This window comes from Hippopotamus amphibius, chromosome 2 (assembly GCF_030028045.1).
Source record: "Hippopotamus amphibius kiboko isolate mHipAmp2 chromosome 2, mHipAmp2.hap2, whole genome shotgun sequence".
NCBI lineage: Eukaryota > Metazoa > Chordata > Mammalia > Artiodactyla > Hippopotamidae > Hippopotamus > Hippopotamus amphibius.
The window spans coordinates 159571471-160724903 of record NC_080187.1 but is presented as its reverse complement, the minus strand read 5'-3'; the positions used below and the strand labels follow the sequence as shown (position 1 = coordinate 160724903).

General features: G+C 38.4%; 6 protein-coding genes and 2 pseudogenes across 16 annotated transcripts; 4 read left to right on the top strand and 4 right to left on the bottom strand.

Moving 5' to 3' along the window:
* The first annotated feature begins 122359 nt into the window (after positions 1 to 122359).
* LOC130846177 (ferritin light chain-like) lies at positions 122360 to 122888 on the top strand (annotated as a pseudogene).
* Positions 122889 to 168600: 45712 nt separating this feature from the next.
* On the bottom strand, positions 168601 to 172423 carry NKX2-1 (NK2 homeobox 1). The gene is made up of 3 exons (XM_057724450.1): positions 172251 to 172423; positions 171161 to 171546; positions 168601 to 170214 (listed from the first exon to the last, which is right to left on the bottom strand). The coding sequence occupies exons 1-3, from the start codon at positions 172325 to 172327 to the stop codon at positions 169475 to 169477; spliced, it is 1203 nt and encodes a 400-aa protein (XP_057580433.1). The 5' UTR covers positions 172328 to 172423; the 3' UTR covers positions 168601 to 169474.
* A 55655-nt stretch (positions 172424 to 228078) lies between these two features.
* NKX2-8 (NK2 homeobox 8) lies at positions 228079 to 229617 on the bottom strand. Its single transcript, XM_057725183.1, has 2 exons — positions 229247 to 229617; positions 228079 to 228632 (listed from the first exon to the last, which is right to left on the bottom strand). Exons 1-2 carry the CDS (start codon positions 229401 to 229403, stop codon positions 228079 to 228081), a joined length of 711 nt encoding a protein of 236 aa, XP_057581166.1. The 5' UTR covers positions 229404 to 229617.
* Positions 229618 to 303752: 74135 nt separating this feature from the next.
* PAX9 (paired box 9) lies at positions 303753 to 318794 on the top strand. The gene is made up of 4 exons (XM_057720562.1): positions 303753 to 303945; positions 304703 to 305329; positions 308317 to 308459; positions 317444 to 318794. The coding sequence occupies exons 1-4, from the start codon at positions 303942 to 303944 to the stop codon at positions 317696 to 317698; spliced, it is 1029 nt and encodes a 342-aa protein (XP_057576545.1). The 5' UTR covers positions 303753 to 303941; the 3' UTR covers positions 317699 to 318794.
* Positions 318795 to 318897: 103 nt separating this feature from the next.
* On the bottom strand, positions 318898 to 797591 carry SLC25A21 (solute carrier family 25 member 21). Of its 6 annotated transcripts, XM_057720565.1 has the most exons (13): positions 709224 to 709243; positions 610231 to 610373; positions 560380 to 560421; positions 510024 to 510072; positions 453166 to 453249; positions 373007 to 373073; positions 366238 to 366297; positions 362563 to 362670; positions 348515 to 348679; positions 325942 to 326123; positions 324995 to 325047; positions 321890 to 321947; positions 318898 to 320420 (listed from the first exon to the last, which is right to left on the bottom strand). In XM_057720565.1, exons 4-13 carry the CDS (start codon positions 510050 to 510052, stop codon positions 320318 to 320320), a joined length of 909 nt encoding a protein of 302 aa, XP_057576548.1. In that variant the 5' UTR covers positions 510053 to 510072; positions 560380 to 560421; positions 610231 to 610373; positions 709224 to 709243; the 3' UTR covers positions 318898 to 320317. The 6 variants fall into 6 exon arrangements, with proteins under 6 accessions (XP_057576548.1, XP_057576546.1, XP_057576547.1 ...); XM_057720563.1 differs by lacking the exons at positions 560380 to 560421; positions 610231 to 610373; positions 709224 to 709243 and adding exons at positions 776482 to 776809; positions 797482 to 797591; XM_057720564.1 differs by lacking the exons at positions 560380 to 560421; positions 610231 to 610373; positions 709224 to 709243 and adding exons at positions 618081 to 618194; positions 776196 to 776405.
* On the top strand, positions 330337 to 330431 carry LOC130847289 (U6 spliceosomal RNA; annotated as a pseudogene).
* An 813-nt stretch (positions 797592 to 798404) lies between the features above and the next one.
* Positions 798405 to 1101772, top strand: MIPOL1 (mirror-image polydactyly 1). 6 transcript variants are annotated; one of them, XR_009051220.1, is made up of 15 exons: positions 798405 to 798567; positions 813668 to 813787; positions 858650 to 858787; positions 859348 to 859426; positions 877225 to 877456; positions 878971 to 879121; positions 880429 to 880534; positions 896135 to 896264; positions 907132 to 907165; positions 907425 to 907595; positions 954567 to 954674; positions 1011220 to 1011314; positions 1059579 to 1059809; positions 1099816 to 1100308; positions 1101012 to 1101090. XR_009051220.1 is itself a non-coding variant. In XM_057720558.1 (14 exons), the coding sequence occupies exons 4-14, from the start codon at positions 859408 to 859410 to the stop codon at positions 1101076 to 1101078; spliced, it is 1329 nt and encodes a 442-aa protein (XP_057576541.1). In that variant the 5' UTR covers positions 798405 to 798567; positions 813668 to 813787; positions 858650 to 858787; positions 859348 to 859407; the 3' UTR covers positions 1101079 to 1101772. The 6 variants fall into 6 exon arrangements, 5 of the variants coding, with proteins under 5 accessions (XP_057576541.1, XP_057576539.1, XP_057576543.1 ...); XM_057720558.1 differs by lacking the exon at positions 1099816 to 1100308 and having other exon boundaries at positions 878986 to 879121; positions 1101012 to 1101772; XM_057720556.1 differs by lacking the exon at positions 1099816 to 1100308 and having other exon boundaries at positions 1101012 to 1101772.
* A 37749-nt stretch (positions 1101773 to 1139521) lies between these two features.
* Positions 1139522 to 1144838, bottom strand: FOXA1 (forkhead box A1). The gene is made up of 2 exons (XM_057723095.1): positions 1144495 to 1144838; positions 1139522 to 1142133 (listed from the first exon to the last, which is right to left on the bottom strand). The coding sequence occupies exons 1-2, from the start codon at positions 1144564 to 1144566 to the stop codon at positions 1140796 to 1140798; spliced, it is 1410 nt and encodes a 469-aa protein (XP_057579078.1). The 5' UTR covers positions 1144567 to 1144838; the 3' UTR covers positions 1139522 to 1140795.
* Positions 1144839 to 1153433: the final 8595 nt, after the last annotated feature.

Below are 1153433 nucleotides of genomic sequence, written 5' to 3'. Positions count from 1 at the left end.
AAACTTGGAGAAACTACTCTCCAGATTGGGAATGAATCTCTCTGTATTCTTACTGACCCTGGAGCTATACTTTTGGTGCTCAATCCCACTGTTATTAAACAGCTCCTGCTTTGAGTATTAAAACTGTTCAAATATTGGGGGTCTCAAATATCCTTCAACAGATTCCTGTTTTTAAACCTATCTCCTTTTGCTTAGGCCCTCTAAGAGATACCCACCTTTTTCTCCTTAGTTCTTCTCCTACTCATTTATTGGGCCAAGATTTCTTAGAAAAATATCATGCTGGAATTTCTTTCTCCAAAAAGGGGGAAATAACTCTAGAATTTGATAGCAGCAACCAGAATGGACAACTAGGCAAAACCTATGATCCTTCAACATCTTTTATTTGTTCCACCTCTGATGCCACTAGAGCTAATACTAAGGACACCAGTTATTTGTCTCTATTGATCAGCTACCACCCTCCTTAAGGGCAACATCCTTTACTGACATTGGCACAATCCACAGTGCACCTTCTATTAAGATCCAAATCGATTCCTCAAAGCCTCTCCCCAGAATTAACAAATACTCTATAAATATGGAGGCCCTCCAGGCCATTAAGCCAATAATAGATTACTAGTAGGCCCTGGGCCTCATTTCCCCCTGCACTCATCCCTGCAATACTCCTATTTTACCTGTCAAGGAACCCAATGGCTAAGGATGGAGATTTGTCCAAGACCTCTGAGCCATAAACAATACTGTTACCCCTCATCACCTTGTTGTTCTCAATCCCTACACATTACTAGCCTTCATCCCCACTGAAAACAAATTTTTCATGTGATTGACTTATGTAGTGCCTTCTTTAGCATCCCAGTGGATAAAGATAGTCAAAATCTCTTTGCCTTTAATTGGGAATGACAACAATATACCTACCTGGACAGTAATGCCCCAGGGTTTTACCAAAAGTCCTTCTTGCTTCTTACAAACCTTAAAAGCTGATTTAGATTATACAAAATTTCCTGGAGACTCTATTACAATGTGTAGACAATTTGCTTCCCTACCCTGCTTCCCAGGTCTCCCCATAGGAAGACAGCATTCACCTGTTAAAACTTTTAGCCTCAAAGGAACATAAAGTTTCTAAGGACAAACTGCAGTTTGTTCAGACCCAAGTTTGTTTTTTGGGGTCCAATCTCAGAACAAGGGCTGAACCTAGATCCAGATAGGCTTCATGGCATCCTGAACTTCCCCAAACCCAAAATTAAACCCCAGCTACAAGTTTTATCAGATTGGCTGCCTACCGGCAGAACCAAATTCTGAACTTCTCTCTCAGGCCCAGCCTTTATATGCATTACTAAAGAACACCAAACCTGACCCTATTGCTTGAAAAGATCAGGATGACCGAGCTTTTAATACCAGAAAGGAAAACTTGATAAATTCCCCTGCCCTTGGACACCTTAGTTATCAACTTCCCCCTTTCCTCTTCATATACGAGAAGGATAGAAGCACTCTTGGAGTACTTACCCCAAAACCTGGGGATCACCATTGCCCCATAGAGTACTACAGTCAGCAGTTAAGTACTGCTATTAAGTACACTGTTAAGTACTACAGTGTAGCATTGGTTCAGGAGTAACCCCCTCGCTTCAGAGACATTCCTGCCACTGTCCTTTTAGTTAAGGCCACTGGAGGAATAGCCATGGGATCCCCTCTAACCATCTTTGTACTCCATGCAGAAGGCCTCCTGAATTCTCAACACAGTCAACACCTTTCAGCCAGTTCTCACCTCTTGCTAACCATTGCTCATATAACTCTTTCTCACTGTAATAACCTTAACCTGCCATCCTTATTCCCTCCTCTAAAAATGATACTCCTCATGACTGTTAGACTACGACAGATCACTTTTTGACCCCTCACAATGATTTACAGGAAACTTGGCTAACTGATGCTGAGTTCTCATGGTTTACCAATGCTTCTTATTTGAAGGGTGAAAATGCTAAACTCTGTGCTGGATATACAATTGCATGGAGGCCGCATCTTTGCCTTTAGCAACCTTGGCCCAACAGGCTGAATTATATGCTCTTGCTTGAGCTTATACTCTAGTCCAGGGCAAAGCCACATTAATACCAATAGTCAGCATGCCTTTGGAGTAGCCCATGACTTCAGAATGCTATGGAAACAAAGAGGTTTCCTTATCTCTTTTTTTAAGTGTTTTAAAATAACATTTATTTATTAAAAGGTAACATGTGCATAATAGGAAACCAAAGAGCACAAGAAGCAAAAAACAAAGTCATCCATCATCACAAGCAGTTTACCATTCGATGTGTCCTTCTAGGTCTCATTTGTGTATTTACACACTAAGCACCCATTTTTATGTAATTGAGATCACACAGTTATGCGTCATGCTTTTTCACACATCATTAATATTTACCATTTCAAAGTCCCAAAGCTATGAGTATTCTGATAACCAGGAGTACACTACACCACCTCAATCTGGAAGGAAACAAATGTAAATCTGCCTTTCTGGGAGACAGAAATTTCAGAAAAGACAAAAATGGCAACAGGCCTCTAGATAAAGATATTGGCAGAGTTATGATTAAAATACTACATTCCCTTAAATACTCAATTAAAAATGAGACATAGGGCTTCCTAGGTGGCACAGTGGTTGAGAATCCACCTGCCAATGCAGGGGACACAGGTTCGATCCCTGCTCCAGGAAGATCCCACATGCCGCGGAGCAACTAAGCCCATGTGCCTCAACTATTGAGCCTGCGCTTTAGAGCCCATGAGCCACAACTACTGAGCCCATGTGCTGCAACTACTGAAGCCCACATGCCTAGAGCCCATGCTCTGCAACAAGAGAAGCCACGGCAATGAGGAGCCTGCGCACCACAACGAAGAGTAGTCCCCACTCACCGCAACTAAAAGAAAGCCCGTGCACAGCAAAAAAGATCCAACACAGCCAATAAAATAAATAAATAAATTTATTTTAAAAAATGAGACATAAAGCAACAGAGTACACAAAATATAATGCTTTTAAGAGGATTCATTATCCAATCTAAACTATTAAAATATTAGCAAGGAGGTATGTTTCCATTGAATTACTTCACAAGGTATTCCTACAGCACAGCCAAGAGATGCACACACATCCATGGTTATCATCGAAATATAAATATGAACACATCCTCATACATCCCTCCCTTTATACTTCCTTCTGCCCCTCTGCTGCCAACCTAATGAACAAGCCCTGACGCACATTTCTCAGAGATGGTTTAACAATTCCATGTCTGAGATGCTTTTTTTTTTAATCAATTATAACAAAGATATTTACAAAGTGGTTAATTCACTAGCTCTACTTTTTATCATACATTGTCACCTCAGGACATCTAAAAAGCCTAGATGTTGCAAAATAATGAACCTTGTCCATAATAAACATTGGTACTTTACAAAAATGCACATACAGACCTGTGGTTATAACCTAAAACTCTCTTCTAGATATGGAGATATTAGCCAAAAGCCCTTCCCTTCACCCTTCCTCTTACCCCTCCTCCAGCATTTCAGCGACTAAGCACAAGACTACATCTAGCTCTGAGAGGTGGATTAATATACACACTGCCAGAAGACACAGCCCTTCCTAAAAACCAAGAAAAGGGCATTCATTAAGGGATTATTTTACTACCTCTACTTTTAATATACTTGGGCATTGCTTATTGTTTAATACGCAGCAATATCAACTAAAACACACAAACAGAACAATGGTTAGACAATCTAAACTTGTCTAAATACTTATGGGCACGGAACCCTTCTCTTTGCACTTCCTTACCTGTCCCTTCTCCCACCACCCAGTGAACAGTCAGCTTACTCTCAAGTTTAACAATTCCACTCCCCAAATACAACCATTCCTATGAATTAACAGGAAAAAAAAAAGGTGTTATTTTAACTTTCTACTTTCAACATATGCTGTGCACTTTTACATATCTAGAAAGACTAGATGTTTCAAATAAGGATTTAAGTTTGTCCCCTACATATACATGTAGTAGCATTGAATAAGCTGCATGCAAAGGCTATAATCTCAGAGCATCTCCTAAACATGAACACTCTGGCCTAGAACCCTTCCCCTTCTCATCATTACCAACCCAGTGCACAAGGGTAATAAGCATCTGTAGCGCTTAGAGGGGATTTTAACAATTTTTCTTCCTCCAATTGTTTTCTTTTTTTTTTTAATTTTATTTATTTATTATTTTTGGGGGGGTACACCAAGCTCAATCATCTGTTTTCATACACATATCCCCATATTCCCTCCCTTTCTTGACTCCCCCCCACCCTCCCCGCCCCAGTCCTCCAAGGCATCTTCCATCCTCAAGTTGGACTCCCTTTGTTATACAACAACTTCCCACTGACTATCTATTTTACACTTAGTAGTATATATATGTCTGTGCTACTCTCTTGCTTCATCTCAGCTTCCCCTTCACCCCCGGCCCCCTCCCAAACCTCGAGTTCTCCAGTCCATTCTCTGTATCTACGTCCTTGTTCTTGTCACTGAGTTCATCAGTACCATTTTTAGATTCCGTATATGTGAGTTAGCATACAATATTTGTCTTTCTCTTTCTGACTTACTTCACTCTGTATGACAGACTGTAGTTCTATCCACCTCATTACATATAGCTCCATCTCATCCCTTTTTATAGCTGAGTAATATTCCATTGTATATATATGCCACATCTTCTGTATCCATTCAGTTGTTGATGGGCATTTAGGTTGCTTCCATGTCCTGGCTATTGTAAATAGTGCTGCAATAAACATTATGGTACAAGTTTCTTTTGGGATTATGGTTTTCTTTGGGTATATGCCCAGGAGTGGGATTACTGGATCATATGGAGGTTCTATTTGTAGTTTTTTAAGGAACCTCCAAATTGTTTTCCATAGTGGCTGTACCAACTTACAGTCCCACCAACAGTGCAGGAGAGTTCCCTTTTCTCCACACCCTCTCCAACATTTGTGGTTTCCAGATTTTGTGATGATGGCCATTCTGATCGGTGTGAGGTGATACCTCACTGTGGCTTTGACTTGCATTTCTCTGATGATTAGTGATGTTGAGCATCTTTTCATGTGTTTGTTGGCCATCTGTATGTCTTCTTTGGAGAATTGTCTATTTAGGTCTTCCGCCCATTTGTGGATTGGGTTATTTGCTTTTTTGGTATTAAGCTGCATGAGCTGCTTGTATATTTTGGAGGTTAATCCTTTGTCCGTTGTTTCATACGCAACTATTTTTTCCCATTCTGAGGGTTGCCTTTTAGTCTTGTTTACGGTTTCTTTTGCTGTGCAAAAGCTTTTAAGTTTCATGAGGTCCCATTTGTTTATTCTTGATTTTATTTCCATGATTCTAGGAGGTGGGTCAAAAAGGATCTTGCTTTGATGGATGTCATAGAGTGTTCTGCCTATGTTTTCCTCTAGGAGTTTTATAGTGTCTGGCCTTACATGTAGGTCTTTAATCCATTTGGAGTTTATTTTTGTGGATGGTGTTAGGAAGTGTTCTAATTTCATTCTTTTACATGTTGCTGTCCAATTTTCCCAGCACCACTTATTGAAGAGGCTGTCTTTTTTCCATTGTATACTCGTGCCTCCTTTGTCAAAGATAAGGTGCCCATATGTGTTTGGGCTTACTTCTGAGTTCTCTATTCTATTCCATTGATCTTCCTTTCTATTTTTGTGCCAGTACCATACTGTCTTGATCACTATGGCCTTGTAGTATAGTTTGAAGACAGGAAGCCTGATTCCACTAACTCCATTTTTCCTTCTCAAGATTGCTTTGGCTATTCGGGGTCTTTTACGTTTCCATACAAATCGTAAGATTTCTTGCTCTAGTTCTGTGAAAAATGCCATTGGTAATTTGATCAGGATTGCACTGAATCTGTAAATTGCTTTGGGTAGTACAGTCATTTTCATGATGTTGATTCTTCCAATCCAGGAACATGGTATGTCCCTCCATCTGTTTGTGTCGTCTTTGATTTCTTTCAGCAATGTCTTAAAGTTTTCTGCATACAGATCTTTTGCCTCCTTAGGCAGGTTTATTCCTAGGTATTTTATTCTTTTGGTTGCAATGGTGAATGAGAGAGTTTCCTTAATTTCTCTTTCTGCTCTTCCGTTGTTAGTGTATAGGAATGCAAGAGATTTCTGTGCATTAATTTTGTATCCTGCTACTTTACTAAACTCATCAATTAGTGCTAGCAGTTTTCTGGTGGAGTCTTTCAGGTTTTCTATATATAATACCATGTCATCTGCAAAGAGTGTCAATTTTACTTATTTTCCAATTTGGATTCCTTTTATTTCTTTTTCTTCTCTGATTGCTGTGGCTAAAACTTCCAAAACTATGTTGAATAATAATGGTGAGAATGGACACCCTTGTCTTGTTCCTGTTCTTAGAGGGAATTCTTCCAGTTTTTCCCCATTGAGAACGATGTTGGCTTTTGGTTTGTCATATATGGCTTTTATTATGTTGAGGTAATTTCCTTCTATGCCCATTTTCTGGAGAGCTTTTATCATAAATGGATGTTGAATTTTGTCAAAAGCTTTTTCTGCATCTATTGAGATGATCATATGGTTTTTATCCTTCAATTTGTTGATATGATGTATCACATTGATTGATTTGCATATATTGAAAAATCCTTGCATCCCAGGGATAACCCCCACTTGATCATGGTGGATGATTTTTTTAATGTGCTGTTGGAGTCTGTTAGCTAGTATTTTGTTGAGGATTTTTGCATCTATACTCATCAGTGATATTGGTCTGTAGTTTTCTTTTTTTGTGACAACTTTGCCTGGTTTTGGTATCAGGGTGATGGTAGCCTCATAGAATGAGTTTGGGAGTGTTCTGCCTTCTGCAATTATTGGAAGAGTTTGAGAAGGATAGGTGTTAGCTCTTCTCGAAATGTTTGATACAATTCGCCTGTGAACCCATCTGGTCCTGGGCTTTTGTGTGTTGGGAGATTTTTAACCACTGCCTTAATTTCCGTACTTGTGATTGGTCTGTTCATGGTTTCTATTTCTTCCTGGTTCAGTCTTGGAAGATTGTATTTTTCTAAGAATGTATCCATTTCTTCCAGGTTATCCAATTTGTTGGCATATCGTTGCTTGTAGTAGTCTCTCATGATGTTTTGTATTTCTGAGGTGTCCGTTGTTACTTCTCCTTTTTCATTTCTAATTCTGTTGATTTGCATCTTCTCCTTTTTCTTGATGAGTCTGGCTAATGGTTTATCAATTTTGTTAATGTTCTCAAAGAACCAGCTTTTAGTTTTATTAATTTTTGCTATTGCTTCCTTCCTTTCTTTTTCATTTATTTCTGCTCTGATCTTTATGATTTCTTTCCTTCTGCTCACTTTGGGGTTTCTTTGTTCTTCTTTCTCTAGTTGTTTTAGGTGTAAGGTTAGGTTGTTTATTTGATAATTTTCCTCTTTCTTAAGGTAGGACTGTATTGCTATAAACTTCCCTCTTAGAGCTGCTTTTGCTGCATCCCATAGGTTTTGGGTTGTTGTGTTTTCATTGTCGTTTGTTTCTAGATATTTTTTGATTTCCTCTTTGATTTCTTTAGTGATTTCTTGGTTGTTTAACAATGAATTGTTTAGCCTCCATGTGTTTGTATTTTTTGCAGTTCTTTTTCCTGTAATTGATATCTAGTCTCATGGCATTGTGGTCAGAGAAGATGCTTGATATGATTTCACTTTTCTTGAATTTGCCGAGGTTTGATTTGTGACCCAAGATGTGATCTATCCTGGAAAATGTTCCGTGTGCACTTGAGAAGAAAGTGTAGTCTGTCGTTTTTGGATGGAATGTCCTATAAATATCAATTAAGTCGAGATGGTCTAATGTGTCATTTAAAGCTTGTGTGTCTTTATTTATTTTCTGTTTGGATGATCCGTCCATTGATGTAAGTGGGGTGTTCAAGTCTCCCACTATTATTGTGTTCCTGTCGATGTCCCCTTTTGTAGCTGTTAGCATTTGCCTTATGTATTGAGGTGCTCCTATATTGGGGGCATAGATATTTACCATTGTGATATGTTCTTCTTGAATGGATCCCTTGATCATTATGTAGTGTCCTTCCTTGTCTCTTGTAATAGTCTTTACTTTCAAGTCTAATGTGTCTGATATGAGCATTGCTACTCCAGCTTTCTTTTGACTTCCATTTGCATGGAATATCTTTTTCCATCCCTTTCCTTTCAGTCTATATGTATCCCTTGGTCTGAAGTGGGTTTCTTGTAGGCAGCATATAGAAGGGTCTTGTTTTTGTATCCATTCAGCCAGTCAATGTCTTTTGGTTGGAGCATTTAATCCATTTACATTTAAAGTGATTATTGACATGTGTGTTCCAATTCCCATTTTCTTAATTGTTTTGGGTTTGTATTTGTAGGTGTTTTCCTTTTCTTGTGTGTCCTACTTAGAGAAGTTCCTTTAGCACTTGTTGTAAGGCTGGTTTGGTGGTGCTGAATTCTCTTAACTTTTGCTTGTCTGGAAAGCTTTTGATTTCTCCTTCAAATCTGAATGAGATTCTTGCTGGGTAGAGTATTCTTGGCTGTAGGTTTCTCTCTTTCAGGACTTTCAGTATATCCTGCCATTCCCTTCTGGCCTGCAGAGTTTCTGTAGAGAGGTCAGCTGTTATCCTTATGGGTTTTCCCTTATATGTTGTTTGTTGCTTTTCTCTTGCTGCTTTTAATGTTTTTTCTTTGTGTTTAATTGTCATTAGTTTGATTAATATGTGCCTTGGTGTATTTCTCCTTGGGTTTATTCTGTATGGGACTCTCTGTGCTTCTTGGACTTGGTTAATTATTTCCTTTCCCATGTTGGGGAAGTTTTCCACTATAACCTCTTCAAATATTTTCTCAGACCCTTTCTTGTTTTCTTCTTCTTCTGGGATGCCTATAATTCGAATGTTGGTACACTTAATGTTATCACTGAGGTCTCTGAGACTGTCTTCTATTCTTTTTATTCTTTTTTCTCTTTCCTGCTCTGTGGCAGTTATTTCCCCCATTCTATCTTCCAACTCACTTATTCGTTCTTCTGCCTCAGTCATTCTGCTGGTTATAGCATCTAGAGTATTTTTAATTTCAGTTATTTTGTTATCCATTGCTGTTTGTTTTTCTGAGTTCTTATGAACTGTTTCTTGTACGTTCTCTATTTTGTTATCGAGATTTTGGATCATTTTTACTATCATTACTCTGAATTCTTTTTCAGGCATTTTTCCTATTTCCTCTTCATTTATTTGGTCTTGTGGGTTTTTTTCCTGCTCCTTTGCCTGCATGGTGTTTCTTTGTTTCCTCATGGTTGTCCAAACTTTTGGGGTTGCTTGTCCTGGTGATAGAAGGGTTTATAGAAGACTGTCCAAGCCCCAGACTAATGTCCGAGTGTTGGGTTAAACAAATCCTACATTGGTTATGTCAGGATCCTTGCGGTTCTTTCTGGTGTCCGAGGTCATCTGCTGGTGTTCAGTTGGTTCTCTGTGGGAATTATTGCGTCTTTTGGTGCATTCCCAATGCATCTGTGGAGAAGGATGCATTCCATGTCCCTCTACTTCGCCACCATCTTTTCTCTCTCTGAGCTGATCTTTTGATCAGGATCTTTTGATCAAGATTTTTACTCTAAAGCATCACTCGCCAAGAGTCAAGTTTTCCATATTTAGTGGTTTTATCCCTTTGATGCCAGGAAGAACCTTTCCTAGTTGTCATGTCCCACGTTGGAGGGAAAGTATACAGATTGCAAACTGTTGAAGCCACACTTGAGTAACAAGCAAGGGTAGGAGAGAGAACTATCAGGCATTTCTCATCTGAAGTCTATATCTTATCAAGGTTATAAGTATTGGAGATCATCTTGAAGCACTGAGCTAGCATCACTTTATTAGCACGTTGTTTCTACAAGAGCTTGACAGGCAATAGGTACAAAACTTAAAAATAATTAGGCAAAGCAAAATTAAAAGTTATATGACAAATCCAGATTGTATGATGGTTCTAAAGACTCTAGACTTGAAGGTAGCCAACTGAAAAAATCAAAGGACCATGGACAGTCAGGTTATACTTGTTGTAACCAGTACACTGTTTCCTGATCTTATGTAATTGAGTTTCTGCCTCTTCAGGGGCATCTATCCATGTGTGACAGGTGGTATTTATTATTGCACAAATGCTTCCTTGTTCACAAAGCAGGTAATCAAGAGCTGTGTGACTGTCTAAAAATACATTAGCCAACAAGTCAAGTAATTTTTGTTTAGTCACCACTGTTTTGGCTGGGGAATTGAATAGCCCTCCTAATGTTAGGAAAAGATTTCTGATAATGTATTCACTGGCACTTACTCCAACCCAAGGGAGAAAGGCTCTCCCTATGGAGGCAAACCTGAAGTCATGTATGCCTCCTAGAAGTTTCCATTTAAGGCAGCCACAGAGGCTTAATGGGGTGCCCCAATGAGAGACTTCTGGTTTGTATGCTAACAGGGACAATTGAATGCCCCAATAAGCATTGACTTCCAATTCACCAGCTATCTAAACATCTATATCCTCATGGGAAATGCTGTTCACTGAAGACAAAAATGGAACCAGGTGGAGTGCAGAGAACTCTAGCTAAGATCTAGTTATTGATAGATCCATTAGCTGGAATTTCCTGACTGACCTTTTTAAGCCAAAGATCAGAGGAGTTGGGATCACATTCTGTATGGTGCCATTCCATCCTAAAAGGGTCCTTTCTAAAAGCCTTGCAAAGAGGAGTTAACCTGGTTGTATTTCCCCTGGATGCAGGGGACACATGTTTAGATAAGGAAAAGAATGTCGGGGAGCGGCAGTCATATGATTAACGAGGGTGAAGGTGTTTAGTTGAGCTATTATGGTTATGACTGGGGAACGATTACAACAAGGTATGGTCATGACAATCTAACCCAACAGCTAACATTCATAGGCTCACAGCAGTGGTATTTGAGACTAAAGAGAAATTGGCTACAGGTAAGACCAAGCAGTCTATGACATAGTGAACAGATTAGAGTTTCTGGTGACAGATCTAACATTCAGAAAGGTTTCCCCATTTTGCAATATATTGGGAAATGCAGATAAGAGCATTGTCTTTCCAAGAAAGAAAGGGAGAAAATAAGCTAAGAAGCAACAGCAAGAGAAAGGTATACAGGTCTGTTCCAGTCATCTTGAAATAGCTGTCTCCTTCAGCTGCTGTCTGCTTCAATTCCTAGAGATCTTTATTTTTAGGTCAACAGTTGGTGTACAGGGTGAGTCAGGGTTTGGTGCTTTCTTTAGATGTGACACATGAATCCAAGAGTCTACTCCTAGGAGTATGGCAGCACAAGGATTGCTTAATAGTACCCAATAGGGGTCTTTTCCAGTGCGGTTGAAGAGAGTCTTTCTGGAGATGTCTTTTCCAACAGATGAAATCTCTAGGCTACAAAGTGTGGTGTTTAACGTCTTCATCTCTTGGGAGACACTGTGAAAAGATTGTACTACTAAAGTATGGTTATTTTCAGTGGATGTAATTAGACCTTTGCGATATTGAAAGAGATATTGAAGTCTATTTCTTTTTATTAGTTGTGGACCAAAAGAGGCAGGAGCTAGATGCATGGGGCACCCAGCAATTATCTCAAAGAGTGGAAGTTTATGAGTTCCAGAGAGGGTGGATTTGAGATTTAAGAGGACCGATAGCAATGCCTTTGGCCAAAGTATTTGGAGGGTTTCCACAAATTTTGCTGGTTGGGTTTTGATGACATCATTAGTTCTTTCAACTAGTCCTAAAGACTAATTTGAGGATAATGCTAAGCACAGTGAAAATGCTATAGGGCTGGCCAAACAGCACAGACTTGACATATTATTTGACCAGTAAAATGGGTTCCCTAGTTGCTATGGAGCTCAAGAGGGGTTCCCCAGGTAGGGATAATTTGTTATTGTAGTATTTCAGCCACTGAAATAGCAGCAACTTATCTACGTGGAAAGGTTTAGACCAAGTGGAAAAACAAACCATGACTAAAATATATGTTTATATCCCTGAGACAGAGAAGCTGAATGAAGTCCATTTACCAAACTTCAAATTGTCCATTTGGCAATTTAAAGTGTCCAGGAGCAGTGTGGACAGGTTTCCCTGGATTATACTTGGGGCAGCTAGGACAAGCAAAGTAGGCACTTCTTGCAGCCTTATTAATATTTCCCCACCAGTATTGTTTCATAAACATTATCACTTTATCCACAGACTAATGGTTTAATGCATGTGCAGTGGTCAGTAATGGGAATTTTAGAGTCTCTGGAAGGACTGGATTAGTATTTGCCTCAAACCAGAGTTCTCTTTTTATTAGATTTCTGATATTGTTTTTCTGTTTCTGGGGCCGATTTGGGGGCATATCTAGTCAAATTTTCTAGATTATCTAGAAACATCCCTTTGGACCATGACAGAGTTTGGTTGTTGGTTCTTTTGAGAACAGTATTCTTGTTGAAAATATCAGTAAGGTGATTTCCTTTAGCTTCCAGGGAGTCAAGTTTGGAATGCCCAGGGACCTTAATAATAGCCAAAATGGCTAGTAGGAATATGGCATCGAATAGATTTTGGACATAAGAGCATTTTTACGTTTTATCCCCATCAGTGTGTACTAGAACATTTCAACTTATCCGTTACTCTATATGTTACATGCATTTTGTTTAACTTTACTGTGTATATTATGTATATACTGGACAAATGGGTCCCGACTTTATAATATCTAGTCTCTATATATTAAAGAGATTGCCAACATATGACAAACGTAGAGTTAGTAAACTAACACATTTTGTACACTTTGTGTTAAAATTCATTGAAAGGCCATCTTCTGTAAAGGACCTTTAAAAATGGAATTGTAAATCACATCTAAGTGGCACATGTGCCTGTATTCACCCACTGTTGGATGGATGGTGAAAAGGAGGTATTGGGAGAAATGAAGGGTTCTAGACTAGAATGTTCATATGTAGAAGACACTTTCAGATATAGCCATTGTTACATGTGTGTAGTTTATTCAACACTACTGTGTATATAGTGGACAAACTTATTTGAAACATCTAGTCTTTCTAGATGTTTAGAAGTGCACAAAATATGTTAAAAGTAGAAGTAGTGAGATAACATATTTTGTAGATATACCATTTTGTTAAAATTCGTATGAAGTACTGTCTTAGAAATGGAATGATCAAAAGGATCAAACCACCTCTCTGAGCAGTACACGTTATTTTATTTGTGCTGGTTCAGAGAGAAAGACGAAAGTACAAAGGGCTTTATACCAAGGCTAACCATTGTCCCATATGTCTCTGCATTTTATTTTACTTAGCTGTGTATATAGTTTACAGAAAGGACAAACATCCAAATTTACAACATCTAGTCTTCCTAGATGTTAAAGAGGTTGCCAGCATATGACAAAAATAGCAAATAAATACATCGTGTACTTTGTGTTGAAATTCACAGGAAATTGAAAACAATTGGAGGATATAGATGTTTGTAACAAAGGGCAGGTAGTCGGGAAAATCAAAAGCTTATTGTAACTTAGGGGGGATAAAGATGGCAGCGACGTAGAGGGACGTGGAATGCATCCCTCTCCACAGATGCATTGGGAATGCACCGAAGGACGCAGTCATTCCCACAGAGAACCAGCTGAACACCAGCAGACTGCCTCAGACACCAGAAAGGACCGCAAGGAGCCCGACATGACCGGTAGGGAGGCATCTACGAGGGCTCAAAGAGGGTGAAGCGGCAGAGCTGTGGCAGACGGGAGGGAGTGAGAAACACACAGAGGGTCCGCACCGCAGCTCAGCGTTCCTGGACGGAGACGTCGATCCACAGCTGAACAGAGGGTCCGGGAGCGGGAGCATGGGAACTGGGGAGCTGGTTCAGGGTGAGAAACATTGTTGCCAGTAAGGTGACGGACCAAGAGGACAGGAGGGAAGAGGTCCGTGGCGAGGAGTGCCTGCCCCTGAGAGCTGCCCGGCCATGATGGAGGCTGGAGGCTGCAGGCTCACGGGTGGTGGGGAGGAGCCGCGCGCATAACCTCTCTCTCTCTCTTTCAGCGCCTCTGCAACAGGCAGTGCAGAGACGCCCTGTGGGCCACCTAAGGTGCTCAGGGGTAACAAGGACCCTCAAGCACTCGGGCGGGGCTGGATTAAAACCCCTTGGAACCCCGGCAGCAGGGAGACTGCCAAGAAGAAAAAAAAATAACAACAACAACAACAACAAAAAAAAAACCCCGAGAGAGGCCCAACTCTAAGACTTTCTGTTTACGCCTGAGCCACCGGCGTCCCTCTGCAACAGGCACCTCCAAGCCCGACTGAAACAACAGTGTGCCACTGCTCACTCACTCCCAGGGGAGGGAGCCACTAATGTACCCTCTCCCTCCCCACACACCGACGCTTACAGACGAACAATAAAGGAACCTCTGCTGGTCACAGAATAATGCAAAAAAACCCAAGGCGAGGAGAAGGACACTTATAGCTGAGACTCTAAGGAAACAGAAATATTAGTATCAATTCCTATTGAACTGGTCCATTCTGGGATCAGTTCTGGATTTTTTTTTCCTTTTTTTTTTTCTTTTTCTCTCTCTCTCTTTTTTTTTTCTTTATTAAATACGATCTTAGCCCTAAGGGAGCTACAAGTTTTATAACATAATTTTTTAATGATATTTTTTATTCTTTTTTTTTTTTTTTTTGCCTTTTTATATACTTCTATATCTAGCTAAGTTTTTGGTAGTATGGACAATATATCTCTCATACTTTCCTTTCATCCCTATCTTTTATACATTTCTATTCCTTTCTTTTTATTTGCATATTTCCAACCACACTACACTCTTCTGTTTCCCCTTTCTTTCAGCCATTTTAAGTTTATTTTACCTTAACATACTTATAAGCAACACTATCGATCTGCTCAAACTCCTTGCTCTATTCTCCAGATGACGCACTGCCTTGGTATTTAATATTAGGTTTTTGTCTTTATCTTAGTTCTTAGTACAGTTGTCTAATTGCATTCTGAGAATCTCCATTCTCTCTGGTGGTACTCTGGCTCTTTTCTATATTTGATCCTAGCTTACAAAATCTCCCTGGATTAATGTTTGTATGTGTAAGGTGTTATTTGTTTGTTTGTTTGCTTTTGCTTTTGTCTCTGATTTGTTCTGTTTCAGTTGTCAATTTCTGTTGGGTTTCTCTTTGAATATCTGATAGCACACTGGGGTTCTGTCAGGTCTTTCTAGAGCCTTATGTCCTAATGGATTCAGTAATTGTGTGTCTTATACATGTATGTGTTTCCTAGACTTAATATTCATTTAATCCAATACTTGGACATTAGTGTGAGGCTTCGACAGTCTTCTATAAACATGTCTATCACCAGGACAAGCAACCCCAAAAGTTTGGACAACCATGAGGAAACAAAGAAACACCATGCAGGCAAAGGAGCAGGAAAAAAACCCACAAGACCAAATAAATGAAGAGGAAATAGGAAAAATGCCTGAAAAAGAATTCAGAGTAATGATAGTAAAAATGATCCAAAATCTCGATAACAAAATAGAGAACGTACAAGAAACAGTTCATAAGAACTCAGAAAAACAAACAGCAATGGATAACAAAATAACTGAAATTAAAAATACTCTAGATGCTATAACCAGCAGAATGACTGAGGCAGAAGAACGAATAAGTGAGTTGGAAGATAGAATGGGGGAAATAACTGCCACAGAGCAGGAAAGAGAAAAAAGAATAAAAAGAATAGAAGACAGTCTCAGAGACCTCAGTGATAACATTAAGCGTACCAACATTCGAATTATAGGCATCCCAGAAGAAGAAGAAAACAAGAAAGGGTCTGAGAAAATATTTGAAGAGGTTATAGTGGAAAACTTCCCCAACATGGGAAAGGAAATAATTAACCAAGTCCAAGAAGCACAGAGAGTCCCATACAGAATAAACCCAAGGAGAAATACACCAAGGCACATATTAATCAAACTAATGACAATTAAACACAAAGAAAAAACATTAAAAGCAGCAAGAGAAAAGCAACAAACAACATATAAGGGAAAACCCATAAGGATAACAGCTGACCTCTCTACAGAAACTCTGCAGGCCAGAAGGGAATGGCAGGATATACTGAAAGTCCTGAAAGAGAGAAACCTACAGCCAAGAATACTCTACCCAGCAAGAATCTCATTCAGATTTGAAGGAGAAATCAAAAGCTTTCCAGACAAGCAAAAGTTAAGAGAATTCAGCACCACCAAACCAGCCTTACAACAAGTGCTAAAGGAACTTCTCTAAGTAGGACACACAAGAAAAGGAAAACACCTACAAATACAAACCCAAAACAATTAAGAAAATGGGAATTGGAACACACATGTCAATAATCACTTTAAATGTAAATGGATTAAATGCTCCAACCAAAAGACATTGACTGGCTGAATGGATACAAAAACAAGACCCTTCTATATGCTGCCTACAAGAAACCCACTTCAGACCAAGGGATACATATAGACTGAAAGGAAAGGGATGGAAAAAGATATTCCATGCAAATGGAAGTCAAAAGAAAGCTGGAGTAGCAATGCTCATATCAGACACATTAGACTTGAAAGTAAAGACTATTACAAGAGACAAGGAAGGACACTACATAATGATCAAGGGATCCATTCAAGAAGAACATATCACAATGGTAAATATCTATGCCCCCAATATAGGAGCACCTCAATACATAAGGCAAATGCTAACAGCTACAAAAGGGGACATCGACAGGAACACAATAATAGTGGGAGACTTGAACACCCCACTTACATCAATGGACGGATCATCCAAACAGAAAATAAATAAAGACACACAAGCTTTAAATGACACATTAGACCATCTCGACTTAATTGATATTTATAGGACATTCCATCCAAAAACGACAGACTACACTTTCTTCTCAAGTGCACACGGAACATTTTCCAGGATAGATCACATCTTGGGTCACAAATCAAACCTCGGCAAATTCAAGAAAAGTGAAATCATATCAAGCATCTTCTCTGACCACAATGCCATGAGACTAGATATCAATTACAGGAAAAAAAACTGCAAAAAATAGAAACACATGGAGGCTAAACAATTCATTGTTAAACAACCAAGAAATCACTAAAGAAATCAAAGAGGAAATCAAAAAGTATCTAGAAACAAACGACAATGAAAACACAACAACCCAAAACCTATGGGATGCAGCAAAAGCAGCTCTAAGAGGGAAGTTTATAGCAATACAGTCCTACCTTAAGAAACAGGAAAATTATCAAATAAACAACCTAAGCTTACACCTAAAACAACTAGAGAAAGAAGAACAAAGAAACCCCAAAGTGAGCAGAAGGAAAGAAATCATAAAGATCAGAGCAGAAATAAGTGAAAAAGAAAGGAAGGAAGCAATAGCAAAAATTAATAAAACTAAAAGCTGGTTCTTTGAGAACATTAACAAAATTGATAAACCATTAGCCAGACTCATCAAGAAAAAACTGGGAGTTTTCCTCAGTTCCATCTTGCAGTTCATTACTTTGCATTTCATCTCTATTTTGTCTGCTATTTAGCCCATCTGCTGAGGTTATTAAATTTTAAATATAGTGTTTATTTCTAAGATGCCTAATTGGTTATTTTTCTTAACTACTAGGTTAATGTGTGTGTTACATCACCTATTTTTGTTTTTGTTGATTTTCTCCTTTTTCTCTTTGAAAATATTAAATGTACTTATTTAATATTTCTAACCCAGACTTCTATACTCTGTCAAGCATTTGCTGGCCAGTTTCTCCCTTGGATTGTGTGGGAGTAATTTCACCTTCTTTATAGAGTTGTGAGCATAAAATTAGGTAATATAAAAATTTTCTCAGACCAGTGGCTAGCACATACAATCAGCTTACTATGTTCTTTTAAACACTTTTCTCAAGTTATTTGACTATATTCCTTTCTTTGGTTCTCAAAGAAATGAAAAGTACACATGCCACTCCTTCCTTCTCCCAATTATTTTCCTCTCCCATTTTTAATGGCCTCTGAGAGATTCTACAACATTCTTCAAGATGAGAAAGTGTCTACTGGTATACCTCCTGGCTGACTAGCAGCAGTGTTTCTTATACTCTACATTTATTTAAGGGAAAGCTAACCCTATTTCCCGTGTTGATACCCTGGCTCAGCATGCCTAGTTGTTGAGGTGAATCACTCATCTTTTTTCTCAATCATGCAACTATCTTTATCGAGTTAAGGCATGTAAAATGCTACAACACTGTGCCGTGCACATAGTGGGTTCTAAGTAAAGTTGGCTACTATCATCATTAACATTTTTATCTTTTAAAAGAGAATGTTAATTAAAATTAATATTCTTTAAATATCTTATTCTACTAAGTTAACAACTAGATGTTTTCCTTCTTTACCACAGAACGTAATAAGATGAGTGATTTGAGGGTATCTGTCTCTAACACTTAAAAGAGAGGCAAAGAAAACTTTCTATAGATTTTTAAGGATTATAAAAATAAATAGAAATATTCTCAAAGGCAATAAGATTAACTACATAGAATCAAATCCCTTCTGATCCTATGGCTGCTTCTAGTATTTGTTAAATATAATCTTGTAACCTACGCTGAGAAAGTATTCTGAAACACACAAAAAATGTTTTGAGCATAAAGATATCCAAAATATCTTTCCATTTATACATGTTTAAAAATTAGAATTATCTTATGCAGTTATTCAAATACTATTTAAAGACTCAAAGAAAATGAGAAAATGCCTGTTACTTTGTCAAAAGAAAAAGATGGGGTGATAAACTGTATAGAGTGTTAGCTTAAATACTGGAATAGTACATAGAAAAGAGGAGTGAAAGGAAATTCACCAAAATATTGACCGTGATTAGTTTAGAGTGATCTTTTTCTATGTATTTTCCTGTATTTACTCGTAAATTCTCTGCAATGACTATGAATTGCTTGAATAACCAAGAAAATAGAAAAAAATCAATGGGCTAGTACTAGCTGCATGACAACTTACAAGTTGTTCAGATCAATTGGGATAGAGTATGTGAAAGCATGTTGTAAACTGTAAAGTAAAGTAGTAAGGTAAATTATCATTATTATCAATAACTGAAGGGTAATATAATTCATCTTTTGAACTCTCATATAGAGAGCTCTCTTTTCAGTCAATTTCATCTAATTTCTTTTTATCAGTACACATGGGGTTCCAAAACACTTGGAAAATCTCCCTGAAGATAATAAAAACAGTATTATCTGTTTAGTTATTGCTTTGAACTATTATAGTGATAATAATAAACGAAACCATTTAACCTTATTCTACCTCCTGTTCTTACACCTAGGCGGCAGCAGCAGCATCCCTCTAAAAAGGAAAGCTAAAACTACTGAGATTTAAAATATAGTTTCACAACAGCTTCCTCTAAAAGGTGAGTTAGTGAAATCATGGGCAAAGAAAACACCAAAATTTACAGGGAGAAATATATGCCTATTAAGCAACACATTAACTGCAAGTGATTTCATATGTAGATTACCTATAATTTGAATGCAATTTTCTAAATTTTTTTTAATGTGAGTAGTTCCAAAAGTTCTCTGGTGTTTAATAACATCTGCTATTATTAAGACAGTTATTAAAGTACAGATGTTTTGTTCAGTGCCTGCTCCATTAAGTTACTGCCTAAGAGAATGCTGTTACTTACAACTGAAGGTAACTGTTTCCAGATCTACTGGCTTCATTCCTTCTCAGCACCAATTATATGTCTGCTACTTTGGTAGGTAATGGAGACGCAGCTGTGAACAAGCCGGATACAGACCATCCTTGGGCTGCATGGAATCTAGGCACACAAGGATTTGTGTGCCTGGTATGAATCCAGTCCTATCCTGAGAATTTGAGGGTTCCCAATGGAAAAGATACTCCATCTACTTGAAGAGTTCTTGAGTTCTTATCCTCCTGAATGTTATTTTCTTGACCACTACATAACAATTGGCATTGACCACCTATTTGGCTTCCTAAAGAGAGGAATTAAGAACAACCTGAGTCAGTCAGCTTCTTTCCATCTAAGACTAGGAACCCATCTAAACTGAGGAAAATCCAAGTGTCAGAAAATCAGTTTAAAATAAAAGATACTAATTCTGCCATGGAGTTGAGAACAGTGATGTATTCAATTATATCATTTCTGAATAAGCTAATGCCATTTTGCCATATTTTCTTATAGTCATTTCAAATATGCAGACACATGGGATATGTAAGTTTGACTAGATGACACGCAGCATAAATGAGCATTATAGTAGCTAAATCAGTAGGGGCTGTTCTTTAATTTGTGCAAAATTAATGTCCCCTAAAAGGGTCTCCCATTTATTCAAAAAAAAGATTATATAGGATTTATAGTATGGGATATTCAAAATCTCACAATGGAAAAGTAAATATTTATTTAATATTAATTATATAACATCTTGCATTCAACCTTTGTATAGTTTTTTGAAACTTTAAGATAGGAGTCCATCATAAGAGGACACTTCTGTGGGCATTCTGATACAAATAAAACAATTCTGAAACAGGTTTATTGATGGTATAACTATTTCAGAAGTCATGTTGGAGTGCGATTTCAGAATAGTCAGTTTAGAATAAAGTAATTAAATTTTTATAGGTTAAGAACATAAGGGAAATATCACGTAACACCAAATCAGGTTGTTGTGGGGAGAGAGAGGGCTTGCCTTTAGCGAAATGAGAAACTCTACTTTGCATTCATTACACCCCTATCTTTCTGCCACACCAATCCTCACCTTCAGTCACCACCCTACCCTTATATGTTTCCCTGATCCTTTTTCTGTACTATAGAAAGTCCTACCACTATGTGTAGCCCTGGACCACTGCAAAATCAATCTGTCCTATCCAACTGGGTTCTCACTGCTGCTTGACAGTCTTGATATTGATCTCCCATTTATTCCCCAGCACACTTCCCTTAGCAGGTGCTTCAGATCTCTCTGCTCACACATCTCACTCGCTACTTACCCTTTCCATTATCACCAGATAATAACCATCCTACTTTACAGAGAAATTCACAGATAACTGGTTGTGCCTTCTCATTCTTCCTCATTTCCACCTTACAGCAGCAAAATTTTATTGAGTATCAACCTTGTGCCAGGCACTGTGCGTGGGCAATGGTATGCCAAAAATGATGTAGCTGCCTGATCTTTGTATGCACCACGCCCAGCACAGTTCCTGGCATGCAGTAGGTGCTCAATAAATGTTGAAATGAATGTATGTATTGACGAAAAGATAGGTCTAAAGGCTGATACTTTAGGAGGTGTTTCCTAAAGAAAACACCATTCAAGAAGAGTGAAAAAATATGGAATAGATATTACAACCTCAGATATTTTTTCTTAGTAAAGAAGGATGATTCCTATCTCAAAGGAAGAGGTATTTTTTATTTCCAAGTCTAAATTCTTCATACCATTCCTTTCTGCTTCATCTGTGAACTTGATTCGACTCTCTCAAAGGAGGACAACTTCACTATACCTAACCTTCATCACCATCAATAATAAAAACTAAAATTCTGACTCTGCTGACTACAAACATCCTATTTTCATACTTAAGTGGTCTGCAATTACTACAGTACACTCATTTTCTTGCCATACATATTGCTCCCTTGCATTCATTTTGTCTGTTTTTCTACTCTTATCTATACCAACTGAAATCTCACCTATTTTTCAAGACTCAGCTTAAGACTCATGTCTCCCATCAAGCCTTCTCTGGCCCCTGTAACTGGTAGCTTCCTTGAGCAAGCCAGCATTGTCTGTGCTGACCCTATGACATATATCCTTACCTGCCCCCCACTTCTGTGCAGTGCCATGGGTTTCATTTCTCTAACAGTCTTGGTTCAATAAATATTGGTTGAATGAGCATTAATAAATAGAATACCTTAAAATGGAGAAGGCAAAAGAAAAAAAATGGTTAAAGTTATCTTTGTACAAAATAAACCTTTTTCTATAATTATTTTAGTAAACAATTCATTTTAAATGCTATTTCTATTCATGTCCTGCTACTCAAGTGAATGAAGTGATCAGCAATTTGGCTAGCTTCAATCTTTAGCTAGCAGGATATTGTTAGAAATGGTGATGGTGATATAGCCTTGGTTCCCTCCCTCTACTATGGGAAGAAACTAATGCCTTCATATGTGTTACTAAAGTCTCAGTCTCTCCAATGAAACATCAAGGGACTTGCAACACACCTCTGAAAGACTGGTTTCTGAGCCAATTCCAAGGCAGATTACTTAGACTACAAATGTGGATTTCTGGTTTGCTTTTAAATGGTTCTGATATTTTTCATTTTGCATGTTTTTCAGCTGGTACTGGTTATCACTGTACTTGATCAAATAGCATCCCCATTTCAACTGAGAATGAAGAGGTTCTTGGATAAAGAATTTGTAAAAATCAGGTATATAATAAAGTCATGGCTGGTTCTTGGAACTTGCTAAAATGAAATGCTGCATCTAAGTGCAATAGAAGTGCAACATCTTAGCCACATAAGATCATTATCATAAAGTAATCATCATGATTAAAAAAACTCTAATTGAATCATTATTCTTTCCAAAAGATCGGAATTCTAAGAATACTTCTCAGAAGCTCTCAAACTTAATATGGAGCAGGAAATATTGCAAGGAGTCCTCAAGAGTGAGAAATAAAAAAACAGTTGTGCTGTTCTTTCATTATACTTTTTAATCATTTCATTATTCATAACTATATAGTACTTATGTGTGGTGAAGAATGTATTCATAGGGGAATGTATCTGTCAGCATATTGGCATATAAAAAAGAATAAAAGTAAAAACAAAATAAGCAGACACAGTAGGTTCTCATATTTCATATTTGAAATTTTAGATATATATTCCTTTTTTGAAACAAATATAAGGAAACAATAAATATTTTAAAATGTGTATTTATGCCATAGCTAGGTGAAAGCAACTCTTTAGATTAGTAAAGTCAGACCTGTGATTTCTTATTTTGACTCCCTGGACAATACCAACAGCAAAATAATACCAAAATATACATATCATTTTGCAACTGGACCTACAAGGACACAAATGATATTTTAATATTCAACCAGAAATATTACATATAAAAAAGTTACAGAAATCTACCACTAAATTTTGTGGTGATTAAGATTTTAGTGGCATCTGTAATCACTATAAAATTTCAAAATTTCAAAATAATGTACAGAGTTTGAACGTAAAATGGATACCAAAGAGGAGAAAGGAAAGAAATTGTAAACAACTCAACAACAAGATGTGTGAAGGATCTATTGAGGTTGATTCTTCACCCAACAGTTTAAGAAATAACTAATCTTATATACTTCTGGTTCCTATTTGAAGATGCTTTAATTTAGCCACTCATTCTGTTCTTTCAGTCTTCTTCTCAAAACTTGACATTCTGAGCCCCATCTTGACCTTAGTAAGCTACTATATCAGGCAGCATAGGATGGGCTATGCTGCAGTAATAAAACTTAGTTGTTTAAAACAAGACAAGTGTGTTCATTTCTCTTATTACATGTACAGCATGAGTTGGCTGGGGACTCTGCTGTATATTATCCTCAATTAGGGACCCTGGCTGAGGAAAGGGCTCCACCTCCATTCTTCCACAATTACTGCAGAAAAGAAAAAGTAAAATGGCAAATAGCACAAACTATTAAAGCTTCTCCTTAGAAGTGATATTTGTCACTTCTGATCACAGTCATTGACTAAAGCAAATCATATGGCCATGCTAACTTCAAATGGGGCCACGGGTAATCCTCTCATGTGCTCAGCAGGAGAAAAGCCAAAAATATTTAGTGCACTAATGAGTTCCACAGCTACCTAGGAAAGAATGGAGTTGTTAACTCTTCTAACTTATTCTCTGTTCAAGCCAGACTGGAGTGTGGATTCCTTTTCTAGTTGTAGAACTAGAAAGATATCAATGGATGATAACTTTCTTCCAGGACTAAATATGAGAGGATATTATATGAAGCATTAGGATAAACTGTTTTACTCTTCATTTGCCTGTGGATTCATGGTCTTCTTTTGCCCTCAAGGAGGCTATCATTTGGTGAAAAAAGGAACAAATTATAGGTTTAGGCCCATGGAACAACTGGAGGATGAGGCAGTCATATCATTCAAGTGAATGGTGACAGGTCACATAATAATGTAATAGGGGCAGATGAAATTAACTTAAAGATCAGTGTTGAGCACAGTGAGTTAAGAAAATTTCTTTTGAGAATGTCTAACATTAGATGGACATGAATGTCAGGTTTAGATCGACAGAAAGAAGGAAAGAGACTATGTCTAGTAAGAAACAAAGCGACCAAGAGGCCAGATATGGGAATGAGCAAGGAAGAGAGATGAGATTTGCTCAGCTGGAGTGAAGGGTGAGATTAGGGGATGAAGTAGCATGTTAGGATCAGTTTTCTATGAACTTGAACAATAAGCTAAAACATTTATATTTAACTCGATGGGCAGCAGTGAGAAACTGTGGCTTCAACCAAAGAATAAAAGAGTGTTTTAAGTTTTAAAGATACACCTAAAGAAGAAATTCCTAAGAGGTTATGTTTTGTCACAAAAAAATCTTGAGAAAGCTGATAACTGACAGAGTTCCTCTTAAACCTTAAGGAATTTCTGTCTGGTTGGGGAGATAGACTGTGCCTATGAGGTAAAAGTAGTCTTTGGTTAAATTTTTCAAGTATAAATTTGTCACTGGTGGAAACTCTTCCCTAAGTAAAATAATAAATAAAACTCTAATTCAACTATCCAAAAAAGTTTTGGTGATTCTACCTGAAGACAAGAGGTTAACTTACATTACAATGATTAAACACATACATACATATATATAAAATAAAAATATGTATTGGGTTGGCCAAAACATTTGTTCAGTTTTAAATAAAAATAGAAGACACATTTTTCATTTTCACCAAGAACTTGAATAAAACAATGTATTCATTAACCAAACGAACTTTTTGGCCAAACCAATATATATACTACCTAATAAAAGAGCATATTGTGTTTTCAAATCATGAATAAATAAAAAATATTGTGTTCTACTAGTTAAAACACGAACCAGGGTTTCATAGGAAAAGCACAGTCTTTAGAAAGAGACAGATCTGTGTTCAAATTCAAGCTCTACAACTTCGTAGAGAAGTACAGAAGGTTAAATTATTGTATCTTGCAGTCTCAGTTTCCTCACCTGTAAAATGGTGAAAATTATTGTATCTGCCTCAGAGAGTTGTTATGAAAATTAAACAATAAAACATATATAGCATTCCTAGTACATAATAGGCATGATAGCAATAATGCCAATGATTGCATATAAGCAATTACTAAATGCTGAAATTTAAGGAAAGTTTCCTGTCTTCACATTTGTAAGGATTATAAAATTAGTAAATCAATGCAGTAACTATTAACTAAAGTCCACCTCATTTTATTTTTATTCTAGAAATAAATAAAAACAAGAAATAAAAACAATTTTAATTCCGAGAATGCAGTGTTATATGTCTAAAGTGTTCACCATCCTTCGTTGGGTTATTCTACTCAGCAGATGTTCTCTCTTTCTAACTCAAGGGCAGCAGCTTTCAACATTGACTACTTCCCCAAACTGTGGTGAGCTATGCACTCTATTTTACAGATGAGGAAGCTATACAAAATGAAGTAGCACTCAAGAAGCTAGTTGAAAAATTAGTACTTTAACTCGAGGCATTTTCTTTATAGATTTTGTTCTTTCTCAGTAGTTTTATAGTACCTGGCCTTTTAGCTGAAAAGTTATGGTTATGTGTGTGTCAATCTTCAAATTGCATTCCAAGGACCATATTTAGTCAATCTTAAGATCCCTGAGGTTTTAATCACTCTGTCAAATAGTATTCCTGGTTCTTTCCTCATATCTGCTCCATACTTTGAGTATAGGAGATCTGAAAGTATGGAAATAAGTAAAATGAAAATGAGAAAATAAAATATAAATTCACATTTAACAAACTTAAGGTGGTAATCATAAAATTTTAATTTGAAAATGTCTTACTAAACTTTAATTTGAAAATGTCCTACATATATGCTAATGGGGCCATTGGAGTACCGAGGTCTGATACTTCCTTTGACTGGGTAGATCAGCACAGTGTGGAATTAATGTTCTTAGTCTAAGCAATTATGAAGAAATGAACAATGGTAATCATCCTTCTGAAGTATTTATCTTAGTGGTTTCTCAGGAGACAGTCTCGAGTTTCTACTTTACTGGAGAATCATCCTCCCGGTGACCACTTTCATATTATTAACCACAGATCTTGAAATGGAATGTGTGTGTGTAGAAAAAAATTGCTTACAGCGACAAAGTGAATTCTTTGTGACTCAGTTGTACCAGGTATTTCAGTATTAATGTATGAAGGGGCTTTAGCACAAATATATTTGATATGCCACTGATGAAAAAAGACCTTTGTAATTAGACATGAGTGCTGCTATGTCATACAAACAAACAAAAATTCTATCCCTTCCAGAAAAAAAAAAACATCAAGAGAAAAGGAAAGGGAAAAAACACCACAGCTTAAATGATAGGTTTTGTAAATGTTCTGCTGTTTTATATTTTTCAGTTGAAACTACAGTTTCCTTTTTATCCTTTCTACTTTTATATACAGAGCCCAGAAGATGGACATTTGGCAAGCCATAATAGACTGCTCCTTTCCCAGGTATCTCCTGCTTGTTTCCTTTATCTATGAATAGGAAATGGCTTAAAGGCACCTGTGTGATGAAGGTCCCAGGGGCAGCTGCCTGACTAGTGAATGCCTGATTATGTGTTAACATGCTTTGTCAGATATTGGCAGAATCTGTTCTCTTCTTTTGCCTTTTCAGCCAGGGTACCATTGACAGGCTGGCTACCCATTTATAGAAATGTTGTCCATCAAACTGTGAGGAAGGACAATAGTGTTTTTCTGTGGCCAGTGACTGTGGGAAACTTTTCTTTGGCTATTCAGGCAATTTTTGTAGCTTGCTCTGAAGAGGAGAGACTGATGAGTGCAAAAAGTACAATTAAGCAAAGCCAGACTTCAATTGAAGGCTCTAGTGTAGTCTGCTGTTCTCATTTTTTTTTTTTTTTTTATTTAGAGGGGGAAAAAACCCTATGGGTTTTCACGTTGCTGTGTGGCATTCAGCAGGGGGCTATTACAATCCTAAATTTTTTTTTCTAGACCACCTAATTCTAAGTTAAAATTAAATGTAATGAGAGCCACTTGGAGTTCTGAATATTTTAAAGCATAATTCCCACAGAAGGGATTCGACCTAAACTGCAGTGAGCATCAGTTGGCTAATTATAGCTGCATTTTATATTACAGCAGGTGTCAGATGCAGGCATCTCAATAAAGTCCACATAATACTCTGGGAAATAACAAAGACTTTTCTTTGAATGTGGGTACTAATTTCTGCTAGGTGTCATATGAGCCTTGATACTTCTTATTGGCATTAACAAGAGCACTGCAGCACTCAGAAATGCTCTTTGCTTGGGATGAATTGATACTGTAAAGCACTTACCAGTCAGACTTGGCAGATGTCAGTAGTTAATACTAATGTTGCAGAGGTCGGAATATAATGCAAAGAGTCTTATGTAAATACTCTTAGATGATGGGCTGGTTTTGAGAAGGCGCCAGAGCACTGCACCAACTCACTTAATGAAAGTTAAATAGATAGCAGTGGGGTATCTGCATTTACTTTGGCTCCTGCTTTATTGCAAGTCCTCCAGAAGTGAAGGGCAGATGGTAAGGCAGTAAACTAGGTGAACAAAATACACTGGACTTGGATAAGGACTTGTTATGTTCGCAGTAATTTCCTTGAATTTGTGATTCAAATTACTGAAGTGATAGAAAGGGCAAAAGCATGCCTGAGGATAAGGACTCTTGCATATATCCAACAGATAAAACATAAGTTTAATTTAGAAGATATGTGTACAGTTGAAATACAATTGGACGATAGGCTAGGCATAAGGGATGTCACTTTAAAATCGTGACAATTGTCCTGCACTGTTCCATTCTTCTAGGAGATTTACAGTTTATCCACTCTTTTGTTGCATTGGATCATAGCAAATGAGATCAAAATAGAGGACCTAGTAAAATCTTATTACGAAATACCAAGTAAGATATGAAAAATGTGAACTCTTTACATGCATTCCACTCCGGAATCAACACTGTTTACTTTAAATCTAATTCAGAGCTAACAAAGCAAAGGCAGTGTTCTTAATTATAATCCCCCAAATCAGCTCTAGATTGTCATTTTGGCAGTTTACAGTTTATGTACATCTCATAGCAAACCCTGTAGGGTGCTGTCGGCAAATAGGCAGGACTTCAAGGAATTTAACGTTCATTCAACATTGATTCAATCAATAATTGAACACTGGTTGAGCAAAGCACTTAAGCCCAGCAGTGAAATCTACAATGGGAAAGAGGACACAGGGTCTGTCCCCAGAGTGCTGACCATCTACTTACAGAAACAACATCCCTCGAGGCTCTTCTGAAGATTTCTGCTAATTTTCTTTTAGATCAGATATGACCATGGATTTCGATACAGCCCAGGACAAAATTGTGAAATAGTGTGAAAAGTCACACAGAAATCACTACAAGGAGCACAAGTAATCTGCTAACGACAATTATTTTGTTATAGTACTCAATAAAGCCTCAATTAATTTCTTTTTTCTTACATAAATGTAGTATTTCTTTATTACAGAAAATTTAGGAAACACATAAGGTACAAAAAAGAAAATAATCATAATTATACTACCTAGACTTAGACAACATTATTAATATTTTGGTATATATGTTTATTCTTCATTCTTCATTTATATACATGTAAAATGTATATGTTCATATTAAATAATGGGATTATACTATTTTGTAAATATCTTTTAAAGCAAACCTTATGATATATTTAAAATATATTTTTATATTATAATATATTCTTCTACAACATAATTTTTACTGATTACATAATGTCTAGTTCATGGATATTCCATACTTTATTTTTAAATTTACTGCTATTGTACCTTTAGCTCATTTCCAATTTTTTGCAGGTAAAACTACACTGTAATGAACACTCTTGTAGCTAAATATTTTTCTAAGTCCATGATAATTTGCTTATTCCTGGCAGTGGAAATGCTGGATCAAGTGCAGTTTTAATTAAAGATACAGATTTTAAGATACTTGTCATAAAAAAATATATTTCATATAAAATTCTTTATTGCTCTCCATCTAGGTATGAGATTTGGATTGTTGAGAGAATTTAAAGTTAAAAAAAAGAGTTTAGTTTAAAATACTAAATTGTGAATAAAACAAGATATTTCCATCTAACTAGGAAATTGATCAGCTATTATCTGATTAAGAAACAGGTAGCTTCTGTAAGCCATGGGATTTTCAGTAGAAACAGGATACACACAATGAACCATAAGCACACAGTGCCTGGCAGCACAGTGTGAATATCCAAGGTACTGGGGCCATCGTTTAAACTTTTATGTGGAAAGAGTTCTGGTATATATTTAAACATTATACATACATAGAAGGAGAGTTCTGGTGCACATTGAAATATTGTGTATATATACATTAGTTGGTACTGTGGCTATAACATCATGAATTTAAATAAGGAGTTAAAAGGCCACTAACTCTTGCACTGCTTTCAATTACGGCCATCCGATTTCAACTGGCCTTCGCCGCGGCTTAGAAATCTTTTGGTACATCAGCGTTTACCGTGCTTCACATGATTCTTCCAAGCCTTCGTTCTCCCCCAGGCTAATCCGAGAAGACTCAGAAGAACCCGAGAAAGACTAAAGGCACTAACTTCTATGTTTTGCATTGATAGCAAAATAATGTATATTTTACTTTAATAGAAAAGTAGGGATAGTAAGTGATCTTGGAAACACTGTTGGGCTTTAACTGTTTTCCAAGTAGAGTACTGTAACTGTAATCACTGAACCTAAAGAAGTGGGAGAAGGTAGGTGATCATATGAATCCTTCATCTAATCCTCACTAGGAGCTGAGAGTATTTCTGCTTTGGAATACTTTGTTAAATGTCTATATCCTACCTTAGTGGTGCATTCCATAATTTAATAGAGTCTCTTCAGTGTTTTCACGTAGTAGACACAAATTGGGATAATTGCCTGATACTTGGCATTGCTATAGCAGCCTGTCTGGGCTATCTGTCTACCTGGTTTTGGGGGACCAGTTCTCTTCCACCCCTAGACATTAGTGGATTTTAAAAGCTGGGTGTAATCATGGAATGAGCAACTGTGGGCACACCCTGAGATATCCTCCCTAAGGAGCAACATCAGAGGCTTAATATGTCGGGGAATGTAAAATTTACTCAAATAATCCAGTCAGTCCAAATAAACAAGCAAATAACAATAACAAACCCCAGAAGGGGAGACCAGGACCTGTATCATGTGATCCTCCTTCCTAGACATGATTCAGGGAAAAATACCCAAGCAGGACCCCAGAAAGCTGTCCCTGGTATGTTTTATAATGGGAGATATTGGATAAGATTTCTCTCCTCTCTGAGAAGATTTGAAGATGTGACCCTAGGGCTGCTGGCAGCCACGTCCCCTACGCTACACAGAAACTGCTGCAATGGGAGAGAACAAAGCGAACACGGAAGAGAGAAAGAGAACAAGAGGCAGAGAATAGGGGGTAAGATCAAAAAGAGAGAATGCATGTGAGAAACAGCTGGGCAGACAGACGGACCCGTCTGATTCTAGGCATCCTGAAGACCAGCTTTAGTGCTTCTCTTCTTGTGTTATAGTTATATAAGCACTTGTGTCTCCTTTTTTTCTTTTACATGAACTAATTAGAATTGGGTTCCTATTACTTTTGTAACAGAGCAGGACCCCATGGGGCCTTCCCTGGACAGAACTGCCCCCTGCCCCCACCATGTCTTCTGCCTGCCTCCTGTCTGTAGAAACACTTTAGCTAAAGAATAAATTTAATCACAGAAGTGAGAAAACGTAGAAGCAAAGAAAAGCAGTCAAACAAGACAAAATAATAATAATTTAGCCATTAAACAAAATCAAGCACCTAAAGTTCCTCCTCAAGGGCTACAGATGGTATTCTGCGGCCTATCTTTTGAGCTGTTTTGCAGATACTGAAACTCCCACCAGGTGGAAGGATTTAACTACATGATGACCAGACCAGGCTGTTGCCATGACATAAGCTGCTCCATCTTACGCTATCTTACACAAGAACTGGCCTCAAAGAAATAGGAACAAACCAACCCTGGAAATGAAGATTAACTGTACGAAAAAAATCAAGATGACACTCATCAGTCCACTGCACAACCAGTTTCAAGATGACTGTCGGAGCGGACGGCGACGTCCTGCATGTAGCCCCCTCCGTCCGCCTATACATCCTGCAAAGCTCTGGGCCCCTGCCTGGTAGTGGGGAGCTGGCTTTTGGACATGAGTCTGCCTTCTCCCCAGGTTCCCAGCCTCCTGAATAAAATAAGCTTTCCTCGTCTACCAACACTCTTCTCTCAAGTATTGGCTTTCTAGCGGCAAGCAGCCTAACCTAAGTTCGATAACGCTTTCACACAGAGTCCTCACTAACACACAGTCTAAACTTGTTTCTTACTTGTGTACCCTCGGTAACATCTCTAGTTTACAGTAAAAAATTAGAAATGGATTCATCTCCCCAGAGCTCTTAGCAGGGAACTAGAGAGAAATATTGACAGAAAGTTTACACTTGACAGTCCGCACACCTTCCAATTTTCAGTCACTATGTAGTTCTTGTTTAAGTTTTAGTTCTCAGATTAACTAACCCTGTTATTCATTCTATAATCATTTATTGATGTTCTTCTCGGTGCATGAGGTAGCAGTCAGTACTGTAGCTCCCCTATCTTAAAGAGGTTTCCAACTTGGTAATAATCATGATAGCAAGTACTTACATAACTAGGCATTGTTCTAAGGGCTTGACACATTTAATCCACACCACAACCCTATGAAACAGGAGTTATCATCGCCTCCATTCTGTGGGTAAGGAGGCTGAACCACAGAGGCTATGCATAGCTGGTCCACGGTCTCACAGCTACTAAGTGATAGAGCTGGGATTTGAACCAGAGCTGTGCGGCCAGAGCCCAAGCTCTTAATCTCTGCTCTGCCATCTCTTCTAGTAGTAAAGACTAAAACTTTCTAACAAGAAGTCTTTACATAAGAAAGTAAGGTAGAGTCATCCAGTCATATTGAGTACTCTATATAGTAAGTTTCAGATGTAACAGATCTTAAATATGCTGGTATAAAATGAATAAGTTGTTAAAGGATTTACATATGCAGAAACATCTACAACATGGAGACAAACAGCTTTATTTACACGTTTAGCAATTAAAGCTTCTCCTTATGAATACAAGCTTTTCTAGCGCTTTCTAACATTTAACCACTTTTCTTCTGATTCCAAAAAGGATGCACTTATTGTAAATATATAGAAGATACAGAAAATCTTAAAAATCATCCAGAATTTCACCACCAGTATATACCCAGTGATAATATTTATTATTTAGTTCATGGTATAATCTTATAATTTTTATTTCTGTTAGGTAGGACAGTAATACCAGTAAGTACTATTTCTCTATTTCACCAAGTATGAGAACGTTTGTTCTAACACATATCATGAAGTTTCTATTCCAATTTAGCTTTAAAGGGATGCTTTCCAGTATACGCTTTTTTGATAATTTGCATTGAGATTGGCTGATGTAACACCCAGCTGCATTAACATAATTCCTAGAAATTAAGAGTGTGCACTAATTGTACATTTCACAGCTATTATACCTCATTTAATTCAGTGCATGTTGCCCATAAGTAAGGCAAATAGGCCACCACTCCTTATTTGAGAAGCACCAAATTTCTTTAAGAAATAATTCTCTCTACCTCTTGTTAGTAATACCACTTTTTAAAAAACCTGAAGGCACTTGATTTTTAAGATTTCATTATTAAAATGTGAATATTAGAGAATCTTAATAATCCTAACTAGTGTCAACAAATGTCCTTGTAACATGTTAACTGGAATGAGTTAAGTTAGTGCTCTAGAAAGGAAACAAGTATCTGGGAGTGAGAAGAATAGAAATTTAATCTAACAGTTAAGTGGCTTGGGTTCAAATTTGGGCTCTACTACCCTGATTGCATTCAACTTCTCTGTGCCTCAGTTTCCATGTCTAGAGAGTAGGAAGCATGGTTATTAGTTATTAATTATTACTATTTTTGATCATAGATCTACATTAGATGATTTAACACATGTAAGGTGCCAAGAATATTATTTTAACAAAATTTTTTAGTGCAGGACACTTAAGGTGCTAAGGATCCAGCAGTGAACAAAAGAGATGTTTTTTTAAAAGTCCCTGAACAAAAAAAACAATGCAAAAGGTGGATGAGTTTGGGGGTGGAGAAGTCAATGTTAAATATGGTGGTAAAAGAAAGCCTTGCTGAAAAGATGATTCTTGAGCAATCATCTGAAGGAGGAGAGGGAATAAACCATTGAAACATCTGGGGAAAGGCAGAGGGAACAGATAGTACGGAGGTCCTGGGGAAAGTTGCAATTATGAATAATGTAAAAGAACTCTGATATGTGGAAACTCTGAAATGTATATGGGCTATGGGTCATGTCTATACAAAAACAACGCAGCTAGTTAAGAAGTTAAAATTTTAGTTTAAAATTTTAAAGTTTTGTGAGATTAAATTCTGCCATGACAGCATGAGAAGCTCTGTTGAATTGCTCCCCAATGAAATGGTCAAAAGTGGTCAAAATTTTTATTTAAAATTACACATAGCAAAGAAACAAACAAAAATAGACCATTCAAAACCTCTGGAAATGGTCTCAAGGGCAAACAGCAAATGAAAAAAAAAATCTATTCAAGAAAATCTAGGTTAAAAAAAATTAGACAGGAAAGACAAGTCTGCAGTATTTGAACAAGACCACACCCTTCCTCTCTCCTCCCAAATCAGTGAGGCAGAGACTCCATTTCAGCCCAGAAGACAGGGCTTCCTCTGCCCCCAGCTCCCAGCTGGAGGACTTTTCTTCCTGGGACTAACAGGACTTCAGCATTTTCACTCTGCCCCTAACTGCCTGTTGCTGAGGCTAAGTCCTGAGTCAGTGCTATCAAAGGGGAGGGATATCTTCTGCCCAACCCCCAGTTGTGGAAAAGAGGCTCTACTTCCAGAGCGGCATGCTGGAAATACTAGGGCCCTAATAACTCTCCCCCCAATTCCTGAGGTGGTGGTTCTATACCAGAAGAAGCAAGTTAAGGGGACCTCACTGTCCCTATGCCCAGCTCCAGAGCCCTGACTCAGAAAGTTTGCCTGGGGTGAGAGGCAGGCCATGAACCAGAGAGCCCCTAATCTCTTCCCAAAGGAAGAGAATTCATTTGCCACAGAAAGTGGAAAAGTTAAGCCTAAGGGTGCTCTTAGGAATAGCAGAGGGGTAATGAAAGGCAATTGGGAGGAGATCTGATTTATGAATCTAATGAAGATACAGCCAAGACTGAGACTGGCCAGCGTGCAGGAGAGGAAGCAGAATAAAAGAGCTGGAAGGAGCCCTCCTGGAGTCAGAACAAGTATCAAACACTGACTTCAGAAACTATTCCTTCAAAGGAGCCACAATTTGATTGGATTCATTTGTACAGAAATTAATTCCTTAGGGCATTATTGAAAACAATAGAGTAATCAGCCAGCGATTAGTGGAGTTTAACAGTTGGGTGTGCTCAGAGAAAGAGGGACTGTGAGCATCCCCAAAGTTGTACCTCCTTGAAGAGCAACAACAGCAGCTTAACACTGCAGGATAAAAACAGACTAAACTAATCCAGCCTATCAATAAACAAGCAAATAACAAGCACTAACAAGCCCACTGGGTGGGGGAAGGGGGGGACTAACAGTACCCAGAATTGCTGCAATATATTATTTAAAATTTCCAGTTTCCAACAAAAAGTTCTGAGGCATGCAGAGATACATGAAAATATAACTCATACACCAGGAAAACAAAAGTCATAAACTATCTGTAAAAGTGACTAGGTGTCAGATTTAAGAGAAAAATATTCCAAAGTAGCCATTACATACATGTTCACAGAACTAAAGGAAAGAATGACTAAAGAAGTAAAGGAAGGTATGATGACAGTGCATATCAAATATGAAATAGCAATAAGAGAAATTATAAAAATAAGAACAAAATGGAAATTCTCAAGTTGAAAACTAAAATAACTGAAATGAAATATTCACTAAAGGGGCTCAAAAGATTTGAATTGGCAGAAGAAAGGATTAGTGACCTTGAGGATAGACTGATAGAGATTATGGAAGCTGAAGAACAGAGAGAAAAAAGAATGAAGAAAAATGAACTGAACTTCCAAGGTGTGGGATACCATTAGGTGCACCAACATACAAGTAATGGGAGTATCAGAATGAGAGGAGAGTAGAGAGAAGAAAAAAATACAAAAAATAATGACTGAAAACTTCCCAAATGTATTGAAAAACAATAATCTACACATCCAGGAAGCTCAACAAACTCCAAGTAGGATAAATTCAAAGAGACCCACAGATACAGCACAGTAAAAACGCTTAAAGTCAGAGACAAGGAGAAAATCTTGAAAGCAGCAAGATAAAATAGATGAGTCAGTTATAAGGGAAACTCAATAACATTATCAGCTAACTTCTCAGCAGAAACAAAGAAGGCTAGAAGGCAGTGGGATAAATAGGTACGGTACTAAAAGATTAAAAAAAAAAAAATCGACCAAGAAGCCTATATGCAGCAATGCTACCTTTCAAAAATAAAGGTAAAATAAAGACTTTCTCAGATAAACAAAAACTGAGAGAATTTGTTGCCGGCAGACCCACCTTACAAGAAATACTACAGGAAGTTCTTCAGGTTCAGAGCAAGTGACCCCAGATAGTTTATTTGAATCCACACAAAGAGCACTGGTAAAGGGCTCTTTGGAGTAATGTGCCAAGGAAAGTACATGAATCTTGATATCTTATTGTGTCAGAAAGGAAGAAAGTGCTCAAAGAATGATGGAGACGTTAAAAGAACACACAAGCCAACTTGAAGGAAATTACACTGGATAAACCTGGGGCAATTTGAGTACCAGAATATATACTTTTAGCAGTTATTTATAATATATTGAATTAAATAGTAAACCATAAGTCCATAGTGATTAAATAACTAAATTATTAAATTTAGTTATTAAATAACTTGATTGATTGAAACTGAGATGAGGAATGGGATATATACATAGTTTTAAAGCATCTCCCCACAAAATACTTATTAATTCCATAAGGGAAAAGAGTAACTTTACAGTGAAGAAGCCCAGGCAGAAATTACTTAATTCAAATGATCAATGTGAATATCAATAATAGGGCCAACTGAAATCATGAGACACCAAGCAATGTGAAGAGTTCAACATCTCATTGTGTTATTCTGGAGGAAGATTCTTTACCTGATCATGATTGAATCATAAGGAAACACTGGACAAATTCAAACTGAGGAACATTTTATAAAAACCCAACATGAGGAATATTCTATGAAGTGATTTTCAAAAGTGTCAAGGTCACTGTAATGGACAGAACCTAAGGTGACCGCCCCCCCCCCCATGACCCCCCTCCTTTGGTGTTCACACCTTTGTGTAATCTCCTCCCTTTCAGCGTGAGCAGGGCTGTGACTTGCTTTTAACCAATAGGATATGGCAAAGGTGATGGATGTCACTCCACAATTACATATGATGTATACAAGATTCCAGTTTATTAGCAGAGGTGCTAGAGACACTTCCTCTTATTGTCCCTGAAGTAAGTTGCTGTGAAGTAAGTGGCCATGTTGCAGAACTCACATGGCAAGGAACTGTGGACAGCCTCTAGGAGCTAAGAGTGGCTTCCAGAAAAAAACTAAAGCCTCAGTCCTGAAGCAGCAAGGAATTCTGCTAACAACCTGAGGGAACTTGGAAGCAGATATGTCTCTAGTATAGCCTCTGATGGGACCATAGCACTGGCTGATGCATAGAATCCAGCCTGGTGAGACCTTCAAGCATAGAATTCAGTTAAACTGGACTCCTGATCCACATAAACTTTGAGATTATAAATGTGTAGAGTTTCAAGCTGCTAAACTTGGGGCAATTGTTACACAGTGTAGAAAACTAATACAGTTACGAAAGTTAATTAAAGACTGAGAAACTGTTCCAGATTAACGGGGACTAAGGTGATAGACAACTAGAAGCATTGCATGATTCTACCTCGATTCTTCAGACAATTGGGAAAATTTTAAAAGGGTCTGAGAATTAGACAGTAGTGGTATACCAATGTTATTTTCCTGATTTTGATAGTTATTTTGCAGTTAAGTATGAGGAAACGTGGTAGGAAATAAACATTAAAATATTGAAGTGTGAAAAAAAATTAGTTAACAAAGGTGTTTTTCTTCACTTTGCCTAACAAGATTGACCATTTTTTCTCCTTAATTAAAAAAAGGAAGCATTGTTTCCTTCTATCTTTCTCCCAATGGTTAGGGAAGGGGATAAAATAGAGGGCATTAATATTTGGTGATCAATTACTATGTACCACAACTGTAATATTCACTTCACATGAATTATCTAATTTAATCCTTGCAACATTAAATATCAGTAAATAGCACTATCTCTACTTTATATAACAGGTAGATTGGATTATCATTCTTAATTCTTCACTGCCTCCCTCTGCCATATGACTTTTCAACACCTCTTACAAGAGTAGGCAGGGTATATTTCCTTAGACCATTCACATTGAGATTAGTCAACGCAACTTACTTTGACCAAGGATATGTGGGTAGAAGTGAACCAAGGATTAAATGTGCTTTGTGTGATTTGGTTTCTTTCTTGTACTTCTACTACTCACCATGAAAAAAATCTGCTACTATTCCAAGGAAAATAAGGAAGAACGTACAGTAGACCTGAACCTAATTTGAAGTTTGAAGCCAAGCCAAGCCAAGCCTCACTGAGCCCAGTAGAGTCATAATCTGTTCAAAGACTTGGTGAACAAGAAATATATGTGTAAGCCATTGAAATTTTGGGGTTATTTGTTATATAACACTATTGCATCAATAGCTGACTGATACATTGGCTCAAACTCAAACTCTCAGTTAATGAGTTTGTCTGATTCTCAAACCTATCCTCTTTATTACTTACTATATTACTACAACTCAACTAAGAATATATTCATGAGGAAAAAAAACCCAACCTACTAGTGTTAATTGAAATATTTTCAAAGTGTTTTCATAAACTTATTTTTGCTTCCTACATAACAAATGTACACTTTTTAACCTTCATCTTTTAATAGTGTCCGTGGGCATTTGTCATAAAGTCGAACAAACGATATATATAAAGTGGTAACTTTAGGACTGAGCTATCTTGGTATAGACTATGTTGGTCACAGTTTTTAAATGGGAAGTTTTTAAATGATTAGAATCTATATTGTTGAAGGTATATGATGATTAGGATATATATTTAGATTAGTTAAGATATTTTAGGATAGTGTCAAAGAGTTATGATCCAAGGAATTAACTCCCCAGGTGGTCTGTGGGGATTTAAAAATTCTTGAGGTAAATTTCAATAGGTTTAAGAGAAGCTTCCGGTGCCCTGTGTGGCACACCCTCAGCCTACCTCTGGTTATAACCATGGCTATGGCAGACAGGAGATGCAAGTTCAGACTCATATTTCCCACTTCAAGCACGCACTGCATGTTTCATTTTTCTGCCCCAATATCTTCTCCGAAAATACAAGAGCTTCCTGGACTGATTTGCAAAGGCAGTCCAGAAGTGGGGGGAGCTAATTCCTCCAGGGCACTCTCAACCAATGGGGGCAAGGGCAGTGGATAAATGCTCTAGCCTTCTGCCTTTGGGTGGGCAATTCTGGAAGGCTTTCTGTATATTTCTCAAAGATCCAAGTGTAACGGAGCCCCCTTTGCCCAGCAACCATTTTGACAACACACCTTTTATTGCCATCTTCCCCTTTCCAGGCCCACTCTCACCATTCATTTACTCCTTCCTAGAATCATCTCCCAAGTAAACTACCTGCACTCAAATTCTTATCTGGGGGGAACCCAAACTAAGACAAAGGCATTTCCCAGAAACTGAGGATCAAATACTCCTCCCCAAACCAATATGAGTTTGCATATGGCAGGGGAGATTAGAAAGGCAAGATTAAAGCTCAATGGGTGTGACTCCCCTATTTTGTTAACTTGGGTCACATTGTCAGATGGCTGGTTGGCACCAAGAATGCACTAGTTTCACACACTGATCTTGAAAATCTCCCTGGCTACATTTCCACTTATTGGCACCTACTTGCCTTTGTTTTTATTGTGTGGATATATGGCTGTGACTCCTTACAGTACCAAGGAGGAATGACATCTAGTGCTCAAATCCTCACTCTGTGACTCAGTAGATAACTTTGGACCTGCCATGAAGCCTCAGTTTCCATATCTGGAAAGAGAGGATAATAATTCCAACCTCAATTTATTGTAAAGACAAAATAAACATCATGTAAGTAAAACTGTTTTACAGATTGTAAAAGTTTTAAAAAATACATTGGAGCTGACATAGTATATTCATTAAGAGTACTAGGAGTAAAACTACCTGAATCCAATTCACTAGTTGCATAAGTTTGTGCAAATGACTCTTTGTGCCTCAGATTCCTCATCTCTTAATGGGGATAATAATAATGCCTGCTCCAGAGGGTTCTTGAGAAGATAAAATGAGGTGATGCATGTGAAGAATTAAAACAGAACCTGAATCACAGTAGTTAATAAATGTTAAATGTTACTATTGTTATTACTAGATATTTGTATAATTAAACAAGTTATTACATGTCTAAAATAAGCAAAGCTCTGCACAGGAAACAAGATTGTGTTATTGTATTATATTATAAGCAGCTAATGTTACATACCCTGATGAATACAGCCATGTACTCAGATATGCACGATACCAAACAGTATGTATAGAATGTTGGTGGAGGGTTGGAGTTGAGATGGGCAGGCATCGAGGCGTGGTTACTATCTTGGTATATGAGATAGGGGGTTGTTTTAGTCAGTGAGAGATGCATAAGCCAAGCCACAGATGTGGAAGGGTCGTGGTATTTAAGGCTAGACTAATGTGTTGGGTTCAGGTTGTGAAGAGTCCAGAAGGCCCTAGGGTCTGGATTCTCTCTAGAGAGAGCTACTGAAGGACTTCTGAGCAAAGTGATGTGAACGGAGCACCACATTGGGAAATTAATTTGATGGTGGTTTGTGTAAAAGAACGACAGTGAGCAGGCTTAGATTCCGAGACATTATTGGGAAGAAAAGTGCGGTACGTCAGTGGTGAAGTGATAAGGGCCTGAATCAAAGCAGAGCAGTGGGACCAGAAAAGTCAAGACAGATGTGAGAGGTATTTTGTTGAACATGTCAAGAGGGTGAGGTGTCCTTTACCTTCTACTCATAGAAAAGAGCTTACCTACCTGGTCCACCTCAACACACAGCAACCAATATACAAATAACCAGGCATTTGTACACAGCTATGCAGTACATTCATCCTTATGGTACAATTTGTGGGGTTTACAGAAGGTCACTTTTCCACTATAAGGCTAATGCTTTATCATTCTGAAGTGCTTTGAAAGGTGATCTGGAAACAATGAGTTAATAATAGATAGTGGCAAGTGTACATATTCCTTGAGAAGTAACTAGTACTTCTGAACTATCCATGAAGTTAGGTTGACCGTGTAATCATTACTGCAGAATAGCCTGTGAGAAGTATTATTATCCCTGTTTTACAGAGGGGAACATAAAGGCACAAAATGAGAATTTTACAAGTTCTCTTTACAAATCCTGTCCATCCTTCCAGTCTTAGCTTGAATGTCATCTCTCCCTGAGGACTTTTCAGAGCCAAGAAGCAATCTGAACTCCTGAACACTTGTTCAGAGTCTTTCATGATATTGAGAGTTTGTGTTAGATTCATTTGTGTACATGTTTGATCTCATTTATCGGCTCATAAGTTTCTTTAAGATAGAGCCTACTGTGTTCATCTCTGTATTCCCCATAGAGCATAGTCCTAGTGCCTGACACACAGTAGGGGGCTCAACAGATGTTTGTTGAATTGATTGTAGTATGAACACTAATAAGCCCTTGTCTGCTATGGGTATGTTTATTTGAATGTGTAATTGGTAGCTTCCCCATGGATCCCTTGAAGAGTGTGTTGATACCTTAGCAGCTCTTTGAAGTTCTGGTGCATTTAATTAAATGTGTAATCTTTTCAGAGTTCTTATACCAGGAGGATAGATTGCATATTATAATGTATTCATTGTTCATTCCAAAAAAGACCTATGCATTTCTTTAAGTATTCAGTTAACAGAGACACTAAAGATGAGAAACAACTGTGGTTCAAAGTATTAACCAATTCCAGTCTCCCTAAAATTAGATATTTTAAGATTTTCTCTGATCTATTTCATATTTCCCTTTTCCCCCCATTTTGGTCAGAAAGGATCCCTTCCTAGATAATTCCACGTGATTCTATTTTTCTTGTTGTTTTTACTTTGTGTAAGAATTTTTTTTTTTTTTAAAGGCTTGAGTCTGGTTCTCCGAACCATGGTTTATCAAGAGGACCCGTTTTAAGCCAAGGAGAGTTTGCTTATGTGGGATGGAGCCAGGAGGGGGAGTGTGTCTTGCAGACACTAGTGCAGTTGCAGCCTCATGGACTGGTGTTGCTGTTGGGGCTCTAGGCTCCAAGCCTTCTTTAAGGGTAGATCTTCTGTACCTTCCATCATTCGGCCTTCCAGTTGCCAGAATTTTCTAGGCTTTGGGAAAACAGTAAAACTGGTTTCCTAAAAGCATTGTGGTATTAGGGTACTGTTTCTGAAACAAGGCTAATCATAAGACTGACTTAGGGTGCTTGTGAAAAACTGTATTCTCAGGCCCCATCCTCAATCTACTCCCTAGAAGCTTCAGAGGAGGGGCCTGAAACATCTGCCTTTTTAACCAAACACCTCAGATTTAATCTTGTGACCAGGCAAATGGGACACTTTTATGCAGCGACTGAAAATAACTGGCTCTGGTAGCTTTCACTTACTGGCTACGTGAATCTTAAGGAAGATACTTTCCCTCTCTGATTTGGTTTCCTCAACTGTAAAATGGGGATAATTGTAGTATTTACCTATTATTAGGGTTTTAGAGAGGATTAAAATAAATGATAATGTATGTTAAAGACTTAGCATAGTGTCTGGGACATAGTAAGTACTCAATAAATGTCATCTAGGTAGTAAACTCTTCTCCCTTTTTATTACAGGCAATTTTGCTTTCGAGAGGATGTTGTACATCCCTAGGTCACATTTATCCAGGAAATCTTTCCTGGCTAGTTAGCAGAGACTTTCTCAAGTCCCATCTGTATTAAACCTGCAATGTCTCTCCTAGGAGACCATAGTATTTTAGACTTGGGAAGGACTTAGAGATGTATTACCTAATACCCTCATGTCATTGCTTATTTCTCGTCCATGCCTTATTCATTTTCAGGTAACACCCTATTTATGTGTAGCTGTAAATTACCCTTCTAGGGCCATCTCCCTCCTACCTTCCACTAACCTGGAGACCTGGGTGACCTCCACACCCAGAAAATGCCCCGATCTGCTTGCTCCTTTGATGGTTACAAGGTTTGCCCCTCCACGAACATCTTTCCATGGCCGCTTTGCCTCCTCTGCCCAAATAGACACTCTATGAACGTATGACCTGAATTTTAAACCAACGTGTTTTCCTCATTACTAGTGATGTGAGTCAACCTTAATAAATTTTTGTTATATGTTTGCCTAGTTTTATGTCTACTCATCTAAATCAATGTTGCCTCTATTAGACTGTATATTCCTGAAAGTGAGGGATTTTCATTTTTTCACATTGTCTTATGCAAAAATGCTGCACAACTGCATATTAAATGCACAAAAAATATGATCTGGTGGTGGTGGTAAATACAAAGGCGTTGACTTGGACTATGGCATTGTTTTTGTTTCAGTAAAATTCTCTTGATCCTAAAGTACATCTGCCTGATTCCTTTTCATTTTAAAAACAATTTAATGCACAATCAATCTTTGTCTCTTCATTTCTCTGATTTTAAGAACTTTGTGTGTGCTAATTTGCCAAGCAAAACTTTAACAAACGTCTCCTGGAAATTTAGAACACAGAATTTTGAGGCATTCATTTGTTTTTCTTGGCATTTACTTCCTTAAAGAAGTCAAGAAATTATTGAAGCATGACTTTTTCATTCCAGAGACTGCACTGGCTATCCTTAATCAAGCTGTGCTTTTCTCAGTGTTCCTCATTTAATCTCCTAAAATACTTCCTAAGACTTTGCCCCCCACAATGGAATCAAAACTAAATGGTCTGTAATTTCCTCAAGTGTTCCCAGATCCTGTTGTAAATAATGACATTGTGCTGGCCACTTTCCAGTCTGAATGAAGTGACCTTGTGAAAATGTCTGCTCCCTCTTCTATAATGTCTTTTTCTACTTTCTGTAGGGCTCTTGGATGCAGCTTGGCAAACAATACCTATTCCAAGAAACACCATTCTTTACCTCAGTCATGTTATTTCCTTCATATAGGCAGTACTGTATCCAGAGCTAAAGGACTTATGTTTAAAAGTTAATTAATATTTTAAAATAAGGAATTATAGGTGCACTGTGGCAGAAGGCCAGACAGGATGACCTATGAATATCTGAATTGACAGAAAGAAAATTTTTTGTTTCATAAACTCTAAGAAAATGTTGAACTTCCATTCAGTCAGATAGTTTTTATTGTAGTCATGTTCAATGCCTCTTTTTTTTTTCTTAAGGAAGGAAACCATTTCCTGCTTTATACTACAAAAACATTTAAAATTACTTATTTCAGGCTGAAAGAAAAGGAGTATTTCACCTTATTGGTAAAGATAGATCTTTCTGAGCAATTCTGTCACATTCAAAAGAGAAATGCATGATGTTCTGGTTGTCCCAATGCTTCCCCTCTGCAGCCCGCCACAGGTCAAAAAAAAGAACGAAGACTTAGGACATCTGGCAAGGCCCAGGGAAAAGCAGTTAAACTCACTGAAGGGACAGGGTACTTCTCACATGAAGACAGGCTAAAAATACAAAACCCTATTCGTGTGAAATAACAAAAGCTGAAAGGGGAGAAGTCACTGGGACCTCTGCTGAATTCCCAGCTATGCGGGACCACCAGCTTGACGAGCTCATTAAAATCAGAAACCTCATTTTTGTTTATGGCCTGCATGTGGATACAAGTTTTATAAATTAGATACAAGTACGGCAACTAAGAGTAGTTTAATAGATGGAAATATTGGGATTTTTCAACCAGATGGCAGTGATTTTATTCTTTTCTTTAAGAAAAACCAAGGGGTAATAAACTTGGGAGAGTGTTTGGAACTTCAGAAATCAAATCAAAATTTAAAGACATTTTTAGGGGAGTTTGTAAAGCTAGCAAACAAGCTGGCAACATGTTTTCCTGATAAAATAGGAGCAAAATAACAATTTAAAAAAAAAAATTTGGTTGTTTCAGAGTTTGAGTAAAGCAATTGCTTCTGCTGTGCTTTCATAACTATAAACATCACATGCATTGGTGGGGGGTCAATGTGTACTCATTTACCTTCCCTCCGCATCGCTCAGCTCTAGCAGACACCTACAACACAGTACGCTCCATTGTAGCAGATCGGCAGCAAGGTCTTATTTAATTAACTAATTAGATGACTCCACCTAAATTAGCATTATTAGGTCTTTTATAATGATGGCTGAAGCATTGTAAATTAATTTTCTTACTTGCTCTGACCCTCATTTGCTGCTATCACAATATTAAGAGAGAATGCCATGCACAGTGGGAAATCTCTATCGGCAGAAAATGAACATGGTCATCCTTGGATCACCAATTAGGAAACCTATTGTGTAGCAAAAACATCATTTCTAGGCTGTAATATGATCAAATAACCATTAATTACCTTCACTAGTGAGAATTACCTTCTTTGTTGGAGAAGTATTGCATTCCATATTATAGTTCAAAAATGTCAGGAGAAACCAGCAACAAAAACATCAATTTCTAAAAATGATACGTGTAATCCAAATCATATTAACCTAACATGCTGCATGTCAGGTTAAATTAACATAAGCTTTGTTACTGAGCCAGAATAATATAGCTTACCTCTTATCCTTTAGATGTATTGATTAAATAGGTCATCCTCACCTGCCTACAAATATAAATATAATCAAACTGTACTGTTCTCTAGGGAACCGAATGGCAAAAAACCCTGATAAATACCCAATCCAGATGCATAACTGAGAGCCTGTTTCCTTGACTAATACAGAGATGACAGAATGAAGATAAGCAAGCCCCTGGACCGTGAGTGTGTGTGTGCATGCGCGCGTGTGTGTGTCCATGTATGTGAATATGCATGCTTCCTATGACCAGGGTCCAGGAACTTTCCTGAGATTCTCAAGGCCGTCTGTGACAGAACCCCCACCCCCTCCAACGTGCACGGTGTTGGAAGGCTCACATGCAAGCAGTCACCGTGGAGCCGACCACTGGTGCACGACCGCATCGCAGAGCAGCCATGAACCAACCTGAGTGCCGACGTGAGGCCTCAGTCTTGCCCAGCATGGCTGCTACAGGCGCACTGGGCGGGGTGTGCTGTAATGGTTAGGAGGGGGAGCCCCGGATGCGGTGGCCAGGGTTTGGCCCCAAGTCCTACCCTTTACAAGCTGCATCCCCTTAGGTAAAGCACCTGAACTTCTCTGTGGCTCAGTTTTGTTCATCTTTAAAATATTACTCACCTCAAAAGTGTGCTGTGACTATACATATTCTCAGGGAGTTTCTGGTGATCTCCACAACAGAAACCATAAAATGAAAGACTAATAAATGTGCCTGTGCAAAAACTAAAGTCACTGCAGGACTAAATTATCAAAACCCCAAATAAAAAAATGATATATTTATTTGAAAATAATCCAGCAGGGCGGAGGGATAGAAGTGATGTGGGAGGGGTGACAGTAAATGAATTGTTTGTCTATATATTGATAATGCTGGGTATTTGGCCCACAAAAATTTGTTAATCTATTCTATTTTTGTATATGTTTGAAATTTTCTGAGATAAAAACGTTAAAAAAAATAAAAACATAAAAATATCATAGACAATATTAGAAAAATGACAAATTAAGGGGAAAATGTTTGTAAGATATATAATACTAAAGGGCTAATTCTCCTAATATATAAAGAGGTCAAACAAATTGATTTAAAAAGGCAAAAACACCAACATAGAAATAGAACCAAAATAGAAAATAAGCACACTTATAGAAAAGAGGAAAACTATATATAACAATAATATATAAACTATATTATTTTACCTTTATAAAACATTTTTATATTATTTATTTTAAACTATATTGAAACTTTAAATTATATTTTAATTAATTTAAATATTATAAATTTTTAGTTATATTTTATGAAGTAAAATTTGATTATATTTAAAATATATCAAGGACTTCCCTAGTGGAGTAATGGTTAAGAATCTGCCTGCCAGTGCAGGGAACAAGGGTTCAATCCCTGGTCCAGGAAGATCTCGCATACTGCGGAGCAACTAAGCACATGTGCCACAACTACTGAGCCTGCACTCTAGAGCCTGTGAGCCACAACTAATGAGCCCACATGCCACAACTACTAAAGTCTATGCACCTAGAGCCCATGCTCCGCAACAAGAGAAGCCACCATACTGAGAAGCCTGTGCACCTCAACGAAGAGTAGCCCCTGCTCGCTGCAACTAGAGAAAGCCCATGCAGCAATGAAGACCCCACACAGCCAAAAATTAAAAAATAAATAAAATATATCAAGTAATGCTCATTTTACTCATAACAGGAAAACTACAAATTAAAACAACAGTGGAAATCCATTTTCGACCTATCAAATTGGCAAAGGTCAGAAAGTTTGATAATACATTGCAGGTAAAAGTATAAAGTAGAATAACTTCTTTGGCGAGCAATTGTACAAAATCTGTGAAAAGTTAAAATGCACATTCCATTTAATCCACCCAATATACTTCTAGGAATTAGCTTACAGATATACTCACACATGAATTGAAAGCAAAACATGTAAGGATATTAAATATAGGCGACTATAATGGCACAAGATTTGCAACACCATAAATATCTATTGGGAAGGAACTGCTTAAATAGATTATAGCACATCCATAAAATGGAATACTAAAGAATTTAGTATGTAAATACTAAGAATTTAAAAGAATGAGGCAGTTCCAGAATATGAGTTGATCTCTAATACATTGAAAATGAAAAAAAAAAAAAAAAAACAGGAGTAGAATTAGTATGTGACCATTGGTGTAAAAAATACATACGTTAAAATATATATATATATACTTCCATATACGTAGCACAGGACTCTCTAGAAGGATATACAAAAAACCGTAGCAGTGGTTGCTTCAGGAGAAGGAAACCAGGTAGAGGGAAATACAGGCGGGGAAGGAGTCCTACTTTTCACTGTATACCCTTCCGTTACTTTCAACTTTGTTACCACGGGCATGTATTAGCTATTTATAAATGTATCTTTCCCATTTAAGTGTTTAGAATTGTGTTGGCATGTCCTAAATGCTCAATAAATGTTATCTACTCTTATTATTACTTCACTGTCACTCCAGTCCCCATCTCAGGCCTTAGCGTCCACCCCTGCACATACCTTCTTACAATACCAAAGCCGACAATAACCAGCCCCCAAATATGCTCTGCGCTTTGCTGTTTCCATATGTATATTCATGTGCTTACCTCCTCTTCGAAGTTCCCTTTTCCAGCTTGTTGAAATTCTAACTCACCCTTCAAGGCCCAATTCCAATACCGCCTCCTCCTGAGTTATATAATAGCTGTGTAATCTTGAGAAATTTATGTAACTGCTTAAGCCTCAGTTTTCACATCTGTTAAACGGAAGGTAACAACAGAAATTGTAAGGGTTAAATGTGATAAGACACGTAAATCTACTCATGCATTTATCCAACATCTAGTTCTCGATCACCTATTTAGTGCAGGTGCTGTGATATGCATTAGGGCTAGAACCATGAAAAAACTGACAATCTGTCTGCCCTTATGAAGCTCACAGTCTAGAAGGGAAATTTCCACCCTTAATAGAGGCTATGGCACAGGGTGTGAAAGTACAGAGGAGGGGCACCTACCCAAAAAAGGCAAATCCTCCAGGGAGAAAGAGTTGGAAGGAAAGTCAGAAACAAAACCTGCTTTTAACTTTGAGTGACCCCAAAGAGGTTACAAGCAGGGAGCAGCAGAGAAGTTAGAAAGATTAGTCTTGGCACCACGCCTGTTTGTGACCATCTTGGGTCATTGGTCTCTATGCTTCTGACAGTCAAAAACAATTCACAGAAAGGAGACAGCATTCCTTCTGCCCTTAGCCCTGAACTCTCAAGGACGTAGTCCTCCTACTGCCCCAAGCCTACCAGCCTCCGTGAAACCAGGCCATCCAGACCACAGCACAGAAAAGCTAAGTTCTGAACTGAAGAATCAGGCAGCTCTCCAAATGGTGTTGCAGGAGGAAATAAAAGCTTAATTATATGTTCCCTTGTCCCAACCAAGGGACACTGCCTTCCAGAGTACCAAAGGTAGTGCCTTCCAACCCTCCCACCTGCCCACTCCTGCCAGACATGCACTCCCCACCTGAGTTCTCTCTCCTTCCTCTGGTCCCCCACCACACCCCCGTCTCCAGCCTCTCTTCAAGTCTCTCAACTGGGTGATCCCCACTGCTCTCTCTGGGGCCAATCCTCCCTTACCTTTCAGGAGGAAGCTTCTTCCTCTGGCTCCTTACGGCACTTGAAACTCATCAAGCAAGGCCTCAGGTGTGACCCAGGTATGAGCTGAAGTTCTCCACTCAGTCCATAGCATTTAGAGGAGTATTTTTGTTTCCAGAAGAAAATGGAATGGGAGTATAATCTCCCCACTGGTGTGAGATGTTCATCAGTGAAGTAAGGTGCAGCTCCAGTCACTCACTTTATTAGACTAATTCTCCATAAAGGAAAGAATTTAGCCAGGTTTTGACTTTAAGGACCAGCACTACGGTCAACCCTGCTATCATTATGCTGAGAAACATATTCTTACAACTGAGGCCTGACAGCTGTACGAAAGCAACCACTCGAACTAGGGGAAGAATGGCTGCGAGTTCCTATAAGAGCCAATAAGATCCTTTTGACTCTAGGTATCCTTCTGGTGGAGGTAAAGAGAAAGGTTTGCCAGTTCACACAGCCACAAGTTGAATGATTTCTCTTTCAAGTTTTAATTTTGGTTTGCCTTTCTTTTTTGCTTTTGTTTTTGTTTTGAGGAAAAGTCAAACACACACACACACCGAAAATAACAAGTACAGAAATAAACAAAAAACTCACCTCTGAGCCAAAAATGAAACTCTGTTTCTCCAGAGTCCTGGAGTAAGCCAAGGGGTCTCCACCTGACGTCTATAACCATGCCCAGCTGAAGCAGTAGGCAAGCGAGACTTTCACTCGTTTTGATCAAGTAGCGTGAACTGGAGATATGATCAGTTTTCACAAAAGCACACAGATTCACGTGTTATCCCAGTGACACCTGCCTGGGTAGGTGGGGAGACCCACACCCAGAAGCCCCCGTGTGCCTTTAGAGAAGGCGGTCGCCCAAAGCCTCTCTGAGCATGTGCAAGGCAACAGATTTATGCTGCCCTCTACTGGTGAGAAGCTCTACTGCAAAGTTTTTACAAGGGGAACAGGGCCTGGGTAGGTTGGCTACGGCCCCATTCCCAGCCTCATTTCCCAGCAGCCTCAAAGAGAAATAACCTGCTAACCTTAGAAGCTGAGGAGGGTGGGGTTGAGGTGGGAGTGGAGTGGGGGACGATGTGGGCCAGGAGAAGCAGAAAGACCACACATCAGGGATATGTCATTATTAGACTCCAATATAGCCCACAGGGTTTGCTTTGTGGAGAGAAATTTCCATTCGGACTCTCTTGTGACATTCGAGTTACTTAGTACGGAATGCATTCTGTGATGTATTCAGAAAATGCATTTCACTAATGCTTCCCTAATTCATGGAGGCTGCTGTTTTACCAGTCACTATGATCCTTAATCAGTGAAGTTGTATAGCATGTAGATAGTTTGTAAAGTGCTTAATAAAAATCATTTAATTCTAAATTACATGAGTGCACTTAACCCTAAAGATATTAAAACTGATTGTTTGATGTATTGCCATGAGTAGGTAGAAATTCAAAAATAAAAGCTTCCTGCACTTAAATCAAAGAGCACCAAGCTCATAGCCACTCGGTACAAGCACATGCATCAGTGTCATGAAGCTGGGCTATGATAAACTAACCCATTTCAGGCTTTTAAACTGTAAATATGAAGCACTTGAATTTGATCAGTGATGAGATACATAAGTGAGTTTTTCCAAGCAAAGCACTGTGTGTGACCTGATCGCCTGTTAGAACCCTGTGGAGATCACCTGTCGCTTATTTGCAGACTTGGTGGGGGTGGCGGTAGGGCCAGCCACTGGTGTTTGGCAGGGCTAATATGAGATGCTTGTCCAGACTCTAGCCTAGAGGCAGGTCAGGTCTGAGCCAATAGAAAGGCAGGTATTTTCACCAACTGCATTTTTCCCCTTGGGATTTCGCCCTAACTATATTCACACTTGCTTGACGCCATTAGTACAGCCCACAGCACAAGACCATGCCCGTGAGGAAACTTAATTATGGGCTTGATTATGGATCACAATAAATTTTGGAGGGATATGCCTGTCAAATTTGCATTCGTCTTAACTAATCCTCCAACAATTTGCTACTTTTTTTCTCAAATTGCCTGGTTAATATGATGCCATCAATACAGTGAACTCATATGATGTTCTGTGGAATATGCTCATTTTCTAGGTACCTTCAGATTATATTGTGACAGAGGGTGGGAGAGTTAGCATAAGTCTTGGCCAAGAAGGGAAATGTACACCATTATCTGTCCTACACAAATGCATATCACTTGGATCCCTCTCTCCAGATCAATGGCTTCATACCACGTACAAGGCTGTGCTAATCTCCTCTAGCAAGGATACTACATCAGACACAGCAGCTGCAGTTGATACTACTATTTGATTGTTTGTCATAGTCCACTGTCATCTTCTAGAATTCACCTACTTTTTGTATTGAGCCAGACTTGGGAATTAAATGGAGATATGATGAGGGTCACTTTCCCTGCATCCTTTACATCTCTAAGGGTCACATTCATCTCTGCCATTCTTCCCAGGATGTGATGATACTATTGATTAATAGCTTGGTAGGGGAGGAAGCAGGTTCAGAGGCTTCCACTTAGCCTTTCCAACTATGATATATCTTATTCCACAGAATAATGAACCAAAGAGAAGGTTCTTTCAACTCTCAAAAATGTTATTACAAATAACATTCAATGACTAGCAAAATTACCACTGGTTGGATCTCAGTTCTTGGTCAAGACCCGATTCTTTGTCTGGTTTTTACACATTCCCCGCTAATAAGAGGGTTATTCAAACATTTCAGGTCTCCAGGTGTTGGTATCAATTGAAACCCTGTGTCCAACTGTCATCAAAATGTCTGGGTGTTCTGCATTATCCACCCTACAATTACCTTCATAAATGGCCATAGGTCCCACTGGGAAAGGACCAGGGGAATCATTACTCTATCTACCAGTCATGATGATACAGGGTCACAGCCTCTCATTCAGTGAATGGATTCAGGATCTGAGAACTGGCTCAGGTCCAGAAACTAGGCAGAGGAGCACCGTTTTTTGGTTTTTATTGGGGTGCCTGCTCTTAGCTTCTTATTTACTCTCGATTTCTTTTGAGTGCATAAATTAAGAACCATCTTATCAGCGGCCCATCCATCCTGCCGCTAGGAACACCACATTCTATGAACCATCTCTATCGCTCTCTGAACGTCAGACCATGCTGCTGCCACTCCAACCTGATTGCTCATTACAAGAACTGTGCCCATCTTGCCTTTGAAAATGCCATCATCTTGCCTCTATATTTGCAAGATACTATCAGCCCCATTCTACTATGACCAGTTTTGTAATAAATTTTCTACTGGGAACCGTGGCCTACAGAGGACAGCCATCCCCGAGCTTCTCAGTAATGCTGGTGGCCTCCCCCCCCAGCACATTCCTTATCACTTTGGTAAACAGAGTGTCCTCCAGACCCCACCAGTGCTTATTTCCAGTCTTATGTAGCATAATCTGTTCTGGCATGTAAATTTCTCTGTGTGTTTTGATTCCATCTGTCACGGGCTTATTTAAATGTGGGCTCTTGCTTTTTCTGAGCTTCCTAGGGCGCACTAGCACTGTCTCCTGGGGTCCTTGCCAGGAATAAAAATCTGTGTCCTTGTACCGACAAGCTCGTCTTTATCCAACTTTACATTCCACCCCCTCCTTTTATGCAGAATCTTTAGGCTCCAATCTCATAATACCGTACTGGCTTCTGTCAGTACATTTTGGCGAGATCCCAAAGATCCTTCTGCATCTAATCCCTTTCCTCCCTTACAGGCCCAGCACTTCCCCAGATGGTTATGTTGTAACCTGATCCTAGTGATTGATCTGATGGCCAGGAGAGAAGGTGAGTGTAGATCCTGAGCAGCACTTGTGTGACCTAGTGAGAGGAGACCTCTGAACCATCGTTGGGGGGTTGGAGGGGACACGAGTCTTTAGCAGGGAGGAGTGGCTCCCTTCTGCCGGCCTAGAGGGTTCAAACGTGTCTGCGTTCTGAAAGTTCTTGAGTGCAGTGACCCAGGTGTCCCCGTCTCAAGTCCCAGGATCCCAGTCATTCTTAATCAGGGCCCCGATCTTGCAGGAGACTTTCTGGGGTTAAGAAATTAACCTTCGTCTTCTCCACTTAAAATTAAGTCCTGGTTCTGATCCTCAGCACTTTCTGCCCTCCAGCTGTAGCAACAGCCAAGGAGGCCCTCTGACTTTCACATTTTGCCTTTAATTGGTGATTAATTATCCTTCTGCCTTTCATCATCTTCCTCAAAAATAGTAATAATAGCCAGCAATAGTCAACAGATTCCATAGTCCTTATAAGGAGTACTTTTCCTGTTCCTTGCAAACACCTAAGATTTTGTACCTATCAGTACACTCCCTTCTACTGAAACCTCCTCCAGTTCACTACCTGTAAAAGTTCTAACAATAGCATTGATATAGCATGCCGGGCCTATCGGTCCTTCACTTACCACCAATGATGGGGTCCTAATTACCAGCTTGACAGTGCATAAACCAGACTCAAAATCCTATCGTACAATCAGCTTCCTAGGACCATACCTGGTGTCAACTGTCTTAGGTTCCTGAGAAATAAACCCTGAGATAGAGATTTGCTTGCAGGATGTTTATTGGGGAATTTATTGAAACAACACCAGTAAGAAAGTGAGGGAAGCAGGATTGGGCAGAAGAAAAAAGGAACTGCAATGTAGGTGCCACAGAGACTTCAGTCAATCCCGTAAGATGCGCTGGTCCTGGCAAAGCCCTTCTGAGTTACCTCAAATTGAGGCAAAGGGGCCAAGGTTTTGTAGCACTGCACTGGATGTGGACTGGCCCTGGGGAGGGGTATAACTGGGCAAGACAGCTTCCTTTGGCTAGGTCAGGATTTCTCCACAGTGGCACTATTGGCATTCTGGACCAGATAATTCCTTATTGGGGGAAAGAGCTGTCCTGTGCATTACAAGATGGTTGGCAACATTCCTGCCCTTTACTTACGAAATGCCAGGAGCACTCACCTCCTCACCACCAGCCAATCAAAATGCCTCCAGATATTGCCAAAGTCTCCTGGGGGCATAACTGCCCCCAGCTGAGAGCCACTGAGCCGAGGGCATGTCACACAAGGAACACAGGTGTGAGCCATTAGCAGTCAGCACCCCCAGAACCTGGGGAGACAGTGCCTGGACCCTGAAGGAGGCAACATCCACTACATGCCCCACGCTAAATCAAGCCGTCAATAAATGTAGGAGGAAAATACGTACTTCAGATAATGTAAGGTTTCAATACTTTAATACTTAAATCTTTAATCTATTCGGAATTGATTTGGGGTGTGATGTGAGGTAGGACACTAATCTCATTTTTTTTTCAAAAATTACAATTAATTATGTAATATCTTTAACTGGATATTGTTTCCTTGCTAATTTTTTAAAGAACTTTTATTGAGATACAGTTAACATACAACAAACTGCATATATTTAGAGCGTACTATTTAGTATCCCAATCTCCCAATTCATTCCCCCCCAACCCTCCCCGCTTTCCCCACTTGGTGTCCATATGTTTGTTCTCTACAACTGTGTCTCTATTTCTGCCTTGCAAACCGGTTGATTTGTACCATTTTTCTATAGTCCACATATATGTGTTAATATACGATATTTGTTTTTCTGACTCACTTCACTCTGTATGACAGTCTCTAGGTCCATCCATGTCTCTACAAATGTCCCAGTTTCATTGCTTTTTATAGCTGAGTAATATTCCGTTATATATATATACCACATCTTCTTTACCCATTCATCTGTTGATGGACATTTAGGTTACTTCTGTGTCCTAGCTATTGTAAATAGTGCTGCAGTGAACATTGGAGTACGTGTCTTTTTGAATTATGGTGTTCTCTGGGTATATGCCCAGCAGTGGGATTGCTGGGTCATATGGTAACTCTATTTTTAGTTTTTCAATGTTTCCTTGCTAATTTGAAATGCCTTTCATCATACTGTAATTTCCAATATACTCATGGGTCTATTTTTGGACTTCTCATTCAGTCCTGAAGATCCATGTATCTATGAGGGGGAGTCAGAAATTATCTGCACACTGGTTATATTAAAAGTTCTGTTGGCTACACTGTCTTATCAGTGCTTTCCTTCCAAGGCTACTGTCTCCCCAGTCACTGCTGTGCAGGTATGAACATGTTACATCAGTTCATTTGTAACTTCGGTGTGAGCAAAAACGGATGTCCCACTTGTGATTTGCACGAAAGAAGAGCAGCGTGCAGGGATTCCTTTTTTGTGGTCTGAGGGTGTGCACATGCACACACTTCTGCCCACACTGTTGACACTCTACCAAAACTTTGTTTTGAGGTGTTAAAGCATGCTTCCTATAGTCCAAATCTTGCCTCATTGGACTTTCACCTGTTTGGTCCCCTGAAAGCAGCCCTCCGAGAACAAAGGATCACTTTTTTTTTTAAAGCTCTTTATTGGAATAGAATTACTTTACACTGTTGTGCCAGTTTTTTCTGTACACCAAAGTGAATCAGCTGTATTTATACATATATCCCCATATCCCCTCCCTCCCACAACTCCCTCCCACCCTCCCTATCCCAGCCCTCTAAGTGATCACCCATCATCCAGTTGATCTCCCTGTGTTACTCAGCAGCTTCCCACTAGCTATCTATTTTACATTTGGTAGTGTATATATGTCAATGCTCCTCTCTCACTTCTTCCCAGCTTCCCCTTTGCCCTCCCCCACCCCTGTGTCCTCAAGTCCGTTCTCTACATCTGCATCTTTATTCTTGCCCTGTCCCTGGGTTCATCAGTACCATTTTTTTAGATTCCATATATATGAGTTAGCATACGGTATTTGTTTTTCTCTTTCTGGCTTACTTCGCTCTGTATGATAGTCTCTAGGTCCATCCACCTCTCTACAAATAACTCAATTTCATTCCTTTTTATGGCTGAGTAATATTCCATTGCATATATGTGCCACACGAAGATTCACTTCTGATGAAGCAGTGAAGACAGCAGTGTGTTCATGGCTTACAGCTCAGCCTAAAACATTTTTTAATGAGGGAATATGAAAACTTATTGACAGATGGACAAAGTGTATTGAAAAGCAAGGAGATTATGTTAAAAAATGATGTATTTGTTTTTTCTAAACGTTAATTAAAATAAATTCTATATCCAACGTGTGGATAATTTTTGACTCATCCTTGTATTTAGGTCCCAATACCCTTCTGAAATTATGAAGTTATTTTTCTTTTCAGTGTAAGTATTGTTCTTCCTCAGAATTTCTTGACCATTATTATCCATTTATTCTTCCAGATAAAACTTAACATTAATTTATAAATTCCCTAATCTCCAAAAACAATGATTTGGATGTTTATTAAAATTGTATTACATTTACAGGCTATTTCAGAGAGTGTTGATATAGTTACAATATGAAGTTTTTCCCTCTAGGAACCTGGTATTTCTCTCCAATTATTCAATTTTTATTTTATGTACTTCAGTAAAGTTCTATAGTTTTCTTCAATACAGATTTTGCTGTCCATTTTTGCATGTGTGTGGGGGGCTGTTGTGTGTGAGTTTTTCTCTCCTGTACAACAGCCCCCATGTATTTTTTGACATTTTGACACTTTTTATGTTTTACCAGAAAACGACTGATTTTTATGTTTTTACTGTTTAACTGTTCCTCTTACTGAATTTATTAGTCTAATTGCTTTTAGGTGATTCTTTTACACTAAATAAAAATGTCATCCTTCCCTTTGCAAACTTTATGCATCTTCTTTTTTTTTCTTGTGTGTTGCCTGGACCCTCCAGAAAAGTGCCGCCCTTATTTCCTTCCTGACTTTAAAAGGACGGCCTCTAATGTTTTTTATCATTAAGTTTGATGTTTGTATTCCCTTTCTGATAAATACACTATGGCATTTTATCAACATTTTCTTCTCTTTCTGATTTATTAGGGGTTTTAGAATACATATTAAATTTGATTAGTTGCTATTGGGATATTAATATATTCATTATTGACCTAGAAGGTGGCTGGCAGAATACCACTCATCTAGGGAAAGAAGTATACTGAGCATTACGTTGGGAAAGTAATTACCTTTCTGTCTTTCTCAAATGCCTACCAGATATAAATCCCCAAATATGAAAGGACATGTACTCTAACCTGAACACCAGTGGGAACAAACTTGTAAGCAACACACTTGGGAAGGATGGAGAAAATCCACTGTGCAACCACAGCCCTATTTGATGGCAAAGAACCCCAAGAGGTACAGGCAGCAATGGCAGTAGCCAAAGATGAAGAAAAAAGCTCAAGTTATAAGAATATTCTTTTCTGAGTACACTGGGTGCCTGGCCAGAGAAAGGGCTGTGAGACTAGTGGGGGAGAGAATCTTCATGGATTTATCATGGCATTAGATGATATCATGGCAGCCACTTACAGTGCAAGTCCCCAAATAACTGGTAAGTTTCAAAACTCCAGTTCCCCTCCTTAGTCTTAGAGTCCATTGCCTGGAGAAAATGAACTTAGAAGTTGAAACTAAAGACAGCTCTCTCAAGGAAATAGCAAATAAAAAGTGAACTCTCAAGAAAACAAAGTAAGTAAAATATATGTGGGTATCACTAAAGCATCCTTGGTTGAAGTTCATTTGAAACAGGTCTTTATTATCTTGCTAACATTTCCATTTACTGTTTATATCATTGTGTCAGTACTTAATAAGCTTGTATCTTTCTATGACTAAGTCATGCAGTCATGAGTTTCCACCAAAAAAAAAAAAAAAAGTAAAAGCTGTTATGTTTGCAGGATGAGCAAATATCTTTATTTCTTCTTCTATTAAAAACATAAACCCTATACTACCCAAAGCAACCTACAGATTCAGTGCAATCCCTCTCAAATTACCAATGGCATTTTTTACAAAATTAGAACCAAAAAAATTTACAATTTTTGTGGAAACACAAAAGACCCTGAATAGCCAAAGCAATCTTGAGAAAGAAAAGCGGAGCTGGAGGAATTAGGCCCCCTGACTTCAGACTGTACTACAAAGCTACAGTAATCAAAACGGTATGGTACTTGCACAAAAACAGAAATATAGATCAATGGAATAGGATAGAAAGTCCAGAGATAAACCCACACACCAATGGTCAACTAATCTATGACAAAGAAAGCAAGAATATACAATGGAGAAAAAGTCTTTTCAATAAGTGATGCTGAGAAAACTGGACAGCTACATGTAAAAGAATGAAATTAGAACACTCCCTAACACCAATTAAAATGGATTAAACAGCTATATGTAAGGCAAGATACTATAAAACTCTTAGAAGAAAACATATGCAAAACATTCTGACATAAATCGCAGCAATATCTTTTTTGATCCACCTCCTAAAGTAATAAAAATGAAAACAAAAATAAACAAATAGGGGATTTCCTGGGTGATGCAGTGGTTAAGAATCCACCTGCCAATGCAGGGAACATGGGTTCGATCCCTGGTCCAGGAAGATCCCACACGTCGAGGAGCAACTAAGCCCATGTGCCACAACTGCTGAACCCATGTGCTGCAACTACTGAAGCCCATGTGCCTAGAGCCCTTGCTCCACAAGAGGAGCCACTGCACTGAGAAGCCCGTGCACCTCAACGAAGAGTAGCCCCAGCTGGCCACAACTAGAGAAAAGCCTGTGTGCAGCAACAAAGACCCAAAGCAACCAATAAATAAATATTTGAAAAAAAATAGAAATAAACAAAGGAAACCATAAATAAAATGAAAAAGCCCACAAAATGGGAGGAAATATTTGCAAATGAAAACAAACAGCCCAATCAAAAAAATGAGCAGAAGATCTAAATAGACATTTATCCAAAGAAGACATACAGCTAGCCAATAGGAACATGAAAAGATTCTCAATATCACTAATTATTAGAGAAATGCAAATCAAAACTATACTGAGGTATCACCTCATACCAGTGAGAATGGCCATCATTAAAAAGTCTACAAATAACAAATGCTGGAGATGGTATGGAGAAAAGGGAACCCTCCTACACTGTTGGTAGGAATAAATTGCTACAACTATTATGGAGAACAATATGGAGGTTCCTTAAAAAACTAAAAATAGAACTATCATGTGACCCAGCAATCCCACTCCTGGGCACATATCTAGAGAAAACCATAATTTGAAAAGATACATGTAACCCAATGTTCATTGCAGCACTGTTTACAATAGCCAAGACATGGAAGCAACCTAAATGGCCATCAACAGATGAATGGATAAAGAAGATGTGGTACATATATACAATGGAATATTACTCAGCCATTAAAAAGAACGAAATAATGCCATTTGCAGCAACATGGATGGACCTAGAGTTTATCATACTAAGTGAAGTAAGTCAGACAGAGAAAGACAAGTATCATATGATATTGTTTATATGTGGAATCTCAAAAAAAAATGGTACAAATGAACTTGTCTACAAAACAGAAATCAAGTCACAGTTGTAGAAAACAAATTTATGGTTACCAAAGGTCAAAGTGGGGCAGGGAGTGAGGGATTAATTAGGAGATTGGGATTAACATATACACACTACTATATATAAAATAGATAACTAATAAGGACCTACTGTATAGCACAGGCAACTCTACTCAATATTCTGTAATAACCTATATGGGAAATGAATCTAAAAAAAAATGGATATATGAATATAGTAAGTCCCCTACATACGAATAAGTTCCGTTCTGAGAGTACATTCATAAGTTCAATTTGTTTGTAATTTCAACTTAGTTAGCCTAGGTACCCAACTAACACAATTGGCTATATAGTACTGTAGTGTAATAGGTTTATAATAATTTTCACACAAATAATACATAAAAACCAAACACACACACAAAAGAAAACATTTTAAATCTACAGTACAGTACCTTGAAAAGCACAGTAGTGCAGTACAACAGCTGGCATACAGGGGCTGGCATCGAGTGAACAGGCAAGAAGAGTTACTGCCTGGAGGAGGGAGAGGAGGTGGGAGATGGTAGAGCTGAAGGATCGTCAGCAAGAGGAGACGGAGGGCAAGCTGCAATTTCACTCACGCCTGACGTTGATGGCACAGCTTCTGGTTTCTTGCTGGATTCAATTCTATCTGCCCTCTTGAAAATACGATGTCTGGGTAGTAGCTCTTTTTTTCTCAACGTAAATGACATGGTAGTGTCAGATTGCATTCCAAACAGCTGCTGCAACCTTCATGTACCGTTCCATGTTCAGGTCGTGTGCCTCAGAAACTGAGAGTGCCTCCTCAAATAAAGAAAATCCCCTTGCCATTTCCTGCATCATGAATCTCTTTGGTTCTTCAGTTACTTCTTCCTCTTGTCCCTCTATCGTCCTTTCTCTGGACCTCCAATTCCTGGCGCTTCTTAGCAGTACCAGCCACATCACCGCTGTTTTTACACTTGCTTCCGGACATCCTTGGCTTGAAATAAAGATACTGTACTACTGTACACTATGCAATACTGCACAGTAAAGGACACAAAAGCACAACCACTTGTAGAGGATGCACGCACGTGACAATATACACCAGACACGTGAACTAATGTGATTGGACATGTGAACACACGTTCGCATCTTTGAAAGTTTGCAACTTGAAGGTTCATATGTAGGGGACTTACTGTATGTATAACTGATTTACTTTGCTGTACACCTGAAACTAACACAACATTGTAAATCAACTATACTCCAATTTTTTAAAATAATGTAAGCCAGACTGGTTTTTTCTTCACTTGTGAGGAGTCAAGGCTACCAGGAAGCTCTGGGAAGCCTGGGACACCTCCACTCTGGTTCTGTTCACTTTATGCAGCTGTGGTCAGGAGTACAAGAGGGAACTTAGAAAAGGAGTTAGAGGAAGGTTTGCTTTAGATCCCCTAAAAAAGCCTTTAAAATGGGAAACTGAAGCCTCTCAGAAACTGAACCCACTGTCAACTCCTTTTCGGAAGTTCTCACTAAGGAGATGTCTCTGTACTGAAGTGGGGGATAATAAACAAACAACAAAACCAGTGCTCAGATGTGATACCGGGGCAAGAAACAAGGGCACATGGAAGGACCAAGTCAGTCAGCAAGGCCTGATACTCTGACTCTCTAAACATCTCTGGCAATCATTTCCCCTTCCCGTTTGAATTTCCATCACCTCCCTCAGACCCTCCTCACTTCTCACCTTGAGAATGGAACAGCCAACACTCTTCAGGTTCAGGAGACCTTTCCCTGTTCACCTGCTTTGTGTTCTCTGAGTATCTTCCTTAAATGCAGGCATGATCACGTCACTGCTTAACTAACCCCTCCCCCCTTACCTGCAGTAGTATTTTCCTTACCTGCCTCAGCCATCCGGGGTGCTGATTTTAAAATGCTGATTCCAAGGCCTAGCACATCAGGATCAAAGTCTCTGGGTGTGTGACATGTTCAAAAGCTCCCCAAGTGATTCTTCAGCACATCACAATGACAGAAATCCTGAGCCACATTCTAAGCGCAGACTCCTCATGGCAGGAGGGACCCTTCAGACCCTGGAAGCTTGGCCCATCTTCACAGCCTCATTTCTTCCACTCACGCCCCATTTTTCCTTACAGCTACATGCAGCTGAATGACATGTGCTGTGCTGAAAAGACCAGGCATGTCCCACATCTACGGCTCTTCACAATCTTTGCCTTCCTTTCCTCCGACTGCTAAAGCCCCTGTGCTTCCCACTGTCTCCTCCTTGAAGCCCTCCTGATGATGCTCTCCGCCCGCGTGTCTTTCTTTCCTTGGTGCCCCCACAGCACTGTGCACACTCTTCTCTTCCAGCATTCGCCCTGGGCTATCGCTCTATAAATACCCGCCTCTCCCCTAGGCTGGGAGTGTCAAAGAGCAGAGTCTGGGTCTTACCTATTTCCGCACGTTTGCTCTCACTGAGTTTGATGGTACTCACTACAGACCAGTGCTGTCCGATTGAAATATACATGCAGGCACGTATATAATTTTTAATTTTCTAGTAGCCATAGTAAAAAGATCAAAAAGAAACAAATGAAATTAATTCTAATGATATTTTTATTTAACTAAATCTAAAATATTACCATGTTAACATATCATCCATAAAAAAAACTACTGAGATAGTTCACATTTTTTTCTCTTACTACGTTTTCGAAAGTTCACTGTGTATTTTTCACTTACACATCTCAAACCAGACTAGCCACATTTCAAGCATCCAACAGGCACATGTGGCCAGTGGTTACCATATCAGACAGCACAATTCTAGACAAGAGAGAATGCTTATCCAGGTCTATGTGGGAACTTTTGCTCATAAAGAAAGCTACAGTCTACTCCAGGGTCCATCCTTGGTGGTTACATGGTACTGGAATGGTTTTTACCAAGACCTTGTTCCTTTTAGTGTCCTTGGGCACTGAGCAGAGCTGTGAGGCCAGGTCTGGCTGTGAGGGTCCTGCATGCAAGCTGTGCCCAGCCAGCAAGGAGACTTCAGGACTGTCAGCAGCTAACAAACCTTTGATGCCAGGCGTCTGGCGCTGAAATGCACAGATCTGCTGCTACCTCTCTAGGGAACAGTAAAGGCCTTACGTGAGAATGCTGTATTCTTTGGTGTGCAAAGCCACACCCCTCTACACCATCATCACAGAGGCTGAGGTCACCAAAAGAAAAAGCCACAGAAGAGTAAATACAGCTCATCTGTATATGCTTCGGTAGAGGTAAGCTCCAGATATCCACGCCCTCTAGGGACATCATTCCATCTGAGGGAGGAGATTAAAAACAAACGTCTCAACCAGGAAACTTAGAATACTTCCAAGGCATGAGCTGTTTGTCTTGCTCAGGCCTGTCTGCTGGTTCCCTCTAACTCAGACCGCAGTGAGGGTTTGCTGGGTCCAACCTCCACTCTCTTGGGGTCAGAAATAAGAAAAGAAAATGAGTCTCTGTCTCCCGGCCCCATACTCTGATGACCTCAATTGAGAAGCCGGGTGCCAGCTGGCACCAAGTGTAGGGTAGAGCCAAGTCGACTTGGCATCCCAGCCTGGCACCCTCTTGGTGGGCAGTAACCCAAAACAGTCTTTCCCTCTGCTCCCCCTCCCCTAGGCCCCATTTTCAATTAAAACAGTCAGGTACACAAATTAGCATCAGAACCAAAATGGTTTCCTGGGAAACGAATGACAAAAATCCCAGTTTTAAAACATTTTCTTTGCAACCTAGAGAGCAAAGCCATGCCTTTCACAGGGACAAAAGCCCTGAGCCAAAGGACTCCATCTCATATAAAGAAGTGTCATTGACCAAAGACTCTGGAATAGATGAAAAGTGCTATTTGAGGCTTTCAGGACCTGCTTTATGTAATTTCCTATACCTTGCTCCCATGTAATCCTTGCCCACCATTCACTCCTGCCTGTTTTCACCAAACTGAAACACTTCCTTGTTAATTTCTTTTCCCAGCAGTCCTTCTTGCAAGAAGTTGAACTCTTTAGAATGCAAGCAGACAGAGGATGGGTCACACATTTTTGCCACTGTCAGGTAGAGAAGACTCAATATCACACCTCCACCCATTAAAATATACCCCTCGAAAATTACCTGAGAAAAAAATTTGCCAATAATAATAATGTGCATTTGTGTAGTGATTTATAGTTTACAAAATGCCTTCACATATATTTCCTCAATTCAATTTCACAATAGTTGCAGTAGAAATAACAGGTTCAGCCTTTATGTAATGTCTTTCCTAGGCGCATTCATTCAATTGATGAACGTACTGAGAGATTTCTGTGTGCAGACTTGTGGAATGCACTGGGGAACAGAGCTGTCAAGACATGGTTCCCTCTGGGAGCAGCTGAGTCTTGTGGGGCAAATGGAAAATAGACAATTAAAATCCATATAAACCCTCTGGGCTTCCCTGGTGGTGCAGTGGTTAAGAATCCACCTGCTAATGTAGGGGACACGGATTTGAGCCCTGGGCTGGGAAGATCCCACATGCCGAGGAGCAACTAAGTCTGTGCACCACGACTACTGAGCCCACATGCCACAACTACTGAAGACCACACGCCTAGAGCCTGTGCTCCAAAACAAGAGAAGCCACTGCAATAAGAAGCCTGAGCACTGCAATGAAGAGTAGCCCCCGCTCACCACAACTAGAGAGAAAGCCCGTGCACAGCAATGAAGACTCAACGCAGCCAAAATAAATAAAATAAAAATAAATAATTTTTTAAATAATAAAAATAAATAAAATCCATATAAGCCCCCTGACAGAGGTATACAGCATGCTGTGGAGACACATAAGAAGGGCCCTCAGATAATCTCTTAATTTAAGAAATTAAACTACTTAATAATGGAATTTCTGGCATCCTAACAAGCTAGTAAGGGAGGTATTGGCACAGAGGCCTACCCAAGGACCCCCAAATTGCACAGCACTGGCTGTGTCTTACCTAGAAGGTATAATATAATATGTGTGTAATATGTACATATTGTATATGTAGTGATAGTATGAAACTATAGTAATGTGGTAGTCATAACACCAGGTGTGGCTTGAAATGGACAGGCTTGATATACCTTATACAATATACCACGATGCATATGCAATCCAAACAAGCGTTAGACTCCCAAAGCCAAGCAGTAACTTCTGAATGTAGCCATTGCTTAAAATATTTTATAATTTCCCTTCACTGGCCTTTTCTTCAGAACCTGGAGGTAATACTCCCCCTGCCTTTTTCTCTTGTTTTCTAATTACAAAAGTAATACCCGCACGTGCTCATGGTAAAGAATTCAATGTTACACAAATATGCAATTTAAAAATGAAAGTCTCCCACAGACAGCCACCCCCCAAATACTGCTAATACTTTGGGGCATATCCTTCCAAGCTTTTTAAATGTATGTGTTTACATATATATCTTAACAGGAATGGGGCCGTATTCTACATAGTATTCAACAACTTGCTTGAGAAGAAGCTCTCTTAGATATCTTTCCATGGCTATGCAGTCATTCATGTGGCACTGGTTTATGACTGCATTGCCATTCACTGTATAGATGCTCCATAATTTATTTAAGCTACCTTCTACTGACAAACACTGGGCTGTGGTTTTATAATTTTTCAGTCTTATGAATAATGCTGTAATTGATATCCTTACAAATATTCATTCATATATTGGTTTGAGTATTTCTAGAGAATGAATTTCTAGAAGTGGAATTGATAGCATGTTCTTTACAGATCCTCGAAAAGGGCAAAGATTAAACATTTAAGAATAATAAGTAAGCTGCCCGAAAATATTTTTGGGCAAAATAAAACTTTCCAATAAGTGAGGAGGAGAGGGAAGATTTATTGAGCTAATTATGTTCCAATCGCAGTACTAAAAACTTACATTGTCTCATGATATCCAGAAATTCTGACTCTTTTGACATCATTATTCCCATTTTACAGATGGAGAAGGTGCAATAGAGAGGTTCAGCATTTCCACAGTTACACAGGCAGCAAATGGCACAGCCAGGATCCTTTCCACTGTACCACTGCCTCTAAGTAGTGTGAGATCGCATTGCTGGTTTCCAGACTTAAACTGCAACTGACCCTAAAGAAAACCTCAACATTTTGAGCAGTTTCAGAAATGTTGAAATAAATATATATCTTCTCAAACCTCTATATCAAAAACACTACTCATCTGAAATGTACAAATTTCACTGTTAATTTTAAAATGTCTCATTAATTCAGTCTTCTCTGCTCCCTTTTCTTACTGAATAACAGTGCTCTATATAAAAATAACACATCCAAAATACATACATTTCTTTGTTCTTAAATCCTTCAGCTCTGGATTTATGCAAATTCTATTATTTAAAATAATAGTAAGGAAGCAAGCTCATTATGAAGGCAATTAGGCTACATGCTTCATTTTACTTGAATAGAACTAACCTGTCCCCTAAAGAGTCTATTCTTTGCTTATTAATTAACCACCTCTTTCCCTTTAACCTGCTTTTGAAAATCCACCAATTCTATTAAGGTTTTTTTGCTGGGGTAGTTTCCTCTAGAAACAAAACACAGAAACCATGAGACAAGATATGTGGGGGGAAAAGTGAAACCAGGAGGCTAAGAGAATAATGTTCAGATACTTTTACCTCTTCTCTGAGTGTTTGTGTCTCAATTGCTTCATTTGCGATGGTCAACTCACAAGGCAATACTTATATTTTTCCAACGTAATGTTTTACTCGTAAATGATCTGCTCATCACACCTGGATTTGCCCTTTGTTCTAGAGTCTTTTCTGGCCCCATTCTTCTGTACTCCCATAGCACATTCTGCATACTCCCATCACATCGCTTGCCGTGCTGTTTCTCATTCTTCTTTATGATTAGACTGAGAGTTTTTTGATAACGAAGACCAGATCTCTGTTATCACTGTGCTCTTGGTTCCTGGCATAGCACCCAGCACATGTAAGGGCTCAGTAAATATCTGTTGCTTGAATGAACAGCCTCGAAAGCACTGCTTCCCCTAAACCCCCTACCTGATGCACCTTCATTCAAAGAAGCAGACTCTCAAGGTAGCCTGGTTTAAGGCATGGGTGTTTAAGGCGTACAGTCACAACAGAGAATCTCAGGAAACTCAATGGCAATCTTCATTTTCACCTTTCACCAGTATTAACGCAGAGCTCAACATTTAACATTCCCCCAGAAGAGATTCAGTCACACCACAAGCATTAGTGGTCAATGTTGACTTCATTGAAGATTTTGTAGTGATATTAGCGAAGGGAAGACTACTTAACAGTCCTGATCAGACACATTTTTTTCCCTGAGGTTCTTTCTTCCCCAGTGTGCTTCAACCACACAAGCTTCCTCCTTGTATCACACAGAACAATTTAGCCATTCTCCAGCTTCTTTCTCCAAACTTCCACGCTCACACCTATCAGAGCCCACAGTAGACACAAATCTTTCAAAGGCAGCGGGTAAGTGTGTGTGCTAAAGTAACATTTTTGGGCTTCTTGGGTGGCGTGGTGGTTAGGAATCCGCCTACAAATGCAGGGGACACGAGTTCGAGTCCTGGTCTGGGAAGATCCCATATGCCTGCAGAGCAACCAACCTGTGTGCCACAACTACTGAGCCCACATGCCGCAACTACTGAAGCACGCACACCTAGAGCCTGTGCTCTGCAACAAGAGAAGCCACCGCAATGAGAAGCCTTCGGACTGCAACGAAGAGTAGCCCCCACTCACTGCAACTACAGAAGGCCTGTGTGCAGCAACGAAGACCCAACGCAGCCAATAAATTTAAAAAATAAATTAAATAAATTAGTAAAAAAAACCCCAAAACCAGAAAACAAACAAAATAACATTTTCCTCTTACATCAGCATTTGCCATTGTTAGTATTTAAATTCAATTTTCAAACAGTTTTAAGCAAACTAACATAAGCAGAAGTCATGCCTCTTCCAAACAAACCATTTTGAAAGTTGTCCTCTACCTTGTCACTCCATGGAAGAACTAGTTATTTCTTGTTGGTGACTTCCATCTCATGGGTCAAGTAAGGTCCTTCCTGCTTGGTCATCAGGCTCTACTCACCCCATCATCTCTTGGTGTTTCACGGTTCCTAGTCCTTGGAGAAGGGGCCTCCTCACCCAAGGCCCTCAAGTCACCACTCCAGCTGAGGCAGACACTTTTTCTCATCCGACAGCTGGTGTCTCCCCATTCTGTGGTCTCTAGGAAATCTTCTTCTTCCTTATTAACCTTAATAATTATCATACAACTGCAAATTTATTCATCCACTACTGTGTGGCAGGAACTGTAGTAAGCACTTTTTGTATGTTACTTCATTTAATCTCTAGGACTACCCTGCAAATGGCTATTATAGTATTTTCATTTCACAGATTAAAAAAAAACTTAGGTTAAGGGAAATTAGGTAATTTGTCTAAAGGTGCTGAATCACATGGGGTTTGAGTGCAACTTTGATTTAAAGCCTGTATGTCAGCTTTGTTCCCATGCTCTCTAACTATGGATCCAGTGTTACCTCCTTGCAATTGGGGCAATCCCAACATCCCCTTCTTCCCTGCTCTTGTGTTGATCTTGGGCTATGCAGAGGCCTTAATCTTACTCTTGTCCTACAGGCCACCTATGTCCTGGTCTACTGTCTTACTCTTAACTCAGGCTGTGTGGTTTCCACCCTAGCCATTGGAACAGTTGGCTCTGGATCCTTCTTTTTCCCAGAAGGGCTGTGGCCTTGGTTGATTTGCTCCTATCTTTCTTTTCTTCCTCTTCAGTACGTTTACCAGTTACTAAATCTCTTCTAAGAAAGATAAAGTACCTAACTTCATCTACACAGCCCAATCCCAAGAAAACTTCCTATTTTCCTTATTATGCCCCCTTTGAAAGTTCCCAGCAATTCATGAAGATCCCCCAGTACATTTTGTTATCCTTAAAAATCAATAATTTTTATTGAATATTAAGTTACTAAGAAAAGATCTCTAAATCATATTATTAGATGAAAAATGCAAAGTGCAGAGAAGTGTCTACGATATACTGCTATGTAAAAAGGATAAAAAAGAACTACCTGCTTTTTTCATTTTGGAGTCAAATGAAGATTTTTACTGGCAGGTGAGGAATAGGGGTGAGAGAAGATTACACTATATATCTTTTGTAATTTTTGATGTTTAAACCATGTGAATATATTACCTATTTTAAAAATAGATGAGTACTCCAAAGACATACAGACAGCCAAAAAACACACGAAAAGATGCTCAGCATCACTAATTATTAGAGAAATGCAAATCAAAACCACAATGAGGGGCTTCCCTCGTGGCGCAGTGGTTAAGAATCTGCCTGCCAGTGCAGAGACACGGGTTCGATCCCTGGGACAGGAAGATCCCACATACTGTTGAGCAACTAAGCCCGTGAGCCACAACTATTGAGCCCACATGCCACAACTACTGAAGCCTGTGTACCTAGAGCCTGTGCTCTGCAGCAAGAGAAGCCACTGCAATGAGAAGCCCGCGCACCACAATGAAGAGTAGCCCCTGCTCTCTGCAACTAGAGAAAGCCCAGGTGCAGCAACAAAGACCCAATGCAGCCAATAAATAAATAAATTTATTTTTAAAAAAAACACAATGAGGTATAACCTCACACCGATCAGAATGGCCATCACAGAAAAATCTAGAAACAATAAATGCTGGAGAGGGTGTGGAGAAAAGGGAACACGCCTGCACTGTCGGGGGGAATGTAAATTGACACAGCCACTGTGGAAAACAGTGTGGAGGTTCCTTAAAAAACTAAAAATAGAACTACCATATGATCCAGCAATCCCACTACTGGGCATATACCTTAAGAAAACCATAATTCAAAAAGATACATGTACTACAATGTTCATTGCAGTACTATTTACAATAGCCAGGACATGGAAACATCCTAAATGTCCATTGACAGATGAATTGGTAAAGAAGATGTGGTACATATATACAATGGAATGTTACTCAGCCATAAAATGGAACAAAATTGAGTTATTTGTAGTGAGATGGATAGACCTAGAGTCTGTCATACAGAGTGAAGTAAATCAGAAAGAGAAAAACAAATACTGTATGTTAATGCATATTTATGGAATCTAAAAAAACAGTACTGATGAACCTAGTGGTAGGGCAAGAATGAAGATGCAGATGTAGAGAACGGACCTGAGGACACAGAGGGGTTGGGGAGGGGAAGCTGAGATGAAGTGAGAGAGTAGCATTGACATATAGATGACTAGTGGGAAGCTGCTGCGTAGCACAGGGAGATCGACTCGATGCTTGGTGACGACCTAGAGGGGTGGGATAGGGAGGGTGGGAGGGAGGCTCAAGGGAGAGGAGATATGGGGATATATGTATACATATAGCTGATTCACTTTGTTGTACAGGAAACTGGCACGACATTGTACAGCAATTATACTCCAATAAAGATCTGAAGGAAAAAAATTGATGAGTGTTTTAAAAAAAGAAAGAGAAAAAGAAAGAAAGAAATGCAAGCAGCCTTCCTGATGGGCAGAGAGGGATTTTGCTACAATAGTTGGTAAACAACAATAAAATGTAATAAATGAATAAAATAGTTTTGAGAAAGGACACAAAGACAAAGAACCTGTTCTAGAAGAATGTTCATATCAGTGTGTATTTCAAGTAAATCTGGTAATCCAAAATACCCAGCATTATGGGCAATTTGTGCAACACTCTGAAAGCAATCAGTTGGTAAAACGGAAAGTACTGATACAGCTGTATGTGTCCTGTTTCTCGCACTGCACATGCCTATGGGTCAGGGCTTTTTCTCTCATACGGAAGGAGCTCAATAAAGTTTAGCAGTAATAGGTAAAGATTGCCACACAGAATCCCTTTAACTCTAAGAGGAGCAAGAAGCCATTTCAGCGTGATTTGTTGAGTCCTAAAAATATAACAGAACCTTTTGGGGCATAGGCAAGTTTCAACTCAATCTCTACTTAATAGCATAAGATAGAAGGCAGTCAAGTAAGCAACTGTGCTCATCCACATTCCTAACCCTAGTCTTGGAGAACAGATAACCTGCCCCAGCCCAGCCCCACATAGCTCCCAGCACAAGTGACTTGAGGAAGCTAGGACCAGTTCTCAGGAAATCTGAGGACTAAGCTAGCTTAATTCCTTGAGCATATCCTAGGGTAGAATAAATCCCGAAGGCCATCCCTAGGAGTGGCCGGCCTTCTCAGTTTTCTTTGGCTTGGAGATGACCAAGGGTTGACACCCCCTGACCCCCACCCTGAGATCAGGATGAATTGGACATGACTTCAGGCCTTCTCGACATTCAGATCCATTTCCCTGGCATCCTGGGAGCAGGATAAATGGCAGCTCTTATAGCAGATGGGATTTCATCTAGATAGTATTTTAAGCATGATTTTAGAAATCTTAACATGACTGAAAACAATGGGACCAACGTGAAACTAACTTTCTGCTTTCACCAATTCTAAGATTGTAGGCAAAGTCCAATGGATTTGGTGAGTCCCAAGTTATTCCAGACTAGGATCACATGGGGGCTGGCAACGGATACCTGGGCCCTTTCATTCCAGGAGCCTAAATCTGAGATAGTCCTTACAATGTCTGACCAGTAATCTGAACTTTTATGTCTTTCTTTTAAGAAAGACTTTAAACATTAAAAAAAAAAAATCTTCTAAATCTATCTTAGGTTGCATGCAGGTAGCTTATTTGGAGAATGCGATCAGTAACCAAACCTGTAAGGGAATGAGGGATGCAGGATAGGGCAAAAGGAGAGCTTGAACTGAATTCAGTTACAACAGACTTCAGCTGATTCCCTGGGGAGCTTTGAACCTGGGATGGCTCTTCAGAGCTTTCCAGAGCTAAGAGGGTGGGCTTCTTCTATCCCTGCATAGACCAATCACCCCATAGGGAGGGGGTGCGACCTGTCCCTTAGGCTGACAGCAACTCCTGGGGAGAGACTCAGCTATGGCTCTTTAGCAGGGAACAATCTTGGCAGCTGAGAGAATAACCACCTTGGACCTCAAAGGGAACCTGAGCCGTGCACAGTAACATCTACTACATAATCAAACACCAAAATGAATACCAAACGAATGCATCCCAGCTCTGAAAGTGGCATGCAGTTAGTCCCAGGGAATAGGGTAGTAGGAAATTTAATGGAGCTGTGTCCTGGCTGAATACGTTAGGAAAGTTCTTGAAGCCATAATTGTCTGTGTATGATTACCTTCTGACTCTGAAATTGCCAGTTCAGTAAGCAAAAGGAGGCTGATTAAAAGGCATATGTATTCTAAAACCCTCAGAGGCAGGGCCTCTCAGGGCCAATTCAGACAGAGAATTCTTACTACAGATTCTTCCACATTTTTTCCATTTCTGTGTATTCCCTGAGCAGGTGGCCACGACCTGCAGCTGATAATCACAGGCTTTATGTATGCTGCACTATGAAAGGTGCCAGGGCTGACGGGGAGCTATGCAGCATAGGCTTGACTCTGTAAAAGGGGGAAAATATCCTTTTGTTATGGGCTATAGGGTTTTCAAGGCTGCTATCCATGGCAAATGTTCACCGTGCGTAAAGGCTAAGGGCCAAGCATATAACCTTTTAAGAGCTTGTCAGCAGAAAGTCCATTCATTGAAAGCCTCTGCTGTCCCCACGCAATCGGCGGGTAATCAGAGCCATAGTGTGTTCCTCCTTTTGTAAAGAGGTAAAAGTTCTATAGCTTCCACCACTGAAAATATTTAATATTGCACCTTTAATTTTCAATGATAATAATAATATTAATAATCATAGAGAAAATGTTGCTGTGGACTTTGTAGATTAAAATTGATATTTTGATCTTTGATGAAACATTTTTTCTCTTCTGGGATGCAGCAAGACAGCCATTTTGGCAATACCCAGGAAAATGACACAGCAGTTCTGGGCAGGAATATTGCAAAATCTCCACTGAAATTACAAGAACAATTGAAACAAGGGATTGACCCCAACCTGGGTAATTATACCCTCTCCTCTCACTCCACTCCCAATTCACATCCACTGACAGCTGCCAAACAGATGTTTATTTGATGATTGTGGGTATTGAACCATATTGCATCATTATGTTTTCATTATTATTTTTATTCACTATTGATCGTCACAGATAACACAAGATGCTCATAATCTAAATTAGGTCACAAAATAATAGGAAAAAGTGGAGTGAATGTTTTCCATTGTGATAGCAATAAGTTTGTCCTTTCTGATTTCAAAAATGATTACTTGAGCCTACATGTGAATATTTTGGTATTAGGGACAAAATTGTAGAATTAGAAGTTACCCCTGAGATTATTGGGTACAAGTCCAGCTTTTACAAATGAGGAAAGAGGCCCAGAGAGCTGGAATCACACAGGGTCTTACCTTCGGAACGAAGATCCAGGCCTCCTGAATCCCTAGCAGTCTTCTTTCCACTAGAAGACACACATGTTCTGGTTATTATTATATGTACATGGTAGTGTAAAATTTTTATTGACTGAAAGAAAAGGAAGGCCTAGATGCCCCTTGACTAGACCAGGTCTGGGATTGTTTCCTTCGTCCCAGAGAAAACTGGATTCGACGCTGTGAAGCCCAACTTTTTTGTGCGTGTGTGAACCCCAACTTGATTTGAGCTGATTACTTATCAGCTTATGAAGCTTATTGACATATAACCACCCAGGCTGGGAGTTTCAGCATTTTGGACTTTAATATCACTGTGCACAGAACCCATGTAGACCATACAGGGTGGTATGACAGCAGTACCCAGTGAGATCTCTAAAACCCTTAATAGATACCAATACACTTGTGGATTCCAATGTCCCATTTTGTTCAGATTCCCACGTAATGGCACACATTCACAAATCGATGGCTTGGGGACATTCTCCTACAGAGAAGGGCTGAATCATTGTGTTCTGCTAAGACTAACCCTACATACTCCAAGGTCCTAGAAGAGTGGAAAAAGCAACGATAGAGGTCAGAAGGCAAGTCAGTTGTGTGAAAAAGCTCCAATCTTTATAAATGTAGCCTTGCAAGTGATACAGAGATCTTCAAAATAAAGCACCAACCTTTCTTATTTTCATTTCACAGGGCTTTTCCCTGTGACTGCTAATTCCTGGGGATGGACATCTATTTTCCAATTCTCTATGCCTTAAAAATTTCAGTTTGGGAGACAGAGGTGTGCCTGAAGATCAGACATCTCCTCTAGAATGACACGTAGCGCATGCTAACTAGTCCGAGGCAAGATATTGCACGTGTGCTGATTTGTAAGCAATGTGTTTATTTCTTTAAATGAGAGTGTTGCAGATCTTTGCTGCTGGGGACAGATGCCAGACCTACCAGCTGATGGCTGGCACAATACCAGGTGAGTTCATGTTAAGCCTGAAAATACTGCCTTCACACGCACCTCCTTTCTGAAAGCCTGTAGACCCTCACAAACATCCTTTCTTTTCCCTTCCCTTCTTGCTTCTTCATGTTGGGTCTCCATCATGGAAAATAGGGATCCCTGAGAGAGTTTTATGACATGTAAGTGTGATCCACAGCCCCAGACCTTTCAGCCATACCTGAGTTGGGGATGGAGTTGGGATCTTGGCATTAGGTTTTATATTGTTACCTAAGCCTATTGTCACACAGTACCACATGCCAGGTGGCTTAAACAAGAGAAATTTATTATTTCACAGTTCTTGAGGATAGACGTCTAATATTAAGATGTCAGCAGGATTGGTTCCTTCTGAGGGCTGTGAGGGAGAAACCGTTCCATGGTTCTCTCCCAGCTTCTGCTGGGTTGCTGGCCATCTTTGGCTTTCCTCGGTTTGTAGGTACATCCCCTCAATCTCTGCTTTCATCTTCACGTGGAGTTCTTGTAAGTGTGTCTTGTTTCTGGGTCTACATTTCCCCTTTTTAAAGCACCAAGTCATATTGGATCAGGGCCTACTCTAATAACCTCATCCTAACTTGATCATATGCAAAGACCCTATTTTCAAATAAGGTCATATTCACAGGTACTGGGGGCTAGGACTTCAACATCTTTGGGGAGGAACACAATTCAACTCATAATAGGGCTTCTACTGTAGATCCAAGCATTGGGCTGGGCAGATATGGCACAAATCTCTTCCTCTACTTTTCCTACCCCACTGCATGCTTCTTCCTTCTCCAGCCCTGCCTAACTGTCCCCCGGATGGGCTCTCTTTTGGAAAGCCTAGCACTATTGGCCTAGGATGGAGTGGAGCTTCCCTCTGTCTACTGAGGTCTTAGGCCTGTTGCTCAGATTTTGGCCTGGATTTCAGTGCTTCTAATACCTAGCATCTGCTTGGGCTTCTGATCCCTAGGAGCATAGACAAATTGTCTGTGCTCCTGGTCCTTTGCTTTTTTTAAAAAACAATTAATTTATTTATTTAATTTATTTTTGGCTGTGCTGGGTCTTCGTTTCTACACGTGGGCTTTCTCTAGTTGCAGCAAGCAAGGTCTACTCTTCGTTGCAGTGCACGGGCTTCTCGTTGCCGTGGCTTCTCTTGTTGCAGAGCATGGGCTCTAGGCATGTGGGCTTCAGTAGTTGTGACACACGGGCTCAGTAGTTGTGGCTCACAGGCTCTAGAGCACAGGCTCAGCAGTTGTGGCCCATGGGCTTAGTTGCTCCGTGGCATGCGGAATCTTCCCAGACCAGGGATCGAACCCATGTCTCTACATCAGCAGGCGGATTCTTAAGCACTGCACCACCAGGGAAGTCTCTCCTCATCCTTTTCATCTAAATTTGTAGATGAGGCAATATTATATAAGGGTTAAGAACATAGATGCTCAGGCCTGACTCTCAGCTCTGAAACAGGTGTGTCTCCTGGACAAATTGCTTAAACTGTGCCTATTTCTTCATCTAAAAACCCATCACTCAAAGAATTGTTAAGATGGTATCATGAAATAATTCATGCAAGGCACTTAGAACCGTATGTGGCACACAGTAAATGCTCACAAAAGTTAGCTGCCATTATTCCTAGCATTTCCCTGGCACAATGAGCTAATCCTGATTCTCAGAGAGGCAGGCAGGGTGAAGCGGCAGATTGGGAACTGGGCTCCAAGGACAAGCAACGGAGGAAATAAGCCCCTGTAGGGCAAACATCTACAGTGGAGCTGGGAGGAAGGCAGGACTCATCAATAAAGAGGTAGATGAGAGAGCACCAAGGAGTCAGGAATTATTTGGTCAGCAGACCCTTAGAGGCAGTCAAGCAAAGAACCTGGAGAAATATTTCAGGGCCTCTTGTCTGCATCCTCCTTGGAAGCAGAATGACCTGAAAATGTGGGCAAGCTTGAGCCTCAGCAGGCACATAGGGAGGTAGACCAGTAGTACAGGTGTGTGTGTGTCTCTGTGTGTGTGTGTAGAAGTCACTAGGAAGTTCTTGGCTCCATTGCACTGTTACCTAAACTACTGAACTATATTCTAAACAGTCTAAGAAGATTTTGAGGACCATCCTCACCCTCACCCTTCAAGCCTCCCCTTTGGTTTCTCAGTATCAAGTCCATGCCTTTCATCCAGAACAGCTGCCACCCTGGGCTGTTGCTGCCAGCAGAGGTGCTCCGCTTGCAAAATTCTCTGTTTGGTTCTCACTGTTTGGCTATTACCCCACTGCAAAGGAACAACTCAACAAATGAGTTTAAACTATTCGCTTTTCAAATATTAGGTTAAGGCTATCTGAAGTTTGATCAAGATATGGTGGATAAGAAATCACTGCCCCTCCTAAAAATTTAGGTTATGATTCAAGTGCTCTTTCAAGAAGCATTTCAGAATGTTGACTGTATGCATTATTCCAGTGCCCAGCAACCGTGGCAAAACTACATTTCATCAGTCTTTAGTGATGAAAGATGTTTATGGGTGAAGCATTTGGTCATTCAAAAAAAGCACCAACCTTCTCCTGACCCTGCTATTCCTCTAAGAAACCACCCTACCTCTCAGTTTCCCTCTGCTCCCCAAGTTGTTAAGGAGCTAGCCCATACTTGTTTCCACAGCTTCACCACCCAAATCACATTGGATTGTATAATCCTGAGCTCTTTGCATCCTCACCAGCTAAAATTGCTCTTTGGAGGTTGTCATTACCTTTCGCATCACCAAATCCAATGGCTGCATAACAACTTTTAACCTTCCTGAATTCTCTGTAGCATTGGATACATTTGAGAGTGTTCTCCTCCCAAGGCTTCCATGATTCTGAGCCACTCCGGATATCTGTCTCTGTGACAGCTACTCCTCTGGATCCTTCTTTAGCAAATCCTTTCCCCCCCTAATTGCAGGTATGACCAAAATGTGTGTCTTCTTGCTCTTCTCTTCCCTCTTTGGACCCTCTCTTTGGCTACGTCTAGATCATTGGATATGGAAGGGCCCCCAGACAGCAGAATCTCCTACCAGGAAATGAGAACAGGCATTAGTCCAAGCACCAAAACAGGAGGAACCAGCTTAGCAATGAAGCACTGGGGTGCCACACTTGTATGCAAGGTAGGATAGGAGATGGGCCCCACGGTGTTTGACTACAGGATAAAGGAGGGGTTCAAAGCAGTTTGTAGGCCAGCATGCTTGAAGAAGCTTATTTCTGGTGGTTGTAGGTAGTAGCTTTAATGGAGTTTCTGATCCCTCCATGGGGGTTAGATATCCCTCTTATACTTCCCCACCAAGTCCTTATCACACTGGATATGGTGTATTGTATACTTACTAGTCTATATCCACCTGTAGACTGTAAGATTTGAAGAGCAAAGACCAGAGAACATTTTTACCATTGTGTTTCTAACACCCAGACCAGAGCTTGTCCCATAAAAGGGGCTAAATAAATATTTATTGAAAAAGTGAATTTTTAAATTTGGAAATTAAATAAATGGAAATTATGGGGAAGAAATCATATGTAAACCAAGATAAAATCTCTACAAAGTACATACCATAGAGTCATGTAGCACTGCTAGAGGTGGGCTGCAAATTTCACTCAGAACTTCCTGCAGTGAGAGCAAAGAAGAAAACTCAGTTACAAAATTTATAGTGCCTACAGGATTCAAAAAGAAAAGTGGCTCAGAGGAAGCACAACTATCCCTGTGTTGGCTTAAAAGAAATGTCTGTGACGTCTCACAAAGAGTTCCTGGCTGGGCTACAGACAACGTGTTCCAGGATATTCCTATATTAAGTGTAACAGTAGATACTGTAGGTCTATTTTTTATAATGTCTTTAAATATAGGCTAATCACATACATTAAATTTACAGTAATTCTGTGACAGGGAGACCAGAATAAGTTAGCGAAGTACCCAGAATTCTGATGAACTGGTTTGATCCAAGGATAAAATTTAGAATATCTAGAATAAGGTGTGTTCTGAGGAACACGACTTCTCCCTGTGATAGGATCTAAAACATAGATCTCTGTGATCAAGTACATTTGGGAAATGTTGCATACCCATATTAGACCTATCTTTTTTTAGATATTTATACATTAACATACTAAGTGCTCTAAAAAGTCCTTCAGTAAAGAAACTACAACCCAGAGTTTTACCAAAATAATAATTTGATCCTTTCATCATATAATACATGTTTACATTTAAGGGAAATTTAAAGATGACACTTTGGGAAAAAATAATCTAGAGAAACTATGTACTGTACACCCTCAGGCAATTCTATGTAAATATTGTTTTCCATTAAAATTTTTTAAAATTTATTTTATTGAAGTATAGTTGCTTTACAGTGTTGTGTTAATTTTTTGCTGTACAGCAAAATGATTCAGTTATACATATATATATATATTCTGTTTCATATTCTTTTCCATTATGGTTTATCACAGGATATTGAATATAGTTCCCTGTGCTCTACAGTAGGACCTTGTGAATCCATTCTGTATATAATAGTTTGCATCTGCTAATCCCAAACTCCCAGTCCATCCCTCCCCCAATGCCCCCCTGCCCCTGGCAACCACAAGTCTTTCTCTGTGTCTGTGAATCTGTTTCATAAATAAGTTCATTTTTGTCATATTTTGGAGTCCACATATGATATCATATTTGTCTTTCTCTTTCCAACTTACTTCACTTAATATGATAATCTCTAGGTCCATCCATGTTGCTGCAAATGGCATTATTTCATTCTTTTTTATCGCTGAGTAGTAATCAATTGTGTGTGTGTGTGTGTGTATATCTTCTTTATCCCTTCATCTTTTGATGAACATTTAAGTTGTTTCCATGTCTTGACTATTGTGAATAGCACTGCTATGAACATAGGGGTGTGTATATCTTTTTGAATTAGAGTTTTCTCTGGACATGTGCCCAGTAGTGGGATTGCTGGGTCATGTGATAGTTCTATTTTTAGTTTTTTAAGGAACCTCCATACTGTTCTCCATAGTGGCTGCACCAGTTTACATTTCCACCAACAGTGTAGGAGGGTTCCCTTTTCTCCACAGCATCTCTAGCATTTGTTGTTTGTAGACTTTTAATGACAGCCATTCTGATCGATGTGAGGTGGTACCTCATTATAGATTTGATTTGCATTTCTCTAATAATTAGCGATGTTGAGCATCTTTTCATGTGCCTGTTGGCCATCTGTATGTCTTCTTTGAAGAAATGTCTATTTAGGTCTTCTGCCCATTTTTCAATTGTGCTGTTTGGTTTTTGGAAACAGCTGTCTTTGGAAACAGCCATGACGCCAGTCTATTTAAACCCAGTGATATAATCTGAATCAACCCAGTGTAAAGCAATCTGAAAATCAAAGTTAGCGTGAACTGTCATAATGGGATTCTTCCCAAGAACTTCTTGGTGATTCTAGAAGCGGTGAGGAACACACTGCTATTGTTATTGAAAATAGCATCTATAGATTATCTTCCCAATGACTCTACTCTCTGTAGGTTAATGTGCCAATAATTCCGGCTGCTTGATTTCCTCCAGTGAGACTTCAGATATAGAACACTAGATCATAAACAATCATACAATGCATCTTCTATCTGGGCAAGCATGCTTCAGCCTAACAATAGTGGGTAAATGTAATTTCTGTGCCAAGAGGAAGCAGAAATGGAGTTTGTATCCTGGTATATTCCTTCTATCCAAATGAAGATTTCCCTTTGTAGTACGTCAGAAAAACGTTAACTACACAAGGGACTAGAGATGCTCAGAGTCCAAACCACCCAGGCTAAATGAGAGAGAGTCCTAAGAAGGAAGAAGTAGACATAACCTTCGGTTTTTGTTTTTCTGTTACTAATCTCCTTGAAACCTCTAAAATATTTCCCACCCTAACTTACCAGGTTTTGTAGAATCAAGAAAGAAAAAGCACCATATAAACATATCAGATGAGTGAGCTAAAATCAATTTCACATTTCATTCTGGAGTTCATTATATATTTGGCAGCAAGTTTGTCTTCCTAATTATACTTTACTTAGGTTGAAATTAATTTTAATTGGTGTTTCCTGTGAACACACTGAATAGGAAGCAGGAAAAGCTTCCTGATATTAAAAACTGACCTTGAACAATCCAAAATTCACACTCACGAGGGATGACCTTGTTCATGTCCATGACTTTACTTGTCTCTGATGCTTTGAGGGCTTCCAAATCAACGTGTCTCCTCCAACCTCTCTCCTGAGCTGTGCAGTGCATCCCACTCACTCCTGGGCAACTTCATCTCTCCTACCATCTGTCACCTCTGCTCCCTCCTCCCCATTTTCCCAAACCTAGTGATCGGAACTACCTCCCATCTAACTGCCCAACCCAAAGCCTGGAAGCCACTCCAGACTCCTGATTCTCAAACCATCTTTCTTGTGACTAAAATCCAAATTCCTTGGCATGACTTTGAAGGGCCTTCACAGTCCAGCCTAGTGTTTCTCAACGAAGGCCTTATTGGCATTGGGACAAAACAATTTTCTTCTTTGCGCACAATGTCCTTCTTATTCCTAGTCCCACTTATTAAATGCCAATAACAATCCCTAATCACTATGGTAACCAAAAAAAAAAAAAAAGAAAAGAAAAGATTTCCCAGTGCTCCTTGTGGGGTAACACCGCCTTGAGCCGAAAATCACAAGTCTCACCCTCCCTAACTTTGCAGCCTCATCTCTCTCTATGCTTCTCCACAGACTTGGCATTTCGGCCACACAGGACAGTTTGCGCTTCCCAAGAATGCTGTGCTCTCTCAAGCCAAGTTTCTGTGCCTTTGCATGTGCTATTTCCTCTGTCTCTAACACCCTCCTTTCAGCCTTCTCCTTTCTAGGCCAGCCAAAATCTATACCTTAAGATCCAATCCAAACTCCTTTGTCCTTATGAAGTCTCCCAGCCCCATCTCAATCACAATGACCCCTCATCCTGGGAACTCAGGTGGTATTACCAAAAGTCTTTTCCTTTTGTACAGGTCTTGACAGACCACATCTCAAAATACCCACCATGTCCACATCCCACTTTGAAAGAAACTGCCCTCCCAATAGCCCCGCCCTATGTAGATTAGCTCTCTGTAGACTCTATGATTAGCTCACAACTGGTGGACCAGGTGTGGCACCTGGTGCAATGGCAGCCCCAGTCCACTCATGCCAGTAATCCATGATATGTCCCCATTAAAAAAGACAAACTAGGGACTTCCCTGGTGGCGCAGTGGTTAAGAATCCACCTGCCAATGCAGGGGACACGGGTTTGATCCCTGGTCCAGGAAGATCCCACATGCCATGGAGCAACTAAGTCCATGTGTCACAACTACTGAAGCCCGCAGGTCTAGAGCCTGAGAGCCACAACTACTGAGCCCATGCACCACAACTACTGAAGCCCTTGTGCCTAGAGCCTGTGCTCTGCAACAAGAGAATCCACTGCACTGAGAAGCCGGCACACTGCAATGAAGAGTAGCCCCCACTTGCCACAACTAGAGAAAGCCTGCATGCAGCAACAAAGACCCAACACAGCCAAAAATAAATAAATAAATAAATCTTTAAAAAAAAAAAGACAAACTACATAGCAGCACTATCTACAACAGCTAAGACATGGTCCAATAAATGTCCCATAAACAGAAGAATGAATAAAGGACATGTGGTGTCTCTCTGTGTGTACATATACAATGGAATATTACTCAGCCATAAAAAAGAAGTGAAGCCATTTGCAGCAACGTGGATGGACCTAGAGATTATCATACTAAGTGAAGTAAGTCAGACAGAGAAAGACAAATATCATATGATATCACTTATATGTGGAATCTTAAAAAAATGATACACAAGAACTTATTTACAAAACAGACACACAGACAGAAAACAAACTTATGGTTACCAAAGGGGAAAGAGTTGGGGGAGGGGAGAATAAATTAGGAGTTTGGGATTAACAGATATATGCTACTATATGTAAAATAGATAAACAACAAGGTCCTACTACAGAGCACAGGGAACTATATTCGATATCTTACAATAACCTATAATAGAAAAGAATCTGAAAATATAATATATATAAATGTATAACTGAACCACTTTGCTGTACGGCAGAAATTAACACAACATTGTAAATCAACTATACTTTTAAAAAAAGGTGAACTAGGCTCATTAGATTCTCTCTCTCTCTCAAATTTATAGTAAGAAATACAATTAGAATGAACCATTTTGTATTGTCAAGAGTTGCTATCACTGAAAAGTTATAGGGGAGAGAGGACCTGAGGAAAAGGTCAGGGTCAAAGTCTCTGTGGACCATGAGAGGGATGCGAAGAGCAGCAGGGTCACACAGGTGGCATACAACCTGAGCTCCCCTCCACCATCGACCCACCAGCCTGGCAGCATCAGAGTAGCATTGCGGACCCCTGAGAAGAAGCACAGAGGGAAAGCAGGGCACCAGGCGAGCTGACCAACAAAGGGACCCATGTGGCGGGAGCAACTCGTATCTCTGATCTGCCTCCAAAGAGCATCCCTAACCCAAATGTGATAGGTCTTGTTTGTGTTTTTGTTTTGTGTTGTTTTGTTTTGTCTTGCCCCTCACTGACCAAAAGGGAAAAGAAGGCCAAAAAGAAAGGCTGTTTCCTAGTGCTGCCTCCGTTGATCACAATCCCCACAGCCTCAGGCAAGGGTTTCTGGAGCACTTTTTCTCATCTGTGTGATGGATATTTTAATATCTGCCCTGCCTTAGATCCTGCTAAATGATTAACTGTATGACCTTGGGCAAGTCATTTAGCCTCTATGAGCCCAGTTTTCCCGATTTTAAGATAAAGTCAATAAAACCTATTTTACAAAGAGGACACAATAATCAAAATGGATAGTATGTGCAGAAAGTGTCTCGTAAACTGATAACTGCCACGTATACACGGTTATTATTATTTCCTTTTTCCTAGCCTTGTAAGTATCACAGAAGACGTTTTTATTGGTATTTATAGTTATACATATAGATATAAGATATTCATTGGCATTATTCTAAACTCTTGCTCAATTCTACTCACTTGGTGTTACTTAAATCTTAAACCCCCCCTTTACACTATTTTGTCACTGAAGCTTATCATTTAAGTTCAGCAATCTCAGTCCAATAAGGGATTGCTGTCCTTCTGAAAACTATTTATCACTTGCTTTTTATCACCACACTTTTTAGTGTGTGTTCTCTAGGAATTTATTCAGAATTTAAGTACAGTAAGCATTCGGGGAACTACAGAATCTGCCGGATGCATTTGGTAAACCATTTCAGAATAAAATGCATCACCACGCTTTGGATTCAGATTCCTTGGAATCAAACCTTAAAATAATAACAAATGTTTATCATTCTGAGCAGAAATGCCATGAAGCGATGTGAATGCAAAGTAATGATTTATTGTCAACAAGTACTTCACACCTGACATTTTGTGTATAGTGTATGACGACAAAAACAAGAGCATGATATAGCAGCTGTTTTAGGTTATTCACATGATCTGAGAAACCTGCTTCCCTCCACTCTGGTAGGAAACCACTTCAGTGGTAAATTCCAGAGGTGACTTGTAAGGGATATCCCTACTGAAATGTCAAGTTTCTCACATTAGTTCTGAAGTCATCAGTGGCATGAGCCCTATTCATTTTATGTACACCTTACTTGTTCTAAGAAAGAATTTGCGGTGACAGACATATATGCATGCCACGAGGTCAGAAGTAAAATAAATAAGGAAGCACTGATAGAAGCAAAGGGACAACCAGGGCAGAAAACAAGATCAAGCTGAGAGTGACTGATCACATTGTTCCCAGTGTCTTCAGTGGCCCTGCTATTGTGCAGAATGCAATTTTTATACGTGTCTTAGGGAGATTTGTTATTATTTCCACACTATGCATACCCTCATTAAAAAAAAAAGACTAGAATTTATCCATATTTTCCCCTTAATTTTGTTTCCAATTTCCTAAAAGTAGACCCTAGCTGATTCTGCTATCAGCATTCTGCTGTCAACAAATGGAGTAAATATTCTTTTAAATTCTTCTGTATTTAATAAATATGGTTACTGAATTTAACACTGATAATATTCTCAGTCACCTGAATGACAGTCCCTGGTAAGGGTAAAAGAAACATAACCCTGTCAGTCAAATAGCTTGATTCTCCTGACAAAACTCCACAGCTCCCAGTTCCGGACGTGTGGGTGTAGCCCGCTGCAGAGCACACGCCTCTGTGGTGCCCACAGTGCAGCTTTCCAGGCTGCCGTTCCTAACCCACCATGGCTCAAAATCGTGGCCAGACTTAAGGCACCATGATGGCAATATCCCAGGAAGCCACTAGGTGGGAGGGACTTTTTTCTTATTTCACGAAAACTTTGTTTTCTCAACCAAAGCCATCCCCATAATAGACGAGCATTTTACATTAAGTATTTGTCTTCATTTTTTGTCACTGCATCTTCCAGGAGAGTTTGTTGCTGTTGCTGTTTTCTCTTACAAAGAGACTCATTCTAAAAGGCACACCATCACATTCTCCCCAGTTATGTGCAAGTGCAAACATTATATTTGAAATGAGAAGGGGTAATTATTCAGATCTGTTTCTCATGTGCTGGAGCTGTGGTCAGGATGGTCTGTTGGGTTAAAGACAAGCAGGCATGTGTATGTGTGTATGTGTGTATGTGTGTGGTGTGTGTGTGTATGTGTGTGTGGTGTGTGTATGTGTGTGGTGCGTGTGTAGGGTGTGTGTGTGTGTGGTGTGTGTGTATGTGTGTGGTGTGTGTGTGTGTGTGTGTGGTGTGTGTGGGGTGTGTGTGTGTGTGTGTGGTGTGTGTGTATGTGGTGTGTGTGTATGTGTGTGTGGTGTGTGTGTGTATGGTGTGTGTGTATGTGTGTGTGGTGTGTGTGTGTATGTGTGTGTGGTGTGTGTGTATGTGTGGGTGTGTGTGTGGTGTGTGTGTATGTGTGGTGTGTGTGGTGTGTGTGTATGTGTGTGGTGTGTGTGTGTGTGGTGTGTGTATGTGTGTGTGGTGTGTGTATGTGTGGTGTGTGTGTATGTGTGTGTATGTGTGTGTGGTGTGTGTGTATGTGTGTGTGTGGTGTGTATGTGTGTGTATGTGTGGTGTGTGTGGTATGTGTGTATGTGTGTGGTGTGTGTGTGTGTGGTGTGTGTATGTGTGTGTGGTGTGTGTATGTGTGGTGTGTGTGTATGTGTGTGTGGTGTGTGTGTATGTGTGTGTGTGGTGTGTATGTGTGTGTATGTGTGGGTGTGTGGTGTGTGTGTATGTGTGGTGTGTGTGTATGTGTGGGTGTGTGTGGTGTGTGTGTATGTGTGTGGTGCGTGTGTGTGTGGTGTGTGTATGTGTGTGGTGTGTGTGTGTGGTGTGTGTGTATGTGTGTGGTGTGTGTGTGGTGTGTGTGTATGTGTGTGGTGTGTGTGTATGTGTGTGTGGTGTGTGTGTGTGGTGTGTGTGTATGTGTGTGGTGTGTGTGTGGTGTGTGTGTATGTGTGTGGTGTGTGTGTATGTGTGTGTGGTGTGTGTGTATGTGTGGGTGTGTGTGTGGTGTGTGTGTATGTGTGGGTGTGTGTGGTGTGTGTGTATGTGTGTGGTGTGTGTATATGTGGGTGTGTGTGTGTGTGTGGGTGTGTGTGTGGTATGTGTGTATGTGTGTGGTGTGTGTGGTATGTGTGTGTGTGTGTGGTGTGTGTGTATGTGTGGGTGTGTGTGGTGTATGTGTATGTGTGTGTGTGTGTATGTGTGTGGTGTGTGTATATGTGGGTGTGTGTGGTGTGTGTGTGGGTGTGGGTGTGGTATGTGTGTATGTGTGTGGTGTGTGTGTATGTGTGTGGTGTGTGTGTATGTGTGTGTGTGGTGTGTGTATGTGTGTGTGGTGTGTGTATGTGTGGTGTGTGTATGTGTGTGTGTGTGTGGTGTGTGTGTGGTGTGTGTGTATGTGTGTATGTGTGTGTGTATGTGTGGGTGTGTGTGGTGTGTGTTTATGTGTGTACGTGTGTGGTGTGTGTGTATGTGTGGGTGTGTGTGGTGTGTGTGTATGTGTGTACGTGTGTGGTGTGTGTGTATGTGTGGGTGTGTGTGGTGTGTGTGTATGTGTGTGGTGTGTGTATATGTGGGTGTGTGTGGTGTGTGTATGGTTGGGGGGCGCCTGGAGACGGCGGCATCCTCATGGCCATGGAACCGGGAAGCAGTGTCCTAGAAGCAGAGGAAGAACTGCTTCAGGGTATTCACTACCAGTGTGTTCAAGAGCAGTGACCGACGTGAATAGTATTAAACAGCACTATGAGGACAAAGCAAGAGCAAGTAAGGAAAGCAGTCATTCTTCGGGGCAGGGAAGGAGCAGAGAAAGCTGTTGGCTGTCTCTCATGCCCCCTTCCCCACCCACATTAAGAGCCCTGAGGCAGCAGCTAGGCCTCAGGGTAACTGTCTTGGGTTGTACGATTTGGTTCAGTGGGGGTGTTTAACCAATCTAAGGAAGCCTTGTGTAACTGGTTAAGAATACAGGCGTTTTCCCCAAAGTCCTGCTTACTTTTTACATTAATGGTGGTCAACATACACCTTTAAAAAGGGGGATGAGGAAGGGGAGTTAGTGGAGAGTTAATGGAGAAAGAATGGCAAGGCTGAGAAATGTTCAGATCAGATTTTCTGCAACCTGTTGAGAGCTATTGACACTTTCCTTAAAAATTCACAGTCTCCCAGTTTATCTGATGGAATCAGAAATGGCTGAGTAGCAGACTTTTTTATTAAAAAAATTTTTTATAAAAATAGAGAACATATTCTTCTTATTTTTAAAATTTGACAAGTTGAGTGCATCTAGTGGGGTATTTGAAGATCATTTTGAGATGATTTCATAGAATAATTTGGTTTTAAAATTAAGACAAAGATGTAGAAGATATGAGAGACAAAAGACATATTATTATTCACCCTTCTGGTCCCCAAAAGTGTCCTGATGGCTACTTCCTGCCTCCCTTCCCCTGTAAAATAAGGGAACCATGTGCCTACCTCACATAGTACTGTGAAGGTTTATTGACTTTGGAACACTAGTAAGTAGCAGCCTGAGCTTGTTCCTTGGAGAAAGGTGGTATTATCATCACTAAGACCCCAAAGTCCTGCAAGACCAACGTGAAAGGCTGGGGTGGGAAACAGTCTACTTCTTTCTTCAGGGAACTTGTGCAACAAGTTCAAGGCAGAAGGGGGAAGGGTACCAAGGTCTAGGCAGAGTGAGTATCCTCCCGCATTAAGCGCAAATAAGAGTTGTATAGCTCTTCCTGGCCTGGTGAGGAGGGAGAGAGATCTTCATTGAGGAGCAATGAAAGATGACAGACACTGTAGGGCTGGCCTGTCTAGTTGAATTTAGATTTTAAATGATTGACAGCAGGAAGCCCCCAGAAGTTCCTGAGAGAGAAGTAACATGATGCAAGGGGGTTTAAAGAAGCCAATTCTGAAGACTGTGTCCAGTGAGTTGCAGAGGACAGACTATGTGTGTGGGGGGCTGGGTTGAGGCAGGCACCAGTTCACAGGCTGTGTCTCTCTGATCCTAAAGCAAGTTGGCTGATCTGGGACTAAACCGCAGGGTTAAGCTTCCTGGTCAATTATAGTAGACATCAACTTTTCAAGTTTAAAAAGAAAAAAAGAAAAGATTGATGCAGTTTATTTAACTCTTGTCTCAAGAAATAGTTCACAACAAAACAAACAATAACAGAAAAAAAATCACTGAAATTGTGGCCTCTCAGTGTTATTCATTATGTCAAATGAAATGTTTTTATGGGACCTGAGTTATCCAGAGGGGATAAATGATGTCACAAAGTGATTAAATGCATTCATTAAGACAGAGTTCTACCTTGCTGGTGTTAGCAGTATTTTGGTCACAAGTAGTATGTTTTTAGGAATAAACCCTGAGCAGAGAATTTACAGACCCAAGAAAGCAATGACTATATTCTATATACGCAATCAACCTGTCCAATACCTTGTCACTACTGTGTGGCACATGGCTGATTGACACTCAGCAGGGCACAAAAACCACAAAAGTGAGAGATGTTATGAGGAGGGCCTCCAGTGCCTATTTTTGCTTAGACTAGTGATTCGCAGCCTGGCTGGGCATCCTAACCTCCTGGGGAGATTTTCAAAGAGGAAGGATGCAGGGCTCTCACCAGAATCTGAATCTCAAAGGATGGAGCCTACATTTATCTATGTCATTTTTTTTCTTAGGTTCCCAGGATACTCCAGATACGCCAGTTGTGAGCCACTGGTTTAGATCTTGAAGCCAAAATGGTCTCACACAAAACACATACACACACACACACACAACTTCTGTGAAAGCCAGTCAAGCGTGCCCACTTTTTCTTACACACAGAGATGTAAGAATATTCACAGATATTCTTAGCTTATCGCGGTCTCAGAATCTCTAAATTCTTCAGTCAGTCTCCAGGGTTTTCTTAACTCTGGTACTACTGCATTACAGTACTTTCCCAACTCTCATGGCATTCTTAAAAAGTAGTTTTCATAAGCGAAGATGAGCCTCCCTCACCACCCTGTGGGATAGCTGGAAACTCTTTTCCTTGCGATCTTCATTTTAAAGCCAACCCTTCATTTTCATTCCGTCCTCTGCCCAGAAGTATTCACTGAGATCTACATTCCTCACTGATCCCTCTTCCAAGAAATAAGAAGCGGGGAAGAATATCATTTCTGGAGCCCATGGTGAAGAATTAGCCTCCCTGGAACAAAGTCACAGAAGAGCCCCTGAATTCCCTGAGGTAATCTCCATTGAATCAAAACACAAAGAGGGAGGCTAATTCAATTAGCAAGTGATGCCTTGTCCTGGAATAAACTCCTTGGACTAGAAAGGGCGGGGGACCTTTAAGGACTGGTGCCCAGACTGCCAGCAGGGAAAATATTGGCAATGCTTGGAGTCTGCCACCCAAAGGGCAGTGGCTGTTCACTTGAGCATTACTTATTGAAAGAGCAGCAAAGTGTTAGGCTCTTTAGGACACAGAGTTGTGTTCACAAGATAAAGTACACTGATAAAACATGGAGAAAGGGAAGAGATAAAAATATTCTTCAGGGAAATGGGGGCTTAAAGTACAAAGGTTAAGAGCTTTAGGGGAACATTGCACGTTCTGACTTCTAAGTGAATTGAAAACACAATTCTTGAAAGTAATGCATCTTGAGAGTGCACTCAGCATAGAGCAGGCAGTTCTTATAAGACAATTTTTGGGGGGAAAGGGAGGTTACTTATTCAACCTCCAATGTGGTGTTTCGAATGTAATAGAACCAGAGAAATGTTTACTGAATAGAACATTATTTCAGTATAGATTGGGGTTATATTTTCACTCTCTTGGATTTAAAGAAAATACTCGGAATATTAAAGCTGATGCTTTGATCTTGATATTGTCAAACATCTTATCCAGAGTCCCAGTATTAGTCTATTTAGATGGGATGAGCAGCTTATGGTGGGGTGGGGGGGAGGGGGGGTCTGGGCCCTTCCTCTGTAGTGGCCCCTGAGCAATCGTGAAGAAACCCAAGGGCTTGGGGGGCACGGTTTGGAAGCCTCCAGTCCAGCACCTCTGTTTTTACAGGTGCGGAAACTCAAATTCGAAGAGTGTGGGAGCTGGAGCCAAATGCTCTTTCCACCACACCAAGGGGAAGTCCTACTAGGAGGTGTTCCTGTCCATTTCTTTTCCATGCCTGTGAATGTTCTGTCCTGGGCCCATGATGCACAGTGAAAGAACATGGGACTGGGGGTCAGACAACCCTGGGTTTGAATGCTGGCTCTACACTCATTTGCCCTACATTCTTGGCAGATTACTTAATTTCACTGAGCTTCCACTTCACTTACCAAGTGGGGATAAAACGCACACTTTAGATCTTAGCAATGTATGGAAAGTGCCTGGTGTGCGACTTGGGCTCAGTGTATGTTAGCGCCCTCTTTCAGGCAAGAAATTGAATATGTGAATGTAGAGACAAGAGATGGAGAGGGCACTGTCGTCACCATCATCATAATGGTACACAGCACTTACTATTTGCCACATTCTGTACGTGGCACATCACATATGTTAACTCACTCAATCTTCAGAACAACGCCATGCAGGAGGTACTATTTTTAGCCCCATTTTACAGGGAAGGCATCTGAGGCACAGATGGGTGAAATAAGTTGTTCAGTCACAAAGCTAACAGGTAGGGAAGTCAGGATGTAAATCCCAATGACATGATTCAGAATCCTACTCTTAATCCACATACAATTACTGCACAGGATAGGAGGCAAGGGAGGACCAGAGTCGGGGGATATGGCAGGGGCTTTGTTGGTTTGGGTAAGAGGACCAGGAAGATCTGGCATTAAGGGGTGTATTTACATGGACAGAGATATCTAGGAGCAGGTATCTCAAGGTTCTAGAGCGAGAAACTGAGGTCTCTCTCTCTTTATATATACATATATATATACACACACACACTTTCATGAATAATCTTATTTAATCTCCACAATAGTATCTTATGAGACAGGGCTATTATCCAGAAGGTAAAATAATTTGCTCACAGCCATACGCTTTTTAAGTCATGGTGCTAGTAAGTGAAACGGCTGGTGGGCCTTTACCACTGCATGGGTCCCCAAGTGTCTTTTTCCTGCACCAGTTATAAAACTACTTTTCATAACCCTTCTCTACCTTCAAAGGATTTTTACCCACCAGCACTGAAGTCATCTATAGATGTCAATGGTTATGTAATTCCTCACTTGTGGCCTTTCAGGCCTCTTTTCTAAGTTCACAAATGACATCTTAGTATTTTCCTCTGCAGGGAGAGCCTCTCCTGGGGGCCACAGCAACAACCGTCTTTAAACATGTGACCTCTGCCCTATCGTCACTCTTTCGTATAGCACCACAGTGGTTCAAATCATCTCCCCTGTCCATAAACAACTGCACTTGTGAAGCAGAAACGACTACTAAAAAGAGTGGTAGAGACCCCCTATCGAGCGCTCTAATAGGCTCGGCCAGGGACCAGGGAACATTCCTATCACATCCATGTGTGTCCTCTTACAGGGTCAGCCTCATGGAAACAGGCACAATAACAGCTTCAGACAAAAGCTGGGGATGATACTGAACTCACTTTCCCAAGAGAAGCCTTTCTCAGAAGGCCACCTCATTCTTGATTAGGGATAGCAAGCTGAAAGGGAGGAATGGATTTGAGATTTTTTTTTTTCATTTTTAAAACTAGTGAAATTAATTTCTATACACTCCCCCAGGGCTCTTTTTTTTTTTTTAAACTGGACCTTTAAGACTCAAAGTGAGGGGATCATTATACACAAAGCCTGTTCCTTTCCCTGCAAAGATTGTAGCAGAAAGTGTCCTTGCTATGTAGGGTATGAACCAGGCAAGCAAGCTGAAAGCTCTGCTACACCAGCCGCGGGACCCAACTTCACTCTCATCATATTTTTACGACTGCATGTTTTTGACTTGAGTGATCAGATGCCAGTTTCCAAAAAGTTTTTGAAAGATAAAGCAAATTTTTTGTACCCTGGTTAAAAAGAGTATTTGTTTTACGCTCGGGATGTTAAATGGTAGTGACAAGATAGAAACCCCGGTGACATCTCTATTTCTATGGAAAACATGAAGCAATTCCACCAGGGCATTTTCTATGTGGATCCAGTTTTCTTTTCTGTTGCCAATGAGTGTAATTTTAGTTGTCGTGTGTCAAAGTTTATACTCTTGCTTTAAAGCATCTCTTCAACCTGAACGGCATAAGTGAAATCACCCAAGTGTATGGCCTCACTGGTAATATGGCTTTTAAAATATAAGCCCTTCTCCTTTATACCCCATGTCATTAACTGGTAAATTACTAATTTATTTCCTATTAGAATTTATATAGTTTTCAGCAATTAAGAAGAAAGGCATAATTGCTGACAAACCCAGGGCACTATTTAAATCACTTCCTTGTTGACAACATATTTCTCTTTCCTCAAACTGAATGTCACTGAAATCTGATTTGTGCAGAACCCTTATGGACGAGCGCTCTGCACCTGTCACCTGGGCGCTAGCATTCTGCTGAGGATCAATTTACATAACCTCATTTAATGGTTCATAAATCATACCCATTAAGCCCAGCTAACAGGAACCGAGGGTTCTAATTTATGCTGCCTTTCATAGCAGAAAATTGGGAGGCTGGAGCCTGTGGATAAAGAACCCAGGTCTTGCCTTTGATTGTTGATTGTGATGGTAAATGTATGGATGATGAGAACAGATTTTCACTTTATTGATTTCCTGCCAAAGCACAGCATGCTTTATTGTGAAAAGGCGCCTTTTGGCAGCAATGCTAAAAGTGGCAGTTGTTTAGGAGCCCTTTGCCAAGATGAGGTCTAAGACAATACAGAGTGGTAAATACTAAAATAATATCAAGCTGAAATGTTATTCTTTGAAAGCAAAAAAGAAACTCTAACCTTTTGGAAATCAGTGACCTTTTCTCCTCAGAAGCACCTCCTCTCATCACTCCCTGCTACCCCCCCCCAACCCCAAAGCATGTGAAGCCATGAATCAATCGGGACAAGATGTTTTTAAGAAATGAAAAAAACAATGCTTTTCCTCCCCTCTCTAAGTCACTTGCTGATGGAGGCTCATGCAAAATAATGCAGATGTCTAGAATCCTTCAGATAATGACATTTCAGCCAGCACGCTCCACTGGGCCAAGTTTGCAGCCTCTGCCCTCTCTCTTCTGCCATGTACTGCTTTTTTGGTTGAAAACCTGGAAATACCATTTTTCTCTCCATTTCATTTTTCCCCTTTGGGTCAAGATATTGTATCCAACTATATATAGTTATCTGCAAAATGCAATATATAAAAGGTCATCTTCTCACAAGTGCTTGGGCTGGATTTCAAATAGCAAAAGTGGTCCTAAGATCATTTTCCAGATGAAAAACATCTCTTAAGTGTTGCTGAGGCATATTGATTCCCATCTCTCATCTTGGCTCTGCCCTGTAATGGACATTGTATATTCTCATTTTACCTTGTTCTCAAAATCTTTGTTAAACATGGTGATTTTTTCCTGATAAAATGTAGTCTCTCCCCTGCCCCCTCCCCAACTCTCTCCTCAAGGCAGGGTTTTCTGAAACACTCCACTTTCATTTCAGGTTGTGGATGTGGCTGTGGAGGCTTATTTAACATGAATTATAAACACTGTAGACCCCCCCCCCCAACTCTAATCTTTATATTCTAAAGCTGCCACGTAGAAAATCAGTTGGAGCTAGGCAAGTGAATCAAAAAGCTTGGCAATCATTCTGTCTGCTTTTCCATCCAACATGAAATGTCTTTTTTGTTCCTGTCTTCATAAGGGATAAATCAATAGTATCTGTGTCTTTTCTACTACCTGGGAGGGTTTGTCCACGGTTAGATATACAGTAAGTGGACATGTCAGGTGTAAGCCTATCTGGAACACATTACCTCCGCTTTCCCAGTAAAAGAACTCTCCTTTCCCAGGGGAACCCATCCTGTATGATGATGGGGTTGACCCTGCTCCCAACTCTATACAATGGGATAGGCCCACAATGCTGGCCTTGCAAGGAGGATAACCGTGTCCCTAGTCAATTGGAATTGATTGCTCTGTTCTCTGGAGATATTAATCTGATGGTGGATAGAGTGTCCAAGAAACGGAGAAAGAGTGACAGAGCTTTAAAGATGTCATTTGAGCCCCTGGATCCAGCCATGTCTGAAGTTAGATGTACCTCTGGGCTTCCACCACTTGATTGTGGTGTCACAGGATGGTGACGTACCACAATCTTGACCATATTTTTCGATCTGTTATAGTTAGGGTGGCCAGAGAAGTCTCCATTGAAAAGATGACATTCATGTGAAGACCTGAGGGCCTGAGGGAACAAACCATGTGTGTATCTGGGGGAAGAACATTCCAAACAGAGGGAATAAGTGTAAAGACCCTGAAGTGGCAGAAGGAGGAAAATCAGGGAGCAGGAGAAAGGGGGCCTGTGTGGCTGAAGTGGAACAAGTGGGTGGAGAGCAGGAGCAGCTGAGCTCAAAGCCATCACGGGGAGCTGGGCCTTGGACAGGGTTTTAAGGCCTCTGGCTTTTACTCTGAGTCAAAGGAGGGGCCACTTGAGGTGGGGTGGCTTGAGCAGAGGAGTGACATAATTTCACTTACGGACTAGATCAGGATCACTCTAACTGCTGAGTTTTGAATAGACTAAAGTGTTTGGAGAGAAGGGAAGAGAGTAAGAATGAGCTCAGAAGACAGTTTGTGAAAGATGCCAAACAGTGGGTTGGGGTAGTAGTGGGTTCCTCCAAATGGGGACCCAGGATTTCTTATCATCCACAGAGAAAGTAAAGAAGGAAAGGAAATGGGGACTAGTTTCAGCCTGTGAACTATATTCACTGTTTCAGAAAGGTTAACTAAAACATTAAGCTTCTTCGCTTTTGCCTAGGACTACATACCCTCTTTTTCAGGGAAACCTTGTTTAGACCAAACTGATAAGAGACTTGGCTTGACTCTCGATGGCATCATAGGCATTTCTGGGATGTGGTTGGAATACATGGCTCTGTTATCAGACCTATAGGCCAGGCAGGCACTACACACAGGCCATTTCACAAAGACATGTGATTGTGTGGCAACCACAATTATGGGATACCTATGAACAACAGTACTAAACTATACTTTCTTTACTCCATTGCTTTTTCACACTATAAGTGATTAATCTCATATTATTGTGCGACCCTTATAACCATTGATTACTGATGAAAACGTAACAATATTGAAGTGGAAATTATGCTAACACTTACAAAATGCTATTTGTTTGGTATTGTAGGTGCTTTCAAAACATGCTATCTATAGGCAGGGTGTATGTTGATTGCTTTTAGTTTCAAAGTAATAATGAAAGATACAGGTCTCTTATCGTAACTCTTTTTGGACTTGAATGGGGCATAAGTTGTAAATAATAATGTCCTATATTTTGATTTTTTTTTTAGTTGATATACACTTTTGGTATCATAGGACCCAAAAAAGAGGGAGAAAAAAGTTTTCCTGATTTCTAATTTTGAACTTTTCTATAACTTATTTCTTAGAGTAATTAATCAGGAATTATTTTTCAAGCAACTGCAACTTTCAAAGGTCATAATTATTCAACAGAGATTAGTTGATATATTATGGAACATCTGTAAATGGAATATCATATAGCCATTAAAAAGATATAAACCATTTATTGAGTGAACAAATTTAAATTGTAAAACCATGGACCTGACATGATTACATTTTTAAAAATATGTATTTATATGTGTATATACACATATGTGCTTAGCAAAATACAAGACGAACATAGATAAAAATCTTTTAAGTTGCTTCAGTATGGTTGAAATATCAGGTCTGCCAGTGACAGGGCAAGAATAAGGATGCAGAGAATGGACTGGAGGACACAGGGTGGGGTAGGGGGGCGAAGGGGAAGCTGGGATGAAGTGAGAGAGTAGCATAGACATATTTACACTACCAACTGTAAAATAGATAGCTAGTGGGAAGTTGCTGTATAACAAAGGGAGATCAACTCGATGATGGGTGATGCCTTAGAGGGCCAGGACAGGGAAGGTGGGAGGGAGTCGTGGGTGGGAGGGGATATGGGGATATATGTATAAATCATCTGATTCACTTTGGTGTACCTCAAAAGCTGGTACAAGAGTGTAAAGCAATTATATTCCAATAAAGAGCTTAAAAAAAAAAAAAGAAATATCAGGTCTGTATTCTAAAAGTGTATCTATATTTTATATTTTATATAATTAGTATGTGTTGTTTGTATGACTTTTACTGCTTGACACAAGAATTAAAGGATACATAAATATGGTAAAGTTTATTTTTATACCAGGTATCCTAAATTTCATTCATCAGACAAGATGGGTTTTTGCAAGAGGCAGTCTGAGACCCTTCCAAGAGTTTCCTTGAACTATTCTTTCTGTCTGGGGTTCGAGGGCTGTCTTTTGGTCATACTGGGTCTCACATTGAACCCTTTTTCGTGGAATGCTAATTAACATCATCAAGGACTGGGATTATAAGAAATTCAATTTGTGAAACCTGATCTAGACATTTTCAAAACTACAAATCATGGCCATCACTAAGAGACTTCTAGAAAGTGTCTTTTTCACAGCAACTAATTCAAAACATTGGAGTGGGCAGGGAAAGACTGACAGAGGTGAAGGAGAAGAGGAATTGTTAATGGAAGTTATAAATGAGCAACTTGGGAAATAGAAACCATTTTCTTTTTTCTTCTGATCTTATATAATATCTTGTAAACCAATGTAATAACATCTATAAAAAAGATTTGTTGCATCTGTTAGAGATTGAGCTCTTCAAAACTTTTATTTGGGAGGAATTCTAATGAGATGAATTCACTTACATCCCATGTTTTTGGATTGGAAGAATTAATATAGTTAAAATGGCCATACAATCTACAATCTACAGACTTAATGCAATCTCTATTAAATTACCCATGATATTTTTCACAGAACTAGAACAAATACTCCTAAAAGTTATATGGCACCACAAAAGACCCAGAATTGCCAAAGCAGTCCTGAGGAAAAAGAACAAAGCTAGAGGCATAACTCTTTCAGACTTCAGAAAATACTACAAAGCTACAGTAACCAAAACAGCATGGTATTGGGACAAAATCAGACAAATAGATCAATAGAACAGGATAAAGTAGCAGAAATAAACCCACACACCTATGCTCAATTAATCTTTGACAAAGGAGGCAAGAATATATAATGGAGAAAAGACAATCTCTTCAGCAAGTGGTGTTGGGAAAGCTAGAGAGCTGCATGTAAATCAAAGAAGTTAGAACACCCCTTCATATGGTATACCAAAATAAACTCAAAATGGCTTAGACTTAAATATAAGAAATGATACCATAAAACTCCTAGAAGAGATCATAGGCAAAACATTTTCTGACATAAATTGTACTGATTTTCTTAGGTCAGTCTCCCAAGGCAATAGAAATAAAAGCAAAAATAAACAAATGGGACCTAATCAAACATAAGCTTTTGCACAACAAAGGAAACCATCAACAAAACTGAAAGGATGACCTATGGACTGGGAGAAAATATTTGCAAATGATGTGACTGACAAGAGATTAATTTCCAAAACACACAAATAGCTCCCACAACTCAATAACAAAAAAACAAACAATCCAATCAAAAAATGAACATAAGACCTAAATAGATATTTCTGCAAAGAAGACATTCAGATGGCCATTAGGCACAGGAAAAGATGCTCAGCATCGCTAGTTATTAGAGAAATGTAAATCAAAACTAAAATGAGGTACCACCTCACACTGGTCAGAGTGGCTATCATTAAAAAGTCTACAAATTATAGATGCGGGAGAGGGTGTGAAGAAAAGGGAACACTTCTATGCTGTTGGTGAGAATGTAAATTGGTGCAGTCACTGTGGAAAACAGTATGGAGAGTCCTTTAAAAACTTAAAATAGAGTTACCATATGATTCAGTAATCCCATTCCTGGGCATACATCTGGCGAAAACTCTAATTCTAAAAGATATGTGCACAGCAATGTTCATAGCAGCACTAATTACAATAGCCAAGACATGGAAACACTCTAAGCATCCAACAACAGAGGAATGGGTAAAGATGCAGTACACACACACACACACAAAGTGGAATACTACTCAGCCATAAAAAATAATGAAATAATGCTATTTGCAGCTACATGGATGGACCTAGAGATTATCATTCTAAGTGAAGTAAGTCAAAGAAAGACAAATATTATCTGATACCACTTACACGTAGAATCTAAAAAATCGTACAAATGAACTTATTTACAAAACAGAAACAAACTCACAGATATAGAAAACAAACTTACAGACCAAAGGGGATGGGGGAGGTGTAAATTAGAAGTATGGGATTAACAGATACACTCTACCTTATATACAATAGATTAACAACAAGGATTTACTGCATAGCACAGCGAACTACAGTCAATATCTTGTAATAAACTACAATGGAAAAGAATTTTTAAAAGAATATATATATATATATGTATAACCAGATCACTTTGCTGTATACCTGAAACTAACACAATATTGTAAATCAACTACACTTCAATAAAAATAAAATAAGAATTTACTTCCCTCTCACTTTGCAATAGAAGCATGTTCTTAGATTTAGACTTACTGATGGCCCTCTTTATTCATGACCCTGTTCTCTTGCTATCAGCCAAATCTGGAGAGTATAGTTATGGGTTCCTCTGAGTCAAGGAACTGAGGAGTTGTCGCATTTCAGGAATGATGCAGAAATAAGTTTCATTCTTACTCTTGTGGCTTTCACTTAGAGCATTAGCACTATGAGCAGATATTATCAAATAAATAACATTCTATATCAGTACAGATGTTACTTCATTAATGTTGATTTTCCTTGATCATGGAAAATGCATTCTTTCTCTTTAGGGAGGGATTTTTGGTCAGCTGATCTGGTGAGAATGTAGAGGTTTGAGAACAGTCAGTTGTCTGTATTATTTCTTTTAAATCAAAGTAGCCCTGATATCATTTAGCAGTTGGATTATATGAAAAATCCCAACACAGCATAGCTCTTCTATTGAAATTGGATTGATTTCTTTAGAGACAATCTGATCTCGAAAGCAGTCTATAAAAAATCCTCTGGACCTTGAAAGAAACTAAAATTAATGGATTTTTTAAAAATCTAAGCTCTTAGTTTTTTGAGCGTGAGGATTCCTTCTCCCAGTAATTTGCATCTAAAAACAAAAATGAAAATGTGTGTGTCTGCACATATTAAAAAAAAAACCCAGTACTCCATTCTTGTGCTGAACTTTCTGATTTCTCTATTTACTAAAGAGAATTACCGTATTTTCAAACATGCTAAAATTTTCTTTGAAGTATCTCATCAACCCATAAACCCAAAGTTCTCCAAACTGCATGCAATGTTTTAAAGTATGCATAGTTTTTAAAAAGGAATTGTAATGTGCTTCCCACTTTTATGTGCAGAAACTCATTAGCTATCTCTCCAATACTGTATTAGGGTTCTCAACTGGAATACATTATGTCTTTCTTTTAAAGCAACTTGAAGCCAAAACATGAAATTTTGAGACCTTTACAGTAAAGAATGATTATGTTATGGTGATGATTCAAGTCATGAAAAGATTCATTTTAAGGATTTTTAATTAGTGACTTTTCTCTAAAAGTTTTAAAGCAATTTAATTTGAAAATATTTTGTACTTTTTAGAAATACATATATTGTATGGAGCAACATTTCCCAAATCTTGGTCTTCTGTATACCGTACCTTTTGCCATATCTGAACATCAGTTGTTCATTATTTACTATATGGTTCTCTTTAAAAGGACTTTAAACCAAATTATATTAGTTATTGTTTTTTATCTTAAGACTCATCCTAAGAAACAATATTCATGTTTTTAATACATCGGTCATTAATTTTTCTGATACAAAATAAAGTTATAGCCATTGAAATAAATATCTTAATGCATATACCCTCAAAGTTCAGTGGTAAACATACTCCAGTTTGGGAATATTGGCATCAAGAAGTTATTACAATATCTCTTTGATAGTTAATTGTATGTGTCAACTTGACTAGGCTAAGGGATACCCAGATTACTAGTAAAACACTATTTCTGAGTATTAGGTAAAGTAAAGAAGATCTCCTTTACCAATGCAAGTGGGCATCATCCAATCCACTGGGGACCCAAACAGAACAAAAAGGCAGAGGAAAGGCAAATTCTCTCTCTTTTCTGGAGCTGGGACAACCTTCTTCTGCTCTCAGATGTTAGACATCAGAGCTCCTGGCTCTGAGGCTTTCAGGCTAGGACTTACACTAATAGTCCCCTGCTTCTCAGGTCTTTGGCCATGGACTGAATTATACCACCAGCTTTCCTGCTTCTACAGGGTGGACAGAGATAAAGCTATGAGCGACTCTTCTCAAGGAATATATTTTTATGTAATTTTGATTTTTGAATTTTGTGACTATATTATCTACTCAAAATGAATAAAATCTAGCCAGAGATTAAGGGAAAAATAAGATTGTCTCTTTGAGGGGGATGGGGGACAGGAGGCAGGAGGACTTGCAGGTGGCACAGTATCAGTCATTTCATCACAAGGTGAGGGAATTATCAGATAGCTATTTTTATGGGCAGGATGTGGCCACTTAGGGTCTGGAGGTCAACCTCAAAGTTTGATGAGACCCTATTTGGTATCTTACCAGATGCTGACCCTCGTTCCCAGCCAGGTACTTGAGACAAGAGAAGACATTTAGCCCCTGGGATACAGGTTCTGATCTGCAGCTCTGGAATGCATAGAACCTGGGCCTGGCTATAGCAGAACATCTGTAGCTGGGCCCAGGGAACAGTTCTATTTTAAGTGGCCATGAGCTGTGGCTTTCCCTGCTAATTCAACAGAGGACCTACTACTAGTAATGTGCCTTATGTACTAATGCATTTATAGGCATAAAAGGATTGGAAAATGTGACTCATATATCTGTAGGTATATGTGTTACAGATACATTCAGTTCTTGATTACCCACAAGCGGAATTGTCCAGCTGGCAAGGACGGGGTCAGTCAGAAGGTTGGGGCTGGGTACAGAAAATGTGGATACATGCACACAAAGGACAAAAAAGGTGAGTACATAGAGGAAGAGGGCTAAAAACAATAGGAAGCATTCTGCCTCTCTTTTCACTAACGTGGATATGAAGAGGTCACTCAGAGGCCATGAAATTTTAGGGCTCAGAATGACATTAGAAATACATCAGTGGAGAGTCCCTCCCATCAGGAAGCACCCACGAGCCTCCTAGATAGCTTCCTCCACAAGAGGGCAGACAGCAGTATCCAGCAGTATCAGCAGTATTTCGTCTTGTGGAACTGAAAACCACAGCCACAGAAAGATAGAGAAATGAAAAAGCAGAGGACTTTGTACCAGATGAAGGGATAGGATAAAACCCCAGAAAAACAACTAAATGAAGAGGAGATAGGCACCCTTCCGGAAAAAGAATTCAGAATAATGATGGTGAAGATGATCCAGGACTTTGAAAAAAGACTGGATGCAAAGATCGAAAAGTTTACCAAAGACCAAGAAGAATTAAAGAGCAAACAAACAGAGATATGCAACACAATAACGGAAATGAAAAATACACTAGAAGGAACCAATAGCAGATTCACTGAGGCAGAAGGGTGAATAAGTGACCTGGAAGACAGAATGGTGATCATCACTGATGCAGAAGAGAATAAAGAAAAAAGAATGAAAAGAACTGAAGACAGCCTAAGAGACCTCTGGGACAATGTTAAACGCACCAACATTCGCATTATAGGGGTCCCAGAAGGAGAATAGAGAGCAAAATGACCTGAGAAAATATTGGAAGAGATTATAGTTAAAAACTTCCCTAACATGGAAAAGGAAATAGCTACCCAAGTCCAGGAAGTGCAGAGAGTCCCAGGCAGGATAAACCCAAGGAGACACATGCCAAGACATATAGTAGTCAAATTGATAAAAATTAAAGCCAGAGAAATGTTATTAAAAGCAACAAGAGAAAAACGACAAATAACATACAAGGGAACTCCCATAAGGTTAACAGCTGAAACTCTGCAAGCCAGAAGGGAGTGGCATGATATATTTCAAGTGATGAAAGGGAAGAACCTACAGCAAAGAATATTCTATCCAGTAAGGATCTCATTCAGATTCAACAGAGAAATCAAAAGCTTTACAGAAAAGCAACAACTAAGAGAATTCAGCACCACCAAACCAGCCCTACAACAAATGCTAAAGGAACTTCTGTAAGTGGGAAACATAAGAGAAGAAAAGGACCTACAAAAACAAAAACAAAACGATTAAGAAAATGGTCATAGGAACATACATATCGACAATTACCTTGAATGTAAAGGGACTAAATGCACCAACCAAAATACACAGACTGGCTGAATGGATACAATCACAAGACCCATATATATGCTGTCTTGAAAAGACCCACTGCAGACCTAGGGACACATACAGACTGAAAGTGAGGGGATGGAAAAAGATATTCCATGCAAATGAAAATCAAAAGAAAGCTGGAGTAGCAATACTCATATCAGATAAAATAGACTTTAAAATAAAAAATGTTACAAGGGACAAGAAAGGACATTACATAAAGATCAAGGGATCCATCCAAGAAGAGGAGATAACAATTATAAATATATATGCACCCAATATAGGACCACCTCAATACATAAGGCAAATGCTAACAACTATGAAAGAGGAAATGCAAGGGAGAAATAGAGACACAGATGTGGAGAACAAACACATGGACACCAAGTGGGGAAAGCGGGGAGGGTTGGGGGGGAATAAGTTGGGAGATTGGGTTACCAAATTGTACACTCTAAATATATGCTGTTTATTGTCTGTTAATTGTATCTCAATAAAAGTTCTTAAAAAAAAAAAGAATCCACCTGCCAATGCAGGGGACACGGGTTTGATCCCTGCCCCAGGAAAATCCCACATGCCGCAGAGCAACTAAGCCAGTTTGCAAAAAAAAAAAAAAAGAAAAAGAAAAAGAAATACATTAGTGGAACTACTGCAATTTACAAACAAGAAAACTGAATATAAAGCCTTGGGTGGTAGAATGAAGGAGGTACACATATGCACACAGACGTAACATGTATGTGTTATCTGTTCACACAAAGATACACCTTGGAATGCTTTTCTACTTCTCAGGCTTAGTTTATATTCAGTTTCCTTTAAAATATTATTATTAGCTCATTCTCATTGCTAAAAGGACCATGAACATTAGGCCTCTGTGCCCATTTATTATTTTGAAGTAACCATTGTGAAAACGGTTTCGTTTACCTCCAGAATTTGCCCCTCCCAAAAAAAAATCCAATGATGACTGAAACCAGTAATGACTATTTTCTGTTTTCTTTTCCCAAAGTAATTGACCATTAATTATAATATCAATAGGCAGTGGGTAAGGAAAGCAGACCCACGTTAGGACTATATTTCATTTGTAGCTGTTTTGTATATATCATAAATCTCTAATATTGGGCTATTGTCACCCATGATGAATTATTGTAAGCATGTCAGCACATGGTGGAAGTCAAGTACATTCAAATACTACTCAGTCAGAATTGAATTTGGCATGATAGTCTCATAAAAGGGGGCTCAATTGAGAGTTTCCACTTGCCTGCTCTAAACTTGTCACTTGTAGGTGCTAAAGAGCTTGTTGTGTTGGTTTAATTAGTCAACAAATCGGTCCTTACTTGATTGCGTGGTCGTATCACATATGTTAACACTTCAGTGTTTGATGGAGATATTAACAAGTGACAAGAGTCTCTTGGTCTGTGGACTTTAAAGAAGAGAAGCTCTTCTATATTATTTCATTTGGCCCTGCCAATATTTATTAGATCATGCAGCCCGCAGGCTGCCAGTTAAAGAAAGACAACACAAACATTTTTCAGGGTTATGTTCATCTGGATCCCAAAGAAGGGTCACTGAACAATCGATGGGAGAAGAGCATAAGTAAGATAAGTGTTTTCTTCCACCGCTTACAAATTCATTATTTGATACAGTTTGCTGCAGACCTCCTTTGAGCTTTTTTCACTTAAAGATAATTTATGACAAGAACAGAGAGGTTCTTGAAAATGCTATAGCAACTGAAGCTGAATGATGCCACGCCAGTGCAAGACGCCCAGTCACCGGAGGCGGGTAAAGAGGAAGTTTGCATTTGTATGAAAAACTGTATTACTTAACATTCACCCATGGTGGATACAATTTTCATATTAATGGTCAATAAGAGATTCAAGGAAAAAGATTCAATAACCAAAATGATTATTCCAAGGAGTGGGGGAAGGAGGTAAAAAGTTGGTACCCTGAAAGTTTGCAAAAGACCCTTCTATTCACTTTTTCTATAGCAGAACAAACAAAGGGCTGTACTTGCTTTGAAGGACAGGCTTCATTTGTTCTGTCACCATTCCGTTATGGCTTTTATCTGTGCACTAGCAAGAATCAGGTCTCCACGCCATGTGCAGGAATGATGTAAAGCCTATGAACCAGAGCCATCAGTTCATTTTGGTTGGACATCGCTTTGCAAAAAACATTTAAATAACTGTTATCAATTCAAAAACTGCCAGCAGTGACTTAACAGTGAATATGGCAGGAGATAAAATTATGAGCGACGGGTTTTCTGTCAAGACTCTCTAGTGGGAACTTTTATAATCGAATTTATTTTCATCTTTCTTAGGAAACTGCCTGAAAACCCAAAAAATCCTTGTCTCTTTGCCTCACAAAGGATAAAAGTGGCCATTTCTCTCCTTAGAAGAGCTCACATTGGTTTATTCAGTATCTAATAATGTGGTGGTCACCATCTTGTTGGTCAGAGACCAAGCCTTGTCTCTTCCTTAACTACCCCCAGCTGAAGCCCTGCGGGCCTGGCCTAAGGGTTCACCTACTGGTCAGCTGACAATTGTCTTGCAGTTACGGCAAAGCACGGCAGGAGGTGGGGTGCACGTGAAAAGCTGCAAATTTGGAGAGCATAAACAGCCGAGGGTTAAGGAAGATTTCATCTACATAATTAAAAATACTCTTCAGATAGTTATAGCATCTTCCTTTCCAAGGCCACTCCATTTTCAGTCAAGCCCTGGGACTGGAGCTGCTACAGTGTCTACGACAAAGCCTTCTCCTCTCTAAGGTCAGCACAGAGTCAAAAAGAAGGGATGTACTCTTCCTTGCTTGCTGTCACCTCAGCTTTTGCTTAGCCTAAGCGCCAAACAAAATCACCTTTAGATGACGACACACTCCATAACGTCCTCATCCCATCCCCCACCATCACAAACGCTTTTCACTAGAGTTACAAATCCACTCCCAGAACCAGCCAATCAGGTTTTGCTGGGAAGCAGGCCTTCAATGAATGCTCCTTGATTAATTGATTGATTGACTAGGGTATATTATGAGTGTTAGCCTACCCAATAGAAACAAAAAATAATTTGACTGAGTGACAGGGTTAATAGTAAAAGGTTAAAGGGGGCACGTTGGGGTGCACTGTGGGGTAGCACAAATTTACATTCAGAATGTGAAAGCTTTGACAGACTATTTTCTTTTGAGGAGTAGGAGATGGGAAATGGGTTGGTTCGCTTGCAAAAGATATGGGTGCTCTCAGGGCAAGAATTTTCCTGCCTGAACTCTGAAGAAAAAAAAAAAAAAAGAAGAAAGGCACAGGGTGCAGAGAATGAAAAGCCATTTGATGTGAGGTGAAGAGGGAGGATTAGGAGGAGGGGAGGGGGAGTAAGAGCTGTTATAAGGGAAGCAAAGGAAGGATGAAGGGAAGCAGGAACATGTGTGACTTAATTTAAGGCTCAAACTCCCAGAGCTTCCAAGTTTTTGCTATTTCTCCAATGCTATAAAGAACATCCTTTTGAAAATTATTGGAAGGAATGGAAATACAAGGAGCTTCCTTCCTACTTTTTGTGATTCTGTAATGTTGGAATTTCCTATAATCAAAATGGATTGATGTTATAGTCAGAAAAAAATAATTCAGAAACATAAAATTAAAAAACAATTCTTGGAGCTGTGACTCTTTTCAAAGAGAAAAAAATATCAGCCTATGAGGTTTAGTGGTTTAATAACAACTTGTGACTATTAAGTTTTTTTCAGTTCACTTAGGAATACTTACCTAAGCTTCCAGAAATGGTTTGATCTCCTTAAGAATATCTACTTTCCAAAAACTTGTAATCTTATTCTTCAGTTCTCAGAGATTGTTACTTGCCATCCCAGTTGTATAAAACCATTTTTCCCGACAGTGGTAGAAAAACCTTATTTCAATTATTTTTCTAGTCCCACACCTCCACAGGATGGGAAACTGTTTCTAAAAGTGAAATGGGCTGACAGAAAACAGATCCTTGTTGCCTGGGGCCAGGGATGAAGGGCGGGGACCACCTGCAAAAGGGAACGTGGGAACTTATTGGGATGATAGAAATGTTCTATATCTTGATTGAGATGGTGGTTACATGACTGTATACATTTGTCAAAATTCATCAAGCGTACATTTTAAATGGGTGAATTTTATTGTATGTAAATCATACCTCAATAAAACTGGTTTTAAAGTAACGTTACAAATAAAGTGAATTAGTGCTTTTTTGTGTGATCATTTACAAGAGTATTCCAAATTCTTGGAAGGTTTCGGGAGGTTTCTGTTTTCAAAAGTCCTGAAACCTGTATCAAGAGATGTGTTAGGTTGAAAAGCTAAAGAGACCTTACATACTTAAATGTCATTTTTATCTACTTGAGGCTAGCATAAAAAGAAGAAATACATTTTTTTAATCACAGATTCTTATTCAGTAATTCTTGTAGTTCTTTTCTCTTTTACTTTCCCTGGGGGGGAGATATTGTCATTTTGGTATTGATATTTTGATTTGAGACAAATATCCACCCATTCATTAAAAGTTTCTCTCATATAAAGGAATTCAATTTTTTTTGATTGGTGCTAGACTCACAGACAGACAGAAATAAGCTGCCATTCTTCCATTTGATAGCCAGACGCTGCCAGTTGTAGCCAGGGCAGTCATGCTGTTAAATTAGGTCTAATGAAGGAGTAATTGCTTTAGATATAGTGAACCATTTCAAAGAAAACAAGGATTCTAATTGATTTGCAATTTGTTTGGCACATTGCATTGTCTGCGGCTATTGATTAGTCTTCTGGATTTCACACTGCATGTGTTTCCCTTTATTAAGGGAATAACAGGTTACTGATTACTTTCTTTCTGGGTTTAATGTAGCGGTTAATGTCTACTTTGTTCTTGTGTCATGTCACAGGCAAGGAAGGAATAATAGGCAAGTGGGTGGCCCTTTGCTAAGCAACTTCCCTGCTGCTCTGAGCTGTGTGCTCTGAGACAGGCTGAAAAGCAGATCAAGAGAAAGGGTTAGAATAGCAGGACTCACAAGTTAGGGCCTGAGTCAGCCTAGACCCAGCTCGAAACTTGGCTTTCCCCTCCCAGTCAAAGCAGAGCATGGGACGAAGCAGCTGGTGGTAGATCTGTTCTTGTATCATTCTCTTATTTGTAGACAGGATATGAATCTATGCCCATTGTTTTCTTTAATAGGTATGCATACTAAATGCACAGAAGAAGAATATTTGAGGTTGAATCTGTTGGGTTCATTTAACCCTTTGGAGAGTGACATTTAGTTGGCACCTGGGAAGCACTTGTTGCCGAGGTGTCGATATGATCATCAAAATGGCTCTTATGTTTATACCAACTGCAGGGGAGGGAGAAAAAGTTCTCAGGGCTGCAGTCATTTCATTGCCCTCAAAGCACAGCGGGAATTATTAGCTTACCCTGGCGTGCCCCTTTGTTTTCCTAGGGCTTTGCTCCTCCAGCAGATACTCATTTAAGGCGAATCCACTGCTTTCTGAAATGTGTTTAGCAATGGTGCACAGAACAGGCTCTCACTTAGCGGATCTAATCCTTTCAGGGCTCAGCTTGTTAATGTAGCAAACTGCTGAAAATGGGAAATGGATTCTTTAATGAGACTGGTTCCTTCATGGCTTTATTCTCCCAGTTCAACCCTCAGGCATTCATTCAAGTCCCCCCCCCCACCCCACCGCCCCTCTGCCCCTCCAAGCCAGGATCAGGCACCCCCACTTCCCACCCAGCAAGCCACCCATTTTCCAGCACACAGTGCCCCATCTCTAGGCCCCTTGCTTCCTCACAACCTTCCCAGAGCCCTTGGAAGCTCACAAATAACAAAGGGGTGTGGGCAGTAAAAGGTTCATTTTTCTCTGCCTTGGTTACCTCCTTCCTAAGCCAGAGCCCATCTTTTCCTGCGCTCCCAAGCTCACCAACAAGGTGGTAGAGAGGAGTTGCATTCAAAGGAGCAAATGCCCAGGGACTGCACCTAAACATATCAAATCAGCACAATGTTGCTTTCCTACCCAATTCAATTATGTATTTAATATTTTTATCTAATATAGTTTTTGTGCCAGATTGGCTTCTACAGTGATCCTAACTACAAAGGGCTTGAAAATAGAGCCAAGAAGAGAAGGTAAACGTGGGCTCTGGTCTTAATGCTTTTTCTTTTGCCATTTATAATTCCCTGGGTCTTCCTAAAGACTTTGTTCTTCTCCTCCAGAGATCATAGTCCCTTGAAAAAAATTCTAAGCAGGTAAAATTCAGGTTAGGAGGAATATTTAAAAAAAACTTGGAATTCATAACAGGGCAGTCTTCAGTTGGAAGTATGCATTTAGAAAAGAAAATGAGGAGAGTTCTGCCAATTTTGCTTTGGAGATAGTCGATTTGGGGAAGCAAATTGTATCTACATGAGCTCAGATCTTCCTTTAGTCCAAATTCTTAACTTTTTCTTTTGTGTATGCCATGGAATCCTCTGGCAATCTGAGGAAGTCTGTGGACCTCTTCTCAGGATGTTTTTAAATGCATAAAATAAAATACCCAGGATTACAAAGAAAACCAATTATACTGAAATAAAGTTATCAAAACATTTACAAAGCAAATTTAATACAGCAACTTTATGATGATTTATGGTTAATGAATTTATTGCTTTAAATAATAAGATCTATGGCCAAATCTAGCAACTCCTGCAATTTTGAAGTCATAATGAGTAATTAAATTTTGAATATCTGTACTGACTTTAATGTGTTATTTAAAAAAAATCCTGTGATTTCCCTTGGTGACACAATCACAGGTAGATAGTTATGATTTTTGTTGCCTGAACCTATCACTGAAAGAGATTATAAAAATAAAGATGCATTTTTTCAATCCAAATTCATGGACCCCCATATTCTATCCAGAAACCCACAGGACCCCTGCCTCCTGCAGGAATGGCCTCTTCCAATGCTCCATCGGGTGCCCAGCAGCCTGGCACTGCAGCTGTAGCGATGGGAAAGAGAGGACAAATGGGCCCAATTGGTGGTGCCCAGATCTGACCCCACCACACATATGACTATGTTGAATTTCATGGAGCACAGATGTCCTCCATGCCTTCTCGATTTTGGCTCCTTCCCCGTATTCCCCATCTACAAAACTCACGTCTATACAGGTCAAGGCCATATGCCAGGGACACACGGAAAGAGGAGAGCCTGGCAAAAGTAAAACAGAACAAGCACACAAATAGTGCCTCTCTGCATTATACCAGTCTGATTATAGACATACAAATTTATAAGATATACAATTTGAAAAATAAAATCTGGGGATTGGTAAAATGTGAAAGTAACAAAGTCAAGATATTATCAAGGAGAACTTAGCTCACATTTAGTTAACTAGGGTTGCCAGATTTAGCAAATGAAAATACAAATATTGCATAGAACATACTTAGACAAAAAAAAATTATTTCTTATTTATCCAAAATTCAGATTTAGCTGGTTGCTCTGTATTTTAGCTGGAGATCCTGAATTAAGGTCTTGCTGAAGGCAAATAAATCCAAGTGTAGATTATCATTAAGTGATAAGAAAGAATTTTTGCTTTTGCTGGTCAAAGAATTTGAATTAAACTCAGAAGTGGCAAGTTTTGGGTGATTTGTTTTCAAATCAAAGTGGATTTTCAGATTGAAAGGGGAGTAAAGAGAAGAGAAGGAGTTCCCTGGCAGTCCAGCGGTTGGGACTTGGTGCTTTCACTGCCAGGGCCTGGGTTCAATCCCTGGTGGGGGAATTAAGATCCTGCAAGCCACGTGGCGTGGCCAAAAAATAAATTAAAAAAAAAGAGAGAAGGGAAGAAGTTAAGAGGTGAGGAGGAGGAGTGAGATGAGTCGGAAGGCAGGAGGCAGCGCAGAGCTATCCTGGCTGAGAATCCAGGGCCAGTCGGCTTCTAGCAGGACCTTAACTCAGTGACTTCCTCCCTTCTCTGTCCTGACCCTTTGCAATGAATGAAGCCAACGCTGCTTGGGCTCGTGCGTCATCCTCAAAAGGCATAAAGGAACCAGAGCTCAGGGATGTTAAGCAACTTGCTGACAGCTGTGGAGCTGAGATTCAAATCCAGGGCTGACACACCAAAGACCTCATGCTTGCCACCAGGCCCACCACGCCTAGCAATGAATACCCCAGGATCCACTTCTCCCTGCTCCTAACAACAGCAACGGCAGCGACAACAAGCAGAGCCCCATCATGACAGCATATGCCAGCCTTTCCTTTACTCCCTGGCCACGGGAATTTAGACTTGGAGTTTTTAAATCGAGGAGGGCACATTCAGACTCCGATAGCTGCCGGGGGACCCAAGTGCTCATCTCTCCCAGGCTGGTCCTACCTCCCAGAAATGTCTGGGGTGCCATGTCCTAGAGGCCCCGAGATAAAGAGTCTTTACACGAGAAGGTGTTATTCATTCTTCTTATGCCGCAGAGCACAGGGGAAAAGGCAGCCACAGGCAAACTTCAGACACTCGTAAGTCTGGAAATTCAACCTTGCTATAAGTCGTCTAAGCTGGTAATGCCCTGTCAGCCCAGCCAGGGCCCTGCCGCCCTCACCAGGGAGCACGCCTGTGTTTCAAGCTGCCCCACTGCCCTGAGTGGCGTCTCAACCTTCAGCCCCTCAAAAACCAGCATCCCATCATCCCATGTTGGTATTCAGATAGCTCCCCCCTTGCAAAGGCATTTCCTCTTGCTTTAGCAAAGGGCTATCAATAGGTTATTTACATTTTGAACTCCCCTGAAAAGAGGATTATACCAGGACATTTAATTTTAGTTAAGAAAATATAGAAATTACTCCCATGTATGAAAAGCAGTGCTTTAAAATGAAAGAAAGTAGTTCCCCTCTCGCTGTCACAGCAGTAGCCCTGGTAAGCACTTCTAAATTGCCCCACTTTGCCGTGGTCTGAGGTCCTTGATAAGCATTCTGCATTTTAAGCTTTATCTATTTCTCATCATTAAAAAGCTCATTAGTTAGTCAGCATAGTGGTACTTTCTTTACAGTTCATAAATTCAGATTATAACCTTGTGGCCTGTAAATGGTGCCACTCATGAGATCATCCAAAACACTAGTGTGGAGACATTTAATGGGTAAGATTTAAAATTAGATTTCTATGTTTAGAAGTCTCAATAAAATAGCCGGACGGCCTGAAGTTTTTAACGAGAGACATAAAATCAATAGGAATTTTATTGTATGACAGGATCTGTTTCTCACTGAGCTATTGCAATGATCAGGTTAGAGAACCTGCCATCAATGCTGCCCATATAATACTTGCATTAGGACACATGGAGTTAGTGCACCCAAGCCGAAATTTTTGACGCCAAGTTGTTTCCTTGATCGAATATAAGTAGTGTTTCTTGTTTCCACAGTGGTAAAGTTTTGCAGTGATGTCCCTTCTAACATGGCTTTATTGCGAAGGGAGTGTAGCTTCATTTGAACCCAGGATTCCTGAACACGATCTGGACAGTCTATATACTAAAAGCAGCCCACTAGTCACGGACTGACAAGCCATGGGTCAGATAAGAAACCAATGACCTGCACACCCAGGTAATCTCAAGATGCAGAGACCTGTCCTAAGGATGTGGCACAATGCTGGATATCTCGATCCGAGAGCGATAATTGGGAGGGAGAGAAGAAACTGGTAAAGAGTGTGTTGGAAAAATGGAATCCACAGACAAGACATTGTTCTGCCATCTTGGCTTCAACACAGGAGCAAACGCAACCTCACCAAACTATGTTCTAAACAGAAGCAGAGGAAACTAAGCTCCAAAAAAAACTGGGAATGACACCAAATGAAAAAGAACCAAGAGCAAGCATTTTTGAGGGTCCCTAGAAAACAGAGAAACACACACACCCCTACCTCCTCCTCCATGTTATTTTTCTTTCTACTTGATATTTTGCCCTGGGCTGAATACTGTTCATCTGAATGGACCCATAACACGTTCATATTGCCATCTTTCCCTAAGGTGACCTACCCAACTGCCAGTGCCTCTCTGGGTGTTGTAGCAGTGAAGCATCTCCTAGTGTAGAGGGGAAGAGAATGAGGCTGAAGGATGGTAGCAGAGCAGCCTGGAGGTGGGGGGCAAAGTTGGGGGTGGTTCTGGCTGCATATCTGTGAGGCATGGCATTCCCCAAATAATGCTCTAGGCCGGGTCTGAAGTTTCTTATGCTGGAGAACTTTAGGAATTATGCTTCCTGCCCTGTCCTGCACTTGACAAGTAGGCATGTTAAGTAACTTTAGCAAAAACAAGCTTGACTCTTTGCTCCACTTACAAAAACTATCTAGACTGAGTAGAGTGGTCTCTTTCCTGGCTACTTAGCCCCCTGTTCTTCCACTTCTTTTATAGTGACTTTTAACAGTTTCCCTTTCCTCAACCATCCCTGACCACAAGGTAGCATCTGATTCAATAATTTTTATTCACTGAAGCCTGTCTTTGAGAACCTTCCGTGATGCCCAAGACCTGGGGTTACATGGGCCCTTGCCCCTTAAGAAGCATATATGACTCCTCGTTTTCTAAATACCAGGCTCTCCCTCTTTCTTGCCATCCGCACCTGTCTACCCCACCACCTTCCCTGTCCACACCCCCCTACCCTCCGCACTCCACCCCTTCCCCAACACTGTGCACACACAGCCCAAAGACACCAGCGTCAGAGTACGATTCAGGAATTTCAGGTTCTATTCCCAACTCTACCAGGCCTGCCTCTAGCAACTTAAACTATTTTCTAACACAATGTGTCTTGGCATCTGTAAGTCAAAAAAATGATGACCTAAATACTAAATACTGTTAAGAAGCCAGAAGTAAAGAAGGAGAGCAGGTCATGGAGGAATGAAGGCGGTACGCACGCTCTAAGTCAGTGTCGTTCCCCCATGGAAGCTACAGTTGTGCTTAAGTGATATAAGGACAATCCTCTGGTGAGATGCCTCCTTCTTAGAACACGTTTTTCTCCAAACACATTCGCCAGCTTTATTGCTATCTTCCTGATGACCTTGCCGTACCACTGAAAACTTCATCCCCACATCCTGACCAGCCTCTTCAGTTCAGGCAAACACCTTGAAATTTTTCGCAAAGCATTTTAAACTTTGGCTCCAAATTTCCCTTGATCCACGGCTTTTCAAGAGCCTTAGCTTGTGTGCTTGGCCCACTTTATACAACAGATATGCTGTTGGGGGTGGATAGTACATTTTTCGTGGCTAGAATTCTGCTTTAGGGACATGTGAGGAGCTCACTATATCAACAACCGATTGGATGAATTATTTTGTAAAGCTAAAAATCCAACGCATTTCTATTTTAAAGAGTAGATTTTCGTGGGACAAGGCACACCTCAATATGCCCATCTCTTTTGCTGCCTGACCAGGAACATCTGCGACTGTGTGAGGTCTCACCTTAGTTCCTCGGAAGCAATTCGTTCTCTGGATGTTTGACTCCTGCCTGCTCAACTCTTCTGGGCAGACTCTGCTCATTCCAGTTTCCTCCCACTTAAGCAAACAATACGTTGCTATGTTTCACCACCTCAAGTCTGGCCCCAGCTTCTGCCACGGCTCACCTCCCTGACCTCTCCTGCTAAGCCAGGCCCGGCTCAGCCTCTGCAGCCCTCAGCCTGTCGGAAGGCCCAGCTCCCCAGGATTCTCCTCATGTCTGCAGAAGCCCTTCCGAGCCCTGACAATCAGCTCACAGCCTACACACACAAGGTCTCAGCACTTCTCTGGAATCCAGCTGTTGGACCGCACTCCTCAGGCCTACAAGGCCTGTACTTGTCCATCTCCAAGACCAAAGAAACAGCCTGGAGCCAGTGACAGAGACATCAGTGGTTTAACGGGCACGGGGAGCTTACCTGTCGGAAGCAGGTCCCGGAGCAACACCCCACTGTTTGCAGCAGGCTGCGGGCCACCCACGGCAGCCGTCCTTGCTCCCCAGGGCAGGGGGAGGTTACCAGTCAGGGGGAATTGACATCAGGTTGTCTCATTGGTTACCAGGGAAACCAGCGGAGAGGCACGCCCCTCACCACGCCTTTCCTAAGCCTAGTGGAGAGCTCTGATCTAAAGCTAGAACAGCCACCAGCTGGGGCAGGGGCAAGTAGGTAGGAAGCTCAACCAGGTGAGTACGGGCAGGTGAAGCAGGCATTAGGCGAGCGAGGGATGTACAGAGAGCGAGCGAACAGCCATCTTGGGTGGCCTGCCCATACCCAGCACTTTGCCGCTCCCATCGCTGCATTTTAGAAGCCAGGGCTGCCGTGGGTGGTGCTTCGTCGTGTAACTCAGAGTTTCTGTGGACAGCGATCCGTTTCACTCGTTCACACAGTAAACCAGCACGCTGCTGCCCAACACCATAATAAAGCACAGGACACACAGGATGGTAGCTCTCAGCCAGGCCAAGCCCGCACTCTAAGAGGCAGCCCTGCAAACTCAGGAGCCTGGGAGGGAGGGACCGGACAAAGCCTGGCCCACACCGGCTCTGTGGCACGGAAGGGCCATACAGAGTTACTGTCTATGGAAGCCACGGAAACCCACTGTCCTCGGCCCCCAACCCCCATCATTCCTGCATAATCCAATTCCTGACGTTAAGTGTGCAATGACTCACAACTGCAGAGAAACACAAACTTACCGTATGTACATTTTTCATCACTGTGCGTGATAACCAGAACAATGGCCCTCCAAAGACGTCCACTTCCTAACCCCTGGAACCTGTGGATGTGGTACCTTACGTGGCAAAAGACACGTTATGATTAAGGATGTGCGCCAGGGAGAGTAGCCTGCATTATCCAGGTGGCCCTAATGTAATCACACAGGTCCTTAAAATGGGAGAATCTTTCCTGGTTGTGGTCAGAGGGAAACGTGGCTACAGAAGAGCAGTGAGAGGAGGAAATGTTGCTGGCTCTGAAGGGCCGCAAGGCAAGGAGCATGGGCAGCCTCTGGGAGCTGGAAAAAGTCAAGGGAAGGAATGCGGCCCTGGTGACACCTCGACTTTAGCCCAGTGAGACCCGTTTCAGACTTCTCACCTCCAGAACCATATGACAATAAAACTGTGTTGTTTATATCACTATGTCTGTGGTGATGTGCTGGCCAGGATAGGAAGCCTGGAGCTGCAGTTTGCTAAAGCTGCTGCCACAATGTATCTTACTTAAATGCTAGAAGAGATTTCATCACCTCTCTCCCTCCCAGAGGTCTTCTGGAAACAAATTACTCCCTCGTCATTTAACTTTTCTTCTTTCTCTCACTTGTAGGCTGTGGCTTTGTCAGGCTTATTCCATTGGAAGGCTCTAGGAATATTATCTCAGCATATAGTCCCCGACAAGAAGAGTCCACACACGATGCTACATTTTCTTCCTCAGTAAGGGGGGTGGAGGGTGTTGTGTGGGGCAGTGAATGCATTAACCAAAGACACGCTCCAGGGAAGAAAAATGAAAAGATGTTCTGACCAGCTTGCCTGTGGCACTTCATCCCTGGAGTCGTTCCCTGTTGTCTAGCCTAAGTTGCCGCTGACGGGGCAGTTTTCCCTCTAAAAGGTCACACTTCGCGATGAGGTGGCCCGGTGGGCTGCTGTGGGGGAAGGCCCGAGGGGCAAAGACAATAGCCGTGGAAGACTCAGAGACTTCACCCCTAACGACTGCCCTCCCCAACCATGAAAAGTGAAGAAAACCACCAAACGTGGCCTCAGAAAAATGCCTCGTCAAGCAGTTGTTCCGCCCCTGCCTGTTGAACATTTGGGTCGCCCGATGCAAATGTTAAAGCTGTGTTCAAACCAGAAAAAATAAAAATAATAAGCTGTCAGAATAATTACTAAGAACATGCAAGGATTATACAAAGTAAACTGCAGCCTGCAAAAAAGAGAATTGCATGTTAGCTAATTGTTAATTTTAGCAGTCGCAGTGGCTAATTACCACGGCTCACATTGACTATTAGCTTGATGCCCCAGCACCTGCTTTCTCCAATGAACAGATTTCTTCATCGCTAGCACAGGAGCAAGATGTGTAATTATTGGCCATCATTGGGGCGATTTTTCAGTCATTCCTTTGTGCGATGTGAATAAAGCATAATGACATATTTTATTAGAGGGCAAATAGCTGTTTGTTAATGGAAATGATTTGAAATCCAAAAAACTAGAAGCTAGGAGCATGTTTTCGGTATCAGCGTGAATTCAAATGTATTTTCTTTTAACTCTTTATAAAAGGAGCATAGAAATCAAATCTAAACTGAGTATAATATATTTAATGATATGTACAAACACAGCATTGATTAATTACCTCAAATACTTTCACTGCTACACCATTGATTTTGTTTCAGTCATGTGTTAAATTTTAGTATTTCGTATTTAAATTCTTATTTCTTGGTCCGAGAGTCCGAGTGAAGCTGGCCTGCGTCACACCTCATTTCCTGGAGAACTCTCTTTCTATTGTTATACGTGGCACTTGTGGAGAGCACTCTCAAAATCCAGGCTCGTTGCTCTGAGAGCTGGGCACACCGGCGTCTCACTGAAGAGACAGGCATGAATTAGGCTATCAACACCCAACTGTCAGCCACTGGGTGGATTGTACGTTGTAAATAAGGTGGCCTGAGGACAAGACTGGAACTCTCTCAGGCTTGGAAATGACCTGCTTTTCTCTTTCATGACAAAATTAATGGATCTAGTACAGGAACCTATCAAAGAATAAAAGCAATGTCCATCTTCATCCAAGGGATGTAAATGATCATATGAGTGAGTGAGTGAATGTGTGTGTGTGTGTGTGTGTGTGTGTGTGTGTTTCTACTGGAAAACAGTACTTCCATTGGTAATGATGCAACATAGCAAATAGGGCCTTTTCCTTCAGCTTCGTCCCTGACAAGGTTCTCAAACCTCCATCTAATTTCTCCCCCCCACCCCCACCCCCAATCTTTGTATTCTTATAATGGGATAATAGTTCTAAATATGGTGCTATGGTGTCTGAGTGTAAAACCCTCTGGAACTCCCAAATGCAAAAAAATCCATTTAAGAATGGATTAATGAAGAATTAATACTAACATGATCAACATCTTGTTTTGATCCAGCTCAGGGGTAAAAAGCTGGTTTGAAGAGAGTGTTTAATTCCATCACATATTTATCCCTTATTTGTGTGTCTAACTCTGAACACTCTGTGCTGAATTCTTCGTAAACCATGACACAAGAAAAGGCGCCTCTTGTTCTCCACAGAAAAGATTAAAGGGCTGTGCTTGAGACGTGTGTTTGCTGAGCTTTCGTCACTCCATTCCACTCGGGCTGGGTTATGAAAGTTGTGTATTTTCAAAGGTCACTGGAAGGCAAGCCACCTCTGTTTTCTGAGTGTGGAGAACTGGCTCCTAATTGCCAGGCTTATTGTTTTATTACCACTGTTTACAAACAGGGAGAAACTCCCTGGAACGGGCACGTCCCTTTCTTACCACAGGCCTCCCCACTAGTTTAAGATGCAGATAAGTTCAGTATTCAGGTTCACTGTTTGACCCATTAAACTGGTATTGAGGTATAATTTGTGTGTTTTCCCAGTACCATTGCACATAGAATGGGGTTCATTTCCACACGTTTGAATAAATTTATCCAGTTCAGTGAACCTGTTGTGAAGCTCAGCAAAACTCAGTAGGTGGCTTTAAAGTCCTGTAATTAGCCCATTACAGAAAATCTGTACTTTAGATTTTTGCACATTGGTTAATAAGCATAACATGCTTCATATATAAATAACATTACATTAAATGATGCAATATAAAGGAATTAAAGGCCAATGGAGTTAAACAAAATACTTGAAAGAGACCTCAAATTAGCATGTTTAATTCCAACTCACTGCACAGGAAAAGCCCCTGGCTCTTACTGTACCAGCTCCCCACAAGCTCAGGATAACGCGGGCTGTGTGCGCAAGGGGACAGGCTCTCCGTGTGCACGTCTTACCTGTCATCTGTCGACTCTGAAGCTTGGGATGGGTTTACCTTTACCTCATTTCCTTTCATTTCTGATCATGGACAAGGAGATGAGTTGAAGGGGTAGAAGAAAAAAGAAGAAGCAGCAAGACTTCAGCCCAGCTGAGACTTCCTGGGATTGGACGTGTGTGAGCGCTTCCTCCACGATGAACAGGGGAAGAGAGGGCCGGCCGGCTCTTCCTTCCTCTCTGCTTGCCTCTCTCTCTCTCATCTGTTTGACAATCACTTCAGAATGAAGTGCTGTGTGACTGTCACATAGACAGAACTTACCTTTAGAGTTTCAATCATTTTATCAGAGATTTTACCACCACACAAGCCTGGGTAACATTGCCTCACTCTGGCCTATCTGAAAAAGTTTTTCACCTCACTATGGAACGAAGCTCTATTTCCATTTAAATGCCAAATACAGTGTAACAGTAGAGTAAACCTGCTCCTGTGAATCAAGAACCAGTACAACAAGAAGATGAAGTCGCTCTATAGTTATACAAACAGTAACAGAAAAGAGCTTAACCAGCACTCAGTAGAAAATGTAAGCTTCTTGAAGCCAAGAACCCTGGCGGTCTTGTTTGCCCTTACGTTCCCCTCCCCCAGCACAGTTCATTCATTCATTTATCCATCCACTGTTTATCAAGCACCTGCAGCACACCAGGCACCGCAACAGGTTTTGGAGATGGTAAATAGAAACTCTGAAGAAAAGAAACTGGCTAATGGGTCAAAAATCAACCCTGCAAAATTAATTCAAACGATCAATTACTGAATCACTAATTTGTCAGATTTACCAAATGTAATTATCTATCAGAAACAAGTTTAACTATTTACACAATTTACAACAATTTTTATAGGGATGGTCTTGGTCAGTTTTTGTTTGCTTTTTATAGGATAACTCTAATTTGTCAAAAGTATGGGTCGTTTACTTTTCTTATGGATAAGTTTTATACTTATAAAATATTTCACATTTTACCAACATTGTAGTTATTTTTCTTAGAAATATTCAGTCTGAAACAGATTTTTCTTAAGTCATTTACAGTTTTGTCAAATCTTTAGTACTTAAAGGATTATTTTTGCCATTTTTCTAAGAGGAATACTGGCCTCAGTATATGATGTTGTTGCTTCATTATTTCCTTATAATAATTATTATATTTCCTTCATTTTTTATTTTTCCTATCTTTTTTAGCATTTCTAGAATTTTTAACCAATCTTTTAAATTCTTTTTTGTAAATTTTAGTTGTATGGTAATATGTAAGTAAAATTTAAACTTCTGTCACATTTAATCATGCCAAGCCCTTGTGAGCCTCCTTACTTCCTTTATGTATCTTTGAACACATTTGCCCTTTTATTTCAAATTTTTTGGTGTACTCCAACCATATGAAAGTACCTCAATTTCTCCTTACTAGAAAATAAAATTTGAATCTTTGGCTATTTCTAATTTCTGTAATGGTCTAATTTTTTCAAATTATAACCATGATTAGTTAATATTCTTTTTACAATTGCTTGGTGGCATGGTGGACTTAACTTTTGTTTCTGGCAATTAAATTTTTGAATTTCAGTATTACACATGGGATGAGATTATTTCAGTTGACTTAGTTTCCCCATCTTTCTGAATGCCATTTAGGATTTCTCTTTAAGCATTTTTATATTCTTTCACCAATGCCTCAAATGGCATATCAGCCTTGATTTTATACGACTAGCGATTAGTGTCTAAAATCCTTGCATTCCATGTTAATTTAGTTACTCTGAATCCCTCCTTAGCAATTTCATACCTAAGGGAATGCCAGATTTGGGGTTCTAATCTTTAAGTTTTGGCTACTGGTTATTAAACACCCGTTCCTGAATATTTAATATATACTCTAACAGGCTAAACCATTCTATGATCCTTAGCTGTTAACAAGCAAACATTCCTTAAAATGCTATTATGAGGCCAAAATTAAAACCAATGAACTAAATCGTCACAGAAATCATCAAAAGCTGTTAAAACAGTCTCTCCAACACAATTTGCTGTATAATTTATGACAGAAAAATAATCCACTCTGTTAGACTGGTACAGTGCTAAATGCAGCAGTCACTCTGAAAACTGGATTTCAGCAAGTTATTTTTATAAGTGGCTCAGAGCTAAAAATATTTTTAAAATAAATAAAACAACATGGCCCCTGCCCTCATGGAGCTTACAAATGAGAGAGACAGGAATGAATCAAGGAATCCCATTTCCCAGGTTAAAGGTGCCATCAGGGCATATTCAGGGGGAAATTGACCTCATTAGGGAGGCCAGGTCTGGAAGGGAAAATTATCTAGGTGAAGCTGGGTGATGGCGGCCTTCCAGGAAGAGAGAAAGCATGTGCAAGGCCCAGGCCTCCCGCGTGGACACATGAGGCCCCTGCAACTGTCGAATGAATGAATGATCTGCTCTTGCTGAGCCCTCCCTCAGAAGATGATCCTCCTTGAAGCTCAGGGGTCATCCGACCTGCCTCCTGCAGACCGCGCCTGAGAGGCCTGTCCAGCTAAGAGCAGCAGGGGCACAGGCGAACCCTCTCACCCACCCACACAGGGACAGCGTCTCTGCCCTCACCCCACCCTCGGTTCTGTCTCAAAGCTTTCCTCGAACACGTTTCCCTTATTGAAGGAGAACAAGAAACTTTCTGGCAGTAGCTGAAGGCATGGTCAGCTATCACCAGCTCTCCAAAGACAAGCCTTCCTGGAGAATGTTATTAATAAGCTTCATCCTAAATAAACCCACAGAACGTCAGCTCTCAGAGCACTTGCCTAGTTTTCGGGCTTGTTTTCTTAGAATTTACTTCTCTGATGAGGAACACAAGAATCTCTTTGGATGTGGCCTAAAATTCAGAGCCCGGGAACTCACCCCAAACCCCCAGAATTAGAGTTTTAGGGAAAAGGATCTGGGCCTATTCATTTTAACAACCCCCCAGGTAACTTTACATCCTAAGATTTGAGAACCACGAGTATAAATGCTGAATAAATAAATCTTGAAGAAAATATTGTGGCAGTGTTTATCCAGACGGGTTTCTACCTTTTTCTTTGAGTAAATGTTTGGTTTTTCTCTCACCTTCATGTTGGAAAGTTCACGTTGGGTGAAGGGCATTGCTCCTAACACCACATGGAAGGTTTCCCTGGGAGCTCCGTTCTGGGCTCCATGTAGCAGCGTGGGTTTGCCTTGCACACAGTGGGGCTTGGGGTGCCTGGACCTTGGCGTATCCCAGGCAGAGAGCCTCAGCTCCCAGGCAGGCTAGAGGATCATCTCTTTCACACCAGAGCGCATCTCCCTGGTGTAAACCCATTTCCATGCTCAGCTGTGTGACAGCCCCTTCCCCGCAAGTGAAAAGAAATGGTTGTGTCTTCACTCAGCCTCCTTTCATTTCCTAACTGACCCCCAAACCACCCAAACCATAGAGAATTGGGTAGAAATGGGGTTTTCAGTAAATTATTTTTGGTTGAAAGGGGTGTTTTGGCTGGACATCCATAGCATCAGTGTCCCACCAGAGCCCCTAGAGTTTGGTTTGCTCTGGGTAAGCAGTTCCCATAAAAGTGTACAAACACCCCCTGAGTTCAGCTGTGCCATGGGGAGTTCACTGAGGAGAGGGGGTGAAGACAACTGTGAAGCTGGAAAAAAGGAAGAAGGATTATGAGCTCAGATTACGCATTTAAACAGACCTGGTCCTGCTTCTGCTCTTTCCCAGAATCGTGGTATAACTGGGAAAGCCATCCAATCGCTCAGCTCAGCTGCCTCCCAGTGATGTGGGGGTAATAATAATAGCTTCTCTTTCATGTCATGTGGTGAGGATCAAATGAGACAATGTTTCTAAAGTCCTCAGTACATCTCCTGGCACACAACCCTCAAAAACTGTCAGTTGGCTTTTATAATTTTTTAAAATTAACTATTTCTGACTGACAAACTGAATGGCAAATAGACATCCAGGAAAAAGGCCAGGGTTGATTAAATTTTATCTATCTTTAACCAGACAAGGGGACAAAGTGAGAAATCCTGTGATGTCACCCATACTGCACACAACTTTTTTGCCAGGGGAGGAGGGGCACTGTTGGAATCTGGTCATTTCTCAAGGAACGCAGCACAACAGAAGCACAATGGGCTTTCTGTGTGTGTACCTGAAAGTTTTTGGACTCTGTTTGGAACTCTTTGCCATCATAATGATGGATCAATAACCAGAATCTTGTCGGTAAAATTTATTCACTCAAGAGCTATTTATAGTATACTCACCATATGTAAGGCACTAGAATTGGTTCAGACTGGATCCTACTCCCAAGATGTCTACAGTTAAGCAAGGGAGATGAAATGTATATAAACAACTGCAAGGCAGAGAGACAAACTGCTCTCATAGCTCAGCAGAGTGAGAGATGCCTTCTTAGTAGGATGCAGAGAAAGCTTCATGGAGGAGAGACACATTTGCCTTAGGCCTTGAACGAGGAAAAGGGATTGGACAACCAGATGTGGGAGTGAGGAGATACCCAACGAGAAGGTCCACCCCCAGTAAAAGCAGGATGTAGAAGAACAGATACTGAAAACGGGGAGTCCTCTAGTTTGAGTGAACTACAGAGAGGCCCTCTTCATTGAAGTTTCCCAAAGAAACTCTAGGAGTTTACTTGGGAGTTTCCTTGGGAAACAGGAAAAGAAAGTTTGTTTCTTAATGCAGACACAAAACAGGAAGCATCCCCTACACAGGTATTCTACTCAACTTCTGAAAGAGAAAGGTTATTTCTTGGTAAATATTCCAGGTGAAAATGTTGTCATTAGGTTTTTACGGCAATGATATAAAACCTCCAATGATGCAGAGACTAACAGCTCAACATACAACAGATTTTCACTATTTGTGCCATCCTTTTTTTTTTCCTTTCCTTTTAAAATTAACCATAAAGCCTCCTGCTTACCTCTCAGGATGTGGTGAAGATTTGTTAGTTGATCACAATGACATGAAATATCTCATGAAAAGAATTATCCAGCAGTGCATTCCACGGTCCCCTGGGTCTATCCCTTGATTCAACGGTGTTTGGACAGAACAGACCCAAAGATGCCCCTTGGTCCAGACTCTCACCAACCTCCAGCCATTTTTCCAGTTGCAACCTTTAGAATTAGCCATCAGTTATCCTCAGGCACCGGGACCAGCCAACACAGGTTTTTCAGCTTAGCTCCTTATTACTGATCAATCATGAGCTCCCAGATCCTCAGAATTATTCCACCTGTGTGGAGGCTGACGTCAACCCCCTGGTCAACATGCATCTACGGCATCCCTCACCTCTCTCTCTCTGGGCTTCTAATTTGACCAGGAGGATGGGGCTCTGGAGGGCGTGGGCCACCTTTTCCATGAATTGGCCAAGGAGAAGCAGCGCAAGGGAGCTCAGAGTGTCTTGAAAATGGAAAACCAGTGCTGCAGCTGTGCCCTCTTCCAAGACTTGCAGGAACCACCTCAAGATGAGTGGGGTAAAACCTAGGATGCCATGGAAGCCAGCATTCTTAGGGAGAAGAACCTGAACCAGGCCCTTTTGGATCTGTGTGCCCTGGGTTCTGCACACACAGACCCCCATCTCTATGACTTCCTGGAGAGCCACGTCCTGGAACAGCAAGTGAAACTCATCAAGAAGATGGGCAGCCACGTGATCGACCTCAGCAGGCTGGCTGGTCTCCAGGCTGGACTAGGCGAGTATCTCTTGGAAAGGCTCGCCCTCAAGCACGACTAGGAGCCTCCGAAGCCCAGCGGCCTTTGAGAAGCTCCTGTGGCGTCAGGGCTTCTGCCTGAAATCTCTCTCTCTCTGCAGCCACCAGGCAGCTTTTTAACCACCCCCAGGGCCCTCGCCCAAGTCTTGGACCAAATGGAAACAATTAAGCTTTTGAAGAAAAAAAAAATTATCCAGGTGATCACCATGGCCAGAGCATTTTTAATAACAGTTAATGTGAAAACAGTTGACATTTCTCTCTCTTCTAACATACTAGTATCTTCACTTACACCACTATTTATGTAACACTTGCATATACCCTACAGAGATAGCAATGAAACTTTACCCTTCATCTACCACATTCTTCTTTGGAAAGTGTCAGGAGGAGCATTTCAGGAAGGAAAATTAGAAAGAAAAATGTTATAACTCATATTCTTTTATTTTATATATACAGTTTTAAAAATAAATTTATTCTTGCAGTCAGCTACCTGGGTTAACTATAAATCATTTCAAATGGCAAAACTCTAATTGCGACTTACTATTTGTTTCATTGGTAAAAAAATATATGTTATGAGGAGTTAACATAGGACAGAGATCATGTACAATTCTTTCTGGGCAGTAGCTATGCAGTTTGCTAAAGTTCTTAAGCAGGACCATTGGGCAAAGGCAGTAATACAGTGACTCAGCACCCTCCCTGGGGCCTGTTGTGAGGAGTGAAGCAAACAAGCCTTGTTTATAGAGTGATAGAGGGCTGGTATCTGCTTGCTATGTGAGACCATCACTTACCCAGATTAGATTAACAATAACTAATTGGGGCTATTTCCAATTTTGTAGTATCACAGGTTGGATTTAACAGATGAGCTATGTCACTTGCTAATGAGTTGTCTTCATTACAGCATTTGGCAGCGGCATTTTTGGCATCATTGCATGGTTTGAATGAAACGTTGCATGTGCTTAGGTCTTAGGTAAAATAAAAATTAGGATAGACTGTTCTTTCATTTAACTAAAAAATAATCCCCAAACATAATTTTAAAGACTAAAAAAAGTTCTTGGGCTAGCAAAGCTGCCTAGGAAAAAATAAAACAAAATTCTTGAAACCTAAGGTGTTGCATAGAATACATATTTTTAGAATACGCAAGTAAAATGGGTAAAGGATGGTAATAAGAAGAAAGGACTTAAAAAGTGTGGAAAAAGAACATGTAAGAGACCTGCTAAAGTAGTTACTTCTGGTTAGAGAACTTGGGACGGTCGTCAGTGGTGAAAGGAAATTACTTCTTTGTTTGAATAATTAGCCTTTAAATGACTATACGTTATCTTAAATTTTTTTCAAAAAAAACTTTTGATACATTAGTCGTGTTCTTAGTATTTGTAGTGTTCACTTTATTGTTATTATTCACTATGAACTTACCTCAAATCAATTTTTGCAAGTTGTTGGATTCCAAATAAGTGAAAAAATAAATACATAAAACCCTGTGAGAAAGCAGCTGGGGTGGGCTGGGCTGAGGGGGATTAAAACAAAGTATTTCAGTGCTCTGACTTTTACTCATTCCCTTTTTATATTCTACATTCTAAACCTCATAGAATTTCTCTGCAGATTTCCTAATTTCAGTTTTACCCAACTCATCCACCTTGTAATTATGAATATACGGACATAATTAACTGAATCACTTTGAGAGAAGAAAAAAAAATACCCTAGTTAAGGCTAATTAGATGAATCATGAATGCCTGGAAGAATGCATTTCAATAAGGTGAAAAACTTTGGATAAAAATTTAATGAAGTTTCCAATTGCATTTGACCACAGAGAATATTGATAAACATGCATTCCATGCAGATTATTAAATTGTATTGATTCAGAAACTCAAAGTCTCAACACTGCCATTACCTCCAGAGGAGACCTGATTGCACTTACATGTCACATTCATAAAAAACATGGTGCACTAATTGGGAGTCTCCCGCCATCTGCACACTTGCTTCCAGGCGCCCATGAAATGATCAATGGGAAAGCAGGGTCAGTCCAGGCAGACTGTGAGTGAAATTAAAATAATAAAATGTCCAAACATTTAACTGCAAATAGGAAATCTTTATACCCACCCACACCCTATTCTGAAGCATAAAGCTAAGGCACAATTATTCATATACCTCAAGTAATTTGCAGGCTCCATACAAAATCTCATTTAAAATAAGAAATTGCTATTTCTGCACATTTATTCTACCAAATGCCAGCTAATTGCTGCAATGGCCATTATAAAGAATAATTTTCGCTTAGTGAAAAAAAAAAGGAATGAAGAGAACATTTTCTGGTTTTGTTCCACAGCGAAGGCTCTATTCAGTGAATACTGAATGCACAGCGTTTCACTGCTACATTTATTATGCTGAGAGGTCAAGTATTACACAGCATCTTGTATTACGCTTTGCATGCTAAGTATTTCACTTCACAAATTGACCCTCCGGTGTACTTACTACATAATGCTTTAAAAACCCAGCTAAAACGCAGGACAATTAGCAATACTTTCACTCCCAGTTAACAATGGGAACACCAATGTAGGTGATTGCATTTACAGTGTAGCTTTCTTCACAAAACATTTTTGACACATTAAGGTACTTTGGAATTGTGCAGTACCAGTCCTCTCTTGTGAATGGCTTTCCAGCATTTGCAGAGAGAAACAGTTACTGTATGTTAGCGCTTAATTGAAAAGAATTCAGCCACGGCCTATGAAGCACCAATTAGGGTGATATTATATCATAAAAAGCTGTAATATCCATTTTCAGACTTGTGCATCAGCCAATACAAAGTAGGACACAATTAAAAACGTATACAGTTTAAACTCTTGAAACTGTTACATTTAATTAGGAGTTCAGTATGGGAAAAAAAGTGGGGGTGGTGTACAGAGAAAAGGAAGTTGATGCAGCGCTGGAGGACCCTCAGGCACTAGACGCCCAGGAGGACCACAGAAGATGGTCCTTCCTGTTTAAAACACCTTTAGTTAATGCACGTATAAGGTATTTGCTTTGCCCCAGCGACCCGTTTCTGAGGTCAGACGAATATTCACGCGTGTCGTCAGGAAGTGCTGCCTTCCAGTAATTCTGGTGTCTGCTGGTGCCTGCCAGGGAGAGAAGGCAGAACCTGCTCTGGGCCAGGAAAGTGGGAACACAGTATTGATGTTCTCTTGCCCACACAGATCAAACACAATTAAAAGGGAGTTAACGTCATTGCTTTTCACGAAGAAAGTCACAGATAATTGTGAAATAAAATGGACATGGCCAGATTGGTATAAGTGTCTTTGCAGGCTTGGCTCGAATGTAATGTTTAAATACAGGAACCGGCATGAAATCCCACTTTGAGGTGACAGCCGGCAGGTAATTATCAGTAAAACAACATTATCAAAGTTCTCAGGCATAGCATGTTTGACTGACTGGAGTGCTTCTCCTTACAAATCCCACTAATATCCATTTCAATCTGCTTTAATATGTTCACAAGTTGGGGCTTATTTTGAATTCCACTGGGTAAATGAGGACAGCACACTGAATTTGCATCCTATGCACATTTTCTTCATTTATAGAGGGTTTCCAGAGTATTTTTTAAAGGAAACGGCTAACATCCAGAATCCATAAAAATTCCTCTCCTGTAATTACAATGAAAATAGAAAGCAGCTTATTTATCTATTGTATTTATTCCATTTGAAGCTATACAACAGGCCGATGAAAATGGTCTTTATTGTGTTTGAAGAAGAAAAAAGTTATTTTAAACAATTTATCAGTGATAATGCAATTTTCTAAGGTTTCAAGGTGTTGACATGAGAAGTTAATTTATTATTTTTTTAAGTGTGTTTGAAAAATGCGGGGGAAAAAGTCCTCATCTCTGATTTCAGAAGATCTCCCTTCAATCCACGAGGTTACTCCAGGCCTTTTTAAATTTCCACCTATTTCCCATCCAACAAATCATTTTATTGATGAGATAAGTTTGGGATGATCTAAAACTAGATATTCCATGTTCCCTTCTTTCTCAACCAACTCCTCATGACCTTTAAAAAAACCCAGCAAACAGAAAAGAGGTATCACATTAAAAATCCAAGGATGCCCCCCAAACCCACTGTCAGTCCCAGATAATTCAGAAGATGCAGTATTGGATATTGGAGCAATAGCTGATACTCACCTTGGTTTCTAATGCTTTGAATTAAATGAAGACATTCATAAAATAGTGAAAGGTATTATGGAAGTCTGCAGTAAGGTTACATGAAATTGTACAAGCTGGTTTTGTTTTATTGGTTGTACATGTAACAAGAGATATTTTTACTAGGAGATTCTGCCTTTGATTTTTTTTTTTTTTTTTTTTTTTTTGGCGCTTGGGCTTAGCTGCTCCGCGGCATGTGGGATCTTCCTGGAGCAGGTATTGAACTCATGTCCTCTGTATTGGCAGGCGGATTCCCAACCACTGAGCCACCTAGGAAGCCCAATTCTGCCTTTGAAAATGGGGTCAGTCAGCAGATGCTAAGGTAGTATGGATAGGAAGATGTTTTCTCTTTCAGTGAAAATGGAACCAAAATGATGACTGTGATTAACATAAGAGGAATTTTTTTAAGGGGTATGAAAATGCTGAATCACATAGGAATTACACACTGGACAACCTAGATTCTAGACTCTGCTATCCAACCCACTGTCTGTGTTAGATCCCCCTTCCTAAATGAGCAAGATGGGGAGGTTCGGTTTATATGTTGTAATGACAGTTCGGCAGCTTGTTGTATTAGGATTCTTCTGAGATGATGAGGGATTTTACCAATGTTTTCCTAAGTTCATTTTCTAATGGTATTTCTTGAAATTTTCACCCTCTGAGGAGGCAGAAAGAAGTATTTATCCCATGTGGTCTGGAACTGATTTGATAATGAAAATTGCTGCTGAGGTATTGAAGATCTAGTTTTACTTTTTCTTCAGGAAGAGAATGTCTCTTCCTCCACTAATCAGTTCTATCAAAAAGATACCAAATGGTTTAGGCATCTGTACCTCATTTTTCCTTTCATTGTAGTGTTTTATCTTCTTTGTACCCAGAGCTCACGCTACCCTACTGCTCAAGAAATAATCAAATTTTCATTCACTATAAGTGCCCATCTATATTATAGAAGTAGAAAAAGTAGAACTATACCAGTTGAGTTGGAGGCATCTTCCTGAGGCATTTCTCAGTGAAAAGGGGTATATATTATGATCCTATTTCTCAAAAAAAAAAAAAAAATGCCCCCCCAAAACCCATTCATGGGAATTTATATATATTATTTTGTACATATATATGCTTACACAGGATTATGTGAACACAGATTAAAAATATACAAAGATAGAAGCGAGTTTGATAACAAGTATTGTGGTACAGGTGGGGATAGCAGGAAAAGAGATGAGGAGGGAGGAGGTTTGCAAAAGGAGAAAGAAAAAAAAATGGTCTGCACAAAAACCCCCAACATTTGTGCTATAATCCCATTCATTCATTAATGCAAAGATTTATATATAGTTATATGTACACGTAATTCCTAATTATAATAAAAATGCAAATATGATCATATAAAAACAAATGAAACATTCCAACCTAATGGCACTGACTATGATTTAGACTTTTAGATTGAGGGAAGTCAATCAGAAAAGACCTCACCTGGCTCAGGCTCCAAACGGGAGAATGAGTTCATTATAGTTGCTGTTAGCTAATAGTTTTAATAATGATGGTTCAATTTGAGTTTTCTTCTAACCGATAGGTCTGGCACACCTATTTAGGCAAAGGTTTGTAATGGAAATTGATGTACATGTGGACTGGACTTTCCATGGAAACAAAACCACTTGTTTCACAGCAAAATATACTCAAGGAAACTGTTGGATCTGGTTGCAGCCTAGAGATTTTAATAATACAGGAGTCTTGCTATAGCTACTACGTGACTGCTTTTCTTTAATTGCAGACCTTGTCACGTCTGCAAACCATTTCAGCCTTCTTGTCAACCAGACTGCAAACAGCGATACCTTAAAACAATCATTTTTAAAAATTGTTAAAAAAAAATTCTCAAAAATTTGAAGCTTCCATTCTTAGTGCAGATATTTAGGTGTCTCTCAAGGTTCCCCAACATTTCAAAGTAGTGGAGATGCCAGGAAAGGAACTCACAGATTTCTGATTTCCATCACTTAGCCCTTACTATTGGCCTAAACTTCCACAGCTGAACTGGTGAGACAGAGAGAACACATGACTGAGACTATTGCCAGCTCCTCAGTGCACAGCTTAGTGACTTAAGACCACTTTCTCTCCCTGAAGACTGGGGTTCTCATGTATTCTCTAACATATGACCTCTGAGAAGCATGTTCTTGTACATAATAGCGCTTCTAAAAATTTGTAGCTATATTCTTATGTGTTTGATTATTTGTTTAATTGACTGTCTCCTCCACTAAAACATAATCTCTATACAGATAGGGACAATGTGTATTACCCCAACACCCAGCATAGTAGCTGACACATTTAATAAAAATTTACTGACTTAATTGACGAGTGAACATATAAAATGAGGAAAGTGATCTCAAGGTATCCCCCCAACTATCATAGTATATGATCCCCTAAATGCAAGAGACTTTGATTTTTAAAATTGGGCCATAATTCCATCATTCTGCCCAAACATCATCTAGTAGATTAAGTGCTTAAGTGAGCTTGGTTCTGTTCTGCATAGTTGCTCTGAAAAAGGAAAAAAAAGACCTATTCATCATAATTCCACATTTCTGTAGGGGTCTGCAAGATGCCGTTTCATCTGCAGCTTTGCATTTTAGCAGAACTACAATTCATGCAAGATAGATATTTGTTGTGTGTCCTAAAAAATTTTCAACCTCCCTTGCTATTTTGTCTCTGGATCTTAAAATCCTAACAGTAATCAAAGAATTACTGGAAGGAAGGAATTCATAAAAGGAAGAGGACTTAGAATTTTCTAGTTTGGTGATTTTCAAACTATATTTTAGCAGTGGAACACTATTTTTCCAAAAGAAATGGTCTACAGAACCTCAGTACTTCTATCTGTTAATATATATCCATATAAATAGATAAAAATTTTGGAAGGAAGGAAGAGAGAGGGAGAGAGAAAAAGAGAGAGAGAGAAGAAGGAAGGAAGGAAGAAAGGGAAAAAAAAAAAGAAACGCTCTGTCCTGGTTGAAGTGAGAAGGGGAACTGCAGAGCCCTGTCCCTTAAGCTTTGCCTCCACCTCCACAGTGGGCTCCCGCTCCACCACCCTCTCTGCCCTTTCCACCTGCCCTGCTGGTCCACACAATGCCCATTTTAAGGTACCTTATTAAGACCAGTCATTACAAATAGTTTAAAAGCCACCAGTTCTAACGAATATCTCCTTTTAACAAACAAGGAAACTAAGACTTGACCGTGTCACATTCCTCCTTAGTATTTCAAATCCTTCCTTCCAAAAGTAAACCCATTTTCTTTTTGTTTCGTTAGTAGATTTCTCTACACAGTTTTCTCCAAAATAATTTTATATGACTCCAGGTCATCATTGCTCAGCATACTCTTCCTATAGTTAAACCACCATAATTTTTTAATTAATTAATTAATTTTTTATTGGCTGTGTTGGGTCTTCATTGCTGCGCACAGGCTTCCTCTAGTTGCAGAGAGTGGGGGTACGCTGTTGCGGTGCGCAGGCTTCTCATTGCCGTGGCTTTTCTTGTTGTGGAGCACAGGCTCTAGGTGCATAGGGTTCAGTAGCTGTGGCACATGGGCTCAGTAGTTGTGGCTCACAGGCTCTAGAGTGCAGGCTCAGTAGCTGTGGCCCACGGCTTAGTTGCTCTGTGGCATGTAGGATCTTCCTGGACCAGGGCTTGAACCCGTGTCCCCTACATGGCAGGTGGATTCTTAATCACTGTACCACCAAGGAAGTCCCAAACCACTATAATTTAATTTTACTCATATAATTTTATTTCAATGAAACAATTTTTGAGAATATAAAAACCTCATAAGCACTGCTTTCCTGTTACAAAAATACAAAATTTGTTTTAAAATAAAAAACAATATTGACCATGATAATCACAAGTCTAAATTTTGCTCATGTTTATTATGAAGATACAGAGGAGAATTACAAGAATTAACATTGTCAGATGAAACAAAGATCTCCTTATCCAAATGGAGAGGATGTAGATGTGGTTACTTAACATAAAGCAAAAGCAACGTCTACTAAAGCACAGATGTGAAGTTATTGATCTAGAATTGGCACAATGACAAACTACTCTCAAATCTTTCTCTTCCCAATTAAGGTGTCTCTCTTGAACTGATTGAAAGCTGTTTGATAAGTATACTTTTTTCAAGATGGTGTACTCAGTTGGGGGTCTTTTTATTAAACTGAAATTCCATCATTAGCTTTGACTAGCACCAGCTGCTGTATAAATTCTGTGTTGATGTAGACCTCCACTGGTATTCCAAATATTGCAGGTGAATCTCTGACTCCAAAATCCTCAATCATGCAGTATGAATAATTAGCATCTGATAAATGCAGAATAGAAAGAGCTCTCATTAGAAGACACAGTAGTAGGGTCATAATCCCATCTTAGCTCCTCAGAACACTGAACCAAGTAGGACTTTAGTTGTGGGGGGAAAAAGGCATTTCTAAACCTCTCCACTTCCTAATTTTTCCCTATACCTGATCAGAAGTGGAAAAGTTAGGACACAAGATGAAATGTTTTAGTTTTGCAGCAAAGTTAAAGATAGAATCCAAGATTTAGCATGGTCCAACTAATGTTTACTTGAGCATTCTAATTCCTGACCAATTCCCAAGGATTTGGGGTTCATACCAGCCATAATTGTTCACCCTTCTAAATGGTTTACAGTTCATCATCACTTTAACACGAAAGAGAAACTTTCATATTCATGAATCTAATATTATATCTATGAGATAAATGGTAATAATGCAGCATAAAAGAGTTTTAGGAAAGTTCCTTGTAATGTTGAATTTATAAAAAATATCTACTTTATACACTAGGTGTGCCTAGTAAGACTTTTCCTAAATATAGTTGGTATGCTCAGGAGATAAGTTTTAAATCATGATAAACTTGAATCCATGAAATCAAAAAAATATATTTAAATGGAACATGCCATCATAGTACAGTAGTTGAGAGCAGAACGTTCTGGAGTTCAATTTCTGAGCCTCAGTTTCCTCATCAATAAAATGGGAATAATATTAGCATCAGGCTCACAGGGTTACTTCGACCACTAAGTGAGAGAGTACACGCAAGCATAGCACAGTGTATTCATGATATGTGATTCATGCACAGGAAATATAATTAGTAAAATAGAGTGGAAAAAAGTTTAAATCTAATATGGATGGAGAGAAGCCTCACAAACAAAAAGTTTTTAAGTACCAATCCACAATTTGTGTTTTACTAGCTAATCATTCTGAGAGAGTAAACAGAAAAATAAATTGCATGAGTATTATTCACCAAACACCTGCCATAACTGGTAACTCCCCCTCAGCGGATGAATATTTGGTGATAATTACCTCTTAGTCAGTGGTAAGGATGACTGCATACCCAGATAATCAAAAAACTTATTTTCAGACCATAGGTTCCATATCAGCATGAAGCCAATATGGGGGAGGGGAAGCTTTTTATATTTCTTTCTAATTTACTTCTATGATACTCACAGCTGAAACACAGTAAAAGCAGATACAGATTAGACTCAGGCAGAACAACACCTTGGCTTCTAACGACCCCTTCCACTGTGACTGGTCACTGGAAGCAGCAGGCGGGCACCATTCCTGGACTTGGCACAGAAGCAGTGAGACAGGTAGGGGTTTTACTTTTCCTTCTCCCTCGGGCCTGTTCTGGGTAGACAGGGGTATTAGCTTTGATGCCAGTGATACTGTGCTGATACGTCTGTCCACATGTCATCAGATCCCTTCCGGAGTAAGTTACAGCATGTCTCGTGTCATGACCCGGAATGGGAGGGCCAAAACAATTGAAGGAATAAGAGGAAGCACTCACTAAATGTATTTTGCTGCTGTTAGTGTTATTTTTATCTTTGGTGGGCATGAGGCAGACAAGGAAGGATTTGCTCCTAGAATCTAGAAGGGGCTCTCTCGTGTCAGGGAGGCGGGCACCCGTAGGACACCTGCAGCAGAGGGCGGTAGGAGGAGGCCAAGCCACACGAGCACAGTACCTGAAGCTGGTGATGACAGACAGCGGCAGATGGTCTGGGAGGGCCACAGCCACGGTCGGGGCCTGTGCTTTCCAAACACAACTCCAGGCGGACAGGAGATCCGGTAAGCTCTTCAAACCAGTGCCACCCATCACCCCTGCTGATAAAGGGCAGGATTAGTCTGGGACCTGAGACTGGGAGACAGGAAGGTGATGTGGGAAAGGCAGGTCAAGAGGGAAACGGGGGAGGAAGGTAAAGGACCAAGCGGGTGGTGGTTGCAGTACATTTCTGAGAGCAGTCTTGTGGTATTATGCACTGGAGGCAAGGAGGAAGTAGGTTACAAGAGAGACTTTTAGAGGGAATGAGCAGGCTACACATTTGGTCCTGGTGAACACTTGGTATCCCAGCCGGTCCCCACTGATCTCTTCCCGCTCAGTCTATGTAATAAATGTCCTTCGTTCCTGATCCTTTAAATGTGATTGCCCTAGACTCACCTGGAGGTCCATCCATGATGTTGTTTTAACAGCTTCTGTCTGCTTCTGGTGAATCTTAAGAAGGAGGCATGCCTGCATCGGTATTTCTCTCCTAGACTGTAAACTTTTAGAATGTAGGGAGCAGATCTATACAGTTCCCTCTGACCCGTGTGTAACACTATGAACAAATAGATGATTAATATTTTTAAGATGAAGAAGATGATGCTACTAACAAAATATAAAAGAGGAATAAGATTCATAAAGCCCTTTTTTTGGTGATAATATCAACAGGACTTGAAAAGATAGTACTGTGCTGGTGAGAAAACAGCAGTATCACTGCTTAATATGAAACTAGCTTTCATATTCTCCTTAAAATGTTTACTGTTATAATCCCACTTCTAGTGTAGAGACATAGTCAGCAATGTGAACAAAGATTTGTTTGTAAACACATGAGTACTTAGATGCTAACTACAGAAAAATGGCCAAGTGAAGCTTGGTACATCTATAAGATAGGAATATCTAGCAGTCATCAAAAATCATAGTTAATAATAACAGAAAGATGCTCACATTAAAATAGCAAGTGAAAAGTATACATACAGTATGTCTTCAAGTGTATTTTTCTAAAGCATAGAAATATTGGAGAGAAATACAAAACACTAAAAAAAAAAAGAAAAGTAGGGAATTCCCTGGCAGTGCAGTGGTTAGGACACAGCACTTTCACTGCCTGGATCCGGGTTCAATCCCTGGTCGTGCAACTAAGATCCCACAAGCCACCCAATGCAGCTCAAAAAAAAAAGAGACAGAGAGGAGAGGAGGTGACAACATAAAAATGGCTTGAGGGCGAGCAATGGTACTAGGTAAAAGGATACTAAGTTTGTTAACACCTACTGTGTGCTGATTTGGCTTTAGAGTCACATGTCTAGCTGCTCAATGGACATCCCACAGCTTCTTTGAACCACAAATTCAACATGTTCCAAGATGTGCTCATCTTCCCCCCAAAACTACTCTAGGTCCACGTGCTCTGTGTCAGTAAACGGCACCACCACCAAAGTCAGCAACATGAGAGTTTAAGCAGGTCTTTCCTCTCTCCCTCACTCCCATGCACTCTCCCTTGCCCCCTGTAGCACTACATTCAGTTGAGATCCTACCGTCACTCACCCGTATCCCCATCCCTCCGTTGCCCCACCACCGTCTCTAACCTATCCTTTGGAATGCAGTCCAAGGACTCTAACATGCAAGTCTAATTACGTCACTCCCTCCTTAAGACTTTTCCATGGGTTTCTCCTGTCCCTGAAATAAAGTCTAAACTTCTTAATGTGGCTTGCAAGACCCTCTCCAAGCTTCATTTTTCACACATCCCCTTCTGCACACGACAGCCCAGCCATACTTCCTGCTCTTCCTCCACTGTAGGTGCTCTCTTCTCTCTCTGGCTGTTTGCAGTGCTTAAAACACCATCTCCTAGCTTTCTGTTTAGATCATTCCAAACCTTTAGATCTCAGCTTATAATCATTTGCCCAAGTTCAGTTAATATTCTTCTTATGGGCATCCAAGTATTGTAAACGCTCTTAAAACTGACCTCCACTTAACCAACTCACTTGATACACATCATTTCCTCTGTAAAACATAGTGACTATAGCCCTGGCCTCACTAGTGATCAAACATGGTAAACTACTCTCTGGTACACCCGTCTAACTTCTGGTCCCACTAGCTGAATTGAATTGTGTGTCTAACAAGAGTCAGGTGTGTTTGTTCCAAACTTATACCAGTTTTACTTATTATAATTATATTATTTAGCAAAATATTATGTAAATTCATAAAATATGAGTACAGAAGAAAAGTTGTTGCTTCTATGAAAAGTAATGTAGAAAGACACAAATGTGAGCTGCTAAAAAACGCTGTCAAATTATATGTGGATGTAAAAGCTGTAAACAAGAAAGATCATAAATCTAAACAGACTGTCAGATTTTCAGGTATTTAAGTTCTTGCCCCAATTTAAAGAAACTAAAGCTGGAAACCAAAATATATATGTTATGGGAGTAATTTATGTCAGAAAGATGACCTGGGATTTCAGTTATTGGACACATACCTAAAGAAAAGTCCTTAGCTCTATATCAAAAGATTGGCAAAATAAGGTACATTTATATGATTTTTTTAATTGAAGTGAAATTCACATAACATACAATTAACCATTTTAAAGTGTGCTATTCAGTGGCATATAGCGCAATCACAAGGTTGTACAACCACCACCTCTTTCTCGTTTTAAAACTTGGTCATGGGGGGACGTCCTAGGTGGCGCAGTTGTTGAGAATCTGCCTGCCAATGCAGAGGACACGGGTTTGATCCCTGCTTGGGAGGATCCCACGTGCCACAGAACAGCTAAGCCCTTGTGCCATAGCTATTGAGCCTGAGCTTTGGAGCCAGTGAACCACAACTATTGAGCCCACGTGCCATAACTACTGAAGCCCACATGCCTAGAGCCCATGCTCTGCAACAAGAAGCCACCACACTAAGAAGCCCATGCACCTCAACGAAGAGTAGCCCCGCTCACCACAACCTGCACGCAGCAACGAAGACCCACGCAGCCAATCAATCAATTTATTTTAAAATATTAAAAAAAAAAAAAACTTTCTCATCACCCCAGAAGAACCCTGTACCCTTTCAGTAATCACTCCCTGTTCCCTCTCTCCTGTCCCCTGGCAATCCCTAATTTGCTTAAGTTGAAATAGAACATTTGATGCACATAGACAACATTTTTTATAATTCTATACTAACTTGTTGGATTTATCTATTAGCTATTGATTGAACTCAAGTTGGACAAGTGTGCTTTCCTTACAGGTCTGTATGATTATTGGTTATTTAGTTGCCTGTCTGCCCCACCCCAGGCATCACGTGTTTGGCAGGCAGGGTCCTCCGTGGGTCTGCAACACCTGGCGCAATGTCTGGCACACGAGGTACTCCACATTCGTGGGGCTAAGTCACATTACCAGGAAGTTAATCAGTTTGTTCAAGGACATATAGCTAGTAAATGGTGAGTCACAATTTAAGCCTAAGTCTCTCACGGCACACCAAGCAGAAAATAGGGTCTGCCTGGGAGGTGAATTTAGACAGCAATCATGCTAGAGTGGATACTGAGGAGGGCTTACCATGTGCCCAGTGCTGGTCTAAGCCCTTTTCAAGTATTACATTGTTGAATCCTCCAAAAGCCCTATGAGATAAATTGTAATATCAGCCCAGAAATTCTGGAGTGGGAGACAGAGATGCCTAAGCCCAAACCGAGAATCACAGAAAACCAGAGGAAGGTTGTGAGTCCAGGAGGAGTTTAGTTAAATGCCAGGAAAGGACCATCATTTTATCACTTTAGTAACAAGTTTTAGGACTGGTTTTAGGGAAGAGGAAGTTAGGTAAGATGGCTGAAATGGAGCCTTCTCTAGAGTTTGCCCTCCTACGCACATATGCACTGACACACACACATATACATGCACAGGTCTTCGGTTGTGTCTCACATGTGCTTGGCTATAATTCTTGCAGAAGATGCCACTTTTATGCGTTTTCCTCTGTTGAGTACCACTGCATCTTGCAGGTACAACCACATCTACTATACATTAGAGGGTGGAGTTAGAGATGATTGTCTCCTTTTTGCTTATCCATATTCTCTAGTTTTCTGTAACACATAAATATTCGTTGTATAATTAAAATGAAGTAAAATTAAACAAGGATAAATATTCTTCAATCAGAGTTGGTACCCAGTGCCCTGATGGCTCAGCCCTCCTGAAACCTTCACCCTTCTTCTTGAGCATAGGATGGAAGTGCTAAAAGGGAACCGAGGACCTCTGGTCCAATCTCTTCTTTTGCTCCCTCTGCTTTATCTCTGAGCAAATGGATACACTCGATACCTCATGAAAGCTTTCTCTGTGCATCAAAAACTCCAGCCTGTAGTGTTAAATAGTAATAATAGTAACAACAACAACTATAATAATGTATCTGAGGCTTGTACAAAATAAATAGGTTGGTTGTTGAATGAGTACTGACACAAAATAGAAGGCTTTAAACAAAATGTTTCTCGGAATGTCACTCTGTTATCCATTTTTCATTGTGACCTTAAATAAATTAGGCTCTAAAAATTCCATGTTGCACTATATACAAAAATAAACTAAAAATTGATTAAATAATTAAATGTAAGTCCTGAAACCATAAAACTCCTAGAAAAGAACATAAGTGGAACACTTTGACATAAATTGTAGCAATATTTTTTTCACTATGTCTCCTCAGTCAAGGGAAACAAAAGCAAAAATAAACAAATCGGACCTAATTAAACTTAACAGCTTTTGCACAGCAAAGGGAACCATTGACAGAACAAAAAAGACAGCCTACAGAATGGGAGAAAACATTTGCAAATGATATGATTGACAAGGGGTTAATATCCAAAATGTACAAACAACTCATATAACACAATATCAAAAAAACAACCCAATTCAAAAATGGGCAGAAGACTTGAATAGACATTTTTCCAAAGAAGACATGCAGATGGCCAATAGGCACATGAAAAGATCATCAACATTGCTAATTATTAGAGAAATGCAAATCAGAACAAAAATAAGATATCACCTCACACCTGTGAGAACGGCCATCATCAAAAAATCTACCAATAACAAATGTTAGAAAGGATGTGGGGAAAAGGGAACCCTCCTACACTGTTGGTGGGGATGTCAATTGGTGCAGCCACTATGGAAAACAGTATGGAGGTTCCTCAAAAAACAGAGCTATCATGTGATCCAGCAATTCCAAAAAATGAAAACTCTAATTTGAAAAGATACATGCACCCCAATATTCACAGCAGCACTATTTACAATAGCCAAGATATGGAAGCAACCCAAATGCCCATCAACAGATGAATGGATAAAGCAGATGTGGTATATATATTTGCAATAGAATATTACTCAGCCATAAAAAAAAAATGAAATTCTGCCATTTGCAACAACATACATTGACCTAGAGAATATTATGCTTAGTGAAATAAGTTAGATAAAGACAAATATTGTATGATCACTTATAGGTGGAATCTAAAAAGTAATACTAATGAATGTATATGCAAAACAGAAATAGACTCACAGATATAGAAAACAAACTAACAGTTACCAGAGAGGAGAGGGGTGGGGAGGGGCAAATTAGAGCTATGGGATTAAGATATACAAACTACTATGTATAAAATATATAATCAACAAGGATATATTATATAGCACAGGGAATTACAGCTATTATCTTGTAATAACTTTTAATGGAGTATCATTTGTAAAATATTGAATCATACTATACATCTAAAACTAATATAGTATTTTAAATCAACTATACTTCAGTTTTTTAAAATCCCATTTTTAGACACAAAAGCTTTTAGTAAGCTTTATTCTAAGAGCATATGGAATTGGGTTATTTTTGTTTCTTTTTTTTCCTTTCCCAGCCCATATAAGAACAATACTCTCGTGTATATAAATCCTGTGAACCGAGCAGTTATTAAAATTTTTAGGGTCTGAATTAAAATATCTCTTTAATAAATGACTTCCTGTAATGTCTCTTTATGCCTTGGCTATCATCTTCATCATCATCACTACAGACATCTAGAACGGACTTGAAGTTTACAAATCATTTCTATACACAGTATCTCTCTCCATAGTTGCCCTGCTGTCCCCATTTCACCGAGAAGCAAACTGAGGTTCATGGAGGTTGAAGAACTTGCTTAGGATCTCACAGCTGGTCCAGGTACAGAGCCAAGCCTCAATCTCAAATCTGACACCTCTACATTTGTTGTTCTTTATTCTATCACACTACTGTTCATTTCCTAAGTTGCTGGATTTTAACAGTGGTGGCATTTGGCTTGATCTAGAAATTTTAAAATTAAACTTTTGAGTAGCTATCTTTACTACAACCCCTAGAAATCAACCCAGGGGTACAAACTTAGCCTGAAAGGAACCCTCCTATCTTATTCCATATCTTCCCACCCTTTTAAATTTAGCACTAGACTTTAAGGACATGCCTTTGAAAATCAAAATTGGCAGAGAGAGAGAGAGAGAAAAAAGAAAGTAGGTTTTAGAGCTTTCTCTGTATTATAACTGGTGGGAAGGCAACTATGTCTCTCTAATCACTAATGTTCAAAAAATTCTTTGAAAAGATGCAGTGTGAACAAAATGCTCTATTAGGAAGAGGTAAGCTTAGGCAATAGAGGTTGAGGCAGTACACAATAAGAGAAGCAGACTACAGTGCTAGATTGAAATTCGGGATTGGGGGATTTCAAACCTGTGAAGCATCTTGCCTCAGAGAGTAAGCACGTAAGAGCTACAGCTTGTGTCTGCTGAAGCATGAAGCATGCAATGTTTGAGATGTATTTATATTAAAAATGGTTAATTGTTTACCTGAAATTAAATGTCACTGGGCATCCTGTATTTATCTCACCACCCTACCCAGGGGCTGATCCCTAGGGCAGCCTTGGGCCAGGTGCAGACAATGCTTGTTTGGAGACATTCCTGATAAGCCAAGAGCTAGAGCTGAGCTGATATGAGAAATCTGAATTAAGTCCTCGGTTGTATATATACATCTATTTTGTGTGTTTCATCATCCGCTTGGACCTTTTGTCTTTGATTGAAAGTCTCTGTAAACTGCGCCTGAATACCAAGGCGTTAATCACAAGCCTCCTGAAGTATTTTCATATTGTGTGTAATAAATGCCAATATACTTAGGATTGAAAGTAAGAAATACTCACCACAATATTTAGCTAAAACTACAAAGGGAGTACAAATTAAGCCATCGTTTTGTGAAAGTGTATATTGTAAGTCATATTTAATTTCCCCATGTTCTTATGTGTGTTTGTATAACTGTTGTGTCAAGACTTTCACTGATAAAGTATTTCAATTAGCTGCTAAAAGAAATGCATTTAAGGAGTTACAACGGATGTACATTTGGGCTAAATACCTATAATCAGGGTTGTTTCTCACCTGAGTCCCTCTTACTGATGCTATGTAACAAGTGGCCCTGATTGCTGGCAATCGCTCGCTTAACATGTTCACACTTGCATGGTAATCGCATAAGAATAGTTACTCACTAGTACTTTGAAAAAGAACCTGACGCTTAGGCTGAATAAGTTACACGGTCACTTTATCATATCTGAAAGCCTTATTCCCCTGTCACCAGGACGTTTCAGATCCTTTACCGTGGGACTGATTTGAGACCGAGAGACTAAATGATTCGGGCAGGGGGAGGGAGGCAGTTGAATACGCTGGTGAGTGGAAGGTGCTGAGTCACCTGCCTTCATGCTCACCCACCCCCATGTTTCCAGCCACTTGCCACTGGCTCCCTGGGTGACCAGGGCGTATCCCTTGGGGTGTAGTCTTTATGGACAAAACCAGCTAAAATGAGCCAAAGCACAAGGAGCAGGAGCAGCAGCAGCAGCTGTAGTAGTTTAGTAGTAGTAGTAACTAGTAGCAGCACGAGTAGTAGTTTAGTAGTAGTAATAGCAGGAACTCGTAGCAGCACTAGCAGTAGTAGTGAGGAGAGTCAGTGCAGAAATGCACAGGGAAGTAAAATCCCCCTCATCCACCAGCAGTTCTTCTGTCCCTGTGTGGTTTGTGTATGGATTACATCACTCTTCAACAATCTCCTAACACTGTCTTTCATAATCATGAAATTATCAGCAACATTTTTTTTCTCACAAGCTATTTATTCTTTACCTCCTTTTTTTTAATAACCTCATAATCTCAGTTCCTGGAAGTGACCAAAGAATTCTCAAGATCTAATTCTATCCCACTATTTTTCCCCAAATCACCTTAATGTGGTGCTCTGGGAAATTGAGGGAGCACATCCTTGTCAAAGAAGAGTAGCATCTCTGCATACATTCTTTATTTAAAAGTTAAAGAAGAAAATGTTCACGTTGCTCAATTTCACAACTGAAGCAGGTCAACTCAAGGTATGGGCAAATCATGCCTTTCCTACTAAGCCATCACAGGAAACCTGAGGTGGCCACTCTGAACAGTCTGGCCTATAGGAAGCGTAAAGAATAAAATCTACTCCATGTCTTACATATGTCCTGTTTACAAGAAGCTTCATCTCTGAGAACTTTGTGGGGAACAGTATTCTTCCTCCTAGCTCTGCTGAAAATAACTTCCCTGAGATAGTAGGTCTAAGAATATGGTACGAAAAACTCAGTGGTCTCTAAAAAGCCTTCCTTCTCTTGCTCAGTCTCTCTGTCCAGTCCCACGTGATGATCTTTATCCTGAATCAGTGTAGCTAAGCGCTCCCAAATGCCCCAGAGAAGGCAGAGCTTTGCGAGGTGGAATTTTATCTTATAAAGTTACTTAATATAATTTTTGAATAGACAATACATTCACACGGTTCAAAAATTAAAATGACATAAGGCATGCATTGAGAAGCTGTGCTTCAACCCCTTTTGCCATCCACCCCACTAATCCCTGATGCCTCCTAGAGGTGAGCACTTGCATTAGTTTCTTTTGGGGTCTCACAATGTTTTTGTGCATATACAAGCAAACATTGAGAACTGACACAAAATAGAAGGCTTTAAACAAGATGTTTCTCCGAATGTCTCTCTGTTATCCATTTTTCAATGTGATCCTAAATAAATTATACTCTAAAAAATCCCATTTTTCACTATATACAAAACTAAACTAAAAATGGATTAAATACCTAAATGGAAGACCTGAAACCCTAAAACTCCTAGAAGAGAATATAAGTGAAACACTTATGCTTCCTATATTTTCCTATATTTCCTATCTCATTTTCCTATATTACTTTTTTTTTACATTTCCTATATTTCATATACAAAAGGCAACATATGCTAAACATTGCTACACATATTCTGCAGCTTGCTTCTTTCATAGAGAAATATATCCTGGAGATCACTTCCTATCAGTACATAGAGAGTGTTTATTAAAACCACATAAAGTGTCCTTGTCAACAGATACTCAAAACATTCCTTAACTCTTACCATCACAAACAACAGTGCAGCGAACAACTGGTCTATGTGTCCTTTTGTACATATACAGGTATATCTGTAGGATACATTTCCAGAAGTGGGACTTCACAGAACTTTTCTTAAATACCTCTGTCTTAACACTTATCAAAGAGTAGCCTGTACTTTAGTTTGTGCTGTCTTTTCACTATTTTATGAGCTTCTGGAAGGCATGAACTCTGTTTCTTTCATCGTTGCACCCACAGCCCCCACATAGCACCTAGCATGTTAATGCTGAATACAAACTAAACTTCCTCGTATAACTATAACCTTGAGAAGATTAAAGTAACCCTCAACTTAAAAGGCTGAAATCTAGGGTATAAATTAAGAGGCACTTCCAAGTTTCTATTTAAGGGTAAAAATGGGACTCATAAGATGCCAGGCCAAATGAAAATATTGAATAAGGAGTAGAAGTTGCAAGGATGAGGACATCTCTTCAAATCCAGTGACTGGGATGTATCTTGTAAATGTTCTGGATTATCTGAACACAGAGAAGCTAAATAGTAAGATGGAGACGAAGCCTGGAGGACTCCTGCCTGACGAAGATCAGTCACGAGTGACTGAGAACAGCACTTCCTTGGAAGCCCAGCCCAAGTGGGAAAAAAAGGTTAAGTACACACCAGGATGAGAATCTGAGCAAATAAAGAAAGTATACGCCAATAAAAATTAATTTAAAAAATCTGAGCAGAGAGGTTGTGCGAGAGTTAATTATCAATTAATTATCAATAATTTTAATATCATTCTTGACCACCCCCAAACTTACACTTGACACTTACCTGCACACATCTTTTAAGGGATGCATTTTAGTTTTTATATTGTATTTACAGCAAGATTTCCCATGAAGTAGACTTTAAAAATTATGAAAAATATTTTATCACATTTGACAAGATCAGGGAGAAGTGAAGAAGAAAAGATGCTTCCACATTAAGCAAGTGTCCTGTTGCTAAAGAAGAGATTGCTCAGGGCAGACATACACCAAGTGGTAGATTCTGATATTAGGTTTTCAAATCCTGATCAGCGGAGTCATTCAATCAGTTTCTGTGTCTGATCCTAAAGAAAGAAAACCTGAGACAAGGAGCAAGAAAAAGAGAAAATGTCAAAGCAAGAAAAAAAAATTGGCAATACAACTGGCAATAGACCCAAATAAATATAGGTTCTCTTGGAGCAAGGTTTTAATCAAGAAGCTTGAAGGTAGCAAAATTTCATTTGGAGCATCAATTTCCGGGGCACCTACCTTTTCCAACATTTCCTGTTGCTAAGATGATGATATCTTCAGTTACTAATCTAACCAAGTTTTCCAGAGTCAAAAGTTTTAGCAATTAGCCTTTCTCTCTGTAATACAGAAAAAAAAAAGTTGTGGGGTGTACAACATTAATTTAAATGCCTTATGTGATTCCTCTTCTCTCTGGAAGAGTATTTTGTGTTTGCAAATGTAGAGAACTCTACACTCTCTTGGTACTAAGATGGTAGATCTATACTAGAAGCTAACAGACAAACATACCAAGCAAACAGACAATTTATCTTGCTGTAATTATAACTGGGTCTAGTTTATAGAAGTAATCCAAGCCTGAAATTCATAAACAATCTTAAGAGATCTTCAGAACCAAAGCATACTTTTGAGGTTAGCCCCAAAACTTTTGAGAACTTCCATTTTACAACTGAATGCTAAAGCACAATAACCACTGAGACAAGGAAAAGAGAGGTTAAAAGATCAGCAATTGAGGAAGAAATAACAGAAATTAAGAGGAAAATAAAGAAAGCAGTAAATATATCAATAACTGTACCTTTGTTTGCCTAATTCACTTATTACCAAGCAATTAATCTTCAATTATAAAAATGAGTGTAACTGTTTAAGGAATGTTTGCTTCCACAAAGTAAAGAGGTTCTAAGCATGTTTGGTAATTTAATTTTAAATATATGTTGCTGTATTTTGGGGTTTTAAGGCACTGGCCTCCAATATTTAGATCCAGGAATATAGAAATAAATTATCTTAACAAATATTAAGCCCAAATTATTGGAATGGTATGGGTGAAGGTATATTTTTAAACTCAGTTATCCAGACAACTTGCACATAAATATCCAACCAAAGTTCACAGAGTTGGGATACCTCTCCAAATTTGTTTTGGTATACAATGTTTTCTCCTCTGAACCACTAATCAAGTTTATTATGTGCAGTTTCTACAATACAAGTCTATTTGCCCCAAAGTCTTAGTGTCACAGAACCCTCTCATCAGAATATTGGTTAGATTCCCTAGTGTGAATCACTTATCCAGTTGCTTGCCTGATTATTCATATGTTTTTGAGATTTGTGAAATGTGGCAGATAAACAGGTTTACGCTGTGTGCAGCTTGGAGGGCAGCCAACGTCTGTCTGACTATGCAGTGTATTGACTCCCCTGCCTCAAATCTCTCTCCCATACAGAGAAGCTGTATTTTAAGACTAAAATCAGTGTAGAATGCAATCCAGTAATGTCACTGCAGAAAACAGCAGGTGCTCATCCACTCATTTGTGGTGATTCTCGCAGTGAAGAAAGTGAATCAATGATTCACCCAATGGACAAAGAAACGTTACAGTGAATATTTCGAAAAGTCAAAGGTGAGAAAGGAACATTCTCATCTAAAAATGTGCTCTTATTTTAGAAAGGAAAACCTCCCACAAGAAAATCAGGAATTTTGTTGAAGTGCTCTGATTGTACCTGCAGTAAGCAATAGAATGTTCCCTTCTCCCTGCTTCTCCTGTATTATTGCTTTTGTGTTGTACTTCTAAAATAAATATCAATAAATCATTGCAGTTAGATACTCTAATATAGACAGAAATGTACTTGACTCCCTACAGTCAGTACAATTGGAGGGGACTCTGATTAGGATGCTTTACTTAATTAAGTGATATCGTCTAAAGAGAGTTCTTCCCTCCATTTTCTGCTTAACAGTCTCATAAAACACCAACAGAGGAAATTCATTCTGTTGTTTGCTTTCCTTATTGTAAATGGTTTCTTCCCATTCATAGTTTACAGAAGATGTCGTGTTAATGAAATGGCTAATAAGCCGAAGACTGTGGTTCAGCTACACACAGAGCCTTGTTCAAATCAGCCCAAGTCACACTAGACTTGAGAACATTTTCTCTCTCAGCCCTAGAAATGGATTTTAAAATTTATTTTTACAACATCTGTAACCTAAAATTAAGATGATGCAAAGAAAATTTTTTTCTGAGGAATAGTGCTTCATCTGGTTTATGTATGGTTCAGCAGAGACCTTAAAAATCTCTTTCTTTGGAAAAATAGAAAAAAATGGGCAGAGAATAAGCAATCCTTATGCATAAGATGCTATTTGTGAGGCACTTTAATTTTACTGAAAGAAGTCATTAAATTTGGATTGCCAATACAAATATGATTATATATGTTTTCTAAATAAAATGTTATTATGTTGCAACTGAACTCATCCATTTATTGTTTGTTTACCTAATGCTCAAACACATGTTTTATTCATAGATGTCTGGGAGAAAAAAATTTTGCTTGATAATCACACCAAGCATAGTTAACAAAAGCGATTCTCCTTTTATTAGCGAACAAGTTTAAACAGAATGATTTCATTTTTTTTTCCATTTGGTTAATTCAGACTTGCAGAATCCTCGGTATACAGCTTTTGTTTCTCCCCCTGCTGCCTTTTATGCCTTTAATGTATGCATGCCTATCCACTGATGGGAAAATATCATTTCCTGCAAGTCTTCCTTTTTCCTTCTTGACTACTCTCTCAGTTGATTTCTGGTTTTGGTTAGTTAGTTTTCACTAGTTAGTTCTGTCAGATCATGTACAAGACAGACAAACTGAAGCCAAGTAAATAGTTCACTATCCTTTTGGAGATTTTAAGTTCTTTCATTAAAATGAATTCGAATTCTAAATATGTTTACTCTTTCCTTTGAAAATAAATATTTTTATTTTAAAATAAACTAAAAATTGAAAGTCAAGAAAGTGAAGGTTTATTAACATCTATGAAATGGTTTTCATTAACAAATAAAACATTTTAACAAATGTTTTTACACTTAGCAGCTTTCTATTAAAAAGCAACAGAAATGTAAACATTCTTAAATGAGCTCAGTTTACAACAGATTTTTTTTGCCTTAACACAACATGCAGCTGAAGTCATATAATGACCTTAAATTTTTAAACTCCTTTGAGTCTCAAAATATAAATATGAATATTAATGAATCACATGTAAGGGGCTTTTAATTAACTGCTAACCTATTAAAAGAACTTTAAACCATTGCTGGGAACCTGGAAGCCCTGGCATGTATAGCTTGGTCATTTTTCAAACAAAATAATAATAGCAGTAATAATAATCCATTATTGATAAGTGAGTTAATTACTGTTTTATGACTAAGGCTTTGGTTTTGGTTTTGAACTGCATAAAACCAGTCCTGCATAAAACCACTACCTGAAAACATTCTGAAGTTACCTAACTCCCAAGTTAAATCAGCCCTACCATAGAAAACCACAGAAAAACAGTAAAATAATGTGCCCCCTGGACATGTTACCCAAAATGAATTCCAGTAGTTGCTTGTAATTCCTTTAATTTTTTTAAGGATGCCCTTGATTAAAGATTAACTTTAGATTAGTTCTAAAGTTCATTAGATATTAGTTATTTTCTAATTTGTAATGTAGATAATTTTTATAACCAAAAGCTTAGCTAGCCTACTTTCTATTAAACAAACTTCTTGATAGATTTTCTTTAAGCTCTTCATTTAAAAAGGTGGCTTTGTCCTGAAACTAAACATATGACATTCCTGTCCCCTAGAAAAATGTTTAAAGAATTGAATAACAGCAAGTAGATTCTGTTAGAGATTTTATTCCATTCTCCTGCATTTGTTTACTTCTTTAAAAATAATTTTTAAAAACAAAGAACGTGGTTTTTTTCTTAAGACTTCAAGATGAATAAGAATTGCATCTAATGAAGTACCACTGAAGTTAGAGTAGCTGCTGAATCATTATCTGGCAGAAGAATGTGAGTCCCATTTTGCGCGAACCAATTATTTTTATCAAATGACTTTTCTATCTAAATTGTTTGCTTTAAGAAATGATGTTAGAGATAAGCAGAGTAATTTTAATACGCATTTTTACAGCATTATTATTCTAATTCCTATAAGTAAAATTAACTACAACACAGGCTGTTATTTATTGAAACTGTTCTTCGTGGAGCAGTGAACATTTGTAGCGAATGCTCCAATTCTGACAGGCAAATAGATCAGATTTTTAAAATGTAAATACAAATATTACCATGTATTTCTATAGTCAGAGAAAAAAATTTACATCCTAACATAGTCTTTTCCTGTACTTGTAAGATGAGCGTTCTAAAGTATTTGTCATTAAAGCTAGTTGTCTCCGTAAAGCAGTAGAAAGAGTAAATTTCCTAGAGAGAACCTAGCTAAGAGACACCCTCCTGCAATGAAGTAGATCAAATCTGTGCCAAGAAGAGTACAAAGAAAAAAGTTTGGTTCTAAAGAGAAGATAGTTCTTTGAAACTATCATTTTTTTCTTTCTACAGAAATATATAATAAGTGCTCAAGAAAGAAAATATTCCACAAAAAAGCATTTTGGGGGAGCGGAGAGAGAAAAAAAACATTTTGTGTGATGTGATAGGAGAAAACATAGAAACTAAAACAAAACAAACAAAAACCAAAAGCAAACTGTATTTGTCTTCTTCTGAAGCACATCTCCTTTCGGTAGAGATGACTGCAGTCTGAAGAGTAAATTACTGCCGTCAGCGAGTTGTACTTTATAAACATAGGAGACCGGATGATTCACTCCTTTGGAAGACAATTCTCTTATTAACAGCACCAGTTTCAGAGCTATTTTTGCCTCTAAAAAGGGCACCTGCTAGACATTCACAAATTAACTTTTATAAGGGAGAAAAACTTATAAACTATTGTCAAGATGTGTATATTTCTGATTCAAGTTAAACACTTTAACAAGCCATCTTATGAATCTGTTCTGAGGCACCTCAGTGGCCCAGAGGGAGATCTACCTTTAATGTGAGAAGACAACAAAGAATCTGTCACACACACACACGCACAAAATAAAACTATAAAAGAAAATCAAATATAGGATGCAGGGGGCAAAGAAAAGGAAAACAAATGTTTATAGTGAACAAACTATGAACTTCATAAAAATATGGCAAAAGCCATATTTTTGCCCTAGTAGAACAATTCCTGATGTATAATAAATGAAACTAAAGTAAAACTTCTGAGCAGAAACAAGCATTGAATAAACTGTAGAAATATAACGTTAAGTATTGCATATTCTTTTAAGACACATATGATATAAATGTTAATGCAGTTAACTTTGTTCAGTATCCTGTTAATACAAAAATAACCATAATGCAGTACTTCATTATCTGTGATTAATCATTCATAATATAATGGCTCAACAGCCCAGGAAAAGCCCAGTTATCTTTCACAAGTACAGTAATCATACAAAAATCATATAAAAACTCAAACTCATGCTTTAAATTTTATTTTCAAAAACTGATGTTTTTTTCTCATACTCAAACACATATAAAATGAAAACCAAAAAAATGTAACTAAGATTATCCCCCTAAAACAAATATAGACCAGCAATTGGGGATTTTCAAAATCTTATTTTCATAACAATGACCTAAAAATAATTATCGAAAAGAGAAACTGAAATACATCATATATTTTAAAGACTCAAATATTTATTTCTAGTCCTTTTTGCATCAAGGCTGTGGGAAATTTGTATTATGAAGATCAGATGGTGCGCTGATGTGAGAAATGTTGCAAAGCATCCTGTTGATTGGTTCTAATTAACTGCAATGCTCTTGTGTTCTCAGTTTTAGCCGGCACACACTACACAATGCCTTTTATTTTGCTTTGAATGGATTTTTACTTAAAAACAGCTGATCTCAATATCCAAAGCATTTTGGCTTTTTTTAATCTCTTAAAATTTTCTTGCAATATTTTCTTTTCAATTTTAAAAGATAAATTTGAAAATATTTCTAAAGCATAAAGTATAATCAGTTAAATTAACAGCACTCATGTGGTCTTTCACATGTATTTTGCATGTTCTATAGTACGTGATTACATTCTCAAACCACATTTCAATTCCTCTTTAAAAGTTATACATCTGAGTGATGGTTTAAGCAGGAAATTCTGAAAAGCAATTTAGAGCATGCTGCTAATTTTTGTTTTATTTTTGTAATCAGTCTACTAAATAGAACAGAACTAAAACGTGGGAGCACAAGCAAGGAATGGAAAGGATTCCAGAATTAAAAGTATTAAATAAAATTCTTTGCACTCACCTTTCTCTAATGATTTAAGCTCAAGCAGCCCTGACAGAGAGAAGTCATGAATTTTCATCAACTTCACACATGTCATACATTTAAAAACATTTTGATTTGCCCTGGGACCCCTGCACGTCTCTGAAGCACAGTAACAGTGCTGTGCTGTTTTGTAGGCACAAACCCTGTGAACTCCCAGAGCTCTGGAAGATATATTACTAATGTAAACAGGCCCTTAAGTGGAAAAAAAAAAAAAAAAAGGAGTATTAAATAACAGGAAGTTTCCAAGGAAATGCAGAATTTAAAATAAGAAAAGTATTATTAGAAACAGTACATTTTCTACCATTTTACGGGCCACAATTTTACCCATTCGTTAGCTTTCTGAGAATATACAATTATCTGATCTGAGAAACAATCATTTTGGAAAAGAAAATCCACCACCTAAAAGTAAGAGCTAAATTATTAACTTAACCTAGTAGACACTGAAAGTGACTGAATAGTCATCTTTGTGTTCATATGAGGATAAACTGTGACTCATCTGAGTCACAGTTTATCCTCAGTTTCAAAACGGCTACCAACACCCTGCTATTTCCAGGAGGAAGGCTAAGTGTGTTAAATGTACTGCAATAAAAACAGAATTTTGCCCTAAATAACACATCCAGGATTATCTTCCAAACATATCTGTCCTTCTTAAAGCTGTGAAAAATCATTCAGATGAAGTAAGAAATAAACGTTAGGAGAGGTTAGTAAAGGCAAACAAAGTCACATGTCATAGAACAATACAAAGAAAGTGGCATACGGATAACCTATGCTGTGCCCCTCACTTTATGACTGAGAAAACTGCAGCCAAAGAGGTAAAGTGACACCCCCAAGTTCTCACAAAGGCTAGGAGGTAAAGCTGAACTAGAGACACAATTGGCAGCACAATTTCTACACCACCGCATAGTTGTTCAGCATAGTAACAGAAATGGCAGCTCAGGTGGATGTCAATCACACAACTAAGTAAAACAAGGAGCAACACATCCTTGACCCTAAAAGGTATACTCAGGGCATACGGAATTAACCAGCGCTCTTTACGCAGTGTCAATAGTCAGTTTTCTTTAAAAGATGCCTCTTTGGAAGCTATCTTTATGCCTTTATTCTTGTCAGGGTTTGAGGATTTGTGTCTATTTAATGAAAGGTTTAGCACTCTTTAGCACGCTTAAACCAAGCAGGCAGGTAGAAACAACCACCATATAGTCTCACTGTCACTAACTTGTCTCCACTTCCAATCCATCGTCCAGTCTGCTGACAACATGCACTTTCTAAAATGTACATCTGATTATGTTTGAATTTTTCTGTGGCTTTCCATGTGCTGCAAGATAAATCTACAGTTCTTAGTTTGGCATTCAAGGGTCTTCAAAATGTTTAGGCGGTACCACCCCTTCAGTCTTACTCCTAACACTCTCCTTATACTTTCTGCTTCAAGAATACAAACTAGTTATGACTCCCTAAACACAAAATGCTCTTCATTGCCTCCAGACCTTTGCACATGCTGTTTCCTCCTCCTGCAATGCCTGATAAACTCTGCTCTTCCTTCAAGAGGGAGCACAAGCATTACTTTTTCTCTTCCTGCCAAACGTAGATGCTTCTTCCCATGAGATTCCACTGCATTTTTGCACAAACCTCACATTACTCCACTCATTGCATTAAACTCTGCCTACATACATTACTGTTTCCCCAAACACATTGTTTTTGAGGTCAGAGACATAGCTTTTTCTCCATGCCTAGTACTTTGCCTGACGTAAGCACTCAGTGACTGTTTACTGACTGAATGAAAAAAATCAATAAATAGACCACCATATTTTTTTCTTATCACAAAATCTTTAAGCCGTAGGGTGATATCCCCTAGTTCTTCTGTATAATGTCTAAACTGGATGTACATTGACAACAGGATATTTGTGTCAACCTCTGTTTTTGGTTTCTACCAACTTTTTTCTCTAAGCACAATTTTATAATCACCCTCTCACCATAGGAAGCTGACTTTGGCATGAAGGTGGTGACAAAATTCCAACTCCTATCTAACTGTGAATCAAGAGGTGAACTCATGGGTAAACAGTAGGTCACCACTATTCCAGACCTGGTATAGAACAGTCGGTAAAGAACAGTTCCTTTTGTGACTCCATTTCTTACAAGAAACACAAGTTGAAGGATTACCTGTAAACCACTAAAAATATAAATGCTTACTTAGATATAAACTGGAAGTGATATTGGTATCTTGATGCCACGCGAGTGCTTTAAAAGAGGATTTTTAGTCTAAAACAAATAGAGTTTAGATTTAAGAGTCAGCTTATTCAGGGTTCTATTACTGTTTAACGTCTCCCAGTCTTCCTCATCTTACTGAGAAAATGCTGCCCACGTGCAAATGTCTTCTAGGAACCTGCTCAGCTGAAGCGTGGGACGTCTTTGGCACATAAACACACATTGTCCACTTGAAATAATACCCTCATACTCATTGATAAAAGGCTTCATATTCAAAATAGAGAAGAATTTGCAAGTACAGTCTTTCCTTAATGTGTATATCATCTTGAGTAGGCCCCAAATCAATGAAGAGAGGCTCTAGTAGCTGTTTCCGCCAATAAAAGGCACAGGGCATCCCAACTCTGAAGCTACTTCCCATCTTTTGATCATCCCCCCCCCCCCCACTGACTTCACTCCAGGGTTCCATTTTGCCCCAAAGCTACAGTCTCTACTCACACGTGAGGGGTACTCACTAAGAGGAAGAAGTTGGGAACACAGTTAATAGGAACCACTGCACCTGCATAATGGATGGCTCTTGGCCATCAACCACCTTCTACAGAGCAGCCCTATGTGGCATTATTATTAACAATCAACGTGAGTTTTTACGTTGTTTTCTAGTAGGTGAGACCACACTGGCCAGTTCCCACCCAACCCTTTAACAAATGATAGGATTTGTGACCTGGTGCCCTCACCACTTCAGAAGATGGCTACTCTTTAGAATTTTAAAGGTCTTGAATGGTGGGTGTGCCGTAGAAAGTTTAAGTCTGGGATGTAAAAAAGAGGTTAACTCTGTGGATTTTCCAAGTCATTAATTTTTAGGGTTCATTTTGTGTTACACCTAAGCTTTGGGGGGGGTTTGTTTGTTTTACACATTATGGCATTACCTAAAACAGTTTTCATTTGAATAGGCAGAGAAATGTGAGTCAGAGATTTCTCTCTTGCTAACTGACATAGAATGGGGACACTTTTCTGTCATTCTGAGCCAAAAACACATAGAGTTTTAACAAATTTTTGTTCACATTTTAAAAATGAAAAGAAAAACGTTAATAATACTCCTTTGTCTTTACATTTTTGCATATCACAAAAAATTACAACCAGAGAAATAGTGAGTTTCATAAATTATTCATTCAGCAAACTTACTGAACAACTGTTATGTGCCAGTCACTACACAGGCAATGACTAACAGCAGATATACAAAAGGAAAAAAGAGAATATGGTTGTCTGCAGCTCTAAATTTAAGAATGTGAAATGTGACTACTATCAAATCACAGAGGCTTGAAATTTCCTTTTGTCCACTTGCTATCTATTCTCTTGAGAGAAAAACTTCTCTGGCAAGAAGTCTTAGTCAAAATGGACAATGTTCATTTGGAATACTTTTTCATTGTTTTATGATTTAATATAGTAGACCATAGTCCAAATAAAGGACTCATCAAGCATTGAAAAAAAAAAGATGGAAAATGTTCATCAGCATAAATTCCAACTTTCAACTTAAAAAGCAAGAAAAAAATGTATCTCTGTCTCCAACTGGGGTGGGACCAGTTGAAAGTTCCTCATAAACTTATAAAAAGACATAGGCTTTGGTTTTCTTGAGGGTCTGAAATGAATCCATTACATTAAAATGGCTCGAAGTAGCAAGAGCAAGTAATGATTTGCATTATAAGCTAATAAAATGGGGGATTGGGCATATCTGTACAATAAGATCTTTTTTATTCACTTTTATAGAGATTCTCTCCCTATTCCTGCTTAAATGAACTTGGAAGATTGTTCACCACTCAGTATTGTTGAAATTATAAGGCACTAGTCCGTCATCTGGTTTTTAAATATTTTTCCCTTTGGTAATGTGGATGAGTAATGTCTATCTCCATTCTTTAAGAATACGCTAATAAAATGACAGTCCAATTTTGAAAAAAATTAGTTTTTTTATCTCACATCTAGAGACCTCCTGACATTAGAAATATAATATTCTTCCAAAAATACACTTTCCTAGCCATCCTGAACACTCATACTTTAGTGAACTGTACTTTTCTTTCCTGTTCGAAAAGCGTTACAAGTCCTCTCACACAAACAAATCCCCTGGAGAAGACGTCATTAATGAAGTTGGTTTACTTCTCATTGTACACACTAGTAAAAGTGATGGCTTTATCGTCAGTCATGATAGTTCATTCCGGATCCCAGAGTCACTTCCAATGTAAGAGTATGAGAAAAGGGCCTATCCTGCCAACAAAGGGAACCTAGAAAGTCTTGTTTCACCCTTATGACTCTTTCATGTTATACTTCTAGATTTTACCTCTTCAAGGAAAGAATGCAAATACCAGTGAGAGATGTTATTTTGCTTTTGCAACGTGCCTGTATGCCAAATACCTGCTTGTTTCAATTTAAGATAGAAAAAAATTATTTTTATGTATTTCACCTGTGCCTGAAAATTGAGTACCTAAATCTTACCAAATTAGCACCAATGTCTCTATTAAAGCAAATATGAAAAGCCAGAGGTTTGTTCTACAGACGGGAAGTGATAATCCTCCAAATTTCATCAAAAGCTCTTGATTTTTTTCCCTACTACTATCTGATAAGGAATATTTTTCCTGATTGTTGCTCCCTGTTAGTAATGAAAATCCTATTTCTGTTTGTGGCAGTTTTCAAAGCTGGAGCTATCAAGTAATGCACTTACGACTTACTTTTCAAGGAAACTGCTTAAGAGTTCCTGTACCTAAGTCACTTCTTAACATCCCCCTCCCTGACCTCCCTACGAGTGAATTCCTCAGAGTATATGAAGTGAAGAATTTAGAAACTGGGCTGATTGATGGACCCCCCCCCCCCCACCCTGCTGCCACTAAAGTTTTCCCAGTACCTTCTAGCTACTGCAGGATTACAGGACTGAGTCACTCCTCTCCTTGTCTCCTGGCAGCTAAATGGGAACATTGGAGAGCTGCCAGAAGGGTAGGTAGCCAACCTGCTTGCCCTTGATTGCGCCTGCCAGCTTTTTAATAACAGAAGTAGGGTCAAGTAAGTGAAATCACAAACTGAGGAGAGTATTCTGAGCATGCAAAGGCAGTTCATGTCCTTCCTAAGCCTCAGATGGCTGGCAACCCTTGGCAGAGTAATCTATGATTTGTGGCACCTGACCCTTCCACTGTGACTGTTATCTGTGTATTCACTAGAAACATATTTACAGAATCTCTCCATTAGCAAAGATGCCTCATGTGTGATTACCCAATTGTCATGGTCACACTAGGATTTTGATACAGTCCCTATTCACAAATGAAAAACTGCACTGAACTGCACCCAGGACTCATTTAAAGCAGGGATCCTCAATCAATAGATCAAGACTTCTCCTGGTAGATCTCAAAGAGATTATCACAGTCTTGCTCCCCCTTCCTCCCCACCCCCAAGACCACATTCCCACCTCCCCCCACCCAAGGGCAAGACAGAATCTCCTTTACTCGTTTGAACCCTTAAGAATTCTTAATAAAGTTAAGAATAATTAACTATAAGAATTATCCGAGGAGATGAGCCTCTTTAAAATAGACTCCACCTCAGACAATATTAGAAGACAACATCGCTTGCTTAAACCAGCTACCGCTGCTCACATTTATATAAATCAGCAAAAGTGCTTTCTCCTCATTTAAAATGTTTTAGTTAGAGGCGAAATTAGGCTGGCTTTCCTTCATTCCTATAGAATCAAATACAAAGAACATTAAAAACAAATTTTTTTTGGCCTCAGACAAGTGACAGTGAAAGCACTTGGTATTAAAAAGTTTATTGGGAAGTTTCAAAAGTGGTATCTTCCTCCCTCCCCCCCCCACCCCGTCCCGCAAATACATGGCATTGAGGTCCTCCCTGCTAGAAAATTCCTCATGTTTACATCCTATGTTGGCTCGCTGGATAGTACTGAGAAAGATGAAGCAGTCAGGGAACCGAGTCAAACTCACTGGGGGCAAATAAGTGGTCGTGAGTCAAAACAGAAAAATCCCGATAACCCGGAGTCATTGTCCTGTGTCTCCCAAATGAAATGTTTTGAGGATATAAAGTGACAAAATCGCATCGGATACATAAGTGAAGGCGATGAACTCACCACAGATCAAGAAACACTACTAAGGTGACCTGATTTGACAGTTAGTAACCGCAGGCGACCCTTGGGAACCGCAGCGGGGTGAAATGCCCTGAGAATCGCCGACATCCTGGCGGCCCGGCAGGGGGACTCCCGGGGGCCCGCGCTCCGGGCCGGGGCGCGGCGAGGAGAGGCTGGAGGCCGCCCCGGGCGCTCGGGGCTGGACGCTGGCCGGAGCCAGGCCGCCAGGCCCCACGCCGGCCGCGCCGTGCGGGCGCAGAAGAGGCGGGCGCGCGGAGACCACCCTCCCTCCCCCACGTCCTGGCGCCGCCAGGCCGCATGGGTCCCGGGGCAGCTTCGGACCCACGCGGCGGTCGCAGTAAGCGCGCCGCCTCGCCGACTCCGCGCGGCCGGGCGGGCGCCGGGCACCTTAGAAGCGTCTGCTCCGCCGCGAGAAGCCGGACGCGCGACCCGACCCGAGCCCGCTTCCCTGGAGCTCACGCGGGGACCAGCCCGCCAGCCCGCGAGGGTGAGAAAGCTCCGCGCTCCAGCCGGACCGAGGAGCCCAGTCGGGGACTTAGGGACGCCCGGAGTTTGGGCGCCCCTGGAAGCAGGGTGTCATCTCCAATCTTCTCAGGCGACCTGAATGCAGCCCCTGAGAAGATGCTCCGGGCATTAGCGTGGCCGCAGACGAAGAAAGAAGAGTTATTTAAATGGGGGAGGGGCGGGCGGGAGGACTAGGAGGAAACCGTACAGAAAAGAAATCCCCAGCACCACCAAAACCGTTTCTAAGAAGTCCTGAGGTTTTACGCCTGTAGATTTCACTTTAAAAGCTGAAGAAAAAAAAATATTCCACTGCTTTTAATTGAAGTAAACAATGTGCAACAAATCCTAACTCAAATATGATTGCAGTGAGATTAGGGTCTAATTGCTTAGGGTTCAGGTGGAATCTGCAGGCTAAATCCTACAGGGCCAATCTGAATTTCACAATCATTCTGTCAAAAGGAGAGCGATGAGAGCCCACACGCTTCCTAACAAGTCATTTTTAACAGTTACAAGCTTCGCACAAAGACCACACAGGGCGTCTAAGAGATGCAAATCTAATCCCTGGTCATTCTACAGGCCTTCAACAAAGATGTGCTAAACCCTAATAGAAAAGAAATCAGTTCTCTGTCACCAGCCCCTGGTAAAATCTATTAGAGAATGGACAGAACCGCATCTACAGCAGTTGCTGCAAAGGTTAAGGACAAGTACAAATAAGAGGGACCCAGTTTTGTTTTCCGTGTGAAATATCGGGAGAAGCTAACCCCAAATGAGTAACGGGATTCGATCCGTGGCTTCGCATTCATTTGAATGCTAGAAAAAAATAAACACACACATTAAGACTTTTCTTTTTCCACAGAGGAGAAAGTCCTTTATTTAGATGAATAAATTGAATAAATGTAGAAATGGAAGGAAGGAATCCCAGACGGTGTCTAGAATGTGCAAAGGCACAAAGACACACAATTTAATCGCACACACATTAAGACTTTTGAAGACTCCGTTTCTGAATTTAGGAGAGATGAAGCAAATTCCCCCCCAAAGTTGGACATCTTTGCCTCCGAAATGACCGAAGAATATTAACGGGGGAGGAAGGGCGAGCGCGCGAGTCCAGGAGGGAGGACCTTGAGTCTCAAGCCGGCTGGCCTGCCTTTGCTCTGCTTGTGCCTCGTCCTCCCCGGAAAAAGCCCCGACGGCGGAGTGGCCGCGGAGCCGGCGCCCGGGATGCGGAGCGCCTCTGACCGCTGGGGCCGAGCGGCGGCCGCCCTCCACCCCGACGGGCCGCTGCTCGGCCTGGGTCCCTCTCCTCGGCCTCCCGGATTAGGAGGGGACCTGTGCCTCAAGGGCCGGGAAGCGTCTCAAATGTGCTCTTCTGCCGTCACCAACCACATGAGGTCCTCACTCACAGTGTCATGCTGGGGTATTAAAAGGGTTCATATGTTGCCCCTAAAATATATCACAGCGTGCGTGAGACCCTTAAAGAAAGGACGGGCCCCGGGGATTCGGGCCCCTGGGAGCAACCTGCAAGCAGGCTGGGCGAGGGTAGGAGGGGATGACCCGTCGGTCGCTGAAGGTTGGGGCGGATTCCCTCCTCCTCCCCGAGGGGCAGAGACCCCGGCGGCCGGGCAAGCCCTGGGCTCCTCCCGGGCCGCGGCTCAGAGGCTGCGAGCCGAGCGGGGCCCGGGGGGAGGGCGTGGGGAGCGCGCCCGACTCTGGGCCGGGACCTCCAGCATAGACGCGGTTCTGCCCGCAGCGCGTCCTCCGGGGTCGCGGGGAAGCAGTCGGCCCCTGGGGACCCGCCTTCCACCAGGGGAAGTGGCTCCGAACCCGGAGGCGAGGGCTGCGGGGCGGGCCTGGCTCTGAGTCCCCGCGGAATCTCCCCGCAGTTTTCCCAGGCGGCTGGGCCTCCCTCCACGTGGCGCCTCCTTCGAGGCCGCGCCGACAGAGACGAGAGGGGGCGCTGTCCGGCAGTCGGGGGTCGGCAAAGACCAGTTTTTCTAAGGTCCCTTCTCCCATTGCAGGGAGGAGGGCGAGGACACTTGTGTGAAGGAAAGAAATTTTGTATGTTTCCACAGAAGTTTCCAGAAGCCACTTCTTCCTCACCGGGTGGTTCCGTCCTCAGCCACCATCCTCAACCCCCCCCCCCCCGCCCCCGCCATCAGGTTTCCCGCAATTTGCTCCTTCCCGGGGTACAGCGCCGAGAGCAGGCCAGGTTGGAATTTGGGGGGTGAACGCCAGTCCCTGGCCCCTCAGCTCCGTAGCCCTTTCACTGGCTCTGGCAGAAAGTCCCTCTTCTTAAGGTCTGGCAAGGAGGGAAGGAAAGGGTTGCTAGATTCGCTCCGCAGCTCAAAGATGGAGCACCATACGCGGACATGTTTCCTCCTCAGCCTAAGGTTGCTAGATTTCCTCCTCAGCCAGGCGTATGCCTTAGGTCGGGGCTGTATTCCTTCCTTCCCATCTGCTGACATTAATTGAATTTGTCTGTGCTGCTGCTTCTCTTTGCTTTCCTCATTTTTCTCTCTAGTTCTCTGATAGGCTGACCTTGGCGGGTTCTCTGGTCTTCTTATCCCTCAACTGGCCTCCCATATGGGCCTTGCTGGTTTTCATTCTTTATGGCTTAGCACATCCACTTTATCTGCTTTTCCTTTTAGTACTGACATTAGGAAAATGATACCGAATTGCCTACGAAGTAATACTGCAGCTATGAGACTGGAACTGGACAGGTAAGCAAGTAAAATGTAGGCATTGAAATGAAAAAATAGAAAATAAGGAGGATGAGGAAACAAATGAAAAGTAGATAATGAAGTCACTTCAGGCTATAAATACAAGAAATATGATGCTTCTGCAGTGATCTTTGGGTCCTAATGAGGGTTTCCCACATCAGCCTTGGGAGTCAGGGACAGAACTTCCTGAGTAAGGCAGGCTGAAGTTTCTTCCCCCAGACTGGGATTGCTGCTTGAAGAGGGGCCAGCAATCCTAAGCCTGTGTATCCTTGGCCCCCAGGGAGGTCCAGGAGGGTGGGAAGGAATCAGTACAAATCAACCAGTACTCCTAGAAATGGTTATGTATTCACCATATCTATATGGGGCTGTCAGGTGCCTGAAACTTCCTGCCCAGGAGCCTGCTCTGGCTCTCTGCTTCTTTGCGGGGCACATTCCTGTGCACCCCCTCTGACTACCCAGCCAAGCCTAGGCTGAGACCCTGCCCTCAGGTGGATGAGCTAGCTCCCCTACACCCTGGCAGATTGGGTCCTACTGGTCCAGCCTCACCCTCACTTCCGGTCAGTTGTAGGACTTCTGTCCTCCTGGTTTGCAGAAATAGGGAGTGTGGAGGCTCCCTGTTGTAGGAGGCCTGACCTGCCCCCATCCCTTGGCTCAGGGTGGACCTGTGCCTCATGACCACTCCTGCTTATCCACAGCATGGGTTCTAGAGAGAAGAAAAAAACAGAACTAGAGAGTTTACAGCTGGTGTGTGTATGTGTAAAGGATGTCTTTAGCTCTTTGTGATCCCTATAATTTGACATCTGTTAAAGAGAACACAGGGGCTTTTAGGACAAGTTTTGCAGAAAATTGAGCAAGCCAACAGGAGCTGTGCAGAATCTCCCCCCTACACACACCCCCGCCCTCCATCTATTGGTTCTCCTGAGATATTTCTTCCCAGAGGTGAAAATGCTTTGCAAGGATGGCTAAAAACACAACGCCTGCCTAAGAGGCACCAACTTGAGGAGGTTAATAAATTATCCCCTTTCGAAATAAAAATGGAATCGACCTTAAGCACATGCTATTATTAGATTGAGTTTCAGCCTGCTAGAAAGTTCGTTAGATGTTGATGTCTGGGCAGACACGGAATCTCTCTTTTCCTTAGGAACACTCAGGGAAATAGCAGCAGTTCCATGGCTTTGTTTGATTTTATTTGTTCAAAGAAAGGTTGTCTTTTAAGATCGTTTTAAAAAATCCCTTCAGTTTAGGGTTTGGGTGATCGTCGTGATCGCCCAGTGAACTAATATATTCACTATATAATCTGGGACCAAAATTCACGGGAAATTTCTACTCAGCCGCACACCAGACTTCTTGGGGAGGTCTCAGAAAGGGCTGGGGGTTGGGTGGGCAGGCAGCGCGGAGCGGAGGTTGCTCCCGTCCCCAGCTAGGAGCCGGGTGGAGAGTCACAGCTGGCTTTGGGGTGAGGGTATGGGTGGGGTGGGGTGGGGGAAGAGGCTGGGTGGAAGGAGAAATGGAGGCCCCGAGCTGGGCGTTGGGGGTGGGGGAAGATTGCAGGTGGGCGGAGTGAGGCCTTGGACCCGGTTGGAGCGGAGACCGAGGGGATGGGGAGAGCTGAGGCCGCCGGCGGGAAGGGGGGAGGTCGAGGACAACTGCTTCCCTCGATCCTGGAAACCAAAACTTTCTACAACGAGAGACCGTGGAATAGCTCTAGATTGTAACTGCCCGCTCTTCTAGCCGAGACCCCTGACAACCAGCATGAAACCGCGGGGCGGGGAGGGAGGGGTGGGTCTCAGGTCTCTGGCGGTGAAGCTGGGGGGCCGCGGAGCCGCCCTCTGGGCTTTGGGGGCAGCTCACTGTCCCCGCCACACCCGGCAAGGGCTTCGCAGCTCCAACTCGCGAATTTTAGCCCCAGACAACCTCTTCGGGAGGCCCTTCCTTTAAAAACAAGTTTGAATTTTTTATCAAATCTTTTACCCGTGTTCCCTTCGAAATGACTGTTAACCAGCACCTAGGAAAAGCCCTAACATGGTTTCTCTCACCTTTCTTGCCGGCTTTTTCCCCCTCCAATCATGAAGCCTCGATTTTCTAAACAATTAAGTTATATATTCAATAGGAATATTCGATTTAAAATACATCGGGACTAAAGGCTGATGCATAAGGTCTGAGGCTAGAAGAAAATATTTAGTGCTTGCCTGCAGATTCTGTCACCCATCATCTGCTCAGAAAGCCTCTGAATCTTTCAGCGTGTCCGGCTCTTATGATTGCAAATGGCCCTGTTTTCAAATGGAAATAAGACTTGCAAACTGATTATGTGTATTGAATTGGAATCACTCACTAGATCCTCTTGTTTAAAATGTATTGAAAAAAGGATGATGGCTGCAGACCTCTGTAACCAGCTCCCCCTCTTCTCAGGGAGGTCGATCTATTTTGCAACTTTTTGCCATTTGAGCATGTTTAAGCTGGATAATTACGTTGCCATTGTGTTACTGGCCCAACGCAAAGGGAGGGTACACACGCTGCCTCCCATTCTGCTCCCCGGCCCTACTTACTAGGATCGCCCCTAAACACCAGACATACCACACACCCATCCACCCTGCCCCAACACTTCCACCTAAAGACCAGCTGTAACTAGCGTGACTCAGCTGTCACGAACACCAACAGAACCTCACACACTTTCACGGGGACAGTTGATCCTCTCCCTCCTCCTCCCCTTTTCAAGTCTCCTCTCCTTTCCTCTCTTGTCTTACCTATGAACAGAACCACAAACACACAAACCTCCAGCTTCCACAGACACCCAACCAACAGAGTCTAAGTACTTAACCGTGGCAAGAATTTTCAGCAACTAATTTTGGGTTGGCATGGCATTGTAGTTGTTAGAAAACAGTTCACACAGGAAGGCTAATGTCAGCTGTTAGGGGTGCATGACGGTCATTGTGTGGCACCATCTATGTCAAAGAGTTTCTCTTTACCCACCACCCTATGCTAGACTATGGCTGTGGGTGAGTTGGCTTTTGTTAAATATTTCCAAAGGTTCTCCCATTTGATTTCAACATGAAGCCAAAGTGACATGCAGACAGATATCTGAGTTTTACCTGCTTTGTGAGTTGTAGGTATGATACATTGCAGCACTTGCAAAATTTACTACACCCTGGCCTCTCCTCTGAAAAAGTCCTGCCAGGGAGCAGTAATCAACATTTCAGTGACTATTGCAGGTTGGTGAGTAGAAATGAACTGGCTACAACTTCTGTTTGCCCTGGCCAGAGGCCGGGATGTATGCTCTGTGCACACCTGTGGTGCAAGAATTGCAATTCTTTCTGTAGCATACTCACAAGGAAAAGAAGCCACCACTGCGCAGAAACACCCCCCTCCCTTAGACTCCACCCAGAAAACAGTGCCTTGCAGACCTCAAAGCACCATTGAGAGAGGCCAAGAAGGGGGAGAGATTTAATCCTCTAGGGTTCAGAGTCTCTTCTGAAAAAGCCTGCCTGAAAAAATCTGTTTAGAAACCTGGTGCTCTGGGGGCACCAGAGAGGACCCTCACTTGTGGGGTTCCCTCGATACACAGGTATGGTAAGATTTGTTAAACCACTGACCTGTTCTCCTACGTTAGAGGAACCAGCTCAGAGCAACCAGCTCTTAGTCTTCTTCATGTCATTACGGTAATTCCAAGGTTTATATCTGCACGTGCACTCAGCCTTGTGTGTGCCCAGGAGATCAGGTAAATCAGTAGTGCTCAGACCAAATAAACTCTTGTTTTCCTAGAGCTTTGGACACCTTCACACAGCAGCACTGGGAGGGAGGATGCTAGGTAAGGTGGGGGCTGCGCTGTTCTGTGTGATTTTTCCGCAAAATGGCTCCAGGACGTAGCACCTGGAAAAGGGTATTCAAGGACACTTTTCAAGCCCTGATATCTTTTGTAGAAATGACATTATTAAAAATCACCAAAACCCTCAGAAATGCAATATTTAACACTCCACCAACACCCTGGTGTTACTGACAATTTCACGTAGCAGTCAAAGACAGGATTCCAGGAAATATACAAAATGTATAAAATGGGGGGGAAGAAGGAAGGAAAGTTTGTCTTTTTCTTGTTGTCACACTACACTCAGAGCTGCCCTCTTATTGCCACTACTCTGTGAAGGCCAGAATAGGGGGGACATTTGCTACAAACAAGGGGCAGCAACACTCATTTGTTTTTGTTAGCTGGTAACGGTGTTCATACTAACGATTTCTATTAGTGGATAACGTAGGTGCAGCACATGACAACAATTTTTGTGGTAAATTGCTTCAAGAAGTCTCATCTACAGCTGTGTGTCTCAGGCAACACGTTCATTTTCTTTAAGGACGAATTTTAATATTTTCCCCAAACATAATTAGTTCTCTAGAGTTTCATATGAAAATAAATTAATATTCTAATTTAAAGTGGGAAAAACTAAAGAAGGTTTTTCTTTACTTGATTTTTTTAAGGGAAACTCAGTTTTATGTGACATCTTACTTGAGGTAGTAAATGCATTCAACTTTCTTGTATCTAGCAGGCTCTGTAAGATCTCCTACTAAGAGAATCCTATTTAAATTTTTTCTTTTTGAATATCTTATAAAATAGATATATAAGACAAATACATATGCATATCTATTTCTATAATATATCCACAGACAGGTGTCTTCTGTAACCACTCACACCTGCATATAGAGTGGGCAGAGTCATATGTGAATACTGTGTTGGAGAAAAGAGCCCTCCTTAGCAAAGCCTGTTATTGCCTGTGATTTTTTTTATGTTTGTTTCCATTTCAAGCAGAACACTAACAGTGATCAATTTATATTGCTGTGTCCTGCAAATAACTAAAAAAGAAATAAAACAGGAAAGTCAGTTTAAATCTCACTCTTTCCAAAACTTTGTTACCACTCAACTAATAACAAAGACAATACATGTTTAGGTAGCAGAGGCTAAATGGGAAACATTATCAAATGAGAAGCCTGGGGCTATGCCTAGATGCCGTCCAAGTAGGGCATTAGGTCACTATCAGAGAGAAATGCAGCCAGCCACTTCAGCTGTGGCTTCAGATGAGGCAGAAGCTGTGCTGTCAAGTTGCTGAGGCCGATGCTCCTCCTCCGTTTCTTTGAGAAGCATCAAGGAAAGTTTAGAAATACAGCTACGTGGAGGGGAGGTGATCTTCAGACCCTGGCCCTCCCCTTCAACAAAAACAGTCTTTCCTCTGTTCCCATCCACACCGGATTCCTTCAGCCACTGAGATGGACAAGCTTGCCACAGAGGGTAATTGGGGGACAGGACGCTTTTTCCTGAAGCTACTGGCCAAAGAGGCACCAGAAAACTTTCTGTGATCCAAGTTGAAGCAGAAGCCCACACTGGGCCCCACAGAGGGTGGTCTGAAGTCACACAACACAATTGCACAACCAGAAGTACACCAGTCAGGAAGGCAGGGAGGGCCAGAGAAAGGTGGTATCCAGCATCTCCTAACAGGGCACTGATCAAGCAAAACATTCATTCTCATCCCTCCCAATACTCAAGTCTGTTGCTTTCCATCCATTCTGAAAGACAGCAGCATCAAACAAGCTTTTTGTTTGTTTGTTTGTTGGAAACAAACAACCCAGCAAACCATGCCTAAGAGCCGTATCAACTCAGATTCACATTTCCCAACAGGCTTTCTAGTTCTCCACAAATAATATCCTTGATCACTTGGCTCCCACACCCAACACACACTCACACCCACACACACACAAACACACACCAATAATTGGGGGGAGGGGAGGACGATGTCTAGAGAGACTGGGGACATTAGATCAGAATTCAAGGCAGCTTCTCACAACTCTCTTGTTTATAGAAAAAGAACGTCTGCCTGGCTTGCTTTTAGTTCAGGAAAGGGGTCAGTCTTTATCAGCATCGGTTCACACAGATCCTGGATTTTTCCCCCCTTATCTTAAATTGAACCGCTTTTAAGATAAAGCCATAATAGAAAAAGCATTGACCTTACCTGGTCCCTAATGAGTTGGAAGTCAGAAAACCCCGCTCTCCTTTCCTCTTATCTTGGGTCGCCTGAGAAGAGACTCGCGCTACCTTTTGTGCACTCGCGCCTGCAGAAAGCCCCTCACCGGCGCCCATATGCCCGCCAGCGCGCTCGGAGAGTTGTGCGGCCTCTAAAGTACTAGAATTCTTCCCTGAGGTCTCAAAATCGGAGACCTCAATGCCATACCTAGGCCCACCCCTGTCCCTGCAGGATTTTAAATCCCTTGGAAGGCTCCCGAGCCAGTCTTGCCCTCAGAAAGGCCAAGCTCTAAGCAGTGGGAAGAAGAGCTGCCTCCTGCGAGGCCCTTGGACTGGAGCGCGCCGGGCCTCCCCCGCCTCCAGGAGTAGGTGCCCGGAGCTTTTCTCGCGGAGTCGCCTTCGGCCTGGTTCTGATTTCACTCGTGGGCCCCGAGCTACTCCCACCGTGCCGGCCTCCGGCCCAGAGCCGGTGCCCGGGCTGCTGACGCATTCCCTGCTCCCACCCGCCTCCTGGGCTTAAGGACTCCAGCTGTACCCGCTTGTGTTCTTGTTGGGGGCGGCGGCAGCCCGGGCTCCCTTCTTTCCTGCGCTGAGCGTCTCTGCCCCGATCTTCTCGCCTCCCCTAAGCCCGGCCCAGTCCCTGGCCCGGCCAGCTAAGAGAGCTGCTTTCTTGCCTCTCCGACCCGCAGCCCCGGGTTCCCAGGCTGGGGCGGGGGAGGGAGCCGCTTTGGGATGCTAAACATCAAACAAGCCAAGCCTGGGGTTTCAGGCCCTGAAGCCACTAGAGCCGCTCTCCAAGGCTCTCGAGAAAGTCCTCGTGTTTACATGGCGGGGATGGGGGTGGGGGAGGGGGGGAACGCTGTCTGCAAAATCTCCCCCACTTCCCGGAGCCGTCGAGGCCTAGGGATGGATGGGGTGCTTAGGTGGTGGCGCTCAGCTTCTCCGGAATCTCAGGGCGAACTGCGCTGCCCCCACGTGTGGGGAAGCTTCTGGCTCTTCCAGGCACTTCAGCGCAGGGACATCCCCAGAGGCTGATTTCTCCTCAGAGGAGACAAGAACCTTCCAGGGCCAGAGATGCTGGAGACTTAGGGGAGGTCCACTACTGGAGAGGACAAAGATCGCAGAGGCTGACCGGGATGTGGGGGTGAAGTGTGTCTCCAGTCTTTGGTCTTTCACTGCACCCAGCACGCACGCGTTTCCCTACCAAGACGCTTCAGATTGCCTTCCAGGGCCGCTTCCTGCAGCTACAGCAATCTCGCGGTCAGGGAGGGGAGCTGTTGGACCCTGTGTAATGGATGGAGAGACGCGGCCAAGGCCCTTTTTGTCTCGGTTCCATCTGCACACTCGGCTGACTTCACCTTTTCCCGGGACCAGTAAACAGACTTCAAAATTAAGCCAGCTGTAGACGGCGGGGAGAAGAATGTATTTGGTAGAAACGCCATCCAGTGCAAGGGTGATAAGGCTGAGAGGACCACAGCTCACTAAGATTGTGACTCTCGGGGGCTGCGCCAAGCGAGATGGGTTGGGGGGGCAGCCCCCCCCATTGTCAGACACTGCCAGCCCCGCCCCTCCCAGGCTTGCGCTGGGCCTGGGGGCAGGTCCAGCAGAAGCTTCCACCCCACAGAACCCGCACCTGAGCATTAACATCGTCCCTGCCAAGCCAGGCCTGAGCTGGGTGACTTGACCACCTACACACTCTGCTCATTCCAATACAAGTGTTCAAAGTTTCTGGATTTTTCCTTGTTTTCCAAAACGTGAGGCCGGCTGAGACTTCCCCCAGTAAGCACACTCTCTAGATGCAACCAACCACCCTCTCAAAGTCTCCTAAGTCTCTTCTAGATATTGAAAACAGTATCTCAGTGAGACCCGAGGGAGGAAGCCCATCCTGGTCCCCAGTCAGGGCGCCACTGGAGGAGAGCCCCCAGGAAGTCAACAGAGAGGACTGCTGGTGCCAGCGAGTCTCCCTTGGCCCCCCCCCCTCATTTTCATTACAAGGGTGAGGGTGGAGGTCTGGGAAGAGAGAGGTGGAGACAGAATGAGCTGAAAAGAAGAGAAAGAAAAGATGGAGGCAAGAAAGGAGGCAAGAAAGGAAAAAAGTTGAAATTCTAGGTAATAAATGAGTACAGGCCAAGTATGAATCAATCCCCTACAATCAAACACTTTCAGGCCTAGAGAAACGTGCTGGGAGGGACATCTGTCCACAGCCCACTCGGCCACTTTCCCTGCAGGTTTATCAGAGGTGACACAGAAGGGGCAACAGCCCGACTATGATTTCCCTCAGTCCACAACCACTCCTTCTTCCTCCCCTCCCCAGAGCAACTAAGACTTCCCCAACAGCTATATCTGGGTACCAAAGAGACCAAAAAAGTAGAGGTAAGATGAGAGGTCGAAGTTTTTTTTTTTGGTTGTTGTTTGTTTGTTTTGGTTTGGTTTTTGCTGGGGTGGGATGGGGGGCACGGGAAGAGGTGGAGAGTTGGAGACAGAAAGGTTCCTTACTATAAAGATTTAGGAGCCCAGAGATGGAAACCTTGGAACAAAGAGCAGAAAGCCCAGCTCCCAAGTCCTGCCAGGGGTGTCCCCAAGGCCAGCAGCCCAGTCGGACACCTTCAGAGGCCGGAGAAGTCGTAAGAAGCCGTCAGCCAGCCTGTGCGGGGATAACTGTTTTAGAGCAGAAACGAAACCCGTAAGGACCGACTTCCCCACTTTCGAAAACAGCCTCCCACTGAATTCTAGTCCAGAGGAGGCTCCACCGAGGACTAGAAATAAAGAATTAACGTTGAAATCTACAGGGACGATCCATCTAGTAAAAATAATTGTTCATTCAGAGTTACGGGAAACGAATTTCCAAGGCCGACCGTTTTAAAGCATTGGCTCAGCTGTATAAGACCACAGTAGATACTTCTGAGGTTTTAAGAAACAGAAGCCTAGCTTTGAAACCTAGTCCTTCGGTCTCTTTCTCTTCCTTTCTCCCTTTTCCTCCTGGTGGAAGTAGTTTAGCTTTTCTACTTTGTATTGCCCAGTCCCAGGACTGCCCAAGGTTTGGTTCTTCTTAATTCAGAGGCAGAACAAAACTCCCTCTTTCCCGTCAGGCAAAGACTCTGGGCCTGGCCTCCTTAGCTGGTTCAGGATCCTTTGAGCCCCCAAACAATTTGAATCCCTTCAGGCCAATTTGAGCCACTCTCCCCAACCACCAAAAAATGCCGTTTAAAGCCAAATTAAAACCAAACAAAAGATGGGTTTTTTTAATCAGAAAAAGAATCATTTTAATTTGTATAATTTATTAGAAGCTTCTTAGGAACTATATTTAAGCCAGATATCTACATAAGTTACAACAGAAAAAGACTGACGCTGCAAATACCAAACTGCCAAATAATATACATGGATTTGTCAAGGCCCATAAAAAATATGATGGGCTGGGGACGGGGACTGGTTTTTTTGTTTTTGTTTTTTACAACAAAATGTACAGATTACTAAAAACTAAGCGTTTAGTCCAACTTTTGACAGTGTTTCACAGCTACAAGTTCACATCAAACATAAAACAATTTTAACCAGGGCCTGTCTCAGCTGAGCCTGGGTGGCCAGAGGGGGCCAGGAGGGGGCATTTCCTTTGTGTCAGTGGCAAGTGGGTTCTGTCGAAGAGTCTTTTCCTCTCCCCAGCCCCTGGTCGCCCCTTCAAAGAAATCCTGGTATTTACAAGCGAGTCCACTTTGCTGGCATCGTGTACCCAGAGTGAAGTTTCCATCTTTAGAGTCCAGAGCCATGTCGGTGTAGAGCCCTCTCCAAACTGCACCCCGCCCGAGCGTGGGAAACCCATTTTCATCACCCCAAAAACACCCCCAAAGCGGTGCTTGTCATGTCCTTCTCTGTTTAAAGACTCCTGAAAGAACTGGATTCGCTTGGTTGTTTTCTTTTCTTTTTAAAAAATCCTGCACATTTTAGAAAAAAAGAAAAGAAAGACGTCCAGCAGTTTGGTCTTTGTGTTTTTCCCCTTGGTCTAAACAGGTTCTTAAGAAAAGTCGAAGCGCATGGTGTAGCGGGTGGTTGGTGGTATGTGGCGGGCAGGAGGGGAAGCGATGAGGCAGAGCGCTGGGCTAGGCCCGGCCCGGCGTCCTCTCACCAGGTCCGACCATATAGCAAGGTGGAGCAGGACATGGTGCCGTAGTCCGAGCCCGAGGAGTTCAGGTGGGACAGGCTGGAGACCTGGCCCTGCAGCGTCGCGGGGCTGGCTGCGTGGTGCGCCAGGTCCGGAGACTGGCCCGCGCTGCCCGGCTGGTGGCCCGGGTGCGCGCCCAGGCCGGGGCCACCGCTGCCCACTGAAATAGCTGCCGCTGCCGCCTGAGCGGCCTGCGCCTGCTGCTGCGCCTGCTGCTGCGCGTGGCCCTGCAGGCTGGCGGCGCCCGGCGCAGGGGCGCCCGCCTGGCAGGGTTTGCCGTCTTTCACCAGGACCGGCACAGCCACGCGGCGCGGTGACTGCTGCTGCGCTTGCTGCTGCTGCTGCTGGCACCCGGCGCCCCCGCCGCCGCCGCCGCTGTCCTGCTGCAGTTGCTGCTGCGCCGCCTTGTCCTTGGCTTGGCGCTTCATCTTGTAGCGGTGGTTCTGGAACCAGATCTTGACCTGCGTGGGAGTCAGGTGGATCATGCTGGCCAGGTGCTCCCGCTCGGGCGCGGACAGGTACTTCTGTTGCTTGAAGCGTCGCTCCAGCTCATACACCTGCGCCTGGGAGAAGAGCACCCGGCGCTTCCGGCGCGGTGCGCTTGGGAGCGGGGCCATGTTCTTGCTCACGTCCCCCAGAGAGCCCAGGCTGCCCATGCCGCTCATGTTCATGCCGCTTGCCGGGCCCATGAAGCGGGAGACTGTAAGCGACAAACGCATACCGTCGGCAGGGGCCGGGCCGGGCCAGACCGCCTCTGCTTTCTGCGCCCTTGGCCAGCCCGGCCCGCCCGACGGCGCCCCCCTCACCTAGGCCGCTTCCACCCTGAGAAGCCCAGCCGTGGAGATCTCCAGCGCCTGCCTCAGGCCGTGCCGTCGAGGGGTTTACTGAGAGCTCCCCGCCTCAACCTCGGCCACCTCCCTCTGTCTCAGTGCTTCTCCCAAAAAGCAGACTGGAGAAAGGCCGCTCCTGTGCCTTTCGTGCCCAACCCACCGGATACGTGGAGTTAGCGGGCCACAGACAGCAAACTGGGCCCAGGCCAGGAGCTGGGGTCCAACGGTAGACCCCAGCTTTGGGAGCTTAGGAAAGGGAGGTGTTCACTTTCGAAAGCTAGAGACCCCAGACTCTGCTTTTTGGCCGCTCTCTCCTGTCAGCCCCAGTGAGGGCACTTGCTCGGCCCATTCAGAACCTCCTCTGGAGCCGTGCGCCCTCTCACCTGCCTAGACTGGAGAGCGGGCCAGGCCAGGGGCCTGAGCGCATCCCAGCAGGGCAACCTCCCTCCTGGCCAGGACGCGCCTCTCCGCGCCTCTCCGCGCCCTGCTCATCCCGGCTTTCTTAGTTGGGGGGCCGCCTCCCTCTGCACCCTGAGGTCTCCCGCGCGGAGCAGAGCGGCCAGTTGGCCGCATCTGGCAGACGCCAAATACCAGCTCCTGTCCTCAGGACCCCAGAGCTACCAAGTGCCAATTCTTGGACCCCTCAGCTCAACAAGGGAAGGTTCCCCAGCTCCTGCCCCCGTCTCCTTGGCGCCACTGCCCGGCCGCCCACCCTGATGCCCAGCGCGCAGCCGGCAGGCGCCGCGCCTCCCCGGCGGCTCTCCCCGCGCCTCCCGCGCTCAATCCGCGGCCCCGCAGTGGGGCGGCCTCACTTACTGGCGGGGAAGCGCGGGTCTGGGTTGGCGCCGTACCATCCGGGGCCCGAGGCGCTGTTCCGCATGGTGTCCTGGTACGGCGGCAGCTCGCTCATGTTGCCCAGGTTGCCGTTGCAGTAGCCCCCCACGGCGGAGTGCGAGAGCTGGGGCACCCCCGCCGCCGTCATGTGGTAGGCGGCGGTGACGGCGCCGTGGTGCCCCACGGCGTGTTGCTGCATGGCCGCGGCCGGCGGTGCCGCCTGGCCCTGCCTGTAAGCCGCCAGCGGAGCCCCGAGGCCGCCGCCCTCCATGCCCACTTTCTTGTAGCTTTCCTCCAGGGGACTCAAGATGTCAGACACTGAGAACGGAGTCGTGTGCTTTGGACTCATCGACATGATTCGGCGGCGGCTGGAGGAGGAAGGAAGAGGAGGAAAAAAAAGGGAGAGGGGGAAGGCGAAGCCTCGCTGCTTTTTTTTTTTTCTCCCTTTGCCAAATATTCTGGTGTTACCTTAACGCCGATCTTGTTGGATGTACACGTAACCGAGTGGACCGAGTCCGCCTTAATTGGCTTGAGTGGAGGCTCGGGGGCTGCCTCGCGTTTGTTTTAGCCCGGCGCCAGGTTTTAGGCAGCCACCAGAGGCGGGGCGTAAGCGCTAAAGCAACAAGACAATAGAAGCCTACATCTTGCCCGAGATAATTAGCTTACATGCTGATGACAAGGTAAACACCTTTAAGTTTCACTTGTCAGGATTTTTAGGTCTCAGAGAGGGAGAGAGAGAGACAGAGAGAGAGAGAGGCAGAGACGCGACCCAAAGCATTTCTTTCCCCCTCCCCCGGACCCCCTATCCCCATTTTTGTGGGGTGCGGTGGTGCGCGCGGGGGGGGGGGGCGGGGAGGCGGGGGGGGGGAGGGAAAGGAGGAGGGAACCGAGAGAGGGGAGGGCAAGAGGTGGGATGGGGAGTAGCCGAGGAGGAGGGATGGTGGGGAGGAAGGAAGGTGAATGCTGCTTTGCAACCAACTTGCGGAGTTACAAAGTGAACCACTTTCCAATTCGGTCGGGGTTCCCCGGGCGGGGACAGGGAGTGGGCCGAGGGACGGGGTAGGGGTTTCACCTGAGCCTGCTGGGGCTGCTCCTCCCTCCCGCCGCGGCCTCCCAGCCCCGCGCCTTCCCACTGCCTCCGGACCACATCTGGCTTCGCGGCGCCGAGCCTCAGTCGCCACCAAAGGAGCTCGGGAGTCAGGGGACGAACCCTGGGGCCGCACTGTTGGTCTGCGTGTCTGTCAGTCTGTCTGCCTCTTCTGCCGCCGTCAGAAGGACACCACTGCTCCCCGCCCCCTTTCCCCCTACCCGAGAGAGAATCCCAGCGGGCGGAGGGGGCGCTGAGCAGGGGATCGGCTGCCGCCGAGAGGCTGTCCCAGGTCCCCGCGCCCCCTCCCCCCAGCTCGGGGTCTTCTCAGAGGGCCAGGGCCCCCTGCTTCAAGCCCCCCCTACCCCCCACTCGGCTGCCCTTCCCCACCCCCACCTCCTGCGAAGGCAAGGACACCACTGGCCGCCCGAGCTGGGAAGCTGGGGACATTAACGCGAAGGGCCATCGCTGAAGTTGCTCCACCTCGAACAAACCTGGTGTCCCCGACCCTCGCCCATCGCCCGGACACGCGGGGTTCTGGGACTGGAGCTGACTTTCCGAGGACATCACAGCCCCAGCACCCGAGCCCAGGGTTACGCTGTTTTCCCCTCTGATGCTTCAGGGAGGGCTCGGGCAGGGAGCGTCGTGAGTGCCCGCCCGCCTGTTGCCGGGTGGAACTGAGCCTGAACCCCGGCGGGACGAGCTGGCCGGGAGGGGGCGAATCCCCAGGCGTGAGCAGCCGAGCGGGCGGGAGGCTGGGCTGAGGCTTGCCTCCACCCGGAGCTCAGCCATGCAAAAGTGCACTTGCTTCCCCGGGAATAACCAAATATCTTTGTTTAAAGTGGCGGCGTAAATGGCCAGTCGCTTTGTGGCCACGCTGGATATTAGCGATGAGGATCATTCTGCTTCAATTGGGCGCCTCTCATCCGGCTAGCAAGAAACTGCTTAGAAGGAAGTGGGTTTCCTGTCTGCGCGTTCCCAGGCTTCAAGTGTGAGCCCCGCGCCTTGAGGGTCCTTGGGCGCCTGGAGAGGAGGAGCTGTGGGCTGTGTTCACCAGCCCGGCCGGAGGCAAGCGCCGCGCCGCTCCGGCCAGGCCCGGGCCTCCAGCAGAGCGGACTACAGAGCCGAGCCCTGCGCCGTGCAGATCCTGAGACCCACTCCGACTTTTGCCCTCGGATTTTAAACGTTTTGTTGTTGTTTTGTTTTCTCTTTGGCTGTTTTAGCCTCCTCTCGGCTGTAGGGGCTGGAAGGGCGGAGCGCTCTTTGGTCAGGCAGGGGCCTCCAAGACACCGCGGGGGCCGCCGGTTAAGGAGGCTTCTCGATTTTGATTTTTGTTTTCACATTTCCTTTCCCCACCTTATATAGGAGCGCCCGATGATGAACAGGCACTTTTGAACGATTTACTTCAGCAGCTTCGATGCCTTTTCCATTAATAGCAATTGTAGTAGGGAAAGTTGTTTTGTTTATTGGCTTTTTATTTCAAAATTTCAATCCTCTCCTTGAGGAGCGCTCTGCACTCCCTCAATACAAAGCCAACTTACATACTAACACTCAGTTTCCTCACCACCTATGTCCCTTAAGAGGGGAGAGAAAGCTCAGGGTACCCCCATCTCCTGCCTACTGCAAGGGCCCATGTTTCTGGGCCCACTTGGCTGCTTTGAAGCAGGCAAACCTATGTTTGAGCTCCAAGCCGCACTCATCGGTTGTGCTTAGAAAGGCAGGCACCAGGTCCGCTCATTGCCCTTCCTCCCAAGGGACTTCTCTGGGGGGCTCTCTCAGGAAGGACTCAGACCCCCATTAACTGCGCTTTGGTCAATGGGATACCTAAGTCCTGGCAGCAAGGAGGGAAGAGGATGACGCTGGGCTCAAGTGAATGGACAAAGGACAAAACTGAATACAGACCTTGTTTGCAGACGGGCCCCCAGCCCTGGGCCTGCATCTCAGCGTGGGTCTTAATGCCAAGGCGGGATGGGTCTCCCAGTCTCCTGTCTTCGTTCTCTCTCTCCCTCTCTATTATTTTATATTGTTAGTAAATGTAAGAAACCCTAAATGTAGAACGTTGTGCTTCTCTCCCGGTCTCAATGCCACTTAGAAATGGAGGTAATTCTTCACAAGGTTTTTGTAAGATTCAAATAAGATCGGGCACATAAAAGTGCTTTGAAAGCTTTGGAAATATTTAAAGTTCGGTGCCAGCGCTCGAGATTTCTGTACTGTTATTATTAGCATACCCCTCTTCCTCCCTTTAAGGCCCTGAATCTGAGTGAGGGGAAGAGTTGGATGAATCTTCCACAGTCCTTGAGCCGTGCCTCCTTGGCCTTCCTCCCTCCGCAGCTTTCAGCTCTGAAGCAGGCACGTGGCTGGCAGCTCCCCGCCCCCACCCCAGGCTCGCAGAAAGGACCAGGACCCAGAGCCACGTAGGTAGCTGGCAGGCATTGGGTCGGGGCACTGAGCAAGAGCAGGAGCTCAAGGGAGGCAGGTGGAGGGCAAGGGCTCCTGCTCCACGCTCCCCTTCCCTCCTCAACTGAGACTGTGCTCCAGCCACCTCCTGCAGGCGCGCCAGCGTCAGCTCTGAACCTCATCTGGGCCACTGCAGCACGGTGAGGCACCTGCCCCTTCGCGCACACACACTGCTCCACACCTTTCCCCAGATGCACTGTGCTGCCAAGAAAAAACCCGAAGACCAAGGTGTCTTGTGGGGAAAAGGTGGACAGCCATATCTCCCGGCTGGTCCAAGCAAAGGCCTTGAGAGTCCCTCTCCTGGCCCCAACACCTCTTCCTGACCAGAATGTCCTTTTAGCCCTCTCCCCACCCACCGGCTCATCTTACATAGGATGAACCCCAGTTAAACCAGTAGTTTCTTCATGACTGCAGGGGATACTTGGGAGCCTTGAGTTCACCTGGTAGGGCTCGTGCATCTTCCCTTATCCTTCAGCCAACTCGCTGCCCGGCAAGGTGGCATGGTGGGGCAGGAGCAGAGCAAGGCCCAGCTCTGGCCTCTCAAGGAGTTTTCCCTCCCACACCCGCCTCAATCTCGGCCATGCTCTGCTTTGCTAGCTGCGGCTCAGCCTGGAATCTCAGAGCCCAGGCCGGGTCAGGGACAGGTGGAATTGCCATCAGCCTTTGCTCACCACCCATCTGGCCAAAGGGAAATGCCCTTTTTCCCTGCTAGACCACTTCTTTGAGAACTTAAAACAGAGGGCTCATACAGAAGGCTCGTTCAAGGTCTATAGCTCAGAGCAGGTGGGGGATGATGAGATGGGAAAGCCTATCTTCTCTCCTCCCCCATTTTTCTAATTCCCTTCATGGTCCTTCACCACTTCCCCTAGGGCAGGGAGTGGCCGGTGTTTCCTGGTGGCGTGATTTTGCTCTGAGTTATTGCACTTTGTGATTCATTCAACAAATATTTATTGAGTGTGGGATCTGCCAGGCTCCATGCTAGGTTTGAAAATTCAGCCTTAAATAAACTAGATGAGGCTCCTACCTACATGGAGCTTACAAATTAACAATAATCCCTCAAATAATATGTAGTTTGTGACAAATGTTAGTTCAGGCTTCAACCAAGATAGAGAGGGTTGTAATGAAGGTTTGTGTGTGTATTTCTGCACCATTTCCCAATATTCAAACAGTCAGGGGTCACGGGCGAGGCTCTTGAATATAAGTCAGAAGTCCTGGTTACAGCCCCAGTTTTGCCACTTTTCAGCCACGCGGTATAGCTCTTGTGGACTCCTGTCACAGTCTGGAGCCACTACCCTCACGGCCAGAGTAAACTAGGGTGTTGTTTTCACCCCTCTCCCCAAGGGCTAGTCCTTGTTTTATTTATCCTTGAATCCTCCAGTGCCTCAAGAAATGTTGAAATAAGGAAGCAGAGCCTCTTAGCATCTGTTTCCTGAGCTGCAAAAATGATCATAATCTGTTCGGTGTGCCTCCCAGGTTGTGCAGGGATGCACGTGAGTTTGTAAATCATAAAACTCGCTAGCACACGGAAGGGGTTATTACTTCTGGTTCTGTATCTTGAGTTTATAGAAACTGTGAATCCAGGCCCCTTACTCTGCTTGAAACTGTCGGCCCCCTAGGCTGCTCCCTAGCCCAGGCCAGAGGCAGGCGAGTCTACCTCAGCCAGGCTCAGACTCCAGAGCCAGGCTGACCTGGGTTCCCCAGTGCCGCCATCAAGGCAACTCCACCCAGGAAGCAGAAAGCAGGAATGCAGCCGGTAGCTGGGGTTGCTGGTCTCCAATCCCGAGATGCAAGGAACTGAGAGAGGATCCGGAGCCCCCTCTGGAGGGCATCTTCCTCTTCCTTGAAGGATCTCACAGGACCCCTCTGCGCCCTTTTCCCAGACACCAGAATTGAGAAACTCTCGAGAATCTGTGCAAAGCCCCAGGGCCTGCAGTCTGGCGGCTTTCCGGAGGAGGATTTCCCACATGCGGGGCGAAGAAGAAATTTGGAGGTTCCTCTAACTGCTCTTCATCTCACCTTAACCATCTAGAGTCTTTGAGTGTGGCCTTCCTTTTGGGGACGCTCTCCTCAAACCATGGCCTCTGGACAGGTCCTAACAGCAGGAGCGAGGAGGGGGATGACACTAGGATGTCCCAGCGTGGCTCCTGTGCAGCCTTCTCCCTGCACTCTGGGGTTGGAATGGGAGGTGAGGTTGTGCATGTGAAGGTCAGCATCCTCCAGGAGAAGTGGAGACTCCCACCCTCAGGTCTTTGGTGTCAAAGAAACACAGGTCAAGCCCTCCAGAAGTTGACATCTGTGATCTTGAAACTCTCCTATTTAGTGTTCACACAATTCAAGCCTAGATTCAACTTATCCCAAGTTATAGTCAGAGCCCTTACCCTCTCCACTAACTCCAGGGGTGTCCCCTGGCGGGAAGGGGTTTGGGGTAAGGAAAGAATTTGGGGACTGCGTTGCAAAGCAGAGAAAAGGGGGACTCAGTGCTAGCAGCACCCTTTGAAATGCCGAAAACCTGAAATGCGGTTGGTGGGAAGTAGGGTACACGGGCCTGCAGCTGCTTGGAGACTCAGCAAGGCCGATGGGTACACGGGCCTGCAGCTGCTTGGAGACTCAGCAAGGCCGATGTGGGGCGCCGCAGGAGACGGATGCCGGAGCCGAGCCTGAGCTCCACAGCGAATCGGCTTCTGTTTCTTCCCAGTTCTGCGTTACTGTTTAAATTAAGAGCCTCTCAACAAGGGAGAGAGTGGATAGTGGTGATTCCACCATATTCTGGACAGACACTGGAAGTCCCCCTGCTAAGGAGCGGGGACACCCGCGGAGGCGCTCCGGGACGCGTGCAGCTCGAAGGAAAGTTTTGCAGCTGCTGCTGAGACCTGAGACCGAAAGGACAGATTTCAGGAAGGATCGCGTAGCGGCACCGCTATTTCGCCCCAGGGCCCGTATGCAGCCGCATTCAGCCTTAGTTGGCTGAAGCCCGCAGCCCTTTCTACCTCCTATCTCGCATCAAACCACAGCCCCAGCAGTGTGCTCCCAGGGGCTTTGAGCGTTTGCGTTTCCCACGGAGTCACCAACAGCGCTGGGGTTTCTTCCTCTGCTCCTTTCTCTTCTCCAACCTCCCACCATTCCCCGCCCCCAACACTTGGCCGGGGCAGTTTCAGGTAGCCGCAGGACCAACCCCATGCGCTCTCTGGGAGATGTCTGCAGCTCTGGTTTTTCCAGGACGCGACCACGGCTGGCTTCCCCTTCGCGGCCCAGGACTCCAGGTCTGTCGCTGACAGTTGCAGACCGAGACGATCCGCAGCGCCATCTTCCGGCCACCAGGAGAACTGCATCCTCGGGGAGGTCCTGGGGAAGCTTTGTTACGAGTTCCCCGCGCAAAACTGACTGGTCGTGTACAGAAACTGGTAGTGGTTCGTCCGCCACGGATGTGTGCATCTTACTATTCACCGTATTATCCATCCGGCTGCATATCTAGTTGCCAAACCCATTGCCACAATTTGAAAGGGCCACAGAAGGTGCTGTGACACCTAAAACCCTCTTCTAATTATGCTTTGCCTTGGAATCTCGTTATGAAAATTCTCCCTCCATGCATGACGGCGATTGGACACGCATTTGGTAGCCAGTGAAGCAGCTTGGACTTTCTGCATGTCTGAAACCTGCAGAAAGCAGTGACCCTACTTGCTCCATATGAAAAAGTTCCACCTGCAGTTGTAGCACTAGGGGCTTAGTACCTAGAAAATACTGCAGCAAGAATACTTCTGAGACTGGCTATACTAGGGTGGGCACCCCACAGTCTTCTAATCTCTGGCACCAAATCACCCATCCAGGTTTTCTCCGCCGTTAGTCTCCCCTCCTTGGACTCTTGTCAAGACTGGATCCTCTCCATCCTGCCCCATATACCTCAATTACTCTGCTTTTTTTCTTTCCCACTTCACCAGAATAGCATTACCCGCACCCCTGTAATTCAGTCATACCATTCTTTTTAAAAAACCTCATCCAACAACTAAACAACAGACACACAGTAGGAGCACAACACATTTGTAGAATAAATGGATGAATCTTTATTGCAGTTCTCTGTTACACTATATAAGAATTTATGCTAGTTGAATGATTTCTTAATTGTTTCATATGCACTTGTGTTCTCTTTTCAGCTAGACTGTAGGGTCCTTGATTTTAAGGGTCATGCCAAACACTTAACATGTCCCCAGAAATGTGTCCCGCGTGCTGCAGCATTTGATACTGTTAATCAACTCTTCAAAATTCTCTCATCGGCTTCTGAGTCACCGCTTAGTCATGGTTCTTGTCCTCTGTCTCTGGCCATTTCTTCTCCCTTGTTGGACTTTCCTCCCCAACTATATACCCATCTCCATGGTTTTAACTGCCACCACTTGCTGATGGTTCCCAAACATGTGCCTCCAGCCAATCTCTCTCCAGAGCTTCAGACCTATGTTTTCAATTGCTTACGTCCTCATGTGAATGTCCACCAAACATAACATATCCCAGTCGGAACTCATAACTGCTTCAACTTGCTTCACCTGAGTTCTTGATCTAGGTGAGTGGCATGAACATATCCACACACCCCTCCAACCCCACTACTCCCCAAAAGCTTGTATTAGTCTTCTTGGGCTGCCATAACAAATACCATAGACTGAGTGGCTCAAACAACAGAAATTAATTTTCTAACAGTTCTGGAAGCTGGAAGGTCCAAATCAAGGTCCTGTGGGGTTCAGTTTCAGGGGAAGACTTTCTGGCTTGCGTATAGTTCCATCTTACCATGTCTTCACATGATGGAGAGACTTCTAGTTCTTGCACATAAGGCTACAGTCCTATTGGGTTAGGGCCCACTTACACAACTTAACATATTTAACATTACGTTAAATTTAACTCATTTAACATATTTAACGTTAATTACCTCTTAAATACCCTATCTCCAGATAGAGTCACATTGAAGGTTAGGGCGACAATATATGAATTTGGGGGAACAAAATTCAGCCTAAAACAGCTTCCAAGCCAGATATCTGAATATCAACATTTTCCTCTTCCTTATCCAACTGGTCATAAAGCCATATCAATTCCACATCTTAGATATCTCCCAGATTCAGCCCCACTTCTTCATAACCAGTTCTCTCCTTTCACTGCCTTCGTCAATGCAGTTCATCATCTATTGCCTAATCATTTAGCTCTTGTTTCTATCATTAGGCTCTTTCTAGTCTAGTCCATGATTCTGTCCACAGGACAGACTCCATCGTATCTCTTCAAACTAATTTCTCCCTGCCTTCCTACCTCCCCCTGCACACCCTACTCTCCCTAAACTTCTCACAATTTTATTCATTTTATATAGCTTTATGAGGTAAAACGGACATACAATAAACTGCACATGTATACAGTGTTAAAGTATATGTTTTGATGTATGTATACACCCATGAAACCATGACCACAATCAAGATAATAAACATGTATAACACCCCAAAATTTTCTCATGACCCTTAGAGTAAATCCTCTCTCTTATTCCTCTCTGTACTCATCCTGATTACTAGGCAATCAGGCTAGCAGCTCTCAGTCCCTATAGATTAGTTATCATTCTCTAGAATTATACATAAATGGAATCAAACAGTATGCACTGTTTTATCTGGCTTTTTGCAATTCACATAATTATTCTGAGATTCATCAATGTTTTTACGTGCATCTATAGGTTGGTTTATTATTATTATTGTTGTTGTTGTTTTCATTGCTGAGTAGTACTCAATCATATGGATGTACCAAATGTGCTTTATCCATTCACCTCTGGATGAACATTTGGGTTGTTTCCAATTTGGGGCTATTACAAACAAAGATGCTATAAACACTTATGTAATACATAATGCTTTCATTTGTCTTGGGTAAATACCTAGGGGCAGAACAGCTGGGTGAGATGTTATGGCTGTCAAAGCATTCAATCTTTTGCCTTAAGCATGATGTTAGCTATAGGCTTTATGTATATGGCCATTTAACAGTTGAGGGAGTTTCCTTCTATTCCTGTTTCCTGGTGAGTTTATGTCAGGAATGGATGCTGGATTTTGTCCAGTGCTTTCACTGCATCTCTTGAGATATGACCACTTGAGTTTTCATTTTTGGTCTGTTAATTTGTTGAATTATGTTAATAGATTTTTTAAGCTCTTTATTGGAATGTAATTGCTTTACACTCTTGTACCAGTTTATGAGGTACACCAAAGTGAATCAGCTGTATTTATACACATATCCCCATACCACCTCCCTCCTGCGGCTCCCCCCCCACCCTCCCCATCCTGGCCCTCTAAGGCATCACCCATCATCGAGTTGATCTCCCTTTGTTATACAGCAACTTCCCACTAGCTATCTATTTTACAGTTGGTAGTATAAATATGTCTATGCTACTTTCTCACTTCGTCTCAGCTTCCCCTTCGCCCCCCGCCCCTCCAACCCCATGTCCTGCATGTGCATCCTTATTCTTGTCCTGTCACTGGGTTCATCAGTAGCATTTTCTTTTTTCTTTTTTTAGATTCCGTATATATGAGTTAGCATACAATATTTGTTTTTCTCTTTCTGGCTTGCTTCACTCTGTATGACAGACTCTAGGTCTATCCACCTCATTACATATAACTCCATTTCATTCCTTTTTATAGCTGAGTAATATTACATTGTATATATATGCCACATCTTCTTTATCCATTCATTTGTTGATGGGCATTTAGGTTGCTTCCATGTCCTGGCTATTGTAAATAGTGCTGCAATGAACATTACAGTACATGTTTCTTTTTGGATTATGGTTTTCTCTGGGTATATGCCCAGGAATGGGATGACTGGATCATATGGTAGTTCTGTTTTTAGTTTTTTAAGGAACTTCCAAACTGTTTTCCATAGTGGCTGTACCAACTTACATTCCCACCAACAGTGCAGGAGTGTTCCCTTTTCTCCACACCCTCTCCAACATTTGTTGTTTCTAGATGTTTTGATGATGGCCATTCTGACCGGTATGAGGTGATACCTCATTGTGGCTTTGACTTGCATTTCTCTAATGATTAGTGATGTTGAGCATCTATTCATGTATTTGTTGGCTATCTGTATGTCTTCTTTGGAGAAATGTCTATTTAGGTCTTCTGCCCATTTGCGGATTGGGTTATGTGCTTTTTTGGTATTAAGCTTCATGAGCTGCTTGTATATTTCGGAGATTAATCCTTTGTCACTTGCTTCATTGGCAAGTATTTTCTCCCATTCTGAGGGTTGCCTTCTTGTCTTGTTTATGGTTTCTTTCGCTGTGCAAAAGCTTTTAAGTTTCATTAGGTCCCATTTGTTTATTCTTGATTTTATTTCCATTATTCTAGGAGGTGGGCCAAAAAGGATCTTGCTTTGATGTATACATTAATAGATTTTTGAATGTTAAATCAATCTTGCCTTTCTGAAAGAAACTCTACTTGGTCATCATTTATTACCCATTTTATACATTGTTACTTAAGAACTTTTGTATCTATGTTCATAAGCATGTTGATCTGTAATTTTATTTTCTTGTAATGGCTTTGCCTATTTTTAGTATCAGAGGCTGGCTATACAGAATGAGTTGAGAAATATTCCTATCTCTTCAGTTTTCTGGAAGAGTTTGTAAAGAATTTGTATGTCTTCCCTACATACTTGAATGTTTGGTAGACTTCGCCAGTGAAGCCATCTGGCTTGGAGTCTCCTTTGTGGAAAGATTATATATGTATATTATGAAAATAGACATGAAAATATTCAGATTATCTATTTCTTCCTGAGTGAGCTTTGGTAGTTTGTGTCTTTCGATGAATTTGTCCATATTATCTAAGTTCTTTAAATAAAATTATTCATAGAAGCTAAAAATTTCCTTATTATCCTTTTAATACCTGTAGGGTCTATAGTTATGTCATCACCTGTTTTACTGTTGATATCAGTAACTTGTGTCTTCCCTCTGTCTCTCTTTTTTGAGATGTCTAGCTAGAGATTTATCAATTTTATTGATCTCCTCAAAGACTCCACTTTTCATTTCATTAATTTTCTTGTATTGATTTTGTTTTCCATTTCAATGATTTCTGTTCTCAACTTTATTATTTATTTTATTCTGCAAACAGTGTGCTTAATTTGCACTTCTTTTTCTAGTTTCTTAATATGGAAAATGAGGTCACTGATTTGAGGCTATATTAGTTTCACGTGGTTGCTATAAAAAATTACCACAAACTTGGAGGCTTAAAACAGAAATTTATACTTTCACAGTTCTGAAGGCCAGAAGTCTGAAATCAAGGTGTCAGCAGGTTTGCATTCTTTTCAGCGTCTCTAGGGGAGATTCTGTTCCTTGCCTCTTCCAGCTTCTGGTGGCTGTTGGCATTTCTTGGCTTGTGAATACATTAATATCTGTCTCCGTTTCACATGGTCTTTTCCTCTGTGTCTGTTTCTCTTTGCCACTCTCATAAAGATGCTTGTGATGGCATTTAGAGCCTACCTGGATAATCTCAAGATCCTTAATTATATTTGCAAAGACTCTTTTTCCAAATAAGGTAACATTCACAGATTCTCGGAACTGGGATACGGACATATTTTTTGGAAGTTACAGTTCAGCCCACTATAGAGAACTTCTTTCCTAAACAGGCATTTAGTGCTACAAATTTCTCTTATAAGCACTGCTTTAGCTGTATCCTATACATTTTGATAGTTGTGTTTTCACTTTCATTTTCAAATCAGTTGAAATATTTTCTACTTTGTTTTGAATTCTTCTTTGACTCTTGGGTTACATAGATTTATGTTCTTTAATTTCCAAAAGTTTGGGGATTTCCCAGAGATCTTGCTATCATTGATTTCTCTTGTGATCTATTGTGATTCCATTGTACTCTTGATTCTACTGTGATCAGAGTACTGTACTTACTTTGTGCGATTCAAATCCTTTTTTTTTTTCTTTTTTCTTTTTTAATTTATTATTTTTTGGGGGGTACACCAAGTTCAATCATCTGTTTTTATACACATATCCCCGTATTCCCTCCCTTCCTTGACTCCCCCCGCCTCGAGTTCCCCCCACCTTCCCCGCCCCAGTCCTCTAAGGCATCTTCCATCCTCGAGTTGGACTCCCTTTGTTATACAACAACTTCCCACTGACTATCTATTTTACAGTTGGTAGTATATATATGTCTGTGCTAAATGCCCATCAACAAATGAATGGATAAAGAAGATGTGGCATATATACACAATGGAATATTATTCAGCTATAAAAAGGGATGAGATGGAGCTATATGTAATGAGGTGGATAGAACTACAATCTGTCATACAGAGTGAAGTAAGTCAGAAAGAGAAGAACAAATATTGTATGCTAACTCATATACGGAATCTAAAAATGGTACTGATGAACTCAGTGACAAGAACAAGGACGCAGATACAGAGAATGGACTGGAGAACTCAAATCCTTTTTATTGAGACTTGTTGAATGGCTCAGAATATGGTTTCTCTTGGTAAATCTTTGAGTACATTTGAAAAGAATGTTTACTCTGCTAAAGCTGAGTGGAGTGTTCTATAAATGTTAATTAGGGCAACTTTCTTCATAATGTTATTCAAGTCTTCTGTGCACTTAGTGTTATTCTGTCTACTTATTTTATCAGTTACTAAGAGGGAGGTATTGAAATCTTCAACTACAATTGTGGGTTTCTCTATTTCTCCTTACAGGTCTATCAGCTTTTGCTTTGTGTATTTTGAAGCTCAGTTACTAGGTTCATAAACATTTTAGATTGCTCCTCTTGAATTCAACACTTTACCCTTATGAAATGAATCTTTTTATCTCTGGTATTATTCCATGTTCTGATTTCTTCTTTTTCTGATATTAATATGGTTTTACTTTGATTAGTATTAGCATCATATATCCATTTTCCTTCTTTTACTTTTAGTCTATTTGTGTCTTTATAGTTAATGTGGTTTCTTATAAGCAGCATATAGTTGGGTCTTGCTTTTAGTCCAACTCAACAATTTTTGCCTTTAATTGGGATATTTAGAGAAGTTGCATTTAATGTGATTATTGCTATTACTTGAGCTAAATTGACCATCTTATTTGTATTCTATTTGAGACTGTTCCTTTGTTCCCCTTTCCCTCCTTTTTTGGTCTTTTGTATTAAATGAGTATTGTCTATGATTCCATTTTATCTCCTTCTTTTGGCTTATTAGCTATAGTTTTTGTTGTGATATTTCAGTAGCTGCTTTAAGATTTAACTTATTGCAGTTTGCCTTCAAATGATACACCACTTTATGTGTAGTATAAGAACCTCACAAGTGCATCTTTTCAACTCTTTGCCTTCTGGCCTTTGTGCTATCATTGTCAAGCATTTTACTTCTAAATATATTGGAACCTCCACAATCAATGTTTATTATCTTTGTTTTACACAGTCAGTTACCTTTTAATGAGATTTAAATACTAAAGGAAAAAGACTTTTCTATTTCACACATAGTTACTATTTCTGGTGCTCTTCAGTAGATCCATGTTTCTACCTGGTATTACTTTCCAGTATTTTTTTCTGCCTGAAGAATTTATTTTAAACATTTTTTGTAGTGCAGGTCTGCTGGTGATATCTGAAAATGTCTTTTGCATGTCTGAAAATGTCTTTATTTTAATCTGCATTTTCTGAAGATATTTTCATTGGGTATAGAATTATAGGTGTGCAGTATTTTTTTTCTGCAGTATTTTAAAGATGTTGCTGTGTCTTGTGGCTTACGTTGTTTCCAGGGACAGCGCAAAGTGAGAAGCATTGGGAGGGCTTCACCTCTTCCCCAAATCTCTAAAATTTCCCTCCAGCCTCTGATATGGAAAGTTTATTTTTATTACCTTGTGTAAGTACAGTTTTATGGCTCTGTCTCCCAACTGTCTGAAGGCACACAAGATTGTTACCTCTCACTGTATCCTATATGGAAATTATAGAACTGCCACTGATTGCTTCCAGAATAGCAGGCGGTATATTTATACATGGAGATATCAGAGTTAGACATTCTGTAATCATTATTTTAAGCCCTTTCCAGGATGTAATTGTTATTATCATGGTTATTCTTCTCTTGCCTAAGTCTCTTATAAATTACCCATCAAGTTGCATTCTTTTGGGAAAATGAGCAGGAAACTATAAGTTTTCAAAAGGTTCCCTTGTGTTTAAGTTGAAGTTGTTCATTGAAACCTTGCCCCCTTTAAAAACAAAATATTGGGAAAATATAGATTGAATCTAAATCAGTCATCAGAAATGAATTTGCCTGGATCTTTTGAGAACAAAGCTTGAGGAATACTCTTAGATAAAGGGCAAGTCCTGGACTCTCCCTTCTGACATGTCCTAGCAAATGTCCCAGGCATTCTGGCATTCGTATTACAAAAGAAGGGTTCCCAGTTTTTATAGTTGAGGAAACCAAGGCTCAGAAAGGTTAAGTGAATTGCTGAAGATTACATAGCTAGTAAGTAGTAGAGCTAAGTTTTGATTGTTAGCATGTCACATTCCAAAACACAAGTCACAGCCTAGACAAACATGGAATTTTAAGAATTTTCTACCTGCCCCCCATTCACGTCTTCCAATTTTGTAGTTACTTTGATAGCAGGATAGTTTGAACATCCACTCAATGCTTAGAGAATTTCTTTGTATTACCCTTTTTGTCTTGCTCAGTAGTTCTCAAACTTTAATGAATATAAAAATTACTGTATCAAATTATATACACAAATTTTTGTTACCATTTTATAGGATCTTCTAGGGTAATTTTGATATTGTTGGATCTCTAGGCATTATCACATTTAAAACCTAACAACCGATTACCACACTGCATTCTTTCCACTCTACTACAATGTTCTCTGAGTTTTAACAAACAGGTTCCAGTCCCTTTAGGAAACTGTAGTAACAAGGAACAAATTGTGGGGAAGAGTATAGTTATCATGTTTGTAGGACTTTACTTTCACCATTAAAAGGAGTGTGACTAATGTACCTAAAGAGTTTAAATTCTTTTTTGCAGTGAAGATGACTTTTTAAAGGATAAAGTTAAGCACAAAAGTTTATTTAAGATAGCAGCTCCCAAACTTTAGAGTATAAAAGAATCACCTTAAAAGCTTGTTTAAGTGTATTCTTGAATGGGAGTTCCAATTCTGGTAATGGAAAGTAGCTTATATCAGACTAAGTCTTTCTCAGACAACAATAAACTCTGGACAATGCGCACACACACACACACAGACACACACATACACAATTATTTGAAGGCTTTGGAAAGTGATCCAAAGCAGGCGAAACTAAAGGGGGTTCTAGTCTTTAATGGAACCACTCACTGGATGAGAATCAAGTTTACCAGGCTATTTCACTGATGGCACTACTCAGACCACACAAAGGGCAGATATAAGGTAAGCAGAAAAGACTAGTGTTTTCAGCTCGAGGTATCAGAGGATGAAGTTAGAGGCTGCAAAATATCTGAAAAATTACATTAGGGAAAACCCAGAACAGAGGAACCTTGTAAAGGATTTGGGGTGGAGAGAGGGAAGACCCCAAATTTGCACTTAAATGCTATTCAAATCATAATCCAACTCTCAAAAAGCTTATGCACAGGAGAGATTCCAAGGAGCTCAGCAGAAAACAGAACCTGGAAGAATGTAGAAGCAGGAGAGTTTGGAGTTTTGATTCTCATCAAGTTAAATGGATTCAGTGAACACTTCTGGCTTTCCAACAAAAGAAAGCTTGCCCTGGGAAAAAAGGCAATGTCACAGGACTAAAAGATTGGCCTCCAAGGTAAAGGGCAAATATTTCAATAAATATGCTTAGCACTGTGTAAAACCAATGTTCTGCAAGTTCAAGGGGGATCAGCTAGTAACTTAACTTCCTGATAGAAGTTAAGAATCAATACTCTTCAAAGAAGATTAGCAGAAGATAAAGGAATCCAGAATCCAAAGACTCTAAAATGCATTATTCATAATGGCCAGATTATAAAAAATTGTTAGGCATGTGAAGACATAGGATATAGTTCCCAAGGTCAAAAGAGAAAGCAGTTAATAGAAACAGAACTCTACATGACCAAGATGTTGAAATTAGCAGAAAAGTACATTTAAAGAGGTAAATATATAATGATATATATGTATATATTCAAGGACAAATTAAAATATATTGATAATAACTAAACAAAATGGGAAACTTTAGGAAAATGGAAGCTATTTTATAAATCAAATGGAAATTCTGAAACAAAAGAGCTACAACATATGAAATGGGAAAAACAATCACTGGATGAGCTGAAGAGAAGATTGGAGACAGAAGAGAAACGGTACAAAGAACTTGCACACAGATCAATAGAAATTATCCAATCTGAAAAGTAGAGGAAAAAAGATGTTTTTAAAAAAGCAGAGCCTCAGTGACCTGTGAGACAATATCAAGTGATCAAAAAACATAAAGCAAAGATTCATTTTCCTGCTCTATTAGATCATTAAACAAGCAGAGGTCAACTTTCCATTTTAAAAGTATTGTCATTCAGTGAAGATTATTATTGCTATTGGCATGATCATCAAATTTTCTACTCTTGAATAAAGATGTTTCTTACTATTAGATTGGTTTTAGCATTCAAGAGGTACAATAACTCCACCAACAGTGTGGCAAACACCTCACCAGCATAATCAGTCCGTTAATTTAAGGATGCCTTCATTAAGCTTCAACAAAACAACACACTTCTGGACAAAGTGTCTCAACAGAGTTTCTTCTACCTGCCTCACTAGCTAACCAAACACAGGTCATTATTGCTTGGCTTGACTTCTTCCTCCAGCAGAATATTCATCAGAGCCTTTGTTCAATAGTTGCATGTTCCTCTTTTTTCCAGAGGACTAGGGAGAGTGTTGTTAAAAGAAAACCATATCATCTTTTTCTTCAATTTCCTCTAGTTGAATCTCATATTTTTGAAATTAATGAAATGCTTCTTTTACTAATTTGTCTAGATCTATTTTTTGTCTTGAAAGTCTGGCTGAAGATTTCTTTTGAGTACAGTGGGTATAGCCATTAATAACTCCATGATGATCTCTCTGTTCTTCAGCTAGTTGCTATTTTCCAATATGTTCTTCAAGAAGGAGAAAGAGGGGCTTCCCTGGTGACACAGTGGTTAAGAATCCACCTACCAATACAGGGGACATGGGTTCAATCCCTGGTCTGGGAAGATCCCACATGTTCCAGAGCAACTAAGCCCATGCACCACAATTACTGAGCCTGTGCTCTAGAGCCTGTGAGCCACAACTATTGAGCCCATGCACCGCAATTACTGAAGCCTGCGTGCCTAGAGCCCATCCCCCACAATAAGAGAAGCCACTGCAATAATAAGCCCATGCACTGTAACAAAGAGTAGCCCCTGCTCTCTACAACTACAGAAAGCCCGCGCGCAGCAACAAAGGCCCAATGCAGCCAATAAATAAAAAATAAAATAAATTAATTAGTTAATTTAAAAAAAGGGAGAAAGAAATTCTTCTCACACATGATCATATCTGACAGATTAGTTGCTATGGTAAATGCCTCTCAGGTACAATCACACCATTCAGTGTTTTCTGCAGGATCTGCAATGTTTGGTCAGAGAACCTAGTGGAAGTTCTATTCGATGACTCACTGATTTGATGCCCGCTTAGTCAACATCTTCCATGCTGTTGAGGCTGCAAAATATCCAACAGAAGTTGCTTAACTTCACCAGGTATGGATTAGGGTCTGTTTAAACTGCTGAACTTTATCATCATGGTGCATGTAGCAGTAGAAAATACATCTCATACATTTCATAGTCAAGCTCATAGATCCTTCTTTTGTCACAATCAATATGACTACATGCAAGAGTTAAAGGCCCAAGCTTCAGAAGCTCAGTATAGGCTCTACTGGATCTTGGTATTCTAGCCATCATCACATCTTTCAGCGAAAAAAGAGACCCATCATTGGACCCTGAAACAGCAGCAACATTAATCTGACATTTCTGTAATAATGACTTAATTTATCCCACAGGGTTTAATTATCAGATCTTAGAATATTAATGCTTTTAAGAGGTTCATAAACTGAGACGAACCTTAAAAAATTGGATTGGGAGGACTGGGCTGCATCAGGTGAATTTGCAATTGCAAATTATTGATTCTAATTATAAGCATCACAAGCTAAACTTAACACCTAGACTGGACTCTCTCTGCTCCAGGGCTTTCCAGCTCACTTTGTCCATGAGCCCCACAACCTTACCATATGTTCAAGCTGCTGCCTTGACATTTGGCTCTTATTTATAGTTTCTATTTGTTCATTTATTACAAGCATATTCATTTATTACAAGCATGTGTCCTTGAGCATAGTTATAATAGTTGCTTTAAAATCCTTGTCTGCTAATTTCAACATTTGGGTCATCCTAGGGTTGGTATCCACTGATTATCTTTTGTGATGAGTCTCATTTTCTTTTTTCTTCATAGTAATGTTGGATTTCATCCACTGTGAATGATTCATTATAGAGGCTCTGTGGGCTTCTGAGTGTTATTTTCCACTGCGTCCTCTCTTTAAGAAAAAAGCCATAAAAGTCTGCGGCTCCTCCTTCTCTTCATCCAAATGTTGACTCCTTTCTAGATTCTGCCTGCTTTTGCTTCTCTCTGGGAGTTTTAGGGAGTTGTTTTTATATTTTGTCTAGAATTTATAGTTATCTGTGGAAGATTTGGTTAAATAGAAGCTACCTTGCCATTACAAGAAAGAGTCCAATTTTTTTTTTTTAACTTTTGATCTATATGTGGCTTTGTATAATTCTCTTTCTTGTAGACAGCATATAGTTGGATCTTGCTTTTTTACTCAGACTGATAATTTTTGTCTTTTTATTGGGATGTTTAGACCATATCTATTTGAAGTAATTTTTCATATGTTTGGTTTAATTTTACCACATACTGCTATTAGTCTAATATTTGTTCTCTCTATTCTTTGTTCTTTCCCACCCTTTTTTCAGTCTTCTTTTGATAGTTGAGTATGTTTTAGTATTTCATTTTAAAATCACCATTGTTTTATCTATTTTAATTATTTAAAAAATGGTTTCCCTAGAGTTCATAACTTATAAGTTATAATGCATCTTTAACTTACCATAGTTTACTTTCAAATATTATAATACTTCTTACATAATGTAAAAGTCTTACAATATAATTCAATTTTTTCTTTGTTATTTCTGCTATTGTCATACATTTTATTTCTATATATTATAAACAGTCTATTATCTAAGAATAAAATTTAAAACTGGGGAAATTATCTTTTATATATATTCATATAATTACCATTTCTGGCACTCTATTTTTTTGTGTAGGTCTTATTTTCCATCTGGTATTATTTTCCTTCAATATGAAGAACTTCCTTTAACATTTTTTGTAGTGCAAATCTGCTAGCAATGGAGTCTGTCATTGTTTTATTGGTCTGAAAATGTTTTATTTTACTTTCTTTTTTGAAGAATTTTTAAAAAATTTTTATAGGTTGATAATCTCTTTCTTTTTAAACCACTTTGAGTTATAATTGTCATTACAAAAAAACTGTACATATTGAATGTATACAATTTAATGAGACAAGTTCTTTCCTTTCAGCATTTAAAAGATGTTATTCCATTGTCTTCTGCCTTGCATTAATTTTAATAAGAAGTCTACTACTTGAGTGAGTATATCTGATAGTCTTTTTTTTTCTTTGTTTAAAAAAGGTGACCACAATTCCATCATCACATTTAATAAGACTAATACCTCCTTAGTACATCTAATACCCAGACCATATTCAGATTTCCTCAATTGTCTAAACAATTATTTCTTCAAGTACTTGGCTTGTCTAATTAGAGTCTAAACCAGATCCACACATTGCCTTTAAGTAATATGTCCATAATGAATTGAATTGACACCAAAGGAAACCAAATTAGTAATATGGAGAAAATATTTGAGAAGCTTGCTAAAACTAATAAGAAAAGGATTTAGAGGTGAAAATGACAAGCAAAAAGATAGTAATAATGGAAGACAGAGTAGAGAGAGCCTACATATGGATGGCGCACTTGGAACAGAGGCAATAATCAAAGCTATAACAATGAAAAATAATTTTAATAAGCTAAATAAAGAACTGTATCTGCAGATGGAGAGGGTAAACTGAAAGTTAATGAAAATATACCAATACTCAAGCCAGGGATTCTTAACTTGATGTTCTCCATGGATGAGTTTCTGGTTGTTAATGAAATTTTTAAATTAGAGCAAAAAAAAGTATGATCATATTTAATCTACCACATCTTGACACTAAAAATTTTATTGAGATATATTAAGATCGGGGTTCTTAATCTTTTTTGTAGGCTTTATATGCTTTTAAGGATTTAATTAAAGTTATTGATCCTCTCCTCAAGAAACTGTACATATATTTACTATTTACCAAATGCTGCATGATTTTGTTACAACAGCACCCCACTTCCAGGTACCAATTTTTCTTTTAGTTAAATATCAGTGTATAAGAACTGGATCAAAAATTTTTAAGATTTATATGGAAACATAAAAGACCCTGAATAGCTGAAACAATCTTAAGAATGAAGAATGGAGATGGAGGAATCACATGCCCTGATCTCAGACTATACTACAAAGCTACAGGAATCAAAACAGTATGGTACTGGCAAAAAACCAGACACATGGATCAATGGAATAGGATAGAAAGTCCAGAAATAAACCCATGCACTGATGGTCAATTAAACTACAACAAAGTAGGCAAGAATACACAATGGAGAAAAGACAGTTTCTTCAGTAAGTGGTACTGGGAAAGAATGAAATTAGAACATTCTCTAACACCATATACAAAAATAATCTCAAAATTGATTAAAGACCTAAATAGTAAAACTGGATAGTAGAGGAAAACCTAGGCAGAACACTCATTGACATAAATCGCAGCAATATTTTCTTGGATCTGTCTCCTAGAGTAATGAAAACAAAAGCAAAAGTAAACGAATGGGACCTAATTAAACTTAAAAGCTTTTGCACAGTAAAGGATACCATAAACAAAACAAAAAGACAACCTACAAAACGGGAGAAAATATTTGCAAATGATGCAACCAACAAGTGCTTAATTTCCCAAAATATTCAAACAGCTTATACAGCTCAATATCAAAAAAACAAACAACCCAATCAACAAATGGGCAGAAGACCTAAATAGACATTTCTCCAAGGAAGACACACAGATGGAGAATGGGCAATGAAAAGATGCTCAACATTGCTAATTAGTAGAGAAATGCAAATGGAACTACAAGGAAGTATTGCTTCACACCAATCAGAATGGCCATCATCAAAATATCTAAAAAATAACAAATGCTGGAGAGGAGGTGGAGAAAAAGGAAGCTTCTTACACTGCTGGTGGGAATGTAAATTGGTGCAGCCACGATGGAGACAGTATGGAGGTTCCTTATAAAACGAAAAATAGAACTACCATATGACCCTGCATCTCACTCCTGGGCATATATCTAGAAGACACAAAAACTATAATTCAAAAGGATACATGTACCCCAATATTCATAGCAGCATTATGTACAATAGCCAAGATATGGAAGCAACCCAGATGCTTATAAAGAAGATGTTACATATATTTGTGTGTGACTATTACTCAGCCAAAAAAAGAATGAAATAATGCCATTTGCAGCAACATGAATGGACCTAGAGATGATCAAACTAAGTGAAGTCAGAAAGAGAAAAAAAAATCATATGATATCATTTATATGTGGAATCTAAAAAAAATTATACAAAGGAACTTATTTACAAAACAGAAATAGACTCACAGACACAGAAAACAAACTTATGGTTACCAAAGGGAAAAGGAGGGGGAGGGATAAATTAGGGATTTGGAATAAACAGATACACAGTACTATATATAAAATAAACAACAAGGACCTACTGTATAGCACAGGGAACAATATTCAATATCTTGTAACAACCTATACCGGAAAAGAATCTGAAAAAGTACATATATATATATATATACACACACACACACACACACACCAGTTTTATATATATTCCAGTTTTATTGGAATGTAAAAAATATATATTGCTGTGTAATGAAATGCCCAAAACTTAGTGGATTAAAAAAATAGCAGTTAATTATTTATCATGATTTTGTGGGTTGGCTGGGAAGTTCCTCACTGGTTTCACATGGGCTAAGTCAGTAAGAGAGCTGGCTGGACTGAAAGAGCACAAATCATCTCACTCTTATGTCAGACAGTTGGTTTAGACTGTTGGCCGAGGTACCTCAATTTTCCTCTTTGGGGCATCTCATCCTCTAATTCAGGGGTGGGCAAACTGTGACCCACAGGCCAAAGCTATTCCATAGCCTGTTTTGGTAAATACCACACTTACTGGAATACAGCCACACTCATCTGTGTACATGTTATCTATGGCTGCTTTCTCACTACAATGACAGAATTGAATAGTTACAACAGAGGCTGAATGGCCCACAAAGCCAAAAATATTTAGTGTGGAGGTCTTTACAGAAATCTTTTTTGGATTCCTGTTTTAGTTCACTGATCTTTAGATCATGGGTCGCCATATGGAAGAGCCTTATCTGAACGAGATGCAGATAATGAAATATTGCATCTGATGCTATAGTTCTATCAAATTTTTGGAGGTCTTAGGAGGATATGAGTGTCTTATGCATGGGGAAGGAATGTAAATAATTATGTGGCTACAGGGAAAATATAGCCATAAATTCTTGGAAGCATCTCCCATCAAGAAGTGTAGTCTATTTCCCTACCCCTTCAACCTGGGTGTGTCTTATAATGACCAATAGAACATGATGGAAGTGATGCTCTGTGAGTTCTGGAGCCTAGGCCTTAAGAGGGAACACTGCCATGAAAAGAATCCGGTCTAGTCTAATGGGGAATGAGAGGCCCCACGAAGGAATACTGAGACTCCACTGCTGACAGCCAGGACCAAATGCCAGACATGCAAGTAAGGTCATTGTGCATCTTTCAGTCCAGCTGACCATCCAGCTGAATACAGTTGTGGAACGGTACCACATGAAACCAGAAGAGAAACTGCCTAGCTCCCCCATAGAATCATGACAAATAATAATAATTCATTGCATCTTTAAGCTATTATATTTTGGGGTGTTTTGCTAAATATAAAATATTTGCTAAATATAAAACAAATAAAAATTCTAGAAGCATCTAGATAGAATAATTAAGTTATCTTTAAAGAAATAAAAATCATGTTATTCCCAGATATAAAGCATTAAATATCAGGGTGATAGCTCCACAATTTAGTGGAAAATAGTAAATGTCAAAATATAAAATGTAAAAAAATTTAAAAATGTATCTTAGAATCAATGAAATACAGCAAGTCTGTGAAAAGGAGGATCCATGCAGCTCTGAGAATATAAGAAGTAAATGTTTAAGGACTTTCTCCCTGGGGTCTTGTATATCAAGATATTCTTGTTGTCTAAGAGAAACAAACATGCCCCTGTTAACTTAGGGACAAATAAAATAAAAAATTAAAAAAATATATTCTTCAAGGATGATGAACAGCTTCAAAGTAGTACAGTGCATGCTGGCAAGATTTAAAGTTAAAGAAAATAAAAAAGGAAATTTCATTGTGAATATATTCTTCCTACATGCTCTATACAGTATTTAATATTCTAAAAGCTAGTGATATTTTTAAAAGATGGCAATGAAATCTTACAGTTCTAATGGTTTTAATATTTTGCTTGTCTTTTGTGGACATTTAAGAATCCTTTTCATTTTTAAAATACCTCCAGGGACTTCCCTGGTGGTACAGCGGTTAAGAATCCGCCTGCCAATGCAGGGAACACAGGTTAGATCCCTAATCTGGGAAGATCCCACATGCTATGGAGCAACTAAGTCCGTGCGCCACAACTACTGAGCCTGTGCTCTTGAGCCCTCGAGCCACAACTACTAAGCCCATGTGCCACAACTACTGAAGTCCCCGTGCCTAGAGTCTGTGCTTTGCAACAAGAGAAGCCACCACAGTGAGAAGCCCGTGCACCTCAACAAAGAGTAGCCCCCGCTCACCATAACTAGAGAAAGCCCTGGCACAGCAACAAAGACTCAGCACAGCCAATTAATTAATTAATTAAACAATAAAATAAAATGCCTCCAACACATCAAATAGATTATGTGATAAAGTAATAGTTAATATCAAGATTAATAAAGTTAGGGAAACTTGTTCTAGTCAATATAAAAGGTTTATTTGTAAACCCACTGAGTTTTTCTTAAAGGAACATTATATGAGAGACATATGATAAAAGCTTCATTAACCTGATGGTTTTGAGATAAACAATTTTATCACCTTCCTACTTTAATAGCATTTTATTACTGTAATTCTTGACAGTTTATGTTTAGACAGTCTCAAACACGGTGCCATATTTTTGTTCTGAGAAATTCTATATCATACTGGCACATAGCTCTGTGAGAATATTCCTTGTTTAACCAGAAATATAGACCATCAATTATTAATTCTTAGCCTGCAAAAGTGTAACAAATTGAAAATATTATACAAACCATAAAGGCATTGTATCAGTCAAAATAGATCACGCAGTGGTCACAGGCAACCCCCCCATCTCCGTGGCTTAAAACAACATGCCTCTCATGACCAGCAGGGGGCTCTGCTCCTCGTCGCCACGCAGGGATCCAGGCTCTGTCCCTGACACAGCCCATCTCCATACCAGAGGACAATTAAGTACTGGCCGGAGAAGTGCCACAATTCACTTCAGCTCACGTTTCACAGGCCAGAGCTAGACACATGACCACACCAAACCAGAAAGGGGCCAAGATGGATATTCCTAACATATTTCAAGAAATGTGGGAATATTTGATGAACAGCATTAACAACTACAAGAGACATTATTTCCTGTAAGCTTTGGGATAGAACTTCAACTTAAACATAGCTCTTATTTCATTCAGGTCCAGTTCTCCTCCATCAGGGGCAGGTGAATAGTAGAGACTGGTGGAACTCCAACAGAGTTGCCTGGAAGATTGTAGTGAAAAGCAACTCAGATCTGCACATGGCAGACAAAACATTCAGTCACAAAGCTTACTCATCAATTGACTCCTACTTTTCTCCTGGAATAAAAATGGGGATAAAACTGAAGGCTATAGAGGATGAGTCTTTAGACTCTGGCCTGGATGTTAATTCACCAGATTGATTAACCAGAGACCTAGCTGTTGGATGGTAAGCAAACTCTGAAAGCTTAACACAATGAATGCATAAGGTAAAGCAATGAGAGTTTCCTGGTGGTTCATTGTTTTATTTCATTGCCCTTAACATTCTCACTTCCTTAAAACTTTTTATCCTTTGCTTCTGCCCTCCTGGCCTATTCATCCTGCCTCCCCAGACTCCAGAGAATTTCTCCCACCCCCAGATATACCAGCTAAAACTCTCATCCGTGAAGCCAGAAGGAAAGTAGGCTACAGGGGATGAGGGTGGTCTGTAGAGAGAGGCACCATGATTACTTACGTGGGCGGGCCATCAGGGCCAATAAAAGTTCCAGGTCCACGATTTGCCCATATAGCACTTTTGCACAAATTAGAAAAAGACACTTAGTTCCTCCTTCTTCCAGAATATATGTAACTTCATATTTGAGGTATAGAAAATTCTTGCGACTCTGCAATGGGAAAGAAAGAGTTAATAACAAGTCTATAAGTCAACTTTTTGTATTTAAATAAGGTGGGATCTAGTTAAGCACAAAGTTGTCTGAGTTCACTCTCAGTGGATTACTTAATCACTTTGAGCCTCAGTTTCCATATGTGTAAAATGGGAATAATAATATCTTGGTTTGGAAAGCTGCTGTGATGATAAAATGAGATATGTGTAAAACTTCTTATCTTCATATTCTTCAGGCACCATGGTAAGAATCCAATAAAATGTTAGTTTTCTTTTTCTTCTTTTCCCAAAGGAGAAGAGCTAAGGCTAAGGCTGCTGCAGCTGGGCTCATTGTCTTTAGGAATGCGAGAGATTCTTCAGAGGGAGGAGACACCACTTAAATGACCTCCAAACCAATTCCTCCCTACACTCGAAACCCACTAAAGTGGTTGTTTTTCAGGGTCATTCTTATGGGAACCATGACTCAACAAAATGTATCCAATTGGTTTGCTGATACCTGAAATATCTTTAATTAGAGCTATTTCTGCTTTATGAATAGCAGGGTGAAGGTTGAAAGATGTAGACATAGAACTACTCAGTATTGGAAACAATGCTAGACTAGTCTGATGACCTTTGGCAAGTCACTTAATCTTTTCTTTTATGTAGAGTAAAACCCACTTTTTTTGGCACACAGTTCTATAAGTTTTGACAATGTATGTATAGCCATGTAACCACCACTAGAACCAAGATGCAGTAGAGTGTCATCCTCTCAAAAATTCCCTTGTGCTGCTCTTTTGCAGTCAACCGTTGTCACCACTGGCCCCTGGCAACCAAGGATCTGTTTGTTTTCTGTCCCTATAACTTTACATTTTCCAGAACTCCACATAAATGGAATCATAATATATAGCCTTTTGAGTGTGGCTTCATTTACTTAGCATAGTGTGTTTGAAATTCATCAGTTTTGTTGCACGTATCAGTAGTTCCTTTCTGTTGCTGAGGAGTATTACACTGTATGGATGAACCATAATTTGTTTATCCATTCACCAGTTAAAAGTCATGTTGTTCCATGTTTAGGGGCTTTTGTTCTTGGTTTTGCAATTAGGAATAAATCTACTAAATGCATGCAAACAGATTTTTGTGTATGAACATGTGTTCATTTCTCTTAGGTAAATCTCTAGGCATGAGATTGCATGCTGAGCCATATGATAAGTTTATGTTTAACTCTGTAAGAAAATGCCAAGTTGTTTTGCAGAGTGGCTGTACCATCTTGGATTCCCACCATCAGCATGTGAGAGTTCCACTTGCTCTGTAACCTTGCCAGCAACTCTTCAAACCTCAGTTTCTAATCTTTGCAATGGGAAGAATAAATAAAAGAATATAGTGACAATAAAATTGAATAGTGGTAAAATGTTTTGAAATTTATAAAAGCACTATATAAATATGTATAGATGTATGGTGATATTTTTGAGGTAAGTAATTGGGTGAAATATATATAGATAAATCAGTTCCTACATAAGTTTTTAATTTTAAAAATTACAATCCAAAAAAAGGTTAAAAGTAGTCAATAGAAGATAAAAATCATCTATAATTTCATCACTCGAATTCAATTATTGATAGCACTTGGGAGTAAATTTTTTAGTTTTTTATAAATATTTTTACTTGATAGTAACTATAATTTACAAAGAATTTTATATCTTTAGCTTTCCAATTTACATTAAATCATAAGCATTTCACAATGTTATTCCATGATATTAAAAACAATGACTGTATAATATTCTGTAAAGTAAATAAACCTCTATTTAACCATTCCTTTCTGGATATTATTTTACCATTCCCGTCAATTTTTTACTATTATAAAAATGTTGTAATAATCACATCCATGCCTATAGATTTTGGGTTTTGTTTTTTATAATTTTTTTTTCTTAGGATACATTCTTAGAAGCAGGATTACTGGCTTTAAAGGATTTTGATATTTTACTGATCCTAATGCATATTTATAGCTTGCCTTCCAAAACACTATCAATTTATGTTTGCTCCCAATAAAGCATGTTTCATCATACCTTGGCAATTGCTGGATATTATAATTTTAAAACTTTAATAATATAAACAATTTAAATGGTACTTTGTTATTTTAACTTGTGTTTCTTTGATTATTAGTGAGGTTGGATATTGTGGTAGGCAGCCTGTAAGGTGGTCCCCAAGGATCTCCGCCTTCTAATAGTATTCATTCCCTTGTATAATCTCCTCCTCATGAGTATTGGCTGGACTTATTGACTTACTTAGTCTAATGAGAGAATATGGCAGATATGATGTGGCAGACATCTACCATAGAACAGCCTTCTTTCAGCTGAGAAAAATTCAAATCAGCTCTTTTATTAAAAAAAATATATATACAAATTAAAATTTTTTACCAAATTTTCTTAAACAAAACTGTGAATTTTTTAAAAGTCTGACTGCAGAAGCTGCCTACCTTTGGTGGATTGTTCCCTTGACAAGTTGGAGAATTACTTTCTTGTGTTCTACGTAAAAATTTAGAATAGCCTAACTCATAATTCAAATTATTGGAGGCCTGGTTTTAGCTACGGAAGCCTGACTACACAGTATTCGGCAGACCACGAAGTCTGATTCAGGTTCAAGGATGGGTAAGAACAATAACTTAGACTTCAAGTTTGCTTCTACTTTAATTTACTCCTAAAGCAATCACTAAGCATATGAAGTTTACGCATGTGACAGAGATGCAAGTAGATAGATGTGGCTTCCCATTGTGTCCCTCACATCTCAGGGAGGCACCCAAAAACTGAATGCCTCTTGTCAGCCTGCCCAGCATCAGGTATTCTACCCAACTGGAGGAGCGAAGGCCTTTATACCTCTAGTCACACGAACACACTATGTTCTGCCACAGAGTAATAGCTCAGCTACATCATCCATACCTAATGTCTAGGTTCCACACCTTGAAGTTCTTTCTATGAGTGCACTGGGGGAAGTCCCCTTATTAATCCCTGTTCTACTGTCCATCAAGTCTGCTGGGCAAATCTAGCCCTAGGGCACCCCATTCCTCCTGTGCCACCCTGTTTGTCTCCCCCAGCTGACAGTGAGCAGCTTAAAGTGACCACAAATCAAAAGTCTTTTTCTGGACTCTTTTGAGATACTTGTACCAATTTAGTGCATATGAGAGTACTTTTTAATAAAAAAAGATTCAGCAAGCATGTAGTGCTGATGTTGTTGTTATACACAGTTATTTTAATTTACCCTAGTTCTGATACTGATTTGAATAAATCTCTTCTTTGTACCTCAGGCTCTTCTGAAGGATGGGGAAAATCCCACTAGATTTTAATATTATGTGTAATTCTTAATCATTTGGAAAATAAATTGAAACTGGTCTACAAACATTACTTGTTTTGAATTTCCTGTACATGAGGGTTTACTGCAGTCGTTTCCTTTATAATCTAGTCCAATGGTTCAGGTTTTAATGGCCTCATCACATCCTAGATTCAGCAGAGTTAAATGTTACTGAGTTTATTTTTGCAGCCACAAACCCCGCTCGTTTGAATGACAGTCTTTCCTCAAATCATATCCCTAAGTTCAGAAGCTCATTTCATTCACTGATCTTTTTATTTTTTTGTAACATTATTTAAATGTAACAAATTGCTGCATGTGATTTATTTTGAATTTAATTACAGAGCCAAACTGCCACATATAATTATGGATGTAAGTAGCAGTCAATTCTTTACGCTGATGGCTTGAGAAAGGCTGAAAAGTGTAGCATAGTCTTTCTACATAATCTCCGATGAGCCTTCTCTCCCTGCCATTGAATCAGTGCTGACAAATAAACTATCAGAATAGCAACTAATAAGAGGTCATGCTTTTGTGCCAAGCCCACCCCTCGCTCCTCACTCATGATGATGCTAATGGGATGCTATTTAACACAGTTCAGGAAAATTCATAAAATCAGACAGCTTGGGAAGAACCTTTGATCCAACATGGACAAATCTCAGCACTCCAGGGGTTAGTTGAAACTAAGTAGTAATATGACACATTTCCCTTTGTTACCGGTTAAAGCTCTAACGGGCATTTTTATACTCTGAGGGAAGAGACTCAGCAATTTGAAACAGAACAGGCAAATACGAAGAAAACAACTACTCCATTGATGATAATACCAGTCTTGATTCTATACCACGCAACTAGCAGATTCCAAAACGGACAAGTAATTTTCTGAGTTCTTTACTCAACGAAAGGTCTGATATCGCCTTAACGTTACATATATGGAGATTAGTTTATAGCTCTGAGAACCGGGGCAGGTTATTTAACTTCTCTGAGTCTCAGTTTCTCTATTTGCATTTTAGAAATAGGACCGTTGTGTGGATCAACTGAATGCGTGTAAAGCACTTAGCACAGTGCCTGGTGCATAGTGATGGCCAATAATGGCAGTTATTATTAATTTACATTTGGCTTCCCTCTACTGCTTCTTTTTCACTTCAGTTCCTGCTTCCAGACAAGTCATATATGTTTAGGGACTGCTTATGTAGCCAAAATTTTGATATTGGCAGCAACGTTGTCCCAGGGGCTGTGAACCCTGGGGGACTCCCACTCAGCAGCTGTCTTAGCTGAGGCTGCTATAACCAACACACCAGAGGCTGGGTGGCTTAAACAACAAGCATTTGTTTCTCAGCCTCAGTTCTGGAGGCTGCAGTGTTCAACAGCGAAGTGCTGACAGATCTGGTGTCTGGTGAGGTCTGCTTCCTGGTCTGCAGATGGCCATCGTATCATCATATCCTCACATGGCAAAGAGAGAGGAACAAGCTCTCTTGTGACTCATCTTACAAGGGCACGAATCCCATTCATCGGGGCTCTGCCTTCATGACCTAACTACCTCCCAAAGGCCCCACTTCTTAATGCCATCACATTAGGCATTAGGGCTCAACATACGATTTTGGGGAGGACACATTCACTCCATGGCAGCAGCCCTATTTGGGGACATCTCCGTCTCTAACCCTTCCTGGACATTTTTCACCAAACACGTGAACGTTCATCAGAGTTTAAATACCTTTCATACATTTAGGCATTTTAAACTTTATTAGGTAAATTTGCCAATTTAGAGAAACTAGGGAAGATTTCATAAAACAAATCAAAATTTTGTACCTTAGTAGTTGTCTCTGCTCAGATTTTTTATGTATTTAATGCATTTCTTTTAAAAGAAAATTTGAGATGTTCTTGGTTCTAAAGTGACAGGATATGTTTTAGAAGGCTACTCTAGAAGGAATTAAAAAAAAGAAAGTGACAAATAGAGGAGATGTGAAAAAGACAGGAAAGTGGAATTACATGTACACGTTCAACAGAGGCTCATGTTCATTGATTTCATTTTTAAAAACCACTTAATTGAGGTATAATTTCCATACCATAAATTTCTCATTGTAAATTATAACTCGATAACTTTAGAATATTTACAGAATTGTGCAGCCATCACAGCAATGCACTTTAGAACATTTTCATCAGCTTGAAAAGAAACTTCCTGTCCATGAGTAGCAACACCCCACTCCTCACCCTCATCTCTAATCAATCATTAATCTACTTTCTGTCTCTATAGATTTGTCTATTCTGGACGTTTCATATGCATTGAATCATACAATATGTGATCTTTTATGTCTAGCTTCTTTCACTTAGCCTAATGTTTTTGACCTTTTTTCATGTGGGATCCTATATCATTGATTTTTTAAAAGAACAGATTATAATTTTATTTCCTTTTCAGGTGAAACTTCTGATTTTAGTCTCTGCTGAGAAATGTAAGACATGAGATATAGTTACTTATAAAAGAATAACATAAAATCTGCACACTAGTGCATTTCAATCAAGCCCTAGTGACTTGTATATAAAAAAAAAAAGAAATAGTTTCAAAGAGACAGTAGAATTGACCATTAAAGGGTAAATAGGGCTGTCTGGCACTAACATTAGTTGAGGAAAAAAATACCCTGGATAGAGGAACTAGAAAAGGTAGAGGACAGAGAATCTTTCATTGGACAATTAAAACAGAGCTTAGGCAAGTGAAGTCCCCTTTGGGGGTGCTAGCTAGTGAAATCAATGCTAAAATTTTCCAAGGACCCCTGAAAGAAATGTGATGAATCAATAACTAATATAAGATGTAGCCACAATCTATCCAAGGAAGGATGATGGGCAAATTTGTCAAGGGAACAACCCCATGTTTCTTTAAAAAAATAAACTTCACCTTTTCGAGCAGTTTTAGATTCACAGCCAAATTGAGGGGAAGATCCAGAGATTTCCCATACGTACACTGCCTCTGCGCTCAGGGCTTAGCCTTCCCCGTTATCAACACCCCCCACGAGTGGTACACTTGTCACCACGGACAAGCCTCCACTGACACACCATTGTCACCCGCAGTCCATAGTTTACATTAGCGTTCACACTTGGTGCCTGCACATTCTGTGTGTTTAAACAAATTTTATGATGACATATCTACCACTATATTATCATACAAAGCATTTTCATTGCCCCCAAATTCATCTGTACTCTGCCTATTCTTCCTCACCTTCCCCCCAACATCTGGTAACCACTAATCTTTTTACTATCTCCACAGTTTTACCTTTTCCAGAATGTCATATAGTTGGAATCATACTGTAGGTAGCCTTCTCAGATTGGCTTCTTTCACTTTGTAATATGCATTTACGTTTTCTCCATGTCTTTTCATGGCTTGATAGCTCATTTCTTTTTAGCACTGAATTTTATTCCATTGTGTGGACGTACCAGTTTATCCACTGACCTACTGAAGGACATCTTGATTGCTTCCAAGTTTGGCAATTATGAATAAAGCTGCTATAAACACCTACATGCAGGTTTTGTGTGAATATAAGTTTTCAACTCCTTTGGGTAAACACCAAGAAGCTCGATTGCTAAATCATATGGTAAAATGATTTAGTTTTGTAATGTTTTATATTTAGTACCTTTAGTGGCACTATTTTCCTGCTTTTGAAACAAAGTGTCCAGCATTTTTGCACTGGGCCCTGCAGATTACGTAGCTATCCTGCCAGGAACTCACTTAAGGGGTAAGGAACTAGGCTGGTGGCTAGGAGCCATATCTTGGTTGGGAGGGAACAAAAAGCTAAATAAAGACCAAGCTTGGAGGCCATGATGCCTAAATGATGGGTGTAGGAAGCAAAACTTGTGGGAGCTGAGCTGATGTGTGGACATGAACCTACAGGAGGGCTAATATTGCCAGGAACCCAGCATCACATGGGTGGGGAGTCCTTTCTTTACTTTGAGGGTGTGTTTTACTTCATTTTACTTTTTGCAACTAAAAGACAAAGAAAAAAGTTAAGAAAGGTACACAAGGATAAATTATTCCCATTTTACAGATGAGGAAACAAAGCCAGAGTAATTAGGTGTATATTTCAAGGTCCAAGTTAGCAAGTGACAAGTTTGGTCTTAATCCAAATATTGATGCCTGATTCAGTGGTATTTCTAATGGCCTCTTAGCACCATCCATTTTGTTTGCCACTGTTAATCATGGCAAGTAACATTACTAGTTCCTGATAATCTTCCACTTGCCAGGTGGTTTGTGTACAATGTCATTTGATTCTCACACAATTCCTTCAGATGATTGGTGTTATACACATTTTATAAGGGAAGAAACTAGAATCAGAAAAGCTAAATAATTTACCCAAGATCACACAACCAGTAAATCTGTCTGACTCCAAAGTGCAAACTCCTTTTTCCTCCACTATAGCTGGGCTTCAACACTGAGCTGGCTTAAAATTTGATGGTTCAAAGGGAGAAGGAATCTGTTTTTTTTTTAATTAATTAATTAATTTAATTTATTTATTGGCTGCTTTGGGTTCTCGTTGCTGCACACGGGCTTTCTCCAGTTGCTGCGAGCCTGGGCTACTCTTCATTGTGGTGCGCAGGCTCCTCATTGTAGTGGCTTCTCTTGTTGTGAAGCACGGGTCCTAGGCACGTGGGCTTCAATAGTTGCAGCACATGGGCTCAACAGCTGTGGCTCACGGGCTCTAGAGCACAGGCTCAGTAGTTGTGGCGCATGGGCTTAGTTACTCCGTGGCATGTGGAATCTTCCCAGAGCAGGGCTCGAACCCGTGTCCCCTGCATTGGCAGGCAGATTCTTTACCACTGCGCCACCTAGGAAGCCCAGGAATCTGTTTTAAAGTCTATGATAATGTATATGAATTTTTCAGATTTTTAAGAATCAAACCTTCTCCTAATTTTTACTTACATGAATACTATTTAATATAGGCTATCAAAAATTAAGCAGATAAAAACAATAGAGAAAGAAAATGGAATTTTTTTTAACTCAATGTAAAGATCTGGCATAGATTGATCTATCACTCAACTACCTAGTTAGCTAGTTAGCTTCTAGCAAGTTGCACAGAGAAAAAAACAATGAACAAATCCACTAAACTCGATTATTTATCAGATAATTATCATTTGTTTTATATCTTCACTTGTCACATATCCCTGTCAGTTAAGATGGCAATTTCATGTATATACTTTACTGATTTTCTCTATAGGGATTCAGACTCAATATTTCACATAGTGCTGCTGATAACTAAAAGTATTAGAAATTCCTCAAGATGATAATGCTTCTTCACATTAAAAGCCTCTTCAAAGTTATAGCTCAACAATTTCACCTTTTTTAGCTTACAAAAGAGAAGATCTTTTGTAGGATGACCAGCTGTCCAGTTGCCTAGGACTAAGGGTCTCCCTGACATGCAGGGCTTTTAGTGCTAAAACCAAAACAGCAGGAAATTTCAAAACAATAAAATGTTGCATAATTGATATTGGAATTTTTTAAATCTGGGGCTCTAATCTCATTTTTGTCCCCAATTATCCATGTATTTAGAATAACATAACATTTCATCTAAAAAGTGAGAATATTAGTGTCCATCTTTTATAACTTTTTAATAAGATATAAATATCTATTTTTTCAAGGAAAGAGAGGTTTCAACTAGCAACCTTATACAGAGGATTCTCCTAGCCCTGACCTCTCTTAATTGATACAATCGACACATTAAAAAGTGAAACACTGAAATTGGGGATCCCCTGTGATTATTGAGAATAAAAATAACCCTAGACAAATTTGAAAAAAATTTTGCAGGGTGTGTGGTAAAGCCCTAACTTCACTGCCTTGTACATGGGAGACAGTTTTTGCTGGGACTGTATATTAAACTAGTCTTTTCTCACTGAATTGAAATGACACCTTTATCATATGAACTTGGATCCATGGTTAACATTCTAAGTTCTTTGCCTGTTCTAGCTATGCACCCTTATCATACTGTTTTCATTCAAGAAAGCAGGAGTCTTAGGATTGAAGCCAAGCAAAGATGGAACGTGAGAAGAGGTAAGAATGGCCAGAAGAAGGAAAGGGAGCCCTCAGTTCCCTGCAGAGTGAACAGATAAGGACTGTGGTTTGGGTAATTATGGCTTTTGATGGCTAAAGAGGAAAACAAGCAGTATAAGGGGAGTGGGATCAGAAAGCGACAAAATATATCAGGAAACTACATTTTAGGGAGCACCATGTAAGAGAGGTTAAAAAGGCCAACATCTCTCCTTTTGAACCTAATCTAAGGACACGAGGGTACCTAAACTTTATGGAGGCAGCTGTGTGGGTTTGTGTGTCAGCAAAGCGGTGGAGAGAGCATCAGCATTTCTTTTCTAGTCAAGTGATCAGACAGCCATTGTCTTGACTTTAGTGCAGATTTCGGCCAAACTGTATCATCTCTTAATTGATATAATACAACTTGAGACCATCATCCTTCCTGAAGAATGCTTCTTGGCCTGCCCAGGGACCTAGGATATTCCATTACTCATGCCAGACAACAAAAGTGTTTTAAACCACTTTCACCATCCTGCCAGTGTGCTGTTAATAACCTAATAACAGACTTTGTATCCGTGAACTGTGAACATCAATCAGTATAATAAGTTGTCCCTGAATTCTACATTATTCCATCCTGTAACACCTAGAGAAGTTTTTTCTTCAAGAACTTTTACTGAGATACAATTGACATACAATAAATTGCATATATTTACAGTGTACAATTTGATATTTTTTCTTATTAGTAATGTATATATGGCAATCCCATTCTCCCAATTCATCCCACCCCAACCCCTCCCACTTTCCCCACCACCTAGAGAATTTTCATGTTACTTTAAGTGGTCATGTTAGCATCAAAATATGTGCAGAATCCTGAAATAGCTGCACCTTAGGGGGGAAAGAAAGCACCCACCTTACTAGTAAGTTCTGCTCTGTGTCCTGCAGATAACAGTCCCCTCCACCAGGGGTCTCTAGCTCACTGACATTATCCAAATCTAACTCTTCTATGGGATATGCAATACTAAATCTGTGCTGTCCAATACTATAGCCAAGAAGAAATAATGAATAAAAATAAAACTTTAAATTCAAATACAATTTTAAAATGCAGTTCTTCAGCTGCACTAACCACATTTTTCGTGCCCAATATCCACACGTGGCTAGTGATTTCCACATGGGACGATACAGATAGCAAACGCTGCAGAAAGTTCTAGCGGACAGTACTGTACGCAATCCTGTATGTATACCTCATCAATGTAGAAATACAAGTTCAGGATCACACTGTTAAAAGGTCAAAGAGGCAGCACCTCTCCTGACGGCCCCAGCTAAGTCTTCACTGTGGTGTTTGAATCCTCCCTTCATCCAAGGAGTGTCCCAGGTGGATGATGCAAACTTCTCGATGATCACATTGAACTTACTCTCCCAGCACACCCAGCATGTTCTATCTTTTTAATAATTCATAGATATCACTTCATTTTTTCCTCTTATGGAGAAAATCAGGGCCAGCAAATTGTGCGAAACAGATGTGGTTTAAAAAAAAAAACAAAGTCCCCACCTCTGCCCCTAACAGCTGAGGAAAGAGTTGCTAAACTTCTCTGGGCCTGCATACACTCCTGGACACAATGAGTGGGGTGACCAGATGTTCTCTAAGACCTAAGACTCTCAAGTGCAGCAGGACTATAATGTGCACTCCTTATAAGTAAAACTAATCTCTGGCCCATACAAGAGATTCCAATGTGCTTAGACTGTGTGAGCAGCTTCTGCCTCATGTCACAGATGAGTTTTAAAGTCACAGAATGGTGTGACTTCAGAACAGTTTTGGTAAATAGCATTAGCTAAATGTTCAGACCGTATTAGAAGATAATTGCTATTTTTAGTACAAATATCACTTTTCCTTTTATTTAAGAGGAGATTGTGACCTTCAGATAATTGTGACCTCAAGAGATAATGCTTATTCCATTCTTTATTGTGAATGTATCACAACAGTACATAGCTAGTCAGTGAGGATACAGTATTTCAAAATAATGATATACTTTATTCCAAGGACCTCAATGATAGACTTAATCTAACATTGTGGTCATTAAAGAAAAATTCCTTCCTAGGTGGCTCCCTGAATTATTCCTCTCTGTAAGATGCCACTCTTTTAATAGATAAAAGAGATATCATTCTTTTACTAGAAACATAGACATGGGCTCTATGCTTTCTTCTGTACACTCACATTTTGAACAAGTGGTTTAAAATTTTTTTCTTTTAAAGAAAAACATGACCTTTTCAGGTTTAATATTGCTACTTCTGCCAAACTCGAGTCAAAAATATGTTTGTACCTGGGGTTTCTCTTGCAGGTAGCATTCATCCTGCAGTGCGTGGGCCAAACCCTTGCCCGTCTGCATGTAGTTCATTTCTTAGCATGTCTATAATTCATAGTGGGTTGAATATGGGGAAAATCAGTGATCAAATGGAGTTTAAGGAGAGAAAATTGTGGGTAGAAGGAAGCAGTGATTAAAATGGAAATGGTGGTCAGGAGCGTCAGTTGTTTTCTCCAGGTGCTTTGTTGCCAGAAATTAAAAAAAAAAAAAAAAAACCAACTTTCTATCAAACTCCACCTGAATTCCTTCAACTACAATGATGCAAAGAAAAGACACGCTAATTATGAGCAGGAACAGTATCTATTAATATGTTAATGAAGCAGGTTTGCTAATGGTGAAAGACCTGAATTTTAATAAAATTTTAAGAGCTTCTTGATTACGTGTTTGTTAGTCGATATGATCATTTAAAATTATCTCTAGGTGGCTTTACATGGAATAAAACCTACATTAGAACTGTATTCTAAACAGGCCTTAATGAAGCAGGTGAGGATACCATCTGTGACATAAACACTGTCAGCCAGAAATTCACTTCAAAAGAAATGTAAACTAGTTAACAAGAAACATGTTATCATATCTGCCAGTAACAGCTTTCAATGTAGGTAATTTATTTATGCATTTACGTGCTAATTTTTTCAAACATATTTGCTTATGAAAATAACATTCGATTGAATTAATGGATACTGCCTTTTAATATTGGAAGGGTTATTTTTCACTAAAAAAAAACACAACTCTAGTGTCCTGTTTTGACAACATCCCATACATAGATGAAAACTGTTTTATCCACCCAAACCCAGACACTGTTGGAGAAAAAAACAGAAATAGTCACCCAAAACCCAAAGTCAATCCAGAATCAGTATAGAAACCTCACTGATGTGTCTTTATGAATAGGAGAAATTGCATTACCTGTTATCCAAGATGACTTTGGCATCCAAGTGACTGGTAATCCCCATCCGCCTCTCCAGAATGCGGCTGAAGGCGCTTGGTGTCATTCTTCGCTCTGCACATTAGAAGCCTGAGGCCCTGATTAGAGGTGGAGGCTGGATTACAAGGCAGGGCTCCTGAAGAGGGCAGACCCGAGGAGACCTCGTGGCCCCAGCTGCAGAGCCTCAGTGCGACGAGCCCGGGCGGAGCCGCGGGGGTCTCTGAAGGGTGTGGGCTGTGGGCCTGGTTGTATCACTGGGGGGTTGTGGTCTGGGTGTGGGAGGGGCCTGCGTCTTCCCACTATGTCTGAGGCAGTGATGAAGGTGTTAGGGAAAGAGAAGGTTAATCCTAGAATCCTAGGAAGGGCGCCTAAGAACCGCATCTCAAGTGCGTGAAGCACCCTGAAGCTTAACGGGCCAAGAATGAAGGAAAGCAAAGGAGGTAGGTGGGTGGGAGGAGGAAGAGCAGAGACCCCGTACTCTCCCCTTGCCCCTCTGAGACACTTTGAAGAGAGGGTGCAGAGGAGAGGGTATGACAGGAAATCACTTTCAAAGAAACGACCCCACTTAGAAACCTGAGGTGCTTCCTCCCGAGCCGTGTTCCTTCAGTAAATATGGCAGGGATTCAACCGTGTCTTAATTTCCCAGGGTTTGTAATGCTTTTTATTGCGATGGTGTCAATGGAACAGATTTCTGTGGTAGTTATTAGAAACTGATAATACTCTCCTAAGTTCTTGATAAGGTTTCTAATGAGATTTTCGAAGGTCTTTTTTAAGGTTGATAAGAAACAATTCAAGAAGGCAACTGGCCATTTCAAGAGCTTCTAATTGGGCCCTGGGTGCGTTTCCTTGAGGGCATGCTGCCCTCCAGGGATTGAAGCACTTGGCACAGAGGAGGATTTCAGAGTTTTAAGAGCCTTGTTTGTTTGAGGGAATGAAGTGCTTTCCTAGAATTTTCATTAAAATGTTGCACTCCTTTCACCCAATTGTATTTAAGCTCTAGAAATATTTTATTTCACAGAAAGTATTATCGCCTATTCTAAAGGCTATTCTACATAAAGCAATATTAGATTCAATGTAGTACTTTCTCTCTCCCTCTTCCTCTCTCTCTTTCTCTTCCAGAGTCTGTATTTGCCATGATGTGGGAAAGGTAGGGAAAAAGAGAAAAATGTAGAGGCATTTTAAAACCGTAATACTCCAATTCCTGATTATTCACTGCAAAAGTCTCTTAGCCTTTATTGGTGGCCCCTCTCAGTAGGACCTTTCACATGCAGCCACATTAAACTCAGACTTCAATTTTACTGAGTTGTTGATGGCCAGAAGTCAAGAAACAGCAGAACCTCTATTGGAACCCAGGTTTTCTTATTCCAAAATCAGTGCATTTCTCATTTTGCCACCAGAAAAATACAACTGGCTCTCTTAACTTTTAAACAATGTGTAATTTGACACTTTTCTTTTTATGCTTCTCTGATCTTGTACAATAATCATGGCTTTCATTTTAAATGAAAGAATTTACAGATAGATAAGTAAATATGTGACAATCATACATTTTATTATTTGGCAATACATTCACCCAAAACCTCAATGTTGCTAACAGAGCTTACAAAGAAAATCAAACATGAAAATTAGTATTGTGTATAGGCCAGGGGCCAGAGAGAAAGGCATGTCCTAAAGACTTAGGGAGTGGGCCAGAAAAACTTAAAATAACAATAGAAAACAAAACTAGAGGCACAGGGTAAATGATAAGAAAAATGGCATAAAATAAACAGCAGAATTCTGACCTCCTACAGCTGGGGTGCTTCATATACCCAGGACCACTCAGAGAATGACGGGCCCTTCTAGGTAGGATATGTGCTCTGTCCCTGGAGGTTGCTCCCAGCAGGACAACTTTCCCCTGCCTTCCCACTCCTCCCACACGAAACATCAGCGACAAAAAGGTCAGGGCAGGCTGTAAAACTGTTCTTGCTGCTACAGATGCTGTGTTAGCAGAGAGGGAGTTTGTGGAGTGGAAAGCCACAGCACAGAGGAGGGTAATTCTCAGAGTTATAAACAGCTGCAGATGGCACTTTACACAAAGTGTGCCTTGTACACACACACACACACACACACACACACGCACACACAGCATAAATTTGAAAAGGACTTTACCAATTGGTTTTCTAACCCAATTGGCTAAAATGCACAAATCCTCATCTGAGCTTCCCTACTAATCCTCTAATTTTTAGCAGGTCCTTGTCTAAATTACATTCATTTAAATCTCCCTTTATTTGGAAATCCTAGCTCTGGTGGTGCTGATGGATTTGATAGCAAATACTTACAGTCAGATACATCTTTCCAAAGTTCTGGCTCATTATACATAATAACAAGGAAGAACCCCACCCCACCCCCACTCTTGGTGACCACACGCTGCCCCATTCCCACCGCCTATTCCTTATTGTACAGAGTGTATTCATACCAGTATCGTTGTTTTTCTAATGATGGTGTTGATGTTATTAGTGATGTTTCACTCTTTTCATAACTCCTGAAAATGACTCCTTGAAGTGGAAAAAAACAATGCTGACAAAGCTCTAAACAAAAGAAATCAAACTGTGGAGGGTCTTCTTCTCTCACAAAACAAACTACTATAGAGTAAGGGGGAAAAAGCTGTTATTTAATGCTTGAAGTTGGCTCAGAAAGTGGTCTGGCTGCTTTTAAACAAACTAGGTATAAATTGATCTGCTAGTGTGTGTGTGTGTGTGTGTATGTGGGGGGGGGGGGGGGGAGAGGCTTTCAACTGCTCACTTTCCCTGCTGTCTAACTTAACACATCCTGCTCCAACTGCAGCCAGTTCCTCTAGTCCAGACCTCAATCAACTGGACTATAGCTATTCAGTACCTCCCCACCCTCCTCCTCATCTCTTCTTCCTTTGTAGGCATCTGAGTAACTTCTTTTCCTGTAGAAAGTTTTCTTTAGCCTTTGGGGATTTCTTTCACAAATCTTTTATAAGCTTAATTATCTTTCTCTGGGAAATACAGCTTGGAACCTATAGGTTCAGAAAAATGGAGATGTAATATTCATCCTCTCTCTCTAATGCTGAAATTAAAGAGGACTATCACAAAGCTTAAAATTTGTTTTGTTTCTTAACAATACTGGATTTCTTATGACTCACCTTCTTCTGTCAAGTACAGTCACCCTGTCCTCATTTCAAACCAGCTTAAGATCACTGCACTCACTATTACTGATGGATGGATTAACTTGTTTGGGCATAAAGAACTAAACGACCCAGAGTAAACTTACTGAGGAGAAATTTCCCAAGAAAATGCTGTACTTCCTCTTCCCTCTTCCCCTGGAGACCAATTTGGTTAATTCAGGGTCAGGAATGAAGGCTTCTGATCTTCCCAACCCAGGCCCAACCAATCATCCCAACAGAAAAAGTGTTAGAAGCCTGAGGCACTTCTCAAATCACTGTCTCAGCTCAGACCTGTCTGGGAATACTTAGGTCTCCTGCATGCCCCACCCAGGCCTGGTCCTAGAGCACTGCTGCTTCATTCTTCCACATGCATTTTACATGTATTTCCTGAAAGGCTATCATGTGCCAAGCACCGTACCAGGTGCTGGTACTACAGAGGTGAACACAATGTATACGGTCCCTGTCCTCATGCCAAGTGAAGAAGCAAGTAGGTGGTTATGGAAGTGTGGTTAGGGCTGCGATGGGGAAGCAGAGAGTGCCGCGTGAAGACGAGCATGTCCCTGAAGCTGACCTGTATTGGAGGACAGGCAGGAAAAACCGCACCGAGGAGGATATGTTTGAATCAAGGCTGGAAGGGTCGGTCCTCTGATGATAGAACAAGAAGGAATAAGTGTGAAGAACAAGAAAGAAGAGCTTGATGTCTTTAAAGAACTGGATGAATTAAGTATAATTGCCTATACTGTGCATGGGGTGGGGTGGGGTGGGGGGATTGGGTGAGTGAATATAGGGCATTCAAAGGTAGGGGTGGCTCACAGCAAGGAATGAGACTAAATAATAGCTATATCCCACGTTAAGAAGTTTGGGCTTGATTCCACAAGTAGTGGGTAGCCACTGCAGGGTGTTAAGTGAGATGCAAAGAGGAGACTGCAGGAACACAGCTGAGAGGAGGCAGTGGTCCATACATTGCAATGGCTCTGGTGCCTGCCCTCTGGACCCAGGACTGGACCAGAATCTCCATGAATCACTAAATCTCCCCTTTCTCATTCCCTGATGAAGAAAAATCTCTATGCAGCGGGTTGGTTTGTTGTTGTTGTGTATTAATAATGTCTTTTATGATTTGTATTTTATGATGCTTTGATATCTCGGAGCCTTGTGGACAGAGGAGGGACAGCCCCTCCCAGAGGTAGCTAATTCAGAGAGAGCAAACAACTTGCCTATGAGCACACCTTCCATATGCAGACTAACCAATCCAGTGCCCATACTCCAAATCACCTCCCTTATCTGACTTTTACACTCTAGAAGGCAATATTCTTCTACTCTAATCACCCCACAGCCCGGTACTGGATGACCAGGGACCACCCCTGTAGCCCAGAGCCCACTGTACTTATTCAAACTACGCAGCCCTATGATCAGCAGCCTATCCTGCCTTGCTCATTTCTTCCCACAAAAAAACATAAGGCCTTTGCTCATGCTTTCCCCTCACTCCTTCTGTCTCCCAACTGACCCTGGTGCTTTCCCATGTGGCCCCGTGTGGTGTGGCATGCCCCCCCTTCTTGGAAACAGTAATTAACAAACTATCTTTTCAATAGCAATTGTGTCCTGATCTGTGGTCCTCACCACACTTGAGTAAAAACAAAATCCCAGAAACATTTTAAAACAAGTTGCATTTCACCTAGGTGAACCCATGTTAAGAAAGTCTTAGGAAAATCTATGACTACTTTTCTTCAGACCTAAAGTGCTATATTTAGTTTTACTTAGTGTTCTTACATGTCACCCTACTTATGTCATCTACACTAGTTTTGTAAGTTCTAGAGGAGAGTTAACAGTCTTTCGTGAATCTTAAATACAAGTAACATTAGATTTAGCAACCTGGAAATCATTGGAGGCCTTAATGCAAAGAGTTTCAGCAGCATGGTGGAGCAAAGGCTTACTAGATTAAGTTTACAGGAGACTGGGGGATTTCTCCTTTAGCCATGAAGAATTAGCAGCAATAGGAATTACCTTTCAACTGTAAACAACTATAAATGTGATAAAATAGGTGAAACAATAGTTTTCAGACATTGGACAGTAGGCAGCATAGGACTGTGATTACTGCCAGAAGGGAAACAAATGAGATTAGCTTTAGGATTTCCTAGGTTACTGTTCAGAGCCAGTTTCAGGCCACACTGCAAGGGAAGGAAGCCCAAAGGACCTCACACTCCTACTTCACTGAAGAGAATAAAATCGATGTTTGAGGATACCGAGATGGCTAGATTTTTATAAGGCAGAGTACTGAAAAGCAGAGTGCTTCACAAAGAAATAGCTCTGAAGATCATTAGAGTCCTCTTGAGTCTTTGGCTGAGGACACATAAATGAGATTTGCACATAAATGAGAAAAATTCCCCAAGCTGAGAAGAACAGCCAGAACAATTCCCAGAGATCACACAATGCTAGGAATTCATGTCCTGAACCAAAATGGAAAGATCCCATAACACATTGGTCAGAGTTCTCAGAAGGATCATGCCTTAGTGATGGAACTAAATTAGACCCCCTCCCCCACCCCCCCACAAAAGGCTGTTCTGGACTCAACCTAACAAAGCTTAAAATCAAGCCTCAAAAGGATCAAAATGATCCACAAGTACCTTAACTGGATGGCAGGGGAAAAAAATCAACAATCTTTAAAGGAATACAACAAAATCCAGTAGGAAATAAATCAAATTCACAATTCTGAATCCAATTAAAATCACCAGGACTTCAAAGAAGCAAATAAATGTGACCCATAACCATAATAAAAAGAAATTAATAGATATGGAACTGAAAATGACAGAGACCATGCAATTCATAAAAAAGAATCTTAAAATAAGTGTTACAAATCTTATAAATATACTCAAGGATTTCAAGGGAAATGTAAACTTGATGAGGAAAGAAGGAATATATATATTTTTTAAAGGCCCAAATAAAACTTCTAGAGATTAAAAAATATGATACTAGAAAAGATAAGTGAATTTGAAGACACTGCCAAAGAAACAAGCCAACATGAAGCACAGAGAAGAAAAACATACACACACAAAAAGAGAAACACAATCTTAATGAGCTGTGGGACTAATCAAAGTATCTAATATATCTGTAACTGGAGACCCAGAAGGAGAGGAGATTTAGGGAAGAGAAAGGGACATAAAATATAACTGAAGAAATAAGAACCAAAAAAATCCAAATTTGTTGAAAATTATAAACTCATATATCCAAAAAAGATCACGAAACCCCCAAAGAATAAACACATTTAAACCACTTTAAGGCATGTCATAATCAAACTGTTGAAATCCAGTGATAAGGAGAAAAATCTTTAAAGCAGCCAAGGGAAAGAGACATTACCTAAAGAAGAATAAAGAAAAGAATGACAGCAGACACTATCAGAAACCACACAGGCCAGAAAACAACATAACATCTTTAAAATGCTGAAAGAAAAAACCCTCCAACCCAGAATCCTTACCTGGTGAAAATATCTTCCAAACATAAAAGTGATCTATAAGTTCAAAGTAATCCCACCAAAATCCTAGCAAGCTTTAAAAAAAAAAAAATTGGTGAGCTGATTCTAAAATGTATTTGGAAATGAAAATTTCCTAGAATAGCCAAAACAATTTTGAGAAAACAAAAACAAAAGCAAAGTTTTAGGATTCACACTACCAGACTTCATGACCTGCTATAAAACTACAGTAATCAAAAGGGTGTGGTATTGATATAAGTATAGATATAAATCAACTGATGTTTAACAAAGGTGTCAAGGTAATTAAAAAGGAAAGGATAGTCTTTAATAATGGTGCTGGGACCATTCATCTACACTAACAGTTGGGAATACAGAGTATAACGAAACACTTATACTGGTAAAGCAACTAGACATCTAGCTGGAAAAAAAATGAACCTCGACCCTTACCTCTCAACAAAAATAAACTTTAAATGAATGACAGACTTAAACCTAAGAGCTAAAACTACAAAGCTTCTACAAGAAAAGCTTCTAGAAAAAAAAATCTTCGTGACCTTGGGTTAAGAAAGATTTCTTAAAGCAAATAAGCTTGAATCAAAAAAGAAAAGAGTCAGTAGATTGGACTTCTTCAAATCTAAAACTTTCACTCTTCAAAAAATATTATTAAAAAATAAAAGTGCAAGTCACTGAAAGAGAGAAAATATTTGCAAAACCCACATCTGATAGAATAGAGACTTCTGTCCAGAATAAAGAACTCTTATAATACAATAACAAGAAGACAATCTGGTTTATTTTTTTAAATGGGCAAAGGATTTGAAGAGGCACTTCACCAAAGAAGATATTTATGATGGCAAATAAGCACATGAAAAGATGTTCAACACCATGAGTCATTAAGTGAATGCAAATAAAAGCATCATGAAGATACCTCGACAACTCACTAGAATGACTAAAATGTAAAAACACGGACAAGCCCAGTGCTGTTGAATACGTGGAGCAATTAGAACCCTCATTCTAGTTGTTACTGAGAATGCAAAGTGCTACAGCCCATTTGGAAAACAGTTTGGCAGTTTCTTTTACAGTTCAATGTATACTTTTATATGACAACAATTGCATTTGTAAGTATTTACCCAAGGGCAATGAAGACATATGTAAACTCAGACTTGTTCATGAAACAACAAGGTCCTACTACGTAGTGCAGCGAACTGCATTCAATATCCTGTGATAAACCATAATGGAAAAGAATATGAAAGACAATATATATATGTATAACTGAATCACTTTTCTGTACAGCAGAAATTAACACAACATTGTAAATCAACTATTTCAATAAAATATATATATAAAAGAAGCCATTTTTTAAATAAATGGAGCATTAAAAAGACTTGTTCATGAATGGTCATAGCAGTTTTATTCATAATAGTAAAAAAATGGTAGCAAATCATATGCCCATCAACTGGTAAACTGGTAAACAAATAGTGTGGTATATCAATATAGTGGAATAATACTCAGCAATTAAAAGAAACAAAAGAACTACATAGATGAACCACAAAGTATTATGATAAGTGAATGAAGTCTTACAAAAAGGCTACATACTTTAGGATTACATTTATATAAAATTATAGAAAAGCATTAGAGAAAGCTGATCAGTGGTTCCCAGAGGTTGGAGGTGGGTGAGGGCGGGTGGAATTGACTACAGAGGCAGTGGGAACACTTTTGGCATCATGGAAATGTTCTCTATCTTAATTGTGGTGGTTGTTACATGTCTGTTTGCATTTGCCAGAACTTGGTGTCAAACTGATGAAGGTTATTGTATGCAAATTCTGTCTCGATGATTATAACAAGAGAAAATGGAAGGAGAGACACTGAAGACTGTGAGTCTAGGTAAGTATCTTAAGAGTTTTGCGAAAAGGGATGATAGTTGGCAAGAGAAAGGGGGTCAAGAGAAAATACTTTCATTTTTAACATGGGAGAGATAGCAGCATGTTTGTATGCTGATGGGAAAGATGCAGGGGAGAGAAAAAAACTGATAAAGTACAAGCAAGAGAGCAAAATCACTGGAGTGATATTCTTGAGATCAAAGTGGAGGCCATTCATCTATGGTAACAGAAGGGAAGACAAAGCACAAGCGAGCACTTGCTTTCAAGATGATGTTGTGGGAGACAGCTACGGATGATCTCTCTTCTGGTTACTTCAGTTTTCACAGTGCAGTAGGATCCTGAGTGCAAGGATGATGGAGGAGGTGGGAAATTGAAGAGAAACAAAATGGTATGAAACAGTCAAGGAAGATAATGGGAGAATGAATGGTCTAGAGACATCTAGCATGATGGCCTGGCAACATTAAGGGCTCATTTGAAGTTAATGGTCATAAATTTACAGTCAGGCCAGTCAATGTGGTTGTGAGTTTTTCTACAGACATACTGTGCTGCCTGGGTGTAGGTGCAGAGGAGAAGGAGAGTTGGATTTAATAAGAGCTATAGTTTTGCCTCGTGTACAATGAAATGAGAGGGGGTCAAGGGGTTGAGGGTGTGTTCAAAGGAATGATTGTAATGACTGGTCATGGAATTGAAGTTGGGTAAGGAGGGAAGTGAGGGCGTCAAGGAACTGGGGGATAGGGAAGGGTGGTAGGACAAAAGGATTGGAATAAAGGAAGTACATACCACTTCGGTCAATGATCCATATTTAGGAATTCACCCTTGAGAAATACTGAGGCAGATGCACAATACCTGTAAGAATGCTCATTTCAGTATTTTACATAACAGTGAAGATTATATTATATATAATACAATCATAAATATTAAGTAAGAATTAGTTAAGTTAAAAACAGGTTTTGTGTGATGGCGTGTTTATCTGTCAGGTTTATCTGAGGCTATGCTGTGGATTTATCTAAAAGTTGGACTGAGAAACTTATATTCTGACACTTCAAGTAACTGTTGTTTGTCCTTCCATTATTCTGATATCCATATAAGTGGACTTCCTGGAATAATAAGTAATAAAGTAAATGAGAACGCAGTTAGTCCTTGCAGAGGTTTTTATCACCTACAGATGAGTCACGGCAGAAGAGTCTCCACAGGAATAACCTCGCACTAAGCAGTTAACCACTGTGTCCTCATGAGCATTGCTCATGGTGTCTTCAGAGGCCCTCCTACTCGCCTGTAAAGTTGGATGTTGACCATTCTCCCAAATGTCACCAAGAGCACGTGGCATAGGAGCTGTTCAAAGTACTGGGAACAGGCATAGTTCCTACTCTTCTGAAGTCTACGATGTAAAATATACTTTAGAGTATCAAATATCACGTTGTGATATTTCTTCTTCTAGAAGTTTAAAGGAATAATTAACATTGTAAGCATGTATAATATGTGGTCAGAAATTAAACATTTAAGAAGAACACAAGGGGCTTCCTAGGTGGCGCAGTGGTTAAGAATCTGCCTGCCAATGCAGGGGACACAGGTTTGATCCCTGTTCCAGGAAGATCCCACATGCCGCGGAGCAACTAAGCCCGTGTGCCCAAAAAAAAAAAAAAAAACAAAAAAAAAACAAAAAATAAGAAGAACACAAATGTAGTAGATTGTATTACTATTAAAAATATCCACTTTCCCTCCTGCCGGGTTGGTATTAAGCTTGATCATGGGACTTTGCTTTAGTTAATTAAATGCAAGAAGTAATATAGATCCTTTTCAACCAGAAGCTTTAATAGCCATGGTATGTTCTCATTCTCCTCTGAAGTGTCCTGTATAGGGGATTCTTCCTTCTGCCTAAGTATCAGGATGAAAATGAAATGGTGCAGGCTGCAGGGACATGTCACATAAATAAGAAACAAACCTTTGTAGCTAAGACACTGAGATGCTGGGGTTGTGTGTTTTGTAAAGCTTAGTCCTAGCTGACCGCTATGATAAACTAAACAAATTGAACATGACACTGGATGTATGTCTGTAGAATGGAGCAGAGACTACATTTATGCACTGCCAACTAACAGATGTTATTCATGCATTTAATACATTAATCAAGTATGGTAGGTGGTATTATCTCTAGATGATGGTCTAAGGGACTGAGGCAAAAAGGAATTTTACACAATTAATGTGACAACCAACATTCTGTTCTCTCTTTCCAATTCAAGGATTGCTCAATTCTCAAGTCCATGTTCTTCCCACTCTATCCTACTGCCCTTAGAATGAGGAGTTCTGAGTTTGTTGCAGCTTTACATAGGATGGACTTAGGTGACTTATGTTTCAATCAGTTAGGGAAAGCTTTACAGACAAGGGAGGAGTTTTGCAACTGTAACCATGTGCAGAAAGAAAAAGAGGTAGTGACTTGTAGCCTAGGGCATTTCCCAGCAAAACATTAGTCTAAAAAAGTTCTAAGGCAGGAGGACCATGTCTGGATGAGGAAGCACAGTGGACTTCCCGGAGATAAGACGGCTCAAAGCCTTAGTGTGTAAAGAGATGTGGGAAGTGAGGTGGTCTTGGTGAAGACCTCCTAGAAAGGAGGATGAAGGAAAGTCTTCAATAAGACTCATGAGGTTATGGGAAAGAAGGGCCTTGTTAAAGCAACCATACACAGCTATGTTCATAGGGGTGAGGGTCAATTTAAAGAGAATTAATTTGGATTTTTGGCAGATATTTTGGTGTTTGTCTTCCTTATATGTAATGATGTGCTATTATCACATCTGTGCAGAATTGGGCCCCAGTGTCCCCACAGAGTCCTTACTTGGCGAGAAGTTAGAGTTCTCACCATACTGGGAATCCCTGCACCTAGATTCCTAAGATTAGACAAGTTTCTCAGCCTCCCTCTGTTGTCTGAAAATTAGCCGGCTTAGGCACCATACACTGGCAATGATAGAAGAAAGCTAATGTTAAACTGCAAAAGTGCCTTTTCGGGGGGTTGGAGGCAACCAAAAATCCAAAAATCAATTGAGAATTCCTCTACCTTCTAAGGTTCCACAGACATGAGTTTTGGGCAGTGGAGTTTTTAGAAGTCCGTGATTTACCAGAAGCTCGTGAATTACAGCTGCCCTGGAAACCGTACTGCCCTGTTTGAATTCATACCAAGTAAGAATCTAATAGCCAGCTCTTTCTGTCTATGTCTTTTTGAATCACTTCACAGTCTGGTTTATACCTTGTTAAAGGCAGAAATGGTGTGGTTCCCAATGCCTGACTCTTGATGGAGGGAACAATCTGAGGCTGCAGGGGAGAGAAAACTAAAGGGTAGAGAACTGTTCTTTTCAAACCGACGTGATCTCAATCATTTCTCTTTGTGGTTGTAATTTACAGTGATACAAATGAGATGTACCTTTGCACTTTCAATAGCTCACCTGAATCTCCTGTTCATCACACCACTATTATATTCATGAGAAGCCACATGTCATATGAAAATAAGTATCCTTAAGAGCATAGCTTATTTATACATTTTGGTATTTTCCATATTATCTTAGAAAGAAAATATTTTTAGAATGAGAATAACAAACTATCCATCCTATATTGGTCTGACAAGTGAGACTATAAATTAGAGGTTTTCTTTCTCATTAAAAGAACTGAACATTTCCAAAATCTGCTTCTTACCCACTTATATGTGTATTATATGCATGTATAAAATACTTACATATTTAAAGTTAAAAAGGCTGTTGTGGAATCAGGTTGCTCAGCTGTTAGGCATACCTGAAGAATCTGAGCACATGTTCACTTTCCTCTCAATGAGTGACAAGTTAGGTGAAGAAAAGATTCTTGTAATATTTTCTGGAAAACAAAATTCTGGGAGCTCCATTTCATTCTGTTAGTTGCCTCTGCTCCCACACACCCCCAAACTGGTAAAATGATTAACCTTATCTAAGATAATACTTCGTCCACAAATATGGAAAGTAAGAAAATCCTAGTCTATCTCTATGTTTTGACTTGAGTTAAATATGAAACGTTCTCCACAGTGAATTAGAAGCTCAGTTGCACACTTGGCCAGACAGATGACTGAATCCATCAGTGTGATTAGGCACGAAAAACAGTTTCTCAGAAAAGCAGTTACTTCTTTACTCCCTATACCAGGTTTCTTTTGTCTTTTCCTGGTGTTTTGTGTCTCTTGCTCTGAATTTCAATTTTGTTGTTAAAAAAAAAGAAAGAAAGAAAAAGGCTTCTTGTCATTTCACTGATGCTTGTTGGACTGTCAGACCCTGGTATGTTTTGATCACTCAGGGTTGCCTCTGGTTGAGAATTTACCTCCCAAGAGGTAACTTAAACCTAAACAGATAACTTCTTTAGGAGGAAGCATGCTTAAAACACTATCCTTCAGCAAAGCTGGAGGAGAAAGGAATAATAGACATCCCCGGTGAGAGATTCAAGGGCCCTTTTAGTGGATTGTTGGGCACTTTCGTCTCTGGTTTAATTTGCAAACAGCCTTCACGCCTCTTCCTAGTGAATTCTGCCAAGTATCTTATCCAGCCCCTAGGAAGGGGGGGGGGGTGGGCGGGGGGAGATGGTATTGCAAGGAGAGAAAAGGGACAGTCCAATTCAGAGCTTTCAGCTGGGGAAATGCATTTAAAAACCTGTTGACTCATAAAGGACCACCCAGTCAGAATGCAGGGGGAAATTAAGCATGACTAAGGTCCCCTTAGATGTACTTTCCATAACACCCCACTCACAGAAACTATACTGAACCTATAGCAGATTTTGAAATTACATGACCTAAATAAAGACCTAGAGATTTTTACTGGTCCATAGGGCAGGGTATTGAAGAGAGTGTGATCTTCCGCCTCTAAAATCTGACGTTACTTTGTGGATAAGCAAGAACTCTCTGCTGGACGTAGTTGGGGAAAATGAGAATCCCTATCCTTAAAAATTTGGGGAGGATGTGTGGCTGTTTAATAGCCTAACTGATTCTTCCTGGTTTGGATTAGCATTGAAGGGAATACTGTTCACGTCTTTGGTTAGCTTACAGACTAACACGAATGGTGGGAACACAGGAGAAAGGGGAATGTCATATAGCTTTGGTTATTAGTCTGGCCAGGGGCATTGGTGAGGAGTTAGGTGCAGTATTGGACTTCTGCAAATAATTAAGGTACCATTTAGTAAATCCACTCCCACATCATGGCTTGGAGAAATGATGAGTGACCTGGAGGGATACAATTTCTCAGGCAAATTGTGAATACTAAGTGATGCAATCATATCCATAGACATGATCATGCCCTGCGGTAGGCACAGCATCCTCTTAGCATTCCAAGAGCTCTTCCGACTGTATGTTATTCATTGTACAGATAACCTGGCTACACTGGTTAACTGAAACAACCAGAACAAATGAACATGGTTAACAAACAATTTAACCATGCCAAGCCCACAGTTATCCTGCCTCGGCATTTTACTTCTGAATTTTATTTATTCCTAAAACATTTTAAAGGTAGTGAAGTGTGTGTGGGTTGAAGAGGCAACAATTAATTGTGTTAATGCAAGAGAATAATAAACAACTAAACACCATTGTTAGAAGGGAAAGTATAGGTTAACCTGAGCTCAAATAACTTCCTTCTAACCCATGGGTAGCACATTATCTAAGATTCTAAAGTGCTAAATTGGTCAGATAAGAGACGTGCTAAGATGTAAGATCTTCTGAACAATGAGGAAAGAAAACTGAAGTGAAAATTGCAATCTCCACCCACTGGAGACTTAAGTGAGATGAAGTGAAAATGTTTACGATGGAAGAAGAGAGAGAAAATGTGAAGAGGATGATAGTTAATGATAAAGATAACACTGGAGACCTAGGAAGGAAAAGGATGACTGGGGAAAGCAGCTAGGGAAGCCGAAGTCACAAAGCTCCCCAGGAATCTGGGCCTGGGGGTTCGGAAAGCTTAGAGGAGCTTATCAGAGTCAGCAGCAACCAAACGCTGATTGGACAATTGGTGTCAAGGCAGCGACAGCAGATGTTTTTCTGGAAGAAGAATAGTGGAATGATAGTCACACGAAAATATTGTGACCTGCAGACAAGAGCCGTGTTTCACTGACAGCTGGACAAGAATGCACACAAACAGACATGGGGGAAACACAGAGGCTGGGTCCAAGAACTGGAGGTTTGGTAGATGGGGGGTGGGGGAGAGAGACTGAGAGACACAAAGATGCTAAAAACACGTCTCTTACAGAAGTGTCTATAAGGAAACCAAGACTGTCAACTGGGAGAAATAAAACATAACCAAAAAAAGGGAAATAATTCCTCCCATGCGGTTAAAGGCATGAGATCTAGAGCTGGACTGCTTGGGTTCAGATCTTCTCTGTTACTTACTGGCTGTGGGACCCTGCACAAGTTACCTATATTCTCTCTGGCCTCATCTGGGCTCTCTCTCCTCATCTGTAAAGTGGGAACAGTAGTACCATTTTATGGGGTTGTTGTGAAGATTGAATGAGTTAATATGATTAAAAAGCTTAGAATATTGTCTCATACAAAGGAACATCAATAAATGTTAGCAACTACTGTGATATCCCACGATCAGTTCCTACGAGTGGCCTTAAGCCACGTACAGTACTTTTGGCATGTCTTCCCATCCTTCCAGACCATCCATGAGACATGTTTACAATGGCTGGGTAGCACACATGTTGCCGCCCCATCAAGATTCCAACTGTCCACTTTAAGGGCAGTTTACAGGGTGGCTTTAATGTGGGCTAAGCTGAGGACAATGATAATATTCTGTGAAGCTTACAACTGCTTTGGAAAAGTCACTTACTCCTACACATTGAGCCTCGGTTTCTTATCTGCAAAATGGGTATATTATACATGCAGTGCATTAGGTTTCTGTGAGATCAGCTGTGAAAGTGCCTAGAACAATGCCTGGAACACAGTTTAAGTTTCAATAAAAGTTTGCTGAGTGTGAATCTGCCTTGTGACGTTGGGGATGGCAGACAAGTAAGAAATACTCTCATCTGGGGAGGGAGATTCTGACAGTTCTCACAGCTGCTGGGAGAGGCCTTGGGTTTAGCTTCTCTTGTCAGAGCCTGGAGGAACTGATCTTGTAGGTCAGAAAGGAAACTGACATTTATCATTTCCAGCTTATCAAAGGTGTGAACAGAAGAAAAATGACAGCCCGAGTCTCTAAAATGGTGGGTGGTGATGGGAGTACATTAATAACTCTCCCCTATAGCTTTTCCTCTCTAAAGGAAGGGGCCTAAAGGAAAAAGAGCAAAAGGAAGGGGGTAACAGTGCAGACATGAGAGATCCTGATACTAGTGCCATAAGAAATGTCTGCTCTTCTCCTGCCCAGCACACAGGCTGGATTGCTATGGCTGTAACCACCTCTGAGGAAAGCAAATAAATGGTCTTTCCTATTAGTTAGACCTCTGGGTGAATCTGGTTGAGGACATGCTCTCCCAAAGAGCCTCCTGGGAAGACAGTCTCTCCATCATCCAGATCCCTTAGCCGTATGGGCCTCATATTTAATAGACTCTCCCCACTCTGCACACCCCAAGTGCTACTTTCTCTGGAGCTCCAGGAAAGAAAAGGCCAGAAACTGAACAGGTGGTGATTTTGTACTTTATCTCCAATAATATTCAGGTCTTTGTCACCACCAACAGCAGAAAACGAGCTGCGAATCTTTACCCCCGTTCTTGGAGAAAACACCCCTTTAGGAGGAAGAGCATGGGCGAGCCAAGCACCCAGCCAGCTGACAGCAGGGACATGTTCTAAGCCAGGCCTTCTCCAGAAATCCTTCCCTCCTTTTCTTTCCCATCTGCTCTGCCAGGGCTAACTGGGAAGTCCCCAGGGCAGTTTCCAATATATGTCTTACAACATCCAGGCTCCCACCTCAGCAATCATTTATTAGAAAGAGGTTTTATGATACAAATTTGATAATCTCCCATGCACACTGGCACTGTTCTAACTGAAGTTGTAAGCCCATGAAATTCAAGCCCTTTGTCTTCCTGAAGGCCACAAGGTTTAAAAAGATACTATTGTCTTCCCTAACACCCACTACATTGTCACCAGGGACTGATTAAACAGAGTCCTGAATCAAAACAGTGCGGATTTTGTCTAGGTCCTTTTCAGGCCTGACAATGCCCTTTTCAGTTCCCAAGACAAAAGGAGGTTTAAGGATCGAGATTCTTCTAAGATAACCGCATCCATATGGAAGACAAGGTGGCCAGCAGCTGAGACCCAAACACCCCTCTCCCTTCCCCCCTGCCCTCCTTTCTCTCTCCACCCCCTAAAATCCCAGGTGATAACACAGCCTCAGCTACCCACCCCCCCACCTCTTCCTCCTTTTCCTCCTAGAACCAGAAAGCTAAAGCCCCCCAAAAGGCCCAATGCCTACTCCTCACAGACCTCATGGAGCCCTTGCTCCTTCCCCGGGATCTGATCTTTTCACTCAAATCTCCCTTTAGTGGGTGCCACAGAGAAAGGTCCTCACTTCTTCTCTGAGAGAGTGCCAACTGCACTGCATGGGAGGCCCTGCGCTATGGATACTGAGGGAATACTCAGGCGAAGAGGAGTTAACCCCAGGAGTAGAACACTAGATCCCCCACCTGGGTGTTCACTGGGACCGTGGGTGAAATTAGACCGACGAAACCCACCAGGGGATCTCACACTTATGTCAGGCCACCAGGGCTCTCCAGAGCTGTCCTCCCTCAGCTGGCAGCCCTGAGCTGGGTCATTCCCCACCACCCTTTAATTTCTTCACCACACCATCCACTCCCCCAACCCTATCCTGGCCAGCTGTTACACAAAGAAGAGGCAGAAAATCACAGCTGCCAAGTGAGGCACTCGCAGGCTTAACGGGAGGTTACAAGATGCCCGCGTGCTCCTCGGGTCCCTGAGACCTAACTGCCGCACTCCGGAAACGAATGCCTAGCAGCCAGGCCTGGGATGCTCCTGGCGCAGCACGCTCAGCCCGGACCCCACTGGCACTTCTCCGGAGAATCCTTTTGGAGAAGCTCACTATGTCCTCTCGTTATGCGCTGTCGTGGCCGACTCGGTTGACTTTCGGTGTTAGAAGCTCCAGCAGCTCCGGGAGCCCAAAGGGGCCTCCGTCTCAGTTCGGGGACAGAGCCACCCCCCGCTAAGAGGAACCCCAGAGGTGCCTCCGCTTCCCCCCCCCCATTCCTCCCTCCCCCCAGTATCTTCTTAGAGCCGTGTGGGGACTGAGATCTGCCCTTCCACCCAGCTCGGGATGGGCCTTAACTTGGCGGGTCAAGGCGTGGACCAGCGCCCCAAACTCCGGTCGCGAAGGCACAGTTTCCACCTACGATCCCGGCAGGCACGCAAGGGGACCCAACCCTACATATTTTATTCTCGCACCACAAAAAGGAAAAATATTCTATTTCTTTTAAAATAAGTTGCTTCCCATACAAATAGCTATTTTAAAAACGTACAAATAAGGTTCAAGCAATAAAATCTAGCTCTGGGTCTGGCGGCCGAGGGAAGAAGGGAGGGGGTATCTTGGCGAGAGTTCCCGGTGCGCTGGCTGGTGAGGGCGGGGCAGGGACCCCCGCGCCGAAGAAGGTGGGGCCCGGGACGCGCTCCAGGTCTGCGGCTCTAGCCCTGCTCCGGCCGCAGAGCGCACCCCAAGTCCGGCGCAGCCCCAGGTGCCCGCGCCCCACAGCTGCCTCACCAGTTCCAGGAGACCAGGGCGGGGGGCGCTAAGTGCTGGTAGGCGGGGAAGAGGCCGAACGCCGAGCCGGGCCCGAAGGCGGTGTAGCCTGGCAGAGGGCAGGCGGCCGGGGGCGCGCCGCTCTTGTCCCGGGCGGCGGCCGTGCCCACCTCGCCGCTGCTGCCGCACGGCTGCCCATCGCGCACCAGCACCGGCACCACCACGCGGCGCAGCAGGCCGGGCGCGGCGCGCACCTCTGCTGCCGCTGCTAGGTCGGGCGACTCCGCGGCTCCCGGCGCGCGCGCGCGCTTCAGCTTGTAGCGATGGTTCTGGAACCAGATTTTGACCTGCGTGGGCGTGAGGCGCAGCAGGCGCGCCAGCTGCTCGCGCTCAGGAGCTGATAGGTAGCGCTGCTGCCGGAAGCGCCGTTCCAACTCCAGGGTCTGCGCTTTGGAGAACAGCACCCGCCGCTTCTTCCTCTTCTCGGCGTCCGAGCCCGGAGACGCAGGCCGAGCGGACGGCCGCTGCGACGGGTCCCGCGGGCTGGCCTCTGGGCTGCTCTCGTCCGAGGCTAGGGATGCAAAGGAGACACGGCCTGGTGAGACGCTGGCCCCTAAGCGCGCCGGCAGCTTTTGGGATGAGGCCATTTCCTTCCCTGGGCCCATATCTGGACACCCACCTCTCCGAATTCCATAACCTTTTAACCCACAACCTGCGACCGCGTCCCCAAAGAAACCCACCCGGGGGCCTGCTAAAACAAATCCGCCCCGGTTGCCGCGCTGGCATATGAATTCACTGCAAGCTGCCTCACCAAAACGGGCCACGTCCAAGTCGAGGTTTGCAAAGCCCTAAATTCAGGCTCGCCAATGCTGCGTATCCCATACCGAAGCCGGGAGAACATGGCCACTTTTTCAGGCATTTAAGGGCGGTGTCTGAAATATTTAAATATTCTGACCTCTAGAAACAGAAACCCAAATCCCGGGTGTTAGGGCCAGGCGCAGGGATCTGCTCTCAAGATGTGCCAAGCGGCACAGAGGTTTGATGAGGACAGAGCCTCCTGGGCCAACCCTGAGGAAATCCAGACTCTGGGCTGGGGTTTCCGCTTCCCAGCCCCGCAAGGGCCGGGGGCTTGGTTCTGCGCCCCCCACTTCCCCCGTCTCCACCCCCGTCGCCGTCCTCACTCACAGGGGTAGTGGCCGCGCTCCGATTCCAGCCAGGTGGCGCAGGGGCCGGGCCCGGGGGCGCGGAGCTCGGGCTCCCGCCTCCGCAGGTGCTGCGCGTCCTGCTCGGGTAAATCCAGGAGCCTGCGCACGGTGAAGCTGAGGCATCCAGAGGTGGCCATGGCCGAGGAGGAGAAGGAGGCGGGGGCAGGGCAGGCTGGGAACTGAGGGGCGACCGGGGACGCCGCTCCTATGGGTGGGCGTGAGAGGCGCACGCCATGCACTGGCTGCTGAGATATAAGCGCCTTTACTGTGGAATCCCTGTTTATATAAACAGCTCTTCCCACCCGGGATGCTTTGAAAGCCGAGGTCCGGGTCTCCCGGGTGTTAAGTACCTGAATGAGTGCTGGACCAAAGCCCCAGCGAGCCCGGAAGGTGCCACCTCCGCCCCCGCCCCGCCCCTCCCCGTCCCCCGCCCCTCGGGCGCCCCGTTACCTCCCAGAGGCGGCAGGAAGCAGCCCTCCGCATTAGCGATTCTGTCTGATTAGCCCAAAGTGGGGACAGATAATGGGGATTGTTACTAAAGAATAACATCTTGGGTGGCGAGCGGTGGCCACCGCCCGGCGGTCCCAGCTTCCTCCTCGTCTAGGGCTGATTTCGGGCCTGGCCCCGCGGGAGCGCTGGAAAGGGTGGGGACGGCATGGATGGGTTTATGAGCACCCAGGAATTTATTCCCTGTTTGCTTTATTCCTCGAGCTTGTTTGCTGGAGTGTTCATTTCCCGCAATTATCCGGAAAGTGATTTACAAGGCGGCGTTAAACTCTGGCGCTCTTTCTCTTTTTGGTTGGGCACCTCTGAGGAGTCAGAGGAGAGAAGTTTCAGGCGGGCACAGAGGAGTGGCCTGGCTCCACCGGCATCTGTGCCCAGAGTTTCGAAGGCCGCTGGGAACCTCCCACACCCCCAAACTTCCCCCACCACCTCGGGGGTGCTGGGGAAGGGCTGGCAGCGTCCGGGGGCCCCCAGCTCTGCAATAGTTGCCCCACACCAGCAAAATGGAGGGGGAATCAGACCAAACTATTCTCCGAAGTGCTCGCCTCGTTTTCCCACTCCCGCCCGGTGGCTGGCCGTCGCGGGCCCAGGCCCACTCTGCGCCCCCTGGTTGGCGGCACTTCGAAAGGCAGGGCGGCCTACGCGGGTGTTGCTGCCCCCTTGGCGTCGCCAAGCCCCCTGGCGCCGCGTGTGCGCCTGGGCTCTGTCGCCTCGGCATCAGGCCGGGGGCTGGAGATGCGGCCTCTGCCCAACAGCAGGCCTCGGGTGGTCTGAGCTCTCGGCTCCGCCAAAGCTGCCCGGCCTGGTCTGGTAAGGGACCGATTGCGGGAATCTGCGCCCCACGGGCAGAAAAGACGGCTTGCCCGGGGTTTCCCGACATCTTCTAGTTCCCCACCCGAGGAAATGATCCGTGTAGAAGGTGCAAGGGGTCGGTCGGGGTACGGATATATTTTGTTGGCCCGTGACTTCGTGGTGTCCGCGCTTCAGGCTAGGGCTGAGCGAGGGAGCCTTCAGAGGCCTTTCTTCCTGCAGCCAGCGCTTAGGGTAGTTGGTTATTAAATTTCGGCGAGGGCCGCGACACTTGGGTGGCCGCCCCTGAAATCCTGGCTCCACCTGAGCTGAACTCGGGCCTTGCTCGCGGGCAGTTGCTGCTGCTCCGCCCGACCCAGCAGCCTCCCTGTCAAGCGTGCCCGCGACGCCTGGGGCTGTGCAGCGCTCTGGGTGGTCGGGCGGAGGCAACCCCAGTACAGGCCCACCGCCAGGCCGCGGACAAAGGGGAAATGGAGCTCGACGTCCCGGACCTGTTGGAAGCATTTGTTCCAGTCAAGATTTTGCATTTGTTCAGCGCGAAATAATGCGTGATTGACGCCTGCTCACAATGCGCTTTCGCGCGCGGGGATAAATAGGAGCTTGTCCTGTGTTGTCATGGTTTTCAATAAGGTTCAATGGGATTGGGGGTACGATCGACTCTGCTGGCTGTCTCTCCGCGGTTTCGGCAATAGATTTATTAGTTATGTCTTTTTAAAGAAGATTACATTGAAATGACTTGGCTGTCCTCTCCGACATGGGGCGAAGGCGGGAGTCCGGGGCGGGGGCGTAGAGAGGGGGTGGCAGAAGCCGGAAACCGGCGCCCACAGTGCCCAGCACCTAAGCTCCAGCGTCTTACAGGTTGGGAAGGTCACAGACTGGCCCAGGGCCTCGTGGACTTCTCTCTGGCTGGAGCCCGATGACTGGCAACCTCTGGCAGCCCGTCACCTGAGAGAGGTGGAAGGAGGGCACCGACAAAGACTGTCCGAGGCAAGTATAGGACAGACTCCCAAATTCCAATCTGAACTTCGACGCTGTGTCAGGTAGAAGGAGCTCTGGCCTGGGAGGCAGTTGGCATCCCAGCTCAGTCCCTAACTGGCAACTGGCTCTAATCACCTCATCACGCTGAGGCTCTTTTTTCATCAAACAGAAAAGAATAGATTTAGTAACCTCCAAGGACCCTACCAGTTTTATGATTAGGTAGCTCTGGAATTTTTCTAAAACCATCTTCACTGCATTAACCAGCAGACTCAGGTTTTCCTCTTCCCTTCCCTTCTAGACCTCTCGTCCCCAGGACTCTAGCTCCGCATTCTACAGAATGTTCTAGAAGAGGATGTGACATCTTTTGAGTTTCCAAAGGACCCACCACAAGAGTGGGGAGGGGTAGATAACTTTGGAAAGAGAACCAAGTCAGGAGAAGCAAAAGAAGTGTCTTTCCTGGAGTGACTGACCTCTCTTAGCCTTTTAATCTATTTAACATCCTAAGCCCACACTGACGTGTAGAAATAAGTAAATGGCACTCTTCAGTTCTTAAGAGCTCTTCAGCATCAAATATTTGCTTTTACTCTTAGTATCTGGCTCCCAAAGAGGAGATACATACCCCATCTAGCAGTTGTGCTCTAGGAAGAACCTAGCTCTAGGATTAGCTCCAAATATTACTTCTAGCCTCACCTTCCTTGATCTGTGAACAGTGTTCCTGTGCCCCAGTCTGTGCTTTGAATGTCCCAGGGAAACTCTGTACCTCGTGGTTCTAGGAAGCACTGCAACTTCCCTGCTTCATCGTGGATTCCACACCAGTTCAGTCTTCTTCTCAACTCTGCTCTGGGACTGCATCTAAATTATCTCCAAGAGCAGAGCTTGGGGGCTCCAGGAAATGGTTCGATTTGAACTGTGCCTTTTGAAGAAATGCAGGAAAGAAGGGGGAGAGCCAGAATTGTTAGACAAAGGCTTTTTTTAAATTGCCTCTTCACATCGAAAAAGCTCAAAGACATGGGAGGATAAAATTATTTTGATATTGGGTCCATAGAAAAAAGGTAGTCAAGATATTAAATTTTATACATATCGGAAATATCCCTATGAATTGCCTCCAATTCATAGGAGATTCCTAGCATCACAGGTAAACATCTGACTGGATATTCTTTCCAGGTTTTAAAATATTGTTTGGTTCTCTGGACACTTGAACTTATTTTGAAACTCAACATAGCTTGTGAATATTATCATTTAATTACATAAGTATTTGTTTCCCTGTAATTGGATGTAGTGTAGCTCAGTCCTAGTAAGAGTTTTTAATCTTAAGGCATCTTTGCTATACTGAATATATTTAAGCAGTCTGCACTAATCACCCTTTCAAAAGTATTATCCAAGATGATCACCACTGCAGCGTGCTTGAGAATTTAAGACTAGAAAATTCTGAAATAAAACTAAAGTATCTTGATTTTTTTTAAATGATTGCATCTATATCTTGCATTCCGCTTTTAAATCCTTCCATTTTGGTTAAGTGTTTCACAAAATCCTGCAAATCTATACAGTCTTGAAGAGAGGCAACATTGCAAATTCCCCTTGATAGATGGAGGGCCCTCAACTGCCAGGACATTTTTCTTTGCCTCATAGCAACTGCTCTCCCCCTTTTTTTTTTTTTAATCAGTATTCTGGTTAAAATAGCAAAAGGAAAATAAAAATGGGCTTTTGACATTTCCAAGAAGAAGTGAATGATCTTCATCAGCCTTAGGATGGAAAGAAAAGGCAGCATTTAAAATCAGAACTCTTTGCCTTTCCTTCTGAAAACTACTTGCCATGAATAAGTAAACATTTCCCTTTTAATGGCTAATAATCAATTGCTTGGCGGTGGTCCAGGCCTGGCTGCAATTCTTTCTTAGTTGTACTGATGATATATACACATGGGACAGGGAACAGCAATTACATTCAGACTGGGAATTTAGCACATCTTTGAAATGGGCTTTAGATTTTATTGTTTAATGTCAAATGACAAGACTTGAAAGAGTCCACCTCAAATTCCTTAAAATATTGACTTTACATGGACTTTTTTGTTGTTGTGCTTGATCTCTAGGATAAAAGATTTTCTCTCCAAATGTTTATCTAGTTGTTTAGTTATATACATGAAAAAAAAATGTAGGGGGTAAAATGGGTTGATGAATTGAAAAACTAAATGTATTTGATTAAATATCTATAGTCTCCATTTCCTAAAGAGCCAGCAAATAACTTTATTTTTCAACTAGTTTATTAGTTTATTAAATATTAGTTTATTAAATGTGGTCTTTCCCATGCCTTTCTATGGTAGAAGAGTAGCTGTGTGTCAATTGGAATGTAAACTGTCAGAATAAAAATAGTAATACACTTTGGGGAGGGTGCCAAATCGTATCTGTACAGAGCTGAACTTCTCATTTTTATCTAGTCTTTTCTTTTTAAAAAGATAGCAACTTATACTCCTTTGCTTGACTGATATAATTATAATTTATATGGCCCTAAGTCACACGTAATGTCACACGCAGACACTGACAAAGTAGACTGACCCAAGAACACATTTTATGATACTTGCCCCAGTAGCTCACAGAGGCCTGCCTGCAGGGCATGCTTATGACCACCAGCACGTCACTTCACGCCGGTGGTTATTATTGTCCCTTAAATTACCCAAGCATTATAATGAGGCCTCTTTTTAAATACACCTTTACTTTGAGGTTAGCCCTGGGACTTTAAAAGGGTTGCATTATTATTTTTTTAAGCTCTTTATTGGAATCTGATTGCTTTACACTGTGGTGCCAGTTTTTGCTGTGCAACAAAGTGAATCGGCTGTATTTATACATATATCCCCATATCCCCTCCCTCCCGCGACTTCTTCCCACTCTCCCTATCCCACCCCTCTAAGTCCTCACCCATCCTCCAGTTGATCTCCCTGTTTTATGCAGCAGCTTCCTACTAGCTAGCTATTTTACATTTGATAGTGTATATATGTCAATGCCACTCTCTCACTTTGTCTGAAAGGGTTGCATTATTAAGATGAGATACTATTTGTCTTATTTGACAGTAATTTGAACACTAAACTAGTTATTATTCTGGAGGAGTACTTGTTAATATTTGCTGAAAACAAGGACCACAGTCTCTCAGAGGGCTAAAGAATCAAATATTCCATTTTCTTATCCGTGATGATGATAGCATTAGTAATCAGATATCACTTTATGTTTTATACATTTGAGAATGTTTGCAATGTGCACTCACCCTTGTTATCACATTCTGAGTCAGGACAGATTACCTAGAAGAAGCAAAGCTTAAGGAGAAACTTGAAGGCAGATAGACTGTGATATCCCTAGAATTGAAGAAATTAGGGAGGAGAATGAAGAGGACTTAAAGAGGAGAAAGAGAGTCTATTGTAATAGAAGGTATTAGGAAAGAATGATTAAAAGGTGAAAGAGGAAGAGAGCCTGTGCTAGCTTAGAGCTAGGGGTTCATTTTGATCTCATCAGCTCAAACAGAAAAAATGCCTGAACCAGAAAGTTCCAGTCAATAGTGGCTTCTATATTCTTCCCCAAGATCTTTATATTTCTAAAAATTAATGACAATAGCTTCCAGTTGTTAGATACATGAATCCTGAGGATGTAAGGTACAATGTGGAGACTGTAGTTAACGGTACTGTTTTGTATATTTGAGAGTTGCTAAGAGAATCGCTCTTATAAGTTCTTATCTCAAGAAAAAGAAATCTGTAACTAAGTGCGGTGATGTTTGTTAACTAGACTTATTCTGATAGTCATTTTGCAATATATACACATATCAAAGTATTATACACTGAAAACTAATACAATGTATATCAATTATATATTTTTAAAAATGACAATAGATAAATGTCAGCTTTTAAAGCATTTCAAATTTTTCCAGATTCATTTTAGTTTGCTCTGAAATGTTCTTTTGGAAAAATCTTTTTCCATCTTCTAAGAAGAGGCAAAAGTGCACAACCTCACAGGAATTTCCTCACAAAAAAAGGGAAAAGAGCTATATATGTTTTCTGCAGTCTCTGGAAATCCCTTAGCCAGCAAAGGTGGCTGTCTTTGTATTCTTGATTAAATGGGTATTTGCACTGAAGTCACATACCACACAAAGGAAACAAAACAAAATAAAAATGTCCTTCGTGTTCTGTTTTTCAATCATTTGTGTGAAGGAGGTTCTTGGCCTTTATCACTGTCAGTGAAAAGTTCTTCATTGGAAGGAGACATTCCACTCACCCTGCTTCTTGTGCACAGGGAGCTTACCATGGAAACTACCTCTGGAGCCATCAGACAAATATATAAATGACAAAGCTCAACACTGGGCATTTTAGGTTTGGCTTTATCTCAACAGCAGGATATGAGGAAGGGTGCTTAGAATTTCTTGAGAAATTTATTGTTCTATTTGTCTTGCTCTGAATTGAAAACCCGTAAATTGGACTTATTCAAGTTAGGAAACAACTAAGAAATTACTTTATCTAAGAGATTCTGATACTAAAATATGTATGCTGTGTATTTAACATAACTATGTATAGTAAAGCTGCACTTTTTTCGACGATTTTTTGATGACAGCTTGAGTATCCCCAAGATAGGAACTTTATCTTTAATATATGTTTATATTTTTTAATTGCTTATGACCTTTAATTAACTGAAAGAAAAAAAATTTCTCCTACTGAAGAAGTTTTCTGTTTGGTCGTTTAACAAGATCTATCCTAAGCTGTTGTTGACTTATCCTTAAAATATAACATTTTGCTTTATAACATAAACCTGAAGAAATTTAAAAGAGTGCTTCACAAAACTTCTATTGTATTCTTTTATTCCATCTGCTTGTCAAGTTCTTATTTGATTTATAACCAATCCCAGGTCATTCCCCTACAGTTTCCATAAAGTCTGTTTCCAGCTTCCTTCAGTCCATGAGGGAACCAACTATAAAGACCATCTGTGGCTGACAGTGTGTTTCTGTTGCTTATTTTCCTTACCAGCTCATCACATCAAGGCAGTTCGCAAAAACTAGATAGATGTATGTTCCTGGATGATTACGGCATCAGGACCTCCACATTTTTTTGGATATGGAATTGGAACTCAGTTCTTTCCTTAGGCAATGGAGCAGGTGTGTGTTTGGGTGGTTTGTGGTGTGAGAAAGAAATGGATGTATAGCACAGGGAACTCTGCTCGATATTATGTAACAACCTATTTGGCAAAATAATATGGAAAAGAATGGATACATGTATATGTATAACTGAATTACTTGATTGTACAACTGAAACTAACACGACATTGTTAATCGACAATACTCCAATGTAAAATACGAAGTTTAAAAAAATGAAGTTAACTTAGAGGGAAAAAAAGCCTGGATAGGACTATGGGGGGGAGGGGGGAGGAGAAATGGATGGCTACACATTGGATTTTAGTTGCTTCTTTGGCTTTGGCTACTTTTTTAGAAAGAAAGAAAAACATACCTTTTTTGCTTAAGCAAAAGGATTGGGCTGTAAAACAAATTTAGAGGGGGAAATCAAAGAAATAACACATATGCCTAAAGTTAGACATTCTATTTCTTACATATTTATTAAAATGACTATTAAAAGTGATGAACTTCGTGAAAGCTCAGATGCCAGAATGCAGTGGGTTATGCAATACAACTGGCAGGTCACCTCTGGTGAATTTAGTCCTCTGGTTTCTTTTATAATAAAAATAAAATAAAAGCCACCCAGGTTTCAGGAATTATCCTCTTAATCATTTCTTTTATAGGACCACTAGGAAAAGTACATGAATATCTCTTTTTATCGTGTACATTCATTTTTCCATTATTGAGATTTTCTATTATGCAAATGCTAGAGAAGCCAAATCCTAGAGATTTTCTGTTATTCCAGTCCTAGTAGGTTCCTGATTCCCCCATCAGCTGATTGGTCACAAGAACATTCCCAAAGGGCAGGCAGCATAGAGGGAAACTGCTAGTGTCCCAAAGTGAATGGAGATGTTTGCCCAGAATGGAGGTGGAAGCAACTGGGTGAAAGGAGGAGAAAGTGAGAGAGTGAGTGCCTGTGTCAGCTTGGTGATCACCCATCTCCATCCAGCCCTGGCTTCTACCAGCTGGAGGTTGGTAGAGGGCAGGCCAATGGCAGGGAGTGGGTTTTATCACCTCAGGAGCAGCACACCAGCACCTGCAGAGGAGAAAGGATGGTTTTGTTCAGATGCCAATTAAAGGACCCAAAGGCCTGCAGCATTTCAAAAGTCCTTGTAGGGAACAGAGACTAATTTCTAGGAATCCTTTGTGATTTGTTTTTTAGCAGCATCTCAGTGACTCGCAGAGTGTGATTGCATCTTGTCCAAGTTGTATCTGTTTCCAAACTGCTTAGCAATGCTAATTGGGGGCACAGACACTCTTTGCAAGTTGCATTTTTTGAAAAAGATAACTCACCCTAGCAATGAACATAGATTGAAAACCAGTTAAAAGCCAGTGAGAACAAATGGGTCTTAAATCGAGGATGGAACAAAGGGAAGGTGGGGGCACATCCCCTAACGTCAACAGGCAGAAAGCCGCACGTGCATAGTGGCCACGGGAGCGACCACCCAAGGGGATCCGCGTCACTTCCGGAGACAGACAGAGACCTGGAGCCAGGGGCCAGGCCAGCCAGCCGGAGTCCTGCTCTGGAGGGAGCAGAGGTGGTGGGAATTGTCTTATTCCTGTTCCATGCCCCGTGTTTATCCACAGCCAGGTTTCTTCCTCCAAATATAACCCGAAGGCAGGAGGTGGGCGCTCTGGCATTGTGGTCAGCAGCCCTGCTCCTCGTGGCCCAGAGGCCCTTAACGAGAGTCTGAGCACTGGAGTCAGCTGAATCGCACACATGTATAACCCCTCCCACTCCCCATCAGAAGGCTGCCCACCCGGTCAGCTTTATTATCATGCAGAGCCCTCAGGAGGCAAAAATTTTGTGAAAGTTGTAATCCACAAATGTACAGTGATCAATATCATGAGCATCCGGCACTGAGCTAGGGCTGAGGCCGGTCCGGTCAGGCATAAGGCCTCGAGCCGAAGACGCAAGCTGATTCTTCTTTCCAGCATGCACCAGAGTTGGGGATCAGAGAGACAGAAGCAGACCTGGGCTTGACGTCTGGCTCTCCCGGTAACACCTGAGTGACCTGGGTCACGTTTTACAATTTCTTGGAGCTTCCGTTTCCTCATCTGTAAAAGGGAAGTGACAGTTTCTATGGGTGTTGTGGTGATCGGGATATTTTTTGTGAAGCTCCTGGCACAGTGCTTATGCACAGTTAGTAGGTGCTCAGTTAACAGAGGCAGTTGTTGCTGTGATAGTGACGTATCTTGGGGAGGTGGGATACCTGTGGAGAGGCTGAGTTTTACTCTCATCTAGCCAATGGGGAGCAGTCCTATAAGTTGAGGGCCATTAGTCACAGAGCTGAAGTAAACTTTATCTAGTTCACAGAAGAAGAAACTGAGGCACAGAGAGAGAGTGGGTGACTTGCCCTGTATCTCACAGAGTCTGGAGTCTGGCTTGGAGCCCAGGTTTTCCTCATCTCGGGTTCTTTCTACTTCAGCACATCCTGCATTACTAGTCCCTGAAGTAGCTTTTCATCTCCTAACAGGAAGAAGCTGCCTATGGAAGAGGTTTCCTTAAACTCGGCAGCATTACCCAGACCCTCCAGTTTCAGATTTTTGGCCTCAGGCCTACTTGCTGCTGTGGCTCTCAAATCTCTGCTCGAGATGCAAAGGCTCTCATCGTGCTTAATGGAAGGAGAGAGGCTCGGCTTCCCAAGTCCTAATGTTTTCATTGCTGGGTCCTTCTGTAGCTGCCTCTGGTGTTTTTCCCCCCAGTCTCTATGCTTCATTCTTCCCAGTGTGTGAATCCCTGAAGTAGCATTTGAGTCCTCTCAATTCAGCCAGAGCATCTCGTAGTAAAAGTTCTCCCTCTTCAGCACGTGTGAGACACCATGTAAGAACAGAATCAGATGAATCAGAAACAAATGCATTTGCCAGGAGAGGACCAGAGACAGGGCAAATGTTGACTGCTTTAAGAAAGCAAAGGGAAATGCATTAAGATTTTTTAAAAAGGGGGTGGGGTAGAATTCTTCTCCTGCTGGGAAAAATGGAGGAGAGAATGGTGCTTCATGACATGGCTGTGTCTCTCACATCAGGCCCTCGGATTTCCCTGCGGGGCTGTGAGTGAACGTGGTGGGAAGAAAATTGTGCATTGGACTCTGCAGGTCCTGCCTTCCTCATCTCTGGCTGCCTTGCAGAGGTGGGACAGTCGTCATTCACTCTGCAGGGAAGAGTGAGCTAGCTCCCAGAGTCCTCAAAACCCACACCACCCCACCCAGGCTGTATGTCCTCCTGCCTTCTTTTCTTTTCTAAGCTCCTTTAGCTCTTACAGCCAACACCATCTGCTTTTCCTCTTAATTGCTTTTCCGCACATTTCAAATGTGCTCATTTCATCTTCCTAATTTGATTGTCAGCCTCCTCAGGACAGGCACTGTGCTCTGTAGTTCTTCTGTATTTTCAAAGGAAATACTTGATTTTTTTTGATTGACATAAGAATACATTGCTAACTATAAGACAACTGAGCTGTTTAGGTTTAAAAACATTTCATTAGAAGGAACGTGTTTCTTCTTTGCCAAAAGTGTATCTAATCAGATAAGAATATGAATCAGGATTAATTTCCCACCCAGCCAAAGTGATATAAAGTCATTTCCTGCTTCAGGTATCGTGGAATGCCACAGGCCAGGGGTTTGTTGAGAGAGGTCACCTTTATTTGAGAGAACGGGTAATGCTTCTGATCTCAGAACAAATTAAAAGGCATTTTACTGTTTGTATGAAAAGTTCTCTTTCCTTGGTCTGTATAAGACACAATAGATGATAACAGCTGATTCAAAACAGTTATACTCTAGTGTATAAATATGTAAACATGGGTAAGTATGTATTTAGACAATTTAAAAGTGTGTCTCATTTACCCAATTATAAACAGCTGTCTGAGAGCAATTACGATTTATCATGTAAATGCTTATTTGCATAATTCAAAATATGAATATTATTTGCTCCATAAAGACTGTAAATAAAAGGCAACCTGAACTTTCTCATGCTTAGAGTTTTATGCTAAGTTTTTACCTTACAGGAGAAAAAAGCATTTTGTTCAAAATGGTATTTAACTTTGTTAATTCTAGCAGTCCAGAATAATAGCTAATTTAATAAGAAAAGAGCAAGAGTTTTAAAGTAAAGGTGAGTGGCTAAGAAATAATGAAAGAGGTCACACTACTCTGCTGTTTTTATTCCTGAAAATTTAGTATGTGGGGATGATGAATTGCCTTATAACTGTTTTCACTGAACATGAATGTTTAATGGTGAATTCTTTCAGGGTATTTAGCATATTATTTTATGTACTACAATTTGATATATACATAATTTTTCAATAATACATCATGTTTTTAAGTGTGGGATTATTTAAAGTGTATGCTTCCAAGTGGACTAAAATTCATTTCTCCTTAAAATAAAACTTCTACTTTTGTAAGAACAAGTAATAAAATGTGGACATCAAAACTTCCACTTAGGTATTGCCTGATATATTAGTTTTCTAGGGCTGCCATAACCAATTACCACAAACTCAGTGGTTTATAACAACAAAATTTATTGTCTCCCCACTACACTCAAAGAGAACTAATATGCAAAGTAATGCCTCTCAGTGCTGAAGGATCCTGGTATATTATCTGAATTATCCTTCCTTTAAGAGTGATCTGTATGTTGCATGGCTTTGACATTATAGACAGAGTATTACATTATTTGAAAAACTGGGAATTCATATGCATATACTACCTTATTATATAGTATAGTGAAGGGATATTTATTGAGTTTACATTATGTGAAGAACAATGTAATGAGAACTCTCTCTTAACCAGATTACTCAGTTAACCAGAACATCACATTCTTCTACTGTTTTTTTTTTTTTCTCTTCTACTGTTTTTGACAAGGAAAAATCTCATAATCTTTCCTTGCTATTAAGCTTATTTTCAAGGATCTTATTGCTATTATTGTACCACTAATTGTGGACAAGTCTCCCCAGATGGATTAAATCTCTCTCTGCAGCTCTCCTTCAAATTGAGGGGTCAATTGCTGCCTCTTTTATGCAATTCTTTTCATGCTTCCAGAAAAGAAGTGTGGCAAGCATAGTGCTAAACATTTTATAAAAGGTAGCTCATTCAGATCTCATAATCCTGGGAGTTATGTTTCATGACATTCCCGTATTACAGATATAAATACTGATACTCCAACAGGGTCCAAAATCAAATAGCTGTTAAGTGACAGAACCAGGATATGAATCCAAATGTTCCTATCTTCTAATGCTTGTACCTTTGCCATAGATGTTTGGAGGTATCACAGTGTGCCTGGTTGCATGCGGTCACTTCCTTGGCTCTTTCATATTTCCAGACGTGTCCAGGAGTGTTTTTTGTGCTGCTTCAGCTCTTCTGGTTCTGCCATGTTTCTACAACGCTAATAAGGTAACTTCTCATTCCTAGGAGGATGCATAGCCCATATGGCTGGGTTAAGAACTTGGAAACTTACGTTGATCAGGAGAGGGAAAAATAGATCATCTCTTAAAAGGCCCTTATCAATGGCCCCCCTGAGAAAACCAAAGCAAGAGAAATCAGGGTACCACAGCAGTTCAGTTGTGAGAAAACAACCCCTAGAGTCCAAACCACAGGCACAGGAGTTGGTTATAGACTTCTGTGAGCAAGACCAAAAATTTGAATGAGATAATCAGAACTGAGATGAAGTGGCAGCTGAGGAGCCTGTCCTGTCACAGGGGGTGTCTAATGATACTCATCTGGTAGGAAAGGAGTACTGAAAATATTTCATGCTTAAATTTGCAAATGTCATGGCCCCAAAGCATTACGTCTTCTCTCGCTTGTTTGGGTAAGGTGTTGCTTCTCTCTCTTTACTATGTCGTGTCTCTGCTCCTCACTAGATTCCCAGAGCAATCTCCACCTTATGTCACTACCTGTCTTCTTATGTCTATGTCCTGTCAGCCCAACTAGACAGCAAGCTTACTGAAGAGTCTTCCTCTCTTGCTATCCTTGTGTTACCAACAGTAACCTCATCCAATCTCCAGTTCTTGACATTCAGAGAAGACCACGTCTGTTAAGCATATATAAATGCAAAATCCAGTTATTGACAAGCTGGGTGAGTTTTAATTCTTCCAAGTTAAAAATTTTGCTTCTAAAAGAAAAGGCATGTTTTTCTCACACCCAACATCCCATCACTCAATGAAAGATCCCACAGCCTCCATAATTTATGTGATGCCTCGGCTGCCACAAAATGCTAAATGACTGGTTCAGGGCCAATTCCATTGTTAGGAGAAATATGCAGAATCATTATTTAGTGCTCTTTATTTGAGATTCCTGCCCTTTTGTCAGGACCTACTTTTTTTTTTCTTTTTAGTTCTAGCAACTGAAAATCAAACCTGATACGGAAGTCAGACCTCTGTGCTTCCAAATCATGCTTACACACACAGGCTGAAAACAAGTGCAGTTCAATGCTTTGTTTTCTAATTGTACTTTCGATTCCCAATCAGAAAAAAAGATCAATCCACATTTCATGGTGCCTATTAGTGGTGAAAAAGTCAGGTCATAAAAGTGCACCCAGGCAGAGGAATTTCCACACTGGCATAAGCAATGACCTTCCTTTGGTCCTAAACTGCTCCTAAGTTAAGGAAAAATCAAGAAATCCAATTTGAATCACCAGCCTGGCTCAGGACTGTGTCAAGGTTATAACCTTTACCAGAAAACCAGGTATAGTAAGTCCTGCCCCTCGCTAGTCACTGGTCAGTCCTGAAGTTACATAAAGGGCCAACTTATAGGGACCTGCCTCCTTCAGCCACGCTGCAGTCTCATTTACCACTTGCCCTAATATGTTTCAATTGTTTATTTCCTTGCTAGTTCTCATAGCAAGCCTATGTAAGATGTTCATTTTGCTATCTTATCTATAGATCACCTTCAGGGTAGGATTATAAATCAGTTTTGAATGCTAAGATAGCATTCCAACTTAAAAATAATCCTTTCCCCACTGAGGTTTGCTAATTTATTACCACCGTTCATTCATTCTATTCCTTCAACTAACAAGCATCTATGAAATGCTTACCATGTGACAAAAGCTGTGTTACATTGTAGAAAATGACACTTGCATAATGTTTTACAATATCCAGAATGTAAAAATCACAATTCCCTTTTATTTGTTTGCAGTTCTAGAAGGTAAGTAGTGTTATCGCCACTTTACAGATCATTAAAAAACTGAGATTCAGATTCCAGAGCCTTTATGAGGGCAGGACAGTCATCCAAGGTTAAACTATGGAGAGTACAGAAGACTATCAGATACCTATCCTTGGCACTGTGCTGGAGAGTTAATAATAAAATGTGACCCAGTCCCTGGCTTTGAGAGGCTAAATGTTTAATATACAAGTGACCACAGAATTTGCATATAACTTATCATCCAAATAGGACATTTTTGAGAGGAAAAAGGGGCACTGTGATAATTATGCCAGGACAACTGATGCAAACTGGGAGGGATGGTTATCCCTTTCTGTCCAAGGAGAAAACAGTGCACCTCTGGAGAAGCTGGCATAGCTGAAGAGTGTGAAGAGGGGACAGACCGGAATGAGGTGGGCAGGGAACAGTACCTAGGCTGACTTCATGTACCAACCAGGTAGTCAGAGATGAACCCAGCTTGGGAGGCAGGGCTGCAAATGGGGCAGGCAGCTGAACCATGGCTGTCTCCCTGCTGCTTTATTTTTAGCTGCAAGAGAAAAGAGGGGAAGTGAGCAGAGAGTCTCTATTCTCTGGACAAAATTAGTCCATCTTGTTTCACATTCCCTTCCAGTGAAACCAAGCCACATAGTGGGTGAAAATGCCCAAGATCTTTTTCAGAAAAAAAAATTTTGGCTTGTTTTTTTTTTTTTTAATACACTCCCACTCCCAGGAATTTATTCTCTAAATAGTTCGATGTTAGAAAAAGAATTGTTCTGACTGGGTGGATGTTTTTGTTTTTGTTTTAAATTTTATTTATTTATTTTTTTTGGGGGGGTACACCAAGTTCAATCATCTGTTTTTATACACATATCCCCGTATTCCCTCCCTCCCTCGAGTCCCGCCTGACTGGGTGGATGTTAATCATTAAAAGTCCAGGAGGCAGGGAAGATACCTTCCTCTGGTTACTGACATGAAGCTAAGTGGAAGTTAGTGATGTTGTTTGAGATTGTGTGTGAGGACTGGGACTGAATTTGTTCATTCTCAGGTGGGAATCACGACTCAGAGCTAGAAGGAACCCGAGGAGATGATCCGTTCAGCCTCCTGCTTCCAGACAGTTCACTCCAAACACCTGCAAGGGAATTATGGCTGTCAGGGTAAAGTATGTCCTATTCAGAATGTTGTAAAGGGCTTTCACACACTGACCCTCTGCCAATCCCACATCTCCCCCCACTTCCTCATCTGGACTCAGTGCTTCTGCTGTAACGGTGATGGTGGTAATGGCATCTGACATCTCTGGAGCTCTAATGATGCACTGAGCAGTTTTCTAAGCACCTCACCTGTGTTATCTCAGTTGTTCTTTGCAGCCCTTTGAAATAGTTTCTATCAGTAGTATTTTTATAGATGAAGAATCTGAGGTACAGAGAAGTTAAGTAACTGTACCAAGGTCACAAATCTCTGAAGGTGACTCTACAGTGTGCAGTTCACTTCAGGACATCCCAGGTCTTCCGTCTGTGTAGACTGTTGGCATCTCAGGTCTTCCGTCTGGCACCGTCTTCGCCCTTGAAGATACAGTCTAAGTGCTGTATTTTCTTAAGAGCTGCCAGTGCCTGCAGAGGCTGAGTTGCATGCATCTGGGTTGGGCAGCCCACAGCTGGCACAGACATCCATGGCAGCAGCATCCGTCCCTCCATCCTCCCTGCTGGCTTCCACCACTGTCTCCGCCTCTACACTGAGGACAACTCGAGACTAGAAACTTGGTCTTTTACCTCTACTCTAGAGCACATGGCCCTCTGTCTGTCACTTGGTAGGCTTTCAAATACATTTTTTAAAATAAATTTATTTATTTATTTATTTATTTATTTATTGGCTGTGTTGGGTCTCCATTGCTGTGCGTGGGCTTTCTCTAGTTGCAGTGAATGGGGGCTATTCTTTGTTGCGGTGCGTGGGGCTTCTCGTTGCAGTGGCTCCTCTTATTGTGGATCACGGGCTCTAGGTGCACGGCCTTCAGTAGTTGTGGCATGCGGGCTCAGTAGTTGTGGTGCACGGGCTTAGTTGCTCCACGGCATGTGGGATCTTCCCAGCCCAGGGCTCGAACCCATGTTGCCTGCATTGGCAGGCGGATTCTTAACCACTGTGCCACCAAGGAAACCCTCAAATAACATTTAACGCAGTAAAATGTACATAGTTAGAAAGCAGCTGACTTCCCTCTGCAGTGCCAGGGCGGCGATGCGGCTGACCAACAAGCTAAGGAAATACAGTCACCAAGGGCGCTGGGAGTCCAGTTTGCAATTTTAATTTAAAACTGGTGTTTGGCAGCAACTACTTTAGACGTGGACTAGTCAAGACTGAATTGATGATACAAATGATATACATTTTTGGAAAAATACCCTAAAAAGTACTATGAAGCCTGTTGGTAGGTGTGTCGGTTGGCATAACCTACCTGAAAAGCAATCGGATAAAATGTCTCAAGGCCTTAAAAATGTAAATAGGTTTTGACCCACTTCTAGGAATTTTTCCCAAGGAAAGATCAGAAATACATATATTATTGCAATATTGCCTTTAAAAATGGAAAGTTGGGATGCAACCTACATGCCCAGGGTTAGGGACATGGTTAAGAGTACTGTGTTACCATGAAAGATGGACGACATGGAGCTACTTATATCGTATGTACAAAGAATTTATAATGACAAGGTAAAGGCTTACGATATGTTAAACAAGCAAACAAACAAAAAATCTTGGAATACGCAATCCTATAAACAGCATGATTTCAACAATGTAAGAAGTATATGAAAACTAGAAGGAAATATACTAAAACATTTGCAATGATTTATCTCTGGTGAAGTTGTGTATTTTTTTTTCTTTATAGGTTCCTTTACTTCCCAAGTTTTACACATTGAGCATGTATTATTTTAATATTTAGGGGGGATTATTAAGTTTTTTAAAACACTGTGTGGGACTTCCTAGGTGGCACAGTGGTTAAGAATCCGCCTGCCAATGCAGGGGACATGGGTTTGATCCCTGCCCCAGAAAGATACCACGTGCCATGGAGCAACTAAGCCCGTGTGCCACAACTATTGAGCCTGTGCTCTAGAGCTGATGAGCCACAACTATTGAGCCTGTGTGCCGCAACTACTGAAGCCCATGCACCTAGAGCCTGTGCTCCACAACAAGAGAAGCCACTGCAATGAGAAGCCCGTGCACCACAGTGAAGAGAAGCCCCCGCTCACCACTAGAGAAAGCCTGTGTGCAGCAATGAAGACCCAATGCAGCCAATAAATAAATAAATAAATTAATTAATTTCTAAAAAAGTTTGTGAGACATAACACATTTTATACATAAAGTTGAGAGATAATATGTAATTTCTTAAATAAAAATATGACTATCTCTAAAATTTAAAATATGATTGGAACTAGACAAAGATCATTAAAATGGAGCTGTAATAAGTAGAAGCAGGATGGTTTCATGGTGGAAAAAAGGATGTCAGAAGTTCTGGTTAATAGTATTTGTATCAGTAATTGTACAACCCAGGAGAGTCATTTAACCTCTTTTTAAGCTTCTTCATTTGTAAAAATGAATTGTTTGAATCAGATGATCTCCACATTCCCTCCTGGCTCTAAAAAGCCTATGGCCTTTGTCCATTGATTGATCCACTGTTTATCTCATATGCACAAAAATCCACATTTATGGGTGATTTGACTGCACTGGATGAGGTGCTGAGTGCAAATCCATGGAAACCTCCCCTCGTCAGCAGAAAGTTGGTGACTAATGCCTGAGATTAGAGTCAGTGCAGCTGTAAGGACCAAGGAATAAAAAGGAGCAAAACACGGTAAAGAATGGTGGGAAAGCCATGGAGGTGCTGGGAGAGGCCAGATGGGTTGCGGAGGAAGATTCCTGTTTTGACAGAGTCAGCGAGGGCTGCATGGTAGGCAGTCTGCCGTCGGGGTTGATTGATCAATGGTTGAGAGGCTGCCTGACAACTCACCAAAGGAAGAACAGGGACTGGAGAAGGGGATGACCTTTCACCCTCAGGTTCCCAGCACAAATTCCCCCGGAGACCCAGTGTCTTATCACCCTGTGGAGTTAGAAGTGAATGACTGAAAACTAAGTTCCACCCAGGAGATGGCCAGAGGGTAGTTTTTGACTTGTGGTTAAAAACTAGTGAAAGAAATGCTTTTAACCAGAAAGAAAGCAAGCATTTGGCCCAAAATGTAAAAGAGGGGTAAAGAGAAAGGAGGACTAGCGTGGAATTCAAAAGGCTTGTGTCCTAATCCTGGCTTTGCTGCGGTCTTGCTGGGTGGCCAGTGAGCCATTCACCCTTTCCTGCCTCACTTTCTCTCAGAAACTGGAGCTGGCAAGCCCTGTTCCCGGCATCAGGGAAGGCATTAGGAGAATCACAGATGCCAAGAGTGATGGTGCTGTATAAATCCAGAGTGTCCAAAGTCTTGTTTTTCTTTTTCCTTGGACCAAGTGTATCTGTCATGGGGTAGCGGGGAAGAGACAGAGACAAAGAAACAGAAAAGAGAGGATCAGTCTCCTCTCAGCCTCTGGGACCATCCCTCTAATCACACTTTTAAAAAACAGCAGATGTTAAATAATGGAAATCCTACAACCTAAATGGTGCCCCAAATTATCTAAGTTCTGAGTCAAAGAGCATTGAAATTCTAGGAGAAACAATGACTACTTGGAATATTCACATGACTTGTACGTGTGGCAAATCGTAATGCTATTTATGTCCTTCTAATGTTATTTTAATCTGCAACTGCCATTAGTCATTGTTGCATTTTGTTTTGCCTATAAAGCCTTCTAGTTTAGTGCTTTAAATGTTGTTGTAGTGCAGTAATATTTGATTAACATGTCCTCAAGAGTAGAGGCTATGTCTTCTGCTCCCCTTGTATTTTTAGAAGGGTAAAACAGATACTCAAGTTCATGTTTCACCTAAAACCCAGTGCATCCCTTCCCAGGCCCGTTATTCCCAGCATTTGCATTTAGCTGTGCCCCTTCCAGTGCAGCAAGCCTGTCTGTAACTCCTGCATGACACAGGAGTGGGCCAGGTGAAGGTGTTGGGGTATCATTTTAGGGATAATAATGGCAGCTCATTTCTATTTATGGATTTAATTGATTCTAATCCAGAAGCTCTGAAATCACATCGATCCTGTGCCAAGTACCTCCCATGAAGGATGATGGTTTGAGACCTCTGTCAATCACCCAGCACAGGAGACGAGTACCCAAGTATTTCTGATTCTAAGGAGCCCCTTTAATCCAATCAATTTCAGAGAGTCTTTCTTCCTCTGAGCCATGCGTGGATTAATTCTATAAGAGCACATTTTCCATTAAAGAAAGTGATTGCAAACTTTCCTTCTAATTGTGATAATGCTCACCTGCTCAAAGTAAACAGTTCTGGAAAGATACCTTCATTTTGCTTCAGTAATTGGGCTGAGGAGAGTGGAGTTTCAACAGAAATTTAAGAAGTTATAATTCAATATCCATCCTCACTCATAGAGAAATGCGTGCCTAAGGTGAGTGCAGAAACTACAAAATGACCTTGATCCCATCAGCCACTTTTCAAGGACCTCAATTATTTGGTAATGAGCAAAAAAAAAAAAAAAAAAAAAAATCCCTAAGTGAGGGAGCAGTGGGAATGATGAGATGGGCCATTGAGATGATCATTAAAAAGGAACAATTATCAAAAACTGAAAACAATCTAAATATCCAACAATTGGAAGATTATTAATTTTAGTATATTTAATGCTGGAATACTATGAAATGATTAGAAGCATGTTTTCTGAAGAACGTGTAATGAGACAGAAAAATATTCACCACACATGAGATGGAAAAAGCAGTATGCAAAATTGTATGTACAATTTTTTGAGAATCTCCAGTCCTAGAGAAAAGACAGTGCCCTGCAGCAGTTCAAAGGGACAAAATGGATCTAAATGTACTAATATGGACAGATTCCTAAAAGCTGACATCACGTCATTAAAGCACATTTTGAAATAATGTAGAGCACAGTCCTACTTGGCAGGGATTTTGGATTGGGAAGGTTGGACTTTAATCTCATCTGTATCATTTTGAATATCTGTAATGAGAATATATTTGTTTATTATGAAATTTAAAGTCATATTTTAAGAATTTAAAGCAGGGGAAGAAAATGAGAAAAAATACTGGAAAAAAATATTCCTTAAATGTTAATAGTTGGCTCTCTCCGAATAGTGTGATTGTGGTTAATTGATTCAACTGAAGCCCTTGCAGGGTAAATCACTTGTACAATTGATCCAAGATTCAATCCTGTTTCTCTGTGACTCCAAAGTTTATGTTCTTTTCATGCTGTCACCTTTCCAGTTATGTGTCCTTAGGTGCTAGGGAGTCAGGTGACTGTTAGGGGAAAAGACGGGACAAGCAGGCACTGGGCAATGGGGGGCTATCTTTATTCTTGAACTTTAAAGCTCCAAGTTCAGCCGTGCAAATCAGGCACCAGGCCAGTAACCCAGAGGCAGCAAAAGAGATGGAAATGGCGCCACCAGCTGCTCAAAAAAACCCACAAAACCCCCAAAAAACTGCAGCGTCCTTGCAGCTGTGGTTCACAGCACAGTCTACTTAGGAGCTCACAGACAGGTCCTAGGATCCATCCCCAGAGACTGTGACCTACCAGGTCCCGAGTGTGGCCAGGAATTCTGCATTTTCCCAAGTATCCCAAGTGGTTCTTAGACCATTTTTGGAAAAATACTGCTCCAGAAAACAAATACATGAAATCAGAAAAACCCTGATCCAGAAAAGAATTGCATGAAGTGCCACTCTCTCCATTCCGAACTTAGATCATCCTCTGAATCATTTTTTCTTTCAGAACAGTCCCTTATGGCCATTTAAAGCTGATTCCACTGAGTTAAAATATTGGGTATGGCACCAGGGTGAGGGGAGGACATAGGGTTTGCTCGGTGAAGAGGAGGCGCAGCCAGCCACATGAATGCTATGAAACTTAAAAAATCAATAAAAAGCTCTAACCTCGAGATATGACCCTGCCAAACAGATGACATAATAGAGTGTGACCTGTTAAGTAAGTCATCGTCAGAGGATTATAATGAAAATACGAGGGTGAGTCAAAAATTATCTGCACTCTGGCTGTAGAATTTAATTAACTTTTAGAAAAAACAAATACATCACTTTTCGACATAATCTCCTTGCTTTTCAATACACTTTGTCCATCTGTCAACAAGCTTTCGTATTCCCTCATTAAAAAATGTCTTAGGCTGAGCTGTGAGCCACGAATGTACCAAGATCAGGACTATAGGGAGTGTGCTTTAACACCTCAAAATGAAGTAATCCACGACAGACTTAGGTTTCGAAAAGTGTGCGAGATGGGTATCGAAACAATTCATGCAAGAGCATAAATGCCAGCATTTGGATATCTGCAAAGAAAATTTGGACCTATACTCTAAGGAAGGTGAAGTTTTCTTAAAGAGAATCATTACTGGTGACAAGACATGGATTCATCCCTGCGAGCCTGAGAGTAAACGGCAGAGTATGGAATGGAAACATCCTCAATCGCCAGCTAAGAAAAAGTTCAAAAGTCAACCATCAGCTGGAAAATTAATGCTCACAGTTTTCTGGGATTCTCAAGGGCCAGCATTGGAACATTATCAGGAAAAATGTTCAACAATCAACAGGGCTCATTACAGTGAGATGCTTATTGAAGAGCTGAAGCCTACACTTCGGATTAAACGCAGAGACTGCTCTCCAAGGGCGTTGTGATCTTGCATGACAGTGCACGTCCACACACTTCTGCTCACACTTTTGACACTCTGCAAAAACTTTGTTTTGAGGTGTTAAAGCCTCTTCCCTATAGTCCTGATCTTGCTGCATCGGACTTTCACCTGTTTGGTCCCCTGAAAGCAGCCCTACGAGGATGAAGATTCACTTCTGATGAAGAAGTGAAGACAGCGGTGCATTCGTGGCTCGCAGCTCAGCATAAAACATTTTTTAATGAGAGAATACAAAAGCTTGTTGACAGATGGACAAAGCATATTGAAAGGCAAGGAGATTATGTCAAAAAATGATATATTTGTCTTTTCTAAAAGTTAATTAAAATAAATTCTGCAGCCAGAGTGTGGATAATTTTTTACTCACCCTCGTAATTATAGCATCTAAGAAGTGAGCATCCAGGGACTTCCCTGGTAGCATGGTGGTTGAGAATCTGCCTGTCAATCCAGGGGACATGGGTTTGATCCCTGGTCTAGGAAGATCCCACATGCCATGGGGCGACTAAGCCCAGGCACCACAACTACTGAAGCCTGCGCACCTAGAGTTTGTGCTCCGCAACAAGAAAAGCCACCGCAATGAGAAGCCCGCTTACTGCAGCGAAGAGTAGCCCCCTCTTGCTGCAACTAGAGAAAGCCCACGCAGCAGCAATGAAGACCCAATGCAGCCAATAAATAAATAAGTAAATAAATAAATAAAATTTAAAAAACAAAAAAAGAAGTGAGCATCCGAGCCCTAAACATCAGCTTAGCCAAGAGAAAATGCCATTCGTCCACCAGGGCCAAGAAGAGCTGGGTCAATAATCAGGTTTCTTCCTCAAAGATTTGTCCAGATTGCTGCTGCTCCTAGAAAGCAAAACAAAGGTCCTATGTTGCCACCTAGAGTCCAAAGCCTGGAAGTATGGGCTGAAGAAATTTGAATTGATCTGGCTCTGGAGAAATCTCTCTGTCCAAGTTTAATTACAGCACTTAAAAACCACCAGCTTCAGACTTAGGAATGCCCGTCAGTCCTTTTTTTTTTTTTTTTTAACAGGACATGAATATGTGTTTGAACTCAAAGCTCCAAATGACCGAAAGATTTTGGAATGGAAAAATCCTTTCTAGAATCTTGATTAAATGTTAGAGAGAGCATGTCTGTAAGTGTGAGAGGGTGGGAGAACAGTCTTAACTGCCACTATCTAACTAGATGACCTGGGGAAAAATCACTTAACCCCTAGGGCCAAGTTCCTCCTAGGTAAAATAAGAGGACTGAACTAACTTGACAATACTGCAAGCCTTCTAAGGCCTAAATTTCCATATTTCTTTAATAGTCTAGACTCTATTTAAACCCAGACATCAGTCAAAAACAAAAATTGGCACTATATGCAATAAATGTCCATACCTTGCATTTTTGAACGTGACCTTCTTCAAGGAAACCATATCTCTGCTGCCCTCTAGAGCTCGGCCTGAAATCTGCATGAATTTAATGCAAAAATTCCACCAAATGAGGGCTGGGCCTGTTGAGATTTACAGCCTGGCAGATCCCTGCAATCCCAAGCACTTTTTTTTTTTCTTTTTTGCAGCATATTATTCATTCTTTCCATTCTTGTCTCATACATCTTCTTAAACAATTCAGTTCAGTTCAACCATTTATTCCAGAATTCTTTCCCAACTCTTCCTATTTATGGCTTTTGGCTGTTGAAAGTTAAGCGCACATTATTTGTTTGGAAGAAGGGGCCAATTTTTCTAAAAGATTCTCTATTCCATAAATGTGTCTCCTTTGAGTAAGTTGTACAGTGGCACCAGGGAGGATTGTCTGTTCTAATTTCTGGAGCCAATCATTATAAAAATAATCCCAGGCTCTTTTCTTGTGTCACTTCCAAGAAACCTGTGCACCAAGACCTCCACTGAGCTGACAACATGAGAATCCTGCTACCAAATTGCCAAAGAAACACAGGGTCACTGAGTGGACATTATCCAGCCGAGTCAGCAGAGGAGACCCATTTTCAGTCTTGTTTTGGAACTATGATTCAGTTCTGAATCTTTCCAGAACTATAGCCAATCTTTGATCCGTGCAATCTGCTAGTTGGTGGGCTGTGCGTAAAGGACAGCTTAGAGAAAAGTGGAAACAAGGTCTCTTACCAGTTGTATCTTTCTTAACACTGGTAAAATCTCCATTAAAGGCAAGAACATTCCAGTTCAGTTGAGATTGTTAGCCTGAGTGGGACTCCCGCTGTTGATAGAACAGGAGTGATGTATTTCAAAATGTATGCCGGAAATTGAAGTGTTGATGGTAACCCAGTTTAAACTCAAATACTCCATGAAGCTAGTTCTAGGATACCTAGACGTTATGCAATGGCCCTTTCAGGATTACTGCTGCAGAGGAGACCCAAGACCCCTCCTCACTTGATCTACAGCCTTGTTCAAAATCTAATCCACTCCAGAGTCCAGCCCTCTGCAGGGTGTGCAGTCAGGCACAGTGGGGACCCCCCAAAGCTTTTTAGACACTGCTGTATCAAGAAGTAGATGAAGCATTGGAGAGAGATTTGCAGAGTTGCAAATGTTCTTCACTGTTCATAGTCATAAAGAATATCCCAGTGGTTAATCTTAAGGGATTATTAGTATTTGTTATAACTATAAATGGACGGCCCATAAATTTGGTTTTTCTAGTTACCCATAATGCAGCTACTGGGACAGCCTAGCAACACAGCAGCTTCCATTGTTTAGCCAAGACACAGCATTCTCAAATCCCCAGGGGACAGAGAATAAATAGTAAATAACCTAGTCTGCTCCAACGAAACTGCTCTCTGTTGCTGGCCATGTGTTCTGCTTTTAAGCTCTCAGAGTCCCTCCCTGCTCCCACACAAGACCTGCCCCCTTTGCCCTGGCTTGGTCCATGAGACATCCTTCATTCTACCCACACAGACCATGATGACTAGGGAGGACCAAGTGAAGGAGTGAGCAGACCACAGAGGCTCTGGAAGAGTTTCCATCCACTCAGAAGTAAAGGGTCCAATGAGAATCTCTGTTTGCTATATCTTCTTATTGCACATTACCTTAAAAGTTGTCCCAAGTGTCAGGAAATGTAGGTCTGCAGCAGAACTGAGAAAGGAGGTAGAGATACCTTATGATGGGCATTAATGTTGCTCACTGATATTTCTAAGCCCCTCTTCTTCCACGTGCTCAGAAGGACTGCCGCTTCCGACTCCTTCAAAGGAAGGGACCCCTTGACTTGCTTTGGCCAGTGAAATGTGAGAAGTGAAGATTACCATCACTTCCATGTGGAAACAGTTAAGAGTCATGTGAGAATCGCCATGTCCCTCATCTCCTGCATGGAAGCACATGTCAGTGTCACAATGCCACAAGACCAAAGTCACCTGACATGTTGAGCCAACTTTCAGAGGGCAGCTGCCTAGGGAATCAACTGAACCTATAAAGGACTTTACACAAGAAAGAATTAAACCTTTGTTACAGTTTCAGCCACTGATGTTCTGGCATTGTTTGTTACTGCAGCATATCTAGGCTCTCCTGCTGGTACATGCCTCTGTGCTACTGTAAGTTCAGTCTTTTCAGTCTGAACGTCCTTCTCCTTGATGAGGGTGACGGGAGAAATCAGAAGTTCATATGTCTCTCTGATCCCCATAAACATGACAACAACAAGCTGTATATTTGGCTTACCCCATCTTACTTTCTTTCTCTAAAACTAATTTTCTTACTCTATACATTAGTTTTCCTTTTAGCTATCTTTAGTACTTTTTCCAAGACTTGCCTCACTTGGAACACACACACTTTCTGTCATTGGTGCATGTTGTTTTTAAGTCTGGACTTAGTAGGGTTTTTTTGTGAACTTCCCTTTATCCTTCTACACCAAGATCATGTACAATTGCATTTTTGAAAGTTCTCAGCAGTCTTAAGTGGCCTTCCCTTCTAGAGTGTCTTGTGATGGAACTATGTCTCTTTTGCCTTGTGCTTTAAAATCAGTTTTCCACAAGTATAAGACCATGGTTCCCCAACTGTGTGTTGGGGTGCCCTGGACACTACAGCAAACTCACAGGCTTGCTGCAAAATACTTTCAACTTCTAAAAAAAACACAAGGATAGGCAACATCTATCAGACGTATAAACTACTAGCTCAAGATTGTTTATAATTTCACCATTATGTTGCATTACATTCTTTTGTGGACATATTTTTGCAAAGTTGGATTTTCAGTGGATACTGTAATAAAAAACAAGTACTATGAAAAAAATCAATACAGAACAGTAAAGGAAGGGGGCAGTGTCCTATGTGATTCCAGAGTTTGAAGAGTTGTGCAGTGCCAAATAGGAATCCACATTTAGTATTTGTCAGTTATTTAAGAATGAAATAAAAATATTGTCTTTCCTTTCCATTAATGTGTAATATGTTTTCACACAGTTACTAAGTTGTTAGAACAAAGGTTTTGTCCCTAACTATGTATATAATACATTAAATTGTTTGTATTTCTTTTGGTCTAAGAGCATCATGAAAAAAATTACTGAGACATCGAGGGCATCATGAATTGAGAAAATGTGGGCACCTCTGGTCTAGGAATATACACAACCGTACTCAAAATCTTGTTACAGCCTCAAAAAGACATGGTCCCTTTTCTTCAGCAAATAGTGCTGGGAGAACTGCATATTCATGTGAAAAAGAATGATGCTGAACCCTTACCTTACAAACATTAACTCAAAATGGATCAAAGACCTAAAAATAAGAGCTAAAACTATAAAACTCTTAGAAAAAAATTCATGACCTCGGACTTAGCAATGGTTTATTAGATATGACACCAAAAGCAGAACTCCCCCCCGCCAAAAAAAAAGATAATTTGGACTTTATCAAAATTTTGTGCATTAAAGGACACTATCAAGAGAGTGAAAAGACAACCCACAGAATGAGAGAAAATATTTGCAAACCATATATCTGTTAAGAGTCTGGTATCCAGAATATATAAAGAGTTCCTACTGCTCAGCAACAAAGAGACAACCCAACTTAAAAATGGGCAGAGGACTTAATTAGTCATTTCCCCCTAAAGATACAAGTAGCCCACAAGCACATGAAAAGATGTTCAATATCATTAGTCACTAGGAAAATTCAAATCAAAACCCAGTGAAATACCACTCCACACCCACAGATTGGCCATAATGAAAAACAGAAAATAGCAAGTTTTGGCAAAGATATGGAGAAATTGGAACCCTCGTTCATTGCTGGTTGGAATTTAAAATGGTGCAGCCATGGCAGACGACAGTTTAGCAGTTCCTCAACAAGTTAAACATTGAGTTACCAAGTGATCCAATAATTCTACTTCTAGATTTATACCCAGAAGAAAACAAGTATTCAAACAAATACCTGTACACAAATATTCACAGTAGTACTATTCACATAATATCCACAAAATCCATAAACAATGTAAATGTCCATCAACTGATGACAAATGTGGATGGATAAACAAATGTGGTATATCCATACAGTGGAATATTATTCAGACATAGAAAGAAATGAAGTACTGATACATGACACAAAGTATATGAATCTTGGAAAACCGTGTTATGTGAAATAAGCCAGACACAAAAAGTTACATATTGTATGACTCCATTTATAGGGAATACCCAGAATAGCTATGTCTCTAAAGACAGAAAGCAGTGCCAGGGGCTGAGAAAGAAGGACTAGGGAGTGACTGCTTAATGGATACAGGGTTTACTTTCGGGGTAATAAAAATTCCTTGTAGCTAGGTAGAGGTGATGGTTACACAATATCATGAGTGTATTAATTGCCACTGAATTGTACACTTTGAAAGGGCTTATGGTTAATTTTATGTTATGTGAATTTTATCTTGATTATATATCTCAATTACATACATATATGTATATGTGTACATTCATACATACATATATATATACACATACATGCATACATACATATGGTCATGCAAGGTCATCTTCCGCCAAGGTTTCTGTAACTTCTGCTCTGCTGGTAATTCCCACTTGCGGGCAGAATTAGTCAGGGTCATTTTATCTTAGTCATCCTTCTACCTTGTAGGACAGAGGTTCTTAACCTTTAGATTACCTTCAGGAGGTCAAAGGACCCCTCAAAACTCTATATGAAATTTTGTGTCCGTGTGTAAAGGGAGAAGATGAACTGCAATGCAGTTGCCACAGAGGTCTCAGCCTGTCCCACTGGGAGTTGTGAAGCTGAGACGGTCTTCATGTTTACCACAGGGTCCAGCAATGCTTCTAAAGGCCCAGGCTGCTTCCAGGGAGAGAACAAAATCTCCTGCCAAGAGTAATTGCGGGGGAAGGACTCACCTGCGAGCTGGGGAATGGGTGCCTTGGTCCTGAAAGAGGGATCTGAGAGGGCACAACAGCATTCATGACAACTGATACAGTTACAACAGGACATTAGTGTCATTTGGGTGTGGGGGATTCTAAATGCTATTTGCCTCTCTTGCCTGGGGCTTCTTGGTTCTCTGTTATCACTGGAAATCTTGACTCGGATGATACTTCCTCCAGCTAAAGTTGCCTGACAACCTTCCTTTCAGCTCCCAGTTTCAGGTGCACTTCTCTGTTGGGGTCTCCTCAAGTCCCCAGGGAGCCTTCTTGGGTTGCACCCCTCTGAATTGACCCAGTCCAGCTCTGTTGCAGAGACTTTTCTAGCATATACTAGAAGTGGTCTCAAAAAATTTTTTTTGACCTTGCTATCTAAATGTTACCAGAAAGAAAGATCAGCTTTTCCAAACCAGATTCATTATCCTTGGCAGATGTGCTCTGTGTTTCGTGTGGCTTATATCCAACAATTCCCTACCACTGGTCAAATCATTTCACTACCTAAGACTATGATTTGCAACTAATTCATCTTGAAGTGTTTGACCACAGCCTACACACTGCTTAAAATTAGAAATGCTACGTGTGTTTTATTGAGGTTTTTTTCAGTGCCCATGGTGGGTGATTGCTAACATCTGCTTTGAAATTTTTCCAGACTAAAACCATTATGGCCTTACACTATAGCTTAGAACTTTGGGGTCTCATTGCCTGTTCCTCAGCGCATCAGAGCAGGCCCCGGGACTCTTTCTTCGGAGCATGTTTTACCCTGTGCATAGTTTGCCCCTGATCCCACTGCCGTGCAGAGGTGGATTTCGGTGAGACTCTTTAATTTTCAAAGGATCTTAACTCTACGCTTAGCCGGCGACTGTCCTTTCCTTTAACTAGCAATTCAAAATATTCACCCTTCAAATTCTTGCCAGAAATTACAGTTTTGAACTCTCTGCTCTCCAACACTTATCAAAAATTTCAAGAACTATTTATAGGGGCTGGCTTGAAAAGACACGCAAACATTTCTTTAGATAGTTTAAATTCTTACCTTAGCGTTACACCAAACCATGTGAGTCTCATGCTTTTTGTAGAGGTATAGATCTGTGCTTTGGCCTACAATGAGGGATTTTATAAGAAACTCACTTCTGAATTTATGGGGGCTGTGGTTGAGAAACCATCCACTTCATGACTGTGCTTCCTCTGTATGAGGTCTCTTGGGTATAAGAAAAATATGTCTTTCTCCTCATGACCTAGCCTGTTGGTAGCTAGTGGAAAGTCTGAATCTTGAAGCTCAGCATGTCTTCCTTTTTACATTGAATTATCAAAAATTTCAAAGCCAAATTTGTGACTCATCCCTAGCAACTACCAGCACCTTAGGATATACATTTTCCTCACAATCTAGCTTGTTTGTAGCTGATGGAAAGTATGAATCTTGAAACTCAGCATATCTTCCTCTTTACATTGAATTAGCAAAAAATTTCAAAGCCAGATTGTGTGACTCACCCACAGCAATTATCAAGATCTTCGCTTATGCATCTCTTGGTATTAATATAACTCTTTTTCTGCCATTTCCTTGTCATAGGCTCCTTCGATTATTTTTATCATTTTGTTTTTATGTAATTGGCCTTAAATCCTTCATAGAACAAGGCTTGGTTATAAATAAAATGAAATAGCCATCCCAACTTCAGTTTGACCTCTTCCTTGCCTAACCACATATTTCATTTGATTTTTTTTAGAGTACTCTTTATGAAGCCTAATTAAATAATTAATAATGATAATAACAACTGTTGGTTGAAAAATTCTATCTGCTAGAATATTGACATGTTCATACAGGTCCCATTTAATGTTTACAGCCACCTCTCAAGTATTACAGAAAAGCTCAGATCAATAAGTGACAGATCCAGGACTAGAATACTCCGAAGCCCCTATTCTTTTCTCTGTGCCAGTCTGCCCTCTCTGTGGGATGATGCTTTGCTTTCTATAAGAGTCGTCATTCTTTGGGTTTGAGCTGATACAATGACAGGTACCCAAAAAACCCCAAAAACAAACAAAGAAAAAAAAAACCCAAAACCAACAACAACAACAAAAAACCCCAAGCAAAAAAAAACTCCAATGGTTCATTTCCCCAATGGGGATGAGAATGTGGGAGTGGGTGGGATCTCTTAGCCACTTAACTTTATTGTTCTGCCTAGCTAAGTCAGTGAGCAGAGCTCCACCATCATTTTCTCTACCCTTTTAAGGAGGCGGAGGCTATAGCTTAGACCAGAGGTGGAGATGGAAGTGGAAGAAGGAAGCAGACAAGAGCTAAAGAGAAATGTTTTACTGGATTTCCAACATGGGGCTAAAGAAGGAGAAAGGAACTGGGGGTTGTGTTTTCATTAGCTTTTAAGACTAGCCAATTTGGCTAGATTTTAGTCGAGTAACAAGCAGAAACCTGTATTTTATTATTTTTATAAAGTTAGGTTTATTAAGGAGTAGTTTATATACAATAAAATGTACCTTTTAAGTATATAGTTGGATGAGTTTTGATAAATGTGTACAGTTTTGCAGCCACCATCATGATCAAGATGCAGAATATTTCCATCACCCCCAAAAGTTTTTCTCCTGCTCCTTTGCAGTCAGTCTATTCCTTCTGACCCCCTAACTGATGGCAACTATGTAGTATTGCCTTTTCTAGAATATCATATAAATGGAATTGTTCAGTATGTAGTCTTTTGTGTCATCTTCTTTTACTTAGCACAACGCTTTTGGAATTCATCTATGTTGTTGCATGTATCAATAGCTCATCCTTCTTCTTGTTGAGTAGTATTCCATTGTGAATGGAAGTCACGTAAGTGGGTGATGTACCAAAACTCATTCACCCACTCACCAGTTTATGAACATTTGGTTTGTGGCCGTTATGAATAAAGCTGCTATGAACATTTGCCTGCAAGTGTTTGTGGGAAAATACCCAGGAATGGGATTGTTGGATTGTATGGTAAGTAGAAGTTTGACTGTATAAGAAACTACCAAACTGTTTCTCAAAGTGGTTATACCATTTTGTATTTACTCCAGCAATGGATGAGATTTTTAATTGTACCACATTCTGTGTACATTTGCCACTGTCAGTCGTTTAAATTTTAGGCATTCTAGTGGGTGTGTAGTATCTTATTGTGATTTTAATTTGTTTCCCTAAACACTAGTGATGTTGAGCACCTCTTCATGTACTTATTTGCTATTCATCTCTCTTCCTTTGGTGAAGTGTTTAAAATCTTTTGCATTTTTTATGAGTAGTTCATCTTTTTATTATTGACTTGTAAGTGCTCTGTATATTTGGGATACAAGTCCTTCAACAGATAAGTGTTTGGAAAATATTTCCTCCTGGTTTGTAGTTTTCCTTTTCTTTAGTGATGTCTTTTAAAGGGGGGGGTTTAATTTTAATGAAGTCTTATAGTTTTCGCTCTTAAATTTAGGGCTATCATCCATTTCAAGTATATGCTCCAAGGTAAGGGTTGAGATTCATTTGTGTTTTTTGCACGTGAACATCCGGTTTTTCCAATTGTCCAGCACCATTTTCTAAAAAGTCAGTCCTTTTTTTCATTCAGTTATCTTAGCATCTTTGTCAAAATTCAATTGACTACATATACGTGGATCTATTTCTAACTCTTTAGTGATCTACATCTCCCTTCTTACATGAACACCATATTGTCTTTATTACCATAACTTTATATTGTCTTGAAATTAGATATAATGAACCTCACATCTTTGTTCCTCTTTTTCAAAGTTATTTTGACTAGTCTAGAGCTTTTGCATTTCCATATAAATTTTAGAATTTGCTTTTCAATTTCTAAAAAAAGAGCAGCTTCCTGGGGTTTTCATTGGGATTTGTTGAATCCATTTGGGAAGAACTGATATCTTAATATTGAGAATTCCAATCCAAAACACAGTGTATGGATCTATTTATATAGATCTTCTCTGATTTTTCTCAGCAAAGTACAGGTATTGTACATAGTTTGTTAAATTTATCTCTGAGCATTTCATTTTCATGCTATCATAAATTGTATTTTTTTTACTTCAATTCCCAATTGCTCATTGATAGTACAGAAATCTAATTTATCTTTTACATTGACTTTGTGTTGTCTCAACTCACTAAACTCACATAGCAGTTCAGTAATTGTTACGGTTCCTTGGGATTTTTTATATACGAGGGTGAGTCAAAAATTATCTGCACTCTGGCTGTAGAATTTATAGAAGTTTTAATATAAGCAGAGTATGGATAATTTTTGACTCACCCTCATAGATAATCACGTTATTTGCTAATAAAGGTAGTTTTACTTTTTCCTTTCCAATATATATGACTCATTTACTTTTCTTGCCTTATTACTGGCTAGGACCTCTAGAATGACTTTGACTAGAAGTGGAGAGAGGAGACATCCCGGCTGTGTTCCCAGCCTTCAGGATGCAGTCTTTTTTTTTTTTTTTTTGCAGGATGCAGTCTTTCACCATTAAGTGTCCCATTAACTGCAGGCTTTTGTTGATTCCCTTTTTCAGGTTTGGATGTTTCCTTCTATTGCTGGTTTATATTATGAATAGATTTTGGACTTTATAAAAGGCTTCCTTCCCCCGCATTGTTTGAAGTGATAATATGATTTTTCTTTTTGTGCTCACTGACGTGGTAAATTACATTGAATGATTTTCAAATGCTGAAGCAATCTTGGACTTCTGTGATAAATCTCCCTTTATTGGTGGTCCTGATGTATTATTTTTATATATGACTGAATTTGATTTACCAGTATTTTGTTAAGGATTTTACATATATGTTTTTGAGGATTATTGTTCAGTAGTTTTCTTGTAATGTTCTTGTCTAGTTTAGGAATCAGGGTAATACTGGCTGAATAAAATGGGTTGGAAAGTATTTGTTCTTCTCCTATTTTCTGGAAGAGTTTGTGAAACCTGCATTTTTAAACTCATCTGTTTCTATTCATTTTACTCCTGACCCTCTATCCTCACCTCAGGGCCTCTGTACATGATTCTTTACGTACTTTAAAGTTGTCTGTATTGAACTAAGAAGGCAAGGATTTTCTACACAAAGGCCCTGAAAAGGCCATGTATGTATGTTTTTCTGTGCTTTTTCCCAAGAATTATTGTACAACATGAGAGAAAAATAGGGAAGAGTGTTTTAAACCTTGGAGGAAACTAACATAAGGCCCATGTGTCACAGCCTCACATGAACAATGGCCACTTATCAGAGGGGAAGGACATTATATCAAAATCCACTCCTTCAAGCAAGCAAGGGTGAACAAAGCCAAAGCAAAACCTTGTCTCTAAGTATGGTTCCATCTACTCATATTACCCTCCAGAGCCTTCTGCCTTGAAATCCAAAACCTTCCAGTGAGCCCAAACCTTTCAGGCCTGGAACAAACTTACATTTGAACATGGGCTAAACACACAGGCCAGCTTTTTGAGAATCCACATGTTTTTGCTATTGTCTCATAATTTGCCAGAAGCTAGACAAGTGACAGAAAGCCATCGAAGAGGATGGAAGAAGAAAGGGCCTCGTGCAAGCCTGTGATTTTACTCTCTTTCACCTTCCAGCCTTTCTCTCCTGGTGGAGAAGGAACTCCTGGAGGATCTGGGCTCATCCCTTCCCTCTGGCACGGGGAGTGTGGCTCCTCTCTACACACAGCCGTCGAGGCCCCAATCCTGGCTGATTCCCTCATGGCTCCCGAGGAAAGGCAGCCCTGTTCTTGAAGATCAGGTTAGGGGAGGATAGCTGTATCAATGAAGGTTCTTGCAGGAAACAGCTGGCACACTCAAATAAGGATAATTGAGAGTTTAATAAGCAAAATCTTTGCAAAGGTGTGGGCAGTAGTGGGTGAGAAATGGTGAGGGCTTCATTATTGCCCCAAGTCTGAAGGAAGAGAGGAGGACCTGGCTTACAGAATCTAAGTGGGGCAAGCTGGAAGAGGGTCTCCTGACAAGAGCTGCAACCCCAGGGGATGCGGGCCAGGGAATGATACCCCCACCTCCGTTTCCTGCTGGTGTTCCGCACCGGCCAAACCGCAAGGGAAAGCAGAGAACCAGGGAGCAGGCTGCGGTGGTCCACACAGTTGAGCCTCGTCAGGTCCAGAGCAGGGGGGAAGAGGGTAAGGAGTGATTCCGGGTAGACAATGAGGAGACGTCCGGGGAGCATCTGCGTACCTCAGAGCCGTTCCTGTGTTCTCAGCCCCTCGTCACAGGGCCAGTACACTTCTCCAAGCCCTCAGCCCTGAGAGGAAAAGCTGTGAGGTGAACCACCTCTGGAGTGCAAGCAGGGACCTCTCCCTGGGATCTGGCTCTCGCCACAGCAGGCGGGCCGCCAGGTGGGGCAGCCTGGAAGGAGCCAGAGCCGTGCTCATTCCCTCCCCCACAGAGAAAAATCAGGCCCCTGGAAAAGGCTAACTGGCTGTGAGCAACGTTCAACCCTACTCCTTCCTGTTAACCTGCACTGGCTGCCGGGGCACTGAAAGGAAGCAGAAGTCAGGAAAATTCCAAGAAGCTTTTACTAAAAATAAAGTAAATAGCCGTTTCTTACAAGATGCCCAGCCACTAATTAGCCGCAGCACTTCTGTATGAGGAGAGGCCCTTTGGCTACAGAATATGAATTTTAAAACTAAGCTTCATCCAAAGTGGCAATTAAGGGCTTTACCCAATCATAATAAACCTTGGTCTTCCTTTTCTAAGCAAGCTCCGCATCTTGCTGCCAGAGCAAACCCGTCAGCTCATTCCTGGTTTCCTTCTTAAAACACAGCAGGGCCATGACACTCCACAGCGCAGATGCTCTCGGACTGCTCTCTCCAGACTCCCCGTGTCACTGCAGCAGCTGCCAGGGCCCCTTGACGGTGTCGACGTGGGTGCAGCAGACCCCAAGTGTCCTTCAGCCCTTGGCCTCAGCCCAGGCCCGCAGGACCCCTTCCACGGAGGCCATGCCGCCTGGTGGTTAAGGCCATGGGCTTCGCAGTCAAGGTCATGGTATTGGCAGGAACTGAGCAAGAACCTATACGTTTCCCTTCGCGGCATTTATCAAAGTTTGTAATAACAGTGACAAACATTTTTATCCTGTGTGTATTCTCTGCCTCTTTCCCTCCCTCCACGCTGCCCCCTAAAGAAAATCATGGCCTTGTCCCCTTGGCATGCTCCTTTCTCTTCCATCCTGGGATCAGTGCGGGGAGCTGGGTGTGAAGCTAGAACAGGAGACACAGAGTGAAACGCTGGCAGGGCAGGGACGCGGCGGGTGACAGGGGCCGTGCAGAAGCAGCAGAACTGGGGCCTGTGACGCAAAAGCAGGTGAGGCGCTGGCAGGTGCCGGCCAGCTGCTGCCAGGCCAGAGGAGAGTCCCCTTGTGGTCAGATCTAACCCTGGCTCAAGTCAGGTTTGGATTTCCGTGTAAGATTTCTTGAGTGTTGCAGCAGCCAAACGAAACACCCCACAGGCAGTGTGGCCCTATGCGCCTGCCAGCGTGTGACTCCTGGACAAGGCGACATCCATCAGAAAGGAACAGGAGTGAGGGGAGGGGCGGGCAGAAAGCTGGTTTTGAAGAGTCCTAAATTGGGGATTAGGAGGAGCAGCTGCCAGTAGTGAGGAGGCGTTTGAGAGTGGCTGAAATTGAGAGAGCTGATTTCAAAGGTGTTTTGCTATCAATGGACTCCTGCAGCCACTGTGGAAAACAGCATGGAGGGTCCTCAAAAAACTAAATGTTGAATTGACATATGACCCAACAGTCCAACCACTGGGCATATATCTGGAAAAAACTATGATTCAAAAAGATGCATGCGCTCCAGTGTTCATAGCAGCACTACTTACAACAAACGACATGGAAGCAACCTAAATGTCCATCAACCGATGAATGGATAAAGAAGATGTGTATACAATGGAATATTACTCAGCTATAAAAAGAATGAAATAATGCCATTTGCAGCAACATGGATGGACTTAGAGATTATCATACGAAGTAAAGTAAGCCAGAAAGAGAAAGACAAATACCGTATGATATCACTTATACGTGGAATTTTAAATATGGCACAAATGAACTTATCTGCAAAACAGAAACAGACTCACAGACATAGAGGACACACTTGTGGTTGCCAAGGGGGTGGGATGGATTGGGAGTTTGGGATTAGCAGATGCAGACTATTATATATGTGTATAACAGAATCACTTTGCTCTACACCAGAAACTAATACACATTGAAAATCCACTATACCTCAAAGTACATTTAAAAAAAAAATGAAATCTTGGGCTAGTCACCTAGATAACCGTAAGTTGCCAATAAAATGGGACTCATAATAATACCTGCTTTAAATACCTTGGAGTTGTGAATTTCAAATATGATAAAATTATTTGAATCCTTTAAAAGAAAAGAATGGACTCCCCATTTGGATGTTACCTCGAGAGACTGAACAAAGATTTTAATTCTTTGGGTTACTGTTTGGTTGGCAGACTGTGTTGTTTTGAGCTGACACTACATCGTGCAGGGTCACGTGGCTGTAGGCCTCCTCTAAGGATGATTCCCACCTGCATAGTAGGGACTGTGACCGCCAGCACGCTGTAAGCCACCTGAGGGCAGGATGAGGGTCTGTTAAGCGTCTCACAATTTGCTGAGTGAACTCCTGTGCCTTAGACCTGGTTCTTTTTTTCCAGAGGTACAAAGTTAGTTCAAATTCACTTTCACTTTCCCCTGGGCCAATCAGCATGATGAAATCCTGATATGATAAGCCGGCTGGGAGAAAGCTGCATCATCACCCCATTGGCAGAGATAGAGTGGACTGCTCCTGAAGCTGCTTCCTGGCTTCAGCTGGCCGGGGGTTCCAGCGAGAGGCAATGGCCTGAAGAAAACATTTGATGCCCCAGTCCTTGGACCAGAGTTCTCGGTCAGCTCTCCCAGAGGTTACTCACAGAGGGCAGGCTCTGTTCTCCTCCTTTCACTCTTAGGAAGTGTATTAGTTATCTGTGCTATGTCAAAAACGACTCCAAACCTTAGTGATCTAAAGCAAGAAACAGTTATTACCTGAGTTTCTAATTGTCAGGTATCCGGGAGCAGCTTAGCTGGGTGCCTCTGACCTGAGGTCTCTCTCAAGGCTGTAGTCAAGGTGTCAACGGGGGCTGCAGCTGTCTCAATGCTCAACTGGGGGAGGATCCACTTCCGAACTGGCTTTCCTGGCTGTTGGCCAGAAACATCACTTTCTGGCCAAGTGGGTCTCTCCGTAGCCCAGCTCACAGCATGGCCGTGGGCTTCCTTCAGAGCCAACCTGCAAGAGAGAGTCTTTTGTGACCTAACCTCAGTAGTGACAGCCCATCAATTTTGCTCTATTCTATTTATTAGAAGCAGTCACTATGTCCATCCCACACTCAAGGGGAAGGGAATCCACAGGGCTTGAATGCCAGAAAGTAGGTATCCTTGGAAGTTTTTTTTTTAATTAATTAATTTTTAGCTGCGTTGGGTCTTTTTGTTGCTGTGTGTGGGCTTCCTCTAGTTGCTGCTAGCAGGGCAACACTTCATTGTGTTGCTCCGGCTTTTCATGGCGGTGGCTTCTCTTGTTGCAGAGCACAGGTTCTAGGCACACGGGCTTCAGTAGTTGTGGCTCTCAGGCTCTAGAGCGCAGGCTCAGTAGTTGTGGCGCACAGGCTTAGTTGCTCCTCGGAATGTGGGATCTTCTTAAACCAGGGATCGAACCTGTGTCACCTGGATTGGCAGGCGTATTCTTAACCACTGTGCCACCAGGGAAGTCCCTGTCCTTGGAAGTTTTAATACAGCTTGTTATTCAAGGTCCTCAAGGGATACAAGCAGTGATATCCTCTGGACGTATCCATATCCCTCTGGACGTAACTCTGCTCATTTCTTTGAATAAGCTGGGAAATACACATAATTGTCCATATCAACCAATCTTCCTATGAAAGTCAAGCACTGATGTAGTTACACACATGCACCAGGGACACAAACCATATACAGATTCTGGGGAGAGTTGAGTTCTACCGCAGTTTGTTGAGGAGAGTGAGCCTGAAACATAAATGCAGCTTATTTTTTCCACATTCTCCTGTGACCCCTGGGTTTGAGTTCTGGTTCTACATTTTACTAGCTGTGTAACTCTGGGTAAGAAACTTCTCTGACGCTCCATTTCCTCATCCATGAACTGCGGGGTAATAAAAGAATTCATGCCACTGGGTTTGGGGTGGGATTAAACAAAACTGATTACATACATAAAGACCTAGCATTGTGCCTGGCAGATTGTAGGTACTAAAGAAATCACGGGGCTCATCATCACCATTATTATTCCATTACTATTCTTTAATCTAGTGTATTTTGTTTCAAACTTTCTGCTCTTAAAGCCTGGCTTTCCTCTCCTTGGGACTAATAAAACTTGGGCTTCCCTGGTGGCACAGTGGTTAAGAATCTGCCTGCCAATGCAGGGGACACGGGTTTGATCCCTGGACCTGGAAGATCTCACATGCCATGGAGCAGCTAAGCCCATGCACCACAACTACTGCTCCTGTGCTCTAGTGCTTGCGAGCCACAACTATTGAGCTCGTGTGCCACAATTACCGAGCCTGTGCTCTACAGCCCACGAGCCACAACTACTGAAGACCACGTGCCTAGAGCCCGTGCTCCCCAACAAGAGAAGCCACCACAATGAGAAGCCTGCACACCACAACAAAGAGTAGCCCCTGCTCACCCCAACTAGAGAAAGCCCATGCACAGCAACGAAGACTCAATGCAGCCAATAAATAAATATTTTTTTAAAAAAAGGATTAATAAAACTAGTCAATACAAAAACCTCACAGACAGGTTTTTATGACACCAATATGTGTAAGTTATAATCACAGTCTGGATATCTGATGCTGACTGTTGGTATCAAAATAAAGCATCTCAATATTGGAACAGATTATTGTAGAAGTTTGCAGGAAACAAAACATTATAGATTGGGAGAAGCAGAGTTGAATTTTTACAAATCACCTTTTTATCTTTGCGCACATTTTGAATGGGTGATTTCTGAGTGAATCCCCACAGAGAAGGGAAATATGGTCTCATATCTTGTGGCTGGGGTCAAAGGCCCCAAGTGTTTCAGTGGGAAGATGGCCCGCAGACACCCTGCTTGCTGAAGTTATATTCTGGAGTTGAGCAGAGTCAAGTGTCATTTACTGCTTGCCTGAGGCAAGTGTGAGTGTGAGTTGCATTCCAAAAGTTTAGAAATACATGGGTGGACACATGATCTATGAAATAATTGTTGACTTTTCCATGTGCTTTGGGAAGGGGCTAAGGAGGACAAAGGCGCTTTTCCCCCTTTCTCTCTCTATTTTTTTTCTCTGAGAAGCCACAGAATTTTGACCCACTTCACATCTGCCTCCTGCCTCTGGTTTTGAAATCTGCAGCCTGATGGCTTGTTTGCTTGTTAGCATGAAAGGCTTGTTCTGGGTCTGTGCTTGCTTGTTAGTAAAGAACCAACAAGCATCGCAGTCCAAAGGTAATCACAGACTGAAATCACTTCCAGATGCCAAACCCCACTCCTGATGGTGAAAGCAGACTTTACAATTGCAGCGGACCAGGTACTCAATGGCTCTCACCCAGTCCTGTTAGGGTTTTGAACATGCACATGTGTTCTCCTCCTCCTTTTCTTTCTCTCCCCTCGCTCTCTCTTTTCTCCTTCTCTATCATTCCTTGCTTTCCTCAACATGGATCAATTTTAATCTGAAGAGCAAAGTCAAAGCTGGATGTAACCCAGCCTTACTTCTGTCGTGAGCATCTGAACCACTGTTACCCTGGGATCTGTTAGGTGATGATAGCTCCCTGTTAGAGCTGCAGCCACCAGGGAGAGGAGTGGCTCTTTCTTCTGGCCCCGTCCTCCCAGGCTTCTAGAAAGTTTATTCCAGGCAGAGTGCAAATATGGAGATTACTGTTCCTTGGGCAGTTGGTAAAGTTGGGACCAGAGCGATTATCCTACCTCCAGAGAAAGGATCACTGCCTGTACTCAACTCAGAATTGGCACAGAAATGAGACTGGCTGGGAGAGTGGTTGAACTCACACTGGTAGAATACAAGGGACTCAGCGGTGGCTTGGGAGACTGTGATTTCGATCCCTACATGAGATATATGAGAGCTTCCTACAGAGAGTTTGAGAAAAGAAAGAAGGTAGAGAAGGAGAAAGGGAGAAAGCAAGGCTAAAGGAGGAAAAGGACTTAGCACTAATACAACATTTTTAGAATTATGTAATTAAAGTACTCAAGTCTGAGAAAGAATAGAATCAAGAAGACTTTCAAAAGAGGAACTCATATAGATATACAGTAAGTCCCTTAGATACAAATGAGTTCTGTCCTAAGAGCACATTCGTTAAGTCCAATTTGTTCCTAAGTCCAGCAAAGTTAGCCTAGGTACCCAGCTAACACAATTTGGGTCCTATGCCTCAAAAACTAACAGTGCCTCCTTAAATAAAGAAAATCCCCTTGCCATTTCCTGCATCGTGAATCTCTTCTGTTTTTCAGTTACTTCTTCCTCTTGTCTCTCTTCGTCCTTTCTCTGGGCCTCCAGTTCCATCAGATCTTCATTGCTAAGCTCTATGATCGCATCTTTGAAAGTTCACAAGTTGAAGGTTCATATGTAGGGGACCTACTGTATCGATTTTCTTCCCTCAAAAAGCGAGTACCGTGAAATCCAATTTCAAGTTCCATCTCAGTCTACCCACCGAAAGGACTTAAGTGGCAGAATCTTTCCTTCATTCACTAATTAGTCCCCTTCTCCAAGGCTCCAGGTAGACCTGGCCATTTATGAAGACAAGAATCTGTATGATTTGATTATATGCATGTATATAAAACACAAATGATACATTTGTATCCAGCCAGTAGAAGAGTTTTTTTTTTTTCATCTCTTATTTTGGCTTATGTATAGTTAGTATACCTAAGCTATTACTTCCCTTGTGAATAATTCATTAAATTTTAAATGTAACACAAATGTATTTCTTCCCAGGCACAATAGCATATACCTTGCACTCAACCACTTATTCCCAGATGTTTATACCAACAGGGTCCAAGAACTCCATAAAACTAGGATAATAGCACATTGAAAATATCTGGCCACAACCCATAAAAGAATGTGCATAATAAAACTGCTCTCACCACCCCCATCCTCCCCCCAACGCAAAATTTCCAAATGTTTCAAAGTAATTTTCCAAAGGTGTAGTGGGAGTGGATCCCCCAAATCCTGTGTTCTCATATTACTGAGACCTGAGTTCAAGATCAAATTGAAGAAGAACATGTATCCAACCCCCGTAAAAAGAATCTCTTGAAAATGAATCCTGAAAAAATAATTTTAAATGGCTGGTGAGCAGGTTGTTTCATTGCAAGGAAAAATGAAAGGGGTGTACGTGTGTATATGCCCAAAGTGATGAATGTATTCTTCAAATGGCCGGGTTTTCACCATCTTGTTAACATCTATGCAACCGAAAGGTTAATTATGTAGCAAAAGAAAACCATTTGCTAATGCTATTTTTTCCTTTATTTTGTTTTGGGAATATTAATTACTTTATATCAGTCTCTCAAGCATAGTTTATGCCAGGCAAATAGCAAAATACCCTAGTTCATTCATTTCTGGATTTTTGTTAGAAATAAGGGGCATTCAAAAACTGACAGTTGACATCATCTGTTGGGCTTCATCTACTTAAGAGGATAGAATTAGGTATATAAAGGAGAAAACTCTGCTCATTCATCAAGGGAGGTAATAGGGCAATGATAGGAAACTAGTTGGGATGATCTAAACGGGAAGAAGCTATAATATATGAACAAGTCTATAACATACCATGGCCACTCAGAAATGTATAAGTAGTAATGTACACAGGCAGGTAAGAAATATGGACTTGTGTCTGACAATGGAATAAGGCAGCGGACAGACAGGGGAGGTGTATAATCCGCTGTGAAGTGGAAACCAAACTGTATTTGATGTCACAAAATCTGGGATCGAGTTAGGCTTTTCCTCTTAGTAGTCATGTGGCTTAGGCTTAGTTTTCTCATCTATAATTCTTGAGATGGCTGCTGAAGAGAGCAAGCGAGCTAAGAGGCTTTGCGAGTTGTAAGGTATCCTGCATGTCAGCCTTACTAGAGTGGGTGACGTTGTATAGAGAGGCAGCTGACGAAATAAAAACACCCTAGAACCGAGTCTTACTTTTATTTATACCTAACATATATCTAGCAAGATGCTGTCCATCTAACTTCTTTATCTGTTGATGGGGATTGCAATATTTGTCTTATACGGTTGTTGCATGGTTAAGTGAGAGCCACTGGAGATTTATAGAAGGTGAGGTGCTACTGAAACTCAAGGCTTTGTTGCACTTTGGTGAAACACAACACATGCTCATTCATTCATTCATTTATCCAGCAGGCAATCTTGAGCATTAAACTACACCAGGTTCTGCCACACTCTGTGAATACTATGGTGAATTAGACAGACCTGACCTTGTCCTCACAAGACTTACAGTCAACTTTGTTAAGCAAATGACTTGCAAAGTGAAATAGGTAAGCCCATTTTTTGAAACCACAAATATTTACAACACTCCACTATACATACCCTTTAACACAAAAACACAGAGTCAAGAATGTATAGTAGAGGGCTTCCCTGGTGGCACAGTGGTTAAGAATCTGCCTGCCAGTGCAGGGGACACAGGTCGAGCCCTGGTCTGGGAAGATCCCACACGCCGTGCAGCAACTAAGCCTATGCGCCACAACTACTGAGCCTGCACTCTAGAGTCTGTGAGCTGCAACTACTGAAGCCCACTCGCCTACAGCCCGTGCTCTGCAAGAAAAGAAGCCACGGCAATAAGAAGCCCACACACCACAATGAAGAGTAGCTCCTGCTCTCTGCAACTACAGAAAGCCAGTGGGCAGCAATGAAGATCCAACGCAGCCAATAAAATAAATAAGTAAGTAAGTAAGTAAGTAAGTAAATATATAGAGAGAGAATGCTTAAAATAACTAGATAAGAAATTAGGTGATGAGGAATTGGTTTCAGATATTCAAAGGTACATCACTCAAAGTCTTTGTATCTCTGTTTTCCCATCGTAGGACTGGGCTAGTACAGGTTCTATTCACTTCAAAGGCATTCTCTTAAATGGGTAGGTGCTCTAATTTAACCTGATAGATTAAAAAACTATTGGGAAAAAAAAGCTTAAAAAAAAACCCAATTATTGCAAGATAGACTACTGGGCGATTTATCTGATTTCTTTAACAAGTCAATGGCATGAAGAAAAAAGAAAAAGAAGGGGTATTAAAAGATACTTGAGAGATATAACAACTAAATAATGTGTAAACTTTAAACAACCACCTGTGACAGACATTTTTGAAATAATCGTGGAAATTTGAACACTGCCTGAGTTTTGGATGATACAACAGAAATATCAGTAATTTTTGTTAGCAGTTTGAATTTATAAGAACTGTCCCATGATTTTTAGCAAATGTAAGAATAAAATGGCTTAACATCTGGACTGCTATAAAATACTAAATAATCAAAAGGTTAATTATATAACAAAAGAAAAGAAATTAAAGCCTTCCACAAATGTGTGCCTATAGAGGCACATCTTACAGCTATGTCTTAAAGCCAGCATTACTTTGTTTATCCTCTCATCTGATACACAAAATATATTACAAAGCTCATTGAGGTGGAAACATTTTCCTAGTTACTTGAGGTAATTTTGGAGTGGAGAAAGAACATAGGAAAGAAAGTTTCCAAACTTATTTCTCTGTGATAAGATTTCATTAAATTCGTGGATGCTAGACTCGAGCTCGATAATTGTGGAAACGTGGGTGCTTCTAGCACTGCACCTGGCTTCACTACGGTTGCAAAGTTGTAGGAGGGAGAATAAGTGTGTGGAGAGGGAAAGGGTAGTCAAATTCTTCCACAAATGTCCTTCTGACTCAGTAGATCTAAATCAGTAAGGCATTTTTTTTTTTGAGTTTGTATATATTAAAACTAGGTGTTTGTATGTCTTTGCTTATCTAGGGCAGACTGGCTGCTGAAATAGAGTAATTCGCATTGTCTTAGACTCTCACTACTCAATGTATAGTCCTCTCACCAGCAGTACTGGCATCACCTCGGAGCTTGTTAGAACTGCAGTAGGTCTGACTCCACTCCAGACTTACTGAATCAGAATCTGAATTTTATATTTAAAAAACTCAATTAAAAATATTTAAAACATAAAAATTTAAAAAGTGACAAATATAGTATCCAGTAAGTGTCTGTAATTCTCCCTTGATAATCTCTCATGCCAAGTTCTATTTTGCTAATTCAGCAAGTTTTTACTGACTACCTACTAAATACCAGGCACTATTTTAGAAACTATGGACACAGTAGTGAAGAAAAAGGACAAAATCTTTAGCTCTGTGGAGCTTATATTCTGGTATAGAGAAAATAAGATGAACAAATGAAATATTTAGTACAAGAAAATGCACATCAACAGATGAATGGTTAAAGAAGATGTAGCAAATATATACAATGGAATATTACTCAGCCATAAAAAGGAATGAAATTGAATTATTTGTAGTGAAGTGGATGGACCTAGAGTCTGTCATACAGAGTGAAGTAAGTCAGAAAGAGAAATATAAATACCATATGCTAACACATATATATGGAATCTAAAGAAATGGTACTGATGAACACAGTGACAGGGCAAGAATAAAGATGCAAATGTAGAGAACGGACTTGAGGACACGGGATGGGGGGTGAAGGGGAAGCTGGGACAAAATAAGAGGGTAGCATAGACAAATATACACTACCAAATGTAAAATAGATAGCTAGTGGGAAGCTGCTGCATAGCACAGGGAGATCAACTCAAGGATGGGTGAGGACTTAGAGGGCTGGGATATGGAGGGTGGGAGGAAGTCGTGGGAGGGAGGGGATGTGGGGATATATGTATAAATACAGCTGATTCACTTTGTTGTACAGCAAAAATTGGCACAACCGTGTAAAGCAATTATAGTCCAATAAAGAGCTTAAAAAAAATGGGCAGAAGACCTGAATAGACAGTTTTCCAAAAGACATACAGATGGCCAACAGGTACACGAAATGATGCTCAACATCGCTAATCATCAGAGAAATGCAAATCAAAACCACAAGGAGATATCACCTCACACCTGTCAGAAAGGCTATCTTCAAAAAGACTACAAATAACAAATGTTGACAAGGCTGTGGAGAAAAGGGAAGCCTCCTATACTGTTGGTGGGAATGTTAATTGGTGTAGTCACCGTGGAAAACAGTACGGAGGTTCCTCAAAAAACTAAAAAATTGAATTGACGTATGATCCAGCAATTCCATTCCTGGGCATATATCTCAAGAAAGCAAAAACACTAATTTGAAAAGATACATGCACCCCAATGTTCATAGCAGCATTATTTATAGTAGCCAAGATATGGAAGCAACCTAATGTCCACCAACAGATAAATGGATAAAGAAGATGTGGTACATATACAAAGGAATACTCCTCAGCCATTAAAAAGAATGGAATTTTGCCATTTTCAGCAACATGGATGCATCTGGAGGGCACTATGCTTAGTGGAATAAGTCAAGCAAAGAAAGACAAATAGTGTACGTTATCACTTATACGTGGAATCTAAAAAATAAAACGAATGAATATAACAAAACAGAAACAGACTCACAGATACAGGGAACAAACCACTGGTTACCCATGGGGAGAAGGAAAGGGGAAGGGGCAAGATAGGGGTAGAAGTTTAATACGTGCAAACGGCTACGTGTAAAATAAGTAAGTCACAGTGATATATTATACAGCACGGCGAATACAGCCAATATTTTATAAATTTAAATGGAGTATAATCTTTAAAATTTTTGAATCATTATGTTGTATATAATGTTACAAATCAACTATACGTCAATTTAAAAAAAAAAGAATTTACATTTTGACAAGATCTCCAGCTGAGTTACATGGTCATTAAAGTTTGAGAAGCTCTGTCTTAGAATCTAAGGTTTAGAAAATTATCAAAAAGAATACAAAGAACAATGTCATTATTGTTATGTGTGTGAAAGTAAGGAGAAATGAAACAGCCTGCAACAGAATCATTTCCAAATAGCATTTGGTTTTGAAATAGTGACACGGTGAAGGAGTTTACCTTACGTGCACCGTTTCCCCAAAGCATCCACCTATATTTGTGGACGTCGCGGCGGCCTGTGGCCTCCCGGCAGACAAATATCAAATCACCTCAGCGTGCGCGACTCCCACCCCAGGCGTCTTTCTTTCTATGTAATGTCTGAAATCACTGATGCCTCTGAGAATTTAAAGGCACAAGCACCAGTCGTTTCTCAAAGCCTTATCTCTTTGTCAACTTAGAATTTCCCCAGAAGTGTTCTTAAAATATCCTGATCTTGATTTATTAAACTGGTTCAGTGATCAAAATTCTGTTCCTTATGGATTCTTCGCTGCGCTATGGCAGCCTGAGAGCCTGTGAGTGAGAAGGGGCTGCTGTTGTCATGCACTCAGCAGTGATCCCCCCACCTCAGCGCTGTCACCACTTTCTCCCCCACCCACCACCTCTGGGCATTTTGTATATGGCTCTCCTCGGCAGTACAGCCCCTCTCGGACCTTTTGCCAAAGAGTGTGGCTGTGATGATCCCCCAGACTTGATGTTCTGAAGGCAGGGCCCTCTCTGCACCACACTAGCGTATCAGATTTCATCTATCCAGCTACGCGCCATTGTGCAAGCTCTACATGTTATTCTTTTTCTGGTGACATTTATTAAATGAACCATATAGCTACCAGCTCTCTACTCCACTTAAGGCTGCTTGAAGGCCTTTTCCAGTTCTGTCTCTCCATATTAACATGGGTGGAGCGTACTATAAGCAGACGTAATGCCCAGAGTTCAAAACTGACTGACAACAATGCAAACCTGATCCTTTGTGTTATAGAGAAAAGCTCACCCTCCTTTAAAATGCCTCAAGTCTTTTTTTTTTTTTCCCCTGTGGTTCCGGAAATCTGGAGGTTTGAATGGTGAGTATAATAGGAACATCCTAGGCGCCATAACGGCCCCATAAATATGTCCTCAGCAGAGCTGTGCATCTCCCCCTGGACTCCAAGAGCTTTCTTTGAAGTCACAGGGCAGAAGCTGTACACGTGGGAGAAGTATGCAACTTATTATCATTATTCACCATTGCTTTAGAAGCTTTTAAGTAACACTAGATTTATCACATTTTTCTTACAGCAAATTTTAGTTTCATCTAGTGTTTCTTCTGAGGCTTGAACCAATAAACTGGTTTGTCTTTGTAGTTGATCTGCCACAGTAGTTCCCATATTTTTCTGCCAAGAAGCCCTTTTGGAATCCTATTAAATGGGTAACATGACATTTATAGTTTCAGAAATTAGAACACCTGGAAGGAGGCCCAGAACTTACCCGGTCTCTTGGGGGACCCTCTAGTACAAAGCAGACTGGACCTTATTGGATGGCTTTAACTCAGAGTAGGCCGTTTGCTACTGTCTCCCCTTGAGGTCCACCCTCGTCTGGAGTAGCCCCTTTAGGTTGCATTGCCTGGCATTGTGCAGAGCAAGTGTGCAGTAAATGTTTCATATTCTTGATTTGATTTTGCTGAGGGGCTGACATACAGTTAGTGTGCATGTAAATAGCTTGCACCGCATTGTAGGGGAGAAGGACAATTATATACCAGCTGCAAAACTCCATTCCTGTGTAGGTTTATACCCTTGCTCTCTATGTGTATATAACAAAGCCATCATTTCCTTCTTTAACACACACACGCGCACACACACACACCTTGTTTTCTTTATCATTACAAAAATAAATCATACTCGTAAAAAAATTTAATAAAAACAAATAAGCATTTACCTACTACTGAATAACCACTGTTAAGTTTTAGCCACACTGTTATTCCAATATTTCTCTGTATGTGTATACGTATATGTACACATTCTTCTGTACTTTTCGGTTAACAATGTGTCTTGCATTTTTGCACACATCTACCCACTCTGTCCCCAAAGTTCCCATTGAAATAATAAAAAGGGTATTTTTAAAATTCAAACCATTACAGCAATGAAAAACAAGAAAACAAGACCAAGAGTCTTCAATTAGTTAAAAAGTTTGAAGGATTCTAATCAATAGAAAAGAAAAGCCAAACGGTAAGTGGAAGAGTTTCAGTAGAGGCAACAAAAGCCCAAACTCCAGAGACAAAAACTGACTTTTGTAGGGGAGTCCCTCAGGTGATTCTAGCTCTAGCTCTGAATTGACAAGTTAGTCTGGGATGTTAAAGAATTGCATTTGGGGACTTCCTAGGTGGCACTGTGGTAAAGAATCCACCTGCCAATGCAGGGGACATGGGTTCGATCCCTACCCCAGGAAGATACCACATGCCATGGAGCAACTAAGCCCGTGTGCCACAACTATTGAGGCTGCACTCTAGAGCCTGTGAGCCATAACTATTGAGCCCCTGTGCCACAACTGTGGAAGCCTGTGAGCCTAGAGCTGGTACTCCGCAACGAGAGAAGCCACCACAATGAGGAGCCAGCACACCACAATGAAGAGTAGCCCTTGCTCGTCACAACTAGAGAAAGCCCGTGTGCAGCAATGAAGACCCAAGGAAGCCAATAAATAAATAAATAAATAAATTTATTAAAAAAAAATTGCATTTGGGACAGCAGGGATGTGAAGGGCTTGCTTTCTCCCCCTCTCTAAACAGAATGGCTAATGACACAGCTTTTGTCTTCCAGAGGACTAGGGACTAGGTCTGGAAGGGCTACTGGTGAATGAGTTGGGGACTAAGAAAAGCAATGCCGATTGGGGATAAACCTGTACTCCCACAACAGCTCAGTAAAAGAGGCAGAGCCACCCAGGAGTGGATAACTTTGAAGTCCTTCGCCCTGGAGAAAAGCCCACCTGCCTTTGGCAATTGTCAGGGAAGTGCAGCCCAATAGCAGACTTGCACTGGCATCATGGAGCCCCAGACAGTGATGGAGCAGTGTCTCCGACGTTCTCAGGGGAAACTACTTTGAACCTAGTTTTCTACACTCACCAAATTTCAAGTGTGAGGGCTAAAGAGAGGCACTTGCAGGTATGTAAGAATTCAGTACATTTGGTAATCACACAGCCAGGAAGAAAAAATTACTTCTGAAGTAACCCAGCAAAATCTAAAAATAAGCCAAGAAAGACGAAAACATGAGATATAAGAAGCCGCAGCTACCTGATATGACCCAAGAAGATTTACAGATGTGAGAAAGAAAATTAAAGGCAATCCTTTAGGCAAGGGTGTGTATAAGATTCTTGTTGGAGTGACAAGTGTTCAAAACTGAGGATTACATTTTCTTCTCTAGAGAGATTTGTATTCATGTACTAATTTTACAGTTTTCACATCGGTTTTTAATTATTAAAATCAACCTTTAGACAAAGGACAGAAGACTAAGTTATGGTTTAAGAATCTTGCAATCACTATAAATACTAATGCAATTTAAAAATAGGAGTTAAATAGAAGAAGTGAGAAGACATTCAAGCTCCAAATTCCTCACATTTTGTACCTAAAGGCCAGTGTGTAATGCCTGAATTTGATAAAAATCAGCAATAGAAGGATAATTATATATTTTTAAATTACAGTGATAAGCGTTAGAAGCAGAAACAGAAATTGTTAGCAGGCTGGGAGGACACTGGGGATTAAGGAATGGGAGATTTGACTTTTTATTTTAAATATGCCTACATGGTGCGATTAAAAAAAAAAACATGTGCATGCATTATCTTTATGGTTATATATCCTGAACATCTTTCCAGGTGCAACTCAAATGTCACCAGCCTGTGGCTATAATTGAGATCATATATATATTTATGCTCAAATTATAATGGTCCTGAGTCTTCATTGGCCTGTTTGGGAAGTTAGCTCCTACTTAGTATCTCCCTCTTATTTATGGGAACTTCCAAAAGGATCCCTCTCACATGACCAGAGTAAAATCTTTCAGCTCCAGTCACCACTATCCCTTTATTGTGTCCTTTCTCCCCTGTTTCTTGGCACTTGGTATATTCTTGCATCTCATTCTTAATGACAGTGTTTTCTTGATCTTCACAAAATCTAAGGTATCGTTGTCTCCCACTCCAAACCTGAAAATCAAAAGTCAAACTTGCAACTTAGAGGAGACAGAAGTAGAGGGCTACACTAAACAACTTCATGAGGAAACAGCCAAACACAACCAGAAAGTATGACAGTTTGCAGGTCAACTGGCTTAGTCTCTGTAATCAGTCTGTATTGTAGCTATGCTGCATTCTGATGGAGACTTAAGGGACACAGCCAGATGCTGGAGGGGTACTGGGGTAGCTCCTGTAAAGGACATTTGGGAGTCACTGGGAAATTTGAATTAGATATAGTTATCTTATGAGAGGAAAACTGAAAACATCCTAACATGGAAAGGGAGAGATTGTCGACTAAAAAAGCAAGTAAAGTGTGACCTCATTTAGCAAATACACACACACACACACACACACACACCCCCTGTAAAAAGATCTGGAAGAATATACACTGAAAATTGACAGTGGTTGTCTCTGGTTGAAAGGAATATGTTTTAATTTTTGTTAATTGCAGTATAGTTGATTTACAATATTGTGTTACTTTCAAGTGTACAGCAAAGTGATTCAGTTTGAAATATATATATATTTCAGATTATTTTCATTATAGGTTATTACAAGATATTGTATATAATTCCCTGTGCTATACAGTAAATCCTTGCTAGTTATCTATTTTATATATAGTGTTTTAATTTTTTAAATGTACGTTTGTTTTCATTTTCTAATTTGCTACCATATGCACCGCTTTCATATTGTAATAAAGAGACTTGGTTTTAGAAAGTCTAGTATCTATTTCCTCTGCCTGGATCTTGGATCCCTTCCTCCTCTATCAACATCTAACCCATGAACAACAGAATGGCTCCTCCCCTCCATCAATATTTTCCCTTCTCTCCATCAACAATTTACTCTTGGAAATACAGAGGCTGTATAGATAAGTAATGAGGGTAATTAAGGCTGGTGAGTCACACCCCTGGGAATCCTGAAATTCACCCTGGTCTGGGTAGACTCAGACGCCATGCGCACACCTTGTGTTTTTAATTTCTCAACCTCACCAGGGGAGATGAACGAATATCTGAGGGTCAAGACACAGCACAGTCATTCCTTGGGTTATAACAATGCACTCAAGTTAAGATGGACTTTAAAATCTCTGTGCTATTGCTGACAAACAGTTGATCGAAACCTTAAGGCTTCCTCTGTTGGAGAAAATAACACTAGTTCTGAACGGCACACGAGGCTTAGCAAGAAGCCCTTCTTGTCTCACAATGTGAGCTGCACATGTGCACCCACACTTGACTCTGACCCCTAAGCATTTCCAACACCGTGGATGTTAAGGGTATGCTTTTTTGAAACAGCTCTTTCCCAGGTATTCACGAAAGACAGAAAGAACAATGGTGTGTTTATAACTCTTTGAAACCAATGAGAGTTCCACATGGGGAGAAAAAGGGGTGAAATCATAGAACTAATCGGAAACCTTTCGTACTATCCACACAAATGTTTGGTTTTCTGGGAATGTGTGTAAGTGAAGTCCCACAGCTGAAAGCAGCAACACACAATAAGTCCTGGAGGATGTGTGCTGGATGGTGGGGAGGCTGGAGGGACAGAAAGGGTAAAATGAATAAAGAATTTTAAGAAAATTTAGGTCTAAGTGAAAATAGGCATTCCACATGAGAAAAATGATAGCAAGAGAAAAGCACTTCATCAACAGGTTTCCCAAATCCTCACATTTAAAGAACAACTCCTATACCACAGCCCTCCTCTGCAAAGGTAATGTACAGTTCCCAAGAATAAAGACCTACTTGAAATACAGTTAACTATGGGATTCTTTTGTAGCATTCCTTGTCTTATCATGATGCAGGTACATCCTGATACAGGCTATTACAACTAGAGCCAAAAAAGGTTTTTGATAGGACAGCTAAGCAAAAGCATGGACAGCATGGTCTCCAACATCTCCACATTTCCCTCCATTCTCAACATGAGTAGTCAGATCTAGGGAACTTACAAGATAAAAATGTCTCTCAAGGCAAAACTTCTTTTTTCAACATCTTTCTCTCAAGATAATCTCAGGGCATTGGAGCTTAGAGGATCCTTCTGGATCATTTATTTAAGCCTCAGATTTTATAGATGATCCAAAGAGGGAAAATGGCTTCCCAAAGTAACCCGTGACAAAACTCAGACCTGTATCCAGCTCTCTTAAATCCCAAGTCCAGAGCTATTTACAATGAACCCCACATACTTCATGACCACTTACAGATAGGACATCTTACATCATGCTTAATTTAGTCCTCTTTTCAGTAAAGCAATGCAAAACAAAACAAAAATGAACAACAAAAAAATCCCAAGGACAGCTCCCCCAAACTCTTCCCTTAAGAACAGCCCTAAAACTTTGCCACAATTTCTGTAACCAACAAATACTTAAACCTGAGAAAATCCTTAGATTTATGTACAGATTCCTTTGATTTTAGCCTGTCAGAATCAATCATGTCTTCCTATGCCCTCTCATGTAAACATTTAGCATATTGTTTGTCTCTTCAAGATAATCACTGCATTCTATATTATTCCAAAAGTTTGCACTCATCATTGCGTTATTTGTAATTAGTTGTTTGCATGGCTATTCTTTCCATGTGTTGTAAGACCTTGAATAACAGGCATCTGTCAAATTCATCTCTTTGCCCTCTTACACCCTGCACATAGGAGAAAAGAATGAACAAATTAGATCAATGAGTAAACTGGCACAGCCATATCTTTGGGGTGGCTCTTCTTTCCCTTTCAAGAAGACAATCTATTGTAGTCATCCAGAAATTATGTTATAGAAAACTCTAATTTAGAACCTTAAGTTTCTGCCACTAAATATTTCTAAAATAGGTAAGATTTAGTAGAGATTTTGCAACTACTGGCGTTAAAAAATAGACGGTGTAATTAATTGTCAACTGCAAGTCTCTTCTATCCTGTGGGTTGTAAAATGTTTTTTAAACCACCTGAATTTAACTTTTACTCTGCCTGGCTTCTAGCAAAGAGTATAAGTTCAAAATGCTGAGGCAATGCACTAGTTTGTTTGTTTTTTTTAATAGCTAATAAGTGATCAAGCCATGATTCAAATCAGGTAGTCTTTTGCCAGAAACCACACTTCTAAAATATTTTTTCACTTCATCTCTCCTTAGGTTCCACAGGTTGAGCCCTTGTAGCATTAGGCCTAGAGGTCTACGCAGTGGTGTGCTGGTCAATGTTAACAACTGGCTCTCTGGGGGAAAACGCCCTATTTAGAGCAACTGCTGGTTTCTACAGTATAAATACTCCACCATAGCAAATTTAAAGCTACCAATGTCACTGAACATAGAGTTGGAAAGAGATAAATAGTAGCACACTATTATATTAATATAAGTTATTTTATGGTATTTCTACCATATGCACATAGGAGACACAAATAACTGCCCAAACAGTGATGATAATAAAATGTAGAAATACAATTAGGAAGTAATGAATTTTAAATATTTATTACCTTGTTTTAAAACAATTTACTTAATTTTAAATTTAAATAATTTGGTTGTAAATAACGGCTGATTTAACAACTGCCTCATTAGATTCCTAAAAATGTAATAACTATCTCTCCTAAGCACGCAACTGGGTCTACTCGCAACGTGCCAGAACCTGTGTGAACTTGGACAAGCTATTTGATCTTTCTTGCCTCTGTTTCTTCACTTGTAAAATGGGACTAATAATAATAACCTGCTTTGTAGGGGTTTTGTGAGGATTAAATACACAAAGTGCTCAGAATTGTGCCTGGCGTAAGGTAAGTGCTGCATAAATGCTATTTGTTATTGCTGTTATTCTTTTTATCGATAAGCCAAACGTACAGTTTTTAGGATTTGGAATGGCTGTCTTAAGACCACTGACACTCTGTGATGATGGCCCAGACAGAAAACAGATACAAAACGTGATGAGCCTGGATATTACTTCACCACATCCAACACTTTCTGACCAGAATTACATATTATGGAATGTGTCTTCTCAAAGAAGCTGGATCACCAAGAAGTCTGAGTAACTGGAACCAATTGAAATAAAATATGAACTCTACTATGCAAAAATATCTTTTAACAATAATACATTTTTAAATAAAAATAAAATGATGGCTAAAAAACAAATTGCACTCCTTTGGTTTGCATCTCTCTGTGATTCCAGCATTAGCAAAGAATAAGAAACAAGGTATCTTCACCTGGTAATGAAGGCACTTTGAATTATTGGTCCAGCACATAACACCTATATGACCTCAAACGAGTTACTTAGCTTTGCTGCATCTGAGTTTCCTCATCTATAGAATGAGGATCATAATAGCCTGTCCCTCATGGCTTTGTTGTAAGGATTAAATAATAAATGTTATGTGCTTAGCATAATACCTGGCACAGAGGATATCCTAATTATATTAGCTTTTATTACTATTATCACCTGTGTGTCTTCCCACTGAGATAGTTACACGGCATTTAAGCAATTGTTCTGATAACTAATTCTGTGCATTGGGGGAGATGGGAGGGAGAGGAAAATAACATTTTATTCTCAGCAAAGTGGGGCTAATGATGTCTTTTCCTACTCTCTCTCAATTCTAGTGTTAATCCACAAGTATTTTAAGATGCTCCATAAGAACAAAATGTTACTGCTTTAAAGGACAGACAATGGAGGAGCTGATGTCTGACACATTTCTTGACCTTGATAGGACGGAGAAATTAAGTAAGCATTCCAAGTCTGAGATTTGGCATCCCTGAGAAACATTCCTCATCACCTCTCCTCTGACTCTGTGTGCATAAGAACTAGCAAGCCTCCAAGATCTGCTGGCCAACTGCAATGTATCTAGTTTAAGGGAGATGCTATTTGCTAAAACTCTGAATAAAGACCAGTAGAGAGAAAGCAGCAACACATAGCTGATGAATAAAAAATCAACAGTTTGGGGTTTGACAAGATCTAGAAGTTCATTCCACCCAAACTAAATTTCATACTGTGGTTTGGTCAGGGCACATGGCCATTACATCTGGGGTAAAGTAGTCCTGTGGTTGAGAGACTAAATTCTCCAGAAACCTAGGGCTACTTAGTTATTCTCTGGTTCCACAACCAGCGTTTATTGCTATCTTTTTTTATACAATATGCAAGTGGTCCCTTTGAAAACAGTTTAACCCACTGAACTAACAGACAACAAAGCCAGCCTAAATGACCTTTTCCCTAAATGATCTGTATACTCTTGGGACCACCACTTACAGGTCAAAATTACAGCTGAAATCAAACAAAAGTTTATCTAGGTCTTCCCTATGCTCCTCCCAGTCTCAAGAAGAACCTACATAATGGTGTGTCTTCTAGTTATCAAGGAGCTAGAATGCCAACCAAGGGCCATTAGGGACCATTTACCTCTTCTCTAACATTCCTTATGAAGAAAAAAGTTAACAACAATAAAATTTCCTTTCCAAACAGGTGAATGCTGGTTGAAATTAAAAATCTGAATCATGCATCTTTACTTACATTGATGATCCTAATTAATAGCCAAATAAGTTGACTTCATTTGTTACCCAACTTTACACTTTTGCCCTTGAATCTCAGGTCTGTCCTTTGGAGCCACATGGAATGATTAATTTATTTCTTCCTACACAATTTCCTTGGCTGCCCTCCAGAGCAAGGGACTGGAACTACCAAGGAAACAAGATAGGCATGGTCCCTATTCATGGAGTATCCATGAGGAAAGGACTGTCAAGCTCATAAAGGATGGTTTGCTCCATCAAATTCTGGATTACCAACTGTGAAAACCTTGACTGCACTCCTTTGACAGAATGAGTTCAACATCTTTTCTGTATGAGAGACTTTCAGTTATTTGAGGACAGCTATGCTGTCCTTCCTGAGTCTTCTGGTCTCTATCAACAATCCCAGTTGCATCAGCCATTGCTAGACTTGGCTTAGGGTCTTTCCTCACTCCAGTGGCATCCCCTGCACATACACTCCCATTGTTAACTTCCCTCTTAAATATGTGGAGTCCAGAACTGAGACATGTCCCAACCCCACTGGGGCAGAATAATCACCCTTATGCTGGATACTCTACTTCTTCAGCACAAACATTAACATTGTAGGCTCATGTCAAGCTTGTCACTAACAATTAATATAGGCCTTGAGTTTAACTATGCTACCATCCATGACAGTCCCTTCCTACATTCATGCAATTATTTTGTATCTGAACATAGAATCTTACACTCACCTTACATTTATTAGTCTTAGTTATGGTCAATTATTCCTGTCTATGTAAAGTATTTTTGTATACCTTACATATTTTGTATACCTATGTAAGGTATACAAAAATACACCTATGTATCCTTTCAAATTTCTTATCCTTCCTAAATGTCATATATTTCGCAAATATGAGAGCATGCCAACAGGCCTGAAGATCGCCTTGGTGCCTTCTTGCACCGTAGCATTTTGTGTCTAACTCCACTACAACATTATATTATTGCCTATTATATTTTGACATGTCTCTTTCCACACTTAACTGTGAGCTCCCTAAGGACAGTATCTTCTCTGTCTTTGTATTTCGAGTACTGAGTCTGGCTCCTGACATATAGATCCAGCTCTTGACATATAGAATATACTTAAAAAGAAAACTCTTTGTTTTGAAGAATGAATGAGTGAATGATACATTCAACCAATTATATCACCAAGGTCACATTTCTCTATCTTGGCCCCAGGGCTGCCATAAAGAACTCTGGCCTGGAGTCAAATGTACCACAACCTTCTGGCTCCCTGTGGAGGAGGGCTCTGAGGGAAAGCCGATGCCTCTTGTCCAGAGCCTTTACTCTTGGCTGGCCTTGGGGGTTTTTCCAAATTCCATGTTGAAGGATCCAGAGAAGGTCTCCTGCAGATCTTTGTTTGGGTGAGCCTGTGAAAAATGTTTAGTAAGCTATCAAAGTTTACATCATATGAATGGGGGAACTGTCCTTTGCTCTAGCAAAGAAGGAAGGGAGAAAAGCCGGGAGGAACAAGCCATGTGCCACTGTTCTGGGGTATCTCTTTTTCTGTCTGGGCATTTCAATGCCTTTGATATTATTGTCTTATCTAAGCTATAAAGAAGACCACAATAAGGGGTAGGTCCTCAGCCACCTGGGTTCAGGAATTTGGAAGCTAGGTTTCAGGTTGGCTGGAGAATCCACTTGTCTTGTGGCCTCCCTCTCCTTGACTTACAAAGAGGACAATTGTATCGGAGGATACTTGAAGATGGGGAAGAAAAATTGGCTTTGCCAGGAGAAAAGAGCCAACCCTACAGAGAATCCCAAGCTGAGAGCAGTATTTTATCAGCCAAATGGTCGAGCTATGAGGCCTTGCCTAGCAGGCACTCAATAAATATGTGTTGAATATGTGTGCCATTCTACATTAATGAGGATAGGTACCTGTGGCCCCTTGGCCAGAGCTTTAAAAGGGCAGCAACACTTCCCCAGGCCAACGTTGAGATGGCAAGATCATTACAGCAGAACATGACCCAGAGCAATTCACCAGAGTGAACCTGGACAGGATTCAGTTCCTGGATTCCATCTTGAGATTCTCTCTTCACAGCCATCCTGGATTGATTTTTAATAAGGTGGGTGTACAGTAGCTAATTGCTAATGTGTAAAGAGAAATTACCACTGCCCTGGTGTGGTTCTGCTCAAGTGACCAATGCTCACTAACAGAGAAGCCCATGTTTTTAAAATGAGGCAAGGATGAAGCCAGAGAAAGGAACTCAGGAATAGTGTGCCCCTGAAAGGCGAGAGGGCGGGGGACTGGACCTGACGTCAGAAACCTAACTCTGAAAACTGTTTTCTCTATTTCTCAATGTTTTGTTCCCACCTGCTGACTTAATTTCTTTTTTTTAAAGTTACTTTCAAAAATTTCTAACTTAGTTGGTAGAAATGGAAAGGAGACGCCTTCTCTCTTCCCGTGGTGGTGCCGAGAGGCTGGGTACAACTCCAGGGAGGGTATGGAAGTGACCGCAGACAGGCTGGCTCTGCTCAAGTCTGCTGAGCAGAGCTGAATGCCTTCCAGACGGCTGGACCCCACTGCAAACTGGGGCTTGCCTTGGGGGGCCACAAACACCCCCACCTCGAGTCATCCCCTCCTACATCTTCTCGCTGGAGTCTTGAGGACCTGGCTCTCGTGGACGTGAGGAGGGTCCTATATCCCTTGGTGGCTGATACAAGGCCGTGGCGTCCCGGACCTTCTGTGTCTTCCCCTGGCAGGGGCACAGGAGCTGGGACGCCTGCGTGGTTGTGTGCAGATCATCCCGGAGAGCTAGGACCTTCCTTTCATCACTTGCGCAAAACACCGACCAACGGCTTAGTGATTGTTACCACAGGCGTTTCTGGAGACATTTCAGGGAGTTACTAAGGGAAATCTCCCGGGCCGGGAGCCGGGGGCCGGGGACACTCGCGCTGCAGCCGGGAGCCCGGGCTCCGGCCGCCCGGGGAGCGGCACTGCCTGAGAGGTTTCCTCGGGAGGTGGCGCCCCAGCCCGTCGCTGCGCTGCAGCTGCCCGCCTCTCCCCAGCGGGGCTCTGGCAGCGCGCACACCGGATGCAGCGAGGCGCTGGCCCCCGCCTAAGCCGCGGCAGGACCCCGGCAGCGCGGCCGCTCCGGTTCTCTGAGCTTCGGCGTGCGGCGCTCCCAGCACCGCCCCGCGGCTCTCCAGCTCAGAGAGGGCGCGCGAGGGCCGGGACCTGCGAGCCCTCGACGTGGGCCAGCTCCCGCCGTGGAGACCCAGGAGCCATTTGTTAGGCCACGGCTGCTCTTGGTGCCGTAGAGGGAGCACTCAGGGGAGGACCTCGGCTGGTGACTAGGAACGAATTCCTCCAAGGCATCCATCCCTCTGCCGTGGCGAGTCTCAAGTCCGTTCGCAGTGGCCACCGAGCACCATAGAGAAAGCCTTATCTTTAGAGACTCGGAGCAGGCAGTTCTTAAGTCCTAGAAGGTCTACGGAGCGTCCCGCTTGCGGCGCACTTAGCAGCCTGGCTGGGCCGCGGCGGCCGTGCTCGAGAAGCCGAGCAGGGTTCGGGGCGCATTGCCCAGAGAGGAAAGCCGCACGTGGGCGCGATCTCTCCGCCGCCAAGCAGTGGGTTTCAGCAGGGCCTCGGGCCCTCTGAGCCTTTGCAGATCGGGCTCAGGGCCCGAGTCCGGGATCCGAGGCTCTGGAGTCCTCGGCCCGCAGGAAGAGGACTCGCAGCCGGCGCGCTCGGATTGGACTGGAGGTCCCCCGCCGGGGCGCCTGCCGGACGCCCAGCCTGAGAAGGAGCCGACGCAGCGCGCTGGAGAAAGTTCCGGAGATCCGGGAGAGGGCGATATTCACCAATCCCCTTCCCCCCAGAGCAACCATTTAAACTGGGGACGGCTCGGGGTGGAGGATCTGCACGTGTCGGGAACGAAGAAGCTGGGAGCCAAGGGCCTTTCCACCGGGCTAGACACAGGTCCCGAAATGGAAAAAGTCTGTGCGGCCGCTTTTCCAGGCTTCGTCTTGCCTCACCTTCTCCTGTCACCATTCTGACAAAATTCCTGCCACTTTCTCCCAGGGTCACAACCCTCACCCTCCTCTAAAGGAGAATAGCTGTCTGAAGAGCTCATTACAGCAGAGACTTCGTTTCGTTCAGCTTTTCGTTACAGCTCTCTTCATCCAAATCGCATGCCCTTTTCTCGGCTTCATTTCCACCTAATGGTTGACAGCAGACAAGGAAGCATTGGTGTAGGTGGACTTGGACTTGAGAGCTGACTCTGTGAATTAGACGTTTGGAGTTCTTGGTTTGACCCTAGGGAGCGTTTCTGGGAATGTATTTGGGGACAATCCCACAAGCAAAAGTCCCTGTTCAACCCTCTTACCCTGCTTTGGGACAACTCAGGGTAGGACGAAATGCGAGGTCTCCTAAATCATGAAGATCCTCTGGTCTGCTAGAGGAGTCTTAAGTAACTTGTTACTTTGTCTTTGAGAACCTTTATCCATCCCTAAGCACCTATTTAATGTCTGCTCTCTGGGGTATGCAGACATCCATAGCCTAGCATTCAAAGAGGTGATTCTGGAGTAAACTATTGTCAGGACCCCCCACCACCACATACACACACCCCACTGTCATTTATTTTGTTGAGTCCAGTTTAAAATCTAATTTTAGAAGTCATTAGATATTCTTGCAAGTTTAATCATCTTATACATCATTTAATCATGAATAAATAATTTCCATGGAGTCCTTGAATTGCCAACTGATGGGGGAGAACAGACTCGAGGACTTTTTAACCTTCAATAAAAAGAGGAGGACTTTATGACTGGGGTGAAAAGGGGCTGGGGAGCTGAGCAAGGCAGCCCGCCTTTACTGTGTGCAAAGCATTCAGACACATGGCGACCCTTTCGCAATAAAACTTTATTGATGATTGTTTGAAAGTTATGGCAACTCCAAGGTTATAAAACTTGTCATAAAATACCAAGCAGTCATTAGTTTACCTGACCTCATTTCAATATAAACTTCCACAAAACATTTTATTTTGTTCTTTCCTATAAGTGGGGAAAAGAAGTTGAGGCAAGACACAGTAGCCCATTATTGAGGACCCAAGATCTGCAGTTTGACACTCTGACCTTCATCCCTGCAAATAAAGCAGTGAAATTCACACTCTGTTCTTTTCTGTAAATATTATTGTAGAAAAGATGATGATAATAGCAATGTTTTTGTTCACTCATCCATTTTTAGCACACATCCAGGTTCAAGTTAGGATGGAAAACTGTTCCTCTTTGGAAGATCTTGTGAGATATTTAACAGTCGTTAAAGTGTCTTTGCTCCCTAACCTATGCATAAGAAGCCTAAAAAGGGCAGCCACTATGGAAAACAATATGGAAGTTCTTCAGAAAAATTAAAAATAGAACTACCATACTTTCCAGCTGGTCTATGTCTGGCTAGCCCCGCCCCCTACTCCCCAAAACCCAAAACCGCTATTTGAAAAGATATATGTGTCACTGTGTTCATTACAGCACTATTTACAATAGCCAAGATATGGAAGCAACCTAAATGTCCACTGATAGATAAACAAGATGTGAGATATATATCTCTCTCACGTATAGTTTATATAAACTATTCCATTATATATACATATATAATGGACTACTACTCAGCCATAAAAAATAAGGAAATCTTGCCATTTGCAACAACATGGACAGACCTAGAGGGTATTACGCTAAGTCACACAGAGAAAGGCAAATACTGTATGACCTGACTTATATGTGGATCCAAAAAAACCAAAAAATCCAAATGAACAAACAAAACACAGAAGCAGACTCTTTGATACAGAGAACAAATTGGTGGTTGCCAGAGGATAGAGCGGTAGGGGAATAGGCAAAACTGGTGAAGGAGGTTAAGATGTACAAAATTCCAGTCATAAAGTAAATAAGTCAGTGGGGTGTAATGCACAGCATGGGGAACATAGTCAATAATATTGTAATACCTTTCCATGGTGACAGAAGGTAACTCTACTTATCATGGTGATGACCTGGTAATGTATAAAATATCGAATCACTGTGTTGTATACCTGAAACCAATATAACATTGTAAGTTAATTAAAATTAAATTAAAAAAAAAAACAATTTGTGTCTTCCCCCAAATAGTTCCAAATCCACATTGAGGGCACAGATTAGGCTGCTGTTGCTGTTTCACAAATAGCATTCTAGAGACACAAGGAGGCGGAGCTGAAAAAGAAGAAGGGGGAGTGGGCAGGGCAGGAGGAAAGAGAAGAAGTAAACAGCCACATATTATTTGGCATGCGACCTGAGGAGTGAATTATGTGAAATCATCAATTTGTATTTAGAGTTATTGAGAGGTCACATGAACACTTAATCCCCCCACCACAAAATCATGAGTTTATTAGAATGCAGCTGCCCTGATTGAGATCAGCACTTAGACTTGTACTGGAGGAAAGAACACAAACTGGTATTCCAAGAAAGCTCCAGGACATAACTAGCCTGAATTCTGTCATCATTGTTTCTGGTACAACTGTATATGTGGACTCACACCACTGATCAGAGAAAGAACCAGCCACAAAACACTGATAGTTTTGAATAGCTTCTCACCTGCCCAAACTCCACTTTGGATTGACTGAAGCCCATATTCTCCTAATGCTGTATAACTAAGGTCAATCTACCTGCTTTGAGGGCAAAGAGATTTGTGAGCAAGTACAGATGGCAAAGGTTGGCCTTGTGTTAGCTATGTGCTAATTTTCCCCAAACATGTAAAAGTCTGGATATACTTTTCACGGATTGTTTAAAATATAAGCTTCAAGATAGATCCAGGCATATATGCATTTACGGTGGTTTAGGAATCTAATATGAAGAATGCTAACTGCTTTATGACCTCACTGGAACTCATCTTGGTAATGTTATGCTTAGTTTCCTGGTGTGCCTTAAAATATTTCAGGGATTTCATGGAATTTTAACTAGAAAAGAACATTTTAAAAATCAAAATCTTATGTAAAATGCTGCTTTCTTCTAGAGAGTGAGAGAGAGAGAGTGTGTGTGTGTATCTGAGAGAGAGAAAAGTAGTATATCAGAGAAAGGGAAAGAGATGGAGCTAAAGGGAGAGAGAAGTATAGAATGCAGTACTAATTAAAGGGCAAACTCTCCTGGTGTCCATAGCTTTCCTTAGTTGGTGGGTACAAGTTCCAGGAATTTGAGTTATCATTTCATACTCCCAGGCACAGTGATGCCAGGCATCAAAAGAAAGATTCTGCTTCCCCAGTTTAGCACTGACTTCCAGGAAGGATAGGAGAAAATGAGGTTGTGAACCTACAAAGCAGCCAATTGACTGAAAACGATGTCTTTACTGCACTTTAGAAGCAAATAAGAGATCTAAATCCAGATCTTTGAGCTTAGGACATTTTCAAAGAGCTCATGCAGTTATAAGAGATAACTTAGCGATAAGTTAGCAAATTGTTCTCATAATTGCGTTCATTAAATTTATTTGTTGAGATACACACATATACACATAGGCATTATCAACATGTGTTGTAGCAACAACAGTAATGGATTTAATCTATAATGTTTGTACCCCTCTGCTATTGTATTAATCTCATTATTCATCTTGCTTTCCCTAGATACCTTAAAAGGGTGATATAAAGGAGAAGAGTATTTCAATCAGCTATAAAAAAATTTCACTCATTCTATCTTCCTTCTCAAAATAACTATTCTTCATCCAAAAAAGGTCATTTAGACTTTCTATAGTGATGTTTACTATCGTCACATTCACATGAGTGATCTCCACTCAGCTCTATTTAAGCATATTTACCAGGAAGGCTTGGTTACCAAGGAAGCATCCATTTGGATTCACCTTTCTGAGCTCTCCCTTATACCATATTCTGGGAAAGGCATGGAAATTACCCAAGTGGATTTTTAAATAGTCTTCATGTCAAAAAAAAATGTAAAAGGACAGCACATCATGCACACACTTCTTTTTCTTACATTCCCCTCTGTTTAGAGATGTGCAGGTCATTAGAAAATGTTCCCAAGACGCTAGGTGCTCCTTCAAATTTCACCCACACTTGTTTTCCTAGGTGATCTGGTTCATTAAGGCTTAACTACATAATGAGAAGTATGTTTTCAATGGCGAGGAGAAGGGCTTATAAATATGTTTGTTTGAAGTTTTTTTGGACAGCTGGGTGATAGGATTGCGAAATCCCAAATTATGCCTTGGGTTCTGCACAGATGACATGTACAGACTGCATAGCTTTGCCCTCCTCATATCCATTGACACAAGAAACTTTCCCTTACGAGGAAAAAAAATGCAGCTTTTATGTAGCATCATCCAAATGTATGTTATTCATTCCTCTTATATAATTCAATATATACCTTACCCCAAGGGTATATTTTCCCCAATGAGACTAATTTGCTCTAATAGGAATAATAATGCCTCCATGTACCTAATACCTTTATCCCCCAAAACCCTCATGTGACTTAGCAGTTCCATGATGAAACACAGATCATGTGCACGTGTGGCCAGAAGCTGTGGTTCATCTTACACACAACTCTACAAAGTTAACCCTCTAGTTTCTGTTTGCCTTTTTTTTTTTTTGTCCTCTTTGACATAGGAAGCCCTTGAGAAACAGAAAGTCTTTTTTTTGTTTCATGGCTAAAATATAAAAAGTCTGATTCCAAAGGAAAACTCATGCACACTTTTTGTTTACCTTTCATTGAAAGAGGACAGTTTGGAGGAGACTCTGGAAGTCCATAATTCATACATAACTTAGCAATGTCTGAAATTCCAGCACAGAACTTAAATAATATATCTTTCTACTGTATATTCTCTTGGAGAAAAGTTTAGATGGAGACACACATTTAGTTATAAAATAAAAATTGAGGAAATGATGAGGAAGATACAACATACTCATATCAATTACCATTTGAGGACTTCATTTTATGTCAGAGTTGGAGAAGAAATGTAGAGCTGCTTTTGAATGATAAAACTCTCTAGATTTAGTCTCTGGGAGATCTGAGAGGTATGTAAACATTTAAAGCCTGTCTCTCTCTTGTTTTGAGTTGGCTTTTTGTAAACTACAAGTTGATTTGCTTTCTTTAATCTTTAAACCCGTTTACCAATACATGCACCAATACTTCCACTGGAATCTACTGGCATGAAACATTCAAATTGCAAATGGAAAATCTACCCAGTCAAGTACAGCACTCTCCCTTTAAACACAGCAGTGGCAGTGCCTGGTTGACCTTGCTGCGGAGGCTTGTAAAAGTACCTGTATTATACAGCCTGTCCAGCAAGACTGATTTAATCTAACTAAAAGAATTTTAACTTTTCTATTTCCTGACTTTCAGGGGTTTAAATTTTTAACCATAAACTGTCATTTTTAAAGGATTTTTATATCGAGTAATGGGATCGTTATTCCTCCCCCCACTGAAATGGATGTCTCCAAGAACACAACCATGCGGCTGGGCAGAATGCAATCCCAAAGGGAACTGTACAGGAATCACGCAGGCAATAAAAACTGCTAAGGGAATTTGTGCTGTCAGTTCATCAGAACATCAGATTCACACCTCTGTTCCTGCAGGATGGTGGTAGGGTGCTTTTTAAAGGTCCCCTATTGCCATGACCTTGGTTTTCTATCCTTCTAAGAAGTGGCTTCCAGGACAGCCACTGTCATGGGCTCACATCTTGATCCTGAAGAAAATCGAACCAGCCTGTTTTCTCAATTCTGTATACCCTGGGAGTCCATCATGAATGGCAGCTGCACTGCTGTAGCCTCCGCATTATACATAAGACCCTGGTCCAGCATTTCTGGTGCTAATCTCTGGTTGGTGCGATCCTCTCCCCTGCCCCCACCCCCAACCCCTGTAGCCGTTAAACCTAGAGGCTGGATGTGATTCAGCAACAGAACCAAAATTGCAATGCCTTTATATATAAGAACAGAAATAAAACAAAATCATAGGAAATGGGATAAAATAAAATGGGCTGGTATTGTCTAAAAACCCTTTTTTATTTTCCTGAATTCTCCCCGAAGAAGTTTCTTTCGCCTTTGTTTTTCCTATGCCCATCCTTACTAATTATAATGATTTTTGTTAGAAGCTCTACCAAAAAAAAAAGTGATTTTTATTAAGTACACTACCAAAATAAATCTACATAATTAAGATATGTGCTTAAACGTCGTTGCACATATTTTAAAATGTGTGAGAAGCTTTTAAATGTGCAACTTTCTTACAGCATAAAAAACCCTTATTTTTTTTTCACATTTGCACAAAGGATATACATGTACAACAAGCACTTACTTGGGTTTTCCTGAAAAAGAATTGGACTAATTTATATGAATTTTAAAACGTTTCATTTGAATGAAAAAGAAAGTCAATCATACAAAGGCAGTAATTTCCTCCCCACCCCCTTCTCTTCTCAGAAAAGAAAAAACAAGAAATTCATTTACTCTGCAAAGATGTACCATGTTTTATCTCTCTTGGCTTAGAAAAGAGATGCTTCTGAGAGGTTAGGATTATTTCTTTACATTTATCTTCCTTAGCCTCTATGTACTTGCTGAAAACCACATCGTTAGGTCCAGCCTCAATTTCCCCAGAACTACTCTCCATTCGTGTCTGCGGAGAGGTGGTTACCCTCTGTGTTCCCACTGGCTCTGCACAAAACTTGTCTCAAATGCCACTGCCACTGCCACTGCGGAGGAGGTGGGAGGCCAGCTCTTTCGCAGGTCCTAGTGAAGCTAGAGTTTTTAGACTGACGGGATGCTGTGCTGGCAGAGGGAAGAAGAGAGAGTGCTCCCTTGACGCTGCAAGTGGGCCTCTTGGAGCCGACAGCCTTCAAGCCTAGGAGCCTACCTGAGCCTATCCAGTGGGGAGGACCCAGCACAGCCACGAAGATTTGTGGCGTAGGAACTTCGTGCCCCACGCTGAAGATTGCTGGAATACCGGCTCTTGCTGCAAAAATAGAGTCAGGCTACTCCTGGCCTGCAGAGCTCTGGTGACCCTAGCAAGACAGATCCTGGTGTGGACTGAAGTTTCTTTGCAAAACCTGAAAGCGCCAGCCTGCACTTCTGCAGTCCAGGTCCTTGACTGGGAGGCATCCCCCTAGCACACCCTTGGCGTCTGCCCCACCGCTCCCAATCCTCACTCAAGGGACAAAGACAGAGAGAATTCTATGCGGGCCACAGCTAGAGAGCATTTCCCCATGCTAGTAAAAACGACCCCTGCCCATAACAACCTGGCGGCTTTCTCATCCGGTTACCACCTCTCCCAGGGTGCGCTGAAATCCCTTATCATTAAGTTTTTGTTGTTTTTTAAATGAAATGACATTTCTCCGCTGTATCTAACGACGAAAAGTGTTGAGCTGCACTCCAAGATGCACTCCAAAGCACGGAAAACCTAATTGTAATCCGGACTCTGGCGAGAGAGCGAGTCTAGCTACCAAGTGCATTTCTGAAGCACTTGGGCCCAAGTAGCCGTGTTAATTACGGAGTTCTAATTTTATTGCATCTCGGCTCCTCCCGGTTTGTCCCCACTATAGTGGTCTTAAAAAGAAACACCCACAGTCATACACCAGAATGAATTCCCAAGAAAGACAAACGTGGATTTCTCTGCCCGTAGACTTATTTGAGAGCGCAGGGGGAGCCAGATGGGCACGTCCTGGCAGCCAGGGAACAAATCTCAGCGAAGAGCAGCTCGTTTCCCATTCTTCCTGGTCCTCACGGTGCCCCTCTCCCTGCGGTTCAGCCTAGGAGTTCCCGCGGGACGCCGCGGATCCCCGCGGTCGCTGCAGCTCCCAACCCCATACCCTGGGGTAGCCTGGGGCGGGGATGGGGTTTAGGGGGGAACGGTGCATTCTCCCGCCCTCGCCCGTCAGTCCCAACCTCCTTGGCGGGCGTGGAGTCTGTGCCCACAGTGAGGAGGCATCAGGTGCGGGTCCTCTTTGCCGCAGGCTCTCAGTGCGGCCTTAGGTGGGTGTGTTTCCTCTAGGTAGTTAAGGGGTAAAGGGAATGTCCACTATCCGCCCAGACACCTAAGGTATAGGGGCTTCTCTGGGGGCTTCAACATGAGCTGTCCTTGCAGCATAGGAAATTCGGAGAGCTACGACACCGGTTCATACACCGTGTGATCTCACTTAGTCTAAGTGTCTTGTGTGCTCTTATTTAATCTAAGTCTCTGATTTATCTGTTGTTTGAAATGGGAAAGACAATAATACTTCCTTTGTAAGTTTATTGTGATTGTTTGGACGTTGGGAGCCCTCAGCAAACGGTACGATGAGCTGGAGAAGGATGGGCCCATCACTCCCCTTCCAGCCGCGGAGCCTTTTGCAGTTTCAGGCTTTCCCCCGAGCGCAGGGACTGCTCATAGCCCAGGGTCCTGAGTACTTCCTGAGGACCGCGAGAGGATTCAGCCTGGCATCCCGTGGAAGATGGGCTTTCGGTGAATCAAGAAAAACCTGATGCTCAGGTTTGCCTTGGAACATGGTGGGAAAAGGTACGGAGGTTTGGAACCCAGTAGAGAGATGAGGGTGGAGGAGGAATTGGAAGGGGGAACTAAAATTTTCGGGTTCTGCGGATTTTCAACATTCCCCAATCTTGCTAAAAAATTACTCTGGGAGCGCGGTCAACTCTGCACCTGTAGGTGGCGCTATGACGAGATGACTGCAGGGAGCGAGGCAGCCAGGGACTCAAAGACCGGGGAAAATTTTCCGTGAATCCGACCCTAAATTTCTGCTCCCTAACCCGGATTCCTGTTTTCGGAGAGACAGCGTCTCCTGGTTGGTGGAATTAGGCCAGAGAAGGCGACAGGTTGGAATATCCTCTCCTCGACCGCACCGCGCCAGGCGGTTCCGCCACCATGTCCGTAGCCCGGGTGCGAGGACTCACGGGGCTGCGCAGGACCCGAGGTGATTCGTGGGGACACTGTGCCAGCTGCAATCCGAGGGGACTGCGAAGTGAGCGAGCCCCGGTTCTGTGCATCACTGAAAACGAGAGGAACACCGATGCTTAGCACCAAGGCTCCGGCCGGACGTTGATTCCGGCCCCTTGAAGCCTGCAGGCGACCCCAGTCACGCTGCGTTCAACAGAACTTGGACCATGGTGGGGGACCCGAAGGGTTTGTATTTGCTTGAGACCCGAAACCTGGGCTTTCGTGCAAGGCCTGGTTCTCGTTTATCTTTTCTAGGAGGCTTTAGGCCAATCCGGTCTTCAGCAGGAGGCAGCCCCACTGCCCTCACACGGACCCTGAGGGTAGGGTCTTTAAGAACTCCCAAGCCTGCTTTTCCCACATGCAGCAGCAATTCTCTTGAGCCACCACAGCTCAAGACTGTAGAGGGACCGCGGACAGTGTCCACCTCTCGTCACCGAGTCGTGTGGCTTCTACAGACGCTTCGAACCAGGCAGGTCGAAGTCCCCCCTCCCTCTGCCTGGACGCTCAGCCGGGCGTCCCTGCAGGGCTCCTCCCTGCCCGGATCCTCCCTGCCCCAGCCCCCAGCCGGGATCCGATCCTTGATCGCACTTGCCGTTCTGTAGCCAGGAGTTTTGCCCCTTGCCCCCCAAATGTGTTCCCTTTCCCTTGTGGATTTAATAAACAAATATAACCATATCACATGGGGCACCGCGCCGTCCTTCTGAAAGCAATTCCGCTGTTGAAAACTGAAAAATGGGCGTAACTTGCGTTCAGAAAGTGATGTTAGGGTCACAGCAATTTCCCGGGCCGTTATTTATTTTTCCTTTAAAGTCTTTAGGGAAGATTTGCTTATATACTCGGGAAACTTCCAATACGAGGGTACTGCAATCCTGCTTGCCTTCAAAGGGGGGGAGGGGTGGAGAACAATTACTGAGTGACGCTAATATGGGGAAACTGAAAAGAAATGTCGATTGTTTTTATTGTAACAGAAGGAGTGTGCAAACAGAAAAACCAACCCCGGGTGATCGGAAACAGGCAGGCGGAGAATTAAAAGCGGGTTTCAGGCGGCAACAAGCCCCTCCCCTGCCCTCGGAAGGAGAAAGCGGGTGAGGAGCGCTGGCAGCCCCAGGGTGGATCCCACGGCCAGCAGCGGGATTTCCGCACTCAGGCAGGACCCCGCGGGCTGCTGCCCTCTGGGGAAAGGGTCTTGAATCGTGAGCACCGTCAGCCGCAGGGCAGAGAGGACGAGGGGAGGCCTTAGAGACTTTCGGAGAATTTTCCAGGCTCCTTTTGGGGGCCCCAGCGGCCTCTACTTGGGCTAGTGCGTCCCGCTGCGTCCGCAGCCCAGCGAAGCACAGGCTGGCAGGTCAGTGTCTGGACAACCCCTCCCCCCATCACCACCACCACCACCCCGTCCTGGCTGAGGCTGAGGGCCCTTGTGGGCTCTCTCTCCCACACCCCCCGGCTCTTCCCTCTAGCCGCCACCCCGACCCCGCCCGCGGCTCCACACGCAGACAGGGTCCAGCCTGCAGCTCAGGGTGGACCCTCCCTCTCTTTAGGCACCGGGTGCGCCTCGGGCTGCCATGTGCGGCAACAGACGCTGGGAGGTCCAGTGGGCGGAGGGGCGGCCGCGTACCCTACGAGCCCCGGACATAGCATTGGGCCGATCCGGGTTGGAACCCGCGGCCCGGGCGTTGGCAGCGCAGTTTGGCGAGGGCTGGAGAAGTCCGGCCTCTTTTTTCTCTACGCGCGCGCGATCCTTCACTTACCCTGGAAGAGGAGCTCCCGTGGGGGAGCCGAATCGGGTGCTTCTACCATATTCTCCCTTAGAAGACTGGAAGAAGTAACCGTGCTCTGAAAACCCGTCCCGGAGCTCAGACGCTGGCTGCTTTTGATCCCAGGAATTCCCCCGGGCAGGGCGAGAGGCGGCCGTCGCCGGGGTCTCGCCCTCGGTCCTGTCTTTTCCCGACAGGGGGGCCAGTTGGAGGAATCTGCTCCTTAACATTCTCCTCGGCCAACTCTAGTCTTCCTAAAAGCGACTGGGAAGAGCAGGACCCCTCTCCCGCGCAACGTACTCCCCTCTCTCGCTCTACAACCCACCCCCTCCCCGTCCCATCTGCAGGCGTCGCTGACCTGCGGGACGCGGGAAGCAGGCGCCCGGCGGAGCAGCCCAGGACGTCGGTCCCGGTGGGAGAGTGGAGAGCTCCCCACTCCCTGCACAGCCTTTGCGCCCGGGTCCGACCTCGACAGCCCCTGGGCGCCGTCTCCCAGGCCGCACCCGGGCGGCCTCGGAAGGAGCTAGATTCCTGTTCCTTCTCCACTTCTTTCCTCAGCCCCCGCTGGTGCCGGGAGGGGGGCGCCGCAGGTGACCGCCCGCAGCACTGGGTCCGCTGACAGATTTATGAAGACTTTACAGCACCTGGCCTGGGCCTGTAGGGGCAGCGAAGGAGTCCAGCCAAAGAGGCTCACTTCGGCTACAGTTCCCCAGCCGCGTGCCCGAACCGGGCCGCTTCTGGAGTCCCCCTTGGGCCGGTGCACACGTCTGTCCCCGCGGGTGTCGAGCGTACGGATTCTCTCCACCTCGTGTAGCCCCCTCCTTCACACCCTCCCGCCCTGCCAGCTTCCAGTCTCCCACTGAGTAAATATTTACCCGGAGAGCGGGTCGCTCCTCAGCGGAGGCCTAGACAGCGCCCTGGGAAGGGCTTTTGGCTTCTCCCCGGCCTGTGTCAGATGCAGGCCTTACTGGTTGTGTTTTGGTTTTGGTCTTAAATTTCTTTAGTCGAAATTCTTCCGATCTCTGTGTGATCTCCCGGCTCAGAGCTGGCAGCAACCAGGGGGCTCTGACCTCAACTGACCCTTGCTTTTTCTCTGCATCCCAACGCCCACCGCCGGTCCGAGGCTTACTGTTTTTCTCTCTGTGTGTCTCTCTGTCTCTCTCTCCCTCCCCTCCTCTACCAACCCCTCTTTCCCCTCTTCGGGTCACTTGTCTCTTCGGGTTGCCAGTTCATCGCGTCTTGGGTCTTAGCACAGCACTCAGTGTGCATCCTGGGAGGGTTCTGCATCAGCCCCTTCCTCTAGGGTTGGGCGCCTCTGTCTGTCCTCTGAAGCTTTGACTCCTCTTGCCCCCGGAGCCCGGGCCTCAGGTTGTCGCGGATACTTAGTGCCCCCAAACGAGATCCTACGCGTGCTCTAGGGAATGTGCTGAGCTGAGAGTGCCGAACATCCGCACTCGCAGCGCAGCTGTAAAGAGGGCCTGCTGGGCCCTGAGAGAAGCGGAGCAGGGGATCCACCGCAGCCAAGACCGCGTGCGACCACAGGTGGAAATGAAGACGGAGCAGCAAACCTGCTCGAAAATGCGGGAAATATGAGGCAACTGAAGGAGTTGGGGGCAAAGGAGAGGGAGTTGTGTGTTAGGTCCTCCTAGCCACAGCTCCAAACAATACAAGTCTCTGGATCACTCCAGACTGGTGCTGTAGAACTGCTAAAGCCCTCACAGAGCACATAGACGCACATCGGGGCACTGGGTCTTGCCAGTCAGAAGGCAAACAGCCTTTTACCAACATCGCAGCCTTGCAGAGTCCGAGAAGTGCTCACTGGACATCCAACAGCTGGACACAGAGTCAGCGCAGGGGTCGCTACTCAGTGTGTGTCAGTGAGGGGGAAGAGGGGTCAGAGGGACTCTTGATCAAGATGCCCAGCACCTTCATTCCTTTGCACAAGCCTAAGGCAAAATGGTATGCCCCCTCAGATATCCAATACTCAACTAAATTGCCCCAAGAAAGAGCTGCTGCTTTTACAATCTGGGGTCCACAAAGGACCTCCAAGGTGTAGAGCACCAGGGGGTGTCACACAACAGGTATTGGGGGTCAGACCCCCGTGAAATCGCTGTCAAGTCAAACTTCAAGATTTTAAACAATTGAAACAGCAGCAATAACCAAAAAAGCAGACAAGTTCAAGTATTTCTAGTTGTGGGACTTCCCACAAGAACTTGATTGTAAAGAATTAAGAATGTTTGACTTCATAACTCCTTTATCTTTCACATACTTCATACTTGTAAATTTCAACTTAGAGTGCACCCCCACCATAGACGTGTGAAGATCTCTCAAAAAGCACTGCTGATCACTTACTGGCCCAGATCAGGGCCCACTCAGCTTCCCTATGTGTAAACCAGAGCCCATCCCTCGGGACTGTGGGACAATCAGCCCAAAACCTGTGTGCACAAGAAGAAGCTAACGTTATGACTGTCGAGTAGCAGAATCAGTATCCTCCACAGGAAGCAGTACAAACTCCCAAATTCATTAAAAATGTTCCCTATCTTGCTTTTAATTTTGATTAGCATTCTCCATAACCGGCGCTCAACATGTGAGTAACTTTGACCGCCAAAAAGAATACTATACACTTTAGATTAGACTTAGTGTGAATGAAAGTGAAAATTCAGAAGGTAGGCTGAACTGCAGGGCCTCTCGCAGCTAGGCAGAAGATGTGGAAATCACATACACGTGCAGGCTCAGTGTTCACCTTCTTGTGACCAAGTCTCTTTCATATTTAAATAAAAGCCCTTTGCAGTGGATCACTGATGGGGGAAAACCGGCGAATGTCGGCACCAAGGGCCAGTGGACCAGCAACCGGTTGAGCGCTACGCCGCGCTGGCTTCCGCAGAGTGCCCGGTGCGCTGGCAATTGGTCGACGTTGGCTGTGCGCTTGCTTTAGCTGCGCGTGTGGCTACGTTCCTGCTCAGAGCCTAGGCTAAGGTTTGACCCTGCGCTCCTGGATGAACTCCCTAGAGACTGTTGTGGGGAGTTAGTTACGAGGACGAGGGGAGGGGTCTCCACCTGGAGATAACAGTGGTCGCCATCTCTGGCTCGGTCTCCCCTAATTCTCTTCTCTCGGACGGGCCTACTTTCTCACACCTGCGTTCTGGCCACCTGCCGTAGGGTTGGAGTGCGGTAGGATCCGCCGGTAATAGCCACCCTCTCCTGACAGCCCCTCGAGGCTTGCATGACAGGCTATTCTAAGAACCCTTACCATCACCACCACCAAAGACAGTGGCGCTCACCTCCCGCCTAGAGTTTTAAGTTAAATTCTGAGATGTCCGTCTTTCCCCCAAAGAAGTCTTCGCAGCCCCTTCTCCCTTCGAGTATCTCATATTCAGACCAAACGCTCTCATTTGCTTATTCAGCATTTTTAACAGCCTGATTTTGCTGTCTGTTTGCGCTGCCCCGGGAAGGTGTCAAACACCTCTTTTCATTGTATTTAGTCACCCAGGTGCAGAGCAAGATTGAAAGAGACAGCGGAAGGACTTTCCCGGACTGTGCTGTCGATCAACGGACCAAACCAATCATCACGCAGCTTGTCCTCGGGCCCTCCTCTTTGGGGGCGTGTCCCTAGTGAGTGATAGACGGAGCCGCCCGGCCCCGCTCAGCCCAGCCCACGTTGCTGCTTAGATTGAAATGCAGAACTCAAGCCTCTTTCATCGGGGCACAGACTTCCTTTTACTCCTTCCTTCTGCACTCTCGCCGCCTCCTCCCCGGGAGAAGCAGAGGCACCGGCGGTCCGGGGCAGCGACACGCCGGCCCACTGAGGTCACGCGAAAAGTTTCTTTCTGGGAGTGCGGAACTGGAGCCCGGTTGGTGTACTGTTCGGAGCAATGGGTGAGTGGCGGCGGGGGACGCTGTCAGAGCCGGGAAGGGAGGGAGGGAGCGAGCGGGCGAGGGAGGGAGGGAGGGCGCGCGAGGGCGCGCACCACTGAGCGCTCACACTCTCCTTATTGACTTTGCTCGTGTTCCTACAAGTTGTAGGAACACGCCAAGGGTCAGCGGCGCACAGCAGTTCAGTCTGAACGCTGGCTACTGGGTTGCTGCTGTTGATGCCCTTTTCTAATTTCAAGACTAGGGAGCGGTGGCATTAGCAAGCCCCACGGCCCCAGTTGCGGACCAAATTTTGTTTCAATACACGCAGACACGGGGGGAAAGCCAACCAGAAAAAAAAAAAAGACTAGAGTTTGTCTAATTGCGCAGGTCCCAAGGCGGGGCGCTGGGAATGAAGGGGGAGCGGCCCAAGAACTTTAGCGCCGAGTAGGCGAGAAGGAGCCGCTTGCAGGCTTCAAGACCGATTTCCCCGCCTGCTTCGGAGACTTTTGAGCACTCGGAGAGGCCCTGAATCTCACCACTTTATTTGCTTGTAGCGGCCGCTGGCACTACCGGAATGAGGGAGGAGGGTCTGACTCGACCGCGGTGATTTGCGGCCGTTCCTCAAGGCTCGGGGACCGTGTGGTTTGGTGAAAGCCCGGGTCCTTAGTCCGAGGCGAGTGCATCCGCCTGGCCCCCTGACGCGCGCGGAGGCCGAGTGGCAAGCGGTTGTCCCAAACTGCGGGTGCGCGTCCCCGCGCGCCGTGTGTTCGTTTTGCAGAGCCAGCCTTCGGGGAGGTGAACCAGCTGGGAGGAGTATTCGTGAACGGGAGGCCGCTGCCCAACGCCATCCGGCTTCGCATAGTGGAGCTGGCCCAACTGGGCATCCGACCGTGTGACATCAGCCGCCAGCTACGGGTCTCGCACGGCTGTGTCAGTAAGATCCTGGCGCGCTACAATGAGACAGGCTCGATCTTGCCAGGAGCTATTGGGGGCAGCAAGCCTCGGGTCACCACCCCCACCGTGGTGAAGCACATCCGGACCTACAAGCAGAGGGACCCCGGCATCTTCGCCTGGGAGATACGGGACCGCCTGCTGGCGGACGGCGTGTGTGACAAGTACAACGTGCCCTCGGTGAGCTCTATCAGCCGCATCCTGCGCAACAAGATCGGCAACTTGGCCCAACAGGGCCATTACGACTCATACAAGCAGCACCAGCCGGCGCCGCAGCCAGCGCTGCCCTATAACCACATCTACTCGTACCCCAGCCCCATCACGGCAGCCGCTGCTAAAGTGCCCACGCCGCCCGGGGTGCCCGCCATCCCCGGCTCAGTGGCCATGCCGCGCACCTGGCCCTCCTCCCACTCCGTCACCGACATCCTGGGCATTCGCTCCATCACGGACCAAGGTAAGGGCTCGGGGGGCCGGATGTGTGGATATGCAGAGGTTCCCTCCGCACCCTCTCTGGGGTTTCTGTATCTGCGGCCTCCGGGGGCCCGCGTCTATCCCACCACCTGAGGCTTTTTCCTTTGGAAACGTAAGGAGTCCTCCCAGGGGGTGTCCTGATCTCATTAATGTGAAATTCATGCCCTTCGCTTCCTCGCCACACACAGTCTACTGCCTCATCTCAAACTACCAGACCCATAACATCCCCCCATCCCCAACACATGGTTCGCATTTTCCACCCTCCCCCGCCTCTCGCGCCGCGGCAGCCTCAGACCAGCTCGCTCACTTGGAGAGCGCAGCCGGGGCCGGACTTGGGGCGCAGTCGGAGAGGCCCGAGCCGGCATAAGGCTGCCGGCTGCAGACTCTGCTGCGGGCAGCTTGTTTGGGGATCAGATGCGGCCGCGAGGAGTCGGGCACCCTGTGGAAACTGCAGTATTCTTCTTGCATTCTGGCAATCAGGCCAAATTTGCTCAGGCAGGAAGTTCAAATGTCACCTAATTGGTTTCATTCTTATGCTTCACTTCATTTTCCTCGGAAACTGAGGTCCCGAAGTTACTACTAGTAACTTGCATGTTACAGCATGGCTCATTCTGGGACCAATTTTCTGCTTTATTTCTCGCTTTCTCCCCTCCTACCCCCACCCCGACACTTTTATCTTAACAGATTTCACTACATATATATCTCAGAAAGTGGCACCAACCACCGCTGTGATGAAGAGAAAATGCACGGCGATTCCGTGCTGTCCTCTTTTCTGTTCTTTCCCGTTTTCCCCGCGCCTGCCGCTTCCCTTTAGGGTCCCCCAGTCCCCGGGAATGCGAGTGGACATCTAGTCCCTGCACGTTTTCAGTGGTGCCACCCCACTGTTCCTTTCCTTTCTCACCCTTGACCTTGCGTGTGGTGAGTGTCTTTTCTGCTTGCTAAGAACGATTCCCCGAGCTCTTAAGCTCAGTCGGGCTTCCGCAGGAGACCCGAGGTTGTTTTCTTTTACTGCGTTGTTAAAACAGAGCAAAACAAAACAAAAACAGTGTTCATTTCTTTCTCGATAGGGAGACAAGAAAGTAAAAACTACCCTGGATGCAGAATTTAAATAATGCAGAGATACAAAGGCTACCTTCTTAATTTCTCAGCCAAAAGTTTAAAAAGAGCAGAGGAAAAATTAAATAGGAAAAAGGGGAAATAGTTCTTTTAATTATTTCCTGGCTTTCTCAGTTGCCACCGCATTGGCAAAATTATCTTTTTAAGAAATTAAAGCATGGCCCTGATTTCTCATCATCTTGTTTTCTGACTGACTTTACAAGATCCTTCTTATAGCCCAGCTTTGTGTTATTCGGAGCTGGCTGGAGCTTTAGTTGGAGAGAGTTTGCCCTTGATTTATAGGATAAACTGACCTCACTGACATTTAAAGGAAGCCCCTGTTCATGGGAAAGTGTGAGATCAGCAGAAATGGGGGCGCGCAGGGGGATCTCAATTTCTTAAGATAACTTCAGGCTTGTGCCCACCGATTGCCTTTTGTCTGGGAAGGCAAGGAGAGACTGGCAGTCCTGGGCCAAAATACGTTTTCTTGGTGCAGATTGGAACACAGTCTAATTCTTTGGAGGGGGGGAGGCATAGTGAGAAAAAGACTGACAGAGTTGAAAAGAAAACTTTTCTTCCCTAGGGAGCCTACAATCAGACCAAATGTCAGTTGGAAAAGTATTAGATTATGAAGAGGAGCAACTCTTCATTCTACGTGTTGTTGATTCTGGATGCCAGCTTTAAACAACCTGTTTTTTGACAAATCTGTGAATATAAAATGATTATTTCTTCAAATGATCATTTTTACAAAATGATTGCCCCTTTGAAGCACTGCATCAGATGGAAGTATTTAAAATCAAGTGGTAGTAGCTTTGTCAAACTTAGTCTTCCACCCATGGGTCCCAAAGACAAACTGCTCATAGTTTTCAAATATCTTCTCTTTAAAGTTGTACTTGCTCACTTAAAGATGTCAATGATTCAATAAGGCAAACCTCTAGGTATTGTGGTAATCAGTTTACACCATATAATTTTCTTTGCATCTCTATTAAGAACACAAAGGATAGCTGATGGCTTTACCTCTTTTCCAAAATAATTCTACTTTAATTTTCCTAACCTTTTGTCTCATTGAAAAAGACAGCCTATAACCTTACCTCTGACACTGGTGGCATTTACAGTGGTGACTGTAGTATTTATTTTCTGAGTCATATGCACATAACCTCATGTATTTAATGTGTAGAGAGAGAGCACCAAGGGTAGTCACACACAAGGTAGGCACACATGGGAGGCAGAAACCCATGCACCTATGTTTTGCATGTGTATTGTGGGCATCCTTTAGTTATTTGTTTGCAAAGGACTTTGCAGGTCTTTTGTTCCATCTGTTGACATAACTACTAGACCTCCACAGCACAGTGAACACTTTTCTGGATGTCTCTGAGCACCAGCATAGGCGCGGTTAGGCCTGGGTGACCCTCGCTCCTTTTTCAGTGGGCACCAGTCTCAGATTTTCATCGAACCCCGCTCGACCCTGGGCTAGGATTGGGACCCTGGGTTAGGAATGGGGAGAACGGCGCATCCAGTTTCACGGGTTCTTTCCTCGATTTGGGAAAATCTGGGGAAAACTCTCAGATTCCTTCCACTCGTTTCCCAGGGGGAGCGAGGACGAGAGGAGGTAATCAAAGGCCGGCTGAAACAGAAAAAAGTATCTTCCCGAAGGCGTGGGGAAGAGGGCGGGAAGAGGCCTACTCCGAGGAGAGTCAGCTCCGCCAGGCCTTGGGCTGCGGTCCGGAGAGGCCCGGCCCTGCGCCCCTGGGAGGCGGAGGACAGGGGGCCGACCGAGGTCGCCGCCCTCGCACGCGCGGGTCGCGGGTTCGGAGCCGGTCTCAGGAGGGGGCGCGCGGTTGGCCCTCCAGCCTGACGCCCTCTCCTCCTCCCCAGGAGTGAGCGACAGCTCCCCCTACCACAGCCCCAAGGTGGAGGAGTGGAGCAGCCTGGGCCGCAGCAACTTCCCCGCCGCCGGCCCGCACGCGGTGAACGGGCTGGAGAAGGGGGCCTTGGAGCAGGAAGCCAAGTACGCTCAGGTGAGGAGGCGAGGGCCCGGCCGGGTGGGCCGCGGGGTTGGGGCGACGGAGGCCCCGGGCCGCTCTCGGAGCCTCGACCGAGGAGAAGCCGAGGTCGACTCCCCGTGGCGGCCACGCGTCCCACACCGGAGCGACGGGGGCGGGACGGTGGCCCGGCCCTGCGAGGGCCTAGGGAGGCCTCGACTCCCCGGCCGGGGGTCCGGGGCGGCGGCTGCCCGAGGCGCGGGCCTGGAAACGCCTCTGGGCCCGTCTGGCCCCTGGAGGAGCGGGGAGGTCGCGCCGGAAGCCCTTTCCGCGGCTCGCGTCGGGGCTACACTTACCGGGGAAGGCGCCTCCGAGGGGCCGGGCGAGCGGCCGTGGGTTCTCAACTGCGCGCCGGGCCGAGGGCCTGCACGCCCGAGGGCGCGGCGCTGCGGCTCCTCCCGCGCGGACGGTCCGTGGCTCCCTGAGAACAGGCGCGTGTGGCTGGTCCTGCGACGGCGAGGCGAGGCGAGGCGAGGGCAAGCCGATAAACGTCATAAAGTTACCGCTTCCCGATTAAAGGTCACCTCGTAATCTCCCCCGGGAGGTTAGTGAGAAAACCTCAAATTATATGGACTGGCTGTGGACCGTTTAATTTTTCTTTCCCTCTCTCCCTCCCCCGACTCTCCAAAAGAAAAATTAAAACACCCGTGTTTTTTCTTTTCTTTTTTTTTCCCTTGGGAAAAACTAAGCAACCACAACAACAAAAGCGCAAGAGTTTGAGTCTAAATTCATCACCCCGATGGAGTCAGGAGTTCAAAGCTCTCAAAAAACCAAACAACAACAACAAAAACAAACCCAGACCTTAAAGCAGAATAAGGTTTCTCTGAGCAGACCTGTGTAGGTTTGCAAACTTATTCATTACAAAACTTCAATTCAAAGCCTCAAAATACCCAGTCTTCATTGTAGTCTTCTGAAATCTTAAAACTTTTAATGCTTTCTTATCTGTAAAAATCAGCTTTTTAACTGCAATGGAACTTGTAATTTTTATTCACTTGGGAAAAAAAATCCTAGCCTTTATTTTCTCTAACAAACCCCACTTCCACTTCTTCCCTCCCTTATTTTGTTTCAATAGAATTCCATATATATTAGTAGCTCTCCCATGACAAATAACACAGAAAATAGCAGCAAGGAAGGAGGGGCCTTTTCCTGAATCTCTTTCTACTGTAAAGAATTCCAATGAGAAATTATAAGAAAGTTTGTCACTGCCTTCTACAAAACAGAAGGTAATTTGTAAAGAAGAGGCATTATGTACAATGGCACCATTGCCACTTAAGCAAGTTATTTAGCCTTTTAGAGCCTCCATTTGTTTCATCTATGAAACAGGGAAATAATAGGCCCAACCTCAAGAGCTGTGAAGTTTCAATGAGATAATGCAACTAGAGGGTACATAGTAAGCATTCATTAAATATTACCTGTGATAGAACTGGCAGTTAGAGATTGACTTAAAAACAAGCATTTTATTCTTTTGTCAGAATATGCTTTGATCAGCTAGCTCATAGTCAAAACGTGTCAAGGTATGTTGTTACAAACAATAGTGTGTCTATAAAGCACCTAGCATACAGAGTAGCAAGCTTTTCATAGGTGCTCAGTAACATTTATTAGGTCATCATTTCCTGGAATAACATTGTGAAGTATAGAGCTGAAAAAAAGTCTCTAATTCCCACATATAGTTGATGAACCTAGTTTATATATAAAGCAGTGTCATAATCCAAAAATCTTTATGATTACTTTTTTTACTTCCTTGAATTATAGACCTAGTGTTTAATCTTGTTTAGAAATGGTTAGTTAATACGTACACTTCAAAATGAAACTAATCAATTTAAAATAAAAATAGAACACTGTGTCAAATAATCTACCCTGTATATTCTGAACATTAAAAATCCATTACATTTTATACAGTGAATATAAATTCACTTAACTATCAGATTTATAAAAGTACCTTAAATAACGTGGCAAAATAAGTATTGTTCTAAATGCTTGAGGACAAGTTAAAAAGTTTTTGCAGAAGAAAAAGACATTTGTATCAAACTTTCATTTGGAAAGTTCTTAATGGCAATATGCTAATCTTCTGCATTGCCATGTAGTAAGATAACACAAATGATGTAAAATATCAAAACTTGAAAAATTTCTATGCATAATTAAATCAGTAGCTACTCTATTATAATTATCAAAATAGTGCTTAATGCTGAAGGTGTGCTAAGTAGACACATACACTTGGACTGTGTCATTTTGTGAGCAGTTTTGAATTTAGACATTGATTTCCTTGAGGGTAAAATTATACACTAAAACTTGCTCATAAACAAACATGCAAATATAAGGTGTGTTGTGTGTGTGTATTCCATATATTTGAATTTCTCCTACAGATATTTAAAGGGTAGCTTTATTTTTTAAAAGTTATTTTTCAAAATGTTATCAGCATATGTAATTTCCACAACCCTAGTGTAAACTTAGGTAACACTTTTCTCTATTTGTATTATGGGCAAAAATTGAAAGCCTTTGGCAAAAAAAAAAAATCTCAAAATATTTGCACATTATACTTTTAGGGCATTTATGGTTGTTATTAAATAGTGCAATGTTATATAATCTCAGTTTCATTTTAGTATATAAAGGAAGAAATCAAGGGTTCAGGATTGTAGGACTTAGAGCATAAGCCTTTGCCAGAATATACCTGTAAAATTACCAGAGGGGCTGAATTGACAACTGATCATAGGTTCTATTGATTACTGTAATCTAGAGTTTCTATTTTCAGCTTAAACTGCAAAGAAAGAAGCTCCATTGCTAGTAATTAGAACCTTATGCACACATCTATCTTGTCTTTTTAAAACAGTTTAGAATATTCAGACTTGTACACATTAATATTACACTGCAATTGACATTTTATAGTGCCATTCAGAAATCCTTATTGTTTATCTTTGAAGATAGAAGAAAAAGGATATTTATTTTGGGTTTTTTTTTTTTTCACCCACATTTAATATTGGGCTAGAACTCTCTAATCTTATCTAACTCTGGATGCCAATAATGTTCTCTGGTTCCTAATGGCTGATCCTTTTCTGTTAAAAGCATAGAATCTCTCTTGAATGCAACTGCATGGCAAAACAAACAAAGAAACAAACAAACAAATATAGAGAAACATGAGGTTGGAATATATCTACTCTTTTACATGGTACTTAGTGAATCAATGCCTCATTCTATTTAAACAGTTTATAAACAGCTGTATAGTTCTTGAAATTTTCTTTGTATAATTGGGCATGCTTTCTCAGAAAAAAATGAATATCTGGTACTCTAGTTAAAGTAATCTGAATGGTAGACCTATAATCTTTGAGTATCTTCATTTTGGGGCAGTGTACATCAACTCAGACAGCAAGCAAGTTTAATATAAAATTAGCTACCGACTGAGATCTCAGGAATGGAGAATAGTCAGTAAGCACTTGAACTTAAGAAAAGTTCAGAGTTAAACGAGATGTGAAAAGAGTTTGGAGACATAAGTTGATCTGAAATTCTTGTGAAACATTCATTTGTACATTGTATTTGAAATAAAGATAGTATTTCAGCATCCTGAATATAATTTTCTAGTGCATTATTTAACAGACTGGCTGTCCTTGTAGACACACTGTTCTTGTGAAAATATAAATGAAGTTGCCCTGGATTTTTCTTCATATCAAATAAAGTTAACTTTGTGTTAAATAATTTATAATTTTGTAGAGAAAGCAATTTTAGGCAAATGCCAATAGTCTTTGAAATTTGTTATCTATTATGAAAAATATTCTTTGACCTGGTTAGCTTTTAATTGTATTTTAAAACAAAATTAATGATTAGGTATTGCTAAAATGTGTCATACAAAATACCAAAAGAAGCAATTTAAATTTTTTTCAAGGCTACATCAATTTTAATAACATTTTGGAAGCATAAAATTTAGGAAAACATTTTAAATAGCAGCTTTCCATTACTAGAGACATTCAGATCTGCAATTATGCATAATTAAGATCCTTTTGTATGAATGTTGAAACCATATTTACAACCATCATTTCATTTTGTCAGATTTATTATACTAGGTTATTGCATAATAAATAAAGAAGGGTAGAACAGCAGTCAGAAAGAATGATTTTACCAAAAAAGAGAATCTTGTTTATTTTCAGATCTGCAGCTTTTTCTTGCTTATGATATTGAGGTTGAAATTCTAGGTGAAGTACATCTCTATTTGTGGCTGAACCTACTTTATTATAAAGCCAAGGTAAACTCATGTTATCATAAGGGAAAGACCAGGTAGAACTGATGAGTGGATGAAAGGTTGTGGATAGAAGACTTGGCACTGCTATTTGCATTTTCCTCAAGAGAAAATGCTGAGTAGACAACTACCAGAATCTGAAGAATAGTCTATAACATCTAACTGCCAGACAGTTGTCATACCAGTTTTTTTCTTGGTCACAAGTGTTTGGATACTAATGCATTTCCATTTTCTCTGGAGGTGGGAGGGGGGGAAATAAATGGAATGACCATAAATCAAATAATGAAATAGCTAGGTTACAACTTTTATTTACCTTTTCAACAGCGTTATTCATTTTGCTTACTTAAAGTTAATACTTGTTCTGTGATAAAGGGTGCCCAGGTTTTTTTGTTTTGTTTTTTTCTTGTTGTTGTTTTTTAAAAGCAAGAGCATCACATCTTTTGCTTTCAAAAGGCTGCACTAACTTAAGTATACAAATGATAATGAAACGTCTATGATGTGTCCCATTTTGTGGAGATATGAGATGATTAAAGGCAAGTCCCTGTCCTCAAACTGTTTACAGTCTAGCTCTCTTCCAATATAGCTTCTCAACAAACTTATTTAAAAATATTTTTTAAAACTGGCAAGTCTGTATAAATACAGTGAAAACTCATGCTTTCATTCACTCTTGTGATAACCTTAACTAGACTACATTGCATCTTAAGTATTTTTTCTGGAGTCTTTCGTTTAATGTCAATGGGATAAAATCTACCTTTTTCTCAAAACATTCAACAAAGCAAGTCACTTACTTTTTGTAGGGTATACGGTGTGGTCTATTTTACTTTGTATTAGTAAATCTCGTTCTCAAAATTAGGTAGAAGATAGTTTGCCTTAGTGAGGACCCTTATACAGTTCTTTAGAGGAAAGGATTTCTCATGGCTTTCATGGAAGATCCACATGAAAAAGGGGTTGATGGATTGAGGTTTTATTTATGGAATCTTTAGGTAAAGTCATTTTCAAAAATGAGATTTCCATTACATGCCCATTGCTGGGGTTTCATTTGGAAAATTTGTTTACTCTTCCCTGGGGATTCCATATGTTGGTCGATTTATAAATCATATTTACAATCCAATTAAATAGAGTAATTTAGCATGTTTGCTCCCACTGTATTTATGGCGTACATTTGGTAGTCTCCACTCAGCCTAACTAGCTTTTCAGATTAATTACATGCCCTTCACTGAAAACATTAAACAGATTTGGGAAGTTTAAGTCATGTACTCTTTTATTGGAAAGAGTAAACAAACATCAATGCTACCTGTAGTTGTTTTCCTTTGCGGTGGAAAATTTTACTCTTTCCGTTATTGCTTCATAAATAACAATTACTTTACCTGGTAGAGATTTATATCTTTTACTAATGTCATGTTTCAAAATTAATAGTGAGAAAATTGATGTATTTATTGAGTTACTAGAATGAATGAATAGCAAATGTGGCAGGTACATTTTTTTTTAAAGCATGTTTGTTCTCTCATCTTGCTTATGCCATTTTAAGCAATTTCTAAACCTGAACTTTAAAGGTAAAAAGGGAACTTAAGACAGAACTTTTCTACCCCAAATTTAGGTCATAATTTAACCGGAGGGAAAGCTAAGAGCTATTTTTATACTGTTTAAGTTTAAGGATTTCATCTTTTTTTTTTTTTTTAAGCAAACGCTTCAGCCTCTGCTTGCCTTTTTCTACAAGATGAGGAGGTTGAACCTCTCTGAGCTTCCCTTCCCAGCCTTCCTTTCTGCAGTACAGAGGGGCCTGCATCACTAAAATGACTCTAAACATATTGCAGATTTCAGAGAACTTTGAAATATTTAATACTAATAGGACTAATAACATAAAAAAACAAATGTGGTGCCATAATAGAAAATGGACAAATGAAAGAATTATGAGTGTTTTTACACTTGACAAACAAATGTAGTTATGGAGTAAGTAAGGCACCTGAAGGTAACATGGGCCTAAATCCAATGTTTTGCCTGCCCCCAAATCCTAGGAGCATTATCTAAAATGAGAGTCCAGTCCAGCCTGGCTTCTTAGGGAGAACATCTCTGGGCAAAAAGAAGTGGACCCATATAAGGGATTGTAGAGATTACATCAGAACAGCTGAAGAGCCCCAAATAAATAAAGGGGAGACATCAGGGAGCAACGGATCCAAGGGCAAGGGTGTAAGGGGAGGAAAGGGAATATGACAAAGCAGGTATTTCAGAGAGAACTGTAATGCTGAATGACAGAAAAAATATAAAGAAAGAAGAATGAGTAGTAGGAAAAATTTAGCTGTGATGAAAAATAGAACTCACCAATACATTTTTTTCTGCTAATGTATTGCTAAACAATACATTTTTCCTGTATTATACTAGTCTAGCCTATGTACTTGTAAAATGTTGAACAAAGGTTTTCATTATTTTCAAAGTAATTTTAACCTTAACATTTTAATCTTAACATCCTTATTTTATGATTCTTGGTGCACACTGGCACAAATAGTATAAAATATTAATTAATGCTAGAGTGGAAGAGGCCAAACATAGATGCAAACACCTTTCCATAACTGAATTGGAACAATTCCTTTCCAAATTAATTTCTCTTACATTACTGGGAAAATTCTAGATAATAATGATCAGAACTATAATCTCTATGCAATGCTAAATTTCTTCTGCAGTTGACGGTTCTCTATCTTCATACTCATCTTCTGAGAGCCTTAAAGTGTGTCTCCTTTGAGCCATTTTCTAATGAGCCATTCTCAGAAAGCGGGAAAAAGTGTTTTTTTGGAAGTTAAGAAACAGAATTAGGATCAAAGAATGAGAATCAGGTTCTAGAAGAGGAAAGAATCTTTTACCAGGAAAGATGCTCTAGTTTGAAATTAAATTGTATCTATCTTTTAATTGTCAGGGAGAAGTAGCATGATTTGCTACAGAGGATCCTGCATCAGACAGGGGTGATAAATTCCTTTAACACATGGCCATGAACTTGCTGATTGGCCTAGGATAGATGGCTAAACTCCTTAATCTATAGTCTTTTGTATAAAAAGGGGATAAGATTTCATTTATATTCAACAGTGATGTGCAATGGCTTCTTTGTTAAAAAACAGAGCATCATCCTTTGTAACACATTTTAATTTCAACTGAACATCATATTGTACTCATTATAAGTTATCTTGTAATTATTATAAACTCAATAGGTTAAAATGAGATACAATTTGTCATTTCTAATTATTTGATAAAATATGTTGGATATTTCTTAGTGCCTGGGACATAGGACAGATTCAGGAAACCTCAGTTTCCTCTTCCCTGTTTTCAAAGAACAAGCACTCTGACAAAAAGAACATGAGGTGTGTGTTCTTATAGAACCAACTCACAATGTTAACCCTTCTACTTTTATTCCTCTTTTGTCAAAAATCCACAAGCAGTGTTAAATCACATCCATGTATATATTCTTCACGCATTACTCTAAATTGAGAAAATCATTTTTGAGACCGCACTGTTGCATTCTCATAGACGTGGAAGTGAAAATAATAACCAAATGAATTAAATTAGAAAATTTCTATGTTGCAGTTGAACTGGAGGAAGTATCCAACATATGTCTGCTTTTCTCACCTCTAAGGATTAAATTGGTTTTATGAATAATATTTCTATTATTTACATTATATTTTCATTAGGAAACCTGGTGATATGTTTATTTATTCACATCACTACCAGGAAACAGGGTTTTCTTTATTACTAAACAATGTCGAAATTGAAGGGGAAAAATTAAGTTACTTGAAGAAGGATGCCGACTGTTCATGCCAGAATCAGGATTAGAAATCAGGGTGTTTTTGGTGTTGTTAATAGTAACGATACCAACAATAATTTATTGGATGCCAAGAGAGGACTGGTTCCTAGGCAGACTTGCCTGACAGAGTTGCTGCATTTTGTTTGCAAACTAACATTTTACATTTAAATTCATTTCAGGAGATTTATCCATGTGGCTTCTGAAAATTCTGATCACAGGGCCCTAAAACTTTGCAAGCAAGTTTTCCAATTTCAAAACCATGCATATGCGATTCTTTAATATTCTGACAGTTTCCTTTTTGATAAAATAGCTCTGGACAAAATACCCCCAATCATCATTAAAAACTCCTTATAGACAAACTACCTGATTTTACATGTCCTTTGTCCAACAGACATTTTCAACATGATATTTTAAAATACGCCCCATGTTTTATTTAACAAAGGTCATGCTCATTTTGAGTTTCTAAAGTGACAGCCCACACTCTGCCCTTCTTTACTGGAAACGAAAGCTACACCAACCAGGCCCTTCACAAATGCCTCAACAAAAGAGCCAAACAAAACTGACGTATGGGGAAGGTTGACAAAGGCAGATAGAGAGCTGAATGGATTCTAAGAGTACTTAATCACAATTAATTCTTTCCTCACCCTGCGTTTCCTTTCTGTAATTCCAAGTAGCAAAAGCAAATACTGTGAATTTTCTGGTTGTAGCCTCCTCAGAATCTTCGTGGAAAGAATATGTTTAAGTAGCATGACTGTGAGTGCATGTAGAGTATAAAGAGTCAAATCTAAAAAAAAAAAAAAAAAAAAAAAAAAAAACCTCAGAAAGTAGAGTCAGAATATTGTTCATTACTACTCAGAACTTACATTCTGCTTCTTTCTAAGAACTCGTGAAGTGTCAGCCACTCTAATGTGATTCTTTTCACCCCTTCTCTCTTCCTACTCCTCTTAGGCACCAAATGGTCTCCCAGCTGTAAGCAGTTTTGTGTCAGCATCCAGCATGGCTGCTTATCCTCCCCCAGCCCAGGTGTCGCCTTACATGACCTACAGCGCTGCTCCTTCTGGTTATGTTGCTGGACATGCGTGGCAACATGCCAGTGGCACCCCACTTTCCCCCCACAACTGTGACATTCCCGCGTCGCTGGCGTTCAAGGGAATGCAGGCAGCCCGAGAAGGTAGCCACTCTGTCACGGCTTCCGCACTCTGATGGGAGATTCCGTCTGCCGCAGCCTCACCCGAGTCCCCCCTCTCGGCGGCACACCCTCCCCCTGCTCCCTGGTCTCGGATCCCGCCCCTCTGCCCTCCAGCCCTCCTGCCTCGAGAGCTGGCTTTACGGACTCACATCCTTTGTGCTGATGACACTTAAATATTTCTTGCCATAACTTCTCTCTCACAGAAAACCTGAGATGACTTTAGGATGTAAAAACAAAAGCGATGTTAAGGATTGAACGAGACGTTTGTGTTGCCCACACACTGTTTTAACGTAGTGAAGAAACCTGCACCCCTCAAAGGGCTTAAGGAACTTTTAAAACTAGTCTTTGGTAAAACCACATGTGTATATTTATTCTGAATCAACCTGAACTTCTGAAACGTGCAATTGTTGAGATTTTGCAAAATCAATAAAAGAAAATACATATAGAAAAATTTATGCTACACCCTCTAATCAAATAAGGTAACAAAATAATCCTAAATTCATCAACTAGGAAACCAATCAATAATTGACTTGAGTGATCTGTTGTTTGTTTTGAACAGATGGCCTATTTTGTTGGAAAAAATATGTATAACAAGCAGTATCTGAATTTAGCTCCTCCTGGTGTTTTGACTTGGTTCCAAATACAATAATGTTTATATTTTCTGTTAGCTTGTAAATATGGACTCTGGATGGTGCATTTGTGTTTTCATTCCATGGAATATACGCCCCCCCCCCCCGCCCTGCCCCCACCCCTCTCCATTTTTTTTCCTTTCTTTTTGCAAAGGTGACTTTCCGGCAACGTCTTTGTCTCTGTTTGGTGGTGGGCTGCTCAGGCTTCTGGACCTCGACTTGCCCCAAATTTTGTGTGTGCAGTGAAGGCTTCAACATCTCATGAAGGACATTTTCTTTCTACAACTGAGGACTCAAAACACAGATAAAACAAGCCAGTCTCCCATTTTGTATCCCAATCAAACAACACACAGGCCAAGCATATAAAGACAAGAGGGTGGAAAATATCTGAACAAGGCTCTAAAGGAAGTCACTTAGAAATGTGAAATGCTTTGCAAAGACACTTAAAATGAACTTTATGTTAAGAAAACCACTGTGAAACTAAATTGTACTGTTATTGTTGGCTTACCTGTGTTCAGCAATCTCAGCCCAAAATTATGTTGTAATTTAAAGCAAACAGAAAATTCTGCTCTAATGAATGTAAAAATGGCTTGCTGTGAAGTTTACATTGTTGTACAGAAGCATGTTTCACATGTAGGTAAACTGGTGGTGGTATTAGAAATACAAATTCTATTTAATTTTTAAAAATTCCCTTTATTCATTTCTGGAGTTACAGGACACAGTTTGACGGATCTTTCTAAACCAATTTGTTTTTCACTTTAATGTTAATAATAGAGCTGAGGGTGTGTGTGTGTCTATGTGTGTGTGAGCACGCGATTATGTGATGTATTTTAAAACAATTGATTTTCTTGGGCAAAATTCTACAGTTTTAACCTCTTCTGTTTAGAAAGTTCTTCCTGCTTGGCAATATAGGCTCAAAAATACGTTTTTTAAAACATTGGTACAATTGATCTATTGGAAAATTAATATATTGCGGGGTTTTTGGTGTTAATTCTGTGCAATAACTAACAGGGCACATCACTAGATATGGATGTTAAAGATGCGTTCGTTAGGTGATTTTGATTTCTTCCTGTCTGTGCTGTGCACAGCCCACATGGCAGTCCAGTTCTGTCACATCGGTTTCATGGCCTCATTTAAAACTCAGATGGCTAGGTTAGCTAGGTTTTCAAATCACTAGGATATAAACAGTAAGCAGATTTCTGACACACAAGCTATGTTCGAGGAACTGCTTTTTTCAAGCTGCAGATATCTCATAGAGAGCTTTGAACTGCATTTATTTCTAAAGCAACCGAAATTCAGTGCTACAAACAGAGGATTATAACTTCAGGAGAAGAATAAGCAGAAGCAGCAGATGAACTCTCAGGGCCATAGTCTTCCTTTGATCTTGTAAAACTCCTATTGACATCTGGAGTTCCCAGTCTGGTGAGAAAATAGACTATAAACCAAATGGAACAAAATACCAGTCCAATATTTTGGTGGAGACTTTAAAACCATACTGTATAGGGACTCTCCTGCCATGCAGAAAAACTGACATAAGGTGCAGAATTATTCCTTATCAGATGTTTTTAGGTGGCTATTAGGAGTCTTTAAAAAATATCAATCATTTGTATGGAAACACAACTATTTTCTTTATCTAAATTAAGAAATCTCTTGTTATTATGCTATTTATAATTTTTTCCCAGTTCTTGTATCTTTGACAACCTAATATTAATAGTATCAAAGTTTGCTTTTTTTCTTTTCTTTTTTCCCCTAGGTCTTTTCTTAGCAACAGTGAATGTACATGGAGTAAATTTTAAAAAGATAAGAGAAAGCCCAAATACAATTTGCTATTCAAAGCACAGTATGATTTAAAGCTACTTTTAAAAATGAGAGAAGGAAAGTGGGATGGGATATGGGGTTGGGATTGTTTGATTTTTAAACATTATTATTATTGGTTCATGTTGACATATTTCCTCTGTTTCTTAGGGGGTAAAATTATTGTTTTTAACCTGGCAAATGAACTCTTCAGAGATCCTCTTCCACCCCATCTGCATGAAGAGGTGAAAGGTTCAATTTCATGGCCTCTGTGGAGGCAGTGCTCTCTCTCACAGGATGCAAGAGTATTATCCTGCAAGGATAGAATGCAGTTGGACAACAGACACATTCTTACTTCTCTTGTTTTGTCCTACTTTTCATGACCCTCTTAGTAAATATTGGGCTGAAATATAAATTAAAAAACACGTTGGAAAGGATGTACAACTGAAGGCTGTGTATGTATATACAGTATGTCAAAAGCCTTTATTTTTATACTTCAAATGCTCTAAATTAATAAAAAGTAATAATTACCTTGTTATCTTTCATTTTTTATTTTCAAAATGTTTTAGTGACACAGCTTCATGGTAGAAATATCTCACAGTAGTAGCTGAGAACAGGTGTCATCTAGAACTTGCAGATATTTTTGTTGACTCTAGCTACTGAAGTAGCATCACTTCAGGATGCAGATATAAAATTAAGTTTGGTTGTATCAACACCAAGGAGGTTTTTTGTTTTTTTTTTTTTTTTGGAGTGCATGTTAGTACAGGAATCTTTGGAAATGTTAAGAATGTACTTCTCTTTTGAAACATTTTCCCCTTCATATTACATATTGGAACACTGTCGCTAGTAGACTTCACACCTGAAACTGTGTCATTTAAAACTAATAACTTAGAAATGTAGTTTTATTCTAAATATCCTTTTTAAGAATGGCATAGGTAAGAGTTCTGAACAAATGTATTTGATGCAAATACAGACAGCACAAACGGACCCAAGGGGTGGTTTGAATTTGTGATTTAACATGAAAATACTTCAGCATTAAAACTTGTTTTCAAAGGGAACTATGTGAACGTAAGTAGTTTAATATAATTTCATTTTTACATTTGTCACAAAAGACTTCAAATATCATGATTTTAAAATATGACCTGCTTTACCCAACAGTGCAAAATATAAAGTAGATGTAGGAAAATATAGCTGAGATATGTATTATTGCTAAAGGAAACCAAGAGATTCACATTTTAACATAAAATTTTAAAACATTTTAGAAATTTTAGTACATTTTAGAAATATTTTCCTTGTATATGATTAAATACTATTTATGGAAGAATTTACTTCTTTGTAAAAACTTTAAATTTTGGCTTAATTTTTTTTTCACTTTTAAGCACTTCTTGACCTTTTGGGAAAAAATAATCGTCAATACAATGAATTTTCATTGTGAAGCCATGTAAGAGGAACATTGGTCATAAAATTTATACTGCTTTTATGAAATATATCTGATTTCCATGCTATTTTTCTGTATTCAGTTTATATACCTTATTGCTTCATAGTATTATTTTTCTTAGTTTTATGGATATGACCAAAATGACAGTTTCAAACTGTCTAAAGATAATTTTTGAAGTATCAAAATAGGTTTTGTTCTTGAACAAACTGCTTTACCCTTTATAATTATATAATTGTGTAATTATAATTTATCATTGTATCGCCTTAGCTGATCAATATTAAACATGATGCTGTATAATGAATATCCATTATCACAAGAGGGAAAAATACTCCGTAGGCAATCACCAGTTCTCCTGAAGCCACGAATAGGTGTATTCATAAATCAGCAGCATCACTGCACCACCTGGAAAAGAAAAGAGCTGGTTTTTGTCCCACGTCCTGTGAAATTGTGTTGTGTTTCCCACTGGGTTTCTGAATCCCTGGAGCCCCACGCAGGAGCTGCTGAGAATCATCAGTTCTCAAGCTCCAATACATAGATAGAAAACTACTGTGGAAAATTCTCAGAGCAAAATCAACACCATCTTGAGTCTCCAAATACATTTTTTCCCCATGAGTTTCTGTAACTTTCATCATTTCTCATCAGATTCTTTTTCGGGCACTTTTAATTTTTAAAAGTAAATAAATACAGACACATTTAGTCATGTAAGGGCATGTGGCTTTCCTGCAAACAGAAACCTTCAGACTCGTCATATGTAGGCAAAAGATTTATCTTTTTCAGTTTATAATTAGCCTTGTCGTAGCTGCATTCAGGAAGGAAATCCCTAAGACGGTGCTTGGTGGACGAGCCTGGTTTTCTCTTACATCTTCAAACAGGATTGCAGTGTGAAAGCTTCTGAGTACTTTTAAAATCTGTATTTTAAAACTTAGCTAGCCTTCAACCTCCTTTTGTTGCCTCTGCTTTTTGTTGCCTTCATTCTGCCTCAGATGTATACGGATTGCACTTGAAAATTTGCTATTCAGGGATGGGTGTCATAAGACCATCACTTATCTTGGAAGAGAAGAGTTATATAACTGGCTGCAAAAAGGCTTGCTACGTAATCTGGCAACAGAAATATGATATAGGAAAACGGGCACTGAGGCTGCTGAATACCTAGACATTGGGAGAAGCATTTGTATGTAGATGATTTTGTGTTCTGTCTGATGCAGTAAATAGCACATGTCCTGTGCCCTTTAAGATATTAGCTATCCTTTCATGTCTATGTGAACAATATTACAAAATCAAAATGTGGACAGATATCCAGAGCACAACTTAGAGAAGACTTGGCTGCATGAACAGAAGATTGACTTCTGACAGAAAGAAACAGAACTTGATTTTCATCTTATTTTGTATATACTGCCATATGCTTTTTTTTTTTAATCTACAGGCCGCACATGTTTGTGTAACCTTATACCAAAGATAATTATCTGCCTGTGATTTTCATTTTTAACCCATGAAGATACTCTTTTAGCCCCCTCTCAGCTGCTGTAGCCCTCTTGGTGCTCTGGCAGACAAAAAGGGACTCACTACAGAGGGTCGTTAATGTGTATGTAATTGCTGTGTTTACTCTTATTAACTGTTCACAATGTAAGACGAGAACATGCAGAATTGGGTTAGTTTTCAGCCTAGTGATATCTGGAGTTTAAACCACAGTCTTCAAGATTCTCCTTTTATGGGAGGTCCTGATCATTCATCACATAGAGCTGCTAAGGCTGTTATAAAAAATAAGATGGGATGCTTCTCCAGAATAAAATTCCAGGTTCACCTTTCTTTTCTTTTTTACTGTCTCTCTCTCTTTCCCACTGTCACTCAAAAAATCTTCTACTTAACTCAAAAGTCTGACCTTTCTCTCTACACCTTTCTTTCCTTTGAGGTTGCTAGGACCTGCCTGTTTGGGATGAGAGTGGAGGCCAGGTCCTTGAATGAGATTTCCAGTTATTCACAGTTTTGTTTAGCCTGGACAGTACGTTCACAACAACCCTTTTCATTGGATTTAACACCACAGCAACTCAGGACACCTCATGCAAAAACATTTAAAAAGCCAACCAAACATTTGCAAGCCTCTAACAAAACTTGGGGTCAGATTATTTAAGAGTTTTGGATTAAGGTTCCAGTCAATTACCATTTTAGCTAAACTCTCCCTGATCACTCTCCTTTTTCAGGCCCATCCCCTTCGGAGAAAGCTGGATCAGGGCCAGTCCTATGATTTTCTCTAATACTAGGTCTACTAGCAGGTTTTCACTGTGCGGTGAAAGGAAAGCACCACATTCTTGCAGAGAGAGTTGCACAAAATCACCAATATTCTTTATCATTGGGTTCGTTTTTACACATGGGCCAATAACAAATGGAAGTCAGGCCTGAATCTCAAATGTGAAGCAAAAATCCACGCTTAAGTGTCCAGAAAGGCTGGGATACGTGGATTGGGAACTGCGAAAGTGTTTTCTAAACATACAAAAGTATGAACTGTTCACCAGCTTCAGTTTACAGACTGCTGTTCTATATCTCAGGGTGGCAGAAATGCTGGTTCACCAGGCTGAGATTTAAAGGTAAATGTGCACGTGTGTGAGTGTGGTGGGGAGGGGGAGGAGGCAGACATCGGTGTCCAAAGGGAGGACTGGCAGAGAGGGAGAGGGTAGGAACGTTCTGGGGAAGATTACCAGGATGTCTAAGTAGGTGAATGCGGCCTGGTAAAAAAAATACGTGTGGTCTAGTGCATACTTCTGTACTTATTCACAAGGTCGCTTATAATCCAAGACTATTTGCCCAGGTGGTTGAGTCTGCAGCAGTTGCTTTCTTATCTATTTACATAGAGGCAGCTGACTCTCCCTGTGGGAATGGCAGCCGGCTTTCTGTGGGCTGGCATCCTGAGGTAAGGCCCCAAGCCAGAGGCCTCCACCAACATGCTGGCAGGAGCCAGGAAGGGGAGCGCCAGCCTGCAGCCTCCCCCACTCCTGCTCCCCAGAGGCGACTGTGAGGAGAGTGGCTCTGGCGCTTCAAGGAGACAAGCTGTCCTCCTTTTTTCTTTCTGAAGCAAAGCTGAGGCAGGAGCAAGAATGAACTAGGAGCACCAGGGAAAGTTTTATTGGACTGGTCCCTCACTCAGTGAAAATCCTCCCCTTCAGCCAGAAGCGACTCAAACTCCAACTGGCTGTGCCTCCCTTCCTATTGACCTACGCTGGGGTTTGGTTTCTATCAGCCTCCAGCGAGGCCATGTATAGCACCTTATAAACAAAGGTAGAATATTTTTAATGGAAGCCTTCAGTGTCTTGAATACTCCTAGACAACTTTTCATCCTTAAGGTTTCCATGTTTCACAGTGTGACAAACTCTTCTTGTGTTATAGACACAAATAAGAAAAAAAGAGATACTAGAACAATAAAGAAGGAAGGATATAAGTAATGAAAACATTATTACCTGGTCCAAGCCTCATAATCTTGGGAAGCAGGCCTTTATACAATGCTAAAATGCTAGAATCGGAAGGCAAAGAGCAACATTCTTATTCTGAAAATAAAATGGAGTTGTACCTAAGGTTTATTAAGATGCTGACCCAGCATATACCCAAAAAAATCATTTGAAAAAAATTTTCAAATCCCCAAACAGACAGTATCTGGCTAGCAAATTGGATGAGAGGAAAGAGTTAATTAATTCTTTATTACCCAAGTTATGCTGATCTTGTCCTATCGGAAATAGGACTTTCATCAGCGAGATGGTTTTTGCTTTCAAGACAGGCCTTACTTTCAAGACAGCTGTGTATATGGACAAAATGACTCTTGTAATTGAGTTTAAAAGACCAGAAATTTAGTCTTCACAGAAGGAAATATGATGCAGTTTAGATCAAAATAATAAAATATTACTTGCTTACTTGAGAATAAGACCTGGTGAGGAGAGATGAAGAGACAAAAATTAGACTTGAAAAAAAAAAAAAAAAAAGACCAGCAGAAAAAGGCACATACTTTAAAATTTTAAAAGAAACCTACTTTCACAGAACTCTCATGTTTAATTCTCCCACTATAATTAGGTGACATTTTGAATAGATTTATAATCAGAAGACAATTATTCTCCTGCCCATGTGGGAACAGGGCATATTATATGCAAACTCACAAGCAAAATGTTCACCTTGGCATTCTAGGACAAACATACAGTGTATTGAATGACCGTAGCTCATGTTTCTTGATGGTGTAAGAAGGTTTTGCCAATATCGCATTACTATATTATCTCACAAAGTTTCTCATCTATTCCCTAGGGCTTCTTAGACACATACCCAATTCAGGAGGGCTCAACGGTTCTCATCAAAGTGGAAGTACAGTATGGTTTTAGCAATGCTTTAGTCTTGCACATTTATTAAAATACGAATGTGTTACCCTTCTTCCTGACAGACCGTGGCCATTGTTTTAAAACAGGTTCTGTACTTGATCTCTCCAGGAACTGGCTGAGGCCCTTGAATCCTACTTTTGGCAACATCAAAAGGGATGTTAATGACGGAGGCTATTGTGCCAGAGAGAAGACCAATCCCAAATTTTCTCAAAAACTCCAAGGTTGGATCCTAAAAGAAAAGAAGAATAAAATAACAGCAAGGGAAGCGGAAGCCCCTAAATCGGTTAAACACTATAAAGCAATATGTATTTAAGCAGAGCACTGCACTCCCCGGCACCCTCCTGTTATTCCAGCGGAACACATTAGGATTTCCTAGGCTGGAACTTGTTTTCTTGACAATCCCATTGGCTATGTTTTTACACATGGTCTAAATTGCTGAAGTACACATTTCCTCACACAGGATTTATAAACACAGTTCATAAAGAAAGACTGGTATGGCATATGGGGATGATTTGTATAATTGGGCTTCACAATGTACTTAGTATTACTGTATCAAAACAGGAGAAATCCAAGCACACTATTAGCTAATTGGCCAGAATATTTTACAAATGACAGCAACTTCCACCATGAAGCCTACTAAAATGCTCATTTGTGTGTGGACCCCCAAATGTTAAATTAAATCAAGGCTACTCTCGGTCTGCTGCTATTCCCCTCCAGGTTTTTTGCATTTATTTTCACGTGTAGCTGATCCACTGTACTGAGAAGTGCTAGCTTCCTGTTATTAACAAACCAACTTGGGGAGGCTGCAAAACAGCCTGTGACATTCTGTGCATTATAAACAGTAGTAAAGTCACTGGACTAATTGGGTGAAGAATTTACAACCCATTGTTCCAGAATCTTATTCTTCTTTCATGGCAAAGGAAGAACAGGAGAGAGACAGAGAGAGACAGACACACACACACACACACACACATGCACGCACGCACACACACAGAAAAGGAGGGAGAAAGAGAGAGAAAAATATTGCTTCTTTCCATTTGAATTTAGGTCCTTCACTTTGGTCTGATTTGATTTTCCGCCCCTCCTGCTCTGCTTTCTGACATCAAAGTATTTAATTAGCTCTTATGTGGAAGTCACTTTCCTTCAGCCTATTTTTGTGCCTAGTGAGCTCACATTATGCTTTGTTATAATGAATCTACTGGAAAGTTCTCATTTTGCTGTCAGCCTCAGTTCTTGCCCTGAAGAGAGGTCACCTCACAAACCGTGAGCTGCTGACCGAGACCTCCGCCATCCTTCCCCTGCCCTCTCTTTTGGTCAAAACTTCAGATGGATCTTCACAGAGGAACAATACAGGGTAGTGCCTTGGTGCTATTTTAACCAGCAGGATAACAAAACGAGGGAAACATTCTCTTTTTAATTAAAAAAAAAAATCAGGTCTGAGCATCGCATGCTTACAGCTTTGATGGAAGAAGAAAAATTCTGGAAGCTCTGAAATTTTCAACTGAACCAAGAGCCAGATACCATCACAGAAACTCCTATGTGGTTAAATATAAAAAGTGAGGGGTTTGGTAATAATTCTTGGATCTGGGCCATACAGGTGCCGGGGAGGTTTAAAGGGATTTAAAAACCAACAGGGTGTTTCAACAGGAAAAACAATGCAGTGATTGCAGTATGAGTGAGGTGTGTTTAAATAATTCCCCCTCCCCCCATTTTTTTCTCTTTTACAAGGAGAGAAAAATGCCTTTATGTTACCCTTGTCCATTCTGGCACAGAAGCAGAACTGGAGCTCGGGAGGATGGCGGATTCAGGGCCGGCTCTGGTTGTCTGACCTTGCACCAGTCACTGAATCCCATGGAGCCCCGTGTATAGAAGGGACGTTTTTAATATCCACCTTATCTTTGTACTGTATGGTTTTTCTGAGAAATAAAAACAATAATGGCAGTAAAAGTGCTATGAATATTGCATGAGCCTGGCAGAAAATGGATAGTATTTTTATGTAGCCTGTTTTCTAAAGTCTCAAAACACCTGTAATGAGAACCTCTCACGGTGCTCCTGCGACACAGCCGAGGACAAGGGTGAAAGTGATGACTTGTATGCATACTGACCTTTTGGGAAGTTCAGAGGACCCAGTTAACCATACAGCTTCTCCCACCTCCTGACATGTTTGCTGAGAACTGGATTTGGGAAGGGAGGGGCAGCTAAGACACTCAGTGAAGCTTATTATGTTTGAGACGTTGTTGGGGACCAAATCCTAAGGTCTTCAAGCTGTCATAGCATTCACCAGCACAAGCATACATTCAACCTATGTTTTCTATATGTTTCAATGTATGGTACTAGTAAGGTCCCACAGTAGTTTCCAAATCCAGCTGTGCATCAGTCCCCTGGGAGCTTTACAAAATGTGGATGCGCCGCCCCACCTCACACCCACCTTAGATTCCCAGATCACAACCACCTGGGAAAGTGCCTGAAAGTTGTTTCAAAAGAACTTCAGGACTTCTGACGTGGCCAGGCTGAGGGCCCATGTCTGAGAACCATTGATTTTGATTCATATTCCACGCAGGCAAAGCAGATGGTCAATTCCTACTCCTCTGGGCATCCGAGGGAGGAGAAAAGTCTTTTGGGGATGGCCAAGAGGTATTCCTCACCACCCAGGCTCTGGGCCCCTCTCCAGCCTCTTCCTCTGAGCCCATGGTCTACGCTAGACAGCAACCTGGCCTGGGATCGGACGCACCAAGGAGAGCCCTGCCAGCTCCCCTCTGCTCTCTTTGCTGCATGTCATCAACCATCCTCTGATGAATGCAGCCCCTCAAATGCCCCTCCCCTTCATCCCCTCCAGCTACTCTCACTTCTCTGGTTTTAGCTCACGTTCCCATTACTTTGACCAGGTCTTGCTTTCTTCTTGCCTCTATCATCTGTTCTTCACAGTGGAACCAGGGTTCTCTTTCTATAAAAACAGATCTGCTTCTGGTGCCTCCCTACTCAAGGACCCTCAAACCCTTCCCCAGAGAGTAAAGCCAAAGCTCATGTTCAGCCTTTGGTTTCCCTCCCACGATAAGCTTCCAACTTACCTTTCTAGCCTCAGATTCTACACCTTATCCCCAACCCACTACAGTCACGCTGGTTAACTCATAATCATGCAACTTTCTACCATTTTCCTAACTCCATGTTTTTCTTTAAACAACTCCCATAGCCTAGAATGCCATTCTCCATCATATTCACAAATAGCAGCTCCACTCTTTAAGGTCCAGCTTAAATCCCACTTTTCCCAGGAGACTTCTATAGATCCCCATCAAAGCCGATTTCTCCATCCCCTGTACTCCTGAAACACTCTCTGAACCACAACTGTTGTCCTTGCTATGGCTCTCTTTGTGTCTGGTGTATTTTTGAGTGTATCCATCTTCACTCCTAGACCACGAGCCAGGACAGCACAGGAGTATGTGCTACTCCTCTCTGTGTTACCTGCCGTGCAGTGCGCACAGTCAGTACATGCTAAGTAAATGTCTGCGGATTAGCCCATCACTGTACTTGTTTGTTTATTCTTGTAGAAACAATGAGAATCGGGCTTTACCCTTAATCACTATTTCTCAAAACTCAGTATCTTTACCCTGCAAGTGAACCCCTATTAGAACTTTATGTTTCTGTCTTTCTGCCAGCAGGCATTAACAGGGGGGCATGACAAGACACTGGACATTTGCAAAGTAGAGTATTTTCAGGCAAATGAATTGAGACTCTCAGGTCACAGAGCCAGGCCTGGGCTTGCCAGACCCCATTGCTCAGTGACTCACAGACAGAACTGTGATATGGCAGCCTGTGACCAGCTTTTAGTAAAAGAATGCAATGGGCAAAGAGTAAAGTCTTGAAATATTACTCTTTGGGCTCTTCTTTCTTACACTTCCTCATCTTTCCCCTAGTAGGGAGAGGCATCCACTTGCCTCAAGAATGAAGAGTGTTGTAGCAGGACTATAAGGAGAGAGCAAAAGGTAATAGTGTTTATGGTTTTCAAATTAGGCTCTTCAGTGTATTATATTAGTTAATCTTCACAATCTTTGAGGTAAGAACTGTTATTTTTATTCCTGTTTTACAAATGACTTTGCCTTAGGGGACAGTTTTTCTACTGCAACTCTTAAGGGTTGGTGGGTGGGCTGCTAGGGAAGGAGCCTGAGAACTTCCTGAAATTGTAAGCAATGGTTCTGGGTATATGTATATGGGCTATTCTGGAGAAAGTGTCTATAGATTTTATCAGGCTCACAAACGCTTAAAAACAACTTCATCAAATCATTTCTCCTACCAATAAATGTATAAAGTAGGAAAAGGATAGTGCAATTTTTTTCATATGTAAATGTTTCTAAAATTACAATGCATCTGATAATCAATGGACAAGAATAATCAATTAAAATAGTGCCAATTCCTCCTTCCAAGAAGTTATGATTAAATTGATGACAGTGCTCACGTCAGCAGCACATGTGTTAAAATTGGAACGATGCAGAGAAGATTAGCATGGCCCCTGCGCAAGGATGACGTACAAATTCATGTTTTTAGAGTACAGACTAGTGGTTGCCAAGGGGCAGGAGGATGGGGAAGGGTTGGATTGGGAGTTTGGGGTTATCAGATGCAAACTATTATATAGAGAATAGATAAACAACAAGGTCCTACTGTATAGCACAGGGAACTATATTCAGTATCCTGTGATACACCATAATGGAAAAGAATATGAAAAAGAATATACATATATATGTATAACTGAATCATTTTACTGTATACCAGAAACTAATGCAACGTTATAAATCAACTACACGTCAATAAAATAAATTTTAAAAAATGGGAACATGAGGAAAAAAAGGACAGGGCAGTGTTGAAAACATTGGGACTGAAATCAGGAAGCCCTCATTTTTATGGGTGTTATCAGGCAATTCAGCTTAGTGGAAAGATGTCTGCAAATATCCCCACTCTGGAGTCAGGTCACTCATACCTCAACCACATCTATGGACTCAGTGGCTCTCAAAGTGCGGTCCTTGAATCATCATCATCAGTACCATGTGGGAACTTTCTAGAAATGAAAAGTGGGGTTTTACCCCAGGCTTAGGGAACCCAAAACTCTAGGGATGGAGCACAACAATCTGTTTAAACAAGTTTCCCAAATTACTCTCTTGGATGCTTACGTCTGAGAACCACTGCTTACCTGAAGCTTATGGTTCATCTTTTTGGATCCTTGGGCTGGATAAGTGATGCTCTAAAAGGATCTGGATGTGCTGGGAAGCATTTTAAAGCCTTCTTTGGTGGAAGCAGAGCTTTGTTTCTTTAAGGCTGCGTAACTGAACGTAATACTGTTAACTCTGTTCACCTTTTCCTACCTCTGCTCCATCCAAAGCAAGAATGCATATCTGTGAGGTTGTTGGGTCTATGTGAAAACTATCACATAGTTTGAATGGGTCATTCTGTACTGGTAATCAGTGAATCATTCCAGCATTTCTTTCAATAGCCACCAACAGCAAATAACAATAAAATTAATAGTAAAAGTAAATAGAAGTAACAAAATAATATACATGTTATGATATTTGTGCTATTTTTCATAACTTTCATTAAGAGAACTAATGGTACTGTTAATAATAGTTATTTCTAGACAATTTTATATGCAAAAAACATGTACAAAACATACATATTATATAAGAATCCTATAACATCCTTTTACAGATGAGGACATGAAACTTAAAGAGTTAAGTCAGTTGATCAAGATTGCACTGCTTATACGTGGTCGAGCATGGATTTGAACTCAAATTCCTCAGACTCCCAACCATCAGGTTATATTACATCCCATCCATTATGTTATATTGCCTCTCATTCACCATTCATTTGTTGTATATTCACCCAACATACATTTATTGTACATCTATATATGCCTGGTCCTACACTGGGTGCTAGAATTGAGTATGAAGGTAAATGGTCCAGAGAGGGGATGGGGTGGCTTAATAAAGAAGTATCACAGTACAATATGGTGAGCACTGAAATGGGGTGTGAATAAAGTGCAGGGGTAAACATTCAATAAAGAGAAGAGAGTTATTTCTGAGCTTTCACTATCAAAGTTCTATGAGATAGTATCTAATTTCTGCCTCTTAAAAACTTAGTCACACTGGTTGGGTGTTTAGGAAGTCAACAGAAGACATCTCATTATTACAAGTCACCATGCATTAGCTGAATGGCTCTGGCTTGATTATCATATTACTTGGAATGTCATTTTGCCCTTTCCATTAGTTTATTTTAAAAATTGGAAAAAGATGATGATGATGATGATAAGACACTATGTGCTAGGCACTGTGTTAAGCACTTTCTGTATATTTAAGCCTCGCAACATTGCTGTGCAGATGAGGTATCTGAAGCTTACAGGAATTTTCTACCTTACAAAGGAATATAATTTTGAATTAGCCAAAAGAGAGCCAAGATTCTATTATTTGGAAGTGAAGAAGCCAAAATACTTAGAAACTCTGAGACTATGAGGTATCAACCAGCAGAATTAGAGATATACACTTGCCTCTCAGAACTGTACTCCAATTCAACATTCAAGGAGATCACCTTTCAGTCCAAGGAAAGACTTAAGTGGTAGAGAGTAAAATCCTAGAATCACAAGACTGTAAGTGAACTCAGAATGTCCCCTATCCTAAAGAGTGACATGAGCAAGGTGGCAGAGTAGGAAACCTTTGATCCTCTTTACTCCCACAAACACAACAATCCATGGGCATATTTTCTGCATGAGAAATCTAGAAATTAGTTGTAAGTCTCCTGCACCCTGGGTGAACATGAACATATTTACAGAATTCAGTAGGGAAATTCAGCACACCCTCCCATCAGAGTCTCTGCCCACAGTTATCACCACAGGAAAACTCCTAGGTTCCAGCTTCTCTCGGGGGGTGGGGGTGGGGGGAGGGATTGGTCTGCATGTCCAACTTCTCTGGGGCTGTCCAAAGAACTGGTATATTCCTTGCCAGTCTTGGAGTTCTGATGGGTCCAGCAGAGTCTAGACACCTGGCGGAGAACTAAGATGGAGATTTGGGCTGGTAGAGGCCATATCTCTCCTCTTGCTCAATACAGAGTGGGCAGACAAAAATGATAGCTGCCTACTTCTCTTTGAGGAGGGAAAGACTTGGTACAGGTCCCCAGAATCTCTAGTCAGACTGAATCATGAGGGTCTTCTGCATGAGGCCAGTCCATGAAGACTGCCTTGTCTAATGTACAGACACCAACGCAGAGAGCCAAGGAAAATGAAGAATCAGGCAAAGATGTTCCAAACAAAAAACAAGATACAGCTCCAGAAACTGACCATAATGAAAGAGAATTACATGATTTACCTGATACAGAATTCAGAATAACTATCATAAAGACGCTCACCAAGGTCAAGGGAACAATGCATGATCAAAGTGAGAATTTCAAAGATAATTTTAATGAAGAGACAGAAAATATAAAAAGTTAGTAGAGAGAAATCATGGAGCTGAAGAACACAATAATTGAACTAAAAAATTCACTAGAGGAATTCAGCAGCAGACTAGATCAAACAGAAGGGATCAGCAAACTCAAAGACAGATCGTTGGAAATAATTCAGTCAGAGAAGCAAAAAGAAAAAGGAAGGAAAAAGAGTGAAGCTAGTCAAAGAGATTATGGGATACTACAAAGCCCAAAATAAGCATTATGGGAGTCCCATAAGGAGAAGAGAGAGAGAAAGGACCAAAAAGCTTATTCAAAGAAATGATGGCTAATAACTTCCTAGATCTTGGGAAGAAAATGGACATTCAGCTCCAAGAAGCCCAAAAGAAACCATATAAGATGGACTCAAAGAAATCCACACTGAGACACATTACAATTAAACTGTCTAAAGTCAAAAAGAGGATTTTGAAAACATCAAGAGAAAACTGACTTGTCAAATACAAGGGAAACTGAAAACTATCAGCAAAATTTTCAGCAGAAACCTTTCAGGCTGGTAGGAAATGGGATAATATATTTAAAGTGCTGAAAGAAAAAAGAAGCTAACCAATAATACTATCCCTAGCAAAATGTTCCTTCAAAAATGAAGGTGAGATAAAGGCTTCCTAGACAAACAAAAGCTGAGGGAGTTCATCACCATTGGACCTGTCTTACAAGAAATGCTGAAGGGAGTTCTTCAACTTAAAACAAAAAGATGTATGTTGACAGCAACATGATAGCATAAGAAAGTATGAAATTAATTGGTAAAGGTAAATATATAGACAAATCAGAATGCTGTATTACTGCAATGTGGTGGGTAAATCACTTTTAAATCTAGGATAAAACTTAAAAAACAAAAATAATAAAATTAACTATAACTAAAAAAGAGGTTACAAGATATACAATATGAATAGATGTAAACTGTAACAATAATAATATAAAGTATGGGAGGGGGAGAGAAGTTAAAGTGTATAGTTTTTGTATGCAATTAAACTTAAGTTTTTACCAGCTTAAAATAGACTGTTAAAAGATATTTTAGGTAAGCCCCCTCCAATAAAAATATCTATAGAAGTTATACAAAAGAAAAAATTAAAAGAATCAAAGTACATCAATTCAAAAAAAACCAACAAAATACAAAGGAAAAGTGCAAGAGAGGAAAAGACAGACAAAAGATCTTCGAGCCTAACAAAGAACAATTAACAAAATGGCAATAGTAAATTCTTCCCTAATCAATTACTTTAAGTATAAATTGACTAAATTTGCCAATCAAAAGACATAGAGTGGCTGAATGAATAATAATAAAAAAAAGACCCAACTATACATTGTCTATAAGAAACTCATTAGATTTAAGGACACAACAATATAGAACAATTATATATGCATTCAACATCAGAGCACCAAAATATATATTGCAGAGATTGACAGAACTAAAGGGAGGAATACAATCATAGTAGGAGACTTTAATACCCTACTTTCAATAATGAATAGAACATCCAGACAGAAGGTCAATAGGGATAAAGAGGACTTGAACAATGCTAGAGACCAAATGAACCTAAAAGACATATAAAGAACAGTCCACCCAAAAGTATCAGATTACACATTCTTCTCAAGCACATATTGATTTTTTCTCTAGGATAGATCACATGTTAGGTCACAAAACAAGTGTTAAGTTTAAGATGACTGAAATCATTCTAAGTATCTTTCCTAACCACAATGGAATTAAACCAGAAATTAATAGCAGAAGGGAAATGGAAAAATTCACAAATATGTGGAAATTAAACAACACACTTGAATTACCATTAAGTCAAAGAAGAAATAAAAAAGGAAATTAGAAAATACCTCAAGCCAAGTGAAAATGAAAACACAACATACCCAAACTTACGGGATGCAGCAAAAGGAGTACTAAGAGGGAGGTTCATAGTGATAAACACCTATATTAAAAAAGGAAGATCTCAAATAAACAATCTAATTTTACAGCTCAAGGACCTAGAAAAAGAAGAGCAAACTAAGCCCACAGTTAGCAGGAGGAAGGAAATATTAAGACTAGAACAGAAATAAACAAAATAGAGGCTAGAAAAACAATAGAAAAAAAAAAGAAATGAAACTGAGTTGGGTTTTTAAAAGGATAAAATTGACAAACCCTTAGCAAGACTAATTAAGAAAAAAAGAGAGAAGATTTAAATAAAATCAGAAATGAAAGAAGAGACATTATAATTGACATCATAAATGATGTCACAGAACTAAAAAGTATCATAAGAGGCTATTATGAACAATTATATACAAACACACTGGATAATCTAGAAGAAATAGATAAATTCCTAGAAATAAACAAACTACCAAGACTAAATCACAAAGAAATAGAAAGTCTGAACACACCATAACTAGTATGAAGATTAAATCAACAATCAAAAACCTCTAACAAAGGAAAGTGCAGGACCAGATAATTTCACTGATGAATTCCACCAAACATTTAAAGAATTAATACCAATGCTTTTTAAATTCTTACAAAAAACTGAAGAGGAGGGAACACATTCCACTCATTTTATGAGGCCAGCATTACCTTGATACCAATGCCAGACAAAGACACCACAAGAAAAGAAAACTACAGGACAAGATCCCTGATGAATATAGATGTAAAATTTCTCAAAAAAATAATACTAGGAAATCATAACCAATAGCAATGTTAAAAAGGATCATACATTATGACAAAGTAGAATTTATCCCTGGGATAAAAGGATGATTTAACATATAACACTCAATTACTGTGATAGAGCACAATAAGAGAATGAAGGATTAAAAAATCACATGATTTCTCTCAATATATGTAGAAAATGCATTTAACAAAATTTAACGTTTTCATGATAAACGCTCTCAACAAAATAGGAACAGAAAGAAAGTACCTCAACATAATAAAGTCCATATAAGAAAAGCCCACAGCTAACATCATACTCACTGGTGAAAAACTGAAAGTTTTTTCTCTAAGTAACAAGGTAAAGATGCTTGTTCTCACCATACTAACATAGTAACAGGAGTCCTAGTCAGAGCAATTATGCAAGAAAAAAAAAAAAGCATCAAAGTCAAAAGAAATAAAATTGTTCCTGTTACATATGACATGGTCTTATATGTAAAAAAAAAACCTAAAGACTCTGTAACAAAACATCTAGAATTAATAAATTAACTTAGTAAAGCTGCAGGATACAAAATCATCATATGATAATCACTTGTGTTTCTACACACTAACAGTGAACTACCTGAAAAGGAAGTTAGGAAAATATTCCCATTTACAATAGCAGCAATGAAAATAAAATACTTAGTAATAACTTAGCTAAGGAGGTGAAAGACTTCTATACTGAAAACTACACAATATTGGTGAAAAAATTTGAAAAGACAAACAAACACAAAGGTATTCCACATTCATGTATTGGAAGACTTAGTATTATTAAAATTTCCATACTACCTCAAATGATCTTCAGATTCAATGCAATCCTTGTAAAAATTTCAGTAATGCTTTTCACAGAAATAGAAAAAAAATACAATTCATATGGAATCACAAAAGACCACAAGTAGCCAAATCAACCCTGAGAAAGACAAATAAAGTAAGAGGCAATACACTTACTAATTTCAAAATATATTATAGGGACTTCCCTGGTGCAATGGGTAAGAATCCACCTGCCAATGCAGAGGACACTGGTTCAATCCCTGGTCCCGGAAGATCCCACATACTGTGTGGAGCAACTTAGCCCATGCTCCACAACTACTGAAGCCTGCAAGCTCTAGGGTCTGCATGCCACAACTACTGAAGCCTGTGCATCTAGAGCCTGTGCTCCACAACAAGAGAAGCCACTGCACTGAGAAGCTCAAGCGCTACAACAAAGAGTAGCCCCCGCTTGCCACACTACTAAAGAAAAGCCCACACAAAGAAAAGAAGCACCAATGCAGCCAAAAAACTAAACAAAAACCAAAATATATTACAAAGCTACAGTAATTAAAACAGTATGGTACTGACATAAAGACAGACATATAGACCAATGGAACAGAATAGTAAGCCCAGAAATAAATCCAAGCATATATGGTCAACTACACTTCAACAAAGGTGCCAAAAACACACAATAGAGAAAGGACAGTTTTCAACAAATGGTGTTGGGAAAACTAGATACCCACAACCAAAAGAATGAAAATGAACTCTTATACCATACACAAAAATGGATTAAAGACTTAATATAATACCTAAAACCATAAAACTACTAGAAGAAAACATATGGGAAAAGTTTTATGACATTGGTCTTGGCAATGATTTCATGGATATGACACCAAAAGCACAGGCAATGAAAACAAAAATAGACACATGGGACTATGTCAAACTGAAAAAGTTCTGAACAGTGAAGGGAACAAAAGAGTAAAAAGGAAACTTACAGAGTGAGAGAAAATATTTGCAAACCATATATCTGATGTAGGGTTAATAGTAAAATATATTATGATCTCCTATAATTCAATACCAAGAAAACTAATAACCTGATTTACAAATGGACAAAGGACCTGAATAGACATTCTCCAAAGGAGACTTATGAACGGCCAACAGGTATATGAAAAAATGCTTGATATCACTAATAACTTGGGAAATGTAAATCAAAACCACAGTGAAATGTCACTTCATATCTGTGAGGATGGCTATTATAAAGAAACAAAAGACAAGTGTTGGCGAGGATGTGGAGAAATTAGAACCCTCACACACTGTTGATAGGAATGCAAAATGGTGTAGGCTTTATGGAAAACAGAATAGAGGTTTCTCAAAAATTAAAAATAGAACTATTATATAATCCAGCAATCCCACATCTTAGTATTTCTCCAAAAGAAATGAAATCAGAATCTGAAAGTGATATTAGCACTCCTATATTCATCACAGCACTATTCGCAACTGCCAAGATATGGAAAAAACCAAAATGTTGTTAAATAATTGACAGATAAATGGATAAAAGCATGGTATATACATACAATGGATTACTATTTATCTTTATGAAGAAGGAAATTCTGTAATATATAACAACATGGATGAACCTTGAGGACACCAGCAAAGTGAAATAAGTCAGTCACAGAAAGGTAAATGCTGCATGATTCCACTTACATGAGGTATCTAAAATAGTCAAATTCATAGAATCAGAGAATGGAACAGTAGTTGCCAGGGGTTGGGGGAGGGGGAAATGAGTTACTAATCAACAGGCATAAAGTTTCAGCTAAGCAAGATGAATGAGCTCTAGAGATCTGCTGTACAACACTGTATCCACAGACAGTAATGTATTGTGCACTTAAAAATTTGCTGTGTGTAGATCTCGTTAGGTTTTTTTACCAAGATAAAATAAAAATTTTCTAAATTGATGTTAGATAAAGAAGGTCACCTAGCCTAAGTAAAATATGCATATTTTTGATGGATCACACCTTAATTTTGTAAATGGTATTAATGTTTATAAAAAATTTATTCTGTTATTAAACACTTCTATCTTCCATAATTTGCCCCAACTGTCATCAATCAGGAAATTTCTTTTGTTCCTGACCCACATTCCTCAAGCATATGCCTAAACTATTTTACTCCAATTTTTTGCTCACTTGCAAGGGCAATCAACTGTCACCATTCATCATGATTTAAAAACCATTATTGCAATAATCTTTTCTTCCTCATGCTTAAAAAAAAACAGTTCCTTTTAAATATTTATTTTGAGTAGCAGTATGTATTATTTCCCTATCAACGATGAGTTTTGTTCTTTTCTCTTAAATATTTTCTATTTTTTCTCATAAAATATGGAACATAACTAAATTGGAGCTGAGTGGCCTTAAGTGTTAGAGGCTATTACATCCATTGACCTTATTTTGCGATAGCAATACAAAGTCCAATATTCATAATTTTAACAATTACTTAATAACTCTCCAAACATTTTAAGGATGATGTTAACATTTCATTTCACAAATGAGAAAACTGAGACAGAGAGACAGGTATAATTTGTCAAAGAGACATGGCTAACTAGTAAGTAACAGAATTGGGAATTAACATCAGGTCTCTTACTAGAACTCTCTGGCTGTTTCCACCACATTGCAATCTTTGTGTGATTGCAGAGCTAAAGAGATGTGTTTTCCAGCCCCTCTTTGGGAAGATCAATGAATTTCCCTGACAGGACATATTGTTTATAGACTCCACAGCTTAAACAAGAGACACTAATAAGTGATCCCAAAACATTGGTGGCAGTGATGTTCCACAACCTCTAAAAATTCAACAAAAGGCATCAAGTCCTCAGAAGTGGGAACATATGACTCAAAAAAGTTACAAATCAACACACTACATATTTGCAACTAATTTAACCATCTAACCCAAACATTATATAGCAGCTAAAGACTGCACCAATAATTTAAAGCAATGGCCCTTAAGGAGTTAATATGCAGAGAGGCAAAATATCTTCATGCTTCATCAAAAGAAGCATATGCCTCCCTTTTTACCTTCCCTGGCATGGACTCTGATGCCTTGGTTAGTGACTGGCCAGCTGGATGCTAGCTTGATAAATAGAGAACTTTTGCCCATCTCACAGGCCTTTGTGATTAGGGTCTGGCATCTTTAGGAAGACATTCCACACAGAGGTATGCCAGAAGGAGGGGGTTAAGGACGATGGGAAAACCAGGATTTGTTAGCTAGTGAGAGCTACGGGGTGGTGAGGGAGACAGGCCAGGAAGCCTACTTGTCCACACAAGGTGAGGCCGAGCAAACTGTAGCGATGGGCTTCTCATTTAAGGGAGCTCAGCATGAATATATACATTCAGGTCTACTCTTAGAATCTTCCTACCTTATGTCAATCCAAATCACATTTCCTTTGCTGCAATTCACTCACCCTTTAATTCCTCTTGGTACCACACCAAATCTGAGATCCTCTCTGATTTTAGCTTTGAGTCATTTTAACAGAGTTCCTAATGACCCGACTTGAAGTCAGTATATCCTGCTTCCTCAGACAACCTTAAAATGAGCACACTGAGAGGAATGTTCCCTGCTCCGGACTGGCCTTGGAATATCTTAGAGTGGATTTCATGTTGCTTGTCAAAAATTGCTAAAATAAGTTTGCCATTCAAAGAACTAAGATTATTGTTTAGAAGTGACTAAAACAGACTGCCATAAAATGCTTCAGATAAGCAAATTAAAGACAATATGGTGGCCCTACGAGGAGTCACATGATTTTCAGGGTATCACAAAGTATCTCTTTGCAGAACTCTTTTATTCAGCTCCCTCCTCCCCCAGCAGGTAAGTAAATTCTTTGATGATGAGAATGTTACGATCATCACAAGCGTGATTAAAAAAGGACTGAACATTTTAACAAATCAATTAACTAGTAATTAGATTATATATAAACATGTGGTCAAAACCAATTTTAATAGGCTCTATCATAGTTATTTCCATAATTTTACAAATGGTGAGTCTGGGCTATCAGCGCACATCAGTGAAATACTTAATGCATTCCTTCCTTTCAGTAGCACAACATCGTCAATAGTGGAAGGGGCAATCGTGATGCAGTTCTTCATCTCTCAAGGCCGCAAGTAAGAGGTGGTACAAACATCAAGTTCACGATGTATCCCCGCATGATGAAACTGCAGAAAACCCAGTCTAGGAATAAATTTCACTCCAAAGCCCAGGGCCTCTTAAAGGAAGGGGTTGTGCCATGTCACATGCATCTTTGTAGGTATACCGGTCCTGACACATCACAGGTGTTTAATAAACTCTGTATCTCTCCTTTATAAAGGCATAATACACAAAGAATCAAGGTCTCAGAAGCAAATTGCAAAGGAGGTACATACACACACTGGTTAAGCACCTGGTGGCAACCGCAAGGCAAATAACAGCAGCTTACCATTGCCTTCCCCACAGCTGGCCCTGGTTGTCATGAAAATGATGTGGTGTGTTGAAATCATAGTTGCCTCCTGGTAACTGAACAAGGAGGCAGCTTGAGTGAGAGTGAATTGCCTTTTTATTTTTTTTTAAAGAAGAAATTTGCATTTTAGATAGTTTTAGTGGATCCAAGTCAACTAGGAGTAAAGTCAGCTCTCAGTATATACCTTTCATTTTCTCTAATCTTGGTCTCTTTTGTTGTTTTGTTCATAAACTCTGACAAAAACATTTTTTCCCCTGATGTTATGGTATCATGCTGTCTTGTTCCCCAATGAAAATACTTGCTATTGGAGCTTAATTAAAAGTTAAGTTGTTTCCACTTCACAGCTATCAGAAGAATCTATTATAATGTTTGTTTTTTCTTCATGTGAGATAATTTGGGGAAATGCTAGCTCCTCACTCCACAGAAGGTCACTAACTAAAATGAGATGGTTTAATTGATAAGCATTCTTTAAGGAATGTGGAGTAGTCTCAAGATCCTATCCTTGTAGAGCTCTGGGCTTTGGAATGAAATCAAAGTCTTGTTAAAAGCTCAGCATCTAAATGTAGCCATTCAGAAAATAGCCATGAAAATTCCTTTCCCCTCTAAGATATTTGTTCTTTAAAGGGTTGTGAAACGTAAAATAATTTTAAAGGTATTATGCACTTAGCTCAAACTATAAAATACATACCATGTCAAAATGGGTTAGGGTTTAACCATAACAGTTATCACTTGATTATTTCAAATATATACATACACACACACCTTTGTATATCTATTATTTATAAGTCTCTCTCTATAAATAAATATAGATAGATAAATAATACCTTCTGAGAGCCAATTATATCACTGAGTATTATCATACAAAATGCAGGAAAGTATTAATATATTTCCTTGGGAACCCAGTAGGATTTTTCTGTTTTTGTGTACTCTATTCCTTGCCTTAATAAAGGCACTGACCCCAAGGGAAACTAACAAACCAGCAACCCAAAACAAAATTCTAAATGTTGGGAAGTCAGGACAAGGACACACTGAGATGCTTTGATGTGGAGGTAGGCAGATGATCAAGAAGAAGTCTTTGAATCAAGTTATTTCATGACATTCTACATCTGGACTTCTATAAATGAAACTTTCCCATGCCTGTTTAGTTCACTTATGTGATGTGTTTGTTAGACATGACCCTCAGTTAAATCATTTAAGGGGCGTCAACTGCCTTACCACTACATGCCTAAAACAGTCTGGCCCAGCTACCCTCTGCAGCCTCCACTGACCCCTGTCCCCCCAGTTCACCATATACCAGCTACCCTCATTCTTTATCTTCTCCGAGGTTCCCTAAGCCTCTTTCTGCTTCTGCGCACTCATACATCCTGTTCTCTCTGGTGTCTGCTCATCCGCTTCATCTTGGCCTGGCTAAGCCTCATCCTTGAGCTCCAGCCTAAACATCTTTTTTAAGGGAAAGCCTTTCCTGTATCCTCACCATGCCCTGCCGTGGGTCTAATTAGGGTCTTTGGTTAAAAATTCCCACAGCTTCATCGTTGTCTTTCATGGCACTTATCACAGTTGCCACGATTCAGTTCCCTGTGTAATGACTTGTTTATTGTCTGTCTCCTCGACTAGACTGTAAACCCCATTAAGGCAGGAGCAGTGCTGACACTTAGCGAGATGGTGCCTGGCCTATGATAGATGTGCCATGAACACTTGTGGAATGAATAAATAGAAGGCACCCACTGAGAATCTAAAGCCACTTGCACCTCATTTCCATCCACTTGGGTGGTACCTGACTGGAAACTTTTGGCCTGAAGTTTATTTAAGAAAGTGCCTGAACCCCTGCCCCGCTTCCCTCTGCCCTCCCCCATGCCCTTCTCCCCTGAAACACACACACACACACCCCAGGGAGTCTGTGAAAACTGCCAATGAAAGATACCACTTTTTACTGCAGAATCTTGTCACATGTCCTGGAATTTTATAGATAATATATACTTGTGGTTTTACCCCAGTGGTTACCAGAAAGGAGAGTTGTTCTTAATGAAACTTTAATGCTCTTGCCCTTCCCATTACCGGATGATTGGGAAGACTAATGATCAAGTAAGAGAGAATCAGAAAAATAAATGGTCATAAATTAAACCCTACTATGATCTAATTCTACTGAGATTCTTCTTTTCAAAATATAAACAACTCTGTCTAAGTTCTCCACTGGAACCCAAAGGTGCATTTTTCATTCAGCCCAGGGCACACCTTAGGGAAGGATAGAGCTCTAAATCATGAAACTAACACATTTCCACATTTCTTCTGACAAACTGAAGTGCATCTGGCACCACCCTCAGACTTTCTACAGAATTTACAAAACAAAGAAAATATTAAAAAATCGAAAGAAAAAGAAAAACATTTGTGTTTCTAAAAGGCAATCTTTTATGAACATTACCTTAAGAGAAAATAAAATGTTTGACTTAATACTGTCTTTAGTCAAATGACCACAGGGACAGGTCTAAATGGTTTATTAAGTAAGAAGGATTGAACCTATGAAAAATTGTTCTCTCCTAGAATATTTCTAACCCACACATGTGATTTATATCATGGCAGAATTCAGCACAAAAGGTCTATTGTTTTTGGCAAAATAACTTGCAAACATGCTTAATTAGGATGCAAACTGAAAGCACAGTTTAATACTGTTGATGGCCATGAGATTTAGACATCAATTTCTACTATTATTATTATTTTACTTACAGAAATATAGGAAAAGCAGTAAATATGGAACTAGAAGACAAAGTTATCAGAGACGTAACATTTAAATCTTGTGATTCTCATTTGTGTGTCAACATCACAAAATGCTCTGAACACCCTACCTTGGAATGGAGATGAAAGAAATCAGTTTTGCAATGAAAGCTTACCTTCATTGATATTTGAAAAAGATGTCAGCATTTAAGGTAATCAATATCTATTTCTAGAGGGCTTTACTGTGAGAAGTGATGGCTTCTTTCTGGGGAGAGGGATAACTATACTGACATTCCATTCCATTTACTGCAAGATGAAAATGAATGCCTCCATTAAATGAATTCCATGGTCAGTTAATATTCAAACCAAACTCTTCTATTGTAACCACTTATTCACCATTCTACAGGAACATCTAGATTCTAAAAATAAGTCTGCAAGAATATAACACAGACTATTTTCAAGCTGGTAATGACCAGCTCTTCCAGGGTCATATCTTATAATTCTTTGTTTCTATGGATCAGAGACTAAAGATGCGAAAAGGGAGGACCAGGTACCAGGTCTGAAGGAGGCAAAAGCGGAATCTGGTTACATTGCCTGGATATTCTAGCCAGTTCACTTATTTACATTTTAGTAACCATTTTAAAGTAACAATTTATGTGTGACAAAAGACAAGGCAAGAGGTAGAATTAAAGCATTACATGGGATAGCAGAAAGAGTTCTGGCCTCCGGTTCTTCCTTCCCCCTGCTATATACCTCCAGATAAATTATGTCAGTAACTTTCAGCTCTGGGCCTTTACTTCCTGTTTTTATTTCCTTGTGACAGTTATTGTCACAAGGATCAGGCAAAATCATGGAGTCTACTAAGATGGTTTTAGTAGCACAAAATAGGGGAAAAAATAGTACAAAATGGCACAGAAGGTCAGGCTATTTCTGTTAAACTTGAAAAATGTATTTACCAGAGATCACCAACCTGAAGAGTTAAAGTTAAAAGCTTCAGGGTGGGTATCTGAACTGAGTTATCTGAACTTACTGTGTCAAGTTCTTATTTTACCTCTGTAGACACAGAGTTAAGTAAAATGTGCAAAAGTTAATTAGGTACTCTATAAGATTCTATTAAAATTTTCACTGATTTATTTCCTATTATAAAATTAATACATGCTTCTTGTAGAAGCTTCCAACAGCTCAGAATGCCATGCAGAAAAAGTACTTTCCCTCCACTGCTGCCTGCTTTTTCCTGCTCTCCTCCCCCCACCCCTCCTTCACACACACACAAACATACACAAACACACACGCACATGACTCTCCATTTCCACTCCCCAGATATGATCATTATGGACAGTTTCTTATAAAATTAAATACTTTGAAAATGGAAAACACTGGTAGGCAATTGATAAATTAAAGAAAAATCTAGAATTATCCCGTGCCAGTCAGAGTTGGTGAAATCTCAAATTCCCTTGGGACAACAGAATGATCAATTGCTGGGTGAAGGAACTGAAACAATAACCCTGTAAACAAACTGTCCAGAGTGTATGGCTAGAGCCAGGCTAGAGCAAAAATGGGAAAAAGCCTTCAAGGAACACCACCTCCTCCTCGTGGTAACAGCTTGATGACGTTCTTCAACATGTTTTAATGATTATCATACCTTCCCCTTCACAAAGGATTGATTTATTATGGTTTAAATTTAAAGAACACTGGTTTCCCAGTTTTGAATCAGGCTTAGATTACAGAACACATAAAATCAATGACTTTGTTCTAGACAAAAAAACGCAGAAAACAAAACCCACAACTAACCCCACAGTGTTCATTTAAGTGCAAAAGGAACAGTCCTGGGGAAAAGTTCTTTATGTAGTTCTACATGCTAACTGTGTCCACCACCCTCCTTGCCACCTCTACTCCTCCCCCCATCCCTGTCATCAGCACCCCCACACGTAACACTTCCACGGCACCTTAAATTCACAAACGACTTCACATATTATTTATTCTAATCCTCAAAACCATTTTGTCAGGTAGAAAGGACAATCTTAGCTTTTCAATTTACAAATTAAAAATACTGAATTTCAGAGCAGTAAAGTGATTGGCCCATGATCATTCCCCAGTAAAATTATGTTCGCCAGGGTATCCTACTGATGTCTAGACGTCTATCTCCATCTCAGAGCTCTCCTCTCCAGATCCCACATGCAATCACTGACTCAACACAGTCTGTACTTCAGAGTCCAAATGTGGTTAAACTCAGTTTTCCAGGTTCAGCCCATAACATTCTCCCCCAAACTTGCTCTTTTTCAGTGGTTTTCTTTCTCAATGAATGACACCATTATCCTTTCAGCTGTTCAAGCCCCAAACCTAGGCATCATCCTACCTACCAACCCTTTTATCAACATGCACTCCATCACCACATCCTACAGATTTTGCCTTCTAAGCATTTCTCAAATCTTCCGTCCACTTCTCCTTGTCTTCACCACAAACACTGTAGTCCAAGACCCCAGCATCTCACATAGCAATCATTTCCATGTTACACTCTGTCTTCCGTTCACCACTCCCACTCCACCCATTCTCCATGCTGCATCCAGAGTGATCAGGTAACTCCTCTGCTTAAAATCTTTTGTTTGCTTCCCAGTGCTCTTCAGATAAATAGAAGACTCCTTAGTGTGACCTACAAGGGCCCATATAATCTGACCCCTGTAAACTGGCAAGATAAATGAGCTCTTTCCATAATTACAGAATACTATGATGTCTTTTAAGTAATAAATAAATATTTAAGCTTCTGGGTTTTTTCATAATGCATAACATTTAATAACTTCTGTATTAATTAATCATAGAATGAAGTTTTCATTTGTGGATTTTTTTAAAGCATTAGGGACATATGATCATATACACATCTTACTGATCTTTCTGAAATTCTTCCTTAAATGTAACCAAATTCATATTATTGTAATAACATATTTTAATTTGTGCATTAAAATACATGCACAGATATATATAAGAAAATATGTTATTTACATAATATTTGTAAATTATATCATTCACTTCATTGTGTGTAATTTCTATCTGCTACAAGCCTTTGGATAGCTGGAGAAATAGAGGGATGGACATTTCTCCCACGTTGTATGAATCACTATCTCAGAGTTTAAAAAAACATCAGCTTCATGGGTGTGTGACTTGTGCAGTTGCCCAGAGCCTGCACTTAGAGGAGCCCCATGCTTGGTTTATTGCTCTGCAGTTGCTATCTTGAAATTCTTAATACTTGAACATTTTCATTTCACCCTGGGCTCCACAGATTGTTAATCTGTTCCTGCTAAAAACATTTTTTAAAATGTATTTAGAGTTGAACTCTCTCATGTCATCCAGGGCCAGTGTTTATTGCACACTACTTCTGTATTCAAGAACTCAACAGGAGAAGAGCTCTGAGGACCAGCAGAGTCAGAATTGTCAGTCAGTGGGGGATCTATATATTCTGTGGCCATTCATAGACCACGGACCAACAAAACATGAGCTTATACACAATAAGTGAGATTTCTAAATATAGTGAAACCTGGTTAACAGTTTTGGCTAGTGAGTGAGGCAATGTCAACAGATGGTTAATGGGGAACGTGTCTTGGATTTAGCTGTTGCTTGAGATGAATGCTGGCCTAGATTACAGGGGATAGCTGGAGAAAGGCAAGTATAACCAACATTACTTTATAGGATCAGGGTATAGCCATATCAGAAATATTTTTATACTTTATTAACAGTTCTTCAATACTTTTGTACTAAGAAAAATGAAAAACTTAACCCCTGTGGGAAACTACCTGCATGTGAAAAATGTTTCCCCAGGTAGTGCTTTCAGAATTGCAATTTTGATTGTAGGCAAGCAATATGATGGTGGGAGAAAAGTCTATGATGCTCTAGTAAAAGATGCTCATTTGAAAACACATCGTGTTACTTTTATCTTGCCAAAGTTGAAAAGCTGCTGACATCTGCAAGTTACCATTAAAGTTTATTATTATTATTTTACATCAAAAGTGAATGATCCTAGAAGAGCTGATTTACTACTTACACTAATTAGGTGAATTTAAAAATTACTATCTAGGTAAAATTTAAATTTTAGGCTGATAATTTTCCCTCATGAACTCAAAATTTATTTAGACTGAAAATTTCAACTTTCTTGAGAAAGTTATGCTTCTGAGATAGAAATTAAGTAATAACAGTTTCTAGAAATTCTTATTCCTACAAAAGTGAAGCACTCAGGTATAATGGTGCATTCTTCAAGAAGATGAGTTTTGGCGTCAGACTTGGGCTCAAGGCTCTGCTTTGCTCTCTATTATGTGACTCGTCTACGGCCATACCACCCTGAAGGCGCCCGATCTTGTCTATTATGTGACTCTGGGCAATTTCCTTGATCTGAGCCTTAGCTTCTGAATTCAAAACAAAGATAACAATACTCAATGAACAAGGCAGATGTGAGGATCAAATTAGATAACAGATGTAAGAGTTCAGCACAGTGACTTGGAAGGATAAATACTTTACAAATGTAGCTATCATATTGATAGGATTTTTCTTCCAGGATTTTAATCTATTAAATAGTTACCTTATTGACAGGAATAATGTTTTTGACATTGTAGTAGAAGCCAAAATAAACCATGTTGAAAACTCCATGACGTCCCAAAGTTGCTGTAAATCCTTTGTTGAGGCCCTGGAGTCCCAAGCCTTCCTTCTTAATGATGTGTCTTGCATAACTCATGGTGGATGGTTGCTGCAGGAGAGAGGAGCAAAGCCAGAAAGGTCATCTTTGGGACTGTGCAGCAGAATAAATTACCATTTTAGCTTCCCTTCAAGCCCAGAATTATTAGGAACATTTTCCCCCCCAAACATGAATAATCATGCCTAGATTCATGCTTTTTAAAATTAGGAACACCCCAAAGTAAACAAAATTGCATGCATAACAACAGGCCGTAAAGGGGAGACTGTAGGCAAAGAAAAAATATCTTTGGCAGAATTAGTGAAACTACTGTCATGTAATAACTATCATCATTTTCAACATGTCAATAGTTGCATCCAATTTTGGATCATCCACACTAATGGAGGGGATTAACCATATAGATAAACTAGTAATCCATTCTGGTAATCAATAACTGTGTATAATCCAAAAGGAATGTATATTTGGCTCCTAAATCCAGCATATTTACCTTTCTAATTATGGTTTTCTAAAGCGAATGTTATAATTAGCCTTGATTCCATTGCCTCAATAGTTTAAACTGGGGTTAGGTTAGAAATCGGCCATGGATAAATAGCAGTTGATTGTAGACTTCCTCAAGAAAGGGGGCAATCAGTGTGTGTAACACTTGCTGTGATAAATGATAAATCAATGGTGTTGAGTGTACTGGGTTACCTTTAATTTACTTCTTTCCAGCCCTTTGATTGATTACCCAAGGTTGAAATACCTTGACTGCTGGAATCCAGTCTGTGCTACTTTTGCAACTTGCTAAAGAAATCACTGTAGTTTGCCTTGAGGTTTATAATTCATTACAATACAATTACAACAATTCATGTGGGTTTTTAAATAAGGTTGAGTGACTGTTTCCTTTTTGGAGGTACAGCACGAAGGATATCTCTCCCTCTTAAGTTTTGAATACTGAATAGTAAATAAGGGGAAATGTTCAGCATTTAATTTTTTTTCCCATAAGGCAAGCACTGACATGACATTTGTTTGAAATTTCACTGGAGCAGGTTGCTGGAGTGGTCATGGCAGTCTGATGCACTTACTGACTAAAAGTGTTTTCTTATCATGTGCAGTTAAGGCTGTGTCAGCAGAACAGAACAGAACAAATCCAATCAAGGCTTTTCATCCAACTTGTATTTGTAGCTATGTAATTAACCTGGTACATTTAAATGAGCTTGTTTATAGAGTAAATCCTATAGCTTTTACTGATATATGTTTTAACAACTCTAGCTCTAATTCTACACTCAACTTCATCTTTTCATCTAAGAGGATTAATTACAATAAATTATATGAATCCCAAGAAAACCCTTTTTTTGTGACATGAAAAAAACACATGGGAATGTATCTTAAAACAATAAAAGACATTTCATATAGGAAAACCAAAAATTCTCAGGAGGTTAAAGTTCACTTTCTCTGCTACAAAATGGGATTTTTGTTTGTTTGTTTGTGTTCTGGCACATTGACTATCAACCCAAAGTATTTATTTTGGTTTCCAAAAGAGTCTTGAGGACAAGCTGAGCAGCAGTTCATTTCTGTTGGAAAGACTCTGAAAGTGCTGGACAAACTCCCAGGCACTGTTCTCTTGTTCTGAGGAAGGAAGCCTAGAGGGCAGAAGCAAGGAAAGGAGGCAGCTCCCCTGGGGATGAAAGAAACAGGGTAGAGGTGAGGCTGCCTGGGTCCAGAATGACTAACAGAACTTTGCCCTATGTAAGCATTTACTATACATTAGCTGTTAATAATAATGGCAATTATGATGATAAAACTAGTTATAATAGTAAAATAACAGTGTTATGTCTTTGGTAGTTGAAGGCAATGACAATCAAAGGGTGGCGCTGATTTGAGGGGGAGGAAGGACATGCACAACTAGCCCCTTCCTGCTCATTCCTTCTGGCTGTCGTTTCCTTTTCCCAGAGCCCTAGACCCTTGTGACAAAGTCCTACAGAAATGCATCCAGGGTGCAAGATCATCAGTCTGCTTCCTCTGAGACCCAACCATATCCAACTCCTGCGCTAGAGATCTCCTTCCAGGGATAGGTCCTCACTCCAGGGCTTTCCCCTCGAAGGAGCTGATCCTATAAATTGGTCTCTTTCCTATCGCTTGGTAAGTATCCTCAGTAAGAACTCTCCACTTGACAGGTCTATGGACTGTAGGAGCAAGGCCACCACACAGGAGCAAAGGTTGGGAAAGGAAAAGCACACTAACCAGGCCTCCACCTGACACAGTTTATTTACACCCTGCAGAGCATATACATGCATGTTACCAGGTACCTGGGACACAGGAAGTGCTCATCAATGTTAGCCATTATCATAGATGCTTGGTACTTTACATATATTATTTAATGCTCTCAATGAGTGTATGGGATGGGTATTATCATCAACCCCACCTGACAGATGAGGAAACTAAAGTTAAATTACTTGCTCAAGATCACATAGTAGAAGGTCCAGAGCTCAAACTGAGGCCCCTCAGACTCTAAGTTCATACTGCTACACTCCGCATGGTTCTGCATCCTAACTTATCTGATGCCTCTCCCAACAACCTGTAAGATGGGTAGCAGGTGTATTTTCCTCATTTTACAGGTGAGGAAAAGGATTACATAATATCCCTAAGGGGAAAGTACTGGTTAATGGCTAAAGCAGAGTTCTACTTCTCATCCAGTGGTGCTCTCACCCTTGTCAACTCATTCTTCTTATACATATGCTGTAAGATTTTCAGAGTTTGATAATCCAACTGATATAGGTAACAGATAAATACAAATATATATTTCTGGCAACTTGCAGTCTTGTGATAAAGAGAAACCTAAACTCTAATTCCCATAAGTATGAGAAGTGTCCTTTTTGCTTCATTCAGTGACATTGTATCACACACATGTAAGCAAATATTTCATTAGAAAGGCAAAACATGACTTCCACTAGGATGCTTAAATAGGAAAATACAGAAGCATTTTGACTAGATCTCTGTAAACACAAGGGATTTTACTAAACTTATTTGATTACTGGGCTTCTGTTTCAAAACAAAAGGGCGACGGATTAGCATCATCAGCCAAATGATTCCAATACTATCCAACCCAGCAGGTCGCCCACCAGCTCAGTTCCCTTCCAATATTCAGATTCACTCCAGTTTTCATATTCAGTTACCAGCTGTGGGCCAAACTGCACGCTAACTTTCCTAGATACACCTCTCACTGGCTGCACCAGAGCCGCACGCACGGAAGAAGAGGTGGGTCAGATGGTAGCTAACGTTGCACTATCACACTGCTCTCCACATTAGTTGAGAAAAATCTTCCGTTCGCTGGTGCCTGCCAGAAGTGTTTCCATTCGAAGGAGCTCAAAGTCTGCTTTAACTCTGATGTCAGCTATTGCCAGCTGCTAATTCTGGGAACTCTGTGTTCTTTCATGCATCCATTTAGTCAACAAACACCTGTTGAGCCCTACTAGGTGCACTGTGTTAACTATCTAGGACAGTACTTTGCTTGTATTTGAGAAACATAAAAATATTTTTGCTTTGCTTTTTATTTGGAGAGATATAATACTGAAAAATTTTATACCCACGCATGAGAATATCTACAATGATCATGAAACATGAAATTGAATTTCTGTAATTGGTGCCGCCACTCTGGAAAACAGTATGGAGGTTCCTCAAAAAACTAAAAATAGAACTACCATATGACCCAGCAATTCCATTCCTGGGCATATATCTGAAAAAAAAAAAAAAAAAAAACTGAAAAGTTACACGTACTCCAGTGTTCACAGATAGCAGCACTATTTATAATAGCCAAGATATGGAAACAACCCGTATCCATCAACAGACTAATGGATAAAGAAGATGTGGTATACAATGAGAAATCACCTCACACCTGTCAGAATGGCTAATATTAGAAAGAACACAGCTAACAAATGTTGGAGAGGATGTGGAAAAAAGGAACCCTCATACACTGTTGGGGGAATGTAAATTGGCGTAGCCACTATGGAAAACAGTATGGATGTTTCTCAAAAAACTAAAAATTGAACTACCATATGACCCAGCAATTCCACTCCTGGGTATATATCTGAGAAAAACGAAAACATACATTTGAAGAGATACATGCACCCCATGTACATAGCAGCATTACTTACAATTGCCAAGATAGAAGCAACCTAAGTGTCCATCCACAGATGAACGCATAAAGAAGATGTTTTTTATATACACAATGGAATAATACCCAGCCAAAAAAACAAAAATTGATATCACTGATATGTGGACTCTAAAAAATAGAGCAAAATAGTGAATATAGCAGAAATGAAACAGACTCATACGGAGAACAATCTAGTGGTTACCAGTGGGGAGAGGGAAAGGGAGAGGGGCAAGATAGAGGGGCAAGAAGATTAAGACGTACAAACTATTATGTATAAAGTAAATAAGCTACAAGGATATATTGTACAGCACGGGGAATACAGTCAATATTTAACAACTATAAATGCAGTATAACCTTTAAAAATTGTGAATCACTATGTTGTATACCTATAATTTATATTGTGCATCAACTATACCTCAATTAAAAAAAAAAGATGTGCTATATATACACAATGGACTATTACTCAACCATGAAAAAGAATGAAATTCTGCCATTTGCAGCAACGTAGATGGACCTAGAAATTATCATGCTTAGTGAAATAAGTCAGAGAAAGAAAAATACGGTAGGATATTACTTGCATGTAGAATTTAAAAAATAATACAAATGGATGTATATAACAAAACAGAAACAGACTCACAGATATAGGAAACAAACCAGTGGGTACCAGTGGGGAGAGGGAAGCAGGAGGGGCGCATTAGGGGTATGGGATTAAGAGACATAAACTACTACATATAAAACACACAAGCAACAAGGATATATTGTATAGCAGCTGTCCCCAACCTTTTTGGCACCAGGGACTGGCTTCGTGGAAGACAGTTTTTCCACAAGTGGGGGTGGGGAGTGCGAAGGATGGTTCAGGCAATAACGCGAGCCACGCGGAGAGATGAGGCAGGCAGATGAAACTCTGCTCACTCGCCTGCCGCTCACCTCCTGCTGTGTGGCCTGGCTCCTAACGGGCCACAGGCTGCTACCAGTCCGCGGCCTGCAGGCTGGGGAGCCCTGTTGTACAGCACAGGGAATTATCTTGTAATAACTTTTAATGGAATATAAACTGTAAAAATACTAAATCACCATGCTGCCTATCTGAAATATATATAATATTACAAATCAATATACCTCAATAAAAAATTCTTTAAAAAATTAAAAGTCCTTAAGAGGCTTAAGTAAAAGAGAAGATCGTTGCCTCCACCATGCTCCCAGGCACCTTACTCTCTGAGAGCCCAGAATTACCAACAAATCACTGAGATGACTTATGGCAGCCTGAGCTATTTCTTCTGGAGTTCTTCCATCCAACTACTGACCATAGCTGGCTCTGATTACCTTGTGAGATCACGGACAGAGGTTTTAGGCATTGTTCCTTGGGTAAATAGCTATCAGAGCATGGCCAGTAGGCACCGGCGCAGTGTGTGTGTCCGTGGATTTCCTCCCTCTCTAAAGCAAGAGAAGAGCTTCAGGCACACCATGTCCAAAGAGGGCACGCACCACATGTGCCCCTTTACTTGCGTCCCATGGCAAGGGGAACTTGGGTGCATTTTATTTTATTTTTATCTATTTATTTATTTTCCTCAGATCGTTATTGGAGTATAATTGTTTTACAAGTTGTGCAGTTTCTGCTGTACAACAAAGTGAACTGGCAGTATTTACACATATATCCCCATGTCCCCTCCCTGTGGGGTCTCCCTCCCCACCTCCCTGTCCCATCCCTCTAGGTCACCACCAAGCATCAAGTTGATCTCCCTGTGTTATGCAGCTGCTTCCCACTAGCCATCTATTTTGCATTTGGTAGTGTAGATATGTCTGTGCTACTCTCTCACTTCGTCCCAGCTTCCCCCACCTGCCATGTCCTCAAGAGTCGGGTGCATTTTAGAACCAATGGAATAAGGGTGTTGTGCCGGATTTTATCACATGACTGGAAAGCAAACCGGGTGAGACTTTTGTACAATGAAGTGAGTGTCCATATCTGGGCCTTAACAAAAATACTACTTTGTTAAAAAAGAGGAGATCCAGTTGCTATACCGAGTTAGGAAAATATCCTTGCTCATTAGGAGATAGAAGATCACTTAAAGCTCTTCTTTCCTCGAAGTCTTGAAGCATTTTCATAAATGTGAAAAAAAGTAAAGAAAAGAAAAAAACTCTTCCTTTTATTTGAGAACAAAATGTAAGTGAAAGAGGAGGAGTCAGGCTCAAAATCCCACAGTTACACATCTCTTAGCTTAGACAGGTATTTCATGAATTCGTCATTGCAGTTTACTTTACTAAAGCATGATTAGGGACAAAAAGACATCCAAACTATAATTATATTCTTTCTAGAATTTACATTTGATGAGCAGGCCTATTTTTAAACAATCTTTGAGTGGAAAATAATTTGCTTTAAACAAACTCTTCCAGATGCGGAGCCACAAAGCTACGTCAACACCAAGTTGCTGCCCAACCACTGTCTGGAGGAACACGGGGCCTCCGGGTGACGAGACGCTGACCCTGTGCTTTGCCCTGGCACTGCTGGCAGAGCAGGGGGGCAGGTGAACACACTGTGGACACGGGGTGACTGCTCAGAGGGGACCGGCCACACGGAAGGAGCCTTTGCTCCTTCGCGGTCCCAGAAACGCTTATGAATTTTCCCTTAAGTGTCTTCATTACCCACATTTCTTTATCCCAATGAAAACAGTGTGGTTTCTAGAAACAGACCTCTATGTTAATGCTCAGTTCCTTAGAGCTAACAGTTGCATTCGGCTTTATTTCCCCTATCCATAACATAGAGATAAAGCCACCAACCTTATAGGGATAACGGGACACGAGATACCAGGCGCTGGGAAAGGCGGAACGAGCACAGCGGTTACCAGAGCGATGGGATTGCAGGGCGGTGGTGGCCTCAATCACCGATTATTTTTTTCTTTACATAGCTCTGTATTACTTGATTGGTAATATCAAGATTACTTGTGTAATTTTCAAAATGATATAAAGCTAAAAAAATCAAATAAAGAAAAAAACATGTAAGGCATCTTGCACAGTATCTGGCATATAGTGGATGTTCTGTAAATGGTAGCTATTATCATTACTTCAAAGTCTCAATTTTGAAATCAAACATCTAGGGTTCCTGGCACAGCTGAGTGGAAGACTGAAGTCTATTTTCTGTAAATGATAATGGAGGGGCAACTTGGCTGCTGCCTTAGGTATTGTTGAGAGATAACTATAGGAATGGATTCATATACATAATTCACTTTTCTGCCCACAAGAATCATTGACTGGAAAGAAATAATTTATGTACTGAACAGCTTCCAGGCAGTTTCACACAGTAATGCAGGAAAAATCTGAACTTAATACATCATCATGAATGTTGACATACCCTTGAAGCTGGCTTCTCACACCATCTGAAATCAGAGCCACACATTCACTCTCTATATAACTCAACTTCTGTCTTTCTTGAGAGGGATGCTTAGTTGCCCCGCGGCATGTGGGATCTTCCTGGAGCAGGATCGAACTCATGTCCCCTGCATTGGCAGGCAGATCCTTAACCACTGCACCACCTAGAATGTCCCTAATCCCTGTCTTTAAAGATGACACATTTGCTATCAGTTCATTGATTCTTAAATTTGTAATCATAAAGCAGAGGTGGAAGACTATTCCTTTCTTGGGCTGAACATCTTTAAAGACTAAATAGAGGTGAAACAGGATTTTGCAATTTCCTAAAGGTTTAGTTTCATATTTAGGGGTGAGAATGATTATGTTCATGACAGAGTAGAAAGAAAACCTGTGCCCCATCCACACATCAGAGGCAAATCCTATAGACCTCAAGGGAAGGAAAACATAACCCGTTAGCCAAATAATAACTTTGAAGTAGATTTCAAAGTGGAGAGAAAAACTGGGAAACAATTCATACAAGATTTTGCTCCTAGGGAGAAATTCACATTTTCCAGGCTAGCAGAGCATGCCAGCCAAACACCACTTGGCTTAGGATAACTGACAGGGGACTTCTCATTCTTATAAGTGTACAGAAAAAAATGATGCACCCAGTTAGAAGGCAGCAGGGTCTTATAAGGACAACAAGCTACAAAGTCACACTTCTGGCAAGACTGGGTATACAAACCATCTCCAATAGAGAAATCCTCAGGCAAGCCTAGTCCTAAGCCAAAAAAGACTACAAACCAGAACAACACTTTGCTTGGGTTTAGTTTGAAGGATGGGGGGAAATGTGGGTCTATCCCGATTTTATCTGAACATGTTTTTACACCCACGGAACCAAACCAGAGCATGGCAAAGCAGTGATTACTTTGTTCCCCACAGACGGTCAAGCATATTTAAATTAGAGACCGGTTTTCCCTATTCACTGTGAATTTTAAGATGCTGGCCAAGATTCTGGTATTGAAATTGAAGGAAGTGTGGCAGGGATTATAGTCTTTGACTGATATGGTGGTCATTTTAAAAGTGGAGGCAAGACAAATACACCTATTGAAATACTTTATACAGAAGCTGGAAGGATATGAGCGAAGTATCAGGAACCAAATTAACCACAATTTCCTTTAAATTTCTAGCATAGTTTAGGGCTAACTGGGTGGGAAGGCATATTTTATGGATAACATACCTCTGACTGGCTAGAAAATCAGCCCTAGACCACAGAGGGGAGAACACAGGCAGCTGGAGCCAGCAGGGTACCTGCCGTTCCTGGGAAATCCTGTCAGGAATTTCACTGAGGGCTCCAAGAACACAGCACACTCAGCCTCTGCTCTCAGCCAGTACTGCCCTTGGGCCCCAGCTACAGGGGTGCCTTTCCTGGACCCCATGCTTCAGATGGCCTCATTCTGGCCCTTTGCCAGCCATGCCCTCCCCACAGGGCCAAGTGGACATCTACCTACGTCCCACAACCGCCTTCTAGACCATGCTCTGTGCACCTGGGACCACCTTGTTCTTTTGCTCCGTCTTTATCACTCTACCATTGCCTACAAGACTTTAAGTACAACATTAAGAGTAATAGTGACTACCGTTACCCTAGGCTGTCTTCCACTACAGACAACTTCTTGGGAAGTTTTCATGATTAAAGGACCATGTGAACTCACCTCCTCAGACTGACGAAATAGGAAAATTCACAATTACTGTGTCCAAATCCATGGTGGTTCAAATCTAAGGCAGGAAGGTAGAAAGGCTGAGCTGCAGACCTTCGGCCTGAGAAGCTCACACTGTTGGTGGAACAGCGAGTAATCTCCCTGCAAAATGAGCCTCCGGGGAAACTGCTCTGCTTTTCGTAAAGGTGTTGTCAAGCCATCTGGCCATTCTGTGTGCAGCCCATCCATTTAGTGTTTCACCACAGCTGGTAGCTGTAATTGACTGAAAAGGCTGAAAATGAGCTTAGCTCACAACCTTCAGGTGAAGTGACCACGCAAGGCTTGATCAAGAATCCATGTTCATCTTATATGACTCTTCTGGAGAGAGAACATCTTGATTGTGGTAGAACTCTTTCCAAAGTGGCTTCAAACGTTTTTAGTTTCCTCTTGAACTGCTGCTGCTATATGCAAGTTATTTACAGCAAACGGATTTCCAATTACTACTGTTTTAGATAATAGACCTGCATCTGAGTTTAAAGACCGTGTCAATAGGTACTGTAACTAGGCTGCCAGCCCACAAGCCCCGATAAAGAACTCAGGCTGAATGGATTGCACTGGCAGTTGGGAATGACCTAAGGTGACCCATCGTTCGGTAAGCTGTTTTTGAGCCCACAAGTGGATTCAGCTGTGACTGTTTGGTATTCATTGAGGCAATATCTCAAGATAGATGTCTCTAGTTAACGTTAGGGAGTTATAAGATAAGTTTGCGTCTAGAAATAGTTATCATTGGTGGAGTGCCTACCATGTACCAGGCTCTGTGTTAAGACCTTTGTGTATATTATCACATTTAAATTCTCATAAAAAGCAGGTTATAACAATAACTACTAACACATCAAACCATCACTACATGACAGGCTGTACTGACAGCTTTATATGCAGGTCTCAGCTAACCCTATTACACCATTCGATGTGGCCATCACTATTCTTTTTCCCTAACAAAAGAGGAAACTGGGCTGTGGTCAGAGTAGGAAGCAGGAGGCTGCCACACAGTCAATAACTTAGATGGCCCTGCAGGGCTTGTGTTTCTACCTACTTACAGAAATACCCTGTTGTAATGTAGTTGGACTGATCACCATCATTTCACCACAGAGGGAAATGCAAGTGACTTGTTCAAGGTCATCCTGTTAGGAAATGTAAAGAGCTTGATGGGTACATGTCTCCTCAAACCCTTATGGGTTTTCTCTCCCCAAACCAATTGCCTTTCTGTTCTAGACAGCTTTGTCTATATATGTTCTTTGAAAAGTTGCACATAAGGTTTAAATGTTTTAAGAAATTATAGAGCTGGAAAAAATAGGGGTTTCTGCTACTATAAATGAAGTACTGGAACCTGAATTATGCAAGGCTGAGTCCTAAGATGGGCCAGCAAGTCATTCCCACATGAATTGGCTGAAAAGATTCTCCCTGAAGTGGGTTTGACCCAGCAGAGCCATTAGAACATTTCTTTTGGATTACTTGCTTTTCTTTATACGATTCTGTATTTTCTAAATTTTCTACAATGAGCAAGTGTTACTTTCTAAAGTAGATGTACGCAGATGACACTGAATGCATTCTCAAACACGCCAAGCTCTGCCCTTAAACTCTTATCTTCCTCTCACCGCTTCCAGTCTCCTTTCCAGAGGCAGGCACAGTGAGAACTTTGTATGAATTCCTCCAGCCCTGCACGGTCCTATAAGGACATCCCCATCTACACACAGCTACCGAGTGCTCAAAATGTCCTAGTTCAAACTGGAATGTGCTTGTAAGCATAAAATACACACTAGTCTTAAATATTCAGTATGAAAAAAGAGTGTAAAATATCTCATATAATTTGTATATTGATTACATTTTGAAATGATAATATTTTGGATATACTGGGTTAAATAATATATAATATTAATTTCGTTTCTTTTTACCTTTTTACATATAGGTACTAGAAAAAACTGTGGCACACATTATATTTCTGTTGGACGGCACTGCTTGAGAGTTTAGCCCATTTTTAATACATTTGTACCCTTACGTGTATATACAAATATATGGGTTTTTGGGTATTTTCTATCATAAATATGCATTACTTTTATACCTGAATTCAAACCTTTTTCTTAGAAAAGGAAGCATAATCTTTAAATGCACCAGGCACTAAATTAATTCCTTTTTTCCTCCCTTTCTCTTCCTCCTCCTCTCCTCCCCTCACCACTCCCGCCCCCCTCCCCCCATACTTCTTGACAACCTACAAAGCCTCAGAGTGAAGAAAGCAATCATTACTCTTGGCCTTACACATGTTGAAGTGAGCACACCTAATATTTGGATTAATTCAACACAGGTACAGGTTAACAACAGGGTATCCCTTGTTGGATAAGAGGAGGTGCTAGTCAATGGACGAAGGCTTTAGAGTTAATGGGTCCTCGACAAAAGACAGAGGAAACAGCTACCCTTGCCCATGATGACTGGCAGTTATTTTTAAAAGTCTAGATCCGAAATTTGCTGTTCTTATCATGTCATTTCTTTCATTCATATTTTTATTGTAATAGACATAGTCCCATTACTTTATGTTTGGTGACTGACTGTGCACTAACTCATTTTCAATTTGATCAATAGTGCCTCTAAAGTGCCACCTCCGATCAGCTACTGAATCCTGATAGTTGCTGGAAATAAATGCTGACAGGTGTGACCTATGTGATCCCTCTTTTACTAAGTTGTGACCAGTTGAGGTACTATGACAAATATTTTATAAGGTACATAATAGATTTTATTTTGTCTAAGTAAATATCTGACAAAGAATCCAGTTCAGTGGATTCTGTAGCAAATGACCCCAGACAAGTTCCCCTTTCTCCCCCACTTAAGAAAAGGGCTGTATATACATAAACAATTTACACAGACCACACTCGTGTCAATGAACTAGGAACACGTGCACATGCGGCATTCTTATGTTGGGCTGGAAGGGTGTTTACCACAGTCTAGCAAAGCCTCCGCACATGCAAAACATTAGCAGCGCTTCCATGGCCTCAGCGTAGACCCTCCTTGAGGGCAGAGGAGAGAAAAAGAACATCAGGCGTGAGCGGGAGTGCTGTGATCACTCGTTATTTTCATTCCTGTGAGTGCTTCGTGGTGCTCTGTCCCATCTGTGTGCCTTTGCTTACATGCTGTCTTGATAAAGGACTGCCGTTTGAGGGCCTGTGTATGCTTTTGCTCACTCCTTGCTGCCCCGAGACAAGCTTCCCAACGGGTAGCATGGGACATTGAATGGGGAGCTCCACGTTGTCTTCTAGCTGGTAATTCTCCCAGTCTAACAAATCAGATTTTCCTTGAGCAGATTCCATGGGAGCTGTCTTTTTTTTTTTTTTCTTTAGGAACTTTTACTGAGATACAATTGACATACAGTAAATTGCATGTATTTAAAATGTACACTTTGATATTTTTTTTCTTATTAGTAATGTATGTATGGCAATCCCCATCTCTCAATTCATCCCACCCCAACGCTCCATGGGGGCTGTCTTAAATGCTTCATATGGATAGGATATTTGGAAAGTGTTTCTTTTTATTTCCTCCTGGTCCTTGTCATATTTTCCTGTCATTCAAGGAAGAACAGAGAAAAAACAAAACAGACACAGAGACTAGGGTAATACAGGAATTCTCAACCTTTTCTGAAGTGCTATATATCTCTGCAATTAAGACAACCTTTCAAAACTTAAAACAATCTCCCTTAATTAGGACTGACTTCACCTGAGTAGATACCATCTGCTGGAGCCGCCCAACCCTGTCCTCTGTGGGTCTTGGCAGCTGCAGGTGCGCAGGGCCCCCCTCTCTTTTCCCACCCCTCTGCCCAAAAAGCTGCCAGGGCGCTCTCAGGCAGTATCAGCAGGCAGGAAGTGGGGTGGGAGTCAGGGGGGGTCTGCACCTACTAGCAGCTGCCTAAGTCGTAGGCAGGGGAACCTTTCTGCAGAGAAATTCAGGTCAGCAGATACTCAGAACCAATTTATACCACATGCTACCCAGCTGTGGACGTAAATTCAAATGCTTAGAAAGGACCTGGACTGCCAGTCGCCTTATTTTTTTCCCTATCTTGGGCTTGGCACCCAAAAGAATAAAATGAGAGCAGTTGGACTTCGTGGTTTAAAGGGAATTATTAGGCAACTGGAAGGAAGTGAAGGCAGCACAGACCAAGGCAAGCTGTCTTCATGGAACATCATGTACCAGTGATGAAATGTCAAGACCCATCGTTGTCCCAGGGGTGACGTCTACACAGGCTTAGCAACCTGCTCGCTCAGATTTAACCGAAAGACACGCTTGACAGATTATCAGAATCTTTGGGAGAGGGCAATGGGTGGAGTGGGGAAAGGAGTGAGGTAATTTTAAAAAATGACTTCATAATTTTTAAAAAATAAAGCACAATATTATCACCTCAGTGATTTTTGCTACAGTCTCTTCTAGTAAGATGTGAAATAGAAGTTTTGCCAAAAGTAGAGAAAACATTTCCAAATAAGTCATTATCGATTACATTACAGCTCTAAAATAAAAATGTCTAAACATGTGTTTGTCCTGAATCAGACTTTAGTGCTTTTTTGTTAGAGCTTTACTGTGGAAGAAATTCGACTTTTTCTCATGCTACTTCCTTAACAAGACATTACTATGGCTTTAACAAGTGGCTAAGAGCTGGGTTCATAATTTTATATTACATACTGAAAAATAATTTTTTACATTCCCTCATCAATAGGAGAACATTAAATGATTACCTCTGCAAATTTGTTCCGATTGGCTTGCAAGCCAACTTTAACTACCTCAAAAGGGTTGACCACAATGGCTTCTGTTAGTCCAGATCCCAGTCCAGCAATGGCAAATGTCTAGAAAAATTAAGTCAATCAATACTTTAAAACAAGTTATCATGTGTATGGGATTAAACATCCTACTCATTACACTCTGCAGCTGAATGTTATAATGAGAATGGAGAAACTCACATAAATGCACCATATACCATTACTAAACAGCTTTAGATCTTGATTAGATGCTGACAATTCATGAAGAAGAAATTACAGAAGCCGCAAACCACATCCTAACAATTCAAAATAAAATGTCAAAGCCCCATCAACAATGACTTTGTCCTTTAATGAAAAGAAAGGTTGTTTTACTTAAGGTGGATACTGAAACATCTGCACATGTAACAGCTAAAGGAGAGTCTGACTTGTAAAAGGAGGGCTTCATTTTTAAACATCTACTTAAATACATTTATCGAGCATACCAAAATATTCAAGGAGCAGAACCACAAATAAAATGTTTATAAAAAGTTAAATTTCAGTAACCAAACAGTATACCCGAAAATATTTGTGTATAGCCATATTCTTAGAGTCACTGTTTTAGGAAATTAAGAAACAAAAAAATTATTTTAAAATTCATTATTTTTCTGTCTTTTAAAACTGAGCCCTATTCTTCTAGACCTAGAAGCTGAGGAATAAATGTTGAGGTCAGAAATAGCTAGGTTGTCTTGAAGGGCTCAACTAAAATCTAGAACATTTATCAAAAGGTGGCTGTGTATCATGTTATTTGCTATTAAGAATTTCTGCACTAGGAAAGAACAACTTTCTAGAATTTTCCTCTGAGTAGAATGCTTAAGGGATGTTCAGAAACTACGTATCGAAAATAACCACGAAAATGCCATGTGTGTTAGCTGCAGCTCTGTGTTTAAATCACTGAATCTTCTAAAGAATACGTGGTACATGTATACAATGGACTATTACTCAGCTGTTAAAAAGAATAAAATAATGCCATTAGCAGCAACATGGATGGACCGGGAAATCATCATAGTAGGTGAAGTAAGTCAGACAGAGAAAGACAAATATCATATGATATCACTGATATGGGGAATCTTTAAAAAATGATACAAATGGTAGGTTAACTCACATATACAGAATCTAAAAATGGTACTGATGAACTCAGTGACAAAAACAAGGATGCAGACGCAGAGAATGGTCTGGAGAACTCGAGGTTTGGTGGGGGCGGGGGGTGAAGGGGAAGCTGAGACGAAGCGAGAGAGTAGCACAGACATATATATACTACCAACTGTAAAATAGATAGCCAGTGGGAAGTTGCTGTATAACAAAGGGAGTCCAACTCGAGGATGGAAGATGCCTTAGAGGACTGGGACGGGGAGGGTGAGGGGGACGCGAGGGAGGGTGGGGGGGGAGTCGAGGGAGGGAGGGAATACAGGGATATGTGTATAAAAACAGATGATTGAACTTGGTGTACCCCCCCCAAAAAATAATAAATAAATAAATAAAATTAATAAAAAACCCCGATACAAATGAACTTATTTACAGAACAGAAACAGACTCACAGAGAACGACTTATGGTTACTGGGGGTGGGGGGAAGGGTGTGGAAGGGTGTGAGGAAGGGATAGATCGGGAGTTTGGGATTGACATGTACACACTGCTTTTTTTAAAATAAAATGCCTTTCCAAGAAAAAAAAAAAATCACTGAATCTTTTACAAGCCACAGTTTTCTCATCTGTAAAAGGGAGGCAATAATATCTAATCTTTGTATTTAATAATGTTATTATAAGGGTCAAAATAATGTGTGAAAGCCCTTTGTAAAGTGCTGTACAAAAGCACTGTTACTGTTGCACAAAGAGGAAGAGTGGGATTGTATACAGATTCTAGGAGAGAGGGAATAACTAACAATGTTTTCCTTTCATGCCCCTTCATTACAATTTTAAACACATTTGTATAGGGTAACAGACCAAATATTTTATTCATTTATCTCAGACTTCCATCAAGGAAGCCAAAAGCAGAGAAAAAAAATGCTAGTCCCAAACTCTTCTGACTGAAAAAGCTAAAATCCAGATGTTCAGGTTTTTATTACCACACGCAATCTTCCAAGTAATTCACTTTTTTGTTCTTCTATAAAACTCAGCTACATTTGCTGTCAGAACTAGTGTTCAGCAGTCCCTTGTCAAAAGAATTGATCAGCTATCAGCAGGTCATGTTACTCAGATTGTACCAGAGACTAGCGGTAACCGTTGAGTTCCCAGCCTCCCCGGCTTTTCATGTGAGAGCACCAGGGGACATTTGACGGCTGTTTAAGCATCTAGCTGTATCAAAAAGAAACTGGAATAAATGAGTTCAAGAAAAGGGAAAAACTGTATACAGTTTGCATGAATTCGGTGAGAGGAGCTGGAGTGGCCAAATGCTTTTCTGTTTGAATTCTCAAGAAAGAAATGCAGTCTCTCACGTGGTACCAGTGCTCGACACGGAACAGCCAGCTGGCCCCCTGGAAACCATATTTTATTGTCCTTTGCTCAGAAGTTTATAATCCTCTTTTTAGCAAGATGTTTTCAAAGTGAAGGAAGATATTCAGGGAAGACACTGAGGAATTAAAGAAAAACCTCAGCTAATTTTAGGACTCATGGTACCACTTCTCCTGACATGAGAGACTGCTTTACAGCCCCCTTGTTGAGCAGGAGGCTGGACCCGAAGTTTCTTTGTTATCACACAAAGTGACACTATTAGATTTCTTAATTGCATCCTTCCTAGAAAGGGACCACGTATGGTTTTTTAAATAACAGCTACTTCTTCTTAATGAATCTTTGCAAGTAAAGTCATGAAGGAGTGGAAGCTCAGAATGCTGCCCCTCTGGCTGAGTTCTGAGGTGCATTCCAGCAGGTACACCGGGGGGGCTTTCCTAGAGGTGGGAAGGCACATCGCCAACTGGAAGGCCAATGCAGATTTAGTTTAGTTCTGTCTTGTCTTGCAAGTTTGGGGGAGAAATTAGTGCATCGGTTCTCTCTGGGGCTCTCACTGGACACATGTGGATGGAACCTCTTGGTCAGTATGACCTGTTTTGTGAAAAGCAGCGAAGTCACTAAGAAGGAAAGGAGTGGTATGGGCAAATGTTTAAATCACCAAATGACTTTCATGTAACAGCTGAGATGTGTCATTGTAAGATCACTATCCTCCCCGACTATAAGAGGCCCCTCAGGCTGCATCTGACCACAGAGTGACCTGCAGTCCTGTACGTACTACAGCTTGAGCAAAAGCTGGAAAAGTGACCGGTTAGGAGATAACTTTAGGTACATTGACTTTCACATAAATAGATATGTGCAGTATGTACGTAAACATAGGCATGTTTTGGCTTTCAAAGGGTCTTTGACAAGTGTACTCTTTATTTTATATTCCTGACCATATCTCATATGGGCCTTTCCACACATATCATTATTATCATAAATTCATCACTGGGAGCTATAAAATAGCCAAATTGTGAGTTATTAGGAAGATGGCTTTCAACAAGTAGCTGAACATCGAATAACTCAAATTCATATTTTAGTAGCCGAGCTTGGGGAATCAAAAGGGTTTTTGTTTCCAGGTTTTGCTTGATGAAATAACCCACACACTTAAGTATAATAAATACTCTCACTTACCAATGCTGGTGACAGTGACACATATCCCAGCAATTTCTTGTACTGCTCAAAGGTGAAAAACTGTGAAACGAAACCAAGCCCAGAGATTTATAACAATTTCCTGCAACAAACCTTTTAATTGACTCAAATTTCTTTAGTCAATCATTATATTCACCAACATTTTAAAAAATGATAAACCACTGAACACAGTTTTTAATCCAGTCTCGGGTGGCTGCTATAGAATCTTACTCGAACATTCACGTTTTCAAATGCAGCTATAATAACCTACAGAAGAGCTGATGGAATCCTTTACAGCAGTAAATGAACCATACAGCTTCCATTTACCATGACCATTTTCAGTTTCCCCAGACATCAATAGACTTCTCTTTTATGGCAGTGATTCAAAATTATAGGTATAGAGACCTGAAAGCTTTGGTCTCCTACATTTTCTCTATGACCTGCTTTCCCAGTGAATGCCCAATTTTCTAACCCACATGTAAAAGGCAGCCACTTCTCAGCTTTAACTCGCATTTACATTGCTGTGTGTTTTCTACTGTTCCATGGGATTTCTAAACACTCAATGATGATGAGGATGCCACGATAAACTAGCGAAGGACCCAACAAGCACATCTAGTCCATCCTCCGCCTGAAGGTAAGACTGTCCTCAACCTGAATGAAGAAAGAGAGCTGATTATTCCTCCATTTAAAATCGGATGATGATTATTTTGGTTCCTTCAGTAGATGATATTTAATATAATTTTTTCTGTAAATGGATTTCTATGGAGGCAAATCTAACCAATCACTTTGTATAATATGCCCCAAATAAATTTTTCTCCCCTCTTTCTATATTATACATTTTGGACAACAGTCTGCTTGTCCAGAGCATGATGTTTTGCTCCTGGGTACTCTGCTGGGTAGCTACCAACATCACTGATAAAACACACTCTTAGGTCCTGCTAGGGTCTGATTCGCAAGACCTCAGAAATGGCCTGGGTGTTTTATTGTCTTAAATGTCTCCTACTCCATTACTTTATAACCCAGTACTATGGGGCAAGACATAAATGTAGATTTGAGAGCCAAATAGTATTCTGTTGTTAGAAAGAGGTAGTTCCATGTAAACATGGCTCTCATGAGTCTTTCGGAAGTTCCAGAGGCATTACATCACCAGATAGATTGATTCTCTTAAAGACTCAGGAACGGTTTTTGTGCTATGTTCCTTTAGATCAACTATGGATGTAGATTTCTGTAGAACAGAAATTCATTCATTCACTCATTCAATAAATATTTATTGGTTCTACACACTGGGGATGCAGCGGTAAACCTTGCCATCTGGCTCTTACAACCTAGTGGATGGTGATAACCCTGAAACTATCCTGGTGTTCAAATACTACCACTAGGAGCCACCACAGTTTTGATGAGAGATGCACCAGAAATGAGTAAAAGGAAAAGGATTATGGTCTTGGGTTTAAAAAATAATTTATTTTTTCTTCCTTTTCATGGTCATCATCATAACTATTCTTTGATAATCACCTTATGTGGATTTTGACATGAGCAGTCCTAGGTCTGAATCTTGGCTATGCTACTTAGGTATGAAAGCATAGCTTGACCTTTCTAACCCTCAAGAACACGAAACTTAGCTTCTAGAGTAGTCCTTAAATAAGAGAACTTGAGTAAGGTTTCCTGACATGCCTGGCATGTAGGAGACTTTCAGAAAATCTGTTTCCATTTCCTTTCTCCACTTTGGTTACTAAAGAAACCATGGATCTCTTAGTTTTACGTATTACTCATGAGAGCCGGCTTGTGGTCCAGAAAACGTGCTAAGGCCTTTGCGTGTGCTACTGCATTTAATCCGTACATCATCAGGTATTGTTATAGTACAACCACGATTCCCACCTGTAGATATCTGTCCTGTAGCTGGTGAGTGGAAAGACTGAGATTTCTCCCTAAGTTTCACCCCAAAGCCTGGGTTATGTTCTTAACCATTATACGATACTGCTCACTGCTGAGCCATGACTGTTAGTGCTTTGGGAAGAGAGTCTCTGTGATAGAGTTTTCCTGCTGCTGAGGTCTTCTTGTCTTCCCTGACCCCGGAAGCCAAGTCTGTTAAAGCAGAAGATTTCAAACTTTTCTGGCCACAGTCTACGTAAAAAATATTTACCCAACACAGGTGCACGTGTGTGTGCACTACACACTCATATTTATAACTGAAACAAAACAACACCATAAAGCAAGGCTTACTCATTTCTATGTGTAATGCATCCTGTTTCTATTCTATTTCATTGAAACATTTTCTGGTGACCCACTACATCTAGTGACCCACTCTGTTGACTTCAGGACTCACAGGTCATGACCCACAATTTGGAAACACTGCTCTAAGGGGTCCATGTGGGTTCAGGAAAGTTCTGGGAGATGATGGATCTCACAGAAGGCCTAGTGAGGCCTTCTTATTCCCTTCCATGGTAAGGACGTATTTTTTTTCTTTCTGACTTTTGTCACGAGAAGGAATTAAGGACCAGACTGTGACCTCGAAGAAGAAGTGTGGGGACATGGACTTGACCTGTCACTCTAAGCAATTCTCACAGGGAATTCCAAGTCTACACTTTGGGGTAATTCTAGGCTTTTCATTTCCCCATCTCTAAAACTGTTAAAAAACCAAACTACTACTAGCTGGTTGGTACTCATCAACAGTCTGGTTGGAAGACTCTGGTGAATGGCTAAGATGAAATCATTCAGCTTCCTGGGAATAAAGGAACTCTACACATCAGTTGTAAATTGCTAATGTACTAAATTAAAAAGTAATGAACAATATATATCACTAATAAGCAAATAGCACTTCAAACTAAAAATAAATCTTGTTTTAATTTCTACTTTTGCAACCAAAGTCTAATTTACTGAATATAAAATAAAACAATAACAATATCTCAAGAAAGGAAAAGGTAAAATCTTTTAAAATGGATATTCAACAAGAGTAAAATAATGTAATGTCACTATAGTTTGAAACCAATATTAACTAAGAATATTCATTCAACAAATATTTACTGGATATCTCCCATGTGCAAAACTTAGAAGACATTATACTAGAATTATATTCTTAAGAACTAGCAGTTTAGTTGTTACTTTAATTCTTTTCTACATAGCACTACTCCTTTACTTCCTTTATGATATTTTTCAAGAATTTCACATCTGCAATATGTTAGTGCAGCGATGTGATAAAGGTACCCTATCATATAAGATGTGCTAAAGGTACCCTAACACAACCCTACCATAGAGGTTATACTCTAAAGATGAAATTAGGAGGGTCAACATGTAATAATGTTACCAACCCAAAGTCATGCAAATGTGTGACTAAAGAGTTTTGAAAACATTCATAGTCAATCAAGGTTTTGGAAAGCTTGAGTATAAAATCTGGAATCCAAATTAATGTGGTATATATAACCTATATACTGGAATCTCAAAATTGGTAGTCTGGCTGGATTTATCCCAGGGAGAGGGGGTGGACCTGGAGGACAGGTCCCATGGTCCTTCAAGAAGTGTCATGTTGTGGTTGGGCAGGGGAGGTGGGTACAGTTTGCCAGGGTGACCCAACCATCTGGACGGCACTTTCCCCTTTGTTTTCATCCACCCTCACTAAGCAGCCTGATGACTAAGCTGAGCTCCCAGATCCTCTGTCTGGGAGGCAGTTAAATTACATGGAAACACTTTGATCCATTTGAGTCTTACTTTTAACAAGTGGGACCTGAGCAGTGCTCAGACTAGGGCTAACGATTCCCCACTATAGAGGCAAAACCCTTCGGGGTACCTCTCTCAATGCCCCATGCATTTTAAGGCCTCCCAGTTTGGCTGGTGGGAACAGGCACTATTCCCAGCCCTGTGTGACTGCCCAGCGCTGATCCCTTGAACCCTTCAGACAGCTGTCTTCAGGCCTTGCTAATTTCCTCATGTGGGCATTGGTCAGCCGGATACTGGAAGTACCCCTCTGCAGATCCTCAGCACCTTTTGTGCGCAGCTCTCTCTGGTGCTCTGTCCTGTGAACTCTAGCTGCCTTGCTCTCCCCGGCCTCTCAGTTCCTTCTCAACCCAGGGAGTCCACAGGTCAAGGGAGTCAACTGGATGTCTCCTGCGTGTCCCTGGGCTGGAAACTCTCTCAAGGCAGTGAGCTGGGGCAACCCATAGGGCTCATCTGATTTGCTTTCCATCTCAGGTATGACTCTCCCTCCTTGTCTCATGTCCAGTGTCTTAAAAATTGTGGTTTCATATATTTGGTTCATTTTCTGTTTTTGCTGTTTCAGGCAGGAGAGTAAATCTGGTCCTTGTGACTTCATCTTGGCCAGATATGGAAGTCTCGTCTTTTCAGAAACTCTGGATAGTAGATGCGGGAATTTGGGGGAACAGGACAAGAATTCTCCTGTTATAAAGTAATAAATTTTCTTTCTGTTTCTCTTTATATATGGTTCATTTATTCATCTAAAAGCCACTGAACATCTATTTGTAGTCACTGTGATAAGTGTAAATGATACAGTGGTGAACAACGAATAGACTTCACAATATATCAATATAATCTTTCGTGAGCTGGGTTAGCATTAAGCAGTCCTTGAGAGTCTGACCATAGAATAATGGTGTTTCTGGACCTGTGAAGCAATACTAGATCCTGGAACCTGGCATGTGGTGCCTGCCATCTCTTAGCAACCAGCTGGTCTCTTTCTGAGGTCTTCATTTCCTTTTGCTAACTGCAATACTAATTCTGTCCTCATTTGTGAAAGGGGAAGTTTCATTTATTTAGCATCAATGAATCTTATTATTTTAATGATGAATCTCATTTCAAAGAATCAAGTACAGAAAAAACAACATTATCTGTTTCTAGACATTGTTTCTATACAAACACACACACATATATACATAATATTCAGAGAGCATATATACATGTGTATGTGTGTGAATATATCTATGGTCTCCAAATATTTTTTCAAAGTAAACTTTGATGACATACAATGAAGCAGTTTATGATGTATGAAATTGTTGCAATCAGATGATCATTTTCTTCACAAATCCTAAGATAAATATCTATACAATGAATGTTTTCATATATTGTGTTGAAAAACTAGTGCTATCCATCTGGCAAAGATATACTTAACTCGAAGTTTTACTTAAAAAGCCAGCGTACTTACCATATGTCTCAATACTTTTAAGGTAAAGCCTACTTGAAACAAGATGTCTGGGACACATACACCATATTCAGTTGCCCAAAAGTTCATCTGGTAACCATTGTTCTGGCAGGGAGCATTGCTTTTTTAAAGTAGAGACTACCTCTTGTAAAGCTTAACTTTTTTCTTCTTCCATAAAAGACTGTTCAACATTGATAAACCTTAATCCTCTTAAAGTTTAAATTGTCTCCAACATGTAGTATTAAGAAAAAATATTCCAAGAAAAACTGTAATTATAGTTTTCTTTATTTATACATGTAAAACTCTGAACAAATGGATATATTATTCCATGGAGACAAAGTGACTTTCCTTTTGAACAGGAACTATGCTCTGTTTGTTTACTTGGGCAATCTTTTATCAAGTGAAGCCATTTCATAATTCAATTCAGCCTTCTTGTGTACTTTGGTGAACTTTTTCCAGATTCTCTACTGCGATTCTGATCCTTACAATGAAATTTGTATTGAAGTAATAATATAAAAATCACAAAAACTATGGCAACGAAGAGGATGAATTTATAGTGAAAGTATGCTTTAAAGTTTTGCTTTCTGAATCCTAGACGTGAATTAAATCCTATTAAATCACCATTTTCACATGATATAAAAGTTTGATGTCTGTGTATATATGTTGGGTTTTTTTTCATAATTTTTAACTCAGTCACCCTCTAAATTAACTGATATAAGTAAATAAGCTGCTTTTTCTTACCTTTCAGGAATGTTGGGAATACAAATTGAGTAATGCATGTGAAAAAAGCTTTATGTCATTAGCTGGAAAGGAAGTCTTTCAGTCTAAGTTTATGTTATCCTTATTATGGAAAGACAAAGCCGTATTTGGTGACATCAGTGGTGTGGGGGAGGTCAGAGTTACTGTGATCAGGACTTTTGTCTGAGAGAACTTATACAAGCGTGATCAGATTTAGCTCTTTCTCCCCTGGAGGTCCTGCTAGATCTCCATGTTCCTATCCAGAGACTGAACAAGCAAGTAGTACATAAATATCCATAGTTATGTGGTCAAAGAATGCAAATGTAGTGGAAGTTATAATTTTGTGAAAACCAGAATAGAGAATTTTAACAGAGGACACCAGGGGGGAAAATGAAGTTAGCACACCAAATAAATGTGTTGTATGAGAATGATACACAAAGAAATATAATGGATTAGTTTGCTCTGTTCATAAAATGAGAATGACTTAGGGAGAAAGGTTTTTCTACCTCACCTCTCCCCTCTCCACTCCTTCACTCTTTCTTTAATAACTATTGCTCCAAAAGCAAGTTTATGAATTGCTTTGAGAAAAAGTCCAAGCTCTTTTGTGGCTGCTGTGGTTTGATTACATGAATTTCATTCACCACTGTGCTTTCTGTATAATTTCCCCAATAGAAGGGAATGCCTTTACCTGGGAAAAAAATCCACAAATCAATACAGCAATATTTGAGAGACTAAGTCTAATTATGATAAAAAATTATAATTTCTGCATTAAAATTTTAGTGTTTTATGTTTAATTCCCATTAATGTTCCACAGTTTGTTGTGGGATGTGCTGATGCTAAAGCTCTTACTACAGTCTATTTTCACTTGGTTGGAAGGCATATGATGTTTACCTTCACTGCTCTTTTTGGTGTTTCAGCCAAGATGGGTGGCAGAATTCCCTTGTAAAAACCGAACAACCTATTGGAGAAATAAAAATATTCATGTAAGTAAGGGAATTAGGAAACAGGTGATTTTGCCATTGTTTACGGATAAAACAACTAATCTTAAAGTATTCCCAGTTATTCAATGTAGCACATCAGTCATGAAATCTTCCTATGTTTTAATTCTAAAGAAGACAGATTATGAACTCTACATTTATGAATTCTACATCTATATCTACTATGACATTCAGAAGAGGAATGAATGATACTGAGACTGGAATCCCTTAGATAGGCTGTTAAACATAATCATGAGTTGTATTTTAAAGACAAGGTCAAAAACCTCCTTAATCTAAGGAATCTTGAACTTATTTTCTCAGTTGTGTCTTGTATGTCCTCCCTGTGGTCATCAAATGAGGTTAGGACCACACCTGAGCCCACTAGACTGAAACTTCTGAGACTAACCAGGTGATGAAACCCTCAATGTTAGGTTTACTAACACAGGGGAACTAACAAACTCTATGGCTGTGGAACTAGGGCTCCCAGCCCTGTCCTGAATTAGTCATAATTTTCTTAACTTCCTTGATGGAGATGGAAGAAGGCTGGGGAAGGCTAATTACAGGGACGTATGTTGTTGACAGAAGCAACGTCAAACTCCCCTGCTGATATGCAATCTCACAGGGCATGGGACAGCTATTGTTCCCAATATTGAGGGACTTGTGGTCACATATTCAGACATTTTTAGGAAAAAGAAAAACAAGTCCCATATGCTTATGATAAATTTTATAAAAAGTCACCACTTATTAAAATTTAAGATTCAAAAGTTTAAATTTGTCTGCCCCAGAATCTTTACATATATGTGTGTGTGTGTGTGTGTGTGTGTGTGTGTGCTATACCCTCATTTAAACCTGAAAATATTTCAATAGAAGAGAATATTCTGCATCACTTTCTGAGATAATCAGTTTCCTTGGTGAACCTGTAAGTGGCTACAGATAAAGGCAGGACTCAACGTGTCCCTATTTTAGGATATACATTTAATATCCTAGATAAAGCAGGAGCTTCTCTGATTGACCCATCAAACTTCACTCCAGCTCCCTTAGTTGGGTTCTGCTTCTAGCTGTGCTTCTGGAACAAGAAAGTTAAGAGTTTATTCAGACTAACCCACTGTGCCACCCAATCCAATATGGTGACCTCTTGGTCTTCCTCGATTTCACTGGCTTACACAGCACCCTTCAGTGAGGGGAGCAAAAGGCTTGTCCTACAGCTTCTAATTGTTAGTTCCTTGAGGGCCAGGTGTGCACTACTTAATGAATAGGACTAGCATTTGTATATAGGAAGTAAAGCAGACAGAACTATGCTTCGAAGAACTATGGGAATTCATGAACTCCCCCCACCTCCTTTCCATCCCAACTACTGATGCCTGAAAGTCACTTGTAAGGTTTAAATACTCTTTATCATTTGAATTTAATTATAAATTAACTATTGTATAATTTTCAGCATGAGAGTGACTAAGCATGGGTTTGGTCTTTCTAAACGATAAACGTGATTTTCCTGACTAGAAGTTGTATATCTATAATAAAAGATACTATTAGTTCTGTTCTTCTTGTGCTGAATTTTTTTTACATGTGGAAGATTATGCCTGGTTTTGGGGGGAAAACAAAGAAGAACATTTAAGTTAGCAAAGCTTTTAGAACAGTGTCCCGGTTAATGGAGGTACTTGAAATCCCTTACAACAGAGAACAGATATAGGACGAACAGTTGCTCAGCCTGGAGAAGGAAGATCTTAGGGACAAACGATGAACATGATGGATTTTTTGAAAAGTGAGCATGTAAGAAAGAGATTAGACTTTTCTGTTTGTTTCAAGGTGGCAGAACTAGGACCAACAGGTGGAAGCAACAAGGAAAAGACACATTTTTGGCTCAGTAGGAATGCAAAACAAGGAAGTACTTCTAACAGTCAGAACTATCTAAAGATAGAATGGATTCTCCTGAAAAGTGTGAGTTCCTTTTGGTATGTGGTCCAACGGTCTGGATGGCCTCTCATCATGGACGCCAGAGATGGATGTCCACAGCAATGGAAGGATCTGATGGCCCTCAAGGTTGGTTTACTTCAATCCTCAGATTTTGTTATTCTAAGAAAAAGAACACGAAGACACGAGAAAACACTTTTCTGAAGAGATACACTCTGATTTACTTTAAACTTTTGCCTTAAAGTGAAGCACTGCTTCTCTGGAGGAGGACAGAACTCTTATAAGCAACACAGAAGGTCTTCATTTTAAAAATGATGAGAGAAAATATTAAAAGGAGGTGTAAGGCAGGAGGGAAGAAAGGCAGCTGCGAGAACCATAAGGATTTAATCTGAAAAGAGCTGGGAGGTCCAGAGCCCTCTGCTTCACGTTGGCGATGCTTCCTTGATGCGCCCTCTTTCCCATCTCTCTGCTCTGCTCCTTTCATGTGCAATCATCTCCACCGCCCCCACCAGCTCCAGCCATTCCACCATCCTGAACTCTCTAATGGTGAATGAACAGCTTTAAAGGGAAATTCTCAAGGACCATAGGCAGTGGTTGCTGACAAATAGGAAGCTAGAACTATGTACTTCCTTGCATTATTTTCACAGTATATCCATGCTATAGTGGGCATCTATGGAGTAGCCAGGCTGGCACCTCTTCTACTGAGAATTGCTCCCACCCAATTTTGTTAAACCACTGGAACCAACATATTAGTACAATATGATACTGCTTGTAGGCAGTGGTTGACTGGGCATCTCGCCGAATGGATCCAAGTGGTATTCTGCAGTTAATCTGATCCAAGCAGAGTTTTTCTCCTAGATTTTGGAATTGGAATTGGAATTGAAAAGGTCAGCCTTGCTCTGTGTGGTTGAAGCTCTAAGATATAAAGCTAGAATATCAACAGCAGTAATGTTTTCTGTTAATCTGCAGCGATGAGAAAGAAGGAAGCCATCATTCAGGGAAAAAAAGAAGCAAGACGGAGAAGTTCTGGTACTGTGAGTGTTACCCTGATGCCAAGATTTCTTTAAGCCTAGTTACACCTTTTTTTTATATAAATTAATTTTATATAAATTTATTTATTTTTGGCTGTGTTGGGTCTTTGTTGCTGTGTGAAGTCTTTCTCTAGTTGTGGCGCACAGGGGCTACTCTTCATTGCAATACACGGACTTATTGCGGTGGCTTCTCTTGTTGCAGAGCACAGGCTCTAGGCACACGGGCTTTAGTAGTTGTGGTGCGTGGGCTCAGTAGTTGTGGCTCTCGGGCTCTAGAGTCCAGGCTTAGTAGTTGTGGTGCATGAGCTTAGTTGCTCTGCGACATGTGGGATCCTCCTGGATCAGGGCTCAAACCCGTGTCCCCTGCATTGGCAAGCAGACTCTCAACCACTGCACCACCAGGGAAGTCCCTAAGCCTAGTTACATCTTGGCCCTCTTGATTACTGACATTTCCCTTTGCTTTTGATTCTTTGAGATACCCAGTAACATTTATAACAAATTCCTTTATTTACTTACAACCCAAAGTCCTGGATCCATAAATTGGCCCCTACAGCCAAAGTGACTGCTGCTGTAACCTCCGTACCATGCCCTCTCCCATGAAGAGCATTTGGTCAGGTAAGAGCGGCACTTGGGTGAACCCAAAGAGTCACACCCAAAATGTGAGCAAGAATGCAAACCAAAACTACAATGAGGTACCGCCTCACACCAGTCAGAATGGTCATCATTAAAAAGCCTACAAATAATAAATGTTGGAGAGAGTGTGAAGAAAAGGGAACCGTCTTACACTGTTGGTGGGAATGTAAATTGGTGCAACTATTATGGAAAACAGTATGGAGGTTCCTCAAAAAACTAAAAATAGAGTTGCTGTATGATCCAGCAATCCCACTCCTGGGCATATACCCAGACAAAACTATAATTTGAAAAGATACATACACCCTTATATTCTTAGCAGCACTATTTATAAGGCATGGAAACAACCTAAACGTCCATCGACAGATGAATGGGTAAAGAAGATGTAGTGTATGTGTACAATGGAATACTATCAGGCATAAAAAGAATGAAATAATGCCATTTATAGCTACATGGATGGACCTAGAGATTATCATACTAAACAAAGTAAGTCAGAAGGAGAAAGACAAACACCATATATTACTTACACGTGGAATCTAAAATATGACACAAATGAACCTATCTGTGAAACAGAAACAGACTCATAGACAGAGAACAGACTTGTGGTTGCCAAGAGGGAATGGGAGTGAGGGAGGGAAGGATTGAGAGCTTGATATTAGCAGATGCAAACTAGTATCTATAGGATGGATAAACAACAAAGTGCTACTGTATAGCACAGGAACAGGGAATATAGATTCAATATCCTGTGATAAAGCAGAGTGGAAAAGAATACGAAAACAAATATATATTGATACATGCATAACTGAGTCACTGTGCTGTACAGTAGAAATTAATACAACATTGTAAGTGTAAATCAACTATACTTCAACAAATTTTTTTTAAAAATGTGGGCAAGATGGGACTTCCTAGGTTGCGCAGTGGTTAAGAATCCACCTGCCAATGCAGGGGACATGGGTTCAATCCCTGACCCAGGAAGATACCGCATGCCACGGAGCAACTAAGCTCCCGCTCTCAGCAACTAGAGAAAGCCCCTGTGTAGCAACGAAAACCCAACACAGCCAATAAAATAAATAAATAAATAAATAAATAAATAAATAAATAAATAAATAAAAATGTGGGCAAGAGAATGTGGACAAGTCCTCAAGCTGATGACATATTTTTCTGACTTGATTAGATGACTACTGGAAGTTTTCCTAATGTAAAGTATGATGTACAGATTCTGAAAAACAAAAAGGACTTGTAATGTTTTATGAAGAAGATACTGTTTTTTGGCTGATGAGAACTGATGTTTGTACCCACACGCACTCTTCATTCTGCCAAGTTTTTCTGTGTTCATGTAGTTTTGGCTTGAAATACAGAGCATGCAGCTTACCAGGACAATAAGCAGGGAAGTTAACAGATTTGTGACACTCATATCAACAAGCTTTATCCTGTTTATTTCTCAAGACATTCAGTCTACTCCCTGAGTGAATGGAAAGTGAGATTCTAACGTCTACTGAAAAGACAGTAAAACCACCACTGTGGTGTTAAGTTTTGACCCACATCAAGCCAACTGGAGAACTCTTGGGAAGAGACACAAGAACCGGTGCAAGACCTTCCATAAAACTGCCGTATGAACTGTATGGAAGTCCTCATATGTCCTTTCTCAGAGTTGTTTCTTCTAAAAGTTGTGAGTTCGATTTTAACGCTCTTGTGTAGGAAAATGTTAACCTGGATGTGTGTAGAATTCTGTTGATATTGTTGTAAGTAAAAATAGTCAAATTTTTTGAATGCTTAATATGCACTAGCCACTCTAAGAATAAATATATGAAGGCATATGGACATATTTGATCTCATCCAACTCTCACAACAATCCTTTGAAGTTGGAATGATTATTTTCTTCATTTTGCAGGTGAAGCCTATGAGCATATCACTATTGAACAGGGGACGGTGACTCACATCAAGTTCCACTGTCCTCACAGGCTCTTTCCTTGACCGCTGAGCTGTAAAGTTATTGTAGTTTTTCTTAAAATAAAACCATTTTTACAAACACCTTTGACAAGTCAAGTTATTTCTGTTGCAAAAATGTCATTTCTTATTTTAGGAAGAAGCAGAAGAAGCAATTACAAATCAGGTTTCTATTCCATTTCTATTCAATTCTCTTTTAAAGTAATCAGCCACACTGCCTGCAAAACTGATAGATCTGGGCTGAAATGAACAAGATCATTTTCCAGGAAAATTTTTGGGTTGTTTATTAAATATTTTCTAGGTGGATCAGTTGAGAAAAAAATAGTAGACCCTAGGATTACCTTTTTTTTCCCCCATAGGATAAAGTTTTGGCTTTAAGAGAGAAACCAGGATAATTCTGTCAGTGTGGGAAAAAGCCAATGCATAGTTCAGTAATATAATAAGACACTGAAATATTAATACTAAATATTAAAATAAAAACTTGTTATCCAAAAAGTTGGTGGGAAGCACCTTTGGCTGTTGACTTAACAGATACCCTCCTCACCCCTCCTTGTTCCTTGAGGTACAGGTATTTACTGTTCTCTGTATTCAGGGAAGAGAGACTTTCTCCAGTCTAGGGGGTGAAGCAGAGCTCTTCAAACCTATCATGGTGGTCCCATTCCCTTACCAGAGAGTGGGTTGAGCATGGACATACCACCCAAGCCTAGCCCACTGGACAGTAAAGAGAGAAGGATGTATGTTGCAAGTCTTGGATATCTAGCTTAAGGAAAAGAGCACATAGGCAGAAAAGCCCCTCTTTTCCACTAGATGTTGTCTTCACTGCATGGGATCCCTGTATATTGTGGTAAAGTGAGATAGCATTGCCCACAAGCTGAAGATGGCCATCAAAGAAGAATTGGACCTGGACCTTGATGATATCATTGGGCTGCTCAATGAACCAATCCTGGCCACCTACCTCCAGATTTCTGGTTATGTGAAATTAAAAATAAGCCTTTACTATTTGAGCTGCTTTCAGTTATGTCTTCCGTTAATCTACGGCTAAAAGCATTCTGATACAAATAACTTTAACACCCCCATTTCTGGAAAAGCCTTAAATTGTGATTCTTAGTGAAGATGGTTGTTAAATGTTAAGCAAAGTACTTAGAAGGAGACTGTGAAAACCATTTAAAAATGTTTTTAGATTCTTTCTTTCAGGAGCCTATCACGCATTAAAACCCTATCCCATTAGGGTGACTACTGATGAGAGAGCCCCCATCCCATGGATGGAGTGTGGAGAAGTTCATAGGCAAAAATGAGGACAGAGTTGCAGGTCTTCAAAGCCATTAGATTATGATGGTTCACATACTGATTGAGAGTTTTTATTCAGGAATATGAGTAGACAAAGAGTATGACAATATTGGATCACATTTGTTTTTAATTGTATGATCAAAACAGGCCTTGTATTACTTATGTACATCTTTAAAACGAAGATCAAAACTGCATTGCACGTGTTCTTCTCAAAAACACAGCTCACACATAGCTTATTTGAAATACAGATTTATGCCAAACCCCACGAAATAATTTTGCTCCTCATTTCCTCCCCCCCTTTTAACGTGTGAAGCTATTTAACATATTGGGTGGCTCCAAGGTCATATACCAACCAGTAAAATTATGTTGATTGTACAAAGCAAGGATATGTGGAATTTTCTTTGAGTTCCAGCTAATGTTTCATTTACAAACCCTGGAAGAAGCCTTCTTGCTGTCTCTCATTAGTAGGGACCAATTTTAGGTTACCTTGTTTAAGGCCCAAACTTTAGACCCCCCAAAGAGACCAGAAAGATCCTTAATAAAACATCTTGTACCTGACAACATCTTTAGTCCATTTGGATGGCTGAAAAAAAGTTACTTGCTTTAAGTCAACTACTGAAATCTGAAGACTCTGGTAAATAGTGAGTAGACAGGAGAGGGCTTAACATTCTCAAAATCTGACTCAGGTAAAGAAACTAAAAAGGAGTGAGAAAATCATGTCCCCTCTGCCCCTCCTTTTTTCCCTCTGAGTCACCTCCTTGTTGGTTTTGCTGTTATCTTTCTAATTTAGCATGTAGAAAATGCTTGTTTGGAAGTCATTTGTACTGTAGAGTTGGACTGCTTCTACAGGCAGGCTGGGAAGTTTCGGAAGTTGCCAGGCTCATAAGCAGGGTTTTGGCTTAGGAGCCGCAACATGGAATCTTTCCTTCCATGCAGCTCCCAAGGAGAAAGGGAAACAGTGTAGCTGCTTCACAAGTGACCTTTAGAGGGAGTCATACTTGTCCATCAGAAAGGTTATCATAAAACTCAACTGATTAATGAGAAATGAGTGTGAGGAAACTGTGAATAAATGCTCGTCCCTCCTAAGAGGGGAAAAGATCAATGCACAAACCTGCACCTGTGGAAACCAAGGCTTTCCCTGGTTGTTGGAGATGAAGGGTTTGGGGGCCCAAACTGCTGAGATTCATAACCTGGGTCCAGCAACCATCACACGCCAGGATGAAGGGGCACATCATCCAAGCCTGAAAAGGCCAATTAAAGAAATGATTTCCAATTTGAAAAACCATTTTCAAAGCCACCTGCAGCATACTCACATGTAGCCTGACAAGGGTGTTTTCACCTCGATCCCACTTCTTTGCCAAAAACCTGGCATTCAGTAAGAGACCAGAGCGGCAATAATTCTCACCGGTGAAGCATGAAATAGGAGCGACAGGGAAAGTGACACCAGATCCCCAGTTGGGGAAACTGGAAAGCATTAACATGTCTGTGTACCTAACAGAGCACAATTACTACATTTTATTTTGTTTCAACAGTCAGGACCTAAATGAACATCACCATTCAGTTCTGTTCTGGGCAAAGATCCAAGCTCATCTTTGGTACAGTTGATTTTGAAGCCTTACAGTCAATCATATCTACACAATTTGTTCTTCTTTCAGGCTTCAGGCATCCTCCTGATTTCCATTTCTTGTTTGGAAGCCTTGAGTCATCTGTTCTGGCAACATGACCAACCCAAATCAGTCATTTTCTCCAAATTATATTGAAATAGGGATCTTGCTAGTTTGTTTTCCTCTTCCTTCTTTCCTTCACATAATTTTCCCTTTAAGGATCTCCTAATACAAAGCTGATTGAAGGCATACAATATCCTCTTTCTTCTGCTGTTGTCAAATCCAAGTTTCTTACTCACATGCTGCAGCTCTGTAATTAAAACAATGAGGGTGGCACTCAGCCCTGGGTGATGAGTGCATGGCTTCCATTGCTCGATGGGTCCTGTATCCCAGGGCAGAATTCTGGCCTTGACGTTACACCTTTAGGGCATAATTCTGACATCATTTACACTCCACAAGTCTCAGCGGCTCACAGAATCCAAATGAAAGAGTGCAATTCCATGGCTCTGTTATTTGAATTACGTAGAATCTGCGACCTGAAGTTCGCAAAATTGCATGCATCTTGGGGCCATTTTCATTTAGGCAAAGGACAGAGGGAAAACTAGATATCCTTCAAAGAAGAGGAAAAACAGCTTACAAAGAGTAAGTGACACAGATTCTTCTTTCTGAAAGCAGCAATTGAACTTCAAGGAAGGGCAACATAAGGAAAGTTTCAGCTAAGATTCTAACATAAAACTAAAACATTCTCTCTGCTTCAACTCATATCAGGTCTTCGGGCACAAATAATATAATTATTATTTTTCATTACAGAGAATTAATTGAATTGAGTTTCTGCATATGGTCCTTGGATATCTTTGCTACCCCACACCATACCACTTGCATTACATGCTGTATGGAGGAATTCTTTAAAGTTTTCCTCAACATGTTTTTAACTGAACTTTCAGTATGATTTTACCACCACAATTAAATTCTGTTGATGTGTCTAAAATAAACTACAATTTTGATTTTCTAAGATACAAAAAAATTAGTTTAGCTGTCAGTATCATTTAGGAGGTAGGTCCATGGCTCCATTCCCTGGAAAGTTGGCAGGATGCTCAATGCACCAAACATGCTGCACAGCTCAGCCCAGGGAAGGCATTAGTGTGATGTACGAACCAGAACCCTGACGGAAAACGCTAAAGAAAGAAAAAGCAAAATAAGATACTTGAGAAGCAACTAACATGGCAAATAAGATGGATAAAATGTGGTGTTAATTGCTCCATTAATCTGTAAGTGAAGAGACATTTAGAATTGACTGCAAAAAGTGTAGTAATTTTCAGTGACAGCAGATTACTGTGCTTATAAAGATGAATACACTTCCATTAGGAAATAAGAATCACGTAAGCTGAGTCTTTCACTTATGTGTATGGTAACTCTGAGGAAAAAGACTGAAAAAAAAAAAAAAAAAAAAAAAAGCAACCAAAACAACTCTATTTCTTGGACTGGGACTGAAAACCAGGAAAAAAGGATCTGACCATGGAGACAAAAAGTCGTTTGCCATCCAGCTCCCAGGTCTCTGCTAAACAAGTCCTGCTGAAGAAATTCCTTGCTCCATCCTAGTCACCTCCATTCTCTCACCAATCCTCTTTTTCTTACTTCCTCGGTTTCTAATATCTGTCTTTCCCATTTATGAAGTCATCATTTATTCACTCACTTATTCTTTCAGTATATTTTGTTCCAAGCACTAAGATAAACACCTTTTTCTAGGGTCAAATGTTGATAGAGTAATTCCATTGTCCCCAAATCAACTAAAACCTTAATTTTCTCCAGGAAGCCTTCTCTAAGATTTTTCTCCAAAAATCTTAATATTGTACCTGCTTGCAATATTTGACCAAGATGTTGCCTTTCATATTATACTATGTGCTTGGCATACAGTAATACTCAGATAATATTGTATTGAATACACTGATATTCAAATAAGAAAGGTGTATACTTATGCATATGTGTCTATATACGTATGCATATAGTCCATATACACAGATATGACTCAGTATCCATATTAACAGTCTGAATGATTTGTATATTTTTAACTGAATAGAATATGCATTATTCATGTGATTCCCATATTTAATCCAGGTTATAAATTGCTCGACAATGGCCACTCCTGTTCTTTATCACCACGCTCTAGCATTTAGCATTCATTTGGTTCTACTTGTCAGTAAGGGCAATATGATGTAGTGGGCAGGAGTGTGGGCTCTGGGGCCACACTCCTGGAGTTGGAATTCTAGTTCAACCATGAGTTGGCTGTTTACCTAGTACGAAACGCTGTTGGCATGAAAGGTGAGCAAATTAATTCCAAAAGATTACTGCCAGAATAGAGATGATTTTTTATGCCAGCTTTCTCTACAAATGAGTTAGTACATTGTTGTAAGTTGCCTGACTTTATAGCTTGACCTAGCTGCAGCACTGTATATGATCACAGCTGGGGCAGAAAGCCTCAGAATTCAGAGATGTCCCTTACAAATGGAACCTTACATAAATGTGTGACTCAGTGCCTTAGGAATTCACACCCTGGTGCAGAATTCTGCTACAACCAATTCATACATGTTTGAGACCAACGATGTTGTGCACTAAGTTGGCTACTCCCAAAGTATAAGTCACATTTGGAAATATATTAACTCTTTATGACCACCAGCTAGTACAGTAGGCTGCAAATTAATTTCTTGAAGTGCCCCCTAGTGGTACCAGAGTTAAACGCAACTCAACAACAGTCCCAACCCTACCAAAGAACAAAGCCTTGGACCACAGCATTTTGCAGGTTGCAAATTACACTCTGACTTAGCAGACTTTCAATTCACTTAATTAGGCTCCAGAGGAATGGTATTATAACAGCTTGGACTTCTACTGGAATTGAGAAACAAAACCAGCAATCACTGTGCTTAATGCTTTACAACTATTATCTCATTCAACTTTTACATGAAATAGATTCTACTCTTTCCATTTCATAGACAAGGACAAGAGACTCAGTGAAGTTAAGCAACTTTCCTACTAGTCAAACAGCTTGTAAGTGGTATAGTTGTGATAAGAACGAAAATCTACTTGACTCTAAAACTTCTGTCCTTGAATGCTGTGCTTGACTCCTGTGTCCTCAGGGAGAGAGTCAGAGTCAGGTCACTGAGAACATCCTACCTCCTGGCTCTAGTCCTTCTTTTGTGCCTGTGTCTCCAGGGCTTGGGCCCCAGGCTCTGCTTGGTTTCTGGGAGGGGCTAAAATGCTGGGTTTTGAGCGAAGGAACAGTTGAGCCAGGGTCTATAGCCCCTTTTGTTATTCACAGTCCTCTGCACCAGTTTTTTTAAGTGCCTGAGTTCTTACTTAACTGATTTAAACACAAGATAAAAAGATTTAATAAGCCAAAGTCTATCTGTACTTTATGGAGTTCTGGATGTGCACGGTCTTCCAGATCACTTTGAAAAATTGTTTCCTTCACACCACATTATTATCAATTAATAATTAAGGGTTAACTATTTTCCTGCCTAACTCTTTCAGTCAATGTTCTAGAAAACTACAAGTTGGATAAACTACATAGAATTCAAGATATTTGAAAAACAATGCAGAAGCCAACCCTAGGGCTTAGTTTCTGGACCTCACCTATCTCTCCCTGGTGATTTCATCCAGTCATATGACTTTAGTTACCATCCCTATGCTGTTAACTGTCACCAGTCTCCAGTTCATCCAGTCACCTACTCAACACCTCCACTTGGGTATCTAGGAGGCATCCCATATTTAGCACGTTCAAAAGAAACTCCTTATTCTTCCTCCACAAACTTACTTCACCCACAATAGTCTCCAAATCACTTAACAGTAAGTCCATCTTTCTAGTCACGCAGGCCAGAAACTTTGAGCATATACTTGAGTTCTGTCTTCCTCTTATTCATCTCTATTACCCTGGCCCAAGCCCTAATCATATCACACTTGAACCTTTATGCTAGTCTCCTAATTTCTCTACACTCTATTCTCAAAGTAGAGACAGAAAAGTCCTGTTAAGATAAAAGGTAGACCCTGTCACTCCTTTGCTCATAACCTGTCAGTGTCCTCCCATCTCCCTCAGAACAAAACCAAAATCCTTTCAAAGGCCCCAGGCAATCTGCTCCCACCACACCGCATCACGCTTTCCACCTCATCCTCTACTATGCCTTCCTTGGTTCAAGCCCTCCAGCCCTACTGACCTTCTTCCTTGGAGCAGGCACACTCCTACCCCAGGGTCTTGACACTTACAGCGTCTTGTCTGGGATCCTCTCTCCCACTTAGCCCGGTGTCTCACTTCTCACCTCCTTAAACTGCAGAAAGAGTACCTTCTCAGTGAGGCTTTGACCGCACCTCTCTTGTATTTAAAATTGCAACACCCTCACTTGAATACTACCTATTCTTTCCACCTGCTTTCTTTTTCAACATTTATTTTTATTTTATTTACTTATTTATTATATTTTCATTTTTAGCTGCATCAGGTCTTCGTTGCGGCACGCCATATCTTCATTGCGGCATGCGGGATCCTTCGTTCTGGTGCGTGGGCTTCTCTCTAGTTGTGGTGCGCGGGTTTTCTCTTCTCTAGTTTTTGTGTGCGGGCTCTAGAGTTCGTGGGCTATGTAGTTTGTGGCACGCAGGCTCTCTAGTTGAGGTGTGTGGGCTCAGTAGTTGTGGCACATGGGCTTAGTGGCCCTGCGGCATGTGGGATCTTAGTCCCCTGACCAGGGATCGAACCCACGTCCCCTGCATTGCAGGACAGATTCTTTACCACCAGACCACCAGGGAAGTCCCTGCTTTATTTTTCTTTATATCCCCTTCAAACATGTTTGCAGTTTACCTGCTTGCTTTATTGCCTGTTGCCCCTACTAGGATACCAGCTTCATGAGGACAGGGCAGGAATTTTTGTCTATTTTATTTACTGAGGTATTCCCCTGGCTAAATATGGGAACCGACATATAATAGGTACTTAGTAAATATTTGTTGAAAGAAAGAATAAATGCATTATATTCCCACTGATCCAGGATGCTGGTGTTGTGAATAGAAAATTGTACCTGGCATTTTTAACTATTCCAAGATCAATCTCTTTCACTTTCTTACCAAATGTCAATTCTTCCAGGTTTCTTTGGAATCACCTAGACTTCACCAAAACGTCTATCAAAGAGGAAAGTTTTGGGCATTTGATCTAGTGAATATGAGTGGAATTCAAGAAATAGCAACTGAGGAAGCCTAGACTTCATGTGGGTTATTATCCCCCATCAGCTGGCAAGCCATGATAGCAAAGTGCATTTTTACCCACCAAACCTGCCCATCCCTTCTCCATGATGGCAGAACCTAATTCTAGTGTTCACACCTTTGAGGCCACATGCTCAAGGAAAGGCAACATCTCTGGCATGAGGGAGTAAATCACCTGGGCTTATTCTCCTGGCTCGTAATACCATGAGACATAAGCGTGCAACTTAATTCTAGCCAATAAAACTTGAGGGGGCTTTTGAGAGAGGATTTTTCCCCTTCCTAAAAAAATAGGATTCTTATGCCTCACCTTTAGATTTGGTAGGTCTGAGTGGAGGTTCAGGTTTGCATTTTTAATACCACTCCCAATTCTGATGCAGAAGGTCCAGGAACCACACATTGAAAAACAGAAAGAAAACAAACAAAAAACCCTTCCCTATAAGTTTAATGACCTGGGGCTGCTCTTACCCAGATGTCTGTCTGTTAGGAAACAGGCCAGATACTCAGGACCATTATCAGGTAATTCTCCAAGGAAGGCCGTGAAACCATCCTCACTTTCCTCCACTATTTAGTCTAGAACGTACTCACTTTTTGAGCCAAAGACTGTAAATTGCAGGTGTGCTCCATCTCTGGCCTCCAAGACGAGGAAGCTACAGATATTCTTACCATCAGTCACTGCTAAATATGGGACCAGGTCGCATTCCCCACAAGATGTGCTAGTTAGAGGCACTTTGCTCCTACCTCTTGGTTTCCTCTTTGGTTTATTTAGGGACAACACTGAGACATACAAAAAGTCAGATTATTATCTTACGCACATCTTTTCAGAAGAGATTAATATTTCATTCCACCTCCCACAAGACTAGCAGAAATTCTGGTTGGCATTAAGCATGTTCTCACTGTTTACATATGAGAACAAAATTCAAATGAGGGTACTTTTCTTTCATTCCCAAATAGTCGTGCACTTTGCAGAACAGGTACAACAGGAAGTATCCCCTGGTATAAAGCAAGCAGGACCACACCTATGGCTGTTTGAGCTGAAGAATGTAGGAAAATGCTTTCCTACGCTCTAGGGAATGAACGAACAAAGAAGTCAGGCTTCTCTGGGGTTCTGCAAGGGACTGATTTTTAGAGACACCACATTGCATAGGGAGTGTGGCTACAGATTTAGCTTCTAAGATGATTACTTATTTGAACAAAAAAGACCTGTGAATTACCCACTAATCTTGATGTTTACACTTCCCACCAAAGCCACTAAGTGTCTGGGGCTCTTTTATTCAAAGGAGTTCCATGTCTCTCACATACAGTCTGTATTTTTAGTTACCATTTGGTTACCATTTTCAAGACCAGTTATTTAACAGTAAGTATTTTTTAAGCACCTACTATATGCCTAGTACTAATTACCAACAGTACATCTAATTTGGCCATTAAAACAGCAAACATGCTATAATTTTGTCAAGTATCAAGTCCATAAGCTAGAGAGATCCAGCCACAATATTCCATTAACCTGTGTAGTTTGTCCATGAGGCAGGAAAGGCACAAGTACATTTTTCTCCCATTTTTCAAGGAACATTGAGTAATGGAAAGGTTATATTTACTTATTATCTCAGGCAAAAATCGAGTGCTTGAAGATTAATCTGGATTCAATATATGGAGTTTGAATTTTTCTCTCTAGTAAATCTATCCATTCATTCAACAAATAATTGTCTGTTATGTTCCAGTCATGGCTCTCTGGGTTAGAGATAAGGCAGGGAACAGGTCAGACACAATTCTCAGACTCACAGAGCCCATGTCCTGTTGAGGGAGCCCAACAATGAACAGGCGAAAAACAAATGAATAAAATGATGTCAGATCAACATCACTAATCATTAGAGAAATGCAAATCAAAACCACAGTGAGATACCACTTTACACACATTAGGATGGCTATTATGAAAAAGGCCTGAAAAGGACAAGTGTTAGGGAGGACGAGGAGTAACTGGAACCTTTATGCATTGCTGATGGGAATATAAAATGGTGCAGGTGCGGAAAACAGTATGGTGGTTCTTCATAAAAGCTAAACATAGATTTGTCATATGATCCAGCAATTCCACTTTTGGATGTATACCCAAAGGAACTTCAAGCAGAGACTCAAACAGCTATCTGTATACAAATGCTCATAACAGCATTATATACAAATGGCCCAAATATCCATCAATAGATAAATGGGTAAAACAAAATGTAGTGTATACATACAACGGAATATAATTCAACCTTATAAAGGAAGGAAATTCTGATACATGAGACAACATGGATGAATCCTGAAGACATTATTATGCTAAGTGAAGTAAGCCAGACACAAAAGGACAAGTATTGCTATGATTCCACTTATGAGGTACCTAGAGGAGAAAAATTCAGAAAGACAGAAAGACAAATTCACAGAGACAGAAAGTGGAGGGGTAGTTGCCAGGGGCTGGGGGAAGATGGGAATGGGGAGTTAGTATCTAATGGGCACAGAGTTTTAGTTTTGCAAGATAAAAAGAGTTCTGAAGATGGATGGTGGTGATGGTTGCACAACAGTGTGAATGTACTTAATGTCACTGAATTGTACCTTAAATATGGTTAAAATGGTAAACTTTATATTATGGATATTTTACTACAATAAAAAAAATGATGCCAGAGAGTAAAAAGCTATAAAGAAAGTAAAACAGGAGGATAACTGATTGCTATATGGAATGGAAGGAGGCTACAGATTCTGAGTGTCCTCAGGGAAGGCCTCATTGAGAAGATACCTGCTGAGCTAAGAGGGCTTGTATTTAGAAGAGGTAACATCTATTGGAAGGAGAGAGAAATTTTTAGAAATGGAGAGCTTTAGAGAGAAGAATCAAGATGGCGGAGTAGGAGGACGTGCGCTCACTCCCTCTTGCAAGAGCACCGGAATTACAACTAACTGCTGAACAACCATTGACAGAAAGACACTGGAACTCACCAAAAAAAAACCACCCCACATCCAGAGACAAAGGAGAAGCCTCAATGAGACATCCTTCCCATCAGGAAGCACCCATGAGCCTCCTAGACAGCTCCCTCCACAGGAGGGCAGACAGCAGAATCAAGCAGTATCAGCACTATTTCATCTTGTGGAACTGAAAATCATAGCCACATAAAGACAGAGAAAATGAAAAGGCAAAAGACTTTGTACCATGAAGGGACAAGATAAAACACCAGAAAAACAACTAAATGAAGAGGAGATAGGCACTATTCCAGAAAAAGAATTCAGAATAATGATGGTGAAAATGATCCAGGACTTTGAAAAAAGATTGGATGCAAAGATTGAAAAGTTGCAAGAAAAGTTAACCAAAGACCTAGAAGAATTAAAGAACAAACAAACAGAGATATGCAACACAATAACAGAAATGAAAAATACACTAGAAGGAACCAATAGCAGATTAACTGAGGCAGAAGGATGAATAAGCGACCTGGAAGACAGAATGGTGATCATCACTGATGTGGAAAAGAATAAAGAAAAATGAATGAAAAGAACTGAAGACAGCCTAAGAGACCTCTGGGACAATGTTAAATGCACCAACTTTCACATTATAGGGATCCCAGAAGGAGAAGAGAGAGAGAAAGGACCTGAGAAAATACTGGAAGAGATTATAGTTGAAAACTTCCCTCACATGGGAAAGGAAATAGCTACCCAAGTCCAGGAAGCGCAGAGTGCCAGGCAGGATAAACCCAAGGAGAAACACGCCAAGACATATAGTAGTCAAATTGACAAAAATTAAAGACAGAGAAAAGTTATTAAAAGCAACAAGGGAAAAACGACACATAACATACAAGGGAACTCCCATCAGATTAACAGCTGATTTCTCAGCAGAAACTCTGCAAGCCAGAAGGGAGTGGCACGATATATTTAAAGTGATGACCGAGAAGAACCTACAACCAAGAATAAACTACCCAGCAAGGATCTCATTCAGATTCAAGGGAAAAATCAAAAGCCTTACAGACAAGCAAAAGCTAAGAGAATTCAGCACCACCAAACCAGCCCTACAACAAATGCTAAAGGAACTTCTCTAACTGGGAAACATAAGAGAAGAAAAGGACCTACAGAAACAAACCCAAAACAATTAAGAAAATGGTAATAGAAACATACATATTGATAATCACCTTGAATGTAAATGGACTAAATGCACCAACCAAAAGACACAGACTGGCTGAATGGATACAAAAACAAGACCCATATATATGCTGTCTGCGAGAGACCCACTTCAGACCTAGGGATGCATACAGACTGAAAGTGAGGGGATGGAAAAAGATATTCCATGCAAATGGAAATCAAAAGAAAGCTGGAGTAGCAATACTCATATCAGATAAAATAGACTTTAAAATAAAAAATGTTACAAGAGACAAGAAAGGACACTACACAAAGATCGAGGGATCAATCCAAGAAGAGGAGATAACAATTATAAATATATATGCACCCAATATAGGAGCACCTCAATACATAAGGCAAATGCTAACAACTATGAAAGAGGAAATCGACAGTAACACAATCATAGTGGGGGACTTTAACACCCACTTACACCAATGGACAGATCATCCAGACAGAAAATTAATAAGGAAACACAAGCTTTAAATGACACAATAAATCAGCTGGATTTAATAGATATCTATAGGACATTACATCCAAAAACAGCAGATTACACATTCTTCTCAAGTGCACATGGGACATTCTCCAGGATAGATCACATTTTGGGTCATAAATCAAGCCTTGGTAAATTCAAGAAAATTGAAATTGTATCATCTTTTCTGACCATAATGCTATGAGATTAGAAATCAATTACAGGAAAAAAACTGTAAAAAACACAAACACATGGAGGCTAAACAATACACTACTAAATAACCAACAGATCACTGAAGAAATCAAAGAGGAAATCAAAAAATACCTAGAGACAAACGACAATGAAAACACAACGATCAAAAACCTATGGGATGCAGCAAAGGCAGTTCTAAGAGGGAAGTTTATAGAGATACAATCCTACCTCAAGAAACAAGAAATGGAGAGCTTTAGGAAAAAATCTGGGAGCTTCTAAGGTGGCAGTTTATAAGCTTTTGCTTTACTCTTTGTGTAATCGTGGAAGAAACCATGATTTCCAAGGTAGTTTCTTGGGATGTTCTAAAAACTAATTTTAAAAATTGTTCCTGCTCTTTAGAATCATTCTTATCTCTATAGGGAACTTAAGTCATTAGTCCTCTCTTCTGAAGTTTGAGTTCTCTCTACAATGTCCTTGCCAAGTCATCACCCAGCTTCTGATTAGGCATCTCTAGATGCCAGGATCCTACATCCTTTCAGAGAGTCCATCTGATCCTGGGATGATTTTGCTGTTGAAAAGAGAGACGCTCCTGCTTTGAGCCCAGTACCATTTTGAGGTGACCTTCATCTGATTCCACTCAGCAGTGAAATGGTTAATTTTATGTGTAACTTGACAGTGAGGAACAGATTGAGTAAAGTGGATTGCCCTCCATAATGTGGGTGGGCATCGTTCAATCAGTTGAAGGCCTAAGAGAACAAAGGGCTGACCTTTTCCCAAGTAAGAGAGAATTCTTCTGCTTGATGGCCTTTGAACGGACACATCAGGTCTTCCTGGTTCCAGTCTTTAGATTCAAAGTGGGACAACAGCTCTGCAATTTTGGACTTGCCAGCCTCTATAATCCTGTGAGCCAATTACTTATAATCTATCTGTCTATCTATCTATCTATCTATCTATCTATCTATCTATCTATCTAATCTATCATCATCTATCATCTATCTATCTATCTATCTATCTATCTATCTATCTATCTATCTATCATCTATCTATCATCTATCTATCATCTGTCTATCTATCATCTGTCCATCCATCCATCCATCCATCCATCCCATTGATTCTGTTTCTCTGGAGAACCCTGACTAACATACCAGGCCACAAAAAATAAGTTTAATACAAGTCCTCTTGAAGAACTGCAAAATATTTGAACAAGATTATTGAGCATGCTGATGCCTCTCTTTCATAAGTAAAACACTTCAGCTCTTTATATAACAGGGCCCCTGACATCTCATCAGTCCACCTCGGATTCCCTGGACCAAAATCCACATTTAGTGTGGGCTGATCTGGGCAGAGGAGAGCAAGACCATTACCTCCTTGTTCTACATGTTATACTTATATTCATGTGGCCAAAGAACAATTGAGCTTTGTTTCATCTGTGCCATTCTGTTGTGTATATGTGTAACACACACACACACACACACGTATGTATAAACTGATGCTGTAAACTTACCACTCTTCCACTTCCTTAAGGCCATGATAGAAGGAAAGGGGGATGAGGAAGGATAAATATGTCCCAAGTACATTAAAGGGGAGGGAAATAAGATTTAACAAGAGTTGCTTGACATACAGAATCTTATTTTATCTTTATTTACAGATGTAAAAAAAAAAAAAAAAAAAAAAGCCTCTTGGAGCCTAAGTAACTTACCCAATCCTCATAGTTAGGAAGTAATTAAGATGGAATTGAAGCCCAGGGCTCTCTGATCCTGAAATCCATGGTCTGTCCACTGCCCCACACCATACAACATGCACACTGTGGGGGGCACTTAAAATAATTTCAAGAGTAATATAAGGTGATGGTATGAAAATATGAGAGGAAGACTGTGACCAAAAGGAAGAAAAGTATAATGCAAGGAAAAATTAAATTTAATAGCAAAGGTATTAGTAATCCATCTATTAGTTCTTTGTATATCTTCCTACAGAATCCAAGAATTTTTATATAAAAATTCTTATCACAAAAAGCAGCATATGTGGAAAAGGAGGCATAATTACATATTTTTAAGGTGAGCTAAGGGGTGAGGAAATAGAATTAAAAACTACACACTCAATAATCATGACTTTTTTTTTTCTTAAATTGGGGTATAGTTGTTTAACAATGTTGTGTTAGTCTCTATTGTACAGCGAAGTGAATCAGCCATATGTATACACATATCCCCTCTTTTTTGGATTTCCTTCCCATTTAGGTCACCACAGAGCACTAAGCAGAGTTCCTGAGTTCCCTGTGCTATTAGTTACATGTTTTATACACATTAGTGTATATATGTCAATCCCAATTTCCCAAGTCATCCCACCCCGCTTTGCCCTCCTTGGTGTCCATACATTTGTTCTCTATGTCTGTGTCTCTATTTCTGTTTTTCAAACAGGTTCATCTGTACCATTTTCCTTAGATTCCACATATATGCATTAATATACGATATTTGTCTTTCTCTTTCTGACTTATTTCACTCTGTATGACAGTCTCTAGGTCCATCCATGTCTCTACAAATGACCCAATTTCATTCCTTCTTATGGCTGAGTAATATTCCATTGTATATATGTACCACATCTTCTTTATCCATTCATCTGTCAATGGACATTTAGGTTGCTTCCATGACCTGGCTATTGTAAATAGTGCTGCAATGAACATTGGGGTGCATGTGTCTTTTTGAATTATGGTGCATGTGTCTTTTTGAATTATGGTTTTGAATTATGGTATACGTCCACTAGTGGGATCACTGGGTCATATGGTAATTCTATTTTTAGTTTTTTAAGGAACCTCCACATTGTTCTCCATAATGGCTGTAACAATTTACATTCCCACCAACAGTGCAAGAGGGTTCCCTTTTCTCCACACCCTCCCTGGTATTTATTGTTTGTAGATTTTTTGATGATGGCCATTCTGACCGGTGTGAGGTGATACCTCATTGTAATTTTGATTTGCATTTCTCTAGTAATTAGGTACATCTTTTTATGTGTCTCTTGGCCATCTGTATGTCTTCTTTAGAGAAATGTCTATTTAGGTCTTCCACACGTTTTTTGATTGGGTTGTTTGGTTTTTTTGATATTGAGCTGCATGAGCTGTTTGTATATTTTGGAGATTAATTCTTCATCTATTGATTCAGTTGCAAATATTTTCTCCCATTCTGAGGTTTGTCTTTTTGTCTTGTTTATGGTTTTCTTTGTTGTGCAAAAGCTTTTAAGTTTCATTAGGTCCCATTTGTTTATTTTTGTTTTTATTTCCATTACTCTAGGAGGTGGGTCTAAAAAGATCTTGCTGTGATTTATGTCAAAGACTGTTTGTCTTGGGACTTCCTAGGTAGCACAGTGGTTGAGAATCTGCCTGCCAATGCAGGGGACACGGGTTTGATCCCTGCTCCAGGAAGATCCCACATGCCACGGAGCAACTAAGCCTGTGTGCCACAACTATTGAGCCTATGTGCTGCAACTACTGAAGCCTGCACGCCTAGAGCCCGTGCTCCGCAACAAGAGAAGCCATAGCAATGAGGAGCCCTCACACTACAATGAAGAGTAGCCCCAGCTTGCCACAACTAGAGAAAGCCTGTGTGCAGCAACAAAGACCTAACTAGCCAATAAATAAATAAATTAATTAATTTTTAAAAACAAGTGTTCGTCTTATGTTTTCCTCTAAGAGTTTTATATTGTCCGGTCTTACATCTAGGTCTTTAATCCATTTTGAGTTTATTTTTGTGTATGGTGTTAGGGAGTATTCTAATTTCATTCTTTTACATGTAGCTGCCCTTTTTTCCCAGAACCACTTATTGAAGAGACTGAATCATAACTGTTAACTTTAAAACTGGTATTTATGATGGAACCTATAAGTGCTGGGGAAACAGTGTAGGAAAATAAAAGTTTTAAATTAAAATAATACAAACTCCTATCTACAATTCTAAAATAAAGAGAAAAAAGGAAATAAAATAGAGAATGGCATTTAGTCTTGACCCTTGAAAATCTCAGTCCAAAACATACCCCATTTATATTAAATAATAATGAATGTGGACAAATCTGCTATCTGACTACCTTTTAGAAAAATCTGACACTGAACAGTTTTCATCCAGCCATAGGCATGGAAATTCCCTATTCACTAGGAAGCAACAGTGTGATACCTGAGAAGAATTCAGTTACCACCCATCATGAAAAACCAAAACTGTATTCAGAAAGTGGGCATTTTGCACATAGAACAATGCCACGAATCGCATGAGTGAACACACATAGGAACACTCACATACGTGGGGGTCTTTTCTCTCCATCTCTATCAGTGCTCCGTGGTGATGATCACTGATCCCTATGTGTCCCACTCCCATGTAGCTTGGCAACACATCTATGCTACAGAGCTACCAGTCGTTGTTCCTGGTGATGGCCTCAGAGCTGTCCCTCTCCCCTGGAGACCAAGTGGATTCTGTCTAGAGGCCTGGCTTCTCTACCAGGACAGCAAATGAGAGCCTGGGACTCAAGGCTGAAAATGGATTTCCTGCACAGCTGAGGCAAGAGCTTCCAACCGTCCAGCCAGATGTTTCTCTGTATGGTCCTGGCAGCCATGGCTCGGGACAGTGCCAGAATCTGGCCTGATTTCTACAGTGAAAAGCTTGATGGAATGCTGGGGTGCGGCCATCCCATAATAAAAGAGGTGGTCCTTCAGACTGGCACACCATTCCCACTTGCTTTGGGAGTTTCTCCAAAAGGAAGAGGTGCTTGAGTAAAAGTGGGTGTGTCCACCCCATCCGTGCCAGGGCCTGGGCAGAGGAGGGGAGGGTGGGGGCTGGGGGAAGGTGGATGAAGAAAAGTTCTGAGTGATTGGAAGTTGGTGCCAGATGGAGCTGGAAGACGGTGCTTTGCCGCCTCCCTCCGCACATGTGTGGCCACCAGGGGATTGCCTGGCTATGCATGCTGCTTCACATCTGTCAGCTAAATCAAAGATGCATAATTGAAGATGCAAAGCAAGAAACATTACGTGGTTCACAAGGCTCCCCAGAGGATGTTGGATCTGTAATCCAGTGAGGAGATTTTAATGAGACATGAGCCTAGTGCTCTCATCTGTGAGAGAGGATCTCACTCCAGCTGTGGTCATGGATGTGGAAAACTCCTTTTGCAAAACACAGGCAGTCTGTCTTGATTGGTCACTGCCTGCCCATTTCTCCTGGAACCCTTTGGCCTTTCTGCCAGAGACATGCTTCTTTTGAAGCTTGGGCAATTTCTGAACATGAGGAAGGCTCAAGAGATGCTATGATTGAGGCTTTAGGACAAGCATGTCAAGAAAGGGTGTGCTAGATAAGACCATGGACCTGGTGTAATTTCTTAGGCCCAAATTTAAACATTTCCAAATGTTTAATCATAAAAGCAATTCAAGGTTTGAATTTTTACTCAAACAATACATAAATATGGAAAGTGTGAAGTAAATGTAAATAGGATTTCTTGCTCACATTCCTAGAACAGTGCTTCCCAGATGTTTTAAGGTAAAGGAATAAATTTTGCTTATCTCCAATCCTCATGGACCAATACTTTTGTAAAATACAATAAAAATGAATTACTAGAACAATTACAAAAAAGCACCCAAAGGCATACAAAATACAAACGCATCCAAAAAAAGGTTTAAGTTCAACAGATCACACACTTGGATGTAGTGAAAATATCAAATTGCTGTAACATTTCTAAACACTCTCAATTTCTGTACTTATTGCGGGCCACACTTTGACTACTCATTTTCCATTGGAGATTTTAAAAAATTTCTATACATATCAAACATATCTACATACAGATACATTTTTTAAACTTAAGAGGAATCATAGTATACGTATTGGTCTATGACTTGCCTTTCGCACTTAATATATTCTTACATCTTTCATAGTAGTTCTCAAATATCTACCTCATTCTTTTTTGTGGCTGCCAGGCATTCAATATCATGAATATACGACAATTATTTTTAGATAGTCTTAATATTTGACATGCAGATGGTGTCTAGATTTTGCTTATAGTCAAAATTTGATGGCATGACCTCCAGAAATGGAGTGGTATTAATTCCATATGCCTTTTGATGCCACAGTCACCAAAAGCACTTGTGAGAACTCAGACTTTGTGAGCAAAGGCAATATTTCTTGCAGTCCAAAGGTTCTTTTCCTTCTAACCAGCTTTTTGAGCTAAGAGTCACATTGGTGGCGAAATGATTGGAATAAGCATTTGTCACCACACACGGCATAAAGCACCTCCTTCTCCAGAGGTTGCAAGACGGAAGGAGGCAGGGATGAATACTTTAAGGGACAGGCTTTGCCTTTTCCACTGAGTAGCAGAAAAGTGAATATGCAACAAATGCAGGCTGCCTCAGGGGGTCCCACATACCACCATCACTCAGCCAACACTCACCTCTTAACTTGGTGGCTCAGCCTTTATCAGACAGCCCGCATGAAGGGGAGGTCTGCCTGGTGACTAACCTCATCTTAGTGCCCAGTTCCTCTCTGGCAGTCTTTTTTGCTGAATTTGGGGCTCTACGTGATTACCTGTGTGAGTTTTCACATTTCTGCTCGGGCTTCAAGTGGCCCATTGTGGGAGCAGTCAGCTTTGTGTGTGTAAACCACACTCCCAGGCAGGCAGGTCTAGTCAAGATTAACCTGAGCTTTTGGCTCCAGTACTCTCGCTCCAGGCACAGGGCACGACCCAGGGAGGGGCGTAGTGTTCCTGATGTTTCTATTTCGGATGTCGCCAACACAGCCAATTATGTTAGGTCTCTGGGCACGTATGGAGATACTGGAAAGGATTCTGTGTTGAAGGCAAAACTGCTCAAGCAGAAAGACGAGTTTTCCTTTCTTCTGGGTTAGCCAGGTCAAAAGGAAAAGGAGTTTCTAGGTTTGTGCTATGAATTTCATCAACTTGGGTTTGGTTAACCCAGAGGGGGGAAATTCAGCAACAAGTTCCCTCTGCATTTTCAGTTGAGAAGAGAAATAATTTTGGATACCCCGAAGGCTCACAAGACCTGACATTCTCTTGCATGAGAACTAAACGCATACTGCGAGGCAGTGAGGAGACCTACTTTTTTGGTCTTGCGAAAACCTTAAGCGGTCCTGAAGAGAGCAGCCCTGAAAGGAAGCACCGAGGCTAACAACCAAGTGTAAGTTACATGGAGAATGGATGTGTTTCACCAAAGGCTGATTCAGCTTCACTTCTGGAGAGAGCATTATCCACGTCAAAGGAGGCTGAAGAGAGGTGTGGGTAACAAGCCGAGATGAGGGAGCATTTTCATTACGGATCTCCTGCTCACTCTGGGCTCTGAGACGGCACCCTGAGCCCCAGGCATCGCCCGCCCTGGGAGAGGACTCAGGGCTTGGCATTTCATCAGTGACCTGCCAGCCTCTAATATGTAGCTCCTGTAGAATTTTTTTTTTAAAACCCTGCAAAGATCCCTTTGAGCAGAAACCTGCCCCAGCAGGCCTGCCTTACACATCCCTTCAGAAATGTTTTCTTTTTCCTCTGAATATGCTCTTTTGAGTGGGCAGACTTCCTACTCTCAGCCTCTTTTGTATGAAAGCAAGGCTGCCGTCTAAATTCAGGGAAAGTATTTTTAAATGTGTATCTAGTTTCCTTCTCAGAAAGCCAGGAGACCCTTTCTCTGTAAACATCATCTCCATTTCAAAGTTCTTAAGGGACATTTTGTTGCGCTGACATGGAAATGCTTATTCTTGTCTTCAAACCCCCTGATTTTCCAAAACTCTCGGCATATAGGCTCTAAATGTTTTGCGTTGCTGACATGATCCCTTGGCTACAAGTGAGTCCTCATAGCCCTCAGGTTCTCTCACTGCTGTTTGGCCTAAGATGACCTCATTTATGTTTTGCAGAGGAGAAAACCACGTCCAAAGGGGGAAAGGCCAGGATCAAAGAGTAACTCGGTTATTATGGTAGAAAAAGATGACCCATTTCCCCCTCACAGCATACAGCTCTCATCTCCAGATGACAGTGACTCAAGCGGTTACAAAAGTAAACTGCTAGGTCCCTGGGCAATGTTTTCCTTACGTCATCTCAGTAAACGATTCGGTGGCCATCTTCCCAGGCGCGTGTTCAATCTGCATGAGTGAGGAGAGAACCTGGCTATTTGCTGGCAGCTTACTGAGGACTTGTGCTCCTGGGATGTACCCAGGAGATGAGGACAGTATACACCAGGGGCAGCAAGGGCTGCCTCCCCTGCGGTACACCCTTCGCAATGCTTTGTTTTGCATCATCACAAGCCATGGCAAAGTCAGCCCAAGATGACTAAATAATTACTGTGACATTATAACCATGTTGGTTTATGAAGCTAGGGGGAAGAAAAGACCTTGTAGATGATAATATCTGGAGAAGAAGCTCTACAATTCTTTTCTTGCATTGCCTTATGAAGGCAAGGAGAAGCTTCGTCCCAATGAAATCCTCTCAAATTTGCTGGGAGTGAAAAATTAAAAATAAGCACAAAATAAGCACATTCCCTGCCTGTCACAGGGAAGAAACTGTCAGCTCCATGCCAGCAAACCCACAGTTTGTCTAAGCACCCATGACTTTTCTGCACTAAAGGCAATGGCTTAGTCAGAGATGTCTGAGAGCAAAAAACTACCTCATTATTTTTTTTAACCACCTGGGAAATTTATTGTATTTATAGATTAATTTTGGTAGAATTAATATCTTCCCAGCATTGAGTCTTTATTTATCTGTCACCTTTAATTTCTCTTAATATCTTGTAGTTTTCAGTGTAGAAATCTTGCACATCTTTATTTAGTTAGGTTTTTTACTGGAAATTTAAAGTTTTCTTTGTGGTTATTATAAATGCCATAATTTTTAAAGCTTACTTTTCTGATTATTGCTGCTACATAGAGATACAATTGAATTTTTAACATATTGATTTTATATCCAGCACTGATTTATTGCATGTTAAATTAAACTTTCATTAGGTTCATGATGTGTGATCTTATTTATAAGCCGCTGGTTCAGCTGGCTAATATTTTATTTAAACCTTTTGTGTCTAATTATACCAGCTATTTAGAATGGTGTTTTAAAACTGTTAAAATATCTGTGATTGTGGATTTATCTATCTCTCCTTTAAGGTCTGTCAATTTATGCTTTATGTTACCAACCCATTTAAACCTCATTAATTTTTGAAAATGTTTTCACCTCCTGTCTAACTCTCTCACTCATTTCCATACCTACAAATGACCTGGAATGCCAGAGTGTGTGTTTAGGAAAATACCCTTCGGGAGAATAATTGGCTCCTCCCCAAAGAGAGAGGGAAAGAGGAAGGGAGGAAAGATGATCACAAGAGAAGAGAAAGAAGGGGTAAAAAGAAGAAGGCAGAGAAAGCAGAGAAAGGAAAGAAAGGAGAAGAAAGAAAAGAGTATCAAATGGTTTCTGCCTCATTATTTTTCATGGCCGCCAAAGTTGCTGGCAGGTTCTCAGAGACTGCAGAGCCTGCTCCTTGAAACCAACTAGGTGTCTAGACCAGGCTTAAAGGCCTCTCTTTCATTACAGCCACAGAGATGTTCCCCTTCCCTTTTATCTCGGGCCGTGCTGGGGCTCTGCTCTGGCCCTTGCCATGGTCTTCTGAAAGATTACACGTGCCGCGTCACCATTCAGTTTGTGCATCCACACAGAAGCCTCGAAGCAGTTTCCTCCTGCTTCGGTTGGCAGGGCCAGCCTGCGGGCTGTCACTGTGCTGCTCTCCCCGGCGTCCTTTTTTCTGTTCTCCTCTTAAGTGCGCATCCCATTCGTGCCCTGCTCTGTGCCAGACAGGTCTTCAGGGCAGCATTCCCTTGAGACAGCGTCCTTGAAGGGGCAGCAACTATGCGCCCGCTCTCGAAAGATGCAAACCAGGAAGACACCTGCGGCTCTTTTTCTAGCGTTGGCTCATGTTGAAGCCGACCCAATCAAGTTGCAGAGCCTGCTAATAAGCATTTTAAAAGGATTTGCAACAATTACTGAAAGTCTGTTAATCTGCACAAATTTTCATGGAGGATCATAAGCTGTATGTTGTAAATAAAGTACCAAACCAATAATCTTATGACGTTTCAGAGGCCACACGGCCCATTGGAAAAGAGCCAGCTTAAGAGCTCCGTTCGCGAATTACTCTTCTGGTTGACTGACATGAGGATATATCTGCATAGAAGCACCTTAAGAATTAAAATGGGATCAATCTACAGGACTGAAAAATGAGACACGAAGATGCAGACTATTATAGTATTTAGTAGTTTGAGCAGATTATCAAGTCAACTACAAAGATACGCAAATTGATGCATAATAGATTGGGATTCAAGGACATAGTGATTCTGGTTATTAGTCACTATTTTTAATCTTGTATAGATACTATCTGGGGTCTATTTTTAGTTTTTGTTCTTTTCATCTTTCCTGCTGCCAGATTTCTGTTTAAACTCTCACTTAAAAATGGGGCATACACAAGAGAGGAGAAAATGTATAGCTCAAATCTGCTCATTTTTATTGTCAAAATCTTTCAAAACATAGGTACCATAAGGGATTATAGGTAGACTTCAATAACACGAGCTATATTTGCACGTGTAAGATGGTATCATGAGTGATACTTAGCAAAGGCAACACAACCAATGCTAGTTAGACCTCTTAAAGAACAGAAGTTTTCTCTCTTCCAGTGATGGTTCAGAAAAGATCCGCTAGGTATTCAGAAAACGTTCATCTCAACAGTAAAAATGATCATATCAATACCAATTCATATTGAGGTGCTTATTACCTACCAGGCACTGAGTTAGTTATTTTATACATATTATGTCACCTAATTCTCATGATAAGAGATTAGACTTCCTTAATTCCATTTTTCCAACTGAGGAAACTGAGCTCAGTTAACAGTGCCCGCGTGGGGTTGGGGTTGGGAGTGGGGTAGGCAGCCTGGGTCAGAGTGCTGCCTTTCACTGAGGTTGCTTGCCTGACCCAGCCCTCAATGGAAACTGTGTCTTCATCTTTGGAAGGGCAGCTCCGAGGCTTGTCCAGAGTCACACAGATAGCAGGAAAGTGAAACTATGTGTATAACACCAGAATCAGGGGGTATTTAAGGAAGCTCAGGCTTCCCTGAATGCTGCTAACTCATCTGGGTTTGAAAATCTAAACTGTAATCAATTCTAGTGTAACATGTGGTTATCAAGCATTTAAAATCTGGAAACTGGATCCTAGTTCACGTCCTACCTCTGACACTTAGCAGCTGTGTAACCTTGACGTGGATCTCTCTAAGCTTTAGTTTCTTCATCTGTAAAATGATACAGGATGCTGGACTCTTTGAGTTGGTATGGGGATTGTGATAATATTTGTAAAGAGCTTACACCTTTGCCTGGTGCATAGTAAGCCCATAATATATGTTAGTATTATTGTATCTCAGTAGCATAAAGTAGAGTTTAAGAATATGTCATTGAATTAATCCAACATACTTAGACAATTTAGCCAAAATAAACCCATTACCTAAATTACATAGACCCTGGTAGTTATGTGACTGCATGAGCTTATAACTTACTGTAAGGTGAACATGATGTGATAATTATCTTCCTCTAAGTTTAAAGAGCCTGCATTAAACCATGCAAAGCAAAGAGATTAGATCTTGGAATTTCAAAAAGTAACACTGTAATTTTACAAAACATGTGAGACTTGCTAATTAAATTATATTCAATGTAGGCTTCCAAACACCAAATAAGAAATGGACATACTGATTCCAGGATGGGATTGAATCAGTACTGCAGAGGCCAGACCTGGGTTTTTCTCTGGAAGGATTGAGGACAGAGAGAATATTCATTTGTGTTTTTTTTTTTTGCTCATTCATTCAGTCATTCTTTTGTTCATGTGACAAATATTTATTGAGTGTTACTAAGCTGTACTTGGGTGGTGCTGGAGATACTGGGGTGAATCACAGGAGCTTTTCCCCTGTCCTTGTAGGGTTTACAGTCCATTGGGAGGGAGAGGATATTCTATTATTAACGAATAACTGATTTATTAGAAAGCTGATGAATGCTTTCAATGAGAATTACATGTCTCTTAGTCATTCCCTATTGGAGGTGAGACCAGGAAGAACTTTGAGCTGCTTGTGCTGGATAAGAAATGCTTGCTAGGCCGCCTCAGGTATTTCGGTAGGAGTGGTGAGCTTGAAATAGCATATGTTCATTGTTGGGGTGTGGTCCCCGCTTGATTTAAAGTGGTGCTCACGTAGGAGTCAGACACAGTGGAGCACATTGAGAAGACCAGAAAAAAGAAGCCCCATCAAGTTCACTACCACAGACACTGTGTAGCCTCTCAGGACTAAATGCATCCCAAGGGAGGAGCCATCTAGGAACCTTCACTTGGTCCAATAACAATGCCCCAGCCCTGGGTCAGTGCTGTCTTTCATTGAGATTGTTCCCTGGGCCCAGACCCCAATAGGAACTAGGGCTAAGTCCTGGGGACTCCTATTAAAAACAGAAACAATGGAGAAAAAAATTAGTCCAAGAAGAGTGATTTTCATATACAATGTCCATGAGACACTAAAGCACAAGCTGCATTGCTTGGAGACCAAGGTAAAAGTAACGAAAGTGATTCCAGATGCACAACTGAAAACACACACGCACACACAGGACCCAGCGTGGCTTTGATGTATCTGGAGCTCCAATAGTCGAGGCAGTGGCCCAATATGAAGCCCTCCAGCAGCAGGGGAGGCAGTGACCAGAGCTTTCACAGTAATGGGAGACAACGCTGCTAATGTGTTGTTTGGATGGCATGCCCCCTAGCAGAGTCCATGACAAGCCATCCCACATGGCTTCACATGTTGCAAAGGAGCCCTTCTACACAGAGGACCTGAACCTGGAGGAAGAATACGGTGACCACAAGATAGCCAGCCATCTTGCTCTTGAGCACATTGAAGACCCTTTGTACAGACTTCAGGAACTAGTTGAGTAGGAGGACCTGTGTCCCTTCTCCTTAAATCTGGGTGGGCTTTGTGACTACTTTGACTGATAGAACGTGGTAGAAGTGATGTTGGACCAGTTTTGGAGCTCAGGCCTTACACAACCAGAAGTTTCCACTTCTTGTGTTTTGAAATGGCTGCTCTTGGTGCCCTGAGCTGCCACATCAGAAGTCTGACTACCTTGAGGCCTCCATGCCCTGAGAAGGGGCCCTGGAGGATGAGCCCCCATGTGGAGAGAGCTAAATGCCAAGGAGTCTGAGGCACCAGACCTGTCAGTGAAGAAACCACCTTGGAAAGGATCATCTAGCTCCCACTGCCCCAGCTGACCATGTGGACCCTCCCCAAATTCCTGACCACGAGAGGCTGAAGTTGTTTTAAGCCCCAAGGTTTTGGGGTAGTTTGTTACACAGCAGAAGATGACAAGAACCTGAGGGCTGAAGGAAAAGTACAAGTACCAGTGATTTTGCTGTCGGATGTGAGGGAGTAGAAGCCAACGTTGTTCAACATTTTTTTACTGTCTAGGGCCAGTCTGCTGTGGCCTGTCAAAACTCAGATTGTAGTTTTGAAAAGATGAAAAATTAAAACAGGAAGAAGTTACACACTTCAGTGTCTGGGTTTTCTTCACGCATTTTGGTTTTCCTGGCTCTTCCTGTGTATCCTTTTCTTCTGCTGCCTCACAACATATGTGTTCAAGGATCTGTCCTTGGACTTCTCCCTTCCCTCACTTGGGTATTATTTACTCTCTTCAACTTCAACTATGACTCTGTACAGATGGCAATACCTAATACTCAATATACAACACACAATAGAGAACACGCAACATAGAACACTCTCGCCCCAAAGTCTCTCCTGGCCTACAGGTTCTTACTCGACTGCCTGCTTGATACCTCCTGGAACCTGAAACTGTCTTCTTGGAACCTGAAACTCAGCACATCCAAAATCAAACTCCCATCCCACACAAAGCCAGTTTCTCCACCCATCTTTCCAACTTCTTGGCAACTTCAATTGCCAAGTCATTCCCTTCTGAAATATCTTTTTTTATGTGCTCCTCCCATTTCCCTGGATCTAGCCTCCACTCCTGCCAGAACCTAGAATTGGTTTCCCCACCTCATCCCATCTCTCCCAACTATGATCTAAACCATTGTTTTTCTTACTGTGGGTTGTGACCCATGGCTGAGTTATGAAAATCAATTACAACTCTTACTATTTTAAAAAAGAAACAAATAGAATATAACACAACAGAATAGAAAGTATCAGTATTTTCCATGCAGTAAAGGTATTTATCTTACACAATTTTTGTTTCAATTAAAAACATGTTTTAAATATGCTGGTTGCAATGCAAAATGTATTTCTTATCCTGGGTTGTGATCAAAGAAAAGGGAGAAAACACTGGTCTGAACTGTACATTCCTTTCAGACTAATGTTCCTAAAGTACAGTTCTGGTCACATTGCTCTCCCTCTCAAATGCCTTTGATGGCTAAGTATTGCTGATCAAAGGAAGTGCCACTCTCACTCTGGGTTCCACGATCTTCCTGACTTGGCCTAAGCCCCTCTCTAGCTTATTTCCTCCTACTCGTCTTCATAAGCTCCAACCCAGAGTGGGCTGTGATCTGTTCCCTGAATATACTCCAGGCTTTCTGTCCTCTGAGTCCTTGCTTCTGCTGCTCCCTTTGCCTGCCCTGGTCTCTCCGACACCTCACATGTTGACTCCATTTCAGTGAGTCCACATTTCAGTGGTGTCTGGTGGAAAGGGTCAGGCCTTGGTCACACCAACCAGAAACTGACTCCAGGCTCTGTCACTTACTCCGTGGATGAGTTATATAAACTTGAGACCAAATTTCCTCATCTCTAAGAGGGACCATGTAGGACTGGCATGAGGAGTACCAGAAATAAAGCACATAATGCATTCAGCACAGCGTGTGGCAGCCGGTAGGTATCTATGAATGGGAGCCAGTGTCTCCAACATGCTGAGACTGGGTGATGATATTTATGCTTCTAATGAGATAGCTGCCATTTATATTGTTATAAGGATAAACAAATATAACAAAATATCAGGCATACTGGAGAAACTCAAATATTAGTTCTTTTTTTTGTCTCACTCCAAGCTTTCTTTCTAATTTTATTCTGTTTCAAATTCAGTGATTCTTGTGCTTATTAATCTTTCAGTGGACTTAATACTCCTAGATTAGGGATTTTTAAAAAAATCTATCTGCTGTCTATCATAGTGCTTAGTAAAATGGCTTTTATACAGGCAGTATTAAAAAAAAATGTAATGGAATTGGAAACAGAAATGCTGCCATGCTGTATTCTAGCCAGAGAGACGTTCTCCATCCGTGGGCCCTACATAAACCGAGAGTAAGTTCTGACTCCTTATTCTGATTGTGTTCTGAATTCACAGGATGGTTGCATACACATAAAACAAAGTCTATAGCCATGAGTACCTCTTCTTAGAGTAAAAAACAGATTGTGGTATTATGATTTGTCTTAGAGAGAGGCTATGAAGACCAAGTCCACAAATTCTGTGTAGTACTTTGGGAAAGTCAGCATAAAAGTAAAAAGTGTGCGAATCTGAAACTAGTCTTTTAAGGAGAAAAAGGAGCCATCAAATCTTGAAAAGTTGGAGTGAGTCAAATACACCAAAGATCAAATGTGTAAATCCCAGGACTGCACTTACTCACTTCTTGTAGTGAATGCTCTTTTCCTCCTAATCCATTATGCTAATACATACGCCACATTTTATGAGGCCAAGGTGAAAACTAATCAGGCTCTATTGTAACTAAGCCTGTTTAGCTGACACATGACACCCAGAAGGATTTCTAGCCCAGCAAATCAAGCCCGCTGGTATCTGCCGCGAGGTGGTGAATAATGAGGTAATCACAAAGGATTGTCTCACCAGGGCACTTTGTGAGGAGGTGGCAAAACAGTCTGCAGATCTGAAGTTTTAACCCTTTTCTACTGGGCATCTGGTGCTGCAAATACTGCTGTGAGGAGGCTGCTGTAATCCTGACCCACATCCTGGCCCACTCCTGAGGCACTGTTTCACTGAAATTTGCAATGTGGAAAAACATGTAGCTGCCTGCAGAGCTGCACTCTAAGAATTTTCAGGATTCCAACGGACTCTTCACATTTCTGTGGCCCTGGAATCACCCACCAGCAATAGCTTTTGTCTAATGGCTTCAGTGCATTTGAGATGGGTTTGGTTTTATAAGTATCAGAGAAGGAGGGGCCCAGTAAGCTGTTGACTTAGAGAAGGTGGTGGAAGGGAGCCAGCTACAGTTTGAGAACCAGCAAGAGAAATGCACCTGACAACAGTGTCAGAGGCAAAATGGACAAGGAGAGAAGCAATTGTGTCACTTTCTATCAGTACTGACGGTCTTAAAACACAGAAAGAAAACCCAAATCAGTAAACTGACAATGCCTGGGGCTTAACTACCAATTAATTTATTTGGAATAAATTAATGATTAAAATTATTTTAATGTCCATCCTTTTTTTTTTTTTCCAAGAGTAGCACTCCATGTCTGTCTTATACTGACTCTGCTGTCACCTCTTCTGACTTAACCAGGCTTTCTTTTCTTTTTTTTTTTTTTTTGGCACACGGGCTTAGTTGCTCCGTGGCATGTGGGATCTTCCTGGAGCAGGGATCGAACCTGTGTCCCCTGCATTGGCAGGCAGATTCTTAACCACTGCACCACCTAGGAAGCCCTTAACCAGGCTTTCTAACTGTGGCTATAGCATCCCTGTGACACCCCTAATCCCTCTGGCCGAGGCAATAAGACACAAATTGTTTCCAGTTGACCAAAAGTTGATTTCAGACAGACTTGGGTTCAAATCTCTCCAGATTCTATGACAATGGGAAGGTTACTTAACTGCTCCAAATCTTAGCTTCCATGTCTGCAAAATGAGACAGCAATAGAAGCCATATTTTAGGGCCGTTTAGAAGACAAAATGGGTAATGCATTTAGAGGTACAAGCCTAGCACCATGCCTGGGAAGTACCCAATAAATGGTAGCTACTATTATAATTGCTTAAGGTGATAAAAATCCATGTGCTAGATTTTCTTTATACTCCTTCACAAAGCAATATGATATCACTTAATGCAATGTCACGGTATTGCTGCAGCCAAAGATAAGGGGAACATGATGACAGGGCATTACTAGCTGTCTGTGGATAAAACAGATTTATTTGGAAGTGTAACAGCGGCGCTCTTCTTTAGATAATGCAATCCAAGTTTCCTTTGTCTTTGTTTTCTATCTTGGTTCTAGTTAACATTTCTACTTGCTTTCAACAATTACAAAGTTTTCCTCCCTCTGGGAATTGTCAGGCAGGTATACGTCCTTCCTCTCTCTTCAATATCCTCATGAATGGAAGAGCTTGTTTTTGAAGGAGTTTTCTCCTTTCCTTTTTTAAACCACTTTTTTGAGGTATGACTGACATATAGAAAGCTGTACATATTTGATGACTTTGGAAGTAAGTACACACTCATGAAACCATCTCTATAATCTATGCCATTAGCATACCCGTCACCTCCAAAAGTTTCATCCTGCACTCTTTGTTTGTTATTATTATTTTTAAAGGACTTTACCATAGCCCTTCAAGTACTGCTGTTTTTTAAAGCTGTATACATTTTGAAGGCCATTCATGATTTGGAAAGTTTTCATCTATCAACATTGGAAAAGTATTTTAAAATAAAATACCAGTGATTACAAAACAGAGCTAAATTTCTAAAAATCCCAAGGAGAACTACTTTCATCACATTATTTCCATATTATCTAAATGCTTAACAAGGATGGCGATTTATCTTTGGATGACCCATGTTTACATATTTCTTCTCCCAAGGGTATATTAAGATCTTTAAACTTTCCTTAGTTGCTTAAAATTCTTTTTAAAATATGTAGACCCATGTTTTTCCTACAAAAATAGAATTCATGACAAAGAAACTGAACACATCTCTCCATAGGAAACCTCAAGTCACACAGAAATACCTAAATTGTGTCATCTCCATGTTTACACTTCTTTAATGCAGACTTCTTACTCTTAGACTTCTTCTGGGGCCACCACTGTCTTCTACCTAATTTAGTGTTGCATCCTCACAGGGTCTGGTATGGTGCCTTGTTTGAAGAATGAAAAATCTACATTTCCTATCAGGTCAGAGACTGGCATCTTTGAATACAGAGGCTACATGTGTTCAGAGAGCTGTCTAGAATTCATCTTTATCCAAGTTAAGGGGCTCCAGTCTAGACAGAGCTTGTCTCTAAGACTGGGACCTGAAGGATTGCCTTGCTTGGTTTATATCTGTTTCAGAAAGCATTACACTATGTATACATAGCATTTGTTGTTGATTATTTATGATTTCTGGTGATTTCTAGAAAACTTTAGGCATCGTGCTCTTGGTGAGGCATATAATCCCCTATTACAACAGCTTCTATGAGGAAATCAGATTTGACTTACGTCTTTTTTTACTTATGTTCCCTTTACTGGAAGTGTAGGTAGATTTGGAGGCTGCCTGTATTTCATTTTGCCATATGTAATTACATTATATATATAATCAGTCTTAAAAATTTGTTGGCTAGATTCTATTTCTCTTGTAGCCCTCTTGACTTTCTGCATATCTGTTTTACCTAGATGTTGTTTAACTTATCCTCTGCTGTCCCTCTTACACTCAAGTCTAAATTTAAAGGCCCTTCCTGGGATCAGGTCTAAGGTGCCGGATTCTGACTCCACAGAGCAGTAACTGATATGTCAACATTCCACTGTGATAAACAACAGGTGAAGATGTAGGTCTTCAAGAATAATCTCTTGTTAGTTCGAGTTTTGTTATCTGACAGCCCATCTGGTCTTCAGTCTGCTGCTATATTTAAACCTTTAATATGCTTTTTAAAAATTATGGCCTAAAATTTTGCTTAATTTGTAAATCTCACCATTCCTTGAGTATATGAGTCCTACAAAAACAGAAACACTACAAAATAAAAAAAAGGAAAGAAAACTTACAAAAATAAATCATTGATTCAATCTTATCTTTTGCAATTGTCATTTTTGGGTGATAGCCAAGAATGGATTTTTTTTTTTTTTTGATGTAGCTTATGAATTCAAACTCTGCATTGTTATCAGAACAAAGATCACCTACTTTGAATGGCTCAAGATATGTAAACACAGCTGGTCTAATAGCTTGAGTGGCAATGAAACACACTGCCACAGAAGAGCTGGGTTCAGGTGTGACCTGAGGACTCAGATACTCTCGTGCAAAAAGCCCAGAGGCCGTACATACTATGTCTATCCCTGATTGAGAGGAAAAATCTGTGCTCTCTACAGAAGTTTCCTCCTTGCTAAACCTTGGAACCTTAGAACTAGATATAGCCTTTTGGATTTCCCAGATAAGTAAAATTTCAAAAAATGTTGGGGGACTTATATAAAATTGCCAATTTTTAATCATGCTAAGTAAGACACATTTAAAAAAAAACCCTACCATCTACAATCTTCATTTTTCTATTAAAAAGGACATTTTAACATAAAAATCTTAATAAAGAACAGCCCTTTAAATTGAATACATTTAAGCTTTACCAAAAGACTCTGTCTTTTTATTTTGCAAGGTGCGAGAGAACCTGGTACTTGGCCCCGGCGGCCTCGCCCCTGTCAATAAGTGCTGATTACGGATGCTCAGGTGTCCACATCCACAAGCAGCATCAGGTGGGCCAGCACTTTGCTCAGGGCCAGGTGATGGGAGAGCCTGTCAAACCTTAAGGTTTCACATCCCCAGAACGTGCTACTTCATGGCCACACTTTGGCCACAAAGCACTGCACACACGCTGCCTGGGCTCCTTCAGGAGCAAGTCATGCCACTGAGAGCCTTGGTGAGCAGTGAAAAGAGAGAACTCTTGTAGCCTGGCACTAGGCACTCATATTTCAGCTGTACTAGAAGCAAAGCAAGGACAATTTTTTATTATTTTAAAATCTCATCCAGATCCTCCAAACTATGTTTAGAAATGCTTGATATTTGCAAGGGATAAATCCTGAGATGCAAAAAATAAATCTCCAAATCTGTGACTATGGAGATATTTGCACAGGTTCCTCACATTTTAAAGAATTAGTTTGTTTGTTTTGGAGACATATGTATTCCCAAAGCATATCATCTTCCGAAACCAGGCAAATATTTTTGAAAAATGAACTCACTTTATCTTTCATATGATGACTATTTCTCTTTTTCACTGAAACCAAGTTTTTAATCACCCCAAGAGTTTCTGCCTAGGTCAGGAGTAGAGAAGAAAAAAGTCTGATTGGATAGCACTGCTCAGTGGCTAACTTACTAGCTCCTCAATCACCCCCTAACACTAGCTTCAAAGTACATGTGATTCAAATTTGAACCTCAGCAAAACTGCCAATTAACACATCACAAACCTTCATGGTCGATTGCAAATATTCAAAACCTAGAGTGTTAAATCTGTGAATTCCAAGGGTCTCCTGCATAGTTCTCTGGCAGTTCAGTGTTACATAATTTGGGGTGAGAAACCCAGGCGGCTGTTGGAATGGTAACGATCACTAACGACATCTTCTTTTGTTGCAATTCAAAGCACAACAGAATACAAGCAAGATATATTTTTAAAAAAAACGAACATACCAATTGCCAACCTGAACTTCTCTTGTTTTCACCATGCCTTGGTATGGCAGTAGGTGGGTGTTACGAGTTAAGAAGCTGGGAGACGGTTGAACACTGTTCGGGAGGAAAAACTGGTGAAAGGTCTCTACAGTGCTGAGGTACTATGTTAAAGAAAAAATACCTCACATTTACCAGCATTCTTGAGGATTTCATGTCCTTTCAAAATAAACTTAAAATACTTTGCCTGGTTGCAGGCACGACGACAGATTTTGAGAAGAAAAAAAGTCACCTATCAGCCACTGGGCGGCTAAACAACAGTGTGGAATGTTTATGTCGTTTCAGCTGTGAGTGATGAGTGAGTCCTCCCAGACACTGCTGTGATACCAGGCTCACCGTCTCAGGCGCCCATGTCACCAAAGGCCACATCAATTCATGTTCATCGGGAAAGACCCCTAATGGGCATCTAAGGGATGAGTCAGAAACAGAACACGTGATGGAAAAAGACTCTCTGCACGGCTCATCCTCAGACATCATCAGTCTCAGAGGGAATATGTTCAAAAGTTGAAGTCCAAGCACCGTACATCTACGGAGTATTTATTCGAAATCTAGAGCTGTTTTGAATAAGTTATAAAAGAAGAAAAATAAACGGTCCCTGTCCTAAAGGAGCTCAAAATCTCACTGTGTTGATAAGAAGCAGCATGCTAACAGCAAATATAATAGTGCCATTTACTGAAAGCTTACCAGATGCCTGCAGCTGTGCAATTTCATTTAACCGTCATGATAATCCTACGGGGAGAGCTCTAAGGTTGTCAACAGTTCTAAGGTTGTGTCAGCTAGGGTTGCAGACGAGCAAACTGAGGCTTAGAGAAGGTAAGTAATTTACCCAATCAGGTCTCTCTTACTCCAGAGCACAAGCTCTAAACCACTACGTGATACACACACACACACACACACACACACACATGACAGTGGGGAAGAGAGAATTGTAACAGTGAAGAGTCAGCGGTATTCATCGATGCTTTACATAATGAATAAACATGAACTATATTAAATGTTCATCAGATGGACAGGTGTCTTGGATTAACGTGTCTACCTCTACAGAGCAGGTGAGGGGAATGCCCAGATACTGGCTCAAATTCCTCCTTTCCTCTGTGGGAGACCTTCTAGGAGTCTCTGTCCTCCCTAACAATGCATGTCACCTTTTTGCCATTTATTGTAGTGATTTATGTATTTATTGTAATTCTGTACTAGACTGTAAGCTCTTGAATAAAAAAGATTTGATTGCTTTCTTAAAACTTTGCAAGTGTTTTATGTGTAGTAGGAACTCAACATTTGTAAATTCTAACAGTTTCATCAATTACTAAGCAGGTATAGGGAGTAGTCACCTCATGTATGCTCTTGATTTCTTTGCTTATATTGTTAGGTTCTACAAATTGCTTTGGCTTGCATGTTAGCAGATATTATTCCATGTGACATTGGAAAAAAATATTTTAAAAGTAGACAAAAGTACAATGTTTTTTCAGTATTTTTCTTTTCTTGAGATTACTTCAGGTAAAGCCAGTAAAGGGAAAAGAACTGACAGCTTGCTAGATAACAATATATTCTGGACTCCAAATTCTAAGATGAACAGAGGCTCTACATCCATCTTATTAACAAAAGTTGAGTTTTTTAAAAGACTAGTTTTAAATGAAAAATAAAAAGGTACAGTAAGAACTCACATTATCTATTGGTTTTGGACATTGACTAACTCTAGAAACCTTTCTTTCCTTCATAATATAAATTTTCTCAACCATCCTGTCATTTTATTTAAACAAACTGTTGCAAATTCAAGGGAAAAGCTGATGTGTCTACCTCAGAAATCACCATCACTTAAAATATTTTCATGAAAATTTAAAATAATTTACAATTGGTCCCAATGATACTGATGTGCACTATTATTTTAATCTCCTTTGTTATATCAACACATATGACAACAGTACTCACATACTTCATTCTTATCATTCATAAGATTTTACTTCCCTCATTTAACAGTTACCAATGGAACCATTCTATAATTGCTCATTTCCAAATAACTGTTTGAGTAGAAATTAATTCCCATAGGACTTCTAAGAAGAAGTACGTCAGCTTGAGAGAAAGGTAAATGATTGCCACTCTGCAAATCAACAGCAGAAAAGGGGAAGAGTAGGAACTCAGTCCCATGTTTAAGTTTCGTTCCCAGAATACTTAGATAGATTTACCCCTAGAAGCTACACATAAGAATGATTGAAACGAACCAGCAATGTGAAGTTTGTACAGAGCTCTGGAAATGATCTATTCCCAGCTAATTTGTATAATTTTACAAATTGTCAAATATTTAAGGGCTTTGCAAGTCAAAAACAGTCAACTCTGGTTGTGGAAAAAGAAATATTCGTTTCAGTGTTGGGTTGCTGGGAGGGCAGAATATTTAGCTAAGCAAGGGGTTCTGCGCTGCTGAAGTCACCAGCACAGAGACTGAAAGCAAGGTTTGGAAGATTAGATGTGTATAAAACCCACTGAAAGAGAAAGAACCTTCTATACTTCATAATCAAGCAACCACTGAATAACTGTTTCTTGACTGTCCCCACGCAGAGGGGTACTCCTTCGGCTTTCTCCCATTGTTTGGGGCTGGGAGCGACCTTTGTGCTAGTAGCCCACATTTAGTGAGGACTGAAGTCCTTTTACTTTGCGTTCATTAATGCTAGCCATCACAATGAACAGTTTCCTCACCCCCACCCAAATGCCCTAGTCTAATATTTCCTTGACTTCCTCATTTCAAAAAATTTTTTTTACCACCACCCTATTTTAGCAACTTGTTCCCAAGGCCTGGGCGTTACATCACCTGGAACTGAGACATTTTGAGACACTAGGTGCCACTAGCCCATTTTTCTATCCTTGCCCCGCCCCTCTCACTGCCTTGGTTCAGTAATACCTGCCTTTCAACCTCATCCGGACTTGCTCCTTTCATCTCTCCCACTCATCCCAGTCTAATGGAACTTCTCTTGGGTTCTCCTCTTTCCTTGCTCTTGTATGTTCTTTTACTCTTTGCAGTCACACTCAATCCATCATTTCTTAAAAACTTCCACCAACTGCTTTCTTTGCCCCTATTCTCAGGTTCTAGCATCGCTGGAAAATATCGCATGATCTGAAAACTGGTGCCACCCAAATGCATGGTGCCCCATGTCAGCTGGGAACTCAATGACAATTCTGCTGTGAGTTCCTGGTCTTTTCTTTTTTCTATTCTCACAGGTGCTATTTCCAACCTTCACACCACTTTTCTCAAGTTCCCTCTTCACTATCAGCAGATAATCTTGCCTTCCATTTCACAGAGTAAATAGTGATTATCAGGAAGGATATCTGTCAACATCCAGCTCCCCACCTTTAACTCTATTTACCTTCACACATCCTGTCTCAGAGAATTGCAGACAGCTCATCCTGTGAGAGTGTATCTCTCTACCAGCATCATCAATTTCTGCCTCCTTACAGGTTTAGATCTGGAAATCACCTCTTTCTCACATAAAACCTAGCATAAATCCCTCTTATCTTAAAAAAAAATGACCTCTGTAGTGGATTGAATAGTGGTCCCAAGAGGTATGTCCAAGTCTTAACTCTGAGTACCTGTGAATGTGACCTTATTTGGAAATAGAGTCTTTGAAGATATACTTAAGGATCTCGGGAAGACATCATCCTGGATTAGAGTGGGTCCTAAATCCAATGATGGATGCTCTTAGAAAAGACAGAAAAGGAGAAGACACACAGAGGAGAAAGTCATGTGAAGAGAGAGGCAGAGAGTGGAGTTATGCAGCCACAAGCCAAGGAATGCCAAGGACTGCCGGCCCCCACCAGGAGCCCGGAGAGAGACAGGGAATGGATTCTCCCTCAGAGCCTCCAGAAGGAACCACCTCTGCAGATACCTTGATCTGGCCTTCTGGCTCCCAGACTGTGCGAGAATAAATGTCTGTTGTTTTAAGCCATGCAGTTTATGGTAACTGTTACAGCAGCCCTAGGGAAACAAATACACCCGCCATTCTATAAGCCCTGCTGCTTATCAACGATTTCGTTATTTTAATTCCCTTCTAAGAGAAGAGTCAGTGCGTATTATACTGTTTCTTACCCTGCCTGTGACACTGGAGGTGTGCCCCCCAAAGCCATCATCTTCCACCACCTACATCTAATGGGGACTCCTAGTCCCTCACTGAGCTCTCTGCTGCATCCCATGCTGTTTGCGGTCCCCTCCTTCACTCTTCACAGCTCTCTTCTCCCAAGTCTTCCATGATACCTCCTGCCCCTGAAGTACTTCCTACTTTTTGGTTGTTCCTTCAAGGTCCCTTCAGTGGACTCGTTTTTGTCTTAAATTTCAGCGTACCCAGGCTTCTTCCTTGGCTCTCTTCTCACTCTCTAAAGCACTCTGGCTCCATCTCCTACACATACCTCACATCTAATCTTTCTCATACGGCCAGAAGAGGATGGTGTGCCGAAAGACTAATATGTACAAATCTCTCTGAGCCTCAGTTTCCTCCTTTATGTTATGATGAGGCCACCAACTTGTAGGGCTGCACCCAAGACATGAACAGTATGTAGTACGTGAAAAGTGATTACTAAACATAGATTAACTCCTTCCCCTGTCCATCTCCTTAGCTTAACTTCATTAATTCATTCACTCCAGAAATATTTACTGAGCACTACCAGGAACAGGCCTGTTCTGGCACACTAGACAGACAGGGTAACTTAACATTCTAGTGGAAGAAAAAGGAAATGAACAAAGTAAATACAAAGGAACATTTCAGATAGTAATGACTTCTATAAAGGAAAAAAAAATAGGCTGACATAGTAGAGAATGATCAGGAAGGGGGGTATTTTAGCTAGGGTGGTCAGGGAGTATCTCTCTGAAAGGCTACATTTGAGCTGAATGTTGAGTGACAAGAAGCCAGCCTTGCAAAGAGCTGGGAAAAGGAACACTCTGGGTAGAAGGAATCTCAAGTACAAAGAAGTAAGGTAGGAGTGAGCTTGGTGGGGTTGAGAATAGGAAGGAGGCCACAGCATCTTCAGAATAGGGAGCAGGGAAAAGCCACAATCTCTCATCTGGATGATTGCAATTGCTTCTGAAAGGAGCTGTCCCTGTGGGTCTCTTCCCACTTTGAATCCTTCCTATTGTTGCCAGAGAAATCTTTTTAAAATAGTAATAATAGATAGCCTTACGGAACGTATCAAATTTATCAGACACTGAGTACTTTACATATATCTAACAATTTAATCACATCACAGCAACCCTCTGAGGTAGGTATTATTATTATCTATTTTCTCCATGTAACAGATGGGAAAATGAGACACAAATAGATTAAGTAACTTTCATGAGTCCCACAGACAGTGAGTGATGAAGTGGGGTTTGAACATAAATCTGAATGTGTTGCTCTCCTTCCTTAAATCCCTCAGCGGCTCCCCAGGACTTTCAGGATTAGAGTGTGAGCTATTTCATCCTCAGCTCCTTCCTCCCTCCCCAGCTTTGGTTTCCCCTGCATGCACCCTGTACTCTGCACACACCAGCTCACTTACTGTCCTGGAACATGCCATGTATTCTCATATATTACGCCTTTGCACGTGCTCTTGTCTCTGCCTAGAACGTGCTTTCTCCTCTTCTCACCTGGCTATCTCGACCCTTTGGTCAAGACTCAGCTCAGGTGTAATCTACTCCTTAACAGTTCACCCAACTTTCCTGTGGACACAGCTATCATAACACACATCAAGTTATGAATCTTCTCCCTGATTAGACTGGGAATAGCTTAGAGGTGAACACTGTCAGATTTACATTTTTATCCCAGTGCTTAACATAGTAGCAGACACACAGATGACTCTCATTAAAACACTGTTGAAGGGATGACCGGGGGCAGCGAGGGATGTGCCATACTTTGAGCACTTAGTGCCAGGAGCGGAGCTAAGCTTTTTACCTACTGTTCTGGACTGAGTGTCTGTGTCCCCCTAGATCCGTATGTCGAAGCTCTACCCCTCCCCCCCCCAAGGTGATGATATTTGAAGACAGGGCCTTTAGGTAAGTAATTAAGGCTAAATGAAATCATAAGGCTGGGACCAGATCCGATGGGATTAGTGTCCTTGTAAGAGGAGGAAAGACCCAGGAGCTCTCTGTCTGCGCGTGCACAGAGGAAAGGCCACGTGAGCACACAGCGAGAAGGTGGCCATCTCCAAACCACAAAGAGCGCTCTCACCAAAAAGCAACCATACTGGCACCTTGATCTTGGACTTTCAGGTTCCAGAAGTGCAAGAAAATTAACTTCAGTTGTCTTGTAATAGGGAAGAACATTTCGTATTGTTACAAGTTAATCACTAAAGGGATGTTGCCTATAAGCTTATGTTATACATAATTGCCCATCTCTGGGAACCCTGCTTCCCAGGCAATGAGCATTAAGCTAGAATACCTTTGTGTAGCCCACAGGAAACATCCTGACCAGGCCCACCTGTGAATGACTGCCCGGAAGAAGAAATTAACGCATCCCCTCTGGAGGCTGATGAGAACCAGGAAGTGTCTGACTTTACCCCCTTTTAGTATAAAAGGAGCCTGAATTCTAACTCAGGCAAGATGGTTCTTAGGAGCAGTAGTCCACCATCTTCCTGGTGAGCTGGCTGTCTGAATAAAGCCACTATTCCTCACCCCAACAACTTGTCTCTCAGTTATTGGCCTGTGATGCAGTGAGGAGGATGAGCTTAGACTCGGTAACAATTAAGCCACCAATCTGTATATTTTGTTATGGCATCCCAAGCAGACAAATACACACATACTGTTCAATTTGATGTTCACACTCACCTGATAAGATAGGTACCCCCCTCTTCAGAGAGAGAAATGAAGCCTTAGAGAGAATAACATACTTTTAATCGCACACAGTGGTGCAGCTACAATTTGGATTCCCTGAGCCCAACGCTAAGGAACAAGAAAAGTCTGTTCAACAAGACCGTAAAAAATTAGCTTTAGGGTAAACCTAAAACACCTGAGCAAGACGATGTGGGCAGTGCCCAAATCTCTCCCTTAATTTCCTGTTCTCCTCTTCTGCTGATGCAGAGGACACGTCCACTTTTAATGTCTCCTTTCCCCTCAGCTCAATCCAATACCCGCTCTCTCCCTAAAGCTGTCTTTGCTCTTAGATGACACCATATCTCTCTTTATCACCCCAGCAGAAGCCCTTGGGATCACAAATTCTGATTCATTTCTGCCTTGTATCACTTTATCCCTGTTAATTGCCCACCCCGCCCAAGTCCCATAACGTCTTCCTTCCTGATCTTCCTTCCTCAGGCCCCTCCCCTCCACTCCCCCAGCACGCACACCCACTGCAGCCCACATGATCTCTCCCGAGTTACTGCAGAAGCCTCCAACATGTAGCTGTGCCTTTAGCTCCCCCTGATCGAGCACTAAATTACACCTCTGTTCAGCTGTTCCATGTGGGGTTGTGTTTAGCTCTCATTAAGACTCCAGCAGCACCGAGGGTGGTGGCTGCACCTACCATTTCCTTCACACCTCCTAACAGCAGCGGTGCTTCTAAACTTATTTTTTTTTTGCCATCCTATGAGAACTATTTTGAGATTCTTCTTTGAGAAATGAAGACTATGGACGCTCCCCGGAAAAACACATGTGCACACAAAAATTGGCTGACAGCTTGACACGTGTTGAGGTCTGTGAACCCTAAGCTGAGATCCCTGCTCTCCGAACACTGATCACCAGGCTGGCCAGTCAGCACGCGGGCACTCCACTTTCTGCTCTCAACCCTGGTGAATGTAACTGAAAGGCTACTTTGTGTACGAAGGTTAGCGAGGGAAGAAGTCACTTGGCAAGGCTCAATTAAGGTCGGGCTTCATCTAGATTTTCAGGTATGGTTAGGATTGAGTAAGCAGAGGGAAAGGGGCATTCAGGGCAGGGGGAAAGGCATGAATAAAGGCCTGATGTGGAGGACACTGCGGTGACCCCCTTGAGATGTAACAGCATGCTTGAGCAGAGCAAAGGACGTAAGAGCATACGGTAGCATCAAGCCTGACTTGGCACAGGGAAGGCAATGAGGAGCCTGCATACGTTTCTGAGCTGAGGAAACGTGATGCTTGTGATGTTCAGACAAGTGGACATAGAAGGGAGGAGCAAGGGGGACAGGAAGCAGAAAGGCTGGCCAAAGCAGCTACAGTGGTAGCAATGGGAAAGGAGAGGCAGAGAAGAACCGTTCCGAAGTATAACCAGGATTTGGCAAAGGATGAGGCTCTTCAACATAGAGCTGAAGAGCCTGGAAGACAGGAGGACCAGTGGAGCAGGGGGCAAAAGCTTCGGTGGTATCTTCCTCACAGGACAGTGTGGGCACACCAAACTAAAACCATCACAGTTGTTCCCTTTACCAACTCACAGTCTAAACCAGACACCAATGCTGGGATCCAGCATGCTTCCCAGAAAACCTGCAGTCAGTTCTACCAAATTTTATTCACGGGTAATGTTTCCAGGATGTACATCAAAATGCCCACATTGAAAACATCTCAGAGAACTGTCTCTTTTAGCCCATGGTGCCCTGCATGGAACGTGCTTTTAATGCAACAGCATCTACTCATTAGTCATGTTTTCATTCTGCTGCCTAAAGCATTCTCAACCACAGCAGTATTAACAATGCCCACTGGCATTTCTATTCGCCTTGCAGAGCTCCGAGGGTTTCTGATCTTGGCATCATCTAAAGATGCTCTCACAGGAGACAGTCACTTGTCACAAGCCTTTGCACAGGCACAAAAGTGTGTTTAAGCAGCAGCAGCACTGCTCATCCGGTATCTCTACACACATCAAAACTGCCCTCCAGGGCCAAGCTGTGTGTGTGTGTGCCTGATAACAGTTACAAGTAGAAATTAAGTGATTAGGTAACTTTATTGACTCTGGGATGATGCAAACTATTTCAGTGTCTAAAACATTCTCCATTGTACTCAATCATTTTAAGTTAAATTGAGCATGAATTTAAATTGGGGGCAGGGGATGGGTGGGGAGATCAATTCACCATCGCTATGTTACTTAAAATAATGAGTTCTAATTGTTCAGAGAAGATCAGATTCAACAAAGACACATTGGAACCATGGTTGGAGGGGGTTGCAGCCTTACCATTAGAATGGAGGCCCAAGGGAGCCCAGAACTAGTCCCAGACTGAAGAAGAGTCAACGTGAATTAATACGAATCAGGAACCACCTCCTGGGTTCTGTTCTCCACCTCCCAGCCCAAGAGCATTCAGCAGTCAGTGAGGCACGCTGCCCAAACTTGTATTGCGCTTCTGGGATGCGTAAATTAAAAAAAAAATTTTTAACTCAAAATATGAAAGAAAATTTAAGAGCTTACACATTCTTTTCACCTTTTTTGGTTGAAAGTCTTCCCACACCACCCAAAATGATGACTCAGGTTGTCAGATGGTTTGTTGATGAAAGTTATTAGTCCTTAGCAGAGGATCTCAGGCAACATAGATGTGCTCTTAATGACAGATTTGAGAAATGTTTAAATCAAGCTGTAGGGCATTTTTCCAGAACAGAATTCAGGAGGCATATTTGATCCCCACAACTATTAGCACAAGAGATAGTGTTCTAAATTAGGCTTGTTACGCAAGAAAGTCAGTAGTTGCCAATAGAAACGTATCGCATTCATGCAGTCTGGATGACCCACGTGCTACCAGAACATTGGCCCTGGTTGTTCCTATTGTCTGGGTTGGAGAGTTCTTGAGAATGAGTCCATCTGCGGCAACAGTTCTATGTGAGAGAGGTCTGGGACTTCCCCTAAGCAGAACACTGTCTTTTCTAGAACTAGCCTCACCCTTCCCCAGTCAGCTTTCGGGCTAACCATTATCTCTTTTAGGGTTTGAGCGAGCTAGACAGGGTTAGTAACCTCAGGTGTCCCCAGATGGGAGCACACCCCTTCCTTCTAAGGAAACAGGTTTATAAGCTGAGGCCAGCCAGACGACATCTGGAGACAAGAGCAGCAGCATAAGGGGCCAAACTGGATGAGCTCAGCTCTGTGTCTCTCCCCCCTGCACAAGAGCGGAGGAGAGGTGGGGATGGAAACAGCACTCGAGTACTTACAGGTGTCGCTTGTTATCTTAGCCTGAGAGCTGGTTATCACCATTCCCATTTTACAGATAAGGAAACAGAGTTCCAGTATATACTCGCAGAATCCACTTACTATACTATCTACATTTGGCAGTTTGCTTTTAAAAAGTGTTTTATATCTGAAGCAAAAGGGTGTGACACTGAAACTAAAAGCTAAAATGAACTCTCGGATGCTTTGTGAATGACATCTATCCTCACTATTGCTTGGCTTGAGCGGCTCTCTGAACAGGTGGCAGTGTCTCCAACACAGTGTCTCAATGAGTTTCTGTACTCTCACGAGATGCAAAATTGAGTCAAGATCATGTGGTCAGTCCTCTTACAGGGATGGATAAGGGAAAGTTATTTAAGACCTGACCATTCCTCTCTGGCATAAAGGTGGGCGCTTGTGAAGGGACCAGAGCCAATCCCATGCTTTCGGGCTGCACTGTTCTTTCCCATGAAATTTATTCCATTTGAGTCTTGGATTTTACAACCAAACCAAACCAAACGAAACCAACTTGCAAACAAACAAACTAACAAACAAAAATGTTTGTTGGATTCATCAACATGCATTTAATAGTCCAACACAAACCTCTGCCTGTCATCTGGAGAGCAACCTTGCTGTGCTAGACTTTCTCCACATGGAAAGTGGAGATGTATACGTTTTCCCTCATCTACCCCAGAGGGATGGTGAGAGGATTACTGAGACAATAACCATAAAGCTATTTGAGCTTCTTATCAAAAGGTGCTACTGGAATACAAATTATTATTAGCATTACCATTGTTATGTGGTTTAAAACTACAATATGAAAAGCAAGGTCTATAGATCAGTGTGTCAGCATCCTGCATAATTTAAGTTCAATCTGAAGTTGGTTGTCTTTGCATGCTCAGGTCCCATATTAAAGCATTCTTTGGATGAAAGTACATTCAAGGGGCCAGATGTAGTCACCCTGCAAGAAGAATAATGAAGATGCAAGAACAGACGTGCACAGGTAACACCTGTGCAAAATGGATGTTTGAGCTCTCATTTCTTTAATGCATGTTTATATTACAAAGTCCCACTGCAGTGAAGTTGGGGGACTCTTACAAGTCTTTATTAAGTGCTTAATGTACAGATTATGTGACCTGAGAACAGCTGGAAACAGATACTGAAATTTTGCTTTGATAAGTGAAGCATTTTGATAGAAACTAAAGATGTGGTATCACAGAACATTCATCTTGGGGACAAATGTGAAATTTCTAGCCATTTAAGACCCTGCCCATGGGTTTGATCCTTGGGAGGCACCCTGGTGTACAGGCAAGAGCATGGGCTCTGGAATCAGACATGCCTGGATTTATTTATTAGCTGTGGGACCTCGGGCACCTTGGTTTCCAGCTATAAAATGGGGACAATAAAATCTACCTCAAAGATCACATATTGTAATGCGTATAAAGAACCCAGCACCAGCATAGGCACTCGTTAAAGATTATTCCTGCTCCCTGCTGTTTGGCACGTTTCAAGCATCTATATTGTTCTTTAAATATAATTGATCTACTGGCACATAAAAAATACCTAGTTTTGAATACCTGAATCTAAATGCTAAGCAACCCAGAGGTACTTATCTTTCCTATAGATAATTTACTAAAAGAGATGTTCTGCAGTATTTCTACAATTAAGACAGGCTCATTCAGAACAGGCTGATTAGAATAGCCCCATTGGAAAAGTAATCAGGAGAATCACCACTAAATGAATTCCAGGAGATTCCTAATTTGTGTCTAAATTGCCAGAGACATCATTCTGCAGGCAGAGCCTAAATTCTTAGACAGTTTAATCCCTCCAACAATGTCTGTGCAAAGTTCTTCCTTTGAGTCCTGAGATGACTCCAATTCTTTTCTCTTGGACCACAGAGGTCCTATTTTCTACCCCCCACCCCGTCCCCCCCCCCCCCACTTCCTCCTACTGGATGGCCCTGCACTTTAAAATGCCTTGTAAGAGGCATCTAGGGAAAAAATGTCATGAAATTGGGGGTGGGGTGGGGAAACGCTGAAAGAGTTTGGCATATCGCCCTGCACCCCAGGCCCCAGCCTCTGCACAGGAAATGTCCTGGGCCATGCTGTGGGCGTTGGTAGAGGCCCCCAGGCTTTCACAGCAATTACAGCTGACGGAGGTGAGGCCCCTCACCTCTCTGACAATTATGAGCTTGCGGTAATAAAATAAACACACGCAGCCACTGTCCTCTATAAGATTTCTTTCTCAAGGGTTGCAGAATCAACACTGAGAGTCTTGATAATGAAGGAGTGTCAGGGCAAGGACTGGGGTGGTGTTCTTTAACAGGTACTCAGTGGCCTGGATGAGATGGAGTCCCACATAACTCCAGGCACCTGCTCTCAGTGACGTGAAGGAGTTTTGCATAAGTTGGCAAAAGCAGTGCAGAGGAGGGTGGCCATGAAAACAGAGTCAGGGAAATAGCCTTCCAAATACACTCTCCTCAGAACAGCCTGAGATGGGGACTTCCCTGGTGGCACAGTGGTTAAGAATCTGCCTGCCAGTGCAGGGGACATGGTTTTGGTCTCTGGTCCGGGAAGATCCCACATGCCGAGGAGCAACTAAGCCCGTGCGCCACAACTACTGATGCCTGTGCACCTAGAGCCCGTGCTCCGCAACAAGAGAAGCCACTGCAATGAGAAGCCCGCGCACCTCAATGAAGAGCAGTGCCTGCTCACAGCAGCTAGAGAAAGCCTGCACACAGCAACAAAGACCCAACGCAGCCAATAACTCAATAAATTTAAAAACTTTTAAAATGAAACGAATAGCCTGGGGTGCCATGAAAACCATGGTGAGGGGTGTGAGCAGTCACGGATTCTAATCCTGCCTGGGTCCTCATTTATTATATTATTACCTCAGGACTATCACCAATAATTTTCCTTTTCTTTACAAAGGCACCAATGGCATTTTCCAAAAAACTACAGAAACAATAGATAAAAACACAAAGGGTTTTAAGACATACTTAGCATGCCAGTTCTAGAATTTAATTTCTGGATATTTTCAAAAAGGACAGGCTTTCTTGAAGACTCTCAAAAATTAATTGTGAAATTGACACTAATTTAGAAAAGATGAAAAGAGTGAAAACACAGCCCAATTGCATACTAAACAGAAATCACGTCATTCCAAATAACTGTATACATATATTAAGAGAGATGCAAATGTTGTGTACAAAACAGTATTCAATACATTGTCATTTTCTAGAAACTTTTTCTTCTTGAAATATATCAAGAAGTTTTAAAAAATTATTACTTCTTCCTGTGATACAGAAACATGTCTGGCTAACACAGGAATAACTAAGATGGAGAACTGCTTTGGCCTCATACTGTTTTTAACACCTAAATTCCCTGTTTGGGTTTTTTTCATGCAGGAACAAATGGTTTCTTTGAATAGTTCTTTCAAGCATGCCTGCTTTAATCAGAAGGCTTGCACAACACATACACTTAGCTGTATCAGATCAAGGTGAAACACGGTGTAGACACTCGGAGAGTAATGGGTTTGATGTGGACCCTAAGCAACGACAAGCACTAACTACGAGTACACTGCTCTCCGTACTTTGGAAGGAAAGGACTGGCAGTGCGGGGGTCCTCAGCCTTTATTTCTCAAGAAATGGAAGAAGTAGAGCAGCCATTTTTATAAGTTTGGACATATTTACAACATTGCTTTATTTTCTTAGAGCATAACAGCATCCATTCATCACTTGAGAGTAACAAAGCAGAAACCTGATATCTGACAAATATTGCGAGCTTAATGGCTGATGCCCATTACTGATGGGTCCCGCTCACTCCTTGCAGAAGATTGGCACTGAAGGATTACTGAGCAAACAGAGCACCTGAAAAAACTTGCACTCCACAGTCTGTCATCAGGGCCCCCACGGAGGGCATTACCTGAGAACGGCGGCTCTTATCTGAAGCTGCAAACTGCTGCCATTGCCAACAAATCTCAACAAAGACCTGCGGTCATGGAAGGCTGAGCCACCAAGGCAGGCGCGCAGGGACACTGCCTCCCCACAGCCCACCGCTCCCCCCCCGCCCCGAGCGTGACATCACGCTTTAATCGCGGATGACCACGGCAACTGAGGACAGGCGTCCCACATCTGTCCGTATTGAAAAACAAAAAGGCTCCAAACATTCTCCTGTAACACTATAAAATATTTAGCATTTTAACTGCATCTTTAACTTCACAACCAACTAAAGAATGAATCTGTGCAGATGTTTAAAATTCTGATGGAAATCTTTGGATTCTATCAATATGGAAAGTATGTGCTTTGCTGTCATCTCTCTTCTCCTTTCCTAAGAGGACCTCATATTCCTGGGAACTAAACTTGTCTTACTGGTTTGGCCCTCAAGAAAAGTAAGTCACTTGCTTTCTCTCTAGTTATTTTACAGACTTAGAAAAGATCAATTTTCCAACCATAAGGGTTTATGGTTTAATGGACTTGTCAAACTTATAAATTCCATGAAAACAGGATTTTTATAGATTCGGTTTTGCTTATTTCACTGCTCTTGCAACCAAACAAAATACCTACAGATTCCCCCATAAAGATATTTACCTAATGTTTCTTTGTTGCTTTTGTACATGTATTTTATTTCAATTATGATTAACATTTGAATTATTTGTTAATTTTCAATAAATTTCATTTATAAGCTAAGCATAATATGTGCAAATATTAACTTTATGACAGAAATAAAAAGTACTAACTTTATAACATAAACTTTAAAAACTTTATAGGAAGTTGAATTATTTGTAGTTAATACTGACTTTGCATAACTATGATAATCTCTCATAAATAATTAAATTCAGTGAAATGAACAGAAGTTCTCTGAATTTCTGCTACTGGCAATCTGTTTTCCTTAAAGTATTTTACAGGTTTTTTTTTGCAGGGGGGAAGGAAGGAAGAAGCAAGTATTTTCAGGGAAGAAAGGACAAGAATTGAAGAAAGAACATGCAATTTTGTTTTGGGAAAACCATTGGGAGTTTGATATACCCATGTATTTAAAGTGGTCACTATGCTTTTGTTTTACTAACACCTTTCCTTCCTGAAAAAATTAAATTCTATCAATCCCCATCAAAGAAACCAGGCAGCACTCACTATATCCTGTGTCTGTCATTTGGCACAAACACATATTTGGCAGGGTCGGATAAAAATACAATGTTTAAGGAAATATATAGAAAACTAAAAGGTAAGCAGGAAAAAAATGTTCATCTTGTTCATATAAGAATGCATCTTCTTACTACAGTTAGGTTTATATACATATTTTTTCTGGTAGAAAAAAGCACTCCACCTAAATTAATAATTGATAAAAAGAGAAAGGCATGTACAAAGTACTGTTTAGGAGCATTCAAGGTGAGATCTGTGGCTTCATGGGGTGGCATTTAACATCTATTGGCCTCAGGATCTAGAAGTGTTAAGGTTAAATTTTCTTTGTAAAGTTTGGCAGCGTCTTAGAATAGAAATATATTTACAGTGATGATTCAGAGGTAATAAGTAGAATAATAATTATTAACTATTGCAAAGGAAATGCCCAAAGTAAATCATCATCATCATCATCAAAGTTTCTGACCTGTGCAAAATTTCATTTTTAAACCTAATTTTTGAGGATTGGTGCCACATTCTGTTAAATCTATAAATTGTGTATATCTCTCTTTCTGCCTTTAAAGTTTTACCACATCTGCTTTTGCCAAGTAAAATGCTGAATTTATTCTGCTTTAGCTCATTAGAAAAAAGAACTATGGATTTAGTGTTGTGAACTCACAAAATTCTTTTGCTGATGAACCTATATTGCATATTCAAAATGGTCTCTGTTTGGCTTATATTAAAACAGATAGCTCACTAAATTGTGGATTATTGAGAAATGTTGTTCTCTAAAAAAAGCCTGCAACACTTTTGAGGGTGTAAAAATAAGTCCTCTGTTAGAAAAGCCACAAAATAATGGGATTTGGGAAATCTGGTTTAAGATGAAAGGTTAGTGAACACACACAATTGCACGGTGACTGCCCTACGTTTTGAAAAATAAACTTTTCAAAGCAGGAATTTGGGAAGGTTGGACTATTATAAAATTACATATATAATAGCACCACAGTGCTGGAAACAAGGGGATGTATATAACCAAAATCTATATTACATCTCCCAAAGATAGTATTTCAGCGATAAAAGGAACATGCTTTATGTCAATTTTCATTTAATAATAGAGCTCAAAATTAAATGCAGCAAAACATACCACCAAAAGATTTGTCCTTCCTTTTTTAAAATTTCAAAGTAAATAGCAAGAAGTTAGTGAACATAGGCAAGTGACTACAGGACTACAGGCTTTAAAACTACTGTTCATGCTTATATTAGAAGAGTTAATATCATTAAACTGTAGCATATTTCTAAAAGGATCCTCTCAGAATTATTTATATCTAAAAAATTTTAAAGAGAAAATTATGTTAGAAGTTGCTAATTAATAAGTAAGCACCTTTTCTCAAACCGGAGTATTCCTATGAGGCAGCATTTTATAAATGCATGTATTACTCTGAATGTAACTTAAAACTACACCACTAAATCACCTTTCACAGGAAAACGTTCTGCCCTTTACAATAATATTCTTATTCATTAATTATTACTTCCTCCATCTAAACAAAAACACTTTACCTGCCTTTTAAAGTCTAGAAATTTCTTTGACAAGGCGCAGTGAAAACCTCTAGGTTCTAGCATCTAATGTCTATGGAGAAAAACCTGGCTTAATTAAGTGAGCTCCACCGGCAGCCATTTTAAACAGAAACTGGTTTAGTTGTGTTGACAATCACATTTTAAACTGATTCTTTCCAGATGAAAAGATACTTTTTCAAACAATGTAATAAAAATGTAAACTCAGCTGTTTCACAGACATAAAAGTGATTTATATCACATGTACTGTGCTCATGGAGTTTTTTTCCTTACACAATGGAAGTTTTATTTTAAGGAAAAGTTAATAATTAACAGCTAGGAAAATCCCACAATGCAAAGAAGTCAGCTATAGGGGATTAACCACCCCCCTTTGCTCTCCCACAAAAATCAGCCAATAAACCTGGTGAGAAAACGACGTGATAGTTGAAAATCTTTAAAAAGAGTCAACATCAGGATGGTCCTCACCTTTGGTGGGGGTGGGGTGCAACAGTGAATAGAGGGCAGACACCCAGGGGGCTTCTGGGAGCTGAAAATATTCTGTTTTTTGATCTGAGCTCTGGATACATGGGTATCTTGCTGGTGAGAATTCACTGAAACTAGACACTTATGTGTACTTTCTGTATTATACGATACTTCAATTAAAAGTTTTAAAAAGAGATTGCATACTTTCTGTTTTAATGACAGTATGAAAAAAAATTTAGTGTAACTAGATAAGTACTCTCTTTTTTATAAATACTCTGAGGTATAGTTGGACCATCAACTCTTCCCCCACATAACTGTATTACTAGAACGAAAATTATGCCAGTGGCTCATGTGGTGAGTCCCATGCTAGTCCTAAAGAAGCAGAGAATAGGGTAACATTTTACATTTTAGGAGAGAAAAATATGTGTGAGAGAGAAAGTGTGTGTATCGGAGGTCTCATATATGAAATCTCCACCTAACATGACCTTTTCGAAGAAACTTTAACAGAAGCTTATAAAATTCATGTTTCTAGCAGACTTTTTCTATGGCTGTGAATCTGCATTCTGTACACCCAGTTCCCAATTATTCCTGTTAATGGGAGGCAGGCCACATGGGTAATTGAAAACCCACAGTCAAGAGCTGGAGTATACTCCTCCCCCATGGAACCAGGGGCCTAAGTATTACATAAATAGAAAAAGTGGTCTGCGTTTGAGTTGCTAATAAACTGTGAAATGTCCAAAGTTTAGGCAACTGCAAGGCAAGTAAAGAATACCATCCAGCTGATGACGCCCTGAAAAACTCTGCAACTGGACACATTAAGTAGATACCTTTATGTAGCAAAAGCTTCATTTGCACATTTGCTCTATTGTGAATTTTGGTATTTAAAACTCTACGGTTTAGTCCATCCGCATAAAAATATTTACTGCTTCCACTTTTTTCAATGTAAGATTTCTTCTCTTTGTTAAAAAATGGAAAATAATGTGTAGGATTGATTTTTGGTATTGTGCGTGCCGAGAGAGTGGCCAGTTGCCCAACACAGCCAGGACTTCCCTGAGGGAAAAATGTTTTTACCCCTATCACAGGGCCTATACCATCTTACACCCCACATCTCCCAGGCAGTCCTCTCTGATTCTCTCTTCCTAAAACTCTTCTTTCATGTTCTTATTTGCTAATCCTTGTCTTCCTGTAGTGCCCTTACCCTCTGAAATGGGGTCTTATACTGGCTTGATTTTTGCATTTTTAAAAAAATCTGAGTAAAACGAAAATACCATCTTTAAGCATACATGTACATATACAAGATGTGGATGCAAACAGGCAACATACAGGCAAAGATACTGTGGTCTGATTGCCTCTCTACCCTGTGTGGGGAAGGCAAAAAGAGAATTTCCTTATAATTTAAAATCTCCTAACAGCTATTTACTGAGAGAAAATAGACGGAGAGGGTGGGGGAAATGGGGATAGAAGAGGCAGGCAGGCAAACTGCTCTTGGTTCTGGCAGAGTTACTAACAGGCAAATCTGAAAAATAGAATAAGTGGGAGAACCTCGGGTTCTTACTGCCAAGCAGCAAGGAAGCTAATCCATTATTCGTCCTGAAGGAAAAGCAGCCTCTTCCCCCACTGCTTTATCCTCTGCTGCCTCCCCCACCCCAAAAGACACACAAAAAATCCCCAGCATGAATACCTTGAGGGTCTCACCCACCTCATGGTAGGAGTTAGGGAGCAGGACAGGCATACATATATGACGAACCCAAAGGGAAGGAACCAATTGTTTTCAGAATGACTCGTGTACCCCAGGGTCAAATGCAACCCTCAGAAAGCCACGTGCAGTTTCCATAGAAATAACTACAAACATCGAGCAGGGGAAAAGAGCCGCAGTCAGTCTCTTTCTTGGTATTGACATATGGCCTTTATTCTCTCCTGGCTTTATCTTTTGAGTGGCACGTTTTGGCTTGGTTTTATTTATACAATGGAACTTCATCAACTCACACACACCTTTAAGAGAACCAGAGTAAAATACTGGTTCAGTAAAGTTCAGTAAAGAAGTAGGGAAAACTTGGCAAGAAGAAGCAAATCAAAGAAGTTCATGAAACACATTTATTTTATTGGGCTATGAAAAAAATACAGACTTGGAAACTGAATATGATGTAACCTCAAAGGCAAATAAATAGTTAACAGAGATGAAGGTGTCAATCAGCAAGCATCAAGGCAAACGTGTGAAAATAAAGGTCTTTAGCCGAGGCTCGTGGAGATAAAATACCCCGGTGATGACCACATACAATCAGAGGCAAGGGCATGGACTGTTACAGGGGTGTAGGATGGAGTAAGAAATGTTTCCTGGTTAGTGATGTTCACTTTTTAATTTCTCCCCAAGAATGGTTTTATTTCCTCAAAAGAAGAAAGGAGAAAAAATTAACCCTCACCTCTTAATAAAATTTAATCAAATAAATTGCAACGAGTCTTTTAACAGACACACAACACCGTATCTAATATGCTTGTTGCGGGCTGAAACAGGGTTAGAAAATAGGATTATGTAATGAATCAAAAGTCTAATTCTAGACCTGCTTATTGATGATGTATAATAAACATATTAGTAAAATAAGACTCTTGACTAAGTAATAAAAACTAAAGGTATATTTATATCAGTGGCTCAGTGCATACAATAGACTCAAAAGTCAACAATGTAAAAATCTCATAAATTTCAAATAATCTGTTTTACTTGCAACATGAAAACGCATTCACGATATTTGTTTTTACCATACACCATGCTTATGTTATTGGAGGCCACTAAACCATTCTGGTGAAAACTTTATTTATTACAACTTTGTGAATCAAAGGGAAAAGAGGGAATTCCCAGGTCACCCTATATGACTATCGCTTATTATAATAATCTTAAAGATACAATAACAAAATAATCTATTTAAATTGCTTTTTTTGTTGTTGTTATGGGGACTTTCGGGGAAACTGCTTTTTTTAAAAACAAAATTAGAACATGATTTTAAAATGCTGCTGAGTGGTATACAGCTTGGAAATGATTTTAACTTTGTTATTCAGTCCTAAGGATCATAAACAAAATGGTCAGTTTGGTCAATTTGTTACAGGCAAACCAATCCATTCTGAGCACAATTTTGCTTGGGGCAGAATTTCTTGTGCCCCACGGTTCCTGAGGTCGATTTCTGAAGTCCAGCGTCTTGTGGTGAGAGTAGAGCATACCTGGCACAATGATTCTGTTTGCCTAGCAGATTCTAACAAAGGTCCAGATGTCTTCAAGAAAGTGTAAAATAAAATGCAAATCACTTAGACTTAGCATGTTGCTAGAGGTTTTTGGTTTGGATTTTAAAGGAAGAATGGATTTACAAGTGGTTACTGGTAACCTCTAGATTTCTAATCATAGAAGCCCAAGACTGAGGAAGAATTTATTTCTAAACCTGGGGCTAGTGTGCATCCAAGACTAAGTGTGGATGTGTGAAGCATCTGTGCAGCGTGACTCACATGCCCTAATGAAGCACGTCAGTCCTTCTTGGGATGCCATACACGAGCTGACTGTTTGCCAAGCTCAGATTCCTGTCACAAACCCAGAGGAGGAACCAAACTCACAGAATGAGACAGAGAACCATGGCGGTACCATAGCTGAGCCTGAAAAGTAACAGGCAGTTCATGCCGACGGACCTGGAGGGTGCGGGGAAGAGGAACAGAATTCAGTAACGCAACACAGCATGTACATGACTTCCTCAGAACAAGCACAAGCTAAATGCTACGGAGTTGTTCCAGCGCATCAGAGTCATGGGAAAGGCGAAAAAGGACAACAGTGTGTCTGATCAAGGGACGAGATGCCCTCCCTCATTTATTAAGAAAGCAAAATGTTGCACATTGTAAATCAAAAGAAGGGCTCACAAACCTCTAAGCCTCACCTTGATGCTCTGGAAATGAAATGAAAATTCTACAGACAGCATAACTAGCAATTTACTAGCAACTTCTACATGACAAGACATTATAGCACTTTCAAATGCAGGCAATCATCACCACCATGGACATGATGCAGAAAGGAATTAAGAAAAAATTAAACCTAACTGAGGAATAAATAATGTGTTCCACTTAGCAAATTTTAAAAAATAGTATATATTCTTTTCTTTTTTTAAAATAAGGGCCAAATCTATCTTTAAATAGAGTTAAAATTTTTTAATACAGTTTAGTTGAGTTCAACAAACATTGGTTGAATTCCATCTCTGATTCAGGTACCATGTCAGGTCCCAGGGACACCAAGACAATGTGATAGGATCCTGACTCTTGAACATCTCAGTCCTGCCTAGTGGTGATGTGCTAATTAGCTTTAGATGCATAGTTGGTATAAGATTCTTTGAAAGAACTACCTCTCAGCTGCTGGAAGATTCTGACGTTCCCAGAATCTCTTTGGTCTATTCGCATGTATGATACACAGCACACTTGCTCAAAAACCTACCTATATCGATGGGGACATCTAGTTCCAGCGATAAAGCTGAAAACGGAGCTATTTGAATGTTCACATATCAGCCTTGTCCGGAGATAAGCAGATTTGTCAAAGGGAAAAAGCTGGGGAGCTTTAATTACCCAGGGGCTCTGGACTTGGCTAGTAAACCTGGTTTCCGTTTCTAACCCTGCAGTCACTCCTTAGTGAGCGACTTTTAACAAGCTGCCTAATTTTTCTCTCCCTTTTACTTTCCTCAACGCAAAACAGGGTCGGGAGAGGGTGAGGGCTGGGGAGCAAACTGAAGAGGGGCAGTAATCACCAACCTGAACGCTGCTGGAGGGAGTCAGATGAGTATAAAGTGCTTCTTTATTTTTTGAAGGAAAGATGTTAAGAAAGAGATATTAACAGTAATCATAATTAACATCACATTCAAAAAACTAAAGTCAAGTATTGTTAATCTAATAAGAGTTTGATGACGTACTTTCAATTAAATAGACTATTTCCAAATGGGTAATATTTCCACCACCAGAGAAAATAATTTACTTTTAAAACATTTCAAAAGGCTCATTTAAAATAAAGACAACAACCGAATGCTGTTGATACTCAGCTAAAGGCAAAACTGAAAAGAAACAACTCCTTAACAGTTTAAAACCAGCTTTGAAACAGTTTAAAAACTATTTCTGTTCTCCTTTCCCACCTATAATGATTAAAAATGACAAGCACAAAAAACAAAAACAAAAAAGTGTAAGAGCTCTTACTATATCTAAGTTATAGGAAACAGTAGGAAAAGACAGTTTATATTGTGAGCAACGTGGTTTAGATTTTGCTTTACTGTTATCTAGTAAGTTCACATGGCTCATGTAAATTCTACAGCAAAGAATCTATGAACGGTAGCATCTTCCCTTTCAAGATTTTACTCACTTCAAACCCCCTGTCGTAAAACATCATTTAAGGTAGCGAAATGGAGGGGAGTGAGCAGTGGGACAAATTAAGGGAAGACCGTTAAAGAAATCAACACAAAAAATTTTTATGTAGTTGATCCCAAACCTTATTTGAAAAGTCTGAATGGGATGAAAAGGTTTTCTCTATTCGGTAGTTTCACTTAATCCTTCATCCAAACATTTGCCCCAATAAACATTAGATTATTTTTATGTTAGCTATAAAGCTGTCAGTCCTCAATAAACAGATACACTCCTGGTGGTTTTACCTTTGCTGTCAAAGAATTGTCAATATGCATACCGGCTCTTAAATTAAAACAAACACACAGGAAGAGAAATGTGAAATAGAATCACGCAGCAGAGTTTAACGGGAGGCTGTTGAAATCCTAAATAGTTGGTGGTGATTAGAAGTTCAATATGCTGTGATATAAAGTAGTCAGTGACTGTTAGCGCCTTGCTGTCTCCTTGATGGAATGCTGTGACCTCGCCTACTCAGGTAAGCCAGGCCTTACTTTAGTGCGCCTCAATTAAATTTTATGTCTGATGTGTCCATTTGCTGTAGGAAAAGAAACAAGTCCAATGAAAGGGACACTTTGAAGATTTTTATTTCCTATGGGGACAGTTTACTTCTGTCTGGAAAGTCCCTTCACAGTTTTTGTGGGTCTTTTCCCCATGTTTGAGAATGGTTATGTAAGAGTATTAAGAGATATGGAGGAAGTGAAAATGCAAATCTATTTTCCAACTGGTCAGATCTCTACCTTTTTTTTTTTAAGTGTACAATTTGATATTTTTTTCTTATTAGTCATCTATTTTATACATATTAATGTATACACGGCAATCCTAATTCTCCACCATTTTTGCAGTGCTTTCAGAAGACTTTTTTCACAAAGGCTAATAGAGTCATGTGACGGAAACAAGATTTTTGGTCATTACAGTCACTGTATTGCAGAATTAAGCGTTTAGAAGGCCAAAGCTGTGTCTCTTTTACATACTGCCTAACCGAAGGGCAGCCACTAAATACTATTTGCTTGGTGGGTTGCAAGTGTTCCTCTAAGGCTGGCAAAGAAACACCATAAATACAGAAAAGATCTAGATAACTGTTCTTAGCAGGCATAACATTCGTTGCCTATATAAAAAAGCTTTGTAAACTTTAGGGAATTGGTCCTCCCAACAGAGAGAAATTAAGGAATACTTAATAATACGATTGTCTAATATCACAAAAAAGAGTTGTTTTTAAAAATTTTGTTCAATTTAATTTTGTCTGAAATAAGTAGCTCCTTTTTCTAGGAAGGAAGGAAGGGAGGAAGGAAGGAAGGGAAGAAGGGAGGGAGGGAAATGAAGGAAGAAAGAGAGGAAGGAAGAAAGGAAGGAATGGAGGGAGGAAGAAAGAAAGAAGAAAGAAAGAAAGAAAGAAAGAAAGAAAGAAAGAAAGAAAGAAAGAAAGAAAGAAAGAAAGAAAGAGAAAGAAAAAGAAAGAAGAAAAAGGAAAGAAAAAGAAAGAAAGAAAGAGAGAAAGAGAGAAAGAGAAAGAAAGAGAAAGAGAAAGAAAGAAAGAAAGAAAGAAAGAAGGAAGAAAAAGAAAAGAGAAAAAGAAAGAAAGAGAGAAAGAGAGAAAGAAAGAAAGAGAAAGAAAGAAAGAGAGAGAAAGAAAGAAAGAAAGAAAGAAAGAAAGAAAGAAAAGAAAGGAAGAAAAAGCGAAAGAAACGAAAGAACGAAAGAAAGAAGGGATCAAACTAGGATGCCGGGCACTTAGAACTGTAACCTGGATGAACAAAGAGTTTGAGGAAAAGAGAGCTGAAGGCAAATATATTGGGAATCTTAAGGTCCTGATGAATACTCCCTTTGTTCTATGTATTAAACGTATGATCTTCCCTGCCAAGGCTGAAAGAAAATGGATTTCCCCAAGGAATGTCCCATCACTGCAGAAGAGATCTGCCATCAAAAGGCAACATGCTCTGAGGTGGTGCAGCAAAAAGATTAAACATTTAAGACAGATGATGTGGTAGAGGAAGGAGTGAAGACAGGGATGTAGAAAAGGTAAAATGTCAGCATCCTGCAAATGAGATCCACAAACATAAAAGGAGGAAATTGAGAGTGTCAACTTTAAACCCACAGTTTGTATCTTATGGCCCTGAGCAATCTGGAGTTTCAGGAGAAAGAAGGGACATTCTGTTCATTATGGTGGTGTTTCTCATATGTCAAACATGCATAACGGAGCCCATGCCAAAATACATTAAGTAGTGCCCCGTTGTCCAGAAGGAACATCTGAAAAAATGTAAAGGTCACGTTACAAAAAGAGTTTAGTGCCCTAGCAGATGTCACTATGCAATTTGGTTTCTCAATTTTCCATTTATTTTCTAAAGTTTGCAACTAGCCAGTCAGCCAAAGCAGAACAATCCATGCTTCTTTTAAAAAAAAATCTTTTAAAATAATGTGGAGGTAAAGATCTGGGTCCGGAACACCTGGATTCAAATTTCTTCAACCTGTGTAACACTAGACAAGTTACACAAAAAGTTTTGGCCTTGGTTGATTTATCGATAAAATGGGAAGAATGACAGTTCCTCCCCATAGGTTGTTGTGAGAACTAACCAAGTTAGAGCATGTAAAGCACTTAGCAAAGTGCCTGGCCTCTAGCAAATTTTAGTTTTTTTTTTGGTTGCTTAAAATGTTCTTAGAAAATTCTGTGATTTCCCTTATCAAAAGTATATGTATAGTTATTATTATTATTCCTGTACTTATTCAATCAAGTAATTGTAAGTAATAATGAGTACCTACCACTGCACACTGGTAGGATAAAACACAGTCCCTAATATTGGAGAACTTATAAAAGAGTTAACAAGTTACTTGCTGACAATATAACAAGTGGGTTGAAAAGCCACTTACTGAATTCTTATTTTCTGTTATAGCATTTTTCAAGATTTCCATTTGAGTCTTTTTTTAAAAAACAGACTTCAAACCTCTGGTGAAATTCTCCACCTTTTCTTTTACTTTCTTGAACATATTTATTATTGACACATCTTTAAAAGTCTCTGCCTGTTAAACATAGAACTACCATATGATCCAGCAATTCCCTTCTGTATATATACCCAAAAGAACTGAACGCAAGGATTTGGAGAAATATTTGTACATTCATGTTCATACCAGCATTGTTCACAAGAGTCAAAAGCTGAAAACAACTCAGTGTCCATTGACATATGAATAGATAAACAAAATGTGGTCTGTACATACTATGGGATATTATTCGGACATAGGAGGGAAATTCTGACACATGCTACAGCATGGTTGAATCTCAAAGACTTCATGCTAAGTGAAGTAAGCCAATCACAAAAAAGACAAATATTGTATGATTCCACTTATATGAATTACCTAGAACAGTCAAATTCATAGACACAGAAAGTAGAATGGTGTTTGCCAGGGCCTGGGGAGAGGGAAAAATGAGGAGTTACTGTTTAATGGTTATAGAGTTCAATCTGGGAAGATGAAAAAATTCTGGAGATGGAGAGTGATGATGGTTTCAACACCAGTGTCAATGTACTTAATGCCACTGACCTGCACACTTAAACATGGTTAAAATGGCAAATGTTATGTGTATTTTACCACAATAAAAATTAAATTAAAAAATCCCTGTCTGATAATTCCAAAATTTGAGTCACTTTGTCTCTGTTTCTCTTGATATTTGGTTATTTGGTCTTTTTTCCACCAAGATCTTGTAATTTTTTTTTTTAATATAGGACATTGTGCATAAAACAATCAAAGAGCCTCTGGATGGTGGTATCTCCCCTCAAAGAGGAACAAATTTTCTCTTAGCAAAGAGATGGAGTCTAGCAGATCACCTTCCTCTTGCTGAGAGTTGGATTTAGGCTTTGTTAGGGACAACGTGTTTGTGTTTTATTCCTAAGGAATAGCCTTTATCTTGGGAGTGGACATTCTGGGTCTCAACTGAAAACTCAGAGTGTTTACCAGAACTCTTCCACCTGGCTGGGCTTGAACGCCAACTGTTGTCTCCCCAGCAACATGGGGCTGCTGAAATATCTGCTCATCTCTATGCTTCTCAACTTCTGGGTTTTTTGCGGGGAGGGGTTGTTTTTGGGGGTGTTTTTTGTTTATTTTTGCTGGGTTTCTTGGAGTTTCTTCCTGCTCACAGGCAGCTTAGGAGTTGGCAAATGCCTCAAGGGGAAATTGCTTATAGATCTTTGGGTTCACTTCTCTGCAGTTTCCCTCTTCTCTGTGATTTTTGCTTCTCAGGTCCCAGCCATTTGCCAGCCCTAAACGCCAACATCCAGCTCCTCTCCTCAGCTAAGACTTGGTCTCATCTCCCTCCCCCAATCCTTTCTGCAAGACTTAGCAAAGCCTTTATGGAAAAAGCCAGAGTGAATGTACAGCTCACTGAGATAGGCTTCCTTCCCTCAGGTTTTGTAGTCCCTTATAAGTTTTGCCTGGTTTGGTGACTCTCTATTGCCTTAAAAAAGTAGTTTGTATATTTTGTCCAAAGTTTATAGCTATTTTCAGCAGGATAGCTGTTCTGATACAAGCTACTGTGGTTGTTGGAACCAAAAGTCTGTTAATATTGTCTTTTAAAATTCTAACTCTTGGGACTTCCCTGGTGGCGTGGTGGGAAAGAATCCACCTGCCAATGCAGGAGACACGAGTTTGATCCCCAATCCGGGAAGATCCCACATGCTGTGGAGCAACTAAGCCCCTGTGCCACAACTACTGAGCCCATGTGCCACAACTACTGAGGCCCTTGCGCCTAGAGCCCGTGCTCAGCAACAAGAGAAGCCACTGCATTGAGAAGCCCACACACCACAAGGAAGAGCAGTCCCCACTAGCCACAACTAGAGAAAGCCCATGTGCAGCAATGAATACCCAATGCAGCCAAAAATAAATAAATAAATTAATTAATTAATTTACTTATTAAAAAAAAGAATGATTATAAAAATTTTTTCTTTTTTGGGGGGCATGAACAGATCTGATTTATTTCCCTTCCATCCTATACCTGGTATTTTTTTTAAAGCTCTTTATTGGAGTATAATTGCTTTACACTGTTGTGCCAGTTTCTGCTGTACAACAAAGTGAATCAGCTGTATTTATACATATATCCGCATATCCCCTCCCTCCCACTACTCCTTCCCACCCTCCCTATGCCATCCCTCTAAGTAATCACACATCATCGAGTTGACCTCCCTATGTCATGCATCAGCTTCCCACTAGCTATCTATTTTACGTCTGGTAGTGTATATATGTCAATTCCACTCTCTCACTTTGTCCCAGCTTCCCCTTCACCCCCCTCACCCCACCGTGTCCTGAAGTCCGTTCTCTGCATCTGCATCTTTATTCTTGCCCTGTCACTGGGTTCATCAGTACCATTTTTTTAGATTCCATTTATATGCGATAGCATATGGTAAAAATTCTATCTCTTGATTTGCCTCTGATTATGTTTTAAATACTCTTTTGCTTTCATTTTAATTCATCTTTTTATTGACCTGAGTATTTGGCTTTTATCAATATTTATACTGTTTTAGGTCCCTGTGCTTATTAAACCCCGATCAGTCAGTGTCATAAGTTCAGTGGTGAATACAGAACACATTCTAAGCAATGGGAGTTAATTGTTTGTCCTTCCCTTGCATCATCAGTCCTTCCAACTTCCCTAACTAAACCCCCCAATACCACCCAGCAACACTTTTAATGGTGAGTCCCCTGAATCGAAAAACTATATGTCAAAATCCAACCCCCACCATTAGCCACCACATGGCCATTAAAAATATTCTACTGTCTTCCTGAGACTGGACTTTCCTGGTGGTCCAGTGGTTAAGACTCCGTGCTCCCAATGCAGGGGGCCTGGGTTCGATCCCTGGTTAGAGAACTAGATCCTGAATGCTGCAGCTAAGAGCCCTCATACCACTAAAGATCTTGAATGCCAAAACTAAAAAGATCCTGCATGCCACAGCAAAGGTTTTGCACACGGCAACGAAGATCCCACATGCCACAACTAAGACCCGGCACAGCCAAATAAATAAATATTAAAAAAAAATGGTGTTACTTTTCTGGAGACAAATTATCATCTTTAGAATCTAGGTCTTGATAACACCAGAGCCATAAATTTTTCTTGGTATTTGCTTTGATTTGACCACATTTATTTTCTATATTAATGTAGCCAGAATAGTTAAGTATAAGAAAAGAGCAATCATTCAATTAAATTCAGCAAACATAAGCTGGATGATGATTATATACAAAGAATTGTATAATATATTTTAGAAGCCCCAAAGATGATTTCATCAGCATTCCACACATTTAAACAATTGTGAATAGTTACAGATAATTAGTTAAGGAATAAATAATGGAACTAGCTAACAATTATTGTGTGCATATTTATATACCTACACTCAGTGCTGGCAACATAGTAAAGTAGATGCTATCATCTCCACATTACAAATAAAGAAACTGGAGTATAATGAGATTAAGTAATCTGCCCAAGGTCCCAAAACTTATATGTAGGATTCTAATCCAGGTTTCTCTGACTCTGAAGGGAAATATTATGGAGGACAAAGTGCCGTAAGAGAGCAGATGGAGAAAATTATTTCCTTTTGGATGATGAGAAAAAAGCATCAATGAGAAAGTAGCATGTGAGCTGGGCATTTATGGATGACCAGAATATCCATAGCTGGACATAAGGGGAAATGCCATTCTGGGTGATAAATGTGCATGAGGAAAAGCACAGAAAATTGTTTCAGCAGTTCTAATTGGTCCGTGAAGGCTTGAACATAAGATGCATGTGATGACACTAGGTAAGATAAAGTTTGAAAGATTCAAACCAATATGGAGGGCCCCAAATAAATATTATATCAAGGGTTTTGGATTTGCTTTTGTGTATTGTGTTAACTTCTTCTGTGTAACAAATTTCCCCAGAACTTAGCGGTAAAATTTATTATCACACACTTTCTGTGGGTCAGGGATCCGGCATAGTTTAGCATGTGTCCTTGACTCCAGGTCTCTCAAGGGGTCGCAGACACACTGTCAGCTGGTCTGGAGGTCTTATCTGAAGGCTTCACTGGTGAAAGATTCATTTCCATGCTCACTCATGTGGTTCTTGGCAGGATTCAGTTCCTTCCAGGTTGTTGTTGAACTGAGGGCCTCAGTTCCTCATTGGCTATTGGCCAGAGATACCTTTAATTCTTGGCCACATGGGCTTCTCCGTAGGGCAGTGACCTCAAGGCAACAGAAAAGCAAGAAACCCAAAGAACAGGAAGAATAAGAAAGGGCTACCAAGATGGAAGCCAGTTTTTTACATGCTAATCTCAAAAGTGACATCTCATCATTTCTGCCATATTCTCTTCATTGGAAGAGTCAATAAGCTTAGTCCACGCTCAAAAGGAGGGTATTATACAAGGACATAAATACAAGGAGGCGGGGGTCATTGGGGCCATCTTAGTGGTGGCCTACCACATGGATCAAGAGGAAATTATCAAAGATTTCAGAATGTGCAAATGATATAACTTGGCTATCGCCAGTCATCCATGCTGAAAACTAGAAAGGCATTCACAATTTCCCCTTCTCATTCAACACCCATATCCCTTGTCACATCACTCCAAGGAGTTTAATGGTCAGCATTTTTTCTTTCTAATCGTACATAAAATAATAGCACATATCACAATCATCAGTGTCTCAGATTCTATGCAAGAGGACAGGAGTCCCATGATGGCTTCTGAGAGAGCAGTTTGTAAACATGGGTGTAGACAGAAGCCAGATCACAAGGATTAAGGAGTAACAAGTGGTTAAGAAACATTTTGTAACCTAACACATATTCTATTTTACACATGAAGCCAGATCTTTAGTAATTGATATGTCTTATTGCTTAGTGGATTACACTGCAATACTCTTTTAATTTTGGTTCCTTTACAAATAGTGCCAACTTCTGGGAATTTTATTTGAATTTTGAAATTCATGTTGACCTGTTCACTGAAAACTTAAAGGATACAAAATGGTAATGACACCAGAGCATGTCTTTTTCTTTTATTGTGGTTCTTGATTCTTCTAATTTAGGAAAAACTTTATGTAAGGAAATCAAAGAACTCATTAACTTAACACAAACTTTACAAAATTTCTTTAACAGTTTCCAAAACTCATCTCACACTAGATCTCATTTTTTGTTACTACTGAGACTGTGTCTACATTAGAATTCCTGGTACCTAGGGCTTTGTTTTCACATGAGTTCTCTGTGGCCAGAGAAGAAGAATTATGAACATAGTGTTTATCAGCAGGAGAACTAGGCCACTGCATATGCTGTCATCTGCTCTAGGTTTTGGTGACCACATATTTCAACATATATTACAATCATATGATGATTTCCACCCCATCTGACAATTCAACCAAGGAACTTTGGTTAAATGCCTTATCTCATGTTTCATGAGGTTTTCCTGGTTATTACCCAATATTCAAGTTGAGTTAGGCAAAGGCATCAACAGGTCAAATAACGGAGTTAGTTCATGCAGTGAGCCTTAACCTTAAGTTGCATCCTGTAACTTCCTTTTGGAGAGGGCTCTGTCCTAAGGATCAAGATCCTCTATCTTGGTTTCATGGGATGATGGAGCCACACTTTAGAATATTTTTTTTTCTAATTTCATTTGCCTAAGGTGCCATTAAAAAAATTAAACCTTTGTATTCTTTGAGTGCTGATCTTAGGATTCAATCTACTATTCTGGGAATCTCAATGAATTCCTTTCTGCTGAAATTTTCTGGTTTGTAGAATGTAACCAACCATAGCATCTCTTCTCTACCTCTCCCAGATGCTATTCAGCCAAGTGAGATGAGATATGTGGCAATGCTTTGAACCCACACTGGGAACACTGTATATCTGAGATGTTGCTTCTATTATTACTAATACTACTATTAAGTTATTGACAGAATGGGGACCATGACATAGGATGCAGAAGACCTTGGATGAATGCCTGCCCCAATAAACACCAGCTATGAGATGCTGGGCAAGGCCTTTAACATCTCTTACCAGTTTCCTAACCAGAAAACCAAAGATCATACTCCCCACCTTTCTACCTGCCAGAGTTCTTGTGAGGATCAAATGAAGTAAGATATGTGGATACATTTCACAAAAGGGCCAAAATGGCAACACTGATTTGAATATAGTCACTGTAATAACAACAGAGTCTAAACCTTCTCCTTTCTTACAGTTTCAAACCACTTGAAAGAGCTGGAGGAGAGGTAAAGCTAGAGTCATGAGACTAGACAAAAAATTCACAGGCTGCTGATGAGAACATTGTAATTGGGTAACTAAGCAGATTCCTAAGCAGGAACTAAGTAGAAGCTTATCATAATTGACACTCACAGATGCTCCAATGGCACTTCACTCACGGGATTTACAGAGAAAACATAGCAATCTAAATTATGAGCAATTACATTTAGTTTACATGCATGTATGTGTGCACATGTATGCATGTATCTTGACAATACTTTTAACTTCTTAACAGTGTTCTAGAAATACTAAAAATCCATGTGATCTTTTTCTTTCTGAGGAAAATAAAATGAGATGAAATAAGCACATGGCCAGGAATAGAAGGCTTCCTACCAAAAATGATAGTATATTGAAAGAAGTAATGCTACAAAGTCAGAGACACTAGCTGAAATCAGTGATGAAGATGAAATATTAACTCGTTTAACCTTGTCTATGTCAAATCATACCCAAGTTATTTTCTACAATAAGAGAATCAGACAAAGGTAGAAGAGCTTTTAGAGATTTTCTTTCTCGTTCTCATCAGAAAATGTTCAGTTTAACAACCTAGAGAAAGCATTCTGGTTTTTATAAAGACGTTTTTCCTCCCAAGGTGACTATGCATCTAGTCCATCAGAAACCCAGAATAAGAAAAATCAAGGCCTAGAAATATTTTCAAATGGACATCTCCCGCTGACTGTGAAATCCCCTCACCCCCCGTTAATACTCTATAAAAACATGAAGAATACCTGCTCAGGCCCTGAATTGAGACACCAACCTTCCCAAAAGACAGCTACTTCCACCCAAACAACTGCTCCTCCTTTCCTTCTTGTCAGCACTGCTTGCTGAGAGAGGCCGTGTTTGGTCTCTTAATCAGACCTTGCTGACGGGCTGACATCACTGCAAACGTTTTCACTTACTCTTTGGCAACACTTAAAGCCTTACCAAAGGCCAGTCAGTAAGTCAGAAAGCATTGTTAGTGCGAGGCTGGGCAAGTGGGAGTGTGACTGTCAGCTAGCAATCTGTGGTGATGACAGGAGAGAAATCTAGGAGCTGAAACCATTTTAAAGGTCACTCTGTGGGCAGAACAAAAGACCTCTAATTTAGAAAATGAAACAGAACTCTGGGACATGGAAGCACCAGGATGCTGCGATTTGAGCTCTCTGAAAATTCATTATCCACTCCCTGATTGTAAAGGCCACTTTACAACCCAATACAGCTTAAATCAACAACTATTTGCTTTTGCAGCAGTGTAAAGTAATCCGTAAAACAGAAATGCTAAATAATGTACAGGTGGTTCAATTGCCTGCTATTTATATTCGTTTTTTATTGAGGTAACACGATGTATAACATTATGTAAGTTTCATGGGTACAACATTATATTTCTACTTCTGTATACACTATAGCATGCTCACCACCAAAAATTTAGTTCCCATCCATCACCATACAGTCGATCCCCTTTACCCGTTTTGTCTTCGCCTCTTCCCTTTCCTTCTGGTAACCACTGTTCTGTTCTCTGTGTCTAAATGTTTGTTTTTATTCGGATTGGTTTGTTCATTTATTTTGTTTTTTATATTCCACATACGAGTGAAATCATACCGTATTTGTTTTTCTCTGTCTGACTTATTTCACTTAGCATAATACCCTAAAGTCAAGGTCCATCTGTGTTGCTGCAAATGGCAATAATTCATCTTTTAAAATGGCTGAGTATATTCCATTGAATATACCTATGCCACGTCTTCTTTATTTAAAAAAATATTCTTCTTTAGTATTCTTTCTCCTTACCCTTCATTTTAAAAAATTTTCAACCTTGATTTACTAAATAGAGTTTAAAATTCTTAGCATAGCTTTCTGTGAAAAGCTATTACGTATACTTTATGACTAAAATTTTATGAGTATAATATACTAAAGCATTGATAAACGATTTTTAAAAGGAACACAGATCATTAGAGAATAGTAATAGTAGGCCCATGTCTGGACTGAGGTCACTCTTTTCTCTCTTTCTAAAACTGGAGAAGGCTTGGGAGAAGACAATGGCTTTGGTCTACTGAATGCCATGTGTTCTGGACCTGGGTTCATCACTTATAAGATTTGTCAGATAGATTTGCTACAGTTTCAGTCTCCGAACTCCCACCTATGTTTTGTTTTGGTTTTTTCCTCCTTTTTTCCTAACTAAAGAGGATATTTGTTCTGCTATAGTTAAGAGGCCCAGGCAGGCCAGGGCTGAACTCTGCAGTGTGGTAGCAAGAGCAGTGGGGACTGTCTGCTTTCTTTGTCAGCACTACTTAAAAACAAAAGAGCAGAGATGTGATGTACAGGATGGTAACTATAGCTAACAATACTGTATTGTACACTTGAAAATTGCTAGGAGAGTAGATCTTAACGTTCCCACCACACTCAAAAATGGTAATTATGGGAGGTGACGGATGTGTTAACTAGTCCTATTGTGGTGATTATTTTGCAATAGATGCATGTATGACGCCATTATGCTGTATACTTTAAACTTACATAAAGTCATATGCCAATTATATCTCAATAAAGCTGGAAACAAAAGAAAACAAAACAAGGGAGCACTCAAGGGAGGTCCAGTAAGTACCAGGAAGGGCCTTCTTGGAAAAATACAAAAGAGAGGAGAGAAGGCACTCAAGACACCAGGAAACTCATCACAGAAGGCACATTGCACATCTGGCACCCACCAAAGATTGAATTCATCTGGGTAAACTAAGCTTGCAAACCCAGTCAACACCCAGTGGTCTGCACACAACTGGTTTATACTGTGGATTATCTGCTTAGGGCCCTGAGGGACGGTCTATAATTATTTATCCAAGTAAAAATTCTTCATTCGTTAAGTGGCAGTGCTTCCACAGTGATATGTGATCTCCACTGGATCTATCGTCAGATAAGAGGGACCAGCCTGAGGATCCAGGGACATGTGAGGCCAAGAATCACCTGCTCCACTCCAGCTTGGCAATACTGGGAAGATGAGTGGGTTTTCGTTGGATGAGAAGTCGGGTCAAGAGGAGAGAGAAAAAGCAGCAACAACTACTGGGCCATGTGAGGTTGGAACTCGGTTTAGGTGGTGAGGATGCTAATTGCTCAAACAATGACAATTCCTGGTAGTGGGGAGAGTTCTCTCTTCCACTGTCTCTTCAAATCCAGTGCTTGCCCTCACTTCCACGTGAGAGTGAGAGACAGTTTCCAGATACTACTTTACTCAGGGTTTTTTGTTTTTTTTAAATAAGAGCGGGTCTTTCTATTTACAGAGGTTGCTTTAAAATCACCTGGCCCTGTTAGACTAGGTAAACTACTTTTTAAAAGGCAGACCCACCTAGACACCAAATTAAGCTAAAGATCTTGGAGTGAGTCCGCCTGTAAAAAGAAAAATGTCCAAATCTTACCAAGTTGTTGTTGATTTCTGAGTTGTAGACGCCCTGCTTCCTTTGTCTGTGTCACAAGGCACTCATTCCCCTTCTTAATGAAAACAAGAGGGAGTGATTATACCTCCTGGGGCTGTGCCATTTATGCCGTCTGAAAGGCACTTAAACGAGTGGCACATTATCTCACACATCTGGAGTTTACCAAATTAGCCAATTACGCTGGAGCTCATAAAACGAGGCCTTAAATGTCATTTAACTAGAAAATATTATAATCACCAAGTGGTCTGATTGTAAGATGATACTTGGGGCAGCATCAGTGGTTACAGAAAACAAATCGTGAAACAAAACACAGTTCAAATGCCCCCCAAATGCAACCACATATTTTCTACAGTAATACTTTCTGAAGAATACCATATTTCTGAAGGCACCAGCAATCAACATGTTTCTCATTTGAAACTAAGTTTAATCTGACCTCCTTGTTTCCTAGTTATTTGCCTTGGGCAAACCAATGCCCAAGAATTTTTCTCATAAGAAAACTAAGGAACCAGCAGGATGAGAGCAGACTGATGGAAAACCATGACTTCATCAGAGACATGGCGCTCTCTGCAAGCGATGGGGCAATGATTGGATTAAGAGTCTGGAGTTGTCTGAAGTGTGTGGTGCTGCCTCAGAATCGACAGGATTTGGTTGACTGAACATATACTGGTCTCATACTTTATTTGAAGGAAGAGATAAAAGCTGCTTTAAATTGCTATGTGATTTGAGGGTAGGAATTCCAAAGGTTTTAGAATAGCTATTTAAAAATTAGAGGTTTACAGCCACTACTTCCACATTGTCTTCTTTTCATTAATAAACAACAAAATTTGGTGTTTAGTGAAAGGTGATACGGTGTAATGGAAAAACCGTGGTATGTCACTAATACCTGTTTGACTTTGGGGAAGTTATTTAACTTCTCTGATCATCAGTTACCTCAGACAAAATACAGAAATATATAATGATGTTGAGGTGTGTTGAAACTAGTGCTGTGTTGAAATCAATGTATGAAAAAGTCCCTAGCACAGTGCCTAGTACACTGAAGAAAATGAATGTTAGTTTCATATCTTTCTTTACCTATGTCACTAGAATATCTTAGGTTCTGTCTGTTTTTTCTCTTCATTTCAGAAAGAATGGCCACTAGATGTTTTCAGAGAAGGAAAAGTGAGGAAGTGGGCAGTCCTGGTTTTATTCATCATAATTTATAATCCCCTCGCCCATCTGTGAACATCTCAACCACTCTCTTTAAAGGAATAAGTACAAAAGAGACTAGAAGAACTCTCATGAGATACCCTGAAGCAAAAGCAAATTAGGTGTGATTCACGAATTCATGGTAAATAGAGATACCAGCTGCTATCTGCCAGGGGAGTTTACAAAATGAAGCTTATTGGTTTTGAAGGCACCTGATCAACTAGGCTAAATCTTCATGTCTTCTGGGCTCATGATTATAGTAGATGGACCCGATAGTTTATTTTGTCAAACCAGAGACCCATGAAGAATCATAGTGACGATGCAGGTACTCTCAGCAGTGACAAATTCCTTCCCTGTGAGTTTTCTACAGTGATAGCCTTTTTGGTAAAAGCTAAGTAAATATGATGATTCCACATAACAGGAATCCTTACTCAGAATTTGGAAGGCCTTTTAAAATCACTGAAGTTAATTTCACCTCTGTAAAGCTGTGTTGAAAAACTATGTCTTTAATAACAGCATAATGTATCTATGCTTTTAAGAAGAAAAATATCAGAAGCAGTAAAGGGATTCAGACCCATGTGATTGAGCTATTGTCTCTTAGAAATGTGAATTCTGGGCTGAGAGGCGGGAAATTGCATCTCTAAGAATGGTGAAAAGTACCACTTCACTCTCTTACAGCGGGGAAATGGGAGATTTGTGCAGGTTCTAAGTGTATTAACAGACTTTAGCGTTTTTAAACAGCAGAAAACTAGCTTTCAAAACCTTTAACTTGTAAGGGGGGATTTGATAAGAAGAACCGGGAGAGGTGAGATCTCTTAATTATGCTAATAGTGAAACTGACTAGTACTATCCTCCCTGCAGGCCACAGACCAAACCCGCCTCTACACACCTGAGTGAAAAAGTCATCTTCGAAAGCCGAGTGTATTCTAAAAGCTAACTAAGAAAATCAAAAGGAACTATTTTACTAGGAAAAAAGATTCAACACAGCATGTGTTAAAAGTCTTTTTTTCCTTCTTTCTTTTTCTTTTTTTTTTAAAAAAAAAACTTAAGGCTATGAAATGTTCTTGCTCTGTATCAAAAATAACAGGCAGCTTTTTCTTTTGTATTTTTAAAAATATTTCCATCTTTAAGACTAGAGCTTTCTGACTTTTGCTAACAACATGTCCAGATCTAAAGGCATTACAGAAAGAATGTCAATTTGCTTTAGAAGCAATTAAACATACAGTCAAGGAAAAGGCCAATTTTACTATGCAGGGACCACACATACTGTATGTTTGTTATATTACTTGATATCAAAGCAGAAACATCAAATTCTTCCTAAAACACACTTGAAATGAAGAGTCTGGCTAAGGAACTCCCACATCCAATTCAGAGATATCTGTTACAGTTTACAGAACTTGGCATTGCTGACACTATTGTTTTACTGGAAAGAGATAATTTATTGACTATATAATACACTATGGTTTCTTTAATTTTATCTATATGTACTGCATAAAATGAACCTGATTTTAATCCCAATCGCCATATATGCATGTATATTATCAATGACACTTAAGTACCACATCGCCAGAGGAATAGCAAGAATTTGCTGATTCTGTGTTACTAGATGACCTCAAAATATTTAATCAGCCTTCAGGATCATTATCATAGCTTCAGAGGGAGTGATCTATAGCAAGAATTATCTTTCTTTTTTTCATCTTGCATCCTCATGATGTTGCTGTGATGACTTTCATTCATTTGTTCAATACGCATTTACTGAGTATCTCTACTCAGTGCCAAACACAGGGATAGGGAATACAGAGGGAAATGAGACGTGGCCCTTAGGGAAATGTATTCTTGGGGTGGGAGAGGGGAGACAGACAGAAAACAAGCTCAATAAATCAGGGTGGTGCATGCTATATAACTGATCTGTGCATGGGGAATAAGCCTGGAGAAGAAGGGAGGGTTGTCCTAGGAAGGGCTCTGTACACCTGATAAGGGGTTTAGACTTTACACTGCAGGCCATATTTTTACATACTCCTGAAACACCCTAAAGATAAAATAATTAAAACAGTATGATTGGCATAGGGATAGATGAATTAATAAAACAACAGGAAATGGAGAAACAGAATAGAAAATTTAGCTGATATATATGTGGAAGTTTAACATATGAGAAAAGCTAGCATTTCCAATTAGTGAGTAAGGAATGGATTTTTCAACCAGTGGTGTTTGGACAACTGACTAACCATTTGGAAATAAAACTTAATTTAAAAAAATCTTATATGGATTAAAGATTCAAAGGTAAATGTTTATAATCTTGGGGTTTGAGGATGTCCTTTTTTAATGTGCCATCAAGGTCAGATACCACAAAGGAAAAGATAGGTATTATCACAAAGTCACAATCTTCGAAAATCACAAACTTCTGAAAGGTGGAAGACACTATAGTTGTAAGACAAATGACAAGTTGAGAAAAATATTTGTAACTTATTTAATAGTTAAAGGATTAGTACCTATAATAGAAACAGAACTCCTACGAATTAATAAAAAAAATCTAACCTAAGAGAAATGGGCAAAGGACACAAATAAGCAATTCAAGAAAGAAATGACACCTAATGATATAAAAGTATGCTCAACTCCAGTTACAATCAAAGGAATACTATTAAGACAGTTTTATTTTTCACCTATTAGATTTTTAAATTTAATTTTATTTTATTTTATTGTGTATTTGATGTTTTTTATACATATTAATGTAAACATGTCAATCCCAATCTCCCAATAGATCCCACCCCAACCCTCCCCCCACCCCTGGCCTGCTTTTCCCCCTTGGTGTCCATATGTTTGTGCTCTACACCTGTGTCTCTATTTCTGCATTGCAAACCGGTTGATCTGTACCATTTTTCTAGATTCCTCATATATGCGTTAACATACGATATTTGTTTTTCTCTTTCTGACTCACTTCACTCTGTATGACAGTCTCCAGGTCCATCCACGTCTCTACAAATGATCCAATTTCATTCCTTTTTATGGCTGAGTAATATTCCATTGTATATATGTACCACCTCTTTTTTATTCATTCATCCGTTGATGGACATGTAGGTTGCTTTCATGACCTGGCTATTGTAAATAGCGCTGCAATGAACATCGGGGTGCATGTCTCTTTTTGAATTATGGTTTTCTCTGGGTATATGCCCAGTGGTGGGATTGCTAGGTCATATGATAGTTCTATTTCTAGTTTTTCAAGGAACCTCCATATTGTTCTCCATAGTGGCTGTATCAATTTACATTCCCATCAACAGTTTAGGAGGGTTCCCTTTTCTCCACACCCTCGCCAGCATTTATTGTTTGTAGATTTTCTGATGATCACCTGTTAGATTATAAACAGGAGATGCATGTGACTGACAGAAATATCAAATAATGATTAATAATGTCCAGTGTTTGAGAGGGTGTGGAGAAGTGAGAACTCGCAAATATATACTAAGGGTATGAAGTCAGTAAATATTTTTTGGAAGATAATTTGGCAACATCTATGATATAAAATGTGCATATCATTTGATCTTATAAGTCCACTGCTAGCAACTTTTAAAAATAAAAAATATATATACACACATACACACATAAATGTGAAAAAAATTGTATGAGAATAGATACTGTACTATTGTTTATAACAGTGAAAATCTGGAAACAACCTAAAGGGCCACCAAAGGGATTAATTTAATAAATTGAGATATGTAGATAAATAAATTACAATGCTGTTGTTAAAAAGAATCTATTGGCATGGAATGACATCAATGACATATGTTTAACTGAAATGAACAACCAGCAAAATAGTATAATCTGCTAAGAGAGGTAGTGAACTACAGAGGTTAGGAGCATGGCCTTTGGGGTCAAGCTCACTGGATTTGAGTCCCAGCTTCATGATTTACCAGACATGTGAAAATTACTAACTTTTCTGAGTCTTGGTTTCTTCATCTGTCCAACCAGGATGGATCCTAACAGGACCGACCTCGAAGAGGTATAATGAGAATTCCTAGTATGTAGTAGAGGCTAAATATATACTAGTTGTTCTTATTACTCTTATCATTTTGGTATAATTATTATTTTCAACCAATTCTCTTATGAAAACAACTTCAAAAAGCAAATCTAACATGCTTTGGAATATTATGCTGAGTAGGGTCTTTAACTGAATCTATACATCTAAGACAATTTTAGTTTATGCAACAAAAATATTCTATCTGATCATCTAATAGATAGAATGATGTACTTGACACATCAGTTTTTGACAAAGATATGTTTTGACTGAATATTCATAAACCAGAATGTAAACAAGAACACATTTGGGCACTGTATTTAAGAATCAAAATAAAGAACTATCACATTTAGACTTCCCCAGTTATAAGGACTTTTAAAAAGCCTTAATAGCACAAATTAAAAACCGTCCTCTAGTTATCAAACTATTATTATTAGAGTATATTATTAATATCCTTTTTTTGGTAGTTTCTATCATATACATATTTAATTTTCAACCATACTATTAGGGAAAACACACACAAAAATAAGAAAACACTCTTTTAAATATTTTTCCCTACTAAGACTAGGAAAAGAAATCATTCAAAATGAGAAAACGTGTTATGTAGTAATATATTAAAATGCCCACATCAACATAAAGACTATATATACAGAAACATACATACCCTTCTGTGCGGAAAATCATTCGAAAGCTGTCTCCTAAACTTTTATAACTGTTTGGATCAGTTGCACATCTCTGAATCTGGAACCTAGAAACAAAATCAAACAAACAAAAAAATCCAAGTTAAGGATTTTGCCAAATGGTTTTTCTCATTTTTCAAAGTCTTAGGAGACTCAGATTAATCTAAAATATTCTGGGTTTTGCTACAGATTTTACTGATTTATTTTCCTTGTATAATGTTTACCTTATTTTTGTAGCCTTTAAACTTATATTTCTCTGCACTTTAATAGTACTGCAGAAAGAGAATTTTTTCATCTGTTTCTTAGCCAGGCAGATGCACCCTGAGGCATTTATGCTTTTTTCCTTTGCGAAAAGCACACACAGATGTCATAGATTGTTTTAGTGCATAATTCAGAAATCTGAAGATGCATATGAAACAAATAAGTAGCTCTATTTCTTATCTTAATTAGTGCTCTTTGATGGTAATTTAATACAAAGGTTAAAAATACAGAGCAGTTAATATGGCCTTTGATCCTGATTATGAATTTGGAATTCATTCTGGCAGACAGGAGCCTGTGTTTAGAGCAAGAGTTCGGGTCGTACTGTGATACAATTTATTATCTCTGCTTCATGATGGAGCAGAGCAGGTCACTAGGGGTGGTTCAGATTACCTGGACCTTCACAGAAGCACAGTGCTCTGCATGTAGTTTGTGCACAATAAAAATGTATCCCATTTTAGAAAGCTAAATTCTTTTTTTTCTTCTTCTTTTTGGGTATGATCATGCATCTAGAACTCTAACCTTCAAAATGTGGACCTTTCCAGTATGAGGGTCTAATACATTTTGTACCTTACTCTGGGCTTTGTTTCTAATGAGATTTATGACAAGTACTGTCATTTCCCTACATCCCAGTTCTCCATCTTCTGTTTTCTCTAGTCTGCCTACTTTTTGTGTTTAACCTCCTTGTTTCAATTCTAAGTTAAGCCCCTTCTCCCTTCTGTACTTCCTCCACAGTTTTAACTAGCCTTTCAAAAAAGAAACTCTCAGAAAACCTCTAATATTGTCTACTCTAGGATGCTTTCTCAGATTGTTGGATTTATGACATGATTTATTTTATAGTTCTAGGCCCCAGGGAAATATGCTGAAAACCAACACATATATCACAGAAAAAAGTGAATATTTTGCTTTGATTGAAGTGGTTAGGCATATGAACAGAACAAGTAGACTAGAAGACTGGAAAGTGAGGCTGGATTACATTACATTTGACTTTGTAAAGTGGAGAGCTGCTGAATGTGATTGTGCAGGAGAGTAGCCGTCCTGAGATGAGGGAATTGATTCTTCCAGTACAGTACTTGAAACAGACAAATTCCTAAAAAATGTTTATTGTCTGACTGGGTGGATTAGAATGGGAGTATGGAGGGCAGAATAATGATGCAGCAATTATGATAGTCTGCGTGACGATAATGATGCCAGACTATGAATGGAGGCAACAGAAATGTAATAGAAGAGGTGAGCCTGTTGGGTGATCCTTTTTTCTCTTTAAATCAATGGGTTGGTGGTTTTTTTTTTTTTAAGCTCTTTATTGGAATATAATTGCTTTACACTGTTGTGCCAGTTTTTGCTGTACAACAAAGTGAATCAGCTATATTTATACATATATCTCCCTATTTCCTCTCTCCCGCGACTCTCTCCCACCCTCCCTATCCCAGTCCTCTAAGTCATCACTCATCATGGAGTTGATCTCCCTGTGTTATGCAGCAGCTTCCCACTAGCCATCTATTTTACATTTGGTAGTGTATATATGTCTATGCTACTCTCTCACTTCGTCCAATGAGGTTTTTTAATGATACATTCAACATGAACCTCTCTTGATCCTCATCAACCCAGCAAGTAACATTCCACTGCCCTAGACTTACTATTGCCTAGTTTAAAATGTCATTAATATTCATAATGTTTTTGCCTGTCAAACTTACATCTCTATTGGCATGATCATTTTTAGGAGGTTAGTTTCTAGGCAAGAACTATATCCCTAAAATTTAAATTGCATGGAGCTTGTCAGAAGATCAGGAAGCAGCACAGCTAACTCATTTAAATTGTTCTGGGTCCAGAGGTGCTTTTGGTGTGTGTATAACCACTGGCCTAGAAGACTCAGTAAGCAGTTCTGTCTAGAATCAAGAACATGATTTGATGGTCAGGTAGATGGACCATGTTTGGTATGTCTGGACTACTGCATGTAGATGAGATAATCTGGGACTTGGGATACAAATTAATTAACTAATGCTAAACACAAAATAGTACAATGGGAGGACTATATGTAAGTTTACACAACAAATAGTTTTGGAACATAGAGAGTGATTTCCAAAATACGGCTTTGGTTCTAATTCAAAAAAGAATCTCCATCTCTGCATTTGCATATTTGTAAACTTCATTCGTTGTTGAGTATGAAAAATTTCTTCTGTCTAGTTGGGAAGTGTAAGATTCTTCTCTAATGTTCTTTTAAGAGAATAAGTTAAAATAGTTTTATATATTATAAAAGCATTACATGCTCATAGATTTTTCTCATATCTGTAATAATTTTCATTAAGTTCATTTACCTCTGTTAAATTCCTTTCTGGATACTTTTCCCCCAGGTTACCAAGTATTTTTAAAATATTTGTCATGTGAAATAAGATGCTATAGGTTTTACAAAAACCCAGGGCATTATCCCCACTCTCAAGAAGCACAATAAATAAATGAGAAAAAAATAACTGACAATATAAGGAAAAATATCCGAATTGTCAAGTAGCAGCAGCACAAGTTGCCCAGGTGCTCATCGGGGGAGTAATTACCGCTCTCTGCAGAGCGTCAGGAAAGATCTCAGGAAGGAGAAGGGATTTAAGCTGGTCCTGCAGGATTCAGACAGGCAAAAGGAGTAAGTCTGGAGGAAGCCCTCCAGGTGGGGAAACGAGAGAGGGAACGATGTCCTTTTAAGAGAAGTGGAAGAAAAGATCTCCCACCATGACGACCTCCCATGTTTCCTTCAGGAGGGATGTTACAGCACCCTGCTGGTGGCATTCAGCTGCTCAGGGTGGGTGGAGACCTGAGCGGGTTCAAGGAGGGTGTTTATGAGATAACGTCAACGGCCAATATAGAGCATTTGGCTTTTTCGTGTTCCTCAGCTGAGCGTTTCAGCTAACTCTGCGGTCAGCTCACAGTCATGTGACCCAGTCCTAGAAGGAACCGTGAGTCAGCAGAGGCACCAAAGCAAGTGAATCCTAATGGCAAGAAAATTAACCTCAGCTCCTCTTTTATTGATGGGGTTAGAGACATCAGCTTTGTCTGTGATGTCTACATGTTCCAGTAATACCAACATGGGCCCTCTGTCAGCTTACACAAAGAGGAATACAGAATACAATTATTTCTTAATTAACTAGTTATTCAACTTGGCTATTGGAAGGCTAGGCACTTCACTCATTAGTTGCAATTTCTTTCTTTTTTCGGAATCCAACAGAAAATATTTCCAATCCACTATACTCAATTAACGAGTTCCTGAATACTTACTACGTATTAGGTACTCCACTATTTGGGGCATTACGAAGAAATAAGATATAATCATGCCCTTTAGAAGCTTATAGTCAGATGATTACCATATGGAAGGAACAGTGTTTAGGAATAGTATTTCAGAGTATCCCACGTTAGCCAACGAGTTTTACTGGCACTGAATAAAAACTAGTATTACTCTCACTGGAGATGATCTATCTATGGCTGACAGAAAAGAGTATCGATACCATGCAAGGACACTGGAGGGAAGAGGGCACGTAGGAAGGATATATTTGGGCTAAATATCTGTGACTAAACTTTACCCTCCCACTTTAAAACAGGCAGCAAGGGCAGTCGGTGGAATCTCTGAGGAGTGTCCCATTTAGAAGCTGACTGTCTGAGGAGTGATGTTGTGTTCATTACAAACAGGAGTGGCAACATCAAAACAGCATCACGCGAGAAGAGTCCACAAGCTGCGCTGTAGAGCAATGCAAGAGGATGCGCAGGCACGGTAAATACTAATTCCTCTGTAAAGTCTCCACCATTCCTTACTATCCTGAAGCAGCCGGAGGTCCCATTAAGCAAGCTAAGGCAAGTACAGCTGTCTCTTCTACTGTACATCTCACATACGGCATGTCTACATACTGCAGAGAAAGTCCATGCTGTATTTAGTTCCACTACACATGACTTATTCTGATCACAGAGTTATCAGTTCTTCTGAGGAATCTGTTTCAAGTTGATATAATTACAGTGCATTTTGGTCAATCATGTAAAACAGCAATTTCCTTCTTCCTCTCCATTACATTTCAGCAACTTAAAAGGTTTCTCTCGAATTGAGGCTTTACATCCGCATGTTCCAAGCTGCATTCTGTGCTAACAAATTCTCTCTATGCTCGGGGAGACAATTTTCCAGTTACGTAATACAACTCTTTGTAAAATTACAAAGGCAAAGCCACACTACTCTTGATTGTATTTAGAAGAAAAGATTGGACTTTCCCATTGTCCTAATAAAAGCAGCTTAGACACATCTGGATTCTCCACCTGAGAAACTTCTTTTATTAGAATGAAAACGTGCTGCCAAATGGGCAAATTGGACAATGGAGTAATACTTAAGAAATATTCAGTGCCTAATATCAAGTCAGAATGAAACACAGGGAAAGGCGTGTGGCTCAGACTCTATGCTTCACTGCCCAGGAGCCCGTGGTCCCATCTGCCGCAGGGCCAGGGAGCCTGTACAGCACACTATACAATCGGGAAGGAACAGCCCTACCATCCGCCGCACTATAAATATGAAGCGAGTTACTGTGGCTATGACAGGGCAAGAAAGAGCTATTTGATGCTCATGAGCAAATGTACAAGCATACTTTTAAAAGCCAAAGAATGTTCTCACTCACTAAAATATTTTTCTTTAAACTGGTCAAGAACCATTACTGCAGCATTTCCTCCGACTTAACTGTGTGCTTAGTCAGTGATACCAAAGTCTGTTGTTGGCTCTTAGCACAGCTAGAAATGCCACTTTTGGCATTCAGCTTGTCTGAGCACTTCCTAAGATATTATAAGAAAGATACGTCTTGAGAAATACAATGATGTTGTTGCCTTAAAAGCCATAGAATGAGGTTGTTTGAAAATTCCTAAATCTCAAATTTATGCAATGCCTGTATTTCCAAAGTAAATTTTACATCTATCATCTTCATCTACTGTTGGCTGATGGAGTGGGAAGTGGAGGCTTTAGGACACACACACACACACACACACACACACACACACACACACGTATACAGACATGCATATGTGTATGTAATCTATATATTTATATGAAGGGTAGCAACTGAGTTGCAAAGAGTCAGACTGGGGTAGGTGATAAGATCTGTCCTAAAGCTATATTTGCATAGCACATGCTCTGCTTTTTAGTTACCTCATATCATTATTTGTGGTGCTTTAGGGCTGGGAACTGATGGAGATTTGGGAGTGGGGGCAAAAGCCATCCTCAGCCACCCCTTCGGCACTGCAACCAATCTGAAGCAAAGCAGTGAGATAGGTGGGTTTTACTTCTAGCACCATCTCCAGATCATTATCCGGCCCAAGAGTATTCTCACACTTTCTCTTACCTTCCCCTATCCAACCCTGCTCTCAGAAAACCATTCATACCAGTCATTTATCCTTACTGTGGCTTTTCACTTGATATGCCACCTTCCAGAACTTGTCCCCTGTTAAAGGGATTTCAGCTCTCAAGGAGGAGGCAGGAAGGTTTGGTTTTGTTTAGGGTGTGGATGCAGGGGTACCCTTACCACCAGAGACAGTCCTAAGTGGTTCTTTTTTTCCTGAGTGGAATTTTATGCTACCACAATGCACTGCTACGTAAAAATTACACCTTTGTGTCAAAGGAGGTGAGGCACTTGGGAAACTGAGACACTGACTAGGAGCCACCAGTTTCAGTTCCAGTGCTGCCACCAACAGATAGTGTAAACTGGTGAGAACTGTAATTTAACCCCTCTTTGCCTTTCTCCTCACTGGTAAAATGGTACCGCAGACATTAGAGGACTCTTTGATTTTGAAGGGACAGTGACACACTGACTTAATATTTGAATTTGTTAGCCATATGGGAGAAGAGACATTTCATTTTGTTTTGTAAAGCCCCAAATTCCATATTGTATAAGGGTGGGAGACTGTTAATAAAAATTTACACTGTGGTGTACCCCCCAAAAAATAATAAATAAATAAATAAAAATTTAAAAAAAATACACAACATAAAAAAAAAAATTTACACTGACAATAAGTGGTGATGAGCCCTAATGAAACTCCCTGCAGAGATCTTTGTAAATGTGCTATGAACTAAGATTATTAGTAATTACCAGAATGTTACATGTGTTCCTTAATAAACACTTAAGAAACCCACTAATGAATCAGAGATTAACAGACTACAGGTTTGCAATTACAGAACACATTAAAAGGATAACTGTAGGAAGATTAAATAAAGATTTTAATTCACCGTAATTAGCCTATCTTGCTGAAATAAGATGTTGCTCCTACAGAGTATGTTTGCTTGCTTACTGGTTCGTTGAGCATGGCTGAAGCCACTAAACACGCAAAGTCATGTTTGAGGCTTTGAAATTTAGGTGTACACGCCTACCTTACAAACTTTGGGAAAAGGCCCTAGAAAGTGCACCTTTAGAAAAATTCCCACCATGTATATTTGTTTCTTGCACTCTGAAAAATCACCTTACACTGAGGCTGCCCCAAGAGAATACCCCCTTCCTATGAAATGCTAACCACCGGAGTGAAGGGGGATGGGACCTTTGCATTTGTCATCCTTGCAGAAAGACCGCAGCGGATGGTGGGGAGCTGACGCTGCTGATTTGGGAGATGATTCTAGCAGTTTTCTTTAGCAAGTGCTGGGGAGAAAGGTTTTCTCCTAACATTTCTTTATGTCCATAGTTTTCTTGTTCTAATTTTAAGTCCCTGGTGATTGTGAATGGTAATTAAAAAAAAAAAAAACTTAGTTATGGGTACTTTGTTTTACTCCAGATTAAATATAACAAAAATCCACACAACGTTGCCTCAGCCATAATGAGCACAAGAGCCCTTTAATCATGTTGGAAGGGTGTGGTTTAAAGTTCTAGACACAGATTTCTGTCTCAGCATTTCCGGAGATCCCCATCTGCACAAGGATCAAGGTTAAGAGTTCTGGAGACCCAACAATGAATGGACCGCAGATCTTTCTTTCATGAATGGAACAAACAGTGGTGGTGGCCGGGGCGGGAGGCAGGGAGATGTCAGTAACTAATTATAAAATAAGGCAGAACACAAGTATTAAATAGAGATCCTAGGAATTTAGTTCATCTGCAGTTTAAGCATTGCCTTGCTTGCTGGGTTCACAATCTAGGCCTGGCATCAATTAACACCCTAAAATAATGCTAACAAATCCACAAGGGTCATGAGTTTGGCTCTGCCTGGGCAGTGACCACTGACTGAAGTTCAAAAGCTGTACTCACATATTTGGCTGCTCATCAAATTATTCTGAAAATTCATGGAAAAGAAAGATACACTTCCTGATGGTTGCTCAGTCATTTCCCCAGGAGAGAGTCTCTTTAGAAAAGAAATAGATACATTACCTGGTAAAAAATTAAGATGCCCTTTGTCTGTTTAAAGTCTGAAAGTAAAGTCGTACTTTTCTAGGAGTAGGTGGGCTGGGCTATGCTTTGGCTTAGCATTTATGATATTGTAAAGAAGACCAATAAATTTCTCTATGTTATTATAAAACAGTTTATAATTTGAAGAAATATGTAACCTGGAGTGCTCAGTCAGCCTAGATAATTACTACAGATAAGGTAATAACATCTTGGCAAGGCCACAAAAGTGAGGGAACTCTTCTGTGCCATGTAATTTTGAACACGTTTTTGAACAGAACCTCAAAAATATTATCTCTGTGAAATATCAGATCAACCCAGATAGCCTGATTATACTTTCGGTAATTTCCTGTGATCCTAGACACATCTAATTGCAGTCTCCTTTCACAAGCCAAGAAGATTTAAAACCTGATAGTCTGTTACTGTACATTTTACAATTCACACTTTAACAGTACACTTAAATATCCTGTAAATGGTTCATCATTTTGCTAACCACAAATTTTGTTACGACAAACATTTACCAACTTGTCCCGATCAGCGTGATGAAATAGGTCTAGTTTTGAACATCTTACACAATTATAAGACATATGGTATTCCTAGTATTTAGAACTTGGGTAAAATTTGACATTGTAAAATGAATCATGATAAGAGAGTTTATTCTACCATCTGGCACAAGTTCTTCCAGTTGTTTATATTACTTAAGGGATAATAACTAAGTACACTGACAATATAATTCTACAATTTATTTTAATGACAATATGCTAGTTAACAAGTCAGAGACAAATGATCATTAGAGATTACAACCTAAATCTAATAATGTTAAACCACAAGCAATAAAACAGGCTCATTGACAGAGCTGTATGATTAAAATGCTCCAAGCATGAACTGGTCTCAAACAAAAGCTTGACTAGCATGTCTTTCACTCATTTTGCTTTGTAAAATACCAGTCACATTATAAAACTATGCTTAATATCAGATTGTACTGTTGCCACTGTTTGAAAATACATATGTGCGTACGTATGCCTACATTTAATTAAAATTCACAGTTAATAATCAACAAATGACTTCACACCCAGATGCGCCCATCTACATTTTCCCAAGTTCACTAACCTAGGCTGGCCATTACAGTGGCTGGTTACCATGAAACCAATTCATGCTTGGGAAATGAAGGAAGGGTGGAAAATAGATTGGAAATAAAACCCACAAGCAAGGTGATGAAAATAGAGAGGGCTACATCAACTTCAGCAATCAAATACTAAAATAACCACAGTCATAAGTACCACAGTTTTCCCATATTCCCAAAATAATGACAGTGTTTCAAAATTTACTCCCCCCCCACCTTAAAAAGTTAACTCTGTTCTTTCTCACTCTGATCCTCTCCTTCCCACCCCACCAACTTGAGTTCACAACTTTCCCTAACTTTCACCAATAACACCTACTATCTCACAGCAGAGGACCATGTGGCACCATTCTTACCTGTTGAACCTCAGCTCATTGATCTGGATGAGTCTGAAACTCTTGGTTTCTAGCCTCTTTAAAAGATTTCCAGAACAGGGGATTCAAAAGCAGTCAAATCTACCAGAATCTTACTGGCCCTGGGAACTGAGCCACTTGACAGAAATTAATTATGCACTAGAGACCATAGGCCGGGGTCCCAGTGAGGGGGAATGTCAGGGAAGACAGAGTCTCTGGAGACCTAATATACACAATCTCATCTTACTTTAACTGATCAAATGTGCCTATTTTATAGTTTATTTAGTACTGATAAGAAAGGATGCTTTTCAATAATGTCAAAGAAAGAGCAATGAAAAGAGTGGGTGGTTGCTTTGTATTCATAAGCATAAATGCTTATGCTAGAAAGAAATTTGAAGAATGGAGATAATAAGTTTGGCTATTAAGGAAGAAAACATGCTTATGCTTATCAGAGTGGAGAAAAATTTCAAGGGAAGTTTATATTTTTATATCAAGATTGACCTCTTATGTTACCAAGATTTGGGTGGGTTATCGGTTCCAAATGAGGACATGGCTTTCAAAAACATTTCACAGGTGGACAGGACCTGAAAATGACCCCAAAATGTCAAAAATCCTGTTTACTTGTAAATCACTTTTAACTGTGATTGCATTTTTACATTTTTAATCTCATCACGGGTGCCCCTTAGTTTCACAGGTCTTTCTATTTATAGGGTTAAAAATCACTTGAAAAAGAAAAAAAGAAAAAGTATTAGGTTGGAGCTAGAAAGGCATCAGGCTGGAGGGAGTAGGTTTCCCTGAAGTCTCTCAGTTTTACTAGGAATATGTCTCTCTAGTTCAGTGAAGGACCAGTAAAACCACTATTCTGAACCCAAGCTTTTTCATTTGTGAAAAAGGGAATAATGTGACTTTCACATCACCCAGATGAACAGCAATTGTGTTCATTTCATTTGATCTCTCCCTGTCAGGGATATACACTATGGATGAAGAGAGATCTCTGTATGGGGAAGATGGGCAGGACCTCTTTGGCAGAAGAATTTAGATGTAATTCTGTTTGAAGAGCAAAAGACATCATGTGATTCCTTTCAGCCCTCTCACTGCAGGCAGTTGCATTGATACATTCTGGACCAAAAAAAAAAAAAAAAATTTCTATGTTTACCTAGCATCTGTTCTGTGGGATTTATTTCCAAGTGTTTTAAGTGCCTACTGTGTGCCTGAGGAACACTGTCAAGCCACGATCTACTAACTCTGTAAATTCTTTTGCTCGCTCTCTCTTTCTCTCAACTAAATACTTTTAATGATGAATATACTATTATGGCATGAACCTATGCTGGAGAGAGCCCCAGTGAAGGGTGTGGTTTCATTATTATCATCAAATAACATGCTAAAAATAATTAAAAATTATTAGGACACTGGCAACAGAAAAGATGCACGAATTATTCCCACCCAGGAGCAGCAGGCCTAACTTGTCCGCAGAACTTATATAGGAATCTATGCTTCCCTAATTTACCAAATGTTTAATAAAAGACAACTAATGTTTTTGGCTGAATTATAGCTGGGTACTTTGGCAGGTAACAAAGCACTTCAAGACAGTTCAAGTCATTTAATTTTATAAAATGCTCATCTAATTCCAACTAGCAGCTTTTATATAAATGTAATTTTTCATTTTAAAACAATTCGTTTTTTAAATAGTAGCTTTCTGTTCTACAATTTAAGATCCAGATATTTGGATACCTTGGTTAATCTAGGCTCTCTAAAATCTTAAAGACTAAACATGAGATATTCATATAAAGTGACACCCAAGCGAGAAGCCTGCAGTAAATACGTACGAGTTTAAAGCCCCTCCTTCAAACTTTTGCTAGGGTGAGTTCTGGCTGTCTCCAATGAAACGCCACTCAGTCTCATTCATTTAATCATCATAAATTTTAAGTGTGAGGATTAGACGTAAACATTTGGAGTTTGAGTCCCTCCCTTTACAAGTATTATCTTAACACTGAGTATAAAAGAGCAAGAGTGTTCTGAAACAGTGACATTTACAGAGAATTCAAGCCAACTAACATTTACGGAGTGCCTACTCTGTACGGGGCACTTGGGTGTGAGACTCTGCTTAACTGAGACACTGACCCTCTTACAGAAGTTTGCATTCTACTAGGAGACAAATATGTAGCATTAAGACATTAGTAACAGACAAGTCTTCCCAGATCTGTGGTATGCTTGCTTGCCACCTTGAACAGCACACAGGGAGCACCACAGAGCATTTTTGTAGTGCTTGGAGCTGGTGAGGACCCTCTGAACAGGAACCACCCTCCTGGGCTGTTACACAGTGACCTTATCAGGCCCTGCACGGCGTGGGCAGGCCAGGCCCTGCACGAATGGCCCCATAGTGCTTTTCTAGCTCTTGGTTTTCCCGACATGGTTTTGTGCGATCCCTTCTTGCTAGGCAATGAGCTATCATTTCTTGCCCATCCGTGTCTCTGCCCCTAAACACTTTCCCTGCTTTTCTCTCCTTCTCCCAGTTTTCTCTCTTGCATTCCACCCATGACCTTTAGTTCATCACTTACACCCAGCAGTGAACTAAGGACCTGATAAGCCACTCGGTCATGACTCTCAGTGAGGACTGGAGGGACCATACTGAGTTAGGTCCATGAACATCAGTGCCTTCCCTGCACAACATGCAGTGTGGCTGTCCAGAGACCATTTTTGCATGTGTGTTGTTTCTCAGTTCTGTGCCAGAGCTGAGGCTCTGAGATAAGTGGCCTCTGGCTGAGTTTGAACTTTCTTTGAGAATGGGTCGTCCTGACAGGAGGAATGGGCAGACAGCCTCCAATTTCCTCTGGTATTCTCTCCCCTGGTACTGTGGTCACGATAAGGTAGAGCACCTTAGGCAGGTACAGTCTTTCCTCCTGGTGGGAGGATGGCCCTGCTGCCACGTGCCTATCTCTTCGGGATTCCTCCACTTTGAGGGCTTAATAAAGAGTTCTATTGCTCCTGGAAGCCAACCAAGAACTAATTTATAACATGATGAGGATGATGAGAACATATAGCACAGCTGACCCCAGCCATAATGCTCCCTGCTTCATTCTGTTCCCCTATTTGTTTTGTGGGTTTAGTTTGTTTGTTTCTTGAAATAAAATGCTCTTTCTGTTTTTTGTGTTTGTTTTCCACTTCTGCATTATGGACTAGTGGTAAGTGTCTGTTATTTAGATTCTCATAGATGAATGTTTAGTTTGAAAACTTTGAGAAAATATGAAAATTTCTTTTGAAAAATGTATATATTTTCAGAAATCTGGCCAAACCACTGTGGCTTTCTGTTGGCTCTGATGTACTGCACCAGCCCTTTTGGAGGAGAGAAGGAAGGAAGGAAGGAAAGAGGAAGGGAGAAAAGGAGGAGGAAGGGAGGGAAGAAAGAAAGAAAGAAAAAGGAAGGAAGGAAGAAAGAAGAAAGAAAGAAAGAAAGAAAGAAAGAAAGAAAGAAAGAAAGAAAGAAAGAAAGAAAGAAAGAAAGAAAAAGAAAGAAAGAAAAAGAGAGAGAAAGGAAGGAAGGAAGGAAGAAAGAGGGAGGGAGGGAGGGAGAAAGAACCACTGTAAAACACTCTACTTTTCAGCACAAATACTTTTGGAACTGCTAAGCCCACTCTTATTCATGTGTATTAGGTCAAATTTTGGCAAAAATCACAGGACAGCTGCAATTCCATACTTTGAAATGTCTATTAAAAGAAATCTTGATATAATTTATAGAAGAGTTGGAAGATATTCCCTGTTTTTTTCATTCCCTTGAATGTAGACAACTTCTGGAATAAAAGGAGAGAAATAAGTATTTTCAATGGTGACGTGGATATACTCACAACTTGAAATATTCGATGCCAAGAGAACTTTCTGCAATGAAGTTTGGTTCAAACATATATATATATATTATATATATATATTATATATATGTATATATTAATACTACTTGTGTCAGGTTGAGTTTCAGCTAATTATCATGAGAATTAAAAAGCTATACAATTTCTGAAAGTTTTCATGTGTACGGATAAACAAGTACACAATTCAGGACACCACATTTTTAGATACAAATAAGATAAAATTTTCTTTAATTTCCCAAATTTAAACATTCTAGAAATTTGAAGGCATAAACAGATGCCTTTTTTTTATATTGCAATACCTATCCTAAATGAGTATGGGTTCACCGGGGGCTTTGGTTGCTAGGACTGCCATGTGACATGTGTCATATCGGGGGGAGGTGGGTATTACAGAAATCATGTGTGACAAGGAGATGTAATGAGGTCTCCTGGTCTCCTGGGAACTGGGACTGGGACATGGGAATCCATCAGGGACTGTTGTAGAAGTGATACCTTGTGTAAAACTGATGCTGGGAGATACCTACACAGCCAGATAGTAAGCATATCCCCAGCCCCCTGTACAGCCAGGTGTCGCTCATGTGACTAGTTCTTTTCTGTGGAATCTAAGCAAAGTAATGCATGTGACTTTCAGACTGAGGGTTTAAAGAAGTGAGTGGGGCTCTCTCTTGCTGCTCCTGCAAGAGGTACTTTGCAACATACCTTTACATCAGACGAGATGCATCTTACATCAAATCTGTATTGGTGTAATAAGACACAAAACCGGTGCCTACCACTTACTCCTTTTCTGCCACTACATGTGACAAGCATCTTTCATTTGCTCCTCCAGATCCACTGTCTACTCTTCTCCACCCTGTTTGCTGCCCTGAGAGGTGATCTGAATTGATTACATCAGAAGATACTGTGTTCTCTATCTTCCAATTGGATTTGGCCAATGAGAAGCCCTGGCAGGTGACAAGAAGAAGGGAGGAAAATGAGTTGGGGATATTTATTTGTCTGGTTCCTTCCTGTGAGGCTTCCTCAGGCTTGTCTCTGTCAACAGAAGTTCACTGCTCCTCTCAAGGAGCCCTTTCTTCGTGACTTTCATCTTTCAAGTTTTGCTAACCTTTCCCTTCACACACACCTTTGAGCTTAGGCACAGGAGCAGCTTTGCTTCCTCCTGCTGTAGCCCCAGGATCCTGAGTTCTTCCTTGTAATTTCCTTACACCCTGCCCATACTCTTATAATGAATCCATTTATAAACCTTCTTCAAATTATCCTAATTTGAGAGTGCCTTCTGTTTCCTGTTGCTTTTCTCACTGCAAAATCACAATTAAAATTCTCTAGGGAGTCAGCTATCTCTCCTTGGTTTGCTTAGCCACGTCCAGGGCATGGAGTTATTGTGCAAATGTGGACGTCAAGCCCACCCCTTCAGCAAAGCCTTTGAGTGATGGCAACTTGCAGAGAAGGAACTTGCAGGCACCTCAAAACATGTCCAAATAGGACACCTTCATGTCTTCTGGTAAAAGCTTCCCTTCCTCTTTTCACTCCTCTTCAGCTATATGAATGCCATCACCTCTTGTTGCATTTTTTTCCCAGGTGGATTGCTTCACCACCGAGAGAACACATTATCGCTTTTCACAGGACTGTGCGCTGTGAATAGAGCATATTCCTAGCACACCACCTAGAATCCAAGTCTTCACATTTACAAATAGAATTGTTCATAAAAACTGAAAGGGAGAGAAAAGTAGAAATCGCCACAGAATCATGTATTGCCATCTTACTTCCTAAGGCCAAAAAATAAAAAAATCATCCGTGTAACCAATCTGGATATGCTAGGAATATGTCATACAGAATTCGCATCCGAAGAACTAATCACTGTTTTCTCTTTCATATTTTTCTGGTATCATTCACGTTCTTTTACTGCCATTAGTTCCCAGCAAAAGATGCTACGTAAGCATCAAGTTGCATGGGAAATTATTATCAATATTAAACCAAACATCTCATTGCTTCTATTCAGTGTGAAAAGTGCCCCACACATGGGGCCGGGGGGACAGGTAGTTTCAGTAAACTATGTAACCTGAGGCATTATGAAGATTGTGTGAATATCCAGGTACAGAATCCAAACATTCCCTTTTAAGGACTTATTTTTCTCTAAATATTTTACCCTAGGATACTAGTAAGACTTTGGTGATAACAGTTGTATCCTTTTTCTTATTTCAGGAAATAAGGAACTAGAGAGCACTCACATTCCTCCTCTGGGAGAAGACAAAATAGGGGAAAAAATATATATATGTTCACTCTACATAGTTTTAAAGTTGCATGTTTTATATAAGGCAAAAAAGGGTTAATACTGCAAGATAGTTATTTTTCCAAATTAATATATTCTTAAGGAATGTTACCACTGCCCCTTACCACACACACGAAAACTCATACCATTCCTTCCTCAGTATCCTATATCATCAATTTCATGACTTGGGATACAAGTAAAAGCTTAGATTTGATAGAATTTTATGATGGGTTTCAAAGTGGGAGATGGTTATCTGGTTTTAAAAGTCATAGATTGATAAAATGGCCATTATTTCTATCCCTCCATCCCCACAAACTTCCCAGTACACACGTGCAGTTCATAACTAAAATAATGGGAACTAAGTGTGCTTAGAAATCAGTCCAGCACAAAAGAATTTTGTTTACACTGATTTCTACTGGATCTATAGAAAGCACTTTATCTTTATTTTATCATATTTCTTCTAAACAGTGACTACATACAAAAAGACCATTAAAATAGCACTAGAATTCTGAGTAAAACCCACAAAGACTTAAACTGCATTGTCCAATATGGTAGTCACTAGTCACATGTGGCTATTGAACAGCTGAAATGTGGCTAGTGCAACTGAGGAAATGAGTTTATTTTATTTTAATTAATTTAGGTTTACATTTAAGAGCTCAAGAAATATAAAATATTTTCCCATTAAACATAACTTCATCGTTTTGATAGGACTACACTTTAACTGTTGGATCCCATAAGATATATCGTAGTAAGAATGTACTTTTTACTTGTTAAAATGTGGCTAATTTTAAATTATATGTATGGCTCACATTATATTTCTATGAGAAAGCTTTGGCTGAAAAGCTAAGATTTAAGGCTAAAATGCTAGTTTATCTTTTGCATATAGCTGCACCCAAATGTATGTTGCGTTATCAGAGTTTGTGGGGGAGCATCTCTAGTACATAGAGAAGGTATAAAATTAGGAAAAAATCCTGAATTTTAAATTTCTCTCTCCTCTTATAAGCTTAGTATCACTTGTTGTATATAGTCCCTCCTTACTTCAGTTGTTTATCTAGGTTTAAAGTAAAATGAGTTTCCAACACAAGATAATTTTATTATGCCAGTTTTGAACTTATTGAAGATGAAAATGCCTCTTTTGTATTTCTAGAACAATCTTTCATGAGATGCATCAACCCTTAGAATGAAGCTACAATGCCCATAAGGCTGGTAAAAATGTTTTCTGAGAAATCCAAATTGGAATCTACTGAATTAAATTCCAAACCAAATTAGAAACATTGAAAAGACTCTTAAATACACAATGTACTTTTCCTTCAAGCTATTTGAGTCCCAACTGAAGATACCAGTGTAGTCTTTTCCAAATATAAAATTTGGGAAAGATCAATACATAGATATGCTCAAGTCATTTCCATGCTGTGTCTTTGCTAGTTTGATAAAAAATTAAACAGCATCTTCTAAACTTAGGAGATTGTCAGTACAGTCTTAAAGAAAACCAAATCCCTCACTCCAAAACAGAAATAGCCAGTTTCTCAGGACAGTGCTGGAGAGAAGCTGCAGCTATTTACAGAGAGATAGTGACTTGAAAATCACCAGCGTATAATGAAAATTAAAACTGCTTTTTTCTTCCAAATCAACCGACTGACTCTATAAAATAATACATTTATCTTCATTACGAGTCATGACAATGATCTGAGATCTTCCGATTTGAATTTTGTACCTCTTTGTTTTTCCTTGGGCAGTGCAAGAGACGAAGACTGGAAAGTTCGGGTCGTGTGGATCATGGCAGCACTGCTATGTCTGGAATTTTCTTATAAATATCCTATTGCTTTGAGGCTCACAGGCCTGGCTGAAACAGCAGGGACAATCTCATTTGCACTTTTATGGTTGTAGAGGGATTTTCAAGAGTTAAAACAATTTTCCATAATATTCTGTATTAACGGATCTGAAGTGTGATTATTACACTTTTTTCATGCTTTTCTGCAGGCTGACAGTTTGAAAGTAATTTTAGAAAAACAAACAAAATTATAAGCAAATGCCAACAGGAAGGCATTCTTGGGTACACAAAAGAGTCTATCTGCAACAAATTTTTACTGCCTATTTTCAGCTTTATGCCTTCTTAAGTTTATTTTTTAATACTATAAGTGACTGTTTCTACCCTTATGAAAATCATCACTTCAAAGGAATATCTTGTGGCACTCCCTAATGATGAAACAAATTTAAGAAAACAAAGCAGATGCCACCCTTTTTTGTGTGATTAAACAACAAAGAACATTTTATCACAATCTATAAACTTTACTAAAATAAATACTCATTTACCAGAGTTTGAATAGTTTTACTTTGCTTAAAATTTGAGAAAAATATTAATTTCACTAAATATAAAGCTTCCATATAAGTCCATCAGAGTTAATCTTTCGATCCATCTATAAAGTGCATAGCAAACTATATCAGCCATAAGAACACTAAAAAAAGATGAGATGCAAGGAAGTTTGAAAATCAGAGTCAGTGAGAAGGGAATTCAAAGTAAATATACAGCACTATTAAAATAAATTTTATACACACACACCAAATATAAATAAACACTTAAAGGAGATAGGATATACAAATTGAGTTGATGGATTGGAGAAAATAGGAGGTTAAATGGAGAAAACCTATTTGAAGCAGTTAACTTGTGTTGCCAGGAAGGACAGTTCGGGGGCAGTGAGTAAAGTGTTTTCATGGGTAAATGGGAAGTTAAACCAGCACAGAAAAGAGCCTTGTCAGAGAGTTTTAAAAAGAGGTATGTGTACATCAGTAAGGGCTGATAACTTTTCCCTAAGAACTAAGCTTATGATTTTTGAAAGCTTAGGAGGAATGTTCTAGAAGTTTACAAAAAGGTACATTTAGAGTTAGAAAGAAGTAAGTACCTAAACAATAAGCCGAAATGAGAGTAAATGATCAAATAGTTGATTTGTGTCTACTTAGGAAAGGGCATTGGCTTCCATTGAACTTGGCTCTGTGCAGGGAAAATCGTGCCAGACCAATTTAACTTCTGCCCATAGCAGAGTGACAGGCAATGTCAACCAACAGGAAGCAATAGCAAAAAAGAATGCTAAAATAGGCCAGGCATGAGAGAACCAATATCTGGAACACAAATTTGATAAGGGGTTTGGCAAAGTAAGGATACACACAGGGACAGCTGTAATTCTTTTAAAAGTGTGCCTTCCCTATGTAAAAATCATTTAAAACGGTGGAGGTAGATGACGAAGTAATAGTAGGCTTCTAACAAAGGTGCCTTGCCTGGATTAAAACAGCATGCCAGATACAGTTCCAATTTTCAGGAGATCCTCGATTTCTCTGAAATATCTAGGAATAAAGAATTCTGTGAATTCTAGTGTACACTTGTCCCATACCCCTGAGCCTTTTGGGCATTTATCTCACAACCACTTTTTAAAGTGCTAGGAGTGAAGGTATGAACTAATTTCGTAATAATGCAGTATGTGGAACTATGAGCAACCTATAAATATGGGCAAAATAAGTCATCGTGTTGCATTAAAAGAAAACACGAATTAGCATAGAGGAACATTAATATTCTAAACTGCAACTAGGTAAACTTCAAGGATCTCTTGTATTTTGGGGGGGGAAAGATTGAATTTCAATCAGGCAAGGTTTCATTGATTTTCCAAATTTTTTATCTTTTCTTGGAATCAGGTTCTGTGATACCGTGGAGAAAGAAAAGGCTTTGGAGTTGTACAGACCTGTATTCAAAATCCTGACCCTGTCACTGGCCCGCAGCACAAATCTGGGCAGGAAATTTAAACCTTTCTGTTTCTTTATCTGGAAAAGCGATATGTAGTACCTTGCCATTTGCAGTGAGGATTAAGTAAGACAAAGTGTGTAAAATGCTTGGTATGTATATTTCTCAGTAAATATTGGCTCCCTTCCACCACTTCTCAATCCTAATCTCTCCTCCCTCTCCCTCCCTAACTGTCCATACACCTTGGAAAGAAAGATACATGAAAAGGCTAAGAAAGAAGCCCTGTCTTGTGAAATAGGAAAAGGGACACAGCCTCACTTCCTTTTACTCTTAAACCCTTGTTAAAGGTTTCCTGACTCCACAAGGAACTATTCACACTTATTTGGCATTCTCCCAGCGTTTCCCAGTTTTTCCATGTCAAATGTCAATAAGCTGGACGAAAGAGCCTCCCTGTCAAGAGATTTTTTAAAAAAAAAATTCTGTATTCCTGTATATATTAGGGAAAACATAGAGCAAACATGAGTTGATCACCAACAAATGGTAACTCTATCAGTGCTTAAAATACAGCCATCCCACCATGTCAGGTTTACAACTGCAACCTTGAACTGGGAAATCAGTTCCTTTGTTCTTATAGATTTGTCCAGTTTTCTCAAGTAAACAAAAATCAACTTCCTAGCGTGCTCTATAACATCTTGATAACATTTTAGCACCTATGCAATAAAGAAAGAGTCAGGGATTATAAAATCACTTAGAATGTATTATTTTTAGACTGAGCAGATTTAAGTCTTTGAGGATTAATTTCATGCTGAGGGTTAAATTTCACTTTCAGGATAGGCTAACCATTGCCCGGGGCTGCACAGATAATGAACCTGCCAAGGGATTAGCAAGGAAACACTTCTGTTATTATAAAGAGGGTACACTTCCCTTTCTAACCAAGTTCATCCTACATGACATTAACAAATTACTCCCTCTCTCTGTCCACATTTCAATATAATGTGAGCCAGCAAGTGACCCTGAACCAACAGGACACAAGATAAGATCTTCTCAGTGCATGAATAGCTATTAAACTCGTCTGAGAGAGCTAGACCTCCTGCAGGGAAACATAAGGCATTTTATCTCCATAGGGTCCCTGCCTCCCTGCAGAAACCTTTCTTTGGTCATAAAGCCTCTAAATGGACACAATGCCAAGAATTAGGAACGTCTTAACACAAACATTTATCCCAAAGAAAGGCACTCTCTGGAAAACACAAATGACACAATTCAATTTTGACAAGCTCACAAGGGCCTAATATCTTCTCAATATGAATCTAATAGCTTAGCATTTGCTAAAATACATGTTCAGAGAGATTTCTGATTTTTCAGATAAAAGTATCCTTTTGTCAACAGAGCCTTTCTTAAATAACAGGTGTGGTTTGTTCATAGACATCAAATCTGTTGGCTTTTTCTCCATCTTCACTCTCAGAGGATCTTCTCCTGCTAGGGGTGAGAGTGGGGTCCCCCCTCTTTTGGAGTGTTCCCTCCCTCCTTTGAATGGCACTCACCATTGCTTCCCTTCAACTGTGGTCTTCAGGTACTTGTCTTGTTTCTACTACTTGACTGTAAGTTCCCTGAGGGTAGGGAGTTCATCTTAATTTACCTTTGCATCCTCTCCGTCCAGAGTCTGACCAAATATCTTCACAGAGTGGACACTCAGCTTCTATCGGCAAAACTGAATCTAACCAGTCTTTACATTTGACCATATCCCAATCCCACGGTACAATGTTTGGGGAAAAGAAAATGTAATGGATCTGCAGAACATATGGTTCCTGTTATCTATGAAGTTAAAATTTAGGAGTGTTTAGTACAAATTAAGAGTGCTTTTATTAAGAAGCTGTTCTGTTATTGAACGGGCCAGCTGCTGCCAAAGTGAGATCTGCTACTTCTGTAACTTGCTAATAAGCAGCAGGGGAAGAAAACGTGGAATGCTCGGGACATCCGTTGGTATTTGCTACAACCCAACTTGGTTCAAACCATGACTCTTATGGGAAAGCACAATATAGTTTTCTTATATGCAGAGAGTGGGGGCTACTCCTCGTTGTGCTGCACAGGCTTCTCATTGCTGTGGATTCTCTTGTGGGGGAGCATGGGCTCTAGCCACGTGGGCTTCAGTAGTTGTGGAACGTGGACTCATTAGTTGTGGTTCGCGGGCTCTAGAGCACAGGCTCAGTAGTTGTGGCACATGGGCTTAGTTGCTCCACAGCATGTGGGAATCTTCCTGGACCAGGGTTCGAACCCGTGTCCCCTGCATTGGCATGTGGATTCTTAACCACTGTGCTACAAGGGAGGCCCTGGGGTAGGTAGCTCTTAAACACAGGTGTGTTGAGTGCCAACACGGAAGCATTATGTAATGGAGATGGAGAGATCTGAGCTTTGACCCTTAACTCTGCTGGAGTGAAACGCTGTGAGAGCCATGTCTGAGAAGGCAGCTTCTGCAGAATGGTGGAGGTAGGCATCAGAGTAACTGCATAAGGAAATGAGCAGGTGGCAGAGAAAAATAGATGTAGAAAAAGTTCTTCGCCAAAAAATTTTGGTAATTTAGAAAAAGAGAGGGAGGACAACAAGAAGAGGAATCAATAGGAAGTTTCTTTAAAAGGATGGGGGAGATGAGCACATTTGTAGTTAGAGGGCAAAACTGAAAAAGCAAAAGAAAGAAGGGATAAAGTACATTCTTGAGGAGGCGTAGAATCAGGAGGAACTAATCTTAGCAAAGAGACCAGATACTTCCTCTTTAGAAACAAGAATTAAGAAAGAGACACACCCCAGGTTTAAACCCTAGTAGAGGAATTTTGAAGGAAGTCATGTCAGATGTTCCCAGTTTCCTCAGGAAAAAGGAAGGCACGCTCGTCTACAGAGAGCGATGGGAGCCACTGGAGGCTCGCGCAGTGGGAGGAGCCCGGAGAGGCTGCTGTGGCGGTGAGATTGGTACTTAGAAAGAAATCAGTCCAAAGTGCTGCCAAGTTGCCGTAGGACCAGAAAACATGGAGCTGGGGTCACATGTGGCTGAAAAGGCCAACTATGGGCATCCAGACTGAGAGCCAAGTGAAGTTGGAAGGGAGTGGAAGATTAGGAAGAAGGAGGAGTTGAAGGGCGAGAGTCCTGAACAGGATGAAGAGGAGGTGCAGCACACCCAAGAGAAGGGAGCACGGACGCGCAGGAAGAGAGGAATTTCAGATCTGACGTTCGCGAGGTGAGTGTCCTGTGACCACCCTGCACGCAGAGTAAGGCGAGGGCTGCTGCAGGAGCTGTGAGGACTGAGGTTCGGTGCGTGGTAGTGCTGCATTTGATGCTATCAGGGAACAGGCTCTGGAGTCCTGGACGGTTGTGGAGCAACGTCCAGGCATTTGGTAAACGACGAAGGAATGAGGGGGATGTTGAATGAGGGTCAAGGACAATGGCGGGTGAGGAACATGCCAGTCCCTTGTGTGAACCGAGAAGAGAAGGAGCAGCAGCCTTCCCTGGAGAGCTGGGAGGAGTATTAGAGTCAGGCAACAAGGCAGAAAGAGGGGGTGAGAAGCCGTGGCTAGAGGTGGAGCAAGTTCCGCGTGACCTAGAGTTGGCCTTGCCTGGGCTCAAAGAGCATGAGGGCACCCTGGCTTTCTAGCTTTTTGGTTTTCTCACCTCCAGTGCCCTCTGTCTCCACACAACACACCCGTGACTCCCCCATATAGCTAAAGCTTGACCTCATCACACTGGGAGACTTTCCACTACCACGACCTCAAACATTGACTTGTTGCTATCTTGTCGTTCTGATTTTTCTGGTGAACGAGCACCCCTGTGACCGAGTGCCCGTTACTATCTCCCCCACCCCATCTCTGGGCAGCAGGGCCTGCACATGGGCTCCAGGTTTTCACTGGCAACGAGCACCGGGAACCAGGTCACCACCCCAGAGGCAATGAAAGGATTAGCGACCCAGGTGTGCCGCAGCTTTCCCCACGGAAGGTTGACATAGGCAAGCAGTGTTATGACCATGGTGCTCAAACTAAACTGGTACCACAAATACCAAGGTTACTCATGGAGGGAGTTACGTCAGAGTCAAGAGGCAGGACTGTGAAGAAACGGAGACGGCCAGAGGTGGGCAAAGTGCTCACAGCGGCCAGGGCTCTCAGTCAGCTTTCTCCTACGGCTGGGGATTTGGGCTTGCTGATGTGGAGCTCAGATGGAAAACAGAGGGGCCCAGGTGACTGCAAAGATGTCCTACCTGCTTCTGGAAGAGTGAAATACGTGCAAATTATAAAAGAGCTGTAATACAGCATACTGGTCCCTTCTTAAACACCAATCCTGGCAGCTGCACAGCCCTGTTGAGGTCTTTGGGTAGCTACACTGGGGCACCTGCTGCACCTGCTCTGGCTGGCCACCTAGCTTCCACCAGATTGTCTAGCTTTTGCTCAATAAATCAGGACTGTAATACAGACTCACAGAGCATGACTGCATGCTCTCTTCCTGACAAGCTACAGCCTACTTGAGGTAATGTGGACTGGGTGTAAGGAACAGGACATGACATCATAAGCCTGACATACCAGAAAGATGGCCTAGTCTTCAGAAAATCAATTTTAGAGACAGGAGAAAGTAAATTTCAGGGGGCCTAGAAGATGGGGAAAGATCATTGTCAGAAGCAATTTACATTACTTTGGCTGACATTCTAGGCTACAGTGTTAGGGAGATGTTATTTGACACATTAGCCAGCATTTCTGTCCATGGTAGCATGAAACAGTGTCGTGTATCTCGAGAGTTGAGTGGGAAGCCTTATTCATTTGTTAGTTGTCAGTAGTTGCCAGAAGAAACACACCTTTCCCTTTTAATAAGCATTTTAGTTGGCTAAGTACATTATGTTTAGTACATCTACTAGTCTCTTAATGGAAACTTCAAGTTGTTACAAGGCTGGTACGTTTTTCAACATCTCACTTGGTATGGAGTGTACATTCTATAATCTGCCAAGAAGCATGCAGCTGAATTAAGTGCTTTAATCTACATAATTGCTACATAAAATATATTTGCTACATTTTTATTTGATGTTTCCTTTAAAGGAGTCCCTGGAGTTTATCCAAGATAACTTACAGTAATTTTCCATTTTCTGGAGGTTATTAAGTGTTTAATTAAATTGCATTTACAGTCAACCGTGAGAAGTTCTCATTCAAATTATGTTGACAAATTTTATTATAAATCCCCATGGTCTTAACACATTAACTCATTTCTCAAACCGAATTCTAGAAACAGACAGCATTTGCATTTGTATGTACTGGGCAACTTTAATAAACATTCATTAGGTATTTACTATGAGGTGGATGTTTTTCCCAGGGAACACAAAACTGGGAATGAAAACAACCAGTTTCCTTTAAATAGTAACTGGTAGGTAAATCATCCCCATTGCTTAAATGGAATTGACCAAAGGGAGCTAAATTAACTTTCCTATAGCTCAATTTAGTAAAAGCCCACAATGTAAGTCTCCATCGCTCTAAAACAGTAATGTGACATATCTGAAACAAATTTCCGTATCTGCCCAAATCCAGTCAAATGCGGACGATTATAACTGGGACACAAAGCTCCTAAGCAAAAGAAATGTACTCTAGAGATTTAGAGGATCTAGTTCACTTCTGGGAGATGGTCAAAAGCTGGTGAGAAATGGACTGTGGCTTGAGGGGAAAAAGATGACTCATGCCCTAACTGTCCCGCAGCACCAGAGGTGACCTTCCAGGAGGGAAATTGGGGTTCACAGACCTAACTCCACAAGAACATTCTTTGATAGGCTTCACTGCCACATGTCAGAGTAAAACTGAATTTACAGAGTCAAAACAAGAGTTTTTAAAGAAAACCTATTATCCAAGAAATCACTGGGGAAAACTCAGGAGAGTCAATCCTCTGTGATTAGGGATAAGAAACGTTTCTAATGGACAATGAAAAGAAGAGTTTATTTCAACCACAAATATATTTGTTTGCCTTTATCTTTTGAATTTCTCACACAAAAGAACTGTTATGCTATCCCTACTTGGAATTATCTTTCATCTACCAAATATTTCAGTGTTCTCAACAACATTAAGAAATAAGTTCTCCAAATGAGTAACTTGAGCAAATTCCTTACTAGCCTCACTAACAAGAATCCATTTGTTTTGGACAGACTTTACCCAGATAAACTTTCTTGAAATGTACTGTCTTTCAAATGGCTTGATAGCATCAATTGCCTTAACTTAGGCTCTGAACAACAGAATGTTGCTATCTGAAAGTTCTTCCACTGAATATCATAAAATGAATTGTGTAACACATAACATATTCAAAATCTTTCTAAATTTTAATAAGCTGTGACTTCCAGAAATCATAGATGAGTAATTTTTCAATAGATCTGAAATCTGATGAGCCAGAAAGAAGGAAGGAGGAACTAAGAACACAAGCAGGACAGTATGGAAAAGAGTGAGTGGCAGCTTCGACATTAGTATTTTGGGGTTTGAATGCTAGTTCTACCACTTGGCTGTGTAACCGAGGACAGCAGTTACCTGCTCTGAGTCTAAAAATAAGAGTGTTGGAGGTTGAAATGAAATTCTGTCTGGCAATGCGGTAAATGTTAATTTATATTTTAGCTTATTATGATTATGGCACAAATTAATGAGATTTCCTTTTTGTGAAGAATTAACATAGTTGCATTTTTTGAAGCATATTCAAAGTATCAACATGATCTTAGTTTGTCTATTATATGTAGTACGTAAGGATTTCAAAAATAGTCATGGTCTCTCTCATGAAGACTACCGTTTAAAAAAAAAAACAAAACGCCACAAACTACTGGGTATGTTCTAACTAGAAATACACATAGGTAAATACAAGAGCATAGCTCAGGTTTCAATTAACTCAACAGAAATACATTTGGGACTTTCAGATGTATAAGAATTACTTAATGATTTCTGTTATATCTCTTCTATCCACCCTTTACAGTTCTCCTTCAAATGCGCAAAGTCTTCCAGAATTCGCAACTATCCCCTTCGGCCAAAGGCTCCACTAATCTCCCAGGCTAGGAATCTCAGAATCATCCTTTATTTTTTCCCTTTCCTCCACTCCTTGATCATCATTCTACCTCAATTTTTCTTTCAAACATCTTTCAAGTTTGTCTTTTCCTCTCCACTTCCATTGATTTTGTAACACAAGGTCTATATTAAATCACAACTGTATTCATTTATTAACTCCAGCTTCTACCTACTTTTATTTGCAACTAACAGTCCTCCTAAAAATACCACTTCCACTCCATTAATATCCTGCTCAAGAGCATACAATGGCTCCCTAGTGCCTAGTCCATCAGGACCAAACACGTGTCTTGGGTTCAATCTCCTCCATAATCCATTCCCATTCCACCTGTCATTTTAATTTCTGCTTTTCTCCAAACCATCCCCTCTGCCTAGTCATGAGGCCGACTAGTCTGCTCATTTCTTCCTCTGTGCTTTACTTGTGCTCTTGCTTTCCCTTGGAAAATTCTTTTACCAAATTGTTTATCTAAATCTTATGCAAATTCAGAAACCTTGTTTAAATACTTTGGCTCTCTTTTCTCTGAGTTCCATTTAGATTAGCACCAAATTTTCTTCTAACTTTTCCACATCTTTTGCCTCCTCTAATAATTGTAAGCTTCCAAGGGATTAGGTGGTATGGGGGACACGTCCTATTTTTTATGCATCCCACCTCAGCCCAAAATCTATACTCAAATGTCTGACCCAATGAATGATACCCTAACAGATGCTGGAACAACAAGTTGCTAGCTGCCTAGCCAGTGTCCCTTCTCTTCTTCCTAATACATTTTCTGACTTTATTTGGAGCAATAATATGCCCAGGGGAAAGATTACATTTCTCAACCTTCTGTGCTACTTGGCAAGGTGCTGGCAGAAATTATTAGGTAAGACTCCCAGGAAACTACTTTGCGTAGAGCTGACTCAGGTGGGAAGCATGTTCTTTCTGCCTGGAAGCTGGATGTATAGGTGGAGTTCTGGCAGCTATTTTGCACTATGAAGTGACTTTGCAAAAATGATGGAAGGTACAAAGGAGAGAGAAGCCATAGACAGAAGGAGCTTGGGTCCTAGATGATATTGTAGGACCACAATCCTGAATCATTTGGGAAAGAGGGCTTCCTATTACTTAGAGCTAAGTACAATTCCTAACTTATTTGGTGCCAATCAAGGAGAAAGAGGCTTGGGTGTAAGGTATTATAAAGCGAGGAGAAAATTACAATCCTTGGTATAAGCAGGAAAAGGATAAAGCAGAAAAGGTTTAAAAACTGGGTAGAAAGACATGGTGTATCAAGAGGTCCACCCACATGGTACTCCATAGTGATGCTACAGAATAGAAACCTGGACTGAGAGAAGCAGGAAAAGGGGACTAGGGGACCTGTGTACCAGGATCCATTATTCTAAGAGGGCTGACCCCTAGGTATTAAGAGGAAAGAAACTGCTAGGGGACACGTTTGGTACCATAAGCATTGGAGCCTAACATATTATAAAGAACCTTGGTTAAAAATTCATATGTCAAGTAAGACATTCACAATAGCTGTCAATCAGTCTGAGAATTCTAATCAGGTAGGATATTGCATGATGGAAACTCGATGGCTGACCTAAGGAAGGCAAGGCTATCATGACTTTACTGTTAACACCACTAGGAATAGTAGCAGACACCATTCATTTTGTTAATCAGGGTGCTAATCACTTTGCTTATATAATTTTATTTAATTATTAAAAGTCCTATGAGGTAAATACTATATACCTCATTCGTAAAACTCATCTAGATTTCTCCGTTTTCAACATTTTGCCATACATTTTTTTCTCTCCCTCTCTCCCTCCTTACATGGGTGTTTCAATAGATACAGATTTATAACATGAATATTTTGCTGAATCACTTGATATTAAGTTGAAGACATCATGACACTTCACCCTTAAATATTTCATCTCTCCAAAGAACAAGGACATTCTCCAACATAACCAAATGCTGTCATTTCCATTCACAAAATTTAGCATTGGTACAATAAAATTATCTAATATTCAGTCAATATTCATATTTCCCAATTGTCCCAATAACATCCTTTGCAGTTTGTTTGCTTTTTGCATCCAGTATCACAAATTATATTCAACTGTCACATCTCTTTAGTATTTCTTAATCTAAGAGAGTTCCCTGACCTTGTATTTGGTCTTTCAAGACATCGACCTTTTAGAATATAGACCAGCTGTTTGTAGAATGTCCCATAATTTGAATTTGACTTATTGGTTCCTTACAGCTTTTTAGGTTAAACATCATCATTTTTGATAAAAATACAAATTAGGTGATGTTCTATCCTTTTCATACGTCACATCAGGAGGCACACAATACCAGTTTGTTCCACTATAAGTGGGCAAAGCCACGGATTTTAACGCTCTACAATACTAAAGAAGTCAGCTATTTCAAAGGCATCAAACTTATTAGGATGCTAATCCAACATTCACCAGGTTACTAACAATTTACTCAGCATTCATTTTCTTGTCACACTTTAAGGACACATTCTTCCTAATTTACAACTCCCCTTTCATTAGAGACATGAGTGTTTTCTTATTTCCGACAAGTGTTCTGTCAAGAATTGCTCCTACTCCAGACATGCGGACACAGCATCACTCACTGTTTCCTTTCCGTGTGCCCTTGCTAGCAGCTGGCGACAGGTGGGTACCACCAGTGTTAGCAGAATACAAGGGGAGAACCCAGCAAACCAGATCACGTAAAACTGTATTGCACAGAGAAGGTGTGTGGAAGAGACGAAGCCAAATCTGAAATATGACCTGTGAGTACTCATTTTCATTTTACCTAATGAGGCAGGAGTTTAAATGTTGGCCTGATCAGAGTCAGATGGAAGCTTTAGAGGAGTGGGACCCCCATTGCCCTCCTGTCCCGACACCCTTTGTTACCTCCAAGTGAGCTGAGACCAGGCTGTGAACCATGAAAATAGAAGGCTTCCAGGTTAATGAAAAGCTTCAGCACCATTCAAAAATCTGGACAGAGGGTCATGCCGTCTCCTAATCCAAAGAAACTTCATGCAGCTCAGTAATAAAGTTTAATGAACACTGGTCATTTTGAATCATGAGCCTGAGAGACTGGCCAAGGGCTAATAGTTTCCTTATAGAATCTCTTCTTTAGCTGGGACACAGCAAGTACTCAAAATATCGCATGGGAAGCCAGAGTCATACATGAAAGGTAATATTCCATATGCCCAAATCCAAGGGGAAGTTTCTGAAAAGGGCAGCAAACATTTCTCACAAGCTGATGTTTTTATTAGGTGATGGCATGCCTTGTGCTGCATTTCATTAATTATCTGCAAAAGGAACTTTCTTTCAACGCCATGTCAGATTTGACCTACTGCAATCATGTAACATTGTATAAAGTCAGCCTGCAAAGTAGCTTCTCCATTTTTCTAGAGGCATAAGCACATAAGGCAAACTAACAATTTCACTAAAACTGACCCTAGAAAAATTCACGTCTACCAGAGAATCAAGCATGGATTTGCTTTACATTATTTTTAAAATCTGTCTTAATTGCTTAGAACAGCAACACAGAAATGAATGGCTTTCTGAAAAAAAGTATGTCATTTTCAGAGTGCAAGAAAAAGCCATATAGAAAAATGTAAAGATCAAATGCTACTTTCATGCAGATGGATGCAAACTTTATGTCCCTTAGATTTATTTTAAAATATAGTAGAAATTATATTCCAGTTACCTAGTACATGGACTTCAACATGCCATAAGTCAAATCATATTCTAAAAATGTTCTTGCTTACTCACAGCAGAAGTCTAAAATATGCCAAGCCATGTATGAGGCACTGGGATTTTCAGGAATGCAGAGAACGTTTCCATATTTTAAAGAGCCTCAAATTGAACTATTTCAAATAAAATTTCTGTAGAAGCATATGATTCAATTGATGACCGAATTATCGTATTTGCCTCAATCTCCTCTTTCAAGAAATAGGTCTTGCTATTGGTTTCCACCTATTCTTGCAAAACAATTAGCCAGAATTTTAGGCGTTCTCTTGACAGGCAAGTCTGGGAATTTAGTGTAAATATTGGATTTGAAAATTTATGGGGCGGGATATTGTGATCGCACACCGGCGCTTCTCCAGTTTTCCAGAGATCATAATTCCTGCTTCTGTTTATTATTCAGTTTATGGTTGGAGCATAACAGATGATTCATTTTTAATGTGATAAATGTTTGGGGGTTTGTTTGAGGGAAATAAAAGTTTATAGTTCAGCACTGGACATGGATAGAAAACTGGAGTGTAAGGCAATATATTTCTAAAACATGGTGATTAGGATATTTATTTGCTTCTTTATACCCAGGGCTCCAGTGAAGAGTGACTGATAGTGTTTACTTTTAAACCCCTAAACCACATTACTCTGCTTTGCAAGTTAGTGAACTTTCTAGAAGGAATTTTAATTTTCTCAAAAAATCCAAACTACAACTTTCTAGTTGTGAAAGGAATTTATAATTCCTTATACGTAGGCAGCACTAACTAAATCTATACAAAGCATCAGAGAACAAGATGTGATCAAAATGAAGTACCCTGACCCGTAAGAACTCACAGTCCGTGACAAAACAATGCTTAGAAACACACAATAGTTTCCATTATTTGGGTTATATCTCTATTAAGCCAGGCTTTTGTCTAATTCATATATTCACCTACTCATCCATTCATTCAGTAAAAATTTATTGAGCACATACTAGACATGAGAAATAGTCCTAGAGCTAGAGATACAGGAGTGAACAGGACAAAGTCTGTAGCCCCAGTAAATTTATAATCCAGGGAAGGAGATGAACAATTAACAAGTAGGCAAATTCATAAACAGGTCCTAATCATTTCCACCATTCCCAAATCCAAATGCTTAAGACATTCAAAACCATGGTTTTCCCCTGAGTTTGTGGCAAACTCATTTAGTGGCAAAACCTCACCTGAAAAGAAGTGAGCCTGTCTGTAGTTTTTCTGCCATTTGGTGTGAACAGTTACATGCTAAGCTGTAGGATTATTGTATTTGATTATGGAGGGCTGCCCTCCGGGGTGTTTGTCGTACACATGATAAGTAAGTGTACCATATTACTTTTATAAAACACCAAAATTTCTGAGTTCCAAAACAAAATTTCTGAGTTCCAAAAAAAAACCCCAAGAGTTTTTTTTAAAGATGGTTTTATTGAAGTATAATTGATCTACAAAGAACTGCACACATTTAATATATACAACTTGATAAATCTGGACATACTAAACCTGTGATATCAACAGCACACTCAAGGTAATAGATGTATCCAACACTTCTTAGTTTCCTTGTATCCCTTTGTTTTTGTTTTTGTGATAAGAACACAACATGAGCTCTACCCTCTTAAATTTTGAAATGCAAAATTGTTACTGTGTTGTTAACTACAGACACCATGTTGTACAGCAGGTCTCTAGAATTTATTCATCTAGCCAACTGAAGCTTTATACTTCTTGGACAACTCCCCACTGTCCCCACCTCCTAGCCCCTGGCAACCACTATTGTAAGATTTGATCCTGAGCTTGACTAATTTAGATACCTCCTATAGATGGAATTATGCAATATTTGTTCTTCTGTGACTGGCTTATTTCCCTTAGCATAATACCCTTTGGGTCCATCCATGTTTTTGCAAATGGCAGGATTTCCTTCTTTTTAACGCTGATAATAGTCTGCTGCATGTATATACCATGTTTTCTTTATCCATTCATCGACTGTCGGTAGACAGTTGGGTTGTTTCTATATCTTAGCTATTGTGAATACTGCTGCAAAGAACGTGGGAGGGCCAATATTTCTTCAAGATTTTGATTTCAATTCTTTTGGATATTTACCCAGAAATGAAATTGGTGGATCATATGGTAGCTCTATTTTTAACGTTTTGATGAGCCTCCATACTGTTTTCCATAGTGGCTCCACCATTATTTCCACCAACAGTGTATAAGAGTTTTGGTTAAGGAATTTAGGTCTGTATATCATAATGTCCAGAAGTGAATGAATAGGTGCATGGATGAATGTATGATTAGAATTATTGTTTTCAGATGAATCTGATAATACCACTAAAATACTTAGGCATCAGTAGATTTATACATTTTACAATGTCTACAACCTAAACCCAGGTTATTTGGTATTTACTGGCCCTAACTTTACTGGTTCTTTTATTATACCTACTTGGTTTGCTGAGGAGACTAAAATGAATGAGACATAGTCTTTGTCTTTGTGAACTATAATCCAGTAGCAGAAATAGATATAAAAACAGAAGAATGTCACACACTGTGATAAATGCCACAATCACCTTATTCTGCCTGGGAGGACTGGGCAGAGGAGGTGACATTTGAGGAGCACTGAAAGATGAGTAGCTGTTTTCCAGGCAGAGGTGAGAGAGGACCCTCCAGGAAGTGGATTTCTATGTTCAAAAGCTCACAGAATTCAAGAAGGACAGGTCATGTTTGAGGACAAGGTGAGAAGGTCACTGTGGTGGTAGCAGAGGGTGCACAGGGTAGACAGCTCCGAGGTGGAAAAGACTGGAGCTATAGGAAGGCCTGTCTGGGGCTCTGCAAAGGAGCATAGATGTTTTTTTACAGGATATTTTCAGGCATGGAAGTGAGTGAAATGCTCAGCTTTTTGCTTTGTTCCATTTATTGTTTCAGGAAGATCACTCTGGGAGCAGTATGAAGGTTAGGCTTGAATAGGGACCGATAGTGGAAGGCAGGCCCTGGGGAAGAGGTGATAAAGGCTGAACCAAGGCAGGGGTAGTGAGGGCAGGAGGGTAGATTTAAGGGACATTTCCAACACAGACCCAAAAAGGGGGCGGTGACCAATGGATGTGTGCTGGGAGGAAGTGGGAAGAGAATCAGGGTGTCTAACCTGGAACACTAGTGAGAAAACAGCATAAATTAAGATACCTCATAAGGACTTGCTAAATATTATCCATCAACACCCAGATGTTCTCCTTCTTATCACCCTACCTCGAAAGGTCACTTATATTCTGTTTTACACCACTGTGGATCCTACTCATAAGGCACAGTAAGATTAAAATTTTTTCCCTCGTACTTGGGGACTTTCCAGTGGGACGAGCAGAAGAATGAGACGTGAAGTATATTCTCCATACTGTCAAGGCCCAGATTCGTCTCCAGGGTCATAAATCATCATAACTAACAACCTTTCAACTGAATGGATCCCAAAGCACTTTCCAAATTATGCAACTCTGGAGGTGAATTGCCTCAGCTGTCCAACAGCTGTCAGCAGCGCTCTGCCACGGGGACAGAGCAAGAGGGAGGAGGCAGAGTCTCCACGGGACTCCCCGCAGCATTTCGGTTTGTGGAATGCAATTCCCCAAAACGGAACTTGGCCCAAACAGGGTCTCATCTACGCTTCGTAGAAATGCAGCAGAAATGCATTCTTATCCCCAAATGGTCAACAGATTTCCCTTTCTTACAAAAGATACCTGTGAATGGAATCAATACCAGTCCTTTGCCTAAGAAAATCAGTTACATTATAGATTTCAAATTACATTTCTTATTTTGGTAATGGTTTCCTTAATAGTTGATCAGGGCATGGTGGGTTCAGGTGGAATCTCATTTTTTTTCACATATTAAAGAGATCAATAAATAATTGTGGAATTGAATTGAATCAGGCTGTTTGGAATCTCGTGCTCAAATCCACTGTTTTTTCACCTAAGTTTGGATTTTTTGAGGGGTCACCTTTGCAACCCGATCAAATTCTAACGTTTCATCTCTCTCCCTGTTAGCTCAGGCCCAGCTGATCATAGTAAACCCCCTAAAATATCCTTGTAATTCTGTGCTTTTCCAACTAAGGAAGGCAGAAGATTTAGAAGTCATAAAATCAACATGGTGAATACTCTTGGAGCTTCTAATTTATTCTAAGATTTGGGATAAATACTAAAATTGATATATTGTGAAGTACGATGTAACATTAAAATACATTTCAAAGATAAAATATGGGAATTTGCTGTGTACTCCTCAGGTACATCCCTAGCCAGTTTTCCCCTTATTCTTCCTGTCCCTATCTGCCCATCTGTATTTGCTCCCCTTTCATTTGATATGGAGAGAACTATGGGGAATAATCTTATGAGACACTGCCATAATAAGTACTTTTATTTTAAAGTATGACTTTTCTGGATAGCAGAGGGATGAATTACTTTTGAAATGACACCCCAATTCAGCAAATCTGATGTTAAGAAAATGTGATGAAAAAAGGCTTACATGTTTCATAATAAGCAAAAACTATCTCTACCAGTTTGAGAATAATTAAAACAATCTAACTCCAGTTGACATAAATTACTTTACCAATACCATTCTAAGGGAGAAGTAAGAGCATGGTTCTCCTCATATTAATTCAATGAAATAAAAGTTTCTGGATTCCCTATCATGTACAAATAACTCTAAGTGATACAAAGTACAATGAAATAGAAATGGCATTTCTAAAGCTTTGGGCTATGCTAATATCTGGGAAAGTCTATCTGTATATCTCTGCTGGATCTTGAAAATCAGTAACCCAGAGCTTATTTCCTGCTGAAACTCATGCCAGAACTGTAATGGATTCATTAGGATCTGTTATCATGCTCAAATAAATTTTCAGAATCAAAGGCTTAGACTTTCAAAAGTTGCACGTATTTTACTTCCAATTATTTGCTAATTCACCGGTTAATTAATTAATTCATCTACCCATTATTTCAAACGTTTTTTGTCCTCCAGCTATGTGCCAATCTCTAGGGATCAGTGAGTGATGTACAGCTCCCCCAGCCACAGAACTTTCAGTCTCACGTGGATACAGGTAAGTGAACAGGTAACTGGCAATACTTTGCGTATGAAGTGCGGTGGTGGTTCGGGGGGCAGCGGGGACAGTAGCAGATGGGTACCTGACCCTAACATCTCAGCGGGAAAAGGTCTTCCAGTGGAAGTGATGTGTAAACAAAGACCTGAATGATGAGGCATTATCCAGGGGAAGGGGAAGGAATGCAGTGGTGGGAGAAGAGTGTTCAAGACAGAGGAACCAGCGTCGGCAAAGGCAGAGAGAAACAAGAGAGTGGTGTTTGGAGCACAGAGTTCAGGATGGGAGAATGGCAGGAGAGGAGGAAGGAAAGCCACAGGGGCCAAATTTGACAGCTCTGTAAGTAAGGCTGAGGAGTGTGGGCTTTATCCTGAGAGTAAGGGGGATCTGAGCCCCACAGATCAGAGAGGAGCCTGAACTTTATCTAAACAGAGTTATCCTGACTCCTTGCTTACAAAACAAACAAGATATTCATGCAGGCTTCCAGTCACACCGATCCATGTTTGCAGGGAAGTAATGATTGCTACCAGTGACTGACTCTACCAGAAATTGCGTGGCATTTTACATATTTCATAGCATCTAATACAACTATTTTATTAGGTGGGTATCATGTCTTCTATTTTGCAGATCAGAAAACTGGGGATCAGTTAAGTAACTGGTCAAGTCACACTGTTAGTAAGCTGTAGTCAGGATTCAAACTCAGGCCTGTCTTGCTCTAAAACTCGAATTCTTTCCATACCTTAGCTTGCCAGCTACAGAAAGCAGTAGAAGAAGATGAAAAGAAAGGTCCCACCTCCCGTCTCTGTTAAGAAAAAGGCTTATGATTACAGAAGGCTATTTAATCAGAACTCAGATTTGACTACCCCTTTTTTTTTCAATCTCTCAAAAATGATGTTCACCAGAGTACATTGTAACTACCTTGGAAAATTGGCTGACAGTTCATTGCTTTGTTATAACATATTACTTTCTCCATATTACCGTATTTTCTACTAGAGCTGTAGCACAGGGCACAAAAGCCCACTAAAGACTCTGAATGGATTTTAGTACCATTCAGTAAAAAAGGAGAGTGGGGATTTAGCATCTATTTAGGAAGCAATATTTTGGACTTGATTATGCTGCACAGGATGCCTTCATTCACTACTAGAAATTCAGATGTAATGCATAAGGCAGGGAGTATGCAGAGGGACCACGGCAGGTGACTGAGAATCCTGTTTTCCTCCTATTCCTTCCCTCCACTAAAAATGTTAGTGGTAAAAATGGTTATTAAAGATTATGACATTCTACAGTCCTCTTTAAATAAGAGATACAATTTAAGAGTTTAAAGGATAATATATGCTTTGTATGGGGAATTGTTTGATATCTCTATTTAAAGGAAAATATTCTAATTATGAACAAGCTCACAGATGCTGAAGTCATTAATAGTTTATTAAACTTACTCTTTACACAAAGTATGCAAGATAACCTGGGAACCACATGCGTCACATGGTTTGTTAGGGCCCAATCACACCTAATTTCAGTGGCTGAAGAGAAAGAGGCAAGCAATTAAGGGAGAGTTTGGTCAGCTTCTGTTCAACCAAGGACGGAAACCTGCACAGCTGGAGACAATTCTGAGCAAATTGATCAGAATTCCTTTACCTTAGCTAGAGCCTGGCTAACAAGTTGATACTCATGAGTTTCTATAATCAAGCAGCAAGAGTTTAAGCACCCAGAAAGGCAAGTCACCTTGGAATATTCAATAGCTCTAAGCCATGCCACTTTAAGGAGCAGGGACACCTGTTAGCTTGGGACAAGGTGAACTATTTTTCATGAATAATATAATTTTCTGGGTAACAACATGCTCACTCTGGGGGTCAGGAGAATTAATCCGTTGATCGTGGCTGATTATAAAATAAACGGATAAACTAGACAAAAAAATGGGGACTAGAAAAATGATGGAAATTATTACTTTCAATGGCGTAACATCTGGGTATTCAAAATGTTGTGTCTCCAATAAAAAAATATGAGACTTACATTTTAATGTATGTCCTCCAAATGAGCAGCTAGGAGTCTTCTCTGTGTTGTTAATCCCCAGAATCCCACGAAGCATTGTTTTATATATACTAATGTTTGCTTGCTCGCTTGTTTGCCAATATGATGACCACATCTAAAAACAAAGTCTTTTCCTGGGACAGATCAGCTCCTTTAAGGAGGTTTCCCTAATTCCTAAATAATGAACATGGTACTCTGGAAGGATACCAAGGACATTAAACATTTGGAAGAGTGAGCGAAAACAGTTACATATTTTTAAAATAATAAAATAGATTTACCTCCCCCCAACCTTATGATTATTTTTGCAGTTGCAGACTTTAACTCAAAGCCAAAAAGTACTGGAAACACACTTGTTGTATCCAAATGAGTGTGCTATGGATCCTTTCCTCTACCGTGTGGAGCAGGAAGAGCCTACCAAACAAAACCACCTACATACAAAACAACAAAAACAAAGATAAGGTCAAATCTGTTTCCACTAGCCAGCAAAAGTGAACCTGGCTAGTTTGCTTTAGCACTGAAACATTCCTCTTGGATTCTAATCTTTTCTTAAATATACAATTGCTATTTGGGAAAAAAGAAAACTAACAATTAGATACACCTGCTTAAAGTGTCCTGTGCTCTGTTCACACTTCATGGTGTATCTAAAAGTGACAGCATATAAAATGTCAATGCAATTCCTGTGCGTTATGTGGCTAACACAGCTGAAAGTACAATTAGAGTTCCTAGCATTATGTAACTGAACTTGGCTCTTTTGGAGTGCCAAAAATTCATATACTCTGTGAAATATGTAATTTTCACAAGAGTATAAAAACTTAGAAAAGTGGAAGTCTACCTTCACATAAATTTATAAATTCCTGTTGGGTTTTTTTGTGCATTTAGAGCATGGTCATAGCATTCCTTGGGAGTCTACCATCATGTGTTAGGCATAATACAGGAAATTTGGGATAAGAAAATTGTCACTCGAATATTTCCAAGAAAAACACACACAGCTAACCATATTCAGCTTTAAATATATATATTAAAAAACCATACAGGAAACACTCCTAAAGTCTTACATGGAAATCAAATATACCAAATTTGAATATAATGAGTATCACAAACATGAAATGGGATCAAATTGCTTCCATGCACTGAAAAAGGAAAACTGTAAATCTGTTTGAACATATATCCCTGGTAATAAATTGTGACAGTCTCATTGTGAAAACCAGGAGTGCAGCAAAGTGCTTATACTGTATGATTGTTTCAGTAGCCAAAATAAAATGGAATATCACAGAGGAATTTGGCACAAGACAACAACTGTTCAGGGGAAAACAATATAATTAAATTGTTCTTTTGAAAACTGCAATGATAAGATATGAATCACATATTCCAGATAAATGTTTTGGCAGGCCTCTGCTTCCATTAAAATCTCCCAAGGACAACCCTAAAATTGCAAAATCTGAGGTCCAACAGAGTGAATGTTGTACTCAAGTAAAGCATTTCACAGCAGATTGTCTGAACACCTCTCAGCATAACACTCCACACTTCAATTTATTAATCTGTTGTAAACAAACACTTAGCCCTCTCTGAAGTGGGGTGTGGCTAGGGCCACTGTTTTTTTTTATATCTAAGCATCCATTTCTAACTTCTAGAAATCATTTCCTAATATGCCAAGCAGTGCCAGAACTAGCTTAATTCCTCACCTCCCAAGGCTCCTGCTCGCAGCCCAAGTCATCAGCACCCAGTTCCTATGCAGCGCCTGCCTGCTGTCTCACTCCTCAGAAGCCCTTTCTCTGCCCATGTGGACATACAAACTAGCACTTACTCCAATAAATGACTGGTTATACAGGGAGACATGCTTTGACGGCTGCAGTTGCTCCAGCTTGGCTACTCTTGGTTCTGCTGGACCAGTGACAAATGCCACAGCTTTTTAATGGTCTGATCCCTGGGACTTTCATCAGCCAACACCCTATTTTTCAGAGGTCTTAGGTGTCCTCTGAGACTCTCCAACAAACACTGCTGCATTATGCATCCAGTGCTTTTGTTCCACTTGGATTAGAAAGCACAGTTCATATATTGTCTTATTTTTTCCCTCTTTTATACAAGAGTAGGTAGGGTGAAATCTTTTAAACTATGGAAACCAGAAGTATATGTTTCAGTCTTTATTTCAACTCATGTTTGACAACGGGTAGATTGATGTGGACTGTGTACATTGAAAGCAGTATTTAAAGTTGTGATATATCATTCCTTTACTTACTTACTCCAGTTAGCACGTATATCTATATGGTACCAGGCAAAATGTCAGATGATAGAAGTACAAATATAAATGTGACATGACTCATATTTTAACAGAGGGGACTATAAAAATATAATAACACTGTGATGTGAAACATGCATTTTATATATACTGTAGACACACACGCACACAGCACATGTGCCCTTACGCACACACATACACACGTACGGAGTTTTATTCAGTGTCAGAGAAAGGAACGGTTCATTCCATTTGGAGCTGTGGAAGAGGATTCACGGAAGTAGTTATATTTGAGTCGAGTTTTGAAAGATGACAGAATTTGCCCAAGGAGGAGCTGGGTGAGAGTAATCATTGCAAATACAGCGTGTATCGTGCTTAACACAGAAAATTAACGATGAGAGAAAGAGGGCTTCAAACACTATACTGTCCTCATCTGTCGCTACCTCACCATTGGGAGGTAAAGTACCAATCCAGAAAAGTCCAACATATAGAGTCAGACTGCCTGGGTTCAAATCCTGACTCTCTCCTTTACTCATTTCTTGACTTAACTTCCAGGTTCCTATCAGTAAAATGGGTATAATAATTCAGGGGCTTGTTGGAAGGATTAAAATAGATAACACAGCGAAGAACAGTACATAGCACATAGTAAATGTCCAATAAGGTAGTTGCTAATCATTTTTATTACTATTACCACTATCATGTGTAGTTATAGGTCATGTTTGGGGAATAATAAACGATAGTCTGGTGCAGAGAGAATGTAGATGGATCAGAGTCAGTGAATACAGTGGGTTCTGAGAGAGGTAAGTTGGGTCCTCCACAAAGGACCTCATATGTCATGCTAAGGAGTTTGGATTTGATGTCATCAACAGAGGGGAACCATGAATGGTTACAGAGTTCCATAACGCACCTGCTAAGAAACCTGTAGTGCAGGAGGGTAACTGGTGTCTTTTACATTTTTCTAGGGCACGCGGCTGGGGAGGTATTCGGCCACCCTTGGAAGCTACCAAGGGGAAGTGATGATAGCAGTTTGCTTGAGGTGAGACAGTAAGGGGGTGCATTTTCTGTACAGAATTTTTAAAAAATAATAAACTTTAGCTCGCTTTTTATTATCACCATGCCCTGGCAATTAGGAACAACGTCAGTGATAAAATACATTCTTCCCTGCTGGGCAAGCCACCTCCTTGGAATGCCACAGCTTGGCAGTTTGTTTTGTGAAATCTGAGGAGGATTAACAAGCACCCAGAAGTGTCCATTAGTACTTCCTGACACGTAAGTATGGGTCAATTCAAGAACAGGAAGTGGACCTGAGGAACAAACAGCCAAACTGAAAGTTCTAGTTAGCCAAGCAGTTGGGAAAAATTGGGGCATCTTCCAAGGAAAAGCAGTCAAAGGGGGAGGCACTGTCAAGTAGACCCTGGGAAAAAAGAAGTCAGGTGACTGTGGATGGTGGGCGATGAAGGGGTGGTGCAGACACAGAGAAGGCTGCAAACAATGGAGCTTCCTCATCTGTAGCTACCTCACTGTTGATAGGTCAAGTGCCAATCCAGCAAGGTCCATTCCTGGGGTTTTCAGGAACACCACCATCAGCATCCTTGTCAGGAAGGCAAATTACTGGCCCTCACCCAGACTGACTGAATCAGCAGCTCTGGGGTGGGGCCAAGACATCTGTGTTTTAACCAGCCCTTCAGGTGAGTCTGACACACACTAAAGCTTGAGAGTCACAGCTCTCCCCATCTGTGGAGCAACTCCCTAAATACAGTACTACATCTTCTGGGTTATGACATCGTACTCTGATGTCTCACTGGCATTTGTGACATTTGTCACATGTCAATATTTATGCCTATTATGCGTGAGACCAATGGAGTCGTTCCTTTGTTTAACCCAATCATTTGCAAAGGGGGTGGAGGGTCACTGTTGTCCCCCAAGGGATATTTGACACTGTCTGAAGACATTTTTGGTTGTCACACGGGGAGGAAGGTACTTCCAGCATCTAGTGAGTAGAGGCCACGGATGCTGCTAAAACACGCTATAATGCCCAGGGCAGACCCCTCACAACAATGAATTAACCAGCCCACAGTGTCAGGAGAGCTGAGATTGAGAAACCCCGGTTAACCTTACAAAGAGAGAGGTTGCTTTAGGATCCCTATCAAGTCAGGGAAAGGGAAAAGGAAGGTGGGGAATGCGGTGTCCAAGCTGGTGTCTTTGAACACAAATCCCCACTCGTGTGTGAGGAATGTTTACTGATTGGTGATTGACTCTGTTTATTGTTGGTCTGTAACGGAAGTAGGAGCTTTACGACCCTAACCAGGAACTGCCGGCTTTGTTTGCTCTCCCTCTCTTGAGCTTGTCTTTCTGTATATTGTTTCTACCCTGACTTCATTCTTCGATTCCAAAGCAGTCAGTCCCGTCCTGATCTGGATCTCAAGCTAACCCTTGCGTCCCGGCTGCCTAAAAGAGAAGGGGGATTTTGGAGACTGCCCGTTCTGGTAGTGGGTGCTGTGGGGGACAACCTCGCTGAACTGCCGATGCCGGGATCCCCATCCTTCTTAAACCGGGAGAAGCCAGCGGAAAGCGGGCCCCTAGCACCATCTCGGAGAGATCTGGAGCTGGCTAGGGCCGTGCCAGACACAGGGGGTGACTCGTGTGAGGAAGCAGCCCTGGGATGCCCACACCTTGGCACATGGCTGCCACAGTAGAGGGGGGCACATAGGGCCACTTATTGAGTGAGGTTTGGCTAGAATCTGAACAAGACAGGAATAGGGCTTAATTGTAGGACAGAGGGGCAGGAAGGAGACAGATCCATGGAGATTGAAAGCTGGACACTGGAAGCACGTCCCACATAAAAAATGTGGAATCACAACAAGTGAGTGTCACAAATATTTGGCTTGTTTTCATGGAATTTGGGGGAGGCCCGTCTGCTGTGCCGTCCGAGGAAGCTTGCTGCTGGTGCAAAAAGCTATTAAATTCCTGGTAACAACTCTTGGCTTCTTTTTTCACAATGATTTTTACAGCCCTCACATTTCCACGGGGTCTTTTCACATTTACCACTGTTTGATGACTCTATAATGCACTCCAGTAGCCAAATGGAATACAGTTCTATCTTAATTTTAAAGGAAATTCTCTGTATTTAGAGTCTAAACCATGTTTTATCTTAGACCTGGGGTCTGGATCTGCCTGGGTTTGGGTCTCCAGACTTCTTATCATCAATTTCAACGCAGATGGGCACAATGAAGACTCCTCGGGAGGGCAGGACCAACACTGGAAGGCTCACTTTCTAAAAGACACTGAGCGAGGAAGTAAGAGGCCAGAGGATGGAAACACCTCTCAGGCAGCACCCTGGGAGTCTCTATTTAAACAGGTGACCTTGCGGAGAGAGGCTCCAGATCCCATTACCAACTGGCCGGCTGAGAGGCAGATTTGTTTTTATGAGCTCTCAAGGCACACATCGGGGGCCAGGCGTAAATATGGAGAAAACTTGCTGAGATCTCGCTCCTTTTACACACAATGTAAAGAAAAGAAGATTATGCAAAGGCTTTTTTTGAGAATGATGGCTTACCAGTAAACAGCCAGCAAGCAAAGTAGTCATCATTCAATTAACGTTTTAAACTTACTTTATGTAGGGGGATTAAAAAAAAAAAGAATATCAGATATTTCAGCCTCCTGCTTCCTTCAGGGAATGGTGAAAAGAGGAAAACAGCTGCTTGTATATGAAGCAGTTTAAGGGTCAAATATTGCTCTGCCCAGCGGTACTGACTTCACTTAACTCTCCCCAGGAGAAGGGCACTGGCGTCCTTCTCTGGGCTGGTCCGCTGCAGACCTGAAGATGGGCCACTGCAGCTCACATTTTCTTTCTCCTTGAGCACCTACAGGGTCAACAACTGCAAATGAATATTTCAATTAGATTCTAAAACTTTGTTTTTATTGGCTTTGGGGGAGAAAAAATTTTTTTTCACAATTTATGAAAAACAATGTAGCCAGTAAGTTACAATGTGAATACGAGTTTCAAACTTTGCATAGTCATTAGGCTAATCATTAGTCATTTGTGGTTGACAAGGAGGGTTATAATTTGACACCTGGCAAAAATCAAGCAGATTTCAGAGAATTTGGAGCTGGGAAATGAGATGGAAAAAACACCCTCTTTTTCCCTAGGAGGTCCCATGAAGTAACGTTTGCAAACCTCTTTTCTCTCCATAGAAGTGAATTGCCCATGATTCAGGGCTGTGATGTCTCTCCATCTCTGACTGTTGGACCCCCACCCCGCCAAGAGCCTTGTAAGCACTGGCCAAAGAATCCGCCTTAGAAGGTTCCCAGAAGTGAACCTCTGGGAGTTAAGAGAAAGAGATAAATAACTTCTCAACCTGATACTTAAGCAACAAGAGACCACCAGAAAGTTTCAGTGTCAATTCTGAAAATATTTTTTTGAAACATCATGGAGTCATGGAAGAAAGGAGCTTTAGAATGACAGAGTCCTTAGTTCCTAACTTCTCCACAAAATTCCAGATTTTCTTCTGTCCACTATCTATGACCATTTTCTTTTGTGTAGTGTGATCAAAATAGCGAACCCTGAGTTTGTCTTTTCTGACCCCCGACCTCTCACAGGTGTTCTGGCTCATTTCCTGAGAGTTATGTTTGATTTGGGAATGCTTCCCTCTTTTCTCCTGTTCCCTTGTTACAGTTTGAAACCTGGAACACCCGCATACAAGACCCTATCTCCCTGTGCTACCCAAAAACACTCTTAAATGTTCTCTCAGAACTTGGCAAGCATGCAGACAGGGACAGTTTTCTCACACTCTGGGAAATCAAAATGTAAAACAATAGTTCTTTTCCAATTCTTCAACCTGAGGATAAATTTCGAGGTCATTTCTGTTTCTTTTTTGCCTATTTGACCTAAAAGTTTCTCTGTTTTTGTACTAAAAGGAAATCAAATAAATAATCTACTCAAGTTTTCAGTATATAACAAGGAAACAGAAATGCTAATTTGAGATTCTTTAGGACCGAGCATAGCAAAAAGCCAAAAATTATTCCAAGGTTATTACTTCAGAAGCAATGATGAACATTTTCTTAATAAATCTCTCCCTCTCCCTCTTCCTCCACCCCCCTCCCCTGCCTCTGCCTCTCTCAGATTCCAGGAGAAGAGACTAGAAAATATTACTTTTGGAAGTCATGCATTATTTTTGTTTTGAAATGGAGCTAGAGCCCGGCTTGACACTACTCTATTAATCCTGGTTGCTTTGACAAGGAAAAAGCTTAAGATACCTAGCAAATCCTGATTAAAAAAAAAGAGAGATTTCTATACTTTTTAATTCAATAAGCAGTTAGGCCAATCTACTGAGCAGTGCAATAGTGTCTCCCTACTCCATCTAGCATGATTCAATAGAAACAAAAAAACTAGCCTCATGAGTTGTGCAAGTAAAAATAAGATATTGTGTATGCTAAAAACTTTTCCTTACAGTGTGTCCAGGCTGGCCTCCTGAAGCCCACCTGTCACTGGCATCATTGCCCACCAATTCTCACATCACCCACAAGAGTGAATCCTTCTCTTTCTACTCTAGTGGGTGGGGGTCGTCCCTGCAATGGACAGGAAAAAAGAGCCTTGAACCCTGGCAGAGGAGAACGGACAGGATTGAGAGAGACGCAACTATCTCGGCTCTAGATGAAAATTTCTCCGTGTCAGGAATAGTAAAGGAGCGTCTGGTGCAGAGGTCTTGGAAAATTCACTGACACAGAGAGAATGTATGAATATCATTTCTAATTCTCTGAGGTATAAAGCTACAAACCACAAGTTGAGCACTGAAGAAAATACAACATATGCTGTATAAAATGCCCAGGTTACGTGGCCAAAAGAAATATGTGAATTCCATAAAGTATGTGAATTGCCCTTGTGTGAAGCTTGGCTCACGATTGGAGCAAAAGGCAGCCTTAATGTTTTTGTTTGTTTTATTTTTCCAAATATAATAATTTTAAAATATACGTGCATCAATTTTTAAACTACCTTCATTCAATACGTACTTACAGAGCACCTACTTTGTGCCAACACTCTTCTAGACACTGTATACATACATCAGTGAACAAGAGAAAGAAGATCCCAGCCTACATTCCAGGGGAGCTGGATAAAGAGTTGAGTACACACAGAAATCAACATGATAAGATCAGAAGACTAGGGCAAAGATAAACAGGGGACTGAGAAAGAGGGAAGCACAAGAGGCCCCTTTAGATGAGGCAGACACAGAGGACTCTCAGAGGAGACAAGTGAGCTGAGGTCTGAAGGTTGAGAAGGAGCCAGTCATTCCAGGAAGAAGGGATACCAAGCACAAAGGTTCTGAGACAGGAGAAAGCTTGGCATGTTCAACAGAGAAATCCTACTGCTGGATGTATACTAAGATCACATTATTTGTAAGCAACGAAAACATGGCTTTGGAAACATAGAATATCAAACTGGAATAAGTCTCTGAGATCATATAGAGGGACAGCCTTAATTTCCACATGAAGAATTAAGTCCCAGAGTGTTCCATTGACTCCCGCTGCTGGAGCGGACAGTGTTGAACTAGAATGCTGGGCTCCTGCCTTCATCTTCCTGCTTGAGTAGATGTCTTTCTGAGTTAATGTGGTAATCCCATTCTGGCTTGACACTAAAAGCCTGTCTACAAAGGGATCATTTTTGCTGACCTGTTCTTTTGGAATGGAAATGGGTCAGAATTCTAACCAGTTCCCACTTTAGAATATCTGAAAAATAATTTTTTTTTAGGTATACTGGTCACTGGTTACTTTTCAGAATTTAAAAAGACAAATACTGATTTTGTCTTTTACCAAAGACAAATTTACCCTTCAGCTTAAATTTAGAGATAATTTAAATTCTAAAGCCTTTTTTCCTTGAGAATTTAGCAGTACTGAATTAGATCTAATAAACGTTTGCCATATGTTGTGTTTCTTCATAAAAAAGAGAAATGCATATCCCAGATAGAGTTTGATTACCAAAAATTAAGGATATTCAGTTTAACTTTGGATTGTTTTTGCTATAAAAATATGTAACCTATTCGGTACTCACGAAAGTTTCACTGGAGAAAATATTATTCAATAACCCCCAAATGGGAAAGTTTTATTCTGTAGGAACTTGGCCCAGAGTACGTAGAGTTGCATCCAGAGAATATACAGCTCTATTTATCATCTTGCAAACTTCTTCATTATGTCAAAACTAAATCTCAGCTGTGACCTACTGCAAACCAAAGCAATACAGGCTATTTTAGCCATCTCAACAGAATATTTTGAGAATTAATCGATTTTCCAGGAATGTTTAAACAATTTTATCAATTTTTGGGTCAAGGTTCACAGTTACAATATTACATTATCAGCCTTGTACTTATGTTTGTCTAAATAAATTTATGATTTTTATTCTTGCTTCATGAGAAGGAAAAACAATCTTCTAGCATGTCCACGATAACCATAGTTTTCAGCTGTGCTACAATCCCAACAATTCCGATTTCATTCGGCTCCATTCCCACTATATGCTCAACTCAAAAGCAGCTCTCCCATGGGCAGGGCCGGAGGTTCCAAGGGTCAGCTCACAGTTGTGCTTTCTCTTCTCAAGCAGCTCCTTTCTCAACACTTTTGGTTCTTTTGTGATACTGAAAGAGCCCAAGTAAGTAATCTAAAGCGTTTCCTGCATGGCACATGACTTTTAAGGACTATTCCAGCTCTTTGAGACAGGCTCTTTATAAATGCAGATGAGGAGCAAACTCCCCTGATAAGACAATTTTATTTTCACTGGTGACATTGCTTAGAGTTTAACTAGAAATCATTTAAAATAAAATAAGCGCCATAGCCAAATAAACAACTAACATTTTGAACTTTTACCTCTTGAATTTAGAGCTAGAGCTTATCTCAAATAACCTTTAGATAGCTGTTGAAAATAGACATGGTTATTAGTTTCAAATTCTCTCTTTCCCCCAAAACCTGTACTTAAAATAGATGATTATCTGAGAAAAGTTTATGATTGCATTAAAAAAACACTTAAAATTATCCCATTTTTAAAAAAAGATTGACTTTATTATTTTTTTATTATTTTTTATTTTTTTGGTTGCATTTGGGCCTTTGTTGCTGTGCACGGGCTTTCTCTAGTTGCAGAGAGTGGGGGCTACTCTTCACTGTGGTGCACGGGCTTCTCATTGCAGCGGCTTCTCTTCTTGCAGAGCACAGGCTCTAGGCATGTGGGTTTCAGTAGTTGTGGCACACAGGCTCAAGAGCTGTGGCTCACGGGCTTTAGAGTGCAGGCTCAGTGGTGTGGCTCACAGGCTTAGTTGCTCCGAGGCATGTGGGATCTTCCCAGCCCAGGGATCAAACCCGTGTCCCCTGCATTGGCAGGCGGATTCTTAACCACTGTGCCACCAGGGAAGCCCTCTCATTTGTTTTTTAATTCAAAATAATCCCAAATCAGTTTATTTTATAGTCATATTATATTCTAATAATCCAAAATTGGAATGTAAGCCATGGTTAAGGCAAAATATCTCAATATAGGGGAACCTGTGATGGGCATTGGCTAAATAAGTAGATTAATGAAGTTGCTGAAATTTTTAAAGCAATTGAGATAAAACCCTGGATGGGGACTGGGGGGCGGGGGGAACAGAGGAAGTAGTCTACATGCTGACACTCACTTTAGAAGTAATTCACTTTCCCATGACAAAGATAAGAAAGCCATTTAAGAATTATTTACCTTTCAGCATTTTTTTTTAAAAAAAAAGGACGTCTGGAGAAGCCCATTGACAGGCATGAAGAATGCATAGATGTTTCTATCCTCCAGGCTGGGCTCCTCATAGAAGGAGAAGCCTCTGCAGTTAAGCAGAAGGAAGAGAGAAGTGTCAAAATAGAACACACCTTACTTATTATCTAAGGGAGAGTCTGCTAAGCCTATTTCATTAGTTGAGGAATATTAGCTACTACACTTTAAACAAACACCAAATCTGTGTTTTAAAAATTTAGACAAAAACATAAGTTAAGGAGAGATGAAGCATTTTACAAAGGTTCTACAATGTGAGTCATAAAAATAGTATGCTCCTCTAAGGAGTGATTTAAAAAAGAACTTCATTTACAAAAAAAGAAAAGAAAAGAAAAAAAGAAAAAGAAAAAAAGACAGAAAAATTAGAAACAACATTTCAAGATTATAAAGTGAATTACAGTTGATTTAACCTAATAGAACTTTGTTATTTTATGTAGGGGAAACTGGCTGGATTCTTTTTAAAAGAAAGGATTTTCTTCCTTATTAATAAATCTGAAAAAATATTAGCCTATGGTAGCAAGACTATCTGAGTAAGACCTTTGGGACCAATTTGTTTCTCCAATGCCTCAGCACAACAGGTCCTTACATGTCCTCTCTTTCTATCTCCCCCTCATTATTACTGGACCACTGGAGAAATGATTAAAACTGTTCAGTAGCAGCAAAGTTGCATATACATGGAGTGTTCCCTATGGATTGGGAAACTTTCGCAACCAACCCAGCCAGTGGCCTGGGTTTATGTCCAGCAGGACCACCAAATGTGAGGGAGGGGCAAGACTGTCTACTGTGGGCCCTTCTGAGTTTTCCACAGTGTAGGTACAACCTTTGTTTCCCAAAGAAAGGAAGAACATTGTCAAAGTAAAAATCCCAGGAGTAATATCAATGACATCGCTTCATGGGGTTATGGTCTCTCATCCCCAAACCTGTCTTTCTCCAGAAAGTCACACCTATCTAAAATGTCACGTAGCATTCTTAACAGTGCACAAAATAGGATTATTTTCTCTTGTTTCAGGGTGCATCTTAGGTTATATTAGTCTTTTTAATTAAATCCTATACAAATGTGGGGCCTTTTAAAGTTTGGAAATGATGAGTTGAATTTGTAATAAAGCACTTGGGTGGAAGCAAATGGCACTGTAAAGCACACATTTATTCACTTAACACATATTCACTGCCGCCCTACCATGTGCCAAGGAGAGCATAGTTAATTGTCACCTCTCCCCCTTCCACATATATTATCCACCCTGTGTGCCGTTTCTATTTGATTATGTTAATAAATAAAATCTTTAATGATGACTGCATGGAAAGAATGACATAACCAATGCAGAGCTGCAGCATGCCTACCACCCAGGACTTCCTTGCTATGTCTCTGTAAGTGCAGAAAGACATTTCAATTAAACAAAACAAATCCCAGAGAAACCCTGATATGGTCATACAACTTCAAAAGCAAAGTTGAAGTTACAGCCACAACGGTTTGGGGGATTCTGTAACCATTTCATACTATTATAAGTTGCCATTGATTGATTTAGCTAAATGACAAAGACACAACAAAAACATAGTTTATAAAAATGTGGTTCTGCTCCTTGCTTGCCTTACTTCAGACACATTCTCTCCATGGTTAGAAACAAGCCATGACAGTGGTCTAGCCCTGGATTTCTATGCATGGTGAGAAATCAGGCATAACCATGGTCTAACCCTGAATGTGATCTTAATGTTCTATACCACGGACAAATCATTAACATATGGAAATAACCCTCTCAGCTGCTCCGTAATTGTTTTTAATCCTATAGACTCTACTGCCTCGACTATACTCCATCCTGAACTTTTTCCACTGTTCTTCTCCCCACTGTAAAAGGATTTTTTTTTTCTTTTTTTTTAAAGGACCTATTGGGGGGAAAAGTTTCATTCTTTGTTTCCACCCTGCTGTTCTGTTGGCCCCAATGGCTGCTCAATGTCCCCTCTCCAACCTCTAAATTAAGTGTTCATTTTCAAGTTCACTGCTGGGCTCCCCTCCCCTTGAAAGGGAGGCTGTGGATGCTCCCCAGCCCTGGCTCCTCGCTCTCTGCTGGGCTCCCCACCAAGCAGCCTCTCCCCAGATTTCTCTTTTTAATAAAGTTTGTGGTGGGCTTATGCCTGTAAATCATTTTTACCTATCAGAGCCATTTACCTTCCCTCTGTTACAGCCAATACTCACTCCTCTCTCCCATTGCCTGGCACGGATTTTTTTGCCCCTGTAACCTCACTCAGCGGGACAGAATGTGTTTTCTCTGGCTGTAGATAATATATTCCCATATCACTCTCACAAACCACAGAATGAGCTCCACAAGGAAACCTCTGCCCTTCCACTTCCCGTCACTGCTAACAAAGCGGTTTACAGAAATAAACCCAATGAGAACCACAGGTTAATGAGATGTTTAACACACACACACAAAAGAATTCTTTACATGAAGACTTTTTACAGAACTGCCTATGCGGTGTTCAGCCGTGGTTCCCAAAGGCTGACCCAGTGACCAGTCAAGCTTAAGACTCCCCCAGGAGGGTATTAAACATAAACATCCACAGCCCCCACCCCCAGAGTTCCGGATTCAGCAGATCTGGGGTTTGGGAGCCACTGAGAGAGTGTGCAAATCAATCTCAGCGGCTTGAGTAAAAGCCCCATAAGCACACATATAACAACACGTGGATGCCAAATTTTCAACCCACGTGAGTCTTTAGAATTCCCACAGTGATGAATGCATTTGGAGAGAAGTATGCTAAGACATCTCAGTGCAGGCTAAGTCCTGACGCGAGGAAGGATGAACGCCAAGGTGCGTATCGGCCCGTCCACTCACCAGCAGCCTATAACTGTGCGTCTGTAAGCAGCTGTGAGGATGGCCCTCACTCCCACCCCTCCCCTCCTTCCCCGGCACCCACCAAAAGACGTGCTTCGCAGCTCTGTGACAGGACACGCTTTTAAAAAAATCAACCTTTACAGGATGGGTAATTTAGTTCATTTGTACCTGATTTATGCCCCATTCAAAAATGAAACAAAACAAAAATGATGAAAAATGACTCTGGGCAAAATAGAATGAACACCTCAGTAATTCTGTCTTCCTGAAGCACAATGAGCCATTTCCCTCCCTGGGAATAAAAGTGTGATGGAGATGTAAGCTAAAACCCCCTTGGACTGTGACTTCGATAAATCTGTGAGGTTTTGAATACCACTCTCTCCACACCAGTACAGACCATCAAATGCATATGTAGTAAAATTCCCTCCCGGCTAGGACCTTGCTTATTTGAAACTGTCAACCCATTTTAAGCAAAAGTATTTTTCCTACTAAGGAATCACCGGACCACCTCTCTTTGCCCTTAAAGAAGTCCTTTCCCCATTGCACTCTAGGCTTATGCTGTCTAATCCCATAACCATTAACCGCATGTGGCTACTAAGCATTTGAAACGTGACTATCAATATGTAGATGTGCCCTAAGTGTAAAATAGGCACCAGATTTCAAGGACTGAGTATGAAAAAAAAAGAATGCAAAATATCTCAACAATTTTTATATTGATTAACATGTTGCTATAACGATGTTTTAGATATATGAGGTCAAATAAGATATAATCAAATGAGATATATTGTTTAAATTAATTTTATAAAATGTTTCTTTTTACTTTTAAAAATGTGGCTCTTAGAAAACTTAAAATTATGTATGTGTCATGCACTGTATTGCAAGTAGCCAGTGCTGTCCTAGATGAAGTCCAGCATCTTGCTCTGTCACTCACGCTCCCTCCGCGCTTTCAACTGTGGGTGCGGGTTCACTCCACCCATCCCTCATCCTGACACACCTACTGGAAACCCTCGCATCTCACTCTTCCCCAATCCAGTCTCCAAAACTCCACCACAAGCTTGAAATGTTCTGCCCACCATCCTGTCAAGTCATCTCTCCCTTTTTATTTCAGCAGATTCTTACTTCCCATCTCTTTCACGAAATCTTAAGGTGTTCGGTGAAGGCAGCACAGTTTCATATTATTCACTTTCTAGACATTCCAATTTGGCCATAGAACTCATAGGGCTATTATTTCTGCTTGTTTGCCAATACTCATTTATTCATTTGTTCAACAGCACTCACTGGACACCTCCTGGAGGCCAGGCACTGTGCTTGTCACGGGGGTTACCTAAAAATGTCAGCGCACAGCCCTAAAATGATGTGTGGAATGATGTCAGCAGGAACACAGACGAAACTGATGCTCTCCTGCCCTCAGACCCAGAAGGACTCTCGACTTGCAAACACCCTTCTGAGGAAGGATTTAAATGCAGTGCTCACATAACACAAGTCTTCCGGCTTGGAAACTTGAAACCTCCTGACTCCATATTAAACATTTCCCCTCTCTCACACTTTGTATTCTCCCTCGTGTTTCCCTGATTACCTTATAAACTCCATTTGTCTTTCTAGTTCCCATTTCTTTTGCTGACACAGTATTAAATGCTATGCTTTCATATAAATATATATATACGTATATAGGTATGTATATATATATATGACTGTATACATATGTACAGTCATTTATTTCCTACAATAATGCAGGCACCATATTGTTCTTATTTGAAGATAAGAAAAACTGAGGCACAGGGAAGTAACTTCCCTTTAACTGATGTTACACAGATAATAAATAAAGAAGCAGAATTTGAACCCAGGCAGCCTAACTCTAGAGCCGGCGTTCTCAAATACTAGGTAATCCTGTTTCAGAGAGAATACAAACACCAAGGACCACGTAAGCTTGAAGCTGCTGAGGCCATCTGGTGCTAAGTGAGAGAAGCCGTGCCAAAAATGAAGCCCATGTAGGGAAAGGAAAGCTGAAGGGAAAGAGGGAGAGACAGAGAGACAGAGAAACAGAGAGACAATATGAGAGACATGAGATATTACTGATTATTTTATATGAATCTCTGGAGGCTGTGAAGCCAGAAACTAAACTACCTTTGGTCTTCCTAGTTATACAACTGAATAAAGTCTTTTGTCATTTGTAGCTATGGGTTTCTAACTGGGGGTCCAACCACAATTGTATACAAAGTTCTTTGCATATAAACAGAACTATAAAACAGTGTATATGCATGTCTCTGGGGAGACTCTCAGAGACGTTGATTCTACCTAACTGCCCTGCTTACAGCATCTTAGTCAAATATCCTCTGCTAAATCAGGTGGGGACGCTTAGAACAAGGCTGCTGTCATGTGGTTAGCCTATACTCACATTAACTCTATCCCTAGAGCTACACTTACATAGAGGAGAATAAGCTATTTCTTATATAAAGCCAAGTGCTACAGTGCCTAAAATCTCTCCATAAAAGATTTATCAGTTACAACTTCTAATCGTCTTTTAAAATGCCAAGTGAGTTCCAAGTAAACATGCTGAATTGAGAATGCATGCTTGCAACATAAGTGTCCATGAATTGATGAATGGATAGAGAAAATGTGATATATTATATATATATATATATATATATATGATGGAATACTATTCAGCCATAAAAAAAGAAGGAAATCCTGATATTTGCAACAACATACATAGATGGAACTTGAGGACATTAGGCTAAGTGAAATAAATGAGGCAGAGATAGACAAATATCATATGATCTTGCTTATACGTGGAACCTAAAAAAAAAAAATCAAACTCATAGATGCTGAGTACAAACTGGTAGTTGCCAAAGCTTGGGATGAGGGCTGGGGAAAACAGATGAAGATGGTCAAAAGGTACAAATTTCCAATTAGAAAATACGTAAGTCCTGGGGATGTAATGTATGGTTATTAATACTGTATTGTATATTTGAAAGATGCTAGGAGAGTAGATCTTAAAAGTTCTCATCACAAGAAAAAGAAAACTGTGACTATGTGCTGTGATGGATGTTAACCAGACTTATTGTGGTGACCATTTTGCAATATACACAAACACTGAATCATTATGTTGTATACCTGAAACTAATATAATGTTATATGTCAATTATATCTCCATTAAAAAAAAGAAAGTGCATGTTTATGTCAGCTCTATCTCAAAATCCCACAAAAAAGAGAGTGTGTCAGTTCTGTATGTGTGTCTTCAGACCAATTCTCAAGCCTCCCTTGTCCTGCTCTGCTCTATTATGCAGAGGGACTGCCCTCTGCAGGGCTGGGCCTCCCAGGTTTCCTGGGGTTCAGCATATAGGAGCACTGATAGGAGACTAAAGAGTAGGGAGAAGAGAGAGAAACCAGAGGATTTCCCCTCTCCCTGTCTGCCTCAGGCAGGGAATCTGGCAGTGGTTGGGGCTCCTATGAGACCAGCTACCACTAGACAGATCTACTATGGTTCTAGCTTTCACCAGGTAGTCCTGGCCCCTGGGCTTAGGTAGCACCACCACCTCCCCTGTCCCTCCAGCTGGACAGAACTGGTAATGTACAGAATTACTGATTTTTTTTACAGAGTGAAAAAAATGGAAAAAAAATTCCTGTGAAGAAAGAATCTGGAAATACATTTTTAGAGTTCATTATCTTTCGTTCAACAAAGAAAAGGATTAGGCACAAATAGGACGCCAAAAGACTAGACTTACTGATTTTGCCATACTCCAGCACATGAGATATTGTGGGAAACGAGCCATTTTCATGCTCAGATTAATTCATTGTACCATTCTTCAAGGAACAACATCCAAGGAGAGACAAAGACAACCCACAAAAAAACTGAAGCAAGTGAGGTTTGGCCTGGTGTATGCCATGCCCCACTTTGACAATGCCTGCAAGAACTTAGAATCCAATGCCCTTGGATGTCATTAAGGAAAGGTAACCTACTAAAATGACTAATGCTACATGGTTTCATGTATTATCCTTTATGGTTTACAGTTTGTCTTATTTAGAAACACAGTCATCTCCTGTACAATGTAATAGTGAAGATTTCGGCAATAATTTAGCCTGTCCTGTCCACTCCCTATCACCTGTGTGTTAGTGCCCAGTGATAAATGCTGCCAATCTTGCATATTCTATTTCTGATTCAGCGAACTGAAAAAGTTTTGGGCTTTCAGTTTACTCTATGATTGTGAGTTTCTATTCAATATAGTTTTGTTGTTATACAGGTCAAATACCATCTACTATTCAGTTCCCTTCTCCTTCAGGGTCCCTGGAAGGATTGTATTTTTCCCTTTCCCTTGAAGTTAGATAAGGGCACGTGACTAATTCTAATCAATGAATGCCCTCTTCATAAAAATATCTATATAACAAAGAAGACATAAAGCCCCAATAAATTGGCACACCCTATTTAAATCCAGTACCATGAAGTGATATCACTTTTGAAATGCATTGTGATGAAACTCCTTAATAGGAATCAGATTGTAAGCTCTTTAGGGGCAGAGCTAACCTAGAACCCACACGCACTAGATGCTCAATACATGTTGCTAAATGAATGAATGAAGGATTGAGGGAATGAATGAGTAACCATAATGTTAATATCATGTCTCATTTAAATCATTCTTATTTCTCCTTGCTTATTTGAACACTGCATTAATTTGGGAAATTACCATTAAATGAAAAAGACAATTTATTCCTCAGAGAGATTAACAACAACAATCTGGCTTTTCAAAGAAGGTTAATATAGAAATTAAGAAGGAAAGACCAGTGAGTTTTGCTTTTTGTTTCTGAACTCTATTTAAAGATGTTCCAGGAAGTACACAAATCTTACATTTGCACTTAATTTTGGATTTCATTCTTTCTCTGTTTGGGTTTGGTGACTTGAGACTGCTATGGACTGAATGTTTGTGGCCCCCTAAATTCATATATTGAAGCCCCAACCCCCAATATGATGGTATTTGGAGGTGAGGACTTTGGTGGGGGGGTAATTAGGTTTAGATAAGGTCATGAGGGTGGGGCCCCCATGATGGGATTAGTGCTCTTATAAGAAGAAAGAGAGACATCAGAGTTTCCTCTCTCCATCACCACGTGAGGCTACAGCAACAAGGTGACTATCTACAAGTCAAGGAAGAGGGCTCTAACCAAGAACCAAATTGACTGGCACCTTGATCTTGGACTTCCCAGCCTTCAGAACTGTAATAAATGTCTGTTGCCTAAGCCACCCAGTCTACAAAATTTTGTTATAGCTGCTCGAGCTAAGAAAGAAGCCAAATTCTCATCTTTTCTATCTCCATCAGAAATGTAATATTATTTGCACGTCACAGACACCTTCCTTTGCTTTCAGCAACCAACCTAAGATTCTACTGCCTCTTTAGGTAAATTAAGCAACATTTCCATTCAATAACCAGCCTGATGCATCAAGTATTTCCTGATTGTGGCAGTCAGGGTTTATCTGACCATCATCGTTGCACGGCACTTTTTGCTATTAAGCTCCAATCTAGGTATGGTGTTGTTGGGTTTTACACAATGCAAATAAATGGAAACTTTCACTATACTTTCAGAGCTTTTAATTTGAAAAAATAGTTCAGTAATTCAGCCACAGATTTAACTTTTTAAAAAAATGCTCTAGATCATATTATAACCCACAAGATTTTTTTATTCTCTTGGTAAACAGATTTAACACATTGCCCTGATTTGTATCTCCCTTTAAGAGAGCAGATGCATTTTCCAGGAAATATGGCACTTTGCATTGACAAACAGTTATAGGAATAAATTCTTTAAGCACCATTTAAGAAGTTTACTTAAAATTTTTGAGTTTCACACCAAAATGCTGACTATTAAGTAGCAATCTATTATATGCAATGCCAAATGAAAGTCTGCTGTCATAATTCACTAGACAGAGTTTAGTTTTTACATCATTTTGATAAATTTCCCTCACTTACCAGTTTAGTCACAAATCATACCTTATGGTTGTCATGTGAAGGCAGTAAAATATTATATACCTTCGGATGACCTCTATCCAGAAATGCTTTTCACTGCTCACATTTTATCCGTCAAAAAGAATCTGCTTTAAGAAGTAAATATAAATGCTATTATTGGGAGAAGCTACTGGCCTAGGACAAGTTCTAGCATTTAGTGTTCTGACAGATCCTAATTTGGATAACAGCCAAAGTCAATAAAACTTGTTCATGCAGAACCTTACCTGGTTTTCACCACATCCAGAGGGTGCATCAGGCAAATTTCTACAAGACCTGAAAGATGATAAAGAAAAGTCCAATAAACACTTATGTAAACACTGGTTCTTATTTCCTTGATCCCATTGGTTTCTCAAATATAAAGATTCAAATGAAAAACTTGGGACTTTGGACATGACAGGTAATAGAGGCTGATCGCAAAAGACTAAAGTATAACATGATTTTATTTCAATGGGAGCGAGACACATGAGTGACTACTTTTTTATAAATGCCTTGGAACAAGCAGGGATTTTAAACAGAGGAGTGATATTAACTATTAATATGTTCTCCCAACAATCTAATTATCTGTCCATTAACCCTCCCACTGCTCCCAAAGACATTTATTAACATGCTAACACATGAACAGTGATGCTCCAACCCTCTGCGCTTTGGTAAATATACCATCTCTCTCATCACAGCATGGATGTACTGGTGTCCCAATCACCTCTAAGTCTGAAAGAGTCAATGCCCAACTAGAAGGAGAACACAAACACTATCATGCAAGGATTAACTCTGATTGGTGAAAGAAGAGTTTCTTCTCGGTGTTCGATTCCCTGAGTTTTTCCTACTCTCTGGAACGTTGTCCTCCTATGAGGATACGCAAACATATACTTCTTCTGAGAATCCTACTTACCTTCAGATCTCAATTTGGGCAACTATTTTCCCAGAAATCCTGGGGCAGAGACTGTTAGTTGTCCCCTAGTATTCATCCCCTTTTCTTCCTGGTTGCCCATTATAAATACTGAATTTCCCAGCCTCTCTTGCTGCTAGGTCACCATGTGACCAAGTTCTGGCCAATGGGATGTAAGTGAAAGTGGTTTGAGCAATTTCTAGGAAGTCTTTTAAAGTTAGGGAGGCTGTTCCTCTCCTCCCTTTTCCTACCTCCTTCTGTGGAATATGGACCTAGGGCAGGAGAAGCCATCTTGCACAACAAGGTGATTTTGGGCATGGAGGTCACACACAGCATAGAAATAAGACAGAAGTAGTCCCTGACATCATGAAGTTCTGGTCTGTCTACATGCAGACATTCATGTTGAAGAAAATTTTCTATGTCCTTTAAACTACTGCTATTTGGGTTTTCTGCCACTTGTACCTGAACCTAATTCTAACTGATACAGATACCCTTTGATGTGCTCCCACTGTACCCTGAACTTGTGTTATTACAAAGCATTGCAACTGTTTTCTTGTCTAAAAGCTCCCATGAGGACAGAGATTCCACCTGCCTCATTCACCTTTATATCCCCATCACTTTGCACAATAGCTGGCACTCAGTCAGCTCAATATAAATTTGTTGAATAAATAAATGCTGATTAGGGTTACTGCATATGCCAATGTGTGAGCTAATTCTCTCGATAAAACTGAACTGGCAGCGATTTATTCTGCATTCATTTCATTATTTTAAACATTATACAAATAAGCAAATAAGGACAAAGAAATAGGATATGAAATACAGCATAGGAAGTACTTGAATGCAGAAGTGCAGTACTATTGATCGCATATCCAGATGTTCAGCTGCTATGCAAATGTGAGAAAGCAACCAATGACTCAGCACCTAATAGACTGACAAATGATTCTTGAGAGGGGTGTGCATGCAGGGTGTTGTGCCAGGTGCTGGGACATAGCCTGATGCAGCATCAAGGGGGGAGAATTTCAAAGGTGGGCACAGAGGTGACCCCTTGAGAACAACCTTACACGTAAAGGGAAAACAATGAGCAGAGAACAGCAATATGCATAAAACTAAGTCTTTGGCCCAATGTGTGAAATGTTGCTATTTATGTTCTGTACCCATTCTAGTCTTGCACAACAGTTTACTTTTATTGTCAAATTGCCAACTGTCTTCAAGGAACCATGTCACGGTTCTCATAAAATGAATGACAGAAAATACAGGCAAATATTTACAATTTTTAAGTAAAATGTTAATTCAGCTGTGGCCAGGCTATGCTTTATATTCGAGATTACCCATCCTAGGACACAAGGCTGATTACAAAAGTAAAGACCATTGAAAATTTAAAAAAAAAAAAAAAATATATATATATATATATATATATATATATATTTCACCAGGAAGCATTTTCTACAATTTTCACCTACTTTGCCAATAACCACTGGCAGATGACTCAACAGTATGCTTAGAGCTGGGAACAGAAAATCACATTAAAGGCCTCACACTTCACGGAAAGGATGGGATGGTTCTTCTTTTATTTTGGAGGTTTAGGATGCTTACAAAGTAAAGCACAAGACCCTTTTTTTTTTTCTTTTTTTAAAAAAAACTATCCCTTTAAAACTTATGCCACAGAAAAGAGACAATGGAGAGTATGGGACCACATTGACAGACTGACCATGGGACACACCACCCCTGCTAACTCCTAACAGAATCCTCAGGTATAGAAACCTAGAATGCTGTTTTCATTCCTGTGCCTTCCTTCCTGATCCACCTCTGCCTTCATCCATGAACAGTGCTGCAATGGCTTCAGTAACCTTTTTTGGAATGAAATGGGGGAATGTGGAAGACAAACTAGGTCCCCAAAGGTAGACTTGAACGTCGATTATTTAAACCCAATGTGATCCTTCAGTTCAGGTCTTAATTTTGATTTTAACTATACACAATGATATTATACATTAATCTGTTCTAAGTACATCATTTGAGAACGGATTCTTCTAAATTTACTCTGCCTTCTTATCAGAGTCAATTCACATTTCCTTTCTCTACAATTCCATGACACATAACAATTGTATTACATTTTATATTACCAATATTATATTACATTATGATTCCATTACATATATCAAGAATAGCATTTATCATACCATACAGTGACTCCCCATCTCACTTAGAGAAAAACCATATGTATTTCGGGCCCGCATCACTTCTCTCACCAACTCTCTTACTATTCTCCACCTCACTGATTCTACTCTGGCCACAGTGGCCTCTGCTGTTTCCCAAACATGTCAGGACTATCTCAGCTTTCGGCCTTTGTGCTAGCCATTCCCTCTGCCTGGAGTGCTCCTCCCTTAGATATTACTTGGCCAACGTCCTTCACATGGTCAATGAGTAATCTGACCTCTAACACAGAGGTCTGCTCCTCCCTACCCCAGCACCAAAAAACTCCTCACGCTGCTCTGCTTTTTCCTTCTTCCATAGTGCTTATCAACTCCTAACATACTACATTATTTACTTCTTATGTTTATTGTTTCTTGTCTCTCTCAGTAGACAAGAAATCAGGGCAGAGATCTTTGTATTGTCCACTGATATGCACAAAGTACTCAGAATATGCCTGATACCTAGTAGTTGCTCAATAAACACTTGTTGAAAAAAGAAACGGAATTATATAAAATAATAAACTGTCACAATGATGGGATTCCTTTACAGTGGTATGTAGTAGATGAAGTTTTGAGAATTTAGCGTACAGACTCCCTCACTGACAGAGGAGAACTTTAAGAATGTTTACTTCTGCCATTTCACTCAGCCCCACCTCATCAATTCCCAGATCTTACTAAAACAGCCCATGTTTTTAATTCCAACCTACTATTAGGTTTTACCTTTGAGTATCTATTTCAATTATCATTAATAAAATGCTTGCACAGTGTCTAACACAGAATAAGTACTGTAGAACTATTTTATGTTCTTATAGAACAGCAAATTATCTTTATTTTAATTTAGAGGTAAAAAAATTAAAAATGAATTATTGAAAGCTGAAAAAAAAAAAGAATTTAGTGTACAGAGAGAGAATTCACCCAGTCATTCAAGGAATCCATTCAAGGTACATATCCTCTTAGTAGAATGGATTATTCCAAAGATAATTTTGTTAAGTAATATTTTATGAATAGAAAACATCTCAACATCTCTGTGAAGATGCAAAGGAACAGCAGTGCAGACAGAGAATTGAGGCATTCAAACATCCCCAAGATGTCAGTTACAAGTAAGACCTGTTTTCCTTTTATCAAGCCAAAAAATTTTGCATTGTACTATAGCCCCTTCCTTGGCATTTTCAAATTAAATCTAAGACTTTTTTGTTCTCTGAAATTCACACCATCCTAACCGTTACCTTAACTGATTTTTGTGTGACATGTTTAACTCTTTAAAATATAAAAGAATCTTTTTATTGTTTAAGGAGAACCACAGAGGAATAAATGGTTTCAAACTGTGCAAATCTGAAATTCAAAAATAGAAAGCTACAGACAGAACTGATATTTTTTCATCTACTCTACTAGTCAAGCAAATCATTACAACATCCTATTTGATAGCCTGCCCAGAAAATGTGGTAGCCCTATTGAATTATAAGCAATGTGAGACTCATAAAGGGAAATCAAATATATTATACTTTCCCCTAATAACAGTTAAAGCACACTATCTTTGTGGCACAGTAAATTAATATTATGTGTACTGAATTGGCTAAATAGGCAATGTGATTTGGCAGGTTTGAAAGATGTTATTAAAAGTTATGCTATTGCGCAAACCACAGCCTTGCTTGAAAATTCTGAAGCAAATATTTTCATGGAAGTTTACTATTGACATGTATTTTTCTAAAAAAACTAGCCCTAAGCAATGGCCATTAGCACGAATCTAAAGGGAGTGCAGTAATTTTTTTGGTGCATATTTCTTGCTCTCAGAGTTTATTATCTTATTGACTTTTAAGAATTTAGGAAACACATGAAAAGCTGCTCAACATCACTAATTATTAGAGAAATGCAAATCAAAACTACAAGGTATCACCTTACACCGGTTAGAATGGGCATCATCAGAAAATCTACAAACAGTAAATGCTGGAGAGGGAATGAAGAAAGGGGAAACCTCTTGCACTGTTGGTGGGAATGTAAATTGATACAGCTGCTACGGAGAACAGTATGGAGGTTCCTTGCAAAACTAAAAACAGAACTACCATATGACCCAGCAATCCCACTACTGGGCATATACCCAGAGAACACCATAATTCAAAGACACATGCACCCCAATACTCATTGCAGCACTATTTACAATAGCCAGGCCATGGAAACAACCTAAATGTCCATCAACAGATGAATGGATAAAGAAGATGTGGTACATATATACAATGGATTATTACTCAGCTGTGAAAAGGAACGAAATTGGGACATTTGTGGAGACGTGGATGGACCTAGAGACTGTCATACAGAGTGAAGTGAGTCAGAAAGAGAAAAACAAATATCATATATTAACACATATATGTGAACATAGAAAAATGGTACAAATCAACCAGTTTGCAAGTCAGAAATAGAGACACAGGTGTAGAGAACAAACATATGGACACCAAGTGGGGAAAACGGGGCGGGGGGGTTGGGGGGGATGAAATGGGAGATTGGGATTGCCATATATACATTACTAATAAGAAAAAAATCAAATTGTACACTTTAAATATATGCAGTTTATTGTATGTCAATTGTATCTCAATAAAAATTCTTAAAAAAAGAATTTAGGAAAATATATTTCCCAGTTATAAACATATGCATTCATTATGGTCTAGAAATCACAGTAGATCGAGCATGTACAAAGGAGGAAGAAAAATTGAGGTAGAGTTTAAAAATGAGTTTTTAAAATCGCACTTTGAATGCAAAGACAAAAATCTTGAAAATTATTAAACTAATAAAAATCTCACTTGTAAGCAAAGTTTTTATATATTTTTTAAACTCAATTTCAGTTTAATGTTTTATATATCTCTATATTTATATCTATATATAATTTTTTTCTTTTGGCCACACTGTGTGGCATGCAGGATCTTAGTTCCTAGACCAGAGATTGAACCCATGCCTCCTGCCATGGGAGCGCAGGGTCTTAACCACTGGACCGCCAGGGAAGTCCTAATGTAATATATTTTAAAATTATTGTTTACTATTTTAATTCAATGGAAGTTATCCTTTTATTTTCCTTTCTTGTTATTAAACTTTATATTAGACCCTAAGTAAGCTCCAAGTGCATTCAGCTAAGTAGCCCAATTTTCAGATATGTTGGCCTTTTATGGAAAGTTAACTGCTATATATGGGCCTGAACACAATCAGTAATGTAATGAGAAACACCAGGGGGAAAATAAGCTGTGGATTAGGTTGGCAGATGGTAAAATACCTTTAGAAGTGCATAAAATGTCTTTAAAGAGAAGGAAATGTGAAGAGAAGGAGACATATCACTTGTTTTACAGATTATATGTGTATATAATATATACACATTCACAAAAGTTTGCACTCTATTTTGTTTACCTAGAGTGAAAAAAATGTTCAAGCTGACCAGCATTTCAACACTGGAAGTTTTTTTTTTTTTTTTCATTATAATACTCAGTATTTATTGGATCATTCTGGGCCTTTATATATTTTCATTAACATTTACCATTATAATGAAAACAATAAAATTGTAATGCTGTTCTTGAATTGCTTTGTCAACATCATTGCAAAACCTAATGACAAAGTAATAACACTGTGACATTATGTGTGTAGATTAATAAACTATGTTTTGGTTTTCACCAGAATGGTAACAGAAAAAAATCTCAATCAAAATTTACCCTGGACTTTACAGTATTTCAATAGATTTCTATAAATGTCTGTTAAAGCTTTACAATTTTGTGTCAATGTATGCTCAAAGTTTACACTACTATCAGCTCAATCATTCAATATTGGAAGTTAATCAAAATGCAGAAGGGTAGTTGAAGGAGGGATTAGGACTCTGTGGTATGTCTGCCAAGTACCAGGACCTTTCTTTCCACTCAGCAGAAGACTTGCCCAATTCTTGGGACTTCTCTATCAACCAGAAAGAAAAAGACATTTTGCTCTGCCTCAGGATTTGTTTCTTTTAATTGAAACATATTTGACATATAACATTATGTAAACTTAAGGTGTCAGCATGTTGATTTAATACATTTATGTATTATTATACGATCACCACTGTAGCAATAATTAGCACCTCTATCACATCACATAATTATCCTTTCTTTTTAGTTGTTGGAATAATTAAATTCTAGTCTCTTCAAAAGTTTGATAACTTCTAGATTGGTCTTCCTTTCTTCTTTTATTGAATTGCCTGGAAAGAAGGATTCCTCTATTTGTCACAAGACTCAGGGACAGAACTCAGTCCCTCCCTGCCCACCCCACCAGCCCTCTGCTGAAGCTGGCACTTACAGCCCAGATGCTATGCTTCTCTTCCCAGCGATGCATTCAGTGGCATCATGTTGGTAGCTTAAAACTCGCCATGATAGGAGTATTTACACTAAGAAAACTGACAAAAGCTACAAATGAGAGTTTTTGTTTGCTTTCCAAAAAGCCAATTATAAAACACTTACCAGAACAACACTGCCCAAATCTAACCACAAATTCTGTTGCCTAAACTATTAGGTACAAATAATTTTAAAAGTATAGTATGGAGAGTTTTTAATTTCCAGTAGTTCTTTAACTCTGCTTGTCGCAAATTTCCAAAGGTACCATAAATTAATCTTTAGCTTATATTCTCTGTTCATAACAATTTAACACTAAGAATTATGATTCTACCCCAGAATTTTAAAGAAATCCTTAGGAAGTGATAACCAAGAATACCAACCAATCTACCAAACTACCGACCACACCTGTGATTTGCTATGCTGTTGTACAGATGCTTCTGTTCTCAAGACCACATACAGATTTGGTAGTGAGAGCAACAGTCTTCCACTTCTCAAGAAAACAGCTTCCTTCCCCTGCCCTCCTCCAAGAGTATGAGCACCTTAAAAGAGAGGAGAGGAAATGTGGCTACACAGCCAGCTTCACCTTACTCACTGGACTAAGTCATTGCTCTTAATCATTGTCCAGAAACAAGAAGAAAGCCTTGGGCAAATACCCAGCATATTGGAAGTGAAGAATTCAGGTTTTTAGGTCACAAGTGACCAGTTCTTCCTTAGAAAAGAAAGTCAACAACATCAATTACTGTCAAAGAAAAAGAAGGATGAAATTATAATGTTTTTCTCCCTATTCTAAATAGTACTGCTTGCAATTATATTGTTCATCTTGATAGAGTAAGAAACTTAGAACTTTTAAAATATTTGCCACCATTGCTTTAATTAATATACAGCCAAGTTTTCTGCACTTATTCTCACTGCTGTACTACTTGCCTTTAGGTGATAGCTCTTAATATTTTATTTGCCAAATGACCTAGAACCATAACTTCACAAATTCTAGTTTTTGAACTGTTATTCCACACCAGCCTCTGCACCATGCTCCCATGAAATCCAGCTTACTGAGTCAGGTGTTTTAGACAAATCCCAATACACCATATGCTTTATCAAGGTCTGGCTTATGAGGAAAAAGAAAAGAAGAAAGCTAATTCATTTTCAGCTGTACAGTTTAATCACAAAGAATTTTCACTAAGTATGGATTAAGCTAATCTTTGTTTCCATATGAAAAACTTGCAAAAATGAAACCGCACTTCAAGTAAAATAAGTACCAGCCGAAAAATATTTGGATACTAAAGTGTGAGACATTACATAAACACAACGGCAGATAGATTTCATAACACAAATATTTAGTTGTAATAGCACTGAGTCTATTACTACTCACAGAAGCATTATCTAAATAATAATCAATGTTTGATTTCAGTTAATATTCTTAAATTGCTAACTCACTAGAAACAATATTTGCCTCCATGGCTTCCATCCCAACGTGCACCGTGGTATATGTCTTTGCTACTACATAACATTAAATGTGCTTAATCTCAGTTTTCTAGGTGTTGGACAAGTACATGTCCAGGAGGGTTTTCATTCACCAAATTTTTCTGAGTGCCTACTATGTACCTAGTTATTCCAGCATAGTTCTAGATGCTGGTTCTCTTCTGCTTGCTTCCGCTTTCCATTCTCTCAGGAAGCAAGGTCATCAGCTGAGAGTGAGCATGGGGAAGGGGATGCTGGAGAAAGTAGAGAGAAGGTATGAAATAGCTGTCCATAGGAGTAGGGGAAGGGATGGGTCAGGGAAATGCAGCATGATTACTAGGCAGCACTGAGGGTCCACTTGAGGCCAGCAGTCATGAATTTAGTGTCATTTTCTATAGCCACGATCAGCTGCGTGAGTGCAGGTAGAGTAGCCAGGGTAATATTTAACCACAATGAGGTTTTGCCAAATGAATATGAGGAAGTGACAGAGGGCAAAGAAAAGAATGTGTGCCAGGAAGTGATTATAATGGTTGACTATGGAACTTAAGCTAGGAGGGAGGAAGTGAGGACAAATGGGGATGAGGATATGGTGGTAAAAGCAGAGGCTTGTTGATCCTGTTGGAGTCAGGATACTAGAGGAGAGAGCTGGAAAGATAAGAGCTAGAGTTAACACTGAGATAACTACTAATGTGTAGTAACTAAAGCTTGTTTGTTTTTTTTTTTTTCTGTGTATCTCCAGTATCTAGCACAAGGTATGGTACATCATCTATCTATTGGATAAAAGTGTTGAATGAAAAAAAGTTGATCCTGTTGTTCAGTAATACCAAGTATGTGAAGAACATATACACTGATAGACATTCACCACTCCTTGAACTAGATTCAGCAGATATTCTCCATTTTGTTTTGATATTCAAGGTTTCTTTGAGTTTATGGTCTTACAAATATTTAACTAAGATCCTATAATAACCAGAATGTGTACACCTTAAGCAGTTAATATACTTAATAGCCAATGTACGTCATATAGAAATGTAGAAAATTTGAAACACTGACCAAAATAATTACACAAATAAACACAGGTCTCTAAAGATGGGTCAAGAACCCAAACAAAACTACTCTAAGAGATTTGGAGTCTACAGTACTAAGTCCTTAAAAGTAAAAGGACACATTCATATTTATATTCTGAAGGAAGTTTAGATAGTAATTAATGAAACACTGTAAAAGAATTAATGATCCTTTCTAGGGAGGGCAGCCCTAACTTTTTGTTGAACAACTTAAAACGCATCCTCACTAGAAGAATCTGTTGATGGATGAAGATTAAAACTATGACAATCTACCCCGGAAAACTACCAGGTGTCTACAAGTCTGACAATATAGACAAATAAAATTTCTTCACGTGCTACTCTGATGCTCCAAGGATCAATGTCCTCATTTTTTTCTTATGCACTAAAGTAATATAGGGGACACGTGAAACAATGGCAGAAACTAAAAGGGTACTATAATTCTGGCAACAACACTGGAGCTCCACCAAAATCCATTTTCTCTTCCTTCCATGATCCATGATATCTCAGAAGGATGGCATTTTCCAGCATCTCTTGTGTGTGACCATGTGACTAAGTTCTCACACATGGAAAAGAGGCAGAGAGCTTAAGACTATGAGTATGCCCCTTTCCTACCCACTTTCCCCTTCCCATTAACTGGAACTTCAGTGTGGTAGTAACTCAAGTTATACCTTACAGATGACAAGACAGTGTCCTAGGGGAGCGGCCACTGGAAGGGACCCGTGTGCCAGAGTGGCTATGAGGAGCAGGGATTCTGGGATGAACTTAACTATTACCATCAGATCTGTCACATAAAAGAGAAATAAACTTTTTTAAACCACTGTAAGTTTGGGTCTCTTGGATATAGCAGTTAAGCTTTACCCTGACACATACAAATCCGAAATCAATTAGTGCCACCACACAGTTGCTAGCTATACTATGAATTCATAAATGGAACCTTTTCTGAACTAAATTCAACTTATGACCAAGGAGGAGAGAGGATTCCCCTGTCTCCCAGGAAGAAGGAGGGTGACATTATGAAGTGTGCCAAGACCAGGGGTGTGAGATTATAGTGGGTTCACTCACGCTGCACCTACGGCTTTCTCTTGCCTTGGAATGGGTTTTAGAGCACTAGTAATTGAAACTGAATTTAAGAAAGTGAGATTTAAAGTTGATGTGGAAGATACGGCTCAAGTTGGACCATAATGCAATTACTAAAATGAGCAAAGAGTCTAAAACGCCATTGTCTAAAAAATGAAACAACATTGTTTTTTCCATTGCAGAGTTTATTTAGTATTTGCTTCATACAGCTTGAAAGATTACTCCTGCAAGGAGCCATTTGTGTTTTAAAATGGTGTTTTCCAGAATGAACACATATTCCACGTTTTCTGTTTTACCTTACCAATGAAAAGCTGGAGGAGTTGGTGTGAGAGAAACAATGCTTTCTTATTCATGCAGGTAGTCAATTCCAACAAAAATCATTTGTCAGGACTCTTTTGGTTAAGTCAGAATTCAACACAAATCAACTTAAACACAAAAAGGGAATTTGTTGGCTCATAACTGAAATGACGGAAATGGCAGGGATGCTTGGCTCCAAGAACTTCTCTCCCCTGCCCTCATCTGCTTGTCTCTGCTTGTCTTTATTTACTCCCACTACAGAGGTTTCCGAACACAGAGAGGTATACTGCCTCTGAGAGCCCCTGATTCCCATCCTGTCATCTTTCAAAGCAAGAGGCAAGCAGGACGCTTCTCTGCAGGCTCCAACAGAAAAATCCTGGGAGAGCTTTGATAGACCTCACTTTGGCCACATGAGAATCCCTGGTCCAATCACTGTGGGAAGAAGGTTGTGGACAGCTGATTGGTGGGGATTTGGTCACATGTGTACCCCTGGATGGAAGGCTATAGAAAAAAGAAATGCAGAGTTTTAAAATCTCTTTGTAACATCTTTTTCTTTGCACTTTGGAAAGTAAGACTGGGTTTGGAATATTTAAACAACACTCTAGCTGCCTCCTTATCTAAATAATTAAGTTTTAATCCTAATTAACTGACTTCTTTTCCACACTGCTAATCATCCAGTGACAATGGTACTGAGACTAATTAATTGCACTTCATTTCAAAAAACACTTCTATTAGGAGCTCTAGTTTATGGTTTGGTTATTCTATATTCCTGTGAGATTAGCAAACTTGGAAAGAAATCGAAATGGCTCAAGTTTTAAATATACATATATTGCATAAGATATTATGTTCACTTATGGATAAGGCCCTGGCTCATCTAATGTCATATATAAAGTATTTATCTATTAGGAAAGGTGTGCAGAAATAGGGAAGACATAATGCCTGCTTGAAAGGTTTACATAATAACTCTGGAAGCCATTGCAATAGGGCATGATGGTTATTAAAACTGTACACTGCTTCCTGGAGGGGCAAACAGAGGTAACTTCGGCTGCATGTTACAATCCACACTTCAGTTTGGCATAGCATCTTGCACAAAAGTGTATCCCAAACCGCTTTACAGAAGTGAAATTTCCATTCTCAAGCCAATATATGCTATACATTACAGAGCAGCTGTGTGCAAACATTGCCTCATGGAAAAAAGAAAAAACCTCAGGCATTAGGTCATGAGATGGAAATCCAAAGAAAAACTTAGGAGGCATGGACCACTAGGGCAGGAAGGAGGGAGAAGGAGAAAGAATGACAAGAAAGGAAACAGGTTAATTTGCAAGTTTTAGAAATGGATCTGTGATAAGCTAAAGACACATCACACACTTTTTTTCCCAGAAAAAGTTAACAGTGAGACGATCTTTTATATGATCCAAAGGAGTAGTAGAAGTTAAATAAACACAAAAAAGTAAGAAGTGAGGGCTGACAAACTTTCAAAGTAGAAGTATAATTACGCAGGATTAGTAATCTCAACTAATATGGGAAAAAGGCAACACGATGTATGTAGAGCTAATTTGACTTATGGTAAACTATTATCTAGAAATGTTAGGGGATGAAAAGTAGTGTGAAAACTTATTTCATAATCATAAACATTATACATAATTGTGCACTCAAAAATACATAGAATTTTATAAAATATTGCTAATATAATAATACTAAGGCAAACTAAATAGACCACATACTTTAGGAATCTCACCTGGTTTTAAGAAATCACAAAATATCAATTTTTATTTTGAGTCCTAGAGTGTCAGTTAGTGGGGAATTGCATTTAACAATTGACAACAGAGAGCTTTCTGTACTTAAACTGGGTTCCCAATATAAAACCTTGCTTTTAAATCTAAATAATTTCTTAAGTGGAAATTACTCCCCAAAATATAGAGGGACAAAAAATTTGACTCTTTATTTACATTTCCCATTATACAAATCACAGTAAAATATTTTTTAATTCAAATTCTCCATTTTGGATGTTCATTTGAAGCTTAAGTTTCTATTTCAAGTATCATCCATACAGGGAATTAATCTTCTATATACTGTGTGCGTAACAAATATTATTCTAGTCCCATAAACTCCAAGATTATCCATTTAACAAGGAGTTTATATAATTCATTAAAAGTTATGCATTTCTTTTAAGAGGATATACTCTTGAGTACTGAAGTTTTCCACATAAAAATATTATTAATTCTGTATCTTGTGTAAATTACTCATGTTTGGCATCTGCTCGTTTTAATTTGGCAAGTATCCCATTTTACGTGACTCATATAACATTATACATGGAAAGTAAAGAAATTAAATCCATAATGTATTTTTTCCCCAAATGTTTAGAAATACCAGATACTCAGTTGGGTTGTAAATGAATTTAGTATCACTGGACTTTAAGGGACATTGAAGATTACACAGATTATCACTGATTTTGGCAGCTTAACAAGGGTTCAGCAATGGCTGATATATATATATAAAATATATATATATATCATATATATATGAAAATTTCAACCAGACTCGGTACAATTAAGTTTTTCCTTTACCTTCTTAAATGCACAGTATTTTTTTTTAAACCCATGCTATCTGAAAAAAAAAAATCAGTGTGTCTTAAAAGGAAAAACAACTTTCCAGGAATTTTTGTACTATCGTATATCTTAAAGATGATGACAGAATAAAGGATCCTTTCTTGCACCTTCCTCTCCCTCATAGGCTCACTCTACAATGCAAAGTGGTATAACAGAGTGGTTAACAGTGTCAGATCTAGAATCAGGATGGTAATCTTGGTTTCGCAGTTTTCTTATCTGTGTGATGGAGGTAAAACCTGTACTGACTTTAGCACTCAGGACAGCACCTGGCATATTGCAAGTATGGGATAAATGGTGGCTGTTCTCATTGTTGCTATTACTATTTGTAACTCAGAGACTTCTTCGACAACCCTGAGAAGCTTTCCAGTGACTATGGTGATGAGGGTTCCAGCTGCACTGCTGATGTCATCCTCCCCAGTCCCAGCTTCATCTCAGAGTCCAGACATTCCAGTGGTGGCGGCACAGGTAGGATTGCAAATGATTCTTCAGCCTGGGCAGGCTCTACTCTGGTGGCTGCTGTCTCAACTATACCACTCTCTAAGGAGGGAAGCATCAGGTAGTAGAAACACACACACACACACACACACACACACACACACACACACGGCTCTGAAAACCTCAGTTTGAGTTCTGTATCAAGTTTCACAGATCACTTATTCAAGGGGTTCTTAGCCTGTGGCTGGACTTTGGAACGAGGAAGTGTCTAAGAACTCTCAGAAATTATATGCTAAATTTTTATTTTAATGTCCAATTTTATGGCAAGAGAAGTCTGTGACTTTCTCAACAATTTCTCCAAAGATTCTGCATCCTTAAAATGATCAAGAACCACTCAATGAGCTTCAATTTCCACCTCTGTAAAATGGGAATAAAACTAATAGTCCTACTGGCTGCACAGGGTTGTACTGAGGACTCCTTTGAGTAGAGCGTGAAAGCACGATGTAAGTCATCACCATACAAGTGTTTGTTATCCTGAAGGTTGCTGTCATTATTTTTTATCAGTTTGTGTGAACATTTCTGATTACTCAGTGTCATCCACAAGGAACTCAAAATCTTCCATCTACTTTTTGAAAGCCATGTCATAGCCTGTCCAAGCAGTAAGCATTGAAAAGAAGATTGAGGCACTACCTCCAGAAAATAGTATACAGATGTGTTTTGTTCAGTTCATGTAGTGTTCTTTTTAAAATGAATTGGTTGTCAACCTTTAGCAATCTGAAATTTTCACTTAAGAAAATCAGATTTCCAGGTTATTTGAAAAACTGAAATATGCGGCAGCCCTGAGTCCTCTTCCTGCAACCGGAGCTGAGTACAGGGTCATGTGCCACCACCCCTCCCACCCCACTGAGTTGATTCTGTGTCTCTTGTTCCCCTCCTTTGGCTAACTGGCCACAAGAGTGTCCCTAGCCTATAGATGTCAATTCTACATCTTAACTGAGTACAATAATTCTTCTTTGAAAATTAATAAGATGCCACCTTCCCCCTTTTTTGTTCTTAGAAAGTTCTTTCAAATTTCAAATCTAGACTAGTCAGACGAGACATTCAGGCAATTGAGGACAAAGTGTCTACATTTTCTGTATACATTGCTTTTTCTATTAGTGAATTCTTGTCCTTGGAAAGAATGACCTCTAACAGGAATACTGAAGGTCAAGACCCATGACGGAATTAAAAGATCCAAAAAGGAGGCAAGTGTGTGATTGAGGAAACACCATTTCAGCCAAGGGGAAGTTCTGACCATGTCTCATAATTTGACCATGAACAAGTCAGTAGGTATGGAGAAATAGAAGGATGGCTGACATATCATTTGGGAGAACTCGAAATTAATCAGCAACTCAAAGGGCCTCCTAATTTTATCCTGAGCAAAATGTTACTTTTAAGGATAAGAAAATTGTGAAAAACAGGATGGTATTTCTTTCTCTTAAATTTCATAGGTTACAAGAGATTGCATAAGGCTGACTTTTCTCTGGAAGTTATGAGGATGAAGTGTCACTATAAAAACTGAACATGCATGGTGAAAAATGAAGGGTTGAGAAGTCCTTGATCTTCTTTTTCAAATCAAATCTTCTCTCATGTTATTAAGGGCCCCCAAGTAACAATGCTATGGGTTATAATGGAGAATTAAAAATGACAATAGGAAACCCACTTAGATATGGTTAGAATGGACTCCTTTCCGGGACTTCCTAGGTGGTGCAGTGGTTAAGAATCTGCCTGCCAACTTAGGGGACATGGGTGTGATCCCTGCCCCAGAAAGATTCTACATGCTGCGGAGCAACTAAGCCCGTGAGCCACAACTATTGAGCCCGTGTGCTGCACCACGCACCTAGAGTCCGTGCTCCCGAACAAGAGAAGTCACAGCAATGAGAAGCCCGTGAACCACAATGAAGGGTATCCTCGGCTCTCTGCAATTAGACAAAGCCTGTGTGCAGCAACAAAGACCCAACACAGCCAATAAATAAATAAATACATTTATATAAAAAAAAAAGAATGGACTCCCTTTCCAAAACAGTTCTTAAGTTCTAGTTCAAGATTATTGGCTCTAAGGAATACTCTTTTTTTAAATTGGTGATTTTGGCATTGGAATTTTGATTCAAATGAAGATTATATCAATCAGCCTGACTTGTGAAAGATGTCAAGATTTATACAATCATTACCAAAGTAAAATTTATGTTGGATCATGTACTACATAGTAGATGCTTTAGCAAAAGCAATATGGTATAACAGAGGCCATCCATTCCATCAGTATAGACCATGGGAAGTTTTTCTAAACCTAATTGCAGGGGCCATTTGGGTTAGAGCAAGGTTGCACTGTAAATCTGCCATTCTTAGAGGGCCAACTTTCTCAATGCATATTGAACCAATATTCCTGCTATGAAACTGTGTAAGTTAGATTCTGTGCCACTGTAGTAAAATGCTCCTCAATAAACTTGTTTTCATAAGAAGTTTGCCCACTCATGTGTCCCAGAGCTGTTGTAATCTTCATTGTTGAGGCTGATCTAACAGCAGGAACATTATTCTATTTCTTGACATGTTTAACGCTCTCTAATGAATAAAGCTAACAGCTTATGGCTGCTTCGACTGTCACTTGATTACCCCTGAGGGATTTTCTTTTCTTTTTCTTTTTATTTCTTTCTCTTTTTTTTTTGTCTTTAAAATGGCCTCCTAGTTTGTTTTTAACTACCTTGTGTGCAGAGGTCTGAAGGGGAAAGCAGATCAAAGATCAGCGCGCAACATAAAAAGCAGCTGTAGTTAATTAAGGGCAAATGAAGGACATCTGACCAGATTCTTTATGAGCCGCCTTGTCACACATTCAACAGTCTATAATCTCTGTGACCTTGTCCCTTGGTCCTGAACTGTCGCCAAACCTGAGAAATGGATACGCCTCAAACTATATACAAATGGAAAAAAAGGAGCAATGTTCAGGGTGAGGCTTGAGAAAGAGGAAGTGATATGGAAGAAGAATACAAGTGAAAGTGAACTGGAATATGTAGAAATCACGGAGCTTCCTTTGGAAAGCAGTGAGTCTTTTCACACATTAAAAATAAAATGGTTTGTTATAAAGAGGTAGTGGTAGATAATCAGATTATAAAAGGTAACATTTGAGAGGTGATAGTTATTCTGCTATGATTTGAAAGAAAATGAACTAAGAATACTCATATATAGTATTAAAAATTTTTTTAATTTACAATTGTTCTGATTTTTTAAAAATCTAAATTATTAAATCTAAATCACTCAAGTAAAACAATAACTTTTTATAATTTTAAAAGCAATGCATACTCATTCTAAATACTCAAAAAATCCCAGAGACATGGAAGAAAAAAATGAAATTCTCCCAAAACACAGCCTCTGGGAGAATCTCATTAAGATTTATATTTAAATGAAGAGAAGAAATTAGACTACTACTAACAAAAAACCCCAGTGAAGTTGCACAGTACCTATGTTTGTAGATGGCCAAGATGGCTACAAAGCACGGATGATGGAGTGAAAGGTCTGGGTTCAGGCAAGTCATTAACCTCTATCAACACCAGAAAAATGGCTGTCAGGATCTGCACTGGTCCCTTAAAAGTACACCCCCAGCATGGATAAAAGAAAAGCCACTGCATCCTGTACAATCCCCAAAGTGATCAGATAGCTCTCGGGTCTGCCTTTTAGCCTACTTGCCTTAGGCCCAGAATGGCAAGCTCCATACCCTGACTTCCACTTTCTCTTGACTGTAGATTAAAGATCATAGGGAAAATGTCTACTTCACAGGACTATGTAAAGAAATAGGAGATCACATCTCTGGGAATGCTTTGGAAATTGCAAAGTATTAATTATTTATTAACTAGTACTAGCAGTAATTGAGGTGCTGAGAAAGACACGAAAAATGAATAAGAACTTACCTTCAAGGAGTTTTTATCATGCACTTAGAGGTACAATATATTAACAAATAAAATATTAATTAAAATTTGAAAATAGGTTCACCTTACAGTGCAAGCAATGAACCAGATAATCATCAAATGAACTGTAAAAATCCCGGAAGGGATGATAAAGTAGAGTATTTGTTTCTAAACAAACATATCAGAACTAACCAACACAAGTGAGTGTTATCCTCTTCGAAGTCATCGCCTTTGCCATCCACAAGCACACGGAAAAGGATTTCCACTGTTTGAAATATTTTTGAACTTCATGGGAGTCCCTTGAGCCTATGGTACATAATTTTTAAAAACCTAAAGTGATAATTTTGAAGATAGATTCAGTTTCTGGAAAGAACCAAGCATCGGATGGAACGAAGAGTGGTGAATGCAGAGGCTGATCAGACTAGACGATACCACCTTAGATAGCAAAAAAAATGTGGCCACAGAATAATGAAAATTAACCATTGTGCATAAGACATATTATTTCTGAAGAGTATTCCAAGAGTGGGTGTCCCAAAAATATTTTGGTTAAGGCAGTGCCTTAAAATAAGCTACTAGTTACAAGGGCAGTATTAAATTGAGTGAATAAATTCTGCTTTCTTCTTCTTTCAAAAAGAACTGCTCACTTTATATTCACACTCTGTAATTGCATAGGACTTCAGAGGAGGGAGATATGGGAAAGCTTTACAGTCTAATTTGGGTTTGATGTTACTGAAGGATAGACAAGATATGGCTGGGAAAGCAGACAAAGAGTGAATTTCAGGGAGGTGGAATGGTGTGAAAAAAATTGATGGTGAGGCACAGAAGATTTTTGTGGCAGTGAAACTATTCTTTATAATATTTATACTACAATAATGGATACATGTCCTTATATGTTTGTTAAAACCTATAGACGTACACAACCTAATATAAATATGGACTTTCGATAATAATGATGTGTCAATGTAGGTTCACCAATCATAACAAATACATCTGGTGGGGGATGTTGATAAGTGGGAGGTGCTGTGTTGCAGGTAGGGGCAGAAGGCATATGGGAATCCTATGTACTTTCTCCTCATTTATACTCTAAAAAATAAAGTCAATTTTAAAAAAATGATGGTGGGAAAGCACAAGGCATTAATGGGGAATGCGAGGAAAAAAGAATTAGACAGCATTCCAGGGAAAGGATAAAAAACTATAAATGAGAGAACAAGGCAAAGTTCCAGGAAACAAAAGGATTTCAGTATGCACAGTACTGTCCAACAGAGCTTTCTGCAATGATGGAAATATTTTATAATCTGTAGCTACTGAACACATGAAATGTGGCTAGTATGACTAAAGAAATGATACTTAGTTTTCATTTACTTTTTTTTAAGCTCTTTATTGGAATATAATTGCTTTACACTCGTACCAGTTTTTGAGCTACACCAAAGTGAATCAGCTGTATTTATACACATATCCCCATATCCCCTCCTTCCTGTGACTCCCTCCCACCCTCCCTGTCCTTCATTTACTTTCAATTAATTTAAATCTAAATAGCCATATGTGAGTAATAGATACATTACTGAATAGTGTGGGATAGAGCATGGAGTGGCAGTCCTGTGAAACAGAGATGGAGAATTATATGGAAGATATAAAGGAGAGTTATATAGCAGATATATAGGAATTATGTAGGGGATTGCTAGATACCAGAGGATCTCCCAGCTATGTTAAGGATCATTAAATTTGTCCTAAGAAACATGAGAAGCCAATGAAAAGATTTAAGAGGGGTAGCAACTAACATGATCAATTTATTTGCTTTTTGACGTCAAACTACAGTGAAAAGAATGAAGTAGGGTTGGGATGATGGTTTACCTAGGAAGCAGGGATACCAGGGAAAAGGCTACTGGATAATCCAAGCAAGAGATGTCATGACCCAAAAGGGTAGAAATAGAGGGACTTGAGGGACATTTGGGAGATGGGAGAAAGGATGGATTGGATGCTATGAATAAGGAAGGTAGAGGAATGGATTAAGAATGGTAGATAGAGGTGCCTTGGTTTAGAGATGAGTCCAATTAGAGACATGTTGAGCCTAAGAGGCTTTCTAGGCATCCAAATGGGATGATACACATGTGGATGGAAGCCATGGGAAGGAATAAGACCATCCAGAGTGAATCTGAAAGTGAGAAGAAGAGGGCCTAGGACAAAACCCCAAGAATACCAATAACCTGACATGATTCTTTCGTGTTTAAGTCAGTTGTATGTTCATTCCTACACATTGTAGTGAACCATATTAACCTGCACTTGTGAGTCTTTTAAATAAAAACTCCAAGCTCACAGTCTCAGCACCCCACAGCTCTCTCTCAACAGGTAAGTAGTTGAGATTCTCTCTCCCCACAATCCCCATTTTAGGACACACTGACATATGAAAAGTACTAATCTAAATTCATTTTTTTTTCATTCAGGAGACAATTTCAGATAAAAAAGTGAACACTAATGCAAAAGAAAAAAAATTACTGGTGACAGAGATCATATTAGTTAAGTATGTTTTAAAAGAAGTTAATAACACAGTCATCAAAAATAAAATCCACAAAAACTACTGAAATATGAATAAAATCTGGAATTTAGTTAATAGTGATGCACTAGTGTTAAGTTTTTAGTTGTACTCCGGTAATACCAGATGTTAACTTTAGGGGCAATAGGTGAGGGGTATATGGGAATTCTCTGTACTAAAGTTTTCTGTAAACCTAAAATTATTCCAAAATTAACATTTTATTTAAAAAAGTAAAAATAAAAGAAAATAAAACCCACATAGCAAAGAGGAGGCCCTGCTCAACATCTAGTATAGGCTCTGGTCACCACAACACCAGTCACATCCCCCTATCAAGGGGATAATGGTCAGCACACACTGAGGAAAGACATGGCAGGCATCCATACTAAAAACACAAAAATATTAGACTCACACAGGGACGTTCCCACATAAAAAACAGCCCTTCAAGACCACAGTAGATAACTGTTTCTCCTAAACTCATAAAGTCAGAGAAATCTAAGTAAAATAAAGAAGCAGAGGAATCAATTCCAACTAACAGATCAAGAGAATTACCTTGAAAGTATAAACAATGAAACAGACCTCTACAGTCTACCAGATCCCAAATTCAAAAAGGAGGTAATAAAATCCTGAAGGAATTAAGAAAGGGTATTGATAGAAATGCAGATTACTGAAAAAAGGAACTAGAGACTATAAATAAGAGCAAATTAAAATTAGAAAACTCATTTGCCAAGATGAAATCTGAGCTAAAGGCAATAAATAGCAAATTGAATAATGCAGAAGAACAAATAAGTGATCTGGAAGACAGAATAATGGAAATCACCCAATCAGAGCAGCAGACAGAAAGACAAATGAAAAAAAATGAAAGCAATATATGAGACCTCTGGGATAATATAAAGTGTGCGTATCTACACAAAATAGGGATCCTAAAAGGAGAAGAAAGAGAAAAGGGGATCAAAAATGTATTTAAAGAAATGATGGCTTAAGACTTCCCAAACCCGAAGAAAGAAACAGATATCCAGGTACAGGAAGCACAGAGGGTCCCAAAGAAGATGAACCCAAACAGACCTACACCAAGACATAATTAAAATGGTGAAAGTTAAAAATAAAGAGAGGATTCTAAAGGCAGCAAGAGAAAACAAAGATTTAATTACAAGGGAACTGCCATTAGGTAATCAGCAGATAGCTCTATAGAAATGTTGCAGGCCAGAAGGGAGTGGCAACATTTATTAATAGTCCTGAAAGGGAAAAAACTGCAACCTAGGATACTCTACCCAGCAAGATAATCATTTAGAATAGAGAGATAAAGAATTTCTCCAACAAGGAAAAACTAAAAGAATACAGCAATACTAAACCTATCCTAAAAGAAATATCGAAAGTTCTTCTCTAAATAGAAAAGAAGCAAAAATCTATAGGAAAGAGAAAAACACAACTGGAAAGTAAACCACTTAAATAAGCCAGTACACAGATAATACTAATAAAAAATTTCTTGTGAAAGTAATGACAACTACAAGGAACAGCAAAAGGATAAACATGAAGATGTAAAAAAGGACATCAAAATCATAAAATATCAGGCAGGAGAGCAAGAAAATGTAGATTTTTTTTTTTTTTTTAGAATGTGTTTGAGCTGACATGACTACCAGTCTAAAGCAAGCAGACAGTAATGGGTTAACATACTTGAAAAACAAAGTAACCACAAATCCAAAACATACAATAGATTCACAAAAACCAAAAGAAGAGAACACAAGCACAATATGAAAGAAAACCATCAAACCACAAAAGGAAAAACAATAAGAAAAAGCAAGGAACAAGGAAGAAATACAAAATAAACTGGAAAACAAGGTTTAAAATGGCAATAAATACATATCTATCAATAATTACCTTAAATGTCAATGGATTAAATGCTCCAATCAAAAGACATATACTGGCGGATTAGACAATAAAACAACAGCCTACAATATGCTGCCTACAAGAGCCTACACTTTAGGGCAAAGGACACACAGATTCAAAGTGAGGGGATGGAAAAAGATATTTCATGCAAATGGAAATGACAAAAAAGTGAGGGTAGCAATACTCATATCAGACAAAATATACTTTAAAACAAAGGCCATAAAGAAAGATAAGAAGGGGGCAGAATCAAGATGGCAGTGTGGGAGGACACAGAGTTCGTGTCTCCCCACAACTCGATCAGTTGCCGGATGCTGGTGGGGGGCCTCGAAGCCCATGGAGACCGGAAGACCCCCTGAAAGACCAGGCAGGACATGTGGGAAGTCAAGGGGGTGGAGAAGTGGAGACTGGACAGGACTGGCGCCCCTGAGGGGTGGCTGGGGGAGGGGTGAGGTTCCCACCTGGTGGGACCCTCGGGGTTTAGGAGGGTCGGGTAGGAGCTCATCGAGGTTCCCCTGCCCAATTGGCCAGGAGGCTGGCTCGGCTCCCAGGCTGGGAGGCCTGCTGGGCTCCCTGGCTGGGTCCTCCACCGTTGGAGGCCCCTTCTAGGCCACCTGGGCCCTAAGGGTGTAGGAGGGAGTGAGGAAGGGGAAAGAGGTGGAGAGGCCAATGGGGTGGGGGACCTTTCCTGATCAGAGGACCAGGGGAGGTGGGAGGGCGTTTCCCCTGCCCACTCAGCCCAGGAAGCCATCTGGGCTTCCAGGCCTGGTCCTTTACTCTCTGGGGCCCCCTCTGGCTGTGTGGGTCCTAGGGACATGGGAGAGAAGGAGGAGGGGGGAAGAGGAAGAGAGGTAAACAGTGGGGATGGGAAGGGACCCCTCAAGACTGGAAGAACAGGGGAGGCGCCACTGGGTATTCCTCCACCCACTTGGCTCCGGGAAGCCTGCTGAGCTGCTGGCTGGATCCTCCACCTTCCAAGGGCCCCCCTAGGCTGTTGGTCCTAGGGGTGTAGGAGGGAAGCTGTGAGGGGAGAAGAGAGGCAGATGGAGGAGGGGCCCTCTGGGATCAGCAGATCTGGGGAGGCAGGATGGCATTTCCTCTGCCCACTCAGCCTGTGAAGACTGCTGGGCTCACAGACCTGGTCCTTCACACTCCAGGGCCCCCTCCAGCAGCTCAGGACCTCTGCAAGTGGGAGGGAGAGAGGAGGGGGGAAGAGAAGAGGCAGACCAGGGACCCTCCAGGCCTGGGAGATCTGGGGAAGTGCTGATGGCATTTCCTTTACCCAGTTGGCCCCAGGAAGCCTACTGGGCTTCCAGATCTGATCTCCTGCCTTCTAGTGTCCCCTCGAGCTGCAAGGGTCCTAGGAGCTTAGGAGAGAGGGAGCAGGAAAGAAGAGAGGACAAGGGGGAGGGACCCTCTGAGATCAGAGGACTGGGGGAAGTGTCTAGCATTTCCCCCACCAAGTTGAGCCCAGGGAGCCTGCTGTGGTCCTGGACCTGGTCTTTTGCCCCCAGGACCAGAGGCACTCCTGGGCCCCTCTGTCTCATTGAGCCTAAGCCCCACTCCCCCACCTCCCCTTTAATGGCCCTGTGGGACCTAAGTGTAGGCCCTGCTCACTGCCTAAACCCTGCTCCTGCCTAAGCCCCACCCCCACAGCCAAGGCCTTTTCTGGCTTTTTTTTTTTCTTTATTTTGTCTCTTTTTTCTTCCCCACCACCTCCTTTTTTTTTTGCTATTGCAGTTCTGTTTTACCTTTCAGTTGTTGCTTCATCTATTTTTTAAATTTTTTCTAACATATCTGTTAGTTTCTTAATCTTATTGTATTTTTTATTTTGCCATTGCTCTGCTCCTTTTTTTTTTTCTTTTCCTGCTCCACATGGCTTGTGGGATCTTGGTTCACAAGTCCAGGATCAGGCCTAAGCTCCTGTGGTGGGAGCTCTGAGTCCAAAACATTGGACTAACAGGGAACCCCAGACCACAGGGAATATTCATCAGAGTGAGGTCTCCTAGAGGTTCTCACCTCAGCACCAAGACCCAGCTCTACTCAACAGCCTACAAACTCCAGTGCTTGAAGCCTCAGGCCAAACAACCAGTGAGACAGGAATGTAATCTCGCCTATCCAGAAAAAAAAAAAAAAAGAGATGACAAAAAAATGTCACGGATGAAGGAACAAGGTAAAAACATACAAGACCAAATAAATGAAGAGGAAATAGGCAACCTAGCTGAAAAAGAATTCAGAGTAATGATAGTAAAGATGATCCAGAATCTCAGAAATAGAATTAAGAAAATACAAGAAATGTTTAACAAAGATCTACAAGAACTAAAGAACAAACAGAGATGAACAACACAATAACTGAAATGAAAAATACACTGAAAAGTATCAGTAACAGCATGACTGAGACAGAAGAACGAATAAGTGAGATGGAGGGTAGAATGGTGGAAATAAATGCCAAGGAAAAGAATGGAGAAAAAAGAATGAAAAGAATTGAGGACACTCTCAGAGACCTCTGGGACAACACTAAATGCACTAACATTTGAATTATAGGTGTCCCAGAAGAAGAAGGGAAAAAGAAAGGGTCTGAGAAAATGTTCAAAGAGATTATAGTGGAAAACTTCCCTAACATGGGAAAAGAAATAGTCTCCCAAGTCCAGGAAGCACAGAGAGTCCCATACAGGATTAACCCTAGGAGAAGCATACCAAGACACATATTAATCAAATTAACAAAAATTAAATTCAAAGAAAAAACATTAAAAGCAGCAAGGGAAAAGCAAAAAAATAACATACAAAAGAAACCCTATAAGGTTATCAGATGATTTTTCTGCAGAAAATCTACAGGCCAGAAGGGAGGGGCAGGATATACTTAAAGTGATGAAAGAGAAAAACATACAACCAAGATTACTCTTTGAAGCAAGGATCTCATTCAGATTTGACAGAGAAATCAAAAGCTTTACAGACAAGCAAAAGCTAAGAGAATTCAGCACCACCAAACCAGCTTTATAACAAATGCTAAAGGAAATTCTCTAGGAGGGAAACACAAAGAAGAAAAAGACCCCCCAAAACAATTAAGAAAATGGTAATAGGAACATACATATCGATAATAACATTGAATGTAAATAGATTAAATGCTCCAACCAAAAGACACAGACTGGCTGAATGGATACAAAAACAAGACCCACATATATGTTGTCTACAAGAGACCCACTTCAGACCTAGAGACACATATGGACTGAAAGTGAAGGGATGGAAAAAGATATTACATGCAAATGGAAATCAAAAGAAAGCTGGAGTACCAATACTCATATCAGATAAAATAGACTTTAAAATAAAGGCTGTTATAAGAGATAAGGAAGGACACTACATAATAATCAAAGGATCAATCCAAGAAGAAGATATAACTATTATAAATATTTATGCATCCAACATAGGAGCACCTCAATACATAAGGCAAATGCTAACAGCCATAAAAGCAGAAATTGACAGTAACACAATAATAGTAGGGACTTAAACACTCCACTTACGCTAATGGACAGATCATCCAAACAGAAAATAAACAAGGAAACACGACCTATAAATGACACAATAGACCAGATAGATTTACTTGATATTTATAGGACATTCCACCTGAAAGTGTCAGAATACACTTTCTTCTCAAGTGCACATGGAACATTCTCCAGGATAGATCACATCTTAGGTCACAAATCAAGCCTCATAAAATTTAAGAAAATTGAAATCATATTAAGCATCTTCTCTGACCACAATGCTACGATATTAGAAATCAATTACAGGAAAATAAAACTGTAAAAAACACAAATACATGGAGGCTAAACAATGCACTACTAAATAACCAAGTGATCATTGAAGAAATCAAAGAAGAAACTAAAAAATACATAGAAATAAACGGCAATGAAAACACAGTGACCCAAAACCTATGGGATGCAGCAAAAGCAGTTCTAAGAGGGAAGTTTATAGCAATTCAACCTCACCTCAAGAAACAAGAAAAATCTCAAATAAACAATCTAGCCATACACCTAAAACAACTAGAGAAAGAAGAACAAAGAAAACCCAAAGTCAGTAGAAGAAAAGCAATTATAAAGATCAGAGCAGAAATAAATGAAATAGAAGTGAAGAAAAAATAGCAAAGATCAATAAAATTAAAAGTTGGTTCTTTGAGAAGATAAACAAAATTGATAAACTTTTACCCAGACTCATCAAGAAAAAAAGAGAGGGGACACAATTCAATAAAATTAGAAATGAAAAAGGAGAAATCACAACTGACACCGCAGAAATACAAAGGATTATGAGACTACTATAAACAACTATATGCCAATAACATGGACAACCTCAAAAGAAATGGCCAAATTCTTGGAAAGGTACAATTTTCCAACACTGAATCAGGAAGATTTAGAAAATATAAACAGACCTATCACAAGTAATCAAATTGAAACTGTAATCAGAAATCTTCCAACAAACAAAAGTCCAGGACCCGATGGATTCACAGGTGAATTCTATCAAACATTTAGAGAAGAGCTAACACCTATCCTCCTCGAACTCTTCCAAAAAATTGCAGAGGGAGGAACACTCCCAAATTCATTCTATGAGGCCACCATCACCCTAATACCAAAACCAGACAAAGATCTCACAAAAAAAGAAAATTACAGACCAATATCACTGATGAACATAGATGCAAAAATCCTCAACAAAATACTAGCCAACAGAATCCAACAACACATTAAAAGGATTATACACCATGATCAAGTGGGGTTTACCCCAGGAATGCAAGGTTTCTTCAATATATGCAAACCAATCAATGTGATACACCATATTAAGAAATTAAGGAGAAAAAACCACATGATCATCTCAATAGATGCAGAAAAAGCTTTTGACAAAATTCAACACCCATTTATGATAAAAACTATCCAGAAAATAGGCATAGAGGGAACCTACCTCAGTATAATAAAGGCCATATATGACAAACCCACAGCAAACATTATTCTCAATGGTGAAAAACTAAAAGCATTTCCACTAAGGTCAGGAACAACACAAGGATGTCCACTCTTGCCACACTTATTCAACACAGTTTTGGAAGTCCTAGCCATGGCAATCAGAGAAGAAAAAGAAATGAAAGGAATACAAATTGGAAAAGAAGAAGTAAAACTGTCACTGTTTGCAGATGATATGATACTATACATAGAAAATCCTAAAGATGCCACCAGAAAACTACTAGAGCCAATCAATGAATTTGGAAAAGTTGCAGGATACAAAATTAATGCACAGAAATCTCTTGCATTCCTCTACACTAACAACGAAAAATCAGAAAGAGAAATTAAGGAAACAATCCCATTTGCCATCGCAACAAGAAGAATAAAATACCTAGGCATAAACCTACGTAAGGATACAAAAGACTTGTATACAGAAAACTATAAAACACTGATGAAAGAAATCAAAGATGACATAAACAGATGGAGATATATACCATATTCCCAAGAACATGGGAGAATCAATATTGTGAAAATGACTATACTACCAAAAGTAATCTACAGATTCAATGCAATCCCTATCAAATTACCAATGGCATTCTTCACACAATTAGAACAAAAAATTTTTACAATTTGTATGGAAACACAAAAGACCCCGAATAGCTAAAGCAATCTTGAGAAAGAAAAACGGAACCAGAAAAATCAGGCCCACCAATTTCAGACTATACTACAAAGCCACAGTAATCAAGACAGTAGGGTACTGGCACAAAAACAGAAACATAGATCAATGGTACAGGATAGAAAGTCCAGAGATAAACCCACACACATATGGTCACCTAATTTATGACAAAGGAGGCAAGAACATACAATGGAGAAAAGACAGCCTCTTCAATAAGTGGTGCTGGGAAAACTGGACAGCTACATGTAAAAGAATGAAATTAGAACACTACCTAACACCATACACAAAAATAAACTCAAAATGGATTAAAGACCTAAATGCAAGACTGGACAGTATAAAAATCTTAGAAGAAAACATAGGCAGAACATTCTATGACATAAACTATAGCAAGATCCTTTTTGACCCACCTCCTAGAATAATGGAAATAAAAACAAAAATAGACAAATGGAACCTAATGAAACTTAAAAGCTTCTGCACAGCAAAGGAAACCATAAATAAGACGAAAAGACAACGCTCAGAATGGGAGAAACTATTTGTAAACAAAGCAACTCACAAAGGACTAATCTCCAAAATACACAAGCAGCTCATGCAGCTCAGTATAAAAACAAACAACCCAATCCAAAAACAGGTGAAAGACCTAGATAGACATTTCTCCAAAGACATGCAGATGGCTAACAAACACATGAAAAGATGCTCAACATCACTAATCATTAGAGAAATGCAAATCAAAACCACAATGAGGTTTCACCTCACACCATTCAGAATGGACATCATCAAAAAATCTAGAAACAATAAATGCTGGAGAGGGTGTGGAGAAAAGGGAACCCTTCTGCACTATTGGTGGGAATGTAAATTGATACAGCCACTATGGAAAACAGTATGGAGGTTCCTTAAAAAACTAAAAATAGAGCTACCATATGACCCAGCAATACCACTACTGGGCATATACCCAGAGAAAACCAATATTCAAAAAGATACATGTATCACAATATCCACTGCAGCACTATTTACAACAGCCAGGACACGGAAGCAACCTAAATGTCCATCGATAGATGAATGGATAAAGAAGGTGTGGTACATATATATAATGGAATATTACTCAGCCATAAAAAAGAATGAAATGGAGCTATTTGTAGTGAGGTGGATGCACCTAGAGTCTGTCACACAGAGTGAAGTAAATCAGAAAAAGAAAAACTAATACCGTATGCTAACACATATATATGGAATCTAGACAAACAGTACTGATGAACCTAGTTGCAGGACAGGAATAGAGATGCAGACGTAGAGAACGGACTTGAGGATACCAGGGGGAGGGGAAGCTGGGACGTAGTGAGAGAGTAGCATTGACATGTACACACTACCAAATGTAACACAGATGGCTAATGGGAAGCTACTACAGAGCACAGGGAGATCAGCTTGATGCTTTGTGAAGAGCTAAAGGGGTGGGATAGGGAGGTTGGGAGGGAGGCACAAGAGGGAGGGGATATGGGGGATATATGTATACATATAGCTGATTCACTTTGTTGTACAGTAGAAACTAACACAATACGGTACAGCAATTATACTCCAATAAAGATTTTTTAAAAAGATAAGAAGGACACTATAAAATGATAAAAGGATCAACACAAGATGAGGATGTTACACTCATTAACATATATGCACCCAATATAGGAGCATCTAAATACATAAAACAAATACTAACAGACATAAAGGGAGAAATTGACAGGAATACAATAAAAGTAGGAGACTTTAACACCACACTGACACTAACGGACAGATCTTCCAGACAGAAAATAAATAAGGCAACATAGGTCCTAAATGATAGAATAGAATAGTTAGACTTAATTGATATTTTCATGAAATTACATCCAAAAAAACCAGAATACACATTCTTTTCAAGTGGTTGCACAGCATTGTGAATACACTTAATGCCACTGAAATTGCACACTTAAAAATAGTTAAAATGGTAAATTTTATGCTATGTATATTTTACCACAATTTAAAAATAGCCCCCCAAATGTTTGACAGCTGTGATGAGTACGTCATGGTAGAAAGAAAAAATGACATGGCTAAAAAAATAAAATTAAAAAAAAAGTAAAAGTGCAAGCATAATACAGACTCTCCCAGGTAAATACAAACAATGATACCATTTCAGACAACTATAGTTTACTTTGCTTTATCAACAGTTTTTATTATGCAAATAAGAGCCTTAATAGAGGGTACCACGTCTCCTACATAAAACCTGTGATCATGCAGGGTAAAGGTATGTAAATACTACTCTCAATTATTTAGGTGTATCAGACTGTCAAATGCTCTTATTTGGGGAAGCACGGCTAACGCATTAACCGAGATATTACTTATTGCATCTTAAATATTCATAAAAATATCAGGCAATGAAAATATAACTCTAGGGACTATTATGGATCATTTTTATATCAAGAACCCAACTGACACTTATAAATAGATCACGATAGGCCCCATGTTGGGCTATTTCATTTAACAACTGCTTATTAAGCATTTACTAAGTATCAAAGTATAGAGGTTTTGAGCATTACATTCAACAGTTTGGACTTCACAGGTATGAGAAAAGATGGCATGAGAGTGTTGGAAGATCAGACACGGTGTGGTAGTGACAGGATCTCATCTGTGTTTTCAGAGACAGAACACTGGGAGCAGAATTAGTGCAGAAAGACTAGTCAGTTTCCTGGGCCTCCTAACTGGAGGCTTTTATATTAACTAGGATGAGAAAATATTAGTGCCTGAAATTACGAAGTGGTGGTGGGGATGCTGAGAAAGAGAGAGAAAGGGATTTATCAGAAAGATACTTAGAAATCAATTTGGAAATTGAGAAATAATTCTGAGGTTATTATCTGGGGGGATTGGGTAGATGTTTTTGATCCCAGGAGGTATCTCTAAAGATATTAATTATTTCTCAGCCTCTATTTGTAGTACTTCCCTAGAAGTACCATGGAAGTGCTAAGTACTCATTAGTGACTTATTTTGGTACTATAGCTATTTCTCCATTGAAGAGCCCTGTCAAGAAGTTAATGATCTGTACAACTCTTAACTGAACCAGGAAGAGCTCTTTAAATTAATTCTGTAAATCAAAGATCCTTTTATTGTATTTTCTATATTCTGATTTGCTTCTCTAAATGAATTGTACCTATCTTTCAGCGTGCGTTTTCTATTCCCTGAACTGTGAGGAACATCTCATTAGTCTTTAATATGATCAAACAGAAACTCAACCTGTTACGTTTCTAAGTATCTACACACCAACAATTTTTAAAGCTCTAGTGAAACTAAATCAGCAGTTGTCATGAAGCTCTACTCTATTCCTAAGATGATATTTCTTCTATACTCCTATTACTGCTACTACTAACAGTAATGTTACCATCACTATAACTACTTCTATCATCACCATCGCTACTAAAACTGGCTTACTTTATTAAGTGCTTTTATGTACCAGAAACTGTTCCATGTATTTTACGTGTATTAATTCATTAACTCATTGCTGACTTACTAATATTCACAACAGCACTCTGAAGAGAGTACCGCTATTTCCCCTATTTTATTAATGAGAAGATTGAGGCACAGGGAGGAGAAATAACTTGCCCAAGGTCACATAGCTCTTAAGGGGCAACCCTTTTGGAGACTGTTACTTTGGTGGTTGCCAATAAGCCACACCTCTGGGGATTCCTGCCCTGGTGGAATGCCCTCTAGCACGGACACCAAGCTTGGTCACATGACTTGCTTTGAACAATGAGGCATTAGAGTGTGTTACACTAGCAAGGTCTGATAAGCTGCTTGCACACTGGTGTTTGCTCTGCTGGCACACTTCTTTTTGGGACCCCGCTGCCATGTGCTGAAAAGCCCGGCCACTTGGTGGATGATAGAGGCCCTCCAGTCCCAGCCAACATCTTGAACCAACTGCCAGCCATATGAGGAAGTCATTCCAGCCACTGCAACCCCAGCCACCATCTGACTGTAACTGCATGAAAGACTCCAATCAAGACCAGTAGAAGAACTGCCCATGTGAGTCCAAGCAACCCAGGGACTCATGAGAGAAGATAAAAATGGTTGCTGTTTTAAGCTACTAAATTTTAGGGTGACATTATACAGCAATAGAAAAACAAAACAAAACCCAATCAAATTTGGCTCCAAATCTGTGCTCTTAGCCACTGTGCTTTCCTGAGCTGAAGTTACCTTCCTAAATAATCATTTTAAATATATAACTATATGTTTAAATATATATATAAATATATATGTAGTATATATGAGTATTTATTTACTGTATGCTTATCATAAATACTTATTTTAAATCTATATTCATAAAATTTGTCTTTTTTGTGTGGTATACTACATTACTTATTATAAATTTCTACCATAAATCCAAAATGTTGCCTGGAAATTAAAACTAACAAACTACCTATCCATTGCCAAGAATGTTCAGTTTTACCACAAGAACCAATTTGCAAAAAGGATTAGATCTATTTCACTAACTCTGTTAAGAATTTATAACAATAATATTCATTCACTTATTCAATTATTCAACAAATACTTAACATATATTGCAGAAATACTATGTGCTGGTAACCACACTAAGTAGTCTACATACATTTGCTCCTCACAACCACGAAGTTGTCCAAGAACTGGGAATGTACCAGGAACTATGCTTGAGGTTACACCTGGTAAGTGGCAGAGCTTAGGTCAAGGCTCAAGTCCATCTAACTTTAGAGTTCAAGCTCTTCCTCACCTACTGCTGCACCTGATGCTGCCATACAGGCACTGTAAATTACGACAACTAAGAATCTGACTGAAAGCATCACTGAATATCTACTCTCATTAAAAAGCATTCAGGACTTCCCTGGTGGTCCAATAGTTAAGATTCTGTGCTTCCACTGCAGGGGGCACATGGGTGCCATCCCTGGTTGGGGAAGATCCTTCATGTCGCGCAGCATGGACAAAAAAAAAAGCATTTAAAAGTGCCCTATTCCTAGTTTCCATTTAAATTGATATAGTCTATAATTTAAGGTAAGCCTATAGATTATCTTCAAATTAATATACAAACACAAATTAACGTTTGATGCATAAAACTTTTTCATGGGTACCCACACGTTAATTTACAAAGATTTTAAGACTTTGCCTAGCTAAAGTCAGTGCTTAAATTATTAGCTCACTCCTCTCCTCCTTAGGCAACTGACCAATTGGACTACCCCAATTTAGTTAGATGCAATTTTATCTTAGTGAATTCTAATGTTCTAGTCACTAATCTACCTCCTAATTCTCTCCCACTCACACTGGACTGAGAGGACTTTGAGAACAAGAAATATATATTTTTTTGATTATGTTGTCACAGCATCTTTAGCAAAAGAATAAATCCCAGGGTAGAAGGTCTTCCTCCAACATTTCTCCTTCTTCTCCCAACAGCCACTCACTTGGGTGCGCTTCCACGGGCGAGTGGCTGAGAAAATCTGTTTATCTTATTGAGAAATAACAGTAATAACATAACTTTAAGTTATAATGAACAAAGTTTTCATTATTTTAAGTCCTTTTTTTTTCCTTTCCATTTCAAAAGACTTTTATATGGTATGGGTTTAAGACTCAGAAAATGATATAAAAAGAAAGGAAAATTCCTAACACAAGGGCTACTGTATGAGCCTCTGTATTATTTAGATAAGTAAAATCCAAAACATATCCTGGGAAGGAAAACATCTTAAGGCAGAGGTAGAAGTAGTGATGTCTGAACTGAATTTTGAAGGACGAGAATGAGTCAGTTGTATGAGTAGATGTTTACAATCCCTTCCACCATTAATGGTAGAAGAACGAGGGTTAAGAAGTCTAAGTGAAGAGATTTCTTAGTCTATGGTAAATCATATATTGTCAAAAGAACCTTTTATGGATTATTTAATCACCATCAGAGCAAATTAATCACAGAAAATGTTAAACATTAATTATCTTAAATACCAAGTTAAATATTTAACCATGAATGGAAAGTGCCACATGAGCATGTCTTTGGTAAACATGGAAATTCGGAATCAGATAAATCAGAAAATTCTGAATCATCACTATAAAGCAAGGCTTGAGGAGTCTTCTAAGAAGGATCAAAAGACTCCAAGAAATATTAGGCTTTTACAGCATGTGATTATGCAGAATGTTGCTAAGTTGTGTAATAACAAGTCATAATAATATGGGACAATTGCAATTACATAAGAATTCCCCTTAACAAGCAACTTTTCCAAGGCAGATCTTCTATCTATAAGTGAAATACATTAACATCAGTGGAAGACGAACAAGAACAAATGAACATAAACTTTCTAAAAATCAGGAAGACTTTAAGGAAATCTTCCAACTTAGAATAAATATGCATTTAATTTGCTTCTAGATTCCCTTTTACCTGACTGGTTTTAATCACCACGATGAAAATTAATAAATGATTTGTCAGTGCTTTAGGAGACAGTGTAGTCTCCATCTGGTATAACCAAGGCTTGTGAAAACATTTTCCAGTACTACCCAGTGACAGAAAACATTGGTAAGGTAAGCTCTTACAGCTGAAATGCAGCAGTTGATTGCCAATGGAAGCTACAGGAAAGGATGATTAATATAAACAGGCTTTTGCCTGTGCTTCATAGCAACATTACATAAAGCAGTGCTATTTCAGGAGACTTTTATATTTTAATTTCCAAGAGTCCATAGGGTAATGCATTTTTTTCTTCATCTTGTTTGATCTTTGATATTTAAGACCAACTTCTGTGTTTTGTTTATTTTTTCTTTGCATTGGAAAAAGAACATAAAGTGAGTGACAACACATAATCAGGGCTAATTGGTATTTTTCAGAGAAAAAAAAGAAAACACCTTTTATGATGAGCCAAATGCAAACATTTTACAAATAGGGTATCTTGCACCAAATAATCATGTCAGCAAAAAAAGTGGTTATGTTGCATGCATGGAAGTATTTGTTAGTTTCAGATTTAATCACAGCAAGTGGTTTTAATTTATATTTCCCTAAAATTTGGCTATTACACAAAGCAAGAACTTTAAAGGACTAAATGATTGTCTTTTCCCTGAAGGAAAGAAACTGAAAGCTGATTTCAAACTGCAAAGAGTAAAAGAGACAAACCATTTTAAATAAAAATAAATAAAGGGGGTAGGTAAACCATGCGATGGCCAGCTTGTTTCACATAAGATGATTTAGTTTCCTTTAAAAAAAAAAAAACTTACTATTTTTTTCATTCGAAAAAATGATTAGGTTGATGCACGCTAATTATTCCCCCTTAAAATACTATCAAATATGTAGGGGTCTTCTTGTTGCACTTTTGGTAAGATGTGTGTTGTCGAAACAGGTGATGACAGCAGTACTATTTTGTGTTATTTTAGCCGTCACTAGCCTTCCTAGTATTTTTCACCACTCCCACTTGCTGGCAGTATATCATGGCACAGTTTCAACAGAATTCTACTATAAGCTGCAAGCTAACTGGGAAATGTCAACATGTAAAGCCATGTCTAGAATTAACCTGTCTTTAACAGGGGCAAACTCCCACACTTTCTTCTCTCTCAATACTTAATTACAGAAGAAGTATACCAAAAAGGAGTGGAGAGAGTTGGAGAGGCTAGAGGCAATTCTACAACAAAAAGGTAAGATAATCATGCAAAATCCACCATGAACATTTTAACTATGGAACTAGAAAACAATACTGTTTCTCTTGTCAGGGAACAAACTCTTCTAATTAAGAACCACATGGCCATCTGAGTAAGAGTCTCAATCCCTCTAAAGTGAAAGGATCATGCCCTTCAGCTTATTGTGATGCATGCCACGTCCTTTCCTCTGTGGAACATCTGACTCTAATTGAACAGCTATTGAGGTTCCTGCTGTGACATCCTAGAGGCATCCTCACACTTTGAGGCACCAGACTTGGCTGTGATCTGCCACATGTCCCCTTTAATGACAAAAGGTCAACATTCTATCCCCAGCCAAGTTGCACACTATGTGTGGCTTCTCTTAGCACTGCCCCATGCCTGTGACCTTGAAAAATGACCAGCAACCGTAGGACAAATCGGCCAAGCCCCTGAAGGTCATGGCCCCCATGTAACCTAATCAGCATCTCTAAATAATTTGTCAGAGTCAAGTTGAGAGTCATACACTGGAGGGACATTGCTGCCCACATACCTGAAACCTTTCTCAGATAAGTGGATCCATAAGGATTTCTGTGGAAAAGGCATGGAAACAAAAAAGAAATGTTCAAAACTTTTGGAAAGATTTGACAAAACAAAGTAAAAGGTGGTTTTCAGATTTTAAAAAAATCGATTAAATCATTTCCTGGATTCTCAACAATATGAGAAAATCTCACTGAGAAAAGAACAGAGATCTAAGGATCTGGACTGTCTTCAATACAAGTGGCCTCTGACAATGCTAATAGCATCCTGGGGATCATAAAATGACATGAAAAAGAGTTCAGATGTTGTCTCTTGGGGAGCTCACATCTCATTTGGGCTATTTATCTTGTGTCCTCTCAAAAAATCAATTTGTTTTAAACCCTACTGTCAAGGAGAATAAACAGAAATATTTCTCGTTCTCTCTTGTGCATATATAGTTCAGAGCTACTCATACTGTTCTAGCACAAAACAAAACACAATGTATTTCCAACCTAGTTTTGACTGATGTTTCATTTATATCCAAGTTTTTAACAACTGTGGATAATGTAAATATGCTGGTGGGGTCTACTGAAACATCAAAAAAGATTCTACCTAATTATAGGCCACATAGCATAAATTGTTGATTTCGTTTAAATAGTATAAAGTTAAATTAATTTTGAAAAAATGGACACAGACCCTGACAGAATTATAGGAATTATTAAAGTAATTAGCTTATAACTACTGCTTTTGAATTGTTGACTTCCAGATCTATATTATCTAGATTAGATCTCTCTAATGCCCAGATCCAGCTTTTACATTGCTTCCTGGGAAGCTCCACCTTGATGTCTCAGGAGTCCCCGAATCTCCATCTGACCAGAACACATCTCTCAGCTCTCTTCCCAGCACACCATCAACCTGTTCCTCCTTTGGCTTTTCCCATACATTCTACATGCAATAATTCAAATCAGAAACTGGACTTCATCCTAGATGGCTTTACCCCTCACTTCCAAGCAGTCTCTAAATCCTGGGATTTCTAACTCCTTGACTTCTCTCAAATCTCTTCCCCTCTCTCCATTTCTACTGTCCTCATCAAATGTCAGGCCTTCATTATTTCTTGACTGGATTTTAACAATATCCTCTACTATGGCTCTTTCTGCTTCAAGTTTCTCTCTCGCTTTTCATGCATCTCTAATATTACTATTCCATTACCTCAGTGGTTACCCACCACCCATAGGACAAAGACTCACCCAAACGCCATCTCTTTGTCTGGGATTTCACCTACAATCTTCAACTCTTTCTCCTCAGTGGACTTCCTGTTTTCTGGCCCTAGAAAAGTAACTGCAGGTCCTGTTTGACTCTGGCCCTCTGGACACCAGGGGTTGGAACGCCCTGAGTTCCCTGTCTGCCTTCTGAATGCCACTTGGGCACCTCCAAAGAGAATGATGTCCCTTTTCCACAGTTCCTTGTTTATACCTTGTTTCTTATAATAATTTTATACACATCTATCCCCTTTCCCACCAAGCTGTGAGCTCCTCAAAAAACAGAATCCATGTGCTGTCCATATTTCTGTCTTAGCATCTATCACAATGTATGGTACATAGGAGGAAAATAATGTTGAGTAGATAAATAAATGAACCAATTAAGCACTGAAAAGATTCTTCAATTCTTAGATTCAAAGCTACATAAATAAGGCAGAAAATATAGAGGCAAACTGATGGCATGTACAGTCTGAATAGTTCCTAATAAACATTAGTGAAATATTATTTATAGGGAAGAAAATTAAGTCCCTGAGAAACATAATGCTAATTATATAAAAATCCAGGAGGTACCTTACATTTGCATCATACCATTAGTAGAAAAGAGTAAAAACACTTACAGATAAAGGTGAAGTTTTAGGAAATCTGAATTTTATTTTCAATCAATTGTAACCTAAGGGCAAATTAAATTTTCTCATCTGAAAAACTAAAAATGACATCATAACCCTATTACTTTTTACCATTTCATGATCATAAGTGTTATCAAAGTCTGAGGTGTGTGGTTTAGCATCACATTTTTGGTATGAATATCCGCAAGGCACTAGACAAAGACTTCTTAAGTAACTGATGCAGAAGTACACGCTCTAAAAAAGAAGATAAAGTGGAAAGCCCCATAAGTTCCTTAGCTCAGGCCAGCTTTCTGATTGCATAAGATTTACTATAAAGATTGAGCTGAAAAAGTTGCAAAAAATCTTAACATCAGTATAGCAGATGTTAGACATACTTTGAGCTCCAGATGTCCACAAAGAGCCTTGCTACACTGAGTCAGACCCATGGGTCACCCATCCCAGAATCACATGTCTTTACAGAGATCAAGGGACAATTGTAGGATGCCATGATTTTCCACCAAAATGCCAAACTCAACATGATAAGAAAGTATTTCTCAAACATGCCTAGTTTCCTAAATAACTTATTGAAAAGCTATCATTCTCAAGTTGATTCAAATCCTTCCTGAAAAACAAAATTTCCTACAGACTCCCAATCTGGACCTAGAGAATTGGCTGGACTTGAATCAGAATTGTTTTCAGAATTGCAGGATGAGAAAGTCCAACACAGAGGGCTTTAAAGGGATTTCACCAAGGGCAGGGAAATACTGTCCACAATAACTATGCAAATTTAGAGCCATTTTTAGACGTTACCTTCAATTTAATATAAATTTCATATTTTTTTCATTGTAAATGATCAGAAACCAACACAACTGTAAATGTAGAAAAAAAATGCAGAAGCTATAACTTTGTCACACATCTTTATTACCTTTAAGAATAACTAATGAAAAACATTCACACACACACACACACACACACACACACACACACAAAAATCAAATGGGGGGAAAAAGAGAGAAGCTGTAAAAGGAAAAGCCCAAAAGATCCTTTTAAGTGTAAGACACATAAATTTTTCTTTCTCTCTCTTTTTTTAACAGCCCTCCTCTGTGGGGGGAAAAAAGGTTTTATGTGATCAGTCAGAACTTCTAGATAGTAACTGAAACAGAGAAACAGACAGTAAAAGGAGTTAGGGTCCGACCATGGAGACCAAAACAGAGTTCATGTTCTTCCCATTACTCCTAGAAATATTCACCTCAAAAAGATAAATGAGATAAATTTATTCTTACAACCTCAGATGCCAAAGTCCTCTCTAAATCTTTTGAACCCAAAATTCTTTATCAAATCCATTTGGCATTAGATATAATACTTTATTTTGAACTGCTTTACCGTGAGATTTAAACAACTCTTTCCATGCTAGGAATTAGGAAATTGCTTATTAGGTCATATCTTCATTGGGTTTGTTTATCCATGTTTGAACATGATTTGTTTATGGAGTCATCTTTTTGGGTAAAAACTTCTAATCCATATTTAGAAGCACTGAATTAGTTCTAAGTACATTTTAATCTTTGAACACTTGCTAAGAGGTATAGCAAACTGATGTTGGGGATAATATATGACTCCAGAATTAAGACTTCATACTGGCACTTCCTATGTCCAAAGCAATTTCTCTGTCTCATGAAATGAAAAAGTTTCTCCTTGATATTCCTTTCATGGAATGCGAGAAATATATGTGTGCATATGTGTATGTATATGTATGTATGTGTATGTATATGTATATGTATATATGTATATATATCAGCCCAAAGACTTGAAATATCCAAGGGCTGAATTTTTTGTAACAGATAGTAGGAATTTTGATTGAATCAGAGATATACACTCACTTGATTTGCAATCAAAATGTTTCCTTAATAAAGACCGCAGATCACATTATATCACATACTTAAACACAAAGGCAAATAATGGTGATGAATGAAAGTAAAGAGCTTGCCAATGAATTTCATTCCCTGTAAGTGAAATTATACCACCATAAAAAAGCTCTTATTCTGTATAGATGTCCTGCAGATATTTTGTTTTGTCGGTTCTCCAACCTTTTCTTTTCTGATTACTAATTTCAACTCTGGAAATCAGTCAAATAAAAACAAACACAAAAAATGTAGCTGAAGAAACAAGTTTTGAGGTTTTTCCATATTGGGCAAGTAAATCAGTTAACCTTTCTTCTAAATACTGTGTTAATTTTAAGAACTTTTTTTTCCTAGTTATATTTTAGGAAGGGCAAAATTTCTTTAAACATTATATCTACCCTCGTACAGAGACACATGTGAAAAATAGGTAAAATAATTCTTGGTATCAGTTACAGTTTTATTTCCATAGAAAATTTAGAATTATAAAATAGGCTCCCTTTAAAATTTTATGTTCACACACAGGTGGTAGGGATGTGATATAATTTTTTAAAATATGATTTTAAGTCAGTTTAACTATGTTTATATTTACATCATTTTTAAATCATGGCAGGTTAACTATTCTTTATAATCAGCACAGCTACCCTAACAGAATCTCTAAACAAACTAATGTAAATATTATTTGAGAGGCTCCACATGCTGAGAAGGTATCATGTGTCTTTAAAAAAAAATTGGGCCATTCCCAAGTAGAGACTTTCCATCACACCTCCTTTAAGTGTCCCTTCAAGAACTGCCACGAGAGAGAGAAGACAGACGTGTTTTATGTAGTAATGCTACACTGAATGAAAATTTTAATATTTTTACCTCCATTTTTGCAGTCTGGGTTTCACAGATAATTATAGCAGAAAAAAGTTACAAAAATAGAAAAGGAGAAGCACTAGCAATTCCATAGATCCTATGGGAAATGTTATGGTGCTTAACCCAAAAGGAATTCTAAAATTAACCAAAGTTAATTTGCTCATCTTTGTTCAATTAATATTGGTCACATACTATGCATATATTAGAAAAACAAATTATATTGATAATTATTGATTAATGATTTACAATCAATCATATGGGAAAGTGGATCTGTTTGCTTTCAACTGTTCCATAAAACAACTTTTAGATTTTTAGGTCTAATGCATTCTTAAAAATTGAGGTCTCCTTTAAGATTGTTTAGATACTAATAAACAAGCTAGAAATTGTAGCCCAATGAACTCTGCCCTAGAACTGTTTTTGTTTCTATGTGAAATTCACCTAGTCATAATCTGTACCATACTCAAAGGAGATAATAGTGGTACCAATGATTTTTCTATTAAAGAGGAAAATATTTCATTTGTTCATTCAATGAACATACACTGAGCATTTTCTACATGCAAGGCACATATTGGGTTCTAAAGAAACAAAAATAGAGTCCTTTACTCTCAATGAAAAGACAATATAATAGAAAAAATTACAATATGTTTATGGAAATTGACAAGCTATTTCTTGTCATGAAAATGCAAAATTTACATGGAAATGCAAAAGCTAAGAATAGCTAAGTCAATCATGATAAGGCACAAAGTTAGAGGGCTTATACTACCACATATCAAGATGTATAATAAAACTATAGTAAGACAATGTGATAGTGGTATAAGAATAACCAAATATGTCAATGGAATAGAATTTTAAAATCCACAAGTAAATCCATGCATATAGGATCACAGGATTCATAATTAATGCACCACTGAAGAACTATAAGGAAAGGAAGGTCTTTTCAATAAATGGTACTAGGACAATTGGATATCCATATAGGAAAAAAAAAAGGAATCTTGACTCTTATACCACATTACATACAAAAATCAAGTCCAGATGGATTGTACACATAAACATAAAGTAAAACAATAAAATTTTAAAGGGAAACCACAGAAGATAATTTTCAGAAATTTGGGATGGACAAAGATTTATTAAACAGGTTATAGAAACTACTATATAAAAGAAAATATAAATTAGGTTACATCAATTTTTAAAAAATTTTCACCAAAAGAATAATTACAAGAGTGAAAAGGAAAGCCACAGGGTGGGGGAAGATATTTGCAATATGTATATCAACAAATGACTTCTATCCTGAAGATGTAAATAACTGTCACAAATCAATAAGAAAAAGCCAGGGGAAAAAAGGGGTTTAAGACTTAAAAGTCACTTCACATAAATGAATATAAGAAAAAGTTCTCCAATGAATTAGTCATCATGAAAATACAAATTAGACCCACAATGCAATATCACAATACACCCATCAGAATGGCTAAAATGACCACACACACACATACACACACACATTACTAACTGTCATTGAGGATGTGGAACAACTGAAACTCCCATATGTTGGTAGTCCGTAAACTGGTAAAATCAGTTTGGAAAACTGACAGGATCTGCTATAGTCCACTCTCACCATTCTCACCACTCTCTACCAGTGGTGAGAATGGACTATAGCAGATACCGTCAGTTTTCCAACATAGTTTTGGAAATCCTAGCCACAGCAATCAGAGAAGAAAAAGAAATAAAAGGAAGAGAAATTGGAAAAGAAGAAGTAAAACTGTCACTATTTGCAGATGACAGGATACTACTATACATAGAAAATCCTAAAGATGCCACCAGAAAACTACTAGAGCCAATCAATGAATTTGGTAAAGTTTCAGGGTACAAAGTTAATACACAGAAATCTCTTGCATTCCTATACAGTAACAATGAAGGATCAGAAAGAGATATTAAGGAAACAATCCCATTTACCATTGCAACAAAAAGAATAAAATACCTAGGAATAAACCTACCTAAGGAGGCCAAAGACCTGTACTCAGAAAACTGTAAGATACTGATAAAAGAAATCAAAAAGGACACAAACAGATGGAGAGATATACCATATTCTTGGATTAGAAGAATCAATATTGTGAAAATGACTATAGATTCAATGCAATCCCTACCAAATTACCAATGGCACTTTTCACAGAATTAGAACAAAAAATTTTACAATTTGTATGGAAACACAAAAGACCACAAAAATAACCAAAGCAATGTTGAAGAAGAAAAATGGAGCTGGAGGAATCAGTCTCCCTGACTATACTACAAAGCTACAGTAATCAAGACAGTATGGTACTGGCACAAAAACAGAAATATAGATCAATGGAACAGGATAAAAAGCCCAGAGATAAGAAACAATAAACGTTGGAGAGGGTGTGGAGAAAAGAGAACTCTCCTGCACTGTTGGTGGGAATGTAAGTTGGTACAGCCACTATGGAAAACTGTTTGGAGGTTCCTTAAAAAACTAAAAATAGAACTACCATATGATCCAGTAATCCCACTACTGGGCATATACCCAGAGAGAACCATAATCCAAAAAGAAACACGTACCGTAGTGTTTATTGCAGCACTATTTACAATAGCCAGGACATGGAAGCAACCTAAATGCCCATCAACAGATGAATGCATAAAGAAGATGTGGCATATATGTACAATGGAATATTACTCAGCTATAAAAAGGAATGAAATGGAGCTATATGTAATGAGGTGGATAGACCTAGAGTCTGTCATACAAAATGAAGTAAGCCAGAAAGAGAAAAACAAATACTGTATGCTAACTCATATATACAGAATCTAAAAAAAAAAAAAAATGGTACTGATGAACCCAGTGACAGGGCAAGAATAAGGATGCAGATGCAGAGAATGGACTGGAGGACACGGGGTTGGGGGAGCAGGGGGTGAAGGGGAAGCTGGGAAGAAGTGAGAGAGTAGCATAGACATATATACACTACCAAGTGTAAAACAGATAGCTAGTGGGAAGTTGCTGTATAACAAAGGGAGATCAACTTGATGATGGGTGATGCCTTAGAGGGCCAGGACAGGGAGGGTGGGAGAGAGTCATGGGAGGGAGGGGATATGGGGATATACGTATAAGTACAGCTGATTCACTTTGGTGTACCTCAAAAGCTGGTACAAGAATGTAAAGCAATTATATTCCAATAAAGAGCTAAAAAAAAAAAAAAAAAGCCCAGAGATAAACCCACGCACCTATGGTCACCTAATCTATGACAAAGGAGGCAAGAATATACAATAGAGAAAAAGTCTCTTCAATAAGTGGTGCTGGGAAAACTGGACAGCTATATGTAAAAGAATGAAATTAGAACAATCCCTAACACCATACACAAAAATAAGCTCAAAATGGATTAAAGACCTAAATGTAAGACCAGACACTATAAAACACTTATATAAGACACTATAAAACTCTTAGAGGAAAACATAGGTACAATACTCTTTGACATAAATCACAGCAAGATCTTTTGTGATCTACCTTCTAGAATAATGAAAATAAAAACAAAAATAAACAAATGGAACCTAATTAAAATTAGAAGCTTTTGCACATCAAAGGAAACCATAAACAAGATGAAAAGACAACCCTCAGAATGGGAGAAACTATTTGCAAATGAAACAACTGACAAGGGATTAATCTCCAAAATATACAAACAGCCCATGTAGCTCAATATGAAAAAAACAAACAACCCAATCAAAAAATGGGTGGAAGACCTAAACAGACATTTCTCCAAAGAAGACATACAGATGGCCAAGAGGCACATGAAAAGCTGCTCAACATCACTAACTATTAGAGAAATGCAAATCAAAACTACAAGGAGGTATCACCTTACAGCAGTCAGAATGGCCATCATTAAAAAAAATCTAGAAACGATAAATGTTGGAGAGGGTGTGGAGAAAAGGGAACCCTCCTAAACTGCTGGTGGGAATGTAAATTTGTACAGCCACTAAGGAGAACGGTATGGAAGTTTCTCAAAAAACTAAAAATACAACTATCAAATGACTGCACAATCCCATTCCTGGGCATGCACCCAGAGAAAACCATAAATCAAAAAGATACAAGCACACCAATGTCCACTGCAGCACCATTTACAATAGCCAGGACATGGAAGCAACCTAAATGTCCATCAACAGAGGAATGGATAAAGATGTGGTACATATATACAATGGAATATGACTCAGCTATAAAAAGGGAATGAAATTGTGCCATTTGCAGAGATGTGGATGGACCTAGAGACTGTTATACAGAGTAAAGTAAGTCAGAAAGAGAAAAACAAATGTTGTATAATATCGCTTATATGGAATCTAGAAAAAATGGTACAAATGAACTTATTTGCAAAGCAGAAATAGAGACACAGATGTAGAGAACAAACTTATGAATACCAAGGGGGAAACGGAGGGTGGGATGAATTAGGAGATTGGGATTGACTATATACACTACTATGTATAAAATAGATAACGAATGAGAACATATTATATAGCACAGGGAATTCTCTTCACTGTTCTGTGGTGCCCTAAATGGGAAAAAAAATTCAAAAAAGAGAGGAGGATATATGTATATGTATAGCTGATTCACTATGCTGTATAGTAGAAACTAACACAACATTGTAAAGCAACTATATGCCAATAAAAATTAATAATAAAAAAAAGAATGGCTAAAATGAATGAACACACACACACACACACACACACACACACACACACAAACATTACCAAGTGTCAATGAGGATGTGGAACAACTGAAACTCCCATATATTGATGGAGTATAAATTGGTAAAGTTAGTTTGGAAAACTGACAGGATCTGCTATAGCCAAATATGCACATACCTTATGACAAAACAGTTCCATTCTAAGAATATTTCCAAAAGAAAGATATATATTCACCAAAACATATGTATAAGAATGTTCATAAATGTATCAATAGTATCTTCAAATACGATTAGACCATTAGGAGTAAAACAAATTATTTTACTGTAATACTATACTGCAATTAAAATGAATGAACTATAGCTAAATAAAACAAAATGTATAAATCTTCTAAATATATTGAGTTAAAGAATACAGACCCACACATACTGTATGATTCCACTTCAATAAACTTCAAAAGAAGGCAAAACTAACCTAGGGTAGTAGTTTTTGGAATAGTGTTTACCCTTCCTTGGGATAAAGGAATATCTAGAAGGGGAAAGAAAGGGGACTTCTTGGGTGCTGATTACGTTCTGTGATGCTAGTTTAGATAGCCATGTTCACTTTGTGAAAATTTTGTTAGGTTGAACATTTATGATTTGTGCACTTTTTGTATGTATGCTATACTTTAACTAAGCGTCACTTTAAAAATTACAGTATGAAAACTTTCAATTCTGGCCATGATGTGGTCTCCCACTGTAAACAAATGAACTTGCCCTCCCACCAAAAACAACAAGAAATGGACAAAATGCAGAGCAGCTGTTTTCAGAAAATGATAAGCAGCAGTGCAGGGCTGTTTTCCCTAAAAGAAGGGAAAAAATAAAATTATCTCTATGACTGCCTTTGCATTTCTCCTGGAAATAATTTCTAGACTGCAGTGAGGAAGGGGCAATCCAACCAAAGTACAGTGGTCCCTTTAATTGAAGAGATAGAGATTAGAACTCAGGAAGGCCCAGCCAGTTCTAATTTGGAGGACAGAATACCAGAGAGGAATCAGCTATGCAGAGAAGGAGCTCCAGAAATCTTCAGGAGGGTCCTCTTGGTTTTTTGCTAAATGTAGGATGCACATATGTATAATAAAATTCTGCAAGACCAAACAAACAACTACGAGGGAATATATTCTCAGAGCTCACATAGGGCTGGACAATATTCACATGCTTTAAACAGCCAGAGTAAAGAGACATCATTGAAAACATGGAACATTCTGTAGAGACACCAAAAGGGTCACAACTCTGTAGCAAGGCTAAAGTAGTGGTAAAATAAGAGATACTGTAGATCCATTCTAAACAACTTAAAAACAAGCTTTGAAAGAATCAAGATGATCCCACAAGTAACTTAACTACCTGAAAAACAAACACTTTAAAGGAGAATAGTGATATCCAGACACTCAACAATGTAACATATACAATATCCAGTAGCCCATCAAAAATAACAAAGATACTGGAAAACACGACCTATATCCAGGAGAAAAATCAGTCCACAGAAACAGACCCAGAAATGACAGAGATGATGAAATTAGTAAAGATTTTAAAGCAGCTATAGTATATATATCAAGAGTTTAACGAAAAACTATAAATTGTATATTTAAGAAGCATAAAAAATCTCAAGTAGAATGAAGAAAAAGAAGACCATTCAAGGCTAAATTATATTCAAATTGCTATAAAGCAATGATAAAGAGAAAATCTTAATTTCAGCCACCAAAAAAAAAAAAAAAAGCCTATGTACGGAACAAAGATAAAAAAATGACAGTAGAATTATTATCAGAAATTTATGACAAAGCAATAGACAAATATTTTAAAGTAATGACAGAAAAAAAATGACAACCTCACTTTTTATATCCAGAGAAAAATATCTTTAAAAAGCAAAAGTAAAATACTTTCCTTCACACAAAATTTGAGAACATTCATTGCCTGCACCTCCTTGTACTATAAAAAATATTAAAGGAAGTCCTTATAGGCAGAAGAAAAATGATACCAGATGGAAATTTGGATCTCCACAAAGAAATGAAGAACATCAGAAATGATAAATGTGTGAGTAAATGTAAAATAGTTTTTCTTATTTTTAAATTTATTCAAACAACAGTAGATTGCTAAAAGCAAGAAAAAAAATAGTAACAATGTATTGTGGGGTTTATAATATATGCAGAAGTAAAATGCATGACAGCAATAGCACAAAGAACAGGATGCAAAAAGTGGAAACATTCTGTGGTGAAGTTATTATATAATATGGAATGTGGTACAATATTAGTTAAAGGTAGACTAAATTAAAGTCTTTCACCTTTTTTGTTAAGTTTATTCCTATTTTATTCTTTGTGATACTATTGTAAATGGGATTGTTGCCTCAATTTCCTTTCAAATAGTTCATTGTTAATGTATAGAAAAATGCAACTGATTTTTATACATTGATTTTTGTATCCTGAAACTTTGCTGAATTTGTTTATTAGTTCTAACAATTTTTTGGTGGAGACTTTAGAATTTGCTTGTAAAGGATCATGTCAACTGCAAAGAGATATAATTTACTCCTCTCTTTCAGATTTAGATGCCTTTTATTTCCTTTTCTTGCCTAACTGCTCTGGCTAGTACTTCCAGTACTTTGTGTAATAGAAGTGAGCAAGTGTGAGCATCCTTGTCTTGTTACTGATTTAGAAAAAATCTTTCGGTTTTTCACCACTTTAGCTGTGGGCATATCATATGTTACCTTTCTTATGTTGAGGGACATACCTTCTATAGTTAATTTGTTCATTTTTTATCAAGAAAGGTATTAAATTTTGTCAAATGCATTTTCTTCATCTATTGGGATGATTATATGATTTTTATCCTTCATTCTATTAACGTGATGTATCACATTTATTGATTTGTGTATGTTAAACCATCCTAGCACCTCAGGGATAAACTCTTCTTGATCATGATGTTCAATGCTTTTAATGTATTGTTGAATTTAGTTTGCTAGTATTTTGGTGAGGATTTTTGCAACTACCTGCATCAGGAATGTTGGCTTGTAATTTTCTTTCTTTGTACTGTCCTTATCAGTCTTTGGATTGATGAAAGAAATTAAAGAAGACACAAATAAATGGAAAGACATCCAATGTTCATGAATTAGAAGACAATATTGTTAAAATGACCATACTAATCAAAGCAATCTACAAATTCAATGCTATTCCCATCAAAATCCCAATGACACTTTTTTACAGAAATAGAAAAAAAATCCTGAAATTCATATGGAACAACAAAATCTAGCGGTCTTTAGAAAGAAGACCAAAACTGGAAGCCCCACACATCCTTATTTCAAAATATATTACAAAGTAATAGTATTTAAAAATTATGGTATTGTCAAAAAGTCACACATATTGACCAATGGAACAGAATAGAGAGCTGAGAAATAAACCCATTCATATATGGTCAACTAAACTTCAACAAAGTTGCCAAGAATACACAATGAGGAAAAGATAGTTTCTTCAACAAATGGTGTTAGAAAAACTGGATATCCAAATGCAAAATGATGAAATGGAACACTTATCTAACACCATACACAAAAATAAACTCAAAATGTATTAAAGACTTAAATAAAAGACTTGAAATTGTAAAACTCCTAAAAGAAAACATAGTGGAAAAGCTTTATGACATGGGTCTTGGCAATGATTTCATGAACATCACACCAAAAGCACAGCAACAAAAGGCAAAAATAGTCAAGTGGGACTATATAACACTGAAAAGTTTCTGCACAGCCAAGAACTACCAACAGAGTGCAAGACAACATATAGAATGGGAGAAAATATTTGTAAACCAGGTATCTGATAAGGGGTTAATTTCCAAAATATCTAAGGAACTCCTACAATTCAAGAGCCAAAAAAACAAATCACTCAATTTATAAATGAGCAAAAGACTTAGAATAGACATTTCTCCAAAGAAGGCATGCAAATGGCCAATAGGTATATGAAAAGGTGCTCAAAATCACTAATCATGAGGGAATGCAAATCAAAACCATAATGAGATACCACTTCCCACCTGTTAGAATGGCTATTACCAAAAAAAAACAAAAGATAACAACTGTTAGCAAGGTTGTAGAGAAATTGGATCCCTTATACTCTATTGGTGGGAATGTAAAATGGTGTAGCAGCTATGGAAAACAGTATGGAGGTTCCTCAAAAAATTAAAAATAGCACTACCATATGATCCAGCAATCTCACTTCTGAGTATATATCCACAAGAATTGAAATGAGGACCTCAAAGAGATTACCTGCACTCACATATTCATTCTATCATTATTCACAATAACCAAGATATGCAAACAGCCCAAATGTCCATTGACAGACAAATGAATAAAGAAAATGCAGTATATACATACAATGGGATATTATTCTGCCTTCAAAAAAAGAAAACCTACCATTTGTTAGAACATGCATGGAACTTGAACATATTATGCTAAGTGAAAACAGGTCAGTCACGGACAAATAATGCATGATCCACTTACACGAAGTATCTAAAATAGTCAAAGTATCTAAAATATCTAAAAAGGATTTTTTACTTATAGAAATAGAAAATAGATTGGTGGGTGCCAGGGTATGGGGGGAGGGGGAAGTGGGGAGTTGTTCAATGGGTATAAAGTTTCAGCTATGCTAGATGAATAAATTCTAGATATGTGCTGTATAACCTAGTGCCAATGGTTAACAATGTGGTATTGAGCCTTAGAAATTTGTTAATAGTGTAGATCTCATGTTAAGTGTTCTTACTACACACACACAAGGAAACTTTTGGAGGTAATGGATATGTTTATTACCTTGACTGTGGTGACGGTACAGATCTTTTTTTGACCCACCTCCTAGAGTAATGGAAATAAAAACAAAAATAAATAAGTGGGACCTAATGAAACTTAAAAGCTTTTGCACAGCAAAGGAAACTATAAATAACACGAAAAGACAACCCTCAGAATGGGAGAAAATATTTGCAAATGAATCAACAGACAAAGGATTAATCTCCAAAATATATAAACAGTTCATCCAGCTCAATATCAAAAAAAACAAACAACCCAATCCAAAAATGGGCAGAAGATCTAAATAGGCATTTCTCCAAAGAAGACATACGGATGGCCAAGAGGTACATGAAAAGCTGCTCAACATCACTAATTATTAGAGAAATGCAAATCAAAATTTTAATAAGGTATCACCTCACACCAGTTAGAATGGGCATCATCAGAAAATCAACAAACAATAAATGCTGGAGAGGGTATGGATAAAAGGGAACCTTCTTGCACTGTTGGCGGGAATGTAAATTGATACAGCCACTATGGAAAACAGTATGGAGGTTCCTTAAAAAACTAAAAATGGAATTATCATATGACCCAGCAATCCCACTATTGGGTATATACCCAGAGAACACCATAATTTAAAAAGACACATGCACCCCAATGTTCATTGCAGCACTATTTACAATAGCCAGGACATGGAAGCAACCTAAATGGCGATCAACAGATGAATGGATAAAGAAGATGTGGTACATATATAAAATGGAATATTACTCAGCCATAAAAACGAATGAAACTGGGACATTTGTAGAGACGTGGATGGACCTAGAGACTGTCATACAGAGTGAAGTAAGTCAGAAAGAGAAAAACAAACGTATATTAATGCATACATGAGGAATCTAGAAAAATGGTACAAATCAACCAGTTTGAAGTCAGAAATAGAGACACAGATGTAGAGAACAAACATATGGACACCAAAAGGCGAAAGTGGGGCAGGTTGGGGGAGGATGAATTGGGAGATTGGGATTGCCATATATACATTACTAATAAGAAAAAAAATACCAAATTGTACACTCTAAATATATACAGTTTATTGTATGTTAACTGTATCTCAATAAAAGTTTAAAAAAAATTTATAAAAAATAAAAATATAAAGCTAATGAGGTGATAAAGATGATAAAATACAACAGTAAAAAATAATCCTAATGAAAGCAAGGATAGAGAGATAAGGGAACAAACTAAAGTGGAACAAAAAGAAAACAATGAACAGCATAGTAATCTTCAACCCAGCTATGTCAATAATTATATTAAATGTGAAAGGTTTAAACCATTACATGGCAGATTTTATCCAATTAGAGTAAATTAAAACATAAGTCCCAATTATATGCTGTCTAGCAGACACCCACTTTAAATATAACAACACTGATAGGCTAAAAAACAAAAGAGATATATTGTGCAAACACTAACTATTAAAAAAAACAGAAATGACTGTTAATACTAGACAATGTAGACTTAAGAATAGCAATATTATCAGAATAAAGAAAGACATTTCATAATGATAAAAGGGTCAAATCATCAAAAAACCCCCACAATAACTAAATGTGCACTCACCTAGTAAAAATATACATGAAGCAATGACAGACGAAACTGAACACAGAAATAGACAAATTCACAAACGTAATTGTTAGCTGAAGACAGAAAATCAGTAAGTATATAGAAGAGGTGAATAGCATCAACCTCAGCTTGACCATACTGACATTTATAAACCCCTCCATTCAACAACTGCAGGACGCAGTCTTTCAAGTGTACGAGAAGCACTACCAAAATAGACTATGTGCTGGACAATAAAACTAGTTTCAATAAATTTGATGAAATTGAAATTAAAAGGGTATGCTCTTTGACATGAAATTAAAAATCAATAACTGATAAATATCCAGAAAATCCCTAATTGTTTGGAATTAAAAACACAATTCAAAATAACTCATGTCACAAAGAAATCATAACAGAAATTAGAAATATTTTTAGCTGAATGATAACAAAAACACAATGTATCAAAACTTGACCTTGGGGTAGGCAACAATTTCTTAGCAGGACACAAAAAAGCATTACCCATAAAAAAAAAGACATTAATTTAATGTCTATTAATAAATTTAAACAAAGACATTTGAGGGAGAACAGAAGACCCTTGGAAGAGGGAGAAGAAAGATGTCAGTCACAGTAGGTGGGGCAGTAGCAGGGAATTTCTCAGAACTATCCAAGGATACAGGTGGAGCGACATTTATCTTAAGATGCCAAATAACAAAACCAAGAAGTCAGATAAAAGAGAAAGCAGAGAGGGTAATATAGGTAATGAAACACATTAGGATTAGTACGTGAAAAAGCACCTGGGTTAGGACCAGCTCGGTGGATTTAGAAGAGATCGTGGTTTAGAACACTAGCTTCTACAGTAGTTTGGATATTTAACTACACTGGCACTCATAAGTTAAATATTCTGGAATACATTTGTAATGTTTGTATGGTGCTCCCACCCACAAAAAAATGAACTGTGAAGACTACTTGCTGTTTGCAGCTAAACCTGGGCATTTGTGCAGCAATTCCATATCACTGAAAAGTTATAATACGCAAGCCCTCATAGAATATGTCTCATTTTTTTACTGTGGCACATTAGAGAAATTTCTAGGTTGTACTGATACCACTAATGACTTTTTTTTAAAAGCATGTAAAATTATTGAATTCACAAAATGATATTTTAGACATCTGAATAAATAAGAATGTTTTCAATACATCTTTAGCTATCTCAATCCAGAAATAGCCTGAACCTATTCTTTATCACTTATTCTCTCTTCCAAGGGTCATCTCTATGTTTGGAGTTCTAAAGATTGAAAGGTGAAGTGACAGAGAGGCCTCTTTCTATTTTATTTTCCTGGAAAACACTAAGGAAATTGACAGCTCTACAGCAGAGCTAGGAATTTCCCATGGGAGTCTGTAGCAACAGCATGCATTTGAAATGTTTGACTGTGGTCCCTTTTTTACTCAGTATGGATTCTGATGCTAACCTCTAGCTAGATGATCAGGAAATAGGCAACTCTAGTAGTACAGAGAACCAGCCCAGCATATAGTTTGTGTGCGGAAAAACTTTATCTTTTAAAGCAATTCATTATATCCACAGTGCCCTTGTCTAATCCAAGCATGGAAATAGTAACCAAAACTAAATCCAGCTTTGTATATTTCCCTAAAATATTAATAATGAACTCTGTGGTGCCTGAAATCACAGATTCAACAGCTAATAGCCTCAGCAGTAGAGCATAAGCAACTATTTGGAGAAAAAAAAAAAATCTTCCTATTCCCTTTAATGTGTAGAAACCAGCCTTCATTAGAAAGTCTCAGGACCTAGCATACAACTTGAAGCAATGGAAGCTAGGGCCCTAAAACACCGACTTCTTAATGACACCTCAGAGGCCCAGAAGCATTAATGCTGACTTCCTAAAGCATCTAATCTTTCCCAGGGAGTGGTTTTCCCTCCTGATATAGTTTGCCTCATTATGACAACATCGAGTTGATACCCTTATCTTTAAAACAACTTAGAATTTTTCTAATTCATGAGTCCTGGCAATAGTCACAACATAAGAATTTATAATAGTCACATGTGAAAAGTAAACAGGTACTCCAAAGAGAACTAATTTACTTAAGGAATAATGCCAGAAACAGTAAATGTGATAGTTTTGCTTGTAAATAAAATGTGGTTAATTTGATTACTATTTATTTTATTTTTTGCCAGATTTCAATCAGTTTTTATGGTAGGATTAAGCTTCTAAGTAGAGTGTTGTGTTTTTTAAAAAATAATGGAAGCACTTTTCCAAACTTTACCATGGTTAACTAATGGGAGGTTAATGTTGTACATTACGGATCCGTGTTTATCCTCTGATGTATTTATCCACAATGTGTGCACATTTAGGTCTGGGTTAGAATGAGTAGGTATGTGTATTGCAGGCTCTCATTAATTCATAACAGCTTAAATTGTGATTTTTATTTGGCATCCTACTGTGGAACCCAGTCGAGAATGCCGAACTACTCAGCTAAACATTTTCAAATCCGTGACTCTCCATCTGGTTATTCAATCAGAACGAAATCCCTGCAAAGAAAATCCTCTTCCTAAAATGTACCCCATTTTCTATTTTTCTGGCTAAGAATCATTCTGGAGAAATGTGAACAGTTTGCCCAGTTGTTCAAGGAGTTTATTTGCAGGAAAAACTAATACTATAAATATCAACAGCACGTAAGTGGAAGTGAAGAAAGAATTCCCTCATCCTGCATAATGGCAGGTTTGTTAGAAATAACTACACAGAGAAAACGGAAATGGAATTTATTATTCTGGAGCATTTTTTGAAAACTTGAAGTCATTATAAAACAATCTCATATGACTCCATTGATATATAAAGGATAGCTACATTACTATCATTATATTTTATAAAAAGTTCAAAGTAATGGTAATTTAGTACTTACCACCATATAAGGCCTCCATAAAAAATAAAATCTGCTCTAAACAAGTAAGCATGTTCTTATAAAAGTAAACAACTCTACCAAGCAAGATGCTTTGACAGTTGTCTATAATAAATCCGTGTCAAATTAATACTGAAATATCCCACTCACAATTCATGGGACTTTTGTTCCTATCAAAATGGTAGTGAATTAGATGCCTACCTTAAGTTTGTAACCGGCCCTTTTACAGAGATACTCTATAATGTTTTAAATGTGTTTTTCATTGCTTTAGTTCATTGACTATCCTTGTCTTGGAGAAGAATGGGAAAAGCAAACACTGCAATTATTTTTCTCTTCTTAAAAGATAAGTCTGTTTCCAATTAGAGACCATTAGATAAAAGAAGACTTGGAGGGTGTGACCTTGGAAAAGTGATAGAAACTGTATGGGTTAGAATTAACAGGCTTGGCTATAATATTAAATAGAATAAACATCTTGTAAACATTGGATATTGGAAAACATCTTGAGTTTCTAAATAAAAACTCTGTAATTCTTTCACCATTAGGATAGAGAAAAAAATATTTAACGGGAAAGATTGAAAGTCACCTCGACTGACTTAAAAAGAACTATGACAAGAGTTTAGAGTATCGCTTTTCTCCAAGATGGCTACCATTAATTCTTTCGTTCCCTGTATGTGAAAACATACAAGCTTTCCTTTGAAAGCTAGAGTCTGTTCTTCTATGCTCTTAAATCTAGGCTGGTCTAGAACTACCATGGTCAATAGAATATAACACCATATAACTTCCCAGATTAGGTTATAAGAAGACTTGTAGCTTCTCCCTGGCTTCTTAGAACACTCACTTCTGGGGCAAGCAACCACTCTGTAAAAAGTCCAACTACTCTGAGAGTGCCATGCAGTGAGAAAACCCAAGACAGCCACATGCAGAGGCCTCTTGAGAGAGAAATGTCCAACCAGTCCTTACAGCCTGGAATGTGAATTAGGAAGCCTTCAGATGACTCTAGCCCTACCTACATCTAGCTGCACCCCAAGAGAGAACCACCTTGCTGAGTTTATCAACCCCCCAAAACAGGAGACATATTAATAAATTGTTGTCTTAAGCCGTTAAGTTTTGGCAAGCTAAAGAACACCACAGAAAACCACCATCAGTCAGGTTTTTCAGAATAACATTTAATATTATTCTATTGCTGAATATTAAAAATAACCAGTGAGATTTTAAAATAATATAAAGTAGAAACCAAGCTAATATTCACCATCCTACAAGTTGCTAAAATCAGAAGACGGAGAGTCATGTTAAACTCTCCCCTTTCATTCGGTCCCCTCATCCAATCACCAAGTTCTCCAGTTAACCTTCCTAATATTGCTTGATTCTATGTACTCTTTCTCATCCACATTGCCTTTGCCTTATATAACATTTGAACTTCTCGTTTAAAGTACACAACTAATATTCCTTCCTTCAGACCATCTAAACCCCCTTCAAGCCCCTGCTCTACCATTTATAACACAACCCCATATCTATCTATCCTTCATATTACTCACCTAATAACCTTTTCACAGCAAATTCCTCTCACCTTTCTACCTAAAATCTTGCAACGGCTTTCAATAATGGTTACAATGAATTGTAAATTCCTCAGTCTAACACATGAGGGCCTTCATGATCTGGCATCCTCCTGCCTCTCAAGTCTCATCCCTACCACCTCCTCCCTATATGTACATCCTACCACACGAGACTTCTCGTAGCCATCCGAGGGAGTTAGGTACCTTTGCACTGATTTACCCAAATGCTCTGCATTCTGCTTACGACACCCCTCCTTCTGCTTTTTAATCTAACTCCTCTTTGTTCTTTAAAATTCAGCTCAAAAATCATTTCTTTTAGGAAGGCTTCCCTGAATTGATCTATCTAATTTTGACTTCTCTCCTTCAGACTCCCACGGACTCATTTGCTTTTCCACTTGTAAGTTCAGTGCACCTTGAGTTAATTTCCTGAGTCCCTTATTTAAAGCACAGGAGACTGAGATCACACCTGACACATATCAGGCCTCAATAAACATTCCTTGAGGGAATAAGTGGATTATTGAAAGCCATGATATTTTCATTTATGCAGTGAAAATCATAAATGTTACTTCCAACCGTGAGTATAAAATTATTTCTCTAAGGAGGGGCATGCAATTCAAACTAGAAGCAAATGAGAAGCTTCTCAGAGGTCATCACGACAAGGATGAGAATAACTTGCCAGACAGAGTGGAGAGCAAAAGTGTCCCAGCAGAAGGAAAAGCCTTCGCAAAAGTGTAGAAGTAGAGAAACTGAGTTCAGGAAGCATAAAGAGATCCGTGTGGCGAATGCGTCACATTCTGAAGAGCAGGATGTGAGGCTGGTATGATGGGCAGAAGCTAGAAGTTGGCGGAGCTCTGAGAAGGATATTATACTTGACTGTGTAGGCAATGGGGAGCCATTACAAGATTTAAACCAGAAGAGAAACATTGGGGTTACATGATAGAAAGCTTAGCTGTGGAAAATTGATTAAAGGAGGGATATAAAAAGCAGAGAGGTGTGGTTAAGAGTCTAATGCAGGAACTCAGGTAAATTTAAAAGACATGGAATTAGAATTCACAAGATTTGTTAACTGTATCTAATGGAGGGGCAACTAGAATGCTTCTCAGAATTTTGCTCTCTGTCATTCTGTGGATGGTGATGTCAAATTAAAATAAAGTTAAATTTAATTTTCAAGGATTTTTGAGAATTTAGTCATGTATTTTGAGCTAATTAGAGATGTTTTGTAATATGAGGCATGATGTTTTGAAGGAGCTGTTTTCTACACTAGTGTCCATTTGCTATGAAACAGTCATGAAATATAATTCTTTTGGATTATGTCATGGATTCTCCGTGTGATCCCAAAGTCATTATACATTCTGCACCTCAATCTTGCAAAATTTTCCATATAAGTAAGAAAAAATATATGCCCTCCAGATAATTCAATGAAACAATTTAAAAGTAAATTTGTCCTTGTGGTAATTTCTGTTTCCAAAAGGCAAAACGAAATACAATCTCAATTTCCTCCTCTATTAAAAATTTTTTTTTGAAGAGAAGGCTTAAATGATTTCAAATGGCCCTTTCAGCTTTAAGATCAATAACTCCATAAGTCAAAACACTTGGCTGGAGCGACATTCTACCCAGATCAGTGGCTGATCCTCAACAAGAACCAAGGGATTTATGGTGGAGGTAGGCTGTCCTATTTAAGCACTTCCTGCTGTGTGAAGTAGTACTTCCTTTTATTTGTCTTAATAGTCTGGTTCTTTATTGTGCTCCTTTTTAATGAGGTGTTTTCATTTGTTTAACAAATATTTATTGAGTGCCTACTATGTGCCAGGCACCACATTAGGTGCTAGAAAAACAAAACTAAATGAGACATGCTCCCTTTTGTTACATTTTTTTAACTGTAAACCATGTTCAAGCCAAAATCCATCATCTATAAAGTAATATTTATCATGTACATGATCCTGCTCTAGGAACCATGCCAGGCTACCCCATTAAACTTGATGGGCCTGAGAATAGTAAAACTATACACTGTATAATGTATTTATAGTATATAGCAAGGCAACAAGGTCCCCTGAGAAGAGAAGCCAGGAAAACTGAAAAATCATCATGAGTGCACTTGGAACTCATGAACATTCGCAAACTCCCTGACTGCTTTGTGACTCCATTTCTTTACCTATAAAATTGAGATAATAAGGCCTACTTCTAATATTCGTCAGGATATTATAAGGATTAAATAAGTAAAAGCACATTAAATACTTCAAGCCTTAAGAAAAGGCACTAGATAAATATTAGGTATTGTTGTTTGGTAGCTTTACATAAAATTACATTAAAGTTAAAAGCCTACTGTAGTTATTCTAATGGAAGTTTAAATCCCAAGATGAAAGCAGGGTGAGTTGAATAACTAAAATCAGGACACACCCCTAATGAGATCTAGTCAAAAACTAAAATTAAAACTGGAATTTGCTGCATGACTAAAAGATGGTTCCTCACACAGAACAGAACTTATGAGATGTCTAGTTTGCATCTATAAAAGTTGGGAAGGTGACCATGAGTCTCACCTGGGTTGACCACTCTTGGATTTTAAAAATGAATCTTCATCTGGTTGCAGCTTTCAGAGAGACACTCTTAACTGGTGGGGATCATGCCTCCAGTGAAGAGAATGCTACCAGCTCTCCAGTGCCAAAACAGGGACACCTCCACACCAGAGTATTTGATGCATGTCAACTTCAACAACAGAATCATTTGTTAATCTTGAGTGGCTGACTGTAATGGAAATCAGTTGTTTTTGCTCAAAAACTTTACTTAGGTTTTGTTCAAGTTCTATTATAAAATATCCAGGCTCCAGAAGAAAACAATTTCTCATGAAATTTTTCTGGCTAATATACCCAAAGCTAAGGCAGACACTAGCACCAAACAGAGAAGTTAAACTAATAAAACCTCCGCTCACCTCCACATTAGACCTATCTCTAAGCTCTATAAGAGGAATCAGAAAGCTATTCAGTGCCCTCCTCAACTCCATCCAGGGATGGAAAGCTTACTGATTAGAGAAATAACAGACTCAGCAATATCATGGTATCTCTTTCTCTTTCTGCTTCTGTGCTGTAAATAGGAGAAAAAAGAGCAGAGTGGGGTTTCTTTCTTCTTTTAACCTTACTCTCAACAATTCTTCTTTTAGTTATGGAAACAGGAAATGAATAGAAGAGATGGGGGAGGAGATACTTGGATACAGAGATTTTAGCATCATGAGCTTCTCTGATGCTAAGCATGGCTGAAAGTTTAAAGCAAATCTTCAGAAATGCCTCTACAAGCTAGCATTCAGGGAGAGTAAATAAAGGGAAAAGATTAGTTAGAAAAATGCCAAACTGTAACTAGATTCTTTAAGCTCCAAAACAGTGTTTTTTTAACATTCATATTTGTTTAAATACAAATTGTTTTAAAAAGAGGTTTATTTGGATAACAAGGGGAAATCACAATTATTCTTAATCTTTTAGGATGTGAGTTGAGAACCACTGTCCAAATCTCAGGCAAAACTTGCCTCTTCTATTGATTATAATCCAGGGAACTTCACACACTTTTTTTGGAAGTAAATCTCTTAAGAAAGGTGAATCTCTAATAATTAAAGAATGGAAGCAAAACAAGCCCACAGATTCCTGAGTTACACAACTTTCTGAGTAACACATTCCAGAGTCTTAAAATTCTTATACTCAAATTCTCCCTTACACCAAATCTGTATCTGTTTTATCTTGGGAGATAAAAAAAAATTAACAGTATATAACCCCTTGGGAATTAACTCTTCATTTATATTAAAGCTATAAATCATCAGCCACCAACCACTGACTGAAATTAATGATACTCGTTCCTATGCCGTTTCCACTTAATTTCTAACTCTCCAGGACTTCCAGGGTGAGAAGAAGGTAGTAGAACTCTCTGCTTTTAGTTTACAAAATAAAATTGTTAAAATTCTCAGCCTTGCTCTCTAATTAGACTTTATACACACATAATAGAGGAGTGAAATTTTGAAACTTTTTATAGGCTTAGTGTCTTTCATTCCTAACACTCTAAGATTCATTAACATTTATTAAGCACCTAGCGTGTTTTCTAGGCACTATTTCCATCTTAGTAGCCTTGCTTTTTCACTTTTATGAGTTTCACTCTACAGGATACTTCAAACAACCTGCCCAGCACTACCCCTGACAAATGAATGAATGAATGAATCAATCAATCAATCAATCAATCAACCAATCAATATCCAGCAGCTAAAACCTCACGGTTCCTTCCCTTTCTCCTGAGGGCTATCACCAGGACTCTCAGAAATCTATTAGCATATTTTAAACAGGGAAGATAATTCAAGAGATCCCAGAAGGCTCTCAATCCAGTCTAAATCTCATATTTTGCCACTGACACCCCCAAACAACTCCTCAGGATCCTAAAGCCTTGAGCTAGTGTAGACTTTCTAGCTGCCTACACAGTATGCAGGATGCTGTTCTGGCTAAGCCCCTTAATGTGCCACAGGGATCTCCTAACAGGACAATTCTGAATCATAATTAAATTTATCCATTCCTCACATCTTTCCATTTCAACTTATCCTGGCATGGAGCAAGCTGTTGACAAACAGGGGGTTGACCCAGAGCTTGACTTGAGAGGTCCCCATTTCCCAACACCAACTCTGATGTGGTAACTGTTTTCAAGGGATTCTCTCACCTGGACCATGTGAAAGACGATGTCACTGTGCACACCATGATTCTCTTTCTAGGTTACTCCTGAGAACTAAATTATTTCGTAGACGCAAACAGGCACATATGGGAACCACCTAATATCTACATTCATCACGACACCTTAGTGGAAAAGATCCACATTATTTCATTATTGTCATTCTTGAACATTGATTAGATGGTTTAACTCCAAGTTTTCCTCACTGCATCTCCTTGACTAAATCAGACTATAATACATTTGCAACAGAATAAACCACTGTTTGCAAATCTAGCAAAGAAACCTGGAAGCGGGGGGTGGGCACCCTTCAAGTCCAATGTTGTTTATATCTGAGATTCTGAGATTCTGTCCCTGCACCCCCCCCGCCAAAAAAAAAAGTAAGCTCATAGATTTTTCATCTTCTCCATTTTAAATTTCAGAGTGTCTGTAAAATAACATTTTTAAGCTTTTCTTTCAAAAGAAAAATATATTCAGGTTCTCTGTTTTTAAGAACGCCACCTTAGAGAGTCCTAAGAGTTCAAAGAGTAGAATTCTGCGTGGCGTGGATGTTCAGAAGGAGACAATGTGTCTCTAAAGGATGGGATAGTTACTCCAGGGTAAATTATTCCACATCTCCTTCAACTGCTGGCACTGGGTTTTTATCTATTAGTACCATCAGTTTTGCAAACCTCAGGCCAACAATCACACAAGTTGAGAGAACCCCGTCAGGGGAAATCAATCCTAGTCAGGCTAAACAAATCTTTAGCATCTACATTTCTTCCAAGCTAAATCACACACAGTCCACACCCATCATGATCCCTCTTCAAATAATTTCTTCATTTACCTGTGTGGCACTTCCTGAAAGTAAGGAATGGGCCTGACTGGATGAGCTATTATCTCATTAGGATTTGTGAAGGACCCAAACAGATTGGAATGCTTTTCATGAGGCCTCCTCCCACATCCCGTCTCCATTTCCCATACCCTGGCCACCGTTTGTACTGTTTGCCTTTTCTCAGTTTCTGTGTTGCTCAAGGCAGACAGATAAGCCCTTTAAATGATTACTACCACCCTGCATTAGCTTTCAAAGCTTCTGACAATTTTTCCATGTTTGGTAACTGATTTGTGATAGAAGTGTTGACAGTGTAAAGCGATAACTCGATCACACACCAGAACTTCTCAGAATAAATGGAAATCACCCAAAGGCTCTCTGGAAATCTTTTCCTAAGGATTTCACCCACAGATCTGTTCAAAGAACATGTGGAAGGCCAAGACCTATTTTCACTGTTCTTTAGTCAGCAGGCATAGTAATAAAGGTATACATACTGGGTTTTTTGGGGGGTGGCAGTGTCAATATGATAATTGTAAAATAACTTTTATTTTTTTTCACTTTCCCCTTTTAGATTATCCAGAATAAAATCATACAATTTCTCAGTCTGATATCCTAGAAGAATTACAAACTTTGATTTTCATTTAGAAACATAATAAATGCTTCAACGAGGAGAGATCAAAGCATAATGCTTCCCCTCTGCCCTGTTGCATGTATTTTCATGCTGCCCGAGGTTCATTTACAGCAGTGTAACTGGAGGTACAAGGACACAGCCAGAACTCTTTCTATGGTACGATGAGGACAGATAGATATTACATTTCAGCTCCAGAGACAAAAAGAAAGAAAAAAAAAAGGCAGGAGAGTTTGCTAAATATTTGCTTCCTTCTCAGAGCACTGCCAGGTGTTTTAGGGTTTTTTTTGGGGGGGACTAGTTGATTGAATGCCTGTCGCCAAACAAAAACCTGAAGCTGCACTGTAGAAACTGCTATGTCTGTCTGACTAAACTGGAGCGATGCTGAAGGCATGCTGTCCCACACTGCCCCACATCGTCCCACAGGGTCTGGGCCTCCTAGGAAGAACAGGGCCACTGAAAAGCCCCCAGAAATGGTATTCCCACTTGGGCTAATTTGGAGTGGACAGGTATGGAGAATAGGAAAAAATAAAAGAAACTATGTCAACATAATTTTGGATCATGAAGGAAACAAACCAAAAAATGACAGGATAGAGTAACAGGGCAAAGAGAGGACAGACTATTATAGAAAAAAAATACTCTATCAAATGGAAAAAGAGCTAGCCATGCAAGGAGCCAGAAGAGCAATCCAGGCAGAGAATCAAGCAAATGCAAAAGCCATGAGGTAAGAAAGAATAGAAAATGCTCAAAAACTCATAGTACAGAGGAAAAAGGTTTTTCGTTGTTGTTGTTTTGATGATTGAGTTTCTAATGGATAGCTAAGAAATAAACAAAAGTATACAATAAACATTAACTAAATATGTTTACTTTTAATCTATTATTTCAGACAATTTCTGGATAGGACAACTATTATTATTATTATTATTTTATTTTTTTCCCCAGGGACTAAATGTTTGGCTTCTTTTTTCCTTTGAGAGCCCAAGAAAATGCTGTGATGAGGCCTGAGCAATCTATATTTCTACTCTTGATTTAGATTATTTTCTCAAAACCCCTGAAAACATGTTAAGCTATAAATACAGGTTCCACTGTTGAATTTTTTTATTTTTATTTTACCTTTCTTAGAGAAGCCTCCTGGCAACATCTAGAAGCTGATTTAAACTGAATGATGGATGGCAACAAATCAGGTCCCCATGGCACAGGGTGGATGGTGCCCTGGGCTTTGACCAAGAGTCCACAGGAGTCTATTGATGTAGGACTCTAATTAGTCAAGTTTACTTGATGTCGGATGACACAGCTCTTCACAAGGGCAAGGCCACCTTGTTTGTACATTGGGGCAAAGTACTGTTGGAGACTATCAGGCTCTGGACTGTGTTAGAGGAGCAGGAGGGTTGGGATCCTTGGCACCTCTGTGACATCCCCTTCTATTCTGCAACCCACTCGGCTTTTGTCTAAATGCAGGATCAAATAGGCTTTCTTCTGCTTGATGGATTTTTATTTTTCAATATATAATAATAAATGATTGCCAAACAATCAATGGGATCATTGCACAGCCAATCCAATTTAATCACCAAGATCACATCTGGTTATTTTACTCATTTAAATGACCAAACAGGATAAACCATCAAGAAATTTTGGCTCTTTAAGCAATCAGTTAATCTCATAAACTTCTAAACAAGAACTTGATGAAAAACAGTCAAATCGGGGGAGTGTGTGTGTGTGTGTGTGTGTGGTGTGTGTGTATGTCTGTATGTATGTGTGTGTGTATAGGTATGGCTTATATGATGAGTAAAACATAAATTTATGTAAATAATAAAACTATTTCTTTCACTGCATCATGGAAATAGATCAAACTGTATCATATTCAGATTTAATGCTCTTGTGCTTAGATAACAATAGATTTGTTCACTACTTTCAGCTTGCACTTCTGAAAAGTTTTATGTAAACCAAATTTTTGCAAACCTAATCATGCTTTAAATACATTAACAGAATTTACTCCTTAAATTATGAATCTGTATATAGTCAATGAAGTTCCCTCAAACCCGACGTCTCTTTTGTAGAGCTGGAATTTCATATTACAGATTTTGCTTAATAGTGAGTTTTGTTGCAAACTTCTGTGTTTCCCAGATAGCCTGTAACAATTTTTAGTAAACCTAAATTTGTGGCCAGACAAATTTATGGAAAAATACAAGAAAGTCATATTTCTCTGATTCAAAGAAGGGAGGGTGGGGATAGCTTGATTTTTCCTAATCCAATACGTTGGAACCAGAGGGGGTAAATGTAAATATGAATTCTCTATCATGCATATTTCCTTCTGTGAGGGGCTTCACTGCCATATGATGGAAAAGAATATATTCACATGCATCGCTTGTTAAGATAGGATTTTTGTCAAATGGTTCTGTCAAGTAAACATGACTTATGCCCCTCTTTCTCATACCCATAATCTTCTTGTCGTCCACCTAAATCTTCCTGACACCCCATCTCCAGGTTACCTGAGCTGTGTCAAATCTCCCACAATCCAGTCTCTCTCCTTTCTCTCACTTTCACAATAATCTCTGCCTCCTGTTGTCCTGTGTGAAGAAGACGCCTTTTTGAGAAAATGTATTTTATATCAAATAGATCAATGGATTCTTTGAGTGGAAAGTATTCAGAATTTACATACACATGTAAATAAGTTGTATACGTACAGCTTTACTTACATGTTATTAATCTCACAAAAGGGAAAAAACAGACTCAGAAGACACGGGGAAATTTAAGGGATCAGCACCAGTAGCAACACTTAGCTGGAATCGTACATGAACGAACAGAAAACATGGATGCTTTTAGTGACTAAGAATGTGAACTGTAAGAAATAAGGAAATCTAGTTTCTGATTATCGTGCTTTTCTTGTTTATGCTCAGCATTCTTTCTCACTTCGGACTTTCCTAAAGAGATCTGGGTCACCAATAGCTCTCCGCAGGGTATGGACGTAGACTTTAAAAATCACCTTCGCTCTGTACATACCTACTTTCCCACATGGTTTTATAGAAAGGGAATCTAAGAAGGAATTTTAAAATGAATACTCTAAAATGCTTATTGCAAAAGTTTCATAATTATACTTAAATTCAGCCAACTTTAAAATCTACTGTCGGCAGTCTCTTTGAATGAATATGTTAAAACGTATTTTCCCACACAACTAAACTAGTTTGGAGTTGAAAAAGAACAAAAATGCTTTAGGAACCACTGACATTCTTTTCATTTGGTTTCTTCCAAATTTAAAATGACGAAACTGCAGGGATTTCAAGTTTTTAGTAAAATTTTCTCTCAGATTAAAAGAAGAAATATACTAATCTGAGTGTAGGTTTTTTTTTTAAATGGGTGAGTTATAAACCAAAACTCCTAAAAATGAGAGTTTATGGTGGAAATGACAGCATTTTAACTATAAAGGCATGAGTGGTGTCCTTTTACAGACGCCTAAATCAAACACAGAAAAAAGTGATGTGCTGCCAGGACATTCAGTGCACTTTCTTTAATTGCCATATATAGTTAATAGCCTGACCCTTTTTTTTTTTAAAGAAAATAAATTGCAAAGATGGAAGCAGCTCAACTACAGAATATCTTCCCATGCAACATATCAAAAACAATGAATTTAATCATTCTGTGGTCTGGGTTGAATTCAACACTGAAATCTTCCATTGAACTTCACAGCAACAAAGAATTTCAAACTTACAGATGACCATCTTTGAAGTTGGATAGAACGCTGACCATACTATGATTGTCCGATACTAAAAAAGGACAAAATACAGAATACAGTATTCCCAACCAGGATTTGGGCTGATCTGAGAAACTCAAGAAAGTACTGTGAAAGAATTACAGATATAGAATGACTGGATAGGTCATTTGATCTTGCTTCTGAGACTGAACTTAAAAACCTCTGTTTCAGATTAAACAGTACTTCATTGCTTTCCTTTTTCTTTTTTTCTTAACACAAAAATACTTCCACAGATTAAAAGAAACAATCAGAATGGAGTAACTGAATTATGCAGGATGTATTATACCTGCATAGGTCCAGAAGTTTCCTGAAATTTAAATAATCCAAGCTTCACTCAAAATATTGACACTAAGTAGTATCAAACCAAACTCTGGGAGCACACAGTGATCTTTTCTACAGTGTGTGTGATCAGTAACAGCAGCGATTCTATCCCATAATATACCATAAAACGAGGGAAAGAAATTGTCTCACATTTTTAGAAATGAAACTGCCCCATTAGCCTAAATATACAGTGTAGGCAGTCAACATTTTATGGCTTTCATCATTTTTAAACATTATGCTGCACAAAATTGTACAGAGAATGTTTTGACTATATATTTGACATTTAAAACAACAGGAATGATGGCAAAAATAGTACTAACTGTAGCTTTAACTTATATTATCAAGAGAACTACATCAAATAAATTTAAAATTCATATAATTTTGATATAAATCTTGAATTATATAGTTCCCACCATTTAAATATTTTTACCACATTAATTTGCACTTTGTAGATAACCAACAAAGACCTACTGTATAGCACAGGGAACTATACGCAATATTTTGTAATAAACTATAAGGGAAAAGAATCTGCAAAAGAATATATGTATATATGATATATATATATATATACACATGTGTGCATATATATATACGTGTACATATAATATATAACTGAATCATTTTGCTGTACACCTGAAACTAACACAACATTGTAAATCAATTATACTTCAATTAAAAAGAAAGATAAAATTTTTTAAAATTTGCACTTTTGATGGTATTTTCTAGGTAGAAGATCTGTGGTATAAGCTTAGTTATGGCATGAGATTTTTTATTGTCTTTTCTTATATAGCTTAGGATATACAAAATTAAGTATACCTATGCTTTTGTTCACAGAATAATTTTACATGCTATTATTCATTTGTAGTCAAAATATTAACTGCTGATTACTGAAATTTTTATTTTTAAAAATTAATTTAAAAATAATGAAACCTATGGGAGTAGGTGCTTAATACATAATTTTAGAGCTTGTTACATACGTAGAATACTATAACAAGTAAAATACTGAGTGCAAATATAGTAGAGTTATCTTTATTTTGAAATGTATAAGAATTCTTTCAAATAAATTTAAAACTTAACTGGGTGAAGCAAAACAAATGATACATCAAATTACATACACAAACCTGAAAGAGGAGTAACTGTGTCAAGTTGAAAAACTAATTCTTGAATAACAAAACTGGTAAACATCTAAAATTTTGTTATTACTTTAAAAATGTACCACCTCGCTTTAAAATTATATTACACAATTGTTTAGTTTTCAACTATTTTGACTATTATTTATTCTTTCACAATGAATACTGAGCTTGTAAGCAAGAGTTCAGACTAAAAATAAAAGATCTTGCTGCATGTATCAACTTACATTCATCGTACTTTGAATCGTTTTTGAAAATGAAATTCTTAGCGATCAGAAAACCAATCTAATGAGGCTCTTTTTGGTTAAATTAGTCAAAATTACCAAACCAAACCAAACCAATCAAACAAAAATGCACCATACATGCAAAGTCCATGTTATTAAGGAGTCTGAAATAACCATCTGCAGAAATGAACAAAGGCAGGGATCAGTGCTGTGCTGGCACCTAGTGGAGAAGGCAGTAGTAGACGAGTCATTTACCTTGGGTCTCAGAGTCAAGTCGGGGAAAGAATACGTTTTAATTATTTCTATCTATGCTTTCTATCACACACACATCTGAAAAGAAGACAAATGAAAAGTACCTGGGGTAATTCATCTTAAGTATGCAACCAAATGTTATGATTTTAATTTTCTGTAAAGACAAAAAGAAAATTTGGAGGGGTGAGGGTGGTAAAGAGGAACATGCCTAGCTGTGGTGAAAAATAAAACAGTAAAAGCAAAGCTTGTGCAATTTTCTTTTCCCTTGATAAATTCTGCCAAACCTGGTCACACTAGTCTATTCTCCTTCAAGCAAAGAATTTTTATGAAATCAAGTGACAGGCTGTTTGTAAAGATCTGTCTGTATTGTGGACATAAGTCACCAACCACTACTGGCACACACCTCTTAACATTAAATTTGGAATTTTCAAATGTCAGTATTACACACAGAGGTAAAGTTATTTTTCCTTCACAGCATTTTTAGGAGAAGCACAAATTTAAAGTTGAGCCCTGCCTCCTTTATCTTTTGGGACTAGGAAAAGGTATGCTCCTGGTGGAGAGCTTCTGCCTTAGAAGGCAATGTAGTCCCCAATCCAATGAGAGCAAGTAAAGGCAGAATTACCACAACTTGCCAGGGGGGAGTCATAGAGCTAAACTTGAGTTTAGTTTCTCAAGTGACCTTCACAATCTATTCCAATTGGGAGATTCTACGATTTCCAAAAGAAAAAGTTTTCTTATATTTTTCTACACTAGGAAATGGATTTTAGTTCACTGTCCCTGTTAGTGTTCCAAGGACTGCATCTATCTCCTTATTTCTTGTTAGTCTTGGAAGGGTTGGTAATCATTTTATGATGGAGACACAGAAGGATCAGATCATACTAAAGTCAAACCAAGACTGATGTTATGGTAGGTTAGGAGTCAAGTTTTCCATAATTGCATAACTTAGGTTACTAAAGTACAAGTACCCCATTATTTACTCCAGGTATGCTTTGCTTTATCAAGCAGTTACAGTTTTTTAGGAAGCTAGTTTAATTTTTAGCTAATATATACATGACGAGAGAGGTTTACATACACAGTCTTTCCTATTAATAGCCTTTTCCTCATTTATTAATCATGGAGAGCAACCTGTTTCATCCTGATATTTCACACCTAATCATGTGCCTAAGGCTTATCCTATATACATTACCGATGCTCAACTTTAAAAATTGATATTTTAGCTAATATAATTGGTTTGTTTCATAGCATGATTTAGACATCTAGAAGTTCATTTCAGAGCACATGGGTGAACTATTCTGAGTACCACACTACTGGAGGGCTGGTCCTGCCCTTGCGGTCACTGCTCTGCTGCAACATGAGAGAACCAGATCAACCGCCCCTTGTGACTGGTTCTCATGAAATTGCAGGGAACTGCTGGACAACCCACATTCACAGAAGCATAACTCCTTTGGCTCCACACAGCTGATATAGTACCTAACCTCAAAGCTCTGCCAGGTCAGGTCAGAATGGTTTCTCAACACTTAGAGCAGGATTTGTCCTAGACCACCTGACTATGATTTCCAGTTGGCAACTATCCTTTGGCTGGCTAGGAAACCTCATTGTAACAAGTGTGATTAATTGAGAAAATACATAGCAACTGACCTTTTTAAAAAAAAAAATCTTTATTGGAGTATAATTGCTTTACAGTATTATGTTAGTTTCTGCTGTACAACAAAGTGAATCAGCTATATGTATAAATATATCCCCATATCCCCTCCCTCTTGAACCTCCCTCCCAACCTCCCTCTCCTACCCCTTTCGGTCTTCACAAAGCATCAAGCTGATCTCCCTGTGCTCTGCAGCAGCTTCCTACTAGCCATCTATTTTACATTTGGTAGTGTGTATATGTTACTGCTACTCTCTCACTACATCCCAGCTTCCCCTCCCGCACCCCACCCCGGTGTCCTCAAGTCCCTTCTCTGCATCTTCATCTCTATTCCTGCCCTACCACTAGGTTCATCAGTACCATTTTTCTAGATTCCATATATATGCACAACTGACTTTTTATATGAAGTCTGATATCATCACTACTAAATTTATGAGAAAAAATAAGAAATTTATATGAGAAAAAAATTTTTTTGCAGGTAGACACAAGTTTATTGGCAGAGCTGCCCCAGAGTCCTCCCTCTCTCTGGGACAGCAGAGCCAACAGAGTGATGGACAGACCCCCGTGGATACATGGATGGTCCTAGTTCACTGGCAAGAGAAAGCTTCCTGCAAAGGACACCCCAATTCCCCCTGAAATCCCCAATTCACATAAATGCGACCTCTTCCTGAACCTCACTCCAATCACATAACAGAACCATGGTCTTGTGGCCACCTCTGTACTTTTCCAGCTGACCTTGCCTAAGAGTGACCAGAGGTAAAGGATTCTGTCCCCAGAAGACCAGCTGTCAGGATCATATCCTGAAGCCTGTCTGAATTTGGGATCTTAGCCTAGCTGTGGGACGAGGACAAGGATGAAAGAGCTAGAGCCTGCCATGCGTGGAAGGGAAGGACATGTGGACAAGTAGCAGAAACAAGCAATAGCCACAGTGGGAATTCAGAGGAAGGGACCTGCCTCCAGCTCAAGGTGGGGATTTGGGGATGATGGTATCGAGGAAGACTTCCCGAAGGAGGTGGCGGAGATGTGAGACGCGGTTAGGACTTGGGAAACCATCACACTATTTACGAGGATACACTGCCGATGATGAGAGGGTCTCCTCTCCCCCTCAGCCAGACAGCCCGAGGAGAAAGCCACCTGCTCCCGTGTCAAGAGAGGGGGGGTCCCAGCAGCCAGCCTTGGCATAAGCGTGAACAAGTGACTACGACTGCCCTAGTTAGTCCGCAAGAAAACCACTGCACATTTGTGAAGTATTTCTAAGCCCACTGAGTTTTCCATGGCCTCAACAGCAATGATAAATGCCACCTTTCCGTCCTTCTCCCAGCCCATTCCATCTCCTGTCATTTTTCAAGTGCAATGAGCATCACCTCGGAAGCCAAACCAACAGAGAACCAAGACTGAGTGCCCCAAGCTACGTCCATAACCTGAAGCTGATTATCCCATCATAGTTCATTTTTGTTGTGTGAATCAATTCTAATTTTCAAACTGAAATATATCATGCTTTGTCATCATTTTGTCCTTTTCATAAAAGCCTTGGAATAGTTGCTAAGAACATGCCAAATCATGTTTGTTTCTCCAGGAGTGTCCTTACGAGCCAAAGTTCTCAGGACAACCAAAATCAAACCAAACAATAAACCTTCTTTCCTCTGATCCAGATTATTATTTTTAGTTATTAAGGACTGACTACCTGTGAGTCTAAGAGGAGGTAATTATTCATTCTGCCTCTAATTTGTTCCCATAATCATCTCAAAAGTATTGGGTAACGAGGAAAGTTATCTTCATTTAATGAAGAAAGTGAGACACTGAAGTTAAGAACATTGCTATGAGTACAAACGGAAGTAGAAATGTGAACTGACACCATGTACCCAAATGATATATCTCATTTTTAGCTTATTTAAAACAGATTTCAACCACAGGATCCAGTGAATCCACTTCTAGGCATAGGCCCAGGAGAACTGAAAGCAGGGAGTAGAAGAAATATTTGTACACCCATGTTCACAGCAGCACTATTCACAATAGCCAAGTGTTCAACAACAGATGAATGGATAAACAAAATGTAGTATGTACATACAGTGGAATATCATTCAGCCTTAAAGAGGAAGGAAATTCTGACACATGCTACAACATAGATGCACCCTGAAGACACTGTGCTAAATGAAACAAGCCAGGCACAAAAGGACAAATAATGTATAATTCCACTTATATGAGGTACCTGGAGCAGTCATAGAGATAGAAAGCAGAAAGGTGGTTGCTCAGGGCTGGGAGGAGGGGAAATGAAGAGTAATTGTTTAATGGGTACAGAGTTTCAGTTTTGCAAGATGAGAATTCTAGAGATGAATGGTGGTGATGACTGCAAAACAATACAAATATATTCGTACTTAATGCTACTCAACTGTACATTTAAACATTGTTAAGATGGTAAATTTTATGCTATGTATATTTTATCACAATAAAGAACATACCTAGTGTGATTCAATAAAGAAAAAAGCTGAAAAAAAAAACATACCTCACCATTCAAACTCTAGGAGTTTGAACATATGAAGGTAAACAAGCTAGCAACACACTCTCTAAACCCTATGATGTATCTATGGTGTGAATGATGGCTTGTGCTTCTGTTAGTACAAGATAAAGGCATCAGGTAAATTAGTGAATACCTCAAGAATGCTGTGAATATAAAAAATAATAAGAGGTTCAGAACAAGAAACAAGCAGGATGATGGTATCACATAAATAATACATGAAACAAGTTTGCAAATGCCAATTTACTTCCCTGTTTTACATTGTACTCATATGGTAAAAGTTTACTATTAAAATACAATGTTAAAAGCTTTAAACAGTGCTTGGGATCTCACAAACTGTAGGTGCATTCAAGGATTAAGTCCTCTTGCTTCTAAGTAATTTCTGTATTTACTAGCCACTAGCCATTATCAAAGTAGGAGAAAGAAGTGTGTATGGTTACTTTAAGTGTAATCCATTGAGTTTAACCAAGCATACCATAAATAAACTCATATTTTGTCAGTTATCAATGCCAAGAAATATGTAACCCCATAGGTAAATAACAGCAATAGTAATTCCAACAAACACTTAGTGTCTGTGTTTTTAAATCTCTCAATAACATTAACATGTGCCCCCTTAAACTTCTATTTTACACATGCATCTGCCTGCCTGATATAATCAGCATTAAGAAAAAGACCTGCTAAATACTGAGTAGGTGAAATTTTTCTTCCATAAATCATTACTTCAAATATGTTGTCACAATTCTCAAAAGTCCAATTAATTAAAATCCAAGTAACAGTTGGTTTTGCTCAACAACTGTCCAGCTTAGCAGTCCTATGAAAGATGGCCACCCCTATAATCTTACTAATACCTCCAGGCTGTCAGCATGTCATGGCCTGAGCATGAAATCTAACTTGACAGATAATGGAAATGAGCTATTAACACAAACCAACCTGTGCTCAGACCACATTTTAGTATTTTATGTGTGTTTATTTGGCATAACATTACAACTTTTCTTCAGTTTGTCTTGTAGCAACCCCATTCTGGAAACTATTTCTCTTTTGTAATAATTTTTTTTTAATGCTGTGAAGTTTCTTAATTTCATATCCTCCGACCCTCTTCATCCGGCCCCACATGCTCAGCACGAGTTTCTAAAAGTTATTTTGTTTTTTACTCTCAGGCTGTTTCAACTCTGGCCTTCTGAAACAGCCCATAAGTGATAATGAAATGCATAAAGGAATGAGAAAGAGAATCCAATTACATCTACCTGCATAGCTCAGCCGCACACCAAGTAACAATAAACAGGCATTCTTAAGTCACAGCATTTCACTGGAAATGGGGCAGAACTTGTGTATTTTAACAACTTTTTACAACTAGTAACCACTACAGCATTTATTTTACTTTCTCAAAGAAAACCAGAGAAGGTTCATAATTTAAACTAAAGGGTCTTTCAGCCTTGAAGACAAAAAGCACTTCTGCTTAGCACCTGAGTAATAATGTGGGATGTGTACAGGTGAATTAAGAAGGCTGGACTCAAAGATAGTTTGTCTTTGGCCAGTCTGAAACATATGACTCCTTCCCAGCCCTGCAATCATTTATTAGCCAGCAAAGAAAGGCTGGGTTTTTGCTCCACAAACACAGTGGTGGTCCTCAGCTTATGATGATTTACCATGTCTGCTCTGAAATGCATGACACAGACTGTTCCAAAAAGGTCTCTCTCATATACAGACACACACATCTGATGGTATTTCAGGTCTGATTTACTTTTGTGCCACTAAAACCAGAGAGTTTTGGTCACCTGCACACATTTTCCTTCTCAAATGTGACACTCAAAACAAATTTTAGGGTGTACTTTATTTTAAACGATATATATCTGAACATATGTAGCAAAAGCATCTCAGGTTTTATTGGGTTAGTAACCTGAGATTCATTTTTTCCTCTTAGAAGGGACTATTTTTAAGACTTAGAGGTATTGCACCCAAAACACATTTTAAGCATTACTCTATTTTAAATGATGTGTATGTGGAAATAAATAGCAAAAACTTCTCAGGGAATGTTGGATTAGTAACTAGATATTTATTTCTCCTCTAAGAAAGGACCATCATTACTCCAAAGTATGAATATTCTATAAGAGCACAGAAAAATATATAGTATGAATAAGAAGGAGCTTTAATGTAGCTCTGATGGAAGTTCAGACACATCAGTTTAGAAATGCCAGTTCCTACGTGTACAATTATGACTTTACATCATGCATACATTCAACTATGTACACAGCTGTAAGTACTGCCTTGTGTGTGATATATGTAGGTGTGCAGAATATGTAAGTCAAGGTCTCCAGTTTTTAAAAATTGCCACCCTAATTAGCTGGTATAATAACACAAGTCAGAAAACAATAAATTTTTAAAGTTAGCTGGTATATAGATTTATATACTTTCCTTAGATATACTTGGAAGCATGAGTTAAGATGCTAAGTTAGAATATGAATGAGTTCAGTTAAGCTTGTCATCCTCAGCAGGGATAAGTTACAAATCCATCACAGATAGCGTGGCATAAATGACAAGTCTGCACTCAAAGAAAACTGTTCCATAGGGAAAAACGAAAAAGAAGGAGGAAAAAACTAATAAGGAATCATTTAATGAAAACCTGCTTAAAGATAATGGAAGTAACTAAACATTTTAGTAGTATATAATAAAATAACCAACACTGAAAAGCAGAATAATGTTACTCTCTGGTACCAAATAGTGATGAACTGTTTGTCTTTCTAATGCTCTGAGGGTAAAGCTGTGTAGCCAAATATGAGAGCCACTAGGCCTAAGTGGCAACTGAGCACAGGAAATATGGCTAGTCTGAATTGAGATGTGCTGTAGGTGTAAAATACAAAAGACTATTCCAAAGACTCAGTATTAAAAACAGAATGTAAAATCTCACTAACATTTTTAATGGACTCCACGTTGCTAGGTTGATATTTTGAATTAATTAAATAATACAATCAGTTTCATCAAATTTGTGGCTACGCAAAAATTTGAACTTACATATGCGGTTTGCAGCACTTGATCTAAGGATAAAGTTACAGAATGTGAAAACTGGCTGAGAACTTACAAATCATATTGTTCAAACCCCTACACTTTACAAACAAGAAAACCAAGGCTTAGATAAAGTAATGGGTTCTGGTTAAGCCCAGAATGAGCTGTAGATTCTTTCAGAGGCCAGTGTCTATCAATACAGCTTTCTTCCCAGGACAGTATCATGAAGGAGAGATAACAACTCATCTCTCAATCAAAAGTACTCTACTTTCAGGTGGTTTCAAAATCCTTCTCTCATCTTTTGAGCTGTAACGTAGAACCTTTATCTTGACTTACAGTCATCTATGCAATTGTATTCACTCTCTGCTTGACTCTGGTGGTGGACACTTACCCCAACACGTGCCTATTACACACCATTAACATTATTTGTATGTATTTCACTGAAGATTTTTAATTCATATAAACTAAGTTAATTAGAAGGTGAACAAGTTTGTAAACCAAATCAATTTAAAATAAGCTTTAAACTTGTCTTTGAAGCACAATAATGGCTAAGCCACCTTTCACATGAGCTCCATTTTCTATCTCAGGAATTTTCCATCCTCTCCCCCTACCTCTCTACTGTCCCTCATTCCCTCTAGGCCCCACACCCATACAAAGGGTTTCTCCTTTCCATGATCATTTCTGTATCTAAGAGATAATTTTTTTTTAACCTTAGCAAAACAACTTTTATTTTTATTGTTATTGCCATAATACCAAGTTTGTTTATATATTAATGTCCGTTTCTAGATTCCAAGTTCCTGAGAGTCTGGGGTTGAGTTGAAATGGTAAATGGAAAATAGGATAGACTAGAGATCTTCATTTTCCCCTCCCCTCCCAGCTCTGAGCCTAAAGATATTACCTACCAGCATGGTTTGAAGCATTTTTCAAAGTGGGCAATAAACAGCAACAGGTTTCAAAAAAAAAAAAAAAAATTGAGGGAAGGTTCTGTATCCAGTATGTGGGCAGAAACTCTGGGCTAAATACAGTCAAATGGTTTTCTTTTCTGAAGTACATATCAGAGACTTTACTATGCTAATGTATAATCTGTCTCTCCAAAAGAGGGATATAGTGTACAGAGTTCTCCAAACTTAAACCATGTAAATCTTATTCTCAGAGAGCATCTTGAGAGACTAGCATACCATAGAACACATTTGCGAAAACTCTGGACCATGGAATTTGCTGCAAGATACTTTATAAAATCACATATCACCCTTAACCTTTGTATTATTGGTGAATAACTACCATTTAGCCTATCAATTCATTTATCCAATAAACTTTTATTAGCTTGTTATGGATTGAACTACAACCACCACCCTCACAAATTCATGTGTTGAAGCCTAACCCCCAGCATGATTGTATTTGGAAACACAGACTTTAAGGAGTAGTTAAGGTTAAATGAGGTCATAGGGTGGGTCCCTAATCTGATGGGACTAATGTCCTTATAAAAAGAAGGGATACCAGAGATCCCTTTCTCTTTCCAAAGGCCATGTGAGGACACAGTGAGGAGACGGCTGTCGACAAGTTGGGAGTAGATGTCCCACCAGAAACCAACTCTGCTGCACCTTGTTAATGAACTTCTGGCCTCTAGAACTACAGAAATAAATTTCTGTTGTTTAAGCCACCTGGTCTGTCATATTTTGTTATTGCCACCTAAGCAGACTAATCATAGCTCCTATCATGTTTTAGAGGATGTACATGGTGAATAAACAGACATAGTCTCTGGCCACTAGGAGTCTGCATTCTAGTTCAAGGGCAGTGTGGGAAACACTGAGTAAATTTCTGTGTTAAGACTAGTCAATTACTTGACTTGAGGTCATCAACAACTTGCCCCATGGCCCAACCTCCAACTTACATTCTCATTTCAAGGGATAATCAAATGATTTGTTTTGTAAGTTCTTACTTGAAGAAATGGGCCATTGGACCTCTTGCCTCTATCTCATTTTCTGGAAAAACCTGGAATCCCAAGAATCAAAGCCTGAGTCCCTTCACCCTTGTTTTAGAGTGTGGAAGGATAGTCCAACCAGGCAGCCAGGAATATACATTCCATGCTCCCGACCCCCACCCCCCAGAAGCTCTCCAGGAACCCAAATGCTAGGCTCCAGATCCTAACCCCAAGATTTCTTCAGCTATAGTTGCTGAAACCACACTATGGACACTCTCTGCCCTGCAACTACAAAAGAAAAATGAGGCAATCTGAAGACAACCTCGTCCATCACACTCTACAGATGCAACCTTCTTTATGTGTCTCAGGGACAAAGTTTTGGTAACCAGGACACACCATGAACTATATCCCTCTCTTTTAAAATTACACAAAAAAGAGCAATAATTTGACTTCTGTCTTGCCATTACAAAGAAAACAAAAAAAAAAGCAAAAAATAAAACCCTAGTTATTACCAAGACAAAGAGCCCCTTTTTAAACAATCAATAATTGTGTTCAGAAACATAGTGTAAACAATATAATAACTCAAAATAGTAACAATGTTCAAAAATATGTATCATGGAATTTGGGGACTGCTAATTAGTTACATTATTTCTACGACTTCAGGGCACTGTTTCTGAATCATTGCAACTCTCTACATCTCCAATGCCAAGCTCCCTACTAACCAATGCACAGACCTTGTCAATTTCTCCAGCTGTCACTGGAGCAAATAAAAGAAATAGGGTTCCTTATCCACAGACCTGTCCATTAGAGTTAATTATTTTGTCTAAATATTTGTACAAGAAATAGAATTTTTTTGCAAAGAATTGTTTTGCAAAGTATAAACAAACAAAATGTAGTAATATTTAAATAATTCAATTGGTATTAAGAGATCTAGTTTAGATCTGGCTATCCATTCTTGAAAAAGTCACTTACCCTCTCTGAGCCTGCTTCCTCAAACTCAAAATGAAGGGAAAAGTTTATCTGATCTCTAAAATATACCCAAATGCTTTTATTGAATAAAAAATGATTTCTTGAAAAAAAATTAACTGTAGAGCTATCTTTAAAATGCCATTCCTTTTATATTTTGCAATTCTAAATTTTAGTCAACTCACGATCCACTAAGAAAATAGACTAGTTCTACTTAACTTTAAGCCATTGCAAAAGTGTCCAGTTCTGATGTGGTTCTTATTTTTCTTATAAATTTATTTATTTATTTATTTATTATTTTTATTGGCTGCGTTTGGTCTTTGTTGCTGCACGTGGGCTTTCTGCAGTTGTGGCAAGCAGGGACTACTCTTCGATGCGGTGTTCCAGCTTCTCAGTGTGGTGGCTTCTCTTATTGCGGAGCACAGGCTCTAGGCACATGGGCTCAGTAGTTGCAGAGCATGGGCTCAGTAGTTGTGGCACGCAGTCTCAGTAGTTGTGGCACACCGGCTTAGTTGCTCTGCAGCACGTGGGATCTTCCCTGACCAGGGCTCGAATCTGTGTCCCCTGTATTGGCAGGCAGATTCTTTACCACTGTGCTACCAGGAAAGCCCTGTGATGTGGTTTTTATTTAAATAGCAAGAAAAAGCACAACAATGCCAACTGTGTGCTACTATTTTCTGTCTAGAAATAGAGACAAAGCCAATCTCTTGGAAGGAATGAGTATGAGATTTGTACAAATTAATTATGTGTGTGCTTGTATAAAAACAGTTAATGTATTTCTGTATATCATTGCACACACTCACATTGTTTTAAAATACTCTACCTTGTGACTGAGTGACAATTGGCACTTTGGTATCAATGTAGACAGAGTAAAATCATTGCTTTCAGGACATGTTTATTGCTCTTAATCCCTGTTCTGCACTGGTCATGCCCAGGATCCAGAGGAAGTGGGGCTCTGGGGCCTGGCCCTTCTGTTCGGGCATTTACTATCGGCACAAACCAAGGCTGTAGATGTGAGACTCAACCATTTGGTTGCGTCTCCAGTGTTCTACCAGGGGTGCAGATCACGGTGAGGAAAACTCTTGACTTTCCTAGGTGTTAGGAGATCTCATCCTAGATGTTAGGAGATCTCATCCAATTCAGTGGTTCCTTATCAATGAAGCAGATGAATTTGGAGTTTTTTTATAATTACAGTGGAGGCACACACATATCCACTTATCATAGGACTACATCTCACTGCAGCAGACACTGGTCCATGCTACCAAATTTTCTGTCTCTGATATTGAACCAGCATCACTTTGTGGTAAAACATGGTTGACCACCATGAGTTCACAAAGAGGACACGAAAGGTAACGCTTGCCAAAAGCTTATTCAATGATGACTTTGCCTCTGAAGAATTGTCCATGAGGACACTTTACACTCTTTAAAACGAATTATCTTTTCAGATCGTCTTACCCTTTGAAAAAATAATATTCCTGGATTTACTAGTTTCTAACTATTGTCAGGATTTGGAAAATAGGTAAACCTAAGCAAAAGCTGACCTCAAATACTGTCCACATGGTTCTTAAGTTACCAGATTTCACAGACCAGTAATTTTTTTTAATCTTGAGTAATAAACAGAGTTGCCAAGTTTTTATTTTGCCAAGCAAGAAAATTTTTTAGATTACCATCACCTACTCTAACCATTATTTCACAAAAGATAGGGCATTTTAATAACACAGAAGTAGAAAGAACAGAATCTTAAAAATGACAGTTCCTTAATTGATTAAACTTAATTTTATGGAGATGTATTCTTTACTTTTCTTATTTCACACAAACCAGTGAAGACTCTCTTCTGGACAGGCATGAGTTAGGGAACAATATTTGGTAATCACTGATTTATACTATAAAGCCTTTCCTTACTCCTACCCTATCAGGGTATTTTCTCTCTCCATTTCCTTTAAGAATTTGCTCATATTATTTCTATTATAAAAGTAATCACACTGTATTATATAGTTGTTCATTTGTGTGTGTCCCACTAGAAGAGGTTAAGGATTCTTTTATTCATCTTTAGACTTCAATGCCTAAGCTAATAAATTCTGAATATCTTTTTATGAATGAATGAATGGATAAGTGAATGAATAAGAGAGTAAATCAGTGACAGAATAGCCAAATGAATGAATGAAATCCAGGCACACCAAAGACACTCACTTCCATGGGTTAGCCTGTTTCTCCCTACTGGGAAAATAGATGGCTCAGGGATCCTGATATTTCCTACAAAGAAAGTACATCGCTAAGAGATCAGTCTTGATCTGCCATCGTGGATGTGCAGCACAGTTCTAGCCACATACATAAAATCAATTCAGAGCTTCAAGTTACAAACGTTTGGGTTATCTAGTGATTTCACCAGCGAAGACTTTGCATTCTGGAACCCCACAGAATGACTCACTGGTTACACACACCCCAGGCAGGGGAATCTTGCAATGGCTTCATTTTTGCTCATGCTTCAGGTAGTCTTGCTTCAGGTACAATGAATGCAGAGCAAACCTGAACCAAAAACAAAAAAGAGGACTGCAGTGGAATGAACAACTGTCTTCTTCCTTTCAGTTCTTGGCAGTACGGCTATCGAAGCGGGAAATAGTGTCAATTTTTTTTGCGGGGGGGGGGGTCGTCTATTATTTGATATTCTTAAAGATTCCTATAATTACATGTCTCTATGACTATTATTGTCTCTGTGGATACATTTCTTAAAAAGTGGAATTCTTTTCTTAATTTTATTACTATATGATCACATGCCAATCAATGTTCACTAAATAAATGGTGGAATGTTTATACTCAGTACCAGAAGTGACATCAGGATTAGAAGCAAATCATAGACCAACAAAGTCTAGACCTCAAAAAATCCCACAATTTTCCAGATATTTGGAGTTCAAACTGACAATTCTTAGGAATTCTTTGCTATAATAATTAAGGGTAAAAACAAAACAAAACAGTGATGCCTTAACATTATAACAATAAATCCAAAAAAGATATATCCCCAAAGTGTGATACAAATAAATCCCATTTTTATCCAGTCCACAAGACTGTGGTCTTGGGCAAAAAAAGACTACACCTTTTAGAGTTTGTGCTCAGTCTCCACGTGGTCATGTTTCAGGCATGAAGAACGAGATATTCAAGAAGACTTCTCTCAAATGACTGGGTATTTACAGAACGTTTAGATCTGGTTACTCATCTATCATCAAGCTGTGGTCACCCAGTGTTCTCTGAATCCTTCAGCGGTGTTGTGGAATTTGATTTTTATCATTTTGCTAGTCTAGCTCCACCTCTACTTATTTAGTTTTGAAGTATCAATTGCCTGCAATATGGTCCATGTCTAAACACTGCTTTTGGTTATTAGAGGTTGAATGTCAGAAAATATTTGGTTAATGATAACATGACACACTACATATAAGCTATTACTAATCAGCAAAATGCACTTGAACTTTAAGATGTTTCTTAATCAACAACTTTTGAGTTTATTATAAATACAGTGGGCTACTTTTGGGCTACTTTATGTAAATGGCAGTCTGGACTAAATAACAAAGATTGCATCAATATGTTTATTTTGTAGAAATATAAGATTCACTTTGTTCATGACATGAAAATAGAATAAAAGCTGGAAAAATCAAGTCAGAAATCTTAAAGCATATATAAAGTTAGGGATATGGAATACCAAAGAAAAATCAAAACAGAACAAAATAGAATGTAAAAGTTCATAAGTGGTTAGCTCCAAACTGAAAAATGTAAATCCATGCCTACTAAAATTAATATTCAATAGATGGCAAAACTAACAGAGGTGAAAACTTTTGGATCATTTTCTTTATTCGTACTGTAAGCAAATAGCTGGAAGTGTCCTTTACTGGCAGAAACTAATATTGGCACCAAGTTTTTTGGCATAAAATTTTTCTCAGCGTAAGACCACATATTTCATATAGTGTGATTTATATTAACTGGGAAAAGAGGGCATAAATCTATCATTTTGGAAATTATCACAATAAGAAAGAAATTTATTCAAAAATATTTATTTACTATTTATGCATTTTAATCACTGTTATGGTTAAGAAATAAAACATGAGATATTTAATACATCCTTAAGCATACCCTACATACCAGGCACTGTGAGGAGAGAAAATACATTGTCTTGCCTGATTTTCCAACTGTCTACAGGACATCTTCACATGAGGTAATTTGTTTGTCAAATAACATTCCAACTTTATTCAGCATCCACATGTTGTTAGAAATTGGGTATTCAAAGATATACATAATATGATTCTATAGAACCAGATTATCATACTGGTGTGCAGAACTGAACTTGGCATTCCATCTCTTCTAAACCTACCCCCCATTTTTACTGACTTTCCCAGTCACTCAGCTGAAACCTGAAGGTTGATCCTGATGCATCAGCCCCCCAAACATGTCTCTGACCCTCTGATGTGACCTCTGCCCCATGTTTCCACTCCACTGCCCCCCTCTTTCTCTCCATGTTCATGTACAGGAATTCTCTCCCTCTCATCAAACTGGCCTCCTCACCTTTGGTCTCTTTATCCTCCACCCTATTCTAGAAAGCACTTTCCTAAGCACAGTGCTAATTAAGTCTGTTTCTGCTAAAGACTTTCAATTCCTCCCTACTGATTAAGGAAGAAGATCTGAAATCTTTAGATCCTCTCAAGGTCCTTGGTGATCTGGCCCCATCTTATGTTTCCATTATTCTTTAGTCCCTTCACTTCTCCCTCCCTTCCCTTCCTTTAGTGCCTTTCTTCATTTTCCTTGTGCCTTCATTGGGTTTCCTCTACTTCACCCTGTTCTCTGGAGGTGCAAATTCTAGGCATCCTTTGAAGCCCACCTCAAATACTGTCACCTCTAGGAAGTTTTTCCAGAGTCCTCCAGCAAGAACTAATGGTCAGGGACTTCCTAGGTGGCACAGTGGTTAAGAATCCACTTGCCAATGCAGGGGACATGGGTTCGATCCCTGCCCCAGGAAGATACCACATGCCATGGAGCAACTAAGCCCATAAGCCACAACTATTGAGCCCATGTGCCACAACTACTGAAGCCCACGCGCCTAGAGCCCGTGCTCTGCAACAAGAGAAGCCATGGCAAGCAGGAGCCCGTGCACCACAACAAAGAGTAGCCCCCGCTCGCCGCAACTAGAGAAAACCCATGTGCATCAACAAAGACCCAACACAGCCAACTAAACAAATAAATAAATAAATAAATAAAATAAATAAATATATTAAAAAACCAAAAAAACTAATGGTCATTCCTACATCTTCACCTCCCAATACTATCTGTAACTTTCTAAGGACATGTATCACATTCTACCTTATATTTGGGGCATTTTTGCACCTGTTTTATTTACTCCACTACTTTTTAAGCCACTGAAAGCTCCTGGCCTGATGCATTTTTGCCTTGTCCTAAAAACCTGGCACAGTGTAGGCTTCAGAAATACTTATTGAATAAAATGAATAAATGAAAGAATGAACAAATGAGCAAAGAAACTAAAAGTGACTAAAGACGGTCATGGTAAAATTAACTTGAAAGGTGTAACCATCAAGAATAAAGAATGTACAGCATTGCTCAAGAGGTTATAATAACTAGGTATAATGGCTGACATTATGAAAGAAATAATTTATGCTAAGGACTTGGAAAATTTTCCCAATGGGATTACTTTTGTATAGTGATAATTTCCTACTTAGTGGTGAAAGGAAATTATCACTTGGATTGATACTAAAAGTTTTTCCTATTTTTTATTCTAACTCTGTTTCCTTCCATATGGGAAAGACCACTGTGGGGACAAGTCTATGCTGTCATTCAAATGGCCTGGTTGACTTGTTGGTCCCTTCTATTTGTGGACTTCATGATTTTATCTATAGGCACTCTTGGTAGCAACTCACCATTAATCATGGGAATTTTAACTGTTGACACATTAAAGATGACAAACCAAGATTAAAGATGTATGATAAATGTGTTAAAAACCTTCTCTGCTTAATTTTTCATGTTTACCCATCAAAAATTGCACCTTTGGTAATGAATACTTAGGCCTAAGATATTTTTTTTAAAGAGAGTAATCCATCTTGTGGAATGATATCTGTGAAACAACTTAAGAACTGTTGCCTGTGAGGGGGTGGGATGTAGAAAACAGCTTCCACAAAAAGAAAAAAGTAGAGACTGTTCAAATCCCAGCTTGGTCTTACCCTTTGGTGCTGGTCAATAAACTCAGTACCAGATATAAACAAAACATTCCATTCAACATTATGTCAACCTTCAGCAAAAAGGTCATCCATCACTGTACATTAATGTTCTGAGCACCTGTAAAATCCGATGTGCATTCTTTCAGACCATTTTTTCCCAACTTTGTGTCTGTCAGAGATACCCCCCACCATATACATATTATTTATGTTGGGAGTAGCTTTCTAAATGTCACCCAAATGAATTAGTATCACGCTGAGCCTCGGAGTTAAGAGAGTCGCCATGTGCATTTATGTGTTTTCTCTCCCTGAATACTGACACATTTATATCCTTTCCCCGTCTGCTCTGGCTTTGGCAGGGATGCATAGTACAAGCAGTTTATTTTACTATGACATGGTGACAAAATAGAACTTTATTTATGTGTAGCTGGTTAAAAATGCCCTGGCCAAAAAATATGACACCAGTTAAGGAAATCTAATAAAACCTCTTGTAGAAATGGTGTAAAGTATAGAGTTTTATTTGGAACTTAATGAGGTTAGTAACGCATACTGTACCTTACTGTGTCTACCAAATAACATCAGGCAATGTTGCCAAATGTTTTTTTAAAGCAGCGCAATCTCTGTTAATTTAGCCAGCCACTTTCAGCTCCCTAGCATTCCCTCTTCATTCATTCATTCATTCTTTCAACAAAGACAATATTTACCACATACCTACTTTATGTAGGTGGAGGGGAATAATGTTAGTTTTTAGACATACGGAACCTCAAGCCATTTTTATCAATATTTATGTGTTCCCCTAAGGATCTCAGCAGAAGTAACTCACTAATCACAGGGATATCCATCAAAGGTGAAAGGAAAAAAAAAAAAACCTGAAATTTATAAAATTTTTGTGCTAAATGCCTTGTCATCTCACAATTATTTTTACAGTGACAAAAACAGACACCTTCATTTATACGTGATGTCACATGGTTTGGCCATGGACGTAAGCAGCATGTACAAATAACACAAAAAGATTCTTAGGTACCCCCAAGTTCACGCCTCTGTATGCATACAAACAGAAATGAAATCAGAGTTTTTCACCCAAATTTCTATCGCTTTTGAAAGGCACCACACTGAACAGCTGGATGTATATTCAAATGATGCTATTGGCTGCTCAAAGCATTTTTGGCCCTTGTTTTGAATTTGGCCACCAGAGACCCTTTGCAGTCACTAGAGAAAAGTCCACTTTATTATTTTAGAAACCAGGACACTCTTCCATAGTCATCATCCCCCTCCTTCTTTTCTCCCCTGCTTCTTGCTTCCTCCTCATTCCTGGCCTTGGTGCTGCTGCTGGCAGAGATCCAGAGACTTCAAAAAGGGCAGCAACCTGTAGAGGCCCTAGGGACTAAGAGGTGCCTTCCCGAGTGTTCACCAGGATGCCTATGGGAAGTGTTCAAAGCTGATGCGGGGTGACCCAGGCTGACCACGGCTGGAATCCCGAGTTCCCATCCTGGTTCACTCACTATTAATATGTTACTTTGATACGGGAACCCACCTCGATGGATTTTAATTTCCTTGTTACAGGATAAGGTGGTTGGGGATGGGGATGGGAGTACCACAGGTAATCTTTACATATCCTTCCTGCTCCACAATTCTACGACCCGCTGCCAGACAACCACCAACAGTCAGAAAGCATCGTCCAACAGCCACAAGTAAAATGACATAAAACCCCCAAATGTGAGAAACCAATCACATTGCCTGAGCAAAATTTAACTTTGATTGGGATTTCAAATGCAGCTGCCGGTATAAACACCCACCAAAACAGCAATATTGCTGTTGAGAAAAATGTGGCTGCTAAATGTTTTCTGTTTTACCGCAATACTTTATGTCCACCTTAACAATGAGCATTAGTACAAACTTCTGGCCAAGTCAGGAAAATGGCTTTATTATACAGAACTTATTCTTTAATGATATTCATTTATATTCAATTTTGTTTATGTTTCATTGTTAATATATCTCTTTTTCTGGGTATCTCTAAATAAGAGTCTAGTCTTTTCACTGGAAGTGATAAAATATAGTGCTGACTAATCTGAACATATATAATAACATAGGGCATGACTGGGTTACGTGTTAGCAGAGAATAAACAAAGACTGTCTTCAAAAATTACTCTTTAAGGCTCATTTTTTCACTTAGCCATTAGGCCTTTACCATACACATAAATAGCTACGGAGGATAATGCAACTAGGCCATTTCCAGGTGTGTTTGCCCAGAACAGCCAAACTGCCAAAACACCTCCATTGTCCCACTTGGCCTAACTGCCTGTGTGCCACAGGTACAAGCAAGTAACCACACCCACCACCCTGGGCCCTCCTGCCTAAGACAGACGACATTCGGAAACACAGAGAACTACAGCCCCGGCAACATTCAATTTTATATTTTGTCTCATGTCATCAGCGCACACATTTTTTCCACATAATGAAATGTAAAATGAGTCTGAGCAAAGTTTCATAACTAAGAAACCATGCGACCTTTTAGGAATCTCCAAGATTAAACTCCTTTGAAGTCTTCCTGTAGGTATGTTTCATCATGGTCCTTTACGCAATGAATACCCAGCACTAGTTCAGAGGCAAGCTTCCTAACATCAGAGATATTAACAGTTATTAACTGTGCCCTGTGGAAACTAGCCTTGTCACCAGGTGCTGAGGCCTTACCCAGATATGGGAGACTGGCAGTCTCCGCCCACATAACCCTGTCAAGCTCACACATGCATGTTCATTGGCACGTGCACACGCACGTGCAAATGAGCTAGAGAGAGGAGGACTCTGAGTTTTCAAGAGTTTACATGGGGCTGCCATACAAACGAATAAGAACGGAGTGGAAAGAGTCAAACCTACTGGAAGGACACCTCCAGACACAAGACCATGCTCCGTTACTGCCTTGTGCAACCAGCTTCTTGGTAGATTTGACAACACATTTCTTTAGGCTTCTTTGTTTAAACTTTCTTGCTAGACTGTGCATATTGACTCCACAAATTTTAGCCCTTTAGTTGCCCAGTAAATAAATGAATCTTCCATACACATAGAATGGGGAAAGCACTGTCATGTACTTCTTTTTTTTTTTCTTTTTAAATATCAACTCTTTCTTAGATTCGTTTCCCATTTAGGTCACCACAGAGCATTGAGTAGAGTTCCCTGTGCTATACAGTAGGTTCTCATTAGTTATCAGTTTTATACATAGTAGTGTATATATATCAATCCCAATTCATCCCACCCCCTACATCCCCCCTTGGTATCCACATGTTTGTTCTCTACATCTGTGTCTCTATTTCTGCTTTATGAATAAGTTCATCTGTACCATTTTTCTAAGTTCCACATATAAGCTATATTATACGATACTTGTTTTTATCTTTCTTACTTATTTCACTCTGTACGACAATCTCTAGGCCTATCCATGTCTCAGCAAATTGTACTAGTTTGTTCCTTTTTATGGCTGAGTAATATTCCATTGTATATATGTACCACATCTTCTTTATTCATTTCTCTGTTGATGGAGACATTTAGGTTGCTTCCATGTCCTGGCTATTGTAAATAGTGCTGCAGTGAACACTGGGGTGCATGCATCTTTTTGAATTATTGTTTTTTCCAGGGATACACCCAGGAGTGGGATTACTGGGTCTTATGAGGGTGTTCGGAGCGTGTGGCTGGAATTCAAGGCTCAGTTTTGCTTTCAGTGGGAGTTGCTGCCGCAACAAGTGTGCCCCGCTCTTCCAGAGCACACAGCCTGAGGGCAGCTGACTCACTGCTTCCTCCTCCAACTGCCCCCACTCTCCTCCCTTTCTCCCCTCCATCAGGAATCCTATGATGGAATGAGGGCAAGTGGAGCTGACTGGTTTGATTGCTAGATCCCAAGCCCTTTGTATCTGACCTTACTCACTGAAACCAGGACATTCTTCTCTCTACTCGCTCTAAAAACAAACCCCAAGAAATGTCTTTCAATATTCTAATCCCCTGTAATCCCCCACTGACTGCAGGTGGAGAAGGTGATGCTTCATCTGCTTTTACAACCTGAGAAATAAGGCCTCCAAACCTGAGCATGCCCAGTTTTGCCCTGTTTCTAAGGGCCCTTAGAAAGGGAGGCTCTCCACAAAGCCAAAGAGATGGAGATGAAAGGGCACAGGCCACCAACTGACCTGAGACACCTACAGAAAAAAAAAATGAAAGGAAGGGAGGGCAACCTAAGTTTTGGCTCATTTCCACCTTCACATCTTTGTTTGAATTTCCTAAATCCAGATTGCACAATTTAGACCACAATTCCTCTGCCTGATCCCAGTAAACAGACCAACACATGATGGATGTTCCAGTACCTATTTAGTACTAGTTTAATCAGTGATTGAGAAGCAGTCTGAACACCTATCTTTTCCTGGAATATTAAGAGAAAAGGCAGCACATGGGAAAGATCTTTGAACTCGGAGCCAGAAGAAATGGACTTGTCCTCCTTATGCCTCTCGCTAACCATAAAATGTCCAGCAGGTCGTGCGAGCTCTCTAGCTGTTAGGTTATCCACCTGTCCAATGAGCGCAAGAATTCACTTCCTGCTTCTCTGCAGACTGTTCAGAGCATCAAATGAGATGAGGTGGGTGTGAAACCCACAAAAGCCTAACGTGGAGAGCTCCACGGGTGTCTTTTTTGTGTTTTTAATTTAGAAGGGGAAACGAAAATCTAATTATTTAATCCAAAATACATCAAGGTGTTTATACAACCATAATCCATTTTCAGTGGCCAATTTATGTCATCTCTATTTCTACTCTTGTGAATCCTATTCCTATCTAATTCCACCTTTTTCATTTCAGTAGTTTGACCACTTAACTGCACACAGACATACGTCTGCGATTGAGAGAGCTATGTGGAATTTCTAGGATAACAATGGCAAAGGAGCCAGAATTGAGAAAATCTGCTTTCATAAAACAGAACTAGATTTTCATGTTCGGGGTTTCATGTGATGAGGAGTAGAGAGAGAAGAGGACAGGTAGAGATAATATTAGACAAACTGCTACGTTCTTCAAATCATAAAAATATCAATAATTATTTCTATTCTTTTTAAAAACATTTTTTTTTCCGTTTTTATTTATTTATTTGGTTGTGCCAGGTCTTAGTTGCAGCAGGTGGGCTTCTTAGCTGCTGCAGGTGGGCTCCTTAGTTGTGGCATGTGAACTCTTAGCTGCGGCATGCATGTGGGATCCAGTTCCCTGACCAGGGATCGAACCCAGGCCCCCTGCATTGGGAAAGCGGAGTCCTGTCCACTGCGCCACCATGGAAGTCCCCCCCCTTTTTTTTTTCAATTTTATTTCTGTTCTTGAGAACCCCTTTTTCATGTAAATTTCCTATCTTACGACACAGACTCTGTACTGGTATCATGCTCTTTCCATCTCTTTTGTTCTTTTTCCTCCTGCCCCAACCTGCCACCTCAGTCCTTTCCTTCCCTCCCTTCTCTGATCCACGCTCCCTGGATGTGGCCTCACCATTATTGTCTGGTTTCTTTGCTGGCCTGTATCTTTCCAGCAAATCCCTCTTGAGTGAGAAATGCAAAGCTATGGGCTGTTGTTCTATGCACAGCCCTGCTCAGCAGCACCAAACACACTTACAGCCAAAACAAGCAAGAAAGTTCATGGGAACACCTATCTAAACAGCAGTGGTGACTCCGCTCTCCAAGCCACCCCGAGCATGGAGCCACTCTCATTATATGTGACTCTTGCTTTTTGCCAATAATCAGAAAAATGAAGGTTCGCACGATATAGAACACAACAGCCTAATTGCTCAAATGGAATTCTGACAGCAGTAACGCTGTCATCACTGTACTAGTTTTTAAACTAATCACAATCTGTTAAGGTGAGGAGGTTTTTAAGATAATGGTTCTCAAACTTTCATGTGTGGAACTATCTGAGTGAGCCTGTAAAAGCCCACCCCCAGAGAGCCTGATTCTGAAGGTCTGGGGTAAGACCTGGGGATCTATAGCTTTAGCAAGCCTTCCCCAGGTGTTCTGATAAAAAACACCTAAGGGCCACACTTTGAAAAACAGTGCTCTAAGGTTTTGCTGAGAAAGTGGCCACTATTATATAAGGCCTGAAAATCTTCTCAGAAAGCATGGTCTCAAGAGGGTCACTGTGGCTCCAGGCCTGATGTTGACTCCTTATTGTCCTTAGCCTCAGCCTTGACCCACAAGCTCAGGAGCCATTCCTCCTCCTGCCATCCCTGCTGCTCCATTGCTAGTGAGGAGCAGAGGGCAGCTGGGCTCTCCCGTTGACTCCCAAAGCTACAGGCTGGGCATGGGAAAAGCAATGGAAATACAGGCCCTTCCAGAGTGATGAAAAAGTACCTTACAAATGCCCTTAGCACACAAATACTGCCTCAGGAGTGGAGAGGCACATCCTCTCTCTGGAGCTGGGAAGGTAAGAAGCATTTCTTGAACCCCTACTCTAAACTCCTTGAATCCACTAGATGCTGAAGTAGTGGTGAGAGCTCCCTCCAGGAGAGACACGTTCCCTCCTTCCAGTATGTCTTCAAATATAAGTTCTCATACAAACGATGCAAGAAGGAGAATTAGCTCCCCAGGCCAGCCAACGAACGATGCCACCTCTTGGAAGTATATTTCAACTCCAGCTGCACAGTCCCGGTGTGAGATCTCGTCATCTTTCTTGGGATGACTGCAGCCACTTTCAAGATGGCTCACTGCCTCCACTCTCTTCTACCACTTGTCCTTTCTCTATTCTTCTACCAAAGTTATTTTTCTCACATATAAATTATTAGTGTTAATATTGCATGTTTTATCCAGAAAGTAATCAAGAAATTATTCAAAAGCTGAATTAAAGGCCACAGGATGCCATGTGACCACCCAGCCTTTCTTGCTTCTAAGGATAACAGTCTCATTTAGGGGTTAGACACACCAAACACAACGAAATTCACTTCTAAAAATTTATAATTTTACTGCTTTCCTTAATTCTAGAATTTGAGGTGGAGGTAGTAAATATGTAGTTTTGACTGAGCCAGAAATTTTCTTTTTGGTAGTGGGGCAGAGCTATTAATATGAATAGCAGTAATTTTAGTTTTTTGGCAGAAAACTTATTGTGAGACCTGAGTTGGCAGCCTTCAAGTTTTTATTTTATTATTCCATATTTCTTTTGAGTCATTTAAGAGGTTGAAAGAAAGTCAAAATGTTCCAGAAATATTTTTCATTTTCTTCTGGTTACAAAATAGGCCCCCCTTTCTACCAAAGGTTAGTGCATATCCCCCCATAGTATATTAAAGTGGTTAAAGAAACGATAAGTGAAAAAGCCATTAAGCTTATTCTATTTTTAAAATGTCCCCCTTTTTCCTGTTTTATTCCCCAAAGTCATGCAAAAATGCTGCTTAGATCATGTGAACAGAGGATACAAAATGGCCCTCCCCAGACTATGCTGATCCTGAGCAGCATGTTAGCAAAGAGGGTATTTATGGCTGACAGAGTAGTGGGAACATTTATCTTGGAAAATAATAGATTATTTATGCAGGGACCATCATAGCTCTATCCGCCTTCAGCACAAAGAGATACAAGACCACGCATGGGGTTGTGATCAAAATAAACTGCTGAATCAATGTGCACGACCAGGCAGGCCATTCTCGCTGGTATTCGGCACCATCTTGGTAGAAGCCATGTTTCGACTCTTCACCAGTGGAAAATGGAGCTGCTTCAACCTTTAACCCTGCCTGCAAAATGAGCTGCCAAAGGTACATGCACAGAAGTGCATCTACCCTCATTCCGAGCCAGGCCAGTCTTGCTCCAACTTTGCAAGCCAGCTCAAAGAGTGCCAGGAGCACCTGGTGACCCCTCATTACATGGCACAACCCATAAGAAGCACAGACAGAATATCATTGTTTTTTGTTTGTGAAGAAAATTGCTGACTGCAGTGGAAGGACACAACATGCTCGGTGAAAAATCGCCTTTCCGATCGCTGCCTTCTGTCACCAGGATCTCCGCACTCACAATTCCGTAATACTCTTCTCCATCTTCTCCCTCGAAGCCTCTTTTAGAAGTTACACTTTTGCTATATTTGCAAAGGCTATTTAGTGCTTTCATTTTCCAAGACTTCTTTTTTTCTTTTTTTTTTCTTTTATTTATTTTTTTATTATTTTTTGGGGGTACACCAAGTTCAATCATCTGTTTTTATACACATATCCCCGTATTCCCTCCCTTCCTTGACTCCCCCCCTCCTCGAGTTCCCCCCACCCTCCCCGCCCCAGTCCTCTAAGGCATCTTCCATCCTCGAGTTGGACTCCCTTTGTTATACAACAACTTCCCACTGACTATCTATTTTACAGTTGGTAGTATATATATGTCTGTGCTACTGTCTCGCTTCGTCTCAGTTTCCCCTTCACCCCCCGCCCCCTCCCATACCTCGAGTTCTCCAGTCCATTCTCTGTATCTGCGTCCTTGGTCTTGTCACTGAGTTCATCAGTACCATTTTTAGATTCCGTATATGTGAGTTAGCATACAATATTTGTCCTTCTCTTTCTGACTTACTTCACTCTGTATGACAGATTGTAGTTCTATCCACCTCATTACATATAGCTCCATCTCATCCCTTTTTATAGCTGAGTAATATTCCATTGTGTATATATGCCACATCTTCTTTATCCATTCATTTGTTGATGGGCATTTCGGTTGCTTCCATGTCCTGGCTGTTGTAAATAGTGCTGCAATAAACATTATGGTACAAGTTTCTTTTGGGATTATGGTTTTCTTGGGTATATGCCCAGTAGTGGGATGACTGGATCATATGGTAGTTCTATTTGTAGTTTTTTAAGGAACCTCCAAATTGTTTTCCATAGTGGCTGTACCAACTTACATTCCCACCAACAGTGCAGGAGAATTCCCTTTTCTCCACACCCTCTCCAACATTTGTTGTTTCCAGATTTTGTGATGATGAAGACTTCTTATACATATATAATTTCCTAGTCTAAATCCATGAGAAACCAAAATGAGTAAATATATTTTTAAATTAATATGGTTTTACTACCTTCTCATAAATACTCATTATCATGGACTCAAACCAAATACCAATAAAATGTTTCTAAGTATATGCATCTTAATTTACAAATCAATAGCTTGCTTATAATCAGCATATTGAGTGTAAGCCAGTGCATATGAAATGCTTGGCAACCTTCCGATGCAGCAAGTTAACCATTTTTCTCTGTATTTCTGTTACTTCGTTTGCTCAGCAAACCCTTTCTGTATGGACTCTAAAAAGTGGATCCCTCATGCATGTTCATAAATTCTTAATTTAATGGGGTCCACATGACCATTCTCTGGGTGAGAGCCATCACAGAATGCCTCCTTCAAGTGTTAATCTCGAGGGTGGAACAGTCAAGCCCTGGAATCAGGAGCAGCTTTGTAGCCACATTAGAGACTTGGTTTGCAGCCTTTGAACAAGTTACTTATATCCATGGGAAGTAGTTTCCTCAGTTATAAAACAGGAAGAATAATCCTGGGAATAACACACTAATGTGAGTAAAGCTCTTAAAGATCCTCTCATGAGAGGTGCAGTAAAAGGACAAAGTAACATTATTGGTACCTTGTCAACACTCAAACAATACGCTTAGGTATTAAGCAAAAGTGAACATAAATGTAAGTAGAATCGGTGCCTGCAGTATAATCACATAATCCCACCCAGTGAGGTCACTCAGAACTATAACTTAGTTATACATTTCAGGAAGATAAACTATTTAACATGAACATATCTATTCTAATATCAAAATTACAGACTTTGTGATGGGGAGGGTAACGATGATATCTGTGTCACCAATCTAATTCTGATTTGTGTGATTAGATGAGTTTGTTTTTTTCTATCCATGTGGATGTTTCTATAGATTGAGAAAAGGCTTTTCTAAGTTACTTAAAGGAATGGTTCTGGTTGGGATCTGACTTTGTATTCCAATTATCTACTCCGTGATCAGTGAGTTTTAAATGTTTGTGGTTACTTTCAAAGGATAGGGATCAACTGGCTAGCAGATGTGCTAATTTGATTTTTTTTTTTTTTGCAAATATTTGTTAACTTTGCCTCTGTTTTGGAATCCTCAGAATTGATCAAATTGAAGGTGAAAATGCTCCCTTTTGATCCTGACCTATGAAATAGAGTTATGTTTTCATCAAAGGACATCATTATTTCATATCACATATACCATGACTTTCCATATAAATATAAATTCACAGTTCCACAGTTATTATCCATCTTTTCCACTCCACTAAATTTAAAATCTTAGGCTATATTCTTTTTAAAATGAATCTTCCCTCAACCAGATCAGTGAATCTTGGTTATGATTTTTGATAGTTTAAGATTCAAATGTTTATTATTTTTAAGGATTGTCAATAGACATTTAAATCTCTTAATTTTTAACAGAGAACAAAGACTCCATGAGATAGTGAAATTTACAGAGAATTTTATAATCTCTAACATTCCAATGTTTGAACAATCTCACTTGGTTTCAGTATATAAATACACAGAAACTATATATAGACATACTTTCCAAGGAAGAACTATAGCATTCCTATTTATTCCTATCAAAAATAAAAGTAAAATATTCTGGAGCAAGTCCAATATTTTTTGGAGTATACTAGACCAGAAATATTTTCCTTCTGAGTTTATTCCCCACTCTCTCACTCTAACAGATTCTCATTAAATTATGACAAATAGTTTTCATATTATTATGAAAATATATTTTAAGTTAATATATTTTCACTTAATTTATTTTTAATATAATATTTTAATATAATATTTAAACATAAAAAAAATCATAGTCTCTAAGATAGCCCTAATTGTCAGACAACAATTTGTAAATATACTTTTGGTTTGGGATAGGAACTACATAGAATATAAGAAAGTGGATGGCTCAGAGGTATCACAGTCATGAGAAACAGCTGAATCTCCATTTTCAAGGTGACCTCTCTTTTCTTTGTTCTTCTGCCTCATTTGCTATCTCTAAAGAAACATTTCAAGAAAGCATCCAAAAAAGGGAAGAGGGGGAGTTTTCCTTCAGCACAGAGATCTGTGATTTCACAGACATTCTAACAACTCCCCACTATTTCTACCATAGAGAATGAACCTCTAAGCAACATGAAGGCATATCAGAGGAAACTCCTGAGTTGATCAAAGAAATTGCTCAAGAATCTCTTTCTACTCAATTCAGATACCTCACAGAAGAGCCTTTGTGTGTCCTGGGGTAGATTCAGCACAGCCTGACATAATGCCTTCACTGATCAGTGGATCAGTATTACGATCTTATCAATTCCTTGATTTTCTGATAGGATATGCAACTGCGTCTCTCTGTCTATACATTATATTCACCTCCCAGCTTACTAACAGTCCTGTCCTCCAACATTCAAATTCACTGACTACTGTCATCTGCTCTGCCCAAGAATTCTTGAATCCTGCAGTTTAATATTTAGCAAATTGTGGCAGCAGAACTCTTTCTTCTAATGAGATTCTAAAATTCTAAAATGAAGGTTTCAACACAGAGCCCTTTTGGTTGGAGGACTGGGGGGACCAGACCTTTATGCCTTGAGTTCCTCCCTTCCTGACCTCTCCTTCAGAAGCCCCTGCATGGATTTCACAGGGAATGAAAAGCCTCTAAATTAGACAGCAAGAGGAAACCTCCATGTGAGTTATTTCCCTAAATACTTAACTCCTTTGGTCATCTAAACACAACCATCAACAAAACACACCTGCTGCCGCCCCCCAAATCTCGTAAGGAATCTTGATTTTTTTTCCCTTTCGAATATTGGGTTAATTTTAGAATATAATCACAAGATTTATGGGTTGTAGATCTATATAAATCACCACTAACCAAGGGTCAGTTACATTTTTATCTTTCTTGAGTCCACAGATCTGACCCTGTAGAAGGAGAGAGAATTAAACTTTCCTCTCCTTCACATGTGTGATTCTCGCACATTCCCACAAGTGAACACTTTCTTCTCTGGTCTTTATCTGATGTTTCTTATTTAGATGATAAGCCTCAGGAGGGCAGGTATTTCGTCTGCTAGTCACCTCCATACAACAGCAAAGGGCTATCCTAGACAATAACCAGCACTTGGTAACCACTGTTTTGTTTAATAGGGTCAATAAGAGAGAACTTTATTTGAAATATGTATATTCATTTGATCTGAAAATACCAGATTTTCTAAATCTGTTAGTTATGAACCACCTCTCCCCATCTACAAAAAGAGGGGTTGCTATGCTTGTTACTAAGCAAGCAACTCAGCCTTGCTCTTAAAAGGTACCTCATACCATGAATGTTGTGTATCTGTTTATGCCTGTGAAAAGGGTATAATGACAAGCTTCTGCTTTCCTAATGATAGAGAAATTAAATGTCACTGTATCCAGCAGCAACAAATATGCATTGAGGGACTTCTCTTGTGGCGCAGTGGTTAAGAATCCATGTGCTAATGCAGGGGTCATGGGTTCCATCCTTGGTCTGGGAGGATCCCACATGCCACGGAGCAACTAAACCCGTGCACCATAACTACTGAGCCCACACGCTACAACTACTGAAGCCTGTGTGCCTAGAGCCCGAGCTCCACAACAACAGAAGGCACCACAATGAGAGGCCCACACACTGCAACGAGGAGTGGTCCCTGCTTACTGCCACTAGAGAAAGCCCCTCATGCAGCAACAAAGACCCAATGCAGCCAAATAAATAAATAAATATTTTTTTAAAAATATGCATTGAGTAGTAGGTAATGGAAGTACAATGAGGGAGACAGGTTGACACCAGGCACGTTTCTCCCTGCCCTTGAGGAGCCTGAAGTTGGGGCAGGGAGGACAGGCCTTGTGCAATAGTGTGCTTGTGTGTGAGAGACAGACAGACAGGCAGACAGACATAGTACTTAATAATGCAGAGCATGAGAAAGACATCCATTAAATGGTCAGTGAAATTGTACTGCCAAGGAAGGGACATTGTCCTATGGACATCTTGAGCTAGAAGCTCCGTCCTAAGCAAGAAGCGGTGTGTGTGTGGAGGTGGGGGGAGGCATTCCTTCATAATCTGAGAGTGGAAAAATGAGTAGAAGTTAAGAAAGCACAGCAAGGAGAGGAAAGCCTGCACAGTCAAGGGAACAGCATGTACAAAAGCTCTGTGGCAGGAGTGAGCTTGGCAATTACCAAGGCCTGAGAGAAGGCCAGGGAGGAATAATTTCTTTACATGAGGTAAAGTGAAAATGCTTCTGAAGGCAAAAAAGGTCAAGCAAACTCTGAAGCCACTTCCTGTCCTGTTATTCGACCATATGCAACCGGATTCTTTTTGCTCACGGAGCTTCTCCCCTGCAATGACAGCACAGCTAAGCCCCTTGTCTGAGAGTGGGAGGTCCTGCTGATTGACAAGCAGTCACTGGTGAGTCACCGTCAGTCATTCCTGACAAGCTCAGGTTATTATTAAATGTAGTGGAGCAGTGAATTCAATGGTTAGAAATGGAACGGAGCGAGCCTGAGAAACGCGGTGAGGCAGGCTAGAAGAAAGCCACCTCCATGGAACAGGAAGTCTTTTCTCTTTTCAGAGCATCATCCATCACGCTGGGGGAAACGGCAGGAACGTAACCTACTACTTCTTAATAGGCTTCTGCACAGAGAGTGGCTTTGAAGCAGCAGCTGCCCACAGTAAATTTCACTGACCCTTAGAGCCTTTCCCCAAGTTTTCCAACTGTTTTGTCTCCTGAGCTGCAGCTCAGTGTTGGGTCCAAGTTACAGCACCTGACAAAACTAAGGAGGCTCCGAATGAGAACGGATAGCATTCAGTGATGTTGTCTTTTCTGTGCTACCCCAACAGTGAGACATGATGCCATTCCATATGGCCATAAAGTGTATTCTTTCCCAGGGAGAAGAAACCCAGCAAGGGATTTTATTTTAGGGTCTGGTATTTTACTGTACATATATCAAAGAAAATACAACAAAATACAGCCTGATCCCAAGATAATGTAGCCACAGGGTCAAGTCTTCTCAATAAAGCAGGATTAATAAGCCCAATAAGAACAAAGACCTTCATTCAGCCTTGATTTTTTTTTAAATTATGAAGTTGCAGAGACATAAAAATCAAAGGATGGCATCGGAAAAAAGTATAAAATTTAAGAAAGTATATCTGAAAATTTAGCTTTTTCCTGTTCTGAATAATCTCATAACAATTACAATTAAATTTTGGGAAATATAACTTATGTATAAAGCAGAAACTAAATAAATAAATAAATGGCCTTTGATGCCCAAGGTTGTTGTTTCAGGGTCCTGCTCTAGAGCTTGAAGGTTGAGCTGCTATTCCAGGAGTGGGAATAGGTTTGCTTAGCTTTTTCTATCTTGTCTCACAGTCTGGTTTCCCCTGGGGGCTATGGAAGACCTTTGTGAAATGAGGGGCTGGACCACAGTGAATCTACGTGGCACCTGGGGGCCTGAAATCACACTCTAGTTTTTATTACCACCAACCAAGCTCAGTATTAGAGTCCAAAGAAGCCCTCACTTTTGTACTTCAAATCTTCTATCCCAAGCAGGTATCAGAGGCAGATGCAAGCAGGACCGTTTCGGTGGTACAGGTTTTGAGCCATGCTCTCACAAGGGAAATACTTCTCAGGTGCTTTAGTGCCCAACAGGGGAAGAGCAGAAAGAGGGGTGAGGTTCCAGACGCCATTGTCTCTGCATCCCTTGAGCAAAGATCCAAATAAATTCCTATACAGTTGTCACAATTGAGCACTTACTTTATGATGCCCCCTCTAGATTCTTCTCACTCTCCTTAGTCATGAAAATGTTAGAAGGGAAAAAACGTATAACAATATTTTTATTTTATTTTGAAGAGCAATTCTTAAAATATAGCTAACTATCAGTTGGGATTGTCACCACCATCATAACGATTATCAGTTGAGCAAAGATCGTAGGCCAGGCACTTTTCATACCATCTCTCCTTGAGGCCAGGAGCCCTATGTTGTTTGAGGTGGTATGCCCAGAGTAGGTGCTCAAGAAACACTTGGCTGATGGAATCGTCAATGAATGGATGAGCTTAAGAGCATAAGTTACCAACATGCATAAAAGTTGCTGAGTCACAGTCATGACATGGCATGTATATATCTTTAGGCCAACATCAAAGAAAAGGAAATACTCAATTAATGTTATATTTTAGTTACTAGTATAATAAAACCAACTAATTATGAACTAATATGAACCCATAACTGCAGGGAATAAAGGCAATAATTACCAGTAATGACTAACAAGTAGAATTACTAATTAGCACTTTATCTCCATAGGCTGAGTCAAAAGTAAAATAAAAAACCAGTTTAGGGTGAAGAAAGAACCAGATGTACACTGACCAGAAGTACTAACATTTAATTCTAGAGATTCAAGACTGGTCCTACTCCATGCCTACATAGGTTGAGCCATGTGAAATTGCTGTTTTTATTAAAATGCTCAAACATCTTCAGTTTCATATAGTTCAACCTCATATTTTCAAGCAGATATCCTTGTGCTGAACTAAAAATAATGCTAATTAATTACTACTGGTTAGTCATATTACTAATCTTTTACTCTTCGAAGAGCTCTTAAAAGAAGTTATGTTAAAACATCCAGCTTCTTTTACATTTATACAGTCTATATTCATACATTCATTTGTATATTCAACATTTATGCACTGAATATATTCAACCAGTCCCTGCCTGTAGGGATTCAAAGACTTCTTAGCAAAGGAGATAAAAATATAAGCAAACAAAACTCTTCAAGATTTTTAAAGTTCAGGTAAATATGTAAGCTCACCAAGCAGGGTAAACTGAAACGAACTTTCTGAGTTCCTTCAGCATTTCCTCATTAATCCAAATGTGATAACAGGCTTTTGAGGGATTCTTTCCCACTTTCTTCTGCAAAGTACAAGAACTGGTTGGGAAGGGGAGGTCCTGAGTCTTGAAGTGTTGCAAAAAGTAAAGAAACACTAGTTGTGAGTATAATGTTAAAAACAAAACAAAACAAATAAGTGAAAATATTGGAGATTAATATTTAATTATATATTTCAACATATACATATTTATCAAGTACCAAGCATGTATTAGGCATTATTCTGGGCACCATGAAGAGTACCAGAATAATTAAGGCAATGGTTGTCACTCTCATGGATATTAAATTCTAGTCAAAAAGAAAGAAATACAATAAGCTATAAGAGGAGACAGACGTTGGCAGACTAGGAAAGAGGAACAAGCAAAGTGAGACTGGCCAGCAGGCTTGGGAAGCAAATAGCAGAACCAAGGATGGCTTCCTGGAGCAGGTCTTGAAGAATGACCAATATCCTTGCAGGTAGTGTTTGGGAAGGGAGGGAGGAGGCAGCAGAGAGGCATTGAAAGATTTGGGGCAGAAATAACTATCAGAGCCTTCTTTAGGAAGAAAAATCTAGTATCTGTGTGTAAGATGGATTGGAAGTGGCAGGAGGCAGGGAAGCTGAGGGTGGGACATGTGGCGGGGGTGGTGGTAGTGGTAGGAGGATGAGTTATAAGTCGGGAACAATGGAGGAGGAGAAAAGTGGTGAAGGGTTGAGTGAATTTAGTGACATAAGCATGGAATGAGCATATCAATGGGAAGAACACATCAGAAGCTGACTTTACAGGATGTGGTGGACAGTTGAATGTGGAACAAGAGGAGGAAGCATAAGGCGAAGAAAACTCCAAATCTGCTGGCTAGGATAACTGAGTGATTCCATTACCAAACATGGGGACATTATGAGTTTATAGCGTTGGAGGGACACCAATGTAATTGCTGTTCAATAGCAGATGAGAAAGACAGATTTGAGTTCAGAGGAGAGGCCAGGGCCAGTTTTGGGGTTAACCTCCTTGAATGGAAAACTGACCAATATACTGATTCAGAAAATACTACCTGACTAGTAAGAGGAAAGGTTTCTGCCATGAGAATTAAACTGAAAGTACAATAAGTTACAATACGTAGTTAAATTGATCCAATTGGATTGTAAAATAAGTTGTAAAGACTGAAGGAAACAAAGTAAATGGAGAAACGAACTGAAAGCTGTCAGGGGAAAGGGGAAAGGAAACAGCACAAGAGCATTCATTTAAAGGATAAAGATCAGGCCTAACTGGGGCAGGAGAGGGAAGTGTGGCAAACTGAATTTTCAAATCGGAATTTGTAAGGACAAAATCAAATGTGGTACTAAATTAAGAAAGACATTAGCTAAGAATGGGTAAAACTCTTTTGGGGACAGCCTTATTCCTAAGGCTACACATGAGGGGAGAAAGAGAGCAACGTTTGAATAAGAAGATTTGACAAATTCCAAAAGAGTTGAGTGGAAGCGAAATAAAAGGACACTGGGATGGGCTCGCCAGAAATATTTGTTTGAAAGATAGAAAGAGATTTGTTTTTCCAGTGTTACGTAAACTAATCACCAGTATTTAAAGTTTACTGACTCTTGGTAATCCCAACTTCTAGAATGACTTAGTCGTTAACAGACGTGCTCCTGCATTGTTTCCACACAAAGTCGCTGACTGCCTTTTCTTGTTGGAAACATGACTCACTTTCTTTTAAATATCCCCTCTACTCCTCCCTTTTTATTTGCTAAAATAATTCTCAAAGAGTGGCATGTACCAAGACCTTCATTGTGACAACTCTTCTACATTTGAGAACTTGTCTTAAAAAACAGGAGGCACACATATTCTTTCTTTGTTTCTAATCACTGCAGGTGGCTGCCAAATATTCTAAAAGTTTACATTTCCTGAGCCTCCAAATACTTTGCTATGAGAAATTACATATGCTAAAAAACTGGGCCATTTTGAAGTCTGATCTGCAAGAATATAGCAGACATTAGTAGTTGCATAAAACTTAAATGGAATGGAGTTACCATAGCTTGGCCACCTGATACACAAGAGGCAATCAACATGCACGCATGCCTGCCATTTTGAATCACCACAGGGTGTGCAGATCAGAGCGGGTGGAACTCTGAGGAGAGGGTAGCAAACTGGGAATATATGGAAAGGTATGGACTCTCTCTGCAGCATGTTTCAATGTATTTCAATCTCTCTGTGAGGGTTTAACTGTATGGGTGTAGTTTTTTTCCTTTGCTAACAACCAAAAGCAAAGATTAGAATAAATCTTTAAATGTGGTAATTACTATACCATGTTAACGTTATAGGTATGAACCTGGGGATTCTTGAGCCAAGAAGCTATAATATTTATATCAAGTAAGACCAAAAACAGTTCAAGAACTGTATCTGAGTATAGTTCTCTAGGGATATAAAAAAATTGATGCAGAGCTGGAATACACAAAACAAGAAATCAAGTAGTATAATAAAAGGCAATCAAACTTGGACCTACGGTGAGAAAGAAGAGAGAATAATAGTGCCCAACATTTCAGCATGGAAATGATCAAGCTAGGTCTTTTGACTCCTTGACCTACTAATGACGCAATGATGATGAAGAAGAAGATGATGACTGCCACTTTGAGACACATTATCTCATTTAATCCTCATTTAATCAGTTCTATAAGGAAAAGACTTTAAATATCCCCATTTTACATATGAGGAAACTGAAGCTTCTTGGAACTCTTGGCAGGATATATAAGACTAGGAAGAAGGAGTAAAGACATACATAAAGAATTTGATTGATGACATCAAAGAAGAAACACCCTTACCAAACAAAGATACTAGAGAATGAGGAAGCACAGCAAATGACTACAGGTTACATTACAATGAAATATACATTGAAAATCCAATATAACCAGGGAAAAATGTAAGATTTTTTTCTTCCAACACACTAGCACTCCATCTAGAAAACAAAGTTGAAGAGGAAACTTCCTTCGTATATTTGCTGCTTATAAAGATAACAGTTGTTCAGTGGGTACAGACTTAAAGGAATGCATATGTTAAAGTTTTACAAATCCAACTGTTAAAAAGGTAATTTTTAGATGGTTTTGTTTGGCTTAACAAGCACCTAGAAAAAGTTTGGTGGTTCAGCTATTTTCCAGATAACCTTATTTAGTCCATGGCACACACACATCCAGTGTCCAAATCCTCAGGTGACCCAGACTGACAGTTCTGACTCCTCTTTGGCAAACAGGAGTAGAGCCCCAACAGGTGACAAATGGGGAGAAACCTGGGAACTATGGTCGATATCAGTGAGGTGATCAGGCAATAATCACGGGAGGAAGAATCAAAAAGTTCAAGACACCCTGCAGAAGTAGAGTCCCAGGAAGAAACAAACTAAAAATGAGAGTTGCAGAGAAAACATGTGTAAGCAGTGCTACTGTTGGGGGAGGCAGACCCTCAGGCAGTCCCTTACCAGGCAGCGTCAATGTAAACCAACACCTTAGCCATGGGAGTTTTTACTCCAGATCAAAAGGACAGCAGCAATGCCATCTGCTGTTTGCTTAGAAAAATGGTAAGAGCAGATGTTTCCATGTGCTGACCTGCCATCCCTTGAGTAAGAGGCCACTTGAAAAATAATCATGAAATAGCACAGGAGAACATCTGCACAGTGTATAGCAGACCACCAATCACGCAGCACAGGAGAAAAGGAACGTGCAAGGAGCCCATGAAATGATGGTAGGCAGGTTCCCAAAAAGTGGTGGGGGCCCCCTTGTGTAAATGTCATACGAGAACATATAGAGGTGAGATCAGTACTGAGCAAGGAGTGATTGGAAGGGCCCCAGGGACCTGAGTAATTTCAGTGGGCAAACCCTAACCTATTTCGAGTATCTTCACAAGGCTCATAGCTACACAGTCACCTCTCAGACATCTCTCTGTTGTTGCCTATAATATCATTTGATTTTGTTTAGCCCACATGTTAGGCATCACTGAAATTAAATGATTAGCGGTTCCTTAAGAACAAGCCATGGCCTGTAGATGAAAAAAACTCAAATGCAAAGTGCCTGTGGAAAGTTGGGTCCGGCTATGGTGAGAGGATTTGCATCTCACCTCTCCTGCTATTCCAAGCTCCAGAAGGACCTCACCCTCAGGGTGAGGCTGATTCAAACCAGGGTTATTGGAAATTGCTGAGTCACTCACCAGGCACTAGGTGGGACAGCAGAGGCTCAGCTTCAGAAGGAACTGAGTTTCATTTAGGATTTGCACCTCAGGTGTGCGCCCCTTGCTTTGTTGCCACACCTGCTACCTATGCGAGTTCCTCCTCCTGCTTTGAGAGCCTTGTGGGAAAAGCACTAGTCATCTCTTCCCGCCTCCCTGATGGATGCAAGACCTTGGGCCCCATTTCCCACCAGCTAGTCATCACTGCAACTGCTCCAATCTTTTTCTCAGCTAGACCACATGTACTCGGGAGTAAATGTTATTCAGAATTTTTCAAAATCCTAAGTTTTCCCTTTGTGCACATGGAGGACAAAATGTTTACATGACCTATATTTCCTCCTAAATGTGTTACACTTTTCTATTTAGGACTTTGCTTTCAAGGCACTAATTTTTTTTTACCTTCATTTGATTTGTTCCATCCTCTTCCCTTAGTTTATTTTTCTGACCTAGTGATCAATTGCCTGATCTGTCCTCTATAGTTTAAACATGGGTTTTGTAAAATTTGGGGAGGAGGAGATGTGGCTCATTTTTGAAAGAACACTTTCTCTTCTTTTTCTTGTTATAAATAAGGCATTTGGATTGATCAGAGAGGGAGGACTGTCTTATTTTCTTTGCTTTGCAGACCCACTGGCACACAGTAAATGCTAAGTGTTTTAATAAGTAAAAAAGATTTGCAGGAGAGGGCTTCCTGAAAATGTCTGCTATGTCATAAAACCACTGGAAATAATATAGATTCTCCTAAAAATGAAACACAAACACTGGTGGGGAACCTTAAATTCTCAAAGAGCTACCACTGCCTCCTCCCAAATTCTTAAGAAAACAATGTTTGTTTATACCTCTCCTCTCTTACAGCAAGATGGCCTTTGGAGGAAAATGTTACAACACAACAATTTTCTATATGTTCTAATGCAAATGGGATCTTTTAATAAAGTTTTTCTTAAATACTATCAATTATATAGTATAACCTATGACAGAATTATTTATACTGCACATCATTCCCAAAGAGGGAAAGCAGATATTACTTAAAATATAAAGATATCACTTAATTTTCAAAATTGAAACACGTTTTTCTCCTTCAAAACTGTAGTCTTGTTAAGGCAAATGTATATCAGGAACATTCTCTTTGCACAGGACACTTCAGGAATTCTTCTTTTGGAAATGTCCTCAGAGCTTTTTCTTTCCTTCTCCTTTTTTAATTTTCATATTCCCCTCGGTGGTCATAAAGTTTTTCTTTTGTGAGTTAATTTGAATTTTGTAAATATCCAAATTTGGAGGCAACCATGGGCAATAACATGACCAAGCTGGATACCATCTGGTTAAATCAAGGTATGACTGCAAAGTACTATATGAGTGATTAGTGGTTTTCTTCCACGATTCAACCCAGCTCTAAGACAAAAATTTTTGAGCAGTGGCAGAACTGCAGCAACAATTCTAAGGTGACAATTTTGATGGATAATACTCATCTGTATATAAATAATAAATGTATATGCATGTATATGAATAAATACATGTATATGTCAACTGAAAAAAATGCACAACCTAAAAGTTGCGAATTATGTTTTATTCAGTGGACAAAACTGAGGACGTAAGCCTGGAAAACAGCTACTCAGATCGCTCTGAGGGACTGCTCTGAAGAGGTAAGGGAGGAGAGTAGAATATATAGGAGTTTTGCAACAAAAACCAGGTAGTCAGAACATCAAAAGATTGCTATTAATTAAAGAAAACCAGACATCTCGAGTTCATGAATTCAGTGCTTTTCAATGTATGGGAAGATGCAAGAGTCTGGGCTCACTGAAATCATTCCTTTGATATGCACCTTAACTATCTAGGGCGGTATCCTGCTTTTCTTCAAACCGAGTCCCCTCAGGGTGCACAGTTGGAGGTGGCTGCAGTGGCTGATGGCTTGATGGCTGCAACATCCTTTGTTTACTGATATGGCAGGAGTAATTTTTCATCCACATACATAAGTAAATAAATTCTAGGGCCTTCCCTGGTGGCACAGTGGCTAAGACTCCGAGTTCCCAATTGCAGGATGCCTGATTCCTGGTCAGGGAACTAGATCTCACATGCATGCCGCAGCTAAGACCCAGCACAACCAAATAAATAAATAAATACATTTTTTTAAAAAATTCTATTTCATGACAATACTCATGCCTCAAAGTAGAATATACAATCTAATGTAATATAAAATTATAAAAGATAATACCCACATACTTTCAGTATGCTCTAGAATACTACAATTATTTGGCTTGGATTGAGTTTTGCGTATTGTACGTCATTTTCTATTTTGACTTAGTTATTCTCAACTAGGTTGGAAGTGAATGTTCTTTCCCCAGAGAGTTAGATGATGTCAGTGCCTAAGCCATTCATCAACGTTGCTAGGCTCATTGCTTTGTTAGCTAACTTACTGATCACTGCTATAAAGCAGCTATTCTTAGTCTTTAAAAGACAATTTCCCGTAAGACAACAATATGCTGTAACCAGTTAGACATCACGATCTCAGTACTTTCAAAACCCAAGTATTTGCCAAGTACCTGGTCCTTTGAGTTACTCAAACTAAGTAGAATATGGCGTCTTTTACCTTAGAGCTTATATTACTATTTTGGAAAACAAGTCAGCAAAAATTTTAGTAAAAATTAATATAGAAGATCATGAGGTAATCTAAACAACTAGTTGAGGTAGTACTTTTTAAAACTTGCTTATGCTGTCTAAAAATAATCTTTTCATTGTTAAATAAATAACACACTATGGAGAAAAAGCCAAGCCCACAAAATCCAATTTAAAAGTTTTTGTGTGTAAATTAGACACAGTGCTAACATAGCTTCATTTTTGACTTTCTGTACAGAGAGAGGAGAATCCTGCACAGGGCAAAGGCTCTGCAGATCTATAATCCAACAAGCTCTAAGGCCAGAGAGATTCAAATAGAGAAAACAAAAATTCCTAATCTGTTGCCTGGAAGCCCTTTCTCCATTAGACAATGAGAGTTCCTTTTCAAAAATAGTCTCCATAAAATCCTGGCGAGCAGACACAGTGTGTTCTCTGATTATATTCCCCCTGGACCTAGTCCAGTGCTTTCACCCAATGGTAGTTATCTACGGGGCAACCTTAAGGTCACTGACAGTTTTTTCTGGCTTGCAGGATGAGACCATCACAGAAGAAGGGGTTGTTCCTTACCTTCTATTTATTTACTAAAGTGTAGGCTGAGTATATTACAGTGACAAACAACTACTTAAAAAAAAATAACACTGAACTGAGTATTTGCCTCACTTAATACCAATAGGCTTATATATTAATTGAATTCACTCTTTGCACTTTTACTTAACTGTATGATTGTTTTGGCATCATGCAAGCAATACTCTGAGTTTTCTATTGACCATCCCTATAATTTTGTTTTTTTTAGAGTAATATAGCGAAATATTCTGGAAAGTGCTTGTAAAACATGGAGAATGTCTGTGCCCGTCAACCTTATGTGATCTCAGTGCTTATAGGCAACAGTAAAAGTTCAGCACCAACTGAATGCAGAACTAATTTTGCAATCTTTTAAACTCATTTTTAAATAATTTATGTCATATAGGAAGATCTTTTAAAATATACCATCACAGGGGCTTCCCCAGCGGTCCAGTGGTTAAGACTCCGTGCTTCCACTTCAGGGGGTGCAGGTTCAACCCCTGGTCGGGGAACTAAGATCCCACATGCCGCGCAACACGGCTGAAAAAAAAAAAAAAAGAAAGAAAAAAAAAGAAAATATACCATCACAGAAAGTGTGACTCATTTAAGAATTTAAATTATTCATTGTGTATTATTCATAGTGTCATTCTTAGTGCAAGCACTCCTCAATGAATAAACCTGCAGTGTCCCAAAATAGTAAAAGAGTAAAGTAGTACTCAAAAATCACAACACAGTAACCTTATTTTCATCCTGTTGGGCTTGCACACGTGAAAAAAAGCAAAATTTTAAAAATAATAATAATAAGCATGGGGGAAAAAAACTAACAACAAAAAAAAGCACAGGAATACATGAGTAACAGCATTCTTAACCATCAAAGATTCTAGTACATTTTTAAGTAGAGTGATATTTTTAATTGGCTAATGTAGATTTATTTTACTAAATAACATTCCCCTTATTTAAGGAAACATACTTGCTTCCTTTTCCAAGCCTACATTAAAGACTAATATCTTTTTAATTTTCTTCAAAATAGGCCACAGGAATGGCTAATAACCATTTTGGGGTGCCTACTATATACCAGGCATTGGCACAGGTGCTGATATATAGCAGTAAAAAAACAGACCAAAAAACCCCCTATCCTCATAGGTTTATATTACCTCTGCCTTTCTTACCCCATGTATTTAATGGTAATACATTCAAGTAACCTCAGAATAGTGGCAAAATTAATTGGATTCTGTATAATCTATTATCTCTTCTTCATTTGCCCCATCAAGGCTATTTAAGGGACAATTTTGTAAACAAAGAACTGCAATGACTCTGGTATTATGTGCAATTGTTTGAAAGACAGAGACTACTGGAAAGAATATGAAATAATGTGCCCCCAAAAGGAGGGTATTGTTACATTTTAGAATTTCCTTTTCTCTCTGGGTTCTCCGTGGGGCTACTGAGACATTTTAACACCTACACAAACAAGCGATGAATATGGAGTTAAAATATGGATGAACGTCCTTACATACTCAAAGAAACCAGGCTTGCCCGTCCATACCCAACTGCGATTTGTCCACTGGAAATGATCCCATTTACTTCCTCTACATTTAATAGTCAGCATTCTACTACAAAAAAGAACTTTTACCTCCATGTATTTATTCATTCATTTACTTTATATCAGTGAGGACTCTGGCTTCCTACTTTATTCAATGTGATAGAATTCATGAGTATCATTATTTTAATGCTCAAATCGTCCCAGATTTGGCCAGTGAGAGCCCCTTCAAACGGTTTTATATGTCCTTTTCACATCCCCATCATTCTTTGAATATGTCCTTACTTTTTCTTTTTTTTTATTTTATTTATTTATTTTATTTATTGGCTGTGTTGGTTCTTCACTGCTGCGCACAGGCTTTCCCTAGTTGCGGTGAGTGGGGGCTATTCTTTGTTGTGGTGCACAGGCTTCTCATGGTAGTGGCTTCTCTTGTTGCAGAGCATGGGCTCTAGGCGCACGGGCTTCAGTGGCTGTGGCTCATGGGCTCTAGAGTGCAGGCTGAGTAGTTGTGGCTCACAGGCTTAGTTGCTCTGCGGCATGTGGGGTCTTCCCTGACCAGGGATCGAACCTGTGTCCCCTGCATTGGCAGGAGGATTCTTAACCACTGTGCCACTAGGGAAGTCCCCTTACTTTCTGATATAAGACATTCTAATCTTATCTTATACTACCCCTGCCCCAGTCCTGAAATCCACCATTTCTCCAAAGAGCCCTAGTTCCTTTAGGTGGAGAGTGGTATTTAGAAACCAAGATTTAGGTATTAGGTGTGTTCTTTACTACTGAGATCTCTCAGGCACTCTCAAGTGGACAGAGCAACAAAATGCATGCACACACATATCTATATACACACATTTTTAGATTTGCATTTATTTCTGTATCTACCTACATATATTGAAAGTCATGAGTTCACATCAATATTTGCAATTCCAATTCAATGCCACAAGGTTTATTCTGTATTCTCCCTTTTCATATTAGTAACATCTATCTCCAAAAATAAGAAATTTTATTCTCATTATCCTCAATCCATCCACTTATGTGCTCATTCCCTCTTATGTAGCCCATGTCCTGACCCTGCTGGGCCTCCACCCCCACTTATCTGCTTGGTTGATCCTTATAATCTCATATCTAATTGGACTTAATCTGTGGGAATCCTAAAGGCCTACAGTGAGGTTGCTTTCCCATAAAGAGGATTTGGGTTTGCTTCTACCAGGAGCCTAAGGCACAACCAGTATGACATCATGTAAACTCCCCTACAGAGAATCCTGGCTAATTCAGAAGTTTTGAGTTAGCAATCTCATATTACAGCAAGCCTCAGTCTGTCTCCTTATCCCACCATTTACTGCTCTCCTTTCCAATTTCAGGTCTCTGAGTGTTTGGGGGGAAGAATTGTTTTGAAGGGTAAGGTACTTTTCATTGTTTTGTTTTGTTATTTTTTATTTTATTATTATGTTTTTTGTTTGGACATTATTTGTTTCTTATTTTTTGTTTTTGCCCTTAAGACTTCCACTGGCTTCTTGCAATCCCAGGAATGCTTTGAAAGTTAGCTTTCTAATTTATCCAGTTTCAGTGGTACTAAGTAGTGGAGCCCTTCAGAGTTCCTAACCAGTCATAATTTGTCTTTATGTGTCTATATGCTTATCTGGATTGATCTTTCCCTATGTCACAAAACTATTAATGCCCCTGAAACACCATGGGAATCTCTGCTACAGCCTGATTACTTTATCAAGGCAGGAAAAAAAGTGAGACGAGAGAAATTATTGGGTAACACTTCTATTTTGTTCTTATCAGAAAATGGAGACTCTTTATAGCAAGCGTGTGATAAGAATAAGTGTTTTTAAAACCTTAACGATAAAAAGGTCATCAACGTTACTTTGATTCATTCCCCGAATCTGACACAAGGGGAAAATGTAGTCCAATTAGAGAGGAAGGATTTCTACCAAAATAAATGGCATTTTGGTGAGTTTGCTTAGACTTACTTGTAACTCAGATCTCTGGTCTACTATTCTTAATTTATTTCTGTCCTATCTTTTTTTTTATCCAAACTATGATTATTTTTATAAGTATATTTTAATGTGATTCCCACTTATTAAAAGAATACATGATCATTTTAGAAAAAAATTAAATGCATAAAAAAGTATTTAAAAGTAAACCTTATTTTTATTTGGTTTAAATAATCCTACTACCTGGAGATAACTACTGTTAACATTTTGGGTTTTTTAATGCTTATATCCTTTATTTTCATAGCTGAGATCATACCATATAGTTTTGCATCTTTTTTTCACATAATACCATTAAAATTTCCTCACCTCATTAAAATCTCTTCATAAGCATTATTTTTGATGCTACATAATATTTCATCATATGGATGTACTTAAGTATAGTGAACTATTCACCTTCACTAAATATTTAGATTGTTCCCTCTTTTCCTATTATACATAATGTTCTAAAGAACATTATCTTTATTCAATACTAGTTCACACCAATAATTATTCCCTAAAAACAGATTCCTAGAAGTAGATGTTCTAGGTCAAAGGATGTGAATGTAATTAAGATTCCTGATGTATACTGCCAAATTACTTTCCAAAAAGACAGTAACAATTTGTGCTACAAATTATGGGTTTAAGAGAGCTAGTCTTATCATGTCCTTACCATGGTTATTCCATATGGGTTTGACCATTCTCAAGTATTCCTTTTCATTATTCTCCTAAAGTTCCAAGTTAAAGGGCTCTTGTATTATGGAGTGGAGCCTGGGGATACCATGGATAGCCCTCCAACTAGACATACCTGTGTAAGAATGACCATAGGAGCACCTAAAAAGCCCTGTTGATACAGAATGGCCTTCTTCCCTTCTTTGCAGCACATGGCCTTGTGCGGAAACCACAGCCTCTGGACTTAGACATACCTGTCCCATTCCTACCACCTATTACCTGTGTAATCTTTATATATATATATATATATTATTATTTTTCTTCTTTTTTGGTTGTGTTGGGTCTTTGTTGCTGCACACGGGCTTCCTCTAGTTGCTGCTAGCGGGGGCTACTCTTTGTTGTGGTGCATGGGCTTCTCACTGCGGTGGCTTCTCTTGTTGCAGAGCACGGGCTCTAGGCACGTGGGCTTCCGTAGTTGTGGCAGGAGGGCTTCAGTAGTTGTGGTTCGTGGGCTCTAGAGCGCAGGCTCAGTAGTTCTGGCGCAGGGGCTTATTTGCTCTGCAGCACATGGGGTCTTCCCAGACCAACAGGCATTGGCAGGTGGATTCTCAACCACTATGCCGCCAGGGAAGTCCCCTACCTGTGTAATCTTGAGTAAGAGAGGTAAAACCTCGATGAGACATTTTCCTTATCTGTAGAATGGACTACCAATGCCTATCTGATTACAAGGATTAAACGTAGAATTGCCTGATATTTCCTTATCCTCTAATTATGCCTCCTTATCAAGTTTGAGTATCTACCCTTAAGACAATTTCATGAGCTAGATAAAACATGACATGCTTCTTACACAGGTCACAGTTAGTACCCACACATCAGTTGGCATATACACCGTTCTACCATATACATGACAGGTGAGTTCATATGCTGGATGCTTACATTTTGTAATGTGGCAACATGAAAGCATGGTACTTTCAAAGTACTGGCCTAGGGGAGAGGGCATCCAGGATATAGACACCAAAATGGAAAGGTTTCATAAGATATTTTATCATGTTTCAATTGCTCAGATCAGGCTGCTTTATCTAGAAACACAGAAGGACCTGGCAAGGAGTTAACCACTTATTGCAATCTCACCCCTAGTTGAACATCTACTTTTTTGATGCTTTTAAAAGCTTCACCCAGTCATACTCTATTGGAATTTCTGTGAGATGGGACCCAGGTATCTGTATTTTTTAAAGCTCTCTAGCTGATTCTGATTCACTGCCAAGTTTGAGGTTTAATGAATAACGTGGCTCATAGATTCTGGAATGAAAGCACTGGAAATGGTCATCTAAACCTTTAATTAAACACCCTTGATTTATAGATTAGGAAATAAGGCCTACAGAGGTTCAATTACTTGCTAAATATCACATAGTTTGGTAATAACAGGACAAAAACCTAGAATTCTAGCACATTGCCAGAATGTCTTAAAGAAGCTTATTAGATAGAAGACAAACATCTCATAAAACGCAAAAATCAATTTTTTGAAAGCAATTACTGCCATTTGGCAAAGGGTCATTACTGCTCTCATTTTAAAATTATCATATTTCATATTGTACGTATGTGCAGGATGAAGAAATTGGATCTCAGTTCTCACCTGGATGAAGAGCCAAAAAATGCTTGCTTTGCCATTTGCTCTCCCCCAGGAAGTGAGCAACTGTTGCTGCAATGCAGAATCTTTGTTAGTTCTCCTCAGTACATTAAGTTCTCTTAACTCTTGGTTTTCAAAACTGTTTAAAAGTACGATGGTTGAGGTATAGATGTTGTCAGAAAGGCTCCCCATGGGCTGCCATTTCCAAAACTCTTTTTAATTTCTAAAATGTAATTGTTATTATTGCCATGAACATTGTGAAGACCCTCTCTCTCAACATATACTTTAGATACTTCTTTAGATACTGCGGAAGGGGTGAATGTTGAATGTTGCTTAGGTCAGCAAGAGTGGAGGTATGATGATCTTAAAGACCTTGGGTGGTAAAAGGCCTTAAACAAATCAGTTTTTTACAGTTTAATTTTGACTCTGGACAGCCTGCTAATGAACTTTTAATCACGTCATTTATGAAGTCTAAACTACAGCTTTGTTTTAACTTGAAACAGTTTCCAGAAAAAAATATCTAACCATACAAAAATGCCTTGCTAATTTTTATTCATCTGGGGCCATGTTGGGAAGAGCTGGGTCCTAAAATATCACTTAAAGGCCCTGAGTTCACAGCTGACACGTTTTAAACATTTATAGTGATTCTAGAGACCCTTGGTATCTAGTGCTACAGTTCCTTCTCTCCGTGTTTTTCTTGGATTGGATTTACAGCCAACTGGTTGTAATTGACCCTCTACTGGGACAAGTTAGGATATGAGCATATGACTCTCCTTTAAAAAAAAAAAAAAAGAGCAAGAGAGAGTGACCAAGAAAAAAAAAATCATCATTGATATTTATCTTAAACTTCCTTCATTTCCAGCTTCTCTGGCAGCAAGTCAAGCTGCTGTCATAAAATAGAACTCTCACTGAAAGGGGTTCTTAGGGAAAGGACACAGTGCTGAACACAGAACCACACGGGAGAAAGTATAATAGAAAAGACAAGCAGTCTCTGTCCATTGGGGCACACACAGCACCTGAGTCTTGCCATAGAAGTGGGATCTACCTGAGATGCTAGGCCGGCACGTCCCCACAGGAAAATTGTTCATAAACAGTCTAAGGACAAATGGGGACACTGAAAATATCTCAGTGGAACTGTCCCCACCTCCCTCCATGGAACTGTCCCCAGATCCCTCCATGGAACTAATTCCAGCTCTCTCCATGGAACTGATCTGTGGATCCTCTTCCACTTACTCATTTAGTAGGCCGCCTTCCCAAAGAAAGAAAAACTAATGAAGGTTTTACACACTAAATGAGAGTTTTATACACTGAAAGTCTTTTCTGTTTAACCTATCATGGTTGGTTTTGAGGAAAGAGAAATAAAGAAATAGAAATAATTCTGTATGTGGTGCATGATATGCATACAAATTCCTCCCCCAAAGAAATCTTCCCTACCACGGCCACTCTACACACTGCAAAGTGCTGATTTGTAAGAATCTAACTTTAAGAATCTAAAATCAGCCATGTCCCAAGCTTTTTAATTTTACGGTCAGTGGGATTGGAGTTCCTACCCGCATGTGCTGGGAAACAAATCAGTGCAAATCACAACAGCATACAGTTTTCCCTTCAGATGGACTCCTTTAAAATGTTAACTCCATCTGAAGCCTGTTTTATGTAAAAGTCCTAATAATGTAAATAGTCAAATGGAGCATTTTTAGTCATCAGCACTGAAAGAACATCACACGCCCGCCAGCTTTACCTGGGTATGAGCAAGGAGGGCTGCTTTCTGTACAGAGCAGCTGATCACAATGGGAGATGGGCCATCTGTCAGACGGCTGCATAACACTGAGCAGAAGGGGGAGGACTGTTCCTGGGGACCACCTGATGCAAGGTTTCACCTCTTCTCGGTTTTGGTTCCTCAGCTTCACACCAGCTTTACACTCTGCCACACGTGAGAGGTGGCCCTGATACAAGGCATTAAAAACCTATGAACTTGGCTGCTGGTTTAGAGGAGGGTACGAAGCAACCCCTTGGCACCACTGACTTCAAAAAGCATTTAAGCACTTTGCTCTATTATGACCATTTTCACCCTCTAGTAATATGAAGAAGAGCCAAGCATTTTTGAGTGCTTAATTGTGCTAGGGCCTTACCAGCATTACTTCATTAATTCCTCACGATACCCGAGGAGGGAGGTAATACTATTATTCCCATTTTACAGAGGAAGAAACTAAGGTTTGAAAAAGTGTAGTAACATGCCTAAGATCACACAACCAGCAGGCCCAAATTTAAAACTGGGCCTACCTCATTCCAAAGTACATGCTCTTCACCACCACACAATACAAGGAAGTTCACGATCTCTTCAAGCTGCTGCCTCCTAACCTGGGCTCTTCCCTCTTACAGCAGAAACACTCAGGGAAGAGGATGCCCACTCGGGGGAGACAGAATCAACTGCTTTGGGGGTTGTTTCAAGTAACATCAATGCCTAGGACTCAGCATACCTTAAGTGGGACCTATGCTTGACCTGAGAAGATCCTTACCAGATGTGGGCAACATATCATATTTTTAAGGAGGTGGCATAGTAGTTGGGTGTTCTACCAGTGGCTTCTCCATTTCTCATTTAGCAAGAGCTCAAGTGATTCTCTTTTTCACATAGAGCAATATGAAAACAATATTGACGATTTATTAAGTGTCTATATGTGTGAGGCCTCAGGCTGGGGGCCACCAAGTGGCATCAGTAATTACATAAACCCCATAAACTTAACCACCTGTGGGTGGAACCATTTTCCCTCCCCATGGATAAAACCCTATGCTGATGGGCTGGAGAGGTCATATCACTACCTCAACTCCCAGGATATTAAGAATAGCTCTGTTCCTTGGTCACTTACTCTGAGAATGGAGCCTTTTTACATCTGGTTCAAGCCCTGAGTCAGCAACTGGCTGCATAAACTCAAGGTATGCTAAGGAGAAACCATTAACCATGCAAACTAGCCCCAAATGGATTTTCTGATTATTTGCTAGCGTGCAGGTGGCTTGGAGAAGAAGACTGCAATTCTAGAATGTTAGTTTTTGTAGTATGAGAAAATCATAACTTTTTTTTCCCAGGAACTTGTTTTGCCACAGATTTAAGGCAGTAATTTGTTACAGGCAAGACATTTCTAGGGGCTGCGTTATCGAAGCTAGAATCATCAAGAAATTCTATCAGAAGACACAATGTTTAAGTATAGGTCTAATTACCGCAATCATTTCTTTTTTGTTTCCTTTGCAGAGATCCACTTAATCCCATCTCTTAGTGTGGGCACAGGCTGACAGTTGCATGACAAGGAATGTTTCCCTTTGTAAAAAACCCACTTCCTTTCTATGTAGTTTTAGCCTAATTGAAATGTTTCCTATTAAGCTCAATCAAGGCAGCAATTATCTAATTACTCACTTATGCTTTTCCAGCCAAAACTTTGCCTATGCTGGTATATCAGAATGAGGGAGAACATACTTATTATTGCTTTTACATTTTCCTGTTTGGCTTTAGACAACAATCAGAAACATTACATCTAGCTCACCAGAATATATCTAATTAATACTGCTATTTTCTATAAAATTGTATCACTGCAAGCTACAGCCCAGTGCCAAATGTGGCCCTCACTACAAAATGCACTTTAAAAGACTTGTGGTTACGTTACATGAATGGTGTCATTGGAGAAGGTAGTAAGGAAAGAGCCTAGTGAAAACAAATCACAAACATATATTCAGTCATTTCAAAGCCACGAGTTTTATGGCTTTACAAAATAAAAAGTGAATCACAGATTTAATTGAGAAAATAATTTTTATAGGATCACTTTAAAGAAACATGTATCCTGCATGTCTGGATTTTCTCTTGATACAAATCCCTTAGGTCTCAAGATGATCACAACCAGTCAACAACACAGGTGGTCCACACTTTTTAGGTATAAATTAGAGACATATATCATTAAAACCAGAATTAATTTTAGAGTTAGTGACCCTATGAGGTCACTCCTGATTAACTCCATTTTGATTGAGGTTGCACCAAAGCACAACGGACAAATTGGGTATGAGAGATTGGTATTTTCATTTCCAGACAATAAATTTTATCGTTTTCATCATAAATATTAACTAATGTGGGATTAATACAGCTCTCTGCATGGAAAAAAATCCCTAGAAAACTTGTGTAGCTTCGGGCAAATTTGTAAGGAAGGAAAGGAACACTTCATCATTCCCCCAAATGTTGGCCACTTGACAGTCTTTCACCTAAGTTTACCATAAACCCAGAAAATGACTATGCTCTATGAGAATTACAACAACAAAAGAAGTCTACCAGGAAAGCATTCCATTTACCGGAAGGAAAGCATTCCATTTTACATTGCATTGGTAAAAAGAAGAGCTTCTTTTCACTTACCCTTAATGATGAATGAGTCATACACAATATTAGTTACCTCAGAGATAACAAGCTCTGTACAAAGAAGACATTTAACTTTCTAACAACTGATTTCTCTCAGGTATAACCTGAGTGACAACTGATTAATAAATAAAACCTCAGTGGTCAGACGGGGGTGGGGTGGGGGGAGAGATGTTGTTGTCCAGACCATGTTATGTTACCTGCTTCTCAGGTTGGAAAGAAGTTTAGAAAAAGAAAATAACTTAAAGGTGGTCCCAAAGATTCTACATCCTGTTCTGTTTATTTCCTTTAGGAGAGGAAGAATGCACAAAAGGAACAGAAAAGGGGAGGAATCAATTCTTTTGGAGAATAGGGAAAATAATCAGATGTTTCCCTTCACTAATCCTTATTTAGAAACTTGGGAGTTTGTGAAGTATTCAATAAAATGGCTGGAAAATGGATTTTGTTCCTTCATGTGAATGTTCATTGAAGAGGACAAGATAAGTTTCCACATTCTGTCTGCAGCTGCCTCATCCCCACTGTTCTCTGTCCAAGCAGCTTTACACATTCTAAACGGGTGTAAATCCATTTTACAACAGGCAGAATGTGAGCCTGGGGTGTAAGCTGAACCTAGCATCATCTGAGAACAAACACAGAGACCAGCACTATCGCCCATCTGTCTAGATCTGCCCGCAGCTGACCCTGAGCAGCACCAGGTCAGTGAAGGCAGGTACGTTGAACCCACCAGCACCTCCTCCATACACAGGCCCGTGAACCTCCTGCTTAGTGCACAGCTATAAACAAAAGGAAACAAGCCATTAAACCAAGTGGTCCCTGTGTTCAACATTATTTAGCTCTTGAAATTTTCAAGTTGAGTCACCATTGCCTTTATTTCCCCTCTTACTTTGTACCAGTTCTCATATTTCTATCCTTCCTCCACTGCAATAATTCAATAGAACTAATTATGTCTTTAAAAATAGTTAAATAAGCAAATGACTGAAGTTCTCTTTCCATTTTCCCTGATGCTGGGTCAAATGGCTACTCAAGTTTGTCTGAAATGATACCCTCAAAGGTCTGTCCTGAGTTTTCTATTGGGATTTTTTTTTTTTTTAATGTCTCAATATATTTCCCAAAGTGTGTTGAACTGGTACTGTTTTATCCAACATAAAGTAATACTGGCTAGCAAATCTTAAGATCATAGAAATTTAACACTAAATTTACTAAAAAGCAAATATCCCACAGTTTCTTAACTGTAATTGTGGATTATAAATATGTTTATTCTAAGTTTTCCATTTGTCAATTATTTTTCTATCTTATGCAGTTTTAATATCTAATTGGTGTTAGTTATTTTGCTCCTAAGGCCGATAATGTTAAGCTTTTCAGGTTTTTATAATAGTAAAAGATTTGGCAGGGAGAATATAAACAAAATCAATTATTTACCGTCTATTTTTCTAAAAATGCAAATTAATCTTTGGTGCCTTTAAGTCTTTGACTATAGGTCATGGGTTGCGGCTGATACATGAAACTATAATGCTTTTCATCAGTTTATTAGGATCTTACAAATCAAAGTTATTCAATACAAAGAGCATCTACTACATAAAAGTCTAATATTAAAAGCTTTTCACTTGTCATTGCCCAAGTTAAAATTAAGTCACACAGTTTAAGACATAAAACATCATAACCCTGGCTATGTACTGGAATCACCTGGGAGCTTTTTTAAAACACTGATAGGTCCCAGCCCCAGCAATTCTGATTTAATTGGTATTGGTGTGCCTGGGTATCAGGACTTGAAAACACTCCCCAGGTGATTCTAACATAAGTCCAAGGTTGAGAACCACTGCTTTAGAATGGAAGTGTACAAACACACATGTACAGTTAATGAATTTGTAATTTTTCCTTTAAATGTCCTACCATTAGTTTCAGGTGAAAGAGAGTGGCCTGGTCATTCATTCACTCGTTTGACATCAATATCATTTACCGTGAACTGTAAATGTACAGACCAAAAAAGGCCACCTCTTTCATTACCTACCCGCTCACAAAAACAAAACATCCTCTTGCAAAAAAAAAAAAAAAAAGAGAGAGAGAGAGGAGAAATTTATGAAGAAAAGCTAGTTTGGAAGGAAAAATAGTACAGTAGGCAAAATAATGGCCCCCAAAGATGTCCCATCCTAACCTCTGAAGCCTAAAGTATTTCTTTACATGACAAAAGGAATTAAATCAAGGACCTTAAGATGGAGACAGTATCCTGGATTACCCAGGTGGGCCCAATCTAATCACAAGGATCCTTAAAATCAGAGAGAACATTTCCCGGCTGTGGTCAGAGGAAGTCCTGACTGCCGAAGAAAGGTACAGAGAGATGCAATGCTGCTGTTTTGAAGTTGGGAGAATGAGGCTACAAGCCAAGGAAGGCAGGAGGCTTCCAAGAGCTGGAAAAAGACAAGGAAACACATTCTTCCCTAGAGCTCCCAGAAAGGGATACAGCCCTGCTGACACCTTGAGCTTGACCTAGACCCATGCTGGACTTCTGAGCTACAGAACTGTAAGGTAAACACTCGCGTTGTGTTAAGCCACCAAGTTTGTGGCAGTTTGTTACGACAGCAAGAGGTGACTAGTACAGACGCCGTTGTTGATTGAATCTGCAGTCATCAGGCAGAGGAAGGGGGAGGGGAGTGTTCTGTGGAGTCAGAGATACGCCTCACAGACCTGCAGCTCCCAGAAGCGTGAATGACCTTGGGCCCCAGCTGCTGCTCTGCACTCCAGCTTGGCGTTTGAGCAGAGACCGTGCCCCCCACAGCTTCTCCCAACTCACCACCAAGCCGGCAGCCATGCTGAGGCAGGTGGGTTCCTGGGAGACACGAGCTCCTCTGACTGCCCATTTTGAGGCTTCATTTCATGACAGCCTTGCAGAACATTCCTTAGACTGCGCTTCCAAGCCCCTTCCTTTCCTCCCTCCTCCACCCAGGGTCAGATCTGCAGAGAGGTCAGACAGAGCTCTTCTACCTCTCCTGGCTCCTTTCCCATTTCCTTTCACAGGAGTTTCCTTCAGGACCAACCATATAATTTGAGTACAAAATTAAAATCTGGAGCCCTCTGTTCAAAAATCATTAAGAATTTTAAGTCCGGGAGGGCTGAGCATTAAACCAATTGCTCTAATCGCAGGGCCTTGTGCAACAGCACAGGTAGCTCACCCCGAGGCTGGCCCTGGTATTTTCCAGTAAAATCCTTGCATACATAATCCCAGTTTGGTGTCTCCTCAGAGGACACTGACTAAGAGAACACTCTAGTGCAATTCCCCTAAAATTAGTTCCTGTGGGCATCAAACCTGACTGTGATCAAGTGAGTGAAAGTCACAGTTCCACCCTGCCCTTCCAAGCCTCTGATACGGTTTTTAAATTAATTTTATTGGTTCTAGCTAGTTTCATTGTTCAATGTTGAGGTTTCCCTTTTCTCCAATAAATAACATATAATGTGTAAGAAACAGTGTGGGGTTTTGAGCCAAGCTCACTGGGGAAAAAATATGTAGTGAGAACTATAGTTGTGATTGCAATATTTTACTTGAAATAAATACCAAGGCAAAATTCAGGCAGTAAAACTCAGAAACACATTCCTTCATTTCAAATTTAGAGAAAAGGAGCTGGGAACAACTAAAGGGCTACTTATGGGAAAGGAATAAAATTCCCTCCTTCTGCTCCCATTTGCAATTCCAAGTGCAGTTTTGTTTTTTTTTTTTTTTGAGAAGGTGTTTTCCAAACATTCAGCAATTTTAAGTATCAGGGCAAAGCTCTGTGGCCTTTAGCAACTTCTCTAGGCCTCAGTGTGCTAAGCAAATTGAACTCAGATTCTTTTCAGCAATAATATTCTTTGAATTTGTGAAAAACATCTGCTTTAGTTAAGTCTGTCAGTTTTTGTGACATTATAACATATTCTTCCTCAGTATGTATTCTACCTGGAAGTATATGTCTTTTCAGGGTTTTTTCAAAGAAATTGATTTGCTTAGTACTCTTGTCATTAGGATTTAAGGCATTATAGGTGAGATAAAGAAACCGAAATGAAAAAATGCAGTTGATGAAATGTGTAAACGATTTGCCCAAATGCCCAGTGTTGGTTATGGACAGGCTCTGAACTGGAACCTGAGTTGACTATTCATCATATTTCCGTCTGTGTGATGCTTCCTCCTCCTTATTTGTCATAATAAAGAGCCAAGCTGTTAGATTTTACATTTTTGCAATATGAATAGATGAACATTTTTCTGTTTAATATATTCCCTTAGATAGTGCACAGCTCTGACCAAGACACTGGATTACCAAGGCAGGCTACTAATTTGGTTTCTTCAAGCTGATGTTATTTATTCACCTAACACTGTTGTGAACTAAGTGTGTGTGGGGGGTGTGTGCAGGGAGGGGGTAGGGGCAGGGAGGAGGATCACCACATCCCCATTTGTACACCACAGCCTTCAGAAAACAGGACCCACTGAACTTGGAAGCCATACAGCAACCATCTGTTGCTATTGTTGTATACCTTTCATGGTCCCCCTCGAGGCAACTCATTCATAGAGGTGACCACCTCACTACATAGAGTAATGTGTTGGTGCCCTGAATAACTATCTTACTGCCCCTGCTCTTAATCCAGCGTTGACATTTTAAATAATTTTTCTTTCAAGTTCAGTTCATTTTTATAATTTGAGACAACAAATAGGGATGAAATGATGGCTCCTACATCATAAGCCCACTGTGAAATTTGAAAACCTCTATTTCAGGTTTTTCTCTTTATCCATGTAATTTGTATCTGAGAGTTTAGATACGGAAAGAACTCATACATCTCTTTGAGCAAAAAAATCTCAGGCCAAAGGCAAACTAGAGCCATATACAGTATTAAAAGACTTGTATTTATTGAGCTGAAGCCTACAGAAAGAATATGTCTTTAATATCAGATTTTAAGACTACTTGGCATTGCCTGGAACAGGAATACTAACAGGAGCACAGGACACTCAATTTCATGTAGGGTCCATGCCACCCACTACAAACTATGCCAAATCTCTTTCCTCCTCATCAAGAATTAAGATGCTTTATTTGCTTATGATCCTGTCCCAAACTTGCCAAATATATCAGAAAATTGTACAGAGATGCTAAACACTTGGAAAAATCTTTAAGAAACCAATATATGATATAGGGTCAACATGTTGTTCAGATCTTGGAACAGTCAACCACAGCATTTTGAGCATTATGGTAGGTAGGCCACCTACAAAGTCAGCTAAAACTGGCAAAGCCTGGTTTCCAACCTATGCCTCCAAAGTTCTTAACTATTCTACTGTACCGCCTCATCAACTACTCTTTGTTTCTGTCATTGCCATAGCTGGCTTCTACTCTCCCTGCCCTCATAGTCTATCACATCCCTTGTGTCATCTCTTGGTTAATGTCTCCATTAACATCAGAAATCTTTGTACCCAGCATTCTTGTTCAGCTAACTTCCACCTCTTAGTCCACCAAATCATCATCATCTTAGTTCTCTGTGCTTCACCTGATCATAATATCAAAGCCACACTAGCCAGCCTCGAGCAGGTCCTCACAGATTCTCAGCATCAGATATTAATAACTTCCTACTGTATATGGTAATAGTATAATACAGTGGCTAAAAGAAGGACCACTGGAGCTAGGTAGCCAGGTTTCAAAGCCTGGATTCTCTACTTTCTGGCTTGGGCAAGTTACTTAACCTTTTTGTGACTCCATTTCCTCATCTGCCAAATGGGGATAATAATACATCATTGTGAGCAGCGAATAGAAGTTGTTGATTAATCACATTGGCTGTGTACATCCTGTTCGTTCTCCTTTATACTGTTTGAATGTTTGCTCTCCTCTCCTTAAGTTCCCATAGGCCTGTATGAGGAAATGGCATAATAGAAAAAAGCAATGATACCAAAAGAATTAGGTGAAGAAATAAAAGAGAAAATAGTGGAATAAAGAGAGAGAATGGTGTCAGAAATTAGCCAGGAAGTCAGCATTTTCTTGACTCACAGGTGAAATGACAAAGCCATGGGCTCTATCTCCTCAAAGTGTCTTGAAACAGAAATGTGGTGACAAATACAGAGTATATGAAATGCAGACAAAATAAAGAGGTTCAAAATGAAGAGCTACTAATTCAAAAGAAAGGAGAAAGAAGGAAGCCTTGGAGTTGTTCCTACTTCTACTGATTAATGTTTGACTTCACTAAGGGAAAAGGAAGGAATGAGAGAGAGGAAACAGCCCAAATCCCGGTAGGAAAGCAGGCAGTGCCCTGAACCACAGGACAATTTGTTCTCAGAACTAGAACCAAAGCAAAGTTAGTGAAGGATTATGTTGTGGGAATCCTGATGATAAACACACTCAAGATGAAGGAAAGAGAGTGCCCCTCCCCCAATTTTGTGGGTACCGTAATTGAAAACAGGATGATGTAATTCTTAAAAATGGAACAATCTAGGATTCAGCTCAATATTAATTGAACCGCTGCTATGGGCCAGGTAGTGAAGACATGGTCTGTGCCCTTGCAGAGAGATACATACCACAGGAGAGGCCGACTTTCTCAACGAATAACCAAAGGGTTAAAGGGGAGAAATGAGAGGAGGCTGAATTGAGAATGAATTCCTGCAGGAGGAGATAGTTTACACTTAGCTGTGGATCACAAATACAAATCAGACCGTTGGTAAGAGACACTTAACTTGGCAATAAAATTACTATGTAAGTTAAGAATAAATATTACTTTAGAATATGAATGAGATGGAAATTAAATGCTTGAAGAGACACAAAAAGTAAGATTTAAAACTATATTATTTAAACTTGTACAAAGTGCTTTCATTCATGTTTTATACACTTAGAGCTACTGAGTGAAACCTAAAGCAAGCCTCAGAGAGCCTGTTATTAGCACCATTTCACAAATGGGAAATCTAGGGAACAGAGAGGTTAACTGCCTTGTCTAAGGTTACACAAACAAAGCCAGCCTCAACACTGGAACAGATTTCTCTGGATTTCTTGCCTATGATGCTGTCAACCACTCAGCATTTTTCCAAAGTCGAGCTCTGAAACACTGGTTCTGTAGAATGTGAGCAAGCCTCTATTTTATGATAAAGTAAGTGTTGGACATACGGAGTGAATAGAGTTAAACAATTTCTTACTATGAGACTTCTCAGAGCCTTAAAAATGATCATGTATAATGTGAGTTTCCAAACAGGTGATGTAGAATGTGGCTTTTCTTAAACTTATTTGATCACAGAACACTTTTCTCATGGTCTATCTCTTGGACTTAGAGTAATACGGAACACACTGGAAAATGCTGCACCAATATGGACTGACGTGAATGAGAAGCTAGATAGGTTTTGAGTGTGAGCAGAGAAATATACATTTGTAGAATAATTATGACGATGATTCTGGAATAAATTATCTACTTAGAGTAACTTACCATTAAGCAGAAAGGAGCTGGTGCCCCTAAAATAGACCACCACATACCCATAACTATCTAGGCAATGCTAAGTCTGGATAAGTATGCATGTGTGTATCTCATTATGGAGAATTCAAATATAAATAGTGTTAGAGCAATTGGTATGAATTACGTGACCAAAAAAAGAGCCTATTTATTGCATCTGAACAGGGATTAAGAGAAAAATGCAAACTGGAAGAAAGCATCATCAGAGACGATGCAAAAAGTTGTGATCAACACCTTTAGAAGCAGACTGAGAGCTCACAGGGGACTGGCAGTAATGGCAAATTCTCTTATGTATTATTTATAATACTTATGTATTTGTTATCTTCTCCTACTTGAATGAAAACTTCTAAAGAGCAGAGGTTTTTTTTTTTTCACTTTTTTTCCTACTGATCCACCCCAAGAATCTAGAACAGTGCTTGGCACTGCACCCAGTCAGAGATCAGTAACAGTGAATAAATAAGTGAATAAAAGAAACATACTCAAATCAGACTCTTCGATCTCTCCTCCACCCACTCCCAGCACCCAGAATAAATCTTCCTCATCTTTTCCATCTTCGTTAACGACAACTCTAGTTCCTAGAGTCAAAAATCTTGGAATTTACTTTCATTCCTCTTTCCCTCTCACCCTCCTACAATCAAACAGCAAATCGAATCAAGTCCATATTTATCTGTATCCCAATTCTGATCTCTTCTTCCCATTTCCACTACTACCATCCTAGTCTAGGTCATCATCAACCCTTGTCTGGCCTGTTTTAATAGCTTCATAATTGTTCTCCCTGTTTCCTCTCACACCCTGCTAGCATCTCTTCTCCACACAGCAGCCAGAATTATCCTTTACAATTATAAATCAGGTTCCATTGCTCCCATGTCCAAGACCTTCCAAGTCCTTCCAAGGCCATGATCTAGCCCCACTCTTTGTCTCACTCATTGCTGCTCTAGGTTCACTGGACCCCTTGCTGTCCCTGGTTATGTCCAGCATACTCCACAATGCAAGATCTTACACTCACTGTTTCTCCACCTGGGCTCTTCCCTCATTTCATCCACACTGCATACCCACTTCCTTCAGGTCTCTCTTGGAGGCCACCTCACCCAAGAAACCTAAAAGAGCAGCCTCACCACTATGATTCCCTCCATGTTTTTATTCTTATTTTTTTCATAGCACTTGCCACTCTCTGATTTTGTATGGCTATTTGTTTTCTGTCTCCATATCCTACTAGAATGCAAGCTCCCTAAAACTAGAGACTTTGTTTTACTAAATTCTATAGCTTCGGCACACAGAATGGTGCCTTGCACATTGTAGCCCTGATAAAAATGTGCTAAATGAATTAACTGCTGATGTTTGTCAAGTGCTTATTATATGCCAACACCTTTAATGCACTATTTCATGATCCTTAAGAGTTGGTTAATATTATTATTATTAACCCACTTTATAGATGAAGCAATTGATGCCCAGAGAAGTTAAGTAACTTGCTCAAGGGCACACATCTACCAGTAAATCTTAAGTCAAGATTTAAAGGCAAGCAGGCCAGAACGGGCTCTTAACCTCTGTGCTCTACATTCTGCTTACATTGCTATGACGAACATGTATCAGTCATTCCAATATTCTTATTCTCATGACAGTTCCCAGAAATGTATTTTCTCTCTTCCTTCCTTCCTCTTTTTCCTTTCTTCCTTTTTTCATTTCATTCATTCACATACCCACATATTAAGCACTGTGATTGTCTCTGGGGATACAAATTTAAATAAGACATGTTCACCATTCACAAAGAGTCGCCCCATCTAGAAGGAAGGCAGACATATAAACAAATAATTCCAGGATATGTATTTTCTCTCAGAAATAGGAATCATTTTACTCAACATATTTTCCACTTTGCATTAAATTGCAAGAAATTTTAGTCAGCTATTGCCTAAATGTTGTAATTTGCTTATCTCAATTGCCATAAGATAGGTAAATACCATATTTCACACTTTTTTTCCTTGCAAGTTGTTTCTGGTTCTTTGGAAAGTAGATGTGGTATAAACAGTAAGCGACAGAAAATGTTAAGTGTGTCATTGTTCCTTAAAAAATTACTTATGGATATTTATCATCAAGGCACAGCATTAGGCACCCTGAGAGATTAAAAATCACTATGACATGGCACCTGCTCCTCAGTGAGTCCATAGTCAGGCAGAGGGACACAGAAAAAATAACTGCAGTACAAGACCCCAGCAGAAAGCATCACTAGGAAAATGCAGGGTCCCATGTGTTTTCTGCAGAGAACTAGATTCTCTGGGTGGGCTGTTGGGGATTTAAATGCAGAGAGCCCAGTTTCAGGGCCTGTATCCTTAACCATGGCTCTCTACTATGCTCACTGAGGTTGATATGGATTTAGCATTGTAAATATTATATGGAAGAAAACTTTCATCTCGGATATTTTAACGTAAATTATCCAAATGCTTTGTCTTCTGCAGGATTATTAAGGGCTCTGCTGACCCTATAACCTTACTCTGCATACAGGTCTGGTCTTCAGAATTATACCTGGTGAGATTTTTAAAGATCTTGTTTTAACGATCTTACGTGTAAAGAAGGAGCACACATTCTTCCCTATTCCCTACTATGGAACTTTGAGAAAGCTACTTCTCTGTACCTGGTCTGCAAAATGAGGTTAATAGGAGTATCTACAACATAGTGATGATGCTGAGGGTACAAACATGGTAAAAAAAAAAACAAGAAAAACTAACAGCAGTTAATTAGATAAAATGCAATATTATTCAGGTAAAACTGTTATGAACTGTACATAACAGTGCTAGTAAATATAGTGTGTAGTGAATATATGTCTATGTACAAACATGTGCCTGTATTAGAGATAAGGGCTAGTCCATAATCTTCTGGTACAGTCCCTCCATTAAGTCTACAATTCCAAAAGCACAGTGTAGCAAAAGAGCTCCAGTGATTATTTGCATTTTTAACTGGTAACAGATATGATGAAAAAGTGGCAGTATCTACTAAAGCTGAACATTCCTATGGTTCTTATTAATACCCTCTCATCATTATATACCCAACAGAAACATGGATATGCTCACCAAAAGACATTTATAAGAATATGCATAACAGCACTATTTATAATCAGTAAAAACTGGAAACTACCCATATACTCATCAACATAAACTGTAGTATATTCATTCCACACTAGACAGAAATTATAATGAACAGATCACAACGGAATGAGACAATATGAATGAATTTCACAGATACAATGTTGAACAAAAAAGCTGAATATGAAAGTAAACATGCTCTTTGCGTCAAATTCAAGTTCAAAAACAGTGAAACTTATCTATGACGTTAGAAGCTAGGACAACGATTTCTTAGGGGTATACTAACTGGAAGGAGTTACAAGAGGTGCTTTTAATGTTCTCGTAACATCTGTTTCGTACTCCTAGTCAGGTGGTCACAGGCAGCTGGTAAGAATTCAGCAAATGTACTTTTCTTAATGTATGTTATTTTTCAATAAAACACCCTCGTAAAACGTTATCTTCCCCTCACTGTCCCAACACCCAGGCCACGTGTTTCTTAGCTTTGTGTGTTGCTCTACCCAAGGCCAGGCACTCTGAGAACCCACCCAATTTAAGTGTTAATAATCCTTCCCTCTGTAAGCATAATGCGAGTAGAGAGTATGGCTGCAAACCACTCTTAGAATCAATGTTTTCTTTGAGTATGACTAGCTCATTGGTGCCACATGTTCTATGGGGCATTAAGATATTTTTTAAATGGCAAAATAATGAGTCATTTGACAGTAAAGCGAGTAAATAGCTTGTCTTTATTTTCCAAAAACAACCTGCAGCCACCCACCAAATTCTATTTTGAAATGTCTCCAATGCTTGGAGGAAAAACTATCAGCTGACAACGATTATTTATACAAGACCCTATAAAGGGTATTAAAGATGTCAAGAGTATTTTATCTACTAACCTGAAACCTGACCGCAGAGTCAACACATGCATTTCATGTTAGTGCTGCATTTGAGGGCACCTGGGCCAAGGTTACGTGTTAAGTCAGTGAAAATGTGTAATTCATGGGGTAACTGAAAAAGCCACTAGACAGGAAGATGGATGGATTGAACATTTTCTGTGCCACCAAATGGCTAATGATCAGGTAAACACCTCTGAGAAAAACAAGATCCAGAATTGTTCCAGCGTTCTCTGACCACTTCTTGCCTCTGGCGTGAGCAGCCATTAGCTGGCTGAGGGCTCCTCCAGAAGAGGGACCAGCTGCTGAGCCCCTGGGAGGTCACATCCTCCCTCCCTCCCTTCAGAGCTCAGTAAATAGCTCATTAGTCAGAGGCACCTGCTGTGGAAAACTGGTGCGGGGCAGAGCCAGGGCTCAAACCAAATTTGCTGATTCCAAGGCCCAATCTCATAACTAGTATGCTATACTGCTTCCTAATTTTAAAACACCTCCTTTTGCCCTCATTCTAGAAAGGAAGATAAGAACAGAGGCCAGGACAAGGAATTGATTATGATCCATACCCATCCCTTCAGATCCCTGCTCTGGGTTTCAACCAGCCATTTGATGGGAGGCAGTGCTCCATGGGAATCACCAAATTCCCTAAGGATACTGCTCTCCGAAATATTACCTTCCAAATTATTCCATCTAAGTAGCCGTCCTTTATACATCTGCACCTCATGTGCATGCATGCTCAGGCACACCTGCACCCCCCCCCCACACACACACCCCCACACACACACACATCATGACAGAAGGAATTCTGGAGACAACAAAGGTCACAGAAGCAAGTCTTCAGGTTCAATCTCATTTTGACTAACTTCCACAGGAAGCTCAGGCAGCTCTTCAAAATTAACCTCTTGTTTTTGGTTCTTCGTTCCCATCTGTTGCCATCATGGTATCTTGTTTGGTTTCTCTTATTTATAATCTAAGAACTATGTCAGTATCCATCCATTATACTTTATTAAATAGCCATGATTGGATAGTAGAATGATACACAAAAGTTTTCTAAAAATTGTTTGTTACAAACTATGAAACATAATACAGCATCTGTTAAGAACTGAGTTCACTTATCTACTTATCATACCTTTTCGTTTTTAAATACTGAACTTATGGATTGGATTAGATTTGTTTTATGTATATTTTGCAGTTTACTTTCCCCTATAAATCAATATACTGTACATCTTTCATATACATATATATATCTGCATGTGATTCAAAAGTTGAGATTTGATTATGTGATTCAAAGTTAAGATTTTTCAAAGCTATACATACAAAATCAGTGCATGTGGAATTAAAGCACATTACACATAAAATGAAAAGAACTATAGCATAAAACACAGATAGCATGTTCCTTGCCTGTATAAAATAAAGTATATGGCCTTTGTATCCCTAGAATATTGTTTCCTTTTTCCTCGTAAAAAATAAAGCCCATTATCCACTTGTTGAGTAAATAACAATGCAGTTTTCTTTAAAAAAATAAAATTAAAAAAGCTAGGTAATGGTAAATGTACTGTGTTCTTGGCTTTATCCCACCAATTATTCCAAAGATATTTAATTTAAAAATACCATTATATGAAATACAGTGTAAACTGTTCAGATTAACATGTTTATGTTCAAATAACTGAATAATATACATAGTATCGCATTTGCAAAGTGTGAGCTTTTCCCATTGTCTCATTAATGATAAAGGAAAGTCATTGGCCTCCTTTTCTGAACTTTTTGTAGTATTTTCAAATGTTCATGAAAATTTTCCTATATTTTAGCATTTTACTTTGAAGTATAATATCCCATTTTTTCTCTCCTTACCTCAAATCATACCCTAATCTTAAAATATTATATATATGTAAAACAGTATGCATATTCATATATTTATTAAACAACTTGCTAAAATAAGGTCCCTGTGAAAAGATTTACCAAAATTGTGCAAAAGCAGGATTGATAAGAAGGGAACCTCTAGCACAGCCTTTCAACAATTTGTTACACTGGCTGGAAAAGGAAGAGAGCCCACAAAATTCCATACTGTCCAAGTTTATCAATAGTTAATTTCCTAAAACACTGTGCTAGAATCTCAGACAAAACTTAGCCAACATTATTTCCTTAATTTCCTTAATTCCTATTTTTCCCTATATTTTAATGTTTCTAAAATTGGGATTATTTTACAAAGAACATATACAGTTCATGTTCTCTTTTTAAAAAAGAAAGAGCTATACTAACAATGTCAGATATGACAATAGATAGAGATTCAGAATCACAGAAATATAGTAAATATAGTATTACCCACCAAGGGTAACTCTAAGTACTTTTTAATTTGCCACTTCTTCCAGTAATACTTGCTAAAGTTACAACTCACCATACCCAAAGCGCAGCCCTCACAATCTCCTAAAACAAAGAAACGGCATAATCCTAGAACCAATCAATATTTTTAACGTATTTTTTTCTAAAATGGCAACTTAATGCCAAGTCATTTTTATCACTTACCAAAGTGAAGACACCAGAGAGTGATTTAGAGATTAGAAAGATAGATAATAGAGACCAAAACTTACTGAAAAATATTGAGGTTAGTTGCCAAATTGCCAGTATGCATTATCTGTTGTAGAGAGACTCTCTTATGAGATGACACATTGTTATTCCAAGAACTGGCCATTACACTAGCTTGGCCAGACAACGTGCAGCACTTCCAAGAACTACTCATGCAAAAGCCTTGGCTAAAAATTACCTCTGATGGTCTGGAACTTATTTTGGCATTAAAAAGCCAGAATTTTCAGACCAATCATCGTAACTTGCCCAAGAAATCTATTTCTCTTGGTAACAACAACAAAAAAAACCCCAACTCGTTCATCTATCTTGATTTTACTGGCACACTTTAAGGGAAAAGATTATCAATAGTTAATTCATTTATATATTCATTCATATTTTCAACCAAAGTATGATAGGCACATTTAAAAATATACCAGATATACCTCTAGCATCTCAAAGTTTCTGCATTTACTTCCGATTATTTTAAAGAATGTGTCTATATGATTGCTATTCAAACTCCCAACATCATTTCTTATTCGCCATGCTCAAGTAAACCATCAGGCTGAAAGGACTGTACAGATTTTCAGACTGCCCAAAGCTGATTGCTGGAAGAGACTATCAAACCAACTGCCAGGCTACTCATTGCTCCAAATATCATTGCATGTATTCTTTGCTCCAAAACAAGAGTTTATTCTGCTGAATTACTGAACAGAATTCTAGACACGTGCATCAACTATCTTATTCACCTGGAGAAGAGAAGAAACAAAAGGAGGCTTCCATTTGTCCCTAAAAGTTATCTTAGCATCATTGGTGACATCTCTGAATTAGTGTTGGTAACTAAATATAATGAAAATCCTGACTCATTTGTTGCTCTCTAAGCAACTTCTTCCCCCAGTAAAAGCAACAACCTAGCCATAGAATGCTCAATGAAAGTTACAGATAGACCGATATCTTGATATTATCCTCCCAGAGGTCCTACTAGTTCAGGTGTTAATGTTTACAAGACAGGACAGGACAGGACAGGCAAAATCAACTATAAATCCACATCATAGATAGCGGGGACAGGCAGGGCTCAGGAAATACAACTTTGTAAGCTTTAACAAGACATTTTGACATAGTGTGAAAAATATCTCTAGAGCTCAAATAATTGTCTAGTCTCCTTTTGTTTCTTCTCTTCTCCAGGTGAACAAGAATTAAAAGTTGGTTTGAATAGAATGGTGGGAAGAAAACTCCACTTAGAGTCAGAACACCTGGGTGAAATTTTACTCTGCTATTTATTACCTGTGACTTTGGACATACTGCCTCTCTTAGCCTTAATTTCCTTATCTGAAAATTGGGAAAATACAACTACATACAGGATACGATTGTCGTGAGGATTTAATAAGATGAAACATGAGAAACTTAATAGCACAGTACTTGAAATGCAGTAGATACTCAATAAACATTTTACAAAAACAACTTTCCTTCACTGCAGTTGTGTGCTATCAACTCATAATTTAAAACCTTTTTCTGGTGGATAGGGAGAAACATATTCTTTCTGATATGGTCACTGCCTGGCATCTGCATTGCTTGAAATATTAGGTCTCTCTTATCCCCTTTTGTCATACGTGAAATGATTTGAGGTTCATTCATATATTTAAAGACCTACTTTTTTCCTTGACAGGCTTGCAGTCTAGCGGTAAGAGAGAAATGCAAGTTATTACAACCTAGGGTATAACTGCCACAACAAGGCAGATGGTGGTACACTGGCAGCATCGAGGAAAGGAGGAGTCCCAGGAGCCTGAGGGAGCCTGGGAGGCTTCGGAAGGTAGCAGGACTTGGACTCAGGTGTAGGGATCAAGAAAGGAATCTGCCAGGCATCCAAGAGAGTGGAGAAGTCTTTCAGACAGAACCTAAAGAAAGATACCCAAACTCTAAAATATTTTTAAATGTTTAAAATGCTCCTTTTGAAGGTGCCTAAATTCTAAATTTGCACGGGTTATGTGTCCATATTAAACCATTCATAAGTATACAATTTTTTCCTGTGACTGAGATAATTTTTAAAGAAATATAGATTTTCATGTTTTTTGAGATTCATGAGAACTTCTAAAGGAACTAACAGTGATGGGAATAAACTGATAAAACCACATCAAACATTCTACTTTTTCATACTTGTTATTAACTGGGAGACAACACAGCAGACCCTTGATATTTGATGTATGGAAATGCCCTTGGTTTCCTCTCAAATCACAGTCTCATCCAGAATTACATCATCATCATCAAAGCAGCTAATACTTGCATGGTTTTTAATGTGCTAAATACTGTCTCAAGTACTTGATTTATTCCCCCAAATGGTGAACATGTTATCATACCAAAAGTTCATGGCCTTTTCAATTTTGCTAAAAAAATTCTTATTTGATAAGCAATTCTTACATTGGCTACAGCATTCCCAGAACAAATTTACAGATCGTTTCTTATTTCTCTGTGGAGCACACAATAGGCTCACTTCGCAAACCTAAATCGTGATGAAATAAACATCACTTTTCATAGGCTTTTACATTCTCACGTCATATCATACTCACCACCTAGCTCTTAGCTTTTTTCCTTTGGACTACTTTTTACAAATAAACCAAATCTTTACTCTTCACAAGAATTACAATATAGTGATGACCAAATCAGAACAACTAAGTTGCCCTGAGAAGTTCTTGCGGAGTAGTTGGCTGGGCTTTCTCCCTAACACGGTGATTTGCTCCTACCCAGTACAAGCAATTCAAAGCCATGCTTCAGTAAATTGACAAATTAGTACCTGACAGGACTTTGGGACCATTCATGAAGAGTGAAATCAAGGATATTAAATCCAAAGGTCTATTGTATATGATTGCTGAAGTTAGGAGATAGCACGATGTATAGACTACAGAATGAGAACACATGTAATATTTAGGAATAAAGTTTAAAAGCTGCTGCTATCAAATATCTCTTTTCTGTTATCTTGCTGTGTACTTTTTACAAATAATTCACATATTTCATCGCACTTGCAATTAACCTACTATAAGAAAACTTTAGTACTGTGACTTTTGCCTCTACCACCCTCAAAAATGAGATGATTAGGAAACTACAAGCTAAATTATATGTCTGAGTAATATCATGCCCACAAATAGTATAAACTGTACTTGCAGAAAGTAGTAAATAATTCTTCAAATCATCACTGAAAAGTTAACCTGTTTCAAGGCATTAATATTTAATATTTTCTTTAGCTTTGATAAATATTAGTCAAATTCTGACTCATTTATTTCATGATTCCATCAGTTATACACAAAATGTTTTTAGAACAGGGTCTGCATGTGTGTGGTAGCCAAATTTCCCAATTTTAGCAACAGTTATTTGGCTTAAAGGACTCAATTTTCATAATAGACCAACCACTTAGGACATTCAATGTAAAATAACTGCTCTTGAAATCCGGGGTCACCACAAAGAATCCACAGTGTTGGGCTGTGTTTAACTTGTTATTCCTACTGTTGAAATGACAAAACTGATTTGATCATAAATAATCTCCAAAGAAGGGCAGTGTACTCTGGGGACACACCAACTTGGTCCAACCACTATGAACTTGGAACTCTGAAAGCACAGTATCAGACTTCTTGGGGAGATAGTGGTAGAATGTGGAGCTTAGAGTCTAGTTAAACAAAAGTTAAATTTCTTTGTAATTAAAAATATATATTCCAAGAACACTAATAATTGGAGTAATATTTGAAAATAATAGCTTTAACAAATATGATTTTTAAAGACTTCTTGCCATTCAGAGCTGCTGTTCTCTGGGTGTGAAATAAAACACCAGGCTTTATCCCACAGCCTCCCATCTGAGAGGCAAGGAGCTCATTTTGACTATTCCTATGTCTTTGCTGGCTTTACAGATAAAGATCAACTCAATGGCATTTTAGAAAATTAGTTGTGTCTAATCTCCCGTGTCCTAGTCAACGTTTCCTTTATTAACAGAACAGGATACACATGGCTGTGAGCGACCTCTTACCAGGTTTTCTATGACAGTTGTAGCAGCCTGCAAAGAACAGCTGCTCTATGAAATGCACTGGACCACTTCAAGGGAAAAAATACTTCATTGGCTCCTTGTTAACTTTCTCTACTCTAACCATCAAAGTTTCTTGAGCATTTGCAGATTTGTTTTCAAGTCTCTTAATATACAGGTAACTAAAACAGACATTAAAACACTGATTTCTAAAATGCCTTCCAAAACCTACCTTAAGTATTTTGTTAATATGCAACTTTTAATACGCAACAAAAGCATAACTAGTGATTTTTGTAATATATTTAACCCTCCCCCTCACCCACTCTTCAAAATTCTCATAAATCATCCAGTAACAAATGAACAAATAGTAGTCGGGCCTGTACTTCTTTCCTTTATGCTTCTCTATTACCTTCCTTCCTTCTTTTCTTCCTTCATTTTTTAACTTCATTTTCTTTCTCTTAACTATCTGAATTTTATTTTGCTTTTTCATTTCTAGAATCATTTTCTATCTTTTTTACATAAAACCAAAACATAGAATGGCTAGTAAACATATGAAAAGATGCTCAACGTCATGGATCACAAGAAGGTGAAGTAAAATGACAGTGAGATTACATTTTCCCCTTTCAGACTGTAAAGCATAATATAAATTGATAGAGTCCAATGTTAGGGAAATTGGCACTCTAATACATGGTTAATGGCACAGTTCCTTTCAAGGGTGGCAGTTTCTATCCAGATTCAAAATGTGCATACCTTTTGATCCAGAAATTCTACTTTATGAAATCTGTCCTATAGAAATGCTGGTAAAATTATGTAATAATGTAGATAATGATGACCACATACGTAAATTTTGATACTATCATGCACCTTTAAAAAATAATGAAGTAATTCTATATTATAGATGTGGAAGAATTCCCATAATTTGGTTTTAATAAAAAAAAAGAATAATATTTATAGTATGATATTTCTTTAATTTACAAATACATGTATATTACTTTCAGATCCATATATTTAGCTTCTATTTAAAAAATCTCTAGTCACACATCTCAAATTTAATGTCTCCAAAACTGAACTACTGATCTTTCCCCCAACACTGTCTTCTCTCTTACTAAATGACCACTTCTATCCATCTGTTCATTCAAGAAACCAGGGACATCTTCCTCTTTTGTATTCCCCACCTCCAATCCAGTCCTAAACACTTCAAATCTGTCTACGCCCTAACTATCTCTGTTGCGATTACCCTATACCTCCATCATATTTCCCCTGATTTTTACAACAGCCTCCTACCTTATTTGCTGTCTTCTACTTTTGCAATTTTCTAATCCACTTGTTATACCCCTTTAAAAATTTTGGAGCATGTCACTCCATGCCTAAAACATTCCATGGCATCACTTTGCACTTAAAGAAAATCTACTCTCTTTACTTAGAGAAAATCTACTCCTATGCCACCTGCATTATCTCAAAACTGACTACTTCTCCAGCCAATGGTATTATTATTGCAAGAGCAATAATAATATTGTCAAATAATTCCTCACTTAGGTTTCTAAAGAACTTTTAAGAGATATATAGTTGACCCCTGAACAGTCAAAAATCCACGTATCTTTACACTCAGCCCTCCATATCCGTGGTTCTGCATCCTCGAATTCAACCAACGGCAGATTGTGTAGCACTGTACATAATAACTGAAAATAATCCGAGTGTAAGTGGACCTACGTAGCTGAAACCCGTGTTGTTCAAGGGTCAACTGTAACTATCAGTAACTACTCTAAAGATAGCAGTGGGTTCATCTCAGGATCAACTGTTTGAAAGTTAATTCTTGCCCAGACCTGTGCAATAGCATCCTTACTGGTTCCCCTGAGATGCTTGCTCCCTTCCAATCTGATCTACATACAGCATCAAGAGAGGTAACATATTCATGACATTCCTTTGCTTAAAAGCCTCCAGTGGTGTAGACTGACTTGATCCAGACCCCAATTAGCTCTCCAACCTTATCTCATGCCATCATCCCCTTGATTACTACACTTGAGGCAAGTGGCCTCTTCTCAGTTGCTCAAATACACCAATCTCTTCATCTTGGAGTTTTGTATGTGCCTCTCTGCCAGAAACATTTTTCCTTCCACATTGTATACAGCAGGCTCCTTCTTATATTTTCAGTCTCAGCTTAAATGTCACTTTTTCAGAGAGTCTTTCCTTGACCAGTAAGTAGCCTACTTCTACTTTTATTTCTCATAGCACTCATTTCCTTTATATCACTTGAAATTGTTACTTGTCTGTCATCTGTCTTCCCAATAGTCTGGAAATTCTTTGCAACACAGCCATGGTAGGAACATTGGTAGAGGGAGCTATGAGTCATAGAAGACCTCTTAGAATATGGCATTAAGTCCTGAACCTAACGGAATGTGCTAAGTAACAAAGGAAATGAGGAAGGTCGTTCCAGGTCAAGGGGACAATTGGTGAAACTGGGCAAAAGCGTGTAAATTCCAGAAGACTATATTTGAGGCCTAAGGAGGAAAGTCAAGAATGGGACCCTGAAGCTAAAAAGATAGGACTAAGGAGGCTTTTCTTGTCCTATACACACTGGCGAGCCACAGGAAGCTTACAAGAAAGAGAGTGAAATATTAGATTTATGATTTAGATGGAGTAAAAGGAGAAAAGACTAGAGACTACCTTCTAAAAAACAAATCTGTAGCCCCAACTCTCCTCATTAGCAAAATTAAGATATGTAATACAAGTCTAAAATGTGAGAGATGAAATAAGTATAGTTTTTAATTAAAGTTGAATATATAAGAAAAATTACATGTAAATTTTTGGTATAAATTCAAATATATTTTAAAAAGTTAACTTTTTTAAAGTAATGCAGTTTTTAGGAATGTCAGCTAATTTTCCAAAAGAGCCAGTGCCAAAACTGTGTTGGATAAAACTCAGTCAATGTAGCTAGTTTATAAGAACAGGAGCAATTTGCCATAATTTAAAAAGAAAAAAAAATTTGAGGATTATAATCCATGTATCACTTTGGTAAACCCTGTATGGTAAGGTTGCTGGATTTATAGAAAAACAATGTCAAATATTTGTACATAAACAAAAGTCATTAAATTTAAAAAAATTTAATTGGAAAATACATGAAACTGAGTATTTTCCATTTAGAGATTCATCCAGTAATCTAGGGGGAAAAACCTGGTAAATATGAAAAAAAATCAAATCACAGAGTTTAGATATGACCTGATTTGACCCCAAATTCCACTGGACATTCTGCTACAAAGTAATTAGAAATACGCAATGTACTTATTCGATTTGTTTGTGCTATGTAAAATTGATTTTTTTCTTTAATACTAAAATTTGGTCCATCTGTTGGGAAAATAGAAAATGTTCTAAATATACACAAAGAGTGGAAATGCTTCATTCCACTGGCTGTATCCTGTGGTATATGCATTTTCATCAGTATGTTTGTCTTGCAGACAAAATGAATATCAGATGGTGGTTTTGAAAAAGGGCAGACCTAACGTGAGGTGATTAGTTTCAAAAACAGATTTTTATTCTTGATAAATTATTACCAAATACAATCATCTGTTGATTGAGGATATAAAACAGATTGGTCATACTACAACCCACAGGTTAAATGAAAAACGGAAATAATAAGTTTATTTAACATGGTCTTGCATTAGGTTCCCAGCAGTGCAAATCTAAGGCAAATAATTAGATTTCCAATTTAAAGATATACATTTGTTAAGCCAGACATTTCCTGAGGTCATCTATTTCTCCGTTGGCTAGTCTCACTGCACTGGCAATGTGTTTAGGACGTTTTCACTTAGAACTTTGTATCGCCACACCTTGTACATTACTCTGATCAAACCTGTATTATAGTTTGATTCAGGGATAATGAAGAGAGGGCAAAGAGCTGATTATAACAACTTCTGGCTGTAAATCAGATTCAAATACACAGTCACATAGACTTAAAGAAAATGAATGCCTTAAAAATAAATCCCAGGAGGGAAAAAAAAGAGAATTTACGAAGAGACAACCGGTAAACCAAACAAATCAAAACATCTTATTCTAAGTAAACAGGACAACAAATACAGTATACTCAATTTCTTAAATATTCACTCTTTTTCTCAGGACAACCACTTAATTTTATGGTAAAAAATAAAAAATTAAAGACAACTGCTCTGATCAATAGTATATCCTATTTTTACCGAGCATACTCCTCCTCCCTCCTCTTTCTCCTCCTCTATTTCTTCAGTAATTTACAGCTCTGCTATGTAATGTCTCTCCAGGGAGCAAAGAATCCCATTACAGATGATTCCTCTGTGCAGACTTCAGCTCTGTAAATCAACAGGCTGAGCTCTCTAACAGATTTTAAATCCCTGCTTGAGTTAGGCTGGGACAACTTGCAAATTGGTGGGGCCGGAAGTAGGGGGAGGAAGGAGAGTTTGGTACCAGAATAAGTTCCAGGAAAAGAGCTTATAACACAACTTATACTTTTGTTAACTTTCTCCAGTAATGATTGTGCCTTGATACAGAACAAGGGCGGTCCAGAAATACTAGGGATTGAAAAAGAATATCCAAAGGAGAGTCTCTCCCCAGAACACTCTCGGGGATTCTAACAAGCACGAAAGAGTATATCAGAAGCATAAAGTAAGCTGGGCTAATGCCTCCTTGGAGATAAGATTTCTAAATAGAATAGAGCACCTGAAAAAGATAGAGTGAAGTTGTATGACAAAGGTGGTGGTGGGGGATTATTTCCAAAATAAACCCCTGAGAATTAGATGGCTCATAGGGAATTTATTTTCCTTTAGGGTTTCAGATGCCTTTATTACTCAAAAAATGAAAAATCCTCTAGAAATCCACTGATGAGGTGGAAGACATTTGAAAGATTGCCATTATTTTTTGTATAGTGTAGGTCTCACTTAAAATAATGGTTAATAGCTATAACAACTAGGATGCAGAGCATAGCTAATTATATAAAAACTTATTTCATAACAAGAATATTTTACACATAGTACACCAACACTGATCACATCAGGAAATAGACTCAGATATTTTCATTAAAAATCCAACAAGATGTGGTTTTAAATGTTCCTATTAAAAAATAACACTATGCTCAAGTTGAACCAGGTGTCTATTAAAATAGAATAACAGCGAGAATAGGAACAGGGGAGGCTGGAAAGGCCGTTCAATATTCCAAACCAAATTGTTTCTGAAGGTCAATGCCATACAAGATCCCATTACTTGAGTTTAACAGACTCCTCTTCCACTGTTATCAATACATAAGATAGATCTCTCCCTCTCTGCCCCACTCCTTTCTCCCTCCCTCCCTCCCTCTCCCTCTCTCTGACTCTCTCATTAATCTCTTAGCAAATCTTTTCCCAACTGGCCCTAACCAACACTTCTCCCCTTTTCTCCTCAAATTACTTTCACTTTTTAACTTTTCCACTTGGCCATTTCTGTGACCAGCATTTCAACTCTACTCTATACCTTATTCTACTTACATGCCATTGTTACTTAATCTTGTCCGTCCTTCCTTTTGTATTTCTCTTATTTTGTTTTGTACTGTTTTTCCACCACCATCATCCTAGTACCAGGTCTCACCACCTCTACTCTAGATTACTACTATCTCATTTGGTCCAAATTTTTTTGCTTTCAGTTTTTACCAGATCTTCACTTCTGCACACATTTCCAATTAATCCTCCTAAAACATTACTCTGACCATTAGTTAATAAAATCTGGAACCTGAGATACTCGCCTTACTTAGTTCTGTGCTGTTAGGCAACAACTTTTGACTTTGCCCAATTATGCTGAAATTCAATGTCATCTGTAAAGGAATTAAAAAATTAATGGATTGGGACAAATCACTTCCCGACAAACTACTCCAAGCAAACGCTTTTGTTAGTCAACATTTCCCTCCTAGTATAAAAACAGTAGCGTATAATTATTAAACTGGAAGAGGTTTGTTTGTTTTTTAACTTATTTTACTTTTATTTTTTGGCCACGCCACATGGCTTGTGGGATCTTAGTTCCCCCACCAGGGATTGAACCGCACCCTTGGCAGTGAAAGTGTGAAGTCCTAACCACTGGACCACCAAGGAAATCCCTGGAAGAGGTTTTAAAAGATAATTTAATGGAACCCTTGGTGTAGGCATGATTATCAACTTAAGGTAATTTCCTACAGGGTCCTTTTCCTTTTCCAGTATCACTTCTCCAGGTCACCATGCCAACTCTCAAACACTGCCTCTGATTGCTGTGATTACCTGCAGGCTGAACACACCTCCAGCATAGTTTTGCTCCTCTGGTGAAAACCTGAGTGACATTCTATAACAACCTTTGCTTCCGTTGGTTTTCTGGAAGGGATCTCTCTGTCAATCTTTATTCCAAAAGTGTTCCAAAAGTCAACCTCTCCCTTAACATGGATTATTATGTAGGGACTTTTCTGTGCTGCCAGGAAACTTCAGACAGAACTTTTTAATGGAAGAAAAAGCCTTAGGGCACAACTGAGCACCCATGTGCTACTTTAAGAATGGTGTGTTTGTTTTAAATTGGTGCTCCATCTCTAAAGTTCAAGAGGGACCTCAAAAAAAATCAGTGCTTAAAATGATCCAATTTCCCTGCACCTTTGGTCAAGAGTTCATAGTCACTTCTTCTGTTAAAAGGAGCACTAACTTAACTTAGCAATAGCAAAGAAATGGAAAGCCGGTGGATTCCCTTTTCTCCATCTATTGATTGATCAGTAAATTACCTTCTAAAACATATCTCTGCCTTTGTGTTTAAGAGCTTTAATTCTCTGCTTATCTGGCAATGTAAATAGTGAGAGTGTTCTTCCAAACACTCTGTACTCCCGTACACTTACTTCAAACAGCACAGCCTTGACTTCAGATTGACAATTCTCCTATGTGTGTTTTCACAGAACAGTCTCCCCCAACCCCATCACTAACACAGCACGTACCACACTGTATCACAATGGTGATATGAGTTTGTTTCCTTCCTGCCAGCACAGTCTGTGAACTCCTGAGAGACAGGACCATGTTTTAGTCGCCTCTGAATTTCAAAACGCAGCATAGTAATTAACATATACTAGGTGCTCCATAAATTTATTTGCTGAATTGAACTGGACTGACAAATTGCACTTCAGGCCACGTTAATTACTGGTTAAGGCCAGGCTTCCACAAACAGAGGACAACAGTGAAATGAAGTAATTATCCAGATCACTGAGGACAAAAAATGTGCTAATTTGGGCAAAGTGAGTAAGCAAGATTTTGTCTAACTGAACTAATCCATCATTTCATTCCAATCCTTAGCTTTGCTAATGGAAATCTGACCTCTGTAGGGCAGTCCTATTCTCTCCTGTGCTTTGTGTTATAACTGAGTCACCTGTTTTATATTGATGCTGAACATACCCTACACTTCTTGTGCACAGGACAAAAATCACATCCTAATAATCCCTGTCAGTGTCTCATGGAAGTGTCGTTGGTTCCACGCAGGGTCAGTTGAGGGAAGCGGGTAGATAGTTCTGTGGAATCCATGACTGAAACCCACTTTAAAGACCACACGCCACTAATATAGTGAGTCACTGGTATCTATTTTATACATCAAAGTTAGCAAATTATATAACTAATCAACTTTTAGCACATGGATTCTCCAAATGAAGTCTGTATAATCCTCCAGATAAAAAGTAAGGTGGGTCTCTCAACCCTTTTAACTTTTGGGATGAAGATAAATCTTTACTGGATTTGAAGGATTACTGGAGGAAGAAAATAACGTAGCTTTTTAAACAGATCAACAGCTTTGTTATTTATACTGCATATATTTGTTGGCATCTTTCCTTTCCCAGATAATTTGTATTTGATCTAAGCAGGAAAAGCAAAGTTACTCAAACAACTAAGCAACAGATTAAAATTTAAATACTCTGAATCTTTTGTCATTCTGTGCCTGTAATTAATGTCCTCATGTACACGTCTAGCTTCAGAAATGGGGAAAAAGCTTTTACGTGTTTCACGAAGAAGCGTAATTTTTAGAAAACACTTTGCATTTGTAAATTTAAATATTTCAATTTACAAGCAGTTATTTACTTTGCAAATAGCTGGAAAAAAAAACTACATTAAAAACGTAACTGTAGGACTTCCTAGGTGGCGCAGTGGGTAAGAATCCGCCTGCCAATGCAGGGGATATGGGTTCTATCCCTGCCCCAGGAAGATCCCACCTGCCCCAGGAAGATCCCACATGCTGCAGAGCAACTAAGCCCATGAGCCACAACTATTGAGCCTGCACTCTAGAGCCCGTGAGCCACAACTATTGAGCCCATGTGCCGCAACTACTGAAGCCCATGCGCCTGGAGCCCGTGCTCTGCAACAAGACAGGCCACCGCAATGAGAAGCGTGTGCACGACATGGAAGAGTAGCCCCTGCTCGCCGCAACTAGAGAAAGCCTGTGTGCAGCAGCAAAGACCCAACACAGCCAATAAAATAAATAAATAAATACATAAATAAATAAATTTATTTAAAAAAAAACATAACTGTATTTGAAATCAACACTGTCAAACTTACAGGATTTTTTTTTATACCCTAAGGGTTTAAAAGCAGGACGAGTACTTTTTTAAAAATTAGTGGCAAGCATCAAATATTTTGCTCATTTCTAAAGTAGAAGTAATAGTTCCACCCTTATCTAATTCTTGAGGTTGTTTTGAGAACATAAGATAACATTAATGGAAGTAGCTTTAAAACTGTGGAAAGCTATACAGTATAAAGACATCATTTTTATTACTTTGGCATGTGGATATTGATGGTGGTGATGGTAGTAGTGGCCTGACATTTGCCATCAGATGTATCGCTAATGCTCTGCTGCTAGTTACTGCAATTATCATAACAGCAAATTAATTTTATTCAGATTCAGCCATCTGCAAGGCTGAAATATTTGTTTCAACACCAAGTGAAAACAACTTATAATAGTTTAAACAGAGAGTAATAAACAAGCACATATACTATATAGCTGTGCTAGAAAAAGACTATAGTTCATATTTCATCAAACTGAAGAGTCCTTTTCTCACCTGGCTTCCTCCTCACTCCTGCAGAACAAACTTGTTAGCAAACATCAATCATATTTTATTAAATTGACTGTGAAAAGTGTAAACTTCAGATAGAGATTTGTAGCCTTCAGCTTCCTTGATTTACTTGTTGCAGATGCAATTTTAGCAACTCCTGCTCAAGCCTCTTTAAAAAAAATAAGTAAGAAAAGAAAAAGGAGAAAGAAAGAAAAAGGGGGAAAAAGAAGTGAGATAAAGAGACTAGTGCATATATTCAAATTGGTATGGACAAAACTGGGTGGTAAATATCAGAACCTGCAGCAAAGGAAAATAGCCCTAGATCGAGCACATAATCATTTACACTTCACCATGGGAGTCAGGAGCTATCCCAGACACAATCCTCTATGTCTTAGATAACAGGAAAATACCAGAGGATACCAGCCATCTTCCTAAAGACTAGACTTCATAAAGAAAGAAGCCATCCTCAACTAGCTTTTCCTCTTTGTGAAGTATTGACATCTAAGATGCAATCCATGGTGCTTTGTAAAGATTCTGTTGCACTACAGGAAATAATCTTTGTTTTTCTACATATCATCAGTTCTCAATTATTTTCAATAGGACTCTTCCCCAACACTATTATGAGTTGGCGAGAAAAAGGTAGAGGCATTACCATAGTTCTCTGGGTTTTGTCAAAATGATTACCCTTTAATGAAGGTACTTATGAAGAGCCTTGACCAAACCAGTAATCTCCCAAGTGTCTTTCTTAGCTAGCAACAGCAAGACCTCCAAATTATTTTGTTATTAAAAAAAATAAGCACCAAAAAGGTCTCCTTGTCTCCACCAACTTTAAATTTCACATATTTTTGCATTTGAAGAAATAATTATATTAGATAATATCTATGTAACATATGCCCCAACGCAAACTAGGGTCCAAAGTAAAACTATTTTGTGGGATATTGCGGTGTCATGTGAAAAAAAAGTGTTTCATACTCAAATAAGTTTGGAAACACTGAATTAAACTAGATTTAAAAGATTTTTTTTTCTCTGCTGGATTTGTCAGAGCTACAATATGCTATCATTTATTGTGATATTCTAAGAAAGTGTTTACAAAATTTATTTGACAACTTTTTCAGGGAACTCCAAAATCTGGAAAAGACGTGGTTAAGAAATGTGGGTCTGTAATATGGCAGAAATATGTCAAAGAGTTCATCATGACCATCAAATAGTTGTCTTTGTGTGGTTGATTCTATTTATGCCAATCTGTGTAGCCACAGAGAACCTATTGTCTTGCCAGGTTCTGTTTATTTAAGGAGTAGATACACATTTGCTTTGAGGGAAGAGAATAACAGATTTAATCAGCACCAGCACTTACAAGGATTTTTTTTCCCCAAGTGACAGAAATCTTAAGAAGTGGTTTAAGCTACCTTTTCCATGAAGTCACAGGGTCTCGATACTCTTTCACCTTATTTTCCCTGGGGAGCGTGGGGACAACACGTTTATGGAATTACAAACGCCGTGATACAAACCACAAAATATTGGTGCATCCTCATGTTTAGAAATTATAGGAAAACTGGTTTCACAATTTAAAAGAGGACATACGACAGCATATAAGAGATCACTTTTAGGGGTAATGACTTAATACCTAATACACCTGAATCTAGCTCTAAGTAACTCATTTGAATTCAAATATCTTATCTCTGTGTCTCTGGAACATTCCTTTCTCTAGTTTCCAAGACAGGTAAGTTATGACACAGTTACTGTAGGAATTCACATCAGATATTCATTCCTAAAGGCTTCTCTTAGAGTCAGAATAAGGACGACCAGTTTTGTTTTGTTTTCTTAAAGGGCAGCGGGAAGGACCTAGATTTTATCTCTCTTCATGAAGCTCCTCGTTCCTTGAGCTGAAGTGCAGCCTCCCCACAACACCACAGTAGCTCTGGAGCATGTTCAGCGGCTGTGGCAGCTCAACCATGCAATTTTACAGCAGGCAGCAAACAAGGCAGAGAATTCAGGGTTAAAAACTCAAGTGAAGTTTTGTCTTCTACAGTAATGAAAGCTGACTAAAAGAGTAAATCAAATGGATCTCCTAACAAAATGAAAACAGCTGTTTGGCCTGGCTTCGTCTCTGATTTAGGTTAAGTAATTATTGCTCTAGTGTGGTTCAAGGTTGTTCTGTATTAGTGAAATAGGATATCACATGAAAATCATCCAACTTTTTAATTTACTGTAGCATCAGAAATTCCACTGTATAAAAAATTCCAGAAACGTAATCTTCTAAAAACTTTACCTATAAACTTTTTCAAATACCAATTGATTAAATCTTCCAAGACATAATTACACAACACATAATTACATTACAGTAATAACTTTCAGTATCTATGCTTAGAAAATATTTTAATATTTTAACTTTAAAATGCTAAGTTTTTCAAGTTTTACTGAAGTGATAAATCCTCATTCTCAAATAACAGTAAAGATCACTTTTGTATAGAGATTTTATGAAGAGTAACCAATGAAGAGCTACTTCTTGAGCCCCTAAACAAGTCTGTTTTAATAGTGTATATCTTTTCTTTTTTAATTCAACCTTGGCATAACAATACTGGTTGGGAAGAAAAACAATTATAACGAAGAATCACAGCAAAGGAAGATTCTTGTGGAAGAGGCTTTTGTGTTTAACACTATTCAGAATAAGATAAATTACTCAAGTCACTTCAAATTCTGTTTGTGGACTTTTGCTTTTCATTCATCTATCACCATCACCAGTGCCATTCCTCTCTTCTTTAAACACTTTATTCCTGCTTCAGCTTGTCTATGATAGCAGAGGAAAAATCAATGGTAGGTTGTTGGTAGATTTTTAAATGATGCTCTAGTAATTATTTTTAAATGGTTAAAATAAGTTTTAAATAGTGTCTAATGCAAGATAAGTTCTTGAAGAAAGCAAAGACTGAAGTCTTGGCCACTATTAAATTTTAAGTCAATCTCCATTATGTCACTGAATGGATACTTAAATGTATGAATAAACAATAATATTAAAATATTTTCTAATACTAACAACTAATTAAATTATAGGATAACATTTCTTCAACAAAGTGACATCTTTAGAGCACTTTAATTCATTTAGATACATTCAACTTGGTTCGCAACAAAAAAAGACAGAGAGAAAGAGAAAAGATTACATCAGAAAATTAATATTTTGAAGAAAATTACTTAGGTGGTGTAAAGCCCAGGGAAAAGTCTCAGATGTTCTTGTTGTAATTATTACTGCTGGACGCAATACATGACATATTTACCTTTCCAGTGGGATCATTTTGTAGCTTTCCTAAGTCTAAATAGTATTTCTTGCTAGCCCTTGCCAATTATTTTAACTAGCGCTTGCCAGAACATCAGAATAACAGAAATAACAGAGTTACGTGTGTTATTTCTCTAAAATGTTTCCATATTATGATCCTTCTTTGGGGTCAATATTCCTTAAATAGGAGAATATATCATGTTTGGGGTTTCCATTCAGAAAATGTGCTGTGGAACTAGATCAGCAGTGTACAATTTACCCAAGGATTAGAGAGGAACTCAGTGAAAAGCAATATTTAAAAGGAAGGTTTAATTTTTCCCTTTCAGACAGTTCATGTAAATTCTACAAACTGAGATCTTCAAAAATGATAGGGCACAAGAAGCCAGTCTACATTCTTAGCTGTCTGCAATCCGAGGAGGGTAACATGGAGGGGTGGTCCCACCACTTTGCATAGTCAGTGTTTTCAAGAAATACAAAGCCTGTTCTTGTTACTGCCTAAATCTCAGTGAATAGGCAAATGTCATTAACTTAAATTTATAAAGAAAATGGGGCATGGTCAGAGCTACTTACACAGTACATCTTTAACTGCTAAATCAAGTATAAGGTCAAACTCTTTTCAGTTCTCCTTAGACATGTTTCCATAAGCATTGTCAGAGCAGTACCTCCAGATAGAATCTCTATGCTGAGAAGAGAATCTCCCTCCCTGAAAATCACCTTATTTTACGATCAAATATTGATACTTCCTTGGAGTCCCTGATCTTTCTCTAGTTCTCAGTTACCCCTGATATTCTTTTCTACTTCCTTTGCTTCTTTGATCGTTCACATTTCCTCTGAGGATGAGCACACACCACTGTTCAAGGAAAATGGATTTTCCAAAGATTGGCATTCTCTAAGCTCCTTCCTTTGCCTTCTTCCTTTTCCTCAGGACTCTAACAAGAGCCACTTTACAACAGCCCAGAGCCTTCCAGGGCAGTAAGCCCTTCTGCGCATGCTTGTTAAAAAACTACCCTAAGGAACATTTGCTCTTGAATGGTGAACAGTATTTCTTACAATCACACAGCTTATACCCTTCCAGCCAACCATTTCAAAGCATGTTTCCCACACATTTTTCCTTTTCCTCTTAAATTCTCTAATGAAAAAATTCCTCTTTTAAAAAATTCCCTGGTTCAAAGTAACCAAGTTACCCCTTAGTTCAAATTATTTCATTATAGATTATTTTCATTTTAAGTTTTAAAAATTTAGAACACAAAATGGGTATAGGATATAAAATACTGTTTATCATATAAACTTCGATGAAACTTCCACAGATCTTACAAAGATGTTTTGGCAACTATTCTACACTAACTTATGGGTTACCTTGAATCACAGGTATTTTTTCACTTGATTTGGCTGAGATATGAGAAGATATCTCAACGTATACAACCTGTGAATAGTGGCAACCACATCAAAAGCTAGGGCCTTTACTAGAGTAAATTCAGCCATGAATTTAATCTATTGAAATATTCTGTAGTAAAATATTCACTTCTACTCTCCAATCATGGGATTCGTAAATTAGAAAAGACCTTAGCAACTATTCTTTCCAAAGCCATCATTTTACATATGAAGGCATTAAGGCCCCCGAAAGATGAAGCAAATCACCAAAGGTCACATGGCTGGTGGGCAGATGAACCCAGACTAGCTCTTTCCTCTTCTCTGGGCAAGAGTGGTAAAACAAACACATCTTTAAAAAAAGTACTTTACCTCTTATTATATTCAGAAAAACAAAGATGTTCTTTTTAAAGAATTCCCAATTCCTACAATTAAATATTTTAGTCCTCTACTCTTTAGTACTTCTGAGGCAGGACAAAATTCAGTCATGAGAGTTTCATCATTTGCATTCAACATTCCTACTCCTGTAATTACAGACCTTCCCCACAGTCTTTTCTATACAGCTATCTGAATTTTATATTTGAAGAAATTAAGGTACAATAGAAAATACTATATCTATATCACAAATATTATTTTTATGTGACAAGATCTTTAAACAACGCACTCTGAGTTTCTGAAATAAGTGCCAAGTCTATAAGTAAAAACTAATCTATTCATTGTTTCAAAATATTCCAGAGGAAAAATAGGTGGAAACATAGATGAAACAGGATTGGCAAAATTACAACTGTAATTATAATTTTTATAAAAGTATCGTTGGTAATGGATATATATGGTTGATTATACCATTCTATTCAGTGAATATTTGAAATTTTTCATAATATAAAATGTTTTATTTTTGTTTTTTACATTTTTACTGTGCCACGCAGCATGTGGGATCTTCATTCCCCGACCAGGGATCAAACTTGCACCCCCTGTGGTGGAAGCAGGAAGTCCTAACCACTGGACTGCCAGGGAAGTCCCTAAAGTGTTTATTTTAAAAATTAATCCACATATTGCCTTTTGGAAGAACTTAACCAATTACCAAGTCCCAATGTATACCAATGGACTGTTGTAATCAATAGTAAAAAGGTAAAGGAGAATGCAACCAATGTCTTCATCTTTTCTTTTAGTTGTGTTAAAAAAAAATAATGTGAAGTTAAACATCTTAACCATTTTTAAGTGATTTTCAATAGTACTAAGTATATTGACATTGTTGTACAACAGATCTCCAGAACTTTTTCATCTTGCAAAACTGGAACTCCATACCCTCTGAACAACAGCTCCCCATTTCCCCTTCCCTCAGCCCTTGAAAACCACTACTTTTTGTCTCTCTGAATTTGACTGCTTTACATATTCTGAGTAAGTGAAATCATACAGTATTTGTCTCTTTGTGACTGGCTTATTTCACTTGGCATAATGTCCTCAAGGTTCATCCATGTTGTAGCATGTGACAGGATTATCTTCCTTTTTAAAGCTGAACAATATTCCATTGTATGTATATGCTACATTTTATTTTTTGTCCATTCACCTGTCAATGGACATTTGGGTTACTTCCACCTCAAAGTATTTATCATAATCTATTTTCTGAGGAAATTGAAATAAAATATGCCATGAGAAAAATTCCACTAAGAAACAAGGAGAAAGAATGGATATTCAATTACTGGAACAAAATCTAGCCACTTGTATTCATCACTCCAGGGACTATAAGAAACTGGGCACACCTGATGGAAATTACTCAGTGAATCTATAGGAAATTTATTATTTATCTACTTTTGTTTTCTACTCCCCTCTTATTTTGGTATCCTGTCTTGATGGAACTATTCAGAGGATGTTGATGGATATAAACATATTTTTAGTTTCTTAGTCTAGGGATATAGCCAGAAGACATACAGCTCAGCTGATAAAAAAAAGTACCACAAATGGATGGATGAAGATTGGGAGAGTGCCAAATTTTTCAGATTAAAAATTCTTCTGATTAATAAAAATTACATTTAAATGCCAAATTTTTCAAAGAAAATTTGTGTTACATGGTTTATTTTGATGCTGAATTTGATACACCACTTGATGTCTAAAAGGCTGACTACTGTATTACATTCAGCAACTTAGAAAAGTTTCCTGAATGACACTGTGTTATCATGGGGGATAATTGTTTTATTATTTATTAGAGAAAATGAACCTACCATAGAGGACGTCTCTCTTCAGATGACTGTACTCCATCTGATTCCACATGGATAAAGACCATCCAAAATCACTTGACTTTCTTGGGCACTGAAAAGCCACTGCCACCTTATCTGGAGCCACTTCTGTATTTTATATTTGCCCCTAGTTCACTTTCTCAGCTCCCACTCCAAGGGGTCATGGATCCCTTGGGCTCATTAAATTTCTTGCTTGGATTATGTGGAGTGATTAATGGTGGTGGGCCTGATACATGTTGAGGTCAGTGTGCTGAGCATCCTGTATGTCAGCGACAAATACAGCAGTGTGCATCCACCAAGTCACTTTTCCCCTTTGCAGCCGTAATTTATTCATCCCAGAGTACACTCGACCATCTGCTATTTATTTTGTTTTCTTTAAGCATTATTCCCCTCGATTGGCTAAGCCAGGGCACAGGTGAAAAGTGGTAGGAAGCAAAGGGAAGTTGCTGATGTTGGACATGGGAGGGGTGAGTAGAGCTCCCCTGGAGGAAGAGCATTCAGCTCCACAGAAAAGACCTAACTGTATTGTTGAATACTGAAATCCCTGTCTAATAGGAGCATTTGGGCCAGGCCCAATCATAACTAGCTAAGGCTAGACCCCTGGGGTGAGGAGTGTAAAGCTGGGGAATTTTAAGCATCCTTAATAGTAGCCTTGTAATAAACTGATGCTCTGAATCTTTGCTAGAGTATATACAAGACTGGGCTATAAATTTTACATTCGGCTAAGTGACTCATAAAGAAACACCCACCTGATTTCAGACATGCATTTTTGGCAGTCAGGGCCCTGGCTAAATTAGCTATGGTTCTATTTTTAGCTGCTTTCTTTCTCTGCCTAAAACACAATGATTTTATCTGCACAGTTTTACAGCTATGCCCTCCTCTATTGCTTAGACTGTTGGACTGGGAGATTGCTTCTTTTTTTCAACGCACAAAACATGGAAATAAATTTTACTTTTTACTTTATCTGTAAGCATCTGGCCCTGTGAACTATTTTTAATGAGAGTACTATAATAAATAATTTATCAAAATGCATTTCAGCTTATTTGCTCTCTAACAATCGCTGTTATTACAGAGTGATAAAAATATAAAAACATTTTTTTTTCTTCAGGAAGAGTTGAAGTGTCTCTTGTCTGGGGAGGTCCAGTGTTGACTTGAGGAACTTTGGTCAAGCTGGTATTTGACCTTTGGCAGGGGCTGCCCTGGGTCTTATATTCTCAACAAACTGGGCCCAAGACAATAGTGTGCTTTATAGCCCAGAGCCCGATCAGCGTGTTTCTCCAAGGAAGACCTCAAGCTGAAAAGCCAACATGCCTGACAAGCACCGTCAAGGTACCAAGGGCATAAGTACTAGACATTGGAAAACAAATGGAAAAGCACACACAGCTACATCTGGAATCCTAATGGGCCGCCAATGGTTCCCAGCTAAAGGAAGAATTACCCGTGTTATTTTATCATCCCTTGCGCTAACTTTGCTGTTTATGTACAGCAATAAATGATTTTTTAAAAACATATTTGGGTCATTATGTCATATACCACCAGCAAGTAAGGTTGTTTTATTGTGCTTGGAGTCAAAATACACTGCTGTACCCAGATGTACGGGAAGTTTAAAATCTCTTGTCCTTCTGTATTCATTCCTCCTGGACAAATGAGTTAAGTTTTTAAAAGGGAAATTGAGAATTTTTATGGCTTCTTTTCCCACCTCGCCAGTAAAATTTGCACCAGTATTTTTCTACCCAGCAAAGCTGCTTGGCCAATGATAACACTAAATAGTAATGCAGAAAGCCAAACAGCTTCCAACCAACAGGAAATGCCAGAGATGTTTTTTCTTTTCTTTTTTTTTTTTTTGGAACACTTCTAGCAAGTCGAATTCTTATGCCAAGGCTGTGCTATAATCAAAAAGTAACTGCAGATCAGGAATATAGAGTGAAATCCAGAGGTGTAAGCTGACTTTTCCCATGCAATATGTGGATTTCTACCTGGTTTTCTGTCTGCTGCAGGCAGTTTTAAAATACACCTGCTCTGTTATCATACATACCCAACATTTACTAACAAGATGAAATCTTTTTCTTAGTTAAAAATAAAGAAATCCAAAATGCCTATCTCTTTATAATGTATTCTTTTTGCATGCTCTTTTATCAATGGATCTGGTTGGTTTCTTTTTCTACCCCTTCCCGCATACTTTCCAAACTTGTAAAGCTCAAGTCATCTAAACCTGCTCCCATTCCATTTTTAATAAAGGGAACTTTTCTTTCACATGAATAAAGAAAGTTAGAGACTTTCTACATCAAGGGAGGGAAAAGGAGAGGAAGGCTAAGAAAAGCAGATGTTCAGACATGACTGACCTACCTATCCAGAGAATCAGTCCTTGTGTGTGTGTGTTTGGTTTCTGAAGCAGAGGATGCTGGCTTTCCTGTTTACTTAGCTAGCCCTGTCACTGGTTTACAGGTGGTCTGGAAAGAAGATTTAGGAAATGTTTTCTCTTTCCATAAATGAACATCAAATTATTTTACAATGTGCCCTGGTACATGCATCATGACAGGTTAGAAGCTAAAGATAATCTCAGAAGGGGAGAAAGCAGGGGGGAAGTGGAACGGGGAGCTGAGTGTCATTGGGGTGGGGGGGAGACTGTGAGGAACTTGGCTTCAGAGTTCTTGGTGAAACAGAATTATTTAAAGTTTTTCAAATGTTTTGCTAACATAAGCCATTTTGCTCTTTAACCTGGCACACCTTCCTTTGCTAGTCCCCTTCTTTGGCAGGATTTCTAAGTTCTGATTATTCCTGCAATGTAACAGACTTAGATTTTTCAGAAGATCCCCTTTAGTATGCAGTACTGAGTTCCCTGAATCATTACCATCATCTTACTTTTGCTACTAATGATCAGTCTTTTTTTTTTTTAAAAAAAAGCAGTTAACTTGATTGATTGATTGGCTGTGTTGGGTCTTCGTTGCTGTGCCCGGGCTTTCTCTAGTTGCAGAGAGCAGGGGCTACTCTTCCTTGCAGTGCTCAAGCTTCTCATTGCAGTGGCTTCTCTTGTTGCGAAGCACAGGCTCTAGGCACGTGGGCTTCAGTAGTTGTGGCACATGGACTCAATAGTTGTGGCTCATGTGCTCTAGAGTGCAGGCTCAGTAGTTGTGGCGCACGGGCTTAGTTGCTTCGTGGCATGCGGGATCTTTCCGGACCAGGGCTCGAACCAGTGTCCCCTGTATTGGCAGGCAGATTCTTAACCACTGTGCCACCAGGGAAGCCCGGTTAACCTGAATTTGAGTTTTACCTGAATGCTCCACACAAGGAAAGCCTAAAATCGCCAGCATTACTTCCATATGGAAGAAGCCATTACTTGACAATTTATCAACTAATGCTAGAGTTCCATCTCTGTTTTCCTCCCTTTTCATGTTACTTCATCTTTTTCTTTTGTCCCATTACTTCACAATTTTTTTCACCAAAGTTCAGAGGTGATTTTGGTGATTTCTTTCCTTCTTTCTTGCTTATGTTCAACCCTGTCCCCCGACACATTTCTACCTCACATTTTAGCAGTATCTGATTCTCGTCATTTTTCACATTTCAAGAGAATTTGTCTCTTGCTCCTACCTCTACATTCGCCCAGCCTAGAAATCGTCACAGATCATCCATGTCAATGCATGTCCCTCCTCCTTCAGACTGCTGCCAGGAACCATCTCCTAAACTAACCCCATAGGGCTCTGCTCAACCAAATTGCTTCAACAATCCTGTTTGCACAACGACAGGAGAAGTCGCTTAGAAAGATGTGTCTATATTCAGCAGATGTTTATATTTTTCCTATGATTCTTTTGCTTCTGTTCTTTTGTTCTTTCATTTGCATATATCTTCTTGTCCTTCTTGAAACTTAAAGCTCCTTGTAAGTGCAGAATGATCTTATAACCAAATACTTTTTTTTTTGTTTCTAGAGTTCTCAGCTCAGTGCTCACTGTATTATAATGGAGGAAAATCAGGAAATATGGGTACCTGACTGAAATGAAGTCTGAAATTGCTTTTCTGGCCATCATGCTCTTTGATAGTGAAGTGTTTGTTAAATGGCCAGTCACTTGCATCCTTTGTTATCATGTAGGCTTATTAGTAACATCCACTGGACTCAAGATTTCTGAGGTGACATAGGGTATACCCACCTTCTATTTGTCAGTACAAATATGAAGAATTATAGAGCTGGCAAAGTAATAACATCTGAAAAATGTGTCTTCTGCCTCTAGCCTCCCCTTCAGCACTCGTGAGAGTCCTCTCTCCTTTTCCAACCTGATGTAGTACGTGCCTTCTTAATTTCTAATTTCTCCAAATAAAAACAGCAAGATGTAATATTTTTTATATGTTACCTAAAATTATCACAAATATATTCACTCTTTTAAGAATTTTCAATTTTAAGCCTCATTTCCTGTTATGGAATAAAAGTATCTCCTGAGAGAGTTTAGAGAACATTCAGGAAGTGAGAAGAATGTTATAGGGGGAGGAGGGTGTAGAATAGAGTCTTCTCCTTAGCCTTAAGATCTGCGCTGCACTTAATTCTGATCTTAGTGAGAGACTAGCAGAGTATCTGCCTTTCCATTTTCCTTAATACAAAGATTCCTGTGCCTCAAGACTCACAAATGCCAGGAGTCTTATGCCCTCAACTTGGCCTGGGTTTTCCAGCATCACTGCCATTCACATACCTCCCCCACCCCCACCACCACAGGGACAAGGGATATGCCTTTCCCCAGCCCCCTCTTTGCTTTCTCTAGAATATAATCCATAGCCCCATGATCCAAAGTTTTAGTTACTTCCAATACCCCCAAACAATTGAGTCTGACACTGCCTTAGAAGCAGGGAACAGTTGCTAAGTTGTCACCAGGTGAGGTACAATGACGGTAAGGTGGGACGTGGGAAACCTCAGCCCAAGCGCACCGTGGGGAACCACGGCCGGAGCACCACGGTTATCAGCAGACAGGATCCTGCCTCTCTGTCGACTCCCTGACTACATATCCCAATAAAGTTGAAAGGCATGCATTGACACATTCATTCTTCTCTTACTGGTGTTGTTTTCAACTAAGGTAGAATTGACATGCAATAAATTGTATATATTTAAAATGTGACATTTGTATACACCTGTGAAACCATTACCATAATTCAAGATATTAATGAACATATTCATCACCCCCAGAGTGTCCTCATCCGCCTTTGTTATCCCTCCCTTCCACTCCTGCCTCTCTAACTACAGATCTGTTTTTTGTCACTGTAGATTAATTTTTATTTCCTAGAATTTTACATAAGTGGAACCACAATAGTACGTGCTCCTTTTCGTCTGGCTTCTTTCACTTGGCCTTATTATTTGGAGATTCATCCATGTTATATATGTCATTAGTATGTTTATGTTTATTGCTGAGTAGTCTTTTATTGTAAGGATATACCTATCTGAAAAGCATTTATAGAGACTCTCCTTTGTGGCAGGTACTGTGTTAGACACTGGAATATACATTCACTAACAGCTAGGTTTCAGCCCTTGAGGATCTAATTTGGTGTCTAATATAGGGAAAGATTAAAAAAACTTGATGATTATAGTAAAGTTTGACCTATGCTGTGAAGGAGGTAAATACAGGGCTTTTGAAGCCTCAGCAAAGACCCTGTAAATTAGACTTGGGGAGGAGAGGTTTAGCAAAGCCTCTTGGAGGTGTGCTTGAGGTTGGGTTTTGGTAGATACGCAGAAAATTTGTTACAGAGTGAGGTCAAAGAGCTACAAGTAGTTCTATATGCCTGGCATGGTGGGGGTAGAGGAAGCTAGTTAGAAGGACCTTTTTATGCTGGGTAAGAAGCTTAAATTATATCAAGATTTATTAAAGGCATTTACACAGCAACTGAATACCATAATTAAATTAACTTTTTACTGTGTAAAATGAACTGAAGAAAACAAGACCAAAGATAGGAAAACCAATTAAGAGGGTATCAAAGTAGCGCCCAGATCAGAGGGGATGGAGGTGTAGGCTCAGATGGTGGACCTAGAGACTGGAGGAAGTGGACAGACCACAAAGAAAGTGAAAGAGACAAAGGAAATGGAATTATAAGTATTAGTTGATTGATTAAATGCATAGGGAAGAGTTAAGTAGATTCCCAAATTTAAGGCTTGAGCAACTAGGTAAATAGGCAAACTAGGTAAATAGGCAATGGATTAAGAAGTGAAAGTAGGGTTTGGGAGGATGACAAAATTCAAAGGGAAAAGTCCAGAACTTGGATAAAAACATAGGCTTAGACTGTGCAGGAGTTTGGAGATGGTGATATACTTCCTCATATTTACAGGCTTGAAAGAGGAAGAGGATAAAGAATGAAAAGAGCAAGAGGCTTAAAATGCAGCTCTTGGAAGCACTGCCTTTGTGGGGAAAAATTAGTCATGTATCTCATATATTTATTTTTGCTCCTTAATTAGTTTGGAAATTCCTGAAGAAACAGGCTTTGCCTTAAAGTTTTCAGTAACTCAGTGCCTGTGACAAAGAAGGGGTTCAAAACTCACTCATTATTTGCATATTTGCAAATTGGAAATATGGTCAATGTGGGTCTATAACTAGCTATCTCTGAGAAATCAACCTGTGTGGCATGCTAAAATGATAAAACAATTATTTAATGGTGCCAGGGCATGAGCTATCACCACCACATAGATGTGATCTATTTCTGTTGAGTAGGAACAAAAATTACTAGTTACAGCATTTTCTGATATTTAACCAAATATGTAAAATGAAAAAGTGCTTCCAGGTTCAAATTTAGTAACGTGACTTCAGCCAAACCATGACAGTCAGGTCCAGCAGTGGGCTTACATATACAGCTAAATAAAAATTCAGGCAAGACAATGAACAGTGCTTTTGCCATTTTTTTCACATCATGCATAACTTAGTAGGTGACAACCTGGATACATTTTTGCATAAATGATTAAGAATCCCAATTCTCTTAAAGGCACCCCCACCAAAACTGGGAAAGCCTTCATAATCCAAATTAAATCTAAAGATTGTAAATATTAATGTAGCTTTAAACTAGATTAACTCAAGGTAAATGAGTGTAAGGAGGTCAGGAAAACTTCAGTGAATCATTCCTCATTTGTCTCACCACATCAAGTGGAGAAGCTGTGATTAGGAAATTTCTGCTAGGGAAAGTGCTTCCCCTGTAACTTTTTTCCTCCATGATCTCTCCCCCATAATACATTAAGGGGTAACCTTTACTTGCCATAGAAAAACAGAAATGTGAATTTGATACTCTGAGTTTGTTGACATGTTTTTAAAGCTGGTGAGCAAATAGAGTGCAGAATGTGAAATTTTTTGCTTCAACTGCCACATGGCTAGCTGGAAGCCGAGTTCAGGACATAGCAAAGCGTCTATTCTGATTTCCAAAAACAGCAAAAATATTAAGTTATGTTGAGAGAGAAAAATTCTTATTCTTGATATCATCAAACTTGTTTCCAAAATACCCTCCAATTTCTTCTATGTGGAGAACTTTACAAATGAAATAAAAACAACAAACTTAATTTTACCATCTCCAAAAGATGTCTAACAATTTTCAAAGGAATTTCTCAGACTCATTTTTCTGAAGTTTCTTTTTTGTAAGTAGAAAACAACAATGCAGTTTGAATTCTAAGTACATTTCCTAACTCTTTACAGAAATATTGTTTAGATATAGCTTGATTTAAGAAAACTTATATGCAAAATCTTTCTGAAGTAAATCAGGAGGATATTTATTGTATTAAAAAGCATTCTTCACATTACAAGATTCATTAATATACTAATCTCTTCAGAGAACTTAAAAACTAATTTATAAAAGTTTTGTTCACAGCCTTTGGGTTAACACATTTAATCCAACACGTGTAATCCAAGGTATGTGTGAGTTTTTTTATAACAATGGGTCTATGATATTCAGGCTATCACTCTCTTCTGTTTCCCTTTACCTATTCGATTTCCTCCTAATGTGCCAGAACTCACCAACTCTGTACCACCAGGTTAAATATTTTTCCTGTACTCCAGACTCATAGATTAAACTCCTTATGAGACATCTCCACTTGTTTAACCCATGGAAATCTAAATCTAATGCATTTAGGACTGACAGCATCGCTCCATCTTCCTGCTTCCCTTCTAATTCCTTATTTCAGGTAACTGTTGAACCAGCCACCTGCAGCCCTAGCCAGGACCCTAGGGACATTCTCAAATCTCCCTCACCTTTAACCACAGATACAACTGAAGTCCTATGGTTTCCACCTTTTTAATTTCACCTACATGCATTCATTTCTCTCCCTCTCCACTTTTCACCTTGGTTCAGACTGATTCTACTCCCCTTACATAAATGCACAGCCAGCCACCTAGTGGTACCGTCTCTAATCCATTCCCCATATCACAGTCAACTATCTGTTAAAACTACAAGTCTAAGTAAATCACTCCTGCTTAAATACTTAAAGAATTTCCCAGGATTAGGCTTAACTCCTTAGCATGGCATAAGCGACCATAAGGTATACCTCTTTCCATTCTCCCCACGTTCTAGTCTGAACTCCAGCCCAACAGAGCTACCTGTAGTCCCCTGTGTGCCCCTCACTGGCACTTCATTTGTTCTATCTAACATGAGTTTGCAACTCTCTTAAACTCTTTCCTAACTGCCTTTGTTTATTTGCCTTTGACGTCTCATTTCAGGATATTATCTTTCCAGGAAGCTTCCCCTGAGAAGTCTCCACCCCTTACAAATAGAAGACAGTGTCCCTCCTATATGTTCCGCAAGTTCCCTGTACTTACTCTGACAACTGCTTGTTCACTTTCCTATCTTCTCTTCTAGACGGTAAGCATCTTGAGGGCAGGGACTGTGCCTTACTTTCCATCCCCGGTACTAAAAACAAAGTCTAGCACATAGTAGACACTCAGCAGATAGAGGAATGAATAAAAGTACGTAGCAAAACATAAGTTGAGGACTAAAAACATTTTTCAATTTTGTTATTAATGATATTTTAACTCAATGTGTTTAGCTTTCCTTTTTTTAACCATATACTCTTAGTTTTACAATATACAAAAAATGAAAACAAAAATACAAAATGTTTACTTTGTCTTATTTATTTAAATGCAAACTTGAGCATGTTTCTTCTTCTGAAAACTAATAGTAGGCTATTATTCTAAACTAAAGGTACACTTGTCTATTCCACAGAAATTTCAATGCAACTATACTTTGATATATAACATAAAGGAGATCCTGAAAGATTACAGGTAAGCAAGTTTTAAAAATACTATCAGTTTTGAATGTACCATTGGAAATTTTGCCTTGTTATTTACGGGAACACTGGCTTTGTGTAATGTGACAAATCATTCTCTTTAGTTTTAGAAACTTGAATTTCTATATACAGAAGGGGGTTTTCTTAAGGTAAGGTACAGTCATGAAGCACGAAAAACCAAGAAAGACTTCAGGCTTGTGAAAAAAAAAGGAAAAGTAAAGCTTGAAACTACATAATGAATAATGTTCTCTTAACCTTGTCTTGACTTAAATTAAGCATGGACCTGCAACTTTTTTCTGTTGTTTTTAAATCTGTGGCAAAATCCCAAAACCTGAAGATTAAGGTATTTACTTGCCATGTGTTTCCTCCTGGGCAAAATGAGAAAATTGGTCTAGATCAATGTTTCCCAAACACGATTCCAACTCAGAAATCTTTTCTTTCTTTATAATAAATATTATGGAGATGACCAACATATAAAACATTAACAAAATTCAGTTGGGGAAAATGGAAGAGGGAGATGCTCTTGCTCCCTACTCCCTTTGCCCCACAGCATGCTGCTTCTAAAGTGCCACGAGTTAAATGCAGCACAGCTTTAAAACTACTTGTCTGTGAGATCTCCAAAGACCCCTTTCCAATCTGAAGTTACGTGATTCTAAAATTTGCAAACATTTCTGTGTATGCAGATATCTAGAGAAGAGAGGCTAAATAATCAAATCTCTATATTGGGATGTTCTAGGGAAGATGAAAGTGTGTGGTATAATATAGGTGTGATTTAAATTACTACAATTATGAAAGAAAGCTCTCTGGAAATCATTATCGTAGAATTAATGGATTCTATGATGTCTCTGTAAATATTTTTTTAATCTAATACTTTCCATCATTTAAAGGAGTCTGTGAGGGCGTGTATAGTTGAATGAAAAGACAAACTGCTGGAGAAAAAAAAACTGCGCTAATATTCAAAATTGGAAAGTGAAAAGAGTGGGTTTCATCAAGAACCACAAAATAATGACAGGAACTCAGTTTGAAGAAACCCCAAGACATCCAGAGACTCAAAGAAATGAGTTTAATTCCCCAAAGTCGAAAGCAGTTTCCACCCCAGGGTAACAAAAACAAGACCTCATGTTTGTTTGTTTTGGAGTCTCCATTTGGACCTGGAAGGTCAGGCTCTGAACAGCAGAGCCATTGTTCGACATCATTCATCCTGATCGTGGTCCAGCACCTGACTAGGAATTAGGAAACCTGGGTTCTCTATCTGATTCTGTGATTGACTTACCCCCAGGGTTTTTGAACTGTCACAATTTCTCCCCTCTAGAGTATCTGTGAAATGATCTTTCCCCTCTGGATGAAGGAAGAATTATAGAGATTATATTGTCTCCTAGTACTTGGAAATGTGCTAACCAAGGTTATGCTGATACCTTATTACCAATGTTTTTCATTTCAATACCTAAAAACACCAGTTATCACCTTATTCTGTGCCAGGACCTGTTTTAAATTCTTTACATAAATTAACTCACTTAATCCTAACAGCAACCCTATCAGTTAGGCATATTATAATCCTAACTTTGTAAATAAGGCAGCACAATTATAAAGAAGTTGAGTAACTTGCCTAAAGTCACACACCTAGCAAGTGGCGGGGCCAGAGCTCTAATACAGGCAGTCTGGCTCTAGGGTCCTTGCTCTTCACACTGCACCATCTCCTCTCCAAAGAAGCTGTCGGGTTTTCCCAGATCTGCTACTATGAACAGGAAGGCTAGAGCATATCTCATCTCTTAATTGCCTGTCTAATTAGATTAACTAGGTTTTCTCTCACACAATCATAGACTATGACATACATTGGCCTCACACTTTTTTCCCCTACAGAATGATTTTCTTGTTTTGCAGGATGCAGGTAATTGCGGGACAGGGAGGGTTAAATAATGTCAAAATGGCATTTTAACTGAACTGGACTTTCTCTCAATATGTATGTATTTAGAACAGAAAAGGATTTGAAAATTTTGTTAAATGATACTCCCTGCAGTCATTTGAATAATAATGGCAAATCCTGAACTTTCCGTCAGAGACACTTTGCGATTAATATCGAAGTACCAACAAGATAACAGCTTGTAAAGCGAAAACTGTTGCAAATCAAGCTTCTATGAAGTAGATGTTAGAGTGATTTTGTAAAGTCTGTATACATTCATGACTGTGTTCTGCCTTTACTGCCCACCCCCATTAGAAGTTCTATCATCAGATTGTACAGGACAGGGGATTCTTAGGTCCTGGCAGGAATGAGAAAACAATTGAAAGTGTATTGGGCTGTTGAACACAGCTGTAAATATTGAACTATTTCTGCCCCATGCAACGCCCCTGGTTCCTACTCCCCCAAGATTCCCTGGGTCTGTCTTCAATAGAAGCTAAACAGGACAGTGGTATCCGGAACATTTGGCCTTACTGTAGTTTGTTTTAAGACATTACAGTTCAAAAGCCTTTAAGCAACTACTGAGCTGCACTAATCACAAAGAAATCTCTCGTACAGGAACTATGAAATAATTTAACTAGAGTCCTCCTTCCAAGACTTCAATAACTTCTAAAAGTCACAGTGAGTCAAAGGATTTAGAAAGGCATTGAGGAGGCTAAGGAAACACATACTGGTGGGGTTGTATTAACCCTAAACCAATCTGGAAATCGATTCATGTGAGATTAAGAAGAGCACACACTGCAGACTAAAGGAAATGAAGCCTGGGTGTCAAGTCCAGACCCTTGGAACATGTAAATAAGACACTTTGTCCAGGCAAGTGAGACATATTTTGAAGTATACATTTTTTGCACTAAGACAAGGATAACCCAAACTAATCAACTGCCATGAAACCAGAGCAAAGTCAGAGGTATGGGAGCAATAAGAAAAACACGACCTTAAGTGGCAACGTAGCAAAGAGCAGACCATGGTCCATTGCTGGAACTTTGCTAAGAGGCAAAAGCAGGAGGCTCTCGGTCTCACCAAACCCAGACGGCAATGCAAAAATAAATGAATGAATGCTGAGTAATTATTTATCAAACAGCGCAATCATTCCAGAAACACAGAAAATATGTAACATAACAAGAACTAATTAAATCAGTCCCAGCAGAGTTTTGAAATGGGGCAGTAAAGAAGTTCACATTGATTAAAAACCAAAATGCAATCTTGTGCTTTTGATTTGCTTTGCTCTTAGAAAATAAAAGTGTTTTATTGATATCCATATGTGGTGACAGAAAGCAAAACATTTCTTGAATTTCATGCAAAGGAGATGTGGTTTTCAATGTTTCCTCCCCTCTGTGTCAGGCTTCCAATTACCTTTATCAGGCTTATCAGGAAAAACAATAAGAATATATTAATAGCACAGAATTTTAGGTGCTGGATTTCATACCACTCCTAAAAGAAAAAAAAATGTGTGTGTGTGTTTGTCCTTTTTTTAGGTTTAAAAAAAAGCAAAGTTAAAATTAATGTGGAACTCACCACAATCACCCAAAGAATGAAGACTTTTTTTGACAGAAAATTATTGTTTAAAAAAACTTCTTTCCAGGTCCATTCATAAAGTTCTGCCATTGTTTACAATGTTTGCATACCTATTTAGGCTGTTTTGAAAAATGATCACTACTTCCATTCCTTCCTCAACATAATATCTGAAAGGAAGCCAAGGAAAACCTTCAGGAAAAAGTGCTGTCTCCTAAGAACTCATGAGAACAGTAACACATTTTGATTTTTCAAGATTTAAGGTAGACCATACAAATTCTCCCAGTGCCCGTGTCATCTTTCACATGCTAAACCACCACTTTCTAATAACATACAGGTAGGAAACTACTGCCATCATAACCTGGGTCATGTGTCTCAATCAACTACTACCTAAGGAAAATTACAGGATTGGGGGAGGGGAAGAGGCAGAACTAAATTTCTATATCTTCCTGGTTTTGCAGTAAGTAAAAAGTGTACCTCTGCACTTAAACGAGAAGGTGTCACCACCTAAATAGATCTATATTATTCAGCAGACTCAAAAATGCAAAGCTACTCTGTAACCATAGAGGTATCATCGGCTACTTGCCTCTGACATCTGATAGGTGAGAGGCACCTATCATAAATCTCCACAGAAAGGTCCAAAACTTCACTCTGGTATTTAAATGAGAAAGTACTTACCTAACCTATTTGAGTCTCAGCTTCACATCTGTGAAACACAGGTTGCACATGTGTGCCTCACACTCAGAGTTCTTCAGAGGATCAAGGAAGGTAATGTATGGTGAGCACTCAAACCTTTACCTGCATCTCCGTAGGAACCTTGCGTTTAGTCACTTAGACCCATAAGCAGAGCAGCTACACCTTCTAGTTGTACCCTGGCAGCGTTGACCTCAAATACTGTGTCATAAACTAGCTATTCTCAACTCTCACTCACTTCTAGGGGGTTTGTTTTAATTTTTGTTTTTTTTAAAACATGTACCAGACCACTCCTCTTCCCACCCCCCAAAAACCTTCTGAATCAGAAACTGCAGGGGTAGGGTTAAGATAATCTTTACTTATTTGTTTTTAATCTCCACACAGGTTATAAAGCAAGCAGAGTTAAAAACCACTAACAACTGCCAAATGTTCTTAAATTTCCAATGTTTTGACAATAGTAACTGAATAAATCAGTCAGTAAGTCTTGCCAAAAAAAAAAAAAAACATGAATGGAAAAAAGATTGAGCACCATCACAGATCTCAAAGGACCAAAGAATTATTAAAATAATAATTAAAAGGTACACACTTCAGACTAATGTTGTGCAACAGATATGTAATGAGCCACAATTGTGAGCCATGTGTGATTTCTAATTGTCTAGTAGCCACATTAAAAAAAAGAAAAACAGATGAAATTAATTCTAATATCATATCATTCAACACCATATACCCCAAATGTTAACATTTCAACAAATAATCAACATAAAAATTATTTTTAAGAATTTTTATTGAGATATAATTGACATACAATGAACTGCATATATTTAAAGTGTACAATTTGATATTTTTTTCTTATTAGTAATGTATATATGGCAATCCCAATCTCCCAATTCATCCCACAACATAAAAATTATTAATAAAATATTTCACTTTTTTTTTTTGGTACAAAGTCTTTCAAATCTGGTGTTGTTTTGCACTTAGAGCACAGCTTATTCGGACAAGCACTTTTTCCAGTGCTCAAGAGCCACAGGTGGCTAGCGGCTGCTGTATTGCACAGCATAGCTCTAGACTGTAATACACACACCTGTAGCTATAAACACAGTATGTGATATCCCTTTCATAAAGCCTAAAAACAGTACACTAATTTTCATACCTGTATGACAGCTATGCAGACTGGCTGTCATGGGAAGTAATAGTCAATGACTATTTCCAAGAGCTACAGGGCAGGTTTACTTTGTTTATAGTGCAAAGTGTATTCAAAATAATTTATAGTATTAATGCAAAACTATATAATAAGAAGGGTAGAAAATTAAAGTGTACCTCAAATGAAATTTTTCAAAAATAATGTCTTTTAGAAACATTGCTGCTTCTATGAAATCAGGTATCTTTCATGTATTTTCATGTATATATGCAGTAACTCCATGTTATCAGCTGGGGATATAGCAAATAGAGTTGAGCAGTTTCTACCCTGTACAAAGATTCACAACAAGGAAGGCAGGTAGAAGACAAAAGCCAGCTCTCCCTCTGTTTACCAAGTGGGAGAGGCGCCTTGGATTCTTCTTCATCAGCCTAGTCGGGCACCATTTTTCTAATATAGCAAAACAGGACCATATGTTCTAGTGGTTGTCCTAAATCTTGGAAGCACAAGCAGCGTTATTAGAATTAATTCATTTAGGTAGAAGAAGAAGACAAATCTGGCCCATCCTCTACATCTTCTAAGCCAAAGTCATCTCTTCCTTGCTAAAACTCAAAATGCAAAGCTGAAGTGGCAACCAAGTAGTTCTGAGATCCAAGGTAGCTTCCTATGAAAATATTAACCTGCAGCCTCTACTAGTAAAAGTTTGAATGGCCCACTCTCTGGGCATAAGGCAAATCAGAATTTTAGTTCCCTAAAAAAAATCAGGTTAGCCACCTATGTGCCTGATTTTCAAAGTATTCTGACCTTATTTCAGACAATAACACAGAATATCTACACTTCAGGCGTCTCCATTTAAAATAACTGCCTCCAGTGCCCCACTTACTCCTTTCACTGGATTTAGAACTATCTTAATTACCTTGTTCATGTATTTGCTTACCTCTTTAATATTAGGGACCTCCAGTAGTATATAAGCTCCATGAGGAAAGGAACCTTTTCGTTCACTACTTCATTCCCGCTCCATAAATCTAGGCAGCCATAAATATTCTCTAAAATAACTTTTCAAGCAATATTTCAGGGTTCTTAATCTCAATATGCCAGCTATCAAAGACCACCTGAGGAAGATGGGACAGCAAAAATACTGTGGGGTCTTGAAATAGCATGGCTGGTTCCAGAACTACAAATAGGAAATATGACTGATGAATGCAAAACAATACTAGAAATGGCCCAACATTTACAAAGGCTTTTCATTCAAGTTAATTCACCTAGATTAAACTCCGAGACCATGATGACCTGTGGTTCAGTCAGGATGGGTAAGAAACAGATGGCAAGTGAAAACTGGGTAATTTGAGAAGAGTTTCATAAAGGGACTATTTACAAATACGTGGGCAGGGTTTAAGGAAATGAACAATAGATACTTCAGTACCCTGGGATAAGTGAAGCCATTCACACCCTGAAACCTAGGGGGGCCAGACCCTGAGAAGATAGCTGCAGGGAAATGGCTATCCACAGCTGATAGGAGCTGTGGTCTTCATCCTGGGGAGATAGTGCATGAACACTCTAACCTCATTCTTACTTTATCCAGCCTGGTCTCCTGCCAGGGTGTCCCATTAGCTAAATTCAGCTGGAAGCCAGAGGACAAGGGAGCCCACTGAGTGGTCCAAAGGCCAGCCCTCCAGCCTCAGAGCATGTTGGAGAAGAGTAAAGAATGGATCTGAAGGGTATCCAGCAAACCTTGTGAAATGCAACCTGAAAGGGAGCTTTGTTTTACATCACTTCATGTTTCACTATTAGGTTAAAACCATTATTTGAATTATTTAAACATAAAATTGTTATCACTGCATCTAAAAAGTTAAGTTATATACTTAAGACATTTCCCTCAATATGATAAAAGCTGAATTCATAGCATTATAGTTCTGTTAAAGCATCTAACTGAAGAACTAAAGAGATGTGGTTTTGATTATATCATTTGATATAGAGACAGAGCTATAGAACATTGAAGAATTGATACTGTGAACTTTAGGCTAGTGGTTCCAAACATGACAACACATCAGTATCACCTAAAGAAGGAATTCCCCCGTGGCCTACTAGTTAGGATTCCGGGCTTTCACTGCTGGGGTCTGGGGTTAAATCCCTGGTTGGGGAACTGTGATCCCACAAGCCACGTGGATGCAGCCAAAAAAAAAAAAAAATCACCTGAAGAGTGTTTTAAAACTAAAGATTCTGGGATCTATCCACTCAACCCCCCCTAACTCTAACTCTTCAGGGGAAGAGGAGAGGGATTATGACACCCAGATTTTAGAGCTAATGTTTTATAATGTCCCTTTCAAATGTTAAATATCTTGATTCTTTTAAAAGTGTTTTTATTTTTCCATGCCTGTTTTTGTGCTGTTTTAAATTAAGTATTCATCAAAGACAATCTGTTATTCAAATTTCTAAAACCAATCAGTAAAATCATTAATAAACATAAACTTTTAATGAAAGACCTCTGGGAGTTCCGGTCCAAGATGGTGACATGGGAGACTCCTGAACTCACCTCCTCCCATGGCATTAAACATAAAGAGATTTTTAGAGCTAAGATCAAATAAGGATTAAAAGGGAAGGTTAAAAACGTATGTAGTGGCTACATACTCTGACAATGAAAATACAGTACAACTATTTTTACAAATGAAGGAAATGGGGAAAGCATGTGCAAAAATAATTTTCTTAACTGTTTTCGTAATCCTTTTGGTGGGACCATCCAATTTGTGGTCTTAAAATACTATTGATATTTCCTACTACAAGATACCAGGACTTCTTGGATAAATGGCTGACTCTAGGTTTAAGGAAGAAATATAAAGCAGGAAACATTTTGTCACACCAGATAACAAGGAAGCTATCACATGCTACTTGGATCAGGTCAAAGGAATCCAGAAGTCAATTTGAGGAGGCTCATATTAGTCAAAAATAAGACAATTTGACATCAATAAAAAAAACAATAGCTTCAATGGATTGAAGCACATCAAATATATTTATCATGAATAGATAATGATCCATTTCTTAGAAAGTTCATCTTAGAATAATAAGTGTGGTAGACTAAGATGATCACAAATTCTTTGTTATTCTTCCCAGTGAGACATGAAATCCAATTCCTTTCCCTTGATATGTGCTGGCTTTAGCAACTTGCCTGTGTGATAGAATGCAGGGGAAGTTAGTTACATTCTGGGACTTCAAAGCCTAGATCAAAATAAGATTCTAACTTCCATCTTGTCCTCTTAGAATATTCTCTAGGAGCCTGGAGTTATCATTAATAAGTAAGCTCCAGTTGACAGTCTCAGCTGAGACTAGCCTCCCAGCAATCCTGACCACATCAGACATGTGCTCACATACATAGCACCTTGGATCTCTCAAATCAGCTCATCTACACTGAATCCACCAAGCGACCTTGGTTGATGCCACATGAAGTAAAAGAATCACACAGCCAAAACCTGCTCAAATCCCTGACCTGCAAAATCATGTGGTATAATAACATGGTTTTTATTTTAAGCCACTACATTTTTGAATAGCTTGTTATGCATCAATAGATAACTGGAACATATTTTTACACCTGGAAAGTAGAGTTATGCAGTAACAAAAACCTAAAACATGTAAAAACATTGGTTTGGGGACTAAGTGGTAGGCAGAAGCTGGAAGAGCTTCAAGGAGACTAGCAATGACAGCCAAAGGATCTGGGGAGACTGTTGTTGAGGACTTAGAGAGTGAGAAAAATGCTAATGGAGTTTGGAAAAAGCGGGACCCTTATGTAGTGGCAGAAAATTTGACAGTGTTATAGCCTTTGGTAATTTGGAATATAGAAGAGAAATGAACTAAAAGAAGAATTATTTGTTTTTATGAAGAATTGGGGGGGGAGAGATCTAGGACTTTCTATGTTTAAATAAAACTGTTTCTCATCTCTAATATCTCCTAGCAAAATATTTTCAAGTTAGAAATGGCTTCAGGACAAAAATCAAATCGGGAGCATGGCCTCAGAGTAAAGATGCCAAGTATGGCTCCAAAGCTCTTTGGTGAGACCTCCAAAACACTTGAGGGTATACCTTGTTGAGTCTCTAGGAATCATACAGGTATGCCTCTCAGACCCTCTCTGCTAAACAGTCTGGCCTCCAGGAATCTTAAGGGTGTGTCTCATAGCCCCTTTCAACAAAATAATAGGCTTCTATTTTAAAGTCACTGTCGAATAGCACCCAGACCTTCAGCTCAACATTGAGAAGGGCAAGTTTTTGGAATGAAATATAGATGTTTCTTTTGTCTAATTAAGTGGGTTGTAATTTGATACACAGGAAGCCCACAAATTGCTTTAAGAAAGTGTATCAGTTTCAAATAAAAGTCACAAGGACAATCCAGAAGAAAAAGAATTTAATTCCCAAACTTCTACTAGCAGGAATCGGACTGGGAAGATTGTTCCTTTGCAAATAGAAAGGAAAAGAAAGAATGACTCAGTGTGAAAACAAAAGCCCAGAGGCCCATGCCAAGAGCTACAGAGAATCATTTCCAGGGAAAAGGATTAGGCCCTGATCAATGAACTGGTGATATCTGCCCAGTTGGAATTCAGAATTGCCATAGACCCTCTTAGCTACGCACCTCCTGTTTTACCCCTTTGTAAATGGAAATGTACTATGCCTTTGCCACCATCATGTTAGGTATATGGGGAGGGTGGAAGGGTGGGGGAAGCTTAGGTAAACTTGTCTCTAACTCACAGACATTCAGATCAAAAGGAACTATGCTACACCTGAGAAATCACATGCAAGTAACTTCATTAGCATCTGTACCTGATTTAGATAATGTCTTAGTTCAGGCTGTTACAGCAAATTACCATAGACTGGGTAGCTTAAACAACAAACATTTATTTCCCACAGTTCTGGAGGCTAGGAAGTCTAAGATCAAGATGGTGGCAGATTTGGTTCTGATAAATATCCACTTTCTGGCTGTCTTCTAGCTGTTTCATCACATGGCAGAGAGCAGAGGGAAAGCAAGCTCTCTACTGTCTCTTCTTATAAGGGCACAAATCCCATTCATGAGGGCTCCACCCTCATGACCTAATTACCCCCCAAAGGTCCACATCTTAATACCATCACATTGGGGGTTAGGATTTCAACATAAGAATTTTGGAGAGGACACAAACATTCAGTTCATAACAGACTATGAGTATTAGGCTTCAAAGAAGAGGCCATAATGAGATGAGAGTTTGGAGGAATTGGGAAGACGATAACTCTCTTTTACACTTGGTAGGAATGTTGGACTGTAGCCTGAAGTAAATTATACATAGCCACAAATGCTTCACTGCCTCTCCCATTTAAAGGTGGCATCTCATGTCCTTCCCCTTGAATCTGGGCTCACTTTAGTGGCTTGCTTGGTCAAAGAATGTACTAAAAGTGACATCTTAGGATTTCTTATGACTTACAAGTCTTAAGGCTTCCACCTGGCCCTTTTGAAACATTTTGTTGGTAGACCTGACCTGCCATACATAGAAATCCAACTACTCTGAGATCTTTCTGCTAGAGAGGCAAAAGGTAGGCTCTCCAGATGACAGTCCTAGCTGAGCCTAGTCTTTCAACCACCCACATCAATGCGCCAGACATATGAATGACTATCCAGAGCTGTAGACTGGAGACAAAGATTCTTATCTCACTCTGCTCTTAAAAAGATTAGGTAACAGCCTAAGTGAAGACACTCAAACTTCACAAGTACTGTAAATTCTATAAAATAGAATACCTGATCTGTACATCCATAACGTCACACATACACACACACACACACACACACACACCTCTCCATAATTTACGCATTCTCCAAGTCTATGAAATGACTCACACCCTTTCCCACCAAGTCCACACATGATGGACCTGCCATAGTTTTCTTCCTTACATTCTGGCCACCCTGCTGTGCACAGACCTCCAACTACAGACTTGGAGTCTGTAGCCAAGTCAACATTGAAAGATAATTTATTTTTACATACAAGGGGCAAGCGTTCATCCATGTCCATCACACCTTTGCAAACCATCAGGCTTTTCTTTCTCCTGTACAAACTTCCGAAAACCTTTATCTAGACATGGTATTGATTTTAACCCTCAATCCATAAAGACTAGAAACACTTCAAAATCTTCTCATTCCCCTCCCTGGAAGCATTTAAATAAATTTCCACACACTGAGAGTTGGATTTTTTTTAAACCATATCTCAAGAGAAAGTAAAAAGACCACTTTAGATAGATTTCACAAATTTATTATTTATTTGAGATTTGATGTAAATCCTCCTCTAAATTGTCACCATTATATCTAAAGTAAGGCATTTTCTTCCCTTTGGATTTAGAACTTTCAGATATGTATACATGGTTACAATAAAGTCTCTTTAGTCGGGCTCCCTGACTATTTTTAGCTTTTGCAGTCTTGACATTCCTCACCCCAGCTCATTTTTTTTGAAACAATTTTGTTTTGCTTTCTTCTGTGATACAATGACAGCTGGAACCTAAAGCAGTATTCCAGGTGGGTCCTGAGTTACTTGTCCTTTTAAAGTATTTTTTTTTCCTTCTGGCCAATCAATTTTATGATAAATTTAAGTTAGGAAAGTTTTAGCAAGTTCAGCTAGAAAAAGGACAAATTGTTATAAATGGAGGATATTCATTCGAACTGTGCAATTTCCTTTGATTTTTCTAGCTCCCCTTTCAGATCCTCAGCCAAAAAGTTACTGGATCTGAAAGTCTTGCGAAATTCTCCCAGTTAAATCAATAGACATTAGCAACAATAAGATAAAATATAATAATCCTTTCAAAATAAAAGGATTAAAGCATTGACTAATTCTAGTGAATATTTATGTACAACTGGAAGTAAGCCCAATCTTACTCTCCTTTTTACTTTCTAATGATGAATTACATTGTCACTTTTCATGTTAACTTGAGTTTTCATACAAGTAAAAGCTTTCCTTTGGTAAAATATTTTATTCCTGGATTTTTAGTTCTATCTTGTCAGTGGATACTTCCTTCAGTATTTTGAGTGTATTTTCCATTTTAACAATGTATACATATTAAGATCTAGAATACTGATCTCTTAACAACCTAACAATGAGGACCCAGATAGCACACAGATTGCAAAGGTGAACCTTCAGCCTAAACCTCATGGTGCCTGGAATGGTTTGCATTTTTATGTTTGGCATATGGACAGCTTTCTACCCACGCAGCAATGATCCTATCCATGAAATTTTGAAGTTGGAATGTGTTCATGAGATTCTATAGCCAGAACTTTCCCACATTAAAAGTACAGTAGGACTACAGTCTATTCACCCAAAACTTTCAAAATTTTATTAAATAATTTGGAAAATGATTAAAGCATATCAATGGCAAGTTATTCTCCATATTTACTATATATTCATACAATTCACTTAAGTCTGTTGAAATCAATTCAGCAAATATTTATTAAATGCCAGAAGTTTAATGATGAAAAACACAGTCCTTACTACCTAACAAAGCCCTTATATCTTTACTGCCATTAGGGTGACCCTCACTCTTTTGGTAGACTTTAAATAGGTAAAGATACAACTTATTTGACCAACTTGTGTATGCAACTGTTAAAGCAGACCTTCAGTGGCAATCTTTGCTTTATATCACTTCTGTGAAATAATATGAAATAATAAAGGCATCAGAATATTTATTTTAAGTCCAGGCCTGTCAGATATGGTAATCAATCATGTTATAAAAGTTACTTTTCCTCCATGAGTTTTAATATTCTCAGCTGTGAGATGAAGGAATTGGACCAGATGATGTCCACGGCCTCTTCTAGTTTTAGGGTACTTGCGTTCTATTCTGTCACTGGTAAGAGGGAGCATTACCTGGACTACACAGATGCTGCTCTGATACGCACTGCAATATTATCTGAAACACTAACTGGATTTTTGGGACATTAGCATTTAAAGGCCATTGCAAGATCTTTTGAGGACCTGTCACATCTGTGGTCAAGTTTTGCTAAAGCTGATAGTTGGTCTGGGAAACTGATCCTTTTTCACTCAGAGGAATGTACAGACCAGCCCCAGTTGTCAGTCTGCTCCTGAGAGACTTGCTTGGCCTTGCACTCTTGGATCAGATGAATGTATATGGTATCTGAACTGGTGGTGACTCCTTCCCTCTCCCTCAAATTCTTCTCTCAAGAAAGGTTAAATATCTCCATGAAGCCTTCCATGACCTCTCCAGATAGAGGCCCCTTCTTCCCTGGTCACTATTCTAACCTGAATGTATCTGTGGTTACACTCATACTATATTACCATTATTTAAGTATCTTCTCATATATTAAACCATCAGCTTCTTCAGGGTAAGGATCACGTCTTATTTATCTTTGTATCTGACACAAGAGCCTACCATATAGGAGATGTTCAAATAACAGTAACAGCCAACATTTACAGAGTATTTATTAAGTGGCAGACACTTCATAAGTATCAGCTTTTAACCCTTACAGCAACTCTCCATACTGTTATTATCATCACTAAAATACAGATAATGAAACAGAGTCAAAATGTTAAGTAACTTGTCCACAGTTACACAGAGCTAGACGGTGACAGAGTATGAATATGAATCCAAAGAGTCTGGCTCCAAAGTCTGTGTTATTAACTATTATGTAGTGGTTAATTATTATATGATAGTATCTTTCAGTATGTTACTGTGATATATATTATCAATCAAATTATTCTTCCCCTCTTTCTGAGAAGAGGCTTATTGTTTCTAGGCTGGGCCTCCACATGATATATGGAAGTTATATGTAGAATTATATTTCACAGAATCACAAATTTTTTTTTTTGGCTGCATCGTGTGGCTGGTGGGATCTTAGTTCCCCAACCAGGGACTAAACCCCGGCCCTAGGCAGTGAAAGCTTGGAGTCCTAACCAGTGGACCACCAGAGAATTTCCAGAATTGTATTTTTAAAAATAGCTACAACTCCATTTGGGATAGGTTAACTGAAACAAATAAAGTAAAAAAATCAAAAAGACAAAGCAAGAGGAATAGATTTTTTGGTGTTTGCCAGTGGAAGAAAATGACCACAAAGGCAAACCTGCAAGCATCATCTTCTACAACGGAAGTCTTCACAGAGTTGACAAACATAAACAGGGTCCTGTGTGGATGCCGTCTGACATCTTCCAATGCTGCCACCCCAAGGTACAGCCATTAACTAGTCTGGGATGTCCAGGTAAGGGCACTGGCAGAGTGCCAGTCAACACTAGAGAAGCACCAAGCAACAGTTCTGGATCCAAACCTGGTGCCAACACCTAGCAAGCTCCACTCCTACAATGGCTAAGGAGTGGTCACAAAGTCAATGTTTTTAAGGGGATTGGGAAGCTAACAAGATTGAAGGATATCTTGTTAGGGAAACATTTACAAACACTGGGATAAAAGAATATTTCATTTCTCTCTTAACTCTACTACATTAAAAAAAAAATAATAACCATGACAAAAAGAGGGAACGGTGAGAAATATGGAGAACTAAAGGGAGAAATATACACCATTCCAGGCATTAGTTGCCAAATCTTACAATTTTTCACGGGACATCAGAACTCCAGATTTTAATGTGAACATTTTCAATTTTGAAAATATTAGCAACTGATTCAATTAAAACACACATACGATGCAAATAAACCCTAGATGTGGCAAACAAGACATAACTGCAGGTCAGAGTTGGCCCATGGCCAACCAGTCTGCAACCCTGGAATAGAGGTTCTGAGTTCCCCGACATTTAGAAAACAGGAAACAATTACACGGGCAAATATGGTTACTTGCAGCTGGAAATAAAAACAGAGAATAGAATCCAGCAGTTAGACAAGGTGATGAGAAGCAAAGGGATTCTGGACGTAAAAGCAGGAGAGAGCCCAGAAGCTAGGAAGTTCAGTGGGTTAAGACAATGGTACCAGAAATCCAAACCACAGAGAGCAACCTGAACCAGGGGATGTTTTGCCTAATAGAGCCGTTACTTCTCACTGTAAGCTGAAGCTGGGAGTGGGTGGTGGCCATCTCTGGAACTACAGTTTGTACAAGGAAGTGAATGCAGGTGGTTGCAAGAGAAAACCCTCTCCCTGCAGGTGTGCTCTGATCTCACTGGAACAGGGACAGTCCGGCTGGGATTCCAGGGAGTTTCTTAGGGTAAGGGTCCCTGAACTTTCCATTCTAAATAGGAAGCACACCTCAGAGACAAGAAGGTTAAGCCCTCCTATATTTCAGAGCCTCCATAATCTGCCAGGGCTCTTTGCATGTTCTACAATAAAGCACATTTAGCTATGACACAAATGAACAGCACTGGTCCCAAGCAACAACATTCAGGCCGATTCCTCAAATGTCAGTTTGCACAATCTGCCCTCTTTCTTGTAGACCACCCAGTCTTCTTATAATGATTCTACATTGTCTCATTTATTTTCTTCATGGCAGCAGAGATCCCAATTTCCTTAGTTAAATTTCATTCCCTTCCTTATGCAACTGCTGATTTATTTGTAATTCCCTGGCTCTCTATTAGTCAGTTCAGGATGATTTTTTTTCTCTCTAATCAACTGAGAAATATAGTAGAATTGATAAACTCTTACTTTTCTACTCAGAGAAAAGTGAGATGCAAAAAAAGGGGGGAGGGGGAGGGAGGAGAAAAAATTAAGTACAAAGAGATTAGAAGGGAAAAGAAACAAAGAAGGCAGATGGTACACTAGGTAGTTCATAGTGTCCTTTTAGCTGAGTGTTTTGAAAGAAATGGACAAGAAAACAGTCTTAATGAATTTACCCTATCATTTGGTGAGCCCATGTTATTGCATTATTGTAATGAAAAACACATCAGAATACGTCTAGACACATGACATACTCCTGGTAGAGAGTTCCCTGAACTTCAAAAAAATTGTGGTTCAATTTCCTTCTGGGAAACGCTCCAATGGCAACATTTCACGTTCTTGAAAGGCTCTTCAGAATGACCGCCTAAGGGGAGGCCACCTCCACAAGAAGACTTAAAGCACCAGGGCACTGCAAGGGCTGGCAGAACTTTCCATGGGAAAATGGCCTGAACAGCATGGCCCCCCTGTGGAAACCCCACATACGATAATCCACTGATAGCTTTTGCCATGTACAGAGTAGCTGTGACAGTCTAAATAAAACACTAAAAAGAACCTGTAAACAGAACAGAAGTAATAAAATACTTTGTTTTGGTGATTCTTTAATTTTAACTACATATGGATTAAACAAATTCAATTGGTATAACTTTCACCAATGTGTTGATTTAAACCAAATTCTATAGACACTGGAAGTCAGTAAAGGAAAACAACACCACGTCCCCATGGTACACTACCTATTATAGGGTAGGTGATGCTATGCCTGTGTTCTCACAGAAAAGTCAGGAGAAGAATAGGTCCTAAACAGCAGTCATCATGCTTAGACTGTAATTTCGGCTGTGCTACTTCCAGACTTAAATCTCTAAATGCCTGAAGCTGGGCAAACCACATAATCTCCTCTCATATAGCTGTAAAATGAAGATCATAAAACAAAACAAAAAGGATCCTCTATTCAATCCAGCTCCTAGAATTTTCTGGGATGTTATCACATACAGGACAGGGGATTTGAGAGGTGTGCAGATGCTCTCTGTCTATCCTCAATAGGTCAAAAAGTATTTCTTGAGCGTACAACCAGTATTACAACTAGAGCAATGAATGGTCCACCAGGGTGAATACAATAGTCCCTAAGGAGTCAACAATCAAGATTGGGAAAGAGGGGTAACTCTTGTGAAATAATTAAGAAGTATGACAAAACTGAATATAATTAAATGTAGAATGTTGAGGGTTCAGATATGTTTATAGGAGTTTGGTCAGTGGGCTGGATAATAGAGAGGGTATCTTAGCAGAGGTGGAATTTTAATTGGGCCTTGAACTCTGTATAAATACAAAGAAAGGCATACTAGAATGGGAAAATATTATAGCAAAGGCAAAAATTTAGGAGCAGCAATTACTGTGGATTTCAGGACACTTCAGCTTGACTGGCACTTACTGGAAAGGTACCAGGTGAATCAGTCTAGAAGGAACCAAACTTTGACTCTTAAAAGCAGGCCTGATGGAAGTAAAATCTCTCGCCAGAGAATTCAGCCCTCGATGCAATAGCTAACCCAAAAGAAGTTTGTCGTACCCTAAGGAACAGCCCGTGTGTTGCTCAATACACACAGCAGTCGCATACAACAATCAAGTCTCAAGACCAGAATGCAAGCCAAAGCCGACCTTTCCTGAAACCACTTCCACCTGTGCCACTGAGAGCCACCAACTAACTTTCTAGCTCAGGAGTTGTTTGAACTACGCCTTCTATCTGGATCCTCTTCCCTAGTCTGTATCTCTTAACAACTGTGAATTATAAATCCCCAAATATTCCAAATTTGCTTCTATATGGCTAGATAAACCAGACTGTATTCTTTCAGGACTCACAGTATTTCCACCACCATTGCTACCACCATCACCAATACCCCATTCTATGAATTAAACTGCTTGGGTCCCCTGGCCAAGTATACTAGTACACTGCACTAATCATTCTGTCTCATAGCCTATCTCAACTCCAGGGTGACAAAAAAGTTCTGTCAACAAATAGTTATTAGACACTGACTATACTAAGCACTAGGAACACAAAGACAAATAAGACATACTAGTTCTCAAAGAGTACAGTCCAAGGGAAAGTTGGATCTGCTTTCATTCATTCATTTGACAAACATCTTATAATAGGCCTATTATCTGCCAGCTACAATACTAAGTCCTGGGGATACAAAAATGAACAAGATACAATACCTGCTCTCAAAGAACTCATAGTCTCTTTGGGAAAGATAGATGGGAAGGCAAACTGTAATAAGAGAGTAATCTATTGTACCTTGGGAGAGGGATTTTGTTCAGAGAAGTCTTTATGGAAGAGGTGGCACTTGAACTGAGATATGAAAACTAAGGAGGGGTTTGAGAGACAGAACAGATGAAGAAAAACACTCAATGTACAGATTACAGCATGGGGGAATACTGCAGCTTAGGTTATTCAAAGCAGTCTTCTCACTGAAAACAATATTAGATAATGCAGAAAAACACCTTAAACCCATTAAAAAGCTGACAAGTATACAATAACCAGCCTAAAATCTAAATGAAGCAGGAACTCGGAGAGGTGAGCAGAGCTCTGGAGTTGCTTTTGCTTCAGGACATTTGTCAATTAAGTAACTTTGAGTTTTTATTTGTAGACCTCTTGAGGTGAGGAGAAACAAAATCAAAGCTCAGGTCTTTTAAGGTGGGGAAACAAATCAAAGAGATCCCTAAATTCAGCTGTTTCCCCAAAGGGCTATATCCTCAAGGAAAGGGAGAACTAGAAGTAAACGCACCCTATCCCATCCCCAACCCCAGAGGAATGTAAAGAAACGTGTCTTTGCTGAGTAAAAGGGGGGGGAGGGGCAGGAGGGCGGGGGTGTGTGTGAAGTCCCTAAGAAGTTGCAACCATAAGATGATCCTTGAGTAAATGTGAAGAACAAATTCACGTCATTTAAAGAAAGGTACCATGAGCAAGAACCAGCAGAAACATTAAAATGCAGAAACAGATTTTTAAAGTCTTCAGATAGCGAATCATTGGACATATATTATAAAACATTTATTCTTACTAGTATATTGAAAGAAATAAGGAACAAGTAGAATAAAATTTAAAGGGAAAAGGAAAATACCAAAATGTGCCCTTAGCAAATTTGAAAAGAATAGATCTTTTACAATTGAAAAATAAAATTAATTTCAAATGTTTTTGCAATAATTGTAGTAAAGATTAGATCAGGCAAGTATCATCAGTAAATACTAAATCTAGGGGGAGATTTTCATAAGGAGCAGTCTATTCAAGTTTGTTGTTTTTGTCTGTTTGTTTTTGCATGCACTGCTAACTTATTTATTATCTTCTACAGACATAGGGTTTATTTTTTAAATGACATAAGAACACAACATGAGATTTACCCTCTTAATTTTTAAGTCTATAATATGACATTGTTAACTACAGGCACAATGTTGCACAGCAGATCTCTAGAACTTATTCATCCTGCATAACTTAAATCTCATACCCATTGAACAGCAACTCCCCATTTCCCCCTCCCAGAGGGAGGATATTTGGATGATCTTAAAGTGTTACCCCACAAACTACTTATTAGTTGCAAGAGAGGGGGGAAAAGTAATTATACAGTGGAGAAATCAGATAAATTGACTGACTGATCAAAATTACCATCACCACCTACAGATATGATACCCTGAGAAAGACACAGCATCACTGATGTAGTATTCTTGCCAAGGATGCATATCTTGACTCTAATCAATGAGAGAACATCAGACAAACCCCAAGTTGGAATATTCTATTTTTAAAAGGTGGGCATAGGGGCTATACTCTTCCAAAATGTAAATATCATAAAAGACAAAGTAAGGCTAAGGAAATGTTTCAGATTAAAGGAGGCTTTAAGACATGACAACTGAATATAACACCTGACTCTTGACTCGACACTGTAATGGAGAGGAAAAAATTGCAACAAAAGATACTCTTGAGTCAACTGAAAAGTGGAATACAGCAGGAGATTAGATAAAAGCACTGTATCAATACTTTCTAATTGTTGAATTTAAATTTACCATGTAAAAATTTATTGAAATTGATAACTTTACTGTAGTTACATGAAAATACCCTTATTCTTCATAAATAGTGAAGCAATCAGAGGTAAAAGGCCATGATGTATGTAATTTACAAATGCTTCAGAAAAAATTATTTACATATATACACATACATATATGGATATATATACATCTATATAAAAAATATTACCTATAATTTATATACTATATACAATTATACATAGAGCGAGAGAGCACAAACAAGCAAATGGAGTACAACCTTGATAATAGGCAAAGAGTTTACAGATGTTCTTTGGACCGTTTTTATTCTTTCAACTTATCCATATGTTTTAAATGTTTGAAGTTATTTCCAAATAAAGAGGTTAAAAACAAATCTCAATGAATGGATTCAACTGCAATCTAGACATAGATAAGGGGGAAATTAGTACACTAGAAAGTAGGGAAGAAGAAATTATTCAGAATGCAGCATAGTGGGAAAAAATGGAAATATAAAAGAAAGGTTAGGATACATGGGCTAAGGAATGAGGGTGAACATATGTTTAATTGGAGTTCCAGAAAGAGAGGAAAAAAATAATGAGGCAGGAACAGGGACAAAATTGAAGAATAATGACTAGCACTTTTTTAGAAGTGATAAAAGCCACCAATCCAAATTCATGAATCACAGTGAATCTTCAGTTGGCAAATAAAATGAACCTACAGGAATATCACAGTTAAACAGCATTACACACAAAAAAGTGAAAGTAGCCAGAGAAAAAAAGAACAGATTACTTCCAAAAGAGCAGCAGTTTGACAGCTGACTTCACACACAAAACTGAAATCCAAAAGACAATGGAATAATAATACAACTTCAATGGGCTGAGAGAGAAAACCACCAACCTAGAATTCTATACACAGCAAAAGTATCTTTATTATAAAGATGTTTTCAGACAAAGAGATTTTTCCTCCAGTAGACCACAGATAAAGGAATTTTAAAAGAATATACTTCAATCAAAGTGATTCTAGAGAGGATGATCTGAGATGTAAGAAGGAATAACAAGCAAAAACAGTGCTAAATACACAAGAAGACAGCATAAACAAAAGCACAGTATGTCCTGAGAATTGCCAGAAGCCTGGGAGTGGGTTGGTGGAGCAGAGTTAATCTCTCAACTTTATCAAATACAAATCATATCAGTAAAAAATATTATTAACCATGTGCAATGAATAGTATAGATTTTAAAAGTCAATATACTATGTATAATATATACACAAAAAAATTAAAATTAATAAAGGATGGGATTAAAAACAAACTATTAAAAAAACTTCTTCTAGTCTCTTCCCATATTCTAAGGCATTTTATTCTAAAATCAGAGGTTGGCAAAATAGCCTACAGGCCAAATCTGGGGTACCACCTGTTTTTGTAAATAAAGTTGTATTGGAACACAGTCATATTCATTTGTTTGCATATAATCTACGACTGCTTTCATGCTACAACAACAGTTGCATAGCCCATTAAGTCTAAAATATGTGCTATCTGATGCCTTACAGAAAAAGTTTCCAAACCCCGGGCTTGAACATGGACAGGCACAGGAGAGGCACAGGCTTATAAGTCACTACAGTGTGGACAGAAACATGCAGGCAGTGCAAAGTCTTCAAAGAATTTTAAGCAGGAGAAAGGTCACTCCAGCAGCCACATGATAAAAGGAATAGAGGAGATCAGAAAAGTGAGACATTAGGAGACTTTTTTTGTGATATTGATTAAAGTGCTTTCTCTGAGATCAGTTTCCTCATCTATAAAGTGGGAGTGATAATTCACACAGAGTTCTTTTATGGGCCAAATAAAATAATGTGTAATGAAATGTGTCTTAAACTGTAAAAGCACTATAACAAATTAAGGTATGATGATTTTACCTGCAGTAGATTTTCATTAAATGAATGTTTCAGAAAGAGTTATACAGGCTTTGTTTTCTCAGTTTTGGTTGCATTCTTTGATATTAATACATCTTGTATATTTGTATCATATAGCTATACTGAAATCATTTAGTACTATCAAACTTTAGATGTGATTTAATTGTGTTAATTGATTTAAACTCAGTCACTTGCCTAGAAAAATGCTTCCAGATGCTAATATTCACTGTAATTTATTTGCCTGTTCAGTTACAAATGACAATCTTAGTTAAAAAATATATTATATAGGCACTGACTTCTTATTAATACCTAACATGTATATCCCATGTAAAAGACATAAGAAGGCCATAAAGAAATAATATGACAGAAAAAGATCTATAAATACAACCTTACGTTTTCTTATAATTTTTGAGACTACCAAAACATTAAGAGCTAAATCAAGTAATTCAAGCTTAAAAAAAAATTTTAAGGTGCTTCTCTTATTACTATTTATAATACTTAACTGTATGATCATATTAGTTTATCATTTTTCAGACTCAGGGATATGGTTTTCAAGAGTATCTTATCTCTATCCACCATCTCATGAGATAAAGTGCTGAGAGTATAACTTGGTTGTGAGTATCTCTTGGCAATAATAGATTATGCTCTCATAATTTTTATATGCCTCTGTCCCTCATGCATGTACAAATATGTGCTTATGAACACATGTGGAGATGTCCTTTTAAAACATGCCAGCAAATTGGTGAAAGAAAAAATACATTATTATCATCAGGGAAGACAGAAGGTGAGAAACAGTACCACATGCATCCTAATACAACTGCAGGCTGTTTTAATTTAAATTAGTTTCAGCCTTCTTTGTTGAGAACAGAAGTAAATCATGTAAGGAACTAATTCATACTGGGAGAGACAACAAAGAATGCCAATAAAATTTATTTGTAAAAAAAAATTACTACAAAAATATTCTACCACATTTCCAGTTTTGTTTTAAATAAAAGAATAGAGGCCCCCTTCCAGGAACATTTTAAAAGGATATAGCTTAAAGGAAAGTTTCATTTCTTTTTATATATATATGGCTGGGTCTCATTTATTATGCATTAATTGCAGACAAAACCTTGCTTCTCTGCAAAAAGAGGCTTGATACAAGCAACATGGTGGTCTATGAAACAGAAGGTTACATGATCCCTAATTCTGTCTGTGTCCAACATATGCACATTATTGTTTGCTCCTCTGATAACAAAGATCAGATGCTCCCGGCGTACAAAGTACACTCTTTCACAGAGGCTTTCCACCACCAATGCCCTAGAATTCACATGCAGTTATTTTATTTACTTGTCTTTGGGGCCTGGATAATTAATGAGTCCAGTTTTTTCCCACATTTTTGCAGTTGTCTTACCTGCCTATCTTCCTCATGGCCCATTCACCATGATGTTCCTTCTTTGATGGGCATACCAAGGGACATATAAAAGTATGTCTGATCGCCTTTAAGAGTTGTGGACATACCCCAAAGTGTCATTATTTCCCCAATCTGTTATTCATGAGCTTATCTAAACTTTTAATAAATCTATTTATATGTTCAATCTGCACCACATCCTGGGATAATGCATTCCACAAGTTTCTACTCATTGTAGAGCTCTTTTAAGTTTCTGAGAGTGCTCTGAGTTCTAGTATACCAGAATTCAATAAATAAGAAGCATAGTTTTCATAATTTTATAGATTTTAATCATATCCTCTATCTCAGCCTTCCTCCTTTGTAAACAGAGCCCTCCTCTTTTTATGCTACACATAGAAAAATATTTAACAAATGTATTCACCAATTTAAGCTAATTAATCATCATAGAAGCCTATTCTTTTGCTCATGTTAGTTAACTTTCTCTGGACCCACTCACTTTAATCATGTCTTCACTGAGGGTTGCTGACCAGAACTGCACACCATGTTCCTGGTACACTGCATAATGAGGTACAAAGAGAGATTGTTTATTCTTAAACAATTTATAAGCAAGCCTGGAAATGATTAAGACACTTATGGAATCACCACATACCAACACACTGGAATCAAGAAGGGCTTTGGGTGAAATGGTGCTTGTCAGTAAAGACAGGGTGCAGAGGTGAGAAGCAAGTTGCCCTTGTCAGGTTCACCTCCTCTTAATCCTGGGCTGCCTTCCTCACTGGACAAGCTGTCACATCAGTTTTTCCAGGATAAAGCCTCTTCACACAAGGCTCTGAAATATCGAGTTCTCTTGAAAGCACAATTTTCAAATAATTTTATAAGACAAGCTAAAGTACAGTGACCATACAAAAGAAAAAGAAGAAAGATACTAGGATATTTGTCCATTTGTGCTCATATTAAGCCACATTCCAAAGTGATTACATATTTATAAAACATCCAATAGATCTTCAAGGGCACAAATCCCCCAGAAAGCTAATTCAGATACAAAGCTATTCTATACTTGGCAAGTATAGAATAAAAGCAAAGATGTTTACATGGTACTGATGAAAATGAAAAACATGCTAAATTAATCCTACTGCAGAATACATCACTATCATTACAGTGACACACACAACTTGTGTCCATCAGATACTATTTTTCAGAGACCTGGACAATGCCAGATGAACAGTTATAAGTTAGCAATTTCCAACTCCCTTTTTAATATAAACTCCAGGTAGAGAACTCCTTTCCAATTATTTTATAGGAAAGAAGATAAATGCTGGCTCACATGCAGCCATCTTTCTATCCGCCACCCGTTAAAGTCCTTATAAAATGGAACAGACTCTGAGTCAGAATGCAGCTTCAGAATGTTTCTTAATTCAGTAATTTTGGTAATCCTTACAAAATTATTACTAGGTTACTAGTAATTAACTAGGTTTCTGCTTTTGGGGGTTATATTCTAGTGCCAGAGATACATTCCAGTCACTCAAGATAGAGAAATATCCAAATTATATTTACAAGCATCCTTTGAAGGTTCAGTTTTTCAAGGACTCTAAGAGGTCATCAATCAACGAAAGTGCCAGTTTTTATGCAGCAGTAGGAAAATGCTGCTAATTATTTGTAAGGCTACAGCAATTATAAAATACACCCTGGTTTCAGAGATGTTAAAATGTGAGGGAAATGTATCTTGAAATCTATGAAATATAGTATTTCCATTTTCATATTTTTCTCAAACCAATCCCAAATTCTGAGAGCACTCTTCATCCAGGCCTCATGCTCTGATTTCCACAGGCGTCCTAAAGGCAGCTTCAAATTAGTGAATTTTGAGAAATTGCATCACTGTCAGTATCCTCCTACACTCAGTCAGAAGTAGGGGACAAGTAAGCTTTTATTTGAGGTAAGACTTCTGGTTGACTGCAAACCAAAAAGCAAAAGTCATAAGGAGAAGAGTTTCTGGAAATATCACTTAAAATATGAAGTCAGGAAACTATCCAGCAGGCTTAAAAGATCCACTGCTTATGAAGTAATCCTTTCAGTCATACATGCATGAGTAGAAAACACAGTCACCATCAGATATATCATTTTTAAATACCAAAAATGATAACAATAATAATAAAAACCATATACATTTATGTGACAACTTAGTCCTGGGACAAGGCATCACCCTTGAGCTTGGTTCCCAGGTTCATTCAGTGCAGCCTGCCTCTGCTAACTCTCCTGGCATCATTCCTGAAGCCAACAGGTTCTCTTAGTCTCCAGGTTAAATGCTTTGCTACTGTGCACTCTGACATCAGTTCAGAATAAAGTACTGACCTATCTTATTTGAGTAAAATCCAGGGTGGCCTCCTGGGAACACATTACTCGTTGGTTGACCATGGAACTTAATCATTTCTCTAGACTTATATACTCTTGAAACACATATGTAGTGTCCAAATCACCTCCTGCCTTTCTTCTACATTAAAAAAAAATCCCTTTGTGCATCTGATGTACAAAATCTCCAAAAAGCTCCAGAAAGAAGCTCAGAAATCTAGCTCTTCAATCCTCTCTAGAACCAGTCTCCTTATCTCCCCAGTTTACCTCTGTCCAAATCAGCCAGGCAGCATCTTACTTTAGAAAATAAGGAAAGAAGAAAGAACTATTATTCCAAAGACAACTTAATACAAATGGATCAATCTTTAATCTTTTCTGTAGCATTGCCAACAATAAAATATCTCAAATGCAGCAAAAAAGAAAAACTTTTCTACAACAAAGATGGTTGTTGCTAATGACTTGGTACTTTTTTCTAGGATTGAAACCAATGTTTTCTATATTTCACAACATAAAACTTATACCCATTATTGAATGAAATCGGACAGCTCTCCATTGTGGAATTAGAAATCAGGATCCTCCGTTATGCTAGATATGCTTCATTTGCCCCCTACATCCTCTCTTCTCTACCTTTTTGCTAGGAGCCTAATTTCTAAGGACTACATCAACTGTATTCCCTTTTTACCTTCTGACATCCAGTTAGGTTCAACCAAAGGGAGGTACCTACAAGAATGCAAAGGCAGGAGGGGAGACAGGGTTGAATATTTCTTTCCCCAGCTCCCTCCTCTCCAAGCCTGGCTTTGAACTGTTTCTGCTGTTTAAGGCCACAGATGCTATAAGGCAGCCTTCTCTCCCTGCTTCAGCTATGGCCAGGGCTGGTAATCATTTCCCCATTGTAGCAAGGCCTGGTGCTGCACTCTCCCTTGTCGGTTCCTTAAATATACCCACACTTTTAAATAGTTCTGTTCATCTCTCTTCAATTATGCCTTTTCAGTGTGCCATTTCCTGCTGGGACCTAACAGATACAACAGAGTTTACAATAACACATGCTACCTAATGCTTAGTGTGGCTCTGTCCTTCAGTCTAAAGCAAAGGATATCTTTTCCTCAGATGCTTCCTAATAATCTCAATTTTGAGGAATTAAAAGAACTTTAACCATTCTGTACTATCAAATCCTGCCTGAAACATCTGTTAGTCAAGAGGATGGTATATATTAACCACTCTCTAAGAGCCCAAGTGTTATCCTTGTCTTAGGCCGGACCACAAGGAAGCTACATACCTCAACCATGTCTCCCTGTACATTCCCTGCAGAACTGTTTTGCCTGTAAAGGACTTTGACTCTCCCATTTCCTCGGTCTGCATTAGCTATTCTTCCTATGGGCTCTCACAGCATCCTGAACTTACCTATTTGATTCTCTATACTGTAGCCTTTTTAAAATTTTACTTATCTATCTGCCCACTTGATTACAAGCTCTGTGAGAGCACAAACTATCTTACACAGTTTAGTATTTACAGCTCCTAAAACTATGCCACTAGTCACTCAATAATACTTCTTTAAAAAAAGAAAAAGAAAAGCACGAACTGAACATTGTGTTTTTGAATTTAATGGGTGATAAGACAATATAACAAGGAACGATCGTAGGTGGAACACATATGAATTATAAACAAACTGCTGACAAGTACTGTGGTCCCTCTCTCATTGCTTCATTCATTTACTGTTCTATAAAATGTGTTTAGAGTCTGCTATTGGATAACATGCTAGGTCCTAGAAACACTAAGTTGTGTGAGGCATTGTCCCTACCTGAAAGCAGCACTATTAATTACAAAGACCTTGTGAGGATCATATTCTGATCATAGATGGATTCATATGCAAATTCTTCTCAAAGGAACTGGTTTTCATTGCATCCCAGTAAGAACTGGGAAGACCACTTTGAAACTCTGTGCAATGTTTTCTATCAAGCTGTACAGCTATCTACCATTCCAACTTCTTGACCTGGCATTCCCCTCTTCTCTGAATATTTTCCCTTTCTTTGTCTCATTTACACTTTTTGAATGGTTCTTGGTTGTATTTTCCCTTGCCCTGGTTTGTATTGTAAGTTGTTTCAAATGTTTCTTGAAAGAAGTTGAAGCATAAAAAATAAAACAAAAAAAATGCTTTATTTTTCTCCACTTAAGTTTTATCTACCTTTGAAGTTTCTTATTGATTTATCCAGCTAATTTTTCACTTAATTTTAAAAGGCCAAAATTGCATTAGTAAAGTATTAACAATAGAAAATTCCATTAATGATTAAGAAGTAGTTGATACACATCAAACTGTTAATACTACACACCAAGTGATGGGGAGGAGAGGACGCCACTACTGGAGATTTTAGCTTTTTATATTATATAATTTTCAAAATTTTACAGGCATTTTACTTATATATACAGAAAAAAACACATTTAAAAGAAACAAAATAAGGGGAAGACAGCCTAAATTATTTTTGTTTTCCCATGTCCATATGGTGGTCGAATGAACATACAGATTTAAGATATATTGGGTGGTAATTTGATTATTGAGTCATATGTGACCCAGCTGAATGGATGTAATAACAGACAGATGATGGTTTATGTTGTTGATAGAAACTGATTTCCCTCGTTCCATATTTTAGCAGCCAGTCATTTCCAGAATTGGCTTAGACCCTGAAAATATCCTCAGCAGGAATGCTGTTTTGAGCCTGGGATGCTCTCTAACAGCTGGAAGACATTCAGTGACTCCAAATGATGAGGGCCAGCGGGAGCATGTGAGGATGGGCACCTGTCCTGGAGCTTCCCTGAGCTGGCAAACACCTTGCTCTGGCAATGAACTCTCTCCTGGGCTCTTTCAGGTATTAAGTTTTAGAAGCAAAGCTGAAGAATGACAGTTCATTTGAAATAGCCTTCATATCTAGAGACCACATTTTAAGACTTTTAAAAGTTGAACAAGAGTCTGCATTAGAGAATGGCAGAAGGCAGGAGAGTGGCATAAATAGCCTTATTTTCAAATTCCTAGGCCACCTTCTTCAGAATAATTCCAAAGATTCATAAAGCAGGTTCTCTCTATTACAGAGTAAAATAAAGTCTCCATAAAATATAAATGTAAATGTAAAGTGTGTGAATAATGAAATATTGGGGTTCCATGTTTGTACTCTGATAGCAAAATACCTGAGCTGTTTAACATTAAACCCCAAAGATCTAATCAACTATATATCTAAGTGACTCAGACATTGTAAGTAATTTCAGCATTGCAGCATTGTATTTGCCAGGAGATATAGTCAGTTCTTTCACCAACTGAGATATCATTTAGTCTATAACTTAAACAAGCATTGATAAAGTTTTTTACAAAAGATGCTATCAGCAAAACAAACAGAGGACTTTGTATTACTTCAAAGCTTATTTATAATGTGTTTAGAAAAAATTCAATGGAAACAGGAAAATAATGTCTTGATTTTCTAAACTTTACAACATCTGCTTTTACTTACTTTTCAGCATTGTAAAGGTCTGTGGATTTCAAGTGAATTACTTTGCTTTCCCTTTGTCTATTCCTTTACTTGCCTATTTTCACACTAAGTTATACACCCAGGCACAATCTATGAACCCATGGAAATTTCTGTGGCATGAATAACAAAGGAATTTTAGACATGTAACACAGTTCATGGAAATATGCCTCAGAAGAAAAACCAGGTGTACAGGAGCAGATCCCTCTATAAAATTACTCAAAACTTTGTATTATTCTTTCTCATACCATCCAACACTGGTTATTTACATGTCATTCATAATCTTTGCTGGATTGTATTAAAAATATTTCCTAAAGGAAACAAAAGGACTTTTACATATGTGTGTATATTTGAGTATGTTTGTGTGTTTTGCCCAAATCTAAATTAAAGTATTAATATAACATTCAGTAAATCCACAGGTTTTGACCCCCCCCACCAAAAAAAAGCCACTAAAATCTGCCGGGAACAACACTCTCAATGTTAATGTACTCCATCGGTCTTTGCTTTCCTTCTTCCCAAATTAAAAGAACTTAAATCCAAAGACATTTTAGAAATGTTTTCTAAATTTTTTAAAGAAAGATATTTCTCTATATTCAGTGAGAGGTGCCCATAAAACACACTAACATCCAATTATTTTGGAGGGTGTGTAAGTCTCTCATCCCTTGACCTTTCCCTCTCCAACTAAGCACTCATTTATTTTATTTAAAAGTAGTTACCTTAGAGAAATACAACCATTCCTTTTTCTACATTGCCTGGTTTCTTAAAATTTGAGATTTGAGTAAATTTTGCATCAACAGCAACCATGGGGGGAAAAGAAAAGAAAGCTGATATAGTGCTTATCATACAAACACAATTTTATTCAAGACTTTCTTGGAAGCCTTGTTGAGACGCCTTAAACATTTGTTGGTGGCTTCTCGTGAAGCTGATTTAAGGGCTATGGGTTATTTGTGGTTAATATACAAAAGGGAAAAGAGAAAAACAGGGAGAAATGGGCTTTACGGAGCACACTCCTGAGGTTTCACCGCTGGGTTAGCTGACATTCTTTCCCTCGCTTCCCCAGTTGGGCTGACCTCAACATTCTTGGTGTTCAAGACTTCTAAAAGAATGTAAACCACATCATCTTCCCCAGAGGGGAAAACAGAAACAAAGTTGGATGATATGTCAGGATAAGGAATAGGTCCCACCATGTGTTTAAGAAGGAAGAAGAGTTCCACTACAATCTTAACAAAAATCAAAGTTTTGTGGACATGAGTTTGTCCACATAAAAAAGAAGAGTGGCTTTGCTGATTACTCAAAGGGCCTTTACAAGCAGTTAAAGAGCAAGTTGGGAGCCATTATTCTTGGTTTCTGCCACACACCTGTGAGATCAAGATGGAAGAGAAAATACAAAGAGATCCATATCTCTAAAGGATTTTAAAAATGGAAAGATACTGCAAGTCAGCGGTGAAAAGGGGAAAAGGAAGCAAGGTCCTTCTTTCGCCATCACTGAATGTTGGCAACACTGCCTTTTATGGTTGCTTTGATTATGCGTTAAATTCAAAAGTTTTAGCCATGGATAATTTGATGTTTTGGCTCTCTTTTATTCCCTATTTGTTTCATTGCGTGTTTTAAAATGGTTTGTGTTCAAGAATCAATTTAACCACAACAGAAGAGACTATGATTTGGAATTTGTATGACTTCACTTGAGGTGCAAGTAAACGGGAAATCAGTTCTGAAAAAGAAAGCAAACTCTCAGCCTTGCAAGCCTTCCTCTTTCCTTTAAAAACATTTTTAAGATGTTTTCATCTAATATTATCTTCAAATCATCACTTTGAAAAAGATCCTTTCAATGTCTGTGTTCCTCTGAAGGCTCACTCATAGGCCCTCAGTTGTTCTCATTCCAGCTACATTGAGTAACTGCACTGACTCACAGAGCCTCAGTTAGCATCCATGTACTGGTCACCCTCATATTCTATCTCAGTCCAGATCTGCTGCTCTTTGGACCCATTTATCTAATTGCCTAATGAACAATAGCCTACTTGGTATCTCATAGGTACTCCAGTACATCACGTTCAGAATTGAACTGACTGCCTTTCTTTCCTCTCTGTCTAAGCTTTTCCTCTGCATTCCTTGTCTTTAGTGTCTACCCAGGTAGCCCAAATAATTAATTCAAGGATCTTTTTGACTCTTCTATCTCATCCAACTAATGACCAAGTCCTGTCAATCTGCCTCCCCAATATCACTTTAATATCCTTTATCTATATCTCCACCGTCACCCTAAGTCATTGTTATTTCTGACAAATTTTGCTGAAACAGCATCCTAACCAGTTTTGTTACCACTAATCTTCCTCCTGTCCAATTCATTTATCCTCCACCCAGCCCTCAGAGTAATCCTTCTTGAAATGATCCTCATAAAACACAAATCTGATCATGACACACCAGATTTAAAATCCATCAATAATTTCTCATTATCCTTACAATCAAGTCTAAGCATCTTAACTTAAAAGACTCTTACTATCTAGCCTATGCCTACTTCTCTAGTGATGAGGTTTCAGTCTCCTTCCAGTCACACTGAGCATCTTTTAGTCCCTAGAACCTGCAATGCTTTCAGTTGGAATGTGCAGTTCTCACAGCCGATCCTTAACCCAAATGTCAATTTCTTAGGGATATATTGCCTTACTCTAAAACAGATTAAGGTCCCAGCTATGCTTGTAAAACACCCCAACTTCTAGTGCAGTGTCTCCTCCAAATTACTGTATGCTCCATGAGGACAGGGACCACATTTGTCTTATTAATTACTACTCAGCACCTGGTATTTCTTTCTTCATTGGTACGACAGGCCACATGACCTGCTATATACTTATTAGTGACTGGTTCATTCACCACAGAGGAAGTGTGAGCCACCCCAGATAGAAATTAAGATTCAGGACACTGCATAATCAGGACAGCTCACAGAATTTATAGTCATCACTTGCCCCAAATTCTGCCTAGTTGACAGGATAGTAGCAGGGTCATCTAAGCTTAGTCACACCTAAAGACATGCTTGCCTTTGGCTAGTCCAAAAGTTGTGAGTAAAATAAATAAATTAAGTTGTTAAATGGTATTTTCTACCTCCGTTTATTCTCTTTGATCCTGTTACCTAGTTTAGAGAAACACAGGGGGATATTCAAGATGCTATTAAGCTGGAGGAATATTGTACCCATCCCCTGAGTGTAACTGATATTTACTACCAATGACACACTTGGACCCTGATCATGTCGCCAGTAAAGTGCTTTTGTGAACTCTTTCAACCTTGAGAACATGAGGAAAAGTTGTAGGCATTACAATGATACCTAAATTAGAAGAGTTTCTTTTTTTAAGGGCCATCGCAACTCTCTCTAACCCTTGGGTATGTTTCCTCCTGATGTTAAATAAAACATCAGATATAACCTCTTAAGATAGTTTAACTGACAGAAGATGCTTATTCGTGATACAGCATGGAAAATGACACAGTTGTGCCAAAGTTGGGTGAGAAGACATGATCCAAACAAAAGGCATCCCACCTGTAGTTGTCTCACCTCATGACCAGCACTCAGTCCACTTATTATGTTCTGCTCCTTGCTGCTGTCTATCAATATGACCATCTCCAAATAAATGGTCCCTGTCTCCTACGTGTTACAACAAATAGGAATCTCTTATTGTCTTACTTATTCTTAAGGCTTACTGATAGAAGACTACATTATGAAGCCAAAATCATTATTGGCTTAACAGTTTTATTGCTCTATATTGCTTTAGGGTGATGAAGTACAGTAACAATTAGAAATTAAAACATTTTCAGTAGTCTCTTTAATTCTGCACTTCAACTACAGATGCTTCAAATCCCAGCATTGTAAATTATATAAAGTAAGATACTGTATAGAAAACTAAGGAATGGATGGAATTAGATCAACGCTGGATAAACACAAAGGCTTAGCAAGAATAATCCTATTCAATTACTATCCTAGAATCTCTTCAGTATCTAAGCTGTTGTAAGCAACAAGCCAGGAAACTAAGACAATGAAGCAAATTTGCTGGAAAACCACACAGCGACTTTCTATATAAGTGTTCTTTCCAAAAGCAGTAGTCAAAAAGAGAATGGGTTTTATAGGGACACCTGGAGAAGAAATTTTGCCCCACCTATTTTTTTGTCTTTTTAAAGCTTCAGTCCTCAGAAATGAAAAGGAAGTGATAATACCCATCTCATGTGATGGCTCTGAGCCATGAATTAGTATACGTCAATCTCCAAGCACGTGGCAAAGTACCTAGCCCATAATAGATATTCAAAAATTTTAGCTCCTTTCCTTCTTCCTTTCCCCACCCACATTCAAGTACCTACTTTGTGCTGTGGCAATCACACAGCCACTGGACAAAATAGAAACCGTTCAGATCTGATATTAGCAGGTCCCATTCTGTAGGCCTCTCTCTGGTCTATTATTTTTCCTATAGAAATTAGGGTTGTTGTTTTTTTGAAGTATTTCTTCCGTGGTAGTGAATGAGGTGCATTTTGTAACTCTGTGTTTAACTTGGCTATAATTCAGCACAACAATCTAAATAAAACTAATTTTAAAGTACAGAATTCTACAATACCTCTATTTGAAGATAGTATAAGTCTAAAGTTCATTGTATACCTGGACACCAGGAAACTCCCAATGTAACTACCTCATCAATTTCAAGTTTAAATCTATCTTAACTGGCCTAATACATCAAATTGTTTGCAGCTGTAAGGCAGGATTTTCTTACGCTATGTTTTCTTATTTTCTTACACTTACATTTCTTATTCTTACACTTATCAGCAGGTAAGGTAGGCTCTACGAGTAAAAGAGATGTAATAGGATGGAAATAATTCTTTCAGTACACACAATACTATTAAGTGGATTCACAATTTGTTTATTCAGTCAACAAGTATTAAGAGCCTGCTATATGCCAGGTACGGCTACACTGTTCTTGGATATACAGTGGCAGATGTATACTTCTAGAGCTGATTCACAATGCAGCACCTAAAACATGTTCACAGTTTTATCTAATGAGTATTATCTTCTTCCTAACTATAACAATAACATATGCCAAGTGATTATGCTAACACTAGACACCACGCAAGTGCTTTATCCCATTAACTGTTCACAACACTCATATGAAGCAGAGATTATCATAATCCTTATTTTACCAGATGAAGAAAAGAGCTATGGAAAGAATATTTAACTTGCCTAGCCCACCCAGTTGGTAACCAAGAAATCTGAAATTCAAACCAAGTCTGTCTGACTCTAGAATCCATTCCCTAAAATCTAAACCAATGCTACTCAAAGTCTGGTCCTCCATGGACTGGCAGTATCAGCAGCACCTGGGAGCTCGTTAGAAATACAGAACCTATTCAATCATTCTGGGGAGTGGGGCACAAGCCCTCCATGCTAAAGTTAGATAAGCATTACTCTACACCACTACACTGATATATATCAGTCTCCCTAATTCACAGTATACTAATGGTGTCAGGTCAGATTACTACTGACTTGCATTTAAGAATTTTTAGCCCTCATCATAGTTGTCCTTTGGGGTTGGATTATAAGGATAGTAGAAAAACAACTGTGCCATATCCTTTAAGCAGAGTGACTATTCATCCTAATTCTCCTAGGAAAATCCCATTAATTAACAGTGGTCATGATGTAATTAACCATGACCTCTTTCACTCTCAGAAGTGCTACAAGTCACATGGTAGTCCCCGCTATGCAACACTATGTGCCCTGGCTGCCAGTCTCTCCAACCTCATGTGTTCTACCACTCGCCCCCCACTTCTATTCTTCAGCTACAGTAATGGCCTTATTTCAGTTCCTTAAAGATCTCAAACTCATGCAAGGCCTTAACATTTCTGTTCCCCCTTCCAGAGAGGCTTTTCCTCTAGATCTCAGAATGATTTGCTCCTCCTCAGTAGCATCGCAAGTGTGGGCTGGTGGAGTAATATGCACAGCATACAGGCAATTTTGAGAATTTTAAAACAATAGTAAAGCCAACTAAAAGTCAAGACTACTTTTCATTTATCACCATGCACCAGCAATTTTAAACAATGTTAGTGATAAAATACTGCTCCCACCCAAAATATTTTGTTACCTGTCCTTTAATAAACACTGTATTCGACAGGGAAGTTAATATGGAGAACTCTCAGGTATATAGGTGGCCCCAACAGACACAAACACAGATATTCATCTTGCATTCATCTCAAGACTAAATTCCTAGTAGTTTCAGATTAGTCATAGTTTATTTGGGGTAGTTTGTATCTCCAACCCTGTGTTACTACATATTTCTTAATTTAAGCAGTAGATTTGAAATAAATTGTGGTAGTGATTGTAAAAATGAAGAAACAGAACTTGAATTACTTCAATTCTGTCATCTTATTTCACTTCTTGGAATTCTGGTTTGTAGTTAAGATTTTAAACATAGGGAAATTCAAGGAGGCCAGAGTAGCCAAAACAGTCTTCAAAAAGAAAAACAAAGTTGGAGGATTCACACGACTCAACTTAAAAACTCACTGCAAAGATACAGTAATCAAAGCAGTGTGGTACTGGCATAAAGACAGTCAGATATGTCAATGGAATATAGTTGAAAGTCCAGAAATAAATGCTCACCTTTACAGTCAATTAATTTTCAACAAAAGTGCCAAAACAATTCCATGGGGGAAAAGGTCTTTTCAACACATGGTGTTAGGACAACTGGATATCCACATGCAAAAGAATAAAGTTGGGCCCTTATCTCATATCAACTCAAAATGTACCAAAGACCCAAATCCAAGAGCTGAAACTATAAGACTTTTAGAAAAAGAACTAGGTATAAATCTTTGTGATCTTGGATTAGGCCATAGTTTTTAGATAATATCAACAGCACAAACAACAAAAGAAAACTAGAAACTGGACTTCGTCAAAATTAAAAACTTTTGTACTTCAAAGGAAACCATCAAGAAAATGAAAAGACAACCCTTAGCATATGTGAGAAAATATTTGCAAATCATAAATCTAATAAAGGATTTATATCTAGAATATATAAAGAATTCTTACAACTCAATAATAAAAAGACAAAGCAATTAAAAGTGGGCAAAAAACTGTGGAAAACAGTATGGAGGCTTCTTAGAAAACTAAAAAAAGAACTACCACATGCCCAGCAATTCCACTGCTGGGTAGATATCTGAAAAAAACAAAAATACCAATTCAAAAAGATACATGCACCCCAATGTTCATAGCAGCATTATTTACAATTGCCAAGATATGGAAACAACCTAAGTGTCCATCAACAGATGAATGGAGAACAAAGATGTGGTATACATATACAATGGAATAGTAACTCAGCCATAAAAAAGAACAAAATTTTGCCATTTACAGCTACATGGATGGACTTAGACAGCATTATGCTAAGTGCAACAAGTCAGACAGAGAAAGACAAATACTACATGATATCACTTATATGTGGAATCTAAAAAATACAACAAACTAGTGAATATGCCAAAAATGAAGTAGACTCACAGATACAGAAGACAAACTAGTAGTTATGGCAGGGGTGGCAAATAGAAGTGGGAAGTGGAAGGTACAAACTACTGAGTGTAATATAGGTCAAGGATGTATTGTACAACATGGGGAATATAGCTAATATTTTGTAATAACTATAAATGGAAAATAACCTTTAAAAATTATATTAAATATTTTTAATAGAATAAATTTTTTAATGGGCAAAGAAAACATACAAATAGCCAATAAGAAAATGAAAAGATGTTCAGTATCAGTAGCCATCAAGGAAATGCAAATCAAAATCACAATAAACTACTACTTTACACCCACAAAGATGGAGAGAATCAAAATTTTAGTTAATAACATGTGTTGGCAAGGAGTTAATAACATGTGTTGGAGAAGTTAGATACCTCATACATTACTGGTGGGGATATAATATGATGCAGCCATGCTGGAAAAGTCTGACAGTTCTTCAACAGATTTAACATAGAGTTGCCATATGACCTGGTAATTGCACTCCTGGGAATATACCCCCCAAAATGTAAATATCATCAAATAAAATCTTGCACATGTTCATAACAGCATTATTCATAACAGAAAAACTGCAGAAACAACCCAAATGTCCATCAACTGATGAACAGATAAATAAAATATGGTATATCCATACAATGGTATATTATTCAGCAATAAAAAGAATGAAGTACTGATAAATGCTACAACATAGATGAACATTAAAAACGATGCAAAATAAAAGAAGCTGGTCACAAATGAGAACCATATTTATGATTCCATTTATATGGAATGATTCCGTTTATATGGAATGCCCAAAACAAGCAAATCTATAAACCCAGAAAGTGGATTAGGCGTTTCCTAGCACCGGGGGGGAAGGAGTGGTGGTATGGGGAAACATGAGGTGATTGGTAAACAGTATGGGGTTTTTCTTTTGGGGTGATGAAAATGTTCTAAAATTGCTTGTGATGATAATTGCACTCTGTGTATACTAAAGACCACTGAATTATACAATTTAAATAGGTGAATTTTATGGCACGTGTATCTCAATAAAGCTATTCAAAAAAGATTTAAAAACAGTGAGACAGTGCAAACTGCATATGATGTACATATGTTATTTTTCCCTTTTTATAAAACAATACGATGATATAATTAAAAAGCAGTAATCCATTACTTCCCCCCCTTTTGTATACTATGTTTATTTTACTTTTTAAATTAATTTTGTTACCAACATGCTAATACATGAAGCTCAATAACTTTTTTTCATCGTGTGTTGTTTTTTTCTGGCCATTATTATCATTCTTTTCACTGCATGAATATTACTGAAAATAATTTTGTCTAAAGAGGAGGGAAATGTTAAAAAATTATTTATCCTAGGTAACAAATGTACTACAAATGTCACTGTTGCTCTATATTATTTATTTAGATTTTTGCTCAAATAGTGTCTCAAGGAAGGCCTCCCTAACCACTTTACTTAAAATAGATACCACTCCATGTCCCCGAAAGACATCACTTTCTATCCCCATACTCAGCTTTACATTCTTTATAACTCTTATGATTATCTGACATTATACTATTTGTTTATTTGTCTCCTTCACTAGGATGTTAGTTCCCGTCTTGCTCCCTCCTGTATACTCAATCCATAGAACACATTCAATCAGTTTTGGTGACTAAATAAACACTAAAAATTTTATCTATTGCTTAAATTTCTTCGCATTAAGTTTTATCTTTGTGCACACTTTCTGTTTTTTTACTTTGAGATGACAATGTTGATTCTCACCTGTCTCCGCATCACAGTATTTCCTGTATGGACATTGTATTCTTCTAGATAATTCAGAGGTGTCTGGACAATCAAAATCTTTTTGTCTAGGAGTTTGAAATCCAAAAAAAAAAAAAATTATGTATGGCATTTTATTCCTTTGAATTATCTTCAACGAGGTTTATGAGCGGTAATTCACTCAACTTTGCCATGTCTCTTTCTTAAAGTTACAAAAAAAAAAAAAAAAAACCCATAATTTTTTAAAGCTTAATGAGCTTAGATTATCCCAGAATTCATTACTCCACTCTAGTGATAAAAACCAGCCTCCTTTATTGAACCTAAATATTGCTGGACTTTGTTAAACAGACTTCAAAACACTTACTTCTGAAAACTTGACAAATTTTTATAGAAACTACTTCTTGGAGCCTAGATTTTTTTTCCTGTTGTTTCTTTATCTCCTTTTCAAAATAATAGTTGTGTTTTTAAAACAAAGCAGAACCCTGTTATGATATGACTCAATATTACAACTGCTCGGGTAGGCCATAGGTCAAATCCCGTTCCTCCCAAAATGTGACAACCACACATGGTATAAACTTGACCACACTGTTAAGCCTATAACCCTTCTGTTAGTCATGTGCCAGGATATGAAAGTTAAGAAAAAAAGGATATTACTATGTGTATAAGTATATTAACATAATATTCCTTCTAGAAAAGTTTTCTAAACATAATGAAATATTCTTGGGAATACCATTCCAAAAGTCTTTTCAGTAATAAGTTTGGTGAATTTAGATGTTTGTATATAGATCTTCAACTATTCAAACAAACAAACTAGGGGATGCATTGCAGAATGGTTAAGAGCCTTGAATTTGGAGTCAGAATGCCTATGTTCAAATCCCCAATCTACCATTTACTAACTGTGTGACACTGTCCAAGTTACTTATCTTCTCTATACCTCAATTTTATAATTTTAAAGTGAAGATAATAATAGCACCCAACTCAAGAGGCTGTGATGATTAAATGTTAACCATGCAGAGTACTTAGAACTGAACTTGTTACATAGGAACCATCAATAAGTGCTAGTTATTGTTTTTAGATTGAACGGAAAAAGCATTTAAAATTAAAGTCTTAGTTACCACTAATATATCAATTAAAAGTTTAAAACATAATTTCACACATTTTAATATAAAATTAGCAGGAAGACTTTATTTTAGCTTCAGGCTTTCCATGTACAATTATATTTTATTTATGCAGCTGAAGTAATGGTTTTCTGAAGTGAAAATTTATGCAGAAGCCTAAAAGATGCAAGATTATTTTCTTATATCGTTGTAGCCTCGTAGGAAAAGGATCCATGGCCCTCCTGCTAAGTTTAGACTAGACACTTTTCTTAAACAGTCACATATTTCTTCATTAAACTGCTTTTAAAGGCTCTTTTGATAACTGCCAGTTTCCTTCACAATAAAGAAGTTTTGACCTATGAATTCATTTTTTTAATCTAGTAATAACTGTGAATACACTAACTGAACATCATGGACCAAATAAGGAGCCAATTACTTGTATTTGGAGTAATGAAATACAAATGAATCATCTGAATGAAATACAAATGAATCAGCTTCACTAAGTGTAAAAGGTTGTCTTCATTGGCAAAGAAGTCTAACTATTTTTGCTAACTCAAGTTCCTTCTAGAGAATAAGGAAAGTTGAATTATCTGTGACCTGAAAACAACCAAGTTTCATTTCCCCTCTCCTTCTGTGAACACGAGTCAAGTGACCTGGTACTGTTTTACAGTAGCTGTCACCATAAAATTACTTTAAGAACTCATTACTTAGAGAGCTGTCTATAAATTATGACCCAGCACAGTCTTCATTTTCATAAATAGATGCTATTTATTTTCCCTTCCTCATTCACTCTTTATTTTTCTTTCTCACTCATCTAGATAGTGGGACGACCTGATGAATGCATCTACTCATCAAGCCACCATCTATGGTAAATAGACCTCACAGATAATCAACTCATCAACTAGTTATAACAAGTCAGAAAAGAGACAACCATGAGTGAGTCTGAAATCTTAGTGCAAACACTCTCCAACAATGTTTGCTTTTTATAAAAGCACATCCTTTCTCCTCAAGTGTTTAGTTTTTATAGATATCAACTGAAAATATTTCAAAATACACACACACCAAACACCACATCACCATTTTGTGCCTCTCCAGATAGTGTGTGAGAGGGACATCAAGCCTACAGGAAATACGGTTCATCTCACCAAAGCATATTGGAAAAGATCATTGTTTTCAGCATTTTCATGTGTTCTTTCTTTGGAGTTTCAAAAGAGAAAGTGAAATATCAGTTTTAACTTTAAATGTGTCATCACAGCTTTGGGGATTTTCATATTATAACAGTAAAAACAGAATTGGGATGTATTGGTTATTCACAATTAAATGTTTAAATGCAAGTATAGTGCATTTTTTTCTCTTGAAAATGTATCTTTAAATGCAGATGGCCTTTTATTTTCCTAATTATTTGCTTACATTGTGGTAAAATATCATAATACATAAAAGCTCAAATTTTAAATACCCTGGTTTGAAAATATTTCTACAGCTGTTGCTTTTGCAGGACTTACTTTTTTTTTTTAAGTTGAGGAATAATGCAGTTAATGAAATAAAGATAATTAATAAACCATTTTATATTTAAAAGCAGTTCACTAGCTGGGCAGCTAACTGAAGAGAGTACAAAAACCTTACTTTCAATACTCACAGGTTCTTATTTTGAATATTTGTTCTGTTGCATACTTTTCTGTCAGGCGAAGTCTCCAAGTTGGGAATGGGACCCTGCCAAGTCTCTGAAAATCAATTGTTCAAAAAGCTTAATTATAAGAAAGTAAACAAAGAGGGGTTGAAGCAGTGCAGAGTTCTAATGAGTTAATGTAACAAAACTCGGCAAAGTCAACTCTCTTCAAAGCCAGCAGGCTCTGCTCTGACAGTCATCCATCAAACTGAAGGTCTCCTTAATAAATGCCAATTATAGGGCATATATGCACAAACATGGCTAGCATAAGCCCTAGGATCACTTCCTTCCGAGAAAACTAGTGACCAAGAAAACACCCGGGCGATACAAGCAACCAGCCCGCCAACAGTAAGGTTTGCTCCTGAGCAGAATAATAACCAGCATTATTTCTCTCTCTCTTTTTTCAATTTTGGAAAAGTTCAGAACCACACAGAATTTTGTTTGGGGTTATACAAATTCCTTCACAATTTGTATAGAAGTCTAACATAACTTTTTAAAAGCCATGACATGCCCATAATGTATACAGAGTCTCTGACTTCCGCCGTAAGCGAGGCTTTTTCCTAACTTAATCATACTCAAATTTCACCCCTTTTAAAGATCCTGATTCAAAAATGTTCACTCATTCTCCACAGTCCACAAATTTATACCATCTCTTCCTGTGGTATTTTATGTGCATAAATTAAAAAAGAATGGCCTCCAATGAGGATTAAAAGGTTGAAAAAAATCATAGACATTCTAAATTTAGTTTCATTTTTTCTTATTTTAACTCTCAAAGTGTGTTAACAAAACATATATATTTTCCTACTTTCTTACAAAATAATCTATTTATGCTAACCTTATTACCCAGAGGAAGTGCTGAACCGACCCAGATAGGAAGTTACATCGTAGGTTTAGCATCATATCACTATGTAAGCCAGCATACATGAGAAATAAATATATGAGAACTCTTGAGAAATAACGAAAATATTCCCCCCCAGTACATCAGCTCTTGCTGGAGAATTCACACCATTATATGAGTTCTAAGTTTCAAAATGTTTCTCTGCTCCCTTTTTCATTATCTACCTGGCCAGGCACTGAGTCCATCCTCAAACAGGTTTCTTAGAGGCATTTGATGACATCAGGGGAGGGGAGGGAACTTTCTTATAGCGAGGTGGCCACAGATCTTTTGTCCAGAAGCCTGAGCCCAAATTTTATACCAGAGCACTACTTCTTTAATGAATATAGATGGATTTTCAAAAAACAAGGACTATATCCTCCTATGATGACAGAGATAATTAATGGAGTAAATGAAAACGTTCATGTTTGATATTTTTATGCAAATGGATTAGAATAGTCTGCATTAGCCCCAAGTTGATGTCTTATCTAATTGCCCTTTAAAGTGACATCTTCCATTACACACGTAGACCCGTGCTAAATTCATTTATTTCCATCTTGCCTGAAATTATGATGAATGGTCTGAGCTCCATTCAATTATTTAAAATGTGCAAAGAAACAGAAACAATGAAACTGGCAAAGCCCTCTACATTCTTAGGAACAATTTAGGCTAATTAGCATCAACTTCTCCCCCATTCATCATACCCCTTTAGAAATATAAACAAACTGTCAGCTCTAACCTAACAAACAGATCACTGAGCTACTTAACACAAATTATTCTTACATGAAAAGCTCCTTCTCAGGCAATATTCTCCTTTAGGGCATCTGGGAAGCTGAGCTATTAAAATTGAAGACATATGTTCCAGTCAAACTCAACTCCCGGATTGTAATGATCGCTGTTGTGACAGTTTTCAGTCAGCATACTTGCTGCTGGCAACACAGCCCCAAGCGAGCGAAACAAAAGTCAAATGGAATGATGCAAGCAGAGCCCTAGATGCAAAGACACCTCTTCACCCTACCCAACACTATTTACTTAGTGGGTCTCAACTCACGATCTCCCGGGGCAGCTCAAAGTTTTGTGACGTTTGGTTTGGGGGCGTTAGGAGAGGAAGATAACAAATGTGGTCTTTGATGAGACAGTGATTTCATCATGTGTTATTGTTTATTACATCCTGTGCATGAGGCTGAAGCTATAGTCAGTTGAAGCCTGTAAGTCATGGCTTATTTCAGAGAAGGTAGAAAGGACGTAGGTGGGAGTCCAGGTGGAGAGAAATGTAATTTGCAGATAGATTGGGTATGTCTCCTCAAACTGACTACTTAGAGACTCTGAACTCTTCCCTTTTAATTAACAGGAATTAAAAATAAAGTGTTTATCCCTTTACATAGTAGAGTTCTGTGGTTGAATCCTTGCCTGGATATTGGACCGAGATATTTTCTTCATTTGTTTAAATGCACTCACCTATATATAGTTGATTCTCATTACTTGCAGAAGTTATATTCTATAAAGTCACTGTGAACTCGTAATTAGTGAATACCAAACCCACTGCTCCTAGGGAAAATAACAAGGCTAAGTTCCTGAGAGCCTCTGGTCACAACCTTTTCATCAACCAGTCAGTACCCAACTCTATTTTCTGTGTGTCTCAGTTTAAAGACATCTTATTTTAATATATAGTTGATTTATTAATACTGAACTCACAACCAACAGCATTATAACTCAGCCCTGAACACAGCTTACCTAACTGATGTATTTTTTCATAAGGCACATCACAGCCTTCTTGCGTTTAGAAATACTGGACAGCACTTCAGCACTATGCTTGGGGGCCATTTTAAACAGTGAAATCACCAACAAACAGCATGAAAATGTGAAGAACGTGGCACTAAATAGACTGTGAAAGGGACACATGTTTACAGTATGAGAGCTGAAACAGGAAGGAAGAGCATCGTCTTGTTCGACCCCAGCTGGGAATGTGGGCTTCAGATGACTCAAATTTTTCACCACACTGCACATGTCTGCAAATGACGGTGAAAGCACCACGAGTACTGATTTTGAGGTTTCAAATAAATTTTAGCAAGTAGACAAATCCACAAATACTAAATATGCAAATAATGAGGATCAACTGTGTATACACTCATACATTTTTTTCTCGCCTCAGATTTCTCACTGAAGGTCTTGGAGTTTTTTGTCTCCAAGCAAGTAAGCAAGGGTCATAGCCTTGCATGACCTTTGAAGCCTTTGCAAAAGTCAAGCAAAACCTTCATGCGCGAACTAACAAAGTAGGTGGCCACAGACTTCCTAATAAAATGGTAATAAATGGGCTTTATCACATAGCCCTTCAAATATGTTCTGTTCTTTAGCATCCTAGGAACATGAACATTGATGGCACCTATAACTACTGTAGTAATAGCGTCAACCCACACCCAGCCCACCTTACACAGTACTGTGTCTCTACCTTACTAAATTATTGTTATTTGCTGTAGTGGACAGTTTTGCTTACTAGCATCCATCTCCCTCCTCCCCCTACCTACCTAAGTCTCAGATTTTCCACTCATGCTGTTTAAGTGGAGCAGTCTCCAGGACCAGGCTACTGGTCTTTAAGCCAATTAGTGCATCCATCCACTTGGCCACAGCGATTCCTTTAGGAACAAGTAACATGACTCAATCTGGGCTAATAACACACAAGGAGATATTTGCTGAGTTCGTCTGGAAAAAAACGGTTCCTCTCTGTGAGGGCGACGGTGGGAACCAGCCTCAGGATGAAGCAGACACTATGGAAACAGAGCAGAGAAATGCAAAGAATCTGGGTCCTTGGTGAGAGCATTGTACTCCTGGAAAAAAGTCTCACATTTATGCCGCTCTATTTTTTAATATTTCAATTCAATAACTAATAAATACTAATAACTATCCATCATTGTTTAAGGCAACTTAGGTGAGATTCTGTTTTTCTTGTACCCAAGAGAATCCTGTTATATTTACATGCCAATTTTTACTTTCCTGCTCCTAACACACACACACACATACACACATACACATACACACATTAATTACCTGAATTATCTTTTGTTCATCTTTTTATATACTTTTTACTTCCTGGCATCATGACTGATAATAGCAGCCATTGATAAATATATGGAATTTAGTTAGTAGAATGGAGAATACCTTCCGTGGATGTAATCATAACAGTAAACCAAGTTAACCACACAATGGTTAACCAAGATGGCTGCTGTCACATTGCTGCTCACCCGTTAGAACAACATTCTTGTTATGATTACCTTAAACATAGTGATTCAGTTTACATTACACACATCTGCACAACAGAAGGTTAAAATCCATAACTGATCAAGAATCATTTTTTCACTTTATCAAGTAAAATTACAAAGAAAACATGACCATATCTCCAGCCCATTCCTCCAAGTAGGACAACTGTGGAATACATTTTCTTCAGTATCCCTAACTCCAATTTCTGTGGATTGAGATAAAATGAATAGGGCTGAATGTTACCCAAGCTTCATTCATAAATGTAAAGCTATATGCCAACTTTTTTAAGGTTTCTGTCCACCTTTTCTTTCTCTAGGGGTGGTTTTAACAGCTACAGTTATTTGTGGATGCAAAACTGTGCATATAATAAATTGCAACTGTAATTAACTAACCTCAGAATGACTGACAAGTGACTAATTACTCCCACAGATGGCCAACTGCTTTGGCAATTAGCCCACTGTGGGCAAAATTCATTGCATGTAAGAAAGAGGCTTCCTTTTCAAAATATCCACACCTCTTTTTTGGAGGATGAATGGAGTAGAGAGGACTTACGGGGAAAAAAGAGGGGGAGGGGATAAAGGGATAAGGTATAAATGGAAAAATTAATGGTTTCTTCTTCAACAACAACAACAAAAAAAAAACATTTAATCTTAATTTTTCTCCCAAGGTGGTGGGATTCTACCCAACCACCCCCCATCAAAATAACCTCAGTAATAATCTTAAAGAGAAAATCAGGCCTTCTAGCTAAACATTTAAAATAATTCTAAGGCCATCTGCCATGAATAAATATTTCCTCTTTAGTTATTATATGTGTCAGAAATGTTTGAGTGATACTTTAGCAATTTTGAGGACTCTGTTATAGCCCATTCTTCACAGAATGTAGCAAATAGCATAAAAGATTTGTGTCTAAATGTACATTTTTTTCAGTTATTAATCTATGATTATACTATTACATTAGCTTCCTACTAAAATGTCTCTAAGTCCCAAATTACATTCCTACATCACAGCAATGTAGTCAAGAGTAGAATTTAGATTTTAAAGACTTCTTCCCTAACAGATTTCAATTGAAAATTAGGTATTTAACATATACATTACTAATAAGAAAAAAAATACGGAATTGTACACTCTAAACATATGCAGTTTATTGTCTGTTAACTGTATCTCAATAAAAGTTCTTAAAAAAAAAGAAAGAAAGAAAATTAGGTGTTTAAAATATTCATACTACCCAAAGCAATCTACAGATTCAATGCAATCCCTACCAAAATTCCAACAGCATTTTTTACAAAAGTAGAAAATTCAATTCTAAAATTCATATGGTTCCACAAAAGACCCTGACTAGCGAAAGCAATCTTGAGCAAGAACAAAGCTGGAGGCAATGTTCTTCTGCCTGATTTCAAAGTATACTACAAAGCTATAGCAATCAAAACAGTATGGTACCAGCATAAAAATAGATATGTACATCAATGGAACAGAATAGAGAGCCTAAAAATAAATCTACACATTTATAGTCACCTGATCTTTGACAAGAACACACAAAAAGGAAAGGATAGTCTCTTCAATAAATGGTGTTGACAGGGCTTCCCTGGTGGAACAGTGGTTGGGAGTCCACCTGCTGATGCAAGGGATGTGGGTTTGATCCCACATGCTGTGGAGCAGATAAGCCCATGCACCACAACTACTGAGCCTGTGCTCTGGAGCCTGCGAGCCACAACTGCTGAGCCCACATGCCACAACTACTGAAGCCCACACACCTGGAGCCCATACTCTGCAACAAGAGAAGCCACCACATTGAGAAGCCCATGTGCAGCAATGAAGACCCAACACAGTCAATAAATAAATTAAATAAATAAATATTTAAAAAATAATAAAAAATAAATGGTGTTGAGAAAACTGGATATCCATATACAGAAGAATGAAATTGGACCCTTATCTCATACCATGTACAAAAATCAATTCAAAGTGGATTAAAGACTTAAATGTAAGACCTGAAACTATAAAACTACTGGAAGAAAATATAGGGAAAAAGCCTCTTGACATTGGTCTGGGCAGTGATTTTTTGGATATGAACCCCAAAGCACAGGCAACAAAAGCAAAAATAAAAATGAGACTGCATCAAACTAAAAAGCTTTGCAAAGGAAAGGGAACAATCAACAGAGTGAAAAGACAACCTACAGAATGGGAGAAAATATTTGCAAACCATCTGATAAGGGATTAATAACCAAAATATATAAGGAACTCAAGTAACTTAATAACAAGAAAACAACCCAATTTAAAAATGGGCAAAGGGGGCTTCCTAGGTGGTGCAGTGGTTAAGAATCCGCCTGCCAACGCAGGGGACATGGGTTTGACCCCTGCTCCAGGAAGATCCCACATGCCATGGAGCAACTAAGCCCATGAACCACAACTATTGAGCCCATGTGCTGCAACTACTGAAGCCCACGCACCTAGAGCCCGTGCTCCACAACAAGAGAAGCCATGGCAATGAGGAGCCCATGCAGCACAATGAAGAGTAGCCCTCACTCATCGCAACTAAAGAAAGCCCACGCACAGCAAAAAAAGACCCAACACAGCCAATTAAATAAATAAATAAATAAATAAATTTAATTTTAAAAATTAAAAATAAAGTAATAAAAAAAAATAAAAATGGGCAAAAGACCTGAATCGACATTTCTCAAAAGAAGATAAACAGGTGTATGAAAAGATGTTCAACATCATTAATTATCTGAGGATGCAAATCAAAACCACAATGAGATATTACCTCACACCTGTTAGAAAGACTATTATCGAAAAAGCAAAAGATAACAAGTGTTGGTGAGGTTGTGGAGAAACTAGAACCCTTGTATACTGTTGGTGGGAATGTAAAATGATGCTGCTATGGAAAACAGTATGGTGGTTCCTCAGAAAATTAAAAATAGAACTACCATATGATCTAGCAATCCCACTACTAGGTATATATCCAAAGGAAATGAAATCAGTATCTTGAAGAGATATCTGCACACCTATGTTCACTGCAGCATTATTCGAATAGCCCAGAAAAGGAAACAACCTAAGCATCCATCAATGGATGAATGGATAAAGAAAATGTGATGTGTATATATAAATACAATTGAATAATATTCAGCCTTAAAAAAGAAGAAATCTTGTCATTTGTGACAACATGGACAAATCTGGAGGACATTATACTAAATGAAATGTCAGATACAGAAAGACAAATACTGCATGCTCTCATCTAAAAAAGGCCAACTCTTTTTTTTTTTTTTTAATCTTTATTGGAGTACAATTGCTTTACAGTATTGTGTCAGTTTCTGCTGTACAACAAAGTGAATCAGCCACATGTATACATATAGTCCCCATATCCCCTTGCTCTTGAGCCTCCCTCCCAACCTCCCTGTCCCACCCCTTTAGGTCTTCACAAAGCATCAAGCTGATCTTCCTGTTCTCTGTAGTAGCTTTGCACTAGCTATCTATTTTACATTTGGTAGTGTGTATATGTCAATGCTACTCTTGCACTACGTCCCAGCTTTCCCTCCCCCTCAGTGTCCTCAAGTCCGTTCTCTATGTCTACATCTCTGTTCCTACCCTGCCACTAGGTTAATAAGTACCATTTTTCTAGATTCCATATATATGTGTTACCATACAGTATTTGTTTTTCTCTTTCTGATTTACTTTACTCTGTATGACAGACTCTAGGTCCATCCACAAAAGCCCAACTCTTACAAGCAGAGTAGAATGGTGGTTTCCAGGGACTGCAGGTTGTGGGGGAGGATTGGGAAATGTTCAAAAAATACAAAGCTTCAAATATGTAAGAGGAACAAGTTTTGGAGTTCTAACGTACAACATGGTGACTACAATATTGTATTATATTCTTGAAGTTTGCTAAGAGAGTAGATCCAATTGTTCTCACACATAAAAAAGATAACTATGTGAGGTGATGTATGTTGTTCATTAGCTTGATTGTGGTAACCATTCACATATATCAAAACGTTACATCCTATATCTTAAATACATACAATTTTCATTTGTCAATTACATCTCAATAAAGCTGGAAGAAGAAAATAATTAGGCATTTTTCCTAAAGATATAAGTAGCCACCCTGTGATCAGTCTCCTCGTTCACCAGAGGTGGGTCTCATGGAGAACAAGATTAGCAGCACTGCAACAACCAAACACAAACAGACACTTTACACACCAGACTTGGAAAAAGCTGGACCCTTCATTACCATACAGCTAATATGATCCCTATTAGTATGGAAAAGATGAAAATCTTTGACAGTGCCCAGTTTGCTGAGGATTGGGAGAAATAAGCACTGTACTGAAGACAAAATACACTGCACTGAAACAAAAACTACAGGGAAATGGTAGCATCTATCAGAACATAAAAACCAAATTTGTTTGATTCACAAATTCTCTTTTAAAGAATTATTCCACAGATAAAGTTTATACACACACATACATACCTGCTGAAACATTCACATATACCGACAAATACACAAAAACATTCATACATATACACTGATCTACATACATACACACATATGCATCTAGATGAAGATACTACATTGCAGGATGCTTATGGCAGCATGGTTGGTAATAGCAAAGAGAAAAAAGGTGGAAACAAGTTAAATGTCATCACTGGTGACTGGTTGAGTAAACTATGGTACATAAATACAGTAAAGTAGAATACTAGTATCCAGTTTTTTAAAAAAATGAAATAGCTCTACATATGGGAATACAAAATATATGTCCAAAATAACATGTAAGCTCTTTAAGAACAGGAATTTTGCCTGTTTTGATCTCTGCTATATCACCAAGGTCTAGAACAGTGTTTGGCACATATGCACTCAATAAATATTGTTGAATTGAAATAACTATGTTATTCAGTAAAAACATATTGAAGAAAGGGGATAAATAAAAAAGATATCTACAAACAAAACCTAAGTGGGCATCACAAATAAGGCGCATATGAATATGTTTGCCTCTGACTGTGATATCCTAAAAGAATACAATATCTCTTATGTAGTATTCTACCCAACAATGTGTAGCCAGTCGCTAATAATGAAGAAACACCAGACAAACCCAAAATGAAAAAAATTCTATTAAATTCTTCAAAAATGTCAATGTTATGGGAGGGAGGCTCAAGAGGGAGAGGATATGGGGATATATGTATACATATAGCTGGTTCACTTTGTTGTACAGCAGAAATTACCACAACACTGTAAAGCAATTATAATCCAATAAAGATTTAAAACAAAAACAAAAATGAAAAAAGAACAGCTAAAGAAATATTCTAGATTAACAAGGACTCATGAGATATAACAACTAAGTGCAATGCAAGATCCTAAACTAGACCTGATACTGATGGGGGAAAAATACTATACTGTATGTTGTTGGATCAATCTGATAGAAACATTGTATCAATGAGAAATTTATTGAAGTTGATGACTGTATTGTGCTTACGAATATCCTAATTCTTAGAAATACATACTGAAATATTTAGGGGTTGCTACAGACTGAATGATTATGTGCCCCCCAAATTCATGTTGAATCCTAATGCCTGATATGATGGTATTTAGAGGTGGGCACCTTTGGGAGATGATTAGGTCATGAGGATAGCACTCTCATGAATGGGATTAGTGCCCTTATAAAAGAGACCCAAAGACTCCCTCACCCCTTCTGCTATGTGAGGACAGAGCAAGAAGACACACAGCCACCTGTGAACCAGGAAGCAGGCCCTCAACAGACACTGAATCAGCAGACGCCTTGACTTCGGACTTCTCAGCTCCAGAATTGTGAGAAATAAATGTCTGTTATTTATAAGCCACCCAGTCTAAGGTATTCTGTTGTAACAGCCTAAAGGACTAAGACAAATTAAAGGGCCACAGTGTTAACTATTTACTCTCAATTGGTTCAGACAAAAATAATATCAAAATTCATGGATTGATGGATAGGTAGATAGGTAGATAAATATATAATGATAGACAGAGAAGCAGCTATAGAGAATAAATGATAAAGCAACTGGGCCAAAATGTCAACAACATTGAATTTGGATAAAAGTTTCTTTCTATCATTCTTGCAACTTTTTTGCAAGTTTGAGCTTTTTTCCAAATAAAAACTTTTTAAGAAGACACACACACAGAGTTTCTGAAAGTAAATACTAAAAAATGTTTACAATATTTACCTCTAGGAAATGGAAATATAAGGCTTGGTGGGGGGGAGGCACAGAGGGAATAGGATTGTTGAGAAGGAGGAAGACTCAGTTGAGAAGGAAGAGCACTCAGCTTTCATTTAATACCCTTCTCTACTGTCAAATTCAACATGAATATACGTTACCTTTGTCATAAGGATGCCTAATTAACCCAGAGCAGCAGAGTGGAGTTGTAGAAAGTGTGTGGCCACTGGAGCCAGACAGATCTTGCTTGAAATCCCCTCAGTGGCCATTTTACCTAGAGTGTGGCCTTGATGAAGTCAAGTAATTTTCTTGAGTGTGAAATTCCTTAGATGACCTGGTTTCTTGTCGCAGCTTTGTCACAAACTCACTGGGGAATGTTAGGCAGGTCATTTCACCTACTTGGGCCTCAAGTCTCTTGTCTATAAAAAGAAAGAACACAACCATATTTCTTTTCAAGTCCATTTTTGCTGCAAAGGAGGTTTGGTTTTCCAGGATATTACAGTTAACCCCGCTTTTCAAAAGTTCTCTATCGAACACCCACGTTAGTACCTGCTTTCAATAACTGAAAGAAATTCAAAGATTTTTGCTTTTAGGCAAAAAAAGTGAAAAGCGAAAATAGCGTTCCATGTTTGTTTTGCAGGGAGTGTAACAGCGCCCCCAAGAGGCGAAAATGGCGGCGAGAATGGCACCGTGAATGGCACCGCCAAGCTCCTTCCCAAGGAACTACACTCAGCATCTCAGCATCAAGCCACCAGAGCTTTGAACTGTTGTGTCTGTGAGCATCTGAGCCTTATCTCAATTTTTTATGTGCATCCGTTAGCAATATATGTCCTAAGGTAATTGCTTCTTTCACTTTACACCATTTATAAAAGGCTTCATAGGAACTCTCTGCTTTCAGATATCTGGGGAATCCTCCATCTTCTTTAACAGGAAGAGTTCTGAATTCTACCATTCACGTGAGGAAAAGATGATCTACCATTTTCTGGGCCAGTGGACTCCTAATAGGTCTTAAAATGTTTTTTCAAACCTTTGGAGTTGAGGCCACACTGATTTGTAATCACTTGGACTTCACCAAAGTTGGGGCTGGGGGTATGATGTCCTTCCCTGCTCCTTCTCCTCCTGACCTTCCCCAGGGAGCATTTCTCAGCCTTTGCTCTGTGAGTCCACCTAAAACCCTCATGGGGCAAATATCAAAGAGTTCCTAACCCAAGAGGGCCTTGTACTCACATCTCTTCCCCATTAATGCTGAAACCCGGGCATTGCTGAAAGGAAATTTAATCCATATGCTTCTGAGTAATTTACACTTAACACATCAAAATATTCTGTTGTAACAGTTATTTGTTGTCCCAAGAGTCCTCTCGAGTCTTTTTAAGGCCTTTTATTCTTAGCAGTCTCCCTTTAGCAGTAAATGAAATCTGAACTCCAGGACAGTGCTTTATCCTTATTATCCCTCACTTATCTGGTAGACATTGCCAGGCTTCTTTTTCCTCCCCTTAGGTAAGAAAGTCTTTGTTCTAAGATGCTTTTTACATTCTTTTAGTTACATAATCGGTGTATTAATAATTACTATTTGTTGGGCATCAACAAAGACAGGCTCTATACTAGGAAGTCTCTATATCTTCTTTAACCTTCGTGTTGGGGTAAGCATATTTTTTCCTATTTTTCCAGATTCAGAATCCTACGCTCTGAGAGACTAATTTGCATAAAACCATATAGTTGGTAAGAACCTAGGTGTGACTAATTCCAAATACTGCATTGCACTCCTTAATTAATTTAAATACAAACAACAGGCGGTGCTCCAACTTCCGTAGCTGGAGGCTCTGCTAGCAGGCCCTCTCACCTCTGACTCCCTGGCAATCTTTATTCTTCCCAGTTCAAATGTCACTTCCTCTCTGAAGGTTTCACTCTTCTTTGCTGTCTTATACCTCCTTCTTTGTCATACCACACTGTAATCTAATCATATTTTTCACATCCATTTTCCTTTTAGACTATGAGCTTCTTGAGTTCAGGATTATGTCTTATTCATCTTTTTCTTCCCAGGGCCCAAACCAGCGTAGATACTTAATAGATGTCTGTCAAATTCGATATATCTCTTACTGAACACTCAGGTGTTAATTCATTTATTCATTACTCATTTTAGGCACTGGAGATATGGACAGTTAAAGCAAGCAGATCATCTCCTCCACCCAGCACCACTCAGGTTGGGAGCCTACTTCTCCACTCCCTATTGACGGTATCCAGATATACCTTTTGGAGCACAGATCAGTAGAGTATAGCTGTACATTGGAGACAGTATAATACAGCGGTCAAGTGAATGGGCTCTGGAGTCAGCACACCTAATTTTGGGCAATTTATTTAATTTTAGTTTCCACATTAATGAAATAAGAAAAATAATTTACCAGGTTGGGTGGCTGCAGAACACAATTTATATCATAGACATTGTATGTAAACTTACAATAGTGCCTAAAACACAGAGTTCAATAAATATTAGCTATTACTACCATTCCCTAGGTCATCCAGCCCATTTGTTCCTCTTTCACTGTTAGCCAACTTAATTAGCCATTATCAATTAAGAAATTAAATAAAATGATCTAATATAATTATTTCACAAAGAAGCCTCACTAAAGGCTTTTATCATGTATTGCAAAGTAAAGTATTAATCTTATCTAAAAATGCCTAAACCAAACAGGTGTGAGGATTTTTATACAAAGCACAATTATTAATTGACCAGACATTCTCTCACTTGTACAATTTCTTTCAACACAGATACACCTCCTCTTTTCCACCTCTGAAACTTCCACTACTTAAACTTTACATTTCTGTGTTTATTTTTCTTCTTTCTTCTTTCCTCTAAGTCCGCTTGTCTGACCCTATGTGAACACACAAATGCTGATGTGGTCAAGGTCATAAATTCATTCCTTTTGTAAATCAGATTGTTCCCTTTTTAATGGCTGTAGAATCTACCGTGAACCTTAGCCAATGTTATTGATAAAAATCATTTATCACAAGAGATGCCAGTGGGTAAAGATACCACCTATGCTTTAAAAACCTCAACTATCTATTAAAATGTAATAACTAGGTAAATGAAAAGTACTCACATGCAAAGACATTCATTATAATGTGATATTTTTAATCATTAAAATTTTGAAAAAAGTAAACATTCAATAACAGAATGGTCTAACAAACTTTATAGTCATGCAATGGATTTTAAATTGTGATTTGCCAAGGGGATTCCCTGGTGGTCCAGTGGTTAGGCCTTAGCACTTTCAGTGCTGTGGCCCAGGTTCAATTCCTGGTCTGAGAACTAAGATCTGGCAAGCTGTGCGGCATGGCAAAAAAAAAAAAAAAAAAAAAAAAGGTTTCCCAAGATTTTTAAGTGACATTACAAAAAAAGAATAACTTTAAAAAGCAGAATATAGAAATTCAGTTATGTGAAATTACACATTTAAATATGTTAATACAAATACCCACATATGTACAGAAAAAGCAAAAGAAAGACAATGCACTAAAATGTTAACAGTGGTTTTGTTTGGGTAATGAAATGAACTATGGGTGATTTTTATTTTTTCTTTATCACCAATAGTTCCAGTTTTGACTTTTATTGACTGTGTTAAATGTCTTATGTGAGTTCCCTCACATTTCAGTTTCCTCATATGTAAGAAGAGGACAATAAGAAGATCTGTTTTACAAGTATTATAATACAGCCGATGAGACAGACATAAAAATAACAAACTTTAAAAGTAATGATTAAATATTAAATCACTGAAAACAATATAACTTTACTGTATGTATGAATTACAGCAGTTAGGACTGGAAATTTTACTTTCTTTAAAAAATGTTTTTTGTTGTTGTTATTGTTTTTAAATGTAATGTATGGGATTTCCCTGGTAGTCCAATGGTTAAGACTCTGTGCTTCCACTTCAGGGGTCATGGATTTGATCCTTGGTCAGGAAACTAAGATCCTGCATGCCAGGCCACGCAGCCAAAAAAAAAAAAAAAAAAAAGTAATGTATGTGCAGCTCTTTTTCTGGGACTTTGCCCAGTTACCTAGGATTTCCTGCTCTTTTATCTTCCCTAGCTGTGGCATTGTTATATACTGGGAAGGCAGGGAAAGTATTAAGAAGGGTGGTAGTTTAAGGGAAGAGATAGAAAAGGGATCAAATAAAAATTTCAAAACTGGATGCCACCATTTTTCCCAAATAATAGAGAGTAAAGCCAAATTTTGAAGCACAGGAAAGAGTTAGATTTGGACTCACTCATGCACCAAATAAAACAGATAGTGAATATCTCAGTGTTGTGGACATCAAATCAGTGATGGCTTTAGTTAGAGGTGGTCTGACTGAAACAGGTACGCGTCTAAAGGGTTAAAGGAAAATGAGTTGTCTAATATCGAGTCCAAAACAGAAGCCCACTGAGTCCTAGGGGACTGGAGGTGTGGGTCTTTTTCCTTAGGGCCAAATCACCACAAGGCAAACTGCAGATGAAATGCCTTTCTGTGCATTTCCCATCTTAAACTGTGCTTTTTTATTTTATTTTTAATTTTAAGAAAGAAAGAGGAGAGTCAGTGTGGGGATAAATCAAGGCTCTCCATTCCAAAAGGGAAAAAAAAAAAACAGATATCCCAAGTTAGAAAAATGAAGACACCTAGTGATCTCAAGTATAACAGGTTACTTAGCTTAAAGAAAGACATAAAGGTTTATTAGTAGAATAGAAGAGAACTAATAGAATTCTAGAAAAATTCAAAATATGGTAGATTATTATTAAATCTCATTTCATTACAAATTCAAAATGCTCCAAGATGAGAATTAGCTTGCTAATGCTGTCTCACCATGTACATGTTAGAAGTGCTACATACTTACATACTAACATGATAATAAGATCAGGTCCCTTGAAAGCTTTAGTATAGACATTAGTATTTTCAGGCATAGATAGTCAAAGTACACAAAAAGTAGACAGTATTCCAAGAATTGATTCAGAAAATGTGCTCTGGGATAAAAGTAATGTTCTTAGCTAAAGGGCTTCTAACTTTTCCTTTAAAAAGTAGTTACCAGGGTCAATATTCAAATTTTTATTTATCAAGTACATAGTGCTTACTAAGTGCTAGACATTATTCCAAAAATTTTAATCATTCAATCCACATAACATCCCTATAGTGTATTATTATTATCATCCCCATTTCACTGAGAAACTGAAGCAGAGAAAGGTTTAGGTGCTCAAGGTGCCAGAGTCCTCAGCTAATAAGTGAAGTTCAAACCTAGCCATTCCCTCTCACAACATGTTATATTTATTTGTACATACTTAGCAAGAACAGAGGGTAAGTCTGAGAACCACTGAGAAATGGAAATACGTAAGAATCAGTTGTGGATCCTAGTAAAAGTGCCATTAAGTCTCAGTTTCCCTGGGGCAGCCCAAGATCATAACTATTGTCTCAGTAATTATTAACAGTATCCCTTTCACTCTCAATTCTGTGCAAGTTTGGACAACAAATGACAGGGTCGACCTTTTAGAAAAAGCCCTATTCTGCTACCGTGGGCAGGCTCGTAAGCTTTGTTACCCATAATTTCCCCATTTGTAAAATGGGAATGCTAATGTTTGCTCTTTTTCTGCCTCCCAAGATGATATTATTGTGGCATTATAAAGAAGAGTATAAATGTAAGATATTCAGTGTTACAAATGTCAGAGAGTTGTATAGGAACCTTCTAAAACTGCTGAGCTCCCATCATGCACAGTGTGTAAAGGTGGATGCTTTACATTTGTTAGCGGACTCATTGCCCTTGAGTACATAATGCCTTTTTTATTCTTATAAAACAAACATTTGTGATAGAAACCTTGGTGTCAGGATAGAGTACAAACAAACAAATCATTAAGTCACTCTTAACCATTATTACTGAACCAGAAACTATGTCAAGAAACTTGAAAAGGAAGCTTTGCTAATTTCATTATATAACATCTACTTTATGGTTGACTCAATATTTCCATATAGGCAAGAAAAATGAGCAGAATGAAAAGAATAAACTTTTGTTATTTAAAAATACAGTTTAAAAGGCTGGTACTGCTAAGTAATTCATCAAAAAGAAAAGCTATAGTTTTTTTAAAAAGAAAAAGTATAATAAGACCTTGCTGCTATAGAAAGGAGTTGAAATTCAGGAAAGTAACATACATATTAGGAATTAAAAGGTGTGAGTTCTATCGTGGGGTGTACTATGTGTGTGTATGGGGGGGGAATATTCCTTTGTGTTCTGGCTTTTTGGTATGGAAATTCACAAACGCAGGAAAAAGATCATCTAAAATGGATAAAGGTATTATATTCTTTTTATCTTTTTGTATCTCTCCTCAGTTTTCAACTTTTTGTTCCCTGATTTCTATCTATTTACTTTGCCACACTCTACTTTCTGACATATTGGCCATTACATCACAGTCTATCACTTCCTTTGCTCCTCTTTGATTTATTATCTTACCAAATGTACTCATCTCTGAAAATAAAAGAAGAAATCTAAGTATATTCATTGCATTTTTTTCCTTACATTTTGTTCCGCTTTGCAAAAGCTGAGTTTGGGTTAAAGTTTCCTTACGTATAAATTGAGAAGTTTCATTCAGGTGATCCCCATGAACTTCACAGCTTTGTAAATCACAACATATTGTGTGAGTAGGGGGAGTTAAAAAAATGCTTCAAGCTGAGACAAGGATAGAAATTATGATGGTGTGAATTATTCTATCTTCCTTTAGGAAGAAAAATCACCATAACAAGTAACTTTGCTGCAATTAAGCAATAAATCTCTGGTCAAACAGAAAAAGAAAGGACCAAGGAAAGAAAAGAAGGAAAGGAGGAAGGAAGAGAGGACAGGAGAGAGGGAAGGAGGGAAGGAAAAAACCTTTTGGTACATAAAAACATATGTTAGATTTGTGGCATTCCCTTAATTTTTTGCTCCAGTGAAATCTGATCTGTTAGTCATTAGAATGTAAAATATGAAGCCAAGATACATAAATGAAATTTCAGCTTTTTGAAAAATCGTTTTGTCTTTACCTGTCATAAAGAGTGGTTGTGAAAGTAAACGAAGTCATGCAGTCGGGAGATTCATGTGCTAGCCTTAGCTCTACTTCTAACTCACTGCCCAAGAGCAAGCAAGTCACTTGGTTTTTATAGGCCTGGGTTTTGTCATGGTTCCTAAGGCATTTCTCAGAATGGGAAATAATGGTAGGGATTATACCTTCAGTGCTTCACAAATTTTTTCACCTTGCAAAACTGCCATATAGCTGACTAATTCTTTTTTATAGATAACCTGAGATCTTTATGAAAGAGAATAAAAATAGAAATTTAATAAATAATATCTTGCCAGTTAGATTTCTCACAGAGATGCGAAAATTAACATTGCATGTCTCAAACCAAAACAGCTTAAACATATATAATGAAAGTAAACTATTACAATATTATTAAAATATTTTATGAGTACTCTTGATAACATCATAGTATTCCAAGAAATAGTGCTTCTGACTTTAAGTTGACCCATGCTTTCCATGAAGAACATTTTCATACTTGTGAAAAAAATATATAACTGCTGTAAAACAATAGTTTGTGAACACTACTTCAGACTTTCTAACCATGCTCCAGGGAATCCAAGAGCTCATTTCCTCTGAACTTCCTCTATTACATATATTTTATGTTAAGAGGTTATATTGGTTTGTGAAGGCATTAGTTAGCAGAAAACTAGTCCCTAGAGAACTTGCTTCTTTTTTTTTTTGAGAACTTGCTTCTTTATTAAATGCAAAATAAGATAGTAAATAGCAGGATGAAGACAACTTTCACATTTACCAAAATTACCTAATAGGCTTACAGAGAACAGATGAGTATCGCTCAATTCTGAAGTATTAAGTACATCCATTCGAAATATGGCATACACAGGCCCTTCTCGGCATGAAGGAATCATCTTTCATTTCTCAGAACCGAAAACACAGGATGTACAGATGTAATTTTTTATGATAAAGATACAAGGAAGATACCTGCTGCATGGGTTGAAGAGTGAGGAAGGAAAGGTGATGGGGTCACTGGTTTCTCTTTAGGCCAGTCCCTGCACTGGGCTTGGGTCAGCTCCAACCACACAACCTCCCCACCATACCACACTCAATAACTGTCAGTTAAGCCATGGCAATGAAAATATTCCATTCCCTAACAACTACTTATCAATAACAATAATTGATAATATATAATACACACAATGCAGGAACAACCTGTTTGAACCAGTACTTACTATACACGTGATTTGGTTTTTAAGAGACTGCAAATTATTGGAAGAACTCGGTTTCCTATTTTATGCCAAATCTCACTATATAATCCCCAAAAAGATAACTACTCATTTTTTGAACAACAGTGCTAAATCACTGACATAAGGATGCTCTGGAACCAGTGCATGCACAGGGTAGTGGGAAGATATCCAGCCCAGGAATAAGGAGACATAAATTCTGGACCAGCTCTGCCTTTGAAATCTTTAAAAAAACTACCTCTCTCTAGGTCTCTCTATATTTAGGAATTTGTGTTCAATGGAAGGATTCTAAACTTTCGTTAGAATAAGAACCTCTTTTTTCAACAAAATTTACTAATGAGCCCAACCTGTTAAAATGATAACAGTGAACCTACTCTGGTTGAAAAGAAGGCAGGAAACCCGAGAGTTTCACCAATCACGTTCCTGTCAAAGGAGGGCCAAATTATGTTTAAGGTATAGGTTGCATCCTGTGCATTTGCTCTTTTATATAATAATTCTATGTTAAACATCCCTTAGAGAAACAACTAATTATAATCTTATTCAAAGACGAGATCCAATCTAAAAACAAAGTTAAGTCTGTTATTATGAGGCAGTTTGAGACAATACTAAGCTGAATTTGCAGATAGCAAATTCCTACTACTTTGCACTCAGGGAAGACTTTTCTAATGAAAAACTAGCATATATGTTGGGTGAGCTGAAAGTATGAAACAAACAAAGACAAATAGTGAGATGGAAAAATAAATCTATTCATTTGTTCATTTAACTAATGTTATCTGGGCACAAACAGTGAGCTGGGAAATATTCTAGATGGTGGAGATACAGCTGTGAACAAAACAAGACAAAAATCCCTGTCTTCCTAAGGCTTATAGTCTCGTTTCATTTCCTTCATTTTCTTTCTTTTCCTCCCTTCCTTTTTCTTTCTTTCTGTCTGTCTGTCTGCCTTTCTTTCTCCTTCTTTCTCTTTCTTTCTTTTTCTCCTTTCTCTCTCTCTATCACTTTCTCTCTCTCTCTTCTCTGCTCTTCCTTTTTCTACCTACTTCCTACAGGGCACAGGCCACTGATGAACACTAGCTGTTTACACTGAATATTAGCATTGTCATTACTATAGTATAAAATAAGGGAAAAAGGAGGCAATAAGCAAAGAAGAATAAGAATAAAGAGGGAAAAAGGAAGAGTAAAAGGGGAGAAGAAATAAAATCACAAATTTGAATTAGAGATCACAATTGTCAGAGACCATTCTGGCAGAGACCAGTCCAATACTCATTCTACTCTTCTTTCCTTTTGGTAATAGAAAACCCCACCATTACCACTTACTTTTAGCTGGACACATTATTGCCTATTCCCAACTACACTTCCCAGGGTCCTTTGCAGCCAGGAGTGGCCATATGACTAAGTTCCAGCCAATGGGAAGTGAACAAAAGTGATGTAAGCAATTTCAGGTCATATCTTTACTAAGGAAGTTGCTTCTTCTCCCTACTTATGACCACCCCATCACCAGTTCAGGCTGGGATGAGGACAAAGTGCTGGTAATCCAGCTTTTACTATGCAAATGGAGATTATACTCTAGGGAAATCAGAGAAAAAGAGAAGTAACCTATATTCCTTGACCTTACGGAACAGAAACTCCTGAATGCCTTCTTTCTTTTTTGAGTCTCTGTATTTTAAGAACTCTTTGTTACAGCATCTTAGATTATATTCTAATTAACATAAGTTCCTTCTACCTTATTATGATTAAAAAAATGGAAACAAAAATATAGGGATAGATGCAGAGACAACACCCAATAAGTGGCTCTGCCTCAATGTTATTAGGGCTAAAATCAACAGGGAGTCTTAACTTAGCTCAGTTCCCACACTGTCAAGTCACACTAAGAAAGCTTCATAAAGTGACTCTGAGGGTTTCCACAGACACTTCAGCTAGGTCAGATTTCAATGGACCAAAAGAAATTTCAGCAGAAGGCTGAAATCATTCACCATGTTCCTATGTTCACTATGGCTGTCTACTAGTTTCCTATTACATGGAACTTAAAAACACCTTTTTTTCCCCTATCACACAAATATCTCTACCTTTCCATTTTGTTTTGAGGGATAGATTTGGGGTGCAACTGACTAAATATTTCTAGTCTCTTTATTCTTTAATTCCATTCCTCGTGACAATAAAATAGGGAGTGACAAAGACTGTACACAAACTGGACACAGCACCCAGAATATATGTGGGCATGAACGAATTACACGTTATTTTATCACTGACATTGCTTTTTCTTTAGTTACTTAGAGAATACCATATATAATTACTGAAACTTTTGTTTTGAAATAATAATGCTAAACTTCTCTCTTCCATTCAATATACTTTATACCTGCTTGAATATTTGCTACTAAGATATATGAAAGCTATTTTTTTAATTTTATTTATTTATTTATTATTTTGGGGAGAGTACACCAAGAGAAAGCTATTTTTGAGTCCAACATGAGAAGGTATTTATATTTATTTTAATAATCCAGGTAATTAAGCATTAAAAGTGGTAGAGAAAAATAGGTTGAACATGGTGATGTAATAAAAATGTTCAGCATGTCTTGACATTCCATTTTTCCTCAGACTCTTTATTGTTTGCTTTTCCTCCTACGTATGATAATAAAACATAGAGTTACAATCAACGTGTGATGACAAATGGTCTCAGGGTTGGGTTTGCATTCTTCTAAATATACTGGCATTTGTAAGCGGGAAAAGATAGATGTAATCAACCACCCTCAGACAAAAGTAGGATGACTATTCTGGCAAAATGTTCAAACCACATTAAGCCCTAATTTGAAATGATGTTTGAAAGAAAGCAATGCAACTAGGACCAATTTATTTGTACAGCAACTACTCACTAGACATATTTAAGAGATGGAAACAATTAAATGCATTTGTTTTCTAAATAGACCAAGTATATTAGAAGGTTAAAAAAATCCAATTTTACTAGACACTATTATTTGTTACTGCTCAATACTTAAATCATTTTCTTTAATGCCCTCTGAGGTTGTTCTAATAAAACATGCTATTTTTAAGAGTAAGTAAACAATCTGCTTAATTTCACATTATCAATATATCACAGAGTTTCATTCTAATTAGCAGCATATGGAAGGAAGTAGCTGTGAGGACGTGTGGGACAACTTAAACAGAATGTCATTTATTGGGGGAGTGGGGGTATTGTTGGTTTTCACTTTTGTTTTTCAGAAAAGCTGAATCTTGATGCTTTCTCTTTGTATTCAAATCAGATTTCTACAGTATCCTGGTAAAATTATGTCGAGTTCTTTGGGGTACATATCTAGACACAACAGGCACTTCAGCTGAAGATAACAATTGTTTTGGCTCCAAAGAGATTGAAATAGTGACGTTTCTATCCAGAATAATATCCTGCTCCAAATGTGGGATGGCCAGATACCAGCATATCATCAAGTCTTTGGCTAATATATGTGCCCTGACCACTCAATCACGGAGTTTCTTTAAGACCAAGTAGCCTAGACTCTCTGGCGTCGTCTCCCTTGGGCCATATCCTGACAAGCCTGACTAAGAGAGGTGGCTCTTTACACACCATAATGAAGCACATGTCCAGGAGGGCAGCACTGCCAAGGCCCCACTGAAGTTTGCCAGGAATTGATGCTACAGAGTATTGAAAACAGGACAGGACTATTTTTAGTTCTTCTCCTCTGCATCACTAGTTTATAGAAGGGTCTGATGAACATTTGAATGAATAAACATCAAGAGGATTTTTTTAAATGAGGATTGCACATCACTAGCAAAAGGATATAAGGCCTGCCCCTGAGTGGAAGACATAGGAAGGACTGGTGGGAAAGGGAGAACATGCACCAATTTCTTAATCACATTACTACATAACTCCAAAGTACCGCAAGGCTCTCCTCAGGGCTTCTTCACTTTATGTAGAAACACTAATAATTCAAGTGCACAGCATTTTCCTAACACTGCTTGTTCCTCCTAGAAATTCATCTAGGGTTAGGAGAGTGTATTTGACTTTGATATTGTACCTATTCGGGTTGCTGAGAAAAGTTAAGGAGATTCTGCTGATAACAGCATTCAGCCTCAAAGACATTTAAAGGGTTAAAATACTGGTGAGACAACTAAAGCACGACCGAAACATCAAGTCCAGTGAATTGCTTCATTCTATATCAGCATAAGATATCATATCTAGCAAATGTAAAGCATATTCTAATTGAGCTAAAAACCAGTGAATGCTTCAGATACTGTAATTGTAAATTCAACTAAAATATTTAAAGCTAAAATATTTAAAGATTTCAAGTGTTTCGTCAGCACTTCAACTAAATTATTTAAAGATTTCAAGTGTTTCTTCTACTTAACAAGTATATTAAGAATTAAAATATAAAAGGGAATTCCCAGGTGGTCCAGTGGTTAGGACTCCGTGCTCTCACTGCTGAGGGCCCAGGTTCAATCCCTGGTCAGGGAACTAAAATCCCACAAGTCATGCACCAAGGCCAAAAAAAAAAAAATTAAAATATAAAAACATATGTAGTAAATACATTTTAAAGAAATTCACATCATAGACTTTTTATTTAAAATAGAACTTGTCCAGAAAAACAATCCTACTCTAACACAAACACTAAGAAAGTTCAAAAAGGATGAGATTTTTTTTTAAAAGTGAAATTATTGAGTAAGGATAGTCTTTAAATTTAAACCAGCCAGAAAACATTAGTGAACACGTGTTATGCATAAGACACTGTGTTTCAAGTACCATGGCTCACCACGTGTTATGCATAAGACACTGTGTTTCAAGTACCATGGCTCACAATATACAATCTCTTACTTCTACCCACCTCACAGGATGGGCTTGGTACTGAATGTATAAACCTTTGTCCCACCCAAAGTAGCAAATCTTTAAGTAGGCTACTCTTAATTGGAGTTCTGAGACCAGTATAAACTGCCTTACCAGGCCAATGCATTCGCAGAGTGTGCATCTTACAACACACAAGAACACAGACACACTGGTACTAAAGGCATATGTTACATCCTCTAACTTCAGCATTACATTTTAAGCCCTTAGACATGCTATTGGAAGCCCTTCCTAAGCAGACCTTTCCAAACTAACCAGAACATATCCTTTTAATAAAAAATAATAGCTATGTTCTCATTTTCAAAGTTTGTGATTAAACCTACAGTGAAAGATTCCAGCTGAGAAGAAATTTCCTTTTGGTTCAAAAAAATAATAATGTCATTAAATTTATCGGAGCAATATGAAATGAAGATGTTGTTGTTGGGTCCTTCACTTATAATAGAAACCAAATAGGCTTGCTGGCTTAGTTAAATCCATAAATTATTCGTCACATAACATTTCAACAATAATTTTAAACATATAAAAATTAAGGCACAAAAGAAAATCCCACTATCAATGATAATCAAACTAAACAATTACACATCTTTTTGCATGTGGTTTAATTGCCCAGATTTCAAAGAAAACCACATAATCTCACGTGTTAAAATATTGCTTTTACATATTTTAAGCATGGCAGGACAGCTTTTCAAAACATAACTTGTAGTATTGGGTGCCATTCCAACTGCTGTTTCAGATTCTTTGACATGGCAGCTTAGTTCGCTAATCTTGGCTTATACTTTTAAAAACAACTTACTACAACTTTATGTGGTAGCATTCTATCTTTCTCATAGTTTATAACCTAAAAATGCACTGTTAAATTGCTTTTGATATTGACAAAGGGCACTGTTACTCATTTTATTTTTCAACATAGAGTTAAAAGGTATATATGAATCATCCTTTTGAAACTTGGAATGCAGGCAAAACAGTGGATGTGAATGGAGACTAAGTAAATAATTCCTCTCATCATCTAAACTTTTTTTCAGGGCCTGAGCCCTGGAAAAAGTCATTTTCTTAGCAGTAGCCTACTGCCCTAAAGAAAGAAATGGTGAAAAACTTATTCGCAGTGAGCAGTTTATTTACTGTTAAGATGTGGCTCAGCAAAGGTTTTGTGTTCTGGAAATGTAAAGTTAATTCTTCCTGTCAAAGCCTTAGGAAAATAGGCACGCTGTAAACAGATTTTTGCACTTAAGAACTGGCCCTCATTTTATTTCGGAAGAGGGTTATTTCAATGTGTCCCATAAATCGGCGTTCTTAGATGTGCAGAAATGAGAATAAGTGATTTAATAGTATCTTGGTATGACAGATTTAATATAACATATATTAGAGCACTCTTTCATTCTCCATATGAAATTACAAAGGGGAGTGAGGGTAGAAAATGAAATCCCAAGAGATGAAACTGAATTTAGCTAAAGTGATACTTCTTATGAAGAATTTTAAACTCCCTCAGATAGTGTCAAGTGAGAGCCAAGGCTCAATACTGCCATCTCCTTCTTAAATGTTGAAATACAAGGAGCATTCTCAGGATAAAAACACAGCGTAACAAAGCAAAAGGAAGTAGCTACTGGACACATAAAATTCACCAAACACATAATTTCTATGTTTGTCATTTTGGAGGGAAGGTTCAATCACTAAAGACAGTATATATGCTTTACTAAAATAACAAATATTTTTAACTACAAATTGACTAATTTTGGGGGGATTCCCTCTTCCCAAAAAGGCAATATATACAATTAATTTATTCGTCCTATTATTGATGACAGTCCAACTTATTTTTCTTATTTTGAAGATAAGGACTGAGACAAGTACTAAGGAGTCAATAAAGCCAGCCCCAAATTTAGGCAGAGTAATTCACCAAACTATATTTTCTAGCTTTTCTACTCACTCTGTGACTCTAATAGTCTCCTTACCTAGAAACTGATATCTGAAAATCCATCATTAGGAGGCTTTTTTCCTTAACTTGAAGATTTGAGCTATATTAAAATGCAAAGAGCTTACTGAGAGGAACATTTGTAATGTATTATCAAGTACGTAGATCTTATCGTGCATTGTTCTCCCACAGGGTGACAGTAAGTTCCTAGATAGTGCCAGCTGATACCTCTTGCCCTAGAATAATTATTAAAAACTCTGCTTTACCTGGGCTTCCCTGGTGGCACGGTAGTTAAGAATCCGCCTGCCAATGCAGGGGACACAGGTTTGAGCCCTGGTCCAGGAAGATCCCACATGCCACAGAGCAACTAAGCCCATGTGCCGCAACTACTGAAGCCTGCACACTCTAGGGCCCACATGCCACAACTACTGAGGCTGCATGCTGCAACTACTGAAAGCCCACACATCTAGAGCCTGTGCTCGGCAACAAGAGAAGCCACCGCAAAGAGAAGCCCAAGCAATGCAATGAAGAGTAGCCCCCGCTCGCCACAATTAGAGAAAGCCTGCATGCAGCAACAAAGACCCAACGCAGCCAATAAAATAAACAAATTTATTTTTTAAAAAAACTTCTGCTTTATCAATCTTGATAAATTATATGATTATCCTAGTCTTAGCTCCTTCTTGAGGGCAGGATTTAGCAGAAGAGAGGAGGGCACTGTGGCAAATGGGGGAACCACTACCAAAGTGAGTGGGTGGAGAGTAAGTAGAAAAGGAAGGTTGAGGTAAGAGTGCTTCTCAGGGAATTATTTAGGTATTACATGTACAGGACTTAAGAGGCAAAATCCATGTAGCATGAAATGCAACACATTCTTAATTAACAATAGTAAAGAATTATTTAGCTAAAATAAATGTTAAAGTACCAGTTTGTTTTATCGTTAACTTCTTGAGCAATTTATCTTTTCCAAAAGAACAAAAATGTTAATTCAGAATCTCTCACTCCCAAAGTGAATAGATTACTTATGACTGCATCCATTTCTCAGATCCAAAGCAAAGAGGCATACACCAGAATCAGCCTGAGAGAATCAGAGGCTTGGAGAAGGCACCGTTCCATGGCTCAGTAGTACTCAGCAGTTGTGGCGCTCGGGCTTAGTTGCTCCGCAGCATGTGGGATCTTCCTGGGGCAGGGATCGAACCCCTGTCCCCTGCGTTGGCAGGCGGATTCTTACCCACTGCGCCACCTAGGAAGTCCTCAAGAAAGTTTTTAAGTAAACTGTCTATGAAATGAATCAGAATTAAGAGACATTTCCCCTTCCTCTAATAACTTAGAATTTTTATATAAAGGTTAGTGGAGCAAATTATCTCCTCATCCACCACTTCCACATTCAATCAATCTGTGTTTTAAACATTTGGGCTTTAGACCTTTTGATAAGATGCATATGTTTTACATGCATTTAATGTCATTTGAAAGAAAATGTCTTGAAAAGTTATTATAAAATGTGTTACAGAAAGTAAAAATGACAGTTTTTAATTGACCAAAAGGAATTTCATGTTCATCAATACTGCCTTTAGTTCTCTGAGAATGCAATGCCAATTTTAAGTCCTCTCTGTCTTTTACCCAGAGTTAGAAACAAAGGACACCATGCATAGCTGCCAACTCTGCACTGCAGAGGACATAGATGAGGCCACTGGTGCAGCACAAAGAGCACCATCACTGACTACTTCACCTTGGTCTGTTCAATAGAAAGATGCTGCACACTACAGCAGTTCTGCCATCCCTCAAGTTTCATTACCAGGCACGTTGGCTCAATTTGGGGGATTAAAAAAAAAGTTGTCAAGAAAAACATTCAGAGCTGGGATGTTTTTTCTAAGGTCCTCTTCTTGGCATTAATAAGTGGCAGCATTTTCGGCAGGCCCAGCCATGAGCAAACACTATGGAGAAGCTTTCCGTACATAAATTAGTAGAAAAAATATATTCTACACCTTGAACAGTGAAAATGTCCTAACTGGTATAAGCGCTACCAGCCTCATCCTTTTATTATTTCCTCTTCTAAAGGGAAAATTGAGAGAGCTGTTGTGGGTGTTACAGAATTGAGGTCACTCATTAAACGAGGACAGGACAGTCTAAAGCTTTAAGGGCCAAATAAACATTTCTTTGCAAAAAGTACCGTGGTCAAGGTCTTTTAACCTTAGTAACTTCAGTAAACACTCAAAGGGCATAGCAGGTGGCGACACACCCTTTAAAAGTGATTTTCAAACTTCTTCCGCACCCCAGACCACTTGTGCTGGGCAAAAAGTTTAATAATGCCACTTGCTCTTAGATAAAGCTCAGGAAAATTACTGAAGACTAACCTGGATTTTCATGATATCCTTATTGGAGTGATCATGTCTTCAGTTATTTGGTCCTTTCTTTTGGCTGATTACATGATGGGGCATGATTTTTACCTTGGAGTAAGTTGTGTGAATGTGAGCTCAATTAATTGCAGGTTCCTAACCTCACTGACATTTTGGATGGGAATAAAATGGCATGTAGATGCAAATGAGGGGAGGGAGGTGTAAAAAGAGTGAGAGAGGCACATAATAATTTAGCAGGATATGGATACCAGCATGCAATCTGTTTTAACTAAAAAAGTGCTGACTTCATTAAACTGACTTCATGAGTGGGGAATTCATGCCGGAGAAGCTGACATCCTTCCTTATACCTCATCTCTTCTTCTGCTCCAATCTTTCTCTCTTTCAAAAACCAGCTCAAAAGTCATGTCCTTCAAAATGTCCCCCTAATGCCCACAGACCAACATAAACTCCTCTGATCTCTACTGACACAAGTCTCTCTAACCCCCTTGCCATACTCTGTATCTTACATTTTACTTTCCTCCCGTTTTATTGAGATACAGTTGACAGGTAACACTGTATTAGTTTAAGGGGTACAACATAATGATTTGATGTATGTATCTATCATTAAATGATTACCACAGTAAGTTTAGTCAACATCCATCACCTCATAATAAGCATTTTATTTTTCTTGTGATGAAAACTTTTTTTTTCCTTGTGAGAACACTTTTCTTTCTTGAGGAACTTAACTATCTTGGTTATCTCCAGGACAACTAGGATGATGCCTTGCCCTAATAGGTCTTCAAACTCTTTCCTAACATTTTTGAGAATGTCTCTTGTGATAAGGAATAATTCTTTTTTTCTTATTGAATTCCTCGAATTGTTTACAAGCCCTTCCTATGTTAAACCACTTTGTAACTCTTACCCATAAATCCAGATTATACATTCTAGAGTCATGCAGAAGCCTAATCTAACTTTCATGGTATAATCCTTCATTATGTTTTATTTTCTGGACTAAACACTCCCCCATAAGAAATGGCTTCTAGACCATCATCTTTGTCATCCACTTAAATTTGTCTTCCATTTCATCAGTACCCTTAATAATCTTTCTCACAAGTCAGAAAAAAGATATATAAGAGAAAATTAATATGAGGACAAATATACGAAATAACAAAATACTACAGAAGCACAGTGGAAGAAACAATCATCTGAGAAGTCATCAATAAAAACTCAGTAAAACAATTTAATAAGACTAAACCAAGGTCAGAGAATCCTATAGCACCCCCTCAAACACCGATCTGTGGGTCACTGTTTTCCAAACTGCTATACACTGTTTGTATAGCAAAGAGTAAACTAATAACAACTAACATTAACTGAGCGTATAGCATGTAACCAGCATCATCCATGCACTTGTAAAAAATTTTTATTGAGTTATAATTTACATACCATAAAATTCACTTGCTTTACCTGCACAACTCAGTAATTTTTGGTATATTTACAGAGTTGTGTAACTATCACCACAGGCAGAGAGGGTTTTTTTTTTTTTTTGGCCGTGTAGCATATGGGATCTTAGTTCCCTAATCTGGGACCCAACCCACATCCCCTGCATTGGAAGCACAGAGTCTTAACCACTGGACTGCCAGGGAAGTTGCCGTCCATGCACTTTTTATGTTTTTGGTCATTTAATCCTCACAGTAATCTATTAAGGTAGATAAATGGACCCAGCATGGTGAGCCAGCTTTGGGCTAACTGTCCTTCCGATTCCCCACTTTTAATCATCAACAACTAAATGAAAACGAGCATGTATGACAAACAAGATAAGAATGTTCAGGTGTACAGAAAGTAAAGAATGTGATTTTCCTTGTTATGGAGCAAATTTTAAAAACTAAAAGAAAAACAAAACAAAACAAACTCTGTAAATCAACATGCCACTTAATTCTGTTGCCCCACCAGACACTCCCTTTGACTAGGCTCTCAAATTTTCCTATTTAATACAATGATGTGTTTTGTAAATAGTGAAAACATATTAATCTCAGGTCTGGAAAAAACATATTGCCAACAACAGGGGATTGGTTAAATAAATTGTGGGATACCTATATTAAAAAGTGGTACTTGCACTCATAAAATGACAGAACTATCCTTATAATGTAATTTAAAATATGAAACTTTATCAAATGTATCATGAGAATCCTATATGTATGGTTATAAATACATAAACTAAGGACCAGAAAGAAATACATCAAAGTAACCATGTATTATCACTGGGAGTGAGAGTTATTAGTGATTTTCATTTTCTTCATTATGCTTTTCTATATTTTCCAAATTCCCCAAATTAAGTTGTATTGGTTTTAAAAGAGAGAAAAAAAATAATATCTTCTTAAAGGTACTTCCTTCTCATTTTATTTTTCCTTCAGGGTCACTGATTTAGGACCTTGAATAATAACAGAATTTTCTACTTTTTATCACCTTTGCCCAAGGACATCTGTCAACAACTCTGTAAACAGAGTATCCAGTTCAAAGACTGCAGACCTGAGATTAATACCTAGGGTTATATCATAGGGCATATACAACACTAAGCAGGTTTTCCCAGTATATTATTGTTACCTGTAGCAAAGATAAAAATCGATTCTTGAGCATATGACAGTGTTATAATGATTCTTTTCTTAAGCTGGAGGGTTTGATTTCCAAGGCTGAAATTATCAGTAAGACCTCTTTTGGTTACAGATGTCACTTATATGCAAATACAGGGTAAACTCTGAATGGGACCTGGATGCATGGCCACCCAACTTACTGTGCACTAAGTAAAAGTCAGGACACCAAGGCTCTTGTTCTGGTTATGCTGCTAAAAAGCTCTGTAACCTTGGACAAATACAGCTTCTGTAAGTGTTAGTTTCCACATGTGTAAAATTGGGGAATTAGACAATTTGCTTGTTAAGGAAGGACTTTGCTGATAAGAGGGCTGCAAATGCATAAACACTGGAGAGTCATATACAGAATGGGGTGATACTTAGGTCAATGTAAACAGCTATGAAAAGATTCTCCAAGGGTCCAGAATCTATAATCTACAAGCCCATGGTCTGCCACTAGCTAGCTGTGTGATTTTCTGAAAATCATATGATCTCTTTAGGCCAGTATAACACAAAGGTGAGTGGACTAGATGATCTCTCAGTTCCATTCTACTTCTAAAATCTATCATTTGGAATTCAAATATGCATCTAGAGAGGACAAAGGGAAACAAGGTTAAAAAAAAAAGGACTGAAATTCTCTGACTTCCTTGTTTCTACACTGGGTTAGATTTTCTTTAATTCTGTTATTTGGTGGAGGGATAAGTGAGGGTAACATTCTAGTTGATGGTAAGATAGCAATTATTTTAAAAACCAAAACATAACAATTATGATTAGGTTAAGAGGCAGAAAATCAGTTACCCAAATGCTAACTATTACTTCACATATAATAATTAGCTTCAGAAGGCAGAACAATCTAGCACATTTTTGGAGACTACCAAGCACTTTATAAATATTTATTTTTTGAGTTACAATTACTATTGTTCTATTTGAGTGAAGATAGACTAGAAATAGGCAGTCTTCAATGGAGGATTCTAGTGTTTAGAAATCCCTTTTCTTTCTGTTTCAAAAGATACCAAAGTCTATGGACCCATTAAACATCCATTATGTGTTTATGGTCTAGCACAGTGAGAAGGAGTCCACTGGGATATACAGTATTTCAGTTACTTTGAAGGCTGTCCAAATATTGTGGCAAGATCTCACTGTACTGAGTGAGTGTCAAAAGGAACTCAAGGTACCTAACAATTCAAAAGAAATATTCTTTGTTCATATAAATTAGGAGCAATTATATTTTTAGACCATATTCTGACAAGTGATATCATAATTGTCAACAAAATGGATAATATATAAAGATGTGGTCCTAAAGTCTTTCATCACATCTCTTTGTATCCTACACACAACTTAGGCTAAAAATACTATGTATATTTTTATTTTAATCATAAGTCAGGGCATTGTTCCACTATGGCCTGGCCAATGGCTTTCTTCCCTACACACACGCCATGTGTATATTACAATCAGGAATTGAACAGCTTTGTCATTAATAAGGACGGGAGGGAGCATTAGTTGTGCTGACTGTCACCGAAGTGGCAATTCACTAACACTGGCTCAATAAGACACCATCACAAAACCATCAGCCAAAGTTTGGCAGCACTGGTGTCTTGCCGGAACCGCTGAAATAGAATTTAACCAATATCAATGCCCTTATCATGGTATACCTAAATTGAGGGAGGAAACTCATTTGGAGAATTTATTTAATACTATAGTATTTATCCTTCACTTCCTATTTGTGATGCCAAATTACTACTGTAAATATACACCACATATACAAGTTATTGAGACTACAAAAAAGAATGTTTAGCAAGGAAGAATGTATATAATTTTATGTTTTTGGCAAAATTATATGACACATGTAATGAAACATAAAAAATAAGAGGCTATTTGTCACCACGTTGATTTCCATAAACTCAACATGATAGTTCAATTATGGCAAAAAGTTTACATGAACATGTCAGTCTGATCCAATTTAAAAAGCATCTACAAAGTGGCTGCTAGATTCAGGGCACAAAGGGACATTCAAGATGTGTTCATCATCTCCTTATCTTCAAGGAACTTACAAGGACTTCAGTCTCCCTTATAAAGAAAGTCCTAGAAAATCAATGGTTCTTTTTTTTTTCTTTAATAGAGATCCCAGGAAGAGGTTTTTCTGTAAGTTAATGAATTATATTTTTGCTACAGACCTTTGCTTGGGAAGATGCAACTGATATGACTTGAAAGAAAATAGCAGGTCTACTGGAAATTCCTGAAACACATGTTTCTACAGTACTAATATTAAAGGGATATAGCTTGCTTAACCTTGTTCTGAAAACACCAGATTCCATAAAGCTAAAACTGGAAAGGAAAACAAGAGATTGAGGACTTCCCTGGTGGTGCAGTGGTTAAGACTCTGTGTTTCCGCTTCAGGGGGCATGGGTTTGATCCCTAGTCAAGGAACTAAGATCCCATATGTTGTGCAGTGCAGCCAAAAATAATAATAATAATAATAATAATAATAATAATAATAATAATAATAATAATTGGGACTTCCCTGGTGCTGCGGCGGTTAAGAATCTGCCTGCCAATGCAGTGAACACTGGTTCAATCCCTTGTCTGGGAACATCCCATGTGCCTGGGAGCAACTAAGCCCGTGAGCCACAACTAAGTCCCAGCCAACCAAGTCCCAGCATGTTGCAAATATTACCCTACTAACCTTGCAAAGTAGGTATTTTCACCCTCTTCTAACAAATGGAGAAACTGAGGCTCAAAAGGCTTAGGAAATTTGCCTGAGGTCACACAGCTAGGAGTGGCAGAACCAGGATTCTAAGCCAGGAATGTCTAACTCCAAACACCAGGAATTTCCACTGATTAGCTGCTTCTACAGAGAGATACCTCTTTAGATACCTACATGGATATCTACCATTTGGCCAAAACAAATTTCTTTGACTTGAACTTTAATTAAATGCTGCACAATACATTTCCAGCCCCCTCTCAGTTTTTACCTCCTCTGCAGCTGGATCCTTGTCTTTGACTTCTACAGCTTTTCTGCCTTTTTTCTCTCAATAACGAAAGCTTGAAAGAGGGTATTGCAATTACTAACTGTTGTCACAGAGTCAGAATGGGTCTCAAATTGTTCTTTTTTACTTGTATAAACCTAAAATCCAATATCTTCATTGATTAAATACAAAGTAAAATTACAAGAGCAAAACGTCAGTGCTCCAGGTGCTACATTCAATTGTCTTGGCTCAAATAACACACCCTGGCATAGGGAAAACTCAAAACTAAAATCCTGATCAGGAAGCTGGAAGTGGACTAAAACCAACATATTTGCTTATTCCAGTTTTAAATGGTGGTGGAATTATGGTAAAGACCATATGAAGCTATCAAAAGAAGAGACTATTAAAATTTTTAAGGACTAGGAGAAACCAAATATTTTGCTATCCAACAAAAAGCTATGAGAATATGACTCTATGACAAGGGACCTATGAATTCAAAAAGCAAACTTACCAAGAAAAAAGTTATGTTACAATCTACATTTAACAGTTGGAAGCTAGTTTTCTTGTCTGTTGTGTGCTAAACACAGTCATTCCTATAAAAACAGTAATGCCCATTCCACATCTCCTTATTTTCATGTGAATAGACATTCAACTTTAAGAAATACCCACACGACAATGGTTTAAAAATATGATGTTATTTAAGCCAAGGAATGCCTAGCACTCTCAGCAACCACCAGAAGCTAGGAGAGAGAGGCTATATTCTTCCTCAGTGCCTCCAGAAGGAACCAGCCCTGCTGACACATTGATTCTGGACTTCTAACCTCCAGAAATATGAGACAATACGTATCTGTTATTTTAAGCCCAATAACATTATATTGTTTAGGAAGAATTTTATCTCTTAAAATGAAGCATAAATTAGACTGAATTACATTATTCTAATATATTACCACAAAATAATCTCCCCACTCCAAAGTAAATACACATGTCAATATGGCCTATTCTTTTACATTTTAAACATTATTTCTTGGTTTGCACAAATCCATAATATAAATGGTGCTGTCCACATATAACCATTTAAATATAAATTAATTGTAATTAAATTAAAATTGAAAAGTAATTTCTTCAATCCCACTGGCCACATTTCAAATGCTCAACAGTCACCTGTGGCTAGTAGCTAGTGTATTGGACGACACATGTATAGAACATTTCCCTCAATGCAGAAAGATCTACTTGAACGTGATGGTGGAGAAGGATGTGATAGAGAATAGAGAACCATTGCTACAGCCACTGCTTCTGTTTCAAGAAATTTCTGGCTTCTCATCCAACACTGACTTCATAACACTCATACAGCGATAGCTATACCCCACAGTCCTATAAATATCACTTTCTTGGATTTACATCCTAGAGAAACCCAACAACTGGCACTTAATTATGCACAGTGGCAGGTCAACATCTAGCTTGGAGATGCTATTGTCCTGACCTTTCTGTTGGCAAGAGTTATCTGTGCGGTTCCACTTGTCTGGATTAGAACACAGTTGGGTGAGAAAACAGAAAACATGATGCTGCCTTTTCAGCAATGACCTAGATGCACCCATGTTCCCTTCAGGATTGTTTCTAAGTGACTATGAAGTGCATTTACACCAGCAACAATCCTGTACTTTTCAAAAACCATAATAAGCCCTCAAGATAATAAAAGGATTGATCCTGGATAGAGGAAAGCTGTGAATTTCCCCAGGTCCCATATTTTATCACTGAGATAGAAACACTTGTATTAAATATATCTTACATAAGAGTGCTCAAAACAGTCCACCCTAAGGCAGACAACCAATATTCCATACTGTGCTCACATGTAGCTTTCAAAATATGCTTAGCATCTTTTCTAATTATATTATAGGGTTTCAAAGTTCTCATACATACAATTACGGAATCTATATTTATTTCTTGCCTGAATTAAAGTCTCCAAATACACTTGAAAATTATCTCAGTAATTTTTCTCAAGACCAGTGTCTTTGACATTATCCAAAACTTTTTAAAGTCTTTTTCAAAACAAACAAACAAGGACTCAGTATCCACAGTACCCTATTAGAATGACAAATAATAAAAATAAAGCCGAGTCCTGCTATTGAGGCAGACTAGATCCATTTTGTAACAGACTGTCTCCCCTAAAAGAAAGCCCTGGCTGGTGTGAGTCCACGGAGATATCATGATATAGATCCTGAGACAGCAGCAGGATATGTTTTGCTCTGCATCAACATGTGAACTGGATCTACCTGCTGATTGTTTTTAACTTTTCTACTTACAACGAGCATATGCAGTATGTTATGTTACTTAAAGCATAAATCTAGAGAAAAATAATAAAGTGCATTACTACAACTACAAATATGATAGGAACTCTGACCTAAGCAAAAATTAAAGGAATTTTTTTTTTCTTTTTAATTCACAGCAGCTCGTGTGCACGGCATGGCTTTTTTGAAAAACATGGGCCCTGAGACAGACTTACAGCCAAAGAAGATTTGGTGGTTTCTCATTAAGCCCCTGGCAGTGAGTATTTCAGAAAATTAAGTAGTTTATGGAGCACATACTCTTGAGACATTCCCTCACTTGATTAGATGAGGCAACAATACAATGTGGATGTGAATTCTAAACAGATGGGGAAAATAATCATAGAAAAAAAGCTGCTGGCTTTGGCCAGATTGTAAAAAGGTTCTCCTAATGGGCAAGCAAAATACACCTCATTGAAGAAGAAGTCTGAGGGGATCTGGCAACCAAAAAGGAAAAGCCAAAGTTAAAATGCCCCACTGCTGTTGGGGGGGAAGAAGGTAATAATTGGAGGGAGGAGTAAGGGGGGCTTCTAGGTTGCTGGTAATATTCTATTTATTGACTAGGGTCGTGGCTACACAAGTTTGTACACTTCGAATGATTCGTCAAGCTCTAGAGTTAAAATCTGTATATATTTATGTGTTACACAAATTTTTTTTAAATGTAAAGAAGTTAAAACATGTCCTCTGCTCAACAGAGAGTCATACAGACTAACCTCAGAATCTTTGTGGGTTTCTATGAAAGAAGCAAGAAAAGGAATTTGTTTAATGTAACACTAGGGCATGTCATTGAGTCAGACACATGTTGTGGTGACATTTCATCTTATGAGGTCCCTTTGTGAACATTCTGGTGTGGTTTCAGTCCAAGCTCATTGGTGCATACCCAACAAGATGTTTTATGTTTGACTGTTTGGTACTGACCAATGCAGTTGTTAGCCAGCAGACATACGCAGAAGACCTCATAGACGCACGGAGCACTGCTTACACTGGTAAAAGAGTATTATGCCCACAGTGAAATAAAAATGACTTTTTTTTTTCCTGTAACATATCAGCAAGTTGCTGATTCACACTAAGATTTTAAGTGCTAAAAGGAGAATCACTAATTATTTAGATTACTTTAATCAAAGGAGATCTCCAAGAGCAGTTAACTAGTTTAGAGCAATGATCTTAACCTTGGATGCTCAATGGAATCACCTGGGGAATTTTTAAAAGCACTGACGCTTCAGTTCCACCTCCAGAGATTCTGATTTAATCCGGGGCGTGATTTGGTCTTGTTTTATTTTAACTCTCCAGATGATTCTAACGTGAAGCCAAGGATGAAAACTACTGCTTAGGCTGGGACTTATGTTGACAGACCACTGCAAAGCCATTTCAGGTAAGAGTAACATCACGAAGAGAAACATGAGAATGAGTAGGAAGGTTCTGTGATTAGGAAGAGCTAGCATGCTTGACTAGAGGCAAAGATCAGGTTAGATCAGTGGTTCCCAAAGTCTCTGGCAGTTTCCACCCTAGGGTAACAAAAAATAAGAACTCATTTTTGTTCCTTTTGGAAGACCAGTATCATTCATCTTGGTTGTAGCTATCTGTATCTATGATCTGTGATTTTTGAGGGGGAAAGTCACAATTTTAGTCCAGAATAGCCCTTCTATTCTCTTCCCACCTTGAATGATGGAGATATTAAGGATACTATGTTGCTAGTGAAGTACTTTGAAACATGCTAAGGGTACTTAGGACAATACTGTACTACCAATGTTTTTAGTTTCAACACAAAAATAATTGAGTCAGACACATTATTCACATTAACTCATGTAATCTTCACAGCAACTCTATGCGACTGATAGTTTTATTAATCCCCAAATGGAAAAACTGCACCATGGTGAAGTAGAACTTGACACGGTCACCTGTTAATAAATGGAGAAGCTGGGATTCAAAGCTAGGCTGTCTGATTGTCTTCCATGCCACTAGACTCACAGGTAAGTTGGGGGAGGGCAGCATGGGGAGGAGGTATAACTTAAAGGTAGACATTTTAAACATGGGGGCACAGAATTTTAACCTGCTGGTGATAGATGTACCTGGGGTGAAAGAAAGGTTTTTCAGGCAACTATTTTTGGATGGATTGGAAGAGCATTTGACACTACTGACTTCCTTGAAAAGCTCTTTAGCTTTCAGGGCACTCTTTTCTGGTTCTCTTTCCACATTTTTTAGACTTGTTTAATGCAGCTGCTGCCTCTTCCTCCTCCTCTCCCGGTCCACTTACTCTGATTTCTGAACGCACTGCTCTTCTGCTCTTCTGGGTTCTCTAATAGCTGTTTGTTTGTTTTTTTCACTCTGATATTCTGTTTTATTAAAACAGTGACAATTAAGGAGAGAACATTATTCTTTTTTTTTTAAGCTCTTTATTGGAATATAATTGCTTTACACTCTTGTGCCAGTTTTTGAGGTACACCAAAGTCAATCAGCTGTATTTATACACCTATCCCCATATTCCCTCCCTCCCTCGACTCCCCCCAACCCTCCCTGTCCCGGCCCTCTAAGGCATCATCCATCATCAAGTTGATCTCCCTTTGTTATACAGCAACTTCCCACCGGCTATTTTACAGTTGGTAGTATATATATGTCTATGCTACTCTCTCACTTTGTCCCAGCTTCCCCTTCGCCCCCTGCCCTCCCAACCTTGTGTCCTCCAGTCCATTCTCTGCATCTGCATCCTTATTCTTGTCTTGTCACTGAGTTTTCATCAGTACCTTATTTTTTTTTTAGATTCCATATATATGAGTTAGCATACAATATTTGTTTTTCTCTTTCTGGCTTACTTCACTCTGTATGACAGACTCTAGGTCTATCCACCTCACCACACATAGCTCCATTTCATTCCTTTTTATAGCTGAGTAATATTCCATTGTATATATATGCCACAACTTCTTTATGCATTCATTTGTTGATGGGCATTTAGGTTGCTTCCATGTCCTGGCTATTATAAATAGTGCTGCAATAAACATTACGGTACATGTTTCTTTTTGGATTATGGTTTTCTCAGGGTATATGCCCAGTAGTCTAATAGCTGTGATCCTTAATAGGGCTGCAGAGGGTGTGGAGAGGGGACTGTTTAAGTATTTCAGAGATGTACGTTTTAATCCCCTCAGGTGATCCTGATACACATACACTATTCCAACATACACACAATGTAAGAATCACTAATAAATATGCTGACAACTCTCAAAGTTTCATAGATAGCCCATCTATTTTCCAACCACCTACTGAATAATTCAAACCTCATGTACACAAAACATAGCTCTATTGCTGAGTTCCTCTTCTGATATTCCCTATCATGTTTAATGGCATCAGACATCAGCTTCACCCAGTCTATAATCATGAGGCTTCTTCTCACTTGACTTCCCATTCCAATCCACCATTAAGTCCATTTGATTCTTTAAGCTTCCATGCCACTGCAACTGCTACTTCCTCTGCCTAGAACATTCTTGTTCACTCAGAAAACTCCTACTCACCTTTCAATATCCAACACAATTATTTACTTCCTCAGTAAAATTGTTCCTGCTTCCTCTTTTGGGTCTCACAGTACTGGTGCATTCTTCCAGGCCCAGGACCCACCTTAATAATCCATGTTGTCTTCTCATGTCCAAGCTTACCACCTGGCACCAGGAAGACACTCAATACACTCAATGTTTATTAAACTAAGACCTGAGAAACTTGACCGAGGTGGCTAAATAATTAATTGAGGTCATCTAGCCAAGAAACTATAAGAAACCAAAACAATGATGGTCAAAATAGTGAGAAGGAGGTAGGCCAGAGAGATTAGCAACAGTTTTGATGAGGGGTACACAAAGCAGAGTAAAGATCTAAATAACCCAATGTTTTTGTGCCTGGGAGATTGGAAGGTTGTTTCATAGGTAGTACCAGAAAAATTAAAAGATGAAATAAACTTTATTCTCTGTGATCGGTTTCACACCAAATCCAACTTTAATTTATGTGAAAACTATGTGAAAAAAATGTTCATAATTTCAACCTTAGAATTAAGAGAACCCTTAGGTAAAATAATTTCCCCAAGGTCCTCAATGGCAGAGTTATTACTAAAAACCAAGCATCCTGACATTCACAACTTCTTCCACCTGTAGTACACTGACTCTTTAGATTCTGACTTCTTAGATTCTGAGCTTAAAAACTGAATAGTCCAGGAAAAAATATCTAAGAACAGGGAGTTACCAAATAATTCCCTTGAAAGGGAGATTCATAGTCAAGTTTAATCTTATGGAAGAGGCACGTCTCTTCCATAATTCCCACCCTTTTGTCCCTTGGCAAATTTACTCAACATCATTTTTATTGGATCTCCTCCATCCCAGTTGAAAGTCTTCTCCAAGTTTGCATCTTATAGAACCCTCTTCATTGATCCAAAAAGTATACTTCTCTTTCTGCACATAATTTAATAATTTAGTTTAATAGGCAAAATAGTAATGTTTTGTGCTTTTGAGTGAGTTTGCATTCCAGTGCTGCCACTTACAACATGAACAAGAGTTACTTAACCTTCTCTCTTCCTCAGTTTCCTTATGTGTAAAATGAAGTTGTTGACAGGTCCCACAAAACCTGGTTCTGCTTTAGTCTCAGAACAATATCCGGCACACAGTAAGTGCTCACTAAATGTTAGACACTATGATACTAACTATTGTTATATCATTTATATAGTTGTGATAGTTCAATGACTAGTCCTTGACTATCTGTATTGATATTATCTGCCATAGCTTAAAAAGGCCTTGGTTGTTCAGGGGAAGTAGAAGGATGCACAGCTAGCCAAAGGTTTTGAATGATACATAGCACAGAACCAAATTCCAGTATAACTAACTTAGAAACAGACCTTCAAACAAACCTAGGGAGACACGTCAATCTCCTGACTATATTCTAGTAGTCATCTTTTACATGCTATGTTTTCCACTGTCTTTGAGATGACCCATCCTCAAGTATTAATTGTAATGGTCTTATCAAATTATGAGTTTATCTCACCTTGAAATTTCATCAAAAATAAACATGGATTTGAATAGCTTTTCATGCCTCTGTATACCATGCAGGAAGAAACAGAAAGTGACTATTTATCCAGAATCAACTATATGAATCCAGGAAACATATTTTTGCCTCTCCTACTATTAGCTAAAGGTATATATATTCTTCCTCAATTTTCATAGCAGCACTATTTACAATAGCCAAGACGTGGAAGCAACTCAAGTGCCCATCAACAGATGAATGGATAGAGATGTGTACACACATACACACACACACACACAATGGAATATTACTCAGCCATAAAGAAGAATAAAATAATGCCATTTGCAGCAACATGAATGTATCTAGATATTATCATACTAAGTGAAGTAAGTCAGACAAAGACAAATATCATATGATATCACTTATATATGAAATCTAAGAAAATGGAACTTATTTACAAACAGAAATACACTCACAGACATAGAGAACAAACTTATGATTACCAAGGGCAGGGGATAAATTGGGAATTTGGGATTAACAGATACACACTACTATATATAAAATAAACAACAAGGACCTACTGTATAGCATAGGAGACTATATTCAATATCTTGTAATAACCTATAATGGAAAAGAATTTTTTAAAAAGAATATATATATACACATATATAAGAATTTTTTTAAAAGAATATATATACACACATATATTCTTACATATATACACATATATATTCTTATGTATGTATATATATATTCTTATATATATATATATACATGTGTATATATATATAACTGAATCACTTTGCTGCACACCTGGAACATTTAAAATCAAATATATTTCAAGAAAAAATAATTTTTAAAAAATTTTAAAAATAATTAATTTAATTAAAAATAAAAAAATAAAAGTAAATATATGGATATTCTTATATACTAGAGACACTGTTACAGTTAAGTTCCTTTAAAAATATTTCAATGATTCAGAAATCACACTCCTAGGTATTTACCCAAATGAGTTGAAAACTTATATCCACACAAAAATCTGCACACAAATATTTACAGCAGCTTTGGGACTTCCCTGGTGGTCCAGTGGTTAAGACTCCATACTCCCAATACAGGGGGCATGGGTTCAATCCCTGGTTGGGGAACTAAGATCCCACATGCTGCACAGTGCAGCCAAAAAGTAAATAAATAAAACAGTGGCTATGTAAATCAACCATACTTCAATAAAAAATAAAGATAAAAAAATATTTACAGCAGCTTTATTCATAATTGTTAAAACCTGAAAGCAACCAAGATGCCCTTCAATAGGTAAGCTGAAAAATTATGGTATATCCCATACAATGGAATGGTATCCAGCCATGAAAAGACATGGAGAACCTTAAATGTACATTGCTTAGTGAAAGAAGCCAGTCTGAAAAGTCTACCTACTGTATGATTCCAACTACATGACATTCTGGAAAAGGAAAAACTATAGAGACAGTAAAAAGGTCATGGTTGTCAGGGGCTGTGGTGGGGAGGATAAACAGGTGGAACACAAGGGATTTTTAGAGCAGTGAAACTATCTGTAAAATTCTGTAACGGTGGATACATGACATTATGCATTTGGCAAAAATCAATGTGGCAGGACTTCCTAGGTGGCGCAGTGGTAAAGAATCTGCCTGCCAATGCAGGGTACACAGGTTTGAGCCCTGCGCTGGGAAGATTCCACATGCCACGGAGCAACTAAGCCCGCGCGCCACAACTATTGAGCCTGTGCTCTACAGCCCGTGAGCCACAACTACTGAGCCCATGTGCCGCAACTATTAAAGCCCACACGCCTAGGGCCCATGCTCCACAAGAAGAGAAGCCACTGCAATGAGGAGCCTGCGCACCACAATGAAGAGTAGCCCCTGCTCGCAACAACTAGAGAAAGCCCGTGTGCAGCAATAAAGACCCAAAGTAGCCAGTAAATAAATAAAATAAATAAATAAAAAATAAATTAAAAAAATCAATGTGGCATGAATTTTTAAATACTAGTATTAAAATGTTAATTTATGTTTAAGTACTACTATTTATTCATCTGTATTGTTTACGTTTCTTTGCAAAATTAAATTTTTCCCACAGGGAAAAAATCCCAATTTTAGTTCCTTGTTACAGGCATAAACATCAGCTAATTTTCTTTAAAACATTCTTACTGTTTATGTCAAGTGTGTGACGATATTAGGCTGAAGTGTAAGTAAATAAGAAATCGTCCTTTAGTGGCTCTCAAATACATCTTCATTTGAGATGCCAGCTGCCTGATTTTTATACATCACTACATTACAGAATCACAAGTAAAGCCAAAAAGAATGGGATGATGTCGTATAAGGCATCACTACCATGTGGTCTGCCTTATCTGAGAAGTGGCAATTATATCTGCTATTCTCAAAACCAAAGGATACATCATTAAAGGGTCAACAGGCATTGACCCTTCTTTAAAACTTATAGTCTACTACCATTTAGCACGTCTGTATGTGAATGGATTTGTTTTACAGGTATTCATTAACTACTGACACTCAATAGAATATGTAGAAAACAATTCAAGTATGTTAAAGATGGATGCTCCATTATTTTTCCTTTGACACTATTCATCAATGTCAATAAAATAGTCTTTTATTTTTAAGTGCTTTTACTTATGTTGTTTGCATTCCTAGATTCTTCTGGTCTTCGTTTTGCCCCAAAACTTGTTTCTTAAAATAGTTTGCATATATTCCACTTGCTTCTCTCTCAAGTGATTATCAACCTCTCAGGGAATTAACAGCCACTCTGTTATAAGGACAACAGAACAAGATGTAACATCCCACCCTCAAAAAGGCATTTACTCCCTATGTGATTTTTTTGGACTTATTTTATTTATTTATTTATTTACTTATTTATTGGCTGCATTGGGTCTTCGATGCTGCACACAGGCTTTCTCTAGTTGCGGCAAGCGGGGGGCTACTCTTTTTTGTTGTTGTTGTTGGGAATTTTTTTTTTTAATTAATTTTTTTTGGGGGGGGTACACCAAGTTCAATCATCTGTTTTTATACACATATCCCCATATTCCCTCCCTTCCTTGACTCCCCCCCCCTTCGAGTCCCCCCCACCCTCCCCACCCCAGTCCTCTAAGGCATCTTCCATCCTCGAGTTGGACTCCCTTTGTTATACAACAACTTCCCACTGACTATCTGTTTTACAGTTGGTAGTATACATATGTCTGTGTTACTCTCTCGCTTCGTCTCAGCTTCCCCTTCACCCCCCGCCCCCTCCCAAACCTCGAGTTCTCCATATGGAATCTAAAAATGGTACTGATGAACCCAGTGACAAGAACAAGGGCTACTCTTCATTGCAGTGCACAGGCTCCTCATTGTGGTGGCTTCTCTTGTTGTGGAGCACAGGCTCTAGGCACATGGGCTTCAGTAGTTGTGGCACACAGGCTCAATAGTTGTGGCTCACGGGCTCTAGAGTGCAGGTTCAACAGTTGTGGCACACGGGCTTAGTTACTCCACGGCACGTGGGATCTTCCTGGAGCCCTGCATTGGCAGGCGAATTCTCAACCACCGTGCCACCTAGGAAGTCCCCCATGTGATTTTTAAAAACCTACTGAAGAAACATGATCTCAATCTCAGAAAACTGAGACAAGCAGAAAGACAACAGAAGAGATAAAGAAAAAAAAAAAAGAACCAAACAATAGTTCTCCTAGAAGTTTTAACTCATGAACTACCTCAAGTAAATTATGTACTTTGTCATGCAAAGGAGTCATATTCAAAATTCATATAAGACCTTTAAATGGTATTTAATTGTATGTAAAATAATTTCCAAAATAAATAATTCTCAATAACTGTTTAAAATTTGAGGGGAAATGTAAAGGTTTTCATTGCAGACCATGTTTTTTAAATTACAATTTCCACAGCAATGTGATTTCCAGGATAACATTCTAGCTGCTGATGAAAATGACAATATGCTTATGACTATAATAGTTCGTCCTTAAACATATTTGTTGCCTACGTTAATTATTGTCTTTGGACAATATCTCTTATCTTTTATCTGTTTCACTCTACTCAATAGCCTATACATTTCTAATAGCTCCCTCTGCTAATTTCTCTTCATTGAAATGTTAAATATTGTTTATGAGCTCCTTAAAAACCTTCCCAAAATACTAGCTACATACTATAGTTATATTGATTTTCATAAGTATTCAATACAATTTTGATTTTGAAAAAGGAAAAACTATTTTAAATGTTTATATAATATTCTACAAAACAGTCTTCAACTGAATTTTTTTTTTGGTAAACTATTGTTGCTGTCTTTTACCAATGTTCTTTTGGTTCAGTATAAATGATATGGTAAATTTGCATTCAAATTCATGGAACTTTTCAAATCTGTTTCCCATTTAGCTGACCAGCCAAAAACAATATTTTCATTTGTAAACAGCTGTTTCATAATCAGCTCTTTTGTACTACATGGAATTCCATAAAAGATAGAAAATTTTATTTAAAATACAGGAATTGTATTAATCCACTGCAAATCATTGATTAGTTTTTGTATACTACCACACAGTTTAACTTAGAAGGAAAGATTTTAAGGAAAATTTAATCTTGTGTCCAAATATAACATTACTTTAAACATGAGGTCATCTAAACATCTGTCTCCAATATATCACTGGGGATTTAAATCAAAAGTCTGCTAAACATGTACAATCATTTTGAAAATAAATAACAGGACAAATTTTGTCTTGATTATGATTATCATGCATTTTAAAAGGAAACATTTATTCTAATAAGAAAAGTCTGAACTAATTTAAACTTTATTGACATTAAGTTAAAATAGTTTCATACAAGAGTAAGAGGTGTATTTCATTTATTTGCTGCTTAACAAAACATATTTTAACTTTTCAACATTATACACTATTCCTTTATCTCTTCATATATTTTTAATTGCAAAATAATCAAGCAAAATTTTCAAGACATAAAATGTTTCCAGTCAGTAACTGAAAAACTAATAATATTTTTCTGAACTTTTCTTCCTCTATGGCAACTATGAATCCTCAACAAGGACTAAAATAATTCTATCCATTTAAATGACTCATGCTCTATGCTTTAAAATAAAATGAATATGGCTAATTACAAAATACAGTTAAGGCAGTAACTTCCCTTCAAGACTTTACAATTAGCAAAAAATGGATGTATTTTAAAGAAAGTTTAATTAAAACAAACTCTATACCTTACTGTAGAACTTGTGTCTAGTAAGTATGAGTATTTTAATTCAGCAACAGGATTACTTCAAAAACCAGCTAAATATTGAGATGAATTAGCATTAAAAATAAACCAAAATGCTTAATCTTCAAAACAGTTTCTGCCAAAACTAAAATGAATGTTAGCAGTTGAGAAGCTGGAGAAAGGCAAATTAAAGCATCACTGAATAATACTTCTTAGAAAAACACTACAGCATTCCCTACTGTAGCAGAAATCACCAGAGAATTCAACCACAAGGGAATAGGGGATATTAATGTCCAGGCTGATCTTGCATCTAATTGGCTGTGACAAAATATAACTGTAGAAGGTGGTAGCTATGGATTTGGAACTCCCACAATTCTTTTCTTCTTCCTGCCTATGTCTCAAAAGAACTGATAGCTTTGGCCATGGTAATTTCAGGTCATACATTCTGCCTTGGTAAATATAGGCTAAAAACTTTAAAATGCATTTGTGATGCTGTGTATGGAACTCCTTACAGGCAGGGAGTGTGTCTTACTCATCTTGGATGCCCACATCCTAGAGATGCATCAAACACATACCTACAGCTTGATAATGCTTGGTCAATGCATGAGTTAATGAAAGAAACATCTGACTAAAAACCAAGAATTTTTGCCCTAGTTCAGTTGAAACAGGATACTAATAAACTGCCTTACTTTCCCCACCTATAAAATGAGGCTGATTCTTGATCTGCACCCTCACTGAGGTATTGTGAGAACTGAATGAGAACATATATACAAAAGTATCCCCAAAACTAACAGTAGTAAACAAGTATAATTATTATGATGATTCTCAACAATATTTGTAGGTTAAAACTGTATACACAGAGAAACAGATACTGAATGTGAGATAAAATATTTATTAAAAAATCCTTTGAAGAAGGTTAAAATTAATTTGCTTACCAAAATAACGTGATAAATCAAAATACAGAGAAATTCACTTTGGAAATAGTTTAAAAACTGGGGGCTAAGAAATCCCTTGGGAAAATTTGTCTTGTTGTATCATTTTGTTTAACTTTATAAGATGTCTTTTGGATTACCAGGAAGAAATTCAGGCTTTCTTAAATAGTTAACACAAATGAGTTTATCCTGGATATTAGCCTTCCCATTCCAAAAGGTTTAATACTATAATAGATGCCTAAAGATGTTCATTCAGCATAAGCAATATAAAAGTATGATTCTTCTATTGCCAGTGGTTTTCCCCAAAATTTAAACAAAGCTATGACCTAAGTGGGAAGCGTTTGAATTTATACTTATCTTTGTGTTAAAATAGCACAGATTTATCATTATGATCATTGCTGTCAATTAATTCCATTTAAAAAAACCAATGAAATATAAAAATTATTTTGCTTTACTATAGTTTCCATTTGTATAACTTTCTCACATTTAAACTTTGGGTTCCTACATATTTTATAAGTTTCTATTTCTTTTTCAGCAGATTTGCTCTACTATAATGTTGATAGTAAGTGGCTCCTTGAAAAATCACTAGATTTGTCTTTTCCCTATTCAGTTACTCAAAATATGCAAAGTACTATGTGTCACTTTTTTTTTCTAGATCTCACTGACTTTCATTTTTCAAAATATCCACATTAGCAAGATTTCATATATATTTGTCTGAGTGCTTTAATATAACACAATCCCCACCTTCAGGGACAGTATGTCTCAATTTTAGCTGCATATTGGAATCAGCTGAAGCAGTGTTTAAAATGCTAATTCCTGGGCCCGACCTCCAAAGATGCTGATTTAGTAGATCGGGGGTGTGGCCCCGGCATCAGGAGCTTTTAAAGTAACCCAGGTGAGGACTTCCCTGGTGGTGCAGTGGTTAAGAATCCGCCTGCCAATGTGGGGGACATGGGTTCGATCCCTGGCCTGGGAAGATTCCCACATGCCATGGAGCAACTAAGCCTGTGAGCCATAACTACTGAGCCCACATGCTGCAACTATTGAAGCCCAAGTGCCTACAGCCTGTGTCCTGCAACAAGAGAAGCCACTGCAATGAGAAGCCCGAGCACCACAACAGAGACTAGCCCCAACTCGTCTCAACTAGAGAAAAGCCCGTGCACAGGAACAAAGACCCAATGCGGCCAATAAATAAATTAAATAAATTTATAAAAAAATAATGAGAAGAGTTACTTTAAAAAAATAATAATAAAAAATAAAGTTACCCAGGTGATTCTAATGTGCAGTCAAGGCTGAGAAGCACTGTCTTGGAAGTTTACCGTCTTGTAGGAAAGATTACTAATAACAGCAACAAACACCAATTTATGGGGTGCTTCCTTGTGCCAAGCAGCAGGCTAAGTGCTTTATGTACATTATCTCATTGAACTCACAACAACCTCATGGGGAAAGATTCTAACACTAATTCCTACTTTATGAATAAGGACATGAAGATTAAAAAGATTAAGAAGCTCTCCCGAGGCTCCACCGCTGTTAACTGGCTGAGAGAGAACTCAAAGACAGCTCTCTCCAGCTCCAGCTCCAGAGAGGGAACTACCATCATGGTAGAAACTATGCCATAAACCAGATGTTTTAAAGGGGCAAGTCAGAGTGCTAGTGAATAGAAATGACCAAAGAATTACCTTCAAGGATATAAAAACACTAAAATTACCAAGATATTGAAAATGTCCATTTTTTTCCTTAGCCTGATTGTCAGGATAAATTGCAAACTTTCTCAAAATTGTAGTACTTCAGGCAAAAAAAAAAAAACACTCCCAGGCAGCGTCCTGATCTAGCTGCATACCTCTCAGTTGTCATGGACACAGGAAGGAACAATGAAATCATTATTTGACTATTATTTTGCAGTTGCTAGTCAGCATAAGATTCTGTCTGTAAACTGCATCTCTGCATTCCCTACAGATCAGGGGAGCTGTCCCTCCTGGTAGTGACAGAATAACCACAAACAAAACAGTTCTTCTCAGGGGAAAGCCATCTTTATCTGTCAGTATTAGTCAGTTAAGAAACAGAGCTGCAGGCAGCTGAAAAAACAGTTTGACTGTTTTAAGTTTACAGGTGGCCTTACAATGGAAAGTTTTACACACTGAAATTCCTTTTTCAAGTTAAAAAAGTTTGGATACAAAGGGACAAAATTTGGCAGTATTTTTATGCAATTCTTCTAACCAGCTTGTGAAAGCAAAATATCAAATTTTAGTGAAGCTTAGTGAACTAAACACCGGCCTTTTGGCAAATGGACTCAGTTAACTGTTACCACCCTTTCTATGCTGCACATTCCTCATAGTTAAAATCAGATCAGCCACATGTACCTGTGATCACAGGGCCTGGTATATATAAGACACTTAAGAAATGTTTTCTGAATGAAATCATGGACATTGGGGAGAACTAATTCAAAAAATATTTTTGAAAAGCAGATTGCATACACAGTAAATAATAATGTCAGTGTGCAAATAATAGAACAATTGCTTAAAGCCCAGCTAGGAAGTATTTCGATGTATATGTTTATCTGCATGTGTGTGACTGTGTGTGTGTGTGTGTGTGTGTGTGTGTGTGTGTTGTTTTTCAGGAGAAAGTAGGTTGAAAAGAGAAGGCATTTGACTGATAATTCCATAACCATTAGCATCAAAGATCAGATACTTGTGGCTCCATGAAAGGCACCTTCCACGCTTTCTCCAGCATTTGGGGTGACAAAGCAGATGGGGTGGGTTTATTTTACAGGTGGCTCAAAACCTTCATCCTGCTTGGCCTACCATAAGGTAAATGTTTTCTGGGACAAAGGCGCAGTTTGGAGACTACCCCATGGAACAAAGTATGATTAATTAAATTTATCAATTTAGCTACTAGAATAAAATTTTCCAAGAATAAAATCAGGGTTTTAAAAAGTCAGATTAGGCCACTATTGATGAGAGTCAAAAAACATGGGGGAAGACCTGGACAGGCCCTTAGTGAGAGCACTGAACCTTGGAGTTGAGTGATTAGAAAAAAATACAGAAACTAATGAGAAAAGGACAGACAGTTAATTACAAACTTGGGTAATAATTTTGCCTGGGAAAAAGACTAACAGAACCTAGTTAACCTACAAACCCGAAGTTGTCGATCAGGTGGTCTCTTTATCTCTGGGTGGGATGTGGAAATAACTACATTAAAGACAAGGTCTTTATTACTTGTCTTGATTAGTAATGCTTGATAAAATTTACTCCAAACATTACAATTTTAAGATACCAAAAGTTATTATGAATGATAAATATAGTAGAATAACTACAAAAATATAAATGCCCTTCTCTTTTAAAAAAGTAAGCCTTGGGATAAGGGAATATCCCAAGTTATTTGATAGGTTGACCACTGGGCTATGAATTGAGAATCACTCCTCTAGGCCCACTATGGAATACTGGAAAGAAGATTTCCAGAAGCAACCTAATGGTTCCATTTGGGAGAATAAAAAGACCACTCCATCTGATGAAAAATAGGATTATGTTATGATATCCAGGTTTGAGAACAAAACAAGTCTCTATCACCCCAAATCAGTAGAGTTAAGCAAAAATAAGCTTAGATTTCTAAAAGGTAAACAGAAAAATAGAGTTTACATTATAAATTGTAGAACAGATTGACAGCATATATTCATATAATGTGTCACTCATCTATGAAGATTTTCTAAAATGTTCAGAATATGCCTAAATACTTCTACGTGTTCCCCTTCCATTAATAATTACACTTACAGAGTGCTAAGTGCTAGACATATTTATAAGCACTTTACATGTATCAACCCATCTGACCCTTCCAACAGCCTTATGAAGTAGACTGCAATGTCTCCATATTTTATGCATGAAGCACACACATGTTAAACTGCTTGCCCACGGTAACACATGTAGTGAGTATCTGAGTTAGGATCTAATGCCAGGTGGTAAAGCATCAGAATTGCCACAGGACACCACTTCCCAGTACTACCTCTACTCTCTCTGTAAGGCAAAGTTCACTATTAAAACGTGGATGCCTCTTGATGGGGTGTCTTATTTTCTTCTTCTTTGTTGATCTCAATTGTACCTATTTCATTGTTTAGCTCCCACAGTGTACTCAAAAGTTTGCCATCTGTGTAACTATCTTTGGAAAACAATGTAATTCCAGAACAAAGATCTAATAACAAAAGTGAGATAGATCAATGTTTTCATATATATATATATGTTTCAGACACAGACACACACACAGACACACACACACACACACACACGAATGTGTTAAATAACTCTTTGGAATATCAGAGTAGAAACTTAATAGACCAGAGGAGAAAATTAAGATTAGGTTGCTCTGACCTCACTGAAGTAGTCCCCTGTCACGTGACTATATGTATCTCTCTGTGTCTGCAATACACATGAGGGTGACTTGGCAGTTCCTGAGGGAACGTGGGACAAGCAGAAAGACTGACTGGAAAAAACACACAACTAAAACAGAAGCCTTTGAGTTTGAGAAAATAAACCAACCTCCAAATAGTAAACAACTCAACAATTAGATAGTCTACACTTGTTATAATCATTTCTGGGAAACCAGGTATTGGGAAGAAACAGGTCTACATCCATGCACAGTCAAGATCTAGAAAGACATACATCCATTTGCAGAATCAATGGGACTTATAGTACCTAGTACTAAAATCCCTTCAAGATTGACTCCTACTTAGAACAATCAGGGCAGCGAAACTAGGCCTCTTTGGACTTCCTTCTTTTTCCTTTGCAGCTGCTAGGAATAAAATGGAAGGTTCCTGGGGTAATGTCTCACTTTGGTGGCAGGAGAGCAGCAATGATTCTCCTCACCATCAATGACATGTATTGGGCATGGCAGGAACTGAACCAACTCCTTCAGGTCATTTAGGAAGCAATATATGCTCTAGTGTCTTGATGAAAGGTTTAGAATTTTTCAAATTAACATTCAAAATTGAAAACCAAAATAAACGTGCCATTCATTCACTCAAGTCATCTATTCATTCAACAAATGTTTATTGAGTGCCTATCCTGTACCAGATTTTGTTTTAGGCCCTGGGGATATAGCAGAATACCAAACAGTTCAAGATTCTTATCCTCGGGAAGATTATTGTCCACTGAGAGAAATAAGAGCATGTTTTAATATCTGTCATTGTTCTACATTAAGTTTATTTAACAATTAATATTATGAATTCTTACATTTAAATAAACATATCAATGTTACAGATCAATAAAATATAAAAACTAGGATATTTTCTTTTAATTTATGGCTATTTTCCCAGCTGTGCAACGTTAATAAAATATATATTAAAAGTGTGATTCCCTCATGTTCATTCAAATGCAAGAATACATAAATTCATATAGACTGCACATATCATAACAAAAAATGCAGACATTTTCCAATGCAGAAATAGTTAATTTCCTAACAGCCTATACATACTAATAATCACCACAACCCTCATTTTCTCCAACCTCGATGCTTCTTGTATTACAGTTCTTTGGTTTGTACTTCCCCTTTGGTCCTCCTCTGCTGCCCAACTACTCAGAATCCATCCATCCATTTATTCATTGCACAAATATGTCCAGAAATAACTGGAGTGAGAACCTCTAAAACCCATTTGCCCTGTCTCTTAAGACCAGAGTTTCTCAAAGGATGAAAGAGACCTAAGACTTACTTTTTTTTTTTTCCCGAGACTCTCCATTTACTTTATTAAAAAGTAAAGAAATGCCAACTAACAGTTATTAAAAGGTAGCTTATTTTAAATGCCTAAATTTCACATAGTAATGCTTTTAAAACGCACAACTGCAATGACAAAAGCAATGACTTTACGTCTAGCTTTATTTGAAAGAAATGCCAAAAGTTTAAATTTACAAGGTCCTCTGCAAATGTAAAACCACATTCAAAGGGCCTCCTTATCCTGCTGGCACCCTTTCCCTCTTGGCTGCTGGCACATTTCTGTCTCATTGCTAAGGAGATGCCACCAGGCTATCTCCACATATGAGTGTCTCACTCTCACTCCCCACTGCTTACAGCCCTTGAACCCTCCAAGGAAGCTAACCTCAGAAGTGCACAGGACTTTTCTGGTGGTCCAGTGGTTAAGAATCCACCTTCCAATGCAGGGGACATGGGTTTGATCCCTGGTTGGGGAACTAAGATCCCACATGCTTCAGGGCAACTAAGCCCACGCGCCCCAGAGCCTGCACGCCACAATGAAAGATCCCACGCGCCACAATGAAAGATCCCGCATGCTGCAACAAAGACCCGACATGCTACAACTAAGACCCAATGCAGCCAAATAAATAAATAAATACTAAAAAAAAAAAAAAAAGAAGGGCACAGGATCCTCTATTTGGGCTTAAGAGTCCTAATCCTGGGGTTCAGGGCTCCTATTAGTGATATTTCACACTTATTACAGGTTAAAAAAAAAAGATTTTTGTGGCTTACCTACAAATTTCATAACATTGTTCTAGAAGGAAATGCACCCCGATTGCAAAAAATGAACCTAAAAGTACAAATTTCTGGAACATTACCTACACATCTAGGGTATTACATCAAACTATATTTTCTCAAACATGATAACTGCATTTTTTTCTTATATATATATATATATTTGTCTTATATGTTCTTCCCATATAACTGTCTTATTTTTTTAATTTTAACTTGCCCACAAAAAAACTTGCCATTCATTTATAACTTATGTAAATAGTGGACAGTAACAGACTTTCTTTTTGAGTTTACAATATAAAATATTTCTGTGTATAGCTGCACACCAGCAGCAACTGTGCATCTTATATTGATTAGATATTTGCTTTATAGAAGCAAATCATACTGTTTAGCATAGGACCATTTTCATTTAGACACCTTTGATCAAAAAATAAAAGTTTTATTTTCAGTACTGTTCTGAGAAATTATCATTCCTACAAGGAACATTCCCTCCACCAATGGCAAAACAAGGTACTATGAAAAAATTCAAAGGACTTGGCTTCTAAACTAAATGGTCTTTTCTTTACCTCTGCCACACTGAGGGCTGGTTAGGCAGGGGCACAAAAGCAAAATAGGTCTCAGCAGAATTGTATTGCTTTGTGGAAAATGCAATTTAAATAAAGACAGATTTAGTGAGTGGCTACTATATTCTAAGCACTGTGCTGAGCCTAGAGATACAAAATAAATAAGACTTGGTCTCTACCTAAAAGGGGCTCACTCTTCGCAAGACTTAAAAACAAGAAATAGATCCTGCGTAATCTTTTTAATTAATCACACATACACACACAAAAAACTAAAGTAATTGTGAAAAGCATCTATGTGGAGTGAAACGTAATACTACATAATATATAAGCAGACCAATGAACATTAAAAATACAGATACTACTGGATAATGGCTATTTAAATACCCAATGCTGAATGGGAAGATGATACCTTTTTAAACCAACGAATATATAAATCCAGCAAGGGTCACTAGACATCATCACTGCTGCCCTTTTTTTTTTTTTAAATAACTTAGGTGCCAGTATCTCTACTTTTCTTTCTTTTCTTTCCCTTTTTTGCTTTTCTGTTGGCCTTCTAATTTCCAGCATATGTGTGCTTGAAAGTATAGAAGGTATAGGCTAATACAGATTTTCATGAAAACATGAAGGAAACAAAAAGTCTTATCATTTCTTGATGTATCATCAAGCAAACACTGAGACTATGTTGCACTGTAAAAGAAAGTTGCTGATATGCTTTACAATTTTGATATCATCACAGTCCTACTTTCAACTTAAAAGAATATAAAAGAAATGTGTTCTTAGTGCAATGAAAACTGCTCAATCAAAAAGAGTTGCTAGTCTTTAGTACTTCTTATATTAAGTACTTTAAATATTCACCTTTTTTCCCTAAAATTTCATAGCTATATACATTTCTCATTAAAAAATAATTTGTTTAATTTAGTAATCATTTTGGAAATAGCTTAAAAGACATGGGAAAGTTATACTGCCATCTTGTGGTTAAAGGTTCACGTATCGCAACAAGGACTTAACTGGTATTTCCCATTAACTCCACAACACACTATGTATTAATCTAAAGAAAACCAGGCCCTAAATTCAAAAGCACCAGAGAGAAAATAAACATTATAGCAATAGAAATACTTTCTTCCATCCCTTTTACTTACATATAGCATCCTATTTTTCCATATATAGCTAAGAATTATAATGAAATGGAAAATTAATTCTAAAAGTACAGTCCTCCATACTTTTCAAGTGTGTAATCCTCTATGATCTATGTAAGGCACCTGTTCCAAATGTTTTACAATGGTGGAATCTAATTAAAAGTCAAGACACTTCTACAACTAACTCTGTCATCAGAAAGCTTTACCTTTTTTTTTTTTTTTTTTTTTGAGCAAATCACCAAAACTATAGGAAGACAGCACCATCTGTAGGTCTGCCCAAGTACAGAATGAAGTTCTTAGATGTTACTGCCCACTGTGATACAGCAGCCTAGCAAATGTGCTACCCTAGAAGGAAGTTCCAAAATAATCCTGTTCATTCTTGAATCTTTCCGAAGCATTTTACTCTATCTCTGAATCATTCTCCAAAATAATAATTGGATTCAACAACAATATAAACAACAGCCACAGCAACAAGAACTAAAAAAAGTTTCACATAATTGCATTATTCTGATTTTGGTAGACTTGATGATTCATAAATATAGGTAACTTTTCAAGAAATATTAGGACATTGGCATGTCCTCTCTCTCTCTCTCACACACACACACAGAAAATGTAAAACTTTTTGGTCACAATTCTATTTTAGATGTCATTCAATTCTATTGAAACATATATTTCATTATTCTTTCTCCAAAGTTATATCTTCTCCCAACAATAGTCCATTCTAGTTTTTACAGACATTCAACTAAATTCACCCTTGTGTCTAACCTAAAGCTACGAGATTCATACAAATAAAAAGGCTTAAGACAAATCATTTTACACAACTTAAATGCCCTCCTTTTTCACAGATAAGCTTGTACAGTCAGCTCTGGGGTCGCTCTCACTCCAGTGAGTCATTCCAGTGCCTTAACTAGTTGTATAAGCGTTCAATAAACAATTACCTGAGGACTGAGGCTCAGCTCATTCCTAATTAATTGCCTGTAGTAGCTGATAGAAAAGATGTAGCCTGGTAGATGCTGACAGAGCCCCCTGCTGGGTAATGTGGAGAATTTCATACCAGTGCTATGGCTGGCATTTGAAGATCTGGCAAAGATAAGAAATGGCCAGTTGCACCAAGGGTAGACTCTGTTCATCAACACACAAGTTCCCAGAGCAGCTACAATATTTAACCCAACCAGAAAAAAAAAAAAGAGAGAGACCTTATGAAGGCAGTACTCTGTGTGGGGCTGCTAACCTGACATCTTATTCTGCAGACTATTATACAAGGCAGGGTGGGGGAGCGGGTAGGAGTACCAGCTTTGAAAGCAGAAAGAACAGAGTTTGAGCCCATGCTCTGTCACCGGCCTTGAGTAAGCTACTTAAACGTCTCTAAGCTTCACTCTCCTCATCCTCAAGAAATGACAAATTAATATTGATGATTTAAGTAAAGTGCTTTACACACAGTAGTCATTCAATAAGCGCGAGCACTTAAGATTTATCTTATCGTTTCCTGTTTGTCTTATTGTAATTATTGACTAGATAATTACGTAGGATCCACCCAACCCAAACAAACACCCAGAGAAGTTCATTTGCAACTTCTGAAGATGACCGAAAGAATGAAAGAGAAAAACTGAACTCAGGATAAGGACAAGCACAACTATATAACAAAGAGAAAGTGGTATTTGAGGGCCTAATATTAGTTTCAAAATTTACCTCCGAAATATTTTTTAAGATCATTAGAATCCACATGGCTCATGATTTCCACATTATCTTTACTGCATAGTTTAGAAATTCAAGTCTTCGGGGCACAGAGAAGTTGGAAATATAGGTTGGGGAGTTACCTGCACATGGATAATACTGAAGCCAGAGAGTAGGAAGACAGCAGAGTGGGGATGGGTGGAGAACTCAGAACGCTGAAGAACATCAATTTTTGAGGAACTGGCAAAGACAATAAAAGAGTGATCATATATGGAGAAGGGGGTGAAAATCAACAGCAGAGACACTGTTAAAGAGAAAAATTAGTTAGTGATGTGAAATTCCACCAATATTAGGTAAAATTAGGGATGAAAACCAGTAGTTAACAGTTTCAGCAGAAACATAAAGGCAGATATGCCAATTAGAGTAGGTTGAAAACTGAATGAGGAACTTTTCACAAAGGCTGACAAAGAAAAGAAGAGAAACACAGGACCATAGCTTGAGGCACGGCACGTGAATTTGAGAAGCAATATGAAGAGAAAAACACAATGAAATGCCTGTTGTGGGCTGACTTGTGTCCCCCGCAAAATATATGTTCAAGTCCTAAACCTGGTACCTGAGAATGTGACATTATTTGGAAATAGGGTCTTTGCAAACATAATCAAGTTAAGATGAGGTCATAATGGACTGCAGTGGGCCCTAATCCCATGAGTGCTGTGCTTAAAAGAAGAGGGAAATTTGGATACAGACACAGAGGCAAAGAGGGAGAGAAAGTCATGTGATGACAGCCAAAGAACACAAGGACTGTGGGCAACTGCCAGAAGTTAGATGACAGGCATGCAACAGTGCCTCCAGAAGGAACCAGCCCTGCCCAACACTTTGATTTCAGATGTCTTACCTCTAGAACTGCGAGACAATGAATTCCTCTTCTTTTATGCCACCCAGTTTGAGGTACATTGTTCAGACAGCCCTAACAAACTAACAAACAAGGACTGTTGATAATAATCTAGATACAGACCTACTAGAATATTTACAAGGTATATAAATCATGATCACATCAAAGAATGGAAATAATCGATACAAACATAATAATTCAAAAGCAAAAGGAAAAGAAAACTGGTAAGAAAAATGAGTTAATATCTGGAACAATCATAAAGAATCCTATAGAAGCCCCTTAACCTGGTTTCATTCATTGCCATTTTAATCATAAAGGTGTTTGAAAATCTTTTTTGAGTCTCTCTTTTGAGTCTGGGGTCCTGGAACGAAAGATGATACATAAGTTGTAAAAGTGATCGTGGGCCTCTCACTCAGAAGGGGGCAGAGACTGCAGACCTGAATGTTTTCACCTTATTTCTTAAATGATTACAACAAAATAAAATATTGTTGAAAGGAAATATTATTGCAAGTATCAGTTGTCTGATGACTAGAACCCCAGTATACCTTTCTTTCTTCAGAGTAGGACCCTAAGAATAATATTCTGTGGCTTGGACTTCTGATATTTATTCATTACTACAGACAACAAACATTTCTGAGTAGCTACTGTGCTACACCTAAAACACCAGATTCTCAATGATCTGAGATGTTGTAGTCAAAATAGTGGTGGGGCACAGGGCCAGGGTGTAGGGAAGTGAGGAAGGGCTGGTTTAACAAGGTGTTCTTAAAATGTGTAAAAGTTGTTTTACATTGTTATATCAATTGAATCATGTGCCCACATACTATACTTACATTTTCAAAATGTTTCAGTGAAGGACAATAAAATAAATCCTTTGAAATGTCCTTACGTAATTCACGTTTTGTTATTAAATTCATATTTTTGAGCACTAGGTTTTTTTTTGAGAGACGACTATATTTCAGTTAAAACACATCCTTTAAAGGTATTTCATAATTGATTTGAGCAATAGAGTTGGTTCCTCCTATGTGGTTGAAATAAGGGAAATTTCTCCTCCCTAATTACCCAGATAATGAGTTCCAGCCTCCCTTTGATATGTCATAAAGGCTCACCTGCTTCACTACAACTCGCTATTTATTATCAAACAAATGCAGTTTGCCAAATCCTGAATTTCCAAAGGTGCCATTTATCCAAATCACATGTGTGTCCCCTTTGCACCCATTCTGAAAAAGAATTTTCCTTGATCAAAATTTTTAACCTTGATTACCCCCCGGTGCATCAGCCCTTTTATTACCAAGTCCAAATTAAAATCCAGAGAACTACTAGTATACATACTGCCTATTAAGACATTTCTTTCAACTGTATTTTAACTATTTTGGGTTAGAGTAAGAAAAGGTAGAAATCTTGTGAAAATGATGACACATAAGATATATAAGATCAGGAGTTTAAAAAATAAGATCTGAAATTATGCTATACCTTCTTAATGACCTTTTTAAGGTTGAAAACCTTGGACTCTCTCCCATCAATATGTTTTATGTATACTCTCAATAGCTAACCTCCTAGAAACTATCCATGAATCCCAGTTTCCCTCCTCCAGAAAGTCTTTCATTTCACTTTCTCATTTGATCCCTTGAAGATCATTAATAAGATAACTATACAAAGTACTTGAACTGTGTTTAGTACATAACTGGAAAACTTATTTCCAGGATACTTTGTCTAAACAATTTGACTAAAATATCTCCAGAGAGATGGACAAAATAAAAACAGTGATTGAAGATGTAGTAGGGTGTTTGCCTACAAGATACAGGGGACTAGGATGGGGCTGAAGAGGAAGAAACAACAGCCTGGAAATCATGGGAAGTAAATCAGTGTCCTGCCAGCATGGTGATCATGTAAAAGATAGATGGAGGAGAATAATTCTGAGTGGAACGTGTAGACGTCAAGGAATATGAGTGTAAGATTTTGGGAGGCAGGAGGAGGAGGGTCCTAGTGATGCCACTGTAGAGAAGATTCAGTGTGGACAGGGCCTAGGTGTGCCCTTAGGAGAGAGCCTGACAGGCCTGGGCAAGAGCAGGGTCTCTCAGGGGGCCAAAGGGAGAGACCCAGGGAGATTCTGTTGAGTGCCAGAGCCCTGTGAGAGCCTCTAGAGAATACCCATTTGAGTGGGCCTAAAAGGCTCTTTTATGCATGGGAAATAAGAACCCCATGAGCTTTGGAAACACATGGAAGAGCCCAAACTGGTCATCTGGTGAATGGGAGGGTCTGAGGTGGAGCCATGCTCCTGGCTCCAAGGAAGAGATGCGCATAAAAGGGAAACCTCCCGGAGCCCCAGTGGGAACAGACAATGGAATGATGTGGGACCTGGGGGTGCTGAGGCCCAGAGATTTTGGGAGTCTAGCAAGCTTGGGGGAATTCTGTCAGTGTTGCTGTCAGGTTTGCTGCCAATCCACTTAATGTCTTTTTCAAGAAGTAGAAAAAAGTTTCCCTTCTCCTCCTTCTCACCTCTGCTCTAGGGTGCATGAAGATTATGAATCAGAGTATGGGCTAGATTTCAGCTCCCACTTTCTCAAGCAGCCAGAGCCCCTTTACAGCCCACCATCTGCCTAACTGTACGTAGAGGCCGTAACTGACTTGAGAACTTTCTTTTCACTAAATGCAAACCACACGGAATTATTTGGAGAGAGCAAGATTTGCAGAAAGACTGTAAGGATTGTATTTGTAGATAAAAGTTGTTTTAAGGGATGTAAACTAATAAAAGAGAGAGAGATTATAAAGGATAGTAGACTTGATCTCTCCAACTTCTAAAAATATCTGCCAATGGGAATAATATTTTCCTAGTCTCTCTCCTATCCTGTTACTACAGAAATGATTGCATGCTTGTGCAACTACAGGAAAGGTAATTAGGCCCTCCGGGTATCAGAGTTTCTTCATTCTGGAGGTGTGGTGAGGATTTAAAATGTTGATACATGTAAAGCTTAGAACTGGGTATGGCACTTAGTACTTACTCCATAAATGCTGGCTATTTTTATTACTTGTATCATTCAATGTTAATGAGAATGTTAAAGCTGGATGTGTCTATAGAGGCCATCTGGGAGCATTTATGCAGAAAATGGTTTTCAAGTCAGGCCTTGAAAATGGGCAGGGTTTCAATAAGCAGAGAAAATTAGGGGAAGACATTCCAGGCATTGAGAATAAAGGTGGAAATGTATAGGCAACATTCAAGTATGGTGAGCAGACCTATTGAGCAGAAACCAAAGGGAATGTATAGCAGAGGACAGGAAAATAAGCCTGAAAGCTAAATTGAGGGCACACAATTAAGGAGTACAGAATTCACTCACCTCTCTCTGGTCAGCAATGGAAGCCAAGAAAGATTTAACTTGCAACCTTCTGCAATCTGGCTCCCACTCTACAAAATCTCTTTTCTCAAAGGTCTACTAATGCAGTGCTTCTAAAACTTGAAAATACAAACCAGTGACTTGGGGACCTTCCTAAAATGCAAGCTCTGATATGGTAGGTCTGGAGTAAGCTTAGCCTGAGAGCCTACCTTTTTAACAAGCTTCCAGGTGCTACCATGCCCCTCCTGCTGCTCATCCATGGACCACACTTTGAGTACTAATCCAATGGCCTCTTCTCCATCTCATCCTTACCCTCTCTGCAGTGTTAGGCCTTGCTGATCTTCCTGATGCTCTCATCACTGGCTTCTATTTGCTCACCTGAATTTATGCTAGTACTTGAAGCTTGAGAATGCAGACTAGGAGCCTGCTCTATAAACCTCCAGTACATGTTGTCCTGTCTTGAGCACAGCTTTCATCATATAAAACAAAGTTGCCATTGGTAATAATATCCATACAGAATAGCTATAGCTACAAACTCAAGGCCAGTCTTTAGATGTGTATTGTCCAACCAACTATCAGTGCATCATTTGGTCTTTAAAACCCAAATATTACAAACAATCTTTTAACAACAGACACATGTATTGTTATAAAAGCCACCTTTGCCCTTCTCATCATGTGTTTAAGCTTCTTTGGAGAATAATCTCCCCTGAGGTCCTCACCATTCCCAGTGGGCACTGGCTGCAATTGATTGGTGCAGATGTGAGCCCCTGACCAATACTGGGTTATTTTGAGTCTTTCCCCAGCATTTTACACTTGGACCGGAAAAAAGCAAGTCAGTCTCTTGCTCTCTCTACAGAAGTCAGGAGCTTTGGGGGATAACATTCTGCCATGTGGACTGAAGAGCAGAAAACAGCGGTCATCTGTGAGAAAGAAGACGGATGAAGATATCAGAAAGAAACAGGGAAATATCTCTAAAACTTGGCACCCTGACATCCTTGCTCATCTCCACACAGACCGTGTAGGCAAGGCTTGACCACAGTCTGTCCTGAGTCTTAGCAGAATGCCCAGTGATTTCTTCTAATCTAAGGGAAAAGATAAACAGCCTGGTGAGGAGCTGCTGGGAGGCTGTTTCACCAGTTATCTTGTGGAAGACTGACACAAGGCCATTTCTCATCCATCTGCCTAGTTTCAGTTCAGCACAAGACTTTCCACCTCATTTCCACTTAGGGTAAAGCTGCAGACTTCAGCGTAAGTCTATAAAACTGATTGGCTGTGGTTCTGAGGTGGCTCCTCAACAACAGAGTGACCCATCGCTCATACCATCTGTCATCTGGCCTCTTCAGTTCAGTGTTGTCTGTGGAACAAGGGGCATAGAGAACGGACACCATAATGACTTGCTTTTGCTGTCTACGTAATTAACTGTCTGAATCCATTTGGGCATGTTTACTCCTCATCGGGCAAGCCATCCTAACGGCAATAGAAGTGTTAACTTGGGACCCTATGATTAGCCACCACCCTGCTGCCTTGGAAATGCATAACCATTTGGCCAAGGGAAGAAGTAAGAAATGGCAAGGGTTCACTTCCTGAGATCCCCTCAGTGCTCCAGCTCTTGATTACAGTCAGTTCGCAGGAATGCATCTCAGACTCTGAATTGCATGAGATACCCTAGTATTTCTCCAGGAAACCTCTCCAGCTTCTTCTTTTTTTTGTTTTTTACCTTAAGAAAGCTAGAATGTATTTTTTATTACTTTTTATTGACGTATAGTTGCTTTGCAATGTTGTGTTACTTTCTGCTGTACAGCAGCAGAAAGTATTTTCAGCTTTTACCATCAAAAGATCATATTGGGTTGGCCAAAAAGTTTGTTCAGGTTCTTCCACAACACCTTACAGGAAAACCCAAATGAACATTTTGGCCAACCTATGTAATACATACACACACTGGTGCTGCAATTGATGACAATATCAGTAATCAGAACTTCAGTGTTAGAGATTCAAATGTATTTTCTGTTTTTATTAAAATTCTGCCTCTTGTATATTAATTTCTTTTTGGCCCTTCACCTAGTATATGTAACGTGATTAGCCTGCCTTTATTAAAGTCTAATAAATGTAAAGTTTTATGAAAGTGTTATTGGCCAAGTGAGAAAAAAATGACTTTCACTATGATGAAAGTATAAACTACTCTCATCATTTATTAATAGTAATTCCATAGTACTAAATATATGTCAACTATGCTATGTTTAATTTATAAATGTACTAATTTTCATTCATATCAGTTACAATTGTAAGAATATGATGGAATACCACATTATATGTACGCCAAATACGTATCATCCCTTGAGTTTAGCTGTGTCTAATACCCAGAATGATCATCCACGCCAATGTACAGATGCTTATGAATCACTAGTCATAGGTTAGGATGTTCACCAATTAGCTTCACTTCCCTACTGGGTCAGCTGAGTTTTATTTGATCAGGGTCATGGACTCTGAATCAAGTAAGCCTGGGACAGCTGGCAGAGTCTTGTACATTATGGAAATTTGACCAAAATGGTGAATAAATTGGTGCAAATTCATCATCACTACTGAGAAACAACTAAAGCAGTAGAAAAGTGAGGCCGCTGACATCATAACAACGAATAGACATAGCACAGTTACATATAAGAAATGAATGCCTTGATTGCCATATTAATGAGACATCATCTTTAGGAAAGCGTAGAGATTGTAAGTGATACAGCTGGCTCCCTGTGGTGCTCCTAGATGCAAGGAAGTTCTGACATAACGATGACGAGTCATAACTTGTAATAGTCCTTTATAAAAAGCCCAAATTTGTTTGAAAATAAAATTTCCTAGTCAAACATTAGACATCTAGTTATCTTAATATGATGTACTAGCATTACCATAGTACAATTTATTAAGAGAATATTTACATTTATAAAAATGTTTTATGGTGAGGAGTAAATTATACATCCATAATAAAAAAATGCATCACAGTACATAAGACTAAATTTTCAATCAATTCATAATTTATATTTTAAGATATCTTTAAAATACGTTCACATAACATAATCCCGTGGGTTAGTAACTTTCTCTAGCCACACTGTCATTATTTCCATGATTAGTTGTAACAGATGTCTTCCTAAACATTTTTTCCCCACAACATAACTCTCCCTAAATTACTGTGAGCCTATTATATCAAAGGTGTTTATATGTGTTAACATATTAATTTCAGTATGCTTTTTAAGGCACGAATAGCTGCAAGCAAGCAAGCATGGGATGCAATAAGAAAACCTGTGGAGTCCTGAGGGACATACTTTAACGAGGGAGGTAGGAATCATGTAAGAGCCGAGCTAGCTGGGGAAAAAAAGAGACTGCAATTGATAGCACAACTAAGTCTGACGCAAACTGGATCACTTCAAATAAAAGTCAGCCAGGCAAAAAGGCCTCCTCAGAGTTGCGGGCCTTGGGGCTGCCTACCTTGCTTTACAGGCGGGGAACACAGGAGGCGGGGAACCCGAGAGCGGCCGGCGCGGGCGCCGCGCAGACTTGACCGGGGACACCGGGCGCCCGCCGCCCGCTCCCGGCCTCCTCTGATCGCGCGCTCCGCGGGCGCGGGCTCGGGCTCGGCAGGCTCTGCGCCGGGAGCGCGGAAGGCGGAGGAAGCGAGCTAACTTCGGTAGGGAGACTTGTCTGAGAAACGTTTTCGGAAGACGCGAAGGGAAAAGCGACTGGCCCCCAGCGGGACGGGGCGGGGCGGCCTTACCAGCGGAACCACCGGCCAGGATCTGCCGAGGAGCCTCGTTGACGAAGCCGGCAGCCGGCTTGGCCGACATCTTCGCAAGTCAGGGGACCACCGCGCCTGAACGCAGGCAGGCAGAGCCTCTCCTGAGCGAGAGAGCCGGCGCTGGGATGGGTCCTTGGGCCCAGGGACTCCCTGTGGGGCGGCAATCCGGCGACTGCGTGGAGGCGGCGGGCGGTTTGGGCCACAGGTTCGCCGCGTGATCCCCGGCGGCGGGTCGGGACCCGACTGTTGCGCTCCTTCAGGGGCTCCCTCTCGCCCCCGCCTGGCTTCCTGGGCTCCGGGAGGTACCCTGGAAGAGAAAAGACCCGCGGATGGGGTTGGGTTGGTCGACCGCAGCGGTTTGGTCTCCTAGATTGGCGCCCACGGGTTTCCCTATCAGGAGCCTTCTGCAGAGTTTGTCAAGGTGGACGCCCTGCCTCTGATAACGCAAGTAAAAAAGTGACCCTGGCCTAGAACTCTGGAGCCAGGGCCCCGGCAACCCTTGCGCTCTGGAAAGCCAGAGTCCAGTGCAGTTCTAAAGAAGGGACAGGTGAATACATTCCTTGGAGTTAATTGTCCTGAAATTGAGGGCTATAGCAACTAAGTCAAACTGAATCCAATTTACAGTTATCTTACAATTGAGCTAATGTATGTGGTACTTTTCTAAGAAATGGTTTTGGCTTAAGAGAATTTATCTCACACCTCATTAACTTGAGTTTTATTAACTGAAAGACCAAAAAAAAAGGCGGCCTTATTACAAATAAGTCTCTTCTATACCTCATGTCCGTGGGCATCAGTGTAATGTGTGTGTTTGTAAGAAAAGCAAATTCATGTTCCAGCCCTGACCTAGTGAATCAGAATCTCTGGATATAGAGCTCGGAAACCTGTGTTTTAATAGGTTCTTCAATGATTGTTATGAATGTTAAAGTCTGTGAACCACTGACCTAAATAAATCAAGGAACATTAAGGAACTACCAGTATATTCTCCTCTATAAAACGTTTAATTATTCATACTAGCCCTTTAGGATAGTTAGCAAAACAAAAATACTGCTTTATACTGTTTTTAAGCCACAAGTTGCAAATGCTATGAGGGAGAGACACAAGATTCTCAAGTTTTAGAAAAATACCTGCCACACCCCTAACAGGCAGGAAATGATTGGAGTAAAAGGGAGAATGAGAAGCTTTGGAACCCTTATTGTCATATTATTTCTTAAACATGGTATTTAATACTAAATATATTCAGTTCAAACCATATAAAATTGACATTTTTGAAGGTCATTGACTATCAGTGATATATAATAAGGTTCAACTTATATATGATTTCCAATTAAATGCACAAAATACAGTAATTGGCTTTATACATTTTATTTCTTATGCTGAGCAATTAAAAACATAATAATGATATCTGGCAAGATTATTTAAAGTGAAGCATTGGAGAGACTTGCTACCTACGTGATCAGATGCACAAAAACAAATTTTCTCATATTTGATTAAAACTACTTATTTTGAAATATTTACCAAGAAATAGTTTTCAGAAATTTTTGCTATTTAGATATAGTAAAAGCTTTTGAGCGATGTTTCAGTCTTTTACTAATTAAATATGAGGTCTTGAGTACAATATAGAATCACTTATTCATTCAGCAAATATTGAGAACCTATTATATACTAAGCACTAAAATCAGAATTTCAGAGCTCATAGAAAATGTTTCCTTCATTCATTTTCCATTGAGGAAATTAAGTTTCCCAAGATCACACCATAAGTTAATGGTATAGCTGGGATTCAATTCCAGGATTCCCTCTTCTAATAGCCATGGGATTGTAGATTTAAATATTAACCACAGGCCAAACTACATTCAGTCACACTGAAACTTAAAATAATTAAATGCTACCAAAATTAATTTCATTTACTCATATTTGAGTAGAGAATTTTTTTAGAGTTAATTTCTTGGATTATTAAATACTGTTAAACCCCAAGGCACACACTGAACCAAATTCTACTTTCATTCATTGAGAGTTTACTAAGTGTCAGCATTATGTGCTGGGAATGTAACAGGTAACCCACCCCGTCCCCTGCTTGGAGCATATAACTAATAGAAGAGATCATACCATGTTGCAATGTAAGTAAATTTTTGTCTTCCCTAGATTATTTCAGGAAATACACTAATACTTCCAGGTCAAGATTTAAAGACAGCCTTTTGACATCATCCATTATTTCATGAATATCTTTTTTTTTCATAAATATCTTAATTTCTGAATATTTTAACCTGAGGAGGTGGGTGCAAAATGGTGGTCTTGCTAAGACCTCAATCTCCCAGGATCCCTATGGATTCAGTCAGACACTCCCAGACATCTTTCCAAATACACTGTTAGAAAATTGCTATCTCTTTTTAACCTCTCTGCACTAGAACAGATTTATTTGAGTAAAAAAAAGGAAGACCTGATATTACAGGTAGTCTAGTCCTATACCTCTAGGTTAGCTGAGAGATGGGGCCTGGGTATAAGAACATTCTGGAGCTTGGGACTCAGCCAGTGTCTATCCACAGTCAACAAGTACCTACTGTGCTAAGAGCTCGGTTATGGGGCATAGCTTTTATCTGCAGCGAAAGTTGCCTATGGCCAGTATTGGAATGCTGGGAGGTTTAGCTCTGGGAAAAGTAAAATTTACTTGACCTACTATTTCAGATTCCTTGGACACACTCCATTGCATTACTGTTTCTATTATTTTACATAATGCTGTAATGTTCTGATATTACAGCAAAACTGCTAAAGTATCAAGCTTATATTTTTTAATTATTGATTTATGTAGCTAATCTTGGTTGAGAACTTCATAATTAAATTATTGATTTATCAGTTTGCAAAGTGACTAGAAACTAAACCTTTGGGAACCTTAAAATACTTACTGAACAATTTCTTTAATGTCTTTTTGAAATAAAGTTTTTGTTTTAGGCCATTGGATCAGCTGCTGTTCAAGACCAAAACAATAATGACTTAAACAAGATAGAAATTTATTTCCCCCTCATGTTATGACACAGTTGTAAGCCACAAATAAAGCTTGGGCTAGCAGAGAGGAAGAAGGGTAAGAAGGGTAAAGAAAGCCCTGGAAATTACATAAATCTCACTGATTAGAACTTGGCCACAAGGGCTAAACTAGTTACTAGGGGCGTTGGGAAAGGCAGTATTTTGCTGGGTGACAATGTATCCAGAAAACGTATGTATTGTATATACCATTATGAAAAAAGGGAAAAACATATTTGGAAACAAGAAGTATCAACCACAGTTTGGGAAAAAGTTTAGGAACAAAGAGCTATACTTTAAAATTATAGTATTTGCTCATTTTGAAAGAACAAGTCTAAAGTTTATCTTCAACTGTTTCTAACTAGAAATATAATCCCACGGTACTCAATGTACTATGACTGGGAGCCACATTTAAAAATACCATTCCTTGAAAGATACATAGCCATTGTAGGCTAGAGACTCTTTTCTTTAAGTGTCAAAACACACTCTCTATATATAGACACACACATATAAATGCAGGCTTTGGCATGCATGGAGCCCATCCATGGAATAGGGTAAGAAGTTGGGAAGAATGGTCTGTGGATACTAGATTAAGAAATCTTGACCAATAGAAGAGATTATAACTTTTGAACTATTCAAAAGACCTCTTATTCTAGAATACTCTTATGCAAAAGTATTAGAAGTATTAAAGAAATACTGTTTGCAAATGAAAGACTCATGTGCTTTAAAATCTGCAGGTCTGAGGATCACTGCTCTAAATTCTCAGTAATTTATAACTTACAGATACCAAGGTATCATATTATGTAGGACAGACCTTAGGTTCTGATGTATTAGATTATCCCATTACCTAACAGAGCATTTCTAAGTTCCAAGGGACTTTAACTGGGCAGTATGAACAAAGTAATTACTTCGGAAGCTTTTTTCAATATATTATGGTGATATGATAAGAACAATACTTAGAGGCCACTTATATCACAGAGTTCTGTTATTTGAGATATAACTGTGAATCTAGGAGTTAACATCTCTGAGCTGTCAACATGCAGAAATCCATGCACTTTCCTCCTAGGAGTTCCCCTGTGGGAAGACATTCAGGAACCTTTTTGATGTGGGCCGAGTGATGGGATTCTTGAGCAGTGGAGGAGCTGAGGGTGCGGGGCGTGGAGACTAATATCACCCTGTTTGGTCCTGAAGGACGGCTGGTTAGCCAAAGACGGGTACGATTCCTCAGAGGAGGAACAACCTAAGACAGGCACAGCCGCAGAGGGGCCAACAGGGGTGGTGCATAGAACCTTCCTTATATCACCGTGTTTGGCCCTGGAGGATGACTGGTTAGCCAGAGACGGGTAAGATTCCTCAAGGGAGGAACAACCTAAGACAGGCACAGTCGCAGAGGGGCCAACACGGGTGGGGCACAGACCCCTAATATCTGAGAGAGGTCTCCTGCCCCCAGGGCTGTTTTGCTCTCCACCCCCAGCTCCAATCCACACCTGCTCAACTCAGACCCAGGAAGTAAACAAAGATAATTGCCTCAATCATGTGAGGCCTTTGACTGTTTATGAGTGTAACCTGAGAATGTTAGCCCACGAACTCAATAAAAGCAGCCTGGGATGAGTCAGCGGGGCTCTTGATCCAAGAGGTCTTGAGCCCCCCGGTCCCACTTTTCTCTTCAGTCTGTGTCTGTGTCTTCTTCAAGCTTGCGGCACCCGTCACTCACCTCGAGTCGCCGAGCTGGTCTCGGCAAGTGGCGCCCAACGTGGGGCTCCAAAGGCTTGAGTGACGAAGGTTCACGGAAAGTGAAATTGATAAAAGTAAAGAATTGGGAAGTGCCGTGAAGCCCCCAAGAGGAGAGTAAGAGGCCTCTGAAAAAATCCTGCCAGTAAGTAAATCTCTTGGGTAGTCTGTGTTCGGGGTAAAATATGGGAAATAAAGTTTAGATTAATATCGACCAGATGTATGCCTGTTACGGCAGCTCCTAAGGGCAGGTGGAGTAAAAAGCAAGTGAAGGTCTTGTAAAAAGCAAGTGAAGGTCGATTGTTAGAAATTCTGTAAATAATTGAGAATATTGTACATAGTTTCCTTCTTTAGGCTAACACTGGGTTTATGTACTTAGGGATAAGGTTGGGAGCAAACTTAAAAAACTGCATTCTAAAGGGACTCCCGTACCAGGTTCTGTTTGGTCAAATGTGGTCTCTGATTAAGTCAGTATTAGAGCCTCTATTAGAGCCTCTATGGGCTCCTGAGGGCTCAAATGATAGCTTTGATGAAGAAGCCGGTCCATCAGAGGACCAATGGGCATGTGTGGTGCCAAACGAAACTGAAAAACAAAAAGGAATTAGAATTCATACTGAAGTGATTGATAATGACTATACTGGAGAAATTAAAGTGATGATATCAACTTCGGTTCCATGGAAAGCCCATCCAGGTGATAGAATAGCACAGTTGCTTATTCTGCCATATTATAAGATTGGCAATAGTACAAAAGTAAGGAGAACGAGAGGCTTTGGAAGCACAGGAGAGGCTGGAGTTTTCCTCTCTGAAAAAATTTTAGAAACACGCCCAACGTGCTCAGTAACTATAAATGGAAAAGCTTTTAGAGGATTAATAGACACAGGTGCTGATGTTTCAATTATAAGCAGTAATCATTGGCCTTCTCGCTGGCCTACTTGTCCTGCAGACATTACAGTGGTAGGTTTAGGTAGAGCTCATGGCTTGCAGCAAAGTGCTAAAATATTGCCTTGTATTGGCCCAGATGGGCAGCCAGCCCACTTACAACCCTATATAGCAGACCTTCCAATTAATTTATGGGGAAGGGATTTATTGCAACAATGGAAGGCTGAAATCCACATTCCAACGATAGATACTTATAGTATGCAAAGTCAAAAAATGCAAATAAATCAAGGATATCAGCCAGGGTTAGGTCTTGGTAAATATCATCAAGGGAAACTATTTCCCATTCCAGCTGAAGGTAATGCAAATAGAGAAGGTCTTGGATATCAGTCTTTTCACTAGTGGCCACTGTTCGTAAAAGCTTACTGCTTCCCCCAGCACCAATCCCATTGACCTGGAAAACTGATACACCTGTATGGGTTGAGCAGTGGCCTTTAACCATAGAAAAGTTAGAAGCTTTAACAGAGTTAGTGACTGAACAGTTAGAAAAAGGACATATTGAAGAATCTTTTAGCCCATGGAACTCTCCAGTATTTCCAATAAAGAAAAAAACTGGTAAATGGCGTTTATTAACAGATCTCAGAGCAGTCAATGCCGTTATACAACCAATGGGGGCCTTACAACCAGGCCTCCCATCACCTAATATGATCCCTGCTAATTGGCCTTTAATAGTTATTGATCTGAAAGACTGCTTTTTCACCATTCCATTACATCCCAAAGATAAAGAAAAATTTGCTTTTTCTGTGCCTGCACTAAATAATAAAGAACCTCGAAAAAGGTTTCAATGGAAGGTGTTACCTCAAGGCATGTTGAATAGCCCTACTATTTGCCAGAATTTTGTTGCTAAAGCCCTTGAACCAGTACGACTAGAATTTCCTAATTGTTATCTTATCCATTACATGGATGATATCTTGTGTGCTGCTCCTAATCAAGATTTACTTACTTCTGCGTATATTAGCATGCAGCTTTGCCTTGATAGAGCAGGACTTAAAATAGCTCCAGAAAAGGTACAGATGCATAGCCCGTATCAATATTTGGGCACAATAGTTGCTAGAACAACTATTAGACCACAAAAGGTGGAACTGAGGACAGATCAAATCCAAACTCTTAATGATTTGCAAAAACTCCTAGGAGATATTAATTGGCTTCGCCCATGCATAGGGATCCCCACCTATGCATTGTCTAACCTATTTGCTTTGTTAAAAGGGGATTCAAAATTAAATAGTCCAAGACTTTAACATCAGCTGCTTTAGAGGAACTAAAACTTGTAGAAAATAAAGTTCATTCTTCTCAATTACAGAGAGTAACTGTTAATCAGCCATTGCAATTAATTATATTACCTTCTCCTCATTCACCTACGGGGATATTAATGCAAAATGAAGGAATTGTGGAATGGTTGTTTTTAGCAAATACTATGGTAAAATCCTTGTCACCTTATTCAGAATTATTAACTCAGTTGGTTCTGAAGGGAAGAACTCGAAGTAAGCATTTAATTGGAACTGACCCTTCACATATAATTATTAATTTAACTACTAAAGAAATTCAGGCTTGTTTCCAAAATTGTGTAAGTTGGCAAATTGCCTTTGCTGATTATATTGGAAAAATTGATAATCACTATCCGAAAAATCCCATTTTGCAGTTTCTTAGGAGGACTCAATGGATTCTACCTCGAATAACAAAATCTGATATGTGCATGTAACCATTGATACATTTTCTCAATTTATATGGGCTACTGCCCAGTCTGGTGAAACTGCAAAGCATGTGCAAAAGCATTTATATGCATGCTTCGCAGTCATGGGGTTGCCACAAGCCATTAAAACAGATAATGGCCCTGCTTATATTAGTAAAGCATTTCAACAATTTCTTGATATGTGGTCTATATCACATTCTACAGGACTTCCTTACAACCCCCAGGGACAAGCAATAGTTGAAAGAGCAAACCAACTACTTAAAAACATGCTCCAAAAACAAAAAGGGGGAATCACCCAAGGGCAACAAACAATTTTAAATAAAGCCTTATTTACTATTAATTTTTTGAATGTATCTGCACAGGCTACGGATACAGCAGCTGAGAGGCATTTTCGAGCCTCATCTAAGAATGTGACTCATTTTAATGATGCACAGCCACTGACATGGTGGCAGGACCCATTGACTAATATCTGGTCATCAGGAAGGTTAATCACATGGGGAAGAGGGTTTGCTTGTGTGTCACCAGGACAAGGCCTGGAACCTGTGTGGATTCCATCTCGGAGAATTAAGCCATATCATGAGCGTTCCAAAGAAACGCCATTTTGAATGGGATGTAGAATCTCTAGAGATGAACTTTGTACATTTGTTTTCAGGTTTGAGCTTTGGAGACTAAGTTTACTAATTATGCCATCCCTGATAGACCTTTGTGTAAAATAAAACGGATATGGGCTGACAGACAAGATCAGATTCTTTGGGATGTTTGCTGTGGGACGGAGGGTGTGATACTACTTAATGGTTCCTATGGAACAGTATGAAACTGGTCCCCTAAGGGGTATGCAGTCTCTAATGGTTTACACCAAAACAACTCCTCCTGCAATCCCTATAAAAGGTTGTGATGGCATATACCAATATTGCCATGCACTCGCCCTATCCCATTTTATGGCTTAGGATTGGATTAATACTTCCTTGGCCTCAATTAGAGAATGGCAGAGCTCAAACAGAAATATGGAAACTTCCCTTGAGTATAAGAACATTACAAATCTGGAATGGCCATGATGCCAGTGACACATCTGCTGGGATATGGAGCGGATGGTCTCACATTGGACATACAACAATTACAAACTAAAATTACTGGCATGCAATATGATTTTTGCAGTCTCTACACCAAATTTGCTACTTTACAAAGTATAGCTGATGGATTAAAAGCATTGCATCCATTGGATTGGATAAAAGGCATGAATAGCAGTCTCCTAAGCATTTTGATACTTTTTGTTGTCTTTTAATTATCCTATGTTTAAGTTCTCAGGTGCACAGGAGGAATGCTCCAAGGACTGACGGAAAAAGAAATAACTCGAATAGGCTTATCTTCTCCTACAGGCTTATCTTCTCCTACGAAAACAAAAAGGGGGAGATGTGGGAAGACATTCAGGAACCTTTTTGATGTGGGCCGAGTGATGGGATTCTTGAGCAGTGGAGGAGCTGAGGGTGCGGGGCGTGGAGACTAATATCACCCTGTTTGGTCCTGAAGGACGGCTGGTTAGCCAAAGACGGGTACGATTCCTCAGAGGAGGAACAACCTAAGACAGGCACAGCCGCAGAGGGGCCAACAGGGGTGGTGCATAGAACCTTCCTTATATCACCGTGTTTGGCCCTGGAGGATGACTGGTTAGCCAGAGACGGGTAAGATTCCTCAAGGGAGGAACAACCTAAGACAGGCACAGTCGCAGAGGGGCCAACACGGGTGGGGCACAGACCCCTAATATCTGAGAGAGGTCTCCTGCCCCCAGGGCTGTTTTGCTCTCCACCCCCAGCTCCAATCCACACCTGCTCAACTCAGACCCAGGAAGTAAACAAAGATAATTGCCTCAATCATGTGAGGCCTTTGACTGTTTATGAGTGTAACCTGAGAATGTTAGCCCACGAACTCAATAAAAGCAGCCTGGGATGAGTCAGCGGGGCTCTTGATCCAAGAGGTCTTGAGCCCCCCGGTCCCACTTTTCTCTTCAGTCTGTGTCTGTGTCTTCTTCAAGCTTGCGGCACCCGTCACTCACCTCGAGTCGCCGAGCTGGTCTCGGCATTCCCCAGGCCTTCATTTAGAACTAATTTTAGACCCAGTTCTGAAAAGGTTGATAGGGTGAATATCTAGTGTCTTGGTTTATGGCAGATTAGAAAAAACAAACTAAGAGAATAGGGCACAGGGAAATCAGGGAGATTTTCGAAAAGTGAACAGCAATTTGCAACCTTCAGGCCATATTCACCCTGCCTAGCAAATTGTAATAATTACAAGATTCATGTAATGCTTACTTACGCAATGTACTGGGCTAAGAATTTTGTTACCCTTTATCTCATTCACAATATCCCTGTCATAGGGACTTCCTAGGTGGTGCAGTGGTTAAGAATCTGCCAGTACAGGGGACATGGGTTTGATCCCTGCTCCAGGAAGATACCACATGCCGTGGAGTGACTAAGCCTGTGTGCCACAACTACTGAGCCTGTGCTCTAGAGCCCGTGAGCCAAAACTATTGAGCTAGAGCCTGTGTTCTGCAACAAGGGAAGCCACCACAATGAAGAGCCCATGCACCACAATGAAGGGTAGTCCCCTCTCTCTGCAACTAGAGAAAGCCCGTGTGCAGCAACGAAGACCCAACGCAACCAATAAATAAATAAATTTATAGAAAAAAAAATCCCTGTCATAGATATATTCTTATTCTCATCTTATAAATGAGGAAATTCTGGCACAAAGGTTAAGTAATTTTTGCCTGAAGTCACACTGAGTATTTGAGATATTATTTGAATCTAAGTATATATAATTTAAGAGGCCTATTTCTGAATCATTAGCTATATTGTTTTTATGGTCTAATTTTTATTTCAGCTTTTCTAACCATATAGAAAAGAATCAAGATGTAAAATTATTCAGAGTAAATAGCTTGTGGCAAAGTCAAAGGGCTTTTGTAAACAATGACTTGAGAAGATGTATCAGAAACTTTATATACCTGAAGTTAGAAAGTACTAACTTCAGTGCCATAAATTTTATCATGTGTAAATAGTGTGAATTTTCTATTTATCAAGTCAGAGTTTCTCGACAAGAGCACCATTGACATTGTGGGCCAGATAATTCTTTGTTATGGGAGGGTGTCCTGTGCAATGCAGGATATTTAGCAGCATCCCAGTCTCTACCCACTAGCTGCCAGTAGCAACTCCCTCCCCAGCTGCGACAACCAAAAATGTCACCAGACATAGCCAGATGTCCCCTGCAGGGCAAAAATGCCATTAGTTGAGAATCACTGGTTTAAGTAAAAGAGATAATATAATAGTGAAACCTATTTTAATTTTTGAGAATCATGGAATGACAGATCTGGAATAATCAATTTCTTGTTTGACAATTCAAGAGATTGAGATGTGAAGAGACTGAGGGCCTTGGCTAAACTACCAAGCTATTTAGGGCAAGAGTTGGGTGGGAAAGCCTGACATTTGCTGAATTCAGAACTGATAATCTAGGCATTGATGTCTGGGGCATTTCCCTTAAATTGAATTGAATATTGTGGTTTACAGTAGCCAGAGTGATCCTTTTAAAGCATATTTCAGATACTATTCACTTGTTCTAAGCCATTTAGTGTTTTCCTATCATCCTTAGAATAATCCAATGTTTTAGCCATAGCCCAAAAGATCCTATGTAATTTGGCTTAGGGCTACTTCCCCAGACTCTTTTTCTAATCCTCTTCTCTTTCACCTTGCCCTTGTCAAACTGATTGGGAGGTGGGGGGTGATTCCTCTGAACATTCCCAAGCATGCTCTCCTCTTTACATTTTGCTTTTCCTTGTCCCACGAAGGTTCTTTTCCTAAATATTCATATGACTTGCTTCTTCACTTCTTTTAGGAATTGCCACAAATATTACTTTAACAGGCAGGCTTTATCTGTGTAAAATTGCACTTCTCCTTAATCTTTTCACTATTTATCTAGCCTGAATTATTTTTCATTACAATTTTCAACACCTAGATATATTGTGTATTTATTTGTTTATTCTTAGTCTTTTCTGCCTTCTGAATGTAAAGTCCATGCAAAAGTGACTGTAATACTGCCTGGCACATAGTAGGCATGTAATAAATATTAAATATTAATGTTTCATATAAAAGGAATCATGCAATATGTAACCAGTCATGTATGACTTCTTTCACTTAGCATCATATCTTAGAAATGCATCCAAGTTATAGAATGTATCAGTACTCCATTCCTTTCTATGGCTGAATAATATTCCATTGTATGTTGCATAATTTGTTTATCCATTCATTTGTTGATGAACATTTGGATTGTTTCCACTTTTAGTCTGTTATGAATAATGCTGTTATAAACATTTGTATACAAGTTTCATTTCTTTTGGGTATATACATAGGAGTGGAATTACTGGAACTACCAACAGTTTTCCACAGTGGCTGTACCATTTTACAATTTCACAGCAATTTACAAAGCTTCCCATGGCTCTACATTCCACCCCAAACTTGTTATTTTCCATTAAAAAAAAAATTACAGCCATCCTAGTCGGTGTGGGGATGTGAAGTGATATCACATTGTGGCTTTGATTTGCATTTCCTCAATGACCAATGAAGTTGGGCCATGTTTTCACATGCTTGTTGGACATTAGTATATCTTCTTTGGAAAAATGTCTACTAGAGCCCATTGCTCATTTTTTAATTGGGTTGTTTGTCTTTTTGTTATTGAGTTGCAAGTGTTCTTTGTACATTCTGGATATTAAACTCTATCAGATATATGATTTGCAATGTTTCTTCCATTCTTTACTTTCTTGATAATACTCTTTGATGCACAAGTTTTTAATTTTCATGAAGTCCAAAAGTTGAAGAGACTATTCTTTACCCATTGAATGGTCCTGGGACCCTTGTCGAAAATCAATTGGCCATAGATACTTGGGTTTCTTTCTGGGCTCTCTATTCTTTCCATTGGTCAATATGTCTATCCTTATGCCTGTACCTCACTATTTTGATTAATGTAGCATTGAAAGCTTTGAAATCAGAACACATAAGTTCTCTAGCTTTTTTTTTTTTTTTTAATATTGTCTTGACTATTTGGGGCCCCTTGCAATTCCATATGAACCTGAGGATCAGCTTGTTGATTTATGCAAGAAAGGCCACTGGAATTTTGATAGGGATTGCACTGAATCTGCAGATTACTGTGGACAGTAGTGCCATCTTAACAATCTTAAGTCTTCTAACCTATGACTATGGGCTGCCTTTCCATTTAATTATGTCTTTAATTTCTTTCAACACTGCTTTGTAGTTTTTAGTATACAAACCTTTCACTTCCTTGGTTAAATTTATTATTAGGTATTTTATTATTTTGGATGCTGTAGTAAGTGAATTTTTAAAAATTTCCTTTTTGGATAATTCATTACTGGTATTTGGAAACAATTGATTTTTGTATATTGATCTTATAACTTGCAACTCTGCTGAATTCATTTTTGGTGGATTCTTTGTGATATTTTTCTGTATAGAATCATTTCATTTGCACGTAAGGATAGTTTTACTTCTCTTCCAATTTGGAGGCCTTTTATTTCTTTCTTAGATAATTGCTCTGTCTAGGACTTCCAGTACAATGCTGAATAGCAGTGATGAAATTAGGTGTCCTTGTCTTGTTCCTGACATTGAATGTGATGTTACCTATGGATTTTTCACAAATGATTTTTATCATGTTAAGGAAATTTCTTTCTATTCCTATTTTACTGAGTGTTTTAACATGAAGGGAGGTTGAAGTTTGTCCAATGCTTTTTCTACATCTATTAAGATAATCATGTAGGTATTTTTCTTTTGTTATATTAATATGATGTACTACATGGACTGATTCTATTATGTCAAAACACCTTTTTATTCCTAGGATAAATTCCACTTGTTTATGGAGCTTAATCCTTTTAATGTGCTTTTAAATTTGGTTTGCTAGTATATTTGCATCATAAGGAATATTAGTCTTTAGTTTTCTTGTGATATCTTTTTCTGGCTTTGGTATCAGGGAAATGCTCATCTCATAGAATGTAATGGAAGTACTCCCTCATCTTTTTATTTTGAAAAAGTTTGAGTAGAATCATTGTTAATTCTTTAAATATTTGGTAGAATTCACCTGTGAAGTCATCTGGTCTTGAACTTGCTTTTATTGTAATGGTTGTAATTACTGATTCAATCTCTTGTTGTAGGTCTGTTGAGATATTCTATTCTAGAGTAAGTTCTGGTATTGTGTGTATTTTGAGGAATGTGTCCATTTCATCTAAATTATTTAATTTGTTGGCATACAATGATAGTCTCTTATAATTCTTTCGATTTCTATAAGGCCAGTAGTAATGTCCCCACTTTCATTTCTGATTTTATTAATATTTTCTCTCTTTTTCTTATTCAATGTAGCTAAAGTTTCGATGTCCTCACTTTCATTTTTGATATTATTAACATCTTCTCTCTTTTTTCTTAGTCAATGTAGCTAAAGTTTTGAAAATTTAAAAACATTTTTGAACAACGAACTTTTGGTTTAGCTGATTCTGTTTTTTCCCCTATTCTCTATTTCATTCATCTCTGCTGTAATCTTATTTCTTTCCTTCTGCTGGTTGTTTTCCTTCATCTAATTCCTTAAAGTGTAAAATTAAGCTATTGATTTGAGATGTCTTCTTTTTTAATATAGCCATCTACAGCTATGAATTTCCCTCTGAGCACTGCTTTTGTTGCATCCCATAACCTTGGTATGTTGTGTTTTCATTTTCATGTTTCTCAAGTTATTGATATGGGTTGAATTGTGTCCTCCAAAAAAGATGAGTTGAAGCCCTAACCCCAGGTACCTCAGAATATGACCTTATTTGGAAATAGGGTATTTACAGAGTCATCAAATTAAAATGAGGTCATTATGACCCTAGTCCAGTATGATGTATCCTTATGAAAAGAGGAAATTTAGACACAGGCAGACATGCACAGAGGGAAGACTATATGAAGAGACATAGAAAATGCCACTTAATTACAGCTGTCTGTACTATGTTTTATTCAGAAAGTGTGAGGCCTCCACTTTTTTCTTCTTTCTCATGATTGCTTCAGCTATTCAGAGGTTTTTGTGGTTCCATATGAATTTTAGGATTTTTTCTACTTCTAAAAAAATGTCATTGGGATTTTGATAGGGATTGCACTGAATCTGTAGATCACTTTGGGTAGTATGGACATTTTAACAATATTTCCTTCCAATTTACAAGCATGAATGTCTTTCCATTTATGTGTATTTTCTTTGATTTCTTTTAGAAATGTTTTATAGTTTTCAATGTACAAATCTTTTACATCCTCAGCTAAGTTTATTGCTAATTATTTTTTCCTTTTCCATGCTATTGTAAGTGCAATCCTTTTGTTAATTTCCTTTTAAGACTGGTCATTGTTAGTGTACAGAAACATAACTGACTTCTGTGCATTGATTTTTATACCTGAAAACTGCTAAAATCGTTTATTAGCTGTAGTTGTTTCATTGTGGAACCTTTAGGATTTTCAATGTGTAAAATAATATCATCTGTGAACAGAGCTAAATTTTACTCCTTTATTTCCAATTTGGATGCCTTTTATTAGTTTTTCTTGCTTGATTGATCTGGCTAGGAATCCCAATATTATGTCAAATAGTAATGGTGAGAGTGGGCATCCTTGACTTGTTCTTGATCTTAGGGAAAAAGCTTTCAGACTTTCACCAGAGTATGCTGTTTGCTATAGGCTTTTACTATATTGAAATAGTTTCCTTCTATTCTTAATTTGTTGAGTCTTTTTTTTTTTTTGAGTCTTTCATAATTGTGAAAGTGCTGAGTTTTGCCAAATGCTTTCTCTGTTTCAACTGAGATGGTTCTGTGGTTTTTGTCCTTTGTTTTGTTAATGTAGTGTATTATATTGATTGATTTCTGTATGTTGAAAAATCCTTGCACTCCAGGTAAAAAAAATCCCACTTGGTCATAGTAAACAATCATGTTAATGTGCTGTTGGATTCAATTTGGGAGTATTCTGTTTAGGATTTTTTCATCATTGTTCATCAGGGATGTTGTCTGTAGTTTTCTCTTTTTGCATCTTTGTCTGGTTTTGGTATCAAAGTATGCTGGCTTCATAGGATGAGTTTGAAAGTGCTCTTTCCTTTTCAATTCTTTGGAAGTTTGAGGAGGATTGCTGTTAAATTCTTAGTAGAATTCTCCAGTGAAGCCATCTGGTCTAGAACTTTTTTTTTCTTTGTTGTGAGCTTTTTTTCTTTTTTTTTTATCAACTTCTTCTGGGTTTTCCATTTTGTTGGCATATAATTGTTCGTAGTTGTCTCTCGTGGTCCTTCTAAATTCTGTGACATCAATTTCATTTCTAATTTTAGTTATGAGTCTTTTTTTTTCCTTAGTCTAGGTAAGGGGTAATCAATTTTGTTTTGTTTTGGCTTCACTGGTTTTTTAAATTGTCTTTTTATTCTATTTCATTTATCTCTGCTCTAATCTTTATTATTTCCTCCCTTCTTTTAACTTTGGGCTTAGTTTGGTTTCCTTTTCCTAGTTCCTTGAGGTCTACAGTTAGGTTGTTGACTTGAAATCTTTTTTTTTTTTTTTGAATGTAAGCATTTACTACTATAAACTTCCCAATTAGCATTCCTTTTGCTGCATCCCATAGTTTTGGTATGTTTTAAGTCTTATTTTCATTTGTCTCCAGATAGTTTCTAAATTCTCCTGTGATTTCTTCTTTGACCTATTGGCTATTTAATAGTGAGTTGCTTAATTTCCATATTTTTGTGGATTTTCCTGTTTTCCTTGTTGTTGATTTATAGTTTCATTTCATTGTGATTGGAGAAGGTACTTTATATTTTTTCAAACTTCTTAAATTTGCTAAGACTTGTTTTCTGGCTTAACATATCTTGGAAATGTTCCATGTGTGCTTGTTGGGTGTAGTGTTGTTTATATATCTGTTAGGTTGAACTGGTCTATAGTGTTGTTCAAGTTTTCTGTTTCCTTATTTGATCTTCTGTTTTGCTGTTCTATCTGTAATTGAAAGTTGGGTATTAAAGTCTCTTCTTATATTGCAATCTATTTCTCCCTTCAGTTCTGTTGATGTTTGCTTCATATATTTGGGAGTTCTAATGTTAGGTGCATGTATATTTATAGATTGTTACATCTTGCTGGTGAATTGACACTTTTATCATTATATAAGGTGCATCTTTGTCTCTTGTGACAGTTTCTATCTTAAAGTCTATTTTATCTGACGGAAGTATGGCCATTCCTGCTCTCTGCAAGTTCTGATTGTACAGAGTATCTTTTCTCTTCCTTTCACTTTTAACCTATGTTTCCTTAGATCTAAAGGGAGCTTCTTGTAAGCAACATATAGTAGATCTTGTTTCCTCATCCGTTTAGCCAATGTACATATTTGAATTGGGGTGTTTAATACATTCACATTTAAAGTAATTACTGGACTTCCCTGGCAGTGCAGTGGTTAAGAATCCACCTGCCAATGCAGGGGGAATGAGTTCAAGCCCTGGTCCGGGAAGATTCCACGTGCCTCGGAGCAACTGAGCCTGCAAGCCACAACTACTGAAGCACTCGTGCCTCGAGCCTGTGCTCCACAACAAGAGAAGCCACCACGATAAGAAGCTGGTGCACTGCAATGAAGAGTAGCCCCCCACTCACCGCCAAGCAGAGAAAGCCCGCACAACGAAGACCCAAAGCAGCCAAAATAAATAAATAAATAAAGTAATTACTGACAGGGAAAGACTTACTATTACCATTTTCTTAATTACATTTTGTATGTCTTGGAGTTTTTTCCTCTCCCTTCCTTTTTTGTTGTCATTTTTAAATCTCATTAATTTTTTTATAGTGACATGTTTTGATTCCCTTTTCCTTTCCCTTTATGCATATTCTCCCTATGTATTTTCCTGTGGTTACCACTACAATTACCTAAAACATCTTAAAGTTGTAACAGGTTACTACTTTAACCTGATAAAAAATTAATTTCAATTGCATATAAAAACTCTACTCTGTTATATCTCTGTCCCACCCTTTATGTTGACACACAAAAAAAGATGACTTATTTTTATGTTGCATATCCATTAACACAGATCTGTAATTACTTTTCATGCTTTTGTGTTTTGAATTCTATACCACATTTAAAAGTGATTTCTATACTTACATTACAATATGGTAGGATTCTATATTTGTCTATAAATTTATGTTTAGCAGGGAGCTTTATATTTTTGTAAGGTTTTGTGTTGCTGTATCATTCTTTAGCTTCAACTTGAATGGTTCCCTTCAGCATTTCTTGTAGGGCAGGACTAGTGGTGGTGAACTCCTTCAGACTTTATCTGGGAAAGTCTTTTTCTCCTCTGTTATTTAAAGACATTTTTGCAGAATATAGTATTCTTGACTGGCAGTTTTTTTTTTTCCTTCAGCACTTTGAATTCATCATTCCACTCCCTTCTAGCCTGAAAAGTTTCAGCTTAGAAATCTGCTTATAATCTAATAAAAGCTCCTTTGTAAATGATAAATTGTTTTTCTCTTGCTGTTTTCAGGATTCACTCTTTGTCTCTGACTTCTGGTAGTTTGATTATGATGTATCACAGTGCAGGTCTTTACATTTATCTAGGTGGAGTTTTTGAGCCTCCTGAATTTGTATGTCCATTTCTCTCCTCAGATTAGGTGAGTCTCCAGTCATTATTTCTTCAAATAGGCTCTCTGTCCTCTCTTTTTCTTTTCCTTCTGGCACTCCCATTATGTGTATGTTGTTCCATATGATGGTGTCCCCTAAGTTCCTTAGCCCTCTTCATTTTTCTTCATTCTTTTTTCCTTCTTATTCCTCTACCTAAGTGATTTTGAAAGGCCTGTATTCAGTTTCACTGATTCTTTCTCTCTGGTCAAGAATTCAGTTTCAGAATTTGTGTCTTCTTCATAGTTTCTACCTCTTTGTTAATGTTCTCATTTGTTAATGTATTATTTTCCTGACTTCATTAGTTATCTATCTGTGCTCTCTTTTAATTCACTGAGCATCCATATGATGGTTATTTTGAATTCTTTGGTAATTCATATATCTCCATTTCTTTAGGGCAGGTATCAAATTTAATTTGTTCCTTTTAATGGGTCATGTTTCCCTGTTTCTTTGTATATCTTATCATCTTCTGTTGGGACATCAGCATTTGAAAACTCAGCCACCTCTGCCAGTTTCTGTGGTCTGGTTTCATACAGGGGGGACTTTCTACAATAAATCCAGCTAGAGATCCTGGAGACCTCTTAAAGCCTTATCTGGAGATATGACCACTTTGGGCTTGTGCGTGTAATCTAATAATTGAAGAGGTTTGCCAGTTTCTACTCAGGATCTCCCTCTGGCATCTGTCTGCAATACTGTGGCCTCTGTGGTACAGTAGTAAGCTGTGATAATGGACTTCCACCTAGCTTCTGTCTATACTTTGGTGGACTCTGGGGCACGTTGATTGCTTTTGTTCACAGCAGCCCCCAAACTGGCCACCCATTCTTGTAGTACTTAGCTTCAGGCAAGATAGAAATCAGTCCCTCAGGCACCTTCTTGAAAATTGAGATCACTGGACACATGTTCTACTCCTTTCTCTCCTCAGTAAGAAGATGAGAGTTGAGGGTTCCTCCCAATCATGCTATACTGGGGGTGGATCACTTGCAAGTGAGTGTCACAAGTTTGCCTACTGGGCATTGATGCAGTTGGTTTCACACTTACCTTGGGTGCAGAACTCACTTAACTGGTTTCTCACAAAGGCAATTAGTCCATGTATTATTGTTAAGTTGTGTCTCCATGGGATAAGGGGGGTCTGGGGTTGCCTATTCTGCCATCTTCTTAATGTCACTCCTGATTTGAATCCTTTTAAATGAATCTGTATTTGTTTTATTATATAGATTATGGTCTGTTTTGGAATAGTTTATGCATACTTGAAAAGAAAGTGTATCTTGCTGTTAATAGGTGTTCTATAAATGTCAATTAGATAAGTTGGTTAATAGTATTGTGGTTGATACTGTTGTTCAAGTCTAACATAAACATACTGATTTTCTGTCTGCTTGTTCTCTCAATTTTTGAGAGATGAGTGTGAAATCTCTATAATTTTATATTAATTGTGGATTTCTCTCTGCAGTGCTAACACATTGCTTTATGTATTTTGAAGTTCTGCTAATAGGTACATAAGAAAGGGAATGGTGGAAGATAGAGAAATAGACACTGAAATCAGGTGAAGATTCTGCTCAGAACTGCAGATTAAAACAAGATACCCTTTACAATAGAAATCTATCTATCTATCTATCTATCTATCTATCTATCTATCTATCATCAAATCTTATAGTTTCTGTTTCTCTAGAGAACCCTGACTAATACACATGACATTCTCAGCTACTTGTGTGCATAGTTTTCATTCATTATTTTACTTTCAGAACTGATTGGTATGGCTGGCACATTGTGGAAGGCTGATGATATTTGTGAACTTGAGAGTATTCATGATCTGACATTCTTTAGCTGTCTGTAATGAAAAAGAAGTTCATTTTCTTTACCCTCTCATACCTATCCAACTTATAGGAGGGTTAAGGGCACAGATAACATCTTCGATAATTAGTTTGAGAAGAGAAAAAAAGCTCTAATTGGTCTCTTTCATTCCTTGTAGGCTGGCAACTGTTAGCAGGACAGAGAATGAAGAAATGTACATGTGAGTGATGGTGCTGGTGGAAGGGGGCTGGGAAAAAATTAGCTATTGTATCAAAAGTTCAGGAAAAGAGCATTAAGGAGTTACTTCAGGTAAGTTGGAGGAAGGACTCAGGAGAAAAGGCATAATGTTTGAATTCACTGAATAAAAACCACAGAAGGAAAAACAGGTTACTTGAAAGAACACATATTTTCTCTTTACCCTGGGGACTTTTGGCACACAGATAATGAGCTTTAAAAAACCAGAGTTAATGTACCTTTAACCAAAGAAAAATAGTTTAATTAGATTCTCTAAATTTAACCTATAATCACTATTTGGTTTGACTTTTCTCCGTGTTGTGGTCACTATCCCCCCTTATTTCTTGTTATTGCTTAGCTAGGAAAAGCAACTTTCCCTCCTTTCTTTTACATAAATTTGAATTGGCCTTAAACCTTTTCACAAGTCATTTTTCCTGATTAGGGTGCCCTATCCATCTACCCTGACAAACTATACCACTCCTCTATTGTCTCATATATTTTTATGGTACTTTTTGTACATAAATATCTGATTCAGACATTGAAGTAAAAAAAAATGCACTTCAAAGCTGAATCTATAAAAAACCTCTTCAGAGCACTGTGCATTCATTACAATATAATAACCAAGAGTTTGTGAATATTATTACCTATTTTGTTCCAACTAATTTACATCCAGTTTTCTCATGTCGTTTTTTTCTTTCACTCCTTTTTTTTTTTTCTTCAATAAAGTGTAAGTTGCTTTCATTTACATTAACTACCAGGAAACTGTCGACACTTCATATTACACCTATTCTTTGGGGGTGTGTAAGAAATCATTATTGCTTATTACCCAAAACCCATGAGAGTACCAGGCACATGGTATGTCCTCAGTAACTATGTGGTGTCTGAAGGAGTTAACATGACATTTGTAAAAGGAACACTTACCTGTGGTAGAAGAAAACCACCTTTGAATTACTATCAGCTATAGTCCTTTCTTGTTTCAACACGGAGGTACACAAACTGAGGACTCAATTTTTTAATTCTGTAAGGTTCAACATTTGTCTTAAAGAATCCATATATCTCCTTCTTAAGTACTTAAGTCAAAAGGTAACCACCTCCAAGTTTTAGTCGGCAACAATCTTTGTCAAGAGCTAGGCATTGCTTTTTGCTCACCCAACTGGTGTCCAACTGCGGCCTTTTTCATTCAACCATCCCTTCCCAACACGCCCCTCTTCTCTCCCTGTGGTCCCATTCCCACGCTCCCTCTCACCCCAAAACACACAAACAAAACCGGAAACCACAATTCCGCCAGCTCCTGTGGAGACTCAACAACGCTCAAGTTGGGGCCACAAGACACGTTTTTAAGGACGCGGTTTCCCTCTTCTAACCAGATTAGGTTTTGTCCAGAAAATATCTTGCTCCCACACAACGCGCTCTCGTCTCAGACCTGACTACCGTAGCGCCCCAACAAACTGCCAAGCAAGGCTACTAAGCCCGCCTTCTTACTTCTCCAAACTCCAGCGAAGACTTTCCAAGCTCTCTCGGTTGCCCAGAGACCCCGCCCCGCGGCCCTAGTGGCCCGGCATGCGCATGCCCGGTGCGCGTCGCCTGCCCCCGCCCGGCGTCCGCTCCGCCTCTGCTCCCCGTGGGCCCCCGCACGCCGCGTGCGGCTGGCTCTCTTCTCCGTCGCGCCCCGCGGGGCCGTTCGCAGGCGCGCGCACCTCCCGCGCGGAGGAACCCCTGGCTGGGAGGCGCCAAGCGAGCGGCGATTGGCTGACGTGGTGGCTGCGCGTCGGGCCTGAGAAACTCTGGGCGAGCGCTCAGAGTCGGCTCCTGGGGCCGTGCGGGGTGCATCTCAGGTAAACGGGTAGAGTGGGAGGTTTGGGCGACCGGAGAAAAGGAGGGGTGGGTTGAGAGCAGCCCTGGAATTTCCGGCCGCAGCCTCTTTGAAGAAGGAGAAGCGGCCGCGCAGAAACTGCACCCGGTGAAGGTTGGCCCCGTGAGGCCAGGAGTGATGGGGCTCCCTCGAAGGTCAGCGTCGTGGATCCTCTGGTCTTCTTTCTGGGCGTGATTTCGGCATCTTCCCGTTTCCTATTACAGGAGTTCTGCAGCTGAGCATTTATTCAAGGGTGTACGTTTTTGTTTGTTCGCTTTTCCCTTAAGAGGCAGTGAGTCGGAGGGTTTAGGTGCTGGCTCAACCTATGATTGACTGTGTGCCCTTGAGAGTCACTTATTCGTTTTGTATTTCAGTTCTCACACTTGTAAGTTTTGGCAGAGAATACGGTGCTTCTTTGGGCACGCTGAGCCATGCTGTAGAAAGATACTATTAGAGTTTTTTAGGTGCACAGTGTCTCTGGGCCCACATTTCTCTGATTGAAAGGAAAACCACCCGACAGTATTTGTGAAGTACTTTAAGCTCCATGGATGGAAGGAACTGGATAAACACAAGATAACAGCATTATTAGACAGTATGTCGTAGAAAGAAAACAACTTTCCACAAGAACAGGCTTTTCGAAAAGCTCCTTTGAACATTTTATGCAGATTAATGCACAGTGGTAGTAGACAAAGGTGAGTCAAAACAAAGGGCCAAAACAAAACTACATTTTAAGGAGGTTTTTTTCTTTTTTTCCTTCCCCAGATAACTTTCATAATAACAAGTTATTGGCTTTTCATAGTTTCTGCTTGGGATCTAGTGTGGAACTAACCTAAAATGACGGTTACATAAACATGTGGGTATCCTGTGCAATAGTATACCGAGAGAATTAATTAAAACAAAGCTGCTTTCTATATAAGGTAACAGTTAAGATATCTCATTGCTGAGAGGGAATGATGGCAGATCAGAAAAGTGAATGGGAGATGTACGCAATTTTCCTTCAAAGGCATAGAGTTTGTAAATATGAAATGTTTTTAGTGTGTTAATTATTAAAGTGTAATAGACACACAGAAAACTGCATGAATCATGTGTACAGCTTATTGAATTTTCACAAAGTGTTCATATCCAAGAAAGAGCATTACTTGCATCTAGAAGCCCCACTTTGTGTCCACTTTCCAGAGGTAACCATTATCTCAATTTCTGACATCAATGAATTATTAATTTTATATAAGTGGAATCATACAGTGTATAGGCCTTTGTGTCTCAATTTTGCTGACTATTACATTCGTGAGATTTATACAAGTTTTGTAGCAGTAGTTCTTAATGTGCAGTATTCCATCCAGTTTTTGTCTATTATCAGGACTGCAGTGAACATTTTTTGTAAGTATTTTGGTGAACTTACATATACATTTCTGTTGGATGTATACCTGCTGGTGAAATGGCTCTATTATACGCAACTACGTATTTTTGGTATGCACTACCAAAAGTTGTTCAAATCAGTTGTGTCATTTAACACTCCTGTTAGCAATGTTTGAGAATTCTGGCTTCTCCAAGTGCTTGCAATATTTAGCATTATCCGTTTTACTTCTTCTGGTGGGTATCACATTAGGTTTTTCCCTAATTTCCCCAATGACTGATGATATTTAACACCTCTTCATATGTCTACGTATTGGCCATTTGGATATCTCCATTGGCGGGGGTCATCACATTTTCTGTAAAGAGATGGATAGTTAATATAGGCAGTCTTGCTTTGAAGGGTTTCATTTAAAGCAGTACTGTGCGAAGCTAGGACTGCCTATATTTTAGGCTTTGCAGGCCACATATAGTCTCTTTGTATTATCTTTTTTACTTCCTTTGATTCCTTCTTTCCGTTTCCTTTTTTTTTTTTTTTTTTGGCCTGCCTGTTCGCTTGCTTCTCTATCTACCTTCCCTCCTTTCCTCCCTCCCTCTCTTTCTCTTATCTTAAATTTCCCTGCCTACCTCCCTCCCTTTTTGTACTTCACACTACTATGTTGAGAAATGACTGTTCATAAATGACCATTTCACCTTCTGCTCATTGTTGGTGATGTCATTAGTTGGGACTATATTGGAAAATTATACATACATAGTAATATTAAGTGTTTTAGTGTTTTGGTGTTTAAATTTCAAACCTCTAAACACACACGCTTTGCTTTTTACCATTTTTACCTTTCGACGAATTAGAGACCTGTTTGAGACTTCTCTAAATTGTTCTTATTGCTCCTACTTTCTCCCATCCCTTTAAAGCTGACAAAAGAGAGGTAAGAAGTGAGAAAAGAAAGGAAATACAGCCCTTTGTTGATTTGCATAAGAGGCTAAGAGATGAATATGCAGGCAGTTGTTGACACTGAGTAAAAAAAGTATAAAAAAGCATAAACTACTTTTTGCAGTACTTTGAGATGGATATTGTCTTTTGAGTTGTTCCATCTTGGGATGGCTTGGTTGACATTTATATCTATCTGATTGAGTATGCTCATGAGATAGGAAGTAATAGTCAATGTCTTGGGCCATTAAACTCAACTGTGTCACCCCTTCCCGAGTTGGAGGTCCTCTCTTCCTTAAATGTCCCATTGGGCTGTCCAGTTCATCTTCTCTTATTTTTGGCCCCCTGCCTTTCACTCAGCACCAGAGGTATCAAAACAACTTTTGAAAGTATGTTAGCATTTTTAGCTAACATTTTTTTAGATGGGTTACAGAAGTGAATTGAGGTGTATACTTAGGTATATGCTTTTACTAATGAAAGGGATGGGGCAGTCCCCATCAGTGTAATCTTTGATGTGGATGATCTTGCTTGATTGTTATGCAGACACAAATTTAAGACAACCACTGGGCCCCTTTTCCACCACCAATCCACTAGTGTCCTTAAGCCTTTCTTATATAGAAATTTTGGATCCAGTTATACATTGATATATGTGTGTGTATACACACATATTTTTGACTAATACAGATATCTTTATGCTTTATAATTGCCACACATAACAGTTGTGCTTATACACAATGTTTTCAGTGTGCTTCTTGCACCAGAGTTGGAGTCATTACGAATTGTTATGGCTGAGAGGGGGTTTGTACTGGTGGAGGGGATTCTCTGATATGTGAAAACCACCTCCCACCCCTACCCAATGTAGGAGCAAATAGGGTGTTTATGTAGTAGAAATGTGTAATGATACTAGACCCTGGTTAATGCTTCTGTATTCATAAGGATACATCTGTCAGTTCAGTTGTCATTAGCTTCCTAGAGTACCTGCTCCTCTGGACATTGCTTTCATTGCCATTGTTGACCTCTGGGATGTCCATTTTCTAGGATTCCAGTGCGGACAAACCTTGCCCTTTCTGTTTGCAGTTTCTATTTTCAGATATTTCATTTAGGTTACATTTAATCTTGTTTACCTTCTTTAGGGTGACTATATTTCTCTGCTATGATCTATTATCTGTTGCTTTTATACTTTCCTTCCAGCAAATAATCTTATTACTAATATGTCTAGATACCTGAGACTGGGGATGGGCAGAGTATAGCTATTTTTTAATCTCACATGCCACCTACAGAGATAGCTTTAGGGTTTGATGAGAGAAAAAGAGATATTGCATGACATTATCCAATTCTGGCTGCTCTTTTTAGTACTGTTTATTCTGTCTTCCTTTTGAATTTATTGGATTTTGAGACTGTTATAAAGAAAGGATAGGGTTGTTTTAGGCATTAATTGCAAAAGGAATACCTTACAGTGCAAAGAACATTGGGCATAAGAGCCAAATGAGTTTACTACCTCTCTGTGTTAACCCTTCCTGCAATTCGGCTCTCTATTGTAAAATTAGGAATTTTGACCAAGTATCTCTAATCTTTGGTACTCCTTCCCAAAGACACAGTAGAGAAATACAGGATTTAGAATTTAAATAACCGCTGAGGTCTAGGCTACCCTCTTAGTTTTTTTCAGTGAAAATACTGAGGCCTCGACAGAATGTGTATAGTCCCATAGTTACTAGAATCCACTTCTCCTAACTTTATTCCAGCTGCCTTTTCCATTATGTTGCTTATGATAAGCAGCATTCTAAGATAACCCTGTATCTTTGTAGTCACAGTCTAGTGTAATCCCTTCCCCTTGGTGGTAGACTAGACCTTCTAATAGAATGTGGCCAAAGTGGTGGGATGTCACCTATGAGATTAGATTATAAAACTATAATTTGGTTTTTGCCAGCGCACTCTTGTTTGCTCACTTTGATAAAGCCAGCTGCCATATTTTAAGTTGACCTAAAGAAAGCCTTGCCCATCAAGGAATTGAGGGGGGCCTTTTGTCAATAACGCGTGAAGACCAGTAACCCCCTAGCAACTGAATCCTGCCAACAACCACTGAGGGAAGTTGGGAGATTGTGTCGCAGTTAAGCCTTGAGATGACTGACGCCCTGGCTGACACTGTGACCACAATCTTGTGAGAGACTCTGAACTGAGAACTTAACTGAGCAACACCCAATTCCTCAGAAACTGTGAGATGACAAATGTGCATTGTTTTAAGCCGCTAAATTTTGGGGTGATTTGTTAGGCAGCAATAGCTAACTAATAAAGTTCTCTTACTAATTTAGGAAAATTTTTAATAAAAGGAATAATTCTTGAAGTTGTTTTTATAAACATAGCTTCAATCTGTTTTTATCATCTTAGACATATTTGAGGATATTATTTTTACTTTTTTGCAAAGTAAAATGTTAACCATGTAACTATTCTATATTTGTTTTAACTTAATTGCTAGGTATCTGTTTTATCTCAAAAATGGCCACATAAAGAGATGATTACTTTGAAAGTTGGTTTTGTTTGGGGTTTCATTAAATTGGGTAATCATGGGACACACTTACCATAGAACTGCTTTTGGCAATTGGTATGAGCACCTGTGATTCAGATATTGTCTGTATTGAAGGTGTTTTTAATTTAGATTTTATACTGTTTGGGATGTAACAGCCAGGTAGTCTGCTGTTATTTTTCTGCAGTTTTGCATTAGAGTGAGTTGAGTATGTATAAATATTATTTTAAGAATCGCCTGTACTGTCCCTTGTTTTGTTAAGTTCTGGAAACTACTAGAGTACAACAAGGATGATTTTACTGGAACCCTTAATCCTGAATCTTGTTTTATTTGTCTGTTGGACTTTCCCATCTTCATAGTTTTATCTTGATGCTTTTGCTACTATGGAACAAGTTTTAAAAAACTGAAAAAATAAATAATACAGATCAGTTAACTTTTAAAAATCTTTATTGTGAAATTTAATACATGTAAAGAAGTATATAAATATATGTGGACAGTTCAATGAATAAATAAAAAGTTAATACCTCTGTAACTACCATCAGATATTTTGAATTGAATAATCGCTGAAATGTGCTTTTTAAAAAATGTTATATGAGTATAACTCTGTGTGTGTGTATGATGTAACTTCTGCAATTGATGCTTTATATGTGTCTGTTAGGTGAAGTCTGTTAGGTGAAGTTTGTTAATGCTGTTGTTAAAATCTCTTTCCTTACTGATGTGTGTGTGTGTGTGTGTGAGAGAGAGAGAGAGAGACAAGTCACTGTGTGTTAAATCTCCCTGTGTAATTTTGGATTGTGCTTCTCCATAGTAGTTTTCTGTCAGTTTTTGATTTATTTATTTGAAGTCATGTAATTAGAAGCATATTCAACTTCTAATTAGTCTGTCTTTCTATGAATTGAACCTTTGTTCCATGAAGAAGTGTCCCTCTTTTATCTCTAGTAATGCTGTTTGTTTTAATGTCTAATCTGATTTTTTAAAAACTATTTTGAAATAATTTTAGACTTCCTAAAAAGTTGCAAAAATAGTACAAAGAGTTCCTGTAAACCCTTCACCCTGCTTCTAATGTTAACACTATGCGTAATCATAGTACAATTATCAAAATCAAGAAATTAATATTGTTACAGTACTAGTCACTAAATTATACACTTTGTATCATCAGTTTTCCCATTACAGTAGTATTCTTTTTCTGTTCTAGGACTCAGTCCAGACCCCACATTGTATTTAGTTGTCATGTTTCCTGAGTCTTCTCCAATCTGTGACCTCTTTCTGATTTTGGTATAGCTGTATCAGCCTTCTTTTGGTTATTGTGTACATAGAATTGGATTTTAAAAAATCCAATGGGAAATCTTTGTCTTAAAATTGGAGCATTTGGTAGTTGGATCATTTTATCCATTCATATTTTGTATTATTCCATTTTTTACCCTCTGTTATTTTGAAAATTATACATGCTTTATAATTCTTTTAGTGGCTATTGTAGAAACTATAGAATCCTGGAATGCAACCTTTCAGACCTTTCTTTATTCATTTCCTTATGTGTATGTATCCAAACACATGGTTTTGGTTTGTTTGCTTTTTTATTTTCTTAATATAGCAATGGTCATACTGTATTATATTACGACTACCTCTTTTCATTTATTAAGAAAATAATAAATGCATAACCATTATAAAGTCTTTCAAGCAACATAAATAAATTAAAAGTTGACAGCAGAACATTGCCTCAGATTCTATCACCTCAACAAAAAAACCTTCATTAGAAACATGTATAGCATTCTATGTTTGTTTCTAAGTGCTCAACTTAAAAAAATAAAAAAGCCTAGCCATAGGCACGTTTGAAATTTCACAGCACCAAGAATTAAAAAAAAAATAAAAAAATTCTGAAGGTTTCCAAAGAGAAACCTAAAAAGGAAAAAAGAATATTTCAGCATCAGTCTTCTTGACCAACAGTATGGCTAGTTAATCAGTGAAGTATTGGAGTTAGAATAAAGATGTTTTCAGACCTGAAAAACCTCAGAAGTTGTGCTCTAGCAAAATAAAGAATTGAAAGAAAGACCTGGAGTGTAGGAAATAGTAGATTCACCCCAGGAGAACTGTGAAATGGTGTCCCAGGAAGGACAGCTATAAAACAGGCCTAGAGAGCAGATGGTTCAGATTTGAGAGAAGCCTCCTCAGAAGGAGGTTTCCAGGAAAGAAAGGGGATTTAAGAGATATTACATCCTCTGGGGCTGGCGTTTTCTCTCTTGGAAGGTTTTTTAAACTATGAATTCAATTTCTTTAATAGATTCGGGGCTATTCTGTTATCTCTTCTTACCTAGTTAGCTTTGGTAGATTGTATCTTTCAAGGAATTTGTCCAATTTATAGGTGGTGTTTGTGATATTCCCTTTTTACCTTTTTAATGTCTATGGGATTGTTTTAATATCCCCTTTTTCTTCCTGAGATTGGCAATATATGTCTTCTTTATTTTTATCTTGATCAGTCTGGCCAAGAGGGTTATCAATTTCATTGCTCTTTTCAAAGAACCAGTTTTTGGTTTCATTGATTTTTCTCTGTTGACTTTACATTTTCAATTTCATTGATTTTTGCTCTTTACCATTTCCATCTATCTCTTTACTATGGGTTTAATTTTCTCTTAATTTTGCATTTCTTTTAAAGGTGGAAGCTTAAGTATTGACATTAATGAGAGGCCATCCCCCCCCTTTAAAAATTTTTTTTATTGGAGTATTGTTGATTTACACTGCTGTATTTGTTTCTGGTATACAGCAAAGTGGATCAGTTATACATATACAGTACATATATCCATTTTCTTTTTTTTTTTTAAGATTCTTTTCCCATATAGACCATTACAGAGTATTGAGTAGAGTTCCCTGTGCTATACAGCAGATTCTTATTAGTTATATATTTTATATATAGTAGTGTGTATATGTCAATTACAGTCTCCAAATTTATCCCTCCTCCATATTATCTCCAGTAGCCACAAGTTTGTTTTCTACATTCATGTCTCTATTTCTGTTTTGTAAATAAGTTCATTTGTATCCTTTTTTTAAGGTTCCACGTATAAGCAATATTATATGATATTTGTCTTTCTGTGTCTGACTTATTTCACTCAGTATGGCAATCTCTAGGTCCATCCATGTTGCTGCAAGTGGCATTATTTTGTTGTTTTTTTTTTTTATGGCTGAGTAATAATAGTCCACTGTATATATGTACTGCATCTTCTTTATCCACTCCTCTGTTAATGGACATTTAGGTTGATTGCATGTCCTGGCTATTGTAAATAGTGCTGCAGTGAACATTGGGGTACATGTATCTTTTCAAATTATGGTTTTATCTGGGTATATGCTTAGGAATGGGATTCCTGGGTCATATAGTAGCTCTACTTTTAGTTTTTTAAGGAAACTCCGTACTGTTCTCCATAGTGGCTACACCAATTTACATTCCCACCAACATTTGCAAATGAAGCAAGTGGCATGTGATTAATCCCCAGAATATACAAACAACTCATGCAGTTCAATATCAAAAAAACAAATAACCCAATCAAAAAATGGGTGGAAGATCTAGATATTTCTCCAAAGAAGACATACAGATGGCCAAAAGGCACATGAAAAGATGCTCAACATCACTAAGTATTAGAGAAATACAGATCAAAAGTACAATGAGGTATCATCTCACACCGGTCAGAATGGCTATCATGAAAAAATCTATAAACAATAAATGCTGGAGAGGATATGGAGAGAAGGGACCCCTCCTCCCTTTTTTAATACATGTGTTTAATACTATAAATTCCCTCTAAGCACTGCTCTAGCTACATCCCACAAATTTTGGTATGTTGTGTTTCCATTTTTATATAGTTTGAAATGTTTAAAAATTCCCCTTTTCCTTTTTGAACCATGTGTTATTTAGTAGTGTTTGCAGGTTTTCTAGATACTTTTCTGTTAATGATTTCTAGTTTATTTTGTTGTAGTGAGATAACATCATTTGTATGATTTCAGTTCTTATCCATGTGTTGAGGTTTTTTTATTGACCAGGATAGGGTCTTTTTTGGTAAATGTGCCATATGCCCTTGAAAAGATTGTGTATTCGCCTATGCTGGGTAGAGTTGTCTATAAATGTCAAATAGGTCAAGTTGGTTGATAACACTGAGTCCTCTCTATCTTTGCTGATTTTCTGAGTGCTTATTCTCCTGATTACTGAGAGAGGTATAAGTTTCCAGCTGTAATCATGTATTTGTCCCTTTCATCAGTTTCCACCTCTTGTATTTTGACATTTTGTTGTGAAGTGCTCACATATTTAAGATTATTTATGTCTTGTTAGTGATTTAAGCCTTTCAGTGTCCTTAGTCTTGGTCATGTTTCTTGTTTCACTGTCTGATATTAATATAGCTACTCCACTTTCTTTTGATTAGTATTCGCTTGCTTTTTTCACTGTGCTTTATTATTCCAAATAATATATAGTTAGGAAAGGGTAATTTGTAGGATATTTATTTCATTTTGTGTTGACAGGGTTCAGAACATGCTACCCTAAAATATGATTCCTTGGCATATTGAATATTTTAAAGCTGAAGGATTTTGAGAAATGGCAGGCGCAGGAAGGACTCTCCGACCTTCCCTTTCTTCACTGAAGCAGGTCATAAGACCCTCATGTCAGAGGTGCCCTCCCTGTATCTGGAGAAAAGAAACATCCTTATCTTCAAAGATGGAGGATACCAAGAGGAATCTGAACGAGCAGGCCTTGCTAAGTTTTCCCCAGTTTACTACCCTTGGCTCATATCTTTTTGTCCTATAACATTTTTCCCATGATTCTCCACTCTTCATCATATCTAGTACAAAAATGCTTGGGCCCATTTCTTCTCACCTTCATTTCCTTGTGAAGGCTCCCATGTCATGTAAAACTTATATGAAATAAATTTGTCTGCTTTTCTCTTGTTGATCTGTCTTTGTCAGTTTAATATTCAGGCCCAGCCAGGGATCTTAAGAGGATCAAGGAAAAGTTTTTCACCCCTACAGTGTGCATTTTGTTATTTATGTATTTATTTTAAATACTGTTTTGATTTTAGGAAGTAATGTCTTAGCAAGTATGATCTAAGGTCATGTAATTTTATGTTAAGGTACAAGGATGTAAATGTTCATAACATAATTAGAAAAGATTTTGCATTATTGCTGTGTTTCTTGGATGGAATTTGAATAGTAATTTCTTATAGATTGTATTTGGGTGTTGGAAATGCTGTTTTGCATTGTCTCAATCATATACACATAACCTAAATTTTTTAAAAATATTAAAAAAAAATTTTTAATGACATATTTTCTGAAGTATGGCAGACCTCTTCTTTAAGCAGCATGTCTTGAAACTAATTAGTAGTTTAATACTTTTATTATCTTTTAAATTTAATGTAAATTGAAGCTATTTCTTTAATTTATGTCAAACAGCTTGTTACCAGCATGGGAGCTGCAGATATTGTGTGATATAGCTTAAGATGTCCCAAAGTAGAACATTTTATTCAGTGGCATGAGCTGGCACAGTGGGCAAGATTATTCTAATTCATTTGGGTAGGTGAACTGTAACTTAGGAAGTTCACATACAGAAACTCATTGAGTTTCTTTGTGATTCTCTACTGGTTAAGAAACTCAGCTTAGGATTTCAGTGGCTTAATTTCTGTTGCCTTTATTTCTTGCAGGTGATTAATTTTCATTTTAGTTTAAATTAAAATCTTCATACACATCTTTAAAATGCCTGTATTTTGTTTGTTAGCCATTTTAGAATTAAAATCTCATTTAAAATATTTTGTCACATGATAAATAACTGATTGGCTCTAAAAGCTTTGGAAGCTTTTGGTCTATATGTAAATATACCTTAAAAATTAGAGAAATTATTTTCTTCACTGAAGTTTTTTGGAATCATTTTTCTTCTAAAACATGCCCTTAATTTTAGGGATTACTTTATAAAAAACAAAAACTGTATTATTTGTCTGGTAGTGGATAAAAATTTAGATTATTTCTTAACATTGCCACATTTAATATTAATGAGATTTTTAAAAGCTACCAAAATGATGTTCCTTCTAGTGATAGTCATAACAGGAAACTATGATATTGCATCCAGTGAATATTAAACAACCATTGAAGTGGTCTGAAGAAAAATGGTTATAATATAATGTTGCAAAAAAAATCAAGTATGTGTAGACATTGGTTGCACGTATATAAATATGTAAAACAAAAGTGACAAAGAAAATGTAAGATTTTAAGAGTATTTTATATTTTGGTGGTAAATGTAAGGGATGATCTTTTTTTCTTTCGTGCTACTTTTGTCTTAGTGTATTGTGGATTAATTTCTATAGGATATGGTCATTTGGGTAGTGCTTGTAATTTCTATCTCTAATTTTTTTTCTGTCAGTGATTTCTACCAAATCAAGAATCCAGCATCATTTGACATTACTGTTGGATTTGCTCTGACTTCTAATGGTTATAGTGGATTGTAACCAGTGTATTTGTCTTAAGAATATAATGATTTTAAGCCTTTTGAAATCTTCCAAATGAGTTGTCAAAATTTTTAAAAGTTATTATTTAGAAAAATGTTTTCTGTTGTTTTTCAGAAGTAACTTTCTAAGATCTGTCTATATCACCTTCCCTTCTCTAGCTTTTGTCTGCACTTTAAAAAACAAACCGATTTTTGTGTGTTGTCCATGTTCTCTTTATTTTATTTTACTGTATTTTATTTTTAAAATTTTTTTCGCCTTGCCTCATGGCTTGTGGAATTTTAGTTCTCTGACCAGGGATCAAACCTGGGCCCTTGGAAGTGAGAGCACAGAGTCCTAACCACTGGACCATGAGGGAATTCCCTGGACTTTGTTTTTATCTTGTCCATATTGTGTCTTCCCTACCAAATTGAGACTGTTTTCAGTTTCTCCTCAGTGTACAAGAAACTTTGTCCAAATGTTTTGATAGTTCATATGGCTTTGACTGCTCCAGCCTCTTCACTTCAGGGCTTGTTGAAGACCTTTGCTTGCTGAGAACATACTTGCTGCTTATAGAGATTCTCGTGGCTCTCAGATACCGCTTTGCTCCCTGTTTTTCCCCTCTCCTGATCTCAGGTGGCCTCGGCCTGCAGCGCCTTGAAGCAGGGTTTCAGTTCCCGGCTAGTGATTGAGGTTGTGTTGCGAAGGTGAGAGCACCGAATCCTAATCACTAGACCAGTGGTCAGTGACAAGGCCCTGGCCCTACAGCTTTGCAGAAAAGAATTCCCACAAAGACAGAAAGTAGTGAAACAAAGTATTTATTTAGGAAAAAAAAGAGCAGAATACGTGTGGATAGACACGGGTGGACTCGAAGAGAGTTGCACCAGAGTTGCACCGTCATTGCAGTTTGAATCACTTTTATGGGGCATTTCTTCCATGTTTCCTTTGTCCAATCATTTTGATTTCCCTGGTTGAGAGTCCATATTTGATGTATCTCAGGATTTTTCCACGTCTGTATGTGCATCTCTTGGCCAAGATGGATTCCACCAAAGAGGCCTATGGGTAGGTTTGGCCACTTGGCATCACTCCCCTTTTGACCTCCAAAGAGGCTTTCTGCTCATGTGTGGTCGGTGGAGGTCTGCTGACTTCAAGAATGAGGACTATGTGGTCTTTTATCTTCTATCTGGGCAGGGCCCAGCCTCCTCTCCCAATTGTCCTGTTATTCCTGTCTCAGAGTATTGGTCCACAGGGAACGAACTCAGATCGTTTGCCCTGGGGCCCTTTTGTCTCCTGCCTCGAATCCCCCCTGAGAGACATAGACCCCCAAAAAATCTTCATTGGGAAAATGAAGGGTGAAGGTCTGTCTTCTGTAGCTTCTTCAAGCTGGCAAGGGGCTCGGAGACCCTACCTAGTTGGGGTCACGGAGCTCTCACCCTATCTTATTGTGGGGCCTCAGAGTGACTTCTGTTATTATTGCGGCAGGACCTGCTGTAGGGAGTGGCTGGAGTCCCTGCATCACCATTGTCCTGTGATATCCTAGAGAAAACAGACTGCATACTTAGATCAGAAAAGCAGGGGCTAAAGACTATTATAATCAGAGACTCAAGCAAGGGTAGGAATCTGGTTATACAAGGTCGGGGTATTTTTGTTAACCTCAGGCTTAAAATTTAGTGTATTTCCGTTTCTAAAATGAAAGGTCTGTACGTATTGGTCCCAGGCCTCCTTCTTGGACTGAAAGGTCTTAGTCGCAGATTTGCAACTGTACAGAAGACAACAGAGCACTAGGCAAAATATAACGTAAATCAGTATGGCTGAAATGAGGAAGGTTATAAGAAAATGGAAACCCTGTCAGAAAGCTTTTGTTACCTTGTGGGATCCAGGAGAACAAGTTAGAAAACCAGTTTTCAGTTTCCCCACCCATATTGAGTAGTGAGGATTGGTGGTTAATTGTCTGCTGAAGCCAGGTGGCCTGTTGTCGAATTTTCTCAAATGTTGGTTTCTACCTGGCAAGAGGTATTAATGTATGTGCAACAAGAAGTGTTGGCAACTGCACATACTTCTCCTTGTTCTGCCAACAGATAATCCAGGGCCAGATGGTTGTCAAGTACCACCTTGGCCAGCAAATCTAGAGACTAATGTAAATTAGTAAGAGAGTTAGCAGTACTGTTAGCTATGGCAGTGAGAGTATGAGACAAATTTCCAAGGACTTATTGGTGGGCAGCTACTCCCCACCATGGTAACAGGGTGTACCCAAAGTAATAGGCATCTCCTTCTGGGATGCCACCAGGTAAATCTTGAGTTAATCGAGTAAATAGTTTTAATGAACTCACCCAGTGTTTGGATTCATTTAAGGAGTGGATTGAGAAAGGAGTAATCAAAGTTCTCAGCATACTCTGTGGACATGGAGTTATTGCGTAGGCAGTTAGTGGCCCATGGTTTCTTATCAGCCTGGCATATGAAAATGTATCCTGGCAGGGAACAAGGTTTTAAAACCTAGTCATGCAATTCTATTGTTATGGAAATGGTCTCCAACCATATACCCAATATGTTCCATCCATGTCCGTCCTATCTTTTCCTTTAATGTGGCTCCTTCTTCCTTTGGGTAGCGAGTTTGGGTTGGAGCACAGATAGGTAATTGGAGTTCTGGCTTAGAAGAGACAATTATAAAGTGTTGGGGTGCTTTAATGCCAGTTCTTCATCCTGCCAGTTTGACTTCATATCCTCCTGTTGCTAAGGGGAGGGTTAGGCAAGAGACATTAGAATTTTCTTCAGTAGGAAAATGGACAGTTCTGACTCCATACATTACCATTCTAAGCCTTGGGTCTTTGGTAGAAGACCATTCTCCATCAGGAACTTGGCTAAAATTCCTTACGGGATGGGCAAAGGGGTCGCTGTGGTCCATAATGGACTTAGCTCACAGTAAACACGTCCAGCATTTTGTCAGCCGAGTGGAGGAAGCAGAGTTTGTGCAGTGAGAACCAGAGAGTGTCTAAATATTCATTTTATGACTCCACAATAATCAGACCTAAACTAGTTACAGGAATTGACTGAATGAAAGTGAACTCTATTTAGAAAGTGTTTTATCCTCAGCTAATATATAGCTGTGCTGAGTTAGGACTATCTTCTGGATAGTGTGAGAAATAACTTCTCTAGAGAGAGTGGAGTTACACTTTTTGGCAGGCTCCTCATCATCAAGAACTCAGTTTCCAATTGATTCATGACTGTGACCCCTCTTTTATTTTAAATTTGTTCTGTAGGAGAAGCTGAAAATGTCTCCGAACATACTAGGTGGTATGAGAGCTAGAAAACTCATAAGACATATGTATTAGTTTCTTATTGCTGCTGCAACAGCTGTAAGAAATCACCACAAATCTAGTGGCTTAACACAACACAAACTTATAATCTTATAGTTCTGGAGGCTAGAAATCTGAAATGATTTCCATTGTGCTAAATGATGTTAGTAGGTCTGTGTTCCTTTGTCAGCTTTCTAAGGGAAGTTCTCTTTTCTTGTCTTTTCCTGCTTTAGAGGCAGTCCGCTTTTCAACTGAAATGATACATTTCCCCAAGGAGGTGATCAGTTAACATTTTATAGTCTATTCAGGTATTTGGTGCTTTGGACTTATTTAGCACAATTTATTTCATTTAACCAGTACACAGTCACTGTCTTCTGTGTCTCCCCATGTCTGGGATTTGGAAATGGTGATGGAGCTGAACAGGTACATCCAAGGGAGAGTGAGTGTGTGAGTGCATATGTGTGTGTGTGTGTGTGTGTGTGTGTGTGTGTGTGTGTGTGTGTATTTTCAGAAGAGGGGATGGGTGAGCTTACAGATAAAGCGTTTCAGGTACAATAGAGTCACTATTTGTTGGTACTGCACCAAGAAACAACTCTGGTCAGAACTGAAGGAGGGAGGGTGGCAATCTCTAAGTTTTAAATTAGGATGAGAGGCTGTGTTGCACTAGTAACCCCCTGATCATGACTTCATACAACACAAATTTATTTCTCACCCATACAGAGTGTGGCTTAGAGATTGAGGTTCCTTCCATGTTGTGATGCCACCATCTCAAATGTGGTTTTCAAGGTTGTTGCAGGAGGGGAAGAGAAGGCTAGAGGACCTCACAGAATGTCTTGAAGGGTGAGTTCTGAATTTGGCTTATGTCTCTTCTGCCTGCACTGCTTTGGCTACAACTCAATTACATGACCCAAACGTAAAGAAGGCTAGGAAATGCAGTTTTCCTGTACATTCAGGAACAGGACTGCTTTGGTTTATAATCCAACCAGTATGGGTTTGGAAGGGGAGAAGATAGGAAAGTAAATGATGGTTAGATCTTGTTATGAACTGAATGTTTATGTCTCCCACAAATTCATGTGTTAAAACCTTAGTCCCCAGCATGATGGTGTGCCAGGTGGGGACTTTGGGAGGTAATTAGGATTCAGTAAGGTCATGAGGGCAGGGCCCTCATGAATGAGATTAGTTCCCTTATAAGAGTTACTAGAGAGTTTGCTTCCCCACTCTGGTCTCTGCCATGTGAGAGTACAGTGACAAGTTGGTAGTCTGGAGCCCAGAAGAGGACTCTCACCAGAACTCGATCATGCTGGCATTCTTAGCAGACTTCCAGCCTCTAGAACTGTGGGAAGTAAATTTCTCTTGTTTGTGAGCCATCCAGTCTGTGGTATTTTTGTTAGAGCAGCCCAAATGGACTAAGACACATTTCACCTCTTTTCCTGACCCGGTAGGCTTTTTGACCTGCCTTATTACTCCCCGGCACTTGCAGCTGGGGTTGCTGCTGCTGATTTCTGTGTTGCTGGGACAGACAAGAATTTGTTCTAATGCAGCATGGGCGGGGGGTGGTTAGAGCCATGCAGATTTTACTCTCACCTAATTTTACTCTCACCTGTTCTTTCTGAATCATCAGTGTCTGCTGTTCACCCAAGGCTACAGTCCTCTTCTTTCCCAGTCCTCTTTCAAAGTCCTCTTTCCTTTTCAAGAAATCCAAGCTGCAAATTTTACTCTCACCTAATTTTACTCTCACCTATTCTTTCTGCATCATCAGTGTCTGTTGTTCACCCAAGGCTACAGTCCTCTTCTTTCCCAGTCCTCTTTCAAAGTCCTCTTTCCTTTTCAAGAAATCCAAGAAATCCATGGATTTCTTGAAGCTTTTGGTTGGTTCCTTAGGTCCATGATTCCCTCTCACTTTTCTTAGTTTTTCTAGGTTGATTTTGGGGGGAGAGAGCCAACAATCTTTATAGTTTCCTGTCTTGACCCTTCCTAGTTTCTGAATAACTTGAAGGCTTCCTAATTTCTGAATAAAACATCCTAAGGAAAAAACTCCAAACGTGTCTTCACTGAGAAGGAAACAGTTTCATTTTTTGTCCCTATACATAGAATAAACAATTTATTCCTTGGATCTGGGTAAGAGGGTAATTTTGGTAAATCAGTAACTTTTCCTGTGGAAAAGTTTATCAGATGATAGTGACCAAGCAGAAAACTTTGTGTTGGGTTATTTGTGGATATGATTCTTGTCTTAGCAAACGGATTCTCTTTCTTCCAACTGTTGATGCCATCCTTACCACCCCTGACCCAGGTCAGGTTGGAGGTCTGAAATAATAATTTAAAAGTCAGTTTACCAAAGCAAGTACATTGCTTCAAATTTTTAACCTCTTATGGCATCCAAAAGGAAGAAAATTTTAAAACTATCTGATTTGATAGAATAAGCACCCTGACCAATAAAGAGAAGTTATAAGGTTGAAAATGTTAAGGTTCCCCCAAATAATCCAACAGTCTCATAAAAAGTCTTTATATTGGATTATTCATTTAAAATATATGTGCTCTGTACAGAATAGTTAGAATATTCCATTAAAGTTGTGAACCATGAAAAAAATAAAATAAAATAAAATATATGTGCTCTTCTGCTAGGTGCTGTGCTCAACAGGCATTAGGGATATGAATTAGTGTATTATTAAGTCCTTAGACATTGTTAAAAGATTAATGCTTGCTAACTCTATTATTCATATGTATTAACGTCACAGAGTAGTGGAGTAAATAAGCAACAATTTAATTAAATCAACAACATGGAGAGAAAAACTTAAGTTCAGTACTTTTTTTCCCCACATCTTTATTGGAGTATAATTGCTTTACACTGTTGTGCTAGTTTCTGCTGGAGAACAAAGTGAACCAGATGTATTTATACATATATCCCCATAGCCCCTCCCACTTGAGCCTCCCTCCCACCCTTAAATTCTGTATTGAGTTTATGCAGTGATGTAGAAATGAGTATTAGGTCTGTTATTCCTACTGGTTGTATACCTCTTCATGCCTGGTGCCTGATTTTAGTAGGCTTTTATTTAAGTTAAATTTACATATACATTGCATTCATGATTCAGAAATAATTGAGTTTGATTTGAGTTTAGTTACATTAATGATTAGAATATTTATAAAAATATGTGTATTTAAAATAGTTACTAAAGGAATTTTTCAGTCTTTACAGGCTGCTATAACATTAAAATTTTGCATCAAACTTTTAAAAATTATAAAAAAATTTTACTGTGTTATTTAATAGTGGGGAAAGGTCAAAAAAGTGTTTAGAAATGTTGTTTGTGTTTTGTCCCTATCTCCCTAGCTGTTTGTTATTATGACCATAGGAACTTTGAAGAGCATTTTACATTAGTATTTGCTTACAGAATATTACTCCATAATTGTATGTTTGTGTAATGACTTTTGTGTATTTTACTCTCTTCTTTAAAGGAGCAGTGAGTTCTAAGTTTTTCCTTTGCAAAATCAATGGTTACTATTGTTTTTTCCTATGGAAAAGTTCATTAGAAGATAATGAGGAAATCCTGAATATTCATTAAATATAACTGATCTAATGCAAAATGTTGGTTAGAATGTTGATTAGGAAAAAAGTTTGTAATTACTTGTGATGAGTGAAAAACTGGCGTTTTTAAAAGTCAGTTTTGTTAAGTTTACTGTGAGATTAGTTCAAAGGACTGAAACAGAGGTGCTGGAAATGTTTGTTGTCTATTTTTCCACTAGATGGTGCTGTAGACTTATTATTTCTCTATAGCGAACAAGGCCATGTATCTGATGAGGTAATACTAAGGTTTAAACTTCAGTAACCCGTATATGAATAGAAATAAATAATAAATAACTAAAGGTAAAATATAACTTTATCCATTATATATAAAAATGTTATTTACCAGTCATCTGTGAGGAATGTGTAATTTTGATTTTTTTGGTAGGATTGCTCATTTTCCGTTGTTCTATCCTTACATTTTATCAGTATCTTAAGTGGCCAAAAATATTTTTAAAATTCAGTATACAATTGAAATTATCTTAAATGGCTTCCACTTAATGTTTTTCCAGAATAACTAAAGTTCTGCATTTCCTTTGGTATAAACATACCAACTGATGCCTGTGGTATGATTAATGCTCAGGCTAGTTTTGATCTCTTGTAGATGTTTCTGCTCCTACTAGTTCAGTTGATTTATTTACATACCAAGAATGACTTGTGTTTGTCCCCAAACCTGTTTATACCAGTTGTATCTGTCATATAATTTAAATGAAATCTAGATAAGCTAATGGAAATATCTTTATAAAAAGTGTTCTTCCTGTGAAAACTAAGGTGATGTTTAGCAACACTCAGGTGAATTGCTAAAAAAGTTTACTATCAAAATAGGGTGAGAAAGCTGTGGGAAAAAAACCCCGATTATGCACTTGTTTATAAATGCTTGGAATTTATATGCAGAAAATTGTTTGGAATTCTGTAAATTCTGTACAAAAGGTGCTTTTATTTAACAGAGTGATTATAAATGTACAAGTTTCACATTTTGATGCTTATAACTGAGATAATTCTGCACAAAATTTTTACTTGAAGATGCTGAATGTCCTGGATGAAAGTTATTTAAAGTTAAAGCATTTACTTAAGTGCTTAGTAATTTTAAAGTTTGTTTCTCTCTTAATATTACTTTCTTGCTGTAGTGTATATGCTTGTTTCAACTGATTATTATTTAGAGGACATCAAAATAAAAAGTATTAGTAGAAAACAAAATGTATTCAGGTGGAAGAAAATTAATACTTTATCAAAGGCTCCGGAAAGATAGTTTAGAAAATAACATAGCCTTTTCAGTCTTGCTGTTGAATAAATGTATTGATTTTTATCTTTTTATGATTCCAGATTTTATGATTTGTTGCTGAATTGGTTTTTAGCCAAAAGTTTGCATTTTGGTCCCTGGGTTCTCTGGCCTCTTCATGTTTAACTAACAAGGGATTGTCTTCCTCCAAATATACAAGACAGGCAATTTTGGTTTAGTAGTGAGTTAGTTCCTCTCTAATAGGAGTTTCTCTTCCCCACTATAATCCTCTGAGAGCAATTTCATTACTAAGAAAAGGTAGAAGATTGTTTTTTTCTACTTTTCTGAAAAGAACACTGTGCTAGAAGTCAGATGGTCTAGGTTTTAGTCCTAGAATTTAGAACCTAGAACAACAAATTTGCTCAATACAGAAATGAATGAGTAGCTTTGCTCGGTATTAGTTGTGAGATTATAACCTGGTCAATTAATCTCTCTTAGAACCTTATCTATAAAACGCGAGTTTATTAATTCAGCACACACTTCTTCAGTGTTATGAGTGAGGCACAACAATGAGAAATACAAACCTCCTTTCAATCAGATTGCTTAATTGAGAGGAACACATAAGTAAATAATATGCACTTTAACAAGTGCACTGATGAAGTTCCGTATAGATAGAACTGGACAGGGGCAAGTAGATACCGCGTTTAAACCTGTAGATATTGTTTGAACTTTTACTTCGTGGGGGTAAGGGAAAACTGATTTTATTATCTTGAAATTAATATAAGGAAACAGTACAGCATAAACTTTCACTAGTTGAAGAAAATATTTCTGAAAAAGATTTTGCAAATATTTTTCAGTTTTCTGTAGCTCTTCTTTTCACTTTTGAACCAGCAGTTTCTTGGGGAGCATATTTATGAGTTTCAAAATTGAATAATGTAAGTTACCAGAAAAGTGCTGTTTGAATTTTAACTCAGTGCAACTACATATGTAGTAGGTATTGTCAAGGAATGTTATAAAATTTCCAGTTAAGACTGACCTACAGAGACCTTAGTTAACTGACATCTTACTTCTGATTCATTCCAACGAGGTTTTAGTGGCCCTCATAGCCATTCACTCTGCCTTTGAATCCTAATTGGCTTGCCTACATTCAGTTTGAACAGAATTGACACTTTATAATCTTAAGTTTTCCAATCCATGACTACAGTAAATATCTCCATTTATTTACATTTCCTTTATGGCTCTTAATAAAGTTGTATTATTTTCTCCCTCGGGGTTTTGCATTGTTATAATGGCAAGGACCTTGAGTATAGATGTTGAAAGAAGTGTGGATAGCCAAGGTTCTTGATTTGTTCCAGTATCAAGGGAACAATTATTAATGTTTCACCATTCTTAGAGGATTTTTTTCTTGGTTGTTGTTTTTTTTAAGATACCTGTTATCAGATTATTATATTTTTCGATTGCAAAGAGATTTTTTAAAGAAATGCATGTTGAGTTTTACCAGATGCTTCATCTCTATCTATAGAGATGTTAGTAATGGATGCGTTAATTTCTTTTCAAATATTGAATGAGATAAGCACAACTTAGTCACAGTACATTATTGCTTTTCCTATATTGTTGGTTTCTGCTTGCTAATATTTTGTTTATAATTTTTACATCTGTATTCATTGAGGTTTGCCTTTTTCGTATGCTATTCTTATATGGGTTTGTTATCAAGATTTCTGCTGTCCTTGTAAGGTTTTGCTATCTTTTACTCACTGAAAATTTTAAAGTAAGATTGGAATAATTCCAAATAAGATTGGAATAATAATAATTTCTGAAATATGTTACTTCCCAGGAATATTTTCCACTCTTGATTAATTTCTTTGAAAATTATAGGGTTAGTCAAGTTTTTTATATCTATTAAGTCAGTTTTGGAAATTATTTTTTTCTGGGAATTTGCTGAATCTAAATTTTCAAATGTATTGTCACAAAGATGTTAATAATACTCTATTCTTTTTTTTGAAGTATAGTTGATTTAGTGTTGTGTTATATATATTATTATTCCTGATATTGATTATTTGTGTATTTTCTCCTTTCTTCTTGATCAGTTTTATAAGAGTTGAGTCTGTTTTTTATTCTCTTCAAAGAACCTACTTTTGGCTTTGTTAATTCTCTCAGTGGTGTGTTTGTTTCCTATTTAATTTCTGCTTTTAACTTTTTCCTTCTAATCTCTTCGAGCTTATTTAGCTTTAGTTCTAATTTCTTTTGGTAGATTCATAGCTCAAACTCATTAATTTTTAGTCTCGTTTCCTAATATATTTATTTTAAGATATAAAGTTGCCTCCAAGTAGTACTTAAGTTGTATCTCACAAGTTTTGCCTTGTGGAATTTGTTATTATAGAGTTCAAAATATTTTTTACATGTAATCATGATTTTTTTCATTGACTTATTTCTTAATTTTGAAACATATAAGAACTTTATTGATTTCTGAATATATGAGAATTTAAATTTCTAAACATATGGGGATTTTCTTTTTGTTATCTGTTTCTAACCTTATATTATGATTAGAGAAGATGCTCTATCAAGTTTTAATTCTTTGAAATTTGATTCCACTTGCTCTCAGAATATGGTCATTATTATATGTACTTAACAAGAGTGTGTATTCTGAATGTTGGGTAGAGCATTGTTTTATGTTCAGATTTGTTAGGTCAAGTTTGTTAATGATATTGTGTAAATCTTCTATATTCTTACTGAGTTTTTGGTCTTGTTCCATCATTGTGGATTTATCTACTTTATCCTTAAAGTTCTGTTAGTTTCTGTGTTACCTATGTAGAGGCTGTTATTAGGCCTGTATACATTTAGAATTTTTGTATTTTTCTTGCAAATTGAAACTTATTATTAAAGGACCCTCTTTCTGCCTCAAAATCTATTTTGCCTCATTTTACAGCAGTTTAAGGTCTTTTGCTTAATATTTACAGGGTATATCTTTTTACATTATTTTTTGTTGTTGTTCAACTTTTCTGATCCATTTCATTTTGGGTGAGTCTATTGTAAGCATATAGATAGATTATAAAAAATCAAGTCTGACAATTTCTTTTTAACTTTACATTTTAAATTATTATATAGAATGACTTCTTTTTCATTTGGTGTATGTTCCTATGAATTTTTTTTATTGTGGTAAAATGTAGGGAATTCCCTGGCGATCCAGTGGTTAGGAAACGGCGCTTTCACTGCCAAGGGCCTGGGTTCAATCCCTGGTTGGGGAACTAGGATCCCACGAGATGTGTGACAAAAAACTAAAGTGTGCATAACATAACATTTTATCATTTTAACCTTTTTTTTTTTCATTTTAACCATTTTTAAGTGGACGGTATAGTGGCATGAAGTGCATTCACAGTGTACACTGTTACCGCTGTCCATCTGTATTACTTTTTTTCTTGTTCCAAACAGAACCTTTATACTCATTAAACAATAACTCCTTATTCTTCCGTCCCTCAGCCCCTGGTAATCACTGTTCTACTTTCGTTCTCAAAGAACTTGAATATTCTGGGTATCTTATATAAGTGGAACCATACAGTATTTATCCTTTCGTGTCTGGCTTGTTTCACTTAGCATAATATTTTCAAGATTCAACCGTGTTGTAGCATGCATCAGGATTTCATTCCTTTTTAAGTCTATGATCTGTTTTGAGTTAATTTTTGTGAAAGATATACAGTCTAGACTTATTTTTTGCATGTGGATGTCCAGTTGTTCGAGTACCACTTGTTGAAAAGACTTCTTTCTCCATTGAATTGCCTTCACACCTTTGTCAAAGAGCAGTTGACTATTTGTGTGGTCTTTTTCTGGGCCCATTTCCATTGACCTGTTTATTTTTCACTAATACCATATTGTCTTGATTTACAGTAGCTTTATGTTGAGTATTGAAATTGTGTAGCCTCAATATTCTGACTTTGTTCTTCAATATTATATTGGCTCTTCTGGATCTTTTGTCTCTATAAATTTTAGAGTTAGTTTATTAGTATCAACAACAAAACTTGCTTGGGTTTTGGTTGGAATCACATTGAATCTATAGATGAAGTTGGGAAGAACTGGTGTCTTGACAATATTGAGTCTTCCTTTTCATGTGCATGTAATATCGCTCCATTTATTTAGATCTTTGATTTTTTTTAACCACAGTTTTATAGTTTTCCTCATATAGATATTATCCATATTTTGTTAGATTTATGCCTAATTTCAGATACAGTTGTTCGCTTCTGGTATATTTTGTCTTATGTTTTGTCTAACAATTTTATACATTTACTGCTTGTTCCTTCCTTCCTTCCTTCCTTCCTTCCTTCCTTCCTTCCTTCCTTCCTCTCTCTCTCTCTCTCTCTCTCTGTGCCGTGCAGCATGTGGGATCATAGTTCCCCAACCAGGGATCTGACCTGCGCCCCTGCATTGAAAGTGCAGAGTCTTAACCATTGGACCACCAGGGAAGTCCCTACTGCTTTCATTTAGACCTGTGACCCATTTTAATTAATCTTTGGGCATTCCAACAGTGTTTACTGAAAAACTAACCTTTTTTGAATTGTTTCTTCACCTTTGGTAGGTAGAGATCAAATGGTCGTGTTTTGGGGGGTTTATCTCTGGACTCCCTAGTTTGTTCCTTTGATTTAGGTATCTTTCTATTTGCTGATACAATGCTATCATGATTACTTTAGCTTTATAGTAAATCTTAAAGTTGGATAGTATGCTTTTTCCAGCTTTGTTCTTTTTTTTAAACTTGTTTTAGCAATTCTCTTTCTTTTGAGTTTTCATTTAACTTTTAGAATCAGTTTGTATGTATAAAATATACTCCTGTGATTTTGATTGGTATTGCATTAAATATATTGGTTACTTTGGAGGAGAATTGATATCTTTACTGTGTTGAATCTTCTTTCATGAGCATGATATGCCTCGCCATTTAGTTTAGACCTTGATTTCTTTCATCAGTGTTGTTTTCAGCACTTAGATCCTATATTACCTAAATTTCTTTTAGCTATTTATATATGGTATTATCTCTTCAATTTCCTTTTCAAATTGTTCCTTGCTTGTGTACAAAAATATGGTTGATTTTTGTGTGTTGACCTTATATCCTGCAATCTTGTAGAACTCATGTATTAGCTCTAATCGTGTGTGTGTGTGTGTGTGTGTGTGTGTGTGTGTGTGTGTGTAGATTTCCTGGGATTTTCTTCACGGATAATCATGTTGTCTACAATTCTGGTTAAGACTTCTAGTACTCTGATGAATAAGAGAGGTGAGAGTGGACATCCTTGCTTTGTTTCTGAACTTGGGGGAAGTTTCAGTCTCTCACCAATAAGTATAATGTTAGCTTTAGGATTTTTGTAGATGCCATTCGTTAGGTGGAGAACCATTTGTTTCTTTTATCCATAGTTTCTGAGAGTTTTCTTATATTTTAGGGTGTACTTTTTCTGAATCTTTTCATATGACCATGTTTTTTCTTATTTAGACTATCACTGTGGTGGATTACATTGATTGATTTTTCAGTATTGGACTAACTTGAAAAATATTTTGCTTTTGTTTTTGAAACACACTTTTCCAACTATAGAATTCTAGACTACAGTTTTTTCCTTCAGTGTTTTAGAGATGTTGCTCTACTGTCTTCTGCTTTGCATTGTTTTTAGCAAGAAATCTGATGTCATCTTTATCTGTGTTTCTCAGTATGTAACATGTCCTTTTTTCTCTGACTGCTTTTAATGTTTTGTCCCTCACACTGGTTTTGAACAATTTAATTATCATGCCCCATCATGTAGTTTTCTTCTTCTTCTTTTTTTTTTTTTAATTAATTATTTTTGGCTGTGTTGGGTCTTCGTTGCAGTGCACTGGCTTTCTCTAGCTGTGGCGAGCATGGTTCACTCTTTATTGTGGCGTGCAGACTTATTGTGGTGGCTTCTTTTCTCTCAGAGCACGGGCTCCAGGCACACGAGCTTCAGTAGTTGTGTCTCGAGGGCTCTAGAGTGCAGGCTCAGTAGTTGTGGCACACACGCTTAGTTGCTCTGCATGTGGGATCTTCCCACACCAGGGCTTGAACCCGTGTCCCCTGCATTGGCAGGCAGATTCTTAACCACTGCATTACCAGGGAAGTCCCTTCTGGTTTTTCATGATTGGAGTTTTTTGAACTTCCTTTATCTGTGGATTTATAGTTTTCACGTGCCTTGGGTACTGTTCCTTGCATGTCTAAAAATTCTGTTTTATTCTTTTAAAGGTTGGTATTCTTGTTGGTTTTTCCTGGGAGGCAGTTACATTGTTTAAACACAAATTTCAAACTCTGAGTTTCAACATTGCATTAGCTGCTATCTCTGGTTAGTCCTCAATCTTTCACAGGCTGCTTTTTTTTTAGCCTCATTCTTTGGTGTGCCAGTGTAGTTTGGTGGTCAGCCAAGGATTTGGGTAGCACTTATCAGATTTGGAGGCTTACAGTTTTTGTATTTGCCTTGTCTCTGAGGATTGTTCCCTTAATTTTCCACTGCTCTCCTTATTTTGGGCTTTGTTCTCTAATATCCCAGGCCTCAGCTCTCTGTTGCCCCAGGCCTCAGCTTTCTGTTGCCCTTACCACCCGTTGTTTGGGGAGTACCCTCAGCAAAACTTTAGGGAATAAAACAGCAGTCTTTCAAGGGTAGACCTCTTCTGTTGTGTTTTTGTTTTTGTTTTCTTGGTGAACGCGCTGGGTTTTTCCCTGAGCATGTCCAGTTTTGTGGTCTGTCAGAGATCTGAGCAGAGTTTATACTCAGATTTTGGTTTTTACTGGCTCTCTGATTCTCTTACCCTTGGATTTCCAGTTGGTCTTCTAGTCCTGATCTCTGTCCTCTGCCATCTCAAGCCAGCTGTGATCAGTGTTCTGTTGAGATAGTTGTGAGGATTGGGGAATTTTCTTGGACAAATAAAACACAAACTCATAAATTTTACTTCTTGAAGTTACACTTTTTCAAGAAATTCTGCTCAGGCTTTTTTCTTCTTTAGGATGCTTTCTATTGCCTTAATTTTGTCTAAGTTTTATAATTATTATCTGTAGAAAGGTTCATTCAATCATTTTGTCACCATTACTGGAAGTTACCACACGTTAAATTTTACATTGTGGTGGTGATGTCTTATTTATAGAAGTTTCATTTATTTCCTTTTAATATATGTTAGTCCAGTTTTTATTGCTTCATGTTCTCTGCAGATATTTCAGTCTGTTCTTATTTCCTTAAACACAATATGAATGGTTTTATTATTTGTGATAACAACCCCAAAGGCTGAATTACTTGTGACTTATGCAGCTTTTTTTTTCTTTTGGTTTTTTATTTTAGTGCATAATTTCTTTGTGTGCTTGGATATTTTTGACTGTGTGATACTCATTATATTTTAAAAGTTTTGTTTTTTGTTTTTGTTTTGTTGTGGTACTTCTTGGATGCCTGGAAGAAAGATTTCTTTTCTTGAGAGAAGATTTCCTTTTTTGTGCCAGGTTCCAAAGGGCCCTACCACTCTGCATCCATTTGAAACTAAATTCAAAGTTTGACATTTTTTGGATCAGCCAGTTGATGTGATTTTGAGTTTCAGACCTGTGAGAGACCTGGCTTATGGTGAAAATTTCTTGAAGACCTCTTTTTTCTGCTCTGGACAATTCAGTGGAAGATTTCCCTGCAGTCCTATAAGTGTGGGTGTGATGGATTGAGTTAATTTTTTGGTGTCTGTACACTCTCCTTCTTTAGTACCTTCATAACCTTTAGGGCCACATCTGTATAATAGGAATGTTCTAGTAGACTGTACCTTGGGACATGTTTTGGGATTTATCTTCTTTTATAGATCCTCAGAAGGCCAGGAAATCCAGCAGCTCAGTTAGTTATGTTTGGCTAATAGTCTTAGACTAAATCAGGTTCTGTGTTTAGCTTCTTTCATAGATTAGATTTCCTATGAAATAAACTTTGAGATCTGTTTTTTGGAGGAATACTGTCAGGAACAACATCTGTGAAGAATGAGAGAAGCAGGATTGGGCAGAGGGAGAAGTTGAACTACAGTCAGTTGCAAAAAAGACTTTAGTTGATCCTTCAGATGGCTCTTCAGAGATATTTCATCTTGAGATAAGAGGTTGGCTTTTGTACCCCCAAATAGACCCCAAGATTGAATGCAGGCTACTCTAATGGAGGAGGCATGATCCTGGGTGAAGTGGCTCTTGTTGTCTGAGGGTTGTTCCTGGTAAAAGTCTTAGCTGAAAGCCATTAGTAGCCATACTCTTAGCAGCTGGGGGAATTGTGTCCTTGGTACTGAAAGAGATCTGGGTTTTGTACCACAGCATCTACTGTAGTTTCCCCTCTGAGTTCTTGCTTGAGCTATATGTTGGCCCTATAATTTTACTATATTTTTCAGATCATAGGTCATTTTATTCATTATATTTTATCCAACACTTTTGTTGTTTTCAGGAAGATTGGTCCAAATAACCTGGTTTGTTATATTGAGAATAATTCAAAATAACTTTTTACTTAAGAACTCTTCTCTTTTTCCCTCAGCTTTGCTCTATTATATTCTAAATCACATTTTTTCCAGATTTATTGATACAGTTAACTAATAAAAATTGTATATATTTATACTGTGTGATGTGATGATTTAATATACATATACATTGTGAAATAAGATAGAACTTCTTAGTAGTTTCCACTTTACCACTGACCATTAATTCTTCAACTTAAATTTTTTGTTCTTTGTTTCTCGTAACAGTCAACCAGATACTTGTGAAATGATTCTGAAAAATATTAATTAATTTAGAAAGAAACCCAGTAATGTAGTTTTTTTTTCACTATTCAACTACAAGTTAATTTTATTTTTTATTGACATGTAGTTGATTTACGTTGTGCTGATTTCTGCTGTACAGCAGAGTGACTCCGTTATACACATATAGACATTCTTTTTTATATTCTTTTCCATTATGGTTTATCCCGGGAGATTGGGTATGGTTCTCTGTGCTGTACAGTAGGACCTTGCTGTTTATCCATTCTTTTTTTTTAATTTTTTTAAGAACTTCTATTGAGATACAGTTAACAGACAATAAACAGCCTATATTTAGAGTGTACAATTTGGTGTCCCAATCTCCCAATTCATTCCCCCCCAACCCTCCCTGCTTTCCCTACTTGGTGTCCATGTGTTTGTTCTCTAAACCTGTGTCTCTATTTCTGCCTTGCATTTCCTCTTTCATAGTTGTTAGCATTTGCCTTATGTATTGAGGTGCTCCTATATTGGGTGCATATATATTTATAATTATCTCCTCTTCTTGGATTGATCCCTTGATCTTTATGTAATGTCCTTTCTTGTCTCTTGTAACATTTTTTATTTTAAAGTCTATTTTATCTGATATGAGTATTGCTACTCCAGCTTTCTTTTGATTTTCATTTGCATGGAATATCTTTTTCCATCCCCTCACTTTCGGTCTGTATGTGTCCCTAGGTCTGAAGTGGGTCTCTTGTAGACAGCATATATATGGGTCTTGTTTTTGTATCCATCAGCCAGTCTGTGTCTGCTGGTTGGTGCATTTAGTCCATTTACATTCAAGGTGATTATCAATATGTATGTTTCTATTACCATTTTCTTAATTGTTTTGGGTTTGTTTCTGTAGGTCCTTTTCTTCTCTTATGTTTCCCAGTTAGAGAAGTTCCTTTAGCATTTGTTGTAGGGCTGGTTTGGTGGTGCTGAATTCTCTTAGCTGTTGCTTGTCTGTAAAGCTTTTGATCTCTCCATCGAATCTGAATGAGATCCTTTCTGGGTAGAGTATTCTTGGTTGTAGGTTCTTCCCTTTCATCACTTGAAATATATCATGCCACTCCCTTCTGGCTTGCAGAGTTTCTGCTGAGAAATCAGCTGTTAGCCTTATGGGAGTTCCCTTGTATGTTATTTGTTGTTTTTCCCGTGTTGCTTTTGATAACCTTTCTCAGTCTTTAATTTTTGTCATCTTGACTACTATATGTCTTGGTGTGTTTCCCCTTGGGTTTATCCTGCCTGGAACTCTCTGTGCTTCCTGGACTCGGGTAGCTATTTCCTTTCCCATGTGAGGGAAGTTTTCAACCATAATCTCTTCCAGTATTTTCTCAGGTCCTTTCTCTCTCTCATCTCTTTCTGGGACCCCTATAATGCGAATGTTGGTGCGTTTAACATTGTCCCAGAGGTATCTTAGGCTGTCTTCAGTTCTTTTCATTCTTTTTTCTTTATTCTTTTCCACATCAGTGATGATCACCATTCTGTCTTCCAGGTCACTTATTCGCCCTTCTGCCTCCGTTAATCTGCTATTGGTTCCTTCTAGTGTATTTTTCATTTCAGTTATTGTGTTGCATATCTCTGTTTATTTGCTCTTTAATTCTTCTAGGTCTTTGATAAACTTTTCAATCTTTGCATCCAGTCTTTTTTCAAAGTCCTGGATCATCTTCACTATCATTATTCTGAAATCTTTTTCTGGAAGGGTGCCTATCTCCTCTTCATTTAATTGTTTTTCTGGGGCCTTATCCTGTCCCTTCATCTGGTACAAAGTCCTCTGCTTTTTCTTTTTCTCTTTCTGTGGCTGTGGTTTTCAGTTGCACAAAATGAAATACTGCTGATACTGCTTGATACTGCTGTCTGCCCTCTTGTGGAGGAAGCTATCTAGGAGCCTCCTGTGTGCTTCCTGATGGGAGGCACTGATGGTGGGTAGGGCTGGGTGGGTGGAGCTCAGTAAAGCTTTGTAGTTTTTATAAAAGGATCAGTTAAGAAATTCTCAGAGAAGTTCACTTTTTAAATAGAAAATTAGCAGTATTTTACTTTAGGTTATCTTTCTTCATATGAACGATCATTGTCATAAGGAATTGAAAGGAATTTAGCATGTTTAATGGAAAACTCACAATCAGAACATTGTAGATAAGTTCTTGTTTATAACAACTGTTAGTCTATCAGATCTAGCAACTGTCAAGTCATCAAATTCTCTAAGCTGTGTATTTTCATTCAAGATTGTACCTTTTCTTGCTAAGCAACCAAGAACCCAATAGCTTGTCTCTCTGACATGAAGTTATACCACCAGTTACAGTGTATACTGTTTTGTTTTTTCTTTAGAGAACTTTATTGTTTTTTGGCTGCATTGGGTCTTTGTTGCTGTGCACGGGCTTTTTCTCTAGTTGCAGAAAGTGAGAACTACTCTTCATTGCAGTGCGCGGGCTTCTTATTGCAGTGGCTTCTCTTTGTTGCAGAGCGCAGGCTTCAGTAGTTGCAGCACACAGGCTCAGTAGTACTCAGTAGTTGTGGCACACAGGCTCAGCAGTACTCAGTAGTAGTGGCACACGGGCTTAGTTGCTCTGCAGCATGTGGGATCTTCCCAGACCAGGGATGAAACCTGTGTCACCTGCATTAGCAGGTGGATACTTTTTTTAAAAATTAATTGATTAATTAATTGGCTGCCTTGGGTCTTTGTTGCTGCGTGCAGGCTTTCTCTAGTTGCAGCAAGCGGGGGCTACTCTTCGTTGCAGTGTGTGGGCTTCTCATTGCGGTGGCTTCGCTTCCTGCAGAGCAAAGGCTCTAGGTGTGCGGGCTTCAGTAGTTGTGGAACACAGGCTCAGTAGTTGTGGCTTGCGGGGTCTAGAGTGCAGGCTGAGTAGTTGTGGCATACGGGCTCAGTTGCTGCATGACATGTGGGATCTTTCCAGACCAGGGATTGAACCCATGTCCCCTGCATTGGCAGGATTCTTAACCACTGTGCCACCAGGGAAGTCCTAGTATATACTGTTTTAAACCTTTCCTTTCTTTAGCAATAGTGCTCTCAATTCAATTTACCACCACCTAGGCCTCTGAGATTTCATGTGGGATAGGGGGTGGAGGTGAAGGTGTCAGCAGACATTTTTCTATTCCAGAGAACTTTAAGCACCTCAGAAAATTTCACATGGCCCATAAAGCCTACAACATTCATTCTCTCACTCTTTATAGAAAAAATTTGCCAACCACTGCTTTAGATCAGTATTAGATGTTGGCCAATGTTGATATAGTATTCAGAGTGCTGAACTTAGTCAGTTCTAATGTACCTTTGACTTTGGAGGAAGTTGCTTTATCTTCCTAAACCCCAAGTTTCTGTGAGATGAAATATCACTAAATGAGTTTTGAGGTCCTTTCCAGCTCTGAGGTTTTGAGAAACTTTGTAATATAAAGATGTTAAAAGGCATTTGGAATAAATATGGATATAGAATCAATCTATCAATCTATCTCTATAAAATATAGATTTAGAATAGATATAAAATAAGTGTGCAAATGGACCAGAAAATGGAGGAGATACAGAGATTTTTTTTTCTTAGGGTTTAATAAATATAGGAATCTTTACTGTGCAGATATAATCCCATTGTGAACATGTATTAAATAGTGAATTTGCTGATACTGGAAGGACCTGTGTTCCATCGTGTTAAATGGTAAAAGTGTTATGAGCCCATCCCCAAACCGTAACCGGATATTTTCTAATATTACTGAAACACTCTACCACGTCTATATAATCATGTATAGTTGTTATCATAGTATGACATTTAAAATACTGAGTACCTAATTATATAATTCTTAATTAACTCAGTGGATATGTAATAGTTTGGTATATAATTATACTTTCCTTGTACAGTGTACCTAATGTGTACTATTTTGTAATATATCATGAATGCAGGTAATACTTAGAAAATAAATAAAACAGTTAAAAAGTTACTTACCAATTAGGAGTTTATGTGTCAGCTAATAAATTCCATCCACTGTGGTTTATAAGGAGTTCTGGTTAAGGTCATAACTGGCTCAGGCATTTCTTAGGAGGGAGGAACCAAGTTATATATCAGCTTAACTCCTTTATTCAGTCTACTACCTGTCCCTTATCAATATCTCCTTGCCATATGTTTCTCAGTCATCTTTTCATAATTTGTCTTACCATATACAGTGCTAATACCCTGATACCACCAGGAGGAGCCATCCAATGTGAAATGAGAATGTCCTCTGCAAGATATATTAATTGCAGCTGTATCATTTTACAAGTCTTCTAAATATACTCTTGCCGTTTTGACTGTTCTTTCTCCTCCTCCATCAACAGATACTTGGACCTTTTTATATGTGTTGATGGAGGCATTGACTTGCATCTGTAATTTTTCTAAAGTCAAATCCACCCCCCCTCCTTTTTTGGTCCATTTTCCACAAGTATCATATCAAATGAGGACCTTAAATCAGTCTCCCCAATTTTTTTTTATCCTGGAGATCAAATAAGTTTGATTTTCATTTAATTCTGTTAATGAACCTGTAATCTCATTGTTACATCATACTGCCATGGCAGAAAGATGAAAATCTCACGGCCAATTTAAAACTGCCAGATTCCATGGTGATTAAAATATTCAGTAGTCCTTCATGGGTAAGGATATAAGCCTTCTCTAGTGTAGCTGAGATGTATACTGTTTTGCTGGCTTAGTGAGGCATCCAGTTCACTCATGTATAGCTTCATCTTTCTAAACTGACTGCTTGTCTTGACCAGTCTTCTGGAATAAGGCACCCTCTAGTGTCGCTGTTTGAGGTAACAAGTATATTTTATCCTGATGAAGTGCTTCTCAGAACACCTTTTGGGTTTGGTTCAATAATCCAAGTGTATCTCTAAGGCTCCCCAGTTACCTCTTGATTGTTGGGGTCAGTGTTGATAAAGCCACCATAAAACCTGTTGGCTTTGAGTTACTTGTGTCCTGGGTATGATTTAAATATAATGTACACTCTCAAATATATTTTGTGCCCCAAGAAATAGTCAGTTAGGTGTGTATTTCCCTTTCAGGTAAAGTTTAGTCTTTGTAAGCCACAAGGTTTAATACAGTAGCCCTTTTCTGAATTCTAGGGGTGAATGTATGAATGATAAGTAGCCATTATGTTATATCAGATTCACACTTTTAGAGACCATTTTTCCTATGAATGCTATTTCATTTGTGTTCATGCCTTTAATAGCCAAAGAAACAAAGCAGCAGGCTTTTCACACAGTGACTATGCTGCAGCAACACTTTTGCCCTCATACCCCAGTAATTTTCTCAGGAGGGAGTGATCTTGATTGGCGGCAATACATCAGTTGTCTGCTGCCTGTTATGATTCATCCCACCTGGTTGAAAGGCAGAATTTTTTTTGTTAAGCACTGCAAAGGAACCAGTGTGATAAATGTAACCAACAAAAAGGAGACTTAAATGATGGTTCTGATTTACTCCCTTTTAGGTGAGTCATTAAGGGGATTTTCTTTGGTATCCTTTCTCCAAATCACTTGAGGTAATTGTCTTAAGTCAGCATTAGTTCAGTTTTCATACTGTAGAGATAATGGGTTAACTGCTTTTCCCCAGCCTCAGTCATTCTTATTTTCTTGCTCTGAAAAGTTTTTGTGGAAAAGAATAATAGCATTCTTCCTTGTGTCATAGCCCATTTCTCTGCTCCCTTACTATTGGCCACTGTTTATTTTGGTTTCCATTTATTCATTTTAACCTCTGCTTTTCCTCCCCTAGTGCAATGCTCTGATTTGGCCACACTGCCTGTCCACATGGCAGGCAGTTAAAGCAGCCTTGCCAGAACCTATGCTTTTATTTCTTCCTAGGAAAGTTTTGTATAGTTTTTCAAGTAAAGAATTAAAGGACTGTCTCCTGCTTAGCAGTGAAGCAGCACTTACAGTTAATGTTAATTTAGCTGCATGGGGTGAAGTCAGAAGTTCCCTTAGGAGTATGTACAGTCAGATTGTATGTTATGGATGATGTGTCTTGTGCAGCACTATCTCCCTCTGCTAGCACTGCTGTCCTGGTCTTGGCACAGCTGGGTCTTGCAAGATGAAAGAAAAATTTGTGTGGTGGGAAAGATAGAAGATTGTGAATTGCATCACTGCCATCCCCTTAACTGACACTCCCGTTGCTAGAAACCTCTCCAGTGGGGTCCCCTGTTACTTCCTCTCATATTTAATTTTTTAGCTCAGTGGCCCAGTTGAGTTAGCCAGCCCTCAATGCCCTGTCTCCCATCATTTTAAGTAATAAATGTTTTAATTGCCCATTCCAGTTTTTAATGAGATCATTACTTTGACAATGGTAAGGAATGTGTTATGTCCATGTAATGTTTTAATTCTTAGCCTATTTTTGTACATAGGTAACAATCAGAGGAAACATATTCAGGCAGTTCAAATTAATAAGCGATTCTCTGTTCCAAACCTTTAGTTGAATCTTGGCAGTTTAATACTTTTATTAAAGTGTAAGCAAATTCTAGAATAAAATAGGTGTCAATTCCTGTCACTACTTGTTTGTAGGTCTCTTCAGTACTGACAGAGCTCTAGTATGGTCCATTTACTGCATTCTTAAAGCAGAGGTTCCCCAACCTTTTTTTATGATGTCCTTATTGTCTTAGTGATGTTTTCATGGTGCTTTTAAGCTGCCCTCCTCTTGCTCCGCACTGATTTGTGCATGATACTTGCTTTTTATCCCAACAGTGTAAAGATATGAAATCATTGAAAGAATGTAATGAGATTTAAAGTTCTAACAGTGAACCTCCTTGAACTAGTAGTTCACATGTTCAAAAGATGCTGCTGTTTCCTTTGAAAATTTAAAACATACATGGAACCCTTCTATGTTTGCTGCAGTGTTTTGGGATACCTTGGCACTGTTTGGGAATAATAGGTCTTAGACCATTTTTAAGCCATTAACATTGACTTTATATTTATATGTGTGCATATTATAATTAGAGGACTGTTTATTAATCATAGATAGCATCCATTCTACTTTTTATGTGTGTGTGATAAAATATAGGAAACATAAAATTTAACACTTTAATCATTTTTAAGTAGACATTTCAGTGGCATTAAGTATATTCACAATGTTGTATAACTATCGCCATTACCCGTTTCCAGAACTTTCATCATCCCAAATGGAAACAGACTCTACTCATTAAATAATAACTCCCCATTCTCTCCTCCTCCAACTTCTGGTAACCTCTATTCTACTTTCTGTCTATGAATTTGCCTATTTCAGGTACCTTATATAAGTGGAATCATAAAGTATTTGTCCTTTTGTGTTAGGCTTATTTTATGTAGCATAATGCCTTCTAGGTTCATCCATATTGTAACATGTGTCAGAATTTTCTTCTTTTTAAGGTTGAAAATTATTCAGTTGTATGTATATGCCACATTTTGTTTATTCATTCATCTGTCAACAGGCATTTTGGTTCTTTCCACCTTTTGCCTATTATAAATAATGCTGCTGTGAGTGTTCGCTTACACGTATTTGTTTGAGTCCCTGATGTCAATTCTTTGGGGAATATACCTAGCAGTGGGGTTGCTGAGCCATGGGTAGTTTTATGTTTAACTTGTTGAGGAGCTGCCAAACTGTTTTCTACAGCAGCTGCATCCTTTTACATTTCTACCAACAATGCACAAGGGTTCCAGTTCCTCCACATCCTTGCCAACTCTTGATATGTTCAGTTTTTTGATACTAGCCATTCTGTTAGGTGTGAAGTGGTTTTGATTTGGATTTTCCTAGTGGCTGGTGATGTTGAGCATCTTTTCATATGTTTGTTGGCCATTTGTATATCTTTTTTGAAGAAATGACTGTTCAAATTCTTTGTCCTATATTTTCTTTTAACTATTGAAGGCTGTAGTAGTTTATTTTGAGACTTTTCCAAATTGTTTTTGCAGACTATTCCTTGTTTAGTGTGATCACTGAAGTACTTTAGTTCATGCTCAGCTAATATATTTACAGAGACCTCCTTGAATGCCAGCTCTTCCAGTCTTTGCAGGTTACCCCTGTGCTTAGGCGCTCCTTCAACCCTTAGCTAGCTAGGCTTGCTATAAGCCTAAGGATCAGCCTGAGGTAAAAGCTTAAGACCTTCTCAGGTCTTTTCTGAGCATGCAGGTGACTCTCTAAATTCCCCCATATGCTTAGCTACTTTTACATGTGTTAATTTCCCAGAGTCTCTCCCTAGCTTCTCTTCCAAGTCTCAGATGAGCTAGTGTATGTCTCCATTTTTCTTGTCTGTAGTTTTCTTGCAGCTTTTCCAAGCAGTAACTGCCTCTTTACCCAACTAAGTTCCAAATTAGGTGGTAGACCTTCAGATACTCCCCAGCCAGGTTAGAACAGACTTGCACAATAATTTCCATATCAAGTCTTCTCTATTCCCCCTAGTAGAAGGAGAAGACTGGGAACCGGGATGCTGCTGCTTGAGGAGCAAGACCATCATTGCATTGCATTGCATTGCATCATTGAATTGGGTGGAGGAGCAGTGAGGGGAAACACCAAAAACTCTCCTACCATTTTAAAGATGGCTTTTTCTTGATTTGATGTTTGCTTGGCTGCAGTTGACTTTGACTGTTTTCTAGAGCTCCAACAATATTGGCTTAGACCGTTCCTGCTTCTGTTTTTTTTTTTTTAATTGCTCTGTGATCGTGAGAGCGTGGTGCTTTCTAACCTGCCATTTTGCTGACGTTCCTGCTATTGATTTTTTTTTTTTTTGGCCATGCAGTGTAGCATGTGGGATCCTAGTTCCTCGACCAGGGATTGAACCTGCGCCTCCTGCATTGGGAGCACAGAGTCCCAACAACTGGACCACCAGGGAAGTCCCCTCCTACTGACTTTTAATACAGTTTTATTCAGTGCAGAGGAGATACATTGTCATTTGTTCTATCTTTATTTTCTTGTGTGACCCAGTGCTTGCTCATTTCATGAACTTGGGAGTCTAGTTCTAGACTCTGACTAGGTTTGTATTTGACTCAGCATTCCAACTCCCCACCCCGAACCAGCACTTTAATTTTTTTTTTTTGATAAATTTTCACAGGGACTTCTGTAGCTGGATACTTCTTAAAGGATTGTTTTTTATTGCCCAATCATCCAAGGCCTTTTTGCCAGACAATACTAGAATGACCCAAGATTTTGTGAATATCTAGATCTTTCTGCAAAGGCTCACTGTGCAGATTTATCTTTCCTGTCTTCCACCATGGTTTTACTACCTGCAAGCCATATATGACTGATTTTCAAGAATATCACAACTCTTAAATAGGCAGTGGTATGCTGGTAAGTGATAAAGTATAGGCTCTCTGGCCAAAAAAAAAAAAAAAAAAGGAAAAGAAAAGCTCTTATTTGTCGTATTTGTTGTTTTTTTCTGGTGTAAATACTCAAGCTTAAAACATGGCACCACTGATCTTGCAGTTAGAAAAAGACACAAGTGGCTCTTGGCAGGCTGGCTTTAGCACTCCATTACAATTAGAGAACTCCCATTGTTAAAAGAAGTGATATGTTTTGCTTTGGCTGAGAATCATAGGGTTCACATCATATAGCAGTTCACACTGGGAGGTCCTGAGAGGGTATTTCTATTAGTGGCTTCAAAGGTGTTGAATGGGCTTGTGTGTATATGCAGTGAACTTCTCCTGAACTTACCCCTGCAGAACACCTCTTGCATATGACATTTCTGTGTTATCAGTGAGCCCTGCTGAGCAGCTTTCTCCTTATTTGAGTGATTCTTTGACATCATCTAGCACATGATGGGTATTTCTTACCTCAGGATTATTTGATGACCTCCAGTGATAGGTGCTGTCTCTACTAATACCCAGTAACAAGTCAGCTGTAATCTAAAGGGCTATATTGAGCACATGAGGCAGCTTTCCAGTCTGTACTCACCTCCTGAAAAGTCCATTGAGGTGTAATAATCAATTTCTGCCCAAGGCTCTTGTCTTCCTTCTTATGTCACCATTGAAGATACTTCTAAAATAATTTGAGCATTGAGGTCATAATATCTTAGACTAAAGGACCTAGAGGCACTCACTGCCTGGGAGACAATCCTTTGTAAATCTTTTATTGGTTATTTTGGCTTAGGGCCCTATTCAAATTCAGATTTCTTTTTCTTGACTTTATTAATAGGCTTAGCAGCATCTTTAGGTGGAAGATGTGGCTTTGCCAAAACTCAAATAGTCCCACTAGTCTGGATTGTCTGTCTAGGGAGAGGTCATAAGGGATACTATATTACTTTTCAAAGATTAAGGATATCCTTGATGTTTCTGGCACACATCATTCTCAAAGTTTCTTAGATTGGACCAGGGCTTGAGTTTTAGTTAGGTTTGATTAGCCAACTTTTATATCATATGAATAAGATAGAATGCAAGAGTTTCTGTTGTTTCACATCTTCTCCACCAGTTTGCCTTGTCAGAACTTTTAGTTGTAGCCACACTGGTATATGTGTAACATGTGGTATCTCATTGTGGCTTTAATTATACTTCTCTGATGACCAGCGAGTCTGGGGATCCTCTTACATGTTTATTAGCCTTTTTTTTTTTCCAATGCTTTTGTCAAATGGAAGTTGTTTATTTTCTGATTTTAAAAAAGTTGTGTTGTCTTTCTTGTATAGATTTATAGGAGCTTTTTAAAATATTTTTTTGAATGAGTTTTATCAGTTAAACATGTTGCAAATCTCTTGCTTGCCTTTTCATTCTCATAATGGCATTTTTTATGAACATTAAGTCTTAATTTTAATAAAGTCCAATTTGTCAGTTTTTTATAGATAGTGTTTAATGTATGCCCTTTAAGAAATCTTTGTCCATCCCAAGGTCAATAAGATATTCTTCCTTGGTTTTCTTCTAGAAGCTTGATTGCTTTAGATTCTACTTTTAGATATATGATCTAGCTCAGATTAACTTTTCAGTGTGGTATGAAGTAGGAATGGATATCCAGTTGATGCTGCATCATTTATTGAAAAGACCAACTTTTCCTCACTGCAGTGGATTATTTCCCATAAATCAGGTGTGTGTGTGCGTGTGAGGGTCTGTTTCTGAACTCTTTATTCCATTGGTCTATTTCTGTATCCTTGCACCAATAGCACACTGTCTTAATTACTTGGCTTTGTAGAAATAAACAAAGAAGCAAAAATGACTTTCTCAGCAAAGGACATGATTCCTTATGTAGAGAATCCTAAAGTCTCTAAAATAAAATGAACAGAACTTATAAGTGAATTTTGTGAGGTTTTAAGATTCAGAGTTCATATAAAAAATCAATTGTATTTCTGTATTTAGCTAAGAACATTGAAAAAACAATAAAACAATTACATTTACAATAGCATTATAAAACATTAAATACTTGGAGTAACGTGTACAAAGTATGTGTAAGACCTTTACATTGAAAATTATAAAACATTGAGAGAAATTAAACAAGACAAAGTAAGAGGTGTTACCATGTTCATGGATAGGATGATTAAGCTTTTAATTCTTTCTTAATTCATCTATCTCCATCAAAATTCCAGCATACTTTTTATTTTTTAAAGATTTGTTTAATTTATTATTTAATTTATTATTTATTTATTTGTTTGTTTATTTATTTGTTCGTTGCTGTGTGAGGGCTCTCTCTAGTTGCGGTGAGTGGGGGCTACTCTTCGTTGCGGTGCTCGGGCTTCTCATCCCAGTGGCTTCTCCTGTTGCAGAGCATGGGCTTTAGGCACGCGGGCTTCAGTAGTTGCCACGCATGGGCTCAGTAGCTGTGGCTCACAGGCTTAGTTGCTCCACACGGCATGTGGGATCTTCCTGCACCAGGGCTCAAACCCGTGTCTCCTGCATTGTCAAGCAGATTCTTAACCACTGTGCCACCAGGGAAGTCCCCCAGCATGCTTTTTAAAAAGAAATTTATTGATACAAGCCCATCCCAATATTTATGTGGAAGTGCTCGGGCCTAGAATGTAATATTTTAAAAGAATAATAAAGTCGTAGGACTTATACTACCTAATTTCAAGACTGAAGGCAGTTTGCTGTTAGCGAAAAGGTAGACATGGAACACAGTAAGAATGCACACGTGAGACCCACACATATATAGTCAGCTCACCTTCAGTATGAGTGCCAAGGTAGCTCAATGGAGAAAAGATAGTCTTTTCATCACATGGTGCTGGAGGGACTTCCCTGGTCCAGTGGTAAAGAATCCACCTTCCATTGCAGGGGATGCAGTTTCTATCCCTGGTTGGGGAACTAAGATCCCACATGTTGCGGGGCAACTAAGCCCACACACCATGATTGTTGAACTCGTGTACCTCAACAAGAGAGCCTGTGTGCCGCCAACTACAGAGTCCATGTGCTCTGGAGCCCGTGCACCACAACTACAGAGCACACGCACCCTGGAGCCCATGCATGACAACTAGAGAGGGAAAACCTGTGTGCCACAACTAGAGAGGAGACCACATGTTGCAACTAAGAGCCTGCGCTGCAATGAAAGATCCCACGTACCTCAACAAAGATCCCGTATGCTGCAACTAAGACTGGATGCAGCCAAAAAAATAAAAGAAAATAAAATTTAAAAAAACAAAATAAAAATGATGCTGAAATAACTGTTATTGCTGTATAGGGAAAAATTGAACATTGACCCTTGCCTCATAACCATATACAAAATTTGAAATGAATCATTGATCTAAATGTGAAGCCTAAAATTATAAAACTTGTGGGGGAAAACATAAAAGAAAATTGCTGTGACCTTGGGGTTGGGAAATTAATTTCTTAGAACACAAAAAATATTAAGCTCAAAAGAAAAAAATAGTGGTAAATTGGACTTCATTAAAATAAAAATATTTCCTCAAATGACACCATTAACTAATTGTACAGGCAGACCACAGACTGGGAGGAAATACAATACTTGTATCTGACAGATGACTTGTTTTCAGAATATATAAAGAACTCTAACCACTTACTAGTAGGACAAGCAACTCAAAAAAAAAAAAAGGGCAAAAGAGTTGAACAGATACTTCAGACAAAATCTGTGAATGGTCAATAAGCATTTGAAGATGCATATTATCATCAAGCAGGTTATGCAAGTTAAAATCATAAGATACAACTGCATACACAAGAAAATGACTAAAATTTAAAAGAATGAAAATAAATCATGAAGATGTAATGTACAGCACGGTCATGAGTTAGTAATACTGTATTGCATAATTGAAAATTGCTAAGAGAGTAGGTCTTAGAAGTTCTCATCACAAGAAAAAAATTTTTTGTTATTATGTATGGTGACGGATGTTAACTAGACTTTTTATGGTGATGATGTTGCAATATATACAAATATTGAATCATATTGTACACCTGAAACTAATATAATGTTACATGTCAGTTATATCAATGAAAAAACTGATAAAGCAAAATACGTTGTGTTTTGTCTATTCTAGGCTGTAATATTGCAATCTGTAATATTAGCTACAGTGATTAATAAAAGCCACAGTGAATAATAAAAATATATATTTATATGTCTGTCTGTCTGTCTAGCTAGCTAGCTAGCTAGCTCTATCTAGTGGAGCATCTGAAATTCACACATGACCAGTAGATGTGAAAAATGGTGCAACTACTTGAGGAAACAGTTTGGCAGTTTCTTATGAAGTTAATATGACCCAGCAATTCCACTCTGGATATTTATACAAGAGAATTGAAAACATGTCTGCAAAAAGGCTTGTATCAGCTCGTTCATTACTGTTTTATTCATAAATATTCATTAACAGGTGAATGGATAAACTGCAGCATCTTTAAACAATACAATGGAATATTACTGAGCAATAGAAAGGGAGAAACTAGTGTTTTATACAACAACATACATGAATCTCATAAACTTTATGCTAAATGGAAAAATTCAGGTACAGGAGAGTATTGTCAGGGGCTCAGCTGAGGTGGAGAAAGCTGATCGACCAGGCGTCAGAGTAGCAGATTAAAACAATAAGCCAAAATAAAATTAACTGTCAAGGCTTTAATCACTTACTGTGATAGCATAAGCAAGAGACGGGGGTGGGCAAGGCTCTCAGCAGGCTAGAGGGAGAATTTTAAAATGGAACCCACCAGCCCCAGCATCTGTAAGGTAGCCTGAGATTGCAAAAATGATTCTCATTAATATCTCAGACCCCAGGGATTGTCCCAGCTGTTCCCGCCTCTCCAGCAGATGCTTCAAGATAAGTGGGTGGATCCCCTTCACCTTCATTCCATGTGCTTTTCAAACTGGTGTTTTTGTGTTGGTTTTAGGGTGGAATGAGTCTTTGCTGAAGCCCTTTAGAGCAGGTTTTCCATTTCCTGCATTTCTATTTTTTTCCTGGGCATAGTCTTCATTGGTTTTAAAAGCCAGCCATTGGGGGCTTATTTCTCTTGTGCAGGATCTAGGGGTTGACATTTCCCATGTCACCATCTTGAGTCAGATTTCCTGAAGTATTTCTATATAGCATGCTTATATTCTGGCTTCTTGATGCTCCTTACCCCAGTTTTATCATAATTCATGGACTTACTGCTTTTGAAGGTGGTGAACATTTCAGTCACATTATAGGACAGAAAACAAACAAACAAACAAAATCTCTAAGTATTTCAAGCAGAGAGGTCCTTTATATAGGGAATTAACAGCTTACAGAAGTATTCTAAGTGCTGGAACAGAAGTCAGGGACTATCTCTAGACCATAGTTAAGGGTTGTGATATTATTGCAATCTAGAGATCAGAAAGCTGTTGTTGCCACTGACATCACAACTGGCTGTCATAGCTGGGAGACTCATGCTTGACAGGAGACTACAGAGTCTCTGCCACCAGAAGCCATCATGTCTGTCTGACCTTTCGTGTTGAAAGCAGACAGATAACCTTTGCTCTACTTTCTTTTTTCATATCTTGCTAGATAGAGAACATCTGCTTGGTAGAGCTTTTTTTTTTTTACATTCAGACCATGAACTACAGAGACGGGGTAGTATAATTTTTAGCTGTTAACCTCGGAAGAGTGAAAGTTGGGAAAGCTGATCCTGGTAACTAAGACAAGGATATAAGTCTCTTTGATACCTTTGCCCCAGTACACATGTTCACTTTCTGTTACAATATAGTTATAATCTTGTTTAGGAAAAATATATAGTGTTTACATTATTATGGTCATGTAATGCTAATGTATCACAAGTAATACATGTAATATATTTTGATTATTTTCCTTTCCCCTTCCCCTGCATAGCCTTTTGCTTTCTTATTTACTTGTTGCTTGGTTTTCTGTGTGTTTGTTATTGATTTAATCCCTTATTGATTCAAACTCTCATCATTTATTTGAATCTCTTCTCAAACTCCTCTTTCTTGAATAGATTGCTCCTGGAGTTTCCTTAATGCTGTCAACTTTGAATGGTTTTTCTTTATGTCTGGTGTATAGCTATTATCCTGTGATTTTTCTCACCATGACCTTGGTTATTCTTTTCATTTCTTTCATACTTTACTCCCACATTTTGGTGGAGCACATTCTCTGCTAGCTTCCTGAGAAAGAATGTAGGTATGGGGCAAGGTGATTTTTTTCTTAGCCCTATTTATTCCTGTATATATAAAGAAAAACTTTGTAGAACATTGCTAATACATATTTTTCCTGTGCTTCGAGAGCTATAATATGATCTTAGCCTATGAGAACTAAGACTGCAGACCGTACTATATGTGCTGAGCCTTTAAGTGTGGCTTTGCATTCTGCTGTTTATTTTGATTTTTTGGCAAACAGTTTTGACCAAGTTAGTGACTAGAGATGTGCAAGTGATATTGCTGAACTATAAAAAATGAAAAAATAGTATCACACTGGATATTAACATGAAGTTATATTGGTGACTTCTTGTGCCTTGCTGGAAAGGTTGAGGAAACAGGATCAACAGGTTTAGCATTTTTAAACATCTCTTGGTATTATGAAGGGTATTATATGCATCACTGTGGTTTGTAGCTAACAAAGCAATGTAGATGTGCAATAATTTCAGGAAATTTGAAGAAAATGAAAAATCATTGCCAGAATGTGCTGTTGGGACTGCATCTCCATGGGAGTTATATAATGCTGAATCAGTAACTCTGATTCAGTTACTCTTTTCCAGGGACACATTTTCTGTCCTAATTGGGGTACATATAATTATTTTGCTTTTCCTTTCCTTTTACGATTCTCCACTTCTCTAACTTTTATTAGGCATATGTTAGAGTGTCTTATTTTATCTTCCGTGTTACTTCTTTCTTTCATATTTTAAAACTCTTATTTTGTGCAGCATTCTGGGGAATTTCTTCCCTTCTGCCTCCAAATCATTAGTTCTCAGCTTTATTTTCTAGTTTTTACTTCATCTATAGAGTTTCACCTTCAATTTACATTTCCCACTTCTAAACAATTTCTGCTTGGTTCTTTTTTATATCTATCTATGCTTCTTTAAAAACTGCCTGCTCTTATTTAATGGGTAGTGTTGATTTATCTGTATGGCAATTTAAAAATTATACCTATTTTGAAGCTTGATTTCAGATTGCTTAGTTTTCTCTAGTTGTTCGAGTATGAATCTCCACTGCTCTTTTGTGTGCCTGTAGTGCTTTTCCTTATGGTAAATTCTTTCATATATGTTATAGTTTTTTGTGACGATGAGCTTATTTTCAAAAGAAATTATCATATAAAGGAATCTAGCTTTTGACCTACTTTCCCTGCACCCCCCCCCCCCTTTAAATTTCCAGCTAGACTCTGTGGTCCCAGGTTTCAAACCAGTTTTATATTAACTGATTGGCTGAAGTACAAGCTTGGATTCCTTGCCCCACCGTGGTATAGGCTTTTGGTTTTTATCTTAGGTAGTTAACTTTTCTACCTAATTTGATAGGTGTCCTATGTCTGGCTCAGATATTGGGCAGGTGGTTGGAAAAAGGGGAACATCTGCACAGTTGAACCCTAACTGTGTTTTTTTTTAAAGCTCTTTATTGGAATATAATTGCTTTACACTGTTGTGCCAGTTTTTACTGTGCAATAAAGTGAATCATCTGTATTTATACATATATCCCCATGTCCCCTCCCTCCAGCGACTCTCTCCCACTCTCCCTATCCCATCCCTCTAAGTCATCACCCATCATCAAGTTGATGTCCCTATTTTATGCAGCAGTTTCCTACTAGCTATCTGTTATGCATTTGGTAGTGTATATATGTCAATTCTGTTTTCTCGCTTCATCCCAGTTTCCCCTTCGCCCCCCCACCCCGTGTCCTCAAGTCCATTCTCTACATCTGCTTTTTTATTCTTCCCCTGTTGCTGGGTTCATCAAGAACATTTTTTTACATTCCATATATATGAGTTAACATATGGTATTTGTTTGTCTCTTTCTGGCTTACTTTGTCCTTTATGACAGACTCCAGGTCTATCCATCTCACTGCAGATAACTCAATTTCATTCCTTCTTATGGCTGAGTAATATTCCATTGTATTTATGTGCCACATCTTCTGTATCCATTCATCTGTTGATGGGCATTTTGGTTGCTTCCATGTCCTGGCTATTGTAAATAGTGCTGCAGTGAACATTGTGGTACATGTTTCTTTTTGGATTATGGTTTTCTCAGGGTATATGCCCAGGAGTGGGATTGCTGGGTCATATGGTAGTTCTATTTTTACTTTTTTAAGAAACCTCCATACTGTTTTCCATAGTGGCTATTCCAATATGCATTCCCACCAACAGTGCAGGAGGGTTCCTTTTTCTCTGCACCCTCTCCAGCATTTAATGTTTCTAGATTTTTTTGATGTTGGCCATTCTGACCAGTGAGGTGGTACCTCTTTGTGGCTTTGACTTGCATTTCTCTGATGATTAGTGATGTTGAGTATCTTTTCATGTGTTTGTTAGCCATCTGCATGTCTTCTTTGGAGAAATGTCTATTTAGGTCTTCCACCCATTTGTGGATGGGGTTATTTGCTTTTTTGGTATTAAGCTGCATGAGCTGCTTGTATATTTTGGAGATTAATCCTTTGTCTGTTGCTTTGTTGGCAGGTATTTTCTCCCATTCTGAGGGTTGTCTTCTTGTCTCGTTTATAATTTCTTTTGCTGTGCAAAAGCTTTTAAGTTTCATTAGGTCCCATTGTTATTTTTGATTTTATTTTCATTATTCTAGGAGCTGAGTCAAAAAGGATCTTGCTTTGATGTATGTCATAGAGAGTTCTGCCTATGTTTTCCTCTGAGAGTTTTACAGTGTTTGACCTTACATTTTCTTTAATCCATTTTGAGTTTATTTTTGTGTATGGTGTTAGGAAGTGTCCTAATTTCATTCTTTTACATGTTGCTATCCAATGTTCCCAGCACCACTTATTAAAGAGGCTGTCTTTTTTCCATTGTATATTCTTGCCTCCTTTGTCAAAGATAAGGTGCCCATACATGCGTGGGTTTATCTCTGGGCTCTCTATTCTGTTCCATTGATTTATATTTCTGTTTTTGTGCCAGTACCATACTGTCTTGATCACTGTGGCCTTGTAGTATCGTTTGAAGTCAGGAAGCCTGATTCCACCAACTCCGTCTTTCCTTCTCAAGATCGCTTTGGCTATTTGGGGTCTTTTGCGTTTCCATACAAATCGTAAGATTTCTTGCTCTAGTTCTGTGAAAAATGCCATTGGTAACTTGATAGGGATTGTATTGAATCTGTAAATTGCTTTGGGTAGTATAGTCATTTTCACAATGTTGATTCTTCTAATCCAAAAGCATGTCCCTCCATCTGTTTGTATCATCTTTGATTTCTTTCATCAGTGTCTGATAGTTTTCTGCATACAGGTCTTCTGCCTCTTTAGGCAAGTTTATTCCTAGGTATTTTATTCTTTTTGTTGCAGTGATAATTGGGATTGTTTCCTTAATTTTTTGATCTTTTGTTGTTAGTGTATAGGAATACTAGAGATTTCTGTGCATTAATTTTGTATCCTGCTACTTTAGTAAACTCATAGATTAGTGCGAGCAGTTTTCTGGAAGCTTCTTTAGGGTTTTTTGTGTATAATATCATGATATCTGCAAAGAGTGACAGTTTTACTTGTTCTTTTCCAATTTGGATTCCATTTATTTGTTTTCTTCTCTGATTGCTGTGGCTAAAACTTTCAAAACTATGTTGAATAATAATGGTGACAGTGGGCACCCTTGTCTTGTTCCTGTTCTTAGAGGGAATGCTTTCAGTTTTTCACAATTTAGAATGATGTTGACTGTTGGTTTGTCATATATGGCTTTTATTATGTTGAGGTAACTTCCTTCTGTGTCCACTTTCTGGAGAGTTTTTATCATAAATCGATGTTGAATTTTGTCAAAAGCTTTTTCTGCATCTATTGAGATGATCATATGGTTTTTATCCTTCAATTTGTTGATATGATGTATCACATTGATTGATTTGCATATACTGAAGAATCCTTGCATCCCAGGGATAACCCCCACTTGATCATGGTGGATGATCTTTTTCGTGTGCTGTTGGATTCTGTTAGTTAGGATTTTGTTGAGGATTTTTGCATCTATATTCATCAGTGACATGGGCCTGTAATTTTCTTTTTTTGTGACTTCTTTGTCTGGTTTTGGTATTAGGGTGATGGTGGCCTCATAGAATGAGTTTGGGAGTGTTCTTCCTTCTGCAATATTTTGGAAGAGTTTGAGAAGGATAGGTGTTAACTCTTCTCTAAATGTTTGATAGAATTCACCTGTGAAGCCATCTGGCCCTGGGCTTTTGTTTGTTGGGAGGTTTTTAATCACACTCTCAATTTCAGTGCTTGTGATTGGTCTGTTCATATTTTCTTTTTCTTCCTGGATTAGTCTTGGAAGATTGTACTTTTCTAAGAATGTATCCACTTCTTCCAGGTTATCCAATTTATTGGTGTATAGTTGCTTGTAGTAGTCTCTCATGATCTTTTGTATTTCTGTGGTGTCCGTTGTTACTTCTCCTTTTTAATTTCTAACTCTGTTGATTTGCATCTTCTCCCTTTTTTTCCTGATGAGTCTGGCTAATGGTTTATCAATTTTGTTTATCTTCTCAAAGAACCAGCTTTTAGTTTTATTTATCTTTGGTATTGATTCCTTCATTTCTTCTTCATTTATTTCTGATCTGATATTTATGATTTCTTTCCTTCTGCTCACTTTGGGGTTTTTTTGTTCTTCTTTTGCTAATTCTTTTAGGTATAAGGTTAGGTTGTTTAGTCGATATTTTTTTTGTTTCTAGAGGTAGGATTGTATTGCTATAAACGTCCCTCTTTGAACTGCTTTTGCTGCGTCCCATAGGTTTTGGGTTGTTGTGTTTTCACTGTCATTTGTTTCTAGATATTTTTTGATTTCTTCTTTGATTTCTTCAGTGATTTCTTGGTTGTTTAATAGTGTCTTGTTTAGCCTCCACGTGTTTGTATTTTTTACAGTTTTTTTCCTGTGATTGATACCGTCTCATGGCACTGTGATCAGAAAAGATGCTTGATACAATTTCAGTATTCTTGAATTTACCGAGGCTTGATTTGTGACCCAAGATGTGATCTATCCTGGAGAATGTTCCATGTGCACTTGAAAAGAAGTGTATTCTGTAGTTTTTGGATGGAATGTCCTACAAATATCAATTAAGTCAAGATGGTCTGATGTCTCATTTAAAGCTTGTGTTTCCTTATTTATTTTCTGTTTGGATGATCTGTCCATTGATGTAAGTGGGGTGTTAAAGTCTCCTCCTATTATTGTGTTACTGTCAATGTCCCCTTTTATGGCTGTTAGCATTTGCCTTATGTTGAGATGCTCCTATGTTGGGTACATAGATATTTACAATTATTATATGTTCTTCTTGGATGGATCCCTTGATCATTATGTAGTGTCCTTCCTTGTCTCTTATAAAAGTCTTTACTTTCAAGTCTAATTTGTCTGATATGAGTATTGCTACTCCAGCTTTCTTTTGACTTCCATTTGCATGGAATATCTTTTTCCATCCCCTTACTTTCAGTCTGTATGTGTCCCTTGGTCTGAAGTGGGTTTCTTGTAGACAGCATATATAGGGGTCTTGTTTTTGTATCCATTCAGCCAGTCTGTGTCTTTTGGTTGGAGCATTTAATCCTTTTACATTTAAGGTGATTATTGACAGGTATGTTCCTATTACCATTTTCTTAATTGTTTTGGGTTTGTTTTGTAGGCCTTTTGCTTCTCTTGTGTTTACTTCCTAGAAGAGTTCCTTTAGCAGTTGTTGTAAGGCTGATTTGGTGGTGCTGAATTCTCTTAACTTTTGCTTGTCTGTTAAGCTTTTGATTTCTCCATTGAATCTGAATGAGAATCTTGCTGGGTAGAGTATTCTTGGCTGTAGGTTTTTCTCTTTCAGGACTTTCAGTATCTCCTGCTACTCCCTTCTGGCCTGAGGAGTTTCTGCAGAAAGATCCGCTGTTATCCTTATTTATTTTCCCTAATATGTTATTTGTTGCTTTTCTCTTGCTGCTTTTAATATTTTTTCTTTGTGTTTCATTTTTGTTAGTTTGATTAATATGTGCCTCGGTATGTTTCTCCTTGGGTTTATTCTGTACAGGACTCTCTGTACTTCTTGGACTTGATTAACTATTTCCTTTCCCATGTTGGGGAAGTTTTCCAGTATGACCTCTTAAAATATTTTCTCAGACCCTTTCTTTTTTCCTTCTTCTTCTGGGATGCCTATGATTCAAATGTTGGTACATTTCATGTTATCTCTGAGACTGTCTTCCATTCTTTTTATTTTTTTTTTCTTTTTCCTGCTTGGTGGCAGTTACTTCCCCCATTCTATCTTCCAACTCACTTACTTGTTCTTCTGCCTCAGTTATTCTGCTGTTTATACCATCCAGAGTATTTTTAATTTCAGTTATTTTTTTGTTCATTACTCTTTGCTCTTTAGTACTTCTAGGTCCTTATTAAATGTTTCCTGTTTTTTCTCTATTTTGTTTTCGAGATTTTGGATCATCTTTACTATCATTACTCTCAGTTCTCTTTCAGGCAGTTTCCCAATTTTTTCCTCATTTATTTGGTCTTGTGGGTTTTTGTCTTGCTCCTTTGCCTGCAAGGTGTTTCTTTGTTTTCTCATTTTGTCTTATATATAGTATTTGCTATCTCCTCTCCCTATGCTGCCTAGTAGTAATTTCTCTTGTCTCTGTTCTGTTTGGCTTGAGGTATCAAGTGGTGGAGCTTGCTGGCCTATGGTTGTATTTGGAGCTTGATGTTGAGAATGAGAATTCTGGGGGACATTTGCTGATTAATATTCCATGGGATCGGGAGTTCTCTGGTGGTCCAACATCCTGGACTCTGCTCTGCTCTCTCAGAGGTCCAGATTTGACTTCCGGCCAGGGCACCAAGACCCTGGAAGCTGCACAGCATGGAGAAAAAGGAGGTAGAAGAAGATCAAAGGAGAAAAGGGGGGAAAAGGGGGGAAGAAGGGGAAATGACAGACAGATCCCCAAGACTGGTGGTAAAAGCAACTCTAATATGTCAAAATCACACAAGGAGATGTGCACACTTGCACTTGCAAAATGAGAAGATGAAAAGAAACCAAAGAGAAGAGGAAAAGAGAGAGCAAAGAAAAGAAAGAAGGGAGTACTCATGCAAATTACAAGCAAATCCACATACAAATATATACAGTAAAGATTAAACTAACAATTACCTAAAACCAGAAGCAAATAATCATACTGAGAAGTCCTCCGGCCCTTCTAGGTAGGGCTCTGCACCTGCTTTGAGGAGGACTGTGGCGAGCTCAGACTGTGATCTGGTGTTAGTCCTGTGTGTATTTGTCCCCACAGTCCCCAGTTGCCCCCACAGTCCCCAGTTGCCCCCTATGTCTGCAGTCTCTATTGTAGAAACACTCATCTGTTCAGGTGATCCACAGATGCAGGGTCTGTCAAGCCTATTGTGGGTATTAAGTCTGCTCCTCCTGTGGCTGTTTCTCTTTCTCGTCTTTGGTCCTGCAGTCCTCGGGAATCCGTTTTGGTTTTGGTCCCTTCTTTGCGTGTGGGTTACTCTCTAGAGTCAGTTCCCTGCCCAGGCAAGAGGGGGCGAAAGAGGGTGATTGGGGCTCACTTGCAACTTCAGGTCAGGGAGAGGGAGAGATACAACTGTCTAATTGAAATTTGTGGGCGTGTTTATAGCAGCAGAGGTCAGCATGAGCCTGAGGTGTGCTGTGCTTTCTCCCAGGGAAGTTGGTCCTGAATGCGGGACCCTTCGTGTTGGTGGGCTTTACCTACTGCCCAGAGGGTGTGGCCTATGTTTTGCCTTACAAGCAAGTGGCAGCAGGCTTTGGGGCCCAGGGTACAGGGTGGCAGGCAGGCTTTTCGATCCAGCAGCCACGGGTCGCACGGCTCTGCAGCATGTGAGTTCGCGGAGAGGGAAGCTCCTCCCAAGCACTCTGAAGCAAAGGTCCCCTGCCTCTCCATCTGGCCCAGGATTTTCCCCAAACTCCTTCCCAGCTAGCTGGCACACCTGCCCCCCAGGCTGTTCTCATGCAGCCAGCCCCAGCTCTCTCCCTGGTGTCTGTTCTCCAAAGCCCAAGCCTCGGCACCCAGCCCCCACCGCCGCCATGGGTGAGCAGATAAGCTTCTCTGGTTGGGGAGTGCTGCCTGAATCCTCCATGCAGGGATGTATCTGCCTTGCCCTCTGCACACCTGCTATTGCTCTCTCTTCTGGGGGCTCCGAAGCTCCCCCTGTCCTTCCCCACCAGTGAGGCGGCTCCCCAGTATGTGGGATCCTCCCCCCTGCCACAGTTCCCTCCCAGAGGGGCTGGTCTCCTCAGGATTCCTTTGTCTCTTTTTTTCCCCTTCTTTCCTTTGCGCTACCCAATTACGTGGGAATTCTCTTGCCTCTTTGGAGGTCTCAGGTCTCCTGTCAGCATTCGGAAGGTGTTCTGCAGGAGCCACTCCACAGGTAGATGTGTTTTTTGATGTTTTTATGGGGAGTAAGGTGATCTCCACATTCTACTCCTCCACCATCTTTTTCGAGGTTCCCTGAACCCTAACCTTTAAGACTGTTTGGTCTGAGCATTCCTGTGGACTAGATGACTTCAAGTCCCACCCTCTGTTACGGTTTGATTTTGACGTGTGGATATTTCTTGTTCTTCCTTTTGAGCTTATCTATGTTTTTAAAAACATATTTAAAAAATATTTAACTGAGTATTTCAAAGTTTGGAATGGTAGTTAACAGGAGGCATTTCAGCAAATGTTTAATTATTTCAGCTGGAATGGGATTTGAATTTGCAGTTCCTCAAAATAAAGAGACAAAAAAGAAAATGGTTGTGGGACCTGACCTATGACAAATTATCATTTCACCTCAGTGAAAGATTACAAACGTACTTATTTCTTTCACTGATATGAAGAGTTGTTTATTAAAATAATTTTTTAAAGTTTGTGAAGTAGTATAAAATTTACCTAAATTTGTTGGTGCAAGCAAGTATATAGTTATTCACGTATTAAATGGTGAAATGTGTTGAAATTTTGAGACATTGTAGTATAGTCATTGTCACTATTTCTGCTTATGATTCTTCTAAATCACCATCTTTGTTAATTGAGACAATTATTGTGCATATACAAAGAATTATGACTGTTCTACAAATGAGAACCATCTCCAGCAAATACATGTCCTTTAAGCTAAAATTAGGGAGTATTTCACATTCATATAGTTATGGCTCCAACAAATGATAGACTTGGTTACTTACACTGCAAGTCTGTAGCAGTAACTAACTAGGATGTTGCTTCAGGGTGCAACAGATGGCCTGTAAGTGGTTTGGTGAAGCAAATGTTTGCTAAAGGTGATGGAGTATACCTATCTAGTTTCCCGTATGCACCAGGTCATTGGTAACATAAAGTCTTAGGTTCAGGAAGTTGTTAAATTTGTCAGGAAGTAATTCCAAAGCATTTTAATAAATAAAGTACATATCCCTCAGCGGATAACGTTTTCTTTTCAGTTCCTACATGCTAAGATGAAAATTTTAGGCTTTTCTCTAAATGATGTGCAGCACAGAATCCATGTGAGGTGTGTCGGTATATATTCGTGAAAGATGTGCAGTATTTGTTACGTGGTATATTTGTTGTGTGTATATGTGAATCAGGCATGAGACTGATGAGATTTTGATAACATTCTGTTATAAAATGGAATACTCATTGCTGGTTCTGTGAAAGTAAATGATAGTACATATACTTTTTTATTTTATAATACATATTTTAAACTATTTGTTATGGAAAATTGCAAACGTACAAGAGTGGAGAAACAGAATAATGAACTGCATGTACTCATAACCCAGCTTCAGCAGTTATCCTTCACAGTTCATGTTAGTTAATCTTGTTTCATCTACACTCCCATATTCTGCCTGCCCTGTGAATCGTGCTCTCCTACCCACCATCTCTACCCCAACTCCTAGCCCAGAATAATATGTTTTATTAGTCATTATTAGTTAGTGTTACTTCCACCAGAAGGCTTATAATGTTTGATTGCTCTTTTATAATAGTTTTGATATTTATGACAAGATAAGTTTCAGTTTTTGGTTTTTCTTTATTTTCTACACAGTTTATAAAAGGGTTTCTTATACAATTAGTAGTGTAAAATGTTAGGTTATTCATACAGCCATTTTGCAATAATATGATTATAGTATAAGTCAACACATCATAGAAATGCAGTTTCTTAAAAGAAATAAAATCCTTATTTTTTAAAATGGAAGAGCATTGTCTTTTGGAAAATGTCTTAAAAAATTAACAGCACACGTTGCATACTTTAGTACTTTGGAACACTGTACAGTTGTATTACTATTAATTTTGTGAGTAGTATCTTTAACTCAGTTGATTTGCCATCTTGAGACTTTTTAAAAAATAACTTTCCTGAAACAGATTTTTAGTGAACATATACTTCTAGATCCTAAGAAACTCTTTATGGTGTGGTGAACAAAAGAGATAGTACAAACTATAATTTATAGTTGACATTATCTTATTATTTTAAATGCAGGAAAATAAAATGATTTATTGAAGGAAATTTCTCTATATAGTTGACTTCTTATATTTTTCCCTTTCATATTGTATTTTATTTTATAGTAACTATGGATTGTCTATGATCATATTCTTATTGCATACTTTTCACTAACAAAAACATTTATTAAGAATGACTTTTGAGAAGTTACATGAGATTTTGTAGGTCCTCAGATAAATGAAGCTAATGGCTGACTTTCTTAATATTGAACAAGAAATTAGAGCTGGAAGCCTAACATTTATTTTACTTTCTTTAAAGATTTTCTTTCTAGTAATTGTATTTTGCAACCTACAAGCTGCCTTTAACATTACAATTTAAAAAGTGAAGTGCATAGTTTGCATGCAGCAAGCACACTGTCCACTGGGAATGATTAGGTACTGTAATTTTAGCAAATTGCATAGATAAACATTATATTAATTATACAATGTACAAATTGCTATTAAGTATTCAAAATACAAACTAATACAACATGGTAAATCAACTATTTCAATTTAAAAAAGGAAAAAAATTAATACTAAAAAAGTATTCAAAATGCAAAATTATTACTGTTACTAGAGTATATTGATCTTATTTGTTAGTGTCCTTGTTACTACTTATTTAACTATATAAACTATAGAGAATTATTAAACAGCTTTTTGATAAAATCTGTTAGAAAGCATTATGATGCATGATGAATTAATTAAGAACCTATATGATTATTTTTACTTTATTTTAGAAAGACGTTTTCTGACAACTGCTCTTTTATTTGATTTCAAGTGGCTGCTCATACCAGTTGTCATTGTAGATCGGTTTAACTTGATCTAATACCTTTTTACCTTTGATTTGCCAAGAACTTCAGTTGGTTGTGTGGAAATTGTAAGCCTTTGTGTGAAGGAGTGTGTCATTGCATCAGAACTTGGCAATCACATGAATCTTCAGAAAACAGGCTGTTTGTTCCCTAGAGAAAATATTCTATAAGATGACTGTTTTTATATTCTGTTCTATGCTAGATTAAGTGATTTAGTTTAGTTTGGCCTAGGGCAAAACGTTTCAGGATATTTTAGAAAATCCTGTATCTCATTAACCCTCTGAAAATAATACTACTTTTAAAGTTTTACTTTTTAAAATTTTATCAGTAGGCAATGCAATACCAGATTCATTCTCACAGTGTCATTTGTAACTGGCACTGAAAGCTATTGCAGTGTTCCATCTGGCATATGCAATGTTCTAGATTTTGAAAATCTGAAAGCCATATATTTTAAATACTAAATGTATATTTCATCCTAATGTGATGCCCTTCCATGATTTTAAATGATGGGAAGTAATTTGTCTTTTTTGATAGTAATTTCTATTGTAAACTTTTAAACATTAGAATCTGGACATTAAGACTATTGTAAGTAGTGCCTAATTGAACAAAGAAATGTGATTGTTTTAAGAGATACATGCTTTTTTCTCAGGAAACTTGTTCATTTTAAACCTTTCTATTCTAAATAAATAAATAAATAAATAAATAAACCTTTCTATTCTAAAAATGTTTTGCCATATATTAGTTCAATTAGAACTTTTCACTCTACATAAACCAAGCAAGCAAGCAAACAGCTGTAACAAAGTATAATTATAAAAGTTAATTAGGCAATAATTATTTTTTCAAAGTTTCAAGGGAGTCATAAAGATTACTTTCTTTCTATTCATTTTGAATCTCTCAGATGTAATGTGGCTTCCTTCAAAGTTTCTTGTTAAATTCTAAGGTTAGTAATAAATATTTGATTATTAACTTAAAAATAATACATGCACAATGGTTAAAAAAAAATCAAATTATACAGATAGATATAAAATGAAATAGAAATACTTCTTTCCCTCATCCTCTCAGTCTCCCTACCTCAACTCTTAGGCCCTTTCTTCAGAGTAACCACTGGTAATAGTTTCCTGTGTGTATCCTATTCAAGCATGTATGCATATGTAAGTGTAATTTTACATTTTTTTCTGTCTTTAATTTATCCAGGTTCTGTACCTGTGTTGTTTTAGCTAAAGGTTTATTTTGGGTAGGAAATTTATTTGCGTTACCTGTTTATTTTATATTTAACTCCTAGAACAGTGACTGACACATAATACATAGGTGCTTAACAACTACTTGTTGAGAGAATCTTCCATATCTGTCTATCCACCTGTCTGCCCATCAGATACATACTGAATACTTAATGCATGCCAAACACCCTTCTAAGGATACAGAAGAAAGAGAAAAGCAAGGGCTGTGGCTGACTATAACTTCCATATACATAATTGGCTGACGTATGTCAAAAACAGTGAAATAAAACCTACACTGATGGGTTTCATGAAGGTAGTAGCACAGGTAATGTGATGAGAGAGGAGTTTCTGCTTTAGACAGGATGGCCAGGCGAAACCTTTTTGAAGAGATAAATTTTGAGCAAGGCCTAAATGATGAGAAAAAATGGTTTCGAAATCTAGAGAATTCTAGGCAGACGGAATAGCAAGTATATAAGTTTTGAGGAAAGAATAGGTTTGCTGAACTCAAGAAACAAAAAGAAGTTCAGTATGACTAGAGCATGAGTGTTTCTCATAAAATAAATATTGCTTCAGTGTGTATCTGTGTACATAAATATATGTTCTACATATTTTTAAAAGACTTTTAGTAGTGGACCTGAGGGGTCAAATAGTATATGCATTTAAAATTTTGATACCTATGGCACGGGGCTGCTTTTATCCTTTCTCCCTAAACCTTTTCTTGCTTTCTCATGCTGTGGAGAGCTTGGGTTGTCTGGAGCTTGGTACGGAGTGGGCTGTGATGTTAAATAGTCAGTGAAACAAATTCTTTTTGTGAGAGAATGTGCCAGGAACTGTGAATATTTGAGAGACTTTTATAAGATGAAAATCCGGCAGTAGAAGATACGCATATGTTGTATATATTGAGTTATGTGATAAAATATTTGGCTCTCAGAAATGCAGTGCTCTCCTTTGGCCATTTAATGAAACCATTCCACTGCAGAAATTATCAACATTTCTCAGTCTAGAAAATCCAAAATTTGGCATAGTTATAGGTGGATATAATTGGAATTATAATTGGATATGAGGCAGTATTATAAATGATTCCTAGTTTGACACTTTGGATTCAAATTATACAAATTTGTGATTAAGCTAAGGAGGCATTATGAAAAAAAATGTCATTAAACAAAGTCAGCCGAGCACCTTTGCCATATGTGGCTTTTGTGGAGGAAGATAGAAGGGTATCTCCTATTTAAAATAAGTTTTACTAGGTGTTACATTGGGGAATGAAATCCTATCTTTATATGCCTTTCTCTCAAAAAAGCATTGTTTAATTTTGAAGAATAAATGTCAGAATTATAATTTTTTTAGGCAGATTAGAAATTTTAGACTGGTCAAAGAACAAATTTTGTTTCATCAAGTGTTTTACTGCTGAGTAAACAAGGAGAGTCAAGTTCCGTTTGAGAGCATAGAAATGTTTGTTTAATTTTTTTCAATCTCCATTTTTTGATAGGGTGAAAGTAGGAAATTTAGGCAGATATATTCAGATTCCAGTGTATTTAGAAAGAACGAGGTATGTTTTTTCCCCTGACTATTAATTTCTTCTTTTTTCACTTCTTTTGGGAATTAAAAACAACTTGGAGGAATGAGGTTAGGAATCTGTGATGGAGAAGATTTTAGTTTAACAGATGCTAATATGGTATGTTCTGTCTATTGTAGTAAAGATTTTATTTTTCTTTTTTAACGTTGGTAATTTTTTCTAGCACAACTTACAAACGAACTTTTGGTCAATTTTATTTTGCTGCTTGAACCTGGTAACATTAGTAATGATAAAGCAATTAACATATTTTGTCTGTGATGTAAATGACTTAGCACTTTAAGAAGCCTAGTTTATCCAATGTCTACTGTAAAATCATCCTAGTTTTAACGTGAATATATACTTTTTGATTGAAAAGTTCTTTATCAAATTTTAAGGTGAGTGTGAAGAAAGGAATCAGTATTTTATTAGTCTTAATCTTTTGTCCTAAAATGAGTATTGTGTAAAATATGTTGCATGTTTACAAAAATCTTCTATTTCTGTTACAATATGTAGATAGATAAGTTGTAATTATCTGAATCATAACACCTAATTTTTGCTCAACAGTATGCAAATGTGCCATTAAATCTGTTTTTTAAGATTTTTCCAGTTTAATGTCTGAATCCAAATTCATAAAGAGTTGGAAAAATGAGATGTCTGAGCTATAGGATTCACAGGGATTTCATATGAAGCCTATTTAATCAGGATAACACTGTTATTAATATTCATAATGTCAGCTGGAACACAAACGACAGACTATGGGGCCTAAAAATTTTACTTGGTGAATTTATTAAAAGTAGCTTAAAAAATTAATGGAATTTAAGTAAAGTTGGTGAATATGAAAATCTTGTGTTAGCAGAAAAAAAAATCTCAATTGGAACTTTCTTTAAGACCATTTTGCAGTGATGTCTTTTGACAGATTTCATTGGTACTTAAAGAGGAAAGATGCATGAATGGTCATTTAAGAGGATTTAAACACATTGGCACATTAATTTTTACATGAATAATAAGTACTTTCCAAAAGCAATTAACTTACAGTGTACAAGATATGAATTGAAAAATAAGACTGTGACATCAAGGGCATAGCAAATGTGCTGTACATTTTAAACTTAGTGGCAGGACTTTTTAATATTTTGGTTTACTTTATTTTTATAGCTTGCATAGGCCGTGACTTAGAATATAGTTATTTTAATGCATTTGAAAATATAATAGAAAGGAATAATGTTCCCTCCCCCACCAAAAAATATTGGTAGTGTTAAACATTATCCTCTGGAAGTATCTTTTGCATTTATTGGAGATTTGTTTTGCCATTGGTAGTATTTGAGAATATGTTCAATTTTGCAGAAAGTTAAAGGGATGATTCTGAATAGGTTTAGTGCTACAAATATATACGTGCTAACACAGACTTACTGATTATAGCATAACTTAAATGTATAATAAATGTTCCTGAAAGTTTAGTGTAAGAAGTTTAGTTAATATGCATTGAGTAGTATTCAAGTAAATTTGTTCTGAATGTTATCCTAAAAAAGTAAAAAGTTGGGAATGGCTTAAGTAAAACTGAGATGTGTTTTGTTTTGTGTACTACCTGCTATTCTTTATGTTTTAAAATGTGCTTGTAATGATATTATACCAGTGCTCTAGTTTTTATTTCAGTTATTGGAGTTCACTAAAAACAATTAGTTTTAGACCATTTTGTATAGTCACAGTAATACTGAGTATTTTGTTTTATATTCATCAGAGATTACTTTTCTTACAAGTTTTAGTACTTAGAAAAGCATAGCTTAGTTATTATCTCTAATAGTTCAGTTAGGATTTACCAGTGAGAGAATATGGGCATTGGTCTGGCAGTCCAAGTTTCACTTGTAGTTAGTCAGTGTCATATATGAATGATTTAGTTTCATTAGATTTATAGGAATTGCCTGGTATATTTTGGGACTCATATTCAGAACTTGAAATGAGAAAAGCATTAATTACTAGGGTGTGTAGAAATTATCACAATAAGCCATAAGTTAAAATTTTTTGTATAAGGAATGAAATCAAATTGATATGTTGGTTATTATTATTATTATTATTATTTAGTGTCTTTTTAAAAGTTAGGTTTTAGATTGGGGGGACACGTTTTGTTTTGGGCTTTAAGATATTCACTTACATGCCCAGGAGAGGGCAGCATTTTACTATACCAGTCTCATAAAAGAATTAGCTCTGCTTAGACTGTCAATGTTTCTTGTAATTACTCCCAGTATATTTGTTGCTTGCTTATGAATTAACTTGCATTTATGGAACTAAATCATTCCAATCATTTAATTACACCTGAGGAGCTGAACTATAATTGCTTGCTTCCAACTAGGATCTGATATGGCTTGAGCAGTATTAATTTGGTGTTTACTTTTCTGAGTGCTAAAAGCATTAAAATGATTGTGCAATGGGATTACATTTTACTAATTGCTGGCATTCATTAGCTGGGTAAATGATGAGGAAGAGTGACTGTATATTACAGAGGGATAAAATTATGGTTTTAAATAGTATATTACTAAGCACATTAAGGCCTATAAGACATGTTTTAAAATACTCCAGAGGTTATTAAAGACTGTATTTTCTACATGTCTTGCTATATGAATCTCTTATTAAAAGACTGCAATTATTATTAACCTTTTTGGGCAATATGGAGGGAAATGGCTTCATTGACTGGAACATATTTCTTTGATATTAATAACTTCCTATATTTTCAGCTAATCCAAAAGTAAATGAGGAACTTAGAAAAAGATTGCTAACTCCAGATCAACATATTTAGAGAAAATTGGAAAAGGAGAAGCTTACTACAGCTTTATTTGAGGACTTTTTAAAGAACGCAGAGTTGTAGCTGCGAGGTAAATCTAATTTTATTTTCCTTAAAAGCATGCAAAGAAATAAACTTGCATAGCTTTTTTCATATTTATTATAAAAACAAATACAAGAGAGAAATACCAGTAATTCCACAAGTTAATGATAATCTTTTAAAAAAATTAGAATAGCATTTTAAAATTACTTTTACAAGTATGAAATGTTTTATATGAAAATATACATTCAAATCAATAAATTTGAGATTTTGATATAAAGTTATGACAAATAGGATACATTTTTTATTTTTCTTAAATTGCTGAAGTTGTAGTTGGAGAAGACTTAAGTTAAATAAAGTAAATGGTTCCCTAGCCAAATGTCTAGAAGCTTAACCTGAACTGTATTTACTAAAATATAAGTGTGAATGAAAGAACTTTTTTCTGAGAAGAAAGATTTAATTTCACGTTTTGAAATACACAGCTAATTGTCCTATTATAAATGTTTTATAAAACCATTTATCCTGTAAATTCTCTGTTAAACAAAGGTAAGGTTTAGGTGTGTTCTGATATATTGTTTTAAGTTTATTTATCTAGAGTTGGCTTTATTTTAGCTTCAAATCTTGGCGCAAAAACCAGAGACATTGCCAGAGCAAACAAGAAGAGAGGTACAAATGGAGAACTGGTCAAAAGGTAAGGACTTTTAAGGTATTAATACCAAACCCCAGGTGTTGTGCTAGTTTAAGGCACTGAATGAAGTGTGTTTGTTCTAACCAGTATATTAGAGGCAGACAAGCACAAGCGCACACACGTGCGCACACACGTGCACACACACATGCAAGGAAGGAGGCACACACAAAGAGAACCACATTCTGCAAAAGAGATACAGAAAGACACATGGAGAAAGAGACATGCATACACAGAGAAAGGGACGCACACAGAGCAAGAGATATTGAGAGAGAAAAGAAAGCAGACACACAGGGAAAGAGAGAAACACACAAAGTGATAGAGGGGATTGAGAGAAAGACTAGTTGAGAAATGCATACAGAGAGCTGTACTCAGAGAAAGAAACACAAACAGAGAAAGGAGATACAGACACAGGAGGGAGACACTAAACTCAATGAGTAAGACACAGACATATATACATATACGGAGGCACACAGACAGAGAAAGACACATGCATAGATACACACAGAAAGAGACACACATACCAAGAGTCTCAGAGAAGGAGAGATACAAGAGTAAGAGAAACACAGGGAGAAGGAAACAGAGACATACAGGGAACGAGAGAGAGCGGGGGAAGGAGAGGGAGACGGAAGAGACACACTGAGAGAGAGGGACACAGGTGTACATGCAGACATACTCAGAAAGAGACACACAGAGACGAGACACAAAGTTAAAGAGACAGAAGATATACGCATATACAGAGAGAGACAGACATATATGGAGAGGCAGACACATATACACAGAGAAACAGACCAAGACACATACAGGTACAGAGACACATGTAGAGATGCATGCATGCCCAAAGACACACCCAGAGACACCCACAGAGAAACAGTCAGAGGGGGCCTCTCCCTAGAGAGGCAGAGCCACGGAGACTTGCAGAGATGTATAGAGGGAGGCAGAAAAACATGCTTTGAAACAGAGACAGAGACAAGAAAACAGTCAGAGACAAGGAGAGAAACAGAGAAAAGGATGCACACAGATACACACAGGCAGAGGGAGAGAACAGTCAGAGAGAAGTACAGTTTGAAAGACAGGCAGACTGAGAGATGGCCTGTAAAAGGGAGAAATGGTGGGTGGGTGGGTGGATGGATGGTTGGTTGGTTGGATGGATGGTTGGATGGGTGGATGGATGGGTACGTAGGTAGATAAGTAGAGCACATCTGTCTATGTATAGAGCAAGGTAGAGAGAACGCCATAAAGACAGAGGTATAAGAACTGTTAGGTTTTTAGTTGAGGTCTTTTACATCGTCTGGATACAGTTGCAAATCTGAAATTCTTAGAAAACAAATCATTCTGAATATAGTATTATATGTAGTTGAAGATTTAAACCTTTATGGTCATCATTTTTATTCCCCCTAAATTTTTAAAAAATAGAATTATTACCAAAACATCACACACATCTCTCTCTTTTGATTCCTCCTCCTTCAACCAGGCTCTTTCTTCACCATTTATCAACAACACTGTTAGCTTTTTCAGAAGGTTAAAGGCCATTTGGGGGAACTGTTCTATCATCATTAAACTAAATCAGTTAATAGCTATACATTCTTTTCAGGTATAGAAAGATGCTATACTGAGTATACCTTTTTTGATTTCTACATTTGTTTTTGATTTCTACAGTATTATAAATTTTCTTATTGTTTATGCCTGCCATTAGCAACCTTTCTCCTGTTTGTGATTCTAGGCTACTTGTTATGAGTTTAGAATCCAGGTAAACTGATTGCATTGTATATAAGGGAAGAGTAAGTAATACCTGAGTAATGTAGTTTTTAATGCAAAGTTGATAACTTTAGTGAATGGATTTTGTGGCACTTAATTTTAGTCTCCTTTCTTTATATTCAAGTTTGTGATAAGGGTGTATTGGTATGAAGCTGGAAACTGATTTGTTGTAGTTATTTCTTTTCATTTACGTAAATAAGCAAGCAAACATTCTTCTTTTGAAGAACTCAAAGCAGTTGTTACTCAGTTTATGTACAAAATAAGAAAAAAGGAAGTAAATAATGATGCCCTTGTGGCTTATGTTCCCTATTCAGAGGTCACATTACTGTGAAAGCCATGTCGTTCACATTATAGACAAAAGGATCTTTAAGGAACCAAAGGAATTATTTTTAATATATCTAAAGAGTAGAGGCTGTAGAGGAAATATTTCTCATAAATGTAAAATAACCAGGAAAGATGTTAAGGAAGGGAGCAGCTAAAGCTCTAGGACACTTATGGAAAGGAAGGTTTTAAGGCTAAAGACAGATGCATAAATAGTTTGCAGGCGGCACAGACTGTGGTAGACGTGACTGAAACATCATTAAGAAAATTTGCATTTTTACAGACATTTTTTGGGTATTGGGAATAGGAATAAGACATTCCTTTGTATAAAGGGTCTATTAATGAAACATTATTAACAAATGAAGTTAAACAGGTAAATGTAGTATCTTTTAGTTTTGTGATAACTGATATGTTCAAACAGTAAAATCTCACATGGTTATTTCTTTGATATCAAGGTTCATGGGATTTTTCATAAAGCACAGATTGCTTTAAAGCTCTATCTTACATGAGTGTTCATAGGCTGTTCTTGTAAATAGTTATTCTATTTAAAATTATCTTTTTTTTTTAAGGAAACGGAGCTAATTAAAAACTTTCTATTACACTTTGCAGTATCTTACAAGTTTCATTATAGGGCGTGCTAAAGTGGTTATCCTTTTCCTAGCTTTATTTTAGAAACATTGCTGAAATATTTGATGTCAAAGAGTTGATGAGGTAAATAATGTTAACAGGTAAAATGATTTACATTTTTCTTGGTTTTTGTCATTATCTCAGTTTAGAAAATGTAAAGCTGAAGTTGGTGGGTAGGATGAATGAAGACATCTACAAACTGTCCAGGTACCTTGAGGTAGTTAAAAAAAAACGACCCTGAATGAATGAAATTTTAGGTTGTTGGAAGCAATAGGTGAGTGAATAAACGTGTGTTACCCAGCGAGCATTGGTAATATCCTCTGGCTTCATAAGAAGTAAATGATGTTTGGGCCTTTCATGAAAGCTTTCTATTTTTCAGTGTTCTTTTTTAGCCCTGCTTTTTAAGAAAAAAAATGAAATGGCACAGTCAAAGGACATATGTAAAGTTAACCCTCAGAAAGAATCAGTTATTATATGATTGCTTGTTTATCCTTTTTTAGCATTTACTTATTATTTACTTAACTACGTAAGAAAAAAGTCATGCTGGTCAGAAATCTCTTATGAGTAATTATTTGGTATGATAAATTTCTGGATAGTTCTTAAATTTTGGTGATTTTTTTTACATTAGCAGAAACATGGTTTAGTCGTTTTGTAGCGCACAGTAGTGCGTTGGAAATAGTTTCAGTATTATTTATGAATAAATGTCTGCCATAAGTATACATACCTACAATAATATAGGTAAAAATGAGGTCTGTATGCCAGTTAAATTTAGAATATTGCAAAACTTATTTAAATTTAGAACCTTTAGGGGTCAGTGTTCCCTAAGAAAGGTTAAGGAAGGTTACTGGGACTACCCAAATTAAACATTGTCTGCTGTGTTTTAAATATTTCTTACCAATTGAGGGTAAGAAATGGTAGGAATCATACAGCTTGAAGAAGCTTTAGACAAAAACCTTTCAATTTTATGAGTTTCTTTAATATTATTTTTAGGGTTATTAGGAAATACACAGAGCAGTTATTTTCACTTATGTATTATCTCAATTTAGATATGAATCATATTTTTAAAACTATTCTCTTTTAAGCTTAAAAAGTGAGCATGATTCTAAACCATTTTACTCATTTCAAACTTGAGAGAGATGAAAAACCTTCTAGAACTGCTTATGTCAATAAATTTCTTACATGTTGCAGTTTATTGGAGGCTAGCAAATATTTTAAAAAATCTTGTCTTGCTGATTTAAGTAAAACGCAACTGTCCTCTTTATTTCCAAAGGAGACATGATTTTGTTACCATGATTTTTATGATTTTTCTATCAAACAAAAAATAACAAGGACTAAAATCTAGCTAGCAAAAGGTAACTTATGAGTGATTTGTTAGTTTCCTCTTGAGTCAGAATACTATTTAATTTTGCTTGGCATTTGGAACCTGTGTGCTACTATCAACCTCTTTTATTATTGGTTCATTTTTCTTTCTCTCTTTTCACAAAGTATGTGTTCTTTTTACTTTTTGCCCATATATTGTTCTGTAATTGAATTACATCTAAAACTATTGCATGATTTTCAAGTGTTTTATAAGAGCAGACATCTATAGAAACACAATAGGAAAAGAACTAGGATGCTTTTAAATATCTTTGATCTTTATGACAAAAATGATAGATTCTCATATTATTTTCATAAGCTATTTTATTAAAGCAGAGAGGAAGGAAATGGCAACTTGCATAGAATGGACATCCATTTCTACCAGCAAGATAGCTGGTAGAGAAAAAATGATTCCTAAGACATTATGATTAGATACTCCTTGAAGTTCAAGGTTTTGAAAATATCTACAAAATTAGTCATTCTGTGTTGAATTACAGGATTTGAATTGTATTTAACAACTGGCTTTCTAGTAAATAATGGTATTCTTCCGTGAATGAGTAACACGGTTTGCTTTTGTCTAATTTTTTTTTTAATTTGTTTAAATTTAAAGGAAAATTGTACTGGAGAACTAATGCAGTTAATAATTTCAATAAAATGTTACGGTAGAAAGAATATAGGTTTTGGAACTAGATAGACCTGGGTTTTAATTTTTCAGTCTTCTACTTAACTACCTACCTGGACTTGATTGAAAGTTTCATAATTATTTTTAAGCTGGGGTTTTCTGTGTATGGAATAGGGAGATATTTCCTTTAGGAGGATTTCGAAGATTAGAGATTGTGTATGTAAAAGCCCTACTACAATACCTGAAACAGGAAAGAAATTTATTTAATATGGATTTCACATACAAAGTAATTTTCAGTAGTGTGGTGGTGATAATGGTTTTTGCAAATGCTTAAAAAAATGGGTTGTTGACATTGTACAGGGCCTAGATAAGTGGTGGTTGCTGTCATTGTCCTTCCATCCAGTGAAATGTGGGTCTATAAAAAAGTTTCAAAAGTGTTAAGAAACATACATAATAGTATTTGAAATGGTTATTATTAGTTTTATAGGAAGTTTATTCTCTTCAGGTGTAATGTTCACAATATCAGAAACCTGATTATTTTCAAAGTAGTATAGCTCGTATGTAGTATATTTATATTTTGTAGAATAGAATGTAAAATCAGTAATACTCATTTAGGGTAAAATCTAGTTTTGTCTGTATTGAAATTCCAATTGCAATAAAAATCTTCAGACTAGTTATATGACACAATGTGCCTTTTCCTTTTGGCAAGTGTGAATTTAAGAATGTTTTTAATTTTCATTTTGCCACAGAAGTGTTTTTTAAAAAAGAGCATATCTAGGTCTGCTTAAATTTACTATTTATCCCCATAGGACCTAACTTAACAGAGTATTTGTAGTTTCTTAAACATGACCATCCAGAATATTTGAGAGAATGGTTTTAGGACTGCTGGCAGCGAGCCAACAAGGATTGATTCATTTGCAGAGGAAATGCTAAGGCTATTCTTAAAAGTGTGATTGAGGTTACACTCTTTTAGAAAAAAATTAATTTCTATTTTAAAATAAGTTTACAAAATAAATGAGATTCTGGGTGTCTTTGTTTTTTAAGCTTGGTGTGAATGATTCTGTCACGACTCTTGGCCTCATTAGAAAAATGTAACGGAAAACCAAAAAATTTTATAAGGGCAACTTAGTTTTCTAACTGGTTATAAAGTTTGTTATAAAATGTGTTTTGAGATTCATCATTTCTGATATGAGTAATTCACATTTATGAATTTATGCCATAAATATTTTTTACCTTTATTTTTTTGGCAGTTTTTTTAAAAAGACTTTATTTTGTAGAGCAGTTTTAGGTTCATAGCAAAACTGAGTGGAAAGTACAGAGTTCCCATTATACCCCTACTCCCTAACCCCACACAAGCACAGCCTCCCCCAGTATCAACATCCCTTACTACAGTGGTACATTTGCTACAGTTGGCCACCCTGCCTATAAAGGGATAAGTGTGAGAGATAATAGGAGTCTTTATTTCTTTTTTTGTTTGTGTTTACTAAATTTAGAGTTTTAGGGGCCAGTTCAGGCTGTACTCTTCACATGGAATTCTTAGTACACCTTTGGTACTTCATTTTATAAAAATGACAGTTACTAAGAAGAATAAGCATGAAAAATGGTAAATTTCTTTTTTTAATAGGACTACTTCATTTCTATGCGATTGGTGTGATTATTTGTACAACTTGTGACTATTTCTTTGATTTAAGGAAATGCAATTCTACTTTTAATAAGCTGTTTTAAATTTATTTGTGGTATATATAAATATATAAAATATATAAATATATTTTTTTGCAAAGAGAAAAACTACTTGAATTTTTCAAAAGTTTTTTGCTTTAAATTCTCCATTCTTAAGTTTCTGAGCTCTTTGATGACATTCCTCATTCATTTCTGGTTATTGCCCTTTCATGCCAGAGCACTTCCTGGAACACATATTTATAACACAAAGCTCAATACAATATTACTGAATCCTAAATTTTCTAGAAATTCGAATTTCAGTGTATCATATTTAAGATGATTGTTATGGTCTCCATAGTAGCTGCATTTGTCACCTTTAGCATGATTACTGTAAAGTCCTGAGTGTGCATGGGCATTTTGTTGATTTTGTAGATCTGAATCAATATACAGTGGTGTGTAGACTGAATTTATGACCATTTACACAGTTGGTTCAGGTTGACTGGCTGTTTGTAGAGTGGGACTGATGTGACTACATTTACTACATTCATTCACTGTTTTTGGTTATAAATAAATCTGGTAGTTGAATAAAAAATTTGGGGGTTAGTACTTCTATGTATGTGTGTTTTAATCAAAGCAACCTATAATGTAAGACATTATTGTCTTGGGAAGAAGTTTCGGTTACAAATTTTCTCTGTGTTTTGCCTTTTGTGTTTTGTTTTTTTCTTGAGGAATGAAAAACAAATTTAGAACAAATCAGGCTGTAAAATTTTGAAATTTCTTACATAGATTATTTCATAATCTGAACGATGGAATTAAAAATATTCTAATCTGTAGCTTTTGGGTAAAATTGATAATTTTTTCCAAATGCTATAATTGTGCTGAGAAGATGTAAAAGTAATTATTTAGAAATTTCTATTTTGACTTCATTTTTATTTTTTGAGTGATTTTTGTCTTCACATATTGAAACTTTTTGGTGCTTTAAATGTTAGGGTACTAGTGGATGAAAAGTTAAAAGTGGTCAGTTCACATTAATAAAATTATACTTCTATAAATACTGAATACTGAATAAAATTATACTTGTATAGATACTGAATACTGAATAGATACTGAATAAAATTATACTTGTATAGATACTGAATATGTTACTTTTTGCTAATTAATTTTTTTAAATTAAAAATCAAATCCTCCTTTTTCAGTAGTTTCACTGGCTGTAGTTAAGGTAACTTGATATACTCTAAAACATAGTAACAGTCTTTGATTTGGAGCATTTTTGATATAGAAATATGATCAAAGTTAAGCACAAATTACCCTTATTTCCTTCCTTAATTAATTTTTTTTTTTAAGTTTTAGCCCCTTTGTTCAAAATTTTCAGATTAATGTTGATCCCTAACAGATTAGGATAGGTACAGTTTTAGCCTTAGTTTCCTTGAACCAACAGCACGTATAGGAGGAAAAATGATAGGAAAAACAGGACAAATACATTGTCCTGAAGGATTCAGGCTTGTCTGTAAATTCTAACATTTGGAATATGGAGTATAGAATATTACGTATCCTTTCCACAGGTTAAAGTAATTGTAAAGAATTTATGATTTGAAAGAATTCCTATTTTAGGTAGATTAGATGATTTTTGAATCTTCATCAAGAAACCAGATGTTGCAGAATTTGGGGTCACCGAAACCTTTTATTCAATTGCTTTTAAGTTTAAAGTTTAAAAAAATAATTTCAGTTCAGCAAATCTGATTTTTTCCTTTCAGAAACCTTCATTGCCTATATTTTATAATCAACTGGTATATTTTAACACTAGGACAGTGCTGTATTAGTCCAGGTAAGAAGAGCAAAGACAAAACAAAAATTTTCATTAAAAAAGAAGTCCTTGATCTCCTGAGAATGCGGTAGAGACTAGCATCAGAGACTTCCTCTGCATTTTTAATAGGCCATTGGTCTCTAATAGGTTCTATATTGCTCTTTCATTACCCTTTTCTTTTTTAAAAGTCTCAGCTTCTCCCCAGAGTCATTTAAAATGAATACAGTATAATTTTTTTTTTAACTTAGGCTTTTTTTGTCTCAGGTATTTAATGCTTTTTTTAAAAGTTAAAAAATGCAAGCCAACAAGGAGCCGATAAAGCTAGAGTGCAACTAATAAGGCACTAGTATAGTAGTCACAGTTGATTAATAAAAGGAAAATCCCTACCTTTTCCTTTTGTTCCCCCCCAAACAAATGGTGAATTTGAATAAAATGTACATCATTTGCATAGAAAGTTATGTAATGATGCCATATAGAGTATAATGATTTCCTAAAACCTTGTATTTAAAGTAACCTGAATTACAATGAGAGATAAACAGAATATTTACCCATCCCTTATGAGCTGCTGCTGATATGTAAATTTATTCTTCTACTTTGCACAAATATACTTTTGAGTTACTGCTTAAACACTTTGAGGTCCTTAGTCAAACAGTTTTAATGATGCCTCCAATATTATGAAAGTGTGACATTTGATGAATGTCTCATATAGTTTTGATATCTAGGCACATGTCAACAAAAAAAATTGAACATTGGTTTGTCATGCAACACCTAGATAATTTATAATTTTACTGTTTATATCCATCTTGACATTTTTTATCTGCCAAAGGCAGGTTTCATTTGGAATCTTAATCTGAGATTTATTTGGTGGATCTGGAAATCATAGCTAGGGTTCCCACAGGAAATGGTCCATCTACCAACAGATTAAATGGCAGTCCTGCAGTTGTTAGGGGAGCTCTGCATTTAACACACATGCATACTCATTCAGTCAGCACTGGGGAGAAAAATTAAAGTAGTAACCCAGGTTTAGGAACAATGTAGCTAAAAAGTCCCATATTTGCTGAATGACAAAGGGTTATATAGCAGCATTTCATTTTATTATTCGTGCTTGAATTTCTTGTTTGCTCTGTTGAGTCTGCTGACGAATACTAATAAATGCCTGCAACAATCCAGACGAGAGATGCCTGGCAACAAAGCTATGCGGTGGACCTCCCTGATCTTCTCCAGTTCACAACCTGACCTTTTGAAAAATTGGCTGGGCTAAGCTGCAGAATTTGGGTGTAATGGTTATTGTTAACTCCAGCTTTCGGATTTATTAATTTGTGTGATCAAGACTTACCTATACTTCAAAGTTTCAAAAGACCAAATACAATCATCCATCCATTAGAACTAACATTGTGTTTCAGTGATTCCATTTAGTATCTGGTGATTCTTGTTTTGTTTTCCAAATCTAAAAATGTCCTTAAATAAAATGAAAGGCACATATAAAGAAATCGGGGCTTTTTCCCTCTTTACAATTGTTATTGGAAAAGTTACCTTCCATAAATGGTTTATGAAATTGTTCGATTCATAGACAATTAGTATGTGTTCATAGTTAGCGAACAAAAAATATATAATTACGAAACCTATTTTACTTTCAGTGGTAGAAATTTAAGACTTACCTAGTTGATTCATATTTTTAATTACTGTATATAAATTATTCTTATAACAGGAAATATTGAAAAGGTTAGAAATATATAGTAAGCAGCCAAATAGTTCATATCACTGGGGAAAAAAAGATAGTAATGAGTACTTTTGTGCTAGTTAATCTAATTTTAGGATAGTTTTCACAATCATTTTAGCTTAAATAATATTTGCAATAATTTAAATAGGGTGATATAATTTTTACAAAGCTTTAATTTATGCAATTTGTTCATAAGTTAAGGTAGTGTAAGCTTTAGGCAATTGCACTATTATACTGTGTTCATGGCCTTAATATGGTGAAACGTTAAAATTTAGAAGCTGAAACATAATAGAACAGTTCTTACGCAGAAATGTGTTGAATGAATATTGATGTGTTCATGACTATTTCAGACTTGAAACAAACAAGAACTTTAAAAAATTTGGTGTAGTATCACCACTTCAGATTGTTTTTTTAATAATAAAACAAATAACAAAATTCCAGTAAAGTGATTTATATGACTAATCAGTGGATAATTTGAAACATGGTACACTAAGCCATTGAATTGGCTTAATCAAAGATGAAATAACCTCACCAGTTCTTTTTGACATGTTTATTTAGAGATACAACCATGTATGGGAATTTAAAGGATATAGTTTATTTTGAATTCATGTCCAAATGAATAAATTATGTGACATTCACAGGTTTCATGATTTTCTAAGTTAATAAACCTTTATGAAGCCTTATTTCAAAATTTTATAGCTATATCCAGCCTCCCCCCCATCACACATTTTTGACTTCCCCTCAGTATGTATAACATACCTTATTAGAATCACGTAAAACTCTGTGCTTTCACTGAAACAGCCAATGGCTACATGTGGTTTTAGACACTTGAAATGTGAGCAATGAGAATACAGAACAATGAAAATGAAAGTTAGAGTACTTTTTTTCTTCTTATGGCTGGTCAAGCCAAAAAATAAATTGAAAACCCCCTGAGAGAGTATACAGTATTCAGGTAACAAGTTTGCATTTTTTAAGCCAAGGATCCAAAGGTTACCTAATTTCTTGGGACTCCTAAATTAGAATCTCTGAAGGATAAGTACCTATGATTATACTCATATCTAACATCATGTGCCAATATAGTGGTGTTCAAATTATGTTGCAGAAACATGTTATTTAAATTTCTTATTTTCCTGTCGTGGGATTGAATTTACAGAAATATACTCTTAATTTTCTCTCTATGAGATTGGAGTTTTCTTTCAGGATCTTTCCCTAGTGTCAAGATTTCTGAATTTTGAAGTTCTGTTACTTTTGTAATTTATAATCTAATCTTTTATTATCTTATACAAACTTTATTAAACCATTATGTATTAATTACAAGTTTTAACCTTGTTAAATATATTCTCTTTTTTGTTTCTCATTAAACGAAGTAGCATTTTATTTATTTTCCATGTCCATGTCTTCTGATATTTTAATAAGAAATTTTTTTCTTATTACATTTTAATAAGAAAATCTTTTGCGTTTAGCTAAGTAGATACTTGCAAATAATAATAGCTAACATTTATTTAGTGTGTATTCTATGCTGACACTTTTCCAAATGATTATATAATTTAAATAATTCTCATAATAACCTTTTGAGGTAGGTGCTTTTATTATGTGCTTTTTACTGATAGAGAAATTGATGAGAGGTTTAGTAATTTGGTAAAGGTCATACAGCTATGTGATAGAGCCAGAATTCAAACTCTGCCGTCTGTCTTCAGAGCCCATGCACTGTGGTTCTGCTTGGAAACTCTAAATACACCAATATTCTACTTGGAAGGTCTGAACTTTGCTCTTGTGCTCACTCGTATTAAGTGGAACCACTATGATATGGCAGAAGTTTCTGATGTCTTTCTTTTATGTTTGGGGAGAGAAAAGCCTGTATATGCATCTGTGTGGAAAAAAAGCCACCCCACACACATGAAAAGGAAGCAAGTAGTCGGAAATATTTAGTAAAGGGAATAAAGAGTATTTGTACACATATACAGATAAATAACCTACGTGTAACTTAGTTAAGGAATTGGTAGAAGTTATTAGGAGCCACTAGCTGATACTATGTTGAAACTAATGTTTGTTTGGAAAAATTCTTAACCGTTGAAAAAAACACACCTGTTTAAAATGTGGGACTACTTAGTAATTCCATCATGAAATCAAATTTACACTTATTTAATAGCAAAAAGCGTCATATCATTTTGATGTTTTTACATAATGTAGTGATAGACAATATACAAAAGAAAAACAATAAACGTGAGGTTTTTGTTCTTTCTATATTTGTAAAATCAGGTGCTACAATATAAGTAATAACCCTTCCAAAAAAAAAGAAAAGATAGAGTGTAAAGAAGTGGTGACCAATTATGTTAGCAAGTGTCAGAGAGCACATTAACAAATTGCTCCCGTTATGGTTGGTTTTAGATGTAAGTGCCCCTGAGTAGCACCTGCATCTGAAGGAGCAAGAGACCCATTTATTTGAATGTGCTGGCCTATAGCACCTCCATTCCTCTTTCTCTTTTCTGCCAGTGAGCTCTCAGGTACCTGAGATGTTGCTATTCTGGGTAACCCCTGTAGGATCCCTAGAGACAATTCTAGCACAACCACTCTGAAGAAACAGCTCTGTAAACAGTATTGACCCCCCAGAGGACCATCAAATCCGTTTACACAGATACCAGTTGTCACAAACTATTTACAAAGCCAGACAGAACAGAATTTCCCAGCCTCTAAGAATCCCTATTTGATTCTAGCCACCTCCTCACTTCTGTATCGTAGTTGTGAAGTGGCAGTTATTTTTGGCCATAAGTTATGATTTCTTGGGTAGAATTAATTTAACTGAGTATATTATACATTAATGTATAATTGTCTGGAGAATTGAACTCAAAGAGGATCCTAAAGCTTTCTTTCCTAGGTTAGGAAATAGTATAATGCTGTTAAATTTCTAGACTAAGGAATTGAGAGTTTAATAGCAATGCTAAACTTTGACATAGTTGATCATACTGATACCTCCGGAAGTAAAGGGAGAATTTGTTAGATCATGAAAACGGTCCATTGTAAACTGTGAAAGTCACTAGAGAGACACAGGATCTTCAAAACATATAGTACAGCTGGCCCAGGCACATGTGTTAAGAATTAAGATTCTAAAAAAGTCTTTACTAAATTCATTCACTTTGCCCAGATGAGTAAACTGTCTCTAACAATAGCAGTAGGTGGCATTTGAGAAATACTGAGTAATAATCTTCCATAACATCTTTTTCAAATGGTCACAGGATAGGTTTACATGGCAGCGATAGCATTAAATAGTATTAGCAAAAATTGGAGAATATATTTGGTTTGAAGTGGTTAAAATTCTTATGTCTAAATAATGCAGTATGCCCACAGAAGAGCAAATAAAGTAAATAAAGGGATAAATAAAGTTGTCATAAAAAATTTCCTGTTATATGAAAAAAGAAAGTTAGGTTTCATAGACTTATGAATTTTGAAGAAGAGATTAATAACTTATTCTCTAAGTTCATATGGAGAAATGAATTTAAATAGTATTAATTGTTAGTCATAATGACGGAACAGTTAACAATGACATTGTTTCAACACTGAGGCAAAGTACTAAATAAAGTTAATAGAGTTTCCATTTCAAACCATATGAGAGAGAGAAGAATCAATAGAATAGTTTGTTTTCATCTGCTTAGAGATGAATTTAAATCAGAAGTGAATTGTTCTTTTAAACATTTATCTTTCTGTTTGACTAGTGTATGAAACAGACACATAGCTTCACTTTTTGTTGCATTTTATTGATGTATTTCTTTTTTAAATTAATTAATTAATTTATGTATTTATTTATTGGTTGTGTTGCGTCTTCACTGCTACACAAGGGCTTTCTCTAGTTGCCGCTAGCGGGAGCTGCTTTTTGTTGTGGTGCGTGGGCTCCTCATTGCCGTGGCTTCTCTTGTTGTGGAGCACGAGCTCTAGGCACATGGGCTCAGTAGTTGTGGCTCATGGGGTCTAGAGGGCAGGTTCAATAGTTGTGGCGCACGGGCTTAGTTGCTCCACGGCATGTGGTATCTTCCTGGAGCAGGGATTGAACCCGTGTCCCCTGCATTGGCAGGTGGATTCTTAACCACTGCACCACCTAGGAAGTCCCTATCGATATATTTCTAATGCAGTTTTTTTTTTTTTCAAGTAATGGGGTGATACAACATCTCAACTAAAGCTTTAAGTGGCATCATCCTGTTATCACTTGGTAAAAATCTTTCTTCTGGGGCTGGAGAGTGTAGGAAAAATAATTGAAGACTGATTTAGAGTAACTAAATGCTGTCATTTTCTCTTGGTTGGAGAAGGTGCTAACTCAGAAACTGAATTTAAGTTGAGCTTTGAGTAAGATAAAGAAAGTTTAGTAAAATGAAATATGATACAGCAGTATCTTAAAATTTGACTTGAAAAGTCAAGTGTATCATGTCTCAACTTACTCTCCAATATTTCAGAAAAAATTATATATGTGTAAGTAGACAGACATAGAATAAAGTAAGTGTGGTAAAACATTAACATTTGAGGAATCTGAATGAAGGGTATACTGTAATTCTTTGTAGTATTTTTGCAACTGTTTTATAAGACGAATTATTTCAAGGTAAAAAGTTAGAAAGAAATGAATATTGTCTACCATCAGTCAGCTTTCTCATCTGGCTGTCTTCTTTAGCATGTTTATGCAGTCAGTGAAGTCTTTTGCATTTGTCATTCATTTCTCCTCTCCATTGCTTGCCATTTTTCATGAATAACTTCAGTGTCTTGAAAGGTAGCACACTCCCGGTACCCTGATACCTTTGTTGATTCCCTCCTCTCCAAGTACCTTCATCATCAATCTATTTAATCAACACATTCCCAGATCTACCACATCTTGGAATTTGTCTTTCAATGTTACTCATTTTTCAAGTTTTCACTCTTCAACTATAACATCTTGTCCTTTCAAAACAACAAATGTCTTTACATTTTTCCTAAAGCTATTCCTTCTCTTCTGCACTCATTCTTCCTGTTCTCTTATTCTTACAGTCTGTCAGCTTTCTCTTTACTTCACCAAACTCAAACTCTTTGACAGTTCATTACTTTGCATATTTTTGCTTGTCCTGTTTTGGAACAAACGCCTTAGTGAAATCTTCCCAGACTCTTCCAGTTGAGCATCAGGATGTCTAGCATGTTTTGTATGTGGTTTCTGTAGCCCTAGCATACGCCTTGGTACATTGTATTCAAATTACTAGATCTTCCTCACTGTACTGTAGAGTCCTTGAGGAAAGAATCTGTTTCTTACCCATCTTTGTTTTCCCAGTACTAATCGCAGGACATATTGCACTGCAGCATTTCCAAGGATTATTATTAAATTAATGAATAAATAAATAAGTTAGCGGGGGTCAAACTTTTATGCAAATGATTGAATTCTGATATAGGGCAATGCAGTATGGCAGAGGAGAAGAGTATTGAGAGCATTCAGAAGATTTAAGCAATATTTGCTAAAAATAGTTGATCTAAAAAAAAAGGCAGACAGGAAGGAAAATTTTATAAATCAGCTTTGTTTACTCTAGAGTAAAATTAAATTCTCAGTAGAAGAGTACGGATAGTTGCAGAGTAGACTACAAATATCTGATGAACGGTTTCAGTTAGGAATCTAAAAGCTTTTACTACAGAGCAAGATTAGAAACATCCAGAAGTAGAGCCAAATCATACAGTATGAATTCTTCAGAAATATTAAACATTTAAAATTAAAATCTAGAAGTGTCTTAGAACTTGATGAGTTAATTTTGATAATACTTCAAGGGGTTATAATTAGTAGGATCCAAGAGGGATCTGTAAGGAGCCTTCTTATTGGGACAGTTCCATGTCTACTCTCAGTTTGGAGAATATAGCACAGTAATAGGTGAAAAGGCAGTGGTTTACCAAGAGTTCAGGGATCATGAAATTTGACATTAGGTAAGCTGAAGTGATAAAGAGAGCTATAAATCTAGTAATCAAATAGCAATGTAGGTATCAGGGATGGCATAAAGTAAGCACTCACAGGTTAGAAATAGAAAACAAAGAAGAAAGATGCTGCACTAGACCCAGAAATACAGAGGTGGAAACATGGGACGAGTTGCAGATAATGGTAAGCTTGGTCTCAAAAGCAGGTCAGAGAGTCAACTTAAGAATTTGAAGCAATTGATAAGGTGTCATGGGGAACTGGGGGCTTTTTCTAGCTGGCAATTCTCCTTGGCTTATCTGTTTACCTTTTGAAGAATCTTTGTACCTCATAAACAGGAGAATAGCATAGGACCTAATAGTTACCTTCTGATATGCCCCTGGAGACCATTTTTGTTATTTTGATATTGTTTTCCATAACTGTTCATAATTTTCTTTCTTTGATTTACTTATAAAGTTATATGTTAGTGTTAAAAAGTATGACCTGATAATGATCTTATATAGTGGTATTCCTTAGTGTCCATTTATAAAATATTATAATACCTCATTCAGATGTGGGGGTACTAATAGCAGCCTATTCTAGAAAAGTAGCATAGTGAACATCTAAAGCAAATCAAGTGTTTTGAAATGTCAAGAACCAACAAATAATCTTCAGATACCTATAATTGTTAAAGTTTGAAACAGAATATAATGAAATTTCAGAGATATGTCACAGTATGTAGTTATGAATGCACTTTCTCCCAGTTTATTCCCTCAAACACGGTGAAATCGAGAGTAATTGACCAAAAACAAATGGTTTCCGATCTAATGTTCAGCCACCGATAAGATAATGTCCAGGACTTGGAGTTTATGACTGGCTATACCTAATTTCATCATATATAAGCTAAGAATTTCTTCTTAAAGAAGGAGTATTTCATGAGGGGTACCTTATTTATAAGTTTTCCTATTGTGTTTTTATTCTAAAACTACTCTTCTTCCTCAAAAGGATTTTAAGTTTGGCAAATTAAAGAAGGCATCATCAACAAGCAGGTGAGAGTCACCTGCTTTTTAAAGTTGAAGAATTATTTCTTTTGGAGATAATAAAGTACTAGTTACAGTCAGTATTTGTGCCTGTTGATCTGATTTGTTGGTTAAAAGAGTCTGTTTTGTGCAGTTGTTTGTGTATCATTTTTTCCCCAGAATTTCACTATAACATCAGATATACACTCTTCCTTTGAAATAGCTATTATTTACTAGTTACAGCTTAAAATAATTAATTTTTGTGAGATAACCAGGCATTACAAAATATTCTCTAATGTATAATATGTATCTGATAAAATGGAAGTTAAAAATAATTCTCCTTGTATTATTTCCATTTTTTAATATGATGATAATTACAAAAATAATAGCTAACGTTTATTGACATGCCAGGCACTAGGCCAGGCACTTTGCATTCATTAATTCAGTTAATCCTTACAACAACTCAAGTTAAGTACTATTATGTTTCCATTTTACAAACCAGAATCTGAGGCATGGATGGGTAAAGTAACTTGCCCAAAGTTATGTGATTGGCAAAGCCGGAATTCTAACTCAGTCCGATAACCTGAAATCCATGCACATTATCACTTCATTATAATCAGTTAATTTATTGCATCCTGTTTTTCAAAATCTAGAAAAAAGAAAAGTAATGTAGAAAATAACCTCTAAATCACTGATTCCCAGCCTTGATTGTGTACTGGAATCATATGATCACTCCCAGAGATTTTGATTTAATTAGTATAAAGTGTAGCGTGAGCTTCAGGATTTTTAGAAACTCCTCGGCTTATGTACACTGAAGGTTGTAAACCACTGTCCTAAATGCTCACTGACTGTGGAAATGGAAATATTAGTGACAAAATCACCCTGTACGTGTTTGTCTGATTACAATAGGAGTAGGGTTAGTAAGTGCATGTTTAAAGCTATGAAAGCTCTTATTTCCACAAAAATATTCATTTTATTGATTTAATATGCAACTGTGGTGTTTCATGTATCATGTTTTTGTTTTGTTTTATATGCAGATAAAACCCATAGTTATCTTGAACAAGAGGCTACAGAGAGAAATAAAAGTACACAGCCAGATGAGCAACTGCCTGTGAATTCTAAGGGAAGCATGCATGAGAAATCCAATGAATTAGTTAATGAAGCTACATATGAGGGCACAGAACTGCCAGAGCAGAGATCAAGGAATTTTCAAGCCATCAGTCCTCATCCAGGTGAAGAGACAGCTTACTGTACTGCAGAAAAATCCAAGTGAGTGCTGGAAGCCTTAGATTTAGAAAATAAGAATTGGGAGAACTCTTCCTTCCTTCCTCTGTCTCTCTGTCCCTCCCTTTCTTCTTTTTGATGTGGCCTAAATTTGACATATCATTATCTTATTAGAATTTGGGGAATCTAATACTGGAGTTTTCTACTGTTTTCATTACATTGATATAATGTGTCTAAATCACTGAGTGAAAAAGCACAAGGTAAGTTTGAATGAAAGTCATGAGGTTTTACATTGTTATATTCGTTTTAAGTGACCTTTCATTAAGGATCTGGAAATAACTAATAAGTTGATATAAGTGGGATATTATTCATCAGAGCCATAACCTGGCAGCTCCAGGACAAAATAAGCCCACAGATATGTTTTGATTTTGGTCAGCACTGTTCTTCATTTTAATGAATTTGAATGCTTTTAGAAGGGTTGTCTAGTCTCCCATTTACCTTCCTTATTATTTTACATTCTGTAGTTTCTACCCATTCCCTTTACCTACCTATTTCATGAAAGGATTTGAATTTGTGACAGCTGTGACTTTTACCTATGGGAGAAAAGTACGTTGATAATTAGTCATGTACTGCGAAAATACGGCTAAATTTAAAGATTCTCAATGACTAATATAATTTATAATTATATTGAAATACAAATATTATGTTTTCAGTCCAGACAAAATTATATTTTATGGAATACTTTTTAACAGAGTTTCACATAGGAATAGCTGTTTCTGTTTACTTAAAAATATGAAGTAGATATATTAATGAATATTAATATATAATGAAGTGGATATATCAATATGTTCCACCTTTTGGCAATCAGTTATATTCTTATCAAAGTGCAGATTGGAGTACATCTGGGGGGAGTAGGGCTGATTGAAGAGGTGATAAGCTTTATAACCACACGGGAAAAGTGAATAGGAGAGATTGGGCTAAAGTCATCTCTTTTCCCTTCCCTCCCTCTATGGCACTTGCTAACAAGTTAATATTGTTTTAAATAGCATACACGCTGTCAAAACTTTTTTTGCTTACCCTTAAATGTTACAGAACTAGGTTTTCATTTTTAATGTGTTGTGAATTTAATAATGAAAATATGATATTCTGTCAATTATAATGAAAAAAATATTTGTTCCCATTTTCGAAAAAGTAAGAAATGTATCTAGAGTCCTGACCAAAAGTACAAATTGAATTAATATTTACAGTCCCCGAAAAACTGAATTCTTTAAGTATACTAAACCATGAGTCTCTAGACATTACTAAAGGCTTTTCACAGATTTAGCTCTCCCTGTGAAATTGATATATTAGCACATCTATGATATATTGTATATTAGCACCTCTGTGAAATTGTAATGTTTATTCTTTTTCATCCATAGTATTCACAGTGCATAACAAGAAAAATTCTAAATTAAGTAACTTTATGTATTTATTGTTAAAATTAAATTTGTTTCCCCCATTTGAAGTGTAAAGTGTATAGATCCTGTATGGTAGAAGTTATATGTATATTGTTTTAATAGTTTTCTTTATTACAGCATTATGGAACGTAGAAGTAATGATTTTAATTACAAATGTGTGATTCCTTGTCAAGTTACTTCAGACTTAAATAAAGAGGAGACAGTAGCATTGCTTCTAAAAGAATTGGACATTCTCAAAGCAAGCAATAAAAAGGTACAATATAGAAAGTCTGTTAATTGTACAGTATACTTTTAGCTGTTGACCTTCTAAGTTTGCTTTGTCACTCATCATAATTCAGTTTGATTGTGTACTTTAATCTTTTAACAGTAGTTTATGCTGTTGCCATACCATACCATTCAGAGTATGATTGAGTTGAGACATGGGCTATGAAAAGCAATTTCTTTGGTTTCCTGCTTTGGTGGCTTGCAATAGCACTTCCTTTTTCATAGATCTCTAATACCTTGCGTAGCTACCTTGCATGGGTTCCTAAAACATTCACGTTTTACATCATTGGGTTCATGTTACTTTCTTAACTTTTTTTATTTTTTTCAGTAGTATCTGTGCCCTGTATTTCACCTCAATAATATATATAAACTTTAAAGTAGCAAGGCTTGGAAATATTGTCATTTACCTTGTGTTATACTGCTACATTTTGTCCAGTCCAATTTATCATGTCATGTTTTATCTTTTCTGACTCTTTTTCTAGTTACGTTCCTTTGAATTATTTGAGCTTTAAATAATATTATTAAATAATGTTCATTTTCTGTGCTTGCCTTTTTTTTTTTAACCTCTACATACTTTTCTGATTCTAACATAATATTCTAGTTGTTTGACCTGATCAAACTGAAGCATGTTGTTAGGAATGTTGCTCATGTCTGATGGAAAACAGCACAATTGACAAAAACGGAGGGAGAAATTAAAAAGACAACATTTGGAGGGATTCTGTATGAAACCATGAGATATTTTGTGTACTTCCATTTAGCAGTTATTTGTTATGTGCCAATTGTAAGTCAGGTGCCATTGCCAATTTAAATGGAACATGATGGCCTAGCATTCTCAAAGAGAGATTTGTATTGAATATTAAGATTATTATCTTAATTAATTTTGTTTCAAAATATTAGAATTACTACGAGAAGCTGTAATTTGTGCTATCCATTATTTTATTATGATAGTCCCTTCCAAGTCTTTTGCTTTAAGACAGAAGAATGGATCAGATTGCTTTTTGCTGCAGTAGTTATTTTTAATAATAATATTGTTCCTTCTTTAATTTCATTTGCCTGTACACACATAAACTAAGTATGTATTAAAATGTTTTTATAATTTCTATGTCATTTTAGGTAATTATTATTTTGTAAGTATTTTAAAACTTAAATATTGTTACCCCCGCCCCTGGAGTTGTGTGTTCAGAAAGTTAATATTCTATAAGGGTTTAGAGAAAAGCAAAAATTAACTTCAGGATTAATTCATTTGTGCACGAAATTTATCAGTAAGAATCTGTGTTTTTTCTCCATGTGTTTCAGCTTCAAGAAAAACTGGCTAAAGAAGATAAAGAACAGAGAAAACTAAAGCTTAAGCTAGAACTCCAAGAAAAAGCAACAGAAGCTCAAATTGCTGAAAAGACAGCAGGTATAGTAGATCAGTATTAACATATGGTATTAAAAATCATACACAAGGTTATTATCTGATGTGGCTTGGTGAATAGTAGCATACTAGGTTATTTGCCAAAGGAGGGAAAGCTCTGTCTTTTTTTTTTTTTTTGGCTGCTTAGAAAATAGGTGGCTTTAACATCCTGGTACTGGTATTAGTGAGAGCTTTACCTGTATTCATACTGACTTGGGCATTAAATGCATTGTTAACACCATGTCAATCCAATCGCAAAAAGGTTGTTTGTTTTGTTGGAAGGGCCTGAACAAACAAGGGGAAATAATGATTACCAGTGCCTCTACCTTTCAACCAGCAGTTCAGATACCACTTATTGTTTTAGCTCGTTGAGAGGAAATATTTCTCCTTTGTATGAAGATAGTCATATATTCATTGCCAGTGGAAACCTACATTTGATTCAAAAATCTGTTTTGTGCAGTTAATTAATTTTCATCTGATGACATGGGTGATGATGAAAGTAATGTTTTCCCTGAAAAGATCTTTCCTTGAAGATAATGTTTTCTGCTAAAAGGTTACCAGAGTTTAAGATTATACATAACTGGCTGGAATATGTTTTGGAGTCTATGTTCATTCACAGGTCTTTGCAAGGAGAAAAAATTTTAAATATATCTGTGATATGTTACAGATATGATCAGATGATTCTCAGCTGTCTCTGAGGGACTCTCTCTCTCTCGCCCTCCCCCCACCCCCCCACTTTATACATTATCCCTGTGATCTCTTCCTCACACTGTTTCAATGTGTTAAGAAAAGAAACATTTCATAGAATAGTAGAAGTTAGCATTCAGAGGCATTTGGAAGATCACTTATTTTAATATTTTTAGATCAATTGGAATGCTTTTAAGAAATAATTATATTTTGTGATTAGTTTGAAGTTATGTTCATATTTTATAAACCTCTTAACCTGGTTGTATATTTGAAAGAATTCTGGTATTTTAGATCAGAGATGTGATTAGCAGATACAGTGTGTCTTCAAAATATTACTGTGCAGAGTAGAACATCACTATGATAATATAATCAAGATGATCATAAATAAATACTCCAGCCAAATACCAGGTGGTTGTTTTCTATTAATGTTAAACTACTATGCATTTTTTTGTTTCTTTTTTAGTGGGAAAATATGAGAGTAATATATTTTAAGGAAGATTAACAGTATGTTAAAAATGAATAATTCAAATACAAATTTAGAACAATTTAGAAGTTTCTTGGCTTTTTATAATCCAATATGTATACTAATTGCTGGAACGGTATTACAAAAAGTACATTTATTTTAAGGTATTTGCATTATAATTTAACTTTTTTGTGTCTTACAGATGTAATTTAATAAGATTTAGGCCATCATGATTAATGAAAATCATGAATTAATATGTGTGTAGCTCATTTATCTCTTGGAGGGGAAAACTCATTAAGCATTAATATTTACTCTTTAAACTTTTGTATAATATACCTAATCATATACTGCGAATATTTATTTATTGGTATATATTTACGGGCTCCCTGCTACTAAACAGTATGAATCATGCATAAAATTGAAAGAATTTGATTGCATTATGATTCTTGTCAACATCAAATTCTTCTCATTAATGACAAAATATTATTTTAATAAATGTTGAATGTTTGAAAGATCTTTACTGTATTTTTATAGCCTCCTAAATTGATGAAAATAAAAGTGCTATATAGTTTCTCTGGAGCTAAGCAATCCTAAAGAAACATGTCCAACCATTTAGTTATATCTTATTAAAAATATTTAAGATATTTTACTTTTAACTTTAGAGAAGGTTATTATTATAATATGTCAAAAGAGAAAAAATTAAATTATTTAAGAAATCCATTGGTTTGAAACTACAAGAAATTCATCAACTGACCCTTGGTAGACTCTGGAACTTTTTCATATTTTTTCATTATACATGAATTTTTTAAAAGTTTACCTTAAAAAATGAAAGCTAATCTTAAAAAAGCTTTTCTCCTACCTGATCAGAAGTAAGTGCAATCAAAAAGCTAAACACAGTAACAAAACAAGTATGTTACTACCCTAATAGAAAGAGGAACATTACGGTACTATGATTACATGTGATAAATGTTTTATTGTTGTATGAAAGAACAAAGAATCCACACAAGCATGGGTGTTTCTTTCTATCACTGCTCATTTTTATATTCAAAATGAAAAATGTATTTGCTGAAGGTTGTTACAAATATGCAAACACGTTAAAGTATTATAGTATACTTAAGCAGACTAAATGTTTTAAAAGTCAGAATATTCCACACTAAAAGAAATACATGCCAGAACATCTGAACATTGGAAATTGCAGATAGGATACAAAAATTTATGTCTATAGGTTTTTCAAATAAAATGTTAATTAAAATATGAGGTATTCTAAGGAAATAGCCATTCTCTTTGAGTATATTAAATGTAAAAATTTATATATGTAAGAATATTAATATCAGTATTAGTTATGATAGCAATGGAATTAGAATTAATTGAATAGTAAGGCAGTGGTTTTTGAAGAATATTTAATGATGTGAGAAAAACTCTATGATTGAAGTTAAATGAAAGAAGTGGGAGAAGCTATATTTATGACACAATTTTTGTTAAATGACTATACATACATGTATATAATATAAAATGAGAGTCAAATTTTGATTGTGTTAATGGATGTATAAATGCTTCAATTAACAGTTTTCTGCCTTTTCAGGTTTTCTGCAATGAGTGTGGATTAGATTTCATATTAGAAAACATAAATGTTACTTTTAAAAGATGTGATTTTTTTTTTTAAGTTACAGGCTCTCTAATCTTAAAATAATGCCTGTGATAGGTTTAACACATAAAGATTATATAAGGTAATGTTTTATGAAATCCATGTGATGACTTTGATCAAATCTTGCCATTTCACCTGTGCCATTTTTCTTGTCTTTCCGATTTCCTCCTTTTTATTTTTATGACATTGTTATATAACTTATGTGTGTGTGTATATATATATATATATATATATATAGTCCAACTTGTCTCCCTAGCTGATTGTATAATTTCTAAGAATAAGAATCTTGAATAATCAAAACCACACAAAACAAAAAGTTCCCATACTCTGTGAGACAGATTGAAGCAATGAAGCAATGGGAAGCCTTGAAATCAGATGGACTAAGGTTCAAATCACAGCTTTGACACTTAATACCCACCATGTGCCTTTGCACAAGTTACTTATTAGCCTCTCCAGATTTACTTTCTCCCATGTAAAATGTAAATATTAACTAATGTACCAGATTATTTTAAGGATTAGAGACAATGTATAGAAGCACCTAGGATATAACTGTTACTCAGTAAATTGTAGCTAATATTAATGTTTGATTATTTTTATCTTTATAAAATTCTTAAACCTTTGATAATGTCAGAAGTCGTGAAAAGATTTTGTTCTATGTAGCTTTTAATTAAAATTAATAGTTCACTATTAATAGATTTATAAAGGGAAATAAACAGAAAAGTAAGAGAAAAAAGTTTGGAAACGAAGGGTTGGATGAGAAAAATTACCGTTGATATATATATATTAGCACCAATACATTTTACTTAAACCTGAATCTGAAATAAAAGAAATAGGATGCATAGGATTTGGGTTTTAATCTAATGTATACCTATGATAAACCTTGATGTAGACTGTTACAGTACTATTTCATTTCCTTCCCTGTTAATTTTTACATAATGTGAGTACTATCATTATGTGATCTCATGAGAGTTTGAAACTCAGTTGTGTCCTGTATCATGATAAAATCTCAAATGGTTGACCTTTTTACCTTCGCCTCCTTTTTTGACATCATCAGCATCAGCATCACCACCACTACCACCATTGATACTGTTTTTATTAGGCGCTTAATAGGAACTATGCTAAATTCTTTAGAAATTAAAGAAATACTAAGGGGTTTTTATGTAGTAGGCACTGTGCTAGGCACTGAATACGCATCAGCAAATAAGACATATTTGGTATTTCAAACATGTCTTTTTGTTTGCAGTCACTTCTCGTTCATATACGTCATTGTAGTAAATAGTGGTTAAATGCTTAGACTTTGGACTCAGACCTTTGTTCTAATCTTTTTTACTATTTATCATGTGTAAGCGACAGCCTCACTAAGATTTGGTTAAAACCTATTTTATAGGTTGCTGTGACATTTAAGTGAGTAATGTTTATGAAGTACTTAACCCATTAGAAAGCACTCAATAAATGGTAATTATGACGATAAGGTGATGATGTCAGCATTGTGTTTTCTCAAGATTTCTTGATCTGGTGGGGGCATATCAAAGTGTAACTAATATAAATAACTATCTCATAGCTATTTATTTATGGTTTTGTTTCACAAAGAATTGATATACATTTCTTGTTAAAAATATATTTTGTTTATCTTATCCACACAAGTTTTAGTTTTCCTTGACTTTCAGAGTTAACCTTATTAACAGAGTTTAAAAATGTGAAAAAAAATCTAAATCTTTACAAAAAAAGAAAATAAAGGAATATAAGTAGGTCTTATTGTGTTTTAACTCATTAAATTATACATGTGGGTAATATGATTTGTGAACTATTGGCATGTATGACCTTCAAATACGAGGGGATGTTTTAGAGAAGCATAACTGAAACATTGTCTCTGTCCTTTAAGTAAGTATCTTTTCTCATCTAAATAAAGTGATTAAGCCACAAACACTTCAAAATTTCTTTTATTTAAGTTGAGTTTGACAGTGAGAGATAGTATTGTGTGACCTGGTCTGCATCCATTTAATTTAAACACTCTTAGGTGAGTGATGTGGTGATAACTTTTAAAAATTGTTTAATTTAAGCCTTTCATTTTTCTGAAACAGTCTCAGTGGGTATTGTCTAGTGTTTAATGTCTCTTAATTTTTATCAATCTATTGCATTTACAGTATACAGATGTGTAAGTTTTTACACAAAAGTGTTTAGTTTTTATAAATTCTTTTTGTGATATTTAAAATATTTATATTTCTTTAACAGCCTTATTTTTCTATTTCTTAAATGCTCACTTTAGAGTCTCTGCTCTATATGTTAGTTATTTTTCTTTCTTGCATGTCATCCATTAAAGATTAGCTGTGGAAGCTTGGAGCATGGAGAGATTATGAATGACAGAACAACTCCTGTAGAATAATAATCAGTTTTTGGTATTTAATGCTGTTTGACTTTTGCAGACACATTTCTTATTAACCTTTGGTACAAAGAGAAATCCAGGTTCCTGATATCTCATGGAGAAGATGAATTTGAGATCCTCTTCCAATTAAACTGAAATAAGGCCAATATTGGGTTTTAGCCAAAAGAACTCCTTAGTTCCTTAAGTCTTATATTTATATAAATCAATCAGCCTATCTACCTATCTATCTTAGTTACATTTTACATATAATTCAGTGGTTAAGTAATTTGCTTAGCATACTATACTAATTCTGCAAGCATTTAATCTACCTTTTCTCTTTAAACATAGATTGTTTTCTGTGCACCCAATTTTAGACTGATACTTGTAAATAAAAAAAATATTGTTAAACCCTTCTTATCACAGAGACTGTTCATTTATTTTTGTTGGGGACGAGATGGGTTTAATGTTATTGTCCAAAGCATCAGAACATAGAATCCCTGAACATATAACTTGTTTTTCTATTCCAGTTAACGAGTAAATGTTAAAAGTATAGATATGTAATCTACTGTTATAGCAAATATATTAAGACATCCCAACTAATTAGCATGGAAAAATAAAAATTTTTAGGTAATAGAAAATGTTTACATTGTTCTCTTGGAAAAAAAATTATTTGTTACCACATACCATGTCTCAGATGATGCTGACTATATAATAATTAAGAAGAATAAGAGTCAGTTCTATATATCAGACGAACAGAAAATAGCATAATATTTACTTTTAAGAAATAGTACACATTGGGGGAATTCCCTGGCAGTCCAGTGGTTAAGACCCCACGCTTCAAGTGCAGGGGGTGCAAGTTTGATCCCTGGTTGGGGAGCTAAGATCCCACATGCCCCGCAGTGCAGCCAAAAAAGAAAACATACAAACAAAAAAAGAGTGGTTGGAAGAAATAGTACACATTGGAATCGCATTTTTCTGTATATATAACGGGCATTAATGAAATATGTTAGCCTTAAATGCTGTAACAGTATTAATATAATGGAGCATCACATCTGTCTATCTATCTATTTTTTAGTTTGGAAGGAAAAAGGATTTCAAGAATATGACTAGTCATTTCAGATAAAAACAATGTCCCATCTCTATGAAATACCGCATTTAGAAATATTAATAGGTAGAATGCTGATTATATTATTATCTTCAGCTGTAGAATCCTATAAGTATGGAAATTATAATGAATGCCAGGTCAAATAATGCTTACAGATAGAGTATGGCCAATTTTGTAACCTCTCTCCCTAGAAAAGTTAGTGTTTTTCTGGAAAAAAACAAAATAAACATTGACAAAACAAACCATTATACGTAACAATAACCAACAATTGGAAATATTTCATTAGGTGTGACACACTATGGAGTTTAGCATTGATATCAGGCATTTGAGAACATATCATATAATGAGGTTATTTAAAACAAAAATAACAAAACTTCAAAAGATGGTTCTTGACTTTTCCCACACGTTTAATTAATTCTAAAGAGGAAATGATCTTGGAAAAAGTTTAGGTAACAGTTATATGTCACAGAATTTTCATATTGGTATCTATTAAAATTTAAATTAGATATTCTGTGCAGGAAATAGGTTAAATATCCCTTAAAATTATATTTCAAAAGTGCATAAAATAATTGATACTGATTTAAATACTTCAGGGATAAGCTTATCTCTTTCACATTAAAAATTATAGCTCTAATATCAGATATATTAAAGGTTTGAATGTAAAGAGCACATTTTTAGAAAGTGTTCATATATAGTCTTTGAGTTACCTGTATTAAATGCATGTATATAATGATTGTGAGTTTTGCCAAAAAGAGTTATTGTTTTATAGTTTTGCTACTTAACCTCACTATTTTGTATAATTTTCTAACTAATCTGTAGCAGTTTCTATACTCCTGGTAAGTATAAATTTATAGCAACCTTACAGAGGAAAATTTTAAAACATATATAAAGAGCTTAAAAAACTGTTTTTTAATGTAGTAATCATACTTCTAGGAGTTTTTGTAAGTAATTACCTATGTATATACATAAAGATTTGTGTACAAAGATGTTCATTACAGTGTTGTTTATATAGTGAATAACTGGAAACAATGTAAATCTAATTTTAGAAGCATCTTAGTTCAGTCAAATATGTCACGTCCAAATGATAAAATTCTATTCTGTTTTATACTTTTGAAGAATACTGAAGAATATGAAAACATATCCTGTTTATTTTAAATATACACAGAAAGTTACAGAACTATGCAAAACATTTCTGTCGCCACATTTTTACAGTGAGCCTGTATTACTTTTTAATCAGAAAAGGTTATTTACAGAATAATCATGTAAAATGTTGAACATTCAAATCCAGTTTTAGAAAAACAATATTCTGGTTTGTAAAAGAAGTTCTGAGGCAATAAGTTGAATCCAGCAATGTAATGCCAAGAATAGAACCTTCAGACTGCTTGGAGTAGCTTGGTTAATTTGCTACTGGTGTGTGGCATTTGCCATCTTTGTTTAAATTTACAATAAAACAATTTATGACAAGAAAGAGAAATTATAAATTTGAAGGAACTTAAGACATAATATAATGTTTGTGGTTCTGGAATATATATGTGGTGGTTTTGTAAAACACTAAGTATTATATTTGCAAGGAATTCATTGAGCATCATGTAAAGCAATAATAGTAAATACCCAATCTGAAATTCTTTTACATATAGTAAAGTACCAAACTATTTTCTACATTATATTTGTTGCTTAGAATTTTGTAATTTGAATTGTAATCAGTGATTATTTTATATGTTGCAAACTCAAATCCTAATGATTTCTTATTCCCTCGCCTTATTAGTTCAGCCATTTTTATTTACATAACTACGTCGAGGATGTTAAATGGATTCTTTTTCCTGGGAAATGTCTGTCTTCCAAATTATGTTATTTAGAGAATCATGATTCAGTGTTTAAACTAGCATGTTTTCCAATATACTGTCTCACTTCTGTATTTTAAAAGTAGTTTGAGAAGTATAGAATATGGGCTTGTCAATAGACTTGGGTTCTACTAAGAAAATATGTACTCTGTCTTGACTCAATAAACTCATACTTAGTATGGTTCAGCTTCTTCATATTTACTTTTGCCCATATTAGAAAACAATTAGCTTACTAAACAAATTTGAGTATTTGGGGGTAGAGAGTGGGGGTGATCCTCGCTGAATCTTTCTCATTTGACTAAGAATTATAGGATATTTGATAACCATGTTTAAAAATGGAGATATCCAAATATTATTGTAAACACCCAATGATTTGTTTTACCTACAATACAAGTATTTTACTTGGTTGGCTTACACAGTAGCTAATAATATTTGTTAATGTAATTTAACTGCTGTGAACCTTTACTGAACAAATATTGAAATTTATTCAAGTCAAAGAAAGAGAATCTCTAATGACTTTTGTTAAAGCTTCTATTTAATAGTTAAGGAGAAAAGTTTGTATGACATACGAGATGCAATTAACAGTAGATTTTACATTTAATAAAAAGAAAGAAGCATACGTATTTGCTTTATTCATTCCATCATAATTTGCATTAGAGCTGTGGGTGTTTAATGAGCAAATTCCAACTAAAATGCTATATTGATTTTCTAGTGAACTTTGTAATAGTCATCTACCTTGGAAAAGCTCAGTGTTTACAATTAAGTTTTCTTTACTAAAAATGTTTGAGAGTTGCGTATTGATTCTTTAGAAGTACTGAATTCTAGAAAAAGAATCAGGTTTTTCATAATCAACAGATTTCACATATAACCTAATAGGTGTTAAAAATTATTATTTCATAATACCTTACTTTTAGAAAACTTAGCATTTATAAAATGTGTAATCAGATTTTTTTGTGTGTTTTGTGACATTTTAAAATTTAACCTTAGAATATTCCTTTAAATACCCACATTATTTATATATTTAGAGTTGATACAGCATTATAGAAGAAAAAATGTTTTCTTTTCATCACACAAATAAACCCTTGATGTAGAGCATTTGTCTTTAAGCATAGAGATAACTAGACTTATTAAAGCCCTTGATATTGGCAGCCTTACCTTTTCAATTGTGTTATTGTATATAAAGTAGAACACAGCTTACATTAAATGTCATTTTATAAAGATCTCATCACACTATGCAGAAGCGATAGGAAGCCTGTTGCTATTTCAAGTTTAGTAAATAGTGTTTTAACCTTTTTATATGCCAGAATATTACAGGGCAATAATACATACATGTTAATCTGTACCTAGGTCACCGTTTAGTATCATTTTGTACATCCTATCTGATCCACAAATTAGAAGCATTTTATAATGTAAAAATTTAAAAATATCTTAGAGTATCATATTTGGTACAAACTTACTGAAGTACACAATATAGAATGTGTTCTGAATAATATCTCCTTCAGTTCCCATTTGCAATTTTTGCATGCCAATGAAAAAGGCTAAAAAGTAAGAAATTTTAAAATGGCTATAGATATGAATGGTCCAAGTTAATCAAAATCACATTTTTAGTATGTCTAGAAATGAAGCCAGGTTGTGAGTCTGTGGATTGAGGGTGATGATGGTAATGGTGGCATGGAACTAATGTTTGTTAAGAATCCACTTTATTTGACCAAGAGCTTTCTTGTATCATCTCATTTAATTTCCCCTAATAACCATAAATGATGATATTCTATTCATTTTACACATCTGAACTGTGACTAAAATAATTTAAGAAATATAAAAAAACCAAGTTACCTAACTTTACTGTGACAACATCTTGGATCTGAATCAAAGCCCTCATTCTTCATAATATATCATGTTGTTTTCTCTAAACTGTTATGAATATCCTTCTTAGGAGATTGTATACAACTAGAAGGGGAAAATAAAACTCATTATTATGTACTACATTATGGGCAGAAGCTTCTTTCATAACAGCATGATGAATTGATACATAGAAGCAGAATACTATGGCCACAGACAGCCACATAAGAGTAATGATACAGCCTTAAAAAAATATATGAAAATTGTGCTGGAAAGTATTGGATCTTCCAAAAGCTGTGTTCATAGCAAGAATTTCTTAACTTTAAACTGTTGGTTAAAAGCATTTGATTTTATGCAGGTGGATATCCAATTGCTCTAGCACAATTTGTTGTAAACTTTGTTCATCCATTCATCTGTTACTAGAATTTTGAGGTGTTTTTGGGTTTTGGCTATTATAAATAAAGATGCTGTGAATATTTGTGTTTAAGTCTTTTCATGGACATATGCTTTAATCTCTCTTGGATAAATACTTGTAAATGGAGTAGCTAAATCTTATGGCGGTTATAGGTTTACTTTTTTAAGAAACTGACAAAATGTGAGTTTTGTCAAAATACTATCTTACGTTCCACCAGCAGTGTGTGAAAGTTCCAGGTTGTTTTACATCCTTGCCAACAGCTTTAATCAGTCTTTTCATAGAAGTCATTGTGATAGGTTTGTATAGCTGACCCTTGAACAAAACCGGCTGAAACTCCGCAGGTCCACTTATATGCGTATTTCTCTCTCAGTAAATACATACTCCAGGACTGCGTGATCCACAGTTCTGCATTCATGGATACAGAGGACCAACTGTAAAGTTATACATGAATTGTTGACTGCAGGACCTTGTGGGGGGTGGAGCACCTCTAATCCCAGTGTGGTGCAAGGGTCAGCTGTGTGTGGTGGCTATCTCATAGTTTTAATTTCTCTAATAGCTAAAGATGTTGAGTGCATTTTCTTGTGCTTATTATCATCAATATATCTACTTTGATAAAAAGTGTTCAAGTTTTTTGCCCAATATTTAATTGGGTTTTTTGTTTCCTTGTTACTGAGTTTTTTTTAAATTATGTTCTAGATGCAAGTCTTTTATTAGATACATGCTTTGCGGTTATTTTCTTCCAGTCTGTGGCTTGTCTTTTCATTTTCTTATCAGTGTCTTTTGAAGAATGGAAATTTTTAACTGAATTAAATTGAAATCCTACTTACCAGTTTTTAAAAATTGGATTATGCTTTACTATTATTATAGTTAAGAAATCTTGCCTATCTAAAGTCAAAAGAGGTTTTTCTCCAAAACTCTTATAATTTTAGGTTTTGCATTTGGGACTGTGATTTATTTTGTGGAATGCAAGGTTGGTTTCCCATTTAAAAATCTCAAAATTACCAAAATAACACACCAAGAAAAGAAAAACAACCTGATCATCTTAAAGCCACACTCTGCTTTCTTGTTTCAGCTCTTATATTGTAAGGAAGTGTCCTTTTTGCAACTTACTTATTGCTACATTTATTGCATTTTTGCATATTCTATCAGTGATTTCACTGTTTAAAACAGCTCAGTGCTGAAATGCAATCTAATGTTTCCAGAGCACGGAAGGCTGTGTTGTGCATTATGGAGAAAATCTGTGTGTTAGATAAACTTTGTTCAGGCATGAGTTATTCTACTGTTGGTCATGAGGTCATTGCTAATAAATCAACAATATATATTAAATAAGGTGTCTTTAAAAAGAAACATGCATGAAACGGATATGTATTAATAGCAAAAATGTTGGTCAGTTTTAGTTGATTAAATTTTCTCATTATGGGTCCTAATTTCTCTGCTTGATTGTATGCCCTGTACTTGAATACCAGACATGAATATTACCATTTTGGGAGCTGGCTATTTTTGTATTCTTATAAAATATTCTTGAGCTTTGTTCCTAGATATAGTTGTTTCTTGGAAACAGGTCACTACTTCTGGGTCATGCTTTAAAGATATGTAGGTTATTATCAGAGCAGTGTTTAGTCTAGGGTTAATTAATCCCCACTATTGAAGCAAGCCCTTCTGTGTATTCTATGCAGTACTTCACGAATCATGAGGTTTTCCAGTCTGGCTGGTGGAAACATGTAATATTTTTGGTTTTGTGAAGCTCAGGGCACTGATGCCGCTAATCCTTTCAGGTGGCTCTTTGCCCTGCATGGATGATTTACTCACATGTGTGTGCACAGCCCTCAGCTGATTTCTTGAGGAATACCCTCTGCATGTCTCCAAAGCTTTCTCTCTTTGCAGCTGTATTGTTTGTTTGTTTGTTTCCCTAGTAGTCTGTCTTATTAATTCTAGCTGCTTTGCTTTTCCTAGACTCCTCTCTTCAAATTGTGGAGTCTGCTGGCGTCCTCCTGGATTTTTCCCTTCGTGTGCCATGTCCAGGAAACTCTTTCAGTGTATTAAGCTGGGCCAATCATAGGGCTCAACTGTTTTGTTATTCTCTCTCAGGTCACTGTTCTTTGTTTCCTGATAGTCTTGAAAGCTATCATCTTGTGCATTTTGTTCATTAAAAAAAAATTAAGTGGGAAGACAAATTCAGATCCTGTTAACCTGTCTTGACCAGAATGACAAGACTCTGTTGCTTAAAATTTAATCCTAACATATACTCTTGGAGATTTTTTCATATGTACTACCTTTTTTTCCTATTAGTCACTTAATATTTTCCTTTAAAACATCTCATCTTTTTAACTAGATAAATATGTATTTTAATGTAATCTTTATAACTTTAGTTTTAACATCTGTACCCAAAAAGTGCACAAATAACTGTGCAGTTTTATGAATCTCAGAAAGTGAACACACTTGTATAACCAGCACCCAGATTAAAAAAACACAAATATCACCGATAGAATCATCAACAGAATATCACCAAATATCACGAGAAGTTTCTCATCCTCGCTTCCAGTACTGCCTCCAAAAGGTAGTAACCATTATCCTAAGTTTAATAGCCAAGTCATTCTTTTGTGTTTTTGAACTTTTAATAAATGAAATAATGGAAAATTACCCTTTTTTGACATCTGGCTCAACAATATGGATAATGTAAAGAAATTTAAATTTTAACTGGACATTAAATTAAAAGCCACTTAGAAATTATAGGTCTGATGTGCTAGTTACATTTTTCTAATATTCATTAAAATGACATGACTCTTAAAAAAATGTGTTTCACATCCTGTGTTTTGTGAACTACTGTCCTAGAGGGAATATGATGGTAAATGATACAGGAAGGTAGGCTAGAACTAGATGCCAGCTTTCCTTGAATGCCGGCCTAAGACTCTTTTTTTTTTTGGCCTTGGAATCTGTGTGGCAGCAGTAGGAGAAGAGTAACTTGTTTACCCAGAGTTTTATGAAGATTATCTTTTGATAGGTTGAGGGATGCCTTAGTGAAGTCACCTGTCCTGTTTTTCTTTCCTCTGAAATTTGGTACATGCTTAACTTTTTGTTATGAATTGAATCTGTTGTTTTTGTTGTTGCTGCTGCTGTTTTTCTGCTGCCCTTGCCTTAATTCAGGATTTCATTATTTCTTACCTGGACTTCTATAATAATCTAATATTGGGTTAAGGGGCATGTACAATCCAACCTGCAACTTTTCTCTGATCCCTACATCTTCCACGCACACTCTGAATGCTAATCTCTGGGAGTCTCCTTCTGAAACACAGATCTGATCAAATTGTTTCTATTCTAGAAGTCCATTCTCTAGGATGGCCTATGTATTTATTTTCTAGGTAGCTTAAAGTTTCAGAGAAAGGGTTATTCTTGTGGGTTATTGATGTGAACTCTTGCTTAGACCACTCCTATAGTCTTGCTACTGGAATCTGCTTCCATGTTTGCCCCGCCTATGAACTGTTTCTTACCCAGAGGCCAGAATTCCTTTTTAAACATAAATGTGATACTGTCATTTCCTTACTCAGAAACCTCCATTAGCTACCATCATATTTAGATGGGATCTTAATTCATTGCACCCTCTCTAACTGTGCTCCAGCCATATTGCTATTTTTTCTCTAATACTTCTAGGGCTTTTGTCCCAGTTTTTCTTCAGCTTAGTCTACTTTCAAATATAGATATGGTTCTTCTTCTTTTATTTGAATGTGCTGAAATGTCACTTACTTTAAAAGGTCTTTTCTGACCACCCTTTTCTAACATAGTCTTCTCTATTCCCCATCTACCAAATCACTCTTTTCTCTGATACGACTGTATTTTCCTTCAAAGCAATCTATCTACGTACCTACCTACCTAATTTTTGGCCTGTTTTTCTCTCTGCTGTCTGTTTCCCCATAATAGAATGTATACTCCAGGATGATAAGGTCTTCCTAGACCACTATATTCACATTCCTTAAAACTGCATTGATGACTGCCAAAGGAGCTTGATAAATATTTGGTGAATTAATTAATTTATTTATCTTCCCTCAGGCTCAGCTTCTTAGAAGTGATTTTGGCTTTTGTTTTGACATTCCATGTTCCATTTTATACTCTGTTATGGAAAAGATATAGTTGATTTTTTTCTTGGGGTGTTTTTTCTTTTAATTTAAGTAATATAAAAGTAATTATCTTGATTAACAATATATTAATCTGTGACAGATCTTAGCAGAAACACAATCTTTTATGGCCTAAAAGGATATTTCAAATGTCTTTCCTAAGTTCATTTTGTGGTTTGACAGTATGTATAAATTTGGTTTAGGGATCCAAGCCCCTTTTTGTCTAAAATTGCAGGGATATTTTAAAAGTTATGTAAGGTTTCAAGTAGAAATTAAGCTTGATAAGTGACCATTTCAGATAACATAAAAGCTCCCTGTATAGCACTGCAGAAATTTACATGATGTCATTTGTATTATAATCGATATAAATGATGCCGCCGGAGATGTTCAGTGCTAAGCCAGCACAACTCTACCCCCATTTACTCTCCCTTTTCTTCTCCTTCCATCATCTTACTGAAGTAACTACTGTCCTGAACTTGGTGTTTATCATTTCCGTGTTTATTTTAATATTTTTACTAATTGTGTTTATCCACTTATAATAGGCAGATTTGCTATATTTTGCAGCTTGCTACTTTTGTCAGATTTTCATTTTTGAGATTTGTCCATTTGTCCATAGTTAATTCATTTAAAATGCTGCATTGTATTCCACTTTCAATGTATAGTAATTTATTCCTGCTCCAGTTGTTGCACAGTTCGGTTATTTGTAAGTATTTTGCTGTTATATAATGCTGAAATAAACATTTTTATACATGTTTCCTTGTGCACATGTGCAAGAATTTCTCTAGGCTTCATACCAAAGAGGAGACTTGTCAGGTTATAGGCTAGGCACAACTTCAGCATGGCCAAATTGCTCTTCAGATTGTTGTTTAGAAATATATACACCTATCTGAAGTATATTTGAGTGTTTCCTTTATTTCACAAGCTCAATATTTTTTAGTATTTGACCTTTAAAATTTTGCATTTATGGGTGTGAAATGGTATCTCAGTTTTCCAGTAGCTTAAAAATGTAGTGTTTTTTCAAGTGATTAGTTGACAGTAATTCAGTTGAATAAAATAATTTTTTTTGCTTTTTATTTTTGCTAAAATTATGCATTTTTCTTTTATTTTCTCTAATTAATTATAAATTATGTGCTTTTGTAGCTCTAGTTGAAGAGGTGTATTTTGCACAGAGAGAACGTGATGAAGCTATTATGTCTCGACTGCAGTTAGCCAATGAGGAGAGAAATGAAGCAATTGCACGAGCCAAGCATATGGAAATGTCTCTAAAACTGTATGTACACATTTAAAACTACATATGACATTAGGAGCATTTATAAGTTGCATGAATTATGTGGTGGTTACATGTTCAGATATGTTACTGATGCTTATATGTTACAGTGGTAAATTCCATATCCTCACAGTCTTTTTATTAGGAAGGGAGAGAGAGAGGGAGGGGGGGAGGAAGGAAGGAAGGAAGGAAGGAAGGAAGGAAGGAAGGAAAGGGAAGGGAAGGAAGGAAGGAAGGGAAAGAAGGGAAGGCACAACACTCTTAGTACAGTTACTTTCTTTCCTTTTTTTTTTTTTTTTTTCTTTTTTCTGGCTGCGTTGGGTCTTTGTTGCTGTGCTTGGGCTGGGCTTCAGTAGTTGTGACTCGTGGGCTCAGTAGTTGTGGCTCATGGGGTCTAGAGCACAGGCTCAGTAGCTGTAGCGCACAAGCTTAGTTGCTCCGCGGCATGTGGGATCTTCCCGGCCCAGGGATCAAACCCGTCTCCCCTGCGTTGGCAGGTGGATTCTTAACCTCTGCACCACCAGGAAAGCCCCATACATGGCGTTTTTAAACCTGAGTTCTTTATTGTGGGGTATTCCCAGGTAACCAAATTTCATTTTCAAATAGTTTTTTAAGGAGGGGTTTTTATAAATACTTTGTTCTCTAATTTAACATGCTCCAGACTGGCTGTTTGTTATCCATATATTCAAATTGGTTATGAATAAAATTCTTAGCCCAAGTATTTTTTCATTCTAAGCATTGTAAAAATGTTACTGACCTTTCTGACATTGAATTTGGCTGAAAAGAAGTCTGAGGTCAATCATATTTCTTTTATCGTTACTTACAGGTAGTTTAGTTTTTTCTGCCTGGGTACCTGAATGATTCTTTCTTTATTCTTGAAGTAGAACAGCTTAATCAGAATGTTTGCATTGATTATTTTGTAATAATATTTTTAGAATCACAGCATGCCTTTAGACTATTTGATTCTTTATTTCAGAGAAAGTTTAGATTTGTTTTTTAGGTTTTCTATTTTAGAGACTTCTGTTATTTTTATAGGGCACTTATATCCTTATCTATTATCTGTTCAATAATTATTTTAATTCCTGTCTCTTTCTCTGCATTCACTGAGATAATCTTAAGCCTTTCCTTTATGTTAGTAATTCTAGTTGTTTCTGTCCCATTCTCTGTTCTTTCTAATTCATTTATTAAATATTTGTTTGTTTATTCTCAGTGTTCCCTTAAGTTTTCTTTTCTTTCTTTTTTTAATTATCCTTAAGTTTTCAGTTTTCATATTCATCTACACTTTTGTTTTGGCATCTTTTCTTTGAACTTTGTTTTATTGATTTCATGTTCTGCTTATGTTTTTGTAGAATGCCAGCCACTGACAGGACAATTTTCTTCTTCCTTTTGGTTTATGTTATCTTTTATATTATGATCTTAACTCATTTGTATGTTATTTTGTCATGTGTTTGTGGTGAATTTATAGTTGACACGTCATTTTTCTTTATCTTGCTCATGCTTAAATTGTCAAGAACTTTTCTTTGTTCTGATATGGTGCAAGTGAATTTTCCTTGATAAACATTTCATATTATTTGAAACCTATTTGCCTTCTCTTCTGATTCTTGGCTAAGTATTGCTTCTTGGCTGCCTTTCTACATGGCTCTGGAGCAGTGGGGTAGGAGTGGTGGTTGGGAAGACCTTTTGGGGCTAGATACCCATTTTGTTTGAGGTTCTGTCCTCTGCTTGTAGGATTTTGTCTTGCACTACACTGAAGGTTCACTCTGTCTCGTCTTGTGGATATCCTGATTCCATGGAGTATTACTTTGGGGTTTTTATTTGTTCCACCAGTGTAATAAAAAAAAAAATTATTCAACCCTGATGATTCTTGTTTCCTCTGTAAAGATTCTTCAGTAATACAGGAAGATTTTTTTGTTTTTACTTTTCTCTGGGCTATCTACTGAATTCATTGATCTCTCAGGTTATTCCCAAGCTGTGTAGTATTAGTGAAAAATTCGAAGGATTTGGTGAGGCCACTGTCTTTTCTCAATACCTATTTTCATTTGTAAAAAGGGAAGTTAGTTGAACCTATTCAAAATCATTTTTCCCTACTTTTAAAAATTACTACATGATGTCCTTCTTCCTTTACTGTTTGATTAATTTTTATCTTCTGTTCAAGTGGTATGTGATGGAATACTTGGATTTCTGTGTTCAGATTTCACTCCACCATTTTTATTTGGACTTTTTTTTTCCAATAAACTTTTTATTTTAGAATACTTTCAGATTTACAGAAAAGTTGTGAAGATAGTACAGAGTTCCTATAACCCTCACCCAGTTTCCCTTATTGATAACATCTTACATTACTATGGTACCTATGTCATAGGGGAGAAATCAGCATTGTTACACGACTGTTTACTAAAGGCCACACTTTATTTAGATTTCACTACTTTTCTCTAATGTCCTTTTTATTTTCCAAGACCCTATCCACGATTCCATAGACATTTAGTTACTATGATTCCGTTGCCTACTCTGCTCTGTGACAATTTTCTCAGACTCTCCTTGTTTTTGATGACTTGACAGTTTTCTGGAATGCTGGTCAGGTATTTTGTAGAATGTTTTTCAATTTCAGTTTTTCTCATGATTAGACTGAGGTAATGGTTTTATGGGACAAATAGTATAGGAGTGAAATGCCGTTTTCATTGTATCATTTCAAGGTTAAATTCTGTCAACATGACTTACAGCCAGTGATGTTAATCTTGGTCACCTGGCCAAGGTAGTGCTTGCTATATTATATCTCTACTGTAAAGTTACCCACATTCCTCTTTCATACTCTACTCTTTGAAGCAAATCACTTAAGTGCAGCCCACGCTGAGTGATGGCGCTGAGGAGTGTGGGCTAGGAGGTTGAGTTCTACCTTCCTCAGCAGAGAGTATCTACATAAATTATTTGTAATTCTTTAATACAGAAGATTCATAACCCTCATTTATTTAGTTAGTTATGTCAGTATGGACTCATTTATATTCATTTAATACTTTGAGTTATAGTCTAATACTATATTATTTTGTTGCTTGGAGTATTCCAGCTTTGACCATTGGAAACTCTTTCAGGTGGCTCCTATATCCCTTTGACGTGTTGCCATCCTTTTGATTTTTGAACACTTTCTTACTTTCTCACACTACAAGATGCTCCAGGGTCATGTTTTATAGGCATTTGCCTGCCCCACCAGCAGTAAATCAGAGTTCTTACTGCTCACCATCCTTGCCGGCGTTTGGAATTGTCATTTTTATTTTGTTTTGTTTCTTGTTTTGCACATTAGCTATTCTCTAATGGTAGATGATATTGCACTCCTTTTTATATGTTTATTTACCATCTGTATATCTTCTTTGGTAAAGTGTCTGTTCAGATATTTAACCAGTTTTTTAAGCTGGGTTGTTTACTTTCTTTTTGTTGATTTTAAATGTTCTTTATACACCCTGGATGTAAGTCCTTTTTACACCCTGGATGTAAGTCCTTTCTCAGATATGTGGCTTTCAAATACTTTCTTCCAGTCCATGTTTGTATTTTTGTTCTCTTAACAGTGTGTTTAGCAGGATATAAGTTTTGAATTTTGGTAAAATCCAGCTTATTGATTTTATTTTCTTTCATGTTTTGTACTTTTGGTATTGAATCTAAAACTCATTGCCATATGTAAGGTCACACCAATTTTTCTCCTGTATTTTCTTCTAGAAGTTATAAATTTCATGTTTTACATTTAAGTCTGTAATCTATTTTGAGTTGATTTTTGTGTAAGGTGGTACATGGTACATGTAGGTGGTCTTTTTTTTCTTTCTTTTTTTTTTTTTATGTGGACATTTTTTTATTCCAGCACCATTTGTTGAAAAGGGTATCATTTCTCCACTAATTTCCTTTGCACCTTTGGGAAAATCAGTTGACTGTATTCATGTGGGTTAATTTCAGAACTTACTTTTCTGTTCCATTGGTCTGTGTGTCTATCCCTTTGCCAATACCACACATTCTTTTTTTTTTTTATTCTATATTTTTTTATTTTTTACAATAAACTGCATATATTTAGAGTGTACAATTTGGTATCCCAATCTCCCAATTCATTCCCCCCTCAACCTCCCCACTTTCCCCACTTGGTGTCCATATGTTTGTTCTCTACATCTGTGTCTCTATTTCTGCCTTGCAGACTGGTTGATTTGTACCATTTTTCTATAGTCCACATATATGTGTTTATATACAATATTTGTTTTTCTCTTTCTGACTCACTTCACTCTGTATGACAGTCTCTAGGTCCATCCATGTCTCTACAAATGTCCCAGTTTCATTGCCTTTCACAGCTGAGTAATATTCCATTGTATGTGTGTACCACATCTTCTTTATCCATTCATCTGTTGATGGACATTTAGGTTGCTTCCATGTCTTGGCTATTGTAAATAGTGCTGCAGTGAACATTGGAGTGCACGTGTCTTTTTGAATGATGGTGTTCTCTGGGTATATGCCCAGCAGCGGGATTGCTGGGTCATATGGTAGTTCTATTTTTAGTTTTGCAAGGAACCTCCATACTGTTTTCCATAGTGGCTGTATCAATTTACATTCCCACCAGCAATGCAAGAGCGTTCCTTTTTCTCCACACCCTCTCCAGCATTTACTGTTTGTTGATTTTCTGATGATGCCCATTCTAACCGGTGTGAGCTGATACCTCATTGTCGTTTTGATTTGCATTTCTCTCATAATTAGTGATGCTGAGCAGCTTTTCATGTGCCATTTGACCGTCCGTATGTCTTCTTTGGAGAAATGCCTATTTAGGTCTTCTGCCCATTTTTTGATTGGGTTGTTTGTTTTTTTGATATTGAGCTGGATGAACTGTTTATATATTTTGGAGATTAATCCTTTGTCTGTTGATTCATTTGCAAATATCTTCTCCCATTCTGAGGGTTGTCTTTTCATCTTGCTTATAGTTTCCTTTGCTGTGCAGAAGCTTTGAAGTTTCATTAGGTCCCACTTATTTATTTTTGTTTTTATTTCCATTATTCTAGAGGGTGGATCAAAAAAGATCTTGCTGTTATTTACATCGAAGAGTGTTCTTCCTGTGTTTTCCTCTAGGAGTTTTATACTGTCTGGCCTTACATTTAGGTTTTTAATCCATTTTGAGTTTATTTTTGTGTATGGTGTTAGGAAGTGTTCTAATTTCATTCTTTTACATGTAGCTGTCCAGTTTTCCCAGCACCACTTACTGAAGAGGCTGCCTTTTCTCCATTGTATATCCTTGCCTCCTTTGTCATAGATTAGTTGACCATGGTTTATCTCTGGGCTTTCTATCCTGTTCCATTGATCTATATTTCTGTTTTTGTGCCAGTACCATACTGTCTTGATCACTGTAGCTTTGTAGTATAGCCTGAAGTCAGGAAGCCTGATTCCCCCAACTCCATCTTTCCTTCTCAAGATTGCTTTGGCTATTCAGGGTCTTTTGCATTTCCATACAAATTGTAACATTTCTTGTTCTAGTTCTGTGAAAAATGCCATTGGTAATTTGATTGGGGTTGCATTGAATCTGTAAATTGCTTTGGGTAGTATAGTCATTTTCACAATGTTGATTATTCCAATCCAAGAACATGGTATGTCTCTCCATCTGTTTGTATTGTCTTTGATTTCTTTCATTAGAATCTTAAAGTTTTCTGAGTACAGGTCTTTTGCCTCCCTGAATACCACACATTCTTGATTACTAAATCTTTATGTTAAGTCTTGAAATTGGATAATGTCTTCTTTTTAAACTTTGCTCTTTTATTATAGAATTATTTTGACTATTCTGGTATGTTTGCCTTTCCATATACCTTTCAGAATCAGTTTGTTTTTAATCTACAAAAACAGTTGCTGGGGCCAAATGGTTTAAAACATACTTTTCAAAATTGGTACCTTTTTTCTTATTTCAGTAATGCAGCTATTAATAACTTTAGAACCCTTCTTTAGGGATTTACAAGTACCTTCAAGTTATCAACTGCTGCACAATACTACACTTAACACATAATTTATGACCATAAATTTTTTATGTAGATTGATCACCAATTTTATTCATGAAATTTGCTTCTAAATAGATTTTAATGTTTTGGGGGTCAAATAAAATTCACCCCAAAAAGATAACAAAATAGTTTTTTATACAATGTCCCAGCTCATTGAGGTGGGTGATATTCAGGCTTTATAGGTGAAAAAACTTAGAGTGGTTGACTGCCTGCCCAAAGAGTCATAGTCAGTGACTTACACATTGTAGGACTTATCTGCCTCAGATCTATACAGGCAACTCAAACTTAGCATATACAAAATGGAATTATTAATTTATTTTTAAAAACTGATCCTCCCTGTACCCGTCAGTGGCACAACCATCTGCCCACATGTCCAAACCAAAACTTCTTCCTCAGAACTCCTATTAAATTGGTCTCTTAGTTTTGTTTATTCTGTCTCTTTAAATGATGGATCTAAATTGAGCCTGTCCTTCTTCCCTGAATTTTTTAAACCTCCATTGTCTACTTTAATTTGTACATATGTTTTGTTATAGTTTTTATTACAATCCATGAAAATTAGTGTTCCTTGAGGCAGAGCCGTTTTCATTTTGTTCTTGATAGCATTCATATTGAGAGAGGAATGGGCAAGGGAGAAAAGGAAAACACTCAGTCCCATCTCAAGACTTTTCTTTTAGTTAATTAGCCCATTCAATAAATGTTTATTGAATTATACTATGTGTCAGGTACACTACTAGTTGCTGGGAACACAGCCTTATGGTCTGAATTTAGTTAAGAAGATCAGCATTGAATAAATAGCAATAATTAAATACTTAAAATAGTATCAAGTGATATGAAGAATTACTGGTTCCTAGGAAAAGCTTATAGACAGCTGTATTATAGTCTAGGGGTTCAGGTGAGGGGATCAGGAAAAATCATACATAAGAAGCAAGAACAACAACAACAAAAAGCATGTCAGTGCAGTTTTAAATGGCACTGTGAAGGTTCCTTTCTACTCAGCTGAGGTCTATAAGCTCTGAACTTCAGTAGTGAGTTTTAGACTAAATCTTTGTTAAGATAGAACCAATTTATAACTGAGTTTTGCCTGACTGAAAGGCATATTTAGACACATTGAGTATAAGATGAAACTATATAAATTATTTCACATCTCTTTTAATTTCTTATTTCTTGCTTCCTATAATCTGGAAATTCCTTCCTTCTCTTTTCTTTCATCAGCTTGTCCACTTCTGATCTACTTTGCAATCTTTCTGTATAATGTTTGTCTTGTCTTATTATTCTGCTGCTTCTCTGTTTTCCCTTACCCCTTGAATTTTTTATGCTTTTTTCTTTGTCTCTTTTGCTTTTATCCAAAACTAGGAAAAAGCAAAAAGGATTCAAGTTAAAATGACTTACATATGCATGCCAACATAGACATGTTTGCATATGTACATTCCAACTTTTGAGATCATGGTACCTATTTTTCAATCTGTTTGTTACTGTTGGTGTATTTTTTATAAGATATTAAAGGTGGCAGTGTATAAAAAAATGAGACAATGAAAAAAACCAAACAGTTTAGAATCCTCTGATAAGCTGATCACTAGTTCTTCTATTTGGGGGTCAAAGTTTTGCTTCTTCCCATTGAACAAGGTAAATGACTATAGGTTCAGGAAGGAAAGATGTGATATTGACTGATTTAGGAATAAATCAAGAAATGTGACATTTCATGCATGAGTCTTTTCACTTCGAGTGCAAGGTTGTCAGTCAGAATTTACATGGTATAGGAAATCAATTGAAACTTGAGCCCACGGACATTTACTTCAGCAATATTCTTACGGATTATCATGACTGTCTAGTTAGACTGTTGTAGGCATAATTTAGAGTTTAGGTGAGGCTGAAATTCCTTTGTTTAATTGTAAATTTCATATTAATGGTACATAATGTATAGTTTATTGGCTGTATTTCATATAACACCAACTAATACTTTGTCTCTCTTAAGCTAGTAAAACTTTATATGTTGTACGTGCTGCTAGTAAGCCTTAAACCTAAAAAGTCATTTTACATAGAAAATTGAATGTTTTATATAACTGTTTTAAATTGCTTCCTTTTTTTAAAAGGTAAGTTGTTGGTCTGATTTTTGTTTTCTTAAGTGATACAGTAAGTAATGTACTTATTGTAGGACTGAATTTATTTTCTGGGAGCCACTTTTGTTGATTTTCAGCCTTTAATTAGATATTGAATGACCCACTTCAGAAAAAAATGTGTCAAATATACTGAATTGGCACTTACAATGTGTTAACATCAAATCATCTCATTTGTCAATACTCAGCAAAGTAAGGACATATGGTGCAAATCCAGCCTTCCACTTGTTTTGTAAATAAAGTTTTTTTTTTTAATACAACCACACCTGTTCATTTACATATTGTTTGTGCATGATTTTGTTCTTCAAAGGCAGAATTTAGTAGCTGCAACAGAGAACATATGGTAAGGCCTGAAATATCATCTGACCCTTTACAAGAAAGTTTCCTCATCCCTACTCATATAGTCTAGTTGAGACTAAGTTACGATGTAGTTGATCTTTGATATCTGTAACAAATACTTCCTGAAACTGTTAAAGAAATATAAATTTGAATACAGCCATTCCTGTTCATTTACATGTTGTCAGTGGATGATTTTGCACTACAAAGGCAGACTTTAGTATGAACAAGAGTTTTTAAAAGTTTTTCTTTTTTTTTAATAGGCATTTTTATTTATTTATTTTTTTCATTTTTATTGGGGTATGGTTGATTTACAGTGTTGTGTTAGTTTTCAGGTGTACAGCAAATAAGAACCTGCTATATAGTTAGTTTTTCTCCTAAGTTTTATTTTCTTCTTAGTGACCATTTATCACTGTACTTATATCAATTTTAAAGGATAATAATAAAGCAAAATTGAAATTCATATTAAGTTGTTGACTTGGCTCACTTATGCCCTGCATGTCAGACCTGACACACTCACTCACCAAAACATGATTCACATTCATTTATCAGAAAATGGTAAATCACTATATGTCATTTACTTTTAAGGGCAATCACATGAGTTATTTATAGTCAGAATGCTAAATTTATGTGCCAAGGATTTAGTATATAACATATGATAAGAAAATTTGATTTTAAATTTTTTAAAATTTTGGTTGTTAGCAGGGAACTTAATATTAGATTAAATAGTTATCTTAACCATTTTCTCTTGAAAGCTGTTAAAATTCCCAGTAATCTGTGAATCTAAATGCTTAATTTCCATGGATCTTTTTCCATTTTAAATGATCAAATTTAACAAATTGTGCAGTTTATAGAAATTGAACCTTCTTTGGAAACGGCCATTAATCGGCCCTTAGTTTGATTTCATCTAAAAAGAACAAGATTAAGGTAAATATTCCTTAGCACATATGGCTTCCTTAAAAATCATTTTTAGCCAACCAGCAACTGATGGTTAAATGCCACTCGTGTTCTTCAAATACTTTTACATGGTCATAAATAAGTGTAAGAATTTTATCTTATACTTTTCCACTGTGTTTTTTAATTGAGTAAAAAAGAAGTGATTATCTTCATAGTTCTTTAGACTAAGCTTTTATGAAGCAGGATATTTGAAAACTTGATTTATTTTGAGAGAAGAAAAATAAAAGATGAGTGTACATATTTGCCCTTATTGGAATGTGACTCCAAGGGGACGTTAGTCATTTGAGATACAGTAAGTATATATAATTCAAAATTACTACACCTATCTGTTAACTTACACTATTTAAATATGGGTGGAAATACTTTTTTTTGACACATGTTCATATTTTCTCCTGTGAAAATACGGTGTTCCAAAATCTGTACTTTCTCTCCATGAATGCAGCAGTTTGATTGAGCTGTGGAGTTTGGAGCAATGCTGTAACAGCTTTACTAACTGTCTTCTGTTGTCCTTTCCTAGCATCCTTTTTTTGTGGTGACTGCTAAATGCCAGGAGCACAGAAATGGCGGGGGGGGAGACTCGAAACAGGAATTTGGATATCTAAACTTTTAGTACAACTTTTAAATAATTGAAATCATTTCTGAAATCTATGTCATGTCACTGGTACCCATTATAGATTTCCATTTAATCTATGCAATTCAATGATTGCCTAAATGATATTATAGACGTTTTCTAAATATGTCATTTGGAACTTCTTCCTTTACTTTCACTGCATTTCTTCAGTTTACCAACATCAGCAAACATTTTAGTAAGCACTTACGACTCGTATAAGACGAAATGCACTTATGAAGGGAACCTGTTTACTTTTTTTTGCCTTTAAATTGAATAATTCTGTGTTATGCAAAAGAGAAAATAACATTAGTCATTTAAAAACGTGGCCAGTTTTGGTCAGCCTTTCTATATAGTGTATTTGTTTTAACAAATAGGTAGCAACAGGAGATTTTCAGCTCAAATTTAGTGGTGATTATTTGTCGTTGCTTTTGAGGGAACATAGTTAAACTTTGTAATAAAAATACTTGCCTTATTTTATTTGTGATGATGTCCAAAAAGGAGAGGAAGTACAGTTTCTGGTAAGAACTGAAAGTCCAGAAATAAATATAATGATGAGAACGAGTGCTTCTATCACTGGGGAACTTTCTTCATCTAAGCACATATGAACAATTGATCCTTGTAGTCATATATAGCAGTAAACATTAATAACTTAACAGTCTGAAGTCAGTGCAGAAGATATGGAGCATTATTGAAAGATGGAGTCGAGCAGGTGGCACTTTAATATGTTCAGTGTCATGGTTGACTCTAAAGACTAGTCGAAGGAAATTACTTGAGGTTCTAAAGATTTAAAAAGCGAACTCATTTTGCTGCACTAAGGAAATGCTACTGATCAGGCTTTCTGTGTCCCTTTTTTCTAGGCTAGAAAATATTAACCCTGAAGAAAATGACATGGTAAGCCATTCTCTGAGGAGATTTCTTGATGTCAGTCTTATATCTTAGAGGCTTAAGTTCAATTGAGTGGGTTTCAAGAACTAAGATGTGGGAAAAAGAAGAATTGACACACTAATAATGTACATCTTTGCTGCAATATGAAAATTCAATAACTTCACTCAGTCAATTTACAATTCACATGTGCCTATTAATTAAAACCCTATATTAAATAAAATATATTAAAACTTCATGTCTGACTAACATATAATGGTGTTGGTAGACATTACAGGAATTACTGAACAGAATAAACAATGCAGACACAGGGATAGCTATTCAGAAGAATGGAGCTGTAATTGTGGATAGAATCTACAAGACCAAGGAATGTAAAAAGAGAATAACTGCAGAAGAAATGAATGCAGTGATTGAAGAACGGGATGCTGCTTTGTCTCAGGTAACTGCACGTACAGTGTCTGTGAAAGCATACACTTACCGTTTTCCCCTTTCTTTACATTAAAAAATGACTTTTCCTCACATATTCTTAATTCAAATTAGTTTTTAGCTTATAATTAATACCACAATGATTAGCTATATTAAAATAATCACATATTTTGTTATATCATTCTTCAAATATATGCATCCTCATTTCTTAATAAACTGTTAGCTTGTTATAAAATTTTAGTTATATGCTTTAAAGTAATCACTTTTATATGAGACTTCTTGAGTCACAGTTTTGTGAGGGCTGAGATTATATCTTTATTACTGTTTTATTCCCAGTGCCTATTTCAGTGCCTTTTAGTAAACATTGATAAATGAATCAAATTATTAGGGTATTCCTTTCTGAACATTACTTACACCTTCCTGCTCTAACTGAAACCTGATTTCCACCCTGAGGATATTGCTCCCACTGCAGTCCTCTCAAGTGTGAATGTATTCTCTCCCCCAGCAGTTGGACCTCTGGGCTTGGAGGTTTGTTCCTCGCTAGTGTTTTTAGATCGTTGTTCCTTTTTCCTCTCTAAACGCCTCCAGCTTTGAGGCCCACACATCGATTGTATCACCCATTACACACTCCGGCTGCAGACATGTATAGACTCCCATGCTGATTCCCTCATTTCTTAAAGAATTTTAGCATCTATTTCACTGTCTCTTTCTTCAGCCTACCCCTGTTACAGTTCTTAGTGATTTAAATATCTCTGTTGGTGATACTTTCCGTATCCCTCTCATCTCTGTGACTGTCTCTCCTGCAGTCATCCATGTGCTCTGTACTCTCTCTGCCATCCACCGTGTGGTCATACCCTGTGCTTGGTCATTATCAGTCGCGTTTTCAAGCATCCCGCTTGCTGACCACCATTTATTATTTTTTCAGCTCACTCACTCTAGAACTCTAACTCTAGAAAATTTTCAACTCTCCTGGCACCTGGTTTATTGATCATACCACATCTTTTCCTTAATCCCCTCAGGTCCTCACTTCCCTCTTTATCTAGTTTAGATCCCGCAGCTCACCGTAATTATCAGCAACTTGCATGTACTATAACCTCAGTTGTCTTAGCCCTCTTTTCTTTTATCCTGCTCACCTAGCAAAACTTAAGTTTTATAAATTTAACTTTCTGCCCGTTCTACACCTTCACAGCTTTATATGGCAGGAGAGGATTATGCAGATTTGCTGACTGAACTTACCTTGAGTTCACGATCATCATTTTCAGGAAGATGGGTGGTGTTGCCTGGCAACCCTCCACTCACTCTCCCCCTCTGGAGGACTGTTTTATCTTTCTCCTTTCTCCTCAGCATCCAACCTCTCCTCCCCGATAGAAAAAAGAATTTCTGCTTGTCACCACCATTTCATTCACCATCCTGTCTGCATTTGCACCCATACACTCTGCCTTTTCTGCTTTCTTTTTTACAGGCTTCTGTTTAAGGACTTCTCTTTCACACTAGTTTACATCTTTTCTTGCTTGCTTAGGGTTATCACTTAACCAGTTGTCCCTTTTCTCTCCTACTTCACAGAATGTTTCCTGTTAGTTCATTTCTTTCACTATCTGAAATTCTTTACTATATCCCATGGAGGCTGGATAAAAGTTTTGGTAAGGCTTGTTCTGCTTGTGGTTCACCCCTGTACTTTTGCTGAGGCTTCCCAAACTGAGAGCTGAGTATTCACTGGGGCCCTACTCCTGGAGAATCCTCTACTCTAATGTTTGTCTCCTCAGCATTGTAAGACTATGGGAAACTCCATTATTATTTTCACAGGGCTTAAGGCTTAGCTTTTTAACTTTAAGCCATGTACAGGTTTGGGAATTAGCAAATGATTTGAGATGGAAACAAGTCTCAAATCTCCAGTTTTGTCACTTCAGCCCTGCATAACTGCCAGAAGTTTAGGTGATTTCTCTGTTCTCCAGCAGGAGCCCTCTGTGCAGTCAAAGCTTGATTTCTCAGCTCCTTGACCATTCCTTGAAACTTTAAAACTCAAGGGGGAAAAATGACTTGGGATCTTCAAATCACCTGTCTCCAGTTAACCCCTCTTCAGAATCCTAGCTGCTCAAGTCACTGTTGCAGCAGCAACCTTCTGATGTCTTAAACAGGTGATTTTTAGAATTTAATCTGGCTTTCCTTGTTCTTGGCTGGCAAATTGTTCTGCCATAAATGATTCTATCCTATCTCAATGTGGAAACCTGACATTTGTCTTCAGATTTGAACTGGGAAAAGTTCAATTTAAACTTTTAAAATGGACACGTTTTTAGCATTTTGTGCCCTACCAAATGTGTTCAATCTTGGATCATTCAATATATTGCTTAAGCGATAGCTAAAATTATTTTTAGGTGTTTGAAACAATTATAAATTCAAACATTTGGTTTTTTAGAGATCATTTAAGTTAACTAAAACACCCATGTACATAGAGAACTTACCACTTTCTTCCTTTATCCCTGCTATATTCCAAGGCCTTTGCTTTTGTGTTTTGGATATATTTTATATACCACCACCCCCACCCACCCCGGTCCTTTGGCAAAAGTCCATATCCCAACCTCCATTCCCATGCCTGACTTATTCAGTTCTTAGAGGCTAGGCCCTTCACCTACTGCACCAGGTACCAGCTAAGGTCCAGTAAATGGAGATCTCTATAATACTATCCTACTGACTGCAAGTATCAGTGAAGCCCAAAGTCTCCTGCTGCCAGGCTCTGACCCTCTATGCATGTCCTTGGAAATCAAAACTAGCCTAATTCAGCCAGAACTGCAAGGAATAGTATGATAATTAAGTGAAAACTTGACTGGACCGCGGGGTGTCCACATATTTGGTTAAACAGTATTTCTGGTGTATATGTGAGGGTGCTTCTGGATGAGATTAACATCTGAATCTTACATCATTGGCTCTCCTAGTTCCCAGGCCTTCGGACTCAAGTCTTATGGTTAGGGTGAGATTTTGAGTTTTTAGAACGAATACCACAGAAATTTCACCATTTTCTCTTTCCCCAGGTTAAACTTCTCAGCATCCTTCAACCCTTTCCCGAGTTCCATTTTTCTTTGTTGTCTTCTAGTTGTTAATTTTCCCTTCTTGGTCTATGAAGACTGAATAAGTGATCATAAATTTCTATTAGCTGAACACCATGCAGAGAATCTTAACTCACCACTATTTTCTGGAAAGAAGTCATTCCAGATATCTAAATTCAATATTAACCCTTTTAATTTGTACACTACTCTTTATTGTGTTTGTTGTTGAAAATATTTTTAAAGCATTTACGTGCCTCTTTTAACCAGAATATAAAAAACATATCTTTTTTTGATAGTTTATTCATTTTTGTCAAATGCTGTAATAAAAACTATAGATCCTGAGATCTTTCAGGTCCAGAGTTGACAAATACAAAAAAGCACAGAGGACCAAGGGGTAATCATCAGGGTAATTAAAGAAATTCAGCTAAACGTTTCAGTAGTCAGGTTCCTCCTTCTCCATAGCCACAAGCTATACCATGTACTAAGCTCCAGCAAAATCAAAAATAAACCAAACACAAGGAAGGTATGAATCCAGTCTAGTAACACAATGAAGAAAATTCTAGGAAGACAGCTGAGCAATGTACAAAAAGTACAGTTAGTCTGTTTTTTTTATAACTCTTTCTACCTTTGAGTATGTTTTCCCCTCTCACTGACACATGCTTCTATCCACTTGTTACTCACTTGCCTACCTACTACTTTAAAGCTAATTTAAATATCCTGTCTTCCATAAAGGTCTCTCACATGAAGCAATATTGATAAATATCTTCTTTCTGCCTGCATTTTACTTTACATCTGTTGTAGTACTTGTCACAGTGCAGTGCAGTTAATTGACTTTATGCCTATCTTCCCACCTAGCATGAAGGTGGGAACTGTTCTTTATCTGTGTCTGTTAGTCCTTAGCACAGTGTGGCACAAAATATATGCTTGTTGAATTCATGAACTGATGAGCTTAGCTATTTTAGATCTATTTCGAGATACATTGAACTAAAAGAAGTTAGTGAAATATGATTCATTCATCCAAATTTTATTGAGAACCTGTTAATGTGTCTGTGTTGGGGAACTCAGCAATGATATTCTGTATTTGTATAGAAGGCTGTTACTCTTATGGTACCTACATTTTAGTATGGAAATGTAGATAGTGAGCAAACAAATGAATAAAGTATTTTCAGTTAGTGATGAAGTGAAAATAAAAGGGTAATGGAGAGTGACTACAATTGGTAGTAGGATTGTCACTTTGAATAGGATGATCAAGGCAGTGCTTTTGTTGAATTGTTGTATAATTAAATTGAGACTTGAAAGAGCAGAAGGATCCAGCCATGCAAAATCTATGAAGAGAGCATTCCATCAGAAAAGAATACATCTGGTAGAGAAGAAACGTATGGACACCAAGTGAGGGTGGGGTGGGGGTGGGGTAATGAATTGGGAGATTGGGATTGCCATATATACATTACTAATAAGAAAAAAAAAATCAAATAGTACACTTTAAATATATGCAGCTTATTGTATGTCAATTGTATCTCAATAAAAGTTCTTAAAGAAAGAGAAAAAAAAAAGAATACATCAACAACGCCCTGTGAGAGGTAACAAGCTTAGTGTGTTTCAGGCACTGATGTAAATGCTCCAAGGTTAAATATGGTTGAAGTGCAGTGAGCAAGGAAGATAGCAGCAAGTGATGAGGTAGAAGAGACAGGCAGCAGACAAACTTGTAAGGTCTTGTGTGCCATGTTAAGGGCTAAAAATGTGTATAAATGCAAAAGATACTGAAGGAGAAAGGCTGTTACAATAGTCCAAAGATGAAACTTATGGTAGCTCAGAGGGGCAAGTGTAGATTTAGGGAAGTAGACAGGTTTGGGAAATATTTCAACAGTATGATGAGTAGACCTGGAAGACAGATTGGTTTGGGGCATAAGAGAGCTAGAAGAATTAGGCTGAGTCTGTTTTGCCCATGAACACTGTGTAGATATTCGCTTCAATTTTTGTGATGGGCAAGTTTTGGGAGGAAGATAACGTAATTCGGGAGGAAATTTACATTTTCTCTAGATGTGGTATATTTGAGATGATTTTTAAAAATCCAAATGGCAATTTTGAGCAGGCACTTAGCTATTGCAGTTATCAGCATATAGGTAATTAAAGCAGTGGGTCTAGATGAAACCAGGGAAAGAAAATTGAGAAAAAAAAGGGCTTAGGACCAAGCCCTGTGGTCTGTCAACAGTTTAGCAGTTGGCCAAAGTAGAAGGGGCCCACGAGAGACTAGAAATGATGGCAAATAAGGTAGAAGGAAACTGAAGAGAGTATGGTGTCAGAAAAGGCAAGAAGTGTTTGCAAAAGATGAGACTGATTAGTTCCCTTGAATGGGTATCAAGAGGTCAAGCCAGGTGAAGATGGAATGGTTACTTTTAGATTTGATCACATGGGAGATGTTGAGAGCCTTGGCAAAAGTTTTGTCCAAGAAGAGGCCACGTTGGAGTAGTTTGAGAACAGAATGGAAGGTGAGGAACTGAACAAGACTGAATGTAAGCAACGTTTATCCCCCTGTAATGGAAATAGAGAAACTGGCAATAGATGGAGAAGGGGCTTAGGGTTAGGGTTAGGGTGAGTCGTTGGAGAGTTTTTCTTTTTTTTTTAATAGGAGATTCTAAGGCATGTTGTTTGTGTGTGTTGATGGAAATGAACCAGAAAAGAAGGAAAGGTGATTTTAAGGGAGAGAAGAAAGTATTGCAGTAGCAAAGTCCTGGAGTAGATAAGTAGATTGAGAATGGCTAGGATCTAGAACATAAGTGGAGAAGTTGTCTTTTGCTAGGAGCAGTGAAACTACAGTTCATTGTAACAAAGGAATACCAAAAACTTGGATGGATACGTATGCTGGCAAGTTGATAAATTTAGGAGGTGGGGTGGCCGTCCTTTTCTTAATGAAAATGTTAGGTTTATTTAGTTTCTCAGAGTGATAGGTCAGTGGATGGTGGTGGAAATTTATAAAGAGGCAATAGTTTTAAACATAGCCCTCCCTGGCTGTAAGTTTTGCATCCGTGGATTCAACCAACCACTGATGGAAATTTCTGTCTGTGGTTTGTTGAATCCACAGATGCGAAAACCCCGAACATGGAGAGCCAACTGTATATTTATTGAAAAAAAATCCACGTGGACCTGTGTAGTTCAACCTGGTGTTTTTCAAGGGTCAACTGTATTCATTGTGCTACACCATTTTATATAAGGGACTTGAGACTCTTCAGGGTTTGGTATACGCAGGAACTCCTGGAACGAATCCCCCATGGATACCCCCAGGATGACTGTAATTGTCTTGGTTTTTGTGTAAATGAACGTAAAATAACAAATCTGTTTGAAAAGCAAACCCAGAATCTTGGCCAGTGATGTAACCATCAAAGGTAACCTTAGCAGAGGAAAATATAACCAAGTTTCTAAATCTCTCCCTAGTTAATGTTGCCTTCATTTTGTGTCCCTTGTAATTCACATAGTAGCTAGCACCTAATAGATGCAAAATAATGATATTATTAGAAGTTTGACAAAAAACTCATACTTGAAAAGAAAATAAATCATAACATTTAGTTTCATTTTTCAAGAAAGGTAGGAAACGTGTAACATTCTTTATTGTAGTGACTATAAATTTTTATTAATTTTTTCTCCTGTCAGTTTGTTAGTTTGCTTTCCTGTGTGTCATACAATTATTTGCCTGTGCAGTTTTCCCAGTCCATCTTGCTGAAATATATTGTTGATATTTTATCTATTCTAATAATTTTTCTTTTTTTTTATTATAAAACTTTTACAGCTTTTTGAAACTATAGATAACTTTGGAAAAGCACAGATAAGCAAGAAGGGAAATCAATCATATACAGATCCTTTGTCTGTTTTTCAATGCGTATTGTACCATGTATACTACTTGATAACCTGATTTTTCACTTTGATTTTATGTTTTGTCAGATATTCTTGTATTTTTGTAAATGGGTATGTTAAGATTTATTGAACTCGTGCTATTTGGGAGGGTGTTTGTTTCTTTTCTTTTTATAGTGGAAACATTTTTATAGATAAGTTTTTTAAATTAATTAATTAATTTATTTGTACTGGCCATGTTGGGTCTTTGTTGCTGCGTGCAGGCTTTCTCTAGTTGTGGCAAGTGGGGCTGCTCTTCATTGCAGTGCGCAGGCTTCTCATTGTGGTGGCTTCTCTTGTTGTGGAGCACAGGCTCTATGCATGCAGCCTTCAGTAGTTGTGGCATGCAGGCTCAGTAGTTCTGGCCCATGGGCTCTAGATCTTAGGATAGGTAGTTGTGGCTCATGGGCTTAATTGCTTTGGGGCATGTGGAATCTTCCTGGACCAGGGATTGAACCCATGTCCCCTGCATTGGCAGGCAGATTCTTAACCACTGTGCCACCAGGGAAGTCCCTGTAGCTAATTTTTTATGTACATCCATGTTTATTTCCTTAAGGAGAATTCCTAGAAGTGGAAATACTAAATCAAAGAATATAAACATTTTAAAGAAGTATATATTTTCAAATTGCTTCCTAGAAAAATTGCACATGGAAATGTTATTTGAGATTTCATTCGAGGGGTATTTAGATGAATAAAATATTAGGAATTTAGACTTTGTTTTCTAGGCAGTGGGGTCCTCTGAGATTTTTTAGTTTTCTGGTAATATAGAAAGTATATTCTTGGAGATTTTGGGGCCGCACTACATAAAGTGAATTGAGTAATACAAATCCAAAGCTGAGGATAGTTGGGATCCTATTGTAGAAATTCAGGCAAGAGAAAATGAGGGTCTAAACAAGAAAAAAGATTGAGGAATAGATATGAAAACTAAACTTGTATTTTAAAAAAAATTTAATGGATGTATAACTACAGTAAAGAACATAAATCTTGTGAAAAATCTGATGAATTTTGACCAATATATATAGTCTTAGAAGCAGCGCTCTAGAGGGCTCCTCTGTGTCTCTTCCTAGTCAGAGTTCCTTTCCAAGGGTAATCACTACTCTTACTCCCAACACCATAGGTCATTTTGCATGTTTCTAAACATATAGAAGGAATCATGCTATGTCCTCTCTGTATTATCCATCGTTTCCTCTGTCAGTTCATGTCACTCACTTAATGCATTTCAGGTAAATGCAGGCATCAGTAATTGGCCTCTGAATTCTTCAACATAGCATATCATTAGCTATCACCCCAGAAATTTCCCTCAGGCTCTTTCCAGTTAATCCATGCCCCTGCCATTCCCCAATAGCAATCACTTATCTGATACTTTTGCAGCATTAGTTTTACTTTTTCTAGAAGGTTATATGCTTGAGGTCACAGTATATCTAAGATGATCACATTTGTGTCTTATATTCTTGTGCAGGTAAGAAATATATATTATTCTAAGCTTGCATCTTGCTGTTAAGGACTGATTTTTTTTTTCCTTAAGATTTTCTTCATCTTTTGGAAGTAGATCCAAGATTTCTGTTAATTCTTTTTCTGTGCTAATTCCTGAAGGTCGTTCTGTTAGAATGATGACTGCATTTCAGCATATCACTTCTAAAGATCCGCGTATAGTTTTGCCATCTTAAGATATCAAAAACTGAAATTATTTCCCTAAAAATTAGTCTTCACCAGCATTGTGACTTAACAATATAATAGACTATATTAAGTACGCAATACCATTTTCTTTGATATGTTGTTATTCAGCATAATAGTAAATCCATCCTTATTTTCCAGAAGAAGCAGTATTGGGCAAGACTGCAAGGAGTGTGAATTTAAGCCATGAACGTGTTTGATAATTAGAAGTCTCTAAGTATTGAGCAGCCTATATTATAAACTTTTTGGCATGAAAGCATCTTTATTCTAAAGACTGTGAGGTTTTTTGTATGTTATAGAATTTATCATTTATAAATTCCCAAATTTTGTAGTAGTATTCTTGGAAAACTACTTGATAGTTTCATAAACTGCCATTTGGGCACAAAAATTCGGATTGCTGTGGTTTTGTTTATTCAGTACACCTCTGATTTCATAAGGAGAGTTTTCAGTTAACATTTTGGTGGATTATATTTCTGCTAAATTTTGTCTTCAGCAACACAAGTAAATGCAACCAAATATCTAGTAAAATTATTTGACTTGCTTGCACAAGTATTGAAGGAGGAACATAAAAATATCTGAGTATATCATTCACCACAAAATATGTCTTTAGTCCAAAGTATCAGGACACTTTAAAATAAAACTTGTCTTCTCAACATTAAGGCCTCCATTCTTTTCAAAATGACTCTGTGGCTGTGCCTGTACATTTGCCAAAAGGCTTGTTTGATTAATTGCTACTTGACTCATCTATCATAGCACTAAGCTCTGGGATCACAAAAGATCAGATTCCCAAACCACCTCCTAGAATTAATTTAACTATCTAATGTTGATACTTTGCAATGATTTAGGGGATAATGGTTTTTATTGTTATTTGTAGCCTGTTTTAGTATTATAAACCCTTGAAAAAATTCCAAAGTTATATATTAACTCATTGTTAATATTATTTAACCTTTCTGATAAAAAAAATTATAATAATCTTATTAGTAGGTTAAAATATATAATAAAATGTACTTTTAAATTATTTATCTGGAAACTTCGATAAATATATCTATAAATCATATATGTATTACTAGATCTTTATGAGTGTTATTTTGGTTTAGTGATCATTGAAAATTGAGAGTTTTTTGCTATTAATATGTTTACTTTTTTATTTTTTAATTTATTTTACAGTTTTTAAAATTTATTTTACAGTTTTTATTTCAGATAAAATTACACACAATTGAAATATAAAAATGTTAAATCAGTAATTTGACAAGTTTTGACAAATACTTACATCCACATGACCATACCCCTATAAAGATAATAAAACATTTTCATATCCCCAAAAAGTCCCCTCATTTATTTCCCTTCCCTACCAATTGCACCTGCCCCACCCAAGTGACTTTCCTGTTTTTAACCACAGATTCATTTTGCTTATTGTAGAACTTCATGCAAGTGGATTATACAGTGACAGCAAAATTTTCTGATATTCATCCATGTTGCTCTTTGTATCAGTAGTTGATTCCTTTTTGTTGATAAGTAATATTCCATTGTGCATAATCTTACATTTCTTATTCATTTTCCCATTGATGGAACAGGAAACTTGGATTTGTCCAGTTTATGTCCATTGTGATTAAGGCTACTATGAGAATTCTTGTACAAGTCCTTTTGTGAACATAAGTTTTCATTCTCTTAATTAAAAACCTAAAAGTGGAAATGCTAGATCACAGCATGAAGTTGCTGTATCATTTTACAGTTTCAGCAGCAGTTTATGGAAGTTCTGATTGCTCCATATACTCACCAACAATTGTTGTCAGTATTTATAGTTATAATTATCTTATTAGGTGTGTTGTAATATATGTATCATTGTGGTTCTAATTTGCATCTCCCAGTGACTAATAATGTTGAATACTTTTTGATGTACTTATCGATCGTTTATATAGCTTCCTTTTTGAACATCTGTTCAAGTCTTTTGCCTATCTTTTAATAGGTTGATTTGACTTTTTATTGATTTGTAGGAGTTCCTTGTATATTCTGGATAAAGTCAGTTGTCAGATATATGTAGTAAAAATATTTTCTCCTAGTCTTTTCTTGCTTATTCAGTTTCTTAATTTTTTATTTTGATGGACAGAAGTTTTAAATTTTGATGAAGTGTGATAAATCAGTATTTTAATGTACCTTGTCTAAGAAATGTTTCCTCACCCCAGGATCACAAAGATATTGTCCTCTGTTTTCCTCTACAAGATTTATTGTTTTAGTTTTTACTTTTAATCTGTGATTTACTTTGAATTAACTATTGTGTATGGTATAAGATTCAGAATCATTTTTTGAATAGGTTTATGTTTTGTTGTTCCAGCACTATTTGTTGAAAAGGTGTTTTTTCCCCCCACTGAATGGCTTTGGTGTCACATTTTGAAAATTAATTTGACCATATGTATCTTTATATGAACATATGATTTATTTTAATGATCTATTTTTCTATGCTTCTGCCAATGTCACACTGCATTGATTGCTGTCAATTTTGATATCAGGCATTGAAAATTCTCCAACCTTGTCCTTTTTTAAGGTTGTTATTATAGATTCTTTGTATTTTCCTATAAATATTAAAATCAGATTTTCAATTTCTATAGAAAGCCTGGTGGGATTATGATTAGATTGTGTCAAATCAATAGATCATTGGAGTGGAGGGAGATTGACATCTTAACAATTTTTAGGGTTTCTTTTTAATTTTATTTTTTTTATACATCTTTATTGGAGTATAATTGCTTTTTTTTTTAATCTATGGTATTTCTCACAGTCTTCTTGGTATTAATAATGCGCCACATGGTTTAAAGTTAAGAATCTTAAAACAGTAAAATTTCCTTTGCCTTCATCCATATATTGACATATATTTTTATATTTATTTTGATTCAAATAATAAGTTATTTTTTAAAGAAATTATGAGAATTAAAAATATACTCTTCTATGTTTATCCATCATTGATTTTAGATACTCTCTGTTTCTTCATGTTGAAATGAATTTTCCTTCTTTGTTATTTTCATTAATTTGAATAACATCTTTTAGCCCTGCCCTGCCCTTCTCCTTCTCCTTTTCCTTTCTTTCTTTCTGTTTCTCTTCTCTAGTATACATGTGCTCTTGTTTAGTTCAGTTCTCATTTATCTGCATATATCTTTAACCCTCATTTTTTAAGGATATAGTCACTAGATATAGATGAATGTAATACATAAGATGGTTGTAAGAGACTCCCTAAGGGGATAGACATATTCTAGATATATTCCTCCTTACCCCCATTGTATAAGAGCAACTCTGTTTCCCCTGGGTAGTCAGGGTTAGTTTCCGCAGCCTGTACCTTAACCTCCTTCTTTACATATTGATTCAGAGGCATGAGGCGCCCTAAATGGCCAGGTAACAGTTTCAACTTCCAGTTTAATGGAATTTTTGTTGTGTCACTAGGTGGAAGTTTTTCTCCCTTTGAAACTAAGACCTCTGGATTAGCAGAATCTCAGTTTGCAGAGATGAGAAGCAAAACTCTTGCTATTGGATCACTATGAGTAATAATGAATGAAGCCACTCCCATTTCAACCCCTTCATTCCTGGACCTGTGAATATTGGCTGTGAATGAAAAAGTAACATATGTTGGACTATGGTTTAGAGCATGTACATTGTCATGGAGAACCTTGTCCTAGGCCCACAAGATATTGACACATATCTGGCACTATAATCAAGTCTTCAAAAATCCATTCCACTGTTTTGTCAAGCCAGCTGCATCAGGATGATTGCCACACTTCATGTGCTGTGAAGTGAGTTCCTTGATCAGAACAGTGTTGGGTGGAATCTCATGGTGGTTTGTAAGGCATTCTGTAAGTCCATGGATGGCTATTTTTACATAAACGTTGTATTCAGGGAAAGCAAATCCATATCCCAACGAAGTGTTTATTCCAGTAAGAACAGCAAAGAGCAGTTTTAGTAAGAAGGTAGGAGAATGAGAAGTTGTCAACCAAGAGTAGCGTTTCAGAGTTAAGGATTAAGAAGGATTAAAGAGAACTGAGAACAAAATACTGGCTGGGCATATTGTTTGAAGGTAAATTTTATTGGAATAAATGAGTCAAGAAATTGTGAGGCTAGAGTGTTGTATGGGTGATTCTTACTTTTGTCTAGAATATTGGCAAGAAAAAAATTTTTTTAATGTGGGAAGGTAACCTTGGTTGTCACATCACAGCGGTCCAGATGAGAGGCAAGTCATCCAGATCAGTGCTTCTCAAACTGTCTGTGGTGAAAGCCAGTTTAAAAAAATATGTTTTTCCAATGTGTTATGGACCACTACTTTTATAACATGTAATTAAAATGACATCAACAAATGAAATGAAAAAATATATAGACATGCAAGATTCAAGCAAACATTCTTTTAATGGGTTCAAAGCCATAACATTTGCTCTATGAAATTCCTGTAAAATGTTTAATTGCTTCTTCTGAATTTTAGTACTCACTTCATGGCAGTATCAGTTTCGGACCACTACGAGCCTGTGGACCACACACTATGAATGGATAACAGAAATTTCAAAAGTGAAAGGATTGTTTAATGAAGGATTAGTGGACTGGAAGTGACAATTGGGAACCATGAAAAATACATGTCCTTTTTCTCTGCCTCAGAGGTAACAGTGTATGAAAGAAGAGTACACTCTACTAGAAAGGGTGCAGACGAAAGTGTCACTCAAAGTGAGATGGTTTTTTATTGAGCTGAGGAAATAAAGAGATTAACCTTAAGAATTTATGGAAGTATCTTGGCAGTGAAAAAGTACTTCCAAAATCCACAATGCCAAAAGTACAAGGAGGGTAGGTAAGAGAAAGAGCTAACCCAGAAGAGAATTCAAGTTTTAGTTAACTTTAGGGAGCTGAATATAACATAGACTTATTTTTCACTGAGATTGCTCTTAAGTTAATCACTGCTAAATGGTTTGGATAATGTTCCTGGCGTTGTGTATGCATATTAATGAAACAGTTTCAAGAACATTTAAACATTTGTTAAAAATAGGTGAAAAGGGGAATTCCCTGGCAGTCCAGTGGTTAGGACCCTGCGCTTCCACTGTACGGGGCTCGGGTTCCATCGATGGTGGGGGAGGTAAGATCCTGTAAGTCGCGTGGTGCAGCCAAATAAATAAATAAATAAATAAATAAAAATAGGTGAAGTGATTGATTCCATTGAAAAACTAGGAAGTGTCCTGAGAATTGTCCCAAGTTTCCAAAGTGTTTGTTACACTAGTCACTAAATCAGTCCACAAGTATTTACTGGTTTCCTATGGAGAACACTGTGAGAGTGAGTCAGAAATTATCCACACTCCAGTTATGTTAAAACTACAGCCAGAGTGTGGATAATTTTTGACTCACCCTCATATTTACATATTCAAAGATAATTAGAGTCTTATCTCTCAAAGAGAATGACTTTTATATAATTTTCGACTTGTTGACACTTTGATTTATCACACGATTTTTTAGTTTTTCTCCTGTTGTAATCTTAGAAGTTGGAGTGGCTTCTGTTAGGATTTAACAGTGTTTGGGCAACACACATTATACAACAAGAAAATTAAGCATGATCACTTAAGTCATTGACAGCTCTATTGAGATTACAACATTTATAATAGCAAACAAACAAAGTTTGCAAACCAAGAGGAGGAGGCATCTGTGATTCCAGGAATACAATAACTGAAAAAGAGCTTAATAAACTATTAAACTGTGGCTGTCATCCAGTAAGTACCAATACTATTTCCTGAACTCTGCTTTGTGTTTTACAATAGTATAAGAAGCATCTCTGTCCTTTTGTGCAATAACTGCCAACTTAACATTTAGGTTATACTGTTGTTTGTTTATGGATTTTGAGAAAATCCATTGAAGTTTACTTAAGAACCAATTCATTACAATGGTATTATTTACTGAATTTTGTTTTCCTGACCATTAGCTAACTACAAGGTTCAGCATTACAAGGTTATAACTGTACAAAAAGGATCACAATACCATATCCTAGTAGTGGCATTAGCCTGAGAAGTAGTGATCATCTTAGAAATAAATGCCTCTTTGCAGCACTGAAGAGATTATAGAAATTGAATAAGTTAGATTAGACCTCTTTTATGTAGTAATTTTATAGTTATCTTTAATTATTTCAATTATAAAATATTGTTATACTGTAATTATTTCCGTTTATTCCTATTAAACCAGAAATATAATACTTCTCTGATATAATTCATAACAAACAAAAATTCAAAACAGTTCTAGAGTTTTTATTATTGAAATTGAAGAAGAAATGTTGTTTGAATTGTAACTTTTAATTTAATAGCTAGAATGGTAATCTCAGATCTGTTCATATTTTAGGTGATCATCCTAAACATCTGGAAACTACAAACCAAGTTTTCTTAAATTTTGTATAAACATATTTCTGAGTCAACTTTAATATATTAAATGTAATTATGAATCCATATAATTAGTAATTATTGACATAATTAAGAATTCATACAGTAGATGTGAGATACAATAGCCTTAGTGTTAGATTGCCATTTTCTTTTTATTAGACCTGAAGGCTACCCCAGAAGGTTGAGATCCTGAGAAGCTGTGGGCATGGTGGAAGGGGTGCCTCTTCCCCGCACAGCAGATACTGCTGGAATCACGGACACTGTGGCTTTTATTTTTCTCCCCTCTTAATTTTTTGGACAACCTGTTTAGATTACTCCCTTGAATTTATCATCCTACCCTTCCCTTCTTTTACTCCCAGAACAATGTGCCATAATGCACAGCCAGTTAGAATACACAGCCAGAGAGTTAGAATGCTGGAGAAGAGAGATCAGAGAGGGGTGGATTGAATGGACAAATGATAAGTTAGTTTTGGCTTACTTTTCTACTCAGGGAAGTATTACTTGCATTTTTAATCTCTTAGTTTCTTATATTATTAACAGCTCAAGTGTTGGTAATCATTTCTAGATATGTTCTAATTTAAATCCAGAAAAGGTGATTTCATAACTCTCTACTTTGTTGGACTTCGTAATCACGTTTGTTAAAGGTGATTTCATAACTCTCTACTTTGTTGGACTTAGTAATCATGTCTGGTAAGTCAACAGTCTCTAGTTATTAGAAGCTAAGTAAATAAATACTATTATTAATTTACTTTTAATTTACTCATAATTTAGTAGTTACTATCATTTACATATTATTGCCAAACCTGGGGGGAAATTTCTAGTAAGGAAATGTTTAGGAATTTATGTACATAATGTCATTTTCTGTTAATTGTTATAGAAGATAACCAGTTCTACAGATATTAGGAAAAGATATATTGAAAGTTATAGGAAATTGGAAGGTAAACGTTTCATTGGGTGTTAACTCCGTTTGAAATAAATGAAAACTTATCATTCCAGTCAGTCAGTTTCTATACTGCAGAAACCTTTTCCTTATTAGAGAAAAATTTCTTTCGGTCCCTTGAAAAGTATTAGAGACTTCTTGTCATGTCAGAGTAATCAGTCGTTACCAATTTTGTGTTCCCTAAAAAACAATTATAAAATTGGGAAAAAATGTGTGAACAACAGACTGTGCAGGAATGCAGAGGTGAGCTCAGTGATTTCTCTGGTGTTATGCCTGGAGGTACTCTTGCTGACTCAGGAAGGTAGCACTCAGACGGAGCAGTGGTCTTGCTGCACTAAAAAAGAAGAAATTTAAGTCCAGGTATTTAAAACAGCTGAAACTTGCAGGAGGTGATATTAGATCAGAGGAAACTATGCCCATATGTTTGGAGGGAGGCTGGAGCGGAAACACCAGATATCTGTGTGGTTATTCACCTTCTGTCTTTGTCCAAGAGTTTTGCAGTGCATGCACAGGGTTTGTGTACAAGTGGTTTAAAAGCACTGCCACAGTGCTGTGAGTTCAATGGAGAAGTAGGTCCATTGCTGAGAACTTTGGGCATTCAGTTGATTCTTCCTTAGGTTAAGGGCCAAGCCTGAATGCAGTGCTGTTTAGTAGAACATTCTGCAATAATGGAAGTTTTCTGCGTTGTTCAGTTTGGTAGCCATGGACTACATTTGGTTCTTGAGCGCTTTAAATATGGCTAGTGCAAAAGAATAATTTATTTAAAATTTTATTTAATTTTAATTAACGTATAGTTACATCTTAGTAGCCACATATGCCTTCTGGCTACCATATCAGACAGAGCAGCTCTAGGTTAAGAGTCAGGCCCTAGAATTAAATTCAAAACTGGAATAGACCTGCTCAAATAAATTATAAAAATGTTTGATAGGTTCAGGAGATTCCAGCAATAACTTAACTCTTTCTGGGAGGAAAAATCCACACTTTTCAAATAAAGACCACATAATCTAGCTGCCTTACAATGAACCACCTACAATGACCAGCATACAATTAAAAATACTAGAAGCAGATAAATGTGACCCACAGTCGAGAGAAAATATAGAAACAAGTCTTGACATACCTCAGTATGTTAGAAATTACAGAAAAGTACTTTGAGGAAGTTATTCTAAGTTTCTTCAGAGACCTAAAGGAAAGGTGATCGCAGTGAGTGAACTGATACATAATATCATCAAGGAAATGAAACTCTAGAAAGAGCTTAATTGTAAAACTAAAGTTGTAACACCTGATATGAAAACTTCAGTGGACAAGCTTAATAGCAATTTGAAGACTGTACTTGAAGATTAGTTGAACTTGAAGACAGATCTCAAGAATTTATCCAACTTTAAGAAAAGAGGAAAAAATGAAAATAAAAGAATATGACCTCAGTGATCTATGGTAGAATACCAAGCAGTCTAACAATTTTTAACTTCCAGATATTTAGGGGTATTCTAGATATCTAATTCTTGTTATTTCTCTTTTAGTTCCCATGTAAACAGAAATATACTGTATGATTTCAGTCTTTTCAAATTTATTGTGATGTATTTAAGGTCCAGCATATAGTCTTTTTTTATTGTTCCATTGAGAAGAATGTGTATGCTGCATTTGTTGATTGTTTTATAAATTTCAGTTAAGCCAAAGTAAATGAAAAGTCAAGCCTTGTACAGTGTTAATGATTTGTTTAGATTGTCTAGCAGTTACAGAGAGAACCAATTATGATTGCTGAATATTGTAAAAGAATGAAATTAGAGCACTTGTACTATTTGATTTCAAGACTTGCTCTAAAACTACAATAATCAAGACTGCTTTGTGCATACACAAATCAGAGGAACAGTGTAGCGAGCCCAGAAACATCTTGTATATAGTCCCTTAATTTTTTTTACATTTTAATAGCTTTATTGAGATTTACATGCTGGTCACACATTTAAAGTTACAATTCATCATTTTTATTGTATTCACAGTGTTGTACATTCTCACAATTTTGGAATACTTTTATCAGCTCCAAAGAAGCTCTGTACCCATTATTAAGCATTCCCATTCATCCCCCCAAAACACCCCCTCCACCAGCCGTAGGCAACTAGTAGTCTACTGTCTGTCCCCATAGATTTACGTATTCTGGACATTTTATATGATGGAATCATACAATATGCAGTCTTTTGTGACTAGCTTCTTTCCTTTTGTATAATGCATTTAAAGTTCATCCATGTGGTAGCATGTTTTAGTACTTTTATTGTTAAATTAATCCTTTTTAAATTGCCAAATAATAATATAGACATAACCACATTTTGTTTATTCGTTTGTCAATTGATGGACCTTTATTTCTACTTTGTGTTTATTGCAAATAATTCTACTCTGAACATTCACTTACACGTTTTTGTGTGGATGTATATTTTTGTTTCTCTTGGGTGTATTTCTGAAAATGGAATTTCTGGGTCATATGGCAACTCTATATTTAACATTTTGATAATTGTATTTGTCATTTTGTGACTGGCTTATTTCACATACTTAGCATGCTGTCCTCTATGTTGTAGAATGTGTCAGAATTTCCTTTCTTTTGACGGCTGAATGATAGTCTATTTTATGTGTATACCATGTTATGTGTATCTGTTCATCCATCAATGGGCACTTGGGTTCCCTCTACCTTTTGGCTGTTGTGAATAATGCTGGTATGAACATGGTGTACAAATATATCTTGAGACCCTTTCAGTTCTTTTGAATATATACTCAGAGGTGGAATTGCTAGGTCATATGGAAATTCTATTTTTACTTTTTTTAAGAAACTGTCATACTGTTATCCATAGTGGCTGCATCATTTTACATTCTTGTCAACAGTGCACAAGGCTTACAGTTTCCATATACTTACTGACACTTGTTATTTTCTGGTTTTTGTTTGTTTTATAATAGCCATCCTTATAAGTGTAAGGTAGTATATTATGTGGTTTTGATTTGCATTTCCATAATGATTAGTAAGAGTGAACATCTTTTACTATGTATATTGGCCATTTTTGTATCTTCTTTGGAGAAATGTCTATTCAAGTTCTTTGCCAACTTTTTAATCAGGTTTGGTTTTTTGTTTTTGAGTTATATGAGTTATTTATGTATTCTAGATATTAAACCTTTATTAGGTATGTGATTTGTAGTTATTTTCACCTGTTCCATAGGATGCATTTTTCAGTCTGCTGATTGTGTTATTTGATGCACAGAAGTTCTTAATTTTGTTGTCCAATTTATCTGTTTTGCCTTTTGTTGCCTATGCTTTTGGTGTCATATCCAGGAAGTCACTGACAAACCCAATGTCCTGAAGTTTTCCCTTATGTTTTCTTCTAGGAGTTGTATAATTTTACCTCTTACATTTATTTAGGTCTTTGATCCATTTTGAGTTACTTTTGTGTATGGTGTAAAGTAGAGCTCCAACTTCATTATTCTACATGTGTGTATCCAGTTTTCCCAGCAGCATTTCTTGAAAAAACTGTCCTTTCCTCCATTGGATGGTCTTGGCATCCTTGGTAAAAAAAAAAAAAAAAAAACAAACAAACAAAAAAAAAACTTCACCATGTATACAAGGGTTTATTTCTGGGCTTTTTATTCCTTTGGTCTACATGTCTGTCTTTGTGCCAGTGCCACAGTCTTGATTATTGTGGCTTTGTAATAAGTTTTCAAATCAGGAAGTGTAAAGTCTCCATATTATTGTTATATTTTCTTGATGGATTAACCATTTTATCATATATTGTCCTTTTTTGTCTTTTGTTCCATGTTTTGACAAAGTCTATTTTACTCAATATTAGTATAGCCACCCCTGCTCTCTTTTGGCTATTCTTTGCATGGAGTATCTTTTTCCATTCTTTGATTTTCAACCCATGCATGTCTTTAAATTTAACCTCTTATACACAGATGTAGAGAACAAACATATGGTCACCAAGTGGGGAAAGTGAGGTGTGGGGATTGGGGTGGGATGAATTGGGTGATTGGGATTGCCATGTATACATTACTAATAAGAAAAAAAAATCAAATTGTACATTTTAAATACATGCAGTTTATTGTATGTCAGTTATATCTCAATAAAAGTTCTTAAAAAATAAAAAAATAAAGTTAGTCTCTTGTAGACAGCATATAGTTGAATTTTGGCTTTTTAATCCTTCTGCAAATCTTTGTCTTTTGATTGAGGAATTTATTCTAGTCACATTTAAAGTAATTACTGTTAGAAAAGGACTTACTATTGCCACTTTATTCATTGTTTTTGGTACATCTTTAGCTTCTTTGTCTCTCATTTCAGTCCCTACTGCCTTCTTTTATTTTCAGTTGATTTTTTTATAGCAATGTGCTTTGATTCCCTTCTGATTTCCTTTTGTGTATATTCTGTAAATATTTTCTTTGTGATTACCAGGGGAAACATAAAATATCCTAAAAGTTGTAACAATCTATTTTAAAGTGATAACTTTAATCACATAAAAAATTATACTCCTTTACAGTTCTGCTCCCCCACTTTGCTGTTGTTGTCACAGATTACATCTTTATATATTATGTACTCTTAACATAAATTTCTAAGTATCTTCTGCTTTTGTCTTTAAATCCTATAAAAAAATAAAAACTAGGGTACAAATCAAAATTACAATTGTGAAGATTTTTATATTTGTGTACTTACCTTTACTGGATAACTTTTGTATTTTCATGTTTTCTTTTTCTTTTCTTTTCTTTTTTTTTTTTACAATAAACTAAATATATTTAGAGTGTACAATTTAGTATTCCAATCTCCCAATTTGTTCCCCCCCCCAACCCTCCCCGCTTTCCCCACTTGGTATCCATATGTTTGTTCTCTACATCTGTGTCTCTATTTCTGCCTTGCAAACTGGTTGATTTGTACCATTTTTCTATAGTCCACATATATGTGTTAATATACAATATTTGTTTTTCTCTTTCTGACTCACTTCACTCTGTATGACAGTCTCTAGGTCCATCCATGTCTCTACAAATGTCCCAGTTTCATTGCCTTTCACAGCTGAGTAATATTCCATTGTATGTGTGTACCACATCTTCTTTATCCATTCATCTGTTGATGGACATTTAGGTTGCTTCCATGTCTTGGCTCTTGTAAATAGTGCTGCAGTGAACATTGGAGTGCACGTGTCTTTTTGAATGATGGTGTTCTCTGGGTATATGCCCAGCAGCGGGATTGCTGGGTCATATGGTAGTTCTGTTTTTAGTTTTGCAAGGAACCTCCATACTGTTTTCCATAGTGGCTGTATCAATTTACATTCCCACCAGCAATGCAAGAGCGTTCCTTTTTCTCCACACCCTCTCCAGTATTTACTGTTTGTCGATTTTCTGATGATGCCCATTCTAACCGGTGTGAGCTGATACCTCATTGTCGTTTTGATTTGCATTTCTCTCATAATTAGTGATGCTGAGCAGCTTTTCATGTGCCATTTGACCGTCCGTATGTCTTCTTTGGAGAAATGCCTATTTAGGTCTTCTGCCCATTTTTTGATTGGGTTGTTTGTTTTTTTGATATTGAGCTGGATGAACTGTTTATATATTTTGGAGATTAATCCTTTGTCTGTTGATTCATTTGCAAATATCTTCTCCCATTCTGAGGGTTGTCTTTTCATCTTGCTTATAGTTTCCTTTGCTGTGCAGAAGCTTTGAAGTTTCATTAGGTCCCACTTATTTATTTTTGTTTTTATTTCCATTATTCTAGAGGGTGGATCAAAAAAGATCATGCTGTTATTGAGGTCAAAGAATGTTCTTCCTATGTTTTCCTCCAGGAGTTTTATACTGTCTGGCCTTACATTTAGGTCTATAATCCATTTTGAGTTTATTTTTGTGTATGGTGTTCTAATTGTGTAGGAAGTGTTCTAATTTCATTCTTTTACATGTAGCTGTCCAGTTTTCCCAGCACCACTTATTGAAGAGGCTGACTTTTCTCCATTGTATATCCTTGCCTCCTTTGTCATAGATTAGTTGACTGTAGTTTACTCTGGGCTTTCTATCCTGTTCCATTGATCTATATTTCTATTTTTGTGCCAATACCATACTGTCTTGATCACTGTAGCTTTGTAGTATAGCCTGAAGTCAGGAAGCCTGATTCCCCCAACTCCGTCTTTCCTTCTCAAGATTGCTTTGGCTATTCGGGGTCTTTTGCATTTCCATACAAATCGTAACATTTCTTGTTCTAGTTCTGTGAAAAATGCCATTGGTAATTTGATCGGGATTGCATTGAATCTGTAAATTGCTTTGGGTAGTATAGTCATTTTCACAATGTTGATTCTTCCAGTCCAAGAACATGATATGTCCCTCCATCTGTTTGTGTCTTCTTTGATTTCTTTCATTAGAGTCCTATAGTTTTCTGAGTACAGGTCTTTTACCTCCTTGGTTAGGTTTATTCCGAGGTATTTTATTCTTTTTGTTGCCATGGTGAATGGGATTGTTTCCTTAATGTCTCTTTCTGATCTTTCATTGTTAGTGTATAGAAATGCAAGAGATTTCTGTGTGTTAATTTTGTATCCTGCAACTTTCCCAAATTCATTGATTAGCTTGAGTAGTTTTCTGGTAGCATCTTTAGGATTTTCTATGTATAGTATCATGTCATCTGCAGACAGTGACAGTTTTACTTCTTCTTTTCTGATTTGGATTCCTTTTATTTCTTTTTCTTCTCTGATTGCTGTGGCAAGGACTTCCAAAACTATGTTGAATAGTAGTGGCGAGAGTGGGCATCCTTGTCTTGTTCCTGATCTTAGAGGGAATGCTTTCAGCTTTTCATCATTGAGAATGATGTTTGCTGTGGGTTTGTCATAAATGGCCTTTATTATGTTGAGGTAGGTTCCCTCTATGCCCACCTTCCGGAGAGTTTTTATCATAAATGGGTGTTGAATTTTGCCAAAAGCTTTTTCTGCATCTATTGAGATGATCGTGTGGTTTTTATCCTTCAATTTGTTAATGTGGTGTATCACATGGATTGATTTCCGTATATTGAAGAATCCATGCATTCCAGGGATAAACCCCACTTGATCATGGTGGATGATCCTTTTAATGTGTTGCTGGATTCTGTTGGCTAGTATTTTGTTGAGGATTTTTGCATCTAAATTCATCAGTGATATTGGTATGTAATTTTCTTTTTTTGTAGTACCTTTGTCTGGTTTTGGTATCAGGGTGATGGTGGCCTCATAGAATGAGTTTGGGAGTGTTCCTCCCTCTGCTACATTTTGGGAGAGTTTGAGGAGGACAGGTTTTAGCTTTTCTCTAAATGCTTGATAGAATTTGCCTGTGAAGGCATCTGTTCCTGGACTTTTGTTTGTTGGGAGATTTTTAATCACAGTTTCAATTTCATTACTCGTGATTGGTCTGTTCATATTTTCTATGTCTTCCTGATTCAGTCTTGGAAGGTTATACTTTTCTAAGAATCTGTCCATTTCATCCAGGTTGTCCATTTTATTGGCATATAGTTGCTTGTAGTAATCTCTTATGGTGCTTTTTATTTCTGTGGTGTCCATTGTAACTTCTCCTGTTTCATCTCTAATTTTATTGATTTGAGTCCTCTCCCTCTTTTCCTTGATGAGTCTTGCTAGAGGTTTATCAATTTTATTTCTCTTCTCAAAGAACCAGCTTTTACTTTTATTGGTTTTTGCTATTGTTTTCTTTGTTTCTATTTCATTTATTTCTGCTCTGATCTTTATGATTTCTCTCCATCTACTCACTTTGGGTTTTGTTTGCTCTTCTTTCTCTAGTTTCTTTAGGTGTAAGGTTAGATTGTTTATTTGGGTTGTTTCTTGTTTCTTGAGGTAGGATTGTATTGCTATAAACTTCCCTCTTAGAACTGCCTTTGCTGCATCCCATAGGTTTTGGATTGTTGTGTTTTCGTTGTCATTTGTCTCTAGGTATTTTTTGATTTCCTCTTTGATTTTTTCAGTGATCTCTTGGTTATTTAGCAGTGTATTGTTTAGCCTCCATGTGTTTGTGTTTTTTACAGTTTTTTTCCTGTAATTGATTTCTACTCTCATAGCATTGTGGTCAGAAAAGATGCTTGATACGATTTCAATTTTCTTGAATTTACCAAGGCTTGATTTATGACCCAAAATGTGATCTATCCTGGAGAATGTTCCATGTGCACTTGAGAAGAACATGTAATCTCCTGTGTTTGGATGTAATGTCCTCTAGATATCTATTAAATCAAGCTGATTTATTGTGTCATTTAAAGCTTGTGTTTTCTTATTAATTTTCTGTATGGATGATCTGTCCATTGGTGTAAGTGGGGTGTTAAAGTCCCCCATTATGATTGTGTTACTGTCAATTTCTTCTTTCATAGTTGTTAGCATTTGCCTTAGGTATTCAGGTGCTTCTATATTAGGTGCATATGTATTTATAATTGTTATCTCCTCTTCTTGGATTGATCCCTTGATCTTTATGTAGTGTCTTTTCTTGTCTCCTGTAACATTTTTTATTTTAAAGCCTATTTTATCTGATATAAGTATTGCTACTCCAGCTTTCTTTTGATTTCCATTTACATGGAATATCTTTTTCCATCCCCTCACTTTCAGTCTGTATGTGTCCCTAGGTCTGAAGTGAGTCTCTTGGAGACAGCATATATATGGGTCTTGTTTTTGTATCCATTCAGCCAGTCTGTGTCTTTTGGTTGGGGCATTTAGTCCATTTACATTCAAGGTAATTATCGATATGTATGTTCCCACTGCCATTTTCTTACTTGTTTAGTTGTTGTTTTTGTAGGTCCTTTTCTTCTCTTCTGTTTCCCGCTTAGAGAAGTTCCTTTAGCATTTGTTGTAGGGCTGGTTTGGTGGTGCTGAATTCTCTTAGCTGTTGCTTGTCTGTAAAGCTTTTGATTTCTCCATCAAATCTGAATGAGATCCTTGCTGGGTAGAGTATTCTTGGTTATAGGTTCTTCCCTTTCATCACTTGAAATATATCACGCCACTCCCTTCTGGCTTGCAGAGTTTCTGCTGAGAAATCAGCTGTTAGCCTTATGGGAGTTCCCTTGTATGTTATTTGTCATTTTTCCCTTGTTGTTTTTAATAACCTTTCTCAGTCTTTAATTTTTGTCAATTTGACTAATATACGTCTTGGCGTGTTTCTCCTTGGGTTTATCCTGCCTGGGATTCTCTGTGCTTCCTGAACTTGGGTAGCTATTTCCTTTCCCATGTGAGGGAAGTTTTCAACTATAATCTCTTCCAATATTTTCTCAGGTCCTTTCTCTCTCTCTTCTCCTTCTGGGACCCCTATAATGCGAATGTTGGTGTGTTTAACATTGTCCCAGAGGTCTCTTAGGCTGTCTTCAGTTCTTTTCATTCTTTTTTCTTTATTCTCTTCTGCATCAGTGATTATCACCACTCCATCTTCCAGCTCACTTATTCGTCCTTCTGCCTCAGTTAATCTGCTATTGGTTCCTTCTAGTGTATTTTTCATTTCACTTATTGTGTTGCATATCTCTGTTTTTTTGTTCTTTAATTCTTCTAGGTCCTTGGTAAATTTTTCTTGCAACTTTTCGATCTTTGCATCCAGTCTTTTTTCAAAGTCCTGGATCATCTTCACCATCATTATTCTGAATTCTTTTTCTGGAAGAGTGCCTATCTCCTCTTCATTTAGTTGTTTTTCTGGTGTTTTATCTTGTCCCTTCATCTGGTACAAAGTCTTTTACCTTTTCATTTTCTCTGTCTTTCTGTGGCTGTGATTTTCAGTTCCACAAGATGAAATACTGCTGATACTGCTTGATTCTGCTGTCTGCCCTCTTGTGGAGGAAGCTGTCTAGGAGGCTCGTGGGTGCTTCCTGATGGGAGGGACTGATGGTGGGTTGGGCTGGGTGGGTGGAGTTCAGTAAAACTTTAATAAGATTTGGTGGGTGGAGCTCAGTGACACTTTAATCTGCTTGTCTGCCAATGGGTGGGTTTGTGTTCCCACATTGGTGGATGTTTGGCCTGAGGCTACCCAGCACTGGAGCTTACAGGCTCTTTGGTGGGGCTAATGGTGGACTCTGGAAGGGCTCATGCCAATGAGCACTTCTCAGAACTCCTGCTGCCAGTGCCCCTGTCTCCTCAGTGAGCCACAGCTGCCCCCCACCTCTGCAGGCAACCCTCCAACACCAGCCTGTAGGTCTGGTTCAGTCTCCTATGGGGTCACTGCTCCTTCCCCCTGGGTCCTGGTGAGCACACTTTTTTGTGTGCTGGCTTTCAAAGTCTGATTCTCTGGGGATTCCTCCTCCCGTTGCTGGACTCCTAGGTTGGGAAGCCTGACGTGGGGCTCAGAACCCTCACTTTAGTGGGTGGACTTCTGCGGTATAACTGTTCTCCAGCTTGTGAGTCACCCACCCAGCATTTATGCGATTTGATTTTAACGCGATTGCGCCCCTCCTGCCATCTCGTTGCGACTTCTCCTTTGTCTCTGGATGTGGGGTGGTTTTTTTTGCTGAGTTCCAGTGTCTTTCTGTTGATGGTTGTTCAGGAGTTAGTTGTAATTGCGGTGCTCTTGCAAGAGGGAGTGAGCGCACGTCCTCCTACTCCACCATCTTGATTCTTCCTCCCCTTTCATATCATTTTTAGCTACTCTCTACTGTCCTTTCATTTCAACCTAAAGGACTCTTTAGCATTTTATGTTAAAGCATGGGGTGGTTGTTTTTTTTTACATTTTATTTATTTATTTATTTACCTACCTTTGACTGCACTGGATATTCTTTGCTGCACATGGGCTTCCTCTGATTGCGGTGAGCAGGAGCTACTCTTTGTTGCCTTGCGTGTGCTTCTCATTACAATGGCTTCTCTTGTTGCAGAGCGTGGGCGGTAGGCACATAGGCTTCAATAGTTGTGGCATGTAGGCTCAGTAATTGTGGCTCATGGGCTCTAGAGTGCAGGCTCAGTAGTTGTGGCACACAGACTTAGTTGCTTTGCAGCTTGTGGTATCTTCATGGGCCAGGGATTGAACCAGTGTCCCATGCATTGGCAGGCAGATTCTTAACCACTGCGCCACCAGGGAAGTCCCTAGAGCAGGTTTAACGTTAGTGAACTCTTTCAGGTTTTGTTTTTCTGAGAATGTCTTAATTTTGCCTTCATCTTTGAGGGATGTTTTTGTCAAAGATGAAATTCTCATTTGATAGGGCTTTTGTTTGTTTGTTCATTTGTTTCATTCAGCAGTTTAAATATATCATCCTACTGCCTTCTAGCCTGCAAAGTGTCTCCTTAGAAATCAATTGATAATTTTAGTGAGGATTCCTTATATATGAATTTCTCTTGCTGCTTTCAATATTCTCTGTCTTTGAATTTTGATTATAATGTATCTTGGTATGAGTCTCTTTATATTTATCCCACTTGGAGTTAGTTGAGTTTCTTGTATTTTTATATCCTGTGTTTCCTTAAGTTTGGAAAGTTTTCAGCCATTATTTCTTTAGATAAGCTCTCTGTCCCCTTTCTCTCTCTCTTCACTGTCTTTGAATTCCACGATGTGTATATTAGTCCACTCATAGAACCATAAGTTCTTTAGTCTCTATTTACTTTTCTTTATTATTTTTTTATTTTTGTTCCTCAGACATTATAATTTCAAATTATCTTTGTTCAGGTTCACTAATTCTTTTTGTTTCTTTGAGTCTGCTGTTGAACTGCCCTAGTGAATTTTTCAGTTCAGGTATTGTGTTTTCCAGCCCTAAATATCTGTTAGATTGTTTTTAGAAATCTGTTTGTATCCTCATTTTGTTCATGTCTAACTTCATTCTTTTGCTTGTCATACTCTTGTTTTTTGACCAAGGCATCAGATCAGTCAATTGGGGAAAGGTATGTATCTATAGCAAATAGTGGTGGAACAGCTGGGTGTCAGTATAGAATTAAAAGGAGATTTGACTCTTCCTTTACACCATACTCAAAAATAAAGTCAAGGTGTATTATAGACCTAAACAAGAAAGCTTAAACTTTAACGATGTTGTAAGAAACCATAGGTAAATATCTTTATTACCTTGAGGTAGGCAAGGATTTCAGAAAGGACAGAAATAGCTCCAGTCATAACAAAAAAAAATTGATAAATTTGACTTTAACATATTAAAACTAATGCTTGTCAAAAGCCAACTTTATCAACATGAAAAGGTAAGCCATAGCCTAGGAGAAGGTATTTGCAATTCATGTATCTGACACAGGACTTGCATTAACTATATTTAAATAATACCCACAAATTGATAATAAAAAGAAACAACCTAAGAAAAAAATTGCCCAAAGACTGGAAGAGAAACTTCACAAATGTCCAATGAACACATGAAAAGATTATTATAATTTGTGAACAGGGAAACGCAAATTTAAATGTGGTACCACATTGCATACACTACGGCATCTGAAATTAGAAAGACCAACAACAGCAAATGTTGGTGAGCATGACTCATGCACAGAAAAACATAGATGAATCTCAAATACATATGTTGATTGAAAGAAGTGAAAGGATTACAACTTAAAGGTTTCATTGTTTTTTATGAAGTCAAAGTGAAATAATTCACAAAATTACATATCAGAACAATGGTAGCCTATGGCTGTGGATGCAGACTGAAAGCACCAAGTCCTTTCTGATGTGGTGGAAATATTATATATCATCATCAAAACATTTTGCATATCTCTTATATTTAGAAATTAGTTATTTTTCCTTAAGTATAGTGTTTTCAGATTTTTATGTTCTTATGCTGCATTTATGCTTATAAATAAAGAATGTGATAGCCTAAATATTGTTTAGTGGCACATACCTTTAATTTTACAATATTAACAGGAAAAAATAAGTATTCTTTAAACAAAATTCACATCATTTATTTATTAAGCATGCATTATGTAGCTTCCGTGAACCAGGTGCTAGATTCATCCCTGGGATTGTAGGTGGATGTGAGCAACAATGCCAAGCAGGTGGTTGCAGATGAGAACATAAAGGAAGGGCAGTGAATCCACAGAATCAAGGAGAGAATAGTATTCCTCAGGGGGGGCCTCCCAGTGGAAAGATGGGGTCTGGTGCTGTGTGGATAAATCATATATATAAAAAAATGTGTGCAAAGGCATGAAAGTTGAAAGGAATGTTCATATTTTGGGGACTATGGATAATTTATCATGTCTGAACTAGAGCAAGTGTGAAGTTAAGGAGGAATGAGAAAATATGAAATGTTCTGGCTCATGAAATGCCACTGTCATTTTCCAAAACTCGATTTTAATTCTGTAAGCAGTGAGAGAACGAATAAAGAATATCAAGATAAGGTAGGTAAAAGTTAGTGTGATCAGAGTTGTATTTTAGGACTACCTTTCTGCAGTCCCACTACTGGGCATATACCCTGAGAAAACCATAATCCAAAAAGAAACATGTACCTCAATGTTCATTGCAGCAATTTTTAGTGAGGTGGTTGGACCTAGAGTCTGTCATACAGAGCGAAGTAAGCCAGAATGAGAAAAACAAATACCATGTGCTAACTCATATATATGGAATCTAAAAAAAATGGTACAGATGAATCCAGTGACAGGGCAAGAATAAAGATGCAGATGTAGAGAATGGACTTGAGGACAAGGGGTGAAGGGTGGGGAGGTGAAAGGGAAGCTGGGACTAAGTGAGAAAGTAGCACTGACATATATACACTACCAACTGTAAAATAGATAGCTAGTAGGAAGCTGCTGCATAACACAGGGAGATCAACTCGATGATGGGTGATGACTTAGAGGGCTGGGATAGGGAAGGTGGGAAGGAGTCGTGGGAGGGAGGGGATATGGAGATATATATATATAGTAATACAGCTTCACTTTGTTGTGCAGCAAAAACTGGCACAACAGCGTAAAGCAATTATATTCCAGTAAAGAGCTTTTAAAATAAATAGCTTTCTGCAGTATTTATTTAGCTCTGAGAGGCAACCTGAAAACACGTGCACATACACATACACATTCTTTTTAAAATTCCCCTGATGATAGTGTTTTGCAGTCACCTTTGAGAACTACCAAAATAGAGGATCCTTTGGAAAGGCTTAAGACTGAGGGCATGTCACTTGCCAGTTAACGAGAAACTTAGAGGCTGAATGAAAGGTGTGATGTTGAGGATAGAGAATAAAGCATGTTGAAGGAAAAGACTTATTCCAGCTTTAGGATAAAAATAGAAGGAAGCTTAAAATGATTTTCAAGTTTAGCAAGGATGATTGGGTAAATGCCATTGATAAGGAGGGAATACAGTAACACAGTAAATACATATTTAATATCACCTGTGTTTTGGGTACCTTGCTGTGTAGCAATGAACAGGCACTTTGGGCTCTACCTTCTTAGAGTTTGCGGTTTATACAAAGGAGAAATATTTTGAACATTTTCATGTGAAGACCTGATGGTATCAGGTCTTTTTGTATACGCATACATAAATACATGTATAAATGTATGTATAAATAATTGGTTTTTATATACACATACATAAATATGTTTGTTAATATACTAATATGGATGTAAAATGTGTGTGTATATATGTATACATACAGATATATGTAGGTAGCTTTTATAAGACCTTCATTTCAAACACTTCCAATGTTAATAAAAGAATAGCAATATTTTGTTTTATATTCCTAAAAAGAATATTATGATTTTAGGTACTATGTTAGCCATAGAATGTGCAATTAAAAAGTGAGAAATCATTGCCAAGGTAGTTTTTATTAATCTAACTTAGACTTGATTAGGTGTGAATGAACTGAGTTAAATGTAATAATCCTGTATATTAGCTAGTTCATATTCCATTCTGATACATGATGTGTACTTCCTTTTATCAGATTTATGTACTACTTTAAAAATTATTTGCATCTCTAATTACTGAAAGTTCAAATTTTAAAGTTATCAACTTTTTCTTTAGTTCCAGCTGTTTCCATTGCTTTTACTATTTTCCTCTGTGTGTGCACTGTAAATTTTGTAGATAAACAATTATTCCACCTGAATTTGAATCCTACTTATTAGTTGCATGATTTTAAAGAAGGTATTTATTACTCTCTGCTTCTGCTTCCTTCTCAGCCATACGGGATAATATCTAATTCATAGGGTCCACGTGAAGATTGACTGGTTTAATACATGAGAAGTTCTTAGAACAATGCCTGGCACATACTCATTTCTCACTAAGAGTTGATTGACTGTCGTTAATAATATGTGTTAACCTTTCTTTTGAAAGAGAGATGTAAACCATGACATTTTAAATGAATAGCTTTTTATGAAGACACCTAATGTAATAATCTTAAAACAGTGCTGCAAAAATGGTATTTTAATAGCATATCATACTAAATAAGTACCTATATACATGTTGACACCTTTTAAAGTAATTGGCATGTTTACTAATGATCCTATTACTTTGCGATTTAAAATGTTTCTTTAATCTTTTTTGAACAATTTATAATGAGTATAAATTACTGTATTTGTTATTAAATCCTTACTTTCATATGGCATCTTTGAAATGTTTTATGTAAACATAATTAAGATATATACGTATAAATATGTAGAAACATGTCATTGCCTGGCATGTTGCCTGGTAAGTGCTGTCGTATTGCCTAGCGGATGCTCGATGAGTGTTTACTGAATAGTTTATGTTTTGTCTGTGTGTGTGTGTACGTGCACATGCACACATGTATCAGCTGTAGCATATGTGTTTTCAGAGACTCATTCACATAATTATTGTTTTTCTTTTTTAATCTTTGGTTTTTTTAAACCTCTGAGTATTGTTAAATGAATAATAACCAAGTTGTTGATATTTTGCCAGGGCTTTGAAGAAACAAGTTCCTTTTTTGAATTATGGAAACTCTTTACTTGGAGTTATTGTCACGTAAGAAAAGCATTCTAGTTATTGTTTTAAAATCTCAGGTGAAGTGATTTTTAAAAATTCTTGTAAACGAAAAGGAATAAAAACTTATTTGTATAATCCTAAGTGCTTCCAAACATCTGCAGTTCAAGGTACATAATTCACATTCACACCAAAGTTTAGTTTCTGTTTTGACTGGAAGAGTCTGATATTTTTTGTCTGCAAAGGGAAGATTTGTATAGCATCCAAGTGGGAAGATGTTTGATTGTAATGCAGTCAGTATGATTTGTGACTAAAAGCAGATTGTACTGGAGGGAAGACAGCACCTGTTGAAAACCTAGGCAATATTAGAGAGAACTTTAAAAAAAATTTTTTTTAATTAATTAATTAATTTATTTATTTATTTGGCTGTGCCAGGTCTTCATTGCGGTGTGTGGGATCTTAGCTGCGGCATGTGGAATCCAGTTCCCTGAGCAGGGATCGAACCTGGGGCCCCTGCGTTGGGAACGTGGAGTCTTAGCCGCTGGACCAACAGGGAAGTCCCTAGAGATAACTTTTTTTTTTTTAATTTATTTACTTATTGGCTGCATTGGGTCTTCATTGCTACACATGGCTTTCTCTAGTTGTGGCAAGCAGGGGTTACTCTTCATTGTGGTGCGCGGGCTCCTAATTTCAGTGGCTTCTCTTGTTGCAGAGCACAGGCTCTAGGTGTGCGGGCTTGAGTATTTGCAGCACATGGGCTCAATGGTTGTGGCACACAGGCTCTAGAGTGCCGGCTCAATAGCTGTGGCGCATGGGCTTAGTTGCTCTGCGGCATGTGGGATCTTCCTAGAGCAGGGATCGACCCATGTCCCCTGCATTGGCAGGCGGATTCTTTTTTTTTTTTTTTTTTTTAATTTTATTTATTTATTTATTATTTTTGGGGGGGTACACCAAGTTCAATCATCTGTTTTTATACACATATCCCCGTATTCCCTCCCTCCCTTGACTGCCCCCCACCCTCCCTCCACTCCCCCCCACCCTCCCCGTCCCAGTCCTCTAAGGCATCTTCCATCCTCGAGTTGGACTCCCTTTGTTATACAACAACTTCCCTCTGGCTGTCTATTTTATAGTTGGTAGTATATATATGTCTGTGCTACTCTCTCGCTTCGTCTCAGCTTCCCCTTCACCCCCTGCTCCCTCCCAAACCTCAAGTTCTCCAGTCCATTCTCTGCATCTGTGTCCTTGTTCTTGTCACTGAGTTCATCAGTACCATTTTTAGATTCCGTATATGTGAGTTAGCATACAATATTTGTCTTTCTCTTTCTGACTCACTTCACTCTGTATGATAGACTCTAGGTCTATCCACCTCATTACATATAGCTCCATCTCATCACTTTTTATAGCTGAGTAATATTCCATTGCATATATATGCCACATCTTCTTTATCCATTTGTTTGTTGATGGGCATTTCGGTTGCTTCCATGTCCTGGCTATTGTAAATAGTGCTGCAATAAACATTATGGTACAAGTTTCTTTTGGGATTATGGTTTTCTTTGGGTATATGCCCAGTAGTGGGATTACTGGATCATATGATAGTTCTATTTGTAGTTTTTTAAGGAACCTCCAAATTGTTTTCCATAGTGGCTGTACCAACTTACATTCCCACCAACAGTGCAGGAGAGTTCCCTTTTCTCCACACCCTCTCCAACATTTGTGGTTTCCAGACTTTGTGATGATGGCCATTCTGATCGGTGTGAGGTGATACCTCATTGTGGCTTGGACTTGCATTTCTCTGATGATGAGTGATGTTGAGCATCTTTTCATGTGTTTGTTGGCCTTCAGTATGTCTTCTTTGGAGAAGTGTCTATTTAGGTCTTCCGCCCATTTGTGGATTGGGTTATTTGCTTTTTTGGTATTAAGCTTCATGAGCTGCTTGTATATTTTGGAGGTTAATCCTTTGTCTGTTGTTTCATAGGCAACTATTTTTTCCCATTCTGAGGGTTGCCTTCTAGTCTTGTTTATGGTTTACTTTGATGTTGAAAAGCTTTTAAATTTCAGGAGGTCCGATTTGTTTATTCTTGATTTTATTTCCATGATTCTAGCAAGTAGGTCAAAAAGGATCTTGCTTTGATGTATGTCACAGAGTGTTCTGCCTATGTTTTCCTCAAGGAGTTTGATAGTGTCTGGCCTTACATGTAGGTCTTTAATCCATTTGGAGTTTCTTTTTGTGTATGGTGTTAGGAAGTGTTCTCATTTCATTCTTTTACATGTTGCTGTCCAATTTTCCCAGCACCACTTATTGAAGACGCTGTCTTTTTTCCATTGTATATTCGTGCCTCCTTTGTCAAAGATAAGGTGCCCATATGTGTTTGGGCTTACTTCTGAGTTCTCTATTCTATTCCATTGATCGTCCTTTCTATTTTTGTGCCAGTACCATACTGTCTTGATCACTATGGCCTTGTAGTATAGTTTGAAGTCAGGAAGCCTGATTCCACCAACTCCATTTTTCCTTCTCAAGATTGCTTTGGCTATTCGGGGTCTTTTGCATTTCCACACAAATCGTAAGATTTCTTGCTCTAGTTCTGTGAAAAATGCCATTGGTAATTTGATCGGGATTGCATTGAATCTGTAAATTGCTTTGGGTAGTATAGTCATTTTCACTATGTTGATTCTTCCAATCCAGGAACATGGTATGTCCCTCCATCTGTTTGTGTCGTCTTTGATTTCTTTCATCAATGTCTTAAAGTTTTCTGCATACAGATCTTTTGCCTCCTTAGGCAGGTTTATTCGTAGGTATTTTATTCTTTTGGTTGCAGTGGTGAATGGGAGAGTTTCCTTAATTTCTCTTTCTGCTCTTCCGTTGTTAGTGTATAGAAATGCAAGAGATTTCTGTGCATTAATTTTGTATCCTGCTACTTTACTAAACTCATCAATTAGTGCTAGCAGTTTTCTGGTAGAGTCTTTAGGGTTTTCTATATATAATATCATGTCATCTGCAAAGAGTGACAATTTTACTTCTTTTCCAATTTGTATTCCTTTTATTTCATTTTCTTCTCTGATTGCTGTGGCTAAAACTTCCAAAACTATGTTGAGTAATAATGGTGAGAGTGGACACCCTTGTCTTGTTCCTGTTCTTAGAGGGAATTCTTCCAGTTTTTCCCCATTGAGAACGATGTTGGCTTTTGGTTTCTCATATATGGCTTTTATTCTGTTGAGGTAATTTCCTTCTGTGCCCATTTTCTGCAGAGCTTTTATCATAAATGGATGTTGAACTTTGTCAGAAGCTTTTTCTGCATCTATTGAAATGATCATATGGTTTTTATCCTTCCATTTGTTGATATGATGTATTACGTTGATTGATTTGCATATATTGAAGAATCCTTGCATCCCAGGGATAACCCCCACTTGATCATGGTGTATGATCTTTTTAATGTGCTGTTGGAGTCTCTTAGCTAGTATTTTGTTGAGGATTTTTGCATCTATATTCATCAGTGATATTGGTCTGTAATTTTGTTTTTTTTGGCATCTTTGCCTGGTTTTGGTATCAGGGTGATGGTGGCCTCGTAGAATGAGTTTGGGAGTGTTCCTCCTTCTGCAATATTTTGGAAGAGTTTGAGAAGGATAGGTGTTAACTCTTCTCGAAATGTTTGATAGAATTCACCCATGAATCCATTTGGTCCTGGGCTTTTGTGTGTTGGGAGATTTTTAATCACTGCCTCAATTTCTGTACTTGTGACTGGTCTGTTCATCATTTCTATTTCTTCCTGATTCAGTCTTGGAAGATTGTACTTTTCTAAGAATTTATCCATTTCTTCCAGGTTATCCAATTTATTGGCATGTAGTTACTTGTAGTAGTCTCTCATGATCTTTTGTATTTCTGAGGTGTCCAATGTTACTTCTCCTTTTTCATTTCTAATTCTGTTGATTTGCATCTTCTCCCTTTTTTTCTTGATGAGTCTGGCTAATGGTTTATCAATTTTGTTAATCTTCTCAAAGAACCAGCTTTTAGTTTTATTTATTTTTCTTATGGTTTCTTTCCTTTCTTTTTCATTTATTTCTGCTCTGATCTTTATGATTTCTTTCCTTCTGCTCACTTTGGGGTTTCTTTGTTCTTCTTTCTCAAGTTGTTTTAGGTGTAAGGTTAGGTTGTTTATTCGATCATTTTCTTATTTCTTAAGGTAGGACTGTATTGCTATAAACTTCCCTCTTAGAACTGCTTTTGCTTCGTCCCATAGGTTTTGGGTTGTTGTGTTTTCGTTGTCATTTGTTTCTAGATACTTTTTGATTTCCTCTTTGATTTCTGTAGTGATTCCTTGGTTGTTTAGGAGTGAATTGTTTAGCCTCCATGTGTTTGTATTTTTTGCAGTTTTTTTCCTGTAATTGATATCTAGTCTCATGGCGTTGTGGTCTGAGAAGATGCTTGATATGATTTCACTTTTCTTGAATTTGCTGAGGTTTGATTTGTGACCCAAGATGTGATCTATCCTGGAAAATGTTCCGTGTGCACTTGAGAAGAAAGTGTAGTCTGTCGTTTTTGGATGGAATGTCCTATAAATATCAATGAAGTCGAGATGGTCTAATGTGTCATTTAAAGCTTGTGTGTCTTTATTGACTTTCTGTTTGGATGATCTGTCCATTGATGTAAGTGGGGTGTTCAAGTCTCCCACTATAATTGTGTTACTGTCGATGTCCCCTTTTATAGCTGTTAGCATTTGCCTTATGTATTGAGGTGCTCCTATATTGGGGGCATAGATATTTACCATTGTGAGATGTTCTTCTTGAATGGATCCCTTGATCATTATGTAGTGTCCTTCCCTGTCTCTTGTAATAGTCTTTACTTTCAAGTCTAATTTGTCTGATATGAGTATTGCTACTCCAGCTTTCTTTTGACTTCCATTTGCATGGAATATCTTTTTCCATCCCTTTCCTTTCAGTCTATATGTATCCCTTGGTCTGAAGTGGGTTTCTTGGAGGCAGCATATAGAAGGGTCTTGTTTTTGTATCCATTCAGCCAGTCTGTGTCTTTTGGTTGGAGCATTTAATCCATTGACATTTAAAGTGATTATTGACATGTGTGTTCCAATTACCATTTTCTGAATTGTTTTGGGTTTGTTTTGTAGGTCTTTTCCTTTTCTTGTGTTTCCTACTTAGAGAAGTTCCTTTAGCACTTGTTGTAAGGCTGGTTTGGTGGTGCTGAATTCTCTTAACTTTTGCTTGTCTGGAAAGCTTTTGATTTCTCCCTCAAATCTGAATGAGATTCTTGCTGGGTAGAGTATTCTTGGCTGTAGGTTTCTCTCTTTCAGGACTTTCAGTATATCCTGCCATTCCCTTCTGGCCTGCAGAGTTTCTGTAGAAAGGTCAGCTGTTATCCTGATGGGTTTTCCCTTATATGTTGTTTGTTGCTTTTCTCTTGCTGCTTTTAATATTTTTTCTTTGTGTTTAATTGTCATTAGTTTGATTAATATGTGTCTTGGTGTATTTCTCCTTGGGTTTATTCTGTATGGGACTCTCTGTGCTTCTTGGACTTGGTTAATAATTTCCTTTCCCATGTTGGGAAGTTTTCCACTATAACCTCTTCAAATATTTTCTCAGACCCTTTCTTTTTTTCTTCTTCTTCTGGGATGCCCATAATTCGAATGTTGGTACGTTTAATGTTATCAGTGTGGTCTCTGAGACTGTCTTCTATTCCTTTTCTTTTTTTTTTCTTCTTTCTGCTCTGTGGCAGTTATTTCCCCCATTCTATCTTCCAACTCACTTATTCGTTCTTCTGCCTCAGTCATTCTGCTGGTTATAGCATGTAGAGTATTTTTAATTTCAGTTATTTTGTTATCCATTGCTGTTTGTTTTTCTGAGTTCTTATGAACTGTTTCTTGTCCTTTCTCTATTTTGTTATCGAGATTTTGTATCATTTTTACTATCATTACTCTGAACTGTTTTTCAGGCATTTTTCCTATTTCCTTCTCATTTATTTGGTCTTGTGGGTTTTTTTTCTGCTCCTTTGCCTGCATGGTGTTTCTTTGTTTCCTCATGGTTGTCCAGACTTTTGGGGTTGCTTGTCCTGGCAATAGAGGTGTTTATAGAAGACTGTCCAAGCCTCAGACTAATGTCCAAGTATTGGGTTAAACAAATACTAAGTCTAGGAAACACATACATATATAAGACACACAATTACTGCATCCATTAGGTCATAAGGCTCTGGAAAGACCTGACAGAACCCCAGTATGCTATCAGATATTCAGGGAGAAACCCAACAGAAATTGGCAACTGAAACAGAACAAATCAGAGACAAAAGCAAAAGCAAACAAACAAACAAATAACACCTTACACATACAAACACTAATCCAGGGAGATTTTGTAAGCTAGGTTCAATTATAAAATAGAGCTAGAGTACCACCAGACAGAATGGAGATTCTCAGAGTGAAATTAGACAGTTGTACTAAGAACTAAGATAAAGACAAAAACCTAATATTAAATACCAAGGCAGTGCATCATCTGGAGAATAGAGCAAGGAGTCTGAGCAGATCGATAGTGTTGCTTGTAAGTATGTTAATATAAAATAAACTTAAAATGGCTGGAAGAAAGGGGAACAGAAGAGCGTAGTGTGATTGGAAATATGCAAATAAAAAGAAAGGAATAGAAATGTATAAAAGATAGGGATGAAAGGAGAGTATGAGAGATATATTGTCCGTACTACCAATAGCTTAGCTAGAAATAGAAGTATATAAAAAGGCAAAAAAAAAAAAAAAAAGAATAAAAAAATAACATTAAAAAATTATGTTATAAAAGTTGTAGATCCCTTAGGACTAAGATTGTAATTAATAAAGGAAAAAAAAAATCCAGAACTGATCCCAGAATGGACCAGTTCAATAGGATTGATACTAATATTTCTGTTTCCTTAGAGTCTCAGCTGTGTCCTTCTACTCGCCTTGGGTTTTTATGCATTATTCTGTGACCAGCAGAGCTTCCTTTATTGTTCATCTGTAAGCGTCGGTGTGTGGGGAGGGAGAGGGTACAATAGTGGCTCCTTTCCCTGGGAGTGAGTGAGCAGTGGTGCACTGTTGTTTCAGTCCGGCTTGGAGGTGCCTGTTGCAGAGGGACGCCAGTGGCTTAGGTGTAAACAGAAAGTCTCAGTGTTGAGCCTCTCTCAGGTTTTTTTTTTTTTTTTTTTTTCTCGGCAGCCTCCCTGCTACCGCTGTTCCAAGGGGTTTTAATCTAGCCCCGCCCAAGTGCTTGTTATCCCTGAGCACCTTAGGTGGCCCACAGGGCATCTCTGCACTGCCTGTTGCAGAGGCTCCAAAAGAGAGAGAGAGACTATGCCTGCGGCTCCTCCCCCCCCCCCCCCCCCCCCGCCCATGAGCCTGCAGCCTCCAGCCACCACCATGGCCGGGCAGCTCTGAGGGACGGGCACTCCTCGCTGCGGACTTCTTCCCTCCTGTCCTCTTGGTCCGTCACCTTTCTGGCAACAATTTTTCTCACCCTGAACCAGCTCTCCAGTTCCCACACTCCCGCTCCCGGACCCTCTGTTCAGCTGTGGATCAACGTTTCCGTCCGGGAACACTGAGCTGCGGTGCGGACCCTCCGTGTGTTTCTCACTCCCTCCCGTCTGCCACAGCTCTGCCGCTTCACCCCCTTTGAGCCGTCGTAGAGGCCTCCCTACCGGTTATGTTGGGATCCTTGCGGTCCTTTCTGGTGTCCGAGGCCGTCTGCTGATGTTCAGCTGGTTCTCTGTGGGAATTATTGCGTCTTTTGGTGCATTCCCAATGCATCTGTGGAGAGGGATGCATTCCATGTCCCTCTACTTCGCCGCCATCCTGGCAGGCGGATTCTTAACCACTGCACCACCTAGGAAGTCCCCCTAGAGAGAATTTTTTGTCGAAAACTTTTTTTTTTTCCAGCCACGCTCCACAGCTTTCACGGTCTTATTTCCCCAACCAGGGTTTGAATCTAGGCTCTCAGCAGTGAAAGCGCAGAGTGAGTCCTAACCACTGGACCTTCAAGGAATTCCCTCTTTTTGTTAAAAACTTAAGGCATGTTAATCTTTCAGGAAGTAAACATAAAGTAAAACAGAATCATAACAATATATTTTCTGCTTGATACAATTCTTCAGAATTCACAATAATGAGTAAAAGGAAATTACTGATGAAAACAGATCTTGTAGTAAATATGGGTCACATCCTTTAATAAAAATTTGCCATTAATTTTTTATATATTTTATGTGTTTAGTTCACTTATGTTGTAGAATTAGTTTTGTTTGTTTGCAGAGGCAAATTTAATTCTTTTCATTTTATTAATGTTCTTATAGAGCATAGAATCATGAACCTATGTGATGTTTTCACCCTACTACAACAGCTATCCCATCTTTTTTATCTATATTCCCCCACTTATTTACTCCTCCTCACATTATCTTGCAGGGAATCCCAGACATAATGTCCTTTTTATCTGTCACTTTCATTGTGTATCTCTTAAAGATATGGACTATTGTTTAAAACATAACTACAGTACCATTATCATACCAAAAATTTTAACAGTTCAATATTGTGAAATAGCCGATTAGTTTTCAAATTCCAATGATCTGATAAATGTCCTAATTTTTCCTCTGTTTTGAATCTGTATCTAAATAAGAATCACAGATCACAAGTGATTGAATAGACTCTTAAGACTCTTTTTAAAATTTATACATTCACTTCTGTGTCTTTTTTCCTTTGGAATTGATTTTTTTAAACCAAGTATGTCAATTGTCTGTAGCATTTCCCAGTTTTTTCATTGCATCTCTATAGTGTCATTTAACATATTCCTGTCTCTCTCTTTTGTAAGTATGGTGATTTGATCTAGAGGCTTGATCAGATTTAGATTAGTTTCTATTAGCAAGACTATTTTACATGTGGTTTGTGTTGTTTCATCTGGAAACACATGTTGGTTTGTGAAGAAACTATGTTGTTAACAGATCTCAGTGCCTAGATCTCTTAGTATATTAATAATTGATGCTCAGATTGTCTTACTTTTAGCTAGTGGAGGTGTTTTTCAGTTTGGTTCTTGAGTCCTTTCTGAGTTTCTTTGGTATTTCCTCAGTTTTGATAGTTAATACAAAACTTCTGCCAAGAACATATGTTCTTGGATCAGATTGTACATTTCTTGTCCTAGACTTGAAGTCAGCCATATATCCATGAAGTTCTTTATTTTTAGTAAGAAATGGTACTTGGAACCCACAGTCTAGGTGCTGGGGTACTCATTGTTACTGTGTCTCCTATTGTTTCTAGCTTTTTTCAAAGGGCAAACTAGGATATATACAAGCACACACACGTTTTTAAAAATTAAAACTTTGTATCTTCATATTTATATTTACAACTCAAGTTCTGAACTGAAATGCTTTTACTTATTTTTTTTATCTGTATCATTTGTCTCTTATGGTGAGGATCCTAGTTCTCAAGGATACTCTGACAGTATACAGATAGCATTTGCTTAAGTTCAATTTGAGTATTCAAAAATTTTTAAGTATAAAAAAATCTCCTAGGTCTTTTTTTTTAAGATGACATTTTATTTTTTAAATTATTATTTTTTTCTTCTTTACTAGACTATTTTGTTTATTTGACTGCATGGGGTCTTAGTTGCAGCACACAGGAGCTTCTTTGTGGCATGCGGGGTCCTCTATTGCAGCATGTGGGCTCTTTGTTATGGCGTGTAGGCTTCTCTCTAGTTGTGGTGCTTAGGCTCCAGAGTGCACAGGCTCAGTAGTTGCGGCGGGAGCTCAGTAGTTGTGGTATGCGGGCTTAGTTGCCTCTCAGCATGTGGGATCTTAATCTTAGTTCCCTGACCAGGGATCAAACCCGAGTCCTCTGCATTGGAAGATGGATTCTTAACCACTGGACTGCCAAGGGATCTGTCCTAGGTCTTAATTCACACATTCGAACGTTTAAGAACATTAATGTTTGGCGGAATGTGAACAGAGAAGATTAATTGTGTTGTTAATTGTGTCAGTTCAAAATGAAGCTGTCTAAAACTGTGGCAGAAATTATATATTACTTAATTTAGGGACATTCTTCTTCTGTAGCAGTCTTGTTTCTTTTCATTGATTAATTTATGGGAAATCATCAAACACCTGAAAGTGTGGCACTTTGGGACACTTTGACACATTGAGTGGTCCCTGGGCCTTATCTTCTGTCCCTGTTTTGCTACATGACCATGGAAACTGAGCCCAAGTATGCAATGTAGATAAATGTCCTCAGCACAAAAAATAGCTTAATTAGCTATATTTATCTCTTTGGTTACAGTATTTCATATAAAAATTGGCCTGAGAGTACTCCCCTCCCCCATCTTTTCAGAAAGAATGAAAGAAAGAGAAAATCTGTGAAGATTAAAAATTAAGAGGAAACCAAAAAAGGAAGGAAGGGAGGGAGGGAAAGAAACCTAGAGTTACAAACATATCAGTTAACTAGGAATATAAGACCAGATATAGATCCCAAGGGCTAGGAACTTGGATTTTACTGCCCTTAAAAGGAATGATGATAGGTGGGAACTGCATGGAGACCCTTGCGTGTATATCCAGAACCATAGAAAGACCACCTCTTTAATATAAGGGAATCTAGGAAAAATACACAACTTACTGGTTTAGGAAAGGGACAAGGAAATTTGTCTTTCGTCATGACTGAGCAAAGGGGGACAATTATCCTGAGAAATCAAAGGGCTGGACACTAAGTGTAATAACCATCATGGTGAGAATTCACAACTAAGACGTTAACAGAAATACCTGTCCTAGATGAATAAAAACTTTGGGTCAAATGCAAAAACAGTCTGGACAGTTCTTCCAAACACAGGCTAAAGTTCTACCAAAAAAGGATTCTCCACATAAGAAAGCAGTCCACATAAGAGAAGAGCCCACTATGAGACACAATTAAAAGGGACCATTAACAATTTGAGACAATAGGAAAACATGAGAGTATAAAATATGTGTATTTAAACAGAGAAATCATTAAGTAATACATATTAAAAAAGAGCACTGTGAATAAAAGATGGACAGAATTGAAAAAGAATACAAGGAAATATCTAGAAGTGAAAACTGTAGTCATTTAAGTGAACAGAGGCAGGGATAGAGCAGAAGATAAAATCAGGAGTCTCAATTCACTAATAATAGATGCTCAGAATTCACACACACAGAGGGATTTAAAATATGAAATAGAGATTAAAAGATATGAAAGGAAAATGAATAAATCCAACATATGACCTATAAGAGTTTCAAAATGGGAACTAAGTAACATTTCAAGGTACAATATCTGTGAGTTTTCCGGGTTTGACAAGCATAGAAAGTATCTAGAAGTTTAAAATAAATGAACCTCTTGACATACTGTAGAATTGAACCCTGAAGTTAAACTACAGAATATTTTAAAGCAACCACTGAGAAAAGAGAAACCTATAAAAGAATGATTATTAGACTAATAGTGACTTCATGTCAGCAATAGATGCCAGACTGCGATGGAACAGTATCTTCAAAGAGCCGAAGATATAACTTTTGTCCTAACAGTTAAATTCAGTAAAGAGTGTCATGAAAACAAAATAATCACATTTTCAGGTAGAATGTCTCACTAAGAGATCTTTCAAAACCTGTAGCTCTTAAAAGAGGGACTTGAACCCAGAAGGAAAGCTAAGATGGTTTGATAGGGGACCTCTACCAATTCTTATAATTTTATATAAACTGTTTCCAAAAATAAAATAAGAAAACACTTTATGAGGTTAATCCAACCTTGATAACAAAACTAGAAAGGATAGCCCCCCAAAAGGAAAAATATAGGTCAGTCTCACTCTAGGAACATACCCGCAATCTGATATATAAAATATTTGTAAACCAAGGTATCTATTTTTCATACACATATACACATATTCAAATGGATGTAACCAGTGGTCTAACAAAATTCATCTAAATGATTATATGATAGAAGCATTCCTTTTAAAGTCAAGAACAAGAGAAGAATGACCACCACTTAAAGGGAATTTTTTTGGCTACATCTTCTAAAATATATCCAAAGTCTGACTACTGCTCACTACCTCCACTGCTCCCTACCACCCTAGTCTGAGCCATCTCATCTCTCTCCTGGACTAGTCGGTAGCCTCTCAGCTAGACTTCTTGCTTCTGCCATGGTCTTCCTGTAGTCTATTCTTAACACAGTAGGAAGAGTGAACCTATATTAATATGAGGCAAATCATGGTGCTTCTTTATTCCAAACCCTCCAGTAACTTTTCCACTCACTCAGAGTAAAAGCCATGGTCCATAAGATCTCAAGGCTCTTCTCACCTTGCCTCCCAGTATTCTTCGCTTGCTTATGTCATTCCTGCTATATTCTTCCTCCAGTTGATACTCAAACAGGCCAGACAAGCTTCTACTTCAGAGCCTGTGCGCTTATTGTTTCTTTTGCTTGAACCACTGCTTCCAAAGATCTGAAGACTTAACTGCTTTGTCTTCTTAGTGTCTTTATTCAGACATCTTTTTCTCAACTTAAATTTCTTGTATTTAAAGTTACAAAAGATTTCCTTACCTACTCTTTTGGCACTCCATATATTTCTAACGTGTTTTTCTCCATAACATTTTCACCTTCTATCATACTATGTATTTCATTTATTTATTTTATTGTCTCTTTCCCATCAAGAATATGAGTTCCATGGGGACAAGGATTTTTATCTGTTTCCTGAAGTGCTGTATCCCCCACCACTTATAATTATGCCTAGCACAGAGTGAGTGCTTAATAAATATTGGTTGAATGAAAATGCATTTCAAAATAGGGCTTCCTTGAGGGAGAAAACAATGGCAATGAGATTAGGTGAAGGAGAAATTTCTTATACAGTTCTAATATTTTATATTTTAAAAATATGAAAGAATCACAGCAAGTTTATTTTCATTTGGTAAATATTGGTGATCAGTACAGCAGTTTCTATTATTGCCTGTCTGTTCTTTATATTTTAAATGACAAATTTAAAATTTTTAAATATAAGCATGTATGGAGACTAAATTGGTGACAATGTCAAGAAAATTGGCAATGTAAATTATAGGGTAGGATCTTTACTTTGTAAATATTATGTAAATTCATAAAGTGATCATAATAGAGTGTAGCACTTGGTAATGAAAAAACAGTCATATCTCTTTGCTTCAAAATAAATTTCAGGGACTTCCCTGGTGGTCCAGCAGTTGAGACTCCGTTCTCCCAATGCAGGGGGCCTGGGTTTGATCCCTGGTCAGGGAACTAGATCGTGCATGCCGCAGCTAATCCCACATGCCGCAACTAGAAGATCCGGCATGCCATAACTAGACCTGGCACAGCCAAATACGTAAATAAATATTCAAAATAAGTTTCAAAGTTGAAGAGTTTGGTTAAAAAAAACAAAACTAACAAATTAGGAGAAATTATTCAGAAAATGCAATTTGGGGAATATGTATGAGTCACAAACGTATTTGACAAGAGCATTTGTATATGGTTTTATTCACTTCAGAGTTATTGTTGGCTTGCCACAGCTTGATTCCCAGGTCAGTGTTAAATTTAAACCTTATGAAGAAATGAAAATAAATTCAACATTTATTTCTTGAGCAAGAGTGAATGAATTTTTTTGTGTGTATCATGTAGAAAGAAAGAAGTTTCTATCTTTGGGTCATTTCTGATTTACTTGGAAACACACAAAAAATGAGTGGTCAGACAGCTCGTGACCATGCTTTCTCACTTGACCCCTGATATTTCTACCTTCAGTCCTTCTTTCCTGTATGCTTCCTCCTTCTCCTCTTTCAGCTTATAAACTCATGTATCCAAAATAAGCCCAACTCAGATGTCATCTGCTCCATGAAAAATTTTTTTACCCCCACAGCCAAAATTGTCTACCCCACCTTTGTAACCTTACAGGTCATATTTAGTCATGCTATCCTAATACTTAGTATGTAATCATTTGTATTAAAATTAATTGAAAATGTAGAGGATTATTCTCGTAGGGAATATTTCTGCTAGATTGTGATGCTTATTTCTATGTCATTCATTTTCATGCCTCATGATTTGTGTCTTTGCTAAACACATTTGTATTTTGATTGCATTTGTGACCAGATATTTTAATTGTTACAAGCTGAAAAGGGACAGAGTTTAATATGTAAATCATGTGCCCCCTCCAAGTGATGTCATCTCACAAAGGTTTCCCTCATGTAATTTTAAAAAATGTCATAGGTATATATACATCATTATATAATTTGTCAATATCAGGAGTTTGGTAAGACTTTTTCTTTTACAAGAATTTGTGTATTACTCAAGGTTGGGAAATACTGATACAGATTGCAGAATAATGTTGAGGTCAGAGGCAAAAATTATTAGACTAGTAAGAAATGCCAGTTTGAATTATGACTGCATCTTGATTTTGTATCATAATACTGATTTTTAATTCCTAGATCTTGAATCAATATGTGTACTTACTCATTGGTTAAATATCCTAATTGAAACATAGGTAGTGATTTTTTAATATTTTACTGAACAGTAGATTTAATGCTTTATTCCTTTGCCAGTCATCCTTGTATCTTCATATGATCCTGATATGCAGCAAATCAGTTTATATCCTGTACAATGATTGTGTAAAATGGTATATTAAGATTTTGTTTTCAGATGATTTTTTTGAACATAGGTGCTTCTATTAGCCCATTTATGGTTTTGTTCATAATTTGTTTTTTACTTACATTTTTATATAATACCAGTAGGTCAAAATATCATTTCATGTCTTTGTTATCACTTGTTTTACTTAAAATTAAGGTTTAATCAAAATAGAAATTGAAAACACTTCTTTCTAAGTCACGTAGCACTCTGTGGCTGTCATTTTTTTCTCTATTCAGCTGTTTCTTTAGATATTTCTAAAAATCTGAAAAATCTCATATTTTTAATTTAAAAAATTATTAAAAATTCATCACAGAATATTTGTAGTTTATTTAGAACCTATTGTGATTTTTAGAAGTGTACTTTTATTCATCCTGCAGATACATAGTGAAAGCCATTAGGTTAATGAAGAAAATAATTTTAAATGTAGTTTGATCTTAATTTTATAAGAAATAAGTATTTTCCTAATTTGTATGGTAGTATTTAGATTAATAAGTCAAATTGAAAATTGCAGTTGAATTTGCCAGAGGACTATAAACAATATTATTTTGTTCATATTCAACATTACTTTTAACTTACTATTCTTATTGCAAAGGATACTTTGTCTTTTAAAGAATACAGTGGTATTATTTACATTAATTCATGTGGGCTGGTGAAAAAAATGCTATAACTCCTTTGCTTAATGGGATTCTTCCCCTGTGGCAGTGCAAACGGCTAGAGCAGGAGCTTCATCATCTGAAAGAGCAGAACCAGACTTCAGCAAACAACATGAGACATCTGACTGCTGAAAACAATCAGGAACGTGCTCTGAAGGTAAATCTCCATTCCTTCTTGCAGGCAAATTAAGGTTGTAAGCCCTTGGTGCCAGCTTTCTGTGCTGCATATATCAGTTGTGTACATTTCAGCAGAAGGGAGCTGTGGTGTTTGCCAACAACCTCTTCTTTAAACACAGATACAGCACCCTTCCGTTATGGTATTATTTTATTTCGTGTGTGTGTACATGAAAACAACATATTTTCTGAATTTCAAGCGATAGTATATTAATAACTTTAGGTTCACATTCATTCTGTTTCTGATTTTGAAATATGTTGTTACCTTTTGTAGTTAATAAAAAGTGGCCACTCTGAAAGAAAAAAAATTAAGTAATGGGCTTTTTCTTTGCATCATTATTTATTAACAATAATTTTCTAAATGACTTGTAATATTAGTAACCCACAGAAGTAACATTCTTGAAAGGTATGTGAATATGTTTAGGAATTGAAAAGAGTACTTAAAATGTTACTTATAACAAAAAAGAAAGGAGGAAAACATATTCTGCCAGAACTTGAAACAAGTAAAGAGTACATATCATGACAAAAGTTCTATTTCATTTTAATATAGATCCTGTAATCATGAAAAAGGACATTATTTTAATTCTACTAATTATCTTTTTTTTTTAAGATACTTTCATTCTCTTTTTTTGCCTTTGCCCTGGTTCCTAGCATAGCGCCTATGACATAGTAGGGGTCCCTGCCCTCAAGGTGCTTACGTTCTCGTTAATGGGTTAAAAACAAAAACATAACATATCCACAGGAAATATAAAAGATTAATTGTTGTTGTTATTGTACAGTTAAAAAAAGGTGTGCTATCCAGAGAATTGTGTTGTACTTTGTTGTCTTAAATTTGTTTTTTGCTGCAGATTACAAACAAATATCACGTCATCAGTAGGGTAACTCATTAAGCCAGAGTCATCTACCAATATTGAGAAAAATGGTGACATTTTGATGTGGAAATATTTTTAATCTGTTTATAAAGTATGAGGTTTGGTTGAAGTGAGATTTTTGTACAAAATGTATTTAGCTTCATTTTAAAATTCTCAGTGGTGGGTGTGTAATAACTTTTCTATTATTGTTTAATGCACTTTCTCTTTCTTTTTTCTCTTGAATTTATAAATAGACCAGAACAATAAATGGGTAAAGTACTGATGAAACCAGTGACAGGCAAGAGTGGAGATACAGCAGTAGAGAAAGGACTTGAGGACACGGGGCTGGGGTGAGGGGCAAAGGGGAAGTTGGGATGAGGTGAGAGAGTAGCATAGACATATTTACACTACCAGCTGTAAAATAGATAGCTAGTGGGAAGTTGCTGTATAACAAAAGGCGATCAGCTTCATGGGAGATGCCTTGGAGGGCCAGGACGGGGAGGGTGGGGGGGAGTTGCGGGAGGGAGGGGATATGGGGATACGTGTGCAGATGCAGCTGATTCACTTTGGTGTACCTCAGAAATGGGTACAAGAGTGTAAAGCAATTATATTCCAATAAAGAGTTTAAATAAATAAATAAGTAAATGGGTAATAAAAGAATTATAAATTGCTGTAATTATTTTTCAGTTACCCCGAGGAGTTTACTGTTCTATTAGTAAGATTAAGTGTGTAATTATTTAGATGTATATGCACAAATCAAAAAGTAACATTCTTTTAAAGACAGCTTCCAGTATGAGTGCTAATTTATTGCCCGCATTGGGAGACAGATATTATGTTCTCTATATGATATGGCTATTTCTATTTAAAAATAGAACCTAAAATAAAAATTGTAGTTTGTTATATAATAATTGTATAGTCTTTATTCTGGCATTTTTGGTTGTGTACTTATGTTTAATTGAATTAAATGGCATTTGCTATTTATGGAAAGAAAAAGATGCCTATTTCTAAGAGATTATTAAAATTAGAAGGCAAATTATAGACCAAAAGAAACCTTGAAGTTCAAAACAAAATAAAAATAAACCCCCCATAAAATAGAAATCTCTGTAGACTATTTAATTTAAATATATAAACAAAGCTAGGTTTTTGTTCCTGACAAATATATTACGTTAAAATCTTTCTAGTTGCTCATCTTTCTGTGCAAAAGTCTCAGATTTTTCTATTCTTTTAATTCTTCATAACTTCATTCATTAGCTAAGCCTACTGAAATTTTTTGTAGAATAAGAATGGGAAGAATTCATTTTTAAAAACCCTCTTATCAGTTGAATCTTTTTAAAGCTGCTGTGTTGGATCATTTTTTAGTTATTTTGTGCCCTAATTCCTCATAGAAACCTTAAGTTTATTATAAAAATTGTCATTTATAATGTATCTGCTTTATTTTGAGTCATTTTTAAAAAATTATTCTTACCTTTCCGGGACTTTATTCTTTATTTAATTTTTTTATTATTGCACTTCTTATATTTAAGTTGCCATATAAGATATGGGTAGTAATAAGTTTATTACCAAGCTGTTTGGTGAACAGACTGTCTCCTTTCTGAGCAGTATGCTTAACTCTTCAATGCATTTTTAAGTATCATTTTTTAAATTTGTTATCTGATTTAATATTTAGTTAGTATCTACAGTAGTTTTGGGAGGATTTTTTAAAGAAAATCATTGTCCCTAGGAGCTTTCAGTCTGCCAGTAATATTTCCAGTATTTTAACATAAGTAGTACGATTATTAATAGCATTAATAAAGGTAATATAAGTAAATAAATAAATTTGAATAGGATGAGAGCTGGAAATTTTGTTTTATTTTATTATGCTATAATTCCTAAAGGAAACAGTCCTGGAGATAGGTTTGGAAAAAATCTAAGCTAATGGTCATACATTACATAGAACTTTCCAAAGTGACGACTATTGCAAATACATGATTGTAATACGTGGATATACTTTTTAGTAATCTAGTGGTATTTGAATAGGAATGTCTTTGTTTATTCTAATAACCAGGAAGTTCTTTCTAAATTATTTTTTGTGGTAGAGCATAAAATTAGACTTTTGGTGATCACTTACATGCATTCTCTTTAAAGTAGCATGGAATATATACTAGCTAAATTTGCTAGCCATAACACTGTTTCCCTACTTTTATAGTATTTGCAATTTTCTCTAAGAATAAGTAGAACACAGTGGTACATATAGGATGAGGGGCTGAACTTATTATTTTTTTTAAAGATTTTTTTTGATGTGGACCATCTTTAAAGTCTTTATTGAATTTGTTACAGTAGTGCTTCTGTTTTATGTTTGGTTTTTTTGGCCACAAGGCATGTGGAATCTTAGCCCCCTGAACAGGGATCGAACCCGCACCCCCTGCATTGGAAGGCGGAGTCTTAGCCACTGGACCTCCAGGGAGGTCCCAAAGGGCTGAATTTATACTGATGCTAATCTATACCCTGAGAGTTACTTATATTAAAAAGACAGCTTATTTTCTCATTTAAAATAAATTTTATCCCCTTATATTAAGAAATTTATTTCTTGATGAACATAATTTTGAACATTTAATGATTTTAAAGTAAATTTAGATTACCTGTAAATATGCAGGCATTAGATTTAATTAGAAATGTCATAAAACTGCCTTTCTTTCCTCTCTCATTTTATTTATTTACCTTCCTTATCACACATCTGTAACCTCTTACAATTGGACTTCTCCACTGTAATTCCATTGAAACACATTCTTTCTTAAATTATAAGTGACCTCTGATGGTTAAACCCGTGAAACTTATTTCATATCCTTCTCAATATGCCGGTCAGCCTAACTGGGACACATTTCAATCTTACTGGCCCCTGCCCTCATGAAATAGTTTCTTGTAGTTCTTTGTTTCCATATCCTTATTATTTTTCTTTTCTTTGATTGTTATTCTTTAGCTGGTGCATCTTTTTCTACCAATTCCTAAGGTATACGTGTCCCCCGGGTTATGTGATTAGTCCCTTAATTCTTCTTTCTTAAAAATACCCCTAACTTTATTATTTTAGAGCAGTTTTAGCTTCATGGCAAATTCGAGCAAACTGCAGCGCTCCCTCATACTCTGTGCCCCGTACATTCACATGCCCTGAGCATCCAGCACAAGCGTGGTGCATTTGTCACAACCCATGAACTTACATCAGTGTAACCCAAAGTCCGTGGTTTACATTAGGCTTCACTCTTAGTGTTGTACATTCTGTGGGTTTTGAGAAATGTCACTGACAAGTAGCTGCCATTATGGTATCATGCAGAAGAGTTTCACTCTAAAAACCCTCTGTGGCCCACCTCTTTATCCCTCCTTCCCCCCAACATCTGCCAGCCGTTAATCTTTATACTGTGTCCATCGTTTTTTCTTTTCCAGAGTGTCATATAGTAGTTCTTTTCATGTTGGTTTTTTTCACTTAGTAATATGCATTCACAGTTCATTCATATCTTTCTGATGGCTTTATACGTCGTTTCTTTTTCGTATTGAGTCGTATTCCATTGTCTGGATGTACCACCGTTTATTTATTCACCCCGCCCCCCAGTGAAGGACCTCTTGGTTGCTACCAAGTTTGGCAGTTATGAATAAAGCTCTGTAAGCATCCACATGCAGGTTTTTCTGTGGACATAAGCTTGTTTGGGTAAATACCAAGAACTGTGATTGATGAATCCTATGGTAAGAGTATGTTTCGTTTTGTGAGGAACCACCAAACTGTCTTCCAAAATGGCTATGCCATTTTGCATTCGCACCAGTGATGAATGGCAGTTTCTGTTAGTCCGTATCTTTGCCAGCATTTGGTGTTTTGTTTATTGTAGGCTTGTCTCTTCTAATTTCATCTCTTCCTGTGACATCATCTATCATTTATGTCCTAATGAATAAGCTTGAAACCAAATCCCTAATTCGACTTCCTAAGCCCTTTCTTCAACCTGGGAGGAAGTCAGGACCTGAGCCAAACACTATTGACTGTATAACTTAACGTTTATTCTCAGTTATATTCTCCTTTGTTTGCCTTTACAGCTTTATAGAAGCTGGAAAAGTTAAACACTTTCTGAGCCTTTCTTTTTGCCAATGAGACATAAGAGGAATTTTGCAGCAGGGGTGGGAGAAGCAGGAAGAGTGTCTCTGGATAAGTTTTTGTTTTCCTGACATAATGACAGGTGCAGCAGGCACTGTTCATTCCCTTCTTTTTACCTTGAACACTTACTTGCTGCCTGGAACAGCAGCAGCAATTTTATAGCTATGCAGTAAACACCAAGAGAAGCTGGCTTTTAACATCATTGAACCCTTTAGCCAGTGAGCCACTTTGAGAACTTGAAGCAACTATACCCTGACTTATTTTTCTGGTGACATAATGCCCTATATTTTAAATTATTCTTAACAGCTTTCTATTTACTTCCAAACTGATCAGTTAACATCTATTAATTAATGGCACGACCATACTCCTAGACATGTAGGCTAATATAATTGACATAATCTTCATATCCTTTCAAGCTTTCATCTACTACAAAATGATAGAGCATCCAGTCCTGTCAGTTCTGCAACAGTGATTTCTTTCCTATTTTTCTCTCCTTTGTGTTATCATGCCTCTCCCTACGTCAAGTTCATGATCTAGATGATATTAGTACCCTCCTATTTTGTCCTCAGTTTCTCACCTTTGTAATCAGTTGTCACACTTCCATTAGCAGTCATTCTAAAACACAGGTAACACTTTTCTACTCCCAAACCTTTGCTAAGTTTAACATTTTTAGCAGTGTAAGAAACAGAGATAGCCTGAATAATAACTTTCCCGGTAGGAATAATGAAAAAGAAGGATTATTATTTTAAGAATATTTTACAACATTATTGAGAAGACAAGGTATCTGAAAAGGCCACTAAAACAAGTGGAAATAGAAAAAAAATAATAAAAACATGGGAAATAAGTGATTGCCTGAAGCCATCTTGCATTCTGAGTGCGTTTGTCACTGATGGTGAGTTTAGCTTCCATTGCAAGACAGACAGAGCCCGGGGCCTAGTTAAACCACAGTGTGATGGAAGATCTTCTCCTGAAGCTGGCATCCTAGATGGCCATACCATTAGTGTTTAGGTGAACAAGAGTCAGGCCCTTCGTACGAAATATGACAGCAAGGAAACTTGATTTTCCTGACTGTGGAGGGGCTCACAAAAAATCTCTGGGAATTTATCATCTACAGCCAGCTTTCAGGCAGGTTTAGAACCACATCTGTTGCTTGAGTTCTTGCTGTTTGTGTGGTTCTTAAAGCTGAGAATGTAATTTAAAGTGGACCTACCCAGTAGTCTGTAGTGTTATATCATAGGTTTACCCATTTTTTAAACTGCATATATGTGGTTTATGGGATGATCTGAATTCTGGGCCACACAGACTCTGAATTAAGGGAAGAGCAGTCAATTTCAAGCTAGTATGGTCACAGGTAGGGTGACCACATAATTCATATCTAAACTAAGACATTTTTGAAAACATAAGGTATATGATTAAGAATTATACCAGGACAACAGGGTTGTAGTTGTAAAGGGGTGGCACAGTGGTTCCTTGCGGTGATGAACCTGTTCTGTATCTTGATCCTGGTGGTGGTTACATCAATCTACGTGTGGTAACATTTTATAGAACCACACACATGTACACACAGAAGTATATGTAAGGCTAGTGAAGCATGAGTAAGCTCTGTGTATTGTGTCACAGTGTTGGTTTCCTGGTTTAGATACTGTATTGTGATTATGCTGGATGTTAACCACCAGGGAGGTCAGATAGAGAGTGCATAGGACCTCCCTGTATGTTTTTGTTTTGTTTTGTTTTTTTAACTTCCCGTGAATTTATAAGTGAGTCACTAAGTCCAGCCCACACTCAAGGGGAGAAATTGTACAAGGACATGAATACCAGGAGGTGAGGATTATTGGGGGCCACGTTAAAGGCTGCTAATCACAACTTGGACGTACATAAACACCTCAACCTAATATTCCAAAAACCAAACTTGTGATCTTACCCCCCAAACCTGTTCATTCTGTGGATTCTATCTGAAAGTAACATCTCTGTCTTACCAGCAGCTTAGGTCAAAATCCTTGGATTTAGCCTTGGCTCCTTTCTTTCTCTCACACTCCATATCCTATTTGTAAACAAATTCTCTTGGTCCTGCTTTTAGTGCATATCAGGAATTCAGCTACTTCTCATCACTTTCACTGCTACTACCATCTTTCAAGCCTCTGTCATTTTTTTGCCTGAATTATTGCAGAAACCTAGTGGTCTCGTTTCTATCCTTGCCCTCCTCTGTTCTCAGCATATCCTCCAGGATGATCCCATTAAAATAGAAGTTATATTACTCTTCTGATAAGAACCTTCCAGTGGCTTGCCATTTCACTCAGAGGATACGTCTACATGACCTCTTGATCCAGCCCTCAGTTTACTCCTTGGCATCATACTTCACTTTAGTCATACTCCTCTCTTGCTGTTTCTCAAGCACCTGGCATGCTTGCATCTCAAGACCTTTGTACTTCCTATTTCTACTTCCAAGAATCACTCTTCCCCCAAATAGTCACACAGCCCGCTTTCTTATCTCCTTCAAGGCTATTCAAATGCCATCTTCTCAGTGAGGGCTTCCCTGATTAACCTGTTATAAATCTCAATCCAAACCCTAACAAGCATAACTCCATCCCCTTCCCTGCTTTTTTCTCCAAAGTACTTATCACCTAAGAAAGTATAGTTGCGTCTTGAACTACATGGATTTGAACTGTGCGGGACCATCTATATGCAGATTCTTTTCCATAAATATATACTATAGTACTGCGTGATCCACAGTTGGTTGAATGTGTGGATGTGGAATTGCAGATACAGAGGGCCCACTGTAAAGTGATACAGGGATTGTTGACTGTGTGGGGGGTCAGCACCCCAAACACCTGCATTGTTCAAGGGTCAACTGTACATGTTTTACTTATTTATTATACTTCTTGTCTCTTTCCCTGATAGGAATAAATGCTCCACGAGGTCAGGGATTTTTGTTTACTTCGTATACCTCTGTATCTATTGATGATATTAAAAATATTTGACAGTTAGTAGGTCACAGATATGACCAATCATAACAGATGCCAAATGTTAACAATTTGTATGGCCATACTTTTGTGTACCAGCTGAAACTAGCTATAGCTGTATCTCCTGCAAATACATACAGCCCCCATTGAATAAATATCTGTTGAGTCAGTTAGTACCACATGTGCAATTTAGTATCCTGCTTTCCCTGCTTGGCACTTCATAAGTATTATCCAGTACATTTACTCTATAAATATCACCTTAACATATTACATAATTTGCAAACCACAAATGTACCATGATTTTCTTAAATCTTCCCTTAATGTTAAATATTTAGGTTGCCCACAATTTTGCACTCTTATAAACACTGCTGTGAAAAATATTTTTGTGTAAATATTTAATCATATTTAGCAAACAAAAATCTGATTATTTTTCAAATTTTTATTTTTGATAAAGCACATATTTTTGAAAATGAATGATTACATAAGGGTTTTAATAAAAACATTGCAATCAGCTTCCTCATCTTACCTCTCTCCTGGTTTCTTCTCCAGAAAAGAAATCACTCTCAACTCTTTCAGCAATTTATTCTGTATATATATTTCTAAATGAAAAGCTTATACGATTTCTTGGTATTTCATTTTTAGTTATTATTAATTGCCTTCTTACTATAAAGATAAGGATTTAGCTTTTGCATCTTTTTGTTAGATCAGTGTTCAGTATTTACATTATTATTATAATATTCATAGATGACTATATAGTGAAGTTCAAGCATATATTGTTTTATTGTGCTTTGCTTGATTGACCTTGGCAGATAATGTATTTTTTTTTTTTTCCACAAATTGAAGGTTTTGGCAACCCTGTGTTGTTAGATGATGGTAGCATTTTTTAAAGTATTTTTAAATTAAAGTATGTACATTTTTTAGACATAATGCTATTGCACACTTAATAGACTACAGTATATTATAAACACAACTTTTATATGCACTGGGAAACCAGAAAATTCACGTGACTCGTTTTATTGCGATATTCATTTTATTGCAGTGGTCTGGAACTGAACCCATATTATCTCTGAGGTATGCTTATATTACTCAGCAATAAAAAGGAACAGTTTATTGATACATACAACAACTTAGATGGGTCTCAAGGGCATTATGCTAAATGAGAAAAGCCAATCTCAAACAGTTATGTTCCTCTGATTCTATTTATGTAACAGTCTCAAAGTGACAAAACCATTGTAATAAAGAACAGATCAGGGGTTTCTAGGAGTTAGGTTGAGGAGCAGGCTATGATTCTTTTTTTTTTTTTTTTTTTTAGGCTATGATTCTTAAAGGGTAACAGGGAGTTTCTTTGTAGTGATAATAGTTCTGATTTTATAATATTAATGTATCATAGAGTTATTTACCAGAAAGTAATGGAGGGAGGATGTAAAAACAGATGAAATGCATATAAGGTTTATATCCGAGTTAATAGAATTGTTCCAATGTCAGTTTGCTGGCTTTGATAATATACCGTGGTACGTATGTGATATCATTGGGAGAAGTTAGAGGCATCTACACAGGAACTCTCCTTACTCTGCAAGTTTTTATGAGTCTTGAATTATTTCAGAATAATACATTGTTAAAAATGTTTACATGTTCATCCTAGCCAGTGAAAACAGTGCTAAGATATATAAAGGAAATTTTAATAATATTCCCTCTCCCCTCTCAAAGTTTCTAGACCTGCCAAATTAATCTTAACTAGGAATTATCATAGATACCCTGTTTTTCTGACTTTTACCTAATTTTAGTGAGAATAGATTCTACATTACACCAATTAGTTTGGACACTTACCGTGGGATTGCATATTTTCCTTCATAATATAGAGGCTCAGTTGGTTAGTTCCAGTATGTGGATCATCTCTGAGTCTGATTTTGTGATTGCTTTGTCTTTTGACGTGTTTGTTTGTTTTGCTTGTGCTTTTCATGTGTCTCATAATGTTTTTTGAATGCTGGACACTGTGGATAGAACAATGCTTCTTCTCTCCAGCCAGTAGTGTGAGTATTGAGTTGATCCACTTAGGACTTGATCTGGATTTGGGTTTTGTTATTGTTATGGTCACTGTTAGTGCATCCTAAGTTTCAGGTTGCTCTAGGAATGGGTTGCCGTTGCCTTATGCTCAGGATGGAAGCTCAGGTTCTGGAGAATTTTTTTCAATGTTCATGCTCCCCTGTTCATTTTCAGTTGATCCTGTATACTTACACATGGCAGGTGTCTCACTGTACACTTTTGCCTTCTCCCAGTGTTAGGGTGCTGATCTTTATCATCTGGTGCTGGGGAACTGAGAGTTTTCTGCTTCAATCTTATACAGTCCCTTTGTGCTTGGACTTTGGGTTGGGGCACTCTCAGGATTCCTTTCCATGGCAGCCAAACTCTGACCTGTGTCTGTGGCAGGTATTGTATAAGAGAGACTTTCATGCCCCTCTCTCAGTGCAGAAGCTATCTGATGGTATTGGTATAAGATCCTGGGCCCAGGTCTGTTTCCAGCCACTTACCTAGGGATAGTTCTTTCTTCTACCATTCCCAAGTAGGACTTTTTTTTCTGTGCCCTTAGAGTTACTGACCTTCTTTTAGTTGTACATGGCTTTTCTTCTATTCACAGAAGCAGCTGGGACTGGGCCATGGTGGGGCAGGGAGGGGTAGTTTGTTCCTTTCTATAGCAGCAGTCATTTCCCTCCCCCATACCCGCTGCATGCATCCATCACTGTAGGAAGCTATCTGGTTTTCTGTCCTGTCTTTGATATTTTACATGAGCGCCTGGTGGAGATCTGTGGGGGAAAATCTACCAATAGGTGCAAAGCCCTTTTGTCAGGAATTTCTGAAGGTTCTGTGTGGTGTCTGACCCTTCTTCCCATGCTCTGTTGTAGGTGAGCTAGCCTGTGTATCTCATTTGCCTTGGATGCTTGTCCCTCCTTGAAATTAAGACTGGTTGTCTTCTGAGCTTAGCTGTCTAATGAGCTCAAGAAGAGTTATGTCTAGCCTTACCTTTAGGTCTTTAATCCATTTTGAGTTTATTCTTGTGTATGGTGTTAGGAAGTGTTCTAATTTCATTCTTTTAAATGTAACTGTCCAGTTTTCTGAACACAACTTATTGAAAAGGCTGTCTTTTCTCCATTGTATATCCTTGCCTCCTTTGTCATAGATTAGGTGACCAAAGATGTGTGGGTTTTTTTTTTTTTCTTTTTTAAAATTTATTTATTTTATTTATTTATTGGCTGCATTGGGTCTTCGTTGCTGCACACGGGCTTTCTCTAGTTGCTGCGAGCAGGGGCTACTCTTCATTGTGGTGTGCAGGCTCCTCATTGCCGTGGTTTCTCTTGTTGTGGAGCACAGGCCCTAGGCGCATGGGCATCAATAGTTGCGGCACATGGCCTCAGTAGTTGTGGCTCAAGGGCTCTAGAGCACAGGCTCAATAGTTGTGACACATGGGCTTAGTTGCTCCATGGCATGTGGAATCTTCCCAGGGCAGGGCTTGAACCCATGTCCCCTGCATTGGCAGGTGGATTCTTTACCATTGTGCCACCTAGGAAGTCCAGGTGTGTGGTTCTAATCTCTGGTCTTCCTGTCCTTTTCCATTGATCTACATGTCTGTTTTTGTGCCAGTACCATACTGTCTTGGTTACTGTAGCTTTGTAGTATAGTCTGGAGTCAGGGAGCCTGATTCCTCCAGCTCCATTTTTCTTTCTCAAGATTGCTTTGGCTATTCATGCTCTTTTGTGTTTCCATACAAATTGTAAAATTTTTTGCTCTAGTTCTATGAAAAAAATGTCATTAGTAATTTGATAGGGATTGCATTGAATCCATAGATTGCTTTGGGTGGTATAGTCATTTTCACAATATTGATTCTTCCAATCCAAGAACATGGTATATCTCTCCAACTGTTTGTCTCATCTTTCATTTCTTTCATCAGTGTCTTAACACTTTTCTGAGTACAGGTCTTTTGCTTCCTTAGGTAGTTTATTCCTGGGTGTTTTATTCTTTTTGTTGAAGAAAAGGGAGTGCTCATTCACTGTCATTGGGAATGTGAATTGATGCAGCCACTATGGGGAACAGTATGGAGGTTCCTTAAAAAACTAAAAATGGAAATACCGTATGATCCATCAATCCCACTACTGGGCAGAAAAAACCATAATTCAAAAAGACACACGCACCTCAGTGTTCATTGCAGCACTATTTACAGTAGCCAGGATATGGAAGCAACCTAAATGCCCATCAACAGAGGAATGGATAAAGAAGATGTGGTACGTATATACAATGGAATATTACTCAGCCATAAAAAGGAACGAAATTAGGTCATTTGTAGAGATGTGGATGGACCTAGAAACTGTCATACAAAGTGAAGTAAGTCAGAAAGAGAAAAACAAATATCATATATTAATGCGTTTATGTGGAATCCAGAAAAATGGTATAGATGATCTTATTTGCAAAGCAGAAATAGAAACACAGACATAGAGAACAAATGTATGGATACCAAGGGGGAAAGGAGGGGGTGGGAGGAATTGGGAGATTGGGATTGACATATATACACTATTGATACTATGTATAAAATAGATAACTAATGAGAACCTACTTATAGCACAGGAAACTCTACTCAGTGCTCTGTGGTGACCTAAATGGGAAGGAAATCCAAAAAAGAGGGGATATATGTATACATATAGGTGATTTATTTTGCTGTGCAGTAGAAACTAACACAACATTGTAAAGCAACTATAATAAAAATTAATTTCAAAAAAATAAAATAAAAGTTATGACTTTGTGCCTTATTCAGCTTTTTTATTATCAATGTGGAGTGACAGCTTGTTCCAGCTTTCTGTGAACTAGGCATAAGTATTACATCTACTGTTGGATTTTGATAAATATTGTTTTGTCATATTTAAGCAGTTTCTTTCTAGAATGTTTTTAAAGTTTTTATTAGCAAATATAACACATTTTATTGAGTCCTTGATGTTGACTAATTCCTTGAATAAATATTAGATTTGTCATTGTTTTCCTGAAAATTTTAAAAATTATAAAAGTCTCCCCTCATACAGTACTTACTGAGTGCTAGACACTAATACTTTACATATAGTGTTATAGTAGTATTTAGACTCCAAAGTGACTCTTTGAGATAGCTGGTACAACTATTTCTAATTTTATGGGGTAAGAAACTGAGCAACATGTGTTAACTAATCCACCTCACTACAAAGCTCATTTTTGTTCTTTTTTATGGCTGAGTAATATTCCTTTGTATATATGTACCACATCTTCTTTATTCGTCTGTCAATGGACATTTAGGTTGCTTCCATGTCCTGGCTATTGTAAATAGTGCTGCAGTCAACCTTGGGGTACATGTATCTTTTTGAATTCTGGTTTTCTCAGGGTAGATGCCCAGTAGTGGGATTGCTGGGTCTCACCTAAAACATCCTGTACGCATTAGCTATCATTTTCCTGCTAACATCCTTCTCCCAGTCCCAAGCAACCACCAATCTACTTTCTGTCTCTCTAGATTTGCCATTCTGGGTATTTTGTATAAGTGAAATCATAGACTGTGATTCTTTGCCACTGGCTTCTTTTACTGAGCATATTTGAAAGGTTTTTTCATATTATAGCATGTATCAGTACTTCATTCCTTTTTTTGATACATGATATTCATTGTACAGATACACTATATTCTGTTTGTCAGTTCATTAGCTGATGGATGTTTAGGTTGAACATTTAGATCTTTGACAAATTTTTACTGAATTTTTAGATATTATGTAAGGTAGGAGTCCAAATACTTTCTTTACATGTAAATATCCAGTTTTCTCTGCAACATTTGTTTAAAGACTATTTTCTCCCCATGGAATTGTCTTGATACCTTCTCAAAAGTCAATTGATCATGAATGTGAGGGTTTAGCTCTGGACTCTCAGTTCTGTTCCATTGATCTCATATATCTGTCTGTATGCTAGTTCCATACTGTTGATCACTGTAGCTTTGTAGTAGGCATGCCATCATGACCTGAGTCCTACAGCTTTGTTCTGGCTTGTTTTGGCTGTATCTGTTTTGGTGTTAATGTTACTAGCTTAGTAAATGATCAAGATTTCTGCCTTCAGCTGTGGTCTTTACAAGTTTAAAATTGCATTAGGATAGGATTTCCCTGGCGGTCCAGTGGTTAAGATTCCATGCTTCCAGTGCTGGGTACAGGGGTTCGGTCCCTGGTCAGGGAACTAAGATCCCACGTGCCTCGGGATGTGGCCGAAAAAATAAAGTTAAAAAAGAATTGCATTAGAATGCTCTTGCCTTAAGTATTAAATAGAATCAATTTTTAAAATCATGTATTCTTGGTGCCTTTTTATAACAGTGAATTTTTAATTGCCTTTTCAATTGTTTCAATATATTTACCTAGTTTTTCTGTTTCTTAAGTCAGTTATGTTGGTCTATAATTTTTGCTAGGAAACACCCTATTTCCTTTAACTTAACCAGATTTGGTATGATAGAATTATAGATAATTTTCTTATTTTTTTAATCTCTTCTCTTTCTCCATATTCACTATCTCGTCTGTATTGTGACATATAGTCTCTCTGTCTCTCCCTCTCTCTTTAAGTCTTTCCTGGGCTTTATGCATTTTATTTTCTTTTATTAAGTTCTTGGTTTTATTTATCCTTTCAACTTGTTAAATTTTCCATTTCTGTTTACCTTTTCACTTTCTTTATTCTTTTTCTAAATTTTACAAGTTAATTAGCTTACCTCAGTCTTTTTTTTTTTTAATGAAATTGTAAGGCTACATATTTTACTCTTGACTATAATTCCAACTGTGTCTTATAGTTTTGAGAGGGATCAGATGTTCACTTTTTTTCATTGCTTTATTTTGTTTTGATTTTTTTGTTTGATCTAAGGTAATTTAGAGAATATAATTTAAATTCCTATATTTTAAAACATATTAATGTTTTCTCACCACGTAAATAATCCACTTTGAAAGGTATCACCAACTATATAAATAAATTACAGTCTCTGTTCACAGAGCATGAGGTTCAATGTATATTCAGTTGAACTCAATTTAAGCTTCCACTATAGTTGCATTTTTATGATTTTCTCATATTGTTAGGCATTTCTTGCTTTATACATTTGTCTGCTCTATTCTTTGTTATATCTTCTTAGACTATACATATACATTCTGTCTTTATATAATATTCCTCTTCAAACTGCTTACAGCTTCATACCTTTAAGTCTGTTTTTTCTGATATATGTATTAGCATTACTCTTGGTTCATTCAGACTGCTATAACAAATTATCACAGACTGAGTACCTTATAAATAGCAGAAATTTATTTCTCACAGTTCTGGAGGCCAGGAAGTCCAAGATCAAGGCACCAGTATGGTAATGATCTAGTTAGGGCCCTGTCCCATTTTAATAGCCTGCACCTTCTCGCTGTGTCCTCACATGGTAGAAGGGGCAAGGGATCACTGAGGGGTCTCTTTTATAAGAACATCAGTACCATGAAGCCTCCATACTCATGACCTAAGCACCTCCCAAACCAAAGGTCATACTTCCTAATACCATCATCACTGGGGATTTGGATTTCAACATAGAAATTTTGGAGCAACACAGAAACTGAGGCCATAGCAACTGCTTTTTCTTTCTTTCTTTCTTTCTTTTTTTTTTTTCTTTCATTTTGTTTTGTTTTGTTTTTGTATTTACCTACGGTGATGGTGCTGTACAGCAATAATTTTGCTACTCAGAGTTTATTCATCCTTTGCCTGATTTTTATAACCCTTGTTCTCCTGTAAGAAACAGACTTTCCTTCATTCTCAGATGTGGTTTGGTTGGAGGTGATATCTCTGTGGCCTCAGGTCTGACAAAACAGAATGTCAAGTTCCCTTGGCCACAACAGTTGCTTCAGAAACAGGCACGTGTACCACTTGAAGCCAATGATTCCAGGCCTTTCTTCTCTATGTTGTTTCGATTTAATTTAAACAAAACTGAAGTACCTTACCAGATATGTCATAAAGATCTTCCTGTATCTGTAAATACAGATCCACATCATCCATTTGTTGGCTCTGTAGATCACTGTGCTTGACACATAACATGTAGTTTTCTGTCTTCTATTTAGAACATTTTGATTCCGGCTGTTCAATATCATAAGCAAAACTTTGAAAAATACTCTTGCATGTACATCTTTGTGTTAGAGCATAAGTGACCATACAGTTGGAAGTATAATGGCAAGGAAGGACTTGAGAAGGGAGAGAATGATAGCAGATCTGTACAGGTTGCAGTTCAAATCACTGAAGTGTATGAGAGTATTCAGATGGCAAACTTACATTAGTGAATTCCAACATTTCACTATTGGGGCACAAAAACAAGTGGTTCACAAAGGAGACTGAGAAGGAATAGTTAGAAAAATAAAGGGATTACTAAGAATAGAATAAAGTTCTGTGAAGGGAGTAGTTCACACTGTCAAATGCTACAGAGAAGTCAAAATCACAAGTGTGCATCTGATCTGGCAATTAGGAATGTGGTAGTAGCCTTGTTGTTGTGGTTTCAGTTCAGTGTTTCCAGTGGTAGCCTTGAATCTAGTAAATTGCAGAGTTAATGAAAAGTTTAAAAGTGGGAGAAAGGTAGGTTACCTGTTGAGGAGCTTTTCTGTCAAGTAAAAGTGTAAGGGTTAGACTGTTACGTGAATGTAACCTGGAGGAAGATTTAAAGAATGGAGAGAATAATAGCTAACATATTCTCAACCATTCTCCTTTTATAAGAAATCTGATGTGTGCCTGTCTAGCCCAAAGCTAGCTAGTAATGACCTGTATAGCCTGGTTCAAAAAGAGTGGTAGGTCAGATGATAATTTAATAATTTGGAATTGGGAAACTGAGAGAGAACAGGACAGTGAGCTTTGAATGCTGAGCCAAACGATCGCAAGGTAGACTTAGGGCCAGGTAGATTGCTGTAGGCCATGGATGTTCTGAAGTTATGAAGCAGCCATTTGGAAAAGTTGGAGCCAATATATTACAAAACACAAAATTCTGAACAAGGGAGATGGAGAGAGATTCTCTCCTGATTCCTAATAGCATTCTGTTCCCGTGTCAGGCTTTGTTTTCCACACAATAATTTTTTTCTTTCTTGATAACAGACAAGACTCTCAGCTAGACCAGCTTTACAGTCTTTGCATACCAAATGGGGGATTGCTATGACAGCATTCATTATAGGCTCTCTGAAGTAAACAATGACATTAAAGGATGACTCTGTGGATTACCGCACCAGGTATAGCCAAATCATTGAAGCCTGCATAAGTTCATCAAGTACACCAAGACACAGTAAAACTGATGAGGTTCAGATGAAACAACTGTGACCTGCTACCTCTTACATAAAAGGAATACTGAATTCCTGTGGGAAACTTCTGTGGAGATTATCATTGGCAAACCCCAAGTGTAATACTTGTGAATACTTAAATTTAATTGCTCCTAACATTGGTTACTAATGTTTTCGTGATTTTGACTTTTGTAGTACTATTTTAGGAATTTAGATATTATTTTAAGAAATAATGATAAAAATGTAAAATTACATTGCATGCTTCCCTACTGTTTTATACATTTTGTAATATACTAAAAAATTAATCAAAATGAGTACTTGAATGAAGACATACACTTTCAATAGGAGGCTGAGTTGTAGGCACACCAGGCAGATTCACCATTATGTGAGCTGGCTTTAGATAGATCCTGGAATCTTTCTCCAGTCTTTGTATCACCCGGTCTTTGGACCTGGTATTTCCCCTGACTGAAATGCCCTGCATCATCTATTGCCCTACTTCCTTTACCCAGATAGTATCTACCCATCCTGTCTTCAGTTTGGCCAGAGTCCTCTTGTCTCTGGCCAAATTGGAGAGGGATTTGGGTGGTAGAATGAAATTGTTTTAATAACAAAATAAGTACTGGTCTGAAAAGAAATGTAATATGTGAGAAACTCTCAGTGCTCCCAGGACTTCTTCCCAGGTCTTTCCTAAGTCTGCTTACATCAGTAGTCCTACCTTCCCCTTGTCTTCTGCTCTCACCTCATTATCTCTTCTCTTTTTTTACTGACTTATTGGTCTTTAGTATTATGGTGGCCAAGAAGGTGTAAAAAAGCAGATGTCCATGATACATTGCTGGAAACAGTACCCTGGGAACCTTTAAAGGCAATAGAGGTCCACTTGATTGGTTGTCAGGTAATTAGTATAAGTTAATGGTTCTTAACAGAGGCATGTATCAGAATCATGAAAACAGTGTTTACAAAATAATACATTTGGGCCTGACCTAAAGCATACTGAATTGGACTATATTACACTGAATTTGAAAACTTAAACTGTCATAGACGTGCTGTTTGGACATAAAATAGGGACAAAATATTTCCCCAACCTTCTTTTAGGCCTGTGGATTTTTTTGTTTCTGAAAATAAAAAACTTTTTAAGTTTTAGTTTTGTTTAATTTTCTAACTGATTTCAGGATTGGGCTGATATCAGTATTTTTGTGGCATTAGCAGTTTTATGTCTTTTATAAAGTTCTTTCTTGGTATTTTAGAGATAAGCTAGATGAGGCTACATAGAGATTGCTGGCCAAATGAAATTTTTCTCTTTCATTTTTAGCATTTCCAGTAACCAGATTCTACACAGGGTTGTACCTCATCGTGATTTGGAATAAATGACATATTAAATTCTCTTGTGAATTGCAGTATAGTAATACTGTGAAAAGTACAGTGCAAAATCCAGGTGGTTTTTTAAAATACTGTGAAATACAATTTAATGGATTTTTTTAATATTACATGTTCTTTCTAAAGTAAAATATATGTTTTTTAAAAACAACTTTAGATTATCAAATACAATTAATTTACTTTGGGTACTAAGTAAAAATGTTTCTGATTTCAGACATGATGATGGAAAGCAGTTAAGTCCTTCATTAGAGATTACATAAAATTCTCAGTAAAAGTAGCTGTATTTAACAGTGTAGTTTTCTATACCAAGCAAATCCTTATTGTAGTAGCATTTTTGACTTGAGTGGTTTTTAGACACATAGTTTTTAGTAATGCATCTACAGAACTTTGGCATATTTAACTTATTTAAAAAACTAACATTTGACCTAAATTGACCTAGCTATAGTATGTCTTCTATATCAAAATGACTTTATTGTGTTGTTCAGTGTTGGTTAGTTTTTCTGTTATGTTGATGCATTAAAACAGATATTAAATTTTATCATTAATTCAGTGCCTGGTCTCTCATCAAATCCCCTTAATTACAAATTGACTCCAAGGATTAGACAGCATGGATTTTAATTTTAACTGAAACAAAAAAAGGCATCTTGAAAAATCACTCTTGCCTAGTGACTCGTAGACACATTTTAAAAGCTCCTATAATTTATTGCTTAGTATTTAAAGTTCAGTACAATACAAAACACCAACATTTTTCTTATCTTATATTCTTATTAAATATGTTTTAAAATATATTTCATAGTCTTAAAAAAACAAGTATTTTTAGATGAATAGCAGCCTCAGGAGTTCTGATAACTTGTAACACTTTCTTTAGAAAATGTTAACTTTAAATCTTGTACAACCATAATTGTATCTGAATGACATTTATATTTTCTTGTATTTCTGCTTCCTTAATAACTTCACAAAATCAGACAGTGTGATTTTATATATTCCATAGACGTCTTTCCAATATAATCCAATATCCTATTTCCAGTACTGTTTTATTTGTAGTTTCACTATTTCGTTAAATCTTCACTTCCTTTTGATGCTTGCTGTATTGTCCAGAATCATTTCTGTTCATTTTACTCTGAAGATATATGAACTTTTCTGTCCTTTCTAAAAGTGCCAGTTTTTAAAATTGAATTTTATTATATAATTATTCATTTTAAATAGTAGAACAGCTTTTCATTTTTACTGGAATAAGAGGATAATGAAATTGTCATTATCGCAATGATCAAAAAGTATATTTGTCCCCTGTATTTCTGTTCCATTATATGGTGATCAGCTTTTAACTCTGTGTTGCCTCTTAAAAAATTCACTTATCCTTCTGAAAAGTTTCTGGATTATAACTTGTGTTACTAGTCACTTACGTTGACTTTTATCTAGATCTATAACTTTTCAAGTAATCACTTTACTTTAGAAAGACCAAGAAAAAATTACTAATAAACCCTAAGTATTCTAAAGTAAATCATTTGTTTTTTTTTAAATAAATTCTGTTGTGTCAATTACCTTTACCTTTTGAGAGGTTGTAAAATATAAATAATAGTGTTCTTTCCAGTTAAATGGATATTGTATATCTTATATTTTTGTAAATTGATTTTTAAATAGTATTCCGTTGTGGGCTTTTGTGCTCTTGCTGTTAAACTGGATTTTTATATGCCGAAAGATAGTGTCCAAATGAGGTCAGCTCATCACGGAAAAAATAAATTGCCTAGAAACAGACTGTTTACATAATATTAGATGGTAATATAAACCAACAAAAGCAAGGAAATTAACTTCTAAGGCTGACACACTGCCCTTTCCTTGCTCCTTTTGTGCCTGTAGGTATCATGTATGTGTTGTGATACCAAAGTACAGTGGACTTAGTTCAGAACTGTCAAACATAATTCTAAATTTCTTTACTTTGTTGGTTTATGTCACAACGTAATATTATTATTTTGTCCCTTAATGCTATATAATGTCCTTCACATGTGAGATAAAAGCAATGCATGGGTGAATCTGAACAAGATGGAAAAGTTTATTTGCTTTTCTCTCATTTACAGTTGATTGCCTCTGATTAGCCATTATCATACAGCTCTGATATAGTTCTTTAAATTTTGTAAAAAGGTAATGCAGAAAAAAATTATAAAATATCTGAGGAAATTTTTGAAAAATGTAAGTACTGATTAAAAATATTATTCACTCTTAATTTTTATTCCTGTCAGTTACTTTTTATTTTATCATTTTCTTGTCATCTTGAAAGTCAAGTATCTCTCTTTACAAAAAAACTTTGAGTACTGAGAAATTACTAGTGTTTTATTATGAATACTCAAATGCACAAGCATGATTTCACAGAGCAGTTCTAATATGAATTGCAGGAAGGAATTATATGTGGAATTCTGAGGGTAGGGCTAAACCTCTCAAAATAACACCCAAGATTTATTTGGGAACTCATAGAAACTTGGCCATTCCTTTTAACAGCACCTGTTTCTTGATAATTAAAGTAAAGTATAAATAATTCATTTGCTTGGTTTTTATAATCAGTAGTGAGGTAGTAGCTCATCAATTGTTAATGTATGTTATTCTTGCTTTGGGGGGCTGTTTTACAGAATAATGGGGGAACTTTATATACTAAATGATATTTCAGTATTAGAAAATTGATTTCTTTTATGAATATGAGTGCCATGCCTATAGCAGTTTGAAAACTATTTTGCTTTCTATTTTTCTCTGTAAACAGTTTCTACCCCTATTTAGGTATTCATTAGGACAGTTTTCTAACAGAGAATTACATATTTTCAAGCTTCAAATTTTTCTTAGTCTAAATCTTTTCTTGCATGGTAACCAAAGGTACTTGACTACTTTAAAAAAAAAAAAAGATTCTTATTTATTTCTGATTTGTATGTTAAACCTTATAGAAGATAAGATACTTTCTGTAAAAATTATATATCAGAACAAGCTATCTAATTATGGTCAAACAAAGGATTTTGCTCTCAGACATTAAAGTACTGTAAAATATGGTGGTAAAGAGGGGGTGTAAAAATGGGGGTGGTGGTAATTCTTTATGAAATTCTACTTTTGTTTTATGCAAGTAATGCTTAATTGGCTACGTTTAAAAGTAGTGAAAAAATGATCTATTTGCTAGAGATTTGCAAAACAATACTTTAAGCTCTTACTTGTTTTGAGGTGTTGAAAGGTGAAACATTTGACATTTTCTTTTCTGGCATTGCTTTAAAAAACAGAGGGCGGGAAAGAGGCGTTGCCACATCAGAGTTAAGGGTGTTTGTGGTTGTCCGTGACAGCAGCTCTAGTTTTAAAACACCTGTGTTTACTTTCCAGCTTTTCAGAGACTGCCTGAAAGTGGCCTAAGAATGGCACAGGGCTTCGTGATGGCTGGGGTATTTTATAATACAGAGAAAAAAGTAAACTTTACACTTCAGTTTTCTGTTGCAAGCCTTCACTTATTTTGTACATTTTATCTCTTCGTATACTTACATGCGTGCATCAGATAATGCATTATTTACATAATCTATAGATTATAACAGAGCCATTCATTTTTATAGATACGTTTTGCTTTTTGTTAACTGATTGGAAAAAGGCTGATGAAAAACTCTCCAGTATATTGTACAGATGTATTTTCATTCACAATATAAAGAAGTTTCTGTAAAAAAGAAAAGTGAAAATTCAATATCTTTTTGGAGAGAAATGAATGTGGCCTAACATGTATTACATTACTTTGTTAATTTATTATCTTTAGTGATTTGGATATAGGTTGATGTTTCAACTTGCCTATCATTGTCTAGCTGGTCATTGTTTCCAATTTAGGGACATGTGCTTTTTAAATAATTATTTTGTACATTTCTTATTATTTTATAATATTCAAATGACACCTACATATTGTATAAACTTTATTATTCTCAAAATTGAGGTATTCTTAGCTATGACAATTTAGTTTAACAAAGTTTAGTTTTTACTGATTTATTTGTTTCAGTATTTTTTTGTTTTCAGACTTCTTAATTATAGACTAAAGCCAGATGTCATATGCTCTGTGATACATTCCTGTAATATTCACATTCTTGATTATAATAACAAGACGTTTCCATGAGATTACAGTTAATATCAGGCCTCATTGGTGTATAAAAGAAATAATTCTGTCTTTTGGTAAGAAATATGTGTTCTTTATTTCTCCGTGTAACTAGTTTTTAACATTTTATGTATTTAAACCCTTTTGAGAAGCCAATGTCAGTTTTGAATCTTTTCCCTTGAAAAACTCAAATGCACAGAAATGTGTGTATAATTTTCAAGGAGTTTATTCCCCTTCCTGCCCCATCCATGTGCCCCAGGATAAGAACCCTATTCTAGGTCTTATTTTCTTTAGATTGCTGTTAATTCTTTAGATAGTTGTATTGACAGTTGTTAACCTAGTATATCAGAGAATCACTGAGTCAAATAAAGTATTAAGTGCTTAGTACAAATCACCATGTTAGGAATTGAAAAACATAAAGCAGACATTGATGTTACCAGCTTTAAATATAAATAGCATTTTAACAATATACTTCAGATCCTGTGGTGGCTACACATTATGTCAGTGTCCTAATCCCAGTACCGCAGGGGATATAAAATAAAAATAATTACATCATTTTTCTAGACAGAAGCAATTGACAATATACCTATTATATTATTGAAAGATAAAGTCAACTAAAATTATTACATAAAAGCTATGTAAAAAATTTTTAAATGATATCTGACTTTAAAAATGGAATCATTTTGGTGTAGGCATCCATCTAGGTGGATGATGCTCAGCTACAGACAGTATCCTAAAGGAATTATATGTAATAAAAATGTTTATTACCTGGGAGATAATGAAAACTTGAGGAAAATAACTAATAATTGAGTTGCTAAAGTATGAAGGAATTCAGAAAAAGACAACTTAAAATGTTTGAAACAGAGGAAAAGCAGCAAAATTATTTTAAGTGGCAAAGTTATATGACAAATAACTAAAATATTTTAATGAGGATTTATAATAATATACTATCTTGTATATGATTTAACTTGGATCAGAAAAACTATTTTGGTCAAATGAAACTGCTGAGAAAAAATAATTTTATTTAAAATCTTCCATTTTTATTATTTTCTGTGACTACTGATGAGGAAGTAAAAGGCAGAAAAGATTCTCTCTGCAAGTACATTTGTTTCCAGAAACTCTCAAATTGCTTCACTTAACTCCTGAAACTTGATACAGGATTTCCATTGGGTGTGTCAATTTTGTCTTGGTAGCAGTTCTTGTTAGATAATAGTGTATATCTCTGACGTAAGTTTCAGCATAATTCATGTGTAGTAACTTTGTGTTATATAAGGTTTATAATTCTTTAATAAAAATTAACTTACCTAGTTGTAAGACCATAATTCTCTATACATATACAGCATTTTTCCTGAGGCTTGAGCTATCAGTTCTGTGTTTGGAATGTATTTGTTATAAAGCACTGGGTGTTTTAAAATTCATACTTCTCTAAAACTAATATTTTTCCATATAATTTTTTTTATTATTTATTTATTGGCTGTGTTGGGTCTTCATTGCTGCATAGATGCTTTCTCTAGTTGCGGCGAGCGGGGGCTACCCTTTGTTGTGGTGGGTGGGCTCCTCACTGCTGTGGCTTCTCTTGTTGTGGAGCACGGGCTCTAGGGACGTGGGCTTCAGTAGTTGCAGCACATGGGCTCAATAGTTGTGGCTCACGGGCTCTAAAGCACAGGCTCAATAGTTGCGGCACACGGGCTTAGTTGCTCTGCGGCCTGTGGGATCTTCATGGAGCAGGGATCAAACCCGTGTCCCCTGCATTGGCAGGCGGATTCTTAACCACTGCACCACCTAGGAAGCCTCCCATATAATTTTAAAAGGGAAATGGGAAAACTTTAAGATCCAAAAGGTATTCTAAAAATTAAATGAGATAAGATAGAAGTTAAGACAATTGAAACAAGAGAGAAAGCCAAAGATATGGCTTGTAATTATGCAAATGTATGATAATGCAACTTGGAGAATTATATATTATTTCACATCCAATTTTTGAAGTAAGTGTGAACAGAAAAAATGCAAAGTCAGTGATCAGGAAAATCATTAAGTAACAACTCTGAAACAATGTAACACCTTAAGAAACTTTGTTGGACTCTGTTCTTGGAATTAAAAATAAAACTTGAGTTAATCAGCATTATTGGAGAATCATGTTTTGTGTTTAAAAGAAACCTGAATCACAAAGTACCTTAAGTCCTTTTGTTCAGTCAATATTGACTATCTTTGAAAAATGTATTAATATATTTCTTACAATAGTAGATTTTATAAATTAATGTAATTGTATCAGATATGGTTTGCTTGTTTCAAGGATCAGAAAAATCATGCCCAAAATTGCTTAAAAAAAACAAAACAAAAATATTTTTCACATAACTTAAAAACCAAGGATAAGGCTAACTTCCAGAGATTACTTTTTGTTCAGTTGTTAACTGTAATTTTAGTTAACTTTATTAAGGTATAATTTACATACAGTTAATGCATCCATCGTAGGTGTATACAGTTCAGTGAATTTTGACAGATATGTGTCTGTCATAATGAAGATGCGGAGCATTTCAGTCATCCCTACCAAAACATTGTTCTGCTTTCCAATCTATCCATCCCTCTACCCCTGGCCCCAGTAATCCCTGATCTGCTTTTTGTATTTTCTAGAATGTCATATTAATAGAATCATATAATATGTACTCTTTTGTATCTGACTTCTTTCAGCATGATGATTTTGAGATTCATCCATGGTTGTATGCACCAGTAGTTCATTCTTTTTTTTTAGCTTCAGGAGCTACAGTAATCAAGACAGTATGGTACTGACACAAAAACAATAATATAGATCAATGGAACAGGATAGAAAGTCCAGAGATAAACCCATGCACCTACTCCATGACAAAGGAGGCAAGAATACACAATGGAGAAAAGACAATCTCTTCAATAAGTGGTGTTGGGAAAACTGGACAGCTGCATGTAAAAGAATGAAATTAGAACATTCCCTAATACCATACACAAAAATAAACTCAAAATGGATTAAAGACCTAAGTGTAAGGCTGGATATTATCAAACTTTTAAAGGAAAACATAGGCAGAACACTCTGACATAAATCACAGCAATATCTTTCTCAGTCCACCTCCTAGAGTAATGAAAATAAAAACAAAAATAAAAATGGAACCTGAGTAAACTTAAAAGCTTCTGCACAGGGGCTTCCATGGTGGCACACTGGTTAAGAATCCTCCTGCCAATACAGGGGACACAGGTTCGATCCCTGGGCCTGGAAGATCCCACATGCCATGGAGCAGCTAAGCCTGTGTACCACAACTACTGAGCCTGCAAGCCACAGCTACTGAGCCTACATGCCGCAACTACTGAAGCCCGCACACTTAGAGCCCATGCTCCACAACAAGAGAAACCACCGCAATGAGAAACCTTCACACCACAACAAAGAGTAGTCCCTGCTCACCACAACTAGGGAAAGCCTGTGCACAGCAACAAAGACCCAACACAGCCATAAATAAATAAATAAACAAACCTTAAAAAAAAAAAAAAAAAAGGCTTTTGCACTGCAAAGGAAGCCATAACAAAACTAAAAGACAACCCTCAAAATGGGAGAAAATATTTGCAAATGAAGCAACTGACAAGGGATTAATCTCCAAAATGTACAGTTCATGCAGCTCAGTATCAAAAAAACAAACAACACAATCAAAAAATGGCTGGAAGATCTAAATAGACATTTCTCCAAAGATGACATACAGATGGCTAAAAAGCACATGAAAAGATGCTCAACATCACTAATTATTAGAGAAATGCAAATCAAAACCACAATGAGGTATCACCTCACACCAGTCATAATGGCCATCATCAAAAAATGTACAAACAATAAATGCTGGAGAGGGTGTGAAGAGAAGGAAATCCTCCTACACTTTGGTGGAATGTGAATTGGTGCAGACACTATGGAAAACATTATGGAGGTTCCTTAAAAAACTAAAAATAGAGCTACAATATGATCCAGCAGTTACACTCCTGGGCATATATCCAGAGAAAACCATAATTTGAAAAGATACATGCCCCCAGTGCTCATTGCAGCACTAATCGCAATAACCAGGACATGGAAGCATCCTAACTGTCAACAGAGGAATAAATAAAATGTGGTACATACATACAATGGAATATTACTCGGCCATAAAAAAGAACAAAATAATACCATGTGCAGCAACATGAATGGACCTAGAGATTGTATGAAGTAAGGTGGACAGAGAAAGACAAATATATAATATCACTTTTGTGTGGAATCTAAAAATGGAATAAATGGACTTATCTACAAAAGAGAAATAGAATTACAAATGTAGGAAACAAACGTGGTTAACAAGGGATAAGGGTAGGAGGCATAAATTAGAAAAGGAAATTATACCTATGATTAAAATATTCAAAAAGAGAAAATGAAGGAGAAAGCAGATAAACAGATGAAGTATTTTGCCAGAAAATTGGAATCTCTATAAAAGGATCAGTTGGAAATTCTAGAACTGAAGAATACAATATCTGAAATTGCAAACTTATTAGATGGGTTTAGGGGCAGAAGACAAGATTAGTAAACTAGATGACAGATTGACAGTAAAATTTTTAATTGAAGCACAGAGATACAAAGAAATTTGGGGGAGAAAAAAAACATACCTGAGAAGACAGGTGGAATTTAAGTAGCCAAATATATGTGTAATTGGAGTCCTTGAAGGAGAAGAGGAAGACAATGGCACAGAAGCAATAGTTGAAGAGGTAACATCCAAGATTTTTCCAAAAGTGATGGAATACTTTCAAACCACAAATTCATGAAGTTCTGAGAATTTCCAGTGGGATAAATAATGAAAACTACACGTAGACACAACATAATAAAAGTGATGAACTTCAGAGATAAGGAGAAAAATCATTAAAGCAGACTAATGAGAAAAGGTTGTTCAAAGAACAACAGTAAGACTGACTGCTGCCTTCTCAATAGAAATAATGGAAGCCAAAAGAAAGTAGAATGACATAAATAAAGCTCTGAAAAAAGTTGCCAATATAGAATTCTCTGCCCAGTTTAATATCCTTCAAAGTGGAATATAAACATATTCTAGACAGACAAAAACTTAGAGAATTAGTCACTTGTATATCTGCATTGAAAGAAATAGTAAATGGAGTTCTTCAGGCAAATGGGAAATGATACCAAACATAAACACAGAAAGGCAGGAGGGCATGAAGACCAACGAAAAGGATAAGTGTACTGGGAAATATTAAAATACTGACTTAATGTGGCCTATTCAAAAGCAATAACAGTAATGTCTTCTGAGGTTTAAAATGTTTGTAACTAAAATGCATGGCAAAAATAACCCTAATGGTGTACCATAACTACTGAGCCTGCGCTCTAGAGCCCACAAACCACAACTGCTGAGCCTGTGTGCCACAGCTACTGAAGCCTGCACACCTAGAGCCCATGCTCTGCAGCAAGAGAAGCCACCACACTGAGAAGCCCATGCATCACAACGAAAAGTAACCCCTGTTCTCCACAAGTAGAGAAAGCCCATGCAGCAATGAAGACCCAATGCAGCCTAATTAATTAATTAAAAAAATAACCCTAATTCCTGCAGGCAGATAATGGACTCAAAATGGCTAAGCATCATGGATAAAAGTAACCATTCATATTGTTAAAAGTCAGGGAAACAAGTTAGAATCTCTAAGATAACCATGAAAAAGAATGTTAAACAATGCATGCTTAGGAACAACAATGAAATTGAAGAAATTAAAAAATACCTTGAGACAAATGACTATGAAAACACAACCATACAAAATCTGTGGGATGCAGCAAAAGCAATTCTTAGAGGGAAGTTCATAGCAATACAGGCCTTCCTTTAAAAAAAGGAGTGGGCAGGGAGAGAAAAATCTCAAACACCTAAACTACCACTTAAAAGAATTAGAGAAAGAACAAACAAAATCTAAAATCAGCAAAAGGAAGGAAAATAAATATCAGAGAGGAAACATTGTATATACTTAGGAACTAATAGAGGAGGATAGTGGTATAATAGAATATATTGAATAATCCAAAAGATGATGATAAAGGAGAGAAAAGGAACATAAAAAATGGATCAGATGGAAACCAAGATTAAAATTGTAAACATAGTTATAATAAGGGTAATTTGTTAAATGAAAAGGATTGAATGTTCTAATTAAAAGCAAAGATTGGACTTCCCTAGTGATACAGTGGTTAAGAATCCACCTGCCAATGCAGGGGACACAGGTTCGATCCCTGGTCTGGGAAGATCCCACATGCCATAGAGCAACTAAGCCTGCGCACCACAACTGCTGAGCCTCTGTGCTGCAACTACTGAAGCCCGCTCACCTAGAGCCCATGCTCTGAAACAGGAGAAGCCACCACAATGAGAAGCCCATGCACCACAACAAAGGGGAAGCTGGGACGAGGTGAGAGAGTAGCACTGACATATATACACTACCAAATGTAAAATACATAGCTAGTGGGAAGCTGCTGCATAACACAGGAAGATCAACTTGATGATGGGTGATGACTTAGAGGGGTGAGATAGGGAGGGTGGGAAGGAGTTATATGGGGATATATGTATAAATACAGCTGATTGACTCTATTGCACACAAAAACTGGCACAACAGTGTAAAGCAATTATACTCCAATAAAGAGCTTAAAAAAAAAAAAAAGAGTAGCTCCTGCTTGCTGCAACTAGGGAAAGCCTGCACACAGCAACAAAGACCCAATGCAGAAATAAATAAATAAATAAATAAATAAATAAATAAATAAATAAATAATTTTTTAAAAGACAAAGATTGTCAGACTGTAATAAAACCCAGCTGTGTACTGCTTACAAGAAATATACCTCAAAATATAATGATACAAAAGGTTGAAAGTCAAGAGTGACAAAAGAAACACTATACAGATGTTAAAAGAAAGCTGAGATATTTATATTCATAGCAAGAAAAGTAGACTTTAAGAAGCATTATATTAGAAATTAAGGATATCTAACATTGATAAATATAAAGAAGATATAACAGTTCTAAATCTGTATGCACCCAGTAGTAGTTTCAAAATATATATAAGTGAAAATTGATGGAATAGAAAGGAGAAATAGACAGATTTACAATCATGTGGTAGATTTTAACACATCTTTCTCAGTAATTGATAAAACAAATCAAAATCAGAAAGGATATAGAAGATCTGGACAATATATTTAATGGCCTGATACACACACACACACACACACATACACACACACACAATGGGGCACAGTTAGAGAGGGAAAACCTTGCAACTCAAACAGTTCATAAAGAGAAAGTGATATACGTAAAATATATTTACTAGAAAAGCAAAAAGGCCAAAATCGAATGTTCTAAGATTCTGCCTCAGGAAGCTAGAATAAGAGCAGTTGAATGTCAGTAATGAACCTGGCAGACAAGGACCTATGGAAAGGGCACTTGGGGGTGGGGGAGTTAAGAAAGAAAACATTCTGAGGCAGGAAATATATATGATATGTTGAGCAAATAGGAAGAAATTCAAAATGACTGGAACACAGTGAGTGAGGGGGGAATAGATATAAAAAATTAGATCTGAAATTTAAGCTGGATCCTTTTTGCACATGATCAAGATCTTATATGTAGAAAACCCTAAAGATCCTACCAAAACACCATTGGAGCTAATAAATTAATTCAACAGAGTACCAAAATTCCATGTCAACATACAAATATCAGTTCCCTTTTATTTACTAACAATGAGCAATCTCAAAAGAAAATTATGAGAACAATTCCATTTATAATAGCATCAAAAAAAGTAAAATACTTAGCATTTAACTTAACCAAGGAGAGGAAAGACTTGTACAATGAAAACTACAAAAGAAAATTGGTGAAAGACATTGAAGAAGACATATATAAATGGAAACACATCCCATGTTCATGGATTAGAAAACTTAATATTGTTACAGATGTCAGTACTACCCAGAGCAATCTACATAGTCAATGAAAAATCCCTATCAAAATCCCAATAACATTTGTTGTAGAAATAGAAAAACTCATTCTAAAGTTCATATGGAATTTCAAGACACCCTAATAGCCAAAACAATCTTGAAAAAGAACAAAGTACTCAAAATTCCTGATTTCAGAACTTACTACAGAGCTGCCGTAATCAAAACTCTGTGTTACTGGCACAAAGACAGACATGGACCAACGGAATAGAATAAAAGAGCCCAGAAATAAACCTTCACATATATAATCGAATGAATTTGGACAAAGATGACAAAACCATTCAATGGGGAAAGAACAGTATTTTTAATAAATAGTTCTGGGAAGATTGGACGTCCACATCCAAAGGAATGAAGTTGGACCCTTAACCTAACACCACATGTAAAAGTTAACTCCAAATGGATCAAAAACCTAAATATGACAGCTAAAATCATAAAATTTTTAGAAGAAAACATAGAGCAAAAGCTTCATGTCATTGAATTTGGCAGTGATTTCTTGGATGTGAATCTAAAAAAACTCAGTCACCAAAGGAAAAATTGATAAGTTGGACTTCATTAAAATTTTATTTAATTGTTCATCAAAAGACAATAGCAACAGAGTAAAAAAGTGCACAGAATGGGAGAAAATATTTGCAAATCATATCTATGATTAATAAGGAATTAATATCCAGAATATAGAGAGAACTTCTAATAGTCAATAGCAAAAAAAACACAAACAACACAGTTTTAAAAAGGGCAAAGGACTTGAATAACCGTCTCTCCAAAGAAGGTATACGAATAACCAATAAGCACATGAAAAGGTACTCAGCATCATTAATCATTAGGTAAATGCAAATCAAAACTACAATGATATACTCCCTCAAACTCGTTAGGATAGCTACTATCAAAAAAAAAAAAAAAAAAAGACAGTAAGCATTGATGAAGATGTAGAGACAGTGGAACCCTCCTGCACTGTTAGTGGGAATGTAAAATGGTTCATTCACTATGGAAAGTAGTATGCTGTTCCTCAAAAAATTACAAATAAAACTGCCATATGATCCAGCAGTTCCACTTCAGAGTATGTAGCCATAATCATTGAAAGCAGAGTCTCAAATATTTTTATACCCATGTTCATAGAAGCATTATTCAAAATAGGTAAAACATGGAAGCAGCCTAAGTGTACATGGATAAGCAAAATGTTGTGAATACATACAATTGAATATTATTTACCCCCAAAAGGAAGGAAATTCTGACACATGCTGCAACATGAATGAACCATGAGGACGTTGTGGTAAATGAAACAAACCAGTCACAAAAAGACAAATACTGTATAATTCCACTTAGATGAGATACTTAGAGTAGTCAGAATCATTACAAAGTAGAAAGGTAGTTGCCAGGGGCTTGGGGGCAGAGGGAAATAGGGAGTTATTATTTAATGCGTATAGAGTTTTAGTTTTGCATGATGTAAAGAATTATGGATACGGAGGATGGTGATGTTTGCAGAGCATTATGAATGTGGCAATACCACTGAACTCTAAGCTTAAAGATAGTTAAGATGATGCATTTTGTTATGTGTATTTTACCACATTTTTTAAAATTGGGGGAATAAAAGGTAAGCTAGAACTTTATTATGTTTTTAAAGTGACTTTTACATTTATAAGACTGGATTTTATAAGTGTGTATCAGTGGTGTGTAATAGCAAATGAGAGACATAGTTTAAGGTTTAAGAAGATCATGCTAGCTACTGCTATATGTAATAGAGTCTGTAAAGGGTAGGAATAGAAGCAGGGAGGACCAGTAGGAGACAATTTATATTAGCACAGGGAGAGATGATAGTGGCTTAGACTAGGGTGTTAGAGAGAGTAGATGAGTTCAAGACAGCGGCTGAAAATACCTTCACATTTGCATTCTGTGTTCGGGTATCATAATGACGGTGGTTGTGTTCATTGGGGGACTTGGGGGAGTAACTTAAAAGAAAGAGAAGAATCAAGGATCAGTGTTTTGACTTCAGGCTGGGCAAATGGTAGTACTGCAACTGAGGTTGGAAAGGTGAGAAGAGATAGAGTGGAAATCAGACTTTTCATTGGGCTGTTTTCAGTTTAGTCACCTTGAACATACCATGGTAGCAGTTAGGTACAGACATTTGGAGTTTTCAGAGAGGAGGCCCGGGCAGGGGATGTGAATTTTTAGAATCATCTATATACATGGTTAATAGGCCATGGGTCTAGGTTAGAATATTAAGGGAAGAATATAGATAGAGAAGAGGAACAAGATGAAGCCCTGTGTCTTTCTGACATATTGAAGTGAAGAAGAGGAGAGGAGAGGAACCAGCAAAAGAGCGAGTAGAAAGAAACACAGGTGAGTGCAGTAGCTCAGAAATCAAGGAAAGTTTCAAGTCAGAGAGGGATGTAGTCACCTCTTGCAAATGCTGTATAGTCCATCTAGTGAAATGAAGAAAAATACTATTTGCTGGATTTGACTGTGTGGAGACTTACATGGTGACCTCAATAGGAGCATTTTCCGTGGACCAATGGGTATGAATGTTCTGGGGGAGTAAGCTGAAGAGAAAATGTGTAATGAGAAAATAAAGATAATATAAACAAGTATCAGTTTGCTGTATAACTAGACAGATGGAGTGGTAGTTAAAGGAGACCTGTGTCAAAGGAGGATACATCAGAAATACAGAAAAAAAAAAATACAGTGTAGGAAGGATATGTATTCATACATGTAACCAGTTTGAATGTTGTTTTCACCTTAACTTTTCATATTTTGATGGAAGCATACCTCAGTTTGTGAGGTTGAATGAATGAAAAGTGAGAAAATGGAGATAATATCACGGGCTGTTTTTCATCCTCTCACTTTAGCACATATCCTTAGTTCTGCCCACAGTAAGCCTAACAACCTATCAAAAATTCTTCCCTAACTCTAGGCCTCAGCAGACTAAGATCTCACCCCCATTCCTCCAGTAAAACAGAGATGCAGATACTGACTTCATTCACCTGTGTATCCCCCAACGATGGATTGCCAAAAGAAAAATGTACAGTCTCATTTTCTTCACCTTTTTCCCTTCTTTAACTATTTATTATCTATAACAAGTTAATGGTAAAAATCATTGGAAGTAGATGAAGATGGTCCTGCCTCATGCCAAAATCTGCAGTAATGTTTGGACATTGACTATAATTCTTTGTGATAAATTAAGGAGTTTGATGTTGGTTTTGTTCCATTAATTTGTGATTTAAGAAAGGAATTTTATATAGGATGTCCTAGTGCTTAGTCCAACATTATTATGAGAAACACATTTAATATCTACGTAAAGGGGATTTCCCTGGTCCAATGGTTAAGATTTCACCTTCCAATGCAGGGAATGTGGGTTTCATCCCTGGTCAGGGAGCTAAGATCCCACATGCCTCATGGCCAAAAAACCAAAACATAAAACAGAAGCAATTTTGTAACAAATTCCATAAAGATTTTAAAAATAGTCCACATCAAAAAGAAACTTAAAAAAAAAAAAAAATCTACATAAAAATATGTTTAGTTAATTATAGAATTTTGCGAGTATTTGGAAACTTTTGGAATCCTGGAATTTTTTACTTGAATATCTTACATCAGATAGATCAAAGACAAGGTGATAAATAGATATTTGTTCCCAATTTCCAAAACTGGCAATAACATAGGAATATTAATAAGTGTGTTGAAAAGCAGTCTTCCCCAGAAAATAAGTTTGTGTCCTTACTACACAAGACTAAACAAATTTCTTTGTGGGATTTCTCAAAGTCTTTAATATTCTAATGTTCTTTGTGCCTTTCTAAAAGAGATTTAAAGTACAGCAGGGACATATATGGGACCCTTTGTTCCCTTAGCACACGTTGACATCGGTTGCAAGTTTCCTGTCACTCAGTTTGGGAAATTGTGGCATAGGCGAGGTTCAAATGTGGTCTGAATTATAGATCCATCACAAATTCTCACCGTTATGTTATTGAGGTGACATCAAAGTATATACAGTAAAATTTCTTCATTCTTAATTCTAAACTGTTATAAAAATTTGAACCCATTGCTGTGACTGTGGCTTTCTCTTCAACTTTAGTTTTGCCCTCACTGTCCCTTAGCGATTCTTTTAGCATAATCTCTACAACAACCATTTCTAACTTCCACTGTTCTTTTGGAGGTCTTATTCTGGTGCGCTTCTGCTTTCTCTTTGAGAAGATAAACTTGCATCTTACTTCACAGAGAAAATGGGTCTAGTAAGTATGATCTCTCAACCTCATCCTTATTTGCTTTCCTAGTGTCTCAAAGGAGGTGACATCCCCCCTTCTATTCAGAGCTATTCCATCTGCTGTGCTTTCAATCCTGTATTCTCTTGTTATAGTCTGTGGATCAGATGTGCATCAAAATTACCTGCCGAGTTTTTTAAACATACAGATTCTAAAGTCCTCCTTCAGCAGATCTGATATAATAGGTTTGTGATAGAGCCTGAAAATCTATGTTTTTAAAAATTTCTCCAGGTGATTCTCATATGTAACCAGCTGTGGGGACTACTGATGGATGGAATTTTGATCTATTAGCTATTTTTTTTAGTGCTTTTGGTGGTGCAAATATTTTTAATTTTTAAGTTCTTAATCCTAAGAAATCTTTGCCTAATCCTAAGTCATGAAGATATTCTCCTACATTTTTTCCTAAAAGTTATATAGTTTTACATTTTACATTTAGACATCATCCATTTTGGGTTGACTTTTGTCTTACATGTGACGCTCAGGTTGAAGTCTTTTTTTTTTTTGCATATGGATTTTCAATTGTTCCAATACCACTTGTTAAAAGACTCTGCTCTCTCTGTTGAATTGCTTTGCACCTTTATCCGAAAACAATTAACCGTATTTGTGTGACTCCACTTCCAAACTAGCCAGTCTGTTCTGTTGATCCGTCTATCCCTTCATCAACACCAGGCTGTCTTGATTTCTGTGGCTTTATGGGAAGTCTTAAAATTAAATAGTGTGATTACTCCAACTTTATTCTTCTTTTCAAAATTATTTTAACTATTCTACTTTCATCGCCTTGTGTAAATTTTTAAATCAGCTTGTTTACATCTACAAGAAATCCTGCTGAGATTTTGAGAGGAATTGAACTATAGATCAATTCAAGGAGAATAGACATCTTTACTATGTTGAATCTTACAATCCATGAATAAGATATGTCTCCACTTATTTATGTCTTCTTTGATTTCTTTAATAGCAGTTGTAGTTTTGAGCATACAGATCTGTACAAACTTTGTTAGATTTACACTTAAGTATTTATTATCAATACTGTAGATAATACTGTTTTTAATTTTGTATTTCCAGTTGTGTATTGCCAGTATACAGAAATACTGTTGATTTTGGTTTATCTTGTTTCCTGCAGCCTTGATGAACTCACTTATTAGTTCTAGGGTTTTTGTTTTTTGGCTGTTTTTTTTTTTTAAGATTCCTTGGGATTTTCAACATAGACAGTCATTCATCTATAAATAGGGACATTTTACTTCCTTCCTTTCATGTGTGTGCCTTTTCTTTCTTCTTCTTTCTTTATTGCACTGACTGGAACTCCCAGCACTGTGTTGAATAAGAGTGGTGAGAGTGGACATCACTGGCCTTGTTACCATTCTTGAGGAAGAGCATTCAGTCTTTAAGTATGTTGTTAGCTCTGATTTTTTGTAGATACTCTTTATCACAACAAGGATATTCTATAGAGTTTTTATTATGAATGGATGTTGAATTTTCTCAAAGGCTTTCACAGCATCAGCTGAACACAGAAGTAGTTTGAACTCATGAATTCAAAATTGGGTTCCAAGTGAGTTACAGTTTACTACAGAAATTGAGAAAGTCCTGTTTACTTTGTCTGCCTGTAGTGGATAGAATTGTGTCCTTCTAAAAAGACCCTTAAGTTCTAATCCTTGATACCCATTAATGTGACCTTATTTGGAAATCAATTCTTTTCAAATGTAATCAAGTTAAAATGAGATTAAACTGCATGGAGGTGGGCCCTAATCTGATGACTGGTGTCCTTATAAGAGGAACATTTGGACACAGACTCAGAAGACACTGGAAGGGAAACCACGTGATGACAGAGGCAAAGACTGGAGTGATGTGTACACAAGTGAAGGGATGTTAAGGATTGCCGGCAGCCACCAGAAGTCAGGACAAAGGCGTGCAACAGGTCCTCTCTCATAGTCTCTGGAAGGACGCAACCCTGTTGACACCTTGATTTGGAACTTCTGACCTCAGAACTGTGAGAGGATAAATTCTTGTGGTTTTAACCTACCCAGTCTCTGGTAATTTTGTTCCAGTAGTCCTAGGAAACTAATATAATGCTGCTCTCCGGTGACTTTGAGTTCTAAAACGGTTTTATTCCCCAAAATGGGTCTTCTTTGTTTGTTTTTTGGTTGTATACGCATTTTTCACAACCTACACATAACATCAAATGACTCAGGTGGTCCACTCTTCCTTCTTTAGGCTCCTTATAGCTTTTTTAGTGATCGTCAAACAGTTTTATTAGAGAAAACTATTAAGCAGAAAAAAACAAAAACAGTTTTAGAGAAACTATTAAACCTCTGAGCCAAAACATATCAGTATCGTCATTGTGTTTCCAAATCATAGAAGGACATTCTTTTTGTCCTGTACTTTGAAAATATGATTTTATTACAGGCCAGCCTTTGAATATCTTTTCTATGGCCAGCAGCAATGATAGCCATCATAGGCACATATCTAAGGAGGCTGTCTACCTCCATTTCTATAAAGTAAAAAATCTCATTAAATAATTTTGCATGTTTTGAAAGAATCAAAAGTGAACAAAACTTTCATTATAAAAGCTTCAGTATCACAGGTAAACAGATCATACCCCTTTCTTAGAAGTATTGCATACAAGGTGTGCAGGACATGTGGCAAGTGAGATCTTTTCATTTTCTTTGGGAAGAAGTTTATAGACTGAAAAGAAACTGCCAAAATTTACATTTGTACTGTCTGCCTAATATCCAGATAAATGAGAGAAGTCTAGTTAATATTTGGACAAGGTATCAACAAGCTTTTGTTTTGTTTTCTTTGAAGAAAACAAAAGATTGTTTGTTTCATAGAAATCAATAAGACAGTTTGAAACCCCATTTTTCAAATGAGAGGACCTAATAAGTAAGGGGGATGATTTTTGTTGCTCTGATTTGGCACATCGCTTGAAAGTATAGAAAGTATGATTGCTATTAAGTGCTGACAGAGTCAGCTCTATACTATAAGGGACAACTCTTATCAAAATCCCGTAGTTGCAACCTTTAAGCCAAGATAGGTAATTTTACTCAGTTTCATAGAACAGTCAAGGAAACAAAATAATAATCTGTGTCTATTCTGTGTAGTACGTCCAGGCTAATGCAGCCTTGTGTAATTTATTATTGGTGTGATTTGGGGAGACCAAAAAAAAAAAAAAAAAACCTTTGATTGATTTAGAAACCCTTGCCTGTCTCACCCCAGACTTGGGAGATTCAGTATCCATATGTGCTTTCACATCTTCCTCTCCACCATGTCCAACCCCAAATTCTTCTCTGCATATTTTGTAGTACATTCTGTTTTGGTTGTTTATCTGCCTGATCTACCTGTGCATGTGTCCTCTCGTTTAGCCTTCATTTTTGGTGATGTCTGGGTCATGCCAGCATTGGTGTTGTCATCATTCTCATTTTCATTATCTGAGCTCTTAGAAAGCATGTTCATAATCTTCACTATGTTAAACATTAAACTAGCACTATCTTGATACAAAGCACAACAATTAATGCACAGAGAAAGTCAGAGATGAACTGTTAACATTGACAATGTACTTTTGTTGGACTTAAGTTGCATCACTAGGAGTGATCCGTGATTTTGAACCACAGATCGTGGTTGCTAAATCAGTGACCAGAGGAAAAAGCAGCAGTTGCAGGAGGCAGATAATTTTGCTGTATCTGTCACATGCTAAAACCAGCATTGCTTTTAGCCCTATCTTTTGGACTGCCATATGAGTTTGTACTCCCCCTGTACTTCTGCACCCATTGCTAAAGAGCAGGACTTTTTACACCCCATGGAGGGGTTTCCCAAAACAGTTAGGCACCCTGTGGACAACTCTGATGTCAGAGAGTGGGCTCTTGAAAGTGAAGCGAAGGAGATTGTACTTGGTACAATAGAAATAAGGCAAACTCTGAAGATTTTTTCCTGTAGGAGTGATAAAATGTATGACTTGATAATATCAGAGTTGGTGGAAAGTAATTTCACAGGTTTTAATAGAGTTAACTATGGCAGGTGTAGGAAGGTAGGAAAGACTGGCTTGGAGGCTTTTGGAGTATTTCATGAATGAAGTGCCTAAGTTCAGATTACTGAGACTGGAGATCATTGATAAGGATAGGACAAAGTTCAGTGAACACTGCAGGATCAATACTAATCCCTATGGAGTCAATATTGTCATCCAAAAGGAGGATTATTTGCCATTTGTACAAAAGAAAAACAAATACAACTTTTAAAAGTGTGAATGAATGATAGGAAAAGAAGTGACGGAATAAAAGTTGTTTTTGCCCTGAATACCGGAGCTCCAGTAGGTTCCCTTATCTTGGAAAGAAGCTATCTCTGTACAGTTAATGATCATGCCCTAAGAGCAACTTGCCAATCTGCCTAATGAAGAAACTACTACTACTCAACCTTGCTCATCACCACTCTTCCAAATACACTACTGTAGTTTTCAGATGTGCTGAGGGAAACCATATGAGCTGATAATGAATAGGCTTGAGAGTCCGCATATAATTCAGAGAATTTGATCGCTTCGTGGAGAAAGACAATATTCTACCACAGTTGGCTCCAATTGAAGCTGTTTTAATACAAGAAGAAATTTTTTAAATTAAAATGACTTTTTATGGAGAGTCAGAGATCTTTTGAGGGAGTGATCAAAATAGACCAGCATTAAAAAAAAAAAAAAGATACTGTAGGAGCTTTGAACAACAGAATGATCAGGCACAAAAATCTAGTGATCTGCAAGAACAAAGGGAGAAATAAGGAATTGGAGTGAAATGCTAGACAAAGAAAACCTAGTATGTGAAAAACAGGAGTAACTCTAGAAGTGAAAAGAGTAGATGTAAGGGAAACCATATTCAAAGTTATAATAGACAAAAACTCACTAGAACCAAAGAAGAACTCAAGTTATCAAAATGAAAGTACTGCAAGGACTGGGTAGAATAAATTTTTTATTACATATGTGAATTTATATACATGTGTCAAATGTATAGATATATCTGGCTAAAATAGCTGTACTCTGTTAGTGAAGAGAAAATGTTACACCTTTCCAGGATAGAAATAATGGTTTGTAAAGGAAAGAGCATCATACTCGTATTAAATTTCTCACTTGCAAAACTGGATAGCAGTACAGTGCAACTATATTCATAAATCTTACAGGAAGTGCCACAATCTGAGGATCCTATATCTATCCCAAATATCATTTATACAAGTCGACAGAGCAAAGACTTTTGTTTTTTAACAAGCAAGCCTAAGAAAATACCTATTTATCCTTACTTGAAATATGATAGCCTAAAGAAAAGTAAAACATCTCAAAAGAAGGAAAAATAATATATAAGAATCAGTGGTAGCCAATATGCCTTAAAATTTATAGATAAATTTAAGCAGTGATAAGATAATTTTGATTGTGATATGTGTTGAGAAAGGATTCTCCAAATCCTGCAGACAACAGGAAGAATCCAAAATATGGCCTAGACTGCAGTTTAAAACTATTTCAAATCAACTGTAGGAGTGGTAAGTGAGGATAGAGGAGGTTTTAAAAAACCTTATTTTTACTTTTAAAGTTTTACCTTTATTTATGAGGTATATCAATTATGAGGTTATGTAAAACTGGAATTAGTATGTGGAATATGAAATTCACTAAAGTCAAATTGATTATTTCAGTTAAGAGGATAAAGTTTTCTATTCATGGGGATATACATAGTGGGTCAACCTTAAATAAAACATATCTTTATATGATATGATTTATATTTATATAAATTACTTTTTGAACAATAAGTAGACAAAGATATCTGTTATTTTTCAATATTTACATTTATTCATTGAAAATGTAATAAGAGCTTATATACTACATGCTGGAAATACTAAAAGGAAAAGAAGTTTGCCATCTATTAGGTAGATAAATGTACAAAAAATGCAAATGTAATCAGATGAATGCTGTAATAGCTGTATACACAAGGTGAAGTGAAGCATAGAACAAAGAACAGTTTTTTGGGGAGGTTTGAAAGACAGTGCAGAGCAAGTTCTTGAGTCTGCCAATGAGCAAGATGGGAAAGGCATACTGAACAGTGGAAGTGTATGTTATGGATGAGAAAATGCAGATGTGTATCCCAGGTTATTAAATCATACAGTAAAATTCTTAAATGGAAATCCATTGAAATTGGTGTGAAAATAAGATATCTGAAGCATCTCCTGTTGAAATTAACTGTGAATACTTGAGTACTGTTCTAAGTTATCCCTAGATGTTTTAAAATTTCAAAACAGGCAGCATTTAGAGGAATTGTGTACAGCATTCAGATATTCACTACAAATTGCTGTTAGTTTTTTTGCAGAAGAGAGGTTATATACTTCCTGGCTTAGTTTTAAACAGCAATGAGTTTAGGAGTAGGTTTCCCCTCTGCCTTCCCTGTGTTTAGGTCACCTAGGATATAATGAGAGGACAGCCCTCTTGCTTCACTAGTAGCCATGGCTGCCTTGGATGGTAACCACAACCTGTTCCTTTCCACAGAGAAGAGAAAAGCATGATCAGCTGCTGTGTCGTGTGTACTTTTCCAATACTCCTGCGTAGTGCAGAGGGAAAAGAGCACTGCTCCAATGTCAGGGTAGAAGATGTTTGCTCTTAATGGTACAGTGTAAGAAGTTAGGTCTTATCTTAGAACTGAGAAATCACAGAATGAATTCTATGGCCTAATAAAGATGTCCAGACATAAACACTGTTTGTTCCTCCATTTACGCACTTTGCTAGCTTCTATATATCAGGAGCTTCCTTATGAATTATATAATTTTAAGTATTACAAATTCTCATGGGAAGTTGGTTTCATAGAAATGGACCATCTTTCTCTTTTTTTGTAATGTGCTTATCTCTCTTGTTTATAATTTTGTAATTATATAAATATTGAAATTCCTGTAATTACATGGAACAGGGTAAGCTTCTGATGTTTTGTATTGGAAAGCCAGAGTGCCCAAGTGGCAACCTAAATAATATTTCTGGAGAAAGTTTGCCTTTGTTCCTTTTTTTTTTATTATAGCCTCTTTTGGTGAAATGATTTATTTACATGTTTTTTAAAGTTTCTGTCCCTATTAACTGTGCTGTTGCCTAACTGAGGGCGTTCAGAACTGATAATCGGTAGGCTTTTCTATTTAATGCTGGAAGAACAAGCTGCTTATGATGACCCAACAGAGACATGAGGAAGGTTTGTGAAAGGGGTGTATTCATCCAGCTCTAATCCTTGTTTTCAGAAAGACAGTGTCTTTAAGTGTTCTCTAATTAGTGAATAGATATGGTTGTAAATTCTTGTAGATACCTCTTTTGTAGGACAGAAATGGATCCCTGGCTTGTTTAAATCTTTGTTTTACATTTCTTTTAAGTGAAATTTTAATATGAACATTTGTCAGTAGAAAATAGAAGTAATTTTTATACATACAATTATTCCTATTTTATTAGTATGCTACATTGTGATATTTCTTTTTTAACATCATCATAATTAGAAACTTGAATAGGATGATGTCTACAAAATAAAAATGGAGTTTTATGTTTTGTTTTCCTGCTTGCTTGTTTGCTTTGCTGATCTCTTTGTGTACATAAAACAGTGTTTACTGCTATGAAGTAAATTCTTTTTGGGTTTGGTAAAATTGCTTCTACCAATCACCTAGGAAATGTAAGCTAGGGAACAAGACACTGATATTTAGGCATACCAAGAGGAAAAATATTACTTCAGTGAACTGACTATAAAACATGATCAGTGAAAACACCTGGAAATCAAAAAGAATAGATTTTAGTTATGCTTCTCTTTTTCAAAGAACTTAAGTGCTTAGCTATTATTGTTAGTACTAGAGAAGTAAGTTGGCAGTGACATTTGAAATATGATAAATTAAAGCCTGCCGAATGTCTGCTTCTACTTTGAGCACTTGTCTGATTCCTTCTCCAGAAATTGCATAATGGAAACTACCATAGAGTTAATGCGAGTCAAATATACAACCTTACTTGTTGTAATAAATGTATTCTCTATTACTGTGTAATGATAAAGCCATAGTTATTGAAACTACCAAAGTTATTGAAACAGAGGATAGGAGCTTTTTGCCTTTATCACCTGTATTATTAATTGGAGATAATTACTGCAGAGCAGCTGGCTGTTGGTTTTAGGGAGCATCAATTGTTCTTCTCACCCAGCTGTTGGCTAATAAGGATAGTCAACACATCTGTTTCAACAGCTGGTAATTAACAAAAGCCTAATTGCTGCAACTCTTTTAACATCCAATCTGTGAAAAAGAAGGGATGTAGAAGAATATTATTTACTTTGTGCTTTGCACTCTCTGAGACCAGTTTCTCTTTTTTCTCTCTCCCTCCACTTTTTTTCCTTACTTTGAACACCACTGCCTTTGTATGAAGCATTGAATGGCAGGAGAACACAATATGGTAATCCAGAGCTTAACTTTTTCAGATCTTTGTTGGTGTTTCTTATTGCAACATTTCTTTGCTAACTTGCAAGATAAAATGGATCAAAAGCATTTTGAGTAGTTCCATACAACAGTTAAAATCCGCAGCAGTGTGCCCTAGGCTGTGTTGCTGTTGTCTGCAGCATCCAAAAGGAAACGGGGAATTCTCTTTTCTTATGCTTTTCACATGCTTAAACACAACTCCCAAATAATTCCACATTCATATATAGAATTTTTGTTTAAATTAATGTTTATATTGATTAACACAAATGAAGTCAGGTTTAGTAATTTTTCTGCCTTTGTTTTGTCATCTCTTAAAAACTTGCTTTGTTTACTGCCTGTATGTCAACTTAAAGTATTTAAGAAAACTTTTAATTTATATGTGAAATCTTGCTTCATCTGTTTTTCTTTAAAATGTGTTTTGGTCTTTTTAAAACTTTGCCTGTAATTCAGATAACTTCAGTTATTTCTTGTTGATTTTTAAGATGAATAAGAAATTTATGGATTTAGTGTTAGAAACCTGAGTAAAATGGTTTCACAAATGAGAGACTTATAAATTACCATTTCTTTTATTTGAAATTTTTTAGTACTCTTATTTATAAACTATTTCAGTAAAAATATCTTTCACTTAATCTTGGTTATAAAGCTATATATTTATGTTTACATAATTGTAATTTTTGCTAGTTATATATTAATGTTTATATATTTTAAAATTTGCTTTTCTCCTATCTTAAAAATTTCCATGTAGAATGTAACTTATTAAGATGTTGTTTTCCTTTGTATAAATATATTTTTCCAGTTATCATGGCTGATTTTTCAATAGCCTTTTCCATAGTCTTACATTTTCTTTGTAGCCTATGTATAAAAACTTTTTAATGAATGAAATTTTTATTTTTATTAATTAGAAAATACATGATCATAGTGATTTTCCTTTTCATACATTCATAAAATTTTAAGTTAATTTTAAAGTTAATCTGTTAGACAGTGAATATGGTACTGATTTAACATGAGTATCAGAAAATCCCTTAGCTAAAATGTTACTCAAGTTCACTTGATTAAACTTGCTTCACTAACTTTTCAGTTGGCAATATTTCTACGCAGGCAGTTCTTTAATTGTTGTTAAGTATGTTGAAAGGTATAGAAGAAATTCTACCCAAGTGCTTGCCCTGGACTGAATTGCAGATTGCATAATTTCAAAATTTTTTGCTGGCAAGACAAGTTTAAGTTGAGTTCAGCAGGTGTTCAGGTGATGAAGTGTATTATAGATGTAGTGAAAAAACATACACAATCCAGAACAAATAAACAAAATACTGGTGACTAAAATTCTAACTAAATAGAAGAGCACTGGCATGTAGAGAAATGTTTATGACTCGAGTAAAGGAGGGGAATATTGTCATTTTGGGAAATGTTTGCTTCTTGAGCTTAAATAAGAATTTAATTTTCTCTGTGTGCTCATGTTCTTAGGTAGTACCAGAGAAAGCAAGCTCAGTGAAAGGAATGTATCATGCCATGAGAAAGGAGAATGGACTTTGGGGGGAACTCACATTCCAGCTGATGCTTTGTTTTCTTGCATATGATTTTTTTTCCAGAGAAAATAACCTCAGGAACAGGTGGTGTTATAGACAGAAAATCAAAAATTTAATGGCTATTCTCTGAAGACTATGAATACTGCATGATTAACCTGTTTTCTAGACATTAAAAGAAGCAAATCTCATTAAATGATGGATAGATTATTAGTGAAGCCAGTGAGGTGGTCATTGGTTTTGTACATATCTGTATAAATAACTTTCAGAGGTATAGTCAAGAAGTCCTGGGAGCCAGACATCTAACAGGATCTACCTAGCAACGAATTTAAGGTGAAGGTAGTATCTTCTGAGATGGGGTACATTCAATGGAAAAGATAGAGCCTACACAATCTGAATTAATAGACAAAGAAATGATTCAAAATAAATACATTAAATTACTTATGGCTTAAAAATTGAATGATATACGCTAAAAATAAAAATACAAAAAGAAGACTTTAAAATAAATGACAGTGAACAGAAAAAGAGCTAGAAATTGGAATAAACTATTTAGAGTCACCTTTAGAGTCATTGCAGTAGGTTATAATGACTTGTTTGAAGTTGGAGAAGAGGTTGCCAACGTAGTTAATGCACAGACTCAGGATTATTTATTGAATGGGTAAAGAGTTCTGTACTCAACTTCTGGTTCTGACACTAACTTTTATTTATAACCTTAAAAACTGAGAGGGTTTAAGTAAATAATTTCCTAACAAGTGGTTCTCCCACCCCAAGGAATTTTTTTTCCTGAAGGATTCATATTGTTAAAGGTAGTTATGGGGAATGTTTCAATTTCTACTTTTCAGCACTTTATCAATTAAATAATTTCTTATATATTCTTTCCCCCTTTAAAATAAGCGATCCTATGATAACTTCTGGACTGTTTGTTAAATTAGAATATGTGGCAGTTATTGGAGATCAGGCGTATGACAAGCTTATCACCCAGTTTATCACTCAGCTGAACCGTGCTAGCTGCCGTAGTCATTCTGACTATTAAACTGTTTTAAATGGTTTTTATTTTTATATTGTGTTTATTGTAGAACAGAGAGACTATTGTTTAAAGGCAGAAAGCAAAAGAAATACTAATGATGTCACACTAGTTAATACAGAGCTTAAAAGTTATGATATTGAAAATATTGTTAGGGTGATTATGCTCAAAGTTTTACTTTACGCTTCATGTATTTGGATTTTAGTCTAGACAGCCGCACAGTGGGTTGTTCTCAGAGAAGGTCAAGTGGCAATCTGAAACTGTCTCTTGTATCTTTTCTATTTAAAAGCAATTCAAGAAAATTATTAAATTATTAAAATAATTAAATCTAGTTAATGTACCAAATGTGAGAATTTCAAACATTAAATTATAAAAACAGTTTGATCTACTTTTGATGGCATAATATGTGTTAAATTTCAATATAAGGTTTTCCTTTGTGAAGTGTGGCAAAAACATGCTGTGGTAAACCTTTCTGCTGCTAACCTGCCAGGTCCTGGACAGAATCTAATTCACGCATTGCTAGACTCACAAAAAATAGAGGAAACCTTCCAAAGATTTTACTTCACCACAAAATTGGAAGTTGAACCAGACATTCCCCTCTCCAATGGTAAGCAAACCAATGGTCCCCGGTTACACCAGGGGCAAACATCTATAGAAGTACTTTGATCTTCACTTGGGATCCCAGTCTGAGCCAGAAACTCCAGCATTAATCCAGATTTCTTGAACTTTATCTGGGAATTGTCTCCCTTGGCTCCCTGATGAAACAGACACAAGTTCTCCTGAGAGAAAGGTATCACCAGTTTAGTCCAGCACAATTCCCATAAATTATTATCGGAAAATATGAATTCACAACGAGGGTCAGTCAAGCACATGAGGAAGAAAATCATTGTAAATGGTAGTCAACAGACAGAACAAACCCAAAAAGAGAATACACAAACACAACAATAAAGTTGTCTGTAGAATATAGAGTAGCTGTGTACGAAATGCTTCAATGAATATTTAAATAAATAGATTATGAATCACAACTATGAGAATAAGCCACAGTGTTTTCTAGGAAACACCAGGCACATCTGAAAAAGAATCATGTACAGTTTCCAGAAAAAGAAAAAACATGAAAATAACACATTTTCAGACAAGTAAAAATTTAGTCATTTTCAGCTTTATATTAAAGAAACTTTCAAGAGCTGTGTTTAAATAGAAGGAACATGATTCCATAAGGAACCTCCCAACCAGGAAGGAATGAAATACAAAAACAGTGACAAATATAAATGCACACTGACTCAAGAAAATAATGTTAATAATATTCTCTGGGGTTTAAACCTAAATAAGATGAATTATAATACATTTAAAAAACAGTAACAAATAAACTGGGAGGAAAGTAGAATTAAAGGGTTTGGGGTCATCTCATTGTCCAGGAGTATTAATATTAAATTTATGTCAGCTTGAACCTTGTAATTTCTGGGATAACTATTAAAAGAATGTGAAGGAATTATTATATTCAAATAAAGAAGAGGAAATGGGATAATAAAAGAACCCAAAATATAACAAGAAAAGGTGATTTTAAAAGAAAAAAGTAACAGAACTAGCAGGTCAAATAGAAAGCACAAAATAAGAATGTATACTTAAGCCCATATCTAGTGGTAATTGCATTAAATGTAAAGAGATCACATGTCCCAGTCAAAAGGCAAAGATTTTTAGACTGGAAAAAAAATACAGGCAAACCTCATTTTATTGCACCTTGCTTTATTGTGCTTCACAGATACTCAATTTTTTACAAATTGGAGGTTTGTGGCAACCCTTTGTCAAGCAAGTCTTTCAGCACCATTTTTACAACAGCACTTGTTCACTGTGTGTCTCTGTGTTACATTTTAATAATTCTCACTATTTCAAACTTTTTCATTATATTTGTTATGATTATCTGTGATCTGGGATCTCTCATGTTACTGTTGCAAAACGATTATGATTCACTGAAGGCTCAGATGATGGTTAGCATTTTTTAACAATAAAGTATTTTTAATTAAGGTATGCACATTGTTTTTTTAGCCATAATGCTATTGCACATTTAATAGACTACAGTATAGGATAAACATAACATTTATATGCACGGGGAAACTAGAAAATTCATGTCATTTGGTTTATTGCAATATTCACTTTATTGTGGTGGTCTAGAACCGAACTCTCAGTATCTCTAAGGTCTGCCTTTGTGCTTTTTACAGTAGTCGCATCTAAACCTAGGCATGTAAAAAAGATTGACGTTAACAGGATGTAAAAAAGATTGACGTTAACAGGATATAAAAAAGATATGCCATGCAAACACTAATAAAAAGAATGCTGCTGAAACTCTATTAACATCAGGGAAGATAGAATTTAAAGCTGCAAGGTTTTTTAATTCATTTGTTTCACTTTACATATACTAGGTGAAATCATGGCTCACTCACAGGATGGTTTCCTGTCACAATGCAGCATTACCATACAAGCACATGATTGCCATACAACCACTATTAACTCCTTTTTTCCTTCCTAGCGTCATGTGCCCTGGCAAACCTGTTCTAGAACAGTGTGAATTTCAGGTATTTCATTTCATGTTAGTCTAGACAAATCAAGTATTTCCTTTCTTCATTTCCACAGGTATCTGAAAACATTAACCAAAAGCTTATAAAGACCAACAGAAATTCAGCAGGCTCTATGTAAACCTGTAGTCTCTGGCACTCTAGATACATAGTTGGCAGTCTGGACCAGCTGCCTGTTTTTTTTGTTTTTTTTTTTAAATTAATTAATTTATTTATTCACGTATTTATTGGCTGTGTTGGGTCTTCGTTGCTGCACATGGGCTTTCTCTAGTTGCCGCGAAAGGGGGCTACTCTTCGTTGTGGTATGCGGGCTCCTCATTGCTGTGGCTTCTCTTGTTGCAGAGCACAGGCTCTAGGTGCATGGGCTTCAGTAGTTGAGGCATGTGGACTCAATAGTTGTGGCTCACAGGCTCTAAAGCACAGGCTCAACAGTTGTGGCGCACGGGCTTAGTTGCTCCACAGCATGTGGGATCTTCCTGGAGCAGGGCTTGACCCGTGTCCCCTGCATTGTCAGGCAGATTCTTAACCACTGCGCCACCTAGGAAGCCCCAGCTGCCTGTTTTTGTAAATAAAGTTTTTTTGGAATACAGCCATGCTTGTTCATTTACATATTGTCGATGGCTGCTTTCATTCTACAACAATAAGTGAGTAGTTGCAACAGAATCTTTATGGCTTACAAGTCTAAAATATTTATTATGACCATGGTCCTTGACAGCCACGCTTTAGACGACCACATGGCTTGAACTTGCACTTTAAGCCCAATTCCTGTCACCTTATTGACCTGTTGCTTGATACTAATACTAGTAAGTGCTATTCCTTACTGACATGTTTCCACAATAATTTCACATCAAAGGTTCGATAGTGTCTATTGTACAGCTTATATATTTGTTCACTTTGATATGGCTACGTAGTATGGTAAGTTATCTCATTTTTATCATTGTATAATAATCCTGTGACATGAGTATTATCACCCCCACTTTACCAAAGAGAAAACTGAGGCTCAGTGACCCTAATTTATTTAGTTATTCTTAGAGTAATTCATAGAACTAATTGCTGGAAGTTAAACCCAAGCTTGTTCTTAATCACTGTGCTGTGCTCTTTCTTGGGTACTTCTCTCTGCCCTTCTTTTCTCTGTTTCATGGTTTCTGCTCACTGCTAAGGGGTCATTGTCTGCCTATGAATGTTTTTATTTCTGCTTTCATTTCTTTCCTCCCTTATGTCAGACCACAGATCACTAGACGGTGCATATATGACTGCTTTCGAGTCTAGAACCTGATCATCCTTGGTCTGAGAGACATGGCATGAAGACAAAATATTAACAACCTCTGAGGAATAACACACCGTAGTAATGTACTGTGGTGCACAAGCCCAGTCTTCCTGTGAAGGGGAAATGTATTTGAAATCAGTAATTTGTATCTTTCTGATATAGTAGCTTCTAATTTTTTTAGATATCCTTTTGCAGTGTTTCTTTACTAGGTTCTTAACATGCTTCAGAGGTTAAGAAGTCAAATACTAGAATGGTTGTAGTTACATTGCTTGAGCAGTTCTGTAATTAGACATACTGTTTGAAAACATCTGATTAGATATCTTACAGATGTATTTAATAATGTAGCACAGCCTATATATTTGTGGTTACTCTGTAAAACACTTGTATTAAAACAATTAACATACATGTTAATTGCATGTTAATAATAAACAATATTTTCCAGATAGTTTATTCTAGTTCCAACTTTCCTTATAACCAGCTATGAAACCTTGAACAATTTCCAAATGTTTCCCTAAATGTATTGTATTAGCAACAATTTCCTCACCTGTAAAAGTACAGGACTATATCACCTCTGAGATCTTTTTCAGGTCTAACATTATTTGGTTCTGTGATTTAATTTGTACAGTATGCTTCTTTAGCAGATATCACACATGAGATCAAATGCCTCTGTTCTCTGATAAAAAGAGATTTCCATTAATGGTCTTGGAGTTACCAAAGGAAGGCTTAACTGTATCAGACTATTGCTATTAAAAACACATTCAAAAACAAACATAACAAGATTTTAAAGTAAGATAAAAGCGGTTTCTTCACAATATCCATAACAAATAGTGTTCAGTGATGTGAGTAGTGTAGTCTTTTGTCATTCCACATTACTGGATAAAATTCTAAGGAAATAATAGTTCACTTCTAATACAGGAGTATTTTGAATGGTTGTCCTATTTAGTAGATGGCATTGCTGAAGATAGATATAGTTTAAGAATAATGAGCCACATAATTATAAGATTAACCTAACATTAGTTAACCAACATTTTTTTTTTCAGTCATTTAAGGTAAATAAGTCCTGGAGAAGTGACAGTGTATACTAACAATACTGTATCATGTATTTGAAAGTTGCTAGGAGAGTAAATTTTAAAACTTCTCATCACAAGAAAAAAAAAATTGTGAGGTGATAGATGTTAACTAAACTTATTGTGGTGTTTATTTTGCAGTATATATATACACCAAATCATTATGTTGTACACCTAAAATTAATACAGTGTTATATGTCAATTATATCTTAATGAAACTGGAAACAAAAAAAGAGAAAAGGTACCCCCCCACAGACACCCCGCCCCCAGAATGCTGTATATTGAGGTATAAGGGAGAAATATGTATTTTGGACCAAACAGACTTAAATATGTATTTGAGTTCTGTCAGGCACTAGCTCTGTTATATTTACAAGTTGCTTAATGGTCATAAATCTCAGTTTTATCACCTGTAAAATAGGGATACTAGGAACTATCTCATAGATTGATTGTGAGGATAGACTATAGTAATGGATTTCAAATACTTGGTACAATGTCCAACCCATAGAAGGCATTCAACAAACGGCATTGCTCTTGTAGTTAACCACAAATGGTTTTTGTTTTGTTTTGTTTCATTTTGTTTTTATTGAAGTATAGTTGGTTTACAATGTTGTATTAATTTCTGCTGTACAGCAAAATGATTCAGTTATACATATATATACATTTCTTTTTTATATTCTTTTCTATTATGGTTTATCACAGGACATTGAACATAGTTCCCTATGCTATACAGTAGGACCTTGTTATTTATCCGTTCTATATGTAATAGTTTACGTCTGCTAACCCCAAACTCCCACTCCATCCCTCCTCCACCCGCCTCCCCCTTGGCAACCACAAGCCTGTTTTCTGTGTCTGTGAGTCTGTTTCTGTTTCATAGATAAGTTCATTTGTGTCATATTTTAGATTCCACAGGTAAGTGATATCATATGGTATTTCTCTTTCTCTTTCTGAGTTCCTTCCCTTAGTATGATAAACTCTAGTTCCATCCATGTTGCTACACATGGCATTATCTCATTCTTTTTTATGACTGAGTATTCCATTGTATACATGTACCATTCATCTGTTGATGGACATTTAGGTTGTTTCCATGTCTTGGCTACTGTGACTAGTGCTGCTATGAACATAAGGGTGCATGTGTCTTTTTGAATTATAGTTTTGTCCAGATATACGCCCAGGAGTGGGATTGCTGGATCATATGACAACTCTACTTTTAGTTTTTTGAGGAATCTCCATATTGTTCTCCATAGTGGCTGCACCAACTTACATTCCCACCAGCAGTGTAAGAGGGTTTCCCTTTCTCTGCACCCTCTCCAGCATTTATTATTTGTAGACTTTTTAATGACAGCCATTCTGACTGTTTCGAGGTGGAATCTCATTGTAGTTTTGATTTGCATTTCACTAATAATTAGTGATGTTGAGCATCTTTTCATGTGCCTGTTGACCATTTGTATGTCTTCTTTGGAGAAATGCCTATTTAGTTTTTCTGCCCTTTTTTTTTTTTTATTAGATTGTTTGTTCTTTTTTGTTCTTGAGTTGTATGAACTGTTTGTATATTTTGGAAATTAATCCCTTGTGAGTCTCATCATTTGCAGATTTTTTCTCCCATTCCGTAGGTTGGCTTTTTATTTTGTTTATGGTTTCCCTTGCTGAAGCACAGATGTTTTTAAGTTTTATCAATTTAGCCAGCACATTTGGCAGTTTCTTTATAATGAATATAACTTAATAGAGTACATAACTTTTAAAGTATGTGAACACACACACTTATCGTGGGACCCAGCAATTCCACTCCTTGGTGTTTACCTAAGCAAGAGAAATGAAAGCATATTTCCACAAAATGATCAATATGCATATGTTTATAGTAGCTTTATTGAAACTACCAAAAGCTGGAAACAATCCAAATATCCATCAGTGGGTGAATGAATATACAGATGGAGTACATCCATGCAATGGAATACTGCTCAGTGATATAAAGGAATGAATGAATGATGCATGTCATAATACAAATGAATGTTAAAAGCATTAAGTAAAAGAATCCATATTCAAAAGGCTGCCTACCATATGATATTTACAATATTCTAGAAAAGGGAAAATTATAGGGGTGAAAATCACATCAGTGGTTGCCAGGGGCTGCACGTAAAGGAGGGACATTGACTGCAGTGTTGCCGAAGGGAACATTTTGGGGTAATGAAGATATTCTGTATCTTGATTGTGATTGTTATTACATGACTATAAATGTTTTAATATTTACACAACTATACATCAAAAATGGGTGAAATTTTACTTTGTCTGAAGTATAACTCCAGTCTACCTAAAAAAATTCATCCATGTGTATACTTATACATATGATGCATGTTTTGCTTCAGTAAAATTTTTGCCTAAAAATGCAAGTTTAAAAAGTGTTATACTTGTATAAAATGTTTACCATACAGTTGTCCATACAGTTGTCCCTCGTTATCTGGAAGGCATTGGTTCTAGGCCCCCTATAGATACCAAAATATGTGGATGTTCAGGCCACTTAGCCCTCAAGTATCTGTGGATGTGGAACCCACGGATATGGAAGTATATAAAAATTCTGACTCACTGTAGGCTTTGCTCAAAAATATATTTTTAAGTGTTTTTATCCAAAATTTCAAGGTAAAATATAAATATATAGATTCCAGACAGTAAAAAGGGCATATAGATATTTTAATCCAACATAAGTAGAGGAAAAAAGAAACAAAGGAAAAGGATGCTAAATATGAAAAATATGTAAAAATATTTTATGTAAAAATGTCAGAATATATCTGTAATCCCAATGTACTGCACATGTTTACAATGTGTGAAGGTAACTAATCAGAGTAGATACATGTATTAATACAAATAAAAGTCAAAAATATAATACTGTCTGTGAACGTGTAAAGTATCATTTATATAAACTTCAGAAACATGTAAACAATCAGCTATATTATCCATAATTATATAAGTATATAATAAAATTGTAAAATATTCTTGAAAATGATGAACCCAAATTCATGGAAATGTTTCACTTCAGGGGGTGGAGAGAAAGAAGGGAGTGTAGCTAGTGAGTACAGCACATGGGGTGGAGAATTTCTTTTTTAATAGGAAGCAAAATAGCAAAAATTCTTTTAAATTTAAAACAAGGTTTTTAACAGTGTGTAAAGAATACCATCAATATTGTAAATAGATATATTTAGTTGCAAATATACATATATGCCTGTATATGTATAGGCTATTTCTGAAAGGATATACAACAAACAGGTAACTGGAAATCTCAGAAAGAGATTTATAGTACTAAAGATTGGGGGTAGGAGATTTACAAGTAATTGCCAGAAATATGGGAAATATGATGGCAGAGAAACAGGAAAAATATCTTGTTTGCTAATTTTTTATTGTTTTTGAGATGAAATATATTTTTGACTTGTAATGTGATGGAATTATATGATATTAATAATGAAACTAGGAAATGCAATAGACAGAAACAGCACATTTAAATTTATATTTAATGTAAGCTAAATTTTCTTACATTGCATGTACCGTAAATCCAACTGTGAAACTAACCTACGCCAAAAAAAAAAAAAATTTATGTACCCAGGAAGTCCAAGAAATGAATCTGGGTCTGTCTGGTATACAGGGATCCAGGAACAAATGATGTCGTCAAGATTCAGTTTTTTTCTGGGCCTAGCGGGATGGACTATCTGAACAATCCATATCATGTATTCCTGAGGTAGTGGGAAAGGAAGTTCATCCTAGCCACCAAGACTAAACAAGATCACTGTGGCATAGGGCAAGGGTATTTCCCCACCCAAAAAATGTTGACCAGATAAGCGTATATCTGATAAAGTAGCAGAAGGAGCTTGTAAGGCCAGAAAGTTTATAATAGCTTTAAACATAGTCACCACAGCCTAGATATAAGATTAGGTATTTGGAATTAATAAATTAAGTGGATTGCTATGAAGCAACACCAAATCTTCATAGCCAACTAAATATAGGAAGAGAAGTGAAATACTGTTATTACCCAAAACATGGGAATTTAAGTACAGTTCTCACGATCCCATTTTCATTGCAGAAGTTTCTTAGGCATAATCTTCGTTATGAATTTTTCCTGCTAGAACATTGCTGGTTTTGTTTTTTGGCTTGGGCTTTTGAGGGTTTTTTGGTTTGTTTTTTTTTTTTGCAGAGGTGCCAGGTACAAAAGCTTCAAAATAATCATCTAAGGTATTTAACGTTGTCCACATTTATTTAGCAAATTCTCAATTACCTGTCAAATATTTTATATTTTTTAAATTACATGCAACAGGATCTCTGACATTTTGTAAGTTGAATGTGGTATATCCTTTTTTGGGCAATTCTTTGTGATTTGTTATTAGTCACAGTGGGTATCTGGTCTTCCAAGTTACCATTTGAATCATTTTATCATATACTGAAAATTGGCAAAGCTGTTAATTATTGGCATCAAAAACCAGCTTTATATGCTTTTTAAATAATTTTTGAGGATTTTTCATTTATAATTCTGGAATATGACATGTTAAAGAAAGCACTCAAACATCTTAAATTTAATTAAAAATTAACTCTGTTAGAATTTGCTAGCCCAGATAGAGAACTAATTAATTTAGTGCCTAATTTTATATACAGAGATCTAAACTTCTGCATGTTTTTATGATTCTGCATTATTAAAATAGAAAGTGGCATTGTCTAGTGTTCATTTATATTACACTCATTAATTCCTTGGATCAGATTTCACAATGTCTTGTGACTTCATTCTTATGCAAGAAAATAATTTCAGTGAAGTCATATGAGTTCAGCAAAATTAGTGAATTTCTGCCTCCCAAGTTTTGATTACTTTTTAATTATTACCATTAATGTAGTTTGTGAGATGTGTGATAATAGTTTGCTTTGTGTTATCTCTCAGGCACTATTAAAGTGAAAGACAACGTTTTCATGCAGATTAAACTTTGAATAAACCAAGAGTAAAATCTGACTTACCAGTACCATACCTTAAAAGCTGGGTTGATAACTCTTTTTGACTATGCCTGAAATTCAGTGGGAATGATGGTTGGAAGGTAGAGATTCTTTTAAAATTACTAGTTTGAACCCTATTGAAAAACCGATTAAGACTCTTTAAAATTTGAGTATTATAGGCAGCAACAAACAATAACATCCCTTGAATAAAATCTCTCTAACATTCAAGATTGCTGCCATTTTCCCTTTAGAGATTTTTTTTTTCTGCAGAAAAGGAATTGAAGAGGTTAAATCTTATCTGTAAGAATCAGGTTGTAGGCTTGTGTATTTTTTTTTCACGTTAAATATCAAAGATGGCTTAACATATTTAGAATTTTCTGAGTTTCTATTAATAGTTAAAAGAAAATCTAATGATCAGGCAGTGGAGCCACATAAAATTTATATGTGAAACACCCATTGTGCTTATCTCTACTCTAGATAATGCTCTAAACCCATGTTCCACATTCTGAATTCTGTGTATAAAGTTAAACATTGCAGAAAGGCATATATCTGATGATACAAATGAATAAGGTTGAAGTTTAGTAATGAGCAAAGTTGATATATTAAATATGTTCATGTCTTTAGTATTTCTGTTATTAGTATAATTGGATTATTTTGTGGGAAAATATGAACCACTACTAAAAATATGATAGGTTTTTAAACTCCCAGAAATTAAAGACTTCTATTCATAGTACAGTACTGTATTTTAATATACCAAACTAATATTAAATTTCTTAAAATATTAATTAATTGCAGGCAAAGTTGTTAGCTATGCAACAAGCCAGAGAAACCGCAGTTCAACAGTACAAAAAACTGGAAGAAGAAATCCAGACACTTCGAGTTTACTACAGGTAAAATTCTTCTTATCCTAGGCATAAAGAAGTGTTAGTTTGGGAAATGTTTCTACCCAATTTTATAGTGGTGAATGAGGAAATACCTCGATGAAATTGAATGTTTATGCACTTAAAACATTTTTGTGATTGTGAAATGATTCAGACATAAAATATTAAGTATTGTACCTTTTTTCCTTCCCGCATTTGGTAAAGTATGTTTAGACTCCCATTATAAAATGGGAATTACAGAATTTACATAACTCTTAACCAGTTGTCTAAATGGAGGCTGCTTAGCTCTTGAACTATTTGCTCATCTAAGTGGCACCTTTAAAATGATGGCATTCATTTTTTAAATAGTACATGAATAGCAGTAATAATAGCCTTTCACTTATCATAGTATGAGAAGTTTCTAAAGGATTTTTAAGACTTATTTAATTTATCCTCCAAGAGTAGTTGTGAAATTAATTCAGTAGGTCACACTGGCATTTTTTAATGAAAAGAGGTAGAATAGAAAATGTCAGAGTGCAGTAAGGGTAAATATTGTTTTGTGATATTTTTGTTTCAGTTTTGTGTTGTGTGAGAGAGAAAGATTGTGTCTTGGGCTACATGTAAAATATGTATTCTCACAGTGGATTATAGTTTTTTTTAAACAAAAAGGTTTGAAAAGTGATGTACAATGCCCTGCATATTTTTTAATATTTATGAAGGTTAAAAAAACCTCATCTGAAATATAAGAATTCACTAACTAGGGTTGTACGTTATTGAAAAATGTTTTAAAAATTTGGTCCCCCTCTTAAAATAATGTTAAGTGCATAAATGCAATTAAATCAAAATTAGTGTTACTGAAATAAAATTATGAAGGTATTACATCATAATATATTACTATATACATGTGCCATCATTAATACATTACTAATACATTAATAAATAACTAGATCTAACAGCAAGTCTATTAAAAACTGTCATTTCAAAGTAGTTATGACTGTAAATGGTATTTTGAGGATAACTGCAAACACTGAAATGTGACATGAAAATACCAGTGGTTTCTATTGGTGCAAACTCTCAAGAACCACTAATAATACTACTACAGTTTGTTGCCTGTGTTCATAATTGTAGGAAATACTGTATTTACATGAGAGTGAAAACTAAAGATGAAAATTTTTCCCATCCTCATATTAAGAACCCATGCTTTGGAGCAATGTTATTGCCATATATAGTAACTGGTTATTGTTATGGGTTGAACTGTGGCCCTCAAAAAATATATTGAAGTCAACCCCTAGTACCTCAGAATGTGATCTTATTTGGAAATAGTGTCTTCACAGAGCTCATCAAGTTAAAATGAGGTCATTAGCATGGGCTTTAATCCAACATGACTGAAGTTTTTATAAAAAAGTAGAAATTTGGCCACAGAGACACAGGCATAGAGGAAAGACTATTTGAAGACCCAGGGTAGAGACACCCTTGTGCCGGAGTGATGCATCTACAAGCACATGAATATGAAGGATTGGCAACAAACACCAAAAGCTAGAAGAGGCATGGGAGGATTCTCCCTTACAGCTGTCAAGGAGGACAAAACCCAGCAGAAACCTTTATTTTGGACTTGTAGCCTCCAGAACTGTGAGACAATAAGCTTCTGTTGTTTTAAGCCCCCTAGTTTGGGTACTTTGTTACAGCAGCCCTAGGAAACTAACATGGTTATCAAGTACCAAGTATGTTTGGTTGCTGACTGACTGTGTGGAACCATTTGCTTGCAGTTAGAATCAGAAGGCATGTAGGTAAGCAGAACCCTGATAGTGGTTGAAGACATCCCAGCTTTTTTTTTTTTTTTTTTTTAAGAGAGTGAATGTAACAGTCTTTCCTCTATGTTTTACAACAGTGGATTCTCAGCTGTAACAGTGCATTAGAATCACTTGAGGAGCCTCTAAAAATCCTGATCCCCATCCCATTCCAGGCCAATTACATCAGAGTCTCTTGGGGTAAGACTCAGCTATCAGTGTCTTTAAAGCTCCTTAGAAATTCCCATATGTAGCCAAGTTTGAAGGCTGCCATTTTACATGTACACTTCAGTTAGCTCCATTAAATTAGGGTTGCTTCTTGGTAGAATAATAGAAGCATTTATTAAACCCTTTATTAAGACTTATGAATACTGTGTGATTTGTGCCCAGATCTTGGATGTTGCAGTATGGTATGTAGTAGTTTCACCGCATTGATAGGGAGAATTTTTATGGAACCCTCTCCTGCCACCCTTGAGAGATAGGACAGCAGGTGCTCTGTTGTTAAAGTGACAGTGTCAAAAAATGCTGAATGCAATGTGATAATCTGGCATGAACTCACATTACTTACTGAAAAACAAACCTTGATACCAGTTCTTGATGCTCCTTCTCTTTGCTGAATTGCAGAGGATTATTGAAAGATTTTTGAAAATTATGAAGCTTAAACATTTATCTTTCAAAGACTTTTTTTAATCTACATGAGTCTAACAGAGCTAAATAACCTCTTCTACATAAAGAGTTAGCAATTATTGGCTCAAAGATAAGCTTCACAAGGATGCCTCTCACTGCTATGTTTTTTTTTTTAATTGCTGATGATGTAGTAAAGCTACAGGGATTTGCATTTAGACAGCTCCGTCTTGTGTGACCTTATATAACTGAACCCCTCCAGGACCATTTCTTTTTTGTAAAATGAGAATTATAGTACTTACCTTACAGAGTTGTTTTAAGTAAAAGTATTTGGCTTATTGTTAGTGCTCAACTAATGTTAAGATAAATTTCTTTTTACAATAAGAAGTCAGTGAGATAAAAGTAGAATCAAAAACTATAATATTACTGAAGCCAAGAAATGAGATTTTTTTTTTTAAAGTCAGATGTTTCTAAATGGTTAAGTAAGGTAAGGGCAGAAAGTATCTTTTTTGTTTGAAATTAGGTAGTCATTAGTGACCTCTACAAGAGTAGTTTTAATAGAGTATTAGAGTATTATAGAGACATGGATGGACCTAGAGACTGTCATACAAAGTGAAAGAGAAAGAGTCAGAAAGAGAAAAACAAATACTGTATATTAACACATATATGTGGACTATAGAAAAATGGTAGAAATCAACCGGTTTGCAAAGCAGAAATAGAGACACAGATGTAGAGAACAAACATATGGACACCGAGTGGGGGAAGCGGGGAGGGTTGGGGGGCAGAATGAATTGGGAGATTGGGATACCAAATTGTACACTCTCAATATATGCAGTTTATTGTAAAAAATTAGAAATTAAAAAAAGAGTATTAGGTATAGAAGCCAGTTTTTTGTAAGTTCAAGAGTGATTTGAGGGAAAGAAGCATAGTAATTGGGACTATAAAGTGATCCTTGAAGAAACTTGAATAGAAGGAAGTTAATGACAGTTGAGAAGAAAGGAATGTGGGTTAAGGATTTTGTTTTTTGTTTTTGAAAAATCACCGACACTTCAACGTGTTTATGGCTCATAGGAAGGAGTCAATGGAGAGAATTTCTCTAGAACAGAACTCCTCGCAAATTTAGAAGGAATGGAATTGAGAATCTGCAGAAGGGTTTGCCTTGAACAGGAAGATGGTCACCTTGTGCTTAGAGACAGAAAAATAGCTGTGAATGTAAATAAATTTATGCTCACAATTAATAGTTTCTTTTTTTTTTTCAAGGTATGGAGAACATTCTGTGAGGATATACAGAAATTTACTTTAAATGAAATAGGAGTAAGATCCCTGGGATGTAGAACCCTAGGAAGGGAGAAGCAATTACCAAAAACCACAAAGCTTAAATTTTCTGGAATCTCAGATTCTGATTTAAGTGAAAGTAAACAATATTTCTCACACACCTGAATATATGGTGGTTACAAATCCATTTGTGAAGCACAACTAATTCATAGAGATACTAACTTCTTTTCTTCAACGTTTCTTCTGTTATAGAGGACAAGGGAAAAGTTCCATATTAATTGTAAAGAAAACCAAGACTAATTCTGTAATTTGCATGTGTGTTTACATGTGTGTATGTATGTCATCATAGATAATGAATTTTTTAAATAAGGTTTAAGAAAAAATACACTTTCAGTTAATTCAAATCAGTTTTACATACAAATATATATACATACATATACATATATACATACATATATATTGTCATGTCAAAGAAAGTTGCTTATCAGTAATTTAAAAATACATTAAGAAAAATATAGAAATAGGACAGTAAGCTAGAGCCAGGAGTAAATCAGCTTGCATGGATACCAAGAAACAGGGAAAGAGTAAGCCTCAAGAATGTCTGGCTCTCAAACTTTCCAACAGCCAAAACAGAAGAGGATATGTGATCAGTTATTAGTGTTAGAGGCAGATTAAAATATGCTGATGACTTTCATTCTACCTTGCCTTTACTTTTACTAATTAGTGATAGTGACCTTATTCTTTTTAGATTTTTTTCCAAAAATCATTTTCTTTTGCTGGGTTATGCTAAGAGCTACTGTTGTCATAAGCACTGCATTTCCCTGAATGGAAATAAGGAATATGGACGTATATATCATGAGGTTTCTCTATTCTGTTTATTACCCTTGAGTTTTAGAAGACTTTGAATACTAAGAAAAGAAAATGTTGACCTTTTGTGTCTTTTGGCACAGTTAGGGAAAGGGGCAAGTGAGGTGAATGGGTAGGGATGCTAAACCTACCGTTGTAACTGATGGCTCTTTCACATTAAAGCAGAAGGTATAGCAGGAGAGGAATAGCAATGTGAAGGTTTAAAATGAATTTTACTTATTAAAAAAGTGCTGTTAGTAAAGTATTCGTACCTCCTTTGTGCCAACTGTTGAATTCATTTGCAACAGCTTCATTAATCTAAATCTAAACAGTTTCATCAGGGAAGAATCTTAAACTTGTAAGAGTTAGATTTGTATTTAGTAATGATTTTTTCCTGTTCTTTAAACCTGTAGTGCCGCATTCCTAAGCTCAGAAGGCATAATAATAACAAACTCTTTTCTAATCGAGAGAAATGCTGAGTTTCACTGTTTGCTGATTTTATAGTGCTTCCTTGTATTTCCTTTTGCTTAAAGAAAGTATAAATTCAAATGTGTAGATAAGAATTAGATCCTATTGTTTGGTGCCAGTAGACTAGGATTTAACATACTTGTAATAGTAGCACATGATGTTTTTAATTTTTGTTATGTTTTGTGCAATTCCAAGTGAGAAGTTGTGATGCCTTTCAGCACATGGTAAATTTCACATTCTAGACCAAAAATATTGAATAGTGTGCTTCATATTTTAAGGTAATATGTTTCCTATAATTGTAATAATATTTTTTAACATAATTAAATAGAATACTTAAGTGTTTCACATAGTGAGTACCGAACTAAAAACAAATCCTGATTACTGGGTTCATGATATACTACATTTCAAAGTCATAGAAACCATATAGATAGAAGCCATATAAAATGTAGTCCAAAAGAGAGTGAAGTGCTTAATTTTTTTTCTGTACTCTTTATAAATTTTATTTAGTATGTCTTTTTTTGCTTCTTATGTCCATTTTTTGTCTATATATATGGTATCCTTAGCAATCAGAAATACTACTGACTGTCACTAGGATCTGGTTGGGTTTGTTTTTGTTTGTGTGGTGGTGACAGTTTTTCATTCAGCCATATGTTCTCTTCGTCAGAACTGTGCATCAGTAAGACAGTCAGCAGTGATTATAGCATGCAAACTCTAGCCATGAAGCAACATATTTCTCAGTGTGAATCCCTCATCAAAAGGGGTTGAACACAGGATCCTGACCTCTTAGTTCTATGTTCTAATCAGTTGTGCTAATTGAACTACCCAGTGGCATAAACTTTCTGTCATATCGGTATTTTCTATAGGAATTAACTATCGTGGAGCTGTGTTATGGTACCATACTGTCAAAGCAGTAATAAAAAGAACAAAAGAGCACCTGAATTCTTGCATCTTTGCCATTAATGAGGTGTTGTTGTTTTTTTTTGCCGTAGGCAAGCTCCAAGCTTTGTAGATTTCAGTTTCTTTAACTTGGACTTGAGGCTTTCCCTAGTGCTAACATTCTGTGAAATTTGTAACCCTTTTATACGAGGTAGATTAAATTTTTTGTTTAGCGATATTTAGAATCAAGAACTATCTTCATTTTTTTAAAAAAACTAATTTTTTAAATAAATTTTATTTATTTATTTATTTATTGGCTGCATTGGGGCTTCATTGCTGCACGTGGGCTTTCTCTAGTTGCAGCCAGCAGAAGCTACTCCTTGTTGCAGTGCGTGGGCTTCTCATTGCAATGGCTTCTCTTGTTGCGGAGCATGGGCTCTAGGTGCACTGGCTTCAGTAGTTGCTTCACGTGGGCTCAGTAGTTGTGGCTCACAGGCTCTAGAGCTCACAGGCTCAATAGTTGTGGTGCTTGGGCTTAGTTGCTCTGTGGCATATGGGATCTTCCCGGGCCAGGGATCGAACCCATGTTCCCTGCATTGGAAGGCAGATTCTACTGTGCCGCCAGGGAAGTCCCAAGTACTATCTTCTTATACCAGTGAGTTGCACCTGGATGTCAGTTACTTCACCTATGAACAAGTAGTATCTGAGCTGCTTATTATGAAAATCAGGAAGATGATGTAGTGGAATGTTTTTTTGAAAATATAAAATACTGTGCAAAGGAAATATATTAATAATATCATACTTTAAAAGTTTTTGCTTTATTGACGTATAGGACAACAATTAAATTACTACAGACGCTATTTCTAACAAACTGTTTTATGTCTTCTGTGACTTTGTATCCAGAAGGACATTTTCTTTGCATTAAAAAGTTTCACTATTTTCTGTGCCTTATTTTAACAGTAAGTTATAAGAATAAGACTAAAATTCAACATGTATAGCTCTCAACTGCTCTTTTTTATTCTAAAAAATGGCCCAGCTTCCTCTTCTAAAAGCATTTAACAAAATAATTTGCCATTTAATCATTGTGGTTAGCAAAAGGTCCAGAGTTAGAATGGGCTTGCCAATTATAGATCCTGGAGTTTGCCATCGATTCACATTATTTTTATCAGCTTAAGAAAAATTTAATTTTATATTTCGTTAAATAAAAAAGTAAAGTGTTTCCCTTGGTCTTGGCACTATTATTATAGTTCCACAGATGCCTGTTGCCTTCTACATAGATAATCTTTGATTTGTCCCTCTTTACAAATTTAATTAGTAACCAAATTTTGCTAGACTTTTCCTTGCAATATCTCTTTCTTTTGCAAAAATTCCTGCCTCAGACCAGACTTATATATTTTCATGCCCAGGCTTTTCTAGCTACTTCATCTACTTGTCTCCATTCCTTACTCCTCTTAAGATTCCTGAAACGTTATTTTCAACCTCTCAATCAGCCATCAACAGTGTTTAGTAATACCACATTACCTATACAGTAAATTCCAAACTCTTTAACCTAACACTCATGAAGCCTTGATATTGCTGCCACCTCTGTTTCTGATTTAGTATTCCACCAATCATCTTTTTACTTTCCAGTTTCATTCATATTTGTGTCACTGGTGCTATTATACTACCTTACACATAGTAGGCACTCAACAAATATTTGTTATACTAAATTAACTATTATTTGCACTCTCAAAATGAATTGTTCACTATTTCCTGGACACACACCCCCAAGTATCTCACTTCTGTGCTTTCTTTTATGTCACCTTATTCCCCCTGGAATACTTCATCTCTAACCTATCAGATTCTTATTGAGCCTTTAAAATACAATTTAAGTACTAACTATTCTGGTAATCTTTTTCTGGTCTTCTCAACAAGAAGTGATCTTATTATACCTAAAATTAACTACCGTAATTATTCACAGTGCCCTCTCACAGTACATACCTCATGCTTACCTATGTAATTGCTGTATAAATATTTCTCTTAATTTCCCTGCTAGGCCTTCTATTCTGTATATATAATAGGCCTTCAGTAAATATTTGTCAAATAAATGAATAAACAATCAAATTTAACACTAGATTGAAAGTTTCTTCAGATTAAAACTTTCTTCCAGACTGGTAGTCTGTGCAGTATACATAATAAGAGCTCAGTGATGAGTAAATGATTGCCGATAACACAGATTTACTAAGGCCTTTCAGTAAGTGATTTGCAGGGGTGTGGGGAAAAATGAGATCTCCATATGCTAAAGAAAGTATCTCATCTGCCAACAGAGTTTTTTTTTTCAGGTCAATAGTGTTCCGATTTGAAAACCATTATCAGAAAGATTTGTTTGGATTTTACCTTTCTTGAAATTTAGGATTTAAAAGAAAAAAAAGAAAAAGCTTAGGAAACAGTATCATCATCCCTTGTTCATTTGCAGTATTGTTTCCTATAGTGAAAAAAAAACACAACCAAAACTGGAGGATCTGCCCATGGGGGACCCTTAGCATGGCATGTGTATCAGGGTTCTCCAGAGAAACAGAACCAATAGACTGTGTATATACAGGGAGAGAGATTTATGTTAAGCAATTGGCTCGTGCAGTTGTGGGGGCTGGTCAGTCTAAAATCTGCAGGGCAAGCCAGCTGGCTAGAGAACCAGGAAAGAGTTGATGTTGCAGTTGTGAGTTCCAGGATGCAGAACTCCTTCTTCTTCGGGAGATCTCAGTCTTTCTCTTAAAGCCTTCAACTGATTGGATGAGGCCCATCTATATTATGGAGAGTACTCTGCGTTCCTCAAAGCCTGTGGATCTAAATATCAATCATATCTAAAAAATACCTTTACAGCAACATCTAGATTGGTGTCTGAACAAACATCTGGACACCATAGCCTAGCCATGTTGACACATAAAATTAACCATCACACCTGTGCATTTCAGCAATTAGCTGAGGCTAAGTAGAAGCTGCCTTCTTTAACAGGGGCATGCATTTACCATTTTACCACCTTTTCCACCCTGCCTACTTCAGGCATTTAACATCAACTGCCTTATCATATAGGCATTTACATTTGTTACCCCAGATGTATGTTGTGTTCTTAACTAATTATAAAAGGAGTATTTGTACACATATACATACGCACTGGCCCCTGGCTACCTCTCTAACCTCATTTCTTAACATGTGTCTACTCTTGCTCACTCCAGCCACACCAGCTCCCTTATTATCTCAAACATTCTAAGAATGCTCCCATCGCGGGGCCTTGACTTTTTTTTTCTCTGCCTGGAGTGATCTACAACCCCTCCACCACCACCAGTGTCACAAGTCAGCTTTTCACTTTGCTTAACTTTCTGTTTCAGTGTCCCTGACCACACTGTGTAAAATAGCCTACCTCCTCACTGCATCATTCTATTTGTGACTCTCCTTTATTTTTCTTAATAGCCTACATGACACTACTGTATTTGTGGATTGTCTTCTAGAAATTAAATTCTACAAAGACCAGGATTTTGTTTCTTTACCATTGCAACTTATACCTGAATCAGTGCTTGGCACATCCTTAATGGTCAATAAAATTTTTTCTGATACATCAGAAACTCAACAGCAGGTTTTCTGGGAAGTGGGACTGTGTCTAGCAGTTAAGTTTATTATATGTGTGGTGAATGAGAGGAGAGGAAATTTTAACTTGCATTTCATAACCTAATCAAGTATTTGAATTTTTTATGTATATGCATTATTTATTTAAAAATGAGCTTGCAAGTTTTAATGCCTTTATTCATAATAACCTGTACAAATTAAATGTGATACATAGAAATAAATAAGCTTCTATGAAAAATAGGTCTGTAATATCTACATATGTGTGTATATTTTTATATATATATATCATGAAGTTCGCCTCTTTAGTATATTTTTTTAGTGTTGTGCTTTACAAAACAGTAAAATACGTAAGGGAGTAGTAATCCAAAGTAGGTTCACTTACCTTATGAAATAGATACCTATAAACAATAACCTCACTTACGTTTTGTTTGCCAAATATTTTAAACTATTTTTTAAAGTACTTTATATTTCAGAAATTCAAGCGCTTTTAAAAAATAAAATGTTAAGAAAAATATTAGAAACTTTAAAAGAAGTATTAACCATAACATTCTTCTTGGTAGAAGTGGGGGCCCACGACAGGTTAGTGAGGAAAATGGCACCTTTTAAAAAATTCAATCCTGTGAACATCAGTTATGGCCAGAAGTGACAATGAAAAGAGAAAATTCCTTCATGTTTCAAGAGACTTCACTTAGTGCAATTAGATTTACTTAGCATATTTGAATTACAAACATTTTCTCTTTCTACATATAACATATATACGTTATTAAATGTACTAAAGTTTTATTGAATCTAAACTAGTTTAAAATATTTAAAATAAATGGAAATAATAGCTACAATAAAGACCTTTGTTCAGAAACATTCTGATTCATTAATGGCAAAAATAAATAAATATCAAGGTTAACTTACAGAACAGTATATAATAAACTGAGATCTTTGAGCTACTCTTGATTTTTATAAACTTTCTAATTTCACTGCTGTCAAAAAGAGCTCAGTAAATATTGACTGAGGACGATGATAATGATCCGGCAATATTTTTAAGACTGGGTGGCACTGGCAGTACAGTCAGATATCCGGGACTTAACATTGTCATTTTGCCATGGGGCCCTTCCACCTGGGCCTCTCCCAAAAGGACAAATGTTTACCTGCAGTTAAGCGTTTAAATGTGTAAATATTCCAGGCTCAATTATATATGAAGTAGTTAGAGTCTTCACTCTTTAAATCATGAAGTAGTTGTTCTCTGAAGGTTAAGGTGATGTTCCAAAAGTTTGCAAAGGTCAAAAAAGGCTTAATTGAATGTTTTTCCTGTAATTCCAAACAAAAATATGTTTTATGAACTCAGGTCAGTATTAAAATATTTTGTTCCCCTTACTGTTTCAGACCTCTGGTATTTATGAAACTTCTGAATTTATTAGGGTTTAATTTACTATTGTCTTTAGTTGTTAACTTTTAAATGTTATTATACAGTATATATCTTGTTCCTTTTGAGCTTTTAAGGATTTTGTGACTGTCAGTATTCTATTATTATAGTTGCAGTTTTTTTCCCAAATAACTGGTTCAGATTAGATCAGAAATAAACAATATTCTGTTATTTCATGAAACAGTAAAGAAATTCAAAAGCCTAGGTATTTTTTTAGTTTAGTTTTATTAAACATTACTGATCTGATAAATATTTTAATTTACTTTAATCCATAGAAAGTTTAGTTGTCCTGTCAAGCTTGGTTAACTGATCTGAACTGTAAAACATAAAAATTTTCTAAAACATCAATTATATGAAAACATGTGAGAATTGAGATTTTGATCTGAAGGGTTGGACACACTATTGGCGCATAATTGAGATGTATATGTTTTCTGACTCCAGTTTGGTTGCATTTGTTCTGTGTTTTGTTTTGCTGTATATGCTTTAAAATCAAAACAACCACTCATCCACTTATTCTACTCTGTTACCTGGAAACTAAGTGAAACCAAGGAGTCAAGTATTAGTCTCTGACTTGATTTTTAATAGATATTTGTTTTTGTTTTATAATTGGTAACGTGATGAAAAGGTGACATAGACAAATTATAATTTATATAAAGAAAACGTCACCTATTTCTAAATCAAATCTGACTTATTAATTGGGCTTTTGTTTATGTTTTTGTTAGTAAAATTTTTGTTTTGCAGTCTTTCTTTTGGTACGACATAGTGTTTTAATTCCTAGCTAAAATATAGTAAGACAGATGGTGTAGATTCTGAGTTCCTAGCTGAGGGGACCTTTGATCGGTAATTAACCTCTCTAAGTCTCAATTTCCTGACCTGTAAAATTGGAATTGTAATAATATCTACCTCATATTATTTTTGAGAAAAATCAAATGAAATAATGTGTCAAATGTTTTGTGCCATACCTGGATACAGACTTGGGTATTTAATAAGTGTGAACCATTGTTGTTATAATGCCTATGCCGAGTTTATATTGATCTATCATTCACTTTCTTTGAGACTCTATTAATGCATTTCAAGTATTTTTAGTGTTTTTGGCTCAAAATGCAATATTGTGACTGCAGTACAGTATCATTTGATTTTTTCTTTGGAAACAAGTTCTCACTGGAATTAGAGAGTTAATTTTTTTCTTGTTACAGGACACTTAGAAAAATATTTAGTCAAAGTGATGTGCTTCAACTTAGATTTGGCCCTTTTTGATTAATGGTTTATTTTCAGGCATTGTTTTTCAGACAGGAAAATTTTAATGTTCAGAAATCTATTGCGAATTAGAAATTTAATAATTTTTCATTTCTTTCTACTCTATGAAAAATATATTTTTCATAGAGTACACATTCAAAATATACCATGCTTTCTGTTTTAAAATCTACCCCAGAAAATAATAAAGATATAATTTTAAAGCTACGTTCCTAATTCTTTCTATCTTGTATCTTGGAGTTCAGTACAAACATCATCTTCTTTAATTGCTTCAACATCCTTGTAAGGTATTATCCCTTTTTACAGATGAGGAAACTGAAGCACAGAGCTGTAAACTAACATGCCCTAGGTCACATCAGGGCCAGTAACAGAAGTATAAATATAACCTAACCCATCTTATACTTGGGCCTTTTAGTCTATCTGCTAGACTGCTTCCCCCACCCCCGCCTATCTCAGAAATAATACTAAGGCAAAACTGGTACTTCAGCGTTATTTTCCTGATTTGGATATGCTTGATATGTTTATCATGTAAAACACACCTCTGAGGCCACGTTAAAGATATGTTAAGATGGTAAAAGAACCTGACCTGCTTTGGAGTTCAACAGTTTTTGTCTGTGTTCAGCCAAACTATGCAAATTATAACCACAGTCAGTGTCTGGATTTATAAATAGACTACCTTTGAATTTTTTTTAAAAACCTTTAAGCTCTAGCATTATATCATATGTCAGATGACAAAGGTAGATACTGTGCCTGAAAGTAATTTTATCCACACAATCATTTATTTTTATTTATATGTTGTGGTATTGTTATTTTATCAGTGCCCTAGCACAGTCAGTAATATAACATTAACTATGTTTAGAAGTAATCGTTAACCAAATAGCCATTTTCAGTTCTACATGAATTTATTAAGAGCCCACTATATACAAAGGATTGTGTAGTCTCATAGAAAATACAGTAACGAAGGCTAAGATGCAATCATTACACTCAAATAAATTATAATTAGGTAGAAAGATAGAAAAATATACTCAAAATGAGCATGTAGGATTATATGCTGTTAAATAAAATAATTTGGCATTGCCATAGAAAGTCACAGAAGGGAGAAATTATTGCAGACTGAAATAAAGTTTTATGGAATGCTTGGGAACTGAGGTATGAACAAATAGAATTCTAAAAGAAAGAGGGGGAAGAAGAAGGGCATTCTAGCCTAGAAGAACAGTATAAGCAAAAATGAGAAGGTATGATGAGTATACTGTGTTACACTATGGAATTGCGAGAAGGCTGCAGGAATTTGAATGCTAACATGCATTCAGTTTTGTTTGTTTATTTAGCATTTTAAAATTTATCCTTCTGCCTTTTCCTAGGCATGTATATACATATAAAATACATAAATTTGGTGTTTCACATACATGGGATTTTACCATATACTTTTCCCTGCCTGGCTTGCATTCAGTTTTCATTCTGTATTCCCTAGGGAAACAGGGCCTTGGGAATCTGGAACTTCTTAAAAACATTAAAAATAAAATTTATACTCAAAAGAAATATACTCTCTAATTTACATAAAATTTAAAGCATTTTGAAAGCTTAAATGAACTTTAAAATTTTGACTATATATAAAGAAGAAAGAATGAATTTCACATGTCCCCATCACTTGCCCCCCAAACCATCAACTCCTGGTCAGTCCAGTTCCATCCACACCTTCATGTACATACCCACACTCTCTGGTATTTTTTAGAGTAAATCCCATATACCATGTAATTTCATCTATAAATATTTCAGTATGTATCTCTAAAAAATTATTATAATACCATCAAAACACTTAAAAATAATTTGATAGTAATTTCTTTTTTTTAATTGTTAGTAGAACTAAATATTTTTTGTTTATTTGGCTATGTTGGGTCTTCCTTGCTGTGCACAGGCTTCCTCTAGTTGTGGTGAGTGGGGGCTGCTATTCTCTGGTTGTGGTGCACAGGCTTCTCATTGTGGTGGCTTCTCTTGTTGCAGAGCATGGGCTCTAGGCGTGCAGGTTTCAGCAGTTGTGGCACATGGGCTTAGTAGTTGTGGCTTGCGGGCTCGAGAGCACATGCTCAGTAGTTGTGGCACACAGGCCTAGTTGCTCCGCAGCAGGTGGCATCTTCCCGAATTGGGGCTCGAACCCGTGTCCCCTGCATTAGCAGGAGAATTCTTAACCACTGTACCACCAGGATAGTCCCAGTAATTTCTTAATATCCTCAAATATCCAGAGTCCAAACTTTCAGTTGTCTCACTGTGTCATAATGTCTTATTAATTTATTTGTTTTAATCAGGATTTAAATAAGGTCCATACATTGCAGTTGGTTGATACATATTTTTTAATCTGTGTGTTTCCACTACACCGTTATTATTTTGTATACAACTTATTTGTTGAAAAACTGGTTTCTTTGTTCTGTAGAGTTTCCATAGTGAGAATTTTTCTGATTGCATCTTCATCTCGTGAGATAGTTAACACTGAATAAACTTTTCAAGTTACCATTTTTTATACTTCTAATATGTATGTATGTATGTGTGTATATATGTGTATACATATATATACAGAGAGCGAGAGAGAGAATGTCTTTTTTTAGAACTTACATCATTCATGTCAGTCTTCACATACTCCTTTTTATTGGTTATTATATGATATTCATCATTAATTTTGTGAAATGAAACATTATAAGTCAGCATATGAAAGCAAAAAGCACTAAGTGCATGCTACCTATTTTATGCAAAGTATTTTGTAACATTTTAGTCATCCAAGCAAAACTTATTTATATTTATGATAGAAAATGCAAAAATACAAAAATAGACACGAGTTTTAGTTCCACTGTCATTTTCGTGATATTTTGGAATGTATAATTCTAAACTTTTTTATTGTGACTAGCTATACAGCACCCTTTTTCCCAAAAGTATTTTAGTTAATAATTCTATGCCAATTTTTTACACTTTGTATTATACTATGTAAATTCCTGCATTATCTATTACTTCTCTTATAGTTCTTGATCTGTATATTAACACTAATTCTTAGCTTCTTTCATATTCCTCACAGCTGATAAAAGGTAAAAATTAAAATAAATATACTATGCCTGTTTAAAATTTGACCCACTATGAACTGAAACTAGAGTTTGGAATCACATAAACAAGGTATCTTGGCCCCCATTCAGAAGACTATCATAAGAATTTTCTTATAATATGGAATCATGGAACTGTTTCATAAAATAGTCTCTGAGATGAACCTTAAAGAGAAATACAGTGAATTCATTTCAGGCATGGGAGTATACTGATAGAAACAAGATCCTCCAAGTTTACACAGTCACAGAGCTATGTCTCATAATAAACTAACTCAAAATACAGCAAAAGTTTTAATTACCATTAAAATTAACATTTGTAGCCACCGGAATGGCTATAATTTTTTTTAATGGAAAATAACAAATATTGGCAAGGATGCAGAAAAACCAGAACTATCATACCTTGCTGGTAGGAATGTAAAATGGCGCAGCCATTGTAGAAAACAGTTTGGTGGTTGCTTAAGAAGTTAAACATAGAATTAGCACATTGCCCAGCATTCCTAGGTATATACCCAAAAGAACTGAAAACAGATATTCAAACAAAAACTTGTGCATGAATGTTCATAACAGAATTGTTCACAATAACTGGAAGATAGAAACAATTCAAATATCCATCAACTCATGAAGAGATAAAGAGTGTGTGGTATATCCATACAATGGAATATTCTTCAGCTATGAAAAGGAATGACAAGCAGATACATGCTATAATGTGAATGAACATGCTAAGTGAAAAAAGCCACATATAAAGGTACATACTGCATAATTTTTCAGACATGGATTATCCAGAATCAGCAAGTTCATGGAGACAGAAAGCAGATTAGTGGTTTCTAGGACCTGGAGATCGCGAGGAATGGAAAGTAACAGCTTAATGAGTACAGGATTTCCTTTGGGGATGATGAAGATGTTCTGGAACTAAATAGTGATGGTGGTTGTACAGCCTTGTGGATATACTAAATGTCACTAATAGTGTATTTCATGTTATGTTTATTCTGAGGAAAACCCAAACACTAGCAGACTGAACCCAGCAACATATAAAAAGAATTATTTACCATGACCAAGCAAAGTTGGTTTAACACCTGCGAGTCAATAAATGAAATACACGTTATTATTTTGCTGGGGCTGCCATAACAAAATACCTTAGGCTAGGTAGCTTAAGCAGTGAAACTTTATTTTCTCACAGATTTGGAGACTAGAAGTTTAAGATCAGGATGTCAGAGGTCTGATTTCCCCTGAGGTCTCTCTCCTTCACTTGCAGATGGCCACCTTGCTGTGTGCTCACATGGCCTTTCCGCTGTGTGCACACGTGCCTCATGTCTATCTCTGTATCTCCCAGTCTCCTTTCATAAGGTCACCAGTCAGGTTGTATTAGAGCCCATCCTAACGTCCTCATCTTAATTACCTCATTAAAAGCCCTGTCTTCCCAAACAGTCACGCTCTGAGGCATTGGGAGTTAGGTGAGAGTTACGGTCTAAACATGTGAATTTGGAGGGGGTACAATTCAGTCATAACACTCCAAAATTTATGTCCTTCTCACATTCAAAATACATTCATTCCCCATCCCAACAACCCAAAAGTCTTAACCCATTACAACATCACTCTAAGTCCCAAATCTCATCTAAATTGGTTGTGGGCAAAACTTAAGAATGATTCATCCTCAGGCAAAATTCCTCTCCAGCTGTGAAACTATGAAACCAGACAAGTTATCTGCTTCCAAAATACAATGGTGGGACAAACATAGGGTAGACATTTCCATTCCAAAAGGGAGAAATCAGAAAGAACAAAGGGGGTCACAAGTGCCAGTCAAGTGCAAAACCTAGCAGGGCAGAATCCATTAGATTTTAAGGCTCTAGAATAATCCTCTTTGGCTCAGTGCTCTATCCTCCAGATCCAGTGAGGTAGCAGCCCTGCCTCCAGGCCCTCTAGGTTAGCTGTGTCACCACTTTGCCCTGGGTGTGAGGCTGGCCCCCTAAAACTAAGGAGGAGACGGCCTCGCCCCCATGGACCTGTTGTGGGAGTGGCAGCCCTCTTGATATCTGAACCACCTCCAGATCGTTCTTTCCTTTCTTGAAGGATGACACGTGTACAGCAAGATGGATGTCTCATCTTATAGAATCCCAGAAGTCCAACAGCCTTCCTTCATTTCGTCCTGTCTCTGCCCCCTTTAGTCCAAACTGGTAGTGTTTCTCCTGATGTAATCCCATGTCTATTCCTAGCTTCTGCTGAGATGGTTGATTAGATCCATGAGTCACATCTGTAATCACTTTATGGGATTTCTGTCCCATTTTAGTCTTCTTTCCAGAACATACTTTCTCAGTTTTAGCAGTATAGATAGGCTGAGAATTTTCCAAATCTTCAAATTCTGGTTCCTTTTTACTTAACAATTCCTTCAACTGATCTTTCTCCTCTTATATTTTACTCTAAGCAGCAAGAAGAAACCAGGTCACACCTTCAGTATTAGAAATCTCTTCAATTAAATATCCAAGCTCATCATGTACAATTTCTACTTTCCACAACACCAGAACACAATTCAGCCAAGTTGTTTGCCACTTCAAAACAAGGATCAACTTCCTTCCAATTTCTAAAGGCACATTCTTCTAATCCATCTGAGACCTCACCAGAATCACCTTTTAACATCCGTATTTTCTTCAACAGTCTCTTCAAAGCAACATAGGCGTTTTCTAACATGCACCTCAAAACTGTTTCAGCCTCCACCTTTCATCCAGTTCCAAAGCCATGTCCACATTTTTAGGTTTTCATTATGTAGATTTAACTCTACTCCTGGTACCAAAATCTATATTAGAGTTCTCCAGAGAAACAGAACCAATAGGGTGTATACATATATAGAGATATTTAATTTAAGAAATCAGGTCATGTGATTATGTGATTATGGAGGCTAACAAATCCAAAATCTTCAGGGTGGCCCAGCAGTCTGGAGACCCAGGGAAGAGCTAATATTGCAGTTCAAGTACAAAGGCCATTAGGCTGAAGAACCAGGGAGGGACCAAGGTTGCAGTTTGGTTCCAAAGGCAATCTACTGCTAGAATTCCTTCTTGCTTACAGGAGGTCAGTCTTGGTTCTAGTAAGACCTTCAACTGATTGGGTGAGGCCCATCCATGTTATTGAGGGCAATCTGCTTTACTCAAAGGTCACCAGTTTAAATGTTAATCTCATTCAGAAACCACTCTTATAGAAACATCTAGGATGTCTGATCAACTATTTGAGCACTGTGGCCCAGCCAAGTTAACATATAGTTAGCCCTCATAGCCACATACATATCATATATGCATTAATATAAAAGTAAATATAAACAAAATAATATAAAATGAATAAAAAGCAAACCCACATGATCACCTCAGTAGATACAGAAAAAGCATTTGACAATATCCAACATTTCATGATTAAAAAAAAACAGCCACCCAACAGAATAGGAATAGAAAGGAATATTCTCAATCTGAAAAAAGGGCATCTATGGAAAACCCACAGGTAACATCATACTTAATTCATACTTAATGATGAAAGGCTAGGTGTTTTCTCCCTAAGATCACAAACGAGACACAAATGGCCACTCTCACCACAGTACACTTAACATTTTACTGTATGTTGTAACAAGGGCAATTAGGCAAGAAATGTAATAAAAAGCTTCCAGGTTGGAAAAGAAGTAAAACTATCTCTGTTCATAGGTTACATGATCATATTTTTGGAAATCCTAGGAAATTCATTAAAAAGGTATTAGCAATAAGTTTTGTAAGGTTGCAGAATACAAAATCAATATGCAGAAATCAGTTGTATTTCTATACATTTGCAATGAGCAATACAAAAATGAAATCAAGTAAACAATATTTATAATAACATCAAAAAGAGTAAAATACTTAGGAATACATTTCGTACACTTTGGAAACTATAAAACATTGTTAAAAGAAATTAAAGAATATAAAAGGAAAGCATCCCATGTGCATGGATAAGAAGACTGTATTGTTAAGATGGCAACACTTCCCAAGTTGATTTACAGATTCAACATAATTCCTTTCAGAATCCTGTCTTTGTAGAAATTGCATATGGGATGATAAGGGACCCAGAATAGCAAAAATGGTCTTGAAAAATAACAAAAATAGGCAGACTCATACTTCCTGATTTTAAAACTTACTACAAAGCTATGTTAATTAAAGCAATGTGGTACTAGCATAAGGACAGATATCTAGATAAATGCAACCAAGTTGAGAGTCTAGAAGTAAACCCATACTTCACTTAGGAAGAAATGAAAACTGAACAGCTCTGTCTGTTAAAGAAATTGAATTCATGGTTTAAAACATTCTACAAAAAAATTAGGCCCAAGTGTTTTAATGGTGAATTCTGTCAACCATTTAAGGAAAATAATAAGCAGTCTTAACATAAACTCCCTCAGAAAGTAGAATAGACGGGAATACATCCCAACTTAGTTGATGATGCCAATTTTATATTAGTGTAAAAACTGGATGAAGGCATTACAAAAAAAAAAAAAAAAAACAAAAAAACAGGCCAAATCCTCAACAAAAACTAGGAACTCAAATCCAACAGTATATAAAAAGGACACTGCATTGTGACCAGGTGGCAAGGCATATTTGTTTTAACATTTAAAAAGCAGTGTAATTCACCATAATAACAACATAAGGAAGAAAAAACAATTATCTCAATGGATACAGGAAAAGCATGTGATAAAATTCAAAACCCATTCAGTTGCTCAATCTGACAAACAGCATCTAGGGGAACACTTAACAGCTAACATATTTAATGATATGACTCACTGCTTTCTATGTAAGATCAGGAACAAGGCAAGGAAGTTCACTCACCACTTCAGTTTAACTTCCCATAGGAAGTCATAATCATTGGAAATTGAAAAGAAGTAAAGCTGCCTTCATTCATAGACAATATGATAGTATACATAGAAAATCCTAAGGATTCAAAACAGCTACTGGAATAAGTGAATTCAGGTCAATATATACAAAAATCAAACATATGTTTATCTGTTAGCAATAGACTATTAGAAAATGAAATTAAATTTTTAGTTTCTTTTATGATCACATTCAAAATTATGAAGAATTTAAGGATGAATTTAACACTGTGCCCTGAAAACTGCTAAGATTGCAGAAAGTAATTATGGAAGACCTAAGTAAATGGAGAAATTCACAGTGTTCATAAATGGGAAGACTTTTTTACGTCTTCAGTGTTGCTAAGATACTCTTTCTCTCCAAATTCATCTGGAGATTTAACACTATCTTAATAAAAAGTATATCACTCTTTATTATAGGTATTGACAAGCTAATTCTAAAATATGTATGAAAATGCAGTCGATTTAGAATTGCCAAGGCAATTTTATGTAACAAATCATTGGAGGAATTGTAATACCTGATTTCAAGATATGTTCTATAAAGTGACAGATATGAAGACATTGATACTGATGAAAGGATAGAAGTACCATGTAGATCATTGGAATAGCATAGAGTCCCACACATATACAGGGTATTGATTTTCAGTGGTGAAGACAAGGCAATTTATAGGGAAAAGGAAAGTCTATTCAGCAAATAGTGATAGTGCAACTGGATAACTATATGTAAAAAATTAACATTAATCCTCACATCATTCACAAAAATTACTTTGACAGGGACTTTGTCTTGTTTGAATTTTTATTCCAACATCTAATTTACTGTCTGTCTGACAGTAGGCGCTAAATAAGTATTTGTGTAATGAATAAATGATTAGACTAGAGTTCTCTTGGTTTCTGGCTCTACTCTCAGTGACACAGTAGAGATGTATAGAAGGCTATACAAACTTTATGTTTTAGCTTCAATGAGATAACCTAATTAGACAGATTTTAGTTCCCTCAACTGAGTCAGTCTGGGTAACTTTCCAATCATAGCTTCCAGATACACTCACTTGACTCTGAAATGCTTAATAGTTTTACAGATATTTCTTTGTGTCATTGCATCTGTATGTAATAGAAGTGGTGAGCATAAGAACATGTTAAACTTAGATAGAGTAACAAGAAGCAGAACAATGATATGTACCTGTGGATAATTCAGTACTGTTTGTTGATGCTGCTGATTTCCATTTTACTCCAACTGGCAGCTAGAGTCAACATGACATATTCATTTATCCTAATATTTAATTCCAGTGAACTCTCTTTAAAAATACATATAGATACAATGTGACATTATTTTGCTCAAAGAAGTTAAAGGATGTTGGTACCTATCTTTTCAGTGTATGGGTAGATAGTCAGTGATTAATATTGGTAGATGAATTAGAAAGGTAAGATGACTTGATCATCAACACAGAAGAGCGAGATTGCAGGTAAAGTGCAGGACTCCTGACGGCTGATTTTATAAAACAATCCTTACAAGAGTAGGCTGCATTATAGAATACCTCCCTCATCACTTGGCTGCAAACTGGGTATGCTCTTAAATTAAAAAGAAAACAAAAAAATAGTCTGAGCCATAGAAAATTAAATACTTATCCTCAAAGCTGTGTTTCAGGATACAACGTCAATCACTCACCAGAGAGGAAACCCCAGTTAGGTTCTAATAGTCCCTTATAACTCTTCAAGACTGGCAAATCTTCCTTTTAAAGGGGACAGTCTCTGTACTATAGCAGTAGCAGGAATAACCAGTGTGGGGCTGATGTGGGACGGAAGTATCAAGATCTGAAGAAAAAAAAAGTTGCAAAAGACAGCTCATATTCTGAAACAAGAATATGAGTCAAGATGTCCTATGTATGCTGCTTTGTTTGCAACTGCTCTATCTAGTATTGTAGTAGTTTGTTTATAAACTGCCCACAGGTTCACTGGCAGGAAGTTTTTCTTTTTGTTTGATGTTATTGATGTTGATATTATTACAAATAAGTTCTAATACATAGCAAAATTCTTTTTGACTAAACTATATTGACCGTTTTTTCTTTTTTAGTCTTTTTATGTATTTATTTGTTTATTTATTTATTTTACTGGCTGTGTTGGGTCTTTTTTGCTGTGCATGGGCTTTCTTTTTTAGTTGCAGTGAGTGGGGGCTACTCATTGCCATGGCTTCTCTCTTGTTGCGGAGCACGGGCTCTAGGCGCGTGGGCTTCAGTAGTTGCAACACATGGGCTCAACAGTTGTGGCTCACAGGCTCTAAAGTGCAGGCTCAATAGTTGTGGCGCACAGGCTTAGTTGCTCCGCGGCGTGTGGGAGCTTCCTGGAGCAGGGATCGAACGCGTGTCCCCTGCACTGGCAGGTGGATTCTCAACCACTGTGCCACCTAGGAAGCCCTTGACCGTTTTTTCTTAAAAGACTGTTTGATTTGCCAATAAATAATAACAACCAGCAAAATCATTAGCAGTTTTTAAAGTCTTCTTAGTTCATTTTTTCCTTAGATATTAAATAGTCTTAAAATCTTTACAAGGAAGCTAATATTGTTTGCTATGCTGTTCATTTTAAAATCTGTGGGGTGGGGTTAGTCAGGAGTGCAAAGGGTGGAAAACTTCTTAAAGGGATCTTAGAGACCTGAAAGTCTTCCTTTACATTGTAAATTATACCAAAAGAACCAAAGGATCTCAGATTTCAAAATCAGTATCCTGCTGACTCTTTCATGTGTATGAAGATCCCTTGTAGTTTTTGCATTTATCAATATATACTATATTCAAATTCCATGACAGACATGTGCCTTTAGGTATTCCTCAAGGTATTTATTTTTACATATTTATTTTCTAACTCATTTGTGACTCCATAGACATTCTGAAAGACCACCTTCAAATAAATCTGGTTTATGCCAGCAAAGAAGGGAATGGCAGTGCGATAACATTCTTCTTTTTGTCACCGGAGGAGTATTTTTCTCATTTCATACATTGGTACTTGATCAGACAGGTTACTGAAATTTTTGCATGTCAGAGTCATTCCTAAGAATCAGTAGCTCTATTTCATTTTCTTTTAATCTCCTTGTTAATGGATTCTGTCATTGATATTATCAGTTTTAAAAACGGAAGAAATCTTTGTCAGAGATAATCCACAAACAATTAAAATATTAAAATAAGGCAGGCATACACTCAAATTATATTTTAAATAATTTTGTTTATCAGTATAACCACTGACAAAATGTAGTCTTCTAGAAAACATTGAAATAGTTCTGTAAAGAACTCATTGTTCCAGTTGTCCTAAGAAGTGTTCAGCAAGTCGAATGAAGGTGAAGAATTTGAATTTTATTTTCTCTTCTTTTCTCTACCTGTCCCTCAGTGGAATTAGTAATGAAATTCTTCATTGCTTTGTATATAGATTGATGTTAAGATTTAAAATTTTTTCCTATTTGAAAAATAGAAAGCAACATTATTGACTACACTGGCCATGTGGTATTCAAGAATTATAGTTCCTTTCCTTTGGGTTGAATTTGTCAATCCCTGTGCCAAAGGAGAATGTTCTTTGGATCAAGACAAAAGGATTTTTTTAACTCCATCAAATGCTTACAATCATACTATATTTTGTGTCTTTTTCTTACTTGAGCTATGACTTTCTTGTACAGTTGTTTCATCTTGTCTGAAATTTCTAATTACCTTTCTTTTTCTTGGATCTGGTGCTTTATTATTTCAGCTTTTTCCATCTTGTCACTCTTACTTTCTGTTTTCTATAGTTCCCTTTTTCACCAGAGCCCTCCATCCTCCTACTGTAATTGGACCCTTCTGGTTATTCTCTAGGCTGCTTCACAGCTGTCATCCTAGGATTTCTCTTCACTTCTCTACTGGGTTGGTTTCTCTGTTTCTAGGACTCCATATCTTCTTTCTTGCTTTATTGCCTGTTCAGGTAGCTTCCAAACAAAGGGTAGATAGTTGAGAAGTTCTCTGAAAATAGAAGTTAAATTTGAAAATTACATCCATTCAAAACTTTCAAGATATTATTCTTCTCTTTTTCTGATTCCAAAATGATTCAAATCAGTCTTCCTTTGTAGACTTTTTCTCATGAAAGATACTAATTTTTTCTTCACCTTGGTGTTCTGAAATCCATAGCGAGATTCTAAGAGTGAATCTTCTTTCATTTACTGTGCTCTGTACTTACAGATGCTTTCAATTTGAAAAGTCTTGTCTTTCATCTCTGAGAAATGCTGCTTAAGATTATCTGAGAGTTTCCTCTCCTCTTTTTGTTTCTTTCTTTCTGATGTCTCTTTCTGGCTTCCTAATTGCCAGATGTTGTACACTCTGTACTGATTCATAGTTTTCTTTATTTTTTTTTTCTGATACATGGTTTTAGAAATTTCCTCAACGTTATTTCAAGTTCTTTTTTTGTCAATGGATTGAAAACACTTATTTGTATAAATAATGCAGGCTGCCTCCTCATCGTTGCGTTAAAGGAGCTTCTCCATTTATAAGAATAAAAATAAGTTGTTTGTAGATACAAAATTTCCACCACAGCTGTTGGTTAAAAGGAGTTTTTCTGGGAAATATTCTTGCATTTAGCAAATTGCATAAAAGTTCACACATTGATTTTTTTTAATTGTGGTAAAATATATATTGCAAAGTTTACCATTTTAACCATTTTTAACTGTGCAGTTCAGTGGCATTATGCATTCAGATTATACAATCACATCCTTCTACTTACTTTTAATTTAGTCAATGAAATTTTTATTCTCTAAAAATGCCTTCTTATGTTTTATTCCTTTTTTATAGCATCCTGATCTTGTATAATCAATGTATCATCTTCTCATATCTCTTCTGTCTGTATTAACTTTTTTCTTATTGCTGTCATCTAAACAGTATGTTTTGTTTTGTTTTTCTTTTTGAGGGATCAGTTTTTCTCTTTATTTACCTTGTTCTGTTCTTTTTTATCCTGTGGCTCTCATATGTCTTTTCATAGTTAAGAAAGGCTTAGTATCTGATGTGGACTTCATTAGCTATTGTGTAAGTAGAGATTTTTTTAAATAACTTTAATTCCTAAATTAAAGATGGATTAAATATGGTGAGGCTTCTTTGGTTTAGAAAAGATTGTATGTCGTAAGTTTTCTGTATCCTTATCATGGGCAACACATCACCTGCCTTTTCGTACAAGTCTGTCATTCTTGTATGATGAACTTGGTTGTGTAGACTCTGACTTTTGCATATGGAAATGTGGTTAATTTTCTCCCTGACAGTCATAAATTGTTTAGTGAAAGAAAAAAAAAAAATATATATATATATATATGTTAGAAAAATCATTAACATCCAATAGATTTTAAACACAAAGCATTACTTAGTTCAGGCAAAGGATTATTTTTAGGGGGGAAACCGTATGAAATAAATGTTCTGCTGAGTTTTATTTGTCAAAGCATATCAAACAAATCATTTCGAATCTTCAAGTTCTTTTGTCTGTTCTCTTTGCCTAGCACTTGACCACTAAGGACTTGAGATGAAAAGAAAGAGATATGGCTACTCAATAGTCTATCTCTTCAGTGCAGTTGGAATAACAAAGTATGAAATCTGGAATTCAGCCAAGTGTTAGTTATTAATAACTTAAAATGTTTTTTAAATATAGATTTGCATTCATGATAATTTAATATAGTAGAAAAGCATTAATTAGAGAAATAGTCTTGTGAATATGAACAGCAAATGAAAACTTGATTAAACGTGGCCATATCAAACATTCTTCCCTTGAATTATCTTGCCAGCTTCTGAGTAATGCTTTGATTTGGTTTGAACCTTTTGTATGTAACAATTTTTAGAGCAAGTTACTACAGTTCTTTCTGAATAATATAGGTCATGAGAAGTTCATTTGTAGGTGGGGCAGCTGTGCTACTTTGGGGGACTGTCCTAATATATCCATTTCATTAATTGTCATGAATTTTTTATTAACAAAACCAGTACGTCAGGTTTAGCCAGCTAAAAACTGCTCTCATAGTTGTTATCTTTATTGTCAGAAAGAATATTGTGAAAATAGGGAATTACTGCACATGCTTTAACTCTTGATTAAACAGAGGAATGGCACTGTCCATGAACAATAACTTAGGGGCATATTATCCAGTTGACATACAGTGTTTCAGTTGTGCAACTCCCATTAACTGTAAAGCCCTGTGCTTTAATTTCAGTGTTTTCCAGTTAGGAGTAATGCCATATCTGTCTGTTAGGATCTCTGAGTTAATGTGATTAATGTCAAGTAGCAGGATGTTCATTCTTTCTTCCTTAAGCTTTATTCTTTAGGTATTTTTGGTGAAGCGGCCTTCTAAGGAACTGCATTTCAGAAGCTAGACCGTGGTATTAAAAAGCTGCAGTAATGGATTGGAAAATGAAAGATGTTAGCATGTATATTATGCTTACCAATAGAAGAAATTTCCTTCAATTCCCATCTGATAATCTTTACTATTAGGCCATATATAGAGCATTAAAATTGAATTTTTTAATTTAAAAAAATTTTCCAAAGATTTCTTAGATATGTGATAGGCGATTATAATATTATTACCTATATTCTTTGTATCTTCCATATCATGATCATAAGCACTTTTTATTTCCCACCTCTTGTGAGATAATTAATATCATAAATTACTATCTTTATAAAAATGGTTTAAAAAGTGAAACAAGGAGAGGCTTGGTAGTTTTCTTTGGATTCCATAACTAATCTTTGATATACTACATAAAGGAACTTAGAATGTGTACTTGTACTCATTTTACTTGATTAAACATTGGTCTTATAAAATATTAAGGCTGAGAGAGTCCTGAGAAAATCATATTTTAAAAAACAAAAATGACATAAGTTTTGGAAGAACATATTGTGTTTGGAACCCTGACTCGGCCACTTACTAGCATGGGTAAATTAGCCTCTTTAGTCTCCAGTTTCTCATTTTAAATGGAAATAGTGACTACCTTTCAGCATTGCTGTACAAATTAGATGTAATATATGTAGAATACCCAAATGAGTGCCTAAAACGTTGAAAGTACTCAATGAAACAATAAGCATCATTTTCACTTTTATCTACAGATTTGGAATCCGTCCTAGAAAAATTAAATAGGATTAGCCAAGGTAACATGTCTTGTTAGTGGCAAGAACAGAGTTTAGAACCAAGGTGTTCTAACCAAATCCAGTGTCCTTTGCATATGCAGTGTTATCTCTTAATTATTGAAATTGTCTAGGTTCTTTAGTCAGAATTATTCATTGGTGAATACTCATGTTACTCAGTAGTAGTATCACTTTCCTTTCCTTTCCCCAAAATTCAAGATTTGAATGTCTGTCATTTAGGCCAAAATCCCAGATTTTTTTTTTTTCATGTATGTGTGATTTAAGGAATTCTGTTATTTTTCAATGGTACTGATGAACCCAGTGACAGGCCAAGAATAAAGATGCAGATGTAGAGAATGGACTTGAGGACATGGGGTTGAGGGGGGGCGAAGGGGAAGCTGGGATGAAGTCAGAGAGTAGCATAGACATAGATACTCTACCAAATGTAAAATAGATAGCTAGTGGGAAGTTGCTGTATAACAAAGGGCGATCAACTTGATGATGGGTGATGCTTTAGAGGGCCAGGACAGGGAGGGTGGCAGGGAGTTGCGGGAGGGTGAGGATATGGGGATATATGTATAAATACAGCTGATTCACTTTGGTGTACCTCAAAAACTGGTACAAGAGTGTAAAGCAATTATATTCCAGTAAAGAGCTTTTAAAAAAAAGAATTCTGTGATTTTTAAAGAGATACTTTCAAAATCTGTTATAATCAAGAGAATTTTTTCAACAGCCAGTTATCAGAATCTGGAAAATGGGTCTAGCTAGCCATCACCCAGAATAAATAACATATTTCCAGACTAGGGCATACAGTTGCCCTAATATAAATACTTGCTGATCCACAGCACCTTGTGTTCTGTCTGCTGGCTCTTCATGACTCCATGCTCTCTGCCTGGAACAATGCTCATAGCTCCAGGTCTCTTAGTCCTACTGGATTATAGGCTTCAGGGTGCTCCCCAGGTTTGGCCTTCAACAGGGCCGGTTTTCTTTGCCGACCTTGATGTGGACCTTCCACTCCCCACTTCCCGTGCTGTCTGTGGAGCCTACCACAGAGATGTGGTGATGGTGCTAGCTAATACTTATATAGAGCTTTACTTTTGGCAGAGTTCTTTCATAATCATAATCTAAGTTGATCCTCATAACACCTGTGTGAAGTAAGCAAACTGTCTGTCTTAAAATTGACTAATCTACAATTCAGTGTAAGTAATTTGCTCACAGTCATGCAGATCGTAAATGGAAGAGCCCAAGGGCCTTTGACCACAAACCCCATGCTCTTTTTACCTCTCAATCACTTCTTTTGATCCTGTTGCTGGCAAATGATAGAGGTGTCCCAAGATAATAACAGAAGGAAAATGTACAGTTAAAGTACTATGTTGTAATATGAAAGCTAGTGGAAGAAGCATCTATGTATGAATCTATGTGAGAAATAAAGTATTGGCAGTGTTAACTAGGGAATGAGTCTTACATTTCTCTTATCTCTCTCAATACTGAGCACATGGGAGGTAGCTGATACATTTTTTTATTATTATTTCACTTAGAATACCAGAAAAAAGACACTGTCTCTTCTATGGAAAAAAGTCTATGATTTTTATTGTAACTGTCAGCAATTTTTTCATTGTTTGTGATAATTATTATTTTATAAATCTTTTCCCTGGACTGCCTCCACTTGTTCCTCTGAAGTTAACCCCCACCTATATGCTAATGACTCCCAAATGCAGATATACAGCCCAGACTCTTCTCTTTAGCTTCAGTCTATGGGTGAAAACTGTCTGCTGGACATTTCCAGATGATATTTCATGGGCACCCCAACTCAGAATGTCTGAAACTGACGGCAGCAACTTTCTTTAAAAAACTGCTCTTCCTTCTAAATGACTGAGTCAATAAATTCAGCTATTTCCCTTCTTAAATACTTCTTGAATCTGTTTTCTCTTGTCTATCATGGTTACCAATACCCTGTTCAGACCCTGATTATATCTCACTTGAACTGCCGGGATAGCCTCCTAAATAATTTCTCTGCAGCCCGTTTTGTTACCTTCAGGTCCATTCCCGACTCCTGGCTGCCATTTCCCTTCTAAAGCCTTTCAGTAACAGTCCTCCATCCCCACAGGAAAATGTCATAGTTTTTCAGACTCTTCATGGTCTCCCTCATGACTGCCTGCTCAGCTTCATCTTGGCCCTCTCGCTGCCATTTAGTTGAGGCCCCATCATAACAAACTGCTTACAGTTGCCCATATGCTGGTCTTCTTCTCACCAGTTAAGCTTTTTTTTTTTTTTTTAAGTTTTTATTTGTGTATAGTTGATTCATAGGTATGCTTTTGCTTATGTTTTTTTTAGGAACTGTTCTCTTCTAAATAACCTACTACCATCCTCACCTCCCATTTATCAGCCAAGTTAGGTGTGCTTCTGTTCTGTTTGTATTATAATTATCTGTCTTCTCAACTGCACTCTTAATTTCTTAAAGGAAGCCATACTCTTATTCAGTTTATAACACTTGGGCTAGTAGTGTATTTGCTATATTATAGACACTCAGATATTTTTGAAATGGGTACACTTTTAGAAATGTCTTATTCTTGAAAACTACATGTTTTTAAGTTTTTTAATTTATTTCATTGTGTTGTCAGTGATCCCTTTAATAGCTCAAATTTGGTAAGTTCGTGTTTACCAAATTAGATTTAATCCATATATATGTCATTTTCTCATTAAAATAATCATTTGTTATTATATCCTGTTTTGCAATATGTTTCAATAAATTACAAAAAAGTAATATATGCTGACAATATTATTGCAGAAGCCCTGTCTCATGTAGATGAAAATATAGGTTTCTTCTATACTATATTAACATTGGTAGCTTTTTATTTATGAATTTATCATACCCATAGCAGAAACAAATTGAATAAAATAAATAAACTGAAGAGCAGCTTTCAGTCCTTTACCTATCCAAATGAATCTTTTTTATGTTTTTTCCTAGTTGAGTCTACCTTTCAATTAGCAGATATTTTCTTGAGTAGTGAACAAGGTCAGATACACATTCCCCAAGAGAAGAACAAATTATAGTTGGGTCCATGTTTATATTTGTATTACAGATAGGTTCTATACATACCCACAATAGGAACTGATTAAATGAAAAACAAGCATGTTGCAGCTATGAATTTTTCAGATAAAGGAAATACAGCCTTGCTTATTGAAAGGAGCCTAACCATTCTTTGTTACAGTAAGCTCAGCAGCGGTACATCTTGTCCTAATCCACTATTTCAATCCAAAGCTAGCTAAATATTGGACCGTAAGGACAATAAAAATTTCTTTGCTATATCATTTAACTGTCAGTTTGTTGGATTGGTTGGTTTGTTTGTTTTGATGATTTGCTTGCTTCTAAGAGATCTAGAAGTTATATTTGTCACTCCTCAAAGTAAACCTCTTATAGGCAGTGATTACCAGAATATAGATGGATGTTGAATACTACAAAATCTAGTATTTATTTCAGACCTTTTCTTATTTTCAGAATATTTCAGTTCATCCTAATGTTTTTTCTTATAAGAATATCAAATCTTTTGGGAAAGAAGCATGGATATATGAAAACTCACTTTACAGGCAACCTTCAAGGAATTGTTTTTACAATTGAATCATCCTTTAAAATTGTAACTATTATGTTTGGATATTTGCATAATATTCAAATATAGCTTTACTATTAAAAGGACATATTACAGCAGGATGTACTTTGTTGACAGAAAATTTATTCCAGAGATGCATATAATATAAAAAGAGGACTCATCATGAAAATATATACAAAATTTGAAATAAAGCATTAGTTTTAAAAACCAAAGAATTGGTATCTGGGTGTCTTGATGCAGAGGATATGGTGGAAATAGGTGAGAGATAAGAGCCTCTCAGACTAGGGCTGTAGGTTAGGTCTCCAGAACGGCACCTCACCTGCCAGGTGGGTCTTTGCTAAATAAAGCTGAGTAGACTTCATTCTCAGAAGTTTCATAAGAGTAGGGATCTTGGTCTATTTCATTCATTACACTATCCATAGTGCCTAGAACTGCATCTAGCAGAGTAGGTGTCCTGTAAATATTTGTTGAATGACTGAGTGATGACAGTGAAAATGAGCGTGTGCTCAACCAGACCAGAGAGTTTCCACACAGTGGCCTTTCAGCAATCAGAATGTCAGTTATCCTCTTGCTTAGTTTCAGAAAATACTTGGAAGTAAGAGAACACTCTCTTTCCCTCTTAAAATAATTTCTTCTCCCTCCCCTACTTTACAGAGATCTGAAGATTTCTGTTTAGGACTGGCCATATTTGCAAGCCTATAATGAGTTAAATATTTTCAGCAAAGCTTTTTTCATACCACCATGCTGATACACACAACCTTCTTTAGCTACAACACCCTTTATATATCTTTGTTTGATTGAGCAACTCCTGTTCCTTTTTCAAGACTCAGATTAGGCATCATGTCTAAGAAGCTCCTATGCTCCCTACCCCTCAGTCAGTCCAGGCTAAGTGCCCCTACCGTGTACTGCCATAGCTTCTTCTACTTTTGCAATTTCCCAAACCAGAAAGTTTCTGAAGAAACATATTAGAACTAAATCACCCATGGTATCACACCACATATTATGTGGTTTTGAAAGTTAACTGGCTGTTAAAGTGTAATTGATGTGATTTGTCATACATTATAATATGCAATTGTGTATCAGAGCCAGCCAAAAAAAAAAAATTGTTTTAAATTTTCAGTTGAGCTACCCATCTATTTAGCAGCAGTAATCTAATTTACATTTTTTCATTTAAATGAGTAATTGGTTACCTGTGCAACATGAATTAATGACCCCCATATTTTAAATTTATTCCAGTGAGGTCTTTGTGACCATTTAAAATTTAGGGCCCCCGACATGTACCTGCTGGCCTGCCCCTAGTTCTGGTCCGACCTGGGTCCCTGACCAAATTTTGAGAAGTAGGGATATACCAATGTATCATATAACATATCAGATATCAAAATGAATATAGACATGTCTTCAAGAGACATAAACCAGAAATACTAATTTAAAAACATACATATTCTATACCATCTTTCCAAACTTTAATATCAGAGGTCAGCAGTGTACAACATGAAACTCCTTTTAAAGTTGGGGTATGGTACCTTGCTCTCTCAAAGCACTATATTATTAAGTAACTCTTAGAAAGAATTTTAGGAAAAATTCAGGAACCTTGCCTTCATAGCAATTGGTCCATCAGTAATATCTTAAAAATTAACTTCATATGTCACTGATAGTGGGCAGCTATTTCCCTTCTATACACTAGCCATGTCAGACAAAAAAAAATGTATAAACATTTCTTTCAGACCACCACAAAGTAAAATAAACAGATCATCCAAGTATTGTGAAATCCAGTGTTTCCACCTCAGTTCAGACACATTTGTAACATTTTTCCATTCAGAGAACTTAACTTTAAAGATTTTACTTTCACACTTTTTTCTTTATTTTCAATTTTAACCCTTTTGATGTAGGATGTATTGTAAAGGGCCATTGATTCAGTACAATGCTTTGAGTCACCAGTTCTTATTTGATATTTAGGAGAATAATTTTGTGACTTTCTAGATTTAGGCTATTAAAATTCATACTTAATAAGACAATATTAAGTAGTAAATTTAGTGTTAAATGTTTAGACTGATGGGCATGCCAGAATAAAAAAGAAATGTGTTAGTTAACTTCCTTTAAAGTGTATAAGAATTAAGTGAAAAAATTTAAAAATCAGCCTAATTTCTAGAAAGATTCTATACAGTCATCAAGTATTCTAATAAAACTTAAGTCTGAAGAGATTTCTTCCATATTTAAAAAAATAACTTTCATTTTTTCCTGCCCAACCAGGAGTTAGAGTAAGTGAAACAAGAAAGCCTAAAATTCAGTTATTAAAAAGTAAAGATGTAGAACCCAACCTTTACTGTGTTGAATAGAAAGCAAAAGTCCAGACGTCCTCTTGATTTTTACAGAGCAGGTAACAACTCTACAGCAAAAGAAACTTTATAACATTTCCCGATGACAGCAGCTGTACAATAGGTTTTGAATACCTCTGGTTTAGTTTTTAGTAAAGTGAAAGGAGCTGGGTTGTTTTATGCTTTGAGTTGGCATTTTACCAAGGAGAGAGGTTTGTTTGTGGTTTGTTTTCCCCTCTTATGTTTAAGTGATGGAATACTGATTAAAATGAGCATTTTTTCATATTTTGACTTGGTCTTTTTCTGAGCAAGATACTCAGTAAAATGAAATCCAGATGCTTTTACACCTACACACTATATTGCTGAGCAAAACATCTATGGAAGGGAAGGCAAGATAAAGTTGCTTTTAAGAGTCCTTTAACATATCAGTTTGATAACTAGCAAAACACCTCTACTGCCATTAAATATTTACCAAGGCTCCGCTTTGGGCAGGGGGGCAGTTTGGTGCAACAAATTTGACTCTGTGCAATGCCATTGATTAGCTATCAGAAGGACATAGTTAATAAATAACTTTAGGTATTACAGAACACTCTACATTCTTGTCAAATATTTTCTCTGAAGATGACCTAAAAAAAAGTCAGTTACAACCAACATTCACCCCAGCAATGATTGCACAAGCACAACTGTGAAAGAAATAAAGGCCAGGCAAATCAGTTGAGCAGTAAGTACTTAGGCAATCTTTCCTAGTGACTGTTGTCATTGCTGCTGGACTTTAGAACTGAACATGTTTACATTTAATTAGAAAGGACACACAGTTTACAGCACAGTAGCTATCAATATCGGATCAGAATTGATTTCCGCTTTCTCCCCAGTGATTGCTTCCTTCAAGCTAATTAAAAAAGGCATATAACCAAAATGACTCACATAAATTTTAAAGCAAAGTAAACAATATTTCCTGGAGACCAAAACAAAAGTAAATGACATTGATCCTGATTATTAGCTACTTTTTTTTGAAAGAATTCTGATGCCTATAACTGTGATATAAGGCATGTTTCAGTGTTATCAGACTGCTGATAAACCAAGTATTCCCTTCTGAAGAAACCTGAATGAATGCTTTACTGAGTTCTTTAGCTCTCAAAGAAACAATAACCTTACTTTTATCTTTATAATCCCTAAAACATGTAGATAAAGCAGTCTGATAGAAGCTTGGACTGATTTTACTCACATCTTCAATTTTCACATATTAGATAGAAAAACTGTTAAAAACATAACAAAATAATTAATGAATTGATTTCCTTTTAAATAAAGTATATAGAGCACATGCGTAATTTGCTGAAAAATAAGGAATCATTCTGGTATGTTTGAATAACATTTCTCTATAATTACCATAGCCAAAATCATCAGCAAAATGATAGATTATCTCTTATATTACTATATTCACTATAAAGAGACCTGCCTTAAATTTTACAGGCTAGCATTATGTTGATTACACAGAATTATGGTAAAAATGATTTTTTTAAAACATTTATTTATTTATTTGGCTGTGTCGGTATTAGTTGCGGCATGCGGGATCTTTAGTCGATCCATGCGGGATCTTTAGTTGTGGCATGTGGTATCTAGTTCCCTGACCATGGATCCAACCCAGATCGCCCACATTGGGAGCACGGAGTCTTAGCCACTGGACCATCAGAGAAGTCCCTAAAAATGATTTTAAAATCAGAGATGTAAAGGAAAATAGGAGAGATGTAGAGGTTACCCCCAGGGGAATTGTGTTGCAGCTCTCCTTCTTCCTTCTCTATGTGTCTACCATGCAATCCCATATCTAGAATGGAAGACCATCAAGGTATAAGGAAGTACAGAGTGATTCAGATTAGAAGCAGGCCTTAAGAAATATTAATTAATCAATTTACAAATATTAAGTAGTTCTTCCAGGCACTAAAGATAAAGTAGTGAGTGAAACCTGTATAAGATCAGACATTTTTCTGTGCTTTGGTTACTGTTGTATCCTCAAGCATTTAATGTGTACTTGGTACTATATGCGTTTATTAGCTCAATAAATATTTATTGAATGAATGACTCCTTTCAAGGATTATTTGAAGCAAATGTTCATTCATCCACCGGAGGGAGTCCAGTAGCACTTGTTTCTAGTATTCCAGGAGAACTGCTGAAATCTGCAATGGTGCCACAGTAATGAGAGTCCGTGTAAAATCCCCTCCAGAAGAGAATAATTCATCGGGGTTATTTTTGCTTACTTTTCTGTCTTTCATTTTCTTTTTAAATCTTAGGCTTTTTATTACTCTTAGTGTTCACAAAGCAGTCAACCTGGAAGGCACATCGGTTACCTCAGACCAGTACTACATGTCCATAGCTTATTTCTGTAGGGCACATACCAATCACAGAGATTCTAGTCAGCCATTAAAACATTTAAAAAATTAAGAACCACGTGAAACAGGCCTATGGAACCAGTAATTAATTAATCATTTCCACAAATATTTATTAAATCCTTTTCTGGGCACTAGAGACCAAATGGTGGGGGAAAAAAAACAAAAACGCTTAACATCCATCCAGTTAAAAGGTCAGAATACTATAAGAACATGTGAGAGGATCACCTAATCTGAACAGTAGGTCAGATTTCTTAGAGAAACTCATAGCCATGCTGAGATCTAAAGGATGAGCAGGGGCTAGTTAAGTAAAAGAGGATAAATAAGGTCAGTGTTCTAGGGGATATGAAAGTTGTTCATCCTAGCTTGAGTATAGAGGTAAATAGGTGAATAATGAGAAATAAGCTGGAAAGAGAGGCATGAAGAGCTTTGTAAAGGATACTTAAGGAATTTGGACTTTATCCTCGGAGCAGTGAGGAGTCATTGAAGAGTTTTAATCCAGGTAGTCATACATTCATGTTTGTGCTTTAGAAAACTCATTCAAGGCAAAGAACAAGTGAAGACTATTGGAGTAATCCACTTAAGAAAATAATAACAGGCACTCTAATTTATGATAATGGTAATGGAGCTGGAAAGAAATACTAGAAAGACACAAGGGAGATTTAAGTGTAAATCAAAAGGATTGATTAGATTGTTTGGTGAGAAATAGATGTCAAGGATAATGCATAGGTTTTGAGCGCGAACACTGAGTAGAAAGTGATGCCCAGTGAGAAGGGAGGGAAAGAAAGGGCTGATTAGTAGAGGGATATAAAATGAGATCATGAGTTTACTTTTAGACATACTGAGTTGCAGATATTTGCAGGGTGGTCAAGGAAAGATGTCTACTAGGTGGTTGTGTAGATCTGGTGCTCAGGATAGAAATCTGAGCTGGAGAAAGACTTCAGAGTTAGGAGTCATTAGCAAAATAAATGACTGAGTGAAGCCATGGGACTGGGCTGAAATCAAGGGAGTGTGGCTAGAATGAGAAGACACCAACAGTTAAGGGTTAGGTAAAGGAAAAGACGCCTCCAAAGGAGATCAAGAAGCATCAAGAAATACTTTTGATGAAGCAGAAAACCAGAAGTGTATTTTCACAGAAAGCAAGGAAAGGAGGCCTTTCCAGAAAGAATTGGCTTCTGATAGGTCATATAACATAAAGGTTGAAAATGTCTTTTATACTGAGCAACAAGATCGTTGGTGTAGTCGTGGACAGAGCAGACGGCAGAGCCTTGAATAGAATTTGAGGTGAAGACAGCAAGCACAGACACTTTGATTCTAAATGAGATGATCCCAAACTAGGTCCAAGGGAAATCCCATCTTTTAGACCAGACTAGCATACCTATGAATTTAGTAAGAATCCCTGGTAGAAAACAAAACAAAACAATTTCATAAGTGAAATATCTGGCCCAAGGAAATAGATAAAAGGTGAATTCTAGAACTTTTATTTCCTAGATTTGAGCCTCAGTATATAGTTCCATGCTGCCTTGAAATTCCACTCAGAAGCAGGATGCATCTTAGTGGTTAGAGGCTGTTTGTCATATAAGGTAATGAAGAGACACAAAACACCCCCTAGCCAGAGCAGAGCAATTGTTTTTAAAAGGCAGATCTTGTTCCCCTGTCTTTAAAATCCTTCAGCATCTTTTCATTTACCTTAGGGAGAAGGACCAAAATCCTCCTCATGTTCCAAAAAGGCCCTCTGTGATCTAGTCTGAACCACTTGTTCACTAGTTGTAACTGGGCTTCACTGAGCTCATCAGCCGTCTTTTCTCTTATTATATGGCCTTGGCACATGCGCCTTCCTGTGCCTGAAATGCTTCCTTCACCTCTCTTCTAGTTAACACCCACTCTTACTTTTAAATTTCCACTCAAATGTCACATCCCTTCCTTTATAGGACTTAAAATAATCTGAAATGCATTAGTCACTACTCTAGCTCTAGCTCTAGCAAAGTGCCAAGCATACAGTAGTCATTTATTTACATGAGGAAGGGAAGCAGGGCCTGATGTGTCACCATGCAGCCACCCAGTTCCAAGTAAAGCAAAGCACATGCTTCCATACTGACAGAACCCTATTCAACAATTCAGTTAACCAAATAACTGTATAGCAACAGCTGTGTATCAAGCACTGTGTATTTGTAATGGTCTCATAAAATGAATTTACTTAAACCTCATAGCTGAGATCAGCCTCAATGCTTATCCTAAGCTTTATATAATGTGAAATAAAACTATATATCTAAAAGGACTTAATTTACTTTTCCTAAGGGAGCTACTTAGGATCATTAAAAAAAATTGAAAAGTATTTACCCTTTGTAAGAACAGTTGGTTATTTGAGGTTTTTACATTTTTCATAAATTCATTTATTCATACAGATGGTATGGGGCATAGTTTCAGTAGCTGAGCAAACTTCTCAGCCATTTGCTAAGAAATTGGCTAGTGAGAGTGTGTGCCAAGCTCCTCAAAAATCTTTTTGTCTAGAACTGACCCTTATGCAGGTGACATTCTTCCTTTGTGACTGTTCTTAGATGGAGTACCCCCATTTCAGTAGAATTAGGATGACAAATTATGATATTTGTCATTTAACTAGGCCTCAGCATTGTGAGATCACTTATATCTAGAGGTGACTGAGTCCAGTCTTCTACATTGTGCAGGGATTTCTTCTACACCATTTCTAACAGCTTTTTATCTAGTGTCTACATAAATATGATATCTGGTCACAGGTAGGGTTTACCCTACCTGATAAGGCCTCCTGTGGAGGTGCATCAGTTTATAACTTAGAATAGACATAACTAAAATCAGGTGTGATTAGGTCTGATTTGGATACTATGCCATGGCTGGCTGTGCTTGCTCTTTTTTCTTTCTACCTGATGTCACTTTTGATTCCTACTGAACTTATCGTTAGTCAGTCTTCACTACTACTCTGTGTGTGTGTGTGTGTGTGTGTGTGTGTGTGTGTGTGTGTCTTGCGAGGGTGGGATTTAATAGACTTTATTTATTAGAACAGTTTAGATTTACAGTAAAACAGATAACACAGAGTTCTCATATACCTCCTTCCACACACAGTTTCCCCATTATTAATACCTTGTGTTGGTGTGGCACATTTGTTACAATTAAAGCCATTAACTTTATAATATTAACCTTATATCCTGCAACCTTGTTATAGTCACTAATTAGTTCCAGGAGTTTTGTTGTTTTGTTTTTGTTGAGTTTTTGAGGTTTTCTACATAAGACAATCATGTTATCTGTGAACAAAGAGTTTTATTTCTTCCATCTTAATCTGTATACATTTTATTTCATTTTCTTGTCTTATTGCATTAGCTAGGACTTCCAGTACTGTGTTGAACAGAAGTGGTGAGAAGAGATATCCTTGCTTTGGCCCTGATTTTTGGGAGAAAGCATCTGATTTCTCACTGTTAGGTATGTTAGCTGTAGGTTTTTTTGGTAGATGTTCTATAACAAGTTAAGAAATTTCTTCTCTCTTCCTAGTTAGCTGAGAGTTTTTATTATGAATGGATATTAGATTTTGCCAATGCTTCTTCTGCATTTATTGATATGATCAAATGATTATTCTTTAGATTGTTTTGTGATGGATTACATTAATTGATTTTCTAATGTTTTATATCTGGAATAAATCCTACATGATAGGAGTGCGTAATTCTTTATATACTTTATTGGGTTTGATTTGCTAATATTTTGTTGAAGATTTTTGCATCTATATACATGAGATATAATATTCTGTAGGTTTTCTTTTCTCATAAGGTCTTTATCTGGTTTTGGTATTAGGGTAATGCTGGCCACATAGATTGAGTTAGGAAATACTTCCTCTGTTTCTGCTTTCTGGAAGAGATTACAAAGAATTGATATCCAAAAAAAAAGAATTGGTATCATTTCTTCCTTAAATGTTTTACTCCTTTGGGCCTCATGCTCTCTTTTTTGGAATGCTGTTGACTATTGATTCAATTTATTTAATAGATAAAGCCTTATTCAGAGTGTCTGTTTCTCCTTGTGTGAATTTTGGTAGTTTGTATCTTGCAAGAAATTTGGTCCATTTTATCTAAGTCATTAAATTTGTGAACATTGAGTTGTTCATAATATTATTATCCTTTTAATATCCCTGGGATCAGTAATGATGACCTCTCTTTCATTTCTGATATTAGTAATTTTTGTCTTCTCTCTTTGTTTTTTCTTGGTTAGCCTGGCTAGAGGTTCATTGATTTTATTCATTGTGATAGGCCAAAAATGGCCCCCCCAAAAGATATCCACATTAAACCACTGGAACCTTTAAGTGTTACCTTATGTGTCAAGGAGATGTAACAAATCTGTAAACACTTGGGAACTAAACAACACATTTCTAAATAATCCATGAGTCAAAGAAGAAATCTTAAGGGAAATTAAAAAATGTATATGGAAGTGAATGAAAATAAAAGTACAGCATAGCAAAATTTCTGGGATGCATCTAAGGTAGTGCTAAGAGGGAAATTTTTAGCAATAAAATGCATACATTAGGAAAATTGGAAATGTATCAAATCAACAATCTAATGTCCTACCTCAAGAATCTGGAAAGAGAACAGAAAAGTAAATGCAAAGCAAGCAGAATGAAGAAAATATTAAAAATAAGAACAGAAAGAAGTACATAAGAGCAGAAAGAAGACACATTACAAATATCAGGAATGATAGGATATCACCGTAGACTTTGCAGGGATAAAAACAGAGAGATTTCTGTGAACAGCTCTACAAGCATAAAAATGGCAACTTAGAAGTAACAGACCATTTCCTCAAAAAAACTATTATTCCATTATTGATACTTGCAACAACATGGATGAATCCCCAGGGAACTATGCTGCATGAAAACAGAAAATCTCCAAACCTTTCCATTTGTATAACATTCTTAAAATGACATTATAAAAATGGGAAACAGATTAGTGGTTGTTAGGGTTTAAGGAGGGGATGGAGTGCTAAGGACGTGGGGAAATAAGAGGGATCTTTGTGGTGATATAACTGTTTTGTATTTTGACTGTATCAATGCCAGTATCTTGGTGGTGCTATTATACTATAATTTTACAAAACATTACCATTGAGGGAAAGCGATAAAGGACATGAGGGATCTTTCCGTATTATTTCTTACAACTGCATGTGAATTTGCAATGATCTCAAAACAAGAAGGTTAATTCTTAAATATTCCTCAAAAATGGAATGGAATGGAGTGTGGATGAGAGAAAGAAGTGGAGAATGTGAGGCTACACATAAAGATAAGAGAAAAGGAAGGTAAATCAATTGATGTGACTCTTCTATAATACTAGAGCCCACTTATTTGAACAGAGCCTTTAAGTAACAATATTCAATAAATACTTTTTTGACTGCCTCTTATAGAGAAGCCGCTGTGCTAGGCCCTAGAAGGAAGTAAAGAGGACTGAAAAGTGGCCCATTTTTTCAATAGCATTAGACAAAAGTAGGGAAGATAAAGCAAGTATAAAGTAGCTATAAAGGACAGTAGAAACTGATGAGTATAATATAAGGGGTATGGAAAGGGTATGGAGCTGAGAGGAAGTCATGTCTCCTTGGGCGGGACATGGGAGTGTGACTTCATGACGGTTGTGGCAGTTCATCTGGATCTTGAAGTGCAGTGATGGGGCACTTACCGGGATAGGGAAGGGGCATTCCAAGCGGAGGCAATGTGTGAGCAGTAATCCAGAGTGAAAAGTGTGAGGGTATTTTTAAAGAACAGTTTATATTTCCATTTGGCTAGAATAAAAATTTTTGGTAGACTACATAGGAAAAAGTCTGAAAAGTAGAACAGAATTCTGGAACACCTTGAATGTCAGACTAAAACTTGGGGCATAAACCTAGAATTCTATATCCAGTGAAATTGTCCTCCAAAAGTGAAGGAGAAATAAAGACTTTCTGAGACAAACAAAAACTGAGGGAATTTGTCACCAGTACATCTGCCTTGAAAGAAATGTTAAAAAGAAGTTCTTGAAAGAAAAGGCAATCACAGTAAGCCAGAAACTCAGATCAAATTAATTCATGCAATAAATCAGGAAGTTGAAAACAGAGATTGTCCTCTCAGAAAATGTGTACTGAAGACAACATAGCACATACTTTTGCTTTCCATACTTGCTTTGTCTTTATTTTTATTCAGTAAAACAAGCCAAACCTGCCTCTTTTTTTAAAGAATGATTTAATAATATTATCAGTAAGTGATAAAGGTTAGGAAAACTAGTTTAGTTCTTCCAGTTCATGAAAAACCTGTAGCAACAGGCAGTTGTTTTTCATCAAACTACTTATATAATGTCTAAATATTGTATAAGATCTTATACAAAATTAATTAGAAATATTTCTTTAAAAATTATACAATGTATGAATGCCTGTTTTTTGCCAGGTGTTGTGCTAGATAGATCACCTCATTTTGTTCTCATGTGAACTCAGATTTTTCTCATTGTTTTAGAATTGAGGAAATTAATGCTTAAAAGGATAAAGTATTTTTCCCAAGGTCAGACAGAGTGAACAGCAAGACTGAAATTTGAATCTGTTTCTTCAAAGTCCAAATCTGATAACTTTTCATTTACCAGTTTGGCATTCTTGACGTATTAGACTGAATAATTCTTTTTTGTGGAGGTCTGTCCTCTGCAATGTGGGATGTTTAGCAACATCTCTGGCCTCTACTCACTAAATGCTAGTAGCATCCTCCCCTCCGGTTGTAACAGTGAAAAATGTCTCCAGATGTCCCCTGAGGGACAAAATTACTCCTAGTTAAGAACTGTTGGCCTATACTGTGGCACCCTACCTCTGAATTTTTAATCCAAGTATATTTATTCAATTAAAATAAACAGCATATATGGATCACACAAATGCTTGAGCAATTACTGTAAATAAATGAAGCATAAACAGAAGTGTAAGTGCATGTTGTGGGAGGGTGAATAAAGTGATCTGATCTCATGGAAGGACTTAAGAAATAGTTGATCATGGAGACAGAAGCCAAGAAAAGTAGCATCAAAACTTGGTATAGATGGAAAAGTACTAGTTGCAAGAATAAGATGAATCCATCTGTGACATTACAATTGAGAGTTCAACAAGCAGGTAAACGGACAAGTTGAGGAGAACATACTATGACAATCTAGATGGGTGGGATCGGGGGTGGGGTAGGAGGGAGGTTCAGGATGGAGCGGATATAGGTATACGTACAGCTGATTCACTTCATTGTACAGCAGAAAGTAACACAACATTGTAAAGCAGTTATGCTCCAATTAAAAAAAAAAATGGGTCATAGACCTGAAAATTCCGAGATATTTTCAGCTGAGGCAGTACAGAGAGTCAGGGATCAGGAAAATAGTCATGAGGGAACAGACCAGGAGGCATTGAAATGAAGACAGAAACCACTACAGAAGGGAATCTATTACATGCTACTTACTGGTATAAGCGTGTACCAGTGCTTATGGGTATACTTGCAATGGGTATAAAATACCCATTGGATGGCATTTCCTACTTTGGTCTGCTGTTGGACTCAATGTGGTGAGCAGCCTAGGAGATAATGTATAGTCTCAGTTGATGTGCACTCGCATTATGTAATATGAAAGGTTACTAAATAAAAATATTTTTAAAGTCTCTCTTTCTATACTTAATTAGAAAAATTTATCCATTAAGAGTTACATAATTTCGGGACTTCCTAGGTGGCGCAGTGGTTGAGAATCCACCTGCCGATGCAGGGGACACAGGTTCGATCCCTGCTCCAGGAAGATCCCACATGCCGCGGAGCAACTAAACCCGTGCGCCACAACTATTGAGCCTGCGCTTTAGAGCCCGTGAGCTACAACTATTGAGCCCATGTGCTGCAACTACTGAAGCCCACGCGCCTAGAGCCCGTGCTCCACAACAAGAGAAGCCATGGCAATGAGGAGCCTGTGCACCACAACGAAGAGTAGCCCCCACTCACAGCAACTAAAAAGAAAGCCCACACACAGCAAAAAAGACCCAACACAGCCAATATAATTAATTAATTAATTAATTAATTAATTTTTTAAAAAGAGTTACATAATTTCAAAACTGAAAGAGTTAATTGAATTTTTTATGGAACTTCATTATTTTCACGATAAATAGGGATGGTTATCATCCTATGTTAATATTGTGTGAGCCACACTATTTCTGAGAGTGGTTTAATAGCTTTTTTTTTAAGATTTATTTTATTATTTATTTATATTTTTATTTTGTTTTTAGCTGTCTTGGGTCTTTGTTGCCATGCATGGGCTTTCTGTAATTGTGGCGAGTGGGGGCTACTCTTCATTGTGGTGCGCCAGTTTCTCATTGTGGTGACTTCTTTTGTTGCGAAGCACAGGCTCTAGGCACTCAGGCTTCAGTAGTTGTGGCATGTGGGCTCAGTAGTTGTGGTTCACCTGCTCTAGAGTGCAGGCTTAGTAGTTGTAGCACATTGGCTTAGTTGTTCCGAGGCATGTGGGATCTTCCCAGTCTAGGAATCAAATCCGCATTCCCTGCGTTGGCAGGCAGATTCTTAACCACTGCCACCACCAGGGAAACCCTATTTAATAGCTTTTGTGCTGTTGTTTTATCATTTATTCTTACTATAACTTAAAATATTTTCCTACACAGTGTCATTTAAGTGCCATTAAATTGTAATGCCACTGCCATACGGAAAAATGCATCTGAAAATCAACGTATCTCCATCAAATTTGAACAGAGGTTAAATGTGGTGTGACTCTGAAGAAAGCTAGACAATGTGACCCTCTTGTCAATTTAGGGAAGAGCTTTCTGAGGGAAAAAATAGCACTAAAACAAAAACGCACTTCAGTGGTTATAGATTTATACATGCTGGGAATATATCCTCTCTACTTCACCTTTATTCCTATAACAAAATTTCCCTAAATTATAAACATTTTGATTTATTAAAGTTTATGAGTGCATTCTTCCCATAAAATAAAATTTCCCTGTGTAATTTAATATGTTGGAATTGGGAAGTAAATCACATGATGAAACTGAAAAAAACAAAGTACTGTAAGTTCTAAGAAGGAAAAGAGGTTCTATGAGACATAATAACAAGCAGGGAATGTCAAATTTTAGATTGAAGAGACAGAAAAGGTTTATCTGAGAAAGCAGTATTTATGCTAAGACCTAATGGGTAAGTAGGAGTTGGTTGCATAGAAACGTGGAGGGAAAGGCATTTCAAACAAATGTTTCAAGCAGGAAAAGCTTGCTGTGCCTGAGAAATGGAATGTCTGCTAAAAGGTGGTAGGTAGAGAGGCCAGATGATAGAGGGCTTTGTAGCCCATGGCAAGTAGGGGAGGATTCCAAGCCCAGGAAAAAGGCTATGATATGTGTTCAGATTCTGGCTCTGCTAGGGGTATGAGATTAATTAAATTACTTACTTCTTTTCAGTTTCTTCATTAGTAAAAAAGTAATATTAATAGGAAGCCCTAAGTTATTGTGAGGTTTAGTGAGTTAAAATATATAATTTGTTGTTATCTTCAGAGATTTATTGCGTTCATTGAGGTATTATTGCAGGATTTTGAGTGACATTATCTAATTCATCTTTTTAAGAGATCACTCCAGCTACTGCTTTAGTTTGAGAAAGACTTGATGGGGATTTAAAGGTTTTGAAAGCATTTTGAATGATGAGTAGCTTTTTGAGCTTGAGAATAAAGGGTCCCAGTCACGGATACATCTGAGAGAAAAATTAAAATCAGGTAGTATAAATTTGCCAAAAAAAGGAAAAGATTAAGTGATAGAAGACTAGTAAATGATGAATGATTAGGGAATTAAATGGGGATAATATTGATTTTAATAATGCTGCAATTTTAAAAACTGAATCATTGATTCTTAATAGTTAATTAGTTATAATATACTAGATAGTGTTTTTTTTTATTTTTTATTTTATTTATGGCTGGTTTGGGTCTTCGCTGCTGTGAATGGGCTTTCTTTAGTTGCCACTGGACTTTCTCCAGTTGTGATGAGTGGGGGCTACTCTTTGTTGCGGTGCACAGGCTTCTCATTGCGGTGGCTTCTCTTGTTGCAGAGCTCGGGCTCTAGGTGAGTGGGCTTCAGTAGTTGCAGCATGCAGGCTCAGTAGTTGTGGCTCGAAGGCTCTAGAGTACAGGCTCAGTAGTTATGGTGCATGGGCTTAGTTGCTCCATGGCGTGTGAGATCTTCCTGGACCAGGGATCGAACCCATGTCCCCTGCATTGGCAGGCAGATTTAACCACTGTGCCACCAGAGAAGTCCCTAGATAGTGTTTTAGATATCATAAACAAATGCAGAATTCCCAAACTGTGCTGACCTACTTTGAGTTTTAAATGAGGAGCATATATGTAAGATTAAAATATAAAGGAATAGGGCAGGCTACAATTTTTTTAATTGGACACAAAAAAGCACTGCCATTAATGGAATAATAATAAATTGGATTTCGTTAAAGTTAAGAACTTACATTCATCAAAAGACAACGTTAAGAAAATGAAATGTCACTGCAACCCTATTAAAATGGCTAAAGCTAAAAGGACTTGCATTCCCTCTCCAAGGGTGCAAGTAGAGCAACCGACACTCCGTTGCTGATGGGAGTGTAAATTGGTATGACCATTTTGAGAAACTTTGCAGTACCTGCTAAATCTGAACACACATGCACCCTGTGGAGGAATTCTGCTTAAGAAATGGGTACTTATATCAATTATATCTCAGTAAAACTGGGAAAAAAGTAAAAACAAACAAAAAAGAAATGAGTACTTAGGTTCATCAAAAGACACATACAAGAATTATTCACAGCAGCAACAGTGGAAGGTTAAATAAGTTGTGTATTTATGTAACATAATACTTCATAGAATAAAAAACAATGAACTACGTACAACAACAGGATGAATCTCACAAACTTTATGTTAAGCAAAATATTGTCAGACAAAAAGTTCAAAAACAGGCAATATTAATCTTGATAGAGGTTGGATTAGTGATTACCTTTGGAAAGAGGATCAACTGGGAGAACTGCAGTCTTCTGCGTTTGTTCTTTATTTTAATCTTTACATTTTGTCAAACTGAATACTTTAGATTTGTGCAAATTATGTAATTTAAAATGAAATTGGGGACTTCCCTGGAGATCCAGTGGTTAAGATTCCGGGCTTTCAACGCGGTGGGGTGCAGGTTCCATCCCTGGTCAGGGAGCTAAGTTTCCACATGCCGTGTGGCGCAGCGAAAAAAATTCTTTTTTTAAAAATGAAATTGATATTTAAAAGTAAAGAACATGGACTTTTTAAAGGGTTTTTTTTGTTTTGTTTTTAGTTTCTTTCTTTCTTGGGTCTTTCAAGTGAGCAAAGAGAGTGGATTGAAAGGATTTGGAAGTTGGAAGAGTGCAGAAAGTCTGAGAAAACAGAGAAAGAATAGGAAAATGAGCAAGAGACAGGAGTCTTTAAGTATATGGATCGGTAGGAAAAAACCAAGAAGAATGAAATAAGGGTTAGATACATAACAAGGCGAAAACCATGAAGGAAGATGCTTTCTTTGCACTCAGCAAATCTGGCACTGTACACCATTCTTATTTCATGTGTAATAGTCACCTGACCACAGCTTAGCGGTGTTCTCTTTTCTTGGGGACTGATTTGAATTCTGAAATGATTTCTTCTGGTATGCTAACTATCCCTGTCTCAGGCCTGTCATTTCTGTGTGACACCTTCTCCAGAGTGAGCCCCCTGGAGAGGCTTATACGTTACTTAAGCAAAAAAGAAGAAATTTGTAATTACTTTAGTTTGAAAAGTTTTAGATAAAGTACCAGATTAGATATTCAGCCAGAGTTAAAGTTCCCTGACTAGCTTTCTGCAGCTTTAAGAATTATATTACTTTCTTTCAACATTATCAATCTGTATTATATAGTTAGGTTGTTTTACTTCAAGTCTCCCATCGACATTTCTTTTGTATGCATATACTGAAATGATCTTATTTAATAAAAAAAGAACATCTCCTGTGTGGATTTTAAATTTCCCCTTATTAAATATTTATATTTTCAAAATGTCTTTATTTAATTGAGTGAGGTGCTTGGTGCCATTTCAAAATAACCTCAGGTGGTAGGTGTAATGACATATCAAAGATTTGACCTTTAGCATTTTAGGATTCTATTTGTCTGCATTTTCTTCTGCATTCATTTAGCCTTAATTTATATGCTGTTTCTCTGTATGACTTAATGAGTGGATGTATTTGGCATAAGATTCATTAACAAGAAGAAAATATATCTGAATACATATTATTTCTGTGGAGGCTGACTAGTGATTTTAACTTCATCTATATCTCAACTGTGACAAGTAGAAAATGCTGTGTATAAGGCTGATCAGTATTTGTACAAACCTCATTCATTCTCATTAAGTGTTCGGCCGAATAGACTCTGGATTTACTAAACTGATGCCCACTCTCTTACTTCTCACTTCTTTGCAGTCAGCTTGTTATATTCTTTTATTTACCTAGAGATACTTTATTTTCCAATTCTTTGCTATTCCTTTTAAAGAGAATTGAATGTAATATTTACACTGATATAATTAAATTAACATCTTGCAGCATCTTTTTTGTATGCTTTGGTAGCAAAGATAATCATTTGTCTGGGTAGCTTTCAGCCTAGAAGCAGAGAAATGGATAATTATCAAGTATAATATTGTAATATAAAGATTATTTTTATTTAGCCGTTTCAGTATGTCTTTATTGATTTTTAGAAATGGATATTTCTAACTGGAATTTTTTGTTAAATAAATTATCGGTCAGTCAGCCTACATATTTATGTTTAAATTATTTATTTTTATATTTTCTCAGTTTACACAAATCTTTATCTCAAGAAGAAAATCTGAAGGATCAGTTTAACCATACCCTTAGTACCTATGAAGAAGCCTTAAAAAATAGAGAGAACATTGTTTCCATCACTCAACAACAAAATGATGAACTAGCTACCCAACTGCAGCAAGCTCTGACAGATCGAGCAAACATGGAATTAGAGCTTCAGCACGCCATAGAGGCCTCCCGAGCGGCCAATGACAAAGTTCAGAAGTAAGTAAAATGATCTTGCATTATTTCAAAAGCATGAAACAAAACAAAACGAAAGCATTTTCTTTTGGCAACTAAGTAATATATTATTTGTTATCCATGTTATTAATAGTTTAAGACAAAAGTGGATTGAGCCAAATGAACTTTTTTAGACTGCCTATCATATCTGTATTTGGGGTCAAAAAAGTCATTTACTTGGGAATCATGGTTACTATTTAGGGCAAATCATTTTTAGTTAATAATTTATCTTCAGAAGTTCATGGAGGCCATATGATTAAAAATCATTTCATAGGTAATAGGTAAAGTTATTAGCAAAGGGAAGAGACAGTCAGCTTACCAACTTTACTCATTTAGCTTCACAATAATCCTGCTTGAGCGGAGATCATCTATGACCTTGCAATCTGAGACCTCTAGGCACATAGAATCCAGTACAGTGAAACTGGTGTTCTTGTGTTGTTCTTCTGAAGTATTCAGTAAAGCTTCTCACAGTACATTATTATATTTGTTTATTTTCAGTAATCTTTGCATTTTTATTAAAATTTAAATAAAGCTACATAATCAGTCAGTTCTTAATGATAGGTAGCAAAATGTTAAATAACTTATCAGACAAGGAGGTCACGTTAATTTATGGGACTTGAACACTGTAGCAGAATTTTATAAGGCAGCTTTAATGTAATAGAACTTGTCATTTTAACTGAGCCCTTTTTTATGTCTTGCTAATAGCATTACATCATTCACACACCTAATTGCGTTCAATTTCTAGGACAAACCTTTTTCCTTAATTTTTTTTTCAGTTTTACAGTATGAGGAAGTAGTGCTAACTTCAAGGTTTCTTACTTCTCACTACTTTTTATTTGAAAATAAGTCATCTCAAGCATTTCCTCAACATCCCTGAAATTATATCTTGATTACTGGCCCAAGGTCAGGTAAATATGTAGTCAAGACTGTTTTAAAACAGATTAGGAATTATGCATATTAATCATTACAATCAGTGTATATACCTTGAAACTTATGATTTATGGTATTATATTTTTATAGGTTTAAAGATTAAGTTTATATTCAGTCAGAAACTGTGTCCAGTTATTCACAAAGTATATTAACATTCTATGAACCCCAAGATAAATATTTAGATAGATCTTATTTCACTATAAATTACAAATCAGTAACTTTTGGCAGTCAAGATCTGACTTAGCTCTATTTGCTTAAAGCCTACAAATACTTAAAAATTTCAAAGTTCTCTTTACATATAATCCTTTAATTTCTATACATAACTAAAATTCCCTATAACAGTGTTTCCCAGAGAGCAATTCGATTTCTAAAAAAAATTTGGAAATGTTGTCAACTTTTATTTTTTAGATCTCATCAGCTATCGTTATTAGTTTATAAAAGAAGTAACTTTGTAGCCTAAGAAGCAGAATTTTCTCCGATAATGCTTTAAATTGAATACACTTAACCTTTCGAAAAGCTAACTATGTTGTCCTTAGTCTTCATGTTTAACAACAGACAGATCAAGACTTTCTAATGGAAGTGGCACCAATCCATGGGCAGAGTTTAAGTGCAACGATTATGTCATTTACAAGAGTTAAATGTTAAGTTTTAACTTAAGTGTTACATCTTTTATTCTGATTTCCAGCAATCAGACCTAGATGAAATATCATCAGGCTTTCCTTTTCATATTTAATCCACTACATTTCATCTTTGAATGCCCTCAAGTGTGCAGTGTATCTTCATTACAGTTAATGTGGGCATCAACCTATTTTATTGGGTATAAGACAATAACCTTCCAGGAAGCCAACTTATAAGATTTTGTTAGATGGTATTAGTATTCTGCATATAATCTGAAATTATAATAGTAATTCAGCAATTATTTTTGAAGGTCCTTTGTAAATATGTCAGTATCCCAGGCAGTAATTAAAATTTAAGCTAAAAAGGTCCGCGTTTCCCCTTTGCCCTTTACAACCAAATTTCTTAAATAACTGATCTGTATTTACTATCTCTAATTTTTCAATTCCCATTTGCCCTTCCACTACTCAATACACTATGGCTAGCTCTTATACTAAAATTGTTCTTCTTAAGATTACCAGTAATGTCCTAAATATTATATTCAGTGGCCCATTCCTAATTATACTTTATTATAAAACTAGTATGTGATCATGGTAAAATAAGTAAAGATGCTCATATATCTTCAACATGGTAACTTAAAAGCTCAGGCTCTGGCCTTGGAGCAACTAAGCCCGTGTCCCACAGCTATCGAGTCTGTGCTCTAGAGCCTGTGAGCCACAACTGTTGAGCCCATGTGCCACAACTACTGAAGCCCACGCGCCTACAGCCCATGCTCCACAACAAGAGAAGCCACAGCAATGAGGAGCCCATGCACCACAACGAAGAGTAGCCCCTGCTCACCACAACTAAAGAAAGCTCGCGCACAGCAACAAAGACCCAACACAGTCAATGAATGAATGAATGAATGAATAAATAAATAAATAAATATTAAAAGAAAGAAAAAGGGCTCAGGCTCTGGATTCAGAATGCATAGGTATGTGAACTAGGACATTTTAAAACACTGTATTGATGTGGACAGTAATATGTGGCCAGTAATACTGCTACCTCATCATGTGAGAATTAGATAATACGTGTGCTGCTTTTAGAACAATGCATGCTGCATAGTCCCTCCTTCTCTTGTCATTTCAGTCATACTGCACTATCTCATTCTTCAGAAGGGCACTACCTTTTCAACACTAAATGCCTTTATATATGTTGCCTCTGTCCTTGGAGCCTTTTTGCCCTTTTCCCTCATGAGAAGCATATTCATCCTATGAGATTCGGTGCAGCATAGGAGATAAAGACAAGCCTTGTAGTCAAGTCAGACAGTCTGTGTTTGAGTCCCTGCTTTCCTACCTATTAACTGTGAGATCTGGAGCAAATTACTTAACCCCTGGAAGCAAAAGTTTTTCAGTTAAAAAAATTGTACAGTTATATTGGCTTCACAGGGAGAGTTGATGTGAAGAATAAACTGGAGAGCATGTAAAAATGCCTAGTTCGTAGCCAGTTACTGTAGCATTCTATAAATTACATTATTAGTATCAGCGTATTCATCAGGATTAGTTCAACTGCTGTTTCTCTACAAAGTCTTCTCCAACATCCTAGAAAGTTAAATCACTCTCTTCTGCGTCATGGAGCTTCTTTTGTTAAAAATTACTCCCCTGAAAATAAAGCCCTCCCATTCTCCTGCATGTCCTGTCTCCATTCCTAGTCCTCAGCAGTTTCAGCACTGTCCTTGCTCCCTCGCTCTTTCTTATCCTTCACGTTCACTTTGCCATCAGTCCCTGTTGTCTGCTGCCTAAGCATCTCCTGATTCCCTCCATCTCTTCCCTTGTTAATTGCATTAATTCAGGCCCTCATCATTCCTCATGACTATTGAAATAATCATTCCTCTAGACTATTGCAATAATCAAAAACAAGTTTTTGATTAAAACCTGCCTCTAGCTCTCTCAAGTTTATCTTCCTCAGCACCACCAGAGTTAATTTTTCTAAAACAGAAATCAGGTTGTGTTTATTTCCCTATGTGATATCTTTCAGGGGCCCTTCAACTTCTACAAGTTAAAGTTTAAACAACTTAGCATGATATAGGAGACCTACCACTGGCCTTCTCCCATTGTTCTAGTATCATCTCCTCGCATGACCCCTACCACAATATCTCTGTACATGCTGTTTCTTCTTCTTAGAACATATTCCTCCGTTTTAGTACCTGGTCAGATTTTTGTTATTCCTTAAATTCCAGTCTAAATGTTGCCCCTAAGATGCTTCTTTACTTTTTCATTCTTTAATGCTTTCATAATACTTAGTCCATACCTTTATTAGAGGTCTTAATCATCTAGATGTTATAATTGCTTTGTATATCTGTATCCTGTCTACTCTAGTCCTTGCAAAGTTACTCATCATTGAGCTTTTCCAAGCCATAGACAGTGTTCTGTTCATCTTTGCATCCCCATTGCCACCAAATACTGGCACAGATGCCTGCTGTAAATTGGGTACTCCATAAATGCTTATAAACATATGAACTAGAACAATTTAATAGTTTGATAGAATGACAGAATAAAGTGAAAGCAGGTCAGGTCAGGAATACACAGGAAAATTTCAGGTGTGCGCCGATCGCTTTAGGCCCTAGATAAAGTTTTTTTTCCCAATCAAGTATCCCAGAACTCACCAGTTTCATAGGAAAGTATGGTACTGACATCACCACTCCTTCCACTCTCCTCAGAGTTGGGATCTCTTACTTACTAATGATCAAGCTTTTAACCCTTGTTCTAACCACCAACTTCCATCAATTTTAATTACATTTAAAAGACCTGAAATCTTCAGTAATAGGACAAAAAGATCATATATTTTTTCTAATAACTATAGAATTAAAACTTTTTTTATAATTTTATTTATTTATTTATTGGCTGCATTGGGTCTTCGTTGCTATACACGGGCTTTCTCTAGTTGCAGCGAGCAGAGGCTACTCTTCACTGTGTTGTGTGGGCTCCTCATTGCCGTAGCTTTTCTTGTTGCAGAGCATGGGCTCTAGGCGCATGGGCTTCAGTAGTTTCGGCACACAGGCTCAATAGTTGTGGCACAAGGGCTTAGTTGCTCCATGGCATGTGGTATCTTCCTGGGGCAGGGATCAAACCTGTGTCCCCTGCATTGGCAGGCAGATTCTTAACCACTGAACCACCTAGGAAGTCCTTAGAATTTTAAATTTATATTTTATTTACTTGAGACAAACATTTTTCTTAATTTTTTTAATCTATAGGAGTATATTTGGAAAGGAAAGTTGTACAGAATTACCATCCATAAACTAGCCAATATTTAAAAGCAGATGGTCACTTACAAGGTAAAATGTGATAAATGCAAGACCTCACTGCCCAAAAATAGTTTCTTGGCCCAGGTATCGTAAAGCCTAAAATTTCACCAATGGAAATCCATTCCTTTGCATTAAACATTACTCTCCTTATGTATGTCTCTTTAAATATGTGTATGTTTGTGGAAGCAGAGCACATAGTGATTTAGCTTTTAGATCACTCTGTTGCCTGTCCTGGATGCACTTGGTTTCAGAGAGTTATGTGGAGGCTGAAGAGCAGGTTAAGAGTGCGAGAACTTTGTTAGAAAAACTTCTTTTAATAGTTTTGCCCAGACCATCCATAATCCTCATTTATTAAAAGAGAAAACTGACACACCAGTCCACTAAATGATGTTGTTTATACCAAGAGATTATAAAATCTGATTCTTTGTGCTACATTTTTCCATCTGTCTTTCCATCTACAGATATGATTCTTCTGGCCTAAAGCAAAAGGTTCCCAAAGGAATTTTTCTAATATATTTTACTATATTCAACATATTTAAGCTTCACACAGTTACTTAAAATAAAAGTATTTACAACCAGCCTTATATGGTTAGAAGATTTCTCAAAGATCTAGGTTTTACAATGAAATAACTTTTATCACATGTCATCTTAACTGTGGGCCAGATTTACACTGATATTATTCAAGTTTCCTCAGAAACTATAACTATATAATGAATAGATTGGACTAAAAGATGTAGGAAAAAAATTGTAAACTTTTAACAAATTTTCAGGGAAAAAAATTTACCAACTATTTAGAATTTTCTTTCTATACTTAAAAAAAAATCAGTTACTTAATATTTGCATGCATTCTAATTTTTAATTGCATAAAAAATTTCAAAGATCAGCATAAAACATTTCCTTTTGAAATATAGGGCATCCTATGTCTTTTGAGTGGTATTGACAGAAAAAAAAAAAAGAAAAGAAGAGCATGTAAAGCTAATAAATCGTCTTTCCTGCTGTTGGCCAAATACTGATTTCTATGAAGAAGTTGAAGTTACAAAGAAATCATGAATTCTCAGCCTGGTTTCCCTGCTGATGAGTGAGAACTGTCTGTAGTTCACTTCGAGGTATCAGGGGAGTCGCCATAGTGTCACACAAGGGTTCTTAGCGCAGAGCAAACATACTTTCTACAAACTCAACTGCTTAATCTGTTTGCAGGTTGAATTATAAAACAGGGTAGATGACTCTGGGTGCTGGGAAGGCGAACAGAGCATTTCCACAGTTTCTTGACTTAAAAAAAAAAAAGCCTGTTGTTCTTTTTTTTTTAAAGCCTACAGTTTTCATCAGAAGACTTCACTAAAGTTTGCGGTTTCGTTGCTGGTTCCAGAATCTGATATTAACCGTAATGAAAAATAATTGTGCTAAAATAGTCTTATATAGTTTAATATGAAAAGCATCAGTTAATTTTTTATATAATTACATTATGTTTTCATTAAAATTATTCTGCTTCTTGCCAACTTTATCTTGATATTTTTCCTGCAAATTCTTGGTCGGACTGCAAGCTGCAAAGCAATACTAGATGTATCTGAACACTATATAAATACTTATTGAGTACATTTCATAGATTCTCAACTCAGCACAAGACTTAAATCAATATTTAATATAATGTTGAAAGTTGATTTGCATTTATTAGTATTATTAGTAAATGAGAGGATTTAAAACTTTTCTGGAAATTTCAGTCTTTTTTGTTTGAGATATAAAAAGCTCTGTGAAATATGATACATACTCAGCAAATAATAAATCAGAGAGTTTATTTATGATAGTTTATGTACAGTTGGACACCCCAGTCAGCTTTGGAAGGCAACTTCTAAATCTAGATCTATTTAGCTATAGCTTTACTGTCATTTATATATGAAAGATGGACTCAGATGCCTCCTAAATAATCATCGTAAAATGTACAGCATCTAACATGCTTAATTTTTACTCTTGAACACATGATATGCTTTTTAAGAATTTAGTGTTCTGGGTTTTTTAATCATAACACGTTTTTAAGTTAAATACATATTTAACTTATGAAATACATCTTGTTATACTCTATCAAACAAGTATATATTTTATAAAACATTTAATTCGACTATATTTGTATAGTGGATCACCTTTCTTATCCATTGAGTACATAAAGTAGGTTTTCTTAGAGCTACTTTTATTATATACAGAGATACCTACCATGTTTGATAGGTGATATAATTATATTCATTTCTTTATAAAAACTAAAGAATTGAGGTTTACACCTTGATCTTCAAGGAATGTCTCACTTTGACATGAAAAAGAAACAGTTTTAATTGTCTAGCTCATTTCTTTCTACCAGGGAAGGATTAATGTGGGATTATTAAAATTGAGAAATTCCAGTGAAGTCGGAAGTGAAGAATCCAGGCTAAAGAAGAAAAGGGATTCTCTAAACCTAAGTATCTGCATTGTCCCTCATAAGTTCCCTTTTATAGTTAACTTTATGTAATGAATCATAAAGATCATGAAAGTAGGGACTAAAAAAGTTAAATTACAACACAGCTTCTTACATTTGATCTGCTTCTTCATTTCAGAATCTGTCCAATAGGTGACCTAGAGTTGGGCTAGTATACATTTCTGCCTACTAAGATAGATAAAACATGTTTCAGATGATCATGATGGAGAGAAATGAGAGAGAAAAAAAAAGATTAAATAAGAGAGATTCATACAGTTCTAGTTTAAGATAAAATAAAATGAAGAAATTTTTGTTGTTTTTCATTAACCCCAGTGTTACAGTAACTGAAATTCAGAGATAAGAGTTCCTATTATTTTAGGGAACTTATAGGACCCAGTTAATGATCAAGTACACTTTAACTGGAACTTGACAGGCTGAAAAAAATACAACAGAAGTTCTTATACCACAGAGACATTCTAATGTGATTTTCACATATGTATATATGAAATGTAAGTTCCTTAGAGTAGTCATATGCTCTAACCAGCACACTTTCCTTGGTTCTGCTCTTAGCTCCAGGTAAAAGCCTTCTTAACTGTTTAACCCTTGACTCCAGGGTACTTCTGTGAAGACAGGGGAACTAATCTATCCTACCTGAGAATAGTTTTAGAATTGATAAAAAATAAGATATATGAAGTGATTTGAACTTCCTAGGAAAGGTAACTTAATAACACTAACCACTATTGTACTTTAGAATACTTCTGTTGTAGTAAAGGAAAAAAGGAAGCTATTGTAGAAATTAGAATTTTAGAAGCTTTTATCATTCCTTCCTGGATGTTGCTTAACCTCATTATACTTGATAACTCACTTGGAACTTCCTCTTTTGCTTTCTCTATTCTTAAGCACACAGATGAATGGATATAATGTATTTATCTGTTGATATAGAAAATGTCTACATAGTTGTATAAATCAGGGTCTGATTTTTTTAAATAAATTGTCAGTATACTCATCTAAAGTCTGATGTACACTTCCTTACTAGGTATAGGTATAGGTTTTATTCCCAAAATATCATTAAAAAATCTAAATTGAACCCAAGAGCAAGTAGAAAAATAAATTTTACTTGGATTCTAAGATTCCATGTTTGATTATTTCTCCCCATTATTTCGTGTGACTATACCCCCCACTAAGGGCTTTTTCCCAAATGCACATTTGGCCCTCTATAAATATAGAATGAAAAAATCTTTTGTTTATTTCAGGGTAACTCTGTCTGATAGTGAAATCATAAACACTGTCCACACATAAACTTCATTCTTGATCATTTACATTTAAAAAGAAAAAAATCATTCTATGGCAATATGATATATAACAGCAGCTGAAATCCATCTTCTTTCTTTCTTATATTGTTATATATATTCCTGAACAACTTGACAGAAAGTTTTTTTCTTCAGCTCTTAACCTAAATATAAAGAATAGTTGTGCTACTATAGATTACTTCATCATGTGTTTCTACAGAAAGACTAAAAGTGAAAACTAAAAATAGTAAATAGTGTTTTGGAACTTACTAAACTAATCTTAATTTTTTTAATTACTTTGGCATCTATAACATTCAAACCAGTAGTTCGTGGAACATCATCATTTGACTTTTTCCTTCACATACACCAGTATCCTAAAAGCGTAATAAAAGGTTATGTCCTTTCTCTTTATGTTACCATTTGACAAGCCACATAATGGTAAAAATAATATATAAACATATTTAAAATCTTAAAACATCTTCTTCCTTAATTTAAAGTAATCTACCTTCTGAGCTATGTGTATTTCACATCAGTCTTCCAAGAAGTTCTCTACTACTGACTGAAGGGCCTAATCTTTCCCAGAATGATGGGAGTAGCACAGTTCAAGAACAAGAATGAATCTCTGTATAATCACACCACAATGTGAGGTGACCCTAAGACAGAGAACTGACCAGATACACATATGGGTTTTAAGAAGACTTTCTGATGCTCTTTTTAACACAGCTGTGAGAAGAATGTGGCTAAGGCCCCAGTAGTCATTCTTGAGTAGAGCTGGCAAAGGAAACCATGAGGAGAAGAGAATTTAACACATGGGTGTAAGAGAGTACGGCTTCATTGATGAGATCTGAGGGGAATGCCTAATGACTGGAAGAATCAAACTTGGCATTGAAAACACAAAGCTCTTTTCATCAGTTCAAACGCAGACTCTAAAGCTGCAGATGGTCACCTCCAGCCTTGTCTGTTCAGTGTGAGGTTTTATAAAATGGCACTTTGGTGAATACTAATAGATCAAAACAGAGATTTAATAACATAAAGATGTGGTGTTCATTTGTAAATGAGTATACATGTCAGTGTCTCAGAAAAGGATAAAAAGAGTACCTTTTATAATGTGGGTCTAAAGTCTTTTTGTTATTTTTCAACTTCAGAAATAAATGACATTTATCTTCAGAAATAAATGACAAACATACGGATTGTGTTTTATGGAAAACAGTTTACATTATGAAGAAGAGACCAAAATCAGAGTTTATATTTACACTCATTGATTTTACTGCGTTTGTTTGAGGATTCTCAATTTATAACATTTGTTAATGTCACCCTTTAATATTTTCTTGAAGCTCATTTGATAGGACAGATATATGTTGCCATTCTCAAGGATGAATCAATCTAATTAAAAATTTAGACCAAAATATTTCATACTTGGAATAGAACTTTAGTGGCATATATTCTAGGGACAAAAAGAAATGCAAAGTAATCTTAAACTTTGCTCAGTATATTCATACTTAGTTGTACTACTGGTTACTAAAATTTTGAAAATATTTTCTATGTATCATTGGATTGAGGAAATATGTAAATAAATATTAGGAGCCAAGATTTTCACTGTAAAATAGATAGTATTAGGAAAAAGAAACTATAATATTCAACTTGAATTGAAACTATCAATATGAATTCATGATTTTAAAAAATGTATGTATTTCCTTAGCTCTATTCATTGAAAAGGGCTTAGAAGCAAGGGACAAACCTAACATCCAGATTTTAGTTTCTGAATACATTTCCTATTAAAGAGTATCAAAGCACCTAGGTCTGGAGCATGGAAAGTACAGTGAGTCTAGATTATCATTTTGTGCCAGAAAGCAAGAAGGTACTCAGAGGCTAATAGAGTCATATAGAAAGGGCACAGGAGCAGCTTGACAAAGTTCGCATAGATCAAATTTGGGATAGTGTATGCATCAAAAGAAAAACTGTATTTGATTATAGAATCCTTAATTGTTACATCTAGGGTTGATAAAGATACTTTAAAAAAAAAAAGATGGAAGATGGAAAAGAAGAATCCCTCTTGTAAAGGAGAATGGCAGTTAACAAATATAGATAAAATAATAGAATTAGAAAATCAACACCTTGTAACCCCCACTGTAATTAATTCAAGCAGAGACCATTCATCAGCCATGTAATGAGTTAAAAGAAGCTACTTTGGCACTAGAGTCAGTCAGTCTAGTTTGGGGAAACTTCCTTAGCATATACCAAAGAGTTTAGAGCTTAAAAATCAGAGAGGGCTTAGACATGGGGATTTAAGATGTCAAGTGCCTTCAAACAATATTTAGGGATTTATTATTAAAATTTACTTTAGAAATTTTTCTTACTCAAATATTCTGTGCTTATGTAAATGATAGAAGATAGACCTAAACCATCCAACCTTTTATCAAAATTCATCTTTTAAAGAAACTCACTGTAATGTAAAGAAGTTTTGCCTTTGAGATTTTATCAGTCTTAGACTAGGTACTGATCCTTTATTTAAATTTTGATATTTTATTTATCATGGAGTTTTTTTGTTAATTTTGATTTTTTGAAATATTGCATTAAAATATTATTTATCCTGATAATGAGATTTTTTACACTTCTTTAAATTGTTCATGTGAATTGAGTGCCCCATTCACCTCACCCTAAATGTAGCCCTAAATACTCTGTAGAATATGAAAAAGACACTCTAGGAGGGCACTTCTACTTTACCCTCATTCAAAAATAAGAGCAACTTACTAAGCTACCCTAGTGTGTATGATTTCTACTGAACGGTGTTTCACATTCATAAATGATAGTCATATAATGGACCTGAACAACTGTAGTTCTTCCCACCTTATGGAAATTGACCAGGTTTTTAATTATATACTGTCCAGAAAAACCTACCACTGTCTGAATTTCTGTTTCTTACTTTATGCTCATTGCCTGCACCACTTTTGTCAATTGTTGCTTTGTCTTTATTTCAGTCATCTGGGTAGATGAGTTAGTATATCTATCTACAGTAGGGTCGTGATGTATTCTAGACCCTAAGTGTTGATTTCAATTTGACAATATATGGTTTTTATGAATCAAAGATAAATCAGATAGAGAAAATCACTGTGATGATTCCAGCTTAGTAAGTTGAATATTGCTTTTACTTTGTAGACCCCTGGCTTAGTCTGAAGTTTTAAGGTGCATTGAGATATTATCTCTACCAGTCTCCCAAAGGATGTTGCCAGTCTTTTGAATTAAACTTGAATAAGGTTGATTTGTATTCCCTGTTAATCAAAATTTGAAATGTTGACATTAGAAAATTTCATTCAGTGCTAATTATATATGACTTTTATGAAAGTTAGGAAGGAAGGAATCCTACATTTTAAAGTTTAGTATCAGCCTAAAGCCCTATGAAAACAATAGTGAGTAGCTTAATAAGCCATCTTAATAAGATACCTTAATAAAACTAACCAGCTATTCCAGCTTGCTGCATTTCACTTGGCAGTATAAAAATCAGTGACTTACTTCCTCCATCATTAATTGAAACTTTTCTGGGTTTAAAATGATCAAAAACCTCAGCAATGTGATAGCAACGTTTCCTAACCTTTCTTGACTTTTAATTCCCTTTAATAGTAATATATATTCTCTAGGCAGAGTTTTAAGTATCCTTCTTGCATTGGTGTAAGATGAAGTTAATTTGCATTGATTATTTTATAAGTTTTATTTTAAGTACAGTCTTTAGTATTCATATGTAACATCATATGGTGTTTGAAATACATATAAGGAAGTATTAATAGATTAAAATTTAGTAATGTATTATGGCATTAAATAACTGTGAGATGATATTTGAAATTCTTAACATTTTACTTTTAAAATGAAACAGTCGTGGCTTTTCAGCTTGCATTTGCTAGAATATTTCCACAAATACCACATTATGAAGATGTTTTTAGTCCTTACTCCAATGTATGTAAAACTAAATTAAATATTATTATTATTCCAGTGTTTTCTCTCTCTAACTTTGTTTTTTAAGTAACAGCTGCTAAATGAGTAACGCGAGTAGTCTGATCAAATGAACACCACATAGAGATCTGGTGAATAGAATCTTGAGGTGAATTTATGGATTTATTTTGATGCTCCTCTTTTGTATTTTAAATTCAGTATACTGTCTGCTTCCTCTAAGTATTTCAGTGGTCCATTAGAGGTAGAAATTAAACAATTTACAACTAAAAAGAAAAAAAAAGATGTTCAGCTGAATGATAAATCAGCTGAGGGACTAAGTCATGAACATGCTATGCTGATCTTTGTTGAACCTTCACTTTGCTCATTCATATGCGCTCAGAAGTCCTCAAACTAGTCCATTTTAAAAGGCTAAATAAAGTAATTTAATTAAAGGCAAAGATGTTTAATAATAATTTTTGCTTTGGCTTCGAAAATAGAACTCAGAACACTACTCGTTAGCAACATTACCACCTTCAGCTACATTATCTGTGAATTTTTAAATTGCAAAATTCAAAAAAAATGATCCTTTAGAGAGTTTCATTACAAGTTGTACACACCCACTTTACTCTTTTGTCAGTTTAAACACACTTTTATATTGTTTAAAAAAATGTATTTCTTCAAAAGCATATTTTAAAATATTTTCATCATAAATCGAGCAACCCCCCCCAAATACATATTATGGTTGAATAAATTACCTGAATTAGTTAAATTAGGATATAAGTTATTGAAAGAAAGGAATCATTTGCTGGAAAACGTATATGTTACAGCATATTAAATAAATATTAATGATTTCTTTACATATCTTCAAATTAAAAAACATTTTTAAAAAAAGGAAATTTAATAGTTTATTATAGAATAATTGACTGTACACTTTAAGATGCTTAATAAATATTCCTTTCATTATGAGCAAAGGGTAGAACTCTAAGACCTGATTTCTTTGTTAGTGGACTTACTAAATATTAGCCTTTACTGGTCCAGTTTGTATTTTTATCTTTTATGCCAACACTCTGATTTTGCTCTAAAGTATTCTGCAACTTGCTATTATATAATACTAGCCCCAGAGCTAGCTTTTTCAGTCTACTGAGCATGCTTAGTACATTCTATAACTAATAAATCAATAAAATCTTATAGTGTACAAATTCCTATCCCTATGAAGCAATTATAAGCAAACTATAAGTGAATGCATGAGTCAAAGAAAAGAGTATGTTTTGATTATATTGACTCCAAGAACATTTGACTTTAACAGTATACATCATTTATTGTGTGGTATAAATTGGTTGTAGTACTGTTCATAGCTTTTTGAATAATAGATCCAGTGAATAGTAAAACAGTAAAAATGTTTATATCATGGGAATACATTTTAAGTAATTATTCTGCAGAGCTACATTTTAGTGGTATCTATGAGTAAATTAATGAACCATATTTCTTGCTTAGGGAGTGAAACTGGGACCCGCTAATAAAATTTTTATCTTTAGTCATTGAATTTTATATTAGTTTCATACATTTTCTATATCATATTATAATAGCAAAAATGCATTAAAAACTTTTAAATACATTTAGGTAACAATTTAACACAATAAACTCTACTTTGATTAAGTAAATGTGTTTAGAAGGGAATAAAGTGAATGTATCAAAGAATCTCCTTTACAATCATGTTGTCTTCCTCATTTTAAAATAGTTCCTACTTAATGTAATATTTCATTACTTGTTAAAATTTTGCCAAGTCTTAAATAGCTAACCCATCTGGTTGCCTAATTCTTTAATGAAATTGTGCTTTCGCGATAAGGCATAGCTTTGATACTCTTCCTGATAGCTTTTGTCACTTTCAAAAATAGCCTTTTGACAACTAGAAAGTAGTTGTTTGTATTTATAATTGGTTGATGTAGATGTCTTAATTAGTTATAAAATGAAAAAGTAAGTATAAATCATTACAATTGGGTTGATTGAGGAAGTGAATAGCCGTGTCAATATAAATATTTAGAATTTTTTCAAATCTCAGAAATGAATGTATTTCATTCTAAATGAAATAGATGAACTAAAATAGATGAAAGAGAAAGTTCCTTAATGGATGAAAGCCCATAATTTAAATATCTTACTGATTATAATAAGCAGGATCTAGACCAAGTGTATTCATGTCTATTCAACACATATTTTTAAAGCATGTACTGTTAGGCATGGGTGAACAGAATCAAACTGTACCTTGATTTCATGAAGCAAACCTTCTTTCAGGAGAGATACGTATTAAATGTTCATACAAATAAGTATGTAACTACAATCTGTGCTTAATGTGATGAGGGAAAATTCTCTACAAACTGTAAGAGAATATAACATATCTAAATCAGATTTGAGTTAAAGGGATGAGGTTTTTACTAAGCCAGGCCAGAAGTGTAAATAGGAATTAGCCAGGGGAAAAAAAACCTTCCATGTGGAAGCCAAAGCAAAGAACTTGGCACATGGGAGAAACTAAAGGAAGATCTCTGTGGCCAGAGGGCAGCTTGGAACACAAAAAGGAAGATTGAGTAGTGTGCAGAGTCAGATCTTGAAGAACCTTGTAACCCTTGTCAAGGTTTTTGTCTGTTAGTTTTCTTTTCTTAGCTTAAGCAGTGAAAATCATTGATAGATTTTAATGAGGGTACATGTTCTGATTTGCATTTTTAAAAGATTAATCCTGAATGCTCTGTGGAGGATAAGTTGGAATGAGACAAGAGTAGAAGTGGAGAGACTCACTAGGAAGGAATAGCAGACGTGAGAAATTGTGATGACTTGGACCAGAGGAGTATCACTGGAGATGGAAAAGAGTGGGACTTGAGATGTACATAGATGGCATCCAAACAGTAAACTTCCTGGATAGGATGCAGGGTGTTAAGGAGAACTCCCAAAATTTTGTCTTGAGCAACCTGATAGATGGAAATACCATTTATTGAGATTGAGAAAACTACAGGAAGAACAGAGTTGAAATGGAAGGACATTTTTAACGAGTTTACTTTGAGTAGTAACCCGAGGCATCCAAATAGCTATCCTTCTTGGAATCTCAGTTTCTCAAGGAAGAGGCTTACGTTTATAACAAATAATCCTTCAGAATTGTTAACAGATTCATTTAAGAAAATATTTGAGATTTATGTCACATATTTAAAGCGATCACTTATATTTAGAGTTTAAAATTCTGATGAAAAGAGGATAACCTGCAGTTCTCTTGCATGATAACCTTACCATTAGGCTATGTGCAGAGGCCAGATAGCATCCTGTGATGTGATCAATGTCTACAATACGAGGCATTAACCTGAGAACACTGTTTAGTTAGTATATTTTTCCATCCAGTAGAATAGATCATTTTTATCCAAAAGTTTTCGTTGAACCATCTTGCCAAGAATCAGTTTGGGTTTTAAAACTATGTCATTCATACATATGTGTCAATATTTTGTGCCAGAACTCTTCCTTGCTATATATATTTCCTACTAATAATGAACTTGTATCGTATTAAAAGATATAATGAATGCATGATACAAAAGGTATGATGAATATATATTGAAAGATATAATGAATACATATTAACCAGCTAAGTGTATAATTTGAAACCATAACTATGTTATATTTTGTTTCAGGAAGAAAAAAAAATATGCTCTTGAGGTTTATATTAGCCTAGTTATCTTCTGCTCTGTAACAAATTACTCGAAAACTTCATAGCTTAAAACTATTATTATTTCACAGTTTCTTTGGTTAAGGGATCTCAGTACAGCTTAGCTGGGTCCTCTGGCTCCAGGCATCTCACAAGGCTACAGTAATCTCAAAGCCTGAGTGGGAAGGATCTACTTTCTAGATGACTCACATGGTTGTCAGGATTCAGTTCTCACGAGCTATTAGAGCAAAGCTACTCAGTTCTTCCCACACTCAAAGCCTCTGTTCTTCTTTGGTTCCTTGCTATGTGCGTCTCTCCATGTAGCATCTCATAACATGGCAGGTGGCTTCACTGGAATGACCAAGCAAGAGGAAAAGAGAGAGAGAAAGATAGCAGAATGGAAGTCACAGCCTTTTGTTGCCTAATCACAAAAGTGACATTCCATCACTTTTGCCATGTTCTGTTCATTAAAAGCAGGTCCTTGGGTCCAATGAGGAAGGGATTACCCAATGGTGTGAATGCCGGAAGGCAGACATCATTGGCAGCTATGTCAGAAGCTGCCTCTCACAAAGTTTTCAGAAGGTTAAGTTACTTTTATCGGGCCTTAGGTGGCTAAAAATTGGTGATCTGTAAGACATTCATTTGATCATATTGCTTCACGAGCAGTGATAGTTGTAAAATGCACAACCACAATCTGACCTTAGGAAAACATCGCAATCCTCTGAAAATCTACAAGATCCTATCTAAAGAAACCAAAGGTCACAGCAAGGTCAAAACTTCTAATGAAACCAAAGCCTGAGCCAAAATTAAGTATTGATACCAGGAATCATGCGTATTCAGAAACTAATAAATCATGAACAGGGTGGTTAGCAGAAATCTGTCTCTGATACTCTCAGTCCCTGCTTATAAATTTGAATTTTAAAATTCAAAGTGCCACTAGCTAGGGTAAGAAATAAGGAAGGAGGAGTTAGATTTTTGCCTTTTTCAAATAAAAATGAATGCAGAGAATCTGAGTCAAGATTTAAGCCAGTCCTACTAGTAAAAATAAGAAAAATAAAATAATGAGGGTGGAGAAGTGCTCAGCTGTGGTGAATGTAGAAAACCAGTCTGCATCATTTGAATCCATGCTGAAGTGTAGCAGTGTTATTGGTACTTCAGATCTGTTCATTATTGATATTAATGCTATTAATGATTATATGCAGTTTTTTTAAAAAAATCAGTAGCAATGGAAATTCAGCAAAAATTTTTCAAATATAAGTATTTAAACACTGAAGCTTATAAAGGACAAGTAATTGTAATAATTAACATGAAAGACTACCAAAAAATAAGTTGAAATAGTAATAAACATAATTATTGTTACAATAGAAATGTCAGTGAATGGACAGCTGTTAAAATATTTTGGTAAAATAAGATGAAAAAGAGCTTTAAATAATGATAAGATAAAAGTTGAGTGAGAGTAGTGCCTGCCTGTTTCCAAGTACCTTGAACTATGTGAAGGTACTTAGGAAATTCTTTGAAACTTATTTCTTCTGCTTTTCAATTCAATTATTATTTTAATCCAGTATGTATTATTCACCAAGCATTGAAGTAGACACTGAGGATCACTGATAGATAAAATTAAAGACAGCAGCATTTGCCATCACTGAGCTTACAATCTAGCAAAGGATATTGACATGCTAGCAGCAATTATAAAGAGGAAGTGTGTGGTACTACAGGAACACTTAAAGAGGATACCTGTATCAGACTTAGATCAGTCAAGGGAGATTTCATAGCTGTGAAAAGCATATATGTTTCATTAATTTTGTGGGTTATGTTGCTAGTATTCTTGGTCACGTGTTATACAGCATGCTGTAGAAAAAGGGTCTAAGATTCAGGCCCTCCCAAATTTTGATTTTAAAATATGAAATATGCTATATAGCATGTGTACAATATTCACCTACTAAAGAAATAACAACACAGAATCTCGTCAGATCCACACCCTTCATTGAAAGCCCTAGGGTCTATAAGTGTTTCGGAATTTAGAATTTTTCAAATTTTTTAAAGGTAATATGATGTATATTCTCTTTTAGTTAACATCTTCAGTTGTTGTAGAGAAGTGCCATATAGTCAAACATGAATATTTCTGCAGTGAAATATGTGAATTATCACCCTAGATCAGGTTTTGCTGTTACGTGAGTTTGCAACAAACTTATAAAAATACTGTCGGTTTTTCAGAGCTTTTCCAGTTTTGAAATTGTACGTTAAAGGATTATGAATAGAGCCTCCTTTTCCATAAAAAGATAATTGGAAACTGATAAATTAACAAAAGGATACCCAGTGAAGACTCTGCATTGTTTTTGTGCCTATAATATCAGTCATTGAAATTTAAAGGAAAGATCTCACTCATTCCTCTGTGATGGTGTATTGACTATCTCTCAAAGATTGACAGGATCAGTGGTAAAAAGTAGATATTCCTAATTGCTTCTTTACCACTAGTATTTCTAAGAGATTATGGAATAGCAAATGTTGTTTAAGTTTTAGGGATATAAGAATCACAAAAGAGTGGTAAATATTTTTAAATAGAAATTTTAATAACTTTATTAAATGTTAGCTTCTCCAAGCTAATATTTGTGTCAGGCCTCTGATCAGGGTAGTTGTATATATGCTGCTTTATAATATCAGATGATGTAGTAACTTAATGGACTAGGCTGAATTTATTGAGAGGGATTTGTCACAAGTGGAAGCTTTTTTTTTATTTCAACATTTTCCCAAAACTTTATTCCATTGTTGTTGATTTTTTTTTCTGGAATCTCACAAGTCAATTAAGTTGTATGTTTTATGTTTACTGAGGTGCATAACCACCTATTAGTTGGGTTAAGTAAAAAGAAAAAGTCAAATGCCACACCTAAACGATTTTTTTGAAAGAAGGATCTGTGGTTTTCTCTGGAAAAGATGTCCTTTTATTACAGGCTACAGCTAGCTTTTGAGGGATGGGCCACTAAAAGAGAGGAGAAACTAGAAACAATTCAAATTATTTTAGAGCGTCAAGTTCTCATTGGAGCCCATATTTAAGTTTTTGACCTTCTCCCTAAAAAACCTCTCCTCCAAGTTCTGTTAATATGATTCCTGCTTTAAGCAAAATATTTTGCCTACCCATGAATAAGAATGTATACTCATGCATCCAAGAAAGATAAAGGCAAATGTGTATATCCTAATAGTGCTAAAAAATTAACTTTGAAATTTCAGTCTCTAAAATATTATCAACTTCCCTTACAGATTTTCAAAAATATAAGCATTAATTGCTAATTCCCAGCCAATACAAAACATTGTGAAATAATACTTTGAATCTTAAAAAAAAAATTGCCATATACATATGTCTTTTGTAGGCTAGAATGCAGGTTCTGTGAGAAAAGAATTTGGGTTTGCTTATTTGGGTTTTTTTAATTTTCTGCTACAAACTATGCTACAAGTAAACAGCTTTCCTTAAGCATATTTTTGTAAGGTCCTTTCACTAGCTCTATAGGATAAATCTCTAGAAATGAAAAATCTAAAGTTAAAAAAGTATGTCTTTTTAATTCTAAGAATTGCCAAATTTTGTTCTGTTAGAGAGTTATATCAACAGCTAATAATCAATGAGAATGCTTATTCCCTAAGCTTCACCACTATTTGGTATTATCAAAGTTTTTAACCTTCCAATCCGAAAGATGAAAAATTATCTCATTTTAATATTCCCTTAATTATGAATAAAGTTTAGCAATTTTTAAAATTTATTGCAGTGTATTTTTCTTTTATGTGAACTGCCTGTTCATTACCTTTTCCCATTTTTGTATTGGACTGTTAATCAGTTTTTGTTGATTTGTAAGAACTCTTTGGATAGTAAATAAATTAGCTTTTTATTATATGTGCAATGAGCATTTCTCTGTTTAAGACTTTTTTTTTTCAACACAGACTTTTTTTTCTTTTACAGCATCAGGTTTATTTGTTAAGTTGCTTATTTGAGGTTTGTTTTTCTTTTTAATTGTTACTTATGATTATCTGTCTAGAAAAAACATTAGAACTATTTATAAACTTGATCTTTGTGTACTTTTCCTTTTGAAGAAGGGGTTGTTTTTATTAATTAGTAGTCCAGTAGGTAATAGTTTTTTACCTTAATGCTAATGCAGGTTGGTTATCTTAGCAAATAAGCTATTTAGTCATAGTTCTTCAGCTATAAATCTCCTCTTCCAAAGCAAATATCCTGCAAGGATAAAACAAACAGGATCAAAACACAGTGAGAGGTTTGAGCTCTTAGTTGCTAGATTGGCCTCATCTGGGTGTGGGAGATGAAAGGAAAGTACCTGAGGTAGCCTTCACTATGTAAGAAATCTCTTTCAGTTCAAATAATGTTTTTAAATATTGTAAAAACTTAATTGGCAAAATCATATGGTCTTGATTTATGATATTAAAAAACAGTGAAATAAATAGTTCCCCATCTTTGTGTATCTTATGTCCCCTTCATTTATTTTTCTGGGAAATTTCTAGCTAGTAAGAAGTAAAATTTTAAACCTGCAAAATATACATACTGAATAAAATTACTTTTTTAGCCACAGGTAACTTTTAAGCCTCATGCTCTCTGTCAGCCTTATTGGATTCCCCAAACATGTGGAGAGTTCAACAAAAAATAAGTGAGAATGGAAATAGAAGGAGGTTGCTTTTTTTTTCTGAAATGACCTCTTGTTCGCTTTAGTAGTTAAGTACATGTGTTCATAAAGACAAATACTAAGTAATATTGTTTTGATAGGCCAAACATTTTTAAAGTGCTTTTTAACCACAACATATGTATGCAAATTACTAAAGCAATATACACTAATTTTAGAAAATTTTTAAAATATTGCTAAGCAACTTGACATTTTAAAAAATGTTTTCATATAGTACATACAGTTTTATGACATGATTCACTTGATATATTATGAATGACTTTCTATATCATTATATATAATGTTTTACTGAATAAATGGCTTTAAATCTATTGTATGATGTACCATAATTTATTTAACCAATTCATTTGTTGTTCCTAGTTGTTTTAAAGTACTGCTGCAGTGAACATACTTGCAGCTAAATATTTGCACATATCTGCAATTATTGTAGGGAACACAGATTCCTAGAAGTGGAATCGTTGAGTTAAAAAGTATTTAGAATTGTCAGAAAAGGTTTATATTAATTAGGAATACAGTTAGGCCATTTGTAGAGATACCTTTGAAGAACAGCAGATTTTAAATCTCTTTAACCACATAGAAAAGAGAAATATGGTGCTGGGCTTTTTAACAGTAGGTGGGTAATACTTCATCTTGCCTTCTAATTATAAAACACATTATCATAAATACTTTCTATTATAATAATGGCCTAAATTGTTAAAAAGCTATATCACTATATAAGTTCTAGCTATCACTACATATAGAACTTTAGATGTACTTCTCATGGTACAAGTACTGAGAATCTTTTTATTCAAACCGTCTCTACTTTGTTAATATGGCTTTTTTACAGCCTTCAAAGACACTAGCACGTAATAGAGCGGAATGATGTGAAGCTGAAAAAGGCAGAGTGTGCTTCCCATCAAAGCAGCATCCTACAGTAGTTCAGATTGAAAGAGAAAGTTTAGACAGGAATTAATAGCTTGCTTTGAGGATAGTAAGTTATCCTTTGTTCTCAGTAAGCTTGTCAAAATAGTGGACCAGCACTTTTGACAGGTTCATATGAGTGATTTAAGTCGTTGAGTGTATGTACATAGCATTAGAATCACGCTGCCTGTGGAAACTTTTTGGCAAAAAGGTCACAAATATGAGTAAGATTAATTCTTTCAACTTGTTCCTTTACAGCTGGCAATACCTTCTCTCCTTGCCATTTCATTGTAGGCATTAATGCAAAAGTTTCTTGAGTTTGTTGTTGGTCTGACTATTATATGGAATTTAAAATATTTTATCCCTTCTTGGAAGGGTATGGGATTTTAGTGAGAAATATGGACCAGTAGTGGGGAGGAATCAGTGAATTTGGATTTTATTTTGATCTGTGTTACTGTTATAACAAGATACAGAGAAAGATACCTCACGAAAAAATTTTTATGTATTTAGCACTCAAATTTGGTGAAATAAGTGAAAAGTCTGCTATACAGCCTTTGTTCACAAGACATCTAGAGCATTGGTATTTAGTTGTTTCCAAATACTGCTGCAGTGAGCATACTTGTAGCTAAATGTTTGGAGAGGACACAGATCCCTAGAAGTGGGATTAGAGTATCTGCCATCTTGCATCTGTATATAATGCTAGTAACATATTTATATGTGTATTGCCCTTTTTACTTATTTCATAGAATGGTACTGAATAACTTGTTAATTGTTCAGTGCAGGTAATGCAGAGAAAAGGAAGGCCTCAAGGAAATTGACCTTGGCCCTAAAGAGTGGGTGAGATCCAAATAAGCAGAGAGGAAAGAAGAAAGGGTAAACCAGAAGAGAAAGAGCATAAACGAAGCAGAGGTACAAGTGTGAGTATAATATATGAGAGGAGACAGTACAAAGGTCAGCCTGGCAGGAACAGAGGTGCCTGTGGGATGACATCAGACAGGCGAGGCTAGGCTGAATCACTGAGAGCCTTCAAAGGTATGCAAAGCCATTTAGATTTCCTGCGATAGGAAATAAGAAGCCATTGTAGAGTTGTGAAAGTAGCAAAGTTTACATGATGGAAATAGCATTTTAGGAACATCAGTCCCACTTAGTATTGTGGAAGCTTAATTGAAGCAGGTTGGTGTTAGAGATGAGTACTAGCTAAGAAGCAATCATAACAGCACAGTTTAATAATATAGAGAACTGGTGTGCTGGTGTAGGCTGGTAGCAGTGAGAATGGGAGGAAGGGAATTCATAGCAGAAACACTATAGAGAAAACCAATATAATTTGGTGACTAAGGAGATGTGAAGGGGAAAGAAGTAGTCAGTATTTTTAAGATTTTCTGCCTGAGAGATAGGAACAACACAGTGCCATTAAAAGAATGTCTTTAGTTCAGTGCTAAGAACTAATTTCATTTTCTTTTTGTGTAACCACCGTAACTTATAAACTTATGAGAAAAAATATTAACTTGAGTTTGAGAACAGTACTGTCAGATGGCAGATATAAAACTCATCAAAATTGGCTTCCAGAAACTGAAGCGTGAAAGAAGGGAAGGGCTTCTAAGGAATCTTCTCTGGGAGTAATAGAAATACCCATGAGAGTGTCTTCAGAATGATAGCAGTTTAGATTATATAACCCTTTTTCCCACATAATTAAACTCTTTCTGTGGAGTTTAGTGCTAAAAGTCAGAGTGTCCAAAGTTATTCTGGATAATAAAGACTATTCTTAAGAGCTGTATCTGAAGCCATTCAAAGATAGGCCAGATGTTGAGGCTGTGGTTTGAGGTGTCATTCTTCAGAAGGCAATATGTAACTCCTCTGCTGGGCAAACAGCAGATCAGCTCCTGAGGAGATATCATTGGGAAGAATTGTCTAAACCAAGCTGGTGGGTGAATATTTAGAAGTCCAGATATATGCAGCAGAAAGCAGCATGTAGAGGAATTTTTATAATTATTTTGTTTAAAAAGCACCTGATGATGACAGGCTGCTAGCAAAGATTTATAGCAATTATTCATTAATACCACCTAGATTATTTACTCTAAAGAAGTTGTTCTACCAAATTGAAGTAACAGAACACATACCAGAAAATATAAACACTATCGTATTACCGAAAACTAGTCTAAGGAAAAATAACAAATTATAATTTTCATGTATGATACCTTATAGAATAGTAGAAAAACCTTTAGGATTTTATCAATTTTATCAGAAGGCGGGTTTCAGGATCAGCTCTTCACATCCAGATGGGAATAGCTCTACCAATTAAGATAAGGGAATATTTTTATTGGCCTTACAAATTTCCCCCTAACACTCTGTAAATCATAATCATTATACATATATGAGGCCTTATTTATTATTTGTGCCAAATTTAAGGTAGTTTCTAGAATATAAAAATCTGTATGTATCGTTAACACTACAAATACTGTAAGGCTGAAGGAAATCATAAAAAATCCATCTCAGTGAATAAATTACTCATTGTAAGTAAATTTGAACATAAGTACAATTCACATTTCAGATCTTTGTTACTCAGTCCCTGTTGCAATTTACTAGTGTCCTGTCAGCTCAGAGTGGATGTGTCCCTGTGTCAATAACTTACCACCAGTGAATAATCAAGATACTGAGAATAAAGCCCCATTCATCCTTAATACTAACACTTTAACTCATAAAAGAAAGATACGTGTGATTTAATTTCAAGTCTTTTGTGGTGCTTAAAAAGTATTAACTGTGAAGTGAATGGATATTAAAGAATGGAAATTACATTTACAAGTGGCATATAAAGATCAGAAATCAGGAAGAATTGAAACTTTAGAAATATTCTCTTTGAAGGCATCCAGAATTCCTTATCAATAAATTACCAAAAAAATGTCTGTATGTTTGGAATAGATGCTCTTTTGAGATAGATGAAAATGTAAACCTCTTTCATTCTTTACATATGTAGTACAGACCGTTATAAACATTTTCCTTTAATATGTTGTTCTGATGGCAGTTCTAATTAAATAATGTATGTTTTATGACCAGTATGCATCATAAACTTTTCTGTGTTTTCATAATTATATTACTTAGCTAAATTTTGATATTATAGAATGATTAATTTCTCTTGTTCATATTAAAAATTTGACTACATGTAAAGTATCTAAGTCCGATAATATACAGTTTTAAACTGACAGAAGCAGTGACTGCCTAGCCATCTAATGATATCGTGAATGAGATTAGCTTCAAACTTTTATTTACAGTATCCTTATCTTGAAACCAAGGATCAGTTTCTTCACAGGAAAAAAAAACTTTTAGGAGAATGTAATTGAACAGATCTTAAAACAATATTTAAGAAGAAAATGACTTACCACCCTTAATTTTTAACAAAAGACACTCTAAAAATAGTGAAACTGTGATATTTTAAATAGAAGAGTGATATAATCAGTAGTCTTTCAGTCTAAAAGAAATAAAGGTCTTCCATGTGCCTTAAGCTACAATTTATGCAGGACTACCCTAGAAGCTGCAGAGCAGGGGCAAAACACAAAAACCAGAATAAGAAAAAGACGAACTTGGCACTGGTGGTCCAGTGGCTAAGACTCCGTGCTCCCACTGCAGGGGGCCCGGGTTTGATCCCTGGTCGAGGAACTAGATCCCACATGCCAAAACTAAAGATCCTGAGTGGCACAGCTAAGACCCAGTACAACTAAATAAATAAATAAATAAATAAATTTTCAAAAAAAGGAAAAAGAGGAACTTTCCCAAATCTGTGTCCTTTTTAAAAATACTAACATACCACTGTTTCAGTTCTTAGAAATCAAGAGTTTTTAATGGAATAGTTAAAAATGGTTTACCTTATTTTCAGTTTGTTTTTTCTACATTGTCATGTGCCTGCTTGTTTTTGACTCAGATGCTTCTCCCATAGAAGATGCCTAAGATGCAGAGAAGGTGCATCCATGGCAATTTTATTCCTTTGTGTGCTTCATTTTTTCTCCTGATAAGTTATGAAATCAGGAAGAAGAGCTGGAGATGCTGGTTTTCGGAATTAGTAATTGTGTGCTATCACATTGACAAAATTCCTCCTGATACAAAAAGGATAACCTTAACTTAGTTCTCACTAAGAATGAAATTTCATTTAACGTCTTTCCCATCAAGCCCCCAAACTCCCTGCATTTAAAGTGGGAGATATCTATTCTTTTCATATAACTGTTTTCTCATTTAGTGTGCTTCTGCAGAGACCCTTGACATGTGCATGTGTGTGTAATATTTATTCACAAGCAAATAAACAATATCCTATTGATTTTTGAGTGCCTGTTCTGCGAGTTACAAGAATACATATTGTCCCTCTGCCCTCATGGAACTTCATGAACTTGTTACTGGTGTTGGGTTTTCTTGGGAATCTTACATATGGCTTAAATTGCTTCTGATAGACAAAGTTAAAGAGCCCAATAAAATTGTCATTTGACCTTAATTAATCCTATTATCTCAATCACTTTATGATATGAAGTTAGGGGCTTAAGCAAAATAACTCCATTATCTTTTATAAGTATTTTCCTAATAGTATCACCCACTGCACTAGTACTGCCATAGACAAGTGGAATCCAGCAGACTATCTAGGCATCTGATTTACTAACAAAGTCTTAATTAAGCACTGGATAAAATTATACCAAAGTTATTAATTTAAAATCCAAAACTTGAAGTAGAATTACTTTAGAGATCCTATAAAGAAGGAAATACAGCTTTACTTCTCCATGTTCTAATTTTTAACAGGGGTAAAATAAAAGTCAAGAATGCCAAGTTTTACGAATTTTGATTGTTCTATTTCTTTTATGTTTACTTGTTGTCTAAATTGATACTAATTAATATTATGATTGATTGGTGAGACTAATTTTTCAAGGTTACATAGAACATAGCAAATGTTAGTCTATGTTTAAAATATGGGTAACTTTTCATTGCCTTGTCTGCCTTAGATATTAGTGACATTGAATAAGAAATGTCATATATCTAATCTAAGCACAGTTGAATATTCATGTGCTAAGTTTTTTCTGTGTTCTCTTTAATCTCAAAGGTAAATCCAGGTTTATTGCTTAATTTCAAGCTGGGAAGCAACTTAGTGTTAATATAAATCTAAAAGTGAAGCTAAACAAAGAATAGTAAATTAAATGACCCAAAATTGTGATGTCTGAGAACAAGTTATTCCCAGTTTCTCATTATCTTCCTGTGACTGCACCCTCTTGTCCACAGTATTTAAAACCTTAGGATTATTTGTGAAAGGTATAAGCTGCACTAACTATATCATAACTTGCTATAGCTGAAAATTCCTTTTATGGCACATCTTTACAAAGGATTTTGTATTTAAAAAAAGACTTCATATAACATACATTTACAGTAGACACATTAAAAACTTTTTAGAACACAACTGTTTAAAAGGTGTCATTCACAGAACACTCAAGAAATATTTCTGAATGAATGAATGATAGTACTTGATATAACAACATATCTGAAGTGCTAAATTAATCCATCCAGATTATTTCCTTGTATTTATTTATTTATTTATTTTTGGCTGCATTGGGTCTTTGTTGCTGCACGCAGGTTTTCTCTAGTTGTGGCAAGCGGGGGCTACTCTTCATTGCGGTGCACGGGCTTCTCCTTGTGGTGGCTTCTCTTGTTGTGAAGCACAGGCTCTAGGTGCGTGGGCTTCAGTAGTTGTGTCACTTGGGCTCAGTAGCTGTGGCTCACAGGCTCTAGAGCACAGGCTCAGCAACTGTGGCGCACGGGCTTAGTTGCTCCGTGACATGTGGGATCTTTCCGGACCAGGGCTCGAACCCGTGTCCCCTACATTGGCAGGTGGATTCGTAACCACTGCACCACCAAGGAGTCTCTCCTTGTATCCTTTATTCTAATACAAAATATGTTTCATACAGCAGAAAGATTTTGGGGAAAGGATTGAATTAGATTTGATTAAATTGAAAATTATGGTAGAAATCAGCAAACTAATTAGTAAATGGGTAGTAATGATGCCTTAAATATTAATTGCCTGTACCAAAATTTTTTTTTTTTAAATAAATGTAGATCCAACCAAAAATACCCAGTTGACAACAAGTAGAGACATTATTATATGTTGACAGAGATGATAGTCACATCCATGGTGTCATTTAACAGATAATGCAAATTCCAAAATGGATCTTTTTTTAATACCTATCAATTGATACATGAAATTTCTCTATCAGTGATTCACAGATTTGGGTTAAAGCTTTGTTTTATAGTAAAATGTAGGTACACTTGGTGGCCTTTTTTTTTCAGTTACATAACATTTAGGATCAACATAGCCACAGTTTTCTTGTGGCTGCTCCTGTCAAAAGGTAGACTATATTTCTCCACCCTTTGAATCTGGGGTGACCTGTGACTCCCATTGACCAATAAAATAAATCAAGTGATGTACAACTTCTGAACAAGGCCTCAAGAGTATTGCCCATGTTCCACTCTTGCTAACTCATGCTCACCATGTAAATAAGTCTGGGCTAGTCTACTTGAGAATGAGATCCATAAGAAGAGAGAGTCCTAGCCAGGTGTCAACACCAACTGTCAAACATATGAACACCCTGCTCCAGTTGCTTGCAGCTGCATGAGTGCTTTCAGGCAAAGCCAGCAGAACTGCCAAGCTGCACCAAACCCAAATTAACATGATTAAGGACTGGAATCAAGATGGCAGAGTAGGAGGATGTGCGCTCACTCCCTCTTGCAAGAGCACCGAAATTACAACTAACTGCACTAAAGTGAGGGTTCTGAGCCCCACATCAGGCTTCCTAACCTGGGGGTCCAGCAACGGGAGCAGGAATCCCCAGAGAATCAGACGTTGAAAGCCAGCAGGATTTGATTGCAGGACCTCCAGAGGACTGGGAGAAACAGAGACTCCACTCTTGGAGGGCACACAAAAAAGTGTGCTTACCAGGACCCACGGGGAAGGAGCAGTGACCCCATAGGAGACGGAACCAGACCTATCTGCTGGTGTTAGAGGGTTGCCTGCAGAGGTGGGGGACAGCTGTGGTTCACCGAGGAGACAGGGGCACTGGCAGCAGGGGTTCTGGGAAGTGTTCATTGGCATGAGCCCTCCGAGAGTCCGCCATTAGCCCCACCAAAGAGCCTGTAAGCTCCAGTGCTGGGTAGCCTCAGGCCAAACAACCACCGAGGTGGGAACACAAACCCACCCATTGGCAGACAAGCAGATTAAAGTGTCACTGAGCTCCACCCACCAAATCATATTAAAGTTTTACTGAGCTCCACCCACCTAGCCCAACCCACCATCAGTCCCTCCCATCAGGAACACCCACGAGCCTCCTAGATAGCTTCCCCCACAGGAGGGCAGACAGCAGAATCAAGCAGTATCAGCAGTATTTCATCTTGTGGAATTGAAAACCACAGCCACAGAAAGACAGAGAAAATGAAAAGGCAAAAGACTTTCTACCAGATGAAGGGACAAGATAAAACACCAGAAAAACAACTAAATGAAGAGGAGATAGGCACTTTTCCAGAAAAAGAATTCAGAATAATGATGGTGAAGATGATCCAGGACTTTGAAAAAAGACTGGATGCAAAGATTGAAAAGTTGCAAGAAAAGTTTACCAAGGACCTAGAAGAATTAAAGAACAAAAAAACAGAGATATGCAACACAATAAGTGAAATGAAAAATACACTAGAAGGAACCAATAGCAGATTAGCTGAGGCAGAAGGGCGAATAAGTGAGCTGGAAGATGGAATGGTGATCATCACTGATGTGGAAGAGAATAAAAAAAAAGAATGAAAAGAACTGAAGACAGCCTAAGATACCTCTGGGACAATGTTAAACACACCAACATTCGCATTATAGGGGTCCCAGAAGGAGAAGAGAGAGAGAAAGGACCTGAGAAAATATTGGAAGAGATTATAGTTGAAAACTTCCCTCACATGGGAAAGGAAATAGCTACCCAAGTCCAGGAAGCTCAGAGAGTCCCAGGCAGGATAAACCCAAGGAGAAACATGCCAAGATGTATATTAGTCAAATTGACAAAAATTAAAGACTGAGAAAAGTTATTAAAAACAACAAGGGAAAAATGACAAATAACATACAAGGGAACTCCTGTAAGGCTAACAGCTGATTTCTCAGCAGAAACTCTGCAAGCCAGAAGGGAGTGGCATGATATATTTCAAGTGATGAAAGGGAAGAACCTACAACCAAGAATACTCTACCCAGCAAGGATCTCATTCAGATTTGATGGAGAAATCAAAAGCTTTACAGACAAGCAACAGCTAAGAGAATTCAGCACCACCAAACCAGCCCTACAACAAATGCTAAAGGAACTTCTCTAAGCGGGAAACAGAAGAGAAGAAAAGGACCTACAAAAACAACAACAAAACAAGTAAGAAAATGGCAGTGGGAACATACATATCGATAATTACCTTGAATGTAAATGGACTAAATGCCCCAACCAAAAGACACAGACTGGCTGAATGGATACAAAAACAAGACCCATATATATGCTGTCTCCAAGAGACTCACTTCAGACCTAGGGACACATACAGACTGAAAGTGAGAGGATGGAAAAAGATATTCCATGTAAATGGAAATCAAAAGAAAGCTGGAGTAGCAATACTTATATCAGATAAAATAGGCTTTAAAATAAAAAATGTTACAGGAGACAAGAAAAGACACTACATAAAGATCAAGGGATCAATCCAAGAAGAAGAGATAACAATTGTAAATATATATGCACCTAATATAGGAGCACCTCAATACATAAGGCAAATGCTAACAACTATGAAAGAAGAAATTGACAGTAACACAATCATAGTGGGGGACTTTAACACCCCACTTACACCAATGGACAGATCATCCATACAGAAAATTAATAAGAAAACACAAGCTTTAAATGACACAATAAGTCAGCTTGGTTTAATAGATATCTAGAGGACATTACATCCAAACACAGCAGATCACATGTTCTTCTCAAGTGCACATGGAACATTCTCCAGGATAGATCACATTTTGGGTCATAAATCAAGCCTTGGTAAATTCAAGAAAATTGAAATCGTATCAAGCATCTTTTCTGACCACAATGCTATGAGAGTAGAAATCAATTACAGGAAAAAAACTATAAAAAACACAAACACATGGAGGCTAAACAATACACTGCTGAATAACCAAGAGATCACTGAAAAAATCAAAGAGGAAATCAAAAAATACCTAGAGACAAATGACAACGAAAACACAACAATCCAAAACCTATGGGATGCAGCAAAGGCAGTTCTAAGAGGGAAGTTTATAGCAATACAATCCTACCTCAAGAAACAAGAAACATCCCAAATAAACAATTTAACCTTACACCTAAAGAAACTAGAGAAGGAAGAGCAAACAAAACCCAAAGTGAGTAGACAGAGAGATATCATAAAGATCAGAGCAGAAATAAATGAAATAGAAACAAAGAAAACAATAGCAAAAACCAATAAAAGTAAAAGCTGGTTCTTTGAGAAGATAAATAAAATTGATAAACCTCTAGCAAGACTCATCAAGAAAAAGAGGGAGAGGACTCAAATCAATAAAATTAGAAAGGAAACAGGAGAAGTTACAATGGACACCACAGAAATAAAAAGCACCATAAGAGATTACTACAAGCAACTATATGCCAATAAAATGGACAACCTGGATGAAATGGACAGATTCTTAGAAAGGTATAACCTTCCAAGACTGAATCAGGAAGACATAGAAAATATGAACAGACCAATCACAAGTAATGAAATTGAAACTGTGATTAAAAATCTCCCAACAAACAAAAGTCCAGGACCAGATGGATTCACAGGTGAATTTTATCAAACATTTAGAGAAGAGCTACTACCAATCCTTCTCAAACTCTTCCAAAAAACTGCAGAGGAAGGAACATTCCCAAACTCATTTTATGAAGCCACCATCACCCTGATACCAAAACCAAAGATACTACAAAAAAAGAAAACTACAGACCAATATCACTGATGAATTTAGATGCAAAAATCCTCAACAAAATACTAGCTAACAGAATCCAACAACACATTAAAAGGATCATACACCATGATCAAGTGGGGTTTATCCCTGGAATGCAAGGATTCTTCAATATACAGAAATCAATCCATGTGATACACCACATTAACAAATTGAAGGATAAAAACCACATGATCATCTCAATAGATGCAGAAAAAGCTTTTGGCAAAATTCAACACCCATTTATGATAAAAACTCTCCAAAAGGTGGGCATAGAGGGAACCTACCTCAACATAATAAAGGCCATTTATGACAAACCCACAGCAAACATCATTCTCAATGATGAAAAGCTGAAAGCATTCCCTCTAAGATCAGGAACAAGACAAGGATGCCCACTCTCGCCACTACTATTCAACATAGTTTTGGAAGTCCTTGCCACAGCAATCAGAGAAGAAAAAGAAATAAAAGGAATCCAAATTGGAAAAGAAGAATAAAACTGTCACTGTCTGCAGATGACATGATACTATACATTGAAAATCCTAAAGATGCCGCCAGAAAACTACTTGAGCTAATCAATGAATTTGGTAAAGTTGCAGGATACAAAATTAACACACAGAAATCTCTTGCATTTGTATACACTAACAATGAAAGATCAGAAGGAGAAATTAAGGAAACAATCCCATTCACCATGGCAACAAAAAGAATAAAATACCTCGGAATAAACCTAACCAAGGAGGCAAAAGACCTGTACTCAGAAAACTATAAGACACTAATGAAAGAAATCAAAGACAACACAAACAGATGGAGGGACATACCATGTTCTTGGATTGGAAGAATCAACATTGTGAAAATGACTATACTACCCAAAGCAATTTACAGATTCAATGCAATCCCGATCAAATTACCAATGGCATTTTTCACAGAACTAGAACAAGAAATTTTACAATTTGTATGGAAACGCAAAAGACCCCGAGCAGCCAAAGCAATCTTGAGAAGGAAAGACGGAGTTGGTGGAATCAGACTTCCTGACTTCAGGATATACTACAAGGCTACAGTGATCAAGACAGTATGGTATTGGCACAAAAACAGAAATATAGATCAATGGAACAGGATAGAAAGCCCAGAGATAAACTGTGGTCAACTAATCTATGACAAAGGAGGCAAGGATATACAATGGAGAAAAGGCAGCCTCTTCAGTAAGCAGTGCTGGGAAAATTGGTCAGCTACATGTAAAAGAATGAAATTAGAACATTTCCTAACACCATACACAAAAATAAACTCAAAATGGATTATAGACCTAAATGTAAGGCCAGACGCTATAAAACTCCTAGAGGAAAACAGGAAGAACACTCTTCGATGTAAATAACAGCATGATCTTTTTTGATCCACCCTCTAGAATAATGGAAATAAAAACAAAAATAAATAAGTGGGACCTAATGAAACTTCAAAGCTTCTGCACAGCAAAGGAAACTATAAGCAAGATGAAAAGACAACCCTCAGAATGGGAGAAGATATTTGCAAACGAATCAACAGACAAAGGATTAATCTCCAAAATATATAAACAGTTCATCCAGCTCTATATCAAAAAAAAAAAACAACCCAATCAAAAAATGGGCAGAAGACCTAAATAGGCATTTCTCCAAAGAAGACATACAGATGGCCAAGAGGCACGTGAAAAGCTGCTCAACATCACTAATTATGAGAGAAATGCAAATCAAAACGACAATGAGGTATCAGCTCACACCGGTTAGAATGGGCATCATCAGAAAATCGACAAACAGTAAATGATGGAGAGGGTGTGGAGAAAAGGGAACTCTTGCACTGCTGGTGGGAATGTAACTTGATACAGCCACTATGGAAAACAGTATGGAGGTTCCTTGCAAAACTAAAAATAGAACTACCATATGACCCAGCAATCCCACTGCTGGGCATATACCCAGAGAACACCATAATTCAAAAAGACACGTGCACTCCAGTGTTCATTGCAGCACTATTTACAATAGCCAGGACATGGAAGCAACCTAAATGTCCATCAACAGATGAATGGATAAAAAAGATGTGGTACATATATACAATGGAATATTACTCAGCTGTAAAAAACAGTGAAACTGGGACATCTGTAGAGACATGGATGGACCTAGAGACTGTCATACAGAGTGAAGTGAATCAGAAGAGAAAAATACTGTATATTAACATATTATATGTGAAATATAGAAAAATGGTACAAATCAACCGGTTTGCAAGGCAGAAATAGAGACCCAGATGTAGAGAACAAACATATGGACAGCAAGTGGGGAAAGCAGGGAGGGTTGGGGGGGGAATGAATTGGTAGATGGGGATACCAAATTCTACACTCTAAATATATGCAGTTTATTGTATGTTAACTGTATCTCAATAAAAGTTCTTAAAAAAAAATTAACATGGTTAAGTAAAATAGCTGTTGTTGTAAGCCACCAAGTTTGGGGTGGTTTATTACGTGGCTATAAATAACTGATACAGAAATATTAATTGAATATGTCCAAAACAGGAGACACTTGGCTTGGTTTGGTAGGCAGAGCAGGCCAATGGCTAAAGTTTTTTGCACCAAAGCTCAGTTTAAGCCAGTAATGAAATGTGGCAGCATTAAAATAGAAGTAAAAGTCCAGATCAAGAGAAATATCAGTCCCAATTTCCTTTCTGATGATTAGACTAGATTATTAGATCAGGCTTAATATTTTTAAAAATGCTAAACTTGCTGGAGAACCTGCACAAAGAATAATCAACATGGTGAGCAGTCTGTTAACTTTAATATGCAAAACAGTTGACAGCTTAAAGTATTAACCTTGACAAAAATAACAGTAAGGACATGACAGTTCTCTTAACATTTTGACAACACCTCATACAGGAAATCAAATAGGGTAATGATTTAAAGGGTAGGTCTAGGCAGATGAGTGGAGGATCAAAGGAGGCTAATTTCCTTTTAATATACGGAATAATTTTGACCATGTTATTATTATTCAATTCTCCATTTTAACTGCTTTCTACCAATTATTGTTTCCACTTTCTTCACCATGACTTTTCGGCTCACTCTCCCGTCTACTTCTACTTTCACCTTTTCACTTACAAATTCTTTCTCCATTCTGTTCAAATGTGAATAGTCTTTCTTCTTCTTCTTCTTCTCCATTTTATTCTCTCTTCTATTGATAGTCCCTTATTTCTTACACATACTTTTGTGCACATATGTGTGTTCATATTTATATGCTCATCTTTAAATATTTATAAATGTGTGTATATATGTACATTTTTTATACATCTGTGTGTATCATAGACTGTATGTTTCAGTTACATGGTGTGCCTAAAACTGAAAAAGAACTTTTTATTTCATTGGTTATAATTTATGCATGGGAGAGTGGGTACACTATCAATTATCTCTCCTCTTCCTTACAGCTGTGTGCTTCCTCCTTCCCCATCTTTTCTTCCTTCTCTATATTCCTCTGATCTCAGCTCTTTTCATTTTGCCTGTGGAACCTCCTTTCCATTGTTATTACCCTGCATCTTTCCACAACTTCTGCACTGAATATTTCAAACATGCATTCTGCCCGAAACTTGAATTTACCAGACACTTCTTTCCTAGCAGCCCACTGGATACTGATCTTTTCCCCATACCCTGTATACTAGGAAAGAGAGTTCTCTGGTTCCCCTTTGCTACGTTCAGACCTTCTGCATCCAGGTAAAGACTCTCCCTTCTTTGAGGTTTATTACCATCCAGCTTTATCACCCTCTCTATCTCCTCTTCTGTGATATCTCCTGATCGCCTGATCATTCCTTTAATGTGGGTTTCAGGCGCCTGACTCAGTGCCTTCCTCTCTACCCCAACTTCTATGTTCATGCTAAGACACATGGCCCATCAGTGGCCCATCAGTCCCACTAATATTCTTTTTCCATGTCCAGATCACCTCTCTTTGTTGTTCCATTAAACCTTCACCATTCTCCTCCAGCCTTTTTCTTTACCGTGTGCTTTCAGCAGAGAACTCTGCCTCTTCCTCCATGGGGAAAATTGAATCTAGCAGTGATGAGTTCTGTCAGCTGAATTCCTCCACACCTGCAAAGTTATCCGCAGCTGCATTCCTCCCACCTCTTTCCTTTTAGTCTCCAAGGAAAAGTTGTCATGTCATATTTTTACAGATAGTGCTGCGTGTTGTGCTTATGATTCCATCCTCTGAGCGCCTGCCTGACGGTCTCGACTTCCTCCCTTTTACTTCAGCTTCTTCCTGTAGTCCTCTCTTCCGTAGTCCGCAAACATATTCACATGCCATCCATCTCTTTAAAAACTTCTTCAGCCATACATTACCCTGTAACTATAATCCTCTTTACTTTCTAGTCAAGCTCTTATACTTTATAACCACGCCTATACCTTGTCTTCACTTTTCAACATTCCATTCAGGCTTCATCCTACTTCTATCATGCCATTAAAGCCGCACGGAAAAGGTTGTCATTTCCTAATTGCCAAATCTTATGGTCATTTTTCACTTTGATCTTGTTTAAGTATTTAACCCTGTTGATCAGTCCCTTCTTAGAATTCTCTACTCTGGATTCTGTGCCAGCACCTACTCTGGATTTATCTTTTGCTTCCCTGACTGTTTTCTCAGATTCCTTTGCCAGTCCCTTTACTTTAAGTATTTGTTTTCATTTTGGTTCTCTCCTCTTCTCACATCCTCCTCCTTTCTTATGTCTCTCTCTAGGCATTTCCATCTACCTACTCCCATGGCTTCAGTTACAACCTAGAGCAAGACCTAGTCGTGACCAACCTCTCCAGCCTCATTTCCCGCCATCTTCCACCCCCTACCTCATGATCCTGAGAAACCATACTGCTGTTGGACTTGACACACATCATGCTTTTCATACCTCAGTGTCTGTACACATATTATTTCCTTTATCTGAAATGCCCATCCTGCCCCGTCTCCATTCCCACCCTTCTTGAGGTGACTGTTTCCTTCTTATCCTTCACAATATAACTCAGACATCATCAGAAAGCCTTCACAGGCCCTTCTTCTTTTTCCCTGCCCAAGCTACGTTCTGTGTAATACCTGTGCTTATCCTTTTATTACAGCATTTGCCAATAACTTATTGCAATTACCATATAAAGGTCTGCTTCTCCACCTTACTGCTTCTTATGATAAAGAATCATGTCCTAGTCTTTGAATAATCAATGCCTAGAACAGTACCTAGTTTATACGAATTACTGAACAAATGCTTATTGATTAAATTTAAATCTATATCATAAACTTTGTTAAGTATGCAGTTTTGCGACCTTAAGCACATTCACATTGTTATTATGCTCACTAGAAGCTATCTGGACTCCCCACCTATAGGCCAGTTTGCCTCCATGCCATCCCTACATTCTTGCCAGTGTGATCTTTCTAAACTGTAAATGATGTTACTAGATGAGTTAAAACCCTTTTATTGCTTCCCACTGTGTACATCAGTGGTTTCATCACAAAGTTTTCACAGGTCCAAGCCGTAGTGAGAAAAAAAAATTAATGGACCAAGGTTTTCTAAATTTTTTCAACTTAAAGGTTGGGTGAATTAATGAATGGCAACACTAATCAAAATAAGAAATACTGAAATATGCATGGGAGGTAAAATAAGCTTTGTTTTAGATATGCTCAGTTTCATATGCCTGTGGAATAAGCACAAGGAGATACCTTGAAGGCAGTTGAATATTTGAGTCTGAAACTCAGAGGAGCATTCTGGGATGATGGTCTGTGTTTGGAAGCCATAAGCATTTAAGTAGAATCAAGGGAACAAATAATGTCTTTGGAGGAAAATATGAAAAGTGTTAAGAAAAGGTGATAAAATAACATTTAAGAGACCAGCAGCGGAAGAACAGCCATGATAGGTTAAGAAACAAAGCGAAAACCCTACATTTAAATCTTTTTCATGTCCTGCTGCCATGTGAAAGAGGGCAACAAGACCTTTGATACTAATGGCCAACCCAAAAGGCAGCGTTTTTAGTGGCTTTACTGTTTCCTCTACTGGAAGGATGATTTTTATCCATCTCTCTTGGATTTCCCTGGTTCTTTCTGCTTGAAAAAAAAAAAAAATTTAAGAAGCCAAATATGTTTGATCAGGCAATCTCGTCTAAATAGTGGAAATGGAACGGTTTTTTCTAGAGAGAAAATTGTCCAGCCAATAAGAATTCTGCTCTCACATTGACAGATACAAAAATTGCCTTCAAAAATGGAATCTATAGTGGAATTTTTGCTTCATTACAATTCAGTTAAGGATAAGGAATTTGTTCGGTTTTCACTTTTTTCTCTCACTTTGCAAAAAATATTATCTAGTCAATAAGAGTAATCCAAGCCCATAAAAAATCAGAAATAAACCTTAAAAGTCACAGTGTTTTTGGGAGCAGTGTAGCACATCAGAGAGATCAGGGATGTGGTAATTACACCTTGCAATGTATTCCAGCTCCAAAATGCAATAGCATTGTGGCTCTAATCAAATTACCTTCTATATGCTTTGGCTTGTCATCTGATGATAACATCTACTCCATGGAGTTGTAATGAAGATTAAATATGTGCATAAATTACTTCTCATAGTTCCTGGCACATAGTATTCATTATTACTTGCCTTTTAAAATGTATCACAATATTCATTGAGTGAAAAACGAAAGTAAACCAATTCAGAAAATTGGTAAATAACTAAAGGTTCATCTATCTGATGGAAAACTATGTATTTAAAACTATGTATTTAATATTATGCAGGCACAAAGAAAATATAAAAATGATGTTAATTGAAAAAACTAGGATTTCTCTCTAAAATGTAGCTGTAAGTGTATTTTTCAAGTTTACAAAATATTTGTATTGTAGCAAATAATAGATTGTAACTATTATTTCCTAATTATGTGTAATGTCATCAATTTACTTTCTTATAATGTGTTTCTAAACTAGCAGATGAAATACACTAGTAAATACTTACCCAATTTGACTTAAGTAATAACTTGAAACAGTTTAATGAAGCTAAGACAAATAATACATTAATCTATAATCTGAAATCTCTAGCTTTCTAGTAGCCCAAACTCTAGTGAAAGTAGCTTTAAAATAACAAGGAAACCAGGCCCACATTTGTCATATATTGGACCTTGTATGAGGGTTTCTTTGGGCTTCAGTTTCTTCATTTAGAATAGAGAAATTCTAATCCTAGATCTAACCCTTTCCCTACTTCATGAAGTTTATGGAATGCTATTGCTGAGTAACATGTAAAGCAATTGGAGGCTATTTTATTAAACTACATAATTTTTTAAAAGATATTATTGATTCGGACAGTAGAGAATAGCCTGCGGGCAGATTCTGCAAGGTGGTTCGACAGACACACCTACCTGCCTGTCAGCACAGTCCATGTTTGGCAGGTGGAGTCCATTCCTTACAGGAAGGAATGGGTGCTTCATTGTGTTTTAAAAGTCAGTAAGCTTTTACAAAACTAAGTAATTGACATTTTTCTCATTTCTGAGATCAAATTTTCATAAATCATTCAACCTGGATAAACTGAGAAGGTGGTTGACCTAGTAATTGTTGAAATATAGTAAAGACGTTGCAAAACATGATATTTAAGTATTTCCTCCTAACCTCTTACCTAAGCAAGATGTATTAAGGGTTCTAAATGGAAAGATATCCTAATATCATTATGAAAAAGAAACTAAAGTAAAATGAATCCATCTGTAAAGAAGAAGCCAGAAGAAGCACAACACAGATTCATCTCAGTAATCTGGCATTCCATCAACTCAGAATTCATAATAACTTAACTTCTTACAATACGTGCTGAGAAATTCTATTAGTGGTATATCAGGGTTTCTACTGGGAGTCATTTGTTAACAGTTAATTCAAGTTATTATCGTATTTTACAGTACAGTTAAAATCTCATAGTGACATTTTTCTTCCCCTTCCTCCACACTTCAACTTAGTGCAACTTTGTCTTAAAGGATTTCTGTAATCCTATGAATCATAATATTCAGAGTATATAAGACAGCACTAGTTTTTATCACTAAGGAAAGTCCAGCTAATACAGACTTATCTGTGAATACAGTGAATTGTCCAGTAAATCTTTTAGTTCAAGTATTTGCATCACAAGCTTAAAGCTGTTTTAATGGATGTATAACACATTTGAGAAATTCATAGTAATTTAAGCAAGATTTACCTTTTTACTCTAAGATCATTATTACATTTCTCAAAGCAAAGATTTTTTATGCACTGAATTATTTGTTTAATATTCCTATTTTCTGTTAACAGAACTCATGATATACGCAGAATCATCCAATGAACTTGAGCTGTTTTCAGGATTGCATGCAGCTGATTAGTCCATCTAAACCAGTGTGTATGACGCTAAGAATACCCTCATTCCTTTAGTGTCTAGCTCTGTGCTGTGTTTATTTGCAAAGGACCCTCATGCATGGACCCATATAAATGAGGCAAGCTGGAGCAGACTAGACTATGTCACTCACCAGGCTTTCAGGAGGGAGCATTGTGTATATGAAAACTGCTAGGTGTGATTTTCACTTATAAAGAAGATTTCTGTGTCTGTGACATCAAGCAAGATTTTTGGTTGAGGTTTTATGTTTACAGTAAAGAAAATAATAAGGAAAAGAAGACAATTAGCGATCTGATTCATCTTTTGTCAAGCAAAACTCTCATTGATTCAATGAGTGTGATCTCCCTCCCATAGAGTAATCTAAGAACCTACAGAATGACTTCTGAACTTTTAACTCCATTTTCAGTGCAATTGGTGAGTTTTAATCAACTGAAAAATCATTTATCTTTGACTCAGAAGCATATGTAGTCATTGCTAGCCTACTTATATTACTCAGGAATAGAAACTTTTAAAATGTAGTACAGAACATCTGGTTTTATTAGCACCAAATCATTTTTATATATTTAAATTATTTTCATGCCATGAGACATCAAGTTTTTCCAACCTAACCAGGTAATACCTGGCTTTCAAGGGAAGAAATGTAACGCATAACAGTTGTACAGTATACCAATGTGTCACTTATTTAGATAGGGAACAGATCTAAGACTGATAGTATTTCTGTAATGAAATACGTACTTCTTAGGTAAAAATCAGCTTGAAATTGCTCTACATTTAATATGCTGTGTTGTCATTGCATAGTAATGATTCGTTCATAAGCGTAATGCAAATAGGTAAATGTATTAAAATGAGTATCGTATATTGTTCATGTAGCATCTGAAGCGGACATAATCTGAAGATTTGGGTTAAAGTTTGTGTTTTTACTGTTTTTTTAACCTCAAGTACTTGGCACTCTGCACCCATGTCTCTCACTTGCAGTAATGCTTTGTTTCTTAACATGACTACCAGGAGTGCTTTGTCACAGGCAAATACTGTCCTTTTTCAGCCAAAACATTCCTGACAATAATTGCACTTTTCTGTATTCTTTTTTTTACCCTCCTGCCCCCTACCCCCAACTTAGGTTGGAAAGACTAGTGGACGTCCTGAGGAAGAAGGTTGGAACAGGGACCATGAGGACAGTGATCTAACTGAGAAAAAACGACAGTCTGGGGAAGCAATCACATCTGGTGACCAGGCTGCTTCATTCAACACTGTGTAAACACTAAAGCCTTAACTTAGCAAACAGTTGTTAGAAGTGGGACACTCCAACCACATTCCAAGCTGAGATAAAATCAAATCACAAATGTTTAACCACTTTGCTGCTGACTTGAGTTATTTATCCAAATGTATTAACTACGGACTTTTACCAATGAGTAGATATAAAGTTGCGGCTTATTTTGTAATTATTTTATATCTCACTGTATTTAATGTAAATATTTTTACTGAAAGACCTTTATAGAAACATAGTAAAGTTGATCAGGATCATATCTTCACGTGTGGCCCTTTCTGAATCAAAATGCAGCCAAGTAAATATTGTCTAAGCCTTAATCCACTGTGTTAGGTCAAAACTTCAAATACATGCATTTTTCAATATAGAGTTTACTTCTTAACCAATGAGAGAAGCACATACATAAGAGTGTATTGTCTTCCTTCAATGCATGCATGTAATCTTTGTTAGTATTAAAGAATATTAAGTATAGATACCAAGAATCAAATGCATAATTTGCTTTAATAAGAGTTTGGTACTTTAAAATTATATTAATCAAGGCATGATTTTTCTTTCACTACAAATAATGCACTGTTTTCAATAAAAAGAGGGCATTGTTAATGTGTACTTATAAATTCATGGTGTCAGTATTTTTTAATGTTGGTTCTGAATAACCATCTAAACTCTATTTAAGCTGTAGAAATTGCTAAGTCTGTCTAATAGGCTGGGATACTTTTGTCTTGAAAGTTAGCATGTGCCAGCGTGATGCTAAAAGGCAAGAGAGCCCATCAAATGTGTTAAGTATTCTTTTTTATTATTTTTATTTAGATTATCATTTGAGTTTTTGTTATGGAAGAGGAGGATCTAATATATAATATACAGTAAAATTATAATTAAAAATATAAGGACTTGGGAAAAGTAAACCTGTGATTTTGTTCAGGATACCTACTTTTTTTTAAGTTTAAGGGATAATTTAAGATAATTACAGCATGGCAGTCACTTCTAATTGTGAAATATGAATAAAACTAAGATTCATGTATTTGACTATAGGGAAAAATTCTTTTTTTTTTTTTTTTTGAGATTGAATAGTTGAGAAGCCAATAGAAAATAAATATGACTGGAACAGGATGAAATTGACAAGTAGAGATGGAATTAGTGAAAATTTTGTAAGCAAGTTGAAAATTTTCTAAGTCCATACAATTTTTTAATTTATTTTTAAGATTGAGCTAAATTATCTACCATTGCCTATTTTCAGGACAAGTACAGAATAATTTATTACATACACTATTGGAGATTATGCCTTTGAATTTTTTTTACTCTGCAGAAAAATGTAAGGTGCTTTTTCATAGGGTAACAAAAGAATAGTGATGCAAACAAGCTCTATTTCTTTCTTATTAAATCCACTGAATTAACTGATAGAATCATCGCATTGAGTTCAAATTTAGAATTTACTCATGTTGCCTACTTTTAATTTTTTTTAACTATGATAATTAGAAAATAAGGAACAATAGGTGTTAAAAATAAACTAACTGGATTTACTCGACAGTCCTAAAGAGAATTTATAGCCTCTCATAAACCAGTGACTATATAACTATAGAAATTTGGAATAATGTGGTCACGCATGTAGTCTCCACTCTGAGCTCTAATTGAAACATGTAACAGCTCCCTGTGTGAAGGAACAGCACCTTGCAAGTCATGTAGGTAAGTAAAGAGAAACAGTTCTTGTCAGAAAATAGTCCATTCCTGAATCCTCTTCGAGTCAATCACAGGTAAACTTGAATTTCCAATTTATTCCTGAAGAACAAACCTTTATTGAGTTATTTTGCTTGAGGTTTTATAAAACACAAAGTGTACAATACAGACATTTTACAATTTCCAAACATCTTTTTCTGTAACTAAACAATCAGATTAGCACAACCAGTTCCTATAATCAATATCCAGAGCTGTTACAGAATTTGATATTATAACATTAAATTTACAAAACAATTCTAACATCTACTATTGCTCAGTGTAGGTAATCTCCCCCAAATTACCACATCCCCTTGAAAATGAGTTGTCTACAAAATAACAAAATTGCTTCAAGTTGTCTTTTTTTTGGGGGGGGGGGCGGTATGAAGGGATAACCTACCCACTGAAGATCAGTTCTGTACATATTCAATTATAATGCAACTTCTGAAGTATTCCACACTGCCCAGAGAGGTTGCTTTGAGTTTACTTTAAACATCAAGTCTAATTCCTGTAGTAACATGAGAATTTACTTTGCCTTGTAAAAAATAAGTAGTTCAGAGGAAAAGCAGAAAAGATCACACAAACATGTAGCACTTGATGATTTACAAAGTCCTTTCCCATCTGTATTTTTATTTGATCCTATTAATAATCATATAATAACTCTATATATATAATACATATCAACCACATAGTAATGACAATGATGGTAATAATTTTAATATTACTAGTAGTAGTAGTACATTTTACAAATGAGAAAACACGCTCAGAGGGGCTAGGAATTTCCCAAGGACTGGCTAGGACTCACAGCTGAGGTCTTATGACTAAACTCCATGCAACCATAGGTCTACAAACCTTTCATTAAAAAAATTAAAAATCAAAGATTTTAACTCTTGCAATTTCCTTTATTATTGTGCCATTTCTTTTATATATATATATATATATATATATGAATTTTCTACACATTTCTTTCAGTGAAGTACAATAATGTGAGCTGCATATATAAATAACATCACATTATTACTACCTCTCTATAGTGTTATAGTAGCAGCCTGAGCCTTAGCCTTCACTAATTAGGAATACCGTGACAATTCATCGTTGATAAAAAATAGCCTGAGTTGCTTTGTAATTTTTTAATTTGACCTGATGCTAAAACCTGACAGTGTAGTTCTGTCGAATGATAGATAGTCTAAACTTTAAGGCTCACTCTACCTTCCAGAGCATCTGTTAGAGATAAAACCAGTTATAGGCAAGTTATAAACAAGGTTATTGATTATAAGGAAAGTATAAGCAGTTATGGCAAAGTTATTAGTTAATCATTAATATGTGAGAAATTGTTATTCTACTTTTATAAATAAGCTATTATGTTAAAATTATTTTAAATATTTTTCTTTTTTCAGTGAGAAAGTTGATCCTATATTTCCTTATTCAAATAAACTGATGAATCTTCTTATCAGATTACTTACCAATAGAATTAGTTTACTGCATAAAAAAGTTAGAATATTAAAAAATATATAGCTTTGATATTGAATAAAGTTGCATAAAAACCATTTTATAGATAGTGTATTTTTAAAGATAATTATTGAAGTTTCTGTCTTTAAATACTCACGACTAGTGAGGGTTCCACACAAACCATATGTGAGAAGACAAATATATAGGCCATGATAAAATAGCCATGGCCTATATGTTTGTCTTCTCACATATGGTTTGTGTGGAACCCAAATTTTTCACAAGATATTTCTGCGTTGCTGATAACTACTATTTACAGCTACCCTGTCTGCCTGTTCTTATCAAGATATATATAGATATATAAATACGCAGACATACGCACATAAAGACATTTGTCTTTCTAAAAAATTGACTTATAAGTCAATTGTTAGGCTCCAGTGATTTCAGCATTTTGTTCATATTTTATTACAAATGCACGTGGTTTCTGAGGCTTTTAAACAAATACATGAAATCGTTGAAAGATTTATATTGCTCGTGCTTAGCTAAATATGTCATCTCTAGAAAAGATGTGGTTTATTTTGGCACTGTTTTAAAAACTCAAATATTTTAAACATTTGTTAAGTTGGAGCTTGCACATTTGAACTAGTAGCATACGTTCCAGAATAGCATCTCAAGTTACCAAATTTTTTGTAATCCTCTTACTAGGATAACCTTTTTTGAAAAGGTTTTCTTTTCTTTTTTATTATGTACTTTAAGTTAAATTTATAAAGCTTGAAATTTTTTTAATGTAGGATTTCATAAATAGGATTTTAATGTAGGATTTCATAAATAGAATTGGACAATGATAAATGTGTTTTTAAAAATCATTAAAGTATTGTGTACTGTTGATATTTCTTTGCAGAAATCTTAATATACTTATTTTTAATGTTATTGTTTTCTGAATATAGTTTTGGAGAATGCTTGTACTTTGGAAGCCACCAGTTTCTTGACTATCAGATTATTAACAAAGGTGCATTTTAATGCACAAACTCAAATATCTGAAATATATGTTTACTTTTTAGTCATATAAACTCTCTACTGCAAATCTTAGACACTTCAATGCAATTATTATACATTTAATCAAACATAAGTGTTCAGTCCTGAAGACTCTGTACTGAATATGCCTGTAAGATATACTGCAGTAAGGAAACAGATTAAGTTCACTGTCAAACTGTGTCCGACTTTCTTAAGTTTAAGGAAGATAAAAGTCATTATGAACAAATTTATTAGGTACCTTACTACTTGCAGTAGTAAAAAATTAAAGAGAAATAGCATTTTTGGTAAATATGGTTAGAAAGAACCTAAGAAGGGAAATCAAATTCTCTTAATTAAAAAATAAGATTCAAATCTACTACAAAGCACCTCTACTAATTTTGGAATTTGTATGTGGAATTTTGCTGTAACAGCTGAAATCTAAAAACATTGCTTCTGTTGTGTTTGATTATTCAGTCAAGATAAGGTAAATATAAGCAGACTATGTAATATTGTATCACCTATAGTGAACTTAGAATTTAAAGCTTAAGGTACAGGGCTGAAAGAGGACCAGGGTAGGATGGGCAGTAGAAATTGCTAGGGTAAAGTTTCTATAAACTAGTAATATGTAAACTGTCACATTACTGTGTAAAAAAATTGTCTAACCATGTATGGCCTTTGTGATAGTGTTGTCATACATTTTACATCTATATAGGTGCACAATAATATTATTTTATATTTACCCATGTATTTACCATTTCTGGTACTCTTTTTTTTCTTTATGTAGATCCAAGTTTCCACCTGTTACCATTTTCTTTCTTCCTGCAGTATTTATCTTTTATACAATGCAGGGCTGTAAGTAATGAGTTCTCTAAGCTTTTGTATATTTGAAAATGTCTGTCTCTCTCTCTTTTTTTTTTTCTTCTCATTTTGTGAAAAAGAAAAGTGTTTTGCTGGCTATAGAATTCTAGGTTAACTTTTTGAAAAATATTTTCAAGATGTTGCTCTACTGTCTCTGGCTTGCTTTGTTCCTGCTATCATTTTTATTTTTGTTCTCTGTACATATGTTCTCTGGCTGCTTTAAGGGTTTTCCCTTTATCACTTGTTTTAGCCAATTTGATTGTGATGTGTTATAAATTTCTGCATGCTTCTGTGCTTATGATTTGTTGAGCTTCTTGGGCTGTGGGTTTATAATCTTTATCAATTTTTTAAAATTTTGGCTGTTTTTTTTTTCAATATTTTTTGTCCTCAAACTCTTTCCTCTCCTCTGGAACTGCTATATGTTAGGCCACTTGAGGTTGTGCTACAGCACATTCATTCTTTGTTCATTTGGGGAGAGGGGGTCCTCTTTTTCCCCTGGGTGTTTTATTTTGGATAGTTTCTATTGTTTTGTCTTTAAATTTACCAGCCTTTTCTTTTGCAGTGTCTAATATGCTCTTCTTAATCCCATCCAGAGCCTTTTTCTTCACAGACATATCTTTCATCTCTAAAAGTTAAAATTGGGTCTTTTTAATGTCTTTCATATCTCTCCTTGATTTTTTTCATGCTTTATATTATGTTCTGGAATATAAAAAATATAGTCATGAGAACTGTTTTAATGTCCTTGTCTGTTAATTCTCTTATCCATTCTATTTCCAAGTCTGTTTCTATTGATTTATCATGAATTGTATTTTTTTAATTGAAGTACAATTAATTTACCGTATTACATTAGTTTCAGGTGTACAACATAGTGGTTCAATATTTTATAGATTATACTCCATTTAAAGTTATTACAAAATAATGGCTATTTCCCTGTGCTGTACAATCATGAGTTGTATTTTTCTGCTATGTATGCTTGGTAACTTTTTTTGGATGCCAATCATTGTGAATTTTAACTTGCTGGGTGTTAGATATTTTTGTTTTTCATTAAAAAATTTTGAACTTTGTTCAGGGATGCAGTTACATTATTTGGAAAGAGTTTTGATCTTGGAAGTCTGTTTTAAGCTTCAAGAAGTAGGACCAGAGCACTCTTAGTCTAGGGCTGATCCTCCCCCACAGCTTAGGCAATGCCCTCCTGAACACCTGATGCCTGTGCAGTAGTTGTTTTCTCTGTTCTGACTGGTCAGAGCCATGTGTGAGTTTTGGTCATTGTTCTGCCTGCACCTTTCTGGTGGTCCTTATCTTAGCCTTGGTAGTTTACTTACACACGTATGCTGGTCCACACTCAGAGGAAGACTCAAGGAATGCTCTGTAGCTCTCCAGAATCCACTTGCTCTCTCACTCTCTTTCTCTGCAACAATTTTTGTTCCAGAAACTCCCCTCTCTAGTACTCCGACTCCAAATTCTAACCACCTTGGCCTCCCCAAATTCTCAACTCTATGTTCTCAACTCAGGGAAGTGGCCAGGCTCTGTTTTGTTCCCCCTCCTTCACTCTGCTCTATAAACTTGCCATATGATAAGCTGGGGTAATCTTAGGGCTCCATTTTTTCCCTTTTCTCTAGGATCACTGTCTTGTGCTGCCTGTTGTCCAAAGTACAAAAACATTGATTCATATATTCCCACTGTTGTTTTTGTTGTTGCTGTTGCTTTGGTTTTGGTGTGTCTTGTTTTGCTTTGGAGTTTTGGTTTTGTTTGGTTGGTTTGTTGGTTGTTTGGTTGGTTTTTTAAGGTGGTGAGGGTAAATGTGGTCCCTGCTATTCCATCATGGCCAAAAGTGTAAGTCCTCCTATAACTTTTTTTTTTAAATTTATTTATTTATTTATTTATTTATTTTATTGGCTGTGTTGGGTCTTCATTGCTGCACATGGGCTTTCTCTAGTTTTCGCGAGCGGGAGCTACTCTTCATTGTGGTGCACGGGCTTCTCATTGCAGTGGCCTCTCTTGTTGCAGAGCATGGGCTCTAGGCGCATGGGCTTCCATAGTCGCGGCACTTGGGCTCAATAGTTGTGGCTCACGGGCTCTAGAGCGCAGGCTCAATAGTTGTGGCGTATGGGCTTAGTTGCTCCAGGGCATGTGGTATCTTCCTGGGGCAGGGATCAAACCTGTGTCCCCTGCATTGGCAGGCGGATTCTTACCCACTGCACCACCAGGGAAGTCCCCCTCCTATAACTTTTTAAAAATGTCATCCTCTTAAAGTCTAGCTTCCCTCTACCCTGTTGAGAAATCAGCTGTCAATCTTAATGTTCTTCTCCTGAAAGTAAAATCTCTGTTCTCTCTGATTGCTTTTTGGATCTTTTTCATTGTTGGGTTTTGGGGGTTGTTTTGTTTTGTTTGGCAGTTTTATTTTGTGCCTAAATGTGATGTTCTTTGCTTGAGTTCATAGACCTATTAAATCTCTGACTTCATATCATTTGTCAATTTTAGGAAATCTTTGCTCACTATCTTTTTTCCTCCTCCTTCTGTGACTCCAATTATATATATTTTTTCACTGTGTTCCCACATATCTCTTCTGTATTTTCCTTTTTTTTCTCTATGAGCATTAGTTTTGAATTTTCAAAATTACCTGTCTTTTATTTCACTAATCCTGTCTTCTGTTGTTCAAACCATCTATTCAGTTCTGAATTTCAGATTCTGTATTTTTTAATTCTACAGTCTCCTCTTGATGTTTTTGGTACACTTCATTTCTCTGGTGAAATACTCATCTTTCTAAATATAGTCTCCCCTTTGCTTATAATTATAAGAACTTAGTTACTATAAAATAGTACTTAAAAGTCCATGTCTACCAACTCTACTATCTAAATCACCCATGGGTCTTTCTTTATTGTCTGTTTTGTTTCTAGGTGTCTAGCTGCATGGTCTTGTCTCTTGGCATGCCAAATTTTTTTTTTAATATTTATTTATTCGACTGTGTTGGGTCTTAGTTGCAGCACAGGGTCAGTAGTTGCGGCGCCTGGACTCAGTTGCCCCACAGCATGTGGGATCTTAGTTCCCCGACTAGGGGATCACACCCATGTCCCCTGCATTGGAAGGCAGATTCTTAGCCACTGGACCACCAGGGAAGTTCCTTGGCATACCTATTAATTGTTGATTTAATGTAAAACATCCTGAGCCTCCAGGTGATTTTGTTTTCCACCAGAGAGGGCTTAGTCTTTCCTCTATTGGAAAGATTGAGTGGAAGCTAGTCACCTTAATCCAGTCAGGTATGCTGAGTTGAAGCTGGGTTGCAGTTTGAGTGAGGCTGTTTTTCTCCGGTTTGCCTATTTTCCTGTGGAGTAGCTCACTAGGCTTTCAATGGTGAAAGTAATATCCTCACTCAGGTCCTTTTAGATATTTTCATCTGAGCTTTTTTAACCTCCCTCTTAGGACAGCCCAGAATTTGCCAAACACATTGAAGGGGAAACTAGGCATGTGTTTCAGGCCTCTTTGGTTCTCCAGGTCTGTTGTTCCAGCCCTGCAAGATTGCCAAAAGCTCTGCTGGTTTCCCTGTCCCTAGCAGCAGTCTTCTGCCAGGACAAACCCAGAGCCAGCAAATGCCTCCAGGGGAAGAGGGCTGCAGACCATCAGTTTACCTCCCCGTGCTCTCTCCTCTGGACTCGTAGTTCCTCTAGTTGTCTTTGTTTCAGCCCCTCTCTGATACTTTTAAACAAATAATGTTTTGTATTTTGTCCAGCTTTACTAGTTGTTCTTGGCAAGAGCATTAGTCTGCCACAAACGACTCTGTTCTGTCTGGAAACAGATTTCCAGTGAGTTGTTAATTTCTGTTATTATATTTTTCATTTCAGGAAGTCATATTTTGTTCATTCCCAAATCCATTTGATCATTTTTGTGGTCTCTTTGTTTCTGTCTCATATTTTCAGCCCTTTTTTAATTTTATTACACATTTTAAACATGTTTATTCTATACTTCTGATTATTTTAAAATCTCAAGTATTTACTGTTCCAACTTTGATATTATTTCTGCTAGCTACATTTTTCTTGCCTTGTTTCTTTAGATGTTTACTGGTTCATGAATGTGAGCTTATATGTCTTAGAATTAGTCTCTATGGGACTTTTCAGGCCTGAATTGAGTGGGTTCCTTCATAGAGGCTTTGCATTTGCTTCTGCCTGGGACCATGTACAGGCCTTAGCACACTTTAAAATCTTAATTTGAATTTTATTGGACCACTTAAATAATAATTTGGGATGAAAATCCACATGAGGGCTAGCTTGTGTTTATAAAATTCATGAGGGGAATGTTTTTTTCTATCCTCCATTTATAGTCTGAGTTTAAGATTTCTCTTCATGGGTGGGCCCTGGACTCTGCCCCATCCCCTGCTCCATTAGGAGGCCATGAAAACCAAAGCTCAACTTCACCACTATCATAAGTCAAATACTCTCAAGGTAAAAGCCGCCCTTCATGCTTCACATGCCACTAAGGGTTCCCAGTTTTACTTAGGTTTTGGCCTCACCGTATTCCTTACCGACTTGCCAACATAATGATGCATTTGAGAAGATGTGTGTCATTTTCTGTCCAATGTTTTTGGTTGTTCACTGCGGGAGGTTCCAGGTCCATCATAGTAGGAAACAGAAGTCAGGGCTGCATGTTATTAAATTTACACACACACACACACAGAGGTATAATTATACTGCTAATAAAATGTTCTGAATTTAGTATCACTTGTATACATGATTAAAATGAGTAGGTAATAAATTTACCTTCCAGGGTCCATAATTGCAGCTCTTTGTCCCCACCAGTAACTACAGGCAGATTTTCATTAAAGAAAAGAAAATGATTGAATAATCCAAATTAGCCTGGGCAAGAAAACTAACAGCTGCCTAAAATGAAATGTTTGAGTTATGAGCCATATGCCACTTTGGTTTATCTGCAGCCAAAAGGTTCAGAATCCTGATTCAATTAACCATGTTGCTTGGGAGGGCCTGGTTGCCCTGAATAAGAGCCGCCTGGTGATGAGTAAGAGGTATCCGTGACACACAAGTTCAGACCTTGCAACTCTGTTTTTGTTGTTTGAACTTTCTTCTCTGTTGTAGCTAGGGATCCGGCATGGAATTTAAACACTTGTGTGGTAACTCCATTCCTTCAGCCATTGTGTTGTTAAGCTCTAGCTAACGAACTTTTAACACTGGTTCCATGTAAGGTAAGACTTAGAAAACAGCAGCAATCAACATTTCTGGCTTTATAAATAAAACCATACGATTTGTCTTTAGGAAAGGAAAATCCTTCTGCTTGTCTACTCCAACTGATCCCGCTAAAAGTAACGCTCATAATATGTATGAAAAATAAAGAAACCAAGGTAGCACCTAAGAAAGCTTAAGAAGTGGCTTTTGTTTCAAAGTCACACCTACTGTAACAGAAACTTCAAAATGTATACCGGTTTTAAAACTTAGGAACTTTGCATAAAATAGAGAAACCAAATTTACGTAATATTTGAAAAGGTAAGAGCTGTCAAATGCACCAAATATATTTTGTCGCGTGTGGACTTTTCTTCCATATATGCCAACAGCTTTTGTTGCTTAGGGAGATCCTCCTGATAATGTCACAAAGAATGTTTCGCAAACCCATATAGATTATGTACACATTGGCTTTTGAAAGACAAGGTTGATTTTAAATCTCTAAGCTTCATTTTGCTTCTAAGCATACTGTTTTGAAACAAAAACCAGGTGACTAAAAGAGAGGAAACAATTTTTTCTCCAACTTATAAACAAGTTCTAAAGATAATTCTGGAGGAGAAAATTCAAATGTAGTTTGAACAGCAATATAATAATTTGACATAAAATGTCTCAGTATTATTGCTTTGAAGAATCACTCTTTACTTGAATGTGTACACTAATGTCTTACATCATAGCCTTATCATTTTACAAAATTAGGTTTCCTTTTTGCATCTTATTGTCCTAAATTGTGGTCATACTGTAAAGAGTAATTGTGTGCTTTTATTTAGGTGACATAGAAGAATGTGAATATGTAATCTTGTTTGTCAAATAGAAGTGAAGGAAAACATTTCAAATCAGAAGTTTCCTTTTAATTAAGACCTCAATCATATCATATAATCACTTTATTTCCTCTTTTACAAAAATTGCAACAACTTTTTCAAGAATTATAGCTACCTTGTGGACTGTAAGTTTAAATATTGCAGATATTATTGTCTTTAAATTGCAGTAAGACAAACTGGCTTTATCATTTCTAGAATCAAAGAATGAAGTGTGCATGTGTGCAAGTTTTCTGGGCCCATTTTGGATTTTTCTAAAAGAACCAATTGCCCAAATCATACATCGAGGTTCTGATGTGTTATTTTGTTTTTCTCTGGATGGCAAGAAAATTAATAAAAGTGATTCATTCATACTAATACCTTAGACCCTAAGCTCCTCTCCATTTCAGTTCCTACTCAATACTTGTATTATTTAATTCATTTGCCATTTTTAATCCTCTACTCAGTCATATTCACCTTAACAAGTTTAAATCCAATTCATCCTTCAAGAACACTTTTATACCACCTCGTAGCACGAAGCTTTCCCTAATTCCCCACCTCCACCCCGCCACCAAGTAGAAGTTAATCTCTCCTCTGTATGATTTATAGCTCTTCCTTCATCTCTATTAGGGCAGTTATTAAGTGTCCTCTTGTTTCATTATTCCTGTACTATCGCCCATTAGCATGCAGTTTCTGGAAGTCAGAAATCCAGTCTTCATATTTCTATGCACAGGTAAATACTTAATGAATAGTCATTCTTGTTAATGATAAAGCCTAAATTTTCAAACTATATTTTTGTTTTATAAACATCTGTGTAATCTGTCTTTCTAAAACATATACGACATTGAAAGATTAATATATGATTATCCTTTTTTAAAATAGTGGTATTAAAATCTACCATTATGTCAAATTATCTATCACTTGGCACATTGCCAGGTGAAACACTGGATCTACCTGAAGACTTTAGCTTTTAATTATAATCAATTTAAAGTTAAGAGTTTTGGAGTTGGGAGAGGGGGTTATTTGTTTGATTTGGTTAGGTTTGTTTTTTTTAATTAGAATTTCTTGTGTTACTGTTAAATTTTGGTCCCATATAGTCCAAAGTTTGAAATGTCACTCCATGACAAAGTGAAGATGCGGTTTTGTTGTCTTGGAAAGTTCACACAAAATTCCCAGACCACAGGAGAGGTCCTTTAAATCTTTATCGAACAACAGTAATAACTAAATTGCTTTCTGGAACAAAGTATGTGAAAATTCAGAGAGAGAGGAGACAAGCAATGTGTAAACCAGTGGGCATGTCCGAATGCTTTCTGATATTGCTACCGTCTACTTTAAATCGCGATTTCAAAGTCAGTAATTCCTTATTTCCTAAAAGTAACTAACGTCTTCTGAATTCTGATTATTTTGATAAGCTTTCTTGAGATTTTTTTCTGGTTCTTTATTATTCTTTCCATACCTAAGCCCTATTCTGAGATACTTGAGAGCAAAAATAAATTGTACGTAAACATTACCCACCAAGCTACAGCTTCAAAAATTAATATTTAGCTACTAATTTTATTTTATCTCTACTTTAGTCTCCACCAATTTTCATCATATACCATGTTGAACGAAGATCCTAAAGCTGAAAAAATGCCTACCATTCTTCAATAAATAGATCAATTACACCAAAGACTTTTTGAAACACTTAAGCATAGAATATTCACGGCACTTTACTTGTATGACTATGACATTAACACACTGAAAACATATAAGTTCCCTAAAGAAGACTTTCTTCTTTTAAATCTTTGCTAGCTGTGTTTAATCAAATTACGTTTTTCAAGATAATATGCCCTTCTCTGAAATTATTTCTAGTATGTGCCTCACACACAAAGTTATAATTGACTGCCAACAAAAAGCCTCACTTTTGATAATGGTATTTTGTTAGTAAATTTCTAGGAAATACAGTTTCCTTCCTCATCAAGGAATAGTAAACCCAAACTACCAACATTGTTTACCATGTTGAAAAATTAAAATCATCTTAATGAATCGTGTTCAAATGCTGGCACATGGCCAAATGAATCATCTTTGTCTTAAAGTAGCAAAAAGGGTAAGACACTACCTATGTTAAGACGTAATTTTCTTGAAATTCATCCGACAGGAAGTGAAAATGCTATAGATTCTTAGCTTTTGTCTTGAACATCTGAAGTTCTCTTAGTAATGTTTTACTTAGGTTTATATCTTTAATCCTTGGATCTCCCATCTCTTTGAAACCAGTTAATTAAAACAGATAATCACCTTATAGAACTTTCACGTTAGGGTAAAATGAGAAAAAAGGAACTGAGTACCTTTCATAATGTGACATAAGCAGGCATTTTCAGAGCTAGAAGTACAAATCTGTGTCCATTCCTAAGCTCCTGCTTCGCTGTTTTTGTTAAGAGCTGAAACTTGTGCCATCATGGTTAATGTTTTGACAGATTTTATCATAAACCTTGCTGTTGTAAATTTGCCTTGAGCCAAAATTTAACATGTTGTAAGCTCAGAAAGTTTTTGCTGTTAGTGACTAGAAAAGGAAATAAATCAATTATGCTCTTTTGAATGATAGGAGTAAGAAGTTTAACTCTTTAAAAGTTACACAATAGGTGAAATTTGAGAGATTCTCATTTTTTATGTCCACAACCTCTCAAGTGTCAATAAAACATGCATAAACACTTTTGGGACTCTCACAAGGGAGAATATACCAAAGGAAATACATGGTTTTAATTTTACACTGCATTTCATCACCAAAATATTATCCCTAATTTTTTTAAATGAAAAGGTCCTTTGCCTTATTATATGGCGTGAAAAATTTAAACCCTCAACATGTGATTAAAAAACTATGAAGTAGCTACTTTGTTTCCAAATAATTTATCAGAACGCACTTTAGTTAGACCCTATCTTATGGTCTCTGTCATCTATAACTACTTAGAGTATTTTATTAAACATATTTCCAATCATTGCTATTCCTAACAGCCTACAGATCTAGATTTCTTTTCTCTCTAAAACATCTTTAATGACCATGACCATTAATATTTACTCATAAACGCATCTGTGCACAGGCTAAATCATAGCATATCAGAGAAGAAAAAAAAAAAGAGTTGTAACCCAGTCTTTACCCTAGAATAAATCTAATCAACAAATATTTATTGAATGTCTACTATGTGCAAATAGCCCTGGACTGGTCAGCTTTTAAAAGCCATCCAACTTTTCACATTGACAAATCAAAGCATTGTCATCTTCAAGTATTGCAGAAGCTGCTTCCATGTCCTATAGGTGACAAAGTCTCTGAGGACAGTGCAATTACCTAGGATAAAGACAAGGAAGAGAAAGCGAATTCACAGACTGAAAAGAGAAGAAAGAATAACCTAAAATATCACCAGCAGGTTGCATCATGTATGTATGTGTATATATCTTTGTGTGTGTGTGTGAGCTTATGTGAACGGGCATATATATATATATGTGTGTGTATATTTATAAACATATACACACAAAGAGAAGTATGAGTGAATTTGAGAAAAATAGTCTTTGTTAAGGTGACATAAGAATTTACATTTATATTTGAGTCAAGAGCTTTGCTTTAAAAACAGGCTTAATAATAACCTGCCCAGTGTTAAGTTCTATGGTACCACAAAACCAAATATATCATAGTATGACAGAAAAATTACTCAACCTGGCCCCTCATGTTCTAAAACCCCTCATGTTCTAAAACATTTCCCTGAAGTCTATTAGGAGATGACTTTACCAATCAACAGATTTATAGTAGAAGTGACTTCTACCATGTTACTATAAAACATTACGGTAGAGGCCTAAATAAGAAGTTAATTTTATCATAAATAAGAGAAGAGAAAAAAAAGCTCATTTTAAAGATTCTGATTGTTGTTAGAAACTAAATAAATCCACCAGTAAGAGACAAAACTTGTACACTTTATTATATTACATTATATGTTATACTATACTTTTATAGTATATATTACACTATATTTTATGCTACAATGGTCTGTGCATTTCATTTTACTAATCTGTAAAAGATAAAATAATACGCTATCTACCCACATCAAATAATTGAATGTGTGTCCTTAGTGAAGTATAAAAGGGAGGCTGTCAGTAGTCTCCAGTTTTACCAAATAGAATTAATCCTGGCTACTTTGCATAGAAGGTGTGTGTGTGTGTGTATATGTATATATGTTGTTGGTGACATGATATTGTCATCGACATTCTCAAGAGAAATGTCTAGTGTCAATTTTAAAATTTTTGTTTAGGAGAACTAATTTTTTATCAATTTTTGCCTCCTATTAGTAGACTAAGTTTAATTTCTAGTGAAAATCAAGCAGATTCTTTTAAACAGCAGTTTTTATCTTTCCGAAAATGTCTGAAATTAATTTCTCAATACTTCTGTGGGAAAAAAACCTGGTATAGCTCTATTATGCAAAGTTTATGCTTCCATTATGAAATTGTTGCTTATTAAAATCACTTTGAAGCAAAGGTGTCTTTTCGTATGTGTTTTTAATTATTTGGTACTTTTTCATCTGGTTGTAATTTATTTTCAAAGTATACCCTAAATGCTCTATAGTAAATTTTGGATTTCTTCTCAGTGTGTGTATAGCCTTTCTCTTCTTGATAAAACCATACTATTTATTGGCCTTTGTAGATATAGCAGGCACTGTCAGTGTGTGACTACATTGATTTGGTTTCTTTTAATAATTTTCTTGGTATATTATAAGAAATGTCATTGGATGTATTTTTAAATAAAATTTCACTTGGACAATCCAGATATAATGCTTAAGTTCGTGGAGAAATATTCTCTTTAGAGTTGTTTCTGATTTTTTAATTTCATCTTTCCCCTCCTTTGGCCAGAATTCCCAATCCTGAGACCCTCTCACCTAGGACCTAGCCTGGATTCACCTGCCCCCTTGTGGTATTCCTCTCTGAATAGTTTATTGATTTCTGAAATTTGGATTTGGTGTTACATAGCCTGAGAAGATAAACCTCTTTACTCTTGTCTAGCGGTCTAAGACCAGAAAAGTTTTCTTTTGTTAGTCTCTGGCTAACATAAAAGATTAAAGGAGTTTATATTTTTAGTTTAATTTAGAGCACGAGAAGGAAATTGAGCACTATAAAGAAATTAGTAGCTTGGAATAAATGATGATACGAATTTTGTCTAGAATTGATATTAGTGACCTGCAGATTGAGAAACTAAATAGATGTTTCCAAGATTCTCATAAAGCAACTTAAAATCAAATTTTTTCTATGTCAATGTCTCCTTTTTTAGTGAGTGAGAGGGGAAAATGTTACTCTATTTTATCTAAATTTTAAATAGATTTCCTAAATCTCTCATCAAGTTTGAATTTATAAATATAAAAAATAAATGTCGTATACTGTATGATCAGATATTTTGGTACGTTTAACACAAATAGTTTTTTGTCTTTCTCTGAAAAAAAGGAATTTTTTTCACATGCCACAGGACTAATTTTTACATCTTCAATTGAAGTCAGTATTGAAGTCACATGGAAAAGGGATGATATAGTCAATGGGTGAATTACCGAGACAAATTCAGAGATATTTTGCAAGAATAAGGACATAAGAATTAGGCATCTAGTTAATAAAGCATAATGTGCAGATAAAAGAAAGAAGAAGAGGAAAGAAAAGCACTATTTACAAAAATAATTTGTCTTTCTTAGAAGGAAGAAATAGATTAATAAATTATTGTTAATAAGACCCCAAGTAATTTTTAAAGACATCTTTTTTCTGTTAACTCTAAGTATTTCTAGCAGTTGTCTTTCTCTATGGTGTTCCACCTCCTATACCTGCTCTTCACCAAAGGCTGGTTTGATTGAATAATAGTGGGTCTCTGTTTCATTTTTAACATTACCTCACCTCACTTGAGATCTAGAAGAAAAGTATGCAGGCTTTAACAAAGTTGTAGTCCAACTTCCAAATTTCTAGTATCTAATGCTTCTTTGCCACTTCTCTTACATTTGTAACAGTTGACCTACTAACAGGTTCCCAGAAACCCAGGTTCAAATTTTGGCAGGCTTACCTCACCTCTTTGTCCTTCCAAAGTACATAAATGCTAAACTGTGTTCACAGTGAGGAAGGGAGAGTCATTCTAATGAGACTTTTAAAACCAAGACCCGTTTTGCTTCCTACCAAGTTACTGCCATTCTCTCCAAAGACATAAAGTTTTGTCAGTGTGCTCTTGGCATAATTTCTTCAGCCTGGATTAAACACAGGTGACTGAGAGTCTACCTTATCTCCACCGGGCATTAGTCACTCTATAAAAGTTAAATTTATTATGAAATGCTTTGTTTGTGTTAACATATATCTTCTCTGGGAAGTTGGAAACAAAGGCATGTCCTTTAAGACTCCATATGGGGAAAACACATCCTCCTGTGGAATTTAACCTTAATTTGAACCAAGATCTGTGAAAGAAAAGCACTTTAGTGTATTGTTCCCTTGCTCCACCCCTCTATTCCCTTATCTAAATGGGGTTACTGTTGCTTCGTGTTTTTTAACTCTTCCCATTCCAAACCTTGCTTTCCTAAGTTTAAAATAACCTTAGAAGAGAAGTATGTCAAAATAATTGTGGCAAACAACTATGCCTTGCTTCTAAGTATGAGTGGTTTTATGTAATATATTAATTCTGATATCTTTAAAATGAAATATATAGCCAGTTTATACTTATATATCTTATTGTTCATTACATTGTTTTAACAAATGGTACATTGTAAACAATATTTTATTTCCTGAAAATCTTCTCTAACATTCACTTACTAGCAAACATTGTTGTGTATGCATAGTTTATATTTCATTAGAAGTAAAGAATAATTAGAAGAAAAATTTGCATTAGGAATGATGAGATGTATTTGAAAGACTAATTTCGACCTCTGTTTTCCTTCAGTCTGCTTGCATAGTCTCGTGCTGCTTTCAATGTATCTAAATCTGTAGATGCTCCAATTCTTCTTTTTAAAAGTAAAAGCAAAACTTCCATCACTGCTACACACCCTCATAACAGACCAGTTGTTTATAAGCAGCAAACAGTACTTCCAAGAAAAATTTTGTTTACATTTTTTAAAATTCTGCTTATGTGAATACTTAGTTTCTTTAATAGCATCTACCAACAAACTTGTAATTATTCAAATGATTTTCCTTCATTATCTTTTATGACATTAAGAAAAAAATAAATTTGAGTATAAGCTTAGATATTAGGTTTTTTTTTTTAACTTTATTTATTTTACTGGCTGTGTTGGGTCTTTTTTTTTTTGCTGTGCGCGGGCTTTCTTTTAGTTGCGGTGAGTGGGGGCTACTCTTCGTTGTGGTGCACGGGTTCCTCATTGCCGTGGCTTCTCTTGTTGCGGAGCACGGGCTCTAGGCACGTGGCCTTCAGTAGTTGCTGCACATGGGCTCAATAGTTGTGGCTCATGGGCTCTAAAGCGCAGGCTCAATAGTTGTGGCGCACGGGCTTAGTTGCTCCGCAGCATGTGGGATCTTCCTAGAGCAGAGATCGAACTCGTGTCCCCTGCATTGGCAGGCGGATTCTCAACCACTGCACCACCTAGGAAGCCCTAAATATTAGTTTTTAAAATATGAACATGATTTTTAAATTGACATACTCAATTCTTCTGCTCAAAATAACTACCTTCAGCATTATTAAATTGAAAATTTCTTAGCAAAGTAAAAAATTCATAGCAAAATATTTATAGATTCCTGCAGTCACATATTTCCTTATCACATAGTGTATTTCATTTAAACTATTATATTGAAATTAGTTTGATAAATGTTTTTTAATATGGAATACATGCACAATACATTTAGGATGTTAGGACGCTTATCACACGTAACATCAAATCAGGGCATCATTGTTCTTCACCTCAGCCCTGCCTACATTTATGGGTTCCACCCCAACCAACCCTCATATAACATTTATTGAAGCTTAGTTTCTACCACATGTTAGCACTTGATTATGTACTATGTTGTTATTTAAATTCATAACGTATTGTTTTTCTTGGAAATTATAAACTCACTTAGAATAATAATGAGTTGACAAACGGAATACTTTAATTACTTTTTATACTCAAATCCTTGTTTCTCTTGGACTTTGCAGTACATTAGATACTGGTTTGATACAAACTTTCTTAAATGATAACAGCCCTTGGGCTTCCCTGGTTGCACAGTGGTTAGAATCCACCTGCCAATGCAGGAGACATGGGTTCAATCCCTGGTCCGGGAAGATCCCGCATGCTGGGGTGCAACTAAGCCCAAGAGCTGCAATTACTGAGCCTGTGCTCTAGAGCCTGTGAGCCACAACTACAGAGCCCATGTGCCACAACTACTGAAGGCTTCCTGCCCTAGAGCCCACGCTCCATAGCAAGAGAAGCCACCACAATGAGAAGCCTGTGCACTGCAGTGAAGAGTAGCCCCTCTCACCACAACTAGCGAAAGCCCACTTGCAGCAATGAAGACCCAAACGCAGCCAAAAAATAAAATAAATAAATAAATTTAAAAAAAGATAACAGCCCTATACCTCTGTTGCCCCCAGATTTTTCCAAGGATGACTTTGGATGACTGTCTTCATGGCATATGTAGTATATACTACGTATGTATAGTGTATGATTTATTCACGGACCTACAATAAAATAGCTATAAGAAGACCTTTCACAGGAGTAAAATGGTCAAAATGATAGATGAACAAAATAGTGGGAGAAGTGGTAATAAGTATGACTGAAAAGGCAGATGTTAACCAGAAACAAAGAATGAAAAGTGTGGACTTCGTAGATGATGGGGAGAAGCACTTCGGCAAAAATAAAATAAAGGAGCCAAAGGGGCAGAAAGAACCAAAGATAATTCCAAAGTGACACATGTATCAATTTTGGTGAATCCCAAAGTATTTGCAAAAATGAATAAAAGAGGTTTTGTGTGTAAGTGTGTGTGTGTGTGTGTGTTTATAAAAATGTAGACAAGAGTGGTCTTCACATGTTAAATTTTCAAGATGTAAGGATGTAGCAAAAGAAAATAATAAAATACTGAGCACTTTAATGACCATGAGCTCTATTCCTAGACAAATACATGTCAGATGAAATTAGAAACAATAAATAATGAGTTTGTTCATGAAGTGTATTGTTTTATTAATTCTTATTTTATCTTTGAATCTCCAGCACCAAATAGAGCATACTGATCATAGGAGACACTTAAAAATATTTAGCTAAAATTAAAATTGTCCTTACCAATGAAATCACGGTAGAATCACAAGAATTATGGATAATGTACTGTGACAATGGGTAAGGGCTAAGGGAGAAGAAAATTGATTGTAAAACATCTAAGCCCTATTAATATGTTAGTCACTTAATGTCATACAAATAATTTACAGTGCAAGTGACAGTGAAATTAGTGTTCTCAGAGGATATTTTTCCAATCTGGTTATATTTGGAAGTCCTCAGGACAGTTTCTATTCCGATTATATTTGAAAGTCTTCAGTATTTCTCTAAAAGTATATCTTGATGAGAGGACTGAAAGAGGTAATAGGGGGGGTATTTGTTTTTGTCAGTAAGTCAGACAATACCATCCCAGGTGCTGGGGTTACAAAGTTGAATAAAACACAGTTTCTATCCTCATGGAAATCACAGTCCAGAGGGAATGACAGAACTGTAAATAATATAATATAGTGTCATAGGTACCATAATAGAGGGAGGCTCAGAATGCTTTAGCAGAACAGATGAAAGGGTATCTTGCCCTGTGAGAGTAAGGAAAGCTTCTCAGAGGAGATGGTGTTGGAGATAAGTGTCATTGGGTTTGGCAATTAAGGAGTCCATGATGACTTTAATGGGAGCAATTTCTACTGTAATGAGGGACAAAATCCAAACTGCAGTGAATTAAGATGTGAATGAAAAATGTAGAAATGGACACACTGAATACAGACTACTTTTGCCAGGAAATTACTTTCTAACTCTTCTTATTTGCTGCCTCTGAAAGGATTTAATAAGGAATTTCACATTGCATAGCACAATTAAGTGCTAGTGATAGTAACGGATTTTTTTCCCCTGTGTTAGTAAATAAATCGCATTCCACTTGTACAAACTCAAGAGCATAAATCCTTCCAGCAAGAGCCTTAGCATGGAAGGAGGGTCATATCTACACCTTTGCATTATGAATGTCTTTGAGCCCTAATTCTATTCCTCTTTTCTGTTTAGGAACTTCACAGTCTCAATTGCAAAGTGTAACCTGATGAAACTTTCTCTTTCTTTCCTCTTTTCCATCTTTCATATAATTTCTCTTTATACCTCGAACCACATATCCTCAAGTGATTCAAATATTTTATTGTCCATAGATTATCTTTCTAATGCTAAATATTACCTAGTGAATAAATTCCAAATTCTTTAGAGAACTCAAGGCCCTTCAGACTTTTGTTCCACCCTACTTCCTCTGCTTTATCTTCCTGTAGCTTCCTCTTTCAGCCTGCAACTTCACCTTACCCTCTATGCACTCTGAACTTTCTGGCTTCCATTTCCTGACACTGTTGCTTCCACCTGGAACTACCCTCTCCCTGAAATCTTATATCTAAATCCTATCTGATGCTTATGGTCTTAGTTGTCATATTCCCTATACAAGCCTTTCTTAATTTTTCTACATACAGATTTTCTTCTCAACTCTCAGCATTTATATGTGCTTCTCTGTGCCTTTCATTCATTCATTTATTCATTCATTCAACAAAACCTTTACTGAGCACCTACTACGTGCCAGGAACTGAAATTGCCATTTTCTACCTTTTTTCCCATGGTTGAAGAACTATTTTATCTCATCACTCCCATCAGACTATACCTTCTTTGAGATCAAGAATCATCTGATATAGCTCTATAACTATCTATTGCAACATTTTACACATAGTAATTGTCCAACAAAAATATATTGATCATATTGAATAAATTAATCTCAAACGGAGATTCATCCCCTGAAATTCAATTAGACAAAGATAGCACCGAAATCTTTTGTCCTCCCTGCCATGAAATTCCATCCTACCATTATCTTCAAGAACACAGTTTGTCCCTCAGCTTAACCACCTTAAAACAGCATTTTTTAAAAATGGTATTTGATTTCCTTATATTTATCCTCTTAAACTCTTCTTTGCCTTCAGCTCCATTCATTTCACTGAAAGAGTCCACATATTATAGTAGTAATCAAATCCTTCCACTTTACCTCCATCACTACCTTATTTAGCTGGTGATCATACTACAACTTCCTTCTTAAAAGGGTCATTCAACATCAGTCACTTCCTTCTTTCAATTCATCCTATATGACTTAGCTTTGAATGAATATAAACTCAGATTATATGCCATTTCATATCTTTCCTTTTTCTGTAGACATTATAAAACTGTTTAATACTAACACACTTCCATTTCTTCCCTCATCTTCCATCTTCTTGCTATTTGCCAACAATCTTTAGCTTAAAATGTCCTTCATCTCCAGAACACTCTACCTCTTCTCTTCCCCCAGCAAAGTTTACTATCACTCAAGCTATCTGGAACCCAGCTTAAAATTCGTTTTCAAGGGAAGTTTTTGGATTAACCTAGATTCATGTATCACTGTTCTTATTTTCTATATATTGTTCAATTACTATATTACTTTGAATCAGTTATGTATTTATCTAACTTGTCTCTCCATAGGTGTCCTCTGTTAAGGACATTATCTAATTCAAACACTGTAAACTCCAATACGAATCCTGTACACTGATTTGAATTTTAAGCGTGGTTTGCTCTTCATGATGATGTTAATCTGTGGTTTTCTGCCTTTTAAGGGAAACAAACATACTAGATTAAATACTACCAAGATATTCAACTCTTCTAGAATTATAATATATAATGACATGATCTTTATTGACTAATCAACCAAAATTTACAGAAAAATAAATTCTACCATAATGTGACCTCAAATCCACTAATTATGAGTAAGAGAATGTATTTGAAGCTTGACCGCAAGGTAATTAAGACTCACCAAGACTTGATCATTAGGTACCAGGTTTTAAAATAAGGAAACGTGTTCTGCTTCTGGCTATAACAGAGTGGATAGAATGAGATTAGTTCACTCACTGAGAATAATTATAAAACTTGGACAAAATGCAAAGTAAAACAAAACAAAATTTGAAGGCACTAGAGGACAACCAGTGCAGCCAGGACCTGAGGGGCCAGGATCCTGGAGAGAAGGAAAATACGCTGAGGTGAGTCCTGCACTGGCAGCTGTGTTTTTCCCTTGGGGTGTTTGCCTATGCAAGGTTTGGGGCAGAGAAGAATAACAAAAGCAGCATTCTTGAGCTTGTGGCAGTTGGACTGGCCTGGAGAATAAAAAATGGAGTTTAGAACTAAGTTAAGCAGCTATGCTATAAGGAGCCAAGATCAGGAGGAGAGAACTACAGACAGTTGAGACCAACATAGTATGTACAGTTTTTCCCTTAAGGCATTTTCTAATTTCTAAGAGGCTAAATTCAGGACAAGACACCAAGAAACCAAGTAAAAAACACCAAGTAGAGAATGAGTCAAACTTATGATGCTGAGGAGACAGAAAATGGAGTGCAAGTCTCACTAAAGAGGAGACGCTCAGCTTTTGACTTAGATCCTGGGCAAGCTGTGTCATAGAAGTAAGGATAAATTGTAAATAGCTTCAACTACGTTAAGGTGATCTTCCCAAACTCACTCATACCTAGGGTGCTCCCGCCAACACAACCTGGAGGAAGGGGAACTCGCCTCTGCTTGAGACCCTGCAATGCATAGCAGGCAGTGACTGTCTGCTACTGGAGGAGGAGCACAGGCCCTGCGTAAGACTGAGGTGGGAGCAGGAGAGCGGAGGAACCCCTCCTCTGTCCCACCATAAGCCTTGCATCTAGTAATTGGTAACAGCCACGTAGGGGTGGGGGGAACAAAAACATGGAAGTAGACTCCCTCTATGTTACAGGCATAGATAACAGGCTGTAATCTGAAGGTGGACCAGGGAAAGAGAAAAAACAAAACAAAACAAAACCAAAAAAGCCTCCAGTTCTCCAGGCCTCACACCAAACACAAGATAGCGGAAGCCCAGCTCACCACTGGAGGAATTTGAAATCTGTGGTGTGTTAATGATAACTGTAGCACCCATAGAACCCATCTCAGATGCTAACTAAAGTCACTCAGAGCCCCATTAGTGGATGGGGTTTTCCTATTTGGGACATTTACCTCAATTTCTAATGTTCTTCTATACATAATATCTGGCATTTAATTTTTGAAAAATACAAAACACACTAAAAAGAACGAGCCATGTGAAAAAATAAAATCGTCAATAGAACCCGACCCAGTGATGACCCAGATGTTGAAATGATCAGAGACTTTAAAAAGAGAAAAAAAAAGAATAAAAACACATATTAATTTGAAAATAGTAACAGTAAGAATGAGAACTTCTCAGAGAAACAGAATCCAAAATAAAATGAAGTAGTATCTTTATAAAGTGCTGAAAGTAAACAACAACAACGACAAACCTATAAAACCTAGAATTCTACAACCTAGAATTAAATATTTGGCAAAAGTCAGAGAATATGGCAAGCAGCACTCCAATAAGAGAAATCCTAAAGGGAGTTGATGAGGCGAATGGAAGGTGATCACAGGTGGAATCACAGTGATATTGGAAAGAATGAGAGCGCGTGAAAGGGTGAACGTGTGAGGCAAGATAAACAAATGCTGTTTAAGAAAAAATGGAACACGTAATAAAAAGTTTATTTTGTTCAAAAGAAACAAATCTGTTGTAATTGAAAGTCTAATGATCATAGCTAAATAAGTAAAGCACAGATTTGAGGGACATGTTTACCCAGGTGTCTAGTCTACCCTTGAATGTTCAATTTTGAGATACTCACTATTTTCTGAGGTCACCTACTCTATAAGAGTACTACAAATGTCTTTATATTGAGTTAGAATCTGTAATTCTCTCAAATTTCTACCTTCTGGCCCTAATTTTGCCCTCTGGAATCATATGCAATAAGTATTCTAATTTCTTTCACACATGCTTGAAGTAACTAAATTATCCTCTAATGTAACAGAGATGTTTTATTCTGTGGCCATACAGCCCCAATCGAAACCATCCTTCACAAGGCTGGTCCAGTTCTCATCTAATCCAGAACCTTTTAAATGTACCTCACTTTTTAATATTTCTCAAAGAATGGATCTGGAATAGATCTAGAAAGATCCTGCGATGACCAGGGCATCCTTGCTCTCCCTATTCCATGTGTGCACCAATGGCATTTATCTTTTATAAGGGGGCAGGGGGATCATGCTATTTATTCATGTGTAATTCCTGATTTGACCTCTGAAAACTCTGGCCTCAAGAGGTAGGACTTCTTTGTGTTCACTGAAAGCTATTGCTCACAAATATTAAGCTAGAAATGGCATACAGACAAAAATTGGCCAAAGAGATTCTGAAGGCTAATTCAGCAGGTAGTGGACGGTAGTAGGAAATAAAACTGTGACCTTTAGAATGTTAAGGAATAAAAGCTTGGAGGAATGGGGAGTATTGATAGAGCATACGAATTAATTACAGATGTATAGGCTATAAGAGGGATGCATAAAAGACTATGACTTTTCAAGCCTGCGTGACAAAGAGAATGAGAGAAATATGGATATCAGGAGGCATGACTTGTTATTGAGAGAAATGTGTTGCTGTCATTTAAATTTATTAAAAATTCATGGAAATACCTTGCAGACAGGTGTAGAAATAAGGTGGGAGCTTTTGTTGAGGACAGAGATGGACTTTAACATGATACAGGGATACACCTATAGTTGAATAAGTTGGGTTTATTGCTTGTTGCAAATAAGGGAGACCATACATCATAAGGGACTGTGTGGCATTTCAGTAAGAAGGTGTTGGAAAGGACTTATTATAGTATTGGGGCTTGTGCTAGCTGGTTTGAGGGAGGACTCAAGGAAGTGAGACTTCTAATTGGATGCAGTCAGGATGTGGGGATAATACTAGGTTTGAGTATCTTAAGAAATCTTATCTAGAAGGAAGAAAGACTAAAACAAAGCCAAAGCTGTACTTTATAAAGAAGCAACAGTTGCTAATCCTAGCTCAGATTGGGGGAATGTTTGCTATTTTTGTGATTTGCAGTGACTTTGTTTATATCTGTGCTTAGAAAAAATTACAAAGTAGTCTTCTTTTTGTCTCACTTTTCTATAGTTATGAAGTGGCTTTGTCTCCTGTCTTGTTCAATAGTGCTGTTTGTTTGACAGAACACCTAGGCCTAACTGTGAGTGCTGGACCAACTCCTAAGAACACCATAGCCTAGCTGGAAGTGTCAAGCCAGTTTCCAAATGTGAGGGGCTGTTTTTCTCTCTCAGGCTATCATACTTAGCCTTGGGTAACTATAGTGAAGGTTGGAGTTTTTTTCTTTTTCAGTGAAATTAGAAATAAGATCATCTGCCAGGGTTTAGGAAAAACACAGATGAAAAAGCTTGGCGAAGGTTTGAGTGAATTGTTTAGTGACATTTTTTAGTGAATCAACAAAAGATGCTGTTTTCTATTGTCATTCATTTTACTAAAGAAAATGCAACTGTTGCTGTGTATTGTGAATTTATGGAGGATTTAGAAGTGAAAGCCCTTTTATTTCCTTAAAAAAAATAAAAAGGATGGGTTAGCATCTTTTTATACAAGAGTGGTACAGCAAACCTCTTTCTTGGGATACCCATACAAGAGTAAATATTATATGATACAAAATCACTTTTATTTTTGGCTTTTGGACTGTATCTCCCAAGGGGGAAAATCTTGCTGTTTTCAAAAGCTAAATAGAACATCAACCAGAGACAATAGTCATGTAGAAGGATGAATTCCATAGTATCTAGAGCAAGGAAAATCAACCTCTTCACTCATAAAAACGGCCCCCCCCACTCCCACTTGAATTCTCTGTTTATGTGTGTCTAAATAACTAGATGCTTTGCTCTTTCCCAGTATTAAGTGTGATGGAGAGATGACTTACTCAGGGGCAGTGGCAGCAGCAGCAGCAGTTTCTGTGCTTGCAGGAGCCCATGCTCTTGTGAGCATCAAAAGGAGATGAAGCCTGATTAACCATTTTGAAATCTATCGGATGAGGAGAAGTCCTTACAAAACAACTTTTATACGCTTTAATTAAAAACGTGTTCCGGCAGCTCAGAGCTGAATGGGCTTCAGGGGGAGCAGGGCTGAGCCCGTTGCTATGACAACACAAAATCTTTTCACGCCTGGCCCTTCCTCTGCACACTCTCTCTAGCTCTCTCCAGTCATTAATTTGCCTTCGTCCCATCTCTCACTCACTCAGTCTCTTGGGCTATGAGTCTATATAAGGCCCAGTACTTTGCTTTTTCTGCTGTGGTACTTCTCCTTCCCTCCCTTTCCCTCATCTTTTCATCCCTTACATTTCCCTGACAATCTCTATTTTCTTGTTTCTCTTGAAAACAAGTTTACCTCCTGAGTTGGAAACACTAAGAAAAAAAAATTTTTTTGTCATAGCATAGTAACTATTATTTATTACCCCTTAGAATAAATCCATGTTTAGGGGTCTTAAGTGTAGTCAAGAAGGATCTTACTATGTTCCACATTTTTTATTTTTCAGGTTGAATACTGACTACTATATCACACTTTCTGTTGCTGAAGATAAAAGAAAAAGGGCCGTGTTTTACTCTGTTCATTTGTGTTTATTATTAAAATCTCAGGTTATTTCACAAACTACATCATCTGGTAACAATGATAAGTGAATATGAGACTTTAAATATATCCTGAAAAAAAGGCAGACCTCACTTTAAGAATGGTCTTTGAATATTTTTAAGGTTATACCAAATACAGAGACTTAAATAAAACCCAGCACTGTAACTTGTTATACCATATGAGACAAGCATTGGGCAGAACTGGTCCATCTGAGAACCCACCAGCCAACTTGAGAGAAGCTGATATCTTTGCAATCTTGCATTCAATGCATTTATATAGATAATAATATTATTACACAGCTGGGCTTCCCTGGTAGCACAGTGGTTAAGAATTCGTCTGCCAAGGCAGGGGACATGGGTTCCATCCCTGTTCCAGGAAGATCCCACATGCCACGGAGCAGCTAAGCCTGTGCACCACAACTACGGAGCCCATGTGCCACAACTACTGAAGCCCACGCACCTAGAGCCTGTGGTCCTCAACAAGAGAAGCCACTGCGATGAGAAGCCCACACACTGCAATGAAGAGTAGCTTCTGGTCTCTGCAACTAGAGAAAGCCCACATGCAGCAACAAAGACCCAACACAGCAAATAAATAAACAAATAAATAAATAAACCTTAAAAAAAAAAAAAAAAAAGATGAAATAGGTGAGTGGAATGCAGTGGAAATCATTTCTCGTTTCTCATTTTTCCTCCCTACCTAACTCTCAATCTGTTCTTACTATGACTATACTTCCAAAGTGAATTATTTGTGAAATTCAATAAGCATTTCCTTTCTAATTGCCTGACTCAGTAGAGATGTTGTAACTTAAGAGACAGATATAGTCTGGATTGTTACTCCTTGGTGAACCATGGCCCAGTCAGTGGTCACTGCACAAAAAGTGAGTGAATCCTTCAGAGCCTTGGGAACCCAGAGTCCTGTTTTGAGTCTGAGACTCCAAATCATAATGCAGCTTTGAAGCTCTAGGCTTCTGCATCTCTGAAAGTGAAATTTAAAGGTTTAACTTCTCTTTAGAAGTTTAATAATGAACTTCCTCAGTCTCCTCACTGTATAAAACTCTGACATAATATATTCCTGGTAGGACACATGTAAATCTGTGGGCCACAAATTAACAAATACTCTAGGGACTTCCCTGGTGGGCCAGTGGTGAAGACGCCACACTCCCAATGCAGGGGGCACAGGTTCGATCCCTGGTCGGGGAACTAAGGTCCCGCATGCACACAGCACAGCCAAAATAAATAAATAAAAATAAAACAAATACTCTAAACTCTCTCTAGTCTGAGGAACAGTATTTCTTCTAAATGAACCAACCTCCAGATTGGTTTCTTCACTCTATTCTTATAAATTAGGAACTCAACATGTTTTGAGAAGACTTCTTACAATAGTCATACTTAAAAGCTGAAGAATCTGTATGATGTAGCATTTGGGTGGCATCTCACAAGTGAACCAAGTCTCCTTTTTATAATGCTGGTATCATTCAAAGGAATTGTTGAGGTTTAACTTTGTCTTCTCCCCTTTCAGTATTAAGAAAAGAAAATCAAATGCTCATACTTGTGAAAGATGTCTTCCCATCTGGGACACTTTATTTGGATCAATCTTAGGTGAGCACTAAAGAAAGTAGATGTATATGGATTGGTTATATAAATGGTTAGAAACACAGGCATCCAGGTATCTGAAACAGGTTTAAACGGATCCTCAAAGAAGCATACTTAAGACGTAAGTTGATTTTACCTAAATATCAGAGAAAATATTCTGTTGGCAAGATGTCTTGCATTGTGAATATCGTGCTTCTCCATTACATTGAAAAACTCGACTGGGAGTCCTTCCATTCTTGACATTTAAATCTATTCTGGACCTAACTTTGGAAAACTCTGAGGGGAGTAATCTCACAGGTAAGTGGAGTAGAAAACTGATAAATCAGTCTTTCCTATTATCATATTCTATAGTCCCAGGCAGTGAATCTCAAGGCTAAAATATGCTTTAGGGCTGCACTTTAGATAACACTGAATTCTCATTTCTACTGAAATGCTTTCCATTTCCTTCCCTCCTAATTTTGCTTCATAGTTGAAGACATCTACATGAAAATCATGGTATCTTTTGTTTAGTAATTCATCCATCCTGTGGTACCCTGCTCACCTGAAGTCACATAATCATTTATGTGTGCTCTGGCACTAGACAAATTGTTTATATGATAAACCACAGGACTGTCCTGTAGCTTCTATGGTCTGACAGATATATGTCAGAATTAAAGCTTTTCTGGTGGGTTGTTTTGAACATATTGTTACTCACAGAATGGTTCTTACTGAGTGCAAAATGTGGATACTCTGAAGTCCTCAAAATGTTGTAAAAATTAATTCTCAAATAGCTATACCTATATATAACTTATTTTGGTCATACAAGTTATGTTAAACTCTTATTCAAACTGTTAATCTGTAACACCTAAGTCACTGCCATCTTTACCCTCTATAAATGCCTGCCTCTCCCCAGTATTTCTAATGTGATAATAGACAAAGGAAGCCCAGCAATCCACCAGGTGTGGAATAGTATGTCATGTTGAGGACAAAGATTAAATCTCCACTTGATGTTAGAAAAGAGATTTTATAAAAGGTGACTTAAGCAACACCACAGTGTAAATGTATAGGTCACCAAGATTCAGCCCTATTCTTTAATAAGATAATAAAATGTGGGGTAAGAGTGCAGGAGAGAAGTCACTCATTCCTCGACAATTTGTAATACATATTTGGAGTTTGATAACTCATCTGAAGATTAGCATTACCCATAGATCTCTTTATTAGAGACTCAGGATACCTGTAAATCTGTAAATGTTTTACATCTTTTTTGATGAAAATGAAAACCATAGAGTCTTCACAAAAGTCAGTACATGTTTTAATGAAAGTTATATTCAGGATGCTGTGCTATAAGACAAAAAGAAGAGAAAAAGAAAGGAAGAAAGAATCGAAGTCTTCTCTTCAACATTACCTATCACAATGGATCTTTCTCCTCCGCTTCCCCTAGGTACCTAGGCCTAAAAATTGGAGAGAGTAGTCAGAGTTCCATGGGCTAAATTTGTAAAGTTTTCATGACTTAATGCTGAAAGAAATTAAATAACTAAAGTCCCATATCTCCTGATGAGAATAATGCCTAGCTGAAAGTCTTAAATCCGAAATGCTTTTCTTGGTTTGCCCCAAGTCAACAGATCTCTTAATTTATTGCTTTTATGCTTTGGGGACAGTCATAAGGACAGAAAGATCTTAGGTATGCTCCTCTAAGTCAGCACAGCTAATTGTGTGTGTGCATACACACGTATGCTGGCATATCTAGCTAGCTACCTATCTATATCTATTATCTCCTATAGTGTATGCGTGCTGGCTCCAATTCCTTGAAGAGAAAAGGTGAAGTGTCCATCGCTCCAGGATTGTGATAGTCATGACTAATTGGCAAGGGACGACTAATCCTGATCCACAGTTACTACGTAAAATACATAGAGCATTTTATGTATTCGTGCAAAACAAAACAAACAACCCCCCATACTTTAAATTCTGTTTATTATTATAGTTTATATCACTGAAATAATACTACAATACATACTGTCCTCAGTAATGAGTGAGGTAAATAGGATTGTGTAGGAAGTATGCCTAGTAATGAAATGACAAACTCGAATTTTAGACAGTAAACTACAGAGAAGTCTTCTTTGATCATGATTCTTAGAGAATTTCTGTCTCTCCCTGACACACACACACCCCCCACACACACCGGAAATCAAGGCACCTAATAGTGCCCGTTTTAGCTCCTGTTTTCACCTCTGTACACTCAGGACAGCAGGGGCTGAAGGAGGCTGAAAGGGCAAGGATGGCAGTGGAACTCGGGAGGAGGCGCACGAGTGGAGGTCGGGGTCCCCGGCACTGCCGGAAGCGAAGGAACAGCGCGTCCCGCCCGGGGTTCGGACCCCGTGTCTGGGTACCGGACCTGGTGATGGGTCGTCGGGCCTCAGGCTCCCGGCGCGGTTTCGCGATCAGTGCGGGTGTCTGGTGGGAAAGCCAGTGGGGAGAGCCTGAGCGGAGGGGGCTCCAGGGCAGGGGCGATTTAAAGCCGGGCTTATCAGTGCTGGGGTGCGTGCAAAGCTGACTCCCAGCCAGGATGCTGGAAGCCCTCCGCGCTCAGCCAGGGGCGTCCTTTCTGGCCGGCGCGCCGGGGCGCCAGGGACTGCTTCACAGCTGGAGGCCGGGAGGGAGGAGAGTAAACACGCCGCCGGAGGGGCCGCCCTCGGGGAATGGTTGCAAAGGGAGACGCGGAAAATAAATGGAGCCCGAGAGCCGCCCCGCCCCCTCCCCGCGCTGCCTCCGCGGGCGGCGCCACAGGTCCTGCAGCCTCCCCGCTGGCCCGCGCCCCCGCGCGCAGGGGGCGTCGCGTCTCCGCCGGGCGCGCCGCGACCGCGCTTCGGAGCGGGTCCCAGGAGCGCGCCTCGCCTGCGCGCCCCGCCCGGCCGGGCCCCTCGGGCGGGATAGAGCCCTGCTTTGCTCTTTTCGTTGGCCAAGCACAATTGTGTTATTGGAGATAATGAATTCAATCCCCATCAAAGGGCATTAGGCTCGCCCGGGCCCTGGAGTTGCTGATGCCTTTTTTTTTTTTTTTTTTAAACCAGGAATGAAAGGCAGAGGAGAAAAAAAAAAAAATTCTCTAGGGGAGCCTTTCCCCTGATCGCCGCTTTTGAAGTGAAGGGGCCCGGGCATTGTTGTTCACCTCGCGGCCCATACGGCCGAAGAAAGCCTGGGCTTTTGATGGGCTGAGAACCGCCTCTGCAATGAGCACCACGTCGGGCCGCGCGGCCTGCGGACAGCATATGTCTCGCGGCGCCCGGCACCGTCTGGCGGGCGGGGCCGCAGGCCTGGCGGGGAGGAGGCTCAGCCGTGAGGGCGGCGAGGCTGGGACCCGAGACCAGGCCCGCACCAAGCGGTAGCGTCCTCTGGGGCCCCAGGCCTCCAGCCCCGGGGTCGCGGTTCTTCGCGCCCACTTCCTGGCGTAGCGCAGGAGTTCCATCCGTGGTTAATGTTAAGGCCTCCGACTGGGAGGTCAGACTGCCCTTCGGAGGTGAGGCCGGGGAAGGCAGGGCTCTCTCGTTGAGCCCAGCGGGCCAGGGAGGTTGGAAGTCTTTGCGTTTAGTCGTTGGGACCAGCATCTAAGGTGACTGGCTTAGCTAGAGCTTGCTAAGTCTGCGAAGGTGTACACCTCAGAGAGGGACATCCGTGCGACACGCAGTTAGGATTTTTCACTTGCGACCTGAGGACACGGCGCAGCGCGACCCGTCTCCGGGGGCGGGGGGGGGGGGCGGAAGGCGGGGCGGGGAAGCGGACAGTTGGCAGCAGGCACACGGCCAGCTCGGCCAGCGGGGCAGGCTCTCCAGCATCCGTGGCGTCCGGGCCTCGCAGTTTTGAACCCAGGACAGCACATTAGCATCGGATCACCCTTTCTAAATACTTGGTGCAGGCATTTAAGTTTGCTTACAGCGCCCTCAACGTGAACTTTCCCCACCTGAATTCGCAACCCCTCCCCCTCCTGCGCTCCTGCCTCTGAACACTTTGGCGCAAGGGTCAGCAGCTAGAGCCCTTACGTTTCCTTCTCTCCCTTCCGTGTCCCCAACCCCCTCCACCCCTCCTCAAAGGATCTGGGTTATCCGCCCCATTAATATATTAGCCAGGCATAGCGCAAAGGAAGCGCGTGTCAGCAGAAGGCAGTGTGATTCCAGGGAGAGGCGAGGAAACCTGGCCGGTGCCCTGCGCTACAACACGGCTCATTGCAGTTTGAGCTTGTGAATCGGCCTCCACCTAGGAGAAAAAGCTGTGGAGAGCGCGGCAGGAGGTGGCCCTCGGGGTTAAGGGGCTATTGGGTTAGGCGTTTGTAGCTGGGCTATGGGACGGAAGCACTAGGCTCCCAGGTGGGACCCAGAGCTAAGCGACCGTTCCAGAAACACCCCAGTCACCTGAATCGCGCAAAGAAAATCAGCTCTCCAGGTGCAGCACTAGGCGGGCGCCTCCTTCCTCCCTCGTGCATAATTGGTCCTTAAAATTAAATATATAAACGAAACAACCCCCCACAAAGCCCTTTACATTCTTCTCATTAAATTGCTTGTATTTTAAAATAACAACTCCTGAGAGAGATAAAGGTGGGGGGGGGGGGGGAAAGGAGAGAGAGAGAGAGAAACTGACCTGGGACATGATTAGACAAGCAAAGAAGTAACTGCAATTTCATGGGAGAGAGGGGAAAGCAACTAAGGAGGTTTCTAGTTGAAGACATTGTTCCCTAATTCCAGGCAATGCTTTGGGGGAGGGGTATTTCCAGGTTGTTTTTCTTAGTTTCAGGAATTAAAAAAGAAAGAACAGAAAAGAAAAAGTCCCTGATGTGTAATCTTGAAGAGGAGTTGAGGAAAGAAGTAGAAAGTCAACCCAAGGCAACCTCACACTGAGTGGCACTGGCTGGCCCTGGTCTGAACTTGATCTAGATGTGACTTGCCTAGCATCCCACTTCAATTCTGAGCTCTTCAAGCATTTATTCCAGTCAAGCCCTTTCCTTCCCAGACTTTGAGAGAGAATATTTTGCTTTTATACTCTAGGTTGACTAGGGCATAGAGACCCCCAAAATATCAGGAAGTGGCATCTAGGATGCGCCTCACTTTTCAGGGCTGCAGTGGGGAGCTCACACCCATCATGAGCTTTGCTCTTACACTGTGCAGTTACAGCTAATGAGTGGAGAAATGAGGAAGTTAGAAAAACAAGGGTAGCCAGTGAGGATTTCCCCTTTGTTAGATTAAAAAAATATATGTTTGTAAGTAGGAAAATACATGCATTTTACAAGTTAAAGTTGAACTGAATGGGTATTTTCCAGCCCCAAATTGCTTACTAGTATGATGGCTAGAGAAAAAAAAGAAAAGGTGAGGGCTGCAGTTTGAGCTGTCCAAAGTTCAGTGAACCGAGCTAGACTAGGAGCTAAAAAGAGAAACACCAATGGAAACGTTATGGCCTCAAACTTTACTATTTGGAAGAAAAAAAAATCCAAATATTTAAAGTAATCTGTTATTAAATGTTATTTGGATACACTAAATAGGATCATTGGTAGAAAATAAAACTTGAATAAATGGCTTCTTTTAAAAAATCTTATATCTCCCATCCAAATGTCGATTCTATTTTTAAATAGTAAGATTGTAAAACCTTCCAAGTCATTTCATTTTATTAGATTCTTACTCCCATGAGTTTCTACAGATGCCGATGATTCTTTCAGTTCAGGAAAATCTTATTTCTAAATTTCAGCATAATTTAATTTCCTATCTAGCCCAAGGTAGCTTACAAATAATCACCTTTTTGCACGTAAATATCCTGAAGTAATTAGGCATTATCTTAACTCCATTTAGGTGCAAAACACATTTTACTACAATTCAAATAAGCAATTAACATTTAATTTCTGAAAGTAAAACATTTTTACAAATTCATTAAACATCCATTACATAATTTAAGCAATTTTATCTTTTCAATGAGTTTTTCCTCTTGACATATTGAGGTATCACATTAAAATACATTATAGCTAAATGTTCTACAATATTGCTGCTAAATCAACAGAAGACCAATTGATCTGGAGGAAAGGTTAATTAATTTGGGCTACAGGTCTCCTACATTGGCCTCCATTGAAAGGAATTTGCATCGATCACAGAAGTTTTCTGCAAAGAAAGGTAATAAGCATTTTTGTGGCATTGAGATCAATTTTTTTAAAGTGCCAAAACAACGGCGTTTTAAGTTTTTATCACTGCAGGAATTATTTTCTGCCATGGCTTATTCAAATCTGCTAGATTCCTGAGTAAAATAGTTTTTTTATACTTTCAGTGAAATCAGTCGGGTATCTAGCTTTCAGAAAATGAAAACAGAAGTTGAGAACTTTAGTAGGATTTTGTTTGTTTAATCCCTCCACCCATAATAATTCTCATCAGTTTATTCTACAATGAGGGCATCACGAAGGGACGATGGAAATTATAGTTTGTTTTGGTTTAAACACTATATTAGCTATCGTGTAGAACACACTGAGCTGCTTTCTACTTGGGAACACTTCTAATTTATACAGTCTCTGAACAGAACTGGTGAGGTTTTCTTCATCCCTAAATTTAGTTGTCTTCTCTTTTTATCAATTAAAAAAAATGTTTCAGGCCTGGAACAAGGTGAAGGTAACATCTGAAGTTCTCCCCGGCACTACCCTCAGTCTCAAAACATTTTTTTTTTGTTTTCTAAAAATGTTTGCTCGGTGGCGTAGTCAGTGGATCGGAGGGCCTCCGGAGCTTTGCACTTGGGTCGAAAAGAAGGTTTTCCTTTCTCACTCCCTCCTTCCCACTCTGAAGGCCCCTCCCCCACCGCGGGCGAAATTCCTAAATAAAGCGAGTCCGGTGGACCGCTGCTGAGCCGTCAGCATCCCCTTTCTGGCTCTCCTCTGCAGGAGCATCCGAGGTGAAGAAATACAGAAGCTCCAGGACGAAAAGGGAGGTGGGAGGGGGTCGAGGGAAGGCAGCGCTCCGGGAGGGTCCCAGCACTCCCTCGGAACCACAGATGTTTTCCTCCTGGCCCTGGGGCGCGGCGCCCCGGCCCCGGTCGTTCCGGCGTTTGTGTGTCCGGGTTTCCGAGGAAGGGATTACGCAGCGGGAGCAGCCGCGGCAGCGCTGGCGTTGGGGCCGCAGGAGCGGTAACGAGGCGCCTGGCCTTCTTTGTTGACTTTTAGGTCTCGGGCTCAACAGAAGATTTATTCGCTAGGAGGGGAAAATGCCCAAACAATGACGAACTAACTGCACTTGTCACCTCGAGATGCTTGCGGTCCTTCTCTCTGCCCTCCTTACCCGGCAACCGGCTGCCCCGGCCCCAGCCCGCGCGCGTCCTAACGCACGGGGCACAGATGGCATCGCCCAGAGGGCGGAGGGCGCGGTCAGAAAATCGCGTGAGAAGCCCACGAGGCGACCCGCTCCCCGCGACCCACCGGGCTAGCTCCCCAGGCAGGTCTCCAAAATGGCCTCGGCCGTAAACCCCGCGGCGCCTCGTCCGCTGCAAACCCTGAAAAAGTCTCCGCCAAGTGGGAGAGCAAGAGCGAAGGCCGACTTAAGCCTGGTGGGTGAATGCGAGACATTGATGTTGTTAAAATGTTAAAGCGAGGGAAGGGAACAAAGTTAGACGATTCGGGTTCAGTGGGGCCGGGCGAAATTCCGAGGCCCAAGCTCACGCCTTTATATTACTTTTGGAATTCGAATTTGCCAACGTTTGCCTGTTGTAAAAATATAAATAACTATTGGGATTGAAAGCTTTTTCCTCTCTTTGAGACTGACGTCCTTCCGAGAGGCCTCCAACTTAGATTTTGAAATTACTCCAACCAGTCGTTTCCATCTCCTCCTTTTTATTAGCTGAAGGGAGAGCGGGGGGGGGGGGGGGGGGTGGATTTCTGGATTTTTTCTCAAATGCTACATGGCACCTCTTCTCTCATCTGGGGAGGCAATTACGCTATAATTAAGGGACTCACAGCTCTTTTTATCTTGTCCGCGGTAAGGAGTGGGGCGATCAAAGTAAAGGCTGTCCAAGTTCAAGCCCTGGTGAGGATGGAGTTCATACACAAGGGCTCAGGCAGGCCAGCCTTTGCTTGGGCTGGTGTTGTTATTGTTGATGTCAATTCCAACGAGGCTTACAAAGAAATAGGTGGACTGGAAAGTGAGCCTACTATCAAAGGAGATTAATGATTTTGTGATCTCAACCAACTGTAGGGGTGTGAAGATGCATTTAAAAGCTTCTTAGAAGGCAAACAAATCATCAGTTTTAAGTTCTCAGGGAAAAAATTAGAAACAATATTTAAAAAAATATCTTCACAAAATACAAAATAGCAGCAACCCTGAAAAGTCCTGGTGGCACAAAGCTTCCCCTGCAGGAGTGAATTAACTCACGCCTCCCCGGGCCCCCTCTAAAGCTACTATGATGGTTAAATTTTGCTGCTCTTTTAATTAAAAGAGGGTTCCGGATCCTCTGTGGCAGACAACTTAATTTTATCAGCTACATCTGATATTTTATTCTCACTCAAATACTTTTCAGATAAAGGAAAATGATACATTGGGGAAGGGAGGAGGTAGTTAAAATAATAATATTTGAGTTCCTTGTGGAAAGGCTCAAAGGAAACACAGAAGGCTTAAACCCTTGTCAAAAATTGAAGTAAACATTACTGGGAATAAAGAATCTTAAAAAACTCAATTCTTAGGATATTAAATCAGTTTATCTACCTTTTTATTTATTAACTTTTTTTAATCTCCTTAATTGTTTTTTACTAGCTACATGTTCATATAATAAACATAAAACAAAATTTTTAGATTATTTTCCTTTTTGTCATTTATATTCACTGCTGGACTTTGAAAAATATATTCAGAATATCTATTTTTGATTTAATTAAGGAGAATAACAGAAATCCTCTTTTTGTTAACATTTGATTTATTTAAAGTCCTTAACTGCAAATGATCAAGAACATATTCCACGGCTTAAAATTTATCATTTTCATTATTTAAATCAAAATATTTTAATTACAATCACATTGATAAAAATTAACATTTTAATTTGTAATTTTAACCATCATTTAAAGCAATTTCAGCTGTAAAGAAAAAAAGAATAAACCATGCAATAAATTAACATTGAGAAAGCGAAGAGGAATAATAATGAAACCCGTCTGGCTATACTAACACCATGTCCAACTGTGAAAAGTGCATTAACACTGAATGAAACAAGCACACGATGGCAATAATTAAAATGGCCACAATCAATTGGATTTTGGAATCTTGGACCAAATTTTGAAACACTGTCCCTATAACTTCTCTCTCCTCCAACAGTGTAATACTCTTTTTTTTTTTTTCCTGGAAAAAATATCCTTTAAATGGTATAGATACATAGAAGCTAATTTTACACATTATGTGACCTCAGAATGACATGACCATGGCCCTCTGCAAAGCAAGGACCAGAGTTATTGAGGAGGGCAATTCTCCAGGAATTGATTCCCAGGGCTATAAGTGGTTGGAAAGGAGGGGAGGGGGGCTGTCTTTGTAACTTCTTGGTCAGGCAACTCTTTCAAGAGTATGTGTATCTCCTACCTATTACCTCTACATGTTATGTAAAAATATGGAAGATGTCTACGTATCTGAGTATGCCCATAAATAAGTTCATATATGATGTATATGTGTTTCATTTTAAGATGTCTGCTATCTGAATGTATCTGAAATGTAAGCTGAAAAACAAGTGGCTCTGACGTTTATAATCTGTTTATATTTTGTTGCATAACAGCAGCATTATCTTTCAATACTTTTAACAGCCCTAATGTCTACTTGTTTCTTCACCCTTTCAGTTCTTATGATTAAGAGTATTGCCATAGACCTGTAAACTCCTGTCTGTGTGTATGTGGGATGAGGGGTCAGGTGAGGAGGGAAAAAACAGCACAAACAAATATTTTACAAGCTTGACCATCTTTCTTTTTTTTAAATAAATCCTGCACAGACTAGAACAGGTCTGCAGGGAGAAGAGGAAGAAAGGGAGTGGGACAAGGAAGTAGGAGGATTTTATATATATACACTTGTGGATCATTAAACTTTGCAGGAAAAATATTTGTTGGTTTGGGGGTTTTTTGTTTTTGTTTTCTGTAATAATATACACGAGGCTTTCTGAACAACAGTAACAAAGTAACAGTCTTTTGCACTGGGGGAAAGATTGTGCACAAAAAAATAAAATAAAAATAGTTGGGATTTTACTATGCTGCTGTCGGCTTGGTATGTGTGGTTTTGTTTGCTGTTGATTTCTCTCTCTCTCTCCCTCTCTCTCCTGCTACCAGCATGGCCATGCCAGACAAACCCCAAGTCCCAGGGAGCTAAGAAGTGTTTAGAACGGGTCTGGAATACACACCTTGGTAGTAGGCTGGCTCCAGGGCTGAGGGCTCAATGGGGCTCCTCGTGGCCACCGAGGTGCTGCCGAGGGGCAGGCTGGCGGGCAATGCGGTGCCATAGGGCGAGTACTGCAGTGCCTGCTCGTATGCCTTGAAGTCCAGCTTGTGCTGCTGCTCCGAGGAGGACATGAGGTTGTTGATGGAGAAGGGGTGGTTGAAGGAGTAGTGAGGGTCCCCTTTCAGGTGCAGCTGGGACTCGTGGGGTGCCAGGCCGTGCGCCGGGTGAGAGGGGGGCACAGACACCAGCGCCCCAGGCCCGGAGCTGATCGGAGGTGCAGCCGAGGAGGCTGGAGTCTTCAACTCCGAGGCGCCCCCTGTCGCCGCCGCCCCGCTGTGGTCCAGAGTCTGGGGGCTGGCAGCGGGCCCGGGGGCCGGCGCGCCCTCTAGCTGGCCGGCCTTCCCGTGCACGCCCCGATGCAGGGGCGAGTCGGCGCCGGGGTTGGCAGCGCTCGAGGGGTCCTTGCGGCTCTCGGGGCCGCCCTTGGCGCCGCCGCCGCTCCCGCCCCCGCCCCCGGTCGCTGGCTGCTTCTCGCACTTGAAGCGCTTCTGGCGGCGCAGGTAACAGCCGTTCTCGAACATGTTGCCGGAGTCCGGGTGCAGCGTCCAGTAGGAACCCTTGCCCGGCTTGTCCGGGGAGCGGGCCACTTTAACGAAGCAGTCGTTGAAGGAGAGCGAGTGGCGGATGGAGTTCTGCCAACGCTGCTGGTTCTGCCGGTAATAGGGGAAGAGGTCCATGATCCACTGATAGATCTCGCTCAGGGTGAGCATCTTGCTGGGCGCCTGCTGGATGGCCATGGTGATGAGCGAGATGTACGAGTAGGGCGGCTTGGCGTGCGGGTAGCTGCGCTTGAAAGTTTTGGCGTCGCCGCCGCCTCCGCCAGCGCGGCTGCGGCCCAGGTTGGACGGCGCGTACGCCATGGGGCTCATGCACGGGTTCATGGCGGCCGCGTAGGGGCCCAGGCCGTTCATGGAGGCCGCCGGCTGCGCGCCCATGGCCCCCATGCCGCCCGGGCTCAGCGTCGTCCCCATGGCCGTCACGCCGGCAGTCATGCTATTCATGGCGCCCGCAGAGCCGCCCGGCATGCCAGCCACCGCCCCGGGGCTCAGGCCCGCGCCCAGGCCCGGGTTCGCGTAGGACATGTTGAACGAAGCCGGGGTCATGTTGCCGCTCGTGGTCATGGTGTTCATGGTCATGTAGGTGTTCATGGAATTCATGGTGCCCAGGCCCGAGTTCATGTTGCTGACCGGGACGGAGGAGTAGGCCTGGAGCGGAGACAGCGTGAAGAGGCCCCGAAGGGCGGAGTTAGTGTTGGGCACAGGCGGCCTACCGGCGGGGGAGGGCAAACCCCAAAACAAGAGGAGGGCGCTTCTGCAAAGCATAGGGCACCCCCACCCCCAACCAGGGGCAAACCGTCGGGCGCCCTCCCCAGAACCAGCAAAGAGATGTCTTGCACGGCAGGGGAACAATCCTAGCTCGGCAGGCATGAAAGACAAGAACGCACAGAAAATATGCCCCCAGGAAGATGTGTAATCGCCTTACAGGCCAGGCTCGGGTCGGCTCCTAGGGCCCCTTCATCGCCTCTATCCACGCCAGGCGGTATCCCAGTTTCCACCCCAGACCGAGCTCGGCAAGGCGCCCTTTTGGTTAAAAGGAGTTAAAACTCCGAAAATAGAATTAATCTCTGATCCTCTGCTTTTTTCCTCCACCTTAAGGGTGAGGCGTGTATGGCGGTGCAGCCCCCGCCCCCGCCCCCAGGCGGGCAACAGCACCAGCTCTGCACCTCTCTCGCCTAAGCCTGCCAGGCCCGGCTGCCCATGTAGCGGCCTGGACGGTGCGGGGTGGCTTGTTAATTAAAGTTTCCCTGATAGAGCAAATCATCCATGGCCATATGACCAAACACTTCCAAACAACTGGCTTTACTGTTTTAGCAGTTTTCACCAAATGGTGACTTTTGTTGTTTATAATATTTAGAAGTAGTGTTTTCCATCTACACGTAGCAACTGTAATATTAAAAGGGAAGAAAACTCAGAAGATGAGTAACTTCTGGGAAAAAAATTTAAATAGATCTATAACAGGAGAAGGGGTAGGGAAGGGTGCAAAATAATATCAATGTACTACATACATTTAACTTTAACGTGACTTTACAGCCGTTCATAAACTTGCACTAATTTCATTACCTATTTCCAGGCCCTTAACGTTTGCAAATCTTGGTGACACAATTTGTAGAAATAATCATATTTTTTCCATATTCTGATATCTTGCCACTGATCATCTCAAAACCTGGCTTTTGAAACTATATATGAATAGTTCCAAATACTTTAAGATTCCGAAATCAAAGTCCACTTATTTTCTCTTAATGCTATTCCTCTTCCCAATTCCCCGTTTTAACCTGTAAAGAAGCTCTTTTCATAGAGAATTTTACTAGTGAGTGGAGGTGACTGTATCCGACTTAAACCTGAGGAAGAGTTCTGAGCCCCTTAAATCATCAGTAGGAGAAAACCCTTGCCAACAGCAATTTGAGAATGCACTAGATATGTTAAAAATAAAGAGTACAGAAACATAAAAACTACTTCTGTAAATTTAATAAAAATAATGATATCCTTAAATTTGTTTTCATCAGAAAATATGACTATTTGAAAACACAGAAGGTGAACAAACAGCTTTAACTAGGCACACATTCTGCTATAGTATGCAAATAAACTCGAGGTAAGTTTGTGAATAATATATGCATATACAAATATAAATAAATTAATTACCATGCAAATATTTCCTGATTTTCTATTTTTCTGTCCGTGTCTTAAAGTATTTTTTGCTTTTCTTTTCCTCTTCCCAAAATTATCGAAGGGAGTTTCAACAAACGTTTTCAATAATGGTAAACTTTTTGGAGCTATTAGCAGATAAATACTTTTAGTAGGTGGTGGTCCTGCCCGTACCTGATCTTCCTAGCAATCCCTTTGTGCACATTGTAAAATAAACCACATGAACGTGCCACCAAGGGGACAATGAAGAGAAACAGGTTCTTCGCCCGCCCGGAGTGCTGGAGGAAAAGTCAGCTCGCACTAGCGCCACCCAGCGGTCCTACAGAAGAAGGAGCACACTTCTCTCCAAACAGGGCTTTTGAAGAAGTTTTACAAAATTTCGGAATCATTTCATTATTAACATGCTCAACTTAGCGGCTGCGCGCTTTCACCAGGAGACATCTGAGAATTCCACCGTGGGAGGAAGAGGCCGCCCTGCGGGCGAATTCTGGCTTTTTCAGAGTTGCCTGAAACTCGTGCCGGCGCCCGCCCGCCCGCCAACCCGCGCGCGGCACCGCGGTCCCGGCACTGGCTCCCGCTCCCGGCCGGGAAGGGGCAAGTGCGTCTCGGAGCGGGCGCTTTCAAAGCCAGAGTTTCCTGAAACCGCCTCGCCCGCTCTGAGCGCCGATCGCCGGGATCCAGCTCCCCGGAGGGGCTGCGGATCCGGCTTCCAGGCCCGGCCAAGGCCCGGCCGGGGCTACACCCGGTGGGTAGGCACCGGTGGCACCGAGGGGGCGCCCCCCCAATCCGCCAGCCGCGCGCCCGCCTCGCCCGGCCTCCCCCAGTACGGGCTCCAGGAACGCGCCCCTGCTGCCCGCCGCTCACCTCCTGTGTGTCGGCGTAGTAGCTGTTCCAGTCGCTGCTCTCGTGCCCTTCCATCTTCACAGTCCCTAACATCCTGGAGCCACCCTGCTCGCTGCAACCATCCAGCCCTGTGCGAAGCGACTGGCGGCCGCGCGGTGCGGGGCGGGGGGCGGGGAGCGGAGCCGCTGCAGACACCCGAGCGCCCGCGCCGGCCCAGCGCCACCCTAGCGAGGAGGAAGCCGGGCGCTGCGGGGCGCGGCGTGCGCGGCGGCGGCGGCGGCGGCGGCGGGGCGGGCGGGGGCAGGAGGCGGCCGCGGAGCGCGGCGCCCGGGAGCGCCTCCGCGGGAAGTGAGCGGGCGGCCTCTGCGAGATGAGTGCAGTTGAGCTGATGTGGATCTTACGTCGCCCGAGTGCCCACCTCCTCGTCCTCTCCCCATTTGTCCGCCGCACAAAGACGCTCGCACCTACAAAGCCCGAGGTGCACCTGCGAGGCGGCCGCCCGCCAGTCCGGCCGCCGCGCCTCCCGCCCAGCCGCGCCGCCGCCGCCGCGCGCGCCCCCTGCGCCCCCCTCCCGCGGAGCCCCCTCCCCCAAGCCCGACCCTCACTTTGTTTGCCAAGCGGCGTAATTGGTTTAAGCCCGGAGGCCCGGGGACGAGGGAAATAGGGTTGGTGGTGGTGGGGGGTGTAACCCCCTTTGGAAGAGAAAAAAAGAAAAATAGGCGGGGCCCGGAGGTCTAGCGAGGGCTCTGGATGGGAACCGCGCAGCCGGAGAAGGGTTGGGGGCGGTGGCGTTGGAGCCGGGGCTCGCGGGGTAGTGCCGGCCACAGGACCCCAAGGTCTCCCCAAGGGAACCCAGGGCCCTCCGGAGGCCCGCGCCGCGGCCCCGTCCCGCGCCCCTCCTGCCTGCTACTCTTCTGCCGGCTTCCAGCCCCCGCCCTTCTGATTCCTGACCTAAAGTTCAACCCCGGGAGACTGGAAAATACAGACTCCCTCCCCCACCCCCGCCGCGGTCTTCAGGCTTGAAAAAGGAAAAAGCCCCACTTTTGCCCCGTCACTAGAAACTCGGCCATCTGAGTCAGCCGAGCTGAAGTGACGTTAGGCCGATCCGGGCTCCTGGCTAGCAGAGTGGAGACGCTGCCACGAAACCCGTACCTGCGGCTAAGAGCAGGTGAGTCACAGCACCGTTTTATATCTTTATGACATAACTTTTTTTTTTTCCGCCTCGGTCCGCTCTACTCCCCCTTGTCATCTGTAGCGATCATAAAGAGGAAGAAACTGAGAACAGATGTCTGTGTGATAGGGCAGGAGGACCCGAGTCGGGCCGTCCTCCCTCTGCCCAGCTCCTCCTCCCGCCCCCCTTCCGCAGCCTCGGGGACTGAGCTGGAGGCGACCGTCTGGTTTCTGATAGAGAAAGGTCAGGGGGAGGGGACATCTCCCTAAATACGCGCTGGGAGAGCTTGGGCGCGGGCGCGGGAATGCATCTGCTCGGCTAGGGAGGTGCCAGGCCGAAGCCAGCGGTGGTGACGGCAGTGCTTGGTCCCATCTCTGATCTGGAGTGGCCGGGCTGGGACCCCCGGTGGTCGCTTGGTTTCTAATCATTCCTGGACATCGGTGGGAAGTGCTCCTCCAAGCAAAGCCTCTTGGCTCCTATGAGGCTCTGGGTAGTGGATTGCCCACAAGACTGGGGAGGATCAACTAAAGTGACTGGGTGTAGGCACTGAGTTGGTGAGAGGTTGTGCTATGGTGCGTGTGTGAGTTTCTGAGTGTGTGTGTGTGACCATGTATATGTTGTACTTTATGAGAACCACTAGGTTTCTTTACGTAGCAATAAAATAAAATCTTTCTAAAGGGACTAAGAATCCGCAAAATATTCTTGTTTGGCAAAGTTTTAAACTGTTATTAATCTCATTTTAAGAACTGTGTCTTCCAAACAGATACCTTTCCCCCCTTGAGCTTTGTTCTTTTAAATCTTTCTCCCTTGAAATCTGGCAAGAGAATCAGGTTAAATCCTTGAACCAAACAAATCTCTTAAATCAGCAGGGGAGCACGAGAGGGTGAAGATGTGCAGTTAAGGAAATAAAAAAGATAAAAGCATTGGATTACAATTCCTTTTTTTTTTTAACAGAAATAAAGGGGGGTGGGGTGGGGGGAGAAACGTCACATTGTAAGGAAAGGAATGAGAGTGAAATTAAATCCACCTGGAACGCAGCAGAGCAGGAGCCCTCCCCAACTGTAGCCCGTCCCAGTCACTGCAAGTCAGTCCTATCAGTTTGTGTAAATGTATCTGCAGATGTGTGGGTCTGCACATATTTCTCAGGGCTACAGTCAGGAACTAATTCTTTTGTGCAAAGTTCCCATCAGCAGCAGGACCTTAGTCCCATTTGTAAAGTACACGGATGCTTAGGCTCCTCAGCCTGATCATGGGGACTTTCAGTGCTAATGAGCTTCCTTGTTCCTTCCCGCCGCGATTCTCCAACGCCCTCTTGGCTCTTCGGCCACATCAAGCATGACTAGGGCACTTTCTATGGGTAATAACAACTTAGTAATAGCTTTTATGGTGCACAAAAAGCTGGTGCTTTAAGGGAAAAACAAACCAAAGTAAACCAAAGGCTGTAACCATTAAGGTGGACAATTAAAAAATCAAATAGTTTTCCTTTCAGCCCACATCCCCAAACCTACTAGGCCTCATCTTAAAAAGAAAAAAAGAAAATCAGCTTAAGGGGGGAAAAAAGCGCCCACTTTTCATAGCGGATGGCCAAAGCGAAGTTTCTCCAGGGCTTCATCAAAGCCCAAGATCCATGGTGAAGAGTGGACTCTGCCAGCATTAGAGATTTGATCCAGCTTGGGGTTTCCCGGGTCCGCGTCCCGAAGAATTCCCGCGATCACAGCGCCTCCTGTCGTGGGAAGGGAACGCTGCATCGTTCCGCAGTCGCCCCCAGGGAGCGCCAGCCGGCGAGACCTGAACCCCGCACGCCTCCCTGAGCCAGAGATTTTTGGTTTATGGAGCTGACCGCCCGAGGCCAAGAAGGAGAGGTGGCAGGTCGGTGAGCTCCTAGCCTCTCTCCATCTCAGTGGCGGTATTCCAAGACACCTAACAAATTTAGAAGGTGAAGTTCTAGTGTACCCAGTGCCAGTCTATCATTTCCCGAAGTTTAAAACCGAATCATCAGAGCCATGCTGGGTCTTGATTTGGAAAATAAGCAACAAACAAACAAATAAAACAAAGCTGCTGCCTCTGGGTTGCTGACCAGTGCACAGCCAGGTGACATGCCTGGCTGCTGCAGCAGGCTCATTTCCAACTTTTTCTCCCAAATAGACTCCATCTTACGCGTTGCAGAAGACTGCTGCACTTTCCAGGAAACTAGACCTTCCTTCAGCATCGGGGAGGCTGGGGGGCGGGCGGGGTGGGACTCGAGGCAAGGGAGCCCCGAGGGCAGCCACGTGGCGGCTCCTGGGGCGTCCCGGGCCAAACTCGCCTGGGCCAGGGCGAATAGCGCGAGCCTGGAGTGGCCCAGGCAGCCGGGAGGGCAGCCTCCTTAGATGGAGGGAATCGGGGCAGTCAAGACTGTGAGGTGCGCGGGTACTCCAGGTGACCTGGGAAGGAGGAAGGGCCCCGCCCTTCCCGGAAGCTGCGCCTTTCAAGCCCTTGGGGTCCGTTCGCCGCTCAGTGAGGCCGCGGGAGCTGGCCCGCACATGGTCCACCCGCCAAACTCGGCCATCTCCGCTTCGCTTTCCCAGCCCAACCTGGCTGCGAGCCCCTTCCGCAGATCTGCACTGGCTCAGGGAGAAGCAGAGGGTGACGACTGCGAGAGAAGGAAGCAAAGGCCCGGGGGCTCGCGCCTCGGGCCCAGCTGACTGCCTTTGGTGGCACCAAGTCCTACCTGTTCAGCGGGACCGTTTAGCCGGGTGGGCAGAGAGCAGGGCCCAGGGCGGCGGGGTCTAAAAGTCTGTCCCTTTTCCCCTCCAACCATCCCCCGGACGAGTCTCAGCCAGATCTCGGCCGCGGCCGTGGGCCCAGCCACGCTCGCTGCGGGATGGTCCGAGCTCCTCCGCAGGCCCCCACCCGCCACCAAGATAAGAAGCTTAAGTCCTCCACCTCCCGGGGAGAATCAGACGCAAAGAAACTAAGACCTGTCGTCTTTCACGCGGTTCAAAGTCGCCCAGGACCGGGACCCGGGTCTGTTTAGGACTGAGGGAGGCCTGGGACGCTGGAAACGACTGTTTCCTCTTGCATGTGCCTGGCCTTCGCGTACAGAGGTGTGTGCCGGAGCTGGGGAAGGGCCGGGGCGCCTCGAGAGGGCGGACCCCGGAGCCTGCGCTCAGCCTCCCGCCCACAGCCGCCCGAGGAGCGGCCTTCGAGTCCCGCCGTTACCCCGACCAGTGTGAGGCGCAGATCAGAAGAGAAGCCCCGAGCTCCATCCTTCCTCTGCCTTTCTTTCTATCATTAAGTCATTACTTAAGAAATTAATTCACAATTCACAAGGCGTCCGACCCTGGGTGGGTAGGGGCGATGGGACCGCCTTAACCTGCCTTGTCTGTTCCGTGCGGGGACATCTAAGTTTTCCGGCCGCAGCCCAGGCCGGTGTTTGTGTGGATCAACACATATGCACATCCAGGGCTTTCACTTTACAGAAAAAATTTTAATGTAACATTTTAATCCCAATTCTTTACCACTGGGTGTGTCCCTTCCCCTACTGCTCCCGGAGCCGCCGCTGGGTTTCTGAGCGATCCCGGGCGCGGGCCTGGCTCGCCCGCAGCCGGATGCCGGAGCCGGAGCTACTTCCCACCCGGCCTCGCCTGCCGGCGACAAAACCGTCTCTCTGGCCGTGAGCGAGCATCGCCTTGCCAAAATCAACTCTCATTTTCATGTATTCAAATGAGAAAGGTTGGGAAGGACGACTTGCCCTTCTGAGCAATCACTAGCCTTGGGAGGTAGGAATAAATGTTCCGTTGGCCCTCGCAGAGAACGGGAGTTTCTCTCCCTGGAGGGTAGCAGACAAAGAGCGCACTCCCCCCCCCGCCCCGCCCAGACCTGGTCACCGTGGCCCCAGCGCGTCTTCAGGAAGCTGTTTCTCCGAGTTACCGACTGCTTTATTCACATCGGGCAGCGCCAGCTGGAGGAAGTTGCCCCAGTCCCAACTAGTCTCTCCTCACTGCTGCACGGCCCTGGAGTTCTCTCTCTGCTTAGTGGCGCCCACACTTGTCCCCTGGCTACTTGAAAACAACTAGGGAAGGGGGTCTTGGGCTAGGAACTGGAAATGCGAGCTTCAGAGTTGAAAATTGGGAAACTTGACAAACTTTTAGGTGTGAGAGCAGAAAAGGACTAGAGTGGATGAAGCACTACTGTGTGCCGCCGACAGGGCGGGAGGCTTTGCGATCCCAATGCTTTTCCTGGGTGTGCAAGAGCTAAAAGGCTGGAAGCCTGGGCATGGGTGTTTAAGAACCTCCGTTGCTCCAAACAGGCAGAAGCTCATGCTAGTGGGGTGCAGTGATGGAAACTGAGAGTCAAGGCTACTAGCTTAAACCTCAGTTCTTCCTAAACAGTCGACGAATAATTAACTTCTCAGTCCCTGAACTGCCTCCTTCCCCACCTACCGGTCTCCCCGGTGTTCCACCTCACATACACCCAGGAGCTTTCCCACTGCCCTGGTGGTTGAACTTGGGGTATTCAAATGTGATTACCCTCAAATTTACATAGTTCTATTTAACAGATGCTTTTGTAACAATTATATAAATCATACCCTACACATGGGGAGAAAGGGTAAAAATGCATTATAGCCAGGCTTTTTTCATTGCATTGTCTTCCTGACCTCTCTCCTAATTTTAAAATTGTGCTTTTGGATTCACACGGCATGACTTGAGTGAGGTTACATTCATTGTTTAAGACTAAAATTCGATTGGAGGACACTATTGAGTGGCTCCTTTTGGGACTTCCAGCAAGCTATTCCAGAGGTAACATCAGAGGAAAGTTTTGTTTTAAAAATAGTGCATCTGTTTGAAGCTGTTTGATTTTCCTTGTCCTAAGGGTCACAGAGCAAAACCAGTACTTAGCTCACATTGCAGTGAGTTTGCTTCTTCTAAAGAGAAACACTAGGATGAGGTCTCTTTGGCAGCATTCCCTTTTGCTAGGATACTAGCAAAATTTGTAGGAACTTTCACCACTTTCTGAATGCCGCCATTCTGGTTGCCTACTGTAAATGGATTAAAGTAAGGAAATGCAGCTGCCAACACTGGGCATTACCTGTGGTGGCAAGTCCAGTGCAGCCTCCTTGGGTCTGTGGTGAGGACTTTGCAGACCTCCCCAACTAACTGAGGTCTGCCCTCCTTAGGTCCACACCTTGCTCCAAATTCCTGCCGGGCTCTTATCACTGCCTGACAGCAAATTCCATTTGTGTCTTTTCATTCTTTTGGCTCTCCCACTGGATTAGAAGCTCTCTGAGGGTGGGGACCACAGTGGCCTCCACTGCCAGAGCAGAGCCTGGAGCATAGTAGACTTCTATAAGGATTTGTTGACAATCACTGACCTAACTGCCCCAGTCCAGAGACTAGCCAGGTTGGTGTCAGATGGGAAAGGATGCTGGAGTCTAGAAACTGTATCCACTGACTCCAAAGTCTCCAGGTGAGAGGACCTCAGGGACGTATCTCAGTCGGTGGGCTTGTGAGATGAATGGCCCAATGGACAGTAGAATGACCAAATGGATGGACAGATATCCTGGCAGAATGGCCAGGGTCCCAGAGCTTTGGAATCCTTGGGCTTCCCGGCCCTCTGGGCATGGCCATTCCCCTGGCAGTGATGCTTTATTTTAACCAAAATCATCGTGGTGACATGGTCAAATGGGAAATGCCCCCACATCACCTGTACCTGGCCTTTGGCAGAGTCAGCGGCCGCGCTTGCCCATTTAGGGCCGTCAAGGTGTGACCCAAGGCAAATATTTCACTTTCCCCGTTGTGAAAAGGCAGCAGCCGCACCTTTGAATAAAGATATCTATTAAAAGTTAAAGAAGCGCATGAACTTTCCATCAGGCAAAATGTTTCACTCGGAGCTGCAAAGGAAACGTGCGTGTTTAAATAATATGCTTAAATTGGCCAGGAAGTGAAGCCGATACCATGCAGTGAGAAGGAAAAGCCGCGCTGCGCATCCGCCAGTCCGGGATTGTGATCCCGGGCTTCCAGAGCTAGGCGCGCAACTTTCGGGCCCTGGCTCTGGCGGGGGGTGGGGGTGGGGGGCGGGGGGAGGCGGTTGCTGGGGGTCGCGGAGCGAGCAGGGCCAGGTCGCGCAGCGAGTCACAGATGTGATCCTCCAGGGTGCCAGACGCTCAGCGCGCCACGGAGGTGGCAGCGCGCTCGAAGTTATAAGGCTTTTATCTTAATTGTCCTCCTGTTTATAGGATCTAAAGATTTTATTCCACACACGTTTCCAGTGTGATGTAATGATTTTCTTAAAGGAACACCAGACTTCTCTGAACCTGCCATGTTGTTACAAGGTATTAACTGGAGACCCCTCGTGTCAGCCTCTCCTGAAGTTTTATTTAACATGAAAGCATGCGTGGGAGTCTTTGAGCGAGGAAGTATGACTTTCGGGGCTGCTGTCACTCGGGCAGCGCGATACACCCCAGCAGCATCTGGTGTCCTTGATGTCCGGTTCCCCTACACCCCACCCGCACCGTCGTTGTGAGCTTAGCCAAGGCTCCGATGCCGCCCAGGAGCTGGGCCGCAAATTCCCTGTTTTCAGAGCACGCTTTATTCCCGGGGTAGCCACCCACCCGTACCGCCCGGGAGAGGGGCTCGGCCCTTGGATGAAGCCCAACCCACCTTGGAGGCTTAGGTTTCTAACAGATCTGGTGTAGGTTTGTTTTCTTTCAAATGCTTTCGATGATGCAGTCGGAGGGGTGGATCCCACTCTCCTCACCCCACTGACCTCCTTCTGCCAAAATACCTTCCATTGTGAATCGCTAGTCTCCTCTGACCTACACATGACCCTCCCCTCAACCCCCCCCCCCCCAAGAGAAGTGGTTTCAATAAATAAAGCGCAGTGCTCGGGTTGAAGGTCAGTTTACACTGGGGCAGAAGCTTCTAAAACTCCTCTAGGTGCTGGAACGGGAATAAACCAGGCCATCGTCCGAAGAGATGGGAGAGAGGCAGGAAGCGTGGACTAGAGAGGACACTAGGAGATGCAGTCAGGATGTTGGAGGGGGTGGAGGGGCGTAGTCAGGAGTCTGGCAGCCCTCCAACCGACCTTGAATTTGCACGGGAAACGCGGATAGATACTTCCGGTCTCAATTTCCCCCTTTTACAAATGAGGAGCCTGGACTTGATGCCTGGGTTCCAGCAGCCATCACTTGTAGGAACAAAGCCTGAAGTGGCTGGCGCAGCAGTTAGGCCTGATAACCCCGCCCAGGGAAACCAAGGACCTGCGTGAATTAGGAAGGAAACTGTGCTGGTAATGGGGGGTGAGGAGGTGTGACTCATCCGCTGGAGCGGTGAAGCATCTCTCAGCGGGGGGCTTACACGCTGGGATAATAGGTAGCCCGAAGATTTTCCTCCCGTTTACTCTAGTTTTGTGGTCTATGTTTCTCAGTAAGTTTTGGGCAAAAGCCATTCCTTTTCCCATTTCCCAGCATCTCCAAAGACAGCAAGCAGCTGCAGCAGCAAAAGTAAAGCTTGTGTTTCGGTTTCCAAGACTAGGCAAAGCTTCCTCACCTAGGAAGCAGCGGCAGCGCTCTGCGCACGCCTCTGCGCAGGGCCTGGCGGCTCTGAGGTTGAGGGTCTCTGAGTCTTCGTCTCTCATTACACAAGCTCCAACCTGACTTGTTCATACAATTGACAAGGACAATAGGGTTTATTTTTAAGGTCACGGATTTGGAATCAGATCTAAATTCCAAGCTGTACTCTGCAGGAGACTTGCTCTCTCCGAGTCTCCGTTTTTTCGACTATAAAATGGGCACATCAGTACCAACCTC

Bases quoted from the DNA above. Each gene is read 5' to 3' on its own strand.
- FOXA1 (XM_057723095.1), bottom strand. From the start codon at position 1,144,566: ATGTTAGGGACTGTGAAGATGGAAGGGCACGAGAGCAGCGACTGGAAC. The intron at 1,142,134-1,144,494 runs GTGAGCGGCGGG...TCTCCGCTCCAG, and splicing joins ACTACGCCGACACACAGGAG to GCCTACTCCTCCGTCCCGGT.
- PAX9 (XM_057720562.1), top strand. The intron at 305,330-308,316 runs GTAAGGGCTCGG...CCTCCTCCCCAG, and splicing joins TCGCTCCATCACGGACCAAG to GAGTGAGCGACAGCTCCCCC. The intron at 308,460-317,443 runs GTGAGGAGGCGA...TACTCCTCTTAG, and splicing joins AGGAAGCCAAGTACGCTCAG to GCACCAAATGGTCTCCCAGC.
- SLC25A21 (XM_057720563.1), bottom strand. From the start codon at position 776,551: ATGTCGGCCAAGCCGGCTGCCGGCTTCGTCAACGAGGCTCCTCGGCAG. The intron at 362,671-366,237 runs GTAAGTGAGAGT...TAATTTTTCTAG, and splicing joins TGTCACTGTCACCAGCATTG to ACATTTGCCATTGCTGGACT. The intron at 320,421-321,889 runs GTGATTGCCTAC...CTATCCTTGCAG, and splicing joins TCGTGGCTTCAGGAGAACTG to GATAATACTCTTGCATCCTG.
- NKX2-8 (XM_057725183.1), bottom strand. From the start codon at position 229,403: ATGGCCACCTCTGGATGCCTCAGCTTCACCGTGCGCAGGCTCCTGGAT. The intron at 228,633-229,246 runs GTGAGTGAGGAC...TTGCATCCCTAG, and splicing joins GGAGCGCGGCCACTACCCCT to CCTCGGACGAGAGCAGCCCA.
- NKX2-1 (XM_057724450.1), bottom strand. From the start codon at position 172,327: ATGTGGTCCGGAGGCAGTGGGAAGGCGCGGGGCTGGGAGGCCGCGGCG. The intron at 171,547-172,250 runs GTGAAACCCCTA...TTCCTCCTCCAG, and splicing joins AGCAGCCCCAGCAGGCTCAG to CCGCCGCCGAATCATGTCGA. The intron at 170,215-171,160 runs GTAAGTGAGGCC...TGTCGCTTACAG, and splicing joins AGACCCGCGCTTCCCCGCCA to TCTCCCGCTTCATGGGCCCG.
- MIPOL1 (XM_057720556.1), top strand. The intron at 880,535-896,134 runs GTATAGTAGATC...GTGCTTTTGTAG, and splicing joins AATTGCTGAAAAGACAGCAG to CTCTAGTTGAAGAGGTGTAT. The intron at 896,265-907,131 runs GTATGTACACAT...CCTTTTTTCTAG, and splicing joins ATGGAAATGTCTCTAAAACT to GCTAGAAAATATTAACCCTG.